General features: G+C 48.2%; 29 protein-coding genes across 47 annotated transcripts; 15 read left to right on the top strand and 14 right to left on the bottom strand.

Moving 5' to 3' along the window:
* Positions 1 to 160,624: 160,624 nt before the first annotated feature.
* Positions 160,625 to 228,762, top strand: SH3PXD2A (SH3 and PX domains 2A). 3 transcript variants are annotated; one of them, XM_084290277.1, is made up of 9 exons: positions 160,625 to 160,763; positions 164,735 to 164,866; positions 199,440 to 199,553; positions 204,125 to 204,208; positions 215,461 to 215,578; positions 221,095 to 221,429; positions 222,315 to 222,364; positions 224,806 to 224,925; positions 225,058 to 228,762. In XM_084290277.1, exons 2-9 carry the CDS (start codon positions 164,758 to 164,760, stop codon positions 226,948 to 226,950), a joined length of 2,823 nt encoding a protein of 940 aa, XP_084146403.1. In that variant the 5' UTR covers positions 160,625 to 160,763; positions 164,735 to 164,757; the 3' UTR covers positions 226,951 to 228,762. The 3 variants fall into 3 exon arrangements, with proteins under 3 accessions (XP_084146403.1, XP_084146401.1, XP_084146402.1); XM_084290275.1 differs by having other exon boundaries at positions 160,625 to 160,866; XM_084290276.1 differs by lacking the exon at positions 204,125 to 204,208 and having other exon boundaries at positions 160,625 to 160,866.
* A 14,545-nt stretch (positions 228,763 to 243,307) lies between these two features.
* Positions 243,308 to 391,402, bottom strand: NEURL1 (neuralized E3 ubiquitin protein ligase 1; the record flags this gene model as incomplete). The annotated part of the gene is given in 8 exon segments (XM_084290212.1): positions 243,308 to 243,549; positions 244,856 to 245,002; positions 258,712 to 258,732; positions 258,735 to 258,791; positions 258,794 to 259,507; positions 298,509 to 298,830; positions 302,676 to 302,917; positions 391,318 to 391,402. Coding segments are annotated over 8 exon segments (1,830 nt in total).
* A 17,281-nt stretch (positions 391,403 to 408,683) lies between these two features.
* On the top strand, positions 408,684 to 411,218 carry CALHM3 (calcium homeostasis modulator 3; the record flags this gene model as incomplete). The annotated part of the gene is made up of 3 exons (XM_084290211.1): positions 408,684 to 408,970; positions 409,752 to 410,007; positions 410,775 to 411,218. 3 exons carry the CDS (start codon positions 408,684 to 408,686, stop codon positions 411,216 to 411,218), a joined length of 987 nt encoding a protein of 328 aa, XP_084146337.1.
* Positions 411,219 to 418,396: 7,178 nt separating this feature from the next.
* CALHM1 (calcium homeostasis modulator 1) lies at positions 418,397 to 421,160 on the top strand (the record flags this gene model as incomplete). The annotated part of the gene is made up of 2 exons (XM_084289692.1): positions 418,397 to 418,945; positions 420,681 to 421,160. The coding sequence occupies 2 exons, from the start codon at positions 418,397 to 418,399 to the stop codon at positions 421,158 to 421,160; spliced, it is 1,029 nt and encodes a 342-aa protein (XP_084145818.1).
* A 5,728-nt stretch (positions 421,161 to 426,888) lies between these two features.
* On the top strand, positions 426,889 to 427,927 carry CALHM2 (calcium homeostasis modulator family member 2; the record flags this gene model as incomplete). Its single annotated transcript, XM_084289750.1, has 2 exons — positions 426,889 to 427,431; positions 427,511 to 427,927. The coding sequence occupies 2 exons, from the start codon at positions 426,889 to 426,891 to the stop codon at positions 427,925 to 427,927; spliced, it is 960 nt and encodes a 319-aa protein (XP_084145876.1).
* A 596-nt stretch (positions 427,928 to 428,523) lies between these two features.
* PDCD11 (programmed cell death 11) lies at positions 428,524 to 455,861 on the bottom strand. The gene is made up of 36 exons (XM_084289769.1): positions 455,745 to 455,861; positions 454,807 to 454,924; positions 454,119 to 454,250; positions 453,773 to 453,940; positions 452,733 to 452,894; positions 451,968 to 452,091; positions 451,428 to 451,609; positions 450,789 to 450,896; positions 450,101 to 450,307; positions 449,649 to 449,773; positions 448,969 to 449,029; positions 448,442 to 448,588; positions 448,064 to 448,315; positions 447,633 to 447,776; positions 446,805 to 447,005; positions 446,061 to 446,231; positions 445,468 to 445,687; positions 443,976 to 444,125; positions 442,828 to 442,943; positions 441,802 to 442,322; positions 441,251 to 441,313; positions 440,664 to 440,760; positions 440,066 to 440,155; positions 439,643 to 439,745; positions 438,921 to 439,098; positions 438,162 to 438,218; positions 437,450 to 437,572; positions 437,036 to 437,158; positions 436,611 to 436,815; positions 436,134 to 436,256; positions 435,653 to 435,799; positions 434,417 to 434,667; positions 433,611 to 433,779; positions 433,189 to 433,342; positions 432,513 to 432,678; positions 428,524 to 431,897 (listed from the first exon to the last, which is right to left on the bottom strand). Exons 2-36 carry the CDS (start codon positions 454,912 to 454,914, stop codon positions 431,726 to 431,728), a joined length of 5,520 nt encoding a protein of 1,839 aa, XP_084145895.1. The 5' UTR covers positions 454,915 to 454,924; positions 455,745 to 455,861; the 3' UTR covers positions 428,524 to 431,725.
* Positions 455,862 to 455,875: 14 nt separating this feature from the next.
* Positions 455,876 to 458,870, top strand: ATP5MK (ATP synthase membrane subunit k). 3 transcript variants are annotated; one of them, XM_084289766.1, is made up of 5 exons: positions 455,896 to 455,952; positions 456,551 to 456,589; positions 457,582 to 457,679; positions 457,772 to 457,867; positions 458,749 to 458,870. In XM_084289766.1, the coding sequence occupies exons 3-4, from the start codon at positions 457,593 to 457,595 to the stop codon at positions 457,862 to 457,864; spliced, it is 180 nt and encodes a 59-aa protein (XP_084145892.1). In that variant the 5' UTR covers positions 455,896 to 455,952; positions 456,551 to 456,589; positions 457,582 to 457,592; the 3' UTR covers positions 457,865 to 457,867; positions 458,749 to 458,870. The 3 variants fall into 3 exon arrangements, with proteins under 3 accessions (XP_084145891.1, XP_084145892.1, XP_084145893.1); XM_084289767.1 differs by having other exon boundaries at positions 455,902 to 455,952; positions 456,551 to 456,585; XM_084289765.1 differs by lacking the exon at positions 456,551 to 456,589 and having other exon boundaries at positions 455,876 to 455,952.
* A 1,512-nt stretch (positions 458,871 to 460,382) lies between these two features.
* Positions 460,383 to 470,997, bottom strand: TAF5 (TATA-box binding protein associated factor 5). The gene is made up of 11 exons (XM_084289722.1): positions 470,454 to 470,997; positions 469,022 to 469,259; positions 467,510 to 467,825; positions 466,685 to 466,848; positions 466,086 to 466,221; positions 465,447 to 465,567; positions 464,350 to 464,479; positions 463,459 to 463,623; positions 462,869 to 463,046; positions 462,543 to 462,720; positions 460,383 to 462,219 (listed from the first exon to the last, which is right to left on the bottom strand). Exons 1-11 carry the CDS (start codon positions 470,989 to 470,991, stop codon positions 462,002 to 462,004), a joined length of 2,382 nt encoding a protein of 793 aa, XP_084145848.1. The 5' UTR covers positions 470,992 to 470,997; the 3' UTR covers positions 460,383 to 462,001.
* Positions 470,998 to 471,192: 195 nt separating this feature from the next.
* PCGF6 (polycomb group ring finger 6) lies at positions 471,193 to 490,343 on the top strand. 2 transcript variants are annotated; one of them, XR_014618605.1, is made up of 11 exons: positions 471,193 to 471,527; positions 472,242 to 472,341; positions 472,882 to 472,978; positions 473,566 to 473,621; positions 474,663 to 474,722; positions 475,318 to 475,426; positions 479,730 to 479,757; positions 483,063 to 483,161; positions 486,267 to 486,353; positions 487,835 to 487,902; positions 490,036 to 490,343. XR_014618605.1 is itself a non-coding variant. In XM_084289968.1 (10 exons), the coding sequence occupies exons 1-10, from the start codon at positions 471,222 to 471,224 to the stop codon at positions 490,090 to 490,092; spliced, it is 999 nt and encodes a 332-aa protein (XP_084146094.1). In that variant the 5' UTR covers positions 471,193 to 471,221; the 3' UTR covers positions 490,093 to 490,343. The 2 variants fall into 2 exon arrangements, 1 of the variants encoding a protein (XP_084146094.1); XM_084289968.1 differs by lacking the exon at positions 487,835 to 487,902.
* An 8,459-nt stretch (positions 490,344 to 498,802) lies between these two features.
* Positions 498,803 to 502,514, bottom strand: INA (internexin neuronal intermediate filament protein alpha; the record flags this gene model as incomplete). The annotated part of the gene is made up of 3 exons (XM_084290210.1): positions 498,803 to 499,076; positions 499,693 to 499,817; positions 501,717 to 502,514. The coding sequence occupies 3 exons, from the start codon at positions 502,512 to 502,514 to the stop codon at positions 498,803 to 498,805; spliced, it is 1,197 nt and encodes a 398-aa protein (XP_084146336.1).
* A 4,253-nt stretch (positions 502,515 to 506,767) lies between these two features.
* Positions 506,768 to 564,051, top strand: NT5C2 (5'-nucleotidase, cytosolic II). 3 transcript variants are annotated; one of them, XM_084290354.1, is made up of 18 exons: positions 506,768 to 506,834; positions 524,845 to 524,965; positions 535,870 to 535,943; positions 550,647 to 550,764; positions 552,120 to 552,215; positions 553,504 to 553,595; positions 553,772 to 553,829; positions 555,215 to 555,308; positions 556,291 to 556,344; positions 557,507 to 557,590; positions 558,232 to 558,273; positions 559,193 to 559,300; positions 559,591 to 559,657; positions 560,299 to 560,469; positions 561,110 to 561,161; positions 561,413 to 561,473; positions 562,008 to 562,184; positions 562,387 to 564,051. In XM_084290354.1, exons 2-18 carry the CDS (start codon positions 524,865 to 524,867, stop codon positions 562,636 to 562,638), a joined length of 1,701 nt encoding a protein of 566 aa, XP_084146480.1. In that variant the 5' UTR covers positions 506,768 to 506,834; positions 524,845 to 524,864; the 3' UTR covers positions 562,639 to 564,051. The 3 variants fall into 3 exon arrangements, with proteins under 3 accessions (XP_084146480.1, XP_084146479.1, XP_084146481.1); XM_084290353.1 differs by lacking the exon at positions 506,768 to 506,834 and adding an exon at positions 515,806 to 515,879; XM_084290355.1 differs by lacking the exons at positions 506,768 to 506,834; positions 524,845 to 524,965; positions 535,870 to 535,943; ... (3 more) ...; positions 553,772 to 553,829; positions 555,215 to 555,308 and adding an exon at positions 555,368 to 556,184.
* Positions 564,052 to 569,278: 5,227 nt separating this feature from the next.
* CNNM2 (cyclin and CBS domain divalent metal cation transport mediator 2) lies at positions 569,279 to 679,843 on the bottom strand (the record flags this gene model as incomplete). The annotated part of the gene is given in 8 exon segments (XM_084289696.1): positions 569,279 to 571,985; positions 573,856 to 574,040; positions 577,738 to 577,803; positions 580,288 to 580,381; positions 583,691 to 583,858; positions 585,943 to 586,085; positions 591,185 to 591,328; positions 678,178 to 679,843. Coding segments are annotated over 8 exon segments (2,676 nt in total). The 3' UTR covers positions 569,279 to 571,775.
* A 2,372-nt stretch (positions 679,844 to 682,215) lies between these two features.
* AS3MT (arsenite methyltransferase) lies at positions 682,216 to 685,957 on the bottom strand. The gene is made up of 11 exons (XM_084289727.1): positions 685,933 to 685,957; positions 685,511 to 685,596; positions 684,903 to 685,030; positions 684,662 to 684,812; positions 684,445 to 684,581; positions 684,153 to 684,222; positions 683,970 to 684,051; positions 683,752 to 683,883; positions 683,510 to 683,652; positions 683,012 to 683,146; positions 682,216 to 682,434 (listed from the first exon to the last, which is right to left on the bottom strand). Coding segments are annotated over exons 1-11 (1,164 nt in total). The 5' UTR covers positions 685,934 to 685,957; the 3' UTR covers positions 682,216 to 682,335.
* A 1,227-nt stretch (positions 685,958 to 687,184) lies between these two features.
* BORCS7 (BLOC-1 related complex subunit 7) lies at positions 687,185 to 689,078 on the bottom strand. Of its 2 annotated transcripts, XM_084290638.1 has the most exons (5): positions 688,936 to 689,078; positions 688,596 to 688,658; positions 688,404 to 688,447; positions 688,097 to 688,117; positions 687,185 to 687,709 (listed from the first exon to the last, which is right to left on the bottom strand). In XM_084290638.1, exons 1-5 carry the CDS (start codon positions 689,074 to 689,076, stop codon positions 687,658 to 687,660), a joined length of 321 nt encoding a protein of 106 aa, XP_084146764.1. In that variant the 5' UTR covers positions 689,077 to 689,078; the 3' UTR covers positions 687,185 to 687,657. The 2 variants fall into 2 exon arrangements, with proteins under 2 accessions (XP_084146764.1, XP_084146765.1); XM_084290639.1 differs by lacking the exon at positions 688,596 to 688,658.
* Positions 689,079 to 690,231: 1,153 nt separating this feature from the next.
* On the top strand, positions 690,232 to 692,689 carry CYP17A1 (cytochrome P450 family 17 subfamily A member 1; the record flags this gene model as incomplete). Its single annotated transcript, XM_084290499.1, has 8 exons — positions 690,232 to 690,561; positions 690,659 to 690,797; positions 690,978 to 691,207; positions 691,313 to 691,399; positions 691,479 to 691,688; positions 691,881 to 692,050; positions 692,121 to 692,224; positions 692,421 to 692,689. The coding sequence occupies 8 exons, from the start codon at positions 690,232 to 690,234 to the stop codon at positions 692,687 to 692,689; spliced, it is 1,539 nt and encodes a 512-aa protein (XP_084146625.1).
* A 2,923-nt stretch (positions 692,690 to 695,612) lies between these two features.
* WBP1L (WW domain binding protein 1 like) lies at positions 695,613 to 750,462 on the bottom strand. Of its 4 annotated transcripts, none has more exons than XM_084290098.1 (4): positions 750,360 to 750,462; positions 709,563 to 709,665; positions 698,993 to 699,154; positions 695,613 to 697,989 (listed from the first exon to the last, which is right to left on the bottom strand). In XM_084290098.1, exons 1-4 carry the CDS (start codon positions 750,444 to 750,446, stop codon positions 697,247 to 697,249), a joined length of 1,095 nt encoding a protein of 364 aa, XP_084146224.1. In that variant the 5' UTR covers positions 750,447 to 750,462; the 3' UTR covers positions 695,613 to 697,246. The 4 variants fall into 4 exon arrangements, with proteins under 4 accessions (XP_084146224.1, XP_084146226.1, XP_084146225.1 ...); XM_084290100.1 differs by lacking the exon at positions 750,360 to 750,462 and adding an exon at positions 718,838 to 719,121; XM_084290099.1 differs by lacking the exon at positions 750,360 to 750,462 and adding an exon at positions 718,397 to 718,483.
* Positions 750,463 to 752,819: 2,357 nt separating this feature from the next.
* Positions 752,820 to 755,849, bottom strand: SFXN2 (sideroflexin 2; the record flags this gene model as incomplete). Its single annotated transcript, XM_084290635.1, has 11 exons — positions 752,820 to 753,475; positions 753,617 to 753,664; positions 753,825 to 753,874; positions 753,946 to 753,995; positions 754,139 to 754,205; positions 754,296 to 754,356; positions 754,673 to 754,758; positions 754,946 to 755,021; positions 755,179 to 755,277; positions 755,374 to 755,544; positions 755,689 to 755,849. The coding sequence occupies 11 exons, from the start codon at positions 755,847 to 755,849 to the stop codon at positions 753,376 to 753,378; spliced, it is 969 nt and encodes a 322-aa protein (XP_084146761.1). The 3' UTR covers positions 752,820 to 753,375.
* A 1,197-nt stretch (positions 755,850 to 757,046) lies between these two features.
* Positions 757,047 to 783,646, top strand: ARL3 (ARF like GTPase 3). 4 transcript variants are annotated; one of them, XM_084290106.1, is made up of 7 exons: positions 757,047 to 757,134; positions 763,879 to 764,022; positions 765,020 to 765,136; positions 769,345 to 769,395; positions 771,383 to 771,568; positions 778,551 to 778,621; positions 779,737 to 783,646. In XM_084290106.1, the coding sequence occupies exons 1-6, from the start codon at positions 757,132 to 757,134 to the stop codon at positions 778,593 to 778,595; spliced, it is 546 nt and encodes a 181-aa protein (XP_084146232.1). In that variant the 5' UTR covers positions 757,047 to 757,131; the 3' UTR covers positions 778,596 to 778,621; positions 779,737 to 783,646. The 4 variants fall into 4 exon arrangements, with proteins under 4 accessions (XP_084146232.1, XP_084146233.1, XP_084146231.1 ...); XM_084290107.1 differs by having other exon boundaries at positions 778,543 to 778,621; XM_084290105.1 differs by lacking the exon at positions 778,551 to 778,621.
* Positions 783,647 to 789,434: 5,788 nt separating this feature from the next.
* On the bottom strand, positions 789,435 to 812,089 carry TRIM8 (tripartite motif containing 8). Its single transcript, XM_084290153.1, has 7 exons — positions 811,468 to 812,089; positions 810,466 to 811,116; positions 793,361 to 793,456; positions 792,564 to 792,797; positions 792,150 to 792,181; positions 791,757 to 791,872; positions 789,435 to 791,051 (listed from the first exon to the last, which is right to left on the bottom strand). The coding sequence occupies exons 2-7, from the start codon at positions 811,033 to 811,035 to the stop codon at positions 790,444 to 790,446; spliced, it is 1,656 nt and encodes a 551-aa protein (XP_084146279.1). The 5' UTR covers positions 811,036 to 811,116; positions 811,468 to 812,089; the 3' UTR covers positions 789,435 to 790,443.
* Positions 812,090 to 821,204: 9,115 nt separating this feature from the next.
* On the bottom strand, positions 821,205 to 908,140 carry SUFU (SUFU negative regulator of hedgehog signaling). 3 transcript variants are annotated; one of them, XR_014618644.1, is made up of 13 exons: positions 907,849 to 908,140; positions 905,038 to 905,172; positions 884,105 to 884,241; positions 864,510 to 864,652; positions 861,919 to 862,004; positions 859,918 to 859,990; positions 855,249 to 855,405; positions 853,614 to 853,725; positions 842,569 to 842,703; positions 840,948 to 841,086; positions 828,616 to 828,684; positions 825,474 to 825,929; positions 821,205 to 825,352 (listed from the first exon to the last, which is right to left on the bottom strand). XR_014618644.1 is itself a non-coding variant. In XM_084290647.1 (12 exons), the coding sequence occupies exons 1-12, from the start codon at positions 908,034 to 908,036 to the stop codon at positions 825,840 to 825,842; spliced, it is 1,464 nt and encodes a 487-aa protein (XP_084146773.1). In that variant the 5' UTR covers positions 908,037 to 908,140; the 3' UTR covers positions 825,433 to 825,839. The 3 variants fall into 3 exon arrangements, 2 of the variants coding, with proteins under 2 accessions (XP_084146773.1, XP_084146774.1); XM_084290647.1 differs by lacking the exon at positions 821,205 to 825,352 and having other exon boundaries at positions 825,433 to 825,929; XM_084290648.1 differs by lacking the exon at positions 821,205 to 825,352 and having other exon boundaries at positions 825,433 to 825,929; positions 855,249 to 855,402.
* A 1,179-nt stretch (positions 908,141 to 909,319) lies between these two features.
* ACTR1A (actin related protein 1A) lies at positions 909,320 to 923,154 on the top strand. The gene is made up of 11 exons (XM_084290357.1): positions 909,320 to 909,425; positions 913,453 to 913,517; positions 914,394 to 914,469; positions 915,262 to 915,387; positions 916,138 to 916,262; positions 916,573 to 916,789; positions 918,051 to 918,143; positions 919,042 to 919,216; positions 919,843 to 919,904; positions 920,249 to 920,289; positions 920,908 to 923,154. The coding sequence occupies exons 1-11, from the start codon at positions 909,378 to 909,380 to the stop codon at positions 921,008 to 921,010; spliced, it is 1,131 nt and encodes a 376-aa protein (XP_084146483.1). The 5' UTR covers positions 909,320 to 909,377; the 3' UTR covers positions 921,011 to 923,154.
* A 561-nt stretch (positions 923,155 to 923,715) lies between these two features.
* MFSD13A (major facilitator superfamily domain containing 13A) lies at positions 923,716 to 932,189 on the bottom strand. Its single transcript, XM_084289987.1, has 9 exons — positions 932,153 to 932,189; positions 929,891 to 930,159; positions 929,433 to 929,512; positions 928,199 to 928,648; positions 927,212 to 927,329; positions 926,322 to 926,418; positions 925,465 to 925,636; positions 924,980 to 925,173; positions 923,716 to 924,898 (listed from the first exon to the last, which is right to left on the bottom strand). The coding sequence occupies exons 2-9, from the start codon at positions 930,053 to 930,055 to the stop codon at positions 924,645 to 924,647; spliced, it is 1,530 nt and encodes a 509-aa protein (XP_084146113.1). The 5' UTR covers positions 930,056 to 930,159; positions 932,153 to 932,189; the 3' UTR covers positions 923,716 to 924,644.
* Positions 932,190 to 957,780: 25,591 nt separating this feature from the next.
* On the top strand, positions 957,781 to 986,949 carry SLF2 (SMC5-SMC6 complex localization factor 2). Of its 3 annotated transcripts, none has more exons than XM_084290077.1 (20): positions 957,781 to 957,955; positions 961,455 to 961,498; positions 961,994 to 962,697; positions 963,698 to 963,755; positions 964,751 to 965,898; positions 968,211 to 968,293; positions 969,225 to 969,335; positions 969,601 to 969,768; positions 971,341 to 971,443; positions 972,831 to 972,867; positions 974,629 to 974,770; positions 975,188 to 975,296; positions 976,450 to 976,626; positions 977,219 to 977,316; positions 978,039 to 978,126; positions 978,605 to 978,724; positions 979,200 to 979,277; positions 981,462 to 981,548; positions 982,998 to 983,066; positions 984,201 to 986,949. In XM_084290077.1, exons 1-20 carry the CDS (start codon positions 957,843 to 957,845, stop codon positions 984,234 to 984,236), a joined length of 3,573 nt encoding a protein of 1,190 aa, XP_084146203.1. In that variant the 5' UTR covers positions 957,781 to 957,842; the 3' UTR covers positions 984,237 to 986,949. The 3 variants fall into 3 exon arrangements, 2 of the variants coding, with proteins under 2 accessions (XP_084146203.1, XP_084146202.1); XM_084290076.1 differs by having other exon boundaries at positions 972,792 to 972,867; XR_014618609.1 differs by lacking the exons at positions 979,200 to 979,277; positions 981,462 to 981,548; positions 982,998 to 983,066; positions 984,201 to 986,949 and having other exon boundaries at positions 972,792 to 972,867; positions 978,044 to 978,126; positions 978,605 to 978,719.
* A 13,819-nt stretch (positions 986,950 to 1,000,768) lies between these two features.
* On the top strand, positions 1,000,769 to 1,005,249 carry SEMA4G (semaphorin 4G; the record flags this gene model as incomplete). The annotated part of the gene is made up of 14 exons (XM_084289700.1): positions 1,000,769 to 1,000,868; positions 1,001,044 to 1,001,192; positions 1,001,320 to 1,001,382; positions 1,001,467 to 1,001,565; positions 1,002,193 to 1,002,286; positions 1,002,401 to 1,002,514; positions 1,002,678 to 1,002,844; positions 1,002,978 to 1,003,147; positions 1,003,226 to 1,003,370; positions 1,003,469 to 1,003,691; positions 1,003,770 to 1,003,885; positions 1,003,972 to 1,004,123; positions 1,004,209 to 1,004,270; positions 1,004,369 to 1,005,249. Exons 1-14 carry the CDS (start codon positions 1,000,799 to 1,000,801, stop codon positions 1,005,247 to 1,005,249), a joined length of 2,505 nt encoding a protein of 834 aa, XP_084145826.1. The 5' UTR covers positions 1,000,769 to 1,000,798.
* A 1,344-nt stretch (positions 1,005,250 to 1,006,593) lies between these two features.
* On the bottom strand, positions 1,006,594 to 1,007,900 carry MRPL43 (mitochondrial ribosomal protein L43). Its single transcript, XM_084289852.1, has 3 exons — positions 1,007,754 to 1,007,900; positions 1,007,535 to 1,007,641; positions 1,006,594 to 1,006,833 (listed from the first exon to the last, which is right to left on the bottom strand). The coding sequence occupies exons 1-3, from the start codon at positions 1,007,882 to 1,007,884 to the stop codon at positions 1,006,616 to 1,006,618; spliced, it is 456 nt and encodes a 151-aa protein (XP_084145978.1). The 5' UTR covers positions 1,007,885 to 1,007,900; the 3' UTR covers positions 1,006,594 to 1,006,615.
* A 197-nt stretch (positions 1,007,901 to 1,008,097) lies between these two features.
* On the top strand, positions 1,008,098 to 1,010,850 carry TWNK (twinkle mtDNA helicase). Its single transcript, XM_084290491.1, is given in 6 exon segments — positions 1,008,098 to 1,008,725; positions 1,008,727 to 1,009,255; positions 1,009,485 to 1,009,725; positions 1,009,933 to 1,010,040; positions 1,010,182 to 1,010,323; positions 1,010,442 to 1,010,850. Coding segments are annotated over 6 exon segments (1,902 nt in total). The 5' UTR covers positions 1,008,098 to 1,008,104; the 3' UTR covers positions 1,010,703 to 1,010,850.
* Positions 1,010,851 to 1,011,702: 852 nt separating this feature from the next.
* LZTS2 (leucine zipper tumor suppressor 2) lies at positions 1,011,703 to 1,017,011 on the top strand. Its single transcript, XM_084290031.1, has 6 exons — positions 1,011,703 to 1,011,738; positions 1,012,164 to 1,012,214; positions 1,013,172 to 1,013,648; positions 1,014,031 to 1,014,600; positions 1,015,016 to 1,015,285; positions 1,015,392 to 1,017,011. Exons 3-6 carry the CDS (start codon positions 1,013,211 to 1,013,213, stop codon positions 1,016,061 to 1,016,063), a joined length of 1,950 nt encoding a protein of 649 aa, XP_084146157.1. The 5' UTR covers positions 1,011,703 to 1,011,738; positions 1,012,164 to 1,012,214; positions 1,013,172 to 1,013,210; the 3' UTR covers positions 1,016,064 to 1,017,011.
* A 296-nt stretch (positions 1,017,012 to 1,017,307) lies between these two features.
* PDZD7 (PDZ domain containing 7) lies at positions 1,017,308 to 1,022,754 on the bottom strand (the record flags this gene model as incomplete). Its single annotated transcript, XM_084290372.1, is given in 17 exon segments — positions 1,017,308 to 1,017,457; positions 1,017,583 to 1,017,683; positions 1,017,960 to 1,018,430; positions 1,018,679 to 1,018,750; positions 1,018,833 to 1,018,924; positions 1,019,019 to 1,019,110; positions 1,019,204 to 1,019,361; positions 1,019,598 to 1,019,639; positions 1,019,787 to 1,019,940; positions 1,019,942 to 1,019,991; positions 1,020,084 to 1,020,512; positions 1,020,964 to 1,021,024; positions 1,021,231 to 1,021,378; positions 1,021,516 to 1,021,692; positions 1,021,965 to 1,022,139; positions 1,022,338 to 1,022,478; positions 1,022,568 to 1,022,754. Coding segments are annotated over 17 exon segments (2,700 nt in total).
* Positions 1,022,755 to 1,024,426: 1,672 nt separating this feature from the next.
* On the top strand, positions 1,024,427 to 1,027,698 carry SFXN3 (sideroflexin 3). Its single transcript, XM_084290652.1, has 11 exons — positions 1,024,427 to 1,024,487; positions 1,024,686 to 1,024,852; positions 1,024,945 to 1,025,115; positions 1,025,225 to 1,025,323; positions 1,025,407 to 1,025,482; positions 1,025,667 to 1,025,752; positions 1,025,894 to 1,026,021; positions 1,026,102 to 1,026,151; positions 1,026,267 to 1,026,316; positions 1,026,635 to 1,026,682; positions 1,026,822 to 1,027,698. The coding sequence occupies exons 2-11, from the start codon at positions 1,024,689 to 1,024,691 to the stop codon at positions 1,026,916 to 1,026,918; spliced, it is 969 nt and encodes a 322-aa protein (XP_084146778.1). The 5' UTR covers positions 1,024,427 to 1,024,487; positions 1,024,686 to 1,024,688; the 3' UTR covers positions 1,026,919 to 1,027,698.
* The last annotated feature ends 2,693 nt before the right edge of the window (positions 1,027,699 to 1,030,391 follow it).

Here is a 1,030,391-nt window from a genome sequence, read left to right as displayed (position 1 = left end):
TGTTAGGGATGCCACCAGCCTATTCCCACTAATACCTTTTAAATGTGCATTGGCAACTATACTAATCCAGTCACAGTAATTTACAAGTTGAAACTGGCCCAGATTAACAAGATTGCCCAAACATAACATAACCTGGAATTTGCTAGTGAAAGAAATAACCTAAAGGAACAATTTTCAGCAAGAGTTGAACCATTGAACAATGTGGTGCCAATTAACCTGGCACAACATCTCCCACGCTCTTGTTTTAGCTTGCTTTTTGTTATTGATTGGAAGAGTGAACACTCCTTTCCTACCAGCCAGAACTGGAGCTCTCTGCCAGCTTCGCCTGGGATGAGCGAGCTGTGAAGGCGCGAGCATGTATGGGCCTAAACATCTGCTTGTCTTGCTTGAAAACTGAGGAATAGCTGCAGCTAAACTCTTGCTTTGATAGAAGAGCTAGATGGCTCAGCCTTAATCTTAATTCATCTTTTTTAATTTTCCCAAATTAGAAGTAAAGCAGAGAGGAAAGTAGCCCCACCTCTGCTGGGAGCATGGTAAGATAATCACAAATGTATGTCACTGTGAAAGAGTCGCTGGCATTAAATGAAGCGTGCACTGAGGCTGTTACTGAGCTGAGAAGTTCCTCCCAGTAGTGGAGACCTCATCCAAATATTGCAGTGATACCTGGAAATACGAGGGAGGAATCTGTTCCCACAGATGCCTTCCCCAACAATAGTCATCAAAGCCCTGCAGGCCTAGCTGATTTTAAAATGTGCTTTCTTGCCAAAATAGAAGGTGGTAGGGAAATGGAAAAGGGGTGTAGGGAGATGGAAAAGGGGTGTTTGGAGTTCGGTTTTTCTCCTATTGCCAAAACTGAAATCATTCCCAGTGAGAGCACAGGAGTTGTCCTTGCGTGTGCATAAGACTCTTCTTTGTTGTAATGTCCGCAAAGAACTGAGCCATGACAAGCGAGCTGGGCTTCTGAAACTGCTGCCTCCACTGCTGACTAATACTCTCCCATTGTTTCCTTCCCTTACCTTGTCTTTTTTTCCCCTCCAAGAATGTCTCTTGAACTTAATTCCTGGTTCAAAGTAGTTAGAGTCTGTCTCTTTGTTCTTCTGTGGGTACGGTGATCCAGGACAAACATAACAGGAGCAAAGTGATACAGAGAGGAGTTTTTGTTGGAACTCCCAATGTAGGAAAGGATGAGAACTACAGAGGAAGCAGAGGGAGGAGGATTTAGCAAAAAGATGTTTGAAATTAGTCCAGCTGAAAAAGGCTAAGAAATAATTGCCTAATGATGCTTCAGACATCTGTTTCAGACCAGGCAGCAGGTGCTGCGTGTAATGAAAGCAAGGACTTGTACTAGTTTATTTTCTGTAAATAGAAAGCAAGGAAGGAAATGAGGGCATGAAAAAAAATGGAGTAAGAGAATATTTATCATAAACAGCTGGACAAATTTATCTGGAGCAGAGTAATACTTACATGCTCTTGCTGTGCCTTCCTTACACTGTCCCTTAACAGTTCCTGTTCTGCAGGGCGCTTCGTCTTTTTGAAAACTTTGATGCTCAAAGTTAGAGGCTAAAATAAGAGTTGGCCACCCCAAAATTCCTTTAAAGATCAAAATGTTCAGGACAACGTAATTGTCACCCAGATGCTGTTACTACCTGCTGGAGGTGGTCCTGAAGGAAGAACCTGCCCGTGTCCCACAGGTGCTCTCTGCGTTTGGCTGCCTTTTAGAGACCTGCCTGGAGAGGAAAAGAGCTGCTCACAAACACTCTCGATACTGAAATGGTTTTTAGGGTTTTGTCTCTAGTGCTGCATGGACACAGCCTAATACACACCCAAATCCAAAGAAACAACTGGAATTAACCTGGATAGCATGTCAGCCAGTGGTGCTGCTCCACACTCTGTAGGTGAAAAGCACACCTACACCAGGCCCTGCTGGAGAAACTGTAGCTTTGCCTTCCACAAGAAGTTCTAAGTAATAAAATCAGTGTTGATTCAGAAGGGGTTGCACGAGTAAAAATAGTGAACAAGGAAATTCAAGTTTAAAAGGACTTGGTAGAAATCTTAAATCTATGAGTACAGAGGACTCAGTATCCATGTATATGCTCAGAGGCCACATGGGAAGAAAATGCAAATGAGAAATGCTTCTTCCTAGTTCTAATTCGGTCGTAACAAGCCTGCATTTTCAACAACAGATTGCCAAGTTTTTTGCAGAGTGAGGCAGAAGATGGCATTGAAATGTCCTCTTGAGAACAGTGAGCACAACTGAAGTCAGGGACAGCATCTGGGAATTAGCCTGGGGAACCCCAATCCAAACCTGTGATCAGTTTGAAAAACTTCAGCTGCCACAAATGTAAGCCTGATGTTTATGTAAGACATAAGAAAAGCATGGCTTGGGCTTGCTTTATTTTATTTGTTTTAACCGTGTCATCAGATATCTACAAAACCTTCATAACAATGGAAAAGTACAAGGTGTATGTCGATGAAAAACAGTCTGCCGGCTGCTGCTACTACCCTAAGCAGAGCGTGTGATGCACCTACTGCTGTTGAAGTCTTTCATCCATCACTCCGGTAAGGGAGGACTGAAAGATAACATTAGTTATGGACAGGTTAAATTCTAGGAAAGCTGCCTCAGGAAAAGTATATCCATAATTTAAGTAGAGAGGGTAAAGCAGCTGTTATAGTGTAAGAAAAAGCTTTTAACCACTGGAAAAGCACGTACACTGCTAGTAGAGAGAATATTTATTTTGCTTTCTCGGTTATACTAGGCTGCACATGGGCTGATAAAGCAGCATGCTCTGCTGCAGAGGCTGGGAGGGGAAGGGGCACGCTACCGAGTTTACAGGGCTGCTCAGCCAGGACTGCAGCTGGGTTCCTCAGCTCCCTCTACCACATTAGCTGGGCATATTTATCGCAAGAGTGAACTTAATTTGAAGAGCAGTAATTTCCCAAGAAAATGAGATGCAGCTCGCTTGGGGGGGAAAAGAAGAAAAAAAAAAAAAAAAAAAAAAAAGATTGCATCATGCTTTGTGTTTTCAGAGTTTGAGATTTGAATGCCAGACAGGCTCTACTATTCTTGTCACTTGTATCAAAAGGCATGGATGTTGAAAATGTGAAGTGGGAGAACTGCATGGCAAGCAACCCTTTTAAGAAACTGAGGTTTTGTGAGTACAGAATCTGAGATGGGAGTGTAACAAAGCCTCTGTGTTGTGCTGTTGCACATCAGAGCCAAAAAACCCCTAAGGGGCACATCTCTAGTACCATGTCTAGCAGATTATGCATGCAACTCTAGTTGCCAGTAATGAGTTGTGTGGCTAATCTGTCATGCACAGCACCGAATCACTCCTCTTCCCCCAGGAGTCTGGGCTCAGGGGGCATTTTGCTTCCGCCCAAGGTGCTGAGCACCGTTAGAGCTTCTCATACTTAATGGGACAGGAAAGCATTTGATTGTCGTAAGGGCAGACCTGGCTGCCCAGCCCTGACAAATAGAAAAGCAGAAGCAGGAAGGAAATGTCTTTGAACAGCGACTCGAGACACTCAGAAAAGGTTGTTAGGCTACATTGTGCTGGATGATATTTGGGAGGGTGGGGGTGGTTACTTATCGACAGTGATATGCCATGAATTAATAAGAAGCATTAAATGCTTAAGCCTTAATGGAGCACAGAAAAGCCTGTCCCTTGTTTTATTTTCTCACTGTTTTTATGATCCAAGTGTTTTCAATTTACAACTCTAATGCTTATTTACAAAAAAATTGCCAGCATGACAAAGTTCTCTTGCAATATAAAAACCCAAGTCATGCTCCAGCTCTGAGACCGTCACACGCACACTCTGTCATGCATCAGCTTTTTCTGTAATTGGAGCGAAATTGAGGTTGCTGGGCTGTGGCTGTATTAGGTCTGTGAGGCTAATCTGGTTACCTGTTCAGTCAAAAATAAAATAAAATAAAAATCCTTTGCCCCAGCACTCACCTAGCAAATCAGTAGAAAAATGTTTTTCAAATAGCTTTTTTATCTCAGTCTTCAGAAGTCTGAATTTCCTGAGGTGGATTTTACTGGAATCATGAATGTCTGAAGGTGAATTATTAACTCAGCTGTTAATATTGACATTAATATACATATTAAAATTGAAGTGATTGTTAGTAGTGATATTCCCATGCAGCGACTTGACTTCGGTAAGAGAGACTTTAAGAAAGAAATATAAAAATCAGGAGATTTAAGATAAAAACACTTAAAGTTAGTAATTTTCCTACAAATTTGCCATGCCTTCGTCTGTGTTTTCACGGGCCCAGTCAGGTACCAGCTCTTCAGCACATGGGCCCAGCCATCCAGCGAGCCTGCTGTGCTTTTCACTGCGTGCTGTTTTTCTCTCCTTGAGCCCCAGCAGCTCAAGCCTGGCTCTCCAGGACAAGGGCCAGGCAGCAGTGTCAGCTCCATTTTCCCAGCTGCTGCCTAAGAGAGGAGCCGATTTTCCCAACCCTGCAGCATAATAAGGGGTTTTGGTTATTTTCTGCCAGTCTTGCAATAGCCTGGGATCAGACTCCCACTAGACTGGGTGTTGTACATATTTTAGAAGAACAATCCATGCCCCTAGCAACATACATTTTTTTTTTTCCTATGTAGATGGATGGATGCAGCAAGCAAACAAGGAGAGCAGAAGGTGACAATGAGAGCAAAATCAGCAGACAACAGGAGCAGAGCCAGATCTGACAAGGGCTGGCCAGGCTTTGCAGCTGGAGAAGGTTGTCTGAAACAGAGGAGAAAGAATTAAGTTGCCTCGAACAGAGGAAAGGTGAGAAAGGTGAACAGGGGACCAGATGCCATGAAAGTACAGGGTAGTCACTAGGGGAGTACAAACCCCAAAGCATCATTAAGGTATCCCTGAAAATAGCAGCTCCTTCTTTGCAAGAACAGATGAGAATACCCATAAGAATTTCAGGAAGGATGGGGCAAAGTGTTTGGAGAATGATGTATTTTTTTCTTTTTCCCTTGCAATGAAATGTTTTGAAAGCTGATTTTAAACAAACCCTGAGTGTTTTTAATGATGGGGGGAACCTTTATTCTTTTTTTTTTTTTGGATAGGATAATAGGAGAAGGGAATGAAATGTGTAATGTATATTGATAATGGCTCACAGGAAAGAGGCATCTGAGACACAGAAGACTTATCATGCTGGGCATATTTTTATCAATGGGTTATTTGAACATTTACATTGTTGGGGAAGAATTTTCTTTGTTTGCTCTGCACACCAGGGACTTCTTGGCCAGTCTAAACAGTGCAGGTTTCTAATGTAAATAATTGCTATACTGCCTTGTGTCATGCATGAGGGTTAGAGGTGGGATGTCCCTCAAAGAGGAGAGAAAGGAGTGCACTGGAAGAAAAAAGTGACAGTAGAGGTGGATACTTCTCCTCTCCTATCCCAACACCAAGAGTTGGTCTAGCATTTGCTCCATGCCTCAAATGGTACATCAGAAATTTATCTTGGTCTATCAGCTCGCTGGTTTTGGTGGACTGGGTGTAGTAGCTGAGGAGGGAGGAGGAGGCTGGGTCCAAGCATCTTCCTCTCTGCAGGCTGGAAGGAAGGTATTACGCAGCATGTAGCTGCATGATGGTGGCATTGCTCACGTTTTTCCTTGCTTTTTTAACCTGCTTGTAGAAACCAGCTATGGACTTCCTCACTTTGAAACATCAGCCTTCAGGCTTAGGTAGCTGCAACTTTGTGATTCCAGAGCGTATCTTATGATCGTTCCTGAAGGGCTAATAATTCAGTACAAAAGTTGTGATTCAGGAAATGCGCTTGTAGAGCATATAGTGAAATCCCACTGAGACTGACCGTTCTGTCACTGTAAATAGGGGACTTTGTTTTGCCAAGAGCTGGGACCTTTCCACACTCCCAGACTTGCAGGTCTGCAGCTGTCAGCAGCGCTTAGGGAGCTTACTGGAAAATCTGTTCAGGCTGCGACTGGAGACACTACAGTCAGTGGAGGAAACAGAGATCTTAGTGACTTCAGTTCGTTTGGTGAATGGCTAATGAAATTCATAAAGCGAGTTGCTGGCTGGGAGATCACATGAAAGTTCCCTTTACTGAGGTAACTGCCTCCAGAATAATCATATGCAAAGTAATGACACGTTACTGAGTAAGAACACCGTGAAATTTCTAGGGCGAGCTCTTCTTGAAGTATGACCAGGGGAGGGTGAGGGTTGTTTCAGTATCTATGTATACACAAAGAGATGAAATAGGGTTATTACTCTAGAAAGCCTCTGTGCAACCTCCCTCCGCCTTTCATCACGGAGTAGGGGGCCAGGACATCGCCAACCTCCCTCAGCGGCCATAAACCTTGCTGAGGGCTGGGCTCAGCCCCTCGTGTTTCTGGCGTGACCTTGGCCATATTTTGGACACTTTTAACAACGACGGAGTGCCTTGAGGGGCCGGGCTGAGGCAGCGGGGCTGGGGAGAGACGTGTGAGGGGCCGTGTGAGGAGACCCCCGGCGGCAGGCAGCGGGCGGCCGCCATCTCAGGGCAGGCCGCGCCCCCCGCTCCCCACCGCCCCCAGCCCCGGGGCGCGGCGGCTCCCGCTCCCCTCAGGCCCCGACCCGCCGGGGGCCGCCCTGAGGCGGGGACGGCGGCCGAGCCCTGCCCCTGCCGGGACGGAGGGGAGAGAAGGGGAAAGGAGGGGAGAGGAGAGAGGAGAGAAGGAGCCGCCACGGTGCGGGGCGGAGCCGGGAGCGGGGCATCCTCCTCCTCCTCCTCCTCCTCCTTCTCCCTCCTGCCCGCCCCGCCGGCCGGCATCGCGGCGGCCGGAGGGTGCAGGGAGCCGGTGGGAGCCCCGGCGGGCCCGGGAGGAGCGGCGCGATGCTGTCCTACAGCGTGCTGGACGCCAACGTGGTGGATGTGGAGAAGCGGAGGAACCCCTCGAAGCACTACGTGAGTGGCACCCCCCTCTAGGGACACCGGGCTGGGGGTGCTGGAGGAGGCTTTGCGCCTTTTCGCCCAGAAAGTTACAGCGAGACCTTTATTTTTTGGGGGTGGAGGGGGTTTGGGTGGTTATCGAGGCTCCTCGGCGTGTGGGTTCGCTCGTATCTGGTGTTTGCCTTCCTCCTTTCGCACCTTGCCGCTGGCAGAGTGGCATCAGGCGAGGTTTAACAACCTCCCGGACGCTTTGCCTGCAGGAGTTCTCGGTGGAGCAGCTTCTCCCCATCCACACTGTAAGAAAAGAGATGTTTCCTTCGTTTCCTGGCTCCGTTTCTGGGTTTTAGTTACACACAGTCCTTTATTTCTCTTCTCAAAACACGACCTGTGTTTAGACGCGCAGGTTAGGTTTTGTGTATCCAGAAGGTAAATCGCCCAGCTGCGGTAAGCAAAAGCCCAAGGGGTGCTGCAGCTGGTGCAAAGCCCCTCTCAGTGCTCTGTTTGTCCTGGCACTGCACGTCTGCCAGGCTTCTTTGGAGCTGGTCGGTGTTTGAATGGGTTACCTGAAAGGTAAGAGCAAAGATCGGACGCGAAGCTTTGTATTAGCGTTTGATATCACTCAGCTTTCTCCTCTGAGGCATCAACCGTAACCCAGCTCAAGGCTAGAGGGCACTCTGTTGCTGAGAGATGTTGATCAGTGGATGTGAAGCTGAAGCTCTGATCCGCTGTGCGATCAAACGTCTGGTGCCCGATTCATTGGGGTGGGAGCTCCAGGTCTCGCCCCTTGCCAGCTGGACCTGGGCGGTCAGGCGTTATTCATTCCCCGCTTCCTGGCGGGAGAGGCTGCTGCTGCTCTTGGAAATTGTCACGGAGTTGTGGCTGACACCACTGCAGGCTGTTATCTCACCTGAAAGGTGGCTGCGATTTGGCAGCAGAGGCTCTGGAGCCTCTGTGGAGAAGTAAGTCTGCCAAGCAGCGAGTTATGCAAAGGACCCGGGAGCAATAGCTTCCTGATCAGCAGGAGAAACTGAAGTTAATTTCTTATTTGTTGGAAAATAAACAGAGACCTGGTATTTAAATCCTGTATTGTGAGGCGTGAAACAAAGTATTTCCCTTGTTCTCCTGCATAAATGCTTCTGTTTCCTTGATGATTGTTGTTACTGCGTCTTACCAACAGTAACCCGAACTGCTACAAGCAGCTTTCCACAAGACTTCTAGTGGGAAACCTATTTCTCCTCCTTCACCCCGTTCTCCATACGCTGTTTCTAATATTGCCTTCTGCACAACAGTTCCATATCCTTGTGCGTCCAGTTCTTGGCCAAAAAAATTGCAAATTAAATGGTTTGTTGTGTGAATAGTGTTGTGTCTGCCTTTCGTCCAACTGACTGACGCTGGCTGAGCAGTGTTCAGCACAATGGATTTTGGTTCACAAACAAGCATTGGCATAATTCAATTAAAAATGATCCATGTCCTTGTGAATCTCTTTCTTTTAGATGAGTGAATTAACCCGTAGGTCCAGAAGTCTTGGCTGCTTCTTTGTTTCCTAGATTACAGTTTGCTGCAGATGTGTGTGCTGCAGCCTTTCATCTGGCTCTGGCTGAATAATTCACTCAGGGTGAACCAACGCTGTCAAAGAATTTAACTCCCTGGATCTGATCCACTGGCTGCTAGTTTCTGTGCTCTTTTACACCATGATGCAACTATTTTCTTTCATGATAAGCGTAAAGGTGGCTTGGGATTTAGTTCCTTCCATTGCCTGTGTATACTTGGGTCAGTGTGAAGCTTGGTGTGCTCTGCCATATGTTGGCTCTGTAATACCTTACAGCCCTTAAGGCCACACAGCACATCGTGGCATCAGATTAATGATGTATTTCTCCAGAGGATGGTGATGTGGGTATTTGAGGCAGTTTCACCTGAGCCCCTTTCCTGTTTAATTGTGATGTTTCAGGGCCGTGACGGAGCCTGGAGAGCTGAAGGCAGATCTTAGGCAGTGTAGGCACGTGGAGAGGGCTGAATGTGAGTAGCACGTAATCCCCTGCGCCGCTTGGCCTAGATGCCAAGGGTTGTTCCCTGGAGCAGATGTCTTTGATGATACTGGCATAGCTTTTGTGGCCTTGACTCGAGAAAGTATAAAGCAAGAAGGTGGCTTTGCATATCATCTGCTGTGAGCCCTGTGCGTGAAACTTCTGAAGAGATTAATACCTCGCTGGAAGAGCTGTAGGGCTCTGCGCATGGGAAGAGATGAAAATCTTTAGATCCAGTGCTATCTGATAGGAACCCAGACAGCTGTCCTCCCTGTGGGATCACCACTAGGGAAGGGGTCTGCAGTGTCTCCCTCTGCATCCCGCTTGGCTTGCCTGGATGCCTCTTGCGTGGTGTATCGCTAACACAAGCTACTCCTGTTCCTACAGCTTCTGATTTTCTGCATTTATTTCATATTCTTTCTTCATACAGGTGGTCTTTTTAAAATTAATTTGCACTTGAAGATCCTGTAAAAATGCTAAATCTCCTTGCTTTCTCCCTTTTTTCTAATAAACAAGAACAATGTCAGGAAGATCAAGTCTGGGTTTGATGGAAAGACCCCTGGCACAGCAGGATCGTGCATTGGCTGAGCAATGCTGTGATGAAGCTGGGTGAATTAGGACATTTCTTTTAATGGTTGATGGTGTCAGTTAATCATTCTGAAGCAAAAAAAGCTGGTAACAAAATCCAAATCCCTTTTCTACCCTCTGATAAGCTTTAAACGATCCCAAAGTGTCTCAGTTGTGTGGAAATTTGGTCTGTTTTGGGGTTGCTTCTCTTGTTTTTAACCTGAAATTGTGATTGTCTGAATGAACAACCCCAAACCAGAAACGGTTTCTCTGTTTAAAAAGACCCACTGTTGATGTTTGCCTCCCTTAATTCTTCGTAGAGGGGCTTAAAGAAGCCAGGCTCCCCTCCCCTCTCTGCTTCCAGGTTATCTCCAGACAGAAAGCTCAGTTACCGCCTGCCTGCCTGCCTGCGGAGCCCTGCAGGGTGCCTCTGCCTACCAGATGTGCTTGATCCTGCACTCAGGAAGGTGAGGAGGGGTTAGCACCTTCACCTGTTCGCAGCTTCACGGCAAGCTGGCTAATGGCAAACATTCATTAGAAGCCAAATTACCAGGCTCCTCCCCAGCCCTTCCTGACCACTTGCTTTTCCACAAAGGGCTGATTAGCGATGTGCCTTATCTCAGCAGACATTTATATGCCTGAGGTCATTTCTGAGGTCTCTAAGTGTGCCTGTGTTATTCCGAGGGCAGGGATGTGCACATCAGCACAGATTTCCTCTTCCAGCACCGCTCTGCTCCTCTTGTAGTGGGGCTTTGTGTGGTTTGCAGCTTTGTTCAGCACAGAGGGAAGATGAAATGCTCTTGCTTTAGAATTGGTTTCTCCGTCTCTTTCCAGTCAAAAGAGCGAGGTGCACTGCTGATTTTAGTCATAAGATGCCTGCGTACTGTCCCAGCTCTGCTGCACGGTAATAATTTCATAACAGCACCTCTGACTGGCTTGTGATGGGCTCTCATGGGAGCCCCTCTGCTGCATGGGTGCAGTCATGGGTTTAGTGGCAAGGGTGTTTGATCCTGTGCTGGTTTTTCACATCACCGTGGGAGGAGGAGTTGGATTTCCCCCTGCTAGGGTCATCCAGTGCAGCCCTGATGCTTGTGCTGGGAGTGTCAGTGGCTCAGGGGAAGAACTCAGCCTGGATTTTTTATTTTTTTTTTGACTCTTAGTTAGCAGAGCTAGAGATTGTGAGCCACAGTGAGCTGGCCACGAGGATATGATGGGCCTGGAGCTCACACAGCTGGTGGCCTGCAGGTGGGTGCTGTGAGGGACTTGATGTGAAGCAGAAGGAGATGTTACGTGAGCAGATGGATTACCTATTTAGGACTTTTGTTCTGTTTTCTGCTATCTCCTTTTCCCCTAACAGGAAACTGTCTGTGGCTTTCTTGCAAGGGCCCACGGTCCAGCTTGACTCACTGGTCTGAATTATTACTCTTATTACTATTATCTTTGCTTGGGGTGCTGGGAGGAAGCCAGAAAATTAAGAGGCTTCTCTGTGACTTCATCATTCCTCAGAACTGAACTTCTGAGTACTGGCAAGGGTTATGTCAAAAATGGAGAGGCAAAGGAGAGCACAGAAGGCCAGCCACGTAGAATTTCCTCTCCCTTGCTCTGTATCAGGACCACCACCCTGCTGGGGCAGACTTGTCTTTCAAGGACGATTTCCACTGCTCTGCGTGCTTGAGATGTGAATCTTACACTGCTTTTAGGTCTGGTAAGACGATGGGAAGATAAAAAGTCAGTATTTTTAAGGCAAATCTGGAAGCTGTGGATGCAGCTCTCTCCAGGTGAGTTCAACTCTTTGCCCCTGCTCCCTGATGGCTGGAGGAGCAGGAGGGAGAGATCAAACCTCGCTAGTCCAAAACTGCCTGCACCCACGAGTGCTCAGAGGACTGCTCACTTCCTCAGCACTGTAACCACATGTTGATGGAGGTGTTACTCATGGAAGCAAAATTCTCTAACATCAGACATTGCATCCTGTTGCCTTTTTTATTATTTCTCAAACACCACTGTTTTATAATGCCTGTGTAACATCCTTTTTTTTTTTTTCTGTTCAGTGCCATGGAAAGTTGACTTTTTGCCCTGTCTCAGCATCCTCTTGCTCTCCCAGTGTCATATCTGGAAGATAATCTGCTGTTGAGGTCTTTCCCATGTTACCTTACCTTAGGAAGCACCCAAGAGACTCACAGCCACTTTGAGTTTGTTCAAGGCATACTTGCAAAGCAGCTGAGATACTTTAGGCACCTGCCTGCTTTTCGTCATGCCCTGTCTGGCAGTTATTACCTCGAAAACCAAAAGTTTCTCCGGAGGGCAGTGGGGTGGCCCACCAGGGTATGGAGCACTCACAGGCCTTCCCTTCAACAGAGCTGCGGGTGGGTAGCGTTCAGCCAAGAGGCAGTGATATCTAAATTCACCGGTTTGCCAAGTAAAAGGCTGTCCCTAGCCCTAGAAATAGATTAAAACTGATTGAAACACGAGGTAGTTGGCTGGCTTTGTCGTGCTGAGGACGGGCTGAGATTCTGCAGGAGGCTGTGAGCCCCGGCAGGCCTGCGGCGCGTCGGGAGGGAGGCCAAGAGGAAAGGCACCGAAAAGCTTTTAGCAAGCCCGTGAGCCGTGGGTAACAGCTCCAAAAGCCTCCAAATTCCCTTTTAAAAGTGGCCGGGATGCCCCTACTGACTCCGACTGGGACTTGGTTCCCAGGGCAGTGTTGGCCTGAGGGACTTTCAGCCGCGGAGAGCTGCAGGGTGGCCTCTGCGGCTTCTGGAGAGCCCTGAGTGTGTGGGCTCTGGCACCCGTCCACCCACCCACTTGTGCAACACAACGTGCAGGGCTCGGTGGTCAGAATTGCCCCGGTTTGGCTGCTTTGAGCTGAAAGGGAGAGGAGTTGAGGGACCGAAATCGTGCCCTTTTCCCAGAGGAGACTGAACCGAGCAGACATCCGAAGGAAGCGAATGATGAAATAGGGAACGGAGCCAAAGCTTCCTGCATCCCACAGCAGCCTGGCTGCCGGTCCCGTGCCCTGATCCTGCCCATCTCGATGCACTGCCCTCCTCCTATCCCTGCCAGTTAGTGTGTGTGCTGGTAGTGGGCTCATCTGGGAAGATGTGGCAAAGAGAGTTTAAGTGATTGGGCCCACAGCCACCCATAAAGTGTGTGGAAGCGTTTTCTATTTTTTTCTCTGGCTGTTAAAGCAGTCTTGCACTTTATCTGATAAAAGCGCACAGCCTGAAAAAATACCCTCGTATTCTGCCATTGTCTTCCTCAAAAACCATTTCCCATTTTATGTGGATTAAACAGGAAGAGGGATTCAATGTGACCCTACCTGAGGCAGGAGGTGACGTACAAGCTCTCTAATTTAGTCAACTGGGAGGAAACAGCTGGACCTTCTAACGTGAGATGTTGATTTTTTTTTTATATTTTCCTTTTTTATGTTGCGTCCTCTTAATCGGAGCCCGCTCGCACAAAGGGAATTGGTTCCCAGATACCATGGAGAAGAGCAGAATTATCAGAGGGGGCTGGCAGCGCCCTACCTGGCTACCATTGTGAAGCTGAATGCTTTCTTGTAGCTCCAAGTGGCACCTCCTGGCCTGGAGCATGCTGTATAAATATTGCATGAAAAAGGCAGAGAGCTACACAGTAGCATACTGTTTGAAATTGGAGGTGTCTGCTGCTTAATCAGGTCGAGTTGAGACCAAAATACAGGCATGGCAATGGAAAAACTCCCGGTAGCTTCCCTGGGCTTTGGCTCACACCTTTATAGAGAGGCTTTATTGAAAGTTTTACTCAGAAGTTTGTAAATACCACGTTTGTTTGTTTGTTTGCTTGGTTTTTGATCATAATGCATCTCCTTTTCTCTTTACTATAAAGCAAAACCACTCTCCAGGATCTTTGTTACTCTCTTCTGGGCAGGGCCATCATCACTTTTTGGGGGAGTGGGAAGAGGAAAGGCAAAAGAAAACAGGGCGGATTTCTTTACCTGAAAGGATTTTGAAGTGAAAATCTCACGAGCTAATTAGAGCCTTCCCACTGCTCACTTTTTCTTTGTACTGCCTTCCATCTGAATGCTAACAACCCAGTCAGCCTTTCCGAGTCACGTTCACTAAATGTCAGTAATATGCTGTGCTTACTGTATGTATTTATATTTTTTTTGAATATGTAAAAGCCTTTAGTACAAAGCAGGGCTGGTTTTGCTCTGAGAAGCATGCAGACAAACCTGAATGTTTGTCCTGACTCTTGATTAAGCAGTGAGCACTGAATTGCAAAGGTGAAGAAGGATCACGTAAGGAAGGATAACATAATAAGACATCAAATTGCTCCGGAGTGGAGGCAGAGCAGAGAGATCCTGCTCATTGTAATACCTGTAAGTGCCTGAACGTGGTGGTGTTACCTGGTGCTGTCACGCTTGGACTGACCTTTGTGACACTTGTAAAATGTCCTTCTCCTGATTTTGTTTAGCTGCTGATTTTTGCCAGGCTACTCCATGTTCCAGCTGCTGGGAGAGGAGCTCGGTGTGTGGCTAACCACCCAACTGCCAGACCGGGAGCTTTCTACTTGTGTGGGCAGAACTTACATCCCCGAATCTGCGCCTTCATCACAACTTCTCGTACTGCTCTATAAAGCTTCAGCGTGTCCTTAGTGGTCTCAGCAGTCCCTGACATGGAGCAGAGGGTCAGGGCGGACCCTGGTTTCCCAATAAGGCTGTGATGCTGCGTAGTCACATTTGTAATCATAATGAACTTCTCCAGTTTGTGGCACCGACTCCCTGGATGGAACAAAATGTTGACAGGCTTTAAGTGTCCAGAAATGTGTGCACAGTCCTGGCTACACTGTGTTTGAAACATAACTAGCAATAGCTGTGTTTTGAAATGTTGCTCTCTCAGTTTCTCTGACCAGTGGCCCGTGTTTTATTTTCCCTATAAACCACGCTAGCCAAACACAGTGATGCATCAGGCTCCCAGGCCCTGAGCACTTCGTAGAACACTTTTCTAGGCTTGATACAAGCTTGCATGTAAGGAAAACATCCCGATCTACGTTCATCAGGAGAAATGTGCAAAGCCAGTGTTAACCATAGCTGTTCTGAAGTCCTCCACAGCTGCCCCTGAAATTCTGGCAGCATGCCTACAGATCAAGCATTCCTGGATGATTTGCCAACTTCATACATTAAAGTTTGCAGTTACCATTCGGTGTGATGCTGAATTCAGTGTTATACCGGTGGACACAGCAATGAATGGGCTGATACAAAAGCCACGTTCCTCTCCGAGGACATGCACATTTAGGATGCAGGGCATGCTTCTCGGCTGTCAGCCTGCTCCTCTAGGGCATCCCCTCTTGTCTTGCATCCCAGGGTCTGTGGAAGTATTTGGGGTGATGCGAGGAAGATGATCTTTCTGGGGAGCTGGCTTGGCAGGAGGCAGGGGGATGCTGTTTGCAGTGTCTGCATTCCCTGTCAGCGAAGCTCAGCAGCACAGGTGAAATCTTCTGGCCAGGCACCCCTCGCAGCAGAGAGCACCTGAATTACCACTTGCCTTACTCTATGAAGATAAGGATTTCTAACTGCTTCCTCAACGTGACATTTTCCATCTCCTTAGCTCAGGCTGTTCAATTATTGCTTATAACTTCACCTACCGAGGTGCTTTCGGTGTGCTGTTCGGGTGAACCTTTAGACCCCTGGCACCTCAAGCAAAATACTCCGAGAAACAATTTTGCCATCTTCTATTCCCCTGCCCTGTGAGTGCTTTGTTGCACTGGTGCTGAACTCAGTGAATTTCCTTTGCCTGGACGTTTGGCACTCTGCCACCTGCTTCCTCTCGAGCAAGGGACCAGCAATTCATGGGATGGATGCTGCGATGGGAGAGCCTGCGGAGCTCCCAGCCCCCAGCAGGAGCAGGGCAGCTGGCACAGCCCCTGCTCCCGCCTCCGTTTGGAGGCCTGCAGTTTCCCAGGGCTGTCACTCCAGCAACTTTCACCAGCATTAAAATCACTTAGAATTTAAAAACAAACAAACAAGGATATGTGAAGTATTTTCCTGGAAGAAAGCCACGGAGAGCCGATTCAGTGCATCTCCCTCCCTCCTTCCCATCTCCCGAGCCTGTCGCAGGAGGGAAGCCTGGAGTTCAGCGTTTCCCTAAGCGGGATTAAAACAAGCTCTGGGACTGGTTTGTGGGATAGGGAAGGCAGGAGTAGCAGGGAAACTGTGCACGTATGTTTGTGTGTGTATGTATCTCAGGTTAAACTATCAGAATCCCTGAACCAACACTGAACATTGGTACTAATGTGTCTTTTTCTTAATGAAAGGGCTGCATGTTTTCTCTTAATAATGGGACATCAGAGCTGTCGGCTGGAGTAGAGAAGGATAAGAAGTGACTAATGCCAGAGGAACATCCATGCTGGTTTTCCACATAGTGAAAGGTAGCAATCCTGTATCTTCTGTATTGTACAAGCCCTGGACAACCTTTGTAAGTTCTTTCCTTTCACCAAATCCAAATATGTTTTCCTCTAATGCTTCAGCAGGTGATGTTTTATAAAGACAACACAGGTTGTTTTACTCGTGTCTAGAGCAGTAACCAGCCTCCGACATGCTCTCACTTGAGGCATATGGAGGAGCCTCATCTCAGCTGTTACTGCTCCAAAAGAAATTTTCTGTTTAATCTTTTGCTGCTGTCTCTGTGATTGTAACAGTCTGTGTCAAAACTCTGGGCTGTTTTGGGGAAGCAGCTTTCCACCTGCTTCTGTGCTGGGCAGCTGGAGCTTGCATTGCATCCCTGAATGTAGACATCCCTGATTTGTAAAGGAAGGTAAGTACCAATAGTTTGTTTTTAACTAAAAAATAGTTGAGGTGAATTTGTCCTGGGTGACAACCCTTGGAGGCTGTAGTACCCATGCTCATGGAAAAAAAAAAACAAGTCAATTGTTGTCTTTAAACCTCTTGCTCTTCTCTTGGCCTGAGGATCAGTGGCTTTTTGTGTCTCACTGGCAATTCCCTAGTGGCACTGCAGAGCGATGCTGCATGCGAGAGGTGCTTCCCTCTCACGTGAAGCCTCCTTTTTTGGGGGAAGAACTGAGATTCCTGCCCAAGTGAGCGGGATCAGAGGTTGTACTGCTGGGGATGGGAGTGAGGCATTGCCACTCGGAGCCTTGGCCTCGCTGCTGAACGTGTCAGCCAGATTGCTTGTCTGGGGCAGCCCTGCTGGTGGTTTCTGCTGGTCTCAGCTGTGGGTAGCACTGTGCATCTGCGTGCCCTGGTGGTGGTGAGGACAAGCATGGGGATCACTGGTTTACGTAAATTCTTCCCTTGTTGTGCTGGGGAAGCGTGCAGTTGTTTGGTAGGAACTGGGGTTTTGATGTGAGGTTTTGTGTGCGTGAGTTGTGCTTCTGTTTTACCATTTGCATGGCTTTGCCTTTGTGCAAGAAGAGGGCATGGCCAGAGAAATGGAACAGAAAGCAGATGTTTGCAGTGGATCTTTAGGTCCTGTTGAAGCTGATCCAGCTTCAGGATCCTGAACAGACACTAAGAATACTCTTTTACTCTATTTTTTTCCTCCTCCTTCTAAGAAGGACCAATCTTGCCATGGTGTTGTTTCCTGTTATCTTAATTCTGGAGTTTTGAGTGACCTTCTGGTGTGGTAGAACTGGACTGAAGGGCATCTTGTGAGTGAGCACTGAAGGCTCCCACTGTGTTTGAGGGTCTGTAGGACAGAATATAGCACTGATGTGCTTCCGGCAGCCTTTGCACCTGAAACAGAGGTGGCTCAAAGCTCTCCCTGTGTGCTAAGGGTTCACGGGGCTCTGCCCACCGAGTTGTTGTATGGTGATGCTAAGCCATCAGGGCTCTAACTCATTGGGTGAGCAGAGTGGGATCGTTTGTCACCAGACCATGGCATTCGTGGGAGTTTGGGCATCCTTGGGCTTGAGTTGGGATCTTGGAGAGGAGCTGAAACTTCTTGGCTTTTGTTTTGCTGCATGTGTAAGAGGTGTTGGCTGGGTTATGATGAAGGTTTTGACTCAGACCAAGCCAAGGATGCAACTGGCTGCGTGATTTGGGTCACAGGGGACTTGAAAGCATCCAAAGGAGTCAAATAAAGAAATGATGCCCACTGCTTCTGCTCACAAAGGGCAGAGTTAGGTAGTACTAACCCAGGACTGACAGTCCAAGCGTGATTGAACATGTCAGTTACCGGCCAGCACCCTTCTGCCCGGTCCTTTATCAATCCTTTACATCTGATTACCATGAGAAGTAACAAATTTGAGTCCAAGCCCCATTGCTGGAAGTCCAGCACATTGCTTTTGCCGCGTGTTGTGGTAGGAAGGGTTAAACGAGTGGTGACGTTGGCTGATGGTTGCTCTCGGCGGTAATGCGGCGGTGAGCGCTGAGGTGACATGGGAACCCTCCTTAGCTGACGTCCTTGCGAGCCTCTCAGTGACATCAAACTCCTGGACCTTGTCCAGGCGCGCTTGGCCTTGCCCCAGTGACAATAGATGTTAATCTGCCGGCTTGTCAGAAAACCGTGTTAGTGGTTTTTTCACAGACCTATTTCCAACCCTCAGATTTCCCTGCTAGTAAACACAGCGTTATGTCATTGTTGTGCCAGAAGCCAAGCTCCGAAGCCAACTTTGCCGTGCTGTCGTCAGCGAATGTCCACTCACTTTGGATCATTAGCTGAGTTCCCAGGCTCTCCCTTCCCACTGTTGGCCGTGTGCTGGTCCCCGTGCCCATCAGAAGCCAACAGGAGCTTTATGGGAAACGTGTAGGGCCTAGAAGTTGTGGCTAACACCTTCAGCCTGAGATGGGGCTCCTGTATCTGCTTAGCAGATGCCTGTTTGTAAAGCTTCGTTTTCCAGTAATTTGAGCTGTAACAAATGCTTAATTTCATGACTTCCCTCGTGCAAGACGAGCTGAGGGGTTCTGCAGCCTGAGTGATAAAATAATAGCCAAGTCATAGCCAGTGGCAATCCTTCTTCTCATGCTAGCTCCCGTTTGTTTCAGACACAAAAGCTGAGTTCCTGTTAAATAGAGTGCTTGTCAGATTGCTAACGTTATAAATTAACTTCCTTAGTTTTCAGAAACAACACTCCCCATAGCTGAAATAAGGCCATTCATGCCATTCTTGTAACTATTGTTCCTTGTTTTGCTCCTAGACTTGTTTCCATCTGCCTCTGCAAAGGGTGTGAAAGTAAAGATTTATAAAGTCACCTTCAGTGGTTGGGATCTAAGCTGCTCAAACCAAACAAGTCCTCCAGCCCTAGCTCTAGTTTGTTTTTCTGAGGTTGGCAGAGGTCCAGTCCTTCTCATACTAAGATCTGCCCGAAATGTTATCCTGAATCAGCTGAAGTACTCTAAAAGCAGAGGAAGGGGGAGAGGGAGAGATGCTTGTTTGAATGCAGATCCTGGGTTCTTGTGGAACAGGGACAAGTAGGTGATGGAGAGAAACAGGTTCGGCCTCTTGGCAATGGTGCAGGAATTATGGCATTCTTGGGTAGGAGGTGGGATGAAATTAAATGTATTTTTTCCCCACTATGTAATTAAGCTGAGGAACACCTTGCTGAAAGTCAATATGAAGGCTGAAAATACACATTTCCAAGTTTCTGGGGACAGGGCTGACACCTAGCAAACACGAGCTATGTTGGGATGTTGGGTGAGAAAGTCAGAAATCTGCTGACTGCCGAAGGTTAAGTAAGCAGTGTCCTCTCTTTAGCTCCTACATGGTTAGTATCTAGCTTCATTGAAAATGGGGAGCTGAGCTTAGATTCAACTTCACTTCGGCCAAGCCTGGGTCTTCTGCTGCTTTCCTGGATGTCCCTTAGCTGTACGGCACCAGCTCCATCTTCTGAGGCTTGCTGCATGTTGCTGATATTAGTTGGAGCTGTTGAGCTGTGGCCAGCTGAAGTTAGGAAGCGAGCCTCCCATCATCGCCCCCCGCTCCCTCCTGTGCTCTGCACACTGTTCTGTGGATCCCGTCGTGCTTTTCTGGGCTGGTGTCACTCATCTGGGCCTTGACAGCTCGGTTTCTGCTTTCCAGCCCTGGGTCAAGTGGCAATTTATTTCTGTAGAGGTATCGTGGCTGGTAGTACTATTAATATATGTTCGGGCTTTGAACTTATCTACTGCCTTTCATGAAAGTATCCCCAAACACTCGATGCATCGGCATCTCTTTGCAAGGGAGGCAGATTAGGCACGGAGAGCAGCGTGCACACAGTAACATATCTCTGGCAGAAGTCCCTTTTCAGAGCCCTCATAATATCAGTGGATAATTTGGGCTGATGGAAGAAGTGCTTTTATGGCTCAACGTGCTGTGAAGTGGGTCATGGGACTGCGGAACACGGACCTAGGACAGCCCAAGGCTGATGGTATGTGAGCGTGCTGCATTCCTGCTTATGACCCTTCAAGGTGGTTGGGTTGGCTTGACTGGAAGCCTCAATTCCAATGCAGAAGCTTTTTATTCATGCCCATCCTGATTCTGGTATTGTCTTTTTTGCATAAACAGGTCTCTTTAAGTTTGCTTTGACCTCCTGTCCCACTTCTCTGTTTTGTAGAGTGACCGATCCCTTCTTGGCCTTCGTTCTGCTGAGCTGCTCTAACTCCCTCCTGTAGAGGAGGCCACTCTCAAAGCCAGACAGACTTCCCCACCCCACACTTCTCAGCCGTAGCAGGCTGAATACAAGTGAATTGGTGAGCTCAAGCACGGATTAGCAGTTCAGTCTGGGCAACTTCAAGCACGTAGAGGGAGAATTCACACTGGAGCATGGCCTTGCCCGTGCTGGCGGCGGCCAGATGCAGCCCCTGGAAAAGGTTGACGTCAAGGAGAGGTTTGCCAGCTGTAGGCAGATGTGATATGGAGGAGACAGGCTCTCAGGACTGTCCTGGCCCTGAGCTGTGCGTTGGGTCAGCACGGAGGAGGCTGATTGTTGGGGAGCACCTTCTCTCATGGTTTCGTTTTCTTCCCTTCAGGGAATCTCGGAGAAACTCGTTCCAAAGCCTTGCAAAGTGACACTCCACTTGCAAAAGCAGCGAAGAGAAAACACGGCTGATTATGTTCCCACGTTAGCTTTAATGAGGGTAATCTTAAGCAGATGGCGTCTATTTCGTGTTCTGAAAACACAGACCAAGTAGTTTTCAGCCAGCCTCAGGAGCAGAGCAGGCGAGATGAAGGGCGTTGGGGCAGCAGCCGGCAGAGCTGGAGGAGCCCTTGGGTGAGTCCTGGGGTTGGGGCACCCTCTGCTCCTGGGGGACACGTCCCCAGGGCATCCCGCTGGGGTGAGAGGCGAGGTGGCCTGCGGTTTCTGCCTGAGCTTCACCAGCAGTAAATAATTTCCAGATTGACGTTGTGGAAGCGTGCTGCTTTTGTGAAGGGAGGACAAGGGGGGAGCCAAACACAACAAGAGCTTCTCGGCGCTTGGGGAAGAGAGCCAGGGTCACGTTTGGAGCTCGTAGCGTTGGCAGGCACGGGGATGACGTGCCGGGGCACTGGGGGAGATAACCGGGGCGACTATCAGCCAGCTGCTCCCTAGGTTGTTTGGGGATGCTGATGATCTGAAACTGATGCTGGGGTGTTTCAGACGAATGCGCTCTCTTTTCAGCTTCCATATCTGCTCTTTTTGCATGTTTTTGGCATTTGTCACTGGGGTAAGGGAGAGGCCACAGCGACCCCTGGGATGTCAGTCCCACCGAGGCCAAATTGTGCAGTTACAGATCTGCTGCCATTAAAATCAGCATCGCTCGACATTGTCCCCTTTACAGAGCTGGGTGCTGACTGTGCTCCAGCAAAGCTGCATCGAGTTGTCCTCTCCCAGAGCTGTCCTTGGCCCTGGCCAGCCTTCTTGCTGGCTGGTTTCTCCATCCTCCTTTGCTGGGGAATGTTCCCAGGCCCTGCCATGAGCATTTTTCAGTGTCCTCACTGTTACACTCAGTGCTGGTTTTTACACATTTCTTTTTTTCTTACCATCCAATTTCTTATCAGTGAAATAAAGCAGCTTTATGATGGCTGCAACTTGTTTTCATCAAAGCCATCCGACAGACTCATGTGATTCTTCAATTGTTTAACTCTGTCATGGATGCTGAGGCTCCTTTCTTTGGGAGAACCAAGAGGGGAACACCGTGCCATGTTTTTTAAGCATTAGGTTTTATACTAAGACCTGTAGCCTGTTTCAAAAGCACTGGTAAAAGTAACAACTGGCAGTAATTTTGCCTTTATTTGGCTTAAATTCACCATTCTGTCCAACAAAAATGAGCAAAGACCACTTGCTAAAATTATACTTGGTAGTATAGCCCCAGCTGATCCTGGGAGCCCTTGAGCTGCCCACCCCCAAATCCTTTCTGCTCATCTCGACCAGGATCTGGTGACCCCGTTGTCCGTCCCCTCTCCAGCTGCTGGACCATGCCGTGGGCTGAGGATGAGGATGGCCCTGCAGTGCTCTCAGCTTATTGCAGAACACAGTAAGGAGCAGCTCGCTTTAGCTGCTAGCCCGAGGGACCAGAAATGGAGCTCCCACACGCAGGTCAAGCAGCTGATGCCCGGCTCCCCCTCCAGCCACCCCAGGGACGTTGTGCCCGCAGAGGCATGGAAACAAAGCAGAAAGCTGGAAGGCAGGACAGCGTTGGTGATAACGGGCTGGAGGCACTGGGCCCATGTCCTGAGGCCGTGTTACCTCCCTGGCAGATGGAGATTAGCAGGAGGACTTGGAGGGATTGCCAACAGCTGTCATTTATTTTTAGAAAAAGGGAGGCTAACGTTCAGCAGTGTAACCCTGGCCCTAAAGTACTTAGTAGGCTTGTTGTTAATAAAAAAAAAAATAAAATATTCAAAGGGGGGCTAAAATTAAGACCATTCATTGCAAAACTACTCCCTCTGCAGCCTTTTCTTCCAGGTGGTTTTTCAGTAACTGGTTAGCTCTCTGCACTGGGAGCGTGCAGCTGAGGGAAAAAAACCCATCGCCTCCTGCCAATGAACTCTGCTGCATCTGGGTCCCTGCTCGTGGCCGTGGGGCTCTGCTGGGCAGAGGAATTGTGGCTCCTCGTGCCTGAGCAGCGAGCTGTAGAGCTGTAGTAGGCCAGGCTTTATGCATAATTACTGTGAATTAACTAATAAGTGTAATAACGTTAATCATAGAGCTTCAGTGACGTGTCTGATCGCTCTGGTGCGTGGTTTAGCGAGCAGGATGAAATGGCTTCGGGGAGCGGGGGCTTTGGGTTGTATCTCCCCAGCGTGGTTTAGTGTTTGGATACATGAAGGGATTCATCCGGTGAGCTGAGGGTGAAGCTGAGGTCTTTCTCACAATTAATTACCGCTGCTTCGCTGAGTTGCCTTGGGAACATCTCTTAATTTCTGCCCCGGTTTAATTGGTCTTCATAAAGAAGCGTGCTAATTACGGCCCTGGCCACGGAGCGCTGTGAATTTGCCAGCAGAAGTTTGTTATCGCAGCTCGGGGTGCCTCTCTCTCCGAAATTACACCTCTTTTGATTCAGTGTGTTTGTGTTTCTGCAGTCTGTGGCTTTATAATCCCCTGTTTGTTGCTGTCCTCTCGGGCTGCAGGAGCATCCCTGCGCGCTGGGCGAAGGTGGAACAGGATATAAACGCTGCTGAAAATCAGCCAGCTTTCAGGCGCGTGGTGGTTTTCTCTTTGTTTTCTTTGGAGATAGGGCAGTGCTCCAAAGGATGCCCTAAAACTCTTTTTATCTGGTGTTTGTTGTTAGCTTCGCACTGGAACTTTGCTAATAAATAAAAGTGATTTATGTTTGATCAGGATGGAGCTGCGTGTTGAGCGTTCCCCGGGTAGCACGGACCGATGCTGATAAAAATGACCCGGGCTCTCCTGGCAAATGTTCCCAGCGCTGGGGGAGACGTGTGTGTGTATATGCGTGCAGGGGACAAGAAACTGAAGCTGCTGGAGCAACTGTTCCCCAAAATCTCCCAGAAGCCAGCAGCTCGGTTTCATGGGGCTCTCGGCTATCCCTGCAGCTGTGGCAGCCCCTTCAGCACATCGCAGCTCAGCTGTCGGGGACAGGACGGGGCAGGGCAAAGCCCCGCGCTGCCTCTGCGTGTGCAGGGAAGAGAAGCTAAGCCGGGCTGCCCCAGTGACAAACTGCAGTTTATTTTTATTTGTAGAGGCTGGCCGGGTAGAGCTTTGCTCCATGCGGTGCTAAATTAAAGGAAGGAACTGCACCCAGGGGTGTGAGCACGTGTGCCTTCAGCTCCCCGCCAGGAGGACGACGGGTGGCAGTGGCCTTTGCTTCCCCCTCTTTCCTCTGAGGGCAGGTGAGTGCTGCTGGCAGCCAGGCTGTGCCTTCCCCTGCCCGTGCTAAGGCTGCTCCCAGCCTCTCTCTGCTCTCTGGAGCTCACGGGAGAAGGGATGAGCAGAGGATGGAGTCGTCAGGGAAGGACCCTGCCTCTCGGGCTGCCCCTGGTCTGCAGCATCCTGCTTGGATGGCACGTTTTTTGGAAGGTGAAAGCAGGCACGTTTTGTGAGCTGCTCAGCACTGAGGCAAATAGCAGGGCAAGGAAGGTGGTGTCAAATGGATGTGGGAAGAAACGGGTCCAAAATAAAGGTAGGAGAGCTAGAGACAACTAGATCACAGCCGTCCCTAGGCTTGGCTAAAGCTTGCTGGTAGCTCACAGAGCTCAGGGGGCTGGTGGACAGGGTGCAGGAGGGAGGATCTTGGTCTGAGCCACAAGGCCACGTCTGCCCTGCCTCTGTAGGGCAGCAGTGCACACACAGAGGTCCCCTCACACTGCTGCATTGAAGCAAGGGCTGTGAGGGATCCTCTTAGGGATCTGCATGCGCTGGGGGCTGGCAGCCAGAGCCTGTGGGGCTCCTGGTGCGTAGTGGCACTGGTCCTCTTCCCTGCACTCTCTTTGTCTTGGCATCTCTGTGAGACTGTGGTTAGCCAATTCAGGGAGCAAAAAAAGTCCCCAATTATTTCCTTTTTTGGAAGAAAAGCTCTTCTGTTGGTCGCTGGTAGCCTGAGGCTGTGGTCAGGGATGCTGTCCTGTGCCTGGGGTAAGATGTCATCGCTTCCAGCTACTCCTGGCCTGGGGTCACATCCTCCCACAGCTCCAATTCCTGGCAACCCTCCTTTTTTCCCCAGACAGCAGGGATTAACTCGAGCCTCTTTTCCTCACCCGGATCTTGGAGGGACAGCACACCTGGTCCTGGTGGCAGCCACGGCTGGAGGAGAAGAGGCAGCGAGGAGCGGCCAGCTGCCTCCCACGCCTGCTCAGCTGCAGCCCGAAACCTCAAGCGGGCGGCGCTCGCGGCTCCGACCCGCCGGGCTCCGTGACACACACGATGTTCAAAGCTCCTCCGTGCATAGGAAGCAGCTTAACCACGGTGCTGTTCCCTGCTTCAGCAAATCTGACCAGCGTCTGCCTTGTGGAGCGCAAACGTCACGCACGCAAGTGCAGCAACATCTGGTTTAAGGCGAAAAAGGGTGAGGAAATGGGTGTTGTGCTTAGGATGAAGTCTGCATCCTGAAGGCACTCCTCCGCAGCCAGGTTTTGTTTGGAGAGATCGAATGTAACCTGCTGGATCGAGGCTCAGCTTGCGTGTGGAGAACTGGAGGAAAGGTTGTGTTTGCAATAGCCCTGGTCAGAAGCATTTTGGAGACGTTTTTCCTGTCTCTGAACAACCCTTTTAGCAGGTTCTGCTCCAAGATTCACTACCCCTTTTTTTATTCTCATGTGCAGCCCAGTCGGGATATCCTGATTGACTTCGGGTTAGGCTCCGCAGTGATTTACACCATTAGGATGAATTGACCCACTGCCCGCCTCGCATGGGGCCGGCTGAGCAAGAAAACAGCTCCTGACTGCAGACAGCTGTGCGGGGTTGGCTTTCCAGCACTGATGGGCAGCTGCCTCTCAAGGAATTTGGTGCCACGTGCGGAGCTGTCCTGCTTTTCTGCTCCCGTAGGCCAGTGCACAAGAGCACACAGATACGGCTTCTGCAGATCCCTCTGTGCTGTTATCAGCAGCTTCCAAACCGGCGAGCTTTCTCCAGATTTTTGGCCGTCTCCGGTGTCTGTGGAAAGAAGAACTTGCGATTTTGTAAGTTGTACAACATTGGAGAGGCTGCCGTGCTATGCAAATGTTTAACATCATTTCCATATGGCCTAGAAACTTTCAGTTTTAAAGCTGAAATGGGAAGCAAGTCATCTTCCTTCTTGTGCCTCCAGGACAAGAAAGTTTTGGGTGCTTGTGCATCTCTTATTAGAAACCATTTGATACCACTTTAAAGGATGCTAAACACGTACACTGATTACATATTTATCATTCAGATACAAGCCTTGCACTGCCCTGCAGGCCTCTTTTCAAGGCAGCATTAGCTTGAAAACACAATACAGGAAGCCCTATCAATGCGGCCTATCAGGATAACCAAATATTATGCATGGAGCAAAATATTTCCCTTTCATTATGAAAATAAGTGTTCTCTGCAGTGCGAAGCTTCAAGCCTGTTGTTCAAAAGATGTGATCAAGACATCAAAGAGAGGAAAATTAAGATAGCGCGAACTGAACCAGCTGCCTCTCCTTTGGTAATTAAGAGCCAATCTCATGCATTTGCCTGCTGAAATTGCAAACTTTCTTCTTTCCCCTGAGAGCGATGTTCTGAAGCAGGAGTCATTTTAACACTTTTAAGAAGAGCTGCTTAATTTTACAGTCATAATAAGATTTAGCAAGAAGCAGCGGTGAGCCCGAGCACCGTGCCGTAACACGGCTCATTAGTCCCAAGAACACTTTAAAGGATCAGTGCAATTTTCTCCCCTGGTTTGGATTGAAGAGGTGACAAGCTGATGGGTGTGCTCGGTTTGGGAGCCACTTCTTTAGGAATTGGCATCTTCTCCGTTGCTACTGCTACGAGCTGCAGAGCTGAGGTCCAGAGACGAGACAGGAAAGTAAATGCAAACCCCACGGGGGCAGTGATTCTGCATCTCCCAGACTTGGGAGTCCCTGTCTTGGCACGTGTCTGGGGTCACCTGAAGTGGTTCTCTGGACTGTTGGATGTCAGGCTTCATGAATGCAGGATGTAGAAAAGTCATTTTGGGGGATATGTCGGGGTTTTTCCATTCCTTGCCAGGTGCTTTCAGCTTAGCAAATGGAAGGTGTCTTTGCAGGTCATATGGTTGATGTGTGTGGTCACAAATGAGGCAGTACTTGCAGGTTTAGATTTGATCCCTACCCATTTTCCTTGACTGGACATGGAACAGGGGTGACTCTGGGTTTCCGGAGTCATGTCTTAAAGAAGTGTTGGGATTTTGTAGATATGAAGTATGTCTGGGGTCAGACTGAATCTCCCCATTGTATGGTGCTGCCAAATCCCCTGGTCAGACCTGTGCTCTTCCTGCTGATAGCAGCTGAAGTTTCAGGTGAGGCAATTACCCCACTAAAACTTCTTTTTCTTTCTTTTTTTTAATTGTTGCATCAGACAATCCGTAGCTGGAAGTAGGAGAGAAACGATTGCATGTGCTGGTTTTGGCAGCTCGTTAATTTATTCCTGGAAAAGTTCCTCTTTGTGTTTTCTTCCCCAAAGTTGCTTTCTGTTTTCGTGCAGACGCATGGTAGAGCTCCCTCTCTCAGACACGTTGCATCATATAACACAAAGTGTCTGATGTGCTGCAAGGCTGGTGGCTTGAAAGATGTCAGGAAGGAGAGCAGAAAACACCATGAGCTGTTTCAAATTCTGACTGAGGGAAGAAGATGGATGAAAAGAAAAATTCAACGGGAGATGGGGCTACTCAGGGGAGCTAAGGTTTTGCTCCTTTAATCAAAACTACAGCTCGCCAGGGGCAGAATCCAGCAGTGCCACCTCGCTGTGTGTTTTGGGGGCGAAGCTGCTGCCTCGAATCCACCGAGCCTTCGTGATGGAGAGAGGGGAGCGGGACCAGAGCGCACCCAGTGCTTTGCTGCCTTTTAGGTCAGCTCGTGTGAAATGGGGCCAGAGCTCAGAGACACGAGTAGGGCCGTGCTGGTTGCAAAGGCTCGGGGCCCTGTTACAGCTCCCTGAGTCACAGCAGCAGCTATTCATCAAAAGCCCCATTTGTGCGTAGCGTTGTCCCCAAATTATACGTTGCTCCTGTTGTGGGAGAGCTCCTGCCCGTAGTTCAAACCACCGTGGCTGAGAAATGTGCGCTTCTGACTTCAGTTTTGGTGAAATGATGCAAACCCATTAACTGTCATTGCGGATTACATATAATCAAGTCTATTACCTTAAAGAATAACTTTATTTCCTTGGGAAAATCAGGTAAAAAAAGGGTTTTCATTTGAAGCACGCCCTCTGGAATAAAATCCTGCGTCTTGTGCAGAAACTGAAAAAGGAACCACTGAAAAACCCTGAATGCAACAAATAACTCATTTTATTTAGTTGAAAAAAATATTTGGGAAGGAAACCACCCTGAGTTTTGATCAACCCTGACATACAAAAGAAGAAATTATCTTGATGTGTAACATAAAAGGGAGCTCAACCAAAGGCCAAAATAACCAAGCAAAGGGAACATCCAGTGTTTAAAACAAACAGCCTGAGCTTGAAGCTTCCCTCTGATCTCTGCCATTAAAATTCCCTCTTGGAGACTGTTGGGCAGGGAAGCCTCCTGTCCCCGTGGATAAAAGAGAAGGTCGGCTTAAAGGGAAATCTGCAGCGGGCACCCTGCTTGGTGCCCACGTACCGTGGCTCGAGACAGCTCCAGGCTCTGCTGGCACTCAGTGCTGGTTTCTGGGTTGTGCACAAAGCCCTTTGCACCCTAAGGGGCCAAAGGGGGAATCTGGCCCACGGCTTTCAGGCCTGACTGCTGCCCGTGGAAAAAAAGCAAATGTGTTTTAAAGGGCCTGCGATCAGAGGATCCTGTTCAGACGTGGTATCACGCTACTCACCTCGGCCTGGTTACTAATCCCAGCACTGCGTTTGACCCTCGAGCTTTTTGTTTTTATCATCTGCTTTGATACGGTCGTAAAAATAGTGACTGGCTGGCGGAGCTCCAGGGCTTTGCTTTATATTCTAGCAACTGTGAAACGAATGTGTTTAAAGCACTTTTATACTTCAGGATATTGTCCTTTTTTTTTTTTTTTTTTTCCCTCAGGACTATTTTAGAGCTCCCATTTGCTGTTCTGGAGACATCCCTGCTGTCCTCTGCTCGTTGTGCAGAGCAGCTTCTGCCCGGGTTTGTCTTTGCCCTGGCCATCAAACCCGGCATATGGAAACACGGTTTTTGTGGAACCACTGTGTTCAAGTGGCTTAGGGAGAGGAGAGATCAAGCAGGAGGCAGATTGAGACCTGGAAGCCCTCCTCCCGTGGTAAATTGAATCCTGTGCTGCTTGCCCTGTCAGACGTGACTGGCGTTTGAACTTTCTGAAGCATCCGATACTGGGATATCGCATCCCCGCCGGGCCGGGCCCGCATGTGTCTGAGGAGCAAATCCTTGTGCGTGCCTGAGCTGCCGTCTGCCCATGCCAGGCGAGTCAACGGGCTTTTTATATCCCCGAGGATTTGCCTGTGCCACGGAGAGGCTCTGGCGGGTGAAATTTTGCTGCTCGGAGGGGCGGCTTCTGCAGAGTGGGGCGCGTCGCTCGCTCTTCTGCTGCGTTTTAGCAGCAGGCACTCCGTGTCCGTCTGCGTTGGCTTCATTTCAGTATTACTGACAAGTTGTTGGTTTAGCTATAAACGTCTCCTTGATCCTTGCTTCACAAACCTGTTCATCCTTCGCTTTTATGAACAGCTTTTCTAGGTCAAGGTAGGTTGTAGGACAGTGGAGCTGGACGTTATCAGCCTTGGCCATGCCCTGAGGCAGGCAGCTCTGCAACACACTGCTGGTTACCTCCTGCTCGTCCTGCAGCCCAGCCTCAGCACGAGGAGCCCAGCTGGGACCTCAGTCCTGGTCCCTCCCAGGGCAGGGACCAAACCCTGCTGGATTCTGCCTGGGGTGGCTAATTTGTTCCAAGCACTGCTAATAATTAGACGAATAAAATGATTAGTTAGAGAAGGAATTCGGTTTATTGGGAGCATGTTCCAGAGAGGTTTTATAGCTCTGAACTAATATTTGCCAATCAAATAAGGACTGTGGAGTGAAGAGGAGCACAGTAGCCAGTTTGGCAGTTAGCTGGGAGAGCCCTGCCTGCGGCCCAAGGCTCAAATTAAACCTGATTGAAAATGCCCTTTTTAAAAAAAGGGTTGGAGTTGAAGTCTAGTTGGTGTTTGGGTTGATCTGAGTCCTGCCTGGTTTTGTGGTGGGGAGTTTGGTGAGGTGGTTGGACTCGTGATAGACAGCCAAGCCCATTTCCACAGTTCCTTTTGGGGGGAAGATGGTTTCTTGTCAGTTGTCAAAATCACATGAACACAAAACTGGGGGGAGAATCTCAGCTCATGCCAACCTAAAAACAAGGAAGGGTGCACACGTTCCTTTCTACATTACTGTGTTTGTTGCCCCATAGCACACAACAAGGAGGGGAGAATAAGAACTGCATTCTTGGTACCATGCAGCTGAAGTCAGGATTTTCCTCACCAGAACAGTCTTGAAATTGTCCTTCAGCAGGGGTCACAAAGGTATGTGCAAGAGCATTGACGTGGAGGAAGCTCTCCTTGAGCTGGGTGTAGGAGCAGATCTCCAGGCTCTTTCCATAGATCTCCATCTCTATTCCTGGAGAATTTTTGTATGTGAGGTGGGAGAGATGCTTTTACCTTCCTGAAGGAGCTCGTAGGTGCGTGGTAGTCAGCCACTGTTGGCTGCTGCTTTTGGAGCAGCAGCAGTGGGAGCAGCATTTTTTTCCTTCTCCAGCTCCAGGCTGGTCGTAGTAACTGAGTTTCTGCATAAAAGAAGGGAGAAGAAAGAGATGGGGATGGGAATCCAGCTGGTTGGAAAAACGTTTGGAGCCACACATGGGCTGACTGCATCCCTTCCCACTCCCTGCTTGAGAAACAGAGATCCTTGGAAAATGTTGCTGCTGGTTTCCATGGGATGAGGGAAAACCCAAGCCTTGCATGCCAGATGCCCTTTCAAGGGGAAAAAAATAAAGTGACACGGCTGGGATATTGTTGGGATTGTGTTTTAATGTCACACCTCGATGGAGTCTGGGGTTATTAACTGGGGGATTGCCTCTCAATATTGTGGCCAGATGCAGCAGTTGGCTGGGCTCCCTACCTTCAGAGCTCACTTCTAAATCATGCTTGGATAATTCACCCTGCCAGGCAGATTTGCAGTTCAGCGGTGTGCTGGAGGCAGCTTGGGGTTCAGAAGGGCTCCTGTGTCCATGAGAAAGCCTCTAAGAGGCCTGGCGGGTGTGGCATTTTCCCTTTTTCTCTATTTTTCTTAGTGCAATTTCTCCCCGTGGTAGCGATTTGCCGACTTGGGGAGCCGGTGGCTCGCTCGCTTGCTGCTGCGAGTTAAGATGTGGTGCAGCTGAGAGGCTGAAGCCACGTGGCAGCCTCTTAAGGACTCCTGGCTGCTTTTGCCATCGTGGAGGGGCTGCCTCGCTGGAAATGTGGCATCTGCAGCGAAGGAGGGGCTGGAAATATGTGGAGGCTGCTGCAGCTGTGGCAAGGAGTGAGCCAACCTGGAGAAGATTCAGCCAGCTCCAGCTGAAATGGGGAGTGGGGTGTATGGGATGTGTGAGGTGAGGGTACCGGGGGGGTTTTGTGCTGGAATTGGGGCGAAGATTGGGGGGTACCTGCTCGTCTCCACGAGGCTGGAGGAGCACCAACGTGCTCGGTCAGGCCGGAGGCCAAGCACACAGCCCTGTTTTGGGGGAAGTCCAAAATGTTGGTGGAAGGATGACAGCCACCAAGAATTAGGATTTTCAGCAGAGCCCACAAATCAAGTTAGATGAGTTCAGGGGCTGTAACACTACTTTGGATGAAGTGACAAAGAGGAAGACCTGGGTGGCCAGGGGCTGCAACTCAGCAGTGGAGTGCGGGCTTCGATTCCATTGAAATCTCTGGCACTTGGGCCCTTTCTGGAAAAGTGGCCTGCCCTTGGCAGTCCGAGCCTCCAGAGGGATCGCTGTTGTGATCTCCCCAGACTGCCCAGTCTCTGCCCTGTGCTTTCCAAGAACTCCCTGTCTTGAGGAGACGACGTTTATCTGCGGGACCACGGCAAAGCTCTCATCACCTCAGTGTTTGGAGAAGGGAGAGCTGCTGAGATCTTCTTGTGACCACAAGGAAATTGAAACGCCAAAAGGTTTTTCTGAAGACTTGCCTTGTCCTTACAAGGTGCTTACCTTCAGCAGCAATTTGGCTGCTTAACAGGGAGGAGAGGCTATGGGAGCCCAATGGTGTCTTGCTGGCTCCCAACCCTGCGGCTTTGCCATTGGGAAGAGCTCCTGCCTTTGTTGGTCTGAATTTGTCTTCCCTCAAGGCTGTGCCAGAGGGGGGTTGGTGTGTCTTGTGGGAGACCTCCTTGGTGTTCCTGATGCACCCGTCTGATAGCACCCGGCCTCATGTCCATCTCAGTGTTGTTCTGAGTGGCTTATATTTAAAAAGCATTCACCTAATGGTATTGAAGCCTTCAGAAAAGGCGCCCTGGGCCAAGCCCCGCTAGTTTTACTCACGTTTCACAGGGCTGAGGAGGGGGAGATCTGAGCCTCTTTGGACCTCTCTCTACTCAAAAGATGGTCGCAGGGGAATTACAATGGTGAAAAAAAAAATCCTAGCTCTGCCCTGAGCCCTTTTGCAACCTGTAGTCCCATCAATGTGCTGGCAAAGCAACTGCAAGTTCGGGAGCCGCTCTGAAGCTGGCAGCCCAGCCAAACTGAAGTGGAAACAACTCTTTTTAAAAAGAAATAAAAATAAAAATACTCTGCCTCCTTCCCAGCCTCCAGGAGCACAGGTTACAGCCTGCCCAAGGCCACGAAAGGCAGGCGCTGGCTTTGGTCCGTGCTGTGCCTGAGCAGGCCGCGGGCGCTGGCTCGGGCCTGGCCGGCTGTCAGGGCGCTGGTTCTTGGTATTATCTTTGCATATCTGCTTCGTGGTAAATTACAGCGGTGCCTCCAGCTCCTTCCTGTGTTAGCACTTCATAAATCGGAGTTTAAAATCGCTCTGGGGACCCAGGTTAAAAACTCTGAATCCTCCAAATGCAGATTGGAGCCGAATCCTCTCTTTGCAAAGGCCTCTGCCCCTGGGAAGCGTTACACCCGCAGCGGCTGGGCCCCGTGGCTGAGACCAGTCTGAGAACCCAAATTTGGGATGCATACGTGGTTTTTTCCCCCCTAAATCCTGCCTAGCAAGTTCCTGCCGTCTCCAGATGCTGTGTGTGTTGAGTGCAGCTGTATCGGGTCGTGAAAGCCTGCTGGTACAGACAGAAATGTTGCTAGGCTTTGGGTGGTCACTTAAGCAGATTTAATAGTTTCTCTCCGAGGAACATTAATAATTCCCTTTAAGTGGCTGGGAGTGGGAGAATACTCATGTTTGGGGAGTGAAAGGAAGAGGTTTATTTATTGTTCCAAGGCACTGTAAACCCTGAATTCGACAGAAATGTAAACGTGTGCAGTCAGTTTGCTGATTCGCATTTTATTGCTGGTTTCAGGAGAACATGTAATGCAGGCATGGCTCTAAAAGGCTTATTTTGAAGGTGACACATGCTGACTTGCAGCCGCACGCTCTCCTTCCAAAAATGAGTAACTCCCAGGGTATGTGCAGCTTGTGGCCGGGTTGTGATAGGTAAACGAGAAGGAATTCGTGTGGTTGCTGTCACCATCACCCCTGACAGAGAGCAAGTTACCAACCGGCAGCATGCCCCAGAGCACGAGGGAAGCTGAACGAGGGGCAAATCCCAGCCCAGGGGCAGACAAATCTGCAGAATCCTTCATCAGGAGACACAGAGGTAAACAGTGTGAGTGTCCTCCCAGTAAAATGTATTTTCCTGCCATCTCTGCAGGTTTCCGAGGGGAGCCTGGAAGCCTTCACGCATCCTTTGCATCCCCGACCCAGCTGTGCAAAGCTCCTGTACCCGCAGACCCCACAGCCTGGGCTGGTGAATCAGCACCACCTGGAGACCTGTGGGGAGGGCTGGGGGCGTCTGCTCTGCGTGTGTGTGGCCCAGCTGCAAACTGCAGGAGCGGGATGTGCTGGGGCTGTCTGTGATAGCCCTGCCCGGCTGGGGAGGGAGAGTCAGAAGGCAGGAAGCCAAGCGTGGGAAAAGGAGGGGAAACGAGGATGGGTGGGAGAAGAGGAGGGGGAAAGGAAAGGGCAGAGACAATGGTGCAGCTTAGCAAAGCGGCAGAAGGGCTGAGGGTGTGAGGATTTGGCAGCGTCCTCCCGACAACCCTCAAGTTCCACAGGAAGAAGGTAATTTTGTGGTTAATTTGGTGCCGTGCCCCCACTGGTGGGAACCTGCCCTGCACAGGACTCTTGCATCAGTTTTCCTGGCTTGGCCAGAAGTATGGGGGGAAATAAGGATGGCTCTCCACCTTTGCCTTTTCTGTAGTATTTCACAGTGTAATTGAGGTGCTGGTTGCAAAACGAGGACAGAAAACCAACTTTCACAGTTCTCTCTGCAAGAAACTTGGATTTCACCTAAGCCTGAAATCAAAGGGCGCTGCAATGAAAGAAATTCTTCACACTGACTTCCGCACTTTCTGCACTTGTGGAGTTTTACTCCCTTCTAGATTTAGTTGCACATTGTCAGTAGTGCCCTCCAGAGAAGGAGTGCATCCAGTGCTGCAACCGTATGGTGTGCAGACAGTGTAATAATCAAAGATCTGCATGCATTGCACGCTTGTTGAATGGTGTTTACAATTTGAGGGTAAGTCCATTTTTAGGCACTCTTTTAGCATTTTGCAAATCAAATGCAAATACTCTTCTGTCCGTGCATGGTGCTGACTGCTCAGTGATGCTCTGCGGGTTGGTCCAGGTGATTTGACCTCAAGTTTTATCCTCCAGTCACGCATGAAAACCGTAGTTGTGCAAACTATGGAAATGAGACGAGCTTTTCAGAGTTGTTTGTTCATGGATAGTAGGTCACGCTTCAAGTACTGCGCCCCTCAGCTCTGGCTTTTTGAGTCTGAGGGTCTCGTGGTTTACATGAACTTGTTTCCCTCTACCCAAAACGAGAGGGAAAAAAAAATCCCAGTATTCTATGGCAAAATCCTGGGAGAATTTCCATTATTTGGACTATGAATGTCCCAGAGCTTTGTCATTGTTCTGGAAGGGCCTGGAGCAGTTTTGCTCCCTTTCCCAGGCCCTTGCTTTGCTTTTCCAGCGCTGCATCTGGGGGTCATATGCAAGGTTACGAATCAAAGCCGGAAGATTTGCATGCTAACATAAACTACATGCAAGCCTTGGTGCAGCGCAGGAATCCCTGCCGCGAGGAGCCCAAAGGAAGGTTGGCTTTTAGGAAAACCTCTTTCCAATTACAAGGCTGCCTGCAGGGAGTTTTGGGGATTGGGGTAATTCAGGTTGTGTACTTGCACTGTGCTGGTACGTGAAGCAGGGCCGGCAGTATCGTGGTGTGCTCTGCTGGGCAGCCGCGAGCTGTGGATGCTCTGGCACTGCTCCAGAGCTGGGGAAAAACTGCAGTACGGTTCTGCTGGGACGAGGCAAATGGGCCCTTGTCCTCAGAGCAGAAGGAAGGGTGTCCGGAGAGGTTTTCCATGGGGATAAATAAGTGTGCAAAGATGTGTTAGATCTGGGAAATGGTGATTTCTCTATATGTGTCTCCTTGGTCTTGACGCATTTCCCTCCATAGCAAGCAGGTTCTTGCGAGTTCTCATGTGCCCAAACTATTCCTGTGTCCCTTGCCCCAGGAAACTCGGCAACGATCGTTTTGGCTCCAAAGGGCTGGTTGGTCTTTTTTTCTTTTCAGAACAAGTTTAACTACAAATCATTTTCCAAAACCAATTTAATGAGATGGATGGAAAATCTTTCAGTTAAATTTCCTTTAAGGACTTAAATCCAAATGTGAAAGGGTCCCTTTTGTCCGATTGTTGCTTTTCCCAAATCCTTCCTTTTTTAAAAAGGAGTTTCTCTTCTTTTACCAGAAAACTCTCATATTTTGGGCTCCTCATGAAGCAGTGATCACCTGCTGGGAAGAAAGACACGAGCACTGAGCTAAAGTAGTTTATAATTCTACTGGGATCCAGATCTGAGATGCAACAAGCTGAAAACTTTTTACCTTCAGATGCAGTTGGACATATTTTAGTTTGCTTGCCTTAGAAGAGCCTCTTTCAGACTCAGGGTATTTGAGAAGGCCACGAGGGAGCCAGGTTTCACAGAGAGCCTGCGTGCTCCTATTTCCATTTTATGGTTGTCACTCCTCTATTCTAGTGCTCTGTAGGTTTTGTGTTTTCGGATGGTCTATCAACTTTTAAATGTCAGAAGCTCAGCTCTGCACTTATTCTGCTTCACAAATAGCTCCACCACACATGGGAAGTAAACGGAGGTGGACAGAAATGGATCGGAGGCAGAAATGAGTCTGCACAGATGCTCTGTCTTCCTCATCCAAGTGTCTGGGTCTGACGGGTGGGTGTTCTCCTCTTCCCTTGGCTGCCGTGTCCTTGCAGGGAAGCTGCTGTTCTGCTTCCCGAAGCTGGGAGGCGATACCCAGGGAAGCAAGGGGTCTTACCACTCCTATTTCTTCTTCTCCTTCCACAAGCTTCAGCTACCGGATGAGTTAGAGAGAAGACAGGAGCCTTGACTAGTCTTTTGTGTGACCCAGGCTATCAGTCAAAAGACAAAGCCCTGTTAATGCAACACAGATGCCAGCGAGAGGTAGGCACATCATATGCTGCTGTAACACACCTGAGGACAAAGCTAAATGGAGCAATCGGACGAGCCCAGCAAGAGGCTCAGAAGTGGCTCATAAGGGAGCTGCAGAGCTCCAGTTCCAGTTGTGCAGCTCCTGGTCAGGTTCTTGTCACTGGCTGTGGGCACCAGTTCCATGTTTTACCTTCTTACGCCTCTCATGGCTGTGGAAATGACCAAGTAAAGAAATACGATGGAGGGTTTCACTCCTTTGGCTCTGATTGCGTGGGCTTATTGAGCATCTGGTTAGCAGGAAGGTGCTGAAGAATCCAAATTGGCAAAAACCAAAAACAAAACAAAAAAAACTCCTTGAAATGTAAAGATGAGACTAAAGAGAAGTTTGAACCATGGACTTTGAAACCTCATCCATTCAGGAGAAAAATACGGCAGCTATTAAGCATTGTATTGCTCTGCCTGTGTGCACCCACTGAGCTGGGCTCGTTGTTCAGACACAGCCCTGTTGCTCTCCTGCTCCCTACACGTGAAGCTAGGAAAAAAAGCAAAGCCACAACAACAACAAACTCCAGCCAGGTGTCCCCGTACTGAAATGAGCTCCTCTTCCTGCCTTCCCAGGGATGTCTGCTGGCTGGCTCGAGGCAGTTGTTTGCTGTTCTCGTTAGTGTTTAGGTAGAAAGGTATGGGAAAGAAAACAGGATTTCATCCTGGTTCAGTCTGCCAGGAGGAAGGTCTGTGCCCGTGCACGTGAACGCAGCAGTGGTGGGCTTTTCTGGACTAGAAGGGAGCCAGCTTGGTTCTCGCTGTGTGGCTGGGTTCAGAGCTAGCGGTGAGTTTATTTTCCTTGCACACAGAACAGTTTTGATGTGTTATGGCTAGAAAGGCAAGCGGCAGTAATCCTGTTGTGTTGCCTTTCACAGCTGAAACAAGACCCTGAGGAGAAGATAAATGAAGGAAAGTGCTCCTATCCCCCCCCCTTTTTTTTTCTTTCTCTCCATATGTTTAATTAGACTCTAAATTAGCTTGCAAATTGTGATTCAAACTGCAATTGCTGCATCCTGGATAAATTTCCTGCGTGGTGGCTGCCCACAGACGAGACCTGGTGATCTCCAGGGCTGTCTAATCCCTTCCTTCCAGCACCCCGTGGCTCTGCCTTGCTTCCCAAACCTAGGTACGTGCAACACTCGTCCGCTAGACCCGTGGGTCGATTTTTGGCTTGTTCTCAGTTACACTTCCCCCGCTGCTCATGGAAACACGAGCCCTGCAGAGGGATGGCTGTGAAACCACATCTGCTTCGGGAGGCAGCCAGACACCCTGCACCTGCACGGCGCCCTGCCACCGGCACAGCCAGCCCACCACAGGCCTTCCCCTCCAAAGCTGCCTGCGTTTCGTGCTTCTGCTGAGCCTCCTGCCTCTGTTTCTCAGCTCACTCTTCATGTTCCTGGGGTGAGAACAGCTCTGGACTGGGGTTTTTGCTCTGAGTAGCCTCGCTCCTTCAGCTTTGTGGGTACAGAAAGCTCGCTCGGAGCTGAAGCAGACCAGGGAGCATTCCTGTGCTGTGCTCCACCAGCCAAGCTGGGAAATTTCCAGCTCGCAGGCAGCACCAACATCTGAATAGGGGGGAAAAGGAGAATCTCTTGGTCGTGACTCACTGCAAGACAAACATCCAACGCTTTAATACAAGGCTTTTGAAGGTGCTGATGTTCTCCAGGATAAAAGGCGCTCTCCTGGTGATATCTGCATACAAATTGCACCATAGTGTTGTGTTTCTTTGCATTCGTAAAAGCCAGTGTTTACTGTAATTGCTTATTAAAGATTATCAGTGCCCTCTGTTATGGGTATAGGCATGTTTCTAGTCTCTGCTCTGGAATCTTGTCTTTGCCACTAGCTTAGGTATTTACAGAGATTTTTATCTTGGCCTCATCATAAGGCTGGTTTCAGGCATTTATCTTCCACTCCAGAGCAGCTGTAGAAAACAAAACATTGTCCTCTAAAGAGCCAATTGAAGCATCAGTCACATGAGAGCAACCTGAGCTCTGTACCTCTGGGGTTTGTGCCAGCTGGGGCTGGATATTTTCCATTGAAAACGAGACATCCAGGGAGAAAGTCGTGCCCAATGACAGCTGAATTAATGTGTGTTGTAGTAGGAAGTCCTCTCTTCTCATTGCTTGGTGTAGGCAGTAAAGGGAGAGCTCTAACTTCAGCTGGCAACAGATTTTCTGCTCTGTGGTGGATCGAATGGAAGTTTCCCAGCGCTAGAATTAAACAATAATTAGCAGCTGATAAAATCCCCTTGATATCCTGCACCGCCTTTCATGCAGCGGGAATATTAAGAGCTGCTCATCAAGCACAGCTCCTGATTAATATTCTCCGCTCTGTACGGGCCTGCTGCTTGTTTCCTTGAGGAAGGGTTTCTTTTGAAACACACGGACTGACAAAAGACTTGGATGTGTGAAATGAAAATGAGGATTTCTTTGAAGCTGGGGTGCCCAGTGACCGTGTAGCGAGCTGTTTGCCACTCGTACTTCAATTATTTATTGTTAAGGACTTTTTTAAAGGATTTGGGGGGCAAAACATTTACATATTGGCTGTGTTTTGACCCCTTGAAGGTCATAAATGTGTGAAACTTCCTTGGAAGAGCTTGCTCTTGGCTCTCCCATGGGTAGGAGCAAAAGGGGAAGATCTCTGCTTCGTCACAGGTGCCTCCCATCAGGGAGATCTCGCCTCCGGGCCCTTCTGCAGCTCTCTGCCCTGTGGCTGGGATACGTGCCAAGACAGTGGCTCGGGTGGCTGTGTTTTGGGGAGCCACCAAATGCCACAGAAAGCCCTCTCTCGGCTCTGCAGGCAGCAGCAAGGCCGATGCATGTAGCTGAGATTTCCTCTGCCTCCTCATCCCGCGCATTTGCATGGCCTGGGGCTCCCCCAGGACTGCTTTGCTCCTTCTCCCCCAGGGATAGCATTAATCGCTTTCACAGCGACCCCTTTTAAGATCTGAGCAAAAAAATATGATGAGGTAAGCTGATGTAATGTTTGCTGCTCCTGAAAAGGTTGCGGGCCTGGGTAAGGCAGCAGAAGCGAACAACCATCAAACTCTGATCTCCGAAGGAGGGAAATCTGATCTCGAAGGGCTTCTGAAACCTTTGGACCTTGCTTTTAAAATCTGGCATTTTCCTGATCTTTTCTGAGGTCAAGCAGCTCTTATTGCCCATTATTTCAAATGGTTTTCCAGAAGCAGTGTGATTTATGCAAATAAGAATGAAAATCGATCGCCGTTTCAGGTTTTTGCACCTGCGTCCTGCCGCAGATTTTGAGCCCGTGCATTTTTAGCTTAACAGAGCTCTGGGTTACTATTAAAGGCTCTCCTTGCTGCTGCTCTGATCTGCCCATGAAAGAGGAGTCAATGCATCTGTTCACCACCCAGTTCCTCTTTTGCTGAGTGTGAAAATACCTAAGGCTTACAGCGCTGCTGAGGGTGTTTCTTTTTTTTTTTGGGTTCCTGAAGAGCAGCATGGGGAAGCTCGAAGTGCTGCCAAACTCAAAAAGCCTGGATGGCTGTGGCATATCTTCCCTGCAAAGTTCTGGAGAAAAAGACGCGTAATTAAAAATTATAAGCATCGTTTAGATGTGCAACGTGTTCCTCCTATCCCTGTCTCATCCCCTTTGTGAGAACCCGGGGCCAGGATTACAGTATCTGAAGTTGCTTTTGGATCCCGGTCAGCTCCCATCTGTCAGGATCTGTTTTTAATCGAATGGGTTTTCCATCTGAGAGTAGCTGTTGGATAGCGAACGAGCAGAAATATTTGTGTTGTGAATTAGCCCAGAGTGAAGCTACAAACTTTTTTTTTTCTTTTTCTCACAACAAACACATGGAAAAAAATATCCTTCAGTGCAGTGCGGCTGGGCTGAAAATTGGCAACAGCGGCTTCCGTCCCAGGGCCTGACCCCTGCCGGGGTAAGATCTGTAAAGGGGGCCTGAAATGCTCGTGTTGCTTGTCTTGCTGCCCCTCATGAACCCACGTGGTTGTCACCCATGGTTTTTTTTGGTTTTGTAGGAGAAATGTGAAGCAGAGCAGGTGAATAGCTTGGATTTCTGAGAGCCGTGCTCTCTTGGGAGCAGCAGGTGGGTTGGGTAAGGCAATTCAGTCAAATTCAGGCTCCTTACCATCAGTGCTCTATAAAGGGCCCCAGATCTCCTTCCCTGCGTGTCCAGCTCTCGGATGTGATGGAAGTGGGCTGGGGGGACAGGGAGCACGTGGCCTTGGGGACTGAACGTGGTCGTAACGAGCAGAGAGGGAAGAGAGGCTGCAGGACCTCCGTGCTCCCAGGGCATCAGATGCCACCTCGCTCTTACCAGGAAAGAAGGGGGGAAAAATCCCTTACTGGTCCTTGGAAAAGTGTTTTTCAGCCTGGTCTTTAACATCCCTCCGGGGCTTATCTTTAAAAGCAATAATCCAGCATCTGCACCTTGGCAGCTGGGCTGGTGTCCTGCTTGTCCGTCCCCCGTCCCTGCAGGCAAAGGGCAGAGCTCCTGCTGCAGGCAGGGGCTGAGGGAGGAGGGATGCTTGCCTGTTTCCTCTGCCAGATCCTTATCTCGCTGCATATGCGAAACCTGGAAAGGGCTTTAAAGACCCAGGAGCTGCCCTAACTGTGATTTCCATTAGGTTGGAGTCGTGTGGTCACCTTTAGTGACCTGTGTTAGCTCAAGTCTGGTTGTGTCTCGGGTATTTGTCAACAAGGCAGCAGGACCAGCATTCAGCTTGAAAGCTGGTAGGTCTGAGACCAGAACTTGGCTTCTTTTTGTTTTGTTTTGTTTTGTTTTTCCTCTTTTTAAAAATATTTTGGAGGCACTAGGGTCAAAAGGAAATATCTGTGTGCAGTATGTGTGTGTATGTGCATGCACTTGTGAATCATTTTTCTTCGTGTCTTCTGGCAAAAGTGCTTCTGTAAGGTGATTGTTCAGGATGCGTAACAGGGCTGGGAAAGGGAAACCTTGGGCTTGTTCTGGGCTCGTGTTGTTTCCACAAATGTTAGGAAACCGTCTCGCCCTCACTGACCTGCTTCACATCACCTTTGAATCAGCCTGCTAGCTACTGGAGGTGCTGGGCTGAGCTGTACATGTATGGGTGTGCATCACAGGCTGTGTTTTACAGAGCTGCAATCCCGCAGCCCCCAGAGCTGGGTTCCCGTTGAATATCCTTGTGGAACGAGAGCCGTGTGTTGCCTGTGTTTCAGAGCCCGTGTTGACCTGTGCTTTCTTTTCCCTGACCAGGTCTATATAATCAACGTGACATGGTCCGACCTGACTTCCCAGATCATCTACCGCAGATACAGCAAGTTCTTTGATCTGCAGGTAAGGCTGGCTTTCCTTACACAAAGTGTTATTGATGCTCCTACTCCCAGTCATATCTCCAGCTGGGACGATCTACGTTTAAATAAGGCTTTGTGCTTGTTTGGTCTGTTACATGTCACCATCCTGAAACTTTTCAGGCTCTGTCCTTGTAGGGTATGAGAGAAGTGGGTGGTATGCTCACAATGAGTAACTTGCCCTGCGAAGACGTTTAGGGCTGACATTTTCATGAATGGTTCCTATTGAAGAGGGAATCTAATTTTAAATACTTGAGATGCACTTAGACAGGGAGCTACATCTTGGGCCCCCAGAAACTACTTGCCTAAATTGCCGAAAAGAGCAGAGCTTTTGCACGCTCCCACAGCAGTTTAGTAGTGGGGACGGCAGTGGAAACCTTCTGTCCCTCCTCCTAACCACCTCTCCAGCCAGCCAGCCTCCTGGTTCCTGCTGATTTGTTTTAAATACCCAGTGTGGCTCTGTTGCTTTATCCCATGCCAGTCTATTTAGGTTTCATTGAAAGCTTTCTTGCTGGATTGATGCTGGGTGAAGCCTGAAGCCAGGAAACTAAAAAGTCTAAATTACAAAGTTTCAGTGTGGGCAGCAGTTGCTTCGTTTCTAGTGCTGCTGCCAAGCACCTGTACAACTTGGGAGAGCTTTTTGGCTGCTGTCCTGTTTAGCCATAGTCCAGATCCATTGTGTCTGTACCTTTCCAGGCAGAAGCACTGTAATTGCCTGGGGTTGTAAAACCTCTGCTTGGGAACAAGCGAAAGCAAAAACTGAGGTTTACCAGACTCCTAAACTTTGGGGAAAATGCTGATTTGGGGCTGCAGCTTGTGCTTGGAACTGGGCTGTGTTCAGAATATCAAATGAGCCCTCACAGCCAGCCTGAAGGACACGCACAGCCGGCTGGGCTGTGGCCTGGGAGATAACAGGCAGCCAATTTGCTGGGATGACTTCGAAAAGAAATGGTTCCTCCCTTGAGTGCCTGGTTGGAGATACCTTGAAGAGTGAGAGTTTCATCATTGCTCCCCCTTTACACTCTGCGTGTTGTACTTGGACATCTGAAGTCTCCAGCCACCTCTGAAAGCCATACCAGTTACGTTCTTCTGGCTTTGGCAGGGGAAGACCGGACAATTTTTATAGCTAGTCTTGATGTCCACGTTTGCTGTGTGACTGGAAGACAACAAAGGGATGTTCTTCAGCCCCACTCCGTTTCTTTCTAGCCTGAAGCACCAGGCCTGTCAGTCCCACTGCTATGAATGATGTGTGCAATGCCTTCTCCCTCTCTGATGTGCTTCCTAAAGATGCTCTGCTCTGTAATCACAAACATTTGTCGTCCGCGTGGCTTGTGCCCCGAGCTGTTTCTTTCTCTCTTCTTTTTCTTTTCGCCCCCAGTTCTGTTTTCATGTGTATGTTCTTCTGGGTCTCCTGGCCTTTCCTGGTAGGTTTGAAAAGTTCCCATCAAGCGGGGAGTTATCAATGGGGTTAGTGTGTTGGACAGGAAATGATGTCTCAATCAGGGAGTGAGCCCTGAAAGGTCCCATTGATAAGTGCAAGGGGGCCTAGCGCCAGTGGAAAACTCCCGCTTGCACAACGCTTCTCCCCCCACGAGAAAATACAACAAGAAAGTAACAAAATTCCCTCCCTTAACCCTTTTTTCTCTCCCAGGGATCCCTGTCGGGGCCACCACCGCCTGAGCAGCGCCAGCCCTCTGCACCAGCCCCTTTAGCTCGTGCTGTGAGCACTGCGAGTTCCCGAGGCCCTCACCTGGGGTTTCCAGATCTTGCAGTGTCTCTGGAGGAGCTGGGCAGCCCCTGCTGCAGCTGCTTGCAGTTGCCCACGTTTAAGTGTTGAAGTCCTCCCGGTGTTGCAAAGCAGCGCTGTCAGGGTGTAGCAGTGGAGGATTCCCCACGTTTGCTGTCTGAACTGCAACTGGCTTGTAGGGGGGATCTGTGCTGGGCCACAGCTCGCCTTGCAAACAGCTGTATTAAGGTACCCTGAATAGAAGAGGGATTTTTGCCGTGGAAAACCCAGCTCAGAGGTTTTCACGATGAAAATGGGAGACCAGCATGAAAGCACTGAGCCCCATTCCCCAAACTCTTCAGGGGCTGAACCTCTTGGTCACAGACCATGTCGTTGGTGCTGGAGGTGCCACCAGCTTGTTGGTGATGAAGGCGGTCTCCTCAGACCCCCCTCCTTTTGCTCCCAAAATCTAGAAATCTAGAGCCACGTTTCAGGGCTCCCGAAGCCTGCACGTGCCTCCTTTGCTCTCGAGTGAAGTGGAGGAACAAGGGCTGACTTGTAACAGCTTAATCAGGGCTGCGATGCCTGATGTTGGCAGTGACACCGGATAGGACCCGTGGGGGAGCCCGGGGGGCTGCCAGGGGCAAAGAGAAAGGAATACAAATAATTAATTTCACTACTGTAATTTCAGGGTTCTTTAAAAAGAGCCCACCTGGCCCTGGTCTCTCTGCGACAAATGGCTCAGAGGTTTTAAGAGCTCTTGTATCATACTGTCGGATGTTGTTGTGTTGCTGTTTTTATTTTTTTAATACTTCCTAGCAAATCCTGTTAGGCACCGAAGGCCCTTCGAGGCTGCTTTGTCCCAAGGATTCAAGCCCTGGAAGTGTTTTAGCCGTGCCATTTCAGCAGTGCGTGTGCTTGAATTGTGTGTCAGGAGGTTTTCGAGATAAGTAATAGGGCAGTGGATCTGGACACTCTGTGGGATTTTGAAGCTAGAGTTTGCCCCGTGGCGGTGCGGTGAGTAGAAACCAGATCCACTGCAACGAGCCAAGCGTCAGCTCTGTGCTGCTTCAGTGAGGTCTGGAGATCTCTAAATGCGGGCTTAAATGGTGCTGCAACACCCTGCTTCAATTTAATTGTGCAACCAAGTCACATCTGCTGCTGCATGTGGGTCAAATCACGGCAGCAGACTACGTGTGGGTGCCAGTGTTGCTGCAAATAGGATTGTAAGTATTGAGTTAGCTCTGCGTAGATGAAAGCAGCACGATAAATGGCTTGTCAGGTCCAATTATTTGTTGTCCTTCACCCTGGAGAGGCATTTGCACCCGAGCACCACGTGGGGTCAGAGCCACCTCTTGGTGTAATATTTTAATTGCCACTTTTGGATGCACCCTGCCCCTGGGTCCTTGGCTCGTGTGCAGCACAGAACAGGGGAGCCCAACACGGGGAGAGTGGTGTGAGCATCGCCTGCAGCAAGTGCTGAGCCTCGTGGCAGGCTGGGGACTCCTGCAGGCACTTTACCTGGCTGCCAGCTGAGGTTTCCCACCATCAGGGGTGGGTTTGGTGGTGGTGGCAGCAGAATCCTGTCCTGAGCTGGTAGCTCTGGTAGGCAGTGCTCCTGCTGTCCCTGAGGGAGCTGAGGAAGGACACTTTTATCGGGATAGCAGGGATCGTGCCTGGCATTTCCACTCCGCAGTAAAAGACACCTACAGATGTAAGGCCCCTGTTTTTGTTGCTGGAAAGGGCTTTTGCAGGATGGAGATTTGCAGTTGAGCACATGCAGAAATCTCCTAAAGCGTAAGGCATCTTACCCAGCGACTCCAAATGTCCCAGTCTGCTTTTGTGCCCGTGTTTTTGGTGCCTGGATCAGGGTTTGGACAGGACAAGAGCCTCAGCAGAGGGGCCAAGCCCTGCAGTCAGGCACCAACCCCTCCATCCCTTCCATGAGGGTCTCTCTGTGTGAAGCTGGGGAAGGAGCCTTCCCTGCAATTGCCAAGTGCAGCTTTCTCCAAGACAAAGCACAGCAGCAATCCCACGTTGTGTTTCTGGTGGTATGAGAGGCGAGCGACGTCCCCGCCAGCGCCGCGGCAGGAATGTGAGGTAGGCAGCTCGCAGTCTCCGCACACAATGACCCACACAGACATTTTGGCCACAAGGAGACATATGAAATGTCACAATTTTGAAAAGGCAAATAAACAAGGCGCTGTTCAAGCATTTGCTTTGTGTATCAGTTAGCAAAAAATTATCTGGCCGATGCGGTCTGCTGATCTAAGCAGGTTTTCTTCAAAGTGGTGCAGAAAGAGGAACTCACTAGCAGCCAATTAGAACATTAAAGAGGAAAAAAAAAAAAAAAAACCAAATATCAAGAATTTTATTAGGGAGCGGAAAGAGATGTAAGTTGTTTCCAGCCTGACGATAAAACATCAAGAGCTTCGTTTGTTATTGCTAGGGCCATCCTGATTGTTTATAGTGCTGTAATGAAGTAACTGAGCACTGAAGAGCACATTAAACAAAAATGGGACTATAAAAAATCCTCGCGGTCTGTAACTGCGCTTGTTCAGACCGGAGTTCATCTGAATGCTGCTGCTATCGATCCTTCTTCTCTGATGTGCTCTTCTGTCCCAGCGTCCCTTCTTCTGTTACCCCAAGCTGTATCAAATATTTTAGCATCCATTCTCATTCCCAGTGTAATTCCTCCACGTGCCTGAGGGCTCTGCATCTTACAGGGTTACAGGGATTCGAGGTGAGCTGGCAGCCTCGGGGTATCGGCTTCCTGGGGCAGAGCGAAGGGGGAATCGGCACGGGGTGCTTGTGGGGTTGCTGCCTGATGTCGCCCTGATGAAAACGCTTAGTTCTCAGCGTTAATTAGTTTGGGTTAATTGCCCAAGTGGACTCATAATCACTAAATCTGGTGGTCCAGCACGGTCTAACTCAGCACCGACTGTTTTTGTAGGGCATACGGTACTGTGTGTTATAGCACTCCTGCTCCTAGCTCTGTAGGAGTGGCGGATCAACAAGCTCAAGCATGCGCTGAGCTCCTCAGTGACGAAGACTGCAGGTAAGAATGCAACGGGACGAGCACGTTCCTGAGTTTGCAGAAGGCTCCCAACCACCACCAGCGCTTCCCAGGCACCCAGGGCTGCAGGCTCACCCCGCAGTGCCTGAGGGCGCTCCCTTCCAGAGCTGCCACCCCGCGAGCAGCTCGGGGTGCTGGGGAAGGGAAGGGAAGGAAGGAGGGCTGCTGGCGAGGCCCCGTGCGTGATGCAGCTTGCCCCTCTCGCCGCGTGGGAGGCTCGCCTTTGCGAGATTCCCAGCCTCTGACGAGCTCGGGGAGTGTTCGTGCGGGCTACGTGTGTGTCTGAGGGTGCACACGGAAGCAGGCAGGGGAGGAGTGGGGAGAAACGGCGTGGTGGAGGGGTGGGCTGAGCTGTGGTGTGAATGCACCGGGGCTCTGCAGTCGAGGTGTGGGCTTCCCTCCACTCTGGGCTCTGCTGGCGTTGGCTGGGATGGTCTGAATTCTCTCAAGGATGGCATCTGTCCTGCTCCCACTCTCGTGGCGTGGGCCTCAGCGTTTTGGCCCTGCTGCAGGCATTGAGAGTGAAACCCTCCTCCGGACCAGGAGGCTGGCAACGGAGCTGACCCACAGGGTTCAGCCCCAGGGCTTGGCTTCAAGGCCATCCCCGGCAGTCCTGGGGCTGTAGGGACGTAGCTCCAGCAGCTGGGATGCGCGGTGCGGTTCGACAACAGCTTCCTTAAGAACGGGACAGAAACTGAACCTAGCCTGGGAAAATTGAGAGGAAATCAGAGCGTGGCTCCGTCAACATGTCTGCTCCCCGAGGTCAGCCCCGGCTCCCTGGGGAGGAATGGCACGTCCTTTCCTCCCAGTAAACACTGTCCCAAACAGCTCGTGGAGAGGCCGGCAGAGGTCTGCAGGTGATGCAGCAAAGCAGATTTCCAGGAGAAGCCCTGAGCCACCAGCCGGGAGCGCTGGCCGTGCTGCTGGCATTTTGGCAGCTGTGCTGGAGCTCCCGGAGCAGCCGGGCCCCATTCAGCTCTCAGAGAGCCCTGCCTGCTCCCCTCCGAAACACAGCCCAGCGGCAAGCCTGTCGGGAACAGGGGAATTGAAATTCCCTTGGAAAAAAAAAAAAAAAGAGTAGCTGATGTGGTTATTGAGCTGGTAGTGATTGTCTTAGATGATTAAAGCATGTTTAAATGCCTTTTTTTTTTTTCCTTCTGGGGCTTAGTCAGTGCCTTAGGATACCAGCTGGCTTGGGGCAGTATCTTTGTCTTCAGTGAATAAATGGAATTGTTTATAATTCTTATTTCCATCATTATTTAAATGTTTGCTTGGCGAAACAATCCGTTTGGTTTCCAGTATTTGTTTCTAAAGAGCCCGGGCCACGTCAGACAGAGATGAGGGAAATGGCAACGCGCCTGCCCAGCTACAGCAGAGGCCACGTTCGAAGCACACGGCAAATAACCAAATAAATAACCTGCTGCTGGGGAAGGCTCCCAATCCTAGAAGTAAAACGAAGTTTAATTAAGCCACTGGCTCTATATTTAGTTAGAGAAAGGAGCAGGTTTTAATTTTAGAAAGGTTGGGGCTGTCACAAAGAGGTGGTTGACTTCTCCATGGGGTCCTTGTAGATACACAGACAGGGCGTGCTCCGAGGTGGGAAATGGTTTCGAAATTGCTTCCTCTCGTGGTGCTAGGGCTGGTGTTTTGCTCCGCGTGGTTTCACGAGGCCTGGATCCCGCGTTCAGTGCCCTGTAAATGTCGTCAGCCCAGGCAGAGCGTGAAGCCCCTCTCCGAGGTGCGTGATCGTGCCGGGGTGGCGATGGCTGCCGGCTCTGCTTCGCGGCACACAGCCTGGGAGCTTCGGAGGGGAGGGTGCAGCAGGGTGTGGAGTTACAAACTGGCTCACGTTTCAGGTGGAGAGTGAGAGCTCATAAAGCAGAGCTCCCCCGGGAGCCCCCATCTCTGCAGTAGCCAGCGGCGGGGGGAAGTGCCGGGGTTAGGAGCCCCCAGCAAGTGCTGAGGCTGCGGCAGCTTCCTCTGGCTGCTGTCAGGCTCAAGGAAACGTCAGAAATGAGAAGAGCAACAGCTCAGCGGTGGTGAACTCTCACTTACTAAGATCCCAGTGGGATGTGGTTTTTAGAAGGTGTATTGTCTTTATGAGAAGGGGAGAGAAACCTGCGCTGAGGGCTCTTGGCCCAAAACTTCGTAAGCGCTGGGAGGGATCGGGGAAAACGCAGCTGCGCTGTGAGCTCCTGTGCCAGCTCCCCTCTCCAGTTTGGATCTGACAGCTGGGAAGTGAAGCCACATTACCAGATGCTCTCATATTCATGGGATAGTATTTTTGGAACCGGGCAAAGACTGAAGAAGTGTCTGTGAATGTCGTTTGGAAGCTTTAACCCGATTGCTTTACCTGCTTGCTAGGCCGTGCTGCCGTCTATGTGGGTTTTATCAATTACCTAGAAAGAGTTTAACTTGGGCAGATTTTTCCAAACCAGCAAAGAAAGCGGTGGAATTAGTCAAAAGGATTATTTGAATTGTTATTTTTGGAGGTCTGGTTTGTGTAAGCTCTTGTTATCAGCACCCCCATCCCCTACCTCCTGCTGTCAGCAGGGGCTGTGAGGATGGTGGGGCTCGTCCGGGTACATCCCCAGGGAGGAGATGCAGCAGGTTCTCCCAGATCAGCTGAGGAGGATTCAGACCAAGTTTCCTCACTGCTGGTTGCTTTTCACATTAAAACACACACCTCCTGCGATGTCCCACCTCTGTTCCCATTACCCCAGTGCTGGCAGGTCCCATTCAGCCCGTTCGGTCTCCCCAGCAGGATTTTAAAGCTCAGCCGAGGGAGGAGCCCCCTTGTTTGTTAACCTTGTTCCAGGTTTTGTTTGCTGGAACAATAAAACACAGGAGAGCAGTGTATTTCCTTTTTTTTTTTAAATTTTTTAAACCAAAGATCAAGGTATTTTCTCTGAAAATCACATTCCTTGGCGGGATTTCTCCCTGCCTTTTCTTCCCTGAAGCACCCAAGTCCAAAGAGTTGAGGCAGTGACAGTTCCCCCCAGCTTGTGTTCACAACCATCCGAAACAGCCCTGCAAGGGTTACGGGGAGATGATTTACATTAATGCATTTAAGTGCAAATGGGGCTTTTTGCTCCTTCCCCATGGCACCTGAATAATTCTGCAGGAGCGGGGTGGGAAGCTGGGATTTGCTTCCCACCTTATTCCCTTCCTGCCTGTTCCAGCATTTCCCTGCCTGTTCCCAAGAGAGGCGTGACCGGGTCGAGGGTCCCTCGCTGTTTGTGCCGGGGGGACCCTGAGGAGCGCTGGGTTTGGAGAAGGATCTTTCGAGGTCTCGTGTTGCTGTTTGTTTTCCATGCAGTTTCCCAAGGAAAGAGGAAGCCGCAGTGCTGGTGTCTGGGGTTGGACGAGGCCTTAAAACACAGCTGGTCCCGAAAGAGATGCTTGGAAGGGAAGCACAAACCTGCAGGAGCATGGGCGGGTTTGGTTCAGTGTCTGAAGTGCTTGCTGGTGCTAGGTATTTCACGGTACAGGTGATATTTTAAGGACAGGTACTAATCGATTTAGCAGCATTTTTGCAACCGGAGTGAGCGCAAGAGCCCCGCAGCTGGGTCTGGCTGCATTTGTTTGTTTTCAGGGTGTGCGAAGGAAACCAGCGCGACTTGCTGAGCTGCTACCTTCAGCCAGGTGTTTGGAGAGAGGTGTCGGACAAACCACAAAAACCCCATGAGAGAGGAAAATGCCACATGAGAGGGAATTAGAAAGTAATAGAGAAAAGGACTGAGTAAAACGCCAACAGGAAAAAATGCTTTGGGAGAGCTAAGGTGAGCTCAGTGATTGAAGTTTTGTCTTACAGGGAAGGTGTCTTATTCACCTGGAGCAAATTACTCAACAGGCTGTTCATTTTTTTTTCTGGCTAATCTCTGGTTTCTGACAACCCGGAGAGTTTTGGCCCTTGTGTGGTCTGGGGAGCCTTGAAATCCAAGCCCGGGCTCATCCTGGTCACTGCCGTGCTGCTGCTGCCTGAGCAAAGCTGGTGCGTGGCAAAAACTTTAGGGGGAAAATACGTTGTGGGATGGCACATGAGGAATACCCGAGTCCCTGTAACAGATGCAGGTCTCCCTGCAGATTTTGTTTTTTTTTTTTTTTTTTCTGTTGGGATCAGGGAATAAGGAAGGTGGAACGTCACAGGGCGGTGTGCTCCACGAAGGTAGTCCCTAGCTGGCCTTATGGAGAGGGAGAAGTTGGCAGGAAGCATCTCCAAGTTGCAGGAAGCCCTACAAAACCTCAGGTTCGCCTGGGGACAGCCCTGGAGTATGTGGGGCATCAAATCCCGTCCCACTCCTAGGTCAGAACAGTTTCATTTCAGTGCGGGGTTGTTCTCAGTGCAATTACGAGCCGGGAGTCTGCGGTGTGGGACGAGGAACGGGGAGCTGCTGGGTCGGCAGGGAGGCTATCTGGAAATATCTAGCCATAAAACGGGGGCTATAATCAGCCGCCTGGAGAAAGTTTGTTCATTAATGTTTGCGAAGCGCTTTGAAGTCTTTGGCTGGGAGTCCTTTTAACAGAGCCAAACGTTAGCTGTATTGCAGCAGCTAAGCCAGACCCTAATGACCACGTTCCCTCTCCTCCCCCCAAACCCCCAGCCGTTCCTACCAGGGTTTGGTGAAGAAGTGAAACGTCAGCAGGGTGACCAAAGAAAAGCCAAGCGCTCAGCAGAAATATAAATAGTGCTTTTCTTGCTTGGGATTTTGTCCTGGTCCCGTGGGCCAGGAGTACAAGTTGTAGAAGGGACGAAGGGTTTCCTTCCAGGCTTGCTCCATGTTATCCCAAGGGGTAACTGGTTTAGGATGTCCAGACACAAAGCCCATGTGCTGATACCTCTCAGCCTGGTCCTACAGCTGAAGGACACGGGGTGGGTTTGGTCCATGCCGTATCCCCCGAGAACCTATAAATGGTCTCACAGCGTGGAGGCCAGCAGGTAGGTGGGTGCACCAGGCGTTGCGATGCGAGGACACGTCCCAGGGCTTCAGCTGCTGTCACAAAACCGCTCTCCAGGCGTGTCCCCGTTTGCTCTGGGTGGCAGCTAGGAACGTGGCACCAGCATGGCCCTGATGTGTCACAGACACAGCCGATAACCTTCCCGGCCGGTCCGACACCCGGCTCGCTCTGCATCCTTTTCCTGGCCTCACCCAGGGCTAGGCTGGGACATCTCCTGCCTCGGCTACGGCACTGCTGGTCACTGCCTGCTTTGGAGATTAGGGTTTGTCCATCCTGGAGCAGGGCTTGCAAAATAGAGAAGAGCCAACATTTTCCCCAAAACCCAGCCATTTCTAGTGACCCATCCTTCGAAAGTGCCCTCTGGCAGTGGAGCTCGCATAGTCTGACCCAAAGGCTGACCCATCCCTCGCCTCTAATCTGCTCTTTCCTCCCCGAGCCCGGTCCCTGGAAGGCTGCCTCTCTCCCAGAAGACATTCCAGGGGGGTTTGATCACTGCTCGCTGCAGCCAGGCTGAGCTTGTGCTCCAAGCACCTGCTGGGGCACTTAATTAGCAACAAATGAGAGGCGTGGGTTGGGGGGGAGAGAGAGCAGCACCCTGGTGAAGTATTTGCTGCGATGTGATGTGTTTTATTTTGGGTTCGGGAGGCAGGCCGTGAGGAACATTTTCCAAAAGGCTCCATAAACCACCTCCGTTCACAGGGTGATTATTTGAGGAGGGAGGAGGGTGTGGATTTAAATCGGTGCTGCTGATTTCTGCAAACAACCACATTATTTTTAATTCATACTCCAGGCTGCCTCCGCCCGTGGCTTGATGTGAGGAGCTGTGAATTTTCCACGTCATAACCAAGTCCCTCTATAAAAGAGAGCCCTTTCAATATATTCTAAAAAATGGATTTCAGATATGTCAGGCTCTCAAGTAAGCCAGTCTTTGGGGTGGAAAACTCGCTCTCCTTCCCTCGTGGTGACCCGTTAATTTATTTGTATTGCCGCAGCACAGAGCAGCTCTGAGCAGACGTCGGTCTCCTTGGTGTCTGAGGACGGAAAATGCATGAGAGGCCGCAAGCCCCGATGAATACAAATTGAAAGAAATAATCCCTTTGTTCGTCGTTATTAGCTGAGCCCAGGCGCTCTCTGTTGAGATAAAAGCCCGGTGTGGCCAGCCCCGTCTTACTGATGAAGGGAACGGAGATGGGCCAGCTGGGGAAACGCTGCAGGACTGTGCTGGATGCTCGCTGTGCTCCTGCCTTGAGAGATGAGCAGTGAGAGCCTCGTGCAGGAAGGGGCACACTCAGCTTCCGTGAGCTCCAGCCCACAAGCACTGGGCCAATTATTCTCCATGGAGAGGCAAGTTTAGCAATGATCTCTAGTGCTTCTACCTGGTGGAGACCACAATTCCCAGTCTGTAGGCACACAAGGTGTATTGTCCTGCATTGTTTTCTTAGTCTGATTAAAGTGCTACAAGGAGGAACACTGTATGTTGTTTTTATGTTTTGTCCTCTCCTGACAAAAGCAGAAAAGCTGGCTCTTAGAGATTTTGGGTTTGGATTGCCCATTTTGTAAGAGCTTTCATGGATTTTGAGAGGATAAATCACCTTGTGACCACAAGGCATTTGGATGCAGTAGGGACTGAGGCCATGGTGAAAACTCAGACTGATGATTTTGCTCTCATTCAGGGTTTTAAATTCAGTCCTGGGCATTGGGTTCTGGCCCAAGGATGGTAAAAGGTCACAGAAAAATCTCATCTTGTGAGAATGCCGTTGTCCTCTTATCAGAAATATTGTAATAGCTTCTTACTGCAGGCCTGGAGAATGGACATACAGCATTGCTCTAGGACAAGCTGGTTTGTATTTATTTATTACCTACACAATATCTTGTATTCTCTCTTTGTTGTGGTTGTTGTCTGCACATCTCCTGGACCTGGTGGAGTCCTGCAGGTCAGCGTTTTGCTGAGAACCAACCCCTCAGCAGTGTCTTTTCCTCCTGTTAACCTTACCCCCTTTCTCCATACTCTGCTCTGATGTTAGAAATGGGTTCTTGCTGTGTCGATCTGGAAGCAGCACCTCGAGGGACACGTTCAGACTCAGGATATAAAGCTTGAAGTTCTTTTCCCACCTTCTTTGACATTTGAGAGATGCTTTTAAGTAGATGAGATACTATTACAGTGACAGCCTGTCACCGAACGCCTTGACGCTCAAATCATATTCTTCAGCTCAATTTCAACAGCAAGGCACGAGAAGCTGTCTGGCAGTTTGCCTTGTTACGTGCCTCAATATCGCTAAGAAGGGAAATTAGGTTTCCTTTTCAAGCCTCTGTTGTGTTTGCACAGTTTAATCCTGTTCGGTCCCACGTCGAGGGCAGGGGATCACCTGCCCGGGCTGCTCCTGTACCGGAGAGCAGCCCCTTTGCTCGCCCCTTCACCTGCTGCTGCATGCTTTCGAAACATGAGCGTCTTCCTCCAGCTTCAAATCCTTCTCCGCGCTGATGCTAATCTTCAAGGTTCAAAGCAGGGGTGAGATTTCAAAGCCTCCTTTAACCACCTCTGATCTGCAGCATGGCGCTCAGGCTGTGTTGAAAGCTCGTGTGCCGAAGCACGCCGAGCCGCGTCTCCGCACCTGTTGGAGCGGGGAACATTTCTTCTGAGTTTCATTGCTGTTTTCCTTAAGCCTCTCTCAGGTTTTCCTCCACCTGTGGCCGGCACGATGTTCTCCCGCGCCTGACCTCATGGAGAGACGTGCCGCAGCCCCAGATGAAGGGCTAGAAACAATGTCTGCACCTGGCTTAGCAAAAGAGGGTATTTGTGCGTCCGCGTGCGTGCCGGCTAGCGTAATTTATTTGCGCAGTTACTCGAGCCAAGGTTTCCCCCCAAAGGAAGCCCTAATTAAGTGAGATAACTTTGCATCTGGGCTGCTGGCAATGAGCAGCTCACCGGCTCTGCGTGCAGGGCTGCCCACAGGTGTGTGGCTGCTGCCCTCCCGTGCTCTTTTCTCTCCTTATTTGATAAGGAAGGGAGGTGAAGGGATCAGAGCAGCAGCATCAGGGTTCAGTGAGGCCGGCGTCAGCAGGATCCCTGCGTGGAACTTTGAAAATTAAGTTGCTCGTGTCCTGGTAGAAAGCATTTGATGTGAAATTCCTCCTTCCACCTCCTCCTCACTTCTCACTTCTTTTTGGGGATCTGTTTTTGTTCTTCAGTGGAAGCGTTACGGCTGGGTCCCGCAGATGGCTGCAAATTCCCTCGCCAGCCTGTACCCTGCTCCCTCACCACTCTGATGCTGAGGTGCTAAAGGCTGATCTAAAATACACCGAAGAGAACGAGAAACTTTGCAAAAGTTTTCCCGAGCCTCAAATCAGGCCTTGAGATTTCAAATAAATTGCCCTACAGATCCCACTGGAGGCGGGGCGGCTCAAAAAAGCAGCAGCCAGTTCTGAATACCAGACAGCTCGGGGGCTGCTGGTGAGGGAATTGGAGGGCACGGGCATGGCCCTGAGTGTTGAACCTCCCTGATGCAAGTTACCGTGTTCCTGGGTGCTTTCTTTAATGAAGCATCACCAAGAAATGCTGGCAGGAGGGCTGTGAAGCGTGAATTCCCTGCCCCAACCAGGGGCTAGGGCAGAAGAGCTGTGTGCTACCTGCAGCTCGTTGGTTAGGACCCATCCGCAGGGGTTTTTCCGCAGTCTGGGCATCCTTCTGGTGGATGTGGACGTGTGGCTTTGTGTGGCTGGGTTGGGTTTGTCCTGCAGGACGTGGTGTCCCTCCTTGTCGTGTCACCTTGGGCACGGTCTGGTCCCTCTGCAAGGCACAGCAGGGGGGCTGTGTGGGTCCCCTGGGGTCCTCTTTCTGGGCATGGGCTGTTAGCATTCAGATGTCACCCAAATCCCTCTTTTTTTTTGAAGAGTGACCCCGCAGTGCTTTAGGGCGGCCGCTGGAAGGAGCTGACGTGGGTTTGGGCGCCCAGCTAAGGCACCCATCCTGTGTACTTGTGCTGGAGTTGTTTTGAAAGTGCTTTTGCTGAATGTTTCCCATGGATTTCACCAGAACTGGTAAATCTGTAGGTACAAACACACCTGTGAGATGCCCCTGTGCCCCTGTTCTCATGTTCTGGGGCATAACTCCTCCCTCCCTCCGTTCCAAACCCAGGGGAGGAACCGTGGCTCGGAGCCTGTCCTTCCCGGGCACAGATGCAAGATGAGGAACCTCAGCAGATCCCCGCACCTGGCACCGGGCAGGATCTGAGCCTCAGGGCACGCACTGGGGTTGGGAACAGGGAGGTTTGCAGCTGGCTCTGAGCTGTTGGAAAGCTCTGGTCCTGCTGGCTGCGTGCTCGCCTCCCTTGGGGCCCGGAGCAAGATATCTGTTACACGCACAGCCCCGGCTGCCCGCTCGGCTGCTGGGATTCGTCGTCTGTGCTCCTTTGCTAAATTACCCCAGGGACGGGAGACGCATGGGCTTGGAACCAGATCCACAGGCAAAACATCTCGACGGTTGGAGGTAGGGAGAGAGGGAGAAAGAAGACAAAGGAGTCTCCTCCCAGCACATAGTTAAAACCTGTGGCTGTGTTTTGCTTGGCACGGTTTCTTCATTGTGCTGCGCCGAGCGGCCGCTCTCCCCGTCTCCCCAGAGCTACAAGCAGCGTCCCACGGAGATGACTAGATACTCTTGCAGATGGAGCTGCTCAAGGAAAATGTGCCATTGTGTTCGGGGCTATTGTTTCTGCTTTCAATATTAAAGTTCCTTGCGGTTTCCAGGGGACAATCTATCAAGCAGAGCTAACAGGCTGCAGAGAAGATGGAGATGATGAAAACACAGGGATTAAATTTCATACGTTTGGAGCTAAAGCCTCATCTGTCTCGTAGTAGTGCAAGCAGGGGAGTAGCCTTGCGGGTCATGAAACTACCAAATTAACTTAAGAGTGTCTGTTTAAGCAGGTTTGGTAAAAAAAACAGTGGTCATTGCTGCGTGAGCAGCCTCTGGGTGCGAGATGAGCTGCCCACCGGCGTGTAAATGGTGTCTGAGAGAGCTCCTGCACCAGGAGCTCAAACAAAATGCGTTCGTGTAGATGGGGTCTGTCTGTCTGAGCAGCCCTGGCTCAAAACGCCGATGAGAGCAGCTGTTACATCCTCAAGAGGCAAGACAGGGCATCGCTGCGTGGGACAGATGGGATTCTCCAGCCCCTTGACATCTCAGCTGCCCTGGAGGACAGGCTGGACGCAGGGGAAGTCAGGCTGGCACACAAGCAGGCCCTTGGATGGTAAATCAGTTCCCTGCCCGTGAGGTGCTATCCTTAGCTTGTGACATTGGAGAGCAGGTCAGGAGGCTTGTAGGAATAAATCGACAGCAGGACAGCGCTGGGCAAAACCAAACCAGCCTGCAGGTCGTGCTGACCTGAATCCTTGGTGTGTAATTAGCACTAACAGCGAGTGTTTAATTAAGAGCAGCGCTCTGCTCATGGCTCTGCTCATGGAGTTCTCAGCCGCTGGAGGAAGCGGCGATGAACAGAGGTGACCTTGGTGCTCTGCTCCCTCTGCTTTCAGCAAAGCTCCTGCACTTGCCACCGTACTTAAAAACAGGACTTGTGCTCTGGCGGCGCTCTCCAGAAACCAGGGAAAGTGTTTGCATCCCCTCCTAAAATGATGAGCCTTCCTCAGAAGCTCAGCTAACTGACCCAGCGGGGCACAGCACCAGCTGCCATCTCTGCATGACCTCGCCGTGCCATATAGCCCCAGCGTTCATCTCTCCTCTCTCTTTCTGCAGGCATCACGGCGTGGCCTCGCTTCCCAGGGATGTTGCTGGGGCAAACGCGCTGCAGATAGCGGAGTAACAAGGGATGTAAAACCTCCACGGACAGATGGCAAGGCATGAAGTGGCCTTTGTCCCGGCATCTTCCAGCGCGGTTAAGTCAGACGAGGCCGGTCTGATTTAGCTCTGGGGAAACAAAATGCTTCTGGCGGGGCGCATCAATAGCTGCTCTGTGAAGGGGCAGGGCAGGCTTTCTGAGAAGCTCTTCAGCGATGCACCAAGTGGCTCTGTCATCCCAAACCAGCGCCTCTGAATGTTTTGCTGGTCTGCTTTAGCCACAAACGCCGGGCTCGTTTTGCGGAGCCCGTAGAGAAAGCTGCGTTTCTCTAAGCAAAATGCCCACTGTCAGCTGGGAAGCAGCCTCCCCTCTTCTGATGGATGATGTTGGGGAAACACCCCCGCTCCCTGCTTCCCCCCCTTCTCCTCTCCTGGCTGTTTGAGTTGGATGCTGAAGGGCTTGTAAGATTTCCAAGGTTTCTGGTGGAAATTTTCAGACCTGAGAGAGGCGTTTGCCCCTTTGGGGATTACACCATGCTTTCAGTGTCTGTTCTCTTTATTTTATATGTGTTTTCCTGCTTTTGTTCGACTTTCTCACGGATTGCACGAGATTTAATTCAGAACATATCCTATAACGCTGTAATTGTCAGGCACGTTAGCTGCTTATCCAGGCAGTTTTTACTTTAATTATTATTTTTTTTTAATTTCCAAAATAAAAGGGAAGGCAGTTACTGCTGCTTCCTAGCGATTGAATAATGCTCTTCTCTTGCATGCTGTGGCACCACGTAACACCAGGGGAGAGCCAGTGTCTGTGGCTGCCCGGTGTAATCATTCCTGCTGTGTTGGGGAGCTGGTTACTGCGTTAGGAAGCGATGGAGTTTCACCTCCTCGTGCTGCCTAGGATATCGGTTATCCACGTGAGTAGCTGACAGCTGGGCTCAGTCTGTTCCATGCCCTCACCCAAAGATCCCCCAGGCCTCTGCGAACTCTGGCTAACTGATGCTGTGCTCAGGAGCAGCTCTGTTTCAGCTCGGTGACTTTCTGAAGGGCTGGGAGCTAGCCAGACCTCCTGCGGGTTTGTGTCTGGGGGAGCAAAGTGGCTTCTTGTTCCTCGGAGAGAGTAAGGCAGAGGAGGAACAAACACAAGCGTGCCCTGAGCTGGGGTAAGCCAGGTCCTCCCACCTGTCTCATGGATGCTCCACGGATGAGCTCTGGCAGAAGAGCTGCCCTGGAACCAAAATGTTGAGGAAGGGATCTTCCCTGACCAGGCTGATCCAAAGTGAACCTGGGGTAAGCAGCTCTCGTGTCACCCCCACTCCTGCTTGGTTTCACCTGCTGACAGAGCTCAAAATCCACTGAAATGTTGCTGTAGTACTGGGCAGGATGAGAGCCATTTGCTGGAGCTGGGGGCTTGTGAAAGACCACCCTGGATGCTCTGGTTAACCAGGGTTTGCCATGTGCTACAGATGGACAAGCCGACAAGTGGGAGGATGAGCATTTCGGAAAGCCACTGCCAATACTTCCTCCATTTGCTTCCGTCCTGCTGATTTTGAAAGAATTCCTTTAAATTTGGCCTCTGCCTCCTGCTCTGCAGAATGAGGCTCAGAGCATTTGGTGGCTCTTGATTAGATCTCCCGTCACCTTCCTGCGATCTCTCCCAATTTTCCAGCTGCGAAAGCAGAGGCAGAGCCACAGAGAGGCTTAGCCATGGGAAAGCTCTGGCAGATGGCAGGATTCAACCTGATTCTGGCTTTGCCCTTCCCTGCAAACCACACCGTGTGTAACTCAGGATGGAGCTGATGATGCCGTAACCATCGGTCATGTCAGCAAGCAACACAGCTGGTTTGCATCTTCAGAAGGAAAGGAAATTGCTGCTGCTTCTCCGGGCTTAATTAATAACATTTTCTATTCTGATATCTTACCTCCCCTTCTCACCTAAGCTTTCATTAGCCACATCAGGTTCTTTCAAGCGTTTTGGAGTGTCAGATGCTCTACCCCCCTCCTGGTGAGGCTGCGAGTTTCATTATCTCCTATTGCAGATCCCTGGTAGCAGCACTGCTTTTTTTCAGTCTCATTTGCAGCCTTCTTGCAGAAGGGTGCACACAGCACCACACTTGTACTGATGCCTTCTGTCCTCTACCCCATGAGCTGGCTTTAGTTCCTCGTTGCTTTTTGGGGCTCTGAGCTCAGATGAGCCACACGAGCTCGCCCACTGTGCCTGGTGCCTACCTCTCCTCCTGTACCTTACCTTCCATCCTCACGTACTTTACTTTTCAAGTCCAGCAGTGGCTCGGTTCGTGCTGATGTTGGCTTGCCTCGTTTTTAATGAAAAGCACGTTTCCTGATGAGCACTTGGGAAGAGAGAAGCCGATCTGCCTCTCTGCATTCAGCGCAGGAAGAGTTGCAGCCTTGGGACCACTCGAGGGACGGAGTGTAAGGTGGCAAACTTGACGGGGTTTCTGGGGGCACTGTGCCAGAAATACGCTGTTCTCGGTCTCATGGTCATGATTTGCTTTTCATCAACTGGCTATTTTGCTGGGACGAGAGTAAATCAGACACTGCGGAGAGGGAGAGAGGCCCCATCTCTCTGCAAAAGGCCGGAGTCCTGCAGCCCTTTGCAGCTCTGGATGTTGTTTCGCTTCCCAAAGTCATGGGTTTGGATGAAAGTCATGCTCAGGGTCTCTGTTTGTTAGAATAAATCTCCTGTGACTGCAGCACTGACCTCCTGGGGGACTTTGATTTTATCTGTGCACAAGGCAAACCTACATCCACTTGAAAGGACCCAGCGAGATATGCGCTCTGATAAGCGGTTCCGTGGGTGTCCTAATTTGCTCGTTTTAAGAGGTGTGGAGAACTTCCCTCTTGTGACTGGGGGAGAGTTAAAACTGCTGCAGGGAAGGAAGGGCAGGAATTAACAGCCCAGCAGGAAACTCCAGCTTCAGTCCATAGAGTAAGGCATAAACGGTGATCAGGTACTGCCTATGGGTTAGTTTTGGAGAGTTAGATTTGGTCACACGCTTCCAAAACCTCGAGACCAAATCAAGAATGAATTTCCACTGCCAAATGCTGCAGGATCAGGCCAGTAAGCAGTTTATGTTCGTGTTCCCCTCACTAGCTGGCTTGCAGCAGAGTAAAAGTCTGATCTCTTGCAGAAGACAAGTCACCCCTTCGTCTCAGGTGCTTTTCGTCCTTACACCTAAAAGAGAAGGAAATGTTGTTTTGTGCAAGTTTAACCACGGCAAATAAAAGGCGGTAAGTCAATAATTACCAGGAAGCTGCCTGGCTTCTCATCTCCAGAGATGTTCCTTGGAGCGTCTCAAAGGAGGCTTGTTTTAGTTCGTTTGGTTTTTAATCAGGTGGCACCACCTCAAGGCACGGGGAGCTGAATCTGAGTTTCACAGCACAACTGATGGGATGCGGTCGCAGAGGCCATCAGCTGGTGATGGCTGAGACAAATACGATCCTTATTTTGAGGAGCATCTCTTTCTTCACTGCATATTCACCTTCTTGGGTAGACGTGGTCTGAAGCAGAAGAGATGAAAAGGCAATAGCAGCTTTGCTGGCTGCCTCTCCCTCATTTCCCATGCAACTTAAACATGCCAGGCAGCTTCCAGAGCTCTCTACTTTTATACCAAAAGCGCAGAGACTGCGCTATTTGTCTTTCATTTTCGTGGCCTTTAAGGATGAGTTTGGATGATGTTTGCAAGTTTATCTTTTGAATTGTAAAAGCTAGACTAGTTTTTGGTCGTTTTCTAACAGTGAATACTGATTCTCAAACAATTGCTCGTCTCCAGGAGCTGGGACTTCAGAAAAGAGGCCAGTCATTATGGGAGGTGATACCACTGAAAACCTTTTCCTCTTCCATCCTTGCCAGTCAAGTGATTTCACAGTGATGTGCAGGTAGTAAGGAGAGGAGCGGGACAGTGCTTGGGGACTGAGCTCATTTTAACGAGCAGCACCTCACACAAGCAGTTCTCTTGATTTTTATTTTGATTAGTTACATTATTATTTACTGACTACTGCCAGTAAGAAAGTCCTCGTGTGGACCACAAGGTTTACAGCAGGTCTTCTAACAGAGCTTAGTGCAGAAGCGAGAACAAAGCTGCTCAGAGCCCAGAGCAGGGCCCTGTGGAGGACTTACATGGGAAAGCTGTTGGCAAACCCAGTGTAATTTTGGGGAGACAGAGCCTGGGGAGGCGGTTTTGGTGGCAAATCATTTGTGGACGCACATGTGTTGTGCCAGAAGCAGGACTGGGGCGTGTTTGTTCAGCCTGCCTCCAGACGCGCTGCCTGTCTGGGTGGGAGGCTCGTTTCCCGGTTTCCATCTCCCCTCCCTGTTCCCAAACGGATCCCCCACCCCGTGCCAGGCTGACAGATTTCTTTCTGCTCATCCCACTGTTCATGCAATCGGAGCCTCCCCGTGGTGGGATTTATGGGTGAGTGTTTGTAGGCAGAAAAACCGAGCGTGAGCTCCTGGAGGTTTGCTGAAAATGCATCACCCACTTGGTTTTCTTCTCTGCCCTAACTCCATCCATCGGGAAGCCTCCACCTCCAGGCTGCCCTTCTTTCCTTTCCCCCGGGATGCTTTTACTCAAGGCAACAGGAGGTGACTTCTTCATGCAGTGAATCGTGTCCCTACCTTGAATGTTGTGTCTCAAACAACTTGTGGAGGCTGCCAGCCCTGAACGGAACAGCCAGGGGCGATAAGTGACAGATATTTATCAGTTTTATGTATATTTGCAAGAAACGTAATGATTTCCTTTCGCGGAAAACCATTTGTCACAGGCTAAAGAGTTTTCAACTTCTGGATGCTGTGCAGACATCTAAGTGAACCGAGAATCTCTTTATTGGTCTTCTGCTGTTAATTATCCTCGTGGGGAAAGTGCTGTGACTACCAGGAGGAGCTTCTGTGGTGCAGCCCGCAGCTCCCTGCATTTCGGGCCATTTATCTCCACTGGTAGCATCTCTTCTGACTGCAGATGGGCTTGGGCTTTGGCTTAGGGTGCCCCATCACCTCTGGCAGGTTTGGGATGTTTCATTCAGGCCTGTTGCTGTTTATTTTTTTCCCCCACAAGCCCATCTCTTCCTTATCTTCTGCTTTGTGTCCTTCTCCATGAGTGTAAGGGCAAGGAATCCTGCTTGTCTGGGATTTTAGATCTGATTTGCGCTGGTTTTGCACAGCAGAACCGATCAGGGAAGTGCCGGGGAAGGATCTGTGCTTCTTTCTGTTTGGCTTTGACATCCTGAAGGGCTTCCTGCCCTGCAGAGCTGCTGGGCAGTCACTGCCTCCCAGTCTGTTGCAGGTTTTCCGTGTCATTAACACTCATTCACACAGCCGTAGTCGTGCTGGGAGTGCTTTTCTAGGCATTGAGGAGAACAGCTGGGTACAGAGGCCGGGACATTACTGCTGGCCTGCCGTTATGTCCTTGCACAGATCCTTTGTGGGATCTCTGTAAGTTCCCCATCTCACGCCAGGGATTCAGCTGCTGGTTCCATCCTGATGGTCCTGCCCAGGCGCCCAGCACTGCCCCATTTCTCTTGCTGGGGCAGGGCAAATGCTCACTCCTTGTCTTTAATTTTCCATGTTGCCCATTGGGATATTGCCCGGTACATCAAAGAAGACGAGAAATCTGCCATACATCCAGGAGATTTCACCCCTGGGACAGGCTGTGGCCCCATAAATCACACCGATGGCCTCCGGAGAACCTGTGCCACCCCCAGCTCTGCCATCCCAGCGGAAACGAGAGCCGGGGCAGCGTCGTCTAGGAAAGCTTAGCCAAACTCTTCCAGCTGTCGCTTGGTGTATCTATTTTGCTGATATCCACCCTTTAGATAAATAGAGCTGTTGTACACATTGCGACGCTCTTGATGTGGTTAGCAAGGCTTGTGTTAGCCAAGCTAATCTAACTCCAAGAATAACCATGAGAATTTGACTGTATCGCTTCCAGCCTGAATAAGTCACTGTGCAAGTAAGTGAGAATCCTGGCTCAAAGTGGAGGAGCAGGGGAGTTTGGAGTGAATCGGTGGGGCTTTTCCCCCTCCCCTGTGTTTCTTTGAACGAAACCGCTGCCCGTGGCTGTCCTCAGACACCCGGAGCTCCATCTCCAAGAAAACAAAATTTCCCATTTTCAATAAAAATCGTGGCTCTGGAGGTAGAAAAGTGAGTTAGCGAGCGATCCGCAAAGCTACGCTCTATTTATTTACCAGGCTGGCTCCCTGATGGGGGAACATGTGGGATCTTTTAAGTTTTTCTCCTGCGCAGATGTTCCCTCTGCTCCCGAGTTTCCTCTTGATCTTTGCTTTCCCGTTCCATGTGGGGAAAATGCCGGGGATGTTGTGTGCCGCGGGAGAGGAGAAGGGCTCTGTGTGCTTCAAACAAAAACAGTAAAATAAAATAAAATGTGTTGTTTTTTTTTTTTCCCTGTTATAGCAAAAAAAATAATATTTCTTAAAGGAAATCTCTTGAGGTAGCAGAAGGGTGGGTAGCTCAGACGGCCCCGCTGTTGGACACACAGGGCTGAAGAGCCCCCCCCCAGCCAGCTTTTGGTGCCAGTTTGGGTGTTTGCTTTGGGCTGCGTGTGGATGGAGCTCAGGTGAGAAGACAGAGGTCTTGCAGGAGGGCTTGGCTTCCTTCCTCAGGGCCTGCAGGCCATGGGCTGAAAGACATCGCTCCCGGTCTGCTGGGAAGGGGTGACTGGGCTGCTGGGATCCCTGGAAGGTAGCTTCTGGTTGCTTGGACAGCAATTTCAGCTAGGCAGGAGGTCTGTCACAGGGACAGGTAAAATCTGCCTCTACCAACCCGGGCAGGCTGTGCAGTAGAGACAAGGCGCATTTGTGATGAAGGATGAGAGCCTAATTTTAGGAGCGTGGCGAGGCCAGGCTCAGATGTCTGCCCTGGCCCCATCCCAGCTCCTATGCACTGCCAGAAACTTGCCCTCCCTTTCTTGGAGTGAGCAGGATCGTATCGTCGTGTCCAGTCTCCTCTGCAGCTGGGCAGAGGGATTCCTGTAGTTGCTTTGCTTTGCTAATCCTCTTCCAAGCCATACACGGGCCAAGAAATCCTCTGTCCCTAAGCAGCCACTCTGCCTTCCCCCTAAAGCGTTTCTTCTGTTTCCTTTGCAGATGCAGCTTCTGGACAAGTTCCCCATCGAAGGAGGCCAGAAAGACCCCAAGCAAAGAATCATCCCTTTTCTACCAGGTAATGCTACGGCAAAAGCCCTAAAGAAGATGGGTGAGATACTGTCTGCAAAGTTAAAGCAATGCCTCTTTGGCCTGAGCTGCTGTCCCTCTGACAGCTTTCAGAGAGGGCTAGACATGATGGATATCTTCTCCTCGGGGTAGCTGCACGCTGCCAGCAGCGATTGCGGGGCTGGCACAGCGCGTTGAGCCAGACCGCAGCGTGCTCTTGGAAATGCTGGCTCAGGCCAGCTCCCCATTGTCTGACTGCACGATTCTGGCTGTTGGCTTCAAGTTTGGCTCGCGGCACTGAGCGTGAAGATAAATGGAGTATTTTCAGCCTGTTAAAAGGTCTTTTCTGCCTTTAGCCGTAAAAAGGAGATCCCAGTTCTCCCCCAAAGGTCTGTAAAGACAAGCTGGGATGGGAGGGCTCAGTCCTCTCCAGGAGTGTGCCGCGGTCCCTGACGCTGCTCGTAAGCAGAAGATCTGCTCCAGATGTGTGGCAAGCACAGCTCCGGGGCTAGCAGGGAGCAGGGCCTTGGAAAGCAGCAGCACAAATACGTGACGCAAGCGTTGGAGCCACAGCAGGGCAGCACGGCAGCCTGGCAGCCTCCACGGGCCTTCTGGAAAGCAGCCCCAGGGATCAGGGATTGCTCTCTGCAGCTCCCTGTGCAGCATCCAGATCCTGTGCAGCCAGGGGGAGGTGGTGTTGCCCTCAATTTCCAACCTGGAGTGAGAGGAGCCCAAGGTCAGGCTCTATTTTCAGCTGTGCCACCAGCAAACTCGTAGATGAGTCAGGTTGTGAGATGTCTGTACTGTGTGCACGGGTGCTGCTTGCCTGCTCTTCTTGCTGCTGAGCATTTTGAGATCCCTAAAAAGCACCACACAGGTGTTGAAATGATGTTAGGGGAGGTGCTGTAGGAAAACCTGTCTGTAGGTAAAGGTTGTTCCTCCTCTATTGACTGCCACTGGCCGATTTCTTTTACTTTGTCTTAAAAAAAAGTGTTGGCTGAGCGCAGGTCGCTGCTGCTGTCTGCCTGCAGTTCTGGGTGATGGATATCCTGGTACATGGGTGGGTGATATTTGCGGAGGAGGAGATCCATCCCATATGCCCGTTATAACACTTCCCACCCTCCCAGAACACGAGGGAGATGGTGTTGCTGTGTCCTTGGGGGAAGAGTTGGATCTGGAAAACATTTGGGTTGACTTAGTGTCCGAAAGAGAGGAGCTGCCAGCAGAGACTGGACCTCATCTGCATTTAATTTAGAACCTATATCACAGATATTTTACCTTTGATACAGAACCTCTGCCTCTTTCTTGTCGAATTGCTGAAAAGCCCTCGTTGCTTGATCCAGCAACAAGGTGACTCAGCTGAATGTCAAACCACGTCCAACTCTGTTAAACGAACTGGCTGCTGTAGTTACAACGTGCCTGGCATTTCTGCTGCCGGAGCTGCGGATCGCCGAGACAAATACCTAGCTACCAGCTGTCTTAATTAAAAAAAAAAAAAAACAAACACAGCAGGGCAGATGTTTGCGCTTAAATCTGAGTGTTAGGAAGGTGTTGTGATCGTGCTTGCTTGTTGTGGGCCTGATGCAGCCAAGTTGGAGGGACTGCCAGGTGCTGAGTGCCCCGGGCTCGCCATCGGCTCTGTTTTAGAAAGCCGACACACAGCAGCCCGAGGCACTCCAGCAGGTCTGCAGTGCCGTGGTGCTGTCCTAAAACAGGTGATTTTGTTTTTTTTTGCTTTACGCACAGGTGACAGCCCCCTTTGCGCTCACTGCTGCTGTTTTGCTAGGGTGGTATTGCTGCAAATGACCAGGCAGGGCTGCCTCCCCGCTGGGGTAATCAAGCTTCATTACTCGACTGTGCCGAAACTCCTGTACCTGTAGGAACAAGAAAAGTGTACCAGAGTTCAGAGCCTTGCCCTCCAAGGAGAGGCCACAGGACGGAAGGGCACTTTTCCTTTCCTCCAGACACCTTTTTTCTATTGTCTATCAGTTTATTTCTTCAAATATATTCCCCTCTTCCCTCCTACACAAATAAGGACTCTACAGCCTCGCAGCCATGAAGGGGAGCGAGGAACAAGAAGTCCCGTGGGTTATTTTATAGTTTTATTTTACTTCCTGAGGCTCGCCCTGCTACCCTCAATTTTTTGTGATCTCTTTTTTTTTTTTCCTTTATCATACTGAGAGGGAAAAATTTGCATTTTTATTCCCTTCTCCCCATTGTATCTTCTTATCAGTTCTTCCTTTCTTCTCTCCGATTTCCCTTTTACTGTTGGAAAAGTCTTCATCAGGGCAGAAGAGGCAGAAAAAAAACCCCACATAAGAAGATCTTTGTGGAGAGGCCAGAGAGCATGACGTATTTTCTGAGATGGTGATACGAGATTTTTGTTAGGGAGGATGAAAGGAGTTTGTGGAAGAGTTAGGATAAAATTTGCCACAAAAACCCATTTTAGACCAAAGACAATTTGTAAAAGGGCAGAGATGAAAAGCACTTTCTGGCTGTAGCAGTGGGACTGTCGGCTGAGCCCACGCGAGGGGCACTGATTTCTCCTTCACCTCTTCTGCTGCCGTCTCTGAAGGGCAATCTTTGGAGGGTGGACTTGGAGCTTTGCTCCCTCCCCATCAAATCCTTTTCTATCTGCATCAGCAGGGAGAAGAGGCTACGGATTTGTCCTCCCTTCCCCTGTCCCCCTTGTGGCCCGACGCCGTGATGGGGTTCCCTGGGGACACACGGGGGGGGAAGACAAAGGGAGCTGGTGGGCTGGAGCGGGTGAGGTCTGCTCCTCTCTGCTGCTTCGTTTTGGCCTCGTTCCTATTTTCTCCTCCTGCTTTTGCACCTGAGCTGCTACGAGGGAGGAAAGCACGGCGCTGCTGCTCCTCTCCTCGGCGGAGGCGAAGCTCCAGACGGTGCTGTTGAGGAAGAGCCCTGCTTTCTCCCCGAGACACGAAACGCCCCGGCACCATCTGGAAGGGGTCCCTGGGGCAGCGGGAGCACTTTGGGGCTTTGCCCCCCGGCCCAGCAAGGAGCAAAGCAGGTTTTGGGGGCGCGAGGCCCGTCTGAGGGCGACTGCAGCCTTGCGTGCGCCAGGAGGGCGGTGGGAAGGGCGCGGCGGCGGCCTCGGGCACGGGAGGCGATGGCAGCGCCGCCCAGGCACCTGGGGCCGGCCGGGGAGCGCGGGCGGGAGCCTCCCTCGGTGCTGCACAATGCAGGAGGACAGGACGGGGAGTAACCTCCAGCAAACGCCGGCCGGGACCTTCCTCGCCCCCGTTCCTGGCCGCTCGCAGGCTGCAGCGGGGAGGTAGAGCTCCTGCCGATGAACTGCATCCCAGGTGGCTATGTCTGCTTCTGTTTCGGTTCGGGGTTGTGGTTTTGTTGGGATATTTTTTTTTGTCTTTTTTTTTTTTTTCCCCCTTTCAAATGCTGTCTTTTCTCCGGGGAAGAGGAAGCTGAGGAGAAAGGCTCGAGCCAGGTTTGCAGCAGGATTTTGTCGGTGGTGCCGAGCGGCTGGGTGCGCTCCAGCTTGGCTCCGTCTGTCTGTCCCCGGGCTGCAGGAGAAGCAGCGTCTGGTCGGAGATCCTGGCAGGTTGCTCTCGTGCTGAGGCAGAGAGGACGGGCTCACCCCACTAACTGAGCCTTTGGTGACCTTTGGATCCTGCAGTTCCCCTTCCACCCGTGTAAATCAAGACCAGGATCAGCAAAATTAGGACGTGGCCGCGTATAATTCTGTCGAAGGGACTGAATTGCAGCCGTGGTTGGTGCACACAGGGCATTTTCTGCATTTACTCTCCCCACCTCGTGGAGGCAGAGCACACGGGGATTTCAAAGAGCACTCCCTCCCGGTGGTAAGGAGGACCTGTAGAAATCACAGGGGTATTCCGGTTACCGGCTCCTTTTTCCTTTGAAGAGGTTGTTGCTAGGTGGTATTTAAAAGGAAATGCATTCCTCCTCCTAATTCTTAGAGGGATTTTCTGAGCGGAAATATATTTATTTAAATTTCAGGCTTGTTTTTGGCTTTTGATTATCCTCTCCTGCAGCAATCTGAGCCCGAGCAGCAAGGTATTAGTGAGCTCTTTTAACTTTTCTTTAGCATCGCTTTGAATCCCTGACCCGCATTGAAAGGATCAGCATTGCAGCAGCTCCGAGCCAGGCAAAAAATAGTTTGAAGGTTAAACCAAAAAAAAAAAAAAAGGGAGAGATCAGATGAAGTTTTCTTAGAGCATTCGTATCTGACTTTTTGGATTAAATTATGGATTAAGTCATCCTAAACAGCGTGCCTTTTGTACACAGGTGTAGTCTCTGCAGGTTTGATGGGCATGCACCCAGACACGTCTCAGCTGGCTGCTTTGCTGAGTAATGCCCGAGTGCTACAAATAACAATCAGCCCGGGTAGGTAACCAGAGGCACTCCATGGCCTCCCAAATCCGAGGCAGCAAACGTTTCCCCCAGAAAAGATCTGCAGTGCAGCAGCAGGTTCACTGAGCGAAGAGGTCCTGGACAGAGCCTGCTGTGTGCATCCAGCCCCTCACAGCCCACGGGACAGGGGGCTCCTGCTGTAGGATGGCTTGGGAGAGCCTTGTGGAGGCCGTGCCATAATGCACGATAATTTCCTTTTAATATAGAATTTGTCAGATTTCATTCCCGTTCTTTGAAAAGGAAGGATGTCTCCAGCTTTAAGATGAACTTCTAGTTGGGCCGAGGCAGTGTTAGCCAGACAGCTAACGGGTCCTTGGCTGGTTTCCACTCCAGCTTACTTAGGACTGGCTGATAAAAGGGCGATGCTGTGCCTCTGGTGAGTTACTCTTCAGAAGCTCCTATTGTTCGAGAGAGCGGTTGCTATTGTTTCTTTCTATTTTCTGCTTTGCTAGGAGAGCTATTGCGGAAAATTCATCTCCTGTCTCTTAGCAGAGGAGAATGCATTTCCTGGCGGCTCCAGGCTTGAAGGGAAAGCGAGAAGTGCCGGGAGGAAGCGGCTGTTCCTGGGCCAAGCGGCACGAGGATTGATGGTTTTCAGGGGGGCAAGCAGCAGGATTATTTTCTTCAGATCCTGTGGAGATATTTTTAGGGTTTAAGTCTTTACGGTTGTCAAGCGTGAGGTCATAGGATGCCCTTAGGCTGCTGCGGGTTGAAGAACCTGCAAAAAAAGAGGAAGGAGCTGCCGGAGCTGTGAGGAGCCCCACGGGCGTACCCAGCCTCTTTCAAAGGCACCCTCAGGCCTCCTGGAGGCTTTGGGCATTAACAGGGCTTGAGCCAAAGGCCCAATTTCATTACAAAAGGGAACAAAAAAATGGTGGAGAGGGTGAGTGAGGTTCTTCGATTTCTGAATGAAGCCGGGCGCTGACCCTCTTGTTGCTGCGGTTATTTGCTGCCAGGACTTTTCTCCCCGAGGTCCTCTATCACCTATCCACCCGTGTGGAGACACAGTGTGAGCAGAGCCCAGTACGCATGTTTGAAGGGTTCGGGTTTGATTTCTGGAGGTACTTTCTGAAAGACACCTGCCCTTCCAAATTTAGCAGGGAAATGATGGTGACTTCTGCCCAAGTACGTGGTCCTCTTCTGTCTCTTTCAACCCTTTCTGAGTTCTTTTTCAGTGTGTAGATCCCAAATCTACAATCCAGCAACTGAAATGAAGAGCCCATTTGCTACCCATTCTGGAGTAGCAAACCCCTATAGAATATTTTTCTCCTCCCTTACATGTTAAGAGCGCAAACAGAAACCACCTTTGGGCAGAAATCAGCATACGCAGAACACGATGTGCCTCTCCTGGACCATCAGAGTCTCCTGATGAGGGTTTTGTAATTACCAAGCCACAGCTTCAAGGGAAAACAAAGGATGGAAAAGTTTTTGTTTGGGGTTTGCTTGAAGCCAGAGCTAATGAGTTTTTGTTTTTTTTTTTTTCGATGCGTGATGCTCAACCAAAAAGGTTTTCAGTGCAGTGTGGCTGCCTGCAACCAGAGCAGCCTTTCAGTGCAGCAGAGCTGCCTGGATTCCTTGGGGAAATATACAGACGGTTTTGCCCAGAAATTAGTTGGATTTCGATTCTTGTTTTTAAAGGCAATAAATAAACACGATTATAGACTTGAAAAGCAGTTTGAGCTGCGCTGGGCTCGTCGTTTCCTCGGGCAGCCGTTCCAGATGAGTGTGCCCTCCACTACTATAATTACTTTTTAAAAATAACTCTGCAAGCCTGTAATCTAAAGTGGCTGGTATGTAGCAAGTCTGAGAGCATTCTGCATTCAGCCCACAGGCTGGGGAAAAGGTGGCTTTATATAAGGGCTTGCTTGTCTTCATCTCTCGGTTGAAATCTGACTTTTTCCCACAATCCATCAACAAATGACCCAGAGAATGAAAGTGCTTTTTAACGCAGGAGGCAGGCTCGCCAGGGACTGCGATGGCTTTGCAGTCCCACAGGCTCTAGAGATTCCCTCTGGATGTTTCTTCGCTGCCAGACCTTGTCTCTGTTGTATTCCCATTTAAGCTGCCTGGGCAATACAGGAGAGCAGAGCCCTGCTGAGATTCGCAGCTAAGTAATAGCCCAGAACTCTGTTTGCATCCGTTTTCATCCCCCTTTGCCTTTTGGCTGGGCCAGCTGATTTATTTAAACCCTCGCATGCTTAAAATAAGCTGCGATTATTTTTTTCCTGAGGATTTGGAAACAATGAACCTGGGAGTTCGCTGCCTGATCACAAGCGATTTCTCCTACTCCGTTTTCTCTATTTACGAAGCTTTTTGGGCGCTGATGTTCTGAAGTGCGCTGTGTTTGCAGACCTTCCTGCTCCACAATGGGGCTATTTTAAGGCTCTCACGAACACGTTTGTTCTTACACATAAGGGGATCCTTACACTTAGGAGCGGAGTGAGGGGATCCTGCAGGCAGGGATTTGCCAGGCAGGGTGTGTTTCCATTCCAGTGAAATAACCTATGGCAGTGCCTAAGCCCCACAACTCTTTTTTTGGAGTTATAATCCCATTTAAAGGGAAAACTGAACTGGAGAGTGGGAATAACATCGCAATTAGAAAGAGGAAAGTGAGGGTAGGTAGGTGAGGAAAAGAAAGTGAGTCCTACAAAGGGGAAACTCAATCCTCTTGAGCTTCTCCCATTCACTGAGGTGCTAATACAGGCCCCAGGCTTGTGCTCGGGATGAAGGTAATTAATGTTTGCTCTCAGATTTCCTCGGGTCTGCAGCTAAGCACTTCCACCATGTCATTTTCCATCACGGTTTTGCCACCTCTAAATAAGGAGCAGAAAATGACATCGCTCCTGGTTTTACATCCTCACCACTGGCAGGTTCCGACCCGCAGGTTCCTTCTCCTGTCCAGGGCTGTGAGCAGCACGGGGCTGACCTGGAATAAGCAAAACATCAGCAGCCTGCTTTGGGTTTTTAGCTCGGGTGCTGGGGCTGGAAATCAGGCTGGCTTCACTTCTTCTGCGTGCACCGTCGGGGTGAAAGATGCGAGTGGATGTCACTCTGCCCATCAAACGCAGAGTAGCTTGGTATCCTCTTGGGCAAGCAGGAAAACCACCGGATCAGAGTACAAGGAAAAGGCATTTGCTGCCTGTTCCCACCAGGCAGTGCCGTCACCGCTGGTCTCTTGAAGTCAGTAGCTTCCACGATGCGGAGAGGAGAAGGGAGAATATTTCTAGCCTGGTCCCAGCTCCTGCAAAACACAGAAAATGCCAAATTGTGCTTCACACATTTCCTCCTGGGAGGAGAAGTCTCCTCTAGATAATAATCCTTTTAGCAACATCTCCAAAGAACAAAGAAAAAGTCGCGAGCTCGAAATATGCCTGAATTTCCTGAGTGCACTCGCTGCTGCGTGCAGGCAGGAAGCTGTGTTGTTCTGCTATGGATGTTTGCTCTGACGTGACATAAACACAGCGCTGGGTCTCCCGGGATCCTGAACTGACCCGTGGACCAGGGGATGGGGTTTCTCAGCCGTGCTGAGTAGCTGTGCTGCTCCGTGCCTGCTTCCTTCTCCTTCCCAGCCAAATCCATCCCCTGAAGATGCCGGGTGCACGTGGGGGCAGGCAGCAGAGGCAGATGTTGGAGCCGTGGTGCACGAGGGTGTTAAGCTGCCAGCCAGCAGGGAACTCATTTCCTGCCCAATTATGAAAACAGCTGATCTGTGACATTTTAAGAAGGGGGAGAAAATCCAGGGCAGGGGAAGGAAGGCCCCGGCTATGTAAATATTTACTTTTGCACAATGTCCCAGCCACCCCCTTCTCCCAGGGGCTGGGAGAAGAAGGGGTTGCTTGCTGCTGGGTCTGGTAGGTGGTGACAGGGGACAGGAGAGCCACCAGCGGGCAGCCAGCAGCTGGAGGGAGCACGCAAGCTGCCAAGCAAAAGCTTCCCAACTGGAGCTGGGATGCTGCCCCGCGTGGCACCCCTTCCCCCTGCGGCATCCCGCAGCCGGGGATGTGCTGCTGCAGCACCAGAGCTGCTCGGAGCACCTGCCTGGGCTTCTTCCCACTCCACAGCCTTTAGATGGTGCAGGACTGCACCTTTTTAGCCGTGTTTCTGCAGTGCAGCAGGCTGTGATGGTTGTGTCCACGCAGGGCGAGCTGCATCTGAGGAGATGTGCCCGTAACGATGGCACTCAGCATGTTGTGCTTCCCCACTGCTGGCTGTGGCACCAGAAAGGTTAAATGAGGCAGGATTTAGAGATTTATTTCATGCAAGAGGTTGATGTGGTGTCAGAGATACCTCGAGCCTGTTTGTCCCCACCTGTTTCATCAAGGAAACATTGGCTAAGCTGCCTCCCCAGGACGTGCTCCATCACTCAGTGAATAAACAGCAGGGATTTCGTGTTGCGGGCTTATTCTGCTGCTGGAAATTGTACCCCACCTGTGGTCAGATGACATCTTTTTTTCTTGGAATGGGACCAAGGTTAAGAAGACAAGGAAGGCAGGTTAGTTAAAACATGGCAAAGTCTCTTGTGTGTAATTAAAAAATGTAAATAAAAGCTTTTCAACTTGGAAAGGGAACTTTAGAGTGATATGATCGGGTTCAATTTCGTCCAAATATTGCTTTATGCCATTAAGCTGTTATCAAGTTTTGGTTCCATTGCGATAGTTTTATGGCTTTAGCGTGGTGGGAACAGTTGCAGCCTTTATGCAACTGCACCATTTTCCCCTGAACTGTTTGCTCTGAAGACTGCTGCATTGTGCAGGAACCCGAAGGTGAAACGGCATGGAAATGAGTAACAGTGGAAGTGACCTTTCCTACCCCTTTGCATTGTCTGTTCCAAAGTAACTACCAAATCTAAGGCTTTACATCGTGAACAATGAGGGGATTTGAATAAGATTATTTTTACATTCTCATTAACGAGTCCTCAAAGTCGGTACTAAAAGTTAAACATTTGGACTTATTTCCTCTTGAGCTGCAGGCATGCCTGATTCAGCAATGTCTTAAGATGATTTGTCAGGATGAGAAAATAAGTCACATCCTTTTTCCTCTTGGGATTAGGGAACCAGAGCAATCCTGTGCCCATAATATTATTTCAGTTGGGTTTGCATAATAGCCTGGAAATGCTTATACTCCATGCAACGCTTTGTAAGTGCGACGTCTGATCCTTTGAAGTTGGATTAATTCATGTCACAGAGTCAGGTCTGCACAAATACAATAAAATACGTTTTTTTCCTAGTGTTTTTTTTTTACTAGCCCTCATTTCCTTATCTGACTTCCACTGTGGTCCATTAGAAGTGAGTGGATTTGAGTGCTGTTTCTCTGGATATCCAGCACCATCACAGCCAGAAGAGTCCAGTAGCACGTTTGGTGCCCTCACATGTTGGTGTGACCATGAGTTTAGGAAGGTCCTGGTGCACCAAATGAGTCTTCACACAGTTTCAAACACTGCCTGCATGCATGTGTTTAAAAGCCCTGCAGACCTCGAGCGCTTCCACCAAATGGCTGTAGCTGATTCTCTGCGAGCCAAGGTTTTTCACAAGCATCTGGACTCTTATTCCTGGTTTACATTAGAGAAAGTGAGAGAAATCAGCCCCCCGTAATTACTGTCAAGCTGTGAGCTAGGCACATATGTCAATATTTTCAGGGTCACAGCTCAGCTCTTTATTTTTAATATACTTTGTTATTAGTAATCACTTGGGAAGAGATTGAAAATCCCACCCATAAGTTTCTGTAGCGTCGAGCCCACTCAGCCTTGACCTCTGCTCCCAGCAGTATCCTTGGATTTACTCTTGATTTCGGCAGGAGCAGTTACAGCAGGTCCAAGGGCTTTTGAAAACCCTTTCCCTGTGTTTTTCTAGATAAAGCCCATCGCTGTGGCTGCCAGATTGTATGACACCAGGTTTTAGAAAGACTTAAGAATGAAATCGAACTGATAAGGAGGCTAAGATGCGGTAAAGCCCAGCAAAGTCCATTTGCTTTCTTTCCGAGGGGAAAAAAAAAAAAAAAAAGACTTTCACGAGGTTTTAATTTTCTCTGGCCCAAGTGGAAAAACAATCCGTTTGGGTTCACCATGTGCGTGCACGTTGGGTGTGTGTGGATGCTGCTCCCACGGAGCCCCAGAGACAGCTTCGCCGTGTGCGGGCGTGGGAGCGAGGGGAAGGCTGCCGGGGGCTCGCGTTTAACTTCTCTCCTTCCCCCAGCCCTAGGGTGTGATGTGGGAAATCACTGGGTATGGCCGTGTGTAGCCATTAATCCTCCCCACAACTCATCCCTGGTTTTTCCTCTGCTGCAGGTGCTTTAGAAGGAGGCGACAGGAGATCTGGGCACGCAGGTGGGATAGAGGAGGCTCGGCTCTACCTGGCCTCGTTGCGTTTCTTTATTGGGTAAAAAATAGAGACAAGTGGGATTTGCCACATCTCCCCATGGTATATAAAAAGACTAAATCCATCAAACACTGCGTGGCACTCAGGTACTGGAGCAGGAAAGACCTTTAGTTACCCAGGTGCCTGCACTGCTCCCTGTTCCCCTCTGCAGATGTCCCCTGGAGCCGGGTGCTGTGTTGCTGCAGCAGCACCGCTCCCCGCTGCGCTCTCATGGATTCCATTATTCCTCATCAAATCGCTCTCCGTTTCGCTGGAGGTCAGCTCTACTCATCATCTGGCAGGCTCTTCTCCCCCCTGGGCCCCTTTCTTTCGCAATTAGCCCAGATCCTTTGTTCTGCGGTGTCGGCTGGAGGGACGGTGCTTGGGGCAGCTGAAGGAAAGCCGTGCCGGCGAGGGCGATGCCTCCGAGCTCTGCTCCTGCTCCTCTCCCTCTGCTCCTGCCACCAGCTCCCTGCAGGCGATGCTCGCACCGTGCAGCACCTTTGTCCCGTGCAGTGTCGTCCCTTCCCTGGTTCACCTCCCCTTGAACAGAGAGGCCAGATGTTGTAATCCTCTGGTAAGCCCTAAAATTGGCAGGATTTTCGTGTGTTGTTTCCCTCCTCCTGTTTTATTTTCCTAAGCCTATAGATCGGCTTTATTTCTCCGAAACGTTTCGAGGCTGCTATTCATCCGCTTTTAATTAAGGCGATAGAGGGAATTAGGACCTTCACAGGGGTGGTTCTGGGGATGGCGACGAGTGTTTTTGTTGGTTTTCCTCCCTTCTGAGTAACCGTGTGGAAGTGAGAGTTTGAGTTTAGGCTTCTTAATTACTGGGGAGTTAAATTACTGCGTTATGGTGAATTGATTCCTCTGCAAGGGAAAAAAATGTTCCTGGCTGCTGCTGCGTGCAATGGCACAAGTAAGAGAGGAGGGCGGGCTGCTTCGTCCTCCGGGGGACAGGAGGGAGTGGGAGCGTGGGCATCAAAGGGCTGAGGGTTGGCACGGGGACGCAGTGGGATCTGTGGCTTTCACAGGGCAGCATGGGGGAGACTGGGGGAACCCAGTCCCGGCCTTTTTCCCACAAGAGCTTGCTTTACAGCAGGCTGCACGAGGCACGGTTTCGTGTGACGTTGGGACCACAATGAAAGCGGGTGGCGCAGGGCAGCACGGATGCATGGCAGAGCAAACTCCTCACTTTTCATCTTTCTCCATAAAAACCAGCCTCGTGCAAGCAGAGGCTGCTACAGGCAGGGTGTAGGAACCTCCCATTGGCTTACTGGGATCCCAAACTGGGCTTTTTCTGGGCTACAGCTGCTGGGGCAGCCAGCGAAAGCCTGCCCAAGGCACGATTCTTTTGGGTGGACAAGTGAGCGATCTCAAGAGCAGCTCTCAGGCTGACCCAGGGAAGCAGCTGGCTTTTCCGCCCGGAGTGTCTGAATTATTTCAGGATAGTTTTACAGAGCAACAGACTCCAGCAGGAAATTTTCCGAAGAGCCCGAGCGTCATCTGACCCCGGCTCCTGTTTTCTGAAGTGTCCGTGCGTTCCCGGTGCGTGTCTGTGTGCTTGAAAATCTGACTTTTGTTTCGCATGGGTTGGCTATTTTAGTACGGTGGAAGGAAAGCTATTATCCCGAGCATCAAGAGCATCAGTACGCTTGCAGGAAAACCTGTCTGTACCAGTGGCTCCTTGGGAAGGGGGATAATGGTTTTCAGTCTCCCTAACTTCTGTCTCTTGCTTCTGTTGCTCTTGCCTGTGCTGGTTTCCTGCACAGGGACACAGCTTCTCTTGGCTTCCTCACCCCATAAGCCACATGTAGGGCCTTGTGGTGCTGCAAAGCAGCCGCTGTGGGTGCTTGCGCCCCTTTTTGAAGTCCTCTGGGTCCATCTCAGTGCCAGCACTTGAGTAGGGGGCTGTCCCCTCCAGGCTCCTCTCTGTTTTCTCTCCTCTGTAGCCTGAAGCTGGCTGGCATTCCCCAGAGGACCGGGGATGCTGCATATGTTTCCAATCTCCGCGTGGCGGATCCAAGCCGTGTTCTCACTCCCAGCAACGAGACACCATCTCTGATGTCAGTCAGCTTGCTTTTCCTTCGTGCTAGTGCCGGGGCCAGACTCAGCCCTCATTAATGCCTTTTGCTTTTGGAAATGTGCACTTCCCTTTCCGCAGCGTTCCTCTATCGCAATACCTTGAAAGGACCAGCAAGTTTTTGTGTGCGGCTTTTGTGATGCCTGTGATTCCTCGGGGAATTTCAGGTGCTGTGGGTGTAGTCAGTGATGCGTTGGGTAGGTTTCCTGGGGACTAAGAGATGATCTAAAGCAAATCTGACTCGTTGGGCTGACTCAGGAGTGACCCTCCTCAACCACTCCCAGGCAGCTGAGCTGTCTGAAGAGTTAAGTACAAGGGATCAGCCTGTGTGTCCTTAAAGATGATGCCCTGTCTGCCTCCAAAAATACCAGAAATCAATTGGAACCTTTGCATTGTGTGTATTTTCTAAGTGGTCATTTCAGTGCCCTCTTTTCAAGTAACAGATATAACGAAAATCCAGCGCAATAGCTGAAACGCACCTGTCTTGTCCTCCTGGCACGTGAACACAAATTAATAAACGGTGAGTTAAAATTAGCTATGTGGAAAATAGCAAGCTTTTTTTTTTAATTTTTCTTTGGATGACACTGAAGTACAAAAGATATACCTGTGGAAAAGAATAGTTTAGCACTTCTGGGTAAATAAGATGAAAAAGAAGGTACGTGAAAGAAGACTGCTGTATTAACTCAGAGTCATTTAAGGATCTGCTTGGGATTCGAACGGTTCTCCTTGAAGAGAACCTAAAATAAGGGCAGTATGCTGGAGAGTGCATACGTAGGCGATGCTCAAGATATATGCAAAACTAAGGTTTGACCCAGCATCAGTGACTGAATAGGATGGGCAGCCTTTAATGTGAGTATTTCTTGTATTTCTTGCAATCAGGTAGTTTCAGTCTATGGCCTGTGTTTTGTTTTTGCCAGGTATTAATTCAAGTACTGTCCTGTGTTTGTGCAGTGGGATGGCAGGTTTCTGCTCTGGGAATAAATATTTTGGAAAGTACCTTCAGGTTCCTTGCAGAAGACCTGCTCCTTTCCACCCTTTTCCTTCTGCCCTCACCCCGTGGGTTGGGAGCTGACATTTCCCCTCTGCCCTTCTGTGGTGCTGATCCCAAGAAGGGACCCGCTCTCACCCTGCCCAGGGAAAAAACGTGGGGGCTTTTTCTGCTCAGATCTCCATGGAAAAATGTTACGTGGGGTGAGGCTGAGTTCCGGTCAAACATAAATAGAGTAGCATACCCCAGAATATCTTCTCAGTCTAAATCCTGCTCAGCAGTCAAAAGTCCCAAGTACCAATAAAGTCCCTGACTAATGAACTTTGAATTTACTCAGTTCCTTTGGGTGCTTGGCTAGAGGCACTCATAGTTTCCAGTCATACGTTTACTCCTTCTTACTTCAAGCCATCCTGTTTTCCTTCAGTCTTACAGCCTTAAAGGAACATTGAGTAACTTTGTGTTCTGCTTTAATGGCAAGGCAAGGCATCCCAGAGACACCGATCTCGTTGACTTCCACTCCTGCTACCTGCAAACACCTTTATCTCTGGTGCCAGTCGAGGCATTAGTTTTCTGGCTTATTTTCCATCACCCTTTCTGACTCTTTCTCTTGCCCCTTTTCTACTGGAACTGAAAAGAAAACGGGGGTTTTCCAAGCAGAAGTGTTTCTCTGAGTAGGGATTTCGTGTAACTTCTTGTAATTTCTACACAGCAGAGATGAATCAGCACCAAGGCGTTTGCCCTGCACCCCGCATTTGATGGGCAGAGAGGAAGGGATTAAAATTCAAACCTGAACTGAACCTGAACTGACGCTTTGCAAATGATCTCGGTAAAGGGAAGGTCAGCCACAATTTCTGGCCTGTTCAGTCCTGAATCTCTGGAAAAATAAGAAACAACCAGCCTCCAGATTTGTCATTAGCCTGGCACATGGAGGTCTCTGTACTATATTCAGTTTCTTGTGCTGCCTTGCAGGAGCTTGCCTGCAGGAATAAGCATGTGCCTTACGGACGTGAATGGGACCTGCTCTGCCATTCATACCTTGAATACCATTCTTTGCTCTGTCATTCATACCTTGTCACGTATCGTTCAGAATTGCAGCCTGGCACTGGCCCTACATCCCCATGGACCTTGTGCCCAGCTGGAGCACGTTCAGGTGGACACCCTGCCATATGCTACAATCCAATTTTTGGGCAGTGCCATGTTGGTGTATTTGACCTGTTTCATCGTGGCCAGGTGGGCACTGCATAAAAGTATCACCGGGCGGGGAAGTATCTCCATCGTCGGAGTCTAACACGGTGAATTTTGAACGGCAACACTACACCTCAGATTATCACTAGGGATAAAGAAGAATCCCACGTCCAATTGACCATGGCAAATCCAATTCAAACTGCAAAGGGATATTTTTCCTCCCATTAGGCAGAATGTGATTAATTTCCCATGTGGAAAATTGTTCCAGACAGACGTGCTCGTAAATTATGGCAGAAGAGATCCTATTACTGCAAGCTCCATCAAAACCTACTGTGCTTCCAGAAATAGCAATAAGAAGATAATTATATTAACAGCCTTTGTTGTTATTTGATGTATGGCTGACATAGGCTGTAAGCTTATTTTCTGCCAGATTGGAGCCTCCATTTGAGGATGGATGCTTTGATGTTTGTGGACATGAACAATAACCCTTGGTTTCTGACACTTGAAATTAAAATTGTTACAGGAAAGTTTTTAACTGGGTGATTGAAAGCCAATAGGTGCAAATGAGCCCGGAGTTTAAAACGTCTCCTCTGGGGATAAAGACTTAAAAACTTCTTATCTAAAAGGAAACTCAATTTTACCAGCCAGGATTCTTGAAGGAGCTGTGCTAGGCTCTGTGCTGTTCAACCCAGGATCTGTAAAAGAGGGTAAGTGATATGACTAAAGTAGTTGGTCACACAATTACTCAGGATATTAAAATTTGGAGCTGACTGCAAAAAGCTGGAGGAGGATCTCATGCTATCGATGGCAGAAAGGCAGTTCAGTGTTGGTAACTACAAAGCAATGCTGTGGAGGGGGAAAAAAAAAGTTGTTGCAATCCAGGGATGAGATTTCAGTAGGTCTGAGGATGATTTCACAAAAACTCCATCGCAGTAGTCAGCAGCGGTCAGAAAGCCAAACGTGGTGTTGTAAAGAATTAGGCAAAAATGGAGAACAAAACACAGAGCTTCAGCTGCAGAAATCCACGATTTCCTCACACGGTGAACACCATGTGCAGCTCTCGTCATTGCCTCTCAAGGAAGGTGCAATAAGCTAAGGTGCTGAGAAGGGTGACAGAGGTGGATTGGCTTCTGTACAAGGAGAGAAAATAGATGAGAAATCTTCAGTCTGGAACAGAGGTGATGGGTGGGTTAGTGTAGAAGTTTGTGAAATCATGAAGGATTTGAGAGAGTGATGGAGACATGATATATCTTCTTTTTTTTTTTAAATTCTCTGAATGCAAAAACCAGGTGCAGCCTGTGAAATTTGGAAAGCAAGCCTAAAGTGAACAAAAAGGAGTATGTAATCACATGCCAGGTGATTGAATTAGGAAACTGATTTCCAGACATCTCCATAGGGACCGCAATATCCGTGGGTTCAAAAAAGAACAATTTTTGTAGGATATTTTCTAAAAAATATGTTCTAATTCAGAAGATGTCTGAAAAACTGATGTGCAGTGATGGGGAGTATATATCAAGAGCCAGATCCCATTACACACATCTTGCTCCTTGGATTTCTTCATCCTTTACTGGCCACTCTTGCAGACAGGGAGCTGGATTACAGCTAGACCTTCACCCCAACCAAATGTGACACTGACATCACTGCAACAAAGTGGAGTAAATCTTCTGTCCCTTGTCTGTGTGCCGAAACAACCAGTGAAACTGCTTTCTTGAACTTCAGCAGCTAGACACGGGGATGGTTATTCCCGCCTAGAAATGGAGGAGATGGCATCTGTCCATTCGCAGCCCTGTGCCTGGAGACCACAAGTCTGCAGGCTGGCCCACCCCAGAGGGGTTATCTGAGGTACCCAACAGTGGGACTTTATCCCTCTGGCCAGCCCTGCGTAGCGCTGCACACCAGGACACAAAGGCAAACAGCGTTTGGGGAGCTGCCATTCCAGTGCGGTGGCACCGAGGGAGAAAGACCAGTTTGTTTGGAGGTGTGTATTTTGCTAGCAGTCGGGCCCGTTTGGCTGCTCCGCGTCTCTCCGTGGCTTCAAATGCAATTAATCAGGGCCCGAAAGGGTAATTATCAGCTCACATTCCTAATTCAGATTTCTGTGCCTATTCATTTTGCTGTTTTTTCTTTAATTCAGCAGTAAAGCTGGGGTTATTTTTATGTTTTTATGCTTCTGGCCCAGTGATCCTTATTAAAAATAAAAAAATAACAAAACATTAGTTTCCAGCCTGCCTTTTTTATTTTTTTGCTTCTTCCTGGGCAGTAAAAAGGACAGAGTAACCATGAAAGGGAAACGAGAGCGTGCACAGTCCTAGGGCCCTGCTGTCACCTTGGCTGATGGCACTTTTCCTTTCAGGGGGCGAGTAATTGGTGAGGACGTTAATCCCTGAAAGAGGCTTTTGATTCTGCAGCCGTGGATGGGAAAAGCTGCCGATACCTGACAGGGCTGCTTTCTCCTGTGTTCAGATGTGTGTGAGTGCTCTCAGTCGGGCAGCTGATATGGAGCAAGTGGGGAGAGCTGGCACCCAGGGAGGTAACGTGGGTGGCTTCATGGTCAGGAGTTAAAGAGGAGGTGCTGCTGGACCAGCATGGGCCTGACCCCACAGGCTGTTTTGTAAGGTGTGTTAAAAAGGTGTGTCTGGAACCAGAGAACAATGCCCTGGGTTTGAGATGGTGTCGTGGGCTGCAGACAAGCTTCCCGTCTCAGAGGCTGCCTTTGGTCTGGTTGTTGTTTGGTGACCTTCCTCCCTGTCTTAGCCTGCTGAAAATTCAGCTTAAAACTAGGCCGAGCGTTAAGCTTTTAGCTTGGAGGGCTGTGGGAGAGCACTTCTCTGTGCAAAGAAAGAACAGCGCTCTGTTTTGCAGAGCACAGGGGATTTTGTTTCTGAATACTGCTCTCTGAAACCCTAGCTGTTGATTTCCAGTCTCTGACAAGCACAGACACCTAGTTATGTTTGCCGCCGGGTTGTTTGTTTGTTTAATTTCTGTGTTAATTGGTGCCTTCCAAATACCACAACTGCTCTAAGGAGCAGTGTCCCTGCCAACCTGAGTGCTGAATTTCACCTCCTGTAATGTGGGACATGTGTACCTGGCAGCTGACTTAATCGAGGTCGACCATAGGAGAGAATTTTGCCTCTTTTATGGCAGAGATTGAGGATTTGTTTTTGATTAGAACAACTGTTTAAAGAGGATTTTCTGGCCCTGAATGTTACTTTAGATGTATTTTTACCCTACATCTCTACATCCTACGGTTTCATTCTACATCCCCCTACAGCAGAGGGATCTATGGACTGACTTCATTGCTGTCATTAGCGTGTGCTCATTCTGTGATCCTGTGAAGTCACCTTCATTTCCCTACCCCTCAGCCCCTACCTGCCACATTCCTATGCCATATACACCGTAGCACCGAGTTATTGCAAGACCTACCTCCTAATAATAATAACGAGAGACTTTGATCTATGTGGCGTGAGTGCAAATATTATTTTATTCACAGCTCCGGCTCTCAACCAGCACAAGGGTGGAGCCTCCCAGGCGGCGTTACTGCCAGTCACGCCAAAGGATGTGGCTAGGACCTTACTCTGCTTTTCCAGTGTAGTTTGGCAAGGGTGCGGTGCGAATCCACCTCCCTCCAGCGACCTCGCTACAAGGTCTTTGACCTTGCACGAGAAGGTAGTCTTATAAGGGCTTGTAAGATAGTGGAAATATTTTAATAGGCTGAACTCCTTAAGGCCTGTGATTGAAAAGATTGAGCTGGGACCATATGGTCCTCTGCTGATGGTCCATCCCACCCGTGTCAGGAAGGCTCCTGTTGGCTTCAACAGATCCCAGTGAACCAGGTCAAAAAACACACTGAGCATGGGTTTTGAAAGAGCAGAGGAAGAGTTTAGTTAGTGCAGCAATAGGGACGTGGTCTAGCCCTTCAGGAAGAGCATTTTGGTGAAAAACATTTACAGAATCATGTGAGAGACTCTTGCCTTTTTCCACTCTGCAGGACAAGCTGGAGTAGCTCGGATGATGTGGGCATGTTGACCAGCACATACGTAACACAAACAGGGGCTGCTGGTTCCCAAACCTGTTGGACCAACGAACAGTGATCCACATCATTCCCACACTGTCCAGGGAGAAAAGCAACTCTTGAAAATAGCCATGAAATAGCCATGCAGACTGTCTGTGGACTGCTGATGAGTTGGAGATCCAGGTTAGGAACCACTAACTGCCTGGGTGAAAGCAGGATGCTGGTGTCAGCTGATACAGAAGATAAAACAAGTGTTTGAGCACAAGTGATAAGATGTAGTGGTTGGCGTATTTCTCATCAGTTTGGTATAAGGTCTTGGAAGTTTGTTACTGAAGCCCTGATGCTTCCATAGGTCAGACGATTTGGTCCTGAAGATTTGTAAACAGATCTTTTTAGAGGATGTTCGAAGAAACTCAGGGTGCAGTGGCTGTGTAAATGTTCAGATTCTTATCTTAGGGAAGAAGTATGCATATAGGCAAGGGAGATGCTTTGGATCTGCATAAGCTTTCCTGTTTTTCCGTGCCTCTTTTTTGTGGTGGAGCAAAGCCTGTATGCAAAGAGGGGGATACTCCCGCATTCTCTGTGTGGGGAAACCCTGCTGTTTCCTAAGGCAGTGTTTCTTAGATGTTTTGAAAATGTGACCCTCTTTTGGCTCCTTGTCTTTGTGGGACTCTGAATTATCATCAGCTTTGTTCCTCCAGGTGAAGGAGTTGCTGGTGTTGGCTGGCTGCAGGTGTAAACACCATTCTCCTCCCTTGTGACAAACTGACTGCTTTCTGCAATTAAAAGCACTTAGCTCTTGGCATTCTCTTTGCATTGTAACACTGACAGCCAGTAATTACAGAAGAGTTCACTTTCCATGTTGGAGAAGCTGAGCTGTGCAGTTCCAGGAGGCACCAATTGCACTGCAGAAACTGAAGACTTCGCTCCCTGAACGAACAGCCCAGCGCTCTGCAACCGTTCCCAGACTGGGAAGTTCACTTGTAAGGAATCTGGGCACCAGTGCTCAGCTTGAGATCCTCTTGCATGAGGCAGATGCTTTGCTTGGTGGTACTCTGGTCATCTTTGTGGGTTTGTTGGTGTGTGCAGACCAATAATGTCCAGGAAGCCATCCCACAGCATGAAAAATGAAAGGGTAACTTCACAGCCTGCCCATACCAGACCAAATGATGCACAATTTGCCTGCATCATGATTTCTGCCTTGCTTTAGAGAGGTGGGAGACGTGCAGCTGGGGCAGCTGAAGAGATGACAGGAGCAGCGGGTTGTTTGGGTGATAGCAGCAGGACACAGAGCAACATGAAGTAGCTCTTGGCTTATGCAGAACGCTGTACAAACAGTAACAGAGCTGTTAGCTTGAGAGTTGCACCCTGTGGCCCCCATCTGTCACTCCTGAATTTCAGCATCAGTGCTCACAGCTTTTTTCTTTCTTCCAGCTGTGCCTGGTGCTTGAGCTCTCGTAGGCTGTAGTAGCTAAGTTGCTCTAGAGCTGGTGCTGTTATCCCAGGGGATAAGTAGCCAACCCTACAGACAGCTGAAAGCAGCCAGGTTCACAGGTATGAACTCTTTGCTGGTGGGCAGTTCAGCCTCGTCGCTTGCCTGTCTTTGGTTTCTCCTTGTAATTATTCATGGGGGACATATTCTGCTGTATCAGTTCTAATGGCAGAAAATTTCTCTTCCTGGTGATACTCTTATAATCAAGCCATGCTGTTTTCCATCCTATATTGCTTCTCAGTGATTTTCTTATACATTGCAGCTTTTGCACATTAAAAACAGGATCCGAGTACAGAAGGAAACCCTCTGTCCCCCCCATATCTCAGAGCAATATTATTATTGCTTATGTTGGCTTTCCTGGTTGCTCCATCTGTCTCCATCACCTCTTGTCACCTTCCATAGTAATTCCTGCTGATTAGCAAAGGCTGTTATCAACTGAGGCTCTTTGGCAGCCAAGTTCAGCCAACAGTTCTGACTCTGTCACGAGTCTCCACTTATGAAGAAAGTCCTTCCCCCTCCCACCAGTGGAAACAGTATGAATCATTTCCCTCCCCTTTCTTTGTCAGGAGTAAATGCCATCAGTGTTCAACACTGGTTCCCTGACTCCAGGAAATCATGGATGAAACAATCCATGGAAACTGGGATCCCCATGTGAAATCAGTTTGTAAGGAACACACCTCTTTTTTGGCCATTGTCAGATTGCCATCTGGATGATAATCACACCTACGTCCATGAAAAGTGTCAGATTGTTCTTCTATCCCATAGTCCTGTACTGCTGGGATACGTATTTTGCACTGCAAGGTAGCAGTGCATATTTATGTGCTCCATTTGGGAATTACATTGCATGACAGGTACCTGAGAGCTTTCTTGCAGGACTCTGGGATGGATTTCACGGTGTAAATGGGTTGAGGAGTCATATCTGATTGCACATTTATGCTTCTTTGATGAGCAAAAATAGTAAGAGCAGCTATGCGTAAGGCGTAAAAGCCTTCATAAAAATACTTTAGCCATGAAATGGTGTTAGTCACCGTGGAGGAAGCTGCTTAGCCCAAAAGGAGAAGCTATAACTGCTCTAGGACTAAATTCTTTTCTCTCTTTCTCTGGTGCAACCCCAGTGTAACTGCAAAAAAGAGTCTGACCTCATCTCGTAAGCAGACTCTCTTTGAGAATTTGATCTTAAGTTGAACACGTTGCTTGGCAGTACTCACACAGGCCTGGTATCACTCAGGTTCTCGGGTAAAACGAGGAGAGAATTAAGAGCACAATAGCAGTAACAACATAAAGGCACAAAAGCAAGAGCTCTTTCCTGCTTTTAGGAGACAGCTGACTGACTGATGGAGCCCCCACAGCTGTAGCTTCTATAGTTGGAGGCAGCACATGTCTTTTTAAACGTGCATCAGATGAGGCATTACAGTATTTTTAGCATACCCATTAGTATTCAGGCTGTCCATTGAATATTTATCATACACTTTGCTTTATGTAGAGCCCTCTGAAGTGGATTGTCTGTACTTGAGGTAGAAGATTAAATGTGGATATGCATTTGTTCAGCGTCCCTTTTGCAGTGTGTTTGGGCTCTTCCTAACCTCCAACAGAGAGGCTGTCCTTGTATGGAACAACCCTTGGTCAGTCCATCACCCAGACATCCCTTGAAAGGAGAATCAAGCTCAGCAGTCAGAGAGTAAGAGAAAGGTGGATTCATTCCCTGGTAGATTTGGAAAGGAGCTAAACATCTGCTCCCCTGCTGAAGCTCCCTCCTACCTGCCCAGCTCCAAAGAGCAGTGATGCTGGCAGCTCGGGGCTGAGCCACTGATGCAGTGCTGGGAAGATCAAGAAAGACACCTACAGAAGGTCTCAAGGCCAGCACCTTTCCTTTGCAGCGAAAGGTATAATTAAGAGATTTGTTTTCATGGCTCTCAGAGCTTACAAACCACCAGTCTTGAGCAGTGGCTGCTATGACAGCGGGCCTCTACTGTGAGCGTAGGAGTTGTGTGTCATTTGTCCCTCTTCCTTGGAGAGGAAAACGTGGACTCCCTGCTAGGCATCCTCGTGGAGACCTCTGGTGCTTCTCCACCTAAGCTTGCCTGGTGCTGACCTGCAGAAATCAAGTGATATTCAGAGTGATATTCAAGTGAAATCAAGTGATATTCAGATTTAAGCTTGCAGCTGCCAGATAGATGGTCTCCTGGACAGCTTTATTCCTCCCACTTTGTACACAGGATGAAACTGGGGCTCTGTGGGAGAAGAGGTGTGTGGCCATGGAATTAAAGGCTCCATCTATATACACACAGGGAGATGAAGGGATGACTTAAGATGTCCCCTGCAAGGCTGAACCTGATACTTTGCCTCTTATCCACATTAATTTCCTAGGAATAATATTTTCTTTAAAGAAAAAAGGATAAAAATAAATATTGTCATCCTGCACTAGCAGCAGGACTGGAGCCCTGTTTCTTCCCTGTGTCTCTCTTTCTCAGTGCCGCCCTCCTCAGAGGCCTTCCCAATGCACGTGCCGACTTCTTTTGGCCTGGTCCAAGCCCAGTAACATTCACTTGGTCGCTGAGAAAGGAAGCAGTGCTGTATGTACTCGCCCAGAATCAGGTCCCTTCCTTAGAGATGTGGAAACTGCCCAGAGGAAAAGCCGAGGGGTGCGTAAAGCAGCACTCCACCCTCGTGAGGAAGCTGCCCGGGCCGGCCTCCATTTACCAGCCGCCACAACACTTCCCGCCTCACCTCGGTGCTGCGTGAGGTGCTCCCTGCCCCTGCCCCCTGGGGTTTCCTTGATGGGAAAAGCTTGATGGGAAGCTTTCATCTGCTTCCCATTTTCCTCTTTATTTCATTAACAGGATGATCCTAATTACCTTGGATTTGGTCAGGGTCCCTCCTCACTGCCCACCAGAGCAGGTGCTGCTGACTGTCCTCGTTTCTCTTCTTGCCTTGTGTGCCAACACAGGCCTGAGCTATTTGGCCTTCTCCAGAGCTCGGTTCTTAATACCATGGACTGGGCACATCTACCCCACAGTGCTACCCTTTTCTAGCTTCCAGTAGCGGAGTGAAAGTCTCCTTTTTTTTGGTGAAGGGATAAAAATGGAAGCACCTCCTGGGCTTTGCTCCGTACGAACACCACAGTCGTCCTGATATTTTCCATCTCCATTTAAGGACTGAAGGAGAACTCATCATGTCCTGGGGTCTTTTTTGTACTCTGTGTTTAATATAACGTTCTTTATTATATTTATCTTGTTACTTATGTCTGACTCTTTCATTTATTATGTTACTTTGAAGACTGGGCCTCCCTGTAAACTGTCTTTTTAGGAAAGCTGAATGGCATTTGCAGGGGATCTTTAATGTGTTTGAGTCTTTGGTTCCTTTATGTTTTTATATGGTCACCGGTTCTACTTTTGACTCGTGGCTTGAACTGAAAACAGGAAAGCCAGACAGTGAGAACATTTCCAAAACGTCCCTTTTTCTTTGCAATGTATTTATAAAAGTTGCAGAGAAATGCAAGGATCTCCCACAGCAGCATTTGCAGAGCACTAAGAAGGGAAGCAGTCTGTTCCCTGCAGATACCCCATGCTCTCTCCCAGAAAAAAGAAAAAAAGGGCTTACTGCAGTTATGCATTACAAATACAGCGTGATCCTGGAGAAACAGTAAGAAATGTTTTGGAAGTACAGATAATTCCCCCCATTTACTGGGGCTAGAAGGCAGAAAGCAGCAAGGTTTTGATGTGTCCACAGCCAGGCAGCGCAGGGTAATGGACATGTCAGAGCCGTGGTTAAATCACTCGAACACGGACGAACGTCTCAGCCACCTATTGCCGATTTCTCACATCCTCTGTGCTCTGTTACCACCATGCATCACATCCTACAGGCATGGCTCAGCACCGGCTTTGTAGTGAGATAACCACGTGGAAGCAGAGAGAAATTTATGGCACCTTTGAAATGGTGACCTTACTTCACAGAACAAACCACTTGACCAGTTGTGCTCCCAAATTCTCAGGGACTGTGATAAACTACTTTCTCCTGTCTGAAACAAAAGGCTTTAACGCTTTACAGGTTATCTGTTGTGAAGAGAAAAGGCAACCAAAAGGGCCAGACTCTGGGAGGGTTTAGAGCTCTGCTACTGGGCTGTTAAAGGCTATGCTTTCATTAACCTCTCAACTACTGTAATCATGACAAAATCAAAGCCACATATTCGGATTTTGGGTCTGATTTCATCTCCTAGTCCATTTTCTTATCCCATGATCTCTGGATTAGTATTTCATTTGCCTGTTGGCAGAATAAGTTTGGAGCAGGAGGTGGTATATATGTCAGCATTTTTTTTACGTAGACATTTCATGGATTAAATAATGCTGGCAGATACTGTTTTCTTCCACCACAAGGAGAACATATAATTTATTCTTGTCTCAATACATTAAAAGAAATACAGCACAAAAGAAAAAGGGAAGAAAACCACCAAAAAAGGATACGAAGATAAAATCCCTTCAAGCCAAAAAAATACCAGCTCTATGACATCCTTGTGTGTGGGGAAACTCAGCTCCTAGATTATTTTGATAAACTCTGTTACAATCAGTTTAACACAAAACCCAGCTATTTATTTAATCTTAGCTGACTTGCAGAAATGTCATCCATTAAGGACACTGAGGTTATTATTTTTTCATGTAAAAAAAAAAAAAAAAGTTTGTTTATTTTTCTTCTATTATTTGGTTTCCCTCTGTAGATTTGTAAGGTCTCTGTCACCGACAGCCTAATGTTTCCTTGTGTGCTGGCTGTGTGGTTCCCCTACAGGAGTGTCTGCGGTGGGAGGAGGCTGGGTGGGCATGGACGGGGCGTAGATGGAGCTCCAGCACCAATGTGCCAAAGCGGCACCAAAGTGGAAGTGAGTCACAGCTCACACAGGTCTGTGCCAGGGTAATGCAATTACTGAATGGGAACTTGGGAGCTATTTTTTTTAAAACTTTATCTACAGGATAAAATTAGAAAAAGTCCCTTTGCCGTACGTTGGAGCTGGGGATGAGACCCCATTTCCCAAACCACATGCCCAGGGCACTGATGGCTGTGGCTAATGTCTGCTCTCTGCTATTGCACTCTCCCCAGTGGTCAGTGATGCTCCTAAACCTCCCCTGTCCTCTGTTCTCTCTGCAGGGAAGATCCTGTTCCGGAGGAGCCACGTCCGAGATGTAGCTGTGAAGAGGCTGAAGCCCATCGACGAGTACTGCAGGGTAAGAGCAGGGGGACAGCGGGCAGCCCTGCCACAGGGGGCTCACAGGCAGCAGCTGTGTGGCACCATCCTCTAGAGATACTACTAAAAGCTTCATCTCTGCTGAGCCCATCACAAGAAGGGTCTTCTGGAAGCAAGGACAGTCCAGCCCCAGCACCACAGAGGCTGATGGGGCAGGTGAAAACAGAGGCCACTCTTTGCTCCCTTAGCCAGCACTGCCGTGGTGGTTGTTGTGTCAATCCTCAGCTGAGCGTAATGTATACACTGCGCCGGTGCCTCGTTTAATCAGAAAAGGCCATAGGCATAGTCTGCCCTGCTGGGGCTCTTCACATAAATGCGGATTTTATTTCTACTTCAGTCTCCATGAATGCGAGAGTTCAGCAGGCAGAGAGGCCCAACAAAGATGGCATTTTCTCCTTTTCCTTGCCCGTCTGGGCTGCAGGAGGGAAAATTTGGGTTTGTGCAGAACTGGAGATGGGCTGGCGGCTTTCAGGGGTGTTTCTCATAACGAGTGAAAGTCTGGAAATTTATGGCAGGACAGAAAAGCATGCTGTGTGGAGAAGAGGGTTAAGTGACCTAATCTTTCCTTTCCAGCTTCAACTTTATGATTTGATGATAATTAATCCTCTGACGGTAGATTAAAAGTTGTTTCTACACGAGACCAATACCCAGCTCTTGCAGAGGTATTGAGCACGTCAGCGTGTAATTTAAACCCCAGACTTCCTCTTTTCTTTCCCGTGGGGTTTTCTTTCCGTTTTTAGAAAGCCAGAGGAGCAGGTGGAGGGGAAAACCGCCATCCCCGAGAACTGCTCCAGTCAGACATTTGCTCATCCACAACAGGGAGGAGGTCACAGCAGCGCCTGAGGCGCGCAGGGGGCAGCGGTGACAGGGCCGGGCAAAACCCCTGCCATCTGCATCACCCGGGCAAGGAAGCTGCGATTAAAGTCTTATCTCATGAGATCAGGCTCTCTGTGTGACAATTACCACGCTGTCTTCCTGCTGGCGGCCAAAAGTCTCGCTGTAAAATATGCACAGTCCCACTGCACCCCCAGCCTCCAGCCCTCCGACAGGAACTGCCCGCGACGTGAGCGGCGAGGACGAATGTCAGGGTTCACCCAGCAGATGCGTGGTGGAGAAAGCAGCGATTTACTTGGGGGGGAGCCCCTGCCCCGGGCTGCCCTGCGCTGGAAGCTGCTTATCTGGGACCCCATTGTCTGTGCCCAGACAGACAGCCCCGGCCCGGCTGGCCTAGCGGTGCCCTGCCGCTCACCTCTGAGGAATATGTCTTGGAGTCGGCTGCTGACATGATCGCTGATACTGCAGCACTTCCAGTGCTGCCTTCCTCCTCGCTGGGCTTTTCTCTCCACGAGATATCTGGCTCCCCAGCCCCAAGCTGGTGCACGGCCTGCAAGTAGGATCGTGCCCACCTCTTTGGCAGCATTAGCTGTTTTCTGCCTTTTTTCCCCAGCCCAGCAGATGTTTTGACTCTTGAATTGTACAGAACTGTGGAGCAAGAATATCATTTTGAGATTCGTTCCTGCTCATATAAGGGTGCAAAGCTTACATCCCAAGCTAGTCTGAAAACGAGTAGGCAGACGACATGTTCAGTTTTGAAAAATGTGGAGAATGATGCTGGAATGATGTAGGTGAAATTGGCAGAGAAAATCTGATGTGGGATAGTAAAATGAATAAAGGAGACAATAGAGCTTTGTCCGCTGGAGTCTGGGGAAGCAGAGGAGGGAGGCAGATTCAGACGCAGAGTTGGTGGTGATTCCTTTGCCAGATGAGGACTCTCCATCCAGCTTGCCCTGCAAAAGTGAAGCACAGATGGGCCCTGCCAAATGAGCAGTGCAAATGCTCGACCATTTGTTGTGTTGTTGTTGCAGCCTGTCTCTGACAGAGCGCGATGATTTGCATGGCCAAAAAGCAGCTCTGACTTGGGCTGTTTTGAAGTTTTGTTCCTTCACTGGGCATGGAAGCAATGGCAGGCAGGCAAAGGCTGTCCCAGAGTTTGAGGGGAGTTGTGCAGAAAGCGTCGGTCATCAAGGGCTTGAGACCTCTGCTCCCTGCAGCATGGGCCTCCCGACCCCTCGGGCCTGTCTGGTTCTTCGCTGCTCTGTGCCAGCGTAGAGAAATGGCTTCACAGGGCTAATTAGGCCAGTGTCTGTGCTAAGGCCACAAGAAGCTTTGAAGTTGCAATGAAAAACAGACTGGGACATACAAGAAAAGATTTCCAGGGCTTTTGTCATCCGTGCAGGGTCTGGATGTCCTTTGTGGTAACCTGAGCAAGTTAGCAGGCAAACTGAATTTTGCTTGTGAATGTGTGCTGCCCACTGGACTCAATATCTCTGGATGATTTCCTTCCTTGGAATTAATTTAGTGAGATTTAAAGTCTTCTGGGCTCCTTGGGTCTGGTTTTGTTAACTTTTTAATAAGTTGTTGCCGGTGTGGAAGAAAGAGCAACTTCACAGGCTCACCTTGCTGGGGGCATTTTATTTAGTAAGCTTTTCATCTCCCACACACCCCTCTGGTGTGTGCATGTCCAGTATGCATCATCCTGCGTTCACGAAAGGCCTCTCAGGTCAGTGGGTCACCGAACCACCACGCTCTCCTTCCTCAGCCCTCGGGGAAGACTCAGGCCAGCATCTGCAGACTTGCCTCGTCGTGGTTGTTGGTCCTAACTGAGGGAGGTGTCTTTGTGCAGGGGAGCTTTCAAGATGTGAAGTCCCATTGTCATAAATACTTGGATTTGTCACAGGCTTTTATGCTGTCCTGACAGGAGGTGTATTTACGTAGTAGCTTATGGGCTTTTCCAAAGGGAGGTTTAAGTACCCGTACGCACACAATCTAAATAAAAATTATACGAGCAAGTTGCATCAGCGCCAGGAAATATTGGTCATTCCTTTATTAAAGTTCGCAGTTTGAGAGACCACACTTCAAAAAGGAAAAAACATAATTACCTCCCTCTTGGTCTCTCAGTCCGGCCTCTCTTTCAAGGTTTAATCCTTGAACTTGTCAAGACAGACGCACAGACGGTTCTGTCTCTCTCCATCGTACGACTAAGCTAGGGCAGAATTAAAATGGAATAGTAGTTAGTCCTATTCAGGAATGAAGGGGTTTAAGTGAAAAACTTTGCAGTGCCCCTCTCAGTACCTGGTATAGGGCCTTGCTTTCTGGTGCCTTATGGCCCTTTCATGTCAGAGGCTCTTTTATGTCCCAGTTACTTCCAAAATTACACCTGCTTTTCTTCCTCAGCTCTTTATTTATTCCTGCATCTCCCCACTTCTCTTGCCTGAGCCACCAGCACGCACTAGTCTCTGACTGTCAGTGTTTGCCATCCAACCTCCACACTTCATTTCTTGGGGTTCAAGCTTGGAGTTACTTGGAGCTCTCAATAAAACAGATACAGGAAGGTAAAAGAATTTGTTTCTCTGTTCTGAGAAGTGAACTGTTGTAATTGCATCTTCCCTCTTGCTGAACTCGCGGCCATTCCCAAGCATCTGCCACAAGCAATTATCATTAATTAGAATGATAAGCAGTTGAGAACAGGCTCCTTAATATGAAAAGTCAGGGAGCCATAGGCATTCAGTAGTCAGCTGTCTCTGGATCTGTGAGCTGGGCTTAACCCCGCAGAGCATTAGGGAGCTACGTGTCTGAGCTCCCTCAGCGGGCTGTGTGTGGGGAAAGATCACCCCACCCAAAGCCAGATGTCTGTGATGGGGCAGACAAATCACCCCCTGCAGGTGCTGGTCTTCCACCAACGATGATACCAGTCACACCAGTCCCACACCAGTCCCCAGGTTTAGATACGTAAAGTTCAGCGGGGTGAACATCATTGTATGCATACACACACACCTACACGCTCTGTATATCTCTATAGAGTCGTGTCTCTGCATCTGTTTTTTTTTTTTTTTTATTATTTTTTATAATTCTTTATGCATAAACGCAACATGCAGCGTTCAGGGCATATTTACATATCGTGTGTTTTCTCACCCGTGCACATTTATTTCGTGAAGCCGTGCACCTGTAATACATTCCCACCGAGCTGTTTGCTATCCACATAACCTTAAGCATCCAGCCCTGCCCGCCGCCGGTGCTGTGCTCTGCTTTGCCTGCCAGCAGCTGAGTGGTGTGAATCGGTCGTGCCCGATGTGGAGGGCTGATTGCTAACGCCCTGCCTGCCGTGGAAGCTTTTCTAATAGCTTTTTGAATCATCCCCTGCTCTGCGAGACTGTCTGAAACCTGTAATATAGAGAGACAGACATCATTACAGGCTGAAATAACACATAAAAGCCCATCTCCTAAGGAGTATGTGAGGTCTAGGCGGTGCACGTCTGCCTTCGCCGGCTGAACAAGGAAACTTGCTGTTACTGATAATACTTAGCAGCGCTGCAAGGATGAATTCTGCTCACTAGCACTTTTTATCTTTCACCTTTCCTGTGCAAATTCCGTGCTGTTTCTGGATGCTTGCTATACGTAGCTGTGTGCATTTACCTCTGTTTTCCACATCCCAGGAAGAATGTCACATCCCTATCCTTTTCCTCTTTTCACTATCTGTTTTCCTCTTTCTCTTCTTCCTTCTTCCCTTGACCCCACGGTCGTGCCTTCAGCCTGCTGCAGCTCTGTCCTGAAGGCAGTTTGCTGGAAATGCCCAAACTTGTATTTTCCTTGGAGAGGAGTGGTGGTGTTGATCATCTGAATGCACTTTTTGTTCACTCTCTGAAGTTGCATTGCACTTGCCTTGATCACAGGTAGATGTTGTGTGTTTGCTGATGAGGTTTGTTTCTCAAGCCAGTCTTGCTGCTCCCTGCCACTGTCCAAAACAGACCAACTCTAGTTGCTTTTACACTATCATTTGCACTTTCTTAGCATTTCTTACTCTTTCTTAGGGGTTTTGCTCTTTAAAAACAACTAAAAACTGATTGGCTGCAGACTTTACACCTGAGATCTCCCCAAAGCATGCAATGGCAAGTTATTATCAGGTGGTTTTCATTCCACCTCAGTGCACTGGGCTGAAAATTGCAGCACTCTGGGAGGTGATTCAGCAGTGGGAGAGCCAGCCCTGCCCCAGGGCCACCGTGTCGCTGGGGTGGGAGAGCAGGATGGCTGGGTTTGGGAACAGCTTCAGCTGTTTGATTTGTGTCCTCTGCTGCCTGCCTGGGAAAGCCAAGAGCCATGGAGGGGCTTTCCAATTACCCCCTCTGGCCCAGCAGGACCACAGCGCTCCCTTTAGACCTCCTGGAGATTTCCAAACAGGGGAGCACCAGTTCAAGGAGGGTCACATTTCCTTAAGCTTCTGTTCATTTAGAAGCCCAAATCTACACAGCAGCTTACCAAGCTCCTACGTCAAAGAAAACCCACTAACCCACTGTGCTTCGATTCAGTATTGACATCTGCAGCCTGTTTTTTGGGGAAGGGCAAACACCTGCAACACGTAGGGAAGTGACAACTATTTGAGAAGGTGCCTGATGTGCAGGACCCCCTGCGATGGGTATAACTTGGGTATTTATGTTTCCCTAGTAATGATACGTATCGTTTGCAGTGCTTGCTGTTGCCCCATTGACTGCACAAGATCAAGCCCTCAGAGATTTCAAAACACACTGTAGATATTAAATATCTGAGCCTCATAACCTTTCAGCAGATTAGGTAAGTGTTATTGCTCAGCATCGTAAATGGGTAACAGAAGATAAATCCCTGCTGAATTTCATGGAAGGAGGTTAAGGAACCTGCCCAAACCGAGCAGGGTGTTAGTAACAGAGCCATCGCTAAATCTCAGCCCCCTTACACTGTTTGTTAGGTGCCATTACTCCTCTGTAAGCCTCTCCTGCTTGGGGTGCAGCTGAATAAAACACTCTTCAGTGTTTGTGTCCTTGTTGTGTCTGTGCTGGTGAGGCGTTTCTCATTCTCTTTCAACATGCCATGGTTGTTACTATTCCCGGGCAGCTACTGACTTCCAGTGTTAGTCTTCCTTTGCCAGCAGGATGCCTGTGTTTATACACACTGGGAATAAGGGCAGAGAGCTCACACCTCTGTTATGTTTTTAGGCAAGACAGCAAGACTGAGTGGATAGCAGCGCGAACTAAGGCGCCCTTCATTCAAAATAAAGGACTTTAGTTTTCCATCTGTTATATTTCATCATGTGTTAGTGCAGGAACCAGCTCTGTAAGCACGCCCCAGCACTTGGACCCTCCAGGTACTGCCAAGCTTCTGCAGCTGATGCTGCTTCCTCGTTACAGGGTATGTTTTTTTCTGCTCAATAGCACAATTGCACATGACCAAAGGCCAGTGTCTTGTTCTTCACCAGCTTGCTGATACTAGATGAATTTTCCCTGCATTTTTATAACATCCCTCAGCCAAGAAAGGTGAGCTGGAGGTCTGGAAGCACTTGGCTTGCAATTTCAGACTACCTAAAAACAGGACCAGGTCACCTAATACCAGAGACCCACAGTTTCAGAGCAGGATTATATATTTTTAAGCTATTTTCCTTGATGTCCCTAAGCAGGAGTGGTCTTGGAAACAGATTTCTTCACTTCTTAAGCTTGGTTAAAATCAAACATGTGGTTAAGAGACTGCCCTGTCCTGCCTTCGTGCTTTGGCTGGGCCTTCTTGTGTGTCTGACCAAGATAAAGCAGATGTCTCACGGGTTAGTATAACCAGTTTGCCGTAATGCACCTTCATTTAGCTCTGGCATAGTTTTTCATCCATCTTCCGAGATTGTTTGTCCTACTTTCAAGTAGCAGAAGAGCCAGACAATCTCATTTTGTCAAACAGGTTTACAGGACCTCTAAGAAACTCGGTCTATATTTAACCCATGGCCTATTTTCAGCATAACTTAGCACAGGAGGAGGTTAACTCCAGCCTCTCCTCCTCTCCTGCCGGTCGCTTCTGGAGTAAATCTCAGAATCATGACACTTAGAGCTGCCCTCCTGTCTCTTTGTGAGCAGCTGTGTGGCTTCTTTTGGCACTGGCAGGCTCTAGAGCCTGAGCAACAAATTCATAGCATGGTTCTGCCTTGCCTGCTTGTCCTGCTTGTTTCCAGCACACTTCTGCATAATGTGGTTCCCTCCCAGACTGCTCTCAGTATTGCTGAGTGTGACAACGCTGCAGATCTGTACCTTGCAGAGCGTACGGGCATTGTTAGCCAGGATGCACCACAGTGAAGCCTTCTTTGTGCAGAAGTAGCCTCCATGCTTTATTTATTTTTTTTTTCTTCCAGACAATCGCATTCCTTTCCTCTCAGTTTTGGAGCACATCACTGTGTTTTATTTGATGATTATTTTTGAAGCAAACTCTGCCTTTTCTGTTGACAGAAAGCTTTATGGGGAACATTAATCCCTTGTATGAGTGGATGTTGAGGCTGCAGATTTTCACTGCTTGAATTTGTGTGCACTGACACAGAGCCTGTAAGCCCTCATTGTCTGATGTTCCATGCAAACCTGTCACCAAACAGCCCTGCCACGGAGCACTTATCTTTTCAGCATAATGCTTTTGCAGAGGTGGAACAAGTTCTGTTCATGTACACATGGCAAAAAATGACATTGGCCAACTCTAGGTGCCATCATTCATGTAAATTCATCACGCCCTGCTTGACATTTACATTCAAGACACGCTCTTGCCTTTCTTCTCAGTTAAGTAGCTGGGCAGGAAGCTTTCCTTTTCTATTTCCTTCCACCTGCCAAAAATGTTTTGCCCCCTCTTGCTTGGTAGTTTAGATATTTGAGGACTTGTTTTTAACTTGATTTTTCTGCGTGTTTCTCCCTCTTGTTTTCCTCTGCAGGCGCTGGTTCGGCTTCCTCCTCACATTTCGCAGTGTGATGAAGTCTTCAGGTTCTTTGAGGCTCGCCCAGAAGACCTTAACCCTCCAAAAGAGTAAGTGCCTCAGGGATTTCCAGTGGTGCTCAGTTCTTTTTGATTAGCTGGGGAGAAGCTGAAGGTCATTTGCCTTTATTGCTGCTGTAGGTGTGGGAACAGCTTTCAAGCACTGCCTTAGAAAATGCCTGGCAATTACAGCAATTACATACAACCACATCAGGTGTGCGGAGGACAGAGGAGTCAAGCAACCCTCAGACACGTTGTTCAGCCATCCTCTGCCCACTTTTGCATTGTTTTGTGTTGATAGTTCTAATGAGGGAACCTCCCCTGGCTTGCGGGTTTTGCCTGATAATTATCACCAAAGACTCATTTAGTTCCCAAAAGCATTGGCTCAGCAGCAGGGGGAAATCCTGCCAGCAAGCACACCGCTAATAATTACCAGCTGCTTCTTTAAATGTACTCCTGCCCAGAGATACTTAGTTATCTGACGGGAGCAAGATTGTGGTCCAGATCCAAAATTGTCTCTGGAGAGTCTATTCTTTCTAAGCAGGAAACTAAGAAAAGGCTGGGAAAAGAGTTTCCATTGAACACAAAACAGAATTTTAGCCTTTACCTTGAAATGGACAGGCTGATTCATGCTGTTACTGTCAGGGTTCAGAGGACTAATTAACTGAGGGGAAAGTGTTTGCAAGAGGGTATTTACAGGCAACTGTGCTGCCTCCCCTAATATTTCCTATTCTCCTGTATACAGAACAGGATATATTTTGTTGTGCTCCTCTAATGTTTTGACTCAGTCCCATTGTGTTTTGTGCTGCTTTGTTGCATAATTTGAAAGTTCATTGCAGGCTGTGTTTCCATAATTCAGTTTTACGACTGTTAGCACAGCCCCTTGGTAATGAGAAATGGATATAAAGCTTTTCGGAGGTTTTGGCCACTTCAGTGTGTGCAGAACCTGTAGTTAGCAGAAGGCTTTGTATTGAAGTCTGCTGTCTTTGGGTTAGACCTGTAGCTCCAGTGCTCGTGTAGAGGAGAGGACATTTGCAGTTTGATTTCCCAAACTTTGTTTTCTGCACATATACGGTTTTGTGTAACGCCACATATTGGCATTTGTACTGAAGAAAGCACTGCTAGCACAGCTGAGAGCATCCCTTTTGCTTGTGAATGATAAAAGGAGCGGCTTTAAAATCAAAGGTCTGAAAAAAAGAGCTGTTCTTTCTTATTATTTTCTAGCTAGGCTTACTTTACAGAAATTTCTGGGGCGAGCAGACAAAGTGATGTTGCATGTTCATTGCTAAACACCTACTGCAAACGTAGAAAGTATTGCAGCAGGATATGCCTACACTCTGGACCTACTGACTGTCAGAGCTTCCGTTTAAGGTTTGTAAGGTTTGCAAAGGTTGCTTGATCCCACAACACCCATCTCATGCAAGGAGACATCCATATGTCCTGGGCAGCAACAAACCCCCAGAAGAGGAGTAAGATCTCCAGGGTTACAGCAGAGGTCACCTAGAGGAACCCAAGTAGACCTCAGAAATCTGTATTAAATGCTTTCTAACACTCCTGCCTGCTTTCTGTGCTGATACAGAGCTTACAGAGTTAGGCCTGAGTAAAACAGAGTCAGGACTGGATCTCTGCAAGGTAGGGAATGGGGATCAAGGCCCACCACCAGGCTAGCTCTACCATGATGGCTTTCTTTTTATTTTTCTTCCTAAATGTTGTTGAGAGCCTTTTGCTGGGCACCCTGTTCAACAGCCTTGCAGCAATTTTCAAGTTACCCATTTGTTTCCCCCAGGAAAAAACAAAAAAAGACTACATTTTCTCAGCCCAAGCCTTGCATCTTATTCCAACCTAGTAATAAGTGTGATTTATTTCCCTGGAAAATGTAGAGCAATAACCTGATTAAATCTCACTTCACTAATGTCTGCAAGACATTAATCTAGCTGGGTTTAAACAAATCCTACCTCGTCTTCTGTAAGCAAACAGATCTTAGGGAAGGTGTCTAAGGTTTCTGCTGGGAGCGCTTCACAAAAGATGTATTGTTGAAACTGCAGATTAGTCTCTACAAAAAGATGATGTAAAAGCCAATGGAAACATCTTAGTGTTTTTCTTCTGTGAACTGAGGGGGGAGGGAAGAAGTATGGGGCTTGCTGGACCTCTGTGTAGGGTCCGGGAGAAGGACACCTCCAGGGAGATTCTCAGCCCCAGCAGCCACTGCACGAAGGAGTGCGGTCAACCAAGAGAAATCCCTGCTTCATTCCCTCATTTCTCCTCTGCCAAGCCCCTCCAGGAGGAGTGAGCCAGCACTGCCTGAGCCCTGTGAAATCAGTCTGCCCTGGACCTCATTCACGGCCCCATTCATCTCACTGCGGGGGGAGCGAGGTAGCCTGGAGGCAGCATCTAGACTTCTGTGATTATTTTATCTTTCTTCAGCTGCTTCTTTTAGCCCTCAGTGCAGCGATTGTTCGCGTAGTGATGAGTCAGCAGAGACGAGGCATTCAGCTGCCTGCGTTAAAGGAGAACAAATACCATCAAGTGAGGGACTCGGCCACCAAGGGATGCTTGTGCCGCCTTCACGTCTTCCCTCTGCTCACAGTAAAACGGTCTTTAGTTTTGTGATCACCTGCTCTGGTTTTCTGCAGAACCTCAGCCTCCTAAGACAAAGCCTGCCCCGCAGTTCCGTTAGCTAATTTTCAGGAGTGTGACCTTAATCCCGGGGGCATTTTGATGAGCCCCGAGAGTCGATTGGGATATTGCACGTCAGCAGAGCAGGGACTGAGCATGTGCTTCCAGTCAGAAGAACGTGGAAGCTTAAACTTCAAGGGAGGAGGCAAACCCCCCTGGTTTACCTCACAGCCGGGCTTGCTGAGAGGTCTCCATGCCCTCAGCTGCTGAGCCATGACTCACGATGATGCACGTACAGTAACTTCTGTGTTCCTGCAGGAATTCAGTCGTGAATTTGTGCCTTTCGCTTCTGTTCCTGCTGTCCCAAAAGAAACTGCCATTTCCCGGTAGTGCCTGCAGCACTTTTACAAATGAGTTCCTAAGCTGTTCCTTATAACTCCTCGCCAGCCCTGCTGGTCCTCACTGCTTCTGCCTTCGGTGCTTTCCACGTTGCGCCTCATTTGGCTTGCAGGCTGCTCCCTGCAGGCTCATTTCCTACCACTGCTGTGCTCCGGCTTCCCACAGCGCCGAGCAGCAATCCAGCTATAATAAAAGACGGGGTTTCCCAACACTGCTGGGATGGAGCCGGTTTGTTCGGGTGGCTTTGCTGCTTAGGTTATCTCTTTCCTGTTCTGGTGATGATCCAGGCTTTCGAGCCCCGTGACAATAGGCAGCAGGTATGCCATTCAGCACCATTAAACCTCTTCCTCGTCCAGCAGCTCGCAGGCAGGTAGCTGGAGAGATGTCACAAGAGATCACAGCGTATGACCCAGTTGATGGTCTGCTGTCTGCTCCTGCTGGTGAAGCTGAGCTGTGCCTACGGCAGAGCTACAGCTGGGTCAGGTAGCTCACACAGCAGGTTCCCTTCGTGCAGCTGTAGTGGGTTTACGTGGCAAGGTTTTGGTAGCAGGGAGCCATAGGGGTGGTTTCTGTGAGAAAGATCTAGAAGCTGCCCCATGTTTGGGAAGGGCCCCATTGTTTTCCAGATCCGAGCCAATAAGCGATGTTGTTTTGCGCCTCTGTGAGAGCATATTTAAGACAGGGAAAAAACGCTGCGCCACACAGCAGCCGGGAGAGTGAGAGGAGCGAGGAACAGCCTTGCGCCAAGGTCAGTGTAGAAGGAGGGGGAGAGGTGCTCCAGGCGCCGGAGCAGAAGTCCCCTGCGGCCTGTGGTGAGGACCATGGTGAAGCAGGATGTCCCCCTGCAGCCCATGGAGTACCACGGTGGAGCAGGGTTCCACGCTGCAGCCCGTGGAGGAGACCACGGTGGAGCAGGTGGCCCTGCACCGACGGAGGCTGCCGCCTGTGGAAGACCCCTGCCGGAGCAGATTCCGGGCCGGACCTGTAGCCCGTGGAGAGGAGCCCACGCAGGAGCAGGTGACCCGGCAGGAGCTGCTGCCCGTAGGGGAGCCAGGTTGGAGCAGTTTTCTCCTGAGGGATGGACCCCGTGGTACAGACCCATATCTGGAGCAGTTCTGAAAGAGCTGCTGCCTGTGGGAAGCCCACGCCGGATCAGTTCATCAAGGACTGCATCCCGTGGGTGGGACCCCACAGCACAGGGGACGAGAGTGACCGAGAAGGAGCGGCAGAGAAGAAGTGCTGTAGACTGACCATAACCCCCATTCCCCGTTCCCCTGCGCCGCTCGGGGGGAGGAGGTGGAAGAGGGTGGATGGGGGGAAGGTGCTTTTGTTTTTTTTTCCTTTGTTTTCTCACTTCTCTTGCTTGTTAGTTGTAGGCAATAAATCTTACTATCTCCTTATGCCGAGTCTGTTTTGCCCGTTACAATAATTATTGCGTGATTTTCTCGTCCTTATCTCAATCCTTGAGCCCTTTTCACATCTTTTCTCCCCATTCCTCTTTGAGGAGGGGGAGTGAGAGAGCGGCTGTGGTGGAGCTCGGCTGCCCACTCGAGCGGAACCACGACAGCAGCATGGGGGAGACAGCAGAGGACACTAAATCCCTCTGGGAGATAGTCTGGGAGCTCTCTCAGACCATTTCATGGGGTAAAAATGTGTCTTTTGTAAGGCAGCTGGCACATGGGGTGTGCCAGTCCCACATTGGGAGTGTGGCTGTGCACAGCGTGGTTTGGAGCTCAGGGCAGCCGAAGGGTTTGCTGCTTCTGCTCTTGCTCTGCTCCATGGATTAGGAGCAGAAACTTCGAACTATGAGCTCTGGTACAGGAGGAGAAGTTTTCAGCTGCTTAGATTTGTGACATGGAATTTTAATGTTTGAGCAAATGTGTGTGTATAAAGGCAAATGGCTGGGCTTGTGTCTTTTACTGTGCCCATGTAAAGACCAGATCCTGTATTGCAATAGAAAAAGGTATTGTAAAGTAAGAAGAAAGTTTTTTTTTCTTTCTTTCTTTCTTTCTTTCTTTCTTTTTTTTTTTTTTTTCCAGTATTCTACATTAAAACACCATGTCACTGAAAGCCATGCATTTACTGGACGCTTCTGTTAATAATTATAATTACTAATAACTAAGCCAGAGGTGGATTAATTTCAGACTTCTACTGGGGATTGGGATTCAAGGCTGAGGTCAGGCCAGGGCTCACAGTCAACAAACAAAATCTCAGAAACCATTTTTTAAATTATTCTTTTTTACTAAAAATAACATAAGTACCCGAAGAGTAGTATTAATCAAATAGACATTGCATGTGGTTTACTGCTCTTAGGGTATTTTTGCTGTTTGGTTCAAAATATCAGAGCCAGGCTGTGTGGATGAGAGTTCACTTTTCCTTTCTGGGTCTTCATCCAGTATAAAAAGCAGAGCAAGATCCAAAAGCTTAGTTCCCCAGCACCCCCCCTGCAGAAATTCATGCAGGCTCAAAAGAGATTTTGTTTTAAATCACCAATAATAATATTAACAAGTGAATTTAAAGCAGTGCTTATTATCTGAGATTATTTTCCTATAAGAATCATAAAGTGATTTTCAAACACTATGCAAATCCAGGCAAACTAGGGAAATTCTTAACTACACGACATGTTATTATGAGGGTTGATGCAGAGAATGCACGTAATGATGCTGCTCCCTTTACTGAAGCACAGAAATGCTTTATTGTGGTCTGTAGCCATGGGCCTTACTGATCCTATGTCCATCATATAAATAAATACTGGTATAACATCCAGATACCCAGATGCTAGGCAGTAACTTGGGAATGCAAGCTGGATTCTTCCTTTATTCTTCACAGGTTACAAACTTCTGGTAAGGACTCTGGACGGAAATTACCAGGGTAATACATTAACCAAGTTTTAGTTTGTGAGGCTACCAGTGCTAAAGCACAGTTCCTTAAGACTATTTTCTACCCATTACTTCATTATTTTAATTGTGTTTACGGACGACTATTCCTGTTTCCCCAAAGTCTTCTGATCTGCCCTGGAATACCTATTGATAGAGGAGGCAGGTTTTTCATCTGGGAACATCTAGTCTGATTTGTTTGCAATTCATCTTTCTTACAGGGCTTACAGTAAAGATAATTTCCACCTTATTTAGGAAGGTAGTCAGCACCGTTTTGTGACAATCAGTATTACAGTGTGCACTTGGTGATGGTATTGTGACGGCTCAATGAACGCATTTGGTTAGGAACATTCATTCCGCTTGAGAGATGCGGAATGGAAATTAATTTCCCTAAGAAATGCAAAATCAGAACATGATGGAAGTAGTGCTTCGGTATGATTTATCATCTGGGAAGTAAATCACGTTACACAGAGCAGGAAAAAAGCTTTAACAAATTATCTGATATTTTTCTGAGAAAGGTTTGTCTGAAGATAAGGCAGTTGAGACCTATTGTTCTGAAGGGCAGAAAAGTTTCGCATTTTCAAAAAATGACCTAATCACCTTCACTGAGATTTCAGCAGCTAAGGATGTAATAACCTGTTAGGGCTGGGTTTGCCCAATTACTCGTCCAGCTCTCACTGATTTCAGTAGGAACGAGGTGCCAGAGCCCTTTGAGTATCAGTTTAGCAGAGCACCTGTGTTTACTTTTTCAAAGGTGCTTGTTTTAGAGTTGTGTTTATCTCCAAATATTTGGCCTCAGCCCCTAAATTTGTTGTGAGAATGTTTCTTGGGTTTCCAAGTCGCAGAAGTGCTCTACAATATGCTGCCCGTAGCGTGGGGTTGTAAAAGTCTGGGGTTGAGAGGGGAGGCAGTCTGGGGCCCCAGAAACACCGCAGTGAAGTGTGGCTGATTCCTGGCGTGTCCCTCTGTCCTGGGGGGCAGGAGCTCCTGCTCTGGGCCCTGGTTATTGTCAGATGCCCAGAGAATACACGCCGAATTTTATACTGCCTGCTTTCAGGGTCTATGAGAAGGTCCCGCTTGGAGACTGCTGCCTCAAATAAACTACGCCAACGCAGGGATGGAGTAGGCTCTAGGTATGGAAAAAAAAAAAAAAAAAAAAGAACTAACAGATGCATCACACATCCTCTTTCACATGGGAAATTCCCCTTTTGTTGACAACCTATGAATGATTTGGGCTGGAATATCAAATGGAGGGGATTGAAATTTGCTACTGGCAGCGGTGTCAATGGCAGCAGCAAATAATGCAGCCTTTCTGAGACGTGATTTGAATCTTTTTGCTACCTGGCCAAAAAATGAAAAGAGAGGTTATATGCAGATAAATATCAAACAATAAACCTGGGGGGAAGCATAATGCATGTTAAATGAAATAGATTCAGCAACCACAAAAGAAGAGGTAGAATAATGGCAGTTGGAGCAGCATACATCATTGCTGTTGCTGTACAGCGAGAATTTTGTTCCTTGCCATGAATATCACACTTGGATCTGCTCGTGCTTTGTGGATCTGACTGTGAAAGGACACAGGGCTGAGAGGAGCAAAGGCAGTTTAATGCACTGACACTTGGCAGTGGTGGCCAAGCGTACATAAATAGCTTTTGCCTGGATTGGCTAGGACCACGCTGCAGGGTTTAAAAGTGGCGTGCTGTCACGGGCACGGGATGGATTTAGAATAACCAGACTTACTCTGGGTGCTTCAGAATGTGACCGAGGGGGGAGTGCTGCCACCAGGCTCCTACTTCACTGGTGGTACCGGGAACTGGCTTGCTGGGATCAAGAGCAGCAGTGGTGTCAGGATTAGCAAAGGTTTACAGTTTATCAACACAAAACTGAGGCTTTTTTTTTTTTCCTTTCTCTCTAAAATTGTTGGGACTGAAGAGGTATTTTGGAAAGCAGACACTGCCTTTAGAAAAACTAAATGCCAGGCCTCTTGGCTCGAGTGTCTTTTTCCTGTCCAGTAATTTTTCCTCATATCCTAAAGGAACAATCACTGCTGACAATTTGCCAGTGCCTATTTTGTAGATTAGAAAGTAGCAGTTTACTTAATGTTTAACTTAACCCATAAAATTCCTTCCGTCCAGAGAAATGAAGTTCAGTGGTTAATTACAGGGGTTTGGAAGTCTGCTCCTTTTTGTCTCTTTTATTTATTTGGTGGCATTGGAAAGGCCTCTGACGTCTCCTGGCTGTATCTACAGCATGGTTGCAGATGCACACTTCCAGAGATTTGCTAAGAGGATTTGATTCTGGTAAATAAACCCTGTTCCTCTTGCAGTATAATTCTAGACATGATCAGTTACAAAAATATTTTGATTTTAGACCATTTGGAAGAAACATGACTTCCAAAACCTGTCGGGAAAGCCTGTTCTGCTGGTGCTTCTCTGTTCAAAACCAGTTCGGGAGCCAAAAGAACAAATTTATTCATCTGGCATTGGAGAACGAAGCAGGATTGGAGCAGAAGCAAAATAACTGGTTGCAGAATATACATTGTGAGGAATTTTGGACTCCCGTTATCCTTGGGCTCTCACATCTGGAAATGTTTGACCCAGTGAACCAAGATCTTCTGAAAGCCTGCGTTTAAGGACTGGTGGTGCTTGGTTTGACACCCCAGAATAGGGGCAGCCCCTAGGCCCGAATTGTCGATGTTGATAAGCCCACGAGAGATATTTAGGTCCATGCAGGAGAGGAGCATCTGGTGCTGCTGTGCTTTGGGGATGGGCCTAGAGCTGAGGAGAGGAAGAGGGACGGGTATTTCCTCGTCTTATCTCCATTCATTGCTCTGCAGCGAGCCCCTGCTAGCAGGTTAATTGCACACACCGGGGTATCTGTCACCCTTGACTCACGACCCGCCAGGCAGGAGGAGATGGGGTGGGGATTTCTTTTCGCTAACATAACAGGACTGAACATAGCCGATCTCGTTCTCTGTGTGTCACGTCCCTCCAACACCAGAACAGGCAGCTCGGGTTAGAAATGTAATTGCAGAATGGAGAAGACTCCAGCTTGTCATTGCCCTGTCTATATTTAATATCGTCGGGCTGTTGTTTAATGAAGATCTTTTTCCACTCTGAGGAGGAGAGCAGGAGGGACAGACGTGCTCAGTGGGGTGTTTGCTGCCAGGGTGATGAATTATCCCCCAGTGGCGCCTGGGGTCAGACGAGACTTTTCACTGCTCCGCGCTTCCTATTGTTGATTGCTGTGTAATTTTGACACTGCTTATCTGGAGACTCCCTTTATTTTCAACACTGTTGCAAATGAGTAGGCTCACTGGTTATAAAAGGAGTGTTTTTCTCTGGCACGCGTGCCTAATGTAACCATATATGCAATCCTCAACTGGTTGGGGGCGAGGTAAGACATCCCACTAAATTTGATAGGGCTTTATCAGGCCGTGCCCTCTGTGCTATATATAACAAGGGAAGGTGTTGCTTAAAATGTGCTGTAATGCTGTGTTATACAGGGCGGGTGGATGTGACATTTCAAATTTATTTAAGGTGGAGCATATCAAGCAGAGGTGACGTTCCTTGGTAAGCAGGACTTTAAACTTTCAGTCTCAGGTACTGCCCTGAGCATCCAGCAGTTGCCACTGAAGAGAGAGGAAGAAACATCAGGAATAAGAATGCACAGAGAGGTAAAGCCAGGCAGGTCTCTCTGGAGAGCCTCTTCCTCGTTCTTTGAGGTAGCAGTAGACCTGGGCTTGCTTTCTGGCTTAGCCGTATCATAACAGCACGTTAGGCAGCTCCTGTGCACGGTGCTTCACCCATTCACCCCTTGCCACCAGAAGGCTTTGAGCTGGAAGTCCCTTCAGTTGCACAGCCAGGTGCTGGGGTATCACGTCCACAGAGTTTTGTATTCGGCTGTCAATGCTGCTGCTGTTTAAAATCTTGTTTGGAGCAAGCCTGAAAAGAAAAGACATTTCTGGCAGTAGGGGACTCTTCCCTGGAGAGCTGCACGCACCCAATATGATCTGTTTTGCCCTGTCCTATCTCTTAAGGTGGTGGGATTCCTTCTTTAGGCCTGAGGTGGTATAAAAAATACCAGACCTCAAGTGGCTGTGGCTGGAGGAGACACGGTGATCCAGAGGTAGATTCATTTCCACCCTTTCCATCTTCTTGACTTGTCTGCAGCTGACTGTCTCTCAGGCGTGCTGTTCCCAGAAACACAAGCAGAGGATCAAATAGCAACATGTTTTGACTCCAAACTCCGGAGTGACTTATCATGTTATCAAAGCTTTTGATTTAATTGAAATTTCACAGATAACCCGGGACTTGCTTTTAAGTGTAGACTCGAGAGCCAGTGGGAATTCAATTAAAAGCCTCCCCCTGCCCCTCTTAATGCTCGCATTTTTGTTTAGGAGGTTTATGGAAGGGATTTGCTACTGCTTATCTCCAGCGAGAGCAGCGTATCTGGGTTCAAAGATACCCTTTGTGTTCGGGCAACCTTTTTCCAGTTACACCAGGGTTTGATTGGAACGACCCCGCTGACAGTAATGGCCTATTTGAGATTTACACTGATATAAGGATTGCAGATTTTTTTGTGTGTTAAAAGCCAAATTCTTCCCTTCTTTCCATTCACAGCTCTTAAAACAATTGGCCTAAGCTAGGAAAGATGTTCGTTTAAACAGCCCTCAGATATATCCTGAATAGAGGCTTGACTGGGGCTTTGCAATGCTTTAGCCTAATCTAATAAATGCCAGTTATTTGCTGGATTCTTGCAAGCTGTATTTGCTTCCCAGCTCCAAGAAGTTTTAATAGCCACTCCAGTAATGCTGACTGCAATGCGCTGCGGTGAACCTCAGAACATTGTATATGTCTGATTACATTTGCTTTCAATTACCGGCTGGTGGGTTTGAAAAATCAGAGCAGTTCAGGCTCATTTGGGAACCACCGCAAAAAATCACTCGTAACCTGAGATACCTCGTGCTTGAGAATATAAAAGAAGATGTTGAGATGTTGGATGCTGGGGGCCAAAATATCTGCGTTTGGCTTTATGAGGGGAGACCCAGTGCAACAACTGCGGGGTTAGGGCGGCAGGGCTGAAGGGGCACCGTATCTAACAGATAAACCTTTTCCTTTCCCATCCCAGTGTGCTGGGAATGAAGTGTGAATGACTTTTACCAGAGACAGAGTTTGTCAGAGACTCGAATCTGTCGAGGTTCACTGGTGAATTAGCAGGGTTGCCATCGCTGTTGCTCCCCCTTGGGTAGGTTGCTCGGTCCTTTTTCTATGAGCTGATCCTCACCAGCATCGTCCTCACTTGTCAGGGTACTCGATTCGAGTTTGTGAGGATGTTGAGATGAGATTAGTCTCATTTTCATCAGGATGCAGGATTTAGTGGAGATGTTGATTATTCTCTAAACCTGGCTGAAAGTGGAGTTTTCATGGACGCGTTTCACTAAAAATGTTCCTCTGGGTTCCTGTTGAAGTGCGGTCCCCAAATCTGGATAATTTTCAGCAGCTCTGCTGAGCAGCAGGATGGCTGGAGAGTGGACAGACGTGCACGGAGGCGTGTGCCAGCTGGCTTTGCAGGTGACCCCTTCTGTAGTGACATTCAGGTCTCTGGGTGGGGTCCCCATCGTGGCTGGGGCCGGACCTGCTGCACATGGTATAGAAAGCGGGCTGTAGGGCTGCCCCCAACCCCCCAATCCTCACCTCCACACACGTCTTTATAACGAAGCGAGGGGCCGGGGGCAGCTGGGGAAAGCTGCAAGAGTTGTTCACGTCCCTGCGAGCGGCTTTAAACTCTTCCAGCGTACTCCGAGAGGTCAGTAGAAAAATATCTGATTGTTTCCCGGGCCGCCTCAATGCACAAAGCGCGGCTCTGTTGGACGTGCACGAACAACGTTGGCAATGTTCGTGATGCACCAGTGTCATCCCCTGGGGGGAGGAGGAACCCCCGGCGGCTGAACTGCGCAGGCCACAGCAGCTAACGAGCTGCTCCTCTTGCCAGCCCTGACAAATAAGCTTCTGTTAATCGGCATTGTTATCATTTTGGTGCTCATCTGTATCTGCTGCCCTGCGTGTGCTGGGGAGGGGGGTGTCCCGCAGCTGCTCGGCTGAAGGCTGGCCGGCTGCCCCGCTCCGGAGAGGGCTCTCGAGGTGAGCTGAGGCTTGAAGCAGAGGCAAACGTTCAGCAGCCGAGGAGAAAGCCTCGAATCCCTTCAATAAAGTATTATGTCGGAGCGAGCGGCCGCAAGAAGCAGGAGTGCTGCGGAGGACGGGAGATAAAAGGAGGCTTTCAGGCAGGAGAGAGGATTCCTGCCCCTTCCAGATGTAGCATTTGCATTTGGAGAAGGAGAGCTGCCAAAGGGCCAGGCCGATGAAGGATGCTTTGTGATGCTTCCAGCATATGAAACATGCAATACTTGGAAACGGAGGTGCTTTCGGATTATTCGGCGAGGGATGGAGCAAGCATTGTAAAACGAATCCCTGCCCCCTCTCCTTTTGGGAATCTGCTCTCCAGCACATTATATCATTGTTACCTTTCTTCTTCCTTTTCTATCTGCTTTCTCTTAAGGCTTTTGTTACAAACTCTTGCCTCGATCGTTCAGCATCCTCATAAATTAGGCATTTTTGGCTGTGCCGATTTCTGACGAGTGTTTTTTATTTAATTTTTGTTGACAGGCATATAAACTACTGAGCCCTGGTTTACTGCCCAATAAGCCCTGCTCCCTGGCAGGATAAGTAATGTTTGTGAGAGAAGATTGAATTAATATCAGTGAGCAGAGAATTTCGGGTTTAACAAACAAATGTTGCTTTCTGACATGATCTTATCTGTCCTAATATGTGCTCAGAACATCTCCAGTCTTATTTCCATTTGGGATATGTTCTGTTCATATACACTCAAATGCTAGGGAGCTCTACAAGTAGAAGACATGACTCTCATTTTAAGAAGGAAATGACCCAAAATAAATAATTTAACAGCTTGGGGCTGCGAGGGTCCTTTGCAAGTTCCCTGAAGAAGTTTTGCCGGTGATGTCTGTTGCTCCTTTTAAGGCTTTGTTCTTAAAACACCAAAGCAAATTCCAGATTTTGAAAGAAGTAGGACACAGCCCTACAGAGACACATGTCAGAAACATTTCACCTCCAGAGTAACGCAGCCAGATAACATTAAGCGTGCTGTCAGCCCCATCCAGAGAGCAGCCCTGCTCCCCCAAGCGTTTATCCACGTGCGTAGTTTTCTACACAGTGAATGATTGTGTTGAATTCGACAGGAGTACACGTGCACCCAAAGTTATTTGTGTGTTTGTGTAGTCATCTGTGTGTTTGTGTGATGGGAATGAGAAGTTCTGGAGAGGGCTGGGATATCCAGGAGGTTCATTCTCCTGTGCCCCCCTCTGCAAATAACGTTGGCTCTTCTCTCCTCTCTTGCCTGGAGATTGATGTGGGTGAGCACATGGGCTCAGGAGCCATCATAACAAATTTAACTTGAATTAAGTCACCAGTTTTCAAGGGATGAGGGTAGGTGACACCTATTCGTGGAAGCTCCTAAACACAGAAGAAACAGCAAAGAAGCTCAACTGTCCCAAACGTTTGTAGGTTTTGTGTAGCAGACAATTTGTGTGCGCAATAAACGCTCTTTTTATAAGAATTTGTTTTTGCTAATACCTCATAAAGAAAACCATAAAGATACTGAAAGCAATTAGGTATGCATTTATGTCTGTATCTTTGAGAGGACCTTTTAATTGTGCAGCTGTAAAATTGAGGGAGCGCCAATACAGTCTCTTTGTGACCTTTTCCCGTAAGAAAGCTTTGCAGAGAACCTTTCTGGGGCAGTGTTTGCTGCTAGATGCCATCGGCTGCTATTTTCCCCGTGGTTCATTTGCTTCAGCCTGTGCTTGCTCCATGCTCAGGGGGAATTCAGCAGTCAGACAGGGCTGTGCTTTAGAGGCTGCGAAAGGAAAGATGAAGCAGCCCCTGCTGGGTGAAAGAGTTTCCGAGGATTCACTTACTGGCACAGGGAAAAATCCCTGGGCTCCCACTCGTGTCTATAGGGCTTGGCAGGTCTCTATCTGGTATAAAGGACTGGGGCATCCTGAGGTGTCTAGTTTGTGCTGTAGGCAAATGATTTATTCTCTCCTATTTTACATAAAGAGTTAAGTCTTATATTACAAGACTTTAAAAAAAAATTGCACTTTGTTCTTACTTCTTGCTTTCTTTTTGCTTTCTTACCAACCCTGACTGCATCAGCTTCTCTGCCTCATACTGACATATCTTTTTTTTTTGTGCTGTTTTAAACTGTCCCTGAGGTTTTTACATTCTCCTTGCATCCCTTGGATATTGTTTTCTTCCCTCTCAATGCATTCTGCCCTGCTTCTGTCAGAATTTTTATACTCATTTCTTTTTCTTCCACTGGTACTCTGTATGCTGGGTGTATTTGCTGCCTAATGTATTTCTTCCATCACTTTCTCTCTACCATATCTTTTCATACCCAAACCTGTATAATAAATAGTAGAGGAATGAAAGGAGTGTCCTGGACACAGACAAGACCCCGAGGCTGAGGGTAAGTGCATCCTTGCTGATTTGCAGAAGTCACTTAAATGCTGGATTTGCTGCTAACATAGACCCAATCTGGGGGAAATAAAATCATCAGGGTCCCACACCGGTTCGTAACCTGTAATTTTTCTCGAAGTTGTCTCTGCGGCCTGCCAAACAGAAAGTCGTCATATCTGGCCCGAAGTTACTGGGTAATTAATCATCCACGGCGGACAAGGCGGGCTGGATTTTCGGTCTGCAGGCATGGGCTGCTATGAGCTAACCCGCAGCCCCACTGAACCTTTTCTCTCTCCCCTACTTCTTCATTTTCCCATGACCTTAGGAAAAAAAAAAAAAAATCTGCACTTCATAGGTCTTTTTTTTTTCTTTTTTTTTCTTTAAATCACACGTTATGGAACACAGTTTTAATACTGTACGGTGCGTGTTTAATGATGTCCATATGGGTTTGTGGGTACAGGAATTAAATACATAACGGTTCACGATGACATAACACGGAAATGCAACTCCCGCAGTGCTGGTGTGTAGGCTGTAAAGGGTTATTAATAAAAATGAAGGTTTTAAATAGAAAACAAGCTTAGCAGCACCGTTTTGGCCTCGGGCCCATCTCTGAGTGATGGAAAAAAAAGAGGCTGGAATATGTGGTCTTTCCTCAATACATGAAAATAAATACATTTTACCACCCTCCCCTGTTAAAAGTTTCAGAGAGAAAGCTGCAGGCCCGATGCGGGGCATCTCTCTTCAATCAGAGCATGAGCTCAGGGAGGTCTGGAGGGGATATTTCAGCAGGGTGCAGAACACATCAAACAAGTACTAAGGGGGAGATTGATGCCTCAGATTATTAAAACGGGGTAAGGCCACAATGTTTTGATTGGCAAAAGCCTTCAACAGTCGGACATTCGTGTTTCAGAAGAGCAAACCGCTCTGTTTGTGGGTGAGCCAGGAAAATTGCAACTCACACAGTTTGGGGGAATGACCTCAAGGAAATCCCATCCCATCTTGTAACCAGAGTTGCTGCATCAGTAAGCCAAGGAAATTACATAATGCGCCTATTAATATTGTAGACAAACACAAGCAAGCTTACTCCTCTGTGTTTGGCCCTGTCCTTTCTGCAGTTGTCCCCAAGCCTTTCGTTTAAGTCTCCAGAATAAATGAGGCAGCAGCGGATGACTTGCTCAGCGCCTCCCTCTGAGGATGCTGCGTGTGAGCACCTCTCACTGACGCTTGCCCTGGTCTCTTTGTACTCCCAGCTGCTTTCTCCTGCTCGTCCTGCAGTCCCTGCCCTCTCTGCTCACGTCCTTTGCCCCCAGCACTCACTCTCGCCCCATCCTTGCACCTCTGCATCCCCGCAGATGGCCTTGGAGGACGCAGTGGGGCTGCAGGAAGAAGGTCTTCCCACTTTATCGTGTGCTGTCTGGGGCAAATTCCCACCAGCTGCTGGTTCCTTGGTGCCTCAAGTTGCTGTTCGTTGTGAAACACAAATCTCCTTAGCTCTGTGGCCTCTGCCCCACCACTTCACAGAGAAGAATTCAGTCCGTTTTGTGGAGCTGCAATTCACGCAGAATCCATGGCGTCGGCTTTCTTCCCACCTGGCCACAGCCAGGACAGTAACCAGAAATCAGCATTTGAGCCAAAATACTGTCTCTGTGCTGCTGTGCTCACCCTTCAACCCCATGGCTCGAAACCAAGATCCTCCCCTAAAAATTGGTTAGAAAAACTGCTCCCTGCTCGTGCTCTGCCGGAGCCATCGCTGTGCTCTGTCACACAGGGTGGGCTTCCAGCTCCTGCTCCCATACTTTGGCTCACTTCGGGCACACCTAAAGCTTTAGGAAAATTATATTCTGTCTATTTTTCCAAATGTGTTTGTTCTGACAGATGTCAGTTTTTTGTCTGCTGAAGCTGGAGGGAGCTGGACTTTTTAAAAATAGGTATCGTGTCCCTTTAAATAGCACAAAATCCATGGGAATGGCATTATTTTTGTCCCTGGCTGCCTGTAATATATCTTCTTCCTTATTTTAGTCAAACCAAAATCTTCCCAGAGATTGCTCCTAAGAGTAAGACTGAAAAGAAAGCATCTTGTGAACCCGGCAGTAGTAACAACAACGTTACTGCTGCACTGCCCTGCTCTGCTAGAGCTACTCACATTGACCTCGAGGTACAGCCCAGACGCTCCCAGCTCCCTCAGTCAGACTGTAAAACACTGGCTTTATTTTAGAACCGGGGCAGCAAAAGCACTGAACTGGTTTGTAAAGGTCAGCTTTGTAAAAGTTGTTTGCCCTAGGTTACGAGGATGCCATGAAATGCAGCTCCCAGCTGCAGGTCGGTGCGGTCGGTGCTGCAGACCTGGCTCCCTGTGGAGACGAGGATCTGCAGATCGAATAATCTGCCCCAAATTCCTGCCTTTGGGGCAGATTATTCCATCTGCAGACCCTCATCCAGAGTCAGTCCTTGGTGCCTCCTGATGCCCTGTGCTCACTGTGCTGGCTGCCCCCTCCGCTGTTTGTCGCCGTGTCCCTTAGGGCTGCGTCTGCTCGCTGTGTTGGCGATGCTGCAGGCATTTCCCAGCCACGGGGCTGTTTGCAGCAGGAGCTTTCGCTGTGCCCATTCGAGCAGTTGGGAGTTTGGACCGAGTTTGGACTCCTGGTCTGAGTCTTTGTCCCAAGCAGGTGGAAAAGGGACGTGCCGAACGTGCATTGCCCTTCCTGCTGTGTTGTTCTGTCCTGCCTGTCCCTCAGTCCTGTGTTTCCCAGCTATAACTCTCGTGATGGCTGTTGCCTGGTGAGCTAACAAGAGCACATCTGCCTCGGCTAGATCTTAAACTGCCTGACCTCCCCTCGGGGAGCTGCTACGGCTTTCCATTGGCGTGTGCTACATTACCCACGCAGTCCTGGCCCTCGCTTCAGCGCATCTTTTCCTCCCGCAGGACCCTTTGCTGCTCCATGGCTCCTCGCTAGCTTTTGCGCTCACCGAGTGTGTGGTCCTTGCAGCAGCTCACACCGTGTCAGACCAGAGCCCCCAGCTCTGTTCTCCGCTGCTGCAGACGATGGACCTTGTCCCACGCAAAGCCCCTGAGCGTGCCCGTGCCAGTGGGTGAGAGAATGCGCCCTTGCATGTAGCCTTTGTTCTCCTTTGCCCACCTCCCCGCGCGGCAGATAAACACAAACAGCCTCCTTGTGTGCTCCATAGGCAGGGCACAGCAGCGCTTCTCGGCAGCTTCTTCAACAGCACGGGCATCTGCGCGTCCCGAGCCTCATGTAAGTAAATCCTTCGTCACGCTTCACCCTTGCTTTTGGATGGCTTTACGGAGCAGCTCGTCTTCAGCTCGTAAAAGCGTTTTCTGGGAAGTTAGGCGTGGGAGGTGGGCAACTCCTTCCATGTATTGCCAGCTAATCCTTAATGCTCTCCTTTACCATAACAAATGAGTCGGGTTTCTCAATAGCAGCATCTTGTGCGCTTCTTTTATCTCTTTCCTTTTGCTGTAAGGCTGGAGATGAGGTTCTGCCCTGGATGTGTTTTACAGCACAAAACGGCGGAGCCAGGACTCCTGGCTTCTGTCTTCAGCACTGGATGCTCGCCTTTTGTACCGACTCCGGCGTGTGAAATGTCTTTGTGAGCTGGAAGGGGCTGTAGGTGTGCAAACGGCTGGGTTTAGCTGTGTTATTAAACACAGAAGAGGAAAAAAAATGAGGCACAAAATGCTCAAGATATAAGGAAAGTGAGATTCTTTCAAACTGTTCTTCACCTTGAGAATTAGGGGAGCTTTTATGTCCCACCGGTGCATCGCTCTCCCGCTAGTCCCAAATGCTTTGTACAAATGAATGTTCAAAGTTTGGGGAGATTCTCGGGACAAAAAGTTCCTGGTTTGCTGGGATCCATCATCACTTCACACCTCTTCCCTTCTGTCGAGCCATCACCCCCCCTCCTCCAGCCTGGTAGGTGGCACGGGAGGTATCACATCATCCTGCTGGAGGAAAATTAGCATGGAAGCGTCTTGGAATTTGGCAAAGCGCAGCTCTCCTTCTGCAGCAGGGCTCATCTTCTTCCCTTTAATGGAAATTAAGTGTCTGAGTCTTTTTGTCTTCCCCCCTTTCTCAGTTTTACTGTGTGCCTTGGGATGAAGTTTTGTCGTGCTACATTAATTCCTCCTTGCCAAGACCTTTTTTTATGGCCTCGATTTAAACTAATTCCGATCAGAAACAGTGGAAGGCTGTCATATTCCCATGCTGGGGATGGGCTTTGGGGGCTGTTTGCCTTTCTTTCAGGGATAACAACACATCCATGTGTGCGTTGTGTGGACGCCTCGTGCTTACACAAAACCGAAGGATCTGATTCTGGTGGGTCATGCTGGCGGGTGTCCAAGCCCCGTAAATCTGGTCACTGTGCTTTTCCAAATGTTTATTGTGCTGTTTAAGCTTTTATGGGCTCTTGTGTGTATTACATATGGTCTGAATAAATGTAACGCGGCATTACTCTGCTTAGCTGAGATGCAGGAGAGCCTCCGAGGGGATCATTAGAGCCGAGGCAGCCATTGCCAGCGTTTGGAGATGAGTTTCTTGGTTCGTCTTTTCAGGGCTGGTGGCTTCAGCCCCGTTCTGCTGGCTTGTAAATGCCGCTTGATCCGAGGTCACAGGGGTGGAACTGGGAAGCCAGGAGTTGCAACTTCTTGGATTGGGGCCAGGATTAGGGCAGGAAACATTCCCCTTTCTGAAACTCTAGTAAAAAGGGACGGATTTTGCACGGGCTCTGTTTCCTCCACGCCGCTGCTGTGGCAAGATCTGCTCCGATGCCCGTGGGATTCAGGAATGCGTTAAGGAGTTACGGGATGCGTAGCGGGGCAGAAGTCCCCCGCAGAGGAAACACCTACGGGCTCCAGCCAAGAGCCGAGGCTCCGCTGCTCTTGCAGACAAATGGCAGAAAGGATCCTCCCTGCCCCTCCGAGCCTCCCGGCTCCTCTTTGATCTCGGAGATCAAACATGAGCCAGCCCGACTCAGCCGGCCCCACTCCAGCTGCTGGGAGCCGAGGCAGAAGCAGGCACGTGTGGGACTCGTGTTTGAGGGGTGGCTGTGTGAGAGCGGTGCCCAGCACGGGCCTCTTCTCCCTCTGGTCTTATTCGTGGCCCCAGCAGCGTGCAGGGAGCACGCGTGCGGCTGGCTGAGTGCCACGGACCTGCTGCTCGGTGTCCTTGCTCTCTTCTGGCCCAGCCAGCCCAAGGAAAGAAACTGCAGAGAGTCCTGGGCAGGCTCTCACCAGCGCTAACAGCTGGCAAAGCAGCCAGGCCGAGACCTCGGGACCTTCAGAGAGCTTCCTGCAGTTCAGCCCTTGGCTTTCCTTCGCTTGGCCAGACGGCCTTTTCCTCCAGTGTCCCCTAGCATCGTCGCTTCACTTTCCCCACCGACCCCTCTCACCCCGGCAGGAACAGGGACTCGCTGTAAGGCAGAAACGCCCAGGGCTGTGTTTCGGCAGCTGATGTACAGCACCCTGTGGGGCTGGCCATTGGGGCTGGTGTACCAAACACCAGCAATAACTGCTCTCTGCTGCGGGATGTGCTGAAATGGTGGAGGCTTCACAGAGGTACAGGAGAAGGAAGGAGGCAGCAGATGAGATGGGACTGGGCGGGAGGGGGGCAAGCGCCAGAAGCACTGGGAATCTGGTGGTATTTGCCTCCGGAGAGCTGCATCTAACACTGCAAAGCCTGTGCTGATCGGTATTTGTTTCTTAGTTTGCTGCACACTTCAGTAACTGCTAAGAGGGAGATTATTTTTTATCGAGACCAGAATTCAGATATGCTCTGTATCAGCTCAAACATTGCACCAGTGGGAAAGCAGCTAAAAAAAAAAGAAAGAAGGGAAGAAAATATGCATCTGCAATCAGAGTTGGCGTGCTCCTGGCTGTAAAAATGGGTGCTTTTCTCTTCCTTCCCCATTGCTTCAGGCTTGGGATTAAAATGTGGGTTACCACTGGCTCTGCTAAGATAGGAGGCAAACCTCAGCTACTGCTGCTGCTGGGGTAGAGGAGTCGCCTTGCTGGGTACCCAGTGCCGCATGTCCTACAGCCTCTAAAACACGAATGCATTTGATGCAAGGTCATTTACGGAAGAAATCTCTTCTGCTGAAGAGCAAATGTAAGCAACGGGTAGCACAGCTGCTCGGGGCGAGACGGGCTGCAGCTTGCACGATACCAACGGGTTCGCTTTGCCCTGCCGGGTTGAATAGAGGAAATAATATCAGGAAATAATAGGAAAATAATAATTCTGGCATGCTAGTCCTGCTGGCAAATGGCCTGCACCTAAAATCCTTCCTATGCCACGCTGCGAGGGCTGACCTAGGGCTGCTGTACCGGGCAGGCTGTGACCTGCCTCACCGGGGGACGATCCCGCAACAAACTCTTGGTGCTCGCTCCAAGGGTGTCTGGGTGATGGTTGGCACAGCGAGCAGCTTGTTACAGGGCAGGCACCACACGCGGTAAGGCTGCTGATGTCAGCCGAGTTACCCTGGGGATACACTTGTCCTGAGGTTTTTTTGGAGGTATGAGGTGGGGCCGGCTTATTACTCAACTTTGCACCACACCGTGGCGTGCGTCCTGTTTTCTGCCGCTGCGCTTTGGTGGTTGTTGCTGCTGCTTTGACCCGCAGGAATAGTTTGAACCTGCCTGTGCAGAGCTGACAGGAACAGCAAAGTGCTGACACGGCAGCTCAGAAACCTCCTCCCTCCCCTGGCTCACCCCGGTGACTCCTCGGTGCGTTGGTCCCACCAGAAGCCGTGATGCTACTTCACTTCTGTCTGCAGCTGCTCCCAAACCCGTGGGTGACCCTTCTTTTTCTTCTTTTGGAGAAGAAAATGGTCACAATGGTGGTGACCAAAGGCAGAGAGGCTGGCGATGAGTTATCGGAGATGGGCCATCAGCTGTCTGAGTTATCTGATGGGCTGTGAGTGATCTAAGATGGGCTCAGGACTTGGGATTGCAGCACATTTGGCCACTGGAGCTGATACCTAAAAACAGGTTTTAGGGCACGTTACTTATGTCTTGACACGTCTGGGAGCGGGGCACCAGGCGGAGAAGCACGTTGTGTTGGGTGCCAGCAGCACCAGGGCTCCCAGTCCTCGTGCTGGGAGCTGCAACAGCTTCTGGGCTGCCCCACACAGCGGAGGAAGAAGGGTAGGGAACGGGAACAAATACAGGATTTACGGTGGGGTTGGTTGGTTTTTTTTTTTTGCAAACAGCCTGCTGCAGAGTGGTGCTCGCCAAGCAAACCAAGCAAGCTCTTTGGCTTTCATCTCTGCAGAAGCCGTGCTGGTGGGTCCAGCCGCAGGCGATGAGGGCTGCTAGCAGGAGAGTGGCAGGGGCAGGGAGCTCCTCGGTGCCTCCTTCCTGAGCTGTGACCTCCCCAACCTGCAGGGAGAGGGGAGGAAGGTGGGAAATGAGGCGACGGGAGCAAACTTCCTGCGCTGGAGCTGAGCGTCGGGGCTGGTTCTTATCACCAGAAAACAGCCCTGATGGGGGCAGCCGGAGAGGAGCCCATCCCAAGCCTGGGCTCGGGCACCATCCACCACGCACCGGCTGGGTTTTGGCAGAGACAGCAGCGGGTGAGAGCCTCTCCTGTGCTCAGTGTTTCTGGAGATGCCCCTGCTCAGAGCCTGGCTCGTGGTGGTTTCATATGGAGGAACCCATCCTCCTCCAAAGACCAGAGGCCGAGGAGTAGATCTGGCAGCAGATCCCATGTGGGCTGCCCCCGAGCACAGCTTCCCAGCCTGAGGTGTCCTCCAGGAGTAGAGCCAGAGGAGGACTCGTGAGGAGGGCAGCGTGATGAAGAGCACGAAGTCAGGTTTTACAAAGAGCTTCCCCTTGAGAGGCCATCGCGCTCCAACATCCTGCAAAAGGTACTTGTCAGTCTGGCCAAAAAGCAACAGCTCAGAAAGGAGACCTACAAACTCGGGATTTTTAAGGGTCGCACTCGGTGACTCGTGCAGAGCTCTGCCACCCTTTTGCGAAGCCGTGCTGGCTGCTGGACAAATAGCTCCGAAAGGAAGGCTCTGCAGGCAGCTGCTGCCACGGTGTGGGGAGATGGTGCCTTACAGGCACTGACTGAGCTGGAAATAATGCCTCTGGGCTGTGCAGATGTTGGGCACGGTGGCGTTGTGCCCAGCCTCACCCCCTCGCCATGCTCGTCTGGGGAAGCTGCCTTGTTCTCAGCGCCCTGTCTCAGGGAGCAGGAATTGCTCTAGGCAGCAGGGGGAAAGCTGTGGCATGTTGCTACGAACAGATATGAAATCGCCTTTCCACCTGGCTTCTTATTAGGTGTTGCAGCTCTGCCTCTTTCCATTTGTCTTTATTTTTTTTTATTTTATTTTTTTGTGTTTACTGACTTTGCATCTCCGAGTTGATGCGGCAGCAGGAAGGAGCAGGCTCGCAGTCTTGGACATTAACGCTAACAACTCCAGAACCACACCTGGCTCAGACATTTGTAAGCACGTGGAGGAGCTTGCAGGTTATCTAACCGTCTCTTTAGCTGTCAGTGCTGGGCCGAATCACCTCCCCAAGCCGGGGAAGCTGTGCTGATCACCAGGCTCTCCTTGCTCCAGGCCCTCTAAGCTAGAGACCTGACTTGGAAGGGGAAACCTCTCCCATCCCCAGCACTGGCTGTGCTGTGGCACTCAGCTGAGTTTCAGGGTGGAAGGTGTCACTGGCTCGCTTGCGTTTTTGGCTGTGAAAGTCAGAGCGACAGCTCTCCTACACCCAGATCTCATGTGCGACCCTGTTAGGGGAGTTGTCAGCACCAAATCTGGGTGTTTGCTGTCATCCAAATCGTGTTGCCAGTGCATTGCCCGTGCAGCCTGACACACTGCATTATTAATCCAGGTTTTGGCCTGCTTGTTTGACCCAGGAAGGATGTAACCCTGCCACATCTGCTGGGGGCTCTCTTGTGCTGCTGCTCATTCACACCGATGCTCCTCAGCACGTCTCAGAGAAGACATTTCTCTCCAGAGCTTCCCAGGCACAGCTCTTCCCAAGGAGGCAGGGACTGCACCCGCTTGTCCTGTATGATCGCCACCCATCCAGCCGCCCACCCTCAGCAGCGTGGTGTTTGCAGACCCCATGCAGTCCCTACAGGGATCAGGCAGGCAGCAGCTGATCGGTTCCCTGCCAGGCTGAGCTGCTCCCTGCCAGACCTTGCTCCTTGCCTTGGAGGAAGATGAGCAGCTCTCCAAGTCGCTCTCTTTAACCCAGGGTGGGGAATAGATTGGAACTGCAAAGCCTTTGAAAAATGATGGAACGAGGACAAATTTCCAATCGCAGCCCTCCAAACGCTGCTCTGAAGGAAAATTGCTCTTTGTGGGTGAAATGAAAGGCTCGGCGCAAGGGCGGAAGAGTCACAGAATAAAGATTTAAGCACTGAAGAAAAGGAAAGAATGGGAGCTCCCAGGGGAAGGGGAGTGGGGCCCGGGACCTCTTTAACCTGATTGAATCAAGAGACATCGGAGCTCCTGCAATTGCATGAGGCCATCTGACCAGCCCAGAGCTGGGCAATTCACAAGCCACAGAGGTTGAACTGCTGGTAAAAAGCTGTAAGAGGAAAATCCATTTGCAGTTAGGAACTGAAAACCCGAAGAACAGCTCTTGTGGTTTTAGAGCCGTGTCCAGCTGCTGTTGGGAGCTCGGGGTCTGTGCCCTTCCCACATCCTCCCACCGCTCAGCAGGTCTGGGGCAGATCCTTGCAGGGCAGGAGCTGGGGCTGTGTGTCCTGGGCAAGGAGCCCCCTTCCCGTACCTGCACCTCGGGACCTGGGCAGGGAAAGAGGCTGGGAGCAGCCTCCGGCGATGGAAACGCTGACCCAGCCCCAGGTGCTGCGGGCTGACCGGGCTCTGGTTTGAGCCAGCTGCCTTTGGTCTCCTGGGCCTGGGAAGAGCAATTTCTTTGAAGCTTCTGAGAAGAGGCACCAGGCTCAGCCCAGTTACTCTAATCCATGAAATCTGCGTCCACTGGTTTGTTCCCAGAAGTGCTGAGCATTCCCAGCTCCGCCGCCGCTGGTGGCACGGGCTCCCCTTGTTGCGGTGCCAGCTTTGACTGGGACGTGCCTGGCCTAATTGTTTCGGGGCTTGGCCAAGTGGGCTTTTCCCTCTCTTCTGGGAAACTCTGCTGGTTTTGTGCCCGTGGTATTTACAGAGTGCTGACAACCCCCTTTCCTTTACAGTAACAGCCGCCTGCTCAAGGTGCTGGTCCCCGGGGGCTGGCTTTTTCCTTTCAGGGCGTTTGATCCTTCATCCCCGGGACAACTTTGCCTCGAGTTACCCTACGTGAAATCCGACCCTCAGGGCTTTCTGGAGAAGTCTCTCGGTCTGTTTGTCGGTGTAAACATCAGCTTTCTTGATCTGGGGTTCTGTGCTGCTATCTGACCTATTTACTTGGAAGCCTGCGAGGAGGGCTGGGGTTGGAAGGGGGCTGGGTTTGTGATCCAAGCGTGAGCCTTTCCCTGTTAATTGTATTAGCATTAATAATTGCGTGCACATTTCTAAACTGTCACGATTGCCACATCCTTTCAAAACACAGGGCAAGACATCAAAAGGGCTATGCCTAGTTAGAGATCAGCAGAGAAGCAAGAAATTAAATTGCCCGATACTTTAAAAGATACGTGGGCTGCTTTGCCCCCATTATATCAAAAGCGACTTAGGAAAAATAAGCCTGGAATTAGACTTTTGGAGCTCGTTAGCCTTCGGGATTTAATTATCAGGAAGCAGGCTGTTTAACAGAGGTGTGAGCTGCCCCGTGCCATCCGTGGGCAGGGGCTCGGTGTGGGCAGCTCAGTGGGAGCCTCGCCAAATGAGGCCACACAGGCACAGGTCTTCTGGGGTGAGGTGGAGGAAAGGGCTTCAGAGTGATATTCAGAGTGATTTTTTCTGAGCTGCTTCGTCTTTGTGCATGGCTAACTCTGTGCTTCAGCCCTCAGCCCAGCTCCCCATGGAGGATGCCTGTGGCTGATGGGCAACGCAGCGAGTCTGGGCTTTCTCCTGTCAAATTTTCCAAAGTACTGCTGGTGGCAGGGTAATGCCATCAAGACTACGCTTTGGAAATGCCTATTTTACAAACATGGAATATGTGGACATACGTAAGTACTTCTCCACCGCTGGTTCTGCCTGCTGGATGTAGTCACAGAGGTTTGCATTTTCATGCATTGCCACTCCTGCTGTGGCACCTTCAGGCACAGTGAGCCGAATTCATCACCAGCAGGCCTTGTGGGTGGCGTTGTGCAGTTACAGAGCTCTGCGTGTCCAGATGCTGGCAAAAGAGGTCAGAGCAAAGGAAAGGAAAGCGTTGCGTGTAACAGAACTGCAGCCCTTTTGTTCCTGGAGCGCTTCCCATCCCCGCAGCACTGCAATCAGCCACATCTCACGGCGGTGGCGACAGGGCCCTCTCCGTCCCAGCTGGAGGCTGTTTCTTCACAGCTCTGCGCCGTGCCACGTAGCCCTCATCTCTCACTTGGGGCTGTCTCCTTTATTCTTTATCCGTGTAAAGCCCGGCAGAGCGGTGCCTGCACAGCTGTTTGCAGCGCAGCAGCGCGGGGGGGAATTACTCGTGCCTGGCCTCCAGCAGAGCGAGCAGCATCGCCTCCAGCAGCACCCAGACAGCGCAGGGAGCAGCGGATGCAGCCGGCAGAGGGAGCAGACCATCGCAGGCTGCCTGCTCCTTGGATCTTCTCGGATGCAGCACCCCGCAAACCGGCCTCTTTCTTCCCTTCTCCCAGCAGCCCGCTAAGTGGTAACGGAGCGACGCGATAAGGGATTGTTTGTTATGGAAACACGCCACTTTTCGTAGATTTACAAGCAGCTTTGCGGAGCTCCTGATGGCTCGGTGTGGCTGTTTGTAGCCCGTTGCTCCTCCTGATGCCTTCTTGGTGAGCGGCTGAGCGCGGCAGTAAAAGGCCCTAGCGGGGACGTGATGGGGCCGACGCATCGCAGACAGAAAGCAGCTGCCAGGAGGCATTGCTTCCAGGGCTTTGAGGCGTACCAGCAGGCTGTGTCAGCCGGCAGGTACTGTTTCGCAGCGGCTGGCTTTACAGTCAGGCTGTTTTGTGGCTCCTTCACGGCCCCGTGGTGTAGAGGCTGCACAGATGGTTGTGCTGCATTTCGAGCAAAGTGAAATAACACCGGTTCCTTCCATTCCTCGCCGCCTCACCCCGAGAAATTACCGGCCTCTTTTGGGAGCTACTAGTCAAAAGCCCAGCTCTGAACACCTCCAGACTTTCAGCAAAGTTTGAAGCCAGCTCAGGATCTGAATTTCAAGCCTCCTTTTCCTGTGCCAAAACCCCCAGAGCTGAATACCTGGGAACTATGGAGGTGGGGTAACTCACAGACCAAATAACCTCTGAGCTTTTCATTGTCTACCTCTAATGCATCAGCTCTCCCAAAATAATACATCTGGCATGGTTCATACCACAGTCTCTGCTGTAATCACCACTGAAACCTGGATAGGTTAGAAATCCATATGTGGATCTGTGTCTGGGTGAGTTTGGCAGGCACAAAGCAGTCCCCAAAAAGCATTTTCTTCCTAGCAAATCATCTGCCAATTTTAGCAGTCCCGATTTATGTTTTTTAAGGTTATTGAGCTCTTTGCTGAAAAAAGTTGCAGGCCATCTTCCATGGCGTTACTATTGAATGTCTTGCAGACCACAGCGTGGCTGGGAGCTGATATCTGTTACATAGGAGATTCCTCTGCCTGTCTTGTTGGTCTCCTGCACTTCCTTAGCTAAACCAAGTGCTTTCAATTACAGAAAAGTAATTGACATGCAGACATCAGTCCTGGTCGGGTTTTGTGCACTGTAGTTTTAAGCAGGGGAGGATTCCCCCTCGGTTGCACTTGTACCTGCACCTTTTTCCTGCTGCTGCACCCTCCAGTAGGGAAGAAATGTGCTGTGTGTGTTCGTAACCCTCCCGGTTTCTCGAACAAACCTTTGCTTTTCTTCTTTTCCTTCCTTTTTTAATTTTATTTATTTGCACCTGATACAGAAAATAGATTAAGGCGGTTGGAAGGACACGAGGGCTGTTTTGTGCAAGGAAAACCCGAGGTGGTGAGCAGCTCCTGGAGCTGTTTGGTTGGAGGAGGAGAGCACAGAGCTGCGAGGAGGTTGTTAGATCGCTTAGAGGGACTGGCTGAGCAGAGCGTAAGCTGAGCGTAGCAGTCTGGAAAGAAGATCATCTTTCTGAAAGGCACAAAGAGGAAAAATAACGGCTCCGTATTCATCCCTTGTGTAATTCTTTTGAAGTCGGTGATGTGCACGAGGATGATTTAACCCCATCAATTTTAATGGGTCCCTGCCGTGTCCCAAGGGTTTCTTTTCGCCGTGCTCCGTTCTGAGATGGAGACAAAGCAGAGCCTCGGTGTCTGGGCTTGAACCCAAGCTCGGTGTCCCCACGGGTCTGCCTTGGGTCCGTCTGTGTTGTGGCTGACTCCAGTTGGAGAGGGAGAAGGATGCGAGAGGTGATGACGTGTCTGAGCCCCCGTCCTGTGACGGGACGGCCGGGTGCTGCCAGGACTTGGTAGAAGCCATAACTTGCCTGGAAAGCAACCCCTGGTCGGAAAACCAGGAAGGAAGGGAGCCTTACATGGAGCAGGAACCAGCACCAGGTGAGCCCTGGTGGGACTCATTTCCACGTCGTGGTGCAGCACTGACCGGGCGAGGGGAAATGAGCTACGGGGAGCAGACAGCCTCTAATGAAATGAAGCGCCACATCTTCCTGGAAATGCTCTCAGTAAGACTGAGGGGAAGGGAGGTGAAGGCTGGGTGTAAAATCAGCCAGAAGCAGCCTGCTGTGGTCAAGGTAAAGATGCTCTTTAGCATCTCGCAGAAGGAAGGGAAGAGGAGCATCGTAAAATTGGGTGAAATGATTTGTGAAATAAAGGTGCATCTGGCCTCCAATTCTATCTTCTCCAAAAGCAGCTCAGCTCAGGACACAGCAGGTTGTTCTTGCATGCATGTGGGCCTTGGTAGGGCCGTGTCTGCCCATCACTTCAGTGGAGCTGGTACCCAGCACCTAACAGTGCAACATTACAAGCCAGTGCACCCTGTACGTGTCGCTATCTGTCTTCTGGGGGGGAGAAGTGTCAGACGTACAGGGCAAAACTCTGCCAAAGCCCAAGATAAGGCTGCAATTTGTTCCAGAGGCTGGAACAAGTGCTGCTGCTGCTCTGCAATGCCCGGGGGAGAATTTCTGCCATGCCCCTGCAACGACAGGTGGCAGAGTCCCAGCAAACCTCGTTTATCTCCCCGGTTATTTTAAGTAACCGCAGCAAGTCCCTCCCCATCACGCAGAGCTGCCTGCGCCGTCCCTGTGCGGGCTCTTGACGGGTAGCACGGGTTGGCAGCGTGAGGGAAGACGGATGCCACTGTTCTCAGAGATATGAAGCCTTTCCTGGAGCAAATGAAGTGACTGAGAAGTGCAGGTGCTGCTGAAATCCTGCCTGCGTGTCCTCGTCCGTAAGCAGGGTCGCCTGCCCTATTGCAGTGGGCTGGTGCAATTCGCCCCCGAGCTCCTGGGATGGCATCCCCAGAGCACCCTATCTGCCAGTAATCCAGCCTCATTTCCCCAGTTACATAGCTAATAACTTTAAATAAAGGGGAACTCTGGAAAAAAAAAAAAAAAAGCAAACTTTACCCGGCAAAGGAGACAGTGAATACGCTGAGCAAAGTCTTTGTTACCGCTCACATGCTCCGCTCAGCCTTAAACGGGAACAGACCGCGGCAGGTGTGAAGGGATGTGATACAGGCCTGGAAATCCTGGAGCGAGCCGAGGGAAGGCCTCCGAGAAGCAGAGAAAAATGCAACGTGATGATGAAACGCAAATATTTTTGCGAATGTGTTTTAAGTGCAGAATCCGGGGCGATCCAGCTGTCCGGGGGCCGCCTTCAGCCAAAAGACAACAGAAGGCAGCGGATGATCTCACCTCGCTCCTCTTAAATTGACAAATCTCCCCCACAGTTGCTTAAGGATGGGTTTCTCTAGAGCTATTCCTCGCCAGCTGTTTGGCAAGCCCTGATGTGGGCCGAAGGTTTTCTTCCCTTCCCTTGCAGCTTCCTTGCGAAGCAGGAAACCGCTCGGGTGCCGGGGGTGGCCGTGGATGGGAGGTAGGACAGCCCCAGCGCATTTCGGAGCATTCAAAGTGTGTCGGCAGCAAACCCTCAGCGTGAGGCCAGCTTTTGGGAGGATAGCGCTGACGTACGGCTTGCGGGGATCAAAGCCCAGGAGAAGCTCAAGCAGGGCTGCCTTCGAAACGCTGGACCCCGCCGATATAATGCGGTCGTTTTATCTGACCTGTGAACATCTCTGACAAGGCACCAGGTCATTAGTCTTGTGCTTGTTATTGTAACATTCGCTGGAATGAAGCGCTGCCATTTTTAAATCGCAGCTATCCAAGCGTATCCTAAATTGTAAGCAGTTTCTTTTCCTTTGTTTGAGTGTATCCCCACGCCAAGTCATTTGGTGCTCGTATCTTCCAAATTGAGCGTGACATTACCAGTGAGAAGCTGCAATTGAGCGTAAAATAATTACTTGAAAAAAAAAATCCACAAAAAAAAAAAAAAAAAAATCCATGCCCTAAAAAAATGAATTGAAAATGACCCCTATCTCATAAAGTGGTTCTGCTTCGAGCCTGTGATAATAATTGTGTGCTCGGTGCCTGAAGTGCTAAAGAGTCTACTTTCGTAGAGTGGAATTTAAAAGACTGTCACTCGAAGTTTTATATATATATATATATATATATATCTATCTTCTGTGCAGTCACTCCCACCCACAACCTGGTTTTCTTATTTCTGCGAGCTGTGACACATTTTTAAGAGGAGTGGTGTATTTTTAAGCTCCGGCTGTGGCATGCGGTGAAGGCCGCCCAGCTGAACTGGGATCTCTGAGAGATCGAGAAACGAAACCCCGGTCTCTGCTCTTCCTCTGCGACTTTGGGCCAGGTACATGTTTGTTGCTCTGCTGGCCTTTGTGAAATGCCACGGCAGCTCATCCCTGCCCTTCTGGTGCCTGAGGAGTGAGATTCACCCACATTTCTGGGTGCTCAGCTGTGAAGGTAACGTGGCCAAGGCCATATGGCCCTGGCAGCATTGAGATGCTCAGAAGTCTTTAGAGTGGGGTCTGATCCCAGTGGTTCCCAGCCTGAACTGTGGTTTTGCTGCTGAGATGTTCCTGACTGTAAGCATTGAGCAAAACTGCTCCTGGAGACGTATTTTCAGCTTTCTTACCATTTTTTTTCTCTTAGCTTTCAAGTCTTCTCAGATTTTCTTCAGCGATGGCCTTGAGCCACAGCCCCAGGGCCTGCACATGGGGTCCCCTCTGTGCATGCAGCCTCCTCTTGTGTGCCCCAGGATTTCAGCTGCTTGCTCACCTTCCTCGATGTACTTTGAAGAACCCCCAAAGCAGGGGCAGGCAACAGAGGGGTCAGGGACGAAGTAATGTTTGCAATTTGAACAGTTCCTCCACTGGTTAGAGACATCCTGGAACCTGCTCAGCATCAGTTGGCCTTCAGACGCTGGGGGTGAATAGGTAGCCAAAACTCACCGACCTTCCTTCTCCATTACCATCCCAGGTTTGTTTTGGTACACACAGGGCTCTGAACTAATATTTTCACAGATCTATTGTAAAAGTGTTTCTTGGGTAAAACCGGAGCATTTTCCCTTTTCTTCATGTTTACTGAGCGAAGGGTCTTGGCGTCATTAGCATTACAAAGAAATGAAATTTATTCCCTACGACAAAACCTCGCATTCTTCAGTGTAGAACAAAGGCACATAAATAACCAGCAGAGGGGACGTGCCTGACCTCCACTATATGTGGAGTTCACTGTTCCAGACCCTTGGTTTTTATTCTGGACAGTGATTTAGAAGGAAAAGCTTTTATCTAATCATGAGCTAGGCCTCAGCACAGCTCCCCAGGCGCTGCTAATGGATGGGATGCACAGCGGAGCTTGAAGGATTTTATCCTAGCTGCGTAAAATGGAGAGCTGAGTTTCTGGTGTTGCACACTAGATAAGGATTGTACCAGAGGGGCCCTGGGAGCTCCCTTCGAACCTCTGCAGTGCCGGGCAAGCAGGGTTTGGCCATTTGCTCTGGTACCAGCACTGGGAGCCGAGGATGAGCTGGTAGCTGCTGCCGGAGAGCCAGCGGATGCAATGCAGGGAGGCCCTGTTCCAGGAATTAGCTTCGGTCCCAGAGGATGACTGGGGAAGAAATCATTAATAAGTAGGTTATTGGCAGCAGGACACGATTTCGCTTTCTGATTCATAATCCCTGCTGCTGCCTCTCACGGCTGATATGCCTGGATTTTGGTTTTTGACCTCGCAGTATTTTACAGCAACGAGAGGTTATTCAAAATAGTATGAATAGTCTGAATTTGGCTCAGTACTGGGAGCCAAGAGCAGCACAGATCTTCGTGTTTTACATTTACAGTCGTGTTTATGCACTGTGGTTGCAGCCTGGTGTGATGTGCTGTGTGTCTGCATTGGCTTTGGTCTTGCTTGGCTGGACACCACGGCAGAGACCTCAGCTCAGGACACGCAGACCTCCAGGGACCACAGGGCTGCTCTCATTCCCCATCCCAGCCTGTAGGTGCTGCTCCACGTGGAGGAGCTCACAGCGAGGCATGGAAGGCATGCCACTGATAGGAAAGGCAACGTTCCTCCTGAGAGTGAATTCTTATTATCCAGCTTCTGGCATTTTAAGTAAAAAAAGGGAGAAAATAGTGCACACAAGCCGACTGCAGGACATGAGCTGTGCAGAACCTGGTCGATATTCTGAGCTTGTGAGCTCCTGAGCAAGCCGGAGCAGCAGCCTAAAAGAAGGGGGTGTGATTCCCAAGAAGGGATGACATTTTCCTTCCACCCACATCTGCTAAGACATAGACACAGCGTGAACAGTTACAGCAGTAATAAGCTGCCAGTGGCCATTTACCCTAGCAAACATAGGGATCCTTCATATTCCAGGCCAGCAGTACCTGTGAAGCAGTGTGCATTTTGAAGGAACAAGTAATTTCTCTTTTAGCCAAATTAAAAGGTCTTCTTCTATAGCCAGCAGACTGGATGGGAATAATTAAATTCATTCATTATTTCTCTTCACTTTTATGGACTGAGAACACGGAAAAAGATATTGGAAATACCACACACACCCTCTTTGGAGAAGTACGAGGTGAATTAAAAGTTAATGTCTGGACTGAGAATTGTCAGGAGTTACATAAAAGGAACAAGGAGAAACTCGCTGTTTTCTGTGGGAGCGGGTCTGAACAACCTCCAATTTTTTTACCTAAACTGGGCTGTAAAATTCAAGCTCTACTCAGACTTTGCACTGTTTCCTAGTGTGTGATGGTACTTTTGTATTTGGCATGCCTTGATGCTTTTACATTCAGCACAATGCACTTTTGAATGTCTATAAAAGGATGACCTTCTGTTGTTTTTTCCAGAGGTGCTTCGTTTTTAATGCTGGTCACCTTAAGAAACCAGTTGGCATGATTTGGGCTGGTTTTGTGCAAGTAAACAGGCAGGTATTTGAGGTCAATATGATTTTTTTTTTGATTTGCCTTTTAATGGCAGTGCTGTTAAGCTTTGTTTCCTTCCCCAGATGAAGCAGGCACTGACACAAACAATCTCTTACACCATCTTGAAGCAGGGGGCTGTTTTAACTGTGATGTGATACCCACAGCACACAAATTGCATTGCTGGTCAGTGGGGCACTGCCCTCGGGGTGCTCACAAAGCGCCTTTGTCCAGCGGGTCTGATGCTTCCAAGGACGGAGCGCTCAGGAAATGCTCTTGCTGCTTCTTTGCAAATGCCAGATCATTTAGCTCTCTAACCTCTTGGGGAGCAGAGAAGAGTGGGACCTGTTACCAGATTTGGGTATATAAAAGGGTTTATGGTCATTACCTTGAAAAGCAACCCTAGTGTTTGAAAGGTTTTGACTTTGGGAAGCTGTCTCTGTTTTTCTGGCTTAATTGTTGCCTGTGAATGATAATTTAAAAGCCTTTCATGAATTCCAACAGTTATATTGAGCAAGACAAACCCAAGACATCTTTTTCCTTTGATGGTTTTGTGTTAGAACCCCATTGTGTGTGCTTTAAGACTGCCTAATGCTGGTAGGCAATCGGGGAAGACAAGTCTGGTTTTAGTAGTTGCCAGCTGAGCAAAATTTACAAGATGAATTTACTAGATATGTTTTGGAGCCTTCCAGTTTCTAAAAAAGTTCAGTTCAAAGGACAGTGATTAGCAAAAATTCCTCAAGTTCATGAACTCGCAGATCTTATATTCAGTGATTTATGTCTCTGACAAGTAAATTAAGAAACCCAGTGACGTGAAAGACCTCTCCATGTGTCACTTTGTAGAAACAAGCAGAAAACAATTCCAAGATATATAAATTTGGTGTCCTATAGGGAGCTACACCGCTTTTTAGTACACTGGAAAGATATTTGATGTTGCAAGACAGTTAAGTGAGGACGTGCTGCTGAGGCAGCTTTGGGGAATGGCTGTGTTTTAATCTCGCTGTTTAACTGAAAGAAGCGTAACGAGGGGAAGAATGACTGCAGTCACCAGATGAACAAGTTGGAGTTGATACTTTGGGCTTGATCCTGTCTTCCCACGTGTGTAGTAAGTTTTTACCTCTGCTGGAAAAAATATTTACCGTTCTTGGGGCCATATGTACAGCAGATGATTTTAAAAAATCAGGAGAGAGATGTACCACTAACCGGGGATGTAAAACTAGCTGGGGCAATGGGGTATTTAGCACTGCAAAGTACGTACAGATGCAGCAGCCATCTGCTGTCTGTGCACGCTGCTGTCTTAATGCTTCAGGTCCCACTCCCCTTGGACACCCAGCAGGAGCAGCAAGGCCGAGAGGTCCACGCAGCATGTTGCTGAAAAGCCAAATGAGTAAGCAGAAGGGCTAGACACCAGCAGAGCAGTACCAGATAACAGCACAAAATTGTTTAATATCAAGCGTCTGGCAGGCTCCCCTTCGTGCTGGGAGCTTGGAGGTCTCACAGGGTCCGGGCCATGTCTGGAAGTGCCTGCAACTCATTTCTTTACTAATTTAGAGCCTTTAAAATTTCAAAAATGCCCCTGGCAGCCTGGGAATTCCCTGCGAGAGGCTCCAGCACATCAGCTGGTGCCAGCCCCGAGTCGGGACGGGCTGTGGGGAATCCCTGGGAGCGATGCCCAGACACGGGGCCTGCTGTGGGGACGGGGAGTGGGGTGGCCTGGGGGCTGCTACGGCCTGGGGGCAAAGCAGGGCATCTGGGGGAGGCTGTGTGGTTATTCCCCTAGTAGTTATTGTCTGTGTTCTCTCTGGCAAATGGAAATGTGGAAGAGCTGTCTTGCTGTTTGAGATCCTTTCCTTCAGGGATTTGTCACTTCTGGGCTGTTTCTTTGCTTACACGGCCACAGCCTGTCCCGTCTGCGCGCTGCCGTGGCTCCTGTCCTTCTGCTGGTGCCAACCTCTGCCCGGGGCTGGCGGGATGCCACCGGCAGGCCAAGTCAGGTCATCCAAATTTTGGCGTTCCTGCTGCTACTCTGCTTACTGGGTGAGTTCGTGCAGTCACCAGTTGTGCACCCCTCTCGCCTCTAGACTTGTGACGAGGTGACTCACTGTCATTGAACGCACGCTCGGTTTTATTAGACACTCATCTCATTTGCTCTCTGTTTAAGAGCCGCGTGTCTCTTTCCTTGAGCATCTTCAGGAAACAATGGGAACAGCTTAAACAGGGGAAGCTCAGCACCATTCACCAAAAAAAAAAAAAAAAAGAAGTCCTATAGGATGTGTCTGGTCAAGTGCTGGATGTGCCATATGGGAGAATTGAGAATGATGAAGTATTTACTCAAATTGCTGCCTTCCGCTGCATTGAAGCCAGAGCCGCTGAAGGCACTGCAGCGTTTATGACTGATTTCCTAAGCAGTGTAACAAATTGAGATGAGGGCCCTTTTCTTGTAACTCACATGTGCAGCAGAAAGCACTTAGCTAACATAAATCAGGATTCAATTGCTTTTAAAGGCTCACAAAACATTTCTGAAAGAGACAGGATGAGGAAACCACTTTGCCACTGCAGAGTGTGTCCCCACGATGAGTCCCATTAAGGCCTGATCAAAGAGCCTCGCTGGCGTTTCATTATGGCCTGGCTGCGTACAGGTGAAACTCAGCAGCCGTTTCGACAGCGTAGGCACAGAAATATGCACAGGAGGTGAGTTTAAGCAGGAGTCTGGACCATCAAAGAATGTGATTAAGGACAATTTAATGTGCTGAGTAATGCAGCATGATTTGGATGTAATTTATCCTAATCCGGTCTGATCTTTTACAGGAGAATATATTACCAGGCCACAGGGAGGTGAGACCAGGGTCCCATCTGGCCTCCTGTCTCCAGCAGTGGCTTATCGCCAATACGAAAACAAAGCAAATACAGAGTGAGCTTCCCATGTGCATCCTCTCTGCTTCTGGCATTCAGCGGCTGTGGGACCTCTTGGGTCAGAGCATCCAGAGCAGGGAGTACAATAGCCACCATTTATCCTCTCCTCCTGAATTTATCTCGTTGCTCTTTGAACCCCTGCCTGGTTTTGGTGATTACAGCACAGAACACCAGTGAGCGCCGTGATTAAGCCGTGTCGTATGCAGAAGCTCTTTTCTTTGCTTTAAACTGGTGGTTTGTTAGTTCGGCAGGTTTTTGGTTATGAGAATTAGAGAATATTTTCCCTCTCTCTCTGGGTCAATCATGGTTTTGTAGGTTTCTAGTGTTATTGCTGCTCACTTCTGTCTTTCCTAGTCTGGAGGTTCTTCTGTTTATTCTTTCCCTCTAAGGAGGCTAATCCGATTTGAGGGAAGATCATACTTTTTCAAGCAGATCAAGAAGCCCCAGACAGTGCCTTGGGGAAACCCTTTTTTCCCCGTTTCCACTCCTCCACCACCAGCTGTGCTCCCAGTATTCCTCCTGGTGCGGTAATTCAGCGTCAAAAGCCTTTTTGGACAAGTTCTGTCTGGGCCTCAGCTCGAGGCCTGGAGATCTGTAACTTTACACATTTTCTTCTCTTCCCTTCCCTGTCTCCTTTTCCAAGGACTGTCTTGAACAGCGCTTTTGGAGAGGATGCTGGTGGTTCCCATATTTCCCCAGCAGAGGTGGTGGCATCCTGCATCCCAGGGGCAGGCTCAGCTCAGCGGGCTGTGGGTGACGTCCCTTTTTGGGAGGTTACCCAAAAAGCAGAAGGGAGGCTGTGTCATTGCAGGATAGAGAGGCCATGGAGGGAGCGTGTAGCTCCAAGCAAAGCCAGCCTGGAACAGCAGAAGGAGCTGTGTCCCCAGCGGGGTACAGCACGGGGTCTCTGCCTCTTCTTAAATTCCCCCTTAGGGCCATGGTTTAGAAACCTGCATGGATCGTGTGGTTGCCAGCCAGAGGTGAGACCCAACTCCCCTTTGGGAAACAGAACATGAGGGGCCCACCCTCAGATCAGGAATGGCTCAGCAGAGATGAGATAAAAACTCAAAACCTGTGCTGCATTCTTAAGCTCTCGGCCAGATCGGTGTGATATATGTGAGAGCTCGTTAGCCTGGCCGGTTCGTAAGGTACACGAGAATTTATGGTTCTGATGTTCAGTACTTAATTGGAAACTGTGATCAGATGCATCTTTTAAACATATCCATACATAACGTACGGGCATGGAGATGTGTGTAACGAAATCCCCAAGCACAAGGGGTAAAGCTGCACATGAAAGTCGTTTATTTTTATGACCTCATTTTTATCACTCAGCGTTTCTGTTGTAAATACTATAACAAAGTGACACAAGCTTGGTCATTGGAAGACAGAGATAAATTTGGCCTCTCCGTAAGGGACAAGCAAGGTCAGTTTATAGGAGGTGAAGAGCACCTCCACCCAGAGGTCTTGCTAAGGTAAATACATTTTTCTGTCCTGTGGAGAAATTCGCAATCTGAAGGAATAAACAGGGTAAAGCAAAACCAGATGAAGATGTGACTGTTAGGCAAGATCTTGTTTTTATACTTCTTTCCAGGAAAAAGCCTGCCATAAACACTCGTGCTGTCCTTTTCAAGGCCACCAAAGCCTTGCAGTGGAGCATCACATGGCATTAGCTCATTGCCCCGGTGTCCTGCAGCCTCCTGCTCGTGCTGAGCCATCGCTCCCCGCTACTGCCAAGGCTGGGCTTTGCTGTCAGATCACCGGGCTCTCTATCTCACAGCCTGCTGAACTGCTGAATGTGCAGTTCCGAAGCCCCGTCTTCCTCTAGGAGGATAATTTCATCATAAGAAAATGTAATTGTGAACAATTCAAGAGGCTAATTCTGCATTTCATCCGCCCGAGCCAAATACTGAAGCTGCACTCCGGAGCCAAATGAACAATTTCACCGCTGAGGAATCTTGGGACAGAAATCTGCGACATTTCCCAATCGTTCAGGGAAGTGGTGGGTTGCCTTGAACCCACCTCTTGTCCTTCGATACCCTTTGTATGCACAAAAGAAAAGCAAACAGCCCCGTGAACACCGGGTCTGAGGGAGGCTGAATACATCCATGCAGATGTTATTTGTCTCAGAGCACCTCGAACCTGGTGGCAGAGCTCGACAGCTCAAGCTGTCCTCTGTGGGGCTAATTTCCAGTCCCTGCTGAGTGCAGGGCAGAGGGCAATGGTTTTCCTCGTGCTGCACTTCCCCTTTGTGATACAAATCCATGGGTTCATGCAGGAGCATTGCTGGAGAGGAGGCAGCGTCCATCTCCTTCCAGCCTGGGCTTTTCTGTGCGAGCTAAGGTTACCCAGGTAGGGAAGATGTTTTCTGCACATAGGGAAGAGTTTCCAGCGTAGTGCTTTGAGATTCTCGGGGAGAACTTGGGTTGATTTTCACTTTGTTGGCTTGAAAGAAGCTGTTGGAAGCCAGCACTAAATGAAGACCTCCAGCTGGGTCCTGGTGAGCCAAACTGGGCCACTGTTGTTCTGTGATGCTGACAAAATCCCTGCAGCCTAAGCAGAAATATATAACATAAAAATATATACACATTTATATTAATGTATATAAACTGTGCTGGTTTTCAGTGCCAGAGCATAGCCACGCTGTGAAAACAACAGAAAGGTGGCAGGACAGCAAATTTTTCTCTTCTGCAGTGTCTCCTTTCTCTTAAGGAGCTGATTGCACAACATGGCCCTACCCTCCTCAGCAGCAAGCTACCAGCCAGCAGAAAACGCCTGTGTTTGAAGCCAGGTCGCCAGTTTTGCTTCTTGCCCCCTCAAGCCCCTTTTGCTGGCGGCAAGGAATTCTGGAGTCTCGGGGCTGCCACAATGGGAGCCTTTCTGACCCGGCTGAAAAGCTCGACCTCTGCTCAGAAAGGACAGATTCATGTTCGAGAGGGTTCCACAATGCAACGATTTATGTCAGGAAATGAACAGAATATTTTGTAAAAAAAAAAAAAAAAAAGCCTCCATCTGTTTATTTGGCTTGGGGAAGAGATCAGCTGTGCCTCTATGATTTCAGAGCATGGAGTGCTGGAGGGGGAGATGTATAGCTGTGTGCATCTACGTTTTTGAGTTTGCCTTCCTGGTGCATAAGATACAGAGCTAATTTTACTTTACTGTGTGTCACGTGGGGCTCAGAGCTCAGGGAGCGGAGATACCTTAATGCACATGGCTAAACTTTTGCACTCCTAGCATCGTGAGTCTGAATTTTAACCCTGCCCTCTCCATCCAGCTCCTGTATGTTCATAAAAGTGGTCAGTTGCTCCTCCAGCTGAGTGGTAGCGGAGCACCCAGTGCTAATTCTTGGTCGTGGTTGATTTTGTGATTTTGTGCTTTGTGAAATCAGCTAGGAGGATTTCAAGATGCAAGACCACTCTCAAGGCTCGGATTCCTGTATGCGTAAGGAGCAGTAGCAAGGTATTTTCGTATTGGCTTACTTTAAAAACCCTGTCCCAGAATCTGATAGCGATGTTAAGAAAAATAGTTCCTGAGAAAGCCGGCAGTCTTCATTACTGACTGCAAACCGTGCGGATGCTGGGAGGGAGAGCGTGGACTTTCTGGTTAAAACATTGCTGTGCTCTTAATCTGCCTGGCAAATCATTGGTGATTAAATGATAATCGGAGCTGTTTGTTTGAAATGTCATACATCTCCACCGCAGCCTCTCCACAGCACTGAAGAGTTTTAGGAATTAAGGAGCATGGGAACATAGACGCCTCCAATGTATTTAAACACGAATTAGCTAAAGCCAACAAATACAGAACAATTTCCATTTATGTATTAAACACTCTGGAGGATACAGATTAACCTCCATTACTCAGAGTTTGTCACCGTCTCATCTCCTTTGGACAGCTAACGCTGAGAAACGGACAGAAAGGAGATTTATTTTTCCTTCAGCTTCTGTCTCGCCTGATGAAATGTCTGCTGTGCAGCTCCCCCAGCCGCGCTCCTCCGTGAGCCCTGCCGGCTCCCCACGCTGTGCAGGCACCGCTTTCTCTCACGGCCAAAACTCACGCTCGTCTGAAATCTCTGCTCGAGGAATTGAAGCCAAGCCTCGCTTTACTGGCACACGGAGGCCCTGGGCTTCGAGGTGATGTGGAGGAATCCCACCGAGTCAGTTTGCTTGGGTCCACTGCCCCGTGGCGAGGGGGAGAAGCCTTTAAAAGAGCCTTTGCATCCCGCCCGCGGCACAGATGATGTTTCCCGACCGAGCACATCGCCTCCAAGGGGCCGTGCAGGAGCAAAGCCACAGCCTCGCAGCCCCGCTGCTGTAGCTCTGTTCCTCTGCAAACCTCCCTGGTCCTGCACGAGGCTTCTGCTGACCTGCCAAACCCCACGGAGCGTGCAGGAGAAACCCCCCAGGCCAAATACAAATCCACAGAATTAGGGAGATGGCTGAAAGATGGACCCAGCATTACAGACATGCCTGTTCACCTCCAGTCTTCTCCTCTGCTTGGAACACCTCAGGAGGCTTTTATTGACCAAATACTGAGATACTCACTTGTTAAGCAACTTTCCAATTGTGCCACCGCTTTTTTTGTAGGCATCTCTGTGTATTTAGATAGATTAAAACACAAACATGGCATGTTTATGTCATTAACTCTCACTGAGTCCAGCAGCAAAGTTAGTCCCTAAAGAAAAGAAGTGCCATAAAGCTTTTCCATAACATTGTTAATATAACCATCCAAATTAAAGTATATTCCAAGTGACATATAAATTCAGTGATGTAATATAAGATTATTTGGTCTTTCACAAAATTCTTGACCAACTAACTGTGTGTAGCTTGATGGGATAACAAGGCAATGATATTTGAAGTAATACTCATGGTCTTCCTTCCATGTTCGCTGATAGGACTCAAATAGGTGATGTTGTCCTGGTGTCCTACTGATGAGAAAGGAGATCCAGCCTCCCTCTCCTTTGGCATTAAAGCAAGAAGAGTGTGTTCAGCCTTTGTGATGAACTTGGCACCAGCGATATTTTAATATCATTAGCAGAGAGAACTACTTTCCTTGCCAGTAACAAGGCTCGGTGTCAACTAAGGGTGGTGCCCCATGGGAAGACCTCAGACAAAACTTGCTATCTTATAATTAAAAAAAAAAAAAAAAAAAAAGGAAATATGCTATTTTTGGGGAAAGACATTTGTTCAAGTATGGAGTGATCCTGGCTGATAGGGAAGGGACCTGCCGGTGCTATTCTTAGTTCCACCTGCTGGTTTCACTGCTTCTCTTGCAGCTATCGCTGAAAGCAAAATTCGGATGCTCCTGTCTGTGCTCACACAGAAATGGAAGAAGTCAGAATGGAAATATGTGTGTGTGTAGAGATAAAGAGATAAAACGAGCCAGAGCTTAAGGGAAAACAAGCTTCCATGTGTAGCTGCAGACATGACTACACCTTTCCTTGGAAGGGTTTTACTTCTGCAAGGCCAGGTTTCTCGTCTGATTGAAGGGCTAGCAGCGTGCCAGGCACAGTCCATGCTGCAGGAGATGAGAGTTTCTGCTTGGAAGTTGTTACAGCTAGGAGAAACCACTGAAGAATTTCCTTTATTGTGTTGGACGCGATCTGATACTTCGGTTTCACAACAATGCTCCTCTGAAAACAGTGAGGCTACGAGGTATTCACCATCTAGGCCGTCACTTGTGAGAGGAGAAAGACATCAATGAATCACATCCTGAATAATAGGACATAAAAAATAAATACGGGGTCAGGCAGGGCTCCTTGCTGCTTGCTGCACAAACCTTTCTACATTAGCAGAAGAGAGGAGAACAGCAGGTATACAAGGAGTGCTTTGCCCAGCCGGAGAAATGATTTGCTATGCCTTCCTTGCTTACTATTTCAGGAGTGAGATTTTTCTCATCTTTGCTGGGAGGAACAAGTTTTGGCTTTCACAATTTCACTGGGTTTTATTTCGGAGGGTTTTATTTCTAGGTCCATTTTACTGCTTTGTCCTGATTTTATGAGGGAAACGTGGGTGGAGGAAAAATGTACGAGACAGGGAGACAGGGGGTCCACGTCTGAACTCCCAAATCAGAACATGATAAAACTAGAGCAGGAGCAAAGATTAGCGTGAAAAAGCTCTTTATGGAGTAATATCTCTTGTCCTCATGTGATCTGCATGGAGGAAGAGGAAAACAGTTTCAAATATCTGTTTTTTTGTTTGTTTGTTGTTTTTTTTTTTTTAATCTCTGCCTTCTTTAAATTGCATGGATGAGTCATTTATGATTCCTTTATAATTAAAAGAAAAAAAAAATCATTTAAAAGCTTGCTGCAGTCACACACACAGGCCCTGAAAAACAGCTTGAGACTGGGGATTGATGCAGAAGGGCAGCGGGATGGAGGTCTGGGTTTGGAGTGTTTTGGGGCATCTGCGCTGGTGCAGAGGGAGGGCACAGCCAAACCATCTTCTTCCACTGTGCTTTCCAAACCTGAACGCTGACTTTGCCCTGATCTGGTGGGCAAAGACATTCAGCACCATCCTTAACCATATTTGCTTGCTCGTTAAGCACAGCCATCCACCAACAGCCCCTTCCAGTCCCAGGCTGTGCTGCTGGGATGCTCCAGGAGCTCGGCTGCAGACAGCCGGGACAGGCAGCAGGGACTGAAGTGATCACCAACCTTCTGCACGGTGGGGCATTAGGTTAAAGCAAACGGTGTGCGGGGATCCCAGCAGCGTTTCCCCTCCTCACCATTTAGCACTGGGAAACGTGAGGCAGCTGAAGGCAAGGACCAGGCAGAGGCTGCCACGTGCTGGGGGCACCGGGCTGACAGCAACCGCAGAGCTCTACGCTGGCGTGGGAGCAAAGCTGGGGCTGCTGATTAGATTTTGGGGGTCGTGCCTTCCCCAGCTCACTGTGAGAGGTCTCTGTTTTGGGCACCAGCTAGTGAGCATTATATCTGCATATGATATCACTTCTTCAGAAGAAGCTGCCTATTCATCAGCAGTAGCATCTTCACATCAAATCCATGACTGCGGAAACAACCATTTAATTGAAACAGAAGCGACGCTGGAAAATTCAGAGAGGGTGCAAAAAAATCCCGGGTAGTTGTTACTCACTGGAAGCACATCCTAGACATGCAAGGCACGGGGTGCATGCGGAGTGCTGGGAGCAGCAGCTGATCGAGATGTAGCTCTGCCCTTCAGACACGCGTTGTTTCTTCAGATGATCCCCTGAGCCCGCTTGAAATTCAGTGCATGAATTAAATACACAGTTCGGGGTAGCTGGGGGCTCCTTTTTTCGCTGTCCCCTTGGAGCACGCAGCATGCTGCAAGGGACAACCCCGCTCCTGGCAGCCCGGGACATTCAGAGGCTGCTGCCGCCCCTGCGGTGGGATTCCTGCAGCCTCCTGCAGGGAGCCTGGATGATTTTCTCACCGTTATCACTGCCGGGTGTGCGGTGTGTGGCCGTGCTGCGGGCACTGTGCCTGACACTGATGCCATCGCTGCCTGCTCTGCCCCTGCCCCGGCTCCCGGCTGCGCAGACCCTTTCAGAGCCGGGGCTGAGATTTTCCTGAGAGCGCCGGGGGGAAGCACAGCCCTAGCAAAGTGTCTCTGTCCTTGCTTCTGCTTATCCGAATCAGTTCTCGCAGCTCTGTTCTGTAATTTCTTCCCACTTCTGTAGCAGCTTTCTGAGCTTTCAGCTGCTCTGTCAAAAGCAAAGGTGCCGACACCCTCGAAATCCCTATAGAAAAGTAAGGGGTCGCTCCCCATCCCGGAAAAAAAGAAGGAGGGACAAAGTTTGGGGTGTTTTTTTTTTTTTTTCCTCAGGGAAGACAAGTGTGTGTCAGAGATAGCTAGGAGGGGTCTGGAGGTTATGCACAAATTAAGCAGTCCCTGAAAGGAGGGGACTGCAAGCCACGCCAGATAAGCCCGTAGCAGCCACAGCCCTGCAGCGAGCAGCTAACTTTCCCTTTCCTCTCCAGGGGAACACCAGGGGTTAATTCAGTAGCCACGCGTTTAATAGCTCGATTTAAAGGGGAAAAAATGACACCCTTCTCCCCTGCCTTGCTGCTGGTGGATGGTTTGCTCTGTCTAGCTGATCACATGCTCCCCCAGCCCCTGGTGCTGCAGAAGCCCCAGCTGCTGCTGCTGATGAGCCGGTGCTGCTCAGGATCTGTCCCAGCCCTTGCCTGTCAATGCCTTGCAGCCCTGACCTCCTCTTTAAAGGAGGGAGTGGGCAGGATGAGCCCTTGAGCATATGGGTGGAAATTTGGGACGCGCCCCTTCTCTCGCCACCGCTTCCAGCTCTAACCATGTCTATTTGTTGTTGTCTTTTTTTCAGGGACTATGGATCTTCAAAGAGAAAATCAGGTAAGATACCAGGCTTTCTATGTTCTGCATGGTTACAGAGAGGACTTTTTTTTTTCTTCTTTCCCCTTCTCCTTTTCAAACCTTCCCTTTATCTTGTGCTGCATGAAATTGTGTAGCAGTAACTTTGGGTTGCTGAAGCCTGCTACAGACAGGCATCAGATTATTTCTTCCCTGCTAGAAAGGAGAAGAAACCTGCCTTGTACAGTATTGCAATTGAAATGACTGCTTTCCTCTAACTGTATTTATGCAGCTCTCTCTCTAATCCAAGAGGGTAGTTGTGTTCAATTTCTTTATATTTTTTTTCCCTGAAGTATGTCTTTACCTGAGCTCAGTCAAACTGCAGCCTGAGAGTTGGGGATCCTTTTCATGGGGGGTGGAAGAGGGAGGAAATGCTTTTCTGTTCTGACCTGAATCTTATTTTTGCCTTTCTAAAAGGATGTGGTAAGGCTTCTGATGCAAAATGTGTCAGGGTTTGGGCTGAATCAATGGCTCAAGCTCAGTGTTTTGTTTTTAACTCCTGGATTCAGATGTCCTATAAAGCCCTAATCTGAAACTACACAAAACACAATTTTCTCCTCCCCTTGGAGCTCTCGGTGATTTTTACAGATGTGCTTTCGATAGGGAGTAGGGACATGTAATTATGGGCCTCTGCATTTGGCTGCTCTGAGCTGGACGTGGTCGGCTTTCCCCCTCCCTTCTCCTAAGCACCTGCAACTCTCATTGACTTCGTTTGGAGTCCTGGGTGCCCCAAATCGCAATCAGGGCATCCAAAGGGGCCTTCTGGACCATTAGCAACTCCTGGAAAACTCTGGCCTGTGTGGATGGGAGGAGAGGGTTTTATTTCTTTAATTTTTTTCCTCTTTAAGATGATGATGATGAAGAAACACTGCAATGGCTGAGTCTCTGGGCAAGATGAATGCGAAGTACTGATCTCAATGAATGTCGCTACCTAGATTGATTTGCTAACTCTGAGAGCTTTTATGCTGCAGCCCTGTAATAAGCTAAGTGATACAGTGATGCAGAGCTGTTCCCTGATGCCATCCTGTGCACTAAATGGCTGTTCCCTTTGCAGGCCAGTGCCTGTGGTGCTCTTCCCCTGAATTCATTCAGCAGTTACTGCAAATGCAGGTGGGGGTGGTAGCAAAGGGGCGATGTGGCACGAGGTGCTGGCCTGACACTAGAAACTGGAGGAGATTTCATCTTCCCCTTGTCCTACAAAGCTTCTATCTGCGTTGCAATTAAAATGGGTCCTTTTACAGAGGTGCAGGTGCACTTCTAGCACCTAACATTAAGTGAACTTTGCACCGCTTGTGCAAAATGGGCAGTGAATTAAATGGGCAGCGGCACTCTCCAGAGGGGCAGGCTGCAAAGCTGCGAGAGCTCCTGGCTCGCAGTGCCAGGAGGGCTTTGGGGCCCTGCAAAAAGTGCTGAGAAATGCTGCTGAAGTCCCTGGGGCGACCTGATTTAGCACTGACCTAGAACAGCCCCAGAAAACCAGGAGAGCTCTGGGGCCAGTGCCCCAGTCGTCATACACGGGAGCTACAGCATTGCTCTTACAAGGGATGCGAGGAATTGTTCCTGCTCCATTCCTGTGGCTCTGTGGAGAAGCTGGGACTGATCTACCATGGTGCTGGGGGAAGAAGGATTAAGTTGAGCCTGTGGAGCTGAGGCACCAACTGCACCTGGTGCTCTCCACTGGCCTCCTGCCCTAAGGCATCCCCAGAGCTGTGCTCATCCATCCAGGAGGCCATGGCTCAGGCTGGGCTCCCCCTCCTCATCCCTCCCACCTCTGTGTGCTGTTTGGGCTCCTTTTGGGGCAATTTCTTCTCTGCTTCTTGCTGGCTGACTGCTTGCAGGACGTGGAACCAGTGGGGTTTTCGGGATGCTCTTTCTCCACTGAGGCTGCACTGACAGGAATGCGAAGCAGCTCCCCGACCAAAGGGAGCTGGATAAAGGGGCTCTGTTCTCAGCCATCTTCTCGCCTGAATTTAGGGTGGCGGGGGAATGCTTGGTTCTGCCTGGAGCTGGATGTTGTGGGAGTACGTGCACAACGAGCCAAGGAACATGCCCAGGGAGTTGGTGGTTACAGCCTCTAACAAAGAGCAGCTTTATGACACTTGATCTAGCGAGGGGGTAAATAAGCACAGCTTCCCAGCCTGCGTTGTAAAGAGCCTTTTAAGATAACAAATAACTTTGAAGCGCAGTTTCCTCTGTAGGTGCGAGCACGACTCCATCCTTAAATGGGACAAAGCGGCACTTTTAAGTGCAAACGTCTCCCAACAAATCGGACCTGAGAGCACACATTTTGCCTTGACCAAGGACGAGCTGGGAGGAGACTCCTGCACGTGAGCACAGCCATCCCCTGCTGTCGGGCAGGAATCTCGCAGCTGCTGCATCTCAGGCGTGGCAGGCAGGGCACGAGCGTGCTGATGGCAGAAACATTTGGGGAATGCCTCCGACAGCCAGCGCCACCTCTGTGCTGACCTCTGCCTTGCCAGCGAGTGCATTTCTAGCTGGTCTCGTGCTCAACCCTTAAAGCAGGGAGAAATTGGAGAAGTTCAGAGTTGAAGAGGAGTTATGGAAACATTTATCACTGCAGCTGATACTGGTTGTAAACATTTGGAGACCTTCTGAACCACGCGCAGCAGCGTGGCCCTAGCTTAGCTAAACAGAAGGGTCTTGCAGTGATCTGGGGCATCTCTGCGTGCCAGCCCTGAGCCAGGCTTCCTCCTGTGCAAAGAGCTCTATAAACACGCAGCCCTTCCCTGGGCTGTGATCTAATTATAAACGCTTTAACCTGCAGCCAGCCCCGAGAGCTGGAGCTTTGCTGAAGCAGCTGAGGCTCTGCGTAGGCACGGGCATTTGGCGTGACCTAAAGCACCACGTGTGCTGTTACCTTGGATTGCTGGGGCTTTGCTTGACGTGCCGCAGAGCTGCTTTGGAGAGCTGCCCTCATATTTCCAGTCAATTGAATCGTTGCTCTGCGACCATCTGTCAGTGCCCACGAGGCCTCAGTACAACTGCGAGGAGCGGTTCTGGTGGGCATAATCTGCGTGCCTGCAACAAGTGCTCCCATCCAGGTCTCTCTGAAGACCCTCTGTAGCAAACAGGGAAGGAATTACCCTTCAGACTGATCCCTCAGTCACATTAACCAAGGGAACAGCAGCTCATCTGTCACTCCAAATAGGTGCTAGTTCTGCACAGGCATCCGCTGGGGCTTTCTCTCCTCAAATCAAAATAAGGGCAGAATGACTTGGAGCCTGGTAAGGGATATTTGCATGGTACATTACGAACCACAAATTAGGTTAATCCACTCTCCCAACCCTACCAGCTCCCATCTGTGCATGGTGAACTAATTAACCCTTGAGACATCTGCTAATCCTGATGTGGCTCGTAAAAAGCAGTTGGAGGATGCTTCACCCCAGAGATGTCCCCCATACACACACTGCACTGTTGCTGGCTAGAACAAGCTCCAAACTCCTGGAGTGTGTTTCTCCCTTTGCTGAGAATCTTTCTTTACTTGTTTAATGCCAAAGTTGTTAGACTCTCAGTTGTGATGCTGGAGCAAGCATCTGAGACCTGGTATTTGGTGGCAACAGGGAGGTGACACGGGCTCCAGGGCTTTTCCATACTGAATCTTCACGTTTCGCGGTTACTGAGAATTCCCCTTTTTAACAGAAGATGCTGTTTCACCTCTGCTTTCAAGGCTAAGGAATCTGTTTCTGCCACCTGCAGGGTGGGCAGCCAGGCTCTTGTGCACACTCCTTCAGTGCCTGCTAGCAAAAGCACTGCTGGACTCCCCCTTCTGAAAGCATAACAAAATCCCCCCCCCCTGCTTGCTCGCTCTTGCTGGCTTTGAGCTGCTGCTTAGTGGCTTTTTCTTACCCCTCGTTGCTGTGGGGTAGGATGTCCCCCTCTGAGGGGAAATAAACGTGAGGTTTATGGCTCCAGCAGCACCGCGGTGTCTCCCCTCTCTAATTGATCGGATCCTGCCTGCATCAAGCTGGCCGGGCTCTGGCGGAGGCTGCCAGCTGAAGGCTGTTTAAATAGCCCCTGGAACTGAGCACTTAGAGAATTAGCTCAGCAGCTCGCTCCAAGCCAGTGGTGCTTTGGTGAGGACGTTGATGAGGCTTGGCTTCCCCAGCACAGAGAAGCATCCTTCAGCTCGGTTCCCACGTCCAGCTCTTGGACTCGCAGAGCGCTGCAGCACCCAGATGACAACCTCCGGTCCCTTCCCGTTCTGCAGCCTGAAATGAGGAAGGATGTATCTGCTGGCTAAGTAAATAAAAACTTCAGAGTCCATTTGAAGCCACTTCTCAAATTCTGTCTTTTTATAGACGTCTCTGTAACGCTCTCTTATCCCTCAATGGGGAAATTAAGCGGAGCTGAGAGAGGGACGGCAACTCCAGCCAGAGGGCCTCCGAGTGAAGGAGAAGCAGAGCCCTGTGCAGGTGTTGCCCCACCTTTAGGGAGATGCCTCAATTGCTGTTTGAGTTATCAGGGATAGATTTTTCTCCTTCCTTTGTAATTATAAAGGAGAATGGCTCAACTCTTTGCTCTTTTTTGGGTTTATTGTGGAGCTGTGCTCATCACCTCAGAGCTCAACCTCTTTGGTCCTGTCACACCATACATCTAGCCTGCGCTTACAGCTCCGTGGCTTGTCCTGCGAGTTTCTTTTCTTTTTATAAATGACTTTATTTTCTTAACTTCAGTTTGAACTGCCTCCTTTGAGGTAATATGGAGAAAATGAATGGTGTGTGCTATCCCTTCTGGGCTTAATCATTCAGCGGGCTCACAGATGTGTGAGCCATTAGCTGGACCTGCGTGGCTGGGGCTGTTTCTACCTGTCCCAGGATCTAGGAGTTGACCCCAGGGATGAAGTCTTGCTGGCACAGCTATGAATGTGGAATCCCCTGCGAGCTCATGGCTCTCTGGCAGGCGTTTAGCTGTGCATGGGTATGGGGAGAGAGGAGGACGCAGAGCTTCCAGCCTTAGCAGGTATTTTATGATACTTATGAGATGGGTTAAATGTCTTGATTTCCTTCTGCCCTTCCTCTCCCCCTGTAACCACCAAGAGGAAGACTGAATCTTTTAAATGGGCCTTCAAAGAGGCTAAACCTGAGAGCAGGCTTATCAAGATGTTGGAAAAATCCAATTAACTACCGTGGTGAATCCCACTGCGAGGCTGCGCATCGTCTGTCCGGGTGATAACTCAGCAGATGTCTCGGGGTGACCTGCGTGGAGTGCATGAGTGACGAAGCAGGCAGCTGGTTGTTGCTTAATGAACCTGAGCCAAGGTGAGAGCAGCAGCAAAGCTGAAATGTGGTTTTCAACCCAAATGCTAGTTTCAGGCATTCTGCTCTCATCGTTCATTTCTCTCTGACATCTGTCTCCCTGTACTCCATCCGAAAGGAAAGCTTTGGCCAAGAAGGGTTTTTGTTTGTTTTTTAAGGCAGTGAATGGGGATCTAAGCTTGTCCAAGCTCATGGCAAGTCCCCAGGAACATCTTAAACCACACAGCTTGGGCTCGGTGTCTCAGTCCTTGCAAGAACTCTGTGGTGCGACGTGATTCCTGCAGGCTGAGGCACGTGCTCTTGTTTGTGCCCTGATGAATCACATGTGCGTGCCGTGCTCCTCGCCTTGTTTTCTGCAATTAGTCCATGCAGGAGCAGTGATGGGGGCTACCTTGGTGTCCTCAGGCTGGGTGCTGAGGCTGGCCTGGGGCTTTTGCCAGCCGCTGCTCTGCAGCTTCACGAACGTGTGTGGACAGGAGTGCTCCTGCTCAGCAATCAGGATCTCCTCTCCCACTTACAATTAACCTCCTTGGCTCCACGTGCTAATTACCACATGGAATTTAAACACCAGAGCAGATTCTGGCAGAACATCTTGGTTCTCACTTAGTGTTTTTTTTCCTTTTTTTTTTAAGCAGGAGGATAAAGGGAATTAGAAATAAAAGAAGGGTAGAGTAAGCAGAAGCGTAGCAACCGAGGCCCAAAACAAAATTTAACATGTGGTTACTGGGGCTGCACATCCTGGGCCTGGGTCTGGAGGGAGCCAGGAGTTCTTGACCCTGATGTGCGTCCTCGGTCCAGTTCCTGATGGCAGAGCTCCCTCTCCTCACGATGGAGAATTAATCCCTCTCCTAGCGAAATGTGCTCCTCTCTCACTGCCGTTCCGTTCACTGGCTTTTGCCTGATGTAATAATTCCCCAAGCAGCTCACTTTCTTTCCTGATTTATTTTAATCAAGTCTGTGAGTTACCACGTAGCTGAAGCAACATCAGCTCTGCCAAAGCAGGGCTGTTCGCTCTCTGCTCAGCTGCACCGGCACCGAGAGGGGTCTGAGGAAGAGCTCTGGCTACGCCAGGCTGTCTCCATCCCCGTGTGTGACACTGTTTTGCATCTCTGGTCGTGGTGTAAATCTGTCCAGTCCACCCTCCAAGCCCAGCCTGGGGGATTCTGGCAGGAGGAAGCTGATCTCGCCATCCTCCTCGCACACCACATTTTTAACGTCGCTGTTTAAACTGAGACGCTTTGGCCTTCTGCCTGAGGCTACTGAAGAGAAGAGCAGATAGAGGAGTTTATTCTTTTTCTTTCAGCCTTCCTGCTGACGAGATGTGTAGCCTGCTGGCTGTATGGGCTCGCTGGCCTCTTCTGGGTGGCCCAGATGCTGGGGGGAGGAAGACAAGGACAGGAGAGGAGCAGTTGTGTGTGCCTTGTGTGGGCTTTCTGCTTCGCCGCCTGGCTTTTAAGCTGAAGTGTGGGGACAGGGTGCGGGATTAGGGAAAGGAATGTGTTTGTGCTCCCTGCGCTTCCCAGCTCGCAGCTAACACTGCGCAGAGCCCCGCGTCGGGGGGAGAGGGCCGGGTGGGCAGGGAAGGGCTGCAAGAATGAGGTGTGGCTGGAGCACGGCGATGGAAGGCAGGACAGCGTGCACCCTGCTGAATGCCCCATGTGTGACCCAAAGGGGTGTGATGGCTCTTCTCCTGATTTTTTGGGGAGTCCTCTGTTCTCCATCTGCTCCTGTGCTGCCTTCCTGCTCGGTCTGACAAGTGGCAGATGGTGCTAACGCTGCCTGCGTGGGTTTTTCCTCTCCTGCACGCAGGGAGCTGTGGTATCAGGTTTTCATTTTGCTGCCTTCGATAAGGCAGGTGAGAAATGCACTCAGGGGCTGGAGTGCACCGTGATGGTCCTCAGCCTCTGCAGGAATCTGTGCATGGCACCGGCGGGCTCCAGCTGCCTGGGAGGGAGGAGCAGAGCTTTCACCTGGGGGTTGCGATAACAATATCAGGCTGGTGAGCACCTGAAACTCAAATCTTCTTGTGAGAAGGAAACCTGGATGGCAGGGTGCGTGGCCTTAAAATACTGAGAGCACTCAGCCCACAAACAGTGTTCCCTAAGGGCCTGAAGCTTAGGGCATGATTTTTTTCACCGTCACATTTGGGTTAGCCTGTGTACAGCCATGTGACAGGCAAAACCTTTACCAGTCTGACGTGGCTGGGGTGGCTCCTCTAATCAGAGATGGCTGCAAACATTCCTTCTAGGTGCTCGGCAGGGGTTATCACATACGTATCAGTGGGCCAGCTCAGCCTGCTGCTAGCTAAACCAGGCTGCCCGGACATGCTGCTGCTGCACTGCACTCCCTGCGCTTGGCTGGGGGACTTCTTGCAGTGGGGATTTGATTCTGGCTCTTTTTTTTCCTTTTCTTTTTGAGTGTTTGAGCCATGCACGACTCCTGGCATTCCTACGTACCTGTGACTTTCCAAGTGTGATGGCCGGGGGCTCTCTGCCCTCCTCCTTGGCAGTGTCGAGGGCTTTTTCTTACCCCCCTCAGACGAGTGATGCTCTCAGTTTGTACAGCTGTAGGTGTGGGCCGGTGTTCAGATATTCCAGGCAATTTCCAGCAACTCTGGGAACTTCTACAAAGCTGTATGTGCAGGGAGCATAGCACTCATGTGGGAAGCAGCCCTCCCCTGCCATGTGGAAAGAGTTAATGTGCACGATGGCTGCCAGAACAAGCCCTAAACAGCCCTGTGTACTTCTGGGCTCGCAAATGGGATTAGGACGGGCTTTTGCAGAAGTAAACAGAGTAGAAAATTGGGACTCCATATTTTTTTTTTCCCAAGCTGTTCCTTCTGTAAAGGACAAAGGGCTGAATGAGGCGGCTGGCGTGCAGCGGGTAAGCAGGGAGCTGTGCTGTGTGCCTCACAGGCAGCCCCTCTCACCCCACAGCTCCGTCCCGACTCGGGCAGGGACTCCTCGGCTGTGGCTTTCTCCCCGGCAGGAGCGAGTTATCCAGATGATGAATTTCTGAGTCACGTGAAAGCCAGATGCGAACCTTTTCCAAGCAGCGTGTGTGGGTCCGGCGTGCGCCAGGCAGCCCTGCTTACGTGGCAAGTGGAAGTGGGCTGAGACGGGTGTGCAGCATGGTGCCGGGGAGGCGAGGAGCCCCAGCAGCTCCGGGGCAGCCGCTTCTGCCCAGGAGGGGATGGAGCTGCCCGGGCTCAGCCCCTCTGCTCCCACCCTGCACACACATGGCCCCTCCGAGCCCTGCCTGTCAGGAGGCTGAGCCCAGCGAATAGGACTAAAATTAAAGGGTTTATTTAATAAATAAACCTGCTGTCAAATCCTCTTACTCCCGCGCTTTAGCTGGATTTGCATATTGGGAAAACGCTGGGGATTATCAACTAGCCAAATATTTGCCGAGATGTAGCTCTTTAAGGGACTGCCTGTCGAGCAGATGGTGTATGGAGCGGAGGTGCTCTGCTTTAGGTGTGTGGGAGACATCTCTGTGAAGATGAGAGACTTTAAAACACACCAAGTCTCCATTTGGGGGGGAAAAAAATAAATACAAAATGGACTTGAACCAATCTCGGAATTCCTTCAAAGGCTATCCTAAAACACTTGCTTTAAAGGTGCCGCCCCAATGTCCCAGCCATAAGAACAAGGGAAGCTTATTTTGGCAGCTGTGGGGAGGGCCGGGGTGGTTAGTGGGACCACCCTGGGTCAGGCACCGGGCACAAATGTTGGTTTTGTTTTGGGTCCCTCTGGGACATCAGTGGCACAGCTAAACAGGATGCCTTGGGCAGCAGGGATTGAAGCAATCGACCAAAACACTCGTAGCCTTTCTGTGCCATCCTCCTGTTTCTCCCGCTCTCTGTTGTTTTCTGCCTAATTGAATGAGTTAATTGTGTGAGCCAGGGGTGTGTGAAAATGGTTCTCATTCAGGCTGAGGCACATTTGCTTTTTTTCTTTGCGATTTGCTCTACAGCCATGTTGTAGAGCTACAGGTGGACTCTGATATGGGATAACTGCTAAAAGCAGGTACTTTGGTTCCTCAGGGGCTGGTAACACCCCGTATTTTGCCCCCCTCCCCTGGTCTAGCTCTGTCGTATCTCCTTACCTTCCCATTTAACCACTGTCAAGCCCCAGCTGGAGGCAAAGAGGCTGGAAGAGAAAAATGAGGTTGTCCCTCAGCTTGGCTGGAGAGGAGGGAAGGGCAGTGATGAGTTGGGGCTTACCTGTTCTGGGCAGCGTGGTGCCCTACCTGAGCAGCTAGGACAACTGGCACTTCATTTATACCAGCACTTTGGCATGCTTGACCTCGGAAATCATGAATGAAATAAAATTTTAGCTTCTATTTTCAGTTGTGCCCTAGGCGAGGAACGTTTCAGTGAACAAGGCTCTAGCCTTTTCTAAGAATTGGGCAGCTTCTAAGAAACACCCCACTGCAGCTTTTTCTTGCTGATTTATCAAATACCGCCGATGGGATGAGAACACCCCCGTTCATCTCTTAGTGCCTTTAATGGTGATGGAGGAGCAAAAAGCATTTACCCCCCCAGCTCCAGCCTGAGAAATCACTGGACCACCAGTAAGTTCTCTGGAGTGGAGCACTGATTGCTGACTTCCCAGGAAGTCAATACAGTGTCAGTTCAGTCTAAAATTATATTACTTACTATTTTCACCCTTCTGGGTAAGTTAGGGAGGGTGAATGGCTGGGAAATGCATCTACAAAATGCTTAGCTCCACTCACTGCTGCAGCCCTTGGCTATCTGAGCCAGCAGTGTTTGATTATGGAGAGGACTAATGCCCTACAGAGCTGATCCCAGTTGGAGAAGGGCAGCCCCTTTCAGGTATCAGCATCTCTGCAGCAAGGCCACCTGTTCTTATACTGCATTTCTCAGTATTTTTTGCTGTACCCCGTAGCTGCAGAGCTTTGTGGAGACTTCAGGATTCCCAGGTGACGTTTGAGGTAGGGCTTCGAGAGAACAGAAGAGCCTGTTAGTTAAATGTCTCTATTGCTGCTATCTGTGTGGAAGGCAGCTTCCAAAGAAAGGTCATGTCTGTGTAATTAAACTTTTTACAGTCCTAAGCAAGGCAGTCCCATCCAGTTCCCTCGTGAGGAACATCTCTGGCAACAATATGCACCCTGTCAACCTTTAGGCTGGAAGCAACATCTATTTAGCAGTATGAAATAATGGGTGCTGTACTCAGCATTGAACTGAGCCTTTGAACACTGCTATTGACAGAAGGGAACCTGCGTCAGGTGGGAGGGCTGTGTCTGAGGGCTTTGCACCTGCTGGACCAGGACCCGGCTGGATGTGCAGGGCTGGAGCGGATCACGGGCGTGGATGTGGTAGCTTTGTGCCCGTGCGTTCAACTCTAGATGTTTTCAGGCGTTTTCCCTGAAGCTTTCTATGCTCTAGCTGCATGCAAGACAACCAGGCTGCTACTCAGATGGGATGAGCGGGGCTGTATCGCTGCGAAGCGTCAGTCCCCAGCAGTCTGGCGCCTCTTCTCTCCCCAGCAGTGGGAGGAGCGGCAAACAAATCGCTCTCGGTGGCGGCAGGAAAGCTTCTGGTGAAACCTAAATAAAATCATGTTTCGTGTGTCTTAGTTCACCATGACAACTGGCTTAATTAAGCCTTCAAAGCCTTTGTCCCTCTACTTCCTTCCTTCCCTTCCCTTCCCCACCTGAGGACTGGGGCTGGCCCATCCCGGGGTCCCCCAGCTCCCTCGCAGCAGCTCTGGCAGGATGGAGCTTTTTCTGTGGCTATTTCTGGGCACTGTGGCTCTGAAGGGAGCCTCCTCAGCGCTCTGCACAACTGCCTTGGCTCTGTGGCTTCGCTGTAATTTATGGACCTGCATTTCTTTGGAGCTTTTAAAAATAATTCCGATCAGAGGGGTTTGTTCTGGCTCCAGCTGAAGGCGGCAGCGAGGACCGGGGGGGGCTGGCGTTAGGAGCAGAGTCAGGATGCCGTTGCCTTAGGAGTGGCTTGCTTTGAGCAGGCAGCTTTAATTTCCCTTCCAAATACTGAGATTTCCCCCCCCCACCCCTCCTCCAAGTCATCTGAGACCAGCCGGCGCTTGGCCGTGCAGCGGAGGGGGAGAGGAGAGGCAGGAAGCGAGGGTTTGTTCGTTTACCGTTACCAATCCCATTGGAAAGCGGCTCCAAGCCCTGTGCAGAATTCCAGTAAAACCCTGTCCTGGAGGGGAAACCCGGGACCGTTGCAAGCTTGTGTTTTGTTGGCGTGGGCACAGCGTGCTTCGGGGCCCTCGACCTCGTCCCCGTACCCCGGATCCCCGCGCAGCTCTCCGTTTGAGCTCTGTGCGGGGCGGAATCCATCCCTAATGTCTGATATTTTTATTATTTGTAGGGGGAGCTCTTAGAAGCTGGTAGCAATTAGAGCTTAAACGTCTTGGAATAAAAAAAAAAAAAAAATCCCCAAGAAGGAAGCTTAATGCTAAGCAGATGTGCGGGAGCAGCTGAAATATGCTAGCTGTCTTCTGCTTCAGGAGCAACCTCATCTACATCTCGCTGCTGTCAGGCTGGGGCAGCCGGGAGGTGCTGCTGCTGCTGCCTAGATGCTGGGGAGCCCACATTTGGGACCTGGGGGGTTGTTTGCCAGCTACTATTTAGTTTGCCTTCTTATTCTGATTTGGATAAATCAATGGCTTTGACAAAGAGAGAAAAAGGTGGTGTTTAAAAGCATGGAGCTTTTTGCTTTGCCCCTTTACGGTGAGCATCGTTCCCCATCGGTTAGGAGATGTCATGGGGTGTTTGTGGGTGTGGGGCTGAGCTCCCTCCTTCCCTTCTTGGGCACGCACATCCAGGGGAGCCCTAAACTTGTCTGAAGCACAGCTTATTCCCTCTTTTCTTAATTGTTGGCTGTCTCAGCCTCTTGCTGCCAGCTTGGACTGGGGCAAACCAAACCCTTCCCGCTTGTTTCTCCATCTTCCTCATTTATCACTGCCATATTCAGGTTCTTCTGCCTGGAAAAAGATCTGACGGCTGACTGACGTTCGTAATCCTCTTCCTGAAGGCGGTGGAAGTGTATTAAAAAGCTAATAGACAAGTTGCTGACAACAACTCCTTCACACCCTTTCCCGTTTGTGCCCCGAGCCTGTAATAGAAACACGCCGCATACTCCCTCTGTAAGCTGAAGCACGGTCGCCCTGCCAGATGATTTCCTGTTGCACTCTACCAGTGCAGAGCCCTCTCCTAATGACAACCCAAAACAAATCATTGCAACTTATCGTGGTGTATTCTGCGCTGTATGTGACAGTGCAGTGCGTGGCTTTGGGGTCTAGGAGCTTGGAAATTTCTCCCCTTTTTTTTCCCAGTGGCCGCTGTAGAGAACTTACTGAAAAGCGCAAGGCCAAATCCATCTGAATTCCAGTCTTGCTCTAATGCAATTAAACTTGTGGGCCCGATATAAAGGAAGAATTTCAAAACCTCACCATTCCTTTAGTGCTGAGGAAATGCAGCGAAGTGTTTCTTGGACCTCAGGTTTCCAGTGGGAATGTTTGAAAGCTGTTTCTCAGGCTTCGCACTGTGCTAGAAATTTCTCAGTTAAACGCGTGCTAGGGATATCTTACTGGCTGCTTTTCTTTTTCTTTTTGCTGTCTTGATGGTATTGTGTGGGTCAAAAGACAATGTCAAGTCAAGTAGACACGGCCGCCAGTACAGATCAACCCTCTCTCCCAGTACCTGAAGGATGCATCATCCTTGCTGGTATCTGACAGCTCCAGAACTGGGTTCCACGTTGCAAATAGGTTTTAAAAAATGTGTTTTGAAGTTGTCAATATTCAGGAAGTTCTCAGCCTGTTGTATGAACACCTCTCCATCCCTTCTCCCAGGCTATGTGGGGGTGACAGCTCTCCTTACGCTCCCTCATCTCCCAGAACGGGAGGGTTCACGGGTTCTTATTTTGAAATGAGGGCCAACCTGTTAACTTCTGAGACATGCTTCCAGTGTATTCAAACAAAAATAGCATTTAATATTTGAAGATTATTCCCAGAAACCCAAGCCAAGTATTTACACCTCCTTTCATGGAGGGGGAGGGAAAACTTTTGACCTTGTTGATAGTAACTGTATCAGCTTTGTCTTTAACCAGATTTCTGCCTTGTATTTTTGGCTAAAAAAAAAAGGGGTATTTCTATTTGTGCTTTGAATATACCTTCATTGGAGCTCTGTGCTCTTTTCCACGGGGCATTATTTGTCTCTTGTTACTTTCCTTACTGCAGTACCAGGGTAACAAAATGCTTGTAGAAACGTGAATGGATTTGCTAAGCTCCATCTCTGTGAGTTGCCTGTTGGTCTTACGGGGATCATTAACAGCTGCAAAGCTAAGTACTTTTGCAGGTCTGAGACTTAATGAGTCAAGCTGTCTCTTGGTATGCATTTCCTCTCCTTTTGGGAATAAGCTCAGAGTGTATCTCATTCCCTGATCTCAAATTTGGATCACTACAGATCTTATAACTTCTGTAAGTCACCTAACTTTTGTTTTACCTGGGTAGTTTGTGTGACTTGACCTTTAACTGAGTCCCCGCCACGCCAATGCAACTCTAAAGAGAAGTTTAACGTTTCTTTTAATGTGTTTTCACTAACTTTCTACTTTCAAACTTGCTGCTGTGACTATTCTTGTTTCTCTAATTACTTTCTCTTTTTCTGCTGCCCTTTTCTTGGATTTCAAGTTTGGATGTCCAGTTTGTCTGAGACTCCCAAAAAGAGCGTTGCTCCAGGTAACTTCTCGTGTGTTGGTGTTCTGCATGCCATTTAAAAGTCTGTTTAAATCATGTGGTTTTGGAGTTGTCTTGAATATGGGTCTCTCCCGGTGAATATCCAGGATCTGTTATCCGCCTGTGCATTGTATTTTTTAATGATGCATGAGTTATGACAAGGACATTGCTTTTCTGACTCCTGTCTCACCCCACTGCTATCACTAGCACTAGATGATGATTTTCCTGTGTGACATCTTCCTTGTCCAGCTCCAGACCCACAACCCAAAGCAGTTTCCCCTCTTGTGGTGCGTTGACCCTGGCCTGCAGCTAAGCACCTGCACAGCTGCTTGCTCGCTATCCCCATGGGACAGGGGAGAGAAGAAGAAGAACAAAAGTGAGAACTTGTGGATTGAGATAAGGGCAATGAACACAAGAGCATGCTCATTCTTTTTCTGTAATTCTCCTTTGCTTTTGCACAGTAGGTAGAAGGGGTGTTTTATGGAGCATATGGGACTGAAGAAGATGCAAAACTTACAAAATTTTCATGGGAACTTCAGACTCCTTGTCACAAGGAGTCAGGAGGGAGGAGGGATCAGGGAAGCGACTTATAGAGGTGTTAAGGCCTGGGGAAAAGTAACCCAATACAAGGCAAAAGCTAAGCTATATAGTATAAAGAATTAGGTTCTTTTCCTGAGTAATCAGTAGATTTCTCTGCAAATATGTGTTGCCTGATGTGGGATACCAGAGAATATTCTTTTATTCTCTTCAAACTTAGTCTGTAGCTTGTGATAGTTCCTTTCTGTGAAGGATGCAGGCCTGGGCACCCAGTCAGTTAAGGCCACGCATAGGCTTCAAGGCAAGGATAGATGGAAAAACCCTGCTGCTTTCCACACCTGACTTACTAAATATCCAAGCTCATGCCCTGTTCAAAGCATGTAAGCAAAAACCCACCGTCCTTGATGGATGAGTGCCTGCTTGTCAGAGGCTTTTAGTAAGTCATACTGCTGTGGTTTCAGAAATGCTATCTTTGACAGAAGTTTAATACCCCCCGGGGGATGTTGTCTCCAATCTGAGCAGAACAGGTCTGATTTCAGGGTGGTAGCTGGACATAACAGTGCAGAAATATCTGAAGTATTCGGTCACAGGAGCCTGGTGGTTAGCAGGTCATGAGGGAGTTCAGACAAACAGAATGAGACTGAGCAGGAGGGCAACGTGTTGAGAAGGAGACAGAAGAGGGGCTCTTTGGGAAGAGTGACAAGAAGCCCTTGGGTTGTCTGGTCTGGGGGAATTGGGATTGTTTTCCTGACTTCCTTGCATCTCTTGGGACTGTTTTATGTTGCTATCTATAACATGGCAAATTAAATACCAAGGCTTTTAAGCTCTCTGAAGAGAAAGAAGGTAAAACCTTACTAGATAAAATTCCTTCATTTCCATTGACTGCTTTTAGCTAAATGCATGTTGCTAGTTTGGCTCCAAAACCCGTGCATGATGATAGGGCAAATAAGTGACTGATTGCACTGCATAGTGCTCAGAAAGGGAGATGCTGATGCACAGTCTCACAGTGAAGTCACACTGCCCAGGCCTTTAGCTCCCTAAACTGTTCCAGTTCACGTGATATGTATCTGCTGCTCATCCAAATGACCCCACATTTCTTGCACAGCTACAGTTCAGTTCGGACCTGCCATGGGCCATATTGCAGATTAACATTAGGGTTGCTGGGGGCACCCCAACTGCTGTTAAATTCCTTGGCTGGTTTGCTTGGTGGGATGTGGAGTAACGTGAACGTGTTGCCACGCTGAGCATGACTAGGGAGAATGCCAAAGTATATAGGTGACTTCAGCCTGGTGGAGGACCCGGTCTAGCAGCTGTGTGAAAAATCTCCAAATGGTTTAACAGATCTGTGTGCAAAATACTTCAGTTTTCTTAACCGTTGCTACCTGTAACCTAGTTGGTTGGGATTGCTGTTCAGAAAGCCAACTTTCCAAGAAGGAGTGGAAAGAGGACTCAACTTTTTTTTTTTTTTTTTTTTTTTTTTTTCCTTTCACCCTCCTGCCTCTAATTTTTCTTGGCGCTCTCTTAAAACCTAGCAGATCAAAAATAAAAAACTCAAAATCCTAACAAGCTCCAGTTGGCAAAGGTCAGCGTCGAATTGCTCCGTTTGTCAGGATTTTATTGGAAATGCTGCTGAGGGCTGCGAAGGAGGAAGAAACAGTAGTGGTGTGCTCACTTGAGAGAGTGCCTGCCATTTACCGTGGGCCAAGCTCGTTCCCGATGCGCTCCCCGTGGGGCTGTGTTTTGCTGCTGCTTTTAGCTGTGCGTCGGACACGTACTCCGGCGCTGGAAGCCAGGCTGCCTTCAGGCTGCCACTTGTCCCAGGCACTTGAAGGCTTACCCAGATCTCCCTTCTTAGAAATGCGAGGGAAAAATAAGCACCCCGTATGCTGGGGAAGGAATCCAGGAGTAACGTTAACTTTCTGCTGGCCGTATTTCCTTCTTGGGGACGGTGCGTGCGTTTGGCTTGGGCTCCCTGTGGCTGTTGGTAGCAGAAACCCGTGGGGCCCAGAGGGAGCTAATGCAGCTCATGGAGTTGCCATCTGTGCCTGGTTTCTGCGTGTGCAGCCAGAGGGATAGTGAAGACCTGAGGCTTAGCTGCTCTGTGAGGAACCCATTGCCCCATCACAGAAAGGCTTGCGGAGCTCATAGGTGCTGTGGGGTGGAGGAAGGTGTGTGCGTGGATGCTCGCTTCTGGAGAAACTTCTTGTGCGTTATTATGGCTGCTATCTCAGGATGAGAGGTGTTGTGCAGTGACTTGGCCATCACTGGGTGCGTGGTGCTCAGCCTCGTGTCACTCTCCTGTTCTGATACTGGGTGTTGGATGAGGTTTTAGGCCAAACTTCTCTGGCTTGGAGTCCTATAAGTCCTAACCCATCCCTTTCTGCTTTTAATTCTGCCGTTGTCTGAAAGCAGAACGTCACCTTCTTTGGAAACTCTTCAGAAAACTCCAAGGAATTGCTTTGTCCTTAGTAAAAGAGCTACCAAGCTGAGCTCAGAAAAGGAGCCATGGACATAACAGTGTATTAATAACCCATTTGGTAGCCTTTCGCAAATACTAATTTTCATCGATAATGGGACAAAAGGGGGTTTGCCAGTATTATTTTACTGGTAGGAGCTGGAGACTGGGCTGGACTTGTACTGAATTCTTTTCATTATTATAGGTGGTGCTGAAGTTCTGCCTCTGCCCCTAAAGTTTCATGGCTCAGAACTGCTACAGCAGGAGCTGCTGATCTGTAAAACCGAATGCTGCTAGGACGGGGGGATTCCTGCCTGGCAGACAGGATGGAGATGGATCCCCTTCCCTAATGACACAAGCCACATCTGACCTTTTACTGCCATGAATAATTGACGTGCAATTATAGGCTGGATTTCGAAGGGGAAGGGGGGCTGAGGATGGCCAGGCTGGAGTACTCATCTCCTGAGTTGAAGGCCTGATTGCTTGGATCATATAAAGAAACTGAATAGGAATAGAACCTACTTTTCTCTGAATCTGCATTGTCCCCAAGGAGATCTGTGGAAAGCTCCGCTAGTCTCATCCCACAGCTAACTCCAGGAACTGGTTAGTTTGGGAACTGCTTTTGAGTCTACTCCAAGACCCTGAGCTCTTGTGTAATCTCACGTGCTTGTCATGGTAAAGTCTTTTTTATCCTTTGTGCAGTACTTAGCCCAATTTTTAGGCAGAACTAAGCTCTGTGTCTTAAAATACTTTGGGCTAGATCACTGGCAGAAGGCTCAAAGAAAACACGCAGCTATAACGTGTTTATTGACCGCGGAGGCTGGACCTTCTGATAAGAAAGGAGAGAGGTAAAAGCTTTAGTTAGGCAAAGAAAATACATGTGCTTAAAGCTGAGGGTGTGATTGCTGTGAGGGGATAGACCGATCTGAAGATTTTTAGTAGGCTTGGTGCCGTTCTGGGCACTCTTATTCTTTAGTCCTTGTCCTCTTCTTTCTCCAAAGGAGTTTTCCCGAGATGTGCAAAGGGTTACCCTTGAGGAATCGGCTCTATCAAGAAACCGCAGCGCTAGATGTAAGCTCCCACAGCTGTCCCTCGCTCTGACTGTGCCGTGTGGCATGCTGTGACACTGGGATGCCTTCCACCAAGTGCCCCGTGCGTGTCCCCAGCAGTTGTGCCCGCAGCTGAGGAGCCCGACTACCTGCCAGCTGCTTCGTCAGCTGTGACTCACGGTCAGGGCATTTTCTGACCGTTTCTGTGGTTTTGGCTTTCTTCAAACCTTCCACTGACCAGCCCAGTCCGAAGTCATTTAGTCTGGATCTGTAAACACTTGATTGATAATCATACAAGGGCAATATAAAAGCCCGCATGCTGTATAGATTAAAAGAGCAGACATGTTTATAGCCTGATAACAACAGAGCGCTCTGGCAAAGATCGGGAGTCTCAGATTTCCATATCCAGATGATTTTATTTTTGGAGTCCAGTTGGTGGTTTTAATTTTTTGGCTATTGCAAAACCATCATAGGTTTTAGCTGTTGCAACACAGGAGGAGGAGGAGGAAGAAGCCGCTTGGAACAGGCGCCCTGTGCTCTTATTTAGGAGGTAGTTGCTGCTCTCTGAGTACTGCAGGAGGAACGATGCTCCCTCCTCGCTGCCCGGGGAGGGGGACGGGGTGCGACTGTGTCACTTCATAGCACCGGCTCTGGGGGGGGGCACGGACAAGCTCCGATGACATTTCTGCCCAGTCCCGGGAAGGTAACCGCAGAGGTGAGGAGCAGGAGGATTGTAAAGTGGAGCCCTATGGAGAGGAGGAGGGCTATCCTCAAGACTTTAACCAGGAAACGGACTCGAGGCAAAAGTAACCGGAGAGGCAAGCAAACTCTTATTTCAGCCAGCGATCTATCGTGCGCTCTGCTCGGGGGGAGGGCTTGCAAGTTGGAGCTGAAGCCAAGCACTAATGCTGCTTTCGGGGGGGAAATGAGCAGGGGGGGGGCTTTACCGGGCACATCAGCCTTATCCTATCCTCTGCTCTCAGTTTCTTCTGCTTATACTGAAGAAGCTTTGAAAAAAAAAAAAAAAAAAAAAAAAAGTGGGTCTGCAATATCCACGGGGCATTGCAGAGTGCATGTGAACTTGCTGGGGGACCCGTGCTGCTCTGTATCCCTCTTCTCCAGCGTGCCTCAGGCTGAGCAGGCTGCGTCCTGTGTTACAGCTCAGAAGCGCCCACGGCAGCCAGTGTAATTGGTGCTGTGCTCTCAGTGTTGCCTGCCTTGTTCTTTTTGCATCCCCCTTTTGGGGGGGAGGCAGCCTGGGGTCTGACAGAGCAGACTGTTAATGTTTTGGGGATCTTAAGAGTCACCGAGAAGTCACTTCTTTGAAGGTGTGCCCCGGGGATGGAGCTGAGCAGGGCTGAAGTTCTTACCCTGCTGGCTGTGTCTGGAGGGAATGTAGTAACAGCCTAAACCAGACTACCTAGAAAACATTTAAGGCTTCTAATTACTGGGAGAAGCTGTTTGCTTTTCTATTCTCTTCCCTTTCTTCTTCCCTCCTGTGCTATTGGTGAAGTCCTCCCTACTGAGCTGTGCCTACTACTAGGAGAGCATCGCCCTGGGAACTCCAGGGACACCCCGACATGTCCCAACCCCAAAAAAGAAGGGCATGATCTGCTGTAGCTATAAATGAACAGGTTTATTTGACCTTGGTTACTTCCTAGACCATGGAATTTATCACCCTATTTTTTTTTTTTTGTCTTAATAGGAGCCCTGTAGCACTTAAAAAAGCTTCTATTAAAATGTTCTCCTAACTGTACGTGTTGCAGCAGCCACTGCTGTGCCAAAAGCCCTCCTGCGGGGAATACCTCATCCAAGGCAGGGCAGGATAAGCAATATTGCGATGTCCTGCTGGGTTTCGGATATCTGCATGCAAATATCATCTATCTTGCTTTTTTTTTTTTCTTATTTTATTTTTGGAGCTGTGGCAGAGGATGGGAAATGCTCCTTCTCTGGCTTCTTTGCTGGCCAAGGTGCTCCCATGGTGCGTGGTCCCTGGGCCAGCATGGGTGGCTGGCAGTGGGGTGTTTGCCAGCCCGTGCTCGAGCCTTGTCCTCTCTTTGTTCCCAGCAGGGATGCATGCACCTCGTGAACACCAAGACAATGCTGTGTGGTGTTTTTTCGTTATCTTATTCCTGAGAAGCCTCTAGGAGGTTAGAAATAGAAGATGTGGAGTGGCTACTTACTAAGTAGCTTCCTGCATGTCCTTTTTTTTTCCCTTTGCAACTGTTCAGTCTCTCCTTTGCCTTTCCATACTCACTGGATTCTTTGCTGATGGACAAACATATTGCCATGATGACTTTTGGGTTTTGTTACAGAACTGGTATGTGTCTCAGGACAAAAATGAAGCGGGGGTTGTAGGTGCTCCTTGCTTATATAGGTTGAAGGAAGATGCTGCTGCTGCCCCGTTCTAGGCTGTCTGGGAAAAGCAGTGTGAAATGGGGGAAGGCACCACATTGCACTCCAGATACCTGAATTAGCACTGTTTTAAACGAGAACAATCGAGTTAAGTTGGTTGGTTGCGAACAGAAATTATACTTGTTTAGAATGAACAAGTATGGTGGAAATTTTTGTTATAAATCTTAAGGTTGTCAGTTCTTTGTTGTGGTCTTTTCCCCCCTGTTCATGCTACTGGCTGTGGTTCAGCCATCCACAGAAGAGCTAAATCTCTTAAACACAAGCTTCTAGAGGAGATGACTCCTCTTTGCAGAAAATTAACCTGTGGAACACGAGAAGAGTCAGAGGCACGCTTAGGGAGCAAGGAAGTTGTCTGATTTTCTGGACTTCTTAAGACTGGTCCAAAGGGAGGCATTGTGATAGTGCTTCCATTCAGGAAAATGTTGAATTAATTACTTTTTGCTTAAGGATCTGCATTTCACAGGATGCTGTTCTAATGGCTGATGCACTCTTTACCTCTCTGTTGGCAGGGATGCTAATTATTTGCCTGCAGAATCACTTTGCATCCTCAGCCCGAACACATCCGACCGTGCTGCTTTTGGAAATGCGGCGCTGAGCATCCTGTGCTTGGCTTGTAGTCCCCTGACTTGTCCGGTGGACAGCTTCAAACCATGCTGCTTCCTTCCTGTCTCTTGGAGCTAATTTGTCTTCAGAGATTCAGGAGACCTGGAGCCTGCTCCTGGCTCTGCCCCCGTCACGTGAAGTGGGGCTCTCAGAAAGCCATACATCTGCTTCTGTCTCCCCTTTCCATCTGCGTCTTAATCTAGAGAGACACGAACTGCCTCGTACTATGTAAAATGTATAATACGCTGTTGGCCCGAGCTGCTCTGCCTTAATAGACAATGCTGCAATTCAGGAAACCTGTAAAATAATTTTGCAGGGAGGCATGCGGCTGGGGGCTCTTGGTGCAGGAATGGTAGGTGCTTTTTGTTCTGCTCGGACACTTTGCAGGACGTGAAAGAGTTTATGGACAAATCAAGAAACCCTGATGTCCTGAAGGTTTTCAGGACTTTGAGAGGCAGTTTCCAGGCAGGAGCAGGCAGCCTGCCCTTGCCTGTGCTGGAGTTGCAGGCCCCCTTTTCGTGCTGTTCGTGTTGCATCAGAGCCGAGGCACACCATCAGCGGCGAGCAGCGCTGCGCGACCATCTCCTCCGGGTCTGGTATGGCAGCCTGCCTGCTTCACGGCTCCTCCCCAGAATGCACGATTTCTCTTTGGGGGTGGAAAAAATCAAAAATAAGCAAACAAACAGAAAACCCACCCGAGAACAACCTGAGGACTGTGGGGGGGAAGGGAGCAGAACGGTTATTTGGTGCCTTTTTTTCAGCCCTGTTTGTATGAGAGCCGACACTCATTCATAAAGGGCTCGGACAGCCAAAAGCCTTCGGTATGAAACGAAACTGTACAACTGGCAAGAATGGCTCAAAGAGCTCCAAAAAGGCACCGAAGGGCGACGGTGAGGGAAGGGGGACAGCCGGGACGCCACGTTCAGCCCCGTGCAGGGGCTGTTTCTGCAGCAGGGAATGCGGAACTGCGGCGCTGGCGGGGGGCAGGCGGGGGGTGGCCGTGTTTTAGCAAGAATCTGGCGCTATAACTTTTTTTTCTTCTTCTGTTTCAAGTAAACACTCTTCCCCGCCCTCCCTCTCTCCCTCCACCCCACCTCCCTCTCTTTCAATCCCGCTCATGTGTTTCTATTTAAGGGCTGCAGTGCAGACGAATATGATTGGCATCTACAGCCCCCTCTTGACTTTCAGCTCAAGCCTTTAGAGTGGAGAAGGAGCTGAGACGCCAAGGGGAGAGCTGTTTTTTCTTTTGGTTTACTGGGGGGATGGCTCAGCTGTGGATTTATGCTGCTTCTGCCCAGGATTTTTCGCTCTGAATGGGAGCAAGGATTGTGGAAACCATGTTGGGAAGAGGTTTATTTTCAGAATCCATCATGAAACTTTGCAACTAATTCACTGTATTTTCAGCTCCTCTTCAAAAAAAAAAATATTTTTTTTCTTCCCCTTTTTCTTCTTCTTCTCTCCAATGTCCCTCTGTGCTGCTGGGTTGTGGGCCAGAGGAGGCTATTTCTATATGGCCAGCCATTTGGGGATATGCTGCGAGCCAAGGTTGTTTGCTGATTCGCTTGGCTCTGGTGACAACTTGGCCTGTCGTGAATCGGATGGACGGAGGTCGCTCTCGAGGAGCCATGGCTGGAAGCTGGCTTACAGCTTGCTTTTTCCCTTCCCCAGGTGCTGATGCTAGCTCTGAACCCATGATCCTGGAGCAATATGTGGTGGTGTCCAACTATGAGAAGCAGGAGAACTCTGAGATCAGCCTCCAGGCTGGAGAGGTCGTGGATGTCATAGAGAAAAACGAAAGTGGTAAGACAAGTTTGCTGCTTTTCTCTCTTCCAATGGTCGGATTTTTGCATGTGTTCCTCTCCTTTCGGTTTCTTCACCGCGACTTGCAGCCGTACATTAGCTCCATCTGGTACAGTTACTATGTCTGGCTGAGGATGTTGAAGTTTCTCGATGTTGATTTGGGCTGGAGGCCAAATGTTGCCTTCTACTGTAAGAATGTTTCATAGGTTTTGTGCGTTAATTAGCCAAAGTACACTAATGGAAAACGAAGGTGAGGGAGAGAAGGATCTGCAGCTAATGAAGCTGATGTGTAGTAGATGATATCGTTGCCATGCTGTCTCTTCAAGTCTCTGTCAGCGTTTCCATTACTAACTCCCTTTTTGGAGGATTTATAGGTTGACTGTTTAAAAATTGCTTCGGATGAAACTTGGCTTGACAGCGTAGCCCGTGGCCCAGAGCTCAGTAGGGAGGGGAGAGAATGTGCGTAGACAAATACGTGGCCATGCACGGCTTCAAAAACTTGTTGCAGAAGTGTTAATTGGGGAATTTTGAGGCAAGGAGGCAGAGCCTGTCCTGTAAAAGCGAGATGAAATCCCTCCTGCCATCCACTGAATAACCAGCTTGCACTTGGAAAATGAGCTTTTTGGCAAGTGTTGGCATAGATGTCCTTTGTGTATTTTAACTCTTGGATGCCTGCTAGCTTGGAATCTGCCTGAACAAATGCATGAGGCTGTATTCATGTGAGTGGCTGGAGCGGGTTAGCAGCTGGTTTAAATAACTGCCTGTCTTCAGCAGCTCCCCCTCCACCCTCCAGCACTCCTTGTGTATTAATCCAGAGCAGTTGTCCAGGACTGTTTTCCAGCCCACTCGTGACTTGTGTGTCCTCATCCAGAGGAGCTGCTGGCACTTGGAGCCACTCGAGCAAAGGCTCCTGGTGTGCGGCTCCACAGCCGGCTGGCTCTGGAGCACACTGGCAGGGGAACCGGGATGCCCTGGTCCCAGCTCAAGTCCGTTTCCCAGCTCTCTGAGTCAGGTTATCCACAATGATGACCACACGTTGTATTTATACCTTTTTTTTTTTTTTTCTTTTACTGAAGTGGTGATTTCTCTGCTGTATGAAAGCCTAATGCTTGCTTGGCTCAGGGCTGCAGGCAGTTGCTGGCCAGTGACTTGGTTTGGTGTCCAAAAGGAGAGTGTGTGGAAATGCACTGGCTAGCAGGAACAGAAATTCTTGTCTTCTGGGTATTGACTGTATCGCTTGCAAAACCAGTAGAAGCCAGAATGCTCATCTGCCCTGCTTCAAAGCCATCCCTGTGATTGTAAGGGGGAGGGGAAATATCTCAATTTCTTCTGGACTAGTGGACAAGCTTCCTCCCTTCCAAGCCTGAGGGTTCCTCGTTGTCAATAATGGGTGTCACTGCTGTCAGAACAAGCCTGGTTATTGTGGCAACTTATATTCATATCCATGATATCCCTGGCTCTGATAATGGCTTATGGAGCCAAGGGAATTGGGTTGTTAAATAATGCAAGAAGTGTCTGAATTTCAAATTACAGCTCCCTTGTGTTTTCTTTTAATGTGGCCTCTCTGCCTTGTGCAGTTCACAGCATATTGTATTGAACCACATGACGTGGAGATACAAAAGGGTCTGAATTTAAGCAGTGGGCCCAGAAATGTGCCTCTCTTAAGAAAACATCCTTGAATTTGGATTACTGTCCTTGAGACAATATTCTGATGCTTAGCAGCTAGATCTCTTAATCTCTATGCAAACAAGAAGAGGGAGTATGGAGCACTGAATTCCATGTTACAGTTCTGCCCATGTGAAAAAACGTCACCAACTGGTGATGTACATCAAGCATCACTTGCTTTGGATGCTTCTCTAAACCGTTCTGGCAAGGAAACCGTGTTTTACTTTTTCCAAGAACAGTACTCTAAACATACACTCCAACTCTCTCCTAGGTTAGGGATACCACAGGAATGACTTCAATACTTCAGATTCTTGTCTCTTCAGCTGAAGCTGTGAATGACATGTAATGGGACTAGCTAAAGTTTTCTGAAGTGTAAGCTTTTGAAACTTGTAACTTACTGTTTGAATTTGGGCATCTGTTTAGTGTAGGCAAGCATGTTTAGAAGATGTGCTTATGAATTCTAAGAATATGGGAACACACTTTTTAAGAAAATATGATTATTGCACTATGCATGTGTGTGGCAATTCATTTTACTGTCCAGTTATATCGATAAGTGAGAAACTACAGCTGTTGATTATGTAAACTGGACTTTTTCCTCCTGACTTTGGCAAGCAGAGATGAAGGTGTTAAGTATGTCACTGCACCAGGGATGGTTTCTGCAATGAACCTCTGCCATGTACAGTCCGCCAGGACAAGAGGGAATTATGACTAGATAGCATGTTAGCTGCATGGCTGAAGTCCTGTTGGACTGGACAGTGTGCTTTGAGTGTGGTGGCTGTTCTGCTGGGCCAGTATCACAAGCTTCCCTGTATGTATACCTGCTTATAACATAGCGTGTGTCTGGTTTGGTTTCTTTTTTTTTTAAACTCTACCTTGGGAAAGCTAAATAGGAAAAGGCACAGCTGACTGCTCGAGTTTTAAAAGCCTTGCCTGAATAGGGTTGCATGCCGATGCCTAGGGACGCTTTAATGGCTCTTTTGTTTCCCAGAGTGGGAGCTGCACAGCTTTGTAGGGAAGAAACACCTTGGCTTTACTGGCCAGATGGCCTTTACACAGGGAAGTTCAAAAGTTGTTTCCAAGCAGTGGTGCCTGTTTTGTGTCTTACTGGATGTTTTCTTCTCACTGCTTCCAGGGCATGAGCTAGTTACCATGTTTGTGTGCCTCCAAATTGTGTGTCCCCCCATGGACAGAAGCACTTGATGCTTTCAAAGGCTGGTGTGCAGGGCAGAAGTAGAGAGGAATAAAAAATCCTCTAGTGTTTGGTTTATTAAGTCTTACCTAGTTATAGTCAGTTAGGTTAACTTCATCTTAAGTGTGTTGCGCTTACTGCACAGCATTATTCAGTGTTGTTTTTTGCCATGTAAGAGATGGGATTTGAAGCATGTTGCAGTTGGACATGAGCAAACCTATTTGGTAGGGCCTTGCCTCATACTTAGTTTTCTCTGTCACTGAAGCAGAATTGTATAAGCGTGTCTTCATTACTGAGCCAGTGAGAGTTATGACTTGGACATCATTTGAAGTTGAAACTTCTGTTCGGTATTATGACTTTAAAAGCAAGGTCAGTTAACATATGCGGTGAATAAATAATGAAACCTTTCATCTTGGCTGTGGAGACCATGGGTCACTGTAACCTGGCTTGCTGCAGTTGCTGGAGAAGCAAATCTCACTGGACTGAAAGAAGTCTGTAGGACTTTGGTGCTGCAGAACAAATAACGCAGTAACATACCAGCTCTTGGTCTTTGAAACTAAGTTTTTGTAATAAATACCTACCTTGGTTCAACAGAAGTTGTCCTTCAGATCTTCCTCTGAATTCTGGTTATACAAGTGGAAGGCCCACATGGTGCCTGATGTGTCTGAGGGATCTTTGTTTTTTCTTCTGTCAGCTGAGGCAAGAAAAGCTGCATATAGCAGTGGTTACAAATGCATCAAGAGGAAAAATGGACGTTTACATTCTTTCCAGATAGCATCCGGGAACAGGCTGCAGTTACGGGGTCTGTTTCTGCCTGAAGCGACTCATTTGTTTAAATGCACTGTGCAGGCAACCTGCACTGGCCAATGCTATCTAAACATCTCCGAGCAGCTTCAGAAGAATAATGTGAATAGCTGACCTGAGTCTCGTCTGTCCAGCAAATTTGCTTCTTGAAAACCTTAACTGAAAAAGCCTTGTGGAGTGTTTTGATGGTACGTATTTGTGCTGCAGCAATGAAATGTGACTTTAAAGCAGGAATCCAAAGCAGATTTCTTTAAGGTAGAAGGGGGAGGGAACTGGGCCCAAACAACTCCTTCTCTGCCAAGTTTTGCGTGGATGTGGCTTGAAACGGTCAAGTTATGAACTGTGGCAGCAGTGTTTGCAATGGAAAACCTGACAGACGGGGAAGTCTCAGCACGCTCCCGAGCACCTCGGCCTCCGCCATTGCTCTTCCCTCACAGCCCCCGCGAGCTGCCTCTGTGGTGGGGAAATCGAGGGGTGGTGTTTTCAGCAGGGCCGCAGCCATTTCCTTTGCAATCGTATAACTGCAGACCAAGTTCTGATATTATATCGCACACAATAAGTAAAACAAAGCTATTATAGCTTTGTTTTGACTTTCTCGGGACCCAGAGGGACCTCTGAGAAGGGAGGCCTGCTCGTCCTGTTTGGTGCTGGGATGTGGGACGCAGCACTACAGTGACACCATAGGAAAGACCTCTACTTCTTAGGGTGCCCTGGCTCAGGAGTCTTGGGACCTGCTTGTTGTCCATAATGTCAGATTAGTGCCCACCTGGCAATGTGCTGTGTTACCCCGTGGTTTCACTTGTGCCACTCACTGGCTGCAGTGCTGACTGGGGAAGGGGACATAGAGAGGCCACAGCTCTCCTGTGACTGATTCCTGGGGGCGTGCTGGCTTCCTGACTGCCAGCTCCATTTTATTAGTATGAAGGCTACATCCTACTCATTATTTTGAAGACTTCATCCTACTCATGGGGAGCACTGCACCCTTTATTTGGAGGGTTTCTGGGGTTTAGTAACTGTTCTCAGTTGCTACCAAGTAAAGCCAGGATTACTTCCATGATGAAATTCTGCATCTTGGCCAAAGGTACCACCTTTAAAGTCATCTAAATAGAAACAGAAACATGTTTTTGGCTTTGTTTTAACATCTTATGGATCAACCTTTCCTCTCTGCCATGCGTGCTTTCACAATTAGCATTATTTTCAGTCCCATTCTTTAGGGTACTTGTTTGCTTTTAATTCTGTGAATCCGATTGTTCCTGTCTCACATCTGCTTTCTGCTGCATTCCCCCTCTCTCTAGGATATTACCATCTGTGTGCTCTCTCTTTTTTACTTGGGAGAAGCATGTCGCTATGTGCAATGGTAGCAAATCTGTGTTATCTTGCAAGTTGGCCAAAACGCAGTGCACTTGTTTGTTCTAACAGATAAGTGATAAGCGAGCAGTTTCCTGGGCTCCAAGCATGGGTACAGCTCTACACCAAATTGCAAATGCCATTACCGTGTTTACTTATGAAGTATCAATGGCTGTGCATCCATTCCTTGTATGTATTGCCACACACAGTATGCCTAATTGCCAACATCATGCTTTATTTCAGGTGCAATTGTGCGTGCTGGCTTTCTCTGCAAAGCTTTTGTGTGGTTTGTTTTTGTTTTTGTTTTTTTGTTTTTTTTTTTTTTTTCTTACGGGGTGTTTCAAGAGAGCATGGTCCAGCAGATGTGACTCAGGACTTAATTTCTGTTTGTATATCCAGCCCTGACCTGCTGTTTGATCTGAGAAAACTACTTCAGTTCTTTGCGTTTCCACTTCTTCCCAGCATGGCTGTGTATTTGAATTGCAAACTTTAAGAGACCACAGTTGTGATATAAAAAGTAAATACTGCCTAGAATGACAGGCCATCCTTGAGCTGTGCCTGGAATGTTAGGAGGAGAAATCAAACACTTGGGTAGGTCAAATACTTTTCCTAGCACTGGTGGTTTTGCCCAAGAAGACGTGTTTAGGTGGGCAGCCAACACTAAATACCTAGGACAGCTTGTGCAACTACTCCTGTGTGCACTGATATTCATAGTTCTCTAATAAGCAGAGCTGAGTGTAAGGACGGATCACCCCAAATCCCTTTTTCAGAAAGTAAAGGTTGCGACAGTGAAGTCCACCATCCTCTTCTGAACTCACTGCTGCCTTGCTGTGCTCCCTGCCTCTCTGGGCCTGTCACCAGCCCTGCAGTGAAGGATACTTGATCCACTTATGAATCAGTTCCTGTCCTGCCGTGGTTTTCTGCCCAGTGTGTATGTACTAAGGCAGACAAACACAGGCCATCTAAGGAGGCAGGGTGGGTGAGGAGGAATGTTTGGCTAGAAGTTACTGGAAAGTTGTTTAAAATCCTAAAAAACAGCTTTTGTAGAAGTTTTCCCTCCAAAGAGGGACAATGCTGGCAAAGCATAGATGCTTTTTTTCCTTCAGACACTCGCAGCTCCATGGCTGGAGAAAGATTTCTCTGTGCTGGCGGAGTTCCTGAGTGGTCTGTGTTGGGTAAGGATGCTCAGTGGCACTCGCTAGTCTCATTGTAGCAGTGTCTGACTCTGTCTTCAGGCTCCTTGGAGCTGGTGATCGAGGCTAGTTGTTCTCCTGTTTTGTTTTGCAGCCGTGTAAGCAAAGCAAATTCGGTGTGTTTGGTGGGATTTATTTTAAGCTTTCGCTGTCTGGAAGCTGGCGTCCGTGGAGGGAGCCTGGATGCCTTGTTTTAAAGTCCTCAATGAAAATGAGGTCAATGGAGTATTGGTAGGATGGGCAGGAACAGCCCATCAGGACTGATCCAGGCTCTCTGACTCCAGAGGAAGCCTGAGCTTGGAGCGGAGAGGTAAAACTGGATGGGTTGACTTGCTCTAGCCAAGTTCTCACTGGAGATCCGCTCCTTTCTGGGAACAGTGTGGCCGACCAACCCTGCAAAACAGGCACTCCCTCTTCCAGTGGCCTGTTTGCAAAATATTGAATGGACAGGGAGAGAGCTTACGCTCTCACCAGAAACTGCCAGGTCAGCAGGAGATGAGGAGGAGCCCTCCTTCCTCTGCTTTTGCCCCTGGGAGCCCGAGGGTGGGGTGACACTGTCTAATGACTTTAGCAGCTGTACTACGCTGGAAGCAGCCCTTGACAGCCTACCCTGACCTTTCTGGTGATTCTGTTTTGTAAGCTATTTTCTAACCTCTTCTCTTGCTGTTTTTTTCTCCCTTTTTCCCTAGACTGATTTGCTTTTTAAATGTCTCTGCAAGGGTAAGAAGGTGGTAGCTGCTTTTCTTTTCTGACTGTTCAATGTTCAGCAGTCAGGGGATCTTGGTATGGCTCAAGCCCTAATTCAAGCTTTGTGGGCACAGTAAATCAACTTAAATTCTCAAAGGAAGAATGCTGCAATGTTTCTGAAGCAGTTACTGCCAAGCTGTGGTTCAAGGATGCTGTGTACATGTGCTTGAACAATAGGCTATTTGGGGCTGATGGTTCTAAACCTGCACCAAACCACTTTGAAGTCTGTATTTTGGGCGTGTGCAGGGGGAAGGCTGTGATCTGACTCACAGGAGAGAAGGTGAAACCTGCTTGTCTGCCTGAAAAAAGGATCAGAAATGAGAGAGAGTTTCTTTGAGCTCTTGCTCTTTGTCGTGTCCAAAATTCCTTGCCCTTACCAAGAAGGAAACTCTGCAGAGCATGAAGAACACCAGCATCTCAGCTGAGGCTGGGAGGTTGCTGTATGAAATGTTTGAATTATGGATGTGTTGTAATGTTCATGCTGCTGTCTCGTGGTGTCTAAATATCTTTCTTCTGCTCTACTTAGAAACCTACATGGCAAGTGTTGTGCGTTTCTGAGTTTAAGAGCTTGGAAGGGAATTTGCTATGCTGGAAGCAAAGCAGGGCTGTTAATGCTCTGGTTTCCAGAGCTGTGTGCTGTCACTGTGGGAAATGAAGTTGTTTTCCATTGCTGCCTCTGAGATACCTGTGTTTTGGGGACTCTGCAGAGGGATTAAGTGGGCTCCTGCTTTTCTGCTGGGAATACTTGTTCAGCCCTGTGACAAGGAGAAGTTCTCCCTCCTAATTGTATTGTGATGTTTCCATCTCTACTGGGAATCCATTCTTCATTTTGTGGACACCGTTGCTTCATTTGTGCAGTCATGACGTGCAGTGTGTCCTTGCTTTTCCAATCACACTTCTTCAAAGTGACCAACTCTCTTTGAACACTTGAAATACGGCCGCCTGGTACCTCCATGCCTTCTGCAACGCCTGCCTCTGCTGGAGCTTTCAGGGGACACCTCCACACTGCTCTGGATCACTGCTAGCAGGGATGTTTTGTTTGATGGGATGGAGGGATTGATTCATGGCTTGCTATTTGGGCCCCACTTGAGTTGGGAACATCTCAATATCAAACCAAAGTCAGCTTCAGCACATTTGTAAAGCCTCGCTAATGTTGGCTGATAGTGCTGCTTCCTCACGTTTATCATGGAGGTTTTCAGTGCAGTAAGGAGTTAATGACTATTTTCCAAGTTACGCTGCCCCATTTAATTTTCCTATGGAAGGAAAAATGTGATTAATGAGTAATAGGGACACAAGATGTCATGAGGTCATACTACTACAAAGCATCTCCTCTTTAATTCCATTTCAGATCCTATCTATGTAGAGTTGGCTTTTAAGTTTTTTTTTTTTGTTTGTTTTTGTTTTTTTTTTTTTTAAAGGAACCTCTCTCCAGATGGAGACACAACAAAAATGAGCTTTCAATGTGAAATCATTCTTACAGAGTATATTTTCCTCAAATGTCTTGGGCAGGAGTACGTGGTTTATTTGCACGTTTTTGTCCAGTTTCCATTGTATTTCCATTGTTTTTCTTAATCTTGGGCAACTGGTATTCTGGCAGAGCAGGCTTAGTTAGGCTTTTTTTTTTTCCCTTTTATGTAGCCATCTGAAGTCCAACCACTTTAACTTCTGCATTCATTGGCATTTTCTTTAGCTGATGTCATGTCTCTGTTGGACAGTTCTCCCACCCTCAAAATTTCTCTAAGCTGGGGGGAAATGTTACTGCTGTGAGTAGGAAGTATTTAGGCACATTGAAATATGCATCTACAGAGCTGGCTTTTTAGCTGTCCTCTAAGCATCCTCTTGAAGTAAATGTGTTCCCTTTTAAACTTCCCTCCACCTGGCTTGATGTAGAACAAAATTCTACCCGTCTAGGGTTCTGCATTTCTCTAATTTCTCAAGAAATTGGAATTGGAGTCAAGGCAGAGCATTTCCTCTGCCTTGAAACACCCAGCCTGCTTGCAGGGGCACACAGGCAGTCTTGAAAGAGGTCCTACAAGGTTACCAGGTCAGCGAGTAGGGACACTTGTTTGCAAACAAGGAGGAGCATAGTTCAAAGCAGGGGAAAAGTCGATGTCAGCCTTTGGAAAGATTGTTTCCTGGCTGCAGCTGCTCTCGCTTCCCCATATTCAAGGGAGTGAAACCTTTGAGAAGCTCTCTAGGAGCAGAGAGGGAACGAGCCTGTCTGGGCTTCGTTTAGCAGGGGTGGGCACGAAATCTGTTGTGGCGCTTCTGAGACTGCCCTGCGAGTCTGGCTGCCTTGGGAGAGGATGGGAAGTGACTGCCGAAACCACGGACTCTGTCCCTTATTTCTCCATAAAGGCAATTCAGCCTTAGAGGAACAGGGTGTGTCTAGGCGTGGAAAAGGTGTGACGAAAAGCAATGCTGCCTTTAAGTTTGCTGTGCAGCACAGCCAGGTACTCCTGAGCAGTGCTTTCTCTCCCAGACTTCTGAAAACTTAAATCCTGAAGTTTCCAGCTGCCTGCGAGTTCCCTCCTCTTTCCCTTCCCCTCTAATCCTGCCGTGCTGAGCCTTTATAGTCAGGCAGATGGTTAAAGTCGTTCTGTTTCCACTGTATACCCTGCTTGGAGCCCGGGATGGCAGGATGGAAAGGAAAAAATTTTACACAGCATCCCTGATTGGAGCCTTCACTCATTACTGCCTCTGTTTATGCAGACACTGCCAGTTTGGGGACCCTGAAACCTGCCCCAAGAAAATGTTTCCAAGGAAAATCTGCTTTTCATATTAGAATGCATAAACTTTCTAATGATTGGGTTTCCTATATCAGCCAAATAGGTCACCAGCTCAGCACTGCTGCAAGAAACTACCCGGGGCCAAGAAGATACAAGGCTCTTATGGAAACCGTCCCATCGGTCCCACAGTTGCCTTGTGGGCTACGTTCCTTGGGATGTGACTGCATTTAAAAAAAACAACCTTCAGAATTGTTTTTTTAGGTCTCTGTTACATCAGTTTCTTTTCAGAAAGCAAGTCACTGAAATAACTTTAAATAAGCCCCTAAAACAGTAAACTTAATGCATGGTGACTGACGTCTTCTGCCCTTTGTTCTACTTAATCAAGAGAGCAATTATACACAAAGGCTTTGGCTCTTGTGGTGACTTTCAAGCCTGTTTTTTTCAAAGTAAGCAAAAGCCTGATGGTGCGTTTTTGTTGTGTCAGATGAGGACAAGATTAATAAAGGATGGAAGAGATTTTTTTTTTTCCCCAAGCTGCACAGCAAATAAGCAGTTCTAATAATACTTTGGCAGTAACGTGGAAGCTGTAATCATTAGCAGACGCCTTTCAGTTACAACCAGCAGCATAGCTCCTTACTTTTGGTTTTCATGTTAAAAAGAGTTCAGTTTCCCCACAAACCAGTGTTTTTGCCCATCTTCAGACGAAGCAAAACCTATAAAAGTAATCGTCTTGCTTCGGACTTTCATAATTCAGTCAGATATGGGGGGCACGGCGGGGGGTGGCTTGAGAGCGGGGTGTATATCTTCCTTTCTGCCCCTCAGGCAGGAACATCAGACTTTCCAGCATTCCTGATGGAGGCTATTTTTTGGTCGAAAGCTGTTGGCTCATGGCTGGATTAACTGAAGTAGTTCTGGAAGGCGCAGGGGATGAGAGGGGCTCTGCTGGATCTCTGTTTTACTGGCTGGCTTCTCTTTACTATTTTTATTGGCAGGTTTTGGTTTTCTGTATCTTGATACTGTGTGACTTCATCTGAAAGTTTCACATGCAATGGGACATCACTTTATTATTTCAAATGAAACTGGACTGTAGTTATATTGGCAGCATAGCTGAACTTCAACGTGGTGATAATGCCAAGTATTTCCCAGCCCTTGCTTGAGTCCATATCTTCTATTTCTCCCCGCAACGCAAATGTGTGCTGGAGAGCCCCCAGCTTGTTGCTTTTGAAAGTTGTTTTAATTCTGTTTGCAGAATCGCCTCCCGCTGCTCTTTTCCCCTCTCACGTTGCACACACGTCCCCCTTTCTGCTCAGTGTGCTGCTAGGATGGGCTTTCATGGATAGACTCGTGCTGCAGACCTAGCCTCAGAGAGCTGTGCTTTGCTCCCATGTGATCCAGCTGGCGTGTGTTTGCTTAAGAATCCCAGGCTGGTTTGGTGCTTGGATAAAAGAAAATAAGCTGCTGCATTTGTGTGATTTGCAGCAGCTTGACTAGCTAGGCTAACACTGGCAGGCGTATGTCTGCACTGCCTGATGAGTGTAAGATAACACCTTTATGACTTGATTTCAGGCACTCCAGTGACTTCAGAACGGTGAACATGTGTGCAGGTGAAATCTGTCCTTAAAGGACAATAACTCTTAAGGATGCTGCATATGAAACAAAATTGCCTGAATTTCTTGGAGAAACTTGATGCATTTGTCTGAGCTGAGTATACCTGGAGATTTGGGATGGGTAATGTGAACCTTTTGGAGATCTGTCACTGAGCAGTTGAAACCCTAGGATTAAACTTGTTTCCAGGGCACTGAAAAAATTGGCTACCACTTTGAAGTCTGTACTTTGAGTGTGTTGGGGGGAAGACTGTGAACTGACTCACAGGAGGGAAGGTGAAGCTTGCTCGTCTGCCTGAAAACTGGATCAGAAATGTGAGAGGCAGTTTCTTTGAGGTCTTGTTCTTAGCAGTGCCTGAAATTCCTTGCCCTTACCAAAAGGAAGCTCTGCAGAGTATGAAGAACCAAAATTACAGGATGGGTGTATTTTCAGGATGATCTTGCAAGTGATTCTCCTGTTTCAAGTAAATCTTCTGTAACCAGAATGTCCTTGAATAAAAGCAGAATGACCAGAAATGGGATGCTATTTCTGTCACCAGGCAAATGGGACAACTAAACCCTATAGAAAGTGCCTCTTGTTCCTCCTGAGTTACAGCAAGCAGAGCTGGTTCCTGAACCAGCTACAAGTTAAATTATACACTTGGTCATTCCAGACATCTTTGGTGTATTTTTGGAGCAGACTGTGCACTTCCTGGGCTTACAGCCTGTTAATTTTAAAATAGGAAATGAGCCTCTCGGGGTTGGTATGTGAACCCTTCACTCAGCTGAGGAATGGGAAGTTAAGCATCTCTCAAAGGCACCCAGGTTTGAGAACCAACCACATGAAAGGGCATTGCCCTTCCTACCCTGCTCCAAGGGGTGGCCCTTGCAAATGATCCTAAAGAGAAACCCCCATCGGTGAGGATACTCCCAGCAGAATGTGCGTGTGGGAACTGGGAGACCGGGTGGTTCTGGGGATGGTTTGTGAGATCCTTGCTGACACTGGTTTAAATTTGGCTTGGGTTAACAGGAATCGTTCAGTGGCATTTGAGGGAAATTGGTTTTGGTTTCAGGGAAACTGCCATTATAGATGAGATGGAGCCGCCCTGTGCAGTGCCGTGCATTTCTTCTTTGCCTCTTGTTTAATCAGACTCCTGAGTAGACCATCTGGCTGGCCCCAGGTAAATTTGGTAAAAACTTAACCAGCATGGGAGGGGAGGCCTGAGGTGAGCATAACCTGAGTGTTCAGGGGGATTAGTGACTTCTTGGTGCCACTTATTCTGTGGCTTTTCTTGTTCCTTTCCACTGCAGAGTTTCCTATGATAAATGCTTTTTGATCTTTTTTTTTTTCTTTTTTTTTTTTTTTTTGGATAGCTAAAGCTTCTGCTAATTTTTGCCTGTCAGGAGTACATTTTGATCTCAGGAAACATAACGCAGCACATTTCCCAGTCCAGGAAACCAAAATGCTGCATTTCTGCAGGGCTGAAGCTTTGCCTTAATCAACCTCAACAGCGTGATGCTGAGGCATTTTTCTGTAGCTGCCTCTGGGCTGTGCATTCATCACGTCCTGGTGGATGGACCAGAGCTGCACTTATAAGGTAGAGCCCTGGAGTCAGCCCATCCACTGGTACTGGTGTTTTTCTTGCGAGCGAGTTGGCAAGAAAGAGCCTCGATTGCTGTAGTTGAGCACTGACCTAGATTGGTAAAAGCAGTCGCCACTTCAGAAAGCAGACATCACAGCTGCAGTCTCCCCCATTCAACTGGAGCCATGAACGAGGTCAGAACTGCTCATCTTTGACTTCTGAAGCTGAACAGTAACTCTTCCTGGGAGAACATGGACTTGTAAGGGCTGTTTTCTGGAAATAGCAAAGTTGCACCAAATTCTTACCTATGGGCAATGCTCATACTTCAGACAGACCCCAACAGACCCCTTCCATTGGTGATACAACGAATAGCCTAAGGAGAATGGCTGAAGAGCCCCCGAGGTGGTACAGCTCCCGGTGTGGAGCAACTTGGCTGCTTTTACTTCCGTGGTGCGTGCTCCTCTGCAGGGTATCGGTAGTCTCAGCAGTATCCCCTTTCATAGCGAGTCCCTCACTCGTCTTTGGGGAGTAGGGGGAGAATATCTGTGTGAACAATCCCCTGCTTTCCCCCTCTGAGATCTTTTAAAGTGGGATAAAATAACACACGGGAGTGATTCATCCCATAGGCTGTGCTGCTGATCCCATGAAGCTGATGGGAGCAGTATGTGGCCGATGTCTCTGAAAACATTCCACATACATTAGTTACAGGAGGTGCCTTGTGAAAGACAAAACCTTCAAAACTGGCTTCGTTCTGCATGTCTTCTCAAATGTGTCACTTTTACGCACCCCATTCTGTGCTAATTAACTTGTTTCCTTTGCTCTGCAGTGTTTGTTTTTATTGAGGAGGCGGAAGATCAGTCATGTAACTGGTTATGTTTCTCATTTCTTTCTCTGCTTTTTTGATGCTTTACATTCAGGGAAGCCAATGCACAGGAGCTGCCTGTGACTTGTAGAGATTTGTTAGTGCATGGATGTGAGCAAGAGCCTTGCTCAAGTCGGCAAATGGTTCCTAATCATCCCCGTTCTTGTAACAGGGTGCCCAACAGAGCTTTGTGTGCTCCTCTCCATCTCTAGGTATAGAATCACAAAATGGTTTGGGTTGGAAGGGACCTTAAAGACCATCTTGTTCCAACCCCTTTGCCATGAGCAGGGACACCTTCCACTAAAGCAAGCTGCTCAAAGCCCCATCCAGCCTGGCCTTGGGCACTTCCATGATCACGTCAGGCTTTTGTGGTTGCTGGATGTGTACAGCATCACAATCTTCCTCAAAACAGCAGGGCTGTGCCTCTTATCACTGACTCATGACAGGATATCCCATTGGGATGGCACGCAGGGCCACAAGCTTCGTGATTCAAAACCAGTGGGCACATGACTGGACCTAGCTCCATTCACTGACAGCTGATGAAATTTGTGATGCTGCAGTAGCCAGGAAGCTCCTGAGTGCGTAGGAGGCTGACTGCCGTTACGCAGTCACTCTGTTTTGTTTCTCTGTTATCCGGGGCTGGAGAGCTTGGAAGTGGATGCTGGCAGAAACGAAACCTTCTCACAAGACTCTTACTTTGTGCTTGGAGAACTGAAGTCACATTGTGAAGTCTAAATCCGTAGTGGAATTTGATGGCGTTGATTTAAGGGGCCCAAAAAGCTACGCCAGAAGTACTTTTTTAAAAATAAAAATGCAAGGTGTTGACTAGTCAAGAAATGTTGAGACATTAGTGGAGTCTTGTGAGCGAGTGCTTTCAATTTGTATTTGGATGTTTGTCTGTCCTCTTCTGCTTCAAAGCCAGTTGCATCTTGTAGGTGGAATTTTGCCCCAAACTGTTGAGATTTCACCATTTGAAGGGTGGCAGAAGGCAATAAGAGGCAGAGGACTTCATGGTGTGATCACGTAGGGGCTGCAGAACAGGCAGCAGTGAGAATTTGCCATTTCTGCTCAAAAATCGTTTCTGAATAGGTGGCAGAGGTTCTGGAAAATCCAAGTGGAGTTTCTCGTGGAAATCGGGAGCAGGCCTGGGGTGAAATGTGAGCTGAGTGCTCAGCCTCCCTTTATACAACTGGCATATTTTGGAACTTGACATGAAGTTACCTCTTCTCAACACATCCTTTCTCTGCAGCAGGAGATCCTCGGTGGTAGGAATATGATCAGAGTTTGCTCCAGTTTGTTTGCGTTGCATTTTTTGGGTACGTTTTGCTGAAATTCTCACTCTTTTACTAGCTTTCTATAGCATTCATAGGAATAAGCTGTTACTGTCGTATGGCTCCTGAGCTACACTTAAACAGCTACACATGGGTTCAAGATGAGAAATTAGGTTTCCAATCCAGACTTTCCCAAAATAGGAGGAATGTAAGTTGTGTTCTGTCTGGCGTTTTTGTTTTGGATAGGAGGCTTTTGGTTAATGTCAGTCTTGGAGGAGGGGAAAGCTGTCAGATGCCACAGAATCCCAAATGCTCTTTGTATAGGCCAAAGACACTTGAGTGTCAGATTTCTGCCGAAGTTAGCGAGCGACTTCTTAATCATGTGACAGCAGCAGAAGCATTTCCTGGCCAAAAAAATGGAGAGTAAGCAAAAACCAGCGAGTCCTGATAGGAATGTGCAGCAACGAGTAACGTTTTTAAGGTATACACAAATATCAGAAAGCTGCCTTGTGACTGCCTTTCTGCTTCCAGCATCCAAATTCCTAGGAAAACCTGACTTTCCCATGGAGTTTTAGTAATAGGGCCATGTGTTTTCCCATCAAATATGCCTCCCTTAACCCACGGTAATCCACCCTGAATACACCATCACGAATTTGATGCCTCCCTGTGGAATATGGCAACTGACTTCCTTGCACACTTACTCCTCAAGGCTGACTGAGTAGCCTGATGGCTCTTTGTGCAGGAGCAGTTCACTTGCAGATGTGGTCTCCCTGTAGGGAAGGGAAGTAGCCTCTTCTCCCCGAAGCTGAATGACCCGAAGTGTGAGTCTGCTCATGGTCAGGAGCTTACTACGAAGTGGCTTCTCTTCCTGAGGCCCATATCCAAGCCATTGTAGAAAATCCGGGCACTTTTACCAATGGCTTTGGCAAGCTGAGAGTGAAATTCTTGGAGTCCATGACTTTCCTCTTCATCCTTCTCCCCTTCAAAGCCCACAAAACTTTTTTTTTTTTTTTTTAAAGTTATTGATGGCTTGTTTCCTGTAACTCAGATATGCAGTGTTCTGAAAACAAAAAGAGCCATTTACCCTACTGCCTGTACGATACCTCTCTATGCCTCAAAAGCCTGAATGTTTGGCATGGTGGATTCTGGCTGAAATTTCTCTTGTAAGACAAGCTGGGATCAAGCTTTTCTTCCACAAAGTACTTTTCAAAGCTCTCTAAAAAAGGGTGAGTATCTGTGTGCTGGTGGCCTCCTTGCAGCAGCGTGTCTGAACGTGGGCAGCAGATGGGCAGTGCTTCAGCTGGATGGCCTGCTCTTGGCAAGCCTTGCTCGAGCAGCAGCCTCCCCTCTCCAGCCTCGAGGAGCCATGGTTATGCTATTGGGCTACACAGCCAGAGAAAATCAAGATCCTAATGGAAAACTTTTTGGAAGACTGAAACTGCTCCTGCACATCTGTCCTCCTTTGGAAAAGGTATTATGTGTTGAAGTCATGAAATATTGTCGGAGGGGAAAGTGCTCGCAGCTCTCCAAAGATCCGAGAGCGTCTAAATGAACGTACACGGGTCAGCAGCGAATTGCATGGTTTGAAGAGCCAAATACCGTGCTCTCCATTTACAGAGAGAACAGAAGTACGACTGTGCCAAAGACAGTTAAGTTGATACCCACTGGCCAGGAGTTGATATCGCTGCCCAACCTCATCTAATTTCACATTGATGTGAAAAGCAAAGATTTGCTCAGACTCCGTGCGACTGGCCTCACATAGCGAAGCGACCCGTGAAGATGTTTGATTTAGCGTATAGCTTTCTGTCGTCCAGGTTTTTGTGCAGTTCCAATTAATTTATTATTATAGATGTTATGCACCCACTTGGAAGCCTGCTCTGTTCATATTTAAAATGTGATTGTATTGTTGAAGCAATGAGAACGTCTTCGTGGTGAGGGTTTTTGTACTGACTAGCCTCGCTTTGATGTACTTGCCAAACATCTGGGTGCTTTCTATATATTTTCCCCTTGCCTTCAGAAAAAGGATGGTTGCGTTTATTTGTGGATGAAATACTTTGCTAGGAATGGCTGTAAATCTGAAGGGCTGAAAATTGTCAAGTGAACTCATAGACAATAGTAACAGAGAATAAGGAATTAAGCCTGGTATGCAGTCTGGAAAAGAATTAAAATTCTTCAGAATTTTTTTTTTTTTTTTTTTTTTTTTTTTTTGCTGGCATAGGGATATCTAGAAATTGGAAATCCAGCAAAGCTTCTGATTTGGAAACTTGAAACCATTGCAAAGTGTGAAACCCTTGCGGAGTGTGGCAGAACCAGCACAAGGGGGACAGAAGGTGCTGGAGTCCTCACTGGCCCAGGCTGTGCTGCATGGACAAGAGGTTGCTGCGGATGGAGATGTCTGCTATCCTCCTAAATCTTCTGGTGCCCCTTAATACCTCTGATTTATAAGAGCAGTGATGCTACTAGTACTTGTTGATGTTAGCTGGACATCCATGTAGTATCGTTGAAAGTTTGACTGCTAAATCCATGGAAAAAAAGAAACAAACATGGTGTCAAGCCCAAAAGAGAGCCTGGTATGCTTGATCTGTGTTTTTGGCTCTCAAGCTGGTTCAGTGTAGGTTTTTTGTACTTTCTTCATGGCCAGATTATGAAGTAGCTGATGTTTAATGAAAAGGATTATAAGGGAACTCCATGTTCTTTTTTTCTTATTTCTTTATTAGGTGACACCATCACAGTAAGGGGTGGCTTCTAATATTCTTATTCCTTTGAGAAGGAGAGAGGAAAAAATGCGAAAAGGGACAATTTGTAGCTCTGTGTTTCTTGAGGATACAGGCTGTGTAGAGAGCTAATCTGTTTGGAGTGGCAATGGCTTGATTTTGGAGGTACAACACCATTAAGCATTTGGCTTTGCAAGTAGAGCTGCAGCTCTGAGTAGGCTCCTTAAGATGCTGGTGATGCCGATGACCAAGGGCTGCCTCTGCTTGCAGCTGGCTTTCTGTAAATCCAGCCTTTTACTGGACACTTCACTGGGATTCAAAATAAGGATGTTTTTGGCATGTTTTTCGTGTTGGAATTTAGATAATCCGAGTGAGAATATAAACCCTTCTAGGGCTCCTCATGACTGTTATTCCCAAGAATCTCCATCTGCCAGCTCGGGGAGCTGCTGGAAGTGCCGTATCAGTGCTGCGGAGATGAGCATCCCTGGTGCACAACAGCCTTCAGCTCAGCCAAGAAACGTGCCCTTAATACAGCCGGGGTGCCCCAGATGCGTTTCATGTAGCAGCACAGAGACGAGCCGCCTAATCTGCTGTGAGTCTCTCCAGCCACGCGTGTGTTTGGCTTGGCCACCATCATCCCCGTGCTCAGAGCTGGAGTGTGTGTTGGCAGCAGGGAATCGGCCTCACTGAGGGATTCTGAGCACAGAGGAATCAAACCCAAGTTCATTTTGTTCTCTCTTTAAACTTGCGACTCGTTTGACTGGGCAGGGGGTGCCTCAGCTGCTGTTCTGTTATCTTGGAGGGTTTTTTAATCAGTGCTTCATCTCTGTAGTAAGAAGTCTCTTGCTATATGTGAACCAAGTTTTGTGCTCCTGAGATTTCTGGCTCTGGTTACAGACAGGCATCTTGCTTACGAAGTAAGGCTCTCTATCAATCTCTTTTTAAATAGTATAGCTGCAGGCACAGAAACCGTGATAGGGAATCACGCCTAGCTCTCTGTTATGCATATGTCTTTTATAAACAAAAACCTTAAAACAAAATAGCAGTCACTGAAGTAGTGAAGTAGCAATGCTTTTTTCTTTTTTTTTTTTTCTTTTTTTTTTTTTTTTTTTACAAGCTAAGGACCAAAAATAGCCTAAAGACTCAGTGCAGTTTAACTGTGTAGCTATGAGACGTGTACCCAGAGGTATGCTAGCAGCTCTTGAAGGCAGTGCTGTTCATATCCTTTATTCTTGACTTCTGTTGCTGCCTGCTAACTTTGCTCAGGTGAAATGGTGGTCATCACATCCAGTTGTAATAGTGGTTTTAAGCAGCAGATGAGAAATCCCCTGAGTTCCAACCTGAAACCAGTCCCTGACCTTAGCCTAAGGTTTGAGGTAGGTAGATAAGCTAAACTTTAGCTTTCTTTAACAATAAATTTTGGGGCTAGGAATGTTTTTGCTGTTGTTAGGCAATACCTGTGTTAGTTGCAAGCCCTCATTTAGTTCGGAGAGCGAGCAAATGCAGGTTCTTCCTTCACTGAACTGAAATCCTCGTAGCTAATTTCCAGGACCTCATCTGGAGAAACTGCTCTGTTTTCTTGGCTCTGTCACAGAATTTGAAAACTGAGCTGTGAATAAATAAGCGTGGGCTCATCCAAAGGCCTGAGACGTAGCTGGAAGGAAAATGCAAGCCAGGCTGGAAGTGACAGCACAAAGCTGTGATGGGTTAGAGGCCTAACGGTACTGCCGTACAGGCATGGCCCGTGGTGGGGTACGAAGGGGCTCCTCACAGATGGGTTTTTATTTCTTTAAAATGTTACTCAGGCCTTGGCTCCGCTCCTCAGCTGAGTAAAGTGCTTAAGCCTGCACTTGACTAGAACATGAGGTCTGGGGGCATTTTGCATCCTACTTTTATAAATAAACTGCAGCACGAACCCTGTTAGAGCTCTAAAAATAGAGGTGGGAATGGCAAGAAATGTGAGCAACTCCATTCCTTTGTGGTGATGGGGACTGGGCTCTGGCAAGCACCAGAGCTACCTCTGGAGAGACGACAAGGCCAGAAGTGGGGAGACTGCCTCTGCTCTGCTTCAGGAGATCAACCTCCTCTCACTCCTGTGTTGTAGGGGGCTGCCCTGAAGGCAGAGAAGCGAAACTGATAGGGAAGTGTGAAGTCAACTGATTAATAGTTGTCTTTATCCCATTTTCTATGGAAAAGAGATATCAGGAAGAAAAGAGGAGGATGTCTGCATCTCCTGGTGGAAAAGATGGGGGGGAGAGCTTCTGGATGTAAGTTGCAGCCATGCTGACATCTTTGTCACATCAGCAAATGTAAAATGTCATACTGAGCTCTGAATTTTAACTATTATCTTCTCCTTTTGAGCTCGGGATTTAAAAGAGGCAAATGTGGGCAAAATTGACTAATTGCCCCTTGCAATAGGAGGGTAGAAATATTTTCCTGAGATCCCCTTCTTCTGTCACACCTCATTTGTTGCATACAGGTAGGAGTAGATCCTATCCTCTAATAGGGTTGGATATTCTCAGGCTGTAGGAGGTTCAACATGAAAGTACTGCTTTGCATTTTGCTCACCGTTGAAAACACGTCATGAGGTCAAAACCATGCTCTGAAATGTCAACAGCTGTGGTACTTACGGCCTTGATTTCGTCCCTCTGATGACAGTTGCTGATGTGATAGGCTTAGAGAAATGTCTGTGACTTTTTCTTGGATCATCCTTGTTTTTCCTGGGACTCTTGGAAGCTGTTGCTGAGGTAACTGCTCAAGCCAAAGCGGCAGAGAAAAAAAAAATGGAGAAAGAAAACTAAAATCTAGATGGGCAAATGTTGCAAGTTAGGCGGAATCTTTCCACCTTCCTGTCAGCTAAATCTTCAGCAGGCATTTTGGGAAGCAGGTTAATGTCTTGTGTGATACTTCCTCAGGTGGTGGTTGCTGGTGCCTGTGTTTCTGGAATATCCCCAGTACTGTACCTTCAGCTATTTAACAAAAAAAAAAAAAAAAAAGCCATGTTCACTCAGAGTGAGTAATCTGGTCAAGGCTAGTAGGCACAGCACTGGTGAGCCAGGTGACGTGGCATTAATGGCCTGTGAGATGCAGGAGGACAGACAAAACGTTGAATCCCTTTTGGATCTTCAGTTTCCTTCAGCTTCAAGTGTGGACTAGCAAGTAGAGAGAGGCATAGCTTAGTGCTGAGATAGTATGTGCTGGCAGATAACCAACAAATACAGGCTTTTGTAGGATTGAGAGTTAAGCCCTTAATTTTAGCTCAATGTAAAGTTGGCTTCCAAATCTTATTAAACCAAATTCTGGTTCTTGTTTGGGATGTCGATGAACTTGTTCACTACCAGAGCAGATTGCAAAGATTGTTTTTAGAAATAAAATTAACAGCCTAATACCACTAATTAATATTAACTAATGACTGACATGATCTACTGCAAATACAGCGTGTGACCTTTCCCAAAATAAGCATATAAAAAGCTTGCTTTGTGCTCCCAGCCCATACTGTGTGTGCTGGTACTAGGCAACCCCGTGGACTTCCATAGCAGCTGGTGACAGATCCGTCAGTCAAAGCAAACGTGATCTTCATGAAAACGGATTGTAAGCACAGAGCAGTTGTCATGCCTCTTATCGTGGGCCTGAGGAACTTCAGGAGGCAGCTCTGAGCCTCCAGAAGGTGTCTTTTACTAGCCCAGAAGCTTGACCAAGAAAATCATCGGGGACTGGTGTGCCTTGGTGGTGGCTGTGCTGACTCCTGCTGTTGAGGGTCTATGCATAAGGTAGGAGAGCTGGAAGAAATGTCCATCCTTCCCAGGGAACACGTGTTGTCTTTGGCCTTCTGCAGGCTGCTCTGCAGCGTTTTGCTGAGCACTGGAGAGCCTGTGCGAACGAGGGGAGGTCTCTGAAGTGCAATGGCCAACCTCCCTCCGCAGTGGGGATTTAGCAGCTGCAGAAGGATGAACTCTTCTGTCTGCTCAGGTTGGGCTCTTCGCACTCCATAATCCTTTCCCCACAGCCCTTGAGAGGAAAGCAAGCTGATAAACTTCATTAGTCATCCAAAAAAGTGCTAATAGTCCAATTGGTCATGCTGAAGGTTCATATTGTGTATACCTCATGCTTGTGCTGCAGTGAACTCCAGCTTACCCTTCCAAATGTGTGTGTAGTTAGTAAATGGGATGTTTCAGAAAAAAATCACTGGGCTTATAAGGGTTTGTTAAACTTTTGTTAAACTATGGTGTTCCAACGTGGTAATCAGTGTGGCAGCTAACAGACCTACCCCAAGACTTATTTGCTGTTCAGACTTTTACGCAGAGAGCCGTGCTTCTGTGATCTGTGCTTTTTTTTTTTTTTTTTTTTTTTTTTTTTATGGCAGTGCCTAAGGCCCGGCTGAGATCAGGGTCCTGTTGTGCTGTAGCCATTTAGGCCCTGTCTCCAGAGAATGGCTGTCTACAGAAGCCTTAAACAAAGGAAACACTGTTCAGATCTGGATGCTGGGGGAAGGGAAGGGAAGTAACCAAGACTTGGAAATTTGGGAGGGAAAATCTCCCCCCCCCCTACACTATAAGAATTGGTTTGATTCTCAGCTCTCCTGCAGAGTGCTCCCCAAAGCTAGGGCAGCTCCCCAGCAGCAGGACAATCCTCTTTGTCCTCGTGGGTACGTGCTTCCAGAGGGCTTTCCAGGGGCCATCGGGTGTCGCTCTGCTTTGAGCTTTGGTGGAGTCGAACAAACTAAAACCAGCCAAACCTGGGCTTGCTTTGCTGCATCTGTATTGGGATGTGCCTGTTGTGTCCTTGCCCTCCAGCCAAGCTGTTACTCAGAGCACCTGAGGGTTGCTGCTTTGCCAATGTGTTGAACCAGCTGTGTGATACTCAGCTTGAGGTGAACGTGTAGCCTCTGTGCTCCATCACTGACCTTTCCCAAGATAAAAAGTGGAAATTGATGCATTTTCAGAGAAGGAAGGGGGAAAAAAAAAAAGGCAGTCAAGCTACAAAAAGAGATTCTGAAAAGTAGAGGGCTGCAGCCTGCCAGAGTTCAAGGTTTTCTATGATGTTGGCATCAAAGTGATTGTGGAATAACTATCTGAGCAAAGAAAGCGGGATGCACTTGCAGTAGGGTGTGCAGGCAGTCCAATCCGTCTTTTGGTAGCATTGCATTGAGGGAAGGGAAGGGTTTGATGTTGCAGGCACCCATGGGGTAAGCTTAAGTGCCTGCATGTTGAAAGGATAAACACTACGCCTCTATCATCTGTCTTACAGGTTTAGGTAATCCCTCACTGTGCTGCTTATTTATTTTAAAGGGTGCTGTATTGTGCAGTGCCTGTGTGTTTGTCACGGAGGGTCTGCAAATCTTAGCTTTTCACCCAAGAACAGCATTCCTCCTGCCCTTGTTTCATGGTTGATTTATTCCTAATGGAAAGGAATAAGCTTCACAATGTTAGATTTGTTTTGTTTCAGCTCTGTGAAACGCAGAGATTGACGGGTTTTCTGTATCTCACTTCATTAATTTTGCCCAGTTGACCCTTATTTAGTATCAGAAGTTCAGCCTCAGTGATTATTGCCAGCAAATCTGTGCTTAGTACCAGCTCTGGCTCTGTCTGATTAAGATTGAATAGAGAGGAAGGAGAGTCGGAGGATGAAACTGTTTAAATATTGGGCCTTTCACTTAGTGCACACTTAACCGTGCCTTCCTGGAGGCAGGCTGGCAACTGGGCAGGCGGTAACCCGGCCTTTTGCTATGAAGGAGGTGTTAATAGGAAAGTTGTTGTCATTCCCACAGTGCAAGCCTTAGCGAGGTGTTTCTGGTCTCTGAAGGCAGAGCAGCTCTCTGTGCTGGGTCTAGGCTGCCTCTCGGGTCTGAGCATCAAAGGCTAACCTGGCTGTGAAGTCAGCACTCCTGGTGGCACCGATTTGGGGAAATCACACGAAGCAAAAACCCTGTGAAGGTGCTCGAGCAGCCTTCCTATCCGGGGCTAAGCCAGAACTGATAGAAACAAGTGCTTAGTTATCTGCCTGCATGCACAGCATCTCCTGCAACATAGGAGGAGTGATTTTCTGTTTAAGGGGAAAGGTAAGCATCTAACCGGGGGTTTTGCCTCAGCAGTTTCTCTATATTTGCCTTCTCTTCTTACGCTGCTGATGCACCTTTTTGTTGGAGCTCAAGGAACCAGATACCCCAGTAATTTCTGTCTGCTTCTTGAATCCTACCTGGATGAGCTCAGGTTTCCCCTTCCTAAAGGTGAATGTCCTCTTTCTACCTGCACAGGCTGCTCCCATAGTCTGGGTCCCCGTGAGAAATAAAACTAAGAGGAAAGGACTTTTCCTTTTTTTTTTTTTTTTTTTTTCCTCTTACTTTTTTTTCTTCTAGTTTTCCTCAGGTGACTATATTTCCTCAAAATGGGGCTGGTTCAGCTTCGTGCTGATCTAAACATAGCAATGTCTCCGTAAGTTTCTAAATTTTAGAGAAGCCTGGAAAAAAAAAAAAAACCTTCCGAAAACACTGAGCTGGGTTTGTAATCTCTTCTGGGGAGTGTGGGTGATGCTGCCTGCCCATGTATGTCCTTGCTCAACTCAGTGCAGTTCATGAACTGGCAGGCTGCTGGCTCCCCGGCTGCTCTTGCAGCCTGCTATTCATCACTCGGGTGCTCATTTCCGAAGCTGTCATTTCCTGCTGCTCTTTGAGGCAGCTCTTTGAGGAGCAGCTCCTGGGGTCACTGCAGAAGCACGGCTTGAATGGAGCTCAGGAGAGGAGCCACGAAGCAGCGTTGGAGGGAGAGCCGAGCATTCAGCTGGGCTTACATCAGTATTCGCGATAAGGTACCATCTGGGCTGCGATCTTGCCAGAGCTAGCTAATGAACAGAGCTGGACAGAGGTTGTGTTTGGAAAGCAGAGCCTCAGGGAATGGCCAGGACACGGAAATGGCCATTTTTGAGCTGGTTGTTGGAGCGGTGCTGCTGCTCCACACGCTGAGCTGGGCACCAGGAGGCTGAGTGCCTCGTTCCTCTAGCAGGAGGAGCTTTGTGGCTCGAAAGCATCCCACAGAAGCTGTTTGTGAAAGGCCGAGGCTTTCATCTGGTGACTCAGCTGCGCTTCAGGCTGAGCTCACGTCATTGTTCGCCTGCTCTGTCCCCTGGTTATAGTACAGCCTTTGTGCCTTGCCTCGAGCTCTTGTCCAGTACTGCTCTGTGTCCTGAGGTTACTTGAGTCCCTCTCAGGGGCAGCTGCTGTAATTTTGATTGAGATATGGGATTCCTGTGTGACTTTGACTCCAGCACCTGGAGTGCTGCGTTGTACTGTTAGGGTCACTCCTAATCCACCGAGTCTCTTTTTTCCTCAATCTGTGTGGTTCTGAGGATTTCCCAGTAAGCAACTGACACCACACTCTCTATAGACTTCGGAAAAAGAAATTAAAACAAAAGTGACTTTTGTCAGTCTGTGTAGGATGTAAATACTGGCTATTCTCTGCTGCCTATGGAGGCTGTTTCCTATCAGCTGGGGTTGGGGGCCTGTAACTTTTTAAACCGCTAGGAAGTAATTTGTAATCTTTGGACAAGATTGCTCTGAGGCCCATTTGCAAGCTTATTCATGTTTTCCTAGAGGAAGGCTTGGACACGAGACGTGTTTGCTCTAAGATTAAGTCCTGTGAATGTAAAGGAAATTACTTGTGAGTTTGCCTGTTGCACCCCGTTGGCTGACCCCAGCAAACACACAACCCCACAGCTCGGAATGACCCAGGGAGTCTCCGCTGGCTCCTGGGGCTGAGATGCTCCTGCCCCCTGGGGTGGAAGGCCGTCTGTTTGCATACCTTTCCTGGAAGCAATTGCTTGTGGCTTTGGAAAATGTGCTGCAGGAGGTGGCGGCACTGGCGTAGCCTCTCTGAAGCCCGTGGGTTGCTTGTCTGCTGTCCCAGGCTGGGCTTGGCCTCTGGGTTCTTGTTTTACGCCGTGTGCTGCAGTTTTTGTCTATTCATACCCCAGCAAACCCACTTGTGGTCAGGGTCTTTTGTAAGTCACTGATTTCTATAAACATCGAGGCTATGATATCACTTTGGGTTCATTGGATTCATCTGTAAAGTAGATATCAACCTTAAGTGTGGGCTGCTGAAGAGGAGGTGGGAGACCAGGCTTTAAGGAGGGTGAGGGGAGACTTATTGCTTAGCTTTCCTACATAATCCAGATCTTCCTAAAAGTAAAAACTCTAAAGTAGATGAAGGACAGTAATCCTTTTGGCAGTAGAAGACGCAAGTCTCTGGGCTGTAATCAATGAGCAGCAAGGAAAATGGCCCATGAACTTGAATGATCAAGGAAGCTGTACTGAAGGACACAGGCAGCAGTTGGTATCCTCACTGGTCAGTTTTGGGGACCTGAGGAAGTAAAAACAAAAAAATTGGTGTCTAGAGAAGAAGAGAGGACTGCAGTATCCAGTACCACTTGATGCCTGTACAGACTTAATGCACAGCTTTTTATACTGGCTGTGAAGTCTGTGTGCTCTCTGGCAATCTCACCTGGCCTTGTGGGTACTAAAATCACAATTTCATTGTCGAGGGGCACATCTCTGTCACTTTCCAAGATAAAAGAAGACACCGGTACAAGCTGGTAGCCTTGTGAAAGCCATTTGCTTATGGTGGATCTCTTTTTATTCAGTGACTGTACAGCACTCAGCATTCACAGGCCAACAGCTGCAGCCAGGCTGCTTGCACAATACAGCATGCCCACCAAAAGATAGCTTTGTTCCTTGTCGTGATTGATGAGATATTTCCTCTGAGTAAAACACTCCTCTCTTCGTTCCTTTTGTTCCTGTAACGACCAAAGTCTGTGAGCCACAAACTCGTTGGATTACGTGGGATGCAGCTCGCATTGCAGTTTCACCATTAGGTGTTTGTGAAACGAAAGCAGGAAAAGAAAAATAATGTTAAATTTATTTTCAGAAGGCATTAGTGTGTCTGAGGATGTGACTGCCTGTACAACCTGCTGCCTGCTTCACTGCTCTGTGCATCTCCTTGTCTCGGTGGGCTGGGATGCTGGCCAGCACCGTGGGCATCCTGGTTGTGTTTCTTTGCAGCTGGCCACGGGCAGGCTTAGGAATTGGTGCTTTTTTTCTCCTTTTGTCTTGGGGAGGCCAGGGTGCTTGATGCTTTAGGGGAAGCTGGTGACATGGAGCTTGGTGGGACCTTGTCTGGGATTTACAGGTAACGTCTAAGGCTTTTCCATCGCTGCTAATGCAATAGGTAGTGCATTTATTTCCTTGCTCAAAGGACACAACTGGTGTAATTCGTACTGGATTGTACGATGGCCTTGTGGAAGCATGTGCCAATTCCTGAGAACGTGTTTGGCAGATTCCTTCATTCCAGCTGTGTCAATACACAAGCTTGAGGTCTTTTTTTAAAAAAACAGGGAGGGGAAGCCCCTGGGTAACTATTGGGCCATAACAAATAGCTGCAGATCCAGGACATGGGGAGTTTATAACATTATCAGAACACAAAGATAAACCGTGCGCTTTACACATCTGTGCGCACGTAAATTCACAAATATCATCAGAGATGAGTAAGTGTTTTTCCAAATGTGCCCCTCTGAAAGACGTGTCATCTACCAGCTTAGAAGACTTGAAGGAATACAATAACGCGGTATTTCCTACTTGTCTAATACTCTGAATATCCATCGTCTCTACTAGTGATGTAACCCACAAAGTATTAGAGCTGAATTGTATATTATCCAGTTTTTGCTTTTCCCATGAACTTTTCCCATGTTCTAAACACTTCTGTTTTTCCAGAAGTATGGGGAAAAGCAGTTTCAATCCCAACAGAAGAGGAGGGTGATAAGTATTTGAATGCAGAGGTCAGGGTGTGAGTTTCCACATCTATACGTGTATTTGTGCATATGATGTGACGTGAAAGCAGTCCAGGCAAGCTAGATGTTAAAGCCAAAATCTGAGACATGCTCTGGGACTCCATACTGAGCACTTATGTACACACCTAGTCAGCTCAGCTGCTCTTGGTCCAGGAAAAACTTGTGTGGCAATAGTAACTGGGATGGATATGCTGTCCACACGTGGTGCACCCCCCATGCCAGCCAGCTCTGCAGCCAAAGGAGCTGGAGAACAGCAGCAAAGGGGAGAGATGCTCAAGACACGGCTGGGAAGCCTCCATCCATCATCCCCACGTGGTTAGTAGTAGAGGTGGAGGAAAGCGACAGTGGAAGGATTGGATGGCAAATCCATAACCACACAGACCTGAAGCAACAAGTTGCCTTACTAGCCAGGCATTGCAGGGAAAAAACTTTCATTGTAACAGCACCCAAACTTTAGGATTCACTTTTTTTTCCCCCTCCTTGAGCTTGCCTGCAAACACCTAGAGCAGTGCTTCTATTCCCCGTGCTGCTGCTGAGCCCTAAGCATTAGCTGTTGCTATCAACTCTTGCTGAGGAACATCAAACCCTGGTCTCAGCTCATGGCCTTGTGGAGCTGAAAGTTGGAACAAAAGGCCAAGTGCTGTTCTGTTAATGGCCAAAAAGTGATATCAGCAGTCCAGCCTTCCAGGAGTCCCCACCTTCAGCTCCCCATCTCCTCCCTCACCTCAGGAAGCTCTCTCAAATATTGTTCCCATCACCAAACTAAGCGAAAACTGCTGCAGCCTTCGCTCTGAAAACAAACCTCAGCTTTCAGACTCTCCCACAAAGGGTGTGGGCAGAGAGGTGTCCCCAGTGGCACTCCACGTGTGCTCTGGGCTGACGGTGTTCTGGAGTGATGCTCTTAAGCTGGGGTTCCTCTTATGTTCCTGGAGGGTCTTCTGTAAAAGCCAGCTGAATGCTGAAGCAAGGCACGGGGGTGTGCAGCCTCTTTCTTTAGTCTTGAATGTGCAGACTTTGTGAAATCATACAAATATTACTCTGCTTAATTGCTTGTGGGGCAGAACGTAGCCTGTGACCTGACTTCTGTACCCATTGCTGTGCGATCACTGTGGGCAGGGGTCAGGTGTGTGGTTCCTAACCCATGAACTGTCAGCTGCTGTGGCACATTCCGTACCAGGAGCAAAACATTTGCTTGGTACATTTCAAATCCTAATCGGATTATTTTCTTTGAGAAGAGAGGAAGGAAGCTTTAAAAATAATAGTCATAAAAATAGTAATACTGGAGTTTCCATGTTTGTAGTTCATCATTTCTCTTTCAGTGATATGACAGAAAACCTGTTTCATGACCCATACAGAAGCAGCAATTCCCCCAGCAGCTGGCACGTTTCCTCCCATGCTGGGCTGCCAGGAAAGGAATGACAGGCTCCTTTCTCCTTTCTCTCACATAAGAAATCTAGCAACTCTGCTGCCCCACTGCCGTGCTGTGGGGCTCTTAGGGTATTTCATCAGCAAATTTGAAAATTTGTTGGAGATGGGCTGGTGAGGTTTTTTGTCTTTTTGTTTCCTCCTAAAGTTGTACCTGGAGTACAACCACAGTGGTTGTTGCAAGCAAGGTTGCAACCTTTGTACATTTGACTGCTTTCGCAGACTTTTAGGGTTGCAGCACTTTGCAGAATGAGGCTCCCACTGGGAAGTGTGGTTGCCCCTGGGAACGTGTGGGCACCGTGCAGCTAGCAGGTAGCTCCAGGACTTGAAGGAAGGATCACGACATGTGGTTGAGCTGAAATCCTAACATGTGGCCCAGCCTGGTCTGGGTATGGCACATAAAAAGGCCGTGAATCTGTGCTGTGAGTCTTCATTGTGCTCAAGTGGGATGTCTGGCACAAATGCTTTCTTCCTCTAGCACATCTCTGTTGGAGCCCCGTTTCCATCTTTAAAGCGAGACAAACATTGCTTCATGGCTGAGTGGTGGCTGCTGCACAGCCCACAGCACACGCAGGCTGGGAGATGTGTTTAAGGATAAAAGCTGCCTTTAATATTTCACCAACTTGAATAATTCATCCAGAGATGACGGCCCCAGTCTGCTGAGTGTTGACTCATGCACAGACCTCTACCCCAAACTGCAGTCAGGTCCATGCTAGGAAGAGCTCTCGCATCTTATCTCCGTATTTAAGGCAAAGATGCCTTTTTATGTGAATTGTGAGGATGACATGCTCAGAAATCAGACACTGGCCTTCACACAAGCTCAACGCTATCAGTCCAGCACCTTTGCCAAGTACGAGGCTGAAGCAGCCTTGTACAGAGCAGAGGCAGCACGTACACTGGTAGTGTCTAACAGTATGGACACTGCTGTAAATGTTTAGGCAGAGGGTGTGAGAACATTCCTACTGCAGGAAATCTCTCGCTAGATGCTGCTTCTGCTACCTTTGCCTTTCTGCTCCTGCATATTTGTTAAGAGATCTGTCTGAGGCGATTATGACCGACTTCCCTGTGCGCATCAAATATACATGCACTGTGTGGGAAGTAAGAGCTCTGGAGGGGAGGAAAAAGCAAGTGCCTTCATCTGCACAGCAATGCTCTCACATTTGAGCTGTTCTTTAAAGAAGCAGATAGCATCTCTGAAAGAAAATGGTCAACTATTGGCATAAAAATGTCTGTGGGCCATGTTTTGAAGAGAGATGATTGTATCTAATATTTTTAGGACATCTCAAGTCGTAGGCACTATCTCTTGAAATTTCTCGATCGAAGTCAGAAGGACTTTAAAAGGGAGCAGCTCTCTGAAGTGCAAGGAGTACACAGCAAATGTACCAGACTACTGCTTGAGTGGGGTTTTTCCAAGGCTCTTGAGAGGTGGAGTGTTGTTTAAGTATTTGTTTAGAAGAAAGTGTAGTCCACTCATGCAGGAGAGATTCCCATTCCCTTTTTACAGCGTTGCTGTCCTTGTTTACTTTGGTTAAGCTGAAAGTTGGCAATAAAAATCTACAGAGAACTTAATGGCTGAGGGGAGAGCTGGAGATCAATGCTCAGCATGTTCGTGCTGTTAACAACAAAAACAAGGGATTCGTAGCACCTTATATGCTACTTCTGTTCACGTTGCCAATTTTCCTGTCTGTGTGGAGATATTGAAGCTTCAATATTGCCATGAGTAAGGGTCAACACAAACCAAACTTGTACAAAATGCAGCCCTTTGATTGTTGTTTAGTAGTTTCCCATGGGGTGGGTTGGGGCCTCTTTAAAAACCTTTTGGAAGGAGGACTGGCAATACAATTAGATTTATAGAATCAATTTTTGGTCACTTATTCGTTCTCAGGCACGATCAGTCTGTTCCACAATCATCAGCTAACCATGAGAGTGCATTTGTGTGGCATGTGGAGCTTTTCATCTCTCTCTAACCGGTGTAGGTCCATGCCAAAATCTCTCATTCTCAGAGACTAGATGGACCCTGTGAGCGTAGAAACATCTTGTCTGTTGCAGCTGAAGATGCTGACGTGCCAGCCAAAGAATCAATGCATCAGGAGGGAATATTGCATGCCTACAAATTCATATTCCTGGGTTAGTATTAAGGCAGGATTTGGAGTAATGCAGCAAAGCTTGAGCTGAGCTTGGCCTGGGTGCAGCAGCCACAATTCCCCCTACGTCTTCTGAGACTGAAATTCCCTTTGAATCCTCCTCAGGGATGAGGGCTGGGTAACACTCTCAGTCTAGACATCAGTGCCACATCAGCTTCAGAGTTGCATTTTGGTGTCTGAGAGCTGGGGGCATTCGTAAGGGTTAACTTGAGCTGCAAGTCAGTGCCTAATTTTTACAGATGGTGTGAGTGCAAGAGCGAACCTCAGCCTGGCTTGGCAGTGCACAGAGATAACTTTACATAATTCCATGCAGATGTTGCTGCAGAATGGTTTTAATAAGGAATTGTGAAGTCAAGCTAAAATCCAGCATAGAGGGAGAACTCAAAATAAATGTGATGTTTTGTTCTGTTTCAAAAGCGAGTTTTCTAACAATGTTCCTGTGAGGCTGCGACAGTTTTGGGGAGGGACACACAGGAGTTTGCTCCGTTATAGCCCTGACTTTCTGCAAACAAAGGCTGATCTGGCTACTTCATCTGCATGAGCTCGCTAAATGAATAAATTAAAAGGTGCCATTGGTGAGGCCAAGTGACAGCTGCCCTGATATTTCCACCCAGGTGGTAATCCAGAGCAAATACTTCGTTATCAGCTGCCAGACAGTAACTTTCTGCAGTTCGCTGCTGTCATGCACTGCCTTGTGGCACTTATCTTCGCATCAGCCTCTTTCTGCTAGGAGTCTTGGTTCTTGTGCTATGCTGTAATTTCCTTTCTGCAGGGTTATGGCTTAGATGTGCCATCATAATTCGGATTTTATGCCTCAAAAGGAGTAAGTTTTCTCTGCATTGCTTGCTGGGCCGCTCCAAGACCTTGTGTGTCTTGCTTGCGAGCATCCATTTGGACTTCCCACTGTTGGGAGTGCTGCTGGAAGTTTCTCACTCTTCTCAGTTGTTCAGGCTATTTAAGTAAGATGTTGGCTTTGTTTTGCTTTTGTTCTGTTTTTCCTGTGAATGGGAATTTGTATTCCTGCATTAAAGCTTTTCTCCATTTCAAGCTTGGTGGAATTTCAGTGTGGAGCTTATCTCTGAACCTGGGTGCACACTGCTGATTTCTCATTAGCTGCGTGGGCTTCTAGTCTATGCTTTACCCTTGCACATAATATATAAAGGAAATATTTAGAAAGAAATAACTTTCACGAGTTCAGTGGCAAACAGCTTTCCCTTCAGAGACGCCTTGAAGAATCAAAGCTGCTTAAGACCTTAGTTAGTGCTGCGTGCTCTGTCTGCACCCTGCAAAGGACTTGGGAGTGATGGGGAGGCAGGCGTATGCATGCCCAGGTTTGGGGGCAAAGACTTGCTTTTTTAACAGGGAGCCCTTTTTGGATGGATGAGGGCTCAGCTACGCTATGGGCCCAAACGCAGGGCCTTCAGCTCGGCTCTGAGGCAACAGAGCATCTCCGTCAGCCCAGCCAGAGGAGCTGTATTGCGAAACGGTCTAGCGCTGGGCTGGCGTCAAGGCTGTGAGCTCCAGCCTTCCAACAACTGTTTTACCATGGTTTGAGCTTGGCCCAAGCGCACATTTTAAGTGTAGGCAAGACCTTTTGTGCAATTGTATTTAATTTCTTTCTGAGGAAGAGTTTACATAAACAATTCCAGCCTAATTGGTATCAGCTGAAAGCCAGCTTCTGACATTTTGTGCTTAATTATAAGTGTACGTTAAGCTGTGTTCGCTACCCATGTTGATATGTTACTGGTAAAATGAGGAGCGACCGTGAAGATGCATTTTTGAGTCGCTCTGGCAGATTCCAGTGCTCGCTGCTGTGGGCTTCGTGGCAGGAGAATCCACCTCCTGCTGGGGAGGAATAACTAAATTTAAACTTTCCAACCATGAGCCTTGTGAAGCAAAGTTTCCAACCCTCTGCTGGGCCAGAAAATGGAAAGCCATGTCTGAGCTTGGAGAGTAAATAAATAGAGCTACCTAGCAGCTGTGCCGCTGAGGAGCGAGGGGGTTTGTTCCTTGGGGCACGCTGTCTCCCCGCTGCAGGCTCCTGCAAGGAAAATGAGGGTTTATAACTCCTGTCCTCTGGTAGAATCTTTCGTGACAAGTTTTGGAACAAACATGGGTGATTTTTAACGTGAGAACTTAGGCATTATTTCAGATGGTTCCTTTTTTTTTTCCCTTTAAAGTTGCAAATTGCATGGCCATGGAGCCCAGCAGAGTCTCCCTTCCCCTTACTGGACCCAGGGCTTCATCTCCTCACTGCAGGAGGGCTGCGTGGCCATCACACGAGTCTGTGCTTTGTCACAAAAGAAATAAGTCTTTGCGCCCCCATCTATTTGCAAACCAAGCTGGCTTGTCTCTGCCTTAGCTCATCGCAGGCAGGTTCAGGTTCCTGTGAAATTTCTTGGTTTTATGATAGCCATTAAAGTCTGTAAACCGCGCTGAAGCGCTTGTACAGAAATAACTGTTTGCTCAACTCCCTTTGGGCAGGCTCTAAAACGAGCGTTGAACAATAGCTCGCGCTCTCCTGACGAATCAACTTGCATTTTGGGGGGAGAGACTGGGAGATGATATAAAACAATGGGAATGTTTTAACTGCTTCGCTTTTTATGGTCCTGTATCTTAACCCTGACCTTACCTGACTGCAGCAGAATCTAGATGTGCTCCAAACCTAGAGCTCTGCAGGCTCGTGGGTGAGCAACTCCATCAAACTCAGGGGAAGGTTCAATAAATCAATGAGGCCAAGCAAGAAAAGGGGTGAGGATAGTTGTGACTGGGATGCGTTTAACTGAAAGATGTTTCACCTAAAATTTTATTCATCCATCCATAGATACGACCTAAAGGTTGTCTCAATAGAGTTGGTGATCACTTTGTGTTTTTTAGACGATAATATGAACATGGAGGTTCAGGTGGGAAGGTAAATAAACTGGTCCTTATAGCCTGAAGTCCCATTTTGGTTGCCTTTTTCTTATTTCTGTGGTGTGCAATACTTTCTAGGTCACTGAATACTGGTAGCAATTGTTGAACGCTGGCAATGGTGATGATAAGTGTGCTAGGAGTGTTTATTTTGTGTCCTATTCTGAAATTTGTGCTCTTCTACTGAAGTCTTTCCTGCTTCCGTTGTTTGACTTCTGAGACCTCAAACATGGATTTGTGCTAACAAAGTATTTCAGTTTTGTAGATGTACATGCTGCAAGACAGGCTTTCAGAAACTCAGTTGGAGAACTCAAATCAGAGTTCTTATGGATAGATTTCAGATTTAAAAATAAACTGTTTGCTCTTTTACAATATTTTTTTTATGTGTGGTCTGCCTGTGTACTCATCAGGCACTTTGAGAATATCTGGTAGAAACGGCCTCTTTTTAGGAGACTGCAGAGTAACTCAAACCTGCACCAAAGCTTCTGACTCTGTGCTTGCTTCTCAGTAGCATCCCACTATCCTTGTTCCTCTTACTGTTGACTGAGCAACTTCTCTTGCTTCTTTTTGTAGGCTGGTGGTTTGTGAGCACTGCAGAGGAGCAGGGCTGGGTCCCTGCTACGTACCTGGAATCCCAAAATGGAACCAGAGATGACTCTGACATCAACACATCCAAAATTGGGGAAGGTATGGAAAGCTTTTTGTTGTCAAAGGCAAACCAATATTCACTTGCTGTATACTTCTCCACCAGTAGGAAAAGAGCGACTTTGAAATCTTACTACCACTCATGGCTGCTAATCCACCACGTTAATCTCTTCTGCTTTTTTGAATCAGTAAATAAATTTAAACTGCTGAAGAAATTAGGATGAAGTACCATGCCTGTAATTCTTTTGTGACTGTCTTGGACTGTCATTGTGTTTAAAAAACAAAACAAAACAAAAAACACTGAAATGATACCCATCTTAATACCCTTAAACTATATAAAAAAAAAAAAAAAAAAAAAAAAAACTCCGGTGCAAGTCCAAGCAGCATGTTCTGACAGAGGTCTTGGACTATGATGTCTGTCAAAGGAAAGAACTTGCATGGCTTGTCTGCAGAAATTATATAAGTGAGAGCTTTTATTTGGAAGAATATGCTTTTTGGAGCCACAGGTGATTAAAAGGAGTGAGATTTAACTTCAATGGTGGCTTCTCAGTACATTTTTGTTAAATTAATCCTTAAAACTAGTTTAAGTGCTGGTTGCTGTGGTCTGTGATTGTGTGGAAAGGTAACTTCATTTGGTGTGGTCTTACTCTGTTACAACTGAAGTGCCATTTGTCATGTATATGTATCCAGCTGTGCTGTGTTTTTGGCTAAAGATGCTTAATTTGGGTTCCAGAAATGGAATAGTGCAGCCTCACATGTTCCCCTGTTCCATTATGAAAGACTAACCACATCTTAATGGACTTCTCATGTAGCAACTGTGTACAAAGGACACTTTTATTATCATTTGCTTCATTCTAATGAATCTCTAGCTAAATTTGTAGGTGCTTTTGACATGACACTTACATAAAACGTATGTGGAAACTCAGCTGACCTTTCCTTAGCATAGAGGAAGGGGGTTTAGAGATGTGTCAGGGTGACAGTCTGCCCATTAAGATAGCAAACAGGCAAAACGTTACTTTGCTGGGCCTCAAGGGTGACATCTGTGGCTTTATTGAAATCTTTGGCTCTAACTCATTTTTCCCTGCTCAAAGCTACCCATATCCTGGTTCACTTAGGGTTTAGAGGCTGACTGTAGCCTGGTAGGCAGGGAACCAGTCTGGTATGATGCAACACCCTAGCAGATGCAGTAAAGTTTCCCTGTTAGTATAGACCAAAAAACTTGCTGTTTTCTGAAAGAGCAGAAGAATGCTTTGTCTGTTGATCTGTAGCTGCCTCCCTTTTCCTGACTCTTAAATATGAAGCATGCTTGACAGCCTTATTGCTTAAACTGCTTTCATTTCAAGCTCTCCTCCTCCTTTCATGTTGCTCTCTGGAGTGTACTCTGCTGAGGGTTGTTGCTCCGTGGCAATCTGTCCTGGGAAATGGAAAATCCATCAAATGCTCCTTATCTTCTTCCTCTCGGTCCTCTTTAATCCACTACATTGCTCTCCTCAGCTATGGTCAGCAGTCACATTCCCTGCCTTACTGCAAATCCAGATACACTGAAACCTGACACTGTTCTTCCCTTCTTGTTCAGATCCATCCCAGTGACAAATCTAATTGCATTACCTCTGCAGCTGCTTTGATGTGCCCCAGCTTTCCCTTGCTTTTCAGTAACTTTGTTCTATGTTGTTAACCACATAAGCTGAGGCTCCTTTTGTTCTTTGTTTTTCTTCCCCTTTCTTTCTCAGGTAAAGATGTTTTACTTGAGCTATTCTTGCCATGTAGTTGAATGGCCTCCCAATAGTTATTAGTAGGAAAGAAAGGCTTCCATAAGAGAGGAAGGAAAAACTCGGTTCACTCTCTTAATGAAGTGTGTAAAACCAAACATTTACACAGACAATTTGCCCACTTTCTCTCAGTAGGCAGAAGGAGACTCCAATGTAACTGAGGAGGACGATACTTTGACTGGGTTAAGTGCCCTAGCCCTTGCATGTGGAGTACATACTATTTTCAGAATTAATTCTGTAGATGTAGACTTCCTGCATCTATGCCATCTGTACTGTCTGCTTTGAAGGGCAGAGACACTACTGAAGGGAACTTTCTTTATCAGCCTCTTGGCCCTCTCCATTTTCAGAGGGCCCAGAACAAGTCCACAAGCCAGGCAGACTCAGAGGTCCTCTGTGTGGTGGCAGACCCTTGTAGAGATAAGGAGGTGCTGGGTGCAAGGTATTAATAATACTACCCCTACATATTAGTATTAATTCTGTGCATCTCTGGTTTCTTCACTGAGAGACAAACGTGTTTCCTCCCTGTGTTTGAGCCTGCACAACATCTTTGGTCAGGATGAGGGTAGAGAGTCAGCTGCTACCTGGGCCTGTGTTTGGAGTAACACCCTCTTACGGAGCTTGGAAAACATTCAGAAAGCAATCTAGAGAAACTTGTGTAGCCGCAGGAGCTGTTAAAGTAAACATCTTAAAAAGATCCCTTAAAAGGTTTAGACACTTCTTGATAAATAACCTTTCTGGTGACTAACTAAGGGATGGCCACCGAAGTCCAAGTCCGGGATCGCATGGCAGAAATCAGTATTGCTGAAGATGAAAAACTGACTCATAAAAATGTGGCTGAAGTATAAAAGGCTTCTTACTAGGGACAGCCTACAACTGTTGTGTAAAGGAGAACACGGTGGATCTGTGTGACCCTCTGTGGGAGACCAGGAGATCCCAAATAGCTGAATCCTCCACTCAGCTCTGCTCTGAGCAAGAAGCTGTGGGTGACTGACCTCTGACACGAGTTTCTCCCCTTTCCACAGCCCTCCCCTTCCACAAACCTATTAGATCAATGTCCTTAATCTCCTTGCTTCTTGGACAGAAACCTCCTAACACAGTCACAATCTGTGACAGCGTTACTGTGATTTCAGCTATAGCTCCTCTCTCTGCTATAATCTGTATGTCTCCTAAAATGTCTTGTGTTGTCTCTCATGTAGTGTGTGTGTAACTGGCAGTCTAACATCATGTGGATTTGGAGAAAGATACCAGGTTAAGCCAACGTGAAAGAAAAACACTACCAGGAAGGACTGAAGACAGCTACTCATTTGTGCCACTGTGGGCTTCCAAGAGGATTACTAAGTCCCTTTAGCCAAAACCACAGTGATCTATGTAGTTAAAAACTAGCTCCCCAGAAAATTCATGGTGGTTCTCTGCTTTGATCCACGTGGGATCAAAGGAGAAGTACAGAATACCACTAGCTAGACATTGTGCCTAGACACCACACCTCTACTTAGGGTGGCTAGGGAAGGTTTAGGCCTTACAGCAAAGGAGAAATTTGAGGTGAATGAGCTGGGTGCAGGAATTTGCACTAAGCCTCAGTAGCTGTGAAGGGGAAGAAGGCGTCAGCTGCTTTTTTGGGGGAAGTTATTAACACTTGTTCAACCAATCCTTCCCCTGATCAAAACATTTTGCTGTTCCTAGCTGTCTGTAGAGCATAGTGTTAGAAGACCACGAGTATGAGGGCATATTCCCAAAATGACTGCAGAGTCGAGCGATTATTAATGAGATAATGAGTTGATGAACAGCTTTCTCAGCATCACTAGGAAAACGGTTGTGGTCGTGCCCTAGAGATAGCTGAAGTGTAGTATTTTGCATTACTCTTGTCAGCACCAAGCATACTTTTGGTAGTTGCCAAACTAGAGTGGAAGCCCTTACATGGGAAGAGGAAAGCGTTTGTCTGTGTTTGTGCCAGTCCAGTGGTTCCTGTGTTGTTCACATCTCCACAACCAGAAGAAGGAACTGAAGTACGGTTCCAAGTATGCAATCTGGAAAACAAGTGGTGTCCTCTGTGCACAGCTGTTCTCACAACGCCATTTCCATAAGTGTTTTGTTTTTGTTTATATTTTGTTTATATTTTAAGCATAAATTATTGTTTGAATGTGGGACTAATTCTCGGTTCTGCCATGTTAGCTTCTTGAGCCTGCTCAATAACAGGAAGGTTAGTTTGCTCATTATTTTCTCTTAATCATGATCTAGACATCAACTATTAACATAATGAGCATTATCAGCGGTAGTGCTTGAGTTGCATGTTGCAAGCAAGGAGACAGCAGACACTTTCCAGCTGGGTGCAGTTCCTGAGTGCTGTTACAAGTGAACTCACATATCAGAAGCTACCTTTTTTTTCCCTGATTTTTTTTTTTTTTGGTGATGTGGTAATTTATTTAGAGAGCATTAGAGCCCCGTTGGGTTTGATTATTGCATGCAACGGAGTGAATTCTCCGGAGACCCTGTAGCTTAACAAGGAGATCCAACTGCAGTGATGTTGATCTGTCCTGACCCTGCAGCCACCTTGGACACGTTTGTCTTTGTTGTGCAGCTTGCTTTGTGTCTATGTCTGTATTTTTTTAAAGAAAACTAATATCAAGGGTGGCAATTTGTGACAGTTGTAGGTGGTTTCTGTTACCCAGGCTCAAGAAGCTAACTTGTTTCACTGTACTATATAAACTAAACCAAAGTTTCTGCATCCCATCTAACCTGTTCTGCTAACAAGACCAGTGCTTGTAAATGCCATGTTTTGTTTTTATTCCTCACCCTCCCATCATTTTTTTTTTTTCCTTTTATGTTTCCATCCACGTTCCAAACTAGTTTCTAAGCGACGCAAGGCTCACCTGAGGCGCCTGGACCGGCGATGGACGCTGGGCGGGATAGTCAACAGGCAGCAGAGTCGAGGTGAATGAATAGCTTCCTATGGCACTGGCCTCTAAGGGTGCACCAAAAAACATGCTACTGTGCACTGGGGTGGTGCGGCTGGTGTCCTTGGTCTGCGTCTGGTACTCTGCTAGATATGTGGATTTCGTATGTGATGGCTTGAGGGTGTCTTGGATCCATGGTTGGGCACCCCAAGAGCTGGAGGCTAATAACCAAGTGTAATTCTGCAGTCGGGTTGCTCGTGCAGCCTGGGGAAGCTCACATCTGTTGTGTTTTAACTTCAGGCACATCTGTACTCATACTTACTGAGGTAGGAAAGACTAAGTGATACTTTCAGGGCTATTAAAATGAGAAGAATGCCAAAGAGTCACGGTCAGAGATGTGCGTACTGGAAAAGCGCTTGGTGTGGAAAGATGAGAATCATTCCACTTGGTCTCCTTTCTTCCCTGCAATAAGTGCTTGGTACTAAAGGCTGACTTCTCTAGAAGTTTTGGGAGATTTTGATCTATGTCCTAGGTGTTGAAAATATCACTACTAGCAGCATATTTTTAGCTTTGCTGGTCTGACAGGGAACATAGGAGGGGAAAAACCAACCCCACCACCTTATGTTTTGAAGCGGCCTTTGGGTAAAGTCTGAGTAACCTTCCGAACAAAACATTTCTCTAGTGCATGCAACGCATCTTTCCCAGAGTAAAAGTACTTTTTTGTTCTCTTCCTCCTTCCTTACAGGATCATCCAGGTGTGGTATTCATTGTACTTTATAACAGGGAAAAAGAAATCACTTGTGTAAGCTTTACATAATTACATAATCTTACTGAGGGATGTGGATCCAGATACAAGCAAAAAAGAAGCTTACCAGTTGAGAGAAAAGGTTCCCTTTTTCTAATAGGGAGAATGTATTTTTAAAGTTTCAAATTTATCTGCCTCTGGGTTTGGTGTGTGTGCAGACCCATGCAGGTGTGAAGCAAGGTATGAATTCGGTGACACTTTACCTGTACTTCAAAGTATCACTGAAGGATTTGAAGCAACAAGAGTGGTGTAGCTATTGTAGCTTCACCCTGCAGCAGCCAATACTATCGTCAGAAAACATGGTCTTGCTTCTTAGTCACCAAATATACCCTGAAGGCACCAAAAACAAACAAACAAAAAAATGTAAGCACGGGAAAACAACTTATGCTTATTTCTGTTCCTAAAGAATTTAGGAGCTACTTATTTTTGCATGTCAAAATCTGGCAGATACTTCCTGACAATTTAACTGGGAAAAATTGTGGCAATCAGTTTCCTAAACATTTTGTTTACCAGTTCAAATAAATACATTTTCCTATTCATACCATATTATTTAAAAAAAAATAAATCCATAAAATACCAAGGCTGCAGGGTTGGTCCTGTAGCATAGTGGATTGGTATAACTCAAGGATCTGAGTTCCAGTCCCAACTTTTCCCTCTTATGCCCATCATCTGCATGTGTGTCTTCTCCAGACCTGCCCTCTGGCTGGTGTCGCAGTGTCTTCCCTGGCAGCCTTCCACACCACAGGCTCACACAGTCTCTTCCACCCCTGCCTTTGTCTTGCCTGGTAAAAGTTTCTTTCCTTTTAGGTCAAGCAGTGCTGGGTTTCTGAGTTTGGGAGTGTGTGCTTTATCTCCAACTAGATCTTGGCACAACCTGCAGCATCTCAAGGGTTGGGGCTCATCCTCCAAGGAGGAGCTGCTGCTATGAGCTCTTTCCAAGGCATTTCAGCCCCAGCTAGCCAGGTTAGCAAGAACTAAGGTGTTCAACATCATCTGAAATAGTAGGTTAGGAGCTCTTACAGGAGCAGGTTAGGAAGTTAAAGTGGTTTGAGCTTGAGGGCAGGTTGGAGGCAGTATGCATCTGGCATAGCTGCAGCCTGTACAGACGTTACTGCTTCCAAACTGCTATTGTAGAAAGTATGAGTCTCTTTGGGTGTTCAGCCTGCTGCTCTCTAACAGATCACAGTTTATGTGAGGTCAGGAGAGACTCGTTTTCCCTTCTTTCCCTCCCATCCCAGCCCAAAAGGCATAAAACAAGGCCAAATTTGGGTGGGTTTGTGCAGAAATGACCGAATGCCTGAACTGTACGCACGCTGCTGCCAGCCTGCAGGCTCTTGCTCCAGAGCACAGAAGAAGTAGTGCTGCTCAGACAGGAGGCTGCCAAAACTGTTTAACAGAGGGTAAACAGCTTCCCCTCCCCCACTCGACCTCTTTCTTGGAAATAAATCCAATTAAACATTTTGGCTGAAACTCATCCCACCCAGTGATATTCTGCTTGTGATAGTCCCAGCTTTTGGAAGGGTTAGCTCCAAAAGTTCACTGTAGTTTAAAAGCAACCTGTAAAGGATGCTTCCTTTTATATTTATGCTTGGGTACCATTGATAAGCATTTTTTCTGCTAGGTTTGTGGTCAAACTACTTAGAAGCCAAAATTAAGGATGGGTTTGAAGACTAGGACTTTCCAAGTGACTTGAGTGTTTCAAGTCCCACGTACCAACCTGGGAATGCTCCCAGTGCTTTGCAAAAGCAGGCACTTGCTTCTTGTCTTCTAAAAAGTAGGATCTTGGTGGTCTAGCATGTCATCTGCAGTCAGCCTGGCTGTGCCCCTGGTTATGTGCTGGGAGCATACCCTCTCTAGCTGAAAAAGCCAGTCCTGTGCCAGTCAGGACAGCTCAGAAATATCTACTGCCCTGAGACTGCAGGGATTAGTGCAGAAGAGAGGGCTTTTTGCCTCCCTGGGAGAGACTACTTGATGGGGGGAGATGTATCACGGGTAATGCATGGCTTATTTATTTCCACTGTTCTCAAGGCCATTCAAAGAAGCTAAGCAACCCCGAAATTTAGATATTTGGGAGCAATGTTACTGGGTCTGCGAATAAGAAAGATGAAAGACAAATTATTGAATATCGTGGTAGCGCTCCTTTATTAAAGCTGGAAAAAAATCTGCAAAGAGAACAGCTGTAGCCTGTTTTTACAAAGAGAAACAGATGACATTTGTTGCTGAAGTTTTCTCTTTAAAATGTCTGTGGTGTGCCCAGATCTAAGAGATTACATTGGTTTATGTTTCTTGTATAGTTGCAGAGCTTGGTTGTTTTTTTTAAACGTTAAATGTTTTTAAATGTGGGAAGTTTTCTAAACTTTTGTCTATACATACCGAAATTCAGCTAGTACAAATACCAGTCGTGAGGAGAAGCCTGAGCATTTGTAGTTTGCTTCAATACTGACCCTTGTTGGACCTGCAAGCTACAGTGTTGGTGCTCGCTTGCACCAGGTGAAACGCTGTTTCTACAAACGCGTTTACTTGGAACTTCCCCTAGGAGAGGGCTTAGGATTGTTTACAGACTGATTTCATGAGAAGTCATTTGTGTTGTTAGCATTTGGTCAGGCAAACTGGGGGGTTGCATGCTGTTTTATATACCAGATATTTGACATAAGTTATGGCTTGCCTGGTTTTGTGCCCAGCACTCAACTGGAGCTGGTACGATGCGGGAATAGCTTGATTCATACCAACAGTGCAGTGACATATGGGCTGAGTTTCTGCCAAATGAGCCTATTACTTAAGAGTAGCTGCTAGCACGAGAAGCAAGCTATTCAATGAAAGAGTTAAAGCTACGATTTGGAAACTGGAGGTCTTCCGACTGCTTGCCTAACTTACGGGGAGGGGGAGAGGGGGCAGAGGGAGGGAAGGCAGCTGTGTAACCACTGAATCGCTCTTGATGCTCGAACCCCATCTCCCTGCCCAGGCAGGTCGTTCTGCAGCCAACTTTCCAGCTGTGCAAAGAGACCTTGTTCAATAGCAGCAACCCAGCCTGGCTGCTGCGCTCGTGTGCTCTGACCCTTTCCTGCGTCTTACTGGATCCGCTCTGCCTGCTTCGGCAGCCCCTGCATCGCTCAGCCCGCGGGACTTCTCCCTTTCTTTTCACTCCTTCCCTGCTTGTCCTTCATCCACTGACACCATTCGTCACTGGTGGCTTCGCAGCCCTAAAGCAGACGGGCACAGCAGCACGTTTGGGTTGTTCTTTCTCCATCCTCCCCCCTACCACGCTCCAAGGAAAGTAGTAAATGTTTATTACCCCTTGCTGGTTGAAGAAAGAGCATGTGCAATGCAAAAACCGTTTAGAAGAAACGTCATTATTGTTCTTCTTTGTGTTGGCATCATCTCTTCTGGTATTTAAAAAAAAAAAAAAAAAAAAAAGAGGGGGACAAGAAGGGGAGAGACAAAAGCCGAAGAGCTCCTGTCTGCAGATGAACGCAGTTGATAACTGGATAGTTATCCTCTCTGCTGAATATTTAGACAAGTAAAACCAAGTCGGTGCTGAATTACTGCCCGGCTTTCTGGAACGGGGAGGCTTTTTCCAGAAGCAGGTCTGACAAAGGGGAGGGGGGTGGAGCGGAGGGGTGGGGGAGGGCGAGCGCAGACTGCTGACTGAGGGGAAAGTATTTTGTAAGAAAATTCTTCTTGCGGTTTGGAAGACGTAGGGTTGGGGCTGTTGCGTTTTGCTGAGAAATCGTTAATTGGCTAATTTCTAGCCCGTCTCCCCTCTATCCCCACCCCATCAGCATTTCAAACAAGGCCGGGGTCACAGAAAGTTGGGGGCACGTACAAAAACACCAGCTGGGCAAAGGAAATTGCTCCTGTGCTTGGTCGGCTCCCAAAGTGCCTCCCATAACTCGTCTGCTTATTTGTGGAGACCAAAAAGAGCAAACTTCTAAAATATAGGTGAAGGAGGGGCACCCAAAGCGGGGCCTTCGGATCTTGGAGGCAGAAGCGTCTGAGCGCTGGCCATTTGCCTGGGAGAGATGAGGCTGATTGCGCAGGGCTGGAAACGTGCATGGTATTTTAGCTGCTTAAACGCAAGGTTCCTGTCCCAAATACTTCACAGCCTAAACAAAGAGAAAGAGAGCTCGTGCATCAAAGGAGCCCGGGCAAGTGGCAATTTGGCACGCGTCTTACTGCGACCAAAAGGTTTTTCACAGTGGAAAGTGATACTTGTTTGGTATTTTTAAAAGCTTTTAGAGAAGGGCTAAAGCTAAACTTGTTTGGCAAGGCAGGAAGCTGGGGTAGGTAAAGCTTGTTTTAGGAAGGATTTGAGAGTTTGGGGTTATTTGATATGATGGAGGAGGGAGCCTGCTCAGGTTGAGCAGGAAAAGCATCATAGGAAAAGCATGGAGCTGAGTGGGAAAAGATGAAAGGATGTGGAGGAGTGGGAAACGCAAAGGGAGCAGAACACTTGAACGTGTAGTAGGATATAAAAGCAAAGTGGTAGCACTAAGGCTTGGAAATTCAAGCTGGGACTACTTAATTTGGTGTAACACGTGATAAGTAATCTGGTTGAAGAACCAGAGATGGTCAAGAACAGTTTGCTGAAAGGCTGGGAGGGGAGCAAAAGAGAGGATGTGGCTGTGCAAAAGAAATCTAAAGGCCAGATCAGAGCTCTAGCAGAGAGGAGCAGCAGTGATAGAAGATCTTGAAGATGTTGGGGAAAGGAACTGTTACCTTGGTGATAGACTAGGAGGAATCTGAAATAACCGGTGCCAAAGGAATTGGGAAGATTGAATAAGGAAGATTTGGAAAGCACTACTGAAGTTCTACGTTACAACTCCAGCAGTAAAACTGCAGGTCTGCTTTCCTTGACCTGACAGTAAGTATAAATCCAGACAGCCAGAGGAGGGACCAAGTTGTTTCTCAAGACACCTCGTAATTTTAATGGTGTGTGTGTGAGCACACGTGTAAAATCTGAAGCCCTGGTTTGACAGATGGGATTGGAAGGAACTTCATGGGCTGTTAAGTTTGGTGTCTTGCTCTCTCAGACCATTAAGTACGGCTTCTTCAGGAACTGATGGAGCTTCATCTTAGCTGTTTCATGGTTTTAACTGAGGAATAGGGCTTTTTCCTTTGTCTTAGTGGGTCACCTGATACAGAAAGTGCCATGTCCCATGCCTAAAAATTCTTTGAGATTCCATTTTCACCAGTAGACAAAAATACAGCAGGTGAAACAACCCATTTAGGTTTACACTGATTAAAGGGATGGTGATGGAATGGACACGCCTGCTGACCCTTTACATGCTGTAATCCTACACACAAAAAGAAGCATGAAGCATTATTGTCCTGGGCTGCCATTATACAAGAGTAAGTGCCAGTGATTTTAAGTCCTTCTAAATTATATTAAGTTAAATGTTAATATCGCTACCTTTTCTGCAGCCAGTATGTTTTATCAGAGCCAAGGAACAGGCTGGGTAAGATAGAAGTATTTCAGTCCCTGCTGCACCGTGGCTGCAAAAATGTCCTTTTGCTGCTTGATGAGTATTGCCAAGGTGCCTGTAGGTCATCTTGCTCTGCTGTAAATCATGTGATGATATAAAAGCAGCTTTATAAATACTATTTATGTAGAAAGTTGTGCTTTATCAATATTTTTTTAACCCAAAAATAGATGGGAGAAGACATGTAGGCACTCCTGAATTGTCCTAGCATGGGTTTGGATTGCTTGATGAGAGTTGCTCTCACACTGCTTCCAGCAGCCTTAGAAACAATCTCTATTCTCAAAACCAAGAGAAGCTGCACTGAAACCTGCCTGGCTTAGTACAGAGAAGGGAGTTTTACACAGGGTTTGTGGTGCCAACACTTCAACATTTTTTTCCCCTTCTTTCTTTCCACGAGCCGTTGAGGAACATTGTACGTCTCTGGCTTACGAAGGAATGACCCACAACACTCAAATACCACTGGTTTCCTTGTACCAGGTCTGCTGAAAATGGCATGGCTGCATACGTCTGGGACCACGCTGTGCAAACCACACGCTATACATAGCAGTAATGCAGGGCAATGTACAGCTTAAATGCTTTGTACTGTGTATGGGCACATGTCCTAGCTGGGCTTCAGCAGCCTGTGTTACACTTACTGGTGGGAAATCTCGGTTGTTAGACAAAGCCTTTCTCCAGTTTTGTGGTCTGTCACATGGCTGCTACAACTGTCTTTTACTATCCACACAATTTTCCCAGTGATCCACCAGGATTTGCATCTCAGTTTTGGCCCCAAGCCTCTGCTGTCCTTCTTGAGGAGCTTTTAGGTAAAACCAGAGTAAAATAGAAGCTTACCTTTCTTTGGGGGGGGAAAAAAGGAAGGAGAAAGGTTGGTAGGGAAGTGGGGTTCTGCAGTAACTAGTGGATTCAGTGCTGGGCTGTCAGCCTGCCTGGGAAGGCTGGGCTAAACACTTCTGCAAGGGGGTGGCGTGGGTCTGGTAGTCCAAACAGCACAGAAATCCTTGTGGTGTGTGTTTTAAGTAGTCTGTGTCTGGGCGGGAAGGATGACACACTAACTCCTTCCTTCCAAGCAAAGTGGGTTGCAGTTGGATAATCCATGATGTGACAGACGTCGTAGCTCTTTGCCAAACAGGCTTTTGCTTCTTTGTGCTTGCCTTGTTCGGGCTTACTATGATGGCTGAATCTCCAATGGAGCTATCTCCTTTGGTTCAGCCGGGGAAGATATCTTTGACCTGCAAATTAGAGGTAAGGAAATACACGTTAAGGTGGCTGATTGAGTTATTAACACATCTCTGGGTGTCACAAGCTAAAAACAGAGGTATCGTTGTGCCATTTTCAGCTGATCCTGAAGAGGGGTAGGACCCTCATCCCATTATTTCCAAAGTGCAGCCTTTTAGCTGGTGTATGTGTTTCGTAGCACATACTAAAGTTTATTCTGCCCACTTGACCTCAACGGTGAAGTTGATGTAATGGAAGCTGCAGCTGGGGAATACAAGTTATACTCGTGTTTGCATTTTCTTCTGCTAATTGTTAAGTCCAAACTTGATGAATCAGAATTAAGCACTTGTGAGTTCTTTGCAGATCTGGGCATACAGCTTTGTTGGTAGGTCTGGGATGGTTCACTGACGTGTGTTTTGTAACATCGCCTGTCACAGTATCTGAACAAAACCAGCATATTTCAGAGGTGTCTGTGTAACTCCGTGCAGTGTCTTTTCCCTGGCTGCTGCTCTGCTGATTCTCTCATGAAGCCATTTGTCTGCGTTAAGCCTTTCCAGTAACTTCATGTATCTATCATGAAGTGTCAAATAGCTTCTCTTAACGACTTGTGAGTAGCTGTAATCTGATCTGTCGAACCCTACATCAATCCTCTGAAGCGACACATCCATTGAAAGCTCCTCAGCTCCCTCCAGCAAGCGGTGGTTTAGGCGTGACATCCTCTGGCTAGAGGATGTCTTTGAGAAGCAATCCAGAATTACACTTGGGTTGCGAGGGGGCCCCTATCTTCAGAATACGGTTTAAGTTACAAACCTCATGTGTGTTTGTGGTATCCCCTGCACCACTGAAAGAAACCAACCGCGTGTAATCTTGGAAATGACCATAATTTTTGCTGTGAAAGCACTTTGCAAGGGGAAATTTTAATGGTGCCTTCCTGTTTTTGATCTGGGGGCTTAAAATAGAACTGCTAGGCACAAACATTGTAGGGACCCTCTTCTCTGAGTGAATTTTTAACCCAGTTTTGATTTGTCTTGCTTCATGGGAGAACTTTGGAAAGCTGCAGCTCAGAAAGGCCCACCAGTCCCTCCTGTGCATCCCAGTGTCACGACATGTGGATGAGGCTGCACCTTCCTTAGCAATTTGGAGTGTGTTTGAAGAGGTGGCCTCTGTCTCTGGTCACTTAGTACCACTGATGAGCAGTGTTGTGTGGTGTATGCAAGGCAGCAAGGTGAGAGCAATAGGCCAGGCAGTATTGTCATACATCTGTTATCCTTTTCCCTGGTAGCCTATCACCTAAGTGTGTAATGGAGGGAGTGATTTGTGTAGAGAAGGAAGGGATTTGATGTTCAGAAGGTGATTGCATCCTAGTTTGCAGAGGACCCTTGCCCCAAACTGTCAATTCCCCTGAATCATCAGACCCAGAAATGTTGTGAGGTTGATGGGAGACCACTGTGCCCATTCCTCAGCTACAAGAAGTCGTGCTGGAGCAGGCGTTTGGAAAGCTGTGGTGCAAATCCAGGCGTGAATGCTGAAGCCGTGACCTCCCCTGCCCTCTGCAGCAGTAAGGAGGTTGCATCCCTAGAGAGAGAGTGGGACCGCTCTGCCCAGCGAGTGGAGCTGGAGCTAGCTGAAAAGCTGGCTTTAGCTGCAGCAGGGCCTGCTGTTTATGTGAAAGAGCAATAAGATAAACAGAGAAACTTCGGCTGTAGCTGTAGTGGCAAGGGTGAACTCCGATAGAGCAGCTCTGGTATGGGGGAGAGACAAAGCAGAGCCTTCTTCCAACACTAAACAAACGCGTGGCTGAGCTCTGCATTGCTGGCCTAGAAATGGAAGTGTTTAAAGCAATGTGTAGCTGGGAGCTGCTGCAGCTCTGCACACCCAAACTTCTCATCCCTTTCCTCTTGGGGACAAACTCTGGGTGCTCAGGGACCTTCCGCAGTTCAGCTCAGTGCTTGGGTTTTGCAGGTGGTAGAAACCGGACTCTCAGCTCCTTTAGCAGAAGTCACTTTAAAAAAAGAGGAAAAATAAGCCTGCCTCTACCATGCAAAGCAGAAACCCAGCACGGAGAACTGTCCTGTGACTTTGAAGTTGGGTTTCGTGTCTGTGGGGAAGGTGTGGTATCTTGATGGTGCTAATTACAAACTAACTGAAATTCCTTAGCAGTAATAAAGTGGCTGCATTAACAGGGAGCAGGAGAGAATATTTTCCTCTTGGGGACAAAGATTTTGATGGATTTTATTCCATCGGAGTTAGAAGGCTCTACTGTGACCCGTCAAAGGAAGTTGGCTTATGAAATGCAGTTTTGCTGAATTTTCTGCCACCAGATGCTCTGCCAATGTTTTTTTTCCCCCCATTTCAGAGGTATTATTTCTTACTCTGTCTCAGTAAGGCTTTTCTAAGTTTCCATGTTTCTCCCAGCAACAAAATGCATTTGAGCCACAAGACCAAACAGATGGCTGGGTCTGCTTTGCTCTTTCCAAACGAGCGCTTGCCTCAAGCTGCTGCAACCTTTTCATAGCTCCTTTGTTCTGCAGCGATCAGGAACTCTGCATTCGCTTAATTTCCTGCCAGTTCCTGTGCACTGACAGCCCCCTGTTTGTTCCTGGCCGTGCCTTGTTGTGACTGCCAGCAGAAAGGGCTAGGAAGGCCGGTTGGGGTGTGCTTTATTGCTTGCCTTCCCTGCCTTTGATCTAGCCACAGAAACTCGTGCTGTTACATGCACTGCAGCCTGGGTTCAGGAGAGGGGTTTGGTAACTTTTTCCACGTCTGCTGCTGCAAAGCGAGGCTGGCACTTCATGTTTTCAATGCCAGTTGTAATTTTTCAAGCTAACGGAGGGAAAGGTTGACCCCGAGCGTGATGGAAGCGTGATGGAGGTGTTGCAGTAAATGACCCCTGGTGGGCAGAGGAAGATGCTGAGAAAGTGTCTGTTTGCTCTGCTCATTGGCTTGCACTCAGCAAAGTCTGCTCACCTCTGCCCAGCCTGGAAAGGAGATAGCATCCCCATCCACCCCCAGCAGCTAAGTTTTTGGCTTAACCCCCCTGCTTGAAATCCGGCCTGTGCTTTTGAAGTACGTGTCTCGGTTCTGGCCCTCCTTTCCTACTGCCACCTGCGTACTTCTCTGGGGTGAGGTCTTGCAGAAGCGTGTTTGCAAACACTTCACAACCCATGAATGCAAGATGATGTATGGTCTCCTGCTAAATGCACACCCCTTTTGTTCACATGTCACTTCTTTTAATGGTGTCTCAAGCTCGTTCCTGTAGCCCCACGCCGCTCTGGAGCTGCGGGGAGAGCAGCGAGCGTGCTGGGCCAGCCCCTTGGAGCTGGGGAGCATCGGTCCCTCTCAGGATCCAGGGCTCGGGTTTCAGTAACACAATGCTTCGTGCAACCATGTGCGTGTTCAAAAGAGCCAACTGGCTGGAGCTCCCGCGGTGACGCTCGGCTGATTTGGCAGCCGGGCTGATTCTGTCAAGTTACAGTATGGGAGTTAAGTCCAGCTTCAAATCCTCTTTCTTACCCGCTCGAGGAACTTGGGGAGGGGGGGAAACTCTCAGGGGACTTTGTGTCATTATTGGCATGGAAATGCTCGGTGATTATCAGCAGCAGGGCAGTGGCAAGGGGCTGATTATCTATCATGTCGTCAGCATAAATAATCAGTGGGCCCCTGAGCTGGGCTCCGCCTTTTGTAATGGCTCCACGTAATCACTGCACAACAGTTTAAAAGCAAGCAGAACAGAAAAACAGCTGGACTAATCCTGACCCTAACTGATGTTGCCTTTTCTCCCTTCACTAGAAGAGAAATATGTCACCATCCAGCCGTACGCCAGCCAGGGGAAGGATGAGATTGGGTTCGAAAAAGGGGTCACCGTGGAGGTCATCCAAAAGAACCTGGAAGGATGGTGGTACATCAGGTAAAGCAGCTGCACGGCCACATTGCTGCAGAACCTGTGGCAATGAGCTTTTCTGATCGTTTGCTTAATGGTAGTACATAAGTAATTCTTGTTGGGTGAGGACGCCCCTCTTGCATCTTGAAGGAATGTAAAGAAAAGGCTAAGACCATGCTGATTAAAGAAGTATTACAGTGTATGCAAAAGCTGTAGACTTCCAGTGGGGAAATTCCTTAGCTTCTCAATGTTTTCTTCTTCCTTCAAGTTAAAAGCCCATCTCTGAGTTGATACGAGAGTCCTAACAGTGATTTCTGTTGTGTGTGATTTTAATGTGCTTCTGGTATAGGAGGTTTTCTGCAGCCCATTTAAATCTATTTATAGCAACCGTGAAAGGCTGACTGTGGTCTGCTGAGCTATTTGGGCAGGTGGTGTTATTCCCTGGGACAGAAAAGATAACTTTGGCTGTGGCCCTTTTCCAAACTTATTGATGGATTCGACTTATCAACTAATTTGCCTGACTTCTGCCTATCCAGATCCTGCATTCAGGCAAGCAGAGGGACTGTGGTTGAAGGGCAGGCGAAGTTATCACTGTGTATCTACCTTTGTTATGTATTTGAAATAGCAGTCATAGAGGAGAGACTTGTGACTCAAAGGGATTTTTACAGGAAAATGTAGGTTGGGTGTGTCTAAGATAGTGATATAAGGTGTAAGGAGAAGTACTTAATGAGATCTTTCTCCATTTGGGTCCATGCAGCGCTTGGGTTTGAGTGCTCTGTTGTGATTCTGCCCCTTTGTAACATAGACATTGCTTAGATGTGTGGACCTGGCCATACGGACACCCCATGCCTTAAAAAGGCACCACAGGTGGCTTAAAAATGCAGGTTTATCTCAGGCAGTGCAAGACATCCCAGCTAGTCATATTTCTAGTCAGCATGTAATCACGATTCTTCTCCTTTCCCTTCCCCAAGCTGTAACTTGCTTTTGTTTAAATTCTGCTTGATTCATCAGCTATGAATGAGGGCTATGAAAGTGCTGACTGCAGCAATGTTTTTGTTTTTCTTGATGTCCTGTACTCAGTAAAGGGATTTTTTTTTTTTCTTCCATCTAATGCTCCCATAGAGGGAAGAGGCTAATAAAGATAGCAGTGGAGTCAGGAAGGCACTCCAGATAGCAGGAACACAGAATGCCTGGGTTTGGTCAGGTCACATTTTTTTCTCCTTTAATCATTCACAGAAGTGGAATCCAAAGTTGCAGATAAAGGAATCAACAGCACATAGGTTTTCTGGGGGGAGGAACATTGTAAGACATCTTCAGTTTATTCTGGTTACTTTTCTGAAGCGCAGCTGTATTACTACTGTAGGTTCCCCTTTGCCATACCAACAGCTGTACAATAAGAAGTCCTTTTTTTCCCCTTTGCCTTGAACTCTGCTTTGTACCAGCCACGTTTTTCTAGAAACAAAAATGTGTGTGTGCTTGTCAGGCTTTCTAGCAGAAGTGCGTGTAAGTGGTTCCTTCACACTGATCCACATGAAGGGCAGTGGATGCCCCAGCCTCCCCACGGCAGTCAGGGAACACAACGTGCCCTTGGCTTTGTTTAAAGAGAGATTTTGAGTTGAGCAGCCCATTTTTGTTGAAAAGTGTGTCACCCTATGAGCGTGATGACCACGTTGGGTGTCAATTATCATCCTCTCTGCCACTCCAGGCACTGCTCTGCTGTCTGGCTGGAGAATAAGCAGCTCTTAGAAACTTTACATTTTTTTCGCCCCTTCAGCAAGACTTTGGGAAATGTTGATGAAGCGATCTGTCCCTGACAAGCTGGTCCTTTGCAGCCCAAGTAGCTATCTCAAACTTATTGTGCTGTTTATTAGGTTTAAGCCCCAATGTGTATTTTGCCATACCGCTCAGAAAAAGATTCCCCTTCCTCTGGAATTACATTTTTCCAAGATCTGAGTGCCTTAAAAATAGCAGCTCTTTTCTCCTGTGGTGAACGTGAGGGGAGGCAGGAAGATACCTCAGCCGAATCCTGCTGCCGTGTCTGCGGAGCTGGGTAACAGAGGCTGGACACACAAATCAGTGCTGAGAAATAAAAACAAACCCAGCAGCTTGCAAATGGAATCCACCTTAAAGACATTAGCTTGTTCCACCTTAAATATGTAATTTCCCCAAATTCCTTGCCATGTGCTGATCCTCATTTCCTGTTCTTCTTTTTCTTTTTTTTTCTTTTTTTCTTTCTATTTTTTTTCTCCCCCAGTTTGCTTCCCTCTGGAGTAATTCCAGTGCTCTGGAGCTGGAAAGCAGATGTGACTCTCAGACTCACAGAGGCACTTCTGACTTTTTTTTTTTTTTTTTAACATTCCTATGGTTTGAATCCATTTTTTCCTTCATGTAATATAAACAGGGAGGGTTTTGGAATCACTGTGGAACCAAATCACTGCACCTAATTCTGTAGCCTTCCCATTTCATTGCTGTAGAAGCTAGAGGCAAGATTGGGGTCTTCCTTTATTTTGCCCCTCATGCATTATGACTTTTTTTTTTGAATGACTTGAAATATGGATAAATTAAAGCTCTGGCCTGGTACCCTTCTTATTCCACTGGGCTCAGTGGATCTGTGCACCTCTTGTTATGACGAGAGCTGACATTAACACCCCTTATTTAAATCTTGATTTCTAGCCCTACCCTCACCTGGAGGCAATCTTCTTGCAGGCCACAAAAGTAGCAATATGCTACACAAATCTTTTGTTATTTGCCTGCTTCTTCAGCCTTGTTGGTTCTTCTGAGACTGATGAACGAGGTGCAGTCGGGGTGAAAGTAAATGCACTAGAATTGAGAGTGATCTAGGATGGGGTTTGAAATGTCTCCAATAGGCTGTGATTACAAACCGAGGAAGGATATTTGTGATCCAGCTCCTGGATGTGAAAGGAAGGTTGTTACGAGTTCAAGGCTTCTCCAAAGCTGGTCAGCCTTCACCTGAGCTCTTGATCTCCCCGTTTCATAGGTGAAAGTAGCTTTATAAGGTGATGTTTGCAAAGAGCTTTGCAATTGCCGAGTTCAAGGGCTAAGGTGAAAAAACATAAGCCAATTTGACTTCCATAAGAATCTTTTATTTGTGGAGTAACACAAATGAGCTGGCAGTTGCTGGCAGCTACTGCTCAGCATTAACTTCAAGTTGAATTTACTAACTCAGAGGAAGAAATAACTCGCAACAGCCTCTCTACTGAGGGTATGTTGCCCAGAGTTATTAACTGCCCAGCTATTGCTGCTACTATTCATTGGGAGAAACTGTGTGAGATCAGAGGTGTGTGAAGCAGCGGGGTTATATGGGCTGATCCAAACACATACAGTTGGCAGGAGAACTAACGAGCCAGTACAGAACCTGCCTGTTGCAGCTTTTCTGATCTTAAACATGTTAAGTCTCCCACAAACTGAGATGGATGTAAAATGTTTTTTTTTCTTGCTGATTCTGCACAATCAGGCTCTGTTGAAAGTAACCTTTGGAATTGGAGCGCTCAGTGCATTGGCCAATGTGGCTTTCTCACAGACTGAAATCTTAACATCTCCAGATCATGTAAAGCTATAAAGTCCTTCAGAAAAAAAAAAAAAAAACAAAAAAAAACAAACAAAAAAAAACTTCCCTGATGCACATGCAGCAGAAAGCTCTGGGCAGTAGCTGTGCAAAAGGACCATCTACTGCAAAACCAGGTGGGGTGAAAAGTCTTCAGGACTTGAAAACAGTACCGAGAGATGCCTCTCCTCAAGGGAGGATATGGCATGAATGGGAGTCTCTATTTTGAGATTTGATTTGAGGTTTATCCAAAAATCCTCAAAGGGGACAGGATTGCGTAGACCCAAATTGCATCCTGATACAGTATCAGTGCCTAGATGCTGTGTTTCTGTTGGAAGCCACATCAAGTCATTACCACTTCATTATTTTTTGTTAGTCTCACTGCTGCAAACAAAGCTCAGAGCTATTGAGATGTATTTTTTTTTTTTTTTTTAACACCAGAATCCTTGGAAAACCTTATTACTAAACTATCTGAACAGAGGAAATCCCGTATCTTTGCCGTCACGTGTTACAGAGGGAAGCTGCTGTAGGGAACAGCAGCATTTATGTGCGGTGTCCTTGTTGATCTAGATGTGAGAGAAGGAAAAGGCAAGCTTTCAAACACACAGACCCTTGTGCTCCTTGCTGCAACTACAGCAATTGTACTTGCTTTTGTACAGCAAGATGTTAATGAAAAACGTCTAAGGAAGCAAACATACACTACGTCTTCCTGTTCCCTCCATAAAGTCCCAGTGCCATTCACGAGTGTCTGGATGTGGAAAATGAGCCCAGGATATGCCCTGGTGCAGAAATAGCACAGTGAATCCCAGAATCCATGCTTTGCACGACAAATATACATTCGATAGAGAATGATTTGCTGATATTTTTTCCCCTTCTCCAGCTCCTTAATCCTCTGCTGTCTGATTCTCCATTTGCACTGAAGAGCCTTAGAGTCCTACTGTTTTAACCTTTGTGTTTCCTGCAGATTTCCTGAGCACCAGGAATTTAATGGTGCCTGCTTTCCTACTTACAGTTCAAGCACCTGCCTTGGGTATCTTGAGAGATTAAAGAGAGAGGGGTTTCAGTGACTCTCTCTGTAGCAAGTTACGGTTTCATTAGGGAAAGCAGAGTTCATCCACGTGGTCCTCCCTGGAGTCTGATTGTAATCTGAAATCCCTGCTGAGGTGTTAGGAATGGCAGGAGTTAGAAAAACCATCTTCCCAAAAGCCCAGTTGTGGAAGAATGACTTCAGTTTGAAGTGTAGCATAAGCAGCTCAGCCTGGTGCTCTGGGAGCACGTGCTGGATTCAGGTGCCTGTTCAGATTTCCCAGTTTATTTCTTCAAATAGCCCCTAGCTTGTTCAGGGAAATGAGTCTTCAACAAAGCTGTTTTTTCTAGTCAAATTGTTTCTTGACCTTGCAGTGATAGAGGAAGTACAGTGGTTTAAGAATCCCATTTTCTCCATAAAAGCTGATCAGACTGGACTGGGAGTTATGGGAGGAGGGGAAGTGTTCATTATTATAATTATAAGGAGATAGGATTTCACAAGGGCCTTTTATAGAGCAGATGTAGGGTCTCTGTACTGGGATGAATTTTACTTTTATTTTTAGCCCTCTTTCATTTTGAGTTGCCACTTGGAAGGATTAAAATATTTTTCTCACTGGCTTGCATTTTTGCTGTGTGGAAGAATACCGAGTTTATCCAGTAGTGTCTAGATGTGGCATAAAGCAAAATGGTGGTGCCCTTTGTCTTGTGAGTAACTGTGTGCCTTGCCCAGGGACTCCTTCCTTTATGATAAATGACTTAACAGCAGTCTGCAGTTCGCTACTAACTGAGCTGACTCTAAGATGTCAATAGGTAATACATGAATCCAGACCGCAGAAGCTAGTCTGAGTACTGCACGTTCAGTTTTGGATGTTACCATCCATCATTTTGCCTTTGTTGTTGCACCTGAAATGCTTGAGAAGGCTGTGTTTGATATTTCCTTTTGCATCTTCAGGTATCTCGGCAAAGAGGGCTGGGCCCCGGCTTCCTATCTGAAGAAGGCTAAAGATGATCTTCCGTCTAGGAAAAAGAACTTAACCGGGCCAGTGGAAATCATAGGAAACATCATGGAGATCAGTAACCTGCTGAACAAGAAATCATCCACTGACAAAGAAACTCAAGCAGAAAATGAGACCTCAGAATCACATATCACCAAGAAAGAAATCAGTTTGCCCATTCTCTGCAATGACTCTAATGGCAATGCCATGATGACCCCAGACAAGCAGGCTTCCAAACTGGCACAAGGATCCCCAGCCGTCGCAAGGATAGCACCACAAAGAGCTCAAATAAGTAAGGCAGTAAAGTAGTTTGGATTACCACTGGCTTGCAATGAATTCTTGTTTTCTGTCTTTCAGGGCTGGCATTGCTTAAGGTCAGCTGAGGTCCTGTGTGTCCTGGCCTTACAGCTATGGCTGCCTGAGCAAATCTTTGCACTTGTCTGTAGATCTGCAGGGACACCAAGATATGGTCGTTTGTTAACAGTGATAAAATTTGACTGCACTTTTTACAAGGGCTAGCTTGTGCTTGTTTATCTTAGCCCATATGCAGTCACTTAACAACTTTTTCTGAAACAATATGCTGTTTTTTTCACCCATTTTGAACACCCTAAAATGTGCCACCCACCCTCAGTAATGTGGATAGCGTGATCATCTGTTCAAGTCAAGAAGACCACCTATGTCTTTCCTTGCATTTGTTTTTCTGTTTTCCAGGGGTTGAGAAAGTCAAGTTGCTATAATGTTTTTACTACTTCATCTACAAAATGCAGATGCTAATACTATTCTGTTCAGGGAATGGCAAAATGCTATGATACGGGACAGTATGAATGTTATTAATTTAGCGGATTATTTTTACTGCTGGGGGGAAAGCTAGATACTAGGCCAATTCTTTGCTGGCCAATCTCCAGTGGAGCTGGTCAGTTCCAGCAGAAAATGCAATCCACTACTTTCTGGCAGTGACTTCCTCTTAAATTTGGTAGCTTAGCTGAGATGAACAGCAAAATTACCTTAGTATTTCTAATATAGCCTCATAGTTACCTCTGTGAAACAAGATAGGAAGCTTAAATATTATAAGTAATGATTTTTAATATTCTCACTGTCACAGAAGAGAGCTGCTGAGGAATGTGTTTAGCAGTAGTTAGAAAGTTAAGTAAACTTTCCCTTCCTCTTTCCTTCTCAGGTTCTCCAAATTTAAGAACAAGACCGCCCCCACGAAGAGAATCCAGTCTGGTTTGTATTGTTTTACAGTATATAGTAGCAGTGGGAAGGTGTGTGGGTGTGCTTTATGAGACTTCCTACATCTGCACTGGAGTGGTGGTTGTAGTATCTGAGACATCCTTTATTTTCATGGCTGTTCATTTTATTGTTTAAGTATTGAACGAACCTAGACATCCTAATGTTAACTGGAGGATTTGTTTTTCAAATCATTGCCCTAAGTCAGCAAGTATAGAACTCTTCTTAAATTGCTGCCACCTCCCAGCTAAGAATGTCTTAGGGCTTTGCTGTGTCTGAACCTAGAAAAAAGTTACTTACAGTCCTACTGAAATAAGTACTGTGAGAAGAAATTCATGTTGGACACGAGGCGTTTGTACAGATCTAGATATTAGAAGTCCTCATGTGTGAGGATGTAGGACTCAAACTGATATGACCCCATAGCTTCATGACAATCCCTCAGCTGTATGATGGCCTGAATATTTTCACAGGAAAAGGATGAATTTTAAGAAGGGAGTGTGTCGTAAAGCTGTTATGTCCTGTGCATGCACATTAAAGCTTGTTTGGCCAACACAGAAGGTTTAAAGTTTCTCTAGGTGTCTTTTGCGAGGACTTTGTCTTGACTTTAAGTGATGACTTGTCTTAACAACTGGGAATCTCTCCCTTCCTTCCATTGCTCCCATCTTAAAGATGGCTAAGTGTGACTGTTTTATATGTTTAATTGACTTTGGATCATATGGAAGGGTGTGTTTTACAGGATTGAGACATCTCCTATGATCCTTTATCCTCAAAGCTGCAAGTCTGCACTAATTTATGTCATTTGGCCCATCATCTTCAGATGGGCACTACTCAGTAATCCATTTGCACAAAAGTCATAACATAAGCTAATAACTTATTTATAGATAGGCAATAAGTAGTATTAAATCTTTGCTGTACCCTTTATGAAGAGTATGTGCCTTGTAGTTTGTCACCTGAGCTGCCTCTCAACAAACTAGATGAATATCATCCTAGCATTTTCTAGACTTTGGCATTACATATGGTTTTAACAAGACTACTACACTTAATCCCATACTAAAAATAACAATGACAATACATGTGAAACCCTGAACACATCTGCTGTTTCCAATTATCTTCATTAAAGCCAAACCATCCTATTATCTGAAGACATTTTATTATACTGTACTTCTGCTGTGTTTCAGAATTTATAGTGCTGAAACATCCAATTACAACATTGTTAGATGCGGTTTCTAAGGTGCAGCGTTGCATTATCTGCAAAATGCCACGTGCTGTGTGAGATGAAACATGGATTGGTAGTCATGGGTATTATCTTAAAAATGGGGGAGCACGTGAATAAATGCAGTATACAAATTATTTTTCTCTTTAATGGTTTAGGATTGTTTTGTCTTCTGCTATCCTGTGTCAGTGGCAGGTTTAGCGTGTGTTCAAGAGATCCTGGCATATTGGAGTTCTTGTGTTAAGACCTGAAGGAATGAAGTGCAAAAGCTGGGAAGCTTCACCATCCTCTAGTCTACCCGTAGATACACAGCTTGAAAAGCTTCTGATACTGAAATTCTTGAAGGGACTTTTATCCCGTTTATCCTATTTATCACCTTAAAAATAATTGTAATGAACTCTAAAAGGTGACAGCTTAATGTAAAGGCACTTAGCTCTTAGAGGAGTCTGGTATGCTGCCAGAATGGCTGTAAATAGCAGTGTCCTGTTTCTGGTGGAGCTTTTATGCAGTTTAAATGCAGGTTGTGTTGGTGTGCAGGTGTTGGGGTTGAATAGAAGTTCTGGGTCTGTTATGGGGAGGAACCAGAATCTTGTGATCCTAAAGTCCTTTCCCATTCCCCTATCACTTTAGCTGAGCAAAGCTTCCCAGGGTTTATATTATCCTTGTTTTTTGCTGTGATAGATGCCTGTTAGGTTGTATCACTGAAGAATTCAGATCATTTAAAATCTATCAGCATATTAAGAGCAGTAATTGATTAGGATTAAATTTTAATGAAGTAGGATATTTGGCAATGGGCAGAATCTATCTAAATGGGCCTGTTGCAATGCAGTTTTCTGCAGTTGTGACAAGCTATCCAGAACTGAGTGGTTTTTTTTTTGACAAAATCTCGGAGTAAATGGGCTGTTGTTACGGTGGCTGGAATGGCAGCTTACACTTTATGGCCCGTCAGTTAAATGTTTTACTGTTCAGGTAAAGATTATCACAGTTTTAATAGCTAGTGAAGGCGTCGTGAACAGTGCACATTTTGAAAGCTTTCTCTCTTGTGGCCAATCTCAATACTTCAGCTTCCACTCCAGAGAATCAGGAAGTTGTCGTTAGGAAGTAGCATGGGAAGAAGGAAGAGTTTTAGTGACTAGCACATCTAAGAAGGCAAATACTTGCTTATACTACTGTTCAGCCCACTGTTTCTCAGCTTTAATTGAACAAAACTTCCTGTTTGTCATAGGGGTTTCAGTTGCCCAAACCACCAGAGCCACCCTCTGTGGAAGTGGAATACTACACCATTGCAGAGTTCCAGTCGTGCATCTCTGATGGGATAAGCTTTCGTGGAGGACAAAAGGCAGAGGTGAGCCTTAATAGTGCAACTGAAAAAAATAATAACGCTTGGCTGTTGTAGGGGACTGGGTTGGAAGGGGAGGAGCGGAAAGCAATTTGTTGAGATTTTTGTGTAAGTAACATGTTCCTTGTCATCTCATAGGTTATAGAAAAGAATTCTGGTGGCTGGTGGTATGTGCAGATTGGAGAGAAGGAAGGATGGGCTCCAGCATCTTACATTGACAAGAGGAAGAAGCCAAATTTAAACAGAAGAACCAGTACTTTAACCCGTCCAAAAGTTCCTCCCCCAGCACCTCCCAGTAAACCAAAAGATTCTGAAGAAGGAACAACAACTGGAATGGTTTCTTCAGGGGATACCCAGGACTCTCCCCACAAGCTCAAATATGAAGAACCTGAGTATGATGTGCCCGCCTTTGGCTTTGAGTCAGAGTGTGAAGTAAATGAAAGTCATGAAGAGGGCACTCCTGAAAAACGACTGTTTCAGCCCCTCAAGCCCTCTCCTGTGTCATCACTTCAGAAAGCAAAGTTCAAAGTCGGAGAGTCTTCAGAGGATGTTGCTCATGAAGAAGAGACCATTTATGAGAATGAGGGATTCAGGCGCTATGTGGAAGATACTTTGTCCAATAAGGAATCTAGTGGAGACTCGGATTCTCAGAAAAGCTCCTCTCTCTCCTTGATCCGAAGGAACTCTCCATGTTCCAACTCCCCAAAATCATCACTTCTGAAGCCCAAGATGGACAAAAACATCCAACCCGATCTTGGAAAATGTCACTATTCCAGGAATGAGGAAACAAAACCAAGGTCAGCTTCAGATGTCGGCGTACGTAGCATGCCAAGAACGGGTGTGAAGAAAGAGCCTGCACAGAGTCCTTCCATTAGAGCAAAGCCAATTGTTAGGCCCAAACCATTCCTGAACAAGGCAGATTCTCAGAGCCAAGAAAAGATGGATATCAGCACTTTAAGGCGTCAGCTGAGGCCCACTGGGCAACTCAGGGGTGGACTTAAAGGTTCAAGAAGTGAAGAGTCTGAGAGCCCCCCACACACAGCTTCTGAGAACCAAGATGATCCTGTTAGAAGGAGCTCAGCTGACCTCATTACAGCTCCTTCCCGTGCCATTTTCTGCTCTAGCCATCCAGCCAAAACTGAGCAAGAAAATGACTCCAGGTGTTTCTATGTGACCACTGACTCATACCAAAAGGTACAGGATTCTGAAATTTGTTTCCCGGCGGGTGTAGAAGTAGAAGTTCTAGAAAAGCAACCCAGTGGGTGGTGGTACCTGAAATACGGAGATATGGAAGGCTGGGCTCCTTCCCATTATTTGGCTCTCCCGGATAACCAGCGAGAAACCACATCAGCAGAGACTGACGCCTCATTTGCCAGGAACAGGAAAAATGAAAACAAGTCAAACAGTTTAGAGAAGATAGAGAAGAGAGTTCAAGCTTTGAACACCATCAATCAGAGCAAGCGTGCTACACCACCCATCCCAAGCAAACCTCCTGGTGGTTTCTCAAAAACGTCAGGGCCAGTCAAAATGAGGAATGGTGTGAGGCAGCTTGCTGTCCGGCCTCAGTCAGTGTTCGTGTCTCCCCCTCCAAAGGATAACAACCTGTCGTGCTCCTTGCGCAGAAACGAGTCTTTAACATCTACTGATCATCTTAGAAATGTCCGTCGGAATTCCTCCTTCAGTAACACACGGTTGCAGCAGGGTGATGCGAAGGGAAAGCAGCCTGAGCGGTCAGGCACGGATGGCTCAGAGACCACCTCCAACCTCCCCACCCAGAGGAACGGGATCCCTGTGTCCACTGTCAGGCCAAAGCCCATTGAAAAGTCCCAGTTCATCCACAACAATCTCAAGGACATCTATGTTTCGATTGCAGACTATGAAGGGGATGAAGAGACTGCAGGGTTTCAAGAAGGTGTCTGCATGGAGGTCCTTGAAAGGAACCCAAATGGCTGGTGGTACTGCCAGATCATGAATGGTGTGAAGCCATTCAAAGGCTGGGTACCCTCAAATTATTTGGAGAAAAAGAACTAATATTGCAATATCTTTAACGCCCCTAATTTATACTGTTCCTGCTGTGTAAATGTGGAAAAAAACAATTACTACACAAAAAGACGTTTCCCTGTGCCCCAGTTTGTACAAAGGGACAAAGAAGTCTATGCTGAGGACAAATCTGCTATGTTCTGGAGAGGATTGTGGGGTTAACATGTTGTAAGCAACTATGAGGAAGATGCAGCATAGTCAAATGCCTTTTTGTGAAGTTGTTAATAATCTTGTATGTGTAACAGGGTATGACATCCCATCTTTCCAGTTATTGACAGGAAACCAAATGTGTGCCTTTCATGAGAGAAATACACATGCATCTACCTGGGGAGTTTTGTGCCAAACTCTTTTACAACCTTGGCTCCCTTTCTCCTCGTTCTTGTCCATACATGGAATACCCAAGAGTTTTGGATGCATTTCCACAACTTGCAATGAGAAGCAAATGGAGGTTTCTGAAACACAGAGGGACTCTAATCCTTTGGAGAAGCTCACTTTTTTTTTTTTTTTTTTTTAAACTCTTCTCAACAGTTGGTTGGTCCAGAGTTGGAGCCTTTTCATCGTGGAGAGATTTGGTCTCTGACTTCAGCTGTAGTTTGTTGTTACTGATAACTCACCGGCAATGGCGATCAGGTGGTGTTGGTTGGGGGCTCTTTGTTTCCTTTCTTTCTGTCTTGTTCTTTGAGTTGATTTCAGGTGTTCTAGGGCAGCAATGCCTACTGGTGCTTGTAAAACCAAACCTACAAACCCCATGCTTAAGCACGTTGATTACTTTGCAGGCTCCATATTTAGTTCTGTGCTTGACTTCTGCCAGGAGATCCTGGCTGAATTTCTTTACAGAGCTGGGTTTCTCAAAACTTACCATAATATCAAAATGTACAAAAGTCCCTTAAGACACTGAAGACAAAGCTGTCAAATGTGTTGCTTCTGTTTTTTTGTGATCTGGTCCAAATTCAAGCGTGCTGACTGCTGGCAGGGCCCACTAAGGTATTAGTTAGAAATAGCCGTAACCTTCTGCAACAGCAGTGTTTACAATGAGGGGGAAAAAAAGCCATCAAACTCAGTCTGCACATCCTTAATTTGTATATTTTTGGGGAATTGTTTTTGTGTTTTTGTCTTTTCTGTGCATTCTGGGTTTACTTTTTTTTGGTCTTGGTTTACCAGAAGAGACTTAAAACTGAAGTAGGAGCCAAATGTGTTTCTGTTCCCACTTGAATCCAAAAAGTATGTTTGTGATGGACAGTGTGCCTGGGCTTTTAATGCTCAGATTTAATATCAAAAGAATTATGTCTAAAATTCATCTAACCAGGAAGCTGCCTCTTCTAGTTCCATTTCTGTTTGCCTTTCTTAACTCAAGCTTTCAAACATGGCACATGGTGGGGGTAGTGTGGTTGGAAATAGATGAGGCATCCATTGGAAAAGGCTTGGAATATGGAGTTATTCTTGAGGTAGCCAACTCTTGTACTGTAAACATCATTGGCCAAATCCCTACTGTACTTGAGAAAGTCTTGCTTTTTTTTTTTTTAATGGCCTTGTTAATCACTCAAGATGAATATCTGGTTCCTTTAAATAATAGGCAGTATTGTATGTCTGTTTTAAGGGGGAAGGGGCAGACTATTTCACTACTGGTTTACACAAAATGATACGTGCCCTTTTTTCCCACCAGAGCTTCATACTGATTTGGCTTGGAAGGTAAAGGTTATAAAGACTTCAAAATAGCTGGGATCAAGGGACTGAGTAAAACAGCACAACAATATTATGTGTTACCGGGGATGTTTCTCTGCCAAAAAAAAATTACACAATTTATATGTTGTTCTTGTCTTTATTCTTAATTTTCTTGGGGGGTGGGGTTTTTAATTGCCATGGTAATATCGAGAGAGTTGCCTACAGCTGACCTGACTGAAAACAGGTTAACAGCTGAAACAATATCCAGGTGCCACAACTGGCTACGAGCAGTGCTGTGGCCCGAGCAGCTCTCTGCATCCAAATAGGGAGGGGAGGGTGTTTGGTTGGGATCCCTTTTAAATTGTGGTGGCAGGAGAAGGAGGTGTATCTGCACAACAGCTCGTATCACAGTGTGCAGGGTCCTCTTTGTACCTTACGTCTTGCTATATAATATATATGTATATATCCAGTTAGCTACATCTTACTGGATGTCTATCCGAGGCATTGTGGCCCTGTCTCTCATACTTCTCCCCATTTTTAGTTGTACTAATATGGTAGCAGCCATAAAAGACTGCTGGAGCTGTTGTGAGATTATAATAGAAGTATTATATTCTTCTGCTGGACAGTATTAAATAGAGCAATACATAGAGTTATCTGCTAGATTGCAGTACTAATAGTAGTGACTTAGTGACTCGTATTAATGTTGTTATGATTTATTTTTAACAATAATGATGCGGAAGTGGTTCATTATTTTGAATTAATGCACTTTAACAATAAAAGAAACCAAAACGGAAGCCAATGCAGAGAACTAAGTGCATTATTTAAAGGTGCAGTATATAATTATCATTTTCTTGAAGCACATATTTATTAAGAATTAACTTATTATTTAAAATATTCTAAAGTTTTGTTTAGAGACATTCCCACTAGGTCATCTCTTTGGGGGGATGTAGAAGCACAGCTCCCAGATCTTCTGCATTGAGCCACTGAATTCTCCACGTGCGGTGCAGCGCGATGTGAGCCGCTGCCCAGCGGGAGCAAAGCAGCACGCGATTCAGCCAGGAGAGCCCGGACTGCTAGAAATGTTCACGCTTGCATCCAGCAAAGCCGAGCCCAGAGCACCTCTGAACTGCAGGAGTCCTCGCAGGGTCTGGGGAGGCTAAGCTGCTTTTGGTGGCCCTGTGTGACACTCGGCTGCCACGTGCCTTGCACGATGCTGGCCCCAGGTGGGAGTGAGCTTGCTGTAAGGCTCAGGTTAGTGTGAGGGCTTTTGGATCTGCCTGTGAAACACAAGGCAGCCGTCTAACAGAAGTTGCTCTGTCCCACAGCTCCCTCTCCACCTTGCTGGCTTGCTCTTCCAGCCCTGGCTTTTGCAGGGAGTTGGTTTGGCAAGCAGTGCTGGGGGTGACACTGTCAGTGCCTGCAGCACCACCGGGCTTTTCTCGAGCATCAGCCCAAGGCACATTCTGGCCCAACTGCTCCTTTTTTCTGTCCAGAAGGCTTCGTGGCCCTGAGGAGAGCCAGAGCCTGTAGAGGGACTGCAAAACCAGGCATATGGCCTCCTTCTGCCCCCACCTGCACCAACAGAAGGGAGGGGTGCAGTTAAACTACTTGATGCTAGAAATGAATGTGGGCTGCTGCCCAGCATGCTGTGCTTCCCACCAAGTGGCAATGCTTTGGTTTGGGCTTCCCTTTATTTGATTTTTTTGATGTTTGGTGCTTTAAAAGGGCATTTGTAGAACAAATACCACCCCCTCACACACCCCAGACTTGCAGGTATTTTCTTCCTCTCTTTTTACTGTTGTCATAGCATCCCTGATTTTTTTTTTTTTTATTTGTTCAACTGAAAGATATTAGGACAATAATTATTGTCTTGATTGGCAAGCAGCTACTTGTAGTCAGCTCTGCTGACACCCAAAAGTACAAGCGATTTTTTCCCTGTTAGTTGTGAAACAGAGCAAAAGGCCTTAGACCAAATCATTGAAGCTTGACTGTAAAGGCAAGGAAACCTGGAAGGGTTTCAGAGGACAGTGTAGTGCTAGAAGCGTTTTAGCTCTGCTCTAAAATGTTAATGTCGCCTTAAGCTTTATTTCCTAAATTTGTCAGAACTGACACTGGATCACGAGCAATATTTAAATGCCACGTACACCTCAGTGAGCACTCAATGCAGAAATCACTAGTACTGTTTAAATGTGTCTTTTTTCTGGTCTCTTCTTGAACCAGACTGCAGAGGAAGAGCTCTGCAGGGCTTCGGCAAGGCTGTTTGCAGCTGAAGGGGGCCCTCCTCCGGGGGAAGAGGCGGCTGCTGTCACCGCGGGGCTGGCGCCTTGCTCGCACCGCTGCCCGTGCTTTCCAAAAAGTCTTGAATTTGGACCAGCAGAAAAATCCAAAACCCGATGCCGTAGAACAAAATTTGAGAATGTGAAAAATTGTCTTGCTGTATACTGCAACTTTAATAATAATGAGCACTTCTGAGTTCGTTATTGAGGTTTATATAATGCCTGAAAAGTTTAATTGCTGTTTTCCTTTGTCTCCCCATTCAAAACACTTTCTCGTAACAGCAGCAGTGATAAGTTTTTGTTAGCTGCCCTTCCCCATGGGAGGCAATTCCTGTTAATCGTCTTAGCTCTCATGCCTTGCAGTGGGTGGGTGTAGTCGTACCTACCAGCCTTTTGCAAGCCAAACTTTTCAAGATAAAAGATACGATGGGCGCGTGCCAAGATGTGTCAGCTGGGTGCGTGTGTCAAATCGTCTCGACAGGAAGTTTTTGAATCAATGTACATTAATAGCAAGTGCACAATAATGAAGGATTGAAATTGGCTCAAGGTTAGACTCCAAAAAAATAATAAAAAATTAAAAAAAAAATCACATCTGCACTGGTACAGCTAAAAAAAAAAAAAAAAAAAAAAAGGATTTGGCCCTTGTGGATGCACACCCCAAAGTCTCTTTCCATTATGATGCTATAAAGTTTGACGAAGGCATTATATAATTGTTTGCATCACTTTCAGATCTTAATGAATCGTATTTTATTGTAATATATATTCATTGCTTTCCTCAGTTAAAAAGAAAGTTACTGCTTTTATCTTATATGAAAAACGAGGGAATTTGATAAAGCATTCATTATTTTCATATTACTAGTATTAACAGAATAGAACTAGTACTATTTAATTTTAGATCTTCATAGCTAGCTTGTTAATAACTCATATTTTCCTGTGTTGTATCCTAATTTTCGTCTATTTTTCCCAAATACTCTGCATTCTTGAGAAAAACAAATCCAATGAGAGGATAAGTGCAATATTCCTAGAATAAACAGGCCCCTCATCCAGGACGTGGAGTGGAACGTGCAGTGTGAAATGTTTGCAATTCTCTATTCGTGCACTCTTAGGGGAAGGGAGAATGCAGGGGAGGGTGCAGCTGGATGAAAACAAGGACCCTTGGGTAGGTAGGGACTGATAGCTGGGGTTGTTTGGGGTGGGAACGGTTGCTTTTTGTAAAAAGCATCGCCTGTTACTAAAAGTGTAAAGATTATGCAGCATGTTGCCAGGTTTATGTACAGAATGTGCATTAACATCCTTATCAATACAGGACTTCTGAGCTATGCTTTAAATACTTTGTATGTCACCTATGCATGATACTGCTTTCTGTTACGTCTCTGCTGGTGGTTGTCCTCTCTTACGCTTCAGAATCGACTTCAAAAGGGAAAATGCTGCTGGTGCAGTCCCAAGTTTTGATAGTGTATTGTTAATTGTATTTATTGCAAAAGCTATGGAAATATTTTTACACGTCCTCATTTCTTTCCTTTTTTTTTTTTTCCCCCTTAGGTTAACAATAAGGAAGAAAGTCCCCATTTTAACTAGATTATTTCTCACCTGCAGAATTTCACAGCCAATTTGGGTTTTGATACCGTATTTATTGGCTTGCAAAGGATGATCTCTCAGGTCCAAAATAAAGTTGGTCAGAAACTCTGCTCTTTGAAAGCTTTATTCTAAGTCCTATTTGAACGAAAGGAGAACTTCCATTTATCCAAAACAATGTGATTTCCATGTAGCAACAAAATTTTATCTCTGAAAAACTGGACTGTTGCCATGAGAGTCAAAAGAAATGTGAAAGCCAGAGCATTTGGTTCTCTGAGCTCTGGGGAGCACATCTCCTGTAGCTCTGCTTCTTGTCCCTGGAGGGCAGTTGTACCTCAGCTTCCTGCTTCAGTTTTGTCCTGCTGGTCTTCAGTTTGTGAACGTATGAATATTACCAGAGACCTTTGCATTCAAATAGAGAAACTGAATTCTGCAGCTGTACTGAAATGTTATCAATGACGTGGTTTTGGCAAACATCAAATACTTTACAGATCTGGTTTTGAGGAGCCAACCTAGTTCTTTCCCGTGCTCTTGTCTAAACCAGCAACAAGTCCATGAGCATCAGTAGAGTTGGCGCTCGCTGTGGGCCATTCTCAGCAAAAGCCAGCACCCCTGCTCGGTCCCCGTGCCTCTGAAAGGATCACAGGACCACTGAGCCCCGGGGCTGCCATGCCAGGAGCTGCTTCCCAGCAGATCGTGCAGCTTTTTAAAACCAGAGCTTTGCTGCTATTTTGCCGGTGTCTTCCCGACACCAGCAGCTCCTTCTCTGGCAACTTCAGATGCTATTTACCTGCATAGCAAAGTGCTGCGTGTAAGTCCAGTGCTCAATAGCTGCCAAAAGCACCAATACAATATTCCGAGAGCAAATGTTTAAGTTATTTTTCCCCCTCGCTTGATAGAAGCAGGGACCACCAATGTGGCGGTGCGCGGGGAATGTGTCTGCACACTTTACCTCTTCGATGGCCTCTGCTAGCCATGCTCAGTGCTTATTATTTCTCTTCCTCTCCCTCCGTGCTGCTCAGTGGCCACATCCATTGTTTGTCTGTAACTCTCACATAACGTACTGTATGTAGGGCCGGATCCAGAGCCCCCTGCACTCGGTTGACTTCAGGCCGCAATGTTGCTGTTGCTGCTTTTCCTCCTTTCTCTTGGCCCCAACTCTGGGCAAAGCAAAGATTCCCGTAGTGAAGTCACCTGTAGCTCTTCCTAGTGAGATACCTCTAGGTGTCAGCTTCCTGGGGTGTGCATGCACTGCCGAGGTGGGGAGCGAGGGTGTCCTTTTTTCTTGGGTGTCCTCACATCAGGGCCGGGGCTCTGCAGCGAAGCCGTGCTGCGTGCGGGCCTGGCTGGCGTAGGCAGAACAAATTCGCTTCTCCCATTTTATAATGTCAGGGCTGGGCTGGTCCCATAAACAATGTTCTTCATTTGTTCTTGCATCGAGGTAGCATTGACTCTAGTTGGAGAGTGCAATTTAATTTTTTTTTTGTTTCGTGTTTTTTTTTTTTTTTTTTTTTTAATAAATAAATTTGGTTTAAAGCTTCACACTGGCGTTTTACAGACCTGTTTTTGTCAGCAAAAGCCACTGCTGTCCTGAGTTGAGACTCCTGTTTGTTACTGAATCAAAATAATGGGAATTATATTAACAATTGGGAAAGAAATGAGAGGTAACTATATTGGCAGGGGAGGGGTAGATAAAGATAAAATATGAGGAAAAACTTTCTAATAAGGCCATAAATTATTGGGTCTGACACTGCGGGTGCTTTCTCTGTATAGATGGTTTTAACACATCACTGCTCTGTGTTAGGGTTTTCCATTACTGAGAAAAGTTGAGTTTTACACTCCATGACAGGCTATGGCAATCTGTGTCCTGAAGCCAATGACCCACCAAAGCCAGACAAGCGCGTGGTGCTGGTAGCAGAGGCAGTTCGTGTGGCTGGGAGGTGGCGTTCATTGAGGTCTGGCTGGCAGAGCTGGCATGGGCTGCTGCTCCACACCTGCCTGCTGGCCTTCAAAAACCAGCCAGGTGCTGGTGGAGCTGTTGGGAAATGTTTTCTGGCCTTATCTGACGGTGATCTGCCCCTGATGCTCAGGGTTACCCGGGTGCAACGGTACCTTTCTTTCTTGGTCCCTGCAGGGTGGAGGAAAGAAGCAGAGGGGAGGGAGAATCACTTGGCACTGCAGGAGAATTTCTGAAATGTAACTCTTGATACGAAAGCAAATATTGCAGGCTCTTCCAGATACTCTGCTCTCAAAGCTCTGTTAATGCCTCAGTGTTTGAGATCTGAAATTGAAGCGATGCAGGAGGCCTTCGCTGTGCAAACAGTTCTGGTGTCATTTGAGAGCTTGTTCTCGAACTGTGTCTGGGTCAACAGGGAAGGAGTAATAAATAAACAAAATCCCATCATCACCAATGGGGTTTAGGTGTGTGTGTGGGGGAGATCAAATTTGGTTTTGAGTCCAAGTCCCCCCGAGCATGCAGATTGGGTTTGTCCCTGTCCCTAGTGAAAAGGACAGAAGAAAATGCTGCAGTCACTGAGCTTAGTCTGTAACAATTAGTGAACTGGAGCAAGTAAAAGGGGAATTAAAAACAAACCTTTTTTAAAAAATGAAATATTTCTGTGAATAGCCGGCTTAACTATTTCCTGTCTTAGGTTTTCATGAGGGAGGAAAAAAAGCAGTTATAATTGTTTCCAGTCTCTAGGAGAATTTTTTTTGCCCCGTGCTGAATGGGCCTGCTGAAAAGACTTGCTCATTACTCACCGTGGGTTCAAACCTGGAGTATTGTGAAAGCAGAGTGTGTGTAGCGTTACAATGACTTTTTTGTACTAAGGGCCCAAATTGACTGTTGTGGGGTCAATAGCGTACAGAGTAGGTGCACTGCTGTTGTCTGGCAAGGCTCGTGTTATGTCAGTGCCGTTCTTTTATTATAGGTTTAATCACAGACAGCAGCGTTGGTTACTCTGCTCCCAGTCTTTGGGTGTAATCAAGCAGATGAGGCTCCTCAGTTAAGACTCGATATCACATTTCACGTGGGAGAATTCTTGCCAGCAGTTTGCTGCTTTGGTCAAAGTTCAAATGCAGATAACTCGAGGAGGGTGTTGAAAGCAACTCCATTGGGCACGTACCTCTGTGGCTGTTTCCAGAGCTGTTAATTAGCCCAAAGAATTTCTGGAAACAGGAGATAATCAGATACTGGGAGCCTAAACCTGTCACTGAGTGAAGGCTGAAATCTGTTCGAGTGGTTGTGCCCTCCTCCATTAGGAGAGCACTTGCACGTGGCTTGTTTGGAAAGCCCTATGGGTTTCACTCTACCAAATTTGTGTTTAATGACAAAATTGATCTAGGCCTGGTCCAAATGAGGCTTTGCAATGGGTTTCCTGGGTCATCGATGTTCTTATTGTGACCTTGAATATTAAATACTGCTGTCATTTTTTGTATTGGTGTAGCACTCCATTTTCTAGCGGATAGGTGGTGGGAATGTACCTGGTGGGGGTTTGGGAGAGTATGTTGGTGACCAGAGATAGAGAAACGTGTGGTTGGTCTTAGTGTGTGTGGTCAAGCTGGTGATGCTATTTGTTTGTTTTTGTTGTTTTTTTTTTTGTTTTGTTTAACATGGGAACCATTTCGTCTGTTCTGCTTGGGAAAAAGTCTAGAGGTTGGTGTGGTTTCTGTCACTGTGTACGTGGAGAAGGAATAACTGAGAGATTCTTTTGATCTTGTTTTTATTTGGAGAGAGGTTACAGGCGGGAGTCCGTTCAGTTTGTCTTGGGATGAGAGTTAAGAGTTGAGCCAAGAATTGAAGAAAATGAGTTTGGGGAAACCTTGTGTTCTTTTGTTTGCCTTTTTTTTTGGTTCGGTTTGTTTGTTTGTTTGTTTTGTAACAGCTTTGGACCATATTTGCTTGTGGCCTCTAATCTAGTTTCATTGAAGGCAGTGGAGTGAATATTGGTCATAGTGCAGATGTTTGAGGTTTTGGCCAAGTATCGGTTCTTTTAGAGCTGACAGGGTTTTTTTGACATTCATGGCATCAACCATTAATGTACCTATAGCAAATGCAGGACTAGAAGCAGAAATAAATACTGCAGCCTCGTGGATTGTCCAATTTTTATTTAATAAACTTGAGGTGATCAGTTGGATGAAACTGTTTGTACAGTGAAGAGCTCCTGCTAGGGTCCAAATGTGTTTGGGTCTCTGAGGTGCACCTGATTTTCTTTTCTAGGAAAGCATGAAAAATATTGCCTTTCTCAATCATTCCAGTCAAAACCGAAAGCCAGAAAAATGGCACTCATGCATGCAACAGTACCTTTTGTCACTGGTGGTATGAATTATATCATCAACGAGGGACAAAATGCCCCCATCAGTCTGAACTGGCACAAAGTAGACCTTTCTGTGACCAGTCCCTGAGTCTGCATGTGAACTTGGTAGATTCAGTGCGGATTAGATTTCTAGCTAGAAAATATGAATGACTTCTTCATGGGCCAACGCAAGAGTTGCATCCTCAGTGCAGAAAATAGAGCTCTCCTTTGTGCCAAGTGATCCTTAGCAAAGTCCCTCAAGCTTGTAGATCATCTGGGGACCTGTGGTGATGTAGCTGATGCATATGGTACTGTGGGCCTGCTTCTGGGACTGGGACATCTCTGTCCTAGGCTAAATTAATGAAATTATCATAGCACATTTTTTTTTTTGTCACTCTAGATTTGTCTGGGCGAGGGGGATGACAATGGCTGTGCAAGCCATTACCTTCCCCCTAACCCAGACTTGAAGACTTGATTTGATTTTAATGCCCAGTCCAGAACTGGTTTCAGATGGCTCTGCTCTGGAAGATGGCTCTGCTGCCCTGGCTGGGACAGGGGCTGCATTTGGGGTGCTGCCCTCATTTCCATGATTGCCTAATGGCCACATGCCATGGCCAGGTGCTTGCTTGCTCAGAGAACCACAATACAATGTAAAGCAATGGAATTTATGTGTGTGGTTTGTTTCCTTTTTTTTTTTTTTTTTTTTTTTTTCCCCTTAGAGCGGCATGTGCTGAAGCCATGAAGTAAAAACAAATGTTTGGGGTCGGGATTTTAATCATGTCTGTGTCTGTAGAGGTGAGAACTCTGTATGGTCGCTCAATGGAGAATGAGAAAACTTCTCAGGCAATTGTGCTTGTGAAGATGCAGAGCAAGAACTTGAGATTTTTGTCCCTGAAGGTAGATCTCAGCATCCCTCTTCAGTCATTTGTTACAGCTTGGAGGTGAACAGTGTCTAATAATGGTTATTCAGGACTGCTCAAAAACTTCTGGAGGAAAAGAAGAGACAATTTGAGGTTCTGTACACTTGTAGAGCAGGGAATTAAAATAAAATACTGTCAGGTGCTTTATGGATTTAATTATTTTTTTCCTAGGATTATCACAAGTCCTCATGAGTGTATTCTGGCTGGTGCTCGTGGTGTGGCACAGCAGCTGAGTATAGACACCTGCAAAAATTCATAGCTATACATCTGTGGTGTATGTGTGTACATTGGAAAAGATCAGCCTAAAAAGGGCCTGGAGTAAATAATACTTGATAAGAGCTCCTGATCCGTGTGTTCCACACACACCACAATAATGTGTTTAGGCAGCTTTAGCTCCTCTCAAGGCATCTGACAACACGCGGGTGCTGCAGCCTGGGCTTTGGAGGGTGGCAAATGCTGGTGGAAAGGGCAACTCTGGGTGCACACCATCACCCAGCCCTTCCTGCTCTTCAGCTGTGCCCCAAGCCAGAGCTCTGCCATGCCAGCGCAGGATCAGGCCCTTGGCACAACGTTTGTCCTGTCCAACAGAGCCAAGCTCAGCTCTGCCGAGCGCTTTGAGGGGTGCAGTCATGAGTGCACTGCCCCACAGCAGTGATGTTCACCTCCCGTGTGTGCAGGCCCAGTGGAGGTTGCGAGGGATGGCCAGAATTTGAGGGCTGTTTTCTCAGCGTTACTACAAGTTCTTGCAATGTGAACCTCTAATGTTTTCAAAGACTCAGGCAGAAAGGACTTGCTAAACAGACTGTACCTGTCATCTCCCAGTTCATCGATTGCTTGGACCAAAGGTGGTGCTAAATCTGATCCTCATCTGTAATATTTATATTTTGTTGGACTTTTTTTTTTTTGAAGTGTTTGATAAAACAGATGCAGTGTCCTTCTTACATGAGAAGCTTGTTCCCTGCTTGGGACTTGTCAAAATTCACTGGACCTTCAGGGTCCAGAATTGTTGCTTGATAACATTTGAGCAGGCTTGCAGTGTTCTGGGGGGAGGTGGGGAAAGGGTACTCTATCTTCAAATGCTTGCAGACTGTAAGAATTGACTTGTGATTTTTTTGTATTTTGTTTACATTGCCTCTTATGCCCTAAGGAAAAATAAATTTTTGACCTTTTTAATTGTGATCCAGTTGGCTTATTTTATTTTTTTTCAACCTTTTCAGTACTGTTTTAATTCCACTCAGTTTGTCAAACCACTAAATTTAACTTTCCCAGAATAACTTGTGACTTACGTGTATGTGCAATTGCAAATTTCAGCTCAGGCTTAAATGGATAAAGGATCTTGTCTTGTCCCCTGGCTCTGAGTTGTTACTGTACCTGTATTTTTGTCTCCTAATTCACAAAGTTTTAGGGACTGCTGCCCTCAAATACAAAGACCCTTTGTCTGTGTTGAGCAAGGTCTTAAGATACATGTCAGTGTGGTTTTTTGGAGTGTGATGAGACATCAGATCCAAAATAAGAAGGGAAGCATCCTTTTGCTTGAGTGGCCCTTCTGTGATAAAAGGGTTTCTGAGCAAGTTGGGATGAGTTCTTAAACACCTCTGCATGCAGGCTGCAGAGCAGGCTGTGCTTGAACATGAGATTTTAAGATTTTATCCTGCAAGGTTGCTGGGTCCTGTGCTGGGCCCTGCTGACTCCTTGCTGGGTTTGGAGGCCCAAATAATAGGCAGAAATTTCCTGCTATGTGAAGCAGATGAGTAAAGGAGACTGAAGAGCTTCTACTAATGGATCCTTGCTCCTTATGAGGGGTGTCCCTGAAGGATGCAGGGGGCAGTGGGATTAGGGGATGCAGAGTGGGGTGAGTTGTAATAAGGGAAGTAATTCTAAACAAGACTGTTTTCGAGTACATCAATCCCCAGCTCAGCTATGGGACGCCTCTATGAAATATTGTCCACAATTGTCTGCTTCCTTGTCTGTTAGCAGTTTGCAAATCTGTAGGTAAAAAGGGTCATTCCTGGTGCCTGGCTTCCACATTGCAAAGCAGAGCTGCAGAGGGGGGTGGCTTTCACTAACTCCTTGTTGCTGCAGCGGGGGATGGCTGAGCTTGCCTGCATGTGTCCTTCATTTTGGCAGGGGGGCATGCCTTTGCTCCCTGCTGCAGCACTTCACAAACATCTTGCAGAGAAATGATGTCCCTGGAGATGGGCCAGCTGTCTTCAGAGGCACAGCATTTGCTAACAGCACTTGTGAGATGCTCCTCCATGCTGGCACGTAGGTGGGTGATGCACAAGGAGCCCTGCTTGGGCACCTCAGCTCTCTGAAGGCTGCAAGGAATCACCAGGGCAGCACCCAGTCCTGGGTGCTTTAAGGTACAAACATATGCGTGAGGAGCACGCCTGGGACCTGTGCCTTCTCTTCTGTGTGTGTAGGGTTGGAAGGGTTTTTCTAGGCCAATGCAACCAAGATATTACTCTAACATACACCCTTGTATATTGTAACCCACTATTAATTTTTCCCTTCATTCCCCATTTTTCTCTGAGACCCACCATCAGAGCTATGCTGCACCCGGACTAGTTCCTCTGATCCCACGTGTGTGTAGTTGTGAAAAGGACCAAAATCAATCCTTCAAAAAATAGATTATTAAGTGCAGTGGTGGGCGCGGAACACCAGGTGGCGATGGTGCACCAGTTCTGCCACTCATGGACCACTTTCGGAGCATCCTCCCCCTCTTCCTCCTCTTTCCTCCTCCTCCTCGTCCTCCTCCAGCGCAGCCCCACAAGCCGCCGGCCAGGGAAGCCCTGGGGATGGATGGCCGTACCTGAAGCATGAGGAGGGCTGCAGGGGGTCACAAGGAAGCAGCTTTCATGCCACCATTACTCTTACCTCAGCTTCTTCTTCCTGCCTATCACATTTTGCCACACTTGCTGAAGTGGCAAATACTCAGTCACTCATGCTGCTGCAGGATGCCTAAATCAACTTTATTCACAATCACAGTTATCCAATTTTTCACAATTAGTTATTCTTCTCTTTAAACAGAACACAAAACATTTTAAAGTAAAGCGATGAAATGCAAATGACACAAGAACACAGAGGTACGTGGGAACCTACACAATTCAAACAAAAACAAAAGGTTAGGACTGTTGTTCTTACTGTTACTGCTTTTGCTGTTTTTTCTCCCTGGAGAGAGCCTTGCTCTCCTACCTGCTCACAACTGGAGGCCAGCTGATGCTGGGAGCAGGACTGAACCCCAATTTTTGAGCTTGGATGCTGGGGGAGCTTTCAGCTTCTGCTAACTCCTAGAGTTTGGTCCACAGTAAAACAAACACAGTTATATATTAAAACACTCTGAATTCAAAAGGTGAAAAGGGAATTCACACCACTGCACTGATACCCATGGATGGAGTTTCTTGAAAAATAAAATGTACCCATTGGCTTGCCCTGCACAGGAGGGAACCGGTCCCAGTGATGTGGTAAAGGCTTGGGAGGCTGCTTATTGCACGTTTCCCTACATCCACTATTCCACGGACATGTTCCTACCCGTTGGGTTTTCCCTCTCTGAAATTTTTGCACTGGTGTTTGTATAACTACTGAAACAGGCTCCCCATGCCCGCCAGTCACTGTGCTGTCCTGGAGGCTGGCTCCATGGCCACAAACTGGCTGTGCTCCTGCCATGGCAGCGGTCACCCTTCACCCTTTCCTCCCACTCCTCACTGAGGGGTCCAAGCGCAGGAGCCAGGGTGCTCCAGGGCTTCTGACAGCCAGCCCAGAGCACAGGGCTGAGCCCCTGGGTTAGGGGTGGACATGAGAAGTGTGCAAAGAAATAACATAAATCCCTGTAACCAGGGTATCAGCGTTCAAGTCACGGACTGCCCACCAGGCGGGCAGGGGGTGGCTGCAGGTCCCTGCAGTAGGCTGCAGTGATGGCGGTGCCTTTAGAGAAAGGCTCTAAGATGCGCCCTCCAGCTCTCAGCATCTTCATTGACTTCTTCAAGGGGACACAGAGCAAGGCCATGTTTTCCAGGTGCTCTCAGGAGCATCCCCTGCGGGTAGGTGCTCCTTCACCCACTCCACTGCACGCAGGGCTGTGGGTAGCCATGCCAGGAGAAGGCTCAGCAGGATGGGCATAACCCTGTGCCCCTCCCCAGCCTGGCCTGGTGGGCAACCCCCCTCTGGGCCCATGTGCCTCCTCTTCCTCCCACACAGCCCTGGAGGCACCAAGATGGGGCCAGAGGGCAGACAGGGAGCACCAGCTACAGCAGAGCTGCCCTGGCTGGACCCAAGGCCCGGCAGCTCTAGGCCAGGCCAGCGGCCATGGTGGTGCGGTGGTTGTCATGGCAACCATGGGGGCCGCCATTACAGGCACCCACAGTGGGGTTCCCAGCTGGGGCAGGGGGGCTGTTTAAATAAACCAAAGCAAACTTAAACCCCTCAAGCTATAATTTTCTTTTTCCCCTTCTAACACCTAAGGACAGCCATGTCCTGCCGGCGGGCTGGCTGTTGAAGGGCTGGCTAAGTACCACCTGGCTGTTTTTGTCTTAAAGCACAGTGATAAAGTTACCAGTAAATGAGACCCGCAGACATGTGGTTTATACATTCTTCCCCAATGGGGTTGTTTTTTTGTGTGTGTTTCTGGATTTGTTTGTTTTGTGTTTTTTTTTTTTTCTTCTTTTTTTTTCTTTTTTTCTTTTTTTTTTTTTTCTCCCTTAGAAGTGTTGTCTGGATGGTAAAGGGAGGAAAGGCGAGGGAGGTGCATCTCCCTCTCCTGCAGGCCATGGGGGCAGAGATGCTGCTGGATCCCTTGTGCTGCATGGAGACCATTTGGGACAAGCCAGCTTGGTGGTGATGGGGTGTGAGAGATGCTTGTCATGCAACAGGATGGTGACAGGAGGTGGCGGGATGCTGCTGGGAGGGAGGGTGGCCCATGTTGGCTGCCAAACCCACCGTGAACGCCTCCGCTGGGGAACAGCAGGACAGTGCTCAAGGTACTGCCATGGTACTGTTCTCCTCCTCATGTCCATAGGGAGAATTTTGCTTCAAAAGTTCCAGGTCTTTTTCTGCACTGGCTCCAGGCCTTCCACTGCAAATGTGCTCACTGCATCTCCCTTGCTGGGTCAATATTTGCCTCACTCCACACTTTCTAATGGGCTTCCTATGGGCAGGCTAGTTGTACACAGAAACACATTGCTTATTTCTCCTCTTCTGCCAAGGTGTCCTCTGCACACACCGTTTCTTCAGAAGGAGAGGTGCAGCACTGAACCTTTTACCACTTGCTCTCCCTGCTAAACATGGGAGATTCCCCTCCGCTGTGTATGGTGTAGAAAAGGGATGATTGCTCCAGCTGTTGTTTGTTTTTTGTTTTGTTTTGTTGAGATAAAATTTAAAATCTGTAGGAGAGACTAGTCCATTGTGATTTCTCTGACGCACTGGAGTTCAGTCCCAGGGCTTGCTTGGAGGGTAGAAGAGCAGCATCTAAGCTGGTGTCATCTGTTGTCCATGGAAGTGGGGATCAGGGTGGTGGTGGGTGATGGTTTTTGAATCTCCCAGGTGATGAATAGAGACCGAGACCTGCATTATTTCACAGACTCCTCTCCACCTCCCTAGTCCCACCACAGCATCTGCTGCTGCTCTAAGCGCTGCGGTATGTTTTGATGATATCTTTGATGGCTCGTCTGCAAATGGGACAGCAAGCATTGGCCATCTTCTTGAGCTTCAGCCCACAGGAATAGCAGAGACACATGTGTCCACAGGAGTAAATGACCGTGTCTACCATGTTCTCATAGCAGATGGCGCATTCGTCTCCCCAGGGCCCTGAGATGGATGGGGAGATGGGTGACTCAGGCAAGCTGACAGGAGAGTTGGGAGCTGTGCCTGAAACACAAAGAACAGGGTCACTCATACTGCTTAAAAGGTTTCTTGACACCCTGAAGCCAGCTGCAGAGGGAGGAACCATGGCCTAGAAGAAATAGATGCTTGAGGTTCGAGGGTCCTTTCTGTGATCTGCTGGCCCAGTCGCTGAGACCTGGTTCACATGCCAAGGCTCAGTGCAGCAGAGAGGCAGCATCTGCTGGGATCTGCCACCCACATAAAACAAACCAGGAGACAGCAGTTTCCAAGCAGCAGGGACAAAGAGCAGTTTCACATTTTCAAACCTCTGTCTAAATATTAACAAAGGAGGAAAAATTAGAAGGGCTAGATCAAGCCATCTGCTTTGATGGTGGCACATGGTGGCAGCAGCTCCCAAGACAAGCAGTACTTCACCTTTAAGTCTGATATAGGGATCAGACTATTTGCCTGGCTACAAATCACCCTATCCACGTGGCAGATCCTCCAGCAGAGGGGTGAGGTGGTGATGACATGGACTGCATTTAGCTCATATAGGGCACACTGCTACAAGAGCTGCAAGAGGCTGCAGTAATTATGCTTATAGTACACACCTGTGAGAAAGCCTCCCCATGAAGCCCGATGAGGTAGCAAGATAATGAATTTTTTTTATATTCTCCCCCCCAAAAAACATTAAAAATCTTAATATTTGCTGTCACAAGTTATTAGGCCTGACACTGAAAGTACCTTTGTGCCTTCAAAGAAGAACAACCCTGGTTAGGACAATGGTGACAAGGCTTTGGTAAATTATACAGCTGTGGGATCATGCAGGTCCCTGGGGCTTTAGAAATTCTGCACAACATCCTATCATTTGTACCGCATGTATATTTTATCTAAGTCCTACTGGAATTCATTGGTATGTTAGAAATACCTGCCTTTTTCTGAAAGGGATAGTGTTGGTGTGTGGAGAGGGAAAGGGGGGGATTAGGCATATTCAGAGCTCAAATCGAGTTAGCATGCAACGTGTCACTGCCACACAGCGCTCCAGGAGGAGCTGTGCGTCACAGGGCCGTGAACATAACAGAAACTTTGCTGCCTCCCCTGGGACTTTTCATGATGAAAAGGGTTGGAGAAATATTGCTGTCTAGGCATCTAAGCGGCTTTCACGTAAGAAGACTGAAAATAGACTTTGCAGAGGCTCTCCCTCCCCAAGGGAGCTGACAAGAGCCTCTGTTGATCACTGTGTTTTTAAAGCCCTTCTGGGAGACAAGTCTGAGACCATGAAGGGAGGCAGAGCAGGAGTGGGCAGGGGGAGGCAGAGGAAAGGAGGACAGAGAAATCTTACCACACTTACCACTGATAGAGCTGCAGAGTGGGCCAGAGCCACATGTCGATAGTATGGGGTCAGAGACACCACTGCAGAGGATGGTCGGGGAATTGGGTGTTGACGTGGGTGAGCTTGGTGTGGATGGCCCCAGCCGCTCGGTTAGTATGGTGGAACCTGCACCATGAGAAAAGAAACCAACAATTACTTTTAAAGATCAGGTCTGTCGAGGCCTGAGGATGTGTGGCTGGGGGTGCAGCTCTCGATACTAATCAGGACTCACGTCTTATCAGCTTGAAATCTAGGGAAGAGATCAAGAAAAAAAAATATTTACACACCTTTTCAAATGCTAGCAGCTGGCCCAGAAATCCCACAGCCCCTGAAATTAGCTGCTGTTCCTTTAGCCATCGTAACCCTTTGTTTCTGCCCTTTAATGTGTCTCAGATCATTAAGTGCAGTTATTTTCCTTATGGTCTCATGCTCATATGCGCCCTCAGCACTATATCCAGTGACGGGCTTGTAGCCAGTAGAGGACAAAGCCTGCAGCAGGGTGGGCTAGGCTCCAGCACGAGAACATATCACCTTGTCAAAGCACTTTACATTAACCCAGAGTAAAATACATCCCAGGCTCTGATGAATTCATGCTAAGTCACCCAAGGACTTCCTAGACACAAATGTGAGGGTTTACTGATCAGGAAAACGGATCTGTTAATTGCTCTGCCTCTTTTCTAGGGTGGCCTCTGTCAGAAGAGGGGATAGCAGGTGAGGGCAGAAATGTGGGTAGAAATGGCTTCAGGCCAGCCAAGAGACAAGCAACCCAAATGCATTTGAATCTTGGATGAACAAGGACATCCCCCTCAAATCAGCAATGTTTTATCCCTGTATGCCTGATTGTGATGGCTCAGGCTTGCAGAGCTCCTTGACATCCTTCCTACATGTCCCCAGCTCTGCTGACTCCTGCTCTCAGTGCTCACCATCAGCTCTGGGTTACTGTGCTGTTTGCCAGAGAAGCCAACTCTGCCCCCCAGCCTGCTTTGCATCCTCCCTTCTCCTTCTGTTAGAATAACAAGCATCTTAAAATCCTTCCCAGAAGGAAGGAAAAAAAAAAAAAAAAGAAAAAAAGAAAAAAAAGGAATGCTTAAAATTCTGGCTGCTGCAAAGGTTTTTGTAGGAGATTCATTGTTAATGATACAGCCTGGGCTTCAACAACACAGTGGTGAGACAGCAGCATACACGTGCATGAACCGAGATATGGTTTCTTGGTGGCAAGAACGAGTTTTGTCTGCAGTTTTAAAGTTTCTCCCTGGCAGCTGAGAAGCTGGGGTAACTCCAAATCAGTGCTAAAACACCACAGCTTCTCTGTGTGGCCTTATAAGGAGCCCAGAGACACGGAGGGCTTGGAGCCGCAGTGTCCTTGATGGGTCGGGAGTTACTCTCCAGAGAAAAAGCAACAGTAGGAGGCCAGAAAAACCCTGTTTTTCCTCCTGTAGAACGGGCCTTTCTGTTCCTATCTGCAGGGAGACTAGCAAGCCAGTGAGGACCAAATCCAGGAAGCGGGGACTCCAAGTGTCAGCTCTGGATTGTGTAAAAAAGCAAAAGCACAGATGCTAGATCCTCCTGCCCTTTGCAGAACACCAGGACCAAGTAGTGCAGGTGTGGCACAGGGACCAGGAGGTCAGCAGGGAGCACGTTTGTGACTCTCACACTTGAGATGCTGCAGAGCAGCACCTCCTTTTTCGCAGGGATGGGAGCTGAGGCTGAAGCTTGGCTCAGTAAATATGCAAAATGACGCAGCCTCTAATGACGGCCACTAGCAATGTCTCCTCTCCTCCAATCTGACAGATGACCGTAGCAGAAAACTTGCCCTGTGGGTAACACATGCTGTAAACAGGCCCAGCAGGGGCACCAATTTCAGCTCACTCACTGCACACAGAACAAACGCGAAGGCTGAACAGCTGAACAAGTTTTCCACGCCTTCCCTCTTCTCCCTGCAGCCCGGAGACATTTCTTCCATTCGGCTGACACACAGCATGTTGCATCTCCAACACCAACCTGGTCATTTCATTAAACGCAAAATAAGGCCTATTAAGAGCACTTTTTCCTGGGCTGATTGGGGAATTTGGAGGCACCCCAGGTTTCACGGATACGAACTGATGAAGCCTGCTGGCACCGGTGCAAACGGCCTTTCTGCAGTGCAAGGAGAGTTTGTCAGTGCAGGATCTGCAGTCTGCTCCTGCTGAGCGGCAGGGCTGCCTCCCAGCATGGCCCTGCCCAAGGCCCAAGGGCCAGCACACCCCTTCCCAGCTCCTTCTCCTAATGCAAGGCACAGTTTTTGACTTTTCTCTAGTGTAAGTATAGAGCTTTGTTTAGAACAATCTGAGTTCCCTACCAGACAAGACACGCTTCTCCCTTGGTGACAGGATAATCAACATAAGACAAGTTACTCACGCTGCTAATATATTGCTGGATGGTGTGCAGACACCATGACAAGGAGCACGGAATGAGATCATGTGCAGGGTGGAATGAGTGTGGCCAGCCTGGCTTAACTAAAACCAGATACATGTGCTCAAGGCCAAACACGCTCACTGTGTGCACAGAGCTCCTACCAAAAGCTAGCTTTCAATCTATGATTTTTATAAAAACCTAAATACATCTTGTTAGATACTGATTTTAAAACATTCTACCTCTCTGTAAAGCCCCCAGATAACTTGTCTCTGCTGCTATCTTGCCTCGTGCTTGATCTCAAACATGCTGAACACACCAGAATCACCTTTTTGGATTTTGAATCAATTCCATTTGGTGTTTTATCTTTGCAGCACTAACATTAGGAACATCCGATGCAGTTTGACTCTTTCTCTGCAATTCTGTGTCATCACTGTGGGAGAGGTGTAAATAAGCGAACCTGTATGTCCACCCACAAAAGGGAAGAGTATTATATTTTCAGTAGAAGAGAGTATGAACATGGAGTGTGCAGACAGCCTCATGTGGGGACAGGCTGCTAGTACGCTAGTGGTTTTTAACTCAAAATGGTCTTGCCAAACCAGAACTAGAGTCAGAAAGGAAAGGGAAGGTATTCAATAGGATGAAATGAGAACTGTAACACTTAAACAGAGATAATCAGTCACCAAAATACAGGCCAGGGAATTGGACCATTCAATGAAAAATACAGCTGTCCTAAAAAAAAGGGCCTGGGGATTGCTGGAAGTCACCAGATAACCATGAATCAACAATGCCATCCTGTTACGGAAAGGTTACACCAATCCAGGGTCATACAAGGGTGCTTAAGCTCTGGAGCAGGGGCCTGAAGGCACTGTGGTATCCCTGTCCCTGGAAACACTCAAAACTCAACTGGTCATGGTCTTGTGCTCACTTGGCACTTAGTCCTGCTAATGAGCCCAAGGTTGGACTAGATAATTCCCAGGGGTTGCATGTGACCTAAAATGTTGTATGATTCTATGATTTCAAGATGATAACAGCTTTCACAGGCTGCTAAAATGAGGGAAGAAACAATCTGTTCTCCGTGAAAGTTCTGCTTAAGACAAGAAATCCTGGCATTCCTAAGGCATAAGCTGAATGTTAAGGCACTTGGGTTGGACATTATATAGACAGTGAAAGCACTGTAAAGCAATCAGCCTTCCCAGAGAGATTACGGAACCTCCAGCATTGGAGTCCTTAAGGAAAAGTAAGGTGAGGTAGGTCAACTCTTGGGATACAATCCAGTATTGATGATTTTTGTGAGAGTAGTTATCTGTATCCATAACTGCCCTTTTATAGAAGGTCTTAAAAGTGACTAAAATGCAGCAGCTGTGGCCCTCGGAGATGCTGTTGGCTGGCTTTGTCTATTGTGGTGAGCAGGGTGGTTTCCCAGAACATTGCATTCCGCTCTCTGGGGATACCCCCTGGGGCTGTCCCAGCTTTTAAAAATACATCTTTTTGCTCCTCTCTTAATTGCAGCTGTCTAGGGAAAGCTGTGCCACTGAGGTTTTTAAGTTGGCAAACGGGATAGATACAATGGCAATATTCCCTAAAAATACACAAAATTTGCCAATTAACATTCCCCCCTTAACTCTCTCATTTATAAGGATATTATTTGTACATTTCTTTCTCATAACAAAGTTCTAAGAATAGCACTTATTACTGTGTAGGCCCCAAAGAGAATATCAGAAAACAACCACAACAGCAAAACCAGGTGGGTAGTAGCAATGTGCTGCCTGTATTCTCCTTCTGAACGTGCTCAGGGACATTTGCTACGCTGCAAGGAAATACCCAGGGCACTTCTGTGACCTGGAGCAGGGATTAGCTGCCTTGAATCTGTTCGGCAGCACTCCCAACCCAAGCAGTACTTGCAGACTTCCAGGCTCCAACTGCAGCTGAGATGGTGAGAACAGATCAGTAATACCAGTAGGCTGCTTCCTTATTACTGCTGTCTTCGGAAGAATGAATGAGTGCCATTTCAAGGTGTTCATAACGCACTTCTTCATCTGGGATCTGTTCCTGAGAGAAGAGTTAGAAGGGCAAGGCCCTTCGTGGGACTCATATAATGACAACAGGCTGAGCGCCATCCTATTATGAAAAACATCTATCAGTCAGCAAAAGGTGCCCAGCAGTTTTGGGGGATTTGAACGGAGTATTTCTCATGCTGTCTCAGATGGGGAGAAGTGTTCATGATCGTAAAGAGACAAAAGTAAGACTACCCGTTTTACTAAATCTCTGTCTTCCTCTCTTATTCCTTTCCCCCTCATAATTAAATTCAACATTACATAGTCCCACTGCACTTTTTCAGATCTGAACCCAGAAGGCCTGCAAGCACAATGTTTCTTTTGGACCACTGGGACCGTACTCATGGAAGTCTTGCAGACACCAGGCTCCACAGGCTGAAAATCTCTGCTGCTTTGAAGTGGAAATGCAGTATTGCATAGCCTGGAGACTTTGTTTTCAAGGAAGAAAGAAGCAAACCAACAGGCCAAGCCCAGGGTTTGCTGGCTACCAACAGGAATGAACAGTATGACTTCTGTGCCCAGAAGGGTTTCTGGCAATAGCAGATGCCTGTGAAAAGCACCATCGGCTGAATATGAGCCAGCAGTGTGCTCAGGTGGCCAAGAAGGCCAACGGCATCCTGGCTTGTATCAGGAACAGCGTGACCAGCAGGGCTAGGGAGGTGATCGTCCCCCTGTACTCAGCTCTGGTGAGGCCGCACCTCGAGTACTGTGTTCAGTTTTGGGCCCCTCGCTACAAGAAGGACATGGAGGTGCTTGAGCGGGTGCAGAGAAGGGCGACGAAGCTGGTGAGGGGCCTGGAGAACAAGTCCTACGAGGAGCGGCTGAGGGAGCTGGGCTTGTTCAGCCTGGAGAAAAGGAGGCTCAGGGGCGACCTTATTGCTCTCTACAGATACCTTAAAGGAGGCTGTAGTGAGGTGGGGGTTGGTCTGTTCTCCCACGTGCCTGGTGACAGGACGAGGGGGAATGGGCTTAAGTTGAGCCAGGGGAGTTTTAGGTTAGATGTTAGGAAGAACTTCTTCACTGAAAGGGTTGTGAGGCACTGGAACAGGCTGCCCAGGGAAGTGGTGGAGTCACCATCCCTGGAAGTCTTCAAAAGACGTTTAGATGTAGAGCTTAGGGATATGGTTTAGTGGGGACTGTTAGCGTTAGGTTGGAGGTTGGACTCGATGACCTTGAGGTCTCTTCCAACCTAGAAAATTCTGTGATTCTGTGATTCTGTGATCTCGGGTGGTTCATTCAGTTCCTGCTAATTGCATTACCTGTCTAGGCTCTTAATGACTATTTCACAAGTATTATAAAAATAATGTATACCCACTGCCTGCAATCCAAGGCTAGCCATTAAACTTCGTTTTTCCTGGCTCACAGGGTGCTGTCGGTGAATGACCACTGCTGTCCAGCTTTAACGGGCCTTCCCCACCCATACTTATCACAAGGACCATGCCAGGATCTTAAGTAAATGTGCCTGAAAGAAAAAATAGGGGAGCATCCTGCCATGGTTTCTAAGAAAGGTAAAGTCTTGTGCAACATACTTGCACATATGTTGAGCCCCTTTCTGAACACATCTGTTGCATAAATACAACAGCTAATAAAGACCAGATAATTACCAATAGTAATCACAGATTTTCAATGTTGTTCCACACATCTGCAGGTTCCAGAGCTTCCAGCACACAGTGGAAATGACTAGATGAGAGGCTGAAATCTGGCTGCAGCTTTCAATTGGCACTTTTAAAGGGGCACAAGAGAGCCATGCACTTCTCATACATTTTACCCAGTGAGCACTCGGCACTTGACAGTCCCACTCATTTAGCTGCCTTACACAACTCTCAATTTGATTTCTATTTGTTGGGAACCAGATTTTTAAGCCTGTCAGCTAAAATAATTTCCTTATCTCAAAATCTGTGCAATATATGTTCTCACGTTTAACACTCTGCGTGTATCAGGGCCATTGATTTTGTTATCTCGATGGGACCAAGGCTCTTTGAAAAATCTGGCACAAAAATCTGTGGGTACTGAGCTCATGTAAACAGCTGACTATAGAGATCTGTGCCATAAAACATGCGCTCCTACGCTGTGAGCGAGCTGAGAGGTTACAGAGACTGGATATTCGAGCAACTTAACCCTGTAAAGTGTCCTATCTTCACTTAATTTTACTTGCTACGGATCTTTGGCCTTATGGTGACCCCTAGTTCGTGACCACCTGTGGTAAATGACCATATGCAAGACTCTTGTAGGACCTCAGTTTCAGTCTTTACTATTTTTTAATGAGAAGTCTCATAGTTTTCTGCTCCTGGATGTAGCCTGTGTGGAACTTTCTCACTTCGTTTTTTTCCTCTGTTCATCTTTCCATTACAGAAAAAAAATGAGTAGATACATACCTATATTTGTTGCAGAATGCAGACTTTGGTGGAATTACACAGCTGTTATGCATATTACGAGAGCAAAAGCCAATACTGAAGATGCAGTCAGGAACCTGGAACTGTACACCAATGTGCCTTCCCTTGACCTTGCAATCTCGTGGCAGGACACAGAGTACTGAGATCTCCTGGGTTCCTTCCCCTGTCTTCTCTCAGGAAGAGAGACAAGGTTTCTCTTGATATTTGCCAGACAGATCTCTCACTTGATACCAATACCAGAAAACTTGGTATTCCTTCAGTGGTACATCCACAGAAAGGCGGGCCTTATAAAGACAAGCTTTGCAAGGGCTGAATCCTTCTACATTATATTTCAGTAACTGGCTTTCAACTAATGCAAATGCTCCCATCAGCTGTAGAGAGAGCTGCAAATACCAACCACAGTTTTAGCGAGCTAGTCTCAATGCTAAAATAACAGCTGTTCCCTCAGCACGCTCTCTGTTCCAAAGGACAGCCATGTAAATTTATGCATATTATCACATTTTCTTGCCTCCAGTCAAGGCTGCAGGAGAGCTATTCTGTCCCATGGGGCCACCCAGGTCTTGCACAAGAGGGCTTTTTGAATACGTCGTAGTAAAACAAAGGAACAAAGCACCTGTAGCTGCATGGGCACATGGTAGTTAAAGATCAACAATAATGCTAGGGAAGGATGTAATCATATCCATCACTTCTGACTGCTATAAAACACATGTATTTACACAGCCAGTTGTTATGTTCCCACGGTGATGGGAACAATACAGCATTGACCAGCAGCCAGAGCTTCCTTCCCCTTGGGCTCACTGTTTGTGGCCAACCATGCTCTCAGAGCCCGGGCTCTGTGCTGCAGTTCATCTCTACCTCTCAGGTGACTGACATCAGCTGGTGATCCATGGGGAGTTTTGCATTCAGTATTTCCTGGGCGATTTTAGTTCTGAACAGAACAATACTGCATTTCTGACCAGAACAATGCTACATTTTGTCCTTTGCAAGGCCGTGAAAACACAAGGAATTTTGCATTGTGCTACAGAAATGTCCAGAAAAAAGGTCAAAAAGCAGCCTGGCAGATTCTGCATGCAAAACCAAGAGGCTTATGTTTGCAGATGGGTGTCAGACTTAACCACGGTTTGGGGAAGCAAAAGGTAGATCCAAATCACACGTAGAACAGTTCAGACTTCCCTGTGGATCAGAGGAGGAATGTGCTTTACGGCTTCACGGGAGTGTTGCTGTCTGCTGTGTCCAGAAGGGCAGCAGGGCACCAGCACAGCCATTATTTGCTGTGCAGTTAAGCAGGAGAAATGAAAGCTCCAGATGCTACAGCCCAGAATGCTGTCTGAAGCCAAAGAGCACATGGCAGACTGACAGGCCAGCTGGTGTCCCTCCTGACCCAAAGGGTGAAGTTCAGTGGTTTATCAGCACTTCATCCTGAAAAGTCCTGCAGGCATGGACACCGTGTGATGAGCATCTAGCTGAAGCGAAGTGAAAGAGCCTCAAAGAGGGCTCCATCTCACTTTCTAGACCAACAAAGCACCCAGAGAGATGTTTGGACCAACAAGAGGTCAAAACTGAGCCTAGATTAAGTAGCTGAAATGTATGAAAAGTGAGAATTGGAACTTACATCTTGTTTAAGAAAATAAAAAGCCCTCTAAAGGAGCACAGGTATTACTTACTGTGACCAAAAAGGCTCCTGTTCATAAACGGTGTCTTTTCCAGCCTAATCTCAAAAAGGTCCTTGGGCTCAGGGTAACTGGGAAACTACAGCAAAAGTGGTTCTGTGAGCACAAGGAAAACTGCTGCCTAACCCAGCTGCTCAGCACTGTGCTCTGCCTGGAGGGACGTGTATAAATTGGGTGGCAGATACATACAGGAGACAAATACTTCCACTTTTCTTGGCCAGCACTGCTCCAAATTTCTATGGGACACACTGCTGGATGAAAGGGGTTTGACAAAGAAGGAAAAGCAAGAGTTTAGTCTGCTATGTCACTCTCTCGGTAGCCAGAAAAACTAACACTTGCCAGTGCTGGCTCAAAGAATAGGCAGATTTTATCTCCTGACAGATGAGCTGTAAATCAGAGAGACCTGTACATGATCCCTTATCCTGTACATTCACTGTAGGCAGGCAAAGACGTTATGAGATAAGGGATATCTGTACATCACTTTTTATGAACATCTCATTGCATGCAGGGATAGTTTATGATCCTAGTCGTGATAATCGCTTTTACTCTTACAGAGGGAAGTGTAGAGGGGCGAGACATTTGCATGCCCTGGGGCTGTCACTTGGAGGAGGTCTGTTTGCTTTACCCAGCCTCTGCCCAGATGCTGCCTGATAACTCAGCACACAGGCTAAAGCTCACTGACTTACCCATGGCAGGAGTGGGTCCCTGCGTCACAAGTGACAAGATCTTTAGCTGGATGGCACAAGCCCCAGGCAGGTCCTAACTCTGACATTGCTGACACTGGTCCAAGGAGACAAGCATCTGACTGCATCCAGAGCTCCGGGATTATTAACTCTCTATTAACTCTCTTCCCTCATTTTTCATGTGCTTCTGCAGTGTCCTCCTGAAGCCCCTTATTTCCATTTTGCTGCCTGCTGCTGCAGGGAATCCCGAAGACCCAAGGATTCACAGTTGGTCTGTCCGGGTCAGCTCTTGCCCCCTGCCCCTTCCCTGCTCTGAGCCCACTGACAAAGTTCAGCAAAGTCTGAAAGGAGGATGGAAACCTCAGCAACAACTGATTTCTAAATCTCTTGCAGTGGGTGGCCAAGCAGGAGCTCCAACTCAATGTGCACTGTAAAGGAGGCAGGAGAGTTTAGCCCATGCACACTCTGCATTTACACAGCATGGATGTGAATACACATACCCACACCTAATGCAGGCTCTTGGCCAGCATGAGGAGACATCCAGGGAGCTGTAAAATTGAGCAGCTGTTGCAGAGGGGCTGCAGTTATTGAAGTGTGTATGCAGACAGGACGCAGATAAGCTGGCAACTCAGCTTCATCAGTACAACTGCTGATGGAACATATTATTTCACTGCTCAAAGGAAAACTTCAATATTACTGGAAAGGATGAGATTCACAAAGGAAACCACACACACAGACACATGCAAAAATATAAAGGAGAAGAAGGATGGTGTTTTACATTCTGGTGATTCACTCTGAGACACAAGAAAATGAAAGAATCTCCCCAACCATTTGGCTCCCCAAATACTAAATATATAAACTTGTTGCTGTGATAGCTCCTCCAGACATGAGTCATACATTTCAAACCCTTATGGGGTCGATCAATTTAACTTCATAAATGAATTACACCACCAAAACCAGACCAATGTATCCAGACTGGCTCGTTTCAGTCTTTCAAAGCTGTTGCTAAAACTGTGTGAGAGTCCAAACGCTTACCAGCAAGAGCTGAAAACAGTAAATCAGCTTTAATAGGCTGTTTTTGTCTACTGTACAGGAACAATGCCTGAAAACAAAACAAAACAAAACAAAAAAAACACCACCCAGACCAGAACTAACAGAATTCCTGAAGGATGTGCAAACTCTGTTTCATTTCTACATGCCTGATGATCTGGGTTTCAGTTTGGTTGTCCTACATACATAACCCACAGAATTTCTGAATCAAGACCAGCACTTTATATCTAAAATATTTAGAAATGCTTCCAATACTGACAAAAAGATCTATTGCCTCCCTCAATAGCTCATTCCTGTTGCTAATTACCCTCAGTTATGTCTAATTTAAATGTGTCCCTTCATTTGCCAGCAGCTTGATATTCTTATGCTAGTATCTGCTACATTAATGCACCCTCCCCTTTCATTTATCTTCCCTCCATGTAGTAAAGTTGTCTTTTAACCTTTTCTTTGCAATATCATTGACATCCTCCTGCCTCCCTTTGAAGATGTCTGTGGTCTCTCACCATGCTATAGTGGTGCTTCGGTTTCATTTATTTTCCTCGTGGTAGGGAGGCAAAAAGAAAAAAAAAATGTTTCCAACATCATCTTCATTTTCTGCTTTTTTATTTCTCCTGCAGCAAACACACTGCCAGCATAAGATGCCAGGCTGATAAGATTGAAACAAAAGTCAGAATTTACTATCAAACCAACTTCACACTGCCCTGCTCTCCTACAGAGTGCTGTAAGACCATCAGCCTGGGTAGAGATGGTGTCCCCTGGTATTTAGATTAGGAAATGTTGTACCAATACCATGGAACAGCTGCTGGTAGCAAACATCAGCTTCCACGGTAAAGACAGTAGCCAGGAGAGCCCTGAGCTTGGTCCTTCTCTGGATCAGGACCAAATAACTAATCTCAGGCTGTGAACTGTATTATCCAGTGAAATACCATGAGCCTTCCTTGATTTTGTTCCCCAAATCAAAAATAAACCTTCTCTAGATTCAAGGTTGGTGGTGTTGCTTTCCACATTCTCCATCCTCTTCAGAAAAGATGAAGAAGCAGAAAGAACAACTTTCATTTGCTGCGTTTTATGGTTCACTGTGTGTGTGATGTTCTTTTAATACTGCATAACAGTGCTTTGATTATTCCAATAATGGCATGCCCCCAGAAGAAGAATGACATCTGCTATATAAGATAGGTTTGGTACAATTATGCCTCTTGCAGTATTTCTGTCTCATTTCTTTCAAGGACATGGAACTTCACGTTTTCCATTAAAGCTAGAAAAGATGACTATAAACATGTCTTTTCCTGTGATATAAAGCTCAAACTACAAAAGATAGATCACACAAAATTATTCCTGTTTGCATTCTGAAGACGGAGCTTGTCATTAGAAAGATGAACACTTTATATTCTTCTTACATTTTCTAATATTATAATGACAGATATTATGGCAAGTGCCATAATCTGTTCCACTGCTGTGCAAACATTGCACATCACCTCCCTAATAGCACTGCAAAAGCTAGAGATGGAAGTTCATTATTTTCTTTGCCTTCTATCAGGGTATTGATGATCTATATAATTACTGCAGGTGCAGAGATGCGCAGTGGTGAGACAGCACCAGCACAATTTTCCAGGCAGCAGCACTGTACTGATACTGGGAATGTACTGCTTCCAGCATTATTATACTGGAAAAAAATAGGTCTGAAAAGCTTGGTTTGTATTTTAGCACTTGTTAAAGATTACAGGCAAGCTCCTGTTTTATAGTTTTTAACTGGGAGACAGCAGCTTGCTGCCCAAGCTGATGTAGCTAAAGCTGTATGCCCTGCAAGGTCCTACCATTACCTTGAGCAAGGCAAGGTCAGCAGGTTCAGTTCTCTTCATTTACATCTCATGTAAGAACAATAACCCATTTTCAGCTTCTCCTCCAGCAACAGAGGCCAGGAAGTCTGTTATGTGTATACAAATACAGCTAGTGTGGAGTTTTCCAGCTCAACAGATTTCCACTGGAAAACATGGATTTATCTAAAACATCTACTGGGAGTGTACCAGTTTGGGCAGAACTCATGAGCAGGTAGGGAGGACACCCACGGGGACTGGGAGATAACTTGCTTAGCAGTTGGTTTGCCCAGGATGCAGGACACCCAAGTCAGTGCTCTGCTGAATTCTCTATGAGGGCATGAATCTGATCTTCTGCTGAGACACATCCTCTCTGACCCATTTCAGGACCTATTACATACAAACAAGCTATTCATGCTGTGCAAAAGTGCCAGAATTTGTGATCTCATATGAAAGGGAGTACTGGTTGATGACTTAGTTTTACCAGAAGCCCATTGACCTGAGGATGGTTTCCTTCTTACGTATAAAGAAGCATTTAATCTTCCTGCTTGGACTGGGATCTGTTTGACTTCACCTACCATTATCAAAATTATGTGTTGGTGGACAGCAGAGCTAGCCATGGATTACATACAGTACCCTCCACAAATGTAATCAGGTTGAATTATCAGGGATTGAATCCTGGGCTCCTGGAAATAAATCGTAGTATTACATTTGTCATCTCTGATCCTTTAATAGCCACAAAACACTGACAGCAAAGGCCTATGGTCAACCTTAAGCAAATTGTTTAGGGCACTTTGGGCTGTGGTTAATGTGAACTGGACCCTGCAGACAGATATGTGTGTTCATAACAATATATCTTCAAAAACCCTCCAAAAATCCTAAGAAAAGTGGTGTTGGTTGGGTTTTAGTTGGTTGGGTTTTTCTTATTGGGTAAAAAGGGTATTTTAATAGTGAGGATTTGAAGCAAAAAGGAACATATGTGTACTGAAATGTCTATAACAGTATGAACAAGAAAGGAGCTCTTTCAAATAATCTCCAGTTAGCACGGGGCCAGGAATTACATCATGTTCTCAGAAACCATCAATTACTTTCTGACAGCAGAACCATGATAAGGTCCAAATTCAAGGTCAACCACATCCTACACTTGTGATCTTGTGAAAATGCTTGCCCAATATCCACACACAAAGTGGATCAGTCACTTTTATCTTTCTTTTTTTTTTTTTTTCTTTTTTCTTTTTCCTTCTGATTCTCTCCGCCATCCCACAGGGGTGGGGGGTGAGCAAACGCCATGTGGTGCTCGGCTGCCTGTTGGGTTAAACCACAACAAGAAGGAAACCCCTCTCCTGTTGTGCTGGTCAGTGCCATGCTCTCTGCACCTCTGGCATTACAAAGCACGGGGCTTCCTCTCCGTCTTCCAGACTGCCTCTCACGTATGAGCCTGGGGAAAGCAATGGGACTGCTTTTGGGGAATTAGACTTGCCAGAAATCTAATGCACAGAAAAGGGAATCCGTTCTCATTTTTCTTGCGGGCTATACCCTAGATTAGCTCGTCCCAAAGCACCTCTCCTCCCCCTTCCTTGCTTCTCCCAGGTCAATGGTGACTCATTGGTACTCAGTAGAGGTTTCTGCAGCTTAATTCATTGTCAGAAAAAAAAGGTTTGAGACTGTCAGATGAAAGATACTACAGAAGTGGAAAGAGGTATGTCTTGTAACTCTGCAGCCATGCACTACGTACATTCCTTTATTTTATTTTCCCTTAAAAAAAAAAAAATTATACCTGATCCTAGAGTAGAGAGGCAGCTTTTTCATTCATCCCCACCACCCCTCCCCACAGCACGTCCCACCTTGCTGTTTGTACACGAGGCTTTGGGAAAGGCAGGGGTCGGACATACCCAACAAACGGATCTGTATGACGGCACCGTGTAAACCAAAGAACATCCAGAGGGGCTGGGAAGAGTCCACGCAGACCTGCATGCCGGTGCTGGCACCGTTGTGACTCAGGTGCAGCTCGCCGTCCGAATTCACCATAAATCCCAAGATGTCTCCGCTCTGGAGGGGCACCAGGACCCGGCAGACAGCCCAGAACTCCTTCCGATCAACCAGGGACTCGGGGTTATAGGGGAGGTCGCTGGGGCGCAGGGTGCTGGGGTCGCAGGACGTCACCCCATAGGACAGCGTCCCCGTGCGTGCGGCGTTGGACTTGTTAATCTTGACGAAAATGGTCTCGTTGATCCGAAGGGGTCTGCTGGTGAAAACCAAAGTCCTCTCCTCCCGGGCGTGTTCCAGGCGGGCCACGGTTTGGTCATCGAGGATTTTGACGTGGGCTCCCCGGAGGTGGTGGAAGCGGAGGTCGCTCTCGAGCTGGGAAGGGAGGAGGTGGGAGTGCTGGGAGTTGAGGGAGTTCTGCGGGATGGGGCACGTGGTGGCCGTCACGTGGAAGCTCTCCTCCTGCAGGTTGAGGTCGCACAGGCTGACCGAGAGGCGGGCGTCCTCCGTCTCCTGCCGCAGCGAGGGCCGGCGGATGGCGGTGAAGGAGCGGGGCCGCAGGCAGTCGGGAGGAATGATTTCGCTGTCTGCGGGGAAGGGCAGGAGAAAACAAAAGAGGTGTCACTGCAGAGAGAACGAAAAGGGCCCGGGAGTTTGCAAATCGGTTTGATTCAGATGTTTAAAAGGGAAAATCAGAGACCTGCTGCCATTAATACATTTTCTCCTTTAAAATATGGGAGCGGAGTGCCATAAAAAGTATCTGCAATCGATTGCTGTTCTTGTGCTCTCCACACCAGCACCACCATTTTCAGCTTCTGAGTAGGCGGACTCAAAATCGATGGAAAGAATTGACCAGGGGAGGGTCTCCTTGGAGAGGGGAAGCGGAGTGTAAATATATGAAATACACCCCGAACGTGCCAATCAATACCCATGCAGGCTCTGAGTTTTCGTGCCCTGTTCATTGTCTACAGTAATTCTCATAGATCTAGGAAATGAATTTCTAACTAGATATTTTTTGCTTTGAAACAAATGCTATGTTCAGTTCTAATTTATTTATCATCATATGAAATTTAATTTGTATTCCTGCATATAATTAATCATTAGTGGTCTGGTCCTCACTGCAAACCAGTACAGATATGGATTTCACGGTGTAGAACTTGGGCATATGCTGCTTTCTATAAATAACACACAATCATTTATTATCTCTAAGACAAACAATTAAAAATCAAACCCATAGGCATATAACAAAGAAAGATGACGCTTACGTATTCGTACCCATCAGTGGAAACAGAATTGAACCTTATCCTCTTTGTTAGTCTCACCTGCTGTTTCAAGAGCTAATCATCAATTTATTCAATTCTTTTTCCAGGAAACATAATCACCTGCCTTTAATGCTTAAATTACTTTTATTTAACATATTCTTAGCTACACTGTTACCATAGAAATTTCAAAGAGCAATATACTGAGAAAAAAAAAAAGAAAAAAAAAAACATTACTTGAACAGATTATAAAAGTAAGCTGAGATAATGCAAAGATTTATACATATGCTTAACTTTCTGTGCTGCACGAAGCCTATCAGCGTCAAGAGACTATTCTCTGTAAGAAAGCTGAGCATGTGGAGAATTCTCTGCAAAAATTACAATAAGCTATGACCCATATCGACTATTTCCCCACAGGAGCTATGCCTGCCCCAAGCCTGAAGACTGTGTTGTGGCTTCAAGCCAGGCTCCAAACGACATGAGGTGGGAACACCCCATGCAATGCAATCCCCTGACAGCGGCACAAAGCAACACTGCCTGATCCCAGCCCAGGACCTGCCACAAACATGGCACAAGGTGGAACAACAAGAGGAAGAGGAGCAGAGACTCATTCCTATCCCATGGGTGAGACCCTTGCAGGGGACACTTCTTCCAGCCACGTCTCCTTGGGATTTTCTTTTATGATAACAAAAGAGCAGGAACCCAGGTTATTTCAGGATTTTCCCCATGGGATAAGCCCTCTCCTGGTACACCAGAGTAGTGGTCCTGCCCTGGTGTGCCAAAATAAAATGCCAGTTTCTGAATAACCAACATCTCCCGCGATGGGTGAGGTCTGACTAACAGCCGTTCCTGCCCATCTCTTCTGGGAGCCCTGACAAGAGCACACCCACACACAATTTGGCTTCAGCAGAGATCTTTGCTTTGCTTTGCTTAAACTGGATTATTCCAGGCTTCTCTTTAAATAATCTGCTATTACAAGGGAAGCACAGTCTCAAAATAAAAAAGGGCTTTGTTTCTCATATTTGATTTTCCCCAAACTGATATTTCAGCTTCTCTTCCCAAAAGTTAATTAGAGAAAAAAGAGGAATAAATAAAATCAAAAATTACCCCAAGTAATTTAGAAACAGGTTGCATTAATGCTTTGTAATATATGGGCTCGCATTTGCATTGCAAGTGCCCCTACTGGATAGAATTAGATTTATTTTGCCTTCTTTTGGCTGGAAATCCACAGAGGAGAACAAATTAATACTGGCAGCTGATGACGATCCTTTGGTGTAGGTGAATGGGTAGAGACCTTTCTGAATAGGAACAGAAGGTCCTTTCTATTTTATTCCCTGTAACTATGCATGTGCAGCCTGGCTGACAACTGTGATGTGTGGGTAGCTTGCAGCCAGGGTTTTGAAACAGCTTGTTTTCCACCAGGATGCTTGCATTTCCCTTTGGCTGCTGGACAAAATATCTCTTTCTATCTGAAAAGAGGTTAAGAGAGATGAAGTTCTTCCGCAGCCAAGACACATGGCAGTGATAGCAAACCAGGGTTACGCTTCCAACTGTTTTACTTAAACCCATCAGTAGCTCAGATGCCTAGCCACATAAGGGATAAGATGTCTCAAGCATATGGGATTGACTGTGAGACTTAGTTCATTAATGTTTGCAAATATCCATGGAAAAAAAGGATTGCAGTTTACTGGCATTTGAAGTAAGTTTGTGAAAATTTTGAGATGACTCTCAAGAGATGCTGGCCTGCTCCAGGGCTCTGTTTTTTTCACAAATCACAAGATAGCCAGCCAAAGAAGAAAAATAATCCCATTGCATATGAAGTAAAACAAAGTGGGATTCATCTTTTGGGGTGGCAGATAAGTTGGAAGAGATGTGATATGCCACTTATCCAGAATGAGTGATAACAGCCAAGGGCTATGAAAGAGCAATTCTGGTGAAATTTGAAACAAATGGGGTGACTTTGAGCAGTTTCTTTCCCCAAAGGAACCCAGAAACAAGTTGTTTTCTTCCCCCAAAGCTTCATTTACCACTTTGCTAACACAGACCCAGCTGCTCAACTGACTTTTAATGCCTACAAAGGAGGGACTCTTCATGTAAGTGTGTTCAGGAACATTTCTATTTGCAGAGACAAACCAAAAGCGCAAATCAAAAAGACAGAATGACTTTATGTGATGAGACTGTTCAATACGAAGAGGGTCCCAGGGCCACCACCACATGCAGCTTGGCACAGGCTGGCTGCCCAGAGAGGTTTTGTTGACTTCTACATCAGTACAGTTCTGATGCCGATGTTGTATTCATAGACTTAAATTTCCAGTAGTGATCTAACCTTAGCCAAAGCAGAAAGGATTTCCACTAAATACAAATTTTCTGCTCCTCAGTTCAAGAACCTGAGGCACATTGAATTTTTGCAAAGGAGGCCTGACTTCACAAATTGCTTTGTATCTTCTTCTGGCTTTGATTAAAAATAAAAAATGAAAAAAAATGAGTAGGAGTAATTTATTTAGCAAAGTAGAGATGAAGGGCACTTAAGCAGTTCAACAGTCTTCTGTTTTCTCCCCCTCTTTAGCGATGTATATCTACAAAATTTATATTCTCAGCAGCTGGTTCCTTGCATACTAAATTAACTTGAGGTATCTTCCTCAGACAAGAGGCTTCAAAGCTCTCTGTTTTCCTGCTCAGAGGGCATGGAGGAGCCTCCTGCTTTCTGCAGGCTCACGGTGACTGCAGCAACACTTTAAAACAGAGGTTATGAGGTGCTGGTGAGCAGCCAGATGCAGCTGGAATCGCTGCATCCAGCTCAGAAGTGTGTCACTACCGCCTTTTATTTGAACCGCTGCCAAGTGTTGACTTCTTAAGACCATCTATTTCCTTAAACACGTGTAATAAAAGTAATATATATTTATTACAGTTATCACATGCATGCGTGTTTACTGTACCGATGTGCACATTCAGACACAAATGCATTTCTAGTCACCAGCATGCACAAATCACCTCAGCCCTACACAAACCCAAAGGGGATGTACTGCCATCAGGCTGTCAAATCATTATTTCCTTCTTTTCCTTCTCAGTATTGTTTGTTACTGCCTGAAGAGTTGACTTTCCAAGGTCATGAGCAGCAGGGATTCACACACCTGTAGAGGATTTGAGAAGGCAGAGTGAATTTGGCACCCACACACATGCACGCACGTACTGGAAACTCCAGATTTAACTGCTAGCTCTAGGGAAGCTGACCTCCTCCTCTCCATGAGTTTTCTGAGACTGGAGCAAGCCTCCAGCCTCACATAAACTGAGTGGGCTGCAACCACCCTCCAGAATGAGCTACAGAAGACCTAACATAAATAAATCAAACTTGAGACTTATGACTAAAAGAAAACAAAACAAAACAAAACACACACACACATACACACACACACACAAAAAAAAAAAAAAAAAAAAAAAAGAAAAAAAAAAGAAACCAACAACCAAAGCCTTAAGATTTTGGGAATCAGGCTGATAACCTGATAATGTAAGAACCCATCCCATTTCTCATGATCTTTCCTCCCAGGAGAGAGAGATGCTTAGAAGACAAAGAACAATCTAGGGATTCCTTGTGTCTGGAGAAAATTTCTGTCCTCTGCTACTAAGTAGAATAAGGAATTGGTAAGGTCAGAACCTTGCTGGCATGTTCCTCTCCTTCTAATACACATCCCCATGTTATTTCCTTCCTTCTGTTCTTTGCTTTACTTCTTCACAAGTGCATTTCTCTTCTTTCGAGCCCTCATTTCACCAGGTAATATTATTTTTAATGTGTACTGGTGCTCACTATGTATTTTCCATGACCAAAGAACCTCACAGGTGCTAAGCTACAAAAAGACAGCCTACAGTCAGTGGCACCTACAGGAATGGACTGTGTAAATGTACAACTGCAGAAGGAGTTATACCGTAGCACTCCCACCATGCTGGAGCACCTCCATTCCTACTCAGGAGCTCAAAGGAAGGCTGCTTTCCCCACTATCTGTGCTATCTGTCACACGGGGTTATGCAGGGAGGATAACGGGGCTTCCAGCACCATCTCCTCCATGGTCCACAGCAGACTTGTGCAGCCAACTGCACATCTGGCAACACTTTGCCATTGAAGGGGATGTCTCTGAAATATGAGGCAGATGTATTGGGCTGTAAAATAATATCACCCTCAAATGCAATCGGGACAAGAAGCAAACCTATGCTCCTGGAAACCCTTCATCACACACAGCCCCGTGTTCCCCATCGTGGGAGTGTGGGTATTAATCCTGACCACAGTCCTTGCTGCCTTGCTGAGCCAGTCATTTCGAGCTGATGCATGCTGCTGGGAACCACCACACTTCAGCCCAGAAGTAGCCAGAGGAATTTCTATACATCGCTTATAGCTCCATTTATTATGAGCTCTAAGGCAGCTGAGGACTGAAAACTCAGCAAAATGGAAACAAATTATATTCTCACTAATCCCACAAAAATGAAGGATGAAGATCATTGTGACCTGGGGGCAAGGAGCAATACTGGCTCCCAAATCCTTTTGGCTGCCAGCTTTTCCAGTGTGTGTACAGCACCCAGTCCACAGCACCACCTCGACTGGAAAGAAGAAGAGCAGCCCTGACTGGATCTTGGAAGAGGAGTGCTGCCGTGTGGCCCTGGGTTCAAATTTCACCCAAATTAAGGGGCAAATGGAAGCCGATCTGCTGCAGCTTGCTGCACTCACAGTGTCTGAGATGTCCTCACTACCAGAGGATGCTCTTGCTCTAGGCTATCTCAGGCTCTGCCACGTGTATCTTAACTGTTTTACTGCACCAGGACGAGCTAAGCAAACAGGAGAGTGAAAATCACCCTTACTTAAAATAAACATGGAGGAAAAAATGAGAAGTGAAGAAAGCCGAGGCCACGCTCATGGTCATTAAGAGACAAAGCTCCACTCACAGAGCACGTCCAAAGTGCTCTTGCCTGCTGGCAGCGTGTCAGAGCAGACACTTGTAAAACTATTTGTTTTTCTGCAAGTTTGTACGCTCCATGTGAGGTCTGGGGAGGAGGCTGGGCTCTGCTGCGCTCAGCGTAACGCTGCCGAGACCCGCACGCCCGAGTGGATGCTGCTGCTGGGATGCTGCACACGGGTCTCCCCCTCCCCTCCCCGCTTGTTACTGTTAAATCCTGAATTTATATGATCCGAGACCACTCCATTGTGTTTACTTCTCATAAACCATCAGGCGCCAGAATGCAGCTTCTCGGATCATGCAGTGAAGCCACTTTCAAGAATTATTGTAGCATGTGGGAGGCAAATGTTTAAAATCTCTCAAAGGAATGATTCAGACTAAAAACCTCCTTTGCCATATACTTAGGAATTCACTTCTACAAAGTACATTTCCCTTTATGAACAACCGAGAAATCAAACGACCCAAGTTATTGCCTCAGATCAACCATTCCTTCTCCTTGCAAAACACCCACATAGAATCAAGGACATCAGTTAAATAAACACCTACTTATACAATACCTGCACATGTGCCTGTCTATTTCGTTGATAGTATAAATAGTTTCAAATAAAGCTGCTTCCTTCTGCTCTCGTTGCTTTGGCTCCTTTTTTTGCATGATTACAGGAATATATGCAAAGCTACAGCCAACAGATGATTTCACTTGTAGCAGCTATATGTGTAAGATGCCCAGGGTGCTCTTTAAGAGACAGCAAAATCTGCTCTGGGGCAAACAGCATCGAAGATCAGGACCCAGCTGCTGGGCTCTGCAGCAGAAGATGCTCCTCACCGCATGAACAGAAGAAAGGTGTAAACGGTGAGTGGGAGGCAGAAAGAATTACTGTTCTTATTTTATAGACTGGAAACTGTGGGATGGGGACAGTCCAAGGGGACAGTCAATTTCTCCAGCAGAGTTCTTGATTGAAAGCTCTTGGGTTTCTTGGGATTCAGCCCAAGGCACAACAAAACCACCCCATTTCCCACGTTGCACCCTCTCATTTCCCACCTCTTCACTCAATGTTTTATTCTCTACCTGCTGCTCCTCTGCTTCCATCTGCAGGTTCCTCTCTCCACCTCAAAACTCAACCTCCTTGGGGCCCCTCATCCATTACAGGATCCCGATGGTCAGTATGGAAGCTGCTGTTCAATAATTCCTTCTTCATCAACACACCAGCTTGGCTTCACTGCATGGTCAGCGGAGAGCAAATGTGTTTTTTATGTGCATTCCCATGGCTAATGTGGGAGTTAAGGGTTACATGCAAATTCTGGCTTCCTGCTCGTTGCAATTTGGAAGCCGAGCTAACTGATACAGCAGCCATTTTCATTGCAGGAAGGAGAGCTATGTAAATCAGCTGAGCCCATTTATTTGCCTACAACCAACACAATCCAAACTAGCTTTCTGAAAAGACAGTCAGTTGTCTTGCCAATACAGCTGAAAACATCAGAGAGAATTACTGCTGTAGCCAAGGGGTAGACATCAAAGTCCACTCCAAGGGTTACAAAGAGACCAAAGCTGGAGTTCATCTGTGGGAAAAGTCATTCATGATTATGCAAAAATTGTCACCAGATTTTAAAACTGGTCTGCAAAAGAAGCCAGACCATTGACCCTGTGGAGCCAGCTGCAAGGCTATGAACATCTTCTGCTTTCACAGAAATTATTGGAAATCAACACTGCTTAATTAGCACCTCACTGGACTGGCCTTTGCTTTGTGTTCCTGTTTGTTTGGATCAAAATCAACATTTCTTTCCAGGCATTTTGGGAGAGATTGAGCACTAAAGCTGTTTGGTTTGCATGATTCAGTTTTGGAGATGTGATAAAAATGGGATGGAAGAGAAAAACTTTGCCATGTCATTGCTACCAGCTCCTAGATGTTTGATTAAATCCTTGTGCAAATCTGGTGATTCCTGTGGCTGTTAGCACCAAATCCGGCTTTTGAGGGAGTGGTGCCTTTGTACCATTAGTTCCATCAGGTGTCCTGCCTAAGGACATGTGTCCTAAGGATACAAATAGCCTTCTCGACTTACCAGGATTATCACAGATTTCTTGTCATGAATGGTCAGTGCTGTACTCAGAGTACAGATGAAATATCACAGCAAAACAAATCAGAAACAAACAAACAAAACAAGCAAGCAAAGAAAGAAAGAAAAAAACAGATTTTAAAAGAGGGAAAGGAATGTGTGCTTACGTACTGCAAGCCTCTGAGTTGGAATATCCAGAAAGAAAAAAAATACAAAACCCTGACTTTAAGAGAATTGCAGATGTTTTTAAGCCAGAGTGAACAACTGTGGCTTTCAGGCCAGCTTAGTAATTGAATTGATCATCTGTGTATTTTTTAATAACGTCTATGGAATGAAAGCATACAATTTCGTACATGGATAGACTATAGTTTAAGGGACAAAGGTTGAGTACTGACTTATAAATCATAGTTTTGGGACATGTGCTATGTAACAAAGTGCTCTGAACCAGTCTGGTTCATAACAAACATTCATGCAATTCTGCATAACATCTGTAAGCATGTCAAATTGATTTGAACATATGAAATGGCACAAAAAACATAACTAGCCTCATAGAATTAAAATAAATTACTGTTTTCCTTAGCAAATATGAATGTTTTGAAAGAGCCTGACAGTAGATTATGAAGAACAAACTTCCATACGCGTGTTATGGCTGTGGATTTGTTTTCTTTTCCACAAAAGCTGATGCTCAGAGTCTGCAGGGTGTTGGCAGCCTCTGTGTTACAAACAACACATTTTGTTTTTTGTCCAGGAAGGCTTTTCACTCTGGGTAAACTCATCTTCCCCAGCCAGCGGTCACGCAGACAGGCAGATGTCCTCAGGTTAAGGATGTGCTTGAGCACTGCCACAGCCACCTCTGGATGTTGGCACCTCCTTGTCTGGTTCCCTGTAATGTGGTCATGGGTTTTCCATTTGATGTTTCCTAATTCCTCATGAAGTCATAGAAAGAAGGTTTCAACAGAAATCAAGTGACTTGGTTTTGTGGAGACCAGTTAATCCCCATCATTCCCTCCTCAATCTATCTCCTACTCACACGCTCTCTGAATTTTTCTCCCACCCCCAATGAAAGGATTTCCATCTCCATTCCCCCAGACCTGCTGGACTCCATGATCGGATATTATTATTCCTGGTACAAACCACAGAAAAGCAATCAGCACTTCTAGGATCACAGCTGCACTATTTTTAATCTCAGTCCTGCCCCCCTCTTTACTGTGTCTCACCTTCTCTTTACATGTCCTCTTATTCTTTCTACCACTGGAAAATCTTTTACTACTTGGTTTAATTACCTGTGCAAGACCTAATTCTCCATGGAGTCTGACAATCCTTACTTCATCTGAAGCTTCCTGATCTTTGAATGTGAATTCCTCTTTAGAAAAGTTTTTTTTCTTCTTCTTTATTTTCTTTCTCCATGGGAAATTAAAGCAATAATTACAATTCCTGGTTGTCTAATAACTTTACGGGGCCCTCTTTTCATACCCAGTGGCTCCACCAGCACTATCATCCCTTTTACACTCCTTGTCTCCTAAAAACTTTGACCCTCTTTTATCATAGCTATTGAAGTAAGACAGTAGCCCAGCATTACATGCAGAGCTAACCCCACAGCTTTACTTTTTACCACTTACTGTCTCAGATTGCTATGGGCCCTCCAACAACTCTATTTCTAATGCTCTTTGCATTACTGTGAGAATGTTTCCATAGCATCTCAGTGCTCACAGCCAATTTCCAAGCTGCATCAGACACATCCCTTTACCCCCTGAATCATCTGACAGCAATTTTCTTCCAAACAAGCGCTTTCTCCCTCCTTCCCATCCATCATCCTCCCTCCTGTGGTATTTATGTACCCTGCATTTATCCTTTTTCACCTGCTTTCATTTCCCCCTGTGTTTTCCTGCCAGGAGTGGAGATGATGAGTACTTCCCTAACTCCTCACCACATGTCCCAGCGAGAGGCTCCTACCATTGCTGACAGCTTTACAGCCAGCTGAGCAGTCAATGCAGCAACAACCCCCTTGTCTCTGCCACAGCCTCCTCAAGGTCCAGCATCTCACTCAGCATCACTGCTCATTGACCTGAAATACACCACTAGGTCTTCCCCACTCCCTTAGGAATCAGAGAAATGCTGCTAGTGATCACCTGTGCCCATAAAGTGCCTCTTCTGGGGCTCATTGCAGTCCCTTTTTGTCTGCTAAAGGCACTGATAAATGATGAATGGTCTGGGCATCAGAGGGATTTTGCCTCCTTGCAATTACCTAACTAACAGAACCTAAGAACACAGCATTTTCTGGCGAAGACACAACCTGTGTAGGGCAGTGATAACACTTAATATTTCAATCCACTGTCTGAAGAAAAAATAGATTGAAAAGATACAGCATTTCAGGATAACCTGAAACAAAGCACTCAGTTTATCTCGCTTCCTTTTATCAAAGCAAATGACTATTGAACCAAGAGCTACTGCAGTTGATTTCTGGGGCTTATTTAGAAATTGCTCTGGCAATTCTCAAGATTAAAATGTTATTTCAAGACTCAAAATGGAAATACATCATTTTGAAAATAATGAAAGAAAGCAGCTACAGTTTGCCAAAATTGTTTCAATTTTTTTTAGCAATGACTAATTAAGTTTACAGAACATCTCTCCTCCTCCATGCTGGTTCCTCACCTAAAGATCCAACAATTACATTTCTGAAAGAATGCACATAATGCTATTTGTCCATAGTATTTTCTTTGTCTTAATTCCCAATATCCACTTCTTGGAGAATTTCTACCCCAGAATCTCATATGAAGAAGCTCTCAAAAAATGTCTGACTTGTTTTACACATGTACAAAATGGCACTGCAGCTATTACACCCCATCTACTCCACTCCTATTCCAGAGCTTCTGTGGTCTGCAAGAACCATTCTCCCAGTGATGCACAGGAACAGTAAATCAAGGCTTTCTTTGATGAGCTTGGTCTAAAATAACACAACTATTGCAGTCAGCACCAATTCAGAAAAGTTCAGCACCTGTTTAGGTTTATTCCATTTCACAACAGCACTTAAGCATCCACATCATCTAAACAAATATTTATATCCCACTGAATACAACAGGACATACACACGAGTGCATTAGTAGTCTCAAATCAACATAATTTTCTGCACCAGGGCTACACAGGGAAAGATTTAAAAACTATGTTCCCTGACAAAAAAAAAAAAAAAAAAAAAAAGTTCTTATGGCAAACTCCAGTCTCCGCCATTGTCCCATTGCATGCTGCTGGAGGAGTAAGCAGCAAAGGAGATTTCCTAAAATAGTAGCCCTGAATCAGTCATTTTAGCTGTCACAGATGGATGAAATTAGGAGGGAGAGTTGATGCTCAATTCTGCCAAGGTATGCAATTGGAAAGTTCATCTCTTCCATAAATTCTTTATATATTCAGTCATGACAAATGCCCATTAGGCTTTTGATTTCTTTACAAATTATTTTGATGCCCTGAACTAAAGAAACTATGCATCTTGTTACCAGAGTCTCACCTAACTCCTGAAGCAGAGGTGAATTCTGCTCTCACTTACCCCAGGGAAAGCTTCAACACCTTGGCTATCAGTAAAGCTGATTTAAATGCACAGATGATAGGACGTGGCCTCAGAAGGTTCAGACAGAACAACAGGAGGCTTTTCTGAAGCTGTAAGTTGAAAGTATAAATAAGACTAAGCCAGAGGGCTGCAGTCTGGCTGTCAATCAGGGCAGTGTGACCTTGCTGAAGCCAAGGGATTTGCATGAACAGAGTCCATCTGACGTGCGCTGCCTGATGCTGAATTCAGCTGCAGCCCCAGCAGACAAACCCTCCTCAGCCCCCTGAGGAAGGGGGCCTGGCCTGAGGACTCGGGTGCCAAAAGTTTCTGCTCTTTCCACATCCCACCTTCCTACAGCACTGCTTTTCTTCCTCTTCCTCCTCCCTTCTCACCTGGTGCTATAAGCTTAAAAACCCCTGGTCCTGCTGGGATCCTGGAGTTGGAGCCAGCCTGGAATAACTCCAACAGTCCTGTGCTGGACTGTCAGATTTGAGTCATGCACAGACGCAGGGGAAAAAACCCTCCTGGGGTCATTTCACAGCTTCCTCAGAAAAACACCACACCAGCTATAAACATACCACCATAGAGACACCTGACTTTACAACTGGTTTGTGCTATTACTGATCTTTGGGATCTGTGAAGGAGGGGCCAGGGATGGTGAAGACACAGGCACCTAAAAATGCCGTGATTTTTATTATTTTTTTTTTGGCTCTCTTCCTTTTCTACAGGGTGATTTTCCTTTCCTTTTTGACCTCTTCTTAAATGACCACGGCAGGTACCTTCCTCTGTCATTTCTCAGCAGCTGCCTTTTGCCACATGATGCCCCATTGTGCTGTCTGTGCATTTTCACTAGGATTTAACATTTCAGCTGATGCCGAAGGTCACCCTCTCTGACTGATGTATGCTCTAAACCTCTTCCTTACCTGCTGCTAATGCATTGTTTTTGCAGCTATTTGCCTAGGACTGGGTACCCGTATTCATTCGTGCACTTTCAGGTTTCAAACTGTTAAACTCCTACATCTTTATTGTCACCCTTCGTTATTCCATGATGCTGTACTTCTCTAATTTGGGAAATTGTTGATCAACCTCTATTTTTTGGTGGTTTGTAAAAGGTGATATTTAGCTCCAGAATGTCATGAACAAGCCTTGTTTTGGAGATTAGACTGAACTGAGTATAGCCTGCAACAGAAGAGTCAATACAGCAACATAACAGGCAAGTACCCAGCTGAGATCTATATGGGTAAAAAGATGGTAACCCATACAGGGATGCAAGGATTTTTCACCCCATTAATATACTAAATTTTTCTACAGCTTCTGCAGCAAACTTTAAAGCAGTATTTGGTGACAATGTTATTGTGAACTTCTCTTCATGTACTCTGAACTGTTGTAGGGAACTATCAAATCCTTTCTACATAATAATAAAAAATGCTGGGCTTGACTGAAATGTCTTCGCCAGCGCCAGTGATGTCTTGTTCAGTCTGAGGAATCTGGGATGGATCCCAGAGCCGGTTATCAGAGAAAAATGGTCCCTCTCACCACACTGCTCAGTGCACTCCAACCATTCCGGGTGCTATAATAGCACTGGCTTTTAAAATGTGTGACTGTTTTTTCATTTTCAACAGAGAAAATGTTCTTTGTTACCAAGCACTGACACAGCTCAGTGCAAAAGTCTGGGTAATTCACATTTGCATCCATTTTTGACTGCCAAAGGATGGCACAGGGAATGCACATCACTAAAATCCATACCTTTTGTAAAAGCTGGAAGAGAGGAAAAAGCAGATGATGTACTCAAATCTAGCATTACCCTAACATCTAAATCAAAGAAAGAAGGATTACTACAGGCTGAATTTTTATTCTATGACTCTTTTTCATAACAAAACAAGAATTAAAAAAGAGGAGTGCCATGACTTTCTCCCAGAAGAAGGCCCAGGATGTGTGCAGGCCGGGCCCACCACGCCATGCATGCTCTGCTCTGCTTAGGCTGGAGCCGTGCTACCGGCCCCACTTTGCTCTTTATAGGAGACACAAAACACACGGACAGCCGTTGCCATAGCTACCCCTTTACGTCCTCGTGTCAAGTTTCCCCGAGCACAGAAATATTATTTATAAGGTGGCTTAGGTGTGCTTTGCGCCTGGCAGTTAAAAATGGCAGGTCCCATCCCAGGGGAGCTCACGGCCCGAATTAGACATAACACAGCGAGAGGGCACGATAAACACGGCACGGGGAGAAGAGGGTCGGGGAGGGACAGCGAGCTGCCGTGTGTGCACCCTGTCAGGGCTTTATTCTCCACATTAAACCACATTACAGCTCTGCATCCCTCTGCAGTTTTACTGCAGTGTCCTGGCGGCCAGCTGTGACTGCCCAGCCATGGCAGGGCCCGACCCGTGGCCTCCCTAGGCAAGGCCACAGCCTCCATCCCGGAGCTGAGCTGAGTCCTCCCCACACTCCGCTAGGGCGCAGTGGTGCACAGGCACCGACCAACCTTGGTGCTGGCCTGGGGAGCAGGTTTAGAAACCTAAAACTTAAGTAGACCAAGTCACTGCAGCCTTCCCTTCCCTTCCTCCCACATGCTGTAAAAGCGTTACTAGAGGTGGGCCAAATTGCCAGCACCAGAGAACAGAAAGTGCCTCCACCTGCCGGCTTGTCGACAGCCACCATGGGGCATCCCAAGCCCTTCCATCTTGCCCAGCAAGGCGAGGTTCACCAAGATGTGGCTTGTGCTTGCTTCATGCTGTCTGTGTGCATGCTGACCTGGTGAGAGGACCTCCAAAACCTGCAGATTAGAAGGCACCACCCTCCAGCTCTGTCTGGAGGAGGTCACCTCTACACCCACGCCTCCTGCTGACTGCTGGTCATGCCCCAGTGCCCAGGTTTGGAAGACAAGTCTCAGCTGCAGCAGGGTGTTGGCGTGGCCCTTCCCAGAGGCACCAGAGCTACAGCATGCTTCACAGTCCATTTGAAATCAGCCATCCCAAGTAACCTTCAGAGTCTATTTTCTCCACCTCTCAGCCCTCCAGGAAACCCTCTTCTCTCCAGAAATCTGACATTTCTTCATCCCAGCTTGTTTTCCAGGTCAGCAGCCTCATTCCCCAGCACTCCCAGTCATTGAGCATGGGTGTTTTCAATGCTGTCACTGTCTCTGTGCCTTTGCCATCCTGCTGAGTGCTCCTGCTCCATGGGTGGCTGGAGGCAGAGCTCCTGGAGATGACTCCTTTGACAGCAGCTCCATGCTTGCTCAGAGGATGCTTCACCACTGCTGTCTGTACCTGCCATGTGTCCCAAAGCCATCCCAAGCACACATATTGCCAGCCTCAGAAATCAGCAGGATGGGAATGATTCAAGAGACAGATAGAAGTAAGCTGTGCAGCTAAATTCAAAGTTTGGGCAGTCCAGTGGCATTTTGAAAAGGATTGGGATGGCACCAGGCAAAAATGTTATTTGGCCCTAAATTAACTAGATGTAACACTGGATCCTGGGCAAACCTTGTTGTGTTGGGACATCTGACTCTGTCCTGCTGCAGACAGGTATTAAGAAAAGGGACACTTTTCCTCCATAATGAACAAAAACCCTATGAGTGCCTGCACCCAAGCACCGCCCAGTGCCAAAGCTGCATTTCAGCCACAGACAGAAAGCCCAGTGCAGGCTGCTGGCTGAGGTGAGGATGGTTTCTGCCTTGCTGCAGCTCAGCAGCACCAGATTTCTCCCATGCACGAGGAGGGACAGCACTCACAACTATTCGGCTGTTTCTGATATTTTACACTGAAAATATGTTGCTATGGAGAGCGCGGGGCAGGAATGTGCAGCCACTACAACGCATTCTGGCAGAAGCAGCCCACAGCTTCGGCTGATATTTGCAGGCCCTCTGCTGCCATCCCCATCAAGGCTGAAAATAGACCTAGCACTCAAATGAAGCATCCGTAATCCTTCATTTCTTCCCATTCCTCCCTGAGGCACAGAGACTTTTCACAAAAAAAAAAAAACATACCGAGCATCCCACGTGCACCCTGACATCACATCGCCGGTTTCTAATTCCTCACTGCGCACGTGCCTTGAAAATGAAATTCCTCCAGCTCCATTTTAATTCTGTGTCCTATTTGTGTCTGGAAAGCAAGTCCCCCTCCTGAGTCACCCCCTGCCAGTAATCACAGGTGCTGCTCAGTCCTCATCACCTTCAGCCACAACATAAAGCCCATTCCTTGTGCTTGCCCACCTTGTTGCCCTGCTGGCTCCACTGCATCTGATCTCCCTCATTTAAACCTGACCTTAGCAAAGGTCACTCAGCTGCAGGAAGCAATCTGCAAATACACATTTGGCACAGGAGAAACCTCTTTGCACTAAGTCTCAGCCTTTGCAGTTTCCAAAATGCTTGGGCCAGATCCTGAATGATGCTGAGCATTTCTGCTCTCCCTGACTTGATGAGACTTGAGAGAGCTCAGCAGAAGCAGCGCAGACCTGAGTCCCCAGCACCATGAATGAAGAACAACTTCGGGGTTTTTCTTTCCTGTGAATTTTTAAATATCTGATATCCTGTTTGTTTTCTTTCTCATATTCTGAGGGACTGATAAATCCTCAACCACACCATAAACGGCCAGCCATCAGCCCTTGATTTCTAAAAATGTATTTGTATTAAGCTAAGAAATTATTTACAGAGGCCATAAACATCCTCCCAACATCTGGCAGCTGGGAGAGACTTGGAACTCACAAATTTACTTACATTGTAAACCACTTTCTAATAAATAAATAAGCTCTTAATATCTCACCCACAAGAAGAGGCACATGGTGTACAGCACTATATTTGGGGTCCTTCAGAGGTGAAGGATTCAGCAGATGAATTTCTCTGAGGATCTTTCTTTAGACAGTGCATGCTTATGCCCAAATGAATCGTGAGCTGAAAATCTTTATTTTGACATCAGCTTCAGATTCTCACATTGGTTTGGATGCTGGGAAAGGGGTTGCTTGGTTCGTGTTTTGCCTGAACCAGTGCCAAATTCTGATCAAAGGGGCAGAAGAGAGCACTTAAAAAAAAAAAAAAAAAAAAAAAAAAAAGCCAAGTAAATGCGTGCTGATCCTTTAGTAGTCATCCTCATGGGATGGACTGCTGAGCTTATGAGCTGGCTGCTGGGGTGAGAATGCCATCAGCTGCCATGCCAGGAATGAGCTGTGGTCGCTAGGGCCCACGAGGGGTGGTGAGAGCATTTAAGGTGATGCAGATGCAGTTTTCAACTTCTGTAAAATCCAGCTCAGTGCCCATGAGGATAAGTGGCTGGCTCAAAGCAACCCTGGCCTAAAACCAATGTTGCCAGATCAAGCCTGATCCAAAATTTATGCTTTGGAAAAAAATAACAATAGCCTTGTACAAAATCTGAGGCAAAGGTGGACTGTTTCCACATCCTTCACTTATATAAAAATAAAAAATAAACTCTCCCTTAATTTTAACCTTTGCTGGTTCACAGCAAAGTTTAACTAGCAAACAGGAGGAAAAATGTTCCACTCATCCTCCATGCTGCAGATATGGAAGACAGGGAGGAACTAATCAATTATTAAAGTCAGTTTTGTTTTAATCGTGTGAAATTATACTCACGGACAGCTAGAGACCTGAATGAAGAATTGTAAAATAGGAGCCCCAGTGTAACCAGGTGCTACTGTATCATAGGTGCTCTGTGGCCAAGCTTCCTATGAGGGTTTTCACAACTTATCTACAATTAGAAATACCCTCGGAGATCTTTGACTAATTCCAGAGGAAAATAAATAATAAATAATAATAATAATAATAATAATAATAATAATAATAATAATAATAATAATAATAATAATAATAATAATAATAATAATAATAATAATAATAAAACTCCCTCTCCTGTCCCCTGCATTCCCCATTGCCCCACTGGGAAAGATGAAACTGGACCCAAATTCCCCCTTCACTGTTGAGTCCCCCACCATGGGCACTTGGCACCTTCTCTGTAGGTAGCACGGCTAAGCCCAAGCACAGACATGATTCTATCTGAGGGGTTGAGGCAGAAGGAAGTGGATGGTGAAGGTGCTGGTAGTGACCCCAGCTGGCAATAAAAACATAACCAGAAGCAAAATAGCCTCTCCAATGCCCCCGGTTGCTGTGAGTCGTCTCCCCCACGTGTCCCTTGTGTGGTCAGTGCAAAAGCTCTGCAGAAACATTTCTCAAACACAGTGAGCTATGTCCTGCTACATATTTTTGTATAGCTAGTATTTTCCATCCAGCAAGGGACTATTCCAGTAAAATTAGGCAGAATCTCTCTGTTTTCTTTAGTAAGATAAATGAAAGGCAAATACTCGCTGTTGTTCTTCAACAGAAAAGCATGTGATTTTGCATGTAGTTACCGAAATCCTTGAGGCAGCACAGACTGCTTGCTGTTGATCAGACAGATCTGGGGTGGGGTTGAATGAAAAAGCAGCTCTGTGCTTTCAGGAGTAATGGTCTAAATTCACCCCTGTTGTAACACTGCTCCACTCACCCCAAACACGAATTCAGCCCTACAGTTTTGAAAGCGTGCATGGACGGCATGAATAAATCTCATCACCAAGACTTTCCTACCACTCCTGCTGAATATCCATTCCTATTAGTCAATGTCAGGCCCTGGGCAACATGAAAAATTGCAGAAATCCATCCTGGCTGTCACTGGAAATCAAAGGTCAGTCTCAAAAACCAAAAGGCTCCTTTGAGCTTTGGAAGGCATTCATATTTCCAGAGTACAAAGTGCAATTGTCAAAGCTCTGCACGTTCATGTGAAACAGGAAGGAAAAATCAGACCCCGACACCAGTACGGGACAATGGGACCCCGGGGAAGCACTGGAGGAATGGAGCTTTTCCTGGGAAGCTGTTTGTCAAAATGTTAAAATACGATCTATTTACACAATAGATTGGAAAGTGCTGACAGCCAACACCATGTTAGAGGACAGTATTTCAGATTAGAAACACTGGCCTGGTTAAATTGTGAGCGTGTCCTAAACTAATTTATGGATTCTCCAAACAGAGCAAAAATGCTATTCTCTGTCCTGACCTGTTTTGGTGGGGTTGCCACCTCTGTTTTCACCATTAAGATTCCCTCCCCTCCACACCCACGTCCATCTGCCTCCTCCTGTTCCCCTTCTCCCACCTCTTGCTCTTCATGCTGCCAGCCCTGCCCAAAGCTTCCCCACCACCACTCTCCCACCACATCTGCAGCCCCCAGTTGTCACTGCAGCTGTGAACAGGCCGTGCTGTAATGAGCTCGAGAACAAGACAGAAAGTCAGGCTCCTTAGCTTCTATTCCCATCCCGTCTGCTCCACAGAGGGATGCCATTTCATCCCTGTGACCCATGACTTGAGTCCTCCTCTTGTGAGCAGCTCATGATTCTCTGAATGTCCCCAGCAGGTCTGCGGGGAGGTAGGTCCCAGGGCCTGCGATTACAGGTCCAGTGCTGCCTTGTTAAATGTCAAAACTTCTTAGGTGTTAAAAGGGAGAAAAGGCCCTTTTAAGTGTTTCTTTGGTGAGCAGATGGCCAGCAGCTGAACTTCTCTTGTAAATCTGTGCAGTTTTAAGTGGGAAACACAGCCCAAGAGACTTTAAATAAATCTGTTGTACGCTGGCGTGAGAGAAGTATACAATCCCTCCTGTCCTTGCTGTTACCACCACGCGGTTCAGCAGCCTTCTGTGTGGCTGAGCCTTCCCTGTCAGTTGCAGGAAGCTTTCTGCTGTGCTCCTAATCCTTGGAGGACACCTGGGATCAGGTCTCCCTTCCCAGCCCTCTGCTTTGGTCATATTTGTCACCTCCATCCAGTATCTAAGGAAAATCATCAGAGACTTCATGTCTGATGACTCAGTTTTTCAGATCTGAGTCTCTGCTTTTGGTCTGCACACACAGAGGTATCTCCTGAGAGAAGCACAAAGCACAGCTTGGCCAGAGCACTGGCTTAAATACATTTCAGATCAGTTAAGATGATGCTGACAGACAGAAAGGAGACGCTTGGGCTTCTGTTTACTCATCTGCTACCACAATCAGAGGAAGGAACTCTATCTTTGGTTTCGTTGTGTATCATGCCATAATCTCCTTTCAGGCTTCACATGCAATAAGATGGGGTAGTATTTCCAAATTGCCGTGTCCATGCTTCAACCCACATAGAAAAATGCAGAAACATTTCAGGATACTTGGAGCATTGCTTTCAGAATACCCTAATAAAAGCATATCTGAGGAAATTGTCCTGGTAACAAGGACAAAGAAGAAAGCTCTTTTGTATCTGTCAAGACTGTTAGTTTGGGTATGAGAGTCTCCTAAATTTAGCTTGAAATTCAGCTCTGCTCCATAAAGCAGTCAGCATCTCCTCTGTGCTGGAGACCGAGCACGGAGGAGCAAACCCTGAATAACCGTTGTGGGAACAAGCCAATACAAAGTAGCTCTGCATTCTGTAATTCCACTAAAATAACTGAACACATCAAGAAGTATTCTGGTTTTCAAGGGAATTGCCACACTTTCCCCTACACAGAAGCTGCATCCTGGGCTTGTTGTGCAATGCAGAGAAGTGCAGGACCAGAGGAACACTCCCATGACAACAGAAACAACAACAAATTTACTCTTCTCCTTCACTCAGACCTGTCAAGTACTGTGAACACATAACCTGTAGGAGCTAAATACATTCCTTTGCAGTTTTACTCAACTTTCAGTACGTGTAACTCTTATTTTTCAGAAGGATGCCTCTGAGCAGCTGAGAGACGCTTCAAGCTGCAGCCCTTCTTCCCAGATGCAGTGCCCAGGTGGACAGCTTGATCTCACTGCTCCCCTACGCTTTTCAACAATTTCTCCCTGCTGTCTGCATATGATCTGCAGTCCTAAGTGAATTTCCTTTTTCTGCGAGACACATTCTGTTATTTCAGTATAGCACTGTCTAGACAACTGAAAAAGTGCGAACAATTTAATGGATTACTCTCCCCCTGCTTTTCATGAAAACGTTGAAAGTCTGGAAGATTTCTGGTCCCTGTGCAGTCTGTTTTGTTTTCTGTCGTTTGATTGTATGATTATTGAAGGGGGGGGGGGAAGGAGGGAGGGTTGTTGGTTTTTTATACCCAGAGCTGTAAACAGTTATAAAGAGAAGCTCAAAAAAAATGTTATTATTTCCATTTAGTGAGAAGGCTGTCCCACCATCAAGTTTTCTACAAGATTCAGTAATTTGTCTTTATTCAGACAGTTCTGTGAATAAAATGGTTACTGTCCTAGCAGATAGAAAGCAGACACCGTCCTGCCTCCCCTTGTAAAGCAACCGACACTCCTTGGGAACAAGCAGCCATGGTTATTAAACACAAGAGAACAGTCCCCTTCACCCCTCTGAATTCCATCCAGCCTCATCATTTCCTAAAAACCAAGAAAAAAGATGACACTGCAAAATGTCTTACATAAATTTTCCTGTCCCAGGAGCCTCCACAGCCAATCCAAAGGGTCAAAGTACTTAAAGAAACCAGATTCTTTTGGGATTTCCAGCTCCCACTTCCAGATCTCAGTGATTAAACTGAAGGCTGCCAGCATCACCCTTGACCCGTTCCCACCTCTGCAGCAAGCCTGTTGGGGTGACTGACCCTTTCTCGGGAGCTCTCCAACGTTTTCCGGAGAACTGTGGATAGGGAAAAACCCATCAGCAGCAACAGCATGGCAACAACTGTAATCTATTCCATTTCTATTATTTTTTTCTCTTGTTTTTGAAGAACATACATTTTCTAACTTTTTCCCAGTGCAAACTGGACAATGCAAGTAAAACTTCTCCACATCTGCATGAAGATGAGACAGAGGAGGAAACCCATGTGCATCACCAGGCCTTGAAGCCACTGGCAAAACAGTGTCTGAAACATGGCTCAGTGCTGGCCAGGGACCTGGCCAGGGCCCTTCACCTCAGCAGGGGCCATCCCAAGAAACATTTAAAGTGATCATTTACACAGAACTTCTCCCTGTTTCTACCAGAAATGAAGAGCTGCTGAAAAAAAGATTTTTGGTACCTCTGGACATTCCCAGTTAAGCTCATTAGTTCCCACACTGCACTTAGCTTGTATGTTATCCAAACGAGTGCAGCAGGGCCTAATCCTGACGAATAGCTGGGCAGCTATTAAAATTGTTTGCCTTCATCAACAAAATGGAAATGTGAGGGCTTGACGCTTGAGCTAGCATTTAAAATGGGCCCAGGTAATCAAAACACCAGATCAGAGAGTGCTGGGGGCTGTGGAGGAGCTGAAACTCATTTCAACTGCACACTTCTAGTTTATTACAGCAAACAATTCCCACCAACAATAAATGAAACTAGCCCCAGCTCCTTGTGGAGACCGGGTGTACCTGATCACACAGGTCCACACCGGCTGCTTAACTCTTTCTGGCCAGCAGTGCTTCTTGTGCAAGCCAATACTGTCTGTCAGACTTTCAGTCATGTCACCTTGGGATGCCTCTTGGGAAGGGCCACATCACTGGTCATCTCTTGCTGAAGATACCTGAGATGCCAGCATCCTAGATACTGACTTCTCTCTGTCCAGGCAGCAAACACCCAGCACAAATTTAGAGCAACAAACAGCATGAAAACAACTCCGGTACCTGGAGGGGCCGTGGGTCCTGCATGCTGCTCTCATCACCATCCCCAGCTGCTCTGGCACCTGGCCGGGTGGGGACAGGCCTATGATGATGGCACCTGTCACCACACAAAGCATAAGGATGGGCGAAGGGAAGGTGGCAGAGCTGTGTGGCTGCCCCACAGAGCTGCTCCCCGAGCACGCCGTGTGGGGCCGGCCGTGGGACGAGCAGCTTGGGCAAGCCAAGCGGTTGCCTGAGCCATGCGCCTCTGTGTGTTCCTGCGCAGAAACACCCTGCCAGGAAAAACAGGCCTAAAGCACGCCAGCTGATGAATGCCTCATGAGGAACGAAAACACAGCCCGGGCATTTCAAGTAAGTAAACTGGACATTGGTGTGCGTAGAGGCAGGCTTGCTGCATGAGGAAAGCTGAGCCCAACTGGGCTGGTTTCCTGAGCGGGCTGAGAGCAAGCTAAACCAGACTCCTTTCCAAGCCACATCCCTACAAGGAAGCCTGCATTAAAAAAAGAAAAGGGAAGAAGAAACCGTATTCTGAGCTTAACCAATGCTGTGCACGCTTCACCAATTATACATAGTCTGAAAAATGCAGTAGTGGGCTAAACCAGGCCGCAGAGGCGGAAGACCAGCGGTGCTCCTTTGTGGCAGCCCCGGGTAGCTGTGGGGGGGACACGCATGGTAGCTGCCACCAAAACCGAATGGAGAAAACCTTGCTTCCATAATCACATCCATGTAAAAGGATTTGGTAACAAGTCCAGCACATGATAACAGTCCAGCTTTCACACGTTCAACAAAAAATAACAGCCATGTTAAATGCCCAGAACACCTACATTTCAGACAACCTGTTGTTGTGTGTGTGATACGAGGAAAGCAGCAGTGCTGCAGGGGTCCAGACCACAGGTAATTCAGGTGTTAACTGAGAGCAAAGGGATAACTGCCTTATGCAGCCAAGTCACTGCAGGTAGAACTGTCAACACTTGCAGAGATCTGATATATTTTGGCTCATGGCATGTGAGCTGTGACTCAGATTTCACTTCGGAATGAAAGATGATGCAAAGATGCATTAAATACTTCTGTTTCACCTTATTTAACCTTCATCTGGCTGCATCAGGCCAGCTAAGGGTGCCCAAGAGAAACAAAAGCAGAGCACTGTGTGGGACTCTAAGGGATACATTAGGAAATCTGAGGGCTCACAGCATAATCCATCAGGCTGCAGGGCATCAGTACATGTGTTTTGGTACCCTGTGCCAGTTTTGGGGGTGAAGCTCCTCTCCTTCCAGGTATGAGTGGCATGCGACACGCCACACCTTAGGGAGAGCTCCCAAAATCGCAGACTCACCCTCAAAAGCCACAGGCCAGATGTAAAGAGGAGAAGAGGACTTTTCCCTGCCCAAGGCAGCCCCACACCACAGCCCCTCATGGGTTGGGCATGCTGTAGTTGCTGGGAGCATGCAGCAGGAGCCAAGCGTGAGCCTCACGTTCAATGAGACCTGACACATCCCACCAAGCTCTGCAGGCAAAGAAAGCGCCTTGGACCACCAAGCCAGAGACAGCCTCATCTGTGCCCAGCCCCAGCACACTGGGGGCACGTGGGATTCAGTGTTTGGATCATCTCACAGCAGGCTGGCAGGGACCCAGCAGCGCAAGCATCATCCCATTTGCACGAGCACGGCACTGGCTTGCCGTGCACTTTTACCCTTCGCATGGGGGCAGGCTGCGTGCACAGGGACATTCTTCACTTGTCACCCCCAGGCTTAGGCTGTTTCTGTCTTCGCCGTTACCCAAAGGTGAGGAGGAGTTGAAAAACATTACGCTGACAGCGCTGGAGGAGTTGCGGATGTAGGGCTTTCCGCTACGCGCCAAGCAAGCCCACTGGAATGGTTTGGACGCGATAGGTAAACAGTGTCGGGCTCGCTCAGCGGGGAGACATTTGTATTTAGATGTTATAGATAAGTGGTGCATATTTGAGACATCTGAAAGTTATTATTCCAGGCAGTTTCTAAACAGAGAATCGCAGTTGCGTAGCCCCTTAACTCCGAGCTGACAGGCAGGATAATGATTTAAATTATTGTTAAACATAGGCTCTGTTTTAAGTGGATGGAATTCAACAGCATGGTAGGTTTGGGGGAAGAGGGGTGTATTGCAAAACACAACATTTCCAGTTGCTGCAATGCTGAGCCACGGGAGCTTCTCCGCCAACACCAAGCATCACTTTTCACACTAAGAAAATGGTGTGAAGATCCTCAAAAGGCAACACCATCCAGCTATCTTCTGGATCATTACTGCTCCCTCTAATTGCAATGACTTTGATTAAGAAAAATGACATTTTTAAAGCAAAACAAAAAACAAAAAACAAAAAACAAAAAACTTTCACAGGCTGTGATACAGAGTTCAGCAGTGAACTGTAATCATTTTTTATAATGCTTTTGAATTACAAGCGATTTATGCTTCCTTGAGCTTAATAAGGTTCTGTTTATTATGCTATCACTTTTTTTTAATGAAGAGTATACTGATTTGCTCTTCATTAGAAGCACAATTACTGTATTGTATTAAATCAGAGTATAACATTTGTTTCATCCATAAAGAGTTGTTTTCCAACATTTTAATGTATTGCTGATATCTCAGTCCCACACTCCTCCCATACACCATCCAAGCTGTGAGCCAGCCCAGCAGACGCTGCAACCAGGGCAGGCTTTTTGCCCCCACCATGTGCTGCTTTCTGCCACACCAAAGGTTAAGTGTGACAGTTAAGTGTGACACTGGCTCCGTATTGCAGCCCATATGCCGGCAAAGGTCCAGCAAAAACAAACTGGTCTCTTATGTGGGAAGGAGAAAGAGAAGAAAGAATTAATTTCTTGCTTATTCAGCATCCGCTTGTCTCTCTGTGTCACAAGCGTGCTCCCAGGCAGTATCTCCAACCACTGCATTCTCATTTCCCAAGTGGGTAATTCACAATAATGCAGGCCAGAGGGTCTCATCTCTGCCTGTAGCCTAAAGACGCAATTGGGCCTTAAAAAAGCAATCGCACCTTGTCACTTAAGGGAAATTATATGGATGATTAATAATAGATGAGCCTCGGAAAGGCCACCCTTTCTGCACATACCAGCATCTTATTCTAATTATCCTCATCAATAATGCCCAGAATTGTTTGGAAATTTTAGGGGAAATTGAGTTCACTCGGCTAAGTGTTAATAACTGCTGTGCCTTTGACACATGAGGGGACCAGTAATTCAGAGGAGTGGAAACCCACAGTCCCCTGCAAGGAAGAAAAGCATCATTGCCACTCTGCAGCAAGCAGACACATCCATGGTTTGTCCCAGGTAGGTTAGAAATCTGAACCTGAACTAGGAGCTGAATCCCTTACCACTAAAATTAAGGATGGTTTTTTGTCCCTTACTGTTAATATTAGTTATCAATCTGATATACTTACACCAGAGTGTAAAGGCTGAGGAATCTGTTGCTTGGTTGCTGAACAATTAAATCCTAAAACGCATTCATATTCTATGAAAATAATGATCCTGACTTTGTGCATTTTTCTCACCTCTTTTAATGTGGGAAAACAAAACAAAACAGAACAATAACTAGAGCTTGGTAGGAAACAGGCAAAACACCCAACTGGGTATTAAAGCTACTACTACCCCCTTTGAAGAACCCAAGAGAATCACAAAAGGGAACTGCAGCGATCAATGGAGAACATGGAAACAATTCCTCAATCCTCAAGCTGGGCATTGAATTTGTGCCTTGACAAACCCATGTGGCGTGCTCAGGGGTTTCGCCTCCTGTAAGCAGGGAGAAGCAAGGCCTGCCCCTTCCTGCTGCCCTTTGGCTGCTGCTCAATGGTCAGCAAGCACCAGGAGAGCTACAAAGGCAAGTGGAAGCAGGATTTCCTTGCGTTTGCCTCCAGAGGCAGCGGCTCTGTGCAGGGAAAGGGAAGTCTCACACCTCCAAACACCTCCTGGCCAAAGCACAGCCCGATGTGGAGCAGACTGACAGCAGCCTACACTGCCAGTGGGCAGCCAACATGGTCCTGGACTCAAGGCTTAATATTTGAGAGGCACACATGCATTGGAGAGAATAAATTATAAAAATCCCAACAATAAAGACAGTATTTCCCATATATTTTCTGTTCTGGCCTACTTTTGGTAACTCCAGATAAGCTACTCATTTAAGGAGCTGAACCCAAAAGGATTCAAAACCAATCTGAGGAGTTTTAGCACAGCACATTTCAGCAGATGATCCCAGCATGATACAGCTGCTTTGAAAACCCATCATTACTAAATTTGCATGTCCTTGCAAGAGCTGATAAAGACATGCTTCCTTCCCAGTTGTGACCCAAGATTTCTAGGTCTCCAGAGAAATAAATCCTACTGGTTTCTGTATTCATCATCATGCTGGAGAGCAAGCGTGGACACAGCTACCTGATGGTGGGAAGCTGCAACACTAAAACTGGTCTGCGATATTTATTTTTCTTACCTTGTTTTCCACCTGTGACATTAAATAACAAGACAACAGGCAGATCTCAGAACAAAATTGCAGCACCCTTGATGGCTTGGCTCTGCAGGAGTCAGAAAAAAAGGATATTAAATACGGAGACAGGCTTGCAATCAGCCTTTCTGAGGAAATAATAACCTGGGAAATTCTGACTCATGCTGATTTGTGATCAAGGACTGTGACTGAGATACCAAAAAAAGGAATTGAATCAGATTTTCATGGCTGTGTCAGAATGAATTAATTCTCATCATATAACTGGAAAAGATTTAACATCGTTGAAGGATTTTTAGAATGACAGCAGGATATGGAGGCTGTGGCAAAGAAGAATTTTTTTGAAGAAATGATTACTGGGCTGGAGAGACTGACAGCGAGCAAAGATAAAAAGAAACTACATATACCATAAAATAATAGCTTGGTCAAGTAGCTGCCAACAGGAACATCCTCGGGAGGGGATGGTGGTTGTGAGCATCTGGCACTGGTGGCTGCAAATATGTCTCAGACAATGCTTATGCCTGAATAGTGGAAGTTTTCAGGGGTGAAGAAGTTGTCTTCCTGGGACAATTTGAGAGGCTGCTGTCATTCACCACTGTTTTTCGTCCTTCTGTTAAAGCCAGGCAGAGACTGCTGCCACGGTTTGTCCAGTGGTGTCGTTTACCCTCATGCCAGTTTCAAAGTTGGGCCAGGATTTTTCATCCTTGCTTCTGTGGTTGCCACAAAACTTTTAGAGTTAACCCAGTATCAGCTAAGCTCACTCTGAATCTATGTCAAATCAGGCTATTTGAACTCCAAACACTTGCCTATAGAAATGATGAAGGTAGGCATAACTGGTTCTTTCTAAAGCCATGCTTGCAATTGATTTGCATTAATTTTCCACTGTTCCCATTTGTAACTAAACCCTCTGCAGAAAAGCACTGAACTCAGTACACATATCTTAGAGGTTTTTGTTGTTGTTTTCTCCTCGACTGATTGCTGTAGAGATGCTACTAAGTAGAAGATTAGACTAAAGTGCAGCTTGATAGACGGGAGTTCATCTGGCAGCAAATTCCACAGACAAAGCCAGAGGAGTGTGAAATCCCCATTGCAAACTATTGACCAACAAAAGATTCTACTCTCTCCTCACAGAGCCTACTCACCTTCATCTAAATCACCCCCTTGATAGATCTGTCAATGTTCACTAGCAGAAGACTTCTATAATAAATTAACTAGATGATAAAGAGTGTTTTTGCACAAAGAGGAATAGGTGCTATCAAGAGCAGAACAGAAAGCCACCAATCTAATTTGGGATGTAAGAGACATCTGACTCAGATATTTCCCCATGGGTTGTTTTAATCCTGTCTCTTAATGATTCCTTTTATAGGGAGTGTGTCAGTAGTATGTACTTGACTCGATAAAAGAGCTGACTTATCTGCAAGGAACATGCCGGGCATCCAAAGTGGCCCATGCAAAGTGGCTGAAACACTCCTAACACCCCAGAGCAAATAGCATCAAATATGCTGTCGAGGAAAAGGAGAAAAGAAGAAAAAAAAAAAAAAAAGAAAAAAAGCCTTTGGGTTATAATTGCCATCACAAAGTCAAAGCAAGGCAGTGATTTACACATGTAACTTCACACTAGTAAGGAAACCAGGCAAGGCAGGGATGGTATCCTGATCATGGAGCTGTTTTTCCCTTCCCTGCCAATATATCCTGATCCTGCTTTGCCAAGCCTGCTCTTCCTTCCTTGCTTTCAGCCAGCAGTTCACCCGTTTCCATGCTTTTATCTTCTTGCCCTCCTCCTGCTTCTGGACCCTGTCTAAACCTCCCTGCACAGAAGCTATCCATGTTTTCCAAGAACAGCAAGCACTGCTGGGAGGCAGCCTCTCCACCTCTTCTCAGGCTGCTGCAGTACATCCAACCTCCCCCACTCATGCTCACCTCTCTCCTCCTGAAAGAGTCTTTACTTCTCAGGCCAGAAAAACCATTAAGCACAGAGCCTGATCCTGGTATAACCATTGATTACTGATTAACCACAGATCACTGGTTTTAACCTAGCAAACCCTGCACAGAACCCAGTAACAAGCAGATGGCGAAGAAAAAGATCCAGCAGGGCTCTTAAGCACATAGCTATCTTTAGGAATGTGAATTAACAGACTTACTCAAGCATATACTTAATTTCTGGCACGCCGGACACAGGCACATATGTGTAAAAGGTGGGGAAGTATTTAACGCTCCTGTTGAATTCAGGTCCTGCAGCCTATGCAGTCTTCTGAGCAAATGAGAAGGGGTTGGGAACTGCACACATTTAAAACCTGCTATTTTACTTCCCTCTTGAATTTCTCCTCCATCAGCTTTCATCCATTAGCCTGCCAACACAGAGCACTCTGCCTCACCATTTGATTGTTATTTAGGCTCTTTGGAGCTCATCCGTTTCACATGGAGCATTTATCCTTTCAGTCGCACATTCAAAACTGAAGCACTAGAAATTATAATACGAATAGTTATAATAGTGATTGTGGCCTATGAACAAATTATTTATGTATTTCTCTTGAGTAAGCCAATTAGGCTGAGCTGAAAATGCCAGTCCCTGCAGCTCCACAGTGAAATTCTCCATCAGTTCAGTTTTCCTTCCAACTGTTTCTAACACTGACCTTCAACATGAGGCCAATTTCCTTCCACCTGGCCAAGCGGTGTTACAGTCAAGACCTACAGCCTCTACCATGTTGGGAATGGAGCGATAAAAAAGTGTTTTGACAAATGCAGCACCAAGGCTCATCTCAGGCAGGAGCACACTCCAGTATACGTAGCCATTGAATAAGATCTAGTTAGAACCAACCAGGCCACAAATAGGAACAGAAAGCAACAGGACCGGCATTCTTGTCAAAAAGATGCTTTCACTCAAACCATGCTGGGATAACAGAGCGGTCTGCCGATGCCTGCGGAAGGCTCAGGAGGATGATGGTTGCTGCCTACAAATGCTGAGGAGATCAAAGAAAAACAACCAGGTAAACGCCACTGCAGAATGAGGAGGAAATGTAAGAGTCTATAGGAATACATTGATCAAATCATCATCAGAATCCCAGATCAGGTAAGCTGAGATCATGGTGCTGAGGTCCTCCAGACCAGGGTATGCAGAGAAAAGCAGGACACTCTGCATTAAAGATTTCAGGGGCTTCAGTTCTCTCCATGCAAGATGCACAGTGTTTATTGGCATGGTACCAGCATGGCAATAGGATTACTGGATTCTAAAGGCTTTTTCCCTAGAGCGGTCTTTATCCTCTTAAAAGAAGATAGAGCAATTAAACATTTTTTTTTTCCCTGAAGAGAATTAATTGTCTGTGAAGGGTCACACCAGTGGCCAGATGCATCACAAGAGATTTTCATCTTCTTAAACTCACCAGCAACAGCCAGTGGTACAAGACCACTTATCAGACTTAACTCTAGCTACAGACTAAAAAATTACATTTCCAAGTAAGTTTAATTTCAAATTCTAATAGGAGCAGATGGAATGGGAATTTCTTTTGAAATATTTCAGTAAAGCCCTTTAAGATCAAAGTGACATTGATGAATCAGAATCAAAACCTGTAAGTGACTGGACATACTGTTCTAGCCTATGTGTACGGAAATGCTTTTTATAAGGTTTGCATCATTCTGCCAACACCCTGCTATAATACCCATGGCAGTACAAGGAAGCACTTACCTAGCACATCTTAGTATAAGAGATGTTATTTTCATTAAAAAAAAATATATATAATAGTACCAGAAGAACATATTATGATAATGTAATAAAAATAGCATGGTAAAAGACTACAAGGTGCAGGACAAAGGAGCCCAGTGTCTCTCTGAGAAAAGCACCTTGCAAGATCACCTGCAGCCTAGGCAGAACTAATGTAACCTCTGCATTGAAATTGGAAGTAAATTTAATGCAGGTAGAGAATCTTAGAGAACAGCTTGACATGACTAAACATGGAAGGCAGAAGAAAATATCACCTGTTCTTGCAAAATTTTCTTTCCAAGAGGATGTGGAGAGCTGGAGATACTGTTCCTTTCCAGAGACAGGACACTGGATTCAGTGGACCTTCAGTGACACAGCATGTGTCCCACACTAAAGCAAGGAGTAGGAACAAGACCACAGCAAGCTCCAGACACGAGTGGTACAAAACCAGGACCAGCTCAGCCCCAGGCTCTGTCTGTTTGCACAGAGCGAAGGAGACTTGCGGTGAAGAACACACACGCTTGGGGCAGCACAGGGATCTGTTCTCCATGCTCATTCCCAGACCTTCCAGCCCCAGAGCACTGGCACTGCCTACCCTGGAAGCACCACTGAAAATTTCACTGTTAAGAAAGTCTTTCATTTGACTCAACACGTCTTTCATCTAGACAACTCCAAAACTTGCACTGTATTGTTTGTACAGAGACAGTTACATGAATTGCATTTCATACACGAGGAAAGGGTCACATCCAGCTGCTGAACAGAGAGGCTTTTTTTGATTCATATGTATGAAATCCCAACTAATTTCTTTGGAATAAGTGAATAAATGGGTCATTCTAGCCCATCTAGCCTTATCGGCATGATGATTTAATGTGAACTTGGTGTCTAAGGCCAGTTACTTGCAATGAGTATCAGGCACACTTAACAGATAACTTTTAGGGGGAAGAAAGCACCATAATTTAGCAATGGTTACTTTGAGAGGGCGGTTTACTGAGTTTAACGCTGTGGCACCAGGCACTGTGTACTCAGCCGTGCATTGCTGCATCAGCCCTTTGGTGCTGAAAGGGCAGCTTGCTGCTCAACGCTTCCTCCTGCCATCAGGACAGTTTGCCCTTGACATGAGGATGCAGAACCAAGTTGTTAATGAAAGAGCTGGGTCTCCACAAGCAGATGACACCCCTTGCACTTTTGCCATCTTTCAGACACCCGTGAACAGTTACACTCGCACAGACCCCTGGAGGCTCTTTTCTCCTGACAAGGGTACTTAGAAGGAGAAGCCCTGGCTTGAATCAGCACAAGTTTCCCCAGTCCAAAACTCCTTTGTTTTCTTTGGGACACGCCAGGAAAGGTCTGGAGGAGCTTCTGTTGCTTGGTGTTTGGCCAAAGAGAAGTGATGAATAAGTAAAAACCAGAGGCGAGGTTCTGCTCACAGCGTAAAACCGGAGCAACTCCACAAAGCGGCTGCAAGCTGGTAAAACTGGTCAAAATGGCTGGTAACACATTGCAGATCAGATTAAGGGTAAGGAGTTCCAGACTGAGCCCAACAACAGCTCTGCTTAAGCAGCCTGGGAAAACAAATGGAAACTTTGGAGTATAATGCAAGCTCATTTTTAGCTCTGTTGCTGATACAGATGGAAAAGCAGATTTAATTTTATTAAAGGTGTCAAACTTTTTTTTAATAACTCAGACACCTAGAGGGATAATAAAATCACATCCTCTGTACGGTGAATTGCATGTTCAGCAGCTGTGATACCAATTAGATACTGAAATGATGAAGTACTTTCTCATGCCAGTGGAGACATACAGTACAGAGCCAGTGTTTAGTTTTATCATATAAGCAATGTTTAGCCATCATCTGTCATACAGACTTAGGGGAAAGGGCCTCCTCAGCTGGAACAGCTGGAATTGCAAGATTAGCTCAATAAATTGTTTTTCTTCTACCAGATCATCTATCAGTTTATATACATTACTCACCTCTAGCTTCAACTGCCTTCACTGGAGAAAACACACACTTTCTGTCAAGCTCTAGCTTTATGAACAAAGAGGAGTTCGCCTTCAGCTTTCAAAGACAGGGTTTGTGAGGTTTAAACTATTTTACTGAGTATTTTTGAGGAAAGTATTCAGAAAGATGCAAAGATTAATTCCCTGTGTTAGCACGTTCTCTCTACTTTTCTTTTTAAAGACTCCTCTCACTTCCACAATTACAATAGAAACCACATCAGACAAACTAAGGGAAATGCAATTATACGCCATGTAAGTAACAATTAGGAGAATGCTTTTTTTTTTTTTTTAATGTTGTTTTAACCTAATGGTTTAAGTCAAAATACTAAAACCTCTGCTAATGTAAGTAATTCTTTGAAATCTTTCCCAGGAGTACACACTGCTCCATTCGCAGCGTATTCTTATTCTCTAAGGCCCTGCCTATTCTGGAAACTTCTACAACGAACAAGAGCTGTGTAATAAATTCTGCATATATTCAATTATTCCAGTAGTTTATACCTCTAGTGGACGTAAAATAAGGTCAAAGCACTTTTAATTGGAATCACTGTTTCCAGACTACAGCTTCCATACTTCTGCTAAAAAATAACAACACTTAGCAAAGCCAAGATGAACTTCTCATTGAAAACCAGAATATTTACCTCCTTAAAGCAACAGCCAAATCAATCATGAAAACAGATATTTAACGTGAAGATATCTTTAAAAAAAAAAAAAAAAAAAAAAAAAAGAAAGAAAGAAAGAAAGAAAGAAAGAAAGAAAGAAAGAAAGAAAGAAAGAAAGAAAGAAAGAAAAGAAAAGAAAAGATAAAAGAAAAAGAAAAAAACACTCAAGAGCTTATCTTTGCAGTGTCATTATCTAACTACAGCACCCACATACCCATGGTGTAAACACCACTTAAAATTGTCAGTTTTCCCTGCGCTTTTATGGGTACAATGGAAAATATTATTATATAGCCTTTCTTGCCTGTGTTAGGAACAATATTTCAGCATAGCAGAACTAAAGGAACTTGACAAAGCACAGAATTTATTTTCCACTGATCCTGCTGTCTTGTTACAGTCTTCATTTTTCTCAGTCTGGACAGTAATAGCCAGGCTAATCCCTCTCCCGTTTATTTCTACCCAGGTTCAATTGCAGTTTCTCCTGACACCAATGTGAATACAATTTCTGGTGGTGTACATATCACCAATAGACTTTTATATGCCAGATTTTGTCCTTTCTGTTCCCATTTAGTAACGTTTTAGCTCCCTGAGCAGTCCCGCTAAGGAAGAGGCAGTTTGGGCCAAAGCAACAGGTACACCCTTGAGCAACAGCGATAAGACAGATGTAATTCACCACTTCATCGAGACCCAGGCAAGTCCAAAGCACTGACCCCTCGGAGGCCGTGTTTGCCTTGGCGCCTGGCTGTCCCAGCTTGCTCAGAGGTTGCTGTCCAAGCGCAGAGCCTGAGCTCCCCAGGGCTGCCAAGGCACGTGGCAGGAGCGCGGCGCGCAGGGGCCATGTCACGCGGGACCCTGGGGAGATGCCAGCGCAGGCTGATGTGCCCAAATTCTCTGCTGTTTACCATCAAAAGTGAAGAGAAGGAAAAAAAAAGTCGCTGCCATGATGAACTCGGGCTTGTTTGGAAGGGCTGTCCCCAGCAGCCTCATTGTCGTAAGCAAGACAGACGGACCTGGAGGACAGAGAAACCTCCAGATACCTTTGGGTTAGCCGTAACTTTTGGTACCTATCGCATCTGGAAAAAATATATCCCTCCAGAGATGCCAAGGCAAAGAAGGGATTGATTAAAACGGCAAGAGATGAGTTATTTATTAAGCTGTTTTCACATTTTTAGCAATGTTAGAGAGCTTCCTGCAGCTGCCATAGAGACAACAGCTACAGACAATAAAACTTTATGAGCAATTTAAATTCTCTCTCCCCTTAGGAGATGCGGAAAAACAATGACAACTGACTGTTTGCAGGTTGCATATATCTTGCCTTCATTAAGTAGGACTCTGTTTAAACACATATTATTCTTTTCCATCAGATTGTCACAGACTTCCACAGAGAGGGTAAATAGTTTATAGCTTCCACTTTCAACAATGCACTGTAAAAATACACTGCAGTCAGATTTGATTATCCAATTTCATTTAGTGCGAGCCACTCTCAGCACATCAGCGTGCTTATTTGCATGTTTCAGAATAGCAACAGAAATGGATTACCATGGGCAATGGAAAATAAGTTTTTGCACATGGAAAATAAAATAGTAATAACCACATTGTAAAATTACAGATGCATGTGATAAATCAGTTTTAGCCTCAGTCTTATACCATTCACACCTGAAATTTGTGCATAAATCCACCTCATTTGAGACTTATTTAATGTTTCTTCTAAAGGTGCCCTGGAGCTCAAGATTCAATTTACCTAAGAACTGACATGGGTAAAGAAAGAAAAACATGTTCCCTTCCTTCCCTACAAAATGTGCAATTTCCTTGTCAACTGTGCACTAGCTTGAGTCTCAAGATGGGTAAATTTTCATGCATGATTGGTTCACATTTTGACTTTTGTCACTTTGCAAGCACAAAGTGATAAGAAGCTAGGAAGGAAATATGGAGAAAGAAAAGATCTCTTAAATATCTAACGTAATATACAGCACTGTCAGTTAATTCTAGCAGAATCTGTATACATATTTGTGATTGACATATATATTTATACTCTGTCTACTTCAGAAGAATTTAATATATGTACTTTTTAAATTTTCCTGGTTTGCAAGGTCTTGCTAGACTACCACTTATTTTATATTTACAAGAGGTGGTGAAGCTTTACTTTCAACAGGTGCCTTTCAGTGTGCCAACCTAAACAAAATTACCTGTGATTTTCCAAGTCGTAGCTAGTAAAGACCAAGAGGACTTTGAAATACTGCCTGAATGAGAATACAGATGGATGAGAGAAAAGAGTGAACAAAAAAATAAACAGGAAAGGTGTTTGTTTGCTGACCATACTGGTAACAAATGGTATGAAGAGGAAAGCCAATAAGTTATTCCTCATGTTACAACACATAAATATGGGAGAAGTAGGGCATGTACTGAAATTAAAATTTCTTTGCAGTCCTGTTTCTTTATTTTCAGAGCACATCTGTTGTGCTTTGAAAGAAGAGACACTGCTTGGACTAGATGATCTCTGCAGGTGCCTTCCAATCTCAACTGTTCTGTGGTCCTGCACTACAATGTCAATGAAATGGGGTAATTTTCAAAAAGTCAGAACATAGTGGGTAAAGCTGAAACTCTTCACTAAGAGGTACAGAAAAATGCTGAAAACACATCTTATTAACCTGTGCATCACTGAGAAAAGTTGCTATCTTTGTTGTCCTGCACTGAATCCATAGAAAGAACACATGAACATTTCTTAGCCTATGCCAGGCTTACTAGCCAAGTTCTGGGAAGAAGCAGGCTAATGTGAGACAACACCATTTGGTTCCCATGAGCTGCCATCCTTCTTCCAAGGCTCTGAAGACCCCAGGAGTTAACAGTTGGCCCCTTCCTTGTCTTTTTTAATGCTTTATTATAGCAGTGAGGCAGCAGACTGCTTATATCCCATTTTTCTCGGACTCTTTTTAAAGTGTGAATGAGTATGTGTGTATGTTGGAGTGATAACATAAGGCTAAGGCACATTTCTAGTAAATATTACTTTAAATTATCCTGGAATGTAAAAGTGCACTTGTGCAAAACTAGCTGCCCAAAAAGGGAAGCAAAGCTGTAAACCATCCTGCCTGCAAGCTGGGCATGTCGGCAGGAGAGTGTCACTGTATAAGGGTATGTTTACAGGTCACTTCAGCCTGCATCTATGCACCCTATAGCACTGAACCTCCATGCACTTGACTGCAACCACCTCTCCTATGTGGGCACTTACATTGTGGCAAGAAAACAGCCGAGACCTTGTGGTTATAGGAGCACCAGCTTCCTGGATGAATTTAAGACATTTCTTCTGTAAAATGTGGGTAGAGGTGAGCAAAACAAGGAGTAGCCTCCCACGTGACTGACCACATGGTGAACTTCATCACCAAAGCCACCTTCAAAGTAGATTTAAGCTGGTCTCTCATTTAAGACTTGTTCCAGCAGTGATAGCCAAGACATGGCCCAAACTCAGTTCCTTGGTCTCCCTTTGGCTGAAATTCAGTGAACCATGCAAGCCATTTTTACCTGTTTCAGAACAAAAATCAAGCAGGCAAAGAAGCTGTTTAAAGGACTCTGCTTCTGAACCTACAGTGGGGGCATTCAGACCCAGGGACACCTGTGATAGTCACATATATTTATGCATTGACTGCAGCAATTAAGTGTGTAATTAGCAGTAGGGAAGAAGCTGTGGGTAAAGCCATAAGCACAACAAAACCGAACATTAAGATACAAAACAGCTGCTTCTTTCATCCACTGCCACAATTTAGTGATGCTGAATGCTGTGCAATACTTGTGAAGCTGATAGGGAGGTGAAGAAGGACTGAAATAGGCAGCACAACAAGGCTGATGGCATCCTTAAAGTGGATGCTGCTGTTGTATACCTCCAGCAAAGAGGTTACCTCTCACAGCCTTCTGTCCCCTTTTTCCCAGGTTTGCCTGTATTAAATCTGTAATACAAGAGCAATCTCACTGGACTTGGTCATTGCCATGCTTTACCACATCCCTAATTTCGGCTGGCACTATTATTGTAATGCAGATAAGAAAAACAAAGTTTTGGAATTTGACTTTTGGGGACATAAATGAGTTTCCCTGCAGAGTGGGATCTTGCAGTGACTGCTACACATCTTTCTCCGGGACAAGTCTGATTTTGGAAGTGAAGTTACGTATTGGGAGTGGGGAGGGAATATTTCTGCAATAAACAGAAAGACAACCACCACAAATGGTAAAGCTTTTGGTCAGATTCCTGGGTGAAGCACACATAAAATCAAGTGGAGGCAGTGCAGAGGTGCAATGTGACACTGCAACCCTACAGTCTTTAGGAAAATAATGAGGCTCAAGAACAAGGAACACATCAAGGGGGACAGGAGGCAATAAATCATTGAACTGGAATCTGAAATGCTGGGCTGTTCTGTTCAACGTACCACTCCAGCATCTCCAGCCTCCATCACATGCCCTGCATGCCATAATGGTCTGAATTTGACCATATGTTTGTAGCTAAGCTATGAAATTCATTTGTCAAGTCCCAGGAGTTTTTGGCAAGTTGTCCCATACTATATGTGTGGTCTACTACACTAACACATGCATGCAAAGCTTTACAGTGGGTATGTCTATATGATCCAGAGGCAACGGAGCTGATGATTTCAGTGCTCTGATTTTTAGTGCTCTGTAACAATGAATGGAGATAGAGAGGACTCAAGCCTAAGATGTTTCAGCACAGTTGCTAGGACTAAAGCCTGCTGAAGGCTGCTGGAACATGCTATAAATATGTATCTGAGCTCCACGCCAACTGTGTAAACTCAGAAGCTGCTTGCTTCATTCAGAGAGTTTATACCCACCAGAGCTGCAGTGAGAGTTCAGAGCCTGTTAAAATAGAGGCAAAACAGTGGCTGGCAAGAGTCACATTTTCCTTGTGAAAAGGGATGTGGAAGATGCTAGGACAATGCAGGGGTGGATGACAGATAGGAAATCATTTCTCGGGTGTTTTGAAAGGAAACACATAATCCAGAGTTATGGGCCCTCATTAATCAGGCAGAGGAGTCCTGAGGTGCCAAATCTCGCAAGAGCAGCCCAGAGAACTTTGAGTCATTCGTAAGCTCTTCCTAACTGAATCCTTAATGTGACATTTGCCCAAATTCTAGATCCCAGTTCAAATATCACCTTCTTGGCCTAAGAATGGTTGCCTAGTGGCTCTGACTCAAGCTGATTCACAACAGAAGATAAATCTTTCTACTCCTAAAAGAAAGCAAAAAGCTGTCGAGAAATCCCTACATTCCTCTGCCTTGTGCAATCTGGGGCCAGTAGTTTTTGCAACAAGACGACAGTCCCATTTCTTCATGTCCTGAACCAACATGCCTCTTAGAGGCTGTGTAGGTTGCTATGGGCAGCCCTGCCACCGTATTTCTTAGTACCAGTGCAGAAAGGATGCAGAACTGCCAAAATAAGGCTTCATTAAAGTCCAATATATATCATAAAGGTGAGAGGGTTTGTTGGTTAAGAGGTTAGCAGGCTGCATGAAAGAGAAACCAGAATCTCCCTCAGCCTAGCAGGATCATCTAATTAACTTCAGCTCACGGTAGATAGCAGCTACCATCTAATATTTTTCTAAAGTCAAAACCACACCTGTGAAGCTGCTGTTACATGGGTGAAATGCTGTGATTTGCCTCCCAGCAACACCACAAAGCCAACTAGGAGACTGCATGCTGACACCTCTGGTCCCCACCAGCCTAGCAGACCATTAAGTTGGGTCCTTGGAGACTCTTTTCAGTTTAAGATGTATAAACTCAAATACCCCAAACCTTGCCAAGACTGCATGCCTGGGGTTACACTGAGTCCTCAGGAGTGCCAACAACCTTTATTTTAGCTGAGGATGGCAGAATGCACAGATACTCAGCACTCCCCATCCTCCAACCCCAATCGCATTTCCAATCCTCTGGCTCCAGAGCATGAATGTAACTAACTCCTCTGTGAAAGTAACCTCCTGGCAATACCAGCCACAGCTTCTCCCAGGTAATCTGGATGATATCCACGTTTTAGATCTGTCCACTAACCCAGCCAGAAAACCGCAATAGCGCCATCCAGGCAGGAATTACCCATAAAACAAAAAATGCTTTTCCCCACTTTGGCACAGGGAAAGCATGTCAGACAAAAAGAAAGTTTTGCAAGGTATGTGCCACACTCCAGAAGATGCTCGGATAGAGCGTAGTTGGCAAAACATCTCTGAGCAGAAATCTACTTACTTACAGATGGCTGCCAGTGATGCACTGTTACCATCGTTTCCCCCCTCCCTGTGGTGAGGTATCTATGTGCTAAGCTTCAAACACCCACTGGGGTGGTGAGATGCTGGAGGGAGAATGGAGATGTCTCCATGTCACCCCTGGGCACGAGCCCAGCTCATGCAGTACTCACCTAGGAGCTGCACCCCGCGGGTCAGCCCGTAGACATCGATCAAGGCCCAGAGGGGTTCTGCCGTCCTCACCCCACTGAAGAACAGCATCGCGGCAGAGTCGTTCACCCGATAGAAAACCCGTCCTTTCTTGTCCACCCAGAAGGCGATGATGTTCCCCTCGTTGGCAAACTCTTCAGGCAGAGCCTTGGCCCAGAAACCAGTTTGGGAAACCAAATCGGGGCACGCGTACTTCGGCAGGGTGTCAGGGTTAATCCTTGATGGATCCTTAGAAGTAAACCCGATTCGAAGAGCCCCACTCCAGCAACACTGTTTTTTAGTGATCTGCAAAAAACAACAGCAGCAATAACAGCATTTGGCACTCAGACTTCTATTTACACGCTCCAGGCTCCATGCCATCAAATATCAAAGGCCACCGTGCAGATAAACCCACCAGATTTAGGAAACTTTTTACCCAAACATTGCTGCGGATATCTCATCTGCAAGTAGCAATACTGCACACTTAGGATATAATACACATATTTTAAAAAAAATTTGCATCAAATCTATGGGGAGAGATGAAATGTAATTACAGCTGCATGATGACTCACTTCTATTTCGAGGGTAATTCCTTTTGGCCTAAGAAATGTCCTCTTGCAAAATGTGCCAAAAAAATGGCCATAAGAGCTTTTATCTCAGCTGAGGCAGCACCTGCAGCAGCAGAGCTCTTCCCCCCTGGTGTTTGGATGATGGGGTTTCTCAGGACCTGAGGGAAAAGCACTGGCTCCAGAATCACAGTCACCACCATAGGGTTTTCTGGGTTTCCCAGCCAAGCTAAAGACAATCTCACCCTTCTTTAGCTTGTCAGATTGGATGAAATCACAGCTTTACAGCAGAGAACTTGTGTGGGGAAAAGCACAATTTAAAGTATTTAACAATATTTAATAAATAGTTAGGGGACAATGATAGATGTTGTATTATAAGTGATGAAAACCTATTCATTTCAGCCATGAGTGGTGGTTTTCAAGATATTTGGTGCTCCCCTATATCCACCCTCCCTCTCCCCATCATTGTGTGGTTACTTAGTGTGTTTGAAAAGCATGCTAGAAACATTGGCTAATAAATTTTGGGATGCTGCATGAGTCATACCCACCCTTCTGCACCTCAGAGAGCAGAACAAAGGCTCAGAGATGCCTCCAGAGCCATCAACTGCTTCTCACCTGAACTGGGCCCTGAGCTGAAGAGGATGGGCAGGGAATGGGCAGTGGGTCCTAAGCACGTGCAGAACACCAGGAACACCACCCAGGCACAAGATCACCTTCTACCTGCAGAAGGGGGTGATCTCCAGGGTGGCAGCAGGGTCCCCACATGGACATCATGCTTGCAGAGAATTCTCTCTCATATGGTTGCTCGTTATGACCATGCTGGGAACTGCTCCTCTCAAAAGCATACAGCCCATCAGCATCCAGACTATGAAATGAAAACCTAAGAATGCTGAATCCAATCCTTCTGCAGGGCCAGGATAGTCACTGCCTGTCAGTTGATGCATAATTAGCGTGTTTATTTGTGCACTAAACCTGCAGCGCCCAGGTAGCCTCAAGCAGTTTCAGTATTTGCTGCAGGACAAGAGCAGAAACAGGAATAGGTACCACAGAGCAGATGTCTCACACAACTTGCTGCCTTACTGTAATTTCTCCTTGTGTCCAAGTGCTGATGGCTCGGGTGATTGGCAACGCCAGAGGCTAAGCTGCCCAGGACTGCTGGATTTTGTCCTCAAAAGCCTGGCAGCAGCTCCTCATATACCAGTGTGGGAGCCAGCAGTGCAGGATTTTCACCAAGGGATTCTCTGAGACATTTTCTTTGGATTTCTGAATAGTTCTGTAATAACATTTGTAAATATTGCATTTTTTCTTTCGCATGTTCCTCTCCAAGGCAAATCTGGAACACGTGCCCTTGCGAGCACAACAATCTCACCACAAGGACATTGCTGAAAGCCTACAGATTTCTGCTTTATTAAAGTGTCAGAGAAAACACCTCAGGGCTTCAGGAAAAAAAAGTTACCAGCTGACAGACAGTTTCTCAGTTGAGTGAGTGCTGCTCTTTACCCCTCCTCAACCCAGCCAAGCACCTAAACTGTTTACACAAAACAGCATCAGACACTCAGAGCTGCCCTCTGCCCTGGGAATGACACTCTGGCTTGCAGGACAGGCACTGGGGTGGCACTAGAAAGGACCGAAGCAGATTTGTTCTTTTATATCCCTGGTTGGGCTGGGCTGGGATCACACATGTCCCCAGGGGAAGGGGGGTGGATGGGGGCATGCATGTGCCAAAACAGGGAATATGCACGCACTCCAAGAAGCGGCCAGGATTATTTATTGTAGCAAATTTACTGCAAGCCCTAAAAGCTTTTGGGACTGAGATAAATATGGCCTCATTGTTATTCGTACAATTTACTCTTTCACAGTCTCTTGCCAATACTTTACAGCAATCACAGGCTGCATGAAGTAAATATTCATATGGTAATCTAGGCTGCACATGTTCCATGTATTAATCAGCACCTATAAACAGTTCTCAATACAGTCTGACCACAGGCAAACTAATATCCAAATTAAAATCTTGTATAAAGCCTGCCAAGAATTAGACACAGCTGGACAAAGGATACACAGTTTTGCTAAAAAAGGCAATGGTTAATGATGGACCAGATTCTCTCTTCAGCAGCCACTGCTAGTAGAAAGGCTTGGGAGGTCCCCTGGGTACCAGAAGGGGAGGAAAAGATGCACTCCAAACCCAAACTGCTAAGCTATAGCTGCTTCTACAGACTCAGGCTCCCACTGAAGTGCTGGAAGGGACCCCCACTCCCTAGCAGTACCCTGAATTACATGGAAGAAACCAAACTGGGGCATGCATCTCAGAGGCAGAGAAGGAGGAAATCTTCCTGAACCCCATATGGTTCCAGCAGCTTGATGGGATTCTCAAAGCTGCAAAGAAATCTCAGAATAAACCTCAGAATAAACCGAATGAGACCTCCTGACCTCTTTCCCCTAGTTTTCCAAAGGGAGTTTGGATTTTATAAGACCTGAATAACTAAGTTAGTGGCTGGTCTTTAGCTGGTAAGAAACACGAAATGTTTAAGATCCCATATTCCACAGGCACACGTAACAATAAGGCTTATGGACTTATGAGAAAAACAGAGGCATTTTCACATTTCTATCCGTCCCTAGGGTACAAGTTCTGCTGAAGCCTGCTGATCACTCCCAGGAGGCCTTCCCAGTAGATTCAGCAGGAGCCCTGCTCATAAACCCCTCATGCAGAGATGAAACATTTGCATGCATATTCTTCACATATGTTATGCAAACTAAAATCCTAAAATATACAGTAATAAACAACTGAATTTCCTGAGATAGTTACATTGTTTCAGAATGAGAAAGAAATAATCCAGAACCTTTGCCTAAACCACTAAGCCCACTCAAACCTTTGATAGCGTTTTCAAAAAGGAAATGTTGCTTTCATCTCCTCCCAAATCATTTCTTGCAGTTGTTTGTCCAAACTGCTAGCCAACATGGAAGAAATCCCATTAGGCAATGTGAGGGAGTCCTGCTGTGTTTCCAGCCTGTATGGAACCAGTAAGAACTCCACAGGAGACGAAGCAAACCTGTAGGGGGGATTTTCTGCCTATGGGCCTGAGCCTGAAATCGCTCTACATTTTTAAAAGGAAGCATCTTCCTCCTTTCTTGCTCCTTTGCTGGCTATAAGGGAAGAGGCAGGGAAGCCTAGCATGCTGCCATAGATCCCAGCACATTGGGATCTCTAGCAATGGACAACAGCAGGATCATTCAGACTAGAGATGGCTAGAGATATACCAAAGCTGCTGCCTCCCAGGACGCCCAACATGGCTTTTTTTTCTTGCTGTTTTCCAAGCAATCTCAACTTAATCTGCTATTCCTCATCTAACATCCAGACAAGCTCTCTTGGAGCATGGATTTCCCTTTTCTTCAGTTTCTATAGGGGTCTGTACTAATGGGTCTGAGAACGATGGTGACAAAAGCAGAAAGATTATAGATATTTAAGGCCAAGGTCTGACTACTGTGCTTTGTGTGGAGGGGATAAATACCTGCTGTGAGCACCTGGTACACCCCAACAGTCATTCACAGTAGCTACCATACCAATAAGGGAAGGTATCGACCACTCACCTTAAGCCTGACTTGTTCATAAATAATGATGGGCCTGTTGCTGAAGGTAATGGCGTTGCAGAAGCTAGATTGGCGTTTCACTGCCTTCTGTGTCGTGTCCATGATGATCTGGGATCCCTTCGTGTGGGGGTGGAAAAGCAGAGGGCTGACTGTCAGAGTCCCACACTGTGGGATGGGAAGGCAGTGCTTCTGCTTGTGGTGGCATCGGTGGGAGGAAGCTGGAAATGAGCCACCTATGGAATCTGAAAGCAGAATGAGGAAAAGTGAGGTTTAAAATCTGCTGTAATAAGTAAAACAAAAAACTATCAATGAAAAAAATTGGGGGGAGGAGGGGAGAGAAGGTTGTAGAGCAAAATGAAAGTCAGTCAAATCCTGTCTGTGTAAACTAATAGAGGTTTCTAGAGCATCTTGAACAACAAAAGACTATTAGGACACCAAAGTTTCCCATCCGGGCAATCTGATGGTACAGAGCCCGACATGGAGAACACAGCTCAGCTCCTGAAATCTGAGGCCATTTTGAGGCCACACATCAGAACACAAGGCAAGAATCAGCTCCAAAACTGGACCAAAGCATGTGTGATGTGTGTGTATCAAAGCTGTCCCACCCAACTTGACCATTTCTCCCACTTCTCCTTTGCAACAGCAGCTCCATCAATCCTTGTGCCCATTTGCCTTTGTGTGCTGTTCTATCCGCTCTCACTAAGTGCCAGCTCAGACACATAAATTCCTAACTCATACCTGAGCGCTACTCAGTGATAACCCACCTGGACTTCTCCACCCACCTACACTCCTCTCTCCTCCAGCGATGGGAGCCTCAGCTGAGATCCCACTCGTCATGAAGGCACTTACCAGCACACCATGACATGGCAAGGAAAGTGGAGAGGGAGCAAAGGTGTAAAGCAGGGAGGAGCTTATGTCTTTAACCAAGAGAGTCAGTGCACAACTGACATGATCATGACAGCAGCTTTGTTCATGAATGACAGGATTCATGAGGTTTTTTTTCAATAGGGAGCCTGAAGCAGTTCAAGCACAAAACAATCATTATACTGAACAAAAGTCATCTGCTTCCTTTTCCTTGTGTGCACAAACAGAGTGCATTATGCACGTATGTTTGGGAGGAGATGCTCATAGATTTGGAAATAGAGTACCAACAGAGTAATGAATTATTCCATGATAGACTCAGGGATGCAATGAAAGCAATGTGACCTTAAAGCTGTGTCACTTTGCTTGTGCATGACTAAACACCGGTTTAAAACTCTATTCCTCTAATGCACAAACTACATAAACTAATTATATACATTCTTCATGCAAATTAATTGCTGACACTTATGTCTTTATATAGCTACTATAAAATAATGCTTACACCTCTAATGTAATTCTTGGGAGGTAGAAATGTAGAGCCTGAACCTTATTCCTCCTAGCTTTTAGGGCAGCCTGTAACTATGTGACATTGCAATGGTTCATCATCACAGCAAGTCTAAATAAGTAACAACAGAACTCAGAATGCTGATTTCTGATGAGAACATTTTGACGCAACTTCAACATCAGCCTCTTCAGCTTTCTGCTCTCATCCTCTTGCTGTTCTGTTTCTCAATGCTATCCCTCCAGAACAGAGCAAAGAGGCCAGACAAGTGGTTTTACCTTGAAAAATTCTCATCAATGCTGTAAGGGAGAGATGAACCAGCTGGAAGTGATTTGATGCTAAAAATTGTGTAGAATATAAGACATCTTCCTGTTTCTCACAAGAGAAGCAAACACCAAATATACATTCAATTCAAGCTAAACTTGCATCCAGACCTGAATTTTGTAGCTCCAACTTTTTGCTAGCAGCCACTTACCAAAACAAACTTGTGAAGCATAAAGGCACAGACATTTTAACTTGTTTGCATATCTCTGCTCTAATTTTACTGGATAATTTGGCTGTGATTATAACAACTGCTGCATCTCTCCCTAGGACGTGGCACCCTTTTAAAACATGGTAATGAAGTGACAAAAACTGCTCACAGCTTTCAAAACACGCTCTGATAACAACACTACATATGTCCAGAGCATCTGCTGGAGCTGTGTTACGGAGCCTTAGGGTCCTGTCTGCCCCCACGGGAAAGATGTTAGAGGAATGCTTATTTTTTGTGACAGTCTGGCACTGCTGAGTGAGAATGGGTCAAACTCACCCTAGGCCAATGCCTGCAGGAGAAGTGCCCCTGTGCATACAGCTGAAACTCAGGGCAAATACGTCCTATGGGAAGGAAAGAAATCACTCAGGGAAGGGCTTCCTCAGGTGGAAAATGCAAATGGGGAGAAGACCCTTTCCTGCTCCCACATGCTCTCACTCAGCAATGACTCTCACTTGAGGAACAGAGTTGAATAAGGACAGGAAACTATCTTAATTTAGAAAAAAAAGTCTTTATTTAAAACCAAAAATATTTGGGTTTTACTTTCACTTAACAAATGTTTAGAGAAGTTACAAAGCAATGGGCCAAATAGGATAGATGCCTTTGCTCAGTTCTTCAGGACAGTATGCCCACTCCAAAAGGAGGATACACCATGCAAGTTCAGATGGATGGTAACACAAACACCAAAGACTGGACTTAAGAAAGGAAAGGGACACTTCTGAAACACAATATGGTGATACATCACTGTCCTTGCTTGGCCAGCTAAAAATAAATCATCTGCTGAAAGTTTTTTTCAAACTGAGCTTGACCTGAACTCCAGTCTTCTCCCATTCACTTATTTAAATTACTACACATTTCAACATCCTTAGCTTTTGCTGCTAGGAATATTGGTACAACACATCTGAGGCCTTTGCAGTAGGTTTCAACTTAGTGTTTTTCTTCATCTTCATAGAAAAGAATTGAGTGAAGCTCACAAACCTGGAGTCTCAGCTGGCAAAACAGGCAAAAGTCCTTCTGGCATCAGAGAAATCACGTGAGATTCCATTAGCTGGAAACCTAATCCTCCTCCTCCACAGCCTGACTTATCAGTCACTTACAAAGGAGAAGTGAAGTAATAGCTTCTAATAAAGTTTGCAAACAAACAAGAAGGCTCAAATCCAAAAGCATGTTCAAGGGCACCACAGGTTTCCCATGCAACAGCACAGCTGTAAAATAGCCAGGCAAAAAAAATTCCTCCTGACAAGTGGGACTTGTAACAACGTACCATGATCATGCAAACAGCTGGTATCTTGTGACAACAGTCACAAGAGTCAAGGCATGTCTGAAAAAAGCCCCAGTGTCAAAGTGCTGCAAATCTAGAGAAGCCCCATGGGTCCCCATACAGGTTTCCAGGTTTCACATTGTGGGTCACAGAGATCAGCATCCGCTCACTCTCATGGTTTTAAAGATTGGATAGGCTTTAATTTTCAATTCATGCTCAACAACAGATGCTGGTTGTACCATTTCCTTCAGTACTGGAAACCACAACATGAAGCACTCCAAGCTGTTCTGCCTTCAGATGCCTAAATGCATCCTTTCTGGAGCCCAGGCTGTTTGAGAAAGCAGAATATTGCCCCACAAGTGGCACGCTTCTCCCTTCATGTGTGCTAACTGTCCCTGGGCTCAAGAATCTCAAGGCCTGAGCAAAATCCACAAGCCTTATAAAAGGCAGCACTGGGGCACTGGATGTTCTCAGATTAGAAAATGCATCCCAAAGCCTGTTAGGGGTTTTCACTAGAAGCGTTCATGCTTTGCAAAAATGAGACAGTCTTAAAGGCTTGGATTTCTTAAATGCTGCAAAAAAAAAAAATGACTGGAGTTCATTTTTAACAAATACGTCTTTTCCAGTTGAAAAAAAATCTTGACAGGCACATATCAGAATATTGTCAAAACTCATTTCAGAGTGGAAACTAACTGCAAGGTATTTAAGATTAACTTATTTAAGCGTGTAATATGATTGGCACTCAGAACTGAGTGAAAGAGAAAAGACAACTTGAAACCAGAGCCCTGGGACTGACTTGAAATACAAGTGGGAATGACAAATCCCCATGTACCTGGTAAAGAGGAAAAGAGAGGCATAAGGGTTGGTGACAGAGGCATGCCTGTCCTGCAGGCCAGTGAGAGTGAGAAGAGTGGACAGGGCAAAACACCACACCAAAAATCATAGAATTCTTTAGATTGGAAAAGACTTAAAGATCATCAAGTCCAATCATCAACCTGACCTACCAAGTCCCGTCTCTAAACCATGCCCATTAGGGCCACATCCACATCTCTTAAACACCTTCAGGAATGGGGAAACCCCCACTTCCCTGGACCGCCCCCTCCAAGGCTTGACCAGTCCCTCCATGAAAAAAAATTCTTAAAAAGAAAAGAGTGTTTCAATACTGTGACTTTATCAAAGGGAGATGAGAAAGTTAGTTTTATTGCCAGGTGGCTGTACCATATATGTATTTTACAGGATGGATTTTGAGAAGGAAGAAAATGAACCACTGTGGGGAATGCAAGGGACACAATTCCCTGGGGACGTGAGCAAGGTGCAGCAGGAAAGCCCTAGCCCTGAAAGTATCTGCACAGTCTCTCCAAAGGCATATTAATAAAGATCAAAAGGAGAAAAACCACAATGAACTCCTTGTGCTAGGCTTTGCAAATGTATTCTTAAAAGCACTTTTCAAGATATGGCTTACTAAAAATAAACATTAGCTCAACACCATGGGAAACTGAAAGGGGTTGCAAACCCTGTTTTCCTCGCGTGCAGCCTGACCCTGTGCATGCGCACAGGAGAGAAGGAACTGTAAACAAGTGCAAATGAAAAAAGCTTTTTTTTCCATTGCCTTCTCTTGAAGGAATAAGTAATCATGCATCTCCAGGCTATAACCAACTCCCCCTATGTCTGTTATGATGATAATGGCCTTATTATATCACTGTCACCAGGTCAGCTACTGATCTTGGCATTACAGAATGACCAAGATAAACAACTTTGCTCTTCCACGAAGACCACAGCTTTGCAGGAGTTGAGGCATGCAATTATAAGAACGCAAAGGGTTAATTCTTTAAGAGGAGCATTAAAATGCTTAAAAGGGGAGCATTAAAGCCAGACAACCTGAACTTATACAGCATCTTCAGTTAAACTTCAGAGAATTAGGGACTTATCTACAAGGTGGATTTGAGCCAGCAGGTCAGATCTAGCACTCCCATCCAAGACTACAAAACTAGTCAAAGCCAAAACATAACTTATTTTCATCTGTGCTATTTTAGCAGTGATGAGATGTATCAAGAGAGTAGGTCTGCACATAGTGTAAGATTTTCCACTTAAACTGCAAACTGTGAGACAAGAGACAGGTGTGGACAGACAACATGTACATGAAAGGAAATAATACCAGCCAGGGTGGGGCTTGGAGATGTGCTATTTTTTAATTATTTTTTCTTTTAAGCAACCTCAGTGGAACCCATTGAACAACAACTCCATGGCTACAACCTGAATCCTGGATGCAAGACTTTATGAGGGCTTGCTTCAACATTATAAGTTTTAGCAAGAGTCAGGAGAGTGGCAATTTTTATGGAGATTGAAAAAGAAGGTCAAAGAGCCTAGGAGAGATAAAAGAGCTCTGTTTCAGTTCTATTAAGCCCATATTGTTTGCAATATTTTATTTAAAAAGCAAAAATAAAAATAAAAATAAAAATAAAATCCTAGTGCAAAAATTTAGGTTGGCCAAAGAAGACTTAAGTACTACAGAGGAGCAGTAAATCTGTTAATTGTCTGTAGGAAAGTTACATCCAAACTAATGTTTGTGGTTGAATTTACTCAGAGAAAGATAAAGATGATGCTCCTGGGCAGAGCCTAGTGGAACCTCTCCTGGATGTGCAAAGGAAGGTGAGGAAGACCCTTGAAATGACATGCAGGAGAGGCAGGCAGGGAGGAGGCAGGACGGAGCTAGGGAGCAACCTCAGGAGCAATAACCCAGTTGACAGCACCACAAGTGCTTAGCAAAGCTAAGTACCAAGAGGATGGCTCATTATGCTCTTTTTTTGTGAAGAAAATATGATATGAGAAGAGAGCTGTGAGAATACAGAAGTATTTCTATATGCATATAGGGCTGCTTAGAAGAAAACCCTTACCAGGAGAATTAATTTTTAAACTTGCCACCTTCAGTAATGCTACCGTGTAATCATTAACAATTTCTTGGCACCTAATAAGCCACTCTTTACTCAGCATCTCGCACAGTCACTTGGAACAATTCAGCCACCCCCATTACCAAGAGCTCCAGCACCGTGCTGCCTTCTGTGGGTGCAGCTGCCTTTGCAGGCCCCCTTCTTGCCCTCTCCCCAAGCCCCCACAGAGCAGAAATGTGCTGAGCACATAAGACCAGCAGGCACTAAGTCGGCAGCACATGCTCCTGTTGGCTGTGTGAGGAGAAAGATGGGCTGAGCAGCCCCCTGGAAAGAAAGAAAAAGAGAAAGAAAGGAAAAGGAGAGATAAAGAAAAAGGGGAAAGGAGATGGAAAGGAGCCAGCAAGTGCAACGGTGCAAGTCCCTCCGTCAGCAGCAACCACGCTATTTCCCAGAAGCTTCACTGATTCTTGCAAGCAGGAGCAACTTGGGTGTGTTATCTATTTATTTATTCTGGGGAGGAACTATGGACTTCTGACTTCATCCTCCTTGTCTCAAAGAAAAGTAGATACACTTTTGGACATTAAACTATAAGATTACATATACTTAATAAAATAATCCCAGAGTTATCTTTGCTCCGCTGTTCCAATGTATTAATGAAGTAACTACTTGTCAAAGCTCCTTTTCCAAAAAACATTAACATCATGGTCCACCTTGGACAATCCAGTGTCATTTCCCATCTAACTTAATTCCATTTATTAATTTTCTTAGTATAGAGCAGAGCTATGCATGGAGCACTCTACACCTGTATTAACATTAGAGATCCTCCTAATTTATAATAATATAAACTAAGCCTAAGTAGATATTATACACATTTAACTAAGAATGGTGCTGCAAGATTAGGGCCACCAGCATCTCTGCCTGTCTCTCTAACTTCACAGGAGTGCACATCCTCTGATGGCAAGGACAAGTTCAGCTTCTGCTTTCATCCATGCTTTTCTATGGGACTGCCAGGAAGCAATACACTGGCTCCTTACATGCTGTCCCCAAGCAGTACGTCTGCTCACTCGTGGGCTAGACAGGCTCCAGAGCTGGTTTCCCTGTTGTTCTGGTTGAGAAAACAGCGTTTTGCCCTGATGGCAGCAGCAGTGCCAGCTCCTTGGGGAGCATGTGGGCAGCTACTTGCTCAGCTTTTCCCCCAGAAAAGCTATGGGGGTCAGAAGATTTTTGTGTCCCACCTGGAGGTGGCCAGCATGCTGCTGCCCAGGGAACTGCTAAATGCAGTCTCCTGGTATAACAAGTTTCAGCCAAGGTTCTAACCCACTGACTGGTTATCTTAGATGTAGCTTCTAATGGTCCTAGACACATATCTGACCATCACTGATATCCTGGCAGGCCCTAAGATACTGTGCAAATTCCCTGGAGTCACGTTACCCTGCAGGCATAGCCAGAAGGCACTCATCCCAACAACAAACATTGCATCGGTTTTAAACCAAAGCATCTTTCCCAGTCCAGTATTTCCACCCTAGCATAAGGTGCTTTTTCCCTATCCCTCCTGCAATGCTGGGCACAGCTGTGATGAACGGCGAAGCTGCTGCCCAGAGGTAGCTGTGCTCCGTGGCACAGCCCACAGCACAGCCATGCCTGGAGGGTTAATGACACTTCACGCTGGAAAGAAGTAGCTGCATAAAAGCAGAGCCCAACTGCAAATATTTTATGGCCATGTAGTATTTCCATGGACTACAAATCAATGTAAAAGATGTTTTCTTCAAGGGGCCTCATATAGACTGTGTTTTTAAAATGCATTCCCTCTGCTAAATATAAATCAGTAAGAGTTTTTGTTCTTCCAAAAGATTAACTAGCCTCAGTATTTTGGGATCTAATTCTGGAATACTTGTAGATGTGCCAGCATTCTCTTCCAATTTAAATAGTTTAATGGAAAGTCTATCCTGGGCACACTTTCCATGTACGGTGTAATAGCTTGGAAGCCCGAATATTGAGAGTTCACCACAAAATGAAGTGACCCGTAAAGGTTAAACTTAGATATTTCTCAGGACAAGAAAGAAGGTGGGGACAATAGAGATCAGGGAAAAAAAAAATAATAATTAATAATAATAATAATAATAATAATAATAATAATAATAAAAAGCAAACCTGCAAACCTGCAAACCTAAAAGTATTAGAGACAAGAAAATGGGTATGCAGAACCAAAATCCAAAATCAAGTAGAAAGTGGTGTAACCTCCCAAACAGTACAAAGAAAATGCAAGTTGGAGAAGCTGTTGTTCTAAACTCATCTCCTTGAATTAGCTTTGAATCATACCTGTATAAAATTGAGAATGTTCCTCTGGTCTAAAGATGCTGGATTAGGCTTACAGCAGGCCTCTCACACCCCATATTTACAATACAAAGGGCTGTATTAGGTTGCTTTTCTTTAAACACTCCCTCTGTCACCAGTAAATAGACACAGGGTCTCAAGTTGGTAATGAAGAGCATCTCTGAATTATCTTCTTGTCTGGATCATCAACTGGAGGATTCTCTCCCACTGTTCTACCCCATCCCAGCGTATAAGACTATACATTAGGGATGCAGAAGGCGCTGGCCAAAACCCTCCTGCTGTTTCTGACCTCTCATGTATTAAGCGTTCTGTTTAGCAAAGCTCCTTAATCACAGACCACTTTGCACTAAGACAAAAATCAGACACCCTCCTACCTTGCTCTCTACAAAAATCATGGCTTTGCTGTGTGTCCCTGGAATAGAACAAGTGAACAATAAGACACTGGAATAGCACGGGCTCCCCAAAATAGGACAAAAATACAGGAATATTTCTGCAGACACAGCATTTGCAGGATGGTGGTATTATGTTGGGCATTCAAAGCTTGCATTCATAGCTGCAAGGCACAGAACAAAGGCTGCTGGAGGGATGAATGCCTCTAGAAAGAGCCTGGATAACACTTAAGACGTGGATAGCACCATTCACCTCAGAGCAAACTCTACACTTGCACTAATTGAAATATCCCCAAGGTTATAGAGATTTAAGCTTCAAATACCATCAGCTCCTCAAAGCCACAAAATGTTCAGACACCAACGGGCTAGATGAGCTTAGATCAGCAATCAGCAAAGAGCTCTTCCTCAAGAGCTCACAGGCTCAATCACATTGGGGATTCAGGATCTTAACGTACTTTCTGCCAACCCAAATACCCATCTCTGGGCACAGCAAGGGTATGCCCAGCACCAACCCGACGTGCTTCTGCCTTACAGCAGCATATGTGAGTAAAGCATAACATTTCTTTCAATCCAGAAACATTGACGACAACTTTGGACTGAAGTTGTGAAACCTCCAGTGGCTGTGTTGCCTCTTCCGTATTTTGCTGCTTGAATTTATTGCAAATGTCACGTGTGAATGCCCTCACTTTAATTTAGTATCTGGTTGGTCAGGATATATAATCCAGAGACTGTTTTTTACTTCTCTTCTTTCCCAGCTGGACAGCATAGATTATGTTTATCATTCAGTACCACATACCATGAAGCTTTAAGCCATAATGCCATTTCTAAAGAATCTCAGGAAGCAGTTTTTCTCTCATACATGACATTTACATTTGGAGCGTGCCTTCTTTCCCAATATAAACCATCAATTTAGATCCACTTTGAGGTACCATAAAGTTGGGTCATTTTGTGTTAGTCTTCTTTAAAAATGCAGCGCGCTCAGGTCATGCTTATTTCAAATTCTTCCTCCTAAAGTTCGCTGCCGTAATTTGCAGGGTCCTTTGAGAGCATGCCTGCTGGAAGCAGCTCCTTACACCCTCCGTATTTAAAACTTAACAAGCACTTCTAAAATGCTGTGATTATTTTTCCAAGCCCAAGCAGTACTTCACACTAAGTACTTCCCTTCCGCTGCTTTCAGAGCGCATCTCGTTTGCTGGTGGCTGCCCACAAGCATGTGAGAAACAGCTCAGGTCCAAACCCAAGAGCCAGTGCTCCCCTTCCCATGGAGGGGACACTGCAAGGTGACAGCACAGCCAAAGGACAGTGCCCAGCTCCATGATGGAGATCTTCTACCCCTCAATGGAAACACCAGGAATTTCCTGACTGCCATCGTGTCTGTCTGAGGACAACAATGACTTGTTTTGTGACACGGAGCATTTGAATCTTTTGCAAAACCCTGCTGGTGGTGATGTTGTAATACTCAGACCATTGCTTTTTCCTTCCTGCAGTTTTTTACTGGTAGATGTGCTGTTACCCAGTACATCTTCTGTCTTCTTTGGTACGTTTTTGTTCCTCTCTGATCAAATGAAAATTCACTTTTTCAGTGCAAGAGGATTACACTGCTTATTTTGCCATTTGTTGGTACAGTCTTAAAACTATTTACATCTATGCCAGTTAACCAAATAGCAAGGATTTTCATTCAGTATAAAGTGCAAAGCAATCCTACAGGGAAGCCCTTTAAGTATATAATTACTGAGGGTCTTCTGGTTTCTTCATTCACAAATTAAAATTGCACTTGAATTTTTGTTTTTGACATGCTGTCTGGCCAATCCCAGAAGATATTGATCCCAATGGCTTTATTCCTGATTACATTTGGCAGTACGTAAACCCTTAAAGTGTAGAGTTACTAAGAGCTAACGACTTAGCAGGTACGTGAAAATGTGACTACTATTTGGCCATGTTTAACAACCTCATAAATGTTTCAGGATTACAGGAACAATGTACTTCCTTGAACTCCTCCTCCACCATTTCTGTATTGAAATCCTCCCGCCTTCTCCTTCCCACCTCTCCCTCTCCATCTGCCATTCCTGTGAGAACTCACAGACCAGATGACCTTCACTTCTGCTTTACCATTCCTTCTCCAAAAGATCTTCCTCCTCCTCCTTTCTCATAAGTACTCAGCCACTTCCATCACTGACCTCAACTTACTCAGCACATTTCTGTCACATCTTTACTCTTTTTCAGCTCTTATGGTCTCTTGTCTTGTTCTCCTCTAAACAGACATGCTTCACTTCTCATTTAAAAAAAAAAAAAAAAAAAAAAAAAAAAAAACTACCCCTCTCCTAAAACAAAACAGATCCTAATGAGTTGCCAAGGCTCCTCAGCCCCAAAAAGTTAGAACCAGATTTTCTTCTTTTGGTGGCACCCACTATTTATCCCATAAGGTATTTCTGCAAAGTAACTTGCAGTGGGCAGTAAGTGAGGTTATGGAGTTTGTCATCAGCAGGGGATTTTTGATACAATTCACTTCAGGTGCATTGTTATGATTAAAACACAGGAGCTCCAAGCCTGACTTCCACAGTCAAACTAAAAAACTTGCAGCCCACCCAGAAGAGCTGGAATGAGAGCACAGAAACAAAGGTGCCAGCCCAAGGCAGGACTCCGGCAGCCTCCTGCCTCACAAATAGATATTATTACCGAGAACATTTGCCCAGACCAGAAAGGTCTCCAGTAGCACTAGAAGTGCTAGCCACCACACACAATTAAAATATTATTTTTCCAGGCAAGTAATTTAAGTACTGCTGCAGCAAAAACAGAAGAAAGGGCAACATTTCTCCCTTTACACAAGAATTTGGCCATCCACTGGCGCATTCCTTCATTAATCTGCAATTTATGTGCAGAATTATTGACTTTCCCGCTCTCATTTGGCTCTACAGAACATTGCTTGCACCAGTTTAAACACCCTCTACCAGTAATTAACCCTGTGTTTTTTTTAATTTTGTTTTGTTTTCAAATCAGCATCTGAATCCAATCCTTTGAATTCAAACATGAAACTTCAACGGCCAGCCTAGGAATAAAGTTACCGTTTATTTTAACAAAAGACAAACAGCATCCCTGGCGCTGATTACAAAGAAAAAGCATGAATACTATTCCATCATCCTTCCTACCAATTCCCATGCCAGACCCATGAAGTTATTACTTAACGCTTTGCTATAAATAACTGCTGGAGTAGTCCATACAGGAACTTGGTTTCCTTAGTGTCTGCTGCAACAGGTCACCCAGTAAATGGCCAAGGGTCTTACATTCATATTGCCTTAGGAAGAACATGCAGAGATGCTTTATGTCTTTCAAAGTGATCCTACCTGCTATCCAACCCTTCTTGCTGAATATCACAAACTGAAAGAAGAGGTGGGTCTTGCCACACCCTGTTTACAGTCTGGACGTATGAAAAGAAGCCAGTAAATTGGAGTAAAAGAGCACAGAGTGTACTTTGGGGAAAAAGGAAAACAACTTTGTAATCTATCAGGATGAGTTCCCTTCAATACCCATGGCCAATGTGATTCCTCACACCAGAAGACAGCAGGGAGGTAATTCCACCCCTCTTCTGTCACCCTAACAGCAGAGGAAAGAGCTCCAGTTCTCTCTGATTTATGTAGGCAAAAGTATAATTCAGACTAGAAAATTAAGGCTTGCATATTAAAAGCCCTCACAGAGTTTCCATAAATATTAATGACTATTTTCTTATGACTTGTGCAGCAGAGTCAACTTCTCAAGTTTTTTTGTAGATTTGTAGAGGAGGTTACTCCAAAATTTTTTGTGAGAAGGTGCCAAGGAAGTTCTACCACTTCTAGCTTGAAGTTGTGTTAACATCAACACATGCAAACTATGCAAAAGGCAACCTTTCAGCAATGCAATATTCAGCAATTTCATACTGCTGCAGGCTTGCTCACATGGCCACGTCTTATTCAGATGACCAGTTACCATCAACCAAAGTTGGGTACCTTACAGTAGGAGACTTGGGAGGAACATCGTGAAGATGACTGCATTTCTAAATAGCTGAAGGAAGAGAAAAGTGAGTGTTGGAAAGGCAAGCCAGCTTGGGAAAAAGGAAGGTGGTTGTTGTTTTTTTTTTAATTTGTGTAAAAGGGCTTTTTTGCATACTGGGTTACAGGTAAGAATGGAAGGAGGAAGAAATGCAATGTCACGCAATTCAGTGCATTGTTCCTGATGTAGCCATAGTTGTGGTGTGACTGCCTTGAAGGTCTGCATGAACAAGAAACAAGCCTAGAGGACTCAAGGGGCTGTATTCTCTTGGTGGAAAGACACCTACACTATTTCAGAAGAGCAAGGAGCAATTAAGTGCAGAGGTAAATTCATTCATCCATTTTCCTTGCTCTTTGTAGCTTGAAAATTTGTGGAAAATCCTTTAAGTCCTTGTCCTGCTATGGGGCATTTTTTCTGACAACAAAGACCATTTAATTTTTTTTTCTAATATATAATTGCTCCTGATTTTGTAAGCCACAGCCTTAAATTCTGATTTAATAAGGAGCACACTGCACCCCTGACAGATATCCCTTCCTGCTAGCATGCAGAGACTTGCAGAGCTGTTGAACTGGAGTCTACAAATCTGGACTCCTGGGCAATGAAGCATTTCTCTGCTGAGTTTCTCTGCACCCAAAAGCACATCTCAACACATACTGTAAATACTGTATATAGAGTAAAACCACAATATTTGTCATCAAATTGAAGTTGCACAAATCTAAAACTGCTACCAACCTCTATTTTTTCCCCAGATTGTGCACTTCAAAATTACTTCTCTGGAGTGGAGAAGCTATTCAATGTAACTTGCCTGTATTTACACTTTATTACAGCTTCCCACACGATACTATACACCTCCTCCTGCCACAACTGAGCAGCAGAACCAGGCATGCATGTGTCACAAAAGTACTGCTTCTGGCATGCACAAAGGACCTAATGGACCTAACTTCAAGCACAGATTTCCCAAAGTGGAAAGGATTGGAAGATGGACATATAGCCAATGAAACACAAAAGATACCAGCTATCATATGCCAACTAACTTCACAAACTACTACAAGAAATTACCTGTACACTGTGTGCTGAACGCAGCTTCAGACTTATGGATGAGGCACGACCTTTGGAGTCCCCAAAGAGCAGCTTTGCTGTATGAGGGTTCAGAGAGGGAAGGTCTCTGAAACTGTGGGATAACTGATAAACGGGTAAAGAGAACTCAGGTAGACACTTTACAGATAAAGGGATAGAAACATCTTCCAGGAAATGGCTGGGGTTACCTGACCTTTGGCAAAGAGCCTTTTAAAAACTGCAGTCATCTCTTGCAGACATACTGAATGTTTTTCGCACCCTTTCAAATCCATTTGGAGAACATTCAGATGATATTTCTCCGCATTTTATCCTGTCTACCATGGGAACAGATAGCCTGAAAGCTTTATCCTTTGCATGATAAATGCCAATGCACATCTGCCTAGGAAGGATACAGGAAGCTGGAATCAACACATCTCTATACCCTATTTCAGCAGACTTGGGATTGTCCTTAACATCAGTTTATATAGGTATAAATCCACCTTAAGCAGGGCCATGGGGATCTGCAATTACAGCTTGCAGATCTTTGTGTTCACCATCTTAATTACTAAATTTAGCAGGAATTGCACCTTGTTCTGTGTCAAGTGGGAAACTCATGAGAGCCTCTAACCCCAGTCTCACAGCAGGATCAGATCTTTTGCAAGCAGGAACACCCCAGGTGTAAGATATAGTAGTGGGGAATAAAAATATGCTGCTTCAGCAGGTGGACCTGGCGAAATAAGAGGTGGTCTTTCTGCCTTCTTTCCCCAAAACAGAAGATTTCAGGAATTAATTTCTAAAATAGGACAAGATTTTCTACTGCATTCCAATGACAGTCTTACCCACTTTCCAACCTAAGCCTGACTGCTATAAGCCATGCTCAAAGTAGCAGAAGTCAAGGAGAATTAGGTCATTTTCTAGTCAATAACCATGCAAATTACAAGCCATAAAATACTGACACATGATACCTAAATACTGAATCAACTACCCTTGCTCAAGCACTGGACAGGAAGGAACAAGATTGTCCAGAAATCTCATCACAGTCATGCCACTTGATCAAGGTCTCTTCAGGCAATTTTTCAAAGCCTCTGAGGGATCGAAAGTTGGACAGCAACTCCTACCATATTGCAGATCTTACAGTGTGAGATGGATAGCTTTACTCAGAACTGGAATACAAAAAAAATAAAAAAATAAAAATAAAAAAAAAATCTGAGGGCAGCATTGAAGTAATTTGTGATAAGCAGAAAATAAATTAAGCAATTTTCATTCCTTTTCCACGTTATATGAAATTGACAGAATCAGTAATGCCTTTGTAAAAGTAATTAGATACTTAAGACTCTCTTTTATATTTGATAATCTGATTCTGTTTGGTGTGCAAAGACAGAAGTCATTTTGATCCCAGATGTTTCAGCACAATATGGGTGTCCCTAAATTTCCATCTTCCAGGGAGACTTTTTTTTTTAAATCTCAGTCTCTTTGTAAGCTGCTATTTTTAACCTTTGAAAATACCAGTTCTTAACAATCTTTATGTCTCCAGTCCTTCACCCAACAGGCCTAGAGAAAAGTAAGGTTTTATTTAAAGTACTTTTAGTTGAGTCAGTGAATATTAGATATAGACAGACCAAAGCTGAAGCTGTAGCTTCCAAAAATCTCCCTCTAAAAGCCTTTTCCCTTCTGTCTCTTACTCCACAAATGCCAAAGCCAAAAATCATTTGTCTGCCTGTCTTCTGACCAAAAGCATGATCTGTGCAGCAGAAACTGAAGTCCAGAATTTACTTCATTCCAAAACCGCATCTCCAATGCCCTTGCCTCCAAGGTGCCATTTGAATGGTTCTCTAACATTTAGCTTTTCCAAATAAGAAAAAATAAAATTATGAAGACATTCTCCTCAAGCAAAAGATGTTTACCAGAAGAAATCTTCTTTACTTTAAAGCAGCAACCAACCCACAGCGTGTACCACGTTTACACCAGAGCTGTGACAAATGCCTGTTGAGCTGCAGCACTTAAACCACTTGCATTTTAAACAGCAGTTTGTCAAGTGATGTTAATTATTTGGGAGGTCTATGCTCCTAGAAACATAAACATTTCTTTTTATACTGATCACATTTTTTTTTTCCATGAGGTGCTTCCAGCAGAGACTGAAATTAAAATGGCTTCTTTGTGAGCCACGGTGTGGTTTATGGCTCAATTCTCCCTCTGTGCTTGCAAGCAAAGGGTAGCATCACACTGAGGCTCTGCACAGTCCCCTCCTCATCCTTGCTTTGGTGTTGGCAACCTCTCAGCAGGTGGGGGAGCTCCTCCAACCCTACCCACTCTCCTCGAGGTTATGCAGTTTCCTCCTGGCTGGTAACACAGGCCTGGGATTTGCAATAGCCTGAGGATCACTTGTACTTCGCAAAGCAGGCCAAGGGCTCAGTTGCTAGGAAGCACCACGGAGAACAGAAGAGGAACAGGCTCTTGCAAGAGGCTGAGTCAAAGCAAACCTCCAGTCCTGGCAAGGTGCAACTCAATCACAAGCACCTGCTGCTCCCCAACCACCTGCTGGTTCAACCGGTGCCGCTTCCAAGGTTGCTTGGCTTAAGCAGAGCTAAGACACTACAAGCCTCTCAGTTTCTTCAAAACCAAATTTTTAGTCCTGCCCTGGTATCTTACAGCAGGTCCTGCTTTCACTGACAAGCCTACCAGACTAAATGTTCCAATGCTGTACCCACACTGTGCCACTTGGCTGCACAGGCAAGGTGAATCACCAGGAAGATATGCAGCTGCTGTCCCTGTTTCTCAGATGGAAACCCCTTGGCTGAGAAGAGAGTTTGTTTGCTGAAGATGGCCTAGTGAAGTGCAGCCAAGAAGCCTGACTCCCAGGGCCAGGCTGGCCCATACACCCCATTGCCTGTGGCTCATTCCTGAGACCAGCAGAGAAAAGGGAGCAGCAGCATCCTCTACGGATTCACAGAAACTGCTGCCTCCCAGCTGAAGTCAAAGCTGAACTCTGCTTCCCCAAACCCACACCAAGACTGACCTGTTTTGAGTGGTACACGCTGGCTATGTCAGACAGAGAAGACTTCATGCAATCGCAAGCAGCACACCAGAGCAAAACCTGCAGAGAGACTAAAAGTGGCGTTTTCAGAAGCCACAGTGAGCAATCTGCATGTTGGCTCTGGGCACTTTCTCTCTCGGGCCCCATGTGCTTTGATCCAGAGAAATTTCTCTTCAAAGGTAGTCAAAGATGGGAACAGCCATCTGCTACCTAGGCAAATTTTATAAAGAAGTCACCAAACATCTTTCCTGTTTGGTCAAGTGTTGGGTCCTTTTTTCTCCAGACTTCATCAACAGTCTGCTGTGAGCAACTTTAGTTCCCCAGGGGCTAAAGCAGTGTGCCCGTGTGGGTCCCCACACCTAGAGCGGCCTCTGGGCAGGACTGCTGTGTGAGGTACACCATAAGGTGGGACAACTCAGACCCAAGGGACTCTGTGGTACTTGACCCCTGATGCATCCCCTCCGTATTAGCATTCATTTACTATACCAGTGTAGGCAGAAAAGGCTGTAAACCAAACCATCAAAGAGGAACTGATTTTAATAGCAAGGGGCCTTGGTTTATCTCTAAGGCTTCTATTAATAGAGATTTTTATCTTGAGGAAAAGGACAAGAACTCCAGATTTCTGCCAACATGGGCTGTTGCAAGGGAGGCAAGCAGGAGTATACAATTTACATTCTATATCATGTTCATTAATGTATATAGCTTTTATTATGTCCCCTTTTTACTACTATCCCTTTTTCTTTAAAATAACATTGCTATTAGCCTTTACAAGGGGAAAATGCATTCATGCATCTGATCAATTATTGTGGCTCTCTCAGCCCCCCACTTTCGCTGTGCTGTCAGACCCACCATAAGTCTCAGATAAACCAAAGGACTCATCTGCCCAGCCCCATCAACTGCAGTCATCTTGAATGTTATTTTTAATGCCAATGAAGTACAGCATCCCTTCAAGAGAAAATCAAGGACAGAGTCAAGGAACAGAAATACCACTGAGACCAACTTGACAAGAGCTATGGAGTAGAAGGCTCTGACTCATCTCAGACCAGCTTCACTCAGATAAATACATCATCAAAGCAAAATGCTGTGATTTAGAGGGGGTATGGATGGGAAAGGAAAAGAAAAAAAAAAAAAAAGCAGACAGCAGCAACACTAATAGGGATCAGCCCTACAGCAAGATACCGTCATACAGAGGGCTGCAGCATATGCTCTGATCACGGGCACATGGACCACAAGGCTTGCAGCTGGCAGGCATGCTCCTCGTTTAGCCTCTGGGAGACAAGATCTCTCCTGACCTCCACCTCCACTCCCTGCTGTGCCTTCAGTAATCCCTGCTGATTCTCTAGGGCAATCCATCAGGATCAATTCTTTGCTTTCCCTTCACTTTTCAAGAAGCTTCCATTCCTCAATGATTAATCTTTTTTAGACTGATCTCAATTCTATCCTCAGCATGTATGGACATCATTAATATAACTTTTTTTTTTATTTAAAAAAAATCTATCAATTTTGAGATTATATGACTAGAGACCACCTCTTCTTAATTCCTTCTTGATGTCAACAATGGTAATTGTGTTTGTTTCACAGATTTATTTTATACCATTAACAGTACGAATCGCCTGGCACTGGGAGTACTTGTTTTGATTAGGCATGCAGATGATTCCCTGGGACTTGTCAGGGGATCTGACAAACCTTCCTGAAGAGACACCTGCTACCTCTAGATTAATTGAATGATAGCTAAATATATCATCCATAATTCTCAACAAAAGAGAAATTAAGTGAGGAACAGGTGAAAACAGATCAGAGGTAAGAACGGTTCCCTGCAGGGAGGGAGAGGGCCTGTCAAAGAGGGGACATATAAGACAACCAAATCTGAAAAATAACACAAAACATGCAGTCCGTAGGTCCTACCACAGCAGAGCATCAAGAGGACATGGAGAAATGAACAGGGAAAATGCCAGGAAAGCAAAGGACAAAATTAGAACGGGGATGCTCTTTGCTCTCGTCACTTATACCAAGACCTCTACGGTCAAATATAGCCACAACTAATGAAAAACTCATTTGCCTTTCACAACAAATAGCACTGTTTTGAAGCTTAAGTGTGGTTGCCCATAAAATCTCTCTATATGGAGGTACTCCACACTTCATTTTCAAAAGCATTGTCAGCAGTCAATACTATCAGCCACCTAAGGACACTCGAAGGTGACCTGCAGGTCAGAGGCACAAACTGAAATAATCTCTGGGAGCCCCACTTTTAGCAAATGCCAGCACTGCTTTGGCACCCTGCCCAGGGTCTTCTGCACCAGTTAATCCAACCCTGAGCAGGATTAACTTCTCATACGCGCACACACACACACACACTTGCTTTCAGAGCTATATAGCAATCTTGCTGAAAGCAGGGCGAGTTTAGTAAAGAGCCTCTTCTCCTCAGTCCCATTTTGGTTATCAACGAGTGACTGCATGCAGATTTTAGCAAATGTTAATCCACTAGTGAGGGGAACCAGTTTTCAATCATTCCATCACATCTGGGAGCTTGATAAAATGCCCCCAAAATCCAGACAGTAATTTAAAGATAAGAATACAAAGTAACATTGGTATGCAAAGAAATCTCACTAAATTGGTGTTGTCAGGTCTTCATTTTTCATTCATTTCTTATTTCTTCTGGGACATTTGCAGTTTTAATTAGGTGAAAGCAGCTGGCAATTATTAAACTTGAAGGTGTGTACAATAGTATGCACTGGGGTACAATTCTGTTTAATGATATTAACTGCATGGGTGAAATGTGGTATTGGGAAAGGTTGTTGCTGTATAGGCACTGAACAGAGTGGGAAACAAAGCATGGGGCTGGTTCCAGCACTTGCCTATGGATATACCATTCACTACACTACAAGGAATTAAGAGAAAAGCTAAAAATAGAGCTCTATTGTGCACAGAAAGAATAAATGAAGTTACATACAGTAGCTATTTTGTATTAGGGAAACAGCCTCCACCCTCTGCCATTCCCTAAAGCCCTACAGCAGCTGCTTCCAGCAAACCCCAAATATCCCAAAACTCCTATTGAGGTGAGCAAGCGATACCCATGGATTGTTCTTCATGGGAAGAAAATGCAGGTGAAGGACAATACCAGTGCTTTACACCTATTTTGCACAGGAATGAACGAACAGCCAGGTGCAGGAAGGACCATGGCAAATAAGATCCCAGTGAAATTTCCCAGTGGGGAATGAGTCCAGATAGTTACCCAAATGTCCTTATCACCATGCAGTGCGGATGGAGTGCTGTTACACCACAGCTCCCACTTCCTTCTCCTGCGTGAAAAATACAGCACACAGCTGTGGCTCTATTGCATGCTAACTAGCACCTATACACTGAAAAAGGTGAGGGGAAAATTTGGCCATACGTAATACTTACACCTGTATATGTATCAGACAGAGACACACGAGCCATTACTTGTATTGCATCCACAAGTTACAGAGCATCATCCGCTTAAGAAGCTTAAAAACTTACCTGTTCAAGCCAAAAATTACATCTGTCAGTCACTGCTCCTTCCCAGGCAAAAAGCTGATGCGTTCTCACCAGAGACTTCATTGTAATTATGCTGATGCCATATAATTACAGTTTGGGAAATGCGACAAGATACTTTTTTTCCCTGCCCTGTGTAAAAATTATTCCACTGCAAAACACTGATGAATGCATGTGACATCTGAGTAATTAAAACAAAAATAAAACAAAGCCCTGCAATGAGGGACTTATTAGTGACAATGTCTTGTAGGAATGGAGATTATTGAGCAAATGTGCATGCATGCACAGACACACATCCTCAGCACATGAATTAATCCACTGTGTACCCTCTAGCTTGTCAAAAGCCTTCTGAAGGGATGCGTACATGTTAATCGCTAACCCCTGCACGTATACACACACTGAATTCCTCTCCCAGTACAGTGCAGCAGCTTCCTTGGCTAAAGCGCAATTTTTTGTCAGTTTGGTTCTGAGTGAATGAGGAGGAAAAAAACGAAAAGCTCAGAGCGTTTTTCCCAGACAAGATCTCCTGGATCTGGCCCCCTAAAATTAAGAATTGGGTCTTCAGGAAATAGCATCTCACTCATAAGGAGGAATTAAAAGCTGACACAGCAGGTAACGGTTGAATCAAACGGATAACAAGAACATACTTATGAGTTATGCATCTATTGGAGATGCTTTATGCATGATTAGTTAGCAAGTACTGTTTAACATAAATATTTAGTTAAGTCTGCCTATGCTGTAGGAACACTATAGCACACAGTCATTCTTGAAGAAACTAGCCTCAGATGAACCACGAGCAATCATATTAACATTTCCTGTTTAAAATATTGCTAAAGTAAACACCACATGTATAGATGTTCTTTTTAACATACCCTGTAAACATCCTGTCCATCAAGACTGTGTTACCACTCAACTTCCTATTCTGACTTTTTGCATGGAGAGCACTGGAAATCCCCCCAGGGACTTCTGCACACAGGTTAGGAAGGGGCAGGAGGAGCAGGCACCATCACGGTGCCAGTGAGAACATGGGCATGCAGACAGAAATTGCATGAGGATGCTTGAGCAATGCACATCATTTCACGGAGAAGGAGGAGTGGCAGTTCCCAACACTTGAAGCCATTGGTTATCCCTTTTCAAAACTAACGGTGCTGCCTTTCAAGCACGCTGGGGTTGGTTTGTTCATGAGAAATGGAGTCAGAGGCAGGTTTCTCCTGGGAAAGCAGCTACTGCTGCTTCACTGCCCCTTGGTTAATTGGTTAAAGCTCATTTCCAGCCTCGTTCCATGTTGAAAACTTCCTTTGGGTGTGACTCAGGACATGTTCAGTGCCCAGCTCTTATCAGGACACAGTAGCAGGGCTCTCCTCTGTTGCCACTGTACCTGCGGGAGAGCAGCTCTTCCACCCAAAGCCCCCTGCAGCCAGGCAGGAGCTGCCTGCCCACACAAGTGTGCATGTACTCCCCAGGCAGCTCAGACAGGACCACTCACAAAAGCCCCTGACAGAAGAGCAAATCCCAGGATATCCAGCATCACCTGCCACTGACCACACGTCACACAGGTTTTAAACATCGCCAGCCTGCTTTGGTGCTTTTTTTTTTTTCTTTTTTTTTTTTTTTGAGAGGATGCCATCCTCACCAGCCAATATCTCAGTTCACTTTTCCATCCCCACCATAGTCAGGGTGGGCAGCCCCAGCGCAGGCATGGACCCTGTGCTCCAGCCCAGACATGCTACTCAGGAGCTGGCAGCTGCCCTACCAGTGGCAGAGCCCCACACAGCCCAGCAGCACGGTTTCGCCCTGCCCAAGCTGATTTACAGCAAGGTTGAGTTACTGAGGTGCTTGTGAAAATCCCAGCCCATCCTTGCAACACAGAGAGGTCACCAGAAATACCTGGAAGAGGTGAATTTGGACTTTACCTCTGGTTTCTAAAAACAAGGGGTGTTAACCCCAAGGGCTGTCAATACAGCTCCCTTTTGGTATTGTTACATTCAGTTTCAATTATCTTTCAGAGAAATGGATAAGGTCTTTATTCTCTTTCCCAGCTATTTTGGGACACATCTGAAATAGAAATATTCAACAGAAATAAGGAACTGGAGGAACAGTAGCCACAGACAAACCACAAGTCCAGATGCAATCTATTTTCATCAAATGTGATTTGCTGCATGACTTTTTATTATTATTTTAAAATACACTATGCATCCATTTTTTAAAAGCATCATTGTGCTTGACACCACAGTGTCTCACCTCTGATTGTAACAGCCTGTAGCCCCTCTGTGTGGAGAGGAAAATTTGACAGAGTTGATTACCCATGTCTCCTCATCACTTTCCATCTCCCAACAAAATAAAAGAGAACCACACTCGCTGGAGTAGCATCGCTGAAAGGCAGAAGTTGCAGGATTAGCGTGCAGTGGGCTGCTGGCTGCAGACAGGAGAAAGCCCCAGCAGGAATACCAGGTCCCTGGCATGCACAGGGAACACATATAGCTATTATTCTTTCCCAGACAGGTTTTTCATTCTCATTCAAATAATGTTTCAAAGGGGAAAAGGAACCTATAAAGACAACAGCCAAAGATGTGCTTTTTTTTTTTTCCTTAAATGTTGACCCAACAGTGCTCTTATTCTGCATGTAACGCTTGTGTTGTGACATTACAGGAGAAGTAAGAAGGTCAGACTACAGATGAAATTTCAGGACACAGATGATGAACAAATTAAAATCTCTATAAGGATGTGCTTGCTAAATACCATTAGGGAAAAGTCATCTGCCTCCTAACTACGTCCATTTGCTCCTTACACTGCAGAGTTTGGACTTGCTGGAAAATACAAGAAGAACTAGGACCATAATATGAATAGTCACAGTCTCAGTATACACCTCCTGAACCTCTTTTCAAAGAAAGCACGTGAGATAGTTCAAGCTTACATGATGCTTTCTATCTGTTTCCTATCTGTGTTTACTATAGCAATAAGGAAGTTTGCCTGAAAACACATCCAAACTGCACGGAACACGCAGCACATCTTTAAGCGGAACATTGCAGCGTGATCAGCACGTTCAACCAGCACAACATTCCCACCGACACGCTTAGGGCATGAGATTTGTGCAGACACAGAGGCGGCTAGCATCACACACTGCCTGGACATCCCAATTTTGCTGCAACACCGGCCTGGGCAGGATACTCAGGTCCTTTTGCAGCCCTCCCGCACATCGCTTTGCATTACCCAGCTGACAGCAAGCGGTGCTTGATAACCTCAGCTTAGCCCAAAAGCAGCCAGCTCAGCCCCGCATCCATCCCAAACCCTACCGGCGTGACACCAGAGAGAGGAGAACCCGCTGCTAGGATGCAGCCACGGATGGAGAGGAGAAACGAGGTGACAGCTCCACCAGCCTCCCCCCGCCAGATGCGGCCACCCCACGCCCCCACTCCCCACCCGTGCCGCGACCCCTCGCCCTCCACCCTTGCCCCCCACCCGGCCTTTTCGGGCTCCTGTCCCCCCTTCCCCTTACCGTGCGGCGCCCCGCGGGTCACCTGGCCCCCCATATGGCCTCAGACAGCAGCGGGGCAGGGGCTCATTGCACCCCCCCCCCAGCTCTGCTCCGCCAGCCCCCGGCCCGCCCGGCAGCCGCCTGCCCCTCGCCGCTTGCCTCCACCCGCTGCCGGCCCTAGGAGCCAGGAGCTGTCCTTTCTATTTACATAAGGAGGAGGAGACTTCGCGTCTTCCTGAAATAGCTGCCGACGCCGGGGAGATCGGGTGCGGCCCCCCCACCGCCCACGGCCCCCAGCATCCCCCCTCCGGGGCTCTCAGCATCCCATGGGGGCTCTCAGCATCCCCCGGCCGGGGGCTCTCAGCATCCCATGGGGGCTTCCAGCATCCCACGGGGGCTCTTCGCATCCCCGCCGGGGGGCTCTCAGCATCCCACAGGGGCTCTTCAGCACCCCCCTGCCCTGCTCCAGCCCCCTTTTCACCCAGCCGAGGGGGGGAAGAAGGTGCGGGGCCGGCAGCCGCCGCGGTACCCGGCTCCCAGGCAACGCGCAGAACAAAGCCCGAGGCGCTGCCAACTTCGCTCACGACGTTAAGGACTTCATTTAGAAATATCAAACGGCTCCGGCCATTTGAAACTTGCTTTGGTATCCTAGGGAGGAAAGTGGAATGGCAAAAAAAATAATAATAATAATAATCAAAAATCAAAATAAAAAAAAAATAATAAGAGGAAAAGAATTATTACCAGACATCACTGCACCAGAGTCTTCAAACGGCCTCTGCTGGTTAATTATTAGTTATTTAAAAGCAAAGAAGAAGTGCTTGAAATGCAGACGGGTACGCCACAGACTGTAATAATAAAAACATTACCCCCCGTCAACTCTTTTGTGCGAGGCTTGCATGCTCCGTCCAGATACAGTGCTTCCTGCTCTCCAGCCCATTGCCTCTGCTGCCGGATAAGGGCCAGCAGCACTAAAAGCAGGGGGATGCCGAGGGTGGTCGGGGAGGTGCACGGGGAACCGCAGCCAGGCTTGGCCCCTCGCTTGCTCCCTTTATGCCACGGTTCATGCAGGAGCCAGCTCCCTCCTGTCCGTCTCCAGTACCACATGCCCCTGCCCGCACGCATCTCTCTGCATCAGTCCTGTCCACGAGCCTAAGGGTAAATTAACACAGCAGGCATCGTGCTGCCACAGCCGGCCATGGTGTGTCCAAGCTGGCTTGTTGAAAATCTAGTTCATGCATCTTTATGGCATGCCGCAGTCGCTCTTCGCTCTGCAAAGGAGTGAGACCCAAAGTTATGCAGCCACAAGCACAGCTCTGCCTCCCAACTCTTACCATGGTGCTGGGCAAATCCTGCCATCCCACTGCCTCGACTCTCCCACCGGGAAACTGGGAAATAAGATTGCTCTCACCCGTGTTGTAAGGTTATTGCTTAGGATGGCTGGGTGCTGAGGGACTCAGCACTTCTGAAAAGAGGAGGGGGAAAAAAAAAGCAATGCAGAAAAGCTCAAGCCAAAGAAGCACAGTCAGGGTGTTTGCACTAACACTGCGTGCGTGAGGAAGGCTGTGCCCAGCGTTTCAAACCTGCCAGAGGAGCATCTCCAAGCCCCTGAGCAGCAGCCAGCACCACTGCCAGCACCCAGCTCCCTCCTGCCCCGCCGAGGAGACTCACGCCGGGACCCCAGAGCCAAGCAGCAGCTTTCCCCAGGATGAGCGGCGCACAGGCAGCGCTCAGCTCCTCCCTGCCCAAACTCACACTCTGCAGAGCTTACGGCAGCTTCTTGGCAGAAGACTTTTTTTCCTTTTAATTCCTCCCCTCCCGGACGATGCTGCATTTACAGCAGCAGCAAGAGCACCGCAGCGCGGCCCGCGCACCCCGAGCAATGCAGGGCATCTCTCACATCGCACCAACCCAGGGCACCCTGCTCTGCTCCCACACCACCAGGGACCTGCAGCCACCACAAGGACATCACTGGTTTTGTCCCCTGGCGGGCAGCCCACCCGCTCGCCCTGACAGCGAAGGGACCTCTGGGTGTTGACACCACAACCAAGGCATTTCACCCCAAGGAGTGAAGATTTACTCCAATAGCCAGCCCCAATTTTTCTCTCTTGCTCTCTCAGCTCTGCTTTCCATCCTTACCTTAATCTTCCTGCAGCTCTGTGAATAATTGACTTTTTGGTTCACTGCCTCAACCAAGAGATTGCTAGAAAAAAAAATATCATTTCGTGTTGGCCCAAAACTGAATGCTTTGTATGTCTTGCTGAACAAAATGTTTCTTTAACTCAAAACGAAGCATTTAATTTTGGAGTTATTTTTACCTCATTTTTTTCAAGTTACGGTCATTGAATCCAGCTCTGAAATGATGTCTTGAAGAAAACATTAAGCACTTTGTTCTGAGTATACCAAAAGGAAAAGTTTGAACTGTTATCTTTTCAGATTATTTTACTGTTTGCGAGTTATTGGTTTTGTTTGTTTGTCTGAGGGGGAGGGCCAGGAGGGCAAGATGCCAGGATGAGTCATCCAGTTTGGCAGAAAATTGTAAACGGTTTCAGTTGATTGAAAAATTGCCTTTTTTATTTTATTTTTTATTTTTTTGAAAAAACAGTACCCCTTTTCCCCAACTTCCCCCAGTGCTGTGGAACAGCTCCTGTGAGATGCAGCCCCCAGAGCCACAGCAGTGCAAGTCTGCCCCGTTCTAGCTCCTCCAGGATTACTTGCTGTATGGCAAAGCTTTCCCACATAGCCACATCACACCGGAACTTATCTTTGATTCGGGCTTATCAGCTCCAAACCCCTTTCAGATCTTGCCCTTTCCCAAATTTCTCTTCTGTCCTTCAGGCTTCTGTTTTTGATCTGGACAAAGAAAACCTATCCACAACCCCATTCCCAATTACAATTCTCCATGCCGATACCCTCTAGGTCCCCTTGGGTTATTTCTCTGCCCTTGCCAATCCCGGCAAGGCCTCCCATTGTGGCATGAAGTATATAAAAAAAAATAATCAATATCTCCATTTGTGCTCCCTTCTAAATTATTGACAAAGGTATTAAGGCTGAACCCAACAGAAACCCAGCCCCTAAATCCATTCCCGTTCATGAACTGCATCCAGCAAACTGGGGCCAAACAGCACTGCTGCTATCCAAGCAGGGATCTGCTACAGGAGCACTTTGAGGCAGCATCCAAACTTGCTAAATATATTTATTAACCAGAAGATCAGAATGCTGAGGCTGCAGATGACTTCTGTAGACAGATACGCAGTCATCAGTCCCCCTTGTTAGACTAAAGCCTTGGATTTTTCTGAGCCAGCCTTGAGCAAGAAAATAGGGCACCTCTCCCACAGCCCCAGGAAAAATACCCAGCCCCGGGCAGCAGCTTTGGGTAGGAAAGGCAAGGGGTGATGAGCAGCTGCTTTGCTTCCCTGTGTCCTGGTCAGCAAGGCAGGAGCAGGCTGGCAGTCAGCAAGGAGGACACCAGGGACCCACCAAGGTCTGGGAAAGGACATCTCAAAATAGCTGTGGTGTCTGATGACCTTTTGTTGTGTGGACCAAAACCACCTCACTCTTCCTTTGTGCTCGCTGCATCGCTCAGCCTGCCCCTCTCCTGATGGGGGTTTTGCGCCCACTTTAATGGTGATGGCACCAAGATTTCTCCAAGAAATGGCCCAAAGAGTTTCCCTGAAAATCAGTAAGGAGGAAAGATGGAGGAAAGCAGGCAACTGTGGAAATCAGTCTGATATTTGCCAGGGACAAGGAACCTTCTCTTAATGACTTCAGTGTTTGAGAAGTTAACAACAGTTTCTCTATTACCACTTGCACTCGGTGTTATGGTAACAAACTGGTTGACTAAAAGTTGTCCTTTTTCACTCAGTACAGTAGCTCTCTGCAACCACCTGGAGATGATGTAGGAAGATAAGACTTTAGGGTTCAGAAGAATGTTCTCAGGTCTTTTTTCTAGCATAAGCTCCTGACTGCTGTTACAGCAGGGACTTCACCTGTACAGAAAGCAGACTTCATTTGGGAACCTCTGACACTGTAACTCCAGAGGAAAAACTATGTTCTCAGCAGGAAAGCATCCAAGAGAAAGTGTCTCATCAGCATGTGCTAGCACACAAAAAACAGTGACCAGCGCTGGGAAATCTTACATTCTAAGCCTCCTCTTAACATGAATTTATTGCCCATAGTGGAGAGGGCTTAGACCAAAGATGCATCTCTGCTTTCCTTTCTTTATCTGTAATGCAAAATACATAGATCCTGACCTAGCAAAAGATTTTCTGACTAGATGATGCTTATTTGAAAACATGATGAGTTGTGTAATTAAGTATTACCCTGGATTAAAGTCTAATCTCAATATTTATGTCACATGAAATTCAAAACCCAGGCCAAAATTCTTGAAACTGAAACCAGGATTGACACCTGCAACCTACGGCACAGTGACCATTAACCCAGGCACTCGGTTACCCCGGGACAATTCACTGCAGGCACAGCAGGATGGAGGATTTAGGGACGGGGAAGTCTTTAGGCTGAGCATTCACCTCACACTTGCACTCAGCGTAAAAGAGACATCAACGCCATTTGCTTTGGTGACAGGAACCACACAGGCACAGCGGTAAAGGCTGCTGCTCGGTAGGGCGATGAAGACATCAGTGAGGTATTTGAATGGATGTCCACAATGTGGGTTGGTTCAATGAAAGAGACACGGTGGCAGGAGAGCCCAGCCAACCCCTGCCTGCTCGGCATTTTCTCATAATCCCTGTGCCACCATCTGCAGGAGTGGTAGAAGGGAAAAGTACTAGAAAGAGGCATGAGGCTGAGCGGGGAAAAGGATTTCCAAGGCAAGGAATTGAGCAAACCCCAGGCTGGGTTGTGTAGTATCTCACCATCATGCAAATGCTCAAAAAGCCCCACTGGATGCAGCCTTTATCTTCAAAGCCAAAAGCATCTCCTTCCTCACATATTTTTGCACTTTCAAGAGATAATGTAGGTTAGAAATCTGCACAGAATATTGTAAGGTAGCAAAGTTTGGAAATGATAAAAATGATAAAATTAATGTAAGATGCACCTTGCATTAAAGCATTGCATTGGGCTCAACGGCACTTCTGAAAAGCAACTTTTAGATAATACAGAAAAGCTGTGCACACTCTGGGGCAATATCATCTGGAATTTGCCAGAAGTCTATCCCCTGAGGGAAAACATGCTGTACATGACACCTACTGCATTTTTGAACACTTCTAGTCCTCACATCTATTTATAAACCAAATTAATAAAATAGTCTCTCTCTCTCATTGCAGATTAGCTCTTCATCCACAACACTTCTTCAAAAAGAGTTTTAGACCTATCTAGGTGTAATGAAATATGAAGATAAAAGCAATCACCTCACCAGAAGAAACATATTAATCTAAAAAAGACACAAAGAAAGATTGGTCTATACCTTTCACGCTAATGATGCAGGCTTTTGCTTTGAAAGAAAGTGTATGAAACTTCAGTTTCCTTTCTAGGTCTACCATCAAGCAAAGATTTTTCTTAATTCCCCCTTGAACATCTTCATTTTGACTCCACCCATAGACACAGCATAATGGCAGCAAGGCAGTACTGAGAAATCGTATTTCAGTCCCAGTCCTATGTCTATCAAATGTTTGGAAACTTAGAACAACAATGTTCCATATGATATGGCACTGCAATAAGCTTTTAGCAACAAAAGGAGAGCACTGTTTCACACAAATCTACAGAGAATACTTGTGCACTACACATACATTTACATCACATAAAGTAGCTCATTCGCACTTTATCACAGGCAATATCGAAACTCTACACTGAAAAACGGAATTACCTGCAGAAGTCATAGCATTTTTATGGTGCATGTTGAGCAAACACACCATTTGTTTTCACAACATTCCTGGAAGAAGTGCTGCCTCTTCCTGAGCTAGAGAAGTGTATTCTGATTTTTGAGGGGGAAAAAAAAGGCACACGGGGATCTGTGAGCAACAGGTTAGTTTGCCCTGACCACCTTAATTCCATGCCCTCTGCTTGGTGCTCTAGAAAGTGCACAGGCAGGAGCTCTGTGAAGCAAACAGCTCCAAGAGGCAAGTAAGGTAACCAGAAAGCACTGGCACCAGGGTGAAAGTGAAGGTTAGACAGACTGCTTCCATCGGGCACATGCTCACTTTAGAGAGCTTGACTTTGTAACCTTGATAATGTTCCCTTGGCGTCGAAGTGTAATTTCCAAGATTTTTCTTAGCAAATGAATACATGTTACAGGATAGGACAACCTCAGTGCTTTATGCCCCACCCTTTCTGAAAAATGCCTCTCACACAGGCAGATGTTTGTGACCAAACCAAAGCACTGTATGTTTGTGATGTAAATATTAACCCAGCAGAGAAACACCTTTTTATTACCTGAACTCCCTACCCTGCTAAAAGTCCTTCGGAGAGGACAGGAAAGCACAGTGGAGTTCAAAACAAACTCTGGGATGACCAGAGAGGTGAGATGCCACATCTCCATGAGACCATGTCCCCACCAAGCACCCCCAGCACTAAGCTTCAGGCTGGGCTCACAGTGGAAGGTCCCAGATCCTCTCCCAGGACTGGATCCCATCTCACCAAAATCTCCCTGCCCCCTGCTGCAGGGCTGTCCTGTACAAAGTAGGATTTATTCGGATTTATTTTTGAACTTTGCCCTTACAGGGCTGCTTTTGCGAGTTCTTTTGCATTAGACTTCGAGGAGCCAAAGGAGATGAAGGTTAAATACTTTAAGGGCAAATTGAACAGCAAGGGTGAGTTTTTCAGCCCAAGCAAGATGAATCTTGTGGGTGTAAAAATGAAACAAGCCATGTAATGCCTTACATGCACATTGCCCCTTCCCTCTGTTCATCTCCTGCTTATCTCTTCTCTGGTCTCTTCTCCCTCACCTGATGCCACTGACCTACACCCCTCCAACCCATTCTCATCGTGGCTTTTCAAGTTGTATTTGAAGTTTATCCTTCCTCCATTATTGTACTTTTTTCATTTAAATAATAGGAGAAAGGAGTTAAAGCATGTTTTGCACATAATTCAATCTCTCAAAAGCACCACAAATGACCATAAGCCAGATGCAGTGGGTAGCTACTATTGGAATTTAAGAAAAAAAAAAAAAAAAAAAAAAGAGTGTTGGTTCTTCATCTCAGGAAAAAAGGATTCTATCAGGACGAAATCAGAGCTTTTCTTTTATCAAATGACATTTCTTTAGGGCCTAATTCAAAGCACACAGCGGATAAACAGAAATTGTAAGTACACTACTGAGTAGAGCAATGGTCATGTTCCCCTCCAGCCACTCCATCCAACATCCCTATTTCCACCAGTAGGACGCAAGATTCATGAAATTACCAAACGCAGAAAAACATCTGTATGCTTCAGATCTAAAACATGCTAATATATTCATCACTACAGCATCTAGACTGAGTGTCTCTGACCTACCACAGCTTCTTCTGATCTGCTGCAAACTTTTGCAAACCAAAACAACTCTGACTGCCATTACTTTCTCTCCCTCCCATGCACTATGCCTTCAGTCCAAAGGTCTTTTTCACTTCTTCCCTCCCTCCCTCCCCCATTCTTTGCCTCAGCATCCTCGTCTGTGCCGCCCACACACTTGGAGAGCAGAGAGCAGACCAATCTGGCAGGCTCAAATAACAAAAAAAAAAAAAAGAAAGAAAGAAAAAATAATAGTAAGATGTTTTCTGGCCTACAAGTCTCCTTTTCTCTGTGTTTTTTATCTGGAGGGAACAGTCAAATCTCTTTTCCTTTCACCAGGAACCAAGTGGAACAGCAATGGCTCCCAAGGTCTCATGTTCTTGCAAATCAGCCCAGAGAAAAACAAGGAGGAGGGGGGGGAGAAGACTGGCATTTCTCCCCAACACACAGGCACCTTTGAACAATAACATTAAGCTTATTTTTAATCGTGTCTCCTTCCAGCACCAAGCACCAGTTAAAAATATCCATTTTTTTACAACGTGGGGTTTGATTAGCCAATATTCTTGTCTGCTTTTCTTGAAAAGGCTGAGGACAAACTCTGCTGCCTGGAGGCTCGTTACCCAGCCAGGCATTTACTGGCGCTGTGGGGACCGCTGAGCTGGCCGGGCACACACACATGCCCACACACATGGCAAAAGGAGGGGTCCAGAAGGACACACACCTCCACGTAAAGCTCTGCAACTGGCAGAGCATACCCAGTACGGCCCCAATCTTGCAATCTCATCAGCATATGCAAAAATCCACTCCGACATAAAGCATCTAATGACACTAATGGCACACAGCACAGCGATACAGTCCAGGCATGTGGAAATAATCACAGGCCCAGAACCCAGAATGACTGATTTTTTCCCATTCAACATATGTTTTACTTAGATGTCTGCATCTTCCCACCCTTCTCTCAGTCTCCCAAGCTTATTTGTTTTTGGTAGAACACAGGCAGATATCTTTAATACCAGAATGTTATGTTAAATCACACCTATCTGAGAAAGAAAAAATTGATAGCCTGGAATATAAACAAGAGATTTTATGAAATTCACACATTCCTAACAATAGCCAGAAGCTGACCCCAGTACATTTGGTCACTGAACAGGCAAAATACATCTGAACTCTGTTCAGCCCAAGGCTCTAAAAATAATATTTGGGATTTCTACACAAAATTAGAACAGAAGAAGTTGAGTTTCAGTTGAGACATAAATATTGTTTATTAGGACCACAGCGTACGTTCCACAAGATTCAAAGACTCTATAGCTATTCTGCACAGTTATTAGTTTTCTTAAGGTGACCTGTGAGCCATACCCCAGGCTAGTAAAATCAGCAATGACTTCAGCATTTGCCCCATCACTCTAAACAAAGCATCTCTCCCATCCTATCAAGTCAACTTAACTGAGCTGTTTTTATGTCCCAGAGGTGTTTTATCTGGAAAAAAATAATAATTTTACCTGCATAGTTACATGTCAGCTATGGTGACTTTTGTTGCTTTAGCTTTTGGTAGACACAAAGACCAAAAGTCCATTTTCAAAGTCTTTATCAACACAGTTAAAGCAACAGAGCCATCGTAATGCAGACAGAGTATTTCAGTAGCTAGACTGCTCTGTTGAAAGCAAATGTTCACAGGTCTCTTTGGAAGTGTAAAAACAGCCACTCTTTTTGCCATGTTTCTGACCTGTCAAGGCAGAAGTAGACGTTTTCATATGTTAGCTCCTGCCTTGTAGCTTCAAGAGGCAATATGAAAGCTTTACTGGAAATTGTACCCTTGCCCACAGGAGACTGTTGCTCCTTCCCAGGGAATCCCCACTTGACTCACACCCAACCTTTACCTTCAAGGAGGAAACAGGGAAGGTTGGTGCTCAGCACTCCCCTCCTTCCACCAGATCCTTATCAAATTACACCATGACTCCTTGCTGATCCACAAATTTACTGGCATTTCCAAGACCTCATTTGAGGTGTGACAGTGGTCTCACTCACACTTTAGGACTATTCCCCCTGCAGCAGCAGTGACTTTGGAGGATGGGAGAGAGCAGCTACCATTACTATAGAGCATCTTAGAAATACAAATCTTTCTGTCCTAGATTAAGACAGGAACACTAGATGTGGGACACGAAAAGATTTACCATCTCCTTGCATCCGGTGTTAACAGGACACATCTATACATTACATGGCTGTTATGTCAGACGATGGCCCTTTTAACAGTTAGAAGTCTATTTGAGATCCATGTATTGTGAGGTTTATCATCTCCCCAGATAGAAGTCTTTGCTACAAGACAAACCCCGATGCCATCTGTCAAGGCAGAGGATTATTTAACAGAATAGGTGTGAGATTTGGGCAACCCATACCACAGCAATTTCCCCATGAACCAGCTGCTCTTGACAGGGTGGGTGTAAAGCAAACTAGCCCAGAGCAGAGGGGTTGAAACTAGATGATCTTTAAGGTCCTTTTCAACCCAGGCCATTCTAAGATTCTGTACCCCTGGCTGCTCAGACCACAGGGCCTACTTTCTAGTCACTCCTTTTGGATATTTTTCAACCAAAGATCAGTAACTTGTACTTCCTTCCCCACAGTCCCTACTTCATATTCCTGCTTCGTAAATCTGTGAAACACTGGACAGTCTGGCCTCAAAACTCAGGCAACACAGGAAAACATATTTATTCGATAGCTCGTTTGACCTTCTAGCAAACAGCAGCAGGGCCTACTGCAGCTGGGATGGGCCTTTCTCTGGGTAAGACCTAGTCTGAGCTAATGCTTGTCTGGATTTAGACAACTTGAATTGAGGAAGGACACTTGGAAGACATTGCAATTTTAGTGGGAGAGTTGTGCAAAGACGCACAAAAATATTTAAAGGAGATGGGCACAATAAAGAGGAAAGACATTTTTGCTGGCTCATGAAAATGAAACATATGCAGGGCTTAATCTGCCACCAGTGAAATCAATGAGGATTTTGCCAGTGAAGCAAAACAAAAGCAGAAATGGAAACAACATCTGACAATTGCTATGTTAGACCCATACAAATTGCTGCAGTTAATAGCCTATGAGCTGGGTAAATAATGTACCATAGGCAGTGGATGATTTTAAACCTCCATTTTCCAGTACAAGAGTGTCATGATCTGGAGAATTTTGGAGCTTGTAAAGGCTGCTTATGCTGAGTCATATTTGGAAAGATTTTTCACTTGGATAATCATGCTAAGTCTATAGAGACATCAAACAAATAACACGTGAGAGGGAAAAAAAAAAAAAAAAAAGCAAAAATACAACAGAGATTAAGGTTTAAGCTCAGAAGTAGAAAAGAATTTGGATAAAATTGTTTGTAAATAATTTATTGTTCAAGTAATCCTTAAACTTCTTTGTATGTAAAGGAAAGTATTTCTGCTAATCATTACTTTTTGGGAATTGATTATATAAACCTAGGTTGCCAAGTCATTATCTAGTAATAAATAAAAAGCATCTGATTTTGTACCTTTAAGATTATAATGACACAGCTGCGGAGGGGTCAAAATGGAGAGAATGGTATTGAGGAATTAATCCCTCTATGGGCACAAAACACGTAATGGAGATAAGGCAGAACAGAAAAACAGGATTTGGACCTCAACATCAAAACACAGGGATTCTCAGTAGATTATTCATGCACGCAGCAGAACCACACTGGGAGAGGGAAAAATAATGGCAGGAGGAACCATGCAGAAAGAAACGATGCAGCAGCACAAAAGCAGGAAGGGAAACAAGAAATAAAAATGAAAGTCATGTTGGACACTTCAGAAAGCTCTCGTCTCCCACCTAGCTAGCAAATAAGGGGTCATTTTTTCCAAAGCTCAGCAAGCTGAGTACCAACCAGACCAGCAAACGCCAAAAGCAGAAACTTGGAAACATGGCCCTGCATGTCCCACTCCAACCTCTCAAAAGCAAAGTTTCTGTCCAATGTGTTTTAGGCACGCAGATTCTTACTGAGCAAAGCTCTGTGCATTTCAATCTTAACCTGAGTGTGAGCTAGCCTGCATCACACATGGGTCCTTCTGGCTTTTCACACCTCGTGACTGGCAGTGATGGCTGTCTGTCTGTCACATGCACAGACCCAGCTCTGGGATGCAGTGTAAGAGACCTCACTTTTAGCACTACAGTTTTGTAGGTACAAAACCACCAGGAGTGCAGCTCCTCTCCCAGGCTCCTGCAGGAGGGAGGCAGCTGAGAACCCCTCTCTGCTGATAGCAGGGACAACAGCTGATGCAGAGATCACCCAGCCAAGAGGAGGAAGATGAGCTTTAAAACACAAAATATTTTCCAATATTCCCATAGTAAACACATATTGAAGGATCCAAGTAATAGGAACAAGGTGCCATCTCCCCACCTCCCAGGGCACTTGCTCAGACGCTGCCAGCGATGTGCCGCCTGATGGCCTTTACCCACATGGCTGTTACACCATCACCACTCGCAGCTCCATCCCAGAGAAATCCCTCCAGACTCAAAGACTGGATGGGCTGTGAAATCCCAATTATGCAATTACATTGCTAATTTCTCCACAACTGAACAATTTACACTCCCAACTCTTTCATAGGCCTGTACTGCCACTCACTCACTGTCCTAATATAAAGGCTGAGGTCTTCAAGGCTTTGGGTTCTTCAGCTGGATCATCTTCCACTAACCCCAAACAATCAACATTTGGGTAAGTAACAGAGCAGTATAAAGCCACTACAGCTAGATCCAAGACTAGCAGTTCAGGGCAGTCAAATCCGGGTTTAGGTCCTTTTCTGGAATCACGTGTCTTAGGGTTGTTCCCACGGTTTATAGCCCTTGGGAAGCAACAGGCTCTAATACCATCGTTACCTAAATATTATCTGCATAGCAGATGTTGTGTGTGCGCACTATCCCTCAAGCCTTTGCCATCTGTTTCTTACCTAATAAGTCAGGTGTTCGTTTTTTTATTACTATTATTTTATTCAAAGGAATAAAATGTGGGGGTTTCTTCTTCAGTTGTTCTCTTCACTTACTTTCTCAGTAAGAAACAAAGTTAGAAGTTTCTGAAAACACTTCTGAAGCATTAAGTGTAATGATTTCCCTTTAGCCATGTATGAAAAAAGTCACACGGGGTATGTGTTTTTTCATGAGGGTAAATTGGCAGCATGCACAATGCAGCCTGACACCACCTGGCTCTTTCTCCCTTTTTAAATAAGCACAAAGTAATATGAAGAGGCATCACAGAGGCAGAGAGCCCTGACACCAGGCAAGGTGTGTAGGAGGAACAGTAATGCTGGATGAATGCTAACATCTAAACAGGGCCAGCAAAAGCCAGGGACATGACAGACAGGCTGGACCCTGAGTCCTTTGAGGACATCTGACTGCCATCCTCAGCCAGCTGTAGGTCAGAGCCCAGATGAGACGGGAGAAGGTACCAGTGCCAGACCCATAGAACCAGGACACCACGGTGCTGAAGAACTGCCCGCTGCTCTGCCCCTCTTCCTGCCGGGGGAAGGGGGTGCTGCCAAGCAGCAGTTTAATGGACCATTGCTGGTAATGGACCAGCTCTGACATTTGGCAAGTTCCTTGTTACCAGCCCCAGAGAAATGGCAACCACTGCAAATCTTGTGCAGTTCAAGTTCAGCATGTTTTCTGACTTTTTTTTTTTTTGCGGACAGGAAGCTTCGCTGATGGAGCAAATTCTTTTGCTATTTCTTCACATTCAGAGAGTATTTATAGGATTATTTTTTTTTAATATCATTTTAAATCTACTTCAAAGCTAAAAGATGCAAAATCAAAGAGTGCTAATTCCTCTCCTCATTGTCCAAGCCTTACGATGTGGGAATATCACAGTTCTCCCTCAATTAGACCTCAGTAAATAGCCTTGGAGTGTTCTGATAAACACCAGTTGTAAATATAAACCCACCATATGTGGAAAGAAGTTTTATTCACCGCTGATAAATGCTCAGACAAGCAAGACTGCACTAATAGGAATGTTTAGAGAAAGTATATTATTCATCCCAAGACAGAGAGCTGCAATCACCCAACCAGTAAGCAGAAATACTACCACAAAGAGATGTCACACTGGGGAGGTGAGCAGTGAATGAACACTCTTGATTAATAGGTCAGAAGCAATTAATTGCTTAACCAAGAGCAGCCATCAAATTTCAGATAAATACACAAACATCTCAGATACACCTTGTGCAATTAAGGAACAGGACAACTCCACCTGTTGCCTGCACACAGGGCACCCAGCTGGAGCGGCCGCTGCAGCCCATGGGGACCCCACGTGGGTGACAATCCTGCAAGGCCATGACCATGCTGGCCTTCACCCTGGTCAGTGAAATTGCAGTTTAATCAGTGAGTTATTACCTATGATGTGAAAGTGGAACCGGATCAAAAGCAAAAACAAAAGCAAAAGCTTTTGACCTTTCACACGGGTGACTCAGATGCCAACACACTACCTTCAGCATCCAGAAGGACCGTGCAGAATGACTCAACACCAATAAAAGTCCTATAAAAACAGCCGGAACCCTTTGTTAAGGGTTATAGGATTTGCGTTATTCCCAGTCCGCAGAAGATAATACATCTACCACAACACCAGTTCAAACGGCAACTCACTGATTTCACTGTTTGCACTATCGTGTTGACAAAATATGACTAATGCACTTCCTTGCCTGGAGGCTTCAAACAGAAGGTCTCTTAGAGGACACAGCCTGCTCTGGTGGTTGCCAGAGCCAGGCCAAGACTGTGGATGGAGGACAAGACCTCACAGGTCCTCCATCACTCCTCTCCCCACACGGGGCAGAATCCCCTCACATGCATACCTTCTTCCCATCCCCAAACCAGCCTCTGCTCACCTGCTGCGACTCTGAGGGTGGGACAGAGATGCACAAGGTCATTCCTAGCACTGCCCTATCCAAATGGGAGCTGAAGAAAAGCCCTGGAGATAAAGGCTTTGTCCTCCGAATGCAAGGACAGGTGGCAGTAGGGTGTCACACCCAGGAGCCCATGCCTGTCTGGGATGCCTGAGTGGATAAGTTTTCCTGGCTCAAAATGCATGTTACCCTGCTCAAATAAAGAGCAAGTAGTTTCCTGTCTTTAAGCACAACAGCCTTGCAACACCCCACTGGACCCATTGCCAAATGATCTCCCAAGTGTCACAAAGCAGGCAGCCATATACTTTTGAGGGGATAATCAAGAAAAAGAAAAAAAATCTAAGGAGAAAACACGAGGCACATGGCTGCCCTGCACCCAGCTTGCAGACATCACAGCTGCTACTTCTATAATCACTTGCAGATGAAAGGAACAGGTAATGGTGGTCATGACTACTCTTCATCTCACTTCTGTCCCCCATCCCTAGAAAGTTTATTAAAAAAAACACGTTACATGATTTGTCACAGAGAAAAGAGTGGCCGCAAAGACTGCTGACCAGTGGGAATATGCTGACCATGGGATATGGAGAGCCCATAGAAAGGAAAGGAAAACGTTGTTCAGAAGTCCCCATAACCTTTATGTGAGGCCATGGACACAGGGAGCTTCCAAAACAGAGGACAAAAAGGTGGGATCTTTGTGGGAGAAAGAGGGACATAACCGCTGTACATGCAATGCACTTGGTTTACAGAGGCAAAAATGTGCAAACCTAGTATGTAAACAAAGATCAAGAGGGTATTAGGTTTATTGACACCCTTCCTTTCACTGTTAACATTGCTGCAATCTGACCTCAGGCTTTTGGAAAGAGCCTGACAGAGCAAACTTCCACTGTGCAGCCTGCCAAGCAGAGGGTAGCATCTGCAAGCAGACTGCAGGAAGTATCCCATTGCCTAAGTGGAGGATGCAGAAAGGCCACCCTCAGCACTGCCCAGCCTAGCAAGATTTTCGTCTCTCAGACATCTCTCACATGGTCTGGTTCAGGTTTCCCAAATATACTCTAGCATAAAACCACATGAGCAATTCTCATTTTGAGCAGCCCCTGGATGACACTGCAAGACAGCATAGCGAGCCTACTTGCAGATGCACAGGCTGTAGGGTGATGCCCTGTTGTGTCCAGGAGACCAGCCTTAAGCTCTAAATCCTGCAGATGCTGAATCCTACAGAGCTGGGCTCTTACATGAGATTTAAAAGCTCATGGCAGGAAAGAGAAAACCAAAGCAATAAAAAAGAGCATTTCCACTTTGCTTTTAGAGTGAGTTTTGTGACTGATCTCTGGGATCTTGTTCTCTGTACCTCTGGGGGTGAGTACCTCCATCACAGATAGTCTCTAGCCCAGGAGCTTCATTTGGTAAATGAGCAGTAAGTTAGAGAGGCAGAACAGGGAGATAGCACCTGTGGAAAACACCTGCCCTATTCCTACAACCAGAATAGACCCAAGCCATCCTCTGAACTAAGAGTTATTTCACACACTTTCATAGAAAAGAGAATATGTGCCAGATAGAAACACAGTTGTGTGTTTTGTTAGATCCCACAGGTGCTAAATGTTTCACAGCTTAAGAGACCAAGGTACTCAGTACCTTACAAATATATATGCACTTCTGGAGTTGGAAGTTAATCAGTACAAAAATCCATAGTTATAGCATTACACATAACTTTGTCCTAAATTTGTTCACTATTGCTTACAGCATCCACCTTGAGACGAGCAGGGCTGCAGAATTAAAATCAGCCATAAATATATATAAGGGACTATCTGATCCAGCCCCAGCAGAATCCAAGGGAAGGGACTGTCAGTGCTGTTACTGCAGCCTTAGTCACCTTTCCTATATGCCAAAAACCTCTGTTATATGTTGCATCTACATGACTTCTCCTATGCGATATCATTCCTTCAAAGCTTTCAAGATCCCTGCACATCAGGTAAGCAGAGCCCTGCAGCAGAACATGAGCAATAAACTTTTTCAAAAAGAGATGTTACTGGTAAATTGTAAAATACTCACTAAATGTGAGACAGTGAACATCATCCTTGATGATCCTAAAGGCTTTCAATACTCTGGGTGACACAGAATGGTTTTGTTTGGTTTCCAGACAGCATTTAAGCTTAAAGATATGAGTATGAAATCTGGTCATGGTTGGTTGCACTGCTGTAACAACCCTGGCAATCTTCAGGCCTGCTCATAATGAGGATAATCAAAGGGAATTTGAGCAATGTTTAACCCCTAAGGAAACATCTGAACTGCCCATTGGATTTCAGAGTTTAGTGGTTATTAATCAAAGAGTTTCAAAGCATTTTGCTTTGAAATCCCTTCTCCCATCAGATCATCCAGATCTATTTTTGAATCTTACTGCCTCTTTTATCAGTGACTTTTCCTAAGTATGCAAAACTGAAAAAAAAATTAAAAAAGCACTTAAACTAACAGAACCTGAAAGACAGACTTTTATGTTATGTGCCATAAAACAGAAAAGACTATCCCAACACAACAGGATGAGCAGCCTTTCTGCAAGCAGTCTTTAACACAAGCCTACTTGGGCATCTTGCAGCAAAACATAGCAGGCATTACCACTTTGCTTTAGGTTAACTGACCTTTCAGGATTAATTTTTTTTTTATCATTGCATTTCAGCAGAAGCTTTCCCAAATGGTCTTCAGCACTCATTTACTTCTCATTTCAGAATTAGAGAAAGACTTCCAGTGCTGCCACAGTCAAAAAGCAAGAGGTAGGCTCTCTCTCAGCTGCTTTTAGCAGTGCTGGATGCACCGGTCACTTGACGTACGCTAATCCAGGGATTTCTAAAGTTGCCTATGTCAACGTGACACAGAACTGTTTTCTTGTATTATTCCAAGAAACCAGAAAAGACCATCTCAAATCAGATCAGGGCACCTTCCATTTCAGAGGTGACTTGCCCATTTTAACAAAAGGATCACATTAAGTTGCTGTCCCTGAGCCTACCAGGCTACATGCTGGGGTGAATGTGGAGGGGGAGACGGGGAACGCTGTTTCTTTGTGCCATTATATAAATGTCTGGTAACAACAATGGCTAAAAAAGGCTGAGAATTTAAATGACTTGGCATCTTAGTGAATTCACTGGAAATACTTCTAATTTTTTTTCCCTAATAGATAGCCTGAAGATATGCAGAGACTGGAAAGTGCATTCAAGATGCTGAATCTGATGTTGCTGTCTATTTATGTCAGTGCAATTTCCAAATCAAAATACTGAAGCAAATGGTCTTCCCCAGGGAACAGATGTTTGAATGCAGTGAGGGGGATCAATTTAAGAACATAGATAGAACTGAAACATTTTCACTATTTTGAGGCTTTGGCCACCTCTAGCAGAGATGCATTGTGATTCACAGAGGGGAGATGACTTCATCAGAGACAAGGATAAAAGTTTCCCTTTTCTCCATTAGTGGACTTGTGGAATTTAGGAGACTGTCTTTCCCAGGGAGACACTGCCTTGCACAACAAGTCAGCAGCTGATATTTTTAAAAGAAGCAGTAGTGTTCTCCAAGCCAGTTGCATACAGAGGACAAAGTCCCTCCAACTCTTCTGCTTCTTCAAAACCTATTTGCCCTCTTGTATTTAGTTCCAATATAGGGAGTAAGGAGGCACATACACCCAGTGACACAGTTTGTATAAAAGACTTGAGAAAACAAGAAAACAGCAGGTTCACTGGTTGCTGCAACGTGAGTATTTTCTACTTGCTTCTTACAAGTTCACTGCCTTTGCACCTAAATATGTTATTTACAATTTACATTTCAGCAACATCTTGGAGATCCAAGTAGGACAAAGGCATCATCTTGCCAGGCTCTGTACAGTTACTGGTAGGCAATCCCCGTCCCTTGGGGCACATCACCATAACTAACACAACATTACAGGATAATGCTGACCCAGAGCACACACTTGAATTCCTAAGCTATGTGGTGGTTTACTGCTACTGTGTGTAAAGCAATGTTTTAGTTTACACTGTACAAACAGCTTTTATTTACCCATGCAAGAGAATGACAAAGACTATGGCAGCCTAGCAACTTCAGCAGAAGATAGCTTCAGATGTAAATTAATAATTGTGGTTTTAAGAACAGTTTTCCTTTCCACCTTTGTGATCTAGCTCTTAGCAAGATCAGAAAATACAACTCAAAAGAGTTGAGCTTTATTTCCAGCTCTGGCAATGGTTTTCTGACCTTGAATGCCTGTTTCTAGTTGCTAAATTTACAAAATAGAGATGATAAATTTCCTCCACTTTGGATAGATTTGGAGATCTTCAAATGACAAGTGCTATATAAAAGAGTATAAGTTTCTGCCAGCATACTACTTAATAGATGGCCTCTTAGACAGCAAAGCAGCAGCCAGAGTAAGCAATGCCTGAGCAAGTCATAAGCCCTCTTCAACCAAGAACAAAGAACTTATCTTTTAGATGAGTCAAAGAGCCCAGGGCTCTTAGGGAAGGATTTCCTTATCTGCTCCATTTTTTTTTAATTATTTTTTTTTAACCCCAAAGTCTTGGGGAGTGGGGGTCCATCAGTAAATACTTCGTTGAGAGATATTGATGGCTACTGTTGTCACTGATGCTCTGGCTCAGCATAGCTCTCGTATTTTCTCCATTGTCATTTCTGAAATTAAGGCAGAGACCAGTTTGCCAGTAAGCTGTCTCTGTAACCAAGTCCTCACAGCTTTTCCAACAATACTGATTTAATTGCTGTGTCTACAGCAGAACAAAGTCTGTTCTTGTACCATAAATGAAAGCGGACTGTAAACTGAAACTGGACACAAGGCTTTAAATTACATGTAAATTCTCACTGAGGTTATAAAAGGGCCACTTGAATATGAAACAGATAGTGAACAAATCCTGGAATAAGCTTTTAAAGAGAAAGGAATCCAGGCCAAATGGAAACACACTAAGTATAATTTATAATGAGCAATGTGTAAAAAGCTATCCAAATCATGGACCTCAAAATGAGAATAAACAGTGATCTTCCAATAGGGACAAGTACAGATAAGCTAAGTATCTGCTAAAAGGCTGAACTTTGAGTAACCCTTGTAGGATCAGCTAGTAACACCCAAAGTCACCACCACATTTCAGTACTGACTGAAAAGGACTATAGCAAAAATAGTACACACTTCTGTATGGCTAACCTGGAATTCAGTACCTGTCATCATGTACAACAGAAAGCAACTACTGCAGTGCAATAAGTTATGTAAAAAAAAAAAACACACAAACCAATTGTCTTGTCCACAGCATGCACAGCTGATCTTGCAAGAACCAATCTGCCCCAAAAGATGGAATATTGCCTGCAGCCACTTAACTACTGCAATAAAGAATATAATGAACAAAAAAAAATGAGCCTCACATTGAGCATGCATCATGTATTCATCACCATCGTGATCTGCACAGGCAGAGAAGATCAGCACGATCACTCTGAAATGTGGGATGCATCAGGTATAAGTATCTTAGAGTACTGCACAGAGCAGAAAACCAAAGAGAATGAATGCCTCTTACATATTTCTATACATCTGAAAGTGCTTTCACAGTTGTTAAGGCTCTTCGACAGGTCTCTTCACCACTACCTGGTGGAAATCAAGAACAGTGCCAAATCATTCAAGTGGCACAACAAATAATGTAAGGAGACTCTCAGGGCACTGACAGACACCAGTGAAGAAAGCAGTCTGGGTGGCTGGAGAAATGCAGCCCCCAGGTGGAGCTGGGAGACCCCAGGTAAGGTGTGAGTTGTTCAACCATCATGGTTATTTTCAGACTGCTGACAGCTGTTGCTGATGACAATAGCTATTGCTTGGTCTCCGACTACAATTAGCTTAGGTGATGGGTTTAGTTCTTAAGTAGGATAGTCCCTTAAAATATAGCCATGAAGTGACAACTTTAACATAGAAACCTTCCTCTACAAAGCTCTGGGAACAAGAACCATCATCCAGCATTTTATGCCTGCAATGAGGTGAGTCAAGCATTTCCTGAGCATTGGTGACAATGTCTGACCAGCAAGCAGTCATTATCCACACCCCAGGAATGAGGAAATGTACAAACTAGAAATTTGACCAAGTGTCATACTGGAATCAATCACCTCTCACCAAAGAGAATAGTCAGCACCACAGAGAAACTATCTAAGGCAACAGTGCTCTTGCTGCGGTCCATCACTCCAAGCCACTTTTTCACTAGCTTTCTATCAGAAAACAAAAAGGTGAACCCTAGACAGCTGAAAAAACATGATGTCACATGATTGCCCATTGCTATCACTAAGCTCAGCAGCAGAACTTGGCCAGCTCAACAAGTATCTTGCCAGGTACTTGAGTTTCCAACAGAGATGCTGCAGTTTCTTCCAAAAATGTTGCCTTCTTAAACAAAGTGGACAGATTGTTGTGGACATTCTAAGAGAATGTCAATCTGCTAAATGTCAGAAAGATTTTGACTAAACTAGGAAGAAAAATAGTCAGGAATTGCGGCTACATAATTAGTAACAAATCTTTAATTCTGCATGTTTGGATAGCAAGGCTGATTTAGAATCAATTGCTGAAGTGGGGCAGCCAAGAGGACACATTCAGATCTTCTTTACACCAGTAGAAATGCAGGGTAGCACCACTGAAGCCAAAAAGTATGTAATGCTGCAGCCGTCCCATGCCTTATAGTTTGTTAAAAGCTCATTCAATGCAAGCACTGCCTTATTATTTTTTCTTACTTATCTTTTTACCTATTCATGAAATGGACCCAAGCCCAGAAATGCTGGGGTTCCTCAAAGTCAGGGGCTGAGCCAGGAGCAGGTCCAAAGGTGGGCGAGCTTCCTAAGTCAAATGCTTGTTTCAATACCTGAAAGCTCAGACCCCAGACTCCTTTCCTTCATGCAATTTCTTTTCATAAAGACCAGTTACATTGGTGACAAATACCAATCAGCGTACACTCTAATATAATACTAATAATACCAAGCAAAGTACCCTCTGAGGGCACCTTTTTCTTACTAGAATGACTGAATCACAGAGCCACACTTCCGTGGCAGGCATTGGCCTTCCACCAGGTTGCTAGGACACAGTTTAGAAGAAAGCTTGTCCAAAATGTGTACAATTCTTCAAACTCACAAAAGAGCAAACTAATCACAACCTGTATCTGGAATTTGCTTTGTGAACTGACATCTTCCTTCTTACATGTTATTTGTATAAACTGTAGAAGTTGACTGATCCCACAGTGTCAAATGTCTTTTGAGCTAAAAATGCCTCCGGTGTCCCTGCTGCTTTATCAATTGAACCTTGAGTCACAAGGGCTGAGTGAGGGTGGTACACATCACTGCAGAAAAGCCACTGTTTAATTGGACTAAAAAAAATTATTTTTCTTCCTGATGTTGTTACTACCAGCCACTTTAGTACCTGCTATCACCATCTTGTACAAAGGAAGCAAGGCCAGAAATTTTTGCCTCTTTTCTAATGTCAGGAAAGGTCTTTTTACAACACATGAACCAAAATGGTGAAGTAGTTAAAAAATAAACCAGAAAACAATGAAATAGAGCTAATATCAGCCATTTTAGACACACAAAAATGCGTTACAGAAACACAGTTTCAAACCTTTTCATAATCTCCTTGTGAGGACTTTAACATGATAGTCTTGGATGAGTCAGTGGGATATTTGCCCAAGTAAAAACCTCAGGACTGTACCCTCCAAAATTATTTTCACCAAAATCCAGAGAACTTGGCAGCCTTGATGTGCTCCCACAACGTATTTTGTGTCATTCCAAGGATGAATTTTGGCTTACCAAAATTCTTTGGCTAATTAAAACAAGGACAAAAATACTGGTGTCTACCAAACTGAAAGGAAAACAACAATCTCAGAGCCATTTGTCCTCACAGTAATTTCACTGTTATGCTACAAAGATCAAGGTGCCATATGGCATTCAGACATGGCCTTCACCACTCCTCATAGCAGTTAATAAGATCGGTTTGGGAGGAATGTTCAAAAAACAGATTTTGGTGGTTGAATATGGTACAAGGAGATGGGGGAAGGAAGAGAGTGGCATGCACTGGACAAGAAAAACAATGGGATGGAGCTTGGGTTTGGGGTACAGATTTGGGGTACTTTGCGCGTTCCAGCACAAAATATTTTTTCCAAGGTCATAAAGTTTATGGCAGGGGAGTGATTGCAGGCATCTGACCACCATCCCAACCCCAGCCATTCTCCTTCACCACGTTATTTTCAATCCAGCCATGGGGAAATACTTAAACTGTGCAGTTGCAAGGAAAAGTGAGAGGAGCAATTGTCCCTGGAAGTAGACAGAGGGAGCTGCAAAGTATTCCTTGTGCCAGGTCAGTTCACAACACATCCATCACTAGGCTTCTCCTGTACTATCTCACTCATCCCTCACCCCCATAGTGCCATCCCTTTTTATTTTTGCACATTATTTCACAATAGTGTAATATATGTAAATGCTACAAATGGCACTCAACATCTCTACCACCCACAGTCTCCAAGGACCTGGAAGCAAAGAGAACCTCTCAGCTGTACTCAAAGATCTTGCTGTATGAGGCTTGTTGTCATCCCAGCCCTTATAGCACACCTGGCAGCTTGGCTATTTTTACGGTGGCTTCTCACAGCAGCATTTTCTCAGAGCAAAGCAGCTCACAGAACCAGTGACAGAAGCTGAGGCCACCTGGCCCAGAGCTGTGCCTAATGTCACAAAGGGGATTTTACTGAGGCTGTCCTTAAGAGGATTAGGGAATCATCTACTTGCAGAGAACAGTCGCATCTGCCGCTCCCGCACAAGTCGCTCTTATCTGCTCTCACAAAGCTCATTTCTGCCCAGTCCTGACTCGTTCCCATATTGCAACACAGCACAGATGCTCACAAAGAACAGGGGCTGGATACAGGTGGAGGGTGAGCAACAGATCAGGTGTATTCAGATAGCTCAGTAATTGGCTTCATCCATTGCACTACACTTTAAATAGCACCACTCAGTAAACAAACAAATAGACCTAATTTTGGGGGGCTGGATATTCACAGCAGGCTGGATATCACTGAGTAGTCAAACTCCTGGGGCTTCAGAGGGGATTTAAGAGGACTGTGGAGTGTTCAAAACCTGTGAACATTTGTCTAATTATCTAGAAGCTTAAATGAGTTAAACAAACCTTAAAGCTCAGCTCTGAAGTGTTTTTCCTAATACACATCCTATCTCAGAGACAGAGAAATAATTATGTCACACAGAGGTATGAAATTGCACCAACCCAGTACATCTGAAATGAAGAGGAAAGGAAATCAAGTCCACTAAGACAGGACCTAAAACCTGATGAGCTACTCTCAGCTACTTGAACATGACAATATATGCAGCGCAGTCAACTTCATTTTTCCTCTTTTGTGTTAACAAGAGTTAAGATCAACAATGTGTCTATAAGTTGTTTTTATAACTTTTACAGATAGGGGCTTTTTCATTGTTTAGGCTTTATTGCTGGAGTTACAATTTAGACGTCAGCCTCTTGAAAGAAATCCAGGATTGCCCACTTAGCCCCTACACAAACCAGTCCTAATCCTGTAATACAATATTCCTCCACAGGATTGAATGCCCTTTCACCCCCATGGTGGTCCCACCAGGTCAGGATGAAGCCACTGTACTCTTGCTTGTGCCACTGGCAGCACCACAGTGTACTTGATGCGTGCATTAATGAGGGGTTCTGTCTGTCAGAACTCCATCTGTCCTCACCAGGAGGACTGACCTGGATGCCTAGAGCACAAGGAGCTGAGCCTGTTGGATGCTGTCTGACTTGTCACTAATACCTCCCTTAAAACAGGCTTCTCCTGTTTTAGCACTTACCTATGCTAATCTCTGGAAGTTTCTCCCAAATATTTGACAGAAATGGTCCAACAGTGATTGCCCGTCTCCTACTCTTGAAGAAGGGCAGGGGATTGCTTTGCTCTGCAACAGCCTTCTCAAAGGCCTTCACCTCCCTTCACCTCCCCAAGGAAATGAAGCCACTTCCTTCAAATATTCTCATTGGAAACTGCTCCCACATCCTCATTGTTCTTGTTTATCTCCTCTGGGCTCTATTAAGTTTCTACATCTTTCCCAAAGCATGCAGGACAGAACCGGACACGCTGTCATAGCCTGTCCAACAAGGGGGTTTCCATCACTTCCCTTGGGAAAAAGGCTTCCTTCTCCTGCAGCAGAACCACACCACTTCTCGCTGAGCTTGCCTCCCAGATCCACATCACACTAACTTATCTGCACCCACAAATTCTTCTTTTCAAGAACAGCATCATCCTACTATCTTTACTGAGCCACATCTGCCAATTCTGAACTATTTCTTAAGTTTTATGATCAAGATCCTAGTGAGTAAAAGTGCTTCCAGATCTGGTCTACTGGTAAAACTTACTGCAGTCACCTGTCTGCAGATTTCACACAAAAATTGCTTCCTTTAAATAACTATATGAACTTACCCTCCTTCAGATATTAAGCCACTACAAAACCACAACTAGGCATTTTTCAGATTATCTTCTTTTCAAATATAGCCATTGATACAGTTGTTAATTATCAGGTTTTTATGTGCACTCAAGAAATCAGTTTCCTGAAAATCATCTCTTCGATGTCTCTAGCAGTCACACTTTGTATCTTTGCTTTAGAGCTTAGCTGTTCAGGGCAAGATCAATATCATAGGCAGAGGGCTGCTGCACGCACCTGATCGATTGAGAGATTTTTCTTTGGCCAGTTCATCGCTTTTAAAATGATTTGTTCTTATTTGAGGTGCGATAAATATTCCTTTAACGTCACTCTTGACACTAATTCTAAAGGCTGCTCTTAGTGGCTTTCTTAGATAGCCACTAATGAAAAGCAGCAGCTTCTTGAACTGGATGGAGTCCAGCTTCTGCACAAGGTTTCATAAAGGAATTAGGAATTGCTGTGCTAGGTTAGGTCGTTGATCCAGTTAAAGGTTTGAAGGCATGGGCACATAACCAGTTACTTAACTAATTACCCCTCCCTCCCCCCAGCAAGCAAGTCACACTAATTGGTAATGTCCAAGCTCTCAGCCCGCTGAAACGTGCAGTAAAACACTATAGCTTCCCTCATCATGGAAGTAAATCTATTCCTGGGGGAAGGTTTGTTAGCAGCATCCATTTCTGAAGCATCACAGCTTCAGAACAGCCTGCCTTAAGTGGCAACTTAATTATCACACAAAAGATAATCAATATAGAGAGAGCAAGACAAGTAGGTTACTTCACCAAATAACTTGAGTATTTGAAGACTCTCCAGGACAAGAAGCAAAGCATAAGGAAGGTTATTCCTGACTAGCTATTTCAGAGCAAACCCGATGCTGTCAGATGCAGCACTGTTCTGTGCACTCCTGGTGCAGCAGTGAGGAAACACAAGCCACGTGCTTGGCTCCTCACATCTGCAGCGGGGATCACAGATGCTATCAGGTTGCAAAGTCATCTGGGGAGAGGGGAGAGCCACTGCTGTTGCAGCAGAGTCCAGTAAGGACAAGGGAGGTCCCCATGGGGGACAGATGCCTGGCTGGCAGCTGCTTTGGGAAGACAGGAGCTGCAGCAGTGAGCACCTGACCCTGCAGTGCCATCAGCAACAAGCTCCCACGCAACATTTTGTAAGGCTCAAATGTTCAACTGAAGCTAAGGCACAATTTGAACATTCTCCTTCTGAGATCTTCAGTAAGGGGAGAAATGCCAAAGCAGATCTCATCTTCACATGGAATGAGGAGTTAAAGAGTAAAAATAGCAGCAGCCAGGTGCCCTCCTTCATCAACTTGATTGCATTCAGCATGTGAAACATAGTAAGTTCAAAACAGTAATTACAGGATAATACAGATGATAAAAGACCCAATTCCCCAAAATGAAAGCAATTACAAGCAAAATTAGCTGGGAAAGTATTATTGGAAAAGTATGACTGACGGAGATGTTTTGCCAGATGTCAGAAAAGTGACAATTAAAAAAAAGACTGCTTTAAAAAGTCTTGATTCAGAAAATAAGTGAAATCAGTTAAAGTCCAAAGTTACATGAAAATGTGGCAAGATGAATTTGACAGAATTAAATAATTCATAAGCCAGGAATCATCTTACAAGCTGATTGAGAACAACAGACATCCATCAGTCAAGTCCATCAGCAGGTGGAAGCAGCTGAACTACTGGGAAGAAAGCAGCAGCAGCGAGGGCACAGTAATTAAATTCTACTGAGCAAACACCTCTATTTGGGAGAAAGCCCAGGTAGCCATATCATCTCTTGGTGGACAGGTGCATAGCCAGGCATGTCACGCTAAAAGGGCCACAGCGCATTAAGTGAAATGGTAGAAGACACTAATTAGAAAATCTAATCAGCGGGAAGAATAAATAAGTAAGGAAGAGGTGCTGGCAGAACACAGCAGGAAAACAGACTCCAAGGATACAAGCTTGGTACATCCGGAAGAAAAAAAACCCTAATAAATAAATTTCATGGGGAAGAGAAACCTGCCCATTTGAAAAATACTGTTAAGTGATAATGAAAAGTAAATTTGATACGGTGTGAAAGAGGCAGCGTGAACAACCGAGTCATTGCAGAAGACTGGGATTATTACAGTCAGATTATGGGTGATACACGATGATTACTCCTGAAATGCTCTATGCTCAATACAGCAATTTCCAGCCCATTTCAGTGGAAGATAATTATTTAATAGGTAGAAGTGTTGCTGAAGTCAACTGAGGCAGGCTGAATCTACACCATCCAATCATCTCCCACCCAAGATTAAGTCCTGATGGGTCACACATAGTATTTCAGATTCCACAGACCTGGGATTAAATACAGACATTTTTCAACACGGTGAATATTTTAGCTTTCCACTGGTCTTTCCTCTTGAAAATTAGAGAAACACTTGTTAGAGAACAGTATCACTGCAGTTTGAGTTCACAAGCCATTAAACTGAAGCACCGTTCTCTGGCTGCACTCTAATTGCTACGCAGAAAACATTTCAGGGTGCAGATTGAAATATTAAGAGCCTTTTAAAGTGTGTTCAAACAATAAAATATTTACAAGCAAGCAATGATTTTAGCATGTGTTACACAACATTAAAAGACAATTCAGAGCCTGGTTGCAGAGGGAAACCCAGCTTTAGCTAGTAAGCAGCTATTTTGCCTTATGCCACAACCGCTATTCACAGAAATGCTCAAAATTCCTTCACCTTAAATACAGATAAACTCAAATATCCAAAAGCATCTTTTTCCACAATTTCTTATGACAATACAAGCTTCCCACTCTTCACCTATCCTGCATAACCCATACTTGATTGAAAGAGAAGATCTCTGGGACAAAACAGATAGCTTCTCTGCCCTTTAAACCAACGCCTGCTATCCCGAACCTACAACATGAATTGAGGTCACTTGGGTAAATTCCAGAGATGCATCTACTAGGAAGTCACTGAGGACACAAACTCAATTCTCTACTTGGCTACAATGAAGTTTCGTGTTAAACTGTGACTGTATCTGAGCAACACCCATTATTCAGAAGAATGAGCAGCAAATGAGAACAAGTGACGATGGCTATTCGTATGTCTAATTTTCAGTGACAATGACAGCAATTACTGTATGTTAGCTCAAAAGGATAAAAATATCTGCAAGAATGGGAACAAACTGCAGATAGGTCATTGCCTGCTGCAGCCATCAGATAATCACAGAAGTAAGAAACAAGCAGAATATAAAAAATATAGCAAATCCATACACATCGCTGAAGAGAGAAAAGTGCTGCAAGACACCTTAATTAGAAAAGAACCAACAAAAATAATTCCTGTTTGAGAAAGGCCCATACTTACATCAACATTACATTTCTGCAGGGAAGAAAGGACATGGGGCTTAAATCAGCAACACATGATTTAAGAAAAAGTTATCTTTCCCAAACAAAAATTAGGAGGGAATAAACCAGAGGAGCTTATGTCCCAGATGTCCAATAGCTACACAATCAAAAAATAAAGCCAGGCAGCACACACCCACATTACCTAGAAGTATCCAGAATTAATTAGAACAAAACCCATTTTCCTTGTTTTTAGTGGAATGCACAAATAAAACATTTGGTTGTGATTACAAAAATTAGTGATGTCTACTCAAATTCCTTCTTTCCTGCAAGAAAAGAACTTTACAGCTGAGCTCTGCCCTGGCTGAAAAGATTGTTCTGTCTTCTTACCTTCTGCCCTTCCCATGCCTTCAACCCAGAGGTCTTATGGCCAGATGTGATCCCAGACAAACACTACAACAACTGCACTAGTGTGCATTAGCAGCACTGCCCAGGCTGCATCTCACCGTGCTGCTCCCCTGCCACATCTCAGGTTTGTCAGATAAGTGTAAAACACAAGAGTACACAATTCTTCTGCTGCTTTATGAACACCAAACAGCTTAAATACAATTACAGTGACTCTGATTGCTCTTCTGTTTATACTGTGCTAGCCCGTCCCAGTGTAGGAATTAAACAATTAATGATAAAACAAATTAAGCCACTCCTAGCCAGGGAATAAATACTTTCTTGGTGCCAGTCAAAAACACAGCATCTGTGCACCTAAAAAACATTCCCCGACAGATCCGTGTGCTGGGGATGCGCAGCTCCCATTCCTTTACAGCAGAAGACCAACAGATGGAAGTCATATTAGCAGTCACCCTCTTGGCTGCCCAGCTTCATTACCTACAACGTTTAAGGTTTCTGGACAGAGTGAACAATGTATTTTATTGCTATCTCAAAATCCAAGCTCTGTGGCCTAGTTTCAATCTTGTTTACACAAAAACGAATCAGGATTTCCTTCAGAGAAGTCAGTGGCGTTTTAGGCAGGCATCAGAATCAGGCACTAAGGGAGTAAGTATGTTTCAATAAAGGGAGACAGCCGCAAGAGGACAGGTAGACGGGCACCCGGGGGATGTTTAAAGCAGAAGGCATAACTGTAGGGCAGGTGCTTGGTAATTTCAGTATTGATAATGCTGAAAAGTTTGTTGTGGGAAGCAAGTGATTCGTTTTGTGAGGCTTCACCAATCTCACAACAGTGAGAAAGGAAACATTCCTTTCAGGATTCAGGAAACATTCTTCCTTTTGGCAGAGGAGATACAGAGCCAGAGATACTCCAGCAGGACAGGTCCTGTAAGAGAGCTGAAGACAATGCAGGAACCTGGGCAGCCTGCCCACCTGTGTGCAACTCACCCAGGGGATGCTGCGCACCCCTGCCCACGATGCTGCTGCTGCACTTTGCTCCAGAAGTGCTGCGCTTCTGAGCAACAAGGGGTGAAATACTTTTTGCCAAAGTGAAGTCTACTGAGATTTCTAATGAAGAAGGATCTTGTAAAAGTCTCTTTAAAATGATCAAAATGATTAAGTATTTAATAATGCCTTATTATCTTCTGCCAGAAATTATGGTTTGTTTCTTTACTGTGGAAGAAGAAAATCGATTGTGTTAGCACTGCCGTAAGCAGCCTTACAGATAACACCACTGCACTCAAGAAGTCACCCAGCTGTAGGCTTTACAATGAAAACATGCCCTGAAGGGTAACAGCAATTGCTCTTGCTAAAATCATAAAATCTGCCAGCTAAAACATCAGATGATAAACTAGACTTGAAAGCATTATCGAGGCAATGCTGGGTGCAGTCACGGCACTGTGCATGCAGTGCTGCTTCCCCTTCACTTGCCAGAAGGGCGACTGTCCAGCCAGAGCTCCTCTCCAAAACCTTTGGTCTTGATGTTCACAAGGCTCAGTTAGCCTGCTGGGGGCAGCTTGCTGGGCACACACGCAGAATCCGGCCCTCATGCTGATATGTGATATCACAAGTGTTTACTTTCTGTGGCACCAGCCTTAAGTTTGTGGTGGGAAGAATTATTCTCCACCTGAGGACTGCCTACACACTCCACATCCCTGCAATGCCATTTTAAATAGAGCTAATGAACATCCTCAAGGTGCTTAATATCTATCCTGTGACTAAACACCCTGCCTCTTCAGAGAGAGAGTAAATCATGGCCAGAGACACATCTGGCTCTCCTGGACTGGTCCTGGGTCCGGCCAAGCAGGGAACACACAACGCAGCCGTCAGACACGAAACCAGCCCTCTGCAGATGAGACCTTGCACACCAACGAGACTGAAATTACAGACAACAACGTGCAAAGCCATGTCCCAACCCGAGCAGCTGCAGAGCACTATCTGATCCATTTCACGTTCGCCTCCTGACAGCCCCAGGGCTCCCAGCAGATAACATGTCTCACGCAAGGGCAGCACGCGAGAGCTCAGCTCCGCACGTCTGCGCTTCCAGCTCCCCGAACACCGTATGCATGGTAGATCTCACACTCGATATCATGCTCCGAGAATGTATCCTCTCTGCAGCGCTGGCTGTTTTCAAGTCAGAATTGCTTTTCTAAAGTCACTTTTACATACCAAAAACATTTTTCTGCGTATGATTCAGAAACATGCTATAGTAATAGAGGGGAGACAGGGAGTCTGCCCAGCTCTGCTCAGTTTTTATCTCTACCAGCTGCTGCACAAAGCACAAGCAATTCAGGAATCATGGCAAAAACATTTTTCTAAACAGTCCTATGGTCTATGGAGAGGGACGGAAGTTTATTACCATCCATGACTCACTCCCTGTTGAAGCTTTTTCCTGGATGAACTGCGTTCTGCACTATTATGTTCCAGTAACAATAAATTAATAATAGGCAAGGGAATTCATAGTTTGCCTCACAAAAATGTAACCAAAGCAAGGAAAATATGGAATATGCTATAGAGATTAAGGGAAATATTTCATTCCTTCCCCCTCCAGTGTGTAGGAATTACAGCCCTTCATAACAAATTTCAGTCTTTGTCACAAGACTTGTACAGACACGAAGCATGGAAAATGAACCGTGTTTACACCAAATGTAAAACATTTTTTCCACCATCGGTTCATATAGTAAGCACAGAAAATTTGCTTTCCCCAGTACAGCCTAAAAGTCAAAAGATATCTCAGGATATCTGGGTCAGCTCTTGATCCTACTAATCTTCCTCTGCGATCCCTGACCAAACACTTCACTTCCCTCTGCCTAGAATTTAGGCAATAAACCTTCCACCTCAGCAGCGAGTGGTGAACATGTCCTCTCTTAATGATTTTAGATCCACATTTGGATATAGGGAGAAGGGAAATGCCAGCTTAAACCCATTGACATTAACTAACCAGGTTCCTATTTCAAGCTGACTTCACATTTGCATTCAAAGCCAGGTTCATTCACCTAGCCCTCATGTCATTAGCTTTGAATTTCATGCTATACATTACAACTTCCTCACCTAGAGGCTATAAGCTTTTTGTTTTGTTTTAAACTATAAAGCAGGGTGGGAAACTCCACAGAGTAACTCCCAGTTTGCAAAAATACAACCTATTTTACCACCTGGCTCATACTGAGCTAATGTGGAAACTATAGAGTTTTCTACTGCACTAAGAAGGAACTTCTGTTCACAGAAAAGGTTTTCAAATCTGGAAAGGATGCTTTAAGTTTCAACCCCTTCCATATCTGAGAACCAAAAACAAGGCTTCCCTCAAAACTGACTTGATTTTGTCTCTTCCGTCCACATCATTTATCCATTTTATGATCTGTTCCTACCAGGATCCTAACCATACGCCAACATAGTCATGAGCCCTCCCACTCTTCTTGAAGGAGTCCTTATTTCACAGGTTCAGCCCCAGGGGCATCCGTCCTCCAGATTCTGCCAACCACAGAGTGACCCAGGAGAGCATCTCCCATTCAGCCTGTGCAGGCAGAGATACGTCTATTTACTGGCACTGAGGTATGACACACATGCAGCCTATTTACAGGAATGATCAAGATTCAATCAAAACTTCAAAATATGCCAGATGTCAGGCACTGTGTTTACAGAGAGAGCAAAGTGATTCAAAAGGCATCTGTAATTACTGTTCTCTCCGCAAGTGGGAGTTTTAAAGGGAAAGGTGGGTGTAAAGGGGGAATAAACTCATGGTTCTGACTGTCAGTTAAGAGCCTTAGTACAGAAAGCTTAAAAAAGGAGCAAATTTACAAAAGCTCATCCCACACGTCTGAGTAAGCAGGCAGAAGTGAAGAGCTTGGCTGCTCCAAAATGGTGTGGGAGTGCGCATTCCGACCAGGACCAGGATGCTCCTGCTCCACCTGTAGCATCTTAATTCACACAAGAAGAAATCTCAGTGGCAAAAGGGCCAAAATCCCAGACCAGCAGCTACAGCACTCACAGCAATACTCAGAGGTCCCCTAACTAACTCAAGAGAGAGGGAGCTGGTTCCTCTGGGCCTTATCCAATTCCTGCCATGTGAACTTGGCCTAACTCTCTTGTAGTAGGTGGAATTCAAATATGCACTTAAACACTTTGTTAAACAAGGATGGATTGCTGAACCAGATCCAGAATTTATAAAGCACCTTGAACAGGAATACAAGTTATTACAATGACTCCTTGGAAAAAAATGCTGCGTGAAAAGGAAATATTTCTTCATGGTTATACAGGTTTCCATCATCTTAAAATCATCATTAGGACTTGAGAAGTATCTGTGAAAAAATTCAAATGGCATGAAAGTAATTTAGACAGTACTTAACCCTTCATTTTTGGAAATTTGGTTAGATGACTATGAAATGATAAATATCTACTTATAAAAGCAGATTTATGTTCCAACACTATGAACATATCTATGAACATATTCAATAGAGACAGCTGCATCAAAACCAAGCACATTGATACTGCAAGCACTCTTGGGAGGACAGCACAGAATTTGGGACCTGGGCTCAGCAGTGCTTTTGCAAACTAAAAAAAAAAAAAAAAAAAATATTGGCTCTTTCAGTGATGAACGCGTATTCAAGTATCATCATGTCTTAAGCGTGCTCAGCATCTGTCATACCAAATATTAGCTTGCAATGCAGTTCCAGCAAACAGAACCAATAAAGGTGTTTTAGGGGTGGAAGACATTGGATAAAGAGCACTGCCTCCAGCAGCAACGGCGCAAAAAAGGCTCTCGTACTAGTAGGGAAGGGAGTATGGCAGTGTTGCAGGAGAGTGTAAAGAAACAGCTCAGGGACAATATTTAACTTAAAAGTCAGAGGTAGAAATGAAATACACATATAATTTTCTTTCTGCTCTTGTCAAAGGTAAATTGTAATCAGCTCTCCAAAATCACATCAGTGATTCACCAAAACCAAACTCCTAGCCAAAAAAAAACCAACACTCCTCACCAAAACCAAACTCCTAGCAGGAGCTCAAAAAAAAAAAAAAAAAAAAAAAAATCATTTCCTCTTTTTTTTGCTGAGGACCGGGGAAGTCATTTCTGAACACAAAACACTGTTGGTTTAAGAGGCTTACAAGTGTGCACCACCAGCAAGCTACTGAAAATCTTATGCCAGTAGAGAAAGGCATAAATTAAGAAAAATATAATACACAAACAGGTTATTTTGTGCCCCTTTCTGCAAGATTAAGACCACGACGTCCAGACAGAGCAGCATAGCAGTGAGATGAGGATCCCACATCATAGTTACCCCACATCATAGGTGTGAAAGGGGACAAAAGCTCATCTAGGAAAGCACACACGGAGGATTTTTGCTCTGTAGAAGGAAAGCAAAAAATCACATCCATGGAAGTGACATGGAAAAGTTTGCCTCCACACAGATTTTACTTTCTTTTGCATAGCATCCTTGTACACCCTATGCACAGCCGACATAGACAGTGCAGTATGGGACTCGTCCCAGTGTCTGTGGCTGCTCCAAGGTGCCCTGGGCCAGCCCCATGAGGAAGCCCATGGCTTACAAAGAGCGGCCCTGCACCCCAAGGGTCCCCGGCAGCCCTGTGAATGCAACGCCTGTGAGTCCAAATAAGGGAACTTGTTGCAAACTCCCCTCGAGCTGCCTGGTTCTGGCTGGTTTATGTTAGGGAGACAAGACTAAACAGACCTTCATATTTGCAGAATTAACCACTAAAAATGAAAAATTGGTTGTTTGTTTCCAGAGTGCAGATGAAGGAGAGCCCTGCAGCCTCTTCTGGAAACCGTGCCGCGGCGAACCCAGTGCTGGGTTATCTCGTTTTTCTTAAGAGGCTTTGGGACAGTTTCAGCAAGGGATAACCACATGCAAGTCCCAAGGAGGGACCAGCTCCAGTCCCACCTTGGTGTAACTGCACCAACTCACTTTTTAATTGGGCTAACATGTGGCCCCAAAGTTTCTATTTCCCCACTATTGTTGCAGTGCAGAAGTCAGATTTTTTTTTAATTAATTTATTAAGTGTCAGATTAGGAGAAGTTTCAGTGCTTTGCAGCAGAACTTACACACTTCCTGTTCCTTTTAATTGCTGCTGTGAATTTAAATAGAAGCAGGCTACTTCCTTCCCGCATTGTTTAAATTGCCTTCCTATTTAGTGCAACAAAGCTTGAAGTGGGTAATTTTATGCCATCCCTCATGGGCAGATTCAGCCTTGCTCTGCCCTCCGAGCCACCTGGACACTGTATGAGCTCATCTTAAGGTTACCTGCCTCTCAGCAAAGCTTTATTTGCTCAGGTTCGGCATAGACAAACTGAACCCCCTCAGCCTGCATGTGGACATCTGCTCACATCCCAGCTGGCAGGATCTGGTTGCCACGTGGTTAACCCTCCTTTCACTTTCCCATCTCTGAAGAGCCACGACCTGTTTACTCAAACCTGGTAAACAAGATAAGCCTCGACGTGGCAAGAAATATGGAAAACAGAGACATGCTGCTAGGGCTGTGACATTTAGTTAGGAGCAGAATTTCCATACGGTGCTTGTGGTTAAACAAGAAGAGAGAGATAGGGGACAAACAAGGCAAAGTCCACCAGTGCTAAACCCCGTTGTTCAGCAACACTCAGAGAAACTTCATCCCCAGCTGCTCCTGAATAAAGTATGTCTAAATCCTATCAGTCCCATAATTCTGTAATCCACAAAAAATAAGGTATTGAGAAGCCTCATGCTTCCCGAAATGCAGAGCAGGGGACTGCCAGCTCCCCAGCCCCACACGGGGAACGCTGGGGGGCTGCACCAGGCAGAGGACCACCGTAACCAACAAGCAAGGACACAGCCAGGAGGCAGCCCAGCTAGGTACTGATTTCCCTGTTAGTGCTGTGCACTGCCAGCTCCCCGAAGATCCGTACAGAAACCACCACATCAGTATAAAGCAATTAAAAATAGACCGGATGAGCGCTGAGCAGCAGCAGGCAGCTGCAGGCGAGAGCAGCAGCAAGAAGCTTGGAAAGGCCCAAGCTGCTGCTCAGCCTCCTTCCAGGAGCCCAACTTAATGGTTTCAAAGCACACACCAGTACACCCCATTTCTGGTGGTGTTTAGGCACATCTAAGTGTCTCATTAGAGAAACAAATTGACTTTTTGACTGTAATGTGCCTATTTTGCATTGAAAAGCCTCCGGTACAAACACACAGTGACATTAATGGTGCAGGCAGGGCTGTGAGCACAGCTACTTACCTGGCTGTGAACCAGCCCGCTGCACTGCCAAATTAAAAGCAGAAATGGAGATGGGAAAGATGCCTTTTTCCCCACTAGTCACACATGTACCTTGCACAGACATTGTCTGACATGGGAGCACAGACACACACACACAAAGAAAAAAAAAATTAAATGCAACCAACCTCTTCCCAGGAAGCTTCCCATGCAGCTCCCACTGCACACAGGCACAAGTTCCCACGAATTCTTCACCTTTATAATCAGTTCTGCTAATCTGGTCAGGAGCTGAGAAAACTATTGAAATCTATCAGTTTGCTGTTCTGCGTGCTTAGCTTCATGAGAGACAACTGACAAGAAAACATGGGTTTGAAAGGAGTCAAGTTGAAGTACACAAACAAAAAGCAGGGGCTGGAATCACCCATCTGTCTCTGCCAGGAGCTCGCTTTCTCCTCTGAATTACATCTGTATGAGACAGGATCTAATCTCAGTGCAGAAATTTGTCTAGATTTGTGCTTGCTTTTACTGTAATTTAATTTTAAAGGTCAAATGCTGGTCTTTGCTGCAAATCTGGAGCAACACCACTGATGGATGGCATGACTTCCAGCTGCATCTGCATCTCACAGAAGAATCTGGTCCAATAGGAATGGGAACGTCACGTCCAATGTAAGGTGACGTGTAAAACATAGGGTGCAGGCAGTCTGCTGCATAATCTCCACAGAGTACATGAATAGTTAACACAAGTAACACTATGACTCAGTCTATTCAAGTATCAGGTTCTCGGTTACCTGAATGCAAGCAAAACATGACGACAATATATGCGTATTATCTCCCGAAACAGGGCAAATGCCAGGCTGATTTCAGCCTCCTCTCATCTCATGTTGATCAGTACTCACTGAATTTTGTGTTTACCAACTGAGGCAGTTAAAGTACAATTCCTCAAAGGGATGTGAACTGTTCCTACAGATAGCTGCAGAGTATCACTTGGCGAGCACGCAGAGAACACCTCCATCTCTGAGCTGCTTCCCACCGGGCAGGCAAAGCTCCAGCTCCTCCACTTTACAACCATATACAGTTCTCCTGTATTCAACCACACCAGGAAAATTCACACAGAACACAAGGTGGAAGAAGCTGAGTGCATATGTATAGAGATAGGTACATGAATACTTATCCACATGAATGCACAGCTTGATTTCAGTAGGAAACTTTCCCTCTACACACTGATGTAGTTTTCAAGTCTGCAGTACCACTTGGCTCTGATGTACCAGGCTCAGGGCACACCTGGCCCTGCTCTGCAGGCAGCTGGGGCTCACTCTGCACACATTTGGGGCAAGGCCGGAGAAGGGGGACTGGAAGGGGGTTATCACCATGAGATACTGCCTGCCAGATCCTGCTGTGACCACTACTCCTGATTTACTAGCTACTTTCTTCCCCTCAGTTTTACAAGCCATTGTTTAATCAGAAGTAATTTGAAGGAGCTTGAGCTCTGTAACAAGAAAAAAAAACTGAAATTGTTACACCCAAAAGAGGGAAACGTGTATGTGCTGCAATTCTTGTATTCCCCTACAGAACCTTATAATAGGCAACAAAATTGTGACTTCAGGAACACATTCTTAAGATTGCTAAATGCTCTGAGTGTGAACCAAGCCTCCTTGGCTGTTTGGGGTAAAAATCATCTTAGGCATTTTGCAGCATCTCTCACGAGAGGCCCAGTTCATCCTGGGGCCAGCTGGGAGGGGTGTCAGCACTCAAAGGACCAGCTGCAGATCCCAGCCAGACAAAATGCACCCGCTGCCCCCTGTGTGTGCGGCAACAGTGACAGCTGGCGGACATGGGGAGAAAGCCCCACACATCAGCAGCCCACTGGTGCATGTCCTCCACCTCTGGTTAGTCTCAGCTGAACCCAAGAGCCTTGGAGTGAGGAGCCACAACAGACACCGTGTCCACAGGTTGCTGCTCCTTCAGTGGAAAGCACCCAGGACCAAGCCCTCCCTGCTGGCTCAGGCAGCCCTTTCGCCCTTGTGTATTAATCAGCAGGGCTGTACACCCTCCCTCTTATGAGACCTTGGACAGTTATCCTCTCCTTATGCAGCACAGAGCAGGAATTGGAAAGAGTTATTAGCACAATCAGTGTGTTATTCACTGCCTCTGTTTGCTTTCCACCCCTCCTGCTGCCTGCAAGACTTGCCTGCATTTGCACATTCTCTTTGTGAGCATGAATGGGATGCTTAAGGCACAAAGTCTGGCTTAGTAAACTTCAGATTGCCAGCTCTGGACTCATATTGTAGGGGAACACGTGCAAGGTGATGCTGAAGAAGTTACCAGCAGTGCTGGACACAAGTCCCTGAGGTATGGAAAAATCCAGAGGCAACAAGCACCTTTGGGTGCAGCCAGCTCCAGACCAGCAGGGCCATGGTGCCCAGGGGGGTGGCACTTATTCACCCCAAGATGCTGAGGCAGAGCCTAAAACTTGCTTCTTCTGAGGAGGAGATTGCTTCTTGATGTTGTCCATTATTTTCTCTCACACCAAGTAGGGAACAGGCTGTACTTTTTGCTTCTGATTCACAAATACTATATCCCCTCTTCCCACTATTGGTGACTCAGAAAAGTGACTCATTCACCTCTAGATAGTTTTATTTTCCCCACATCTGATATGAAAAAAAAAAAAATCTCCTATGTTGGACCCTTGGAGGGGGAAAAATAATCTTTTCTTCTATTCATCAGCCTTTGCTTACAATACAAAGATTAAAACAGATCATTTCCAACTCCAGACACCAACTCACGGCTCTGGCTGCAGTAAGGGAGGAGCCGTGCCCTGGCCTCAGCTGCGTTGATCTCCCCACTAGAGGCTGCTGAAGCAAAAGCAACAACGGTCCTGCTCCGCGCAGGGTGGCCCTGAGCTTCCCAACACACCTGCAAGCAAAGGCAGAGCCCTAGAAATAAGCACAGAAAGATGGTGGGAAAGCAGGCTTGTTACGTGGGGATGTCTTGTTTTAATTACAACGAGACTTTGCAGTGAGTTGCAGATTCAGAGGAGCTGCAGCCCAGCCAGGCTGTTGGGTGATGGAGGGTGGGAGAAGAAGACACTGACACCCTCGCATACATGCTGCCATCTGGGAGGAGAGGGGAGGAGGAAGATCATGCCATCCCTCAGGACATTTTCTGCTGCACAAAGCACATTCATTGTCCTATTGACAAGGAAAGATAAATGTGATTAATTTGAAAGCACTGGAAGCAAAGCAAGATGGCTGAGCAGGAATTCAGGGAGGAGAACAGCATTAAAACCTTGTGAAGAGCCCAACAGCACCAACATCCAAGGACCTGGATTTCCTGGCTACTGCTTTGTGAGGACTGCAAGATCCACAGCACCCCCCTGCTCTCAGATCAAGGACAAGGAAATCTACAGACTGAAGAGATCTCAGGAATAGAGGACGTGGAGGGGGAGACCTCCAACCCACCCAGGAACATCCTTGCCCATAAAATAAGTCCACAGCACATTGTCAGCAAGGCCTAAACACAGATTTTCCATACTGCACCAAAGACCTTTGGGGCAGCCAGCGATAACTGCTCTGTATATCTTGAGCCACCTGTGTCAAGGAATGGAGGAGCAAGGTGTACCACAACCATTCATCCTTTTTGCTGTAACTGCTGGCTATATCCCAGAAGAGCAAAGAGACCAAATCTGAGCCTGGTCAATTCAGAAAGGTTTTTGCCACTAGATTTATGGAAAGCAATATCATATCCTACAAATCCTTGGCCTGTTCATCATCAGCAGCCCCTTGAATCACCAATGCTTTCTGGGTGCTAAAGCAAAGCACAAGCTGTTAGATGGACCTCAGAAGAAACTGGAGAAGAAAGAGGACAAAGGATGTTTGTAACCAAGTAACAGGGGGACACACTAACGGCAGGGCAGTGCACAACCTCCTTGAATGACTGCACAGTGATTTTCTGCCACGGACCTCAGTTTTTCACATTAGCCAGGAAAACTCAAACCCCTGCAAGGTCAGCATTGGTCCCCTGTCTTCACACCATCACTGAGACCTCAGTGTGGAGAAACCTTACTGTGCCATTTACTCCAGACAAGGACCAGGTTACAGGATCAGAGTAATGCCTTCATACTCAAAACTATTATTTTTTCTACTAGACCGGGATTCTCCCTAGACTGAATTTATTACACAAAAGCTAAACCAATAAGTTGGTTGTTACAAGGCCTATGACTTCTCTAGCAGTGATGTCTCAAGGTTTACCTGCTAATCATATCAAGCCTTCCCCTTTTATTTCATCCTTGCTACATCCCAGTGAACATGTTAAATGCCTTCCTGTCTTGTGCTTACACCCATCAGATACAATACAAGCATATCTACTTATTTAGTCTTTGCTTGGCAAAACTACTCAGATTCAGCTTTTTTAATCTTTGTTCTTACATCAATCTCCTCGGTCCCATTGGTAACCATATACTTTTTCTTCTTGGAATTTATCAGTCTTTCTAGTAAGCAAGTTCCCAGAATTAACTGCAAGAGAGAAAGTGCAAGCAATTGTGAAAGAGCAGCAAATCATTGTACAATAAAAGCTGTACCATGGACCTTAGCCATGTGCCACATGGCTGGAAGTGACAGGAAGCTGAAGTGGTTGTGGGATAATAAACATGAGAAAGCAGGGTGCATGCACCTGCATTCATGACCTTGTCAAGTCACACCTCACACCTTCATCCTCCTCTCCACAGTCACGTACACAGCCCTCCTTATCAACAAATGCTTGTGCAAAGGGAGAAAAGGCTGTATTGCTTGATGTACAGCATGCCATCAGAGGATGCTTCTGTTGAACATTGTCATTTAAGATAAAAAATTGTTCAAAAACAAACAAACAAACACCTATTACTCTGCCTTCAGCTGAGAGGTGGTGTAACTGTTTCCTGCAGGAGGAGACCAATCTTCAGGGTGTCAGAGCAATGCCTCACAGCAGAAGACAGATGTGAAGTCACCATTTCTGAATGCTCTTAGCAAAGCAATTCTTCAGAACACACACAGCTGAACACGAACAGTACCCACAGCCCCAGATGAAAAGCTGCAGAGCAATTTTTAATTTAAAGATCCCATTTTATTGCTAACTGAAAGAAACCAGTACCCTCAGGGTTAACATCACCATTCCTATTTCCCAAGGACAGGCTATACTGTGGGTTTCATTATTCCAACCCCTTTTAAGTTGTAGATCTCCCCTCAAGACCAGCATCAGAATGTTAAATATCAACAAGCTTGTGTTTACTAGTATTCTTTCATTGTGATAAGTGTTGAATGGATAAGTCTTTATGCAATAAAAAAAAAAAAGGGGGGGGGGGGGGGAAAGGAGGTACAAGAAATTGAGATGGTGTTTCCAGCAATGCACATCTGATTAGTAACAACTCAGAGGAAAAATATATTTCCCCACTGAATAACAGCTACCACTTTCTTTGGTATCCTAAATTTAGAAACTGATTTTTATCACCCAAGACTGCAAGATTTATTAGCAGAGTCAGTACAGCTGGTACCCAACAGCAGGCCAGTTGGCACTCCGGGAAAACTCAGAGCAGGGTCCAAACTCGTAGGGGCTGAGCCTCGTGTCTGCTTACAAACTTGGATGAAATCCCAGCCAAAGAGACAATACAGCAGCAGGCATCAGCAGAGAAGCTCCAAGCAAACTTAAACACAAGAATTGGCCATCAGAGAGACTCTGTGAGGTTCACCCTCTGTTATCATATGAGAACATAAACCCCATTCCAGGACTTGGGGAAAGAAGGAACAATATAACACTGAATAGTCATTAAAATTAAGTGTGCCCAGTGGCTCTGCTCTCCAGGAGACTGAGTCACAAGTCTGAAACTTCTGTGATTTCACATTTCATGAAGACATAAGAAGTGTGTGATACAGAGTTCGTTGCTACCTTTTAACTTCCAGGCTCCAAAAGAGCTGCCAGAGAGCATTATTTTTAATGCACTCTCACACAGGGAATAATGTTTCCAAGAAAGCTGCCAAACATAGCAAAGGTTTGCCCTTTCCTTTTCCAACACTTTCTTAGAAAGCTGCAAATAACATTACCTTACTTAAGTTGCTATTCTAAATAAATTTCTTTTGTTTTAAAAGCAACAAAAGAAAGAACAAGCTTGAACTTCTGAGCACTTTAAGCTGTTGCTTTTGACAGAGAACTAAATAAAGCTTGATGGACAAGCCACAAAACGAGATAGAAGACCTTTTCAAGAAGGATGCACATTCTCCAAGGCAGAGCTTGCGCTCCCCAAGCCCTCTTTGCTGCACCAAACCACATAGGCCATAATCCTAAATGGGGCCTCTAGTTTACTGTAAGATCAACTCCAACAACACTGGTTATTACCACTTGGAAAGCCAAAGCCTGGTCCTGCTCAAGGAAATGAGAGCAGAGGAGCCTTTATGCTCCCTTCTTTGTCCCAAGAAGCATTATTTGAGTAAAAATACAGCTGATCTGGGCTATACATCAGGACTGCACATTTGCAATTAAAAGCAGAGCTCCCAACATCTGCCTGCTGCTTGATGCAGACCCCTCCTGAGCTACTCATACAAGAACACCAGTGTCTACCTGGGAAAGAACAATGCACGCTACCTTGGCTGCAGCCAGAAGAAGCAAATACAGAGAAAACACTTGAGTGGAAGGCAACATTTCCCACTGGTTGCTGCACGGTGAGGGCAGCCAGGTCTCACAGCTTCAGCTCTCACCTCTGGCTCCCAGATGCTGCCAGGGAATCTCCTCATCCTCCTGCTTTCAGACTGGGTGGGAAGGGATGAAGGGTGTGGGGTGGCATTAATATGCGGATGGGAGGAGATGACTCAGCAGCCCCTTCCAATCAATTCCAATGGTTTCCACCCAAAGAAAATTAATTCCAAGTTTTTAATGGTGGAGAAGAGCAGGAAAGCACAGCAATGAAACCCCCCATTTCCCACCTGGGCAGATGCAAACCTTTTCATTCAGTACTCTGTGCTTAGCCAAGTTTATCACCTATCTCTGGCTTCTCTTGGTCATTAAGTAAGAAAAACACACAATCCATAACGCTGCCCAGGGCAGCAGAGGTCTCAGCACTAGCAAATGCTATTAATGTAGCAAAGGAGAAACAGATTGCCTGGGTTGATATTCCAGACTTTCCTGATTGTTAGAAAGAAACAATCCCCACACTAAATGAGGGAAGGAGGCTGCTGTTTTCAAATTGAAAGGCATCAGGAACAAAGGTTTGGGATACAGAAACAGGGGATTTTAAGAAGGCTTAAAACATACCTGAAGGTGTGTAGATGGGTGCTGGTCTCTGGGACTGAATGTCACCCAACGACAGCCTCTGCAACCCTGACAAATGGCAGCAAGGATCCTTCTCTGCTATTACATTTTTCTCTTCAAGACAGATACTATCACTACATTAGTCAAGCTAGGGCTGGACTGTCAGAGCTTTTTTATTATTATTTACCAGAATGGTTATCAGCCAGATTTGTACTATTAAATTCCTGCTTCATAGAATTACTTTAATACCCAGGAAGAGCACTATTAAGGAATGCTGTTGTTTGCCAGCTTGCCTTTGCTTATCTCTTTGACAAGGCTCCTTCTGCACTGGCTGCTCTGCAGGAGGCTACAGAAGTCAAGTTGTACCCTGGGTCTTATCCTGCAGGCTGCCACAGCCCTGCTCTCCTGAGCCAGGCTCTAGCCTTTTACATCACTTTCTATTTTATTTTATTTTATTTTTAACCTAAACTATTCAATGCAGAACATAAGTTTAAAAACAGAAAAGCTTAATTTTTCCAGCAACCATTTTGTTCCCTACAATAGCTCACACACAAGTCCTTTGAGCTGACTTCATGAAAGCACTTCAATTTTCTTAGCAGAATGCTAATATGGCCCTTGCAAGCAATCGATTGAAGCTTACAGAGGCGGCACAATCAGGCCTCTGTAGCGAGGCCCACAGACGATGAAGAAGCAAATGCGCTGAGCCTTGCAACCGGCCCATTCCTCCCCAGACTGAGCTGCCTTGCTCAGCCTCCATGCAAGGCAGGACACCAGGTCCTGTGATGGAGATATGTGGATGGAAGCGGTATGGCAAGGCTGCCTCATTGACTTCATCTGCTGAATTCATGACAGACGGTCTCTTGGTTCAGAAAAATGTGAAAATCACAGCCCTGGGAGACTGGCCCTCAGGTGATTCTATGATTCTGTGAACTTGCAAGGGACAGCATTGCAAATCAGTGCAGGTATGGTCATACCGGCTGGCATAGGGCTGCCACCAAGACCAAAGGAGGTGTCAGCAGGAGGAGAATCTAAATTGCACAAGAATTCATCAGATCAAGCCGACAAGCTGGTCAAATGACAAACCACACACTGAGTTCAAAGACACCTCCAGTTTTCTGAACGATCCCTCCAGTGGAGTTAAATTTTCAGCAAAGGCACATGGATTGATCCTTCCAAAAGGAGGAAATTGGGAAGGAAGGAAACGGTGGCCTGCAGCAGGCCCCACATTGATCAGCTCAACCTGCCTTGGATCTCACAGTGAGTTGCAAATTTGGGTCTAAATGCTGGCAGCAGGAATCAGGAGCTGCCTGCTCTTTCCTGCCACTCAGTTCTGGTTCGAATTAGTCCCCAATAACAATAATGCAACTCCACATCTCTGCTTCTTTTATCTCTGTACGTGGGCACCGTGAGGCACAGAGAGGTGAATGCCTCGGTGTCTGCGTGGGAGAGCTGGGAACATCAAGTAGAGGGATTTATCTCCAGTAAGCCCTGCTGTGACTAGCAGACCATGCCGTCCTCCATTAATAAGCAGATTTCTGCAGTGCTCAAATTATATTTTCCTACAGAGACTGCTGCAAAGCAGACGATGGGGAGAGAAAGTGCCAGGTGCTCCTCAGAACTGCCCCAGCATCACAAACGTCTCAGCCTGGTGTATGAAGCAGCGAAACACTTCCCACTCCCCCCACTTCACCTGCATGTGGTGTGTCTGGCTGCCCAAAAAAAAACAGCAAGAAAACTGCCTGGGACCCCACGTTGCTGGCTGTAGAGGCACAGCCATTAGCCAAATACATTGCTTAATTTAATATTTGTTTCCAGCCACCAGGGATTTCCTGAGGTTAGATGCTGTTTAATGAAGCCAGAGGGCAGCCAGTCAGCACCTGCCCCACAAAGTTTAAAAGCCACCTTAAAGTAATTAATAATAATAATAACTGTGGCAAAGTAATACTGCAAACTATGTTTCCAACACACTTTCCCCCATTCCTCTTTTTTTTTCGTTCATTTCTGGGATGTCACCACCTGTATGAACACCAAGACCAGCACACGACTGTGCTTCCCAGCCACACAGGAGCAGCCCTTTGCAGTAGCAATTCCAAAATTTTTTCCATAATCCGGTGAATTTTTTAATCTAGAGGTGTCACTATTAGATTGACTGACATACCTACCCATCCCAAAGGCCCTCCATCCACTACAAGAAACATCATGAAGTGCATCCAGAAGAGCTTTGCTGTCACGTCTCCCTGGGGCAGTACAACACCCACCTGCACAGCAGAAAAGCTTCAGGAAGCAATTCCTTAGGGTCCTGTTAGGTTTGGGCAGGTCTTTTTACACTCAAGAGTATAGTGAGGAATAGCTTTGAGCCAGTAATTTGAATACACTGCTACAAATGTTATCTAAACCATATTTTCCTATTTACAGGCTTCCACCCATCTGTCAGCAGCCCACGCTAGCATTTTGGGGGAGTGGTATTTAAAGCGTGCTAGTACTGGCAGCAACGCTTTTCTGGGTTCATGCGGGAGCTTTAGGCACCATGGGGACATGGGGATCATTCCCACTATTTCACTGCTCTCTGAATAATCCCTGGAAGCTGCCACCAGGCTGGGGAACGACTCGGGGTGAGAACAGCTTCTGCTGGAAAATCAGCCCTGTTTTGCCTGGTGCTTTGCAATTTATTTCCTATGTATATACCAGCCCGTCCCAGCCCAGCAAGAAAGCCTAAATGCCACAGCACAAGTTCCCTGGCTGCAGATGCTTCTGATGTTGATTCAGAGTAACCCTGTGCAGGGAATGGCACAAGTCTAATGACCCACTGCAAGAGATTTTGATTTTTTAAGAGGATAATTCACTGTATCTGTTCAGCTAAACAGAGAGCCCTGTGTCATAATAAAGCTGTCATGATGTTCTGGAAATATGGTCTCACTGGAGAAACACATTGTAATTTTATATCCAGCTATTTAAGAAGACGATGCCAAGCCCTGAGTGACAGACACTTTGATGAAACAACACATGAATTAAACATAATTATACTAGAAAAACAGTAAAACAACTAATCATCAAGACCCCCGTGCTGTGCTGCGAGTGGTGACATTTGCATTGGCACAGGGCATTCCCATCCAGAGAGCTCCAGATCCCCTGTGACTACCAGCAATTAAATTGTCCCCAGTGCAGCCGGAGAAGTCAGCATCCCACCGTGGCTGGCCCACAGAAACCCTGGCATCCCCCTTCATATGTGGGCAGAGGTCTTCTCCACCTCGTCTTCCCCTGCTAACGATGCTGCATGTGCCAGCCAGGTTTCTCCTGCAGGTCAGACCCCGGATCTGCAGTCACCATGCCAGCGGAAAAGACTCAGCCTATTTCCCCTCATAAAATTAAGAAGTAATTTTACGTAGGCCTGCCTGCTATAAACCTGTCTCCATACGTAATGGTTTCCCCATGTGTATTAAATCAAGAGAAAAGAATCCAACTGCATTTAGGAAACCTGTTTTTTTCTCAGTTTCCACACAAACTGGATCTCAGAACCATTCTTTATGTCAACAGCAGGCAACTGTCTCGTAGACTTCATCAGACAGGGTTGGTAACTAACTTAAAAATGGCAGATGGAAACATTAAATATTTATTGGACTGGAGTGCATTGATTTTGGAAATTAACACTTTGCAAATTACTTCTGTGTAAACAGTAATTAAACAGTCGGGTTTCGGTCCAGTCCAGGTTCTGAGTAAGCTGCAACTCTTTTTGTAAAACATATGTATATATTAAAAAAATGCTAAAGTGAGATGAACCAACACTTCTTTACCGCTTTCCATCTGCACACATCACATTGCTCTGCAACCATGAATTAAAATTAATTAAAACTTCTGAATGATTTTCTGCTTAAAATTGGAATGGTGGGAGCCCTTGTGGCTGGTGTGCATGTTAAATTTGTGCTGAGCAAGGGTCAGTGATACATTGCTTTAAAAGACCAAGGACTTTTGTTACCTTTGGTTACCTGTTCCCAGTGCTACTAACCCTGGGACTGAACTGGTGACAACATTGGGACTGAGGTGGTACTTGTAAGAGAAGGAAACCATTAAAAAAAAAAATTAAAATTTGATGCAGACAGGTCCCTTGCAGGCTCTGCACTTTCTCCACCTGTAAATGGCATAAAGCTGCGGTTTGCTGATAAAGTCTCCAGGTCTTCAGTTTCTCCAGTGGGAATAGGTTTGCTCAAGAGGTATTGCAGTTTTATTCCCTTATGCAGAATATTAATCTCCCACTTGTGCTATTGCACTATCTGTAATGAGATTCACGCTGTCTTTTCTTTAATAAACCTTTTTTAAAACAAAATATGTTTTAACTCTGCTTTAGAAGGCGCTGCACTTCCAGAACTACAGGTCTCCCTACCAGACACTGCCCATTATCCTTTCCAGGACTCTTTCCACACTCCCTTGCATCTACACACTCAGGACCTCAGGAAGGCAAGCATTCCCTATTCATGAAAGCACTCACACACAACACACACATGCTTCAAAACCTTGCAGAAAGGAGCACCCTCTGCATGGGGACAGGGAGCATGTGGAACCCACAGCACCACCAAAACGAGGTGCTGGGAGAAGAGGAGACACCAGAGGGTCCTCCATCACCTCACAACCTGGCAAGGACAGGGTGCTGCTGAGAGCACAGGAGAGGTTACCCAGGTGCAGGACAGCAGCGATGCTCTGTCAGGGGTCTGGATGGGACATGGATGTGCCGGCAGGGCTGTGCTCATTTTATTGCCTGCGCGTGCACACAGGCTTGTTCTGTTTGTTTTTCCCTCTCTTTCTGCCATTACAAGGCACAGATTGGATTCATGTCCCCAAGAGCTCCTATAGCTCATGAGTTTGCAGAAGAAGATGAAGAGAACAAGGCTGCCAGGGGACTTTAATGAGGACTGCTTCTGGTCTCATGGTGCAGTTAAGAGTCACATAATGAAACAGAGGCTGGTTTGTTTGTTTTTTAATGAGCTCTATTTATATTTGACTTTAACTATCCGCATTCATTTTCACTGAATCAAACCTCTACTGCTGAAGTCTTGTGCATCAGGGTTAATAAAGGGCAGCTATAATCTGATTTACTGCATACTTCCAAACACTAACATACTCACAGGAGGTGCTGATAGTTTACAGCAGCAATGCTCAAAGCTGAAGAATTGATAGCAAAATTGAACATAACATCTCAGCTGTCTCCCAGAAAGCTGAAATAATCCCACAGACTTGTCTGGAGGCATTTTTCTTCCATGTCTTTATAACACCAAGGCTGAGGCTGCTGCTAAAGCTAGCTTTGTGGTTTGCAAACTGGAAGCGGGTGAAAGGCAGGTGCCTTACCCTACAGACTTTGTCTGACTGGTAGGGACACCTGAGTTTCAAGACATCAGAGAGAGAGGAAAACCACAGGAATCACACTTGAACCAAGGGATGTGAGATCCTCAGGCTTTTTACCTTCAGCAGCTCAAAAGTGACTAAATCAATCAATCGGCCAAGGGGGTTTGTGCCTTGCTCCCTGCGTAGAGGATTAAAACAAAAAACAGCAGTACCATTCCCTCTACTTCTTCCCCTCCTTAAAACAGACAAAACACTGTTGACAAAATAGCTAGAAATCCGAAATTGAGGTTGCCTTCTCCAAGGAAGGAATTTAGCCCCTATCTCCATATTTAAGCTTTTAAACAAACACGGCCTCCTTCAAGAGGAGCAGCTGTGTAATTAAGCCAATTTTGGGATGAACAGTGTGAATCAAGAGGCAAATACTATCCTAATTATATACATTAATATTCTGTTGAGAAGATGCTTATCGAAGAGATAATTCCTGTTATTGCATGAGGAAGGCCACTAAAAATATAAAAATAACAGACAGGGGTGCCAGCGAGAGAAGAGACACTGCGGATGCCTGCATGGCCATGAAAGCAGCTCCAGCTGCAGAGGAAGCACACAGCAAGTGCTAATAAACCCATCCGAGCAAGCAGAGAGTTGCCAAAAGTCATCTGTTGTCAGAGGTGAATGCTGAATGAGAGACTTCTGTGTCCATGCCAGAGTCACCCCGGGAGGGAGTTTTGGCTGCAATCGCTTCTGTTTGTTTTTCGGTGAAAAAGGGAGAAAGGAGAGTATTCACAGGAATGGAGGAGTCAGGGCTGGGGGTCAGGAGGGGGCTGGTAGAGAGGAGGCTTGTGTGCTGTGTTGGGTGCCTTGATATATCCAGTTCCCATCCTAAGACCACCCTGACTGCCAGCAGGAGGATGAGGGGCAGCGTCCGACCCAGGGGCTGTGAGGGGGAGGGAGCAGTGCAGGACAGGAGACGTCCATCAGGCCCCAGCAGGGACACAGGGATGGAGCAGCCCCAGGAGTATCAAGAAAGAAAAAGAAGAAAAAGGATAGTTTTCCTATCCCAATTTGGTTTAAAAAATGATGCCTACAAACCACAGGTGGCAGAAACACAGCAATGTGGCTGTCCTGGAGGGAAACGCTGCTGTGCACACAGCAACCAGAGGGGCAGTTTGAGGGCTGAGCTCCCATTTAGCTGTCATTTGTCCGGGTCCCCTGTCCTACTAAGCCATGGGCCACGGTGATGAGGAGAAGCTGCTCCTCCACTGCAGAACAACTTGCATGCAGAGCCAAACTTCACCTCCAAAGCAGTTCCAAACCTCGCTGCAGGAAGGTCATCGTGCTGCACTTGGTATCCAAAAAACTCACCAGTGCTGCTCTAACCTCTAGAAGGCTTAGGAAACACATCTCTCACCCTGCTCAGGAGAACATCACCTGCTTGGGTTTGACAGCATGAGGTAAAGACATGTTTCAGACTTTGCTTCTTGTCGCACATGAGGCCAACAGCCCCAGCACTTTCCCCCAGGAGGTAGAGGAGACCTGAGGGCCCCCCTCTCACGAACAAATGTTTGATTGTTCATCATCGGAACAGCAGATTCCTAATCATCTGAACACGGAGGACCAAGGTCCCATTAATTAGCACTGACATTTAGAGTAGAGGCCACGAGATAAGAGCGATATGAAGATGGATGAATTCCAAGAGGATTTGGGAGGAAAAAAAAAAAGGGCTGTGGGGGATGGTTGGTGTTTGGTTTTCTTTTTAAATTCTCCTTGTAAAGAGAGGCTATTGACATTTCAATTCCCTTTACATCAGAAGAGGAGAAATTGCAGTCAGCCTGTTGCCACGAATCTAAATCACAAGGTGCTGTACACTGCTGAAATGAAGCCCCTTGGCCTAACCAGCCCCAAGACCCTGGGACCTGTAATTACATACAAACCTGATGGTCACTGGTCAAGAGGTGTTTGGCTGCAAGGGTCTGGCTTAGCTTTGGTTCTGAGGGTCTCCCCAGAAGTGCAGAAGTCCACCAGATATCTATCTCTACCAAAGCAGGGTCAAGATCATGATAAAATAAAACCATCTGCTCTCAGACTTTCATCCCAAACCTGAATAAACCTCTTCTGATGCCATTGTAGACTTGGCTCCTTCCACCACTGTCCTTCATGTGCTGACATTACCAGGCATTCAGATTCCTTGGATAAGATCCTCAGACATCAACAAGTGGGATTAAAATAAAGATCAGTGTAAAACAAAAGCATTGGCAGAACTTTTGTCTGGTTTCTGAGTTTTGAGCCATCAGGTCATATTGGTTACGTACCTTTCAGCTTTTCTGTGTAAACGAGAAGTATACAGAAGGGAAGGATGGGGAAGGGAAGCATTGTCAAACGAAAGCTAGGATTCTTGTGCAATCCCTGCAGTTTCCCTCATGAATAAATAAATAAATAATATAAATATATATATATATTGCATGAGAGCTGGAAAAGCTGCCACCATTCACAACTCTTTCTATATAGAAAAGTTGCCTCTGCCAACATCAGAGCAACTGCCCTGTTTCTGAGCACTAAGTTACCCCACTTCTCACCTTCATCCCTACTGCACTGCTGCTTCCTAGGAAAAGGTCTTCAAAATTCAACAAGAAAACCCAAATCTGGTTTTGGAGAGGCAATACACTGACAGTGATAGTGGGGCAGGGGAAGTGACTCGGCAGAAGGGGAGCAGCTTCTGTGCTTGGTCCCAGCCCAGAAGCAGATCCCCTACCACCACACTGAGTGAAGATATCACGGTCACCCTCACACTAAGCGCTGGGGTCTCCTTCCCTCTCCCCTTTCTATCCTGTAGGTTCAAAACTCACCAAGACATGAGGATGCCATTAGGCATTAATACCTGCAACCTGCATCCCTTGGAGAGCAAGGAGAACAGTGTGTGCCTGTCCCTGAGAGGTGGAGGTGCCATCAGTGGCAGGGACAGCACCCTCCTTTTATTTAAAACATTATTTAAAACAATTCAGATAACCCAGTCACCACCAGTGTGTTTTTCCAAAGAACAAAACGTAAAATGCTAACAAGAGCTCCTACCCTCCAAACTGCTTTCCTCTCCTCTTTTGCCTTCCTGCTAATCGTGGTGTCTGGGGCTATAAAAAGGCACAGGACAAGAGCAGGACTCTCTTTCTGATCTGCTTCCGTGTTTGTAACCATCGCTTATCTAATGACACTTAGGAAGTGTTACCAAGGAGACTATTTGCATCCTGCATGATGTTGCTAAAGCAACACTGCTAAATTAGATGCAGAGCTCTTAGCCTTCACCTAATGTATTTGCATTGCTATGAAAATTAAATAGTCACAGGCTTAAACTATATTTGGGTTATTCACTCATCTGAGCACCTGAAAATAGTCCCACGGCAGCAGCTACGGAGTTCCCCCTTAAATCTAGCACATCTAGGTCTCCATCTCGTACATGTATTTCTAGCTCACGTGTCAATGTGACCTGCAGACAAAGCAAGCCATCTTTTTTTTTTCATACTGTAACCTTCCTACACAGGACATGGTTTCCTTATATGTTTGGCTTTTATTTGAATACTCCAGGATATTTTAGCTGTCATAAATTTTTTCAGCATCATATTATTTGGTGGAGCACAGTAAAAGGCAATTTGTAAGTAGCAGTTACTAATATTAATTTCTGAGGCACAAGATGGCCTCAGAGGCACTGGAAATGCAACAACTTCTGTGAAGTTTATGGGTCACCTTGTTCAGCCTCACCCTGCATCTTGATTCAGCCATAAATTGTCACCATTCAGGGGCTTCAAGATGGCCTGTGGGAAGTTGAAAAGGCTAAATAATGGCTAAAAAGGGTAAAACGCTCATTAAGGAGGTGATAAGATAATAAAATAATTAAAAAAAAAGTAAAGAATTAGATACAAGCTATAAACAAAAATTAAAGGTCAGAGTCTATTTTAGGTGAAGTTACAGAATAAATCAAGCAAAACAACACTACTGGCAATACTACAGAATAAATTAAATGGAGAAAGACTACTGGTAGGAGGAGAGTGAGCAGAGAACCAGGAGGTGTCTTTGCAATGGTTTCCAAGGCAAGTAACAGCTTCTCTACAGTTTGGACATTTATCAACATGCTAAAAAAAAACATATTAAGATAATCCCCTCTCCATGTTAATGTAGAAATATGGACAACTGGTAGGAGCTTTACAGCAAAAATTATAACTGCATAGTACTATATTATATTCACTTGTGCTTATACAATAAATATAATTTAATCATATTCTTTATGATACCACATTAATGTCACAAAAAAACATACTGGTTGCTCTGAACTCAAGTATTCTGGTGTAAACCTAGAGCAATGTATTATCCCTGCAGCTTTCTATTCTGATGCTCTGAGTAATATACCTTGGACAAGCATACATAAAAATAAAATACCACCCCACCAATACCTAGCTGGCACTCTCCATCACTACTTAATATGTTTATTCCAAAAATAGCTCCTGCTTTTAACACTTTCTAATTTAACAGATAAACTTGGGCAAGGACATAAATCCTTGGCATCTGTCACCAAATTCAATCAGATCCCTGAATCAGAGCAAAAGCACCCTGCTCCAGCTCTGCTTCACCACATAACTTGGTTTGGGTGCCTCTTATTAATCAATCCTTACTTCAGCCCAGAAGCAGTACTAAAAAGCACACCTGGGAGCATTTTACTATATATATATATAAAACCTCTGTTCCAACAGCTGATTTGATCTGCCTGCAGAATCTAATTGCTAGGAAGGTAACTCTGTTCCCTGGTGAATAGGCTATGGTTCAAGAGTGCCTGTGCCCAGAAAGCATTGCAGATGCCACTGTTTCTGATTGCTTATGCCTATGAATTTAGCTGAAATAACAGAATCTGGGGTGGTTGGAATAACCCAAAGAGTTTGCTAGCAATATTGGGCCTCAGTTCAGGCAGGTAGACTCAGGGACATTCTTTGGCTTGTTTGCCTTTAGCAATATTTAAGGATGATTTTCAGATTTTCTGCAAGAGGCAGAAGTGCCCACCTCAGTGAGTCAGCTGAAGACGACTGCCTTCTCGCAGAAGGATGCTATGGGTGCTGTGCTGACCAGGGAATGGAGTGGGTGATGTAGGTACGTGGAGGTGAATGCCTGTTTGGCTGCATCAATGGGCTGGGAGTACAGGTGGAAGCTCTCAAGTCCCAGCACTTCCCTGGGAGACAAAACTGTATCCTGACCCTGGATTACAAGAGCTCTACAGGAACTGATGGATGTAGGACTGCTGTGTCCTACACAGCTGATTAACTGAGTCTTCCTGTCACTGAATTGTTGTGGAAAATAAAAACAAATCATGTTACCTCCCTAAAAATCAGCTTGGGAATCATCCCTTGTCCTATTTTTGGACAAGGGGATGGCACAAGCTCTCTTCCCTCCTCCCAGCAACAGCTGCAGGGAGGCTCAATTCCTCAAGTTTCATCATTGCTTTTAGCTGCTTCACGAGAAGGCGTTGATAGAGGCATAGAAGAGGACTTCTGTAGTTGGCAATGGCTGGACAGCATATATGTGCAGCTCCACCGAGCTGCCTGGATGTGCTCCATCGGCCCCAGCCTGGTCCAGCTGGGTGCTGGAGGCTGAGAGCCTCCCTCAGGCTGTGTAGTGTGGAAACACTGGGGTTTGAACAAGCATTCAAAGCCTTCGTGCTCCCCTCATACAGCAAAAAGTGGATGGTTTGAGTCTTTTTTAAAGATTTAAAACAGCCATACTCCCTCCCACCTCTTCCATGGCCACTATAAGTTTGTGTCACTTGATGTAAGCTGAGGAGGCAATCCAGAGTCCCCTGTGGAAAAGGATTATTTGTGTCCACACTCAAAGGCTACAGAAGGTTGTTTTCAGCTGCCCCTGCCCAGGGGAAGCATCCCAAAGACTCAGCTCTCCTTACTGCCTTCAGGTGCCCCATGTGAGATGGGCTGGGGAGGGCTCCAAGGAAGGGTCAAAAATGGGCATCTGCATCCCCAGCAGGGCAGGGAAGTGGGAAGAAAGGAGCTATCATCTCTCCTCCAGCCACCTCTGTCTTCTCCCATGGGAAAAAAAAAAAAAGTTCAAAAGGAACAGGAGGTTTTCTCTGCACTAGCTATGCCCCTGTGAAATTTTCTAGCATCGTCTTGTTGGTTTTGGATCAGGTCCAAAACCTCTATGGACAGAGTCTGTGCTGTGTGAGTGTCTGGGTTATTCATTAGGGAAGGTTTCTCTCTGCAGCCCACCACATGGAGCACCTTCTTATAAAACGCTCGCTTTGTGTTGAGCCAGTGGAGCTGGCAAGAAGTTCTCACCGCACCCTGAGAAATGCCGCCGGACTCCAAATTATTGCTTCCCTCGTCTCAGTTCCTACGTGGCCTTATCTAAACTATGTCATAAATCTTCGGGGTTTTATCTGAACTCTCCTCCTGCTTGTGACATGCTGTACTTGTGAATAATGTTGTCTCCGTAAGAATTACAAGGGGCAGAACAATAATGCTCCGGCAGAAGCAAGTGAAGCAGTGGGAAAATAGCTAAAAGCTACACTGCACTGTTTCCCTATTTGTAATCTTCTGTCATATTCTGAGTTGGAAGATTAGATAACGAGACTATTTATAGTGGCATTGCTGGGTGTGTATCACAAAACCTTTATTGTAAGACCATGGCAAGAATGAAATTTTAATTTTGCCTGCCACTTCCCTGTGTCACAGCTTCATTTGCAGCAAAACATTAGGGTTGTGGTTTTTCTTTTCTTTCACAGTGGGGTTATTAATAATAGATGTCACATTAACATTTCCAAATTGGGAGTTTACCCTCAGTCTCTGTTCCCACCCATCACTCGGCAGTTTTTCCTCCTGGGCTTCACATTGGGATGACAACTGGGGACTGACTCTATCTGCTCAGCCACCAAACACGCGGAGCATGGGCGAGAGCACCAGAGCTCGCTCCATTCATCACGAAACGTCCCACCTGCAGGAGCTCTCTGCTTGAAACCTCCAGCTGATTTTTAATCTGTCTGCTAAGTCCACCAGTGCATGACAATCCAGTCTGAGAACAACCATCCAAAGCAAATGCACCGTGTACCAGACCATCCGTAGAGGCTGTTAGGCATCCAGCTTAGGTGAGAACTTTCTGCTGCAACGAATGCAGGACAGATTGCAAGTGGAGGTGTAAAGCTCTTGATGCCTGTCCTCATTGCTTGGCATCTCTACTCTAAACAAAAGGTATTCGTAGATTTAAATAGTGAGCACTTTTTGCATTTTTATTTTATTTTATGCCTATTAAGAGATCCAATCACTGAAGAGCTCTACTATTAAAACAAATACAATAAATGACACACCAAGATAGCAATGGGAATATAGAAATCCCGAACATTACCCAGGCCCTTCATAATGTATTTGCAGAATATTTTATAAATAAATTATTTCAATTACTTCTCCCATTTTTGTATTTGCTGAAATGCTGAAACATGACTGACTGGTGAGGCACAATTTTTCTTTCCCATTTTCTATCACATGCTCAGGTGACTCACATAATACACAGCTTCTGTTTGAACTCTTCCAATTGCATCCTGTCTTCTGAAGGGAGTCAATATGTCTGTGGGAAACCATCTCTTCCCTTCCTACCTAGTAAATACTTGCTAAATACAAAGTAAACGTATCATGGCCAAAAATGATCCAGTGAGATATATATTTTAAAATGCAATTCCACCAATTGCTCAAATAAAAGAAATCATCCATAGTAATATCAATACAATTAAATGCTAAATTAAGCAGCTATCACGTAAGGAGGAGATTTGAACTGACCTTCTGATGAACAGTTGAAATCTGGATAGTAAATAAGCTCTGAATCTACTTCTGCTCAGCTTATCTGGCAAAAGCCTGTCCAGCAGCGATTTAAGAGTCTAATACTAATCTTTACATTAGATGGTGTTGATGAGCAGCAGAGCACAAAACATAGTCACGGCTCCATCCAAGTAGCAGTTAAAGGGAAATCAAGCAGAGCTTATGCCTAACAGAGGATAAAAGATGATCAGTGGGGTTTTTAAATCATGTGTTGGCGTATGGGAAGTCAACATAAATTAGAATGAATCAAGCATAACATGATTATATTTCTTCTAAACAAGGGTCAAGGTGTGAGCTCCAGCTTTCAAGTAGGGTGAAGCCAGAAAGACGTCCAGACAGACGCTGCTCACAAAGACTTTCATGCTCCCATTCCGCTCCATAAGTAACACCCCAAAAGTGCCCCTGATTAATTCCTCTGGGACAAAGGATCCCACATTTCCACCTCTGCACAGCATCCTGCAGACCCTTGTCTCTTCAAAAGCCAGGCTCCTTCCTTCATACCCCATTAGGATGAAACTTCTTCTCAAAGCATAACCCAAAATGCCTGTGCTAGCACATTAGATATTTCTGTTCCTACAGTGTTTTGATTTATTTGCCTTTTAGCAAATTCAAATACAATATTTTCAATGACTATAAATATGTTTTTCAGATAAGAATTCTTCTCACTTGCCTGAGAAAATGTTATAAAATTTAATGGATTTAAGCACTGAGACCTTTCTTTCACAGAGAAACTCAATTTACCAAACCCAATTCCATTACTATTAAAAAATCACCCTTTCAGGAAAGGTGTGACTGTTGCTGAGAAGAAAGGCCCTTGTTGGCAGCACCCTTCCCTTAATTTTGGAAAATGGACCTATAACCCCTTCTGAATCCCCTATTTCAAAATGAAAGGAAATGCTCAAAACCTGCCAAACCTGACCCATTTGTTGGTCCCATCTAAAAGACTTTCAAAGCATTTTGTTTGAAAGCAAATTCAACTTTTTCATTTACCCAAACTGAACAGTTTTTTAAAGACACTCCCAAGAGTAGAACCATTTCCACTGGGTCAGTGGAATTTTTCATCAACTTTCTTCCCCTTTGATTATTCACACAACTGCTTCCCAGAATATTCTCCTGGCCTAGCTGGGAAAATAGGCAGCAGTGGTTTCTGGAGTCACACGGGAAGTTTTAATTAAACTTGATGTGTTGCTTCTTGTACCCCTCCATGAGACAAGCCAAGGGGAGCACAAAGGGGAAAGCAGGAAGGCAGACTTCGGTTGGATAGCAGATATTTGCAGCCGTAGCTCATGGCCAACCCACAGACCTCTGTTTCATCACGAGTAGTTGGCAATGGCCAGCTACAGAGCTCCCCAGCCATTGCTTTGCTGAAAAGGCTGTAACGCATTTAGGAAATAATGTGGGAGCTGCCAGTCTTCTCACGTCCCGGTGCTAAACAGTGTGTGTGTTCTGGCCATACCATAAAATGATGAGCTCAACAGTCAACAGGGAATCCCTGCATATGCCCATGCACATGTGTAAGCCCACACATGCAGGAACATCTGGAAGCATCAGTGTTACCAGCATGAAACCCAAATACTGAACATGAAGGAACAAAGAGAGGAGAGAGACTTTGCAAGCAATGCCAGTACTTTAGAATTTATTTTGGCTAAAATTTTAGTATTAGTTTTCCAAAAGTGTTTACACAATACACGAAGCACATTTAAAAAAAAATAAAAAATAAATAAACTAAAAATCTGCATGGTATTTTATCTTTCAGGCTGGCTGAGAACAATTAACATTTACTTTCTAGAATTTTGCATAAAAATAGCCCCGAGGTTTGACCTGATCATCTTCTAAGAGCCAAGAATCCTTCCCCATGCTTCAGCGAAGAGATGAACCGAGTGGGACGAACAGAATTGTATACATATAATACTACCATGGCACCCTCTGCTCTATAATTTTAGAATGCAACTCTATTTTAATCATGTTACTGGAAGGCCAAATAACCAGTAATATAAACATGAACTAGAATCTTATATACAACTTGCTTTTACCAGCTAGAGATGCCCAAGAATGAGCGGAGATGAAAAGCTGCCCTGGCTTAATTTTAGCGACATAGTTGCATCAACCTAAGACCTTCATATGGGGAATTATCCACGTGCCTACCCTCCTCCCCAGATGCACTGCTAGCAGTACCCTACCCAGTTAGGTTACAAGGCAGCTCAGGTTTATGTACACGTGTTTCAGTCACAGCAGAAGCTTTAACATTGCCAGGCTCTGTGTTTCTGTTAAAATTCAGCTCTTGTCTCCAAAACTACTTTGGGATTTGTCAATTTGTGGCACAGAACCAAGCACCTCTACAGTGCTGTGATTAAAGTCAGAAACAACTTGGGGATTTGTCAGTTTGCAACCCGGCACTGAGCACCTGCGTGGTGCAGTGATCCACGTTAATCACAAATCAACCATGGATGGACACTGGAGAATGGACACGCTACCAAAACACAGGTGTTGCAGACCCCACTCTTCAGGACAGTTCAGGAAAATTTCAAGAGAGCCTAAACCAGGGCACATGTGGATCCCCACCCTGAAATAAGTAGCCACTGTGAAGTTACACACCGTAAGTAAAATGACATGTACTTGTGTACTTGCCACGGGCAACAATTTGACCGATGCAGAAGTAGCTGGTTCCTGCAATTATCCTAGCAGCAGTAGGTAAGAACAGCTGCCAAATCTGAAATCTTCCAAGCCTCTGCATTAGAACCTTCCCCAGATACAGGGATATCCACAAAAGCTGATATTTCAGTAGTCTAGGAAACAAAACAAAGCGGGGGCTGCTTACACTCTTTGTCACTCGGGGGGGTCAAAGTAAGCAAAGAGAACCTGTTTTCTCTTACTCACAAAAGCCCTCAAATGCAAAAACACCTTTATTTGTCCAAACCCTGGGGTGCAGGAGACATAGTCTCATCCATGAAAGATGTGGTGGGAGTTTGCACAGGGACCTTGTCACAGTCCCTGCTGTCTCCCAGATAAAGCCTGGATGTTCTGTTCTGTGCATGACTCCGAGGCTGCCGTGGTGATGAACCACTCTGTAAACATACAGGCAGGGATATTCACAAAAAAAGAGGATGGATCCAGTTAGAGACCAGCCAACATCAGAGAAGGCTGTCCCTGCAGCCATCAATACAATCGCTGAACATCCCAGCTCCATCTGTCACTGGTGTGGAGAAATGTTGAGCTCTCATCTCAGCATTATCATTATCAGCTGATTATGGGTAGCCTTAGGAAGACCCCCTTAGAAAGCCCACACGAGCAGGGTGAGTGTGTGGGTTTTGTATGCAGGAAACTTCAGAGGATTCCTCTTTCATGACCGCCTCCAATGTCATGTAAAATTGGACCCATTTTTGCACTCATAACATCCACTATTAATGAGCTCTGAAAGCTACCAGCCACTGCAGATGGCAACAGGCTCCATCTGCTCAAAGGGAACTACCAACTTCACCTGATGTCCTCATAGTTCCTGTACTGGAAGAGACAGCAGAGTGTGGAGCTCTGCCCCTTCTCTGCATGCCAGCCAGGACTTTTAAATCTCTATCATTTACCACCCCAGCTGTCCCTTTTTCCAGAGGTAAGAATCCCAGTTTATTCAATCATTCCTTACATTAAATTATTTCAGACCTTTGATTGTCACCCTTGTTGCCCTGCTCCGAACCTTTTCCAGATTCCTCGTACTTTTTTTAAGATGGTGGAAAGGGAAGAACTAGAACTACAGACAACATCCAAATTTATACAATTATATAATCGTATCAATCTATTTTTTGTATAAATTGTATACATCTCTATTTTCTTCTCTTTGTTTTCCCTTATGATTTCTACTATTTAATTTGCTCTTTTAACTACCACTGAGCCTTGGACTAACATTTTCAGCTCAATCACCTCACTGCTGTTTTGCTTCCTAGTGGTTTTCAGAAGCAGCCTTTCTTGCCCTTGTGAAATACAGGCAAAGCACCACACCGTTTCCTGGGAAATTTCCAACTGCATTTCCAAGCTGCACCATTACCTGCTTCACCAACAGGCCTCTGTACCTTATGGAAGGGACAATTGGAAAGAAAAAGTAAAGTCAATAAATTGCTGTGTTTGGAGCATTGGGCGATTTTAGACAGGTTAAATTTCAATACATCAAAGTTCAGTAACTTGGGGAAAAAAATCCAGTGCTTGGGAGAAGGTAACATACACCTGGAAACCTCATGCAGGACAAGCTTTACACCTATGACCCAGATAGACTGACAGGTCAGAGGGAAATGAAACCCCAGGACAGAACAGAAGCAGAAAAGCAGGGAGCCAGAGGCAACTTTCAGAGCCTGTGATGGTGAAACTTCTGACTCCCTAAGGCTGGAAGAAAATGAAATGATAGTTCAAGGAACCAATTATGACAGCACTGGGAGCCGAGGCTATCCCACAGCACCATGGTTGGCATTCTCCCTGATGCCCTGCTTGCACCCCAATTTCTAATCCCCTCATTCACCAGCTGCTGACGTCCTTTTCCTCCCCACTTAGTTTTATCCGGCAAGTACAAGAAATGGAGCTGGCAGCACGATATTCTTTCCTGTCAACAACATAAAATTATTGAAATGCCTCCACCATCCAGATTCCTATCTCCCGCATTCATTTCAGAGGCTCATAAAATACCAGTGAAAGGAGAAAAATGTCCGACACATTTATGAGTCAATGGGACATGTAAAATTTGGAATGGCAACTGCAAAAATGCCGGCAAAGACTACAGAATCATGTAAGATGTGTAGTGATGACTGGTATCCCCAGGGGCTAAGGAAGGAGGGAAGCTCCCATCTCCACGACGCTGTGCTGCACAGCAGTTGTGTTTTTGGAGGCTCACAGACAGAAGGGCAGGGTCCCAGCTTTCATCAAACCACTGCTGGCCCTGACATCAGCTTTCCAAGCAAAAGAAGAGATTCAGAAGAACTGCCCTGCCAAGGTAATAACCTGCTTCTCATGGTTCTTTAGAGATATAAGCCCCTAATTGTCCCAGAGATCACACACACCCACGAGCAAGAGCTATCTGTCTGAACGAGCAGCAAGCACAGCACACCCTTTCAGCAGGGGCTGTAGAAACACCCAGCCCAGCATGACTCAGATCTCTACAGGAGCCTCCAGATGCCACTGCAACACAAACAATAACGAATAACCCATGAGTAATCACCCACTGCTGAGAAGAGGATCCCTGAGTACCTCAGGCTGTCTCTAATGTAGTGCATGCATTCTTTTGCATAAATATCATAACCCGTCAGAAGAACGACGGGAAGAAATCCTGCTCACTGTCACTCCCCATGGAAAACAGCGTTCCAAGGCAAGAGGAGGATCAAAAAAGAGCAGCAAACCTGCCTAGGATGCTCAAGGAAAGGGTTTAAGAGAGGAGACGGTATGATTTCTTAGCTTCTACAACATGATATTGATCTGTGGTCCACAGAAACTGCTAAGCCTTCTTGCATCTGAGGACGTGGAGACAAGCGAGGATAAAGAGAAGCTTGCCCACAGAGCCCAGGAGATGGAATTTGGGCCCACCTCTGGTCCACCACCAGGTTCACCTCTGGTCCAAGAGCTAAAAACACATTCCTAGCATCCAAGACCAGCAAATCTGGGAACAGCACAGCAGGCCTGATGGAGTACACAGCCCACAGATCACAGCAGGAAGAGTTAAACGGATCTAGCAAGGCTGAGCAATAGCTAAGGAAACAGTGCAACAGCTACAGGTGTGTGGAAGTGGTAACACTAGGCAAGGAGGGCAGCTTACAGCTACAGCAGGATTACAAAGGAGAATTAAGAGACACCTTGCTCGACAGCAGTCCCAAACCATATTTCAGAGAGGGTGGACAGCAAAAATTTCCTGGAGTTTATCTGGCTGCAACGTAAGGAGATTTTTCCCAGATAATCACAATCTTTTGCTCATTAGGAAAGTACACAATGGATCACCTTCTGTCACCCCAGAGAAACAGCCATGTCTGGATTATGGGAAGTGAAAAACTCTCAGGAATACTGAAAATAATCTCACCTCAACCTCCCCATCGTTATGCCATCAAATGACAAACTCCTTCCAGCCACTGGCCATGGCCTCAAGATTAACAGCCACATCAAGACTGTGGCATCTGAGCAGCTGAGGACTCAAATGTCTTCTGTTTTCGCTGACTTTAGTTTTCACCGTCTCCAAACTGGCCAAAGCCTTCAGGCACAACTGTGACACTAATATCAGGGGTGACACAGTGTTTTGGAATAGGTAACACCAAAGTCCTGGCATCCAGCAGTTTCTAGTGAACAGAAACAGACGTTTCTAAGGCTGGACAGATCAGATTTTAAAGTGTTGTCTAGCTCTGAAAGCAGCAGTAAAATCATCTGCCTGGGGTTCCAGATTTACTCTCACCAGCACCTTCAGTAGAGACCTGCCTATTCCAGCTACCTGGTCTTAAAACTGAAGCTGAAATCCAAGAACCCAGCTGGGTGCTGTCCTTCTTACACACAGACACCAAAAGCACAGCAAGTACTCTGCCAGCCATGCCAGTCTTCAATGATATTTCTGTGTCTTCAATGATATTTCTGTGTCTTCAATGTCACCCAAAGTATCTTAGGGTCTTCAGACGATGTGCTTAGTTAACGACGAATATTTTTAGCAGGATTAGCAAGAAAAGAAAGGTATAAAAACTTTCAGTACATGTGGAAAGCAGATCTATGGGGGTCTTACTTCTTACACAGCAGGGACAAATTTGGAAGGTTCAGGGACTGGCTTCAGAGTCCCCAGACCACCAATAGCAGTCAGAGCTTCTTCTTGAGCAAAGATGAGTCTAAATCACCCCTGGCACCAGGCTAGGGGAGTACTCAATGGTGGCTGAATTATCAAAGCTCAGTGTCCCTCTCACTGAGCCAGGCACCAAGGGAAGAAGAACTGGGGACCTTCAATTAAAATACACTTTACAAAATGTTAAATGGCAGATTTGTAACAAAACTGTGTGACATTCATACTTTCACTGCGGTGCCTCCAGAGCATTTTACAGGAACCTGTCAGATCCAATCAGACTTGTTTATTCTGCATTTAAATGTAGGACCTGAGGCAGTTCGGTTTCAAAAAAGACAGAAAAGGCACATATTGTCCCTGGCAGTCGCTTGGTTTTTACAACAAAGACAATGTCTTGTTAACTCTTTACTCCAAATCAAAATGATGTCAGTGCTACAGTCTGAGAACATTTCTACTTGCTGCCTTGGCACAGGTAGGAATTTCATTAAAATGGAAATTAAAGGAAGAACAAAACAAACAAAAGTGCCATCAGCCTCCCTCCCCCCAGATCAGGTGATTCATACGGAGCATCCTGGAAATCTCACGTAAGCCACTGGTAATTGATTAAGTGGCAGTGTCCCTTCTGGCTCCAGTTTATAAATTCTTATCTGCTTAAGGTTGCTCCAGAAAGATTTCTAGCTGACAGCATGATTCTCAGAGATAAATCCTCCCTGGCAGTTTACAATTGCACACCAGCTACTACAGCATGTCATACACCTTCTTGTTTGCATTGACAGAGCTGATGGTTCACCATCTAGGGCTCAGCACCCTTCTCACAAGTCTGATTTTAAGCACGGCCATTGTCTGGGCCGAGTTTCTGACTGACTTTGTCCATGACAGAGCAGCAAGCATCCGTAATGCCTCCTTGCATGGCCATTAACAGCCATGGTATGACCACCCTCAGTTCATGCAACTGTTCCAAATCATCCAAGCACAGAGGTGGAAGGGAAGTATAATGCAAGTATTAGAAAATCCTTCAGAAGAGCAACCAGTTGCCTAGCTCCTTATTAACCCTTTCCACTCCCCTATCCTATGGTTTAAAAGCTCAGTAAAAACGAGGGTGAATACCAACATCCCCATCTCCCATGCTGCTGGCTGCAAATCCTGCAACACTGGTGAAGCTGCAACAAGTTCTGATCTCCTGAAACGGCTGCAGGGACAGCACCTGCCCTCGATCCCTGCTCACAGAGGGATGGCTGACATCCTCTGCTTAACAAAGAGGTACCCAGGTAGCAGTGAACACACACGGTGTGTGCTGCTGCCCAAGGAAATCCCTCTCCAGAATGACAGGTTATTTTCTGCTACCAGCCTCCCAGCCCAGAGAGGCAAAAAAGGGCAGGGACAGAGGAGACTTTGGCAGTCACTCCTGCTCACCTTACAGAAGCCATCCCCATCTGGTTTGGTCCTGCCAGTGCCCAGGGATTTCAGAAAGGGGATTTCATCCTCACGAGGAGGAGAATAACCACGTAAGCTGCTCAGGGTGCCCCAAACACCCCCTGCCCTCCTCCAGACAGGGCTGTCAGCCCCACGCACACAGACACATTCCCGTGGCACCCAGAAAAGATGCCAAAGCGAAGCGTTCCCTGCCAGAGAAGCACCTGGGGGCACTTCAGCTCTCCGACTCCTCCGACGGGCTGTCCCCTCGCTCCCCAGGGGTGCCGGCACGGGACCGTGCCACCCCACAGCACCCAGGGGACCCAACGCGTCCCAAAGAGGAGCCCGGGGTGCCCACCCCACGTCGGGGCGCTCCGGGAGCCCTACCTTTCAGGTGATGGTGGCGGGCGCGGTGCAGCCGGCCCTGGCCGCCGCGGGGCAGCGCAGGGATGCTGGAGAAGCGGCTGCCCATGGCAGCATCCGAGCCCCGAGTCGAGCCGAGCCGAGCCGGGCCGGGCCGGGAGGGCACCGCGCGGGGTCTCTCCCGGGGAGCAGCGGCGGCGGAGCGGGCTGGGATGGGATGAGGTCGGATGGGATGGGGTCGGATGGGAGGTTTTGGAGGGTTTAAGGGGGTGGCAGCTCACCGCCCGCCCTCCCAGCCCCGCTCCCAGCCGGCCCCATAGCCCCGCGCTGCCGCCGCCCTCCGCGGGGCCGCGCCGGCTCCGCTCGGCTCCGCGGCGGCTCGGTACGGCGGGGCGGGGCGGCGGCACCGAGACCCCCCCGCCGCGCCCCGTCGCTATGGAGACAGATGTTCTGCCCCCCCCTTCCTTCTTGACCCCCCCTTACAGCGGGCATGGGGTGGGGGCGCCGCTGGAGCGACAGGTGGGGGGACGCGGGGACCCCCACGGCTCAGCTGCGGTGCAGGGAGTGGGGTGGCCGGGGTCTTGGCAGCGAGCCGGCATCCCCCTGGCATCCCCTCATATCCCCCCGGTACCCCCTCAAATCCCCCAGGCATCCCCCAGCATCCCTTCACATCCCCCTAGCATCCTCCGGCATCCCTTGACATCCCCCAGACACCCCCTCAGCATCCCTTGACATCCCCCCAACATTCACCCATCTCCCCAGCATCCCCCCCTTGCACCCAGCAGCACCAGTCTCCCCTTGGAGCATGACACTTGAACTGATGTATGAGGCATGGACATCTCAGGGCCAGTGCCATTATTTCCCTCCCCAGCCCCCCCCAAAAGCCACCTTGTGCAGCCATGCACCACCACCTCCCTCGCGCCTGCAAGGTGTGGAGGTGCTCCACAAAAGCAGCTGGGACTGTATGGGGCAGTGAGGTTCCCCTCATCCTCCCCCAGCAGCATCTAGGTCATACAGGGATTTTTACTATGAGGAGCACAACCCAGGACCTGAGGGAGTTCAGGAGGTACCACATTAAAATAAATCCCCACAGGATGCTGGTCTACTGTGTATTTGTATTAACTTTTCTTCAAGAGACCAGGTTCTGGAGATGCACACACCTTGCAAGCTTCATCTGGGGTTTCAGCAAATGTTGAAGACTGAGAACAGCTTCAGTTCAGCTGTGTCAGGGCTCCAAAATGTCGTCTTCCTTCCTTCTATTGAATGAAATGTCTAATGCTCAGCTTCTTTCTAAAAGGTGGTTTTATCCATCTATCTATTTAGTTCCACTCTGCCTCTTCCTAGTAAGTACAAGAAAAGCTCTTTCTGGTCAGGGACCACACGTGAATATTTTTTCACACTGAAAACAGCTATTGCCACGACCTCCCCACCCAAAAAGCCAAAGGATCCCCTGTTCTCTGAAAACACTTGAACTGCTGCTCAGACACAAGCTTGTCGATGGTGGGTGTTGCTGGTGTGTTGGGTCCTGCTCCAGCCCTGTGGTAAATCCACCAGCAGGCAGCTCATGAGCAGAGGTGGGACAGAGACTGAGAGACTGAGTCACATCTTTATTTATATCCTTTGTGAACACTACTTCGAGACAGCTCATCACAGCGAGCTCACAAAGAAGCACAAGACTGGAATGGGCATCAGACGGGCAACTCCAGCTCCTGCCCCCTTCCATCCTGCTGAATCAAATCATCTGCAACCAACAACAACAACAAAAAAAAACTCCACTCTTTCTTATTTCCTTTTGTCTATTCTCCCTCTGTGCCTGTCCTTGAATTGTAAGAGGTTTTGAGTAAGGACTTACACTTTTCTGGAAATCATGTTCTACATGGTAGAAAGAAGCATCATTGTAAGGCAAATTATAACAGAAAGGTGCTTCTTCTCTTTGGATAAAAGAGATCATGAAAAAAATATTTCTCTTTCCCCAAGTTCTTAACTGTAGGCATGGTGGGCATCCAAATAGCAGCACAGGGAACATCTCTGTGCATCCACCCATTAAACCACAGGCACTCACGCATGCATCATGCCCGCTAACTGCGCTGTGTGATACCTCGCTGCATGCTGGGCTCACTCCCAGAAGAACCAAGTGCCTTTCACTTCCACCAAATCCAAGTTGTAGGCATCAGGCACCAATTTAATCCTGGGACCATGGCAAGAATATTAAATTATACCACACATGGCCTGTAGATTATGTCCTCAGCCAGGTCCCTGCTGCCCCTGGGGAGCCGAGGTAAAACACAATTCCATCAGTGGAAGCAGGAAGCCGTATAGATCTGCCTTAGCAACGTGCTCAGCTTCTCTGAGGGATGGGCTTCGCCTCGCCTCACACCACAGGCTGTCATTAACACTGTGGGGAGGAATGCAAAACAGCACCAGGCTTTTGCTGTGATCATATCTTGGTTCACTTTATCAAAGGGTATTTGGATTTGCTCATAGCTCTGCTTGGATAAGGAATAGGAAGGAGGGGCTGGTGCTGTCCTTGCCAACTTGTGTCAGTTCTTCCTGCAGAAAATGTTGAGCAGGGTGAGAAATATGCTCTGTGATCACAGGGGCCCTTGACAGACAAAACAGGATCATACTGATTCTGGGTTTTTGCTTTTTTTCTTGTGCTTCAGCAACAGGGAACATTGAAACAGCTTGCCAGAACTGCAGGACTTCCATGCCCGTAAGTCAGGATACTGATTGTTTCTTAGTACCAGTAATATCGATTGAACTGACTAATTAGGGACATATAATTTCTTGGTACTGGTCCTGTCAAGGAGTGGGGAGGGTCTGGTGGAGCAACAACACTGTGTGATAGAGCAGGGTGAGCTTGCACTACGTTATAATTCCCTTCCACCTCCCGTACCTGTGCATAGGCAGCTGACCACTGATCTGCAATCCATGCCGAGAAGTCTGTCAGGACAATGAAATCAGTCCATGAACTTCACCTGAAATGAGCATCAGCTCTGGAAGAGGTGCACAATTCGTGATTATCGTTTTGAAAGAACATGAGGGGAAAGCCACAGCGCAGTCACATCTGTGCATGAGACAGCCTCTGCTGCCTTAAGTCACGACAACACCCATGAGTTCTCTACCCAAAAGCCGAGTGCAAGGATGAGCTCCAGCTGTTCAGCTCGGGCATACGTCAAAGGGGAGAGAGGCTGGATGTGGAGGAGGATTAGTGAGACGGCTCGAGGGTAGCATCTACTGTCACATGCAAAGAGAGCTCGCTGGAAAAGGATGGCCAGGCTGTCAGATTTGGTACTCAGGCACAATTTCAGACTATGAAAAAGGCAAGATCAGATGAAAGCACTTGCATATAAGGACTCTGGGTGTTTTGAAGAGATTTCTAACTCCGGAGTGCTGTACAGCAATGAAGAAAATGTAGTTAAAAATTCCCTTTGCAAAGCCTGTGTTTGTGCCTTCTAGGCTCATCAACCCTCAAGGGACTGCACACAAAACCAGGCAACCACAAACAAGGAGTAATTATGAAGAATCACATGAGCAGGAGTACACATAAATCCATAGCCAGAAAACAACAGATTACACAGCAGCATCCAGCACTGTCTTGGAAGATATATTCAGAAATATTACCTTAAAGCGAAGGGGCTGATGGTGCAAATCTCCATCGGCATTTATAAAATGCTCAGTCTAAGGCAGCAGTCAGCAAAAGGACATCATGACAGGTGATCTTCCAATTTGGCATTCCTTCCCTGAGACAGCTAAATCTGAGGTCACCTCTCTCACAAGAAAAGTAGATACTCTTTTTTTTTTTTTTTTATGAGTGAGATAGGGAAAAAGTTTCAATATTTCATGACACACTGGCTCTACAGTGTGTAGACTAGGAAAACATGTTTCACACAGCCAGCTTAATGCTTCAGATTAGTTCTGTTTGTTTTCTGACCTTTACATTAGCAGTTCTCCCATTCGTCAGCACAGGACCTGCACAGGAGCAGAAGCTGCTGTCTGACCTTGAAGACAAGATGCAGAAACACAAGTAGTACTTAACACAATATGTTGGTGCCTCATGTATACACAGACATCCATCCTGGAAGCCACAGGAAAAATCATTCTCCTGGGCTGATGCTTATGTGGCCCTGCAGGATCTGCTTCCTAACAGCATCAGACTTCTGGAGTTGTTTTTCAGAGTCCCAGCTCCATCCTGCAGGACCACAGGCCTTAGTTAACCCTGACTGCCAGCATCCCCCAGCATGTCAGAGTGTCCCTTTTTCCATTTCTGTAGAAATCAGCCCACTTGCAGCCTCTGGCCTATTTCTAGCTCTGCACTGTGCAGTTCTTCATGTCTCTTGCCCCACAGGCTCTGGCAAAGCCTGCCCTAACCCTGCCTGGCTCTCATCCCCAAAGCCAAATGGTACTGCATGGTTGCCAGAAAGGGAGAACTTTCAGAAGACGTAAAGAAGCACAGAGAGACAGCATGAAATTTTCTTATTTACTTCTCTGTTCCCTTAGCCTTCCTACATTCCTCCCCTTCATGTCTCCTCTGCAGCTGCTAGGTTGAGATTAACCACCTAATAAATTTTCCATCAAGCAGCTTCATGAAGTATCTTCACAGCAGTGTCTATTTAGAAGGCATTTTCCATAAAAGTAAGCAAAGTTCTTTCATTTCCCATATTAAAAAAAAAAAAAAAAAAAAAAAAAAAAAAGTAATACAATCCCCTGTTGCAATGCCCTATAAACCTTCCCCAACAGTCAGTGCACGTCTGTGTGGGGACCACTGCTGACCACAGTATCCAGCATCATCTTGCTCCAGTGTAACAAAGGGCATGAAACTCCATCCTGTGACTCCTGCACTGGAGTGCACTAGATTTTCAAGATCTATGCTGTGACCTGAAAGCACAGCGTGACAGCAGAGAACTCACACTCTAGAGAAGTTACTGCTACAACAGTTGGCCTCCCAGTCAAAAATGTGTGCCTGCTTTCCAGCTCTGAGTTTGCTAACTTGAACTTCCATGTCTTGCCCCACCTAGTGTCTTCCTGTGACAGGTGAAGGAGCCCCATCCTCTCACAAATCTCCCCACGCAGATTTTCATGGAACCAGATCAAGTAAGACACAGAGATGCCTTTATCTTATCTTTTCATTTTCCATTTCTTTCACTTGGTAATTTCATTCTCTCTGAAGCTGCTTGTGCGAAAAGCTTCATACAAATCCAATAACTGCACTACATGACAAAGCAAGGAAAATAGCAGAAGAGAACTGCTTCCTTTGGACAATTGCTTCAGTTGGGAAGTTTCATTTTAATGAAGAAAGTCAGCTTGGTTATGGGATGGAAGTCATGGTAAGGGTCTCGTCCCTGTATTGGCAAGCAGAACCCAAAGACTTTTGCATTTTTAAGCCATTTGCAAAGCATTGCTTATGTTTGCTATGAACTAGGCTCAAAATTAATGTGATGAAGATAATTATTGACCAAGTAGAATAAATACGATGGTTAGAAAATATGTATTTCTCCCACACTTACTGCTTATATTTTTTGAGCTCTGGCATGCACATCTCACCTATAACCTTATAAGACTTACCTAAGGAGATTTTAACTCACTTTTCATTCAGACTTCTTGTGCTCCCCACACTGGGGAGTTTGGTAGGGCCTGCTGAACCCCACATATGTATTAGAACAAGCCCAGGGCTGCTTCTTCCCACAGAGGAAAGCTCCCAGGAGCAGAGAATAACCATACTGCAACACATTTGTCCCATATCCCAGAAGCCCAGATCTTACCGCTAAGCTGGGGCTTACATGAAAGCCCTGTGCTGAGCAGAAGTTATTTCCAGGGGAATCAGCTCCTCCCTCTTTAAAGGGTCCTTTGATCTACAAGAGAAATCTAACAGGATTTTAGCATAGTTAATAATCAGGTCTTTGATCTTCCCTTTGGAGTTTCACTGTCAGCCAGACCGAACCCCCACTTCCAGCAGCACGAAGCAGAGATCCCTCCTGGCACATTAAGGTGAATTTACCAGCTCCACAGATGTACCGGCATTGCAGGGTAGTGTTTTGGGGTTTTTTTTGTTGTTGTTTTTTGTTTGTTTGTTTGTTTCCTCTCTCTCTCTCTCTTCTTTTTGTGCCCATTCACTTTACTTTTGGGTAACTTCTCCCTCAACATTTCTCTTTGATTAATAGACCTTCCTGTCAGTCTCTCTTTGATGTCCTGGTCTAGACGATGGATATTTCTGATGTGGCAAACAAGCTGTTGTGGAAGAATAGAGTTTGAGGGATATTTGCCTTTTAAAGGAGATCCCTAATTCTTTGCAGATCTAAATGGTTTTTCTGTTAAAACAGGAACAAATCGAGACTTTGATGACAGATGCCAGTGCCAACCTCATACCTCCTTCCTATTTCTGCATCTAAATATTTGCTTTTAATTAGATTTACTGCCCAAATTAACAGCCGAGGTGCTCAGATTTCTAATTGGGTCATTTCTAGCCAACTTTACATCATGCTGAGAAATCAGCCTCCTCAGGGAGTACTGGAAAAAAACAAACCTTTACTAAATATGGTCAGTTAGAAAAAGGGCAAGTGCCTTAAGGGTTACGTCTAAATGTGCTTGACATCCTCAGTGCCTAAAAATGTGGTCTGGATTATCAAAGGAAGAACTCTGACATACTACTCAATACTCAGTTGCCAAGGTATTAAGGTCTTGACCCTACATGATGTTTTGCCTACAGGTGGAGTTATTTTATGGTAGTATTTCCTAGCCATATTGCACATGATGTTTTTACATCTTTTTGGTCCAGATCCTTCCCATCACTGCACATTCCTCACTGAATGGGCTGCCAACAGTCCCTGGCCCCACTCCTAGCATAGTGATGGATGATGGGCCAACCTAATCCTATTCTTGTCCAGACCCCTCAGCCTTTCCCCATTGGGTTCTTGGAGAGCAGTATAGTTTCACAGCCTCAGAGGGTTAAAAGTTCCAAATAAACTTCAAGCAATGGGAAAAATCTGGATTTTTACTTCCAATTCCTCTACAGTCTGCAGAGGCAGCAAACAGCCCCACAAAACCACCATGCACCATGTCAAAAGCTGTGCTGAACAGCCAGACAAGCTAGACTCACCCTTAGACTGATCTTAGAAGCAGGATGCACCCAGTACTTCGCCTTCTGACCAACTTCCATCCAAGCTGTCCAGCCCTTGTGTAGTTCCTGAAGCTGAGCACCACCTTCAGAGGTCCCCAGACAGGGCTGACCATGCTGCTTATTAATTCCCTAATGGCCTCTGTGGGGATTCCTCAGCCAACTTCACTGATTTTGGCTGGATCCGAAAAAGGTGACCTGGAAATAACAGCAGTTATTTTTTTCATCCCCATCTACAGAGGCTGTAGTGCTGGTGGCACTGGATGTGCAGCTTGCTGGTAGCATCTGAAGTCAGATTTTCTTCTTTGCTCTGACTCAAATGGTAGGAACCAGCCAGAAACTCAGAAATGTCAAGTTTAGTATCATATAGCCTCTTTGATACACAAAGACAATTTGTAGTGCATTCATGATGGAAGCACTTTTCACCAGGAAATTATTGGGGACTGCTGAATTCAGCAAAACAGGTGCAACTATTTATTTATTTATTTATTTATTTTCCAAGGGTACAACACTGTCCCAGCAGTGAAGACTAACCCCACAGGCAAATGTCAGCCTTAATTTTGGCTTGACAGCCAGGAAGAGCTAGCATGCATTTCAAAACTAATCTCAAAATGCACATCTAAACCAAGGAAGAACAGAGGAGAAGCACAAGTCCCCAGCAGGGCTTATTTGAATAATCTTGCTGACAGATCTGTTCTTTTCTCAAAATTTCCAGTCTGCACAAAGGATCACAATATGAAATCAGATACTGTCACTGGGTTCTGATAAACGTGAACATAAGGACTAAACACTGCCTTCCTGTATGAATAAATACTTCATTTCTAACTGCACCACTCGCATTGTTCACGCTGTCACTAAAATCCTGCAGGCGGCATTATAGCCTTGTGACTGAGCATTATCCATCATTATTCACTTCACGAACAGATATAGATTTGCAGTTCTCACTTACTGATGAACATATTCCTGACATTATTATCTTTTCTAAAAGTCTCTGCATGAGTTATGCCTGCTAGATTCAAAAGGCAATTTTGCTTCTCTGCCTAAGAATTAGTGCCAAGATTTTCACTGTCTCAAACATATTTAGAAAACAAATCCCCTTTAATTTTAAAGTTGCAAGTAAAGGAGAAGCTGCCACACTATTAAACTAAATTTTACAGTGTTTAAATGACTGTCTGTTAAAAACTTGCAACTCTCTTCCAATCTGAATTTGCTGAGTTGCAAGTTCTGTGCCAGTGGAGCTCATTAGTTGTTCTTCAGTTTGATCCAGCAGCCAAAGAAGATACTTACAAATTATCGTTCCTTGATTCAACCTTCTTCTCCACAAACTGAACAGGTCAAGGTCCTAGTTACAGGCTTGCTAGCAGTTAAGGTGAACTGCCAAGATAAGGGCCTTGCTTCTATATAATTCTTACAGTTCTTACCTTTACTTTCTCCATCTTTGCAATAGTCAAATCCCTGTAGATTAGAATCTAGCCTCATTTTGGGAAGGAATTTGAGAGCAACAGCTGGGGTTACAATGCTTCTATCTGCTTCCAGAGTGCACTTTTAGCTAACAGAGGAAGCAGGCAATGAAACAGTGATTATGCCAGACGCAGAGATTGAGAGTTTGATAATCTGAATAATCCAAAATACAGCCCCTGCCTTGCACTTATATGGCTAATCGTTCTGCTCTGCTGCTCAGGTCAGAAAGCCACGGCTCAGAGCCAGAAATCAGAGTGAAGTCAGCTCAGAGTGTTGCTTGTAACCCACAGCAGCAACACCGGTTTGCGGTTGTTTCATGGCCACTGTTTGCTGGCTTAGTTCCCCCAAAATCAGTTTAAACCACACAGTGATGACTTACTCACAACGAGCAAGGGTAGCTCTTGGCAACAAATGCAGGAGACCAGATGGGAGGAAGAAGCTGGAAAAGCGAAGGTAAATACCAGAAAGCGTGCGGGGGCACCAAACAGGCTGAGCTGAAGGTGCTGCTCCATGGCTGGGAAATCAGCTGCAAGAAAAGTGCTTGTCCATGAGCTGCTGAGGGACCCCGGCTGAGACCTCAGGTATTTTCGGTGGTGTCACTACAGCATGGTATTTTGCAGAGCAGGGCTGCCATCAGCTAAAGAAAAAGGCAAATTTCATGAGGTTTAAAGACAAGAAGTGGCACAAAGGGACAAGTGGCACTACAGAGAAGGAAGGGGAAGAGGCAGGGGGTGTTTGCCCACACAAGGTCCTGATGAAGGGAGAAAGATACATTAACAACAACATATTTAACGCTGAATGTGGTACCAAAGTTGAGACACTGAGCTTCTTGGGAGGTTTAACACTGGGCAGTTCAGGGGTATTCAGAGCTCTTGGAAAAGGCCCATACTCAGAGCATTGTTACTGCAGATGAAGCCTGATGGAGCAGAGGGTGGCAATTAGGAAGCCACAGGATCCTATCATCCTTGACGGCGTGATGCTAGCTATTTGCTTCAAAAAGGCAGGAGTTGTTGGACAGAGATAGGAGGTTACCAAAGGGAGAGTGAGGAGATTATTACCCTCTGCAGAATACCAGGCACAGCATGTAATTATTGCCTGTGGAACCACAAGGATCTGGCTTGAGGCAGAGAATATGGAAAATTGCAGTGTGCCCTACAAGACCGTTACTCTGTTGAGTCCATGTCTATCAGTATTCAGTAGGGTTAGGAACTGCAGCCCATAGTTTCGTCTTCCAAAGGTATTTTGTGCTCTGCACTGAGGATCAAGACTGAAGGGGGCAGAGTTTGTTTCATGAAGCAGCAGCTATCTCTGGGGATTGGGATGGTTGTTTGATTTTCCCGACCCACAGTTTCTGAAACTACCTGGTGTTTTGGAGGAAGTTTATTGTTTTCTTGGGATTGCATCTTCTAGAAACATGTGTGAATTATTCCTCACAATTGTATACACAGGGACAGTGAGCAGAGACATGCCAGAGGCCAGTCATGCAGCAGTGAACCCGCAGCAACCTGCGGCCACCTCTTCCTCCCATCTTCCCTCTGATAAGCTGTCAGAGCTTGAGCTCTGAAGCTTTTAAGCCCAAAAGTAGGGTCCAAAGTTAGAGCCTGACAGGGAGAAGAAAAAAAATGGGCAGAGAAAGAAATACTGTACCTTTGAGCCTGAGCATACTTATCTCCCTAGGATTTGTTGGTTTCTTGTTTATCATGGCCAAGTGTAGATGAGATCTGCCCCGAGGATCATTCACAAGTCACTTGTCATCACAGACGATCTGCTGTTGGTGGAGGGAAGAGACCCCCCTGAGAAGTTAAGGCAGGCTGTTATTTTCCTGGGAGAAAGACAAAATTGCTATAATCAGATAACAGCACTTGTGTTCACCACATTCTGGAGACACCCAGCACTCTATAAATAACATAAATATACACAGAGAAGAAGATTAATGATGTGAGAAGGTGGCTTATGTACACAGAGAAAGTCAAGACAAGACAGCCTCGTGAAACAAGACTCTAATTTCGCCAGCAGATGAATTACAGCTACTCAGAAGCAGCAGTTTTACATGCCCTGGGATGTGTTTTAGTTCCAGTGCCCTAGCTTCTGCAGGTGAATGAAACAACATTTTTATATTGAAGTGAGGATTTTACTTAGGAACAGAAACCCACTACTACTCTGCAGAGGAACTGATGCCCAGACAACCTAACATCTGAGCTGTTACCTGAGTCCCAGATCCTTGGAAAAAGCTTTTTTTTTTTTTTTTTTGAGCAGACAAGGAGAAGAGCTACGAGAGAAATTTCTGATATTTGCCTGGATGATTAAGATGTCCTCTTTACAGTTTCTAAACCATCCTACTCTTGCTAATCCTGAACAAAACATCTGAAAAAATAGCTCTTCTCCAGCAGTCAGAGCTAGGCTGAGCCAAAGGAACCTGAAGACAAGAGAGATTTCTTATCTGGAAGAAAAGGCTTTTAGAAACACAGCAGCAGCTCAGGGCAGGGGATGCCTGTGCCGGCAGCACCCCGGCCCAGCTGACAGCACTGCAGCCAAGGGGCCAGAGTGGTTGGTGAAGGTTGGGACTAAGGGCTCCTGATGAGAAACAGCCGCTCTATCTCTGTGGAGAAATGCTGTAATGAGCTGAGTTCGTGGCTCACTCTGAGCCCAGGCTGGAGCTAGCACTGGAGCCTGAGAGAGAACCCAAACCCAGACCCCAAACAGACTACTACCCCTCTGTGTGATGGCTCACACCTTAGCAAGGCACATATCATGCCTCACCACCTGCACAGCCTCCTCTTGTAGAGGTGGGTTATTGTAACTATCACTATGGGCAAGGGTGAGTAACTACACAGTGCACTGGAAGAGCACATCTCCCTGCTCACCCCACCACGAACCATGGACACAGGATGAACTTTTACCCCTGTGGAGAGGGATCAGATTTTCCTGCAGCAAGAAGCAGTCTGTAGTGTTTTGGTTCTGATGTCTCAATGCATATCCCATTTTTCTCAGGAAACTCCACCTCCTGTTCTGTGGTTCACAGCGCAGAGGAGTGGAGACCATCACCTTTAGCAGCACCCAGCCCTGCCAGCGGGATCGCTTCCCTCTCAGCTACCAGAACAACCTCTGCAGTTTATTCACAGTGCATAAGAAGTATTTAACACTGCTGTACCACTATTTAAGCCCAGAAAAGATTTACAAATCTTTCAAGATTTTTAGCTTCATAAATCTTTGTACTTGAGATACACATATAAAATGAGCTCAAGTGTACCTAGTGACTACCACGCTTATGCTTCAATCTCTAACACCATACTGATGGCACCAACGGTCAGGCAGTTGTGTCACTGAGCGACAACACAGCAGGGACAGCAATGCTGATGTTCCTGGCCCTGCTGATGAGTGTTGGCCCCATCCTGGGATGCTCAGTGCTCCCAAAACATCCCCCTCTTGCCTCTGAGTATGATCGGACAGACCGATGGATGGCCAGGAGGAGCGTAGGATCCCTGCTGCATGCTGAGCTCAGGCTGCACAGCACTCACTCCTTTTCAACATGCTGTTACTGATGTGTGCTGCCTGCCCTATAAACCCAGATATTGCTTCATGTTGAACAAAAAAAATATATATTTATACAGCTCTTAGAGCTTTTGCTCTAATCCCTTCCATCCCCCCTGCTCTTGTTCCTATGGGTGCAAACAGCCAGAGCTCCCCATTTATAAAACCCCTCTTTCAGAGCCCAAAGCCTGACTCAAAACCACAGTCAACTTTTTTTAAGGCCATGGTTAAGTATTTTTTCTTGTGAAGAAGAATTGTGAAATTTCCCGATGAAACTTTGTCTTTACAAATGTCTTCCATTCCTAATATGTGATAGAAATACTGTATCACTCCTAATAAAAGGTCTGTCACATTATTCAGTTCCTCATGAACTTGTACATCATTATTTGTGGATCTTGGAGGTATTAGAATCAAGCCTGATCACAGCCAGTACAGGTGGAGTCATGTTATAGCAATTTACCCATAGCCACAGTAGACTTTTAAGAAATCTGTGCTGTGGCTCACATCTTGTAAACACAAGGGGCTTATGTGGTCATACAGTTGGGTTGCTACCCAAGTTGTTGGTAACTGATAACAGAAAGTAGTTCGTATGTTAGCGTTAGGTTGGAGGTTGGACTCGATGACCTTGAGGTCTCTTCCAACCTAGAAATTCTGTGATTCTGTGATTCTGTGATTTCATCTCTCATTTTCATTGCCAACATGGAACGATTTGTATGGAATTAGCCTCCAAATTTTGTTTTGGTATTTTATAAAACCATATTCTCTAGGGTTAAATCAGGCAAGATTTTATAATTTTATTGTCATTTTAGTGTAACAGTCAGGAAAAGAATAAGAGCAAACCAGCATGGGATGTGAGCACTGGCAGCCAAAGCCCATACCTTAAGAGCTCTCACACCCACTGACCAAGAGATCCTCCAGAGACTGGAAAGAAATACAGCTGCAGAATCAGCTTTTAGCTATGACTTACCAGAGGATCCTTGGTGAATTAACACTGTAGAGGCAGAGCTACTGGCTTAGAAGGCACGAATCCAGCTACTGAAGGTCTTGCCTGAAGCAATGACACCAGTGCAGGACCACGTCAGCCCTGACAGCTGCCCAAGCTTGAGGTTACCACACTGAGCTGGGCTCCCTCACCCAAGCCCCATTTCCTCCTGAACACCTCAGTGGTTTCTGTGACACCTCTGCGCACCGAAGACAAACTGCTTTATCAAGAAAAGTTTGTTATCAGTGGCTTTCAGCCTGCAAACTGCAGGCTCCCCAGGGCCAGAGCCTAATTTTAAGAGTCTGAGAAAAATAACAAGGAAAGCTAGTTAAATGTCAGCAGCTTTAAATCTGCTATCTGGAGTTTGCACCTCCCTTAGAAGATGTGCGAGTGTTATCAGATCAGAGAAGTCTGAAAATCACTGAGCCAGGATATTAAGCGATCAGCCTGATTCCCTAATTCTCTGCCTTATTCCCTAATTCACTCCCAAGACGAGAAGAGACTCCATCTAAAATGATCTCGCCACAGCATCGGTTCAAAGCCAAGCAGATAAATGGACCTGCAAAACACTCTCTCAGTCAGAAACTGCGTGAATTAGGTCAAGGTTGGGATAACGCAGAGATCGGGAAACAGGGCTTTCACATAAGCCAGAGAACTAAGCTTTAATGGCCAGGAGAGCAATATATAATGAGCTCTTAAGAAGAAAAGCACAAAACTAAGCCATGTATTTCCTCACTGGCACTCAGCTGCATGTTGGTGCTTTAACGAAGTTATGAGGCAGAGCACAGGAGCATACAATCTCCAGAGAACGTTATTAGTGAAGACAAACTACATTTCACAATGCTGCCATTATTTTTGCTAGCATCTCGTTAATCATTTAATGGTCATTACTCGTTATTTGCTTAACCTGGGGAGAGTACTCAGCTCTGCAGAAATACTCAGATGTGGATGCTCCCTGCTCCATGGAGCTAACAGTGCCCTAGTTTGTCTCTGCTGTCAGTGAGCTTGCACATTATTTGGAGGGAGAAAACACTGCCTATAGCCTCCTTCATGTGCAGCTGCAATGGAAGGTGGTTTCTTCCATGATAAATCCAAGATGCTGAAAGATTTCCAAGCAGCGAGGGGTAAAGTCCCCCGCCAGCTTTGCATTTATTCTGTTTGCCTGGAGGAAGAAGGCAGTGATGCAGCTCTGCTGTCCCCAGAGACAGGACCAGAGTCCTCCTGCAGCGACTGGGAGCACCCAGCTGCTCTTGCACCACAGAGGTGCAGTAGGTTGCATGCGCACATGGGTGCAGAAACACAGGGAGGCCAAGGAGAGGAGCAGTCTCTGGATGCCTGCTGCTCCTGGCTGCACAGCACTTGCTGTAACACAGTGCTCACTGGAGGTGGCATCCCTGCCTGGCAAGTAATGAGCCAAGAAATTAGGAAGGAAGAGACGTTCGGAGCTAAATTGATTTCACAGCCATCTCCTGCAGGCTGGTCCTCTGCTCCTGGTTTGTCCCAGGGTAACTACAGGGCTGGCAGCAGTAGCACAAAAAGGAGCAGGGGGATAATTTGGGCTCCTGGCACGCTGGTGGGAAGGGACCCCTGCTCCTATTGGGAACAGTCACAACCATGCCCCCCAGGTGGGTGACAGGTTTGCTGTGCGTTTTCAGATCAGTTGCACAACCCCCCTTTATTAACAGAGGAAAATAAATCCCTTTTTTTTTTTCCCCCTTACATCAGCCCAGGAGCAGCTGACCATTCCATGCAGCAGATTTCTAAAAATATTTTGCCTGAGGCAGACATTCAGGACAGAAAAAAATCAGTCCATGTAATTAAATAATTTGACAAAGTTATAAACAACTGCCAGTGGCTCCTAATGAGGTAACTCAGCACCTCCCATACCACAAGTGCTGGTGCCAAAGGCCTTTTTCCAGCAGAGCAAGCTTTGGGTGAAGTGTCTGCTCCCCAGGTACCAGCTCAGTCCCAGAGCAGAACAGGGATCCCAAAGCATGCACAAAGCTGACTGCATCATCCTGCTGAGTTTGTCCTACTTGAAATGAACAACATGAATTTTGGTGGTGAAATTATCCTCTTTCCTCAAGCAAGAAGTCTGTGATGGAGTAAAAGAGCTTTCATCTATATGATGAGGATTTCCCATGCCTGTACCCTCCATCCTCTCTATCATCTCAGGTAAAAAGCCCAGGCCTGCTATTTTACAACCACAAAGGAATAGGGAAATGTGTCCTTTTTCCTTTCCCCAGTGCTCTGATGTGCTGTGCTGCTGGGTCAAAACCAAAGGGCTGTCCCACATGGGCACACAAAGGGTGCACTGAGCAACAGCAGCTCCCAATGTAGTCTTGGAGATCAGCTGCCAAGGAGCAGCTGCCTAACTCAGAGGACGGTGCCCAAGTCAAATGAGCAAGAGGGATAGTCAAATGTGCTTGGGTTTGGAAATCAATTTGAACATTTCTCCATGTTTAGCAACTAACTTACCTCCAGGGTTCTTTCTCTCTCACCCCAGGAAGCTCCTTTTGCAACAAATGGAGGAATATTCCCTCCTATGATTCAGCAACCCCATGTCTCAGCTCAGAGTTACTGGCAAGACCCCAGATCACAGCAGTGCACAATAATTGCTGTGAGGCATCCTGTATGGACCTCTGACATCCAGGCCAGGAGATCATATTCTGGAGAAGTAAAAATTCCTTGTTGCTTGGGGTGCACAGAGAATGTTTCTTACTCTTACCTCTTATTGTCCTGAATTGTAGGGACCTATTTAGTCTTTCCTATGTTTTTGCCAGAAAAGCTGTAAAAACAAAATAATTTCTTTAAAGTAATTGTTCTGCAGAAAGGGCACAGAACTTTCCCAACCCATCAGCACATAAATGCAAGCCATTAAATGAGAAACCCAACAAGCATTAAAGCACTTTGGAAGCTGGACAGGCTGCTTCCTGGCTAAAAATCACCTGCAGAGTTCAACGAGGGGTCCTGATGCCGTATGATGGCAAAAATGCAAACAGTGGCTGATTAGCCACGGGTTTTTACTGCTGATGGATGCACTTTAACAGTCAATTCCATTCACTAGTCAAGGACAACACAAATATGATGGCTGGTACAACTGCATTTCATTACAGTAATTGTGCAAGTTGCTGTTTAGATTGGAGGAGACGACACGGTGACCCCATGAGTCAGCACACATTGCACAACACTCTGCATGCCCACGAGCATCTACGTTGAGGTACAAACCCTCCCTATAGGTGTGATCCCACCGAGGCAGCCTGCCCCACAACAGGAGCAGTGGGATAAGTGGGATAAATGAGCTCTTTTGGAGCTTTCCTCATGCTTTTTCCATGATAGCTGCTGTGATTGCACTGTGCTCTCTGACAGGGAGTGAGTAGGAGCCCCTCCACATACAACCTGCCCTGTGCAGCTCATGCCGGCTGCAGGATTTCCAGTGCACACTGAGCCAAAATGCACATTCAGTACCAAGGATGCCTTTTCACTGGCAGGCAGAGCCACACAACCCACAGCAGCACAAGCAGAGGCTTTAGAAACAAACACATGAGTTTTCCCTTCATAAAACCCTCTCTTACACAAAATGGAATCTTCTGACATTCACCAGCTTCATGACAAGCATCTTATACGGGAAATATGAGCTGCCACAATGCAAGGGTCTCAAATGTGGAGGCAGGTGTGCTGCAAACGCACAAATGGTACAAAACCTTTGCCATGAGGTGACGTTCCAGGCTTGGAAAACTGTTAATCCTCACAGCCTCTACACTGCAAGGTTGGTCCTTTCAGCCCATTTTCATTTATGGAAATCTGAGCTGGAGGTGATAATGTGGGCTCAAAGCCAAGCGTGCACTCCCTGCCTGCTCAGGGCTGGGGATCTGCTTGGCCAAAAAGAGACAGGGAGGCAGAGGTTGCACAGATGAGCAAGTTGGACTCTCCTGGTTTCTCCCAGCTGATGAATTTCTTGATGGGGAAAGGGCAGCTCCCAGGCACCTGCTGACAGCTCACCACTGTGAGTGAGCAGCCCTGGGAAAGGAGGGAGGGACCAGTGCTACTGAAGGCTGTCACTGGCTGGCACATGGGACAGCCATGAAAATGAGAAACAGGGCAGAAAAAACAACCCCCAGAGGCTGTATCCATCTGCTCACCTAGAAAAAGCTACCAACAGGGTGAGAGACAGACCTGTGAAAGCTGTGTGCCCTCTTCCATCCTCATCCTCCCCAGGCAGCAGAAAGGGGAAGGAAAGGAGACAGACTGTGCTGGGCAGCCCAGGGACTTCCCAGGAGGAGAATTAGCCAAAAGAGCACAATGGATCGCTTCCGGATGATCTTCCAGTACTTCCAGTCCAACTCGGAGTCTGTAATGAATGGAATTTGTGGGCTGTTAGCCCTGGCCAGTATAAAGATTTACACCTGCTTTGACTTCAGCTGCCCCTGTCTGCACCGGTACAACATGGCCTATGGCTTGGGGATCCTGTTCGTGCCCCCCGTTGCCTTCTTCCTCTGTGGCCTCATCCTCAACAGACAGTCCCTGGTGATGCTGGACGAGTGGAGGCGGCCGCAGGGGCGCAGGAGGAAGGACCCGGCTGTCATCAGGTGGGGTTTGCAGCAGGAGTGGTGTCCCCCCTCCCATTTATCCTGTCTCTCTCTGTATCTTTGATCCTCTCAGTCACTTGTTTTCCTCTGAACTCGGTTCCCAACACCTTACCCCACAAGTCCAGACTCTGGGGCACTGTCAGTGCTTCCCAGGTGGCCACAGCAGGGAGCTCCACAGCCCCATCCCCAGCAAAGAAGGGCAGGAACATCTCGAAACAAGCAGCTACATTTACGCTGCCACCCTGGGAAACTGCAGTGCTGCCTGCCCCTTTTGTGCACACAGGGGTTTTCTCAAGGGGCTTAAATGTGCAAAAAGATGAGGTTGAATGTGCAGAAAGTGTGGCATTTCCATCGCAGTTTTCTTTATCAACAGCATTGTGATTTCCCTCCCCTCAACTAAGTTATTACAGACTTGCACTGGTAAAAGGGGGAGGAGAATCGGCTTCACCCTGTGGCAGACAAACCTTTACCCAGAGCACAGGTTGGCACACAGCAGGATGAGAAAGGTCTCTGAGAAAAGGATTTTCCAAGTAGAAAAAAAAAAAAATAATAATAATAATAATAAAAGCCCTGTTGTGCACTGGACCAGACCTCACACTGGGGATCAGCCCCAGCAGAGAGACCCCAGAGCAGAAGAGATGTCACCTGGAGTGGTGTGGGGGAAAGTCATGCATCTGCTCTGGGAGGGCTGCAGAGCCCAGACAGCCTGTGTCCATCAAGGCTCTGGGCGAGGAGAAGGCTCCCCACATACCTCCCATCCCACGTCTCCCTCCCACTCCAGGTACATGTGCTCCTCCATCATGCAGCGAGCCATGGTCGCCCCAGCCGTCTGGATCGTGGTCGCCCTCCTGGATGGCAAGTGCCTGATCTGTGCCTTCAGCAGCTCTGTGGATCCTGAGAAGTTCCCAGGCTTCACCAATGCCACCGCAGAGCAAGCGCAGGAGCTGCTTGCCAAGGTGCCCTGCAAGGAGGACGAGTTGGTGGGGAGCAGCACGTCCCGCAGGGCAGTGTCCAGGTACCTGCGTTGCTGGTCCCAGGTGGGTGGCTGCCAGCACAGCCCTGGGTCCTTAAGATGCTCAGCGCAGGCATTTGCTGATCCCACTCTTCTTTGATTCAGTATAGCCTCACTGCAGTCCTGCTGGGAGCAAGACTGCTCTTTGCTGCCTTAAGCCCCCAAATGTTGCTGCCCTCAGTGATGATCTTTGAGTCACCCAGATAGGGAAGAGGAAGGAAGGAAAGGACTTGTTAATTAATTGGATTTTGCTTCTAGAAGAGCCAGCAACTTCTAAACCCAGATAGCAAAAAGCAGTTGTAAGGAATATTGGGGTCTCCTAAGGCCCTATCTCTTCAGGGTCAGAAGACCTTTTTAACCTTGAAGGCAGGACCTGCTGCTTCAAGGACAGTGAAAGCTGAGAGAGTTGAAAGCTGTTTGCTCAGGAACAATGAGAGAGTGAGACATCTGAAACTGGTGTAGGTGGCAGGTGAATGTCCTGAAGATTAGTATGTGCCCATCAGGGGAGCACCAAAGTCCCCTTCATACACGGTGCTCCCATGCTCAGAGCAAATGCTCCAGACCCACTTTTCAAAGAGTTATTCTGCTGAGCTGCTGATGCACAGATAAATGTCATATCCACCTCCCCAGCACTCACATCCTGAGTGCAATTTGGGGTGCTGGATTGAAGGGACAGATTGGGGACAGCAGTCTAGATCTGCAGCCACACAGACTCCCCGTCTCAGTGTTACAGCCTGTGCTGCCTTCATGCTGTTGCTGATCCTGTTCCTCTGCTTATTTCTAATCACGCAGGCCCTCGGTTGGAGCATTTTATTGATGCTCATCATAGCAGCTTTCCTTGCCCGCTGGCTCAGGCCTTGCTTCAACCAGGCTGCCCTCCTGCAGACCCGTCACTGGAGCAACTACATTGACATTGAGCAGAAGATTTTTGAGGAAACCTGCTGTGAGCACAGCCGGCTCTTTGCTCACAAATGCATCCTCCACTTCTTTGAAAGCATGCGGGAAGAGATCAGGCAGCACAGCTTTGACTTGCCTAAGGAGGAAGAGGAAGATCTTCTACGAGGCATCACACACCAGGATCAGGTGAACAAACTTCTGAAAACATGGTACTATGAGAAACCTCCCTTGGATGTGAGCCAAGCAACCCAGAGACATCACCTGGGGAGAGAGAGACCTCCACCCTGGACAGGCAGTCCCCATGTCCAGTCCAAATTCCCCCAACACACCAATGTGTAAAGGGGGGTTTGGTCCCAAAGATACTAAAGCCTTATCTCTACCCAGAGCAGTGCCCAGAAGATGGATGAATGTGGTGCCTATATCTTCCTCCAGAACCCCAACCCCAAAGGCTGGGCTCTGGGGCATCCACCAAGATTGCCCAGCTGAACTAGTGAGGCTCAGCTCTGAGGATCCCAATATCCCAGACTCAGTTACCATTCTGGACATTTCTTATCCAAGGTCTCTGCATAGCACTTGTGTCATCTTTGAGTTTGCAGCTCCTTACAGCTGTGATAAAACCATTCTGCCTTGAGGAAAAATTTAACCAAGGCAGCAACATGTGGCTGCATATGCAAACTGGCTGGAGCACAAGTTCCAGGAGCAACAACAGATTTGTGTGTTCCTTGCACTAGCTGTTCCTTCACCTCCTCTTCACATACAAAGACAAACGTGTCTTTCTTTCATGCTCCTTCAGGAGTAAACAAGCCAGGATAGATTAAAGCCTCTTTCTTCAGGTCAGTAAGATCCCTGCCTTTGGTTTCAGTGAGAATTCAGGCCCTAACAACTCAAGTGTCTTCCGGACGGTGTTTCTTCTGGGTAGGATAATTTCATTTCCCTTTTGAAGACTTACCAGCATGCAGTAACAAAAGCAAAGGCATAAGACGGTACCTGAGGCACAGGCTACTTTTCAGCCTGCAGCAGATTATAGGTATGATATCATCCTTTAATATCGTATCTATATATCATGATAGCATATCACGAAACGTAGAAAACTGCCTGTTGCTTCTCAGGTTTAAAGTTTTCCCTGCAAAGGTGTATGCAAAGGTGTAATCAGCTGTTTGAGTACAATTCTCACGTATACATGAACATTTTCCTCTCCCCTTCCCAACTTGGAGTGCAACAGTTTTCATCATACTGTTATAAATTCCAAGTCAACTTAGCTTTATGAGATTTATTTATGGGGTTAATAAAAGGCAAGTAAAGAGCGCTGGGTGCACGGGGAGTCTGGGCTCATCCAACATGCACACACGTTACATCAGGTGGCTGCTTTTTATTCTCCTAGGCTAATAAATGTTCATTACTACTTCTAGAAAAGGCAGGGTTATTATAATTAGTTCCCAGATTCCAAACCCTCCCACTGGTGCATGTGTATCAGTCCCCAATGGTCCCTCTGGGGGTCTCTCATGCTGAAGGCTCGTAGTCTTCCTCCCAGGCTTTGTCCTTGTCCTTTGTCCTTCTTGGCCGGATATCAGGCATTGCCTCTAACTCTATACAAGAAAGAGAGAGAAGCACACCTTTCTACTTTGTCAGCTACTGGCAAACCTAGAGAAAAAAAAAATGTTGTTAATTAAAAAATAATGTTGTTTTAACGCATTTCACAAAATACATAATATTTGGTAGAAACCAGACAACAAATGAAAGGGAAGAAGAAACAGTAGAAGGTACTTGCATGGCCTTAATTTACATGGCAATGGACAACAACAACAACCTGCAATGATTTACAAGTGCCTTACACCATTCACCCTTGAGACAGAAAAAGGGGATTCCCATATGATGTAAGGGGAGTGCAATCCCTCTCAAAATACAAGAGCCAGGGGGATGCTACTGACTACTGAAAATGTTAAGGCTAAGCAGCACCAAACTCAGAGAAGGGAGGCTGAGTCTCTCTGGCTGTTCACTTAACAGACAAGAGCCTCAGCTTTTAGCCCTAAGCAACAATTCGTAGTGCCAGGTGGGGAACTAGTTCTTAAGCCAGGGACCATTTCAGCATTTTAAAGCTACAGAAAGGCTTGAAGGCTCTGTGGAATCATGTTCCTGGCGCAAAAATCTGGGGACCAGGACAGGGCAAGTGGGGTGCAAGCGTGTTGGGGAGCAAGCTCTCTGGGATGATTACCAGAGCTTTGAACTAGGTTTGATGGGGGAAGAGAGGGGAGCTAAAGGTAACAGAGAAGGGCTGGGGGCAGTAGTCATTACTGTCACTGTTGAAGACAGGGAAAGACTTCTGATCTCTCCCATAGGATTGTCTGAGAGTTCCTCAGAGAAGGTAGCATTCCTAATCCCCTGTCCAATATCTTCTTCTTGCATCCTCCCAGGGGTAACTGTATCTGCTGCTTCCCTAAAGTGCCTGTACATCAATGCACGGAACAAGGGAAATAAACAGGATGAGCTCAAGATCTGTGTTCGGTCGCAGGGCCACGATCTCGTTGCGATCACTGAGAGGTGGTGGGACAGCTTGCATGACTGGAACACTGTCATGCTGGGCTATATCGACTTTAGGAAAGACAGCCTGGGGAAGCAAGAGGGTGGGATTGCCCTTTATGTGAGGGAGCAATTAGAGTGTACCCAGCTCCAGCTGGGAGAGGGTGAAGGACAAGTGGAAAGCTTGTGGGTAAGAATTAGGGAGTGGGCTGAAGGAAAGTGCAGAACTGCTGTCTATAATCTTTGAAAGGTCCCGGAGAACAGGTGAGGTGCCTGAAGACTGGAGAATAGCCAATATCACTCTGGTCTTCAACAAGGGCAGGAAGTAGGACCTGGGAAACTATAGGTCAGTCAGTCTCACCTCTGTCTCTGGAAAGGACTGGGGACCGGGACTGAGGACCAGGACCAGGGACCAGCTGAGAATCCATCTAAGTAACTTCACTGAAAACATACAAGGTGAATTAAGTACTCAAACTCCCCAGCACAAAATCACTGTAGAACCTAGGAACACTTACTACCAGGGTTTTCCTGTTCTGAGAAGTCACCACCAATGTAACTAGCTCATAAAGTCTCCAAAACTATTTCACAGAAATCTATTTCACAGAAATGGTAGAAAACTTGAAGAAAAAACAGTCTACTTGGGAACACTGAGTTCATTTCACCAGGACAGTAGAAAAGCACCCTAAGTAACCTGAACCTCAGACTCCCCTGGAGTGGCAATTATTCCCATAAATCCTCATGCTTCCTATATAGCAAAGGTCAAATGATCTCCACCTGGCAGATTTCACTTCACATGTGTGGAGCCATGAGACCTTGTGGAATAGGCTCATCAACCTGGTTTCAATGTTTTAGGTTCAATTTCTCCTTATCGCTAACAGAAATAACCTGACAAGGGGCTTAGTGATTAGAGTTGACCTAATTAATTAATTATAAAAGGCATGTAAGGGTCATATTTCTGCTAGTCATTCTGTGAGGAAAATTAGTACAGAGTCTGTTAAAATAAGATAAATAAACATAAATAAAAGAAAAAGGAAAATGACCTAAAAGGCAAAATTGCCGTCATAGATTTTCATATGTCTAGTCACGACAGATAAAGAATATAGCAATCAGAACGACTTTTCTTGACATTAATGTTGTTTAAATTTGCTTTTCTGAGATCTCTTCTTTATGCAGGACTTTTCAAAATCTAGTGCCATGACCTCCGACTGCAGTATTTACTTTGGCTGCATAGAAACAACGCAGCCTATAAATGCCAGATCCTCACTCACTATTCAGGTCCAGGACGGGGCTTAAAGTTTGGGCTTTAATTTAGTTACATGCCTTCATTGCTGTTTTCTGGCAGGTCACGGGAAGAAGATTGGCTGCCTTGGGGGAGCTTATGTATACATGACTTATAGGCTGCAGCCAAAGTGTTCCTCTAGATTTGGAAGTTTGAAGATGGTTGCAGTCTCCAAGCTTAGATACAACCACGTATTAGTCTGGCACAACTGATTTTGCAGCAGTGTGCCCTGGCAGCCAGGTTGGCCAACTGTACCCTGGGGTTCATCAAGCATGGCATTGCTACTCAGTCAAGGGAAGGGATTGTCCCACTCTGCTCTGCATCTTGAGCACTGTGTGCAGTTCTGGGCACCACAGTACAAAAAGGGCATTAAACTGTTGAAGAGTGTCCAGAGGAGGGCTACAAAGATGGTGAAGGGCCTGGAGGGGAAGACATATGAGGAGCGGCTGAGGGCACTGGGCCTGTTCAGCCTGGAGAAGAGGAGGCTGAGGGGAGACCTCATCATGGCCTACAGCTTCCTCAAGAGGGGCAGTGGAGGGGCAGGCGCCGATCTGTTCTCCTTAATCACCAGTGATAGGACCCATGGGAATGGTGTCAAGCTGAGGCAGGGGAGGTTCAGGCTGGATATCAGGAAGGGGTTCTTCACTGAGAGGGTGGTTGCTCACTGGAACAGGCTCCCCAGGGAAGTAGTCACGGCATCAAGCCTGTTGGAGTTTAAGAAGTGTTTGGACTGTGCACTTAGTCACATGCTCTGAATTTTTGGGTAGACCTTGTGGTGTCAGGAGTTGGACTTAACTGTCTTTATGGGTCCCTTCCATCTCAGGATATTCTATGATTCTAGGATAATCCTTGCATCACCTATCTGGCCATTTCCATCCTCAGTTTCAACACCATTTGAACGTAACCCCTGAGCTTCTAAGGCCAATCACTTCCTTATCTGCCACTATCCAGAGTGTGTTGTAGATATTTAGTCTCAGCTGTGGAACAAGTTTGGCTGATATTGCTGCTTGGGTGCATTAAACTTCTTACTGCAAACCCCGTGATATATTGTTCTCACTTCCCTCCACTCCATTCCCCATTTCTCAACCCCATCAAGAGCTTTTGTTATTTTCACAACAAAACCAGCTCTGGCTGGACCCTGGAGCTGCCCTGGATGAGCTCAGAGAGCACAAAGCTCTCTCCACAAAATCTGTCTTCATCCCCGCTCCTCGATGTCTGTTCCAGGAGTGATCCTGGGTTCCTCCACAATGCCCTTTCCTGAATGAGCTTGCTCACACCAGCTTGTCGCAGGGTCCTTTTGTCCAGACCACCCCAGAAACACCCTAAGTTATGTGTGCAGCACCCACTGGGACTAGCACAAAGGTCTTCAAATGCTCTTTACCTCCAGGGAGGTGTTTTTTGTGTTTGTGTGTGTGTGTGTGTGCGCTTTCCTTTGAAATCAGCATCACACTTTGAATTTTAACTCTGGTTTACTATTGCCAGACATAACCCTACAAATCTCAGCCTGAGATTCGGTTCGGACTCACCACTCCACTCTAGTCAAATCAGCTATTTTCCTAACCCAGCTCGGACCAGAGGTCTGCAGCTCCTCTTTGCATGCTGCTTTCCATGTTCTCAGGTTTTAAATCACCCCAGAGTGGCTGCAAAATACAAAATGCAAAAAAGGGCGTGAGGAACAATTTGTTAGCTATATCAGGAAGGAGAAGGAGGGTCGTTCACAAGCTTCAGCAGCTCTTTATCTCTCAGGGCTGCCCTGATGCCCAGCACACAGATACATCTGTCAGGGTCCCTCACCTACCAGGAGCCCATGAAACAGCAGGGCTGCTGAAACAGCCATGAAACACAAGGACAACTTTCCCAGTCTTTCACGGACACTGTTTTGAATCCCACTGACTTGTTTGCCTCTGTGAGGATTGCCATCATTGTACACCAGGCAGCCTCAGACCCCTCATTCATCCTTAATGAAAGGCAGAGTTTTCCTGGAGATCAAAAACCTCTCTGCTTTTTACAAGGTTGATTCATGCAGGCTTTGATGTGAACTGCCCTTCAAAAAGCCACTCGACAGGTGAACAGAGAAGCCAGCTTGAGTTCTTAGCTAGCAATACAATAAGCCTCATCTGTTTTCATACAGCCAAATCTCTTTCTGTTTGATGAGATCATGCAATTAACCTCTTCACAGCAGGCAGAGCTAAGACCGACCAGGTGTTTTCAGCATGCTTTATGCTCACCTCTGTGGTGGCCTCTCAGGGAGGATTTAGCATCATCTACCCTATCCCTGGCAAGGGGAGACATCAGAAACTGCACTGACTAATGGTCAAAACACCTGGACTGGCTTCCTACCTCTGCTACTGATGCCCTACAAAGCTGTGGGGAAAAGCATGGCCTTTTTTCTATGGCTACTCAGAGTCCGAGTATTTCCCCATTTTTTGGCCATCTTGAGAGAACAGCCTAGTGCTTCAGGCTTCAAACTGCTTTGTGAAATGGGAACAGAGATGCAGGACAGCAGCAGCAACAAAATCCACTTCTTTTTGGGTTGTGCTGTGGGAGCTAAGCCTGACCCAACCACAGCTATCACATCTCATCAGTGCACTCAAGCCCTTCAGAAATGCTCATTGAAAGTTAGTGTAAATAATAAATTTAGTGGGGAAAAAAATGAATTTCAGAGCTGTGCCAGGCAGGGAGCACTTCCTGAGAAAGCAGGGACACCCTGGGTTTGGATGTCTTCACAGGACCAACCTGTGGAGCAGGGAATATTCTCTGTGCCCTGTCCCTGCAGCCCTCGTTTCTTTCTCTGCCTGTTTTTCTGCAGCACCAGAGCCAGGAAACACATCGTGTGCCTCTGGATGACACCAGACCATGTGAGCCAGGGCTTGAAGGATACTTTAGCCAGCCCTGAGGGCAGAGGGTTGTGACAACCAAGGAGCTACAAGTGTCAGCTTGCAAGTCTGACTGAAATGTGCAGGTCTGCAGGAGGGAGGGGAGCTGCTAAGAGTCATTGACAGCACACACACTGCATCCCACAGCACCAAGAGCTTTATTCCTCCTTCCTCTGCCTTTCCTTTTCTCTTCCCTTCCCATTGCAGAACAAAAAACAGACAAAAGCAATTTCCCACTGAAGCAGTGCAGGCGCAGAGCAGGGCCTGGCAGACACAAGACACTTGCATTAGACAACTCCTGGGGTGATGCAGGCGTGGAGGGGGGAAGCTGTGGAGCCCCATTTTCCATATGTGCCAGCAGAGCAGAGGTGGGGCATCCTGCCTGCTGCAGGGAGGAGCACCCAGCTGCCCCGCTGCATTTGCAAACAGGATCACGGAGCCCTGCCAGCAACTCCCCTTCCTGCCAGGCCACAGATTGCTCAGGGCAGAGCACAACTCTGGCAGCACCTGCATCCGACAGCCAAGGAGACCGGTGACCAGGAGACAGCAGAAATGAGGATGTGGAGAACAGAGAGAGGTTTAGCAAACCAGAAACAAGGCAGGCCTCATGGGAACAAAGAAGAGCAAGAGAAAGCAAGCCCTGAAGTTGGGCAAGCAGCAAAATGAACAGGAAAAAAAAAATGTTGAGCTTTCTGCTTTAAATATTGGGGATGTCAAAGCATGTAGGTGAATAACGGAGCTGCAAGGAGACTTGCTGGCATCAAGTCTTTGCAGAGGGGAACTGAAAGAATGAAGTAAAGCAAAGACGTGGCTTGGACCCTGGTGGGGGAAGGAATCACTTCAAGATGGACAAGTTTCGGATGATCTTCCAGTTCCTCCAGTCCAACCAGGAGTCCTTCATGAACGGCATCTGTGGGATCATGGCCCTCGCCAGCGCCCAGCTGTACTCAGCCTTCGACTTCAACTGCCCCTGCCTGCCGCGCTACAACCTGGCCTACGGGCTGGGCGTCCTCCTGGTGCCCCCCCTCATCCTGTTCCTGCTGGGCTTCGTGCTGAACAACAACGTGTCCATGCTGGCGGAAGAGTGGAGGCGGCCCCGGGGCCGGCGGGGGAAGGACGGGGCCGTGCTGCGCTACATGTTCTGCTCCATGGCGCAGCGAGCCATGATCGCCCCGGCCGTCTGGGTGTCGGTGACACTGCTGGATGGGAAGTGCATCACATGTGCCTTCTGCACCTCGCTGCCCATGGGGGCCCTGGGCAATGCCAGCCACCCCGGGCTCTCCCAGGAGGAGATGAAGAGGGTCTTGGCCCGCATCCCCTGCAAGGAGATCTACGATGGGCAGGAGCTCGTCGCCAACGAAGTGGCTGTCAGGTACCTGCGGTGCATCTCGCAGGTAAGAGGCGTTGGGACCATGCCCTGGCTGGTGGTTTAGGGTTAGGCACTGCCAGCCTTAGCTTTTCCCTCGAGGGAGTTGAAATAAAGCTGCAGGAGGAATCACAGAATTTCTAGGTTGGAAGAGACCTCAAGGTCATCGAGTCCAACCTCCAACCTAACGCTAACAGCCCTCCACTAAACCATATCCCTAAGCTCTACATCTAAACGTCTTTTGAAGACTTCCAGGGATGGTGACTCCACCACTTCCCTGGGCAGCCTGTTCCAATGTCTAACAACCCTTTCAGTGAAGAAATTCTTCCTAACATCTAACCTAAAACTCCCCTGGCTCAACTTAAGCCCATTCCCCCTCGTCCTGTCACCAGGCACGTGGGAGAACAGGCCAACCCCCACCTCGCTACAGCCTCCCTTGAGGTACCTATAGAGAGCGATAAGGTCACCCCTGAGCCTCCTCTTCTCCAGGCTGAACAAGCCCAGCTCCCTCAGCCGCTCCTCGTAGGACTTGTTCTCCAGGCCCCTCACCAGCTTCGTCGCCCTTCTCTGCACCCGCTCAAGCACCTCCATGTCCTTCTTGTAGCGAGGGGCCCAAAACTGAACACAGTACTCGAGGTGCGGCCTCACCAGAGCCGAGTACAGGGGGACAATCACCTCCCTCGCCCTGCTGGTCACGCTGTTCCTGATACAAGCCAGGATGCCGTTGGCCTTCTTGGCCACCTGAGCACACTGCTGGCTCATATTCAGCCGACTATCCACCATCACTCCCAGGTCCTTCTCTGCCTGGCAGCTCTCCAACCATTCCTCTCCCAGTCTGTAGCTCTGCTTGGGGTTATTGCGCCCCAGGTGCAGGACCCGGCACTTGGCTTTGTTGAACTTCATGCAGTTGACCTCAGCCCATCGGTGCAGCCTATTAAGGAGGGACAGGCAGTTTTGTGGGGGTATGAGTTGTTCAGACTCAGCCCCATTCACACTGATAATTCGGTCCCTCCTCTTCCCTGTGTCATGCTTACGGGTGCTCACAGCAGCCAGAGCTGTTTAGGGCAAGTACAGAAGGGGTTGACGTGGTCGTTACTCCATGGCTGTCACCCGCACTCGTAACCCACCAGTCACCCGTGGCTGCTCTGGCTGCTTGTTATAACTTGTGGAAGCGATGGGCTGATAACCATCTATGCCGCTTGCTGCTTACTGTGAAACAGCTGGCATGTGTTTATTAACCTCACCAGGCAGCAACAAATGAAGAAGTGCCACTAACTCCTTGTCCTGTGCTTAATTCTTCTCAAGCCCTGCTTCTGGCCACAGTTGGAGACAGGATGGTCCAACCCACTCTGACCACTCGACCTGCTTAAAAGCTCCTTTCCCTGCCCCCCTTATGGAATATAGGAATAAATTATCCCCATTTTCAGAACAGAAATGGAGTCATATGGTCTTCTCCCAGACACAGGAAGATTTCCCTGAGCAGACCCCAATTCCCAACTGCCGGGAAGCTCTGGGAGCTGCATCACAGGGGGTGCTGCCTGGACAGACCCCAACCAGGTAGATGTTCAGTGGGGTCACCTCATGAGCATAGACTGGGGCTGTCTCTGCCCTCTTCTGTTCCTCCCTGTCACATCTCACTATCAGGGCATCCCATTACTACTGATCCCAGTGAGCACAAATGTCACAGAAGTCCAACAGCTTGGGAAAAGGGGGTGTTTATGGTCTGCCCATGATGGGTCCGGTCTCACCCCTCACCCCTGCAGGCCCTGGGCTGGTGCTTCATGCTGCTGATGACCACGCTGGCTTTCTTGGTCAGATCCCTCCGGCCCTGCTTCACCCAAGCCGCTTTCCTGAAGAGCAGGTACTGGTCCCACTACATCGACATCGAGCGCAAGCTGTTCGACGAGACCTGCACCGAGCACGCCAGGAGCTTTGCCAAGGTCTGCATCCAGCAGTTCTTCCAGGGCATGAGCACGGACATGGAGACTGCTCACTGCCACCTGCCCAAAAAAAACCCCACGGATGATGGGGAAGCTTCCGAGAAGCTCTTGGGCATCACTGACCAGGGTACCATGAACACGGCCCTGAAAAGCTGGCACAGGTGTAAGCCCCCGTTGCACCTCCACCCAGATGCCCCATCCCGTGGCAATGGCTGGGCTGGGGAAGGGCAGCCCCCCCTGAAGCCCCCTCCAGAGCCTCCAGCACCTCGGAAGGAAATGGCTGCCTACTACAGCCGGGTGTGAGCAGAGGCATGAGCCACACTTTTGGGAGAGGGGCTGCAAGGGGATGTGCACCCAAAGGGCGGTGCTGGCACCCAGGTGGTCCCATCTGCTCCCCAAATGCAGTTCTACATCCTGGTAAACGGAGGCAAGAAGCTTTGGGCTGCCCGAGGCTGTGATGGAGAAGCCCTGGGGGAGCCAGTGGGCACGACGTTGTGTGTCCCATGCCACAGGTCTGTGTGGTGGCAGTTGCTGAGGTGGATGTTGCCAGATGTGCAAAATTTCCCTTCTTTTACCATGTGCACCTCCAAGCCTGTGACAGAGCTGGAGCAGGGACAGCTCCTTGCAATGCTGGGCAGCACTCTTGGGTTCGGGCACTATTAAAAATTCCTCCATAGGGAATCAAGCTGGAATGGCCCTCTCACTCTGAGACATGAAACCCCAAAAGTCTCCCCATTACCATCTATATTTTACTATCCCTCCCAGACACACACACAGTTTCAATGTGGTGAGGAACTTTAAAATAAATTTGAGCCAAAAAAATGAACTAGTAAAGGGGTATCCCACACTGTATTACCCATGATAACAGTGCAGTCGGGTGTCATGGGTACAATTCAAGGAGGGGACTGCCAAGACAAGGAGAGCAGCCATCGCTCAGCAGCACAGAGGGTAGGTGCCAGGCTGACCCCCTGCCATGGATTTTCTGCAGGATGGTGAGACCATCCTTGTAGCTTTACCTGGATTCCCCCTGGCATGCAGCCCAACATTACAAACAGCCCGGATGTTTGTTTACGGAGCCAGCAACAAATAAATAATTCAGGCTTGCCGTTCCAGCTCCGCGCTTAGGCATGAGGAGTCATAAAGGCTGTTTACAAAAGCTGTTGGGGTTTCTTTATTTGAATACAATGACAAGGACCTGAGGTGGCACACGGAGGCTGGCAGCGAGCTGGCCGCGGCCTGTGGTGGAGCTGAGGCGGCTGCATTGGCTGTGGGGAGGCAACACCGTCCCTGTGCAACACCGTGTGGGTGCTCATTTCCCTAAAACGTGGAGATCATGGGGCACAGGCCCTCAAGGTGACTATGGAAATCTCCATGTTCCCTGATGGCCTTGATTTCATTAGCAGCGCGCAGGAAAACCCCTTTTGCAAATATGAATTTCTCCCCTGCCGCGTCCCTTTCTAAACGCTCATCCCCTTGAAATTTTTCCTACTGCGTTCTTGTTCAAACCGACCCATTATGGCTCACCAGTTACTGAGGTGACTGTCTTGCACATAAACCTTAATTACTGGTGTGCTACTCCACAGAGGCTGTGGGGAGAGGAGAACAAAGGACAAAAATGACAATGAAATTCTCCGAGCCGCTCTGCGGGAGCAAGAACGAGCCCATAGTCAAGGGCAGGCTGAATCTGGCTGACTCCCAGGAGAAAGGAGCATGACACAGATTTATCATTAATCTTCACACCCCAAACTTTAATTAAGGCACCTGCCCAGAAATTAATAGGCACAAAACCTGATTTACAAAGCAAAGGAGATTAAAAGATAAAGCTGGTTTCCACTCCTACTATTTGCAGCTCAGCGCTGTTAATGGCTCACTCCACATCCCACCACAGCGGTGATTAGAATATGGGGCTGGCAGGCTCCAAGGCAGATCCATCGAGATACCAAGGAACTCGTGTGCATTTGCAAAGAGAAGCTTTTGGAGTTTTAATCTAGATTTTGAAATTGTAGCCCTGCCCCACACAGTGACTGGCAGAGTCCCCACAGAGCAGGCAGCGTGTCCACTTTGTGTTGGCACTTTGTCCTGGCAGCTTCCCTGGATTTGGGGGATGTATTTCATCACTGTTGGGAGCAGACACCTCACTGGGGGACCCAGGACAGCCCCTGTGGTCTCAACTGGGCTGTGGTCCCAGAGTGCAGGGCCTGGTTGGCAGCAGGGCCCCAAGCAGAGATGTGGGACTGCCACAGGGTGCAGCACATCCCAACACCACCGAGCTGCAAAAAATCCTCCTGGGGCTGGGCAAGCGTTGAGAGGTCAGGTCTGGAGCCAAACCCGCGTCTGGGGTAGGGAAGAGGACTCGGGGCAAAGATTGCAGCTGGACTGCAGACATCAGGCTTGGCTCAGGTTTGCTTTAGGCAGAGGGAACATGGGTGTTGCTGAAGGTTTTCCTGGGCTAAATACGTCCTCTGGGGAGGGCTGAGCTTAACCCTGGGGACATGGTGACAAGGATGCTGGCAAAAGAGAACGGGAGAGCCTCTGGCCACCGAGACAGGCTGGAGCTGGAGGACAGACAGCAGAGAGGAGGGAAAGACGCAGGGAGAAAGTGTGGCGTCCTCCACTGCCTTCCAGGCATCAGACTGCAGAGGAAGTGGAAAGCGGAAAAGCAGAGGGGGCAGGAATGCGCTGTGCTTGCCAAACTGTGGGCTGCACCCAGCCCCCCATCCCGTCACAGCTTGCCCCGGACCCAAATCACGGCACTGCATGGCAGCCATCACTCCCCTCTGCTCACCCCACGAGAGCGGGTCTGTCCCTAGCAGCAGGAAACGAAACCCGATGGAGCTCATGATGCCGGTTTCCTGCTTCTCCCGAAAACCCAGCCAGACTGGCATCTTCCCCGCTGGCTCAGCCAGCTCTCGGGCACGAAAGCAGCAGTTCCTGTCCCTTCACCTGGGACCAAGGGCTTCTTCTCCCGTGCTGCCCCTGCCTGCTTAGCTCAAGTCCCACCCTTGGTATCAGTGGATCCATCCAGCATCCCATGAGGAGCATAGGGGCCACATCCAGCCCCCAGGCTGAGGGCTTTGGAGTTTCCCCTTCATGCTCCAGCAAGGCATCCATCGCTCCTGTCCTCCAGGCAGACCCAGTTCCCTCCACAGCCAGCATCTGCACAGCTGTGTGGCAGATCTGGAAAAGGACGAAGTGATTTTTCCAGTGACTCATTCTCGGTCTTTCCTTTTTTTTTTTTTTTTTTTTTTTTTTCATTTTAAAGGCACATCCTCAGCCTTGCACCCAGCAGAAGCCAAATGCCTGCTCATCGCCCCACCCAAGCACAGGGCCCGAGAACAACCCCCGCCCTCCTCCCAAAAGCTGACAGCTGAGGGCACGTTGCAGACTGAAAAAGGAAGCTGCCGAACTCCAGCGCTGTTTTTACCCACTTTCACTTTGTCCATCAGCCTGGCCAAAGCTGGACCCCCTCTGCTGCACAACCTCCCTCGCTGCTGGGAAAGCCCCACACCCAGAGCCCGCGCAAAAAACAGGCGAGTTGCTGAGAAAGCTCCAGAACTGATTTCAACAGCTTTCCAAGTAAGTGACTTCATTTTTTACTTGCTTTCATGGATGCTTCAGGGAAAGGCTAACACAGATTGCTAAACAATGATCTGCTGAAAACATCTCTTCCCTTCCCATCCTACCCCTCCCTCTCCTAGCCAGGCAGCTTAAGCCAAAACCAAAGGAAGGTAGCCCCCACACCCCCCCCAAAAAAAAACAATTATTTTTTGCCAGCTCCTCTTAATTTTGCTTTGCCTGGTGCCAGGCTCTGGCAGGGAGGTTGCAAGGCCTTGTTTATCAGTGGTAGTTGCTGCTCTCCCTAATAATAGGCCTTTGAACCCTACGCGCCAGTAAAAGTTTGTAGGTTCGGTGCCCTGCTGCAAAGGCTGCATGCCACGAAGCGTGGCAGCCAGAGCTGCAGGCCTGATGTGCTGTCATGTGGCTGTAGTTTTGGGCTGGTCTGGCTCCTTTAATGCAGGAGTTTTGCATATGGAAAGCTGGGAGGATGCAGGAAGAAATTAAGGGCCCTGGCTGCTTATGCTTGAGCTGGGTGATAGCATGGCTTTAAGGGGATTGCCGTGGGTTAGACAGAGTGGGAAAACAAGGCTAAATTTCTAGCTCAGTTTCCTTTTGCTTGCCTGTGGAGGAACCAAGCAAAACAGGCTTTGGGGGGTGGCAGAAGGTACACTAGAGCACAAGATGTATGTAAAGCACAATGCCTGAGCAAGCATTGTAAAAGAGGCTGTGGGAAACATTTGTCTCATCTGCACCAATGCCCCCATAGCCTTTCTCTGCAGGTGGGGCTGGCCCAGGGCCACCTTGCCCTGTGCATGCTGAGGGGGAGATGCATGCATCAGGGTAGCTGTGTGGGGGTCAGGGCTGTCCAGGAGCTCTCTGCAAGGATGTGCACCGATGCTGGCACTGGAGGATGTTAGTCAGGCACCCAGCTCCCTCCTGCATCCAACAAGCCACAGTGGCAGCAGTTCCCCTGAAGTCCAAGGGTTTCGTCACAGGGTGAGGGCTTTCCCAGCAAGCGAGGCAGTTGAGGCTTCCTGAGATAAAACCACACAAGGGTGCAGCGTAGATACAAAGTAAACCAAGAAATTAAACACAGGTTGCGAGGCTTGGTTACCACAGGACAGGAGGAAGGGGCATCACTGCACAGCTCAGATGCACTCCCCAATTAGTTCCCTGTCCTCCAAAAAACTCAAATAAAAATCAGGGTATGTACTTTCCCAGACTTGATCCGCACTCAGCACCTATCCTACCCAGTATAACCAGTGTTGTACTGAGAGAAGTGCTGGAGGAAGACACACAGCACGGTGCATTGCTGGCACCAAGGTGTCAAGGGACAACTGTAGGCCAGTGGAAAGAGGCTGAGCCAGGCCTGTAGGCCAGAAGGGCGCACACAGTTATGTCAGCCAACTGTGGGAAATATCACCCTACCACACCCAGTACTAGCAACAACTCCTAGGTAATTGTAGGCCAAGCTCTATCTGCATGTGATGTTTGCGTCTTGGATCATCGTGATAAGATTTGCTTTCCCAGAAAGTAACGTCCTTTGCTGGCACCAGCAGTGCCCTCAGCACCTCCTTGCCCCGTTCTTGAGTCTCACACTAGGGGAATAGGGCTGCAGTATCTTGGGGCTGCCACTATGGGCAGGACAAGGGAAATCACATGCAGGGCAGCTGGACACCATCCTAAAGCAGGGTCTCAGTCCCAAGCTGCTTCCTCCCTACTCCCCCCCCCCTTTTCCTGCCTCATCCTCCACACCCCATCTCCCTGCACCCAAACCTGCCAGACGAACTACAAGCACCCTGAGGCCCACCTCCTGCTGCCTCCTTGACGTACCTTAGGCTATTACTAACTACTAACTCATCACATTGAAGGGGAGGGGGAGGAAAATCCCACAGTGCTCACATGGGAGCACAGCAGTGGCATGCTGTGTGTGTGTGCCTGAGCTGAAGCGTGAGTCAGGAGCAATGCTGGGGCCACATCCCAGCCCCAGTGCTCCACTCCAGTTTCCCCAGTAACACAGCATCCTCCTTCATTGCAGGCTTGGGAGATCGAGTGTCCAGTGGTAACTCCACTGGTAAATCACTTCTGTGGGAGGTGACTAAAGCCAGAGGAAAGACAACGAACGTGCAAACAGGGGAAGAAACAACTGTCCCCTTGCTAATCTTTGCTGCAGAAATATTTTTGGAGAATTTAGTGGGAAACTGAAGAGTCTGAGTTTTCCCTTCTTGCTTAGGCTGAATCCCTCTTCAACCCATTTTGAAGCATCCCTAATATTAGCAGCCAGCTCCAAGGGCTTGGGGCACCAGCTGGAAGGAACAGCAGTGAAGGTGGTGTGCTCCCAGAACGGCCCCTTGCATGTCAGCAGGCCCAAGGCCACTTCACCCCGCATCGTTGTGCCCCTTGGTGCTGGGACAAGGGCCAGCACAACCCCCTGCTGCTCCAGGCACCTCTCAGTCCCTAGCCCTAGGACGAGATGGCCGCCCTTGTTGCCGAAAACTTTCGCTTCCTCTCCTTGTTCTTCAAGAGCAAAGATGTGATGATCTTCAATGGCCTGGTGGCCCTGGGCACAGTGGGTAGCGAGGAGCTCTTTTCCGTCGTTGCCTTCAACTGCCCCTGCTCCCCAGCCCGTAACTACATCTACGGGCTGGCTGCCATCGGTGTCCCAGCTCTGGCCCTCTTCCTCATCGGTGTCATCTGGAACAACCACACCTGGAACCTAGTGGCTGAGTGCCACAAGCGTGGCACCAAGAATTTCTCCACTGCTGCCACTTTCCTCCTCTTTGGCTCCATCATGGGCCGGGCGGCCGTGGCACCTGTCACCTGGTCGGTCATCTCGCTGCTGCGGGGGGAGGCTTACATCTGTGCCCTCAGTGAGTTTGTCAAGCCATCCTCCCTGGACAAGTTCCCGGCTGAGTACGGAGCTGAGATGCTGGCAAGGTTCCCCTGTAAAGACATACCATCGAACCTCACCAAGTTCAGGGACGAGGTGACACGGAGGCTGAGATACGAGTCCCAGGTAGGCATGCTGGGGAGAGAGCTGCATGGAGCAGGTAAGACTGCCTTGATACATCCTAACACAGCTTCTCTATTCTCAGCTCTTTGGCTGGCTGCTCATCGGGATCGTTGCAGTCCTGGTTTTCCTCACCAAGTGCCTGAAGCACTGCTGTTCGCCACTGAGCTACCGGCAGGAGGCCTACTGGTCCCAGTACCGCGCCAACGAGGACAAGCTCTTTCGCCGCACAGCTGAGGTCCACTCCAGGATCCTGGCAGCCAACAACGTGAAGCATTTCTTTGGTTTTGTGGCGTTGGACAAGGAGGAGAAGGAGTTGGTGCAGGAATTCCCGGTGGAAGGTGTCCAGCCAAGCCCCCAGTGGAACGCCATCACGGGTGTCTACATCTACCGGGAGAACAAGGGCTTCCCCCTCTACAGCCGGCTCCACAAATGGGCCAAAGGGGTGGAAGGGAATGGGCCAACGCCAGAGGGCCATGAAATGCTCTTTTTGGCTTCTTAACACAGACGGGCACTGGGAGCAGTTCCCCAGACTGCCTGAGAGGCCTATCAGTATCGGTGTGCAGCTGATGGATTCACTGGGAATAATTGCTCCCAGCAGGATTACTTTTCTCAGAAGGTAAAAAGGGTTCAACAGCCTCAAGGTAGAGGCCGATAAGCAATACAGTGAACTCAGGAACCCCTCCCCCGGAGAAAACCATCTTGCCAATGATCCCAGAGATACAAGGTGAGCAAACAGCAGATGCACACCTTACCTCCAGGCTGGTGGTGAGCCCTGCCGCCTAATCACCAGCTAAAACCTCAGGGAGCAAGAGGTGGGACCATTTCTAACTGTGACTACTGCAGTCCCACCCATCTTACCCCCAACCCCAGCAGGGCTAGCCCTAGCCTTCCTACACACCCACCTTCTTACGCCATTCTGCAGTGCCTGTTATACAGAAAGGTCATGGAGTGCTTTACAGACTTCCCAGAGCAGGGCAAGAGGGAAGCAGTGGGTAAATACCTGTGGCAGCAGGGATGCAGTAACAGCTGGGAAGGAGTGGGTCAGTAATACAGCAGCACGCCAAATAATCAAGAGACTAAGGCAGGAGGAATCACCAATGTTCCTGGTATTCAGAAAGTCACTGTAATTACAAAGCTGAAATATGGGTAAGACACCAAACTCTTTGTCCTTACTGAAGTGCCTAGCCATCTCTAATGAGCCCAAAGGGTCGCAGCCATGAGTTTATAACTCTGAAGATGGCACCATCAGCAGAACAGCTTTCAGGTAAGCTGGCTGGGTAGAAGAGCAGTACTCGCAGTGAATCACAGCACTGTCTGCAGCTCATCGCATTGCTCATCCATCACTGGATGAGAGTCCTGCTTGTTTGTGTTGATGAGTTGCAGCAAGACCCCAGCCAGAATTAGTTATATACATATAATTATATATACACACATACACGCACACTGAGTAATTATACTTAGCTGTACTAATGGAGCATCTTTCTTCCAAGGAAAAGGGGCAAGAAGCTTGCCTGCCAAAATCCATTACATGAACTCACCTGCTGCATTGACACTGCAGCCCTACGGTGACAGGAGACAGTGGGAATGGGATAGGGGGGCACAGCCTTCTCCCTACTCTTCCACCACTGAACTTCCTTAAAAACTCCTTTCACTACTTTAAATGCTCCCTGCAGCAGACTCTTTTGGGGATTTAACTGTACTGAGAGAGAGGAACCAAAGAGGTATAATATTACTGCCATTGCTGTGATGTTGTGCTGACTTTGGCCTAAAGGTTATTCTTATGGTAATGCCTTATACCTTTTCACCCCATATACCTAACGGTTAAGAATTGGCAGGAGTTTGGTTTTTCTACTCGGACTGTTCCATCATAGATACAACTTCCATTTACATTGTGCCTTTTACTGAAAAGCCTTGAACTGTTCAAAAACACAACTCAAACCCACTGAACTCAGAGGGGCTTAAGCACAAAGAGATTTGAAATAAACTATTAAATTAGTTCTTTTTCATTGCCTTCTGATTTTGTTTTTCACTCAGAGGGGCACAAAAGGCATATTTCAATATTCTCTTTGAACCTAAAAACTGGGTATTTTTTCTATTAAACATCCACATCTCTTCTAGTTTCTAGATAGAAACTCCACTTTTTAGTTTTTCCTGGATTAAGTAGTGCAGATTTTGTACGTCAGAACACATGACTGCAGCAAGGAAAACATATTTAGAAATCTCTTTACAAATATGTCCCCTTGCAAGGAATAGCTGGGAGGTATTCCCTCACTGAAAGGGAGGGCTATGCCTCTTAATAGACGATGCATCCCAGGACCCCTGCTCAGCTTCTCCATGCTTGCCTTGCATTTGTGGGAAGACCCAGCTCCCAACTGCACCATCAACTAATCTGCAGGAACGATCATATGCAAGTTAAACAGAACTGCATTAACGTGAGATGAAAGAGTTAATTTGCATTTCTCCTCATTGGCCCTCAGGTACAAACATGCATACACGCATGCCACCCCCACACGCAGGTCAGGAGATGCAAGGTAGCTTGCTGAAACAGTCGCATGTGTCTATTCCTCTTCATTTACTTCTCCCACCTCTCCTTTGTGATAGTCCTAGTTTTTCCTTTGAACCACCTCCACTGCCACTTCCTCCTCCTCCCCTTCCCTCCTTTGAAGGAGGGGGACAAGACATATAATGCTTGTGAAATAATTTGTTTATCCTAAGAACACAGCATAAGCGCAGCACAGCCTTCGCTCTGCTTGCTTTTCTCTCCTCACCATTAACTCCAGCTGTTTTCCATGTATTGGGATGGGCCAGAGCCTCATCCATTTTCCCTCCCTCTTCTTGGAGAGGTTTATTTACTGGGATGCTGACAGTGAGGAGTAGAACAAGCCTCTGCAGTCAGAAATACTTGTTTGCAATTGGTAAGGATTTTTTCCTCCCTTCTTCTGCAACCCTGAGCAGTTCCTCATAACAGAGTCCTGGGCTTCTGGCCCACCAGTACCCTCATGAATATTCCTCCCTGCCAAGGCAGTCACTCATTCTCCTCCAGTGACAACGCTGAGGTGAGGTCAGCACAAGGAAGAAAGTATTGACGGAAGAAAGGAGTCAGGGCAAGAGCTACCAATTTGTGGGAAAGGCTGGGAGCAAAGGAAGGGGTGGGGAGCATAGCCTTGATTTGCTTCCACAAAAAATATTCCAAGTAGGATATTAAACCTGCACAGCTTTTTACCCCAGTGCAAGCAACCAGAATACCAAGAGGGAAGCTGAGCTGCCTGTTTTCCTGGCATGCCATATCACACAACCTGTGAGCTCACACACTCTCTGCTTTTCTTGCACAGGCTGACAGCAATGCCTACAGGTTGTCAGCTAGGGCATACTTCCCAGCAGCAAGCTGTGCTTAAACTGGGCTCCTCCAGTGCACAGAATTACCCACAGGTCTTTCATTTACCCTGCTGACAACTGTAGAGACAATAATAGCCCCAGTAATCATAAAGTAATAATACCTCAAAGGGATCTTGGTTTCTATTGCAACGCTTATTTACGTATTCTATTATGTAACTAATCCATCCACACACAAAAAAATAAATACCAGCACTGCAGCTGTGCTGTTAATTTAAGAAAAGCAGCAGCTGCTAACTAGACGTTGCAAGAAAGCAGCCTCCTCCCCCAGAAGGGCACTGAGCATGAGAATATGTACAGTACCCTGCTCTCCCTGGAGGTAAGCAGTAAAATAACATGTTTCTAGATCCCAGTGGATTTGGGAATGAATTAGATGCATAATCATTCAGCCTTGCCAACAATGGGCATTCAGAGATGTAGAAGGGTTTGATCCTGGATAAGTCTGGTTTCGAGTTCAGAGTACCTACAATGAGTAAGTTTAGTCTTTTGAATTTGGGCACCCACTTGCCAGCATTTGCATTGGATAATCACCTGCCTGCATCTCCTGCTTTCCCCCTCACCTTCAGTTCTCCATCTATAAAATACGTGGATGATCACATACCCATCTTACCAGAGAGTTACAAGAACAAGGATAAAGGCACCAACACTATTGGTTATAAAACAGTCTCTACTTAAAAAACTGTCTTCAAAGTCATCAAGAGACACAGATTTGTAACATCCAGACAAAGCTGCAAACATTCATCAGATCTTTTCCTTAGATTGTTTGATCTTTCAGTTTGGTTTGGTCATAGATCAATACTGTCCAGAAATCCACTGTCCATGGACATCCACAGTGGAACTGCACACCTCTCAGCTCCCACTTCGCATGGAGAGACAAGCCTCTCTGCTTTTACTTGTACTGTATTTAGGCGTCAGCAAGGGAACTCTTTGCCTCTACATACTCTAGCGCAGCTGTTTTAACAGCCAAGATAGTTTCTTCTGTGCCATATTTCTTCTCATAATCCAGGTAGCGTTTAAAGAAGAATTTCATCTTCTTCGGTGCCAGGTTCAGGTGTATGACCTTCTCAAAGATGTCCCTGCAAAAAATCAAAGCGATTCAGGTCACTGTGTTGGTGACAACACTCAACACAAGCCCTGCACCTGCATTTGAACAAAGTGCAGACACTCAGGGGAGACATTCAATCAGCTGCTTGAAAGATTCATGAGAACTGGTGAAAACCTTAAGGTAGAAGCCTTCTGTTTGCTTGCAGAACTCTTAACATCACCGGTCAGCTTAAGCTATGATCCAGTCATTGTATTTGACCCTACATTCATATAGTGGCCACAGCTGGATCTATAGTGTAGGAAATAGAACTTCCTTCTGTCAACTCTTGTCAAAAAGTGACCGTTCTCCTCAGTTTTGTGTTACAAAACATGGAAGGGATGAACCTCAGTGCAAGTCCTCTAGTTTTTGTCATGCACTCCTTACAAATCAATCCTCCTATGCCTTGTAGATCTCCTTGCAGTCACCCCAGTCCTGGGGAAGACAAGCCTTTCCACACGCCCCAGTTTTCTTTCTCTAGGTGATGCAAATCCACCTTTGCTCTGGGAGGCCCTCAACATCACCATGCTGCAAAGCACCTCTACTCTTTTAAAATGTAACTCTAAACACCACACTCTGCCCGTCCCCAGCCTGCTGTAGCACAACTCACCGCACTTCCTTCTGGCTGCCATGTTTGATCATGATGTCCATGTAGATTGACCAGATGTCTGTCCGCTTGGGGTAGCTGTTGAGGGTGCTATCAAAGAGGGCTTTGGCATGCTCTGTGTCCCCAAAACGGAACTCCAGTTGTGCAAACCTTGAAATAACATCCACATCTAGAACAAGCAATGACATATTAGAGGATCACAGCAGCCCTCTTCCCTATGACGAGGCACAAATGAGTTATAATTATGCAGAACAGGCAAGCAACAGAGACAGCACCAATCTCTACCCAGAGACAAATGACTTTTTGTAAAGCAGTTCTGGTCCAAGGTGGAAGATCACAGTGGAGAAAGGGTCACGGTTCACTTCCCATTTCAGCTCTCCGTGGATGACAGAAGTTTATATGTATATTCAAAATGAATCCTGATGTCTGCAAGACTCAGAAGTTCTCTTGGCTTTGGTTGCTTTATATATAATGTATAGCCTTGATATCCAGGTTGACATTTCCCCTCCCCTTACAGTGAAGGGCACCATGTTCAGCACCCACTGGCTGCAGTTTTCACTTATTACACTATCACAGACATATTGCAAAGCAGTATTGGAAATATTGCTCAGCAATATTGCAAAAATACTGGAGACCCATCAATGCATAGTCTGAATTACGGATATGGAAGAGTGCTTACGTTCTTTAGTGGGCAGAGCCTTGAGAGCACGTTCCAAAAGCCTGTGTGTAGCCTCAGTCTGGCCTTGCTTCAGGAGGAAAGAGGCGTATTTCAGCCACACTGACTTCTCCTGACGGAAACGCCTCAGCATTGTGTGGTACAATTCTTCTGCTTGCTGGAAGGACAAAGTTGGATTAGATCACACAGATTCATAATAAAGCCTTGCAGCTCTAAAACTCGTGCTCCCAACCCAGGCATCTCCGAACATCTGTGAGAGGCAAGTATCAGTAGTTCCTTTTCTGCCACCAACCATAACTGTTAATCCCTGTTAGGAACAGGATGGGCCTAATGCCTGGCACCTGGAAGCTTACACAGCCAGGACTGGTAGCTTAATGGCATGACTGAATGGGATACTTGCCTGGGACCTGCTTGCACTATCTTACCTTGTACTTCTCAGAATTGGCATAGATGTCACACAAATGCTGGAAGACTTTCAGAGGCTCATTGTATTGAACAGCTCTCTCAAAGACCTTCATCAGTGTCTCCTCAGTACCATACATGTTCTCTAAGTTCAGCAGAGCAACCCAGACGTTCAGCTTCTCTTGTTCTTCCCTTGAAGCAGACAAACAAGAACATTTAGGCTTTTACCAGCCCTCATCAGCTTTTTGCAAACCACCTAAAGACTCGCTGACTTGTAGCCTGTTACTGAGACAAGGGAGGGGAGCATACCCCTTCACTGAAACAGCACTCCTGGAACAGAGCACAGCAGTTGACACTAGAACTTCTGATCACTGTTGTTTATAATTAAAAACCACAAAGGTGATTCAGGAAAGCACAATATACTTAATCATGCTGCGGAGATGCTTTAATACCCAAGGGTGTAGCCCTATGAAAAGGGCAACGACAGCTTCACAGTTTATTTCATGTTTTCATTTAAGGACATTACTGACAGTGCTTTGCTCTTCCCAACCCTTCCAACTGCTCAGAGGTAAGCCCATGTGCTCAGTGATACCCTGGGGAGTTACTGTGACCACAAGCTGCAGCAAGCCAGCTGCAGGCCAAGTGTGGTGACTCAAGCCAGACCTTCAAAGGGGCAGCTCACAATTGCCACCATTTAATCCTTCTGAGCTCACTTAGACTTTTCCACTTCACATGCACACGCACCAACGGTGCTACCAAGATTCTTCTCCCATCACCATGAACCCACCATTATCCTGTGGGGCAAAGAAAGGCAGAACCCCATTCTTACCTGAAGCAAATTGTTTTAAGCGCTCTCTCTGCCACAGCTCTGGCCTTCTCAATCTCAGTAGCCTGGAGGTGGAAAGCCATGTACTGCAGCCAGAGGATGGAGCTGTCGGGACTGCTCAGCACCAGGCGGTCAAAATCATCTGCTGACTGGGGCTGACGACTAGGATCCATCAGAGCTGCCTCTAATTTGCAAAGCTCTTTCTCCTTTTTCTGCTTCTCCAGCTCCTTCTCCTTCTTTGTTTGTTTCTTCGGCTAAAAGAGCAAGAACAGAGGATTGGGGAAGAGCAGACACTTCATGTGACAACAGGCAGAGTCTGCACATGTACAGTTCATACCTCCAAAAGGAAGAGCACTACAGGAAATCTGGTTTCATTACCAAAATACATTGAGAGTCAAAAGTACTTCGTTAGCCTTGCACCCCAACTGCAGTATTCACACTTCACAACCACCCACGCTTTTATTCTTCCATCTAAACCCTTTATTTAGGCCAGTGTTCACCACTCCCTTACACTCTAGAGAACCACAATACATAGGGAGAAACTGTGCAAGACTAGGGTACGTTGCTGGATCACTAGGGTGACTGATGTCTAGACTGAGAATAGAAAATGGCAGAGTTCTCTACACAAGGCAGCTATCCCCTGGGCAAAGCACTGGCCATACACAGCCTCTACAGAGTTGAGTTTTGAGGGAGAAGGGAAATCCTGAAAAGCAGACAGAGCATTTCATGAGTTCATTTCCAGTTTTGTTGGATTGCTCACACTGGAACAATTCTAAACAAACAAAAAAAAAGTTAAAAATCACAGTACAGAAGAATATTTTTGGTGCTTTTTCTAGGAAAGCTGTAATTTGAAAATGTTTTTCCATCTCCACGCTTTTCTGAATATATTCCAAATTTAAAGGAAAGTAAAAAACAGATGAAATCAAATACAAATATTTTAATTTCATGGAAGTGTTTGACCCTACATACTTGTTTTTATTTTGTAGTATGCCAACAGGAGAAACCCTGTTTTGATGCAGCCATACTAAAATAAGGCCTTTTCTCTTCTGCTTCAAAGATTATCTGCTGCTAAACCCCGGGGTCAGAGTAGTTAAGGAAGCTCTGTATTAGCTGTCAGGGATAGTCCCTTGGGTTAAGAGGCTTTGCTATAGGGCAGACAGACATGCAAATATCAAGACAACACATTATGGCCACCATGTGGCGGCTTCTATGCAGGCAGTACTAGTACACGGACGGCACCTTAGACTGTGGATTCTCCTCCTCCTCCTCACTCTCCGAGCTTTCTTCCTTCTGATTCAGTACAGCCATATCCACCGCTTTCATGTCCTCATCCCAGGTGAAGCCTGTGGATACCTGCAGCCTGGGAGCTTCACCGCGTTTCCTTATCTGCTTGGAGGAAAGGTTTTAAATCTGATTATTTTTATTTATTTATTTATTTTAAACAGAGACCAGACACAGATGCTGTTTGTTTGAGACTTCTCTTCAGACAGTATTATTGACTTCTCATGCTTGCAAACAGCCCATCAGAAAACCATCAACTCTGGTCACCTTTGCTGTACCTCAAACCCTATCCACCTTGCACCATTCACAGCTGACAAACACCAGTCTGTATCACTCCTATCTGAGAGGATGATGCTTACTGTCATCCCAGCCAGAACTGATACATCTCAACAGGGCTGCGAAGTCATGTCCAATTCACGCTCTCCTCCAAGCTTCTCACCTTAGATTTATTTTCAGCTGCCTCTTCCTCCTGGTCACCATCCTCCTCTTCCCGGTAATATACCTCAATTCCACTGTCATTTTCATCTGTTGGACAGACCTTCCTTTTTTTTGGCTTTGCCTCCTGCAACAAGAGGAAACAAGTCCAGAGTGAAGGGCAACAGCTGAGATAAGTATTTAAAACAATTCTGAATGCACACTATGCTCTCATACGATGGACACAACAGAATAAACTCACTCTTACCTACATATGCTGGCAAGACCAACAGGACAGGTCACATAGGCAACACAGTCAGGCTGCTTATTCAGTTAATTCCAACCCAAAAGGATCAGTTTCTGAACTTGCTGATCTCCAATGTAATTTAATCTTTTTTTCCTATTTGAATTCCTGTGCCTGATCCCAGGGGCTAGTTCCAGTCACTTACATTATTTAGACCAATCAAACCCTCCAGCAAGTCCTGAGTAATCACACCTGTACCTGCTCAATTTCAGAACTCTTTCTCCTCCGTTTTGTCTTCAGTTTACGCTCTTCTCTTTCTGCCTTGTCTTCTCTTTTCTCTTCTTCTCTTTTCTCTTCCTCTGCATTATAGCGTGGCAAGCCCAGGGATTCAGGCAAGACACTTGGCATCCCAGTGTCTTCAGGCAGGAGAGACAGCTCAACGTGATTTTCTTTTTTATTTACACTTCAGTTCATTGCCAGGAACAGTGAGAAAAAGAGAACCAAAATAAATAAATAAGTAGAAAGATAAATAAAAATAAAGAGCCTTTACAATGACTGCAAGTACATGAACTGGTTTCAAAAATTCTTCCTACCATTTACCATTACCCTCTTTCCATCCCCACCTCTCCCCCTCATCTCCCTTCTACTAACTGATTACCCCTTTTCAAGAACCTCGGACTTACCCAAGGACCTTGGCAGTGAGAAACTTTCCTTCAGGCAGGTATTTCTCATATAAGGAGTGTTTCTGTACATAGTAAATGGAAACATTCTGAAACAGGATTCGGCCCTGAAGAGATGCAGACAAGCTGAAAAGAGGAAAAAAAAAAAAAAAAAACACATAGTAGGCCGTAGCAGAGGAAGAGAAAAAAATCACAATGATGGTATCTGTGGCACCATCAGTTCTACACAGGCACAAAATTTTTCCCATACTTTAGTTTCCCAGGCTCAAGAAAGAAGCAATGACATTTTGATTCCCAGGATGAAATCCATTTTGCAACACAGAACTACACCAGACACTCCCCTAAACAAAATCCCAGAATTCTATATCCAAAGTTTGCCAGGATCCCTTATTTTGCGGTATAATTTTTGTTACTCACCCAAAGAATACACCTGATGGAGTGACTGATTTGACGTAGCCTCTTACTAGCTGGCCTTTTTTAACATCCTTAGTAGATGTTATTTCAGGATCCTCCACTTTGCTGCTGTTCCTTGGGTTTAGTCTAAAGGAAAAGAGAGGTTAGAAAGTAAAGCACTCATTCACCAAGGGATACCACATTCTGCTCTGGATATTAAAAAAAATAAATCAGTATTAACAGCAGCCCCCATTTGTTTCTAAGATACTTCATTCCAACATGATTTATGCATTTTTGTTGTATAGAGCAGACAATACATGAGGCTGTTTTAAAGGACATTTAAGACAGTCTGCTTTTTACTCAAAACGGTCCAAATTCAGCTGAACACTGAAAATAAAGTGTTTGAATTGCAAACTCACTGCAGGAGCTTTGTTTCTTCACAAACAACAACAAGAAATGCTGTCAAATCAAGTTGAGAAATGATGCAAAACAAAAATTCTATCTGAAAACTCTTGATCAGCTCTACATTAAGTGTCGGGTTTTCCAGACTTGTTGATGCACTAGAAAAATAATTCTTGTAGGAACAAGTCTTATCATTTAAAGATAAAAAATAAAATAAAATCTAGTCCTTGTCTTTTGAACACTTTATAATGAACAATGAAATCCAGTAGCGGTTGGACAATCTTTTTCATCACAGACAGTCTGGAAATTGACAGTCTGGAGGGAAGACACCTACCTGGATTGCCGAAGAGATAACTGGATTTTGCCATTCTCGTTGGCGAGGATGTAACACCTGCGTGGCAGAGTAAGGGGGTTAAACAGAAAGCTTTTATACCTACTGAATAAAGCCACAAGTGGAAAACAGGTATTTTCACCAGCAGAACAAAGCTCTAGAGGAAACAAACCACACAAACCAGCTTGACAGAAAGGATCATGACACCAGGTAAAGGGCTTTTTGGAACAAGTCTACTTGTTGTACCTCTATTATGAGTACAAAAGAATTGGAGATTGCTACAGCCGAACAACTTGGTCTGTTGTACCCTCCAGCATTCCCATCAAGTCTGTGTAGTAGGGAAATGCAATTATGTGTACATTACACATGTAAAGACAGCTGACTTGCCAAATAGAACCACAGCAGAGCTGGGATAACTGACATCTCTCAGTCCCAACAGCACCTTAGCTAAGAGAGTATTTTCTCTCAAAAGGCAGCCCAAGAAGGCAGCCAAAATAAGCATTCATACAAAGAAAGTACAAGGCTTTTTCAGCCAAACATTTAAAAAGGTTATAACCTTCTCTTCTAGAGGCAAAACAACACTATGCTTTAGCATTCATAAACCTCAGTTTCTTGAGATTGAAATACATTTGACCCAGAAAGTCCGTGTTACTTCATAGCCAAAGGCTGAACCTTACAGGTCTGACATCAGTGAAAAGACTGCCACCAGAGAGGGATTTATTTCTACGCCTTGCTACTTGAAGAAACAAGAAAGTTACTGACCTGACAACCTTGCCAACTTTGAAGTCACTCAGAGGATTCTCTGTGTACTTATCACTCAGGTGAAAGATACTGACTTTGCCAGTCTTCCCACCTGGCAGTGTGACGGTCAAACCAACGTGAGGAATCATCTTTGCTATCACACCTACAGTGATGGTACCCTGTTGCAGTGACGGAATTCCTGGAAAAAAAAAATCAAAGGAGAGAGAAGGCTTCATAACACCCCAAAAGCATGCAACCAAGGCAACAAAGATACTGAGCCAATGAAGCTGATTTTGCTGATTTTAGTTACCTAGTCACATATCAAACCCACAAGCTTTTGGCAAGGTACAGTCTTTGTGTTGTTTACAGTAACATTTGCCTTGATAGCACAGAAGTCCCTTAATTGCACAGTTCTAAGATACAGGATAACTGACAAATGTTCTACCTTATGTTTGAGATCAGAAGGCAATATATTCATAAAGGCTCAAAGAAAGACTTCAGTCTGAGACAGTAGGCAAGCAATTCTTTAGACTAAAGGTCTGAGCTCTATCACCTTACACACTGCTACACCTGGGTGAGTGTCCCAGGCATTAGTTCTGTCCTACAAGAGGTACAGCTTGGCTCTGGAGTGCAATAGCTTCCCTGGAGAGGTCAGTGCAGACTCTCCTCTAAGAAAAGGATCATATGCAGGCAGCTCCTGCTATACCTATAGTCACTATAGGTATGACTACTTGTCACCATACCTATGAGTGACAAGAAGAGGTTTGTTTCGGTGACACCTGTTCCAGTCACTGTAGCAGACAAGGCTTGTCCATTTTTGAAGTTCTTTTCTGGATGTTTTAAGACCTGAAAGGAAAAACAGACCTCAGCTTATTACTAGGAAGAGCATTGGACAACGCTGACTGCTATACTCTCCCACGAAGCTTTACACTTTCTAAATGTATCTTAGATGTGTACCCTTGACAGACAGCTCAGCCTTCCTACAATGGCTCTGTTATCCTGGACTGAACTAGCTCCAGGCACAGTATTTGCTTATCAGTGAAGGGCATGATGCCTAGAGCAGAGCACTAGGCTTGAGTTCACATGGATGTCAAAGTGTCTCTGGCCATTACTTGCAGCCACACGCATAGAAAAACGTGTGTAGTTTACCTATAATCACCTCTTACCTTGGTGCTCGGAGACAGCATCAGATGAGGGACTCTTCCTCGAATATCAGGGGTGACTTCTACCTCCAGCCAATTTTTGAGGACGTTGTACTGAGAAGACACAAAACAGACAAAAAGAAAAACAGAGTAAGACCTTGTGGAAAAAACTCTTCCTCAGTAGACTCACTAATTTTTAAGGCGAGAAATGATCACTACAGCCTCTGCTCTTACACCAGGCAAAAACAGTGATTTCAGTTCTATTCTTGTGCGTATAATGCTTCTGTGATTCACAGGCGAGCACACAGAGGGGATCTACAATGCCCATATTTGGTGCACGTGGCATACATGATATCTCAAAGCCATTTTGCTAGAGCACAGGGTGGGAAGCCTGTTTGTTGACAGTAGATGTACATCTAAGAGTTTCCATCAGCTTGACCCTCTCAAGAATAGAAAATGTGCCTTTCCTCTATTCTCCCTATAAGAGGCTGCGCTTTGCATGGGCCACTCTCATGGTTAATGAAGAATTGGTAGTTTGTTTACAGGTTTAAGCTAAAGCCTGTGGGGTCACCTTCAATTGCTGTCTCCCCCAGCACACATTTTAGGAATCCTCTGACCTCACCTTCTTCACAAAACAGGTGACTGTCTGTCCAACACTGTAGAGTCCAGGTTTCTTGAGGGTGCCATCTTTCATTGTTTCAGCTTCCCCTTCTATTTCACTGTTTGCAATAGAAAGAAAGAGGACATCAATAAGAATATTTGGTCCTAGCAATACAGATAGGAATTAGAAACCCAGGAGACTGCGATGAGTCAATGCTACTGTGACAATGTGTTTGGGATATGCATCCCTATCCCCTCCCCTGCTGCATCCTTCCACAGGGAATTAATCCTTCCCTGGGTTTAAGAAGGAATCCTGCCAACATGAAGGGACATTCCAGGGTCCAGACTGGCAGCACCTCAAGCCAAAAGGATGTTCAAAGGAAGTCACGCGCTAGGAGAGCACCGTGATCTATAGCAGAATTCAGATCCAAGTTAAGGTTAAAAAAAATAATAATAATAATAATAAAAAAAAAAAGCATGAGGCCTTGCTACATCTGCAACTCTTTACTTATGGTCAGCTCCTTCATAAAAAGGAGGAACAAGGCAGAGAAGTTACATGAATACAAGGTCTGTGAAACATCTGCAAACAGCTCAGAGGCCAATGCTCACCTTGGTCGAATGCTGAGCTCCGGAATAGACCGTGTGAAGTGTGGATGGGTGATGGGCAGATACCTAAAGAATAGGAAGATGATCAAAGTTTCTTCTCATGACCTCACCAGCCCCCAGCCACATGTAATCCCTCTGCATTGACAAAAAACAGTGAAACTTCCCTAGAACTACCAAGCCTTCCTGTTTTAGCCCTTCCTAGCACTATTTCAGTGGTAATTTAGGTATCCAAAGTACTTCAGCGAATTGACTGTCTGGAGACAGATTCCGCTTGCATTTGAGGTTTCCACTGAACCATAAAAGACTGCAAGAAATATGTCTAATCTACCTACACTCCAGATAAATACACTGACATAGGTAGAGAGAGTTAATACACCGAAACATGGATTTGGAATACAACAAAGGAGCAGATTTTCTCAAGGTCTCAACTACTCCAGCAATGGTAGCTGCAACAGCATCTGGTGACAGACATAACAGCCTAGATCATTTGAATTAAGTGACTGTGCAACTTCTCACATTTCCCAAAAAGCAGTATTATATGCTTATATTCCCACCTGTGAGTATTCACATCTCTGCCTCCAATGACCCGGGCAGTCACCTTCTGTCCAGCTTTCAGAGCGTGTGTTGGAAAAGAGTCTATGGGCACTTCATCCAGAATCCGGGATGCATGGATTGAACCTGTCAACTTGTCATCAATAGCAACTGTGACATGGGTTGGTTTGACGGATTTAACAGTACCAGTGACGATATCCCCCACAGAAAGAGAGTGTGTCACAGCAGCAGCAAGCATCTCTTCTAAAGTTGTCTCGGATTCTTTCCGGACCCTTACAAAAACATTCTTCTTTGCTGGGTCTTGTACTGCTAACACAACTCCATGGTCATTCACCTTCACCATTTTTAGGGTTACATAGATTGTCTGTCCCACCTTCAGTTTTTCTGAGTCGAAGCGGAAGGTATCATTGAAGTGAGAGGCTATGGGGATAGCTGCCAGCTGGCCTGTTTCCAGAGACACGATGGCAAACTCTTCTGCTATGTGCTGCACAATGGCAGAGTGCTGGGAGTTCTCTGTGAGTTGCTAGACAGAAAAGGAGAGAGTGACTTCCCTCAGCTGAGATTCTGATCCCCTTCGCTCTACCTCATAGAATGGCTTGAATTTGGAGGGACTTTTAAAAAACATCTAGTTCCAACCCCCCTGCCACAGACAAGGATGACATCCACTAGATCAGGTTGCTCAGGGACTCATCTAACCTGGTCTTGAACACCACCTCCACAGACAGGGCATCCACAACCTCTCTGGGCAACCTGCTCCAGTTTCTCACCACCCTCTGACTGAAGAATTTCCTCCTAATCTCTAATCTAAATCGCCCCTCTTTTAGTTTAAAAACATTCCTCCTTGTCCCATCATTATCTGATTGAGCAAAGAGTGGCTCTTGAACTTTTTTGTAAAACAACTTTAAGTACCGAGAGGCCATAAAGAGGTCTAAAGCTCTGAAGAAGGAAACAGCCCACTCCTTCAAAATTCACCCACCGGACTTTGACACGTGAACAGAAACACTCAGGTCTTAGAACTGAACACATACTTGCTTGGGTCTTTGCTTTAACAGTTCTTCTCGAAGAGAAACATACACCTTGGATGTGAGGGCATCCACATGAAGAACCAATCCCTTTGTCTTCTCACCAGGAGCAATACTTTTATCTACAAATTAGAACAAAGATTACATCATGATGACAGTGAAGAATTTCGAGCTACTGAGCTAGTGGCACATGACAGATAAGTGGTTCAGGTTTAATTCTTAAGAACTGCAGTGGTAAAGAGACTGCTTAGTTGCTAATTTTAACTAAGTTACTTGAGCTAAGTTAGATGTATTATATATCTGGTACTAAGTTAAGAAGAGAACAGATTCTTCCAACATTAATGGTAAGGAGGAAAAAAAAAGGGTTTTTTATTTGGAAAAATGAGTCCGATACTTTTATGGAAGAACTAAATTGACTTTTACAAAAGATGCAGCTCTGAATAACATTGACAAGAGACTGACTAAACACAAATTCAAAGTAAGACAGGTTTTGCAAGAGATTACAATTTTTGTAGAAAAAAGTCTATTTGCTGCTGATGAAGCAAACACTCTTCTGAATGTAGAAATGCTGGGTTTCCACTCCTGCTGAACTTAACATTTGAGATTGGTTTAATTGATTTATTCATTATCTCTGCATGCGTTTGTTGGGTTCTGTGTAATAGGCCATTTCACTGCTTTAATCACCGAATCACAAAATACTGAAATTGCAGCCCTATTTTAAATTTACATCGATTTAGAAGAAAAATTAACAGCAATTTCATATGGAGAATAGTCCAAAGAACGCACTTCCAGAGAAAGTAAAAAAAGACAGTAAGCTGGAGCTTGTATGAGTATTTATCTCTATACTTTGTCTATGTACATAGACAAAGACTTCAAAGCACTAACTAAATCTTACAAGATGCTTGAGATATGAGGCAGGATTAGGTCTGTCTTACGAACTAGTTAACAGTGGCACAGGGAGGCTTAAGCAATGCATTCCAAATGATGCAAATGGATCAGCGAGACATCAGAAAACTGAACTACCTCTTTGAGCCTGTCCCTACTCTGAGCAGATTCCTCCCGTGTTGATTCCTCATCAGAATTAATTTCGTGATGGAGGTTTCACACTACAAGAGCAAAAGCCAAAGCATGTAGTCAAATAAAAGATGCCCTACCTCCCAAATGATAGCGAGTGGCTGTTACAGTCAAGCCTTTCACACAGCTGCCACTGAACAGTGCTGAGCCATCCTCCTTCACATCCTGCACAACCAGCTGCAGCTCCTTCCCAGGCATCAATTCACAAAGGCTTCGGGCTATGCCAGACTCTTTTAGAAAAAACAAAGAGGTTTGACCAGTGAGTTTTACCCGTGCCATTTCTTAGCATAATAAAGTTTTCACATTTTCCCAAGAGAACATGAACAAGCATTCACATCCACATCTATCAAGGAAAACACAGTTTAGGCCCCTGAATCTGTAAAGATACAAAGAAGTAAGTTCTATGACTTAATCTAAGTAGAAACATTTGTGACTGGGTAACTGTTATACTGGAAAACATTCTCTCTAGGAAGAGTAGCACACAGCACTGGATATAGTAAAAGGTGAAAGCAAACAGGAATTAATACTAAAAAACACAAAACAGATACATCACTTCACAATCATAGGAAACAAAACATGAAACATTACTGCATATAGGGACCCTAAAAAGGCAGTCAGAACTTGATTTTAAAAAAGTGAGATATCCAGTATTCCCAATACTAATAAAACTCCATTTTAGAAAACATTTGCTGAAGGACTTCTTCAGCAAACCTGTAATACAAGTAGAAAAATCCATTTGCACAAACTCATATGAGTACTACGTTTGGGCTGTCACAAAATTCGAGTGCCAGCATAGTTATCCTAGTGCTGAAGCTAGTTGAGGCAACACTATAGCTTCCAGTTGAGCAGATCCTAGCTAAGACTCAGAACAGTTTAAAAAACCTCTCCGTGAAAAAAAATCAGGCATTCCATGCACCTATATCAGTAATAAAAAAAAAAACAAGTTAATGATTACAGTGTGCACAAACAGGGATTTCTACATCATAAGAATAGTAGGAACAGTTCTTAATTATCCATTAGAAAGAATGCTAGGGTCCTTCACTGCCAGTTAAAATGTTAGATGAAGTTAGAAATGTTACTGCCTCAGTTTCTTAACTTTTAGACTGGTTCATAAAGCTATTACAAATATTCACACTGAAAAATGGTCTCCTGCAGAAAGGCTTTGGTCCACAGACCATCTAATCTCACCCTGTTCTCTCTCATTTTTAACTTCACCGATATTTTGAGGTACCCATCTACTGGTTCCATTGCATCTCCCCCACACTTCATCCACTTATTCTCTTACTTTTAATTCTTTAAGTTTTAACCTCAAACCAATGCCAGAAACCTAGCAGACTTCAGTGAAAAGAGCAGATGCTTTGGCTTGTTCCAGCTGTAGTTCCAAAAAGCCTTCTTGTCAATAGCAGACACTACACATACATCCTTTTACTAATCAACTGGTCTTGAAAGCCAAGTCTCTGCTTCAACTGAGCTCTCTTTCATTTAAAAGGAAAACAGTTGTCCCTTTTTGTACCTCTGGAAACCCATTTTTGGGATATGATCGCTTTTGGCAGAACATGTGCAATCTTTTACCTCTTCTTTTCAACAAGTTCCTGATTTCCTTCACCTCCTTGAAATATTGATTCAGTAGGGAAAAGCTCTCTGCAGCTGGATTGCCTGAGCTGCACTCTGACACCTTCAGATTAAGGAGCACGCGCTGCTTCTCCTCATCAGTGCTCATCACCTTTGCAATCACAGTCTGTCCCACCACAAAGTGGTCCTTGGTGTCTGTCACAAACTTGTCACTCATGCTCTGTGCAGAGAAAACAAAGCAGTAAGGATTATTGAGCACAGATGCTAATTATCAGCCACCTGCAGGGCTCTTGAGAAGGGTTTTCTTGAAAACACAAAAAATTAACCAAATTAAGAGAAAGCTGTCAATTAAAATCAATTACTGAAGTCACATGAAACATCACGTGAAATCCCTGATTAAAGTCCTTTTCTTCATTTTGGAAGTGAATAAAAACACATGATTAGAAGTGTTTTTTATCCCACTGAGGGAAGCTGTATAAATGCAGGACCCCCCCAACACTACTGTTCCCACCAACCTTGCTTAAAAAACATTTCAACCTTTTTTTGCTGATTATACATGCTGTTTTCCAAAGACAAGTGAATGCATGACTTACCACTTTGGGTGCCAGTCCTGTCACACCAAAAGGAAACTCCACAAACACTCCAAAGTGCATAACATTCCTCACGTAACCAGTCAACAGCATCCCAGGCTGGATTTCAGAGAAATTTCTCACGACTTGCTCCTCCTGTACAGCAGAAATCACCGCAGACTTCCTGCACAGTATCTGAACAAACAGTTAGGAAAACTGGGAAAAGACGAATGAAAGGAGCCTGATGCCAATCAAATCTCTTGGTTCTGCTAGCCACTGATCTACAGCACTTTTGGAAGATTAGGCAGTAATGCTACAGTTTCAGTTACAATCTTGCTGCCCCTACACTAAAATTTAGCAATCAATGTCTCTTAAGCTCCTCAGCATTAAAGATGTATGTTTCACACCAGCTGAAGTGAAAATTTCTTAATATTTCAGTCCTGCCTTTCTGCTATAACAAGAGCAATTTTTTTGCTATGGTTGTGATTTGATCAATGCTGATGCCCAGAAGCTGGTTGGGAAGCTCAGTGATTTCGCAACCAAGTGCTGGTCTTAGTAGAATGCTAAGCAGCAGCCAAGCTTCACTTAACACAAACAAATTATAATGACTCTCTGAAACACAGATAACGTGACAGACACTTACACTCCAACACATTAACTAGTTTGTTGCAGAGACTCTGGATTCCTGACACACACTTCTTTCCTTTCCCCCACCCCTTTCTTCTCTTCCACCTCTTACATTTGACTGGTGGAGATGCCAAAGGATACAATACGGTCCCCCTTGTCGCTTAGGCACATAACTCTGGGCAAGACATCTCCCTCTTGAAGACAATGCCACAGGAGCTTGCAGTTAGCAACAAAGTCAGAGAGGTACACTGTGGGAAGAGAGGCTATCACATTGCCTTCATCTTCTAAGATAGAAACCTCTAGCCCATTCTCTTTCTTCTTCAAGACTTTCACATCAACCATCTGGAAAAACAAAAAAATAAGATGGTATAAAACCCAAAGTGCCTTTCAAGAATGCACAGGTTACCAAATGCTGTGCTCCAGGGGCTCTGACACAGCCTCCCAGCTATATAAGGAAAAATCTGATGAAAACAGGGCTTAGCCTCAGAAGCATGCAAACACAGTAAAATAAGAGTAATTCTCAGCTCCTAGAGAAGCCAAATGCTAGAAACATTCTTTTGGTTATAACTTTCAATTTGAAGGCTGAAGGGTGCAGGGTGTTGGAAACTGTTCATTCCAAAGACAAGAAGGAAGGAAAGGACATTTCAAAACATTTCACTGAAGTTATCTTTTTCCAGAGAGCATAAGCAGCTGCTTTTGGAATGAATACCACTCAGCAGCATCCAGAAGAAAGATCACCTTGGAATAGAAGCGTTAATTAGTAACTCCTATAAGACTGTCCTGGGACTCCTTTATCCTGACAACATAGATCTTGTTTTTGATCTGGCCACACAATAAGAAATGCACACTTAGAGCTAGTTCCTGACCTCCAACAGCTTTTCTTGAAGCAGAGATGCTCAAAGCAATACAAATTTTTTGGTAAAACAATTAGAAAGAGACAAAAAGAGGAACAGTCATTTAATTCAATACCTCTCCTATTTGATATTTCACTTCCTGTTTCTTCTTTGGAGTATGTTCACTTTTGCCCTCAGGTGCAGACATGCTTGATAACTTGAAGGACAGCAAGAGCCTTTCCTGCTCGGGCTCACACTTTAAAACCATTACTTTAACAACCTGAAACAAAAAAGATAAAACAAACATTTAAATAGGCCTCCTCGGTTTACTAACACCTACAAAATGAGACGAGAAAACACACCAAAAAAACCCACAGCTCTGAAATACACAAAGAGCTGTCCCTTTCACATGCTCCATTTAAACAGATGAAACTATTACTTGAAGTGAAAGATGAATCTCTCTTGATGCAGTTGACTCCTCCGGAGAAAATTCACATTACAGCTGACTCAACTACAGATTTCTCTTTTACATTCATTTACAAGACATGGCATAGATACGTTAATTACCTGGCCTTCCTGGAAGACTTTATCAGGACAAGATATGGGCTCTGCGCTCAACTCATTCTTTGGTACCAGACCTTTGACATCATTGTAGAACTTCACAATGCAGCCAAATTCCCTTGCACACACCACAAAGCCATGTGTGATCAGACCTGGTTCTGCATCTTCGTATTTGGAGAGGATTGGAAGTTTTGATTGAATAAGAGTTTTCTTTAGAGTAAGGAATAGCTTCTTTTCTGCAGGATTGCACTCTAGCACCTACAAGAGTAGAGTACAAAAGTGTTTAAAAAACGTATTTGCCATTGTCTAATCTATACAGCTGCTATTTTCAGAACAAAATATGGCAATTTAAAGCAGCTGAAGACCCTTTCTGGCAGCTCTCACCCGACACTTGACTTCATCTCCTATGTTGTACTTCTTCTCAGGCTGCTTCAGGATTACATCAGCAAGATGCAAGGATGGCACAAGCCCTTTAATTCCATCAGTCACTTTCACCTGCATCCCAATAGGTTTCAGAGCCAACACTCTGCCCTAGAACCCAAGGGATAGAAAAGGATCAGTACATTCCACAAGAACAGCAGACTGTGCATAGACAGGAAACAGCCAAGACACTGTACCACATCCCATCATGAAATTTGACAGTGCTCCATAAAATCTTAGTGTAACCCACACTACACCTAATAAATCTGACCTATTAACCGTTACATATTGTATAAGTTTATTTTACAACCTATCTTCCCTAAACGTAGGCTACCTCTGTAAATCCTACAAGGAAAGGTCTTCCTTCTCGCTTTCCCGTCACTAGTCTGAATCAGAAGTTGAATACACACATCAAGCAGAAGAAATGCATATTAGCTAGATCAGTTCTTTAATTACAATTGCATCATAGTGTCAGTCCTCCAGGAGCTCACCTGCACCACATCCCCTGTGTGAATATCCTGGTACTGCAGAAAACGAGCTCCAATAACTTGACTAGGAAAAAGACACAGTAAGAGATGACCAGTCAGTCAACTTGAAGAGAACCCAGGATAAGAGAAACAATCCCCTTTACACCGTGTCCCAAATACCCATTATCCCATGCATACCCAGCACTTTACAACACCAGATTTCTGTGTTTTACTGCCAGCAGCAATTCTGTGTTTTACTCCCAGCACAGCTCTCTGGACAAAGTTTAGGGAGGTTTACCAGGTTCCATTCCAGGTGACAGCCGCTACGCATGGCTCCAAGTAAGGGGAACCCTATTGTCTTCACTACTTAAAGCTACAGATGGAAACACTAAGATAGAGGAGCAAAATGGACTGGGACTTGGAAGAACAACATTCAGTTTCCTGTTCAGTCAATCTTCTGACATGATCTCAGTAAAATTCTTTCAGCCTCAGCCCACCAACCATACAGGTGGTCACCCTATGGCTAGGGTAGGATACATGAGATATCTAGACAACCTGACATGAGACAATACAGATAGAGGCCAAAAAAAAAAAAAACAAACAAATGGCAAGTTCCAGTTCAGCAAAGCAATGTAGTATCTTCCATGCTGACCAAACCCCTCTAATTCTTCGATCAGTTTCTTAGAAGAGTCTATGGCACTTACTACTTCAGAGATAAAATACACATCTCGTCCATCAGGCTGTAGTCAATGATACGACATTTATGTTTACATCCTGCCTTAAATGCTGCAGGTTTAAAGGATTTTCTGTTTTTTGACAGATGTTTCAACTAGAAAAAAAAACAAATAGCAATTTAGTATCTGGAAAAGGAAGCACTTACAAATAAACTTAAGGAAGACCTTACACTGAAGTAGTAGCAGCTGACAAAAATATTTTTTTCTAACATACTCTTTGTGCAACAGGTTCCATCAGTCCTTGAACAACTCAGCTACGCTCCAACCCAAATAGGAGAGGCTAGATTTAGTCAACATCTTACAGATTTTGTTGTTTTAGTCTCACAAAGAACATTAAAGGGAGAAAGTAAAACCTTGTCCTACCTTTCTTTCCCAAGAAGCTGGTATCTATGAAGGAGTTCCCTCCCTGCCCTGGTACTTACCCGTGCGAATGCATGAGTGCCATCATCAAGCTCAAAGATGGCACCAAACTGCTTGTAGAAAGCCTTCACCGTTGACTCCTCCACCACTGCCCCTATGCGATCATTGGAGAGTTGGTTTGGGGATCCTCCAGGATTGAGGAACGACTGCCGCAGAGTGAGCCGTACCACCTTGGCGGTGGGATGAACAGAGAGGATACAGGCTTTCACCTAGGAGAAGGTAATGTTTGTTAAATACCAGTTCACATACAAAACAGAAGAAAGTCATACAATTCATGGCTTTTTTAGACCTGCTTGATGCCTGAACTCTGCTCACAGGAACACTTTCCCATATTGCTACCAAAACAATCATCTCAGTTTTTACAGCTTACAGATCAAGAGGTTTTTGCTTCCATCTGTTTATGGGCTAGTTCCCTCAATGCAATGAGGGAAACAACTGCACAAGTCATTTGCCACCATCCGCAAGTCTCTCACGCTTCCCAAACAAGTCTTCCATTACCCCTGGAACGGCTTTGCTTTTTACAGCTCTAAAGTAGCCATGATGGTAATTCAAATAAAGAAGACAACTATCATCACTAAGATTTCAGAGATGATTCCACTGAAAAATATCCATTATCTTCTCCAGCAGCATTTTGGGGAAGGATGTTGTAAGCAACATACCATTTCTATTTGTGTTTCACTTTCTCCTTACCACTTGATTTGGAGAATAGTTCATGGATTTATCTGGGTCCACGTGCATGAAATCCACAATGCCAGTGAAGGAAGACAGAAAGGTCAGACTGATCCCCAGTGGATCTACCTAGAGAGGGGAAGGAAATTACACACAAAGATGTCAAGAAAAAAGAAAAATAAGTTGATTAGTTTTCACGTAGCTCAGAAAGTGAGTGCAGTTCACACACTTCACAAAAAGCCACTGTAAGTGCTAAACAACAAGCACATCAAAATAGACAGGAAAACTCCTAACAACTTTGTTTTCTGTACTGATTTGTAAAAGTAATCCTTTATTTTTTCGCTAATATCACATTTATTCTGAAGACTACTGCTACGGTGTTGAATACTAGGCAAAGACCATAGAAGCATAAAATGGAATCTGTTCTGCTCTAAGGTTCATCACCATCTCCAGGCTGAAGCCTTTACACTCATACCATCAGAACCATAGCAAAGATCAGACCTTAGGTGGACCCAGTGGGAGTGTCTAGCTGAAAAAAGCGCTTGCCTTTCTCATGGAATTGAGCCCAAACTAAGTTTTCCAGGGTACAAAACCTCCATCTTCATCTATCTTCAGGAAAGCTCAAAAACTAAAGAGAACACCAGCAAAAACAGAGCTTACCTTCTGCACTTTAGCTTTCACCACCAGCCCTGGCAGTAAATTAGAGAGCGTCCAGTTCTGTTGCTCTGTTGCAAGGGATGCAGCAACCTCTGATCGATCAACAGACAAACGGACAATTCTTCCCTCATTCTTTACTTGCTCGATGACACAGTTCAGGTTCTGACCTATTTTCAAGTCAGGCCCTACAAACACAAGCCACAGCATAAAAACCCCTCCAGGAACACTAAGGGATTGTCTTTTGCCTACAGTTTTCTCCAAAGCTTTTTCAGAGCTGCTATTCTTAAGAAGTTTGAACTCCTTTCAGTCAAAGTCTATTGCCAGCAAAAATGGGTGGGCTTGGAGCAGAAACACGGTCTGGCAGAAAACAGGTTGAAATGTAACAGTTTGCTGCCCACCAGCCAAAAACCTGCTGTTTTCAACAACTCAAAGACTCCAACATAATACTGAGGTGCACTAACAAGACAGCTACAACAGGCTTTAATCTCTGGAATTCTCTACATCCATTTTAGCCCCAGAAGCTCCTCTTGTACTACTACTTACCTCTCTTGACTGCTTTGATGTAATTTTGGGCTTTCTGACGAGGCAGAAAAGCATGAGTCCCATTGACTCCAATATCAATGAGGTAGCCATGGTCTTCTGCACTAGACACAAAGCCTGAGAGCAGCTGTTGGGAGGAAAGCACTGCAGTTCAGTAATGTGAAGAAACAGCTGAGTCTGCACAGAATACACATCTAGCGAGATGTTTACCACCCGTGTGCTCACTTGGTACAGAGAACAGAATTTTGGAGAGCAGAAGGAACACAACATTCCTTCCTACTTGCAAGCTCATCTGACAGCAAGGTCTCAACTGTACCCCTGTCTAGCTATGCATGTACAGAGTTAATAAACCCATTGGTTAAAAAAAAGAAAAAAAAAAGAGGGATAAAAAATAACAGGTGCTCTAATTGCAGGCACATACCTGCAACCATAAAGCTGGAAACAAACGACAAAGCACCTCTGCAAGACAGGTTGGTAAATACTACTGTCTGCATAAATAACAAAGAATCCTATGTAGAAAGAAGTAATAAAATAATTTTTCCAAATTCAAACAGAATCAGGTGAATGGATTTCATGGGTGACACCCTTCAGGCCAGTAGCCAAGAACCAATATTGCCCTCTCCTCCCAGGTCTATTCCACTGGTAGCAGCAGCTCCGTGTTCTGCTCTGATACCATGCAAGGACAAACTGAAGCGTTACCCCCCTGCCATGCACTGTTCAAGAGGCACCTCCAAAGCCTAGAGAGGCTGTGGCAGACCCAGAACTTACCATGCCTGATGTTAGTGCTGAAGCATTCAGACCCCTATTGACATTTTTGGGGTTGATTGATAACTTGATACTCCGACGTCCATCAGCACTTTTCTCAACACTGGTCACAATGCATCTGACCAGCATCCCTGGAGAATACATGTCCAAGAGAGAATGCAAGTCCTGCAAGATGATCATAAAAGTAAGAACGCATACAAATCCAACAATATTACATCACACAAGAAGGCCAGAATTTGTTACTGAAGTAGCTTTAGAAACCAAAATCCTATCGGAAAACACTTGCTCTCCACCAAGACTACAATAAAAGGCAGGAAATACCACAAACATCAAAATCTCAATATAGAGGCAGGGATGAACCCTCACATTAGCAAGTCTGGTAAGCTTTGCTTAAAAAAGGAATCCTGTGCAGGATGGAGTTAGAAGGTTGCAGCTCAGCACCAAGCCAGAGACCCTCACCTCACCACCCTCTTTAGCACAGGAAAACATCACCACTGAAAGGCTAGCACCTTGCATGTCCCACATGCCACAAGTTCAGAGAATTTATGGAGTGCTGATAGCAGAGACACGGTAACATTTTACCCCATCCTCTTTCTTTTCAGCAATCAGCAATATCAGGAAATAGCAAAGGCTGTTTTGGAAAGTTGGGTCCACAGTCAGCCTACATTAGCACTATGCAGCAACGCATTGCATGCAGAAACACAATGAAATTTTAAGGACCACACTATTCACCAAGTCCTCTGAAAGGCATTTGCATCCTCAGATCATCTTCTGACTACTTTGATAACTTCCTCCCTTAACCACATACAGCCAAGGGTCAGTATTTAGCTACAGCAGCAAGAAGTACAAATCTCTCCAACCTCAACGTGCTGTCTATGAACTTCATGCACTATTTAATCAAGACTAAGCCATCGTAGATAATCAAACTGAAGTCAGCCAGTGAGACACCAGGAACCAAGGTCCTAAGCAAGGTCTCAGTGTTGATTCTGGGGTATTATTAATACTTCCCGGACACAAATCACAGCCCTGACCCGAAGTCTCACCTCCAGGACTTCCCCTTGGGCCACCTGCTTGCTCAGCATTTTGCTGTAGGCATCGCTGATCTGTGTGACTGGCACAAATCCTGTAAGTCCATTGGGCAAGCTGATGACGAGCTCAAAGTCACTGACCTCTTTGATACAACCAAGTAGCAGCATCCCCTCACAAAGGTGCTGGGAAAACAAAAATAGTACACAGTGGGTATCTTGGCAAGTCAGTGAATAGCAGTACGGTAGACACATTTCTGTCCTAAACTACTGTTGTATTTTACAGATTTAATGAGGGAGAGCATGTTTTTTTAACAAGTCTAAGAGAGGAGAGACACACAGAATAGAACATTTATCCACAAACCTCAAATGTGAGTGGTTCAATATTCATAGGATTGTCTTTAGCACCAGCTTTTCTGTCTGCCTTGAACTTTTTCCGCTTTCCGAGATCCTCCTGATTCCTTTTTCTTTTCTGGGATTGTTCTTCATGGCGAACCTAATTTAGATTATAAGCAGAGACGAAAACAACAAAAGTAGAGAAAATGAACACTGTGGTAAGGCAAGACTCCACTGCCAGGAATAATGTTAGAGGAAAATGCTAGATCAGAGAAAAGAGGAAATGAGCTTGCTGATACATCTAAATGCAAGTCCTCCAAAATATCTCCTTTTGGGCTGAGATTGTGAATTTTGGGAGCAGAAAGAAGTGGCAAAAGTGAACTGCACCACACTTCACTGCACAGAAGGAGAAAGACCAAACTTACTCTCTATCTACTGTCTCTTCCAATCCAAACTATTATATGATTCTTAGTACCTCAGGATCAGATGCTTGTGGAATATTTAAAAGCTAAATTCTGAACAATAATTTTGATTGAACTTTTTGTCATCCTATTCAACAAGTATCACACCTTTAGAATACTAGATGCAACAGGAATGCAGCAGTTATCTCTTTCTGGAAGTCCCTTTAGTCTACTATAGAACCAAGGGATAAGAAGGATCACAAGTCATTTTCTGAGCTCTGAGGAGAGTTAGTCAAGAACACGAAAACAACGTACGTCAAACAAGTTGTCCTGTTCTGTCGTTGGTTTGGGTGCTTTTCCTGTTTTCTCTGTGGGTTTTTTCTGGACGCCCCCTCGGGGGAAGTTTTCTTCTATGGATGCCATGCTTGCGCTTCTATAGGACAAAAGACAAAATAGAAGATAAACACATAGCTCTTAAATTTGTTCCTCACAAGCATGCTGAAGAGGTGTAAGTGTGAATTACCCAAAAACTAAGCAAGAAAACAGATGACTGCTTTTGAGTTAGTCAGTAAGGAAAAAAGAAGCCACTCAGGTGCGAATGTATTTAACATCTGACTATCATAGAAACATGGAATATCCGATGTTGAGTACACCAGAAGTATTGCAAGGGGCCACCTGAACACGTGCATCCCAAACACTTCTTACTTACCTCCCAATTCTACAAAACTGAAGCATCAAGCGTTTAAGACGCTTAGAAGCACCATTTTTAGAACAATATTCTTAGAGGAATGGTTAAAAGTGTAAGAAAAAATGCTCTAACCATGTAAGTTTCCTGAACAGATCTTTGCTGCAATCAGCAGACGAGATACAACTACCAGCACGAGTCATCACATAGAAAGTTTGGATTTTAGCGATAAATAAGTTTGGATTTAAGCAGTAAATCTGGATTTAAGCGGGAAGTTTAGATTGCATTTTTTTTTATACCATGCTCAACGGTTAATATAATTTTAAGCACCTTTAGGATGAACTATAAGCTTACTTCTATACATATTTAATAAACGTACTTAACCTCACTGGATCTTAAGAAATAAAGATCGCTTTGCTTACTGTCCCGACTCACATTTTATTACTTTGCCCAACACCACCCTCACAAAAAATCACCATTACAGCACCGAGTACCCAAACTTAAAGCATTCCGCGAGACACGCAAACCCCCTTTAACCTCAAAATCGCGGAGTAACACCACAACTCACCACAGCACGCTCCCTTAGAGCCCACACCGGGCGACCAGCACCGAGCCGTACCCGCACCTCTCCCTCACCTCCCGTCACCGGCGGCCGCCGCCATGCCCGGCCCCACCACACGCGTTCAGCCCGGCGCCGGAAGCGGGGAGAGGGGCAGGAAGCCGCCGCCATTTTGTGGGAGGGCGCTGAGGAAGGGCAGAGCGCGGCGGCGGCCCAGGTAGCGGGGCGGCCGCGGGGTGAGGGGGGGGCTCGGTGAGAGGGCGGCGGGCGGGGGTCGCTGCCTCCTTGTGCTGGCTTCGTGATGCTTGGAGGGGTTGCGGCTGGGTGAGGTGCTCGGCCTCGGGTGGTCCGTGAGGTGCCCGCGACCTTCGGCCGCCGTGGTGGTGGCTTCCCGATGCCGGGAGCGTTCCCCCGGTCAGCCGCGCTCCTCTGAGGCTGCCAAGCGGGGCCGGCTCCGTGAGGGGTCGGTGAGGGCCGGGCTGTCCCCGTCAAGGGCACCGGGCTGTTCCCAAAGGCCGGGCTGTGCTGTGGGGGCCGCGCTCTGAGCCGCCCTGGGAAGGGCACGGTGGTTTTTGCAGGGTTCCGAGTCGGTCTGGCTTAAAAAAATAGATGGTTTTGGCTTTCCGAGTCATCCACTGCGAATATTTCGAGATTAAGGGGCTGTTTCTGTGAGTTTTCTTTGCTGTTTCATAATTAACCGAGCTGCAGGCAAGCATACCTGATTATACAGCGGGGATGTTGGATCAGGTTGGCATAAGGAGTGTGTTAATGAACACAGAGCCAGCTGCAGCAGTTTTTTTGTCTCCCTCTTTTAGCAGGGTACTGGTGGCGACAGCATCTCTGCATACAGGCAGGTAACGCTGTGGCATATGTGCTTCCTTTGAGCTGAGTTAGAAAGTAAACAATAAACATTTGTCCTAATTATAAATCTTCCTTAAGCATACAAAAAGCATACCCTTAAAAAATCATTACCCTCTAAACATTGAAAAGAATATTTTTTGTCATAAGGATGATCAAATGCTGGAACAGATTCCCCAGGGTATTTGTGGAGGATCTGTCTCCAGAGATGCTCAAAACCTAACTGGGAAGTTCACAAGCAACCTGCTGTAGCTGATCCTTTGAGCAGGTTGGGGTTGGGTTTTGGCATCTCCAGAGGTGCCAGCCTCAACCATTCACTGATTCTGCAAGTATGTCACTGTATGCACGCCAGGCTTGTGTGTTGATTGACCTCTTAAAGTAGGTCTGAAACTTTCATCTAGATGCAGACAAAAGGCAAAGGTATGCCCTCATGTGCTTAGTGGTTTTGCTGCACCTGTGAAAGTACTTCTGAGGTTTTTTAGTTGGCTCAATTGACTTGCTGGTATAGCTGAAAGCTAAGGAAAAAAAATATCTATTTTTTAGCCAGATCTGTGAATAAAGGGGTAGGCAAATAAGACACAATAGAAATGTGCAGCTAGGAGTAGGGCAAGTTTTATTGTTGAAACACTTGTACTCTAATACGGCATGAAAGTTGCAACACTGCATTTTGAATCACGAAATGGAGCAGTGGTCTAGCATGAATCACATCACCAAGCTTTTGGATATGAACGAACTCTAAAAATCTGAAGTGTTCTCCCATTCAGAGCTCCTTGTCTGCTTTTGTGCCATCTATACTGTACTTTAAGATACAGTGTTCACAATGCGCCTGCTCCTTGTGTATGTCCAGTGTGTTTGAAAGGCACATTGACAGCAGATTCAATAGCTGCCAATGGACGCGTTAAGCACAGTGTAGAGATCTGTTTGATTTTTGTATTGATCTTGTCCAACTGACCGTAAAACTTGCTAACTTTCCTATATTGCTTATTAGGACGAGCAACCATGGCTGGCCATGACTCGGGATCTCAACACCAGTTCACTGGATTTCAGAAGTACTTCAATTCCTATACCATGGTGGGCAGGAGGAATGTACGTATTGCATCGATTAACTTTTGTGGGCTAGTCTAATGGTGTTTTCTGAGTTTTAGATTGAGAGTAACCATAACTATTATGTTTTTCAGTACGTTATAGCGACATACACAGGCGTTGCAATGCTCATCTTATATTTCAAGCTTAGATCTAAAAAGAAGACTCCTGCTGTGGCAGATAAGTAAATGGTAAGTGGCAGATGTTCTTCCAGAGCCAAAATGATTCAGTGCCAGCCCAGGAAGAAAGAGTAACAAAGGAGAAGTTGGTAGTAACAAACATAACTAGAGGGAGAAACACAGGCATGTGAACTTTTGTACTTACAGTTTTAAATCTCAACTAAACTATAGCATCATTGTATTTTGGGGCACTCTAAATGAAGTAGGTTGTTATAGGGGTATACAGAAATTAAGGGTTATCAGTATTCTTTGTTCTAGCATGGCAAACAGGGTTAGGGACTTCAAGTAGGGAGGAAGGGTAAGCAAGGAAGGAGGAATGGATAGATGTTGCATCAGGTGTATCAGGATTGCCTGCAAGTAAGTAGTAGGTTCCTCAGATTTATACATTTAGTGTAAAAATGGGGATAACTGATGCTTTGTTAGATATTGAAATAATAAAATAATACTTGTAGTAGAGAATTCCAGGAAGAGACCAATGCATTCTGTTAAAACCTCTCTTTGAACAGAGTAAAGGAGCACTATACAATGAAACTATATATACCTTGCAAACTTGGATAGGCAAGGACAATATGAAAGTTTTTGAGCTTGTTCTTACATAGCAACAACCAAGTGTTTCAAAAGTCTGTAGTCTACTTTCAGATACATATCCACTGAAATGGCATTTGGGGAAAAAAAAACAATGAGTTGTCCTCATAGGCTGCAAACGGGGCAGAAAGCAATAAGCTTCTGGTTATTGTCACTGCTTTATGTAAAAGGGGCATCAGCCGTTTCTTTGTGTATGTGTTGAAATTTGCCTGCTCTTATGGAAAAGTGTTGGGGCTTGGGAAAGGGGTGATGCTCAGTTAGCAAGCCTTGCCTAGCGGTGCTACGTCTGACCTCTCTTCTCTTGGCAGGTTGCTGGCACGTCTGAACCTTCGTTCTGTTTCAATGTAATGGAAGCTGATGTCCTATTCTGGCTAATAAAATATAAACAATTACTTTATTGAAAATATGAAATGGTAAAACAAAGTGGAAATGTACCTTTTTTTTCCTCTATCAAAAGTAGTTATTTGTAGTGGAGATGGAATACCTGATTCTTTTTGTGACTATTTTAACTTTTGCTGTTATAACACATCCCAAAATGAGCACCTGGTAGTCTTAGTCTTACACTGGTAGTCTTAGGAAAGACCTCAGCATCATGACCATATCACCAAGCACAGAGCTTATAGATAAGCAGAGCATCTCTGCGCTTCCAAGTGTTATGGTAGGTGGAGCACACGGTCTGCAGATTCTTGCTTGTCCCAGTTGCTTCCATTTTTGTGTTCCCACCTAGTGGCTTACATGAAAACCATTGTTTTTTCAATAACGTTAATACAGTGCAAAATAGAATGGCTTCTGCCTCTGTTGTCCATGATTTACCTAGAGCCTTTTTGAGTGAAAACCTCGCAACATAGACTGATCCAATCCTAGTATACATGTTTTTTTTTTCCTTAAAGTGTATAAAAGGGATTTGGTGGCATGGAGGTGTTACATCTCTTTAGATCATGAGATTGAATTTAGCACAGTACTTCCTGAGCACTCATTTGAGAGTATTTTGTCTTGTTCTTGTGAGCCATCTTAGTCAAGGAGTCAGGAAGGGGAGTGGGAGGAATTGGGGGACCAGAACAGTGAAATACAGGGGCTGTTTACTAATTACAGTATTTGAGCTTTTTCTGTTACTGGCCTGTTTTAAAGAGGTAACTGCAGCATGAAAATAGCTTACTTTTTGCTGATACCAAACTGTTACAACCCTAGGTGTTCACAATAGTAACTTAAGTAGTTCGGTGCTATTTCTTGTCTGAACACAGTATCTCAATGAGATTTTCCTACCAGTTAGATATATACATATATCCCATCTTATCCCATCTTTCTATCCCCCAATATTCAGTAAAATTCAGTTCTTTAGTTTTCACACTAGTGCTGACATGAATGTGATTATGCAGCACCATGCCACTTGGAAGGCTGCCAGCAGCGGGGGTTGAACCTAGGACTTTTGATTCTCAAGCATGCTGCAGATATAACTCCTAAATGTAGGGCAACATGAGATAGGCACAGTTGCTTGGAAAAAAAGAGAACGTAATTCAGAGATACTGCACAAGGTTCTTGTGCTCTCCCACTCTCATTAGTGTATTCTTAATGAATCTTTATAGGTGCTGGCCCACCCTTCTGAATAAAATCTAGTGCCCTAATAGGAATAAATTTGTCTTATGTTTACACCAACTGCCTCTGCTCTATACAGTTTTCCTGATTGGTGGTGGTAACTGTAATACACGTAATTAGCTAGAATGTATCATCTGCCACTTGAATATATTCACATTAAACAGTTGGTCATCAACTACAGCACTTCTGAACTACTTTCTCTCAGGACAGTACTAACACGTATAACCAGCCTTCTTGCTTCCATTGCAACCATCAGGGGAAGAAAAGTATCTTCTCAGAACATACAGTGTACTGACACAAGCTGTGTGGTTTTAGTATTTATTATACTATCAAAAGTATAAAACTGTACAAAATACAAAGGCAGAATGTGGCAGTGTTTTCTTTAAGCTGTCAAATCTGTACATGCTTTCAGGTAACTTGCTTGATTCACCGTAATTAAATCCAACGGGTTGTATTGGGTGCTAGGAAATTTTGAGGTACCATCCCGCAAAAAAAAAAAACAAAACAAAAAAAACCACCACACCTCAATAATTTAGTTTTAAAGAAAATACTTTGTCTTTTAAAGAAAACTTCCAGGTGAATTTCCTAATGAATTTTACACCCTTTATCTTGACGTTTAATGCCTCTAATGCACCTTTACTCCAAGGGTTAGAGTCAGAGAAAGGATGATAAGAGGTAGTTCTCCATTTATGTTACCTTAGAAATGTCAAATCTTGTTTTTCACATTTTCAGTAGAGACTCAGCCATTATACAAGGGTCCATTCCCTTATTGTAAGTAAAAGGGAACACAAAACATATTTCCTGGTATAGAGCTTGTAAGATTAACAACAAAAAAAGGAGGAGAAGGGCTTTCTTTTGGTAGTGATGTTCCTGTTCAAAGACCCAAAAAGTTCTATCTCCCAGTGCTTTGCATGTTTTACTTTTCCTTAGAAACAAAACTCTCAGCTTTACTGGTTGTCCAGCAAGACTTACTGGGGTGTTTTTTTGGGTGGAAAGTAGCAGCAGCAGCAGCTGAACTAGCCTTTCAGAGCTGATAATCACACTTAGAACTGGTTACACTGCTTGCTCTGCAATGTTTCGATGCCTTGTCCACTAGTTTTACAGTTTGAAATAGTAAACCATATGGAGAAAGGATGCAGGTTGTTGAAGCTCTTTGAGATCTAATATGACAGGAATCATTGCCCTGTTGTTAAAAGCAGGCAAACCATTTCGGCTGTTAACAATCCCTTCTCCCCAACCCCCCTCCAATGTGTTCACACTGTATTTCTGGTTGCTCATCACACAGCAGAAGCAAGCTACCTGTGAAAACAGAATAACAAGATCTGCATTTCTGATACCTCAGAAAAGCACAGGAGTTTGAAATCTTTTCAGGACTTGGTACTTGGATGCATAAAATCCATATGTAACTTCTCCACAGTTCCCCACAAGCTTCTGCCTGTTGGGCCTATTTTTTTCAATGCCCTATTTGTTGCTGTGATACTCTCACTAAACCTGTTGCTCAGCCCAGGCTATAGTGAATTAAACTACATTCTTTTCTGAATAGCTTTTACCTGTGCTTGAGACTGATTAAACATTTGCCAACCGTAAGTTAAGTGCTTTAAAAAAAAATCATTTGAGAACACATACCAAGGCTGTTAACTTCCCAAAAGTTTCAGCAGAGCTCAATACCATCTCTGAGAGGAGACAGCCATTTTCATATACATACATACATATATTTTTTATCAAAAGCACCATGAAACAATTCCTTCCTTTAAAGCCACAATGATGTCCTGTCAATCTCCAGCATTTTCAAACTGTGGATAAATATGAAAGCAGAACTCAGAAGATGCTGCTTGAGTTAGTTTACATAGTTTTGTTTTTCCTGCAACAGACGGGTGAGGTCCACCTGTATAAGACATTCCTCCTTGTCTCACATCCTGAGGTCGCTACTGCAACAACTTGGCACAGCCAGTCTTACAGCTTCTGCATTTACTGTGAACTGTAGGCTCCTGCAGCTAGTAGCAAGTTTCTGCGGGTAAAATGAAGGTGTACAACTGGGGTTGATTTGGTCATGTATGTACCTAGTAATAAGTCCTGTGAGTTTTCAGGCAAGTTTATATGTCCAGTGGCGGTAGTAAAGTCATCAGTTTCTAAATCTTCAAATGCTTTCACGGCATCCCACAGCCGAACTGTGTTATCCATTGAACCTTTAAAAAAAAAAAAAAAAGTCTTTTATGTACATAAAAAAGTTACAAGACAGCAAGTCAGTACAACAGGAAAACAAGCAGCTCAAAAAGCAGGTTTACTCAAAACTGAATACTTAATGCCCTCAACCAAGGAAAGCATGCTCTCATCCAAGGAAACAGTTTTAACAAGCCTCAATCATAGTGAATGCACGTTACAGTTCTCACAATTGCAGCCTTGGTCCAACCACTTCTTGTCTGCCTTAGAGTTATTTCTGACTCCAGTTTCCTCCCCCTGCACTACACACAGACCCAACCTTCACTCTCATCTAACTTGGTAATTTTACCTGATGCTAAGATTTCCCCATCTCTACTGAATCGAAGCGCATAGATAGTGTCAGTGTGCCCTTTCAATTCTCCAACCATCAAGCCATGTCCAATATCCCACAGCAGAACTCTGCCATCTGTCGCTCCAGTAGCCAGGAATCGTCCATTAGGAGAAAATGCCAACGAATGAATTGGTCCCTAAAACAGACATTAGAGGGGAGGAGAGCCAAATTAGTTAAGCCTCATCATTTTCAGCCAGTCAAGCTGTATTCATTCCGAATGCTACTCATCAGAATCCCACCACAGAAATAAAGTCACTTCCACACAATGAGCGATGTGCCTTTACCTTATGTCCAGTGAATATTCTTACACAATTCCCATTTAGAACATCCCAGAGCCGTACAGTCCTGTCTGCTGAGCCAGTGGCAATGTAGTTAGAGTTGGGATGAAATCGGGTACATGTGACATCAGCAAGATGGCCAGCAAATATTCGTAAAGGCTGGTAGTGATCTGTTGCCCACAATCTGAAAAAGAAAAGCTCTATTAATATAGAGAGACATAATAACATTTAGAATCTATTGCACAATGATGAACAAAAGGACGTAATTAAGCAGTGGTTTCTTACTGAGCAGTTTACTGAATTAGCAGGATCTGTTCTGGAAAAGTACACTTCTCAGAAGGGAGAAATAAACCATATTCTGTCATGGTTAGTTAACAATGAGAGAATACTCATAACAGCCAAATAAGAGAACATTATTTCTGATGTGCATTGACTAGGAAAAAATAAATTAAAACATTTATTTAGCCTCTTAATTCACATGAAATAAATTTTATTTCTTTTTATAGGTTAAACTGGAGTATATCAGCTAATCACTTTCAGGGTTAATTCAACACAAAACTGACCCTGACAAGTAAAGAATTCATCTAGTTTCTTACCGAGCCACTCTGTCATGTCCCCCTGACACAAAGTAATACCCATAAGGCGAGAACTGTGTATCCCATACTGGATAATTGTGTCCTTTATATCCCACCAGACACGTGAACGTTTGGAGACTCCACAATCTGACTGTGCCATCCTCAGAACAGGACAACAGATAGTTCCTGTAACAGAACAAAGTATAGAATGTTGCACGTGAAACTTATAGACTGTATAACCATTGCATAAACTCTGTAAGAACTCTATGATAAGAAAAGCTGGGCACTGGGCAGCTGGTCTTAAGCGTGTCACACATACCTGAGCATTTTGGTGAGGTAAACAACAGTAAACAATTCAAGAAGAATCTGGCCCTAGACCCTTATGCCCAAAAGAAAGACATTTGAATATTGATGACTAATTCTGATGATATAGCAATAAAGGGAGGGGAAAGCTAGTCTTTGCTTAGGAACTCAACTTATGTAGAGAGGAAAAAAAAGAAAAAAAAGACAGCAGTAAACTGTTACACTACATTACTTTAAAAAATCTTAATATAATTCTTGATATAACTAAATAACAAGGTTCCCTGAAAGAAAATTCATGCCATGCTCACCTTCTCAATTCATAACTACAGATTCTATATTCACATTCCACACAAAGTTTTCTTCTCAACTATGTTTTTGTGATGGCTGTCTCATGTAGCCACTTGCATATGAGCTATATTTTGGACATTTAAACCTCCTCTATACTGTCCAGACTCTCATAATTACATAATGTTCTTTAATCTCTTATTTTAAAGAATATAAGAGAATTGCTTTAACCTGGAGAAAGCCGGATTAAGAAGCGTTTGCATCTCAGAGCATACAATTGAGACTCAAGCCAAGTAAGCTAGTTAGCTTGTAAACTTATTTTACCTATCAGGACTGAAGCTGGTGCCATAGACAGGTCCACTGTGACCATACAAAATCTTCAACTCACTGGCTGTTTTCTCATCCATAATCCTCTCCAGGACATCGTCTGATTCTTTGTCGATTAGACTGAGGTCTGCAATATTTCAAAGTTCTCATATAATAAATGCCAGAAGTTCAAACACAAATGCCATGAACACAAATATTTTCTCTAAGAGGCAAGTACATCGTGAACAGGACAAAGCACTGGATTTGCTAATTTTGAAATATACAATGGCATTTACAACACTTTTACTGTTGTAAAAGGTGAAAATAACGTTTTACACAAGTAATCACTCTCTCAAGTCTTCACTAAGAGTGAAACTAATCCTAATGGGTGTTGTTTTTCATACATACAGTGTTCAGCCTTGAGACACACTTCATGAGATGCCATATTTCTGTGTCTTTTCCCAGAAAGCTAATATACTACAAACATGCTTTTCAATCAGTTTTGACAGCTGCACACCACAAAAAACTTAAAACAACTTTCAACCTGTAGGCTACCTTTTGCTGAACATCACAAACACATTTCAGTTAAATACCAAGACTAAGAACCGTTCCCTTGGTATCTAGCTTCTAACACAACACACTGCAACATACAGAGCAGAATTAAAGCAGCCTGGTTTTCACAAATTTGCCTAGGTGTTGCAGTACAGGATATTTTCCTTCATCCTTCTCAAAGTCCCACCCTTTAACTTTCTCCAGGGTACCTCTATTTTCTTCCCTAGATCCCCTGAACCCAGCTGTCTCTTACACCCTATAGTTACCACCCAGTCAAGAGCAAGATGGCTATTTCCACACTATTTACTGCTAGTTCAAACTCTGTGCTGACCACCTAGCAGCAGGTGTACACAACCAGATTTCTCATACCTTTAAAAATATATACATTTCTAATGGCAATACATAAGATGCAATCACACATCTGTGCACATATTGTTTCTTTGAAGTGACAATATCCAACTGCTGAAAGCAACTCTCCTGACACAGATATCTTTCTCTGTTCACAGAAAACACAGGCATCACAAACAATACATGCTCATTTCAAGTGTTTTGGTTTTAATTACCTGCTGCTGCTTTCACACTACGTAGCTTTTTCGGAGTCACAGACCACACTCTTACTGTAGAGTCAGCAAAGCCTCCTACAATCATGCTAGAGTCATCTGTAATATCCACTGCAGTTAGACCCTATACACAAAATAGCCATTTATGTTGTTTGTATCCTTCAAAATGCATTTCAAATATTAATAAATCATAAATACTAATAAAAAAAATAACTCTAGTTAATTTCAAAAATAAGAAAAGAGATTACTGTGGGATATACTGGACAAAAATATACATGTATTTGAAATAAACAGATAAAAAATCTTGCACCAAAATCTTGCACCATAAAGGCATATAAGCGAAGCACAGTTAATGCTGACAAAGCTGTACTTCTTTCCAGTATTTTGGTGCAAAATATCTACTGTATTCTGTGGAATACACTTAGGACCACATAGGAAAAGTGGAAAAAGAACTATTGCAATATCAGAGCAAATCCAAGGAATGTGGAAGTGAAATCATTTATTAAACTACGTTAAACTTTCCAATGCTTATTCCAAATATTCTGATAAGCCCTGTCAACTCTGTTAAGTCTTCTTTCTTAATAAAGGTGTTTATCATTTTGATTCCCTCTTTCATTTTACCCAACGTCTTCTTTTACCAACCTGGTAAGCATTAAGGAATGTGTAGAAGCAGATGGAGGGCAGGCACTCTGGGCCAAGACGCACACGTCTGGCAGCTTCCTTCACATTCATTACTTTATCCAGTTTGTCAGAGTCTTTCAGTTCAGGCAGAGGAATTCTACAAGCACACATTTTTACGAACTAAAAGCACCTTCCAGATTGTCAGTTTAAACAGAGAAAGAAGAACCTTCCCATGCAACCCTATACTTCAATACTCAAATAGAAAAAAAAATAATTTGGAAAAATAAAAGACTATGTAAAAGATTATCTGATGAGAAAAAGAGGTAATAACTTTACAAATTCCAGACAGGCAGCGGAACAAGGTAAGTAATGAGTATGACCTGAAAAGATTAGCAGGCAATCAAATAAAATTTTATCAAGGAAAATCTAGATCGACGTGAAGGGCAAAGGCAGAGGGTTTTATGCTAAGCTTTCCATAACCTCCCTTAGAAATCTTATGGCTAAAGCTGGCTACAGCTGAAATGGCCAAAGAGCTAAAAATGTCATGTAACCAGCGATGCAGACTTGGTATGACAAGACTGGATTTAACAAGACTTCTCTACACATCATTCCCTTGGTACCTGTTTTGGGGAGGAGCATTAGGGTCTTGTTTTTTACTTTTTGATCCTACACTATCTTTTTTAGGTTTTTTCTTCTTTGGTTTTCCTTCCTCGTTTTCTCCTTCTTCATCTTCATCATCCAAAGGCACATCAAACTCTGGTTCTTTCAGTAAGCCAAAGAACACCTGCAAGCCAATAAGATAGGTATGATGCAAAACCGTAACTGCTGTTCTTACTGAAAACTGATTTTTGAAATGGAAACTCTTTAATGTTACAGTCAAACAACAGAGCTGCCCCTTTAAAACTGGTACGTCTAATATTACTGCATACACTACTGTTAGCCTGGAACAAGTGTAGTGCATGTTCTACTGTTTTACCCAACAACTGATCTGGAGAACTCTAAATTCTCCCCTTACCTCCCATAAAGCAAAGTCCTTACAGCTCATATATTTTGTCAAGTACTGTGACATTACACTATCAAGATCTGCTTGAACAGTCCTTGCAGTAACAACTGGCAGTAAGAATTACTGCTGTTGTACAAGAGGAAGCCAAAGACACAGGTGTCCACGTTAAAACTACAGAGTGATTCAGGAGTTTAAGTCCAGGTCAGCGAACAGAATACAAAGTTGTCTCTCACTGGGATTCAGCAGTTTCTTCTACATGACACATTTTGATCGCTCTACTGGGGCCAACAGCTATTTGTACAGTTCTTTTCCTTTTTTCTGTTCATGTTGTCTTTTAAGATCTCAAGTGACAATAGTCAGTCTAGACTAAGTAAGGTGTCTTCCTGAAAAACTACTCCAGAACCGTTCCAATAATAAAAGCGCAACAATCTTTCCCTCCTACCTTTGCTTTATTTGCCTCTCGTTTTGCCTCCCCAGCCAAGCTTCCAACCATGGCATCTATCTGTTGTTTACTTCGAGGCATTCCATCAAAGATATCAATGTAGAGATGTTCCTGAACAATGTTCCAGATCTGATTGTTCTGCTTTTCCTGCAGATGCCTCTTCAAGAGTTGGTACGAGTCCCGTGAAATACGCAGCACAAACTTGCTCGTTCGGAAATCCAGCATGGTCTCGTTACCTTTCATATGTTCTTTTTTGGTTAAACTAGATAATACCCGGAGGTCATCCTGGTAATAACACTCCTGATCCCCATGAAATCTACAGAAAAACAAAAAAAAACACATGATAGGAGATGATGTTCTTGTAATAAGTCTTGTAAGCGCACATTTATTTACATCACTTTAACATAAAACATGTAAGTACCACTTGGAAGCTACTAACTATATATGGGATTATTTTTCTAATAAAATCAATTTAATCCGGGGGCAATAGATCAGTGCCCCCCGGATTAAATTGATTTTATTAGAAAAAATAAAATTTTTTCTAATAAAACCGGATTAATAATTTTAATAATAATCAGATCAATAGATCATAAGCTTAAACTGCATACAGCAAAAGTATTCAACAGGAGAATCTCAGTGAAATGTATATGCACGAAGGGTTGCCTGAAGTAAATAGTCACATGTTTATTTGCATAAATGAAACCCAAATTTGTGGTATCGTGAAGTAGAAGGCATCTCTTATGCAAGACTACCTGGATGCACTTAGAGTTGATTCATTATATAAATATGTACATTTACCACTGAGTATGTTTCTCACTCTCCACTCACATTATCTAACAGCTGCCGTTTATCTAGAGAAAACAAGCTTTCCATTTTTATTCAAATCATGTTATAAAATACTCACAACAGGAAACAGCTATTTGCAGAACTCTTTTTGCTGACTGTACTTGGGGAAGAAAAAGTTACCCTTTTGAGTTGAAGTATTTCATAATCAGTCTGAACCCAGAAAGCAGACCGAACTTAAGTTTCTCCTCAAGCGATAAAGAAATGAAACATAGTAAAAGCACAGAAAACAGTAATTAGCTATAAATTAATTCTTTTAATCCTATTAGAAGAATTTCAATGCAGGTACTATGACATCAGCAAACATAAGATACATTGCTTTGTCATCTCAGTGCAATTTTACACTGCTAGAAAATGAGCCCACAATCTCTCCCTAAAGTAGAATCTTCTCCTCGTTGATACCTTGAAACCAGGTGCCCACCAGCTCATCATAAAGACTGCTCAAAATCTGCATGGGTAGAGTTCAAATGTAGTTCGCACAACTTTCTGACACGGGAGGTTGGGAAAGGATTAAGAACAATTACAGTAATCCACAGAATCATTAGGTCAGGTTTCAAATCCCTTCAGCATTACAGAATAATGCGTACATAAACACACACACCTTAAACTCAGACTTAATAAAAGAAGCGAACACCAAATAACACACATCAACAAATGAAAATAAGTTACCTTTCAAAAAAAGACTTTGCCTCACTCTCGTGCTGGTTGTAGACCAACTCCAAGTACATGTGCACAAAGAGAGGATAAAACAGCTGAGACAATTCAGCTCGATGACAGTCCAGGGAGCACTCAATGAAGTTTTTTAATCCACTGTAGTATTCCTCGTACAGCGTGGGGTCCCCCTGCTGATTGTAGGCGGATAATACTGCGCTCACATCTGGCTGATCTTCCACAACACCTCCTCCAACTGCAAAAGCATTTAACAGCTTGTAAGACCACCTGACAGAGCTAGCAAATATACAGAGGCTGACAACAATTCTGCCAAGGTGAGGCACTCAAGCAAAACTGAACATTAAGTTCAGCTGTACGTTGAAATGATACAATTGAAAGGACAGCGGTAGGTTAACTACACTCCATCAGCCTATTCTCCAAGCACCCTTTACCATTTTCTGTGTTTTCTCTGCTAATAGTTGCTTATAAGGTATTTAACGTAGTGCCTAATTCATCTAAGCTAAGTGGAAAGATGCCACCATCATCACCAGAACCCACTATCTTTACAGCTAAGGCTAGGAACTGTCAAATGAGGAGCTGAACCTTTCCAAGCCTGTAAAATACATCCACTATAACTGTTTTGTTTCTAGTAACCAAACAAATGGAGTTTGTCAAGTGAACAAGAACACAACAGAACCATTACAGGGCGATGATTTTTTGTCACTTGCTAATGCTCCATAGCAGTCATTAAACACGTTCATTGCTTTGTTCTGTGTTAAAGAAAAAAATACAGTTGACTTCATACTATACACTTACTTGAACTCAGATACATAAGTTCCCAAAACACTTTTGATATTATCCAAAGCTGCCCTAAGAAACACCTTGACTAAAAGTACTTAGACCCAAATTATCTGTAGGACATTTCAAACAGCTGGCAACCCTGTATATAAGAAATGTTTAAAGCCTCCTCTATAATTATCTTATGGCTCTTTCTGTAAAATGCAGCCTGTACGTCAGGACTCTGGTCTTATCCCTGCAGCCACATCCTGGACCATCACCTTGAACTACAAAGGAAACGTTTATCCTCTTGCAATGCTGTTAGCTAACAGGACACACAGACAACGGGAAGCATCCTTTCCTTTGACAGTGCTCCGTGCTCCCTGTAAGCAAGAGATCCCCTACCCTTGGTCCCTTCCTCCAGGAGGAACACCCTGAGAGATCCCAGTCTCTTCCCAAGTTGTGTGGGGGACTGATGGACCCAGGGCTGCCCACCGACGATGAAGCCTAACCCCCGGGAAATGCCACCCTAGGGGATGCACAGCCTGACCCCTCTCCTTGCACCCTAGAATAAAGAGTCCCGGAGCTTGCAGGAAGCGAGGGCACCCCCAAATTCCCAAGGGGCCCCTGCAGACTGCGGCAGCACCTCCCGCATCCCCCCCTCGGGCCTCACCTTTCCCCGGCGGCACGGTGGCCGCTGCCGCCACCCCGGGGCTGGCAGAGGCGACGGTGGCGACGCTGCCTCCTATGGAGATGGCGGCGGCGGCGGTGACCCGGTTGAGCAGCGCCTCGCTGCCGCCCACATCCCCCTCGCCTCCGGCCGTTCCCAAAAGCCCGGCTCCGGCGGGGCTGAGGGCAGCGGCTCCCAAGTCGTCGCCGAGCAGGCGAGCTTCCCGGCGGAGGATCTCCTCGGACTCACGGAGGTTGCTCCGCCGCAGGAACTGCAGCACGGCCACCAGCGTCTGCCGGTCCAGCGCCGCGGGGGAAGCGGCCGGGCCCGGTGCCGCTGCCTTAGCGGCGGCGGCCGCCGCCTCCCCGCCGTTCCCCGCCGGCTCCCCCTCAGCCGCCGGAGCCGGAGGAGCGGCCGGGGTTGTGGCGGAGGAGGAGGCGGCGGCCGGGGGAGCGGCGGCGGGGGGCTGCGGCGGCGTCCCCGCCTCAGGGTCGGGCTTCCCCGCCGCCACCTCCGGCGGCTCCTCAGCTACCGCCGCCATCTTGCATCGCCCCCCATTCGCCGCCGGCAAAGCGCGGACGCTTTTGCGACAGTCAGGGCAAAGGGCCGGGCGCTCGCGGCTTCGCTTTGCGACGGCGCCGGAGGTGCTTTACGGCGGCGGCGAGGCGAAGCGCTGTGTGTGGGGGAGCCTGGAGGACTACAACTCCCAGCACCCCCCGCGCGCCGCCAGCCGCCGGCCCTGCGGTTGCCCCCCGGTGCCCGCCCCGAGCGATGGAGGCGGAGGCGGACGCCGGCTCCGTGCTCTCGGGCGGGGAGGGGGCGGCGGCGGCGGTGGTAGCGGCGGGGTCCGCCGAGGAGGAGCGGGAGATGGAGGGAGCCCCCAGCTGCTCGGGGTCGCGCCCCGTCCCCTTCGAGTTCGAGCGGAGCCGCTCCGAGTCCAGCGGCGACGACGAGGAGGAGGAGGACGACGACGAGGACGAGGAGGAGGAGGAGATGGAGGAAGAGGAGCTCGAGGGGGACCCCGGGGCACGCTTCGGGACGGACGACGGCGAGCTCGACTCGGACGACGACCGGGAGGTAGCGGGGGGGGGGGGGGGGCCGTGAGGCGCCCAACGGCTGTAACGGCCGCGTCGCGCGGCAGGGCCCGGCTCCCGGCGTGCCCCGCGCCACCGGCGGGCGCGTGCGGCTCGAGGCGGGAGCGCTGAGGGGGGAGGGAGGGGAAGGGGGGGGAAGGCGCCTGGTGGCCTCAGGGACAGCTCGCGGGGCTAAGCCAGCGGTGAAGCTGGGCTTTGGGGAGATAACAGGCTTCTGGCAGGGAAATTCCGTGTGTACAGTCCTCGTAAACGCACCTCGTAGCCAGAATTTGGAGCCCCAAAGCTTTCTTCCACGCGCTTTCCAAGTAACGGTTTTGTTTGCCACCAGTGTTCGCTTCGAGCTTGCTGATTGTGTGATGTTTTCTGGCAGTTTAGTCAGAATCATTTTTCCCCAAAAAAGTTGGTTTGTGGTTTGTTTTTAAGCAGTTCATGAAATAAATAGGATCATGATAAATTGGATTCACAAAATAAATTGGATCACCGTTCCCAAAAAAAAGATCAATTCTGAAAACTAGGCAGAAGTCTTCAAAAAAGAGCTTTATACGACAAACGATTGACCTCTTAGGAAAACCCATTTCTGTAATTTTTTCTGTAACTTTTTCATGGTTCAAGGATGTGATGTTTCAGAAGCTGCAAATGCGTAACTTATTATCTTAGCCTCTATATTTAAACTCTTATCAACTCTTTTTATTTGTAGCGGATGATCAACCTGGCAGAGTTGACCCCTTACATCCTCTGTTCCATCTGCAAAGGTTACTTTATCGATGCTACAACTATTACAGAGTGTCTGCACACCTGTGAGTACCAGTGCTTCCATTCTAAGAATCTAGATGCAAATTCAAACAAGAATCAGGTGTTCAGGTGTTCTGGCTTCACAAAGGTAATTTACTATTGATAGTGTGTGTTGTGTTTATTCTTGTTGTGCATTTCCTTGAGGAAAATGCATTTGTGGATATGTCAAGCATCAGAAAGTCATGAAGTCAGCTTAGTTACCCAAGCTGAGAGGGAAGAAGGGAATATTATATAGAGAAAGAGGAAGCCCGAGTAAAACAAAAACAGTACTACTACATACCTTATGTTTTTAAGCAGGCTCTAAGAATTTGCAACATGTATCAGACTTATTTTTTAAGCAGGATTATAATCCACAAATACTCAGGAGTACAGTATGCCATATGGGCAGGTAGCTGCTGTTTACTTAAGTTTGATAGAGTCATTGAAAGACTTCATTTTGTCTCTGACAAACCTTATTGACAAGTCTAAATGTAGTTGTTTCTCTTGCTTAAACAGTTAGCATTGTATAATGGACACATGACTTAATGGATTTCTTTTCTTTACAGTTTGTAAAAGCTGCATAGTGAGACACTTCTACTATAGCAACAGATGTCCAAAATGCAATATAGTTGTACATCAGACACAGCCCCTTTATAATATCAGGTAATAAGTTGGTGCCTCTTTTTTAAGTGTAACTTCAGTCGAGTTTTGCTGTTTGCTTTTAAATGTTTCATTCTCAGTGCCTGTACAGTGCTTTCCTATGTCAAATGAAGGAAGAGTTACAAGAGAGATACTGTGTTCTTTGTTTATGCAAGCTTAATAGCAAATGTAAAATTATTCAGTTACTTGTTTTTTGAAAATTCTTTCCCTTTCTAGGGTTTGTTTACCCTTCCACCCTGGGTATTTTTATACGTTTGCACAGCGTTACAGATCATTGAGGTTTTAGCTATTTTTTTTATTGTCTTTTAGACAAAGCTTTTGTTGGCATGGTTTAATTCTTAACTACGAAAATGGAGGTTTGGTTTCTTGAGCAATTCTTGAAGGGTGGTGCCTTTTTTTTTTTTTTTTTTAACTTAATGGCTTCTTTTGAAGCTCTGTTATCAGGACATGAATTAAGGCAGGTAGAGTTGCTGCGCTGTTGCTTTTATGTATGTCATATTTCAACAATATGTTTGGTGGTTTTCTCCCAGTTTGGGGTAATACAGAATGTTTTGAATTAAAGACACTCTTATTTTTATTCTCTTTGATAGGCTGGACCGGCAGCTACAAGACATAGTCTATAAATTAGTTGTCAATTTAGAGGAAAGTAAGTCCATTTCTTTATTGCCATCTAGAGTTTCAAAGCATGAGCAGAAAGAACGGTCGTTTGAAGTCTCATTTTTAACTCTTAGCTCCTTAAAGTAATTCCATAACATTTGATTTTAAATCTTAATTATCTATGCAAACTCGCATCTTTCTGGCCACAAACTACTGTTATGCATAGCCATATGTACCCCAGACAGGTGAATATGTGTAGAATGAAACATGGTATGCAACTTTGTTCTGGAAGGTTTATTTTTAACTACTACAGTGAAAGAGCAGTGATGTTGCAGTTAACTTTGTTAATAAATTCCTATTCCAGGTTTAGTTGTCTGCAAGATAATATGCATTGTATTTTTAAAACAACAACTCTGTTTTTTGTGTTTTTCCCTGAAAAACACCAAAACAGGAAAAAGCATCCATTCTGATGATGGACCCAGCAGTCACTGTGCTGAAGATGCTTTGTTTTGCTCTCTAATGCAACACAGGTGTTATTGTGTACAAACACACATCCAGATATTTTGCAGTCATGCTTTGTATTTTTGTATAAATAAAATAACATTCCATCTAATCAATACTTCATTTGTCTCAGCTGAGGAAAAAAGTTGCTGGGACTGATTCTCTCAAATGCTTTTTTATTCTCCCCACTTCTGAGTGTTTTTTTCTGATTTATTAGGTGTGTTCACTGTCATGTGTCCATTACTGGTGGTGGACTGAGTGAAATACACATGTTTAGTGGACTATATTGACTATAGACAATATGAAAGTAAGAGTAATGACAGCCAGAAGGATACTTCTTTGTGCAGTTATTTCAATATGGTTTTTGTCCAACTTACACTTTTTTTTTTTTTTTTTTCCATTTTTTACTAACAAAATCTGAGTCCAGGTATTTCCAGTAGCCCAACTTTGTATGGAATACTAGTGATAGTGGAGGTCTGTAGGCACTTGAAAAGCATTTCAGCTCTGATGAATGGAAACTGTATGGATGTTCTCAGCATCTGAAATAACATTCTAATCTTTTCTGTATTGTTTTGGCTTCTTTTCTCAGGAGAAAAAAAGCAAATGCATGACTTTTATAAAGAAAGAGGATTAGAAGTGCCCAAACCAGGTGAGCTTTAATCATTTAGAGGACACTGTTAAGGAAATATTTACTATCCCACTTATCTTAGCTTTCCTTCAAATATTAACTCACAACTAAAGAAAACAGGCGGTAATGAAAGTATGGGATTCTTGGTTTTCATAGTTCACAAATTACACAAATAGAAGATGAAAAGAGCTACACTAAAACCCAGATTGTGGTTGGGTATTTTTACGGATTATATTTCACCTACACCCAGGAAAATATATTTAAAGTACCAGCAGATTGTATTTTCTAGCCCTTAATAAACATTGGAAGTGAAGAAGGTGGAAAAATACGAACTTGAACATCCATAGACAAATGAGGGATTATCCTAGTTATTTTTGTCTTACTGTCAAATAAACCTCTGTTCGGAGAGATGCTGAGCTGAAAGCTAATACAACGCTGGTTCAAATACCCAGGATGAAAAGTATAAACAGCTGATTTGGAAAAAAAAAAAAAATTAGGATGAATTTCATGGGCGCTTTTTCCCCATGAGCTCATCAGTTTTGGTTGGCGCACATTAGTGTCTTATGCTGTTTTTATTTCAAGTTGTGTTTGCATTTTGGCTATTTGAATATTTTAGCTGTCCCACAGCCAGTTCCAGCGAGCAGAGGAAGACCTCGAAAAGTTCTGGGCTCTGTGTTCCGGATCCCACCAGAACTTGACATCTCAATACTTCTGGAATTCATTGGGTGAGTTGGGGGCAAATGTAAGAGCAAGTGGCTGATACGAGAGCTTTTAGTTTTGAGTGTGTACTTCTATCTTGAGTGGCAAGTAGGGAGCTGGTTTTAGCTTACTGTGCAACAGTGACTGCCAACTACAAATACCTTAGATGAGGCAGGTAAGGTTAAATATTTAAGGTGTCTTCTTAAGAAAATAGATATCTAAAAAGTGTAGAGCTTTAAAACTTAGATGTATTCCTTTTATTTTCGACAAAGCAGTGTAGTCTCAGTAAATTGAATACCTGCCTCTTGTGCTTCCTAAATCCCTGTAGGTGGCAGTACCGTTAATGATGACTATACTAGGACTTGCTCGTGTAACTAGGGGGCTGCAACCATACATGATGACATGCTTTTATTAGCCACAAAAAACATGTATTCTGATGACACCACGCCAGAAAGGGTTGTAGCCCTTCTGAACTGGGGAAAAGGAAGCAAGGAGACATCTCTGAAATTGGCATAGTATTAATGTATTGGCGTAGTATTAGTGTTTTGGGCACTACAGTACAGTTCCTTCAGGATACAGCACACAGACACGAGTGACCAGACTACTCTACTCCTAGTTACAAAATATAGTGTCTGCCTGATGCTCTGTGTCTAGGAGAGTCTTTTTTTTCTGCTTTGCTGAGCAATATAGGTCACTTATTGCAGTCAGGTTTTTACTGTAGCCATTGTGCTACTCCAGTAGAAACATGTTCTTGATGTATTTATTAACTTCTAACATTTAGGGCTAAGGGACTTCTCTGACAAGGTGCTAGAAACTTGAGACCTACAAGGAATTTGTCAAATGCAATTGGTGGTTTGATAATTCATAAGCAGCAAGTTTTATCTGACCAAAACAAGCTAGGAAACCCAAGCAGCAAGAGCAGTAATTCCCTAAATGGTATAAATGGGACTAACAATGCTGCTATTAAGTTTTCCTGACAGTTTCCAAGGCTTTATTGATTTATACTGAAGCTTTTGTATTGGGCATCACCTTTTAGCCATAGCTTGGAGGGGCTGAGGGAGGGAATTCCAGCCCAAACATTTGAGCTGTTTTCAGGAACATGGTAAGCAGAAATTCTATTGCTTTGCCCACATGCAGATTTACATGGCAGCGATTGAGAAATAACATAGATTAAAAGCTTTAACTGTGCAGAGAGGAAGTGGCTTGACTCTTGTGCAGCACATACCCCTCTATGCAGACTGCCTCTGTCTTTAGCCTGACTGTCTGCACAAAATGTTTGGAGAGCTCATTACGTAATTATTGCAAACTAATTTGCACAAGTGATGGAAAATGAAAGCTTCACAAACTGGGAAACTATGAGCAAAGCACATCAGCTTGATTTGACTTCATGTCCTAGCTCTTTTGCATCTTATATCTGATTTTTCTGCTGCCTTGCTTTATTCAGAGCATAAAATAAAAATATTGTATGGATAGATTTTGATCATGGAGGTGGGGTGGCTTTTTTTTTTTTTTTTTTTTTTTTTTAAGTGTGGTTAACCATCATGTGGCTTCCTTATTTCTTTAAATTGATAAGACAGGAGATTGTATAAAGAAGGGCTTACAGCTAAACATCTAGGGATGAGTTCCTGCCTGTGCCATGAAAAATGCTTGTGAGTCCACATAATTGACTTCTGTGGTAGTTTCCTGTATGCCTGACTTGCAGGGGTGCTTCATGCTCACAAATGCAGCTTAAAGCTGTGGGAGTCATGACTAGAACAGTAGTTTGAAGTGTTCTGCAGTCAAATCCAGTTTTAGATGTCTCAAACTGAGCACGTGCCATCCTTGGTTACTTTTTGACACAGTCTGTCTCAGGTTCCTCTTTTTAAACAAGGTATTATATAGCTCCTCTGCTGCGTAGGATGGTGTGGGAATACATTCAGACGTTGGAATAAGTGAGACTAGGAGGAAATTAATGCTTTCACGTTACGAGCAGGATTGTAAGTAAAGCAAAGTCACGTATTGAACAAGGAGAGGAAAGCAAAGACACAGCTATTCAATGTGTATTGTCTAGAGAACATTAAAAGATCATTTTTAATTGTATTTATAACAGCTTTTCTTCTTCAATTAGTGTTGCATGAGCCTCATCATATATTTAATGCAGGCTCCCAGTGGTCTTGGTGCTCAGGCATGATTTGTTACCTTGTTGGTTAAAATGTGATGAGATGGATGTATGCAGACATAACTTAAAATGTTTTGACTGAAATTTCAGCAGAAAATAATAAATCTAATGCCATTTACCCTACGTTTCTGTTGGGCTAGGAATATACATGTGGTTATTTTATTGCTCATCTCATATTCCTCATCTGTGGCTGTAACTCAGGTTAGCATCTAGACAGGAGCAGGAGGGATGCTCATTCAGGGACCTGTGGCAGGTACTGCTGGGCTGGCCCACCAGGTGGCAGAAGGAGCATGCTTACACCAACATTGCCGTGTCTGAGTGATTCCTTGCCAGTTGCAATGTAAAAATGACTTTAATAACTGAAATTAGATTTTATTCCAAGTATGTCCCTTTCAGGTTGGAACACTGTTTCTTGATCGCTCTATAGAAAGCTTCCTTAGATTATCTTAACTGCAGGATTAGATACAGTTTGAATTCAGTGTGGCAAAAGTACTTCGATTTAGATCTCTGCTGTGAGAGGCAACCACTTACTCCCCCTGTGGCCCCGGGTGATTCTCAGCAGGTACAGCTTTTTTTTCTTTTTTTTTTTTTCTTTCAGAGCAAGAGAAAGTAGCCAGACACTTTAGATCTCAAAACTAATTAAACATGTACGTGCCTGCGTGTGGAACAAGATGGCTTTTGAATCTGTGTTGTATTTATTTTTTCCGGTAGTTTTATTTCAAGCTTCCATTCTAGTGCTAGCAGCAAAGCGATCATGAATGTGCAAATAACATCTGTAGCATGTGAAACTGTCCACTGTGTTTTCGTTATTTGTATGGAAGGAAGCACAGAGGGATTGGAACAAAAAAAGGATGATGGCTTGACATCTGTGGCAACTTATTTTTGAAACATTTTCTAGCCTTTGATCTTATCTTATACCTTATCTTTAAGGGTTAATCTGTTTTCTTCAAAGGTCAAAATCAAGCAGTTTATCTTGGCAATGAGATGTTAAGAAAGCTGTTTGTATAAAGAAAACTCAGAATAGATGGGGCAATCCAGCAGAAATTCTTACTTTGAAAGTTGATGTTGTCTATGTTATGTCTTTAGAGTATAGTAAGTAGTCTCCTGTGGCAGTGGAACTATATCAAAGAAAATGACAGCAGGAGTGGAAAAGCTTGTATGTTTGCTTCCTAGTAAATTTAAATTTCACTTCAGTGGCAGAAATTGGTGATAGTTTTTAAGTCTGTCTGATGGTTAGTATGTATTTAGAGGTGGAGTTATCTAATTACAGTAACTTGAAGTGCCATGCTAATGTGTGGTCTGCACAAGCGTTACAAGTGCTTGCTGTGCAAGCAAATGGTCAGTAGAAATATAGTTAATTTATAGTGCTATTTGATTTTTGCCTTTTCCAATGCAGTGAAATACTGCAATTTAACCTTGCTATGCATGTACTTGCTAAAGTAATACAAGAGTAAGGGAATGCCATGAGCTGTGCTTAATTCATTGAGAATTTGATACGCTGCCCTACAGGATGGGGGTGTGGAGCCTAGATAACAGTCACGTGCTCAGGCTGTGTAAATCAATGAACCTCTATTGAAGGCAGGTAGGAATTTGGTCATTTGCCACCCTGTGTGTGTTTTATCTTCCAGAGAAGCACCTGCTGCTTTTCTGAGTTCCTAGATTGCATTACCATTAATGCTGTGATTATAAATAGTCTGGAAGGCCAACCACTGGCCCAGAAAGCCTCTTTAGTGGTTGGGCATGTTCTCTCAGCAGCTTTTAGGTACTGTCTGTTAAAGATCCAAACATCAAGGATAATGAAGTGTAGATGTTTAAACAGCATTAATATTACAGCCTGTTCCCATGAAAACTAATGTTAGTGTGTGTAAAAAGAGCTTTAGGATGTGTTGATTTATTTTCCATTTCATGTAGACAAACTTTAAAGTCATAAACAGCTGAATTCACAAAAAGAAATGGGGAACCAAATAAAGGCTTGGTGGGAAAGATACATATAACTTCAGAGTAATATGGTTTTATATACTAGTTTAATGAAAGGAAGAGTCTGATTCAAAAATAAGCTTGGTATGTCAGACTATTAAATCAGGAAGTCATTATTGTAAGAAAGCTTGAGGGTGTTACTAACTGTTAACCTTAGCAATATTGATTGTGTTTACTCTTCTCTTGTTTTTCAGAGCTAACGAAGGCACAGGGAATTTTAAGGTGCAGATGTGATTTGAATATTTCTCTTATGCCGCTATCCTCTTATTTGCTTATGTTTACTTCAGAAATACGTGTAACCTGAATGTATTTAATTTAGTTTCTTTGTTTTCCTTACATTGAGTGCAGCCTGAACTTTCACCAGCATAGCATAAATGAATAATCCTGCATTAGAGTGCATCGTCAAGCCTATCAATGTGTAACATTACAGAGTAGGAGAATGCTTCCAAGGCTAGGAAACTAAAATTTTGTTGGGAGAGTGGGAATGATGTTGATGAAACTTCCCCTGGCTGATTCTAGGTTGTTATTCTTGCATCTCCTTCTAAAAGGTGCATTAGTATGGCTTTTCTTAAAATCCTGAACAATGGTGTAGTCATTCTCGTTTGAAACTGTTTTTGAAGAAGATTGCCTAATTGCAGTGAAAAGCTCACCTAGGTTATTCAGAGGAAGCATTACCCAAAGCACAAAAATGGTCTAATTTGTGATATGATTGAAATTTAAACAAGAAAAATGATGCAAGTTTTGTGGACAGTATGATGCACTTCCTTAGTCTGCAGCAAATTTATTCTTTTCTACATCCTTTCACTAACAAAATTAGTTGTCTGAATGGTGGTCATTCTGCTAAACAACAAATAGCGTTCCCAGTCCTCGCCAAAGAATGTCTCTTCTTCCAGTATAGATCATATGACTGAGCTGAATTGGTGTTTAAAAAAAAAAAAAAAAAAAGAAAAAGCTGTAGATTAACTGCACATTGTGTACTGCCATAATTATTTCATAGGCTGTAATTAGAGATGTGCACAGTATCTCATTCCACTGTTTTGGCTAAACATTTAGAAAAAGATTCTATTCAGGAGCAAGAAGGAGATATAATTAAAAATTATACAGTGTATGTTGCATTTTATCTTTCATTGTATCAATTGTAGGAATCAAAAGATAGAATAGCACAGAATATAAGAGCATTTTACTGGTATTGTTAGTGGCAAAACTCCAATTTTACTGTTGAAGAATTTGATCAAAAAGTGTGTTACTCATGGAAATATGGATTGTCTTCATTCCATTTTTTAATCAATTTCCTTTGTTTTCAGCTGAGTTGATCTTTAAATAAGGATATTCTCAGGCACAAATCTGAAATACTGGGTATGACTGCAGTTACTCCTGCTCTCTTTAATACTAATCACGTTTGTTATTATCAGAGCTTAGCAAGCAATTTCAAACTCTCAAAGAAGTAACATTTAATATTCACAAAGAATTTAAATGTAATTTCAATTTCATAAATAGAAATTAATATGTAGAAGGGGAGCAATGTTCCTGAAAATGTACATGGATAATTTTCATCACCTGTTATACCCCTGCACCCATGCAGCATTTTGTTACTCTTTTTTTCTCATTACCTGTCATGCTACTGTTTGATTTTTTTATATTTTTTAATCTTTTTACCTTTATATCACCTGCCATACTTTCTGGATCTTATTTGCCCTTCTCTCTGGTTTGGTTTTCATCCTGTTCATTTTGGACCCAACAAGAATAACTGTAGGGCAATTTAACCATTTTACTAACTTATGTTTTCTGATATTGATGCTTGTGTCAGATACTTATTTTGCCGGATAGTCTTAAGTGCATGCCATTCCTACAGGAATAGTTTTGCCTTTAAAAAACATACTTGCTCTAACATCATTAAGGAGTGTTTGTGACTCAGAAAAGTGATTTTGTGTGTCTTTCCCTTTTAAGCCATAGTGTACCTTCACTCACTTTAACTCCAGTGTTCTGAAGATGTAGAAGGTGAAAAAAGGCTGCCCACCTTTACTCACAGTGAATAGCTCTGTACTGCTTATAATCCTACTGTCCATAGACTAAAGTGCCATTCTGCCTTTGTTCATATTTAGATTCCTGTATGATTTTTAAGAAATACTGCTGATATTCATTCTGCAGCATTTTCAAATTCCTTCTTGCATGTTAACTTCCTGTGTCAGTGTATTTCTTCCCTACATTTTGTCTGTATTTTCATGCCTTTTTTTGTATTTTATGATCAAGAGGTTTACTCATCAGCCTTCCAAATCCCTCTTATACATTTTCACAAAACATACCCTGATCCTTTTTTAGCATTATTTTTTCCTTAATTATTTATCATCCATATCTTTCTGAACTACACATTGAACTTCATATATGAAGGGTTTCCTTTTTGTCTTTTTTTTTTTTTTTTTTTCTCCTGGGGGTGGAAGGAGAGAACAGGTTATAAGGCTTTTGGCTATAAACCATGATTTATATATGCAGCAAGCATAAATCCAGCATCATCAAGTTTGCATTAGCTTAGGTCAGGTCTGACTGGCATTTCTAGCTCTTATACATGAATAAATCAAACTATTGTTCCAAAAACACAGTTACAACGTATCTTAATTTGTGATTGAATTCAGGGGTAGTCTTTGACCCCCTTCCCATCTACCTTTTTTTCAAATTAAAAGAATATGATGAACCTGGCTAGTAAATCACAGCTGTTCAGAAGTTAACATAAAAATCCAATTAATTGACACAAAAGGAAATCCATTTATTACTCTGAACTCAGTCATCTGCTCTGTCTTTGTGCCTGTTTGCTTGGCTGCCTGTATCAGCAGTCAGCTGTTTTAAAATTTTATCCACAGAGAAGAAACCCATTAAAATTGTGGAGGCTGACATAATAAATGTCATCTTGTTGCAGTCCTTGCTATGAAAGTATTTAGAAATTATGCAAAATGGTTTCAGACCAGTCTTGCCCTTGTGTTCCACATAGTAGGTTATTTTAATTGATTCTAGGATGTCACGGACTGTTAAATCTATTCTAGCCCGAGTCATAATACTTCTAGCATGTCAAGGAACTTGAGATCCTTTGGTTACAAAAAGATACGGTTTACCTATTTGAATTCATGTTTGATGCACAAGCCTGATTTGTGGAAAAGAAGCAAATTTTAGGAAGTCTCTCGTGCTTCTCAGTAATTGCTTTCTGGGACTGAAGGGGAGCAGAGTTCTTAAAAAGCTGCGTAATACCAATTTCTGTGCTGAATTTAAAGGAAATCTTATTCTCCACTGCTTCAATAGTAAAATAGGACTGAAGTCAATAGGTGGTTATTTTTTGTTTAAGCAGGAAGTTTGAACATGAAGTCTGTTAATACATATTTAGTCTCTTCTGTATGAGGTAATCTGGAAGTATATCAAAGAAAGGTCCAAAACTTAAGCTGTCTTCAGCAGTTACTGGGCCTTCAGTCAGGTTTGGAGTTTGCCAGGGATGATGGCTGAAAATGTACAGGGTCTTAACATCTTGCATTTATTCTTTACAGCCTTTGGAGAAGAAGTTTGTGCGTGTTTCAGGGGAGGCAACAATTGGACATGTGGAGAAGTTCCTCAGAAGAAAAATGGATCTGGACCCTGCTTGTCAGGTATGCCACTTGTAAGGGCACGTATGAGTTTGCTGTGATCAATGTAATGCCTATGTTTCCGTTGCTCATTAGAGTATAGAAGTAACATTAGGGTTTTTGAGTAAGTATTCTGTTGAAGTGTTGTGATCCTCAAGGAATAGCTCTCCCACCTAATTTGCAACGTGTTTTAAGTTCTTGTTATTATTTGCATAGAGTTTCTAAAGTGCCATGTAAGATTTCAGCAGGCAAAATTCAAAATCTTTCAAAATCAAGCTATACCTGTGTTCTGGATGTCTTTCAGATTTTGTGATCTTGAGATCGCCTACTAGAGGTAACTTGAGATTTTTTTTTTCCTGTTAGTTACTTTCTGCTTGGACTTCACCACTTTGCAACTCACTGTTAGTGAGTAAATGTTACTGTGTCTTAGCTGATAATTTCATAGACTTCCTTTCCAAAAAATTATTTTTTGAGTAATTTTTAGACCCTGAAACAGATGGTTTCTGGTACCTTTTGAAAAGAAAATCACAGCTAAGGGAAATGAAAAGCTTTGCTGGCTTTTGAATAACTAGCCCGGATACTCATGCTAACCTCCAAAATGTTTTCTTTGTCCTTCCCTGGATAATATGGGTTGGCATAGAAACTATTGATTTGAGATCTAGTGCTTTCTAGGCCAGATTTCCCCTTGGGATTAATCTTATGAGGAATGTCCCTTATATGACAGCTTTCCATTTTAACTTCAGCTTACTTGGTAAGCATTAACTTACAGTAGCCTGTTATCATATTTGTTACATAAATAGCTCAGTAAATGTCACTTCATGAAAATAATTGCCATAATGGAAAGGCTGCTTTATTTTAATACGAATTTTAAAAGCTGTGACCGAGTTATTAAGAGGATACACCTTCAATTTTCCTTTCAACAAAAGGTGAAGTTAAATTTCCCACTGTCTCACTAGGAGTCAGTACTAGTTGGCTTCAAATTTACCAGCCAGTCAAGACTACAGTAGATCTATACCATTTCTGTTGCTGGTGCATCCTTCATAATAGAATATATTAATTCTTTTTAAGGCACAAGGATTGCTGTGAGACATACATTTTGCAACTGCTTTCCATGCTGAACTAGGATTTCTTTTTCATTGTATATTTTAATATTTTTGTCCTAGCAGAATGAACTCGAGCATAACAATTAGCTAGCAGAAATTCTGCCTTAGGTGCTAGAATTTGATGATTAGACATTTGGCATTCTGAGCACTATGAGGAGGTGAATGAGAGAAAATTCCAAATCTATTAGAAGGCACTGATGTTTAATGACTACTGTTTGAAACTGGAGCAGCAGGAGGATGAGCAGTGGGATATTTTTGAAACAAGATTTCTCATTCTGTTTGGAAAGCTCATCAGCAGTTGCCCTTATGTCTGTTTATATTGTATATTGGGTAAATAGATTATATTTTCTGTAAAAATAGAACAAATAAAGTGTGCCTGTATGCACACTATGTACCAGTGAGAACAAAATTGAATTTTCAGTACTTTATGGTACAAAAATTATGTAAGTAGTCTTATGAAACAGAAGTAATTGAACTCATCACTGGAAAGCAAAGCAGATATGTCTGTCCTTCTAGAGTAATAAATCTAGAAGCTAGAATGCAAAGGAAACAGGAAAAATAACTTCAACCAGCTTTCAAAAACAAAAAGATAGGTTTCTTAAAAAGCCCAAATGTTGACGTTAAATATACATATGTATATATGGATCAATATCTAATCAATGTTTAATGTTATATCGAGGATTTTTCTTGCTGCTTCCTCTTAGAATCTAAAAGGAGAAGTAATATACAATTTACATCTTCTGCACATTTTGGAACTATTATTTAAGATTAAGTCTGGCATGGCTGGAGTATTCTGCATTATTCTCACGCTATATAGATGAAGTAAATAAGCCTGTTCCAAGTCTCTAAGGATTAGAATTCTTGTGTTCCAGTTTCTGAGAATAATAACCTGCCAGCGTGAGCAGACCTAAATCTTTTCATGAAGAACGGGAGAGAGATAGTGGGTCAGAATGCAGAAGAGCATAAATACAGACAAATTGCACTGAAGCACAAAGTACATTCTATCGTGAAAGACTATATAAGAGAAACCATGGAAGAGTACATGTAATGATACTGCAGTATGCTTCCTGACTAGTTCAGTGGCAAAGCATAATCTTGCTCGTTGCTGAAAGCTGTGGAACGGCATGTTGTCAGTGCTCTTAATTCTGAGGTTTGGTCATTGTAATTCAGGTGACAGCCCTCTGGTTTCCACATCCAGGAATTGCTGATAAGGAGAATACAACCGAGCTGCAGTTGTGAGAGAGACGGTGCTGTGTTAGCTGCTCTAATAAGGAAACTTATTTTTCATAATACCTCATTCAGAATACCTCAGTCTGAATCTATTTTTTCCCCAAAGTAACAGTCTTTGTGGGCAGTCACTTAACAGAAGTGCCACCTCCAGAATTGCAGGCATCACTGACATAGTTTAGCTGCAGTAGAGGACGTTACTTAAAATTGCAGAGTATGCCCTTCACTGGCATCACAGAAGTATTGATTGCATTTTGAAGGACTGTGAAAAGTATTTGCTGACAGAGGCATACAGTGAGCTTAATCTTTTTTATTCAAACCCTTCCTCCAAGCAGTCTTGTTAAGCAGAGTTATTCATACATTTTCTCACTCACGGTAAGAGTGAGGGAAGCACTGGCTCATTTCTTGCCAGTAGCACTGACAACTTGCCCTTTTTTTGCAGCTGATGAATGACTGAGGATGTTTGTGGGATCATTTTAATATGTAATCTAAATTCCCATTGAATCCATCACAGCTATTCCTAAACAGTTTTTTAGTGGAAATGCCCAACTGGGACTAAACCAAACCGTCTTCTCTGATCCAAAAGTGAGCCCCAATCTGGGGAGTGCATTTGGGCTGTGCATGCTAAACGCATTTGAACAGCAAAGGTAAAGATGCCTATAGCATCAAAAACACTAGAATTCAACTCTTTCAAACAATGTTGGGTTTACTGTATGAAATATCAAATGTAAAGGGCTTAGATGCTGTTCTGCTAGTCTAAGGGTAGGTTGAACTTGACTGTTTTTGTGGGCTTTCACAGGTAGACATAATATGTGGTGATCACCTACTAGAACACTACCAGACGCTGAGGGAAATCCGGCAAGTCATAGGAGAGAGTGCTGTACAGGTACGTATGGCAGCTGGGGCTTTGTGCTAAGTTTTCTGGTTGAAATTAGAATATTTTTTAAACTATTAGGTAACACTAACTTGTCTGAAGAAATCACTTAGAAAATCTTTTCAGCTTATGCAAAATGTTCTTTATGTTTTGGTTTGGTTTTTGAGTACAGTCACTGTTAGAGGAGAAAATTACCTGTTTCGAATTGCTTTTTTTTCCATTTGCAAGTTGATTCACATCAGCAATTACTCTTTTTGCTGAGGAAAAGTGGGTTCAGAAAGGCAGATAAGTTTCAGTTTGTCAAAGAATGCATGTTCAAATTTATGCCTTTGGCAGTATTTATATTGTAAGAGTTTCTCAGAATTCAGTGCAGCATAACATACATTGTGATTTGTTTTTCTGGGCTGTCATCGCTGTAATGTTTTAGGTGGTTTTAGTCCTAAATAGTTATTAAATGCTCATAGTGGTTTTGATTTTTGGGTTTGTCTTTTTTGCATACTGAGCAGCAATGTGTAATGCTGTCTCAGAGCATGACTGAAGTAAAAGGTACAAGTGTTAAAAAGGTACAAATTCTGTTCAGAATTATTACGTGCCTTTCTGACAAGTGTTGGAAGATTAAATGTTCAACCTTCTTCAAGGTTTTCTGATTTTTTCCCAGCTTTGGGACTAAAGTTTGGTAAAATAAGTATTCCTAATACAGACCCCATAGTAACTTATTTGTATTGCTGTAATTGGAGTGAATAGGTAACTGTTCTTAGTGGTTGAATATAAATGACTAACATAATCATTTTTGAGTACTTGATAGAAGGCTTTAAAAAAAAATCTTGTTTTACTTCACACGTCTGTTTTTAATCATGTTAAGTGCACTTATGTTCAGCAAGTACAGTTTTACAATAAATTTGTTATAGCCTCGTAGATTTAAAGATACTTTAAGGTTTATGAAACGGGGTTTGTTGGTTAAGCCTTTCTAATTAGCTTGAAATGTGATTTTTAACTCTAGTTAGGGAAGAAAAATACAAATGTTACTGCACAGAATTAATACGAAAAGAAGTAACTGCTTAATTTTTAAAACTAAAGCTTCAGAAATTTACTGCAAGGAGTAAATTTCCTGCAAAGACTGACAGAAATTTCTGAAAGGCTCAATTTTGCTACCAAGCATTGAGATCTGCCTGTGATCGAGAGTTTCCTCAAGTAGCTGAGGAAGGAAGCTTGTTGTTAATTATGCAGGCATATAATTTCTTCCCTGCATTACCTTCGTCCCCTCTGCTGCACAAATGCAACATGAGCCAAGCTGCTGGTTATTTTCTCCTGTCTGAAATTGTCCTTCTCAAGGCTCTGCGTCACTGATGGATATAATGAGCTCACACATGGGAAAAGCTAAAGAGAGTAGCTTCTTTTATGTCCCTGGCCCTTGGCACAGAGGTCTTGCAGATTATACTGCTCTCTTTGTAACTCTCACCTTTTTGTAACCCAATCTCATTGTGTTTTTTTAGCGTCTCCTGAGCTAGGCAGTAAGAGCTGTGATCTGATTTAATTAGCGTGACCCTCTAGCGCGCATCTGGTATGAAAGTGCTTTACTCTTTGCTGTGGGGATATTGAATTTGGAAAGTGGGGTGCTTCTTCTCACTGCTGCTCTTAAAACATCAAAAAGTGCATATGCTACGATTTTTCTGTCATTCAGCTTATATTAGTTTATATTAGGGTTTAACAGGCAGGATTTTTTCCATTTTAGGACAGGTCTACAAGTTTCTGGGGGGTAGCTATAAGAAGGGTTTATACTTCTCTCTTTTTTTTTTTTTTTTTTTTTTTTTTTTTTTTTTTTTACTTTGGGCACATATGAGTTATTCTGATTTGAGATCTGTAATAAGCCTCATTTTCAGTTTGGATTTCCTTTTCGGAATAGTATCTAGAAAAAATAGCTGAACAGACATAAAAATGTATAATATCTAAAAAGAGGCCAATTACAGAGTAAGCAATACCAGTACTGGGTTAAGTCTCAGCAATTAAGTAATTGCATTGGCTTGGCCTTTTGGTTTAAGAAGGATATATCCTGTGTAAATAGCTAACTTCTTGAAATGTCCTATTGCCAAATACATCCATTTGAAAGCTCATTACTCAAAGAATACATTGTAGCATTTTTTCTTGAAAATCTTTATTTTCTTTAAGCAATTTTTTCATAGAGGAAAATTGTTTTGATCACAGTTCTCTGAAAGGAATTTTGAATGTGCTTTATTTTTTCTATGGAAGTAGCCAGCAGGTACAATGAGTATAAATACGGCTTTGTGGAGGTATAGCAACATACTCTGTGCCAAGAAGTTGGTAAATAAATTCAAAGGACTTGTTTCACCAAACAAGAAGTGAAGACAAGTATCTCCTATCAACACTTTGTAGTGTAGTTATCCCACTTTGTTAGGCATAGAGTAAATGTTGTTTTTGACACTTCATATAAAAGACTACTTTGACCCACTTTTCTGCATTTTAATCCCTTTGAATCATTGGACACAACGATATCAGTCATATGATCAAGACTGGAGATCAGAACAAAGCATTTGGATTTTATTTCCCTTGGATTTGACTTGCAGATGCCAAAGTTTATGGATTTGAAAGTGACTGAGCAAGTTTGTGGGTTTTTTAAATGCAGCCCTTCACACAGAACTGTGGAACTTCTGTGGAACATATCTCAGGTCCTAATGTTAATGGATAAAACATCAAAACCAAAATACGATAGGAATTCTAATGTGTCAGCTGTGATTAATGCATTTCTCTCTTCAAAAGAAAACATTTACTAAAGCCTGTCCATATAAATAGGTCTAATGTGACAAGTCAGATTCCCAGGGGATCAGTAGCAGGAACAGGTTTCAGAGGTGGAAGCAGACTAACTGCTAGACCTTTCACCAGCTGTGCGTGTGAATTAAGTGACATAAGTAAGACATTAATGAGTCAGGAAGTATCCCGTCTCACAAGTGAAAGGTTCTTTTGTTAACTTCAGTAGAAGCATGGGGATTTAAGAAGTGTTTAGTTGTGCATCTAGAATTAGGAAGAAATGATAAGCTGGCACCATAAGTTCTCTAACTATTTCTGCATAAGGAAAAAACTGACAATTATATTTAATGTGTTACTGACATATTCAAGACTCTGGCTAACTTGTAGAGATGTAAACAATGCTTTTCTATTTAAAAATAAAAAGTTTAACTTTTGATATGATCTGTTATATTGTCTTTCTATCTTAAGTTATCCCAGTTGCTAAAGGTAATAAAGCTGCAAAAAGGTAGAGCCACCAGTGAATTTAATAAAATTAACATTAAAAGTTGGAATCTGAGTTCCATGCTCAGGCAACTATGTGTTTCCTCCCTCTTTTCCTGCATTCTCTTTCTGTGTCTTTTTGACTTTCAATGTCCTGAGTTAAAGACCAGATTTTGGCAGCTCCTTCTAGAGCTATTTAAGTGATTTATTCTGCCTCGTAGTATCATGTGGAAAGCAATATAAGTTGTAAAGGGAGCCTATTATATGAAAATGAGACAATTCCATTATAACGCTTAAAAATTGCATTCCTCTTATGGAAGCGGAATGCTCTGAAATGAGTGAGGTTGAAGCTGCAGTTCTGCCATGCAAGTGTCATACTGGGCTGTGATGAAAATGCCTCATGGAGAAGGTAAAGTGATATGATAACACAGTTTATCTCTCTTCTCTCTAGGATGGCTTACTTGTACTGCACTATGGCCTCGTGGTGTCTCCGCTAAACATAACCTAGATTGCTAATACATCAGAAGGTGAAAGAATGAGAAGTCCTCAAGCTTCTTCACTGCTCTTTCTCACCAAAGAAGGCCATCATGTTTTCTGTGACAGGAAGCAAGTAAAAGGAACCACTGCTAACTGCTGTATGCTTGTAATTTAACATCTGACTTTATCACTGTTTAAAAAAAAAAAAAAAAAGCTTCTGTAGGTACAGCTGTGGATGTTGCTATGCTATGCTTTGTGTTAAAAATGACTGTCTTAAAATTTCACTCAGCTCAGGGACTTTAAACGCTCAGAGTTGCTGCATTTCTTTAAATACTTCCTAAAACCACAAGATCTCATGGGGTGAGCAGCCCTTTTCCTCTAAGCTATGGGATTTGCTTACTTTCTAAGTGTCTAGCTAGGATAGTGCTCTCAGGGATGATCTTCAGTGGGCAGTATAATGTATTCTGGGGAAGAGACAGTCATTTGGTAGAAAAAGTGAATGGTGATCATTTGTCTTCAGATGTGATTTAGTGAGAAGGGAACTCTTGAAATACAGACCAAAATAGGTAGAAAATAATGTATCACAAACATTTTTTCCAGAAGTAGCATTAAATTTACTTGTTTTTCTTCAAGAAAAACAATTTTGTTTGCACTGGAGATAAATTTGCTGGTAGCTTGACTTATACCAAATGGTGGATTGTACATCTCCACTCTTAATGGAGATGAGCTGGCTGTAAGCTGTTTAAACTATGCATGGAAAAGAAAACGTAGCACCTCTTTCTACCTGCTTGCTGTATTTACAATAATCACTGTCAGCTTGATTCTGCTGTCACGTAAAATCTGTCAAATGACTTGACTAGCAAAAACACAGGTTCTTTAATTTTAGCACCCATCTTTCTAGCAGCAGTGAAAAAATAGTAGCTTTTTCCACGCCTTCTAATGTGTATTAGTGCAGACCAGGTTTGAGTATGTTAAATAACAAAATACGTGCCTATCACTACTACCAGATTCCCAGAAGACAATAGATATCTTTTTTTATATATAAAAAAAAAAAAAACCATAAAAACATAAAAATGCTAGGGTTTTGTGATAATTATATCTCAAGTTCTGTGTAAGATTTCCATTGTTTCTTGTGCAGCATTAAGGATCAGAGCTTTGTATGTTACGGTCTTGCTGCGCTCTCAGTCATAAACATGGGAGAGAGCTGTGAAAGCTGCTGTTAGGTACCAGGCTCCCTCGATGGTCAATGTAGTGAAGGGGGTGGAGATCCCTTTGTAAGGCGTTTCAGAGTGCCTAAGCTAGCTCAAAAGCATTTGCTCCCTGTCACGTTCACTGCTATGCTGTCAACCTAGGAATACTGGGATCTTTTGTCTAAAAAAAGCTTTCATGAATCCTTCCTCAGGTCTTTACAATAAATGTTCAGTTTTGCCTGTGAAGATGACACCGTAAGATAAAGTCTTAGTGGAAGTAATTCCCGTGATGCTTCTAAAAAAATTAACAAACATTTATAACTATGGTTTCCTATTTTACTTTCAAAGTTTGTACAAACTTAGTGTTTAAAATGCAGCAGAAAATGGGATTATTTTGTAAACACTTTGTGAGTTGTGTTGATAAGAGATTATATATTGTAACAGTAAAATAAAGTTTATTTTAGCCAATTTTAAATTGAGCTCTCGTATTTCCATTCTGTGCTACCTCTGTCAGCCTCAAAATTGTAGCAATTTAATATTGAAACTGCTGGATGTTCTCTGGGGTTGTTAGAATCACAAACTTCAGTTTAATGGTGAAAGGTGATTTAATACCAGAATCTCCAATTGATTTTTCAACACAGATACAAGGCCTATGTAGTTACAAGACTTTTTTGTGCTTAATACAGACATCTCTTTGCCAAAGCCACTAAATTATTTTTGTTCGTGTTTCTGGTTGTTGTTAAGTCCCTTGTGAACCAGGTCTTTCTCTGCCATTCTGATCGTCCTGGCTTTATACAAGGTATCTGGCTTGACAATACTGTCTCTTCTTGTTTCATCACTACTTACAGTTTTATTTATATATAGCTCTATGCTTAAAAAAATAGCAGCATAGTCACATTTTACATTGCAAATTCTCTCCTAGTCCTGGCTTGAACTTCATGCCTACCGAAGGGCTTGTTTCCAGAGGTAACCAGCTGTATAGAAGCTGATAGGATTATTGTAGGACATAAATTTGAATTAACTAACTTGTGCATAGCTTCAGGATGACAACATTGCCACTGCCTCTGAGGTGAATGTCAGTCTCTGTTTTAATAAATAAAAATTAATGACTGATCAACTAGGTAAACTGTCTGCTAAATTGGTAGCCACTGTTTCTGAAATATCTTTGCTGTTTATCTGGGGGGTAAATCACATGCTAGTAAAAATGCAGATGATCAAGACTCCCTTTTGCACTCTTCCAGTGGCTTAATGAGAGATCAACTGAAGCTTCGATGCAATTTTGTTACCCAGGATGTTTTGTTATGAGCCCTTAGTGACCTCTTTTATTTCACATTTGTTCACTTCTTTCCTTTTCTTCCTCAGTTGCCTTCAGAAAGCATATTCTTAGCTTAGCCTTCTGGCTGAACATCCTGCCTTCTTCTACCCTAAAGCATTCCCTCAAGGTGCTGATGCTCTATCTGCTCTCCAGCTCCTGCTGCACACCCTGGGGCTCTGCTTGGCACATCACCCCCGCTGCATGCTGACCTTTGGCAGTTGCCAAGGCTGAAATGTGGGCTGTGCAGTTTCCTGCATAAAGATAATCAGCCTGCTTGCTTTAAAATGTGCCAATCTTCTTTCAGCTCTCCTGCTGCTGTTTATTTCTGTTGGTCTCCTTTTAACCTTGGCTTTCCTCCAGTCACTTCTGGTTCTGATGATAGAAGGGCTGTAACAGCAGACCGTCTATGGGATGGCATCTCTGTCCTCATGGGAGATGAGCCAGCTTCACACTCAGGAAGCGAGAGGAAGGTGTGCTTGGACTTGTTAGTTTACAAACAGTATATCATTTCCTCACTTAATAACTCTGGTTTCATTTTCTGGTTACCTACTTATCAATGGCATGACTAAGACAGAACCTAATTAAATACTATTTGTACTGCAGCATAATTCTGAGTTGCATTATAGATCTAACTCCCAGCACGAGGAGACCATGAGCCCTAGTGTCGGGAGTTCTCAGAAATGCAGAATTGAGCTAACGTAAAGTCATGAGTCATGTTGGTTATGTTCTGGGTTTTGTTTTATGTAGATTGAGTGTAACAAGATACGGTTCAGGAGACTAGTGAAATTTGCAGCTGAGCTGTTTTTAAAATGGAGGGGCACTGCAATGGCAATGTATAAAATAATATTTTCTGAATGCTGCTATCACACCCAGCCTTGATCCGTATTACCACCAGACAGAGGCACACAAGCCAGAAGAACCCTCAACACTTACTTCCATAAATGTGAAACAACCGATGAGCTTCACTGAAAAATCCCTCAAGCTGTCTGATGCTATTCTGTTGAGTTTCTTTTCAGGGAATCATCCAGCTCTTATGTGCAGTGATTTATGTTAACGTGTGATATCAATTGCTAGCAAATCAAAATTACGCCCCAGGCTTTTTTCTGGCTTTTCTTCAGTGTGGTGTGCCACATTATGCAATCTGTGCTCCATCCAGACACTAAGTGGGGATTCGCTCCTGCAGTTGAGAGAGGAACTACTAACAGGCGTAGAAGGTTTTTGTATATTATCTTTTGTTTTAAAGATAAGTTGTCCACATGAATCTTCCAATGTGCTGCGTGTTTAATAGAGAGGGGACACCAGGGACCAGGCTAAGTGTTTAAGTGCTTTGAAATATACTTGTTCTGCTGGGATAGATACTTGCTGAGAGATGGAGAGAATGTTGCAAACCGTGTTCTCATCACTTTTGCTTCTATTTGTTTTTCTACCTCCTTTTACGTAACACTAACCAATTCAGCACAAAGAGAAGAAAGGTGATAGTAAGTTGAATTTTGCCCATGTCATTTTCGAGACCACTGCTGAATGAGCTAACAGATCCTTATGTTTGCTGAGGTTTCAGAAAATTGCCATAGATGCAAGTTTAATCACTGAACAGGTCAAATTTGGGTTTGAGATATGAATGGTAATCCCATCTGAGGTGAAATGTGATAGTGATTGGTTGCCCTGCAGCTGCAAAATTCTTGCTGAAACTGTATCACCGTTTTTACTGGAGTTTGATGTAATATAATGATATATTTGTGTTAAAGCAACAGTGATCTGTTGGAAAAAGAAAATGGAAAAAAGCTTATATTTTCTTTTTGCTTGACGAAATAATCTATTTCGAAATGAAATTTTAAGATGTCTGTTTTCTTCCAAGGGAAACAGTAACAGTAGAAAAGTGGGTGGTGGGGATTTGGCAAAGATTATGGCAGAAAATAGTGTGTTCCTGGGGGAGGTGCTTTGGAACCCTTCTCGCACGGTGCTAGGAGGCAACCAGTCGTTCCAAGACGCCACGGTGTGCTCAGAGCTGGCTGCTTGCAGTGTGCTTTTCTGTAGGTGGTGATGACAGAAGGTGCTATGTTATATAAAGGACCAGTGTGTCCTTCCCAGTCTACAGCTGGGACTGAAAGGTAAGAATTCCCTGAGCTAGAAGCCTAATGACCTTGGCAAGAACCTACAACTTCCTCCTGGGACGTGAGAGAACATTTTGCATGCTGTTGGCAATAACAGATGCTTTATGTGCCATGACCTACAGACCAAAAATGGTGCTGGTTGAACCTGCATGAGGAAGCTTGTGAGGGGGGTAAGCTGAGCTCTGGGATGCCAGCATTCTCTCTTCATTTCTCTCCCTGACTTGCTGTATGACCTTGAACAGAACTCCTCACTTCTCGGCTGTGTCCAACTAGTGCAATAACTTCTGTAAAGCACACAGAGCACTATGAATGGAAAAAAAAACTCCATGCGACTACGGGATGTGGAAGGGTGGGTAATTAGCAGGGTACTACTGAGGGTCCCCTTCATTAATGTGAGTATAACAGGACTGGTAACAGTACCTGTTACTAAAGCATGAGGACTGCTCCTTGTTGGTGTTATGGTGGACACAGCTGAGCTGTCAGTTCTGAGTTGTTGTCTCTTTGTGGTGAATACTGCCTTAACAAGGTTATAAATGTTTGCTGTAGAATTGCAGGGCCCCCTCTGTTTTAGCTGGGATAATTGCAGGGTTTGGGATGAAGACCCCTGCACAGGCTGTAGAATTGCCTTCCCTCACAACCCCATAATTGCAGACCTTATATCTGCAAACGTTTTTTGTTCAGCTGGAGTCCCCTGGCCTGAAATGGGATAAATAGGCATTAAAGCACCCATGTTGGAACACATCCCTGAAGTGCAGCGCACTACAGCATGCTGAGTTTTGGGACTGCCAGCTGTTCTGCTGTGGCAAGAGGGCATTTTCCACTTCTTTTCCCCTTCTACCCTAATCCTGCTTGGAATGGGACTCCAAGGGTCAGATTCTCTCACCACCCCAAGCAGTGCCTTGTCTGCTTGTTATGCTACGTTTGCCAAGTGATCCTTATTCCCATATGCCTGCAAAGAGATGCATGAATGAGAAGGGTTGCATGAATGAGTTTGCAGTGCTCATACTATTTCAGTATAAACTTTAATGTGAAGTGTCAGTTCCCACTGATGTGGACGTTTGATCACTCAGGTGCATGTTTGACTGCTGGCATTAGGGCTGTACATGGGTTACTCACTCAAGGATGAAGCTCTTCTTGGGGAGGTCTCTCTGCTAAGAGCTGGAAAGAAGAGAACTGGATGGATCCAGCCTAAGGAGCAGGAAGAGATTTTGCCCTGAATTGCCTATTGATTCCTTCTCCCTGAATAACAGGGTCCTTCCCAAGTCTGGAACTGGAGATGTTTTCCTTTGGCAGGAATGCATATGTTTGGGGGGTGTTTCTTTGGCTGCTTTTTCTTTGGCTTACTTCTTAATGAGTTCCAGTATCTGGACAAGTGTCAAAAGCAAAACTGTGTGCAGCAACTCCCAGCTTTTAAGGAACTGTGTATCTCAGCACAGTTACTAGAGGAACCTCCAGGGGTGCCAAAGGACTATTGGATCTGGGATCATGAAGGAAACCATCTCTTCCATCACTGGAGCAGCAGGAACGTGACCCAGGCCCATCCCAGGCTGCTGGGGCTCTCCTACATGTATCTCATCCTCATGGCAACAAAATGCACAGAGTCAGGCAGCCACAGAGCACGGCTGCATGGGCCAGCATCTCAACAAAGGAAAAAACGGGGAGCTCGCACCCCTGCATGGGATCTGGTTTTCTCCCCACCGTAAAGATGAAGGGAAGGCAGCGTGATGGAGGAATGGCCACTCCCTGCTTCTTCCCGGGTTGGTGGTGCAGTGTCTGCAGCTGCCTTTTAGCTGGGAGGTCGCAGCTCTGCAGAGGTATAAATCTTTAAGCAGATGAAGCGTGACTCTCTCCTTTCCTCTGGCAGCCTCAGTGTTTAACCCAGTAAGAAAGACGGGGCCATGACAGAGGACACGCTGCCCTGTCCAGCCTAGTGCAGCACCAAACCCTGCAGCCTTCCCCGAGCTCTGGAAATGCAGGAAATCTCTGGAGAGGTCCCTTACAAAGAGCTGCGTCTCATTCCAAAAAAACACATCCTCTGTCAGCTCCTTTGTTCTCCTGTGTGAATGCAGCCCCTCCAGATCGTTATCACTGAAGTAAAATCCCAGCTTCGTTAGGAGCAACCAGCTGAGCAGGCAGGAAGCGTGACCAAGGCTTGCGCTGGGAATAAAGGACACGTCAGGCTGTTGTTACTCAAGGGACAGAAACAAAGCAGTGCTGGAGGGTATCTGAGGTTCGCAATGTATTACGTCAGCTGCACAGTCCCATCTGCCTGATCTTCCCCAAATGCCTGCTCTGAGAGAAATGCCGCCGGTTTGCCTCAGTCACAGGGAGTGGCCACGCTGTGGTGGGCCGCAGGCAGGCTGGTGACTGTCACACCATGTCCCCAGGATCCTAGGACAGGTTGTGGGGAGGTGGCAGGGAGAGGAAGGCCATAGGACATCATTTTGGGGCAGGCCACCAGCACAGGGGATGCGTGCCCTCCTGTGCTGCCAGCTGCAGGGCTCTGCTGATGGCCCCATTGCCGCTCTCACAGGGACGTGCCACCACTGTGTCACCTCACAACTTGTGGGACATGCGGGGACTCCTCAGGCATCTTCTGAGGATAAGCCAGCTCCACAGCCACTGCTGCCTGCTGGATTTACTTGGGAGGGAGGTGCCCCCAGGTGTAGACCACTTCACCTTCACTGTGAGCCCAGTTTTAAACCCTGAGCATGTGGAGGAGGCACGGCAGCCATCTTGAGATGACAACCACAGCCTTGGAGTTCATTTTATGAACAAACTAGGACAACCCCAGCCATGCATGGCCTTGCTGCCTCACTGGGCAGCCATGAGCTCTCCCACAAGGCAGGGGCATCGCCGTGGGCACCTGGGGGTGAGGCCCAAATGTGTCCCACTGCCCCCAGAAGGGCCAGCCCTGCCTGCAGCCCTAGGAGCAGTGTGGCAGCTGTCCCCAGCTCTCTGGGGTTTTTACCCTGACAAAAAGTTTTTTCTTGTCTGCAGGCTCTCATGAAAGCCAGGCTGACCCTGTCCATGGGAATCATCATGGACAGGACGCAGGTGAAGACGGTGCAGGACACAGCGTGGAGCCGCATGAAAAAAAGACAGAAGAGCTCGGTTTGGTTCACATGACTATTTCTTTCTTTTTAATTATTAACTTGTGCCTTACAATAGAAGAGGAAAGAGTGTGAGCAAATGATTTGCTGGTTCCAGGAACTACTCTGGCACCACTGAGAGGACAGTAAGGTCTCGTGATGGCAACCTCGCCAGGGCACCGACACACAGCACACGCGGTCTCCGACTCTTGCAAAAGCGATCGCTGGCAATTTTAAGGCATTGAAGGAAACCTACGGTTGTAAATCCTACATCAGATTTGGCACACGTTGGAAGGCTGGAGCGGAGGCGTGGATGCAACGTTTGGCAGAGCGAGCGGTGGGGCGGGCGCTGCCTTGCCAGAGCCACCGCGGTGCCCAGCTCTCCCTGCCGCTCGTGGGGCTTTTTGGGGGCTGGCACCGGGGGCTCGGCAGCACCAGTGGTGTGCCCGACGTGCTGGCTCCTGACCAACAAACCCTGCACACATGGCTGGACTAACACTACTGAGAAACAGACAGTCATCAGGACACACACATGAAAAAAATGTTCCTTATCGTTTAAAATGTTAAGTGGCTCCTAGACCAGAAGCGAGGTGTGTTTATGGCTATTTCTGTGCTTCTGGGATTAAAAGTGGATGGCTACAGCTTAAGAGGAAACACTTGAGCTATACATGGATTTGGATAGTAAGTGATTAGGTCTGTAGCCTTAACCCTAACTGTAGTTGAGTTTCATTGCCCTTGCCACCCCCTCCCCACATTGCAGCTCGGGCAGCGGGATCCCCTCGCCCCCCACCATAAGTCCCCGTGCACAAAACCCACCAGCATGCACCCAGCGACCTGCAGAGCATGGCCGCACCTGATTTGAGAGAGAGCAATGTGCCAAGCTCGGCCTTCACCTTGCTGGGACCATAGGGGGCTGCTGAGCCCCATCCCCGTGGGGTGCAGGTCTTTGGCGCAGCCTGGTTCTCCAGGAGCAATTAAAAGGCCGAGTGGAGACTGCTCCCCCTCAAATGCAAAAGGGACGGGGTCCCCACCATTACATTTTTGCATTCGTAATGATTCCTCCACGCAGGTTTAATCTCTCTGTTTTCTTGGCAGAGGTAGTGGTCCCGTCAAGCATTCCAGCCCGACCGGATGATATCTTGGAGGTCGCTTTAACAACCTCTCCTTGCTCCTCTTTCTTGAAGGATGGAGTGGAGGAACGAAAGCCTTGGGGCTGAAAGGAGTAAGTGGGGTTGGGGAAAGGGTTCAGTGCTGAAAGGCCCACACTTCCTGTGCTGAAGAGGGTCTCCTCTCCCTCCAGCAGCTTCCTGCAATCACAGCAGAAGGGAATGGGTTAGGCTGGGGACACTTCATGAGATACCTTCATGGTACTGGGATGCAACTGGTTTGGATGGAAACTGTCCCAGTTCTGATTTCAATGTGTGCTAGGTTTGGTTATGTGGGACATGGTTGCCTGAACCTAAGGCTTGGGCATGAAGCATCAAGGATGAATGAAGCATAGCACCTGAGGGTGTGACAAGCCCAAGCACTTCCCACCATATCACCCAGGCCTGTGGTGGAAACTAGCTCTGATCACGCTGTGAGCTCCCCATCAGTCACACTTCCCCTCTGCATTTCTGCAGTACCAGGGAGGGGCAGGAAAAGGCCCCTTCTCCCACTATTTGTCCCCTGAGTGCAGTACAGAGCTGAGCACCATGTAGCTGGTTCAAAATAATATGCTTCTGCCAATCATTTTTGGAGCACTTGTGAGACCAGCTCCTTCCTCTCCCTTCAGAAACCCCAGGAAAATAAAACTCTGAAGCACAGAGGGACGCAGCCTTTTGCACTGAGCAGGATTTTGCAATGGGGACGTGTACTGGTCCCATTAAACACCACTGCCTAGTGGAGCAGTGGTTTGGGGGAGCGGGGCTAGAGCAGCCCTACCTGTAGGCAGCTATCTCGATATCCAGGGCCATCTTGACGTTCAGCAGGTCTTGGTACTCCCGCAGGTGCCGGGCCATCTCGGTTTTGGTGTTGCGCAGGTCATCCTCCAGCTGCCCGATGGTGTCCTGCAGGGAGGCAAAGGCAAGGCTGCTTGGGGCTGAGTTTTGATGTTTTTTTTTATTATTTTCTTTTCCTATGGTTTTCTGCTCTGCACATCCCAACCAGGAGCTTATGATCACAGAATCTCACACTAACCAGGATGTAAAAGCAGGCAGAGCACCAGGTGTAGCTTGTGAGCGTGAGCAGTGGGGGGAGGCTTTAAACATCGATGGTTTTCTATATTTTCCTGTCTATGTGATGGGGGTTCAGTGGGGGAGCCCAGTCTGGCATGGACAAGGCAGGCACTGCAGAGGGATAGGATTTTGCAGGTTTAAACACCATCAAAGCAGGTATGGGGTTTTATGGGACCAAACAGGGTGCTGGGGATCAGGGTTGGGACACTGGGATGAGGCGGTGTCCAAGGGCCCCAGTCCCTGTTTTTTATTTCATTTCTTATTTTTTACCCCAAATACACTCAAATATCTAAGCCTAGGGGCTGCTGGCCTGAAAGCAGTAAAACCCCCTCCCACGGGGGATCCTCCCAGCCCAAATGGTTCCCTGTCACAGCCGCCGGGGCGTGGGCAATGAGTAAGCAGTTTGTAGCAGCCCTGCCTGCAAAGCCCTGCAGCGGCCACTGCGAACATCAGCTCCCCAGCGCCCACTCCCACAGCCAGCCCTTTCCCTCGCCTCCTGCTCTGCTGTTGCAGTGAACAAGCATCGTCCTGCCATGCCATCCCCACCCTGTCCCCCTCCTCATCCCTGCCTGTCCCCTCCTTGGTGTCCTGCATCACCTCCTCCTATTCTCTTCGAATAACCTAAGAATACAGTAAGGTGACACATCCCTGCTTAAATAGTTGATGAAAAAAAAAAATGATGATACAACAGGAATTTTCACTTTTAAGATAGACTTCCACCCTTCTCCATCAGTTTCAGGGGAATTATTTAGCTCCTACTCAGGCACATTGTTCAGCAGACTGCCAAGTGTTACCACACACAGCAGATCCTGAGAGTCACGTAGTGGGAAGCTGATGTTCTGCAGCTACATCAGTCTGAATTATGGTGCTGTTTAATCCAGCTGCATTTTTTTTTCCGTACCTGGAATCCCTCTTTTCACATGGCATCAAGGCTATTTAAGAAGATTATTATGTGTAATCCTGTCATCCACTACAGGAAACATTGCCTGCTTCCACAATATTTGTTGAGGACCCCAACTACTCAGCAAGAGTGCAAGCAGCTTGGATCTACAGCCCTAGCTTCCTAGACAGCTTGGCAAAATCTGGCCTCCATGACAAGGCATTACTTGGCTGTGAAACAGCAGCGGCCTTTGGGTGTGACGTAAGGCAGTCATTTCATTATTTAGAAGGAAATGGCTTGATTTAGAAAAGATCTCTTGGTATCCATCTAAGAGAGCACTCTCTGGATTTAGTTTATTTTAAATCACGGATGCTCTCCCTGCTAGCAAGAAAATGTGGTAGTAGTGTTTTAATGGAGTAAGAGAGATGGAGCACGTGGTGTCTGCCGCACGTCTTTCCAAGGGCGTACGAGATGCTGGGATCTGGCTGCAAATTCAGCCTTCGCGTTTGCAGAGCTCCGATTTCTGCAGTGCTGGTGCCAAGGGCCAGGCCAGGAGGCGAGGGGCCAAGCCTGAGCAGGCGGCTTCGAGGAATCACCCACAGCGCTGGGCAACGCGTGGGCAACTCCAGGGCTGATTTTAGGGACGGGGTGGGAAGAGGGCCATGCATCAAGCTGTGAGACCTGCGGGAAAGGGGTCGTGCAGGGGTGTCCTAGCCCTCTCTGCCCCCCTCCCAAGGCTCTTCTCGGTCCTTAGGGTGGTGAATAAGGAAGGGGTGGATGAAGATGCTGGGGTGGGAGGGGGATGAAGGCTGCAGGATGCTGCGGGGGGAGGAGGGCGGCACCCATCTCACCTGCAGCCCGGCTGCCTCGGCGCTGTGGCGCTCCTCCAGCTCCTGCAGCTGCCTCTCCAGGGACTCGTGGGCTCCCCGCAGGCTCTCCATCTCCACGGCTCGGGCTTGCAGCTGCCGACGGCACTCGCCTACCTCCCGGCGGCTGGCCCGGACGGCTTCCTGGCTCCGAGCCGCTCTCTCGTGGAGCCCCGCACAGCGAGCCCGGTACCAGTCCTCGGCCGCCTGCAGGTTGCGGGCCGGCAGCGCCTCGTACTGGGCTCGCAGCTCCCGCAGAGCCGCCGCCAGCTCGGGCCGGCCGGCAGCACCGGCAGCCGGGGGCTGGGGAGCGGCTGCCCGCAGCTCGGCCCCGAGCCGTGCCAGCTGCTCGCCGTGAGCCCTCCGCAGCTCCTCCAGCTCCTCCCGCAGAGCCTGGGCTCTCCTCTCCAGGTCGCAGCGAGCTCGGGCAGCCCCCTCGGCCGCCCGCTGCCGGGCTCGCAGCGCCTGCTCCGCCTCGGCGCGGCCCCGGGCTTCTTCCTCGCAGCGAGCCCGCAAGCGCTGCGTCTCCTCGGCCAGCCGGGCTCGCTCCAGAGCCGCCTGAGCCCTTTCTCCGTGAGCTTCCTCCAAACGGGCTCGCAAAGCCCGCAGCTCCCCGCCCAGAGCCTGCCCCAGCCGCCGGGGCTCCGGGGGTCGGCGGCGCAGCTCCGCCAGCTCGGCGGCCAGCGCCCGGTTGCGCTCCTCCAGCGCCCGCACCCGCTCGATGTAGCCGGCGAAGCGCTCGTTGAGGTCCCGGAGCTGCTCCTTCTCGTTAGGGCGAGGCATCGGCACCGGCACCGGCACCGGGACCGAGACCGGGGGCTGGGGGAGGAGGAGGCGGCGGGAGGAGGCGGCCGGGGCCGGGGGCTCGCTGCTGGCCGAGCTCATGGCAGGGAGAGGAGGGAGCTGTCCGCTGTGCTGAACGAAAGGAGGAGGGAGAGAGGGAGGGAGGAGGGATGGAGGAAAGGGTGGAGGAAAGGATGGAGGGGTGGGGAAAAGGATGAAGAAAAGGATGGAGGGATGGGGAGGGTTAGTGGGAGGGGTGGAGGGATGGAAAAAAGGGTGGAGGGACAGATGAAAGGATGGAAGGGGGGATGGAGGGATGGGGGAGGGATACAGGTAGGGATGGAGAAAAGGATGGATGGAGGGATATAGGGAAGACTGGAGGGATGGAGAAAAAGATGGAGAAAAGGATAGAGGGGTTGAGAAAAGGATGGAGGGACAGATGGAGGGATAGAGAAAAGGATGGGGAAAAGGATGAAGAAAAGGATGGAGGGATGGGGAGGGGTGGAGGGATGGAGAAGAGGATGGAGGGAGGGAAGGATGGAGAATAGGATTTAGGGACAGATGGAGGGATGGAGAAAAGGATGGAGGGATGGGGGAGGGATACAGGTAGGGATGGAGAAAAGGATGGGGAAAAGGATGAAGAAAAGGATGGAGGGATGGGGGACAGATACAGGGAGAGATGGAGGGATGGAGAAGAGGATGGATGGAGGGATAGAAGGACAGAGAAAAGGATGTAGGGATGGAGACAACGATGGAGGGAGAGAGGGAAGGATAGAGTGTCCTTTAAGGTCCCTTCCAGCCCAACCCGTTCTGTGATCCTGTGATCCAAGTGTTCACATCAAGGGTCTGCAGCCCGCCTGGTCCCTCAGCATCAGCCTGGCCCAGGCTGCCCAGCTCACACCGCTGCTGCAGAAATCCCCCCTGCACTCTGGGTTGTTTCTTTTCAGGTCTTTCACATACTTCTCACACGCAAAGTGTGTTTAACCACTTCCTCAACACCTGTTGCTTTGCATTACTATATCCTAAGCGAGGTTTCTGCTACCAGCAGTAACTGATCGAGGAACTGGGAAGTCACCAGCTCTGCTTAGTTATGTGGCATCGTTTTGATGACTTTGCTGAGGTGATTAGTACTGATGATGAAGGTTGCTTTGGTTCTGTCTTGTCCTGGAAAAGCAGAGTGGCCTCCCCACTTGTGCTGACATAGGGATGTGATCCAAATCCAGAGGTAAGATTATCATACTGTCCTGCAGAAAAATAAAAAATAAATTAAAAATAAAAAATACAAGGGCCTCTGCAAGGACTGGGATGCATGGAGTAAAGGCCGTGAGGCTGGAACCCTTTCCCTCTGAATGGATGAGGTTTTCTGGATCTGGAAGGAGCCAGACTGCTTGAAACAGGTGGGACCTGAGCCAGCTGCCAGAGTGACTGCTGGCTCAGGAGTGCTGACTGTGTAGCTGAATTTATTGACTCAAAGGAATTTGAGTCAATAAATGATAGTAACCACTACTCTCGTGCAGAACAGGGGTGCAGCTGCAGCCCATTGAAGCACTGCTTCTTTCAGAGTAAAAGGGTGGCTGAGACTTTGGGATCCACCTCTGCATGAGCTGCCAATTGAGCCTAAACCCATCCCAGGTGGTTGGCACCCAAACTGAACCCCCTCGTGAGCCCCTTTAGCACCTGGCACAGGTCTCAGGGGCTGTCTTGGCCAACAAACCTGGGAGCTGCACATCCTCGATGAGGGGGAGAGCAGCAGCGTGGCCATATCTTTGCGGAGGAGCTGTGTCCTGGCAGACTGGGAGGATGTCCTTAGATGACACAGACCCAATCCACAAAACTTGCTAAAAGAAAGAGGAAGGGAGAGGGGTATCATTGCAATGTTTTGTGTGGTTCTGTACATCACGTGTTGTTTAATGCACAGAGAAAGGCCTTGAGAATCCAATCCTTTGGCAAGAGGGGTGTGTATGCACTTTGTACTCCAGCAAGTGCAAGTGCAAACCTAGGGCAAGCTGTAGGCAGCAGGAGGATATCTTAAAACTTTGTGACTTTGCACAGCGCCCACCTGCTGATGGGGCTCGTTCAACAATTTATCTCAGAAGCTGCATTTAGCCTGGGTTTGTGATTAAAAGGAAAGAGCTGTCCTTTCAGCTGTGCACACACAGCAAATGGGATACACATCTTCTGTCCAGTTTCCAGCACACTCCATTAAACTCATGCTCTGGGTACGTGTTTTACCACCTGGCTTCACAGCAGCAGTGGGCTGGGAGGAAAATGCTTCCCAGCTGCTGAACTGAGGGAAAGTGAAGGAAACAGTCAGATCCAAAGTGTCTGTTGGGAGTCTGCTGCCAGACCTCCCAGCACAGGCAGGTCTGGCCCCTTTTGGGAGGGAGAAACAAAGATTTATTTGCTGAATCATGCAGGCACAAAACCACTAATGCAAATGTAAAAATAGCTGTACTGTCTCCCTCTAATTCAGGAGTAACTCGGGAGTTTCTCTGGGGCAGTGGGAGAGTTTTAGGGAAAGAGCAGAGAAGCAGCACAGATGTTTCCTTGGTGCAGCTTCTCCAGCTCTGGCCCTCTGTGGCTTTGGAGCTCCCCGAGCAGTGGTCACGTCCCTGTGTTTGCCATCCCTTATCTAATCAGCATAAGGTCATGTCCTGGATGCCACCATGCTTTGTAATCTGTAGTTGGATAATATGCCTTGTGAAAAAACATCATCTTTGCACTTCAAAGTTGCTGCCAACTGATTTCATTTAATGCCCCTGGTTTTGAGACAGTGACTTTGCTGCAAAAAGTTTGTTCCTGCCGCCTCACCCACCCCATCTACGATTTTGCAGATCTCTGCCTTATCCTCCTTGGTCTCTTTTCTAGGCTGGAAGATTTTAATCTATTTAATTTCCCTTCATAGGAAAATAATTTAAAGATTTTTATCATCTTTGCTGGCTTCGGCGCATCTCCAGTGGGTACGTGTTGGAAAGACACAGCCCCACACCCTGCAGGATGGCACAGCCACAAGGATGTGTGGAAATGAGCTCCCAAATCGAGGAGGACACATCTCCAGGTAAAGCCACTCACTTTGGTGCCCAGACGAGGCACGCCAAGATAAACCCAGGGCACACAGAGGTGCGAGGCTGTGGCTCGGCGTGCACAATGCCCACAGGCTGAGCTTCCCACCTGTGTGACTCCCCCACTTGCTGTGGCTGTGTGACAACTGAACTTTTGGCTTTAGTTAAAATTAATGGTGAATGTTCCAGGCTTGTGCTGTCAGGAGGATCCCTTCCAGCCCCATTTTGGACAGGGTGATGGAGTCTGGGGGCTGTGTGAGGGCCATGAGGCCTGCATCCAGCCCCACAGCACAAGGGCGGCTCAGTGCCGCTGTGCAGAGGGCAGGCCGAGGGGAAGCATCCCTGGGGGGACAAGGGGAGCAGGGCTGGAAGAGAAATGCTGGAGGAGGGAGGCGTGTGGGAGCTGGATGTAGGAGGGGAGAGCGACATGAGTGTGGGGTTTGGGAGCTGTCAGGGCTGCTGAAACCTGTGGCCCCGCGGGGACACCCTGGTGCCATTTTGGTGGCACCAGGGTGGCCAGGACCCTGCTGGGGCTCAAGGAGAACAGCTGGAAAGGAGGGCTGCTCTTCTTTTCCTTTCCTTTTCCTCCTTTCTTTGAGATCTTTTCCAACCTGAATGATTCTCCGAGTCTATTCAGGGCCGTGGTTCAGTGGGTGACAGTGGTGGCAGGGGGACGGCTGGACCAGATGGTCTTGGAGGTCTCTTCCAACCTGGCAGCAACTTTGAAATGCAAATATGATGTTTTTTTTTCACAAGGCATATTATCCAACTGCAGATTACAAAGCATGGTGGCATCCAGGACACGACCTTAACCACTTAGTCTGCGGTCCTGTGAAAACGGGGGGCTCACACTGCCTGAACCCCCACACCTCCCAAACACCCCCTCACCTCACCCCAACCCACTCCACAACCACGCTCAGCCCAAGTTAGCCAATAACTGCTTTATTTCAACGAAAACCCGGGCTCCTTCAGCCAGATGAAGGAAAACACGGGCAGCGGGGACAACGCGGGGCCGAGGGGGGGGGACAGAGGGATCCTCTTTGCGGCTGTGGCGGCGCTCGGCACTTTCTCCCCGCTCCCTTGCGTCCCTCCACCAGCCTCGCACTTTCTCCCCGCTCCCTAGCGCCGGCCGTGGGGAGGGAGGGGGAGAGGGAGGAGGAGGAGGGGCGGGGCTTGGGGCCGCGCCTGCGCAGTGCCGCCGGCGGGGCGCTGCGGCAGTTGGTGCGGGGCACTTGTGGCGAGCGCGGCGCGGAGGGAGGTGAGAGCGGGCCCGGGCGCGCGGGGGCAGTGCGCGCGCTCCCGGGCGGGCGGGGGTTGCGCGCGTGCGCGCGCCGGGCGCGTGGCGGCGGCGACCGTTGGAGGGGACCGTTGGGGAAAGGGGGGGGGGGGGACGCTCCCCTCAGCCGGGGCTTGGGGGGCTATGGCCGCGGCCCGGCGTGAGGAGAAAGGGGGAGCGGGGGGCGTGTGGAGCTCCCGGTGCTCGCCCCCGGGCTTTCTCCGTCAGGCAGGGCAGGGGAGGACCCCGGTAGCCCCCCGCTGCTGCCTCACGGTGCCCTCACGGTCCCCCCCCTCTCCCTTCCCTCCCAAGTTCCCTTCCCTGTCACCGCTGTGGTGTTTCGGGTGCTCTCGGTCTGTCTGTGTGTGTCAGGCTGGGGCTGAAAGGCAGGAGCCAGGCACCAAATAACAGTTAAAAAAAAAAAAAAATCAACACACAACCCCTTTCCTCTCATTTGCTTATGCCTTTCTTTTAAAAAAAAAAATCTTCCCTTTTTGTGCCAAAAATGCTGTTGCAAAATACGTGACGGAAACAATCCTACACGGGTTTCTGATAGACTGCGTGACTGAACAGGGCAGCGCAGTTTCTTGTAGCGCAGGCTGGCTTTAAACATTCCTGGTACCAGCGAGATGATGAAATCCCTAAGTTTTACTCCAGCGCTAGAAGGCTGCCAGGCTGGATGCTGAAGGTCCTCTCAGTCATGGTTTTGGAAACCTTCCTCCCAAGGCACGATTACTACTTTTTAAAGAAGTTTCGTTATTTATTTATTTATAGCTCTGGAAGATTTACCGTTGAACCTCAAAGATCGCAATATGCTTTTTAAGTGACTACAGAAAAACGTCTCCTCCTTACCTGTATCGGTTCCGTGTAACATCTCGCCACCAGCCAAAACGTGGTGTCGATCCGTACACCTCTTTGCTTTGGGAGGAAGGAAATGTATAAAGATCAGTGAACGAATTGAAAATAGGAAGGGTTGCAGGTCTTTGCAGGTGCTGCGCGGCTTTGCTGAAAACCAGAATCAAAACTCAGAACTGCATTTCGGCCTCCGGTTCGCGAGCTGAGTTTGTGGTTCCAGCAACGAGGAAAAAACGTAACGTTTCGCTTGCAAGCTCATCCGCTTAGCTGCGGAAGTCTGTCACAGCCCTTGTCAACCTAAACATATTTGAGAGTGGAGCTGCTATTTAAAATAATCTATTGCCATTAGTCCTGACTCCAAAAGATCATTCAGGAACTTGCTGGTTTGATTAACAGCAGTTGGAGTTTGTTCAAGCATGGACGTCGTTTCATTATATAGTACAATACAACCTTTACTCTGTATAGCTTCATTCAAGCAAATTGTATTGCAAAATGCACCGCCGAATTACATCTAAAACACTCCATTGAATGAAGTACAATTGCAGAGATAAATGGGAGAAAAATTGTAAGAACGGGAGAAATGTTTTCAGCTGAGGTTTGAAATTTAGAGGCCGTTAGTATGTTTGCTTTGGTAGCGTTAGCGTTATATACACTGTTTCTAGGATATATGCTGGCAAAAGTCAGATGCAAGCTGAAATTTTCCCAGCTTAGTTTGGTGTTTACTGGTAAGCACCATGATATTGTACTCTTCAGGGAAACATGGAAAGGAATGTTGTATTTCCTCCAGAAAACTACAGGTATGTTATTTTTGCATCTAAAGTAGAAGGGAAGCAAGCTATTAAAATACGGGGTTTAACCGATGTTCATTGGAAAAGCAGATAGGTTTATATGCTCACCTCGTACCCGTTATTGGCAGGTCAGCTCAATAAAATAATGCTTCACTTAAAAAATGACACGGTTAGTTTGCAGGGAGCTGTTATCTGGGGATGGCCCAGGGCTGGCCATCCTTGGGGCACACGGAGGCGATCCACAGCCTTTGAGTCCCACGTGCTCTGTGGGCACCGAGAGCCCCTTCTGTTGTATAAATTTGAAACGGGGGAGCGCTGTGGGATCGGGGTGATCCAGTAGAGTGCAACCAGTCGCTCACCACTGCTGGTCAGTCCTGCAGAGCCCCTAGGACCCGCGGCAGCATTGCCACGCAGAAGCTGCTTGGCCTGAGGAAGGTGCATTAATGGGCTCCAGCCAGGCTGCAGTGGAAAGTTGTCATAGGAACTGGCTTGCTGTTTGGCAGAGCCGTGCCTTGTCTTCACTCGTCTGAAAGCACACCTCTGTAACTAATCACCTCGGGATAAGAACCGCTCGTATGCTGTCCAGCACAAAGCCATGAAGAGGGCCAGGCACTTCGGCTCTGCCCCAAGGGAAGCTGAGGACAGTGCTGTGCGTCAACAGAGGACAGCCTGGGCGATGATGTACCTTGGGATGAGTTCCCCGTGCCTGCTCTGCGCCGTGCCCTTACATCGGGGTGGCTCACAAACGCTGGCTGTCCTGATATAAACCAGCTGTGGCTTTTTTAGCGGTGAGAATAATAGGACAGAAAACCAAACAGAGCGTGCCCGGGAGTGGAAGCCTTGTCTCGCTCTTTGGGATGTGTTTGGGATGAGACATGTTACTAAGTCAGCACATGGGAATTCTTCACTTACTGTCTGTATGGCATCTATTTTATAAATTGTATTTATTATGTCGGCAGCACAAACATCGTTTGACAATGATACTTGATATGGCCGTGGTGTGAGTCTCTAAACGTTGGCTATTCCGTGCTCAAGCATATCTTATTGTTTGAGTATTTGCAAAGTGCACATTCATATAAATATTTCTTGCTGTAAAACGTCTGTTTTCTGCTACTAAAGAAGTTGTTATTATGTGTCATGGCTATGATGCATGTAGCAGTCATCTGTATTTTGCTTTTTTAATCACGACTCGTTAGCTGGAATGGTTCCTAAAACCTTGGACTGTGTACTCTGCATAGACAGCATGTATAACATGACTCTGCTTTCTTAACACAACCGCAGAGACAATCCAGTGTGCACAATAAATAGAACTTAATGTACAGTAAATAGATGTGAAGCAACATCTGGAAAATATTGCGCAGGTATTGAAGGTAGCCACTGTAAGCAATTGGCAATCCAAACCTGGCTGCGTAAGGGTAGTTATTAAGTCTCATTCACATGTTTGCAGGGCTAAAAAGGTGCTTGGGAGGCCTGGCTGTGCAAAGCTACGGTAGGGAAAATCATTTTTTTTTTTTTTATATGACAGCGTGAGATTGAGAAAGGAGCCTGAATGATTCAGCCTGAAAACCCACAGCAGTCTGTGTCTGCTGCTGACTGCTGCATCTGCCCGCTCCCTCGGTGTGTAACGGCAGCGTGTGCACCTTGCTGTAAGGTCAGGAGCACATTTGCCTCGACTTCCTGGACGCCTGGGTCCCCACGTGGAGGAGCAGCGAGTGGCTGCGTGCCAGCCCTCGCAGGCCTGTCACTTTTTTTCAAGTCTGCTACAGAGCGGTGGAGGCTAAGCTTGTTGCTCGCTGGTGACCTTAGCTTAGCATCCTCCGGGCATGAATACCTGCTGCTGGATTTACCAGCACCTCCAGCCCTCTTTTGGTAGTTTCGTCAGAGAGAGAGTTCAGACCGAGCTGGGGAGGTTGGAAACCCCGCTGTGCTTATCTGTAGGCTGCCTTCTGTTAACATGTAAGCAAAGGAAGCGAGCTGGTTCTTACCTTGTGCATCTCACCGGGTAAAACTGCTTTACATTCTGCAAAGGTGTGAGCGCATCAACTGTGGAGAGCAGGAGTCGCAGTGATGGTGGTACACGAGCGATCTGTTGGTTTCTTTTTGGAAGATAAAGGAGGTGTGGGCACGGCTTCTGTAGGTGGATGGGAGGAGAAGGGGAGGCCCAAGCAGAAGTGATTCTCCTGGGATTTGGAAGTGGCACCGAGGTGTGAAGTGAGTTAGTAGAGACAGATGCGTGGGGACAATGTGCCCTAACACTGCTTGTTTTGTACTCAAACTGTAAATACGAAGACTGTTTCGGTGTCCAAAATTCCCATTCTGCCTCATCCTACCACTTCTGATTTATTTAAAAACAAATGTTCCTTGAAGTCATTACGCAGTCCAAACTCAGCTTAATTAAGTTAGAGAATATTCACCGCTCCCAGCTCTTTTCAAACAAAGGCGTACTGTTTTGCATATATGCTTACTACCAGATTATCGTGAAACCTTACTTGGCACAATTGGTTCAGCGGAAAGGAGAAAACAGAGACTTCCTGCACGGCTTTCTGCGGGAGGCTCCCAAGCAGAATGGTTTCCCACTGTTTACTTAAGAACAGCCCTTTGGATTAACTGGCTTTGACCCAGGCCTTGTACTTCTCCGTGTTATCATTGGCATAACACACGAAACACTTAAGATGCGTTATAGCTGGAGTTTCAGGAAGCAAATCCTCGCCGAACCCTCCGTGAAGGTACACTTCCAAAAAACACTTTCCAACCCGGGTGGTCCAGCCCTGCAGTTGCGGAGGGCGGCTGTGGGTTGAGGCACCTTCGGGGTGGGTTGCCCCTATTTTGGGGTGGGTTGCACCTATTTTGGGGCGAGCTGCTGCCTTTTCCCGGGCAGCAGCTGCTGCTGGCGCTGCTGCGGTAGCCCCAGCTGCATCCCAGCTGTGTGTGTTGGGTCTGGGAGGGAGCAGTGCTGCTGCTCTAACGGGTATCCCTTAGTGCCTTCGGAGAACAGGAGGCAATCAGCTCATACGTTGCTGCTTGGACTGGGTGCCTCTTGGCTTTTGCATCAAACATGGCACATCTGGCTGTGGAATTTGTCAAGAGAAACTTTCTAATCAGCTTCTAAAATAACCTAGAACAGCAGGTAAATTGGAAGGGGAGAAGACGGATGGGTTAGTACAAAGCATAGCAAAATCTCTAGACCAGCTGGATTCAGCTGGTGTTTGGGTCAGTTCAGTTGGTGATGAGTTGTACGTGGGCATGCACAGAAATAATTAGGAACATGGGGTCAGAGAAGAGCATGTGAATGTTCTGCCCTCAAGAAAGCCAAAGAAGCACTGAGTGAGATGCATGCCAGTGCTTTGTAAACATAACATGGTGATTACCACTAATAACATCAAAGGCTAGTAAGTTAAACGGCAGGTAATTTGGGGAGTTGGTAAGTGAAACCAGTTGCAATTAATAATAATAATAATAATATTTTTACATGTTGGTTTCCTTTCTTTTTTCCACCTCCCTCTGAGATGGTTTTTATCCTTTTTTTTTTTTTTTCTTTTTCTCCAGTGGAAGATCTGTATGCATTGGCAAAGGTATTTCAAATGTTGCTTTCTGAAGTTTCCAGCTCACCTTTCTGGACATTGCAGAGCAATTCAGCTCAAGCCTATGCAAAGAGAGGTGCCTATAGAAGTCCCAGGAAATGTCTGCAAGAGTTGGTCCTGAGTGTTTTGGATAAATCCTGTCCTTTCTGACATCCCATGCCGTATTCACTGAGACCCCTTAGGAACAGATGCCCATAGCTGCTGCATAATTGCTTCTTGTTCATTTCTTGTTCATTTCCACTTTTTTAACCTCATTCTCTGTATGTGCTTTTCGATCAGGATGAGCTCAGTCCGTGAAGAAATCTGATGAGATGAACGTGAATTCCAGGTGCTCTGAGCACCTGTTAGCTTGAGGCTGACCCTGGAGACTGCTCCTCCGGGTCAGTTTTGGTAGCTGCCGTCGTCGTAATCCAGGCAGCTGAGTGAAGCTGGAAGGAGGAATTTAACATAGAAGCAAGCCAGACTGGTAAATCACCTGTTCGTTTTGCTGTCTGGAAACTGAGGCAGGAGTCAGATTTCACTTGCCACTTCACGTTGCAAGCATCAGTCAGTTGGTGTACCGGTGATCTGAATTCTGGGGAAAAATTATAACAATGAGCATTTGCTAACTAAATCTGTAAGTGGTTCAAGTAAGTAGACATAAAATCCCTCTGCTCCATTCTTCAAAATGCCCTCTCTACACGAGCAGTGACTGGTGTACCAGAAGATCTTTTGCTAAGTCCTTTTTAGTCAATAATGTGAATTTAACTTACCCGTACTATTAATCACTTGGTGACTGCAGGCATGCTGGGCAGAATGAGTGGCTCACGTGTTCTGGTGTTTCTTAATATCCTCTGCAGAGTAGTGTTGAAATGGAATGGTTTTACAGAGCGTGAGGATGTTAAAAAAATGCTAGGGCTGGAATCAGGAGCAGATGTGTGTGATGTTTTTGAGCAAATTGTATACAAATTGGCAAGAGCTTTCCTTGCTGTGATCTGAGCTGAAATATACATATGTAGCCTTCAATAATTTGGGGATTTCTATTAGTTCTGATCCAGAGCAGTAACACTGTGGCCTTTCTAAGAGTTTATTAAAAGCACGTGATCTAACCATTCCTATGTTTTTTCACCTCGAATAATACATTAGGTAGGTTCTTAACTCTTTTTTTACATGTATTGTAACTTCTCTTGCAGAATTGTACTTGGCAGTTTTACAAGCCAAGGCCAAAAAAATCTGCTTGCTAGGCTTGAGCAATCAGGAGGGAAAGGATGATGAAAAACCAACAATGTTTTACTCATCTACCACTCGTTTTTCTTCACAGCCATGCAGCGGGTAGATATTAACAAAGACAGTAATAAAAAGCACTTTCAGGCCTCATAAATTGAAGTGTTCTGGTGGGGTCAAGAACAAATATTGGCAAGGTTAGGGCATGCAGAGAAGTGTCCTCCAAAAGACCCGTGTTGTGATGTTCAGGGCCGGGCTGAGGTTTTTCCAAGTGCTGTTAGGAAGGAGTTAGGAGGAGGCATTTCTGTGGCCACGCTGGAGGCTCGGTGCTGGCTGGGCACGTGGTCGGCTTGTTTTTAGCAACTACAGTAGGTGAGGTAATGTTCTCAGTGACTTGGGGCTGTCACGCTGCTCTGCCTGGGACTGAGTGCTTTAAAGGTGTCTCAGGATGCAGGGGATTCTGGCTGCTCGCTCATCTGCAGCAGGAGCACCCGGCTGTGCTGTTGAATGAGTCTTCAACTCCGCACTAACGAGACACTTCAGGTTCCCCGAAGAGAGAAGCCGTGGCCAAAGGCAAGGTTTGGTGTCGGGAGCTCTCGGTTCTGATCTCGGGATAACGAGGACCTGCTGACAGTGCTGTCTTAGTTCTTTTTTAATGCTCTCTCACCCTTCAGGCTGGAAGGCTGCTTCCAGGTCACAGCTGCAGCAGTGGATCTGTCATTTCATCTGTGTCCTCCCTCAGCACAGTCTGTGTTGGGACTAGCACAGGGAGAACATCTTGTGTGCCCTCCTCAGCTCCTGTCAGGGCACAACCTCCTGCGTCACCAGGATTGATTTAAAATACTAAAAAGCAGTGAACTGAAGGGCTCATGGAAAGCTGACGGTTTTCCCCAAACGAGCTTCGTGCTTTGTGTTGTACTTGGAAAGGGTTGCAAAAAGTTTCTGAAGAAAAGAGGTCGATACTGTTGGAAACAGTATAATGTAGGCCTTTGGTATCAGTTGATAAAGCCGAGACAGTTAGGTTATCAAAAGGAAGCCAGAGTCAGCAAAAGGTCCAAGTCATCAGAGGTTGATGTTCTTAGTTTATTCAGTTCTTTTTCTGATGAATTGAGTCACGTAGGCTGCATAAGAAGTGCTGCAGGGATAAGCCGTCTTTTGGAAGAGCGTGGGGTGCTGCAGAGAAGGTGTTCGTCAAATTAATTTACTCAAAGAGTTTCCTGCAACGGTGCCTCAGTACTACACATCTGTCAAGATTAAATGAGATCTGGGGGCCGATAAGGTGTAGGTGGGGACACTATTGTGCCCTAAGGACAGGTTTGTAATTTCGTTTGTAATCAGGCAGACTATAATTACTGTGTTTGCCTCTGATTAAAAAAACAGGTCAGGAAAGGAACGAGTTGAGCTGTCTGTATGCAGAAGGGAAGTTCGCACAGCTCCGAGCGCTTTGAAACACCCACAGGCTTCACGGTACCTGGGTTTCATCCCTGTGCCCTCTCGGTCAGCACAGCTGTCTGCGGGGCTTTCTTCTTGTAGGCAGAAAGCTGCTGCGTGGGACTGCTCACCAAGAGCAGGGGCAGGAAAGACAGAGGGTGAAGGGTGGCTGCCAGCTGGGAGCAACGTAGGGAAGGTGAGTGTTGTCCTTCTGCCCTGGGTGAACGTTTCAGGAGGGTGTGAGGGCCAGCCCAGGGGTGATGTGGGTGAGCTGAGCCTGGGTGCACAAGGTTCTTGCCTTTCCTACCTGGATCAGCATCAAGGAAGGCTTTGTGGAAGAGAGGTGGGTAACCATTATTTAAGGGCAAAAATAGGAACCCATGGAATCTATCGTAGGCTGGTGTGCTTCTGGAGCACGATATACTAGGAGAACTGAGAATTAAGACCTTCTTTACTAAATTATTTCTGTATTTATCTTCACAGTGCCTTTGTAGCCAAGGAGTGTCATTATTTTGCACTCTGTGTGTTTGTGGCCCCGTTTTGTGTATGAACTCTGTGGCCATGCTGGGTATTAAGGCTGTCTCTCCTTTGTCCCCTTCAGTTCCATGGTTCTCCACTCATCCTTCTTTTGGAAAAACAGGCTCATTTGTCAATGATGTGAGTGCTCTGCCTGTTATTGATAGGTGAGATCTCAAAAAGAAGAGAGACCAAGTAAATACATGCATATTTGGTAAGCTTTTCCTTAAAGAATGTGGGGAGGCAGGGGATGATGCTGCAAAAGACAACTCCTAGCAGGAAAAAAAAAAAAAAAGTTCTCACTGGTTTTGACTGAGCAGCTCTCAGAATTACCAGATCATCTTCAGCTGTTGATCTCAGTGTTTATTTTCAGCAGCTTTCTTAGGAAGGAGGAGTCCGTGTTCCCTCGTTAAAGTACGCTGGCTGCTTTACTCAGCAGCACGTCCCTCGGCTAGCGCTGCATCCAGATGCCTGTGGGACTGGTGTGGACTGGCCAGCTGGCTGCACCTGGGCTGAGCAGGGACAGCTTTCAGCAAGGGGAGGTAGGAACTGGCCCCTCCAACCTGCGGAGATGGCTCAGCTGCAGATCCTGCTGTCACATCTCTTTATGCAGCCTGCAAGCCTGGAGAGAGGTCCCATCCACTGTCGAATAGGTTTCAAGTGTCTTTTAAAAAATCATCCTTATTTTTCCTTTAACTTCCCTTTAACTTTTTAACTTTCAGGGACCACGATCTTCAGAGAAAATAATTTTATTTTATTTTTTTTTTAACCAGTAAGCACTGACAGTAAGGAAAGCCAATAAAATGTTGTCCTCCCTACCTTCCGTGTTCAGAAGATAAAGAGGGCTTTGGGCTCTTTGCGTTATCCAGGCTGACCCACTTGCATGCTTCCTGGATGACTGTGTGCCAGATCGGAGCTGCGCATCTCAAATACTTTGTCGCTCACCACCACGCTCCTGGAAGGGCCCGTTAAGTCTGCCTTTGCGTCCTGTAGCACAGCGGAATCCAATGAAAGGCATCATTGTTGTGAAATACCGTGGATCCGCTGCCAAAGGAGCTACTGTTGTATAATCCCTAATAGCAGGTTAGAGTGGCAGCAGTTCCTTGGTTGGAAATCAGTATGCGGAGGGATGGCTTTCCAGTTTGCTCTCCGGGGATGACACGTTGTGTCTTGTTAACTCTCTGCGAGTTACAGACTCGCACGGAGGTGTTCAGCTGGTGGCAGGTCCTTACGCAGGTCTGAACACCGAGAGTGTTACTTGGAGGTAATGCTTGCTAAAAAAAAGCATTGCTAACAAATCCAAAGATTAACACCTAAAGAGGTTTTAGTTTGTTCTGAAGCAAAGCAGCAGGGGTGGAATAGAAAAGTTTATGCTGGCTTTCCTTTCTGATTTGCAGAATTCGGTGTGTTCGTTTCCATGCTGACATTTCTGCCTTTTGTGCTGTTTGTGTTAACCTGCAGCCCAGCCAGCACTGTTGTGCTTCAGCTTCGTAGCAATGCAATTAGTATCTGCAGATACCAAACATCACATTCCAATTCTAGTGGGCATTTGCATCAAAGCTTACCCCCTGGTTTGCAGCTAAAGCAAACACATGTGAATTCTTAAATATTTTCTTTAGGGTGGACGGTATCACAGCAGAGATCAAATTCACCCCTACTTTTTAATCTTTTAAGACCTTGTGTAAGTAGAGCAATTGCTTACGGGAAAAACAGGATGAGCAAAGTATTTGAACTATCTTATGGGTTTCTTACTGGAATTTAACAGCTGGAAACAAGAAGCAGTGAGAACATTATGTTATTAGCCAGGTCCGTGCTTGCTTTTGGCAGGTGGTCAATTGGACAGCAGTTGGGGAATCCTGCAGCAGAGGTTGCTGCAGGCTGCGGTGTTCTTTTCCTGCAGAAAACCTTTCCTAAAGGAAGTGAGTTTCTTCCATTCTTCTCTCCAAGACTGTTTGTGCCTCAGCCTGTTATTCACTGGTATGTCATTTATAAGGTGAGGAAGAGTCACCCGAGGCACAATACTCTGCTTGACTGACCTACTGTGACTTTCTTTTTGGCATTATTTCTTGCCTCCGTGAAAAAAGGCTGATTTGAACATCCTCTCCCCTTCATTTAATGATAGAAAAAACTACCTCAACATTTTGTTTTGCAATTGATTATCCTCCCTGTTAATACTTTGTGTGGGTTTATTTAATTTCCAGTCACAGGCTCATGTCCTGTCATCGCTGGACTGAAGAGCCCTTCCTGTGTGCAGACGCTTCCAGGCTATTTCAGATCACCTGCAGAGCAGCTCTCCGCAAACTGGCAAGCTTCCACTCCAGGCTTTACTCTCTCTCATAGCTTTATTCCTTCCTCAATATAATCACTATTGCTCTTGAATGGGGACAGGTGACTGAAGAGAGTTCTCCAGCAGCATTCGGAGCAGCAGCAGGCAGGCACACAGAGTCCTGCCTGGTGGCCTTGTACATGCAAGGATCAGATTTGACCTGCGGTCACAGCATTTCTGTGAGAGCTCATGTTTGCTGATTATTCTCTGTGGCATGGCTCTTGCTCTTCTGGATCGAGTCTCACATTCCTTAAGGATGGTTTGCCTTCTTTTTTCTAGCGGTGGGACGGTGCTGGCCACGTTGGGCTTAGAGAAATGGGGTATCAGCACTCCCCCTGACAAACTGCTTGTGTAACAGGCAGCATTTTGGAAGTGACTTAACTAAAATGGCAGTTCTGCTGGAGATATTGAGAAGCACGATCTCTGTAGAAGCTGGAAAACATTCTCGTTAGCTGACTGGAGAATTTGTGGTTTCTATTTTAAGGCAGTAAACTCAATTACAGATGATTGAGGAGAAGAGATGGTCTCTTGGTACTCAGAGAGGGTCAGGTTTGAGGTTTGCTCCTTGCAGAGTTGCACCGTGGATTTCAGAGTGTTTTTCCGAACTCCTTTTTAACCATCCATGAAATTGATGATAATTAAGTCATATTTAATATTTTAAATAACTAATGCTCCTTGGAGTTCCTACCCAAACAGAACTCCTTGGATAGAAATGGAGGATCACCCTAAAAAATTCCCGGTTCATCTGATCTGTGTTTTTTTTAGGGCATCTAATGCATTTTCAGGTCCAGGATTACTGCTACATCTCTAGGCATCGTACAGCCACTCTGTGGATATGATTGTCGGTAGAAATGATAAAAATACCCATAAGCAGAGTTTTGTTAAATATATTTTATCTCTTTGTTGTTATATAGCCATTTCTTTAACATCTGGCTTCATCACACAGATAAAATTCAGCCTGAAATTAAATCAAACCCTATCATAAGCCACTCGAGTAGCATTCTGCCTTCTTGTACCTTACCCATGCAGAAATAACCCAGGAGATACTGTCATCTCTCAGACTATCCTCCGATAAGTGTGTGTCTGGAAATACTTTACCAATTTGACTAAAAGCTCTCTCTTGGAAACGCAGCTTCGCTGAGGCCAGCTCTGTGGTGGGGCCCAAGGGAAGCAGATACCCCTGCCAGAGCCAGCGTCTGAAAGGGCAAGCTGGGGGTGGAAGGACCAGCACAATCCTCCAAGCAAGGACTGTGGTATGAGGTTAACATTATATAAAAGATCTTTGTATGAAGCACAGGTGAGATCTGCTGTGAATTCACTACTTGCATCTGTAGGTATCGTTAACAGGTCCTTAACAGCAGGTCTCTACCTCTTTAATATCATGTCCTGGCCGTACAGAATTATCCTGCTTAAAGCCAACCTCAAGGATAATTATCAGGAGCTCAAATACACTTTGATGTTTCTTTTGGAAATAATTCAGTGTTCTGATATTTTGTCCTTTCCTGCCATCATGGACCTGAAGTCACTACGTTGAAGAGGTGGCCACCCAGAAGTGGATGAAGAACTTACCTTTAGGCACAGAGAGGAAAAAAAGGGGAATTTTCTGGTTTAGATCATTTACAAACATCTCTACTTATATTTGGAAACCGGGGGCTTTCCAGCATTGCCAGACGTTTCAAGTCGAGGACATATTAATTTTCCAAAAGCATCACTAATTGAAAACACCTTTTGGAAGCAAGTTGCCACTGGCTGCTAAGCAGCAGTGCTGGCAGTAGCACAGAGAGGTTTGAACTGTCGTCTGGAGCTGGGGGGGAGAGGAAGGAGCTGTGTGTGTGAGCTCCCAGCTCGGGCTGGCACGTGGGGCTGCGGATCAGAGGCAGACCAGAGCATCGTTTGGCATCCATGCCATCCCTGCAGCTTGGAGCACATCAGAAGTCTACTGCTTTGGGACCCTTGCTGTGTGCAGGTACACGTAATTCCCCAAAATTTGTAGATGTGAACTAGATGCATAGTGTTATCGATACCTCGACTGAGATCAATTTGTTTTTTATCTTCTAATTCTTCGTTAATTGAATCCAGCATTGCCATTTTCACTGCGTTTCCCATTTCCAAGGTTTGGCATCAGGTAAAGCTGACGTAGCCTGAAATACATCCAGTTAATTATTTTAGGGTTCCTGGGGAGATTTTATCAGACTGGCTCGTTAAAAATGTTCATGTCTGTTGTGTATTGTTTAATATTCCCTTTGTTTGCAAAATGAATGGGAAGCACTTTGTCTCATTAAGGGTTTAATGCCGGCCTGGCATTATCATCCTTTTTATTAAATGCAAACTAGAAATATCTCATGAAAAATTCTACCCCTTCTACAATATTCCTCCTCTCTGGTCTATAATGCTTCTGCTCTGCTGGTAGGATTTTTCTCATTCCTGTTACGCTTTTAAAAAACACCTTTACATTGTCCTTAGCTCTCCAAAAGCTCTCCACCAAATTTTGCAAATTGCTTTGTCACAAGCCTTTTTTTTTCCCCTTTTTTTATGCTGTACCAGCAGGAGCCAAAGGAGGGGTTTATCCTATTGTCCAGAGCTTGGTTTGTCGGCTCTCCTGGACCCTGATCACCCTGACTTCTGTGCATCTGGGACCTGGTGGCCCTGGGTTATCGGAAACATTAAAGTACATGCTGGGGAGTCCTCCACCCATTTCTCTGTATTGTTCTTCCTAAGCAGAGCGTGAGTCGAGATTTCGGTACGTGGCTCGCATGAATAGCTCCCCTGGGTTTCAGAACCGCCACCTACTGGATTGGTTTCTTCTCCTGAGCTGGCATTTTTAGTTCTAGAAGTTCTTTGTTACCTTGCCTCCTAGCAGCCCTGGGACGCCTTGGTAGTTTGCCACGTGCTCCAGCGTGTTTGTGATGCCCTGAGCTGGAGCTCGGGGAGCGTTTGAGGTTGTTCCCTCCCCTGTGCTGCCGGCTGGGCCTCCGAATGCTCTGCACCTCACTGGCTGCCCCAAATCTCTTGGAGGACATGCAGGAAGGACCCCTCAGGCAGGTGAGGTGCGGGGAGGAGTGCAATAAACCGATTCATCACCTCTAGGGAGAGCTCCCGCATGGCGCACACAGAGTGGAGAGACACAGCAAACACAATTCATTCACTCCCCCCTTTCTGGGAGCCCCCAAGCCACCTGGGATGAAGCAATTTTTCAGCGAGGGGTGAGGAACGGCTGAGAGCTTGGCAAGGGCACCAGGAGGTCTGGGCATCACTGCCTTGGCTGGACGCAGTGCCTTTAGGTACCAAACCTTAGGTGTGATTATTTCTGTCCCCATTCACTGTGCCCACGCACGTGTACATGTGTGGGTCGTGCTGGCAAGGATTCCTGAGGCAGAATGTGTGAGGAGAGGGCAGGTCGGTGCCTTGGGACTGGTTATAGCCATGGGTTTGGTTTCTGCTGCACGAGCTCTTGGACAGTATCCTGGAAAAAAGTGGGATTGTCACTGCTGTGTTGTTTATCCCTACGTTTTAGTGTACGCCTCTGATTTGGCATTGCATCATCAAAGTGTTAACAACACACTCAGAAAAATATATGGGCAGCGCATTTTACCTGAACACGAGGTATTAGCAGGATCAGAAATTTCTAACTGGCCAAGAAAAGATGAGAAAATAACTAATAAAACTCTTGAAGGGGAATGCTTCTGAGCACGTTATCTTACATGTATGAGTGTCTGAAAAACATACACTAGGATAAATACCTTATCTATGTAATAAACAAGTGAATTCATTACAGAACATATGTTAAAAATGTCATGTTCTTTTGGGCAGAAGCATGTGTGCTGCATTGTAGCTCGGAGTTTTGAAATACTTCTTCAAAACGAGCCCTGCACCCTAAGTGCTATCAGATGTTTAATTAGGACGGCACTAGCGAGGCGCATGGTTGCAATAAATTACGGGGAGGTGTTCTGACATGCTTCATCTGTGTAAAGATTTCTATTTTTACGTGAAGCTATTTACAGATTATTGATCTCAAAAATAGATTTGTAACTAAAGAAAGATGCATCGGATTTCAGTTGCTCGGAGTTGAGAATCTTGCCTGGCTGGCTGCCTGCTCTCTTAGATGTTTATTCCAGTGGCTTACAAGTGGCCGTAGTGAATCAGCCCTTCTTATTTTTCTCTGTGTTTGGCACCGCGGCGAAGAGGAATATTTGCATTCAGGGAACAGGTCCCATGTCTCATGCCCGCTCAGGTAGGCTCCTTGTACCTCTGAAGCACCGGAAGAATTTCATTCAAGTCAGTGCGACTTCTTGCGTGAGTAAGGTTTCTGGGTGGGGAAGAGGCCTCACAATACCTTTTGTGAGTTGTTAGTGTTTTATTTCGGAGCAGGAAGCTGTTGCTGGAGTGCCAGTGGAGCCTGCTAAGCTGCGAGAGTGCCTTTGAGTTTACGTAACCCAAAACTTCAGCATTAGACTCTTATTTTAGGCTATGCGGGCATTAAAACAACAGTTTTAATAAATAAATCCACAAAGCTTGAAGGCAGAGGTAATATCTTTTAATAGAGCAACTGATAGAGTTTGGAAATTTAGACAAGCTCGTATGCCTAAGAGCTTGTCTATTTTTTCCAGCCATACCAGTTGGTCTAATAAAAGACATTGCCTCTGTCTACAAACCTTGTCCTCCCTTTGAACCCTCTTCATCACAGCGACAGCAAAATACTGCTGGAACACTAAAATAATTCGGGCCTTTCTTGCTTAGCTATGGAAACTCAGATTTTTGTGGTTTCCTCAAGGCTCCCATTTCTGATTCCAAGCACGCGCCGCACGCTGTCTGATATCTCCTGTGGTGGAAGAGGGTTTCTTCACACGAGGCCCAGACTGCTTCACTGACTCCTCATTTTAGAAAAGATGCTATGAAAGGTAACCTGCTAAGGTTCTGGATTTTAGGATGCTTTGCAAGGTGCTGTTGGGGAACTATCAGATGTCTGGCATGGATGGACGTCAGGTGCAGTCCTGTCCCAGTGTCTGTGCACCAATCTCTGCCTAATGTGCTGTGATGGGAAGCAGACGAGGTGGGAAGCAGCTAGCATGACGGAGAGGCTCTGCCTTTGGCTGTGGGTGTGAATCTTCAAATTTTGAGATGTGTGGGACTGGGTAAGGCGCCTAGTGGAGCCCTGCTACGTGGTGTGGAGCTGTGCTCAGGCTTCTTTCAGCGAGCAGACCGAGATCCAGATCTCTCTAAGGGTCTCATGCCCAACCATGCTACATTTTTTTCAGAGCTGTTTAGCTTTCCACGTAGAGGCCTCAAACGTGTGTGTGTCTTTTGGATGTGAATCCCCAGCTCAAAGTCAGTAGCTTTCCAACAGTTCCAGGTCAGACCAGGGTGCTGATGATCAGGACCATCTTGAAACACGGTTCACAGCGTAGCCAATTTTCCATCCCTGCCGACACAAACCCTTTCTGAGGCTGCACTCTTGGGGTCACGGCAGACCCCTGCTTTGCCTCATGCACTTCCCTGGAGCCTGTCCTCGTGCACAACATCACTTCCCAAATCCTCTCCTCCAGCAGGGCCACTGCAGCCCGTTGTGCCCCTGCTGGGCTGTGCCGCAGGCTCAGTGCCCGGCCTTTCAAGTGGAACAGGTTGGTGCTTGCAGCCTGCTTTCCACCTGCCTTTGGGCATGGCTTGCATAGCTGGTAATTACTGGGAAGCCCGTAGTGGCCTGCGCCCGGGCTATTTTAAAAGCTGCTTCTCCCTGCATGCCCTGTTGTGGAAGTTGCCCCACGGCCCTCCGGCTGCGGTGACCTCCTGTCCTGGGGTGCCGCAGGGAACCGGCCACGGAGAGCTCTCAGCTGAGGAATGCAGCCCCTTGGGCTGCCTGCCAGGGCCTAAATTTGGTGACCTTTAGGATGTGGCATCAGATGCATTTGTAAACGTTGGTTCTAGTAACTGGGAGACGAGCAGAGAATGCAGGGGGAGGGAGGAACATATTCTTTACAGCCAAGCTATTTGCCTTCTGTTTGATTTTTATGACCAACAAATAGTAGGCAAGTGCACTGACAGATGCTCTAGCAATCACAACTGTTGGTCTTTAATCAAATCTAAAACTAAAAACTGATACAGATTTCCTCTAGGAGAGCGAGCGCGTGGAGACTACCAACAATAATGTGGACACACGCTGTGCTCTTCACTGAAATCACCTCATTCCCCTCTGTAGGATGAGGGCAGTCATCTTTTAAAGGTGTCTAGAAATGGTATCATTCCCCGTGTAGCCTGTGGGTGGTTTTGTTTCTTCTAAGGAAGAGCAAACTAGGCAAGCCCTGCGGTCTGGCAGTTGCGTGGGTTGCACAGGACCGCAGTTTTCATGCTGTACCTAATTTGGGATAACTGTGGGACTCATCTCCCACCCCGCTCTCTGCCCTGGCTCTGATGGTCTTGTGGACGGCTGAGTGGAGCTGATTCTTTGCTTTGCTCGTGTGGTGTTGGTGGCTGAGGATTTGGGCTGCTTGGTCTCACCATGGGGCTGCTTAATCCCAAGACCCCATGGCAGGGGCACAGCAGGACATGTGTCGGGATGGAGGGGAAGAGCAGGACTTCCCAGTGCACCATTGGGAGAGGAACCCCACCGAGCAATGCCTCACTGCAGGGCCTTCCTGCAGCGAAACACTGCCTCCTGCTTTAGTTTTCACAACTGGTTCTCGTGAACGGGTGCAGGCGTTGGTGAAGATCCGCTGGTGAATGCGGCGTTGCAGCAGGTTCTTGCTCTGCCTGAATGGGGCTGAGCTGCAGAGATAATCTACTTCCCTTCCGATTGCTCCTGCTCCTTTGGCATCAGTCCAAAGCATTGTCTCTGCCTAGAGATCAGAGAAACAAAGCCAGAGACAAGGCTCTTTGTTTTTACTGTGGTACGTGTGGCAGGGTTGGTCACAGTGGGGTTTGTAGGGTTTACCTTGCCTGGTTTATCTCGTGTGTCCGTCAGCTCTCCCTCCTGGATATTAGCAACTCGAAGGTAAAGAAAATGCCTTTTCAGCAAGGAAAACAAGGTCCCTGTTTCAAAATGCATTTTCACCATGATGGATAGGAATGTCATAGCAGTTCCAGCCATGTGGAGAAGCCCTCCCTGCTCTGGGTTGACTCCCTCTCTCACCTAATATCTCAGGGGAAGGCATCTTGCTTGACCTGCAAACACAGCTCATCCCACTGGGCACTTTGCAAGACTTCCTGAGTAGCGTTGCGTCTCAGCACCAGGAAACAGATAACTTGCTGGTGAAACAGATCTTGAACTTGAGCAAGCTTTTCTGTTCTGACTCTTTCAGAAATAAATAAGTGTTTAAAGATGACAACCTCGTGGAGCGACCGACTCCAGAATGCAGCAGATCTCCCTGCAAACATGGATGGGCATGCTCTGAAAAAGTACCGCCGGGAAGCCTATCACCGGTAAGTCTTGCGTGTAACCCCACAGCTAAACAGCTGAGAGAGAGGGAAATAAACTACACATAAAGAACACATTTCTTGTTGTTTCTTACTTGCTGGTACAAAACAGAAAGGTCATTCCTTGCAAAAGTGTTGGAAAATATTTTAAAAGGTAGTACAGTATTTGCCTGCAGGAATGAAAAACAGGAGAGTCGAGGTACGTGTGCCAGGGCAAGTGAGGGTGTGCTTGCTTAATGCAGTTGAAAGCTTCTATCCCAAAATTTAACTTGAGATTAAACTTTGAAGTCAAATACAAGGTGACACAAGTGTTATAGTAATTATTGCACTACAATCTGATAGAGCATGAGCCTAGACACTGCACACCAAAAAAAAAAAAAGTAAGAAATTAAATGTGAGCAGCAATTAAGTGTTTGAGAGCTATATCTATCACGGTTAATTGTGTGCACCACAGTAGTACATAAGTAGCATGTGAGATCTCAGCCTCCTTTTCCCTGGTAGGTGTGCCTAAAACCACCTTTGCTGTGAAAAAAAATTTACAGTCTGAATAAACAAGATTGCAGAATAAAAGAAATGTTATCGCTGCCATTTTATCGTTTTGGAATCAAAGTACAGAGACGAGATTGTTTTCACAAGCTCATGTGTTTGGTTGAGCCAAGCATTCAGCCCACATCTCCCAAGGCCCATGGCCTCAAGCATAAGACGGCTGCCGTCTGCGTTCTCATCAGATGTCTGGGCCGTTGTGGCATTAAAAACAACTGGACCTAGTGATTGTCTGTGTTCTGTTTGTGGGAGGCGTATCTTCAAAGTTGGGCTGGTTTCATTTGAGAAGTCAGGCATTATGATAATCAGAGCATATTCATCAGGAGCTGGGGAGATGCAAGTCTGATACAGAAATAGAAAAAGTCAACTTTGCGAACCTCACGCTTAAATGCCGTGTTGCATTTGTGATTCATACACGGTGGTATTTCTGAGGAAGTGTTTTCGAAGTGTTAGATATCTCTGATTCTCCAAATGGGTTCTAATTAGAGAAAAACGCCTTAGCATCATATGATAGGCCAGGTTGTGCAAGTTGCGGTGTCTAAGGCTAAGTAATGGATCCTGTGATACATTTCTGAAGCTTTTCAGTTTCCAGCGAATAATGTTTGGGCTCATGTCTTAAGTGGTGACATTATTTGAGTCTCTCTGTGTCAGCTGGTTTGTCAAGATATGAAAACTCCTAATGAATGCAGCTATAAATAGCGTGTAAAGAGAGGTTATACCATTCCCTGGCAAAAATCTTAACCTTGTTGCAGTCATTGATGGGTTTCCCTTTGTGTCATAATTTTACCTAGGGATTTAGTAGCATTTCTCCTGATTTGGACTGATGTGAATTAAGTCAGAGTAAGGCCTTTTTATTTATTTCCTAAATATTTTCTCAACATTTATTCTAGTTAAGTGCTGACAGTCTGCTAAATGTAGTACAAAGTCCAAGGGAAGCAGTACTTGTCCTTCAGAGCTCACTCACACATTGAAGTCCTCATCAAGTCCTCATCCCTTACTCGTGTAAGAAATCTTTACTTTCCCCATGGTAAATGACAATGCATTCATATAAAGGAGGGTTTCCCAAGAGGAGCTGAGATCTGATAGTCTGAAATCAGCCTCTTTCACAGTTTCAATATACTGTCATAGCACATAGAAATGTCTTATTCAAAACAGATTGAGCAGAAATGTTGCTCGCTCTTCAAATTCTAATGGAAAGCACAACATTCGAAATACATTAAGGGGAGGCACATTTTCGTTTTGAAATCACTATCCTCTTTAAAAGAGGGAGGGAGGGATCAAGAGAGAGAGAATGAGAGAACCTGATGCCAAGACTGTAGTATAAATCTGGGCTATTAATGGCTTTGGTGTACCAGTTTCATGGGAGTTATTTTGATAATCCAGTATTGTAAGAATCTGAAACAACCTCATTCCAGAGGCAGTGTTGTCAGATTTCTATTTCTGGTATTTTCTGTCATCTTAGTGTTAATAAATGTATTGTAACTTAAAAAACAAATTCAGACTTAACATGACAGAGTAGGAGCTAAGTTATTTTTTCTTGTTTTATATTTTATTTTTTAGTGTTTTAATGATTATTCACATGTAGAATGTATATGCTTGTCACAGTCATCACTTCTAGGACATAAAGTTGTTTCAGTAAGATCCCAGTTTGCTCTGATTCTTGGATATTGTTGAAAAACTGTCAATTTTGTTAAAAAGATAAAAGGTATTGTGTCAAGATTCATAAAACGTTTTGTGTATGACTAGTAAATATTTCAGTTTTGTTGTCAGACCTGCATTAGTTTGTTAGATTTTGTAAAGTACCAGTGGCTGGAATCCTGTGAGTGTTTGAATCCTTCCTTTCTCTTCCTCTTTCTTTCTCTCTGTTTCTCTTTCAGTCTCTGTCTTTCTCTCTCTTTTTCTTCTTATCCTAGCAGCTAAAAAAAAAACAACCTTGGAAGCATGAACCCAAAGTGACTTAGGAACACAAACAAACAAAAGAGATAATTGAATTTAAAGCTATTAAAGGTTAAAAAATAAATAAATTAAGCTGGTCTCAGTGATTTTGGAAGGCTGGAAGGGCTTAGCAGCAGTGCCACATTTATGGATAAGCATAACTGGGGCTAGCTTTTGATACCAGTGATGGAGGCCCACTTGGGCTCAAAGTCATTCATTGGGATTTTCTAGCTGCTGCTAGTAATGCTTGGTTTTCTGAAGTGTGAAATTGTAAAAAATTGTGTCGTTGTTTGTTTACTTCATGCTTACTGAAATACCAGAGGAGATACTTAAACCAAATCGATTTCACTTTCTGGTTCTCATGAAGTAGAGCAGATTTGATATGCTTGAATTATAAGTGTTGAAGCAGCATAAAATACAGGGAAAAGTTTCCAGTGAAAGCAAAATAATTTACCATATAGAAAATGCTCTCATAGGCATTAAACTTCTGAAAAGCTTTAAAAAAATGAGCTCTGAAAATGCCATTCTAGTTACCATATCTTATTGTGGTTGTTCAAACAGGGAATCTGTTTTTTTCACGTGTTGCACTTCTTACTATATCATACCTGATGGATGGATGCTCAACACTGTTGGCAGAAATCCCAGTTGAGACTGGTTCAGCTGGTGTAGTGACTCAGAGGATAGTGACTATATCAGAACCACGTCTGAATGCCATAGGCATGAATGTTCAAAATCAATATTTAGAGCTGCTTTCCTCCCCGGGTTTATTCTCGGTGTTTGGATCAATTTGTATAGCTGCTTAAGAAATGAGAGCATTGAGGTTCTTGAGGGAGTAAAGAGCTTGAGAACACGAATGTGAGTGCTGTGCTGTAGAGTTCAAGGACTACATAAGCAAAAACAAGAATTAGAAGAATCTTTAGGGGAGGAGAAGCGGTGGTTTAGTCTTGCCAGGGTATTTCTGATCACTTAACTAAGACTTGAAGTTGGCTGGTGTTACTCTCATCCACAAACCTAGTTATACAACACTGCTGGCGCCTGCGGGAGGTGAGGTCTAAAGATGAATTAATATACAAGCTCCATGTTATTCATTCTCTAGAAGAGGTCATTGGTAAGAGGATACCGCATCGCTGCACTATTGGCAACATACATTTTAATTGGGAAATAATAGGGATGCGTGGCTGGTAGGTGGCTTTTCCTACGTGTGTGTGGCTGTGAGGCCACCTCCCTCGTGCAGGGCTTGTTGACTTTTCCGGGTAGAGGATAATCAGTAGGTCATTTGTTCTGGAGGAGTACTGTCATTTAACCTGATTGTAATTAGGCAAGAACTAGGTTGACTCCGAGCCACCAAATTGCCCTAGTGTCTATTTTTTAACTCGGAGTGAGCACTTCTAGGCACCCTCTGGATTATCTCACATAGCTCTTTAGGGTTTAAATAGCAACCACATCTAGTTAAAGCAAATAATGGAAAAAGTTGGTGTGCCATCCACTCTTGTTACTGACAGTTACCAAGATCCAGGAAACAGGTATTTGCATTTACTTTTATTCCGTGGTTTTGGCTTAACAGGGCAGCGAGGCTGTGATGGCCTTTTTGTTAAACATGTAGACTTGGGGATGCTTTTGCCATTTTGCATCAAAGTAATTTGAGACTTCTCACCCCGAACGTGGGGTTTCTGCTGTTGTTTTAGTTTTGTTTTCTCGCAGTGATGTTTACTTGCTGGCTCAGGGGATGGGGCATCATCGTTTCTAATCCTAACTCTGCTGCAGACTGCTCGTAGGCTCTCAGATATGTTGCTTCATATTTACATGCTTCAGTTTTCTTTTAAAGCATCTTCTGGTGGTAATATGAGTTAAGTAATTTAAGCTGTTAATGGACTCTGAGATCCTGGCTAAAAAACAGTGGTATATACTTTAGTAACAACAAAGCAAAAGGATTAGAAGTTGGTTGGTTTGCTTTCTAGGCTTAAATATGTATTTAAGGTACGTTTTAGTTTGTTGGAATTTGTAAACTCGGGGATATTCACTGCTGATCTTGTTTCTTCATTTTACTGATGCTGGATCATCAGTGATTGCAAACAGCTGGAAATGTTATCGAGACTAGGGTAAGAGGCTTGAAACTTTATCCATTTGGGTAGCTGTATATAAAGTCTCTTCATAATACCAGTTGATTCAGGTGGCGAATGAGAAAAAATCATGGTTACTGGTCTGAAAATGCTGCGTACCTCTCTGATCAGACGTTCTGGTAGGTGATGTATTTCCATCTGACTTTAAATGCTGCAGCTCTGTAGGCAATGCCGGCTGCGGTCTGTCCTCATATGTCTTGGTGCAGCCTCCGGGGGCTCGTGCAGGGCATGTGCGGAGCTGTGGGCAGCATGTGCCTCTATTTATTTTGCTGTAGTGCTTTGGACATCGGAGGGAGGAGGGAGAGGGGGTGTTAAGGCGGCAGAGTGGGCGAGCTTATGAGAAAGCAGAACACTTGCCAAATTAATAATAAAGAAATTGCATTGAAAATGTCCCGTGATCCCCAGCTTTAATAGCTTCACGGAGCAGACGGGTGTTATTTTGGGATGGAATCCATATGTGAGCTTCTTGGCACTTTGCTGTTGCCTGGGAAGAAAACCCAAACAATGGAAATAGAAATGGCCAAGGCTATCTCCTTCCATCTGATTCCTGCTGAATTTCAGAGGGAAGCGGTCATAGTCGTGTTTCTGGATACAGCCTCATCAGACTCTTAAGTTGCAGTCGTAACCTGATTTTCCACTCTTATGTCACTAAAATTGTGCAAGGACGGTTAGTTAGCGTTGAGAAATTGCCAGGCAGTATGTTGGAAATGTTACTAGAAGTGGCCATGAAACTTTGATGTCCTTTTTCTCTGTCCCTTATCTGATGCTGTTTCATCTGCCTAACTAAATCTCAGGCCCAAGCACTGGTTCTTAATCCAATTACTGACCTGTCAGAATATTCCTCTTCAGTTGAAGGAGGAATAAAAAAGAACTCTAAAGATCTAACATAAATAAAATAACCCCAAATGCTATGATAAATAATAATATACGAAATGGTCAGTACCTGCATAAAGAGGCAAGACTCAGCAAAAGAATGGTTCCATCATTTTTAGTAGTTTAAAGCACTTTATTTTTTTTTATCCCTCTAAGACAGGCAACAAAACATCCAACAATTGAAGTTTTGATATGTCTTAGTGTCCTTCTCAAGGTAACTCACCAAGTTTGCTCCAGATGGGTGAGGTCAGTGAGGGATTCATCCGAGTTGCCTGCTGCTGGTGGAGGACACGTGCGATCAGAACCACAGTGTCACGCAGTGGGACGTCTCTAACCACACGTCTGGGGACTAACTGGTAACTAACATCCAGTTGTCGGAACAGTGGTGTGAGAATTTTTTATTTTTTTACATTATTAGCCTTTTTAAAGAGGCTGTGGGGAACTTGGCTATGGGAGGCTATTAAAAGCTAATCCATTTTAGTTCCCTCTTGTCTCTTTTTAACTCTTCTTGCTTATTAAAACACGGAAGTTGTCCATAAAGTGAAGATTAACCAAAGTGCCTAAACTTTGAGGAAGCAGGAATCGGAGCCTTCTGGCTAGTCCCCGTTTCATGGCTGGCTCAAGGCCAACTGTCCACCACGATCTTTTTTTTTTTTAAGCACAAATGTAAATCAAGCATAGCCAGCTCCCATTGCATTTGCTCTTCCCTTCAGCACTTCTGCGAGTTTTCTTTTGTATTTATTTAATTTCCAGTGAAAAGCACTTCCCTGACAAAGAATGCTTTTTGCTGCGAGGTCTCTGGACACGTTTCGAAAATCCCTGTGAAGTGCTCTGCTCCAGAAACCTTGCCTATGAGCCATGTGCCAAAGGTCCTCTGTAGTTGTATAATTTTGGTGCATTTTGTTTATTTTGTTGCTCACGTTACCGGCCTATTATGCATGGAAATTGCATTTGGGGCACGGCAGGCGTTTGAGATTCTGCCCCAACAAAATAAAAACATTTCTCCCTCTCCGCATGTGCTCCTCTCCTGTGTTACTTGAGAAGGGCTGGGATTTAGGTTCCTGCCTCGGAATTGATTGACAAGAACAGTAACAAAACCGAGACCAGTTCGCTTGGAAAAATATAAAGGGCTGTGAATTGCAGCACTGAGGAGATCAGGGCTCTGTGACTCCCTTTATGCGAGCTCAGCAGTTCCTTCTTCTTTGCCATACAACGCATTTTTCTCTTATTCAGCACAATTCTTAGAGCTTAAAAGAAAATAAATACTGTCATCACTGAGGGCCTTCTGCTATGGCCAAGCTGCAGAGTTTAATATTTGAGAAGGAGCTCGGGGAGCAAATTAGCCTCACAGTTTCCCTTAGATAGCTCCTGAAGTTGGCTTTTTCTAAAGGTGCAGGTCTGTGCCGGGCTCCAGCTTCTGTCTCCTGCCACATTAAAACTTGCTTTTTAATTGGGAAAGGACAGGTGAAGGCAAGAGAAAAGCAGTGCCCTGGCGGAGGAGATGCTCTGCGTGCCCAAAGGTGTGGAGCTGAGGAGCTGGGCCCACCAGGGGCTGCAGGAGGCGTTTCTGTGCCATGCCCCCGGCTGGTTTTGTCGTGTTGCCCGGTGCTGTTAAGTGGTCAGATCAGCTTAATTTTTAACTCCACTGCTCCTAGTTAAAATGATTGCTTTCTGAATGGAAAAGAACAAAACCAAGGGAAGCGAAAGTGTGATTTCCGATGGTGACGAGTGGAAAAATGATTCCTTAAAACTTCCTTGCTGAATTTTAGTTTTCGTTCTTAGTTTTCTTCCTATTCTGACTCTTGCCCTAGACCTTTTATTAATATGCAGGCTTTAGGAGCTCCTGTCACTTCTCTCTATACCAGATTTCCTGTGGAAACGTGACATTTTTAGCCGATGGACACGTCAGAGCGGTGTTACCAAAATCAGGCCGAGCCTCCCTTCAGGTGGGATCCAAGCCCAGCTCTGAAACAGAGGGGGCCAGGCTACAGCTTCTGAGAAGCACCTTTCCCTTCTCAGAAACTTTCCAGGTGGATTAATTTCAACTTTTATCTCTAGTTTCTAGGATTCTGTAGATATTTACTGCTTTGAGTAAGCCCCCAGAATTAAGCTAAGCCGGTCAGCTTCTGGGAGCAAATATTTCAAAGTATCTCCTCAGCCCCTTGTTTCTGGAGGGCTCCATGCACGGAAGATATCTTCCTTTATCAAGATTTAAAACTGAGGTCCTGAGCACCTACAGGTAACCAAATACCTGCCTGGGCCCACAGCAGATAAGTGACATTGCTTCCAATTGCCGTGCCCCTGTTTAGCCTGCCATTTAATCTGCCTTTGCAGATCCAAGTTTAAATCGATTCAAGCGTTCTCATTTCCTGTCCTGAACACGTTGTGCAATAGCCCTGGTTAGTTTTTTGTTGTTTTTTTTTTTAAATATTTGCTCAGTTTCACTCTAGCACTGGTGGGTGAAGTAATTGCCCTGTCAAATCACTCGCTGGATGCCTTCAAGTCTGCCAGGCCTTGCGGACTGCCGGGGCATGATGAGACCTTGCCACATACAGTTTCTAGGTCACAGGCAATATTTACAAGTTGATGGAGAAAGAGCAATCTTCCCCAGCTGTTACCAAGACGGGGCTGGTATAGTAATTTTCATCTTTTAGTCATAAGACCTGTCCTGGAATAAAAACATGCTAATGGATGTTGTTTGTTTCATCGCCTTCAGGAAACTTTTCCAGATCTTCAGTATCAACATGTGCAGTTGTTTTTATTTTAATTTTTATTTTCTTAACTCCCAGGGTTCAGCTTGTAAATACACTGAGAGTAAAGTGATGCAAAAATGTCCGAGGCTCAGAGATCTTTCCGTGGTTTTGGTCAGTTTGGTGTCGTCATCATCTAAACATAGGCACGCTGGACTGGAAGCGATCTCTTGGGTCACAGCTCCCTTGTTTTCGCCTTTCCCAGGCACCGCCGTATTACCCTTTTTATAAGCGCATTCAGCTCCGTCTTAGCAGTGCTTGTTTTTTGTCCTCATTTGGGAAACCGTTCCCAAATGTTGCAATTCTGAGTCGCTCTCCAGGCTCCTGAGCTTCTTGAAATTGCCCTTCCTATTCCTGGCCCGTTCAGAGAGGGGACAGGCAGCCTGGGCGTTTTGCTTTGACGGAAAACTATGCTCCAGGGGCTGAGCCTAAAGGAAAGAACAAAATTGGACTCCCCAGGTTGGACAAAAAATGTTGCTAGCATTTCCCAGAGGTAGGTTATTCCTTCTTCAATTTCTCTTTTCGAAACAAACTGCACAAGCAGTAGATCAGAAACAATGTGCTGGAATTAGATAATAAATAGTGCTTCCTGGCATCAGCAGCAAGAGAATGTAATCATCTTCATTAGACAAAGTACGGGACTGCGTTTAGTGCTAAATAAGATTTGGTGTTGGCTGCTTCTAAATCAGAGCAATCGAGACGTTAAGACAAACAATCACTGATTCAAACTGCAGATTTGGATAATGTGCTCCACCTACTCAAAAGCCAGCGATTTCAAGAGCGAATTTTAGTGATTTATGAGCTCATCTCTCATTTCCAAAAGGCTTTTCTTTACCGGTTTGCAGTTTGTTTGTTGTCGTCCCCCCTCCCCCCCCTATAATTTTGTCTTGTTTAGGTAATCCATAAATCTATCAGAAAAGATAGTCATCGCTAACCTCCCTGGCCCCTCGGTGACAAGCCCCATTGTCGGAGGCAGGCAGTTTGCCAGGAAACTGTGACTCCCAGAGAGAGTGTGCAAGGTTAGGGGTAAAGCAGCCTATTGCCAGAGAAACTATTCCAAGTGGATTTGTGTGGAACAACAACGATATCCAGTGACTAGTTAAATTAGCCACAGATGTGTTTTCTATAGCACTGTCCAAGAAGATATACAGTGCTTTAAGGCTCGCTTCAGGCACGATGATCATCTGAAGTCAAATCAGATCCAAGCAAAACTGCATCTGTACTAGGCAAGCTTTTAAGGAATTGTGTAACATGATTCAGGCTGGTAGATGAATCAGACTGCTGCAAACTAAACAAGGAGCACATCGGTGAGAGATGAGGTAAGACGGCTCGCAGAGGAGCGTGAGAGTTAGATGGGAGCAGTTTGCTGCTAAAACCCGAGCTTCAGCAGCCTGGCACGGGCGGTGGAAGGGGCACGGCGTGCCGGCCACCTGCCCCGGAGCACGGCCGGGGCTTTCTGTGGGCTTTGCAGAATATCTGAGGACTTGATTTTGCACTTACCGTCTCCATTGCTCGTCCCCCTCCGTGTCACTCCTCCTCCAAGGAAGCCTCGCTGATTTGGGTTTCTAATTACCCTGCCGAGAGCAATGGGGATACTCAATATTGGCAGAATTTCCACGTGCTGAAATCGGGGTACAGGTGGAGGCTCTGGGACTCCTGCCTTTTCTCATACAAGGGGATTTTTGCCTCGGCGTCACGGCTCGAGCAGGACGGGGGATTTCTGTCCGAGCTCAGCGTTGAGAAGCTCAGCTCCTATCCCGCAGCCGAGCTCGTGGCTGTGCCGTTGGGATTCGGATTCACAGGGTTCAGATGGGACTGCCGGTGGGAGAAGCCCCCCAAGAATTACAGACCTGCTGCAGGGTTTAAAGTTCGGGGGAAACATAAGCAGCTTAGTTCCTGCAGTAGTTGGAGCAGGCTTTTGTTGGATTCCCTGACCTATTTCTTTGCCATGTTATTTACTTGGACTAAATTGAATATAGCGTATTAAAATGTTGTAATCAGAAAGGGCCTGGCAGCATGCAGCTTACATTCTCATTGCAATAAGCATTAACAATAAAAATGGAATTAACAGAATAGTATTTTTTTTTCTGGGGGGGAGTTGCAGTTTTTAGTACAAAAAAAATAGCATTTTTCATAATAGAAATGATTTATTTCTATGGGTGAAAATATCTTTTTTTTTTTTTTCAGAGCTGTATTAAATGTTTATTAATGATACTGATATAAATGTGGTAACGGGTCTTTGCTTGGAGTTTCTAGATATAATTCCAAAGAGTGTTCAAATGCTGAGTTTATTCACAGAACTGTGTATTTTTTTTCCTTTCCTTGGTATCTCTATGTAATATTTTGTTTTAATCAGGCGAATTGCATTGCTTTCCATCCTCTGCTTCCACTTGAACTCTGAATTCTGCTTCAGGAGCTTTTACACTTCTATTCTTAGGAATTTTTGCAGGTCACATGCAAAGCCATGTGTGTGCATGCATGCATGGATGTCTTTAGACAGCATACCAATAATTAGAATAACCCTGAAAAAGTGATGGCTTTGCTTCAGGAGCACCCAGGGCAAAAACAGAAATTTTCCTCTGTTTTCAGGTATATTCTGATTTTAAGCTAAGAGACAGAATACCTTTGTTCTAAAAGATGATTATGTTAAAAATGCTCATACCTATTTCTGTTTCTTCTTCCCTGACAGGGTCTTTGTAAACAGAAGTTTAGCCATGGAAAAGATAAAGTGCTTTGGGTTTGATATGGATTATACGCTTGCCGGTGAGTATCTTCTTGATTTCTTTGTCACTGACTTAGTTTGGAATATTGCCTCTTGTTGAGAGAAAACCGGTAACTGGTTGGGCTACTCCAGTTAGCAGGTGCTTCCTCTGTTAGCAGATATGTTACTCGCTGTTCATTGCACTTTCATGTCAGGTGTTTCTCTTTATTTTTGTTATCTGGAAGTTGTATTCGGTCATAAACCACACTGCTCTAGTACAGTTTCAAGGAAACTGAAGCTTAAAAAGTATGATTACTTCCTTAAATCCCACTGTGCTTTGATATTGCCCCTGACAAAAGCTTGGCTTTGAATAACAAGGTGATTTTTTTTTTCCCTTGGTGCATATAAAGGGGCTACACCTTTAGCCAACAGGTCTTCTTGTGTCCTGGGAGGGTCAGTTTTGAATAGGTTTTCCTCTTCCCCACTCCTCTCTTGGCCACATCAGTGACTCCTTTGTGAGAAGCAGCGAGGCAGGGGGAGCACTGTGAGTCAGCTGAACAAGTTATTCAGAAAGCTCTGCCCGTTCTTCGTGGCAGATAGTCTTTGGGAGGTTGCATAAGACCTTTTAGTTTCACAAAATTTTCTGCATGACTTCTCCATTTTTCAAATACTCAGCAAGCAAGTTCTCTGAGACTTTGGCTGGAGGAGGGGTAAAGTTACGGTTTTCTATGTAATCAAACTTACATGATGCTGTGTATTTTAAGGAAGGAAAAGATTAAAAGCCCACTTCCACTTTCTGAGGCTGTAGTGCCAGGCAGGCTGTAACTAAAGGTGTCACATACAATTCTACCTTCTTTTTCACTGCCACTTCCAAGGTTGTGGATAGAAAATTTCTATTGCTCTTGATATTTCCACTTAGTGAATATAAACTAAGAAATGTGAAATAGAGCACCAAGGTCACCGAATAATAGGTTAATGCAGTGTATCAAGTATGGTCATCTGTTCATTGTTACCACTGAGAAGAAATGAGAGATGCTATGGACAGCCTGAGGGGTCAGTGGCTAAGCAAAGGTCAGGAAAGACTCCGCGTGCTCATGGTTCAACACAACTCTACAAAAAGCAATGTTGGAGTTTGTGGCATGTAATTGCAGTTTATATTTCCATCACTTTCTTCTTTTAAGTAGTTATGAATGAGGTGCCAGTTATCTATGCAAAAGGGTTCGTTATTCACCACCTTATTTACAAATCTGTTTCAAGTGCCTGCCACTTTTTAAGTCATAAAATGCATCGTAGTTAATCTGTGTTGGATCTGACTGCAGGGACATGCTTTAGGTGTTGGTATTTCCCAGCTGTGACAGCCTTGTGGCTGGGCTTTTAGGGCTTTTGAGGAGTGCAAAACAGTTCAAGAACAAATGCTTAAAAAAAAAAAACAAAAAAAAAAAAACAACAAACAAAAAGTTGTGGGTTTCACTTTTGTAACAGAAGCACAACTTCCTTGCCTTTCACAACTGACGGCATTTCCAAGGACTCGGGTGATCCCAGCAAGGCTGGCATGGAACAAGAAGTGTGTTGCTAACTGACAGAAGGAGAATTTCAGCACTATCCTCACTCCTCCGACTGTTCATTTTACTCAAGTGTTGCATGTTCCTGTAAACACAGAGCGAATGTGTTGTTATCCACAAAATGACTCTTAGTTTGATGAGAGGGAAAATGTGAGTGTTTCAGGCAGGCTTACACAGTTCCCTGGGATGTGGAAGTGTGGGGCTCCCAAGGCTGCAAGGTCGTGGTGATACCACTAAGCAGGCAAAGTTGGTGCATTCAGGGGAGTTGAGTGACAGGGTGTGGTGCAGGAAAAGAAATGAGACGGGGTCTGAGCAGAAGGCTGGGAATCTGGACTGCTCTTGGGTAAGCTGCTGGCCTATGACTTTTCCCATGGTACGACAGGATAATAGTTGCAGATCATTTCACAGGGAGTTGTAAGAATGTAATTAGGCTGGAAAGCCTTTTGCAGATGGAAAGTGTTATGCCTGGTAAGTACTATTTCTGTTTTTTTGAATCATCTGGGAACTAACAATTACCTGTTCGTCATCTTATTGTCTCACAGTCATCCTTTCTTCTCCATGGGGGCTTTTGTTATTTGACCATAATTTGCTATATGTAACTGTGGCACACAAGAAAAAAATATTTATTCATTGCAGATGCTTTAAAGAACACAATGTTAAAGTATTGCTATAATTATTTGGGAAATTATAAGAAATAGGACAAGCGAGGTATTACATTAACATGTTGTAGTGTATTCGTAAGACCCTATCGTGTTTTCTGTCTGGGCAAGTTATCCCTTGCACACTCTTTCACATGGACATTCACAAATCTGGACGTTTCTGTCCAGATTTGAAAAATTATCTGTCTGTCTGTCTATCTATGTGATACATATAGATATATGTGTCTATATCTGTATCTATATACATAGATAGATGTATAAAGATAGTTTATCTGCAGTTCAACATCTGGAAATGGTGTCTGCATACCAGATGATGCATGGTGAGCAGATGCCTTTTGGAGGCTGTTCAAGACTTGTGTAAATAGACCAAGGAGGAAGGATGGGAGCACCTCCAGTGTCATCAGTTCCTCATCTAGTTTTCTGCATTTGTACTTTCAGATGTCACTTTTCTGTGAAGTTGTTTGAAAGTCTGCCACAATCTTCATATTCAGTGGTTGAAGGCAGTCAGAGCCATTAGCCCTGCCTAAAATTGTGCCACATCTTTTCTCCACTCTCTGTCATGATCCTTCACATCATCTATAAATTGGTAACATTCATCTCATAGCTGACAGTCAAATGTTTTGACAGCTAAGGAGCAGGTTGATTTTTGTTTAACACCCTGAATTGCCCATCTCGTGAAGAGGAAGCAGTGGTGTCAGTGAGAGAAAGTACCAAGTCCCCTTGCTCTCGTTCTTCTTCCCAAATCTCTGGCCACAGGTAGCACCAAAAGACTTATTTAGGAGGCAGTTCAGTAAGAGAGAAGTCACAATCGCTTGACTCATCTTGAAGTGCAGAAGCTTGAGACAATTTTATTCTTGTACTTTCTGATTTTAAGGGGACAAACCTGCTCACAATAGCACTGTTTTCTGTGTAGAATAATTTTGGCACGTGGCATTTCCATTTGCAAGAGTATCGTAACACCTCCTTACACACATGCTGCAGTGACCATGCATTCCACTGCCTGCATGAGAATGTCAGCTTGCCAACTGACAGCAGGTTGGATATCATCGTGTTACATTGCCCATAAAATATGATTCCAGACGTTTGTTTTATAGGGTAGTATTTCTTAACCTTATTATTAAATTAAAGGACTACTTATCTTGAAAATGAACATTGCAAGGCTGCCTGCTACAGCACTGCCACAACGATTTGGTTTGCTCCCAAGTCAAAAGTAGGCTAAGCTTTGGATTCTTCTTAATCACTTTTATGTTCTCTCATTGTGTTTGTCTCTTTCCTTGCATAGGGTTGAGAAATACTGTTAATAGAGGCGGATTAGGCAAACAATCCTTTTTTCTTGAAGAAAAGAGCCCGAAGGTTTTAGCCTTCTCTTCTGAGAAATTATGGACATTAAATTGCTGATTTTTTACCCTCTGTGGTTACAGCTAGAATTAATTTGGCTGCTAAGAGCTCAAAATAAAATGAAGGCAAGTTGAGATGTCTCTTTCAGGTTTTAGATTCCTCCTTTTCCCTTCAAGGATTGCTGTTGTGTTCTCATGGAGTGAATGAGGTCTCCTACACATATGGAAACTTCCAAGACCCCCTGAGTCGTTGTGCTATGTTGGACCAGGAGCTGTCTGTCACCCTCCTATTCAGTCGGCTTGTTTTGCTTGTGGTGGTGAATCACAATTGATACGTAATGTTTGTTTTAAGCTAGGTGTTACTGAGAGGGGAGTGGAAGGAACGAGAAGATCAGCAGGGTTTTCCTGGGGCATGTGCGCGTTGCCAAATAGCTGCTGCTTTGGATCTTGGACTTGATGCAAGCGAGACTCACCAGCTGAGCAGAGGGTAGGACAGCTTTCTGAGATGTGAGCCAGCAGCCCCTTGTTCTCTGCTGCTGACCTTTCTGCCCCTCGGACAGGCAGCGAGGTCGGTGCCCTGGTCCAGCAGAGTTCCCATCTTCCACAGAAGGAGACTGCAGAACGACAGCAACAGCATTGCAAACAGCTGGGAAGGGCTGCCTTCCACTGCCAGGGCAAGAGGAAGAGTTTGGGAAAGCTTCATTGAAACCCTTCAATGTGAGGGTCCTTTTGTAGCACCTTTTTGTCTGTTAAACAGTAGTTTCTTTTATTATCTGAATGATTCACCTTTGCTTATTCATCCCGATGGACTCAAAGACCAGTAGTCAGTAACACTTCCCGTCTGCTTTCTTGTTTTGCTAGTACTGTCAAAATTACCCGTGCTTTGGTAAAGGACAGTGCTGCACGTACTCCAAAAGATTCACAGCCCTCTCGTTTGTGTTTACTGAGAACTGAGGGGATAAAGATAAAGGTATGCCTCTGGAGTCCCTAACACAACACTGACCTGAGACGAGGGGTTGGTGTGGCCCTTTGGAAAAACAACTGAGAGGGTCAGCTTTCAGAGAGGGTTTTGTTTGGCTGCTTCCTTCTCAGGGTGAGCTACAATCGTAATTATTAGGTCTGGCTCCAGTAATGCATGAGGCATTACCAGGACTTACATGGGACAGGTTGCACAATGAGGTTATGGGCAGAGAGATGTCCCTTGACAGGCACAGGACATCAGCAGCGAGGCTTTCAAATGGGCTGTAATTTCACACCAGGCCATGGGCAGATGGAGAGGGAGTTAGTAAGAATTGCAAGCTGGACTGTGCTTGGAAACATTCTTCTGTGAGCACCATCCTTCTCCAAAAGTTACAGCTTGGCTGCGAGTTTTGACTTCCATCTCTGAGGTAGGTGAGGTTGGAGATCAGAAAGCAGGATGCTTTCCTTTGGAAGGCTTAAATCACTGCTGCATCCATGTTCTCCAGCTACCAGTAATAAAATCATCACTAGCGGCTGCAAACTGTTTCAATAAAAAAGAAGGGGAAATGAAGCTTGAAAAATACTGGCTTTATTGTGTGCAAATATGATTAATACAGCATAATCTGATTGGAATATAGCTTGTGTCCTAGAAACACTGCCAACGTAATGCCAAGATTTGGTGCACTGCAAACATTTTATGGCCAAATTGCTTTTGCTTTCAGCTGCAGCGTGTCCCTTCTGAGCACGTGGGAAAAGACAAGGGAGAGACAGCTTCACTCAGAGTTTGTGGCTGCCTCTCCGACTCACTCCAAAACACAACGTGTATAAACAGGTTTGGCCCCTTCCTCAAGTAGGCGTTTGTCCCTAAGCCATCCATGCAGTTGGGGGGAGAGGGAAGCTTTATACACCCACGTGTTATTTCTGAAACATTTGTCTTTACCTGCTGGCTCGGGAAGAGATGTACTGAAACAGGCGGCAGCGCTGGCTTGTTGCTGCATGTGAGCTGGGAGACGAGGTGGCAGCTGGGCTGAGAACTGGTTCTTCAGTGTATCTGCTATGGGTACGTCAGTCAGGTTGTATCACCTCTCCGTGTTCTGGTTTCCAAAAGTGAGCAGTGGGATTAAGGAATTTGTACCGTGGATAAGATTTTCTGGATTACACGGATGAAAAGCAAAGCAGAAACGTGGGAGTTTTATACGTGAAAGGTTGAAGCGAACACTCACCAAAGCTGCTGAGCTCGTAACGTAAGCAACTACAAAGACATGTTTGTCCTTCTGCTCAGATGTTGTTAGGGAATGTTTATTGGTAACTCAAACACAAATGTCCTAACGGGGCTCTTAGCTTAGGTTAAAGGTTTGTCTTCGGTTTCATCACAGTGTAAGGACTCCAAACTTTGAGGTTCTTTTGAGGTGACGCTGAGCAGCTCTGCTTTTATCCCGCGTCTCTGGATAATGCAGCTCCTTGTGCCGCGTGGAAGCAGCTCGGTGGCTGGAGAGAGGAACTGGTAGGTTTGACAACAGCAGCATTCAAGCTGTCCCAGCAGAACTTGAGAGATGCTTTGACTCGTGCACATCTGCTGTCTACATTTTCGCGTTTGCACGTTTCAAGTTGAACAGGTGCAGATTTTGCAAATTTCCGAGGCTGTTTTGGCCATTAGCGTTTTCAAGCTGAAGGCAGATGGAGAAGCTGAGCTGTTCCTAGCATGCTTTGAGCTGGATGGTTTTTCACATACCAGCGCAGTGCTGGAGTGGCTGCTGTCCCTGCTCCGTTTGGGTGGCTCAAACTCAGGAGCTCAGCCATTCAAAGCTGTGTGCTGCAGCAAACCAAAGGCTGGAGCTGTGGTTTTTCAGGGTGCTGGCAGTGGGGACGAGGAGAGGAAGAAGCACGTGTCGCTTGCTCCGTCCCAGTAAATCACCAGCTGACAAACCATTAATCTGCTGCCCGGGAATTCTTGAAGAATTGGAGCGTTAAACAGAAGCTGTGGGAAGAACAAGTCCTCGCAGCGTCAGGAGGGTTTTAAAAGCTGCCACACTCTGCTCTCTGGCTGTCGGGAACACGGGAATAACACTAGCTGGGTCAACAGTTCATGTCTTTGCCAGGCAGATGGAAATGTGGAGGTATTTTCAGTCTAATAGATGCCCTTATCTAGTAATCTTAATGCCACAATACAAGTGCTATTAGGTTGCAAATGTCCCTGTGATGAAGCAGATAGCTTGCTCTGTAGGAGGAACCAAAGCAGAGAGGACACAAGGATTTAACCCTGAGATCACGTGTGCTGTTGCTTTGTGAATGCCTTCTTTTAGTGGACTGCAGAAAAGCTCATGCACATGGCTTATTAACAGGCATTGGGGCTGCAGATATGGCCGGGTGCATGCTGTTAAATACATGAGATGTGTAGCTTTTGAGGACCCCTCTCTTAATAGTATGTGATAAGACAATGAACCTGGCAGAGCTGGGGGAGAATGGAAGACTTCTGACTTCATCACTCCTCCGTCAACCAGAAGCTTTCTTTCCTTCTGCTTTAAAAATCAGAAGTCCAAAGGGAAGGTGACCGAGATCATTAACAGAAACAACATGGAGAGAAATAACAAGCAAGATCTGTTTGGATGCTGATACACCCGAATAATGCCTTAGATTGAAAATATGAATGGCTGCTGTGCCTTTAAGTCGTTTTATTTCTAGATGCTACCAAATTATGTCTCAACACGAAGCCCAGACAACTATTTCTTCCCCGTTCAGGAAGTCTTTATTGAAGAAGTAAGCCCGTATTTTGGCACGGTGGTTTGTTTCCATGGAAATGGAGGGCGATTTCCATTACGGGATTATGACTCCCAGCGGCTGCATCTGAGAGAGGTAAATTCTGAAGGGCACTTGTTAAGCACAAAAAAAGATCCTCTTGTGTCGGGGAAACTGTAAAACATCCCCATAAAAGAACAGGTGACTGTGTAGTCATCTTTAAAATATTATTCCAGAGCAAAGGAATGTTATGGCAACTATTAAAAGAGACAAACTGAACTTTCTTTGAAATGCAGAGTCCGTCTGAATTGCTTCTCTCAACATGCAAAATGTCACCTCAGTGCTGCTGTTGTTACCTCCAGCCATGCATTTTTATTCAGTAGAAGAAATCTTGCCAACGTTAAGCTCTGTTTTGCCAGCCTCTGAGGCATATCCAAACAGCCCAAATCTTCGTTACATCGAAGGCAAACAAAATGCAGCAGCAGGGAGCTAAAAATATCTGGCATTTACCAACGAGAGCACTAATAAGCCTGCTTTGAAAAGAGTTAAAGCTGATGATACTTGGCAACACTTTTTTTTTAATATTAAATAAGTAGAAAGGCAGCACTAAAAACAACCAGAAGTGAACACATCCAGCAGTCCAGAGCCAAGCTGAGTGTACAGTGCTGTGTCAGTCCTCGGAACAGCAACAAATCCAGCCTTTGCAGATGCTTTGGGCATGCAGAGTGGGAGCAGAGGAGCTGATACAGCTCCAGGTCCGAGGTTTTAGAGCCGAAAGCTGTGTGCACATGGGGATGTTTGCAGGAGCGTTAGAGGGAGGGAATTTTCCAGCACTCCTAGGCTGAAGAGTGGGTGCTCGGCTGCTTTTTTGGGCACTGCTGCAGCTGGGGACTGCAGTCTTTGTTCTTTATAGGTGTGTGCTGGTTCCCTCCCAGAAACCAGAACTGGGCACTGGCAGGGAAAGGTGCTGGGGAGCTGCTGAAGCTCAGATGCACCAAAAAATTTGGATTTTTTCAGCCTCCGATGATTAGTGATTCTTGCCTTGCTTCCTGTTATCGGATTCACTGTCAAAAACATCTGTGGCTGCAAGAGGCTCAGTGCAGAACTTGGCTGTTCATGCACGGCAGAGCAGCTCGTGTGTTAGGCGTATGAAAATACCCCAGGACACACCTGGAGGCTTTGTCCAGGCCTTGTTTGCTGATTGCCTCAAATCCGGAATTTGCAGTGAAATAGGAAAGGTTTAATTTTAAATTAAGTAGTGAAGTGTGCTTAAAGCTCAGCTTTGTCCTGCTGGCAGAACAGTTGTGCGCTTGAAAAGGTTTCTTTGGATAAATGAAAATTATTGATCGGTGAGGCAGCGGTTTCCTCTCGGCTCAGATAGAAAAATTGACTGAACGCAAAGAAACAAAACATACCATTGCCACCCATTTTGTTTGTTTGGTGCTATGAAAACCCAAACAGAGGCTGAAATACTACAATTTTGTTTTGCATATTACAGTGTGGTTTTATTTATGGTCTAGCAGTTAAAATCAAAAGTGAAGGTTGCAGAAGACTGGCTTCTATTCCTGGCTGTTTTTCAACTTGTTTTGACCTTAGACGGATCCCTTATGGTCACAGTTCAGCCAAGTCCATAAACAAAAGTGATTCACCATGTTCCTAACTTAAAACATCTGAGGAGTCCCGTGGGGTTTCTCGCTGTTACAACCAGGCACGTTTACTGCTTTGTCAGTCTGTTTGCAGGCTCCGAGCTCCCAGGTCAGCACAGCACAAACGTGAGCGACTCCACTGCTCCCAGCACAGCGAGACGCAGAGCAGGAACATCTTCACACGCTGTGCTGGGCAAAGGTGACTTGAGACCAGTGCTCTACACAGCCGAGGCTTTCTGCAGCAGTGTCTGTGCTTCCCTCTGCGTTTGGTGAGGATGCTGTGGGGTGAAATGCCTGCATTTGCTGTGGCAGGAGCAATGCCGTGAGCTCAGACTTGGTGTTTCGGTGCCAGCACCTGAGAATATCTACCCTGGGTAGAGGAGACCCTGCCACACAGAAACTGATGAGCATAAATCCTGTTCTTTTCTAATTATGTGTGAAAAATGGCATTACTCTGTGATGGATTATGAAGATAATAGGTTCCCTGAAAGGGGTTTGGTGTATAAATTAAGATCATTATCTGGTTACTTCTGGGGAGCCTCAGACCTATGTCTGAGACAGGCTTTCCTCAAACCGTGGCAGTATGTGAAATATCTGCTCAACACTCATTAGTCCGTTTAATTGAGACTGTTGCTTCAGTGGGGCTTACTTTCTAATGAAATCCCCTGTCCCAAACACCCTTGGGGCTGGTTGCTCACTGTTCCCTCAGGATTCTTGATCAGAGCAGCAGGATGTCTGGTGCTTAGGTGAAACAATCAGAGGTCTGGTGGTCATGGAGAGGTGGCTGTGCCGCAGACGTCCTGGTGGTAGCTGGCACCAGGTGCCCAGCTTCAGGGCTGCGTGCAGAGAAAAAAGAAAAAGGTCACGGAGGTGAGAACTGTGGGGATAGATTTGTCCCGGTCTGGACCACGGAGAAGTGCAGAAACCTGGCTACTGCTGCCCACCTGGCCGTGTAGGTCCTAACTGCCAGATTTGCATGCCTCGGTCCCTGGGGAATAAGCAGCAACTGAAACAACCTGCTTCTAGTTATTTCACTTTCAGTTCTTCAAGACTGCACACAAAGTAATTGGGCTGCATTTCCTGTGCTTCGGAGACAAGGCTAAACCCTTCACGTTATCTGTCCACCTTTTGGCTTATCTGTCTTTGTGTGCTCTCCGGAGAACCCAGACAGTGGGTAAAATTTTTGAAGATTTGCCTGAAGCAGCACAGAAGTGCATGGGTTTCATACCTTTAGCACCTGCTTCTCTCCCGTGTTCCTTGAGCAGCTTGTAAGAAGGGTTAACAAGCCCTGGAAGAAACCATGTTAAATCTTCAATGAGAAGCTGCTCTGCCTGAATTGGAAACTTGTGTGTGGGGAGGAGGAAGAAGGAAAGAAATGGGCAGCCCTTGAAGTCCTTCCTCCTCCCCACAGCTTGAACAGAGCCATCAAACCCACTACAACCTTCCCCAGCTATGCGTTTTAAAACAAACAGGCTTTAAATGCTTATTTTCAGAGAAGCCTTCCAGGAGGTCTGCATACTTCTGGGGGTCATTTTGTAACAACTTTCCAACTCACTCAGCTTGCGTTTAGCACAAATGTAATCTCCAAGGTATTTGCCATCACTCTGCGCAACCCTGCAAGTTGCAGAAAAGGTCTTCTTACTGTGTGTGCTTGCAGACAGGCTCTGTATTTGAGGCTCTCGCTGGAAGCACCTTCAGATGTAGGGCAAAGTTCTCTTCTCAAGTTCCTGGAGTAGTTCCTGACTCGGTCTCCTGAGCCTCCTGCACTGACACGTGCAGGCGTTGCGTGCCACGAAACCAAGTGCAGGAGTAATCTGTCACCAACAGAGGGATGGACAATAACGGCAGAGCGCCAGGAGGAGCACCAGAGCCTTTCTTGAGTCTTGGTCTGTGTCTGAGAGAAATTGAAGGGTTTGTGTCACTTGGGCAATGCACGTGTAGCCTCTTCCTCCTAATTACCACTGAGCTAATTACCACTGAGCTAAGGCTGCTTTGTGGATACGAGGACAGAATTTTGCCTGCAGGACGCACGATTACCAACTGTGCCTCCTCTATAAATCAGCTGTAAGTATATTTGGAATCGCTGCCAGGCCGACTTCCGAGCTTACCAGAGGACAGAGCTCCAGCAGACACCGTCCCGCATGGCACAGAGCTGTTGCAGTTTTAAAATCAGTCTGATTTTTTTCTTTAACAGGGGAGCCCAGTGTAACTCCGTCAAGACTGGAGTGACACTCGGAATCTGCATCTGCCTCATGTGAGTTCAAACCCTGGCAGCAGCGTTTTGCATAAGCTGGAGCCTCTGCAGAGATTTTTTTTTTCCTCCTTTTCAGGAGGGCTATGAGATTGTGACTGTGTGTGTGTTGGCAGCACAGGTAAAAACAACCACGGAGGTGCATGAGAACTGCAAACCTTACCGCACAACCCCTGCTCCCCACCTAGCACGTCCCGTGTCAGGGATGCCTGCACCCCTCACAGCCCGAAGGCTTGCGACGCTCACTCCCGGGTGCTGCTTTTTAACTTTCAGTAGTGTAATTCAAAGGCAAGTGACAGTGGTAAGGGGAAGCTGAAGTGCTGTCAGCTGGCTTCTGGTTTTTAAAGGCTCGGTTGTTTTCTTTGGAGCCTGGTTACGTAATCCACAAGCACGGGGTGCTGATTGCCCTGAGCTGCTGAAGCATCTGTCTGTGCTGAAACACAGATTATTAAAATAACTTCTCCTTTGGAGCCAGGGATTTGGCACGGTGGCAGAGACACGGCCGTCAAGCAGTAAGACAGCAAAAAAAATTGGAGTGAGTTGCAACACGCGCTTCGATTTCGGTCTCCTCTCGTGTGCGCTGGGCCGAGGGAAGAGGCGAGGGCACAGTGGCTGGGGGTGGCTCGTGGCTCTGGCTGGCCCCCTTGTCCCAGAGGTGAGGGAGCTCCAAGCTGGGCTCTTCTCTTCTTTTTCTCCAACGATGCCTGAAAATGAGAGTGACCAGTCCCGAGCACGATATTAAAATACACTTTTCATCCAGGATAAACCATCTATTAATACACTCAGCCGGGGCATCTCCCCCGACTGTGCCGCTGTCATTGCAGCGCTGTTAGCCTGTTCCTGCTTGGTTTCGGGGAGGTGGATCGTTTGTTTGCCTGGAAGCTCGTGTTACTGAAACAGGCGTTCACAAGGCTTACGAGAAATGTCAGTGGGCTGTGGCTCGAAGCAGCTGGGGCAGCGTGTGCTGCGGGGTAGGTGCTGGCAAGGTGGGCTTGGTGAGCTCTCAGCCCGTTCCCAGCCGCGTGTCTGACTAAAGGAAGGTTTGTCTTGGGCAGTGGGTATCGTGGTAACTGGAGAATGTTTATTGCCCCTTTCCAGTCTCCAGGAGCCAGCGTCTCTGTTTAGCTGGTGTGATGGGGAGAAAGCTTTCATTTTCCAGGTATTGTGGTGTCTGATGGGAAAAAAAGGAAGGGACCTGAGGTGTGAATGAGCTAATGGCTTAGTTTTGTTCAAGGAGGAGTCAGGGAAATAAAATGTACAGCTTGAGAGGCAAAGGGGAGTAACTACCTCCCCCAGACAGAAAAAAATCAGAGTAACCATGTTGCAGTGCTGCCTCAACAGAGCTGGGGTGATGAGGGCTGAGACAAATACCCGCTCAGCCTGTTCCCTGCTGGTGTTTCGCCTTGTTTCTTTAGGCTCAGGAGAGTTGGAAAGAGGTTTGGAGTGGTAAATCTAAGACTGAGAGCAAAATACAGAAAGGAAGAAGCTGAGTGAGGGCATTCTGTGAGCATCCCCCATGGCTTTTCCTGGTGGAGCATCACCGAGGTGCCCAGGCTGGTTAGCAGAAAGCCCCCTGGTTTCCCTGGAAGGGTTCTGCTGGAGCTGTTCACAAACCACTTCTGGTTGTCCAGGGGAGGTGCCAGCAGTGCACCCGGAGGTTCTGTATGTCCGAGAGCATCACCGTGGCTGGTGAGTTGAGAAAGGGCAGGGTTTGGGGCAGAGATGCTGTGTTTGGGAGGGATATTTTACGCATAAATGGGTCAAAGGCCCAGGAAGCTGATGGGGAGTGCAGCAGCTGCATGGACAGGATGGAGAACCAGCTTCACATCTTGGGGAGCTCTGCAGTGCTCTGCCCCTGAGAGCACACATGGGTGGATGCGTGTGTTGCTCTTCTCCCTGGGAAGTGCCATTGCTGCCCTGCATCAAAGGAACTCATTTTTCCAGATGATGCTCCGGTGTCACTCTCACAATGTTCATCACCTGACTGCCTTTTGCTCCCTCCAACTCCAGCTCACTCCCCAGGATTGCCTTGTCAGTCACTGCTTTCTTCGTTAGCTGTAGTTTTTGATTGCTTCTTCCTATCTGTAGCTCAATCAACCCTTCCTTTCCTGAAGGACAGACAGGGCTACGTGCGCTGAATGTGCTATCATGTTATCGATGTTTGCCACTGGTATAATAATGCCTGAAGACCTTCATAACTGCTTGATTGCTTTTAGTTATCAGCTCAAGAAGATTACAGGTTTGCTTTTTACATTTGGACGGTGTTTCATTTAATGGGAAAAATTAACCCCCAGAATTCTGGTGCTTTTTGGATTGTTAAAGATAGGAGAGCCCTCTCGCCTGGTTACCGTGAGCTGAGTCTTCTGCCAGTCCCGTTTCTTCTACAGTCCTTCCCTTTTTAGTATTTTTGTAGTGTTTTACAGATCTGTTTTCTCCTCTCAGACTGAGCTTCTGTGCTCCACAGTGTTTATCCAGCAGTGATTACCTGGGCAGTACAGACAGTGAGTGTTCATATATATGTCGTGATGCCCCCAGATGTGCTAGCTATCTCAGGGAAAGCAGTCTGTCTTCTAAACAGCTCTCTTACACATCTTTATATTTTACTCAGCTAAATTTGAAACACTCAAGTGTTGAGGCAGCCGGGCCCATTGAACCCCCAGCAATCTTCCCTGAAGTCCAGGGCTGTTTTTGACCTCGTTGCATCTTAGGACCGAGTTCAGACAGCGACGTGCAGCAAATGTCAGCAGACAGCCACAGAAACACACCGATTTCCTTCTAAATGTTCATGTAATGATCCAATTAAGTAGTAACATTTCCAGTGCACGGGAAGGCCGTTTGCAGGAAGAAGACGGCCCTGAAGACAGGAGCGGTTTGTTCGAGCAAGTCCATTTGTTTTGCGTTGTGTGTGGCACAGAGGAGCAGCTCCTCTGCAATGTGGCAGCAGTAAGGCTGCTTAAAAGAGTAGCATTTTGATGCACAAGGGTAATAGCTAACAGATTTTTACAGGACCATATGGTATTATTAACAAACAAATCGTATGTTAACTTGACAGCTCTACCTTCGAGCTAACTCGGTCTGCAGCAAACATAAATTCCCCCGAGATGAAATCTGGAGACAATACTAATCTTTGGGATCGTATCCAGAGCTGTAACAGTAGCACAGCAGCAATGAATTTCAGGCTTTCTCACCACGAATCCGTGCGCTCCCAGGATTTATTGGTTTCCTCGCCAGCATTGAGAAAGCACAGCAAAACAAAACCCGAGCCGAGCAGGTGGAAGAGGGAGGGAGCCTTCATGCAGCTGCCTAACAGCACTGCAGGGAGAGGGGCTGCAGTCTGACATCACTTCTCCTGATGCAGAGAGCTGCCACAGGCCGATGGGGGCTTCACCTGCTGCTCTGTGGGGCTGGCACCCCGCTGTGGCCCCCGTCCTGGAGCAGAGCAAACGCCTCTGCGGCTCCGGCCCTGACCGAGGTGGCCGAGGGCAGGAGCACCGAAGGGAGAGCGTGATGTGGAGGAGGGAGGAGGGCGAACGGGGACATTACTTTTAACTGCCTTCTTGTTTAACCCCCTAGCTGTTTTCAAATTTTCTAACTGGAATCTCATCTTGGTACAGTGTATAAATCCCCTGAATACGAATCTCTTGGATTTGACCTGACCGTAGAAAGATTAGTTTCCATTGGATACCCTCATGAGCTGCTCAATTTTGTGTATGATCCTGCATTCCCTACCAGGTAAATGACTAACAGATACCAACCCAGCCTGCTCAAGGCCTTGAATATTTGTTCTGTAAAGTTCCTAGGTGACACGTGAGGCCAGGTTTTCTGAATTTTGCCTTTGGAGTCCTTGCTACGAAGGAGGCCGAGGGCAGGGAACGAGGCCTGCTGAAGTCATGGTCCAAAAATAACCTTTCAAAGCAAAAACAGCTGAGACACAATGGGACCGGGAGCTAAATCAAAGTCAAAGCCTGGGGATAAAGAGCCACTAATGTCCACGAGGCCACTAGAAAGTCTCAGAACATTTTTCTCTAATGCTTTTAATTAATATGGTTTCCTCTGGTGTCGTCAAACCAGACACACCAGAGTCCTGGTGCACAAGACATCCTGAAAATTAAGCTGGCTGTAAGCAGCAATGAAGGTGGGGCCAATCCAGTTCACGTGCCTAGATGAATCAAATGCCGAAAGCAAATTAATGGTGCAAAGTTTTGGAGTTCTTGCATTTTGCCTTTTCGTAGCAGAAGTAAAAAGCACATTGCTTGCTTTAAACACGGCTTTTGATCTAAGCCTGTACCTTTAAGTCATTTCCACTTGTGCCTTTGCTGGATTTTGCTTTCTTGGCTCCTTTGGAGCTTCTTTACAAAAGACTGGACCAGAGGCTTTGTGCTCCACTTTGCGGTCTGGCAGCCCCCTTCCTTCCCTGCTCTCAGCCTCATTTACCCTGAGACTTGCTGTGTGCTCCCACGCCTGTAAGAACACGGTTAGCCCTTCACAAACCTGGGATGAAGACACCGTTAAATCCACCCTCCTCATCCCAGGGAGGAGACAGAAGGGATGTCTCTGGGGGAAGGCCTCTTTCTCCAGGTGCAAACTATTAGCTGAGCAAGACAGAGTTTTGCTGGACTTGAAAAAATACCTGAAGCATTTTGTGCAGTATTTACGTGCCCCATCTGGCTCCGTGTGTGACAGAGAGATGAAAAGGAGGGGAGAAATTCTCTTATCCCAGCTTTTTCGCAGGGCTGTCAGTGACCACAAACACAGGTGTCAGATTCGTGACCCTGCAGAAGAGGTCCCTGTCTTTCCTGGTGAACGCACAGCTAAGCCTCTGCTGGGTTAAACGTCTCCACTTTCAAGTCCACGGAGAGCAGATCAGCTCTTCCTTTTAACCTGTTGGTGCAGGGCTGTGTTGTCCCGTACCTGCAGCAGGTAAAAGGTACAGCAAGCACCCCGGCTGCACAAAAACAGCAACTCTGCTCTGGTGCCCCACACCAAGTAAGCAAGCTGCTCTAGAGCTGATTTGGGAAGAACTGCTATTGAAATGGTCACTGCTTAAAATGCTTGCTCCTTCACGTCTTTAATCGCTTTCTTAACAGAGGCCTGGTGTTTGATACCCACTATGGAAACCTGCTGAAAGTTGATGCCTATGGAAACCTCCTGGTGTGTGCACATGGCTTTAATTTCCTCAGAGGGTGAGTGCTGGCTCTTGGCTGTTCTTTTTGACTTCCTATGCTCTTTTGTGTCACTGGTCCTTGGGGAACCCATTGTGTAAGGAGTTGCGAAGACTTCGGATGCTGTGCTGGTGGTGTCTTACAGATCTGGGATTTACTGGGGTTGTATTCAGGTCCCAGATGCAGCAACACCCTAGGGTGTTCCTAGAGAACAGTTCTGTGCCAGCACAGGTACAGCCGTAGAGTGCTGGGAAGGGAAGAAAATGTGCCAAGGGGAAATAGGGGGATTTTTACTCATCCTGGCATGGTTTGACATAAGCAACTTGTCAGTTAAGACAGCCCTTGAGCAAGGGTTCTGAGGAGCAGGTAGGACCTATACCAGGTGAGACCATTCAGCTCCACAGCCAGGGCTAAGAAAGCTCGAGGGCCTGAACTTGTTTAAGGAAGGAACGAGCTCGCTCTACCCCTTTTTGTTTCTGACCTCAGAGAGAGAATTAGTGCATTGTGTGCAATTTCCTGCAGCCTTCCCTGGCTGCCTGCATTCCTCCTGCCCCGGAGAAGGTGCTTTAGGAGGCGGAGGGGACCGCAGTGCTGCGTGCCTGATGTGTCCCAGCAAATCCCCTCCGCTCCCTGCTGTGAGGGGGAGGGATGCAAGGCTCAGGGCCCCAGGGTGACAAGCCTTGTCATTGCAGCCCTGGGAGTCCCTGCAGCAGGAAGCCAAAATTTAGATAAAAAGCCCTTACATATGCTCTTGAGTTCCTCCTTGAGTCACAGGAGATCTTCAGAAGCTCCAGAAATGGAGGAAACAAGAATAACTGAGCGACTTTAGTCATCGCCACCCTGCTGATGAATTGCAGAGGGCCCCAGGCAAGCCTCCCTCAGCACAGCCCCGCGTTCCGCTGCATAGAGCTGCTGGGGGGGTGCTAAACAACGCATAGAAAGCGGGGGAAAGTTTAAGATAAGCAAACAATGAAAGTGCAGATGATGTAAGGCATACCCACAGCCAGCAGCACGGGGCTTAAGGTCGAGTCGTGGCCTCCCAACCACTCTTTCCCTGTGAGGGCTCGGCTTGTTTGCTGACTCAGCAGTGAGGGCTTTGTGCCCGGCTCTGCTGGAGCCAGCGCAATGAAGGCAACACACGGTGGGTGCAGCTTTGCTCTCACACCACTAAAAAACACATGGGAAAGCAGGGTGTTGATCAAAGCACAGCAGACTGCAGTTAATGGACCCTGCTACACGCATACTGTGCAGGGCAGCATATCGTATCCTCCGTATTTTTTTCATCCTTCTCCACCTTATCTGTTCTCAGGCCTGAAACACGGGAACAATACCCAAACAAATTTATCCAGAGGGATGACACGGACAGGTTTTACATTCTGAACACGTTGTTCAACCTACCAGGTGAGTCCCGTGTGACTGTTTCTGTATCCTTGAAGCCAGTAAAGCTTTGCTGATGTCTTACTCAACTGTTTGGATTTTTTTTTCCAATATTTTTTTTTCGTTCAGGCACAGTGCCCAGAGTTAGCTGGATACATGGTGTTATCCTTGTTTTAAAACCTTGCTTTGTTTCTTTGCAGAGACCTACCTTTTGGCTTGCCTAGTGGATTTCTTTACTAACTGTGACCGGTACACTAGGTATGTGTCCCCTCTGCTTAGATGTGCTGCTAATGCAGTGAGATGGTTATTATAAAACGCACAACACGGCACAACACAGATGCAACTGCTGTTAATTATCACTGGAGGCCTTTCAAGTGGTTTCAGTGGGGTTCAGGCCTCTTATCTTTTGATATTAAGAGAATTTAGTGCTGATGAGATGCTGTGTGTACAGCAGAGACTGGTTACGAGGGTCTCCTTCATAAGACATACCCGTGTCACTCTACTTACTGCCTGACACCGGTTTTTGGGGCAGCTCCTAAGACCACGTATGTATTAAAAGGTGATTGCAGCCAGCAGACAGCCCATTTTCTACCTGTGTCCTTTGGATCCATGTTTGAACTGAAAGGCCAAATTTCCTCAGCCACTTATCACAAGTTTCTCATGTCATAATCAAGGATTTAGTTCAATCAAAAGTGAAATATTCAGGCACAGTGTAGTTTAGAAGTCTGTTGGTACAACACAAGTATTGTCCTAGCTTTTAAATAAGTATGGGCATAAACAAGCTGTGGTTTGAAGTGGCAAGTCTGAGTGCTGCTGTGCTTCTGACTCGTGGTAGGTGATCTCTACATATTGTGTGCCTGGAAGGTAAAGGTTGAATGGGATTTTACCTGGGAGCAGAAGAACCTCCATCAGGTGAAGCGTCCTATCTCAGGATAGGCATTGATTAGATGTATATACAGTATATTAATCATACAGTAGATGACTTCTCTCATAATAAATACAGCTCTGTTTAATCCTCCTTGATTCCTTCTGATGGAAACTCTCAGCCTCCATGGTGTCTTGCAGAGGAAACTTCTCATGTTAACTCAGACTTTTTAACAAGCCAGCAGGTCCTCCACTCAGCACTATTACATTTAGTTGACTTCTGTGGCACACCGTTTTTTGCTGTTAGAAAGTGGGAGAAAAAGCAGCACTCTGCTTACTTTCTCTGTACCATTTGTCTTCTGTTAAACACTGCAAACTGCACACTCCCAGTCTTCCACTCTGTTAAAGTGGAAATGGTTCATGCATTTAATTACGCTTTTTTCTTCTTGTATTACTGTGAGGGAGAAATAAGAGTTGCAGTCGTAGAAAGCAGTAGTACCGCTGTGAAGTCACAGGCCAAGAGTTAGAAGCTCACATCCTAAAATTTTAATGAAGCATTATTGGGTAATATGCAGATCCTGTTAAAAAAACTGGTTGTACCCTCTTTCAAGTCTGAGCTGCAGTAAAGGAGTCGATAAGAAACCATTATGGTAAGATAAAAATGCAAGCTTCAAACAGCATTTTGAATCCTCTCTCTCCTTGGCATGTTCCTGGCTCCCACACCACTTGTTTCTCACCTGCTCCAACTGTCTGCTACAACCTCTCCTTTCTCCCCACAGCTGTGAAACAGGGTTTAAAGATGGAGATCTCTTCATGTCCTTCAGGAGCATGTTCCAAGATGTCAGAGATGCTGTTGACTGGGTTCATTACAAGGTGATTGCAAGAACTTGAGACATCTGTAGTCATAAATGAGTCAGAGGGACTGGTTTGTAACTCTTTAGTTAAAATGTTAATCCAATTTTGGGCAAGAGCCCTGCTTTGCCACCTAGTGAGCAAATAATAAATAGCAGTTTTATGTGAGTAAGTCGAGATCTCTGGCACTGGAGGGTATCTGTGCTGCCTTCCTATTCCTTTAATTGTGCCCAGATTCTGTTTCCTTACTGTAATTTGTGGGTTTTAGAATGTGGTGCCATGAGGATACTTGAACTTACAGTCCACAACTTGTACGTTGTTGTAATTTTTCAAAATAACAGTTTTTCTGTAATTAGATTATATTGGTATTACCATATGTTGTCTGAAAGGCACCTGCACGAAACAGAATTCATCAGAGAGGAATTCACCTTTTCAGCACACTTGTGCAGAAATTTACAATATAGATTTTGGGAGCACTAACACCTCATTAAAGACCCGATTTTGTTGTTCTTCCTCAACCAAGAGGTCTGTTGGGGTGGGATGGAGAGCTGTCACAGGAGAATTGTGCTCACAGTTGTACTTATGGGGGTTGTTTTGAGTCATGCAGACGTCGGGAATCTATTCTTCTTTCCTTATGCAGTGTTGTGTGATACATGTTGGAGTTGGCCTTTGAGTAAAGCATTATGGTCAGTGGTGGAGACAGGTCATTGACTGTCTTGTTTGGTATGGCAAATCTATTTTTTGTTTGTTTCTATTGTATTCCCTTCTGAAAGGGTTAAAATGCTGTTGAAGTGGATTATTTACCATGGTGAGGGAATCGATGGATCACAGAGTTTGTGATGGTCCCTGCTACTCAAAGCCTCTCATCTCTAGAGTCACTGGTTCAGATTCGCCCTGGTTTGTACTTTCACAGCATTTTGAAGTGTGAAAGTTGGCATTGCTTTGATGTCTCTTACATCATATGTTTCCGTCACCTCACTGGGCTCTGTTGTTTCTATTTCAGGGATCGCTCAAGGAAAAGACCCTTGAGAATCTGGAAAAGTACGTGGTGAAAGATGTAAGTGCGAAGTTCCTTTACTTGTGCTACGTGACACTCTGTACTGAGTGAGCAGGCAAGAAATAAATACGCTGATTTGCTTTACTAAGTCACAGAACAGATAACGCTGTGACTTCTATTGTAATAACCAACGACAAAGTGGAAAGTTCGGACGCAGCCTTTATTCTGAGCCAGTGATCCACGTGATTCCGTACTCACGCGCGCGTTTTTACGTAAAATATAAAAGGCAGAGGAAACGTTAGCTGGGACACAGGTGAATATGCTGGCAAGGCTGCTGTTGTTTCTTTTGACGGTGAAAGCAGCTGTGTTCCCTGCCCGTGTTTTCTCTGCCTAGGCAATCCTCTGCTGCAGACCTCGTTTTAAAAAGTAACAGAGGAGCATCTTTTAGACAGAAGCACTCCTTAGCCATTCAGAAAAGCGTCACACACATTTTATAATGAAGCTTTGAGGGAAAGATCCTGAAAGTCTCAGCAGTGCCCCGTCTCCTGAAACTCCAAAATATGTGCTCAGCACATCTAGCTGAACGAGCTCCTGCGGTTCCCTTACTCTTGCCCTCTCTGCAGTGCTCAGGGCCCCTCTGGGCCAGTTATGTTATAATTATTCTTTAGTTTAAAAGATCTCTGTGGGCTCTTCCTGTGGTGGTAGCATATCACTTCCAAGCAGTTAACCTTGTTCCCAGTTACATGCCTGCAAAATTCTTAGGAAACCGTCCTGTGAGGTAATCAGCCACTCTGGAAACAGTCTGAGATTTATGATTCAATAAAAATAGCTCCAGGAATAAATTCTCCCTAGTTTGAGGTCAGAATTACAATATACTTCAACTTGTGGCTCGTGCGAGCTCAGATTTCACCTGCCTCTGGGCCCGTTTCAGGACGGGACTTGGAGCTGGAGGGGGGCTGCAGAGTGCTGGCAGCAGCACGGGGTGCCTGGCACCGGCATGGCAAAGGCACCGCAGCCCTGCTGAGCCATTTCCCTCCCCTGGGCCATGCTCTGGAGGCATTACGTGGACCAGCAGCTTTCCTGGCTCTCTGGCCAGTGCAAAACCTGTGGGTTTCTGTGCTTGTTGATTTGATTTGCCTTGTTTCATCTGGTGGGATTGTAGCTGAGCAGTGTTTTGCCTCTGATGTATCTCTGTCTGACTCCTCTGCCCCCTGCCTTGCAGGGGAAGCTGCCACTGCTGCTCAGCCGCATGAATGAGGTCGGAAAGGTGTTCCTGGTCACAAACAGCGACTACAAGTACACAGATGTAAGTGCTGCTTGGATTGGGGTGTTGGGATGTAATGGAATAAACTAAAGCCAGCTATTCATTGTGTGGGTTGTGGGAGGACATCTTCTGGCAGGGAATCGGCTGCTTTCTGAGCTAGGATGGTCTGGTGGTGAATGCAGATTAGGTCTTGAGACTTGTCTTTTATAGCCCTGCTTCCGTTGCTGACCTAGCATGGGCTTTAAAATGCAAGACTTCTTTTGCAAGTGAGACAGTTGTGAGTGCAGAGAGGTCACCTAACCCGTGATCCTGGAGAGCTCCAAGAGCCACTGAGGGAAGTGCTGTGTGCTGCTGGCATCAAGGGTGTTCCTTAGACCCCTGGCAAATGTCAGGATGCTGCAGCGCTGCTAAACCAAAGAATTATGGCATTATAAAGCACTGCAAGATGCATCTGAAGCAATGTGCAGATTCCTTAGACAAATACATTCTTTGAGTATGAAAACGTCTGTTTTAACTCCCTTCACTGTAAGGTCCATCTGTTCATTTCGTCACCAAACCTTATGCTGATTTTCCTACAAATCCTGAAAACAAAATTCTGTAGCCTGAAAAGCTAAAAGCAGAGCTGTATGTTTTTATAAGCTGCACAAAACCACGTCTTTGAATGTTTTCTTTCTGTCTTTCAGAAAATTATGACTTACTTGTTTGACTTTCCGCATGGACCAAAGGTATGTGATTTCTGGACCGCAGTTCCAACAGGAATTGATGTGCCTAATTATCTGTGTAGCTGGAAAGCTTTTTAATCCTGCTTCATCAGCTGCATGGGATTAGTTGCTTTAATCTGGTTAAAATACGCTTGCTGTTTAGTGTCCTATCTGAATAGGATCAAAGCAAATACAATATAACAGAGAAAGGAGGCATCATCTGGTCTCAAACAATAATCTGCGTTAATGATAACATTATTTCAGTGGTAACGCATTTTAACTGTGGCATTTTACAGCCAGATATCTTACTGACCTTGCACAGTGTTTTAGATGTTGTAAAAAAAAAAATCATGATGGAGTTTTATAAAACAGCAGAAACATTTCAGGCCTAATTTTGCCTCAACTATGGTAGTTCCAAAAGTACATTATGCGTTTCCTGGTTTTCTGAGTTAATACTCAGCCCTGCAACTTTTGGAGAGAGGCTTATGAGCTGAAGTTCTGCTGCTTTCTCAGCGTCTCATGGGGAGACCATCTCATACTCAAAAGAATTATTTCCACGCTGTGCTTTGAAGATAGAAGACTACGGGAAAAATTTTCAGAACATGGAAAATCACAACTGATAGCTGCAAAAACTCCTTGCTGTGGTCTTGATGTCAGAAGGAGTGGAAGCATGGAGCAAAAAAGACTCATGAATGCCCAGTGTCGTTTCTCACACTGTGTCCTCAGTCTTCACTGCTAGCTGGGTTTGCCACAAAAGGGGGGTGCTTTAGGGGATGGCAACCCAGTGTCCTGCCACAGAGGCAAGAACAGGGGGAATCAGAGCCTTTGATGGACCAGCAGTGTAATAGGATTGTGGCTGTGGGCAGTGATGCTCCAGTTAAATTCCCTGTGGAATTTGTGTTTGTGTTGTGCGTGATTCTGAGTTTTGTTTTTGCCTTTGCAGCCTGGGAGTGCCCATCGGCCGTGGCAGTCCTACTTCGACCTGATCCTGGTGGATGCCCGAAAACCCCTCTTCTTTGGGGAGGGCACCGTGTTGCGGCAGGTGGACACGGTGAGCACCACACAGAGGGTACCTCTGTGGCTGGAAGGGCTCGTGCGGGGTCTGTGAGTGGGAACGGGATGGACTTGTCCTAGAAATGCCGGGCTGGCTTCTCTGTGGTTCCCAAGCAACCTGCTTTCCCTAAGGTACTGCAGGTGTCAGTAGGGAACAAAGGTGGAAAACCACCACTAGGCTGCCTGGGAGCGAGAAAGAGAGGGAGAAACAGAGAGCAAAGAAATGGTAGGACATAAAAAACCCAGAGCACCAGCTGTTCCTCACTAAGGCACTGTCTCCTTCCCCAGGTGACCGGGAAGCTGAAGATTGGTACCTACACTGGCCCACTGCAGCATGGCATCGTGTACTCTGGAGGTGAGGCAAGAACACTTCTTGTCCTGTGAAATGGCTCTGACGTGCCCTAGTGGCCTTCATCCACTCACGCTGGGTGCTGTGCCAGGCGTTAGGCGAGGCTGTTTCCCAAAACACACTGTGCTGTGTGCCTTTTGCACAATGCACCAGAAACTATCACCACTGCTCCACAGAGCAGAGAAGAAGTGGACCTGTTCCTCTAATACTCTTTTCTTCCTTGAAAGGGTTTGGGAAATGCCACTGCAGGGCTTGTAGTGGGGAGAGCTGCAGCTGGCCCAGCACAGCATGCCCAGCTGTCCTCACTGTGCTGCCATCAGGCAGCTCCTGGCGCAGGAAGGGCAGCAGATGGATGCTCAGGGCTGTCCGTGATGCCCAGGGCTCCATCACTGCCACACAGGGTGGGAGGCAGCACGGCCCCTCTGCTGCTGGATATCCCTGTAAGGGCAAAACTGCTCTGGATGAACTCCCGTGTGGGTGTGCAGTGTGCCTGTGCTGCCGGGGCCCAGCGGGGAGTTACACTTACAGCAGTGGAGGTTTCTGGAAGGAAAATGGACTGGCTGCACCCCTAACCCTGGCCCTCTGAAATGAGCCACGCATTTTTGTCTGGCTCCCTGATCTGAGTCACTCTGTTCGTCATCTCTCAGGCTCCTCAGACACAGTCTGCGACCTGCTGGGGGCCAAAGGGAAGGATATTTTGTACATCGGAGACCACATCTTTGGGGACATCCTCAAATCCAAGAAGCGCCAGGGCTGGAGGACCTTCCTGGTGATCCCCGAGCTGGCACAGGAGCTGCACGTCTGGACTGACAAAAGCGGTCAGCAGCCGGGCAGGGGAGCGCAGGGGAGAGAGAGATCACCCCAGCTCGCCGCCTCTCTCCCACACCCTTCTGTCCCCTCGGCCTTCTCCTGGGGGTGGGGTGGTGGTGGCAGGAGCTGGGCAGCTCCCCGTGAGCTGCCAGCAGGGTCCCAGGCCTTTCCCATGCCTCTGGCCCATCAGCAGCCAAGCCTTGGTTGGGGAAGAAGCTGCTGCTGGGTGGGGTTGAGCTGTTCCTCATCCATAACCCGGCCCCCAAAACTCCTCTCCCTCTGTCCGTGCTGAGCGAGACGACCAGGTTATTGTCCCTGCAGTGCCTGAGCCCTGACAGCTCTCCTGTCCGCAGGGAATCCCTGCTCAGCAGCTGTTTCCTTTGCCTTCCTCCCACTTTCTCTGCTGCCAAAGCACCGCGTGCTTCCCATCCTCCAGCACCACTGCTTTTCTCATGGGTTTGCCCTTTGGTGTGTAGGTAGCTCTGGGGGTTGTGCAGGTTGCCCCGTGGCTAGTAGGGAGGTTTCTGTGCGGGCTGGGAATGTTCAACCTCAGAAACGAAAGCAGCAACGGGCAGGATGGCGGGTGTGCTTGCAGCCCTTCAGCGATTTAAACTTACCTTTTTCCCCTTTCTTTTCTGGATTATCCAGCCCTTTTTGAAGAGCTGCAGAGCCTGGACATTTTCTTGGCCGAGCTATACAAGTGAGTGCTCAACCACTGACAACTTTTTCCTGCTGCCTCTCCCAGCCTAGCGACAGCTAAGGAGCGGCTGTGACAAACCCTTGGGGTTGGGTTGGCGGCGCTGCTGCCGGGGCTTTGGCTCAGGCCTGGGTTCTTCCCGTGAGACCAACCTCCCCCTCCAGACCAGCCTCCCTCCCCCGAGCCCCCATCCCACAACATCTGGTTCTGAAAGGCTTTTCACACCGTGTATTTACCTTCTCGCCTGTAACTAGGCATCTGGACAGTAGCAGCAATGAACGCCCTGACATCAGCTCCATCCAGAGACGCATTAAGGTACCAACCATAAAAATCCCTTTTCATCCTTTTGGATCCTAAAAGGGCTCGACAACCCGACCCACTGCTCAGCCCTGAAATGCTTTGCTCTGCCTTCGGGTGGGCACGGCAGGCTTGGCAAAGCCATTCCGTCTGTGGACGCAAACGGAGGAGCTCCCCAGCTCACTGGTGTCACTGGCACTCCTGAAAGGCAGCCTGGTCTGGAACGTGGTCTCCTTCCTCGTGTACGTAGCACCAGCTGACGGTGCTCGGTGCCGCAGAGCGGGGTGAAGAGAAAAACAGGCGTGGAGGGGCCGTAGCCTCTGGTCCAGCCAGCCCTGCCTGCGGGGTCACAGCCTGGGGCAGGGGCTGGCTCTGATTCCGCGTCTCCCTCCCCTCTGGTAGCTGGGGCCGTGCTCTTGGGCCTCGGGATGCGAGCACGGGAAGCCTCGCAGGAGATCCTTGCCGATCTCACCTCGCCCCCAGCCCTCTGTGTTGCCGTGGGGCTGCGCTGCCGCGTGCCCGGCCGGGATCTAACCTGCCCTTTGCTCGTAGAAAGTGACCCACGACATGGACATGTGCTACGGGATGATGGGCAGCCTGTTCCGCAGCGGCTCCCGGCAGACGCTGTTTGCCAGCCAGGTGATGCGCTACGCCGACCTCTACGCGGCCTCCTTCATCAACCTCCTCTACTACCCCTTCAGCTACCTCTTCAGAGCCGCGCACGTCCTGGTGAGTGGCAGAGCCGGGGGATCCCCGTGGGGCCTGCAGCCTCTGCCTGGCTTCCACAAGCCAGGGGAAGGCACCTGGAGGGCCAGGTGGCGTCTGGTGGGCCCGGAAAGCAAGTTCTGGGGTTTGTTCTCTGGCTGTCTTCAGCGAGATGCCCTAGGACAGGGACTCCCCTCACCATCTCCTCTCTCTCCTCCGGGTGTAGATGCCGCACGAGTCCACGGTAGAGCACACGCACGTTGACATCAACGAGAAGGAGTCGCCCATGGCCACGCGCAATCGCACCTCAGTGGATTTTAAAGATTCCGACTACAAGCGGCACCAGCTCACCCGCTCCATCAGCGAGATCAAACCGCCCAACCTCTTCCCCCAGGCACCTCAGGAAATCACACACTGCCACGACGAAGATGACGACGAGGAAGAGGAGGAGGAGGAAGAAGAGGAGGAAGAGGAATAAGAAGGAAAAAGCAAAGCATCTCTGAAGACAAACCGTGACTCTAGCAGTGATCAGGAGCAGATTCCTATGTGGGGGCCCTTGGGGTGATGGGTTTGGGGGGGTGTGATTCTTGCAAAAGGCACATTTTGAAAGTGTCCGGAAAACTTTTAACAAATTAACACTAATCAGGAGGAGACCCTTGTTTTCAGTTTTGCAGACGGTTCAAAAAGCCGAAGGATTCTGCCTGGGTGGTGCATTCAGATCGGACTGCCTGCCTGTGCTGTAATGCTGCTCCCGTTTCCTTTGGGGATGCTGCATGGTTTTTCCCTCTCCCACGATGTGTTCCATTTGATTTTCATTTGAACGGTGTCCTGTAAACGGTTTTTGCCATTTGTTACATTCACTGTGAAGGAGGCAGGGATGTGCTGGGCCCTGCAGGAGACAAAACGATCCAAATCCTCCTGCCCCTGGGGTTGCTGCCCTTACCTCTCTTCTTCTGTGTTACAACCACCGCCCTCCTGCTGGCCGCGGCGCTGCCGTGGCTTCCAGCTCTGCGTTCACCCTCTGCTTGGTGTGAGTTTCTCCATGTAAGTGGTTCGATTCCTCCGTCCGTCACAGCGGTGGGATTCTGGCTCTCACTTGCACAGCTGCAGCTGTACACGTTCCGGCTTGTAGGCGCTTGTTATCCCCTCCCCGTGTTTCAGAGCTTTCTTTCATCGTTGGCATGTGATGCATGACTTCCAGCGCGTCCCTCCAGCAGCTGAGCCGCACACTGTCCTCAACTCCTTCTGTAGTTTCACCAGGAAATATTAACCCAGCAGCTCGCAGCTTTAGCCTTACGTTAGCTACGTTAGCTTGTTTTCCTCACTGCCTGTTACCGACCTTCCTGTCTGCTCAGCTTTAAGAAGGCGAAGCATCCCAAAGACAAAACCAGCCACCATCTGGAGCGAAAGGGCCTGTTTTTAGGGTGCTGCGGGCCACGGGTGCCTGCCCTAAGCCAGGAGTGAGCACACGCCGCAGGGCCAGCCCCGCAGTGCGAGCCAGGACGCTCCTGTCCCGCAGGCTTTGCCTTTGAGCTGGCACGGAGCACGCAGGAGCTCAGCACGGGGAGCCCTGAGCCAGCCCGGGGATGCTGCGGGGACGGGGCAGCTCCCGGTGGCTTTCCTCTGTGTCCTGGGTGCAGCCTCCCTTGCTCCAGCCTGCGCCGTTCACGTCTGAAGGGATTACAGTGGGGGCCCTCTTGTAACGAATTCGACTGTTGTTTCAGTACCATAAATGCATTTAATCTTTTTCTTTTTTTTTTTTTTCTTTTTTTTTCTTTCTTTTTTTCCATTTTAAAGTACCTTAGGAGAAAATAAACAAAGTACACACCACCATCTGAGCAGGAAATGCTGCTGCTGAAGTGGCAGTTTTCAAGTCAATAAATCTTGATGTTTCTAAGAAGCGTTGGGCGCTTTGTGGCGCGCCGAGGGCTGTGCGGGGGGTGGCAGGGAGGGCCAGGAGGGGAAAAAAAACCACAAATCTCCCTGGGAAGTGGCAGCGAGCCTGGCTGTAGGGGTTGGTCTGGTTGAGCAGGAAGGGAGGGGGGAATAAGGTCGGTGTTACCCCTGTCAGCTGCGCAGGGGTGGGTGGGAGGGCGTGCAGACCTGATTAAACACAGAGGAACCTGGGGACAATCAGTGCTGGCACAGCAGGGGCACCAGCTGGGCAGCAGCACACAGCCAAGGGCTGCTGGTACCCCCGTGGGGACAGCACTGGGGTCGGCACGCTGCTGTAACCCGGGCGTCCCCAGCATTGGGGCCATGAGAGCCACCACCAAAGGGGATTTGGTACCCAGAGCCCAACCAGAAAAGCAGCAAAATGTGGCCACAGAGAGTGGCCAGCAGTTAAGAGTCAGTGACACTTTGGTGATTGCTGACAGCCCCAAACCCAGCACTGGATGCCCGGCCCCTTGCTTTAGGGGCTGGATTGCAGTGAGCAGCCTCAGCTGAGCCAACTCAGCCCCCTGGCCCGGCTGCAGGAGGGGTTTGCAGGAGCTGTTCCCCAGCCCTCTGGCCAAAGGCCATGCTGGGATTTGCTAAGTTTATCCGTCCTTTCACCAAGTAGAGCCGCCCGAATTTTTCGAGCTCTAGCTCAGCAGCTGGGAGGCTGCGGGAAGGGCAGTGCGGGGGGCTCCGCGCATTCCTCCTGCCTCCACGGTCCCACAAATAGCTCAATGCCCGGCTCCCGGCGAGGACTTGGCGAGGCGGCAGCAATGGAAAATATTTGCCCCTCGCTCGCTGGTGGGAAAGCAGCGGGCAGAGCGCGACGAGACACAACCGTGCTGTATGGCGAGCAGGGTGTAAGGAAGGGCTGTGCATTAGTGGAAGAAGGAGGCCAGCGCCCTTGAGGGAGCACTTCAGGAAGGACATCAGCTGCTTGCCACTGCCACCACCTCCCCAGCTCCCGGCCACCACCAAGGGCCCCCTGACCGCTCAAGTCACACCCACCAGCGCAAAGAGCAAGCCCTGGCTCTGCGGGGAATGGGGTCCGGCCTCGCCGCGGCTCTCGACAACTGCAGAGGAGGCAAAAGGTCTGCGGAGAGCTGGGTCCACGGTCAGCGGCATCAGCCCCACCACCCGCGTGCCGAAAGGCGTCCCTTGGAAAGGAGGGGGGAGCGTGGAGGAGGGAAAAAGGCATAAACTGGAATGTCCAACAGAAAAAAAAAATCATTTATCTAAAAAGAATAGAAATAAACAAAATGCTTTTCAACAAAATCACAAAATATACAGATAAATCTGGTACAAAATAAATAGGAAAGCTTGGAAATCTACAACAAAATTCGAATAATTATAAAATCCGTTCGTATGACAATCAGTATCTGAAACGTACACACTGCATTCATGAGCTCGGCTGTGCTTACTCGGGTTTATGTACACAGAAGGAAATACTGCAGTCGGAACACTACAACGTGGGCACCCCGGCGTCATGTACAATATGATACAACGGGCAGGGACCAGGGGTGGTGGGCGACAGACACGGGGCAGGGACCTCGGGCGGGCAGCTGAGCGGGGCCGGATGCAGCGCCGCGGGTGAGCGCGAAGCTGGGAGCAGAGGGGGACACAAAGGGTGAGCGGATGGAGCCAGGAGGAGCTGCACAGCCCGGCCACAGGTTTTTGGGAAGGCCCAAAGGAGGAGAAAGGTTTGGGTTCGGAGCCCACTGGTTGCAGAGCCCCAGCTGCTCACGGCTTCGCAGTGCCGCAGGGCCGTGCTCTCGAGTATTTGGGTTTTCAGACTCAGTGTGTTTGGCATCCGGGTGTCTGCCCGGTGATTCAGTTTCTGAGCTTTGCTCTCCAGCATTGCCAGCTCCCAACCGGCTGCGCCTCCTGCTCTTGCCCTCCTGCAAACCACAGCAAAGTGGGAGCAGGGGCGAGGTGGCTACAACCCAGGTGACAGCAGCAGTGCAGGAAGCGGCTCTGCCCAGTGCGAAGGCCAGAAGGTCAAAGCCCACCGGCTGACATGGGGCTTGAGAGCAGGAATTGTGCCAGCCTGATGCTGCTGTGCACAGAGGAGCTCACCGAGAGCCCCGCCACATGCCCACACTGATCTTTGGAAGAAACCAGAAGGTTTCCTTCAGTATTGGCACTTCCAACTAAAGGCCTATGGTGCAGGCTACTCGTCTGACACCCAGACGTTTCTCACTTGAATTTGGAAGGATTTGGTACAACGGTGATCACCAGAGGTTAACGCCTTCCTTTCATAAAGCTCCGTGGCCTCCAGACAGCTGAAATGTGACGCTAGACTGTGCCACCAAGCCCTACTGCTGGGACGAGCCTTTCCTCCCCAACAAACCCTGCTCCTCAGCCAACTCCTGTCCTGCCTCCAGGAAGAGAAATGACAAAAAAGCCGAGCCACCTCTTGAGCATGGAGCCACCTGCAGCCTCTGCCCATCTCGGGCACTTGCCTGGCTCCCAGCAGCAAAACCTGAAGCCAGGCTCTACAACAGGCTCTGCGCCTCTCATTCAGATGCAGCCAGACCCTTCGTACCTGATCTTGGTGCAGAACCATTTCGGTCTGACCTGAGGCTAACGAGAACATCGTCACTTTGATAGTTTGGTGCTACCGACCTGTGAAACCTCCTCCGCCACCTGTACCGTGCCAGCACCCCCTTCTCTTCCCTTCTCTTTCCCTTCCCTCAGCTCGGCGCTGGGACAACCTGGCAGCCCAGGCTTTCTCCTGGGGAATGCAGCAGCCTCCCCAGGTCAGAAGCCAGCCCCTAACAGAACAGCAAGAAGGCAAACCAGACCGAAACGCTGCACCGCACCACTTGGCACCTGCATCAACAGCATCCCCTCGCTCGGACACCGCCTCGAGGACGTGGCTGTGAAGCTACAGGCAGAGGGGGGCTTCCCAGACTCCTAGCCCACGGTGCAGAGCTCGTCCCCGCTGCTGGCCCGTTCAGGATGAAGGCTGCTCTCTCCTCTGTGCCGTGAGAAGATGCCTGGTGGCAGTCACGCTCATTCAGCTTCTCATTCCGTTGCTGGGACAGAACAACCCTCGGTATCCAGGGGCCGGGCGCTTCTTTGGGTCTGTTTAGAGCCCCGCTGTGAAGCCAGGGCAGCGGGACATGCAGCAAGCCCGTGTCCGTGGCACACTGAGCCTCTCAGCACCTGCTGGGCTCCTGCTCCGCGTGTGGCTGCGTACAGAGCACGGGCAGGACCACGTCGAGGCCGGTCAGACACCTTGCAGCATCGCTCCCCTCCCGCCAGCCCCGCTTTTCTCCTGGCAATCCAGACCCTGGGTAACTCGACAACTGGTACTGGTTTTAAAACCAGAGACGTGTGTATTAGCAGATAAACCATGGTACAGCTTTCACGTGGGAAACGTTTCTATGGATAGCCTAGTTCAGCACGAGGGCGATGCGTGTCCCAGCTGCTCCCGGAGGACGTGGCCGTGCTCCCCGCAGTGCAGGGTACTTACACGGGATGCTCGCGAGGAGACGGCGCTGCTCCTTGCCATCCGCACCCACGGCCCTGGGCTGGGCTCTGTGGAGATCACGGGAAGCACCCCCGCTGCCCCTCACATGGAGCTGCCTCTTTGGTTTTCTTCCCTCTGAGCTGAACTGAGCCAGAGCCCGACGCCGGCAGTGCCAAAACAGCGTCCCAGCCTGAGCTGGGCCCTGAAGGCTGAGGAGCACCAAGGGGCGACGTCCGCAGGTCATCACGGGTGGCTCACCCCGCTCCCCCCGGGCTGCCTCCAGGTCTGGGGTGAGCGCACAGGGCATGTCCTGAGACCCCTGCTCTTGCCAGCTCCACCTGCACAAAAAGGCACTTAAAGAAAAGAAGAAAAAAATATACAATAATAACCCTGCGGTGAGGATAGAAGGAAGGAGGAACGGACCTGGAGCAGCTGACCCCTCTTCAAACAAGCCCAGGACCTGCAAGCCTCACCCCAGCCATGTCCCCTGGCACAGAGTTCCCAGCTCCTGCCGCCCCGTGCAGGTCCCGGTGTCAGACAGGGCCTGGAGCAGGACGCGTGTGTGTGTTGGGGGGCAAAAAGGGGGTGAGAGGAGCACGGCTACAGCTGGGAGCAGGAGAGGAAAGCACGGGGAAGACCCACACCACAGGGTGCAGCACCTCCTACCCTGCTGGCACCCCGTCTCTGCTCCTCACCCCGCTGGGACTCCCCGTCCCGAGCTCCTGTGCTTTGAGGGAGGAGACGGAGGGGACGGACAGACAGCGCTCGGTCAGCTCCGGGGTCTGCAGAGGGGACGAGGCTGCTTTGCTAAGCCCACCCGAGCCCCTCTCCGCTCAGCTAGCGTGCTTCGTAGCATCTCCACGTCACCACAGCCAGTCTCGTTTGGAGAAAGATTCTCATTGGAAAGCAAGAACATTCCTTCACTCTTTACAAAGATTTGGCAATACACAGAATTTAAAAAAAAAATAATAATAATAATAAATCATAGTTACAACAGATTCGGGTTCATTTCATTTAAAGGAAATTCAACCAACAGGAGTGTAAAAGTTATAATTCACAGTTGTGCATTGAAGATATTAGTGTTTAAAACGTCACTTTCAAAGAACTCTTGTGCAAAATTGTATTGACAGTAGAAACCATGGCTAGGTGCCCTCCCCAGGCCGTGGGGCCGCCGGCCGCCCCCCTGCCCGCGCCGGGAGGCCGAGGAGGCAGGGGAAGGCGGTGGGCAGCGGGGGCCGACACGGGAAGATGCAGTATCCTTTCTACGAGTCAAAGCCTTGCCAAGGTCTGAGGTCAAGTCCAACGGCTCCCAAAGCCCCCCGCTGGTGCCCCGCACCACCCTGATGCTGCGGGGACGTGGCACAGATCCGAGCCCACCTGAAGGCCAGCGGCGAGCCAGGGGAAGCGGCCCCCCAGCACAGGCACGGCCCCAGAGCCCAGGGCGTTTCCACCTCTGCCTCTGCAAACACCGTCCGGAGCCTCAGCAGCCATCCTGAGCTGGGCGCGGGACTCCTCTGTGTGTGTTGGCTCCCGGCACCAGGGCAGGGAGCCCCTGGCATTTGTTAAACAGTAAAACTGCAAATACCCTGAGAACAGGGAGACGGGACGCTTTCCCCTCCGCGGAGAGGACCAAGCCTTGCTCTTCAAGCTAATTAGTAGTAGCAGCTCCTAACCCCTCCGGGGCAGGTACGTGTTTTCCATCTGAAACACATCCATAAGCAACTCTTTTTCTGGCAATCGTTTCGCTTCCCGTTACTGGATCCGTACGAATGAGGACAAACAGTCATGCACAAAATCGCCTGGAAATTTTGGAACAGTGCAGCACGGGCAGAAGCAGGAGGTATTTGCTTTGGGATCACATGGCTTTGGTTGGAAAAATTTGGCTTTTTTTTTTTTTATTATTATTATTTAATGGAAACAGACACTAAAACAAATCCATCACCTGCCGTAAGAAGCAGAAGTCAGATCTAGCGAGCAGCCTCGTCCCCGAGGGGGAGCTGCCTTGGCTCGAGCCTTCCCTCCTGCAGCAGGTTTGACAACACAGATACTGCATCTCGCGTTCACCACCGCGTCAGACACTCCCGACAAACTTTTACATTCATCAGCGCTGGATAAACAGCGCTCAGACAGGGACACACGCTGCGACATCTCACCGCTTCGCCTTGGGAGAAAGGTGCAATACCCGCGGCTCGCTGGGAAGGAGCCGGGCTGCAGCCGGCCAGGGCTGAGCCCTGAGCTCTGGGTGCGGGCAGAGCACGACTGGAGTCTGAGAAGATGTTTTTTGGATGGGAAAAGTTAATAAAATTTAACGCAGGAGTTGAGTTTAGGGGCTCTGTTTTGTTCCCAGAGCTGCCGGCCCCGATCTCCCGCAGCGGGTATTGCACCTTTCCAGGCAGCAGGCAGCGAGCCAGACGGCGGGCACCGAGGGTGGGGACGTGTTAGGGTGCCTTCCCTGACCAGAGCGGGGCAGGCACGCAGGCACAGAGCTCTGGCAGTTGCTTTTGGGGCTGGGGGCTTCTCTGGGGGTCAGCTGAGGTGACCTGGGCGTACAGAAGGGAAGGGAAATGCTGCGTAACCCACGATGCCCGAGTCAGCGCTCTCTCCTTGTATCACATTTTGTTTGAGACGGCACTGGGAGGGGGGACAATCGGGAGGGGGGAGCATTTTTGTTGTGTTTTTTTTTTTTTTTTTCATTTGAGGATTTAAAATCCATCTGTGGGAGCGGGGAATGTGTGATGCACAACCGCCACGGGGTGCCTCTCACTTCCACCCCATCCGCACGCAGGTTTTTGGGGTGGAGGAATTGGTGTCTGCTGCCCAGCACGAGGCAGCTGGGTGGGAGGCTCTCTGCTCTGCTACCACGGTAATCCCTCAAATGGCTGTTAAAAAGGGCAAGAGAGAAGGAAATGCACTGAATCCGCTCAAAGGAAGGAATATGGCTGGGAAGAGCCCGGAAACAAACCTCTCCGAATCCCTGAAGTGCAAAACACTCGCGTCTGGAAAGTTTGGTCAGTTCTTGGAGAGGGCAGGATGGTCCCAGCTCCTCGGCAGAGCCCATCCTTGCGCTGGCAGAGGTTTGCCGTCACCTGGAGGATGTACTTTGGGCATAACTGTAGCAGCATCTTTCGTGTTAATACTAGAGATCTCACGGGGGTGGGGGGAGAGGGGCCGTTCCGTGTTATTTAACAAAGGCTGCACATCTGCTCTGGGTAATGGTGCACAGACCACTACAGCATGCAAGTGCTTAAAAGCTCGTTGTTGTCAGGTGCACACAGGACTTCACAATGCAACCGTCAGGAACTCCAAGGAAAAACCACCCCCTTAGGTCAGCACGGAAAACGACACCTGCCTTTCATTTTCACCAGACTTGCAGTTTTGCTAATTAACTCCTGCCCCCCCCAGAATCATCTTCAACACCCACAAAGGTTTTGGAGGTTACAAAATGGCAAGTGTTAACAATGCTTTTGTCCGTTTTACAAAGAAACCTTCAGAAATTCGAGGGATCATTAAATACCAAAATAATCGCTCCTCCTTCCCTGAAACTTAACTGGGAGAATGTAATAATACTCATCCCTTGACCCTCCAGGTGGCTGAAACCAGAGTTTCCTTGAAGCTTACTCATTCTTAGGACACAAATACATACAAGTACCAGTTACTAATTTCTTCAACAGGGCAACAAAAAGGACCAGAGAGGGGTGAAAAGAGGCCTAAGGACTTTGGAGCCAATTCACAAAATCACAACAGAGCCTATCTGAGGCTGGGGAGGGACAGAAACAATTTAAAACTCTGCAAAATACTTTTTAAAAACATGATCTCTCTTGAAAAAATAACCGGAGCAGCTTTTAAACTTCTCCATATGTGTTTGAGGAGGAAAAAACCCAACAAGGATCAAAAATACAGATAAAAAATAAACATGATTCTGCTTTGCAGGAAGTATGTTCATTGTTCTCAAGGGTGGCTCACCATTCCCAAAGTACACTTGGGGCTTTAGTCTCTCTCTGTCTTGCTCTTTGCTCCTTTCTTCCCGTTTCTTCCTCTTCTGCTCCCAGAACGGACGCACAAGTCTTTGGTCTCAGAACACTGGATGCAGCACAGTGTCGCAAGCACATACTAACGGTGTTCACACTCGGGGAGGAGGCAGGAAGGAGCGAGGGCTGGTCCTGCTGAGGAGATGGGATGGGTGGGTTGTGGGAGGTCAGCTCCTAGATGGCTCCTTCACTGTGCATACTGTGGTTGGGCTTGTTGTGAGTCACACAGTTCTGTTCGTTCAGCAGGTTTGCTGTCTCGTCCGGCAAACCGTCATGCAGCTCCGTAAGAGTCAGTTCGATTTTAGTGTTTTCACTGTCCGAGGACTGAGGTGTTTTGTCCATCCGGGATGCCATCAGGGCATTTTGGTACTGCTGTCTGGAGATCTGCTCCGAGCACGGAAGGAAGGAACGAAAAGAGCCAGTCACATTTTGTGTCTCCGCTGGACACGAAAGGAAAATGAGGTACCTTGCACACTTCAACCCCGGTTTACCTGGCATCAACTCCACTGCTATGAAACATCCCTGTGCAGAGATTTATTCCTGTGCAGAGAATTTTTAAACCAGACCTCCATTTCCTTCTAACCATGCACATTTTTAGGGCCCAAACCGGAGTTCAGTCTTTTTCCCTGCTTCAGTGAGCTCTGGGAGAGGCTTGAAAAGTCCCCACAGAGCTAGAGGGCAAGAGCATTGCTGCCCTTGTCTAGGGCACAAAATGCAGCAGGAGCTAGTTCCTTATCCTGGTACATAAGGGCATTTGATTCTAGAAAAGATTGGGGTCTCCACAGAGTCTAGACCTAATTAGCAACTCATGAAGTTTTCCCCTTCCTGCACTTAGCAGGACAGTCATGGCAGGAGCTGGCCTAGAGCACAGAGCATTTTGATGCTGCCCTTGGGGCACCAGGTGTGAGGAGGTCATAGTCCCATACTGCTGGATATGGTGGTATGGGGGAAAATCAAGTTTTGGTAGCAACAGAGCAGAGGGACTGGAAATAGAGAGACTCAGATGGGTCAAATCACTACTCTGAAAGCCAAATCTAAACATGCTCAGGTCGCAGCCCTGCCTTACAGGGTATTACCTGAGAAATGCCTGCGTGGCACAATGACAACGTGGCTGTTGAGTACCCTGCCCTACGTACAAAGCAGAGTGATATAAAAGGAGGGCTACAAGTCTGACTGCAGAGACACCAGACAGTTCAACACAGTGAGATTTGGAAGGACTCCGTATAAGCCAGCATAAGATGATCAGCTGCTCTGTATGGCAGATCAGCCGTGGAAATCTGTAGCAAGAATCACTTGCCCTGTAATAATAACTCAGCAACCTGAACCACTGCATTTGTCAAGTTTTCAATCAGAGACTGTACTCTCCTTTTAAAATTTGGCTACCTGTAGGTGTGAGACAATTGATTTAGCATTCTAGTATTTCTATTCCATTCCACAATTTCAATATTGAATTAACTTTGACAGGAGTTGAGTTCATGAATCATTTGGGTTGCACACAAAGAAAATGTGAGTGTGCACTTAATTTAAGAAAAGCATCAAGGTCAATTTCTGGCCATGGGACGTCAGCTTCCCTCGACTCCCAGCTGGGCTGGAACTGCTGCCAGCATTTGCTGCTCCTCAGCTCAGCTACATTTCCTTATCCCACAGGACTTGTGCACATTTCAGCGTGGGATGCACCATGCTGGGGGACAGAGCTGTATCCGTGCAGCCACTCACTGGTAGTGTGAGACATGAGCCTAACATCAAGTTAAGATAAAGATGAATGTCCAAGACATCTCTGAGCAGAGGGATGACAAGTTAGAAAGTAAGATCAAGAACCCCAAACTAAAACCAAAATCAAAAGTGAATAAATACTGGAATGAACACAAAATGTCTCGTCCTTTAGAAAAGGATGCTGTCAGATCTCCATTCAGATGGCTCCAAAGGCTTCACAAACTAAGTCTTTCAGGACTAAAAGCAGAGAGGGTGTTTTCTACTATCTCTCCCCAGGGGACCTGAAATCCAGAAATTTGTGTGACCAATCTGCTTACAGGCCTAAATAAGAGGAACACTGAAGACAAATCATTGGACAGCAGAGACTGAGAAAAAGTACTTTAAAATGATTTTCTAGTGGCTGTTTTCATAAGCCTATTTACTCATAGTGCTACAGAGCAATCTAGAGGGACCTCCTTTCCCCAGGCTCTCCATCCCATCAGCCCAGCCCAGCCCAGCCCCCCGCATTTTTTCCTGGGGCTTTATCATTTTTTTTTCCTACCTTGACAAACTGAATGTCTGTGAGTGCTTTCACTGAGTAGTCCGGGACGTACACTTGGAGGAAAGACGCATTCAGCTGGTTGTTGCTGCTCCCTAACGTCGGTGTCACTGCGTCGATGCGATCACTTCGGTTTAAAGAGTCTGAGTGATTCAAGCCACAGGGCCGAGGTGGAGACTTGTTTTCGGCTGAGAAATGGGCAAGAGCAAAAGACATCTTAAATCAAGTAGAACACATTCGAAGCCACCAGTTTCAAAGGGACATCATAAATCGCAAAGTAACACAGAGCATCTGCAAATACTTGACCTACTCTTACATAGACATGCAGCTAAACAACAAAATGACCCTGAAAAAGAGCATATTTTGAATCCAGAGCTAGTAGCCAACATCATGAGTAGGATTTAAACAAACCTGGTTTGGTTTGTGCTACGGTGGATGTGCCCTGTGCACACGTGGTCACAGTGCTCCTGCCGATGGAAGAGGCAAACTCCCAAGGCTCCATTCAGGAGCTCTTGATAGTCAGACCGTGCTTAATAGATTTTTTTTTTCTTAATAGTTTATAGTTGTAACTCCACACCACACCTTTCACCCACAGTCAGTCCCTGCTAACCCTTAGCCCATTTTATTACACCTGGTACCTGCAAATACTGCCTTGTTTCCTGGGTTAGAACAGTCATTTTTAAAAATATCAGAGTGATAGTGTCTTCAGTGGACCGGAGGACAGTCCACGTGATGATTGCTTCAGCAACGTTCCCTCTTGTACCCCCCAATGCTTGAAGGGAGAAAAACTCCATGAATGGGAGCAAGCTCCACATGGTGCACACCAGCCAGCAAAACAGGGAAAACAGTCCATGCTACACAGAAAAATCTGCGTCCAGGAGAGACATGGACAGGAAAGGAGTAAACTAGAGATACTACTTCCCGTCACTGGCCTTTAAGCACTGTAGGGTTTCACTTGAAAATCTTGCAGCTATCCCTTAAGAATGCGATGGGTCACAGTTCCTCCCATGTAAACGTGCTTTCAGCAAGCCACAGGCATTTTGCACCCCTAGCTTCCACCCACACAGTGACTCAGATGACAGGAGGACATGCAGAAATGCATCCTAAAAGAGATCCCAAGCATGTCTGCAGATGGGCTTCTCCCTGGGTGCACGTACAAAGATCAAAGAACGCTTTGGGACTGGTGAATTTTTGGATCTTACTGCAGTTATATTTCATCCATCCAGACCAAACAGTAACTTCATGGCATCTGTGCTACTCTCCACACGATCTCCATTCTCAGCTGAGGCATCATTTTCATATAATCTGAAGATACAAAGCCTCTGAGCAAATCAACAACATCCTTGTAAGTTTTTCAAATTTTATGATTTTTAAATATATAAAGTGGTCTAAAAAAAGCTCACTAAAATTCAATCCTACCTTTGCCATTTAATCACCATGAAGATACCTCTCTTGCCAAAATGACGTAGCCTGTTCCACATCTTTACATCTAGGCTTCCCTAAACCTAATGCTTTAGATGCTTCTAGATACATGACTGTGGATTACCAGCCCTGGTTTTTTATTTCCCACTTGCAATGCCACTGACGTCTTCTTTCCTCCTATTTTAGAAAAGGGAATGGAAAAATACAGGTTCTGAGAGCTTGGCAAATTTTCTGCCACTTCTGCACTATGAGGAATTAGTGCAGGTCCCTATGGTAACACCAAGCAGAGGCTTAGAGGGAAGCACTCAGAGCCCTGCAAGGTTTTCCTCAGTACCCATTTGCCATCTTGAAAAAGCCACAACAGGCTGCAGGAACTGCTGCCAGGAGCCAAACCTCTGTCTGCACATGGGGCTTGGTGCTCTAAGCCTTTCCGAAGAACAAGCATGAAGACTGAATGAATTTGTCCTGTCTTTCCCACCTGTGTACACAAAATCTGGCTGTGTGTGACAGGAGCAGCATCACTGCTGTTTGGGATAAAGGCTTCCATCTGGAACAGCTTTCCACTGGCCTGACTCCGATTTGCCCTCTGCTTTCACCAGGTGTCTCACAGTACGTTACTAATAAAAAGCTAAGGACAGAGAGCTTCGTGACAAAGCAGATTAAAATAAATGGACAAAAGGACAGAACAAAGAAATATGACTGCTAAAAATAAGAGGGAAAGGACGTTGCTTCTGGAGCCATGTACAAGTCGGTGGGGAGAAGTTACTGCAGAAGGGAGGACACAAAGGGCTGATGACAGACGGAGCAGCAGGCAGGCCCGTGTTGGCAGAACAGCGCCCTGCCAGATTTTTTCTACCCCAGTTTTCCTCACCCGTACATACTGGGCATTAAGAGCGCAAACCACAAGACAAATATCAAGACAACCATATTACCCATTTAGGGTTTAATAAGAGGTTCCTTTTTAGAAGGACCCAGCAGAAGGCCTGGGTTTCATCAGAACTGGCACGACATTGTCATAGTGACCAGGCTCACCCCATCAGTTCCTTTCAAAGGAGATTCTTCCCATTTTTATTTTCCATTACTGATTATTTTTTTTGATTGGGACAAAAAGCTAGGAAAATATGCTTGGCATTTATATTGGGAACAATTTGCATGTGCAAGGTATACACTTATTTGGAAACAGAAAAAAAGAAAAAAAAAAGAAGACCTGGCAAAACAAAAGAACCAAGCTAAAAAAGATAATCAAAGCCACCGAGCTTAAAAGAAAGCCATCAGGTACTTTAATTAAAGAAAGATTATATTTTTCCCCCTTCTTTTAAGTTTAGCAGCAGGAAACTTTAAAAGGGCAGGAAAAAATCCCCTGCAGGGCAACAACCTGTAGTTTGTTTGGAAAGTGCATGAGACTAATTTAAGGACTGATGGTGAAATACAATTTCAAAACTGAAAAAAAAGAAAACAGAAAAAATACAGGAAGCAGATGGTGAAAGTTTATGAATTGCATGATATGTACTGACGTTTAGATGTTTCACTTAAATATGCATATCATTATCTTGTTTGCTTTTAGGTCCAGGGAAAGACACATTTCATCTGAAAAAGAAAACTTCAAAGGGAAGAAACATGTTCAGGGTGGCCCAGATTATTTTAGGATTCTGTCGTTCCTACGCACTCTCCTGGTGGGTCTCCATCTTTCTCAACTGCTCTGTGCATGCAGCATCTGCAAAGCTCAGTTCTTGACCTTTCCCAATTTCCAACTTCTCAGCCACATCTCAGAGCTCATTTTGGCCCAATTTGCTCGCTCCTTGGTCTCCACTCTCCGAAGGGATTTTGCTGTCAATCAACTTGTCATTCAGCGAGGAAAGGTCTTGAGCAAAATGGGAACCAAAACCCACAGGAGCTCCCTCAGCCTTACTGCACATTCCATTGCAAATCCATCCACTCAGTAAATCTCTGTACCAATTCACAGCATTAACCTCATTGAAAGAAAATTTAAAGCTTCTGAGCACTTGAAATGGCCAGACTGTATTCAAACCATAGAGCTAGCCCGTATGAGAATATCAGAATTCTCTCATTAAAGGACTTCTCCTTTTAAGGCAGTTTAAACATTCTCCTCTGCCAAATGCATTTTCTTCAGGAAATTTTTAAGTTCTTAAATCTCAGCTTGGGAGAGGATACCTTCTTTTAAAATCTCCCTTCCACCAGTTGACATACAAGAAACAAGAACAAGTGCACATTACCAAATACATTTTTCTTAAATGTGTTTTCAGCTCTTCCCATCTGGATGACTCCTTCACGTTGCTACCAGTTACCACAAATGACAGTTCAGGATACCTACCTGCGAGGCATAATTCTGTGCTGGACTTCTCCCTAACGAGCAAAGGGGTCAGATAAATACAGACTGCAGCTGACTTTTTATGGCATCAGGGCAGTCACAAGAATGGTGAAAATAGAAGCATGCGGATTTACCTGGAGAACCTGCTGCTAACAACTCTGTTCTGCTGACAACAAAGGTACGAGACAGGGACAAGGGAACTAGAAGAGGGAGAGAAAAAGGATGAGATCACGACCAGAAAGGCGGCAGCTATCCACACTCGACAGGGGAGGGAGCCAGTTCACACACTGAAGAACTAAAACCAAAAGTGCAAATCAACTGTGGAAAAGTAAAGGGTTAAAATAAACAACAACAACAACAACAAAACAAAAAAGACAATTAAACAGTTTTAGGAATGAACCAAAGAACAAGCCTGTGGAATTACAGTGAACAACTTTCACGTGATAGTTTGAATGGTCATCCAGTACGGAATGGTCCAACAAGGTACACCCATTTTTAAAACAGTTCAAAAGGAGCGGTGGTGCCCACTCCAGCCTGGAAGGCAAAGAGTTAAAACAACCAGAAAGCTTTCATGGGTGCAGTTCCTTATTGGAATAAAATAAAAATAGAAATAAAACCAAAGGACACTCCAAGTTTTCGGTAACAAGTCAAGCAAGCTTGTGATTCTCCAAGCTCATCCCTACCAGAATGGGTCAAGTACTGCTTGTCATGTCTGTAATCCCTCCCCAGCTGTAGTTAACGAAAGCTTCACTGATTTGTTGTTCAATTTTTTGAAAACATGCTTTAATCTCCTGTTACTGGCTTCATATTCCAGGTGGGGAGAGCAGGCACATGACATCTCATCAGGAGATGGGGAAGAACAGTTTTCCCTTGTTCTCTAAGGGTTTATACTCTAAATGAGCTTTCATGTCTACTTAGAGCAACAAGAACTACTTTAATTTTATGAGCTCATCCTAACAGAAGTCTCTTGATGCTTCAAGACATCGTAAAGCAATTTCTCTCAAATCTGGTGAAGAAAAAAGAAAAAAAAAACAGCAAAAGGAGGGGTTTGCTACTGGTAAAAGCCAATCAACCACACGTGAGCAAATCCAAAGTTGGCCAAGTTTAATTTAAAAAAATGTACATGCTTTAGTTTGACAAAACCAATCCAAGATGGATTTCAGGGCAGAGGCATGAACAGGGAAGCCAATTGATCTCACAGGACTTGGGGCAACTGGCATGGTTGCAGGGAGGGTTAGCAACATGAGAAGGAAACACAAGAACATTCAAACTGAACAATGCCGGCAAAAAAAAAGAGATGCCACAAATGATTTCCGAGCTTAGGTCTTGGAGGAGAGAAGTGGTCGTGCCTAAGCCAGCTCTGTTTGGCCCATATTATAAAACCTGAGCTTCAATGGCAAAGAAACAGCAATGTGACCCAGTTGTACACACATACACATTACGTATGATTCATCGTGAAGACTGCTGCTACTGTACAGGTAAAATCCACCCAATGGTCTGCACACTTCCAAATCTGTCAAGCCTCAGAAGGTACAAGTGAGATCGATTAAAGCTCATGTAATTAAGGAAGAATTACTCTTTCTTTAGCTCCTAAAAGAGAGCCAGTAGAGGATTGGTAAAATGGCAACACAGAGCTACCAGCTGCTCCTCAGACTTCCATGGGAACTGCTGATGTTTGTCGAGTTTAATATGGCTAAATTCATAACCTACAAAGCAAGTTTCGTTCCAAAGCCCATTCACTGGTGTGCATATACATAGGTACACATACAGAGAGTTCCCATTAACCTACTATCATAACAAGCTGCCTCTCAAGCGGAACACGAATCTGCTGTGCCTCTACACAGAAGTGATTTCTGCATGAGAACTTCTCCTTGAGGTGACAGGGTGAGCAGATGGCCTATGCCAGCACTAAGGCCCCAGTTCTTCCACCAGGGCTGGGGATGCCAAACCAAGATCTCTGTGATCTAAAAGGTGATGCTGCTGGCACTGAATGACCAGGTATGGCAGCGAGTGCAAAGGGACAGCAGGATGACACCCACTGGAGCACTGAAGCATGCTCCTGGATGATCATAAGGCAGCTCCCTGAGTTGTGTCTGTGAGATGCTGGGTTGTGCAGCTACTGTTTGTGCACTAGGAATTCACTCCTGTCTCAGCCTCAGCTGCCAGCTCTCCCTCTTGCTGATCTCCCAGTTACATCTCTGCACAAGCTACAGGAACAGTCTCTTTTCCTTGTCCCACTGCCCTCGTTTCCCTCAAAAGGCCTTTAGAACCAACACTGGGTAAAGCAAACCATATCGAAACCAGCAGGTTGTTTGTATGCTACACCACTAGATGTCCCTCTGCTACTAATTATTTATTCTGATTAATTCAATCCCTGCTATGCTACAGTGAGAAGCAATACAAAGCTCCCAGCCAGGACCAAACACCTCCCTCACTAAGGCCGCTGTGTTCATCCTCTGGGAGCCTGAGGGCTCAGCTTTCAGAGTCAGCACTGCCACGAGTGTCAGTGCCTCCCGGAGATGCTGTGCCAGGCAGATAGTTTTGCTAGCAAGGAGCTTATTGTTTGCATCGGCCCCGCAGGACACCGTGGGGGATGCCCTGCGCAGCCCCCTCCCGCCACACGCACGGCAGCAGGTAGGCTTGTGCACGAGTGCATTCCAGAAGCAGAAGGTAAGAGGACATACCTGGCGATGCTGTGAGGGCCATCACCCCATAGTAGGAAAAAGCACCAGCTTCAAACTTCATCCCCTCCTTCCCAGCCTCCACTTCCACCTTCCCCTGTTAAGGAAAAGGAGAGAGAGCTGCAATTAAAAGGGACCACGGGTCTGGAGGCACAAGACCAGACTTGAGCCCCAACAGCTAGTTTGCCCTGATGTTACTAAGCTGTGTCATGGTCCCTGCAGTTTGTAAGGACTCCTGAAAAGGGATAGACCCCGGGGGCAAAACACTCTTGTTCTGCTCTTTTGTGGTTGTGTGAGTCCCTGCAGAGGAGCAGGGCCCCCATGGCAGCTCAGGGTGTACTACTGACGTGCTTCAAGGGCTGCCAGGCTGCGTGTCCCCAGTGTGAGTTAAAAAATACTCCCCCAATATCACAACAGGCTTACATGGGGGACCACGGTCATCTGGGGTCTTGAGACACCTACATATTTGGGGCTGTGGCTCACATGGACAGGAAGCCCCCTCTAACACAAACACAGGAAATGGAGATGGGAGACAACGCACGAGGAGGCCGTCTACTTTCACCACTGAGATTCCCACAGAAACAAAGCCCTTATTCCTGAAGCAGCAGTCCTGGGGCTATTTTAGTTTTGTTGGTTTCTGGCCGTTTTACACATTCCAGTGCCCTTAAACTGTGAGCCTGTTCTTTTGCAGAGTCTTGTCTAGAAGGACCCTCAGTGCTTCCCAAGCTGTACGCCACCATCCTACCAGGCCATGCACCCATTTCTGATGTGGTCTGCACCAAACATTTAACATCACATGCTAGTATCACACAAAGGAGTCTAGAACAGAAGCTACACTATCAAATGTAGCTGTAAACATCCCAATTATCTGGTATGTAACTAGGAGGAAATAATTGCCTCCTTAGTGGGACCTGGCTTTCACCTCCATCTTTACTGATACTGTACTGAGAGTTACAGTACAGAACTGCAGGAAGAAGAGATCTCAATCACCTTTCAGGCTGAACTACACCAAGGTTGGTTTTTCAGGCAAACAGCCTAATTACCTGCAATGCTTTCCCTCTGGCGAGGCTGGGAAGGGCAGACTTGATACTTGTACTAAGTGAATCGAGCATCACATCTACACAATCAGATGAAAATAAGTCCAAAAGATTTTATTTCTATGTGTTTATTGTCTTAAAAGTTATTTAAACTATTTAAACATGCCTTTAATTTTACAACACTGTACTGATGCAGAAAATCATGCAAATGAAATCAGCCTGCATAACACCTGATACTAAGTCAGTTTTCCCAACCATCCCAGATCAGAAAGAACATAAAATCGATCTAACAGGAAGAGAGAGCCTGGCTCACAAATCCACTTTTCCCTGCTATCACAAATAACCTCTTCATATAATCCCTCTGAAAATCAATTTCACTCCACAACACCAATAGGTAGCTTATTTGTTCATTATAAGCTTTCCAGTAGGTACAACTTGGTCACCCAGGCCAAGACTGGTTATAAACGGGGCTCTCAACCCACTTGTCACTGCTGGTTATTTACCAGCCAAGGCCAGGTCTTCAAAACACATACACAAGAAACCCAAGTGGGCTTTGATCTTCACATACAGTCAGTCTGGGTTAGTAGCTAAACAAATACAAGCTAGTAGCTAGCAGCAAGAGTGTAGCTTCAGTTCCAGCACTGCTGCTCTGTCAGCACACACGGCACTTCCCGGAGGTGGCCGTAAGAAGGTAAGGCATGCCTGGCATAGTCACAGCAGCTGGAAAACCAAGAATTCCCCACATGTGCAATCTGATGTGAGCTGCCCTGTTTAAACACATGCATCCACGGTTTATATTTCTCCTCTGCTTAATGCCCTGACATGAATTTTGAAAGAACAGAATGACAGAAACAAATCTCAAACCGCTACAGAAGAACTTCTCAGTAGCTAAAGAAAAACTCGCATAAGGTGACCTTCCAACTAAAACAGTAACTCTACAGAGATTAAGTTGGTGAATTTAATGCACAGAACATGTTTTTTGTTCTTGTATGCTTTTACTGTGAAAGGTATTCTTGGTAGCTCCGGGTGAGAGAATCTGCCCAAGACCAGATATTTTAAGTAACAAAAGCAGAGTATTGATCTTCGTCATCCCTGCAGAACCAATGTTACCATTTTTATAGTGTGCATCTACCACAAAACTCACTTTTCCAAATGCATTATAGACTTAGCACACTGTTTTCACTAAATATTTATTGACTGGAGAGTAGCTCAGAAAGAACCAATTGTTCTTTTAGATTGCACATGTCCTCCACTTACAGCTTTGCAGCATTACCTCATCCAGAAGCATTATCTTGCCTCTGGAGTATTTTAGATTGCAACAACTCAGCACGTAAGAAAGAGCAGTTAAAGAGCTACCAGTGGCTCCTCAAACACTTAAAAAAGAAAAACAAAAAACAACCTAATTCTTTTCTAAAATAGAGGCATGTTGAATCCACAATACCATGTTCTAGTGCTTTCTTCATTGTTTATCACTAATGATGTTTAATCCCCCTGACACCCATTCCTTTTTTTTTTTTTAAGGCAAAGGTGAGGAAGATTTCAAGCCCTGTGTTACAACTTCAGCTACAATGCCTCTGTTTGTAAACCAAAACTCATTTCAGTTGTCCAGGATAGACACATAAGCACCTTTCCAGCAAAATGTTCCTGCTCAAACAGTGCTAGAATGTAACAGACCCTAGGAGATAATCAGCACTGAAAAGGAACCTGTAGTGAACAGAAAGCAGTCCTTCCACACCCCTTAGGGTGGCAATCTAAAAATCACCCAAATGCAACTTTCTCGGGGTAGGGCAAGAGCTGAGGTGGCAGGGCGCCCAGGGAACTGCAGGGGCTGTGGCAGGAGGTGGCAGGGGTTCAGTAGATGGCGCAATGGCCCCACTAAAACCTGCATTTAGCACACCACCAAAGGTGCAGGCTTCAAAATTGCATGGAAAAACGCCATCTTTCCGAACTGTCAAACTCCCCATGCCTCCTTCCGCAAACCAAAGAATGCATTTGTGAAGCATCCTGGCCAAGCTCAAACCAAAAAATACATTTGTAAAGCATCCTGGCCAAGCTCCTACTGACATGACATTTTTTGTACCCGTTTTCCAAGCAATGCTAGCTGTACACAAGGATTCTTTTGCACTGCTGATCCTAGTAATACCTAAAGCACAAATAACTTCATTATGCAGTGGGAAGCACTGTCTGCCCATCACAGCAGAGTGAGCTCTTCAAGTTGGTAAACTCATAAAGAAGACTGGAGCAGTTACCACAAACCATAGCTTCAAACCTATGGTTGAAAGAAGATAAAATTCAACGAGAGAGGTAGCAAAAGCAGTGTGTCAGGAGATGCATGATACTGCACATAGCAACATAATCACATGTCTGACCTGTAAAATGAGAATGAAGTAGTCGACAGGCTTGTTTCGCTGGTAGAGGTAGTGTTCTGGGGCTTTCTTGTTCTTCTCGTCGTATTTCAGCTCCTGGATAACGTTGGGATGTTTTAGCAGCCTGAGAAGGATCTTCTCCGACATCTGGGATGGACCAAAGGCTTCTACTTCTATAACAAAAGATACAACCTGGCATTACACTTCATATGCCTGGCAAGAAGTTAGCAATACTCGTTAATAAGCATTTGCCTATAAAAGACACACGGATGCAGAGAGATCCATTACGGAATTGCAGGCTTCCTGTCTTTTGAGACTGTTAGATTTGTAAGGGGAAAAAACAGGAACGCCTCAACCTTCATTACTGCAGTATTTTTCAAAACAACCAAAAACCATGTCCATCTGAAATGGAAAAGAAAAAAGGAAGGCAGTCTTGCCCACTTGAGAGTGAAATCACAGTCGAATAGGCTCATTGGAGAGTTGTAAATGGGAAGAGCTTTACAACTGGGGCACAGAGAACCTTTGAATGCACTTTTTCTTTCCTCAGAAGGTATTAAGTTACTGCACTTTTTGCACTCTATAAAAAAAAATCAGAGTTTGGGGCCTAGAAAGTTGCTCTAGATAGATGCTCTACATAAATCAAAGACAATTTGGGCTGCCAGGGTTCACATGGGAAGAGTTACTCAAAGTGAGACACAGTGCAGGTCAGTTCAAACCACGTGGGATTAATACCTGACACACAGAACACATTCCCTATCCACTTGCTCTTCAGTCATCAGTGTTCCCAACAGCAGCTGCTTGAGGTGAAAAAGCTTATCCTTGTGTGAGAGAGTTAGGCCGGGGATGTCGAGATAGACACATGCAAATTGATAAGCTTTCCTAACACCTTTCAGAACAGGACCGTTAATGACCCAGCACCTTTCATCTGCTCCAGATACTATTCTCAAATTAGAACAGAGAAACCAAAACTGTAGCTTTCATCTTACTTAGCAGTGGCTTCACTGCCAGATTTAAGCTACAAAATCCTTTCATCCACAAAACAAGCAGAGACGCAGCACTGTAAGACTATGTTGAGAAGGTGCTTAGGGAACTCCACCAAGTCTTGTACAACTAGGTGAACAACGCTTTGCTTGCTGTTAAATCCGCGTCTTCCCGTTGAACTGTTTCCTTTCACCAAGGACATGCTCACATGCACATGAGCCGCAGGAGTCCAAGCCTTTTAAGGATTTACTGTCCCTCAGCTGAGGTGTGAAAACCGATCACGCACGTGTTTCTTTTAAGTCGCAGAGGCAAAATAAAGCACGAAGGCGGACTGGGAGCATCTAGGCAGGCAGTCACTGTGTCTTAGGAGGGGAAGTACTGCTTTCCAGCATGAGCTGGCCAGCTTGAGACAGAATGAATTTCAATCCATCAATATATGTCGAATATAGCAGTGAAAGACGCCCGTCTGAAAGGCCTGCACATGAGAAGTCTTTATATGTCAAAGAGAGACAACGTGAGCAATAGGAAGGTATGTTTTCCACAAGCTCTCCTGTTAACAGGTCTCATCTCTGAGGTGAAGGGACCAACTTTACGACGGAAGGCAATGTCAGCTGCAAGAAACCATTCAAGCCCCTGGCCTCTCTGCCAGACTGCCCACCCAAGGGCTAAAGCATCAAGGTGATCTGGGATGGAGACAACTGTCCTCTGAAACCCGGAGCCATCAACGGAGGTCACACAAGCCAGCAAGAAAATCCATTTTTAAAAGTACAGTTCAACTGCCTGTGCAGTCTGCATTAAATGTGTCGGGATTGTTTTTCACTTCGAGTCAAAAAGTCTCACAGAACAGGTTTACACCTTCCTGCAAAAAGTCCAGCATCTCTTTCTGGATGAAGTGCCAGAGTGCAATTACAGTCAGCTGGCCAGTGGTATCGAGTCGTCTGTGGTTTGTTCCCTGAGCTCTTCCTAATGGGGTGCACTTGCTAGTCGTTAATCTGACGGACTCTAGACATGCAGTGCGGCACTTGGCATTCATCCTTACCTTTCAGACCAATTTAAAGTTACTGGTCCACCCCTGGTAAATGTCTCAGAGGGTTCATGCCGACACTGAACACAGGAGAGGAGAGAATTTAAAAAGAAAAACACAACAGTGGCATTATTTGTCACCCCACCATCCAGCCTCCCTTCCCGCCTGCACTGTCCCACCCACCTCACCGGCCTTTGCTGACAAACTGCCTCCGAGGCTCTGGCATGATGGTGAAAACAGATAATCCACACTTGCCTGTTGCCAGGAAGCGGTGCATTGCCAGGAGGAGCTGCGGTGATATTTTAACCTTCATCTCGCTGTCTGTCTGCTTGAAGGCAGAGAAGTCCTGCTTCCTGTCCCGATGAGCTACTTTCTTTTTCGTCTTGTTATCAGCTGGGGAAGGGAGGGTGAGAGAAGAAAGGAAGGAAGCGATTTCTGTTAGAATGGGGTCCAACACGAACTGCGCTTGGATGGAGTCAGCCAGGACAGCCACCCAGAGCAAACTGTGCAGACAGACCCCTCTGCAGTACCCGTGCAAAGCCCTGCTCATTGATACACCTTAAAAAAAACAGAAATAATCGGTGACCTGTGCTGCGGGCTCAGATCCAGGAACCCACAATCTCTGTCACTTCACTGTGAGAGAAGTGTCTGCTTGCAAGCATCTGAATGCAGAGCAGCTCTGCATCTTGTGCATGGTGTGGGGGCAATTCTAGGTGGGCAGGAGGGGTCCCTCTCAGTGTTACTAACAATAGAAAGGTGGTGTTCAATAAGAGCATCTGTGATAAATACCTTCTTTTTTATTTTTATATACACTCCTTAGAAGAAAAGAATCTTTTACTTTTTTTCTGAAAAGCTCGGAGAATGCTATTTCTTGCAGTGCTGCACCTGAGATGCTGTCTCACAAGGAGCTGTGTCATTGCCCTGTTCAGTGACTTCACCAGAAGTACAGGCAGGGAAATGTCTCTTCAGCAGGGCACTACTCCTGTATTCCTTTATTTCTTCTGTCAGTGAGCCCTCCCACAGCAAGCTTCACGCTGCATTTCTGGTACCCAAATACAGCACCAGCATCACATCACGGGAGGATGCCTTAAAACTTTCTATCTTTCAGTCGCCAGGGTGAGAGACCCAGGCTCTTCATCAATTGATGGAGGATTTCAATTCCTCCCATGGTTTCCTTGGCAGCCTGTCCAAAAACCTTCTCCCAAGAAAAACGCTACACAGTGAGAGCAAAGGCACCAAGTCTGCATATTTTTGTGAGGAATAGTCTTAAATGTTCTTTGTTATTCAGATAATTTCCAAGCTTCTTGTAAGAAACAGAAACCCAGGACTGGATGGTGACAGAAATAATTAGATCTGTAACCAGGTATTTCCTGTCCTTTCTACACTGAGATGGAGACGTGGGCACTTAAATTATCTCGGCAGACCTAAACAATTTCTGCTTTTAAAGTGACATGATGCTGTTTGGTTCTGCAACATGAACAACGTGCCATGTGAGGGATACCCTCAGCGTAATCCTAGGTGAGATACCAACAAGTACTGTAGCTGTCTTCAGGAGGTTCTGGAAATATTTAGATTTGCCTGTAAATCCAAAGCAGCAAGGCTGACCATGAGTTCCTGGGCTGTAGGGGAGAACTCAAGAAGAGGATAGGTCCAAATACAAGTAATGTTGTCATCCCTCTTGCCATATTCCTGATGCAGGACAACAATTGCATTTATTTTTTTGAAGGAGCCAGCCCAGTATGGAAGACTGCTACAGAACAGGGAGTTCTAACCTCAGATCACCCGTTCAGCTGACCGGCACTGCAAATGCACCTGGACAACTTGCAGGGAAGAGTTATTGCTGTCTTTGTGTGTTCCTTTTTGTCCTGTTCTCTTTAGGGTCTGTATTAATCAGTGTAGACATCTGCAGTGAGCTCCAGACAAGAGAATGAGGACAAAAATCTATCTTCAAATGGATGTGTGGTTCTGTTGGCACACAAGGACTGTCCAATAACCAAACAGCAAGGACAGGGACTAGCAACTTTGATATTTGCAGCTCTCTGGTACTCCAGGAACAATACAAATCCCAGAGGCCGAGACTCACTGACCGTGTGCCCACAGTCAGCAGCGGGATGCCTGGCCCAGGGCAGTGGGAGGTGGATGCCAGAGCCCCTTCTCTCTCCTCCCCCAGGTGATGCACACACCCAGGCTGACAGTCTGTGCCCCACACGCTGCGCAGTTCTTTCTAAGCCTGTGGGTTTGTTTAATTTTACAAGAAAGGCTTAGGAATTAACGAAGCTAGTTTTGCTAGTTCTTTTGGTCTCGAGCTGGGAAAACTAGGTTGCCCGGTGTCTCATGCATGTTTTGGCAACCGTCAGAAACTCAGCATGACTAAACCTGAAGCTCTAAAACAACCTAAAATAGCTTCTTGTAAGGATGCTGCTCCTCCAGCCTACCAGCGCTAGACCACAGGTTAGCAAGTCCACAAGCCTCATGGCCAACAGCATAAAAACACCTCTTTCTGGAAGGTGGTAACAGCCTGGGTGTGTCGAAAGATTAGATTCCAGCTGCAAAAAGCTCTGCTCTCCTGGCGCAGGACACTGCCAATATCTGCAGGTCCTGCCAGGCAAATCAGGGTTGCATAACCTTCCGTGTTGCTACGGTTTCACTGGATGACAGTGGAAATACTTAGGAGGGCAAACAGTTTTTTAGTCCTGTAGCTCTGTGGTTTACACGGGAGAGAGATGCAGGGTTTACTAGCACATATATTTACCATACCTGTTTTGAGAGCTGTTTGGAAATGGGAATGTTAGGGTAAGATGTGGTCTTCCCCTCAGGGAAGTGACTAGCCAAGGCTAATTCATCTGTAGAAAAGCCCTGGGTGTTAGATAGTGTCCTCTCGGCCTCTGGGAAGCTTGGGAAATGCACCCCTACGAGAGCTGGGGCCACAGGAGCACAGCACACAGTCCTGTAGTGCATCAAACGCTCCAACTTTCCAGTACCAAGAGCAAAACACGCTGACAGCTCTTCTCTGTGACACTGGCTGAGACATTTCCAGAGCCCACCTGTATCACAACTGAAACCCCTTCTCTGCACCCCATCAGCAACCCCGCTATGGAGTCACACACCCTGAAGCACTCAACCCAAGTAGATGTTGATAGATCAAATATATTTAACACTGTCTCTTGTTCCCAACATCTCTGCAAGCCATAAGGCAGAGCAGAGCAGAGCAATGTGAAATAATGCCATGTGTCTACTGGGTACACAGCCCTTGAGAAACTCAGCTGCAGAGCTTCAGTAGCTTTTAACAAAAACTGTAAATTTACAATTGCTTCTACCCTGACACAGCTGAAATGCATTTTCACAGAAACAGCAGAAAGGCACAGCTCCAACACCAAGGTCAGCCATTTCATCAATCTCCAGTTTCCATCAAAGCACAACAAAACAGGTTTAAAACTTCAGAACAAAGGCATAACACTGCCAAATTTTGTCATAAGGTCTGCTTTTAAGTAAACCTTATTTCTTAGCATAGAGCAAATCCTAAGGCTTTAAGTTCTGAGCAAGCTGGCCTTATAATGAACAGCACCAGACCTCAGATACTAGAGGGGGTTACTAGCACTGACACACTGATATCAAAATCAAAAAGAAGCTACCTTAACATATCATGGGCAATAAGCTACCTTCAGCAAGCCAAAAGCATGTTCCAATCACTACACCAATTGGAAGTGGTTACAGCATACCTGCTCGAATCCAAAACCTATCACATTTTCTCCTAGCTTCTCTGCATTTCTGTTCTCTCCCTTACCATTCCAGTTTCCTTTGATCTAAACAGCGGAATGAATCCCAGTGCTTCATACTGGAATCAGAAGGTCATCTTAATGGTACGCAGCAGGAGCCACCCCTCAAAATTTCCTGCATCCTCCAGGAAGCCTAGGAAGTTAAGCTTCCCTCCTAATCTGAACTAGGGATTTTCTATACTAAAACCTTCCCAGGAAGGACAGTTTCCAATGAACCAACTCTATTTTGTTCATCTAGGAAGTCTTCAGATAGTAAAATTAAATTATCATTTCCTTGCCCTCCAACATGCTTTTAATGTTTTTTTCTTTTCCCAGGGAACAACGCAGCATGATCTATACAGTTCCTTTTAACAAACAAGAAAAAGAAACCACGCCACTATTTTAGATTACAAAAGAAAGTCTGAATTCACCCTGTAAAAGCATTATGTTGTAACTGATTAGCCCAGCAATTAAGTTGTGGCAGTATGAAGAAGATCAATACTAACTGGACTTCTGTGATTTGCATAGTAATTAGACCATTTAGTGCAGTGTAAAACAAAACTGTGATTTACATGAACCTTTGGGCACATAAATTCTGGTAAAATACTGACCAGCTATGGAAAGTAGTTCAGGCAAAACCAATCTATTAGGAAAAGCAGAAGTAGGTCTATCCTACAGAGCAAAGCGCTCATTTGGCTTTTGGCTTGGAAGGAAGATAGAAGACTGCCTGCTTTGGCCTGAAAAAGATGCTGTAGAAACATTCAGATCCTTTTCATGAGAAAAGAAAAAGAAAGCAAAGGTCAGCTAAACAGTGTGAAAGATATTTAAAATGACCATTCCTATTATTTCTGTCACAATAGAATCTAGAGACATCCTTCTGCTACACTTGAACACAAAGTAAAAAATAGCATCTGCCAGCAAGCGATCAAAGTACAGATAAGACAGATGAAGAATGACAGAAAGGAAGTTCCATGTGCACAGGCCAGATTGTGCAGATGGGAACAGAAGCAAAGACAGTTTAGGTAACTGGTCAAGGACCAGAAAAACTGAAGTGAGGGGAAAAAAACGTCCCAGGTAACACTCGATCATTTGCCTTAATTTATGTTAACACTAAGGAAGGAAGGAGCTGCACTGTGCAATAAAAGTAAAAATAAAACAGAGTCATTTAGGACTTGCTGATTTTTAACCCTGAAGAAGCTTTTCCATTCTTAGGATCTCTCTGAATGAAGTGACAGAGACTGACTCTAAAGAGTCTCCATTCCTCTTCCCTGAGGTATGGTTATCTGCCTGCTTTCTTTCTAAAATGCAGTGAGTACATAGACTACGGGCCCTTGAGGTGGCGAAAGGCTAGGGGAAAATGTGGGAGGTCATGAGTGCTGGAACAAAGAGCTTTAAACTAGGCCACTGTGGTGGAGAACAGCTAACAGGAGAGACCAGGATGTTGTACATCTAAGTCTTCTAGATGGAATGATCAAATAAAGAAAGCTGTCCTATTTCTGAATTAATACAGCTTAAAGGGGTGAGGTGCCCATGCTGTGAAAACAAAAATCACTTTGACTATCTAAGGGATTTGCAGGTTATTTGTCCACTGATCTTTTAAATCAGCAACTTAGGTCTCTACAACATTTTGTATCTCATCAACAGTTATAAGACACAGCTGCTGCTGGATAGAGTCTTCCCTCTCCTCTGGAAAAAAAAAAAACAAAAAAAAACAAAAGTATAAATATTTCTACTCACTGTATAGGTCTGTTTCATCCAGAATCTCAGATTTGATGATCTCTTCAATCACATCTTCTAAAGTGACAATTCCCAGGACTTCATAAAAAGGATCCCCTTCTCCTTCATTGTTTACTCTTTGTACTATGGCCAGGTGAGACTTGCCTGCAAGGAGACAGATCAGCAATTTAGACATTTAGAAATTCCTGAAAGACCAGAAATTACAGCAGAATTATATACAACAGGTACAAATAAAAAGACAGTAAGGCTGATGTCGCACCTCATAAAAAAGCTACAAAACTTAAGAGACACTTAATATCACAACCTGATTTCCCTCTAAGAAATATATTCCAGGATCACATAAATCCAACTAGCACACTAGAGAACAGTCAAAAATATCAGTGTTCTCTTCCTAATTTCTTTCCCCAGTGAAACCATCGCCCTGGCTTTGCATTCATTATACTGTTTTGTTGTTTGTTGATGGATTTTTCACTTCTTGTGTCCTGCACTGGCAGAGCAAGGTCTAGCTGGAGTCCTCCTTTGCAGGGAGCTCCCATGGATGCTCCTGAAGCCTACAAACAGCAGCAACAACGGCCACATCACAGAAACATGTGAACAGGGTTAAGCTGGGGAGAGGAGCTCAGCCCATAAATCCCTATTTTCTTCCTTCCTCCTGCAAAAAAAAATAAATTATTTAGACATGCTCCAGGCAGAAGGGGACTTGTTTAGGAATGAATGCATTAATTAAAATATCCAAAGCAGCAGTGTCTGATTAACAAAGAGAAAAGCTAAGCTAAGATATACTGGTGGCTCTAAAGATCCCTAAGCTGTGCATCATTCGCCGTGCATTTCCTAACTCCTAAAGTCCTTTCTGCCACGGGAATAAGCAAGTACCCTTCGAATAATCAATCACCCTTCGAATTTGCTTTGACATCGGGGTTGCCAGTATCCCTAGCTGCCACCCAAAGTTGGTCCTTTGTAAAGGTGCCCAAAAAGACACCTAGATCTCTGCATTCAAAGGGTTCTCCAAACGCACACAGCATTTTGAAGCACAAACATGCAGATCTCAAGGTGCTTTGTGAGCTGTTGAGAGGTAAGCGGCACTGTCTCACGTTCTTCTTTGCTGATCTCAAAACTGATAGTTATCCCCATCTGGGGAAGACAACCAAAATAGTTCAACTTTGCTCAGACCCCTTTATAGGCAATAATGTCTGCATGTTTTAAGCTTCAGATTATTAGACTAACAAGCATTCGAACTATTCCAAGCCAGACTTACTCATGCTTGAAGAATGAAAATATCCTGAACAAATTAGACGAGGGAGGAAAACTTATCAACTACTGATATAAACATTGCATCAGGTCAAGTCAATTCACTTTGGTAAGTTTTTCACATCTGCTTTCCCAGGGACCAAACATAAGCAGTTAAAAACAAATTCTTGGTGAATGCTGTCTGTCGAAAGTTAAATTCTTTTGCTATTCCCAGCTTGTGATCATTTAAAAGGAATTTTCCAAAGCAGGGTCTAATATTAGACTCAAAATGAAGTTTCCATTCCACTTAGGCGATATTCTCACCAAAGTAACTACTGCATAATCTGATTGTCTTGGAGCTACTCGTTTAGATGCAGATGGACATACTTTAAATACCAACTCCACAGCACTGCTGAGTCTTATCTTGAAGAGACCTTATTCTACAGTGAATTAATAGAAAGATGATTTGTGATTTTAAAGGATCAACAATCGTATTGTACTGAAAGGCTTTCGCTGTGCCAGTTTTATTTCTTTGCATTCCTTGTAAGACTTCCAGCTCTTTTTGCTGCTCAATGAACAGCATTAAATAAAAGTGACTTCATAAAAGGATGAAAGATTTACGTATTATTACCCTTGCTCTTCCCCTGTAATGTATTACTCCAATTATATCTGTTCAATCTCACGATGTTCAAGAAGTGTGGAACAAAAATGCCAACATGGACAAAACAGATTGTAATTTGTTTCCCAGTGCCTGCTCAGGTATCAGTACATTTGCTTTCAAGCCAAAAGACACAACTCCTTCCAGAATTATATCCATCACAGAGCAGAACAGCTCATTTGCACCCGCTCATTCAGGTGCTGTTCACCATTCTCCATCAGTGAGCGGTAAGAGTGCTCAAATCCATTTGAGTGGATAAAATAAAAAAGAAGCCTTCCTCGAACAAAACAACGCTATTAACTCACTGTTTCAGCTTTGATCGAAATCACCAAATTACAGCCTTTTCTTCCACTTCTGTACTTCCTGGGATAAAGCTGAATGTAGCTGGTAAAATTTTACATTTTGAAAAGAAGCCTTACTAATAGTGGAGTCCTGGACAAATCCACAAGCAAAGGGGCAAATCTACAGCAACAGGACAGGGAAGGTACTGAAATGAAAAAGGCTAGAAATGTTTTTTTCTGGCTGTGCCATAATCTGTGATTTTTATGTTTTTGATTTATCACCCAAAGTATGCAACCTGGTCTAGTGGACGGTGTCCCTGCCCAAGGCAGGAGGGTCAGAATTAGAGGATCTTTAAGGTCCCTTCCAAGCCAAACCATTCTGTGATTCTATGACTGAAACTTTTAATAGTTTCAGATGTCAATGAAATCTTTGGTGTGCAGCATTGATCTTCAGCTTGATCCTCACTACTAAAATTACATGGTGCAGGGTTTATCTGTCAAAAACACGTACCTTATCCAAATGCAGACTGATGCTAACCTTCTTTCCCTCCTGACTATCAAGTTTTCCTCTTCCTGACTTTCAAGAATTCATCACTTTGCTGGGGTCAGATAAAATTCAACCAATCTAACTGGGATGCCTTTTGTTCTCAATCTCTCTCTGCATTTGCTTCAGTACCCCTGCAGTCACTTGATGAAGCAGGCCAAATCTGAAAACTACATTTCTTGGGTCTCTGTAAGTTAATTTTGATCCAGATATTTGCCAGAAATCATCAGAGAGCAGAATAAGCTGGTGCTGGTGACAGAGGTGGCAGGAAGATGCGTTCCCATACTGGCTGCTCTCAGTGTCAGGCTGGCTTCAGGCTGCTGTGTGGCTGGCTGCAAAATACCCTGCAAGTATGGGAGCAATCGAGGTGGAAAAGGCTAAAGGAAAAGCCAAAGGAGAGCAAAGGCTTCTTTAAAAATCATTTTAAAAGCACAACTCAGCATGTGCCCAACTTTAAAAGTGGTCTGTAAGTAAAATAATGACTCCTCTGAGTATTTTAAATAGAAATTGGCTACAGCTTTATTCAAAGACTTTATTAGGCCACTGGTATTTGTCATACCATTTTATTCAATTGAAAAAGCAAGGTTTCAGCTCTATTTTCCACTGCTAAGGACTACTGATACATATCCAACACGGAGCTGAGCAAAGCATACACCCAGGTAAGGAAACCTGGACTGTCTATATTATTAATAGGGCTTTAAGCACAGAACATATTAAACAGAGAGAGCAAGCGTGCATGGAAAATAAACAACTATTTTCTATACCTCACTGAATTTTCTGGCCACCGTCTCTAATCACACTGTATCTGTGACATTAATCTTTCTTTAAGCACTCATTTTAAGTGTTGATCCAGTGGGAGTCAGCAGGCAGGCAGCTGTGCAGCACTGCCAGCTCCGATGAAAAAGGCAGAACTGACCTGAGTGACGTGTACCAAGCAGCACGAGGAGGCAACTGCGGGAAATGCTCTGACCCAGAACTCCTCTGCGGCCACAGGCAGGCAGCATTTGGTTCAGCCTCAGCTTCCCCCACTTACTGTAGCAGCTGGTAATGTGAGCAACAGCCTATGGAGCTTGTACATGTGCACAGCACCAGATATAACTTGTGACAAATGCTCATCTCTCAGTTATCTTCATGGATAACTACAACACCAAGGAGTTTTGTTAAAACCAGACTCATTCTCATCCCGTTACTCAAAATCTTGCCCCTCAACTTGGATTTTGCTCTTTACCACAACTTCTGATTCATTTATTAAGCTAATCAAGAAGCATGAAGATGCTTAGTAGAATCTGCATGGGTCAGTGAACCTAGCATGAGCTCAAGAGAATCTATGCGATTGACTGGCCACACAGACCACCATGGGAAGAAATGCTTGAAAAAATGATCCTCTCACAATACCTTGACCATTCCTTGAAAGAGAAATGGAAAAAAAAAAAAAAAAGAAAGATTCTGGGATGCTGAGGTACTTATATGTTTAGAGAAAGAACCTTAAGAATATTGTTCATGTTCTGGCAGATGAATAGAGCTGTACCACTTCCCCACGGACACCCAAGCTGAAGAAATGGGCTGACAGGAAACCTCTGAAGTTTAACACATACAAATGCAAAGTCATGAGCCTAGGACAAAATAAGTCTTAAGTGGCACTGGAAACTGACTGGATGGGTCTGCAGAAAAGGACTCGGTGTCGTAGATAAGCTACAGAAGTCAGAAGTGCACCCTTGTGCCAACCAAAGCCAGATGCATAATGCCTGTGGAAGCACACTTCTGGCTAGCAGGTCAAGGGAAGGGATTATTCCTTTCTTTTGGCACTTGTGAGACCATACCTGGATTACTGGATCCAGTTTGGTATTTTCCAGTACTGGAAAGACATTGGCAAATGGAAGCAAGTCCAGTGGATGGACACTGAGGTGGTCAGGGGCTGGGGCACACACAGTGCACAAGAAGGGCAAGGAGAGCTGCGCTGGTTTCATCTTGCAAAGAGAAGGCTAAAGGGAGATCTTAGAAGTCTTCACATGCTTCACAGTACGCTATAGAAAGGACAAAACTAGATTATTCTTGGAGCTTGATACCAATGGGAAAAGAGATAATGGACATGTTGCAAAAATGCAAACTCTTCTTGTTCCCTGTGAGGATGGTCAGAGGCCCAGAGGCACTGTGAGATCTCTGTCTTTGGAGGCATTCAAAACTCAGTGACCTGACCCAACTTCAAAAATGGCCTGCTCTGAACAGGAGATTGTACCCGATGACGTCCAAAAGACCTTTCCTAAATTATCCTGTGATCCTAAGAGACATTGAAGCTAGGCATAATTGAAATCTCAGCTCGATTCATTTCTGACTTTTAATTCCTGTATTTCTGCTTAGGAACCCAAATGATGCAAAATTTTCCATGCATAAGGGTGAGATGTAAAGACAGCAAATACGCTGTACTGATCTGGAATGATACGATATGGTCTTGTTTGTGATACAAGTAATACCAAAACAATGCTACTAGCCAGACTATGCTGCAGAAATGTAATACTGCTGCCACAGCTTTAAATTGAAAGAGTGATCTCTCCAACCTATGGTAGGTCTTTATAAAACAGAAGATCCCTGCAAGTCCTGTTGTAGTAAAGCTAAAATCGGACTAGTAAATTTGTGTTAAAAGCAGTAATCTGAGTCCATTTGCTGTTGGCGAGTCCTCTGGAACGTTAAGCTGTAACCTGTGTAATACAGCTGCAATTACACGGAGAAAAAAAAAATCCCAGGAGGTGTTTAGTTGCCCTTGAATTTGCTAACTAACAATCTGTGCTGCTAAAACACCTCACAGCTTATTCTCATGCGACTGTCTTGCTTTCAACTGATTTCAACAAAGGTAAACAATGTGGTCTGTCGGTGAGATTCACAGGTTCAACAACGCATTATGCAAAACAATCAATTTTAAAATGTGTTGTATAATTTAACCATTAAAAACAACTCCCTCTAGAATAGCATTGGCTTGCAAGCAATTATACCCAAATAACAAGTGTTCTCCTAAATCTCTTTTCTGCAGCACAGTTCAAGGGCATTAAATCTCTTTTCTATTAGCTGAAATTTGCATTCATGCTGTTTGCTTTTGCACTTTGATTATTTTCAACGGGGAAACGGGATTGCTGCTTTCCCCCCGTCCTCTGTTACGTCCTGGTGCACATTGTCTTTAGGTTCACAACGCCGAATCAGGAGAAAAACAAAACTTCTGCACAAACATGATCTACATTTAAAATGGACTTTTTAGATCCAGCCTTTTTCAGCAACAAAACACATTTTTTTAATATACATTTGGGAAGGGAAGCCAATAACTAACGTTCATTTAATGTAGCCGCATGAAACTCATCCAGACCCTCCAGGAAACGAGTGAAAGTACTAGCGGTACCACAGGGAATATGGTGATTCTTCGCCTTTAAACTGGAAAGCTTACAGTCTCACACAAACATTAACTAGAAACCGCAGAAGCCTTCACAGGAAAATCAAAAAGTAGCACTTTAAATGGATTCTTTGTGTTAAAAGCCTGAATGCCCGTTTTAGTGGGAGGACAGCAAAAAAAAAAAGGAAAAATTAAGGAGAGTTTCAGAATGACTTCCTGACAGTGAATTGTATTTGTAAAGAATACTTTCCCAAGGGAAACGGCAGCAGCTCAGTTACTTGCAACTCTGAAAATGAGACTGGACAATGCTCCTAGAAAGGACTCGGTAATTCGCTGCCCCGTGGCAGATGGAAGAGGAGATGAGCTAACATTTTCCATCTCTAGCAGCCTATCACCCGGTATACGCTCTCTAACTCAAGGGCTGCTGCCTACCCTGCCATTTGTTTTGGTCAGCCCTCGGTGAGAAGTGCACTGCCCAACTTGATTTACTTGGCAGCTTTTACAGGAAAAGCACGGCTCTAAAAAGTTGTTACCTGTTGCAGCTTTAAATGCAACTCAAATGCACCAGGCAATAAACTTGGATTAGAAGCAGAGAAGTCACCTACTAACAACAGGTCCATGAGTAAAAGAAATCAGCAGGCAACCAGAAAAAACTTGAGAGCAAGAAGAAAGGTCATTTAAACTCAGAGCTCTGCTATCGAAGTGGAAATCTTAGGGAAGAATCTAGAGAAGTGAGGACATTTAGGGGAAACTATTACCAGGTGCAGGCAGGCAGCAAGACTGAAACTAAAGAGTGAAGAGGAATAGGTTTAAGCCCCCTGAACATGAGCATTGATCCCCTGGTCAAGGACAGCGTGCCAGTGCTTCCCAGTCATGCAGTCCTTATCCAGCAGGGAATTTAGGCTGAATATGGCTAGGATTAGCAGTAACACCTGATTTCGGTATGGTAAATGGACAAATACAAGTTGCCTCCTAACACTGGAGGCTAATGTCCTACAGAAGTATCTATTAGACGTTAAGTGGGAGAGGAAGAGATTGAAAACATCAGGGTTGAGAGAGGAAACTCTCTCAAAACAAAGCCTTTTTGACATCCTTCTGAGGTTCTTACCAGAGGCGGTAGTATCGGGACACAGGTGGGCTGAGAAGAGAACCAGGCTGGAAGTTTAAAAAACAAGTCAAGGGAGTGCAGCAAACAACGTTGAGAAAAGAGGTGGCAACACTGAGAAGGGAAAATATTGAGTCTGAAGAGAGACCTATCTATCTCTATTTGGGCTAACACAGAAGAAAAAAATACGCAGATAAAACGTAAGGAAAGCAAATAGAACACTTAAGTCATCCTTGGTCATGGTTCAAGTCTTCCACAATAGATTCAGAAGATACTGAAGTGTGACACACTGATGTGATTGCCCCCGTGCTTCCACTTCCCAAGGCAAGTAATGACCTTCTGGAAAGAAGCGTAAGAAATGCATCTCTTTACTGACTGGCATCTTCACAGCATGGCGAACAAGGATTTTTCTTAGTGTTCAAGGACACATGGAAAAGATCCGTGCTAATTTTATTACTTCCCTGTTCGTTCAAGATTGTCCCCACTGATTTCAGCATTCCTTCAGGGCTGAAGAGCAGGCACCAGCCAGCAAAAATGCAGCCAGCAGAGGGAGCGCAAAACCTTGGGTTTGCTCCATGCAGAGCTGCGGGTCCTCCTGAGAACCGAGTCCAGCAGAGAGCAGGTGGAGAGGAGAGGTCCTGGACTCTGACAGCGGTGGGGCCAGGGTGCTGGCCTGCTGCTGGGTCTGGGCAGATCTTCTCTGGGAGATGGATACTTCAGGCTGGGACTTCACAGCAACGACTGGTACCTACTGTGGCCTGTTCAGTGCCTCCTTCTGGAGCTTTCTGTTGTGGCTACAAGCCCACCCTGCCTTCCTACTACTCCCTACCTGAGGGGGGATAACGTGTTGAGCCCTGGGATCACCCTTGGCGAGGGTGAAGGAGAGAAATTGTCGCCTTGTTAGTGTCCTCCATCACTCCAACCTGTCCAACAGGCTGCTTCCGCTACCCAACCTTTAATCCATGGAAGAAAAACAAGAATGTCAAGAGATGTTTTATGTGCAACAAAAATAGAAGTTGGCCCAGAGCGGCGATGAACTCGAACGTTCAGGTAACCAAAACATGACACCAACAGAAACAATAGCCTGCTCTGTATCATCCCGGCCAAAAATCCTAGTACAAAAATCCTCCCTCTAATCCTGCCTCCCTCGATTCCTAGAACAAACAGAGCTTAATTTGGGATTTTGGCATCTACACCATGGGATTTTAAATCCTGCAAAGGTAAAGTACTAGAAGGCACAACAGAAACATGCTTGGACATTAGGAGGAGGTTAGCTGAGGCCAGCGTGCTTACATAAGGACCCAAACAGTGCTGAGAGCAAAGCGTACGAGCTGAAAAGGAAGAGCAGCATCTTGGGACTGTGGGTCATCATAGGAACCGGAGGCTGGATATATTTATATATATTTATTACCATCATCAGCTTCTGTGGTTTACTTTTAGCTCACTATTTAGGACATAAATTAAAACAGGTTCTTGGGTTCCCAACAACTTAATCATTAATATTCCATTTTAATGACCTGTTTTACTTCAGGCCATTTATACCACATGCAGTTTGCAATTCCAGCAGCTTGAAACCCCAACCGGTCGGTCGATGGCACTGTCAGATTTTTCAAGCTCAGTGCACGGCTTTCTAATTCACATTGAGGCATCAGCCAGGGGAAGCTTAACGATAAGCCCCCCCGTTAACTTCCTGAATCGGTGACAGCATCTCTTGCCCAGCGGGATTCACACAACCTCAGAACCACGTCCGTGCCTGTGCTTTCAGGGGGAGCGAAGCTGTGGCATAAATGTGCCTGTAAACACAACCAGCATCAGTGACCTTGACTTCGCACGGGTGCAGAACCAGGGCCACGTGAGCTCCTGCTCTCTGACGCTGCACATTTATTTCTCTGAAATGTAACGCAGGATGCCCTGAGTCCATATATTGTGCTGTGGCAACTGCCATTAAAGAAAGACTTCAAATTGCTTCAGCAGAAAATGAGGGGTACGCCAGCAACCCAAAGGCACAAGCTCCCACACGCTTTCTGTTTGGGTCAGATCCAGGCTCAGATACCACGAGATGAAACGATGCAAGAAAGGCTGGGCAGAACAAGGTCTCACGCTGTGAGATGGGTGGAATGTCTTCTGGCTGAAAAGTGGCTGTTGGGGCTTTTTAAAGACTTTACAAGACAGGCTCGGAGTCTCAGAGAACCTCAACTGAGAGAACATTTCCAACCCCAACCTCCTGAACCTACCAACAGCATCTTTATTTGGCTGCAGTGCAATTTAAACTAACAGCATGGAGCAGAGCACTGCTGACTCCTGGATCCACGCCTCTTTATTGGCAGCTTGTATAGATCCACAGTTATGGACACTGGGAAAAGAAATCACTTAAAGCACCCAAAGACATGCTGAAGCTGCCTGACACCACAGCAAACAGACAGAATAAGAGCACCTCATTTCAGAGCTGGGCATTGACAGAGGGAGGGGAAACAGATTTTGAATTTTCCTAAGAATTAAATAGATTTTATCTTGCTGATGTGTTATTTCAAAAGTCTATCATGCAAAGTGGCCAAATGAAGTAGGATGTGTGGTTCAACTGCTGACTCACTCTCTCCAGGAAAAGGAAAGATTCCAGCAAACCACCTTGTTTGAAAGAGTGACAATACTGATGGTACGTTTGAATGCATTATTAATATTTTTGAAGAACAAATGTAGAATAACTGGCTTTGTTCCGAGGTAGAGGATTTTCAAATGAACTGCTAATACACCATCTTTCCATCCAGATATGGCAATGGTATTTGTTTCAAAAATGGTATTACCGGGTCAGATTTTAGATACAGGGAAAGAGAGACCTCAAAGATCAGTCTGTGGCAAGTACACTGAATACTTCTAATTACTGAATTTATAAAGCAATTTTTTAAAGTTTGCATTTGTGAACAATGAAGTAATTAGTATTTTTGTGGGCCAGCCTGCACATCTCTTTGGTAGGTTGAGTTTTCCCAGAGCTCTTAAGTAGGAAGAAAACCTCACAGGTAAGACAGCAAAGCCTTGCCTCTTGAGCAACAGCCACTGGAGAGAACTGGAGATAAGGTGAAGAGGTAGCCTGTCCCTTGGGCAACAAGACGCTGGAGATAAATGAAGAGGAGAAGAGGAGTCCAGAGCAGCAGGTGGTGAACTTGTGAACCTGCCACAGCTTGTTTTGCTGTGACGAAGAGCTCCTTTATTCCAGAAAATTAAGGTTCAACAGGATCTATCTAAATAGTGAAGAAAATCAATTTGGAACAGCGACTACAATCTATAATTAGCAACCAACAGTAGCTGTCTTTTGTACATTTACTTTACAACTCTTTTAAGCAACTCGTTGATATGTTCCAGGTGAATTTGTGTCCAAATTCTACTGAAATATTTTGCTACAATATTTATCACAGTTTTCCTAGCCTAATGACAGACAGTAAGCATGACATTTGAGAAAGCAAGAAGATGATAAAAAGAATTAGTGGAAAGGCTGCTCATTGTTTTATTTTGAAATTCAGGCCAAAACGACTTCAAAGATGGCACATAAATCAGAGTAGCTCAGCCACTTTCCAAATGCTGGGTGTGGATGACAGGGGATGACATGCAGTTCACACCTCCATTACAGCATCATTCAAATTCTTCTTGGCTAATATTTACCATAAAGTGAAGAGATATGATGACCTATTTTGTTTTCTGTGTCAGGATGATGTTTCAGTGACGTAACAGGAATACTGCCAGGATGGTATTTCTTTCATGATCTGCCTGATGAGCCTAGAGAAGTGGCAGTGCAACTCATCCCATGTTTTCTTTGGTATTCTGCAGAGGTCTGTATCATTATTTTATTCTCATCCAAAATGAATCTGAACATACTTGGTCCCAAACGGCCTAAGCATTTAGCTTTAATATCACTCATTTCTAGGACTTCATTTATTTTGACAATTTTACTCCAGAACAAGCTACAGCTAAGTCCATGATGCTAGAGTCTCAGCTGGGAAACATTGACCTGATGCACCCAGCTCCTTTTACAAAGCTCTGATGGGAGCTACGGTAAAGCACAACTCCACTAGCTGGGGAAACAACCTCACTTACCACGGTTGAAGCCACTGGCACAGGTCAGATTAGTTAACAGACTTGTGCTTTACAGTTCTCTTGCTTCCTTGGGCAGAGGGGGGATTGAAACTCAAGCAGCCCATTCAGCTTTGCCCACAGCTCTGTGCCCATGCTATGAGCACCCAGGAGCGTGCAATACCAGCATCCCCACACCCCTAAAATGTTGGGCCATGGAAAGGGCCTCAGAGCAACGGTGTCCCGTTGTCGTGACTTCTGCCTTGGATTTGTTTGTTTTCAGCTAGGATTAGGCTGAATTCTTCTACATCCCAATAAACACTGAAGTAAAGCAGCTCTAACTTCTGCTAGAGGAGATATGGGCAATTAGGTCACGCAACATACATACGCACACTTCACTGCTATTTTCCATGACCGCTTGTAAATCCAAACATTCTGGGTATGCCCATACAAAAACATCAACATAAACCCCAACCAGAAAACCAGTCTACTATACTCCAAGGACTTGCCCTGAAATCTACAGTATAAACAACAGTATTTATCTAGCATATTAACAATAGCAGAACGGATGTGTGTTGCTCTATGTGCCTCACAGAAGACGAGCCAAGTACTGGGGCATGAGAGATGGAAAAGATGAAATTCAGAGCCATTTTTTTTGTTTTTAATTTTGAAACACATGGGTCTAACTTTTCAGATCCACACTGTAATACTCTTGCCTGTCCTCCTGCATCCCCTCCTTGGGCCTGCAATATCCTGGCTCCTTCCTTCGTCCTCTGCCTCGCCGGGACGGGTCCCTGCACAAAGGCAGCTACAGGAGAGGTGACGCAGCCTTCATCATGGGCTGAGCTCTCCTCATCCTACCTCAAAGGGAGCAACGGGAGAAGTTTCCTCTCCTATCCCTACACCACATTTTTACGAAACTTACGGAAACACAGAATTTCCAACTTTCCTAAATCCACGCCTTCCAGAGTTACGGAAGGCTGGGACAGGTAAGGAGAAAAAATAAGGAACAAAATGACTGACACGGTGCAGTCACAAGGTTTGTTTCACGAAATCTTAAAAATGAACCAAAACAAAAACAAACTTCAAAATATTGATATAATTTCCACCTACAGGAAAGAGATCACCATTCCTTCATGACCCGTGGCGCTGCGGGTGCTGCCGAGGTTCCTCACAGGCCTCGCTGGAGTCCATGCACGCCCGGCACGCTGCTGTCCCTACAAGGGTTAGGCAAACAGGCCAGCAGAGCCCAGCGCAAAGGAAATGCATCTGGAGTTCAGGGCACGGCTATCGCGTGGCTATTTCTGTAGCGCCGGCATCTAAAAAAAGACCCCGTTCACACAAGTAGCTATTTTACCTTACTGTCCCACAAGAACTAAATGCATTTTTTCCGATGACACTTTCCCACCATAAAATACACGGCAAAATGTGACAAATATTTTGAAATATTCCTATGAAAGCATGTTGCTTATATATAGAAACATGAGTATATATGGAAACACACAAAATGATGTGGTTATATATAGATGTCTCCTCACTGTATAACTAATATTAGTTCGTGGAATTGGAAGTCACACGCGACAAAAAAATGAATTAGAGTTCCAGTGAGCTTTGCCATAAAGCAGACAAAGCAGCAAAACCCACTTAGATTTATGATAATCTTAGTACAAATTGCTGAATGGTGAATTCCCTTGAGAACTTCTCTGACACAAGAAATACTCAGAAAATAAACAAAGCAGGAGACGAGTCCAAGAGGCTCGCTGAAGAGACATTTATTCCACATCTTTTTTGCTCCTCCACTACAGCAAGATCTCTGAGAGGAACCACAAGTCAGAGGCCCAGAGGTCTTCTTGGGCCCTAAAGCTTGTTTTGTGGTTAACAGAAGACCATCAGCTTCATAAGGTCCTTACCAATTAAAACTGTTTTGGTGGAAACGTTTCAAGTGTCTACTACCACTACTACCCTTGTGAGAGTATTCCAGACTATAATGCTTCTTTTAATATAAAGAAATACACTTTGGTAGTCACACGAAGGTCCTAAAAGTTCTTCATAAGACTTATTTCCATGAGTCTTAATGGTTTTAATTTTACTTCCTAATTTCTCCTCCACGGTTTGGTGTCCCAAACACCATGTTTTTGCATTAGACCGAAATATTAAGGTTAAATTGATTTATCTGTTTCAGTGTTTAAGCTGAGGGAAATAAAACAAGTGAAAATATATGACAGAATTTTGTTTCAAAGGACAAAATTTAAATACTTTTTCCATGCCCTCAGAGAATCAGTAAAATGGATAAGGAATACACTCCTTCCCCTATTTTTATTAAGCAAACAACTCTCCAATCCCATATCATCTCTTCTGTCCAAGCACTATTCTAAACCATGAGTCTCAATTCACAGTATCTATACTATAGTCCTTAAAACTGTCACAGAAGCCTATTTTAACATCTAGCCAAACAGCTCTGCTTGACTGCTTTCATCAATGAGTACAGAATCTTGATTTTGATAAAATTTATTTTTCAGCAACAAAGGTCTGGTACCTTTGTAGCAGTTTCACAGTAAATGCCAACAAAAATAGTCCTTGGATGATCTGGACAATAAATAACCTTTTTTTCTTTTTTTTTTAACAATAAATCTACTGGAATAACAGCATTCCCAGCCCTGTGTCCCAGTGACACAACTTTGAGAAGCATAATGGAATCTACCAAAGAAAGCAACCAAAAATAACGTTCAGAAAGTGGTCTGAGTGAGGAAAAACGCAGTGGCACTGTTCATAGAGCTTTAGTGGAGATCCTCACATGATAGGGGTGTGTAGAAAAAGTGGCAGATAGTTCAAGAAATTAAGATGTACTATTATTCTCAGGAACAAAAATTTGCCTCCTCTCAATCTTCAAAGGCTGCATACATCTCACCTGCTTGCCTCCATGGCAACTGGATTCTCTTCTTATCAAAAAGCTCCTGATATTATGCTCTTGTCTTCTCTCCCTCACTGAACTGTGCTACTCTGGCTGCATCAAATATCCAGAAATTCAAACGGGACCAAGGATGAATAAATTCAATTGTACAATTGAAGCGGTGAAATCTCAAAGACTTCTTATAAAAGCTTTACCCACTTCACAACCTTCTTGCTGGCTGAAAATTAACAACTCTTGAATAGGTTCAGTTGCATAATACAAGAGAACTTTGCCACAATGTGATCCAGAACAGGACTAGATCTTGTTCTAGATCCTAGGACAAGGAACTCCAAACCCACACAGCCTCAAAGAAACACTCAGTTCTTTCATGACAACAAGTGATCAGGAGCTCAGATCTATTATTCATGTAGATGATGACATGTCTGGCAGAACAACAGCTCTTGGCAGAACAGCAAAATATTTATTCAGTGTAATAACTCAAAGGAAATGATTTGCCAAATTGACTGCAACAATAGGCTTCAACCTTTTTCAATTTGTGGACTGCTAAAAATGCTCAGTGGGAATGCAGAGCTCTGCACAGACAAGCAGTCTACTGACAACAGACTTATTGTTTTTAGGATACCTTTTACTGAGATGTCAGAAATAGTCCTTGGACACAAGCTAAAAAAACGTCCAGACCATGTTATTTTCTGGAAGTGTTTCATCCAAATATTAAGCAATCTTCCTTACCGTATAAAATACCAAGACTTAAAAGCCTGAAATCAAACCGTTACAGCTCTCTGCAAAATGAAGATCTTCTTACCAGTGACATCAGCAAGAGCAATCTGTTTACTTGCCACATATGGACACCAACCAGCACATGGAGTGGTCAAATGGCAGAACTCAGCAGCACCACTAAGTCTTCTCTCAATCCCGGTGTGTCGCTGGGAGCACCTTTCCCACACAAACATCAGGGAGGCTGGAAGCCCCTAAATGCTATTCTGAAAAAAATCTGTGCATTAAAACAGAAACTGCAGAAACTGTTGTTTTGCCTACAGATTGATGGTCCAGTTAACGTGACAAGACAGCTGGTGAGAGCTCCATTCCCAGAGAGGCTCAGCGCATGTGCACCCAGCTACCCTACCATCAGCATAGCTGCTGATTCAAAGATCAAAAGTATTTGGGGTTTTTGTTGCCACAGTCATGTATTCCCTTGGCACAGGAGTCCTCAAGCCTGGGACCACTCGTGATGGGTGTATTATGGAGTAGAGTGCCCTAGGGTTCCTCTGGGCAGAAAGCAAGAGTGGATGCAACCCTGGGATGGACCCTGAATGCCGAATCCCACACCGTTGTATTGCTAAGGAAGAGCTGAAGCTGCAATCAGTGGTTGGCGACAGTGGTTTTTTTAAAGGCAGCATTTAGAGACTTATCAACAGAAGCAAAATACAGGGAGGGGAGAAGAGAAGGAACGGGAGGAACTCTGGGAACTGCAAATGGGATTCATGTTATTTCCACTGTGGTAGCAGTTGAATCAGTGCTCAAACCACCAGCCTGCCCCAGCACATCAGACTACCCAGCAATTTGCCTGGTCCTTTAAGGTAATCCACAGTAAGAGCCACAGCAATGTGGGGCTGAGAGAGGCCTGTGCACCCCAGCCTCGCTGGGGGCAAGAGAGAGAGCACAGGTCCACGAGGGGAGCAGGAGGTGGGAATGATGGCAGGATCTGGCCTGAAGCAGAAGGACTGCCTCAGGCACTGAAATGTCTCATCAGATTCGCTGTTTCAGTAAATAAAAATATCAGCAAGCTGGCCTGGTCTTTGGGCCCTTATGAAATGGCTGTTTGTCACAGCTGAGGTGAGCTCAGGGGAACGCTCTGCAGATAAAGCTAGGGGAGGTTTCAAGTGCGAAAGGAGCAGTGTGACACAGCTCATGGCAGAAAGTGAGGCTGAGGTTGACATTGCTCTAGACGTGCAGGGACGGGGCATTTAAAAGCACACAAGAACAAAAAGGCAGCTCCTGCCCACCCTGCCTCTCTCTGCATTGGTGAGAGCACAGTTTCTCTCCTCAGTATGGTGCCTTAACTTCCTCACTGAATTTCAAAGCAGCATCACCCTCTGCCCTCACACCTCTTGCTTTAACGCCATGCTACGAAACACCCTTTCTAAAACCAAACCTGAGTACAGCTCCTCGTCCCCTTGGAAGCAGACAGGTTTTCCAACCACGAGGGCTAGTGAAACTTGATGAGCAGAGGGGGGCTGAGAGAAGATGGTGGTGTTTCTGGAGCTAGGCTGAAAATGGCAGAGGAAAGCACAAACAGTGGGAAAATAACTTAAGAAAGAGATTTCACTGATCTGACAGGAGAAAAAGGCATTTTGGAGCAGTCTACTGTTCTCAGAGGACATAGGCAATATCTTGAAACGTTTAAGGGCTGGTGACTGAATGAAAGTGCTCAGACCTAAGGGAGAAAGAAGAGCAGAAAAACACAAGTACAAGTGAACTGATCAGAAGTGCTGACAGCAGTGTACGAGTTATACCAGAGGATGAGCACAGCAAGTACCAAGGAGGAAGGCAAGAGCACGCTAAGACAAGAAGGTACAGCTGCTGAGAGGGGCGACTTCTGCTACCCCTCCGCTTGCCTCAAGAAGCAGACAAATTACTCCAGAAACAAGAGGGAGTTGTGTACAGAAATGTCATACAAGTGAGTTGCCCAGTGGGTTACACCAAGCAGTTCGTGAGAAAGTCTCCCGAACCCTGTGAACAATGAAAGCAGCCCTTTTTCCATCCATCTCTCCCAGAGTATTTAAAGATTTGAATTTTCCCATATCATTTTTGGTTCGTCTCTTCTCTATAAATAGAGAAGCAGCAGTGCATCCATCTCTTCTTCATCTTTTTTGGTGGTCTAGCGTTGCACACAGGCTGGAATGTTTTTCTAGTAAACGATAAGCGATGGGAAACAAGTTGAAGACAAAGGATGAGAGACCTTGAGCTCGGACAAATAGGAGAGACGGGAGCCTTCTTGTCTTTCCCAAGAGGCAGGTATCTTTTCTCTGGACCAAAGGGTTTTGTTTTGGAAACAAACGCATCTATTTCTGTCACTTCCTTTAGACATGCAGTCTTCATGGGGCTGATAGCAAGACTGACTACAGTGTCTGAGAATGACAGTTTGGCCCCCAAAAGAAAGCATTTCTAACCTAAATATGAAACCCGAAGGAAACACACCCCTGCTGCTAAGCGCATGTCTCAGTGGACTAACGCTGTGATCTATGCTCTGCTCCCAGAGCCTTTACTTTAGGCCAAAGTCTAATAATCGAGTTAGCACTTTGCAAGGAGAGCTAAAGCCCCTGGGGTTTGTGCTGAGTGGCCGGCCGGTGGAGAGGCTGAACTGGACATCAGCAGGTGGCCTGGCTGCCATGGGAAAAAACAAGAGTGCTTTGGGCAGTCGGGGAGCTGAGCGAGGAGCTGCAGGAACGCCTGCGCTCTCCCCCGACCCATGGGAGGTCAGCCACATCACTCGAGAAAAACAAAAACATGAGCAGAAGAGAAAGGGTGAGCCGTGGCAGAGGGAGAAAATGCCAAGACCGGGCAGCATGGGCTTAGAAACAGCTTCACAAGTCAACGAGGGTTGAATGCAGCTCAGGTACCTCAAGCTGTGGCCCTGATGTACCACTGCAGCCATGAACAGGACTAGCAACGGGACTGCACCAACACGGCGACATCTCCGTTAATTGGGGACGAAGTCGGGGTGAGCAGCAGGGAGGGGAAACTAATGAGTTCCAGAAGATCACGGTCCTCCATCTCTGCTTAAAAATAGGAACTGCGGTCAGGGGTTTTAGACAGAGAGAGTCAAACCTCAGCATTTGGATCCAGATTTTGAAACCACGAAAGGTCAGAGTTAATTGAGTGTTGGTCATTCAGAGGTCCTGGGACAACTTAAAAATCAACAGAGTGCTGTAAAGTCTTATTCAAGTCAGGCTCCTCTCTCGCATCCAAAAGAAGCAATGATATCCTTGAAAACAACAGCCCAGACCAGCTTTGTTCATGGCTTACCTACTCAATACTTCCCGTAGGGGACGGGAACAAAATGCCAACTAGCAGCAGGGTCACGCAGAGCCTGGGTGCAAGGGCCTCAAGAGAAACAGCTTTCAAAATAGGCCGCAGTGGGCAGGTTCTTGCAGAGCTGGCAGGGCCACTGACTCTGGGATAGCCTAATCCACTAACAGGTAAATCCCCTCCACGAAACATTCCTTCCTGTCTGAAAAGACTTATTTGGCAACCAAAGCCCCCTGCTTTAGAGCGAGAGCTGGAGAGGAATGTGACCTGTGGCTCCTGATGGGAGAACGCCCCAGCACATGGAGTACCGAGACCGAAAGCCGCCCAAGCCTCAGCACGTGGACCTTTCCATTCAACTGTCCCGACTCCACGTATGAGATCATGGCTTGGCAGGAGGGACGTCAGGCGCTGAAATTTGGGGCCTGAAGAGCTGTTTAGATGCATAAGGGCCCATCTCTCCAGACAGCTGGATCCCCAGAGAGGAAGAACTCTGTCTGGTGGTTTTGGCAAACGTCGTGCCAAGCATAACGGTTCAGCCTGCTAACTCTGGTGAGGACAAAGCAGAAGGGAACTCAATGGCCTAAAACAAAAGGCAAGTGAGGGAATTCTGCTTTGGACCCTACTTCAGCATGCCCCTAGACACTGCTCATGCATGGAGCAAACGCCCATGCTGGGTCTTTCAGGGGAAGAGAGGGCATCACAGCTGTGTTACTAGGAGCTGGCCTACCCTGAGATCTGGATCCTCCTAGCTCATCAATCCCTTCTGTTCAGATTTTGCTCTACAAGCTGCAAGTCCTAGCTGCCACCACTAGGATGGCAAATCAAACAGCTCGAATTGCACTAATTGAAATTGCTGAGCAAGAGGAACCGATCCTCTCTCTTCTTTCATGTCAGAGCAGCCAAAGTCTGGCACATATACTAAAAAAAAACGTAAACTAGAAAATGCTAGAAAATCCCACAAGGGCAAGTCTTTTTTTGCCACAGTTTACCCCAGATAATGCACAGAGAAGCCTCATTTTACGTTTTTAACATTTTTTTCATTTCTCCTAACTGGGGAAGGTTTTGAATGCAAGTATAAGACACAGTGCACTTTAGCCACGCTGCTGTTCTTGTACAGAGATGCCTTACTCCCTGCCCAGATAAAGATTCACAGTGGTAAAGCGACCGTAGACTGGTGTGGCATGAGCTCTGCGTGGTCATTCATTCATCACCCCCACTCATACCAGAATGGCATCAACTCAAAAGGCAGCTGTGTACACACCCATCTCGCCAGAAGTGTTGGCCAGTCACCGTGGTTTTGTTTACGTGGAGTGATGGAACAGCCTCTTACCAATGCAAATGCACAGCAAAAGTAGTCACTGGACCTGCTGCAGCTTCTCGAGTGTGCAGAGATAAGCTTCGTTATCAGTCAGTGTAAGAGCCAACTGTTTTCCTGAAAGAATCGTCAGTCACCCAATTCCACATCTCATTTCTTAGTAGGTGGCAACGTGTTTCTCCCCACCCCAACAAATGACATTTCTCAAGTGCTCAAAAAGCCAAAGCAAAAGAAGTTTTAGGTTCTGCGTCATCTAGGAAAAAAGATCACTGCTTTGACCCACCATTAAAATAGGTATGGATATGTTGGGGGAGGGAGGAGACATGACAAAAAAGGAATTTGATTTATGATTTATTAATCAAAAAAATACGAGAAGGACCCATGGGTAGGAATACACACAAATACTTACAAACCAGCCATATTTCAAATTGATGACTTCTCTTTACACATACCAGAATTAGATGCTATTTTTGCATCACTGTTCCTCCAAAGAAGGACATGTGGTAAGCATGCAGTTAACCATTACCAATAATTTCCTGTATTATTTTAGTATCTGGGAGCACCAGACATGTAGCAGTACCCCAAGCTACCAGATGCTTGGGCACTACTCCAAAGAGTTTATAATCTAACACTGAAGAGACATGATGCATTCAGATGCATAAAGAATTACCAAGGGACAACGCTCAGCAAGGCAGGTGGGGGCTCAGCACAGCTTCTGCAGTCTTGTGGCAAAGGCGAGATTTCAGAAAGAAAACGAAGGAAAGCAATGAAACACACTCATATACCAAAGGAATGATTAAAAGAGGGCAAAATTTCAAGAAGGTGAACGTTTCTGAAACATAGATGATTCTCTGTGTCTCTGGGAAGCAATCCATTTTTCTTTCACCCACAAAGTCCTTTCCTCACAATCTGAAGGGTGAAGAAGACACAACTGGCTACTCTCAACTGCTTGCAACTGCTGTGGTCGCTTGCTGAACGAAAATGTGGTACTCACCCATCCCTGCAGAAGGCACAGCAAGCAGTAAAATGCAGTTTGTGGCCAGCAGAACGTGCAACTGCTCCTTCCACGGGAGGTTGGAATAACCAGACCCTGACAGGATAAATCACCAGTCCTTACATCTGTACAAAAACAGAGGTGGCTGGAATTTGCTCTGCTCTTTGCAGTAAGATGTTCTCTCTGTCTTGTTCTCTCACAGGCAGAAGAAACAACTAGGGCACATTTAGGACTCTCTAGCTTATGGGTACCTACAACTGTCAGAATTGGTGACTAGAGCAAGGTGATCAGAGGAAAGCCCAAGCTATTGAGACAGTTAGACCCCTTGGAGATTCAATTCAACCCACAGTCACTGGATTTGGTTTGGTTTTCCTGCTAAATTTTCAGGGGGAAGAAATCCACGTTTTGGGCTGTAAGCACATTCAATGGCTAATGAGAAATCAGCTCACCGTGGTTCACTTGTTTCTAATAGGATTGCGGGTACCGCTCCTGTCTTTTCCTCCCCACTTTGGGGAGCTGGGGCCGCACAGGAATTTCCTCTTCTTATAATCCCTCACTGGAAATGATCGGTACTGCTTGTCACAAGCCTATCATGTGGGGAAAAACAAGGCACAGAGGAGGTACAACACCACCACCCCACACACACACACGGCAAAAAAAAACACAACAGTACTCTTTGAAGAGGGGTGAAGGGAGATGGTGGTTAAGTGGGCTCTATTTGAAGGCTTGCAGGTTGTTTCTTTGCTTTTATTGTTGGCAATAGCCAGGCTAAATCCTAGATCTGTTCACGGTAAAGAACACATCTAAGTGACAAAAATAGCCACGCTGTACTAAAGGGAAAGAGGAAGAAAGAGAAATTTAACAAAGGAGAGAAACATCAAGCGAATAAAACCAGGAACTCGTTCAGCTAGCTGCTCCACCAAAAATAAGGCATTACCTGTTAAAGTGAGATGCTGAAAGGAAGCTTCTCGTCTGTGTGAGACAGCACAATAGACTATCACAAACACACATTCCCTTTAGGAGAATTAGAGAGTAACAGAGATTTTTAAGCAAGAATACGTGTCCGTGTAAATTTGCTTTCCAAATCCAATTTCCCTTCCAATCCTCTCATAGCTTCTCATCAGCAATTTTCTATTTCTACTATGAAGGGCTCTAGCGTAATTATGCTCAGTTACTGAAAGCCTCTTTACTCTAATCCTCTTCTTAGCCTCAAAGTAACAGCATCAACTGATACCTGTGAGCTTAGCTTCCACCATGGGACACACACCAGAGCTCACAGCACAGAAAAAACCCCTCATGACGTACCCGCCTACTCCAGCTCCCTCTGTTCACCTTTCCAGTGCTAAGTACCAGACCTTGTCGCGGAGCCAGACAAAATCGTCAAGGTCAAAATTTGTAATTTTGGTATTTTAAAGTTCCGAGGAGAAAATGGATGCAAAACCACTACTTATCACGAGAACATGTACTGCTCAGGGGGGTTGTTTGTTTGTTTGTGCTTGGTTTGTTTGTTTTTTAAACTACTTTAAAAATTCAGAGGAAATGACTTGTCACGAGACTGGTGGGAAGGGGATGCTGAAGAGGGGGCACTGTGCTCTTTGTTCGTTTTGGCACGAACATTGAAACCAGGCCTTAATATGGATAATTACGGGGTAGAATGAACTCTTCCCCGATAAGTTTTCATCAAGCATCAAGCTAAAAGCAAACTTGAAGTATAAACGATTCCGATTCAAGCAATGAAACAGAGGCCAGCAAAAGTTATAAGCTTCTTGGACCTCCTTTTGAGAGGTATTAGAGCGCTTGAATGAATGCAGTTTTCCCTTTAATTCAGAGCACTGCAGGTTTTTCAGCCCAGCTGTTTAACCCCTGCAACGCACGGTGACCTTTTCATTTTCCATTGCTCTTGCAGTTTTCCAGCAGTTTGAGCTCATTTGGGCTAATCACCTCAACATGGAGCTGCAAATGGAAAATGTTGCCGGTAAGTTGTTCCATTCACAGCCATTTAGTCTTGCACTGCTTGCGTCAGGGTGCGCTACCTGTTTTCCCCGTCTCCTTAGGCGGCGAGGCTCCGGACCTTGGGGCCGTTCAGCTCCCAGCGGTCACGCAGGCTCCCAAAAAGATGTGGGTGACCTTCCAGCAGAGGACTCCACCCTGTGCATGTGCACCTTCACCTTGCAGCCTGTCCCATGCCCATCCCCCGGTGAGACACGCTGTGCCACAAGGCAGGGGAACACACTCCCTGACCCACCGCGATCCTACACGCCTCGAATCCCATTAGGGAGAAACGGCGGTCGCTCCAGAGCAGCGACTGACACCGAGTTTCCACTGTAAACCCAAGCTGACCCTTTCCTGACCCTGCCTGCTAAAAAGCACTAATTTATAAAACATCCCATCAACAAGGAAATTGGTAGGTCTGATTTGGTGAAGGAAAAGAAAAAGCACTTTCCCATGCAGATCCCAAGTCAACTTGAAAGCTGGCTTTTAAAAAAAAAACAGAATACATGCAATCAAGTATCTAATTGTGGGTTTGGCCCCAACTTTGAGAGATATGTCATGAAAAAACAGAATCACTGATGTCCCAAACTAGCATTTCTAAGCCCCTTATTTTAACTAAGGCAAAAAAAAACAAAGCCACCACAGCAAGGCTTGCCTACCCATGACTAGTCACTCAATACCACGATTTCAATAATGCAAAGTTTTGAATTATCAGTATTACAGGAACCTATGCCAGAGACGTAATTTCTGGGTAATCTCAAGTACCAAGAGAGCAACTGGAAATTTTAGTTTTTTTTCCCCTGGAAGTTCATAGTCTTCCTCTTTCTCCAGTGAAACCAAATGAAAGCATGAGTAGACTTCCATCGACAGAAAGAGCCCTCCGTTCCTACTCAAAGAGCTCCCACCTACTGTCTGGTCATCTTTACTGAGGGACAACAATAACTTATGGCAACAAAACGTGCCAGCTCAGTAGAGGTCTAGTGGGCAAAGGGCAGGAATCAAGTGTGCCTCTGTATCAAAGCTCCATGTGCCCTGGTCAGGAGTCTGGAGGGCTTCCCTGAAAAGTACTTCTTGTTAATAGTAAATCTGTGCGATACAGGTGATACGAGATGTGTGTTTTTAGAACCTAGTATGCAAAGACAATAAACTACAAAAGTTAAATATATGACACCGTCTGGGAAGTACTGTCTTAACTTTCCTTGATATTGTCAAAAGAGAAGCTCTGTATGTGGTTGCAAAGCAATTCTTCATTTCCTTTGTTGCAGATGATCTCAGCTTACATTCTTCTTTATTTAGCATCTTCTATATTTGTCCCAGCAGCACCAGGTGGAAACTTTCTTCCGTAGATTATTACAGACCTCAAATACTTCCCCACGGCCCTCAGATGCCCACTCAGCACAAACCTGCAAGATGACTCCAAGCATTGAGCGGGCTGCGTTCAGGCTCAGCAATAGTAGCACTGCCACAGCTGGTACCACCAACACGGCATGGCCACTTGGGGGACATTTAGTGCATAACCCTGCGTGCTAATCTGTGACTAGTGGATACAGAGGGGCTCCCAGAGGAGTTATTTTCCCTTGCTAGTTCTCACTGGCACCCAGGCAGCACAGTTATCTCTTTGCGTATCATCCAGCATATCACTTATATCATCTGTGCAAAGGATTTGTTAGCAAAATCCCAAGTATTCAGAACGTTCAGTCTCATTTATCAATTCTTCAGCTCCTGGCCTCTTTTTGTTTTTAGCTCAGGTTGCTGTTGGACTTTTAAGTAAAGGGTATCCTGGGGTAATGAGTAACACCGAGCACTAGCTGAGGATATGAGTGGGGTTTATTCCCACTAAAACCCAAGTATGGATGGGGTGTAATGGCTGAGTGGGGAGCAGTGGGACATACTCTTTATCATCCCATTACTATCCCATATACCTACACAGCCACTCCAGTTTATGCCTTTCTGTGCTCCTTTAACTAGTTCCCTACAGATGGCACTGTACCACCATCCAAAATACCCCTTCAAGAAAAAAACAAACTTAAAACAACTTAAAAGAGCTCATGCTGAGCCACCAAGAGGAGCCAGGTGATCGGCTACGTTCCTGCCTTCTCATCCAGATGGTTTCCTGGGTATCAAACGGGGAGAGAGCACAAGGTTTTGTACATCCAGCCTTCTCTACCACAGACCAGGATGGGAGCTACTGGGAAGATGGGTCCTAATATATACAAATCTTTGCTCTGCATTTTCCTGAAGCATTTGGTCTTTGTTCGTTCTGAAGATGGGACACAGATTGAACAGACCTTGGGTATGACCTTGTCTGGCAATTCCTATGGGAGGCAACTGAGAAACCTCTCAAGAAGCCAGCATGCATCCAAAGATTTACACACGGGGCTGCGATGTCAGTAATTGGATGAATGCAATAAAGTCTGCAGATTCCTTTTCCTCAGTCATGTGTGGTATTTCTATTACTTTCTCTGTGACTGTTTTACATCCAATAAAAACACACTGAACAGAAAATACAGTAGTAGAAGTTACCCTTTGCTCTTGGTAAGGAGAATAATTCATTGGTTTGGCACTTCCCAAGGCATGCGTGAAGGGAAAAAGCACTTGGCTCAAACAGGCTCATAATTATTAGCAGCAAATTCAATCTATGGTGCGTTTCACCAGCTGCTTCTTAATTTCATTGCTCTCAGCTGCACAGATTTGCATAGCATCCCATGACTACTGAAATCTTTTTGCTCTTGATTGGTGAAACTTTGTCCTTAGATGCACGTACAGACTGTCCAAACAGAATAATTATGGCCAAGGCTTTTGAAGTGTTGAGCTTAAGACCTTTAGAGAAAAATGAATTTCAGAAAGTAGTGGAGGAAAACCCTTTCAGACTTCTCTACCTGGTTAAATATCAAAGCATCACAGGCACTTAAGCACTCTTGAAAACCTCAGCTTACATCCTCCTATTAGTATTGCTCTCAATATTTGTATAAAAAGAAGCAGATTCCTGAACAGTGCCCGGCTAGGTTGTGCAACAGGTTATTATAGAGTGGAAATAAGAATGTTATCTACTGGAACTACAGAAGAAAATGAGGATCAAAATGAGATTAGCACGTGGTTAGGATTAACAGAAATGCCTAAAAATTACAATCAGGATTTCAGTTTCAATAGCAGGAAAGAATATCTCTATCAGCATTGTGCCTGCAACGTCAGCACTGGCTAAAGTTCTGATCCTGTACTCAGAGGAAAATGAGATAAAAAGTGCCCACTCTACCCCCACAGCTCTGAGATTATCCTTGCTCAGAAATAACCCTGCTCAGTTTTAAAGATCTAAAAACATCACAACCTAGTAAGGTATAAAACTAGATTTACATCCCCTGGTATTCTGGTAGTAACATTACAGCCTACCACTGCCTTCAAAAGGTTTCAGCAATACAAGTCAGGGTAAAAGGAAGTAAAGGCAGATAAATAACCCTGCTGGATTTAAGAGCTGATATTAATAAGATGGTAATTTCTGTGGTTTCATTCACCACCAAGAGCTATGCAACTACAGAGCTCAGCGCAGCTTTCTCTGTATCACAAGCAGACAGTTTCAATCAGGGAACATGTATTTTTTTTCTTTTTAATTGAGAGAAATTAAAGAAACTCTTTCCTTTGAGCCACTGCACTTAAGCAAGCAATACTGTGCGTATAAAATACAAAAATCCATTTAATTTAAATTCCCAAAATACGTTGTAGTTGAATGTTTTGCAGCACCTAGATTCTCTGCCCAGCTCTGTCTTACCTCCTTTTGTTTGCCCCAATTGTATCCCAGTCCTTACAGATCAACAGAACTGGGATATTATGTGGTTTTATGCCTATGCTGTAATCTAAGTCCCCCCATTTAAAAACAAAACAAAAGTAGCAAAAACAAAACAAAATAGCCCAATGCATTAATCTTAATGATAGACTCTTTGCACATAGAAGATTATACCTTTCTAACCCAAAGGAAATTTAGTCCATTTTCAGATTATTTAGCCATTTTTCAGAGTACTACATAGACATTACTATTTCCCTTTCTTCATATGATCCATTCCAGATCTGCTAGACCTAATGAAACATGACTCTGTGGAAAACCAGGCACGTTTCCATATAACACCTTCCCACACTTCTTGCCTCTGGTATTTTCTATTTCATTTCCCCTCCCGCTCCCTTACAGCGCTTTCCGATCTATATTCCCAATCAATATTCTCAGGTCATTCTTAAATCCTTCAGCGACGGGCAAGGAACAGCACATGCCGTGGCTGGCTCGGAAATGTGTGCACTGATCTGACAGCCGATAAGATGAGCTCCCAGGCCATGGAGCAAAACAAATTGATTGGATGCATAATGAAGTGGATGGTGCTGCCTTCACTCCAAGGGAACACTAAGTTTATGTGTGCAGGTGTGTTTTTTTTTTTCCCGACGTACTCCTCGCCTCAAATTTCCCCAAACACGTATACAAATTTTACATTTTGTATCCCTTTTTCACCTGCCAATTTTGATAAAAACAAAGTTTCACGAGTTATTGAACAGAAGCTGATAAAGGAGGGGAAAGGGATGAGATCAGCAGAGTGCCTTTCTGCAGGAAATTGGACTAAAAGCACTGATAAAGATATCAGGTGAACTCAAAGCCTATGAAAATAAAAAAGCAACACTTTATTCAGACAATAAGAATCATATCATGACACCCACTGCCACATACCTCTCTAAGAACAAAGATTTATTAAGAATCACAAGATAGGATGGATGCTCACATGCCCAGGCAGAATGCCCAATGTTAGGCAGAGGCAACACAAACAGTAATTCAAGAACCCCCTACTTCAGAGTTGTATTTATCACATATTGTGATCAGCACAGTGGCAGAAGCACCTCTGCCTCTTAAAAGGCTCTTGCACCTGTTTTAGAAGGGTTTTTAGGGTTAATTACAGATGACAGTATACTCACCTAGAGAGGATGCTGGCTAAAAATGCAAGGTTGTTCCTACCTAGGAATTTATGGGCAGGTAATAAATCAGAAGTGAGAGTATTTCCCAGCTTCTCCTTAGTAGGAGCGGTAGGACCTTACCCTGTTCCTCCACTCTGCTCTTAACCACTGCTTGTGCTCAGCTTTTCCTTCTCCAACGTATCCAAATTCAGTGTCGGTCAACAGCTGCTTTTCAACCCAAATCCGTAATGCCTGAACCAAATGCCCACCAGGGAACACTAAATGAGCCCTGTCTTCCTAAGCATTTAATCACAATTGTCACAAGCAAATAAGCAGCCGAGCATAGCGCTAATGATGTTGTGTTTGTCTGGGAGGTTTAACTGGGTATGCAGCTCACCCCTTAACTAAAAGGAATTAATTTCCACTCCCTGTTTTCTAAGGTAATAACATCGCTGTAAAGACTGATTTATTTACAGCTAATAACTTCTCACAGAGCAGCAGGATTGCAAAAGCTATTCTGTGGCATTCACAGCAGACAAATTGTTTTACAATCCCTTTTATAAGCACCATCAAGCACCATCTTGCTGTGCTCTTGTTCCTGTGACTGGCTGGCATGCCAGTCCAGACCTGACAGCTGTAATGGTGAAGAAACCTTCCTCCCACTTCCACTATAAATCCATTCATAGACAGTTCACCCCAACTTGTTCTAGTACTGTCCTTCACCTTAGGTAGCTCTTCTCCCTTTCTCACGCTTAGCCTTCTTATTCCTTACACAGAACAAATATATTGACTCTTAGCCTTTGTTTAGCTGGACTAAACAAGGCAAGTTCCAGGGTCTACATACTGACCACAGCCTAAAGATGTGCCCTCCCAGATGAAATTGCAGGTGGCACTGGGATTTGCCGCGCAGCAGCACCATCACAGGTTAAGCCTGAACTCTCCTCTGAAACTGGGCTGCTTCCAAGTATCTCTAAGTATGTACCACGCCGAAATCCTAATTCTCTACCATACCTATCCTTCTAGTAACTCCAGAGTTCAACTCTCTCAGCTCCGATGTACCACTGCACTGAGATCCACGTTTCTTTGGTTTCTGGCTGCTCTGCCATGGCCTGGTAAAACGGGAGCTGCACACTCTAGGGGACATTTCCACATTCCTGCATGGTTGGAGCCCAGCACCTCAGGATACTCTTGATCTTTCCTCAATTGATTTAATCTGACGGCTTGTAAGATACAACCACAAAGATCGGCACCTCTGTCAAGATTCTGGTTTTTCCTGCTCGTGATTAGAGATAAGGAAACTTCACTTACAATCTCCCTTCATTGAGAAAACTGATCGCTTAGTCTTTACCTCTGAGTCTTACATAGCTGCATTAGGATTCCCTTTCATCCCACTGCAGTTGGCTGCTTGTGAGCAGCTCTGTGAAATTCCCGACACCACCCAGCAATGGGCCTAGCTAGTGCAGGCTGCCAGGGGCAGACCTCAGACGCAGCAAGAGGAGCCACACTTAAAACATTTTAATCTTCTGGTACCAAGGGAACTTTCAGTGAGCAATTACACATTTTTGTTAGTGGTTTGGATATTTTGGCTGTGAATCCCTATAAAATTCCTGAGTGAAAACCATAAGGTCCTGGCCATTTGTTACCGCTCACATTGTCCACTTGTTCTAGACCTTCATGAAGGAAAAATACGGTGTGACAACCTCCACTCTCTTCCAGAGAAACCCAAGATCTTATTGACACTTCCCCATGCTCTTATTTTCTCTGAATGTTCCTTTTATATATCCTAATCCCAACCAAATCATACTTACACTTGAGTTTCTCCACTGAGACACAGAATTTCCTTCACAGGGATGCCAGGTGACACACTTATGCATCAAGTCCTCAGCTCAGGAGCTGGACTCAATGAACCTTGTGAGTCCCTTCCAAACCAGGATAGTCTATGATTTAATTCTGTGATTCTGTCATGTCACCAGTCAACTCGTGTAAGTCTAATTTTTATTGAAGAAAAAGCACTTCAGCTTCAGGTGAATTTATCTAAGGAAGAGGTGTGATAGGGAGCAGAAGTCATTTTCAGAAATTTAGGCCAGTGAACAACATATGTGCATGACCCATGAACAACATATGTGCATGACCCATCACCATCTAATACACCAGCTCAGCTCTTCCAAGATGTTCAAGAGTGACATGTCCCACTGCTGAAGACACAGCATAACACATACTGACACTTCGATTGTCTCCCGCAGGGCTGTATCATTTCAGAAGCTGCAAGAGTTTGCGCCTATCTTTGATCCAACAGCCCTCATCCTTTAGCTCTGATGGCCAGGATTTGTGTTTTAAAATTCAGAAGCATCATGCAGTGACAGGTGTCAATGAAGGCAATGCCATTTAACGAGAAACAAGAATGCTGTGCGTTAGCTTTCCTGGCAAGGGGAGCTGAGACTGGCCACAGGGACACTCCTCCACATGGCTTCCACCCACCCAGGCCCTTGCCACAGGCTCCTGCTGTACTGGCACTGAGGGCTGGTGGGTGACATGGGGAACCGATCATGCTTATAAATAATCATTAGAGAGGGAGATCTTTTTAATCTAGTTCTGCTCACTGTACAGCTCCACAGACGATAATATTGGCACAGAAGAGCACAACAAGTTAGTGGGGCAGGCTTCCTATGTCACTCATAGTCAAGAGAGGCATCCTGGTAAAAGGTAGGAGCTCCAGAGTCCAAGTGTAAGACTTGGGTCATCATCTCCTACCCCAAAAATAGGTGAAGTAGATTCAAAACAGCTTCTTTATTCCCTCAAAGGGTCTAGATACAGGGATCAGGGTAGGGTGACACTTGCATGCCCTCCAGACCATTATTCAGTCACAGAATAATTAAGGTTGGTTATCTGCATGTTGACTACACAGCGGCCTCCAGCCCCCACCTCTTGTGCCAAAAGCTGACAGCACCATTACAGAATACATCCCTGCATGAATATTTGAAATGTACGTGCCTGGACCCATCATAAATCATACTGTAACTTTCAGCACACCTTCCCTGCACCCCATAAATAGAAACCCATGCAATCCATTTCATACCTTAGAAAGTAAAGGTGGTTTAAAGAGAGCCTGAGGAACACAATGAACATGTTTCAGGAAGACAGCACTTTCTGGAATAATTTTAATTAACCTTGCATTACACTTTTCCCTTCCAGAAGGCCTTAAAGATTCAAACAGCTCATGAAGTCCAATAATGCATTTGGCATTGATCTTCTTACTCAAAAGAGCTTTTACAGAATGCTTTCTGCTCTGCTAAAGCTGAGTTAAGACCTTAATTTTAGCAGTGAGGGCCCTACTGCAGCTCTGAAAGATATTTTTACTTCACTGAGGTTTCTTTGAAATGAATTTATCACTACTAACCTCGGGCTTTTTATTTCTTTGTAAGAACTCTTAATAATATTGAGAGGAGAAATAAATTAACAACATTGCCCACTAAAAGGATTTTCCAGGTGAGTACACTCTAACTCCAGTTGCAGGAGGTTTATGAAAATACATTTATGGAAGGATGCTTACATCTCATGATTTTTCTTTCTCCCTTTGATATCCTTCCAACTCCACCTAGAGAAAGAAACCGGACAATAGTCTAACAGTCCTGCCCACCTGACTGAGGCCTTGCTCGCAGAGCTGTCTCCTCGGATCCAAAGGGAACCTCAAAGTACAAAAGCTCTGCCCTTTACCCCCTTCCACCCCTAAAGGGGAAGGAGTTTCAAACAGGGCCATACAACAGGTGGGCAACAGAACAGCGCCAAGCAGAACAAGAACAGGCACCAATGGTCCAGAACATTTATCTTCACAGGCTGCCTTTTATAGACGGAATTTGTTGAGCTGTCAGAAAAACAAGTGCTTTAGTGAAGCTTAACAACTTCAAATTCTGTCCCAGCAGGGCTGTCAAACCACGCATGTAGCCTGAAGATGTTACGATGACAAGTTCATGCAACTTTGCAGGAATTTCCTAATTACAGGACCCTGTTTTAAATTAACTTTAATCCCATTTTATTGGCTAATGTTTTCATACTGCTGACGGGATCTGTCATTTTCATACATCTGGGGAATATTACAGATTTTCTGGAAAGCTATGCTAGCAGTTGCCTTCTACTTCCCTCCCCATTTATACTACAAAAATATGGAATTTCAATAGAGTGGCAAGGGTTTGGAGTTGCAGATTTTTCAGTGAAATTGAGAACGGAGTTTTCATCACTGAATTCGAGTTATTAGTTGCGCAACATTTCCAAAACACCTAAACAAGAATATCAGTGAGACTGTAATCCAGTGTTACGATCCAGGCTTTCAACAGTAAGCATTCTTATCAGCGTGGTTTTCAGTGCCATCTTCAGTCATGAATGATGTTCCAAAACCTTTCAAGTCTTTGTTTCACTGAAAATAAGATATAAAGATGGGACCATTTTTGCACATAAGCTACGCTGACTCACTGCACAGGTATACATTTGAAAGAAATCAAGCACTCCCCGCAAGCCCATCAGTGTTTTAGATACAGCCATCTCAATAGAAAAAACAGGCATAGGATCAGTAAAATTCTCCTCAAGTTGGAATGGAGAGAAAGGCCTGACACTGTTTCAATATGAATGTAATTTTTTTCCTGTTAATAGAATATCCTTTGCCTAGTTAAATATATGCAACTGACCACAGGAATTGGTGCTTATTTGGCCATTTTGTTACATCAGTCTTCCATGTCAAAATCCCACTATGTACTTACTTGCAATGAGTTTAATTAGATGATTACAAAGGACCACGCTACAGCGGTTAAAGAAGCTATGTTCCCAGCACTGGAAGTCCCCTGCTCCTCAGCTGGGACACAATAACTGACCCCTACGCATTCCTCCTCCGTTACAAAGCAGAGCAGAATGGGTCTGACAGCACTCAGAAAAAGGAATAGGAGAAGAACTTGAGCCTGCAGGCATGTTGCTTTGGGTCACACCAGGAAAGAAAATAAAATAAGAGCATTTATGCTTTTGTCTCTGGGTACTTTAACATGTTTTTCAGCACATAGACTGAATAGTTTTGAATGGAGAGGCAGCAGATAAAGAGCTTACAGGTTTCTTAAAGGTGAGGAGAGAACTGCATGTGTGACAGCAAAACTGCAGTCGTTATGGGCCTCCTACTTAGCGGTGTCATTTATTCAATATCTAGCAAGGAAAAACAGGGTTCTACTTAAACATCAACTTCTGTGGAATAACCAAGCCACCAGAGGCTATTATAACACATTATTCTAACCCCAAGCACCCCAAATTTACAAGCTGAGACTCCAAAAAGATAAAACAGGTAGAAGGGATCCCTAAGAACATCAGCATGGCTTTTTGCTTTGGGGTCATCTGGGTGTCATATTGTCAGTATCACATCTGGATGTCTGCAGTTAAGAAGGCTAAAATCTCTCATGGGCAAGATGTAAGCGTGCATTGAGCAAAAATGTTCCTCAAAGTCCCACACATTACAATCACATGCTCTCCAATCACTCTCCAACATTCCTCTCTAGCTAGCTGAAAACCAAAACACGCAGAAAGCAGGCACAACAGTACGAAACAGCAGTTTCCGTGTGCACCCTCCCACGGGAGCCCTTGGAACAGCAAAGGGGAAAAGTTAACAAAAGAGGTTGTCTAGAAAGGTCTCCTCAGAGAGCTAGGACAAACACTTAGAAAAGTAAATGAGCCTGAAAAGCATTTCCCTAAAGTTTTTCAGGTTGTGACAAAGAGAGAGACCTGAAAATAAGGACATCTTACAAAGCATCTTGTTCCCCTTTTGCTCTCCAGTTCAAGCAGAACTGGATTTTAGCAGACACCCCGTGAATTGTGACAATTTGAGATTAATACTTCACGCTGTTTGAAAGCTGGGATTTCAGAACTTCTTTCAGAGACTATAAAGCGTGGGTTTCTGGCTTCAGCAGTTCACAAGGCATCAGCCTCTATAATCAGATTGGAGTTCAGATGGGGGAATGAAGATATGCAACTTAAAATTCCTGTTAAGTGCTCCAGGAATTGAAACTCCATCCTCCTCAAACTGAAGAAACACAGATAAAACTCTTCAATAGAAAACAAGTTGCTGTGCTACAGATATTTGCTTCTAGGCAGGGTGGCATAAAAACCCCTTGATCTTTAAAACTACTGGCAGCCCCTCTGGCTGTGGTTTCACATTTAGCAGCAGGGACAGCCATGCTAAGCAGCCCTGCCCCATCCCAGTCTCCTGGGTTGGTTTCTTTCCTGACACCACCGTTTGGGCATGCTGGTTCAATGGTAACACCATCCACATTTGTTTAAGGAATAAGCTAACCGTATATTATTCCTCCCATTTTTTTCTTGTGTTATGAAACAGTAGTTTTTATTTAAACATACATACAATTTGTATCAAACTATTTAGAGAGAAAGTGAACCCAAATTTACAAGCAAAAGATGACAGCATTTAAGGTTATTTTAATAATCTGTTTTAACTATATTGAATACAGTTTTTAAATGAGTAAATTCATCTGAACATGATTTGCATTTCAAAACAACTCAATCAAGAAGGAGGTATTGTCTGCAGTGAAGGAAGTGAACTTGTCTGAAGCATATGATAATCAGCTCTTAGAACTAGCTGATATCATCATCTCACTCCTGCTCTTTTATTCATGGATAGAGTTATCTTACTTTTTTTACCCCGCTTTTTCAATTCACAATTTATTTCATTTGGCCATTAAAATTCAGAAACTGAGATACACAGCCTCTCCATATTCCTCTGCATACCCACTTATAATGTTATGGTCATCAGAAGTTACTTTACCACTTCAAAGAAATTCTGTTTTTGAGCAGAGAACCACTCACCTCCACAAATTCAGTGGATGATTTAAATCTTCAGCAGGAGGTATAGAGTGAATATATATATATTCACTACTTGAACATGTGAATATGTATCACAAACACAAATCCTACTTAAGAACAACATCAAAGATTTTTTTTTTAAATATATTTACACAGCCTGCTCTGAAGGCAACACAAATATCCTTTAATGAAAAATTGCCTCATATAGAAAAGTCCATCAGAACAACACTACAGGCAGCCAGCCAGCCACAGACTTGGCATATATCTTGGCAGGGGTCAGCAACCCTGACACTACTGCGTGTTGGTAAAGCTCCTTAGTTTGATCCCTCTACTCTAGAAAATCTGCCAGGTTCTTGCATAATTCCCCCTTCTCTCCCAAGCACGTTGCCCTCATTCTCACTTCCTTGGTTAATTTTACGTCAGCCTCTGGGAGAAACAATGGTGAAACACCAGTGGGCCACAGCTCACTGCCATCACTACTCCAAAGTGCCTGCCAATTAGCATTTGGCAAAAAGTTCAGACCTGGATCAAATCCTTTGATTAATGCAATCTTCTAAGGTACAAAGAAATAGTAAAGCTGTCCAGGATGCTCCTCCAAGGCTTGCAGAAAGAAATAAAAGTGCCTGTCTTCTACAGGTCTCTCACTGGAATTGAGAACTCCAAGTTCAAAGGCAACATATGCTGTTCATATAGGAAGGGTCACTTCTGAACTTAGGATTTCAGCTGCAGTGCCCTAATGTGTACTTTACCAGAAGCTTCTGCATCATGCTACCACCACACAGAACAAGTTAGTTATTACAGCAAGGAAATATATCAAAGAGTGATGCTTCTTCATCAACCAGAAGAATAGTTGCACCATGCCATTCCTCAAGGCCTTGGTGCATTAGTCTGTGTAAGGTGGAAGAGAGTGGCAACTTACACTGAATTGGTTTTTAACATGCTAAATACATCTTTAATTCTCCGTGAAGACATAGTCAGTATACATGCGAGATCATGTACATACACACAAAAAGATGGATACAACTCCTGGGCAGACACAGTGACTGATGCAATTCAGTGTCCATCTGGATTGAGACAAGGGAAGAAAACAGACCCCATTATACGCTGCTGCAGAGGGCATAGCATGCATGGTACTCACAGACTTACAGACATTCATAGCCCGCTTCCGAAAAGGAATAGAGGTAATGTGTAATGGTGATGTGAAGAAGGTGGTAATGATTTACAACACTGCTGAAAACATCTAAGTTTGAGAGAGAGATGAGAAGATAGCATTCAACACTTCTGGTTGCTCTTCAGCGGAGGTTTTGATGAATGAGGCAGACATTTGTCTAACTCCTCAAAGGCTGTGTTCCTCTGGGTAAAAAGGAAGGACAGAAAAGGTTCAGTTTCAGCTTTGTCTACCTTGAAAGCATGCTTAATGCCTTTCCGCTAGTCTCTGCTCTTAAAACTGAAATGAAGAGTCCTGGTAGGGCCAAAAGGTGGCAGAGCATTGCAGGAACATAGCAGAAATGGAGCAATACCTAGTACTGATATACAGTACTGACTCCTGGGAGATTTTCAGTTTTGTTTTGTTAAAAAAAAAAATGTATTTTCTTTTTCCCCTTGCATCAACAGAGATGGTCATACCTCACAGTTCAACTTTTCCATAATCCCAGAGAAGCTCTGACTCAAGGAATAGGCTTTCCCTGTTCCCAGAGGGCTGGGGACAAGCAGCACAGTGCTCCCCACAGCCAGGCGGCTCGCAGGAAGCAAAGACTGGAATGTGCAATTCCGTGAGGTTTTTGGGAAATGAAGTGGGGAGTGGACGTCAGTCATAGTTAAAATTCCCAAAGAGATGAGCTCTACAGGATTACAGTAACTCAAAGCTGGTTTCATACTTGCAATCGTTGTAAAAAAATTGAAGAGGGACAGTCCAGCAATTAGATCAAAGGGCAGGAATCTAGGGATCAGAGCTCTGTTCCTGCTTTACAACTGGTTTGTCATCATCCTGGGCAACTGTCTTCTACTCTAGACCCATGCTTTTCCTCCTGTTCCATGCAGCGATGCCAATTTATCTTAGCACAGACTGAGCAGCATTCACCAAGCTTTTGTGAGAAATTCCAGGAAACACGAAAGGCTTTGGTGTATCTTCAGAGTACCTAAGTGATTGCAAGCTGATAGCCTATCCAAGTGACATTTGTACTTGGCCAATGAACGCTGTCACACCTAACATTAAGAAGTTGTCACCCCCACTGCCACTGCATTATTGACTGCTGGGACTCTCCTGAGATAAAGGGATGGGGCACAGAAACTAATCAGAAAAGTTATGCCTGAGGGTCATTAGTAATAGAATAGGAGAGTAAGCACAATCAGTGTTTCTTTTGCTACTTAAATATGTTAATCTTCTAGATGTATTGATTTCAGGAGAGCCAGCAAGCTGCCCCTCCATGACAAACACACACATTCCCTTTCTCCCTTTATAAGGGTTTTAAACATACAAAACAGAACACAGGAACATATTCCAATTAACAAGGATATTACTAGAGGAAAGGAGGAAGATTAAATCCAAGCAGTATGCCGGACAAATACTATTATTAGCAATGCTCACATACCAAGTCCTTGAAAGCTTCAACTAAGTAAGACACGGAGCAAAGGAGAGAATCACTCAGCACCTCACAGGAGCATAGGGCAGCTTACAACATGGTGCCCACGAGGGCCTGCAGACAGGTTAGGGAAAGCTGTATCCCCACCGGAATCACCATTCCTTTTAATCAGCTGAGCGCTGTAATAAGATTAGAGATGATTGGGTTGAGTAGTAGGATTAAACCCATCCAGTAATCCCCAGAATTTACTATTCACAGATCAAATGCATTAGCCCTTCAGAGCAGAAAGGGCTTCATCCTCCTCCTAAAAGATGCAGCAGTCAGAAGAGGTACAAAATATTTGGTAAAGGAAAGTGATCTCTAACACTGTTAAACGCACACCATTGATTCCTGCCTCCAGAGCATGTCTCAGCTTCACGGCCCAGCTGGGCTGTTTATTAGCAAGCAGCCCCATCCTACCAGGACTCTGCACAGAAAAACAGCAAGTTTCTGCCTCAGACCTATCAAAACTAACCAGACGAGGTTATTATTGAGAGGGGAAGCTGTCCATACAGGAAAGTAAGGCTATCACGAACAGGTCACATATTTATTGTGCAATTTTTTTGGCCCACACATGTTTAAAGATTCCTTAAAGGATGAGGGTAAAAAACAGAAAAACAGGCTGAGCATACAGAAAAAAAAACTAGCTGCAGTCTCTGAAAAGAGGTGATGAGGTACCATCTGATGTAGCAAGCTGTCCAAAATAATTCTGTGTTACAGCAGGGCGGTAGGTGGGCAAGACAAATACCAAAGCTTGGAGCAGCGGTAAGAAGCAACTGTGTAGATATGTAGAAATATTTTATAAATATAAAAACTTGTTTGTGAGCTGGGGAATAACTGAGTAGTTACATGGTCAGTGAACCAGCAAAATGTGATGAACCAAAACAGCTACCAAGAACACCTTCGGGCTTTTCTTCTAGCCCTTATAAAAGCCCTTCCAGTTACTTCACTAGACTATTTATCCTGAATAGGAGAAGGTTGAGCATCTTTTTGGGATGCCATCCAAGCAAATATTTCCTGCAGGCAATAACCTGCTCTCTATCCCCTCTCTTACCAGCCACTTATCAGACTGTGGACTCACTTCCACGGTAAACTGAATCTTCTTCAATCCTCCCATTACAAAAATTCACTGTATATTCAAAATATCAGAGAGCATCACGCTACCTGGAGCAGAAGAAACATGCAGGATCCCTCAAAATAGCTATTTTAGCTATTTTTATTTTTGTAACAAGATTGATTTTTTCTGCCAATTAAGGCTTAAGATGTACAATGCTGACTGAAAAATCCTACCCCTTTAATATGATCAAAAAGATATCCAGAGAGAGTTCCACGTACCAGCATTCAGCACTGCCAAATTTCCTTCATTTTCTCAGAATACCATGCTACGTTTTAGGCCTGAAGAGTCATGAGAAGGCAGGTTACTACCAGAACAGTTTAAAGCACATTTCCAAGAAACCCTCCTAGTCTGCTCTTAGCCCTTTAATAACAGAGCCTTCCCTTAATGCAATCAGCTTTTATTTGGCTGGTGTATTGAGTGGGTGACCACTGACCTAAGGGTCTTTCTAAGGACATCAACGGAGTATGAAATTTCAGAACCTGGCAGCGCACTTTCCTCTGCTTGAGTCCCTGAGGCTGAACTGAGGCAGTCTGGGGCCATTTTGCGTTCTGAAGACAGAGAAAGCAGGGCCTCTAACATAGTTATTGCCGAGGTATATCAGTAAATGCAATTAGTGAGCAGGCTTTTTCCCTTAAGTTAAGGGTTTGTTTAAGTGTCAAAGGTGCCTCTTACTGAAAGCTCAGACAAAGAGCCCAGAGCAGCAGGAGAATTGCTTCCCGGGCTGGGTCAGTGGGCAGGCTCAGCTCCACTCCAGCACCACTCACCAGCTTCAGGCACCCAGATCTATCAGCGTTCTCTTTAGAGCTGCTTTACAAAAAGCACTTTGAGCCCTATGGAACACTCATTGGAAATTCTGCTTCCATGTTTTCCCTTTCCTCTTGATAGCTCGAGGATGAGCAACTTCCCCAAAGCCTCGGCAGGTGGGATCGCAACCCAAACAGCCTCCAGCTTGGACAAGTTTCTACCATAACAGTGCCTTAACTTCAGTCAGTAAGGTGCAGACCCAGGACCAAATGATTACATAGCCTTTTCACATTATGGTCATCGGGGCATAATTAGGGACACCTATAGAGAATGAGAACTGCCAGGCTGAAGAGTTCAGGTGTCTGCATCAGCACCTCCTCCTGGGGCACACGCTCCTACTCCCCTAACAGGGCAGTAGGCCCATGGTTATGCTATTCCTCCAGAGGCCAGCCAAGTGCAGCACTGGGCATAATCACAGAGCCCATCACATCCTGAGAAGGGCACGAAGGCATTCAAACGTACATTCTTGCACAAAGCAAGCCCAAGCACCTCTAATGAGGGAGGAATTCAAAACATGACACGTTATCACACTGTACGGTTACAGAGACTGTCACAGGATGGCTACACAACACCACAGAGAAATGGAAACTGCTAACCCTGAAGTATAAGGTGCTGTTCCTATCAATTATGCATTCCAGGGAGGTTGACAATAGCAATTGCACTCGGATATTCACCAGATCGAGCTTTAAACACAGTGCTCTCCTCTTGACATCCCACGCAGCTGCCATTATGTTGACGGCCCTCCAAGCCTTTTCAAGACAACTCTGAAGTCCCATACCCAAACGAAGGTAAAACAGCAGCAGAACACATGGCCTGGCCTGTCTTTCCAGGCTGTCTTTCCCTGCATGCATAATCTCAACCCCAGGGACCTGTCACTCCAGAGAGCACAGCATCTCCCCTACCAGGGAAGGGGCCAAGATGTGGCACCAGGCATACCTGAGCACTGGAGGATCACGATTCTGCCAGCCTGGATCTCACAGCTTCAGTAACCCCTCCTGATCCCTGCATCTGCACTCTGACCAGCAGCATTTGGTCAGACACACTAAGACAACAAGGAGTGAGATTTAAAAAAAAAAAAAAAAAAAAAAAGACTTTTCAAATTGCATCTCAGTAACATTTAGAAGTTTTCTTTCCACCTAGTCTAAGACCTTAATTATGTTGCTATCTGTGTTGTTTATCTCCTATATTTCATTCAGACTGAAGTGATTTGTTTTTTGCATGACAAAAACAAATGGCACCAGATAAAATAGAGGGCCTTTGACAGCAAGGATCATTTTTATTTTGCAGCTCGGAAACTGCAGCACAGAACCCATGCAACTAACGCCAAGGCCAGGAAGCTTCAAGCAGAGGTTGGAATGGGCTCCTGACTCTCAGCTAACCACCATCACAATACACAGAAAGTAATTAGTTGGAAACTAAGGCACAGTAAACGTTAAAAAAAAAATAAATCAACACTCCTTTTCGATCCAGAGGCCCACCTGTAGCCAGGGCACCCTCACCACGGGCTTCAGGCTGGCTCCAGCAGGGAAGCCAGGTGGGTGCTGCACCCTCTGGGACACTGCAGAGCTCCCAAAACAAGGCACCAGTCACCCTGGAAAGAAACTGGCTGCTGGCTCGTCTTCTGCTCCCCTCCAGAGGGACTCAGCAGATGCAGAACATTCATCTTCGGAGGCTTACAGGACCAGGCCACAAACCTTAAGGCAACAGGAAGCTGAGGAATTTCTTTCCACCCTTTTCCCTCTGTAACAGTGTTTTTATTTCTCGTTGAGCTCTCCCTCCCTGAAAGCTTCAAGCTATTCAAACGGAGAAGGGGCTGTGGCTGCAAGCCACAACTTACAGCTGATTAATACAGGAGCAAGGGAAAACATTTTGGCCACCAGGTCTCTGTCAGCACATCTGATGGCAAACTGCAAACTGTCACCAACGGAGCGGGGAAGAAAAGCAAGCAGCCTTCCAAGACAGCACTGCTGTTCTCTGCATTGCTGAAGAGAAGACCATCTGTAGGGATGATGAGGGAGATGTAGAGCTGTGCTGTTCTTCCCAGCAAAATCCAACAAGGGCTGCTGCAGCTCCTGCACACAGGTTTCTACTTAAGAGTTTACTTATCCTGAGCTTACTCAGCAGAAGGGATGCAGAGTCACAACCCCAGCACAGTTCTAGACAGTAAAGTAAAACTGAATTTCCTCCAGAGGGCCAGTACATTTGCTGGAGAGATTTTTTTCCAAGATGAGCTAGCAGTGAGGTCAGATCCTCCCCCCCAGAAAGTTAACAAGCTCCAGCAATCCCATGGCCTCCCCCTCAAACAGAGTTCCTCTCTGCAGAGGAGGGGAAGAACTGGACAAGGGACACATTCATCCCAGCCTACTTCTAACCTACTTCTCCAGGAAATGGAATGACCAGAATGAGGAGTTTGGTCACAATCCAATCTATATATATTTTCGTAAGGCTAGTCACTGAAACCAATCTGCTTCAGACATCTTTGGAGCTTGGTATTCCCACTAAAACATCCTGCGTGCAGGACTTGAGGCACGGCGAGGTCACATTCAGAGGTTAGCTTGGTTATAGGCGTATGACCCTGCACACAAAATGAGGAGAGCACAGATGCATGCCAGCACTGAAAGGTAAGCTGTGGTGAGCTGTGAACTGCCTGAAAAATGGTCCCATGGTCCAACGCTGACTCAGGAACAGCCCAAGAGATAACAGAACTTATCTGGTCCAAAGCAAGTTTTCCCACCGAAACATGACCTAGCTTGTGCAGAGGCCAAGCATCTTCTTTCATTTACATGCATCTGAGACCTCAGTTCTGCTTTCAGTGCCCATGTTCCTCTGACACTAGGAGAAGCTTACATAATGCTTGCAGGCACTGCCAGAGGATGAAATAACATCCTGGCTGCAGAATTACTATAAAGAACACATTCAAAATCCAAAAGTAAGGCAAAATCTGCTCAACAGAGGTCAAAGCACCCTGCGATCACCCATACAACTCAGTGACAATGTTAGAGAAGGTAAGCAATAATGGCACAAAGAGCACAGCACACAAGAATTACCTTGTGCGCAGACATCTAGATGGAAATAGGGTACTGTTTCTTCAGAATACCCAGATAAAACATTCAGTGTCAACTTTCACAAGAACAGTGTTTCCAGATAGAAGAGGAGACACAATTTGGGCTGCCCTGGCTATACTTACCCCTGGGAAAAGAATACACAGAAGAAGAGAACAGCAAGAGCTTTCTTGGTTTTAAAGCTACCAGCCATCACCCTGGAAATACACAGATGGTGCCAAGAGACAAATACACCTGGTAACACCCACAAGATGGGTCACTCCCTCAAGATGGGAAGCAGAAGATGATCCTTTTGAGACCCAAGCCAACATTAAACTTGTCAGAATGTAGCCCTCACTTTGAAGTGCATCCAAAATCAATGTAAAAACACTGAATCTTGAGGAAAAGAGGCAGTAAGCTCTAAGACAAGGGGAAAATCACAGAAGCATAGAATGGCTCAGACAGGGGTATCACCCACCCTGTTTGCCCAGGGCCTTGTCCATGCTGGAATCACTAGCATTCCCTGCCTGCAGCCAAGAGACAACCCCTACAATGCTATTTCAGTCATCAATCTGATATGCTGCAAGAAAAATCAATTGGGTGCATTCGAAGAGCACGTCTAAAGCAGAACACAGGCTGCAGCACAGAGACAACGCAATGTAGGACAGATCTACAAGACCCTGCAGCTTATTCGCCCAAGTACAGGAGTAAAATAACACAAGAAGATTGGATGCGCTAGCTTCAGGCCCAAGGCAGTCATGAAAATATCTGCACTGGGCTCGCCTACATTTTGGGGTTTTAAGATTAGCCCAAGGAAAGTCAGCTCAGCTCTGTCTGTAACTGCTGGTATAAAAATAGCCCATCTTCTGTCAAACAATACACAGCTAAACCTCGTTGTGTTTGACTGCCCCCAACTATTGTCTTACATCCATGGCTTCTGTGCTTTAAGGCACAGTAAGTACTGAAGTCCTCCAGGAAGACATTGAAAAGAAATCATGGCTTATCAGGATGAAGATTTTTTTAAATTAAGGCATACAATTAACTAACACTAACTTTATTAAAAAGTCTGGAAAAAAAATAAAAATTAAAAAAGGAGAGAGAAGAAGGAGAAGGAAACAAGCAAGTCCACATTCAAAGGTAATAAAATAGATTAACAAGGCAGTCAAGCTGTCCAGTACAGAAGTGTACAACAGCAGATACTATGCAAGCTGCAGGCTAAGACAGCTCTGTCACTTTGTATTACATCTGAATCCTGCCTTCCTAAATGCTTTCCTAAAGTAGCCCTGTTTTTCTGGTGTTTTTTAAACAAACTGTTTTGTAATTATGGCTATAGAAACAGTTGCAATGCAGAGAATTAAGCTGATCTCACCAGAGCATCATCAGGTAAACTGTGCTCTTGCTCTTTAAACAATATAACAGCCTTCCTACACTCTGAGTTTAGTCTCAGAGACAAAATAAACAGCGTTTGTTAAACATCTTAAAGACTCATCATTTTCAGGGGAAATTCCTCACAGGGGGAAAATATGCATCACTAGCAAATAGAAGGGACTAGTTTATTATAAAAATAATCAACAACAACAAAAACCACCCCTTTAATGCCTGCCCCTACCTGAGGTCAGCAATGACAAAGAGAAAACGATTTAAGTAGGCAAATACAATTTCAATCTTCTCTCTGAACTCATCCTTTGAGCATCCTCACCTCCCAGTGCTGTCCAAAATTTCCCTAATTAACTTATTTGATTGCTCTACCATCACTTTTTCCTAATACACAGTTTGAATGTTCGTGAGTGGCATTTTAAGCCTTTTACTGCTTGCCTAAGGAAGATAAATATAGGGACACCCCGTTCCTCTGGCACAGCTATTTCAAGGTGCAGTCTGCCATTTAGAGCTTCCTCTGCTGCTTCAGGCTTCCATTATACGCTGTTCCTTATTCTGTCCTGGACAGAGTGTCACTGTTCTGCACTGTCAAACAACCTTCACGGTACAGCCTATATCAGTGAGAACAAAGAAAAAAGGAAAAAAAAAAAAAGGATTCAAAAGTGGTAAGAACAAGGAACAGGAACCTGACACAAACAGCCTTTTCCTGTGGTCAGCTGGTGACTCGGTTTTGCTGGTTCAGTTTCTCCCCGCTCATATTCTTTGCTTGCACTGTACCACCAGGATGAGCAGTTCAAATGAATAACCACCTCCAGACTCATTATGGCTTCTGCAGGTCTATAAAAGTCAGTGACGTGGAAAAAAAGTAACAAAGAAAGCATTGCTCAGGCTCTTTTCCAGCAGAAAAGGTAAGGAACATGAACTGGTAGCAAGGTCAAAAGCATCAAGGTGGGAAATAACCTTGTGCATTCATGGTGTGGATGAGACTGTCTTGGCATAGCATTTACCTTTATCACTCACAGTATACAAGTTAAAAGAGAAGAGGAGGGATTCAAGGAAATCAGCTGAAGGCTACTAACTACAAGGAAGCTGCTTCTGTTTCAGAAAGGCCCAGAGCCACGAGTACCTGGAGGCAGAAAGGGTGCAATGGGGATGTACACAGCCCTGCACATGTGTACAGGACTTCAGCATATCCTTATGGAGAAAAACAGAAATGCAAAGATAACTGCAGTCGCACCTAACCAGGCCTAAGAAACAATCTGAACCATGAAGACCATTAAACATGAAAAGGATATAAACCTGTCTGCTGATAGAAGTCCAAATGTAGACTTCCACCTCAAAAATAACTGTTTTTAAACAAAAATAATCACGGTTGCAACAGAAGAGTTGTATCTTAGAGAGGTTACACACTTAAAGCCATTGGAAGCTCAAGGCGAACAAGCAGCAGGAGCAGTTTCACACCAGCAGAGGGTTTTTATCTCACTCACAGCAAGACACCTCTTGGTGCTCCAAGCCCATCAGATGCAAACCAACAGCTCCTGATGCAGGGTGCAGCCATCCCTATTAAAGCAACAACAGCAAAGCTACTTCTGCCCAAGCCACCAGGTTTTCTGCATTTAATTAACAAGTTGAAAGTGTCTGCAGGCAGCTTTTATTTTCAATGGCAGATGAAGATGAGGAGAGAGAAGAGGAGGAGATATCAATGATCAAAGAACACAGCCAGAAGCCTGGCATCAGTAATTATAACCAGCATGGGACACGTCACATCAGGGTGCTCCCACATCATGCAGAGCACAGTGTAAAGAGCAAAAACAGGTCCCCTGAGAGACCATACCCAGCTCAACTTCAGAATTAAAAGCTGTGGCAGCTTCCTCTTGTACAGCAGGTGTGACAGCACACATGCTGGCACAATGGTTTGAAGCCCCCAGTAGTAAGGCACACCAAGAACGGCGTTAGCAGCTGCAGATGTGCAACATTTGGCTGGAGCAAAGCTTGAGAAAACAGCTAACAAAACACTGTGCAGGGTTTGAGGAGGCTGATAGGGAAATTGAGCTGTACTAGAGACTGCATCCTGCTTCTGGGATCTGTGGCTTTCCCTCCAACCTCATTTCCTATGCAGTGTTTATGATGAAAAGGTGTCAAGCTATTACAAAAGCTAAAATCACAGAGGTCTTTCGTGATCAAATACCAAGCAAGCTGGCCAGCAGAACTAAGAGCAAATTCTTCCGTTGCAGTACCGGGACCTCTGCAGGGATGCCGGGAACTTGCAGGGAGTCTGGCAGCAGTTCAGACTTGATATAAGCTACATAAAACAATGCTAGTAAGACTATTAAAAAGGCTAACATACACATTGACAGAACTGCTGTGGGCTGTTGCACACAATAGCAGCACAGCACTGGTTTTTCCCATGCCTAGATACGTGACACTAAGTCTATAGCACCCATCCTTAAGTTGTCCTCACACCCTGGCTCTTCTCCAGCCCCTCTCCCACCTCAGGACAGTAGATTTGCAGAAAGTTAACCCTGAAGAGAAAGTGAATAGCTCACTTTAGGTTTAATATCTCAGACTTAGTCATGGAGGGACAGAAGAGAAAGTGGGACCCTGCATGGGGAGGATGGGGCTCTGGTAGGACCATCTCACCTTGCCTTACAACTTTGATTTGGTGGGAAACCACGGCCCAAGTCACGGGTTTGGCCTGGCACTGCTCTAGGAGCTCTCAGATGGAACAGCCACACAAGGTCAAAGCAAGAAGCCCAGCATGCTCTTTGCAGCAATGGTTAAGAGCAAACAGCCTGGGAAGGTCTTACCTCTAAGTGACACCCCCCAGAACCTATCTGCAATTTAGGGACTTTCCGAGGAAAAGGTGACATCCTGGCTAAGTGGGTACCATGCAGGATTTCTGTGCCTTCAAGAAGCCTGGCTAGAGCTCTCCTGTGATTCCTTATCTTGCCATGGGGCTTCCTTGTGGCAGCCCTTAGCCAGCTGGTTCTTCTCCCCTCCCTCACCACAGCTTCCCCACCCCGGCGTAGTACACTTGGAACAGCATTCCCTGAGGCAGTGGGCCTGAACCTTTCACAAAACACTTTGTATGTTTGGTCACCACCTTGAACACTATGTCCAGATTGAAGTATTTTATAGGAGCGTTAACACTCATTGCCCTTTAATACTGAGCAGAGTAGGCTACGCATACAAAGCAAGCAGAACTAGTAAATCAAATCTGCCTGCAAGTTTAAAGATTGAGTAAACAGAGCCATATATTTCCACTCACCATTACAGCCCCCAGGTTGACCCGCTCTGCCTGGACTACTTGCAGCCCTAGCACAGGATCGCAAACACAATTTTTGGATAACTTGATCCAAAAGGAGCATGTGCTGCTTGTTTTGATTTTAAGCAAATAGATTTTGAAAGAACTGAAGTCACTTGCCTTGGTCCTACACAAAACAAGAGTTTCTTGGCAGAAGAATAGGAATATGCACAAGTTCTACTGGAAGACACCCTGCTGGAATTTGAAGGTGCCACAGACCAACAGGCAGGTACTGCCATGGGAACTCTGACCCCCGAGGAGTTTGCCACAGCTTTCTGAGAAAGGAGGAAGAAAAATGTCATAGGAAAGTTACCCTATAATGGAACAAGGCACATGCTGCTGCTTAGAATGGTTGTGAATCATATATAACCACCACTTTGGCATCAGATTTATTATGCTAGCCATTATATCAAAACGTCTTTAATTTTAATTATCCAGATATCCTTACTGAGACTTTTCCACTCTGCTTTTCATCATCTGCACTTGATATCCGGGCCAGTACATGTGCAAGTATGCAACAGATTTTTAAGCATCTCACTTGCCCTGGGATTCTGATTAGTTTTGCAAAACAGACTTCCCTGCTGTGCAAGAAAAGCCTAAAGTCTGTGCTAAGTAATGTAGGTCCCCAATTCAAAGTTATTGAGTTCAGATGAGGGTTGCTGTAATGCAGACATAAAAATCCAAGTCACCTACATTAGAGACTACTCAAACTGGTAGTTTAATGGAGTACTCGCATCATTATTCACATCATGCATGTGGATTGCTTCAGAACAAGCTCATTTTAAGCACCAGAAAAAAGAAAAAAAAAATCTAAAATATTCAAAAAGGGAAACTGTGTTTACATGTATTTAGTATTTTGGTTTTTGTAACAAGCAATAACAAAAAGCTACAGCATGACTTATTGGTTGAACAAGTTTCTTCTGTTAGGAAGGAATAATCAAGAGCATCCTAGTTAACAGCATCCTAAACAGCAGTCCACACCCATGCATCCTACATCGCTCTCTTATTTGGAAAGATAATTTCTCATTAGCATAACAGATAAAGGCCTCTCTCTAAATATTAGAGAGAATAAAAAGTTGCACAACAAAAACATAACAAGAGCCCAAACTCCTGCCCACTGCGGGTTTTCAAACATGTTAAGACTGACTGTAGTACTGTAAAAAAAGTTTTGTGCAAAGATGCATTCTGACTTGAACTGATATTAACGGCAATTACAACACAGCATCTAACACAGAAAACAGATCTTGGTAATTTACATCCTAGGATTCCTCAGTCTTCCACAAAAGAAAAGAGAATCGGTGTTCAATAAATCAAACCAAAAAAAATTGTGAAGTATTTTGCTAATTAAAAAAGACAATGCTTTTCTGCATTCAAACAGGCAGTCGGATACCTTCAGCAGGTGAATACTGAGCCATGTCAGATTTAGGCAACTGTAATAGTTGCTTCAGAGGGGACAAAGTTTAAAGCTTAAATTACTCTGAATTCACTTAAGGAAAACTGAGTTCCATACATCTGCATGCTATTTTCAGTTCTTAAAGCAATAGGTACATTCTGTTTAATGATGTATGAGCAGCAGGCTCCAGGAGTCCTGCAATTCACCGAACTGCACTCTAGGTTTCACATAAAAAGAGTTTTTATTTTTGAGCTCAAGAATATTGTGACTGGGAAAGAAAACTCAATGTTCATTAGTTTAATGACATTCTGGAGCCAAATATACTGTCAGCTGTTATGTAATCTTCCCTTTTGATTTCCCAAGGCAAGATGACATGTGCAGCCTGCCAAAGACAAACTTTCATATTACTTAACAGCTGGAATAATGCGTGTGACATGGATTGAAGGCAAAAGAGTAAATTAGCTTTTAAATGAAAAATAATAATGGAATAAAAGTTAACAATGGTCTCTGCCCGGCAGGGAAGTGTTGAGTTCTCCATGCTGAGTCACCATAGAAAAGGTCAACAAGCAGAGCCCCCTCTCAACCAACTGAGCACCAAGGCATTCTTGCCTTAATTACATGTGAACCGAATCAAGTTGAACAAATCTTTATAAATGAGACCTCAACTCTTCTACAGAAAAAGGAAACTGCAAACTTGGTGCAAAACCAGCCTCTAGCGATTTAACATTGTGTGTCTTCATCTAGAAACATCCAAGGCTGTTGGGGCATGTTTGTGGTGTTCACTCACAGTGATGTCTGGTTGCACGTATGGGGACCTTCAAATCCGTGGCAGATCAGTGTGATACTTTGAAAGCCCTCTTGTCTAGCTCTGCAGACTGTTCCTGCGTGCTGTTTTGTTGGGGGACGTGTCCTATGACACATTCACACTGAAAAACATTAACATTGCCTCAAGACATCAAATCGAGTATACGCCTCAAGACATCAAATCAAGTATATCCGAGTTTATTGCAAAACAGATTAGAGAATGACAGGATGCAAAACTCTGTCAGCACATAAAAATTTAACTTTTGAAATCAATTAGAAGCTGTCAGGCTCACTTGGCCAAACTAGACAATACTATGGAAGATGATGAAAGTTGACAAGAGGTACACTTCCAGGGATTTCAGTTCCTAACTTTTAAATATTTTGCTGTTCTTAACAAAGTCATCCTCATAAAGTTGCAGACCTCCAAAGAACGATGGAGAAGGACCTGTGCACTTACCATGGCACTGATGTACCAAACACTTCTGTGGGTTTATCTGGTTACTCTGTCATTACTGAATTTGGGTACCACTATTAACAGGAAACATTGTGCAAATTGGTCTCCCAGGTTGTTGGTGACTTCAGATTAAAGTGAATAAACCCACTTAATTCTGGCTGTAATTTTTTTCAGAACACTGGAGACTCATTAACCAGTAGTGCAGTAATGAACATTTGTGCCGTAACTTGTCGCCTAGGCAACAAGGGACCGTATTTATCAAGCGTGAAATTAGCATTAGAAAGTAGCTCCTATGGAAATTAAGCAGAAGCTATTGTAGCACTGTAGCTTCTCAACAAAATTTGAACTGTTGTGAGCCCTCCCTCCCACGAAAAAGGCAATTACTGGGGTGAAGAGGGGAAAAATCTTTCCTCCATTGCAGAGGTGAGTCAGCAGTAGTTCCTATTAAAGTCCCTACAGTCAGTCATGTAAATTCAGCAGGAGAAATTCATTACCAATTCTGTAAGAACTCACCAGAATTTAAACAGTAAGTGTGGGTCAAACTGAAGACCTAGAGTAGAAGGCCAGGAAGGGACTCAGCTTCTGCATATTAGAACAATATTTTATTTGTTTTATCTTCTTAATTTTTCTCAGAACCTATTCCTACATGAAGTTCAACATCTACCTTGCTTGAAGGTTTATCTGCAGCTATTCTAGCAAGAGGATTAAGCGTTGCAGCTAGTGAGATGGCAACTCTTAGCTCTTTTCCAATGGCGAAGCCCTGCACACAACAGCCATTTCTCCATTAAAACACAAGAAATAGATGACAAATTTGCCTGGCTGACAAATTTCGTGGGCTATCTGTGGCCCAAGAGCCTCAATGAAAGCCTAAAACCACACCACCTGTAAAGTGACAGGCCCCACGTTCTCTCAACTTCATCCCATCTCGTTCTTCATCCCATTATTTTCATTGTCCCTTCAAAGTCAATGCCATAGATAAAGAGCTCCAGCTCCCTGTGAGCACTGCAGAGTGCCCCAGCCTCTAACTTTTCCCCCATTTTGCCCCTTCAACCTTTCCTAAGCATGCTTAGTTTCAACACTCAGTGCCTTCCACGATCCTGGATGACTCTGGGTCGTGTCCAAATGGCTGAACTACTTGTCTGTTTGCATTTGTACTGCTGCCTGCCCAACGTGCAAAGCAGGCTTCAGAAAATGGAATAGGGTTACTTAAAAGTTAAAATAAAAAAAAAAAAAAAAAAAAAAAAGTCGGTAGCATCTAAACCCAATTGGCAGAAGAGTTAATTTTGCTAAGCCAGAGCTGCTAATTAGGCCTGATGAGATTAAAGAGCAAGATTCATCAGAACATAGCAGCCCCAGTGGGAAAGCTATGCCCCATAAGCATCTTCTAATTTTTAACCTGCTTGCAAAAAAAAAAAAAAAAAAAAAAAATCAAAAGCCCCATACACCCAAAGATACAAAACCCCCAAGAAGACAGCACAAAAGAACAGTCTACAGAGCTAGACAAGATGTCTTTCAAAGCATCACACTGATCTGCCAGGGGTTTGAAAGTCCCCATACTTGCAACCAGACATCACTGTGAATGAATGCTGCACACCCCAATAGTCCTAGATAAGGACACCTAACGTTAAATTGTACCCCCCCTTCTCCTTTCTTAGGAAAGATATTATGGCTGTCCCTCTCTCTACAGGTAGAAGCCAGAATGATATGAACTTGGTAGGAGGAAGAATCTCACTTTTCTCTACCAGGTCTGACTTGCAGTAGCAGATAAACATCTGGATTAAATGTCTTTAGGAATGTTATTTCAGGTTTCAGGAAGACTTAGTATCTTCAGGTGAACAAAACAAAATGCAACCTACAACAGTGCTGAAGTTCAGGTAAAAGGGTCTTCTTGTTTTACAAACAGCCAAGAAGTCTCTAGGAGAGACTTCTTGTATATAGGCCAAAAGTAAGACTGGCTTTAAGTCACATCAAACATTTGTAGAATCAGAGAATGACTCGAGTTGGAAGAGACCTTAAAGGTCATCTAGCTCCAACCCCCTGCCACAGGTCGGTTTGTTTTTTTTCAAGAAACAAAGTATGACCACATAGATAGCCACGCAAACGAAATACTGTCACAGATGTGGCCCCCAGGGTCACAGAGATGAGAAAATTATGATGCATGTCATGCAGAAAGATTTATGGTATCCTCAGGAACGGCGACACAAGCAATAAGCTACAAGCAAGGTAGGTGCACGTTCATAGCTCATTAACTATGCCGCGGTAGCTGCCTGCATGGAAACTCTTACCTAGTAGCACACGAGGCAGCCAGCTCCACTTGTACCGAAGGGTCAAGCCCTGCTGCAATGAGCGTGTTATTTATGGACGGTGTTAGCTGCCTGTGTAGGCCTGCCACGTAGAAACAAAAGCCAACATTGCTTTTAGTGAAGCAGCTCCGGGTAGCAAACATCGTAACGTAAGCAAGATCAAAGTTTTCATCCAGTTCCGCAACCATTTGGCATCAGTGAGAGATGTGCCAGATATTCCTTTTCAAAGGAGGCAGCAGCAAAATGAGCACTTTTCCTACAGACTTTCTTGTTTAAGGAAATGCCAAGAGATGGAGCAGTCGCAGGCAAGATAATTGTCCACAGATGGCAAGCACAGAGGAGGACATGAGAGACAACATGACAGACTGCAGTCAGAAAGGAGACTGATGATTATGGCAGGTTAAAGATGCATCTGAGAGGACAGAAGTAGCTTTTACTGCTCCAACCAGTAGTAAGAGCAAACGCAGGTTCAAATGCGTGTGGTAGGCTAGTCACTGGCTAGAGGATGAAACCAAGGTTTTGACTTCAAGACCTACAGGGCTTTAAACCATCATCCTGGAGATATTTCTATTGGGATACTGCTCATTTCCACCTTGCTGTTAGGGAACAAGCTGAGCTGAAACCTGCCAATGAACTCACCCTTCAGCACCATCATTTTCATTTCCAGTCTGTAGCCATCAGAAGTCTTGCTGCCTGTCACAGCCTTAATGCTGAATTTATGTCAGACATGAAATATTTTCCAAGTGAAGCAATCCCTTATACCCACATTCCACCATCATGTATGCAATACAGCAATCAGAGCTATTCACAGCAAAGTTTGACCTCATTCACATTGTGGAGGGAGAAAAATGATTTAAAACACTTTGAAATTCTAATTGTCCCTTCCAATAAGTACTGAAGGCATGAGTACAACCTCCCTGATAGCTAACTGGAGGAGGATCAGCCTTACAACCAACACAGCAGTGGCACAGACACACCATATAACAACCAATTTACAAGCCAAGAAAGTAAGAACAGGGTGCATGGGACTAGGCAGTCTCTCCAGCACAACGCTCATCGGTTCTAGACAACCAGGTCTGAGTTTGCTTGCTTATAACATTGATGACAAAGACCTTTCCCATCTTTTGATAACCAAGACTAATATCTGGTCAGCAGCCCAAGGAAATAAAAACATGCAGACCAGGACACTGCTACTTTTTATGAGACTAAGAGATCTTGTTCAAGAACTGAACAATTGATGCTATACATAAACTTCACAGTACAAAGTCAAGGTCACCCATGTGGCTATTACTGTTTCATCTCACTGAGTAAGTTCTCTATCTGAAAAAAAAAAAAAAAAAAACAAATTAGTCCAGATGTATACCAGAGGGGCAAACAGGCAGCCAACAGAGAAATAAGTTGTCTCTTTTTGTTGTAATATTGTGAGCTCTAATTCACAATCCCTTCTTTAAGTACCACATTGAGAGCTTGGTTTAACCAGACGTACATACATACTTTTTTGCAAGTTCATAGGTCAAATACTTTTTGGATAGGTACTGTATGCTTTTGTCCAGAAGGCTATTGGAGAGGCGGCCACCGGCCAACACAAGTCAGACATCACCTCCATACAGATGGTAATGGTTGAACGAGGTTACAGAACTTCAGAAAAATAAAACAGAAGTGAAGCTTATAATTTCATTCAGTTACAGCAACAACCATGCCCACGAGGACCACCAAGAACAAGAACAAATGAAGACAAGGAGCACTCCAAGAACGTTCTGCCAAGATTTGCTCCATGGGGCTGACATCTTAATTTTTCTTTCTTTTTAATGGCAGTAGTGTTTTATGACCTATTTTCACGTGACCCAACTAGAGTAGCTATACACAAGCTTCACAACAGAAATACTTCCTAGCTACTGTACTGAAAAGGCTCGATTTGATCCTGAGATACAAACCAGAACTTCATTAACTGACAAAAAAGAAACCGGTAAAAACCAACAAGTATTAAAATAGGTTTCAATTTTGATGCATTTCTTCCTCTTCAACAGTATCACACTGAATTCAATACACTCATTAGAGAAAACAATAAAAATCAGCCTGGGCTCCATCACACTGTGAAGAACCATTAATCTAACCGCCTGTGATCAAGAATGGCAGCAGTAAGCTTATCTTTATTTTCAGGAAACATTAACTTAATTATGAAACATATCTCAGCTTAATTTATAATCCTAGTTGGCTATCTATACCTAGATTAGATAGGGCAGATACCTTTCATCATCAACAACTCTCCACCAGTTTCCTTCTGGGTCCATGCACCCCGTCACACTGTTCATAAAAAATCAGCCACATTTCAAATAGCCACCTCATAATCAGCCATCCCAAAAAAAAAAAAATAATGCACGTGCTTCTGTTATGAGGTATCTGAAGCAGCAACGCTGCTGAGAAGAAAGTGCTGAGGACCAAGAAGAAGTGCTAGAAGCAGAGCCACGTTCCCAATATCAGGTAATCACTCTCCTTATTTAGGTCAGGGGAATCATCTCAGTCACATATTGTCAGCTTGCTATTTTTGTCTAGACGAGCTTTCACACTGAGCAAAGAGACTATGCTTCTGTGCTTCCTGGTTATTTGTTATTTATTTATCCAAATAATCTTTACAAAGACAATGCCAATTCCAACACTTAAAACCTTACACTGGTCAGACCATCTGTTTCTTGACTTGGAAGGGGAGGAGAGAAGACTATGAATAAAAGCACCTTCCCCCATCCTTTTATATGAATCCAAAGCAGACAAAAATGCTGAGGCCTTAACCTTACAATGAAAAAAAAAAATGTATTTTGCTGCATTTATCATACAGCTTCTGTTTCCTCCTACGTGCTGCTATAAAGCACATTTAAAGCAAGGAAATTAGTGATAATGAAAATATCTCAAGAATTTGCCCAAGAAAAGTACTTTTCAAAAGCCAACTTATTACTTCTATGGAATTTGTTTGTCAATTTTGTTTGTTTTGTGGTTAAAGAGGTACTGGGAAAGCTTTCAGGAGAAGAGCAAGTGGAGGGGAGGAAGGAACCTGCTGGGAAAAATAAGCAAGCCTAACAGAAGGGGAAGGTTTGGAGGGGCACAAGACAATTGCTGCTTGGCACAAACCGAGTTTCTGATGGCCTGCACACAAAACAGGGTCTAAGAGGAAGATGTCCCTCTTCTCATGAGAGGACAGCCCATGACTAGAAAATTACGAAGTTACCTGTTTCAGGCTGGGGCTCCACCTTTTCCTTCTTGTTGATAAATCCAGCAGTCAGGAGCTATCCATCCCACAGGGTCAGAGCCCATTTCTGCAGCAGAAATCCAGATTTCTCACCATCCCCACCAGGCCTCCAACCTGGGGCCATGCTATCCATCTTTTGCTGAATTTCAACAGCCACAAGAGGCTGTTAGGAGCCTCCCAAAATTGCTGGTAATATTGAGGATCCTGTTTCTTTGAGCGATTAACAAGCTCTTCCCACACAGAGTGAAAACTAAGCTCAGCTGAGTTAAAAGGAAGATTTGCTATCCACTATGATAGGAAGAGAATTACATTTTGTTTCTCAGTCTGGTACTGCTGCTTTCGAAAAAGAAATATAATCAAGAAAAACTGCTCTCTCTAAACTGCCTCTCCCCGTCCCTGAAAATAGGAATCAAATAAATTCAAAGCATGTTTATTAGAAGATCTTAAAAGGACAGCCTTTTGCAAATTGGGCTCTGAGGCCTTGCTTCCACCTGTTCAAACCACCCTATTTAAAGCCGACCACTTACAAAGCGAACAACTGGACCCGTTTTCCCCCAGTTTCACAGACTGCAATGCAGGAGCTCAATAGTATCTAGGAGGTTAAAAACATGTTTTCCATACACTCCTCTGCAACAACAATGAGGGCAGTGCAGAGCTAACCCAGGGCTGAACAGCAAAACAGTCATATCTGCAAACGTGCACATTCTTGGCTACAGCTGTTTACAGGTTTGTGATTCATAATTAATACCCCCAGTGAAAACAACTACTCGTGTCCGAAAGCCCTAAAGCCACACCGAGCTAATTACTAATAAAAGCCCTACAGTCTCTGTTAAGCTGTGGGAATGTAACCAGGCATAGCAAATAGTGCCACAGCGAGCAAAGTTTCAGCACTCTGGGAGCTCTTTGACAAAAAACATCTAGTTTCCCTCTTCCCCTTTCCTTCCTCCACAAAAATAAAACACCTTGTTCCCTAACACAACACGTGAGAACGAATATGAAGAGACAGCCCAAGCAGGAATAACAGAAAATAAAAACACCCAGCAAAAAATTCAAGGCAGAACTGGAGAGCTTCAGCGCAATCACAACCTGTACTCAGGCTCAGGAAGAAAGGATGACAGACTGTGTGCATTTGAAGTCTGTTTTTTTGGTAGCAAAGAGGCCGTCCTGGTAGCAAAGAAGCATAACACAGACCTCCAGACATGCTTTTCCTCAGCTTCTCTTCTACTTGTAACTGAAAATGCAGTTTGGTTTCTAAGGATCAGTATGGATAAGAGTTTCAACTCACTGTTTGCAGAGATTAATATCTTTGCAATACCTCTGACTAGAGGAACTTGTTGTGAAACTGGGAATAACGGTGCCAGGACAATGCTCTGCTACCACCAGATCTTGAAGATCATCTTCATTTTCCTGCTGGCTTGCACGTGGCCACTGCCAAGCAGTGAATGCTACGCTGGGAAGCAGCACTGCTCCTGAGGGCTCGGAGGGGATCCAGTACCACCACACAGAGTTTCCTGGGTGGGTGAAGAAAAGGAGGCAGGAAATAAAGCCAGCAGCCTTAATTCCTTGAAAAAAAATAAAATTAGAAAAAAAAATAAAGTGATTCACAAGAGTGAGTGTTTGGACATGCGGCAGGAAGAACAGACCAGATGTGATTAATGAGTATTCACGGAGCTGTTTCCGTTTAAACAACAGGTCCTTAAGCATAACGTAGGTTGAGTGACTTTCAGAAATCCTCTTATTTATAGAAAAATACCTTATTTTTGACATTTAAGAAGCTAATCTTGTCCACTGTAGCATTAGGACTTTATGATTTTCTTTTAATCAGGAAGTGTTTTGTGAACTGGATTGTCAAAACCGCTATGCTTAGACAAATCATGGCCACTGCAGTTATGACTAAAAGGTATCCTAGTGTAATAACCCTATGTTTGAGACCAGATCTGACCCTCTACAGAAGGAAGAACTCATGGGAATGTAGAACAAAGAGAAGGTAGGACTCTTGTCTAGGACGTCGTATTGCTACATTCTCTCCTGCTTAACATTTAAGTATCCACACAAGCCTGTTGCTCATTAACCAATGAAAAACAGAAAAGAAAGGGTTGCTCATTTCCCAAGAATGAAAGAATATCCAGCTTCACAAGTGTAAAGTCAACAACCCCTCTTCAGCAAACAAGGATGCCCGCAGCAGAAGGCAACAAAGCATTTTGACGCAGCTCCCACTCCGACTGCATTTAGACGCCATGTGTGGGAAGTCGTATGTCCAAAAGCATCAGGGTGGAGATTCACCACCTCCTTTCTCTTGTGCACAATCTTACAATAAGATCAGTATTGACTTTGCTTTCAAGTCAGACAAAAATTCAGACCATCTCCGGGCTCCTAAGCAACCGTGGCCACAACAGCCAGTCTCCTAGCTGCCGGGAACACAGGCCACTCCTGTGCACAGGCTTTTGTCACAGCAGCTCTTCAGCCTGGCTGGAAAAGAAGGTGAGGAGTTCTTGCTGTACTTCAGTGGCCACTGAAGCCTCACAGCAATTCTCTGCTGCAGAGAAGCTGTGAAATCACCCAAAGAGCATCCTACTGAGAAAAGCATACCACGTTTCACCCTCCCTCACCTTCCTACCCAATACGAGTTTGCAGGCAGTGCTTCCCTGTGCAGCAGTGAGGCCACAAAGAAACCTTATAGGATAAAGAAAAGGAATAAATAGTTAAAGAGGGTCAGTTTCCCCTATTCATCCCTTATCAATAGTCAAGCTGTAAGTTAAGGAGAGGCATCCTTAACCTGTGGGGTTAACTGCTAGGCCTCCTCCATCCTGAACTCTAGTAATTATCACCTGAACTCATTCTTTCACATCCCAGACACCAAGCAGCAGTCACCGCTCAAATTAAGGCTGCTTTGCTTTTCATGGCCAAATCATCACCTTGCTCTGCTTGAGGGATTTCACCTGAAGGAGGTGAACAAGTCTGACAAATTGGTGACACTGCTACAGAAATTACACAGAGGATACAAATCAACAAAAAATCCTTATTATCCTTAAGTATGTTCAGCTATAGTTAGACTACTTTTCCTCAGATTAGCTTCACTACTTAGCATATTTTATAATAGGAATAGTTATCAGTTGATGAGGACCTTGAAGGCTATCTATCAAGTTCAATGTATTTGGCAGGAAAAAAAAATGTGGACTCTACTTAAGAAGCCTGATTTTTCAGCAGCACCCACCAAAAATTAAGGCATACGTTGCATGCTGTACTTTATTCCCAGACTGAAGAACAGAAGTGGGAGTCACGTCACATTATTTTGGGGATGAAGTTTGCAGAGCAAGAACATCTTCTTCACTCCTTACAGGAGGTCTGGGTGGCTGTGCAAGCGTGGGGGCAGAACCTAGCCCTGTCAGATCCATGGGTAGGCCGGCTGTTTGCACATACAATTCCATGAAAATCCTTCAGCATGAGTGGCCCCCTCCTACCACACCCCAAATTCAGTGCCAATAACCAAATTCGTGCAAGCTGTTTTACAGCACAGAAAGTGTACATTCTCCATCCTTTCCTGCCTTCTATAAGCAGGTGTCTTCCAAGTAATCCCCCAGCTCCTGCAACCTGCATTTTCACTTGCTATTCCATCCTTTATTCAGGATTAAAGGTGAATTCAAACCTGCAATATTTATTAACACTTCCAATTAGGCCTATCTGGGAGTTTTGCCAGTGTCCTAGGTAAGCAACCTGACTCAAACTCTGAATTCCTCTGTTTTAAGCAGAATTTTTTTATTTATAGCCACTATATCAATTTTATCTGATGATTTACAGAAATCATGTCTGAGTCATCTCTGTGGAACTCAAACTCAGCATCTATGTTATCAGCTTTGATGTTGCAAAATAAGGAGGGTTGAATTAGTAGGGTCAGCACTAGCAAAGGAGACTACAAAGATGCTTTCTAGCATGGGAACAATTTCATAGGTGCATTTATGCCTAACAAAGTATAAAGTTGCATCATTTTATAGCCACTGAAGAATTTCTAGCAATGATGAGTCAAAGAACGATTGCCCTGAAGGAACAGGATTCCAAGTATTTGCCATTACAGAAGAACAAGCACTTCATTCCTCATCAGCCGCCTTTCACTCAAGTTCGAGGTAGTTTCTCAACTTTTCTCACATGCATCAACAGCAGTGAAAAAGGCAAGTTGTTTTTTAAGCTTTCACATTGCCACACAGCTAAGTCATACAGAAACTACTTGCACTGTGCAGGACGCAAACATGCAAAATACATTTCATCCTCAGAGCTCTGTAGGGTCTAAGGAAACAGCGTTAACTTGCATCGTTATCACTAATTATACACTGAATCCAATAACCTGGAACACTGGTGGTTGGATTTTTTCCAGGAGAGCTTTGCAAATATGGAAAAAACAAAAGTAGTGTCCCCTCACAGCACCAGATGGTACAGTACCACAACCATTTCAATGGGCAAGTTTAAACAAAGCATCCTTGTCTTGACACCAGTATTTAGTCATCCATGACAACCAAACCTTGAGGTGCATCATTCATGCTGCCTGCATCTGAGCCCAAAGACCTTTCCCAGCAGCATCTCTGCACAGCTCTGATTACTACACAATGTAGTAGTAGTAACTAACAACTTCCATCTTCTCTGCACAGAGATCTCTCTTGATCTGTTTCCAAACGAGGCAAGTTCCACCACAGAACAGGAGACACATGCTTTGCAGGGCAATTTCAGCTGGGGATCCCTAGATGGCCAGCTAGCCCCAGTTAACCAAGGAATACCTCAAAAGCTGCTTTTGTGTTAGATCTAACAGAGTTGAATGAATTTCAGAGCACACCTATTCAACGTAGAGAAGGAGCCATTTGTTGGGAGGTCTAGGTTACGCACATCTTTTAATTTCAGGTATGACCAAGCGATTGCAAAGGCATCAGCAGTCTCAGCCTGCGTGGACCACTGCAGAGGAGAACGAAGCCATGCAAGGCCAGGGCTGCTTAGATCTCTCCAGCAGAAGAAAGGTGTGTCAACAAAACTCCACAGCCACAGGGACAGCTGACAAGGACAAGAAGTGCAAGAATGGACACCAGATCTCCACGGACTGTCCGGAGAAGATAGTCAGATCTAGACAAACAGCCTCCAGACTACACCCAGGTCAGCGCTACCCAGCAGGAGCCAAGGAAGGTTGAGACACTGAGATAATCTCACCCCTGCCTTAAAAGGAATGGAATTAATGACCACCAGCATGAAGACCATAGCTTTGTGAGAGGTCAGACTTGATTCCTGCCAAGCAAAGGACCCTGTCCTCTAAGAGACATCAACATCATCACATGAAGCTTCCCAACAGTCTCTCTGCTGTAAAAAGCCCCAGTTCCCATGGGGTTCTCAACTCAAATAAAAGTCATACATGGAATGACATCTCCAGTCTACTCTGGAAGGTCAGCTGAACTGGCCACCAACATGAAGAAAGAAGAGGACACTATCCTCAGTGTCACTGCTTGGCCCAGCAACCCTAGAAGGACCTAGCTCCTTCTCAGCAACACAAGAAGGAAACATTTCTCTAACCCCCAAGATAGTCTTCATGCTGAGACCACACAGACAGCAGCCGCAGACTAAAATAAAGGACAGGAAAATGCAGCTTCTCGTTTCACCTTAAATCATGTTGTTCTCAAAAAAAAAAAAAAAAAAAAAAAAACAAAAAAAAACAAAAAAAAAAAAAAAAAAAAAAAAAAACCTTGTTTGGGTTTTGCACGTAGTTTTCCAGCTATGTAACTATCTGAACTCAGAGCAGCTGCTGAACCTGCAGGCTCGAGAGCTGCGAACGCACCCACCTGAAGGACATCCTTGACTTCCAGGGCTGTTTGCACCCGTACTGTGCCCTTTGCAGCATGACTTATGACGCTTACTGGATATGTGCCTATTCAGAAAAAGGTTTTGCTTACCCAACAAAGCACCTTTATAAAAATAACCTGAAGGGCAACAAATGAGTTGGATTCCTTTGAACCAGCAGATGCTGGTTCTGCACGCAGTGCGTGATCCCTACAGATCTCCATGCTAAGAGCAACAGCAGAAAGCACACACTAAAGGTGGAGATATCGTGCCAGTTTCTGTGCTCCCTTCTTGCACAGTCTTAGAAACAGGCAGGGAAGTGAACTAGATAGGAATCTCATTCTTAGAGCCTCTTAATGGTGCTTAAAAAAAATTACGAAGCAGTGTAAGTACAGACAATTTCAGATATCCTGAGAAACCCCTCGTTTGACTCAAGCTCTTCTAGCACAAGCTGCCCAACTGACTGATAATACTCAAATTTTGACAAGGTTTAGCAGAATTGTGAGAGACTACATCTCCTAGGTTAAATGCAGTGTTCAATTTGGCATTGCAATACACAATAGCATTTTTAGACCATCAAACTATTTAGAAAAGAACAGCACAACACGCATGAGCCCCTTTTCATGTATTTTCATTAACCTTCTCAAAGATGGGACATTTGTGGTAAGTCAGAGCAAGCTACAAATGCAAATACTCCTTTGGCAACACTGGGTAGTTGAATGAAGCTTTGCACAACTGGACATCCAGCTTTCTTAGAACCGATATGAAGAAATTAAAACACTTTTCCCATTTGATAACACATGTATCACCTGGCAGGTGGAGGTCACGTAGTCTTGTTGAAGCAGGCATTATGCAAGGGTGTGTTGAGAGCTCAGGCTTGCAGAGAGCTGTGCAGGTGGCACACTACAGCAACACAGAAATACTTCCTTCTGAGGGGCTGGGGCACCTCAGTTTAAAAGAAACCAAGTAATTCCTGCCTCTGTTTTTATATTTTTCATAGACAAGAAGAACTTAAAGTCAGAAGTGTTAATTTCTATTATGTACCAGAACTGGAAGAAGCACTAGGTTGAGAATATCTCTGACAAAACTACAATAGAACCAATACATAACCCAACTATCAAGTCTAGTTATTTATCTTTAAAACCCACATTTTCAGTAGCTGCATGTATTCTCTAGCCTGTAAAAACCAACAAGTTCCTCAGGATAACAGGTTCTGTCTATTTTAGATAAAGGTTTATCAAACTAGATCGTGTCTGCGTCCTTGTAGGACATCTCCTGACCTCTCCCAATCTACCTTCTCCAGAACTTTGACACCCGAAGTAAAAAGCATGCTTCCCATCTGGTTGAATTTAGAAGTCCAGAGGTCCCACTCTGACAAGTACCTGAAGAAAAATGCCTCTTCAGACCAGAGAGACTGCAGGGAGGGAATACAGTTCCCAAGCTCAGTGGCAGTGATGGGATGCAGAGGGTAATTCCACCCCGTCTTTCTGTCAGCTAAATTCAGACTGCAAAAACGACACATAGTGAGAGAAGTCAGGGCTGAAAGGAGACATAACACAGAGGAAAACCCTAGAAGTAGATGGTCTTTAAGGTCCCTTCCTACCCAAACCATTCTATGATACTATGATTTGTCCCCCACTGTCAGGATTCAAGATGATTTTGATTTAGGAAGTGCCATTTGTTACAAGTTGTGGAAGTCACCTAGAAATCCCTAAGGCTCTAACTACACAATTGCAATACAAGCCATTTGGAGGATTAAGGCAGGCAAATATATAAAGGGATTTTTAGAGCTCATACTGTAAGAGCCTCCTTTTGCAAGCATCCAGAAGCACGGTACCTAAATAACTTGCATAAAGCCTCCATCACTGTGTGAACAAACCCAGCTTATCTTAGTTTCAGCCGTGTGCTCTACTTGGCTCTGAATTACCATGCTTCAGTATGCAGACTGCCTGAATTAAAAAGAACCAAAGTCTGTTTCTTTCGTCAGTTTCTAATTAATGACTACAGATAAAACAGATGGAGAGCAGGTTTTATCTTCATGCTGTGTTGGTCCCCCTCTGGTGAAGGCAACATAAGAAAATTCCTTTGACAAGCTAACCAAACAGACAAGGTACCAGGAGTTGCACTAGGATCTCCTTCCACTGGGGTATCTTCAACTGGAAGAGAAGGACCAAGCACCACTGAAGCTGGCCAGAACAGCAGCCTAACGCACACCGTGGTCTTCTGCTCATGGACTGATGAGCCCACATCCCATTTCAGCAACTGTGCTGGCTTTCAGATGCCTCAGAACAGACATCTGCTAAGAACCTGGCAAAGTGGAAGCTCTTTTAATTAGACTTCATGTTGAGCAAAGTCACTTCGCTGATGTCTCCGTTTTCAATTTAGTGGAGGTAGCAGACCTTGGGCTTGCTGCACTGCTGGCTATTGCTCTTCTGGCAGTGAAGGGATCACTAAATAGATGTCAGTCTTTAACACCTTTCTGCCTCACTGTAGGCATGTATTCATTTTCACCTGAAAAAAAAATCTATACAAAAGCTGATGCCAAAAATAAATAAAAAATAAAAAAACACCAACAGGTAAGGCCTACCACCTCAACCCCACCCCAAGTGCTTTATAAAAATGTATAGATTGTCCCTTTCCAGACAGGAAAAGAGAGCCCCACTGTCCAACTGGAATTAATAACGTAGTGTGGCACCAAACAAGGCAGCTTGCTCCAGGATGAAGTATTTTGTAGGTTGCAGAAGTTCTGTCAATAGAAGACATCCTTAACTCAGTAGGCTTAAGGGATCACTGATGGATGAAGCCTTTGCACGTCATTTCTTCTACAACGTTTTCAGCTTCATAAATTATCCCCTGTGCTGTGCAAAACATCTTTTTGAGAAACCCCGTGCAGTGCATCAACTTTAAGGTACCAACATTTTTATGACTCAGCTGTAGTTTCAGTATTACAAATTAGACACCTGCAGGCATAAACAGCAGCGTTCTTGCCATCTACAGAAGTTACTGCTAATTAGGAGTTTTTATGAGTAGTTATTCAAGGCAGTTACTCCAACTGTCTGCGTTTAGCTCCTACTTTATTGTAACCCAAAGTTTTATGTAGTAATATTCTAGATTGTGCCTTTCTTTGAGACCTTCAGGACGTTTCAGTCGTTTCATGATGCAACTGAACTATTGTCCACCATAAGAAAAGCAAGAAGTTGTTTGTGAAGAGCATTTTCTCCTTCTTACATAGCAGTAGCAGAGCTTTCCCTGAAAATGTGGTGCCTTTATTGGCACGTTAGACTACCAGAGACAACCAAAAAAGTCACTTGTTGAAACCCTGGTCTTACACATCCACCACGTTAAGTTTCTTTCCTAAACGTGCACGGATTGCTTCCATGCTGTTTAAAATTCCATACTGCTTCCATTATCCCTATTTAAAATTCATTGCGAGTCTTCTTAGATTGCATTACTCTTTCTACAACACAACATTTGATAGATTAAAATGATTGCTATCTCATTTCCCTCTCCTCGAGGGATGGTGCATATGCCAGTTTCACACAACAGTTTTAATAATTCATCTAACAGTACAATGTTGTACTTTTCATGTTAGAAAACACGAGAAAACACTTGTGTTGATAGAGGAAAAAAGCACTTTTCCAGAAGAGATTCTCTGTAAACAGAACACACATCGCTGAGCCAAATCTTCTTCGCAAGCACCTTAAAGCCTAAGACAGCTACATTGCTCGTCTGCCTGCAGAATTCTAAAAAGCAGAGACCAGAAGAGTAAAAAGCAACTAGAAATCTTTTAGTGAAGCAATAAACTCACAACATCCTCTTAGGACATCTGAATTCCTGTGCTAGGACTTCCAAAGGCAGAATTATTTAAGCCATTAGTGTGGAGGGAAAAAAAGAACTAACCTCACGGTGCCATTTGTCTAATCCTGAACCTTCGGAGTACAGGGTACTGACTGTTTTGGCATGTTATCTCCCAAGAGGAAAAGCAAAGGGAGGAAAATTGATTTGCTCTGTCATGCACAATGAAGCAACTGCTCATCTCAGGCAGTCGCATTCTATTATCCTCTTGCTATCGAAGTGTAATGCTGCATTTGCAGGACGAAGACAACCCTCATGCACTACTTTAAGGAGCTCAGAGACTCAGAGTCTTTGGTCGTATGTTTAAGTGTCCAATTTAAGCCATGAAAAGACAATACGGAAGGCAATTAAAGCATTTTGGAAATCGAAAAGCATCTCCTCTCTGATCAAAGGCAGATTAAAGTGATGTTTCAGGGCCAGACTACAATGTCTAAAAAAGTTTGTCTTTGAAGAGGACAAAGTAAGGATAATCCAGAGCTCAGGAGGAATGCAGGGGTCAGACTACACCATTCCAGCCTGACATCTGCATCTTCACCAGCCACCACTGACTCAAGATGACTTTGGGAGATGCAAAAGGTTTTGCCAAACACATTCACTGGTGATTCAGCCCATGGCTTTCCTGACCCTTCTGGGACATGACTGCCATCCACCCCAGTGATGCATGCCCCTGAAGCTGCAGGGACAGGGCCCAAGCTCTTCAGCAGCAAAGGCTTTAGGTGCTAAAATGACACACAGATGACCTTCACAAGCCACACATGAACCTAGCAGTTGCAGCACATGGATTGCCAGATCAGATCCGTTTGTTTCTAGCACGGCCACACACACTGCTTCCAACCAGCCTCTGACCAGGCAAGTAACATTTCTCTTAATTTTAAGCAAAGTGATATAAAATATTTGCAATGACTTCAAGTCCTCCCTCATCTGTCTGCAAGGAAAAACCCAAATGAATTTGCCGCGTTGCTGTCATGAAGAGGAAAGCTGGGGCAAGGTGTGCTTTGCCACGCTCACCTGGCTTTAGCACTTGGAGGGCCTTCAGCAGGCCTCTGCTCTGCCTAAGCCCTTGACCTACAAGCCCTCAATTCCCTAAATTGGGACAGCCAGCCTGGAGTTAACAATGCCTTTGGCCAGCACGGAGACAGCTTTGGCTGTTACATCTCCCCATTCTAAAATATTTCCATGACATTACTCAGTTATTTCTGCTCCTAGCCATGAAAATAAATACGAGGCTGATCTCATTAAAATCTCCCCAAGCCTTTGATGTAATTTTAATATATTACCACACTGCTGTTCCTACAGCTCTCTTGGGCTGAAATGACACAGTTTTCCGACCGCTCTACCCAAAGCAGGCTGTAATGCAGGTTGACGTGACTCAGCTTCTCCTTCCGCGCAGCTTGGCTGGGAGGGGAAACAAAGCAGGGAGATTTTTTGGGGGATGTTTTAATTCCCGATGCAGGCAGCCTTCCCTGCTTAACATTCACTACTACATCGTCTCCTGGGGAATAAGAGCTGCAGGTGCCTTCCTGAAGAGGTGCGAGCTGGTGATGCAAGAGCTGAAGCCCTGCTGCTGAGCTGCTCTTTGCCAGCTTTGCACAGTGCCCTCCTGCTGCCAGCCCTCTCACACCCCCTGCAGCTCTCAAAAGCATCACAGTCACCCTCTTCCCTCAGAGGAGAGGCATGGGACCGCAGCAAGGTATGAATAGCAATGCTATTTGCCATTTAAAGGTAACACAGTTGGAACTAACCATCCCCTCTTGCTTCAGCTGAAGGCAAATATGATGCTGAATGAACACCGTGGCTCTCAGCCTCTCAAATTCAGTCAGTTTTTGCTTTCTGCTTTGCGTGCTCTGAAACACAACACGTCCACAGTTGATTTTTCAGAAAACTTCCAACATAAGAAAACAATTAAAAACTCCGTTGGGATTTAACTGCTCCTAAGTTGCAGTTCTCACCTGTCTCTTGCAAAACATCTATCTTAAAATTACCATCTCTCTTCAAAACAAAGGCATACTACCGACGATGCCGAGGCCACCCAATATCCCATCAGGAAGTTCAGGTGAAAACCATGCTAAAGCACAAAATACAGTTGTGGGATGGCAAAGAATAATAAAAATCATAGGAAAATACCATTGGTGAAGCAACAACTTTCAGAGTTGGAAAAAAGGTCAGAAAAAGCTGACTAGCATGCAAGCTTACAAAGTCACACATTGCAGTGCCACCCAGAAAGTGTGAGTTTTGGCAAAAAAGTACATTTACAGAACTGGTCTGACAGACTAAACAGCATCACAATGCACATTTTCTTCTCCAGCTACAAGTGAGAAATGCTGTGTCTGTTCAGTTCACTTGATGTCCCATCTTGCCAGGCAGTCCAGTGGTTGTCACCACGGGACATTGCACCCCTCTAATTCTACCCCGTGGCTTGACAGTGGCCTGTTCTTCAGTTAAGCTGCCTCAGTTTCTTTTTCTGCAAGAAAAATGATTAATATTGCATGACGGTAATTCCTGGCTCTCCGTCTTGCAGCTTTGTACAGTCAATCTTTGCAGCAGTTCAATATCGATGCTGTTTCTGATCATCAGTCCATGTGAAGGGCAGCTTAGTTGGTTATCTGTCCCACATTTTTCAAAGAATTTGGGATTATTTCCTTAGGCTTCTGTTCTGTGATTGGAAGCAGTAAAGCCTCCGAATCATCGAGATAGAAAAAGATTCTAGCCCTGAGAAGCAGCAACCACATCCCTTTTGGTCTCTGTGAATAAATAGTCAGCAGAAAGTTGAGTTTAGGTAGACAGCTTTATACAATGCCTTCGACATACAGCCCAGTAATGCAAATTTTAGCCCTGATATGAGATCTCAGAAAGGTTTTGTTTAGACACAGGCCTCTTCAAGCGGTGATCACATCATCTCAAGGAAATTATGAGCCAGTAGAGGGTCTTCAGACTCAAGACACCGTTCACTCTCACTTCTGAACCAAGTACTCTAGACAAATACCCAGGCCCTTACGAATGTATTTTCATACTTAGAATTGTGGCAGTGATCCCCTCATAATATTTTTTTCTTAAATTAAAAAAAAAATATATAGAAAATAGCTTTGTACAAACAGTATGAATCAGAACAAAGTACCCACTTACACTTCTCAGCCTTTTCAGTCTGCTCAAAAGCATTCAGCAGGCTTTCTCTGGACCACACTCCCAACGCTTTCTCAGGCTTTAGCCTCTTGTTATTTCTCCTGCCATGCCCTCCACCTTACTCCTCCCCTGCTTTTCTGCTCCAACTGAGAGACAAATACTCACAAAAATAACCAATGAAATCTATATTCTGCATGTTGTAAGTAGAGACGTGATATTGTGGAGAGGAATCTGTTTGCCATTTCTCTTGGATTCAGAAAAATGTCTTTCCTTTCATCACCCCACCCCAGCCCCCTAAATGATCCTGCAAGGCTGGTCAAGAAGGACTGTACAGAAAAATTTGCAAGCAAGAAGTTTCATCCAGCAGCACTGAGGTGAAAAAGCTGCAAACAAGTCACATTTTGCAAACCTAGGCTCTCTGCTCCTGGTAGGCAGAGGAGCAGGCAAGGAGCATCTTCCACACAGCAGTGAAACTGGAAACCTAAAGCAAGGAGAAACAACCGAGCAGTGGCCCTAGGACAGGAGGGCAAGAGCTCATTAACATCTCCGATAATGACCCTCTGAGGTGCAGGATGGGAACAAGTCGTTACTCCCTACCTGCCCTATTCCACATCTCCCCACACAAGGAGCTGATTAACTCTCCCTTGGAAAGGCAGAAATCCCCGCAAGGCAGGGAACGAGCTGGGGGAGGGATAAGTGAGAAAAAACCAGGTGGGTAGAGCCAAGCGGCCTACACGCGGCTGAGCTGAAGGTACAAGTTTTAATTTTGCTTCCACGGATTTTAACAGCAGCGAGAGCCAGGGCTTACTCAATTGGGATTCCTAAAAATAGCACTTGCCTAAGTAACCACACAGGACCACATGGGGCTCTATTTTCCTTAACTAGCTTTTGATCTAATGGAATTCTTCAGTTAAGTAAAAGAAGAAACAGGGTCTTTGTGGTGAAAGCACATGACCAGGCGTTAGGAGAACTTGCTGCTGCTCTAAACTGCTACAGATCTGGCATTTAGTCTTCCACGCAGCACAATGTAGCTCCAATTATGCTTCCACCTGAGTCCAAAACCTGTGACTACACATCAAAGCGGATGCGCCCATGCCAGCTTCACTCCTTCCAGCGAGTGAGCCAGCTGCAGCTTGCATGGAGCTCTGGCTAAATAACACCTATCCACAAGGCAGACAGGCACCCAAACAATTATCCTGGTCGCACTCTGCACTGACATAACTATGCTGGTTGCAGCAGAGCTGATGTAAAAGCCTTGTGTGCATCTGAGCATATTGCATTTACCCTTCTACAATCTGTTGTAGTGCTGAGCTTCGTACTTGCCTCCAAGTGCAAATCAGCTTCCTTACAGAGGTACAGCACAGGTCATGAAGTACGGGTAAGATGTTCCTCCATCCTCTAAAGGTGTTGTTTCGCTGCAGTATTTGAGCAAAGTTATTGCACTCAGCATGAGAAAGCAGAGCAGCCGCTCGGTGAGGTTGGAAAGTGCAAGAGCGGAGCGGAAGCGACACGCTGGTATTTCAAACAGTCAACAAACAAGTAACCTGGTAAGACCTCTGAGACCTTGACCAGGATAGACAGGCTCTGCCCTGCCCGAACCGGCTGCTCTCCCAGGTTTGCAGAACCCCACCACTTTCCCACAGCAGGGAGAGGCTGAGCCTCTTCCTTCCACCCTGCGACCTGCTGGCTGAGCCTGGGGTGCTCCCCAAAAGCTGCCACAGCCCTGCAGCAGGGGCTGGGAGTCTCCACCAGAGCAGTTGAAGCAGAAGAGACCGGACAGCAAGACAGGAGCTGGAGGAGACCGCAGCACCAAGTTAACCCCATCTGTGGCTGACGGGAGAGCGAGCCAAGGCTAGCACAAAAGCAGGAGACACTTCAGCAGCCACGCTGCAAAGACGGGGCATAACACACCTGACAATACACTTAAACAATGCAAAACATCCTTTCCAACGCCTGCAGCAAATCAGCTCATATCCTAAAGATCTAACACACACGGGCCCACAAGCGCTTGCCAAGTTGTCAACATGGCCTTTGATATCGAAAAGCTTTGAAAGCCCTGCCTTAAAGGCCAACACTTGTTTCTCCACCCATATTTGAAATGCAAGATGCCTGAAAGCTATAGAACTATTTTAACATTGAACATGCAGGAGTCCACACCGCAGAGCAGACACGTTCACTGGGAACTGCAGTTGGAAAACTAACAAGTCCCCTACTGCTACAATAACCCTAGCTGCGTAACGCAAGGCTTGCCAGCGATCGCAGGAAACTCAAGTGTTTCTAGCGCTTTCTGTGATCTCCATTAAGTGACCAGCCCAAGGAGCACCTTATTTACGCTTACATGAAGTGCTAGAATATCGAGGGATGCAGGGCAGGAACGATAAATTACCTTTTTTTTTTTTTTTAAATAAGAAAACACTTCACTCGAGTTGTACACCAAATTGAGGCCTTGTGAGTTTGTTTTCTTCCGACGGACAGGGGGGAAAAAAAGTCAGTAGAAAGTTATTTCCCTGTATGTCAACCAAAAATCCGAGCATCCCACCTTGCAGCTCAAGCGTGACAGCTAGCAGAGGGGCACTTCATGCATTTTTTTTTTATCTAGATATAATCCATTCTCTCTGTTAATCCCTGAAGAAGAAATATAAGGGAAATGTTGTCGTAATAGTCATTTTCCAAAGTCAGAGGACACCGTCTTTAACCCCATGCTTTTCATGCTCCCAGCTGGTCGTGCTGTGTCCTGGCTCCTCCTGGGAGGACCCCACGACGTACCACAGCCCACCGGCTCCTACCAGGATGAGGCCCTGGGCTGCCATCCCTTAAATTTACAGCCCCAGACCATAGCAATGATTTCACTCCACACGCAGCAGAACCATTCACCAACTTCTCAGAACTCCCTTCTCCACCGACACGCACGAAACAGTCCCAGCACATGTGCCAGTAGGAGCCCAGGCTTCCCCCTTCGGCACAGCAATCTGGGAGCTGTAAGACATGCATTAAGGCTGGTCTGATCCAGACTTTTACAAGCTTTACATTTCACACTGATGTTATCAGCTAGTAAATCACACGCACTGCAGGCAGAAGAATTTTTTATATGCTTTCCTTATATGAGCTCCTCAGAACTGAGCGTTGTGTGTACCTTAATCGTTTCCTGTCAGTCATCTTTCCAATTAAGATCTGCTCCTTCCTTCCTCCCTAATTTTTCCAGTATGTTACACAAAATTTAGCCGCTGACATGTTCCAACAGGGACAAGAGGAATGATCAGGAGAGATTAGAGCATGCCATGCATCAGCCAACTTCTCAAACAACCGACAAAGGCAACGCCGAGCATCTTCAAAAGGAAAGGATTACAGAGACGGCAGCTCTCTTCTGATGGTTGGTCCCACTTGTCAGTTGTCAGAAGTGTCTTAGGATTGCATTTAAAAGAAAAGGCAATGAAATCCCAAAGCACAAGAGAACCGCCCCTAGATAACACTTCCATTTTTTTTTGTTAATTCAAATCTAATCAAGGCTTCTTGTAGGGTCATCTTTAAAGTCTATCAAATGGTACTACGTGAGCTCTATTTCTGGTTAAGCAGGGGCAGGATCACGAACAAAGCTAACACAAAGACAAAGCAAACAGTGCCCTATGGATTACTTTCGTAGGAATATTCAATACCATTAGCATCCCAGCTGCTTTTGCAGTCCTTGGGCACAGGAGTTTGTCAAAGGCTTCAGATCAAGAGCCTGTCATATGTATCTCTACGTAGAGTGTGCTATTTTAGGAGAGCAGCACCTACCAACCAACTCCAGATGAACAGTAAATGAACCATCCGCTTGAACCACAAACAGAGTAGCTAGTGGTAGGTTTTGTTTTTAAAGAAAGATGCTACTGATTAGACATCAGCAAGAAGTCAAGTCGCAAGGCATTAACTAGTATGCTCTCCTCTCGTTTTCCCACCAGCAACAGGATTCACAGATCCAAGTTTTATTGCTCAATAGCCACAGTTTCTGCCAAAAATCACAAGGGAGCCAGGGGGAGGGGATGGCAAATATGAAATGGGACAACAGCTGTCAAGGTAATTTGATAGCAGTGATGGCTTCTTGAACCAGTGGACACTCTTGAGAATGTGAGCCAAGGCCTCCAGGCATCCACAGAAAAGCCAAGTAAGATAAAGAGCTCGGTGAGAGAGCTGATACAGATGTCTGAGACGGAAGAAAGAACAAAGAAAGCCAAGGCCATCTAACTTCTAAGAACTTCAGTTTTCCAAACAACAACAACAAAAACTCAGCGCGAGTGTCCAAATCAGCCCTTCCAGCCATGAAGACAAACCATCTTTTGTTTGAAAAATGTTTGCAAGTTTTCCCAGTGCCCTTTCCAAAAACATCCCCAAGCTAATAACATCCAAACAGAAAACAGGAGTGACAAATGAACTGACAGATTAAGGGATCAATTTAATATTCTTCTGTAGCTTCAAGTCTAGCTGGGCTTCTACTACCTGTATTGAGGCTCACACAAATTAAACTTATATCTTGCAAATCAATTCTTAAAAGACCAGTGTCCACACTCAAAATTTTCCTTGCTGCATGCATAACACAAGAAACATCCAAAGGAAATAGTTATCGCTGGAAACCCTGACAAGTTCCACACTTTTAGTTTAGCCGCTCTGCTAAATGAACCATCACTTCAGCAATGAGTCACATCCTTCGCTGGAACAACAAGGAGAAAGCTGATTTGCCCGTGTCTGTGGCACCTGTTTTATTGACATTAAATGGATCACTGAGATACACCAAAAGCACAAACAGCAAATCAGAGGCATGTTAGCTGTGGCAAAAGCAAGAGCAAGATCAGATACTTCAGTCCTTATTCAAATCAGTAGGTTTTATTTCTTTTCCCTGATTTTCTATCAGAGCTTTTATTTTCTGTATTTATGCTTTAACCTTCTCCCATGCATTGAACAACTGCAGTTCTCTCACTTTCCCTCCCTCTGGATTTCCCCTACCTTACCCCCACGCTCAGCCTTGTCTCAGTCTTGTAGGGAGTTGCAATAGCTGGAAAAGAAAATAGATGCAAACAGAAGTGTTCATTGCTTTGTTCAGTATTACTATTAGCAGTCACTTGCTAAAAAAATGTCCAAGACACCAAGACATTATCACTGTCAAGACACATCCATGTGGCCATGATACAGATAGACCCTTCACAATGTACTCAGCATTTGGATGGACATGAATGCAGTCAGCTACCTATGTTAAAACCAGTTTATTCTGATGGAGAAAAGCAGCACATGGCTATTGGCTTCAAGAATTGCAAAGCCTTTTTAAACAAAACAAAAACAAACAAACAAACAAAAAAAAAAAAACACAAACAGCAGTAATCTTAGATTTCTAGTTTTAAATCAAACTAGAAACCTAATTTAATGTTCAATTTCTTCCTTAATAAGATCTTTAAATATCGTTCCCAAGCATTGCAGCGTCCTTATCTGACCCTGGAGGGACATCTACCACTATTTTTGTGAGCAGTCACTAAACTCAACCAACTTCACCACCCCAGGAGCTTCTGCCTTAAGTGCTGGTCCTGCGGAGGGGACGTCAGAAGTGGGAACAAGCGGGTGGCTTCTGCAGGCTCCTGACCCTCACCCGAGCAGACGAAGGGAATGCCCAGAATGACTGACTCGAAGCCAAACAGGTTCAACAGCCCTTCCCCACCTGAGGCAGCAGGCGATTTGCTTGGTATGTCACAGGTAAAAATGTGCCTGAGTGGGGGCAAGGGCAATGACTGAGTGCCACTTCAAAAGGTTAGCAGCTCCGGGGTTGCGACACTCCCATCTCAACCTTGGGCGTCCTTCAGAGGCCGTTCGACCTACTCCACTTCACGCCCTTCATCTCCCTGTTCCAACACAGGGTTAGGAATTCAGATTCTCAGCTCCTCCATCCCGTTCCTACCTTCCACGTCAAAGGAAACCCAGACACAGGATGGAGCTAGACAGAGCAATACGATCCCAGCCATGGCAAGGCTTCTTGCTAGCACAACACAATGGTGCCCTTGATTACGAGTCCAACACTGAGCTTCTGTTCTAACAGACACTTTAATCAGGCATGGAAGTCATTAACGGAAGCACGGAGAGACGCAGCGATAAGGATATCAACAGGACACAGACTCTTTTAGCTGTGTCACGTACACGAGGCCAGCCTCGACCTTGAGGTACACGTGGGCCCAGCACAGCCACCCCAGAAGTGGCAGAACCCAGTGTGTAATGTACCCAAAAAAAGCAGGAGGGTGCCATGCACAGTGTTAACACGGACAACCCTAGAGCATGGCTGCACTATCAAGAGATCTCACCTAGGCTAGTGGGCTGCTGTTTCCCCACGTCACAACAGCATGCACAGAACAAGGGGAAAAGCCCTGTTCGGCCACCCCTTTCATCCCAAATTTCACCAGCAGCGAGACCAGACTTGGATCTATGTCACAGCACCCGTCTTACCCAGACTCCTTCAAAAGGATGGCAATTAAGAGCGCTAATTGCGTTAGCCACAAGAGCAACCAACCTGCCCATGGTACAAAACCATCTTTTCAGCTGGAACAGGCAAAGCTGAGACTTTCTTTCTCCTGGGAGAGCCAAAGTTTTTAGTTTTACTTTGGTTACCACCTTGTCACTTCTAAGAAAGGAGAACTACTTGCACAGCCCTCAAGAGTGGAAATGTAAGCAATAACAACAGGCTTGACACTTAAACACTTGCCCACTAAGGTTTTCGGCCCAGCAAAACAGAAAAACATTTAGCGCACAATCCATCATAAACTGGATGTTACTTTAAAGCTGTCTGAAAACAAAAGCCAAGACACACGGGATAAAAGGGATAAATGGTGCCTCTGACACAGCAAGAAAACAAACAGACTAAAAACTTCTGGGTCAGTAAGGGGTTAGAAATCACTCGACAATGAACTTTACAGCAGTAATTTTAGTACCCATAAAGCTACACAGAATAAACCATTAACTACTAGGACATTCACCTTAACTCCTTGCCTAGTGGATGGCCTCATGTCACCTGTAGTGTCTCCTTGGCTCTCCCTGATTTTCTCCATCTTCTGCCATGCAGTGCCAGGAGTACTAAGCACTGATTTTCAGAAAGGAGAAAGAAAATACTAAAGATATTGACAGACAAAGACCTCAGGGCGAGAGAAACAAAAATCTGGGTCATTACAGGGACTGTGTCTACAGAAAGTTGCAATCATCACAAAAGAAAGCTATTACATGAAGATTAAACCCAATTCCTATTATGTATCTAAAATTACAGGGGAAAAGCAGAAACAGACTGGCTCCCATTAAACCATTCAGAAGATACAATGAAAGGGAACAAAAATTAGTCCTTGCTCTAGAGCAAAATAACTGAGGCACAAAGGGAAGGCATCACAGTCTGTACGCACTGCTCATCTCCTGAATTTCCTTGTGCTGTCTGAACACTTCCCCTTCAAGGGCAAGGCGCTCTTGGCTGCACTCCTCTAACACGCTACCAAAGAGGGTAACATGAATGTGAAACATGTGCTGATGGCAAACACCATGAACCTTGGCAAAATGGAGAGGTCTGCTTCTCATCCCGGGTGAAGGCAGCACAAACTCTTGCTCTGTAAGGAGGCTCTTCCCCATCAGCCCCACCACCTGCTCCCTCGTGCATCAAACACCATCCCAAAAGTTTGTTTAGCCATTATGCACTCATGTAGCTTATAGACTCACAGTCTCTCCACATGATCCCTGCCAACTCTCTGTCAATTCGCTCGGAGCATAGTTATGCCCTTGATTTCCTTGAGTTATCTTCTGCTTTGGAGGAAACAGGAATAGGAAAAACAAAAGCTAATGCATGCATTAGCTTAAGTCATTATGAGGTTAAAAAAAAAACGTTTCTATCTGTAAAAACTCTTGCAGGTAGATATATCTTTAGGTTTTTCATGTCCTGACCACCCCCAAGCCCACAGAAAACACAGAGATGAGAATTTCTCTCGTTAGACTTGCTCATGAGCATTACAACAGCAAGAGCTCTCCCTGCTCCAAGAACTCCACGCTGCCTCTAGCTGTGGCAACACTTGTTTAAGCACAGTACACGCTCACTCCTTGCTCCAAGTGCTAGCTGCAGTGCTGGAGAGCACGGTTAAGATTGACCACATTTGTTAAAGGAATCTCTTCAGTTTAGAGCATTTATTTCCCTCCTGAAAGAATGCTCACATTGAGGCTTCCTCCACAAGCTGGCCGGAGGCTTGTTTTAGTACTGCTCAGAGGTAATACATGGTGGCCCATGTTCAGTATAAATGCCACCCATGCGCCCAGGCCCACCAGCTGCCTCACACTGGCCCTGGGCTCAACATCCTCCACCTGAAGCACTTCTCAGAGCACCCAGCTCTTCCCACTAGGCAGGAGGTAGATGCAAGTAGAAGGCAGGGTACCTGGACGCAGCCTCTAAGTGATTTTTCAGGATTATTTGGACAGAGGAAAAAGGAGCAAACTGACTGCAGAGCATTGTCAATATAAACTTGGAAAATAAAAGATTATGTTCATTTCTCTGTTCTAACTTCAGAGAAAGATATTCAGAAACAGTTACTAGTTCCAGGATGGCTGCATATCTATCTTTAAATATATATATATATGTAAATATATACACACACAGATCTCTCTTCAAAGCTCCATAGCCTTCATTGTCTTCACTGCAAAATGGTCAGGAATACAGCTAGACAAGTTCCCCCTTTCTGAATATTTTCCTTGGAACTTTTGGGTTGGAGCCTGCGCATTGCGTGGGGCTGCGAGGGCTATTACTCTTGGAAGCTATTCTCCCAAATTCTTTCCTTTACTGGAAGATGTGAGGTTGATGATTTACAAAGAAGAAACATATTAAGGCCTCTTACCACTGGATCACATTCAAACAGCATGCAAGTAACAAATCCAAACCCAGCTTTCAGGCCAGGAGTCAGAAAAGCGCCTTCAACGCTCAAATGTATGTGCATCTTCCCCCCTCCCCACCCCCTTGCCCAGCCTCTCTCTCACACACATAAAAGAGAAAGCTTGTTCAAAGTTTACAGCAAAAACTGGAAAATTCAAAACAGCTGTTCTGGAAAGCAAGAAAAACATTAAGAGAATAGAGCCGCTGACATCAGAGCTCTCCTGGTAGACATCTCATCCTATACACAGCAGGTGTGCTGCTGCAGAGAGGAGGAGAAGAGATCGGGATTCCCATCTGTGATGCATCACCAAGCACAGGGAATCCTTCAGCCCCACCTTTAACCCCAGGGGCATTGGGGAAAGCAGGAAAAAAGCTACTGTGTTCGCTCCACATTGGCTGCGCACCCAACTGCACTGACAGGTTCAACCCTATGATTGGCATGAAGCAACAGATTGCTGTAGATCTTGGAGGCTGCATCCATTAGGAAGGTAATTAAGGCTTTTCACTGCCCCAGCTGCCTTCCTCAAACTCTAACCTCGGGGGATTCCCACGTTGGGAAGCCTCAGCCTGCCTTCACCCCCCAGCAGGGCTGCCCTCGGGGCAAGCTGTGCAACTCCTTGGGTTCCAGGTTCTCCTCGGAGCCTGCTGGCAGTACAACACGAGATGGATTAAACCAGTAAGCTACTGGGAAAGCGTTTCCACATTGGTGATCGTAAGCTCCCACACACACCCCTCGGTCCTTGGTAAAATGAACGGAAAGACCTTCTCTGTCATAATTTAGGACTGACAGTTTTGTAGACGACTTTATCACTCGATCATATGGAAAAGGAATAAAACTTGGGATCTTGTGATCCATGTAACGGTCACATGAAAACATATGATACAAGAAAGCTTTTAACCTTGTCATTGCTCCTGCAAATGAGCACTCAAACGTTTAGCAGCTGATGGAGGGTCTAAAGTACTGCACAGGATTTTCAGTAAGAGAAACAAAGATATTGATAGGGATCTTGATTTCTCTGGGAGAAACCCCATCCGTGTAGTTTTGGAGGAATGCTTGCACTAAGAAGGAACAACACTCCCAGCAGCGTGAAGTCTTAGAATTCAGCTGTGCAGTTATCAGTGTTTTCAACCCTAACCACCCCGAAAGGCTCTGGGCAAACTACAATACCAAGAAGAAGATAAAAGTTATTTTCCATGACGGCAGGGAACCAACATGCAGCAGTGGTCAACTCACACCTGTAGAGCAGCATAAATCCCATACAGCTACAGCAGTGCAGCCCATGCTGCGAGCTACTCACACAACCTCTACCCTGGCCCCTGGTGAGGGATTTATTCCTTCTTCCTCCCCTCTGCTGGAAGAAAGCAAGACCTTGTCAGAAAGTCTTCATGAACCCTCTGTCTTCAGAGAGGCTTTTCCACCCATCCTCACCCCATCACGCTACATCGACACAAACACACCCGATTAAAAGCCGAAAGCCAAAGTTTTACCTGCACACATACCTCACTTACAGGGGGAAAACAAAACAACAAATTCACCCAGCAAAACATATCGGACTAATTTACCCATCTGAGAGCAAAAACAACTTAGTGACGTCCCTTGGAGCTCAAGTCAGAGCTACTGAACAGCTCACAACTCAGGCATATTCAACTAGCACAGATTTAACCCAGGGCTCTTACTGGATGCCCTAGTACTAAATTAAGGCCCGTCTGCACTTGCTGTGCACAGGAATTGTAGCTAAGTGCTGTACTTGCTTCAAATGGAAAGATGTCCCAGGCTAGATAGGAAGAACTAAGCCTGCAGCTTGCCTAAACCCCACAGCCACACCTACTCTTGGTGCCAGATTATAAATTTTTATCAAGAACAAGTTCACACCGGCAGAAGATTGTCTTCCCTTTTTTTTTCTTTGTAGGAGACTGGAAATCGCTGACAAGCTATTCACAAGCAATAAAAGGGGGCAACCCGCTCATCCCTGTCCTCACGTAACCGCTGCATGGGAAGGGGGCTGCAGGTTTTCAGGGCTGCACTTTGAACACCCCCCCCCCGAGCAAAGGGCAGGCAGGAGGTGGAGTACTGGACGGAAACCAGACATGGCAAGATCATTCTTAAAACTGTTTGCTGGCAGCAGAGTATCCAGCTGAGCGGCAGAGTCAGCATTTCATTGCTCTGATGACCCACGGATGAGTAGGGGAAAAAAAAAAAAAAAAAGCTTTGTTCACCTCCATAAAGATCAACAGTCGTGGATGGCTCCGTCATATCGCTGCAAGAGATTATACCGCCATAAAAGCTCACTATAAAAGAACAACTTTCATTCACGCCTCTTGGGGGAGAGAACCTGAAGCAAGGAAGAGCCCAGCCCTGATGAGACGGCTCACCCTGCGGAGAGCAGTGTTACGACACCGCTCTCGTTTGAAGAGCGGATCCCTTCAGGACTGCCAGCGAAAAGAGTGGTGCAATCCCAACGGAAAGCATCACAGAACAAAAATACACCGATCTTTTGTATTCAGTGTATGTGCTCATCTTCTGGCCCCAGCTCCTCTGGCTGGAGCAAAGCTCCCGCTTGGTTAATCAGTAACGGCAGGAGAAGCGCGTTAGCTTACAGCTCCAGGCCTCGGTAATCACCAGGTTTCAGCTCCCAGGTTGACAGGCATCACACTCATCCCTTCAAATGACAATTCCTCCATGAGAAGGGCTGCTGTTTCAAATTTAATCTCTGAAATTCCTCCACCCAACCACGTTTACAAGCAAAATGCTTCAACACAAAGGGACAACAAAGTCCCATTTGCACAAGCTTTCCTAGCTTGGAGGTCTCTGCTCAATCTAGGCCTTGGGTATTTGAAGACAACTCCGTTACAAGACAAGTTGCTTCTCTTGTATACATTTACTAGACCTCTCAAGCTGATATCATCACTGGTAGGTAGAGAGCAAGATTGACTCATGTCTTTAAACCACAAAGATAACCACAAACGCCCATGTAAGAATCCTAATTTCCAACACGCCAGCCAAGCCAACCAAAGAAATCTCTCTTGCTTTTACAGGTTGTGTGCTGACACATAGTCACCAAAGGCAGACAATCCTTATGATGTCCCACAGACAACGCAGAAGTGTGGAAAATCCTGAAAAATCACTCTTCTGTTCAGTGGAAATTGGCTGCCTACCAGAAGGCTGCAAGGCTCCCAGGCAGCTTTAAGACAAAACATGAGAACAATGGCTCGAAGGTCTCCAAGGGCCCCTACTCATGACTCTCCAAGAACAGAAAGCTAGCACAGACAGGATCATAAACGGGAGAGAGTACTTCTGAGTAGAGGAGGACAAAAAAAATAAAAAAAAAATAAAGTGGGAGAGCTTGTAGAGGCAAGCTTGGAAAGAATCAAAGCCTCAACATTACTGGGGGCCAGGAATGGAAAGATGAGCTGCCCAAGCCATTGTGTTAATGCAGCTCTGCTGGCAAGATGAAGCACCAGCCAGATCCTCTCCAAGCACAATGGCCTTTGGTCTGAGAGAGGGATCTCTACCTTCTCTGCTGTCCTCTTGCAACCTTGTGTTCCCAGCTGGACTGCTCAATGAGGACCTGATTCCTCCAAGTTCACTTTGTGAAAGATGCTGTATGGTTGAGAGCCCTTGAGTCATCACACTGCTGATTTTCTTTCAGGTGCTATAGGAAATCTTTCAGTTTCTCTGTCTAAACCCATAATAATATGCTTTGAGGATTCAGATCTTCATTACTACAAGCTGTACAAGACAAGATTTAGAACCTGAAGGAACTTCTCAACTTACCTGTCCCAAGCCATTCGTCTCTCTTCCCTACACCCACCTCTCTATAAGAAGACCTATACTAAGGTGACCAGGCCAACTCTACCCCTTGGAGTTCCTTAACAGCTTCCCTTCATGCCTTTCTCACAGCTGTCTTGTATGCCACCACACTTGGCCCTAGTTTATTCCCAGCATGGCTTCTTCTGCCAGCAGCTACTGGGCCATGCTGATTCCTAGGCCAAGAGAAAAGGCAGATTCCACCTGAGGAAAGCTACTGACAGATTTATACATCTCACTTCAACGATAGGTAATCACGGAAAAAGTAAAACAAAAAGCATCACTAGATGGTCCTGAAATGACTCAGTGACCGTGGCAGGAGCCAGGCTGGATCAACTGGCTGATCTGAGATTTTTTGCCATGTGCTGTTCACTACAGCTCATTAGCACCAAGTATTTGCACTCCTGTTTATAGCTGGCAAGCTGTATTTGAGGATCTTGTCAAATTAACAGGAGTACCAGGTCACGTTCACCAGGGTACGGTTCAGAGTACTGCAGTACCTTGTGTTGAGGGTTAGTTGTCCAAGCTCCATCAGTGAAACTGGGAGAGACTCAACATTAGAAGTGCAATTGGTAGAGGCACGTGAACGAATGAAAAAGAGTTCTTCTTAAATATTAACAGAAAAAGCAATGTAGGATGAGATACAGACTCATTCAACACACCGCTCAGCCTCTCCGTTCATTCTAGATCCATTTTATAGTGCCTAGGCAGCTGTAAAACTGACTTACAACTCTTAATATTAAGCATACTTTGTGAAGTGTTTAGAAGAGGTGAGGTGACTAACTCCCTTCTTTACTCTATTGCCAGCTAGAGCGATACTACAGCCTGCAAAATAAACCTATTGCTGGGCTGCTTTGCTGCTGAGCTCTCCTGCAATCACACATGCTAATGGCTCCATATTTAGGCATCAGAACAGATTTGATACGTGAAATAAAAAAGAACAATGGGCCTAATACATTAGGTTAACAAAAGGATAATTTTGTCCCAAATATTTGCGTTGGCACAGGGCACTGAAGAGGCTGATAAGAGTATCTCAAGCTCACTTATTCAATTACATTGCTACCCAGAGGTCTTGAACAGACAGTCTGCGATCACATAATTAGAAACTGCATAATAATGCTTCCATACTAGTGTCAAATAATGGTTGTGCAGACAGCTTCCGCTGTAATATTTACTAGCTTTGGCTGAACAGCAAAATAGCAATAGCGTTTCCACTGTTCCCAGCATTTTCCAGAGATGACGATCAGAACCGCAACCTTTAGATCCATCTCCTTCTGCCACTCACATTACAAAGCAACTGATGGGAGATACCACGCTATTGCTGCTCGCCCACACACAAGAGCTGACAAAGCTTCAGTGTTGATTAGACACGCTCACAGAAAGAAACAAACACCTAAGACGACTTATTAAAGACAATATCTTTAGTTTCAGAAGCTCTTGAATTGCAGCTTGATGAGATCACCAAGCTTCCAGGGGGAACAAAACACATTTCCTCTTTTCTAGCACTCTTTCTCTCTGTCACTGGTTTTACACCCTTGTAGTTGACTGATGTTCACAGAGCGTTCTGCTCCTCGGTACCTCACGTTGGCAGAGAAATACTGAAAAAAACAAAAAAAATCTCAGCCCTGAAAGAAAACTGCAATGGTTACACTACCCGATCACTTCGCTGTACTACTGAATTTGCTCAGAAGTCAACATTTTGCCTCTTCTCTCCATATTCAGCTTCAAAACTGGCCAGGAAATGCTGCTGACAGCACAGACCGACCTGAGATCTGTAGCTGTGCCTATCACAGAGAGCCTTTATAGACAGAAAGCAGATAGGAACCTGGCTCACTTGCGGAATTCACCCCAGTGGGTGCAGGAGTTTGCTAACTTGGAGAACACTGGGGGAAATGGCAACAGCTTGTCTTCGTTGACTAATGAGACTCTAATCATGAGCTAAAAAGCAATCAAAGAATGATGCCAAGCACACGTGTCAAATTCAGACCTGTACTGCTCTGAACACTTAGGGCATTGTATTTGCTTACTCCTCTCCGTGATCCACATCTCATTCTGCTCTCAGCAGCAGAGCAGAGCCTCCAGCTGGACTCCTCACCAAGGCCAGGCTGACACAGCACTGCTGCTCTCCAGCACCATCTCCTTCTCCTAGGCCCACAAAAGCATCACAGCAGGGAGCCCCAGGAGAGCTGGAGCTGCCCTTGAACGCATCCCCCAGGAACAAACCTACAGGCACATCGTGCTAAGTCTTCTATATCTTGGTGGCAAATTCCCTAATCGTTGCCCTATTCTCTTCACACAAGAAGTCTCCGTGCGGGGCCTCAACACCTTTATCTTTATGTGAATTCTCCTAAAAGGAGCCGAAGAGATGCCTTTTTTTAGCCAAGCAGCCTTGAAAGCAATATTGTTTTCCAAGAAGGAGTTTTACATGCCTTTGATAATTCCAGAAGGGATTTATGTAGTTTCTTCCAGTTCCTTGTAATGCTGCAGTCACAGCCTAAACAGAAAAACAGCTTCAGTGACAAACAACCTGTTAGATGAACCAGAAAACAAGCATTCAGATGCGTTAAATGAAGTTTACTTATGGGAAGCCTGGACTCAGATTCAGCAGGATGGGAACCTATAAAACCTGAAAGAGACCAGGAAAGAAGCGAGCTGCAAGTCTGGGTTGGAGTTGCAGCAGAAAGGTAAGCGACCTAATAACAGAAAGAGAGCTCAGCCCAGAATAACAGCAGTGCAGAGCTTTGGATTTGTGGGCTACCAGTCACTCACTGTCCCTCCCCTCAGAAGTAAGAGTTTCAGGTTCCTGGGCCATGGTTTTCCTGGGAGTGGGAGGAAGAACTAGAAAAGAAACAAGACCCTGAGAAAAAAATTGGTCTGTGTTCTTACTAAACAGATACATTCTTAAAGACAGACAACAAAAATCAACAGAGCATGCAGAAAAGATCCTCAAGTTAAATCTGACAAGGTTTTTAGGGAAGAAAAATCTTTTAAGGTTCAGTCGGCAATAATTTTAATAAGGAATCCAGGAATTGTCTCAAGGCTGCCATGTGATTCAGAGAATAAGAGCTCAGGACCGCTGCACGCAGTTACCATGACTTCTCTGTACTAGGTTATTAACTCTGATCTTTACTATAGCGTAATACTAGAGACAGATACAAATAAGATCAAAACATACAAGTCAAAAATCTCCAAGTACGGATAAGGAAGACTCTGACTGAGAAACTGCCACACTACAAGGCTGTCCAGGCCACCAGGAAAGCAGCCGTATGACTAGTAAAAAGAGGGCCAATCTTAGAATATTAGTATTAGAAATCAACGCTTTGCAAGCTGAATTCTTCAAACTCTGTCTGGCATTTGGAGAGCTTCAAATAGAAAACTTTGGATTTAGGATCACACATGCAGAGGTCCAGCACTGAAAAACACTCCAAACAAGTGCCAAAGACCTAGGAAAACTGTCAAGATAACAACAGCAACAACACAACACTTACCGTCAAGGGAAAAGACACCAGATGAGACAGCCCATAGCTTCTTTCCAAAAATGACTTTGATGTTCATTCACTCCCTGCTGCACCTTAAGGAGCCAGGATAGTAATTGATCCTGGAAGAGCTGTCGCCTTGCTCTCCTTCACAGCAACAACCAGCAAGAGGTTATTTCAAACAAGACACATCTTTGCAGAGTCGGGCAGGTCATTTCCCTGACTTGTGGAACGGGTACCCTGTACTTCCCTGCATTAAACTGGGGTTGAACAGATTGGATTCAAGTAAGCTGAACGCCCAGTCTGCACAGCTAGCTGGCAAATGGAGTTGAGGTCTGTTGACAGGAATAGAGAGCTACTCCACTTTCAGAAGTTTTTATTTATTTTAAAATAAACAATGCTTTTTAGGAGAGAAGCTTTTTAGCAGGCTGCTTCAGAAGTCATGTTTATTCATACTTCAAGAGATTAGAGCAACACGGGAATGGGAATGTGCTGCAGCTCTCTTAAAATTAAGTTTCTTGCCTGGCAGCATAGAAGCGAAACATACATTCATTTTGCAACTGTGGGCAAAGAACATTAATAATAAGCTCACCACCAAATCCTCCAGCTGCCCAGACTAAGCAAGTACAAAACGACCAGTTTCATCTGCCACAGCACCAGAAGGACACGTATCCTGCCATGCTTGGCTTTTCATCTCTTCCCTGGAAGGCTCCAATTTATGTTAACTCCTAAACTTCTTAGAAAATAAAAAAATAAATAAATAAATAAACTCTTTCCTTGAACAGATTAAAGCCTTTAACTGACAGCAGCACTATCACACGAGCTGCTCGCTGCAATGAACAGGGTTGTAGCCACCTGGGTGGGAGAAAGGCAGGCGAGAGTTTTGGAGCGAGCCTACCGTGGTGGAAGGTCAACGTGGTGGGAAAGGGGCGATTAAAAACCGTAAGCTTATTTATTTTCAGCACTTTACCGGAGAACAACATGCAATTTGATTCTCACCCTTAATTTGTACATTCTCACGGGAATTTGGCAAGGTTGCCATGCAGAAAGGAGTTTGAAGAACTCTTGCAAAAGACAGCGCGCTATGCCAGATCAAGCAAGCTATCAGTTATTTACATTCATTTCAAAGGACAAAGGAAGCTATTTATTTCCACCCTATCTGCATGTTTAAAGAAAAACCAGTTAAGACGGAACTAGTCCTAACACCAGGGCTTGTCAATGCACAGCAACCAGCACAGCCATCCTGGAGTAAATATGAGGCACGATCAAACTATCCCAAATTAATCCACTACTACAGGGACTGCTCCAGAACGCAGTGGTTGCAGCAGGGCACACGTTCCCATTAGGAAGTCATCCTAAATTTGTGCTACTGGGAATTTACCTGGTGCAGGCAAGGGAAGTCCTCTGGCTATCAGCAAAAGCAACCTCTGGTCTGTACCTTCCAAGCAACCCCAGAGAATTAAGGAACCTATTTAAAGCATGAATTTCAGAAAGTGCAAAGAGGCCTATTTGGCTTTGCCACACTTGCAGGATTAAAATGCCTGATTCTCCAAGCTATTAAATAAAAGGGCTCCTATTTTTAAACACACAGGAGCGTTTCACCTCCCTTCAGACACATTGCTACACACAAAGCTAGAAAAAAAAAAAAAACAAACAGAGGTCCAGCTGCAGGTTAAGAACCCTGCCACGCTACCTGGAGTCACAGTAATGGAGGGAAAAGAACTCCAGGCCTGCACACCCAGCAGAACCCACCTTAACCAGGCAGCAGTTAAGTGACATAATTGAGTTTCCCAGATCCGAGCTGCAGATTTTGCAGCACAGAAACCACAGGCGAGACTCTCCCACATCTCCTGTTCAACAGCTCCGAACCAGAGTAAGATTTCCCCATCACCACACTGAGGCAGAAAGAACTAAACAGAGCAGCTGCTGCTCTGGTCAGCAAAAAGCAGGAGTGTGTTCACCTTTCATCTGTGAAAGAAAAGTGAGGATACCAACAGAATAACCGTCTGAATCCCCTAAATCGAGTTAAGCAGGCAGAAACAGATCAAATGCCATGCTGCCAAAGCTCAGTGTGGGGACCAACCAGTACCTGGAAATCTAAATGGAAAATTAAATGTTACCTAGAAAAAACGTTCACCAATTTAAAAAGTTATCTTCAAGATGAATTCTGCATTTGATAAAAGGCTAATTTAACTTTTCCTCGTTAGCCTAACTGTGGTACCAATGCAGCTATGAACATCTCTTTCAGTCAGATCATCTCTCAGAGACAGAATGGCTCGACAGCTCGTTACTCTGAGCTCCCATGGTTATGATCAGTCCGTGGCACTCACTTTACCTTCAGTTAAGCAGCATGACGGTCTGCAAGTACCTAATTGATTTGGAATTTCACTTACTATTTCCTTTAAAGCACTTTCTTGCACAGAGCATACAGCCTGCATCATTATTTGGCTTGCAGAGAGGAACGGATTCAAACAGGGAAAAAAAAGTTGTGTTGTTTTTTCCTCATAAGCAAAGGTTTATAATGAGAATTAACGCACATCTGTCAGGAGAACACCTCCCACAATTCAGATGGAAAGCCCCCATCCAGTTCTGAAGCAATGAATACAAACACCAGACCAGAGATGTAGACGGGCTCACGTGTTTGCACAGCTGAGCCTGTGGTCCTTGGGGCAGAGGAGAGCCTAGGTAAAAAGGCCCGTAACCCCAACGTGCCACCCAGACAGGTGCATTCAAACACATTTTAAGACCCTGGAACTATTTCTGGGTTCCCAGATCAAAGCATCAATCAGGATAGCTGTAACACGAGCACAGGGCTGAAGTCAGCAGCCGAGCCGATGAATGGAGTGCGAACGCCGTGTTTATCTCAGCACGTGTGTGCGCACTAAGCCGGAAAGATAGGAGTGACCTACACGAGCAGCCCACCCGCTCCTCTCCTCGCTGTCAGGCCAGCTGAAAAAGCACAGGGAGGACTGAGCCAAGTAACGGGCGCATATTCATGTCAGCAGTTCCCACTATAATGTGCAGATGAGTGGAAAAATAAAAAAGAAAAAAAAAAAAAAGCAGCCTTGCTTGGCACAATGCCCACACGCACAGCCTGGTAGTGGGGAAAAGAGGCAGGGGGCACAGACCATCACCCAGCCACAGGTCAGCTTTCTGGGTCAGGGAGCTGGCAGATGCCTAAATTCAGGCTCCTCTGTCCCAAGTGCACCTTTCCAAAGCCTCTGCGAGGGGAAGCAGCGAGGGATCCCCTCAGAGCCCCCTCACCGGGGGTGCTTCCCACCACCCCCAGAGCCCTGCCATCATCCCACCTTTCTTGAACTCCTCCAGCATGGCGTCGAGCTTGGTGTCGTTGAAGACAAAGTGCAGCGGGTGGTTGTAGAACCGGGTGATGGTCTTGAGCGGCGTGCAGTCGTCAGGGTCCACAAAAGCCAGGTCCTTAACGAAGAGCAGGTCCACGATGTTGGAGCGGTCACCCTCGAAAACGGGGATGCGGGTGTAGCCGCTCTCCATGATCTCGGACATGGTGTTGAAGTCGAGCACGGCCTCGGCAGCGATCATGAAGCAGTCCCGCAGCGGAGTCATCACGTCCTCCACCGTCTTGGTGCGCAGCTCCAGGGCTCCTTGGATGATGTTGAGCTCCTCCTTGACCAGATCATTGTACGGATCGGTGACCCGCAGCATCTCCAACAGCTTCTCCCGGTTATAAACGGTGCCGATCTCCTGGCCCAGGACACAGTCCAGCAGCTTGCTGACAGGGTAGGAGGCCGGGAAGGTCATCATCATGAAAAACTTGGTGAGGAAGATGGTGTTGGCGCCCACTGCCAGGCCGTGCCGGGAGCAGATGGCCTGAGGCACGATCTCGCCGAAGATGACGATGCCGATGGTGGAGACCACCACGGCCACCAGCCCGGAGCCGGCGATGTCGTCCAGCAGGATGGTCAGCGTGGTGTTGACCAGGACGTTGCCCAGCAGGAGGGAGCACAGCAGGTAGTTGCCCTGGCGGCGCACAGGCTCGATGCGCTTGGCGTAGTTCTTCTCCTTGTCCGTGCCACAGTTCTGCACGATGCGCAGCTCCATGGGGTCCAGCGCCATGAGGCCCAGGTTGAGGCCGCTGAACATGCCCGAGAGGCAGAGCAGGAGCGAGATGAAGATCACCTGCAGCCAGAAGGGCAGCAGGAACTTCTTCTCCTCCCCGACGATCATCTTGGTGTCCTCTCCATCGTGGTAGATCCAGGTGGTCTCCCCCCAAGGCGGGGGGCCGGCGGGTCCCTCGGCACCCACCAACCCACCGGCGGCCCCGGGCCCTAGGGCGGCAGCGGCGGGGGCCGAGACGGAGGTGCACAGATAATAGGACTTGCTCTTCTCCGTCTTGCGCAGGGGCTTGATCTCGATCTCGATGATGCCCGACGTGCGCCGGTTGAGCACGATGTGCGGCAGGATGATGATGTCCGACGTGCGGATGCCGCAGCGCTGCGGGGCTCCACCGCCTCCTCCTCCTCCTCCTCCAACACCACCACCACCACCTCCTCCTCCGGCCGAGGAGCCCATTCCTCCTCCTCCTCCTCTCCCCACCACCGCCGCCGCTCCCCCGCCGTCTCCAGCCAGCGTCGCCCGGCCTCCCCCCCGCCGCCGCTCGTGCTCGGTGAAGGCGATGCGCGACCAGGTCTCGTTGTTGATGTTCTGCCCGTACACCCGCAGCTTGACCCGCGTCCTCTCGCTCACCCGCAGCGCTCCCCCCTCCATGAAGGAGACGTCGTCCGTGTCCTCCAGCCGCAGCCCGATGATCACCGTCTCCTCCGCCGATGAGGATGATGATGATGATGAGGAAGAGGCGGGTGGAGCGGCAGCGGAGGCGGCGGGCGGGCGGCCCATGCGGCAGCAGCAGCCCAGCAGCAGCAGCAGCAGCAGCAGCGGCGGCGTTCCCCGCGCCCCCCGGCCGCCCCCCGCCATGTTCCCCCCGGGCAGCGCGGCCATCTTTAGTCAGGGCTCGGCGGCGGGGCCGCCGCCGCCCCGCATCGCCCGCGGCCGTGCCCCGCTTGGCACCGGTGGCGGTGCTGGCGGCGGTGCTGGCGGCAGGCGGGGCGCGGCTGCCCGCGGGACCCGACGGGCGGCGACTGCCGGAGCCGGGCCGAGCCGAGCGCCGCCTTGGTGGAGCCGCGCGGCGCTCCCCGCCCCGCTCCGCCCCGCTCCGCCTCGCCCGGGCGGGGCCGCGGCTAACGGCCGCCAACGGCCGGCCGGTAACCGTCGAGGGGGCGGGGCCGCCCGCGCGCCCCTCGGCCAATCGCCGCCCGCCGCCGGCCCCCCCCCCGCGGCGCGTGACTGCGGGGCGGGGCCGGCCCCCGGGTGAGGGCCAATAGGGGAGGGGGTGGGGGGAGAGGGGGCGGGGCTAAGAGGGGGCGCGACCAATGGCGGGGCGGGGATGGGAGAGGGGATGGGGAGGGAGGGGGGGGGGTGGAGGGGGACGGGGACGGCAGCGGGATGGGGACGGGGACGGGGATGGGGAACGGGACTGGGACCGGCTCCGTGTGTCCCCCCCCGGTCCCAGCCCCGGGCCCGGTGAGCGGTGTCGCAGCTCCCCCTGGCGGCCGTGTGGGGCACACACAGTGCGAACGGCCGGCCCCGGGAGCCGGGGGAGTGTGAGGGGAGAAGCAACAACATTTGAAAAAATAAAATAAAATAAAATAAAATAATAAAATAAAATAAAATAAAATAAAATAAAATAAAATAAAATAAAATAAAATAAAATAAAATAAAATAAAATAAAATGTATTTAAAATCAAATAAATTTTATATAAATTTATATAAACTTGCATAAATTGTATAATATTTTATATAAAAATTATATAAAATAATTTATTTTATTTTATTTTAAAATAAAATAACGAAATTGAAATAAAACGAAATGAAATACAATAATAAAAATAAATAAATAAAATGTTAAAATAAAATAAAGTAATAAAATAAAACAAAAATAAAATAAAATAAAGATGAATACAAAATTTTAAAAAGAAAAAATAATTGCAAATAAAAAGAAACAAAATAATAAAGTAAAACACAAACAATGTTGTGTGGTTTTTCTAGTCAAAAAAAGACAAATAAATGAAATAAAAATAAAATACAATATTAAAATAAAGTAATAAATCGATATAAAGTAATAAAGTAAAACCAAGAATAATTTTAAAAGAAACAAAATAATAAAATAAAACACAAACAACATTTTATGTTTTTTCTAGTCAAAAAGTCAAAAATAAATAAAATGAAAGAAAAAAATACAAAATGTAAATAAAATAAAATAAAATAAAAAGAAATAAAAAGAAAAAGAAAAAATAATATTTAAAAAAATAAACAAAATAAAATAATAAAATAGCACACAAACTAGGAGTTACAGTTTTTCCAAGCACACCGCCCTGCGGCCCTAAACCCAACCACTTGCAAGTTCCCGTGCACTGAATTGTGCAGGTTCGTGGTCCCATCTGAACCCAAAAGGTTGGGCTGGCGAGGTGACTTTCCAGGAAACCATATTTATGGGCATTATTTATGGGTTTAATCCCCAAACTGGGGATTAATCACTCCCCTATTTTGCTCCTGGCAGAGATCAGGGCGAGCAGTGTGGGGCGCTTAGGAAATCCCTTCTGTGACTGGGAACTGCTCTTACAGGCCTCGTAAACTTGTAAAAACCCCAAGGATCTCCCTCTCCTTACACACATACAGTCTGATGGGGACAAGATGATGTTCAGCTGGCAGAGAGGGGATTTTGGTCCCTCCTGGACGATCAGGGCACGAGGAGGGATGGAAATGTTCCCTCATTTCTCAGCTCATCCAGGACTGGGACATGGTGCCGCTCAGCAGCCTGGTGTTGGGGCAGGTGGGATGTGGGACACGTGTGGGGTATGGGACCCAGGCAGCCACATTGTGGGATTTCCAAAACTGCCGCATTTCCCTGCAAAACTCTGCAGGTGCAAGGCCTGCACAGCACGCAGGGCTTCCCACTAGATGGAGTCCGGGGGAAAAAAAAAACTCAGCAGTGATGCATGGGGAAAGGGAGAAGAAATCCCATCCCCGGGGACAGGCTGTGGGGCTGCCCTGGGCTGAAGGGATGGTTTCGGAAAAAGCTACGGGGTGGGGTGTGTGTGCAGGGGGTTTTGGGGGGCTCAGAGCAGAGCTGGACTGGTGTATGGGGTACATGTTGCAGGGTGCTGAGAAATCCCATATGAGGGGACCCACAGCTCCCATCCCACAGCTCCCATCCCTGTCCATGTGTCCCACAGGGAGCGAGGGGACCCCTAGGGTGCTCCCCATCCCCACCGTGCTCATACCGAGACCTAAAAGCACAGCACCTCGCAGTCTCCAACCCCACAGGGTTTCATCTCGGCCTTTTATTTCTATTTTTTCCTCTGGTGATAACCCCACACCACGTGGGCCGCAGCCCCCTGCCCCACTGGCACCCGGCAGTATGGGGACATCGCTCAGCAGCAGCCCCGGGGCCCGCAGGTGCCAGCAGGACCGCAAGCAGGAGCCGGGGCCGCCAGCTTCTCCAGCAGCAGGAAGGGGTCGCAGATCTTCTCCTGTAGGGCAGAGGAGAAGCCGATTTAGGATCAGGCCACAGGGAAACACGAGGCCCCCCGTGGAAGCAGCGTTTCCCCACCACTTGCTCCCTGCCACCATGGGGATCAGCCTGGTGGCTTTTCCCTGCCCTAAGAGGGTGCTGAGAGCTTCTGGGGGGGGTTTCACTCTGCTTTTTTTATCTGAAAAATGCCTTCTGCTTGGACAGGGACCCAAAAGCCCAGCGCAAGGCTGTGCTCCAGGGACGCGCAGCTGCAGGGCTTTATCTCCCCGGCCTACTGATGACCCCTGCTGGCCCATGTGGAAGGATGGCCGTGAGGATGAGGAGGGAGGCTTCCAGCAGATAGATAAAAGTGCTTCGGGCGGTGGGGTCAGGGCCCAAAGCTCACAGCAGCAGTGAGGAGCAGCTGGGGTGGTCACTGCACCCCAAGGCAGGGAGGAGCTGTCCCCATGCAGACCTCAGGGCTGCCCAGCCACCAGCCCCAGCACCCCCGGTGGGCACGTACAGGGGCAAAGGGACCTAGCAAGGGACAGCAGCGTCCCCAGCCCCAAATCCAGCACGGGGCTGCTGCTACCAACCTTCACCCTCCTGCCACAGCAGCCCTGGGGTGCAGCGGGATCGGCCCCGGCGGCTCGGATGAGGAATTCGTCCGCAAACCTGGAGCTGCGCAGCACCGCCGCCGTCTCGGCATCCACATCCACCGCCTCTCCTTCCTGGGGACACGGTGACAGTCACGGGGCTGGGACACATGGACCAGGGGCCCCCAGCCACCCAGTCAGATATGTGGGGACTGAAAGCAGGGCTCAGCCTGGCCCAAAGCCTGGAGGAACACCCACAGGGAGCAAGCAGCGGGCTCCAAACCACCTGGTGAAGCCACCAGGGATGTCCTGCTCCCGTCTCCACAATGCACAGCTCTGGCTCCCTCTCCCTGCCCTATTTGCAGCTCTTCTGGCTTATATGGCCCCCATCCACCACCTCATCCCCTAAACCACACTGCATCAGTGCTGCCCCATCCCCAGCCCTTCAGGCCGGGTCTGCTCACCATCCCCAGAAGCCCAAAACGCACCTCCCCGTACCTTGAAGGTGAAGTTGGCATCAAACACCAGCTCTCGCTCGTGCCCCACGATCCCACCGTTGTAGATGACCTGGCCCGGCCCGGCACGGCTGCTCCCCGGCACCTTGAAGAGCCGAAACGTGGCGGAGACGAAGCGGCAGTCCCCTAAAAAGGGAGAGCCCAGCGGGCCAGGTGCTGAGCACAGGGTCCCAGCACCTCTCCCCGTGGCCAAACGGAGCCACTGCTCCCCGTCAGGACCCTCACCGACAACACCCTCCAGCTCCTTGTCCCCGATGGTGATGGGGCTGGCGGTGACCAGGCGCGGGGGGCTGAAGCCCACCTCCTCGGCGATGCTGTAGAGATCTCCCCAAAACAGGGCTCCTGCCAGGCACTCCCCTGGCACGACAGCACGCACACGGGTGACACAAGGCAACAAGGTGCTCCCCGTCCCGTGTCACCCTATATCCAGGAGCCCTACGCACCCCACAGCACCCTGTGCTTCCTCACGGCCTCGCTCAGGCGCTGGCTGGCGTAGACGTCGCTGAAGTACATCTCTCCACCAGGCTGGAAGGCAGCGAGGAGTGAGCGGGATGCAGTGGGGCAAAACGGGCTGGGAAATGGAGCAACAGCCCCCAAAGTGGCCCCAGCCCCGCTCCGCTCCCCACCTTCAGCACGCGATAGGCCTCCCGCAGCACGGCCCTCTTGTCGGGGGCGAGGTTGATCACACAGTTGGAGCTGGAAAGGAGAAGACCAAGGCTCGTTTGCACCTTCTCCTACGCTCAGCACCGCCGGCTGCTGCACAGCCTGTCACTTAGTGCAGGGTTCAACCACAAAAAGGGCAGTCCCCATATTCCCAGGTCCCAGCCCAGATCCTTCTTGGGTTTTTCCCTTTCCTCACACGTGGCTGAAGCAAGAAATCTGGTGGGATGTGGGTGCAGTCCCCTGCAGGGTACCTACATGACAATATCGTAGCTCTCATCAGCCAGCCCGGCATCACCCAGCTTCTCCATGTAGCCCTGGAGGAAGTCCACATTCGGCTTTCGGTAGCCAAACTTCTCCATGTGATACGCGATGTGCTTCCTCGCCACCTCCACCTGGGAGGAGGAAGGGAACGAACATGGGGGGGACACGGAGAGGGGACAAAGCAAGCCCAGGGGTTGTCCCCACACCCTACCTGGCCCTGGGTCATGTCGATGCCGGTGACGTGGCCCCGCTCCCCAACCAGCTGGCTCAGCAGGTAGCAGTCCCTGCCGCTGCCGCTGCCCAGGTCCAGGACCCGGCACGCCACCAGGCACTCGGGGACGACCAAACCGCAGCCGTAGTACCTGGGGGGTGAGTTACCACGCTGGCTCCTGCCCCCCGGGGGCTGCAGCCCACAGGGAGGTGGCAGCAGGAGGAACTCACCCGGAGCTCACCTGGCCACCACCTCCTCGTGGACGCGCTCCAGAGCATCTCTGATGGCCTTGGGGACCGGCCTGGCCGAGGTGACGCAAGCGTTGGTTTTCAGGTCCTCCGACTTCTGCAGCTCTTTGCCGTAGTAATCCTGAGGTGGGAAGGACACGGGGCACCCTACTGCAGCAAGCTGGGCCACGGTGACTCCGTGGGGTCACAAAACACGGGATCACGCCCGTGCTCAGCTTATACGTGCCCCCAGTGCCCTCTGGCACCGCACCCAGCTAAAAATCAGGCTAGATACCCACCCTGCTTGGCTTCCCCTGCTCGTATACACACACCTTTGCACAGGAGGGGATTTAATTGCTGTTTGCAATATTTTTTCAGGCCACGGATGCTGTTTCCCTGACTGACGGGGGTGCATGCAGAGAAACACAGGCTCACTCTGCTCCCTCCTCATCCCCACAGGGAAACGAGCAAAGCGCCTGCTCCGAAACCCCGCTGGCAGCAGCCAAATGCCCTTTTACCCTCACTTTGGTCCCCAAATGAGCTTTGTCCCCTGACTGGCAGGTGTCCTGGCACTGCCTGGGCTCGGCGCTCCCTCCCCGGCCGCCCCGCTCGCCCCCCTCACCTGCACCTCGCGGTGGATCTGGTCCTGGGGGATCTGTTCACGGGGGGTCTCTTTGTGGGGGATCTGCTCCCCACACGGCGCGGCCACTGCAGCAACGGGGGCACAAGGTTGGTGCCGACACTATGACCACGGGCACCACGCCAGGCCCTTCCCCAAGGCCCTCACCCCCCTCCCCAAAATACAGGAACACTTTTAGTCCCTTTAGCAACCCCCGAGGAGACCCCAACCCAAACCCTAGTGCGAAAAGCACCCCGTGCCAACATCCCCCCCACCAAAACACCCTGCCCCTGCCTGCCCTGGAGGGACTACCCCCAAGGACGTCCCTGTAGGGTGAATCCCAACCCTCTGCGGGGTCCCATGGGGTCCCCCCACAGGGCCCTGGCACCCTAGAGCCGGAGCCCCGGGGTGCCTGGGTGCCTTACTGCCTCCGGCTGCGGCTCGGCCACGCTCCGCCCCGGCGCCCTGCGCCGCCCCAGGCCTGGCTTCCGCCCTACACCAGCTCCTGCCAGGCCTGAGATTTGGGTAAAAAACCCGGGTACACGGCCACGCTCGCTACCAGAACCCACGGGGTCACCTCACACCCACAGCCTCAGCCTTTGGGTACCCCCACCCTGCTGCGTCCCGTCCCCCACCCCACCTCCTGCTCGCCCCAAATGCACGGAGACCCCCGTGGGATGCCCCAGCCCCTGCAGAGGGTGGGAGCTCGCAGGGGAAAAAGCTGCCTGCTTCTGGGAAAAGCTTTTCTCCCCAAACACAGCTGTGAGGCCACGGATTAGGAACCCCCAGGGCACAAACGGACCCCATGTGCCCCATCCTTTAGGCATCACCTCACGGCAGCCCCTGCAGCACAGCCCCTGCTGAGCTGGGCACCTCCACGGGGCTGCAGGGGTGCTGCCACCAGCTGAGGCCGAGCAGGGAATGGCCCCGGAGGGGTGGTGAGGGTAAAAAAAAACAGACAAAGAGGTTGTGCCACATGGAACCGCACCCCAGCAGCACCTTACAGCAGGCTGATCCCCACTCCCAACCCGCCTTGTGCTATCAGCTGATGAAATGCACACAAATAAGTGTTTCCAGTGTGCTCCAAGTGCTCTGGGTAAGTGACTGATGGAAAAACAAGACACAATATTTATAGCCCGGACCCCATCTCACTGCCCAGGAAGCAAACGGGAGCCCAGTCACCGAGTCGTCGCCAAAGAGCTGTGCAGAGCTGAATCACGGGGTCCTGATTTTCTTTTGCATCTCCCTGCCTGCTTCCCAGCTGTGTCTCTGGACACCTTCCCAACCAGATACAGCTACACAGCACTTCCAAGGCTGCTTCATCAAAAGCTGGAGCAGCAACCCAGCACAGGAATGTGGTTGAAGGCCGAAGGCAGTACAGATGGGTTGGCAAAGGGATGGCGTTCCAAGCTCTGGCTTAGTGGAAAATAAGATAACCTCAGAGCGGGATGCTCGCCAAGGCATGTCCAGCTGGAGCAGGGACAGAGGTGTCTGCCCAGAATCACGCTTTCCAAAATTCAGGTCTTGGACGGGCACCTCAGCCCACTCTGAAGCACCTCACCCACCCAGCCACTTACAGCTCCCACTGATTAACACGCCCTAAATAAATTGCAGCGACCATCTGTGCTAATAAGGACCCGTGTCAAACTTCAGGCACCTGTATTTAAAACCCACATCTCCAGTTTGTACGTTTATTGGGAGGGGAGGAGCTGTTTTGTATGAAAACTCGGGCTGTGTGATTGCTGGTTGTTGGCAGGCACCAGCAGCACTATTCCATCACCTTACAGGAGACGGATGCTGAGCAGAGCTTAGACGGGAAATAAAATCATCCCGCTCCGGCTGTCAGAAACATTGGAGAGCCGAACATCGCACGTGAAACACGGGAAGTAAGCGAACACAGGGATTGTTGGGGGAAGGAAACTTTCTGCTAAGATCGTTTCAGTCACATGTGGGGAAGCAGGAGAGCGTTTTGGAGACAGAGACGTGGATGGGACCGCGTGAGAGGGGCCCACACGTTCAAGAATGTGTGCTCTGCACATATCCCAGCGGGCTTCCAGCACCGTCCAGACACAGGTCTGAGCCCTGGAGGGGACAGGATGCCTGGCTGCCCTCAGTGCCAGTCGAGAAGTCCTCGTGCCTTCAGCTTCTCTTCATTTCAGCAAGTGACTCAGCTGGTCCCGCAGGTTCGATGACTGCTCGACACTGGGGACAAAACAAGAAGAGGCTGACAGTGAGATCTGATCCCCAGGGAGCACCCAAGGGACGGGAAGAGAAATCCCGGGGTTCCCCACCCCACCTCCCCGTGCCCACAAGGCAAACCGCACTTTGTGTACTCCTGCACGTTAAGGAAAGAACCAGAAGTTTTCAATAAAATCATCCCTTCACCCAAGTTCTCATCTCCCCACAGTACTGACCTTCAGAGCAGTGAAACGCTATCTTGCTGGGCCAGCATGTTTCAAAAGCAGCTGCAAAAACCTTCCAGCTGCATTTGCTCCCCCACACACACACCCCATTACTCTTTCCTTTCCCCATCAACCTCTACGTGCTGTTTCCCATGCCCTCTTGGTATTCCCTCTGCTAGGTACTCACTTCTTCTGAATTGCTTCCTGCCTAGATGAGAAAAGGAGAGGAAAGAGCATTAGAAAAGCACAAATTTCAGCAACACCACTCGATGGTGATGAAAAGGGGCTCAAACGAGGGCTCAGGAGCCCAAAACCCTCACGTGTGTCAGGATTAATCCCAGAGCACAAAGCAGAGGCTTTAACTTCTCCCCATTAGTCCTAGATGCATTGCACGTTCTTACTGGAGACCCAGTGGGTGGCAAAAACCTTACAAAGGGACGCGGCTGAAGGGCAGCGCTCAGCACCCCGCAGAGCAGGCGGTGCCCCCTACTTACTGGTACTGCAGGTGCGTGGTTATTATGGCCATTTTCCTCAGGCTCTGTGGAAAACAAGACCAAGAACGAACATTTGGCTCAGCAGCGGCTTTGCTCCCCCCACCACGCGCAGATCTCTCATTTCAGGGCCCCCGTCCCCAAAACCCTTCTCCCCTATTTCCCAGCAGTTCTGCAGTGCCAGGCACAGCTTACGTCCTCCGAGTGCAGGATGGCGTCCTCCTGCAGCACCATGTTCCTCGCAGCCTGCCCCAGGAGCTACAAGACAAGGACAGCGCTGCCAGACCCAACCCCAAACCCAACCCCAAACCCAACCCCAAACCCCCCCCAAGGGCCAGGAGCTGACTTCGGGACTACAACTCCCAGCATGCCCCGCGCCCCGCACACACCTATCAGCACGCCCCCCGCCACCGCCTACAACTCCCATCATGCCCCGCGCCCCTGCAGCTCCCGCGGTCCCTCCGCCCTTCCCCGGGGGCCCCGCGGCCGCGCTGCATGCTGGGACTTGTAGTCCACCGGCCCGCCCGCCGCTCACCTCGGCGCTGCGGGAGCCCTTCAGCACCTGCTTGGTGAGGGCGATGACGTCAGTGCCGCAGCTCGTCACCTTCTCGGTCAGCAGCCCCTTCACCGAGTGCCCGAACCGCGCCTGCGCCTCCGCCGCGCCGCCCGCCGCCATCTTGCCCGCCGCACGCCCCGCCTGCGCTGCGCCGCTACGGGCAGCGCTGAGGGACAAGAGAGGCGGGAAGGCGAAGGGCGGGGGGGTGCCCAGTGCTGCCTGGGGCTGCCTAGTGCTGCCCAGTACAAACCAGTTCTAACCAGTCCTACACCATATTGCCCAGTGCTGCCCAGTATTGCTCAGTGCTGCCCAGTACTAACCAGTTCAAACCAGTCCTGCACCATATTACCCAGTGCTCCCCAGTACTAACCAGTACTAGCTAGTTCTGCACCACATTGCACAGTGCTGCCCAGTATTGCCCAGTACTAGCCAGTACTCACCAGTCCTGCATCATATTGCCCAGTTCTGCCCAGTACTAACCAGTTCTAACCAGTCCTACACCATATTGCCCAGTGCTGCCCAGTACTGCCCAGTGCTACCCAGTACTAACCAGTTCAAGCCAGTCCTGCACCATATTTCATATTACCCAGTACTGCCCAGTATTAACCAGTTTAAACCACCCCTGCACCATATTACCCAGTAGTGCCCAGTATTAACCAGTTCAAACCAGTCTTGCACCGTATTTCATATTACCCAGTACTCCCCAGTACTAACCAGTTCAAAACACCCCTGAACCATATTACCCAGTGCTCCCCAGTACTAACCAGTACTAGCCAGTTCTGCACCACATTGCACAGTGCTGCCCAGTATTGCCCAGTACTAGCCCGTACTCACCAGTCCTGCATCATATTGCCCAGTACTAACCAGTCCTGCACCGTATTGCCCAATATTGCCCAGGACTGTCCAGTGCTGCCCAGTGCTGCCCAGGCATCCCAGTGCTGCCCAGTACTAACCAGTTCAAACCACTCCTGCACCATACTGCCCAATTCTTCCCAGTGCTGCCCAGTGCCCCAGCCCCTCTCAGACACCAGGAGGGTCTCACTGCACGCCAGCAGCCCCCAGCCCACCCCAGTCCCTGCACCCAGAGGAGCCCCCAGGGCCTCCCCCCGTACTCCCAGCCCCTCCGCCCTGTCCCCAGCTGCGGAGCTGGCCCGCTGCCCGTCACGGCCGGCCGCCATCCCCCCGATAAGCAGCCGAGCCCGTCCCAGGGTCAAGGGGACGCTGCCGGGCGGGTATAAAGGAGAGGGGGCTGCACAGCCTCACAGCCACCCCACCATGCTGCCGCTGGCCGCCCTGCTGCTGTGCCTGGCCCTGCTGTGTGCCTGGGGGCTGGCACGACGCCGGGGTCCCATGGGGACGGGGACAGGGATGGGGACGGGGACGGGGCGGCTGCGGAGCCTGCCAGCCCTGCCGCTGGTGGGGAGCCTGCTGCAGCTGGCCGGGCACCCCCAGCTCCACCTGCGGCTCTGGAGCCTGCAGGGTCGCTACGGCAGCCTCTACGGGCTCTGGATGGGCTCCCACTACGTGGTGGTGGTCAACAGCTACCAGCACGCCCGCGAGGTGCTGCTGAAGAAGGGGAAGGCTTTCGCCGGACGGCCCCGCACCGTGAGTCCGAGGGGATGGGTTTGGGGGACACCCCCCTGCTGCAGGGCGAGGATGCTGCGGGACTTCCTGCCTGACCCTATAGCCATGTACCCCGTAGGTGACCACGGACCTGCTGTCCCGGGGGGGCAAGGACATCGCCTTCGCCAGCTACAGCCCCCTCTGGAAGTTCCAGCGCAAGCTGGTGCACGCCGCCCTCTCCATGTTCGGGGAGGGCTCGGTCGCCCTCGAGAAGATCAGTGAGTGTCCCCTGCCACCCCGCTATCATATATGTGTGTGTTTTCTGTCCTTATTGCCTCTCTGCTCCATCCCTGCTGCCCAAACCCCTGCTGGAGGTGCCTCCTGCCACCCCCTTGGCCACCCCCGGGGCTCACCGTCCCCTCTCCTGCCTCTCCTTCCCCCCCCCAAAAAAAAAAAAGTCTGCCAGGAGGCTGCATCCCTGTGTGAGACGCTCAGCGCCGCGCAGGACGCAGCCCTGGACATGGCCCCGGAGCTCACGCGGGCTGTCACCAACGTGGTCTGCTCCCTCTGCTTCAACTCCTCCTACCGCCGCGGGGACCCCGAGTTCGAGGCCATGCTGGAGTACAGCCAGGGCATCGTGGACACCGTGGCCAAGGAGAGCTTGGTGGACATCTTCCCCTGGCTGCAGGTGAGTGGGGACACAGGAGCTGCGTGGTCTCCTCCTGAGGGAAGAGAGGAAGGAGCTGGAGGTTGAGCTGGAGCTCTGTGCTGTAATGGGGCTTTTCTCCCCCAGATCTTCCCCAACAAGGACTTGGCCCTGCTGAAGAAATGCCTCAAGGTCAGGGATGAGCTGCTCCAGCAGAAGTTCACTGAACACAAGGTGCCGAAGGGGCTGGGACAGGGGGCTGCGGGGTGGTGCTGGAGCTGAGCTGGGGGGGCTCAGCTGTGTCCCCTGGCAGGAAGCCTTCTGTGGGGACACCGTGAGGGACCTCATGGATGCCCTCCTGCAAGTGAGGCTCAGCGCCGAGAACAACAGCCCGCCGGCACCGGGGCTGGAGCTGACGGACGACCACCTCCTCATGACGGTGGGGGACATCTTCGGGGCTGGCGTGGAGACCACCACGACCGTGCTCAAGTGGACCGTGCTCTACCTGCTCCACTACCCTGAGGTAAGGTCCCTGCCCTGCGGGTCTCCCTCCTGCACCAGGGGCATCGCAGGGGGCTTTGGGGAAGGATAATACCAAGAGAGATGTCAGGCTCTTGGAGCAAGGGCTATCAAGCTGTGAGGAGCACTTTGCTTCTGCCCCCATCACCTGCTGGTGGTGCTGGGTGCTCACGCCCAGCCCTCGCTCCCCTCCCAGGTCCAGAGGAAGATCCAGGAGGAGATGGACCAGAAAATCGGCCTGGCCCGTCACCCCCATCTCAGCGACCGCCCGCTGCTGCCCTACCTGGAGGCCACCATCAGCGAAGTGCTGCGCATCCGGCCCGTGTCCCCCCTGCTCATCCCTCACGTGTCCCTCACCGACACCAGGTGAGACCACCGGGGTCTGGGTGGTGGCGGCGGGCAGGAGTGGCCCCCTCATGCCGTGTTTTCCCCGCAGCATCGGGGAGTACGCCATCCCCAAGGGCGCCAGGGTCATCATCAACCTCTGGTCCGTGCACCACGACGAGAAGGAGTGGGACAAGCCCGAGGAGTTCAACCCCGGTGGGTTTTGTGCCCTGTGGTGTGGGGACACAGAAGGAAAGGGGCCAGGAGGTCGGGTCCTGCTTCTCCCCAGATGGGGAGCTCGCACCCGCCTTGCCCTGCTCCTGGTGGGAGGGACACGTAGGGGCTGAATTTGGGCAGGTGTCAGGCAGAAAGGGACCGATCCCTTTAGAGGATCCCATTATTCCCCTTGCAGGACGCTTCCTGGACGAGCAGGGCCAGCACATCCACTCGCCCTCACCCAGCTACCTGCCCTTTGGGGCCGGGATCCGCGTGTGCCTGGGTGAAGTCCTGGCCAAGATGGAGCTGTTCCTCTTCCTGGCCTGGGTGCTGCAGAGGTTCACGCTCGAGTGCCCCCCGGACCAGCCCCTGCCCTCGCTGGAGGGCAAGTTCGGCGTCGTGCTGCAGGTGCAGAAGTTTCGGGTGAAGGCCAGGCTGCGGGAGGCCTGGAGGGTGGCCTCGTGACGGGGACACCCGTGTGATGGTGGGGTGGGATGGGGTGGGGTGGGTGGACGCCACAGAGCCTCCACCCTGCCTGTCTCGTGGATGCCAGGCTGCCTGAATAAAGCTGTTCCCAACCCAGCACGGCTCCGGCTGCTTTTTGGGCAGGTGACAGAGGGCACAAGCACGTGGGAAGGTGCCTGAGATGTGTGGTAGCCCTAAAACCTCCTGCATGTGCTGGGCTGAGATGCCACAGCCCCTCCGCATGGCTGCTGGGGGAAGAAGGTCTCCCCAACTCCATCCCTGAGCTGGAACCTGCTTCATGCAGGGAAAAGAAGGAAACAGCTTAAATATTCCTGCTGCTTTAGCTCCTGCCTGGCTCCCTCTGTGCACACATACAAGAGTGTGTGCCCATGTCTGCACACCCGTGTACTCACCACCGTGTGCAAGCACACGAAAGCACAGGGATGTGTTTAATGCCCCCCACACACGTTTTTATGTCCATACACACACGTATGTGCACGCACAGCTCCTCCCAGCTGGGACGTCAGCTGCCATAAAACGCCCCGCCAGGGAGGGCAGTGTGCAATTAGGTTTCTGCTCCTGGCTTGCCTGACCCTTTTTAATATTTAACCAGGCGGCAACACGGCTGCGCGACCCCTCCCCAGCCCTGCACACCTCCACGCTCCCTCCCTGCCCGTTTCCCCCCGCGATTTAACTCTGAATCACGGGGCTGGTATTCACAGCCGGACAGCTGCACGGGGCCGCTGTGTTTGAACACGCGGGTCCAAGCCCCCAGACCTCACCAGGCAGCTTCAGTTCAGCTGGTGGCAGCCGAATTCTCCTGCCATGAGAAATGGGGGTCCCTGAAACCCAAAACGTGCCGATCCTTGGTGCCTCGGTGCCCAGGACGAGCCCTCCGGTTTCATTCAGATTGGGATCCAGTGACCCCAAACCGGGGCCTGGCTGTGGGAGGGCCGGGGGTGACCTCGGCAGCAGCCGCTGCTTTCCCTGCCAAAATAACCCTGCTGATGTAACCACCCGGGTCGCGTTGCGTCTCTGCCCTCCGTCTGGGGCTGCTTGGGACATTTGCATGGGGGAAAAACAGGCTGGGAGTGCGCTCTGCATCCATGGGGCTCAGGAGGCAGCTACGTGGGGCTACCGGGAAGCAGTGTGTCCCATCTCCTCCCGCTCCTTACAGCCTGCGAGGGAGGAATCGATGTCAGGAAGGCGCCTTTCCCACAGCTTGCCCTGAGCACCATGAGGAGGTGGCTGTCCCTGGCCAAAAACAAACCAGGAAATGAAAACAAACCGAGAACCAACCCCACAGCCCCCCCGGCACGCAGCGCACGGCGCTTGCACCACGGCCCAGGCGAGCCCCGGTGCAGGGCACGATTCCCATCTGATAACAGAGCCGGGCTGTGAGGGAGGTGGGAAACAGCTCTGAGGAAGAAAAGGGAACGGTCATGGCCTTCTCGGGATGTCCCGGACGGGACGTGAGGAGGAGCAGGAGGAGGAGGATGGGATCCTTCAGAGGCCGGGAGGCAGGAAGCTCCGCGGGCCAGGCGCCGGCCTCTGACGCACATCCCGGGGTGCCGGGGAGGAGGCAGAGCCCGGCGCAGGCCGTGGCTGGCGTCACTGGCAGGCGCTCGGCAGAGGCCATACGTGCTCCTTCTGCCTCCGAGGAGCTCATCCCGGCCTCCTGCCCTGTGGCCATGGGCAAGGCAGAGGCTCGGCTGCACCGCGGCTTTCCCAGCCCCATTCTGGGCAGGTGAGCCTGCCCTCCTCTTCTGGTCGTAGGGTTACACAAACACAGGCATTTCCCACCTCTGTCTAGGAAGAAATAATGTTTATGAACAGAAGGAAAAACACAAAGCCTCATACTCATTGAGGGAACCTCAGATTTTTGCTTTTTTCCACCTGTCCTGTCCCCATGCCACCTGCCTGACACCTGGGTCTGAAAACCTGAAGCACTGAGAGCACCACACTCACAGTCCTGCACATGCCAGCTTCCTGCCACAAGAACAAGAGGGGTGTAGGAAAAAAATAAATAAAATAGACATGGCCTGTGGGCTGTTTGCTTCTTTCTGGTGTTTAAAAGCCTGAAGAAAATGGAGGAGTCCCAGAACGGGCACACCACTGCTTGTTCCTGATTAGAAACACCCACTGGCACTCACCTCGGTGTCCAGAGGACTGCGGCTTCTCCTGCCCTTAGTGAGAAGGCAGGAAAACAAACAGAGATTTTTGTCTTCTGGTAACAGGAACATTGGCAGAAGTTCTCCCACCGGCTCAGGGCCATTCCCAGGATTTATAGCAGGAAAATCCCACACTGTAAGGACTGATGTGTGTTTTTTTTTTCCAGCTTCCTCCATGATGCGAGGAACAAACCTCAGTGCCAGTATGTGGAGAATTTCTAGGGGTGGCAGCGAGGATCTTTAATTCTCTTCTCTAAAGTGTGAGCAGAGCTGCAAGCAGCCAGTCCCTACCTGACTTTATGGTGAGCCAGCCCACCCCAGGGGTACGCTCCAGCTCTGTTATCCTCACAGGAGGCATCCAGAAACAAAGTTCCCTGAATCCAGACCAAAGTCTTTAATTCTTAAGACCACCCTAATACATGTACACCTACTGAAGTGCTGTTTTGATGGAAGAGAAAAGCTGCAAGGGACAGAGGAGCAAATTTATCCTACAAGTTGCCCTTTTTTTTTTTTAAGTCAGAAGTTTGTTCTTTTGTTTTGTTTTGTTTTTTGTTTTGTTGTTTGTTTGTTTTTTTTTTTAAGTTAGAAGTGTGAGTTTTATCTTCAAGCATGTAAAACACTGAAATAAGCACCACTTATCTTGCTCCATCATCTGTATTCAGGACAGTGCTACGTACCTCCAGTTAAAAAAAGCATCTACCACCTAAAGAGATCTTTTTCTTAACTCAAAAAATGATACACATACACGCAGGCAAGTTATCAGAAAAGACATTATATTTTGGTTTCCACCTCATTTGAAACTGATTTTGGTTTTCAATCAATCAAATCTGAGTATGACTGAGTTCAGTTTTCAATTTTTTTTTTCCCCATAACAGTAATGATCTGGACGACCATAATTATAAAAGGGACGGGGAGAAAACCCAAGAACAAGATACACAGTCTGAATTGTGCTCTCTTCCACACGAGCACTCCAGGGAATGTTAGTTTCAGCTCTTACTTTTTTTTTTTCCCTTCGGGTTGTTACTAACAAAATCTCTACCGTTTATTAAAGCAAAGCTACAGTAAATTTTCTTGCAGTCTTACAGCAGGTTTTCATATTACCAGTAGGACTCGCATGCATGGATTGCAGTCACACACACACGCTCACAGACATTATACAGTAGCCAGTTGCCACCATAAAAAGAAAAAAAAAAAAAAAAGAAAAAGAAAACAGACATTCATTTCCTGTAAGTGGTCAACATCAGAATCGCACCAAACTTTTGGATTTAAAAAAAAAAAAAAAAAATACTGCACAGGTCTTCCACATCTACATGGTAAAGTCATCCCTTCGCAATGGACGGAGCTCTCGTCTCCATTTGTTCAACATGCATCGCTGAAGCTTGAAGGCACGCTGGCCAAAGAGAGCCCTGTTCTTTTTTTTTTTTTTTTTTTTTTTTTGTCATCTTAACTCAAGTGTGCTGCTCTCGGGGTGCAAAATAAGGAAAAAATAAAGCCAAGCCCTTTTGCAGCACACCAGGAAAAGGTCATTCGGAGACCACAGTACTTGGCAGGCAGCCCAGCTGCCCTGATTCTACTTCTAACTGTGCTCTTGGAGGCATTGAACAAATACACTTGTCTTTGAAAATGACATATAAAGGCAAATTTCTGCAAACCCTTTCTTTTCAGACTGCTTGTGGTAGACTAACACTCCTGGAAGAAACTGGTCCTTCAGTTACCAGCTTCAAGTGGGAAATTTCCTACCTGCTGTCTTAAACACTGAAGCACCAGAGATTATAGGGCTGATGTGTCGAGGCGTTCATCAGCTTTGGGAAAGTTTAACACACACACACACAAAAAAAAAAAAAAAAAAAGTTAAAATGAAAAGAAATCCACAATGCCTCAAGAGCACTATATCAAACCAGAACTCTTGGGCTACTGACTGCCGGCACTGTCAGAAGCTGCTGGCTTCTGGGAAGACACCTGGAGGTTGAAGCCTTATGGTGATTTCGTATCCTCCCAGGGTGAGATTTGCTGAGCTTTACTGATTGCGAGACAAAGCAGTGTTCTGGAAAAACTAAAACCAACAAACGCATAATAACCATCACCAAAATCACCATTGGGAAAGTTCAATTTGTTAGAAGGTCTCATTGAGAAACGTCACCCCCTGCCTCACAGAGCAGGATGGACATGATTAACAAAACCCAGAGCAACCCGTCCCCCACAAGCTGGGCCTTCGGGACTAGTCCCCGAATTACACCGGAGGGGAGGAAAACTAAAAAAAAAAACGGTTGTATATCACCTTTTCCTCCTCTTAAAGTTTTAATCTGCTTATTTCACTTTTATTTCTTTGTGTTGTTGTTTGTTGTTTTTTTTTTTTACCCCCGATTCTCCCTTCCACTCTGCCACCTTAGCTGGGGGAGTTATTGGTACGAGAGTTTGGAGAGTCCTGCTCATTTATTGTGTTCAAGAGTACACACACCGGCTGCCGGGGCAGGTGGTGGTGGCTGTGTTCGCGGTGCTGCTCTTCCGCGGCATTAAAAAGCCCTTCCTCCTCGTCCCCGTGCGGGCGGCCGCTGCAGCTGTCGCAGAAGTCCAGGGGCCCATCCAGAGCATCGTCGATGAGCCCGTCGAACTCCTTGAGGTCGTCGTCGTGGTGGCCCCGGTTGCATACGCAGACCTCGATGCCCGAGTCGCCCGTGAAGCGGCGCTGCCTGCCCGGTGTCTTGTCCTTCGCGTCGGGGATGGCGCTGCTCTGCTCTAAGCTCTCAGAGCTGTAGCCTTTTAGCAGTTCCTCCTTGCACTCCGTATCCTTTTCGGGACTGGCCCTCTCCACTAGCTCAGCTCCCGTGCTGGTGCCACCACCGGGCTCCACGCTCTGCATTTTGGCAACTGCTCGCTCGACCAGCGCGGCGGTGGAAGGCTCGGGGTCCCCGAGGCCGGGGGACCCGGTGTTGTCAGTACTGCTGTTATTGCCGCCGGGTGCTGCCGAGCTGCTCTGTGCTGGCTGCAGGGTTCTTGGCGTGTCTGGGATTGTGCTACTGCTGCCTGCTGGGACGCACTGCTGGTGTAAGGCACTGTATGGCGGTGGCGGGGTTGGCGGTCGGTTCACCACTTCCTCGTAGGGAGGTAGTAAATAATTTGGCAGAAACCCTGAAAGCGGGAGGCAAGGAGAAGTTATTTCGCGAGCAGCTTATCTTGGGAAACTCGTTATTAACGCAGGTCGGCGGGTTGTTTGTCATCTACCAGCACCTCGCCACCAAACAGCTCAACGGGCTTCACAAGCGGTGCCAAAAATTAAACCAAAAGAGATGTTCTGTGCTTTACAGAAGAAACACTTGCAGCACAGGAGGGCACAGTTGCAGGAGGAGATGGACACAGCTGGGAACAGCATCCAGACCTTATGGCTCTCAGGTCTACCAGGCAAACCTAACCGTACCCCAAATGGCCCCATAAACCACACTGAAGCGTGGCCTGTGTTGGCTGGAGGGAACAGCACAGGAGATAACCTGCCAGCCCTCTCCAACACTGGCTTCTCAGCTGAGTTTCCACTCTCAAGAGCAAAGATTTCACCTCACAGAGCTTTTTGTGAATATGAAGAGACACAAACTGTTACAAGAAACTCAGCATCAGGGCTCATGGTTGTTGTTTCAGTGGTGGATTCAGTTTTTCTGGTCTGGTCAGAATAAACTGGCAGTACCAGCAAGAGAAGTGAGTTCGTTGTACTTACAGACCCTCAGATCTAAGAAAGATTTTATTTATTTCATAACAGGCAACAAAACAGCCTATATAGACAGAACGGACTTAAACAATGGAAACCTTCAGAGATAGCACTGTAGTTTTCCACGCGTAATTGTGTATCCCTGGGGCTGGGGAGGAAAGAGCTGCTGGGGCAAGAGTTGAATGAGAAAAGCAGGTCTGCACATGCAATTCGACAACCTGTATAGGAAACTCAGCTGTGGCACCTCCAGTCAAAGGCTGAGGCTCCCCACTCCAGCATAGCACAGCAGGGCACTACGGTCACGAATCGATGGTGCTTTCCCATCCCCTCCATCCTCCACAAGCCCCGGTGAGGCAGCAGAGCTGTCCCCCACCTCCCGCTGAGCCCAAGCACTGCTCCCCACGGCCTCTAGGATAAGCGACGCGAGGTACGTACGTAAATAGAAGGGCAGGGCTGAGTAGTTGTGGGCTTCCCGGTAAGCGATCAGGTTGATCTCATGTTGCCGCTGCTGGGCCTGCAGCCGGTGCTTGGTGCGTCGGTGGTGGCAAACACAACAGCAGCTGAGAATGATGATGATGGTCCACACCAGCCAAAACCCTGCAGGGGGAGGAGAGCGAGACGTTAGCCAGGGCGCAAGAGCCACGTCCAACCCTGAAAAACCTATAAACATTATGTGGAAGATCCCTAGGGAGTGTAGATCTGAACCCCGCGCCGCTCTACAGGCAGAAATACACGGATTGGGAGGTTCTGCACGTGCCCACCTGCATAAGGGACTGCTGCTCTGGGAGCCTTCGCTGATTTGGGTGATTTTGTGCATGTTTTGGTACAACATGGGGCACGCTTGCTAGTCACAGCTCTGGAGGAGAACAAAATAATGGAGCTCTGGCTCCCCCGCCCCCAAAACCCATCCATCCCACCCCTTGGAAATCACTTCTTTTGGCAAGAAACATAAACAGGTCTGTGAATAGCATTGAATTTGACTCCCACAGCCACTTCGGTTTGAAAATAATAATCAAGACACAAAAGACACTCTGCAGATTGACCACAGAAGAAGAGAAAAACCCCAAGCACTACGTTGGGCTTTTGTTTGCGCTGCCCTTTAATTTCTAGCCCAAACCCTTCATTGTTATGTTTAACAAAAACACGCTCTTTTTACATAGACGTCTCAAAATATTTTTAAAACTTATTTTTGCATTCAATGCCTTAAATTACCCGGAATTAAATTAATCCAGCCCCCCCACACCGAATCCTCAAGGAACCCAACTTCTGCTCTGTTTGTGGCCGCGGCGGGTTTCTGTGCGCTGCCACAGGACACGCAGTGCTCTTTAAAAGGGAATTTAACATGAGCGCTGCCTGAATTTTCTCCAGTCCTGCTACAATGCCAAGTAACTCTCCCCCCCCCATGCTCTTTAAAGCTCCCTTCCCGCTTGCATGCATTAGAAATACGGCTCAGAGAGATAGCAAAGAGCTGCACCGCTTACACCAGGTTAGGGTTTTGCCTCCCGCAACTGCAGCCCGCAGCCCTCTCCGGCTCAGAGGCATCTGTAACCTTTATCATTTTTGAGCTTGATTTTCGCAGCTAAAAATACCGGGTGAGTTCCTCCTTTATAAACACGAGGCCTGGCAAGCGCTCCTCAGCAGAGATCACAACACAATTTTTCTCTCGGTGAGACTTCTGCCGTTCTTTATTAATCCCAAACACACAAAATCAGTGCAAAAAAAAAACAAAACCAAAAAAAAAAAAAAAAACAAAAAAACACGTTTTCAAGGGGGTCATTCTGCCCTGTGGGGTATCAACCTGCTTTTTTTCTCCCTAATAAAAACCTCTGGCCTGGCTTCCCACCACCGTGTTTTCAGCATCCCCTTCGGAGTCAGAAGTGTTTTCTCTGCTCAGAGCTGGGTGGGGAAAGGTGAACAGTTTAGGAATCCCAGGAATGAGAGGAACATTGCTCCGTCTCAGGACAAAGTGCAATCAAGCCGTATCGCTGCTCTCGGAGCTGTGTGCAGGTGAGCTGGATGTGCTGCACCGTGCCTTGCAGCGTTTTGAGCAGGGACTCGCACCTCCCTGTGTCGTAACCCGAATTTCTCCCTGCATTTTGGCACAGCAAATCGAAATCTCCCTCTCGCCTTGCACAACCTGTTTCTCTAACGAGCTAGGCTCTACCTTGTACCCAAATTTATCAAAACTCGCTATCAAATAAAGGCCTTGCATGCTCCTTTTTATTTGTCTACTGCCCTCCAGGCACCCTCTTGTTCCTAAAAAAGCCTTTTTACACGAGTTACAGGGATCCTTCAAAGCCAGGCGTTTGCAGTCACCGTCTCGCAGTTTGAAAACTCCAATACATTTTATTTTTTGGGGGAGGGAAGAAGGTTTCCTTGGCCCGTGCTTGCCGAGGAAGCAAGAACAACTCCTCAAAACCAGGTCACTCGCACAGCACGCCACCGTGCGCCGAGGCAGGCCTGCAGCTCATCTTCCAGTGCTCCCTATTTTCAGAGAGCGATCCGTGATCCTCCGCTCAACAACAATGGAAAATTACGCCCGGCTATCCAGGGATTTTAGCTAGTTATGAAAACAGATGCTTTTTAACACGTTTTTTCATGTCCTTTCCCAAGGACTCTGGAGGCCGTGGTAGCAGGCAGCACTTAGTTAGTTAAGATGTCCTGGAGAAGCGCCACTGTTAAGCAATCTCAGCTGTAGCCGCCGAATTTTTCTGCAGGGAATAACTGCTCCCACCCAAGCCTGCATCCAGTGGATTAAAAAACTATTTCTTTAGAAATCTCCTCGACCCAGTCCAAAGAAATCCCGAAGTGCTTTGCAGACAAACTGACGGACAAGCTCAGGGTAGGGGTCAAAGCAAGCTCAGCCATCGCCGAGAAGACAGGCAGCGGCTCTGTAAACAACAGGCAGGAACAGCACACAGCACTTTGGGCTAATAAATTAATGCTGGATCCTACTGAAACCACAGGTGGCATTTTTTAAGTAAACAGCCCATAATTTACTGGGTTGCAGTCTGGTCAGGGGGCCAGGAGCAACACCTCCGTGCTGGTGCCAAGGGTCTCCGGGCGTGCTCGCGACCACAAACAGACGGGACCTGGTGTTTTTCATGTGAATTTCCAGAAAAAGAACCCACTAATACCACGCTAGTGCCTGGTTTCATTAACCACGGACGCTTCCTGGAGCTTCTAGGAATTGCTCAACTCCTGACTCAGCACTAGCCCCGGGCTTTGCCTGGGGGATCGCAGGGGATGGGCGCTGCGTGCCCACCACTGCCGCTTGCTCCACCTGGCTCCTGGCTTCTTCTCCAAGGGCTTTGTCCCCACCTTGCCACGCAGCAGCACTGGGAAGCTGCTCACCTGCTCAGGTCTGGTTGTAGGTCTGGTTGCAAGCCCAGCGTGGTGCCGGGAGCCCGCAGAAGGCCCCATACTGTGCCCTCGCCAGGAGGCCGGGCACAGCTGCAGAACCCAAAACCTGCAGAAGCCCAGCAAATAGACAGTCCAGTCATTTATTTGAACTCCAGCTGCACGTAAAGGCCCAGTGTAAATATTATGTCTGAAAGTATGGAGAGAACAGTGAAGATGTCCAGGGCCGAGCTGTGCATTCGCACACCTGGTGCTGCTCGCCTTCCAAGTGAGCAGCAGGGAGGGAAGCGGAGCAGAGCGCTGGCCCACGCAGCTCATTTGGCAAGAGGGGAAGGAGGGGAATTGCAAATCCATCCAAAGACAACACGACACGAGCAGGGAACGTGGAGGCTGAGCACTGTAACGGTACACGCTAACACCTGGCCCGTGGCAAAAGCAGGCACCAGCTCTGCTTCGTGCCGAAAACGGGTGAGATGTGAAGAGGCAGCAGACGTCTGGCATCAAAAAGCCTCCAAAAGCCAAGTAAAACTGGGCTTCCAGTTGCTTTTGTTGTCCCCAAAAGCTTTCCCTGTGCTCTTCAGCACGCGTCTCCTGCCCATATGGACAGGAGCTGGTTTCAGCTGTACCACGCTGAGCTGTCGCTGCGGCCACTGGAAGAGGAGGAAATGTTGGGAGGCAGAACCGGGTCTGGCAGTAATTGTCCCATTCGAGAGAGAAGCTCCAGGGGGCATTTCCCACTGCCAATCTGTTTGTGACCACAGGAATCAAAAGCTCACTGAGATCAGAGGGGGAGACTGACAGGCAGAGAGAAAAAAGGGTCTCTGGGGAAAGAACTGCTGCTGGTGGACACCATGGACAGAAGCGATGTTTGGAGCTGAGCACTCCAGGATTGTGAGATTTCAAGGCAATTTCAGGCTCGCCCTTGGTTTATGGAAGAGTCAGAGGTTGAAATGCTCTGCAGTCCAAAAAAGGCTGAGAAGTGCTGAGTTCTGAGAAGCGCTGCTGTATTTTCTGTCAAATTCACTGGTGATGCCAATGGGTTGGTAATGATGCAAGCAAAGAGGGACTCAGACACAGCCAAGGAGTTGACTTTTGCCAAGAGATTTCCCTGCCAGAGCATCAAAAGCTTTCATAAAAATAAAACAGAAGAACCAAGCTCTTACCAGCACCACACAGACTCAGGGAAAAGCTGCAAGCTCTACGTGAGCACCAAGCTCCGAGGATCCAAACAGGAGCTGCAGGAAGACCTGCAAAGAGAATTACCTCCCAGGGAAGTCCTCTCTCACATCTCTCGAGGTCATGCACTGGAGATGTTTTCTACCAGCCATAACAGAATGTGCCAGCCTTAGAGCTTCAAGAAAACCTGCAGCACTGATCAGTTTTGCCCAAATTTAAGAATAATTAAGAATAAACCATCTCAAGGGTAAGAAACGGATCATTCTCTCCCTGTGAAAAGTGGGGAGCAGTGTTCAGCCCGATGCCGAGGAGGACATGTACTGTGCTTGCTGCCTGGGATGCTGCCATCAGCAGTCCCGTCGAGGGAAGCTCCTTTTATCCTGTGCAAAATGGAAAACATGTTTTCTGGAGCGTTCCAAGGGTAGGAACAGAGAAATCTGCCCTCAAGTTCACGGTAAACTTGGGCAAATGCCATTGCTCTATTGGCAGGAAGTCCCCTCAAAGGGAGCCAAAATATACTGCAAAGTGTTTTTGTGTCTGCCTGACAAGCATCTGGGTAATAGCTTTGGCTTCACGAGAGCTGGTTCTAAACAGAAGAAGAAGTGGGACAGTTTCATTGACTAAAATGCGATCTCCCAAATAGCGGCCTCACAGTTGGCCATGCCTGGAAAAAGAAATCGTCTCTCCCAGGGCCAACGCTATCATCAAAACCAGGAGAGAGATTTAATTGGTACCACAACGCGGATGCACTTGGGTTTTATAGTGTCCTTGGCACGGACACCGTGTCGTCTCCTGCCTCTTCAACACGAGCCCGCGTGAGTCAACGCTGCTGCTCAGGAATGCGAGACGAGGATCCAGGCCATGGGCCTAGGAACATTTTAAAGAAAAAGAAGGCTGCTGAACGACCAGGTCCCTCCAAGCCTGTCTCTTCCATACCTCCTGCCAGCACAAAGTCGCCTGCAACTGTGCTTTGAGGTGGTTTTCAGGGAACCGGCGCAGGTTGAAACTCATCTGGCCCAACCAAATAGCAGCGAGAGAACGACTGTGACTGTCAGTGACAGCTTTGTGTCAATTTAAGTCAGCAGAACTGCAGCCCCAGCCCGATCACACTGCGGGAAAGAGTTATTGAACTGCAGTGGTAAAAGGAAAAAGCTGAAGGCGACATCTCCAGCTCCTGCTCACTGGCTCCCGGACTGGTGACTCGTGACAGAAGGTGATGGACATGAACTGCAGCTGGTTTCTAGCTTTCTGAAGAGTGGCCAGTGTACACAGTACATCCACTGCTGTGAGATAAGATGGAAAAAAATGTGTTTCAGAAAAATCCTTTGCAATGAGAGTCAACTTGAGGCAGTAAATCTGTAGGCTGTTGTTACGTCTCTTCTGGGGAGAGCGCCCTTGAAGAACAATTGTTCCTGGGCTCCAGAAGACTTTTTTTTTTTTTCATCCAGTCAATTCTGCTGTAAGAGATGTACCCCATCAAGACCTTTATGTTGGTAAAATGCATGTTAAATATTGGTCTAACATATACCAGAGAGAAACATGCAGCTGAGGCCGTGTCCAGTTAACCTGGGACCAAGATGTGGAATAAGTGATAGATCCGGGGATTTGGTGAGGAGCTGGGCTGTAGGTGCAGAGATGGGGTGAAAGAGCAGGGGTTGGTTGTCTTGCCTTTTCTTGCTTTTTGACAGGTAGAAGTAGCCCACATGGGGTGCAGGTCAGGATCTGCACCGTGAGACTGTGCAAGAGAGATTGCCTTCTTTGTGTAGGAGAACATCACCACCCCAAAACCAGCCTAAGTTGATTTTGCTGTGCGAACGAGGCTACAGAAGTACAAGAAAACAACTCCCCACTAACCCCAATTTATCATCAGTTTCCACATAGTTGTGACATTTGTTTTGTTTGCTAGGCTTCGTAACAGCAGGGTCATCACTGAAGCACCAGCTGAGGAGTAACAGCAGCCAGAGGTGAAGTTTCGTACACCTGAGGAAGAGAAAGCAAGCACAACCATGCAGGAGGCTGTGAGAAAGGCAAGGAACTGGGCAAATCCCCCTCCAAAAAATAGAGGACGTGGTTAAAGTGAAGGATAAGATAACACGGGGTGAGAAAGAAAACATGGGACCGACGTGTTATTTGACTGAGGGCTTTGGAGACTGCAGCAAAGTCTTTGGAAATGAATTCCTGTTATAAAGCTGACCTGGAACATGTACGTGTTACAGCAGTTGCTAGAGCTTTAGCAACTAACCGGATTCCTGCCAAAATTTTCTGGCAGCACGTTTTTTGGGGAAAAGAACTGTCTAGAGATTCCAAGGGGAAGCGTGCAGAGATGAGCAAAACGTTCAAAATCAGCAAAAACATCAACTGTGCTGCCTGCAAACAGATTTTTTCCCGTACAACCCTTCCACTAAGGCCCAAATAGCCAAGACAGTTTTTGTCTTTCAGAAACAGAGGCGCTCGGTGTCACCGCTAAAGCAGCCAAAATGAAGCAGGATCTGGTACATCTGACATCTGAATCCCCGTGCTGGTTTGTTGTGCAGTACTTTAACGCTCTGACTTTGAGGGGCTGCAGCTGAGACCGTCGGCGTGCTGTGACCAGCTGCCTGTCTCCATGCTCTGTGATTCCTGAAGCCCCACATGCTATCCTTCCAACCGCAGCACATAAAATACCTTCTGCAGCTTAACTTGCTGTGTTGAGTGCCTCAGGAGCTGTCTAATTTCACGCTGCTCCTCATCAGGGCAAGGGGGAGACAAGGCTGGATGTCAGGAGATCTGGACTTGGTTCTCAAAACACATTATAGGCTTAAACTTTGGAAAATCCAGAACTCCTGAGCCTTAATTCCTAACCGACAAAACACAGGTAACTGCCTGCCTTCATTATTTTCTTTCTTCTAGTTTGAAAAGTGGCATTTGGGAACATTTAAGCAATAAAACACCCATCACGCCTGCACCAAGGTCAACATCAGAAAACTCCAGCAAATCACAAGCACATCATAACAGACCTGAATAAAAAAACTGTTAGCGAGCAAAACCCAGGGGCTGCTGCTATTCTCCCACAACCTCCCCCTTGAGCACTGTGACCTCTCTGGGGAGCCCAAGGAGATTGTTAGGCTAAAGCATGGAACCAGCTCAGCCACCATCCACCCAGACAGCTTCCCCTACGTGGGGAGATGCAACAGTGAAGCTCCTTCTCCCCTTCTGCTTTTCAAAACCCTACTCCATAAAAATTAAGAGACATACTGCAATATCCCCTCCTCTCTCCCCCCATGTTAACAGCTAGCCACCTTCAGCTAAGAACTAATCGAACCTTTACATAGCTATGAGACCTATATATAAAAACCTGGATATAGTTTTATTATTTGGCAACATGGCACTGTATTTTTTTTTAATAAGAGATGGGTGGGGAATCTGAACCAAGCTGTTATCTAATTTTAAACACAGGCTGTCCACCTGCTTAGCATATCATGTTCTCCATTCCTCCACTCCACCCCTTAACAAAATAATACCTTGATTTTGCATCCCATTCCATTACCCTCAAGGACTGGTTTATAATTACTGTAACCTTACTTGCTGTCTAGAAATGTTGAGGTCAGCTGTTTTCAAAGACAAAACTTCCCTCAAATTCTTAAATGGGGGAAAACGATCCTTTTTATGGGAAATCCTCCAAGTGGCCACAAGACAGGATCACGTTTCAAAAGGCATATCCAACAAAGACAGACCAGCTTTCTTTTCCATTTCAAATGCCACCCTCCTCTGCTTCTTGTCCCCACTAAGCTGTGGGGGTAAAAAAAAATGAAAAATCAGGATTGAATTCAACAGGACAAGGAAGAAGGCCAGTTTTCAGGCACACAGTAGTCCTGGTGGTCAGAGAAGTTTCTGGGAGGAGTAGGAACTTCTGAAAAGTTACTCCAGTACATGCATACATTGGTTAAAGTCAAATCCTAAGAGAAACATGAAGCCATACTGAAAAGTTCCAATTTAACTGTTCATTAACCAAAATTTATTATTAACCTTTAAAAAGCTAATCTATTCCCTAGCGTGTAAAGCTGTTGCTCGCCACACCATCAGTTCACTACTGTTAGTGAGTCTATTTACATAAATTATCGCCTCTGTTCACCTCAAAGGTCTTAGGGGTGCCTCAGCACACATACATACCCGAGATATTCAACAATTCCTGGAGCAGCAGAGCACTTCTGCAGCTGTGGTCGCACGCTCTAGAACATGAGTTTTCATTTAAAAGGACACACTCCTGCCCGCACCTCCACCCCCCACCCCAGAAACCTCCTCCTAGCACACATAATGGCAAGGCAGGCTTTGAAAACATTAACCAACTGTAAATCAATGCTGGGCATTTGCCCAAATTTGCAGCAAGCCTGCAAGAATAGGTCTCGAGTTTGCACCGTTCCCTTCATCTCAGTGCTGTATATGATGCTCTTCACTACGCGGGAGGAATGTGAATCTCAGTGCAGAAACCCACCTCCCCCGAGGAGCCGTTCGTCAGTGTGTGCCATTAATATGTTTACTCCACGCTCTCAAAGCAACTCGTGTGCTTGCCCTAGAGAGCAGCCCAAAACGCTCTCCTTCCCTGTAATAAAATCTGTTTTTATCTTCCAAAACCTTCCATGATGCAGCCAGGCACTGCCAAATCTAAAAGTCCGTGCCATGCAGTTACAGTGAAAAGCAAAATCATTTCATTAGAAAGGCAGGGGGCTATTGTTCTGCCTCTATTGTTTGCATGCAATTCAATTACGCCTCGTTCAAGGCGTCCATGGGAGAAACATGGTGACTGCAGCAAGCATCAGTGTGCAGCTGTACTCCACGCTGTTGCTCAATTTAGATCCTGTTTGCCACAGAGCCTATAAGCCCCTGGATACATGCCTCCTTCCTCTGCATTCCCACCCACACAACTCCAAAGCAGGGCCTGACCTTCCCCGCTCTGCTTTCTCCATGCATCCCGCTTTGGTCCGAACAAATTCCAGCCATCCGCCCTGAGCCCCATGCTCCGACAAGGCCGCACGTTCGGGCCTGTGCCTCGGCCTGCTAGGGTCCCCGGAGCTACACACCCCATCCTGAATCGTTTCTGCTGCTGTGTGGAGACTTCTGAACATAAACCTGCTGTTTGGAGTCTCCTGAACATAAACCTGCTAAAAAAGGCCCACAGTGTGTTCAGCTCTTACCACTTGCACTGCCACAGCCAGGCACTACAGGCCTGACGCCTAATGCCTTCTCAAGAAGTCCCTTAGAGCCCTGTTTAATTTACAACCATGTCCTCAATGCTTCACTGGTTATACTCTGGAAAAGTAAAAGTGTATTTCCAGACTAAAGGATGGAGCATCAGCTATTCCTGTCCTTGGATCCAGGTAAAGTGACACTCTGTGTGTGTATAATACATTTCCACACAGACGTTTCTTTGAGAAAGTGAAACTGTCGGCACCACAGAGGGATTAAGTAGATAGCACAGTTACGTAAAGCTACGAGATACCGTGGGGTGTGGTAGGAAAATGTCACCAGTCTCTAATGTGAGGGTGCAACGTTCAGAGTTCCACATTTCCAAATTTCTGGAGCACAGATGCCGCCTTAGCTTTGGTTCCTGGCAGTACCACAGCATGTCAAGATCAACGTTCAACCCTTTATGGCTCCTACTTGGGAAAGGAAGACACTGTCCACCCAGGCACAACTCAAAGTCCACCTTTGAACTTCAGCATTTCTTATTTTCCTATCCCTTCGGCTGCTTTATCACAGTTTTGCTGACCTGCTTTGACCTGCCTGCTGCCCTCTGAAGAAACTTGGAAGGTACAATCACTTAACCATTCACTAGAAACATGGGTAGTTTTAAATGCCAGATTTCACAAAAATGCCCAGGAGATAAGAAAGGCAATGGGCAGTGAATGCTCCTCACAGCCCACAGTATTCAGCTCCTGGCAGCCCCCAAATTTGCCCAAGACCCCCTCTACCCAAGGAGCTGTGCTCCCAACACAGTGCTTCCTTAAGAGAATAGACATCCCAGCCCTGCTCCTCGAGAGGACAGCTTTAAAAAGATAAATCAGATGTAAACTGTCATTCTAGCAAAGAACTAAAACAATAAGATGAAAGACACTGAATTAATTCCGTTTGAGTGTGTCAAACTCAAGAGTTGTGCGTGTTGGCATTGTCCCTCAAGTGTGGTTTCTCACTCGCATACAATGCTATTTTGAGTACCCTCAGTACTGTCCAAACCAGAAACAAGACCAAACAACAAATTTCCAGTCATGAATGTGGTAAGACAGCCCATTACTCCTCAAAAAGCAGGCAGTGCCCATTGTAACAACAATATTTCCCTCGCTGTATCAGGTCAACGCCGGTTTGCGTTGCTGCTAAATGCAATGGCAATGCATGACAAGGGCTGAATACGACACCCCACCAGACACAAGCCAGACCTGTAGTACGACAGCCATGCAGATCAGGAAGGGAAGCCATACAAAACAGAAGGACTTACACCAGAGTTCATAGTAGTAGTTGCAACACTGGGATTGTCCACAACAGTGGCCCGTTTCACATATGTAACTTTGATTGTTGACACCCATGCAGGTTTCCTTGTCCTAAAATTAAACAGACACACTTTTAAGATGTTTTGTCAGTATCTTCTGTAAATGTAGTCTTTTTTTTTACCCAACAATCTGCAAGCAATTTAAGATTCACAAGTTACGGTCCTGGGAAATTTTAAAATACATAAAGAGATTAAAATACAACTAGGGACCACCAAAGAATATATTCCATAAATGACAGTTTTGAAGAAAACCCCATATCTCCAAACTCATGAGTTACATTGCTTTAGCACCTAGGCAGCGCTGCTTTCTTATCATCCCCTTCCTTTTCCATTAAAAGTTATCATGTTTTGGGAGCCAGGCATTCTCTTAAAGACGAGATATCATTTGTTTCACATTTTACACAATATCGGTGCATTACTGGGGCTGCACGCCAAGTGAAAAAAATGCATTCATAAACAGAACATTATAACTTGAGAAAAGACTGCTTGGATTCATTTAGATCTCAGTGATAATTACAGTATGTTCCTGCAAGATTCCAATCTAAAATGATTCCTTCATAATTAGCCATGTGCTTTATATAAGATCAGCATTCCTGTAAAACTTCTTCCTGGAACAGTGAAGTAGTCCAGGAGCAGAGCCAAATCAGCTGTACTGTATCACCCAGCAGGTCCTCAGGACACTTAAGACGGAAAAGGCGGCTGGTGTGAAGTCTCAGTCCCCCCCAGGAGTCCAGGGTTTCCTGCTAGTCTGAAAACATGGGTGGGACAATGTACAGAACATAAGAAAACAGAAGTCTTTGACAGGCTGTGGTGTATACGTCTCTAAGAGGCGTTGGGGCAACCTGGAAGCCAGAAGACTGTACACCAGCTCTTGGAAAACAAACAGATCTTAATAAAATACACTGATGATGCATACAAACCTGTAACAAAGTCTAAAATTATCACATTTTTTTCCACTTAAAATGTCTTATGAATAATGCAAAGAAAGCATGGGGAAGTTGATACTAACAATGTGTTGAAATAATTCATTTTGTAAGTACCATCTTTCAAATAAAAGATCAATAAATAAACCAATAAAGCCCAACAAAACCCAACCAGCTAGGATGAGCAGCAAATCCAAGGAGCGCAGGCTCTAGGACTGTACATCTGTGGGTCCCAACGCTTGCTGAACTGCACTGTTTCTGCATTGTATGTGAGTGCAACACAGCCCCACTTCGCATAAACCTCTACATAGTCACCACGTGTGCAAAACAAAGCCTCTTTCAAACTACGGATCAGACAACTGAGCAAGGGATGAAAGGCAGAAGTTTCGATGCAGAAGAGTGCCACACTAAGTTCAGGCAAAATTAACCTACAAAGATGAGCCCGAAGTGCAGCAGGTTGAGTCTCAAACCAGAATTTGTACAAATTCCATAACCAAAACAACTACAGCTTTATGACCTCTGTGACAAAACAATTTTTGGAAGGGCTTTGATATCGTGTGGACACAGTTTAGCAAACATAATTCTGCTTAAGATAAACCACTTCCCCTTCCACTACAGGACCCAAAGGTTCCCAAAAGCCTCTAAAAATCATCAGTGGGCTATCCTACACCTCACCGCAGACACAGCAAGGTGGTACCTGCTTCCCATTTCCAGGAGAACACCACTTTGCTGGACAAAACAGCCAAATTGCTTTGCTGCATGTAACTAAAGCAAACATTTCATATTCTCATCTTAAAACACTGCACATCAAAAGAAGAAACAACATTTTCCTATAGACTAAGGAGCAGTTTTCCATCTCTAATTACAGTGTCTGATAGCAACTTCTAGCAGACACCGCTGAGCTAGCGCAGCATTTTCTGCTTCAGGAGCACTGCTCATTCCAAAAGCTGTAATTTGAATCAGGAAAAGAACTAGGAACAGGACACATCCCTTCTCTCATCTGTTCTTATTAGTTTATTTACACTTTTCCTCACTTTTATTGGCTTTGCAGAGTTAAAGCGACTGATGAACGGGATAGATTTTGGCTCTCACATCAACAGAATTGAGAAATTAAGATCCCATTGCAAAATTGCAATCCTGTTGATAATGCACAAGCCAAAAACTCACCAGCTGAGGTCTGCGGTTGTGACATAAGAAGATCAATGTGACATGTTGAACTAGCACACGAGTCACGTGGAGCTGGTGAGAGAACAGAGCCCCACAGTGCCATTTCAGGATCTCCTCCGCATCACAACACTGATCTGTCCTTGACCACCTGTGTTTATTTCCCCCCCCCCCCCCCCACAAATTTGTTCCATTCAGCGTTGCCTGCTCCAAAAGGATAGCAATAAGGAACACACTGGTCTTTTGGCAGCAGTAACCTACATCAGCTTCAACATTGCTGTAATCTTCCTGCTTCAGAACTTGCAGCAGTCCTGGTTGCAGAGGCTCTCCTTCTTTTGGAGATCCAGTCTCAAGCAACATCCTGCTTTCCCATCCGAATTAAAATTCAAGACTGTGGTGTAAACTTACTGCCTGGAGCTTCTCTAATGCGCAAGCACCTGTACCTTTGAACAGGCTCGCAGTTTGCTCTCGGCACACGCAGTTCAGAAAGCCCAAGCTGTCAAAGCTCCTGTGGTGCGGGGCCACCAGCTTTGCTCCTCAAAGCCCAGGCAGGATGCGGGACTGGATGCCCTGTGCCAAGCATAGGGGTTGGGATGGGAATTCCCATAAGGATGGGAAGCTCCTCTTAGTGCAGCCCTCTGACAGCCCAGCCACCGACAGGTTCTGGGAATGTGGAGCCGTCAGACCCCGTTCCACGTGTCAGACCCAGAGCTGTCACCCTTGTTTCCAAATAGTTTCACAGAATCAAGGAATAATTTAGTTTGGAAAAAATCCCAGCAGATCAGGTGGTCCAAGCCCTGGCTCAGAGCACAGCTACCTCCGATGTTAGGTTACTCAACTCAGCATGGGGAAAAAGATAAAAGGTAAAAGGCACCCAATCTTCAGAAAGAACAAAAATTTCAACGCAAGGAGAGCACTGCTCTGGGTTGCATTACAGGTGTCTCCCTTCCTCTTCCTCTCTGAGGTCAAGAACCATTTCTGCAAAATCTGAGCCACTGTACATTTTTGTCCACTGTTTCACAAGCCAAGGAAGAGGTAATGCACTGCTATCAGGCCATGATACAGGATGCACCATTTTTTTTAGGAAGCTCCTACTTTCTGCCGAGCACTTGGATTAGGGTTCAATTTCTAATTAAATCCTATCCCGCATACTTCTTATCATCAGTGTAACATTATTTTTACTTCCTTCTCCCATTCATTCCTTGTATCATATGCTTCCAATCTAACTACTTAAGACATATCAGCAATGTACTTATCTCCAGTCTAAATGTCTCCTGGAAACAATATCACAAAGGTTTGTGCTTCCTCTTTCACACCAACAGCCACAGACAAGGCACACGATTGAAACAGTAGTATTATAGATAACAAATATATGTATGGGAAAGAAAAACAGAAGCAAAGTTGGAGCATTCGCAGCTTATTGACCTGCCTTCATCTCTAGTTCCCATCGAACAGCACTTTTAATGATCATTTTAAATCACTCTTAGCAGCATGGAGTTTGTACTGAAGTACCACAAAGAGGTTTCGTTGTTGTTTTTTTTACGGTAGTCTTAGGAAAACAACAGAGGGGGAGGGTTTCTTCCCGAAAGTGCTTTCCTCCCCAATAGCCAGTGGCTATTGCATTCCGAGGCAGGCTTCCCTGCTGAAGGACAGCCTTGTTTTCTGGCTGTCCAGGCAAGCACATCCCTCCCCGCCAGCCTTTGTTGGGCTAACTGCAGACGCCTCCAGACAGGATTACTAAGCAGCTCTACCCGGCTCTGTTCTCAGTGTTCGGCTCCATTAGAGCAGAGTTTTCCTGTTTCACAACGAAGAGGCCCGAACACGCCATCCGTTATCTCCCTCCTGCAAAGCCTTGGAGATTTCCAGCTCATTTCAAGGAGCTGGCTTTGTCCTGTAAAGCAGCACGTAGCCTGGGCTCTGTGTACATCGCTGCCTCCTTGGCATTATCGCCAAGCTGACACAGATCTGGGAAACTGGACTCACTGGATCCCTGATGCACACTCGAAGGCAAGAGCTTTCACGAGATGGCTCTGCAGTCCCAGAGGCTGTTTCATCCCCCTCTCCAAACTAACAGAGGCCACTTGTTAAATCTCGAGCAGGCTCACTCTAAAGAAGCTCATTGAGATGTGAAGACCTCATCTTGCCGTGCTTGGAGAGTCTCTTAGTACTCTAGACATGTTTTCCCTATTCTAGATTAGTTTTCCCTTGTCATACACAAATTTTGTAAAGCAGCTTCCTTTGAATGCAAAAAAAAAAAAAATGAGTTTTTACTTATTTTTTGTTGTTGATAAATTGGCATTTGTGATAAACCCACAACCACGCTGGCAACTCTGCCAGCAGCACACTTTTGCTGTCAACTGCTTTTACAAATAATCCTTAAAATATCCAGCAGTGGTAGGTATAAGAGAACTCAAGGCAGTGGCATATGTTGTCAAGCCCAAAGCTACAGCAAACGCTAACGTCAGTGCCAGGGATAAAAGCCAGTTACTTTCTCCACCTTCCAGTTTCGTATTGGACCTCTGCTGGAAGTCTACGTGACAAACTAAAGGTCAAAACCTGGGGCACCATCGTGACAGGAGGCATTCATGGAAGCCTGTACGTTGGCTGAACTGCCCCTCAACGCAAGGAAGGACGTCATCAGACCTCCTTAACCTACTTTTGTACAGGTTTTCAGAAGTGGTTGGGTTTAATTGCCATAGCTGTTAGAATTTCTCGCCTCTGAAGCCAATATAGGAAATGGAGAGAAAGAAGAACTGATTGACAATGGAGGATTATTACAATAAAAGGATCGAGAGACTTCAAAATGGACTTTCCTACTTTCAAAAACCAGCAGCTAACCTGGTAACGCTGTTGCTATGTCAAAAAGGAGAAAGATGAAGATGAGCAGATTCCAGACCACTGTGGCTATTTTCCAAGCTGAAAATTAATACGTGCAACCGCAGCAACAAACACCGCAGCCCACGCTCACAAGTGCATAGTTGGCAGTGAACCACCTACAAAAGATGACTCCTCAGCTGGCACTAACCAGGTAACTCAAACCAGCAGTGGCTGATACCGCTGAGATCTAATAACCTTTTTAGCTTTTTGCTCTGTCTCTTCTTTCCAGAGAAATCCAGCCCCCGTTACCTTAAATATGAGCACCTTGCATGTGCGTGGCCTGCGTGTGTCACTCATCCATCCATCCCAGCCTTGGTGACATCCAGACACCCTGGAAAATACTTGGAAATGCGACTTGCATTTGCTGGCAGCGGGCTGCATGCTATTGCTCCCTTCGATAGGGTAGCCAGATTTTTAGACCTACTCTAATACCCTGCCCTCTCCAAGCTTCAATATAGCATTTGTACAGCACTACACAGCAAATTACTGTTTGGACTGAAAAAGGTGAGGATTAGTAATGGAGTGCCAGGGGTGAGTAAAGAATGGAGTAGCAGGCCTACGAACAGAGGGACACGGTGAAAAGACCAGCAGTGGGAAGGAGACCGCCAGGCTGGCATCTGCCCGAGGGCAAGGTGCTGCTGGATTTAACAGGATTCGGGCTCAACCTCTGACCGCTCTGGTTTCATGGCTCCCACAGGGGACTTTGGTAGTAAGCATCTATTTAAAAACAAAGTCCTGACCTAGTTATGTCACTAATCTCACTGCGCACAGGCAGCAGACCCTTGCTTTCAGTACCTAGCTGCACCCACAACCACCAAGCAGGAGGGATTCAAACGTGTGATGCGATCTTCAGAATAGCATGTAAAACCTAGGTATTTTTTTTAGTAACTCACAACCACTATTTGAACCATATAAATTCTTTAAGCACGCAGTTACAAAATGGAAGTGACTACCAGTATCTTAAATATATGTGTTAGAAACAGCAGGAAAAACAATTTGATACTGCTGAGGTGCCACTTGGCTTTTTACTCAAGCTCACATATCAGACTTCCACTAGTGTTTGTTAGCCAGGCCCATCGGGGACAGCTCACAAGAAACATAAAGCTACTTGAGAAGATGAGCATCTCTGTCAGATAAGAGACAGCAGGGGTAAGGTTAAAGCCGCTGCTGGAAATATTAGGCCAGAATGCCAAATCTTGTCACAGGGTTTACCATAATTCGTGGCCAACAGTTACTAACCCATATTTATCTTGGGGAAAATAAAATAAAATAAATTTCCAGGTGCTCTCAGGGAAGGACAGCAGATGGGATGGCAGCAAGGAGTGGTAAGGCCCCACTCAAGGCCACACCAGCAGCCCCCCAGCCTCCTCCCTGGCACCGTGGTCATCACACAGCATCCAAACCCTCTATGTTTGGTAGTCCCTTGGAATATAAACCAGCAGCTATCTAGGCAAGTGCTGTGCCTTAGGTGGGACAAATTGAACAAAAGCACCGAAGTCTGGTGAGGATGAAATTGGCTTCGATCACCACACGTTGCAGGAACAGACCCAACACAGGGGCTCAGCCCCCCAGCACCACGGCGGATAAATTCCTGCCAGCCTGCCTTACGGTGGACAACTGGGGCCAGGAAATAAACGAAACCAGGACATTTATTCCTAAGATATCCTACTCAAATTTTGTTTTCCTGAAGTTAAAAAGAAACGTGTTAAATACAAACATCCAAATACCCCAAGTAAAATAAGAGGGGAAAGAGTTATGCCTCTGAGCTGTCCCGGGCACAATAAAGATCTCCAAAATGGGAATTCTAATCCACAGCATTTATTACTTCGCTAATGCTAGCGTCAGGGGAATTATATTTAAATCGCCGTGATTAATCAGCCACAGCAGGCCCATCTTCACCCACAGAGGATGCAGAACCTCCGAGGTTTTATTAACCCTTACCTAAGGAACAAATCGGTTATCTGCATCCATTTATCTCGGAGAAATCACCAGCCATCTTCAAAGGAGCACAGCTTCCCTATATATTACAGGCATACCAGGGTACTTCAAAAAGAGCCGGTTTCATTTTTGTTCGTAGCAAGTTTCACTTTCGGACGGCACCAAGGGCCCTGTTTGCGCTGTATGGGCCACGTGAAAGTGTTTACTTCCTCGGCACCTTGCTAGAAGCTTCCCAGAGGCAGCCCCGGCCCTGTGGTGTGCCGGACCCGCTTCCAGGAAATGACGGCTGCGGGGAGGCCGCACTGCGCTCGGTTGTTTTAAAACCCAAACAGCTGGCAGCACCTGAAACCTCCAGCACTAAGAATTGAGAAATCAGAAGCGGAAGAGTTAAAGAGTCAAACACTTCAACCTTACTTCCCTTTTTCTTTCACGTTTCTGCCACCAAGCGCAGATGGACGCGGCCAAGCTTCCACCTGCGACCCTCAGAGCTCAAAATTGAGGTGACGCACATGGATGGGTGTCGGGGAGCAGCACCCCTAGTGCTGAGCAGGGAAAGGGGAAGAAAGGCAGCCCGGACACCCAAGTGTTTACAGTCCGAGGGCAAACACAAGAGACAATAGAGGCGGATGCATGACGAGATGTTCCTGAATTCCTCCCACGCTTTTAATTAAATAGCGCTGCTCGCTAACTACTCTTTTGTTCCCCCCTTTTACAAGTGGGAAATTTCTTAATACTATCCGCACGCAGGACACCATCCCGAATACCTGCTTTTTGAAGTCTAAAAATGATTAAAGCTAACATTCAAGCGGCTTGTTTCCACCGTATCCTCCATCAGCGGATAAAAATAGTCGAGAGCTTTGCTCAACTGCTCTTGAGGCAACACCTTTTTTCTGCTTCCTGTAAATGCCTCTGTATCTGTGCTGAAAAGTCACAAGCAGAGAAAAAAGCACCGTCCAGCCCACCGAGATAAACAGACGGTCTCGGTCTGAGCGAGTGAAACAGAAGCACACCTCACTGCCAGCTTTACACCTTACGCAGCCCCTCAGTTGTGCCAAACCCCTTTCTAAAACAAAAAGACCCGTTCAGAGAAAGAAGCTTTAGAGGAAAACATGCCCGTGCAACTCGAACATTAAGCCAGCTGTGCCTCAGTGCAAGTTGAGAGTTACCTGAAGTTGTTTAGCTTTTGTGCCCGAACCTCCCTCCTCGGTTCAGTTCCTGGGTTTTTAGGGAAAGTCTCTGTGCCCTGAGTGCTAACAAGTGAACTATTATTACAGCTACTGCGTTCAGTTACAGAAGGTCATTGTGCTAGAGGTAGTTTCTTATGTAAAAGTGTTTTCAAATCAGCAGGGTGGGGGGAGCTGCATTTCACCAAAACCTGAACTGATAAGGAAAGAGACAGAACTGTTTACTCAGCAGTGTTAAGTCATTTTCCCTTCATTTCTACATGACACCAAGTAGGTAGTTTAAACATGCCACAGCCAGATCTTGAAAGTTTAATGCCACGTTAGAAACTGCAGGCAGCACTCTGATATCATGCAGTATCTATTTACTGTGGATTACAGATCCCAGCAGCACCGGAGAGAGTTTACAGTTAAGATTCCCCTACGGACGTGCCTCCCAGACCAAAAAAAGGTTTTGCTCTCCCCGAGCCTAAGAACAAATAGTTGGCACTCTCCTCCAGCAGGGAGCAGCTGGGCAGTTGCTACCGTTTCTCACTCCACTCCCCACGGCCAGCCATTACATTACCCCAAGTTTCTTGCTCGAGCTGAAATCCCCCGGAAAAATTAAAAAGTCACCAAACTGGGGGGCACGGCAAGTTGCCGTTTTCTGTTTGGTGACCTTTGTCAGAGAAGAGAGAGAAAGAGAGGAAAAAATACATGCCTTTTTTTTTGTTGTTGTTTGTTTAATGCTCAAAATACTGCTCCTGCAATAAAATGGTTTAAAGTTTGGCATGAGTTTGTAGACATGGTATATATATAATTCAATTCTAAGGAATGTGGAAAGTACCCCTAAAAACTAACCAAACAAAACCAGCAGAGGAGCACAACACAAAGAGAAACCCTGCCGGCAGTCCTACCCCACCACGACCAAAACACGAGTTTCTTTCCCCAAACGGCAGCTTCGCTCCTTCCTCGCTAACCAGAGCGCAGCCCTCACACAACCGCACTCCCCAGTCAAATGCCATGGCTGGGGAAGTGCCGTGTGTAGGGTTCTGCTCTGGGACAACTGGAAATCATTTCCTTATGCGAGGTGGAGGGGGGATAAAATAAAAGCGAGTCACGTCCTCGAGCAAGCAGCGCCCACCGCACCGAAGCCGGTTACCTGTCTGAGACCCAAGAGGAAAGGCATTCTGCAGGCTCATCCTCTGCACCCGCGCATGGGAACGCAGGAATTTAAAGCCCCACAGCAAGCATTTCCTCATCTGCTGCGGGAGCCCGCGCCTCCGATCCTATTTAAACCAGGGCTTCCTCGGCTGGGAATGCTATGTAAACAGGGTCCTGGGACACGGCACGCACTCTGGCTCCCCCTCCTCCTCCTCCCACTCCCCGTGACATATCTCAGACGCAGCCGAGCCGGGGTGTTTGCAAGAGGGAAATGACATCAGGTCGGGCGCTTCTGAAAAAAAAAAAATAGCAGAAATAAAAAAAATAAAAAAGAAACCTTAAGGCAGCTGCCGGTTACCAGCAGGCAGCTCGCCGCACACAGAAGCGGCGCTGCCGGTGCGGGACGCTGGCAGCGAGCTGTGGCCGAGCAGGGGCTGCTGCTCCCCGCTAGTTGGATGCTTCGAGCAGAGGAGAAGCTATTAAAATCGTCGGTGAGAGCCAGCAGGTCCTCAGTGATTATTAAATCTCGCCAAGCAAAAAAATAGCTTTCTCCTCAAAAATAGATTAAACACCCCAATTCGCTGCTCCGTGCTGCATGGCGAGGTGAGCAGGCAGCGGGTTTTGTCTGAGCATCTCCAGATGCTGGGGACCTGGATGGACGGACCCAAAGGCTGCTAAAAGCGAGGGCAGCAGTTCCCTTGCTTTTGGCAGGGCCAGGATGGGGCCCCTACAGTGTGAGACAGGTGACGGGAAGACATCTTAATCCCCCTCTCCCCAGGGAAAACACGACCAGCCCCGACGGCCGGTTTCTAATTCTACTCGAGCTCATTTCACATTTTCGTGCCAAGGGGCAATTAAGCCTTATAAACAAATTCATCATCTGGTGCACAGGATGGCATTTCTTGTTTGTCCTCTCCCAAGCAAGGAGTACAGCAAGTTCCACGCCGGGGTAGGGGATGACACTGCAGAAGGTAATCTAAATTTAACTCCTTTTCCTACCTACACTCTGAAAGTTCAGCAACCTCTTTTTTTTCATGCTTCTCTTTAATCAGCAGCTGTTCTCGTCTGTCCTGCAGGGACCGGGGCACCGCCACCACTCCCATGTGCCGCAGCAGCAACGCCGTGGATGTTTAGCAAGGGGGGAAACTCCCCTTGCTTTTGGCTGTTTCAGCTTTTGGAGCTCAATACATTAAAATATTTGACAAGGGCAAGGAGTGTGTTTTTTGTTTTTTTTCATCGAGAGTTCATTGAATCCCTTTTTTAGTAGAAGTTTTAACAATAACTTCAGAGAGAGAGCAAGACAGCAAGAGGCACAAACCGCATACAATTCTTACAAATGCTAATTTGCAACAGCAAAAAAAAAGGAGGAAAAAACAGAACAGAAAATCCCCAAACAACCAGTTTGCAGCAGCATCAGAGACTGCACCCATTTTCCACACCAAAACTCGATGACCACTGCCACCACCACCTCCCAGCCAGGCCCTGGGTTGTTTCCCAAATGAGGACCCCATGGTGGGGGACCCCTACACAACCAGGCTGCAAGGCTGTAATAATTATTACCTATTTTCACACCACGTTAAAGCTACCATATAAACTTGCTGTTGAAGGTGAGCGTGTCTCTGTTTTTCCTAAGAGAAAATAGGCAAGTAAGTAATTTCCTGAAGGACACAAAACATCAGCATTAACTATCACCAGGCAATGGGATTTTCCAGCTTTTGTGCCTCTGGATCAAACAAACTCTCAACCTTTGCTTTTCCAATTCTATGGACAAACACCAATGATATAAAAGGGCAGCTTTCTGTTTTAGTAATCTCTTCTGTGGCCTCACGCTGTCCTTTGAAATATCCGATTTTGGCTGCTGCTATACAGAGCCCTGGACTAGCCAGATCTGAGGGCTGAGCCAGTGCAGCAATTTGTGAATCCCCACTGTCAGAAGGGATCTAACTTTAACAACCTGCCTCTCCTCCAGCACGTACTCAAAAAGCAAAGCTTCATTCCAGACTGAAGACAGGTCGTGAGGGACTATCAAAGGCAGTAACTCGGTGGAAAAGCCAAAACATCCTGATCTGTGTGTGAATTCAGTGATTCTGAAAAAAAATGACACAAAAAATGCGGTTTGCAAATAGGCATTGCCACATCTGAGTGCAGCAGCAACCCTCTCTCGAAGTCCCTGATTGACAGCAGCCAGCGATGTGCTCCACAAAATCTGCGGTAGGTGACTATGGAAAAAGCCCTGGAGAGAAATAAAAAGCAAAACAAAACCAAACCTCCCCAGCCCCAGCAGTTCCACAAGTTAGCTCATACCCTTTTGATATCCTAATCAACCCAGTCTTTTCAAAACACTCAGGTTCTTCTAATCTTTGCAATTGTTTTGGATGTTTCAAATGGTATCATTTTAACCCCCACATTTTTTCTTTCTTTCTTTCTTTTTTTTTTTTTTTTTTTTTTTTTTAATTCATAAGTCCTAGCTCCAATGGCAATGAGTTTCACAGACAGTGGTTATAAACAAGTAATTCCTTTCATCAGGAGTGAATTCACCACCTTCTAATTTGACTTTCATATTATTACCAGGTGGGAACAGAAGTCCCCATCCATCTCCTCACCCATTCATTAGTCTGTACGTGTTAGCTATCTTCTTGTAAGAGATATCCATCTTCCTAGTCCTCTTAGTGTAAAATCTTTTCCCAAAGCCTTTAGCTGCTCATTGCCCGTTTCCAAAACCCTTCTAATTTTCTATTGCCCTCTGCTTGGGAGCGAGCAGAGCTGAAATAATTGTTCTTTTAATGAGAGCAGCAGCAGCTTTAAATCAGGCTCAGCATGGGTTTCACTTCCTTTACGTGAACCTGGAGTTTAACATCTGCAGGGCCGTGTCTATGATGTCTTGTGTAACTATCCAAGATGTGAGGAACAGAGCAAACAAGTTCTTCTCTGTGAATAAATCACTTGAGAGCTCTGAAAAATCAGGGCTAAAGTCAGGACAGATTACAGGATCAACATTATTTTGAATATCTGCTTGTTTAGGCAGCCACCAACCATCCTCGTTCAGCACATCAGCGTGGATCCCACTGCAGGTTATAGGTGAGCAAGTTCATGGTTTTGTTTTGTATCATTTTTTTCAAGCAGATGCAATAAAGACCCCTTGCTTTATCTGACACTAGTTCTGCTCTCCTGAATATGCCACCTGCACCAGACACAACGTGCAAAGGATGCTGCTCGACAATTTTACAAGCCCAGCACAGCCTGTGCCTTGTGATCTCAGATACTAGCATGCTACTGAAGCAGATGATGGAATTTGTTTGGCCCATTTTAGAGCTGCTCTGATGTTTGATGGGACAGGCTCGTGAGTGGGTTCAGTAAACCAGCAAGATCCATTCCCCATTTTGATACCCCCGAGGAGACAGCTTGACCTTTAGATGATCCAGATATGACAACATGATTGGAACAAAAATGAAGCCACGCAGCTCAAATCTGTCAGGCCTGAAGCACAATGCTAGTCCCAGTGGCTCTGTTATTGGAGCCCTAGGCAGGAACAGGTTTTGAGCACTAAATATGGGTGGTCTGTAATATCCCCATAACTGCAATACCATTGTTCTGGAAAAAAAAGAATACTGCAGCTATATATATATAGGTTAACCCTGAAGTCAGAACAACTGTTATCTAAAAAGTCCTCCATTTACCCCAGGACGCTGTTATTTTCACGTTGGTAACAGGAGCATCCCTTGAGCATCAGCTATCCATTTTCATTAGTCAGCCCGTAGCCTTGGGTGCTAGAACCGAGACTACACAAATCTGTCAGGCACAAACAAAATGTGAAAGGAGCAACCTGAACGGGGGTGACTTTATCTTTGTCTGTCCTGAAGATGGCTTTGCAAGTAAAGAAAAAAGGGAGAGAAAAATATAGGAAGGCATAAAAGCAGATCCCTGCTTCTCTTACGGTAAGACAACATCCAGGAATAACCAAGCTCCATCTGCCCTGGCAGAATTGCTCTAATGGGGTTTGTTTGCTAGCAGAAGTGGCATAAGATGTTTGGAAATCATCTGTGCTGGATCAGCAGTGCAATGCTAGACCACTAGCGCAACTTCTGGTAGACCACTTGCCTACTTGTTACCGCCTCCTGAAAAGCAGAGGGCCCCTTTCCCATCCTGACAGCATCCATACAAAAACATAACTTTCCAGCACCAGGAACAGATGCACTGGGTTCCTGTAACTCGCAGCATTGGTGCTGCCTACACACATCATCATCAAGAAATTCCAGAGCAACAGGCCAGTCTGATAATTCCCCAGCACCTAGAGGATCTTCTCTATTGCTCAAGGAATACAAATAAACCTTTTAGACCCTTTGGGTCTAGTACCACTGAACTATTTCAGAGGTGGTTAAAGCAGGTCCCCCTATTAGTATGCAGTCAACTACAAAACAAGGACACTTAAGTCACTTGTGTTTAATGTTTCTCAGACCAAAATGCCTTCCTCGTTGCTAGAGAGAACAAAGAGTAACTCCAGCAAAAGGCATTTTACATGTGGAAACTGACTTGTGAGCAAGTGCCACAGCCAGTCTGCTGGATCAATGAATTTCAACGTGCAATGAAGCTCAAGGGCTTGCAGTGGTCCCAGCCTGTCCTTGGGCAGGTCCCCCTTCTCTGCAGCCTGCTGCTGCTGCTGTCAGCTCCGTGGTTTTGAAGCACAAGATGCTTTTGCAGGCAACTCAGTCTAGATAAGCAAATGGGGACTGTGTTTCAACCTCACTGCTGTCACCTATGCTTTGTCTCCAAGTAACTGGTTAACCAGGGAGGTAGAGACCGAGCACTTCAAAACATGCTTAGTGCTGTGGGGAGCCCCAGTGCCTACAATTCATGCTCAATTCTGGTTGAATCTTGCACAGCAATTGTCAGACGAGCAGACAAGTGCAAATACACACCACGTCCTCCACCCGAAAGCCAGGAGTGAGCCCTGAACCAAAGGAGGAGGCACTGCGTAGGAAACCACCACCCACAGTCACCTGGTATTTTTGCTTGTCCTCCTCTTCAATTTTTGTACGTGGGTGAAGAAATACCAACAGTAAAGCACCTTCCTTTGCACTTTTGTAAAGCAAGCAATCGCTCCTCTGAGGCTGCTTTCAGCATTAAGCTATCATGAGGAGGACAGCCAGGAAAGGGCAAGAGGAGCCCCCTCCGACGCCCATCTGACAGAAGACAAAAGCAGGGCACATCCAGGATGCTCCAGACTCTCCTACCAGCTCTGCTGTTCCAGTGATCACAGAATTATAAAGTCATTAAGGCTGGAAAAGACCCCCAAGATCATCGGGTCCAACCATCACCCTACCGCCAATGTCACCCATTAAACCACGTCCCCAAGCACCACGTCCAACCTTTCCTTGAACACCCCCAAGGACGGTGACTCCACCACCTCCATAGGCTACTCGTCCCAGTGCCTGGCTGCTCTTTCTGAGGAGAAATGTCTCCTCATTTCCAACCTGGCACAACTTGAGGCCATTCCCTCCAGTCCCATCACTGCGAGAAGAGGCCAACCCCCACCCACTTTTTATTTTCTATTTTCATCAACTTCTTCTAAATTACACTGAATAATTTGGCATTTTGGAAACAACATACTGTACTCTGTAATGTCACATCATTTCAAGGTATCATATCTAGTGGTAACGTCACTACTGAAAACAGTTACATAAAAAACCCCAAGCCCCTTCTCTAAGACCAAAATGAGTTTTGTTAACCATAGCTTGACGTTTTCAGCACTCGGTGTTGTTGTTTCCCACTGCTTTTTGCTCAAGGAGGAGAAAATGGCAGCCACAGGTCCGGCATGCTTTTCTGCACAGCAGCAGAGCTGCGACCAAGCCAGTGCAGTGGCTTTTGTAATACAAAAGGCTGTTTGTGTGATCTTGTGCGACCCCTGTTTCAACACCCAGGCCTGCCATGCAAGCCCAGAGGCCTTAAAAAGCTTTAAAGGCCTCAGCCCCTGAGGCAGGGGGGACAGAAGAGCTGGAATGGCCCCGTTCAGAGATGACACCGCCTGTGTCAGCGGAGACAGGGCCAGTTCGGCCCCTTCGGCCTGCCCAGCTTTCGGGCACCGATGCCAGGCTTTGGCTTTAGTCTGGAGCGGGTAGTGAAGTCAGGGGAAAGCCGCCTCTCCTTTCTCAGAGAGGGGTGGGGGGAGATTAGCTGTTAAAACATTTGACGAGACTGTCTCAGCAGGGCCAGCGTGCCCGGGGTGGCGCAGGGACACTCGCCAGGCTCCTTGCTTTTTGGCAGCGCGGCTCTTGTTTTCCTTCTGCCCGTGTGTGCAAACAGGGCCTTTGGTGACGGATCAAGGGGAGATGATCCGCTCCAGACGGGGCCGAAGGCAACGTGTGCAGACGGTAACAGGATCCCCCAAATGTGGGATCAAGGCGTCTGTTCTCATTTTAGAGCCTTGTACCATGCAAGTACCAAAAATACAGCCCGCGTGTGGCCTTTGGTCACATCCTCACAGCAGACAGCATTGTCCCGAAGCTGTCAATGCGCTTGCTTACCAGCACAACCTTGGAGATGGAGATCTGAAGATGCCCTGCTCTTAGAAGAGCTATTAGTTTGTTGTTTTTTTTTTTTTTCCTCCAAATGACAGCAACTTGCTATTTTTAGTGCTCATCTCATATGCCTGCTTGGCATTTCCCTTGGGCCTTACCCTCGTTTCACACCGCTGATGCCAGCTCCCACGAAGCATGGTTTTGGTGCCAGAGGGGCTGGTGCCAAGTCTGCCTGTCTTGATGCCAAAATGGCAGCTGGCTTTATTGTTGAGATAGGATTTGCCAAAACTAACGGCACTAGTGCTAGGGTGACTGGCATTGATTTCAAGGTTATTTTCTTCTTTGCTCTTCTCTTGCCTCTAGACTTCATTGGGATAATACTGCTCCAAATGACCCTCTGGGGTCCTAGGAGATGAATTTTTCATCAGGGTCTAAGGCAATTATGCCAGCAGACAGTCTTAATGCATGAGTCTTCAATAAGGAGGATACATACATGCACAGAGCAATTATCTGGGATGCAGCACTGCCACTGCTGGGTCCAGTTACAACAGACACAAGCCCCCTTTCTCCACCTGCAAACACGTTTAAAATAACCTATCACAAAAACTGATGATAAGGAGGGTTATGTGGCATTTCACCACCACAATACACCTCAGACAGAAGTCTGGAGCAGGAGAAGAGAGGCAGGGATCAGCCAAATTGTATTATATCCCTATGGGCACGAAGACAAAACCCACAAAAGGTCATGGCCTTCTGCCCCTCCTGCCTCTCACAAGTGCCACTCTGCAAAACGCTCAGATAAAATCCAGGCTTACATGAGGGATAGTTGCATTGACATGGGAAACACCCACACGAATGCAACTACTTAATTACATGCTGCCTCTATTATAAGTGCACAGACGCATGTAATTTGACGTGATGGCATCCCTTCAAATTAGGAAGTATTTGCATGTTAATCTACGCTATTTTTCTTATTAATCTAAAAAAAATATTCATAAATGTTGGTGTCAAATGGGCACCTGGTTGCATAAAGATGCTCAGGTATTCCTTCAGGCATGATGCATTTAGTTAGCCTGACAAGAAGCACATAAGTGGTTAAATGGCTTTGTCATGCAAGACTTCGCTGGGATATCTGACATTTCATCCAGCCTGGTCAGATCTTTCTGAAGTTCATTGGTCTTTTCTGAGCTCAAGTTTGCATCTTGAACGAATTTTAAAAAGCCCCCCAAATCCCAGCAGTCTTGTTTTCCTCAGCTGGTTTTACAAGAAAGAGGTTCTTTTATTGAGTTCTGAGAATCAAGTTTCTGTTTCCAGCAGAGCCCCATTGCTACATGGCTTGTGTCCTTCTGTGAAAGGAATGGATTTTCTGGGAAATCCTTTAGGAAAAAGAGACATCAGCAGCTGCCTCATTCCCAGCACCCTGCTGGATATTATGGTTCGATAATGTTACACTGCAGAGCAATATTGCATAGGTTACACTGAGGCAAGGAAATGTCCTCAAACTGCCCTACATATGTGCAGCTGGAGCATTTTTCCACTGTTATCCCTGGACTTTACCCCCCAAACTGTGCCGTGGCACCTACATCCCCATCGATCGGTGGGTTCTGGGTCACACACAAGTCTGGTTTTGTGGCACACAGCACTTGGCTAAACCTGTTGTTTGGGGCTTCTTCCTCTTAGAAAATACATGTAGATCCCAATAGGGTACCCCTGATTAGGAGCCTGCCAATTAATCCCATGGGTTATGCAGTTTTACATGCTGTTAGCTAGCAGAAAACTAAATTCATCTGAACTACCCCGTGCCAGCAGAGGCTTGGAGCTTGTGGTTAAACCCCGGTACAAAAGCACGAGAAGTCTTTCCACCTGGCATGGCCTAACTAGCAAAAAGACAGGAGGGCTAGGTCTCCTCTTCCAAAAACAAAGAGCACTAAAGATTGTGTACATGCATCTTCATACAACCAAAGCAAAGAATAGAAGGAAACCACAAGTTTAACTATTAAGAAAGCTCAATACCACAAGCATCTGAAAGATCACAGCACAACAGCGTTAAAGGCACTGCTTTTAAATCACTAGACAAAACACGGAGAGTGCTATCAGATCTTAACCTCTTCTGTTAGAAACTTTTAAATGTACAACTTCAGGGAAAAACCACTTCAGAAAGCCTCATCTTAAATACAAGCTCATCTCCTCCAGCTTGAATTCCTGTGTTGTTAGGAGCTCCCTGAGTGCCTGGAAGAGAAACATGAATTCTCGTCTTTTCTAAAAGGAGGAATAAACAAAAATTGAGGAATAAATAAACCAACACAGTATATATTTAAGTACAGATTCCAGCTGTCAGTGAAACAGCAGGAAATATCAACACCTTTGAGCCTAATCTCTCCCCTGCTGTAGTACCGGTTCTGCTTTGGCTCACATCATTACAAGGAAGACAAGGAAAAGCTCCCCAGAAGCCCACGCACTTTGTTGCTCTGCCAACCGGAACGGAGAGATTTGGGGATCCCCTCACACAGGAAAGCCTTCAGAAAGCATGATCTACACAAAGCAGTGAGCTCACGGATGTAGGTTTCCAGGTACAAGCTTGATTCATTCAAACGCACAAGGAGAAAAAAAAAAATAATAAAAAAAAATCAATGCCTCCCATCACCCGCTCCTCACTCAGCCATTTTCCTGGCTGCGTAACGGGGAGAGTGCCAGAAAGTTGTTTGAGATTACAGCAACGGGACTCTAAGCACAACTAATTGTTGTGCTTTGTGTGCCTAGCAGTACCCAAATGTTTCCTGCAGCCGCCCCGGGACAGCCCCCATTATGCAAGGGGCAGCGGCTCGGAGGAAGCGATGCCCACGTGTCGCGTTTCAGCATGGGCTGCAGCATTACGCAGTTTGCACTTCACTCAAGCATTAAAAGCACTGGTGGCACCCAGAACCGCTGCCAGTTTCTAAATTTCAGCGACATACCTGCAAGCCAGGCAGCTCTGCCATTCCAAGGGCAGATACCTCGCTGTCTTGCTCCCCACCTTCACGGTCTCTGCAGCATTTCCCCTTTGGTATATGGACAACGCGCATTCCCCTTGCATGCATAAGCATGCTTTATTTAATAAAGCTCAATGCCCAATAATTACAAACTCATTTCAGCCTTATCTCAGGAAGAAACGCCGATCAGCATAACCTGCCTTTATGGGTATTATCTTATCCCAATTGCTGTAATTTCCATTAGTGGTTGTTATTCCGCTGGCAGATAAGGCGAGCGCTCCCCTGGCTGCAGCGGAGCCGGAGGAGGACAGGGTGACCCACGCTGCCCTACCTCTTTCACACATTTCCCTGCAGCAAGGTTGCAGGCTGGGGGAAAAGCAAAGGACGAGTGGATTTGCCTTGCTGAAGTCTGGCTGCCAGGCACACATTTGCTCTAGATCAAAATACCAGCGGCCTCTTGCTCTTGCAACCATTGTTTTCCTTCGAATTCTCACATAGCGCAAACTAAACAGCCCAGATGTATCCGTGTAAAACAAAACAAAACAAAACAGCACAAAACCCAGCCAAACAAACAAACAAAAACTAATGGGGATTTTTCTTTTGTAGAAGAACTACAATTGCTAATTGGTACTAATTAGCAGGAGTAGAGTAACGCAGAAAAGCTTGAAACAAAAACAACATAAGTGTCAGAAGACAGCTAATTTCTTCTCCAAAGGTATATGTCACCCTCGTGGGTGACTGTAGAGCTAAGAAACTAAGGCAAGGGAATCTTTTCAGTTTTTAGAATTATTCACTCCCAGCACAGTATCCCGACAACAGTATTTATTTTTCCCCTGGAGCAGGTAACGTGGGCAGCAGGAATTCTGAACATCTCTTTTGGAAAACCAGGACCAACCTTCCTTTCCTGGAAGTGAACGAGAAAGTTCTCCAACCTATGTCACTGCAAACAGACCTGCAGTGTGGAAAATCATCCTGTCACTGAAAGAAACATCTTCCAGGCAACAATACATCCCAAAGAGGCATAAAAACAACTCAGGGAGGGACAACAACATTTGTGAGCAGCATTTAATTACAATTCGGCCATCAAACTGTCCTCCTTTCAGCACTTGTTCCTTAACACAGGCGTCACACGTCAGGGCTGTTCAGAAAGAAAAGATGCAATCCCAGAGGCATCGGGCTGGAAAGGCTTCTCAGTAAGTCACCCAGTCAATCAAACCACTCTGGGAAGGGCTCACTGCACCTAAACCACCAGCATTTGCTAACCCACAACTCAGGAGGCTGCAGTGAGCTGAGGTGTTACTGCCTCCAGAGGCAATGCCATCTCATGCTGCACACTCTTGAAAAGTTAGGATGTTCTCCCCATTAACATTTATCCAGGCCTTTGTGCAAGATAAGGCAGCAGATCTTCTCTGCTAAGGCAATTCCTTCTTCTCCACTAAGAAGTGGACACCTGATTGCAGTCATCTTCTTAAAACCTAGCTCACCTGGAAAATTGCTCCAATCCTCTCTAAGCTGCTTTCAGAAGACAAAAGCAGCCTTTTTTCAAAGGCCACGGGGATTAAATCTTTGTTTCACCCTTTTCAGTCTCCAACTTAACCACTTCTCAAAATGTGGGATCCAAAACTGCAGACATCACTTATTTGTACAGAGTACTACAACAGCCATACGTAGGACAATTTTATTACTACATCATTATATATATATATATTTATATATATATTTATTTATTTATTATTTTTTTTTAATTTTTTTTGCATTAGCTCTGCTCTATTTCTGATGCATTTTCTCTCTGTTTGCCTTTCTCTGCACATTTCCTTACTGATTTTGGTGCCAGGCTTCACATCATTTCTCCAAGTTCTTCTCCTACCGTCAAAAAGGCATGCAAGCCTCCAGCTTCATCTCAAGCACTTTATGTCCCAAACTGTTGGCACAGAGGTGGAACAGACCTCTCCAGGATCCTGTCACCTTTATAGACTATTCGTTAGCATGTACTCCAGTCATTTAATGAACCCACTGTATGTAATTCAACCTCAAAGACAGATCTCTACACAGCACCCCATAAGCCACACAGTCCCTCAGTCAGGTTGGGCTGTGAAACATCCATTGAATCAAACAAATTAGGTTTATTTCTTCCCCCCATGAGGTTGTTCCTGATAAAGCCTCACGGTTTATTTCCTGTTGCCTTACAGATGCTTATAAAATCTTCACCAATTTATCCTAATACTTCCTGGAGCCTGGAAGAAAGCTACTAAGTTCAGAACCGGCTATGTCTACATCTGTAAGTGCTCAACAGTAAATTTCACGAGGCCCTAATGATTTCACATTTTTCTAGCTTTTTCTTCTATATTCTCTTCCTTTGCTTTTGGCCCCTTTATACTTCATAATTTTAATCTGTGTAGGATTACAGCTAGGAGCTTGTGTGTTTTCTGGATTTCCCCCTACACCCAAAGGACCAAAAGAGCAAAACCTCTCAGTCTCTACATCAGTTACTGAGTTACTGTTTCAGTTACTGTTTATCCACCTTCCTCATTAAACTCTAGATTAATACTTTCCTTTTCTTTTTTCACCTTCAGCTTTTAACACCAGACTTGCAGAACATTTTCTTAAGCCTTTGAGTGCTTCTTGCTAGCTGCAATATAATTGTTAGACCAAAAGTGAACCATATGAACAGCAAAGTCTTCATCGTTCTGGGAGACTGATTTTAGTAGATGGCTCTCACATCAGCAAAAAATAATGCCTATAACAATAAATATCAAGATCCCTTTGAAAAATCGGATGTTAGACTGTTTAAAATGTATACCTCATTCGTGCAATTAATTCAGCATAAACCAAGAACACGACTACCTTTTAAAGTGTCAGCAGCCAGCAGGCTATTTCCTGAAGTCTGACCTCATGCTGAGTTGAAGTCACCATGAGGAAAAATAAGCGACCGTCAAAAACGTCCCCAAATTGTGAGGAACTTTGAGCAAAGTTCCACTCAAAAAAAAATATAAAGCAATGTTTTGGAAATGCAGAAGCTCATTAGTGAAATGGGACTTGTATCTGCCAAAGTGAGCCAGCAGCACCAGTGGTTCGGTGCGCCTACCAAGCACCAAAAGAGGCCCTTACAGATGCTTAAATGGACTCAGTTTGGAACCCAGATCAATAACAGAGGTGAATCAAGCAGCTTTGCTATCGATCAAGCCCGCTGGACCAGGTTCAGCTCTCTACACGCAGTTATTGCACAGCTGAAGCGTGCACTCGGAGGCTTTGGGCTATTATTGTGTCTCACAGTCACACAGCTCTGAACGCTCAGCCCCTCTGCACTTCTTCTTTCAAGGCAGGCTGGAGGAAGTGCAACCCTGCTGCTTCCTCATTAGTCTAGAGCACTGCTGCCAAATTGTCTGCAACGAGCTCTCAAACTGCCCGGAGGGATAAGAACCTCTGAAAACTCAGCGAATGCATGGCAAGTGCTCCTTCCTCAACTCCCCAGGAGCAGGAAGATGCATCAGTAGCTCCTGCAGTCCACAAATTGCAGCTGGTTTGCAAGTCCTGGCGCTGCTTCCAGCAGCTCTCACCCGATTCTCACGCAGGTCCTCTACCTCTTGTCTCTCTCTCATCCGGATCTGCTGGAAGGAAACTGGATGCACACAGATGTCCCTTGTGAGTCGCATCCTCAGGTATGAGCTATGCCAGCTTAAGGCAAGGGTTTGACAGAGAGCCCAGATCTCTAAGTGTGATAACTCTGCCAGAGCCATCCTGCCAGCTCCATAAATCCCGGTATTCTGCAAATTAACAGGGCAATCTGAAATAAGATTCCTTTCTGAAGGACAAGCTGTTGGTTTATAGGTTTTGTTTTATTTCAGGGCATGCCCTAGATGGATTAACTGCACAAGCACAGGAACTGTTGATGGGCCACTACAGATGCCAAGCATTCGGTGAAGGCAGGAGATGCTAATGCCAGCTAATGACAGGACCATTTTCACAAGACAGTCCCCACAGTCCTAGTTTTTATACAGATTGTGCCTGGCACAAATCAGCCACTTTTTCACAGAAGATTTATTCTCAGGGAAAAAAAAAATTACACAAGAAAAAAATTTACATCTCTCTTAGAGACCCTAGTCTCTTCAAGACGGGTCAATATTTATTACACCCCTCCTTAAAAGAAGTCTTACCAGGAAACAGAAATGAAAGGACACCTTTCAGTGACAAAGGTTCAGACATTCTGTCAAGATCTGAATGCTTTTGCCATGTCTTTCACCAACGCAGCACAAGATTCAAAAGCATTACTGAAAATGAAGATGCGTGTAAATGTACCAAATTGGAGTCAGAAAGATTTTCTGAACCTTAATCGACTTTTATAGCCAGCAAAATATGAAAATCTGACAATTAAAGAGCATAACCCAATGTATTTCCCCCCACACACACACACTTATACACTGAGAACTGCATCAAAACTTGTTTTTGTAAGAATTTCTTCATGAGACAGTTGGGCTTCAGTGATCTAGGAAGTGGTGGATAAGCCTCTTGAACTGAAAATGTTTTTGGTGTGCTTCTCATTTCTCCCTAGGGAATCTTAAGCTTCAGAGGAATATTACCATGAAGCATTTAAAATATTTTGTGGACTGTTTATAACCTAATGACTCCAAAATGTGGCCTCAAATGCCATCCTACCACGAGTTAGCTGCGTTCAGCAATTCGAGCAGAGCAGCAGAGCCTCTCAGGCAGCCCACTGCCACCACTCTCCCATTTGTTTTGCTCAAGCAGTTTCACATAACACAGTTATCTCACACCGGTATCAGTAAAACACTGCCCAGAATCAAGCCGGTATAAAACCCAAGGTTGCATTTTTAACTCGTAGAGTTATTTCCAAGGACTAGTATTTGGAAACGTTTGTTCACAGGTACAGCCAAAGCTGAAAAAAAAAAAAAAATGAAGCTTCAGGTCTTACTTAAAAGTCCCTTAACCGTTAAACCCAGCATTTACCTGGAAAACAAATTTTGAAAGAAACACTTTAATCCTTCACAAAAAAAATACAAAAGCAAAATTCATATGGCTCCCACCGGGTACACTTATAAATCAAGGCACCTTTCTGGAAGCTCCATATTTATAAGCTGAAGGAAAATAAACCATCTCTTATGGCTTCACAATTGGAATTTAAAAAGCAAGGGGCTGCAGGAGTTAAGGTTTTTGTCTCAATGTTACTTTAGCCAGTTACACATCCCGACAGCTTAAAAAATATATATTTAAGAAGGAAAGTGTTACAATCTGTGAAGTCAATACTTGTGTTAAAAATACTCATGGAAAAAATCAAGCTGTTTGCTTTCCAGAAGCCGCTATTTGGTCTTTTCTACTCTTTCAAATTAGAAGAGGCCTTTGCAGAATTATAAATAAAGCACAAAGTGCCACGTGACTTTCCCATATGTAGTTTTTCAACAGCCAAGTGATTTCCCTTCTCCCATCCCCACTGTTTGCATACCACGGCGGGGTTTGCCAAGTCTCAACTTGAGAATTTTGTAGCCAAATTTGTAAAACCAAGGAAATAAAGATTTTGCTAATATCCTTTGATCAGAGAGGCGCTTCGTAAGAAAGGTTAAACTGTGGAGAGAAGCAAGACAAAAAAAGAAAAGTCGTATGTTTTGCCATCAATTTACAAGGGATGTCACTGAATCAGTACAGAAGATGTGGGAAATGGTGAGAATGCCAATATTAGCTTCTCTGAGCTTTTAAGAGTGGTATATTTAGCCTTCCCACTTCTCCGCATGTTCAGAGACACAAAATGCTCTTCACCCACTGAACAAACAAGCAGACCTAAGCCAAAAAAGTGGAAAAGCTGGGTTAAGAGAGCATCTCAGTTTTATCCCACTAGGTCTGCTGGCAGACACAGTGTACAGAAGGGATTTTCCAGTCTGCTGCCTTTCTGGTTGCCTTCATTCCCACCACAACGTCTGAATATTTGAAAGCCCAATTTCCAAACGGCTCCCATGCCGTGCATCACATCCAGGAAACTCATGGAGGTGACCTGAAACCGAGCCTCCAGCTTTCTGAGGGGTAAAACCTCCGGCCACATCTACAAGGAGCAACGTGGCAGGGAATTTCGAGCTGGGAGGAGGCAGCAGGCGAGGCTGAAGAGCCCAAAGTGGGGCAAGAGAAAGGATCACGTCCCAGAGAAATGAGCAGGGGACAAAGCACAGAACTGGCCTTCACCTGAACAGGTCGGGCAGTCTAACAAGGAAGACAAGAACGTCACCTGCTACATAACATTAAGACTACCATGTTAGACAATGCCCCAAAGCAGGAGTTAGAGACACATTCTTCCCAGGACACCAAAGTATCTCTTTTCCAGTCTGAGCTGCAGCACAACATTCATTCCTACTGACCTCACTTTTCCCCTTGGATGAGAAACACGCCCAGGAGACTATCTTGATCAATGCAATCTCAAAAAGCCCTTCACCTCATGGACGAGAGCAAATCTCACAGCATGACAGAAACTGACTCAGGGCCAGCTTGAAATTCTCATGTTTTATTTAACCTATTTCAAGTCTTACTAATATCTAAATATTCCTTTGATACCAGGAGTGAAAAAGCCATGGTAGTGGGCTGGTGACACCTTGCAGCTTGGCTTGACATGACCCCCAGTCCGTGTCGTGAGAGCCTGGCACCAAGACGTGTATTAGGACACTGCACTCACACCAAAGGGGGGAGAAAATGCTGCTCAACCCTAATGAGAGAAGGTGTCCTCTGGTCCTACATACGGCCTGAGAAGCGAGAGGAAAGAGGTTCTTTGTTCTCTGCAGCCTCCTTCGGTTGTGCTTGAGGCCTGCATGCCTCCTAAGTTACGGTCACTTCCTGTTGACAGACACGTCCTTCTGCAAGCTATTTCATCTGTTTTCAAAAAGACAGACAGCATTTTTTAACATTAGCCATTTTTTCCTGTAAGACAAATGATGGCCTTCACGTAACACACAATCAGGTCTCCAAACAACTTGTGGTCCGTCTCCAAATTGCTCTGAACTTTGCATTTGGCAAAGTCTCGCTGTTTTCTGTTCCTTTTGTTTTCCATCAGCAGAATAAGAATAGCATTTATCATATCAGACACAGAGGCAGAGTCATTAACATCTGAAGATAGTATCTATTATTTTACGCTGTGCAAACGACTGGACATGTTTTTTCATGTTAGTTCAGTGTCTGCATACGTATTAAAAAGTACCAGGATTCATACCTAAGTAAAAGATCACAGGTTTCAGAATTGGACACTGCAAGGTTTAATGATTGGTCCATAGTGAGGGAAAACAGATAAAGTCATCATCCCATTTGTGAAAACTAGTAATTGTAGATGACAACTGTATTTTCAGGGCCAATCTTCAGGCAATTAGCAGAGAAAACTGGGCAACTTCCTTTAATTTATCCCCATTCTAGGCCAAGGATCAGAAAAAAATCATAATAATAGTTACAAAAATAAAAATCAAGATAACTTTTTTTTTTTTTTTTTTTTACTCCACAACAGCAAGGAGACTGGAAGTATAACTCACCCTAATAACTTTCTGTAAAGGGAGGATTTCATTGTTAACTATGGTAAACACCAGATTTATATTTTCCCTTGCAACCTGCCAATCTTGCCATGACTCAGAAAAAGTTTCCTTTGTACTTCAGCAGCTCTCCATTTTCAGTCTCCAGCAAAAAAAAAGATGGATAATAATTTAGGAAGATTTCTAGCCGTGCACTGTTTTGGGTTGTAATCACAGCTACAGGCCAAAAAATAGAGACTTAAAATATAGACAGGAGTTGTTTAGTGGTATTCCTTTGCTAAGCCAGAACCTTAACACTGCATTTATTAAGCAAATCAGCATTTAAAAGAGGCAGAAAGCTCAAGGCTTCTCAGATACTTGATGGGAACAGAACATTTTAAGTGGGAAATAATAAATATAATCCCACTTGTCTCCAAAATAGCCAGGGAGATGGTAGCAAAAAGTGGCATCAGGAGAGAAAATAAATGACCTCGTAATGTCTCCCAAATTTCCAGACACTCAGAACTCCACATGAACAAAGACTGACATCTCCCTCCCCATCCCTTGCAGAGTACACAGATATAAAAATATATTTAAAAGACAGCACAGAAATCTCAGTCAAAAAATGCCACAGTGATAACTCAGGTGGTATTTTTTTATTATTGTTTTTTTTTTTTTTCCTCCTGTCTCCATGCCTCATAAATACTTTTTGTACCTCCAAGCACTGAGGAAAGTCACCAGGGATTTCCCACGGCAGCAGATGCACGGGAAGCCAACTCGGATCCCAATTTCTCAACTTAGGAGGACAAAGAAAGAGAGCGCTTGTACCGGCTTTAACATCTCTTTTCTTCGCATCTTCAATTCTCTGCTAACAGATTCTAACAACCGGGACACCAGAAGTCATACTGCAGCATCTTCAACTTCTTTCCTGAAGGACTCCAGCTACTGACTCCTGATATGCTGCCAACCTGGTCCCTGAAACAAGCCAGAGAGCGTTCAGGAAACGTTCAGGAAAAGGTTGGGAAGTATGAGGTGGCTGCAAGCAGGTCCCGGCATACAAGAGGTCAGGCCCCTGACTACAGGGATTCACGAGGGTGTCTATATCCCAACACATCCCAAAGAAATTGCAAGGACTGGCCAACCTTGGAGAAAGGAATCAGTGAGGACGAACTGCAAAGCTGTGAGGGTCCACACAACTGAACTGTCTCAGGCCCTGCAGTCGGGAGAATGTACAGTCCAGTGAGTTATAAGCATTAAATTTCACCCTAAACTGAAGCCTGCATCCCCTGACTAGAAACCAGACATTAAAGGCAAGATTTAAATATGAAATTTCATACAAAGATTTTGATGTGAATTCTGGAAGAAACAAGGAAAAACCCAAGCAAACAACCAACCTTTTTTTTTTTTGGTGAAGAGCAGCTGCCTTGAAGAACTTGAAAAGTCCTTTGTCCAGAACTATTTGTTACCATCCCAAATGCTCTCCCTGCATTTCAACATCAAATCATCTCTCTCTCCAAGATCGGTTTCTTCCTGTTTTCTTCAAAGGCTGTCGCAATTCAGAAGTCATAGAAAAGCACACCAACAATACCAGACTTGACTAATGCATACTTTTTTCTGCCAAATGAAGTCTCCTTTCTACTTTGCACCCTATGCACTGAGCCACACACTCCTCTGGGAAGACGCTACTTTTATTTCTGCTAAATCACTGGGAACCACACGCAGATTTACAGCCACATACAGCCATATATAAAAGTCCAACAGGAACTTTTGCTATAGAAAAATCTGCTTCTAGTCTTCACTTTCCACTCGAACCCTTAATTCCGAGTAGCAAACATTGTTTTTAGTTTAAGCAACTACGCATAAGCCTTGATGAAAGGTGTCAGGGGTATAAAAATATCCATTACCACTCTGGACTAGATTTGAACCGGTGACCTAATGATGTGACACTCGATAGTTCTTTAACAGTCCTGTGATCACAGAGATTTGCATCAGCAAATACTTAAATCCCAGGAGATGATACTTCCTGGGGATAAAAATGTTAGATAAATGAGATCTTCTGAAATACGAGCTTCTAGATTTGTGCAACTCCAAAAAGCAACAAAACGCAAAGAACGGTCACCAGATTCCCATGAGTTTCTGGAAGATCCTTGTACTGCGTGTAGACAAGCACACAACTTTGTGCCAGAAGTCACAACTCACAAAGCTCAGCTTTCATTACTAGACAGAGGCAGACAGAAAAGAGTCCAAGAAAGGCATCCCTCTTGTCTTTAGCAACGCACCAAAAAATCAAGGCACGTTTTGGATCAAAATGCACAAACAACTCCACTTGGAGTCAATGATTAAAAACTAATATTGGCACCATCTGTCCATCAACTGCATCGTACCAGATACCCAGAGCTTGGCATCTAGCATCTATCCTGCCAGAACCACTCTGGCTCTTTATTTATTTATTTTTTAACCCAGGAACACCAGCACCCTGGAGCTGTGCCAGCAGAGGTGGGTGCAGCTCCCGGCGAGGCACGCACGTGTTTCTCACCTGGTTTCACAGAGGCACTGGCTGAAAGCAGCCATCAAGTTTCCTCTCGAGGTGAAGCATCCTGTGGTATTTTATTAGGTTGCAAAAAAAATTCGCTGCGGTGCATCTGCTGGAGAGGCAGACCGCCCGAAAGCACAATCAACGCTTCCCAGAGGGAACATCCTGCTTAACATTTTTAAAGTGCTGCACGTGCACAGGTGCTCCATTTCATTGGAGAGCCTCCACACAAATAAATTTCCCGATCAATAGCGGTATCTTCAATCTCCCTGATGAAAAAATAATACTCCCCTGAATAGCCACCCACCCCCCTCCCCACACACGTGAGTAAACTCAGCCACAAGTGCGACCATTACTGCAAAAAGCCTCTCGAGAAAAAGCATCCGTACGGCTCTCTGCCTGCCTGGGGGATGCGAGTCCTTTGCTGGCTTTGTTTATAAGCTACAGATGTACTTCAAATGCCCTACGCTCGCCCGTTCACCCACCCCAGACACACCAGCCAAAAGCCCTTGGCCATCCATGTGAAGACGGTCACGTTCTCGGTTTGTACCCAAGAGGCACGCAATTTGGGGTTTGCCCAGAAAAGCTGCTTATCATTGTTAATTTTAACAACACCATACGTATAATTAAAAGGTTTTTAAAAAAAAGAAAGAAAAACGTAACATAAATTACAAAGACAGAAGCCATAAATCTTCCGAAAGCATCAAAAAAGATCACAGCAAAGCCTTTAAGGGTAAGGAACCTGGTTTCATAAACACACTCCCGATTAACCCTTCAGAACAGATACGATCTCTGCTGTTGCTGAGCACGTCTGCCAGAGCTTGCCAAGGAAAGCATGAGCAAGCAGCTTCAAAGGCAGAATGACGTACCTATGGCAGTAAACCCTAATCCTGGCTGTGGAAACCACGCAATTGAAGTTAGTCATAGAAAATGGGATTAGAAACTCTAAAACAAAACAAGGGGCTGGAGGAACTAGCAGTCGTCCCGAGATCCTGCTGAAAATCTTGAGCAACTTTTAAACTACCGTTCTCAGGGATGATGAAGAGAATAAGACTAAGGATCTCTCACAGGAAACCTTCAGAGGATGAGGATAAGGACCAGGTCAGGCTAAAACCTTACACACCAGCCCTGCACGGATGCTTGGCAAGGAGAGAGGCTGCCAGCGAACAACCCTACTGCCTCCTCCAGGAATTCAAGGGCATGGACCCCTAGCAAAAAGCCTGTGTGACCTGCCTGTGCTTTGTAGATCAGAGCGATGGCACACACACCACGTGCAGGGACAGAGGGTGAGTTTTGGAAGCTATCTGGGAAGTACCGCAACCTTCTTCCCACAGGTGATAACTCATACAGATGCATGCATCCAAAAATGCTGCAACTGCTCAAGTGACCATCTTCGCTAGCACCCTATAAAGCTATGGCAGTAATGCAGAAGTTGGGATTTCTGAGGCAATCCTCCAAGGAGACACAGTCACCGTGACTTTCAGAAGCTCCCCATGTTTCTCGCACACTAACATCCTGGACGACAATGCTGGATATTTTCCGAAGACCAGACCTAACACAAATTACAAGTTTACACAGCCTACATGAAATTCAGGTTTCAAAGAATATGTTTTCATTTTAGGATGAGCCGATTTCCTAGCTCATGACAATCTTTAAAAAATAAACCATGTTTGTACATAGGGTCAGGAAGAGATCCTAAAACAACCATTTGTTTGAAGGAGCTTCCCTGGCCCTCTCACTGCCAGAGAAGCTTCATTTGCAAGTACCAAGTACTCAATTCCTGATTATTTCAGAAGTCAAAATTAAAAGAACACAAAGACTTGCATCAGGAAAAGGAAGGCAGGGGAAGGAACAAAGACAAGCAAGGAGAGAAAATAATGCCGTGAGAAAACAAAGAAAAAGAAAGAAAAAATAAAAGGCAGACTGTCATGATCTAAGTGTTGATGAAATCTGCTCCTGGTCGATATGGAACGTGGCCATAAGGTACCAGCCGACAGTCTGCTGACAGAGGGCATATTCTCCCTTTGATCATTCTCCAGTGTCACTGGAAACCCACCGGGGCCTGAGGAGGTATCAGGTCTTTGAGAGATGGGTATCTAACCTAGCACGCAGACCATGAATGGAAGCAGAAGTGCCTCCTCCCCTCCTCCCAGGACTATCACTTGCATTTAATGGAGCCTGAGTGGTCAGATTTCAGCAAGCTCCCCCAGTTTCTGCCCAGACATCAGGCTCCTTTTTCCTTTAGAAAGGCCTCAGTGAGATCCCTCTCACCAAAAGGGGAAGGAAACAGGAAAATATCTGAGGTGCCACAGCTCACATGCAGGTCCTCATGCTGTTCAAATTCATGGTGAGAGCAGAATGGCCGTGTTATCTCCCATTTATCATTGACATTTCCACGCCAGTCTTTTCTCCTTTGCAGCCTGGCAGATTCCAGCAGAGCCCCACAGAAGGGTGACCTTGCAGCAACGAGAAACCATACAGTAATACCAGGTAGCTCCCAAAATCCAAGGTCGTAGCAGTTTCAAGCAAGGCACGAGTGGAAAAGACTGGGAGCACTTGAGGACCACCCTACAAAAACCTCAGAGGTAAGCAGACCTGCACATGGACACAGAGAAACTACAGGAATTCTGCCTTCACCAGCTGCAGGATCCTGATATCAAAGGGCAGAGACTCTTCCCTATACTTGGTCAAAAAATTGAAAGAAAAGGAAGTTAGGGCATTTCACACACAGTCTCCTGAAAGATGAAAGCAAAGAGGGGATTTTTTTTGTGTAAGTACTTGCTTAGAAGTTCAAAAAAAAAAAGTCCTCTTAGCTTTCTTTCTGTTTAGGCAGAGACTTTTGTATTTCCAGTGTTGCGAAACAGAAGACAGAAGAAAACAAATCTACTTTGCCTACACAGCAGTGCCAACCAGGAAAAAAAAAGCCACAAAAGCTTGTATAAATACGTGCATGTCCCTAAAACAGATGCACCTATCAAAGCACTGTTTAAAGTTGTTTCAAGTTGAGAGCCTACCTGAACTTTGTGTTTGCTGTCGAGAACAATTTTACTCAAAGTAATAACCCGAGTTGAAACCAAGTAAGAAATAATCAACTCGGTTTTAATTGGTTTCAAGAAACGCGATTTGCAAACGCTCCCCATAGCCAGCTATTGAATACACGAGTTGACAGAGCCCAGAAGGCACTGTGATGAGTGACTTAAGTGGAGGCACCCTACACCCACCAGCATTCCTGCTGAATGAATGTGAAATCGGCAAGAATTGCTTTTATTTATCTTACTAGAAGCGTTTCTTGGAAGGTCTGGAAAAATTTATTTCAGATGGATTTTTTCAGCTGAGAACAAAGTTGCATTTATTATAATTACGCGCTCCCCGATGCGGCCGGCCTTGCTGAGAAAGAACATTAAATTCAGCTGCACACGAACTCACGGAAGTGACCTTTTGAATGAAAATGCTGCAACAAGAGACTTGTAGAGCATTCTCACCAAATAATACCCTACTGTCTGCAGCTTGCAGATTAGTGCTCAGACCACTGATTTCAGCTGCTACTTACACAGGCACAAGTCCACACGAGGTCAATCAGCTGAGAATAAATCATGTTTGCTGTCGACTACAACATGGAGAGCTGTACTTGGGAAACTTGCTCAGTCTCCAGTCCAATTTGCTTTTCTGAACTTTTTTTTTTAAGCATCACGCAGCAGCGTAACCTTGCAAGGCACTTGAAAGAGGTCTCTTCTGCAGGACACCCACTATCTAATTTAAATAAGAGGATCAAAGGTGTTATTGACACACACAGCACCACCTCTCACTTTGATGAGAGCAATGAATGCAAGGAGGAACACCCACCACCCAGGCAGCATTGCCCTGCTCGCTCTCTTCAGAAGGACAGGAGGGTGATCCAAAAGCCCAAGCACGTGAGGATGGAGGCACGTTAGCCCTAAAGAGCTAGGAAATCAACCTAGGAGGTTCGTTTCATCACCTAAGTGAAAGGAGCAATGTGAAATGGCAAGCAGTGCTTGTTCGGACACGGAGAACTTTCTTTCTGGTGTGCAAATATAAAGCATCCTCCTTAAGTGCAGCAGATCGTCTTACTCTTCAAAGAAAGGTTGGGCATTATGAAACGCAACCCATCCTCTGCAGAACGTGAAGCAGATGTCTGAGCCTTCCCAGCAGCCGGGTTGCTGGGCAGTCAAATTCCCTGCTGCCAAAGAAAGCAAGGCAAGCCCACGTGCTGACGTCCACATCTCAGGGGCATTTGGAAGCCGCTCTGCCTGCCTGCTTTGTGGTTCATGGGGCTAGAAAAGAAACTGCCCTGTTCTGAGCATCCGAGGATTTTTCGAGCCGAAATGCACCATAAAACAGTCTGTGTCAGTCCTGCAGCAAGCTCTCCTTTCACAGCTCTGCTCACTGAACCTGCTGCTTTGCTCTCAAGTCGGCCTTCCTGCGTGCTGCTGCCTCCAAGGGGGAACACAACACATCAAATTCAGACCGCGGACCCAATTAACCAGGAATTGCAAAGAAAAGCTTTTGCTTGGAATAGTCGTTCTCTGTGCTGCAGCAAACACAGCACGTGCCATTTGTGAGGTGCACAAAAAGCTTGACCCTCGTTGTGTCTTCGCACGTTGATTATTTACAGTAATGCCTTCCAGACAAATGGAAGAACAGGCCCCACTCAAGCAGGGCAGAAGCCAAGAACCATAAAACCGTGTCTGAACAATTAGGTAAAGTTTGACCATACTACTCGAGGCTATTGAAAACCTCTAGACCGAAACCTTGCAGAAGAAAACCAGGAGTTTCTTGGTTACCAATTAATAATTTAAACCTGAAGACTCCCCATCTAGGCCTCCAGCTGAAGAGGAAAACTATGCACTATTTATACACCAGGTAACACACAATTTCCTTGTATTTTGACACATACAAAAAAAACTGCAGCTCATAGTACATTCACCATCTAAAACGATGGCATTAAGATGAAAAATATGAAATTGTTTGCTTAATATCAAATGATACGCCAGGGTCAGAGTTGAAGAGTTCTTGCAAAAAGCAGCAGGGTACCAAAGAAAGGACACAGAGGCACACCGTGGCTTTTAAAAATCACTATTTTTGATAATATTTTAAAATTCACCATCAAAAAAAACCCTGCCAGCAACTAAACCCAAGGCATTTCCTTAAAAAAATAGTAATAAATCTATTTTTCCCCTCATCTTCCCCCATCCCACTAAACCATCAATATACTTCATTGTCAAGAGCTCTCCCCACCAGCGACCATGCAAAATGCCTGCTGTCGGGGCAGGAAAAAGATGACAAACAGTGTAGGACCCATAAGTGAACGAGTTAATGGGTTGAACTGGGGAAAAGTGGTATTATTAAAGCCTATTTCTTTCATTGAAGATGTTAGTTAGAAGTATAAACAAGCTTTACCTTGCACCCTGTCCTGCAGGAAAGGGAAGTGCCTTGAGAAGAACTGTTGGCAGGCAGTGTCTGTGCGAGAGAAGAGCTAGTGATAAGAAGAGCTCTCACAAACAAAATTTAGGGTCATTCATTTAAGAGTCTGTCCCAACTTGTAAAATGCCGCTAGAGCTTACTGTTTCCTACAAAGAGCAATGAAACTATGAGGAGCAAAATCATTCCAGACTTCCCTGAAGTCATCTTTTAATGCAAGGACGGTCTTTGGACTTCGCAGTAAAGGGACACAAGGGCACAAAACAGGTCGGAGGAGAAGAAAACTCCCCACTTATTTCCACAGCCTAACCATTCTCCGATGGTTTAATACAATCACATACTCTGGGAAGACCTGGGAAGGACAGAGATACAACAACAGGGAACGACAGCAAGAAAATCTGTAAAATAACAAGCCACAAACATGAGAGATTTAATAATCAAGCAGATGAGATGTAAAAGATTCCTAGGGGGTGCTCCTTTTCCCTACAAAAGAGGAACAGAGCAATGAGACGGAAAAAAAAAAAAAGTCAATACAGCCAAAAAAAAAAAAAGGGAGAAATAAATTAGGAGATAACTCTTGTTTTTGACACTGCAATTTAAGACAGGCTTTGTCTGAGTCCAAGTGCTAAGTGTCAGTAAACGGAGACAATCAGCAGTGACAGATGTCTGCAAGTCTGTTTTATCGGAGCTTCAGATCACAGGAGGCTGGAGAGTCAAATGAAAGCTGTTTGCGAAGTTTGCTTCTGCTACAAAGACAGAAGTCAAAATGACAAGGTAATTTGAAGACAACACAATGCACACGCAACCCTCCTCCTCCTCCTCTTCAGCCTTCGCTGTTTGCAAAGCCATCGGCGACCCAACCGAGGAGACAACGGGTGACAAAAGGACCAATTCATCACACGGAGACCCAGACATGAGTCATAACCTTCACACACAGCCAGGTAGCTGCATTAAACGTTTTCCAAGCACAGAGCAAAGGTCCTTCTGATTGTATCTGAAGAAAAGACTTCCCTCCCCGCAAGAAGGGGGGGGCACTTTTGGTAGCTTTCCCCATGCGATCACAGCGATTGATCCACAGGAAGGGATGAAAGCAGCTCAGTGCCATGGCCTTGAAGATACTGCAGTCTTAAAAGTTTTGCCCAGTCTCTACAATATCCCCATATAATGCCCACCACCTCTTCCAGCCCTTCCCCTGGGGATGATGCCAGGCAATATTTAACCCTCTCATTCCACACTGGTCGCTCACAATTCCTATTTCAGCCAGCTGGGACTGATTTGCTGCCCCCAGACAGTGCAAATACTGTCCCCAAGACCCTTTTATGCAAGATAACAGCCTGAATTTCTGCTGGAGGCAGAAGACGTGCAGCTCCTGTGGCCGCCTGTTGGCCATCACTGGCCACCTGGGATTTAAAGAGGATCCCACATAGGGCAAAAGTTGATTTTTCATTCAACTACCAGCGTGGCATTAACAAATAAGAGCTTACTACAAAGAGTCAGGACACAGGTGAAAAGCACAAATCAGTTCTGCTTATTAAAAAGCCTCTGAAACATCTTCTGGCATGGCATTAATGTCTGAGCTTCCTCCTGCTTCCAACAGGCAATGCTCGACACCTCTCACGTAGGGAAAGCTCAAGACGGCTGGCGAGATTCCTGGCAAAACACACTCCTCATAACTGTCTCTACGGCTTATCATCCTCTTCCCCCTTCAATTTGCTGTTCAGCCAGCAGGAGACAAAAAAAAGAAATTAAAGCAGTTCTGTAACCACTGGAGCTCCATAAAGCCGACCTCCCGTCAGGTTGTTCCACAAGGCTGATTGACTTTGCAGCCTAGCCAACTGTGAGCACCGACTGAAGCTTTTCCAGAAGCTAAAGCATGTATCAAGCCAGTCAATCACCAGTTCCCAAATTTCCTAGTGCTTAATAAGCTGGCAAGGGTAGCTTGTCACTCAATGATGACTCCCTGTTTTCTTAAGACTTCTTCAAGTCTACCTGTTTTCAGAAGTTGCCTTGAAATCTTGGGCTTCTTTGAGGTCTCTGTCAAATTCGGCTGAAGTTGGACAATGGCTTCAAAATTAATTAATAGGGAGGCAGATACATGACCTCCTTCTGTGAACTTGTCTTTGCATCAGAACCCACTGTTTTTGTGGGTAAAGTCACTCGCCACCCCACAACAGGACTTTGGCAAATCGGTATTTTGACAGGCTCCCCTAGCCTCGAGTAAAGCCAAGACTCGGTTAATTTTTGCTTTTGATCATGATCCCTCCCAGATCACAAAATAATAAAATTGACCTCTTCTCTTGAGTTGCCTCTGAAATTCCCATCACCGTCTTGTGAACATCAGAACTAGAGATGAAATAAAAACCCAACACCACTAGGAGCAATAATCTTCCACCTCATAGTTATGCCAAAGATTAAAGAGGAAAGAAGGGAGAATCCTTTTCTGATAATGTGAAGTTTGTGGGCCTGCTCCTGCAAACAAGCAACACCCCAAGCTGCCTCTACACAAAATAAAATCTCCCCTCTCTCTGTGCAGGTCCTGCACGGTGCTCTGTGACGGCTTCACAAGGCATTGCAAAACAAGAGGAGGATGGAAGGATCTGTCCTCTCCGTGAAGTCGTCCAGAGGCACCATCCAACGCTCCGTGCTCAATTCCTTCCAGCTCAGAAGCAAGGACCAAAGCCTTGCCATCAGGACATCTGCAGCGAGCATCTCTGCCCTGCTGTGACTGATGGTCCTGCTGAGATTGTCTGTCACCAGCCCTGACTCAAGGACTGCTTTTGGGATGTCCCTAACACGTCGTGTCCTTTCTCCTGTGCTGCAAAACCAGGGCCACAACCCCATCAGGAGCAGTTTGCCCAGACATTTTGGATTAACGAACCCACCGAGACAAAGGCAGGACGGGAACGTGTCCAGCCATAAGGTCACCAGCTAAATGCATTAAAAAAGGAGGAGATTCTCATGCAGCTAAGCAGAAAGGGCAAATTCTTGCCTTGTGCCCTGTAAAACAGTGCAGTGCAGGTTAGAGGAACTCCGGGATGCGCTCAGCAAGGAGAGGTTTGCAGAGGCACAGCCACAACCAAAGGGCACAGCGCAGACACAGAGAGACAGAAGTCAGCCTCAACATCACGATGGTTTAGTAGAGAAGAGCAGCAACCGCTGAGGACAGCATCCCTTGGAGCCCAGGGGATGCCATCTGCTGGACGCTGCCGCTAACCAGGCAGGGTGACCCGGCCCGACCCTGCCTCGCCGGGAGGCTGGAAAAATCCCCTGGCAGACAAAACTTTCCGAGTTCCCCCACAGCTCAGCACAGCTCCACAGAAGCCGCCCGGGTTTATTCTGTAGGGGTTGTTTGGCTTTTGTTAATTAGAGTTTGGAGGGCGGCGAGGAAACTCTCAGAGTGGCGATCACAGGTCCCAGGCGCTGCAGCCACCCCGATGAAAATTGCCACACTCGTACCCAGGAGGCACCCGACACTTTCAGACCGGGCTTTTTTTCCCATCTGCTGCACAGCTGCAAGGAGAAATCCTTACAGAGCTGTGTGCCATTGTGAGGGCCATTCACCAGGGGAAGAATTTGAATCAGTGGGAAAGCGTGCTCTGCAGATGAGACACTGGAGTTCGCGGTGGTATGATCATCGTGGTACGAGCAGTCCTGAATCCCATCCGCACAGTTATCCCGAGGTTCTGCTCCGAAAGAGTACAGGACGTACTTTGATCTCTGCTGCCTCCTGCCAAAACTGTGGAAATTGGCAAGCCAAAACCCAAGAATCCCAAAGATACCACGGCAGACCATATACATGCCTACAGCCGTATGAGCAGCTCTCCTCCTGGAGGACCCACGGCGTTTCAGGAAGCGTGGAAGTGCAGCTGCAACTAATTACCTACACCTTCATCCAAAAAAAAGGCTTATATTTAGAGATTAATCTAAGATGTGGGTGATTGTAGCTCCACTGCTCACAGACTACCTAAAGTGATGCTCCCAAGGGCAGCCACGCTCTTGGATGAAGCACGACAACCCCATGTCGGTGCCATCGGAGGTGTGGTGACAGTGAGAGCACAGCCCTGAGGAACACTGCGACGGCCACGCCAAGTCCTTCCTCAAAGCTCGGATCCGTCCCCTCCGTCACCAGCAATGAATCATCCCTCGAGTCGCAACACTGGGAGCAAACTCTTTAATTTGGGGTGAAGTGGGCCTTTAAGAGCTCGCTTCCGTCAGATTTTTGGCTCAAAACCACCTTATTAGAGACAGACGGATTCCTCGGACTTGTCACATAGTTAACATGCACTTAAATCTCTTGTTTTTAGAGAAAACAACAGTAGAGAAAACTATGTGATAATTAAGCTGCTTGCAGTGGGAAGCAGGCAGACAGTCAAGGCAGTCAAATAACCTTTAGTCTGCCCTGCAGGGACATACTACAATAGAATAATGATTAATGTTACAAGTTTTTCATTACAGAAATCGATCAGGCTTGTTTTTAAAAGATACTCAGTTCTTCTTGTCCCTCTCCCTCAAGCTGAGAGGACAGCACACAGCTCAGGTGTGCAGTTAAGGCCACACAAGCAGAGTCATAAATGAACACGGAGAGGTTCCTTCTTCCTGCGACACTTCCCCTGACTTTATTTTTGTTATACGATTGCAAAATATCTTCCTTAATCTCCACAGAGGTGCTTCAACGTCTGTTAACAGAGTTCTGTGCTCTCATTACAAATGCAATTGCACTGAACAGTCACGGACACAGTTACAGCTTCAACTTGGACTCGGGATGGTGCTGAGCTAATTATTTTCCCTCTCCTCCGCCCGCCACCCGAAACAAGCCTTAATGAAAAGAAAGGTCTTTCAAGATCCGAGGCAGCCTGGACTTATTTTAACCTGCAAAATCAGACCCTCTTGCACAGTACAGCATGTTCTCGGGAATGTTTGTTCAGTGCGGCTAGGCGGCACAGCTCCACCTCCCGAATTATTTAGAGGACACATTTCCTGCAGCACCTCCCAGCCTTAGCCCACCAGGTCTGCAGGGCAGGATTTGGAGGCGAGGCACAGACCCCAAACAACACGCCCTGCCCAGAAGAAGCAAGCGAGTGTCTGAAACGTGCATGGAAGCAGGCAGCACGGGCAAAGGGCAAGAGCCAAACGCTGCCAGGGGTTCAGCTAAAAACCCAAGAACCCTTGGTGCAGAGCAGCCCAGCACTGCCCCATCTCCGCCAGCCCATCAGCTCCAAGGAAATCACGCTCCGAGGCAACACCAAAGCAGACCAAGTTTTCCTACGTGCTCATTTTCCAGCTCCCGCATTACCGCTGTCTTTTTTTTTGAGTGGGTTGCTGTCAATCTGTAGCACGCTGCGAGATAATATCAGCCTTTTGACAGACAGAGTCTACAGTGAGGGCTAAAATAAACCGCGTGAGTTTTATATAGGCAAACTACGAAAAGAAAAGGAGGAAAAGGCGCATCCACGTCTAAGCGCTCTCCAGAAAACACAGGCTGCCAAAGCTCTTCTCCCCCACCACCATGCACCGTACCACCCAAGGCTGGCTATTTTAGGATTATTTTCCGGTGCACTGATTGGAGAGGGGACCTACAAGTCATACATGCAACTAGTCCACAAGCAAGCTTACTGTGTGAATGCTTCCCATTCCCCCTGCTTTTTCTCATCCTCCTTTCCTACCTCCTATTCCTTGCCTCCACCTGGCCCCTTGACTAAGGTAGATAAGCTGTACGGGGCAGGGAGCTCCTTTCATTCAGTCTTCATAGCAGGTACAGTATTTTTATTAGCATGTGTAGGGTCAAAGACTTTCACACCTTTTCTGCAGGCAACCCTAGCACTAGGCCACCGCTCACAGCTGGGATGCCATAATACCACGTGCTTATATTCATTTAATTTCTGTACCTCAGCTTGATGATGAAATGAAGCAAGCGCTAAGGCTTCCATCAGTTTGAGGCAGTGGAGACCAACATGGAAAATACGGTCTTGCACCTGGCTCCCTAGGGCGGCAATGGCCAAATCACAGCCTCAGTGTGACCGAAGGGAATTGGGGATGGCACCGCCACCACCACCCAGATGTTAAAGCCCATCTGTTGCGTTCAGCACCCTAAAATGAAGAAGGAAGCTCGCAGGGGTGGTGGCATCTGTGGCCATCACCCAGCTCCTCACCTCCACCTGCCGCAGAAGCATCAGGAAGTTTCTGCGGGGGCTCCTTCCAGAAGGGATGCTCCCTACCTGCATCCCCGCCACATTAAACACCCCAAAACCCACAGCACCTGGGACCCTCCAGGGATCAGCACCCCACTGCTCAGACCTTCAACGAGCACAAAACCCAACTCACAGCTCCTTAACGCACCACCGCGACACACCAGATACCACCACACTCAACCTCTACCGTACAAGGGGTACCAAAAAGCCCCAGCCCCCTGCCCCACGACCCCCCCCTGCAGCCCCCCAGCACCCCCGGGCGCTGCCCCCCGGTGCTCCCGAGCCCCCTTCCCGGTGCTCCCAGCCCCCTGCCCCTCACCGGGGGGCACCGTGCGGGGCACAGCAGCCCCCAGCCCGCCCCCCCCGGTCACGCCGTGTCCCCCCCTTACCTGTGCGGGCTCCACGCTGGCCGGCAGCCCCCGGGGCAGGGCCTGGAAGAGCAGCAGGGCCATGGCGGCGCGGAGCCTCCCCGCCATCCCCCCCACCCCCCGCCTCCCCCCGCCCGACTGCGGCCCGGGACGGCAGCGCAGGGGGTACCCCCCCCGTCCCCGCTCCCGGCCCCGGCCCCGCCCCGCCCAAGCCGGTCGCTGATTGGGTGGGAGGAGAGAAGGGCGGGAGGGGATTGGGGAAGGGAGGTGTCAATCAGAGGGGGGGCATGAGGGGAGGGGTCTGAGCGCTGGGTGGGAGCTGCCATCTTGAGTGTGGCGCGCAGGGGAGGGAATGGGGGGGGTGGTGCGGTGGGCGCCATGTTGTGAGTGGCGGAACTGGAGGGAGAGGGGTGTGGGGGCTGCGCCTCGGCCCTGCGCCCCAGTGTGGCACTCAGAGGTGCTCCCTGGCACCCTGGGGCGCTCGTCCCCATCCACTGACCCTGTCCTGCTGCGCCCAGCCCTTGTCTGGCCTCCTCCACGTAACACACACACACAGCCCCAAAGCCCAGCAGCCCAGCAGAGCCTGGGGCTCAGCAGGCGATGCGTGTGGGGAGGGGGCTAACATGGCCCCAGCAGCACTGGGGTGGAGGCGAAGCACCCCAAAAACAGGGCATGCGCTGCTACAGCCCACAGGCAGCAGCAAACAAACCCCGGGTCAGGGCCTGAGGATGTGGCAGTGAAGCACAAGGCAGATTTTTCACCACAGTGCCACCTCAGTGGGGCAGCCACAGCCGTCCCCCAGCCCTACAAGCCTCCTTCCAGCAGTGCCCAAGCGTTGTGTGTGGGGCTGAGCCAGCCAAGGCTGGGCAGAAATCCCCCAAAATCCAGCAGCAGGGGTGAGGGCTGTTGGCAATTATTGACCCCTGGAGGAGCCACCTTGGGAGAAGAGAGGTGTGAGGAGATGTCCCAGCACAGTCCTGTCCCAGCACAGCCCCAAATCCCCCAGGGGCAGCCAGGGGTGTCCCTGTTTGGGGCTCCAAACCCCCTCCTCAATCCAGCTCTTGGGCAGCGATGGAGGCTTCCTACACCACCACTCCCTGCGTGCCAGCCAGCCGCCAGAGGGGATTGGCACGATTGATGTTTATCAGATGCTCAGATAACACGCTCAGAAAAAACAGGGGGGGAAAAAAAAAATCAATTTAGCAGCTTATCTCCTACCCCTGGGATCTTTCAATCAGGGCGATACTCGGGGCACACCTAACCCTGCTCACCCGGCTGGCGTGGGCTGGCAGGAGCTAACCCAGCGCACACGCACCCTGTTTGCTCCTCTCTCCTCCACCAGCTTTTGGGACTGATGGCTCATCAAGGCAGACCCCAGGCTCTCACGACTCCCCAGACATCTTTGGTCTGGCTGTTCATTGAAGCTGGAGCACTGACGTTTCGGCCACGTACAGTTCTTAAGGGAGCTTGATTCCCGTTCCCATCCAGCCCTGAAATTACAGGCAGGGAGAAGGAGGCGAGCACAGGGAGCATGGGACAAGCCCGGGTTGGGTGTGACTCATTGCTGGAGCCTAATTAACGCCCGCAGCTCTTCACAAACAAGGATGAACCTAGCCCTGACTCCTGGCAGTGAGGTTTATTTCCTGTTGCAGCAGGGGAACACGGAGGCAGAGCTGGCCAGAGCCTCAGCAGGCAGCAGCAGCTCTTCAGAGGGTGCCTGCTGCAGCACTTTGCTCCACGAGCACCGCTGCGTTCCTCAGCGTGCCAGGGGCACCTCGAACCCAAATCCATCCCAAGCTGCTGCGTGTGCCTTTCCAAAAGTGCCCACAGACATTTGGGGTGTAGGGCAAGAGCAACCTGAATTAAGGAGCCCAGGCAGACAGCAGAGACGTCTCCTTGTGGCTTCTTCCCTCTCCAAACAGGAGTGACATCTGTTTTGTTTCACGTGCTTATCTATTTTTTTTAATTGTGCAATAACAAGAGATCTAATAATGACCGGGCAACAGATAAACAAATGTGAACACATCTCCCCACCTCTTGCTGCCCTATTATTTTAGAGCTTTTGTGCAGTCATCTAGCTGTTGCTATATGTGTTGATGTTATCCTCCACTGCAGTCTGAGCAGCATCAAACCTGCTTTGGATAGGGCTTGGCCCTTCCTGAAGCGTATTTTGGGTTCTGCTGCTCTCTCTGCAGGAACAGAGTGGCTAATGCCAGATCCTGTGTCCCTTTGGGGATGTGAATCCCTCAGCTGGAGGGATGGGGGCAGACCATCCACTGGGCCCACACCTTTCCCCCTTGAGACAAGCACAACCCCACGAACCAGCCCCATTCAGGGACCCACAAACCCAAAGACCACCCGGCATCAGAGCCAGCAGCCGTTTTAAAAATCACCATGTTTTATTTGCCAACCCTCCCCTCTGTCAGTTGCGGCGTTGCCTGTTCAGAGCCTGAGCTCAAACCCTGATGGCTTCGTGACCCCTGTGTCTCCTTCCCCCTGCACAAGGGGGAACCAGAATCGAGTGTCCCCCAGGTCCTTGGTCCCACAGTGGGGACAGGGAGACACAGGACAACAGCCGGCTTTTGTGCTCAGAGGAATGGGTAATTACAAAAAAATTAGAGCTTAAAAAGAATCAGCCATTTCTCTTTGGGATCGTGACAATCGCAAAGTGAATAAAATCTGAACCTGAGAGTGAGGAAGGCATGGTCCAAGCACTGCTGCTGGGACTTGGTCCACTCCCCGTGCAGAGGGGACAGGTCCCTGACAGCCTGCCGAGGGGGGATCCAGCTCTTGGGAAGAGGCCCCTACAGTGGTTTAAGGCAGCAATGCGGTTTGGGGGGGGGGAGGAGGGATGCCCCCGATAGGGAAACGGCTGGCAGCAGATGGGGGGAGGCTCTGGACCAGCCAACCCCAGCTCCATCCTCCAGGCTGGGCTGACGGGGTCGGACCATGCCTCCGAGCCCTGCTCAGGGGATGCGGGGCTGGCGGCAGCAGGGGTCCAGAGGGATGTTGTGACAGCTCCTGAAGCAGCCTCCGTTCACAGCCCCTTGTTGAAGTAGACATATGGCACTTTGTCCCCGTGCTTGGCCACAATGCTGTCCCGCAGCTCCGGCTCCAGGCTAGCCAGGGCGAGTGAGCTGTGAGGGAAGGGGACAGAGAGTGAAACCCGACATCCTGCCCCCATGGGGTGCCCATCACGGCCCTCTCGGGATGGGGAGAGGAGAGCGAGGGCAGGAAGAAGGCTTCTGAGCTGAAGGGGAGAGCAGTGGGACAGGTACCATCTCTGTGGGAACAGGGCGCAGGCGGCCGGCACCATGAACACGAGGCTGTGGGGAGAGAAGAGGGTGTCAGTGCTGGGGGCTGCAACCCTACAGCCGGGGTCTCAGCCCAGGAAGGGCTGCTCACACCCCATTACTCCCAATAACCAGAGAAAAGTGTTGGGAAGTCTTTTTCCGGGGTGACTTTGTGGGGTTTTGGGATACTCACAACCCCCCACAGAGCAACACCTGCAGCGGCGCGTGGAGAACCCGGATGCGCTGTAAGGGAAGAGCGGGGTCAGGGCCCTGCCGGCCGCTGTGGCCCCGACCCAGGAGCAGCACGGGCTCACCTGCATGAAGGGAAACTTCTCCAGCCGCTCCATGATGATGGGCAGGATAACTAGGTGCCAAAAGAAGAGGTGAGGGGATGAGCTGAGAGACCACCCTGCAGAGCCCCAGCAGCACCGGTTGTGCTGGGGGCAGCTGGGTTTGGGGTCACAGTGTGGATCTGGCCCCTATCCCAGTGCCCCATCCCATACTCACTCATGCCCGGAGCTGCCATGGTGATCCTGGAGACCACGACCTGCGCGATGCCCTTCACCGCCGCCCTCTGCGAGCGAGAGCAGCCTGCTCAGCCCCACCGCAGTGCCTGCGCCCCCAAACCGGCCCCATCCACCCCACACAGCCCCACAGCACTCACCCTGGAGCGTCCCAGCTCGTTGTTGTCCTCGTCCGTCACCGTGACCCCATTGATGATCTCCCTGAGGGGACAGGGAGCGGGGTGGCCCTGGGGCTCTGCCACCCCTGGCCGATGCTGCCACCTTCAGGGCACGGCCTGGCTGTCACCGGGACCCCACACCCTCAGGGAGTACCCCCTAAAATCCCACACAACACCAGGATACCACAGATCCACGGTCACCTGCAGAAGGGCTTTGGGTCCGAGACATCTCCCAGAAGATCCCCAAAGGGCCATCCTCACCCCCAGACCTCCCTCCCACCTCGGTCACGGCCGAGCCACCCCCTTGGGGTGCTGAATATGGGGACGGGGGGTGACCCACCGGGGTCGGACACACTCACTGCTGCCTCATCATTGGGATGTTCACGCAGTTGGCGGCGGCCACGGCTGCGAACGGGACCCAGCGGGCGAGCAAAGGGGGGGCTCGCTGCAGGAGAGGGGATGGCGTCAGCACCGGGGGCAGGACGAGGCCGGGGGCTGCCGTGGGGAGCAGCCACACCAAACCTCTTGGGGCTGGGGGCGAGGGAAATCGCCCGGTGCTGGGGAGAGCACTGGGATGGGGGTCTCATTGGGAACGGGGTTTGGAGGAGGGCCCCTTCCCCGTCCCCACATACCTTGGTGTAGAGGTTGAGCCCTACCGCGGTGGCCAGGGCTGTACCAGTGGCCGTGACGTACGCCACTCCGATTTGCCTGGATGGAGATTTGCAAAGAAAGGAGAGAAAAATACTTAAAAAATAATAATAATAAAAACACCAACTTTGACACCTTGATCCTGCTCCTTCGGTCCCCGAGGGTCCTTTTTTTTTTTAGGGGGGGCATCCTACGGATATGGGGGGGGCACACTTACGCCAGCGAGATGGGGGAGGCAGCGTTGCGGTTGGTGTAGTTGACGATGGCGTTGAAGGATTGGTTCACCCACTGCCAGAAAACCACGGCCGGCACCGTCCTGAGGAGAAAAAGAGGCCGGGAGGAAACTGAGGCACCGCAGCATGACCCAGGATAGGGACCAGGGGGTCCCTAAATGGGGCAGGAGGGGGCTCACCGGTAGAACTGGAGCATGCAGCCGGTGAGGGCCATGCCCCCCGGCACCTGGAAGGACATCCTGCCGATGAGGTTCATCTTCTCGCCGCTGTCGGGGTGGAAGGCCGAGTCGTAGAGCTTCTTGGCGTACAGCAGCTGCTCCCGGCTGCTGCCCGGCGGCACCAACCCGGCCCTGCCAAACCCAGAGCTCGGCAAGAGGCTCCCCAAAACCCCGAGCATCCCCGATGGGATGCCCACAGCGTCCCCATGGGGTGTTTTTTTTTTTTGGGGGGGTCTGGCATAGGAGGGGGTGTCCGCAGCACCGCGGTGCCCTCACCTGCAGCTCGCCACCACCTCCCGTGCCCGGTCCAGCTCCCGCTCGGGCAGCAGGGCCGTGCGCGGGTCGGTGATGGTGAGGAAGTGCCGGAGGCGCCCCGTGAACGTGCTCTGGTCCCAGCGCGGGGCATCGATGTCGAAGCCGAGGGGGACGGTGGACATTTCGGCCATTTCGGCGTGGAGCTGGGGACGGGGTCAGGCAGCTGGGGAAGGTGGCACCGTGACACTGCGCCGGGTTTATGTTTAACAATAGGGACGGACTTTCAGCGGCCCCGAGCCCCGGTGGTGCCCTCCTGCAGCGCTGCGGCCATGCCACTGCCATACCCCATATGTGGGTGTCCCCTTCACTTATGGGATCCCCCCACAATTACACGGTCCCCTCCCTAATCACTGGGTCCCTCCCCAATCGTGGGGTGCCCCCTTTCAATTATAGGGTCCCTCCCAAATCATGGGGTCCCCCCCAGTCATGGGGGTCCCCCCTGTCATGGGGTCCTCCCTAATTATGTCCCTCCCCAAATTATGAGTCCCCAATTACGGGGTCCTCTCCCTGATCATGGGGTCCCTCCCCAATCGTGGGGTTCCCCCCTCCAATTATAGGGTCCCTCCCAAATCATGAGGTCCCCCCCAATCATACGGGTCCTCCCTAATCATGCTCCCCGCAAGTTATGGGGTCCCCCCCAATTACAGGGTCCTCCTCCTAATCATTGGGTCCCTCCCCAATCGTGGGGTGCCCTCCTTCAATTATAGGGTCCCTCCCAAATCGTGGGGTCCCCCCTAATCATGGCTGCCCCCCAATTATGGGTCCCCCCCATTATGGGGTCCTCTCCCTGATCATGGGGTCCCTCCCCAATCGTGGGGTCCCCCCAGTCATGGGGGTCCTCCCTAATCATGGCTGCCCCCAAATTATGGGGACCCCCCAGCAGAGCCTCCCCGACCCCAAAACCTCCCGACCAGCCCTCGCTGTGCTTTTCCCCCCTCCGACATCCCCCAGAACCCCCCAAACCTCCCCAAAACGCTGCCAGCCGCCCCTCTACAGCCCCCCAGCCTCCCGGGAGCGCGCTGCGCGCCCCCTTCCCTCTGCACATCCCCCCCCCAGGGGGTCTCCTGCCCCATAAGCCCCCTTTTATTGCTGCGCGCCCCCGCGGTGCGCGCCCCCGCGCCCCCCCCCCCCCCCACTCCCCACGTGACCTTTACCTGCGCGGCCCCCAGCCCCCTTGGCGCGCGCCGCGCCGCGTGGCCGCCCGCAGCCAATCAGGGGCGAGCCGAGCGGCCGCGCCCACCCCGCGGCGTTTTGGGGGCGTGAACGGTGGGCGTGGCCAAACATAAACCACGCCTCCATCCTCTCCCGCCCCCCGCCCCGGCGGGAAGGCGGTGACGTCATGACGCACGGCGGCGGCGTGTGCGTGACGCAGTTGCCCATGGTAACGCCGGAGCCGCGCGGAGGATGGTGAGCGGCGCCTCACGGCCCGGCCAGGCCCCGACAGGCCCCGGGGGGGAGGCCTCGGCATCACCGCGGGCTCCTCGGGGGTTCTGGGGGCCGGCCCGGGGAGATCGGGGCTGGGGGGGGTTGGTTTGTGTGGGCCTGGGGGTTGGTGGGGCCTAGGGGGGGGGAGTGGGGCCTAGAGGGGGGAGTGGGGCCTGAGGGGGGGAGTGGGGCCTGAGGGGGGGAGTGGGGCCTAGGGGGGTTAATGGGGCCTGAGGGGGGTTAATGAGGCCTATGGGGGGAGTTGGTGGGGTCTGGGGGGGGTTAATGGGGCTTGTGGGGGGGTTGTTGGGGCCTAAGGGGGTTAATGGGGCCTGTGGGGGGTGGGGGGCGTCCTGTCAGCGCTGCCGCCGCCAGGGGGATGGGTTTGGTGCTGTGAGGTGTCTGACAGGAGCTGGGGGGGGGTGAAGGGAGGGCTGGGGGGCCTGGGTGCTGCCAAGGGTCTGCTAAGGGCAGTAATCAACGCTGGGGGTAGGTGGGGGGTGAGGGGCGATGTGGTTTGAGTCGAGGTGGGGTGGTGGTAATGATCTGGGTTGGGGTGTCAGGGCGGGATAGGGGGTGCTGGAGGAGTCTGGGGGTGCCGGGTGGGTGAGGACCAGCAGCAGGGCTGTGGTGGTGAGGAGCTGCTGCACGTGCAGAGAGCACAGGCAGAAGGAAACAGCAGCAGGGATGGAGCTGCCCCGAGGACAAAGCAGCGTGCTGTCCAGGAGCCCGCTGGGTGCGCGCACTGGAGGAGGCGTGAGTGAGAGCGGCAGAGGCAGCTCCACGTCCTCACGGGGTTAATTCTGGCTGTGTCCCCACCTGCTGGGCCGCAGAGAGAGAGAGAGAGACGGAGATAAGGTCTGCGGGATCTGCTCTATTTTAGATCAGTTGATGATGGAGCGTGTCCCGCCAGGCACCAAAGCTGTCACAGGATGGACATCTGGTGTGGAGATGAAGGCAGCTGCCTCCAGCAGCGCCGTGCTTTGTGGGACACATTTGGCCCGCAGCTGCTGCTAGCCAAATCTGCTCTTCTGCCGTGTGATGTCCCGATAAACTGGTGTCGGCTGGGATCTGGCTGCTCTTATCTGAGGGCTTTGTGTGTGGAGAGGGTGGGCTGGGTGTTTTCCAGCGCCTGTGTTATTTGATGCGGCGTTTTAATGCCTCTTTGTCTGTTTTCCAGTTCTGGGAGTTGTTTGTCGGGTTGCAGCCTCGCAGACAGGGTGGGTGGCACTTTGGGGTGCCCGATGGACTGGCTGTGCTGGCCAGAGGACCGGGGAGCTCTGTGCTGGCTCTCTGGTGCCTCAATTTTCCCTAAAACTGAATGACCATTAGTGGTGGAAACCCTCTGAAACACCAGAAAATAGAACTGGAGCAGCCCGGGGCTGTGGGTCAGCAGTCAGAACTGATGCAGACAGCTTGGTGTAACAACTTGCTGCTTGTCATCCGAGCGTGCAGCTGCCCCGAGCGTCTTTCTGGCCTGTTGTCGTTGCACTGGTAGGCGCTGAACCCCCCTCGATGGCTGCGTGCTCTGACTCCAGTGACAAGGGGGTTAACGCCGAGCTTTGCATGAGTTTGGTGCTCATCCAAGTGAGCAGATACAGAGGGGAAGTGTCTTGTTCTGCAGAGCACATCGGAGTCAGGCACCTTCCTCGTGGCCCTGAGCTCCTGTTTCTAGCACAGTTGGTGTTGCAGGGACTGGATGAGGCTGTCAAGTGCCGAAAGCACCAGAGCAGAGGCGAAGGGTGGTGGCATCGCCTGGTGGTGGGCATTAGCTCTTTGCACAGGGCACAACGGCGCCTTGCAACCTGCTCAGAGCGTTTGACTTTAATTACGGGAGGCGAATTCCTGCTGCTCCCGGTTAATACACCAACACGGAGAGTGCACGGAGAACTATGTTAGTGGGTTGGAGCTGGAAGAGCTCCGTAGGTGACCTGCCTCCACCGAGCGTGAGATTTCGGAGGAGAAAAGGAAGTCTGCGCTGAATGACACCATATGGTGGAGACATGCAGCAAGCAAATGGCTCGGTTGGGAGTTCTGCCAGGGGAAGAAGGATTGAATCAACCGCGCTCAATAGATTAATTTACTTCGGTTGTATTTTGAGAAAGGCTGGGTGATTTTATGACCATTAGTGACATTCGCAGCGCTGCAGCCGAAGATAAAGGTAATCAGACGTCATTCTTCAGGGCCCCAGCTAATCAGCGCCGTTGTCAGAGCGGGCTCTTCTCCTCCAGCTCCCTGCGCGCAGAGGCGCACGCGGGACGCCAAATGTAGCCTCAAATATCCCCGGGTATCGGGCTCGGGCGCGTGGCTGCTGCGTGAGTGCCTGAAGGCAGCGCTTGCTTGTCTTTTATCTCACCATTTAAACTCAGGGAGCTGCTGCCACAGAGCTGGTGGCGGGCCGGGGCTGTGCTGTGCACGCAGGGTGAGATGTGTCCCCGCTCCACGGAGATACGGGGTGAGGGGAGAGATAACAGGAATACAAGGAGGAGAACGCCAGGCAGGTTGGAACTTGGCCCGTTCGCTGCCTGAACATCCTCGAGGGCTGTAGGTGTGGCGGAGGAGACTCAAGGGGTGGTTTTAGGGCTGTTTTGTGAAGTTTCTCCCACGGCCTGAGGCGGTGCTGTCAGCTGGAGGGGACAGCAGGACGCGGGGACAGCGGGGTGAGACGTGGCCATGGGGCAGGCCGAGCAGCAGGGCTTTGCGGCCGCACCGCCTCTCGGGGAGTTGATTTGATTCCGGCTAAATATCCCTGTCTGCTAGATAAGCAGTCGCTGGTGACTGAGGGCGGTTTTGTTTTAAATTCATTATCTGAGCTTTGTGGCTAATAAAGTCGAGCAGAACGCAGTTACTTCCCTCTCCTAATAGGAATCAACTGTGCTCGGCCGTGGCTTGCGGGCCCTGCTTTCTCCGCGCCCTGCGTATCCAGCCCTCGGTACAAGGGGAAATTGTTCTTTCCATTCCGGCCGCGTACTGCCGATCTGATACAATATTTAACCAGATTATCTCAATGCTCTGTTTGTCCCAAACCAATTTTTGTGTTGGCCTGTAAAGTGAATCTTCCTTTCAGCGGCTTCTGTGGTGCAGGATGTAGTTACATGCATCAACTAGTTCAAAAGGCCCATCCACAGCCTGGATTTAAAGCTGAATAAACCCACAAAACCCTTAGCTAGGCCTATAAATGTCACCGTATCTTTATATATGCCTGTACTTTTTTTCTTTTTTTCCGAGAGAACGGGATTACTGCGTGCAGCTATAACTGGAAGCCCTTTGATAATTCAGTGGGTATTTTAAACCGAGCAATGATACGCTTTCATAAAACCGCACATCGCTGTTTTCTGAAGGATGCTAATAAGATGGTTAGCCTTTCTTTCATGTTCAACGTGTTTATGAGTGCACTTACCCATTTAGCTGCATCTCCGAATTTAATGCCCCGCTCTGATTTCACAGTAATTGGCAGGAGCCTTTTATTTTTTTTTTCTTTTTCCTTTCTGTGCGTCCCCGCTCGCTGTCTGGAAAACGCGCTCTCCTCCTTGCTGACCCCATCAGTCTGTCTCCTGGTGGTGCCATAAAGCAAACCCTCTCCACCGCGGATAATGATGTTTATAAACAAGCCGATCTGATAGCAAACACGCAGTTTGCTTAACCCCGAGGGGACCAAGCGGCGGCTGCCGGCCGCCTGTGCCCGGCCTTGGGTTCCTCTGCGCGCCTGCCCCTCTCCGAAGGCTGCACGCGCTGCCACGCTGTGCCGCTCGTTATCTCAGCAGCCTCTGCAGTTCCCTCCTCTCTTACAGATGCCGCAGTCTGCTTAGTTTTGGGCAAGTGATGCTGCCCGTAGCCTCCTGCCAGCCAGCTCTGCAGCGACCTGCAGGAGACGCGTCCCTCTCCTTGCCCTCCGGCCCATCCTCCCTGCTCGCTTCAGGCTCCATCCCAGCACCCAGCCGTGTGTCTGCTAGCTGTGCTGCCTCAAAGGCCTCGATCCAACTTAGTTTTGGCGTTGTGTTTGCAAGCAGAGGAGCTGATCCATCAGCGTGTGTGCAGGGAGGGTTGCTTGTCCCACACAGCGGCTGCGTGCAGCGGGGAACTCAGCTGGGTTATTTTTTTCCACTCTACCGAGCTGTCAGGAAATGCTTTCTGTCTTCCTAGCTAGCGTGCTCGTAAGACCAATTAAAAAAATAATAATAAATACATTAGAAACCGGTCTGTGAGCAGCTTCCCTTAATCTTAAATATTGACTAGAGGGAGAAGGCAGGGTAGGAGTTTTCGGTTATATTTACTGAATAGTAACGAGCGTAGTGCCAAGGCAGTTATTTGGCTGGTGATTTAAATTGTGTATACAAAGCATGTAACCTACGCTGGCAGCTACTGAAATGAAGTCCACTTCTATATTGGCTTGCTTGTCTTCCAGCCTTTTAAATCAGCTTACTTTATACCTTAGAGAATACTTTTATTTCTATATATATCCTCGCGCCGATTGGCTACCCCAGATAATCCTGTGATCAGCCGTGCAGCGGTGTCACTCGAGTCGAATGTGGAGCGATGCTGATCGTTTTCTCGTAGGCTGTCATACTGGCCCAGAAATAGCATCCGTCTACAATGGGAGAAGCTCGATTAACATTTGCAGCAGTTCCTCTTCCCGGCCCCTGAGAATTGCTCCCTGGTAGATAGGCGACGCTTACCAATGCGTTTCTCTGCGCTCGCTATTTTGGAGTTGGATCCCGAAACGTACCGGCTCCTAATCCTGCTCTGCCCTGGGATGCGCTCCTCTGCTCTTAGCGAGTGGTGCTGCGGAGAGGATTAGCATTTCAACAACTGCTTTTTTTAACTGCGAGCAATAAACTAAAATAATAGGGCCTGATTCAGGGCCCTCCGCAGTTGGCAGCGGTGCTCGAGCTGGTATGTGCTGGCTTTGGGTCAGCCCTGTAAGAATGGGGACTTCACAGCCTTTCAAGGAGGGGGAACGTGTGAATTTTAGAGTTCCTGCTCTCGTGGGGTCTGTCCACACCGAGCCGTGCTCCGTGGGTTTACGAGCCAACAAACACAGCCGTAAATTTGCCAGCAGGTGAAAAGCAAATGCGCGTTGCTTGCCAAGCAGTTAAAACTTGTGTTTTTTAATGGTGTCAAGGGCACTTAGGACACGCACGGTAACAGGCAGGCGTTAGGGGCGTTCCTGTCTCGGCCTTTCCCCTGCCCTCAGCCCCGTGGAGCTCAGCCCGGCGGCAGGAGCCAGGCGCTGTGGCCGCGGGAAGGAGCTGCAGGGCTGCGAGGAGCTGTGGCAGCTGGCTGTGCCCGACACGGTGCTTCAAATCCATCAGCCACGGGCCCGGCGGCGGGAGCCAGCTGTGAGCACCCTCGGGCTCTTCGACTAACGGTGATTTGGGGGTTTACTGTGCCCAAACCCCGTGGGCATGGGGTCTCTGCCAAGCAGGGCCTGTTCCTGATTAACGCCTCTCGAGCCGGGCCTGCCTTCCCAGGTTTTTACCAGCCTGCTTCTGATAGAGGGGATGCAGGCTGAGGGTAAGATTTCAGTTTTGTTGTTGTGATTCCCTGCGTGAGCTCGGAATTCCTGACCCTCAGCTCGACACGGGGTGTTTTAAAAGCACAGGCACGATGGCAGTCACGCAGCTCTCTGCAAATACCCTTCAAATCCAGTTTTAATAAGTTCCTCCTCTTCTCCCTCTTTCACATCATGCATTTGGAGCTGTGTCTGGTCGTTAAATGGATAGCCAGTAAATTACTTCCCAATCAGAAATGCTTAGATGCCAGGATTAAACCTAGTTTGCGTTTGAATCCTTGTTCTACAATATCGAAAGCTGTGGCATCGTGATCCATCAGGCCGTGTCCTTTCCGAAATGCTCCGTGCCACCTTCGCACTGAGCAGCCTCCAACAGCCCTTGGCTCCCAGTTGGAACATTTAGAGTTGTGACAGCATCCGTGCACTGCAGGTTTGGGTGGAATTGGGGTGATTTGTGCCTCTTGGCTGCATGCTGGGATCCCGAACGCTCCCCCGGCCGTCGCAGGGAGGTCTCCGAGAGGTGGCACCGACAAAAGCTCGGGTGCGCTGCCGTAACGTGCCCGGCTGTAAATGAGCTGACCTGCATATTCCGTTTCTTAATCCTGAGTGATACTGGCAGCTCCGAGAGCTGAGCCTGGCTAATGACTGCAATCCACTGTGCTTTTCTTAGCGAGGACGTGTGGTGATCTGAGATAGTTGTGAAGTGCTACATCCTGAGAAGCAGAACTGCACGTGCCCCATGGGTCCGGCGTGTTTTAGGCAGATAAACGGGGGTTGAGATGATCAGGGAGTTACTATGAAAAGAACCCATGTCAGGTAGGCAGTAACCTACAGCTAACTAGGAGGGAGATTAAATTAATGGGGTTTTCCCTCTGATAAAGATAAGGCAGAGCTTGCAAGGACTTGGTTTGCAGCTCCTACACACGATATCCTCGGGCGCTGTCTTCCTGGCACGGGCAGTGCCAAGCAGCTGCGTGACGTGAGCGGTGCAGCCTGGGGTGCACCCCACTGGGTGACATTTGTGCTGGCTGAGACCTTGCTGCTGGTCCTTGGGATGAAGGAAAATTGGGAAGAGGAAATGGGAAGAGGGAAAGGGTTCAAGCTGTCCTGGAATCCACCGCCATACAGAACTTGTTTTGAGGGGAGGGGAACACGGCGTGGTGGGAGGAGAGAGTCAGAGGGGAAATAACAGCTGGTCTCTCTTGCTGATTTAGGGTTTACTCTCAATCCTGCGTAAACTGAAAAGCACCCCAGACCAGGAGGTACGGATCCTCCTCTTGGGACTGGATAATGCAGGCAAGACCACACTCCTGAAACAGCTGGCATCGGAGGACATCAGCCACATCACACCAACACAGGTGAGGAAGGCCTTTCCCTGCCCAAGGCAGTTCTTGTGGTCCCACTTGCTTCCCAAAACTCTACAAACCAGAGTCTGGCGCCCCATTAAGTTTCTGAGTTGTCTAAGAGGAGGCTCCACACCAACCAGGACCACGTTTGTCCACACCAAACCCCGGGATGTGTGCAGGGGATGCTGTAACGTTGGGCGTGTCCCCATCTCCCTGCATCTTTCCCCCATCCAGCTCCAAGCAGCTTGCACATTCCGCCTCTCCCTCTCCGATGCCTTTGGCCCCCTTTCTTTGAGCTCGGGGCTGAGGAGAGGGCCGGCACCCATCAGGAGAGCTGCAGCACTGCTCCTGTGTCGACCAGAGGAGGTTGCTAGAGAGCTGTGGGAGATGCTTCCCCCACCCCATAGCTGCCTCGCAAAGCTCCTGGCCCCAACACCCCGCTTCCAAGCCCCAGTCCCCTGGGTGGTGTGGCAGCACGTTGCCAGCCCACGCCACATCCTGTTTTTCTACTTGAATGCCCTTTCAATCGGTGCTATAATTGATGAAATGGACCCTTCAGACATGCAGCTGTTGCTCCTTTAAGCCTGGCATTCGCTGCGTTGTGTCGAATTGAGCTGAGACCTCTGGCTTCGTGTTAGCCAGGGCTCTACTCAGCTTTCACAGGCTCGGTCCTGCTTCTCACAGCGCCCTTGTTTTTCTCCTTATCTGCAGCTCTCCCACCTCTTCCTGCACCCACCCTGCTGAGCCTTCCCGGGGCACTAACTGCATCCTATGTTTCCGTAGCCATGACAGCATCAACCCTTGCCCCAGGAGCACAGGCGAGCTGATGGCTTGGCGTCTGCCTTCGCTTTTCGCTGCCTCTCCTGCAGCCGATCCATCTTTGGGGCTGCCTGGCCCACCTCGCTGCACGTTGCAGGCCCGGGATATATAAGGTGTTAACATCTGCCTGTGAACGTGATCCAGCCATTCAGGTTTATGCTCTATGTGGCTTTGTTTCTGCTCTTTCCAGGGCTTCAACATCAAAAGCGTACAGTCCCAGGGCTTCAAGCTGAACGTATGGGACATAGGCGGACAGAGGAAGATCAGGCCGTACTGGAGGAACTATTTTGAAAACACTGATATCCTTGTGAGTATTGGCTGCGCTTGAATGCTGTGTTCATGCAATGGCTTTCCAAGATCTCGGCCAGAAATTCAGGAACAAGCACTGTAATGTCCCAGGCCTCAGCAACACCATTGCCATTGTAACAGGAGTTATTCTGAGGAAAATGGCAAGATTGGTCGGGTGCAGTAAGAAAAATACAGTGATGTTTGGAGAAATCATTCAGTTGTATGTTTTTGCTTTCACAGGTTGGGGCTGGTCAGAGCTAGCCCGTTCCTTTCCTCTCATCTCAGGCTCTTTCACATGAAGGAACATTAATAACTTTGAGCGTGCCCATCTATAGCTCCTTTCACTGGAGGCTCCCGAGGCTTGTCATGGGTATTAGTGACACAGCTGGAGAAACTGAGGCACAGAGGAATTCAGTGTCACGTCTGGCATCAGAAAGGAAGGCTTCTGGTTGAGGGGCACAGAGAGACCCCTTGTCTTTTCCTTCGGTCCTTTAATCTCTAGACTGTCCTTTAATGTTTTTGATGACTTAGCTGCAATTACCTTACAATTTGCTGCAGTTTACCACAATTGTAATTACACCACAGGACTGTGCCAGAGCCTTGGGATCCTCGGAGTGAGTTCTGACTAGTTTCAAAGAGCACCTCTAAAACTCGGCCACATGCAGCGGGCTGGGGGCTCCAGGCCCACCCTCCTGCCGAGCAGCGTTGCCAGTGGGAGCAGAGAAAAGGCCGCTGTGAGCAAGGCCTGCAGGCTCCCATGGGAAAGCAGGAAGCTCTCTCTGAAAGACGCCCTTCCTCCCTTCTGTCACACACACTCACCAACGTGCTGGGAGCTTCAGTGCGCTTCCACGGAAGGATCAGTGCTGCTAGGAACTAGGAACAGGACCCTTTGCTCCAAGGCTCGTGTCTGGAAAAGGCTGGGCAGTACCTGCAGGCTTAGAAAACATTGTCCAAACAAAGCTGTTATTTAATTGGGACTAAAAAGTCCCCAGCAGCCTCTCTGCAGATTCCCCTTTTTCAGTGTTAATTTCTAATCTGATGTCTGAGGTCAACCACCATGGCATAAACCCGGGCAGTTGCTTTTGCAAAGAGCGATGGTGTGATCTTCCCAGGGGGAAGCTCTGTGTCTGAAAAACCAGCAGGACAAACGTCCCCTACCCCTCTGTGGCCGTCAGGAAGGGGAGCACGGCGTGGCCGTGAGGCGATCAGGCCCACTGAGTCCAGGCTCTGCAGCTGCGTGCGGTGGGGCGGCCGTAGGTTTGCAAATCAAAGTCAACACCGCAAAGCAGCAGCTAGGGGATCTTTGTCTCTGCTACAGCAGTTGCTCAGGCTGCAGGGACTGCGCAACTGCAAAACACTATCTGGGAGTCTGCTGGCAAAAAACAGTGAGCTGGGCTGTGGGCTTCCCCCCTTCCCAGGGTGCATGGGAGAAATAAGGATGAATTTTAAGGCAGGAGGAGATGAAAGCAGTTGTGTTCCCTATCCTCCTCCCTTCCCAGCAAAAGCAATGCACAGAGAAAACCTTCCTTTTCATACGAGTAAGAAAATAGGTAGAAGCCAAGTCAGTTTGGGGGAAGGAGCAGAGTGAATTTAGAGAGGGAATGAGTGGTGTGCGTGTGGACCTGAGCTCTCTGCCTGCATTCCCTGATGGCCAGCTAGCAGCCAGTCCCAGGCTGGGAGCTGTCTGCACCTTAGTGCAGTGCTTTGCCATGTCCATACACATCAAAACCAGGATAGCAGCTAAAAGGATGGGACTGAGCTCTCCTGCCAGCCCTCGCACCCCTTACAACCGGTAATTTATCCCCTCTGTCAAACCTGGTGCAGGTCACACCTCTGTAAATTGAGCTAACTTATCCCTCATACTATTTCCTCATCCAGCCCCGCTGCTTGCAATTTCTCCTCAGCCCACTTGCTCCGGGTTTTGTTTTGGCCTGTTGCTCAAAGGAGGCACCCAGCTTTACAGGAATGTCTTTCTTAAGTTCCAGTACAATGTACTCAAGGGCTGTTCAAACTGGTGAACCGTGCTACAAAACACTACAGCCAGAAACAGGATCTTGTGCGGGCCTGGCTGTAGAAGGAAGATAGAAATAAGATACGCCACAGTTCCCAGGACCCCCTGCTTCTGTCTTCTCCTAAACTATATCGCACAAAGCAGAAAGGACCCTCTAAAGGGTATTAAAAAGCAGGAAGTGATTGCAAATTCAAATCCATGCAGGTGCCTTTGAATGAGAGCTCGGTCTTGCATCACACACCTGTGATATTTGGAAGCTTAACCCAGGCAAATAAGGTGTGGATATCTGGCTGATTGCATATTCAGACAGGCACCTGCAGCTATTTGGCACAGGGCTCTCTGGTTTGGAAGTAGGCACTCCGCACATACTTTACCTTCTCCGTGCTGTGCTTCTGTGGCTTTCGCCCTGAGCGCTGTTGTCTCCAGTTCTTATCTCGCGAGATAGCTCCCTCGCAAGGAACGGAGAGAAAGCCTGCCTGGCACTCGGGGCTCTTCCTTGCCAGTGAGAGAAGCACCGTAACAGGGGAGGTGCCACCTCCCAGACGAGAAGCAGCGCGCTGAGAACCCTCACGTGAGCAGTCCATCCGTGTGTCGCTAAGCTTCCCCCGAGACGTCCTGCAGGAGGAAAGATGACAGTCGAGTTTCACAACCGCCAGCCTGCAGCTTCTCCCTTTCTTTTGGCTAGTGCTTCCTGCCCCGAACGGGATGCCCAGGGAGGATGGGTGCAGCTGATGCAGTATTGCTGAACGTATTTGGGATCACGCTGCGGGGAGAGGCTGTCACACATACCCCTGGGCCTTTCCCCCTCACGTGGCACGTGCGCTGCTGTCACATCCCCGTGCAGCTGCGTCCAGCCCCGCCACGTATCCCCCAGCCTCTGTCAGCACGCATCAGCCTGCCCTTGGGAGGACGGCAGACCCCGAGCGATCAGCAGAGGACTGCGAGGCTGCTGGTTTTCCTCCTCCTCAAGCCTGGCATGCAGATTCTCCCGATGCGCGTCCGGTCCTGTTCTAAACAACCCCAGCACTGCTCATTAAGGGAGTGACTGCAGCTTGCTGCTAGAGGTCTTCCCTTCCCCCAACTATTTGGTCAAAAATATCCTGGAAGCGTGGAGTCTTAACGCTGAGACTGCCTGCGAGGATGCCATTTATCTTGATGGCGGGGTGCTGTGCTCATCTATTCCCTCAAAACCAGGCTGACACTTGCTCCCTGTAAGCCACCAGAGCATGCATATGACATGCTAACGTCTTCAGTCAGCGCTGATGGAGAATGGCAGGGACTGGAAGCAAAAGGCTCAGTGTTTGTCACCAGTCCTGGCCCTGTCTGCTGCCCCAGCGTCCTTCTCCTTCAAAAACCTTCCCAAATAATAAAAAAAGGGGTGCCAGGTGGTTCTTGCTTGGGTGTTATATTGAGGTTCCCCAATATCTTTAAATGTGTGCATGCTGAACTGCAATGATACTGCTGCAGGAAGGGAGGGAGGATGGCCAGACTTACTAATTACTCGTCTAGGAGGACCTTCAAGGAGCCTTTTAGCCTGTGCAGACTGCGAGCTGCCTCTGCTGGGAAGCTCTTTGCATTTACAGAGGGAAATCCGCACATGGAATGCCGCTCGGAGGCGGCGGAGACCCCCTGCCAAGGCAGGGAGCCCACAGGCTGGAGAACCACCCTTCTGCCCACCCTTCTGGCTGGCTGGGACCTCCTCGTGGGCTGTGCGATGTGGTGTCCAGCTCCAAAGGGGTGGCAGGACTGTGTGGTCACGCTTGGTGAGCCAGCTGCTCCCTGTCTCCTCCGCCGCCCTGGTAAACAAGCTGGCGGCTGAAGACGGAGTCTTGCAAGCAGGATCCAGCCATCATCCCTACCCACCTGTTCCAGGAGGTTGCAGGAGGAGAGAAACTCACTGTCCCCAATATATTCGTGCTTCCTCTGTCCCCAGAGTGCCATTAATAGATACCACGGAGGCACCAAGAGCGTTCCCAGTACTGCCACCAGCTCCTTTCTGATCCCAACCACGTGGCTGTCCGCTCCCCTTGGCTTTTAAAGAGGTGGTTCCTCTCCTCTCCGAGCGTCACCAAGTTTTGTCAACATTTGCTATTTAAATAATATCAAGCATCTTTATGCCCCGAAGCATAATTATTAGGTTCAACTCATTTAAGCACACGCTAGTGTGGAAGAACACCATCTGGGAAAAGTAACATTTCCCCTCCTTTCTTTTTCAGATCTATGTCATCGACAGCGCGGATAGGAAGAGGTTTGAAGAAACGGGTCAGGTGAGCTTCTTATGCCCAGCTTCCTTTGAAGTAACGGAGTGCTTCTGAGTGCCCCTTGCTCACAAAAGTTAGGAGGATGATTTTGTTGTTTATGAGGGAAATTTGCATTTCAAGAGAGACTTGCCTTTCAACATCAATGCAGATCATTTTGGTAGATGGGAAGCAAGGAACGTAGGTAGCCTAATTCTGTTTAAATAGAACGGTTTTCATTAAAGTTATACAATAATAGCAAATGGAGCCCAATACTGAAAGCAAAAACTTCTCTAAGTCCTTTAAACCTTGCCAAACCAAGACCCTGAGGAATCTTATTTTCTTATTTGCAAAGTTGAAATGGAAATCATATTGACTTGATTGTCTTTTGGATGTAATTGAAAAAAAAAAAAACAAAAAAAAAACAGGAACTTTGTAACTAGAACTGGCTAGAAAATCTGATTTCCGTTTTGCAAAGTTTTGATGTTTTATAACACTTTGTGTTTTAGGATGGAACAAAAATAGGACTTTTGTAAAATTCAGAAAGTGACAGCGTCCCAAAATAGCTTGCAACAGATTCACCCCCTTGAAACGGGAAAGTCAGAAATAAGAGATTTAGGTTAAAGCCCTCTGTTTGCCCGATTTGAAGGAGGCACTTGATCTTTTGTCTCTCAATTCTCAAGGGCACACCCTAACAGCAGGACTGTTGGTTACTCTAGGGGTGGGGGGGGACTCTCCCTCCTGTTGGTGCTGTTTCATTTTATATCAGCAATTAAATATTCATTAGGCAGAAGAGAGGAGGCAGAAGCTTAGAGCACTTGCCTGAGTCAGGCGGATTCAGCCTGGACCCCTCACATTTCCACAAACAATTTGGTTTCAATAAATCAGACGTGTCAGATGAAAGACCTATTTTGTTGAAAAATTCCCAGCCAACTCTGTTTATAACTCCATTCTCTTGTCCTGTTTTCCAAACCAAACATTGCTTTTGGGGGGATGGAGTCAGATTACCACTGCAGTTCAGCATCTCCCCGGCTGCACTCATTTAATTCAAAAGTTTCTAGTCAGGGGGATGAAAGACGTGAGGACAGTATCTGAAAGTGAGACCCTTCCAGCTAAATAAGGAGCCCACAGAAATCTCATCTACTCATCTGTCTGCAACGCCAGCAGTCCCTCCAGGTTCAAGTTCTGCTGGGCTTGCCATATGTTCACATGGGGAAGTGACTTGAGACTGTGCTCGTTTCACACGAGGCCATTGCACAACCCTAGACATGAAGTATTTCAGCCATCGTTGATCTACTGCAGATTCAGATTTGAGCTATTAAAAGACTCTCTTTAAGTCACCCACTTTTAAATGAACAAACCCATTTCTCAGGATGCCACCCAATGTGTGCTGCACATATGGAGCCAAACTCCAGCAAATAAAGCTGATCTAGCTTGTCTTCAGCTAGCCAATGCTTACAAAAGCATTGCCACTTTCTTGTGGGATTTCCATTTCTGGGAGGGAAAAAAAAAAAAAAAAAGAAAAAGAAAAAAAGTCCTCTGCCACTCAAATTGCAGCTTATGGTACTTGGAACAAAACCCCGAAACTCATTATTAGCGAAGATATCAGGGCTTGTGTCAGCGGCTGCTCAGGTACAAATGCCAGTCAGGCAGTAACTTAAAACAAATTCCTCATACTGCCAATTTACATGTTTTTTGCTGTTTCATCAGTTTTGGTCTCTGAGGAGTAGAGCCTGGTAAAACACAGAGTTGTAGCCTTTAAGGCAACTGCTAATTTCAGACTAAGATGAAGATTTTTGTAACCTGTAATTGGAAGAAATAGCTTTTGAACCTTGGGCACAGATGATTGTATACATTTTTGCTCTCTTATAATAAGATCTAAGTTTCACTGGAACACGCTCTTCCAACATTTGCCCTAAATATATTTCTAATTAGAGACAACCACTGGTGGTTGAAGGTTTTCTTCCCTTCCCTCTCTCTGTCTTCCCCCCACCCTACTCCATTGTAAATGATATAGGAGCTGGCTGAGCTTTTGGATGAAGAAAAGCTTAGTGGAGTCCCCGTGCTGATATTCGCTAACAAGCAGGATTTGCTGACGGCTGCCCCTGCTTCAGAGATTGCCGAGGGACTGAACCTACACACAATCCGTGACAGAGTCTGGCAGATCCAGTCTTGTTCGGCTCTTTCTGGAGAGGGAGTACAGGTGAGGCTCTGGAGAAGGCTTGCTGTGCCAGCAGGCCATCTGCGAGAGAGAGAGCTCCTTGTCTGTTGATCTGCAGGGTGGGGCTGGACCGGCTGCGTCGCGAAAGAGGGTCAGAGCAGCCAAACCCATGCTGTGCACAGCACGGGGGGCACATCTCTCCTCGGGGGGCGCATATCTCATCGCCCATGCAAAGGGGAGGGGGAGCTACGGGCCCTTGGGATCTCTCCGTCCCTAGGAAAGGGGAGCCAGCACCTCCCCACCACCCAGGACCCCTTTGCCGGGCCAAATGAAGACATTGATTTATTGGAAAGAGACTGCTGTCAGGTTAATCATTTTCACAAAACAAATCGCCTTTTACTATTAACCCCTTTGACTGTTACAAGTGTGCACTTTAGAAATCTGATTTACCTCCACGGCTAATGTCATTTGGCGTTTTGCTCAACCCAGGCGCCAGAGAGAAAGCGATCAATTTTTCTGGCCCAGAGAAACACAAGAGCTGCACATGGGGCAAAGACCACTTCTGTCTAATGGCAGCGTGTGGGGCAGCAAAAACCTGCACTGGGGGCTGAGCTGTGTTCCTGTGCCACGCTGTAATAGCTGAGTCTTGTGCTGCTGTGCTGTAGCCAGTTCCTGCAGTATAGTAGCTCTTTGTAATGTAAATGGGACCTGGGTTTGTTTATTTCACTCTTAGGCTTTCCTGAATTAATGAAATATTTGCAGTGCTCCCAATCCGAGAGCAGGCAGGATTACTCCCTTCACTGATACTTAAAGGAACAGAATCGTCAAGATATTTATCTTCATTGCAAATTCAGTAAAACCCTATTTGCAGATGCTACAGAGATATTCAGGATAGTCAGATCTCAAGCTGAGTAGGAAAAGTCGCAGAAGAAGCCCACAACACTGAGTGGGCAGTAAAATGGCAGATGAAATTCAGTGTTGACAAGTGCAGAATGATGCACAAGAGGAACAACAACCCTAACTATACACTTACAGTGATGGACTCTAAATTAGCTGCCATTACTCAGAGAGCAGATCATTGGGAACAGCAGCTTAGTGCTCATCAAAGGCCAAAAAGGAAAATCAAATGCTAGGGAATTACCAGAAACCAAATGAGAAACTTTCCAGAAAACATCTCTTATGTAGCAGAGTAAAAGCGTAGTGGCCTCAGCCTTGAACGTGACATTCCTTTCTGCCTCTGTTCCCATCTAAAAAGACTTTTGTAGTAGTAGAATCAGAGTCAAAGAAGAAGTTGGGTTAAAGGGTCTTCAGGACATCTTCAAACCAACCTCCTCCTTAAAGCAGGGATACCCACAAGTGTAGGGGAGGTTGCTGAAGGCCTTGTCCAACCAGGAAATAAATATCTCCGAGCAGGGAGATTCCCCAGCCTCTCTACGTAACCTCGCCCAATGCTTAACTACCCTCATCAGGAAAAATTGTCCACATACCTGCTCAGAAGTACGAGAGATTTGAGGATCTTCTTTTCAGGATGATCAGCAGTACGGAGTGGTGTCTGTAAACAGGGAGAATAAACGGATTAGAACTTGCAGCTTGGAAGGGAGAGGACAGAGTGGGAACATCTTCAGAATTTAAAAAATAAGGCTTAAAAATGGCAGGTAGACCGTACACGATTTTTCACATTGCTAGAGAAAGGGTGTCTGATGAAATAATCAGACAACCTTTTAATAGGAGTAAAAACTGCTTCTCTGCTCGCTGCATAATTGAATTGTGGATCTCATCGGCACTGAACGTTGAGACCAAAGGTGTCAGTTGGTTCAGAAAAATACTAAGCAATTTCTAAAGAAGTTATCTGAGAATCATCTGCAGATAACTGCTGTTCACCAAGATCTGGAGATAGCTTTTTAACGAGAAACAGCTTGGGCCATGGACTGGGAGGGGAGAACAGAGCAAGGGAGACCCTGTTCCTACATGTCCTTTCCCTTGGCATCCCAAAAGGCCATGAGGGACCCCTGGCCTGACCCACTGCAGCAGCTCTGCTTTGAAATTCTTAACCCAACATTTAGACCTAAACGCAGCAGATGGCGTCCTTCAAAGAGCCTCTGTTCAGTTAGCTGAGGTACAAATTGTTGTCACCAACCTTGTGGAAAGCTCCAGCTCTGTAATCTTGATTTTGAAGTGGTGGTCTTCGAGGGAAATACATTCCTCAGTGGCAGCGTGTGTTCAAGTCCAAAGAAATGTGATCGAGATCAAGAAAGCGAGGCTGCAGTTCAAAGGGCTGCAGACAAGTGCAGGTTACCTCCTTCCTTCCTCCAGACCCTCCCCTACTTTATGTAAGCCCAAGCCAGCTCCCCAGCTGTAGGGAGGCAGTAGAATGAAAATTCAGGGAGGTGGAGGAACTAAATGATAGGTAACAGCACTTCCTGATGATGAGCCTTGACAAAAGCCTCCTTCCCAAACCGATCCATGGGCTCTCTGAAGTGCCCTGCCACTTATTTGTTGTTGGGTCCTTCTTTCTGTGCCCTGTCCTTGAAGTACAGTCTATCTCTACACACTCAGCTGAGTAAAATACATAGCCCAATGCCCTCCACAAGAAAAATTATATCCATTTCTGTTCTTACTTCCAGAAAACAGAAGGCAAGAGCTAAATAAAAGCATTTGCAGTCATATATACTTTGCTTATCATGCCTATCGAGACAAATTAATTTAGATGCAGGCTAGATAACATCCTGTTTCGCTGTCCCCAGTCTCCCTGCCCTAAATACTGCAGCTTATTCCATAAATGATTGTTGCAGAAAGGTCAGGTAAGTTACAAACTCTCTGCAGCTTGTAGAAAAAAAAAAGCCCTTACATTTCTCTTCTGCTGGAACTCCAGCCCTGTCAAATCAGGCAGCAAGGATGCCAAACTCTCCCTTTGCTCGCAGAGTCATTGAACAAAATGTTCTGTGGGATGGCTTTTAAACTAAAGGATTTTAGGTGCAACTAGATCAGCCCAGGAAGAAACAACATCTCCATCCCTTGAACTCTCAGGAGAGGTTAACATACTCGAAATTTAGGGCAATCAAAGAAAAAAAGAAAATGTTTAAAGAGTGAGATTAAGAAAGAAGGCTTTGAGGATCGCGGCACACGATAGCAGTGGCTCAGAAAGGGAGCTCTCTGTGTAGTTAAATCTCAGGTCACTGCTTTAAGGACTTGTTTGGGAAATGACAATGAGTGACAGAAAAGGAAACGAAGATGGGGAAGCATCAGGTATTCAGAACGAAAGCCGAGCAGCGAGCAGGCTAACCAGGGCTGCTGACGGAATACGTGAGCTAGAGCAAAATCGGAGTCATCACTGACGGATTTTGCAAGTAAGAGTAGTGGCATATCTAGCACTGAGCACATGCACGAACAGAGTTCAGAGGGGAAGATTTTTTGTGATAGCTTGAAGGAAGAGCAATGAGGAAAGATAAATAACGCCAACAGATGAAGGAGAAATAGTTTGAAGGTCATTTAATTAGTTTAGCTGCTAGCACCATGGTGTATAGAATTGGGTAGTTAAGACTGGGGATTTCAAGGTTAATGAGATTAGATTATGGTTAATAGAATGATATAAATTTAGAGAATTTAACTATTGTTTGAAATAGGTTATTTAATAAAACTGTTAATTAAGGAGGGAACCCATATTGTCATCTTCTCTTTTAAAACCAACCGTTGGGGACTAGGGGAAAGGGGCCCAGCAACGTCCTGGGCAGGCTCAGAAGAGAGGTGACTGGGTTAACTGGAAATCCTGCGCAGAGCTTTCCCCCGTAGAAGCCAGCTGCTGTCCCCCACTATGCCAGCTGAAGACTTCATTACCTCCTGACTGAACACGGGCAGCACTTTTCTTCTTAATCAGACTTCAGACCTAGTTAGGAGAGCAGGAAAGCAGCATCCCGTTCCCACTTACACTGAGACCCTTGCAGACAAGCGAGGGAGGCGATTGCTGATGCTAGCAGAGAGACACAAGAGAGCTCTTGCCTCACAGCAGCTCTCCGCTGCCACGTAGGCTCTCTTGGGGTTGCGCTCTCCGACCAGATCTCCAGTTGTAGTCTTCGGCGTGCAAAAGCTCAGCACGTTCCACCCCGGCCAGCCAGGGTGGGGTGAAAGCAGAAAGGACTCCTCTGCTTTGCTGCCTGCCCTCTTGCTGGAGGTGCTACTTAGGGGCCAGGGCGTGTATTAAACATGAGTCAAGCCTTTGGAGCGCTCCACAGCTCGTTTCTTGTTTGAAGCCAGTCCCCGATCAAGGCAGCAGGAGCTCGGCCTGCCCTGAGGAATCATCCTCCAGAACGATGCTGCAGCATATTGTGTCCAGAGTCTCCCAAGCATAATGGCCCCCCGGAGACCATTAAAAGCCAGTGGAGATGAGAGTAGCCACTAAACTTCTCTAATTTATGCCAGAGCTGCTCTGGCCCAAAGGACTGTAGGAAAGGCTGAGCCGCTTTCTCCTCCCTGGCTCTTTCAACCTAGACGAGAAGGGGAGCCTGAGCCCTGCGTCGTGCTGGGGCTGCCATTCAGCACTTTCACAGGGGCGAGATCGAGCACAGGGCTCCCAACCATCATCTGTGTTGTATCCTCTGAGCTCGGGTTTGTCTTAAAGATGTCTCAGCCGCAGCAGGCTAGCCAGAGTTCCTCCACATCTTAACAAGGTTCTGGGGCTACTTGTAAATGTGATTTAAAACCAATTTTGACGACTGCAGCTCTCCTGGGGCAGGCAGAGCCAGTTGATGAGGAGGAAAAGCAGCGATATTTCCAGATTACAGGGCAAAGTCTTGTGATTTTTAAGCAGGGTAAGAAGAGAGTCTACAAAGCTGCATCGGGGATACAAGGTCTCAGAGGACAAAAGAAAAGCTTGCACCCAGGCAAAAAAAACAATGGATGATGTACTTGTGGGAGCCTGTAAAAGCCTGCCTGTGCGATGACTGGAGGTACAAAGAAATGACAGATAATGAAGGCACAGTCCTAGCTGTGCAGAGAGAGAAGAAAGTGACAGTTAAAATAACATACACCAAAAATGCTAGAGATGGAGAATTTTGCACTCGCCTGACCCAATTTATTATGGCAGACGGAGGATTACATGAAAGGATTAAGCTTTGCTGTCCTTAAGGTCGCGTTAGGGGTCACAAGTCTGTGGCCTCGCCTGATCCCTGGCTTACAGGGGAGCAGAAATCGGGAGGCTTTTTCTGGGGTGGAAGGGACTGGTTCCCGGTGTTTGAAGTCAGATTACTCCACTCCCACAGCCGCAGAGCTGATAACGCAGAGAATAAGCAAGCAGCGGGCTAATCCCGAGCAGGACTTGGTATTTCTCCCGGGGGAGGCTCTACCAGCTCTCTCCCGAAGGGTGCACAGTACAACTCCCCTGGCGCGGGAGCAGATGCGACTGCAGCGAGGCGGGGTTGTGCCAGGCAGCGTTTCTCTGCAAGGAGCATTATCTCCTTCCCTGGAGTTCTCTCTCTTTGCTTTGGTAAAGTTTACTAGCTGCTTGTTAAGGAGCTAAGAGAGCTGAAGCTGAAAGATCTGAAATCTTTCCCTGGCTAAGTTTTCCCATGGTTGACTTGAGGCTGGAATACTAATACCGTATCCGTCTCCATCCTCAGAATACCTGCCAACGTTTCTGTGCCTCAACAAAGCAGCCCAAGGACATCTATCAAGATCTAAATGTTACTGTAGGGATTGTACTTTCTGCACAGAGCCATCTTTTAAGCATGCAGATATAGGGACAGAACGGATAGGGACAAAGGATGACAGCAGTTGACTCCTTGTGGGTTTGACTCTTTCAAGCATCGTTTCCTCCTTCCCTTGTGCTTCCCCCACAGCAGCTCTTTGTGTTTATAGCAGCTCCTCTGGATTTCTCTGCCTTACCAACCCCCTGGCCAGCCTCACACCTTAGGTAGAAAAACTGCAGACATACCTTCTGGTTTCTTTTGCCTTCCACTGCATTCGCTGTTCTCCAAAGCATTTGGGGACGCTGCAGAGGACGTGCACCCTGACAAAGGTGCACCAGGAGCCACAGAGGCAGCTGCAGCGTGGCTGAGGATGAGCAGAGTACCTCACACACACCCCTCTGATACATCACACTTAAAGCTGGACACATTCGTTTTCTCTTTATCACTGCCAGGCAGGGAGATATTTACAATTAAATGCGATTTTTCCTGCCAATTAACTCATGTCAGAAGAGAGCTTTAACATCAATTCCTTCTTTAAAAGTTCGGTGACCTACTTACGTATTTCAAGCCCGTTTGGAGTTCACCTTTCCTCGTGCGTTTTGCTATGTCATTCTTTTGCCCTCGTTACATGCTTGATGCAGCCAGGCTCCCAGCCATGGTAAATCCCATCATAAACTCTGCTTTATGACCCTCACCGCACTGGTGCTAAAACGCTCTGCCTTTCCCCTTCCCCAGCTCCCTAATGGCAGCGGGCAGAGTTTTAATCACTGTGAATTCAGGTTGTGGTCAGATTAGGTAGGAGATAGGATGCGTGTTTGTTGTTTCGCAGTGATGTATTGTTTCTGGGATTACTGTGCTGAATAGCAGAGGGTGTCAGCTGATATTTATTACTTTAAGCTGTCTCAGCTGTTCTGGTTCAGCAAATAAACCTACATTCAAAATGAATGAGGAGCTCTGCTTGCCTTGTATGCCATGATGTGTGCAAATGTGATTATTGCTTCCGAGGCAGGGGAAGCTGAAATCATTGTGGGAGCATTTTCGGTTATTTATTTATTTTTACTCTTTGCAGGCAATCATGCAGATTTCTAAAGCACACAATCAAGCCAAAGGCTTGACACCTCTCCTCCTCGCCCCATTGTTAAGCCCTGGCATTCCACACGCTGGGAACGGCTCGCTCCCTCTCCCTCTAAAGTGATAAGCTTTAAACCGCGCTATTGATTGCTTAAGGCATTACATGTTTTACACCTAGGTTATCAGTGTTATTGAAAGGGGAAGACACAAAGCTACTGGGCCTTAAAATGAATCTACCTCTCTTCTTTTCCCATTTGCTCTGAGGATTTCAGACAATTTGTTTTACACCGATCTCTGCCGCGGAGATAAATAAATGAAACTGGAGACATCAGCCCTCCCCAAGGTTAGAGTTAGAAGTGTTATTAGTCCTGGGCCTCCTGTGCACCCCAGCACAAACTGGGCTCGCTGATTCTTTATTTAACGCAGCAACGACGGCTAATTTCAAAAGTTGCTGCTCCCCTTCAGATAAGAAGTGTCACATAGCACAACAATCAAGGCAAATTGGTATTTGCAAGCGAGAACCTGCTTCTGATTAAGCCCTGGGGACTCCCTCCCTCCCTCTCTCTCTCTCTCATTACTTTTCAGCTCCCCTTTGACGTGGCCACCACCTTTGTGGCTGAATGGGGGCAATGTGGAGGCACGGTAGCGGGGCTGGGCTCACCCAAAACGATCCCAAACTGACCGCTGAGCATAACACAGTCGTCTCACAGCAGCTAGTGACAGGAGCAGGCAAAATGTGGCTTTGCCCTTCAACAGCACATCCCCTTGTGGGACCTCAGCAAAAACTCACGCTGGGTTCTTCACAGCAGAAGGGCTGCCCTGCAGCTTGCAGCGCTCAGAGAGGCTGCACACGTTTTTACAGAAGCACCCTAACGGGTGTATCACCATCCCCAAACCTGACCACCTCTATTCTCACTGAAACCCGGTGGGATCCCCCAGCGCCTGTTTTCCATGAGGGCCCCACGGCACAGGGAGCAGAGCCCACATCCAGCTATTTCGGGGGCTTTCACCCATCTGAGTGGATGTGATTTGACCAGGGACGTTGAGGAAACTTGCAGCTGAGCAGAGATCAGAGCCCTGTTAGCGCTGGCTGTGCAACCAACAGCCTGGAGTGCCCGCTCTCCGAGATAAGGTGACGTGCCCAAGGTTACACAAATCATCCAAACCTGGATTCGAGCCTCGGTCTGCTGCTGACATACCTTAACAGCAAAGCGATCCTTCCTTGAAGGGACGCAGGGACACGATGAGGCAGTGATGCTTTTTATGGGCAGACGAAGGATTTAATGAGCCCTCTGTGCGACACCCAGCGAGCAGCGAAGCGCTCGGCTTTCCCCCGCCGCGTTTTTGGGGCGCAGAGGGCAGGCGTGGGGTAGCTGAGGAGGCAGAGCACGGAGTCGGGTGGGACTGGGGGATTCCTGTTCCCTTCGCTCGACTAACACTGCCTTTCTCTGTCTAAAGGACGGCATGAATTGGGTGTGCAAAAATGTCAATGCTAAGAAGAAATAAAGCGGTCTGAGCTGCATGGAAATGGAGGAGCGGTGGGAGCAGAATTCTAGCCCGAAAACACTAATTTGCTGCTTTCTGACCAAATGTTTTTCCATCTGTGCACAGCTACAGCTGTTAAAAGAAAAAAAAAAAAAAAAAAAAAAGAGGAAAGGAAAAAAAAAGGGAACAACATTGGTTAAAACCTACTGCTGGATTTGGAACTTGACCTGCTCTTTAGTACCATTTTTTACCCCAATAAAGGAATGATATATTTCCTCCCTATGCATAAATAGTATTAAATGTCTGATTAGCAAGCAAGTTTGTAAGCAGAGGCAAGGCTGTGAATCACTGCGAGGCAGAGGGAGTGCTGAGTTGCTGTAGCTGCTTAAATGCATCCGACCTGCCCTGTGCGTGCAGCCTTGCGGTCGCTGAGGACACGCTCAGGTGTCAGTCACAGCTTTTCCTCAGCGACAGATAAAACGCGGTTTTGTTACCGATTGTGGGTAGTTTCTTTTAAAAAAAAAAAGAGAAAAAAAAAAAAGCTGCTAAGAAGTCATTTGTGTAATGAGGGTAGAAGACTTCCACATATTCCTAGAGCCATAAAAGGGGAGTTTGATCATAACGAGACACTGTTGCATTGCGACGCTGCCGTGGAAGGAGGAGGAAGGTTATGTGTGTATAATTGAAGCTCTTTACAATTGGAATAATGCGGGATGAGCGTGCCTAGGGCTTTTCTCGCAGCTGAAGGAGAATTTAGCCCAGCGTTTCACCTTGAGCCAGCAAAAAACGTGGTTCCTGCGTTCAGTAAGCTCCATATGTGAGATTAGTCTCGATGCCGAACAATCCCTGTTGATTTTCCTTTGATGTTAAGGCAACTCCGCAGCAAAATGCAATTAAGGCCGTGATTACTTTCTCGAATGAGATACCGGGTCCCAGGCTTCCTTTCTGAAAATGTGCAAAATATCTTCTCCTACCCCTCCCCTGCCTCGGCGGGCCCCGCCGAGCCCTCCGGGGAGCAGGCAGGGGACTGCCCCTGCGCGGGGCTGCCGGCCCAGCCCGCTGCCAGCTGCACATCATCCTGCTGCAGGGCCACGAGCCTGGGAACGGCAGATGGGAAGCGCTCTTTGAAACGAGGATTCATTCTTCCCTCAACTGCCTTTCCGCCCAAAGGATGCAGTTGTCGAGATGGGAAAGCGAACGCTATTTTTTTTATTTTTTTTTATTATTTTTTTTCCCACCTCCTCGTCCTCCCCGCTTCAAACCCGGCCCCAGCTGACGGCGGGCAGGGGAGTCACCGGCGTGCCAAAGCAGCCGTGTCCTGCGTGGAGCGAGCTCGGCGACTCCTGGGCCGCTTTCTAAGGCACAGATGGTGAAATAATCCCGCTGCCCTGCTTGCCAGCTTTGTTTGCTGCCTGCCTGCGAAAGGCCAGAGAGCGGCTGGGGGCTGCCTTACCCCTGCCACCCCGCGCAGCCGGGGCGAGCCGTGTGTAGGGCAGCATGTGGCTTCACCACGCGCCAGCGGGTTGCCTCATGGCTCCAGGCTGACACCCCTGGAGCTCCCAGCTCTTTGCTCCTCCCTTCCCTTGGACATCTCCAGCTCAGAAACATCTGCACCGTGCCCCTGGCCGCCTCCGTGGTAGGGCCCTGCAGCTTCAAATCACCCCGGGCTGCCTCCAGGTCCCCCCCCTTGTGCTGCAGGGTGCTTGCAGAGGCGGTTCAGGGGTTGAGCTGCGTGGAGTTCAGCTGTCTTTGCCGTGGCTGGGGGCAGAGGGACAGCTGGGACAGCAACTGCTTTAGCAATCCGAGTTTAATCTGCCTGCGTCCGTGAGTCAGCACCCTGGGAGTGCATCTGGCTCCAGCGCCGAGGCAGGACGTGCATACGGAGTGAGGCAGCCGGGCTGCAAAAAAAAAAAGAAAAAAAGAAAAAAAAAAAAAAAAGATGATGACTGGGAGGGGGAAAAGAGCAGGCTCGAGCTGTTGGGCAATAGCCCATGACACAGAGAAGTGACACACTTCCAGCTTTGCGTGGCTGGAGTGAGGAGTCATGGGGAAAGATGCTCATTTAAACACAGCAACTGTGTTGGCTTACAGGGAAGCCCAGGAATCCGAGCCCCGCGTGTTCCCGGAGCTGCTCAGCCAAAGGAGGAGAAATGTTTCTTAGCATGCATACGAAAGGTCGCCTTTCCCCCCCTCTGAACGTATTTCCCTGGTGCAAGCGCTGTAAAGAAGTGCAGCCCTTTCCCCAAGGCACAATTTGCGCTGGCAGAGTGACAGCGCTGTGTGGCAGATCCTCCCCGGCTCTGGATTTGCCCTCCCTGCGTGCGAGGTGCTGAGTGAAATGCTCTGGCATCTGTCCCCCGGCCCCGTCAGGGCAAGGAGAAGCTCCTTCTCTCCCCCGAGGGAGCTCAGGTGGGTGCTCCCCAGCTCTCTCCTTCCCTAAGCAGCGACAAACCAACCCCGTGACACCCAACCTGCGCCACGGTTAGCCTCCTGGAGCCAAAAAGCAAAACATTTTTCTTTTTAGGCTCCCGTCAGTTGCGCTTAGAAACGCGTGTAAAAAAAAAAATTAACACATTTGTAGAGCAAATTTCCTCTTGCTCCAGTTTGGAAGGAAAAACTCGCCTTACTGAACTCAGGACCCAGAAGTGTTTGCTGGCTCATGCGCTGTGCTCGCACGGGGCTGCACGGGCGAAAATGCCCCCGGCTTCGATAAATCCCCCCGCAGCAGTGCTCTTTGTGCTGTACCCTCGCTCTGTGCATCCAGCTGGTGAAAATATAAACGGGTTTGCGATTCCCTTCCCCTGCTCCTCGCCTGGACGCTGCCCGCTGTGCCCCACGCAGGGCTCCCGTCCCGCAGCACGCAGAGCAATCCCTGCCCCTCGGCCAGCCCTCCGGATCCCCTTGGGTCGACGCTAAGCGCCCGAGGAGGCTTTGTCCTTCCAACTCGGTCTCCTTCGCCCTCTTTTAAGGAAGATTGGAGGGAAGCACAGCATCTCATTGGTATGGGGGGGAGCCCCGCCACGCGTGGCATCGATTCATGGATTTTTAAAGCCAGAAGGGACCATTATGCTCCTCTCTCCTGACCTCCCGCATAACACAGCCCATTAAATTCCACCCGGCGAGTCTCGCGGCGAGCTCGGTGCCTCGCGGTTGAATTAGAGCAGCTCCGCGAGCGGGACGCCCGGCCGTGATTTAAAGGCTCCGAGTGACAGCCCAACCCAACCCCGGGCCTCGAGGAGTTTGTCGCAGGGGTTAATTCCCTTCCCCAAGGGGAGGTTGCCTCGCTTCACTTTCACATCATTAAATCTGGTGGTACCTCTGTGATGGATTAAAGGCGCCTCTCCTGCCCGCTCCTGTTCTCGGGAGGGGAAAGAGGATGGAGAAGGGAAATTTTCCAAGGGCACGTGAGGAAATAGGGGTTCACCTCCCTGCTCCAGCAGCCCGTGTGCGAGCCGGGACTCGTGCCCCAAGTCAGGTTTGCCGGAGAATTTCTCCCCTTGCCCTCGGAGAAGGTTGCCCAAAGCCTCGTGCACCATCTCCCCGAGCCCCGATACCGCTTCTTGCACGTTCAAGGCTATTTCCCTGCCAAAAACACAACAAATCAGAGACTTTTTTTTAATTACTGAGTGTGCTGGGATGAGCCCAGCCCCGGCAGCCTCTCTCCCTGCCCCACGGGGCACCAGCGGGCTCTGCTGCAAAAGCAAAAGGGTTGCTGCTGTCTCCTCCCGGCGCATTCCCTGCTCCGGCCGGGCCCACGCAAGCTCTTTCTTTTACGTTCCCTTTTTTTTTGACTTTCACCAAAAAGGGGTGTTTGCAATATCTGGTCATGTCGGTACGCGGTGTACGGTTTAGCTGTCTTTGTCAAATAAAAAAATAAAGATATTAAAATTTAGTAGAAAGACGAGCTGTGTCTCGGGGTGCTCCTTTCCCGTCGCCTGGCCCCGTGTCCCAGCGGTGCCTCCGCTTCTCCCCCTGCCTCCTCCTCCCAGACAAGTTTTGGAGCAGGGCCCTTTTCCCCCGGCTTTCCACTTGTCCCAAAGCACCACGAAAGCTTCGAGAGGAGCTTGCCGGCTCCAAAATCGTTTTGTAGGTTAAAAAAAAAGCGTGTCACGAACGCCGTTCCCTGCTGATCTGGCAGGGAAATTAAAGGAGGGAAAAAGAAAAGCGGAGAACGATTTGGTTTTGCTGCGACGTAGCTGAGGTGGAAGGCAGTTCTGAGGGGGAAGCGGATTCTGGTTTTGTTTCTTTCCAACTAATTTGACTCATTACTGTTCCTGCAAGGCCGGCACAGCCCCAAAAGCGAGAAGCTTTTAGAGCCCTTTAAAACATCAGCTCCTTCCCTGCACGGCCAGGATGCCTGCAAGGCCGTCGGAGCGATTGGAAAAAAAAAATAAATTATAGATGGTCACACTTAATTTCTTTTCTCTCTCTTTTTTCTTTTTTTTTAAGGCACGCTTTATACCGATTCCCGCTATATTTTTATTTTATTTTATTTTATTTTTCCAAGCAAAGTAGGAAATACTTTTTCATCTCCTTCGCCTAATGGATTGGATGCGAAAAATATTTCCCTGGCAAGCGAACACCCCGAGAGTTGTTCGACTTGTCAGGATGTTATGGATCGGCCCCCGCGGCCCCCTGCCCCCGGAGCCGCCGCGTTTCCCCTCTCCTGTTGCTGCTCCCGGTGGCCCACGCCGTAATTGATGGCGCGGCTGCGTGCGTGTGTGTGACCTTGCATGCGGCTGCTGGAGCGAGCCGCCGCTCCCTTCCCCGCACCAGCCCCGCTTTCACGTGGCCAGGATGAATTTAGTGCTCCCGAAAGGACGCGGAGCCGAGTGGATTGGATGCGGGGAGAGGAGAGGGGGGGGATGATGATGACGATAATAATAATAATAATAATCCGCTGCCCGAAGGAGAGGCAAACAGGGGGATTTTTGTTCCTCTCTGGCTGCTGTTGCCCACTTGTTTAGGGCCTCGTGCACCCCGCAGGAGCGCCTCTGGGATGCGGGGCTGGAGGGCTCATCGTCCTCCTGGCCCCTCCGCCAGCACCCTGGGGCAGCCACCCTCAATTAAGGGGATTTTTTTTTTAAATTTTATTTTATTCGAAGTGGAAACAAGCTCGGACCGGAGCCTCGCGATTGGTTCCTGGCTAAATTGCAGCTCCAGGCTCAGTTGGCTGAACTGGGGCTTGTTGGATTTTTTTTTTAATTTTTATTTTTTTATTGCAATCTGCTCGCTTATTTCCCTTTCCAGGGGGTGATTGGAAGTAAAAACTCCCGTAAATCTGCAGCCGGGCTGGGGGGCGGCTTTGTGAGACCTCCCCACGCCGTTCCCATGTAGCTGGTTGAACGAGGTGAGCATCTCTATCCCTTTTAATGGGGGAAAAAATATTAAAAAAAAAAAGACAATCCCCATCCGAGGAGGACAGGCTGGAAGGAGAGCTCGTCCGCGCCGTGCCGTGCCCGCCCCGCGGGACAGCGCCGTGCAGCCCCGAATAAATAATCCTAAAAGGAAGGGGAGCTGTCAGGTGGGTTAGGCCCCGAGCCTGATCTACATGAGGAGCTGGCAGGAACGCCCTGCAGATAAATCATCCGGGTGAGAGGTATTTTTAAATACAACTTGTCCTTGCTGCTCGGCTCCGCAACCTTTATTTTCATGCTGCCGGTGGAGCCGAGCCCCTGCCTCCTCGGGGTGCCGAGGGGGATGGATTTGGGGTCTGCAGCTGGGGGAGAGCGGGGTCCCTGAGCCCAGAGCATCACCCACAGGCTGGGGACCCCCGTGTGCGACAGCTGGGCCCAAACCCACAATTTTGGCTGTCACCCTGTGAGGCCAGGCGGCTCGGGGTGGCCGAGGCAGCTGTCCCAGCCCGGCTCCTTCCCCCCCCGTGCCAGACACGAGGATTTACACGAGTTTTGATCCCGTTTTTACAGCCGGCACCTGTGAGACCAGCACCAGGCCGGGATGTCCGGGGGGGTCCCAAACCACAGCTCTTGCCCTGGGCAAACCGAGGCGCCGGGGGACAGCGGTGCTTGTGTCCCCAGCTGGGGTCCGGGCACCCTGCGAGGGACAGGGACCCTTTGGGTCCCCGGGGAGGGCAGGCTGGGTCTCCCGTGCACGGATCACCCCAAACTCGGGCCCGCAGAGCTGCTGAATCAGGCGCAGGGAGCGCGGCACAGCTGGTGCGGCCGGGGGGGCCGGGGGGGCCGCAGTTGCTCCTGACACTTTTGCCTCTGAATGTGATGATAAAACTCCCTTTCCCGATTAGCGCTGATCCCTCTGCCTCCAAAACAGTTGGCCCTAATGAACATACGGCCCAACAGCTGTAAGCGGTTATACATATGCATGGATATATATATTTATCCCCCCCCCCCCCTTCCCCTCCCCGCAGCCCCTCCATATATACTGGAGATCACAGCTGTTGCCATTCTTCCTCGCGATGCAGATCAGACGCTCTCTCTCTTTGGAGTCTTACTTGACCTATTTTGCAGGCGCAAGATTTTTTGTGATGATGATTTCCCCAGTTGGTGCTTTTGATTCCGCCTGAAACATCTTGATTGAAGGCAAACAATGGCAGCTCCGGCAGCCGGCAGCGCCCCGCACCCCACGCGCCGCCCGGCAGCCGCCACGCGACGGCTCCGGGGACGCTCCCCGGGGTGGCCGCTGCCTCCCACCCCGTCCCTTCCCTGTGCCCACCGAGCCCCCATCCTCTGCCACCTCCGGGACATCCCCTGCTCGGGCCCAAAATCTCGAGAAATGAGGGGATTTCCTCATAGGGATGCTCCCGGGGGGGATGTGGGTGCCCCAGCTGGGGGCTGCGCAGCCCCTGCGATGCTCTGAGCACCCCACGGGTGATGGGGACCTTCCCGTCCCCTTCCCCATGGGGTCCCTGTCTCTGCTCACTGCTCATTGTAGGGTTTTGGGACCGGCCCCACAGCCTCCCCAGCCATCCCCCTGGAGAAGGGCCCCGAAGCGGCCACGTCCCAGGAGCACACAAAGCCATTTTTCGTTTGGCTTTTCCGTCTGAAGTGTGTCCCTCATCCCTGTTTCTACAGCAACTGGGAAGTTCACGGCCTGGCCTGGATGGAGGGGACGAAACAGCCGAGGGGGAAAGGAGAAGGGAGCTAGAAATAAGTTTTTAGGGTCAGAAGGCGGCGCTGGACGGCTCCGTCCTGGGCACGGGGAGGCCACGGGGTCACTGCAGCTGGGGCAGGGCTCTGAGCCCGTCCCCGTCCCTCCGGCACCAGATGTGATGTGGGCAGCGGGGGCCAAATCTGGGAGCAGAAAACTTCATCCATCGGGACCTGCCGTGAAATGGGGCTCCAAAAGCAGCACGGGGCCCTCACATGGCTCGAGGAGCACTGGGGGGGCCCCCTCTGCCCGGTCCCAACCCTACAGCAGCCCCTCCGTGGTGTGAGGGGAGAGAGCGACCTCCGAAATTCACTTTCCTTAAAAAAACAAAAAAACAAACCAACGACGAGCCGACGGTGCTTCATCTTATGCAGCGAGTCTCTTCATTTATTCATTACGAGATAATACCCAAATCTGGCTAATTAATATTCCTGCATCTTTTCCAAGGGCTGATGAGGTATCTTAAACATCTCGCCGAGATGGGCTTTCATATTTATAAGGTTGATGCGCGAACCTAAATTGACGGCAGCTAAATATACTCCTCATGTTTAAGCATGGGGCTGCGATCCTGGGGAGGGGGGGTCCTGGGGTGCACGCCCCGGCCCTAAATGGGACCCTGGGAGGGGTCGTCAGCCCAAAAAGGCTCCCCCGGGCTGGGGTGTGACACTGGGGTGTCTTTCTGCAGGAGATTTCCCGGTCTAATGGCAGTGGAGCCGGTGGAGATTTGGGGTCTGAGCTCCCCGCCCCGGGGGCGGTGCAGGTGCCGGAGCAGGGAGCGCGGGGTCGCGCTGAAATCCTTCTGCGGGGTTAAAAATAGGACCTGGTGGCGAAGCGGGAGCCTGGTTTGCATTCTCCCTCGTTATGCTGATTGCTTATTTACGTCTATGCAAATGGTGCAAGAAGCAGCGGCTCCTCCACCTGGGGACCCTTTGGCTCAGAGGAGCCCCAGCCTTGCTGGGTAAGTCCCTAAAACGCCGGAGGAGCAGGATCCCAACCCTATTACTTCCCGGGACTGCCACCCGGTCTGTGGGATCATGCTGAGGATGAAGCATCCACCCCGTGACGTGCTTGGTGCCCAAGCACACCGATGGCACCGCTCGCCCCGTGCCGCCAGCTGTGCGTGTCCGGCCCCAGCTGTTCCCCATCAGCCTGCCCCCACCCGCCCGCGCCGCTGGGCCCCGAGATCCTTTTTCCACCCGGCCCCATGTCCTTCATCAGGCACCAATTTGGTCCGGCCCAGCTGCTCGTTTTTCTTTCCACCCCGTGACATGTTTTCACCCGGCTCCTAATCCGTCTCCTTCCATTCACAGCTCGAGCTGTTTATGGATGGGCCCCCGCTCGCCCCCTCCTCCTCCTCTCCCCCTTCGGACCGAGCCATCCATCAACAAAACCCCAAAAACCTTCGGGTTTCCCCTCCTGTCAGCCCTACAACTCCTCAGCCCACCCGGGCGAGGCCATCGTGTCCCTGCGTGCCACCGGAGCGATGCTGTGGGACCGGGTGCTCGTGTCCCCCTCGGGGCCGGGGGACAGCACTGGGGCCCCAAAACGGGCACCTGCGGTTGTGGGGTGCTCCCCATGACGAGGCACGGGGCAAGGGTGAGGATTTGTCTGGTGGAAATGGGCTCGGTACCATAGGGGACGGGGAGCTCTCGTCTCTCTCAGCCCCGCTTCTCCTCTGTTTTTGGCTCTCCTGAGTGGTGAGAGGGAAGCAGCACGGAGGGGATCCAAACCAGAGCGAAAAGGAGGCCATTTGGCAACCGAAAACCCAAAAACCAAACAAGCCCAAACCTGAAGAGAACGACAGAAAACCCCTACCGGCTCCCCAAAGCTGCTCTTTGACCATTTTTCCCCAGATTAGGAGCTCGCCCCTTGCGGCCCCAGCCAAAGGCTTCCTCCTCGCCCTTCCCCGCCCCGGCCTGGGGCGCTGCCAGCGGGGACGAGGCCTTGGGGACCAGGTCGGGCACCGTCCCCATCCCATAGTCCCACAATGGGGATTGTTCTGGAGGCCGTGGGCAGGACGCGGCCCGGCCGGCCCCACGCCTGACTCACATCCTCGCGGGCTGGGAGGGAGCCCATGGAGTCACCTCTCCGGCATCCCCCAGGGGACACCAACCCCACAAGGGCTGGGACGCGGCACCGGCGCTGCTGGCAGCCACCCCGAGGCTTTTTGGGGTCCCCAAAACCGCAGATGCTGCTGGCGGCCCCGTCCAGCCTCCCACACGTCCCCCAGAGCCGGCCAAACCCGAGGCCTCCTCCGAGCTCGGTGGAAAGGTTTGGGCAGGAAGGAGCCTGGCGGCGCCGAGCCCGCGGCGTAAATCACCGCCTCCACGTCCCGACGGGGCCGCGTGCCCCCACGCTGCCTTCGGGGCTCCTCTGCGGAGGGTTTCAGCCCCAAATTAGAGCAGAGGAGGCCGCCAGCTCTGCGTCACGATATCTCTGTCCCCCCTCGGCCACCCCGTCCCCAAAATGCCCCCCGGGTTGGGGGGCAGCCTCCTGCCAGAGCTCCCGTTCGCGGGGAAGAGCCGCAGCCGAGCGAGGCGTTTGCACTAAGTGATCACATTTATTTGAATATTTTTTTTTCTTTTTTTTTTTTTTTTCTTTTTTTTCTGTGTGTGTTCTAAAATTGGTTACAGAATAAATACCTGTGCCTTATAGCAGGAAGTCCACTTTTTTTTTTATACAAAGTGCTTGTTACAGGAAGTTGCATCAGCGATACGTTGGGGGGGGGGGGGTTGCATTTCGGCAACGCTTCCCCTCCTGAAAACTAGAACAGATTTTTTTTTTATTTATTTATTCGTTTTTTTTTTTTTAAAGTTTCTTTTCCCTTTTCTTTTTTTTTTTTTTTTTTTTGTGCATTAAATTTCCTGCCATTGTGTATTTACAAATCTCTGAAAGAAGGAAAAAAAAAAATGCCAATATGCATGAGAAGTGGCCTTTTAACACAAAAAAATCAGCCTTTAAAAAAAAAAAAAAAAAAAGTAACAAACCCAAAATCTACACGTATCATTTCATACTGAATCAATGATAGATTTTTTTTTTTTTTCTTTTTAAAAAGGGGAAGAGAGGGGCTGGGGAAAGGGGGAAAACTGAACCAAACCAAAAAAATGAACTCAGAGAAGTTGAAACGGAGAAGGTGCAATTGTCCCTTCTGAAGTTTTCCGAAGCCAGAGAGTAGCAAGTAGGAGCGTGACGCACAGAACCAGACGCCCGACTGAAATCCCCATCGATTTCTTCCGTGTAATTTCTCCCTCGTCTTTTCCCAGCGAGGGACAGGAAGGACTTTCCAAAATTAAATTAAAAAAAAAAAATAAAAGGAAAAAAAAAAAACACAAAACAAAACATTATTATTTTGTTTCAAAGTGGAAAGGGAAAAAAAAAAAAAAAAAAAAAAAGAGATGAGAGAGAACAACCCTCCCCAAAATCCTGGAGAGGCACGAGGCGGGAAGGAAACCGGGTTTGATTGGAAAGAAAAGAAAACAAAACAAAGCCCAAACAAAGCAGACTCCTCTCTCTCCGAGCGCGCCATCAACCAGGCCTCTCCGGAGAGTGTGGCTGTTAACTGGTGACGTAGTGTTTGGCCGACGGCTGGCCGTAGACCCGATAGAAATCCTGCCGCCCGTGCTGCTGGGACGCGTCAATCCATTCCCGCACCGCAAGTCCCGGCAGCGACTGGGGCACGGCGGGCGCGGGCGGCAGCGGGTGCGAGTACTCCTGCGAGGAGACCGTCCAGGGGAAGTGCCCCGAGCGCGGGTAGGGCTGGTGCCCGCCGTGGTTGGACACCGAGGAACAGTAACAGTTGTCCACCGAGCAGACGAGGATTTTGCGCCCGCCGTACTGGGAGAGCACGGACTGCTGAGATGAGGTGGTGTTGGGGTAGTGAGATGGGTTGAAGACGGAGCCCGAGTGCACCGGCTGCGGGCCGCTGGGAAGTCCAACAATGTGCTGCGTGGAGCTACAAGGCACCATGGCTTGTGCGGACTGCCCCTCGCCGGCCGAAGCGCCCTGGCTCATGTACTGGCTCGCCACAGTCCCGGACGATGGCTCGAGGAAGCTGCCCTCGGGGAAGGCGGTGGAGTGCTTGCGCTTCTCCGCGCCGGAGTTGCTGACGGTGCAGGGGTACATGGGGATGCTCTGCAGGAAGGGGACGGGGGTGCTCAGGGGACCTGCGGGGGGAACAGGAGAGCAGGAGCACGTCAGGTTTCGTCCCGATGGCCCCGGGGACGATCTGCTGCGTGTCCCAGCCCCGTGCACCATGGCACAGCTCCTTGCCAAGAGTGGGGCGGACATGGGGTGTCCCAGCCACCAGCCTGAAGCTGCACTGAAGCCCCAAGACCCACGTCCTGGCCCTGCATGAGCTGAAGGCCCCCAGGCTGCCCTGCTGCTGGTGAACAGGGCGCTCACCCACCTGCAGGTGAATTTGGGGACCTCACCAGCAGGTTCAGGCTGGCCCCAAGTGCCACTCTCTGAGCACGTGCACAGGCTGAGCCCCACACACAGCTCGGTCCCAGTCCCAGGATGAGCAGAACCCCAAATCCCCCGAGAACAGAGGACCACGAAGCCTCCACGGGATGTGATCAGCTCCCAGGCACGGGATGGGGGCTGTGGGACCACATCGGTCCCTGTTTGTCCCTGCCCGTGGTGTGACCCCTGTGTCCTCCTACAAATCTTTCTGCCCGTGGCCAGCTTTTGCCGTGTCACCCCCAAACACACCCACTCCACAGCATCTCCGTGTCCTAAACCTGGCCGCAGAGGGGCTCCCGGGGGTCCCTGCACCCCAATGGCCCTCCCCACCCCCTCGCACTGGGACCCACTGGGAGGCAGCGAGGGCCTGTCCCCTGTCCCCCCCATACCCCCTCGGCTTCACCCACCTTCCAGCAGCTTCCTGAGCTGCTTCTCCTTCTTGGCGATCTCGTTCAGGAAGAGCTTGGAGTTGAGGTGCCCGATTTTGGGCGGAGGCAGGCTGCCACCTGTACAGTTCTGGGTCCTGTTGGGGACCGGGGGCGGAGAGGAGAGGTGAGGGACAGAACGCACACAGGGGAGGGTCTGGATCCCCCCCGGGCTCCTTCCCACACACCCTCCAAGGCCAAATCCCTTCCCCCGGGAGGCAGCAGGGACCTGCCCCCATCCACCACCCGCACCCTTCCCCAGCGGCTCAGGGCAGCCCCGCAGCCCCCCGGCAGCTCCAGCATCCCCAGCCCTGCTCCACCTCCACCCCACAACGTTCCCCTTTCCCCCCAAACACGCTCGCCCCTTGTGCTTACCTGTCCATTAAGATTTTCACAGACTTGGTGTTCTAGGAGGGGAAGGAGAAGCCTTGTCAGTGAGGACAGGCCCTGCCCCAGCACCCACCTCCCCTTCCGTGTCCCCTTCTGGGTCCCCTACAGCACCCAGGGCTGTGCCTGCCTCCAAACACTGTGGTCTCATGCCTCCTGCTGCCCTCCCCATCCCAAATGAGCCCCAAATCCAGCAGGACACCGAGCCCCAAACCCCTCTGTCCCCACAGCCCAGGCTGCTCCGTCCCAGCTCCATCCGCAGCGTGTCCTCATCCACCCCTCCTCGCCCTGACCCCTCAGGAGCCAGCGGCAGAGCCAACACGGTGCTGTCCCCTGCTCCTCGCCGTGCCCCACGCCGTCCCCGCAGCACCAAACCCTCCCGGAGGCAGCAGCAGGGCTCACCTTCATGAAGTTGATGTCCTCGGTTTTGTCGAACATGACCTGGACGGAGCTGAGGAGCTTCTTGGCCTCCTGCATGCGCTCGTTGAGGTGCAGGACCTGGGCAGCGTTCTCGTTGCAGAACTTGGCCTGGGCCTTGTCCAGGATCTCCATGGTCTTCCGCAGGTCCTCGTCCAAGATCTGGTGCATCTTCTCGTACTGCAGGCGCACCTCGTCCTTCAGCTGGCTCACCTTCTCCTGGGGGGCAGGAGCAGGCTCAGCCCCTTGGCACCCCCGTGATGCCCCTGGGTCCTTCCCCAGATGCCACAAGCTGCAGAAACCCTCCCTGTCCCCATCCCATCCCCACCCCGGAGCCGTCCGAGCCCCATGCTGGGGACACACCATGCTCCTGACCCCTTCCTCCACTCCCCGGGAGGCCAAATGGGGCTTCAAGGAGCAAGAGCCCACCTTGTTTTATCGGTGTCCCAGCAAAACGCCCTCTTGCAGCTCTCACCTCCTGGGTATTTCAGGGATTTATGGGGATCTGCACCTCCAGACCCTTCCCTCCCACTTGGGATGAAGCTGATGGCTGTGCTGAGCTGAGGGTGCGATGTCTGGTACCTAAGGACAGCTTCCACCCTCACCCAAACACCCAAGGGGCTGTAGGGCAGCCCCAAACACCTTTTTTTCCCCAAAAAGTACTCCTGCCAGGGCCGAAATGGAGACAGCGAGTACAGCACAACCAGCTCCTCCACGCCAAGCAGCTCCAGTCCCGCTGCCCACCCCAAAACCCCAACCCCTTCAGGGTGAGCTCCCCTCACCTCCACCAGCCGCTTGTCCGACTCCAGCTTGTAGAGCTGCTCCTCGATGTCCTGCTCCCGCTCCTCCAGGCGGTCCTGCTGCTTCATCAGCATCTTCTGCAGGGCACGGAGAGGGCGGCACGTCAGAGGCGAACCCGGCGGCCCCACGCAGCCCTGGGCACCTCGGGGGACGCGTGGAGGGGCTCACCTCCTGCCACGGGTCCCTTCTCCTGTCCCTGCCGGCGTCAACGCCATGGGGAGGGACGGAGAGAGGTGGCACCGAGCCCGTGTTTCCCCCCCAGGCCTGAGAGGCTCTCGACGGCGGGGGCGAGCCGGGAAGGAACAGGCAGCGCGGATGAATTTCGAGGGGATTATTGCTATTATAAACCGCCGCTCGGGGATTTATAATCAAGTAATTAATTCCTGGACTAGGCGGGAGGGGGAGGGGGGTGCAGAGGCACTGCTGGGATTAATTGCAGCGCAGGGAAAGGCTGTCACCTCCGACTCCGCTCGGGAGCAGGAATTTGAAGCCTTCTCCCTCCTGTTGTTTTGCTTCAGGTCTCGGGCACCTCCAGCCCCGGCGCTGCTGCGCTCGGCAGCCGGGTCAGCCCCACACAGAGCAATCGCCCTAAAAGCAGCTCCCAGCACTAATAATAACAAGGAGCTAAAAAAAAAAAAAAAAAACAAAACAACACACAACACCATCTTCCCACTCACAGCCGCGCTCCACATGCGTGCACGGTGCCCACACACACACGGAGGACACGCAGACAGAGCACATCCCCCAAAACGGGGCCTGGGAGGTTTGCTTGTCCAAAAAAAAAAACAAAATAGGGCTGAAAACATGGCACAGGAGCTCCAGCAGGAGCTGTGGGTGGTGGGCCCTTGATTTTGGTGGCCAGCACATCCCCTGTGGGCACCATCCTCTGCACCGAGCCGTCCTCTACGCCTCCCTCCCTGCTGCGAGAGCCTCGCCGTCTCCACACCCACAGCCAGAACCACCCTACAACACCCCCTGGACACGAGATCACAAATCTATACACAACTTCATAGCTCAAGTTCACTCAGTAGCCTCCCACAGCTGGAAAAAGTGACCGAAATCCAACCTAAAGCTGTAGAAACCTAAGAGGTTTCCAATAGAGGACATGCAGCGTGTTGTGTGTTTTTTTTTTTTTTTTTTTCCTATCTCACACTTGAATCACTCTCTTGATTTTAGGGTGATTTAAAACCATACGTGCCTGAGATTGCTGCGGGATGGGAGGGCTTCTCACCCACGGCAACTGAACCCTTAACAAGACACTCGGGTACGAGCTGCCCCTGCTGGCTCCGAGGAGCGAAATCTCATTGTCTCTGCAGCGCAGGCTGAATTCCTTAGGTATTTTGAAAAGGAAAATATATCCCTTTCCCTTCCATCCCCTCCCAAATCTGGTATTTCTGAAGTCATGAACTCCTCCTCCTCCTCCAGGATCAGGATTTCTCAGGGTAATTTCTCATATTTCATGCATGACCTTGGTGCTGGGAGAGCTGCGGCTCTCTCCGCGCACGCTCTTCGCGCGAGCCCTTCCCAGGCTCCGTGATCGCAGTTTGTCTTCTGAGGTGCTGGGACTGCACCAAAAGGGCCCCCAAACGCCCTATATCGAGCAGCAGGAGTAAAGCTGAAGGAGATGTGAGCACGGGAGGGTGGTCGGAGGCCTTCCAGCTGCGGGGTTTGGAGGAGAAAATCAGCCCCCAGAAGGATTAGCCCCAAATCCCCAGAAGGGTCCAGCCCCAAATCCGCAGCTATCTCCCACCACAGTTGTAGACGGGGTCCCCCCAGCACGGGGGAGCATTGTCAGCCCCCCCCAGCACGGGGGGGCAACGTCAGCAGAGTGGATGTCAGCTAATCTGACAAATCATTAATAAATTAATCTGCGGCCGGGGTAATTGGCTCTTCTACCCCAGTCCCAGCGAGACAGCGCTAATTGCTGGACACTGGCTTACCCTGCTGGAATTAAACATAATCGCCCCCCTCTCGTGGAGAAATAGAGAGGAAAAGGGAGATGATTCTCCTCCACCCATCCTCTCCTTATGACCCCGTCCCGCTGCTGGCAGTGGGAAAAAGTGGGAAAGCAAAACCCCCGGCCCCACAGCCCTCGTGCCCTAAAGAAACCCAGACAAAGTTTATCCGTCCACCAGCCCTCCCTGACCCCCCAAACCCATTGGGGCTTTCACAAACGCCCTCAAAAAGCCCCACAATGTGGAGGGGAAGCCCGGCTGGCCCGAGGCAGCCCCTGCAGCTGGGGAGCTGGGTGCTGGGCTCCCCACATCCCTCCTTCTTCCCCCGGCTGTGGTGAATGGGGACATTGTCTGTGGCGGCCGGAAAGCCAGGACGGAGGGAGCGGGGCGGCTGGGGAGGAAGGGCGAGGAGGAGGAAGGTGGGCCAGGCAGCGGAGGAGCCCTGAAGGGCAGATGCCTTTCTCGGGAACGGCTCCAGACACCTGCAGCTGGGCCCAGGGCCCCGCATCAAGGGCGCTCATTGAGGCCGGCATCCCGGCGCGGAGCCGGGGGGCTGCAGCCGGGCCCCAGGTCACAGCCGCTGAATGCTAATGCAGCCAGCGGCCCCGGGGTGGGGATGCCAGAGCCAATTTTCGCCTCCCCTGGCTGATTTGCTGCTCCTCGGCCCCGCTCTGCCGGCAGCGGGATGGTTTTCTGAGAAAAAACCCACGGGTGGAGGTGTCCTGATCCGTCCTGAGGACGTGTCCCCTCCCCAAAGCCAACGCTGCTCTTCACAGAGTCCCCAAAAACAGGGGACACCCCAAACCCGGCAGGGAAAACACCTGAAGGGCAGGAGGGAAACCTCCCAAGATCACCGTGCCCCATGGGGACACCAGGGGAGCCCCACAGACCCCACACACCCCCGGGACCACCACCCCGTATGGCTCCTGCTGCCAGGCCCGGGCAGGAGCAGCTCTCGACCCCCCCTTGCTCTGCTTTCAGGAGGCCGATCGGCTTGCAGAGACAGGAAGGAAATGTTTGCTGCTCGGGGTTTCATCTTGCACGCCTTTACAGTAACCACCAGGCAGGGGGGGGGCTCAGGACAGAGCTCGAGGCCTTCCCCCCGGGCAGAAACCAGGCTGCGGCAGGCCCCATTGCTCCCAGGACAGCCCCAAAAGGGGTGCTGGGGCTGAGCAGCTGCTTGCCCGGGGTGGCCTGGCCCTTCCCAGCCCTTCCTAAACCATCACAGGTGGTGAGAGCCAGTTTTTGGACCCACACGAAGCCAACCCATGCCATGGGGCCTCCCCTCCACTTCAGCAGCACCTCAGCACCAGGAAAGCTCAGGGCGCTGAGGTATCCTACAAAGTTTTGGGGCTCGGATCCGGATCCCAGCTCTCTCAGTAAGTGTTTCCAGCCCCTCGAGACCTCGGACTGACACCAACACCTGGAGGACATCTGGGCCCTGCTGACAAACATCACCATCGGGCCCTCATGTGCTTCCTCCCCGCCAAAAATAAAAGCTGGGCCTTGCAGCAAGGCTGCCGGCCTCAAAACCCCGGGTTGAGGTGCTCCAGAGCACCGGGACCCTGCGGTCTCTGTGGGGAGAGATGGGTTTGTACCCCTGGGAGGGGATGGGGGAAGGTGTCCTGCCCCAGGCAAAGCCCTTCATCCAGCCCTCAGCCCCGGGGAGGGCTGTGGGGACGGGGAGGACCCCATTCACCAGGCTTCACGGTTTTTCAGAGCCTAAGGAACCGCATGAAAAGTCCTGCCCCTTCCGCGTGCTGTGCTTGCAGCTCCTTGAAAGCTGCTCTCAATTTCCGTGTGAGCTACAGGAGCCCTCCTTAACCTTCTTTTCTCCTTCCTCAGTCCCTGGTCTCGTCGATCTGCTCCTTCCTCATCGTGAATCCAGCTGAAAAATTAACTGAGGGAGAAAAGCAGCCTGCTTGCAGCCTTTACCTCCCCAAACCCAGTCTCATCATGCTCCTGAGTCCAGGCACAGAGGGGTGTTGGGTCAGCACCGTACCTCGGACACATCACAACGCCCTGCTCCTCGCACGAGCCCTTTTCCACGCTGCTCCACCACCCCTGAGTCGTTCCTTCCATAATCCCCATGCAAAAATAAACAGCCTTTGGCAGCACCCCCAGTCCTGCCTTGATCCGCCGGCGTCCCAGCTGCTGGATCCCAAAAATCTCCCAAACCTGCTGTGTTTGGTCCCGGCCAGCGGTCCCCAGGCTATGACAGGCGGGACACCTCACCTCCCAGAGCGGCCATCCCCTAAAAACCCACTCCCATCGCCCGGCAGCCAACCTGCCCCCATCTGCAGCCCCTGTGTGGTTGAGAAAGCCTCGCTCCCTCTTCCAAATAAACATCTTGGATTCGAGATCCAGCTGGCCTGCGTGATCTCAGAGCCTTCTCCCCGCAGGGGTGAAACGCAGCCAGCCTCTCCCACCCTCTCGCCGAAGGCTGAGCCGCCTCTCCCCTGCCCGAAGACCTCTGCTCGGGGCCCAGCCCTGCCACGGCGAGACCCCAGCCCCCAGCAGCAGCCCCCTGCCCTTCCTCACATCCCACCAGCTCAGCAGGGTGGGCAGGGGCTGATTTCTGCTCCCCGGGAGCCAGCCCGAGGACACAGACCCTCGAGAAAGTCATCGAGGGCACCCCGATGCCAGCTACGTGCAGAGGTGACAACAAGAACTCCCCGCTTTGATTTAAAGGCAGCAATTTTTTTTTTCCCCCCCCTCCCATCCGATCTAGTTAAACTTCCAACTGCTCAAGGCTATTTTAATTTGTACTGGGAAGTTAAATCAACACAAACAAGGGCAGAACGGGTTTACACGCACCTCTATTACCGGCTAGCACAGCTCCATTTCTCTAGGCAGCTTTTTTTTTTTTTCCTACTAAAGATAAGGGGGGGCCTTGCTGGTGCACCTCCGACTGACAAATGGAGCCTGAAAGTGACTCGGGAGTCAACGCCTCCCCGCAAGTCAAGGTGACTCCTGCACCAATCGGCTGGATTCAAAGAGCTTTGCAAAAATGCAGATCAACTAACAAGATTTATAAAACCTGTTAGGGGCTTAGAGGCCGCTTAATTCTCCGAGGTGCCGAGGAAAAGTGCCTGACTTGCACGGGAATGGGTAGGGCTTGGGGAGGTGGCTCCCTCAACCTTTGGGTTGCTTCAAGGAAAGGGATTCAGTTTCTCCTGGAAAGCAGGGTTTGACGTGAGACTCAAAGCCCTGGCTCCTCCATCACTCACCCTACAGAGAAAAAAACAAAGTCCTGCTGCTGCCTGCAGCCGTCACCAACATTTACCCCAAAGCCGCAGCAGAAATCTGCTGCTCCAGCTAAGCGGCGACAGAAACCACCCCGAGGAACACGAGACTTGGAGATTCGGGGCAAAAACCGTGGGGAAAAAAAAAGGAGAGAAAGCAAACTAAAAGCCCCTCGTGGTTTAGGACCGAGGATGCTCGAGGAGCAGGGCACCACCGAGCTTCGTGGGGAGCCGGCACCGCGACCGCGCCGCCGCCTGCTCGCAGGGAAGCCGCTGGGTTTTCTCCCTCGCCCATTTCATTTTTTAATTTATTTATTTATTTTTATTTTATTTTTTTTTCCCCCTTTGTGAGGCGGCTGTTGAGAATCTGAAAGCCCGGATTATAATCTTTATGAATCCCATAGTTAGAGCGTGCTGAACAGCAGCCCAGCAACACCAGATGTTCAAACAAAGCTGCCAACCGACAGCTGTCTGCAGCTTGCAGCGTGTTTTTACTTTAAAATGCAAAATGATACCAATCTATATTAAAAGAGAGACGTTCGGAGCCGTGCGATAGCAGCTGAAGCCGCGGATATTGCTCTTTCTTGCAGGGTGTGGCAACAGAAGGAAAGATCTCAGAAACTTACTGCTTAAGCTGCCCTCCCAGCCCCCCCCCCCCCCCCAAAAAAAAAAAAATCCTGGCCCCTTTCCTAATGGGAACGAGCCTCACGTTACTGCTTGAGTGCCGTGAATGTACCAGTGCGTGTCCAAACAAGCCAGGAAAAAGAAAAATGCAGCATGAACAAACACCGTCTGACGGAGGGTGCCAGAACGAATCTGGGCGCTGCGGAGCCCGCACCTGGCCCCGAGCGGCGCAAAGGGGACGCAGGGAGCTCCTGCCTCGGCCACCAGCCCTTCCCAGCACACGCTGGGGGGACAAACACGGAGCCTGGCCGGCTTCTGGAGCAGGAGCAGCTCCGAGGAGCAGGCATGAGGCGTTACACCCTGCGACAGAGCCACAGCCAGGGGTTTGGCCTCGCTGTCGCAAGCTCAGCCCTTTGGGAGCCACCAGATTTTGGAGGTGGGGAGTCCTGAGCAGGCTGGGCACGGCACGGTGCTCGCTGCTCAAAGAAATGGAGCAGAGGGCCCTGGCTTAGCCAAACGTGCCGTCCCGCATCCCCCACCAGCCGCGGTCACAGGAAATCCTTGGGATCGGTCCCAGCACCGCCTCATTGTGCCGCGAGCGGCCGCAGCATGAATGAATCACGGCGCCTCGCCGTGACACCCAGCTCCCAGCAACGGCCTCGCCATCAAAATATTTACGTTGCAAATGAGTTCAGAATGGGACCGAATCCCCTCCCCGGCTCGCTGACACAAAAAGGCCGGTCTGCCCTCGCACCACGCAAGCCGCTGGCTGGAGGATGAGGGCGCAGGAGGCCAGGACCCGGTGCTTTGGCGGCGCCGGACCCGAACCCAGCTCTGTAACAGCAACACCCAGGTGGGAACTACGAGTCCCCACAGCTCCCTGCTCCTGCCGGAGCCCGGGAGCCACGAGGGAGCATGCTGGGACCTGTAGTTCGCCGCCAGCCGCGCGCCGTAAAACACGTCTGGAATCAAACAGACGCCAGGCCCCCAGCTCGTGGCGCGACGCCAGCGGCGGCTCCTCGCCGGCAGGCGCTCGGCGCGTTCCCAGGCGCTGCACGAGCCCCTTCCCGAGGGGAGCAGGGCACCCAAAAACCTGCAATCCCCTCGCAGATGGTGCCGGGGGAGCCCCGGGAGAGGCGAGCCCCTCTGCTCGCGCTCCCAGGGCTTCGTTTCGCTCCTGGCGCTTGCCGGCAGCAGGCATTACTTCACGCCACGGCCGGGCTTCCTGGCGGGGAGGAAGGGGAAAAGGAGCCCGGGGCAAAGGCAGCCGGCACCTCCAGCTCCCGGGGCAGCTCCAGGAGGAGGGCACGGCCCCTTCTCTCATCGCCCTCACGCTCGGGAAGGAAACCTCCCATTTCCTAGCCCGCCCCGCCGAGCCGCCACGGAGCGCGTACCCCTCGCGGGATGCACGGGAAAAGAAAAAAAAAAAAAAAAAAAGGGGCTGGAGTTTATTTTAATTCGCTCTTGCAAATAAATCAATTCCACCTTCTCCATCTGTGGTTGTGGCTGCTGCTCGCCGTGGGAAGGTGCCCGGCTCCGGCTCCCACGGGAATGGCCCCAACGCCAGCGCCCGAAAAACCGGCGCGACCACGCGCCCCGGCTGCCCATCGCCTGCCCACGGGTGGCGACAGGCTTGTGGTGCCGGTTAATAGATAAAAACAGGTTAAACAATGCATTCGAGGAGTCATTCAATAACGCCGAGCTTCCCAAATGGCTCTCTCCCATCCCCTCCTCAAAACCAGGCGGTACCCGCAGCACCAGAGCAGCCTCCTGCTTCGCCACGGCCGCTGCAGCCCCAAATCCAAATCCAGCCCCAAAAGCCTGGCTGGCTTTATTTTTGTCCACCCCGCGTCCCCAGCGGCGTGGGGAAGGTGGCGGGGTGGTGTGTGGGAGACCTGAGGACCTGCTCCACGTCAGGGGGACATCGCCGGTGGCATGGGGTTCGGCTGCAAGCCCCACCGTGGTCCTTTGATGTGCTGACTGGTGCTCCTCGGAGGACGCCTGTCATTGGTTTTTAATCTCGCCTGATTACGGGCCAGCCTTTGACATTATTGATCCCTGGCCCCCGAGGTGTCATTTATCTCCCAGCTCTGCTGGCACACGGGAGCCCGGCAGCTTGGAACCCGGCCGGCTCCATCCTTCCAGGGGGCGAGCACCCCGCTCAGCTCCTCGTTTAAAGCCCCGTTTCCAGCCCTGAACGCGATGAATTTTGCTGGCTGCCCTTCTCTCCACGTCAAATGCTGCAGAATCGGGTGCAGGGGGCAGCCGGGGCCCAGCAGAGCCCAGCAGAGCTTTCCTCGGGGAAATCTGAGGGCAGCGGGACCTGGCATTTGATCTCCCGACTCAAACCTCCAGCTCCTCGGGTCTCCGGCAGCTCAGCAGCGTTTTATCAGGCTTGGCAGCCCGAGGTGCCTCCAAAGCCCGCCGCTTCCCTCTTTCGCTTCCATTATCCTCTTTTAGAGGGGGACGTGGCGCAGCACAAAGGTTAAGGACGTGCCGAGGGCCACGCGGGACGGGGCAGCACCGGGGACGGGGGAGCCATTTCCAGCCGTGACCACGCTGCCATTTTCTACAGCAGCAGGACCAGCTCCTCGCCCCCACGGAGAAATCACCAACCTCCTGGGCTACCTGGGGGCTTCTCCTCACCTTCCTGCACCCCTCACACCCCCGGCTTCCTCCGTCACCCGCCCGGGCTGGCAGGAGGCTCCAGCCTCCACCTTCCAGCAAAAAACCACAACATTTCCCTCAAATTTCTGCCACGTTACCGGGGACAGCACCAAGGCTGTCTCCTCGGATGCTTCTCGTCTGTCTCTCCAGCAGAGCCGGGCCTTGCCTTTTGGGAAGAAGGAACATTTCCCGAGGAAGGAAGGGCCCCGGCGGGCGGCTGCACGGCGCAGACAAGGGCTTTGCTTGCGCTTGTCGCCTCGCTGTTATTTATTAGATTACTGCAAAAGCACCTTGATGGATGGAGATCAGTGCTGCGTGTGCTGACAGAGAGCGGTAGCCACGAGCCAACCTTGGGGAGGACCAAGGGCAGAAGCGTTTGGGTGGGGGCAGCTCGCCGGGGATGCTGCACCACCCCCAGCAGGGCCAGCCGTCAGCAAAACCAGCCTGAGCCTCTGCTGCTGGCCCCCAGGAGAGCCCCCAGCTCAGTTTCTCTCCCTCAGGTGGCACCCCTGTCCCTCTGCCCAGACGCCGGGTTGCTGCAGAGATCACGCTGACCTTTTCCTCCCCCGGCGTTAAATAAAATGCCACGAAGCCCCAGGCTGGAGGGCGAGCCGTGGCTGCGCCTGCCGGGCTCACATCCTCAATGGGTGATGGGTTTGGAGAGGAGCGGTCCCTGCAGGACACACACACGGCATCATTTCCAGCCCCCTGCCCCAAAAATAACCCCAAAAGGCGCCCCAATTGCCCTGCTGGGGCAGATCCTGCCCCCCCAGCCCTACAAAAACCCAGCTCCAACACAAGCAGGGCTCGCTGACCCCCCAGCCACACCGCGCAGGGGAGCTGCAGGAATTCCCTCCCGGCTCCAGCCGCCCCCCTCACCACAAGGGACCTGCCACGACCCCCGAGGGCAGGCGGGGAAGGGGGGGGAGGCACTTTGTCACTTTGTCCCCCCCCCCCCAAAAAGGGACCGTGCCGGGGACGGAGACCTCGCGGCGCATTTATTCCGCTCCATCCACCCGCCAGCCGCGCGTCGAGGGGCTTTTGCCGGCGGAGCCTGGTGCACCAGGACCCGAGAACAAAGGGAGGCACCCGCACCCCCATCCCTTTGTCTGAGCGCTGAGGAGTTTCACCTGCAGGGAAAGCCAGCTCCCACCCCAAAAAGAGCCGGCGGGGAGAGGGCCGCGGCCCCCTGCCCGCGGGAGGACCGGCAGCCACCCCCCTCTGCTTCCCAAATGCGTCACCGCTAGGTCCAGGAGCCCAAAACATTGCCATAAAAACAGCCGAGCGTGTGGCTGAGCACCACAGCCCGGGGCTCAGCTCCTCGGGGCACCAAAACCCAGGAGTGATGGCGAGGGGATGGGGTGGCAGCTTTCCTTCCTGGGGACGGGGTTTCAGAGCCGCACATCGGTTTTGGATCAATCGGTTTTGGATGAAGCTGGTGTAGGGCGAAGGAAGCTGCCGCCCCCATTAGGCTACGGGGGAATTTTCTGCCCCTTTTCCCCAAGCTCCAGCTCTGGGATGGAGCTTCGAGGGCACCCAGGGAGGCGAGCAGGAGCCGGGGGGACGCCAAGCGAGCAGGGGACGCTGCGCGCAGGGGTGGGTGGAGGGAGAAGAGGGCAGCTCAGCCCTCCCCGAGCCCCGCGTCCCCCCGTCGGCCGGCCTGACAGCGTTTACTCATATTTCAGAGAGACACAGCCATCCGGAACGGCGCTCCCTGCCAACTGCCTCATCTGGAGCCATCCCCAGCTCGCTCCCTTCCAACCCGCGCCGCAGACGGGCCCCCCCAGAACAGCCACCGAGCGAGGAACCGAGCCGGGAAAGGTAAGGGGAGAGAAACAAAAAAACACTGAAAAGGGGGGGAAAAGGGTGAGAAATTAAATCATTTTGTGCTTTTTTTTTGTTATCCTCTAGGCCTGGTGCACCAGCTCGCTCTGTGAGCGTGGTAGGCAGAAGCCACCGCCGCCGAGCGGCCGGGCGCTGCCCCGAGCAGCGTTGCTCACGTTACCATCACAAGCAAATCACAAGGCAGCGAGGGGACGAGCACGATCCCCTGGCGAGAAGGGGCCAAAGCCGTCCTTATCAGGAAGGATCCGGCACCGGGAGGCGCTTCCCGGAGTTCATCTGGAGGACAGATGTACGGTCTCTCGCGTGTGTCCCGCGTCTCGTGCTCGCGCATCACCACCCAGCCCCGCCGATCTGGGACCAGGCTTCTCCTCCGGCTCCCAACCTCGCTGCCTTCAGCCCTGCTGGGCGATTTAGGGCTGGCTGGCCCCGCTCTTCCTCCTGTGGAGGAAAGGGAAGAGAGAGGACACCCCACACCAGCCCTGCCTCCACCGAGCCATCGTCCCCCGACTCCGACCACGGCAGCGCCTCCCTGCTGCGAAACGCCCCGAGCTCACCAAGTCACCCGAGGCTCGGGCAGAGCCACAGCATTTTATCTTAAAAGACCAAAAAAAAAAAAAAAAAAGCGAGGCCAGACCAGATTCCGCCCCAGAGCCTGCGTGGCAAAGCAGAATCTTGCTCCAAGTGTTTATTTATAAAGCTGTACGTACATGTACGTTTGAATCCTGACAGAATTAATTCTGGCATCCAGCTAATTCAAAGCATTCCTCCCCCCATCACACTACTGTTGCAGGCCAGCCCAGCACAGAAGCTGATTATAAAATGCTGCACTAGCCAGGCATTTCTGCAAAGGCTTGTGCTATTGAGCATTCAGTCTTTCCTTGCTTGGCTATTTCATTGTTTCGGTGGTCGCTCCCTCCTCTCTTGCCCTGTGTTTCCTGGTTACTTTTGTCCCCTGCTCTGGAAGCACTGCTGCTCTCAGCCCCATTTCAGTGTCAGGTTTAAAAAAAAAAAAAAAAATTACGTGAAATTAAAGAGCAGGCAAGAAAAAATTACCCCCGCGTAGCAGGGTTTCCAGCAAACAGCCAGGTAACAAGCAAAAAATAGGGCAGCTGCAGAGCTGCGGGCGGACCTGGGGGGCAGAAAACCCACCGCCTGCCTCCGAAGCACGGCTCAGAAATCCCTGTGTGGTCACAGGCTGTCCTCCCGAACAGAGCGGAGAGAGGTCAGGGCAGGCAGCAATGTAAGAGCCTCTTTATTCTTGGGCAGTTGCACGAAGCTGATCGCTTGTGCCCTTTGTGAGCCATGGAAATGTGCCTCCTCCGCCCCGCCCCTCCGCCACCCCGCAGCTCTGCCCTGCTCGCAAAGGGGCAGGGGCCCAGCGGCGGCGGCTCCGGGGGAGCCACGGGAGGGGAGGAGATGGGAAGAAGGTCCTGGGGCTCACATCTTCCCCCGAAAACTCACCCGGGGCTGAGGAGTAGGGTGGGGGTGTCACGCTGAGGTCTTTTCGCCTTCTCCCTCTCCACCAAGCCGGTGGGCGCGAGGAGAGCGGCGCGCCCCACACCTGTGGCCACGTGGCACCAACACGAATGTCACAGGTCAGATTTAGGCTAAATCAGGGTCTGGGCTGAGCAGGAGGCTCACCACCAGCCAAAGCTGGGGCTGAACCTGCTGGCTGGGAGACCAGAGCCAAGCCACCGGGCTGCCCGCATCCTCCAGCTCCGCTGTCACTTCTCTGCGCAGGTCTAGAGCAACCTGATGGGGCTAAGGGGAAGGAAAACGCTCAAGCCCAGCAGGAAAGCAGCAGGGAAAAGCCTTTAATCCAGACCCCGGGGAAGGAGGCAGCTGTTCCAGCTCAGTCGAAGAGCTGGGACCACGAGGACCCCACCGCTGCTGGGCCAGATGGGTTCCCACCACGGCGGCTGGGCACCCCGGGGTCTCCGGGGCGGCACAGGTTGCTGTCGGCTGGCCTTAAATTCCCTGCTGCCCCGTCAGCAAAGCACGAAGAAGCTTGAGAGATGGACGGCACGCTGCTAGGAAGCCGGCTAGGTGGGTGCTGGGATCGCCACCAGTGCCCAAGGCCCGAGAAGTCACTGCTCATCAGGGCAGCTTGACCAAGCGACGGAGTCCCAGGGCGCAACCATCAGTCCCGTTTAGGAGCCTGGCGCTGGGACGAGGCCCCTGGGCAGGAGCTGGGGACACAGGGAGGGAGAGACGGGGGCTGAGCTGACAGGGGAGGAGGCTGGGGGTGGAGGTTTGGCCCCGGGGGGGCTGCAGAGGCTCAGGTGGAGGGCGCAGGGAGGGTCTGTGCTGCTCCAGCTTCTCAGGACCTACCACCAAAGCAGCGCAGGGAGCAGGTACCCTCCAAGAGCTCCATGGGGAACGCCTGCCAGGCACCAGCCCACACCATCGACAAGTCACGAGAGCGAAATTAACGCCTGAGAACTCGGGCACCCGCGCTCACAAGGCCTCCAGCGAGCTGCGTGCCGCGCTCCCCATAAACAAGTCATCTGGAAAATAAGGAAGCCTGTAAAAATCCAGCCCGGCGCGAGCCACCAAACCTGTTTCGGAGTAAAACAACCTCCAGCAGCTCCAGCCAGCGGCCTGCCGGTGGGGACGACCCCAGTGCTGGGGTTCCCCAGGTCCCAGCTTCGCAGCTCTGGCACGGAGAGCAGCATGGGGATGGGGATGTGGCACCGTCCTCAAACGGGAAGGGGTCTCTGGTGTCTGAGCCATCCACCAAGGGAAAGCCGGTGGTGTTTTGGGGATCACCAAGTGCTCACCTCCCTGTTCTTCATAAAACACCTAAGCAGAGCTCCTCAAGGGGCTAAGGAAGGGAACCCCGACCCGCTGAGCACCCAGGAGCCTGGTCCTTGTCCCCAGGATTTGTGCAGGGCCAGCTCTGCTGCCACCCGCCTGCAGGAGGCTCCCGAAGGTCTTCCCGCAGGTCGCGGCACCCCAGCGCGCTCTCTCCCCCTCTCTTCATTCCAAAATGCTGGGGGATTTTCCGAAGGCAGAGGAATTTTCTCATGACTTCCACACGGTGCTGTGAGCGAGGCCGGAGAGAAAGCCGCCCCTGTTCCCTGCAACAAAACCGAAGCAGGGGCAGAGCCTCTAACTTAACCCCTTTTCCACTGGTGGCACCTTCAGCTCAAGATGTTCTCCTGGGACATCCTCGAGCAAGCTCTGATGCCCCCGCCTCAATCAACCACGTCCCATACACAGCTGGGGCGAACGTGGCAATGCCCAGCAAAGGTTTGGGCGAGCCCCCTTCTCCCATGGCTCCTCGGCTGCTGCCTTCTCACCTCTGCTTCAGCCCCAGCCACGCGTTTTTTCCCCATTCTGGGGTGAACGAACAAAAATCAGGCAACGCAACTACTTCAGCCTGGATGAACTTTCGGTTTGAACCCTGGAAGTGGGTTTCCCCGTGCATGGGAAGAGCAGGTGGGAGGCACCCGGCTCTGACAGCAGAGGCAGAGACGGAAGGAGAAAATGTCTCGTTTGGAGACCTTGACACAAAACAAAACGTCAAGAAGCAAAAAAAAAAAAAAAAAAAAAAAAAAAAAGAGGGTGGGTTGTTGGCTTTTTTTTTTTTTCCTCTCTTCTTTAAGCGCTACAAAAACAGGAAACAAAGGAGAAAACATCTCACAGGGGGGAAGGGGAGGTAAGCGTTTTATACGCCCACGAAAGAAAGATTAACCACATATTTTATTTACTGTTTGTGTTATGGTTGCACCTTCGGGTTCACCCAACTGTGAGCCAGGGCTCTGCGGGTTTGCGCGGAGAACCCAGTGCTGAGAGGTCCCTCTCCCCCAAAAACGACCCCAGCAGCAGCCCCTGGAGCAGGGAGCCGAAGCACGGCCAGCCTCCTCCTCCCTCCCACGCCGCCCCGCTCTCCGGCTTTCACCCAGCAACTGCTCAGTGGCCCAAATCACCAGCTGAGAAAGCACCGGTTCTGCCCCCGGAGGGTTTGGGGCCTCTTTTCCCCTGCCACGACACCCTCCCAGGTGGGCTGGAGGAACACGGGGCAGAAGAGGGTGGTTTATTTGAGGAGCTCTTGTGGGCTCCTGGCTTTTGGGGCCGCCTCCGCCACGGGGTTGGTCTCACGCCCCGCATCGCTCGCAGACAGCGGGCGGAGGACGAGGCTCCGAGCCTCCCAACTTTGACTCATTTCTCAATTCAAACCTTCCCGGAGGAGAGCCACAGAGGCACACGCACGGAACAAATCGCTCACGGCCGCCCGGTCCCAGGGCCTTCCCCCGATCTTTCCAGCCCTGCCTGGCTCGGATGCTCGGGGAGCGCATCCGCCGGCGGCGTGGGGCGAGCCAGCAGCTGGGAATCCCGTGCCCGACCCCAGCATGTGGGAAGCCGTCAGCGGCCGAGCGCACGCAGGATGGGACACGCAAGTGGCCTAATTCGGGAGCCGACGCAGCCGCATTCCTGGCCGGGATCGGCTCACGTGGCTCGCTGAGGATTTCCATCAGGGACCTGCCCAGGGCCACACAGCGAGCACAGGGCAGAGCCAGGAGCTCGCCAGCTCTTCATCCAGGGGCTCTGCCCGGTTTGCGGGGATGCTGCTCGACCTGCAGGCCCCTTTGGTTGCCCCGTTGCCCAGCTCCGGGCTGCCCCAACCTCTGAGCACCCAACGGCACGCTCGGAGAGACAAGATTATCAAGGCAGGGACGGGAAATTAAGATAACAGGGCGATGGAGGTACTAAGGGATTTTGCCAAGGTCACACAAGAAGCCTGCGGCCCTGCTACACGGGCACCTTCAGCGCCTGGCCATCCATCCTAAAATCTCACAGCGGGGCCAAAACTCAGCCCAGCCAGCGGCAGCGTTGCGCCAGGTCATTAGGAGCATGAATCTGCAAGGAGCAGCGAGCATCCAGCCGTAACTACAGCCACAACAACAACAGGAAAAAAAAAAAAAAAAAAAAGAAAGAAAAAACGCAGAGAGAGAGTGGGAATAGATGAGATCAAAGCGTCCTGGAAAAGGACCTGGAAAAACACTCTGGGTCCCTGCCTAAAGCTCCCGGGAAACACACGCACCAGCAGCCCCGGCCCGGCCCCGCGCAGTCCTCCCGGGGTGGCTCCTCCGCCCTGGCAGAGGGAGGCAAAAATGACTTCCTATAAATAGCAGCAGCAAAGCGCTTCTCAAAAAGCCTGCCTTGGGTCTTCCCCCTTCCCAGCGCGTTGTGGCGGAGCTGCTGGCACCTCCGTGGAGGTCTCTGGTTTTCCCCCAAAAAACCTGGAGAGGAAAATAACCTTCCTGTTAGCTCACGCTGGCGGCTCTCCGCGCACAGCCGCCTCCCCCCCTCGCAGGCCTGGCCATCCAATTGGAAAGTAATTATCCTGCAATTTTTATTTATGACTCTCTCTCTCTCTCTTTTTTTTTTTTTTTTTTTTTTATTGCTAAATGGTGACTCATTTTGGCAACATTAAAATACACAGGAAATCGTCCCCATTTTACAGTAATCACCATTCAATTCATTGTTAAATATTTATTCGGCAGACGAGCGCCGGGGCCTCTCTGGAAGGGTCGAGGCAGCGGGTGGGCAGCGCGGCAGGGAGGCACCGGGGGGGGGGGGGGTGGCACCGGGGTTGTCCCCGGGGCCCCGCGGTGCCCACCGGCAACGCCGGGGTCCGGAGGCAGGGTGAAAGCTGCTGCCAGATGGCGAGGCAGCCTCACTTTCCCCCAAACCCAGCGCTGCTGGAGGGACGGGGGCCGGTGAAAACGCAGCGTTTGGCCCAAACCCAGCCCCGAACCCCGATAGGAGCAAGAAGCCCCGAATCTCCCCGATCTGCCCCAAATCGCCGGCGTGAAGCTCTCCCAGCTCCGGCCTTACGGAGAGGGAGGGGAAGGCCGACATGGCCTCAGGGGGAGACGAGGAGGACGGTGGGAAGAGCCGGGCTTTGACATTCACCAGCCTTACAAAGCACAGGGCCTGCGTCCCCGCCGCGCGGCGGCTTTGTCACCCCCCGAGCCGACAACCCCAACCCCATTTCAGGGCGCCTCAGACCCGGGACGGAGCCCAGCTCGCCCCCAACTCCCCCGGCACCGCCACACGGCTCCATCCACCGCCGGATTTTAACGGGTTTCACCACACGGCCGCCAGCTGACCCTGAAGCGCGGCGGGGCCAAAACGGGGAGATTCCTCCCCAAAACGCCCTCTCCTCAGCACCGGGACCTCCACCCTGCCCCATACGCTGAGGGGACCCCCATGGATGGCCCCGTCCCCGTCCCCTCCCCGCCGCGCCCCGGCGTCGCCGCAATCTAACATGTCTGCTCCTGCCGACTTCCTCCTGCCTGCCCCAGCGCCGCCGAGGGCACCACGTCAAAGGGCCGGGGAAGGAGGACGGGGTTTGGGTAGGCCCTACACAAACACAGGCCTGTCGGGAAACAAATAGGGCACGCCACAGAGCAGCGGGTCCAGGAGGAAGAGGAGGAGGAGGAGGAGGAGGGAGAGGAGAGGCAGGCTGCTGCTGCGGGGCGCATCCTCAGCAGGGGTCTGCTGGAGGCTCCTTCCCTCCATGGTGGCAGGGAACATCCTTGCCCCATCCCAAGCGGGTCTCACGGTGGGACACGCTTGGGAGAAGGACCATGACGCCAGCCAGCCCTCGAACGCGGTGTCCAACACCCCGCCACGTGCATCCCAATCCCACCCACCCGCAGCATCTCCGCGCGGATGACGGCCACCTCCACCCCGAGGGCGGACGGAGGGCGAGGGCGCGCGGGCGAGGAGGGGACCTACCCTGATCTCATTGCGGCGGATCTCCACGTCGCAGACCGAGTGTCCCTGGTGGGCCCCGCTGTAGTAGCAGCAGAACTGGCAGACGGCCACCTGCTCGGCTTCGCAGTGGTACAGGCGGTAGGCGTTGTGCTGGGGGCAGCTCCAGGCCCGCACGTCGTCCGCCTCCACCAGGAGGTGCCCACGGGCCGTGGAGGGCTGCTGCAGGTGGGTCTGGACGTGGGACTGGCAGCACGGGGCCTCGCACCTCAAGCAGATCTTCTGGGCGGGCAGCGGCGGGCCCCGGCGGCAGAAGACGCAGTGCAAGACGGAGGGGGGCTTCTCCAGGTTGAGGGAGTTGAACTTCTCCACGATGTTGGTGAGCTTCAGGTTCTTCTCCAGGTTGGGCTTCTGGTTGTACGCCTGGTTGCACTCCGGACACCGCACCAAGCCCGACTCCTTGGCCCACGCCTCCCCGATGCAGCCCCGGCAGAAGTTGTGCTTGCAGGGCAGCTGGACGGGCTCCACGAAGACGTGCAGGCAGATGGGGCAGATGAGCTCCTCTTCGAAACAGTTCTTCCAGTTCTCGGCCATCTCTGCCGGCGGATTCTGGCCACTCTCCCCCCGCTGAAGCTCTCAGTTTGGTCTACAGATGGACGCCGGGGTCTCTCCTCCCTGCAACAGGAAGTCTCGGGGTGAATCGCCGGGCTCCCCCCCTCCTCCCCGGCACGCACAATAAATAAAAAAAATAAAATTAAAAAAACCCTCAGCGGATGGCAGAAATCGGGGAATAAAAAACGAGAGCCACGGGGCAGCACTCTAGGAATCTCAAGCACGAAAACACGGTATCTGTGTCATTTCATTAAAAAAAAAAAAAAAAAAAAGCACGGCAAACGGTTAAAAAAAAAAAAAAAAGATAAAAAAAAAAACACAAGGCGTGATACTGTAGGATTTACAACCCCAAGTCTTAACAACCCCCAACAGCAATTTGTCTCTTTTTATCCCCGAGGGCGAATCGAAACTTACCGAAGGTTGAAAAAAATCCATACAAAATCCAGCAGCAGGGTCCAAGTGCCATATAAACCTCCTAAATTTAGCGCTCCGGATTTGATTTTTCTTTTCTTAGGCTTGCAACCGACATTCAATATTTTAAAGGGACTTTTGTCCCCCACCAACCTGGCTAGCAGCTGAGAGCCCAGACTCGCTCTGATTTTTTTTTTTTTTTCCTGTATTTCTCCTCCTTCTCTCCCTGATGGGAGTTCAGAATCGGAGTCTTTTAAAGGAAACAGATCAAAGGGTTAAGCTCCAAAACGGGAAAAGGAGGAAGATTAAAAATAATGATTAAAAAAAAAAAATAAAAAAAGAAGAAGAATAATAACAACAACAGCGACGATGACGACGGTGAAAAAAGGAACGAATTCTCTCCGCGGCCCCGGAGGTTTGCTTCTCACCCGGCAGAGCGGCGAAAAAATAAAAAAAGGAAGAGGAAAAAAAAAAAAAAAAGACAAGAAAAAAAAAAAAAGAGAAAAAAAAGAGAAAAAAAAAAACCCTCTCGCCTGCTTCAAAATTGTGAGGTCTTGAATGGGAGAGCTGAGAGGGAAGACAGGCCAATCATTCAGACGAGATTCCAGCCCCGAGCCCAAAGCAACCCTCCCAGCCTCTGCCTCCGTTCATAAATAGGAATGAGAAAAGAAAATGGGTTTCGCAAAGGGAGGGAGGGAGGGGAGGGCAGGGAGGGGAAGGGAAAAGAGGGAGGGAGGGAGGGAGGGAGGGAGGGAGGGAGGGGGAGAGCCCCAGCGCCGCGAACCCAAAATCAACCTGCTCCGGATTCTCAGCAGGGGCTGGGGGAGGAAAAATATTAACAAAATAATGATAAAAAATGATAAATTAAAAAAAAAAAAATAAGGAGGAGGAGGGGGGGGGCTCCAGCCTAGCCCGCTCTCATTGCAGCCCCCCCAGCTCCAGAGCCGCCCCCGGAGGGAGCCAACAAAGGGGCCTGGGGAGAGGGGGGGGGGGGAAAGGTTGCGGCTGCCCAGGCTCTACCGGGGGGGATGCGGGGGGGAAAATAAATTAAAAAATTAAAAAAAAAAAAGGATTAAAAAATAATAATAAAAAAAAAAAAAAGCCCCAAGCCCAGACCCACCCGCGGCAGCACTCCGCCTCCTCCTGTAGCCGAGCGGGGGGGGCTCAGCCCCGCTGCAAACCTCACCCCCCCCCCCCCCCCCCAACCTCCTCCCTCTCCCCGGTGTCCCGATGCCGGTCCCGGTGCCCGGTGCCCGGGGGGGGCCGCTCAGAGCCCCCCGCCCCCGCCGCCTCCGGCCATCTTGGGCTGGCCCCGGGCCTCCCTCCGCCCACACCCGGCCTCCCAACGCCCTGGGCCCCCCCCCCGGCACCGGGACCCGGGGCTGGGGGGCTCGGGGGTCGGGGCTGGGGGCTCCGGGAGGCGGGGAGGGGGGGGAAGAGAGATGGGGCGAGGAGCTCAGCCCCGCAGGAGGGGGGCGGCCATGGGGGGGGGAGGCGCTGAGGGAGTGGAGCCGGAGTGGAGCCGGAGTGGGGCTGGGGTGGATCCGGAGTGAGGCCGGGGTGGATCCGGAGTGGATCCGGAGCGGATCCGGAGCCGCCCCCCCCCGCCTTCCCCGCCCCGCTTCCCCCGTAGGCGTCAGGCGGCTCCGCCCCGCTGCCGGGACACGGCGCCGAGCGGCCACCGGGAGGGGGGAGCGGGGGGTGGGATTGGGGTGGGATTGGGGTGGGGTATGGGGTGGGGATATGGGGTGGGGGGTGGGGATGGGGTGGGGTGGGGATGGGGGGGGAATGGGGATGGGATGGGGATGGGATGGGGTGGGATGGGGGGGGAAATGGGGATGGGATGGGGAGAGGATGGGGATGGGGGTGGGACTGGGGTGGGATTGGGGTGGGGTGGGATGGGGATGGGGATGGGGTGGGATGGGGATGGAGTGCAATGGGGACAGAGATGGGGTTTGGGGTACAGATGGGGATAAAGATGGGATGTGGTAGGGAGGGATGGGGATATGGGTAGGGTGGGGATGGGGATTGGGGCACAGATGGGGATAAAGATGGGATGGGGAAGGGTGGAATGGGGATGGGGATACAGGTAGGATGGGGATTGGGGTGGAATGGGATGGGAAGGAGTGCAATGGGGACAGGGATGGGGTTTGGGGTACAGATGGGGATAAAGATGGGATGGAAAAGGGTGGGATGGGGATTGGGGTAGGATGGGGATGGGGATGGGGTGGGATGGGGATATGGGATGGGGATGGGATGGGATGGGGATGGGGGGGAATTGGGATGGGGATGGGATGGGATTGGGGTGGGGTGGGATGGGGATGGAGTAGGGTGGGATGGGGATGGGGATGTGGGTGGGATGGGATGGAGATAGGAATGGGGATGGGGATGGGATGGGGTAGGGTGGGATGGGGATGCAGATGGGGATGAGAATGGGAATGGGGATGGGAGGGAGTGCAATGGGAACAGGGATGGGGATGGGGATACAGATGGGGATAAAGATGGGATGGGGAAGGTTGGGATGGGGATACAGGTAGGGTGGGGATGGGACTGGGGTAGGATGGGGATGGGGATACAGATGGGGTGGAATGGGGATGGGATGCAGAGAGAAATGGGGATGGGGATGGGGGTGCAGATGGGATGGGGCTAGGATACAGGTGGGATGGGGATAGGGTGGGATAGGGTGAGATGGGGATGGGGATACAGGTGGGATGGGAACAGGGATGGAGATACAGGTGGGGTAGGGTGGGGATGGGATGGAGACAGGAATGGAGATGGGGATGGGGGCACAGATGGGGTGAGGGCGGGGATGCAGATGGGATGGGGAGGGAGGTACTAATGGGATGGAGATCCTGATGGGATGGGGATGGGGATGGGATGGGGATGGGGATACAGCTGTGGGCAGCAGCTGACCCAAAGCTCCTCAGGGCCTGGCCTTGTGCTTTCTGAGGTGAAGGCCACCACTGAGCTGCAGGCCCCCAGCACCACGCTCACCCCACAGACACTCCCGGTAACCTGTGGGACATCCTCACCCGACTGCGGCCCCACAGGCCATCCCTGTCCCCATCTCTGGGATTCTCAGGGCACCATAGAGGGAAAGCAATCCCCCAGGAACCAGCTCACACCTGGGCCACCCCTGGGTGCCAGAAGTGCCCTCCGGAGCTTCCAGCACCCTCTTGGCTCCCCCGAGATGTGCTGTAATTTCCCATGGGACCAGGCACGTTTGTCCTGTAGGGCCGTCCCAAAGCCAGCTGCCCCAGCCCCTCGGCTGGGCACAGAGGTGTCTGTGTTAGCAGCTCGGCCACCAAATGTTCCCGCAGCTGTTTCGCGGGACGCTGCGGAGCCAGCCCCTGCCAAATGTGCCGGGGGGGGGAAGCAGGCCGCTGGGGTAAATCCGCTTCCCACCAAGGAGGGGGTCACAAATGGCCCCGAAATGGAGAGTCTGCACCAAAAGCTGCCCAAAAGCTGCATCCGCAATGGGGCAAGGAGGGGGTAAAGGCTCAGAGAGCAGCTTCAGCATCCAACCCCTGACCCCTTTGTTCCCACCTGCCTGGCGTGCTGACGGGCAGGGATTTAGCTAAAATTTAGCTACGGACTGAACTGGAGACCCCATATCCCTGTAACCCCAGTGCTGCAGGCCCCAGGCTGCCCACAGCGGGGTGAGCAGCCTGTAGTGATGAGTACCGGCTCCCCTCAGCTTGGCTTTAGGTTTGGGGTTCCCATTTCTGCCCCTCCGCTTTTCCCCTCTCGCTTTATGCTTAATCGGGATTTTGGTGTTTTCCTGGAGTTCAGTCCGGACACAGCCCCTGCCCCGGGCACCGTGGAGCGAGGTGAGGGGAAGGTGGGAGGAAGAAAAATGTGCTGGGACGGGACACGGAAACCCCGACGCTTGCAGCCTGGCCAGGCCGTTCCCACAGAGCGATCCTGCAGGGGTTGCAGTTTATCAGCAAAATAAATAACAGGCTGGATGGAGGGGCAAAAGGTTGGAGGCGACCGAGGCCGCCCCATGGGGTGTCGGAGGGGGAGAGGAGCTTTACAGAAGCTCCGTTTGCTCTTTAGGACTGGGGACAGAGCGGGTCTGGCTGGGGAATGAGGCTGTTTGCAGGGATTTGTAGGTATGGGGCTGGAAATGGGGTGGGCTGGAAATGGGGTGGGCTGGAAATGGGGTGGCTTCCCCAGGGCTGGGATCAGAGGGGAGCTGGATATCTGCAGGGGACAGGGTGTGGGGATGTCCTCGTCCCCAATAGGGGGAAAAATCCTCCCCCAAATCCTCCCTGCTCGATGGATGCATGATAGGGGCTCCTTTCGTGGAAACAGGGCTGCGCTTCTCCCATTTCTCCCCTCTCATAAGGACGGCTCAGAGCACGGAGCCTCACCCTGGGGCAAATTCAGGGCAAAATGGCCAACCCCGCCTGGAACAACCAAACCTGAGGGGCGAACCCCTGCTTGCCCAGCCAGATGGGGAGCGGCCCAGCCATCGGTGTCACCGCCACCACCCTGATGGCAGTGCCAGGGCGATGCTGGTCCAGCCTCGGGTGCCCTGGGGGGCTTTGGGGAGCGGGGGGCCGGGTGCTGCTCCCCTGCCCGGTGGGGTTTCTTTCTATGCAAATGCCTGCGAGCAGCTGCCCTGCCGAGTGACTCATTTCCTGCTCTTGTGTCACATTCTGGTCAGGCCAGTTTGGCAAAAGCCTTTTTTTTTTTTCTTTTTCTTTCTTTTTTTTTTTCTTTTTTTTTTTTTTTCTCCTTCTCTTCCCCCCACCGCAGAGGGCCGGGATGTGCATTCGCTCAGCCCCTGGCAGGATGAGGCAGGATTTTCAGGAAACTGCGTCAAAGCCACAAACCTCCAAAAAAAAAAAAAAAAAAAAAAAAAAAGCCAAACAACAACAAAAAAAGAAAAACAGGGCGATTTTCTTTTTCTTTTTTTCTTTTTTTTTTTTTTTTTCTTCCTTCTTTGAGAGCGAGGGAGTCTGGCAGCCACACGGGCTCCTCCTCGCTTCCCCGGGACGGGACAGAGAGCTGCAGAAATCCACTGGGGGGCAGAGGGAAAATGAGGGAAAATTCTGCCCAAATTTTACCCCTTGCTGCAAGCGGGACAGGTGCTGCCACAGCCGGGCTGCCGGTGTCTGGATGCGTTTCTTGGGATGCTTTAGGGTCGACCCCACAAACACAGGGATTTTTGGAGAGCGCTGGCTCGGTCCCCTGGGTGGGACACGGCTGTGTCCTGCCCTGTGTGGGGACACAGAGCTCTGGGGCCTGGAGGTGGCCACGGGAGGAGGATGGCAGGAGCGGGGTGGGATGGATCCTGCCTGGGTCGAGGCGAACCCTTCGCAGTCTTTGCTCCGGAGCGATCCCCAGCCTTCCTCTTCCTTTTCTGCATGCTCCGTGCAACGAAAGCAGGCTGCAGCCAAGTGACCCAGCATCACATGCATGCTAAAAAGCCCCCCGCCGGGCAGCTGCCGAGTTCGCTTTGAACAGAAAAGTCTTCCTAGGGCTGGGACCGCGGGCAGCATCCGCCCTGCTGCCGGCGAACCCACGGCCCCTGTTCAGCACAGCTGGGGAAACTGAGGCAGGGAATGGGAACGGGGCCTGCCCACAGCCCGTGCATCCCCAGGCCCCAAAGCCGAAGGGGTTTGCTTGCCATGGGAAGGGCACCGTGGCATCAGCGGCGTAAATTTAGGTCAGGAAGCATTGCTAATAAAATGTCAATCCCGGTTGTGTAATGGCAGCAATTACGGGGTTAGGGCTGGTTAGGACAGCAGGAAGGAAAACAGGGTCCGTCTGAGGGTAGTAGGAGCGTGAGGGCAAACAAAAAGGAGGGCCCTGTTGACAGAGGGATGAAGCTGCCGTGGCGTCGGAGGCGTTTCCTTCCCAGCCCCGTGCATCGGCCGCCCGGGGCTCGCTTCCAGTCCCGCTCTCCCCTCGCTCTGCTCCTTCCCCCGGGGCTCAGGGCAGGGCTTTGGCCCCCTCAGGTCCCCCTCCAGCTCCCACCTGCACCCAACGGGGCACGGGAAATTCGGGAGGCTCCTGGTGTGCCAGGGGGCCGGGGCGCCCCGCGGCCACGGTTAGCCTTTAACCACGAGCCGGGGGAAAGGGAAGTCTTGAGGCACCCATTAACATAAAAAGGAGTCGGACGTTATGTTCGGGTTCCACTTACGGCTTATAAATGATTACTGCATGTTTTAATAAATGGTTAATCAAGTGTTAGAGTCCAAACAAGTTGATGGGTTGCTTATTACCACGGTTTATAACCTTTTATGAATGCCTGCTGTCGATGTGCTTATAAACATCCATACCACGTACTTCTCGTGTCTTGACATGTTGGTCACATCTGTTGGGAGTTGGTTAACTCTTGAGCTGCTCGCTAATGGCAGCCCAACGGGGGTGCTGGTGGCCAGCCCAGCACCAGCCCCGGCTCGCGGGCCACCGAGAGCCACACGAGTGCCCAAATCCCCCCTCGTCCCCATCACATTGTGCCAAAAAAAGGGGCAGCGGGGATGGTGGTGGGGACGGGCCCCCCGGTTCGGAGCGAGCCAGACTCATCCGAATCCTAAATAAGTCAGCAGTGTTGTTTTTTTTTTTTTGTAGTTTTGTTTTTTTTTCTCCCCTCGTGTGTGCGTTTTTTGCCGCGAGGACGAACAATTAAGGGAAGTAAGTGGTGGATTCTTCATCGCTTGAAGTCCCCAAATGAAGACAGGATGTCTTGCTGGAACGCGTGCTCGAATCAAAAACACAAGTTATTGGGCTCAATGCGAGAGTAATTGGGTGAAATTCTCTGGCCTGCGAATACAGGAGGTCAAACGGGATGATTTAATGGTCTCTTCTGGCCTGAAAATCCACAGAAACATCCTTGGCCGTAGCTGCTAATTCTGCGGGTAGCGCATCTAGAGCCCCCCTCACGTCACATCGCCAGGAACGAAATAAAGCCCTCAATAAGCTGAATAACAAGGAAACAATTTCAAATAAAAGCGTCCCCGAAATCTCCTTTTAAGGCAATGACTGGGATTCCCACCGCTGATCGTGCTCCTGACGCCTCGCAGCATTGTCGGGCCGCCACCGCCGCTGCTGCGGGCAGGCTGCCACGCCACCCCGCAGCCCCCGGGGACGAGCCCCCGCGGCGCTTCACGTCCCCCATGCCTGTGAGACCCTCTTTTTTTTTTAATTTCCCTGCTGGATTCCCTTTTGCTGGATGCTTCGGATCATTTTGGGGTTAACCCCAGCCCTCCCTCACCTGCTCCAGGGGTGTGCCACAGCCCAGCGTTCGCTCCGGCGGTTTTTAGCAGCCGGATTCGGGCATTTGACTGATGGGGAATATCCCACCCAGCACCGGGAGCTCTGCTTCCCTCCTCGGGTTGACCTCAGAGCTTTTTTTTTAATACCCTCTTTGTGTGTTTTCCTCCAGGACGGGTGGTCAGGAGCACGCGTGGATTTCCAGGGGCACACCGAGCTCGCCGGGTGCCTGCCCGGTCCCTCCGGAGAGCTTCCCCGGTGCCGCCGTGCACCTCCCTCACCCGTGCACCCAAAACCAGCTGCCTGTGGGCCCACGGGGAACCTGTGGTGAACGGCGTGCCCGGCTCGTCTCCAACCCATCGCTGTTTGCAAACAGAGCTAACCAAAGCACGCGTCCCAGCCTGGCGGCTGTGGGGCTTCCACCAGGCTTCCCCTGCTCACTCTTCAGGTCTCGGGCACGCAGGTGAGGCTGAGGAATCGCCCTCACCCGAGCCTTTACCATCTGGGGAGCTCTCCTTGCTGGGATCCCAAATATCTGCCCCTGCTTTTGCTCCCCCGTGGCCACCAGCAGTGTCCCCGCGGTGCTGCCTGCCCCCAGCGGGTCATTTGTGGCCGGCGTGGAAAGTCTGAGGAAATGGGGATGATGGGAAAGTGCATTACAAATACTTTTCCCCTCGGACGAAAAACCAAAACCTCGCCACGGCTTTTTTGGGAAGCTGCTGCAGCCAGAAGCGGCTGCTGCCTGGAAGGTGCCCGCCGGGACGGGCCTCTCCGCGTGGCAACCTCCTTCCCGGGGTGCCAGAGCTTCGGGGCCACCACCGAGCTCCTGATGCCTCCTCCCAGGGCAAGGAGCATCCCCGAAACGCTCTCGGCACAGGGGCAGTGCCCACGCTGAGGCTTCGAGCAGGGGCTGCTGCTGAGCTCTGCCTCCCACGTGGTGATTCCCAGGGATGTGCTGCAGCATCTCTCCAAGGAAACCCCCCTGAAGTCACCGGCTGTGGGACCGCACCAGCCGTCCCCATCCCCTGGGGACCCTCTCAGTCAAGGTCCCCGGGTGCTGCTGTTCACTTTTTGGATGGGAAACGAGCCCCGGCCCTCCCTCTGCACCGTAAAAAAAAAAAAAAAAAAAAAAAAAAAAAAGAAGAAGAGCGAGAGAGAAATAAACAAACAAATCCCTTCCCTCTCCTGGCTTGGCATCTGCTCGCAGCCCTTCCATTATTAATTAGAGGAGCTGCCGGCGTTATTAGCAACAAACCGCTCCTAATGAAGTTCAGAGCCGCAGATCCAGGAGGGGCTCCCAGACACCGCTTTTCAGAAACCTTAATTAAATTCAGCGCCCGAAGGTGCGTTCGGCTGGGGCGGAGGCAGCACGCCGAGGCCAGCTCCAGGCACGGGGCTGGCTTCAGGGGTGCCGGCCGGGGTCCCCTGCGGATTTGGGGCTGTGCTGGGCCTCTGCTGGCTTCTCCCTGTCCCCGGATTTATGTCCTGGGTCTGCCCTCGCGGCCGCTTATCTCCCCGCACAGCCTTGATGTGTTTGAATGATTAACTGGGCGCCGGCAGCACCGCCCGGCCCCGCTGTCCTTGCTGGGATGTCCCAGAGGGGCTGCAGACGCTTCGAGGCCTGGGAAGCCCATGGCATGTGGGGTTTGGGGTGAGGGAACCCGCTGCAGGCTGCTCCTCGCTCCCCTAACCCTGAATCCAGGCTGCCCCTTCGACGTAGGAAGGCCGAGACAACATCCCCGAACTCACATCCCTTCCCTCCACCCCCCGACATTCCCCCATTCCCCTCTCTGCCCTTAAAGGAATTTATTGAGGAGCACAAAAAGGTTGCAGGGCCACCGACCCCGCTGCACAGAAGGACACCAACAAGTATGCAAATACCTTTAATGCACTTCGGATACACGGGAGGAAAAAAAAAAAAAAGGTTTAGTGATTCACAAAAATATTACAAAAGTCACGTGCAGGCGGAACACACCCAGCACCGCAATAACCATGTAGGAATTTACATTAGAAACTAATATAAAATATTTAAAAACCTCTGCTAGTTTAGCTTTCCATTTGTTTTTTTTTTTTTGTCTTTTATATATATAAAAAAAAAAAAAGGGGGTGGGGGGACGATCGCACACGCACACCGGGAGCTGCGGGGAGCTTCGCCGCCGGGCTGGGGGCTGCCCCGGATCCCCCCGGCCAGTTCGTCTTTGCAAAATTCTGCAGGAAACCCCCCAAAAACGCAACCCAACCCACGAGCAGCACAACCCGCATCCCGCACGGATGTAGGGAAGAGCCTGGGCTGGAAGGAGAAGGGATTCGAAGGGCTAAAACCCCGCACTGGGTTCGGAGCCCCAGGGTGGCCAAGAGGGGAGGGCAAAAGGGGGCACCGAGCCCCACCTGCGCCCCAGGACCCCGCACGGAGCTCCCGCAGCCTCGTGTTTCTGTAGGACCTACCGCTCCTGCATCCCGCGTGGTGTTTCTGTAGGACCTCCAGCGCGGTCCCTCCCACCCGCCCCGCGCGGTGTTTCCGGAGCCGCTCAGCTCCTCGCAGTTGGGCCCCGGGGACAGGAACAAAGGAGCCATTTTCATCTCCAGCCTCGCCGGGAGAGGAGGGGAGAGGGCGAGAGAGAAGCAGGGCAGCGTTTGCAGGACACAACGAGCGGCAGGAAATCTCCCTCCGGCTCTCTCGGAGGTCCCCTCCGCCCCGCTCCTCTCACCTCTTCCCCTCCTGCGAGAGGGGACACGGCACGGCACGAGGCAAGGTGCCTGCCCGCGAGGCCGAGCTCGAGACACGTTTGCAACCCTCCGGCTTTATCCTCCGCTTGAAATTTTGGACTCGTGTCGAACACAAGGCTATTTCTTTTCTTTTCTTTTTTTTTTTTTTTTTTTTTTAAGGGAAAGAGAACAAGCAGGCACTGCACAACAGAGAAAAAAAAAAAATGTTACAAAAATAGTAGGTCGCTACAGAGCTCGTTAAAAACCACAACGGTCCCAGAGACCTAAATTCGGCTTTAAAATCTCGGGACGTGAACCCCCCCCGTCCCCGTCCCCGTCCCCGGCAAGCGTGCACTCGGAGCTTGTTTGGGATTTGGGCTGGCTCCGGGGCAAGCCTGCTTCGATCCATGGGGACAGACGCACGGGAAGGGGCTCCCGGCTGCCCGACAGCTCGTCTGCCCTCGCAGCGTCGCTCACAGGGAGAATTAAGGCACAATATACACTCGTTTGGGGGGCAGCCGCAAAAAGGATCAAGCCTCCGGGGTGCGGAGGGGCTGTCGGTGCTGGCAGGGGGCCCCCACCTCGTTTGGGGTCCCCGATTTCATCCAGCTAGGGGAAAATGGGATGTGGAAGGGTGGCCTCCAGCCTGAAGGGCTTCTCCCCACCTGATGTGATGCTGCCTTGCCCTGGCCAAACACCCGAGCAGCCCCATCCTCCAAACACCAGCCCTACAAAGCACGCAACCAGCCAAAAACTTTGTGGTGAAGCACCCTGCACCCCCCTCAGCTCCTCTCACAGCCTCGAGACCCCGCAAGGGCCCTGAACGAGCCCCAACTGTGGGTTTGGGGGTGGCTGTGGGTTTCGGGGGGGCTGCCAGCCCGACCCCAGCACGAAACCTCTCTTTAATCACGAGCTGAGGAGGAAAGTAGTCCTGGCTTTTGGGATTTCTCTCGTTTCAGGGCTGCGGTCACACGTTGGACTTTTCAAGGCATCGCGGGCCTGCCATAAGGCTCCTGGTGGTTGGAAATGCCCCTGCCTACCTGCGCCGCGAGGCTTCTCCAGGAGAGAGAAAACCTGGAGCCACTGATTTCAAGCCCAGATCGCTATCTCTGGACAAAAGACGCCTCGCAGGTTTGGGGTTTCTGTAATCCCGCTTCAAACCTCCTGCACAATCTAGAGCAAAATCAGCACCAAGCAGACCTGCACGGGATCTCAGCAGGTTTGGGCTAGAAAACACCGCGGCGTTTATTAGTGCTGCTGCATTTCCCTTGTCAGAACTATTCCGCTCACTAAAACACGGAGCTTGCTTTGCCATTTCCCTCACACGCAGACACGTCCTCCTGCCCCACGATGAAAACATCCAGCCTCGAGATCTCTTTTCCTTGCCAACGAGTGAGGCTCTGGCAGGGTCGCAGACCTGAAGCCGATCAGGGGCGGGATGTCCTGTGGGTGTGCAGCTCTTCCAACACCGCACACCACGCCACTTTCTGATTCCCGATGAGCGCTGAGAGGCAGCAGCGTGACCTTGGAGCTTCAGGGTTGACTTTCACCGGTTTCTCTCCTAGAGTTGGCCTCACGATAAGGCAGAGACTTCTATTTTAGCAGTTATTTGTCTGAGAGTTTTCCCCTTAGCTAAGTAGGAAGATTTCCACTTCCTTCCCCTCCAACCTTCCCCTCAATTGTTATCTGGCTACCGGCACAGATCCGCGAGAAAGCGTCTCCGAAACGGGGATTTCTGGCACGCCACCTGCTCCTAACTCAAATACCCAGAGCTACACATAAACACGTGGCACGGAACAGAAACACACACACACCAGGATACCGGGTGGGTTTTCGAACGCGTTCTGAGTGTGCTCCCTCTGAAGTCAATGAAAACCCAACCCAGAGCGTCTGAGGAGAGCAAATACGACGAGGGAAACATGCACATAAGCCAGGCACAACTGGAGCACGAGGCAGCCCGGAGGAGCAGCAGCGATTGACCTTCCGAACGTCCCTTCTGCGCTACGACGTGGATTGGAGGCTCCTTTATATGAGGGCCAGCATCTGGAAACGAGGAGGAGCAGCCAGCAGCGTGGCAGCGAGCCAGCAATGCTGCAGGCACCCCCAGCAAACCCCGTCCCGGCGCAGTCCGCGGGCTACTGCTGCCGGGTGGCTTTGGGACAACGTTGTAGCCGCTGCCTTTGCTCCGTTCCTGACGAACAACCGTCTGTTTGTTCATTATCTGGCGACGGGACGCTCGGGTGCGTTGCTTCGGAGGCTGGACCGCTCAATTTTCATGCTGCTCCCGATCCACGGTGTCCCCTGGATACGCATCGAGTGCGGGAGGCTCGGGTCGGCTCTGTGCGGGGCAGGACAAGGAAAACCGGGCAGGAGATGCCGGGGATGAACGCAGGCTGCCACGGCACACACAGCACTCTGGCTGGCACACGCAGCTCTCGGAAAGTTTGTTCTTTCGCAGCAGGATTTGAAGATGATCCGCTGAGTTCAGACTAAATGACAGCCTCATTTACATGTAAATTGCTTTCGTAGCTTTGCAGAAGGGAAGGTTCTGCCGAGCAGTGTTGGCCCCTGCATTTGGCCTGCCTTAAATTATAATATAACAACAATTATAATAATACAAACACTACTTTGTACACAAAGCACGCCCTCCCCTGCAAACCCTGGCATGCTTCGGTAGGTCCTACAGCCCTCTAGTCAATAATCACCCTCTCTGCACAGAGAGACACCGAGTGACTTGCCTGAGGCCACAGAGGAATTCTGCAGCAAGTCCAAGGAAAGCTTTGCGGCTCCTAGCTCTGCTTCTTGACCAGCGTTAACCAGCCTCCAATATATGCAAGAAGACATCAAAGCTGACTGTGCCAGGAAGAAATTAACTCCGAAAACAAACAGAAAACCAACCCTGGGGTACCGAGAGGCCTCCTGGACTTTGCTGTTTGATCAGGGGAGGTAAAGTGTTAAAAGCTTTTGTTCTACTTGCACTGAGATCACCCGACAGTTGCGCATACATCGGGAAGAAGGAACGGCCAAGTCAGCTTGGCGGCAGAAAGGGGTGGAAGAGAAAGCTGCACCTCCCCTGCCGAGGAGTGAAGAGTTGCCACCGAAAGACAACGGGCAGGGAAGGGCCGGGGGAATACGTCAGGGACAACCTGCAGCAGCAGCGGGGGGTAAAGCCGCAGTGCTTCGCTTCAGCACATCCCCAGCGGCCGGCCTTGCAATGCAGAGGAGACACAACGTGATGGTGCAAAGACTGCATCCTCTGCACACCACCTTGTGCTCCGAGGAGGAGGCCGCGGGGAGCTAGAGGACAGGGTCTTTTCAAACCGATCCCGATGCTCCACAGTCCAAATCCACGCGACAGGAGGGGCACCAGCCGCAACAAGAGCCGCTGCAGCAAGGCTGAAGGGGAAAACGGAGCTGTGCTAGAGCCCAATCCTGCTGGAACGAGAATAGTTGGATTTATTGAGGCTGAGGCTGCCTTTGCTATGCCAGGGCAGCGGAGATCTCCGTTTCATATGCTTTCAAGCAGCCCTCTGGATCCTGCAGAGCTGCCTAAGTTACCCCTGTGAACAAACGGCTCTTTCTAGCTTCTCGAATTCTGTACAATAGCAAGGAAAAAGTACTTGACAGTATCTCTTTAAAGATAAACACACTGTAAACAGGAGATCTCCCCCGCCCCGGTAGCTTTCTTCCTCCTGCCTGTGCAAAACCAGAGGTTGCGACCTTCCCTGGGGTTCAGGCACAAGGACAGGATGCGCGAGAATAAAGTTGCCTCTGTTTGCAGCGATACCATAGCTAATAGCACCAAGACCAACACTTAAAACATGCCTAATTTGAGGGCAGGGAGGATCTGGGTTTGTTTTTCTTGACTGAACTAGAAAGTTCATCTTTAAATCTGTTCAGCTTCAAGCATGTGAGCTTTTGGCCTCCTTTAAACAGGGGAAATACCATTCCGTTTCTGAAAAGAAAAAAAAAAATAGCACATGGAAGAACAGTTCTGCAGTCAGTAAAAGTTTGGCTAACAAAAGGACTCCAGAGTCACGTAAAGAACATTTAATCCATGGATTATAGGCTCGCACCTGGCAGAATGCATGTGTAAATACAGGCGTGCAGAGCGTCTACACCCTGGGCTAAGGCAGAGGGGAGTTCTGTAGCTAGGAGAGAGAGAAAGGGTTCTTACTACTAATTTTCATAGTTAAATATTTCTCACTCGCACTCACACATACGCAGGCTGTTCCCAGAGAGCTCAGCCTTGGGAAGGATAAAGGAAAGGGCTCAGTTCGGTCTGGGCTGGTGCTGAGGAGCTCCTCTTCTGTTTGCAGTGGTTGTGCAGCAAACTCTTTTATTTTGCAGGCAGAGTTTTTACTGCATTAATTATCCTGTGAGTCACTGGGTAATGGACAGTAACTTGGCTCTCCCAGTCGTTAGGAGGGTGTAATTCAGCTCTAATGCAGCGGGTTGTCGAACACAGCATCTGGCAAGATGGAGACTTTCAGTTTCTTTTCGGGCCAGCTGTACTCCTTTGGAAGTTTAAACTGTTAAGACAACACAGAGAGCCGGTTAACATATATCCCTGCAACCTCATCCCCAGGAAAAAAAAACAAGCTCGTTACAAAGGCAGGCAGCCCCACGTTACTATTATTATTTAAAACAAGAGGCCACTAGGAAAACATTTCCCCAGCAGTATATTTTGGACAGCAGTGGACGTTAGATAATGTGGCCTGTGCCTCGGCTGCCAAAGTAAAGTCAGGAGATTTCAGCCCCTGCATTGTTTGTTTCATCGGATGGATTCCGGAGGCTTTCTGCTCCCATCACCATCTCCCCTCCCTGATCGCACCGAAAATTCCCAAATCTCTCCCTTCCCACCTGACCGTGTCCCTTTCCCTCCAGGACCAAGGAGACCCTGTCGCAACCACATGCATTCACACAGAGCTCTCCAAAACAGCGAGGGGGTGTGGGAGGGAGGGAGGTGGACCCGAACCATCACAGGGGCCATCCCCAGGCATTAACATCCCCGCAAGGGTTAACGTGGACCGGGGTTGACAAGTGCTGTCCCGGAGCAAGACAAGCTCCCCCTCAGTGTCACTTCAAATCTTGTTCTGGCTGCTGAGCCGGCAAAGACATGCCTGAGAGTGCAAGCAGGCCAAAAAAATGCAAACAGGCTAGATGTGGAGCTAGCAAAGGCTTCAAACCCTTACGTGGCAGCAGGGCAGCTGGTTATCTGCTGTTCTTTTTGACGCTTTTTCAGGCTAGAGATCTGCCCCAGCCAAGGCTGGCTGACAACCACTCCTGGGCCAGCATTTCAGGCAACCCCACTGCTTGGATTGATGGTCCTGAGCACATCGGGGACAGCTCTGGAAGCCAGTTTGCAGGATGATTTTGTTTCAAACCGTGCTGCACCCACGGCACAGCACTGCCTGATGCAGCAACAGCCCCTGACACCCCTAGGGCTCTCCCAGGGAGGAATCTCGCTGGGATCCCACACCACCAGCAACAAATGGACCTGGAGGCAGCTGCTTTGGGACCACACAGCGATCCTCTCCTGTGTGAGCCCCTCTGATGGGGCTCTGTACATCCCAGAGCTGGTGCAAGAGAAAAATGACCTGCAAACAGTCCACCTTTATCCCATTAGTTGTCTTTTTTCCCATAAAAGCCCCACTCTGAAGGATATTAACCCACTCAGGGGCACGGCAGGATCATTCAGGACAACAGCTACCACAAACTCCTGCTTTGTCTCCTCTGGGGAACATGAATACACGTCCCACACAGCCCAGGGGATCCTTCTGAGTTCAAGGGCTAGGGTACACACAAAATAAGCCGAAGCTACCCAAACAGCTAATTTCACTTAACACGGGCAGCTCGTGATGCAGCGGAGGAAAGGCTTTCCTCGCAGCGCCGACGGGGCTTCATTCAACCACATGAACATCAGCAGGAACCAGCCAGGGCTGCTGAGGAATGCGTGAAGTTGGCCCAAAGTGGGATCCTGCAACTTACAAATCCTTGGAGGGACCTAGATGCTGAAAGATCACATTTCACCTCCAGCATTTTTTTATTTATGTTTTTTTTTTTCCTTTTCGTAAACAGCGGCGGTTCCAGAGCGCTCCTCTCGGAGAAGCCATCCTTTGCCTTTGTTTGTTTTTCGTTTTTTAATTTAGCAAAGCCCCAGCAGCTCGGAGGCGAGCGGCCGGCTGCCCTGCCAGGAGCTGCCATGCCCAGCGCCTTCGCCTCTCAGCGGAGCCGTGCGGAGCCTCAACTGCAGTTCAAGAGCTCCCGGGCTTCCATGTCACCAGCAAAAATGAGCTTTGGATTAGCTTTAACTGGATAAAAGCTGGCCTGAAAGTCCCTGCCCGGCCAGCAGCGTGCTCCCCTCGCTCACGCAGCGAAGAACACCCTGGCATTAAATCAGCTCCGGATTAAATAATTAGAGCCCTGAGATTTTTTCCTTAGGGGGAGGGGAGCGGGGCGAGGGATGGGAGGGCTGCTCTGCAAGCCAAGGAAAGTTTCTTTAGAGTCTGCAGGGAGCTGTAAAAAATGGGATTAAAAATATTACATGTCATTTCTGCCACCGCTCTTTGAAGTCAGGCAGAATATTTATATGGCATGCATGGGAGACAGGGTGTTAAATGTTCCCCAGGAAGAGATCACATGGCAAGGGGAAGTTTAGCACCGCACAGCAAAGCTTTCTAAAGCTCCCTGGGCTGCTGCTGCAACGCTTCCAGGCTGGTGATGGTCTTTTGCACATTGTGCACCGGCTTACAGGGGCGGCAGGTGAAGGCCAAGCAGCAGACGTGAAAAACTCCCCTGTCTGCTCCCCAGAGTGGAAAAAGGAGGCCCCCAGGACAGATTGTTCGGCAGCAAATGTGCTTCCAGCCTTCCTGAGAGGGGAGAGGAGGTGTGCTGGGGGCTGCTGATGAGGATGTTGTTATCCACAGCACGGGGACAAACCCTGAGACCCGGCCCTGGGGCTGCACCGCCTCGATTCGGGGTGCTCAGATACCGAGCTGGGAACGGTGCTGGTGGAAAGGATGCTCAGCACCTCCCTGAACACCCACCGCTGCCCTGCACTTCTTGCAATCCCTTCTCGCAGTGCCTTCCTTAGCCCAGGGCAGGTGTGAAGGTCTAGCAAAGCCTCGAGCCTCCAGGGCAGGGCTGGATCAAAGCGAGCTGCGGCGCTGCTCTCTGGGGCAGTGCACGGGGGATGCGGGAACGAGGCAGCCTTACCTCCTCCGGAGAATTCAGATCTTCTAAATCTTCCAGCATTCTCTCTACAAACTCTTCCGTCAATAGGATCTGCAAAGGAAAAGACAGCAGTTTATGCCTTTGTACGCCTGGTTTTAGCTAATTGCCAAGCAGCAGAGCAACTTTTACACTTGAGCAGACCGGACCAGCTGACTCCTTCCCCACGTCCTTCTTTCCTGCAACACAAAGGTTTGAGGGCAGGAGCTCCTAACTTTGCCTCTCGCCTCAACCGCTGGAAAAAAAAAATGTTAAAATTATAAGGCAATCTTTTTTGACCCTCAATTATCTTCCTAAGTCTAAAATTAGAGGCTCGGCTTTAGACAGACGGAGTGGGGAAGGAGGAAAAGGGGTCAAGAGAACAACTGCTGGAGAGGCAGTGGGAGACAGAGCTGCTTTCATCTGATTCCTTGAAGTGAAGCTCACAGCTGAATTAGGAAACAGCAGTGCAGTGAGAGCCCGAAACCTGTGCAGAGCCAGAGCTCTGGGCAGGCAGAGGGCTCTGTCTGGCACACCGTGTTGTTTAGACAAACCAAGAGCCTGTGGTGGGAGCTGATGTCCCAGGACCCCGGCTGTGGCTCTCGGGGACCCTTCCCACTCCTTGCCAGGACAGCAAACACGAAGCAGCCCGTGAGAGGGGCTGCTGACAGGCCGGGACGAGGCCAAGGTCCCCACGAGGCCCAGGTTGCAGCAGTGCCTGGTGGATTACCCCCAGTTCAGCCTACAGGTCTGGCTCTTCCCCACCGCTCCTCCTTTCCTTCCTTCGCTCCACCCTTTCCTCTGTCCCTGCTGCCGCTTTCCATCCCGAATTGAGCACCGTCCCCAGGCCCCTTCCTCACCCTCCCCTGGCCCTGGGGAACTGCAAACCCTAAATCCAGATCTGAGAGCTACGATGTTTCTGCACTGCTCTTCCCTTCTGCCCTGCCACCACCGCACACTGATTTCCCTGGGGGTGAGGGAGCTCCAGCCTCCCCTCTCCATCACGTTTCCCTCGTTGCTTAGCAGGCTTCGGGCCAGGTTTTACAACCGAGCCGCTCAGCGTGGATGCAAGCAGCTCCACCAGGCCCCTCCGCTCATACCTCAAACCTGGAAAATGAATAAAAAAAAAAAAAAACAACCCTGCTGCAGCCAGCAGCCAGGATCTCGCTGCTTTGGACACGAGTCTGCAACCTGGCACCGCTCCGCAGCCTGGCGAGCTGAGAAACGTCGCGCTGAAACACGCGGTGCCACCGCAAGCTGCTGCAGTCTCCTTGCAGGAGGCTGGGACCGCTCTGCCTGTTGGACTGGAGGCACCCGTTTGTTGGCTGCCTGCACGACGAGGAGGAAGGCGGCTGGCCGTGCTGGAGGCAGGAGGGCGACCCGAGAGCTCAGCAACCGGAGGAAGAGCTGGGTGGGGAGCCGGGGCCGCGGCGCGGAGCCGATCGCTTTCTGCGGAGGTGCAGCCCGCAACGGGGCGAGGGAAGGAGAACGATTTGGCAGGCACCGAAAGGCACAGAGCAGCCGGAAAAAGGAGGAGGAATTGGTATTCACAGCAATCAGGCAAGGAGGAAATGAATATTCAGCCCGCCACCGATGAGCAAAAATGCCAGAGGCTGGGCTGGGTGAGGGAGCAGGAATGAGGAGCCGCGGCTTTGGCAGGGGAACCAGGCGAGGAGCAGAGCAGGAAGACCCCTGGGCGCTCCCAAGGTGCCAGAGGCAGGGGAGAAATGGGAACCACGTGTGCGAGGCAGCCAGCTGCAAATAGGCTGGTGGAAAACAAGGCAGGGTGCGCAGGGGTGAGCAGCAAAGGGTAGAGAGAGCGACGGGGGGACAGGTCAGCTCTTGTGGCTAGCACCGACCTGGCGAGTGATCCCCGGAGATGCCACCCACTCTGCAGCTCGCTGCCACCCTCCCGGCAGGATTTGTTAATCCAGCTGAACAAAACCCAAATTCCGCTGATCTAGCGAGCCGAACCGGCTCCCTGAAGGGCCTGACAAGTGGACCGGGGCAGCCGTCTGCGGCTCAGCTGTCTCAGGGACCGTGTCGGTGGGATCTCGGCGACGGCAGCCTACGCTGTGCAGCGCCACGGAGCAGGCAGAGGGAAGATCACAGTGCTGTTTTGCCAGACACTTCACTTTGGTGGAGGGCAAACATCTACGGCTGCAGTGACAAACCGCTGCAGTGACATTCCCGCAGCGCGTCACTCAGAGCCCGTCCTACAGAGCCAGCTGCAGCCCGAGTCAGAAAAAAAAAAATACCCCAAAAAGCTGACTGCCCCGTAGAGCTGGGGGAGCCTGCCCTAATTCCTGGAGCAGAAGGGAGTCTCTGAAATATGGGTGCATGCGAGCTGGTCCCTCGGCAGCACTCCTGAACTCTGCTGAGGATGCAGGGGAAGGCAGGCGCTCCCTGCACAGAGAAAGCTTTGAAGCAAGAAGTACAGCCATCCTGGATTCGCATCCAGACGAGACTTCTCCTCTGAGAAGCAGCCCCATTTAAGCAGCCCAAGAGCATTAAGGTCTTGGCCATAGATCAGGCTGACACCCACACCTGCCATCAGCAAAACCAGCTTCGTGCTGGTGAGCCAGTCCTTGCTCCTCGGGAGGAGGATGAGAATAAATCCGATCCCATCTCAGCTTCCCTCGCTCACAATATTTCAGGTTTCCAGTTCTTGCAGCATGCCTGCTCCTGCACAGTATGATACCCCATTACATTAACACACACACGTTATATGTGCATGATATTAAAGGTGACATTCCCAGCAAATAAACATGACAGACTGCCATTGCTCTAGGCACCTAATTTAATTTCCTTTGGGATTTAAACCTTAGAAGCTCAAATTAAACAAATAGGCCCTGTTCACTTTGTATTTCAGACCTGAATCCAGAGTTTTCCTCTGATGCTGTTAGCCGATCTTATCAACAGGACACTGCACAGAGATCATAATGATGAAGCAGCTTTTTCTCTCTGCAAAGGAAAACGGAGCTGCAGCTAGGGGAAAACTCTGCGAGCTGGAAGGCAAATGAAACTGTCCCTAAATGCAGACAGCCTTCTCCCCCCCAAAATCCCTTGGCCATTGCTTTGTGACGGAGCTCTCCCGAGCAGCAGCGGGTGTCCCCCAGCGCTGCAGCAGCTTGGTGCTCGCAGCTCGGTGTTTTCACAGCTCTGTGCAAACATTCTTGCCCGCCCGGCCTGCTGAAGCTGGTTGCAGGGTGTAGCTCGGCCTTTGTGATGCCTGTTTGCAGTATGCACAAGGGAAGGGACATTCCCTGTGGTGCTGCACAGTTCTGCTTGCATCAGGATCTCGGTGAGCTGACCCGGAGAGGCCCAGGCAGATGCCATCCTGTTGCTAGCAGATCCGTGCTCCATTCCCCACGCGCTCTGCGTCTCCGTGAATGCTGCTAATGCTGCAGGTGCTTGGAAGAGGATGACTCCCCTAAAATTACGTCCCTATTTTCTATCACAGGGACCTTCCACGCAGCCAAGGCCAAAAATTTAGGTTCTGGTAGCCGCGTGTGTCCAGGCGCGTTACGAAACACCTCGCCAGGCAGCCTGGTTCAGGTGGAGGCGTTCGGGGAAGGTGCTGGCTCCGAGCATGATGTCTCCCTCTCGTGGCAAGTCCCACCTGAGCCTGCTGAAACCTGCTTCTTACCTACGGGACTCTGCTACAGGTCAAGTGAAGGAGACGGCGTGGAAGCCTTCATTGTTGAAGCTTCCATGCCCGCAGATAGTTGAGAAACCTGCGTCGTGACTCCCTCCAGGTAGGCAGCTGCGGATGCGGGGCAACAGGTGAGATCTGAAGATGTACACAAGGTCACGGGGCTCTGGAACAGTTCATCTGACTTTGAAAGCTGTGCTTAGTAAAACATTGAAGACTTTACAGTCAGCTTATAGGTGCCATACACACCTAGCACCCCACCTCTCGCTTTAGGGTTCAACCCCACCACCAGGACCTGATATTCTGTGACCACGGGTCACACTGATGTTGATAACCCGGCACATCTGGCAAGTTTCTGGTCAAAGATGACCCTCAGAAGCTGAGTGTAACCGAGCTGTAGCTCTGCCCAGCTTCAGGGAACACGATCTGTTCAAGGCAAGAAGAGACTGACCCGGGGACAATTACGCAGAGATGCTTTAGCTGATAATACCCATTTTTCTTGCCTACCTCGAAACAAAACCGAACGATCCCACACTTTGCCCTAGTGCTTTGTTTGCATTAAACATTGCCACCAGCTTTTCTAACAGGTTTGTCAAAGAAAAGAAAACGTGTTTTATTAGATCTGGACTTAGTACGGAGCTGGCTCGCAGGGCTCAGCCCGAGAAGGTGGGGACACGTCGCAATAAACCCCTGTGCAAATCCCAACCCTCCTCAGCCACTGCCCATCCGTACAGATGCTGTGCCTGGAATGGGTGGAGCCGCTGTACCCTAAGCCGCGTGTCATCTGTTACCTCTGCAAATACCCAGCAGCTTTTAGGAGCCCTTTGCCCTAAAATCGTTTCAGACTAATTCCTGTCGACAGCCCAACACAAAACGCAGCTAAGGCGTGTCAGCCTTTCCCCCTGAACTTAAACGTCACCCACAAAACCCCTCACGAATCCTGCTTTGTGCCACAAGCACCCCCCAGCCCATCTCTCCGCTGTCCCCTTGGCTTGGCCGTGTTCGTGCTGCCTTTCAAGTGGTTCAGGGCCTTGTCACCACGTCCTTCTACGCCGTGCCCAGCCCTGGCACCGTCTCCAGAGCTACCAGTACTGCAACAAACACCTTTGATGGGAAATTCCATTCTTGCTCTTCCAGGAGATTCGTAACCTTCCGTGTCAAGGAAAAACATCCACTCGCGGATGCCTACGGGACCCTATTGCTTCACAGCGCGATGTTACAACCCCAGAAGAGGAAGTATAGGATGAGGCTGGGAGATTTTGACCTTGTGGGATCTCTCCATGACGTTCCCAGCTTCAAGGCTAGTCCCGGGGGCTCCTTGTAGCCCAGCCCGACAAGACCAATCTTGCAGACAGGGCTGTATGCAGTGAACACACAAAGTTGGGTTCAGCTGGAGAAGGTTGGCAAGGGAGCCAAGAGGACAGGCAATACCCATGCTTTCAGAGTGAAAATTGGCCAGAAGAACGGGCATTTCAGGGAATGTTCTGGGCAGATGAGAGAAGAGCTACAAACAGTAGCCAAAATGTACTTTGAGTAGCAAGGGAGAGGCATTAGGCTGTCGGAGAGTCAGCCAGCTTAAGAAGGATGGAAGAACTTGACTCATCTACAACTAGCCTGGACAAAGCATGAGGGAACACGCTGCAAAGGGTTGATATGGGAAGGATCGTGATGACCTAACGGGATGTTTAACTTCTAATGCAAGCTTTTCCTGGCATCTCACGAATTCAGATAGTGAGAAAGAAGAACAAAAAAGGGATATAAAGCTATGAGGTTTTGTGAAGTGTTGGGGGGAAGACGATAAACTTACTGGAAAGCGTTAGCTTAGATTGTCCTAGGACTGACCAAGAATTTGGGGAAAGCCACCTAAAAGATTTAGAAAACGTTTTTCTTGGGACAGATAACATAAAACTGTTTTGGGGAAGAGCAGGTTGTAGTTGGACGTGACTGAAGCCAGTTTGCGGGCATTGTCCTTAAACTCACCAGGCTAGGAACAGCACATCTAGTTTTGGGCACAGCACATCTCTTCAAGCTGGGGAGACCAAAACCCGTCCCCTACCACTTCAAAAGAGGACTTGGCCCATAGCTGCCACTTACAGGCGAGCATCTCAAGTACCAGAGTAGCTCTTCCAAAAGTTCCTTTGAACCTCTGCTGCTGCCATGATGCCAATGTGCATAAATGATTTAACATGTGGTATAGCAGAGAGAAGAACCAGATGTGCTCATTTCCAGGGGAATGTCCTAACGCTACCGGAACAGAGTCATTCTCTTGTGCTGTCTCTGTGACTAATTCAGTGTTTTATACGATGTGGAACGACTCCAATTGGATGAGCTGAGGAAGAACCAAAATACCCTATAGCTGTGGTGCCCATAAAGCTAAGAAGTAGAAATAGGGGTTGAAATAAAAGCAAGGGGATGGAACATGAGTTTCTCATATCCTGGGCGAGCGCTTTGTCCCCCAAACACTGATTAGAGAAGGCAAAACTTCTGACAACTCCAGTTCCATTCTGCAAAACTAGATTTTGTTGGGGCTGTTTTTATTGAAGAAAACCTTCTATTTCTGGTTTCATTCAACACAAAGGGATTTTTTTTTTCTCCTTTTGGTTTCTTTAAGGCTTTTGTTTCAGCAAGAAAAACTGAAAAATATTTAAAGATTGAGCTCGGTCTGATCTTCTTTCCCAGATTTTTCACTTAGGTTGCCAAACCAAAAGAATGGACCGTCCCCTCTGACCCTGCTCACTGCAATCTCCCCCCACCCTACAAGTGCCAGCACAGATAGCACATGTTGATAGCTCCCGAATGCTGGGTGCTTCCCACAGGTTCCAGGTACCTATCCTGCCGACAAACACGCTTGTTTAACATTTTCTATGAGAAATTTGACCTTGCTGTCCTAAACCTCAACTTATTTTTCCATGCTGGATGTCTTTTTTTTTTTTTTTTTTTAAAGGGTTTTTAGGGGAAAAGGAATCAAGTTATCTCAGAGAGGTGTTTTGGAAAACCTATCTTTTGGCAGTGCTAACAAATGCAGATCATCAGTTTGTTGTAAACAACTGGAACTACCCCTCAGGAGGAGGGCTACGAAGATTAGCAAAAAATGCTCTGGAGGTCAAAGGAGTCCTTCTCTCCATCATGAGAACGCTTTGCCAAGACAGAAGCCTCTGGAAGTGAGTGTTTGCCCACAGTCTTTCAGAGAAGGGCAGAATAATAAACCGAAGAGCCCTTCTTCACTGAGCATGTCCTTGCCCAAGACAGCTCTCCCCCAAACGCAGGGCAGAGGCAGCTAAATAGGACTTTCCCTTCCGATCATTCCTCCGAGCGATGAGGAATTGCTATGGCACCACGCACATCAGGACGAAAGGCAGGGAAACTCTCCAGCACTCTCAGCATTTCGGCTGGAAGTCAGGCAATGTGGAGGAGGAGAAGGAATTTGCCAACTTGAATGAAGGGGAGGAGAGAAAAGCAGAGCCGGGCCAGGATGAGGGGAAGACAAAGACACAGAAAAACAGGATGGAGGGCAGACCAGAGGCCAAAGCCGGAGGCGACACAAAGGGTAGGGAGACGGGAGCAGGACCCCGTTTCCACAGCCTCAGCATCCACACAGCGACTGCTGGACGCTGCAAAGCCACTGGCACAGGAGGCGAGCAAAGCGTCCTCCGGCAGGGGCTGGTGCCAGAGGGTAACACCCCACCGCAGCTCGGCTCACGTGGAGGCAGACCTTGCGCTGAGAATTGGAGGGCGCCAGCTGCAAATGAACCATAGCCTCCATCTGCCTAACAGCATTTGTTTTGAAACGGAGTAAATTACCTGGAAAAAAAAATATATATAAAAAAAATCTCTACATTCAGAGACCAGCAATATGAGGCACAGAAAACTTTGGAAATGGCTGAATAGAGATTGCCTGCGCAATGCTCATTTGGCCCCAGCGGACGTCTGCATCACGAAACAAATCTGTAATCACAAGATCGCCTGCAGTTTTTCTCCCACAAGACCTCTGCCCTGCTCAGTCCTCAGGATGGTTCTGCTCACTGAATGCAGCATTAGTCATCATTTCTTTTCATTATCATTCAAGTTGTTTGCCCGTTCCCTCCTACTCTCTTCCCCTTTATTTAGTATGCTCCATCCGACTACTGCCAGCATGGATTACACTGGAAGCACCTAATCTTACCGTCCTTACTGCTCGCACAGTCTCTGACGTGCTCAGCCTCACATTTCTGCGAGGCATGGAGTGCTCCTCTCCGTGCAGCAGATGGGGGAGGGAGCTAAAAGAAGCTGAGACCTGACAAAGTCTCCGAGAAAACCTGTAAGAGCAGGGGGCTGAACATGAGTCGTCGGCTCCCAGGCTGAACCCTACACCCCACAGAGTTCCCTTTCTCTCTCCTGACCTGTAAGGATGAATTTTAATATCTTCCTGAAATTGCTTCTGGTGTTCATCTGTGGTGCTGGAATGCTTGGCAAGCACTGAATTAATCTTCACAGGATGACTGGAAGGTTTTCCTTAACAGACAGGGGAAAACAAGCGAAGAGGAAATTGAGTCTGAACGTCCACTTCTTGCAGGTGCCTGCCTCAAGACTCGCAGCTCCCCGTTCTCCAGCCCACTCAGCACTGTGGGGCACAGGGGATCTGCAGCAGAATTCCTCCTGGCCTCGGGTGCTGCTGGCAACACAGATCAGACCTCAGGAATCAAGCTGGCTATCCAGAAAATAAGGAACGCAAACTCAGTTGCCACCTGTGAATATTTTAGCTTAAGAATCTAGAATAACATTGAGAAAGAGCAGAGTAATAGAGGCAGGGCCAGGATCCAGTTCTCCAGGGTAACATTTAACAGGCTTCACCATGGGACTATTGTGATTTTTTGCAATTACCTGCCTCATTCACTACACACCTTCTAATTCTGACAAACAAACGAAGTGGAAGTCCTACAGGCGAGAGGCTACCTTGCTCCATACTCCTGATTCATTCCCAAAACACGCTGTACGAGGCAGGCATACCTTGTAGAAAAAAATAAATCTAATCATTCAGTTAGATATGGCACTGAAACAGGCATACGTAACAGGGGCAAGACTGTTGTTCAAATACTTCTGAAATTCGGTATGCTTGATTTTGCAGTTAACGAGGACTCGTTAACTACAGGTTTGTTTTTACTGCACCGTATTGGCTCGTATGTCGGAGTTTGCAGCAATATCTGATGCGTAACATGCACGTTGCACATGATCAAAGACTCGACTGTCATCTTCTTCCCTAGAACAATGACTGCCTAGAGCAGCAGGAGCAGAAATTATCTGAAGGTAGTGTTAAACAACCCTCCTTCTCCCCTCTGGGGAGAGTAAGCAGTCCAGGTGAGCAAGGTAGGAGGGGAGAACAGTCTGCTTTGTGCTAGACGGGCAGAGAGCTCCACATAAAAGCAGGGGAGCTTTGCAGAAGCATGTCCTGACTCCCATCACTGGAGACTTAATGATGGTAATTCCCAAAGGATGATGCATGCTGACAGGCTTTGACACAAACTACCCCAGGATAATATTAATATGTATTAAAGGCTCAGGCAACTTTATTGGGTCGGGCTTGATCAGTAACACATTTCAACAGAGCGTCTCTATCATCTGCCTGAGCATAAGTAAGGGAGGGAAGGAGAACACACGCACGACCTCACCTTGCTTCGGGTAGGTTCACAGACAAACAAGGCTGATCTGTGATGGACTGCGTGCTTGGCACCGCTCAGACCAAGGACCTGGGACACCCCACCACGAATACAAATGTCTCTGTGGGGCTGTTACTGTCGGTCTGTGGGCATGATCAACATCCTTAACCCCCTGACACTGGGCCAGGCAGCTCCTGCACAGCCTTTCGCCGTGCATCTGGGGCATCCACCCCTCGGGAAGGAGAGGAGAGGAGGCTGGGGGTGCTGAGGAGGCAGTGTGGGGACACCACTGCCACAGCACTGGGGGAAGGGGGAATGGAAGAAAGAAGGGCGGAAGCCTTTGATCATGTGTGATGTTAATGCAAGTGTTACACATCAGAGACTCTGCCACAGTAACTAGCATATAAACAGGAGTCTAGTGTTAACAAGGAGGGCTGCTTGAATATGTTTGTATGTTCCTGAGTCAAAGCAATTTCCCTATTCAACAATACATGACACGGTGGAAGAAGTTCAGAAATAAACCAGCCTGACATGCTTAGACCTTTAATAGAATTTAGCTTCTTAGAACTAATTAAATGTTACTTAAATGAAAAAAAAAAATTCCAAGTACTTGGGAAAGGTGCCAATTTGACAGCTCTGGAGAATGAAATAATCTAATCATCCCCAGAGCATGGGCAGCAGCAGGACAGGCTTCCCCTAGTAACATACCTCGAACGTGACCTGGAAAGGCTGTTGATAGAAACGGGGGCGTACAATCATCGTGGTCTAATGACTTTTCTGCTGAGGCTGCTAAAAACGCTCCTGCCGAGCGCCAGCTGCCCGCTAGGAACGGCGCCGGGACCTGCCAAACCCCTGTCACCCGCTCACCGTCCATCAGGCGACCCTCAGATCATCGCTCAGCCCGAGCTGATCGACTGACCCACCTCGGACACTCTCCATACGAGCCCAGGAGATGTGAACAGGATTTGCTGTGTTTAATCTGCACTTTTGGGCTCCCACTCGGGCCCGAGAGGAGCCAGCCTGCTGCTGCATGGGATGGAGGCCGGGATTTTTGCTGCCTCCTCCCCGGGAGGAGAGAGGCCTGCCGTCTCTCTTCCTCCCCACGGTCCCTCCGTTGCCGTGCCTTTGCAGCAAGCCTCTGCATTGCAGCGCTGCGTTTCAGGCGCCAGCTCTCCTTGGAGCTCATCGCCGTGCCTGGGGTCCCGAGCGAGGGAGGAGGCAGAGCCCCTCCGGGCCTCGCTGCGAAAGCTTCGTGGGGCCTGCCAACTTGGCCAGCCCAGGCTGCGAGGGGCTGAACCCAACGCAGCTCGCCTCCTCGGAAATTCTGCGCACCACAATTTCTTTTGCCTTCTGAAGCAAAGCCACACGAACCTCCCTCCTCCGCTCCCAACACCACAAGGGACTGCCGAGCGCAGCTGAAGCCTCCCGTTGCATATTAAGCCAAGAGCCTCAGACACTCCCACATGTATCTCACACAGCCGGGTGCTCCTCCTCTTGTCCCAGGCTGCTGCTGGCCTCCCTTCCTCCCCCACCCGGGCTGTCCTCCTTCATTCCCATCACAGGATGGGGCAAGAGCCAGCACAAAGGCAGTCACGTCAGAAGAGAAGATCCGATGCACTGACCTTGTGTAGGAGACGAGCGAGGGAACTTGCTTCTCCCTTCCCTGCAGGAGCCAGGAAGTCTCCACCTTTCCCTCCCACCTACTCCAAAAAAAATACCTAATTTTCGGTGCCCCAGTGACAGCAACCAGGTTCCTAAGGGTTAACATTAGCTGCTCGTCTGAATGGTGACCTAATTATTGCCATTCTTCACTCTTAGAGGTTACCTGACTACTCCACACATCAATACATTTCAAGATGTGATGTAAATGCAAACAAACACTCTTACGTTTGGAGTTAACACAGTCACAAGATCCCGTGTATCATGTGTTGGCAAGCACAGGAACCAACAGCAAATGACCCACCCTTAAACCTGACCGTTTGCTGTTAATCATTACAGGAGCGTTGCACTTTCCAGCCAGTACAATCAAAGCACGCAAGTTCTTTGAAAATCCCTACACGAGATGATTTCAGCCAAGATCAGCTCCTTTACAAGTCGTACAGGCTTCAAGGTATGATGTCCTCCAGACATACGAACAGAGGCAGTGGAATGCCTTGAAAACAAGTCAGGGGAAGGTTAAATGCAACGCTGCAATGCTAAAACAAACCTCTGCCTTAAAAGCAGAAGGGGAGGCAGGAATGCCACAGTAACAATGAAGGCAGAGAGGCACTGCATGTATACAGTCCCTCAGAGATAGGCTTTTCTGCACAAACACATTCCCTAAAGCTTTTTTTATTATTATTATTATAATTATTTTTTGCAATATGTTTATAACCGTGAAGAAATTCAAGGTTAGAACAGTGCTGAGCCACCATATCGTTAGTGCATCACTGGCTCCGTAGGGCTGACCCTCAACACCAAGCAGATGGGGAACTTCCAAGGGAAATCTGGTGCAGAAAATGTGTGGGTGCTTCAAGGAACCGCAGACTCTCACCAAAGAATCAATAGGAAAGAGGTATAACTGAAAGAGGCTGCACTATCTGTGCTGCTCTGCTGTAAAGGACAATGTAAAACTGAGGTCCTGGCTCTGTAGGATCAAAGTCCCACAGCTTTCTCTTGAGATCAGCTTGCTACTCTTCTGCCCTGGCTCCATTCTTGTTTAGGTCATTCCACTCTGCCTCCCCAAATTCCTTTCTGGAAGAAATCGTGAGTAAATACAGCCTGCAAAGTGTTTGCTGACTCCAGGAAATGGATACTACTGTATTCACAGATGATTTTAGAACTTTCCAGCCACTGCATATCAATTTGAGCTCCATTAACATAAATTGTAACATCTCACCATTATTTTTTGAGCCCATAGTCACTGAAAATATTACCCCAGAACTATAAGAAATGTTGCAGCAAGAATGAACAGGTTTGTTACACTTTTAAGCCACGTAAGCCCTTAGCAGGATCACTTTTAGGACACTGTAAAGGAGGAAGGGAGAGAAAAAGGAAGAAGGCTCTCTCACTTGTAACCAAGGTCCATGTGCTGCATAGGGGTGCTCTTCTGTTGCAAATGCTCCTTCTACTCCCGTTGATACAAACGTGATTGCTGTGTCCCCTGTAATACTTTTATACGTAAAGTGCCGTCCATGTAAGAGCCTCCCCCTGGGGAATAAAACATGCGTGTGAATTAAAAGGCTGCGAGCAGCATTCAACAGACTGATGAAGATAGATCACTGTGATACAGCACTACAGCTTCTGCCATCAGCATGGAAGCCATTTGAAGGCAGCAACTATTAATTTTTTTTAGGAATATATGACTGATTTGCTTCGCAAAGCCCGTCACAAGTCTCCTTCTGAGGCAGGGAGCTCTCCCCTGCCACCCCCCTCAAACTCAGGGCCTTGTTTTAGAGCTCTATCAGCTCACCTTGGTCCCCGTGCATGCCTGTCCCCATGATGAGGCACTGATGCATGCATGGGCAGGGCACTGCCAGCCTTTCAGAGAGATGAGAGCTGCAGGAGAGAACCCAGACTCCACATCACGTGGCAGGGTCTAAGCAGGCTCATCCGTGGGACCAAACTTACCGACGGTGACAATGCCCAGAAATCCCCTGGGACTTGACAAATGCAACCTGCGTTAATTATGCATTTCAATAAAACGTCTAGAAGATACACACACGTGATCATCTATAGCATCAATTCCCATTTTTTCACTCTGTGCTTTCCGTGGGGACAACCATGCCTCTGGTATTTACGCTCAGAGACTCTGCATTACAAGCATGCCTCCAACATGCAAGAGGGAAACCTTCAGGTAAGATATATGGCACCTAACAGCAGTCACAGCTGCCTGATGAGTTACTGCTGGTCAGCTGAGCTGCGGTAAGTGATCAGGACAGACTGTTCACACATTTGTAATGTAAAATAAAATATGTTTGTGTTAACTGTCCCACTGGTTTCTCAACAGGCACAGGCAACCGTGCACCTGCTGCTGATAACTCTGATACCACAGGCACGTAACTCATTAAGCCAAAGTAACTCAATCACCTGGAACTGTTTGTCTTATGCTAACGACTACAACATTTGCCACAGGTATTTTTTAAAAATAGCGCTGATTGAAACTGTGGACGTCTAGAAAAGTCACTTGCAGTGGTATGCAAAGCCTGAACCTTTGAAAGATAAGGCATAGGGCGTACACACCATGTTCTGTTCCTTCATTCACCAAAGTGCCAGAATTTGACTAAGAACACACTTGCATGCATAAACTGACTGCAAATGGGCTTTGTACAAATACTTGTGTCTGAGTCCATAAGCCATAGTTAACAACTCAAGGGATTTCTTTGACAGAATATGATAACACATCTCTTCTTTATCGTAGTTGCCAGCATTAGACTAATAATAATAAAAGCATACTAATCCTGTCCTGTTTCAGCACTCAAAATACACTGAAGGACAAAAAAAGAATGAGAAACAGTCTTACCACGACGAACACACATGCAAAGAACCATCTGTTTTTAATGTGTTTTGGCAAAATTATCTCAACTCTGGCCTTTAAAGACCCATTGCATGCATGCCTGTATGGCGAAACAATGCCACAAGGCAAAAGCTGCGTGTGAGTTACAAGCTGAGGAGGAGGACGGCCTCTCTCACCTTAGACAGAGGGGAATCAGCGCTCCGGACTCCTGGTTGAACTTCAGGTGTACACTCTCCAGCTGTCTCGTGCGGATTAGCTCGTGAGGAATGATAGCTGCTGAGCTCTCGCTTTCTAAACTGTCCTTCCGGCTTCTAGGAGGAGAGACAAAACACACATATTTAGGGTCCCAGCGCTGTGCGCCATTGCTGCTGTGATTCAGATTGATTGTGAGAATGCTGAAGGACACAGGAGCAAACTGTTAGGAAGACGCATCTGTGTTTTCATCACCCTACAGAGACGCAGCCTCTCGCAGACTACCAGCCCCAGCATGCAGCTCTTTGCCTTCATTAGACAACCTAGGATGTGAATTGGAGCCTCATCCCTTCCTAGTATACATGAAAAAAATAATAATCTGGGAAAAACTGGGGCAAAACTACACTCTCCAAAGCCCGAACCAGTATAAAATAGCTTGGAAGAATTAGCAGGTATGCCCTCCCTCCCCCTTTTGCTCTGTCTTCAGGTTATTTTAGGCAGTGGCCTGTGGGAAAGGGTCAAAAAGTCTCTTGTGCCCTTGCTGAGTATCTTTAAGGTCTGAGGCACGCCTACAATTCTCTCCAAATTATTTCTTTCCACAGTTCAACCAAAAGGTTTTGAGAACTCTGTTTCCACCAGCATCAAGACAGCCACAAGATGGATTCTGCACGTGACGAGTAGGACATCTGCAGATTGCCCTCCCTTTGAAGCAAGGCTGCTTTAAGACAACGCAGCTTTGCTTCCTATTTATTCATTTCTGCAAGGCCAGCAGCATGTCACGGAGCTACGACTAAAGGTTATGTTGTTGCATGATTAGGAGCTTCGCCAGACAGAACCCTCCAGATAATCAAGCAGGTGTATCTCAAAATACTTGACCATAAACACTTTATATGTTCAAAGAGCAGTTACTTGATAGCCCAGAACGAAGAAGGCAGAACACAGGATTTACAGTTTTTGAGGATGACACGTATTGATGCAATGTGCCCAAAAGTGACTTATATTTTTGTGACCCGATGTTCCATGTTCACTTAAAAGAAGTAAGACTTTGTGAAGATCATTTCTGTACAAGAGAATCACCAGAGGATCGGAACAGGGAAGGCAGGAGAGAGCTGAAAGACGCCACATAGCAGTGTGGTTTTATCTTGCCAGACAGACCAAAAACCAATCGAGGCTACCAGGCTGCATTTGGGAACACTGCTAAAACACGCCCAGATCCTTCCTCCACCCAAGCTGAGCCATCTTGAACGTACATCTGGAAAAAATTGTAAAGAAACAGCTTGAACTTCGTGAGATCACACCTCTACTTGACTTTACATTTGGGTGTTGTCCCAAAATTACTCCCATCCACCACACACATAGTAATGCAGTTCAGAATGGCTTCCAAAGCAGATCAGCCTCCAGCCCCTGCCCCGTCACCTAGTCCCAGGTGAGCCTTCCTCTAAAATGGGGTACGAGCTCAGCTCTTCTATCTCACCACGCCTTCCTGAAAAGAAACAGAAACGTGAAGAAAAAAACAAAACTAAAACAAAACCAGGGCAGCTCAACTCATCTCCCTGCGAGATAAAAACTCTGAAACGTGTCCTGTGTTCTGCCTTTGCCACACACAAAGTGTAATGGCCTCGGCAAGGACACAGTAGGTCAGGACACAGCTTATGCACGGGGTGGGCTCTGGGCTGTCAGTCAGCCAAGTGTCAGGCTGGTGGGTTAACCCCGAGGCAGAGACACAACATGCTTTGTAGTCTATAGGTGGCACTTAAAGCTGTGTTTAATCTACTTCAGCAAACATTTTACAGCTCTTTGTAGGTGGGGTCTTCAAAGAATGGAGTGGGCCAGCATTTTGCAGGCTGATTACCTGAGAAGTGCACGGTTGATTAATGATCAGTTGACCTTAAGCTAAGCTTTGCCTGAACTTCCTTATCAGATCTTATATACACAGCGAGCTGTGGGAAAGTCAGCCTGTGGTCTACCGCTTCCAATCATTCATTTATCAATCCCTACTAAAAGGGTCAGCCATTAGCAACGCATAGTTTTCAAGCCATAAGCTCGCACTGAAATGCAGTTGCGGAGTTTATGCACCCTGGAGCAGATCAGGAGTTACACAGAGAGGGTGCCCTCCTCACCTGGATTGCCTAAGTGCTCTGGGCACGTCTCCTACCACAGCGTCCCAGGCAGTCGGTGCCGTAGGTTCGTGCTGGAGCAGGACAGACTGCCGGGGGACGGTTCCCCAAAACCCCGGGCTCCGAACTCCTGGAGCCGAAGGTGGGTTTTTCGGTTTCCACCACGCGAGCCAGTGCAGCTGCGAGCACAATGGGGCTGCAGTCCTGAGGGGAAACAGCCTCCGGTTGTTAATGCAATAATAGGAATGACGACAATATTCTGCAGGCAAGGGGCAAAGCTTTCTAAATCTTATTAAAACCAGCAAACGCTGTTTGTCATTACACACTCAAGAGAAGATGTTGACTAATGTATAACTCTCAAACGGAACTGTCATGACTTTAAGGCTGTCAATAATTATGACTTCACATTAATAAGTAACCAGCCCTTCTGTCAAAAAGGTGAAGGAGTGAAGCAAAATGGTAGTTAATTCTTTGAACGACGTGAAATTATTAATCCTTTCCACAAAACTTTTCCGAAATAGTCACGGTCTCCGTGTTTCTTTTTTCACTTTAGTGGAGCTCACACGATCTCAGCTATTCAGAGGTAGGGGTGAAACTATGGGAGCAGAAAGCAAACCTCCTCCTAGCTAAGCTATCCATTTCTAAAAGGAGTTTGTGGGTGTGTTGGGGAAGAAGCACAACACATTGAGAGGTGACGGTGCACCCCACGGGCTTGTGGCACCTAATTTTCGCCTCAGCAGAAATCGCCACCTCGGGGCCTAGAGGTGGCCAGTCCCACCGCCCCAGCGAGGGACCCCAAAGCTCGCTGACCCAGCTGAGGCCCTGCTGTGCTTTCATGAGCATCCTAAAAACACCTCAGGAAGGTGGTGAGGGGGGCACGGGCACCCCATGGCCTACATCCAGCCTGCGGACCAGTGCTCAGACCCACGCGGTGGCTGAGGCGAGGCAGTAGGCCCGTACGACCCACCGCTGCCTCCGCTGTTGTTATATCCCAGGATATGCAACTTCATGAAAAGAAAACAGACAAAAGCAAGATCTGAAGGGTATCTACAGGCTTCAGCTTGTAAAACGGAGATGATCAAGTGAAAGAAAGGTGCTTGAGGAAGGCCATAACCGGAGCTTTCAGGCTCTGAGCATGTGCAGGGACTCTGCAGGACGCATTAAAATTCCCCCCCTGGGAACGGAAATCCTTGTGCTGACTCTTCCAAAGGGTGATAGCCCAGATGGAGGGTCAGCAGGACTTGTAGGGCGTTATTAATAAGATTAGAGGTCACATTGTAACACGCACTGCCATCCACAGCTTGTACTTTTCAGCTGTAGAGGAAAATTTAGAAAAAGTTTGCCTTCTAACACTAACATCCCTGGTTTTACGACTGTCAGTTACCCGTAAGCCTTTGCTTCCTCCACCCCGTCACCAAATAAATCAGCAGCAGAATTTGATGGAGTTTTATTTGTTATGACTAAGATCTAGCTGACTATCACGTAAAACGTTGCAAACTCGGTCTATTCCAGATTTAATACTTCATCCAACCCACACACAAAAAATTCATGTTTCTCAGTGTCCAGAAAAAACAAGTCTGCAAAAGCCAGGGCTGCTGCATTAGGGAAAGCAGGAGATTTAAATGGAAGCAGCATGCCGGAAATGCCCCAGTTTAAGGACTGCACATCTAGTGTTTTGTGAAACTGGAGGGGAGGTGGAGGAGATTAAAGCGCATTTCCCACTGATTGGGAGCTTGTGGGAGGTGTAAACGTGGGCAGTTGTCAGATTAATTCTTTAGATGATTACATTCTTTTTGTTTCTTTAAAGCTGTTTGTAGTTGGGTTTGATGTCTCCTGTTCTGGGCAAGTGTATTGCTGCAGTTACCAAGGTGACTTTAGCTGACTTTCAACTATTTTTTCCAGCTTCGGTTTCTACCAGTAGTCTGCTTCTGGGCGGAGGAGAGAGAGAGAGAGAGGAAATTATGTTTTTGTTTTGTTTTTTAATTTTGTGAATGCTGATTAGCACTCTGTGAACTTAACCAAAGTCATACTTGATTTTTAAAGCAAAGTTTTAGGGAGAGGGGTGGTCAAGCTGTTGCAAAAGGGTCCAACGTGGACCGCAGCCTCCCCAGACCTCTGCCCAAAGGGAAAAAGGGCCCGAGGAGACTACAGGTCCCAGCGTGCTGCGCTCCTCCATGGGAGCAGCCACACGCTGCAACCTGCAGCCTCCTGGGGGCCCTCTCCTCGTATTAAAGACGAGGGTGGCTGCAATCTGCTTAATTTTCTGCCAATTAGCAGCAGCCCTTGGGGATCCTGGAGAATGGCCAATGCAATCAGCGGGTTGCGCAAAGTTTGGATGTCCCCTCCTTATAAGTCATGTTTACGGCAGGCTCCTCTCGAGCAGTCCCCATGGCAGTTATTTTATGGGATTCAAGAATAACCAGATCGGATTAAGAAAGGTTTATTTATTCTTGCATTTGCATTCCGCTTGATGATCAGAGCGTTTGATCTCAGGGATCTGTCACTGAAGGAGGTCTCAATTCCCTTCCAAGCTCTGTCACTGACACGGAGAGTAATTCCTCGGCGTTTCCAAGTCACCACCCTGGGCACTGAGCTCACCAAGGCCAGGCTCTTGGAAGCTGTCCACGGCAGTGACTCTGTAAGACTGGGTGCCCACCGCATCGCTAACCCGACCTGCAGCCACTTCTCCTCGCTTCCTAGGTACAAACCCCAGCACCACGAGGCAGCAGACACAGAGCGAGCTTACAGCAGCTGGGAAAGAAAGTCTGCCTGGCTTTTTTTTTTCTTCCTTTTTCCCTTCCCAACTGGGGCTATTTCAAACTTCCTCGCTCCCTAATGAAGATATGGTCAAAGATCACTTAAGCGTCGGCAACCTTCCAGTGTCTTTCCCACAGTTTCCCCTGAAGGGCAAACCGGCAGTTGTGGGAAAGAGCCCCGAGCATCTTGGCACACGGCGTTAGGGACACGTCACGGAGGCACGGAGGCAAGTGCAGAAGTGGGGGGGACGCTGCTGCACAGCTCCTGCTGTGGTCGCACGGAGCCAAGGCTCAGATCTGGGTGCTCACCCTCCTGGTTCAACCGGCCGGTGAAGATGCGCTGTGTGAGTTCCCTGGCACAGAAGGGCTCCAAGGACAACGCCAGCAGCAACAATCTTCTTGCCGCTCACATATCCCTTTGGAAAGCTGCATAATAACTGCTGTCAGTGCTTGCAGGGGCCAGGCTGTTCCAGACCTACAGCTGAACTAGGGCTGAGAGATTCAGGCTGTGCCACCGGCACCCTGCAGGCTCAAACAACTCTTGTGTGCATCAGGTTCCCTGTGCCTGTAAAACCGAGACATTTTTCCACGCAGGGGTGTTGCAAGGATTATGTCAATGTTTGCAGAGCACTTTTGGATTCTCGGGGCAAACTATGCAGAAGTGCAAATTACTAGGATGGTGACCATTCTGCACTTCTCCTGACACCAGTTTTCCAGCCATTCGCTTTTCTAGTTCGCAGGCTTGTCACCCAGCACTCAGGCTCATGCTGAGAGACACTCCCTAAAGCACACTGCCTCCCCCCTTCAGCATTCCTTACTCAAGCAAGACACCACTGAATGGTGTCTCGATGAGAGAGCATGCCTAAATAAGCAGGACTGGCTTGGAAACTTGCTGCTTAGTGGTTGCAGAATCGCAGAGTCTAGCCAGAACTAGACAGTTTCAGAGAATGCTGAAATGCTCCCCTTTATGCAAAACGTTGCCTCCAAGAACTGAAGACAGGAAACCAGCTACACAGACAACAGCTCCCCTCCGCCCAAGGAAAGCAGCAAGCAAAACCTCGTGCGACTGGAAGACGCACAGCGCAGACGTGCCTCAAAGCAAATTCTACATCTTGATATCACCTTACGAGCTTCCTCAGAAACGCTGCTCGGATGGGGCTCGTTCATTTGCATCAACCCATCGCTACGCACAGCGTTTACTGAAAGGAGGCATCAGCACGCCCTGCTTCCCGAGTCAAAGGGGCTACAGAGAGAGCAGCCCTGATCTTGCAAGCTGTTGCACTCTTATTCACTTGTTCCACACCTGGCACTGCATCACACCGTGATCTCGGAGGACTTCTGGAGCGACACAGCTCCTCCCTCTTCCCACAAGGGAAGGGCACCAACCTGAGATGCTCAGGGTGCCCTGTGCCAGGAGGTCACGGCCAGGATGGTGCCGCCAGCCCCACCTGCCAGAGGCTCACTCCCTGCTCTGTTTGCCAGGGACCTGGATTCGTTTCCCTCCACAGCTGGGAAGTGTTCAGGGCTGGATGGAATTAGCACACTGGCACAGAGCTACCATATGTTAAGGGATCCCTAGACTCAGCCTGTTTTTCTGCCGGGAAATTGAAGGCAGATGGGATTGGAGGTCTTTGGGGCATCTGCTGTGGGCTCCCGGACAAATGACCACTGTGCACGAGTGGCCTGGGGGGGACCAGAGTGTGTTGCTGCCTGGGAAATCCCAGACAGAAATATGGGAACCATGCGTGAGCGGCCTGTTGAACCACACTGCTTTATCCTCCTCGACAAGAGGAGGATAAACTCTTGTCGAGTGATAAACTGTAAGGAGATGCTGGATAAACCTCATGTTTTGTCATATTGACGCACCATGGGAGACCTTTTTCCACTACTCACACCTCACCTTGAGACACCGGGGATGTGTGTGGGCACTACCTGAATCCAGGAACAATGAAGTGTAGCAATTACTGATAATTTTAGCCTCAACTTATGCAGTGATGCAGCTTGCTAGCTCTAGGTTTCTACTCCATGCCTCTGCTGACAGGAGCGGTAGAACTGAGTCAGCCAAGGGGCAGAAAAACATCACTTTCAGCAATGCTGCGTGATAAAGGGGACCCTTGAGGGGTGGAAAAGGTCAAGAACTCCCCTATCCCAGCCCTGGCTCTCACCACAACTGTGGCAAATTAACTCCTCTGTCCCCACGTGTAACATGGGGATACTACTCCCCTGCCTCACAGGACAGCACAGAGCCAGTTGCCAGGAGCAATTACAGCCTCAGCCCTGGAATCTCCTACATCGAGAAATTAAACAGCGAAGGGAGCGAGTGTCACTGATCTCTGACATCTGGAGCCTCCAGCCCACCGAGGTCTGAGCAGCACCAGTGTTTAGTCTGACATCTGAACGCTCCCTGTTGGGAACAGCTCGCAGCATCCAGCGACAGTGAATCTGCAGACTGAGAGCCTGGGAGCATCGCCTGGTTGTGTCTCGACAGCACCTACCAAGCTGAGGGGTCCTAAGAAATAACTAACGCGCCACTGGGAAGTACATTTGGATTCATACACGCCTCATTTTTCCAAGGTGTAATCAAGAGTATTGTGTTACCTATGGTCAAAATGATTAGTCAGGTTTCCAAAGATTAATTTTTTTTTTTTTTAAATGCATGCAAACTGATTTAATGGCTGCTTATGAACTGAGCTAGCAGTCATTTGGAGAAACAGATGTCCAATGCAGTTTTAAGCATTAAGAGTGCCTTTATTCATATCCTTAGGAGGAAAAATGGCTACACAGTCTACAGTAATAACACTAATGAATCAAAGTGCTACAGCTGCCCAACAGGGTTTTGACAGAAACCAGCTTTTTTCTCAAAGGAACTTTTTTTTTTTAGGATTCTGGGACAGTGAACAACTGCTAATATGAATGCTTAACGTGTAAGTATGTGCCTTGCTGAATCAAGCCCTATCTGGAACCAAACAATGTGAGGGTTTTGCATAAGCACCAAGAACTGTAACGACACAAAGATGGGGAAATTCACATGGAATCTGGATCTCCAAAATTTTCTACAAATAAATATTCAAAAGTTTGAGTGTTTCTGACGCTGTTTAGTGACACTGAATGCAGAACAGGTTGTCTGCTTTAAACCCTGACAGATTATTGCGTGTGGGTGGTAGGGTTAGGATAAAAGAAAGGGAAGAAAGCCACTATGAAAGCAGCCAGTGGCTGCAAATCTATGATAAATAAACAGCACATTCCTCTTCTGCACGAAGCCATTAGAGTCTATGTCAGCCTTTAACATCCTAATGTCAGCTGGGTGCAAATTTGACAGCCATGGGGTTCTGCGGTGCTCCCTATGGAAAAGAGATTTGGAACAATTTGCCATGCCCCACCAGAGCGCTTCTGTCAGGTTCCTGAGGAGCCCCGAGTGCACCAGTTATTCGCAGGACCCTTGCAACGAACCATGGGTTTGATATTTTATGGTCTGGTGTGTACAGTGCAGGATATGATTACACTCAAGCCTGGTTCCCATCAGCCAGCACCTCGTAATCGTTAACATATTTATCCTTGTGGTGCCTCAAGAAGATGACATTGTTATTAGTCCCGTTTTATAGATTTAGAACTGAAGCTCAATAGCTGGACGACTTGCCTTTCGTTACACAAGATTCACAGGGAAGGCCAGAACTGAGACCCAGCTCTACCAGGCCCGAGCAGGATCGCACCAGAAGGATGAGATCCATGTGCAGAGCTGTCCTTCTCAGGTGCCTCTAAGTCCTGGGACGTTACTGTATCTGCACTGGGTTTTGTCTTGCAGGTCTCAGCCTTTGCAGCAGTGTTGTGGTTTAACCCCAGCAAGTACCCAAAGGGAATGTGGATGGAGATAAATAACTACACGCAAAAACTGAACTCCTGAGCTACATCCCCCTGCAGCAGTGGGAGACAAGAGACTCCAGACCATGCACATGGGGTTAGAGTAGGTTGTCCAACCTTGCTCAAATGCTGATGCAGAGACAGTACATTGAGAAAGGCCAAGTGCTGGTAAGATCTTCCTCTGCTGCTTCACCTGTACCATAGTGTGCTGGAAAAAACGTTGACTGGTAAGTTTTCACTAAAGGGTAATCATCAGGTCTGATTTAACTACAGATTAGTTAGAAGTTATGAGTAAAAACTGCTTGATGCTACAAATCACCCATCTCAGGGAGGACAACGCATCAAACAAGTCCCACTGCATGTTACACGAACTGGAGAAGAAAAACCACTGCACGAGTCGAAAAAGACCTTTCCCAAACTCCTCTAAAAGTAGTCATTGAGGAGATAGGAAGGAGGTATTAGGGCACACCGCTGTTTAAGTTGAGGAGATCAGATGTTAACCAGAGTGACCACCAGTAAGACACAGAGCAGCCTGATAGCTCTCTTTCCCTAACAGCAATGCTGTTATGGAGAACCAGGCTAGCTATCAGCTTCCACAGCAGCAGCCACAGACCTCAGAGCAAGGTATTGATCTTCCAGGAGACAAACACTGGGAACCAGCCATTCCTACCAGCCGTGCTTCATGGAGGATGGGTGTGCAGCTGCTACAGGTAAGAGCTTTGCTACAAAGGGTGCTATCGTGGATGTGAAGCTCTGAATTTGACCTGCCTTCCTCTCTGTCTCAGAACAGCTAAAAACTCAGGTAAATATTTGTGTGCTCCATCACAGACCTCTACGAACATTTCAGCACTCTGTCTTGAGCACACCTCTGTTTATCATACCTTGAATAGCAGACAGCTTTCTTATCTAAGCAACAACTGCCTCCCAGCATTGTGGCTTTCCCATCGGCTGCCTCCCTTGTCCTGATGAACACCCAAAATGTTTCTGGTCTCTCCCAGCTGCTGCAAACAGAGAGCTTTTACTGCCATGCAGATTTATGCAGGAGCCTGGCATCAGTGAGAAATCCTGCTCAGTACTTCTAAGGCTGGCAGTGATTGATTCTTGCAAATGAGATGATATCATCTGCTTTTTTCAGTGGGGCCAACGGGACCAACCTTCAGGCAGAGAAGTACTACTCAGAATCAGAGTCAGGTAAGAATCTGGCTCTGTATAATTACTACATATCAAAAATAACATTACTGAAACAATACTAAAACCACCTGATAATTTTATTATTTTTTTCAATTTTATAAGCACTAATATCTCATCTTACGTATTAGTACACAATATCAGCAATTGATATAATACTTTCCCAAAGTACCCAGAATTATTTATAAGCAAATTAAATCAGAGGTCACCCAGAAAATGGAACAAGAAAGGATACCAGAGTCCCAATTAAGTATGAGCAGTATTTTTTCTGTGAAATGCTTGATCAAGAACGAAACTGGAATTGAAACAGAGCAAGGTGCTGCTCCTGCCTGGCACTACAGGAAAGAGCTGATTTCATGATGATCTTTACTCTTAAAGCAAGAAAGCACAGATGTTCACAAGAGACTAGAAAATACCAAGACAAAAAGAGTACGGGAAAGATACATGCCTTTCTGCATCACTTCGATGAGAACATTATGATTTATGGAAGAGATTAAACTAGTATAGTAACCAGCCTAAAATGGAAGAAACACAAGAAGACTGAAGATACTGCTGATGGCTTGAAACCACAGGTAATTTCCTACAGATTTACTGCAGCCAAAATTCACAAATGAGGAGAGATCTCCAGGCCCACCTAGTCCCCCTTTACTCACCTGTTAGTGTACAGACCATTAGATGTGAGGGTGATAACTGGCAGGTGATCACTGACAGTACCTGCCTGCTTAGGCAAGACTGAAGTCCCCTTAAAAATATCAATGTTTTAATCAAAAGCTCTCTAACTATGAGCTTGGAAACAAAATGTGCAGGCAAAAATATCAGCAAATGCTCACCTATGCCACCTAGCTCTTTGGATACCTCAAGACTTTTTGACAGTACATTTTAAAGGGCTCAGTCCAGCCAATGGCAGGGGGCTGGAATTAGATGGTCTGTAAGGTCCCTTCCAACCCAAACCATTCTGATTCTTCCTTTGTCTTTGCCCTTTGCAAGTGTTTGCTATCAGCTTTTTTCTCTGCCTGCCAAGCCTTTTCCCACCCAGCTTTAACTGAGTTTTCCAGTCTGAGCTCTTAGCATTCCTCCTCCCACCACCTGAGAATGCATGACGAAACTTACGGTGCTCGGTCATGGTTCAACCCATTCTGTCTTTGTGCATTTATTGGAGGTAGAACAGGTTTGCTGTTAATCTCAAGCCCTCTCCGCAAAGTCTCCCTGATTTGTTCTGTATCTGCAAAGAGAATTTTTGTAGTGTGACTCAGAGTCCCCAGAAACATCACATAACACAAGGAAACACCAGCTTTTCTTAAACGGCCTGTCTCTACGGTGTATTTCAACTAAACTCTTCCCCTTCAGAACGAAATAAAGAAATACTACGGGTGAATTCTTAATGGCCCTTCCTGCACCTCAGCAGTTACTTCACTTTATAAAGTCAGCCTGAATTCTCATGTTTTGGGTTGCAACGTTATGTCAAGCAAGGAGAACTGGAAGCTTTTCCCAACGAGAAAATTCTGGGTAGTTTTGTATCTTTTCATAAAGGAGGTGTTTGCTGTACCTAAAGCTCTTGCAGAACCTCCTGACACAGCCAGCCTTTGTGCTGGAAGTCACTTTTCTCATTAGGCATAAAGGGAGTTTGCTCCTTCACCAAATGAGGGCAAGGAGATCCTGCAGCTTTTGCAAATGGCTTTGTAAATCTGATGATTCATTTACAATCAGATTCGCAAGAAGAAAGTCATTTTATGCAGGGTAAACTTCAGCCTTAAGCTCACGTGTGAAAATAAAATGCAAATTATGCAGCTCAGATGCAGCGTTCTTGCTTTTTCGTTTTCCTGTGGTGTTGATTGGCCAAATACTTTAACAGGATGCTTTCTTAACTTGCTTAGAAGTTTCCTGATCTTTTTTGATAATAAAGGTGGAGGAAAAAATATCCAAATGATTTCAAAACCTTTTGAAGGATACGACATACAAATATCATCTATGCCTGTCCCAGGCTCTGCATTTGCACGGCTGAGGAAGAATACTGCCTAGTCCTTTTAGATCCAATGCCGTTCAAAATATATGCACAGAAGCCAGACAGATCCATATATCCATATAGGGTTGGTTGGTTGTTTTAAACCATGGATTTAAAAACTGGCTATCATGGACTTAAGATACCGTTCTTAAGGAAAACATCATTAAGTCCAAGAAATCTCAAACCCTCAAATTTTATGTTACTTTGCCCGTTTGAAAGATAGCAATTTCAGGCATGCTTAATGGCCACAACATCTGTGCCCTGACACAGCATCTCACTGCAAAGGGGAACTCCACCGTATTTATTTTTTTCTTTCCAGAGTTCTGTATTTGCAAGATTCACTTGAGTTCAGCTACAGCAACACGCAGCGTCAGTCCATTGTGCCACCCAAGAAGTGACAAAGTTAAAAAGGAAACACAGCCTGGGAAAATGCAGTTGTGTCACTCTGCAGGTGCTAACAGCCCGGGTTTCACCCAGTTCTCAGCTTAACTTTGCAGATTTAGATTACAAATAGCCTAAAACCTGAAAGACACATTTAAAGAAAACAATGCAAAGATCTCCTTACCTCCTGTCTTCCTCAAAGAGGCCACACCAAAATTTATTTTGTTCCTGAGACATACTGAGCCTTCCAGCATGAGTGCTGATTTTATTTTATTTTTTTAAATGAACCCCACAATGCTGCCCAGACCAGTCAGAAAACAGGGCAAAAGGCCATGACAGCGACTCAGCCCAGGTCCTCTTACCTTTCCCGGAGAGCCGCCGCGGCTGGGTCCCAATGCAAATGCTCCTGCTGTCTTCATCATCCTCGGGGGGCCGGCTGAGATCGTCCCAGGCACATTTGGCACTCACTCCACTCAGGTTTGAGCCATCTGTCTCAATCCCTTTGTCGACTCTCTCCTGCTTGAAAAGATCCAAAACCCCACGACTTTTTTGGGTGTGACTTGACCCTGAGCCGGAACCCACCCTGGCTCCGTGCAGCACGAGCACGGCTGCCGTCAGCAGCTCCTACATCTCCCACTCTGCTGCCAGCCCCTGGGCTTTGATATATCAGCTAAGGATGATCAGACACTGAGCCAAATCTTGCAGCTGATGTGAGCTGGAACAACCTTCGTGGCAGGCTGAGCTGCACCTTTCCTCCCTGTTTCCCTCTGGGGTGCTCAAGGGCATAAATCAGGGAAAGACAGAGGTGAAAATGAGAGTTCTGGGGGATACCAGGTTGCTTCTACGTTAACACCTACTCAAAGGTGAGTTACATACTCCTATATGAAGCAAAACTTCTCAGTCTACCTGTTACATGCCACTGATAACAACCCCATGAATAACTAAGACCCCTTTCCAAGCTTACCAAAGAGTCCCACAACAAAAAGTTCAAACAGAGTTCCTAAGAGTTCACCATTTGCAAACTGCCCATACAATGACTGCTTTTTACTGTGCTGGTCTGTTCAGTTGAGGACAGATGTGCAAGGAGACATTGGTCCATATGCAAGTGTCAAAATCAAAACACACAAGCTCCCTCCCTTGCAAGTTGGACTTTCCAAGCATGTAAAGCACCGTTTGGTGTCACACACCACCACCGAGCAGCTGAATGCTCTCAGACACCACACATTTTTTCAAGGACACCTGTATCTGCTGCCAGCAAGACTGGCCCCTACGCTGCACCCAAAACCTCCAGCAGACACCTACCTAATGGGAACTGTCGTTCCTCTGAATTTCCACCCATTTCCCACAAGGGGGTAATGTTGAGCTGAACAGACTTAGGGCTGGGTTACACCGAGGAAGGGCTGCTCTTACACTGGCACCTCTCTCCTGGCATTGAATAAATCCGGCTCGTTTTCCACTGTTCTGTAGGGGTGTCACTTCTCATAGCAGTGATTTCCATCCCACTACATCCAGCTGGGTCACCTCAAAATACGCGGTAAGTCCCACTGCTCGCAGGACAGAAACTTTGCAGATTTGAGGGAAGAGCAGAGCTGTGTCCCACACGACAGGAGCAGACCTTGCTGCTCATTATTCCTAGCCTCGGGTTTGACCTTGCCACTGGAGTCAAGAGACCGTGGGAGCATTCGGTGCTTTGCAAAGTCTGTTCCCCAAGAAGCAGTTTCCAAGCTAAAACCCTCACACACTCCTCCCCCTGCCCAGCTGTAGCCACTGTACCCTATAAAGAGCCTTGCTTGCTCTTGTGACCATCCAAGAGGGGATTTGAGCAGCTCAGAGATAAGCACGAGCGCTCCGGGTGTGGTTGCACAGCGTTTGAAGCTGATGTAATTCACAGCGGCTGCAGTCCCACCCTCCTCCATGTGCTCCTACCCCTTCCCCTCAGCCAACTGACTTTTTTTTTTTTTTTTTTCAGCTTTTTCACCTTCCTGAACTGGCTTCTCTGGCCCAAGAAGGGAGGCAGAGGGGGGTAAGACCACAGCAGTCCTGGCTTAAGTATTCAAGAGACTGCCTTCCTTCCGTCTCTCTCCCTGGAAGAAGGCTACTCGCCGGGCTCTTCCTCTGGCGTCAGGGGAAAACTGGCTTCTATGAAAAAGGAATGGGAAAATCTGAGAAATAATACAGCGGCTGGAATTTTCTTTTGTTACATGCTAAACACAGAATTAGTTGTTTAGCCCAGAAATAGAAGTTGTGAAAAAAAAAACAAGCCCTGCATCTGATTCTGCATATGCTGGTGATGCTCTGAGCGAGATTTACCACGTGGCCCTTTGGGGAGCCCTCCCCGGCGCTCTGCGAGGCTCCAAATCAGCTGGGGATTTTGTCAGCGCGGTTGGTTTTTTATTCCAGAGGTTGGGAAGTGAAGGAGGGCCACCAGACTTGCCCTTGAGCAGGGAGATGAAGGGCCCTGAGGACTCCAGCTGGACGTCTCTGGGACGTGCCGCTTCATCCCCGCAGCCAGAGGCCCCGCTCGCAGCACAGCACGACGCCTCGGGGAGGGGGAGAGGGATGTTCTGGGGGAGAGGGGGAGAGGGATGTTCTGGGGGAGAGGGATGTTCTGCAGCCCCCGTCTGCATCTCAGCTGCTCTGCAGAGCACTTCCTCGGGGGGGAAGAAGCGCTGCTCTGCTGGCATCCCTTGGAGATCAAGGGGAGCTGATGGGAACGAGCTGGCCTCAGGCTGCCTGTGTTTGTAAGCACTGATGTAGAAGGGGGAGAAAATAAGAGGAAATAACCAACACAGGGTCTCAGTTTGGGGAAAAGCAGTGCTTTTTCCCCCAGTCCCAGCCAGTGAAGATGTGCCTGGGCTGAGGGGCTCTTCTTCCTCCCTTTCAGGGCAGCCTGAGCAGGAGGTTGGAGGAGCCCAGGGCAAAGGAGGTTCAGCTTTTCCCTTCCTCAAAGAAAGGATGTTTCTGTCCCATTTTCCTCTCAGCATGTGGGAGGGATGCTCCAAGGCTCTTCTAAGCCACTGATCCCTTTCTAAACGAGCCAGAGCACTGCAGCGTGACCCGCAGAGCAGCAACCACAACTCAGGAAATTCAAATCAGCTTTATTCTCTTCTGAGATAGCTGCTAAGACAGAGAATCAGCACAGAGCTGGGGACCGACAGGGACTGCTTGACGGCGCTGCCAGGGAAATGTGAGCGGCCTACAGGGAAGCCTGGCTGCACAGAAAGCAGCCAGCGCTGCCACAGCGTTAATTGCCGACATCCTGGGATGACATCTTCGTTGGGATCCATTCGCAGCGACTTCGAACAGAAAGTACAGCTGCTGCTGCCAGGCCTGGGTTTAGGCCTCAACCCATTCCCACCAGAGACAAAGCAGCCTCACAAGGAGCTCTACCCGCGCCCTGGGAAGTCATTTTCTCTCCCCCCTCGCCTCCACCTATCCGCTGGCTGTGCCTTTCAGCTCCCACATGCCGTGTAACACCACTAAAAATGCCAGGGGAATGACACTTCATCCTTCGCCCACTAATTGTGGGCAGGAGGGCTGGCCCAGCCCTGCCCACGGTCAGGTTTTGGGCTCTTTTCGGGACTTGTCCCTGCAGATTTTGCTCCGTGTCTCCCCGCAGTCTGTAGGAGCGTGGCAGGAAGGAGCAGCGCACACCTGCGCATACTCATTGTTGAAAGAGCAAGAGAGAACAGAAACAGGAATGTTTTAATGTGAGGAAGTCCGGAAAGACCACAGACGGAGCAGCCGTCAGTGGCAGGACACGCTGGTGAGGCAGAAGTACTCTTTATTTGCCTTAACTTGCCTTGGCTGACTCAGATTCCAGTAAGCCCAGCCACTTCTCATTTACAGTAAATTGAAGAAAACCCTGTTATCGTGAGGAATCACCGCTGCTGCAGAGAGCAGACAACACCCTCCAGGAGGGGAGAGGGCACACAGGCGAAATTCTGAAGAGCCTGAAAACTCTCGCGTGAAAAACTTGCAGTCGTATTCGCTCCCACACTGTGGGACGTTGGCGGAGCATTTTTTTTCCCCCTCTCAGGCTGGGGTTGTTATTTTGGATGAACAAACTCTTCAGAACAGTAAAAGTAGAATTTGGTTTCCTTCCTGAGCTTTCAAATTAAAAGATGCTGTGAGGCAACTGGGGGTAATCAGATACAGACACACAGACCATAAGCGAACGCAAGAGCTTGTACAAAACGTGCACATATGCACGTGCCTTACCAGGCTACGCCATAAGTTCTCTGTTAAAGGGAAATACTCCGTGAGTCACCAAAACGAGGTCAGCACCATGCTGGATTTGCCTTGGACCCCTGCTCTCCAGTCCCACAGCTCTGCTGAAGGGGCACAGAATTGCTTCCCAAGCACACAAATCGGCGGTAGGTTGCGGGATGGAGGTAAGCCCTCCACAGAGGTCCTGATCTTGTCTTTAAACTTGGGAAATTCACAACTTCAGCTCTGAAGCAGAAGGTTTAACAGACCTTCCTGCACGTATTATTAATAACGTCATGAGAGGCTTTTGGCTCACCATAACTTTTCAGATCATGCTGACTACTTGGCCTCAAGTGACATCCTACAGGAATGAGCTACGCTGTCTCATTTGCTAAGAAATAAGAACTACTCATTTTGATTTTTGTGTCTTATTTCTCCTTATGCTTCCATATAAAACAAAGGAGGAAGTTCCTGCTCTACCATCTCTAAAGTGGATACCGTTCTATACTCTTCATCATTTGTTTTCCTTCTTTCTTAACCATGCCACAAATCTTACTAATTGGTCTCATACATGAGATCGTGTTTTCTTGGCCTAGCTTCTCTTCATTTCCTCCTAAAGCCACCATCCACTGGGGGCAGAATATGAGCACTCTTGAACCACTTCTGAGCCAGCAAACAGTCTCTAAGACTTTTCTGAGATTACTGCAAAAATTGAGAAGATCTCAGCACCTTTACAGAAAATAATAAAACTGGTTTATGCCATTAAACCCGTTCTCCCTGGCTACCACAAAAGACGTGATGTTTTATTAACTAAAGACATACTTGCAGATGTGGGTCGATTTCAAATATCGTTTCTCCTCTTCGCATATCTGTTATCAGCCAGGGTCCTCCAGCTCTACAAAGAAAGAAAGGCAATGAACCAAACAAGGCTTTAGCTAGGAATGAAAGCCCTCCGTGACCTGTTTCTTGCCTGGTGTCTGGCACCACAAAGTCCTACAGGGCAGTCTAGATTGATGCAGGCTATCCCCTGTGTGTACCCACTTCCTCGTGCAAGACTTAAGTGAGTTTTATAGGTAACTGAATTGGGACTGAGAAGTCCAACATGACCTGGTATATGAGATATAGGTACATGAGAGATCAGCAAGGCATGGGTCAAGATTTACACCTCTCCTAAGCATCTGAAGATGCAGCTGGGTCCCAATGGGACTTCCCTTTTTGCTGAGATCAGCAGTCATGTTCAGCACCATAAAAAGCTCATTGCTCTGATGAACATCCTCACAATAGACATTCCGCCCAGATGGTACTTAATGGCTGAGTACTCAGATGGTTCAGCAAAATCCTTGTTTTCGCTAGCAGTGAAAGCTGGAAGGGTCAAGATGTACCCCAACAGAGGCGATAGAAAGATTACTGTGAAGATGAACTACTTGGGGACTTGAGTTTGGGTCACAGTGCACCCAGGCTGGAGAAATCAGCCTCAAAACAAGCTTTTTGAAATAAAAACCGAAGTCTTGTGAAATCACCAGAGTTGTTTTTCTTTTTTTTTTCATGAGACACTGTTATTGCAGTCAAAAGCCCCCTCCTCTGGCCCTGTCTGTGTTAGACTCCTAAAGCACTTGCAGCCAGACCAATAAAGGTTAATATTTTATAGGTTTTCGGATGCATCGGTAGCTACTCTTTTTTCACATCACTTTGGAAGCTGTTAATTTGTAACTGCAGAAGTGCCACCTGCTTCAGTTCCTCACTGGGACGCAAGAGCCTTTTCCCCTAGCTCTGTATCAGCAGCTCAGCAGTTTGCAGCTTTGCCTTTGAATCAGATGCATTTCTGGATTTCATTTCATCCTTGGAAAGGTGCTTGTGCCACAGCACAAAAGCCAAAAACCAACATGAAAACAGACTGGGGAGAGGGGTGCTACATCTGCATTGGTTTAGAGGAGTCAAGGGAGCTGCAGACAGCATTTATTGTCTTGGGGTCCCAGAAACAAAGCTTGCAGATGGACAAATTCCCTCTTCTCCAGGGCAATCACATGAATTATTTGCACTTGTGCCTAAATGGGAAAAGTTCAAGTTTAAGAAATTCAGCAGCAAAGGCTGGACTCTTCCAAATAATCAATCAATTAAAGCCCACGGTGGCATTACAGACTGCACTATTGTGCCCATATTCAAAACCACTTTGTTTAAAATGTTTTGAGCTACTACCACACTGCAATAATCTCAAAATATAGGAGAAAAGCATTTAAAGCAAATGCCTGCAAATCAAAAAAGTTTGGTTGCAACCTGGCAGCAAATAAAGCATCAACAGATTACGTAATATTTAAAATCTGTCTCCTCCTTGACCCAACAATATCTTTGTTTTGCCAAGGGAGAAATAACAGGATGAACTTCACTCCTGTGAACACTCTTTCTACTGCAAATTGGCCCTTCAGGACAGAGTGATTTTCTCACTTTCAGACAGTACCCAAGCTTTTGCTCGGCACTCTAAGTCAGACCCTTACTTCCCTTTTTTTCGAACTACTCAGAGAGGTCACCAGTAACAGCTATTTTGTCTCCTTCAGGAAGAACCAATGGGAAAATGCTGCAGGTGCAAAAGACAGGAAATTTAGCTTGTAAAAGCTCATTGTGTTCCGCCCTGAACACGTGGACTTCCACATGCATTAATCTGCCATCTGAGCATCTGTGTGCGAGCAGATTTGCAATGAATTCCCATCTTTAGCTACAGCATAGGACTAAATAAGTTCCGCCAACCAGTTAAAGATTGTTGATAAAAACAAACTGATTTGTTCTCTGTCAGTACGCCCCTCTGGATGGGGCTACAGGAACACTTACACTGGCACAGTCCGAAGCAGCTCCAGGATCCCTTGCCCGTTCCATTGTTGAGCTGCGTGCAGCTCCTCAGTGCAAACCCCAACAATCTGGAAGAAATAAAAACAGAGATGGGAACTGTGTGAAAACTGTGAAGAACACGTGCCACATGGTGCTGGATCAAACTGTAGCGATACAGAGAAGCACCATTCCTTTGAACTAACGAGACAAGCGAGGACAAGAGGAGCCTGAGACAACAAAGAGATTCTGCAGTTCCTTCTGCCCTCCCAATATCATGTGAAGTGCCCTGGCATGTATGATTTAACGTTGCATGGAGTGTGTGAATTAAATAAGAGGAAGGCCTGGTGAAACATCAGGGCTTACTGGTCTGTTGTCACACTTCAATCGAGTCCACACAAGAGAATCCAAGCCAGGACAGGTTAGGGTCTGAGTACACGCAGAACACCGTGCTGCTGGCCAATTGCTAGGAGCACGAGTAATAACAAACCATCAATTTCCATCAGGCAGGAAACTAACTGCCACCAAGGAACGCTTTGGTGCTCATGGATCCTTGACCGACTTTGTTTGCAGACTGGTTAAATCTCACCTACCACGACAAAGTAGAGCTGCTAACATAATGCATAATCCACTCCTCACTGCAGGCAACTGCAGACTTCTGCCTTCCTGCATAAGGCAGGATGTGTTTGCTCTTCAGGATGAGATCTACCACACTGAACAATACCAGACATCCTTCTCACAGCAGCTGAGATCAGACGCTTCAGATGAAGGGGCGAAATATTCTTCAGCTGATAGAGAATGGCAGTTGTTTTTGTTTTTTCTTTGATCCATCAAGCACTGGCTTGTGCTTTGGAACACAATGATTCACCCCCTGGGATGAGAAAAGATTTTAGCCACGGACTTCTGCTTTGTCTCTCAAGACTTCTTTCCCAATGACATTGGATTCTTGGTCAGAATCTGTTCAAGTGGTGCTTTATCAGAGAACAGGAAAATTGAAAACTTAAGTCCTGTAGAGCAGTAAGCAAGAGTACACGATGTGCCTTCACCACAAGCAAGTATTTACACTGACCAAGATCTGCATGGAAACCTGTCAGCATGCACCCTACCTCCTCTGCCCCTCGCAGAGCTCACTTTCTCAGGACCCAGCCCCTGGGAACTCACTTCATCCCCACCCACCTCCCAGGCTTCCTCCGTGAGCAGCCTGAATCACCCTCACTTCAGCACACCCCTCCCTGCGCCTTTACTCACTAATTACATGCAAACAGCAAGACTCTAAACAGGAAATTATTTTGTGTTCATTCTTGCCTTTTTGCAATCATTTATCCTCGTGGGTCAAACTGAATCCATAACAACGAGCATCAAACAAACAAAGGGGAAAAACAAGTCAACCCAACGTGCTGCAGAAGATTGGAGGCCAACAGCCTCAGGATGCAACAAGCTGACTGCCCTTTGATCCTGACCAGCTGGGCACTAGAGAAGGGATGCAGACTAATGCAACACTAACTGGGGAGTCAGCCAGCAATCACCCTGCTTCGCCTGAGTCTCTACTTCTGCTTCCAGACCCTACAATTCACCTTGTACTGATTAACCCCACACCCGTCTCTTTCTTGTTGATACAACACAGACTTTTGGGCAAATTGGAAGGTTCAGGAAAGCCTTTGCCCTCGCTCAGCAGTTGCCTTGTGCAGGTCTGTGATAATGGAGCTTCCCTTTATGCACTGCAACTACAGCTGAGCACAAATGGAAACAAACAGAAGCTTAAACTGTAAAATACAGACACTTGCATTCTCCCACGTGGCTGAAGCTTCTCCAAAGAGCAAGGAAAAATCAGCAGTTGGCGTCAACTCTGCTATGTCAACTCTTTTGCTAACGTTAGTAAGTCCACATGTAATTTTTTAAAAGTTCAAAGCAGCCCTTGTCCGAGAGAAGCTTGGACACCACTGAGAAAATGGAACCTGGGACAGCCAGCAAACCTGTTTGGCCAAGGAAGCTCCCCTCACTGAGCAGCAGTGTTAATACACAAGGGTTGTTTCATTTGCAAAGCAAACCTGAACCTTTCTTAAACAGATCAGTACAGGCAAACCCACATAGCCTCTAAAGAATCCTTATTTCTATGTGGCAGGCTACAGTTTGGCCATTAAATAACTACAATAATTTGCCAGTCCTACTAAAAACATCTCTTCTAGAACTGAAACCAATGGATCATCCACTGATACTGCCAAAACATTAATGTGAATTTAGCCCTGTATTATTATTATTTAAGTGTTTCTCTCAGCTTTTTTCCCTCCATTTGTGTTTGAAGTTTCAGAGCAGTAAGGTAAATACTCAACTCCAGGTGTGTTTCAGGGTGTAAACCTTTTCTTCATAAGATAGGCCTCTATCCTGAGAACTGAGTGTGCCATTACTCAATCCCAGTAAAATCCTTACTGAACACCTCCAGGGTAACACCTCAAAGGTGAGATTCATAGTAATCAAACACGGAAGCAAGGTGGAAGACAAGTGAATAAGCATCTGACTTATCAAAGCTAAATAAAATGCAGTGTTAGCTGCATTCCACGCCCAGGAAGTGATGGAGCCAGCACTGCTGGGTGTCATACCTGTAGGAAAGTAACGACCCCAAAAGGAGTCTGCACTGGCTGCATCTGAGGGTCTTCTGTCAGTAACATGTGCTGGATTCTGGATTCACTGTTGTCCAAAGGGCTGTGCCACGACACATGGTCACCGCTGCAGAAGGTGTTTTCTGTGAGGAAGAGAAACAAGGAATGTTTAGTCCCTAAATTCTGCTGGAATATTCCTGCTGAGGAGCAGGACTGTCCCTGGATGCTGTTCACAGTGACTGCCTCCAGCCGGCTCTGCTGCATCCCCAAGTCAGCTGAAGCACCTGAACCAGGAAAGGAATCTCCCTGAGCCACCTGGCTTACAAGCAAAAAAAAAAAAAAAAAAAAAAAAAAGAGGTTATAAATTAAGTTTATATATTAAATGCCAGCAAATAAATAAAATGAGTCTCTCTCTAATTTACTGTTTGTCTCATTTTGTGAGAGGGTACAGACAGTCAGAGGGCCATACAGGATGCGATTCTTACTTGGTTTGCAATGCCAACTTGCCACAGCGAACAGATTCTGAAATGTGAATTAGACACAAATAACGCCCTGCTACACCTAATAAAGCACAGTCTGCTGCCCAACTTGTGACAGTCCAAGTCAAAGACACTTTCTCTTCTAATTGTCTGGCAGCTCTGGTGCAGCGTTATAATTAATATGTTCCTTCTTTCCCAAACAATGAGAAAACCAGTAGGCTGTAAATTTCACTCCATGTCAGAAGAGTCTGCATCAAAACAAAGGGCCAGAAATTATTTTCCCCTCTTCACAACTGTAAGAATTCCTTTCTTTTCCTCCTCAGAAATATAAAAACTAGATAATCCCATGTCCTACAGCTGGTTCAAGCCAAAGGCACAGCAGAACCCCTGCATATGTTGCTGCCTCCGACGAGGAGAGGCTAATGCCTGCTCTCTGGAGGAACTAGGAGTAAAACCACCAGCCACGACCATTTTCCCTGCAGTTAAAGCATGGTGCAGCTGCACACAGTTGGAGAAGGGCATGTGCAAGCGTGCTGCCCAGCCAACTGCCTCGAACGGGGGTCTTGCAGCGTCCCCCTGGATAGTTTTTTCACTGTACAGAGAAATCAGCAGCTTGGAAGCCACATTATGCCCTCTCACATAGGTGTAGCACCCCAGGAATGATCCGAGTATTGCCTGCATGTTTCTAAAACCACCTACAGGCTCATGCTTCCTCCTTACATTTTATTTATGAAGCCAGGCTGGCCTCTCCCAGCTGTGCCAGGGGTAAAGGCAAGCCTTTCCCACTGAAGGATGACCAAGACTTCTGCTGTGGGCCGAAAAACATCAGCAATTCCTCGCATTGCTGTCTGAAGACACTGGAGTACCTCCCGTGATGTGGAGCAGGTCCAGTTCAGGAGTGCTGCCTGCTGCAGATCCTCCCCTGCCTTGCAGCGGTGCAGGATGCTGCAGGTGAGCAGAGGAGAGGCACCTTGCAGCTGCTGTGCCCCAAAACACCCCAGCAGGGAGCAAACTCACGCTGCCACGGCCAGGGGGTTAATTCAGGGTGTCGCAGGCAACTCCCAGCTCCTCCACCAGGTGTCCCCATTGGCGTTTATTTGGGCTTTTCACGCTCTACGGCTTTGCAGACGGATTTCTGGGACAGCTCAACAGATTAAGAGTTAATATAAACTTTAAAAATTAAATAAAACACCAGGAGGAACTCGGCCTGCAAAACGAGGCACGGGACTGAAGTGTTGAGATAAGTCAGGGAGTGCTTTGCTTAGCTAAGAAAGAAAGAAAACAGCAAATGTGAGCCGCTTGAAAGAAAGAAAGGAGTTTATCTTTCTGTACAATAAATTACACGCTTCCAGCTCTGCGGCTGAAAGGAGTGGCTCGGAGCATTACTTCACGTTTAAAGTTGGGACGTGTAAGCAGACAGAAATGAGAAATATGATTGCAAAGTTTTCCTTATATCAAAATGGGATTAAACAAACAGACAAAACCGGCACAGTTGCAAAGGATCTCGCTGATGTTTTCCAGGTTAGGCAAAACGTGGCTGATTAATTTTATTTTTTAAATGATAAAAGCCTCTCAGTCACAGTTTTCAGGAATGAAACAAAACCACAAAGAACGTATTCTTGGGCCCTGTCTCTATACCACAACATTTTGCCCATCAAATGCTCACCCAATTCTATGCTGATCGATCGCTGCGTTTCACTGCTGCTGCTGCTTCTCCTGGGAAATCCCAGCCCGTTTAGAGCAGGTTTTCAAATGCAAATGTCTCTGCTGGAAATCCACCTGTTTATGTCCAGGCGAACACTGAACACTTAGAAAATCTCCCTCTCTCTCTCACATGCGGCCGAACAGCAAAAAATTCACACTGACTACTCAATTCAATCAAAAAAAAAAAAGAAAAACCACAAAACCACATTCTGCCAATAACCCGCAGCCCAATTAAAAGTTGTAAGAGTGCAAAAAGTTCAGAATTACAGCCCAAAACTCAGCTCTGTGCTTGCTGCATTGTAAGCCGTGCAGAATGTAAGATCAGCTCCTGTACAGAGACCGCTGGAGGACGGAGGAGAGCCTGAACTGCAGGACCTGGAGGCACAGAAAGCGAGGAGCTACAGGAACAAAGCAGGAGATGACCACTTGCACTCGCCTCCTGCTGGAAACGGGGATGTGCACCCTCCCTTCCCACCTCTTGCACCCAATTTGTAAAATGAGACTGTCGAAATCTTTAAGCTCCAAACAATGTTTTAACCAAAAGATGCTGAAGTTTTCGTAAATTTGGATTTACATCTCAGCTGTGGTTTTCGTGAATGTTATTGAATTGGAGCGTGGATCAGCCAGATAGATCCTCGCAGACATCACTGCACAGATGGACAGGAAAAACCTCCTGCGGTTTTTGTCCCTTCCTATTATTTGCAGTGCTGTCAGCAATGTGAAAACTTCCCTTCATCTGCACATATACAATGTGCTAATTTTTCCTACACACAGATATTTATTTCCATAACAACAAGAGATGAGTCGGCACAGGAGGTGTGTGCTCATCTCAGGTACAGCAGAAGCACAAACACCTTACGAGGAGCAACTCACTTCAGGAAGATGCGGTGGTTCCCCAAAAAGCATCCCCATTTCTGCCATACCATGCAGAAATAACCGGAGAAACAGCCTGCCATCTCCCAGCTCGTTTCTGTGTGCTGCTGTGAACCAGGACCTACAGTGACACCAATATGGGTTTACAGCCATACCTTCTGCACGTGTTTTGAAGTCTACTGCATTTATTGAATGAGAAACCTACAGTCATGACTGGAAACGACTTCTACCTGAAATACTGAAAATACAGATGTGAAAATAGGCATTAATGCACACATGAAATAAATGTTTCATGTAAAAACAAAAGATGTCCTAGTGCTAGGACAAAACCCGCCTCTCCTTCCTAATAAACGCAGAATGCTCCTTTGCAAATTGTCTTGGTTTAGGAAGCCTGCAGGTTTACAGCCACAGCACCAAAGCTGCTTCTGCAGTGATCCCATCACACCCCCGATGCTCTCCCCTGCCCTGGGAGATTTGGGAACAGGCTCAGCTTTATCCAAGCCCGCTCCCAGCTCCACTGACCCAACTTTTTCCACTCCCACCAAGCCCTGCTCCGACAGCCCTTTTGATCTGCTGAAACGCTGTGCAGATGACCGTGCTGAGGCAGTTTCTTATCAGTTCCGAGGAGGGATTCAAGTTTTTCTGTACAAAGAGCGAGCACAACAGATAGGACACAAGGCTTCGTGCTGTATTAATGAGACAAAACGCATTTGGGCCCAGAATCCAGGAAGGGGTAAGAGAGCTTTCAGTGAGAGCTGTGAAAAACCATGGGAAAGCATCTCCTCTACCATTCAACGAGGGCAACGATCAGCCTGTGGGCAACAAATGCCAGGACTACGGTGGCATTTGCTGCTGCCACGTTGAATTTCCAGGACTTACACCAACACAGCAGCACGATCTGGTCTCATGAAGCCCAGACTTTGTTTTTTTTTTTCCTGCAAGTGTGCGTTTTAACAAAACCTCCTGAACTATTCCGTGCTGTTAGGGAACGCTGATTCCACAGAACTGAAATGCTTCATAGGGAGGTATCGATTTCATAAGAACTGAACACGGAAATCGTTACAGCATTTCATTGCAAACTTATTATTTCATTTCATAATTTATAACAGCAAATCTGAAGCTCCCTCTAGCTCCACAGCACTGAGAAGTCTCTAAATTTCCCCTAGACCGGCTCTTGCATCGCTCCATTATGCAAAAGCAGCATCCATAACGCAGCTACACCAGACTTCTCTGTTAAGCCTCCCATATTTTGAAGTCTTTAAAATGTCATTATCCATTTTCTTTTACAGCCCACATAAAGCAGGTGAGGCTCCTTCGTGCAGCAATGGCCATAATTCAGCTGTGCAATCTCTCCTAACTTTACTATCCAACTGCTCAATAACGAGAGCTGGGGAAATAACTCAGAGGCAACCGTTCCACTGTGGACTAGTAAATTTTCTTCGTGTAACGTTGCTCATGTATTTTCTTGGAGCGCATTCCCCTCGCCTTTAATTTGACTAAATATAGCTAATGCCTAGAGAAATAAATTCAAGTCATATTCTTGGCCTCAAGATGTTTTATAAACAGCGTGGCGCATGCAATCCATGCTCGAGAGGTGTTAGCGAGCTCTAGAGAGAGACACAACCCGTTTCCCGCTGCATTTTCCATTTCTTTTTTAAACCTGCGAGTTAAATATCTTCTCTTGCATGTGTATAGGGAACAGTATGGGGGAAAAGACAGTGCAGATGCTGTTCCACCAGCAAGGAGACAACTCAAAGCATCCCTCCTGCCCATGCATGGCCTGGCACAGTCTCCAAGTTAAGATCACACCAGCCTGATTCCAGCAAAAGCCAGAAAACTTCTCCTTGAGACCGGGTCATGCCAACACTTCTTTAGATAGATTTTCAATTTAGGGAAATCGGTTTGTAACCTGACCTTTCTTCTGTGTCACTTCTGAGACACCTCCTCCTTCACACCAGCTAAAACCTTTAGAGGAGGCGTTTTTCCCTCTAAACCAATGAGTTTGATAAATCCGTGGTGGTTCTGAGCTGACACCGAGCAGAGGGGGAGAAGCCCCCAAGTACGTTAACTACTAAACATGCTCACTTTGGGGAAAATGGCTGCTCTGCTGCGCTCACACCCTTCAAAAGCAAGTTTCTGTGTTCCTCCTGTCTCTGCAGAAAGCCAGCCCATCGTTACACGGTCACTTTATTCCGAGATGAATGCGATGCTGCTGAAAGAAACCACCCTGCGTGCCCCCCTGTGACAGCAGGGGCTACCTGGATCCCGACCCTGCGAGCTCGGGCTGAAAAAACCCATCTGAAATTCGGGACAGCGCATGGCAGCGGGGATGCTGGCAGGCGAAGGCGATGACCGCATCCCTTTGGCGAGCCAGCCCTACGTTATCTGCGGCGCTCGGCGGCTGGAAAACTTGCTGCTGCGAGGGGCAGGAGCTCGGAGGCTGGGTCCGACCGCCAGATCCGGGCTAAAATGGAAGCAGGGAGAAACAGGAGTGAGCCAGCAGGCAGGGAAGGATTTCGAGCCCCAGACTTACGGGTGCAGGAATGTTTAAGAGGCCCCCTGCGAGCTCCTGAGCAGCACGACAGCGATGCAGCCAGACGCTTAAATTGAAGGCAGCCTGTCCGATGGTTGCAGGAGTCGTGTAATTTATTGCGCCGTTATTACCACATGCGCAGTCTGCAGAATTTATTACAGAAGTGCATTTTCCCCAACACATTTTTAATATTCAGTCTGGCTTTGTTTTATAAAAAAAAAAAAAAAAAAGGTAGTCTGGCAATCTGTCACGAGTAAGCTTTGGTGCTGTGTTTCAGTACCATTTTGCAGACTGAACAGCCAGAATTAATTAAGAGAAACGAGGGGCAGACGCAGAGCCCAACGCGGAAATCTATTAGCTCTACTTCTCACCAGAGCCACTTAATACATTTCTAATCAGCTTACTAACGTCTATGACCACGCATGCAAGGATGCAGCTATAATAAACCAACGCAAAAACTAAATACGAAGGTTATCTAAAGATCTCAAAGCAATATTGTTATGGCAACTCCTCATCCAGACGGAAATTTAAACGAAAAAAAAAAACAAAAAACAGGCTATAAAGAAAAAGACTTTATTCTGACTCATTTGCCAGACACATGAAATTAAGATAATCTAGGGATAATCAAATTAATGCTAAATTCAGTCTGTCTGCTTCCTTTCCCAACCTACAAAGGACTACACAAACGGACTGGTGAAGGAGGAAAACAACGGTGATGTAAGTGGTGGGGCCTGCTGGCAGCGTCAGCTCCGAACTTCGCTTTTAGCTCAAGCTGAACCTTTTAAGAACATGGGAGGAAAGAGGAGAATCTGAGCCATGATGCATTTTTATTTTTTATTTTTTTTAAAGCTTTTTCCTCGTGGTTTTCTTAAGCAGATTTGCTGTCCTGTATCTCCCACCGGGGAAAGGAGAAGTGCCCCAGCCCGGGCTCCCTAAAGAGGAGCAGACTCGCAGCACGGACAAGATGCCCGAGGAAGAATTAAATCCCCGGAGTACAATTAAACAATGGCCTCACCGCAGGGATTCAAATTGGGCTTTTACAAACAAGGGGCCTAGGCAAAAGGTTCTTCAAAAAATAAAATAAAATAGCGTGGAGAGAAACAGCTTATCAGCACTGTAAGGACTCCTTGACCTCTGAGGTTTGAGGTTTAAAAAACACAAGAGCGATGCAGATCTTTTTAAAAAATTGATCAGCGCATTGAAAATAAAAACTGTGTGTTAACTCTGGAAAATTAACGATCCTCTCCAAGGAATCCCATCAGTTTATGTAAGTGTACGTAAACTTATTTGATCTTTTAAGTCCCCTGGGGTGAAAGCCCGAGGAAGGGGCCAGAAATGGGATGTCCCCTGCCAACCCCCCCGAGGAACAAAGAGGGCTCCTCGCTCGCCATGCAGCGCTCCCAGCTGCCTGCCTTCCAGCCCTGCTGCCACGGGGCTGGGGGAAATCGCCTCTTGTTGTATTTCAGCTCCACCAGAGTTACAAACACCGGGTTTTGTATCAGGATGCAGGCACCTGGATGCCTTCTGTGACGCTGTGTTAGCCCAAGTGCTGTTGTGCAACAGGCGGCGTGGCTCTGTGTCTCCTTTGCCCCCCGTGTTTCCCAGGATGTTTCTTCCCAGCCCTTGCCCATCTGCGTGCCTGGCTCGCTCCCTCTCCCTGCCCACCTCTGTGCAGTTTCCATTACTGCAGCCTCGGGGAATTTCTCACGCAGGCTCCCAGCGAGTGACTCCCGTGCCCAGGGCACGCTCCCACCCTCCGGGAGCCGTGGGCCCCCTGTCCTCTCCCTGACTCCTTCCAGCCCTCTCCGCCAGCCACCTCCTCCCCTGCTTCCTCTCCTCCAGCTCCGTGCTGCCCCTGCTCCTTCCAGCCCCCCGCAGCAGCAGAGGCAGGAGCTGGCACCCCCAGCACCTGCTCTGCAGAGGGCAGGGTGCCTCTCCGGCGTTGCTTTTCCACCCACGGTCCTCACCTGCCTGCTGATTTCTCCGCACAGCACACACCCAGAGGGAAGGAGTCCTGGAGAAAGGCATGGCAGCAAGGCATGGACCTCCAAACAGACACCTTGCAGTGTTTCTGCAGCAATTCCTGACAGCGAGGAGCAACCAAGAGGCACCGTGGCAGCACCCTCCTGGAGCCCAGCCTCTCACAAAATGTTTTATCCGGAGCCAGACCCTGCCACCACCATCCAGCCGTGCTGCCACCAGCTTTGCCAGCCCTAAATATCTACGAGACTTCTATTCAAGAGCTCTCAAGGAACTTCAAAGGGAAACTAAGAGACTATCCTCCTCTGAAAGGACTCGGGGATGTCAAACACAGCTTTAATGCTCGGCCTTCGCAGCCTGCATGTCCCAAGTTTGAGAGGCAGACGGAGAGACTGCGCTGGGATCTCTCTAAGCAAAAGTTACTCAACAGAAAGGGCAGCTGGACTGGGACAAAGCACCTCTGGATGTATCACACCGTAATCTCTTAAGAAAAGTTACCTAGTTACCCTGCCACTAGTTCTGGGACTCATAATGGAAATGGATGGGAGGTGTTAGAGAAACCATAGTGTATTTCTCAGTGGTTATTTTTAAGTTTTCAGGAATTTAAAGCTTGCATGGGCCAAACTTTAGTTTTACTTCTGGCAAAAGCAGGAAGCTGAAGGGCAGGAAACAGAGGAACTTTGTCTTCAAATGTATTTGTGTAAAGTATTAGCTGAGCTCTATCAGCTCCTTACAGTGGTGCGAGGGAAACGCCAAGTTTGCCCAAGAGCTATACTCATGGATCGAACACAAATCGATCGGTCTGTTCGTGGAGCACCTTTTGAAACTCCATCCCAAGCCTGCTGAGACGACTCCTTTAAGGCTCTGGCTCTAAAAGCAAGCAGGGGAGTCGGCTTTCCACAGGCTCTGGGCTGTCTGCAGCCTCCGAGTGCACTCTCCCAGTCTCTCTTCCCCACCAAGAACAAAACGCTTCCCCTGCTGTGCCCATTTGCTGCCTCCTGGCTGAGCAGGCGGCTGCGAAGGATCTTTGTGCACAGGGCTGTCAGAGGAGGGCCTGTAATGAGCTCAGCCTGCTGCCGTACTCGCAGGCAGAGGGGGTTATAGTCAGCAAGCACAGCCTGAGCACTCCTTGCTGCACAGATCTTCAATGGGAAGAGTAAGAAGGTGGATGTGTAACCGCGAGCCCAACTTCCAGCTCAGTCTGCTCTGAGATTTCATCTAACACAGGCTGGCAGCTCTCAAGGGAGAAGCCAGTCCTTTTTACAAGGCTACTCAGCACGTGTGCAACCTTCACTCTCTCCTCTGAGCATCCCAAACAATCGAGGGCAGGCAGAAGGAGAGGGCTCTCCTGTGACTGCAGAACAAGGCTGGTTTTGTGGCTTTCAGCTCCTGGATGGGAGGAGGCAGCGCTATTCTGTGCCGAAGCCTTTCGCTAGGAGAGCGGCTGCTTCCGCTTCCCAGAAAAGGCCGGGAGGGACAAAGCCTCACAAACAAGAGGCCAGAGGACCTCACACCAGCAGGAGGGGGAGTTTCTGCCTTCCCCTGAGCTCTTTCCTTTGTCTTGCATTCCTCCCGCGGCACAGGGCACGGAGCCTTTGTCCGGGCTGGGCTGACCATGTGCAGCCCCTGCCCGCTTCCCTTCCCCAGCAGCCAGAGATGCTCCTCGGGTCCCCTCCTGCAGCGGGGATGCTCTGGGGAGGATGGAGAAAAGGCTTGGGGCAGAAAGCAAGCCAGATCCATCCTGATAACCGATCTATTCCACGATAAACACCTGCCAGGAACCAGCAACCCAGCACCCCAGGGCACGGAGCCCGCTGGCTGTCCCTGCATCGCTCCGGCTCTTGCAGCAGCCTGGCATGGAGACGTGTCGCTGCTTTTTCCGTGTCTCCACGCCTGTTTGTTTCCTCCTTCTTCCAGGGGGAGCCCCCGTGCAGCAGGCAGGCTGTGATGACTGTGCATTTATAAATGCAACACGCGTCACATTTACACGTGCTGCTGCTCTGTCCGTCCACGGCATCTGAGAGCAGCGTAAGGGCGCGCGGGCTGATGCAGAGCACAAACAGAAGACAGACTATCGTATTTCTTTTAAATAAACCAGCTGAAAGAACCGTATTGAAGAGCTGAAAAGCAACGAGCCAAGTTCAGCTCCCATGCAGGGACAGGACACGGGCTGACAGAATTAAAAGGGACAGCACCAGCTGAAAGCCAGCCAACCCAAACCGCGCCCGAACCTGCTTTATCGAAATCGTGGCTACAAACAAGCTGCTTCTTTCAGGCAGCACCGAGACCCCTCGCTCACCGCCTAGAAATGGTTTGCAACCAGCAAAGCAGCCCAGGGAAGACAGCATCCCTTCTATTTCAGCCAGGTCTTTTCTAAGGAACAAAGACTTTCTGTGCCTCTGCTCCTGGCACAAAGTCTCTCCGTGCGTTAGTGTCAACCTAGCCCTTGGGGTCAGGTCTGTTCTCAGCAGAGGGCTGGAAGTCCAGAGACAACAGGGACTTCCACGACAAGGCACGGGAACTGCCCAGCCTGCTCCGTGAGCCCAGACAGACTGCAGGAGAGAATAAAGCCCAAACTCCATCAAGGTTAGGGAGGGAGAGACGAAAAGGCTTTAATTTATGTTACGCAGCTTGCTCACTGGCAACATAAGCCATGGACTTTTCTGCCCCTGAGCCAAAAGAGAGCACAGGTGTCCTTAGAAAGTTGTAGGTTCCTCGTCATGCTTTCCAAGCAGCTCAGGAGGAAGCTGGGCAAGCCTCCTGCCCTCTCCAGGCTCACGTCACCACTGCTGCCAAAGCCAAAGGCAGCGTCACACAGGTGCTGGTCCCCTCCTTTCAACTTCTCGACAAAGAGCCCAGCGTTTTTCCAACTTGGCTAAAGTGTTGCTGGGGCTTTTCCGTCAGCGCAGCAAAAGTAATTTGAAGGAGAAGAGAGATCCTAGCAGCTCTCGAGCAAAGGACAGGGAGATGCTACCCACCAGGTGCTACATCAACCATGGATGCTGATCATGTGCTGGGGTGCCTGCAGCATCGCGGGGGGCAGCGCCCTGCCTGCTCTGAACAGAAAGAGAGGCTGAGTAAATTTAATCAGCCAAAAATCTAAGGTCAGGGAATTGCATTTATGCTGCCAGGACGAACGAGGACAGGGGCAGGACGAGCGCACCACCTGCCTGGGGACACACTCAGCAGCATCCACACCTGGGGCTCTGCTTTACAGCTCCCTGCCCTCCATCAGTTTTGTACCGAGCTCTGAAAGCACCTCTCCAGCCTTGACAGAGGAAGGACAGACCGCCAGCTGCGTGCTAGTGCACAGCCTGGGGAGCCTCAGCCACAGCCTCGACCACCGCGCAGCTTTTCTCTGACGACTGGCAAGCCTCCGACCTCCCTCCGTGCCTCGGCACCCAGCTGCATGCAGGGCTGGGAGCGTTTCCCTGAATGAAGGCACCAAACTTCAAAGGTCCCTGGAATTACAGACGTACAAAAAGACAAACAACATTAAGCTCTGAAAGTGCGCAGAGAAGGAGCTGCATTAAGTTTGCCTAGAGAAGGCAGCAGCACCGATGCACGGTGCTGGGGTCTGTCCTCTCGTTCCTCTCCAAGGGTTCTCCAAGGGTGCTGCGTGCCACAGACAGCCCGTGCTGCTACACTCCTCTGGAGTCTGCTAGATGGCAAAACCACCTTGATGTTAAAAGAAAATAAAGAGGAAAAGGTGCTAGAAGCTTACAGTTTCTTGGAGAGGGGAAAAAAAGAGCTGTACTAAGGGTTTTCAATGGGCCCTGCTGCACCAAACCCAGAACCATCACGTAAAAAGAAAAACAGAGTAGAGTAGAGGAAAAAAAGTCCAATGCCAAACCAATGCCAGAAGCGAGAAGGCTTCTCAAGACTTGTTGAAGAACTGCTGTGTCAGGAAAGCAGATGGGCATCCAGCTGCCCCATACCTCACATGCACTCAAAGACAAAATGCCATGACGCTCACTTTCCTCCTCCAGGAGCTCGGACACAAACCCAAGCTTTCGTGGCTTACCAGCACAGGCTGAGGCCAGAAGGCTGCCAAAAGAAGGGCTCAGTGCACGCAGCACTGCCCTGGGTGCTTGCCCTTGAGCATCCTGAGCACCAAGAGCAACAGGAAGGGAAGAACAAACACCAGCTCCAGACTGCTGCTTCTTACTTGTGTTTAGAAGGGAAAAGAGCCGGGTCCATGCACGACCCATGCTTTGCCATCATCCCCACCAGGAGGGAGGCAATTTACACGAGTGCTGCTTGGCAGTTCCCTCCCAGCAGGTTCTCCAGGAGCTGGGCAGCCAGCACGGCACCGAGCACGGCCCCAGCACGAGCTCGGCAGCTGCCTGCCATGCCCGGCACGTCCGCTGCCCGCCCCGCGCACGAGGAGCCAGCTGGTTGGGACCAGCCCCGGCACGTAGATCCCAGCTGGAAGCTGAGGGGACGTGACACGGCCGCCTGAGGAGATGGGGCAATGAGAAATATCGGGGAGGTGAGCTCACCAGCAGGGAGAGGCGGATTTATTGCAGCGGGGCTGGGACGCGAGGACGTAAAGGACCGGGCTCGGCGTGTGCCGGTGCTCGCGCAACAGCTTGCTTTATGGGAAACGGCGAAGAGGAATCAGGCTAAAACCCAACCGATTTCTCATGGACCACTGAATAACTATCAGATGATGAGAGCTCTTGGCCACGACAAGCTCGGGTTAAATTGGAACCAGTGACTTCATGTTTCCATACCCCTTTCACAGGCTCGAGGCACGCAGCCCGCGCGCTCGGATCCCACTCACCTACGGCACGGGACGGGCCCAGCACTGCTGTAGGAACTGCAGCGAGCCACACTTCCAGCGTTTGCACAGGGTTCACTACACCACAGGTTCTGCTGAAATTAGATTTGATTTATACTTCTTTGCGGAGCCCAAAAACACAGTTAATCCCCCCCCATCTTTAATCTAAAATCCTGGGATACTAGAGAGGAGCCAGGGCAGCTCTATACTGGAAACTGGTCAATATTACAAACAGATGATAGAAAAATATATATTTTACAGAGCCATAGCAACCAGAAGAGAACAATAAATCAGGCTGGGATTAAAAAAAAATAAAAATAAAGGCACAGTCAGGGGAAAAAGAAACCTCTATGAAATACTGGAAGATTTTATTTGGCTTTAGTCATCCTATTAGGGAGAAATAAACACAGTTTTACCAACACGCTGGCCAAGCCTCATTTGTATTCAAGGAAGCTGGGCGTTTGTTTTGTTTTCTTTTCTTTTTACACACAGAAATTGGCCAGTGTCAAGAGTGTTTGAAAACATGTCAGCAAGGAAAGAGTCATTGAGGCTACCACATTGAGGCTTTTCTAAACTCCAGAGGATCCGAAGATGAGGTCTAGTGGTTAAGCAAGGGCAACAGGTGTCAAAGCGCTCGCTAGCTTAATGGCCTCAGGTCTGCAACCTCAGCCAAATCACTTAATCCCACTGAGTCTCATTTTCAGTGCAGAAGTTATACTGCCTGTCAACTGCACCGTGCCTCTGCGGCTCGGATTAAACTAACTTGAATCAGATGAAAATTGCTGGATAAGAAGAAAGCACCTTCTTCATCTGCAGTCCTCATGACTCTTAGCATCGTCACTTACCGGAGGAGAAACTGAGGCACGCAGAGCTGGTGTAACTCTCTCAAACTGATAGGTTTTGCAGAAATAGAGGCTGAGACCTTTGGAAAGGTCCTTTGGAAAAGATCCTTTGGAAAGGGAATCTCTCACTGTGAGGGTGCAAAGGGGCTAGAAATGCCCACGGAGGTGACTGTGGGGAAAAAAAATATATATATATTGCTAATTTGGTGCTGCGTTGACACAGTGCTATCAACACGTATCACTCATCGTGTACCTGCTGGAATCAGTTCTGTCCAATGCACTTTTCCAAGGTGTAATACGTTTTGCTAGGGAATAATTAAGTCAAGGTTATCCAAGATCTGAAAACTGTCTCTGCTGCATATAAGCAACTTTCTCCTGAAGCAATCACCTGAAAGCCACACTAAAGCACCACCCAGAAACTGCATCTCCCATGCTTACTTCTTTTGCTTGTAGGTTTTGTTGCTACTGCTTTGCAGTCTCCAAAACACAAGCAACTTCCTACTACTGACTTGTCAAAGGTTAAATCTTCGCATTTGACTTTTAAATTGGCTGAAACTTCAGAACTTCGATTTAAATCTTTTAGTGCATTAGTAACCAGGAAACTAAGAAAAAAGGTACGGTATGTGTTTAGGGAACAAGATCACGTATAAAAGACTTGAAGAGGACATCTAATTGTTAAGACACTGATTATGAAGGGGACTCAGAAGGTTCCCCCTCTGCCCCCACCAAAACGAAGAATCAACTCTTCCTGACAAATACACATGAAGAATAGTTCAACTTACTCTCAAAGGCACAGAGCAACGTGGAATTGATGATTACGTCAGTGCTTCACTGCACTTATTATTAGAAAGTTTTACCTAATGACAAACTCTAGGCTTACCTTACAGAAATTTAAGTAGTAATGGGCCTCTCAATTTACTTTATCCCCTACAGCAACCTTTTGCTTATTTGAAGACTGTTCTCACATCTTCCCTTCATCTTCTCCTCCCTAGACTAAACAAACGTAATTCTTTCGAATTTCAGTCCTCCACAGGTCATATTTTCGGGACCTTTGGGTCATTCTTACTGCTCTCCTCCAGAATTTTTCCAACTGACTTGAAGTCTTTTGCCCAAAACCAGACAAAAAAACCTCTCTTTCCCCTCAAGTTGTAGCCAGCAGTGTAGGACTGCACCACATACAACACATAGAACAGTTCTGTGTATATATATGTAGGTTTATGTATATGTGTAGGTTTAGGTTTAGCTATTGGTGAAACCAACTCTGAATCTTTTTCTTCTCCTTTCATGACTGCTCCCTCTGCCTGTCTTTCTCCAGCCAGTGATTGTGCACTGATTACTCCTGAATAAGCACAGGAACTTGCTCTTCTTGCACCTTACTGACCCTTCCTGCACACACAGGCATTTCAGACCATCTCCGCAACTTGCAAAAGGCTGTTCTGAACTCCAGCCCCGTGTGCCATAGTGCTTGCTGAGCCTGCAAGTTTTGTCAGGATACTCTGCATTTCGTCATCCCAGTCAATCCTGAATTGCATCAGCCCTAAGATAGATTTCAGAGGAATCTCAGTTCTACCCATCTTCTGCGGCTGATGACAACACATTGACAACTATTCAAGTCGAGATACCCAATCAGTATTGCAGCCCTTTCTTCAGTTTTTATCAAGATCACATTTCCTCAGCTCGCTCACATACCTGTTACATGAGACAATGTCCAAAGTCTCACTAGCATGAAGATAACTAACAGTCACTGCTTCCTATAGTGCCTATTACTTGGTCACAGAATTAAACTAGTTTGTTCTGCTTTACTCTTGACAAATCCATGCTGGAACTTCCATTATTCCCCGGACACCTTCTAGATGGTTTGCTGGTTTGCTAATAGTTGCTTAGGTGCCAAACATCGACTGATTTTAAACCTTGTGCCTTTTTTTTTAAATAAAAAAAAAGAAAAAAGGACAATGTGAAGGACAACATTTACCATTTTCCAGCCTCCTGGGGAGCTGTGTCCCCTGTAACTGCGGAGGCTCAGACTGCACACACTGATGTGTTCTGGGGTAAATGTTATCAAGCTCAGCCAACCTGCAATCCTTGAACAAATTCATGGAGGGCTCTCAGTATTTTTGAAGCCAGTTTCACTAGCTAGTGCCCTACTACAGACACCCGTTGTGGAAAATACAACCATAATATCCGTTATATTGTTATCGCAAGGCACTATGCATGTCAAGTTTTTCTGACAATTTCTCCAGCTCTGTACCTTAACGCTGGAGGTTTCTCTTTCAAGGCCAAGCAACATGGAAGCAGCAAGAACAACGCATTTGTTTCCACCTACATCAATATATTGCCCTCGTGAAGAAAATCAGGTAGGCTCCTGAAAACAACCTAACTTCACTGTAGAGAGAAAAAAAAAAGCAGTTTTTAATGTCAGGAAAACACAACCCACAGCCACTCTGTACTAACCAAGCAGAGTAATACTGCCATATGTAAAGAGTTAATCGTAACAAGTCCTGAATAAACTTTCCATAGGAAGAGCGTTTCTTCCTCTGTTTGAATTCAAGTGTACATTTGTTCTACCACCAGATATTCCCAGTATACTCGTGAACCATGACAAGTTAAGGTCACTGAATTGTGCAGTTTCATTTTCAAGGTTAGGGGGGTTGGAGTTCTGTGTTTTTTTTTTTTTTTCTCCAAACTAAAAATAACAGAGTTGGAATTTGTGGTCATGGTCAAACAGTGATAAAATTAAGAACAGATAAAGCCACAAATACAACTTTTTAAGGCTTGTAAACCCAGTTTTCTTGAAGGAGGGGAAATAGTGCCATTTAATCAAAAGCACAAAGCATCAAGTGTTTGTTACAGTGAACAGGGACGCCGAGGCTCAAAGAGGTCTGAAATTCAATGTGGGAGACAGCTTTTCTAAACTACAGCCACAGCGCAGGAGAGATGGAAACAACCGAACAACATCCATTTGCCTAAAAGCGTTTGTTACAAAAATACATCACCTGCAACGAGACGTGTTTTGAAATTCCAATACACAGAAATAACATTTAGGGCAGCGGTAGCTGCTGGATGACTCTTGAACTCAATCACCACCATCTGAAAATGCTCAGGCTCAGCAGGAGCACAACTACATCTCACTCTCCCAGCAGCTTCAACTGGACCCAGCAAAGCACATCTATGATAACCGTGAAGTTGGCTTGTTGCTCAAGAGATAAGAATTTAGCTCTTAGCATAGCTTTCAAAGTAAACAATCCTTTGACATGCCAAAGTGCCTGGAGCCTACCCAGAAAGTTTCTGCCAGTTTTATTTTTTTTTTTTTCCCTTGCTTCTTGTTTGGAGTGGATTAAGAAGCATTACTCAAGTTGTCTTGGTTCATCAGATGTTTTTAAAGCTACTTTAAAGTATCAGAGAGACACCACAGATTTTTAAACAACTGAGCAAGGCAACAATAAGGTATTGTTGCTTCTGACAAATGCTCCAAATTGCACAGTCAGAAGAACTTGAGCAAAAAGCAACCTTTCAGCACATAAAACAATGCCGGAGGTGCCACACCCTGCCCAACGCCGAATGGATGAATGGATTTTGGAAGGAACATGAATAGCCTGCTGCATCCCAGGTCTTGCTTTTAAATTCATCATCTTGCCAGGATTAACCTGACATCTGTGACCAGCTAGAAGATTTAAGCCTAAGTGAGAAAGTCCTTATTCAAAAGAGGCAAACGGTGAACAAATTTGTACTAAAATAAAACTAGAGCCCGATCACTTGCCTCAACAACATCAAATTTCCCTTTACACAGGGGAAGGAATGGCTGGTAATGCTTGGCGAGAGCACACAGCTGCTTGCTGAAGGGCATGAAACTATGAAAAAAATCAGAGAAGAGTTGGATTACGGGGCCTCTGGAGGCCTCTCACCAAGCCTTGTCTTGAAGTGGAGGTATCGTAGAACTTCCCACACTATGACACAGAGCTGGAGCCTCATCGTTGTATTATCTAGGGCTTGACCTCTCAAATTTTGACCCCTCAATCTTCTAACTACCCCTCCATCAGCTCCTTTTAGATCACCTTTCACCTTCTCCACATAGACAACACAACCCTTCTCCCTCCACCTCTCCTCCTAGTTCACGTGCTCTTTTTGCCCCTCAATTGCCTTGGGCCTACTGGACCTTCTCTGGTTTCTCAGCCCTTCAAACTGTGAGGCCCAAAGCCAGACACAGCTTTTTAAGTGAGCCTTTCCCAGTGCCAAGTAGAAGAGGCAATAACTTCCCTCAATCTGCTGGTCATGCTCTTCTTAATGTAACCCAGTATGTGGTTTGCCTGTTGTATGCTCTTGGCTCATGTTCAATTTCATATTCAAAGAAGTCAATTTATGATTCATCCACTGGATTTTTTTAATAATGTAAATTGAGAACTAAACACCCAGAGGCTAGAATCCATTAAAGCATATTTGAGCAGTGCCTTTAAAGAGTCATGGTAGATAGAAAGTCAAAACCAGCACGGATAAGCAGTAGATAATACTGAAGGCCCTCAGAAGTTCACATCAGAGACTGATATGCATGGGCACAACTGCTCTTTCCAGTCTAAAAACAGTTTGTTTGCTTTGAGGTCAGACAGACGAGACTGCATTACTGCAGGAAACTTGAGAAATCTTCCAGCAGAACAATCCTTTGGTTAGCAAAAGTCTTCTAAGCAGCTCATTGACGCTTGCACGCCATCAATGGCTTGGTAATATTATGAAACAGAAAGTGCCAGGAAGACCCATTCGTGGGCTGCTGTGTGAGTCTCTGCCCTCGGTACCAGCTGAGTCTAAGAATTCTGTCCTAATTTTTATCCTACTAAATCCCATTTCACTCCGCACTCATCCCCTCACTCATGGAAAGGGTCAGACAAGCAACTGCTGCAGTAGAAGTTGCCTAATGTGCAAGGCACTGAAATTACTGTTGCAAAGAGACTACACCAGACTGGAAAACATGAAAGGCTACAAAAAGGGTCTTAAATGTAATATAATTTAACAGATAACATGTTGTATGTTATACCTAAGTGGGAGACATTAGAACCAGATGCTTTTCTGCATATCCTGCGATAGAAATATGTGAGTATGAATTCACCGCTGCATAGTTAGTACTAAAACACTGCTGAACTGTACAATTCAAGCAGGATGGGAACCTCAAACAGTTACAAAAACTATGAAAGTCATGTGGATTCAGATGCTTAAGAGTAGCAAAGAATCAAGATAGAAAGACTGCAGTTGAACCCAAATGTGGATGGCAATTGGGGCAGATAGCTGCACAGCAAAGGTGACAAAAGCATTTTTGTAATTTCAAACTGCAACCAGATACACTTCCAATATGAAGTCAAGCAGTAATCTATGCTGGCATTGGTCTCTGTCAGTCAATACTTTGGAAAAATACTCTGAGTTACCACTGCCTCAGTGATTTGTGACAAATTACCAGAGCAATCCTATTTTCACATGGACCTTTCCCTTTTGACAGTCAGCCAAGCTGACTGAAAACCAGCAGTAGAATCAGAAGTTACTGAGCAATTTATTAACTAGCAGAGCAAGTACCAAATGTTACAAATTCAGTAATCATTGATTTGGAAGGTACTTCACCTGTAGAGGATCCCAAGCTAGTTTAAAAAAAAAAAAAAAAGTTCTTCAATTACTTTCATTCAGATCTTGTGATGGTAGAGGGTGCTTTTCAAATATGCAATGCACTCAGTCACTCCACAGATCTTCACGTGCTCACAACACAAGCTAATATTCAATCTACCAGTACAATGAAATCCAGGAAGAGTAGTTCAAAAAAAAGTTGGATGGTTCTCAACTTTCTGGTAAGTCTCCACAAGCACTGATGATTCCCAACTGTCAATTCTTTAGCCCTCCCAGCCTTGGCATCTCTTACAACTTATGTCTTTTTCATCTGTTTGTTTACACACACTGCTGCTGCTGAATTACACAGAGGACTGGAAGAGATTTACTTGCAAAGGAACTGCAACCGTTTTGGAAGTTACAGCCCTTCTGCTGAGAAGCGAGGCCTTATCAGACGCGTGCTCCTCAGCCATTTCAGGAGAAGCAAATGAGATTCTTACATCTCATCACCTCCTCTCACCCAGAGAGAGATGAAACCAACGTGAGAAAGCAACAAATAGGCGCTGGCAGGCCTCCGATAGTTACTGACCATTCTGTACCTCCAGCTTCTCCATACTCCTGATTTGGAGTTTTGTAAACAGCAGCTGGGTTTTGTCCCCAGCAAGCGGGGTTGATGGATGATACCCACTTTCTTGGTCAAATGTTCTCACTAAAAGACAAATCTTAAGATTTGATTGAGCACCTATGACCCAAGTGCAGCACCATGTAAGAGACGTGGAATGAAAGCAGCAAAAAACGAGGTAATGCATCTAACCCTGCAGTACCTGACTGGAAGACGTATCTGGCTAAGCCTTGCATTAACTCCGCTGGCCAGGTAGGTGGTGCCGACTCTCCCGTTTCCCTCTTTAGTCGAAATGTCAACTCAAAGCCGAAACCACTTGGTCCATCTGTTCCCGTAAACCTGGAAGGAATGAAAAAGGAAAAGTCACAACGTGCTTCTTGCAAAGAGAACAGGCTCCAGCGTCAGCACTACAGAGAAAAGCAGAGAGTTCTCACGGCAAAGATAAGTTCAGAAATTCTCTTGCTTTGGTCTACACCAGCTCAAATGGCATAACATTGTTAGGTTAACTGATGTAATACAATTTCAAAGATAGCCATCATAGTACAGTTCTCAGTCAGAATAATGCAGTCTTGGAATTACAACTTCTTCTGGAGCACCACTGTGATTTTCAGCAGCCTGAGTTTGTTTTTAAAATAAACCTGAAAATTCTGCTGCCCTGATTATATTCGCTTAAATGGAAACACCAAAGAAAGTACCCAACAGGAAATGTTATTCAACCCTCGTGGACTCAAATTTCTACACGTTCAGAAGTGGAATATAACCTTAAGTACTGTGTAGTAGGCTTCTGAGCTGAAACACTCACTTGTTTTGATGTATGGCACACAGTTTCTGTGCTGTTAATGGACAACAGGGAAGGAATCGAGAGGATGCAGGCAGAAATTTAATCACCTTTCACACAACCCAGTAATTCTTATTTTGCACCAATATATATGGTGGGACAAAAAAAAAGAAAAAGCATGTATTTACAAAGTAAGGCTTTGTATGTAACGTACACAATGTATGAATGTACAAAGCACAGCTTTGAATTTATGAGGCTATCCTCATACACACAGGGGAAGAACACTGAGTATGACAACTACAGCTCATGAATTAGGATGTTTGATCATTTCCCCAGTTTGATAGAGATAAGTGTTAACTTATTTTATTTGGTTTGGTCTAATAAGGCCTATGTAGGAGAATAAAGTCATATTAGAAGCATCACGGATATTAAAAAAAGGAGCAAATAAAGGGTGCCCTATAACACTCCAACAAAACTAGACAGGAATCCTGCAGTTTACACATCCCCATACAGGAAAGTTCCTGTTTCAAGTCCACAGTAGCTAAAACTGTCACATTTAATCCCTGAAAAACCTCATGAACAAGTATGTAGGCTCACAAACTCAAAAGCAAGTTGGGGACATCGCTTTCCTTTCCACCACTGCCATCACATCCCTCATTCATTTGTTGTGGCTGTTGCAAGAAGGGAAAAACGTAAGAAAAAAAAAAAAAAGAGGATTTATAATGAGAATAAAGACACTTGATTCTGGTTTATGAAAGTTTCCATGATTCTGCAAACGCAAATCTCCTCCTCCAGCCATTGGCAAATTCTCTGGAGAAACTTTGTGCATGTTTTGGATGCTGGTACCCTGCTGACACACGTGAAAGATATAATGCACAAAGTGTTAACGTTGAGCTTCTACTAAAAAGAGCCAAACGGAGCTGTCAGAAAAGTGATGAGAGCACTTTCCATTTGCAAAAACACAGATCGCTAGCAGTGCCGTGACCAGTTCCAAGTGCTGGGTGGACGGTTCCAACAGTAAGGAGCTTGTTTGAAGCAGACATGCTTTTCAGCAACCCTGACTAATGTAAAGAGCTAAAATTGATCAAATTTAAGCACCAGGGCAACTCCTTCAAGATTCAACGCAACTTTTATTTGAGGATTCTTCAAAGAAAGTTTGTGATGGACTTGCAGATAACATAAGGAAAAAAGTTAAGAATTGAGCCCAAGGACAAAACCAAACTATGAACAGCTCTGACCGAAAACAAGAGGACAGGTAGTGAAAATCAGACATCTGCAATAGAAATGTGAACAAACAATAGAGGAAATAAAAATTATTTATTTAAAAATCTAAGTGTATGTTTCCGTTTCTCTCCATGTCATCCACAACAAAGAATTTGAGCATTATGTACTAGAGAAGCAAATGCTCCGTGAACGCAGCAGACAATGCATTTCATAGCGGTCAGCACGTATAAAGCCTCTTTCAGGAAACAAATGTACCTTAAAGCAACAAGCCAAATAATTGCACTCGGTTCTTCAACAAAGCAAGAGCTTACTGAATAACCAGAGAGCCAGTGATCGCGGAGTGAGTTTGGATGTGCAGTGGAACCTGTATTCTGCGATCGTGCATGCAGGTCGACCAAAAAGATTGGTACAGGATGGTGGCAGCCTCGTAAATTCAATCAAAGCTGCACTTTGGACATTCAGCACCCCTGTGGTGTTTTATTAGTTTCACATATCAGTTAGCAAAGGAAAAACAGAAGTATTTCTTAGAGGGAGAAACAAAAAATTCTTCAAACCGGGTAGTTTTCAAGGACTGATTCCAGGAAAAAGCATTCACCAGAAACTGAGACGCATTACGAACGGGTCAACCTCAAAAAGGATCAAAGTTAACAAGAAGCCTTCAAGCTGAGCTTACACAGTTACAATTTTTGGAAAATAAGATGGCTCCCTATTGAATTTCCTCCCTTCAAGGCAGGTCCTGAAGCAACACTTATTTTTAACATGCATCAAGCTAGAGTTTGGGTTGTGGGTTTTATTTATTTTTTTAAAACTGAACCTCACAGATCTCCGTGCTTCAGGGGATAAACAGGAATAACTGTTTAACAGAAGACCACACGTGCTTGCTGGTGCTCCGTAAGCAGGTTACCGAGTAACAGAAGCGTTCAGGTGGGTTTCCAGCAAACTAAAAGCAAGATGTGAAGTTAAGAGAACAACGCTGGCCTGCAACACGCCAGTGGTTGCAAAGAGGGAAAAAAAACGACAGGCAATGCAACTCACCTTATTTTTTGTATGGTCATAAAGGAGCTTCTCAGAGAATTGCTAGAAAATACACAGAGTAAAAGATATGTACAGGAGCAGGAAGTTACTTCCCTTCTAAGATGCTAAAAAAAATCTCTAGAGTATCAAAAGATGCATAACCATCAAAAACCACTCTAAAATACAATAGCGTGCAATGCTTCTAATTCTCAGCTTTTTAAGGCAGCAGTGAATTGTCAGAAAAATCCTGTTTTGTAAGAGGTTTCTATTTAAAGATTATATTTAAGATGTTTTAGAATAATTAATGGACACAGATTGCTGAAAAGACTGTTTTGTAACTTTTTTTTGGAGTAAAACTTTAAATACACGCAGTTCACCTGTACTGTACAGCTGTTCAAAGGTTTCAGTTGATATAATCTTTGATCTGAGCTCACTTAATTTTAGACTGGTTGGTTGTTTTTGAAGAAATTGTGACACATGACTTTAAAAGCTCGATGGACTACCAAAACTTTTGTTTAATTCAGACAGATCTTCCATAGAAAGAAAGAATTATTAATCTTCAGAATGCAATTAGGATAGTCATTTTCGGTTAACATTTTTGCCAAAGCTTCTGCTTTTATTCTTCCAAGAAAGTCTTGTGTTTGAAAACAAGTCAAAATAGTTTCAACAGCTGCCATAAAATTTCTCTCAATGAACAACCGCCCATAAATCCTTCAATCCCAGGATCCAGCTACACGATGTATGAAGTGAATTTTATGCTCAACCACTGACTCCCAGGTTGCCTTTCCTAACAGGCGCTCATTTCAATCAGCAAGTAGCCAGGAATAAATCCTGAAATCACTAGAAGTTGAGACAAGACTATGGCAGGAATTCAGAATCGTGGATTTTCTACCAGCCTCAGGTCTCAGTGTGTCCTGTAAGGAGCTCAAGACCGCTAGACACATCAACTGCTCCTCCACGTAGGGGTGGAGGACCAAGGAAATGGCTTTGATCCCACACAAAGGTTTTCATTTTGGTTCAACAAGACACAAAAGATGCACCTATCCCAAGGAAGCAGCCACCCACAATTGGGGAATTAATCATGAGTGACTTCCCAAAAAATGAGCTAACAACCCAACCACTGGAGCATCCTCAAGCTGGCCTCCATCAACCAACAAGCTAAAAAAAAAAATAATGTTCTGAAAGGTGCAGACTTGAATAAGCCTCGTATCCACAGAAAATGGTGTAGGGAACAGCGAGGATAGCCCAAAAAGTGATTCTACCTCCTCCTACCTGATGTGCGTGGTGACTTTGAACATACAATCCTGCAATCAAGCACTCTCCAGAAGTCCTGGTACAGCACACATGAGGAAGCTGTGGGGAGCTGTGTTCAGGGCTCTTCCCACTCATTGCTGAAGCTCCATGCTGCCTGCACCCATACGAGCTCACTGCAAAGCACCTTTGCTGCTCGTGGGGTGGCCTGACCCTGGCTCCTGTGTAAACTGTCGAAGTAATGCCTTTATTACATGGTTTTTGTTCCACAGAGGCAAGATTTCAGTTCTTCAGTGTTCGTTTCTTTGATTGCATGTTTTTTTTCCTTTTTTATTTTATTTTTAAGTTATTGTTCAACACGGTTGCAATAGTCCAGGAGTGTCTCAGCTCTACAGGAAGACGACGGTGCCAACCCAACCAACGTGCTGACAGCACGTGTGTGAGAAGGAGCCCTCAAAACGCACGTTTTGTATCCACGCATAGCCCCAGGTACATAAACTGAAAATTGCAACACAGCATTAAGTTTCTGTACTAACAGATCCGAATACTTCACATAGTTTGGTCTATGCCCGATTTCTGCTGAACTCTGCACTTTTGATTGAACAGTTTTTCTTTGAACACCCCCAAAACGCTACGGAAAAAAAAAAAAAATCCTCATTTTGCCCAAACACTCGAGATACTAACTACAAAGAGGCAGCACGGATGGTGTTGTGCCTGCCAATTCTTTGCCCCCTCCAACAAGAGAGGGCACCACCTCTGCAGCCAACCCCATTCTGAAGCAGCCGGCTAAGTTTTCACAAAAACAAACATCGATGGAGAAATTCTTGGCTTGCTGCGTGCCCACTGGCACACATCAGATAGTTTTATATTATGGCTACAGCACTAATGGCAGGCTCTGGTATCTGCCAAGTCAAATCCACCCTTATATTTAATATCAAAACCTTATTTTGTCGCATGAACAAAAACAAACCGTTTGAAAGCCAAGGTCATATATTACACGCCATTCTTCGGTTTAAAACTCTTTATCTGCTAGCAAATCAGCTCAGCAGAACAGACCACATTGCAGCGCTGCACACGGGCTGAAGACGTCTGGCTTGTTCCTTTAATGAGGTAAGAGTTTCACTGATCATGATATTTAGTTCCAGCAAAAGAATCCAAAGAAATAAGAGGCCCCTTTATTTACAGAGCCGTGCAGGCAGCCTCCTCGAGCCCCCCACCACCCTGCGCGCTGCCAGCCCTCTCCTGAAGCCACACACAGAGAGCTGAAAGGCTGCTCCCCTCCGCAGCGGAGTACCAAGGGCGTTTTTCACATCAAATAACCCAGCTTAAGAGGATCAAAAGCCAAACTAGCCTTTTGCTTTAAAAGCAGCTCTAAAAACCAGAGGCTTTTCAGTTTAAATCAAAGCAATTTGCCAAAGCATTTTCTTTCCCACTTTTGCAAAGGAAGAAGAAAAGATTCGCTTTGTTGCCGTGCAAAATGGCAGCATTTCTGAATGTCTGCTGCTAAAAGCTCCGCAGCACCGGACAAGGAGCAGAGTGTACTGGGTGTTTATTTTTTTGAGAGTTGAAGAGTATGTGTATATAAATATATTAGATGTACCAGTCCCCGAAAATGGGAGTTTACGTAGGGAAACGCTGGCCCTTCATTCACTACATTTATTTCAGCCAGGGAGCAACAAGAACACTCTTTCAGGGTACTGGAGGATAGTTAGGAGTGCGTTTTCAGGAGTTACAGCTCCACTACCAGCAACCACCGTGAGATGAAGTGGGTTTCTTCTGGAAGCAAGGCGAGGGCAGGCTCGCAGGGCACCACGCTGACTTACCCCAGCTCCAGCTTTCAGCTCCGTCCCTGCTACTTTTGTGAAATTCCTTCTGCTGCCTTTTGCATTGACTCCTTAATTGCATTTCTTCGTGTCTTCCACAAAGACAAAGCTTCCTGCTCTGCTGTTTGCGAGCCGCTCTGATGTTGTTTTGAAGGCTGCAGAAATAAGCATCGCTGCATTTCCAGCTCTGGCAGCAGCAGGAGCTGCTGTTATTTCCATCATAAGGCAGTCTTAATTCTGCCTCAAAGAAAGAAGCGCCAGTAATTGTTAATCCATAGCTCCCAGCAGCAGTACTGGGACACCTGATTAGTTCGAGAAATCAATTAAAGCCGAGCTGGCAGGCAGGGCCACAACTCTGCTTGGTGAGGCCAAAGTCCTGCAAGGCCTAGGTTTTGCTCCAGTTTGAGGACTGCACAGCTATTAACCATCCCAGGGGGCTATCAGCTAGCAAGGATACTGCTATTAGCAACAGGGAGGGCTGCTGTAGCAAGAAGCATCAGGGCACTGTCTGACCTGACAGACTTCACCAGTCCTCCCTGAGAAAAATCAAGATGTGCGCCATTCCCTCCCCCTGCTCCCATCTGGTTGCAAACAAGTCACACAAAGGGTGGTCTCCTGGCTAAAAACCAAGGCAAAGCCCTGAGCAGGCTGGCAGGGCCGTCTGAGTTCAACACCTCCCCGTCTCCATCTCCAGGGCAGGATGTTGGGCAAGAGCCGATGTGCCCCAAACAAGTTTACTCCGAGCCAGCCTTCTGCCTTCAGACTCCAGGCGCCTCACACAATGTCCTACCCCCACGAGCAAATCGTTTGCAGATTCCAGAAGTTAATGGGAAAAATAAAATTCAAGTGACCCTACCTCGTATGTCCAGCATCTTGCCCAACAGGAAATGGTTGTTTTTAGTACAGCTGTCAAACAACGCAAAAGGCTCGTTTGAGAGCCCCGACGGCACGCTGAGGCGCTCCGCTCAAGATATTTCGTATGCAAGTGCAGCAGCCCCCCTACACCAAAGTCTTAAAAGCTCTCCAGAAGAGTTGTTTCAGCTAAAACGCACCTGCTTAGTCACGTAATCTCCTGGATTGTCTCTCGGCCTTGAGAAAAGCATCAATTTTGAGGAAAAACGTAAAACCATCTGAGAGAGCAGGGAGCGGTTATCTGGCCGTCAGATGGTTATCTCTTCAGAGCGCTCGGCAGGAAATTCCACGAGCTCTCACTGCCCCGAACCTGCACACACAAAGTCTTGCTGGACTCACTTCTACCCTGGTTTATTTAAAAAAAATGCTTCACAAACAAGCAGGGAAAATGACGGATGCCAAAAGAACACATGCCCAAAGATTTCTGAGGTAAAATCGGTGTGACGGTGACACGCGGCCTATGGCTGGGCCCGAAGCTGTTGCTGAGAGCTCGCTCTTGCAGCATGTCGCATCAAATGTGTTTGCCATCAAGCAAATGGAAAACCTCTCTAGAAACAGCAACAGAAATTGTTTTGAGAGAATTAGTCCAACATCTAAATCCAAACAGATGCAGAGGCGCTCCCTCCGCAGCTCGGTGGAGGCAGGTTTCTCAGCTCGCTGAAACGCTCACGTAGGATCCCCTCAGAAAAATCCAGTTCAGACAGACCTGAGTGAAATTTGTGAATTTGTGCTACTGGCCAGTATGAAAGCAGAGCTCTGCTTCACTGACCTCCCATTCAGCAATGATACTATGGAGAAGGGAAAGAAAATACTTCACTCGAAGTTTCACTCACACATCCACAACACTGATTCCACACATTTTACCATTCAGCTTATTCAAAACTCAGCTGGTAACAATCTCGTCCCTGAAGGCTGAAGATTTTCTTTTTTTTTTAAACCAGTTTCTGCAAACAGTGAATACTGATACACCAGATTTCCAGATTTCTCCTCTGATCCTCCAGACCACAGTGTCAAGTCCACACTACACCTCACCCCACAGCCAAACTGCCTCACATGGCAGGGGCACTTGCATCACACGATAACAAGACGGTTTTCCAGTTGCTTTAGATACCTGCAGCACAGAAATTGTGTGTACTTTGCCTTGCTGACAGACAGGCCAGTTTGGAGACCCCTCAATCATAATCATTCAGGCACGAGAGAAGCACCAGGAGCACAAGTGACATTAAAATGGAGCGCGGACAGCGCCAGGCCCTTCTGAGAATTGCAGCAAAATAACTAAAGTCATTGGAAATTTGTATTATATTCATCAGGAAGTTGCTTGGTTTTCTTTCTCCCCTCCTACCATAGCTGTCAGACCCTGGCACAGGATCCAGAGAGGCTGGGGAAGCCGCCCTCTGATCTGGCATTAACCGGAGACTGCCAGAGGTTTCTTCCAACCCAAGCGATCCTACAGAGCATTATGGCCAAGAGCACAGGTATGAAATTTTACTGCTGGTGCCGTGTCCATACCCGAGCTGACAGGACTCGCAGCTGATAATTCACAAACACACAAGTCAAACTCACTCTGAGAGAAGTGGTTCTTGTGCTTGGCTCCTGCCCACCCACGTGTGAACCAGCTCCAGAACCGTGCTGCCTCCAGCCCTGCGTGTCAATGTAAACCACCAGCAGCTTTCAGGGCACTTTAATGGGCTAAATTGCCAAATTAAGGCAATTTAGGGGTTGCTGCTTTGAGGTTCAGCTGTCCGTGCCACGGAAGTAGTGGTATCTGGAAGAAGGCTAGGATCCTGCTTAGCTGCTGGGGGTTAATCCCTTCGAGCTCGAGAGGCTTGGAAGCATTATCCTCCCGTTCTGGAGAGTGCCAGAGTGTTTTATGTTGTACGTGTATGAATGTATGCTTGGAGATTAAGGGCAAATGGCCCTGTCTGTGCCAAAGTTATCTGCTTCGTTACTGACACTACGTCAAGAAGCTGCAGAATAAATACCCTCGCAGTCGTAAAACAGCATCCGGGTGATCTAGGTTTGAGTCCCCTGCCTACTGCAAACATCCTGCCATCCTCGACGAGTTACTCAGGAATTTGATGCTCAGATGGAAAGCAACGCTGCTTCCCCACTTCAGATGGTAATGTGACACACATCATATAGCAAATGCCTGTATATTCCGGCTGTAAAGGTCACAGCAAAGCTGGGAAATTAACTCCACATTCTGCACAGCATGGACAAATGCCGAAAGTGGGAAATGAGTAAGGCACCAAAATATGAAACAGGAGGCTGCACGGAATACGTCACCCTTTACCCCAGCAAAAAAAAGACGTCCGCATGAGGGCAGTTTTCGTTTTATTTTCTGTTTTATGGCACAAAGATGTAGCTGCACCAGTTGGCGATGGTTTGATCTCCTGCTACGGTCATGATCAAATTGACAAGACCAAATCGTTTCATCCTTACATTTCCCAAAACACATATTCGAAAAAAAATAAATAAAGTCTTATGAAATCAAGCAACTAGAGGCCTGGCCACGCTTTTTAGCTGGAGGGCTCCCTGCGGAGCCACCCAGGCCTCCCACCTCCCAGCCAGAAGAGCTTCACAATAAATAAATAAAATAAAAAAAGCTTCAAACATCTCAAACTTCACCTAAGGGCTCGGCTGCAACCCTGCCAGCCAAAAGGACGTAAGCAAAGGGCCAGCGTGGCTGGAAGGGCAGCATCGCTGTGCTTGGTGAGCAGCTGGGGAAAGGGCACTGACTTTCCTCGCCGTCTCTGCTGGCTCCTTCCTAGCTCCTACTGCGGAAAGTTCTGCAGCTGCTGGGAGGAATCCATTCGCATAACAAAAGCGGCTTTCAAAAGCAGGATGGGAGAGTGGAAAGAATAAGAGAAAAACCCAAAGTTAGAAGCTCCGCTGACAGCTACAGCGAGTTGTTTGCAGCATTGCCTAAAGGTTTGGGGCTCTAACAGGTTATGTGGAACATGAACACGGTTTATAATGGTGTCTCCCATTACCTTCCTGCTGGCTAAAGAGCATAGGTAAGAAGAAAAAGGCAGGAAAGAAGTTCAGCAGACCCTTTACCACATTTTTAGGACACTGGCACAATTAAGTTCTCAGCTGCACGATAAATCAGCTCAAGGCACAATAGGTATTCAGAGCTGTGAGGAGCCTGAACTCCAGATTTCAACCAGAGTTTGGACACCTGTGTGTCCTGCTGGATCTGGGATGCAGTCCCTGAGCTTTCACTTCATTAGCTGCAGACATCAAGACAATGCCTCCCTACTTGCCAAGCTGTTATCTAGTGGTTTTTCATTGCAAAGGGTGCATTCAAAAATACACTGATGAGCACCGCCAGAAGTCTTCACCAACTCAACAGGTAGGGAAAGACCCTTGGGGGCTGAGCTGTAATTCCAGGGAAAAGAAAACTCCCGTTCACTCTGAGAAATAACCTACTCAGTACAAGGGTTCAGCATACAACTCCTCACAGCCGTTGTTACCGAAAATCCCCCATCCATCTTCGAACATCGACTTCTCTGCTTTTCTGCTCAGTGTTACTCTTCTGGGTAAAAAGGAATTCAAGGCCCAGAGACGCATTATTTCTGCGTAATAAGGTTATACATATGGATTCAACTTAGCTAGGAAATGTCAACTTAAGGCTTGTCTTCATGAGGAAATTTACTGGAACTAGTCTACCAGTATAATTATATTGCTGTACTTCTACTGGTAAAATTCCCCTGTTGAGCCTTATTCATAACAACAGCAGCCTTTACGGTTTATTTTTGTCGACCATGCCAAAAAAAGGCCCCCGCTCCAGAAAGGCCACAACAATCCCCAGGGGAGGCGGGGGAAGGAGCTGCACCGGTAGAAAGAATAACAGTATAGAATTTGCCGCGTGGTTCTCCGGACTAATGAGCCATGGGCTACAAAAAAATAAATAAAAAATAAATTAAATACTGCAAGAAAACTGGGTTGTACATCAGGTATCTTTGCAGGTCGGGTACGTGCCAGGTTTATGCCATGTTTCAGCCCTTGGTACAGCTCTCCAGGGTGGATGCTGCTTTCCATCAGCCCCTGTGTGCATCCCTTTCCCCGTGTGCATCCTTCTCCCCCGCTGCTGCATCTCTTTCCCCATTTCCCTACGGGTGATACCTCGCTGCCCCGCAAGCCCCCGTGCCCTGACCCTCCGAAACACAGGGGTGGCAAAGCCCAGCCCCTCTGGTTTACGGTTTGCATCTTCAGGGACGAGCGATAGCTGAAAAGCAAACAGCTCCCCTTGCAAAAAGGGATTTTAAAACAATCGCCCTTCGCTTGGGCAGTGCAAGAATGCGGAGCTAGACAAAACAATGAGCCATCTGTGCACCCTTCCCTCCCTCCTTCCCTTGTTTCTACCCTCTGGGCTTAAATCAGAGCTCCCCAAGAATGGCCGAGTCCCTCTTCACCTCCTCCCACCCTGGTTACATCCTGCAAAAAACACTTTTCTGGGCTTTTTTTTCCCCCCTCTCCTTTTTTGTTCTCAAGAGCCCCAGCAGAATCTCTCTTTAAACCTCAGGCCTCTTTGTCAGGTGGCATCCCAGCTACCCGAATCAGCTTTGTCAACTGATCACAAACGCCTCCCCCAAGCCATCCATCCCTTGTTTACCATCCCTTGGAGGCAGCGTGGCACCCGGAGCCCTCGCCACCCCTTTGTCCAGGGGAGGGAATACCATGTGAATGGGAGACCACCAAAGATTTACAGCCCTCCTTTGTTCGCCTGGTGTCACTGCCTATTGGGCCTCGATTCAAAATTGAGATGACAGTAGAAAGGCAGACGAGTTTAGTAAATCACCGTGGGGTTTGCAGCTCAGGGGAGAGGGGGGGAAAACGCTGATAGCTCAAATTTTAAAATAAATCTGCTAATTGGCAACCACCGTCCCACCGCGATGCACACACACTACCCTACCAGCTAGCAAGGCACGCTCCCAGCATTGAGGGGAAAAAGGGATTAGGTCTGAGTAACAGCATTCAGATGCATCTCTTTAAACCTTATTTTTGTTAGTGTTGTTATTCCAGAAAGCAAAAGGATAAAAAAAAAAAAAAAAAAAAGTCAACTTTCCTTTGATCTCACAGCTGGAGCGGCCACACAGATGAAGAAATGCTTTTACCTTCGTGTCCCACCAAGACAAAAACCAACTCTATCTTTTAATTACTGCTTTTTAGAACATCCTAAGCCGATCTTTATCAAGCTGAGCAATCTCGCAGAGGAAGACCCAGGTTTGATCTCCCATCGCTCCTCCTCCCGGCAGGCTGAACCCGCTGGGAGAGCGGAGCGTGTGAGCTCGCCCTGCTCCAGCCCGGCCAGATGACAGCAAGGGAGCCCTGGCTGGGGCCAACTCCCCCCCAAATACGCCGAGCTCGCAGATGCATTTCTGCTGACAGAACAGAAATCGCCTGCTTTGAACGCCGTGCCCCGGCCCTGCGTGGCAGCAGAGGCTCCTCTTACCAGGATGCACGCGCAGATGCGCTACCGAGCAGGAAGCCGGCCTCGCTTTCGGGAACGCTCAGCTGTAAACTTACATCCAATCTCTTCCTTTTTTATTGAAAACAGGCCTTTCTTGTAAACTCAACTACTTTACAGCAAACATTAAACGAATTTCCTTCGATGCTTCACAAAAAAATAATTCCAAGCCTAGCACAGCTCAGGCGTGCTCTGGTCCCCCGAGCTCCGCAGGCACACGGAGCAGACCTCTCCGTAGGTGGCCTCCATCCTCCACGTCATTAACGGTGCTAAATGCCTCCAGCAAATGATATTTGGAAGCCAAGTGCACTCTCTGCCTGGGAGGAGGGGAAAAAAAGGTTTCCCCGTGGTGCCCGCAGCTTCAAGGGAGGTCTGTCCCCAGCAGAGGAACGCAAGGCCTAGTCCCGGTGCGCTGCCCCAGCCATCAGGGGACACCACCAACAGGGTGTGGAAGTGGGCACAATGCTTGGTTGAGATGGTTTCTGCTGGGGAAACGTGGAATTGAATGTTACGTCACGCTTGTGGGTCTTTAAAATGTCCCCATTTTTGAACTTGTTGGGCAATTCAAAGCTCTGCAAAGGATGAGGCGCCTACAGACCAAGCAGACAGAAGAGATGGACCCACAAGTGCCACGATGCCTGCTGGAAGAAGCACAACTGCATTTCTAGACACCAGAGAACACACGTGGGAGAGAGCTGCCACAACATTTCCCTCCTCTCTGCCTCAGAAAGAAGGCTGATCAGAAAAATAAGCACCACATTTGGGGTCAGCCTCTGCCGGATGAACAGAACGAGTAAGAAGAGGAGGGTTGAGCACTCATCTTGAACTCTCCCTCCTCCAGACTTAGCTCTGGCACCTCCTTCCTAAACTCAGACTTACCGATGTCCGTGCCCATGCCATTCCCTCTAGCAGGGGCTCTATTCTCCAGCAACAGTTCCCAGAAGGCCCTCAACTTGAAGATCTGTCCCCAAACTCAACCTCGCTTCCCTACCCATACCACAAAGTGGTACCAAGGAGTCGGTGTCACCTGGCTTCAGAGCTAGCAGCCGAGTGCAGCAAGGTGAGGACGAGGAGGGGCTGCCACCTCCATGCTGGTATCTCAAAAGAAGTGCTCCTGAGGGTCTCCTGCATCAAGCATGCTTCAATCCCACGCTGGCAAGAAACTGGACACCACAAAAGATGGAAGAAAACTTTGGGGTTTTAGTAATTTTCCTGGAATTTCATGCTCGGCTCCCAGACCGGTTCGATCTTTCGTTTCTCCACTTGCATCCTGTTTTCTATCAGTGCTGTTTCAAAATCTCCTCCGAAATATTGATCCGTAACAACCACCGCCATCCACCTCTAATTTACTGTCTCCTCAGAGGCTCTTTGTTTTACTGCATTTTGGTGAAGACAAAGGAGGGCAGAGTCGTCCCCGGCTTTTAGAAAGAGCTCCCTGTCACCTTGGAGTTCGGTGTAATATTTCAGCGCTGCTTCAGGCTTGTGGCTTAGAAAGCACTTAGGGACCCATTAAATACCAAAATTTAAGGCTAAAGGCTGGCAAGCGGAGGGCAGCGAGCTTTTAAATTTATGAAAGGCTGCAGAACTGAGAGGCCACTAAAGTGACAGCTGTCAGCACCACTCCATCCTACATTCATGCGGGCTCAAAAGAGAAGCCAGCGTGCACTCGAAAGAAAGAGAGCGCTCGTTCCAACTTCCAGGCTATTTTCTAAATACTCTTTTCAGCCTCCTTTCAGCCTCGGAAAAAGCCTTCCAGAAAACATCCACCCCTCCGCAAGCCTCGTGTTTGTTACCTGATCCAGTTTGGCGCTCCTTTTTTTTCTTCCTCCCGGCTCTAACAAGCATCCTTGCCCTTTTACAAGCCCGGGTCATTCAGAGGAGCTACACGAGGCAGCGGAGCACAAGCTGGACGGGGAGATGGTGAAGGGCTCACGCTTACCCTCACCTTTCACGGGGAGGCACCACCCACAGAGCCACCCCGTTATCCCGGTGCTGCACTCAGCCCCCTGGCAGGCTGCCACGAAAAAGGAGAGAGGAGAAAAAACCAAACCCTCGTCGACGTGAAGTTTGTGTAGGTTGGGAAACCCAATTATTGGCATTTACATAAAAGGCTGAACATCAAAACGCGGTTGGTGTGTTTCTTCTAGGGATGTGGGCAGGCCCCACATACAAACCTTATCTCGTAACCCAGCCGTAATTGAAGTTTTGCTTCCTGCCGTGGCTCTGAGTGACAGCCTTGCAGTTTGAATACACGCAAGACTCTTTCAGGTTCTCAGGAATGGCATCACGAGCTTCATTTCCCAGGCACTTGTGAACCTAACAAAAAGGGTGAGCGCTTGGGGAGCTACGGGAGCAACTTCTCTGCACAGGGATGTGTCCCCTGCAGGATGGAAGAGGGAGTTGAACCCATCCCATGGCCACATGTTCACACCCTGTGCACTCATTCATCGCTGCAGTGAATGATTTCTCTTTCAGAAAGCAAGAGCAGTCAAAAAAAGAAGCACAAGGCTGTACTCTAACCCTGCTCGCTAAGTTCAAGCGGTTACCCATCCGTTTGGATTTTAAAGTAGACAGAAAAAGTTGGAAATGGCAATTAACTTGCTAAAACATCCCAGAAGGTCTTCTGCTGCCACTCGAGTGGTGCAGCACGCTCCACTGGAGGGACTTTTGCCAAGAAAGTCAAGCGCCTGGTACGGCCCACTGACTACTACCCGCTACTGGTCTTTCAGGCTGGTAGCGATGAAGTTGCAACAAGAAGTCCAAAGGCGATCAAAAGAGACTTTAGGGATTTGGGGCGACTACTTAGAGGATCAGGGGCGCAGGTGGTGTTTGCCTCTGTCCTTCCGATAGGGGGGATCGAAGCTGAAAGACGTACTGTTCACATAAACTCGTGGCTTCGTGACTGGTGTGACCGGCAGAATTTCGGTTTCTTTGATCATGGGAAGGTCTACGCTACACCGGGCCTGATGGCACCAGATGGGATGCGCCTCTCTCGGAGAGGGGTAAGGATCTTTGGTCAGGAGTTGGCAGGGCTGATAGATAGGGCTTTAAACTAGAGTCGAAGGGGGAAGGGGCTAAAACCAGGCGCGCCGGTGAAGACCTAAGGGATGGTACGCTAGAATCAGAGGGGCTGTGTGCCAGTGAGGTCCTTCGGTCAGCTCCACAAGGTGCTGAGTGTAAGGAGACGCACTTGAAATGCTTTTACACGAACGCACGCAGTATGAGGAATAAAATAGATGAGCTAGAAGTCCTGGCCCAGTCCCGCAACTACGACATCATCGGCATAAGCGAAACCTGGTGGGACGAGTCCTGTGACTGGGGTGTTGCGATAGATGGTTACAGGCTCTTCAGGAGGGACAGGCAGGGAAGGCGAGGTGGTGGGGTGGCGATGTATGTGAAGCAGGGGCTGGACTGTGTGGAACTTCAGGTCGGCGATGGCAAAGTTGAGAGCCTCTGGGTAAGGATCAAGGGACGAACGAATAAAGGGGATGTCGTTGTGGGAGTCTATTACAGACCGCCTGGCCAGGACGATAGCGCCGATAAATTATTCTTTACAGAGCTAAGAGAGGCCTCGAGATTAACTCCCCTTGTCCTTATGGGGGACTTCAACTTGCCGGACGTTAACTGGGAGTGCCACACAGCTGAAACAAGCAAGTCCAGGAGGTTCATGAAGCACCTAGATGATAACTTCTTGGTGCAGGTGCTAACGGAGCCAACTAGGAAAGGTGCCCTCCTAGACCTGTTGCTAGTAAACAGAGAGGGTCTGGTGGGAGATGTGGTGATTGGTGGCCGCCTCGGCCATAGCGACCATGAAGTGGTTGAGTTCAATATTTATGGTGACAGAAGGAAAAGTGCCACCAAAACCTCATCCCTAGATATGGGGAAAGCGGACTTCAGGCTGCTCAGGGAACTAGTCAGCAAGGTCCCCTGGGAAACTGCTCTTGAAGGCCTCGATGTCCACCAGTGCTGGTCACTCTTTAAGCGATGCCTCCTAGAAGCACAAAATCAGGCAATTCCAAAATATCGCAAGTCAGGCAGGCGGGGCAGGAGGCCGGCGTGGCTGACCAGGAATGTTCTAATGGAGATTAGGCGGAAACAGAGAGTGTTTCGCTACTGGAAGGAGGGCCAGGCGTCATGGAAAGAATACAGGGATGCTGTTCGTGTTTGTAGGGAGAAAGTTCGAGTGGCCAAAGCACAGCTAGAGTTGAAGCTGGCTGTGTCTGTGAGAGAAAATAAAAAGGGTTTTTTTAGATATGTGAATGGAAAAAGGAGAACTAAAGAATACATAGGGCCGCTCCTTGATAGGGAAGGTCTCCTCACAGACGATGACATAGGCAAAGCAGAGACGCTTAACGCCTTCTTTGCCTCTGTCTTCAATGCCGATGATGGGCTTCGGGACCCAGGGTGCCCTGAGCTGGAGGGCCGGGACGGTGGGGATGACAAACTCCCAACTGACCCTGAACGTGTGCGGGATTTGCTACTCCACCTGGATCCCTACAAGTCCATGGGTCCGGATGGGATTCATCCCCGGGTGCTGAAAGAGCTGGCGGATGTCATCGCGGAACCTCTTTCAATTATTTTTCAACGATCCTGGGAATTTGGAGAGGTCCCGGTAGACTGGAAGCTGGCAAATGTTGTGCCAATTTTCAAGAAGGGTCAGAAAGAAGACCCTAGCAATTACAGGCCTGTCAGTCTCACGTCAGTGCCTGGTAAAATCATGGAGAAGTTGGTTCTCGGACTTATTGAGGCGCACCTGGGGGACAGAGCAGTCATTGGTCCCAGCCAGCATGGGTTTGTGAAGGGTAGGTCCTGCCTAACTAACCTGATTTCCTTTTATGATAAGATCACCCGTATGGTGGACCAAGGGAAACCAGCTGATGTGATTTTTTTGGACTTCAGCAAGGCTTTTGACACTGTTTCCCATAGGATCCTACTGGACAAAATGTCCACCATACAGCTAAATAAAAACATCATACGATGGGTGAGCAATTGGCTAACGGGCAGGGCCCAAAGGGTTATGGTAAATGGGGCTGCGTCAGGCTGGCGGGCGGTCACCAGTGGGGTCCCTCAAGGCTCCATTTTAGGGCCGGTACTTTTCAATATTTTTATAAACGATCTGGATGTAGGAATAGAGGGTATTTTGAGCAAGTTTGCTGATGACACCAAACTTGGAGGAGTTGTGGACTCAAATGAGGGCGTAAAGGCCTTACAGAGGGATCTGGACAGGTTGGAGAGCTGGGCGATCACCAACCGCATGAAGTTCAATAAGAGCAAGTGCCGGGTCCTGCACCTGGGACGGGGAAACCCTGGCTGCATGTACAGACTGGGCGATGAGACGCTGGAGAGCAGCCTGGAAGAGAGGGATCTGGGGGTCGTGGTAGACAGCAAGTTGAATATGAGCCAGCAGTGTGCCCTGGCAGCCAGGAGGGCCAACCGTGTCCTGGGGTGCATCAAGCACGGCATCGCTAGTAGGTCAAGGGAGGTGATTGTCCCGCTCTACTCTGCGCTGGTGCGGCCTCACCTCGAGTACTGTGTGCAGTTCTGGGCACCACAGTATAAAAAGGACATGAAACTGTTGGAAAGTGTCCAGAGGAGGGCTACGAAGATGGTGAAAGGCCTGGAGGGGAAGACGTACGAGGAACGGCTGAGGTCACTGGGCCTGTTCAGCCTGGAGAAGAGGAGACTGAGGGGAGACCTCATCACAGTCTACAACTTCCTCGTAAGGGGGTGTCGAGAGGCAGGAGACCTTTTCTCCATTAACACCAGTGACAGGACCCGCGGGAACGGGGTTAAGCTGAGGCAGGGGAAATTTAGGCTGGACGTCAGGAGGGGGTTCTTCACAGAGAGGGTGGTTGCACACTGGAACAGGCTCCCCAGGGAAGTGGTCACTGCACCGAGCCTGGCTGAATTTAAGAAGAGATTGGACTGTGCACTTAGTCACATGGTCTGAACTTTTGGGTAGACCTGTGCGGTGTCAAGAGTTGGACTTGATGATCCTTAAGGGTCCCTTCCAACTCAGGATATTCTATGATTCTATGACTTACTGCCAGGCGAGGGGCTTGGCAATCCCCCTGCAAGGCCTGCGGCTCCCTAACGCCGCCCTGACGTCAGGATTTCGGATTTTGAGCACCATCAGCCCCGCACAGCTGTGTCGTGGTTGCCATTATGCCATGAAGCACTCAGTGTTTTTAAATGAAAAAGGGTTTCCCCTGTTTGAAATTCTGAGATCTCTTCCCCGTTATTCTGTGTGCATGGGGCTGGTATTCAAGCAGAGCAGGAAGCGGTGCTGTTTTAGCTGAAAATAAATCTGTCAACGAGGAGGCACAGGGAGAGCTCCACTTCAGGCTTTTCAGGTTCTTATTAAAAAATATAAATTCAAGTCAACATTTTCACGTTACGCGCTACATCTGGTTGCTATCCCATTATAAATAAAAATATAGGGGCCTTCAGCTCAGCCCTGCATCACTCAGAAAATCATCAAAAAGCCCTTCTCATTTCGTACTGCAGTATAATTGGTTCAGATTGTCCCCTATCACCAGAAGAGGTCCACAAGAAATAAGCCAGGTGTTACCCAAAGTGAAGTGGGGAGATTAAAAGGGTCCTTGGCAGTGATATTTGTCCTCCAAAAGGATGAAAGGCAGCGAGGTCAGGGACACACGCCTCTATCGCTGCAACCTCGCTGTCGCGGGCAGGTCCAGCCCTGTGCTCCTTGCAGCAAGAGTTGGAAAACAAACCAAAAGCCACAGACCAGCAGCTGTCTCTGCTGGCCAGTGAGTGGAGTTCAGTGCCACGCCAGCTTTACAAGAAATCTTCCCAAAATTTGAACAACAGCCCTGTCGCCCCGCTCTCCTGCCAGCCGTCCCACAGGATGCTTTGGGACAGCAGAATTTCAAAGTGCTTTGAGTGGCAGAGACCATAAATAGGGGCTTTCTCACTCCCTCCTGGATAATGAGAGCTTCTTGAGCACACAAAGTGCCAGTCCGGAGCCGTGCAGTCCACGTGGCAGTTGTGTTTTGGGAGCAGGGAACAGAACTGGTGGGGCTGAGCTCCTTTCCCCTGCCTGTCCCCAGTGCTCACCTACCCGCTGATCACTTCACGCTCAGTGTTTGAGAGATGCCGAGGTTTTTGTCCTCACACAATTTGCTTCTTCACTCATACAAGCACATTAAAGCCATTCCTCACCCTTCGTGTCTTCAACTGGGACCCCCACGTCCTCCCGCTGCTCTCTCCCAAACCCACCGGGCTTGAGTGTGGTCGAGGAGAACACTCTCACCAGAAGAAAGCCTCGGGCTGGCAGGCCACCAAAAAGAAGAAGCCAGCGCAGCACTTACTCCCTCCAAAATTAACCTCCAGCAGAAGGAGGCTGGAAAACACAGGTTGCCTCATCTTGGCAACCCCATTTTTTCAGCAGCAAAGATGAAATCTCGTGATTTGAGAACAAAGGCATCGTGTGAAGGCCTGCGTGTCCATGGCTGGGTCTCTTGTGAAAGCAAGGGAAGGAAACCTTTAAACTCCTTTTTGTTTCTTTCACCTTTTATTTGCCCTACCCTGTCCCTGCCCCAGCACCTAATGAATGGGGTTTGCTGCCAGATGTGTTGGTCAAAACGCCCCAGGCAGGTCTGGGTGACACCGAGTCTGTGTAAGCTCCACTCTGAAAAGAGACTTCTGAAAACCAGCTCTGTCTCCACAAACAGAAGGAACCGCCTCGAGGACGTGGGTAAGGTTAAAGAAACTGCTCAGCTGCCGCTGTTGCAAGAGAAGCACCTGGGTGAAACAAAACCCATAAAGACTGCTGGCTGAAACTCAACCAAGACAAACAGAGGAGGAAAAGCTGGGATGAACAAATCAGGGCTTCTGCTGCGCCAGTCGTCAGGGATATGTAGCCCGCGACGATGAAACAGCACAAGAGTTTCACTGAACAGCAGCAGAAATCTGCTCTTTCTTTTTTTTCTGGTTAAAAACAATCCGTGTTCAGAGCCCCAGGACTGTGAAAGCTGGGTGACTGCTTATTTTACCTGCAGTTAAGGAGCAAAGTCGGTGAAAGCAGGACAATACCGAGATTAGATCATGCTACTTGCCCCATCTAACACGAAACACCTCCTAAAGACTGCCCGCACCAACAACCCAAGGTAATCATTGCTGCAGAGAAGAAACTCAGCCAACTGTTTTATACTTCTGTTAGGATGGATTCGCACTTCACGCAGCAGGCACTTGGGTGGCAGTCCCCTTGCTGACAGTAACGCTGCCGTGCCAGCACCAGGAAAAATGCCCTGACAGCAGTTTTCCAGAGGAAGGCATTTAACATGCACAGGGAGGAGCTGGGATGGAAGCGTGTGAGCACAGCAGACTATCAAGGGGGAAAAACACGGGACATTCAGCTAAAAAAAGTTTCCCTGGGAGTTAAAAACAAAACCAAACAACAACCAAAACCACAAATCGCTCAACTTACACCACTAACAAGGACATATATCGCACGCAGAGCTCGAAGAGGGGAACACAGAAATTCTTCTGCATCAAGAAGAAGAATTTCTGTGGCACACGTCACCCCCCAGAAAAACAGCAGTTCAAATAACACAGACAGCAGGACAAGGTTCTACTTTCACTCCCCCCGACGTGACACAGAACACAACGCAGAGCAAGAGGACGCGGGTGATGCTTACTCGTGCACTCGGTTGTCTCCGTACAAGTCACTCAGGCCGAAGCTGACGTAGTGCCAGTGCTCAGGGACGTTCAGCGCCGGGTTGCCCACGTTCCTGTACATGCTAACGTAGTCCAGAGGATCAGGTCCCCCCAGCCTGCATTAAAAACAAAAAGGTTCTCAGGTAAATGAGGTTATTCAAGGCAAGTGGGAAGTCTCCACGGGTTCTACAAGGGGTTGTAGATGGTCCTGCCCTAAATCACAGCTAGAGATAAGTTTAGCACGGTCCAGTTACCTCCAAAAAAAAATGAAGAGGAAGGTTGGGTTAAGTCCAGGAAGCATGGAGCACGGGAAGGCAAAGTGCATGCGTGCAAAAATACTACAGTGTTTTTACCATTAAAGCACAAAGCCCTCTGGAAAATCGTATTGAAACTTCCGCAAAGCAAAGAACACCAGAAAACTCTCCGGGTAAAGGAGCAGGAGCTGTATCTGCACTGCAAGCTCCTAACGTGGGCCAGAGGCACCTACCCCATTGAAAAGAGCATCGCTGTTCTTTCCTGACTCATGTGGGAGCACAGGTGCTTTGACAAAAGGACAAACCCTTAAACATCTCACCCTCTGCCCTACGTGCAAACCCTTGAAGCCCCCACAAGCTCAGGAGCAGCCAGCACCATCCCCGAGCCTGGAGGAGCGCACACGGGACAGAATTGCTCCTCCAGGGCTGCTGACACAGGCGCTGACCCAGTTTTGGGGCCAGCTCTCGCACATCCTCCCGCCGCAATCTCCCTATCAGCGCGGGTTCACGCCAGGAGCTGGCAGCGTCGGAGGAGTTTATTAGGAAGAGCCCGACTTCAAAGCTGCAGGTACAAATGCGTCGCGTTCTCTATTCATGGAGCTCATTCAGGAGCAAGAAGCGCGGCCTCAGGGGGGGGAAAAACGGGGTTTGTATCCACGAGGCACCTTCCCCTGGCTGGTGCTCGGGGCGCGCTGAAGTCTCTGCCCAAGGAACCCAACGTGGGCAGAGGGGAAACACGGCGAGAAAAGCAATCACAAACCTTCTCCCAAGACGTGCAAATTGTGTTGAAAATATAAAAAAGACGAGTTTCATGAAAAACGCCACGCAACCCTGGCCAGGTTTCTTCCCAAACAAGGCTTTGCCTTGATTTATGGGGGCACGCAGCACGCACTGGGCTCGGGGGCTGGCACAATCCCATTAATCCCGGCCGTGGCTGAGCCCCAAATTCCGGGTCAGAAGGCAGAGCCCGAGCCTCCTGGCCAGGAGGAGAAGCTGCAGCCCCAAGGAACTGACCCAGCGAGGGAAACACGCTCCCTTCCCCATGCCCTGCCCTCATCAGCCCCATCTCTCGCTGTGGGTCACCCCAAAAACACATCCCCCTGGAGCTGCCTCTATGCCCACACCTCCCTGACACCCAGCACGCTGCCCTGGGGCACCCCACGGCACCCCCAAACCTTCCTGGGCATCTCCCCGGGCCTCAGCCTGCAGCCCCTGCACCTCTCCTTGCTCCCCCAAAACCTGCAAAGCTCTCCCTGCTCCCCTAAACCCCACCAAAGCCCCACTGCTCCCCCAAACCCCCCACACTTCTCCCTGCACCCCCAAACCCCATTCCTGCCTCTCTGTTCCCCCAAATCCCCCACACCTCTCCCTGCACCCCCAAACCCCTCAAAGCTCTCCCTGCTCCCCCAAACCCCTGCAGCCCCTCTGCTCCTCCCTCCCAGCCCCGCTTCTTTCCTCAACACCCCTCTCACCCCACAACTCCTCCCACGACCCCACAGTTCCCCCCCCAAGCCCCCACAGCTCCCTCCAGCCCCTCTACTCCCCCAATATCCCAATATTCCTCCCCCAGACCCCAATGTCCCCCCTAGCCCCACTACTCCCCCCAAGACCCCAGTGTCCTCCCATGCCCCTCCCAGACCCCAATGTCCCCCCTCAGACCCCAATGCCCCAATGTCCCCCTTCAGACCCCACTACTCCCCCCAGGCCCCAGCATTCCCTAATGTCCCCCCCCAGACCCCAGTATTCCACCCCTAGCCCCGCTACTCCCCCCTCAGACCCCACTACTCCCCCCAAGACCCCAATATCCCCCAATTTCTCCCCCCAGACCCCAATGTTCCCCCTAAGACCCCACTACTCCCCCTCCCAGAAACCAGTGTCCCCCCCAAATCCCCCCTCAGACCCCACTACTCTCCCCCGCAGACCCCAATGTCCCCCTATATCCCCCCTCAGACCCCACTACTCCCCCCCAGACCCCAGTATCCCCCTCCCAGACCCCAATATTCCCCCCAGAGCCCCAATGTCCCCCCTCAGACCCCACTACTTCCCCCCAGACCCTCCCCTAGACCCTAATGTCCCCCCCCGAGTCCCAATACCCCTCTCTAGAGCCCCACTACTCCCCCCTAGACCCCAATATCCCCCCATATCCCCCCTCAGACCCCACTACTCCCCCCCCAGACCCCAATATCCCCCAGTTTCCCCCCCCAGACCCCAATGTCCCCCCATATCCCCCCTCAGACCCCACTACTCCCCCCAGGACCCCAGTATCCCCCTCACAGACCCCAATACCCCCCCCTTAGCCCCACTACTTCCCCCCCCAGCCCCCATTACTCCCCCCCAGACCCCAAATACCCCCTCATATTCCCCCCCAGACTCTAATATCCCCCTCAGACCCCACTACACCCCCCACGACCCCAATATCCCCCTCCCAGCCCCCAATACCCCCCCTTAACCCCACTACTCCCCCCCTAACCCCCGCAAATCCCCTCCCAGCCCCCCAAAACCCCCCCAGAGCTCCCCAAAATCCCCCCGGGCACTGACCAGTACTTGAGGATGGCGGTGACCTGCAGCGGGTTGGGCTGCTCGGGGTAGAGGCGGCGGCACTCCCCATAGATGCCGTGCAGCCCCGGCGGGAAGAGCGATGGAAACGAGCCCGAACCGGACCCGGACCCCGCACCAGAGCCCGGCCCTGCCGCGGGGGCACCCCCAGCAGGCCGCACGCCCTCCATGGCGGCGCCTGAGCTGCTCCGGATCCGCTCCGGATCGGCTCCGGATCCGCTTCGCTTCCCCCGGCCCGGCCCGGCCCAAGCGGCGCTGCGCGGCGCGGCGCTGAGGGAGGAGGAGGGGGGAAGGGGGCGGGGCCCGCGGTTGCCATGGAGACGGGGATTGACAGGTGGGGGCCGCCAATGGCAGCGCGCGGCGCTGAGGGAGGCCCCGCCTCGCCCCGCCCCTCCTCGCCGCCCTCACGGCTCCGGTGCGGCGCGCTGAGAGCGCGACCCCTGGTGGGGGGGGTGGGGGGAGATAGGGGGGTGTGAGGGGAAATAGGGGGGCTGTGAGGGGAGATAGGGGGTCTGGGGGGGTGTGAGGAGAAATACGGGGGCTGGGGAAGGAGCTGGGGGGCTGTGAGGGGAAATAAGGGGTCTGGGGGGGCTGTGAGGGGAAATAAGGGGGCTGTGGGGGGAGCTGGGGGGCTGTGAGGGGAGATATGGGGTCTGTGGAGCTGTGTGGGGGGATAGGGGGTCTGGGGGGGTGTGAGGGGAAATATGGGGTCTGGGGGGGGAGCTGGGGGGACTGTGAGGGGAGATAGGGGGTATGGGGGGGCTGTGAGGGGAGCTGGGGGGGCTGTGAGGGGAAACATGGGGTCTGTGGGGGGAGCTGAGGTGCTGTGAGGGAGTTTGGGGGGCTGTGAGGGGGGATAGGGGGTCTGAGGGGTGTGAGTGGAGATATGGGGTCTGATGGGGGCTCTGAGGGGAGCTGGGGGGGAGTCGGGGGCGCTGTGAGGGGAGATATGGGGTCTGGGGGGGCTGTGAGGGGAAACGTGTGGTCTGGGGGGAGGCTGTGAGGAGCTAGGGGGGTTGTGAGGGGATCTGTGGGGCCTGTGGGGGGGTCTGAAGGGAGATCTGGGAGGGCTGTGAGGGGAGCTGTGGGGTCTGAAGGGGGCTGTACACCCTCAGCCACCCACTCAGGCCTCCGCTAACTTTCCCTAAAGAACTGAGGCTGCAAACCGCATCTCAGCATTTATTAAAATATTTAAGAAATTACTCTCCGTCTACCTTTCATTGCAAAAAAAGGGGAAGAAAAAAAAAAAAGCCCCCCGTGTCTCTGCGCCCCCCTCAGTCCCTCACAGCCCCCCCATTTACAACCTCCCCGCACTACAACTCCCAGCATGCCCCGCGCCCTCCCGCCGCACCCCCCTCACAGTGTGGGGAGGGGCCAGGACTACACTTCCCATCACCCCCCGCGGCCGAGGGGAATACATCACCCAGCCGGCCGCGCGCCGCCCTCCCGCGCATGCGCCGCCGCCGGCTGGGCTGTTGCTCCCTGACGGGTGGCTGCGGCGGCTGCTCGCCATGGAGTCCTACGACGTGATAGCGAACCAGCCCGTCGTCATAGACAACGTGAGTGCGGCCGGCGGCGAGCCCCGGGGCCGGGGGGAGCGGGGAGGGCCCGGCGGCGGCGATCCCTTTGTCATCGGGGGCGCCCCCACCCCCCCCTTCCCCACCCGGCCCGGCCGCTTCGCGTCCTGGTAGGGCGGGGCTACAGCGGCTCGGCGGCTCCTGATTGGCTGAGGCGGCTGCCTGTCACCCGCCCGAGGGGCGCCGCCCTTCGCCTGTGAGGAGCGGCCCCCCCGCCGCTGAGGGGTGGGGTGGATGGGCGGGGCGGCGCGCTCCCATTGGTTGGAGCGGCCGTTCGCCCCGCCCCCTGCGCGGAGCGGGCGCTCTCATTGGCCGGCGGGGCTGTCCGTCAGGAGGGGCCGCGGCCCCGCTTTGTGCCTAGGGGGACAATGGGGCCGCGCTCCCGGCGTGCTCCGCGCCCAGGCCTCGGCCGCGCTCCCGGCATGCACCGGGCGCCGCCCCTCACAGCGGGACCCCCCCCCCCCCCCGGCGGCGGCTCCGGGGCGCATCGGGCCGGGACCCCCCCGGCTCAAAAATTCCCGTCACAAATTCCCCGCTCGGCCCCTCAGGGCTCTGCCCGGCCTGGGCCACGTTGGCGGGGGTCGCATTTGGGGTGTGGCGGCTGTTAGGGGCTGGTCGGGCCTGCGGTGGGGCCCGGCCGTCACCCGCCGTGTGCCTGGGGGAGCTGGGGCGGCCTGAGGGGAAGGGAGAGGGAAAGGGAGAGGGTGGGGGGAGGGCTGGGGGCTGGGGGGAGCCTCCTCGGCTGAGTCACGCGTTGACGCCCCTCCCTTCTGACCGCTGCTGTCAGCCAGCCTGGTTTTGCCGTTTCAGAGGGTCAGTGCTGCCTTCTCTGCACGTCATCTGAGCTTCTTCTGAATCCTTTCACCGTATGACGTGTGCCTGCTAGCCTAGCACATCTCAACACACTCCTTTTTTACAATCTGAATGGTTTACAGATCTCAAATCGAGTCAATCCTTCCGACCTTTCCTTTCTTATCCATCCCACTTGCCTCTCTACAACTGGAGCTCCCCGATACACGCTGTTGTTGTTGTTTCTTCCCCTGGAATCACAGCGGGGAGATTACTGGGGGCTTAAGGGCAGGGCTTAAGTCGATTGTTCTTAGCGGTGACTGGAGTAACGTTGATCCTGCAAGTGTTGCAGTGAGTAGCTAGCCGTTAGGTCTTCCCAAGCACTCTGTGAGGAAGAATTTGTTATGATACAGTCATGTAATAGCAGCCTAACGGCAGCCTTTTTGTTACTTAGCTCAATGATTGCTTGTTCCTCCCTGCTTCAGACTTAAAGAAAGATTCATGTGCTGCCAGAAACCGACTGTTTCTTTTGTCGTTTTAACAGCTGGTCTTAAAAGCTAATTCTTCTGTCTTTCTGCTAAGTGAGTTCCCTCTTTCCCCTCCCAGTGCGAGCTGTGGAATGAAGCAGTTGTTGTGAGATCTGCCTTCAGTGCTCGCAGGCTGTCAGCCGATGAGCCCTGTGGTGACGTTGCATTTTTGGTGCTCTCGGGAGCTCAGGCAGGATGGGAAATGGGGCTGCACGGAGAGGTGGTGCCGCTCCTGCTGCCTCGGAGAGCTGCTGACAGCTTTCCAAGGCTGAACGCTGCCCTGTCCCATGGATGTGCACCTGTGGGAGGGCGGGGAGGGGGAGCTGAGGTTCTGAGCTGGCACACAAGCCACACCTTCCCTTTTCCAGCCTCCCCCAGTATCCCAGCATGTTCTAAAAGGACGTTCAGGTATGTGGCCACAAAAAAAGTGACTTATTTTTTGTACCAAACTGTGTGCTCAGCTCCCCGATTCCAGCAGGGAGTTTTGTAGTGTACAGCGAGAGGCTGCAGCTGTACCCCGGCACAGTCTGATGCTCCTCCCTGTCCAGTAAGTCACTTCTAAAACACGCCTGACCCCCTCTGCCAAGTATTACATGGCAGGTTGGCTCTCTTGGATTGCCATTGAAATTTGAGTCTGAGATGCATCGAGGTGGGTGAATCAATAACTGACTTTGGCCACAGAGCTAGCAGGAGAATGATGTTCGGATGCTTTAAGATGCTCGTGATAATTTTCCATGAGGTTATTTCAGATACGAAGGTCAAGGAAGATCTAGTTTCTTTCTTTATTTTCTCAGATAAAGGAAAAAGAAACCAGCAAGGAGGATGAAAGCCCAGCCAGGATAGCTACCGGTGGAAGGATGTTAATTTTGAAATTCTTTTAAATTTTAATAAACCTGAGCTTACAGCAGAAGGAGGATTTGTTTCGTTTTTCTTGTTTTGCCTCTTTTTGTTTCCTTGAAACAGAGGAAAAACCCGCTCTTTATTTTAAACTTTTTCTTAATTGCCCAATGCTTAAACCTTTTCATCTGATTACATAGGAATCTCAAAACGGGGTATGATAACTAGATCTGCTCAGTACACACACACCTTCAAAGAATCAAAATGTTCTGAAGACAATTTGAATGGCCAGAAGGTGCTGTCAGGTCCTGGTGGCATGGAGACAGCAAACTCGCTTTGCTCCCAGGCGCTGGGAAGCACAACTCTGCTCCAGTCCCATCTCGCTGCCACGTTCAAAGCAAACCTTTGTCTTCAGCTCCAGCAGAGATTGCTGAGCTGCTGCCACATTCAGCTGACTTTGAACTTGGGTATGTAAATCTCAAAATGCATAACTCGCTGGGAGGCTCACCAGGGCGTGCGGGGTAGTTCCTGGCCTGGCATAAGTTTCTTAGTTTCTTTCCCCTGTGTTAAAATAGGGGCATCGTTGTTCTGAAACCATTTCCCAGCAGCAGAGAGTCCTGGCAGCGAGATCAGTCATTAGCTAGAATAAAATATTCATTAAGAGCAATATTCTGATGGGGTCACCTCACTGTGTTTCATGCAGGGATTTTTGTTTGTCAGTTTATTAGTGTGGTTTGGTTTTTGTTTTGCTGCCGGGTTTGACAAAGGCTGGTAGTATTTCCCAGGTACAGAGTTTAAAAGCTCGATAAGGAAAATCAAAATAGTGTTTGTTTTATTCCTGGCTCTGCTTTGAAGCGAGGGGCCAGGGGAGTGGCTGTCCAAAGGGACATTGTCTTAACGCTCACAGGCTGCCTCATCCCACCTGTGCCTGTGTGTGCAGGGGCTGGGAGATCTGCCAGGAGGCAGGGGGTGCAGGATGTGGCCCTGCTCCTGATGCAGAGCTCACAAAGTGCGCCCTGCAAAGCCTGACACCTTGTCCGAAACAGCTGGCAAAGGGAGCTGGGGAAGGAGGAGCTGGGACGGGAGCTAATCTCTTCTTCCTTGTCTCTTTTAAACAAGGCCCATCCTGTCAGCTGCTTTCCTGCCTCCAGCCCTTCCTCTTGCAGGCTGACTGGCACTTTTGTTGTGTCCAGAGCCCGGTCCCATTTAGTTCCCAGTGTTTTTTTTGATGGGATTTCTGTGACCTGCCTCCTTAGCACCAGCCAGCCTATCCCCCTCCTTAATTTCTTTTCTCTAGTCTCTGCTCCAACTCGTTTCACGCTGCCTACTCCCTTCCCTGACTTCATCCACTCTCCCTTCATCTTCTCTAGGTCTTCTACCTCCGTGAGGCTTACAACCTCAATCCTACACATTTCAGCAGTGCTCCCCACAGCTGGCAGGGCTTGGTTGCTGTTGCACAGCTTTCCGAAGAGCTCTCCTCCACCACGGGAGCATTTAAGATCACCAGAAAACTGCAGAGCCGGGGTTCAGCCTCACAAACCTCTCACACTGTAAAAGCAATAGCACAGGGTAGAAAAATTACTGCACGGGGCGGTGTTTGGGTGTGTACCCGGAGCCACAGCGGGATGCTCCTGGAAGTTGCGCCCTGCATGATGCCTCTCTGCCAGGAGGGTGCTGGTTACTCCCCTCTAGCGGCCGAGCCGATCTGCTGGCACCTTCCCGTCCCTGCCCTGCCTGCAGGACCCACGGGGAGCTCTATTCCGAGCGAAAAGGAGGGGTTCTGGCAGTGCTGCTGTACTTTGCTGCTCTTTTAAAAGTTGGGAAGGTGACTGAGCATCTGTCTGTTCCTCCCACAGGGCTCGGGTGTGATTAAAGCAGGCTTTGCAGGCGATCAAATACCGAAATACTGCTTCCCAAACTAGTAAGTACTCCCGATCAGTTCCCAGTACCATGAACCAATCCTTTGATATGTGGAGGGGAAGAGTGGTCTCATTGTGTTACTGGATAAATGAGTTGGGTATTTCTTTTCCTGCTGTACAGAAGTGTCTGAGAGAGAAGATCTCTGCTGTTAAGCACTTGTAGATTTGGGGGACACACGGGACATGAAGGATGATCTGTCACTTCCTCAGGCTCAGCCCCCAAACCACTACAGCTTTGTAGGATTTAGTCTGGAGACATTAGGTCACCACCAAAAAGACAAGGTTGGGGCTGGAGGTGTGAATCCCTGCGTATGCCTTTGGTGTGTGGGCTGAAGTGTTCGTTCCTGCCAAGCTTCCTTGCGACTTTTCTGACAGCTTTACTGGAAGAAGGACTGCTGGATCAGGAGCAGGCCCTGGCTGTTATTTTGGATAGGGTGCTTTTTTAACAAATGTATTTGTTGTGACCGATGCAGACTCATCTGTGTGGTGAAATGGGGCAAGGGACTATAAAAGTCTAATCTGAGGAGCCTGCCAGAGGTCAAGCAGTATGGTGGGGGTCTGTCAGCTCAGGCTGCTGCTCAGTCTAGCCACGTTTACCCCAGGCACTGCTGGAATCCTGAATCATCAGGGAAAGCGTGGCCAGACTCAACTGGCTCACGTCCTGTTACTTCAGCAGTGCCCGCAGTCTGCTCCCTTCGCTTCTGATTCTGGGATTAGCTCACACAGAGCAAACCTGGGGCTGTCTGCACCTGGGAGTGCGCTCAGACTCTGTCATGGCTGTTAGAGGGCACTGCTTGGGGCTGAGAGGAGCAAAAGGTCATAAATTGTTGGGCACACCTGAGCTGTCTCCTGAAGCATTTATACTTTTGCCTCTGCAGTGTGGGGAGACCAAAGCACGTTCGTGTTATGGCTGGTGCTTTAGAAGGGGACATCTTCATTGGCCCGAAGGCAGAGGTAAGAAAACCTCTTACTGCAGTTCTCCGTGCACCTTGCTATGCTGCTCTAAGAGCTGCAGCAGTCACCCTTGAAAGAGCTGGGGTTCCTTGAGAGCAGGGTAGGCCTGAAGAGTGGAATAGATTCTCACTTCTAAGCATGTCCAAGCTGAATTGGGAAGCTTCATGACATTTTTGTGCCAACCTGCTGTCCACAGACCATTTTCCTCGGTCCCAATTTATTTTCATACAAGTCCTTCCGTATCTCTCCTTTTTTCTAGGCTGCTTTGCAGTCTGTATGGTTACATCCCTGTCTCTGTGACTGAGAACTTTAGAAATGGACCCTGGTTGGTTGCCTTTTATCTCTGGGGTGTAGGCAAGAGGCTCGCTTTCCACAGTTGTGCCTTTGTCAACAGGCAGTCATTCTGGTCTCATGTTTCCTGTGAGCCCTCTGAACTGCATTCCCCAGTATCACCCTGTTATATTTTATATCATGGCCGAGCTGGTAGAACAAAGATACCATTTGAGAGGTGTCTGTATGTTGGCTTGAAAACTGTTAGGATGGAATGTGCTCTGCAGACACCCTTTGTTCCAAATCTGTGTAAAACAGCCTTGTTTAATCTTTGTAAATGCTTCTCTGGAAGAGATGTTTGTGATTAGTGTTTAGTCTTCACCCTGTACACTATAGATATGATGTTTTTCAGTGGAGTTGATAATAAGCAAGTCTCTCGGGTGAATTTGTAGTCGTAATGCTCAGAAGTGAATTGTTCCAGTCGCTGACAGGTAAGCTGCATTGTCCTTTCTGTTTGCTCAGGAGCACAGAGGCCTTCTCTCGATCCGATACCCGATGGAACACGGCATAGTAAAGGACTGGAATGACATGGAGCGCATCTGGCAGTACGTGTATTCAAAAGACCAGCTTCAGACGTTCTCAGAGGAGGTGAGATGCCTCATTTCGTGATTGCACCAGGGTCTTAGAACTTTGGGAAGAACTTGGGACTCCTCCTTTGTTCTTTCTAAACTTACCTGTTGTTAAATTAAGCTCTTTCCCCTCTCAGAAGATACAAGAAATGTCCAAGATGAATTCCTCCCCATATCTCATGTTCTGGCCTGACTGAAAATCTGACTTTCAATGTTTGTTACTCACACTCTCTAATATATTCTGCTCTGTGCCAAGTGCTCCTTACTTTTCCTGTTTTGCCTGTGCATCAGGCGTACCCACTCAGCAGTGACATAATTTGAAGTGAGGAAGGAGAAAACCACAGTCATGTGGTTTGGAAGGAGCTGACCAAAAATTATTACATGACTGAGAGTGAGAGGCTGTGTAAGTGGAGGAGGAATATTTCTGCTTACACATGCCACGACCGTGTGCCTTTACCCTTTCTTAGGGGCTGTGTTTTTTGGGCAGTCTGGCTGACTTTTGGTACAAAGGGTCACCTTGTTCATCCTTGATGAAAAAGGGTCACTCACAGGGCAGATTTCCTAAGATTTCTTCATAACTAGACCAGAGCCCTGCTGGTCCCCCAACCTAGTAGTGATTATTCACCATCTAGCAAGTTACTTGGAGTTACTCCCTTCCACGTCTTGTTCTACTGTTGGTTCCAGAGGTGGAACAATAACCAGAATTTTGGGGGGAGCACACATCTAGCTGCGTCCTGGTTATTACAACACAGCTCCTTTTCTTTACCAGCATCCTGTGCTGCTGACAGAAGCACCCCTAAACCCACGCAAGAACAGAGAACGTGCTGCTGAGGTGTTTTTCGAGACCTTCAACGTGCCAGCACTGTTCATTTCCATGCAAGCTGTGCTCAGCCTGTAAGTACCTCTCATCTTTGATTTGTTGTGAAATGTTTCTTGAAATCTATTTTTTTTGTTCCCAAAACCAAACAGAACAGGGAAGACCACACAAATGTCTGACTTACCTCCTGTTTCAAGCACAAACTGAACTTAAATTTCAGTTTCTGTAATAGAGCTTATAGGAATTTGATGAGAAATGGCTGTAGGGATTTTTTTTATAGGCTGTTTGTGTGAAATCTCTGCTCCTAGAGTTGGGTCTGGTTGTGCTGCATGCTTGGGGCTGACCTTTAATGGCTCTTTTTGGCTTGATGGTTTGTCCCTTCACCAGGTATGCCACTGGGAGGACCACGGGGGTGGTGCTGGACTCGGGGGATGGCGTTACCCACGCGGTTCCCATTTACGAAGGCTTTGCCATGCCTCACTCCATCATGCGGATTGACATCGCTGGCCGCGACGTGTCCCGCTTCCTGCGCCTCTATCTGCGGAAGGAAGGCTACGACTTCCACACAACCTCAGAGTTTGAGATCGTCAAGACCATCAAGGAGGTGATGTACTGTCTGCTCCTGTGGTTATCCAGGGAGGGATTTCTGCCCCAGGGAAGTTGTTGACTCTCTGAAATATATTGGGAAGTGCCAGCCTGCCTAGCTCTGAACCTCATTTCTTTTTCTGCCTGAGGGAGAGCAGAGCCTCCAAGATGATTAAGGGACTGGAGCTACCCTCCTGTGAAGAAGTACTGAGAGGGATGGGGTTATCGAGCCTGGGCAAGAGACAGCTGGGAGGGTTTCGTCAATGTGTATAAATATCTGAAGGGAGGGAGCAGAGAAGACAGAGCCAGACTCCAGACTGATTTCAGTGATGTTCAGTGACAGAACAGAAAGCACAAACTGAAACAAAGGAGGCTTCATCTGAATGTAAAGGGATTTTTAGTATTTTTTTTTTTTTAATGTGAGAGTGACACATTAAAAACAAGATGACCTCCTGAGGTCCCTTCCAACCTCAGCCATTGCATGATCTGAGATTTATAGTCCAGATTGTGTCCAGTCCCTACCGAGGGGCTGTACGCATTGAGGACTGGATGATCTCAAGAGGTCTCTTCCAGCCTCAACTGTTCTGTGATTCTGTTTAGATGTTTGCTTGTTTTTTAATCTCCAAATGATAACAACGTAGAAAAGCAAAGCTTAACTATGGAAGAAAAAATAAGGCTGCTGGAGCGGTTTGAAGAGTCAAAATATTTTGTTTCCTGTAACTTAGAATGTAGGTGGTCAGCGGGCAGCAAGCCACATAGACCATGTTGAGTAAGAAATTTTGCTATTGGCTATTAGTTATTTCCTCTGAAATGTAATAATGCATTTTGTTCATGCTCCTAATCTGCTGCCAAGTTACCCAAAGCCACCTTTGTATACGGTTAATGTCACTGAAGGTGTTCCAGGTGCCTGTTTTGCTTTCCAGTACAGTAGTTTGGAAGTGCTCTCAGGATAATTATCCCATCTGCAGCAGATGGAGATAATTTCTTAAGCAGTAAGAGAGGGGTGAAAACAAAAGGTGAGCAGCAGCTAGAGCAATTGTGAGCAGCCTGAATGTTTCTTATTACACGGAGCCGAAGCATGAAGAGCAGATAAGGTATTTTTCCTGATGAGAACCCACAAGGTCTTTTCCCCAATACAAAATAATGTTGAAATTGGTCTCCCCAGACGGATGCTTGGATTTTGATAGTTAAGGAACTTACTTCTTGTAGTCAGAAACGTGTTTATGAGAGGTATTTGCATTTACCCTTATCTTCTTCTCCCTGACTCTGCTTCCTCCCAGCGTGCCTGCTACCTGTCAATAAACCCCCAGAAGGATGAGACTCTGGAGACCGAGAAGGCTCAGTACTACCTGCCAGATGGGAGCACGATTGAGGTTTGTGAGGACTGCTGTCAGACAATTCCTCCTGTGATGCACTGGGTTTCCAGAACAGCCTTCTACCTCCTGATGGGAAACTTAATGCAATGTTGGGTGGGAGAGGGTAATTTAAAAAGAGCAGAACTCATCCCAGGCTGCTGGCTGGGGCACTGGAGTTCTTAGGGGAAGAAAACGTTATTAGAAACCTCACTGATTCTACTGGGAGTCCTGGGTAAGGACAAAGCATGGCCAGGGGGACTGAGAGCTCTTTGAGTGCAGGCTCTGATCTAGCAAATCTTTATGTGGATCAGGTATGAAGTGTGGGTTGGTACCAGCTTGCTGTAAATCCCACTGGGGTTTTGTACGTGGTTTTTGTTCTGCCTGGAGGTGCAGAAACAATTGGTTTGAAGAGTGTTTTGGGAATAGTCCTCAAAAGATTGAGCCTTGAATGAGAAGAAATACAGGTCTTACCTCCAGCACCGGGGGTGGATCTGCTCCCTTGTCCACCACTGACCTGCTGAATGAAGCTGAGTGAGTGTTGTGAATTAATTTGTGCAGAACTTTGATTTAGCAGCAATATAGGACTTATTGATAATTTTATGGCAAATCACTAGATTGGATTGTGTGCTGCCTAACAGCACTTACTTATGAGCCAATTCAGCAGAATTTACTACAACTGAAACAGCAACTTAAAGATTTGCACCAGCGGGTTTCTTTATCTTTCATCTGCAAAATGGAAATGGCACCTTTGCCAGGAGTAGTAGGTCAATCTGGCGGTTGCTTGGGAGCTGATGATGCAGCACAAGTGTCCGAGAAACTTTCTCTGAAGCTTTGCCTAAGAGAGAAAGACCCAAACTTGAGACAGTGAACTGGGCCGTGCTGCTCTCTCACTCTGTGCTACCTTCTCCTCTTGCAGATCGGCCCTGCCCGTTTTCGAGCCCCGGAGCTCTTGTTCCGGCCAGACCTGATAGGGGAGGAATGTGAAGGACTCCATGAGGTGCTCGTTTTTGCCATTCAAAAATCAGACATGGACCTGAGGCGAACGCTGTTCTCCAACATTGTGCTGTCTGGAGGCTCCACGCTTTTCAAAGGTTCCTGCTTCTCTTTCAGTGGGCTGTGCTTTTTCTTTTCCTTCTCATGTGAAACAGGGAAGATAACATAGATCACCCAGCTTGTCCTGTGGGATGAGGGCTGTGGGAACTCTGTGCTCTTTGGGGAGTTACAGTGAGAAGCAGAACACTGATTCTCACTAATTTTCTGAGTCCTAGTCAGAACCAGCGTGCATCTGGCCCCTATTAATTTATAGATATCCTCTGCCAGAACTTGTCCACCCTTTATCCACAGGTGGACGTCTCCAGATAGATCCCATTTTTCCCGTTCAAACCGTGTTCTGCCCTAAAAAAGGGGCTGGATACAGGAGGAAGGCCAAGGGAAGAGGGAGGGAACTGGCCCATTTGTGATCCTAGCTAGGAATCTTGGTTGCTTGTCTCAAGTTGCTGCTGCGGGACACAGTCTGTTGTGGTAGTGTTTGAGGTCTGAGTGAGACAAAATCCTGGTACTTCTCTGGCTGTGTTCTGTGCTCCTTCAACGTGGTTTCTTTGTGAGATCAGGAGTGGGATGTTTGAATAGGGCTGTGTAGGATCTGGCCACATTGTTAGTAGATGGAACTTGGAATTTTGCTGAGGGATTCAGACTACTTTGTTTTTGTCTTGTGCAGGCTTTGGTGATAGGCTCTTGAGCGAAGTGAAGAAACTAGCTCCGAAGGACGTCAAAATAAGGGTAGGAGCATTCTCTTGGGTGTTTGTCACATGCTCCGTGTGTCTTCTTGAGAGAACTGTGCTAAAAATGCTGCTGCCACGTGGTTCAAGCCAGCAGCAGCTTTCCTGGAGACAGCCCAACAATATCTGCTGTCGTGATGAAAACCTGTGCGGTTTCATCAGAGAAGGCAGCTCCTCTGGCAGCATACCTGTCTAGGATCCTGGGGTGGTTCTGTGGGGGATCCACTGAGTGCCTTTATGGTGGGAGAGGTCGTCCCTGTGTTTGTCAGCTGTAGGAGGGGCAGTGTGCCAGGAGGAGCAGGCTGGAGCTTGGAAAAGTACTGACTGACTCTCTGCTTCTCCTAGATATCAGCTCCTCAGGAGAGATTGTATTCCACGTGGATCGGGTACGTACTGCATGATGCTGGGTCGCTCTGTGGGATGAGGGCGGGGGAATCGCCGTCTGCTGGCTCTCAGAGCCCTGTCCCTCCTGCTGCTGTGTCACTGCTCAGCCACCTGATACTCAGCCTGGTTCCTGAGCCCGTCTCCATGCTGCCAGCCCCTTACCCTTTGCATCTTTAAGGCTCCTGCAAGTCCTTAATTTTCCTCATTGTCTGAACCAGTCCAGTTCTACCAAAGTAGAACAAGCTTGTTGGTAGGAAATGCCTTAGGGCAGAGGCTCTAGGTGCATTTTCCCTCTTGTGTTGCTGATCAGGGGAACTAAACTCAGCTCCACAATCCTAAGCAGTGAGACCAGACCCCACGTGAAGAGGGCTGGTGTTTGCAGCAGTGTCAGCACATTTTTTGGGAGGTGCCTGGTGCCAGGCTCTGTGGTGCCAGCGCATTTGAGGCTAACGGGAGAGGAGGTGACCATTCAGAGAGCGTTTCTGTTGTAGGAAACAAGGAGCCTTAGCACCTTCCTCAAGCATGGAAGCGTTGTGCAGTAGAAACAGCTCCTCTCTGCAGAGAGGCAGTGGGAGTGCCCCCGTTTGCCTGTAATACGTAACATGCCTGTCTCTCCTCAGTGGCTCTATTCTGGCCTCACTGGACACCTTTAAGAAAATGTGGGTTTCGAAAAAGGAATATGAAGAAGACGGAGCTCGTGCCATCCACCGAAAAACCTTCTAGCCCTGGGACCTGTCCTCAAGTCTCCTCCGAAGACTCACTTCAGTTCTAAACTCGCTTTTCTGAGTCCGAGTGTCTGAGAGCTGCCTGTATGTGTGTGTGTGCGCCAGCATGCCCCGATGTCACTGAGCAAAGACGACAGCAGCAGGAGGGTTGTATTCATACTAACTTCATATTTTTTTTATTTTTTTGATTTTTTTTTTTTAATGGAAAGGAGAAAACCCCAGTCTGAATTTCTCCAGAATGGCCCATTCCTTTTTCATTTCAGTCCCTTTAGTTTCTGTGTTACGATCACATTTGCCACTGTAAAACGAGCAAGCGAAAACAAAAGGGAACAGCTTAGAATCTGCCTAGCAAGCCAGAAGGGAGCCAACCACTGCAAACCCCTCACGCAGGCTTTAGTCGGCCTGGCTGCAATGCCTGGGTTGTCTGGAAATACACAGCGGAGGCCCCGTAGCTACTTTCTTAGTCTGCAGCGTCTTCAACATCAGTAGGTTTTGGAAGTTGTTTTTAATATATTTTTTTTTTAATTAAGAGGAAGCACATTCTCAACAGTTCAGCCCGTTTGCCCCCACTGTTTTTGGTGTGTGTGTGTGTGGGTGTTGTGTGAGTGTGGCGGGGTGGAACTTCTCAGACTGACGTGTGGGTCGGTGCCGCAGCCGGAGAAGTCGGTGATAGGACTTAGTTCATATTGCATGGAGTAGAACAAAGCAATCTCTAATCAGCTTTCATTATGCTAGACGGTTACTCTCTCATTCCTCGTTTTAAATAACTTTTCTCCTCTGGAAGCAAGTGCCCCGGAGTGGGGGTGAAGGCACTTGTGTGTTCCCCCTCAACCTGCCAAGAGTCACAGTACTGAGCTCTCACGTTCTTGCTCTGTAGGAGCTGAGGCTGTTTGCCTCCTCCTCGCCACGTCAGGGCGAAGGGAGCACGCGTTTTCAGCCAGGCGTAACTCGTGTACTATATCCACTCGGGGGCTACGTAATAGTTGGAAAGGTGCGTCGTAATGTAAGAATTGTTTTATTTATTGAAATGTCTGCGTATTATCTCCAATACTGACCGCAGCACCTGGGAATTTTGCTTCGGGTCTTCCTTGAACGCCTGCTCCCCAGTTGTCTGTTGTTTGATGTTAACACTGTTTACAGCACACACACGCTTCGCAAAATAACCGGCCAGCCCTGCATCACCGCTCGGTAACCGTTGTGTAGGGAGCCTCGCTGTTCTCTGGGAATACACTAAAGGAGAGGACAAGGAATCACCTCAACGCGGTGGTGGGAGCAGCCAGCTGTCGCAGGGGCTGCGTTCTGCTGTCCTCTCGTGCTGCTTAGGCCTTTCTGCTCAGCTGCTGGCTGTCCTCTAGAACATCCTCATCCCTCCCGCAGCTCGCGTGGAGGTGTGGCACTGTTCCCCTTGCTTCTGTTGGTGCTCTTCGTTTCCTTCACCACTGATTTTTCTGTATTACCCGGCATTCGCAGTGGGCCTGGAGTTGTTCGGTGGCAGTTCCTCCCTGTTCCCTTCCTTTCTGTTCGTTTCCACCCATCACCTTGGGGTCACTCCCTCGCCAGAGCTGAGAAGGGGCAGGAGCCGGAGGGTTGCAACAGCCCCGCTGCGGAGGCTCGGCGGGAGCTGGCGTGAATGTAAGCAAGCAGCACGCTGCCCTAGCACAAAGGGGGTTCTCCGGGATCCGAGAGGCTGCAGGTAGGCAGGTCGGGTGCTCTGCTCCCAGCTGAGGCCGTGTTGCTTGTTCTCCTACCCCTACCAGAACAGATCGTGGTTTTTAAGCAAGAACCCGTCGGGTAGGGACGAGCTCTCACTGCTCAGCCTCCTCCTGCCAGAAAATAAGTTGCGTTCTTGCTGGTTTGTTGTTAACGTGCGGAGGGGAAGAAGCAAACCCCTCTGCTCGCCTCCCACGTGCCCCAGGCAGTGCCAGTGATCTCTTCCTCCCCTTCCCAGCCCCTCTGCTGGCCTCGCAGAAGCAGCAGTGCTCCATTTTGTAAACTGCAGTGACCGGACAGAAAGGTGCCATCTCCAATCTAGCATTTGTTTGATCTGCCTGACTGTTCCCTCGCACACTGTCCAAACCATGTTGCCTGGTGGTGCCCAGCATACTTAAATAAAGTCATTCATATACAAACCTCGAGCCTCCTGGCCTCCTCTTCCCACGCTTTTGCATTTCTCAGGAGGTAACTTGTGTTCTTCTCTTGCCTGTACAGAACTTGTGGGCTAATCGCTGCCTGGAGACAGCACCGGTGGTCCAAGACTGCCTTCAGAGCAGGCCTTTGTGCTGAGGTAGGATGTTGAGGATTGCTCTCCTTGATAATTGTTGCCCCCAGAGCAGCTGAGGGGCTGAGAAGCTGTAAGAGGGAGTGAGGAGGAGGACGCACAGGTGAGAGTGGTGATGCTGCTGGCACGGGGGGAGCTGGTGCCAGCCCAGGGGCTTGCTGAGAAGCAGCAGGCAAGCTTCCCTCCCAGGGAAGGGTGGGGGAACGTGGTTCACCCCTGAGACTTCACTTTTCATTAATGGTCCCTTTCTCAGCCTCTACCAGCTGTAAGTGGGGCAGGCAGCATTCCAAAACGCCCTCATTGCAGCTCAAGCTCTTGCTTCTTGCCCACCTCATCAAGGGAAGCAGCACCCGGGGCCTCACAGGGTTAGGTGAGCCCATGCGGGGCCAGATGGGTGGCAAATAATTCAAACGGGACCGCAGCCATACAGAAAAGATCTTTAATTTATGAAATGAAGAATCAAACTTGGTTAAAATCTGCACAAATAAGTTATGATTGAACTATTGAGAACGACAGAAGCCCCGTGGCAGAAACATCTTGGTCCGAGACAGGAGGCAGCTGTGTCCTGAGGCAAAATGGCAGAGCTGTGGGCTGCAACCCCAGGAGGAGCCTGGTGCTGAGGCTGGGGAGGCAGCCAAGTGAAGAACAGCACAGATGTGAGTGAGCACACCTCCTCCTGCGGGAGGGCACAGGGCAGAGCACTGCTGGCCCCCACCCAGCCTGCTTTGGCACCACGCTCACCCTAGGGAGTTGGAGGAGACTCCCTCACCCTGGGGACTTCTGGTGACCGCCTGCCCTGCCCTTCCCCCTTGGATCCGTGGCTGGACAATCAACCCCTGGGGCGCTGTTTCAAGCAGAGAGGAGCTGTGGTGTCTGTCCTTCCCCACAGATAAAATCCTACCCCTGTGACTACCCAGCATTGTGTCAAACGGGCTCCCAAGTGGAATTGAAGGCACAAAAGCAAGAGCTGAGCTTTCCTCCTGGCTCTGCTCTCCCCCCTGCAAGGAGGTCAGCCATGGGAGAGGGGCACATCAATCCCCTGGGTTTGGAAAAGGAGCAAGGAAAGGCTGTGTGTGTGCTCCCTGCCCTGCTCTGCCCACCAGGGACGTGTACACCTGCAGCACGTGTTGCACCCCAGCTCCTCCTGCCCTGGAATCAGCAGCCCTGGGACCAGCGAGGTTAAAATGCTCTTGCTCCTGTGTCAAGGCTTCTCTGCCTTCCCCAGCAGCCCCTCCTGGAATAAGCAAGCACCGGCCTTACAGCATTTCACAGTCGAATCACAAATGCAGGGTTTCCTCGCTCAGCAGTCCCCTCGTTTTGCCCCAGCCTGGAACCAGGAGGGTCCCAGGCACCCCTAAATCATTTTCACTTCAGGCGCTTCCCCCTGCGTCAGGCCTTGGCGCTGAGCCTTCACCATCTGCAGGCGCTTCCCGTGCAGGCTGAACTGCGACCAGGTGAGGAGCTGCAGCAGCGCGCAGGCGATGGGCACGAAGACCAGGAGGTAAAAGCAGCCCTGGCGGAGGGTCGGCTCCAGGGCGGCGGCAGACTCCAGCTTCGGCGGGGCGCTCACCACGTTGCCCAAGGGGCTGCGCTGGAAAATGTCGTAGCCTGGGGGTGAGAAGAGGTGGTGAGACACAGCAGGGACACAGCAGTGACAGCTTTTGCCACCCCGCTGCTGTTCCTACTTACCTGTGTAGGCGCAGAGCAGCCAGGTGCCAATGAGGGGGGCGAACGTTTGCCCTGGCTTGGTGACCAGCGCGACCATCCCAAAAAGCAGCGCCGAGGCCGCCTGCTTCCTGCGGTTCAGGACCAGGTCCTCGTCCACCAGGTCGGTGACCACCAGGTTGAGCAGCTTGCAGGTCCCTTCTGTGAACACGCGGTTGCTGCGGGACAACAGGCAAAGCACTGGGTAGGGGCACCGAGAAGCGACGGGAATGGGCGAGAGATCAGAGAAAATGCAGAGAGAGATGAGAGGGGTTCCCTGATGCTTAAAATAAGAATTTCAGAAGCCCTGGCTACTGGGGGGGAACCAGTCATTGCTGCCAGGGGATTCTGCGGTGACCTGGGTGCTGTCAGAGCTGGGAGCCACCCGGCTTCTCCTCTCTGGTGGAAATGGGGACAAGTCATTTTCCTTCCCAGCTGGCAGAGAGCAGGGGATGTGAGTGTTTGCGTACCTGGCTATGAAGATGCAGAGCAGATAGACCTGGTTGGGTCCTGCCAGGAGCATGACGACGCTGAGAGCCAGCTTCAGGAAGAAGAGTCCTCGGACCACAGCGTAAACCCCACAGCGGCGGCAGAGGGAGAGGAAGTAGAGGTTGTTGAGGTGGGGGGCGATGTAGGAAACACCTGAGCAGAGAAAGAATCACAAATAATTCTCTTGAGTTTTAGTATCCACCATCCACCCCAGTACCAATACCAAGAGGGAGGACGAGGAGGGTAGGGTAGGAGATTCGAACAGCCCCCAAACGCATACAGGAGAGGGTGGCTGCAGCAGATGTACTCAGTGGGTTTGTGACAGCGCACACTCTTCCTCCAGAGGGCAGAGCGTGTGCTCTGCTTCATCAGCCTGGTGGGCAGGAAGGAAGAAAAGACTTGCCCCTTGTTCCACAGGGGCTGGGACTCAGCCCTGGAGCAGGAGGGAGAGAGACTGGGCAGCACGAGCAGACCTGGCCCAGGCAGAATTCTCTCAGAGTGACTCTAGCCCGACAAGACTAATGCCCACAGAGGGAATAAATTCAGAGCTGTGCTCCCTGCTGCATCCTAGAGCCATATCCACAGGCACAGATGTTATCCTCAGCAACACCTGGGTGGAGCCACGGAGTCAGAGTCCAGCACTCGGCGCTTTTCACTTCTAGAAAAGGCTCCAAGTTACTCCTCCTGTGCCCAGAAAGGAGGTTCCAGGGAAGGATGCGTGAATCTTACAGCCCAGAGCCCTGTGTGTGAGCACCTCTCCCCAGCTGGGGTTTGTGAAGGCAGAACACAGACTCAGGCCCTGCCCCAGCTGCTCCCTTTGGTCCCATCTGCCACTCACCGAGGAGGAAGGATCCGGTAGAGACAGAGATCTGGTCTGACAGCAGGTGCTCCAGGAACAGGGGGAAGAAGTTGCTGTTAAAGTGGCAGTGAAAAACCTGTGAAAGCAGCATGCAGACAAGCCGGTCAGCAGGAACAGCAGGAAGAAGGAACAGAAAAAGCTAACAGCCCCCTGGACTCCTGTCTGAGGAGTCCCGTGCCAAGGGATTGTGCAGGATGGGCCTCCAGCACCTTAGTGCAGCAAGAGCTTGGCTGTGGAGCTTGCAACCCTGGAGGCTTTGAGACTGCAAAGCTGCAATGCCACCTGCCTGCCTGCTGCATGCCTGGGGCCAGCACCGTGTGCCAGCTGCCAAAGCATTCCTCACTGGTGAGCTCACACAGCAGGGAAGGGCAGGGCAAGGAGTCCACAGCCGTGGCCACAAGGATTTGAAGGAGGAAACAGTGGCACAGCAGGTGGGAGGAAGCAGCTGTCAGGATGACAGCAACAAAAAGAAGGCAGCAAGGCTCAAACACGAGGATTCAGGCATTAAAAGCCTGCCTGAGGGGACCCGAGGGACCCCAGGGGAGGCAGAGCTGTGACGGCAGCACACCAAGCTCAGGGAAGTTGGGCACGCTGCTGCCATTTCGTAATAATTGAAGGGGATGAAAAACAGAAGTGGCAAAAACCAGCTGGGAGGTGGATCCAGCTGGACAGTGAGAGCAGTGACATGAGGCTCAGGAAAGGAGGAGAACACGGTGCTGACAGCCGAGCCAGCAAACTGCACTCCTGAATGAATCCTTCCCACCACAAACCAGGCCTCGTGCTTCTGCACCCCAGATGGATGTCAGCAGCCAGCCCCTGTAATCCAGCCTGCACCCCGCAGATGCTCGGGAAGTCGCTGCTGGACCTACCTGGACCAGGTTCATGCAGACAAACCAGAGGAAGTTGCGATGCCGCTTGAGCTGCTGGAGATATTCTGCCAGGGTGATCCTCTTCTCCTGGGGGACGGAATGTTTCTCGATGTACAGCCTAAAGGGAGAGGAGGAAGGACAAACAAAAAACCAAAACAACTGTGATTCCTTCACAAGCAGGGCAGGGTGCATCCCGTGCAGATGCAGAGCTCTCTCCTCAGCTCCCATTCCAACCTTCCTTCTCTCTAGAGACCAAACCAAAAAGAGCAGGGTCTTCAACAACATTTACAAGGCCAAAAGGGTACAGGTCTCCCAAAGAACATTTATTTCCTGAGCCCACAGTTTGGATTCCTGTCCAAAAAAGCATTCTCCTATCAGCCATTACACTCCATACACGCCCCCAGTCCAGATTAGCTCACCTGGCAGATCTCATCAGGACCTGCTGTGTTAGTACAGCATAAAGCTGGCAGCTTGGAACAAGAGACAAGTGAGTGTAACAAAAGTGAGGCAGCCCAAGGAAGAGCAAGGGAGCTGAGTGGGGTAACCAGCTGCATCGTGGCCCACGCAGCCCAGTCACCATCAGGCAGCTAAAGCGAGCAAAAAGGTGAGGGGTTCACTTGTCCTGCTCCACGGGGAAGGGGCAGCAAGGTGGTCTCATGCTCAAGCAGCTTCTGGCATTTCGCCACTCACAGGCCTCAGTGGGTGCTCTAGATACTAACTCGTGTCTCGTTCCAAACACTGGGAAGGTCAGGGCTCTGCCTCCAGTTTGGGCCTGGGCTTTCACGAGATAGTTTTGTCCTATTTTCAGAGGGCCTTAGCAGCCAGTGTGACCTCAGGCAGAGGTGATTCTGAAAACTGTATCAACAGACAAGAACCACAGATGATTAACAAAAGTTTTCCTTGTCCCGGATCTTCTCACGGTGGTGCATATCAGGACCCTACAGATCTATGCCAAGCTGTCCCTGCTGCGGAATGGGTGACACTTACTGTTTTAGGGTTGATTCCTGATCCCATTTCGCTTTCCCATCAGCCTCAAATCGCTGGCGGAGCAGCTGAGTGGACAGGGTAAAACCGACGATGGAGCAGAGGGCCAGCGCGACGCAAAATATGCGAAAGGAAAAGAAGTCTTCCTTGTTCCACACTGTGTAGGACATGAAGACAGAGAGCGAGCCTATGGCACTGAAGAGAGAGCAGTAGAAGTTGAGGCTCGTCCTGTCTCTTGCCGAAACAGCCAGGTCTGCGAGCAAGGCGTTGTGATGGAGGTCGACCATGGTGAGAAAGCTGTCGTACATGCAAAGGCAGAGAAGGAACTGCACGCCAGGATGAGCCCAGGCGACCCAGAAAGCCAGGAAAGAGATGGCAAAGAGAGGGCCATTGTGGCTCAGTGCTCTGAGCCTCTTCAGAACTACTTCTGGGGAGGAAATCTCTGCTCCTGGCCTGCAACAGAAGATAAAAGTTTTAGAGACTTGGACAAAATCCTGCATGACCACGTATTCCTGCTTTCCAAGGAAGTTGTGTAAGTGGCCCAGACGACAACGCAGCTTTTGCTCACGTAACAAACACCCACATACGATAAATTCTCATCTAATGTATGAATCCACAGAAAACACAAGTTTAAGGCTGAAAAGCACAAAGGAAAGGGATCCTTTTTCTCCTGAGCAAGGGTCTCCCTGATAGCGCTGCACCGTCTGCTTTGCATAATGTAAGTTACTTCAAACAACACTTAAGAAGTTTCCACGAGGTGCAGGAAGCCACACTGTGCTTTTCATTAGAAACTTGAAGCAAGTAACACAAGAAATGCTAATGACCATCTGTGGTCCGTGATTCAACAATTTTAGGAACAACTGGTTTGATGTATTGCAGGAGGAAAGATCGTCCTTTCCCCCAAGATCCCCAGACTACATCCAGACACTTTCCAACACCCCAGTAAAGGGAATGGGATTTTAGATTATTTTTAGATATTTTAGGTTCTGTACCACTTGTGAATGTTAAGAGTTATGGTCACATCTACTTGGTACATATATGACCTCCTCTGTACAGCCAGGTACTGAAACAAGGTGCAAAGAGCTCTGAACTTCTAAGACAGCAGGAAAAGGAGGTGTTTAAAGTTTCATTCTCCAGTAACCATTCCCGTGACACAGTTTTAAAGCTCCCACTTTCACATCTACCCCCAGAGACTCAGCAACTTCCCAGCCTCTGCTGGAAGCGGAACTTTACTTACTGCTGCGTGCTCAGGAACACCCTGTCGCTCAGCCAGCCAAACAGAGGGTCATTGAGGCTGTTCCAGATCAGGAACACTGTCTGGGAAAGAAAACAGGATGGTGAAACAAACCACAGCAGGAACCCCCAGTGTGCCCTCCCTGCACCACCACCACAGGGCAGTTCCCCTGTCTGGGGCAACTGGCATGAACGCAGTGAGGCCACTGGTTTCCAGGCTTCTGAAACACCCCCACATCCCCAGAGAAAAGCCTGTCTTAAGAACAAAGCCTCTGGGATTTCTATTTCATCTCCTTTTCTGTTTGTGCGAGGAAAAAAAAGCTAAAAAAAAACAAACAGACTAGCACTCAGAAGGCTCCTTTCCCAAAGGAGAATACAACTAACGCCCCGTACACCTTTAGCAAGGGCCAGTCTCAAAATTTCATTTTTCCAAGGGCAAAAAAATCCACGGCAAAGACTAACCTCCCCTATCCAAAAGGATAGCTTATCGATCTTGTAAACAGAGACGAAGGTGTCCACGTAGTAGAGGAGAAACACGTTGTGCAAAATGGAAACGAACAGCGACAAGGACCCGTAGATCACTGCGGTGGGCAATCGGAAGAGACAAGCCAACAGTCGCAACCCCATGTCGGTGCGGGCGGCGCTCAGCTCCCCGCATCACCTCCATTTCAGGTGGGATGTCTTCCCCCAGCACCTGCTGGGTCTCTCTTGGGGCCAATCCATGGCTGCTCCTGCAGGAGGGGAAAAAAAGAAGTCAGTTTCTTAAATGAACAAAAATTGAATCTAATTAATTGATAAATCTTTGCCAGCGAAGATCAAAATTAGTACTGCTTTGAGGAGCTGTTCAGAAGTGGGTTGGATGGGGTTTAGGCCAGAAGCTGCCTGCTGCACTGAAGCCACTTCATTAAGGGGAGGCCAGGGGTGGGCTTAGGGGTGCAGCTGCCCCATCCTTTTTACCTTGATGGTCTTTGTCAGCCAGCTGATTAGCTCCTTCCACCTCTTTAAAAGCAAGGTCAGAGGAGGAATCCAGCGAGGTAGCTGCAAACAGCAAAGCAGCCCTCAGGAAACAGCCCCAGTCACTGACATTTTTAGGTGCTGATGTTAATTTTCGGCCAAATAAGAGTGACAACAGCACTGATGTCATCTCTCACAAGCTGCTTTCCCCAGGCAGTCACAGCTGGCTGCACCTGGGCTCGCTCAGACAGCAGTTATTTACGGCGAGCAGTACTGCTGCTGCTTTGTGGCATGAAGAGACACGACCAGAGCATGACGGCGTGCAGCAGACACGGTGCCATCACGCCACAAAGGCTCCCAAAAGCCACCTCACAGCTGGACTGCAATGAAGATGCTTTAGCTGGGCAGCAGTATACAGGGAAACTAAACCAGTGGAAAGAGCAGCTTCCACCTGGAGCGACCCAGGAGGAAGCCGTCAGTCTGACCGCTTCTGGGCAATATCAGAGAAGCAAAAAATAACTGTCTGCTCTGCCCAGCCCGAGGAATTCCTCGCAATGAGCTCAGCAGGAGCATGCAGTGTTTGTTCCCATCACTTACGTCGCCGGGCTGAAGCTGCACATCGGCCCTGCTCCTGGCCAAAGCGCCAGACCTCGCTTCAGATCCTGCTGCTGAGCTAAAACCCATGGGCAGATAAAAGGGTGGCACCGCTCCACGGGGAGCTCTGCCAGACAACGAGCGTTTGTAGGTGTAACTAAAGGCAGACACGCTGACAGGCCTCGAAGAGAAATGGCATTTTGTAGGGTTATGCCCTGAAAAGGAGGCAGGAATTTGTGGTGTGTGGAGATGAAGGTTGAGGAGCACAGAGCTGAGCCGGCACAGCTCCGTGCCTCTCACTAGAGCTTCCTACAGAGGAGCAGCTCGAGGGCACGTCAGGCTTTTGGGGCACTTTTTGCGGCACCCTCACAAACGGGACGCACACAGGCACCCCTTCTACTTGGGCTCTGTGAGGATTATTTAGCTGCTGGGTTATTCCTGCAGAGGGACAGGGCTAAGAGGTGGCTGACAAACACATTAAAAAGCCTCAAGGTAGCAGCTAGTTGGACACCAGACACATCCCCAGCTGGCATTTCAGACTGATCTCACCCTTTGCTGCCACAGCTGCCTCTTTTTTTTTTTTTTTTTATATATAATCTCCCTCATCTGTGAGCATGCAGATGAAAAGAAGCAAGTTATAGTGGCCCATAAAAAGCGGATTTCGCTCCTACATCCAGCGTGCTGTGCTATTGATGCTAGCCACGGTGGTATTTTCATAACCTTCTCCTTGGGACAGACAGAGCGTTAGTCACGGGTTTGTCAAAAACGAGGCTTTAAAAAATGGGGGGAAAAGGAGCTGTAGGAGGGAACGGCTGGCATTTATTCACACTGAACTTAGAACGCACGCTCCTAAAGCAAGGATCTCGTAGGTTAGCCTTTATTTCACACCATTTCCACATCTGGTGGGGCTGCCAGTGCCGCTCGCAGCCCCCTTTCCCGGTTAAAGCCCCCCCAGCAGCACCAGTGCCCATGGCGCCCATCACCCCCCCCCAGCCCGCTCCCTCACGGCCCCTTCAGCCCCCTTCAGGAGGGCGCTACCAGGGGGTATCCCATGGGGGGGGGAACCCACCCGCCGGCCCCGCGTGGGAGCGCCCGGGGGAGCGGGGGCAGGTGGGCGGCCGGGCGCTACCACTGTGCTCCGGGGGGGGGGGGGGGGGGGGGGGCGCCACCTCCTACCTGCGTCCGGTGCCGGCGCTGCCCCGCCGCTCCGCTGCCCAACCGGCGTCTGCGCATGCGCGTCTAGAGGCGTCCCTCCCCGACCCCACCCCGCGGCCATTTTGCGTCCTGGAGGGTGAAGTCGCCCCTCCGCCGCCATCTTGTTTGAGGGCAGCTCGCCGGGACGCGCCCCCTCCGGTTGCCATGGAAACGGTGACGGCCGCGAGGCCTGGCCTAGGCCTAGGCCTGGGCCTACACCGGGCCCGGCTCCCGGGGCCCCGGGGCTGAACGGCCGAGCCCCGTCAGGGGGCCCCGGAAGGGCCGGGCTACCCAGCAGCAAGTCCAGAAGGGTGCCGAGACCCCGAGCGTGGCTCTCAGAGGGTGCTCGGTGTTGCCAACAGCCTGTAAAACACATGGCTTGCCTCTGGTCCCCGCCACTCACAATCATCACCCAAGATCCGTTTGATGTTATGTTGTCCAAAATAATAAAAAAATAGAGACTGTGGTTGGTTGTCCGTTGGTTCGATGCTTTCCCCTGAAGGAGGATCTGCACATTGCCTCCCACCTCTCGCTGCAGCAGTTGTGCTGATCCCACACATCTCACCTGGGGAAACAAAGTCCTAGTTGTTATATTTCTTAAAAAGCACAATTTAGCCATTTCAGCAACCCCTTCAGCTTACAATGCTACATATTTTGTGTTTCATACTCCTTCTTTCAATTGCACCCTATTACAGAACTGACAGCAGTGACCTAAACAAGGCATATTTATAAACTCAGGGAGCCAGGCAGTTAACGACAGCCGTGCAATTACAGGCTGTGCAATTAGTGAGGGGAAGGTGTTGGCCCACCCCACACTGACCCTGCTGCAGCCCTAAAGGCCTGTGGCAGCACAGGTGCTGGCAGTGAGCCCACTGAAGGAGCAGGGGTACAAATACGAGCTCAATCCCTGTCTATGCTAAGTGCTTGTGTTCTCTTTTTTCCTCTTTGAGGCTTTTCCCTCACTAAAACATGCACCTTGTATTAGGTTTAGCAGCCAGGTAAGTTTTCTCAGGCTCCCCCCCCCCCCGAGTGTGCAGCTCTGCAGGAGGGCAGGCACTGTAGCCCTGGCTACCAGCAGCGTGCTTCTGCAAGGTGTGGTACTGCGCCCATGTGTGTTTGCTCCTGTTGACCTGTCAGGGTGTGCTGGTGAGAGGAGGCTGCAGGAAGAAAGCTGCCTTTGCGAGGTTGGGTTATCCTGCTGCTCCCGATCCAAGCACAGGCACCGCCTTGGCTGTTTTTCCTCAGGAAGTGAGTACAAGCACACCAGACGACTGTCTGATCGTGACTAAAGACTTGTGTTGCAATACTTTAAAAGCTGTGATGGCAAAATGATACTGCTGCTAGCTTAAATACTTTCAGTATGAGCATGTAAGTGAGGGTTTCTAACTTTTGTTTGGCTTGAATCCCCCTGGAGGCAATGCCTCACTCACCCCTGCACATCCTCTGCTCCTCTGGTGGAGGCATGTGCAGTAGCCCAGCTGGGTCGGGGCAGAGATTCATGCGAGTGCTCCAGCTGGTGACTTTCGTAACATCTCCTGATTGTGAAAGATAATGTAAATTGTTATTGTTGTGTGGTGCTAGGCTTTGAACACTTCAGTTTTAGAAAAATGACATTTCTCTGAACGATTGCGTTCGTGGAAACACAGGGTTGCATTTTCAATCCCATGTTTAAAAAAAAAAAAAAATCAATAAAGTTGCTTGTAAGCTATGCTCTGTGCTGCTGAAAGGCCATAACAGAAGGTAGCTGGAAGGGGGGGAGCCCGTGATATAGAGCCCTAGATCAGCAGAAGCTGTGGCTGTTTTCCTTAGGGGTGCAATAAAAGCAGTATTCCCATGGCTATTTTTAGCTCAGAAGCTTGAGCTTAAACTAGAAACACAGTGTGGGTGTTCAAAAATGTGGTGGTGGTGTAACAGAAGCTAGTTTTATACACTAAAGGCATGATATGTAATACAAGCCCAAATTCTGGGTAATCTGCTGCTCTATCTAGCTGTTGGTCCCATGGAGGATCCAGTGCAAACGAGCTGTGCTTTCCTTGCTTTTTAACAACGTGTCCTCAGTGTAGGGTGCATGTTCTCTGGTATTCTTAAGACACGTAACTCAAGTGCAAATGTCTTGTTGTGATATTAGTCACCAGTGTATGACAACAGTTGGAGGCGACCGTCTGTGAGCATGAAATCCCTCTGGAGGAGCAGGCTGTGTCACCAGCTCAGGCCTTTGCAGGAAGGCAGGAGGTTCTCCCAAGAAATCTTCAAGGGCACAAGGCTTGTAATCCTGCAGTTGAGGGAGCAGGATGGTGCAAAAGCACAAAAACAGCGTGTAAAACCTGCTGTTCTGCTGTGCAAACTGTCTGTTTGATAAGGAGGTGCTGGTAGGTAACCGGAGCTAGGCGGGGGAACCAAGGCTGCAGCAGAAAGGTTTGTTTTGGAGGGTGTAAAGTCAACAGCGTTTAACCAGATAATGGCAGGGGAGGCTGAAGCAGCTCTCGCAGGGCAGAACTGTGCAAGGCTACTCAGCCCCTATCAGTAATGCCATGGAAGGCTGAGATCGCCTAGGGAACGGTATCAGAAGTGCCGGACTTGGTTGTGGATGTAGCAAAATTGAGACCAATGAGGAAGAAGTAGTTAGGGGTGGAATGAGTACTTGGGAGGAGACCAGCTGGAGGAAGGGAGGCATCTGCATGGCAAAAAAAGTGGGTACAGAAATGAAAGAAGTAAAAAAAAAAAAAAAAGGAGGTATTAAATGGGATGGAAGCAAAAAGGAAGGTGGAACTGCAGGAGTGCAGACACCTACAGGTGGTAGCTGAGCCTGAGGACCTGAACCTGTGGGGCTGCTGGACTCCGTCAGGTCTAGGCTGGAAATATTTGGGGGGGGGGGGGGGGGGATCAGATCAGCAACCTTGCACTGGGTGCTGTGGGAGGGAAGGGAGGCATCTATAATGCACTGGCAGTGCCGTGTGGGTCAGAAAGCTCGATTAGGAGCTTTATGGTTGTGTGCAGACTGATGTAAATAATGTGAGTTACGAGTGGTGTGTTAATGAGGTTATCGATTCTCCAGGTGAGTTATTGGTGTGATTAATCTGTAGTGGTCGGTCTCTTCTGTCAGGTGTCCTCAGGCTGCAATCTGGAGTACAGAGAGGGGCTCATCCAGGGTCTCCCAGCTTGGAAGCCTGAGCAGCTGATAGTGAGATCCCCTGTTTGAAGAAGAGGGGCGTGTGGATGGAGGAGGTGGATATCAGATGAACTTTTGGGGGTGGATGGGGTGCAGGCTGTGCTGGAACACGGAGGGGATCCTTGGGCCTGTGAATGTTATGGCGTGCCAAGAAAAATGTGCCCTGGGGGAAGGAGAAAAGTGGGGTGTTTATTTGTGGCAGTGCAGCTGTCCTGGCCCTGCTGTGTTATCCAGCAGCAGGAGGAGGGGGTGTCTGCTCCAAGTCCCCGAGCAGAGCTATGAGCTTGACTGCTCTTTGGGGGTATCATTAGTTTTTTTCCGAGTACCTGTGTGTCTCTGTAAAGCCCTTTCATTCCTGGCGGGCTGCTCTCGGTACCAACCCTTTTCCTTTTCATGTCACTGCCAGGCACTGCACGGGAGCGGGTCAGACAGCCTCACCCCTCCTCTGAGGAGTGCAGGCTGGGTTCTCCTGCCTCACTGGGCTTTCTGTCCAGAAATATCAAACGACAATCAGCATCGGGAGGCGCTGGCATGTACTGGCTGCCTGCAGGAAGCTGATTGCTGCCGCATGCACCGTGGCTTTGTAGGAAACTGATCGCATGCAGAAAAGAGCACTTGCAGGATGAGGCAAGTGTGGGAATCCGTGCCCCTGGATAAAAATGAAGATCTGGAAGAGCCCAGCTTGCGGCTGTGTAAGGAGCTGCTGTGCTTTCCTCACATCCCTGCCATGCTGCCAGGCACCTCTGGCCGAGCGACAGCATCCCCTTCCAGGCAGGCAGCCAGGAGCCCGTGCCTGAAATCAGTCCTGGTGGTGGGGGAGCAGAGCCTGGTGCTGTGCTGGGTGCTTTCTGTGCCCCTTCCCCTCCTCTCCCCCTGCTCCTTCCCAAAAGAAGCCCTTGGGAGGCCTCTCCTGGGTGAGGGTTTATTTTTTTTCTCTTCCAGAGACCTTGACCAGAGCAAGATCTGATGTTGGCAGTAGGGGGGAAGGAAACGACAAGAAAGTTTTTGCTGCAATCCTCTCCCACGCACAATTTCCAGCTATGGGGTTGCTGGATAAGCTTGTGGGACTGGCTGTGGAGGGCAGACCTTAGCCCGATGTGCTGGCACCGTGACGTGAAGGAGTAGCTTTGGTCATAACGTCTCCCTTCCAGAGAAACCCTTGAAGCTTTTCTCACTCTGTGCTGTTTCCCAAGGGAGGCCTTTGCCAAAGCTTTGCCAGATGGCAGCGGTTTTGCAGAGTCTGCTCAAAAATGTGGGGATTAACTGGAAATAGCCCGTGACTTCATCCCTCCTGGTTCAGGGAAAACGCTGCTTGCGCCGTACTCATCCCTGTAGCCTTGGGGATTGCTACGGAGAAGTCGCAACAGATCTGTGGGTTTGGGTTTTTTGATTTTTATTTTTTTTTGTGGGGTGGGGAGAACAAGACATGAAGAAGGCCAGGTAGGAGTCTGCAATAACCTGCTTGATGTGCCAGCCAGGCCCAAGAACTTGGCTAATTTTGCTGTGTGGGGTGGACAAAAAGACTTGGTGCTCACACAGTTTTTTTTGGCAGCCTAGCTCAGCCCTGTGCCATCTAGCAGGGCTCTGCTCTGGCTGCGGTCTCCCAAAACCAGCCTCTGGAGATGGGAGCAGGGGTCCAGGAACCATGGACACCATCCCAGGGATGGATCACTCGCCCTGAAACACAGAGGATCCATGGAAATGAGGGATCCTGGTGGTTTTGCTGAACTGGAGCAAAAGATGCACTGAAAATCCTAAGGAAAGACAGTTTATTCTGTTTATCTGCCTTGTGGTGCCACCGATGCACGGTACCCTCTGGGTTTTGCAGTGCTGAGTAAGGCAGACAGCGTGCTTGGAGGCAGCTGGCAGCATGCTGAAGGGTGCCTGGCGTTGTGCAGGGCTGTTACAAAGATATTGGGGCCGTCTCTCCTGCCCGCTGTGGGTTTTATGCCAGCTCATTCCCACCCGTGTGCCTTCCTTCGGGACCTGGCTGGGTTAGGTGATGGCTGGTGCTGAGTTTGCTTACAGCGCTAGGTTATCCAGGCTTATTCAGCCTGCTTCTGGAGCATGTAATGGTGTAAATAATTTCTCTTCCTCCTGTCCTCACAGCTATTGACACTCAGCAGCTGCTCCAGACGGATGTCCCCGCTGTGAGGCCCAGCTCCTGCACCATGTACCAGTCTCCTTTCGTGCCACGGGAGCTCTGCCCACCCGTCATCCCACCGCCCCCCTACACCTACCTGCCCCTACGGACGGGGAGAGAAGAGGCTGTGAGCTCCGTAATGATCCCTGCCATCCACATGCACAACTTCTACAGCCGCCCCGTCACCTTCGTGGTGGATAGGAGCGGCTACCCTGACTATGCAGGAGGCCAGGTGGAGTTTCATCACCTCTACGGTGCCTCCCAGCCCTATTTCCCCCCCTACTACACCTGGCAGTTCCCTGCTGTGCTCCCCGTCCCTCTGTACAGCCCCTACCCCGGCTACAATCCCTACCAGAGGGGGGATCCGTATCGAGAGATGTGGCCGGAGGGCTTCACCATGAGAGGGGAGCTCCAGTGGGGGAAGCTGGCGAAGGTGTTTGGGCCAAGGAAAGAGCTGCCGGACTTTGTGAAGGATGATCTCCGGAGGGTTTACGGCACCTACCCGCGGACCAGCATCTCCATAACCTACCGCAAAGGGGAATTCCTGGTCAAGGGAGACCCTAAGGTAGGAGAGCAGGAATATACGGTGGAAAAAAGGGTCGTCCAGAGGGCTGTGACCACCAGCGAGGCAGATGACAGCGGCGAGGACCAGGGTCGGAAGAAGAAAAAGAAACTGAGACGCTGATGTGACCTCTCAGCCCAGGGACAGATGCTCCGGAGCCCCCAGGAGCCAGCTGGCAACAGCTGGGAAGCATCACGAGCAATGGGTGCCCCCACTGGCTCCCGACTTCTCCTCCTCCACGAGCTTGTGGCAGCTTCACCCTGTCTGGCACACGATGCCTGTCCTGTGAAAAAACCACCCGGCACTTGACTCCCTGTCGGGCCGGCTCTTCGGTCCCATTTTTGATATGAATTTGCTTCCCACTGGTTTGGGTGAGTGGTCACGGTCTGCTGAGGGGATTCCCAGGCAGCAGCCCTCGCCTAGAAGCTGGGCCTCTTCCCACCCCATCCCGGGGTGGTTCCTGGAAGCCGGGTCCCTTCCTGGCACTGGTCTGAGGAGATGGAGTCTGGATTTCCTCCCAGATGGAGGCAGTGTGGGTTTGGAGGGGAGAGAGCAGCTCTTAGGCGCTGTGAAAAGCAATCTGCACATCTCATCACTGGTTTATGGCCACACCACTGTGCCTACGGTGTGACACCTCCCTGCAGCACTTCCCTACACGCTGGCAGAAGATCTGGGTGTCCCCATCCCCTGACACTTGGTGACCTGCTGCTCGTGTCTCCTGGCCCTGTGTCCTTGCTGAAATTGCTGATGAGGCTCCCGGAGCTGCAGCGCCTCCACGGATGGGTCCCCTGGGAGGGGGCCTGAGCTGTGCTGGAAACCCCGAGGGGTGTGAGGGGCTGGGGCTGAGTCTGACCTCCTTGTGAACTTCTGTACCTTTTAGATGATTGTAAATAAACAACTAAAAATAATGCAAATAGTTAAATTTCTGCTTTTTAGCTACCTGACAGCGGTCAGCTGCAAACAACCTGCAGCCTGTCCTGGCACCTTTCAAGCTCCTGACTTCACAGACCCCTGCAGCTCATCCCTTCAGCTGGCTCCTAATTTTGCTGGCTTGTAACTGAGCCCCCATCCCCAGTGGGGTGCTATGGAAATGTAGCCCCCAGCTCTTACATCCTCACAACTTAATTTCTGTATTTGATGTGCTGTCCAGGCTGCTCTGAGATTCAGCTTTTGCTCACCATCAGCATGGCAAAGGATGGAGCCTGGGGGACCCTTGGTGGCTCTGAGCTGCTGCAAGGGAAAAGCAAGTAGGTGACTTTGTGTAATGCACCAGCTCTGCTTGCTGAAGCAACTGCCAGACCAGCTCAGCAGCTATCTGGATTTCCCCTTCCCCAATCGGTTTCTTCGAAACGGGTGAGCTCTGCTGCTAGATAAAGCAGCGAGAGGCCTGAACCAGAAAAAAAAGTGCTGCAGAAACCTCAGACCGAGCTGCTGCTGCCTGGCTGGGCTCTGCTCAGTGACTGGCAGCCCGTCAGGCCTGCCCTGATTACCAGAGTAAGAAAAGAGCAGTTCTTAGCTCTTTGCTCTCCCTTGAGCATCCTTTACATGTAGGTGGAGAGATGGTGGTGGGATGTCTGCTGTCCCTCCACCAGCAGCTCCTAGGGGCAAAGTTTGTGTTAGATCCTTGTGGGTGATGCAGCACTTGGGTGGATTTTCTCCCATATGTAGATTTTCTTTTTTTTTTCGGCATCCCCTGTAGCTGGTGGAGGTAAGGGTGATAAATGGGAACGTGGGGTTTGCTTTCTGGTGGTGATCAGATGCTGCATAAATTGCCAGGACCTGTGTAATTCATCCTAAGCGTCACTATTCCAGGCATGCCTGGTACCAGTTTTGCACCTTTTGCACCCTGTTGTAATGGAAAACATCCCTGGAAGTTGGTGTGGGCAGCCAAAATCTCTCAGAGGCATATGAGGGATGGGTGGGAAGAGCCAGTTACCCCCACAAAGCTTTCCCTGAAGTAACTCTGCCGGGTTCCCCAGGTGCCTGCCAGCAGCCCTGCCTGCCCCAGCTCCCCCAGCCTGTCCTGTCCTGCTGGGGACACCTCTGGGGCTGGCCGGGAGGGAGCAGGCACAGCCCGAGGCTTTACCCAGCCCCTTCTGTTTATCTTTTCCCAAGTCTTGTTTGGTTTTGCTGCCCAGACTCTGTACAGGAGATTGCCGGGCACACCCAGGCCCTTGTTCTGACAACCAACGGGTATTTTTAGCATGGGTTTATGATCATCAGGAGGCAGTGATGTATTTTCCAAAGGGCCATTCTGCTCCCAGATGGAAGAAATGCTTTGCAGTTGGGCTCTTTTTGCCTTCTGGGGAAGCACCCACCGTGTAAATCACGCCCAGGTGGCCGTAACTCACCTCCACCCCTACTCGGATCCCCACGTAGGAGCAAAGACTCGCACGATCCCTGCAGGCACAGCCCTGGGCTGCTCTCTTCTTGGAGGTTCGAGGCTTATGTGCTGCCCAGCTGCAGAACTGAATCCATAGGGCATTTGGGGGTGCTCTAACGCCTATGGAATTCAGTTCTCAGAGCCAAGCAGCCAGCGCGCGCTGCCTTCCCGTCGGCCCGCCCGGCTGCGTCTCCATCTGCGGGGAGGAAAAAATAGAAAAGAGCTCACGGCGGCGGTGGTGGTGATGATGACACAGAGCAGGCAGCGAGCTGACACACATTTTGCAGCTGGGAGAGCGAGGAGAGGGCTCTGGCACCTCCTGCTCTGCCCCAGATGCAGCGCACGCAGCTGTGGCTTTATTTGGAAGCGCTGCTCAAGCTGCCTGCTGGATTATTATTTTTTTTTTTTTCCCAACGCTTCCACGTGTCACCCTGTCACTTGGAGCTGCTGCGGAGTTTCGTGCCGGCCCTGAGCTCTGTAACCTGCCGGAGCTGGGAGAGAAATGCTGCTTCTTCCAGATATAGTGGTTATATGCAGGTGCCTGAGGAGTCCTGCCTGCATTGTGCGCAGGTGATAATGCAGCGCATCCTCGGTGTAAGCTGCTCTTCCTCTGCTTGCCCCTCTCTCAAAAGGCACAGGAGGGCAGGGGCAGCACTGGGGGGACTGCTCAGTGCTCTTGTCCCCAAACCAGTGCTTGCTGAACCCCCTTGAGCTGGGATGCACGGGCTGCTGGATGGAGACCTGTTGTGCCCGCCTGGGGCTGCGAGAGCCTCCAGGGCAACTCTGCAGCTGGAAATGAAGCAGTGAAAGGCATTTTCCAGGCAGCCAGGTGCCTTCCAGCCAGCTCAGATGCAGCAGATGGGAAGGGTTGGGGCTGGGTTGGGACATCCTGGTGCACCCAGCGTGCGCCCTTTGCTCCCTGCCAGCCCCACGCCTGCTTTGGGAGCAAAGGGGAAAACCGTGGGGCAGGTGGGGACCCCCGTGAGCTGCTCATTTTCAACCAAACCAGGAGGCTGGGCTGGCAGCTGACACGCACAGGGAGGCGTTTTTTGGCTCAGCAGTGCTTTGCCAGGGCTGTGACGGCAGCAGCAGCGTGGGGTGGCCGGGGAGGGAGCGCAGCTGGCAGGGGGCTGCGCGCCGGAGACGAGCCCTCGGCTCTGGAGGATCAGCAGAGAGCCGGGAAATGACAGGCGTGCTTTGGAGCCCCGACAAAGATTTTGGTGGGGGAAATACCCAGCAAATGTCTGCGCCGGGAGCCAGCTCCACGGTTGCTCAACAGCCAGCCTGGGGCTCTATTTTTGTCTGTCCACGGGGAGCCGGGTTCAGCCAGGGCAGTGCGACCCTGCTGTGCCTCCCCTGCTCCCACTGAGCTCACCACGCTGGGGGGGGAGAGGTGGGCTCAGGGACCCTGCTGTGCTATTTTTCAGGCTGCTGCGGCTTGGTGGAGAGGTTTTGATAGCCCTGAGACCCCCCCAAGCTGAGAAAAGTGGGGTGATTTCCTCCCTTCTTTCCCCCGGGGATGCTACGGCTGCAGCAGGCTGTTGGGGTCTGGCTGGGGGGTGCTGGTATTCAGCCCCAGGGAGAGACTGGGGGTTTCGGGGTGTGTCCAGGGGCTCCTCAGCCACCTTCTGGCTGTTTAAATATGTTGAAACCCTTTCTGCTTTCATTCCCATGCTGTAAAACTCCTCTCCGATGTGTTTCCCCCACAGGGCTGCAGGATGCTGCTACCCAAAGTGCCGGCCACCCGCCCTCAGCCCTTGGCCACCCCAAGCAGCTCAGCTTCCAGGAACCAAAAGGAAAAGCCTTCCCCAGCCTTCCTCCACATCCTGCTCTTCTCAGAAAGGGGAAGAGCCTCAAGCAGAGGGGTTAACCCCAATGCCCCCGTGGTGCCCGGAGCGGTGTCCCCTTCCCTTGCTGCGTGGCCCCGGGGAGGTGACGGGTGCAGGGGCAGCCTGGCACGTGCCCTGCTGTGCCCTGTCCCCCTGCACACCCGGATGGAGCAGGGCCAGCTCCTGGAAAGCTCTTTTTGGGGTCCTGCCCCTGGGTGCCCATCTCCCGAAGGTCCCGGGGCAGTCTGACCTGGGCGAAATGGGAAGCCTGCAGGGGCTGAGATGCAAACTCCAGGCTCCGGCTGTTTCCCCTGGCTTGCAAGGTTTATTGCTCTGCGGGGCTGAGGAAGAAGCAACGCCCCGGTTTTGGCACCGCCAGCTAATTAGCACGGGAGCTACTGATTAGCCCAGGGCCGGGCAGCGGTGTCGTGTGGGCGTTCATCCAGCCTGCCTGGCTTTGTCTTCCCAGGAAGCCTGCAGAAATAGTTACAGGCAGCCCCCATCCCGAGTGAAAATATCAGCGGGACGGGTCCGGTTTCACAAATGACCCAAAAAAATACCCATAAAACCGAGGCTGGGCTGGAGATGCTCGCACCCGTGGGGCTGTGCCCGGCGGTGAAACCTCAGCACATCCATGCTTTGGCTCCATGGGGACAGCAGCAGCAGGGGAACCCCCCCCTCACCCGGCCACGCCGGCACCCCCCGGCCCCGGCAGGGACCCCGCACTCACCCTCAGCTCCTGCCCCGGCTCCGTCTGTGCCGACTGCGAGCGGAGGCACTCTAAATATCGCCGCCGACTTACTCACTTCTCTTCCTGGACGGCGGCGTGCAGGGTTTCCACCCACTTCTTTCACCTTTGGTTTCCAGGCTTTCTGAGAAAAGGGGAAGCCGTGGGAGGGAGCGACCGGCATCCCCGTGCCAGGGACGCAGCCTCCGGGAGCTCGCGGCCCCCCCCGGGAAGGGGGTCCCGGGATGGGGGTCCCCAGGAGCCTCCGGGAGCTCGCTGCGTGGTGCTGAGTTTTGGGGGGCTTCTCCTCCCCGGCATGGCTCGGGGGAGGCTCAGCCTCTGCCTTTGGGGACGAGAAATCCCCCTGGGACTCGGGTGCCTCCTGGCAATGCCCAGCCACCTCCTGCTCCTGCTGACACAGCTCCTCTGCGAGCAGTGGCGGTGCTGGGGCTGATATCCACGTCACCCACACCTGTGACGAGCGGTGTCCGTCCTCAGCCTGCGGATCCCTGCGCTTTTAACCCCGCAGCATCCCCTCAGCACCTCTCCAGGACGTGTAAAGCACCACAGCCGGGCAGGTGCCCAGGCGGGGCGAGCACACGGGCCTGGCGGGGTGGCTTTTCCACCCGGTCACGTTGCCCGGCGTCCTGTTCCTGTCCTGTCCCCCTCTGGCCGCCCCGTGCCCGAGCATTGTTCTGCTCAGAACTGACGTCAGGTCCCCCGGGGCTCCCCTCCGCCCGCGGGTTGGAAAGGAGAGGCTGGGGGCATGAGGGGCATGCCCTGCTGCTGCCCGCGGAGCCACACAGGTGTTTAGCTAATATCTGCCTGGTGTTTTCATCTTCTGGGGGCTGTCGGGTGTTTTTGGGGGTAGGAAGTGCCCGGAAGGCTGTGGGGCTGAGATTACCGAGCTGGCTTATCTGCGCCCTGAGCGCGTGATGAGCACTCGCGCTGCAGCCCACGGGTTTATCATGCGGTGCCCGAAGCGGCCAGCAGCAATGATTTGGGGACCCGATGTGGTCTCAGAGCCTCGGCTCTGCGTGGTCTCAGCCCCACGCCTCCTTCACAGCGGGGATAAGGCTGGACGGGAACTTTGTGAACCTCGATTTCTCCCATTTCCCGAGCGAAGGCAGCCTGCAGCAGGTTGAGGCGGGCGTTGTGCAGGGGGACAAGACCCAAGATCTGCTCCCTCCTCCTTAGGCTGGCCAAGACCCCTGGTGGGATGGCAGCTCAGCCCCAAAGCAGACACCAGAGAATCCCACGGAGGGGAAAACACATCTTCCATCCTGCCCTTTGGGGTGAGGGATGCAGTGAGCCGGGGGCAGTTTGGACTCAGCAGGTGCCTGATTTGCAGCCTGCTGCTCACAGCCCACTGCCTGGTGAGCTGATTTTGCCCCGTGACAGATTTCCCTATCCTTTGGGACCTTTTTCCCCTCGGCCACATGGATAAAAGCTGAGTGATGTTTCCTGAATGCCCAGGAGTGGGGAGAAACGGAGACAAACAGGGGACACAGAGGGGACTTTGGAGCCATGGAGCCGTCCCCGCATGCCTGCAGCACCGGAGGAAGCAGGGCAGGGCGGGGGGAAGGGAGTTTCTCGGGTTGTTTTTCCCCTCAAGGTTCCTGTTTCCCCTCCAGCCCCGCTCCACACATACCGGCAGCCCTCCCCGTGCCCCTTGCAGCGGGGAGGAAAAGGAAAAAAAAAAGGAACAATCGGGTATGAACTGGGGGAAAACCGCAGGGCTGAGTCACTCCTCAGAGAGCTCCGTGTCCAGGCAGGGTCCCCCCGAGCCCTCCCCGGGGACGGTCACGCTCAGCATCATCTGCCAGCATCCCTGGCGGGTGTCCATCGCACGGCAGGAAGGTTTCCTGGTGGCCAAAGAAGCAGAAGCGAGAGCGAAGGCGTGCGGAGAGCTGGGGGAAGGCGCTGCTTGGAGAGAAAACGGCACCGACAGGGGACCCTGGGAACCCCAAGGGGATGCGTCCCAAAAGGAGCCTCCCGGCCCAGGGGTGGCTTTGGGTTAATGACAGGACTTGGGGAGACAGCCTGCGAGGTGGGCTCGCCCCCAGAAATGTCTTGGGGTGATCTTGGTGAACCCCCACCTCCAGCCCCTTGCTGCGGCCCCAAAAAAGCCCAGCTGGTGCTGGGAGGGATTGCGCCATCGTGCTGCTGCTTCCCCACGCTCTGCGCCCAGGGCTGGTGTTTCCCCGAAATGTAAACCCCCTGATGGTCAAAGCCATGCTCCTGCCAGCCTCGTGTGCGTGGCCGGAGCAGGATGGGGCCTGGGACAGGTCCAGATGTGGGACTCGCCCCATGCAGCAGCTCCAAGCTCCTGCACCCCCCTCTAGCGGCAAATCCTAGAGGGTTTTGCCTCTGGGACATGGGGCACAAGGGGATCCCTCACCCCAATCACCCCCACGTTGGGCTCCCTGCCCCCAGTTGGGTTTGGGACCACGTTACACGTGCCAGGAGGCTTCTGCCAAGTGTAGGGTGGGCAGCGGGCGTTCCTACACTGGGGAGCACAGCAACGCACCCACACCCTGCCACCCGAAGCGGGGCTGGCAGGGGGCTCGTCGCCCTCTGTACCCCTGTCAGCATCGTGCAGGTGCTGCGAGGTGCAGGGCTGCAAATCCCCAGGCCGGGAATCGGCGCGGCGTCGCTCCCGGAAATCCAGCCGGGGTCCACCCACTGTTTGGAGAGGAAAGCGAGCTGAATCACCCGCGTGGGGAAGGAAAACGCTGCGAGCGTGGGCCTCCAGAGCTCCCCGGGCAGGTCTGCTGCAGGAGGGGGCACGGGGGGAGCAGCCCATGGGGTGGCCAAGCCCGTCCCAGCCGGCAGCAGCGCTCTGGGGCAGCCCCACGGGCTGTTTGTGGGGCAGACATCCCAGCCGGTGGCACTTGGAAATAAATGGTTTTCTCTGGAAAAGGTGGTTCTGGGTCTGGGTTTGGTGTAGCAAGGGCTGGGCTGCTGCGGCTGCACAAGCACAGGGGTGCAAAGCCCTTGGGATGAGCTGTGGTCTGCTGGGGTCTTCTGATGTCCCTCAGCCCCGTGGGATGTCTCAGGTACCCCGTGGGGCAACAAACAGCGAGTGAGGAGAGATTTATGTGTTAAAGAGAGCTGTGCAACCCTCCAGCCACATCAGACTCTCATTTCAGAAGTCTCCTTACAGCAGGACCTGTGTGCCGTGTCCCCAGCTGCAGCAGGGACGGGCTCAGACAGCATCCAAAGGGCATCAGGGATGGGGTCTGGGCTCCTTAGGATCTGGCAGTGATGGGAAGGGCACATTGCAGGCACCCGCTGCCAGCTGATAAAGGACACTGCAGGCAGCCCCCCTGCACCACCCTGCTGCTTCCCTCCCCGTGCCGTGCCCTGGGCCCTTCAGAAACCTTCAGAAACCCTCCAGGAGCAGCAGGATAGGACAGAAGGGAGGACACGGGGGCCGTGGAGCAGTGGTGGCTCTGTGGGGACACGAGAAGCGTGGCTGGGAGCAGGCACTAGAGGGCTGCATGCTCCTGCTGTTGCTGTCAGACTCCAGCCACGCAGCTGGGGATGCTGATGGGTCTGCCAGGGGCTGGGTTACCTGGAGAGAGCTGAGAACCTTGCAGAATTAGCATTTACCCTCTGTGTGACCAATATATATATATTTTTCTTATCACTTTAATTACGTTTTTCCCAAGCTCTGCTGCTGCCTGAGCAAATTTGCACAGCAGAAAGAAGCAAATTGGGGCTGTGCTGGGGCTGTGCCCTGTTCCCTGAGCCCTCGGGAGCTGCACTGGCACAGCACTTGCCCCAGGAAGGCTGCCTCCTGCTGAGAAATGGGCATCCCTTTCACTGTAGGACCAGCCGTGATTCTCCTTCCACCCCTCACGGGGCTTTTAAGCCTGAGCACGCTGAGACACATCTCCAGATCCCACCTACGAGCCCCTATTAGCAAGCTTGAGCTTGATTCATCCCGAGCGTGTTTTCGGGGCAGCCCAGTGCCCCACCAGGCGCTGTCCCTGGCCGTGGAAGTTTGGCATTTCCATTTTCCTTCCCGTACCTCGAGGTGTGTGAGGTGTTTGCTTTCAGCAGGTTTACTCTGAGTCATCTCCCTGCCCTGCCCTGCTGACAGCAGGGGATGGAAACGCTCCCCTCGGAGCCTGCCCCTGCCCTCAGCGCTGGGACAAGCACCTGGTGTGCACTGGGTGTGGGGAAAACTGCGTGAACTCGTTAGGATAAGAGAGCCTGTGCAGATATTGCTTGGCGTGCTGATAAAGCAAAGGCAAGGGAAGGAAAAGGCAGCTTGGGAGGCTGTGCTCCCGCAGCAGGAGGGGCCCTTCAGCTTTACTGCTCCGTCAGCACCGGCTTGAGGAGGAGTTCAAAAGGAACCCGAAATCTGATTTGCTTTATATCATATCAGGCGGGATAATCATATTTATTTCCCTCGGAAAACCGAAGCTTTCAATTTCAGCCCAGATTAAGAAGTTGTCCTCTGATCTACATTGCAGGAGACTGTAATTGGGAACAGGAGGTCAGGAGCTTCCCAGGCTGCTTCTTGTACGCCGAACCCTCAGGATTAGCATCACAGAGTCTTGTTGCATGGAAATAAATCCTAAGAGCTGCTACCGTTGCAAAGACACTCTGGAGCTGAATTGCTTTCTCTTAGCAGTGTTAAACTCCCCTCCCTTTTCTGGCGAGGAAACCCGATCAATACCTGGTTGTGTTGGGTCACTGCAGGCAAATTTGGGACAAGAAAGATGAAAACCAAGTTGTGCCTTTTGAAAGCTTCCTCTTTGGGATCCCTGCTCCTGCCTTTGAGCACATCTACAAATGGCTGTTGGCCTGCACCAGCAAGGCGAGGATCTTCCTGTGGTAAAAGGATTTTGCTAGGGCACTTTGCGAGACCGTGGTGGTCCCAAAGGGTGAACGTTGATGGCAGGGTGTCACTGAGCAGGAAAGGAAAGGCAAAGTTATTCCTTTTCTGCCCAAAATGACCTGGTATTGCTGGGCGTGATGGTCTAAGTGGGACCCCCAGAAGTGGGAAGTGCTGAGGGGCCCTCATCTGGTCCGTGGGTTGTGTCAGGCCGCAGAAAAACTGCAGAAAGCTGCTGCAGTGCAGGATAACAGCGTGTAGGGCCGCCGTGTGGGGCTGGCAGCCAGCTGTCCGAGCTCTGTGCTGTGCAGCGTGCACGCAGATGCAAAATAAACCCCTATTTCTCGTCCTGGAGTTCACTTCCACAGGCAGAGACCCTTGGATTGCACGGGCTGACCTCCCAGCTCTCACAGGCCGTGCATTTTCTTCATGTTTCTCTTGAAATTAACCATGATTTATGCTCGAGAACATATTTTCAACAAGACAGATCTGAAGACATCAGGAAATGAGAAACATTTTTCCAGATAGTTTGTTTTATCAGTTAACCACTGGCACTGCTTTTTTCCCCTTGTTTTTGTTTTTTTTTTTTTTTTTTTTTTGTTTTGTTTTGTTTTGTTTTGTTTTGTTTTATTTTGTTTTGTTTCTTATTTGTCTGGCTGAAATCCTAAACATTAGTTCCTGTTATGGATATCAGGAGGAATTAAAATGCCCTCTGGTACAGTACAAGTTTTCTTTTCAGAATGTGGGGTACGGTAATTAATTATTTCAGATTTATTTTTTTTTCTCCCGAAAAAGTTGGGATTTGGTGCTTTTGCTGCTGGGAAAAAAAGCCATTCCTGCAGATTTCAGCCGTTTTCCAGCAGCATTTTTTGCCTTCCCTCTCCAGCACATGTTCCTGCAGCCCTGTAGCGCGGCAGGTCAGGGACCTGACCCTGTTGAAACGCCTTCCCTTTGTTTTTGCAGCCTCTGGGTTACTTCCAGCTTGCAGTCTGCTTGCTGTAGGGCTGTGTGGTTTGGTGCAGATCCTAGCACAGCTAGGGCTGGGTGGGATGTCACAGCAGTGCCACCTGTGCCATCACGCTGCCACCAAAGCCTCAGGCCAAGAGAAAAGCAAAAGGCCACTGCTTGCCCAGTGCCTAGCACAGCCAGCCTTGCTTACAGTGCTAACTGGCACAGAATGTTACTGAAACTGAAGCAATCGAGCTTTGAGTGTCTGAGAGTGAGCAGTACCTTGAGTGGCAAGAAAATGGCTTTGTTTCCTTGCCTCTGAAGGGCCACAGCTGCTCACCGAGGACAGAAGTACGGGCAGAAGTGCCAGCACGCACTGCGAGTGTGCGCCCTGTTCTCTCCTGGGGCTGGCTGCAGGGAGAGGGAGCACAGACAGATAAATATTGCTGCTGGCACCAGCCCACCTGAAGGGGAGGTGAACTTAGAGAGACTCAGCCGAATTAAAGCACGCGCAAGCCGGAGCTATTGGCAGGGAAATGCAGGGAGATCTTTGGTTCTGCATGCACCCTCGCTTCAGTTCAAGCAACCTGGGTTAGCAAAGTGTCAGCAGCGAGCTGTGTGAGCCCACTTCGATGGAATTGGGTGAGGGTGCAGCTGGTGCTGGGCCAGGAGAGGCGAGGCAGCAGCAGAGGGCAGTGACCTGTCTGCTAGGGCTGCGCTGGAAGGGGTGCGGGTGGCACCATGGAGCTGATTGCAGCCTTATCTTTATGAGCTACTCCTCGCTGTGAGAAGGAATTAAAGGGAAGTCGTTTGGCCCAGCTGAGCCAAGTGTGAGAATAATATGAAAGAACCATTTCTTACCCTTTGAGGGCCATTTAATGGGGCTGAATGCCATGCGTTGTATGACTCAATCCCAATATTTTCTGTTTTAACACGGGAAATGCTTTCCAGGTGAGTTCATGCAGTGTCATTCCTCACATAATAAAAAAACTTATTCAAACCTGTTATGTGAAAATAAAACTTGAGTAAAATCCTCTATGACTTAATTCTCTTGTTACAGAAGAGCTACGTTAATAATTAAACAAGATAATTGTAAACCGGGGCTATCACCCGATGCCTCGCTGAGTTCCAAACAGTTTCATGACCGAAGACGCTCCGATAACCAAACTCAACTAGGCTGCTGGGAATACCAACCTTGTACCTAGAGACAGAGCTTCTAAGGATTAAAATGTCAACGCAGGGTTATAGAGGGTCACACACGCCCTTCCCAAGGTTTATTTTGTGTTACAGCAGCTCGCCTCAGCTCAGGGTTTGCTGTGTGGATCAGAACAGGCTGTTTGTGTAATAGCAGAGACAACAGCTCGTCAAGTGGCAGATAAGCTACCAAGGAAAAGCAGCTGTGGGTGCCCCAGGAGAGCTGTCTGGTGCTGCTGTGAAGCTGGAAAGAGGCAGGTTTTGCTGGAAATAGGAGGCTGTAGTGGAGGGGGCCTGCTCGGATATGAAAACACAAAATAGAGCATGGGGGAGACCCCAGTTATCTCTCTGAACCTAGCTGGGAATACTGGAAGTGGGAATTTTTTAGTAAAAAAGCAAGTGAGAATCATCCAAGAGGTGTTTTACCTGCCTGAGGCAGTGCACCTGAAGGTCCTTGTGGGGAAGTGACTTGAGGCATGGGCACTGACAGCTCTCCCAAGCACAGGTCGGAGGGCTGGGAGGCACGCTTGCAGCCAGCTGTAGTGCTGTGCTGCATTTAGCTGCCTGATTGCCAAGAGGTCTTCATATGTACACACATTGGTCTTCATATTTACACGTAACTTCCATTGAATGAGACTCCAGCTAGCACGTGTACCTCAAACCACTTTCAAAGTTCAGAAATCAACACAATGTAACCCTACAGAAAACAACTTTGCAAGGTGTATCTGCCTTTTTGAGATGTGTCTGTGTACCTTCACGGGCAGCCTGCAAGACTGAAACAAATTTCGAAGCAATTTTTGCCTGAACTGCACCAGTTCCTGGCCACCTGTACCCATGCTGTGCCCGCTTGTACTCAGGTAAACTATTACAGGCTTGTTACCAGAAGGAAAGGATTTATTAGTACAAGTTTTACAGGAGCCTGTCCGATGTCCAAGGGCATTCAATGTTTTCACTATGAGCTTATAGAATGAAATGAGGGGCGTGCTTACTGCATTTGCAGGGAATGTTTGTGAAATTGTTGTGAGCTTGAGAGGGACGATAAGCACTGGAGCACATACTTAGCATTACAAGTTATCTTGACAAATAGGAGAAACAGTCTTGGGAAAAACTGCAATCCTTCGTACAGCTCCTTCTGGTAAGTTAAAGCCATCAGCTGCGTGACGGTGAGAAGGAGATCGATCTCTCACCACCAGCTCTGCAAGAAATGGTCTGCAGGTTGCAGTAAACCACAGCTGTGGTGAGGGAGAAAAGTCCTAGATGTACGAGCAGGAATTTATCCTCTGGGTATGCTTCTGCTCCATGCGGTGCCAGTCGTGCCACAGGGGGAATGCTGCTTTTTTGTGCTTTTTTCTTCAGGAAAGCTGGGAACCCCTTGGAGGGAGTTCAGAGGAGTGCTCGGTAGTAATACCAGACTTTTCTTAGGTAGAAAGTGTTCCAGGCAACCCTGTGTGCTGCCCAGTTTTGTGCATTTCTGGCAGGGATTTGGCTTTAGATCCGAGGAAAGCCCGTGACTCATCACAGCTTTCTGTGATACGGGCCAGCAGAGAGGGGAAACTTGGAGTGCTGGACTGGGGGAGTGCAGGGAGACATAACACAAGGAAGGTGAGTGTGTTGCACTTGCTGCCCTGTGCCTGTAAGAAATTCGTATAACAATATAATCTTAATCTTTAGGAAGGGTATGATGGGATGTTGGCTGTCAAATCCTTGCTGCTGCTGCTTTTGGGTTCCTCTTGATCAGCCTAAGCCTGGCTTTTGATCAGATTTGAACCAGTTTTTGGACAGGTCTAATATTTCCTGCAGTGATTTTTTTTTTTTTAATCCTACTAAGAATCTTGCTGCTTTCTCCATCAGTCTCAGACAAGCTTGCCCATTTTTTTTGTCTCACTTTCAGTATCCTCGGGGCCTCAGCTGTCTGTCCCCCCGGGACAGCAAGAAGAGCACAGGCACATACAGGATGACACAACCTTGTTACTGTCCTGCTGTTATCAGAGCAAAGCTCTATCGATGATTTGTTCATGCTGTGGCCTTATCAGAGCACAGGCTTCACGCTGTAAACACCTCCCCTATCGAGGTTTCACCTTGTTTCAGTTATGTTCTTGGCTGCTCTTCTAGCCCTTGCTCCATTAATGGCTTCTGCTGGTATTCCCCTGCATAACACCTCCAGCGTTTTTTGCTCTGCATTGCTATCTGAACACCAGCCTTCCTGGAACAGGCAGATGGATGAGGTGTGTCGTGATCCATAGCTTTTTGTAGGTGTGAGGGGACTCAGGGCCTCTGTGGGAGGAAGCAGCCCCTTCACAGACTGTTCCACAAACCTTGTTGACACGTTGGTATCAGTGACAAAGCTGAGAGTCTCCAGATTAATACAAAAGCAAGCCGTAAGTACAAGCAGAATTTTGGCTTTGCCTGCTTACTGAATCATCCTACCAGAACAAGCATGTTTATTTTCTGAAAGCCAGCTGGTATTCCAGGTGTATTTCTGTATATCAGCCTGCCGTTTCTCAATTCAGACATGGGGAGCTCATGAAAATAGCGGTGAGGCGGACTGAGGGGTTTTACTGCCTGGTTGCACATATTGTTTCTGAAATATACTCAAGTGTCATTCATTTTAACTGGACATCAAATGCCCTGTATCAACTTACTTCTGATGGAGGCTGTAATTCTTATTCTCCTTTCCCAGCAAGCACTTTCTAATTATTATTTTTTTTTCAGGGGATGAGCAGCATCAACTTCTTTAGATCTCTCATGGCAAAAGACAAATAACACTAGAAGCTGATGCAGGGCTCTTCCTCAACCTTTACAAAACACTTCTAAAAGGTTAGGGGCAGCATAATGTGTGAGTCGAAGAAAGGAATGAGACCTGGCAACTCTGATTAACAAACTGAATCATCTGACTAATTTCTCTTTCATGTTATGCTGAAAGCACTGTGGAAAAAAACCACTAAGCTGCTGAAGGAGACCCCCCTTCTCCTTGACTGCTAGCAGTGCATTGCCACTCATCACTATTTCTGGCATCGTTTGAACTTTGTGTCAAGAATGATTAATTTTTTCACAGAAAACATCAGCAGCAGGTAGGATGTTTACCAAGAACATAGCACGGCTTTTCTTTGAGAACCTCCGTGGAAAGGTATCTGCAAGGACAGGAACTGTCTTTGGCAAATGTTAACATGATAGATGTCTGCTGAAGAAGCTGCGGGTGAAATTGCTTTCCATTTTTACTTTAATTTGCTTAAGCTGTGAACCAGGCTATTTCTAGTGCTCATGACAAGGGAATTTAGTGTAGGTAGTTATACGGCTCTGGCCTATGAAGTGTGAGTCCTGACACTGATAACTGTCCTGGCACAGGACACTGGTAATTAGAAGTTAGGGTATTGGAGAAGCAAAATAGGTGAAACTTTAACTTTTCCCTGGGTGAAATAGGCTGTAAAAGACGAGTCAATACTTAACAATGTGAAGATAGTTTAATCAGTGGGGAATTTTCCTATTATTGCAGCTGAAACTGTGGTACCATAAATGTTCTCTCCAGATGTTCGCTATAATTAAAATGCAGTCTTCTGGCCAGAGAGCTCCGTGTCAGGGTAAGCGTCTGTTTGGTAAAGCAGGTGTAAGCTGCTTCCTGGAATTAGATTCTGAGATTTAGTGGGAAGGGGAGAGGTCCTCCAGAAAGATGGAAAAAAAGGAAACTGGGAATGCCAGTCTGAACACGAGGCGAATCTTCTAAACACTTCCTGCCTCTCTATCCATTCCTCGCCATATACACATTCAAATCTGTCACCTCTTTTTTGTTACTTCCCAGTTTTCCTCATGTGTGCCACGTGATATATAAATGGCTGCTGAGATGGAGCTGAACATTGACACAGAAGCCACTGGTAATTTGGTACGACCCACTATATCTGAGAGAACCCCTGTGGTCAGCTTTCCTCTGGATAAAAATGAGTGACTGCATGTGTGAACCATTAAAAAAAATATAATTTACTGTCTGAGTAGTTACCTATTATTAATTTATTATAGCAGCTTAATAAAAGGTATGCTAACAGGTATTGATCGATCTGCTTCCCCATAGGCTTGATTGTAAATTGCCTTTTCCCTGATACACAGCACTTAAACTCTAAGGGGGAAGGCTTCTGAAGATGCCTGCCTTTGCCATTACCCATCACTCTGTGTAATTGCTCAGGGAAGTCTTTTGCAGCCTCACTGCTCGTGTTCTTTGCTGCTGCCTGCCTCTGTTCTGGTACGTAATGTTCTAGGAGAATTTCATGGTCCTCTGCTGCTTCAGGAAAACTTCTCACTCTGATTCCCTTGAGGTAGCACACAGTGATTATAAATGAGTTACCCTTTGCTGTGCCTTTGGTGAGGTCAGGTGTGCTAAAGCAAGGTAGGAATGAACAGACACATTAATGGGACAGAAGGTCCCTGGAATGTCAGACAGCATGATCAGGATAAATGTCACCTGTTCCCGCAGAGCTTTGAAACAGTAATGTTGTAAAGGAGGTGCAGACTCAAGGCCCAAGAAGGCCATCCACGTGCAATGACACAAATCCTGGCACAAACTGCTCGAAGAGGAAGTTGGAGTTAATGGTTGAACACGTTATAGCCTCTTGTGAACCTGACACAGGAAGAACCTGCAATTGTTGGGAGGGCTGGTGGTTGTGTTGTCCAATAAAAGTTGTCCAATAAAAGGTTTGGGTTTGTTACCTGCTGTGCAATAAGCCAGCCCATGCACTACATCAAGATATTGTTTATTTCAGATCCGCTCAAGTCTGGGTACCAGGTGGTTTCCCACTAAGCTGGCACGCCTAAAGATTTTCAACACCCAACTTTATACAATCTCTTAGCAGCACATTTGCATGTTAGCACAACCTCCTAACTTCTAATTGGTTATATTTTAACATCCTGCTGACATGACAAGATTGCTTTGTGCATCCTCGGAGGGGATGGGTCTCTTGTTGGGCTGGGATCTCTCAACCTAGGGGCATGATTTTTAATATTATAATGAGGATAGTTTGTGGATAGTTCATATTATAACACTCATCATTGGTTTTCAGCCAATTTTTTGGAACAATTTAATTATTAACAAACTCAAGGGCATGTGTGTTGCATTTTCCTTACAAAATGGTCTTCTTGATGAAATAGTTTCTTAGTTATTCATCCTTCAAGGCCTGGGTCATTTGTGCCCTTGCCTTGAAGTACATATTTTACATCTTTTCACATGAAGCCAAGTTAACAAAACAAAATTAACCAGCTACTGGCATCTGCTGGAGTGCACATCTGAAGGAGGTCTCTCCTGCCCCTCCAGCAGGTGTTTCATCACAGAAAGCCGCAGTGGATCTGCAAGGAGAAAGGAAAAATGTTCTTTTTCTACAAAATAACTATGAGGCATAAACTATCTCTGTGGCTTCTGAAATCAAAACGCAGGCTGAAACTCTTCAGGAAATGGAGAATTTTTACAGGATGGTTTCAGCTACTTCAGAAAGTAGCTGAACTTCAGAAATATTTGGTGTTCCTTGTGTTAAAGTACTATAAGTTTGCAGTGATTGATGACTTTCTAGAAGGTTTGACACAGGAGAAATATACTGATATATTTAAATGAACATTAAACAATTATTAAGTTCAGCTATGCTTTCTGGAGTCTAAATGTAATTATTGTTCACGGACTAGAAATGCTGCTTTGATTATATCCTCTTTTTTATCTCTTAGACAAAAGCAGATGTGCCCTTTTGGGTTCAGGGCTTTTAACTCTATTTAGAGAGTCTGCATCAAAATATTATAATAAAGATCACATGGGTGAGTGATACGTTTCAGATGTTGATGGCCCGGGGCCAGCTCACAGATGATCGTGGTTGTGTAGCCACTCCATGGGCAACCCATTTCCCTGCTGGGGACGCAGCGTTCTGCAATACTTCCTGGTTTTGCTTAAGAAAAGGCATGAGTCATGCTGGAAGGCAATTAAAAAATAGATGAAACGAAACTGATAGCAAAGGCTGACTTACGCAATGCTCTGGTTCCAAATCTGCTTGTAAAAGTTGGCCAACTTTTTCAGATTTGTAGCTTTTCAAAGTTTCTGCTGGTCTATGTTTGTGGGTATTCAAACTGCGTTATGGGAAGAACTAATAGAAATGAGCATCAGTAGAAGGAATGGACAGGAGGCAAATGAATTTCCAACTTATTTGGAGCAAGGCTATGAGGTAAGTTTCTAACTTTTGCTTAGTTTGGCAAAGGGAACTGGAAGTGGTGAGGTGCTCACAAGCTGTCAGGGAAGGTAAATTTAAAAAGTAGTTTATTATGATTACTTTCTTGTACCTATACTTCTGTGCATAAGAAGTGCTGTTGCCTATTTATTTGAAGTTAAGGCCTGCTGAAGGGCATGTATTATCTTAAACAGTGTGTATGTGTGTGCAAGTTTCCCACTGGGGGGATGTCGAACTGAAACCACTACAGCTGTTGCACCTTTATTCTTATTTCCCCTACTGTCCTCAGTGCCATCATATCCTGTCTTCCGCAGTTACTGCATTTCAGGTAGTTGCCCTAAACAAGTTAATATAAGCGATGTTATTATTTAATGCTGTTCCTTGTGTCTTTGTTGTGGGTGGCTGATGAGAAACAGCTTCACCTTGACATCACTAGTGCTGGAAGCGGTCTTTCTGTAGAAGCTGTTGAAACAGTGTCTCTGTTTCTTGTAAACTCATAAATACATTCCACGTCTGACTTTTTGGTTGTCTTTTGTGACTGTCTCCAGGTCATTAACAAATTGCAAGGTTAAAGTATTAAACTGAAAGCTAAAGAAAACGTTTAATTTGTGCTTCCTCACTGTGACATGAAAAATATTTCTGGAATTCTTTGTCGGTAGCACTGGGCATGAAATTTTGCTTTGGCACTTCATTAGACAGTAATTCAAATATGTACAGTAGTATTTTCAAGAAACTATGTGACTGCAAACCCAATTGTTCTCCATTTGTTGTTAGAGCGTGTGCAGGGCAGGCAAAGCAAGGAGGCAGCAGCGTTCATTATGCAATGGCAGGAAGCTTTTGTTTTACTCTTCTGAGGTTAGGTTGAAGACGTGATGGATGAGATGACTGAAAGCTCTTGGAAAACGGAGGGGCAGTGAGTGATGGGGTGGGATGAAAGGAGCTGGAGCACTCAGCGCGCAGCAGACACTCAGGCACTTGAGATGCTCCCGCAGCTGTTTCCTATTTCCACTTGTTTTGACTTGGGCACCCCGTTTTGCTGCTGTGCCTTGTGTTTTGCAGACCTTCCTGAAGGGTGCAGAGACATTTCCCTTCAAGTGGAGCTAGCCAGAGGCTGTGGTCACCTCCACTGTGGGACAAAGCGCTACAAATCCCGACCACTTTCACCTAAAACTGCCCCAAACCAGCCTTCAGGGCACCGGGACAGGCACAGCCCTGTTTATTACCCGTTATTTCTGCAGAGCAAGGGCGGGAGCTAGGGGGTATCTGTGTGGTGCTTGCTTTAACCGTTACAGCTACTGCTGTGGGCACGTTTTGGAACTACAGCTAATTTTCACAGACTAATTACAAGGCTCATTTAATGGCTGCGTGCGGAGCTGAACGTGGGCTGCCCCTCACAGCCGCCCCCCCCTCCTCCCCTCCTGGCCCTGAGGCGGGAACGCCTCGCGCCGCGTGCTGCGCGCCCTCCAATGAGCGAGCGTGGAGCCGCACATAGTCCCGCCCCGGAGGCGAAGAACCAATGAGAGCCGCGATCCCTTCACACACTCAGCCAATCAGCGACCGAGTTTACACCCTCTCCGTGAGGGCCGCCTGAGGCGCGGGGCCTGTGAGGGCGGCGGCGGCGGCGGCGGCGGCCCCGGGGCTGCGCTGGGCCGGGCCGGGCCGGGCCGGGCCCCCCCCGCCATGACCCGGCCGCTGGGCCTGGCGCCGCCATCACCGAGCCCGCCCGCCGCCAACAGGGCCCGGCGCCATTTTAGGCTGGCGGCGGCGGGCAGGGAGGCGGCCCGGGACTGCAGGTAGGGCTGGGGGTGAGGGGGGGCAGCAGCGAGGCCTGGTGGGGCCGCAGGGGGAGGGGAGGGGCTGAGGGGGGGCTGCTGAGGGGCTGGGGGCTGAGGGCTGAGGGCTGGGGGCTGAGGGTTGAGGCAGGGGGCTGAGGCAGGGGGTGTTGGGGGCAGGCTGTGGGTGTCAGGGCGCTGGGACAGCCCCCCCAGGGCAGTGGGTGTGGTGTTGTGCTCAGGGAGTGTTTGGGTGATGCTCAGGGTGTGGGTTTTGGGTGGTTCTTGTGGACTCCTTCCAAATTTTGGGGTGTTGTGTGAGGCGGTTTTGCTGTGAGGGGGAGCGAGCGCTTGAGCAGGTTGCTCCCTGGGGTCTCCCTCTTTTGGGGACGTCAGGCGTGGGTGGGGTGTTGGGCTCGGTGACCTCCTTTGCTCCCTCCCAGCCTCAGCCATGCTGCAGGCAGGTGGCCTGACACTGTGAGCAAAGATATCTTGTTGTGTTCTCACTGGCATCTTCAGCTCATTGTTCAAAATACACGCGTGCTCCCACATGTACCTGTTCCTGTACCCATCCTACTTCTCACTGTGCGTTGACAAGCCTGGCTGTAGGCTTCAGAGGTTTGGCTGTAAAGAAAGAACTTCGGTTGTCACTGGTACAGTTCCCCTGCCCATTCTGCTTGTGAAATGTCCCTTTGGAGAGGTACCATTAATGGCAACGGAGCTTGAGAATGCTACAGAATTCCAGAGAACGCGGTGGTGAGCAGGGAGAGTTCTGAGACATGATGAACCTGCCCATCTACTAGAAATCCTCATTCTGTCATAGACCTGGTAAGGTTTTTCCACAGGCTGCTGAATTAAATAAGTTTTGCTCCTTTCCTATAAGGCAAGTCATAATTTTCTTATGTCATTAGCAGCACTTTATTGTGTTTCTACTGAGCCTCTTTTTTTGGTAGCCGTGACCTCTGGAGGAAGTAAAAGTTCTGTTGTTGTCTGTGCTGGTATTTGCCTGTGAAAGTGAAATTACTGCATGAGTTGTGGTTTTGCTGCTCATGAATATTTCAAAATGGTTTTGCTCTGAAGAAAAAAAAAAAATTGCAGTCTGTTATATTTCAGTTGTCCTAACAAAGAAAGTAACTAAAAGAAAAATTGGGAGGTTTTGTGTGTAACTCTCCTGTTCGTTTTTCTTTCATTCTGTCACCTCTAGTACTTCTCAAGATGCTTCATTAAAAAAAATTACTAGACCTCCTATTAAAACGATAGCGGAAATCCTCCCGTTATGGTCCTGCTCTTGTAGGAAGTCACGTGCTCTTTTCACGTTTTATAGATGTGAAAAGCAGGTTGGAAGGCCCGATGCTTTCTCATGATTCTCCCTGTGCAGCAGCACGTGCTCGCTTGCCCTCCCAGCCCTGTGGTGTTTTAAGTTCCCAGTGCGCTTCCTTGTCTGCGGTGCCGCAGAGGGGCACTTGAGGAAATTATTGTTCCGGTTTAGCTGGGCAGTTCCCATCCCTTGTGCTTTGAAAACGCCGAATGACAAATGCAAAGTAGAAAATGTTGAGAGCTGAACGCTTAAAAAAGGGTGGTCTAAGACAGATCACTCTACTCCAGTCAAACTTTTAACACCTCCCTCCTTTCGTCTATTCAACCTTGCCTCTGTTTTCAGCGATGTTATACAAAGCTCAGTGTAACTGGTATAAATACGGTCATTGTTACGAAGTTCCTCTGTTTTCAGTGAGGGAAAGCTGAAAGGACGCAGCTGAGATAGGGACTGCGGCAGGGTAAAGGAGGGAGAGGGTACAGGAGGGCTTGGGCTTGGTTTTGGGTTGTTTTCTGATGCGGGGAAGGAATCTGGGCTGTATCTGAAGGTTTCCTTTGAACAAGTGAGCAGCAGGTTCTTCTGGCTCCAACTTCAGAAACAGTTACCGAGTCTGTGGAAGCACAGAAGTGTAGGGATGCCTGGAAACGTGAGTCTGGAATAAATGTTTTCATCCTCTGTAGTCGCTGTTACACGGGCAGCAGGATGGCTTTGAGTGTTTAGGAAGGCACAGCAAGCTTATAAAACATAGAAGAACATCCTAAACAGACAGGTATTTTGCATGTTTTCTTGTACCAGTGCCTCTTGTTTGGAATTCAGGGAAACTTCCAAAGCAGACATACGTGTAGCCTTAAATCGTGACTGAGTTTCCATGCTATATGGAAGAAGGAAGAGATAGCAAGTTTGTAGTTTTTGCGTGCAGGCCAGTATTCTAATACTCAAACTGCATGTTACTCAGATAAGCTGGTCACATTTAGAAGTGAACATTCTCTCATGGGAAATGCCTGCTTGCTTTCAAGTCCCACATATTTTTGCAAGGAAAAAATACCTCTGATACAAAGCTGTTACTTACCTTGTTGTGCATATGTGAAAATAAGACGGCTGTAGATGGTTGTTTCTGTTGGAAGCCAGAGGATGCCCTTAATGCGTGCTGGATGCGAGGAATTTGCAGCCCAGCCTGGCACCAGATGGGTGACAAAAGCACCAAGCATGGTGCGTTTTGGACAAGAAAGTAAGTTATGGAGCTCGTTGAATTTAACAACTTGCAGATAGGACTGTGCAGTTCTTGATTGCAATTAATAATGCATTGACGGGGTTTGCTGTTGAGCAGGCCGTCCGTCTAATGCTCTAACATCCTCTCCTCAGTCATCTGTAGCTTTATGCTGCTTGTAAAGTTGCTTTTCATGCCAGAGGCTGTCTCAGGCTGAAATTTGAGTACAATTTTTATGAAAATCCTGTAGCTTTATGCTGCTTTTTAGAATTTTTGTGTGCAATGGAGTGAGAGCTTGATCTTAAATGGGTGATTTTGCCGTGTAACCTGTGCCATGTTATTTCATGGAAACTACTTCTGCTTGATCCTCGTAAGGCTGTTGAGGAAAAAGTCTCTCAGTTGATAATCCTGCTTTCTGTAGGCTTACTAGAAATCAGTAGCGTAGGTGGTTACAGACAGTTTACACTACACATGCGTGTTGTCTGGTACATAAAAGGTTGTGGTTGTGTTAAGGGGTCTGAGACTGGATTCAGAAGCTATGGAGAGCTGATCCGCTAGGTTGCGGGTGCTGAAAGAGGAGAATCCTGTTCTGTCCACCTTCCTGCTCACCTTTCATTGTGTTGGCTCTGGCCTCTTCCTGAACAAATTTAATGCCTTGATCTGACAGAAAGTGATGTTTCTAGGGGATACCAAGTTGAATAGCTCTTAGTTTAAGCTGGTGGGTAGGTGAGACTTACAGGGTTGGTGAAAGAAGTGGTGTCTGAGAGGGCGCTGGCAAGTTGGCTTTGGTAGCCGAGCAGAATAAAGGCTTGAAGGCAATGATTGTGGTGCTTGCTGTGATCTGTCAGAAAGCTAAACTCCAGATTGAAATAACAGCTGCTGGCTTTAAAAAAAAGTAAAAGATCTATAAATAAATCACAGCGTTCTAATTTTATTGCTATTTACTGTGTGGGCATTTAGATATTGTTCTTAAAAAGTAATATTTGTTTTCTTTTCAGAAACCAGTCTATTAAAGAATTCTTCAAACCAGTTTTAAAACAAGGTAATTATAATATCTCCTATTTAAAAAAAAAAAAGTGTGCAGAAGTATAGTCTACTCTTATTCCAAACTGGAGCAGTGATATAATGGCTATAGCTTACCATGCATGTCAAAATGAGCATGTTTAATTTTTTCTAACATAATTGAAAAACTAAATATTTAAATGAGTACGTCTAAATAGTGGTGTAATTATTGGTTAGTTATTCTCTCATGCTTCAGCTAAATTGTTTATAGCAACTGCAGCCATGGCATAAATCATGCAGCTCTTATTTGATATGAAATAAATTGCGTGGTGCTAGCAAATACTAAATGATTAAGTAAATTAATTTTGGATTGTGTGTGACCGAGGTAAAATACCAAGCAATATAATCAAAAAGATTTTTTTCTCCAATATTGTGGTTGTGGATGATTTGTATTAAGGTTGGATCAGGTGATCTTAGAGGTCTTTTCCAACCTAAATGATTCTATGATACGATGATGTTTTCTTTACTCTTTTAGACCTTGGCCATAAGGACAGAAGTGTGTTGTGCTCCTCAGACACGACATATCTAAAAGATGCAGGAAATGGACTGCCGGTTTTAAGTGCTGAACGTTTTGAGAAGAAAGTATCTTCTGCAAAGAAGGTTAAACGAAAAAAGATGCCAGACCAAACACCAAACACGAGTCCTGTGTTAGATGCCTTTCGGAGAGGAATTAAGGAGAAAAGAGGCAACGTGGACATGCTGGAGAACAACGGAGCGTGCAAGTCACTGGGTTCTGTATGCCCAAGAGTTGTGGTTCGAAAACTCCTTGTTAACTCAGGTTCTCCCAAATGTCTCTTGGCCAAAAACGATAAAGCTATCAAGACAGACCAGGGAAAAAATGAGAAGTATCTGGGTGTAACAAGAACACCATTGTCTTGTGGAAATAGTTGGGAACAGAAAACAGATTTTATGGATCTAGAAGAGACCAGTTCAGACTCTGACAAATGGATTTCGTTGCCACAAGCTGATACTCAGAAAGCCTGTGCTCGAAATAACGACAACACGTCGTTGTGTCAAAACTCGGGGCTTCCCACGAACTTGCCATGCACATCACCTGACTCCACATTGAGGTTAGCACTGGAAACTCTGCACAGAGAAAGAAAGCGTAAGAAACGTAGAGTCAAACAATCTAAGGCGCCGCCTGTAATGCCCATCTCAGGAACAAGTGTGTCACATCAGGTGTGTTTAAAAACATTGTTAAGGCTTGACAGCAGTGACCATTGTGCATGCCTTCTTTGTCTGTTTTTTTTTAACGTAGAGTGAAATTCTGAGTGCTGCCTCTTTGAGTTGTAACAAAATCCATGCTCTTTTGCTGTTCTTTAAAAGTCTGCTTGTGCTTGGGTAAGCTGTTTCATAACTATTTTTCAAGAAATGAGAAATTCGCTGGCTGAAGAGCAAGGGAGATGGGCTGGTTTAGATGCGAGCATGAAGATGCAATGCAATTTAAACGGTAATTATTTTGTAGAAAAATGTCTTACTAAAAATGATCTTTCCTTTTTCACTACAGTGTAGTGTAGGGAACAGATGGGCAAATGTCTACTAGTTAGAAGCTGCAGTGAGTAGCTGTTCAGATTTATGCACTTAAGCCACAGTACTTGGGTAGAGGTGGGAGTGATCCTGTTAAGTATGTGATATTTCATTACATGTTTAATTATTTTTTTCTTTTACCAACCAAGATAGCCCTTTAGAGGGTAGGTAATTACTTGAAAGAATGATCATTGTGTGCCTCCATAATATGTTATGAATTGATAATAATAAAAAAAATATTATTAAGCTTGTTTTCTTTTTCTCATTAGCACTCCTCCTGTATTTGCTTGTCAGTGCTTACTATCGCTTTGTTATTAAAGTTCCTAATGGATTGTTTTGGGGAAGGCTAGCTAGCCTGTTACCAAATAGCCCAGGGAGGCAAGTGGCTAATGGCACTCATTATTACTGAAAGTGGGGAGACTTAAAAAGAGAGGCCAATCTGAAGAAAAAGCCTAAAATTAGGGTTTGGGGGAAGAGTCCTTCTGTCAAGATCTTTGCAGCTGTGTTTTGTCTGGAAATGAAGTATATTATCATATTTCTGAGGGTGTGTGGAACTGAGGTTGTGCTGGACTTGACACTTGGCTCAGGACATCAACAACCTATTTTTAAAAGTATGCAATTAACTTTTTATCTTCTCTGTTTTTGTTTTTAGGAAAATGGACATCAGTTAAGAAAAATAACACGTTCTGGTTCAGGGGAGGCTGCCTCAGGTAGTGCTGATAATATTGAATTATAATTGAGCAATCAAGCCCATCACTTAATGTCTTTTTAAAGTGCTTTTTAAAGTTATGTTTATTTTACATGTATGTAATTAAAACACGTTCTTCAGCTTTTGATAGATATTCCGACAGTTAAGTGCAAGGAATATGAAGGTGAAGGTTACTTCATAAAGAGGATTATTTTGGTAGTGTGATTCAGGTGACTAGGACAGTCCTTGTACAATTTCATAGGCTTGAACAGTAGTGATAGTGGTTAGAAGTGGTTTGTAACTAGATAAAGGAAGCAGATTTAAGATACTTTTCAGAAGTGTTGTGAGTTTGCTATAAGGAGTAAATCTACTTAAATTTCCGTGTCAAAAATTATTACTGCTATATAGTCAAGGTTATTTCTAATACAAGGGAAGCTTGATGAGTAATTTGGGACTTGGGATCATTTAGTGAAAACCAGATTGTTAATCACTTAATTAAAAGTGATCTCTTTTGTCTTAATCCCTGATTTTTATTTTTTTATAGTATATCTTGCATTTTCCAAAATGCATCTTCACTGTGGTGACTAACAAAATTTGAAATTCAGATTAAATAACAGCAACAAAAAAACCCAACCACAACATTATTCTTATTGAACAGAACAGTAAAATTTAGGCAGTATTGTTGCTTTTTTGCTGTTTTTTAACCATATAATTTTCTCTATGGTAAATAGAACTACTGTAGTGTTGTACTGTAGGTGCTGAGCTGCTTTTAAAATAAAAGGACTTAATTTCATTTTCAAGTTAATAAAGATGACAGTCTAAGAGTACAGCGTAGAGTAAATCTCAACTGCAGTCTTCAGTGTTCAAGCAGAATTGAAATGTTTTTCCTGGTCAGTAATTTTGGACATAGCACAGTTTAAAAAAATGTAAGTTACTTGTTTTTAAAGGGTAGACTGTTACAATTTTGACTGTTTTTTTTAGAACGGTGGTTTACTTTTTCTTAAACATTTTTCATAGATGACCCAACCCAACTGAAGCAGTTTCAAACGCGTGATACTCTCAGTGAATTTGGAGATGATACCTCATCCAAGAAAGCTGCCAGTACGTGGGAAAGCCAGTCTGTTCCATCAGCCTGCCTTCAATCTAAGCCGTGTTCTGGGCCATCCAAACAAGTAGGCTGTCCTGGGAAAAGAAAACACGCTGTGATGAGTGTGGATGCAAACGGTTCTGAAGTAACAGGTTTGAGCGACCCTGCTTTCAGTTGGTCACCTCAAAAAAGCAAAAATAGAAAGTCTGCTTTTGTTAAAAACATTGGCTTAAAGTCTCTTTCTAGTGGTGTTCTGCAGCTAACAGAGGTTGCTGCTGTACCTGGACCTCATTCTGCTTGTTCAGAGGAATACCCAGAGGGTGTCTCAAGGAATGAAAATGAGAAAAATAATTGCTCCTCTGTAGATTTGTCATCATATTCTGCACAGAGTCCTAATGAAAATAACCAAGTTTCTCTTCTGGATACCAAAGAGAATCAATTGCAGGTGGCCAACTCTCACTTTTTCTTGGAAAAGTCCCTTCCTTCTCAGGAGAAAAGTACTGTGTTGCCTTCCCTACACCACATAGCACAAAGAGAAGCTGTATTCACAAGAGCTGTGAAGTCTCAGTGCCACACGATTGGCTTATCTTGGGTGTTAGACGCTAAGATGGAGCAAGATGAGAAAAGACCAAAAAAACTCAATAGAGCTGATGATGTAGAACCCAGCAATGTTTTTTCAAAACCAGAAGAAAATAATTCAGAAAATGCTTCCGATTTTTGTTTGGTGGAAGATTCAGGGAAACTTTCAGGCTCAGTAGAGACTGATGAAGGATTTCCCCGTTTGTTGCCTTTTCAAGAAGAGTCTGAGGACAGCAACCATGCGTCTTCACAACTCTCACAAGAGTTAAAAGTTGAAAGCACCTGTTCAGAGATGTTCAAGTTGAATGGAAAATCAAAAATCAGCCTTGATAGTGAAGATGAGAGTTTGGGATGTGCTCTAGATGATGATGATGAAGAACCATTCATGACACTGCAAGAAATTTTGTCTGCAACTCCCAGGCCACAGCCAGAAGCCTTGGAAGGAGACTGTTCAGACAGTTTTTCTCAGGACACCGTGGCTCCGTTACTGAAACTTCATGTAAGTGGCTAAAACAAAGAACCATTGTATCAGGTTACGTTGCCCGTTTCGGTACGACTCGTTTCGGTACGACTCTTTTCCTTTAACTGAGTTTTCATGCATTAAGAATATTTGCCTGTGAAACTGGTGGCTGAGCTTACTTGAGGGTCCTATGCTGCACAGTGGAATGTCATCAGTCAAAGGGTGCTTTTTATTCTTCTTGCCGTTGGCATGGCTGAAAGATGGTTCCTGCAGCTGGATTGTGTGAGCTGGATTGCCATCAGCGTTTTTTGAAGAGTTCTGGCTTTGCATTTTTCCCCTAAAGAAAAAGGGGAGAGGTTACACTTAGAAGATGTGTGGGGTCTAATGTTTTCATTTTTCTGATGGGGCAAGGTACTTATGAGTTGAAGTTAAGGAGAGGAAATTGATCTGTCCATTGAGAGATCTGTGCTAGACTGCAACAATATATCCTTGTCACAGTTTGTGATCTGTCAGGAATCTGTGTGTAAGTTCTTGGTCTGTGTGAGGTATTTTCCTTGAGGTTGAATTTCATGGAAATTGGAAGTACTTTTAGAAAGGATTTCAGAAAGCTGAATGACTTCTGCTCATAGGGGATGGATGAAGAAGTATTTAACTACCAGTTTGCAGGATATTATGGTGATGAATTGATTTATTTTTAAAAGTTAACCTATTCGGTCAATTACAGCATGTCAAAAGTTGTTGTTTTTGCAGGTTTATTGTAAAAGAATAGTTTAGTTAGGAAAGTCCTGTACTAGGACTTAGCGTAGCATTCCTTACAAAGCAGATACGGGTTGGAAATGGCTGTACTTAAGTGGACCTGGTGGAGATGGAGTTAATTTTTTGCAGAGCAGCCTGTGTTCTGGTGCTTTGTGCTTTGAATTTGTGGCTAAAACAGTGTTGATAAGACACTAAGTTTTGGCTACTGCTAAACAGTGCTTGCACAGCTGACCAAGGGGATATTTCCGGTGCTGCATCGTGTCATGTTCAGCAATAAACCAAAAGGTGGCGGGGAGCTTCTGGCAGGTAGCCACGAATCCACTGCTTGGAGATGAGCCGGGTATCAGTCTGCTTGGGGGAGGTGGTGAGTGAGTGCCATTTGCGTCAATTTTGTTTTCTTCCCTCTCTTTTCACTTACTAAACTGTCGTTATCCAGCTCCGTGGTTTTCTTGCTTTTGGTCTGTCTGTTTTCTCCCTGGTACCACTGGGAGGGAGGAATGAGCAGGCTGTGTGGTGCTGAGCTGCTAGCTGGGATCAGCCCACCAGTTTCCTGCAGCAGCAAGCAAACCTGTTGTTAGCAGAATGCCCGTATAAATACAGCTCCTTGTCCCCTTCTCCCATTTATAAATCTCTGAAATGGTTTATTTTGCTGACTGAATTTCTATTAAAAAGTATTTCCATAGGCAAGTGTTGAACAGCCACAATTATTTTATCTGCCCTTACCATTAATTATGCAAGCACGTTATAGATCAGGCTTTTGTGGTTACATACATATCCAGTCTTAACCAACAGGGCTGTGTAATTAATGGCTAAGAATGATAAACAGATGCAGTCTAGATCAAATTTTTGTGGAACATGTATGACCACAGCGTTTGGCTTATCCTGTTTGTACTAATTCATGACCAACAGGCACAAAACAATTCAACTGTCCCAAAAACTCCATGAGCGTGGTTTTTGCATGTACTAGCGTTCTTATCCTCTTTTGTAAGAGGGGGCATATGTAAAACTGGATGCAATCTTTAACACGCCCCGACCAAACAACTAAGGAATAAACAGGTATAAAATAAGGTAAGAGGGCTTCAACCTACCCACAAAATTTCCCCACAGATATTCTGATTGTTACATTTGAAAGATATCTCTAGGCAAGGGTGAGAGTGACAGAGATGTGCTGAATCATTTTAGGAGTTTGTCTCGTGCACAAGAAAGGGGATTCCCAGCGTCTCGGTGGATAGTGATAAAGCTGTGAAGTAGCAGGCTTCTGGTGCTAACGCTGTTCGTGAAGGTTAGCTGGAGGTTGGCCCCAGGGAGAGAAGACGACTTGCTTTGCTGTTCAGACCCATTGTGAAGCATAATTATTTCTAAATTAATCACAGAGAGAGATTTAGCAATTAATGGAAAACTATTGAGGAATTGAGAAACCCCGTTAGTTGTCCAGCTTTACAGGGTCTCCTTTGATTTTAATTATTATTTTTTTACCTTCAGCTAAAATATCTTAAAATATGAAGAGATTCATATTTTGACCATATTTGTTGCCTAATAGTCAATCAATTGATAGTTTGTGGTATTTCATAAATATCTCGTTACTTCATTTACAGCTTTCTAAGACTCCTGTTGTTAGCCAGGTGTCATATGTGAACAGCTTGGAACATCTCTTGAAGGAGAAAGAAGAATCTAAAAGGTTTGTTTCTTAAAGCTGCCTTAAAAATTTGGTACAAAGTTGTGGATGCTTAGATTTACCTTGTCTCCCCAAAGTGATGGGGTTTGGGTAGCAGCACGCTAAGCTTTGCCTGCTGGTACTACTAACATATGTCTGATGGAACCTACCAGCGTGGCTTAACTCTGAAAGCTGAGTGACAGGCTCCTTGCAAGCAATAATGAGTGGTTTGTGATTAATCTGTCTACCCCACAAGAGCTGGACTAAATTTACTAATGCTGTTGTTGCAGGTCACTGAGCCAGCTAACAGCTGCTAGTCAGGCATGAAATAAGAGTATTTCTGTAGACTGATTATGCTAGTTCCTTCAAAATCATTCGTAGCTCAGTTTTGGTTTCCAAAGTTGTGTAGACTGACAGTATCCAAGTAGTTACACAATTCAGAACTAATACATGCTCTTGGAAGAGATCTTTCAGGTAAAAAGGAATGTGGTATGTGCACTAATGGCAATCAGCAGTGAGTATATTTTTTTTTCGTAAAGAATCTGACCCTAGTTAACAGTGAACTGACTAGCAACATAGTGGCTGCTTCTATAACTGACACTATTTAACGAATAATATGCTAGTGTTAAGCTATAAAAAGTAAAAAATCTAGGAGATACAAAGTTTTGTGCAATTGCAAAAATAAAAATAAAAAATGTCAGCAGCTGGTTTGAGTGTCTTTGTCTCTCACAAACTACTGACTGAGTGCAGTTGGAAATTCATTAGGTGTTGGGAAACATGAACTTTGTATCTTGGACCAGCAATATGCTTGTTCTGTTACACAGATACAGTGTCTTGCATGCTTTTGCCCTGCTTAGTGGGCTACTGGCCCCTGGGTTTGGGAGCTTGATTCTTGTTTCCTTCTGTTGTAGATACTACGTGGTGATGATACGTTTTGCTATTATTGTTATTTCAGATTAGATGAACTAGAAAAATTGTTACAAGAAAACATACAAGAAAAGGAAACTGATTCTTCAGATAGAGAAGATGAGAATGTCACAGATGAAGACCTGTCAGAAGAACACAGGTCCAAAACTAATTAAACCTAGTTCTTCACTTTGTTTTCCTTGCCTTTTTTTCCTAATCTCTCTCTCATTCCATCAGTTGCTGCTAGTGTGTCTAGTTTGAAACGATTTATCTTTTAGGGTTGTGTGGATTTTCTTGGATGTTACTGTATTATAATCTAACTCTACCTTCATATGCAGTTGATGTGTTCGTCATCTGAAAATGACTATCTCAAACAGCACATGGCCTCTCCTTGAAATTCATAGAAGTATTTTTTAATTTTGTAGGGCATTTATAAAGAGATTTTCATTAACAGCTCGTGCCATACCTGACTACCACCCCGGAGAAGACATATTTGATTTAACAGTCTCTGGGAAAATCTTCAATCAACATGACCTTGATTTGAGGAATTTTTATTTCATCCCTCAAAATCCTATAGAAAAACTCCTCCTTAGGTAAGAATATCCTCTTCATTCTGTTGTGTTTACTTGTAGGATTTTCATAAGCGCTAGAAGTTTTTAAGATCAAATAGTATCTTTGCATACAAATGAACTCATTCTTACAAAGTAGGCAAGACTGACTCTTTTCCTGTAATTCTGCTTTCCAGATTAGCTTTATAGAGCAGTGAATAGTTACTTGAACCTTCTTTCTTTACTCCTCAAATTTTTGAAAAAACATCTTAATTGAGGCATCAGGAGAAGGGGGGAAAAAAAAGTGTCCTGACCTCTTTCATATTTATGCTGCATTGGGCTATCGCTGATAATCTGACAGGTTTGTGGAAGATGAGTGCAGAACTGAAATATTATGGTGAACAAAAGCTTAAATATCCCAGATGGATGGTCACAAAGGTCCTCTTTCTAATGTTATGTTATGTCTGCTGAAAACCTTCTGTGTTGAATGACCCTGGGACTTAAGATTCCACATAATCGGGATTGCAGGAAGTTACAGTTTACGGCATCTGTTAGATTCAGTCGGCGAGCTAAGTCTTTATATACGCGCACACAACTGTTACGTAACTGATGGAGATTTGTGGTCCATTTTATGAGGCTGTCAGACTACAGATAGATGGACGATTTCTTTTCTAATCCACAAGTGCAAATCCTAAAAGTAATTCCACTGATTTCAGTTGGTATTTTACTCTGAACTTGAATCAGTGAAACTGAGGGAGCTGTAAACATTTGTATATGCTGTAAGGAGAAACCATCCTCCTCCTTGTCTCCTGAGGAAGTTGGGTTTGTGATAAGGAGGCCTGAAGCCAGAGGAGTTTATTAATATGTGAAGGTCACAGGGATGTAAGCTCTAAGAAATATCTTGTAAATCAGTGACTGGAAGAATGAGAATTAAATGAATTGTCCCTTGCAAAATGCAGTTATGATTTAATTGCTTTGGTGTTCTGAAACCATCCAGCTGGCACGTATTGGCTGCCCAGCTGACACAGATGTCTTCCTAGCTGCTTTGTTGGTCAGGCGGGTAGATGGATGGGATATGGAGAAGCAAGGAGGCAGGCCTCACAACAGAACTACCTGTTCTAGTAGATACTGAGAACAGAGTAGCCTAAACAGGGGTACATGGCAAATTGGGTATCTAATTTAGCTGCTTGTGGCACACACTACTTGCTAAGGAAGATTTCAACTAAAAGAACTTACTACTAAATCTTACAGATTTCTGCACCTCACAAATTTGCCTATCAAGATGAGGCCGTTTGATTTTATTTGCTTCATTTTGCCTCTAGATTATTTGAAAGATTCTTCAAAAAATGAGATTTCAAGAAATTTGAAATGTTTTTTCTCTTTTCCTGTAAAAGAATTTGTAAAGGTCATTGTCAGTAAAAATAAATAAATAAATAAATAAAAATTTGGTATCTCATTCGCTAATCTGACAGAGCCCATCTGTGTAGACAGGAATAATGATTCATAATACAATAGTGTAAATCCATGTTTGCTTGAAGCCATTTTAATTGTGAAACTGTTGATTCAACCAATAATGGATTTTTCTCCTTTTTCTCCCACTCCATCTTTGTCTTACAGTTCCGATGTAACACAGCAGCTTTTTCTAGCTCTTCATGGTTTTCTAAGTTCTGCTTATAGCTGTAGCTTGTGTCCTGCACCAATTCTGAAGTGGCTTTTCCAGGTAAGACCACACTGTTCTGCAGTTACACTCTGTCAGGTAGAACATTCTTCCTGGAAGCCAGCTGTTGCAGAAGTAATCAACACAAGTTTGTGAATCTGTTGCATTTTTTGAGCAGTTTTTTGATCAAAAAACCTTCCTCTTTGGGTTCTGGTTTGTTCTCCAGACTACCTTGACTCACTAGGGATAAAAGGCTTTTTCCATGCTTTTCTCCACACTTAGAGTGGCTGTAAAGCTTCCTGTCCATCTTTATATGTGGTATTTCATCTGAAAAGGGCTCAGTGCATGCTAGGTGAGAGGATATTTTGGGATGTTCATAATGTGGGCCACATCAGAAGCAAATATTTATCCATTTCCTTCCCCACACACAAAAAGTACACACTGTAGTATGTACCTTTTATAAATCTAAATATGTGCATTATCAGAATTTTTATTCTGAAAAAGTTGATGTGCATTATGGCTCAGGGAAAAAAAAAAGTAGAGATGCTGTCAAAGGAAATGTTGTGTCTGTCTTCTTTCTAGATGCCTGTGCCAGTACCCAAGTCCCCAGGGAATGTGCATTGTTCTGTTACTCACAAAATGTCCATTTGCTATCTTCACTCCCTTATTACTTAATGCTTTTAACTGTGCCTGAAATGAAGAATAAAGCTGGACTGCCTGCAAAATTGCAGCCTGGATCTGTTGACTCCCTTTCTGCTTTTGCCAAAAGGAAAACGTTTTTGTTTTCCATCTCTTTCTCTCCTGCTAGGAAAGTACTGCCTTCCTCTCTTACATGAGCTCTGGCGTTCTTCTGATAAGGTGGAAGGGTGAGCCAGTTCAGTTTGCCCACAGAGCACAAAAACATCCAGCACTTGGGGGAGAAGAAGAGGAGGTTTTGCTGGCCTGGTGAAATGTTAGGGAGCGTGATGTGTATTTCATCATATTCTTGTAGTTAATAATTGATTGTTTTGGTGTAGTCTTGCCCGTGTTCTACTTACCTGCAACTGAAAAAGGTTGAGTTCAACTCTCAGTTGCCCTCACTTCTGATTAAGGAGTTCAGTTTGATCACAGATACAAACGGGTTCCAAAAGGACAGCTAATAATTCATTCCCCTAATCCTCACTACTTTCTTAAGAACAGACTTTCAACATGGGGTGCAGTTTTTCTGATACTGTGAGTAATTACTTAAAGCATTCACAGAATGTGTGTACTGATTGAAATCATGTCTGTTCTGTGATATATTATGCATTAGAGAGTTTATTTTATTTTTTTTTAATTTTAATGAAGAGTTTCTTTCTTTTTTCAAAGAAAAATGTTATCTGGCAACTTGATGTTTGACTCATAGCTTTTTTTTTTTTTTTTCCCTCCACAGATGATGTCTGTTCATCCTGGCTATTGTGTTTCCTTGCAGATTTTAAACAGTTTGATGGAAATAACAGTAAAAAATGGTGAGTATTTGAGGGATGGAAGACTGACCATCTAAACAAAGGTATTTCCCTTCCGTGAAGTATAGGACGGTGTTGGAAAGGAAGGAAAAAGCACAGAATCTTGTGATTCTGGCATGAATTTAAGTTCTTCTAGCCTTTGTGCATTATGTAAGTAACAGGAGTTGGTCTTCACCGAGTTTGTGCAAGCTGTTCCACAGGGAGTGGTCCTGGCATATATTTGCAAATGTGTGCATCCAGTACAGAACCTTTTAAACACGCTTCTGTTCTTTCACAAATAGAACTGATCTAAGGAGGAGCCCGGTCTACTCAAGTTTACTCTCCTTCCCATCTTTCTCTTCGGAAGATGCAGACATTCATTTCATAAATTAAGAACTACAAGGTGGTTTTCACATAGTCATACTCAGTACGTAGCACTGCGTGTGGTTTACTTTCCAAATAAATGGCAAAAGTGAGAGGAGCTGTACACTTACATGTAAACATTTACAAGGGTCTGGTTCAGCCTACACTGTTGCTTGTTTCCTGTGCATTTTGCCTTCCTTTATCTGTACTCTGAACTTTTTCAGTACCAGCTGCTTTGTATGTTCTCAGTGTCTTCATTCAGATCCATCAGTCACTCTTTAAATTAACAGTTAACATCATTAAAGTAATCAAGATCATTGACATTCTTGGGCAGTTCTATTGAAATTGTTCTACATATTTTGAGTCTTGTTTGAAACAGGACTGTGAGCTGATATGAGAGGAAATGTAGCCTCCTTTATTTTTTGCTTTGTTGACATTAAGCTCGTTTCAGAATGAACAATTCAAGCTGATCAGTGAGCATTCAAAGAATTAAGACTAGGAGAGATCTTAGCCCATCTCTGACTTATGCAGGATCCTTAAGCAGGATCAAATAGGCTACAGTTGCTCCTGAAAAGTTTGTCTAACTACAAAATTGCAAACTGTGGAGTCTCCAAACTGTTCTGAGATGTTCTGTTCTGGTGCTTAACTAAGGACGCTTTATTTAAAAAAAAAAAAAAAAAAAAGGGAAAAAAAGAAACATCAATAAAACAAACAAAATGAGGAATGCTTGAATTGAACGTTGAGATCTGAACTTGCAGTGTCTTGAGTGATACTGTTTTATTATATTTGCCTTTTTTGTTCTTAAAGAATTAACCCTAAGAGACCCAATTCAAAATTCTAGTGATTTCTGTCATTGTTTAGAAAACACTGCATGAGTTTGATGTCACCTTGCTAGTTTGTATCCTATACAGAATCCTGTGTACAGTTTGCAGCTGTTCAGATGTGAGTCGTGATACAGATCAGCTTTTTGCAATGAGCATTTTTGCTTACCTCAATCAGTGAATTCCTTGTATTTTGCACTTCTGTTCTGGAAACCTTCCCTGTCTTGAAAGTGGAGATAAGATTTTAGTCCCATTATAACACCCTCTTACCTCTACCTACACAGAACAGTAATTTATCTGTTCTCTTAAAAGTAAATCTTGCCTTCTTGCTTATTCTACTGTATGTGGCGAGAGACAGCTGTGAGAGAAAATGGGTGGAATCTTAAAGTAATTTACCTGTTACATAGGCAAGATGTTTCTTAAGTGTAAAACACTGTGTAAGACTACCCCTCACGCTATAGTTCTGAAAATAACAGCAATTTTTTCTGAGATGAGAGCTGGTAGAATTGATGCAAACAGCTGAATGTATTTGCTTCCCTGAAAAGGAACTAACGTTAAGAACTAAATTTAAACTAATCCATTCCGTATCTTTTACTCGTAGCTTCCATCAGCGATAAACAGTCTAAACCCTGGATACCTTCACTAGCTGATGTGTCAGCTGTTTTTGTCAATATGGGTGTTACATTTGCGTCTCTCTTTCCATTGGAGCATCTGCAGCCCAACTTTAATGAGTGTGATATTTTGTAAGTGTTTTCATTTTGACACCTATTGCTTAGATCCTGTGAAAGCAGGTCTTGTATTCAGAATGTAGAATCAGAAGGTTTTTCTTTATTTTCCCCTATTCAGTCTCCTTACATTCTAAACTTAGGTATTCATAGAGTAAATAAGCCAGAGTTTAAAACAGTTTCTGCCAGGTTCAGCAAATCAGAGTATTGTTCTTTGTCCTACAACTGTCTAAAGGGTATTAACATGAATTGTTGCCGAAACAGCTGGGCAGAATTGTAAGTAATTGGTTATAAGTTTAAGACGTGCTCTGTAGCTGGGGATAGTTCTGATTTGAAGGTGTTTAAACCATGCTGTTTTTTCCTTCGGTTTGATGCAAATAAGCCTTTGTGGGCTTTTAAACTGTTGATTGCTCAGATTAGCATCTCTTTCATTAGGAGTCAGATGCAAGGAACAGTGAGCAAACAGCAACCAAGAGAATTTCTCTCCTCTGCCAGTCCAGCCTTCACCAGTCTACCAGAAAACAATCTAATGAATGTAATCAAGGTGAGAAAACTCCAGTTCCTATGCAAGGGTTTTTGTTTATTTATTTATTTATTTATTTTTTTTTTTGAGGGGGAAAAAAAAAGGAACCTTAATCTAGCCCTGGGCTTGTTTTTTGAGTAGGTGTTTTGCTGGGGTTTCAGCTCCACATTCAGCAGAGATTGCTGCAGGCTTGTTGCAAGCTTCAGTTTCCTTTCTCCCTGACTTCCATTGGCTTCTCTCAATTCCTGGTGCTTCCCTTTTCCAGTGTGGCTCTCTATCAGGCTTCTTTGCTCCCTCATATAAAAGAAAAGTGTCAGGGTGTTCCAGTGGGATGGGCAGCTGGTATTGGCTGTTGTGTTTTGTGCTGCCTCTGTGTTAGTGCAGCTCACAGAGGCACGTGGTCAGTCCCTGTGCAGCAGAAGGTGAATGAGGTGGGAGCTCACAGAGGGCAGGTGGAGCTGGGACTGCCTCTTTTGAGGAAGTGAGCTGTGAATCCATGCTGTGTCCTGTGAAACCGTGGGCTGGTCACACTTCCCAGGCCTGTTCTGTGATTAAACATTTCATGAAAATCCTGCCTCTATAACTGGTTTACAAGTTCCTTGTGGAAGTATTTGAACCCTCCTGACAATGCCTCTTTAGAGATTTGCAATGATCATGTAAATGATCATATACAATCGTGTAGTTCAAGAGGAAGCAAATGTAGCATCTCCTTTAGAGACAGACTTACGTGTCTTGATTCATTTCTTTCCTTCTAAATACACATCCCATACTGTAAGTAATCCATCTGATGATAATTGGGTGGGGAAAAATCTCTTGATTGTTTTCAGTGTTGCTTGTATAGCTAGAAAGTCTGTCAGTCTTCTGTTTAGTTAGAATGGGATTAACGGTGCAGTGTAGAAAGATCTTTCATACTCTAATGTCCAGGGATTATTGTCATTGTTCAAAAGTATTTCTTTAAATGTTTATAAGATGAGCCTCCAGCAGGTCTTTTTTTAATAACAATAAAAAATGCAGACAGTTACTAGGGGAGCTAGTATTGTTCTTGCAGTAAGAACAGGAAAACTTTGTTACTCAAAGTGCATTTTAAAGTGAGGGTGGAAAACTTAAGTTCTCGTCACGCTTTAATAGAAGCTAAACCAATTTCAGATTGTAATGCTTTTTATTTCTTTTAAAGTTTCTAGATTTCTGTACAACGGTAGTCGAAGGTGGATATACAGACCAAGAAATATTGCTGCTGCTTCTATTACTATTTAAAATAAGCTTGGAGAAACAGCTGAAGCAAGTTCCCTTGATAGATTTTCAGTGCCTTTTCATAAAGCTTCTGATAAGTATAAAAGACTGGGATACAAAGGTAACTTCATAATTCATTTTCTAGTGCTAGATTTATGAAACTGCAGCTTAATTTTCAAGGAATTTATTTTGAAGTTTTATTTTTTCCTTTACATAGCAGAAAACTACTGCTTGTAAATGTAATATGAACAGATTGGGAACTTTGTGTCCTTGAGATTTAGGAGGGGGCTGGGTGTACTGAGAGACTGTCTGCCTAAAAACATTATGCTTGCCTGTCCCTTTCTGCAAGGGGACTGTTGTATTGAACTTGCAGCGATTTTGTTAATTATAGATTGTTTAAAAGGGCTATTTGAAAGAATAAATGAAATGATTGCACTAAACCAATGAAATGTCAGGAAAGGCAACCTGATCTCAGCTACCCTACTGTAAAATAATATTTAGGAGACATAGCCACAGCTGCAGTGCAGAAATATCTTCATGCACATCATCTTTTACTAGCTCAATTCCTTTTAATACCTATGCCGTGGATATGTTTCTTGGTAGCAGATGTGTATTCCTTTGCAAATAAAACAAATGTCCAATGTCCCCATTGCTTAGTAGATCAGGTGATTTAAAAAACAAACAAAAAAAAACATGTTTTTATTCTTTTAAAGATGCCTGAGCTCTGTCTGGCAGTGAGTGAACTCTCCAGTCAGCACCATAATCTTCTGTGGCTGGTTCAGCTGGTCCCTAGCTGGATAATACGTGGACGGTAATGACACTGTAACAGCTAATTTATTAGTATAAGCCCAGAGCCTGACAAATGCAATAGGTGTAACATTGCTTTTGTATTTTCTTTTGTGTTTTGTTTTTTTTTTTTTCTGGGGGGGAGGAGGGAGATACTTTAACAAACCACCACAAATAGTTAGGTTTTATCTTATGTTACAGATGTATGTGCATGTCATTGTGCACACATAGTTTCTTAATCACCTCTGTGGTGGGAAGGGGTTGTTCAACATTTTATTTGTAGTTTTCTGGGCTATACACTTTCTGGTACCCTATAGTAAATAAAGGCATAACTTCCAACATCCATCACCTACTCTAATCTTTGGCTGAATGATCAAAAATTAAATGTCCTTTGGGTGATTAATGTCTGATTTTATGTCAATCTGTCAAGAGTTCTGCATCTTTGAAATAAATTTAAAAATGTATCTGAGAGAGAGGAGAACGATTTTGGCCTTTGATTTCAGGCTTGGAGGCAAGCTTCTAGCAATGTTTGCTTATCCACAAGAAAAGCTGTAATGAGACAAGGATACTTGCACCTTACTAGCCTCTTTGCTGGTTTAATAGCACCTATCTTCAGTAAATCCAACTTAACAGCTGTGGGCAAGTCTTCGTCTAGGGAAGCCGTGCACAGCCTCGCTATACACTGTTGAAACTGTGGATTTGAGACTTTCTCTGGGAAAGAAATAAAAAACAAACTTGTTTTTTCAGGGAAGTAAGAAGACGCCTTAGCCTGGTGATAATTGCAAAGCTTCTTAATCAGAAGCATATAAGAATACCTGATGACAGCGACAAGCAGGTACTGCATGTTTTGTGTGTATAATTCTAAAAGTTTAGAAAACTTAAGTGTTGTTTGTTTTTGTACTTTGGTCATTCTTTAATGTGAAAATAGGCTTACAGTATTAAAAATAATCACTATTTTTTATTTTAGTGTTAGAAGTATATTTGTACGCGTGTGTAACCTCTAGCTTGTAAGTGCAATATTGCTTAAGTGCCTAAACATTAATTTTGGTCATTGGAAAGAAGTTTATGCCTCTCTGCCTCCTTCTTATATTTATGTAGAATCACTATGAAAACAAGGGGTTAATGAGGCAACGGACAAATGCTTTAGTTTGCAAATAGTCAAGAATTACCCAAAGCATGAAATAATCAATTTTAATTAAGAGCCCCATTTATGGAAGTTCTTGTGTTAATGGTCATGTGATATGGTAGTGGCACTGTTTCAAATTGTCCGTTGCCAGTGAACCAGTCCAATCTGTTAATGCATCTGTCTGTAGATGTCTCTTCTGCATCAGTATCTGGTGTACATGAAACCGTCTAATCTACTAGAGAAGATGAGAACTGATGAGCAGCAGAATGTCAGTGAAGACCACCTTCATATAGAACTAGAACAGGAGGTATATAGCTGATAGTATACCTTTTTGTTTGTCTTTTTATGTATCTTCTGCACTTTTGAAAACTAATCTTCTATTGTAAACAAGTTCTAGAAAAACTTGCACTCATCTGAGAATTCAATATTGGTTTGGTTATATGAGTCTACCATGAAATCTCTTAGCAAGTATTTTGATCTGGATGTAGATAATGGGAAAACAAAGTCAACTGCTGAGTTTAATTTTCAGTAATTGAAACCACAGAAAGCTTTGTGGGTCACTTGGGTAACTTAAAACAGCGTAGTACTGTTTTAAAATGATTCTAATATATGAATGTATTGTTTCATTCTGTTTATTTAGGCAAATGTGTAGACGTACCTATTCATTTATTTGGCTGTTGGAGGATGCCAGTGAAGTCATAATGCTGAATCATTAAAGCAAAGATAATGCTGTAGCTAAAGATTGTGCTTTGACTGCTGAAGCTCTGTTGGTTTCTCTCCAGGTGTACTACCTAGTCTACATCCTCCTTCATCTAGTCAGTGAAGCTAGCTGCTTTGACACTGTAAATTCCAATCAGAGGGTAAGTAACTACAGTGGGTAGATCTTTAGATTTTAAAGGGCTAACTATTATGCACTTCTGGTCTATTGTGGTAAGGTGATAGAAGATCACCAGAGGATAACAGCACTGGGAGAAACTTGTTCTGAGGCAAAGTAAATGCAGAAGAGCTCTTCCCTGCAGTTACTGCAGAGAAAGAAACCTCTCCTGCGTTTTTGCAGGTGGAATTGTGTCAAAACACAATTCTGTTGATCAGCGGACGTCATCTTTCACAGAGTAACTGGAGATTAACTCAGCACAGATCCTCAGAACTCTGGTGATCCTATGAACTACTTAAGTAAAGCTGAAACTTTAATCTAGAAGAAAACCATTTTGAAAATATCCAGTAAAATATGCTCAAACACATTTTGTTTTTCTGTGCTGGAGCGCAGCCATCAGCAAGTGAGGGCTATGACTGTATCTATTCTGTTCTCACAGCACGAGGGAACTATGGCTATGGAGATGTGAACATCTGTTAAGTAATACATTCTGTTTAGCCTCCTGGTAATCTTATTGAGATTCCTGTGAACGTTTGCTGTGAGTTGCTGGCTGCAAGATGTTTGTGTAAATCTTCTGTTCTATAAAACCACTCCTGGCTTTTAAGAAATGTGTTATGTGAAGCCTTGAAGAGGGAGGTAAAGCAGTAATATTTGCTTCTGTTTCACAGAATCACAGAATGGTTTAGGCTGGAAGGGACCTCTGGAGGTTCAAACAGGGCCACTCAGGGCAGGTTTCCCAGCACCATGGACAGACAGCTTTTTAGGTATCGATGAGGGGAACTCCACAGCCTCTCTGATCAATGTTTGAGCACTCAGTCACCTTTGCAGTAAAGAAGTGTTTTCCTGCTGTTCAGATGAAACCTCTAGATCTAGAATACTAACCAGTGTTCTCGGGCCCCTCTTCCTTCCAAGGCCTTATCCTGTGGGACTTTTCCAAGCGGATCCTTGAAGAGGCCAAAGTCTGTAACAGACCCCCTCTACAATGTTGCCTTTAGGGGTCTTCTATTTAATTCTAACCCCATAAGCTGTCAGTAGGCTCCTCATCCATCCCCAGGCAGAGCTGCGTGCACTCAGGCTGCTTTCTTGCATACAGGGCAACACACCCTCGTCATCTTCCCAGCCTATCCTTCCTAAAAAGCCTGGGGCTTAGGAGTCTCGGTTGCCTACTCAATTGCAAAAAGATTATCACAGACTGCAAAGTGAAGGAAAAACATCTTTGGTAAAAAAAAGAAAATAGCTATATTGCACTGATCTCTTTGAGATGTGTCTTTTACAACTGCTTTCTGAAGATCTATGGGGAATTTGATTAAAAAACAAACCCACACACACAACACGGTCTCTGAATTTCTTGATGAAGAAAGAGCCTAATATTCACTGACCTGGTAGCAGTCAAATGGACAGAGGTGTGTGGCTGAATGGCACTGTATATAAATCTTGTGCAGGCTCGATTGGGTATAAAATCAGTATTATTTCAGTTCTAGTCATCTTCCAGTTGGATGGAGGTGAATTGCCATGGTCTTGAGACACCAGCAAATGTTTATAAGTAGAATTTCAGCATGCTCCACCTACAGAGTGGAGCTGTTTTGCAGCAGGTTAGTGGGGGATTAAGTACGAGAATTTTATCATGAGATTCACAGAATATCAAAGATCTTGGGAGCTGTTATTAGGAGATTATGAAGCTGCAAAAAAGACCATCAGAAGGTTAGAGATCAGTGCGTGTACACTGTGTATGTTCTACCTGTTCAGCCAATTCCTGCAGACTGCAAAAGGAAATTACCTGAGTTATTACTGAAAAGGTTATTTTTAGCTGTTTAAGCTGCAGAACTTTTTTCGTTGGTGAAAGACCTGAGTGGCACTGTTCTTACTACTTTGGGAACAGAAAGGACTTATAAATTAGCTAGTAGGAACTTTAAAATTTTTGATATATAGCTGTGCTCTGATTAACATTTTGAAACTTTTTTCCCCTTGTCTCATGAGGTGCATATCAACAGCTGATACAGGATCTTCTGATCTTGTTTGTTTTGTGTTCTTTTTTCCCATTCCTTACTTTGTATGCTTCAATCTGAAATTTTCTCCAAAATATAATTGTTACACTGAAATAGTATTTGAAGCAACTTCTTAGTTTCAACATAGAGTATTAAAATAGCTGTTCATTTTTGTCTTTATTTAGCAACACTTACTGAAGCTCTGTGGTGCCTTAGATAAGCACATAAAATGTGATATTAGGGAAGATGCAAGGCTGTTCTATCGAACTAAGGTAAGACAAACCGGTTTTGTTGGTTTTTTGTTTGGTTTGAGTTCTGTGTTTTGTGTTTTTTGTTGTTTTTTGTTTTTGTTTTGTTTTGTGCTGTTCCCTCATCCCTACCCTGACATTTCTAAGCTCTTTCCTCATGGATTTCTTTTTCCTGGTTTCTCTGTCTGAATCACATCTGTGCTCATACATAAATACGTTTGTTTTAATGCACTGGAAACACTCCTTTTGCTAGCTACAGGACTAAGAACTCTTAAGATGCGAGCTTGTCATCTTTTAGCTAGTTATTTCAACTTTCAGACCCATGGAGTTGCTCCTTTTCTTTTTCATGGCAGTCCTTGTTAATTGACAGGAAGCAATCTTCTGCTTTTAAGCAGTCTTCTGCTTTTAAAAGTGGAGGCTACATGCAGTGTGGGACACAGTACAGAAAAACTAGCCTGACCATCTTGCATGTCTTTTATTTTCACAATAATGACTTAGTTAAAATTAGTTGTTAAAAACATTGTGGGTTTAAGCCAACACTATATGTGATGTAGCATCAAGCCTGGATAATTGCCTTTCATTTGCTTTGTGGTACGTAGCTTGCTAATGTTAGTCCTAATTCTGGGACTTTCGTGGTCTGCCTCCTGTCATAGCAAGCCAAACGGGATCAGCTCAACTTTGAAAAGCCTTGGCTTTGCCAGCCTTAAACATTTGTGCCTGTGTATGTTCTTAACTCTCAAGAAGACTTCTTTTTTTTTTATTATTCAGCAAGATCAGTACAACATGGATCCTGCTATAAAGTTACAGAATCTTGGCTTGAATTTTTGAATATCAGACCCCTGTCTGTTTTGTTTCTATTGCACTTGCACTGGGAGATGAAAATCTTACTTGCTTTTTTTTTTTTCCCTTTCACTACTTCTGCTGTTGTGATACTGCAGTAACTGCATAAGGCACCACTGTGATTTTACACAGTATATGAAGCAAATTTCAACTCTGAATACATTGTATTTAACACCTGCTTGTGATTGGTTATGAAAAAAAAATATAAGGAATACAAATTCAGACAGTGCTGCATAGTTGGCTTTCATGATTGCCATGGCAGGCACTTTTTTTCTCCTTAGAAGCAATCAGACTAGTGTAACAAAGCTAAGTTCCCCAAAGGCTGAGATGGGTATTTGGAGGCCAGAGGCTTGCATGTTGATGCCAAACACTTAACATTTTAAATCGTTAACATTTTAAATCGTCTTCCTGTAATGAGCTTTTGTGGAGTAGATAATTTTGGATTCAAAATCCCAGATTACAGGGATCTTGTTGGAGTTGAGGTGGTGATGTTCTGTATGCCTGTTGTGAAATTGTTTCCTCCCAGTAACCCTTGGTTGTTGGGTTTTTGTTTTGTGGGGTGGTGGTATTGTGATTTTTGGCTTTTTTTTTTTTTTTTAAAATACAAGTGGCTAAACTCATCTGTATTTGCAGGTAAAAGACTTGGTTGCTAGGATATACAGCAAATGGCAAGATATGATACAAACCACTCGGCTTTCTCAGGTATTGTAATGAAAACTTTTTTTTATTTCTTTTCATGTTGCAGGGTGCATTAAACTCATTCTTTACCATTTGAAAAATTTTGATTTTTAAAAGATTTTTTTTTTCCTTAAATTGCTTGGCTGTTGAATATGCGTAGGTGTGTTAGTTAAAATCCTTTAGTTAAAACCCTTGCTTTGCTGGCTTTGGTAAAACCAAGACTCCATCTTTACCCTTAAAAATGCTGTTCTCATAAATGGCTTACGCAATAACCTGAAATGCTAATACTGAGTCAGGTCGCAGGGCTTGTCTCTGATTACAGTCATTAGTGGATGCTTTGGAAAGGCCTGAGTGGGGCAGGAATGCCGTGATGCACTTCCTGCTATTGTCTGGCACTCTGTCACTTGGAGGCTGCTTGAATCCAAGGCTCTACGCACATGTGTTTAACAGCTCTTGATTAACAGCCCCCCACTGCCCCCTGCCTCGAAAGTGTCTAATTTCATGCAATGATGAGGAAAACCCTCTCGTGCTCTGTGCATGTGTGCAGTAGCAAGAATTTTCACGATTAGTCCTTCATTAATACTTGCCTTGGCTGACCTTGGTGGAATAGGTGGATGACTTCTAATATCCAGAGCTCAGCTCTGTTCCTGTGTTTCTTAATGTGCTGAGATCCTCTCTTGGAATATAAAGTTACCTTCAAAAATAAATACAAAAATTGTTCAGCTTTCCAGTAAACTACTGCATTTCTTACAGGAAGTTTACGTTACACATTTTTAAACTGAAATCAATACTAAGCTTATATGTGTAATCAAACATTTGTCTGTAAAGAATAATAATGACTCAAAGCAATTCATGAAAAAGACATCATTTGTAGTGTCTCGGGTTTCCTGTTACAGGGAGGGAAGGGAATTAGAGGGTAGACATGGTCACAGAGGTACTTAGCAGATGATGAAAGTTATTAAAGATGCTGCTCTTCCAGAGTTGTTTCTTTCAGAGGCAGTTGGGTTTGATTCACATGTGGGGAAACTGGAAAGTGTTTCCAAATTAAAATAAACAAATAAAGAAGAGAGCAGGCAACTGCTTAGCTTAAGGTCACCACGTTGGATTGTGAGTCCTTACAAATTTGAGTTGTTTTCTTTTTTTGTTTTTACTCTTTAGGGAAAACTGCATGACTTCTGGGAGCCAGATTCGTGAGAGCTTGTCTAGTTCAGGGAAATAACAGGAAAAAAATGAAACCAAGGAAGATGCAGAATGAATGGAGCTTCAACTTGGTTGGAACACAAGGAATCAGTCCTCTGAATTACAACTTGGGCTTGATTCAGGCCAACATTAAAAACACAATGATTCAATATGATGATCATTGTTTTTACAAATACGGTACTTCAGAAAAAAATGAAGTGGATAAACTGTAAAAGTAGCTATTTCTATAGCCCTGTCTGATTGTCCAGGCATATTTTATCGTCTTGAAAACTGAGGGAAGTTTCTCATTTCCATTGCTAATCACAAGATATTTTTGAAAACAGTATGCATCAGTTTTCTTGCCAGCACACACCTGTAAGCGTTGCTTTAGGGTGTCTAGGAAAAAACTGTCCTGTGATGTGGAATGTGAGTTGAGAAACAGTATTAGACCTCCCCTGTTGTGGGCAGGTGAGGAAGCTCAGTTTCACTACGAGCCAAATAACAGAGTCACCTGCACGTGTTAATCTGCAAAGCAAGAATTGGTAAGACCAGCTGGTTTCTCTAAATAACACAAATACAGCAGTCACGTGTGAACAAGTGACCGTCTCCTTTGCTTGAGGGTGGAGACAGCTGAAGAGGGGCTGTACCCAAACAACTTGTGGACACTTCTTTGCTCTGCGGTTGTCTTTTATCAAATAAGAGAATCAAATTTGTTATTACAGTGATGCGTTCATTTTAACGTCCTCAGGCATCGATTTATGTACGCGGTGTATGTGACTGCACAGAAAGTGATTCTCTAAGACCATATTGTAAATGAAATCTTAATACTCAAGTAGTATTGTTGTATTCCTCTTTAAGAAACAAACTTATATTTGTTATCTGGCTTCAGTGCTTTATCTAAACAGAGAGAATAACTATTTCTGAAATGTCAAGTCAGTGGAAATTTGAGGAGATGAGCTTTTGGCCCATGCAAGTAGAAATAACTCTGAAAGCTGTATGAGGTCTGAATTCCTTTGTGCAAAGTCTTGCAGCGTACACAGCGTGTGTTCAGAGCTCCCCAAACTTTGTGAAATAATCAGCCCAAGAGGTAATCTCCTTTTGTGCTTTGTGTAAATGCCATCATTTAAATCTTACGCTGTTGTGTTTGGGGGGCGGGGGGATGTATGTGTATATGAACAGAAATTTAATGTATTGGGTAAAAGCACTGAGTGGGAGTCTCTTAACTGTAATTTTTAATAACTACGTGTACATTTTATAATACTGTTTCCTTTTCAATTTTTATAATTACCCTGTCTTGTATGATAGACTTGCTATGACTTCACAAAAATGTAAAAAAAGGATCAAATTCAAACAAAAAAAAAATGAAATTTAAGTATGTTACATGTTTAAGAACTGCTCTAGATTGGACTCAACTCAGAGGGAAGGTATTTTATTTGCAAATCATATTCAGTGTTTTGTCTTTCAAATGTTAGCGAGTTAGCCTGAGTCTGTGCGGCTGTACCCTTTACAGAATAATCAACTTACCTTAACAGCAAGAGTTACGTGTATGACATTATTCAGGGGAGAAGAAAAATTCCTTTTTTAATCTCACCATGATTAAATTGGATGAGTCTACCTCAAAGGGTATCCTTGACAATGGAACTGTTTCAGGCTTAAAAAAAATGGTGTGGTGGTAAACAGGTATGGCAGTGCCACCCTTTGCTCTGCTCATCTTTCGTGGTGTGTCAGCCTTCCCTCTGGTAGCATTTGCTTACTAGGTTGCATATATTGTATGTGATTTTATTAACGTTTATATTTTTTTTCTCACTAATGTTGTATAAAGTTTTAAAAAGTACAGAATATGTTTCCTGTATGTAACGTGTATATATTTTTCTTACCATGTAAAGTTGACTTTGCAGTCCTGTATATTTTGAAGAAGGAAAGGGTTGGGGTCTAAATTGGCACCTCTTTTGTATTGCAGTTCAAAACACATTGAAACTGCTGTGCTTTTTTTTTTTCCCATACAAAGTAACCACTTTGATACATACTTCTATTTAATAGACCCATGGAAAATAGAACCAGACGTGGTTTTCTAATTAAACGTCTCTGCACAAAATGGGTATGCATCAACTGTGTTTCACAAAAAAATGGCTGCAGGTCCTATTTTGGTCTTGCTGCAGACGCTGTAGTTCAGAGGTTCGCAGCTGATGAGCTTACTATAAATGGAGAAAGTCCTGAAGTAGTTCTCAGCTCAGCCAGTTCTGTGTTTTCATGCTTTATGTCTGTGTATACAATCTGGCATTTCTCCTCTCTCCCCCCATCCCCCTTTTGTCTGGACTTGCTTCCATCTGTTTTGTAGCTGAGTAATAATCCCCCAGTTGCTGAAGTCTAGACGTTGGCTGAGTTGGAGCTCACCGGTGTCCCTACAGAGATGATCCCAAAGCATCGCTGCGGAGTCTTAAAAGGGACTGCCGAGCTGAGTACTGCTTCAGGACCGGCAGTGAAATAGCAAACCTGCTGCTGTTTTGTGTTTTGCTGACTCATTTACTGGCCCCCAGCCAGAAGCTACACGCATTGAAAAAGGCTGTTTGCACAGTAAATGTCTTAACTGCTTTGGTTGTCTTCAGATAAGCGTTTTTGCACTGAGGTTTATCTTGATATTACGTTGGTTGTATTAAGAACCATGTTATCTCATTTCACGGACAATTAGATGCACTTTATTGCAGTAATCACAGACAAAAAATTAAAGGCTGCCTATAAAATATACATTTGTGGCTTTTCTTTTTTATTTTTTTCCTTCTGACAAGCCTCTGCGTGGCTTAAAGTTTGCTTCTAAGTTGGAGAAACCGGCCAGCACGTTTCACGTTCTCACCGTTGTGTTGTGGAACTCGGTAATGGATGGGGATTTCACAAGTGATTAATGACTCGCAGGCAGGTCTGGCTGAAGGTCAGTAGCACGTGGCTGCTTCATTGATGCAGCGGCTGCAGGAACTCTCTGAAGTCCCCAAATCCGAGGACAGCTTTGGGAAAAGCAGCTGCCTGTGGAACAAGCGCACTGCTCTTACTGGCAGAGCAGCTGGAGGGGCTGCTACCTGGTAGGATTACAGAGGTGGCGTTTTAATGTGGATTTATTTATTTTTAATAATAAGGGATGGATGCTGTGGTGTTAGCTTCCTGAGCACAGCCACGCTCTGTGCTTTGAGGGGCTGGCAGGGATGTACGCTGCCCTTGTTGAACACATTGGGGGTGAGGAGCTGCTTGGAGAGGTCATGCTGATGGATTTAGCCCGCTCCTGGTGGTTTACATTATCTGTGTGCTCTTAATGACGTTCCTAATGACGTTCACATTGTGATTTTTTCCCCCCCAGGCTGTGAAATATCTCGATGTTTTGCCTTGTGGCTGTTTTGCCAGCTTAACTGATGGGGGCCCCTCCTTATCTCGTGTTGAAAAGGCCTTTCAGTGCTGGGGAGCGGCGTGGGCTGCTGATGGGAAGGCTCCCAGAGAAAGTCGATTCCTCGAAGGGCTTGTCCTCACCGAGGTGCTTTTAGTTTTGTCTGCCTGCTGCTTTCAGCCAGCATTTCTTCATCCCGGCAGCAAGGAAGTTGAAAGGGAGCGCGTTATCGGGTATCGAAAGTAGCGCCGGGTGGTGAGAGAGGAAAAACATTCCCATCTTCCTGCCCTGATATTTCGGTCCTGGTGCTGAAAGCCAGGCCCCGTGCTTGCTGGGTGGAAGTGCTGCCTGCGGAGATGCGTTTCCACGTGGCTTTTAAGCAGCTTTTGGATGCCTTGTAGTTCTTTGTCTCCCCTCTCTCAGCCTGCTGAGTAACATTTTGTCTTCTCCAGCATCCCTGCCTCCCCCAGTTCCATGTGGGGCGGTAACGGGGAGGGAAATGGAACAACTGGAAGTGTTCCTTTGGCTGATATTGAGGTGTCTCAGGCTTTGCCACCAGCCCTGGAGATGCTGAAAGGCCACTGCCCTTCCCCAGGGTGGCAAGTGCTGGGAATTGGGGCTTGGCTCAAAGGCTCCAGGGCTTGGCTACCTGTCTCTGGCTCTGTTTTCTCAAAGCCTGCTTGGAGATGAAAGTCCTGGCTCTTGCAGCCCGGGCAGTAGCAGGAGGTCCATTTCTTCCGCAGGCTGACCACCAGGCTGCTGTTGGAATCAAAATTCGAGCTGGAAGCTGTCAGGCTCGGCGCTGGGGAGAGGAGGATGGCTAGGCAGGATGTTCTGTGCTTTATTCACCCTGCAGGCTTTCGTAGAGGCGATGGAAATCACGCAGGGCAGCTGCGGGCTCTTCAGACAGCACCAGTCAGGCTCGTAGACACTGATCTGCGTGCTGAAACCGAATCTGTGTCCCCTGGCTGCAGGTGAGACCACGTAGGAGCTGCGCTGCGTATCAGTTCCCTTCCACATTTATGGAGCACATTTATGGGGGAGCCTCCTCCCTCCCCCGTGTGCTAACCTATTTCTCCAGCATCTGTGCTCCAGCACCGTCACGGCGCAGTTCGTGCAGCGTGTTTTTCATTCCGGCTGACTTTCTCTTCTTATTAGCCCATTTTTTATTTTTTTTTTCCCTTGCCCTCATTCTGTATTTTTCTTTTCCCAGCGCTACGCAGCTGCTGCTCGCCGAGGAGCTGTGTCAGCCTGGCAGGAGCAGCCGTGCTGGAGATGCCACCCGTGGTTCGGAGCCGGCGGTGAGCTCCTCGGGGATGTGGGGCCGTGCCCAGCGGGGCCGTGCCTCAGGAGGACTGCGAGGAGCCCGCAGTGAGTACCTGGGGCGCGTCTCTGCTGGCTGTGGGATCTCGGAGAGTGGCCCCAGCCCTCGCCGGGGTGTATCAGCCTCTAGGCTTAGCCCTTCGGGAGGGAGCCTGCGTACGTGTGTGCTCCTAGGGTGGGGATAAAGCAAGGCGCCGTGCTCTGAGTAGGCTGCGTCTGCTCAGCTCGGCCGTGGGTAATAGTGGTGCTGCTGGGAGGTGAGATGGGAGCTCTACAATCACACGGCCTAAAAAAAAAGGGCAGAGAGAGAAGTTATTCAATGCTGCTCTGTAATTTGGCTTCAGACTCCGTAGTGCTTTTATTAGTGTGAAGGCTCAAAGCAAACCGAAGGAGACGGAGCTGGGGATCTTCCTGCCTCGGGATGCTGAAAGCTAAGATGTTCAAAAAGTGTTTCGTGGCAGAAAAACCCATCAGAGGCTACAAAAAAAGCAGCCATCCCTGGCCGAGAAAGCTTCAAGCTGCAGATCCCTGGAGGGAGCGGGATGGTGCAAGGAGGCATCCTCACGTCTGTCCTCTTCCTGCACCCCCAAGGCCCTGGGGCTCTGGTCCGAGGTGCTGGGCCTTTGTTTTTTTTTTTTACATTAGGGGTGAAGCGAGGGGTTTTGTGCCACCCCGTTTCAGTTCCCAAAGTGTCACGTTCCCGATTCTCTCTCTCCTGCTCCTGAGAGAAGTCGCTGTCAGAGCTGTCACACGCCAGCCCTCGGGAGGTCTGTGTGACCACTTCTCACGTGGCTGAGGAAAACCCAGTGTCCTTTTTTTTTTTTTTTGTTTGGGTCCTTAATGACATTGCAAGAAAGACTTGGAGAAACATCGTATGGTTCAGGATCTCCAGCAGGACGTGGTAAAGCCAAGCAGCCACCCACCAAAAGCCGCCTCCTCCCCTCCCACCCCATCCAGTAGCTGTTGGCAGCTAGTGGAGCAGGAAGAATAAGGGCAAGGCGCTATCTTTGGGGCAGAACTCGGGGTTTTTCCCTCCGTGCTTGCTGTGTCGGGTTTGCCTCTTGGGGGCAACCTCGCCCTGCTCCAGCCCGGAGCGTGGCTTTTGTGCTTGCAAAGACAAAAGGGAGCTCAGCGGGCCTGGGAGAGGAGGGCTCGCTGTCCCTCCCTGCCTTTGCGTTATCAGACAACTTTTGGCAGTCGCTGCAGTTATTTGCTGAAAGGATTTGAGGAAGGCTGCCAAGGCTGGGCTGCTCGCTGCTTTCCAGAAACGAGCCGCTTGGCTCCTGAAGGGCCCTTCCAAATCCTTCCTGCCCCTCTGTGGCAGGAGAGGGACGGCTCCTCTGCGGCTCCCGGCTAGCGGGCAGCACGTAAACGCACACGTGTAGGATTTCCAGCCATCTCCCCGCTGTTCTTCTGCCCGGGATCCCTTGGGCAATCCCTAATCCTATCGGCGCTGCGGTGAGCACACTCACTGCTCCAGCCCCGTTGTAGGGCCGTGCTCCCCAGCAGATGTGTCATCCGTGCCCAGTCCCTAAATAACCATTTACCTTTATTTAAAGGGCGTTGAGGTGCGTGCTGGAAGAAAGGGAGCATTATTCACGCGTCGTGCTCTGGTTCCTAATGGGGCTTTTACGCCCCGATGGGACCTACAAAGCCGCTCGTTCCGCGCCCGCAGCGCCCCGATCTGCTTCTTACCCTGCGGGTCAGAAAGGACGGGAATAAACGGCGGTGACGGGCACCTCGCGTGGCAGTGTCCTTGCAGGGGAGGCGCTGGGGACATTGCAGGCAGGGGGGGCACATGAATCAGCTTCGGCTTGCGGTGCAAGATCGATGCTTTCCTATTTCGTGCCTTCCTTTTTCGTGCCTTCCCTGAAGCGTGGCCATAGCCAGGTAGGAGGGGGACCCCACACGCTCCTCGCACACCAGTGGGGATGGTGGCACCGGGGGCTGGAGCCCCACAGCCCCCCCCCAGCGTCCCGTTTGGGGCTGGTGGCAGCAGCCAGGGCTGCGGGGTGCCTGTGGGGACAGCGTCAGCCCTGCTGGGACAGCGGCGCTGGCTCCAGCCAGCCGGGGAGGGAACGTGGAGCTCATTAAGCCGGCCCTCCGGCGTGCGCCCTGCTGGCTTTGCCACCGTCCTGCTTAATAGCTCCCTCCTCTTCTCCTCTCTGCCTTTTTGTTTTGTTTATAAAGGTAAATGAGCTGTGCGGATACGCAGGGACATGAATCAAAGGAATTCGGCTGACTCCCGCGCGCCCCGTTTGCCCCGTCACGTAACAGGAGATGCGCCCTGAGTGCTGCCCGCTCTGAAAACACCCCGGGACAAAAAACTCTTTGGGAGGCGTCTCAGTGCAACTTCCCAAAATCTGGTTACGTAAGGGGAAAAAAAAATAATAATCCAGCTTTGGAATACATTAACTTGGTCGGACAGTCCTGGGCGGAGGTAGCAGTCAGAAACAAATCAATTAGCGAAGGCTGCGGAGAAATTTCACTGGTTTTGAGCTGCAGAGCCAGGCTGGGGAGGTGCATGTTCCACCTCCAACATTTAACACGGGGTGTTTGAAACATCACCCGTGTCTAAAGAGCCCACGAGGTGACGTGAGAGGAGCCTCGGGCCCATGCTGTGCTTTTGATGGGTTAACCCCCAACTTTAAAAATAAAAACGAAAGCAGGGGGAGGGGGAGGCTGCAGCGCTCCTCGGCTGGAAGCAAAAATCAGCACGGAATGAAAGCCGGGCTGCTTTTGGGACGCGTGCTGATGGCTGTGTTGTTAGGAGGGAGATGTTTCCATGGCAAAACCATCGCCCTCGGCGCTGCTGCACGGCGCGGGGATGTGGCGGTGGCCCTGGGGAGCGTCCTGGTGCGCGCTCAGCATCTCCCCAACGCAGGGTGGGAGCTCGGGGCCGTGCCTGCTCAGCATTTATTTGCCAGCCCTCCCGACTTTAAAGGAAAACTACAAGCAAAGGCGAGACCGAAATAGCTCATTTTTGTCTCAGCAGAGAAATTCTTGCTTTGAGCATCGTTGTCACTCAGCCTAAATTGGTTTTAAATGCTTGTCGGGATGGGGCAGCGTTTTTCAGCCGCTCGTTCCCCGGCACCCCGCTGGGGCAGAGTCTGGCCGTGAAGGCCAAGGACTCAGACATCACCGTGCTTCTTCCTGACGTCCCCTCAGCTTTATCATTGGATTTCTGAGAGAAAATCCAAAATCCTCTCTGTGCCTGGCCGAGCCATCCCTCCAGGGACACCGTTTGCGACGTGGGTCTCCCAAATCCCTCCTGCAGAGGCAGGCATGGCGCTGCTCGGGGCTGTATTTTTAAACCCCAGCTGATAAATTTTGGAAGCTCCTCGCCTTCCCCTGCCCCCTCACCCCTCTCAAAGTGTCAGAGAGGAAGGGAAGCCCTGAGAGTGATGGACGAGCTCGGCTTCGGCTGCTGGTGGGTTATTTACTGTGCCACCCTTCCCTCGCAGTGCGGATGGGGTTAGCCGGGCTCGGGGGAGAGAAAAGTCCCGGCCCTACAAGAAACCCAGCCCTGAGCTGGCGCTGAGGCAGCAGGGGCCGTGCCGCTGCCTCCTGGCACGTCGCAGCTTTCTCAGACAAATCCCTCAGCAATTGTAATTTTCCTCGCTGGCTCCCAGCCCGCAGAAGGAAGAGGGGTTGGGAAAGTTTGCTCCAAGGGAAGAGGATCCTTGTGCCCTCTGCCCCCTGGGGCATTTACCCCAGGGCCCACGCGGGGCATTTTGGCAGGGATCATCCATGGCTTTGTGCAGAAAAGCCGGGCTGGGAAGTCCCGAGTGCTGCTGGAGGGATGGGGGCAAAGAGGGAGAGGAAACCCCAAAACCAAGGGGCCGGGAGGCAGCAGGCACGGGGCGTGCTGGCGTGGTTGGAGCGCGGGGCTTTGCGGGTTTCATAAATCCCCGAGCGAGGAGGTTTTGTAACTCAGGAGGCAGCCAGCCAAATCCCCGGGCTGGGGGTTGTGTCTTCTGCTCCCGCTCGGGGCGAGGGTGAGGTTTTGGGCCAAAGGAGGCGAATTTGGGGCTCCGTGCGTGCGATGGGGAGAGCCCAGCTGCAAGGCATCGGGGTGCCGGGGCTGTCTTAGAGGTACCGGTCACCTGGGGGGTGGGGATGTGGGTGGAATTTGGGGTTTGGTGGTGCTGGCTGGGCATCAGAGGGGTGAAGCGGGCTGTGGGCAGGCACGGTGGGAACCAGCCCGGTTTTGGGAATGAGAGCAAAGCCCAATTAACGAGCAGCCGGGCTGGGCAGGGCACCACGGCGGCTCCTCTGCTGCCCCACGGGGCCGGGCTGGCTTCGGCTCCCGGCTGCTGGGACCCCGCCGAGGCCCCCGGGAAGCCGTGAGAAGAAGGCAAAGGGCGCCAGCGGGGCCCTAAATTCCTTCGGAGGATCTCACGGGGGCAGCAGAGCGAGCGGAGGGCTCTGGAAATAGATCTCCTTCCAGCTGCCGATGAGTCGCGTTAATTAATTAAAGCCTCGCAAGCTCGGGCCTGTAACTACGCAGCGCGCCGGGCTCAGCTCGCGCCTTGCTCATGCACTAATTACCCCGCTGCGAGGCCGGGAGCTAGCGCAACCCCAAATTGGGCTTGTAGCCACGTGGGTGGGCAAGGAGCCCTGCTGCAGGACGGGATGGGATGAGACGGGACGGGCCAGACCTGCCTGCCCTCTCCCAGGACAGCAGGCACGCAGGCAGCCTCCCCTCTGTGCCTTTTTTTGGGGTGCCTTTTTTTTGGGGAAAGCCTCCGCTGTCCACCCTGCTGAGATCCCTAAAAAGCAGGGCCCTGCTCGCTTCCCACGGGAGGTCGGGGAGAGCGCAGCCCACGGGTTTCTGTGGGGTGGGAGGCGAGGCGTGGAGCCGCTCGGGTTTTGCTCAGGGACAGGAGGAAATGGCAATTAGCTGCCCGAGCGTGCAGGCGGGGCGGGAGGGAGGCCAACAGCACAGGAGGAGGTGATTAGGGTCTCCCCTCTGCTTGTAGGGCCCCAGGAGTGCAGGCTGAGAGTTTGTGCTGGAAAAAAAAGGGCCATGGGGGCAGGCACCGTGCCCGCAGGAGGCCCTGGAGGTTTTATTTTGGCTCTGCCCCCCCCAGATTTCCCACATCCAGGTGGTGAGGAGCAGTTTCCATGCGGGCTGACCCTCATCCCGGAGCCATCCTCCAAAAATCGCTCTCCAGCACCTCCCACCTGGCACCCAGCCCGGCTGTGGGGCGCAGGGCTAAGGGACAGGGGGGACACACGGCCTCTTTACCCCCCTTTCCTATGGGGTTGGCGTGGAGAGGAGGGGCCGCGCGGTGCCCGCTGGCAGCGTGCCGGCACCAGGTGCTGTACGGCTTGGCAAACACGGCGCAGCCACGGGAGGAGCTGCAGAAGCCACCCAGGACACCAAGGCTCCGTGTGGGGCCTCTTTGGGGTTACCCAGCCCCAAAAAGAGCTCCTGCTGGGTGACCACAGGCTGTAGGGGGACGCGCGGTGTGACACGACGGGGCACGGTGGCGTGGCACAAGGTGGCACCGTGCCACGCACCCACACCACCAGGACACCCCAAGGGGCTCAGCACCCCTCCGGCGAACCCCCAATCCCCCCAAACCCCACCCCAAGCCCACGGTGGGGCCACCCCTATCCCCAAACCCCCCTCTCCGCCGCCCCTAAGGCCACGTCCCCCCGCTGGGCGCACGCTTTGGGAGACTTTGCCCCTCTCCGCGCCACGCCGGGCGCGCTGCCCAGATACGGCAACCTCAAGGGGGGGGTGCCACGAAGCAGGGACGGTCCCGGGGCCTCTCAATTGGGGTTTTTAGAGGGGGGCAGAGCCCCGGTGTCGCTCCCAACCCCACACAAACCCGGCCCGGTACCGGCGGGGCTGCGCGCAGCCGGCAGAGGGCGGCGCGGGGCGGCTCGGCACGGCCCACGGCGGGGCTGCGCGCAGCGACCTGCGCCGGGCGGCTCGCCCCGAGCCGAAAGGAGCCGAGAGGAGCCGCGCCGAGCCGCAGGCGAGTGAAAAAGGGGCAAGGTCGGGTTGTCCCGCATGTGGGGAGCTTGTGGGGGTGAGGATTTTTTGGGGGGGTGGGGGCCCGGCCGGCAGCGGGAGGGCTGGGGGTTGCGCCCGTGGGTAGGGTGGTGAGGGAGGAGGAGGGGGCTGGGAGCTGTTTGGGGGAGGGAGGGGAGGGTTTGGGGGGATGTGGGGCGCCCCATAGAGGGGGTGGGGGGTGGGGGGAGCTGGAGAAGGGCCATGGGGAGAGGGGAGAATATGGGGGGGGTTGTGGTGCAGGTGGGGGTTCGGGGAGGCGAGGGCTGAAAGGGGGGAGGGATGCGTGGGGGTGGTGTAGGCGCTGGTGCCCGGCTTTGGGGACAGTTTTGGGGACAGTTTTGGGGGCTGGGGGACCTGGGTAGGGGCAAGAAGGGGTGAGGTGACTGCAGCAGGCAGGGCTCCAGCTGGGGGGGGTTTGGTGCAGCCCCCCACGGCTGCAAGCTTGGGGTCACGGCTGTGCTGGGGGGAGCCCGGAGCTATCGGGGGCCCCAGTGGAGCCGTGCAACCCTGTGGGGGGCTGCGGGGGGCTGTGGGGTCGGGGCTGTGCAGAGCTGGGGGCAGGAGGGACCCGCCGTGCAGCCGGGATCGGGGTCTGGGCTCTGTCTGGCGGCGCGCGCACGGCCTTGACATCGCGGGGCTGGATTCGGGAAGGGGAGGGGGGGACACACACCGTGAGAGGGCTCTGGTGGTGCCAAGAAAAATCCTCCGGGGAGACAAAGAGGCTGCCCAAAATGGATGAGGAGCGCAGATTCCCCCCAGAGGCTGGGAAATTATTAATAACAGCGCTGCCGGGGTTTGTGCTACTTGTGCTGCCGCCGTGGGCTCCTGCTGCTTCTCCCCTCTCCGGCTGGGTAGGATCTGGCCGTGCTCCCCGTGCTCAGCCCCTACCCGGACCCCGTCCCCCTTTTTGGTCCCCTTGGGACGTGGCCTTGGCCGGGCCGGAGGTGCCCGGAGGGCTGCGGGGCGGAGAGCTGCCCCCCGCTGCCGTGATCTCTATCTTGGCTTTGGGGTTTGTGTTGCAACCCGAGGGGAAAAAAAAAAAAAAGCAACAAGGAAAATGAAACCCGACAAACCCGACACAACCCTTTCGGTTCCTGCAAGCCAGGGCTTTGTGGCGTCAGGCTTTTTCTTCCCCCCCCCCCCCCTTTTTTTTTTTCCCCAACCAACATCCACGTGAACCTTTCCCTGCTTTCCCCGCCAGGAATGCCGGAGCCGGGAGGTTTTTTGGGCAAAAGCTGGCAGCGAATTCGGGCCGAGAGCAGCCAGGTGTGCTCGGCGGGGCTGCCCGTGGCAGCGTGCACGGCCGGCACCCGGGGGGCTGGGGATTTCCAACCCCCCCCGGGGCTCGGCACGGCGTCGTGACGGGGCTTGCTGGGGAGCTGGGGGGGGTGAGAGGTTGTGGGGCTCTGCTGGGGGGTCCCCAGGGGTCCTGGTGCTTTGGGATGTTTCCTGGATGGGTTGAACCAGCTGGGGGGCAGCAGGAGGAGGGTTTTGGGGTCTTAAAGGCTGATGCTTGGAGAATGAGGCTGTCCCAAATCGTGCTGGGACTGGGAGTCTCTCCCCTCTTCCTGCTGCCGAGCCCATGCAAATCCCCGCCGGGGCTGGCTGCACGCAAACCACTCCGGGAAAGGCCGAGGGAAAAAGCTCAGGGCTCCGAGAGTGCGGGCTTTGGACCCGGGGTTAAAAAGGCCGTGGGCTCCGCTCTGACCCCGAAGCTGAAGCTTCCTCGGAGGGCGACCCAAGCAAACAAGATGAGGTCGGGTTAAGCCGGGACCGACAAAAACGCTGCTGTCATCTGGTTTTGCTGGCCGTTCGGGAAGAGGAGAAGAAAAAAACAGTTTATCTTTGGGATAAATAAAACGGGAGAGGGCCGGGCTTGCGGTCAGAAGCCTTGAACTGGGGCGAGGCCGGCTTGGTCGGGCTCCAGCTGCCCCCGCAGCCTCTGATGTGCCCCAAAAGCCCGCGGGCCGGGAGCCCCCTCGCCGTGCCGGGCACCTCCGTGGGAACGGCGCCGTGGGCAGCACGCGGCTCTGAAACCCGAGAAGAAAGTGGAAGGCAAAGCAGCTCCGAGCAAACCCCCGCGCAAATTCACTGCCCCGCATTGTACGAGCCCAGCCAGACGAAACAAAGCGTCCACGGGGATGAAAACGGCCCCGAATTCACCCAAAAGCCCCCAAAACCCGAGCGAGGCTACGCCGGCAGCAGCGAGCTCTGCAGCGTCCCTTTAAATTTAAGGCTGGGGCTTTGGGTTGTTTTCTTTCATTATTTTTTTTTTTTTTAATTGTTCCTGGGAGTCGAATTCTGAAACGATCCCACTGATTGTGCCGTGGCAGCAACGCGCCTCGGCCGCAGAGCCTTGTAAGGCTGAGCTGCAGCTCGCAGCCAGCCAGCCCCTTGCGACGAGCTGCGGCGTGTGAGCGAGGCGCCGCACGCCCCCTCGCTGGGAACCTCTGCTGTGGCGTGTAGGGCTGTCCGTCCAGCCGTCTGTCCGTCCAGCCGTGCCGTCCCGGCCTGCCACAGTGAGGAAAAAAAAAAAAAAAAAAAAAGGCACAGAAAAAAATCTGTTGATTTTTGGTGGCGACGTTCCCAGCGCTGCGTCCGCCTCTTCCTCCCAGCGCTTCCCCATGGTGGTGCGAGGTGATGCTGAGGGTGCCGGAGGTGGGATCGGGGCTGGCTTCGTTCGCCCCGCGGCTGCTTTTCCCCCTCGTTCCCTGCAGAGCATCCCTGCAGCATCCCCCAGGCCCCGTGTTGAGGCTCCACACCCCGCATCCCCGTCCCGTACGGGGCAGGGCTGGCAGCAGGGGGAAGTCAGCGCCCGGCCGCGGCGTCCCGGCGGTGTCTCGGCTCCCTTCAGGTTTTGTTTCACTTCTCTGTCCCCTCGGCTCCTGCGGTGTCTCCGTGCAGACGCCGTGGGGATGTGGGGTGACGTGCTGGCTGGGGGCTCGCTGAGTTCGCTCTCCTTCCCCTCTGCAGCGCCCGAATCCCTAATTTGGGGGAAGGAGCACCAGCTCGCGAGCCACCGGCACCCAAACGCATCACAGAGCCCGTTTTCCCGGAGGACTTTTGGCAAGTTGGCATTTTGCTTGCTGCTGTTGGCAAAACCCCGGCTGCTTGGGAAATTTCTGTCCTGCGGCTCCCCTCCGGCCCCGGGACGCAGCCGCTGGGGCTGGCGTTTGGGGACGGTGCCGGGAGGAGCCGGTGCTGGACCCCGCGGCTGCTTTCCAGCCTGCAAGTTGGGAAAAAGCCGAATTAAAGTTGCCTGGCAACCCTCATCCCAGCTGCCCTCGCCGGGCGCCGCGGGATCTCGCAGGATTTCGCAGCCTCTCTCCAACCGGGGACGCGCTCGCGGCTCCTCGCTTCTGCCGGGCTCCCCTCGCCCGTCCCCATTCCCGCAGCTGCAGGGCTCCAAGGCGTTTGCTGCCCTGCAGAGCGCGGATTTGGGATGTTGGGGGAGCTCCCTGCCTCGTGCCGCTCCTCGGGCAGACCCCAAAGCTCCCCACGTGCCCGTGTTGCTGCTCGATGTGGGCATTTTAAGGAGCCGAGGACCGGGCCGGCTCGTCTGGGTGTGCTGCGCAGAGCGGAGGCTGCCCCAGCCACGCTCCAGTTGTGACCCAGTAAACCCAGTCCGACCTGACCGGGGCTGGCTGCCGGTGACACCCTGCTCTTCCTCCAGCACCGCCCGGCAGCTGGGGGCGTTTTTGGGGTCCCCCTGCCCGCGTTGTCCCCATGCCAGGCTCGGGGAGCGCAGCTGATGCCCGACATCCAGCACCGGAGCATCCTAAGGGTGCTGGGTGGTTTTCCCCTCAAATCCCAGGTTTTGGCAGAGCCGCCGCCGCCTCCTCTCTCCCTTTTGTCTCCCTCCCGTGGAGAAATCTCTCCGTGGCGTTTCTCCTTCTGCCTCTTCCCTTTTTCTGATGGGAAAGCCGCGTGCGTCCCGTGGCCCTGAGCTCTCTGCCCCTGGCACGGAGCCTGAGCTTGGGATTTGCTTTTTGGGGAGCAGCGGGGCTGGAGGAGCCTGGCGCGGTGATCCAAGAAGCACCAGGGATGCTCTCAGCTCTCCTGCTCCTTCCCCCATCCTCAGGTGTTAAAAAAAAAAACCTCGCACACTAAAACAAATAAAAAAAAAAAAGAACATCTGGAAACAGCCCTTCCCTGGGAGTAAAACATTAACCAGCCCTCAGAGCGCAGCGATTCGTTTCCTTCGGGACAAAGTTAAGAGCAGAGCGGGGCCGAAGGAGCCTTTGCACATGGGCGCAGCCGCTGGGCTGGAACAGCCGCGTGCGCCCCGGCCCTGCCTCGAGCCCTGGCGGCGCTGGCGCGGGGTAAAGTCCACGGGCGCTGCGTGAGCGGGGGCAGGACGCCGGGGAGGGGGCACCCAGCAAAGGTCAGGGCTCGTTTGGGGGCAGGAGACGTGGTCTGGTCTGTATGGCCGTGCTGCTTTTGGTCGCGGTGTAGGGCTGAAGCCCCCCAGCCAGCTCTGGGGTGACACCGAGGGGTCGGAGCCACCCCCAGCAGGATTTGGGACCGGGACCGTGCTCCTCCTGGGCCCTTCTGGTTCCTGCCTTGTTTTGCTTTGCCCTCCCCTCTGTCTGAAGCCCGGCCGGCGAGGTATTTGCTTTAGGGAAACCATCTGCAGCCGAGCGTGTTTGAACAGCTTTGCTAGAGGGCCAGGTATTTTTGGTGTGTGTAGAAGGAAACCCTAAGCAAACAGATTAGTGCCGGCTGCTTTGCGGGGAGGTCTCCCCGTCGGAGACACCCCACGGGCTCTGTCCTCCTCGGCACCCCCGAGGCCCCCAGGCAGCTGCGGGGTGCCGGGGGTCCCTTTTAGGAAACGGGGTGCCCCTTTCTCTGGGCTCGCTTCCCGGCCAGGAGGACGGAGGTGCTGCACCTTGATGGCTGTTTTAGGGGATCCCCAGCCCCGTGCTCCCTCCCCACGTCTCCCCATCCTCCTGCCCGGCCCCACTCCAGCCAGCTTGCAGTTTTGTTTCCCCGGGGCCGTGCCGCCCGCCTCGCTATCTCCCCGCTCTGGTTTCACACCTCCTGCCCGGGGCCGGCTGAGGTGGGGTTTGGGGGGAGCGGCAGCCTTTTTGGCCGTTTTTTTTTTTTTTTTGCTTTTTGCTTCCTGGCTGGGAGCGGAGGCAGATGCTGAGCTTCAAGGCAGCTTTTGATGAAAGGGAAGCTGAAATGTAGTGGAAAAACACTGGGGGGGGAAAACAACCTCCTCGTTTGGAAAGACCTGGTGGAGGAGCCAAATGGCTCCGGATCACTTCTCCCCTGCCCTGCGCTGCACGTGCCTGGAGCATCCTTCCCCGGCCCTTTGTCCTGAGCAGTTTCAGGCCAAATTTCCGTGTTTTTGGGGTTTGCTTTCCTTCCTGCCAGCTCCTCTCTCCTGCGGGGACCCCGGGGCTCATGGATCTGGGGAAGGGGCAGAGCCCTTTGGCATTTGGGGCGCACCAGCTGCCTGGGGACAGCTCGGGGACGGTCCCCACGTGGTGGCTGCCGGCCAGGTGCTGCTGGGGGCTTTGGGGGCACTTCTGCTCCTGCACCTGCTGCGGAGAGACGTGCGGTCTCGTGACGTGCTTGCCTCCCCGACCACGGGACCGTGGCATCCTCCGCCACTCCCCCTCACTGCACCTTCACCCCCCGTGCACACCTCTGGGGCTGAGAGTCCCCAAATCCCCCATGGCTGGCAGCACCCCTGACCCCCTCTCTGCGTTTCAGGAGGGTCCCGGGGAGCCCGTCCCCAGCAGTGGCTCTGCCGGGCCCCCCCAGCCCGGGGGCCAGCCTCGCCGGGGGCCGGGGAAGATGCTCGGGGACACGCTGAGGGTCCTGGCTGCTCTCCTGGTGGCCGCGGTCATGGGCTACCCGTCCCGGCGCTCCGCCACCGACCTGGATGCCACCCCCAGGACGACGGTCACCTTTGAGGGTAAGGGGGGCGCAGTTTGGGTGCCGGGAGGGAAAACGGGAAGGAAGCTCAGCCCGCTTTCGAGTGCTTTGCGGCGAGAAACCGCTTCGAGACTTTCCCCCGTGAAGCCGGATCCCAAAATCCGGGGTGGTGGCCGTGTGCCCCCCGCCCCCAGCGTCCCCATTTTCTCTCGCAGAGCTCTCCGGGGTGCGGCGGTTCAGCGGGCACAGCCTGAACTACACCACGCTGCTGCTGGAGGACGAGCGGGGCATCCTCTACGTGGGGGCCCGCGGGGCCATCTTCGCCCTCAACGCCAGCAACGTGGCCGACGGCTCGCACCGCACGGTGAGCACGGCCCCGTGGCCCCGTCCCCTCGTCCCCGAGCGGCCTCCAAACGGGGAGAGAGGCTTTTTGGAGCCTCCCCCGTGCCACAGGGGGGGTTGTGAGGTGGTGTCTGCTTTTCCCCGTGCAGATCCATTGGGAAGCGTCCCCGGAGAAGCAGCTGGACTGCCTGCAGAAGGGCAGAAACAACAAGGTAGGGCCAGCACCGGGCGGCGAGGGGGGACACGGTGGCGGTGTCACCGGCTGGTGACCGGGGTCCTCCTCCTCCTCTCCGCAGACCGAGTGCTTCAACCACGTGCGGTTCCTGCAGAGGCTCAACAGCACGCACCTCTACACCTGCGGCACCTACGCCTTCCACCCGCTCTGCGCTGCCATCGTGAGTCCTCCCGACCCCGTTCCCGGCCCTTTTTGGGGCGCGGAGACCCCGTGTCCGGGCGCGTGGCTTTGGGGTGGCAGCGCCGCGGCGTGGTCAATGTCACGCAGACGCCGCCAGTCCCCACCCTGGTGCTGGGGCTGGACTCTGATCCCGCAGCGGGGTGGTGCTGGGGACGTGTGGGGACACGGGGGGGGGACAAAAGGGTGGGATGTGCTGGTGTTTGGGGTCTCAGAGCCGCGCTGCGCGTCCCTGGGGGTGTCCCTCCCGCAGCCCGGGGGGGACGGAGGGGCCACGGTGCACGTCCCCACGTCCCCAGCTGCCCGTGGCACTGTGAGGCTGTTCCCACGGCCCTGCTGCCCGTCTGGTTTGTCCCCAGCCGCTGACGGAGCCGCCACGCCGCTTGGCCCCGTCATTATTTGAAGCGCTTTGAACTGCAAAACCCCAAAGAAAATAACTCCTGCGGTGACACAGCGACGTCGCCGCGGCCCCGGGGGGACCCAGCCCGGCTGGGCAGCGGCCACTTGGCCAGGCTGAGGCTTGCTGGGGTGCAGAAACCCCACAGGCGCTCGTGTGGGGTTTTTTTTTGGGGGGAGGCTCGTCCCGCTGACGCTGCCCCCGGTCCCGCAGGACGCCGACAGGTTCACGCTGCCCGCCCGCTTGGAGGAAGGCAAGGAGAAGTGCCCCTACGACCCCTCCCGCGGCTACACCGGCCTCATCGTGGGTAAGCGGCCCCGTAGCCACACGGGACACTCCTCCACGTGGACGTGGGGGGGCTTTTGGGGCTGTCCCCGCTGCGCGGTGGTGGCCGTGCTGACGGGTGCCCGCCCCAACGCAGATGGTGGCTTGTACACGGCCACGCGCTACGAATTTCGGAGCCTTCCCGACATCCGCAGGAACCTGCACCAGCAGCCGCTGAAGATGGAGGAGTCCCCGCTGCACTGGCTGAACGGTAGGGCTGTCCCCGTCCCCGTCCCTGTCCCCGTCCCTGTCCCTGTCCCCTCGGACTGGTGGCACTGGTGCTTGCCCCGAGCGCTTCGCTGCAAGGGGAAACCGAGGCAGGGAGGGACCCTGGAGAGCCCCCGGGTGCCACCTTCCCACCCCGCATCCCCCAGACGCTGACTTTGTGGCCTCCGTGCTGGTCCGGGAGAGCAAGGACAGCCCCGTGGGGGACGATGACAAAATCTACTACTTCTTCACGGAGCGGGCGGGCGAGGAGACCACCTCCTTCTTCGACAAGAGCCAGGTGGCCCGCGTGGCCCGGGTGGCCCGCGTCTGCAAGGTGAGGGTGGCCCTGGGGAGCGGGGCGCCGCTCCTCCAGCTGCAGGGCCTCCGAGTTTAACCCCCCGGGGGGGGAAACTGAGGCACGGGCAGGGCAGAATAACAGCCTGCAACATCCCCGGCGTGCCCTTCAGAGCGACGTGGGGGGGAAGAAGATCCTGCAGCGCAAGTGGACGTCCTTCATGAAGGCCCGCCTGGTGTGCTACATCCCCTACTACGAGGTGCTGCGCAGCGTCTGCAGCCTGGACGGGGGCGGCTGGGCCAGCACCGTCTTCTACGCCGCCTTCACCCTCTCGGCGCAGTGGTGAGCGGGGCCGGGTGGGCACAGGGATGGAGAAAAAAAAAATAGGAAAGCCCGGGTTGACTTGAGCTGTGCGCCCAGGAGGACGATGGAGGCGTCGGCCGTGTGCCGCTACAACATCTCCGAGGTGCAGCGCGCCTTCGAGGGCCCCTACATGGAGTACCAGGACTCCTCTCGCAAGTGGTCCCGCTACGACGGCGCCGTGCCCGAGCCCCGGCCCGGCTCTGTGAGTTCCGGGGGAGTTTTTGTTTTTTTTTTGGGGTGGTGCAAGCGGGTGAGCCACCCGCTGATGGTTCTCTGTGTCCCCCTACGTTCCCCGGGCAGTGCATCACGGACGGCTCCCGCAGGAAGGGCTTCAACTCGTCGCAGGACCTGCCCAACAGCGTGCTGGACTTCGTCAAGCTGCACCCGCTGATGTTCGAGGAGGTGCAGCCGGCGGGCGGCGAGCCGCTGCTGGTCAAGAGGAGCGTGGCCTACAGCCGCCTGGCCGTGGACCGCGTGCGGGCCCTCGACGGGCGCCCCTACGACGTGCTCTTTATGGGGACGGGTGAGTGCGGGACGCGGGATGGGTCCCCGAGGAGCAGCGGGGATGGGGTTGGTGTCCCCTGAGCGCCCGGCTCCGCAGGGGACGGCTGGCTGCACAAGGCCGTGGTGCTGGACTCCGGCGTGCACATCATCGAGGAGGTGCAGCTGTTTGGGGAGCCGCAGCCCGTGGAGACCCTGGTGGTCTCCCGCAAGCAGGTGAGGGGGTGGAAACGGGGTTGGGGGGCTTGCAGGGGTGCCCCCTGCGTGGGGCGATGCTGCGAGCTTGGCCCTTTTCACCCCAGAGGAGCCTGTACGTGGGGGCAGCCAGCGGGGTCCTGCAGGTGCCCCTGGCCTCCTGCGCCAGGTACACCTCCTGCTATGACTGCATCCTCGCCCGGGACCCCTACTGCGCCTGGGACGGCCGGGCTTGCCGTGACACGGCCAACAGGGACAGGTAGGGACAGCCCTGGGGGTGCCCATCGCCCCGATAATTTCGGGGCTGTGCAGGCTGCAGGGTGCTGACCCCCCTTGTCCCGCAGCACGGGGCTGGTGCAGGACGTGCAGGGCGGCAACGCGGGATGCCGGAGCGGCTCCGGGCGCAGTGAGTCCACGCACATAGGGGTGGGGGCTTCACGGGGTGCCGGGTGGCTCGGGGAGAGGATCCACGACACCGTAACAACGCGGCGTGCGCCCCCGTAGGCTCCTTGCCGTGGAAGAACCGGACGGTGCTGCGTGGGGACGACGTGCTGCTGCCCTGCGACCAGCGCTCCAACCTGGCGCGGGCCGTGTGGCTGCTGAACGGCAGCGAGGTGCCGGGCGCGGGGCAGGAGCGGCTGCGCATGGGGGTGGACGGGCTGCTGGTGACCGACACGCTGCCGGAGCACGGCGGCGAGTACCGCTGCTACGGCGAGGAGCGAGGGCTGCGGACGCTGCTGGCCGCCTACAGCCTCAGCGTGCTGCCCGAGCTGCCCCGCGCCGCCGCCACCGCCGCCACCGCCGAGCCGCACGCCGCCTCCCGGCTGGCCGGCGACGCCAAGGTGGCTTACGTCTCCACCATCGTGGTGCTGGTGGTGCTGTGCGCCGTGCTGGCCATCGTCCTGCTCTACGTGTCCTGCCTGGAGAAGCGCAAGGGCAAGTACGTCCTGGGCGAGCCGCGGGCCGCCAACGCCGAGCTGCAGACGGTCTCGGCCAGCTGCCTCCGCAAGGGCCACAAGGAGGAGGAGGAGGAGGAGGAGGATGAAGAGCGGCTCGCTTACCCCGACGGCTGCCTGCGCATCATCCCCGGCGAGGCGCCCACGGCCGCCGCCTCGCCGGTCAAGGAGCTGCCGGCGGTGGTGCCACCGCCGCCGCTGCTACCGCCGCCGCCGCCGCTGCTGCTGCCCTCGGAGCTGACCAACGGGGTGGGCGCCCTGCCCAGCGTCCTGCGCAAGATGAACGGCAACAGCTACATGCTGCTGCAGCAGGACGAGCCCCTGGCCTCGCCGCTCTGCAGCGCATCCTTCACCGAGGAGCTCAGCAAGATCCTGGAGAAGAGGAAACACACGACGCTGGTGGAGAAGCTGGACGAGAGCTCCGTGTAGGGGCCGGGGGGGGGGGGAACTCCCCTCCGGCCCCCTTCTCCCACCCCCCCCCCTTGCCAGCAGTGTTATGAGACTCAGGTGGAAACTACCTCCGGGACCGCCAGCGTTGGGCCGGGCCCAGCCTCGTCGGTTCCTTCGGCTTTTCGTTCACTTTTAAAGACTTGGGATGTCCGAAAACTAGAAAAAAAAAAATGGAAAAGGAGAGAAAAAAAAAAAAAAAAAAGCCCAGAGAAGAATCTATTTAAATTTGAAACCTTTATTTAAGTACAAAAAACCCACTGACGGCGGTCACAAGCTGGAGGCAGGAGCTGGCGCCTGGCTGAAGGTGGACACGGGGCCGGGAGGGGAGGGAGCCTTTCTGTCCGTCCGTCCGTCTGTCTGTCCAGGCTGGAGACCCCGTCCCAGACGTGAGGACGCCCCCTCGGGCAGCCCTGGCCCCGGGTGCCCGGCAGCCAGGTGGGTGCTGAGCGGGAATTGGGGGGCGCAGGGGGGGCTGTGGGGCCGCCAGCCCCTGCCCGCTGCCACGTCTGCTCCCCCCAGGGCTCACTCTCCTGGCAGGACGCTCAGCGAGGAAGAGGAGGAGGAGGAGGAAGAGGAGAGCTACCCCGTGCCCACCCCGAGGAGGGATCGGTAGCGCCAGGTGAGTTGTGGGATGGGTGCCGTGGGGAGGTGGCCCTACAGCTGGGGGGTTAACCCTGATGGCACTCTGCTCCCTCCCCGCAGGGCGCTGCTGGCGGCACAGAGGGGACGTGGTGGCGGGCAGCAGGACGCTGGCAGCGAGGTTGTTCTGTCCCCAAGGGTTGTCCCTGTCCTCGCCCTGCAGTGTGGGAAGGGACCAGCACCGCTCCTGTGTCCTCGCACAGCCCGGAGACGGCACATTTCAGCCCTCCCCCGCGGCACGATGGATGTTTGGGGGGTGTCGGGCACTGCCCTGTCCCCCGTGGCACAAAGATGTCCCCTCGGCGGTCCCTTGTGCACCAAGGAGGATCCCTGCACCAGGGCCTGCCTCCTGTAGGGCCAATTCATGGCACTACCAGGGGCAGCCACCAGCCTTGAATCCCCAAATCCCACCCCAACTCTCTCCGTGTCCCCGTGACAGGGAGGAGGTGACACTGGAGGACAAACCTGGGCTGGGGAATTCCTTTTCCATACCCCCAAGCGTTGCCCAGAGATCAGCCCCCTCCTGCCTCTTCCCTCTGAAGAGTTGGGGGGGGGGGGGCAAAATCCACCCCGTACGCCCCTAAGGGGGCATCACCCTCCCTGCCTGCTCCCCCCTGGCACGGCCCCGGGGCAATAAACGTGATGGTCAGTCTGGAGGTGTCTCTGTGGGGACAGGGGCCGAGGTTTTTGGTGTTGTTTTTTTTTTTTATTGGGGGGGTGCCAGGCGGGGACCCCGCAGGAGGAGGGCGGGGGGCTTGTTGGTGAGGGGGTGCCACTGGCCCTGGATGCTGGGGTTGTCGGTGTGGAAGGGCTTGCGGATGCGCACCACGTCCAGGCCGGACTGGTTGGCCAGTTTGGTGGCCAGCTGGGCGATCTCCTCGCTGGTCTTGTTGGCGATCAGCTCCTCCCGCACCGTCCCGTTCACTGCGGCATAGAGGGGGTGAGGCTGGGGGGTCCCCAGTGCCCCCCCATCGTGTGTCCCTTCCTTCTGTACCCCTCTCCCTCTGGTGCCTGCCCCCATTTTCCCCTTCTCCTCCTGGTGCCCCCCCAGTCCCCCTTCCCTTCCCAGTTCCCCCCTCCCCATACCTTTCTCCTCCCAGTATCCCCCAGTTCTCCCTCCCTTCCCAGTCCCCCCTTCCCCTCCCAGTAACTCCCCTCCCCATACCCTTCTCCTCCCAGTGCCACCCAGTCCTCCCTCCCCTCCCAGTTCCCCCCCCAGTCCCCTCTCTCCTCCCAGTACCCCCCCAGTTCCCCTCCCTTTCCAGTCCCCCCTCCCCTCCCAGTTCCCCCAGTCCCCCCTCTCCCCTCACCCTTCTCCTTCCAGCGCCTCCCAGTCCCCCCTCTCCCTCCCAATGCCCCCCTCCCAGTATCCCCCCTCCATTATCCCCTCTCCTCCTAGTTCCCCCCAGTCCCCCCCCTCCCTCCCAGTGCCCTTCCAGTCCCCCCTCTCCTCCCAGTTACCCCAACCAGTTCCCCCTCCCCTCCCAGTATCCCCCCTCCCCATACCCTTCTCCTCCCAGTATCCCCCCCCCCAGTCTCCCCTCCCCTCCCAGTCCCCCCCAGTCCCTCCAGTCCCTCCCAGTTCCCTCCCAGTCCCTCCCAGTGCTCCCAGGCCCCCCACTCACAGTACTCTGCCCGCAGCACTGGGGCCGCCCCCCCCTCGTTCCGCACGTACAGCACCACCTCAGGGTGCCCGCGGGCGAACTCCGCCGCCCTCTCCTCCACGAACTGCCTGCGGGGCGGCCCGAAACCCCAAAAAACAACACCCTCAGCGCTCAAACACCACCATAAACCCCAAATAAACCCCAAACAAACCCCAAACACCTCGATTATCCCCGCTCTACCTGGCCCCGCGGGCGTCGGGCGCGACGGGGCTGAAGAGGAGCTGCAGGCGCTGCAGCTGCCTCACGTAGCGCCCCAGCCCGCAGCACAGGGCGGCCCCCAAAAACCTGCTGGGAGCCCCCCGGGCCGTCATGGCGGCTCCTGCTGCCCCGGAAGAGGAGGAGGAGGAGAAACAGAGGAGGAGGAGGAGGAGGAACGAGGGAGGCGGGCCGCGAAATGGCGGCGCCCGCCGGGCTCCACGCGAGGGGCGCGGCGTGAGGGGGGGAAGCCGAGGGGGGGAGATGGCGGCGGGGCCGCTGCGCCCCTGCAGAGCCGCCGCCGGGTTCTCGGCAATTTGGAGCCGCGGGGGGGTGATGATGATGATGATGGTGGGGATGGAGAAGGCTGTGGGGAGGATGAGGCAGCGCCGCTTCAAGAGGGCCGTGCTGCCCGAGCCCGCTGCCTCTGTCCCCGCCGTGTCGGTCACCGAGATCCGCAGGTATCTCCGTGAGCAGGGGCTGCCCTTCCACGATGGCCACAGCTGCCTGCACGCCCCCAGCCTCTTCGCCCCCGGCCCCGCCGCGCCGCCCTTCACGCTCTTCATCGACAAGACGACCGGCGGCTTCCTCTGCACCGCCACGCTGGCCGAGGGCACCTGGCAGGACCTGCAGGCTGCCGTGGAGCTGCGCCACCGTGGGCTGCCTCCTCCCAGCCCTCGGGAGGATGAGGAGGAGGAAGAAGACGAAGGCAGGAGGGCGAGGGAGGCCGCCCGGCGCATCTGGGAGCGGGCGCTGCCGCTCGGGGAGCTGCTGGACGAAGAGGAGAGCCGGGCCACCAAGGCGGCGTTCGGCATCGCCCAGCTGGCCGACGCCACCCTGAAGCGTTTCGGGGTGCGCTACCTGCGTGCCGCCAGGGCGCTCGTCTTCCCTTGGTTCGCCCCCCGCGACGGCGCCCTGCGGGGGCTGAAGCTGGTGGGCGCCACGGAGGAGACGTTCCCCCCGCTTCGACGCCTACCACAACCTCTTCGGCTTGCCTTTAATCGGGCGCCGCGACACCGAGGTGGTGCTGACGGGGCGCGAGCTCGACGCCCTGGCCCTGCACCAAGCCACCGGGGTGCCCAGCCTGGCCCTGCCGCGGGGGGCTACCTGCTTGCCCCCGGCGCTGCTGCCCTACCTGGAGCAGTTCAAGCGCGTCACGCTGTGGCTGGGCGACGACCTGCGCTCCTGGGAGGCCGCCAAGCTCTTCGCCCGCAAGCTGAGCGTCAAGCGCTGCTCCCTGGTGCGCCCCGGGGACCTCCAGCCCCGGCCCTTGGAGGCGTTGAACCGGGGGCTGAACCTCACCAAGATCCTGCGCGCCGCCCTGCCCGCCGGCCACAAGTCCATCGTCTCCTTCAGGCAGCTGCGCGAGGAGGTTTTCGGGGAGCTGGCCAACAGCGAGCAGGTGGCCGGCGTCAAGTGGGCGCGCTTCCCCGAGCTCAACAAGCTCCTCAAGGGGCACCGCAAAGGCGAGCTCACCGTCTTCACAGGTGAGGGGTGCGCAGGGCGCAGCCAGCCCCCAAATCCCAGCTGGGAGATGCACAGGGCGCTGGGGTGATGTGCGAGCACCCAGGCGTGGGGTGCTGCCCGTTCCTGGTGGAAACACCAGGCTTGGGTTGCTCTTGGCTGTATCCAGGTGTTTTTTTCCTTCAAATACCCTCCCAAGCGATCAGCATGGGTTGCGTCTTCTCCCCCAGCTCATTTCTCCCTTTCCCCCAGGCCCGACGGGCAGCGGGAAGACGACGTTCATCAGCGAGTACGCGCTGGACCTGTGCACGCAGGGGGTGTGCACGCTGTGGGGCAGCTTCGAGATCAACAACATCCGCCTGGCCAAGATCATGCTGACCCAGTTTGCGGCGCGGCGCCTGGAGGACCAGTTGGAGCTGTACGACGAGTGGGCCGACCGCTTCGAGGAGCTGCCGCTCTACTTCATGACCTTCCACGGCCAGCAGAACATCAAGTACGGCCCCGTTCCTTTATTCTCCCCAAAATCTTGCTCTCTGTGTGCCGGCGGGGTGAGGGGACACGTGGGGCAGGGCGTGCTGTGGCTCTCAGGGCTGCGTGGCAGCGTCCCTGCTGTCACCAGCGCTGTTCTGGCTTTCTTCTGCATCTCCCCGTGCCTGGCTCGGTGTCCGTGTCCCCAATAATTTTGGTGTCCCCCATGCAGGACGGTTCTCGACACCATGAAGCACGCTGTCTACATGTACGACATCACCCACGTGGTCGTGGACAACTTGCAGTTCATGATGGGGCACGAGCAGCTCTCAGCAGACAGGTAACACTTCTCTGGGAGTTGTAACACCAAATTGGTGTCCTGTTGTGGTCCCATCCAACGCGACAGCCCCGTTTTGGGGTGGTGGCTGCCCCTGGGAGCGTGGGGCTGCCCCCGACGTGCCCTCGCTGTCCCTCCCCGCAGGCTCGCAGCCCAGGATTTCATCATCGGTGCCTTCCGCAAGTTCGCCACGGACAACACGTGCCACATCACGCTGATCATCCACCCCCGCAAGGAGGACGACGAGAAGGAGCTGCAGACCGCCTCCATCTTCGGCTCCGCCAAGGTGCCACCTCCCGGCCCCTCGGGGCTGTCCCCACAGCTCACCGGGACGGGGTCGGGTATCGGGGGCGCCCCTTTCCCCACGCGGCACCCCCTGGAGATGTTTTTTTTTCTCCCCGCAGGCCAGCCAGGAGGCCGACAACGTCCTCATCCTGCAGGACCGCAAGCTGACGACGGGCCCCGGGAAGCGGTACCTGCAGGTGGCCAAAAACCGCTTCGACGGGGACGTGGGCGTCTTCCCCCTGGAGTTCAGCAAGGCCTCGCTCACCTTCTCCTCCAGCAAGAGCAAGGCCAAGCTGAAGAAGGTGAAGGAGGAGAAGGCGGCTTCGGCCAAGAAGGATCCGGACGGAGGTTCCAGCACCGGAGGCTCCAGCAAGCCCTGAGCGCGGCGATTCCCTTCCCTGGCCATGGAGCACCGCAGTTTTGGGGTGCAGCGGGAGCAGTAGGGCCATGTGCCCGTGTTCTGTCCTCCTGTGTGAAGCAGCCCCGTTGTCCTGCGGGGTGTGAGGGGAGCAGGAGAGAAGGCACCTGGAATTTGGGGTCTCTGGATGCGGGGCAGGTCCTTAAATTGCTGCGAAAGCGGGGCCAAATGCCCGGGGGGGTCACGGTCCAGGTTTGCCTCCTGCTGCGTGCCGCGAGGCTCCTGCAGCTCTGCGGGGTCCGGCCCCTGCTTGGGGTCACCCCAAACCCCCCGTTCTTGTGGGGCATCACCAGCATCACACCCTCAGGGAGCAGCCCCCGGGGGACCTGGGGGCGTTTTATGGCAAAATACTGTGACGTGGCCCGGACCCGCTGTGGCGGGGAGCCCGCGGTGGGCTCCGGGTCCGACCCTTGGGGTTTTATTAAAGCAGAAACGTTGAGTGCTGTGCCTGTGCCCTGTCCTCTGCTACCTGGGACCGGGGAGGGGGTGTCCCTATGCTGTAACCCATCCCAAATCCCCCACATCCAGGCTGTGGAGCCCCGTTTCTCCCTGCGGGTGCGGGTTGGGCACGTGCCCTGCATTTAGGGTCTGGGGTCTGCGTTCCTGTGCTATGTGAGGATGGTGCTATGGGGCCACGCTGCCCCACATACCCCATCCCCATGCGCCTCCCACACACCCAACCTCAAGGAACCGACCCCACAACGGGCAAAAGCAGCTGCGCCCCATTGGGAATAGAGCCCCGGGGGGTGACCCTATCCCCCCTAAACACCCCCCTAACCCCACAAGCGACCCCAGGACCACCTCCCCCGGCGGGGGGCAGCCTCCCAACCCCTTTCCCTTTTCGGCTCCGGTGCCGGTCGCTGCCGGGCGCCCCGGCCGTAGGGCTCCCCCCTGCCGCCTCCCGCTCCGCTCCGCTGCGGGGCCGGGGGCCGGGGGCGGCGGGGGCGGGCGGGGCCTGGCGGGGCCCGGGCCGGCGGGGAGCGGCGGCGGAGCCAGGGGTGAGCGGGGCAGGGACCGGGGGAGCCCCCCGGAGGGGGACCCCAAAGCTCGGCGGTGGGCGAGGAGGGGATGGGATAAAAGGGAAGGGGTCGGGGAACGGGGCGCTGGCGGATCGAGGGGGTCCGGGAGCCGGCTGGGGCTGCGTGAGCCCCCCCGGTGCGCACCGGGTGCTCGCACCGGGAAATGGGGCGCATGGGGGGCGCGGCGCCTGCCCCCTTTTTTCCCTCGTTACCCCACAGAGGGAAAGAGGGAGGGGGGAAGAAGGAGAAGATGGAGGCGCCGCCGCCCGCCCCCGGCACGGCTCCCCCCCGCCGGCCGCCTCCCCAAAGCCGGTCCCGGGGGGGGGGGTTCCGGGGGTCCCGGTGCGCCCTGACCCCATCCCTTGCCCCCCTTTTCCCCCTCCTCCGGCTCTTTCCCGTTGCAGGAGCCGAGCCGGGAGCCGGGCACACCGCCCGGATGGGCCTCGGCTGGCGAGGTGAGCACCGGGGGGGTCCCCAAAACACCGGGGGGGGGCACCCCGAGGGGACCCCCGGTGCCCGGGGGTAGCGCCCCGACCCCACAGCGCGCTCCCGTTCCCATGGGGCTGGGACCCCCGCTACCTATAGGCTAAGGGGGGCACCCCCCAGCCCAGCCCATCCTTATTTTTTAGTTTTTGGGGTGGGGGGCTCACAGGGTGGTTCGGGGGGGGGGTCCCCGATGGTGGGACCCGGGGGGGCGGCCCCGGGGGCGGCCCGGAGGGGACCGGGGCGGTGCCAGCCCGGCGGGCGGAGCGAGGCGGCCCGAGCGCATCATGGGGCGCCCCGGCCCAGGTGGGTGTAGGGCCGGATCTGGGGGGGGTCCCCGGTTATCCCCCTCCCCCCGTTATCCCCCGTAGCCCCCCGGTAGCCCCGGAGCTCGGGGGGATCCTTTAGGGGCCGCCCGTCGGGGCGCCGGGGGGCCCGGGATGGTGGTGGGGGTATGGGGGGGGTAATGGGGGTGTGGGGTTGTGGTTATGGGGCTGGGGGGGCTGGGGGCTGTGGGGAGGTGGGTGGGGGGTGTGGGGCACGTAGGGGTGTGGAGGGGGTGAGTGGGGCAGGGTTTGGGGGTGCTGGGGGGGTGTTGGAGCTGTAGGGTAGAGTTGTGGGGTGGGGGTGCTTTGGGGAAGGATGTTTGGGGTGCTGGGTGCTATGGGGGTGTTTGGGGCAGGGAGCTGGGGCATGGCAGCGTGGCGATGCTGGGGGGCAGGGTTTGGGGCAGGGTTTGGGGCAGCAGCACAGCCCCCCCCCATACCCTGTGCGCCCCCCCCAGTTAATCCCAGCTTTATTCCGCTTCGCTCGGTGCCACCCCTCGCTCCTGCCCCTCGGCACCCCATTATCAGGGATGTTTGGGGTGGGTGCAGACGGGTTTTTCCCTGATGCCCAGTGTCCCCACACCGCCCTTCTCCTCCCCACAGGCTGCCCGCGCCCCCCAGCCCGCCGGGGGCCCCCCCGCCATGGCCATCGTGCAGACGCTGCCCGTCTCCATCGAGGCCGCCCCTGAGGGGGCCGCCCAGCTCCGCGCTGCCGCCCGCTCCCCCAGATCCTCTCGGGGCGCCATGGGCAGCGTGGGCAGCCTCATCGCCGGCCGGCCCTGCCACGACCGCTCCTGCCAGCCCCCCGCCACCAGCTCCTTCCTCCTGCACGACGGGCTGCTGCGGGCCAGCCCCCCGGACCCTTTGCTCCACGCGCTGCCCCCCAAAAAACCCTGCTCTGCCGCTCCCGGCGTCGCCCACGCCTACGCCAACGAAGGTTTCCACGGGGAGTGGTTGGAGGCAGCCTCTCCGGTCAGCCCCTGCAGCGATTCGGATGAGGCCCGGGATGAACGAGCCCCCGGTGGCAGCATTCGGGGGCCGCCCCCCAAGCTTGTCCCCGTGTCCGGGAAGCTGGAGGAGGTAGGGTGGGAGAGGTGCTGGGGTCTCTGCTCGGCGCCCGGTGCTGTGCCGGGGGTGGGGGCCTCGGGGAGGTGTGTGGGTAGGGGCTGTGTGGTCGTGTTGTCCCTGTCCCTGGGGGTAGAGGTGGTCTCTGCGCTCCTGATGTCCCCTACATCGTGCCAGGGGTGGCACTGTGAATGTGGGAGCCTTCCCGACCCCATCTGGGGGCAGAGAGCGTTTGGTGCTTGTCCCCTTCAGCACATGGAAGTTTTCGGGTTGGGGACACCTCCAAGTGTTGCATGGGGACAGGATCAGAGGGTTACCAGAGAGTTACGAGGTGTGGGGCCACCCTCTGGAGGCTGCCAGCTCCCGGAGCCGCGCTCTCCCCTCTTTCCCTCCGCAGAACGTGGAGAAGACCCTGATCCGCCCCATGGCCTTCAAACCGGTGGTACCCAAAATCAGGACTGCTCCGGGGCCGGCCAGCTTGGGGGTGCGCCCGGCGGCCCCGGCGCTTTCGGAGAGCCAGGTGAGCCTCACCCACCTGCTGGGGGCCGCCGGGGCTGAGAAACCCGGCTCGCTGAGCTGCCGCGCCAGCAGCCACTCGGGCACGCTCTCGGACTCGGGGCGCAACTCCCTGTCCAGCCTGCCCACCTACAGCACGGGCTGCAGCCAGCACGCCGAGGCGGGCGCCCTGCCGGCCACCCCACACGGCCACCCCGAGCCCCCGGGTGGCTACCGCCCGCCCGCCGGCCCCTCCAACTCGGACAGCGGGCGCTCGTCCTCCAGCAAGAGCACGGGCTCGCTGAGCGGCCGGGGGAGACCCTCCTCCGAAAGTGGCTCCTGTGGGCGCTCGCCCCTGCCCGGAGAGGAGGCCCTGCTGGTGCGGGAGCTGGAGGACAAGCTGCGGGAGAGGGAGGCCGAGCTGCAGCAGCTGCGGGATAGCCTGGACGAGAACGAGGTGGCCATCTGCCAGGTGGGTGCCCGCAGGGGCTAAACGGGCTTGGAAATTGGGGTGGGGGGCTCCTCGGTGGGTGCTGGTGGTGGTGGGGTGGGCATGGGGGTGCTGTTGGGGCAGGGCTTAGGAATGGGCTGGGAATTAGGTGGGGTGGAATTAGGAATATAATAGGAATATAATTAGGAATATAATAGGAATATAATTAGGAATATAATAGGAATTAGGTGGGGTGGGCTCCACGGGTTGAGGGAGCCCCTTGGAGACTCCGCATGCGCATTTTGGGGTCTGGCACGGGGGTGGCAGCACTCCGTCCCGTTCTGGGAAGCGCAAACCTCCAGGACCCTCCTCCAGCCGTGAGGACGTGGGGGTGGCGGTATTTGGGATCCCATCCCGGTGAGGCCGTGCCGCTTATCCAGCACGTTCCCGTGCCCAGGTGTACGAGGAGAAGCAGCGGCGCTGCGAGCAGGAGCTGGAGGGTTTGCGGCAGCGCTGCGCGGCCCAGGTGCGGCAGGCGGCGCAGCAGGCGCAGCGCGGGCAGCAGGTCCTGCAGCTCCAGGTGCTGCAGCTGCAGCAGGAGAAGAAGCAGCTGCAGGAGGACTTTGCCCAGCTGCTGCAGGAGCGCGAGCTGCTGGAGCGGCGCTGCGCCTCCTTCCAGAGGGAGCACACCGAGCTGGGACCCCGGCTGGAGGAGACCAAGTGGGAGGTGAGCCACGGCGCGGTGACCCCCCCTTCCCCGCGGGGTGACCGCGGTGTCCCCGTCCCCGAGAGGCTGGGATGGGGACGGGACCTGAGTCACCGCCGCCCCGCAGGTGTGCCAGAAGTCGGGGGAGATCTCCCTGCTGAAGCAGCAGCTGAAGGAGTCGCAGGCGGAGCTGGCGCAGCGGGGCACGGAGCTGCTGGTGCTGCGGGCGCAGCTGCGGGAGGCGCGGGCCGAGCTGCAGGCGGGCGAGCAGACGGCGCGGGGGCTGCAGGAGGCCGCCCGGCTCAAGGCGCTGGAGCTGGAGGTGTGCGCCAACGAACTGCAGCGCCGCAAGAGCGAGGCCGACCTCTTCCGTGCCAAAGCGGGACGCCTGGAGCAGGAGGTGGCGGGGCTGCGGGAAGCCGCCCGAGGACGCTGCCCCTGCCCCGAGCCCGGCGAGGGCTGCCCGGAGCCCGGCGAGGAGGCGCGGGGCACGGCGGGGCTGCGGAGGCAGCTGGAGAGGCTGCGGGCGGAGGTGGCCCTGGAGAGGCGGCGCGGGCAGGAGCAGCGGGACGCCTTCGAGCAGGAGAGGAGCACGTGGCAGGGCGAGAAGGAGCGGGTGATCCGCTACCAGAAGCAGCTGCAGTACAACTACATCCAGATGTACCGCCGCAACCGGCGCCTCGAGCAGCGCCTCCAGCACCTCCGGCTGCAGGGCGAGGACCCCCCGGCTTCCTCCGAGCCCTGCGAGCCCCCCGGGATGGACCCGGCCTTCGAGGAGATCACGGCCACCGAGATCTGAGACGCTGCCTGCGCCCCGGCCCCCTGCTCGGACAGCGGGGGGGCTCCAGCCCCTTGGATTTTGGGGGGTCCCCGCTCCGCCCCCCGCTCCGCAGAGACCGCCGGCGCCGGGAGGGGGCAGAGGGGACCTCGGGAGCTGCCCCCTCCCTGGTGTTGAGGCATTGGGGTGAGGTTGTGGTGGCCCCCCCGCTGTGGCAGGGGGGTGCCCCGGAGCTGTGGGGTCTTGGGGTGCTGCGTCACGGCCCCGGGGCCGCCTGGGGCTGGTTTCCTGCTGATCCTCTTAGCGCCCGGGGATTAGCAGCGCTGCCTTCAGCCGGGGTCACCTTGGGCACGGGGAGGGTGGCTCGTCCCCTCCCTCCCGTCCCTCCCAGCACTGTCACCCAGCCGCTGTCCCCTGGGGGAGCGCTGCCCTGTCCCTGCCTTCCTTCCACCCGCCCCCCGCTGCGTGTTTGTCAGGGGATTGGTTTCTGTGCCATTTTAAAGAACTCTATTTTTATAGGACCTACCAAAAAAAAAAAAACAAAACACAAACCAGCGCCCGCTCCGTGCTCACGCCCTGCCTGGCTGCGGACCCCTCACCCCCGCCACCGGGCGCGTCGCCCTCAGTGCCTTCCCCGTGCCCTTGCCCCCAGCATCCCTGTGTGTCTCCCCCCCAAAAAAAAAAACCCAAAATCCCAGCCCGTGCCCCTGTGATGCCCGGCCTGCTCGGCCCGGGGGAGAGGGGCTCGGTGCGGGGCAGCCAGCGCCGGCCACCAGTGGGGGACACCTCGGGGACACCGGGGTTTTGGGGATCAGGCTCTGTGCCCGCGGGGTCAAACCAAAGGAAAAGCCTGGCCGTGCCCAGCTCTGGCTTGCTCGCCCCCGAGCTGTTTTTGGGGGAGTGGGGGGAGGGGAGAGAGTTGGAATTGTATTTTTGTACTTTTATTTCCGTTGTGTCCCATTTCCAGAGCCCGGCTCGCCCTTGTACCACCTGGAAACGCCGATTAAAAGCAAGCCCCCGGCTGTGTTTTTTTTTCAGGGCAGCGTCCGTGTGGCCGGAGCCACTTGTTTCGGGGTCAGGTCCGCTTGTTTTCCCCCCTCCCCACCTTCTTTTCCGTGCCCCCACCTCGGTCCCTCTCCGGGCACCTCTTCGGTCCCCCTGTCCCTGCTGGCTGAGGCCGGCCACAGCTCGGTGCAGGAACGAGCCGGCTCCGTGGGGTCCCGGGGAGGCTTTTTGGGTCCGGGGAGGGGGAAATATTTTCGGTATCACTCCGGGGGGGGTCCGGGCACCCTCACCACCAGCTCCATGGGCTCCTTGGCTTTGTTGCGGTAGGCCTGGCGGATGATGTCCACGGCCCGCTGGTGCGTCACGTTCTGCAGGCTCTCCCCATCCACCGACACCAGCTCGTGGCCCGCCTGGCCCCAAGGGGATGGGGGTGGTGGGGGGAAGGCAGCGGGGTGAAACGCAGCCCCAGGAGGGGCTGGGGGACAAGGGGAAGGGGCCCTGTCCCACCCTGTCCCCAAAAAGGCAGGCGGGGTACCTTGAGGACGCCGCTGAGGAAGGCGGCTCCCCCGGGGAAGATCTTCTCGATCTTCACCACCGGCTGCGCCCGTGACTCGATGCCTCCCGAGATGCTGATCCCTAAAAGGGAGCCCCGATGCCTTTGGGTGCGGGTAGATGGGGTGTTGTGCCCCCTCCCCAAACCCCCATGGGGCTGTATGGCCTCTCTCCATCCCCTACATGAGGGTATGGGGCTGGAGGAACGGGGACTGGCACTGCTCAGGGCTTCACCCATACCCCTGCCCCCATAAAGAGCCCAAGGGGACCCCACCCACCCCAAAGGTTCAGGTGGGGGGGTCCCCATCCCACCCCAACCCTGCGTCACCCCCCAAAACCCTCCCAGCAAGACCCACGCACCCAGCGAGTGCTTCAGCTTGGAGAGGGTGACGGTCAGCAGCCGCTCTTCCTCCTCCTCCTCCTCCTCCTCCTCTTTGGGGCCATTGGCGGCCGGCGCAGCCCCCACCTCCCCTCCTGGCCCCCCAAAAAGGGGCGCGAGGGGGGCCCGCACCCTCCGGGGCTTCCCCAGCCCCTCGCCCACCCCGGGGGGCTCCGTGCGCCGGGTGGGCTGGGGGCTGCGCCTGCGCCCTTCCCGGGGGGGCTCGGCCAGCAGCCAGCTTTTGGGGGGGGGCCCCGGTCCTGGGGTGGCCGGGGGGCCGCTGGCGCTGTTGTAGGAGTCCACTGGCACGTCGGGGAGCGGGGTGTAGTGGTGGGGGTGAAGCCGGTGAGGGCTGGGGGGTGCCCGTGGCCGGGCCGGGCTCGGTGACAGCCCCCCGACATCCTCGGGGTCCGGGGTCCCCGCTGGCTTCAGGAGGAATCCGCCGCGGTAGTCTGCAAAGAGAGGGGTCGGGGGGGCAAAGAGAGGGGTCAGCGGGGGCACGAGGTGTCCACGGCCCCCTTGGCACCACGGTTCCCGGGTCATCCTCCTCCAGGAACCCCCCCAGAGCCCTCTCTCTCCATAGGGACCCCATAACGCCCCACACCCGGTGCCCCCCTCGGAGCCGAGCTCCCCGTTTCGCACCCCCCCCCGAGCTGTCCCCAAAATCCCTGCCCCTTCCTGGCACCCCGCTGGCACCCACCAGGCACTGGCGTGATGAGGTGTCTCTTGGGGGGGACGTCGTGGTGGGCTGGGCGGAGGGCAGGCGACCGCACTGCGGGGGGGGAGAGCAGCGGGGGTCACCCCTGCGCCCCCTCCCCAAACCCTCCCCACGGTTTTTTGGGGCCGGGCTCTACCCGAGCGGCTCTTGAGGGCGTCGAAGGCTTCCAGCTCCAGGGGCATCACCATGCTGTCGAAGCGACCCAGGTCCGTGGGGGCCACCACGCTCCTGCAGGGGGGGGGGACACAAAACGGGGCCGGGCTGCGGGTGCTGACCGGGACACGAGGTTTTGGGGCCGCCCCGGGGTGCCCGCAGCCCCCACCTCACGTCCCGAAGCAGCAGCACCTTCTCGGGCCGGTCCAGGATGGCGAGCAGCGGCCTCACCAGATCCTCCACGCCGCCCTCGTGCAGGTACTGAGGACACAGAGCGGGGATCAGCAGCAGGTCCCCAAACCCTATAACCCCGATGGGGTCGCGGAGCTGCCCGGTGTCCCCGCGGTGCCGTACCCGGGTGCAGTGGCGGAGCACGGCCGTCACCTCGTCGGGGCTGAGCAGCCTCGCCGCCGTGTCCTGGATGAGCGGGAGCCGTGCCTCGGGGTCGCTGCCGTTGGGTTGTGGGGCTGTGGGGCCAGCCAGGGCCAGGATGCTGGCACGGCGGCTTTTCTCTGCGGGGAGGCAGAGCACGGGGTGGCCAGCGGGGTAGGGACGCCCCGTGCCCACCGCCAGCCCCAAACCCACGCACCCCCACCGGTGCCACTGGTCTTAACCCATGCCAAAACCACACAGGCATGCAAACACACGCAGCCCCGCATTTGGGGACCCCCCTCCCCGGTGCCACACCGTGCGGGGACAGGCGCATGCAGGAGCTGCCCCGCAGCCCCCCCGGGGGCGCCCCCGTTACCCCGCTTCAGGCTCCGGATGACAAACTTCTGCACAGCGCCTACTGCAAGGGAGACGGAGAGGGGTGAGCACGCAGGGGGAGGGCGAAAATGTGCACACGGGGACCCCCCCTCTCCACGCTCCCCCTCTTTGCGGTGTCCCATAAGGGGGGAGCTGTGCCAGGCTGGTTCCCCGTCCCCCCTCCTGGTACCTCTGTCCCCATCGGGGCGCCCCGGGGACTTGGCGCGCGCCCAGCGCTCGGAGCCAGGGGGGTCCTGGCTCGGGGGGGCCCAGCTCTGGCTGGTGGCACGGCCGCCCTTGAAGAAGAGGTTGACGAGGGTCTTGGAGCGGTGCAACCCGGGGGGGGGCCCCCCGCGCCCCCTGTCCCTCCGGCTTCTCCTTCTTCCGCTTCTCCTCTGCGGGCAGAGAGGGGCGAATCGAGGGGGTCGGGGGGGACACCGAGTGGAGGAGAGCCCCGTGGGAGGGGGTGCAGCACCCCGGTGCCTACCGGCCACGGTGAGGTCGCTCTGGGAGCGCGTGATGGGCTGCCGAGGCCGGCTGAGGGCCAGCAGCAGCGCCGTTTTGGGCGAGTGGCCGAAGGTGCGGCGCGGGTGGGTGCCGGGGGGCTCGCGGGCGCCCTGGCCCCGGATGGCCGTGTCCCGCAGCAGCTCGGGGGGCCGCATGGTGCGCCGCGTCTCCGCCAGCCCCTCGGTGGCCGGCTCGGTCTGCATGGCCCTCTCGGCACGCTCCCGGCTCCAGCCCCTCCGTGGCCCGTCCTCGGTGGAGATGGCCACGTCCACGGTGCGGGCGGGTGGCCCCGGGGTCGCCGTCCCCAGCCCGTTCACCGCCGCCGGTGGTGGGGGTCCCGAGGAGTAGGAGGAGATGGAGGAGCTGGTCTCTGATGTCTGTGATAGCTGCTGCAGCTGCCCGTTGGTCACTGTAACAGGGACACGCCGTGGGGACACACCGTGGGGATGTGGGGACTTTGGATCCAGCCTGAGGACGGGGGATGTGGGGGCTATAGGGCCGTGGCACGGGGAATATAGGGCCGTGGGTACTGCAGGGCCATAGCAAAGGGATGGAGACGTGTGGGGCCGTGGGATCACAGGGAGCATGGGGCTGTAGGCCACGGCACGGGGATCTTTGTGTCCCCTCCACGGATGGGGACACGGGGGACCCTGCAAGGCCGTGGGCACTTTGGTGATGCCAATTGTGGCCCGGGGAGCTTTATGCCCCCTCCCAGGACAGAGGGCACGCGGGGACCCCATGGCACACGGACCTTCTCCCTCCCAATTGGGCATTGGGGCCCCTGTGCCCTCCGGACAGCCCTTCCAGGGGGGTCCCAGCCCCTCCACGTGCCCCCGGTACCCGGCTGGCCGTGTCCTTACAGCGGCTGAGCCAGCAGTACTCGGCCACCAGCTCCTTGTAGGCAGGGAACCGCCCGGTCTCCTAGGCGCAGAGGGAGAAGATGCGGGGGTCAGCGCGTGCCGGCCGAACCCGATCCGGGTGCCAGCCATGAATAATGCATCCCCCTCCCACCTGCCTGAAACCCAACCAGCCCGCGGCCGTGCCGAGCCTCCCCCCGGCACCGGGATCAGCTGGGGCAGAGCCAGCGTGGGGGCACGCAGACCCCCTGGGGGGTTGGGTGCGGGTACCTTGATGGTCAGCATGATGTGGGTCTGCCCCTTGAGCACCTCCACCGCCTTGCTATGGCTTATGTCTTCGAACTTGACTCCGTTGGCTGCAAGGACTTGGTCGCCCACCCGAATGCCGTTCTGCTCCGCCAGCCCCCCGGGGTCCACCCTACGGGCAGCAGAGTTGGGGGCAGGATGGGGACGGAGCCCCACGCCTCTCCCCGGGCGGCTCCGTGCCCCGGCACCCAAGGGTGCTGAGCCCCAGCGTGTCCCCCTCGTGCCCCCCGGGGGCTGAAAGGGCCGTACTTGGAGACGTAGATGCCGAGGCCGAACTCGCGGCCGCCGCGGATGTTGAAGCCCAGGCAGTAGTCGTCGGAGGTGGTGTAGAGGTGGACGATGCGCCGCAGGCCGTCCTCGGAGCCGCTCTCCGACGGCGTCGAGCCGCTCTTCTCCACCACCAGCCGCCTGTTCACCACGTCCACCCTGGGGCACGGTGTTGGTGGGGGGGCTCAGGGGTCCAGCTCACGTCCCCCAGCGTCTCCCAGTGGAGGACGGTGGTTGGGGTGGTGAGGATGGGGCTCGCACCCACCCTGCCTGCTCCAGACCTTCCCATCCCCTCCTGCACCCTCCCACCTTTTTGGGGACCTCCAGTGCAGCCCACCCCGAAGCTCCCCCCACCTCTGCTTCCTCCCTGCCCCACAGCATCCCCCCCAGAGCCCTCCACGGGGGTTTTGGGGTGCGGGTGCCCCGCTCACCAGGCCGTTTTCTCCTTGGAGAACTTGATGCCCGGCACGCGGCCCATGCGCCGCACCACCATGCGCAGGCGGTTGTTGCCGGTGAGGACCTTGACGGCGCTGCTCATGGTGATGTTCTCCAGGCTGACGCTGTTCACCTCCGTGATCTTGTCGCCCACGCACAGCCCAGCCTGCTCTGCGAGGGGCGAGCGGCTCGGACGGGCACCCAAAATTGTGCCGTTCCCCTTGCCGGGTGCCCCGTCCCCAAGCGGGACCGGCTCAGCCCAACCCAGAGGGTGCAGGAGGTGCCACCACCGCTGTGGCACCACGTCCCTGGTGGCTCTCCGGAGCGTTTTGGTGGCCCGTGTCCCATCCCCAGTGGTGTCCCACTTACCGGCAGCGCTGCCCTCCTCCACCTTGCTCACGAAGATGCCCAGCCCGTGCTCGGAGCCGCCACGGACGCTGAAGCCCAGCTTGCCATCCGCGCTCTTCTCCACCGTGATGGCGTTGATAACGTCACTCTCATTGCTGCTGGCTGCGGGGACAGCCGTGTCACCAGGGGATGGCACCCAAACGCCCCTTCCCTTGGGCCGGGGGAGGGTCCCGGGGGGGGTCCCCACGCACCTTCGATGGGCGAGTTGATGAGGATGACGCGCCCCATGGGGGAGGTGGCGCGGGCACCCCGCACGGTCCCGTTGAGCAGGCGGCTCTGCTTGCTCAGCAGGCAGCGGGGCGCCAGGCTGGCCTCGCTGCTCGAGCTCCGTGACCTCCCGGGCACCGTCATCTCCGCGTCCTCCCAGCCCTGGGCCATGGCGGTGGCCGAGCAGCCGGGCTGGGACTCGCCGGGTGCTCACGGGGCCGGGGCTGCCCACCGGCGGGGGGGAGCCGTGGCACCCTCCAGCAGCACATGCCCGGGCTGGGGCGAGCTCCTCAGCAGCGCAGCGCCGGGGCCGGCTGGGGGCTGGCTGCAGGAGGGGTCCCGGGCACGGTGGCACGACCTGCGGGGACAAGAAGTGGCGTGGGGGGGCCCCCTTTAGTCCTGTGTCCCTGTGTCCCCCCCCTCCCTCCCCACGCACCCCATCCCTTTGCGCCCCGGCTGTGGGGCTCCCGGGTGGCACCGTGGGGACCTGGCAGCCGGGCAGGATCCGGCCCCGTGGGGATTTGCAGCGGGATGGGGCAGCCCCCACCCTCCCCGTGCCCTTCCACGCCCCCCCCCACGCTCGCCCCGTTCCCGCGGGGGGGATTTTCCCAGCGTGGGCGCACCGCCCCCCTCTCGCCCCGGCCTGACCCCCATAAATAAGTGATGTCGCCGTGCCTGCGGCGACAGCGAGGGGGACACGGCGGTGTCCCCGCCACCCGGCAGCACCCCCCCACGGCCCCATTTCCCCCCCCCCCCAATATCCCCAAGCCCCCCTCTCCGGCAGCCCCCAGCGGTGCCCCCTCCCCCGACGGGGCGCACGGCTCCGGGGGCCCCCTGCAGCCTCCGGGCTGCCCCCCCCCCGTGCCCTCCTCACCTGTCCCCATGGTGCCACCTGCGAAAGAGACACCGGCAGCAAGGGGGGGATGGAGAGGACGCGGGGGGGGGGACGCAGCGCCGCCTCCCCCCCGCCGCTACCCGCGGGGATTGGCCGTCCCGTGGCTGTGCCAGCCTGGGGAGCTGTCGCTCAAGCGGCCGGGGCTGGCCCTGAGAGAGGGGGGGGAGCCCCGTGTGCCCCCCCCCAACCCCAGGACGCCGTGGGGGGGGGCGCAGGGGACGAGGCTCCCCGCGGGGGGGCTGCGCGGGGCTTTGCGCACAGGGGGAGCGAGGCGCGGGGTGGGTCCTCGGGTGGTTTTTTGCGCGTGGGGGGGTGCGTGTGGCCCCCCCGCGATGCCAGCCGCTGCCCCCCCCTTCCCCACGGCATATTTCACCCCCCCCAACCCCCCCCCCTCCGCGACCCACGGCGGCGCCGGCGCCGCGAACCCGACACCGCGGCGGTTTCAGGTGATGCGCGGCGGCGCAGAGCGGCCGGGGGGGGGGGGTTTAAAGGAGGGGTGGCAGCCCCCGCAGCGCCGCGAACACGCGTGTGCCCCCCCCCCACACACAGCACAGCCGATGGGACACGCGTGGACGCGTGCGCATCCGTGTCCCGAGCCCGCTTTGCGCAGCGCTCGTCCCCTGGTGCCACCCCGTGGCGCGCGTAAAACACGCGCGGGCGCACACGGACACGCGTGGAAATGACACCAACACCCACGGCGGGGGGGGGGAGGAGGAACGGGCGTACATAAACACGCCTGGACGCCCCCCCCACGATAAAAACTCGCGTGGGGATCGCTCGGTGCCGAGCCGTGCCGCGCAGCACGTAGGGGCCGCCCGGCGCAGATGGCCCGGGCCCGGCTTAGCGCCCCCCCCCCTCCGGTGGCCCCCCCCCGGTCCCCGGTGGCCCCCCCCGTGTCGGGGCGGCCCCGTGACGGTCCCGGACGTCAGCGGGGCGGGGCGGCGGCGGCGCCGAGCGGAGCGAAGCGAAGCGGAGCAGTGCGGAGCGGAGCGGGCGCTGCACCGGAGCCGTGAGTGCGGTGCGGGTCGGGGGGGGTGCCCACAAAGGGGATGGGGATTGGGGCTCAGTGCCCACCCCAGAACAGGGAGGGGGGGTGCTGGGGCATGCGGGAGGGGGAGATTTTCCGGGGGGGGTGCGTGGGGTGGGTGTCACCGTGTCACCGTGTCGCCTTGTGTCACCGTGTTGTGGGTACCCCCCGTTCCCCCAGAGGATGCCCCCCCCGCTGCCCGCCTCCATCGATATCCGGGAGCCCCGCTGGGACCAGAGCACGTTCCAGGGCCGTGCCAAGCACTTCTTCACCGTCACCGACCCCCGCAACCTGCTGCTCTCGGGGGCCCAGCTGGAGGAGGCTCGCCGCTTGGTGCACGACTACCGGTAGGGTACGGGCTGGGGGTGGCACCGTGCGACCCCCCTGCGCCCTTAGGGTGAGCTTTGGGGGTGCCAGCAGCTCCGTGCCCCCCTCGCAGGGCCGGCACCGTGCCCCCGGGGCTGACCGAGGAGCAGCTGTGGCGGGCCAAGTACATCTACGACTCGGCCTTCCACCCCGACACGGGCGAGAAGATGCTGCTCATCGGGCGCATGGCGGCCCAGGTGCCCATGAACATGACCATCACCGGCTGCATGCTGACCTTCTACAGGTAGCCGAGCCCCCCGACACCCTCCCTGGGCACCCACGGGTGCTCGCCCTCAACCCCCAGCCCCTTGGGGTCCGTCCCCATGCTGCGGGGTGATGCTGGTGCCCGGCAGGACCACGCCGGCCGTGGTTTTCTGGCAGTGGGTGAACCAATCCTTCAACGCCATCGTCAACTACACCAACCGCAGCGGGGACGCCCCCATCACCCCCAGGTGAGCGGCCCCTCCGCCACGGGGACCCGGTGCGTCACAGGGGGGTGGCCCTGGCTCACCGGTGTCACCTCCCGCCCTTGCAGCCAGCTGGGGACAGCCTATGTGAGTGCCACCACCGGGGCGGTGGTCACGGCGTTGGGGCTCAAGGCCCTCACCAAGGTAAGGGGACCCTCGGTGACCCCGCTACCCCCCGGGGACCCCGTTGTCTCCCTGCTGCGCCCTGCAGCTTTCGGCAGCAGGGAGTAGCAGGCAGGGGGGGGAGTTTTCCTTGGTGGCCGACCTGGGGACAGCTGGCTCTGTCCCCAAAACCTCTCCGTGACCCGCTCCTTGCTGTCCCCCCCAGCACCTGCCAGCCATCATCGGGCGCTACGTGCCTTTCGCGGCCGTGGCCGCTGCCAACTGCATCAACATCCCGCTGATGAGGCAGAGGTGGGTGCCTGAGCGGGGGGGGGACACCCGGGCTGTCCCGCTGAGCCCCCCCAAAACATCACACAGCCCACGGATGGGGAACACGGAGGGGCACCAGCCTGCCCCCGAGCCGTCCCCGTCTCAGCCCCACTGTCCCCGCAGGGAGCTGAAGCTGGGCATCCCCGTCACGGACGAGAACGGGAACCGCCTGGGCGAGTCGGTGGCGGCGGCGCAGAAGGCCATCCTCCAGGTGGTGGTGTCCCGCATCGGCATGGCAGCCCCGGCCATGGGTGAGTGGCCGGCCCCCACCCTACACTCGGGTGCCCTTCGTGGGGTCCCGCGGAGCTCATTTCCTTCTCCTCTGCCCCAGCTATCCCCCCCGTGATCATGAACGCCCTGGAGAAGAGAGCCTTCCTGAAGGTACTGCTGGCTGCTAGGAGGGCAGGGTGGGCTTGGGGGCGCCCTGCTGGCACCCAGCGGGGAAATGGGTGCCCTCCCGCCTGCTGACACCAAATCTCCCCCCGTCCCCCGGCAGCGGTACCCGTACCTCAACGCCCCCCTGCAGGTCGGCCTGGTGGGACTCTGGTAAGTGACCCCCTGGGGCCACACGGGGACACCCTGCTGCTGCTGCTGCTGCTCCCCAGGCAGATAGGATGGGGGGCAGGAAACGTGTCAAGAGCTTTTCTTGCTCTTGGGAGGACATCTGAAGCCTCCAGCGGGTTCCTCAGCATCCCCGTGCTCCCCGTGTCAGGAAAAGCAGGGTCTGGGGTTTGGAGAGGCCCCAAAGCCCTGGCGCTGCCCGGCACGGTGCTGGGCTGCCTCCTGCCTGCCCCAGGGACCGGCTGCGGGTGGGAGCAGGCTGCTCAGCCCTGCTTCTCCTCTCCTTTTGTCCTCCCCGTGCAGCTTGGTGTTCGCCACCCCGCTGTGCTGCGCGCTGTTCCCGCAGAAGAGGTAAGGCCGGGCACCGCGCCCCACGGGCGGGCTCCTCGTGCCCTCTGACCCCCCCAGAGGTGCTTTCGCTCCCCTGAGCGGGCAGAGGCTTGGAGACGCGCGTCCCCCTTTCCATCCCCTGCACCCCGTGTCCCCGCAGCTCCATGCAGGTGAGCCGCCTGGAGCCCCAACTCCAAGCTGGGATCCGGGAGAGGGACCCGCAGCTGCAGACCGTCTACTTCAACAAGGGGCTGTGAGCCGTGAGCAGGGCTCCCCGCAGGGCTGCTGCGTCGCTGAGCTTTACCCTCAGAGCCCCCTGGGGACCCCACTGCTGCCCCTTGGCTGTCCCCTGTCCTCCTGTCCCTGTGCTCGCCCCCCCGGGGCGTAGCTGAGCCCCCGAACAAACCCGGAGGGGCTCCCACCCTGGCACCTCCCCGGCGCTGTCCCCCTCAGCTGGTTTGCTCCATTCCCTGCTGTGGGGCTGTCCCCAAGGCCAGCAGCCACAGCGTCACTGTCCCCAGTGCCAGGAGGAGGGGAATAATTCCCTGGTGACGTGTGGCTGGCAGGCAGAGGTGCCAGGGGCTGGGGGAGAGGCTGCAGCGGCGCTGGGCGCTGGCACGGCGCGGGGCACGGCACGGTCACGCCGTCCTTCCCAAGGACAGGGCCAGGGGGGCCCCGTGTGCCACTGCGGGCACCCACGGAGCAGAAATGTCCCCGTTCCCTGCGTGTCACCGTGTGGAAGCCCCATCCTGCCTGGGGGGAGGCAAATGTCCCCGTCCCCGTCCCCATCCGTGGTGCCAGCGCCAAGAAAGCTTGTGCGCACCGGGGCGGGGGCACCCCCAGGGGTGCTGCGGGGAGGGAAGCTGGCACACAGCACGAGTTAATCTCGGCAGAGCCCCCGTTTTATTCTCTTCGTAATGCCCTCTGTGCTCCCCCAAGGGGTTACCCTACATCCTCCTTCCCGGCGGACCTTCTCCAGTGGCTTTAAGCACCCCACGGTTTCCTCCGGTTGTTTTTTACATACAGACCCTGTTCCTACACCCACCAAATAATAAAGGCAGGCTGTTTATACAAAACCAAAAGCAAAAAGAAGCGTGGCGCCGAATCCTCCCTGGTCGAAAGGGGCCGGGGGCTGCCCTCTTCCCCCCCGGGGGCTGTCTGCAAAGAGGGGCGAGGATGGGAACAGGGTGCCCCGGGGCCGGCCGTGCTCCCATTTCGTGCTGTGCCAGCCGTGCCGGGTGCTCCAGCGGGTGCTGGAGCCTGCTGCCCAGCTGTCAGGGCGGCTTTTTTTAGCACAAGCAGCTTAGCACCTCGCCCAGGGCTCTGCAAGCCCGTGCCTGGGATGCTGCACGCTTGGAGAGGCCACCACGTTGTGCCCAAACCCACGGGGCTGGATGGCCCAAACCCATCACCACGGTGCCAGCACCCACCCGGGACGGGGGGCAGGAGCGGGGTGGGCACGGGGCGGCTCCAGCCCCCCTCCTCCTGGCAGCCCCAGCATATTGCAAATATCTCCCCCGAGCCAGCCATCGGCGGCTTATAAATAATGCAGCCCCTTGCCGCGCAATAAGGGCTTGTCAATTGCTATTCTGCTCTCATAAATTAAAGATGAAAAGGTACAAGGCTCTTGCCAGAAAAATGAAGACAAATTTTTAATAGCTTGCCAAGACGCGGGGAAGATGGAGCGCTCGGGAAAAATGAATTACGTTTTTATTATGTGTTTTATTGTGCTGTAATTGAACGGGATTAGCTGAGAACACAATATATTTCCAGGGCGGTGCGAGGAAAACAAAAATAATGATGACACCTCTCCCCCCACACCTGTGCGGGGACAGCTCCGGCGTCCAGGGGCTCAGATGGGGCTGGGGGGGCACTTATAGGGCCGGGCTCATCCCAATTCCCCCCCCCCAGGCTGTGGGGCAGGGTGGCACAGAGCCCCGCACAGGGCGCCGGGCGTCTCACATCCGTCCCCACGTCCCCACCGCTGCCACCCCGGGGGGACACTGGGGGCACTTTCCGAGCTGTCCAACCCCAAAAGTGGCAGGGCAGGCCCTGAGAAGGTGACAGCCACATGTCCCTGGGACTCTGGGGGTGTCTGGGGGGGGACGACATCGATTGGTCCCTGGCATTTTTAATGAGCCGCCCGACCACAGGCTTTAACCTTGCCCATAATGAGGGCGAGCGGCAGCAATCCCTCCTGCCCCAGCCGGCTCCCCCAGCCTTAATGAGCTAATCAATACTTGTTCTCAGCTTAATTTCCAGCTAATTGCTCTTTAATGACGCCTGGAAATGGGCAGCCTGCTCGTGGGCCTCCCCCTTCCTTGCTCAGGGTCCCCAGGGTGGGGGTATCGGGGTCCCGGCCGGGTGCGGGTCACCTTCGTCCCAGCCCCGCTGGCGCTGGGGGTCCCGGCACATGGAGTCACCTGGGCGACCCCTTAGCGTGTCCCATGGGTTTGGGGGTCCCCAAGGCACTTGGGGGAGGGCAGGGGGACAAGGGGGGACAGGGCACGCTGTCACAGTGAGGGTCACACAACCTGGGCAGGTCCCCAAACCCCTACAGGGTCCCCAAGCCCCTCTTGGAGAGGGGCGCGAAGTTGCCGTGGGGTCCCCAGGGCGGTTTTGGGGAAGGGGTGCTTGGGGTGGGGGGGGACCTGCAGGGGCAGGGCTCGGGTGTAGGGACAGGGCGGCGTGGCAAGGGGATGGGGACGAGGCCAGCAGCGCCCTGGAGGTGGCAGCAGAGACCCCAGAGCCTGTCCCCTGCCACCCCCCCAGGGCAGTGTCACCCCCCCAGGGGGGGCGTTTAGGGGCTGAGCGCAGGGTTACATCTCTGGGCCACCAAACCCCAAATGGGGACCCCCAATCTCAGCTGTAGGGTGTAGGGAATGGGGCACCCCATAGCCATTTAGGGGCAGGGTTCCCAGTTCGGGTGCCCACGCTGCAGCCAGAAATGGCCTCGGTGCCGGGGGGGGGGGGGGACACAGAGGTGACGGGGAGGCCATCAGCACCACGCTTTGGGGGCAGAACCGTGGGTGATGCCACTTGTATGGGAGTGGGGTGGCGAGGAATGGCCCCCTCCTATCCAAAATACCCTGCCATGGGGCTGCAACCCCAAAAAATCCCAGAGCCTGGCCCCATTCCTGTGGGGCAGGAGTGCAGGGGGGACCTTGGCACGTGGGGACTGCCCCAGCCCCAAGGTGTGGGGCCCCACGGGGATGCCATACAGAAAGGGGGAGTCCCCACAGCCCCCCAGAAGGAGCTGGGTGCCCCCAAAAACCCCCATGGAGGTGATGGAGACCGCTGGGTGCCCGGGGACCGGAGTGTCCCTCGCCACCTGGCCACCGTTCCCGGTCCCCCCCCCTGTGAAGCCCCCGTCCCTCCCGCGCACAGCTGCAAATGCTTCCCCAAGAATTTGCTGACGGGCTCGTTCCGGGGAGGAATTTGCTCCGGAGAAGCCCCAGGAAACCTGAGCCCGGCTGATTTATGGCACGGGACCCGCCTGGCACACGGGGCAGGGGGACCTGCCCGCGCCTCGTCCCCATTGGGGACCCACAGGACCCCTTTGTGAGCCCTGCGTGGCTCTAGGGTGGGTTCAAGCTGCTCCGAAGGGCAGGAGACAAAAAGGGGCAGGGGTGGGTTTGAGCTGAAAAAAGGGAGATTTGGGGGGTTACCAGCCAGACCCTCACGGCTCCGGGTGCAACCCCTGCCCCGTGGCCAGCGGACACGTGCTGCT

Source organism: Netta rufina (genome assembly GCF_964035555.1).
Source record: "Netta rufina genome assembly, chromosome: 7".
Classification (NCBI taxonomy): domain Eukaryota; kingdom Metazoa; phylum Chordata; class Aves; order Anseriformes; family Anatidae; genus Netta; species Netta rufina.
The sequence above is the reverse complement of the archived record's forward strand: the minus strand, read 5'-3'. Positions and strand labels throughout refer to the sequence as shown.

Bases quoted from the DNA above. Each gene is read 5' to 3' on its own strand.
- SH3PXD2A (XM_084290275.1), top strand. From the start codon at position 160,725: ATGACATTTCTGCCCAGTCCCGGGAAGGTAACCGCAGAGGTGAGGAGC. The intron at 164,867-199,439 runs GTAAGACAAGTT...TTCTTTTTGTAG, and splicing joins CATAGAGAAAAACGAAAGTG to GCTGGTGGTTTGTGAGCACT. The intron at 199,554-204,124 runs GTATGGAAAGCT...GTTCCAAACTAG, and splicing joins CACATCCAAAATTGGGGAAG to TTTCTAAGCGACGCAAGGCT.
- PDCD11 (XM_084289769.1), bottom strand. From the start codon at position 454,914: ATGGCATCCATAGAAGAAAACTTCCCCCGAGGGGGCGTCCAGAAAAAA. The intron at 454,251-454,806 runs GTACGTTGTTTT...AATCTAAATTAG, and splicing joins AACAGGACAACTTGTTTGAC to GTTCGCCATGAAGAACAATC. The intron at 451,610-451,967 runs GTAAGTAGTAGT...TTGTGTTTGTAG, and splicing joins CATCAAAGCAGTCAAGAGAG to GGCCTGACTTGAAAATAGGT.
- ATP5MK (XM_084289765.1), top strand. From the start codon at position 457,593: ATGGCTGGCCATGACTCGGGATCTCAACACCAGTTCACTGGATTTCAG. The intron at 457,680-457,771 runs GTACGTATTGCA...TATGTTTTTCAG, and splicing joins CCATGGTGGGCAGGAGGAAT to TACGTTATAGCGACATACAC.
- TAF5 (XM_084289722.1), bottom strand. From the start codon at position 470,991: ATGGCGGCGGTAGCTGAGGAGCCGCCGGAGGTGGCGGCGGGGAAGCCC. The intron at 463,624-464,349 runs GTAAAATAAGTT...GTTCTGTTACAG, and splicing joins ACCAGCTTCAGTCCTGATAG to GAACTATCTGTTGTCCTGTT. The intron at 462,220-462,542 runs GTAAAATTACCA...TTTTTTTTAAAG, and splicing joins TGGGGAAATCTTAGCATCAG to GTTCAATGGATAACACAGTT.
- PCGF6 (XM_084289968.1), top strand. From the start codon at position 471,222: ATGGAGGCGGAGGCGGACGCCGGCTCCGTGCTCTCGGGCGGGGAGGGG. The intron at 483,162-486,266 runs GTATGCCACTTG...GGGCTTTCACAG, and splicing joins ATCTGGACCCTGCTTGTCAG to GTAGACATAATATGTGGTGA. The intron at 486,354-490,035 runs GTACGTATGGCA...TCTTCTCTCTAG, and splicing joins TAGGAGAGAGTGCTGTACAG to GATGGCTTACTTGTACTGCA.
- NT5C2 (XM_084290353.1), top strand. From the start codon at position 515,834: ATGCAGCCTGCAAGCCTGGAGAGAGGTCCCATCCACTGTCGAATAG. The intron at 524,966-535,869 runs GTAAGTCTTGCG...CTTCCCTGACAG, and splicing joins CGCCGGGAAGCCTATCACCG to GGTCTTTGTAAACAGAAGTT. The intron at 559,658-560,298 runs GTGAGGCAAGAA...GTCATCTCTCAG, and splicing joins TGGCATCGTGTACTCTGGAG to GCTCCTCAGACACAGTCTGC.
- AS3MT (XM_084289727.1), bottom strand. The intron at 685,031-685,510 runs GTGAGGGGGGCG...TTCCCACCTCAG, and splicing joins AGATCCACCGCGAGGTGCAG to GATTACTACGGCAAAGAGCT. The intron at 684,052-684,152 runs GTGGGGAGCGGA...GCTGCCTTCCAG, and splicing joins AGGCCTATCGCGTGCTGAAG to CCTGGTGGAGAGATGTACTT.
- BORCS7 (XM_084290638.1), bottom strand. From the start codon at position 689,076: ATGGCGGCGGGCGGCGCGGCGGAGGCGCAGGCGCGGTTCGGGCACTCG. The intron at 688,659-688,935 runs GTGAGCGGCGGG...CTTGTCTTGTAG, and splicing joins AGGGCTCCCGCAGCGCCGAG to CTCCTGGGGCAGGCTGCGAG. The intron at 688,448-688,595 runs GTAAGCTGTGCC...TGTTTTCCACAG, and splicing joins CCATCCTGCACTCGGAGGAC to AGCCTGAGGAAAATGGCCAT.
- WBP1L (XM_084290098.1), bottom strand. From the start codon at position 750,446: ATGGCGGGGAGGCTCCGCGCCGCCATGGCCCTGCTGCTCTTCCAGGCC. The intron at 709,666-750,359 runs GTAAGGGGGGGA...GTTTAATTTTAG, and splicing joins CCAGCGTGGAGCCCGCACAG to GACAAGGAAACCTGCATGGG. The intron at 697,990-698,992 runs GTACGTACCTCG...TCCCGCTTTCAG, and splicing joins AGCCCTGCCCTTCTATTTAC to GGTTTCTGCCAAATTATTTA.
- ARL3 (XM_084290104.1), top strand. The intron at 764,023-765,019 runs GTGAGGAAGGCC...TGCTCTTTCCAG, and splicing joins GCCACATCACACCAACACAG to GGCTTCAACATCAAAAGCGT. The intron at 769,396-771,382 runs GTGAGCTTCTTA...TAAATGATATAG, and splicing joins GGTTTGAAGAAACGGGTCAG to GAGCTGGCTGAGCTTTTGGA.
- TRIM8 (XM_084290153.1), bottom strand. From the start codon at position 811,035: ATGGCCGAGAACTGGAAGAACTGTTTCGAAGAGGAGCTCATCTGCCCC. The intron at 792,798-793,360 runs GTGAGGGGAGCT...CCTGCCCCCCAG, and splicing joins CGGACAAGCGGCTGGTGGAG to GAGAAGGTGAGCCAGCTGAA. The intron at 791,873-792,149 runs GTAAGCACAAGG...GGTCCCCAACAG, and splicing joins GTGAAAATCTTAATGGACAG to GACCCAGAACTGTACAGGTG.
- SUFU (XM_084290647.1), bottom strand. From the start codon at position 908,036: ATGGAGGGCGTGCGGCCTGCTGGGGGTGCCCCCGCGGCAGGGCCGGGC. The intron at 884,242-905,037 runs GTAAGCATCACC...CATTCCTTCCAG, and splicing joins GGAGACAACCGAGTGCACGA to GTTTACGGGAACAGATGGAC. The intron at 825,930-828,615 runs GTAAGGCTGCCT...TTGTCTTAACAG, and splicing joins ATCTGAATTCTCCGGAGGAG to TTTAAACTTCCAAAGGAGTA.
- ACTR1A (XM_084290357.1), top strand. From the start codon at position 909,378: ATGGAGTCCTACGACGTGATAGCGAACCAGCCCGTCGTCATAGACAAC. The intron at 914,470-915,261 runs GTAAGAAAACCT...CTGTTTGCTCAG, and splicing joins TCATTGGCCCGAAGGCAGAG to GAGCACAGAGGCCTTCTCTC. The intron at 915,388-916,137 runs GTGAGATGCCTC...TTTCTTTACCAG, and splicing joins TTCAGACGTTCTCAGAGGAG to CATCCTGTGCTGCTGACAGA.
- MFSD13A (XM_084289987.1), bottom strand. From the start codon at position 930,055: ATGGGGTTGCGACTGTTGGCTTGTCTCTTCCGATTGCCCACCGCAGTG. The intron at 926,419-927,211 runs GTAGGTCCAGCA...CTGCTTTCACAG, and splicing joins TCTGCATGAACCTGGTCCAG to GTTTTTCACTGCCACTTTAA. The intron at 925,637-926,321 runs GTGAGTGGCAGA...TTCTCTGCTCAG, and splicing joins TACCGGATCCTTCCTCCTCG to GTGTTTCCTACATCGCCCCC.
- SLF2 (XM_084290076.1), top strand. From the start codon at position 957,843: ATGACCCGGCCGCTGGGCCTGGCGCCGCCATCACCGAGCCCGCCCGCC. The intron at 968,294-969,224 runs GTTTGTTTCTTA...TTGTTATTTCAG, and splicing joins GAGAAAGAAGAATCTAAAAG to ATTAGATGAACTAGAAAAAT. The intron at 981,549-982,997 runs GTAAGACAAACC...CTGTATTTGCAG, and splicing joins GGCTGTTCTATCGAACTAAG to GTAAAAGACTTGGTTGCTAG.
- MRPL43 (XM_084289852.1), bottom strand. From the start codon at position 1,007,884: ATGACGGCCCGGGGGGCTCCCAGCAGGTTTTTGGGGGCCGCCCTGTGC. The intron at 1,007,642-1,007,753 runs GTAGAGCGGGGA...GCCGCCCCGCAG, and splicing joins CCCGACGCCCGCGGGGCCAG to GCAGTTCGTGGAGGAGAGGG. The intron at 1,006,834-1,007,534 runs GTGAGTGGGGGG...TCTATGCCGCAG, and splicing joins AGTGCTGCGGGCAGAGTACT to TGAACGGGACGGTGCGGGAG.
- LZTS2 (XM_084290031.1), top strand. From the start codon at position 1,013,211: ATGGCCATCGTGCAGACGCTGCCCGTCTCCATCGAGGCCGCCCCTGAG. The intron at 1,013,649-1,014,030 runs GTAGGGTGGGAG...TTCCCTCCGCAG, and splicing joins TGTCCGGGAAGCTGGAGGAG to AACGTGGAGAAGACCCTGAT. The intron at 1,014,601-1,015,015 runs GTGGGTGCCCGC...TCCCGTGCCCAG, and splicing joins ACGAGGTGGCCATCTGCCAG to GTGTACGAGGAGAAGCAGCG.
- SFXN3 (XM_084290652.1), top strand. From the start codon at position 1,024,689: ATGCCCCCCCCGCTGCCCGCCTCCATCGATATCCGGGAGCCCCGCTGG. The intron at 1,025,116-1,025,224 runs GTAGCCGAGCCC...GGTGCCCGGCAG, and splicing joins TGCATGCTGACCTTCTACAG to GACCACGCCGGCCGTGGTTT. The intron at 1,026,683-1,026,821 runs GTAAGGCCGGGC...GTGTCCCCGCAG, and splicing joins GCGCTGTTCCCGCAGAAGAG to CTCCATGCAGGTGAGCCGCC.